The following is a 979269-nucleotide window of genomic DNA, read 5'->3' on the forward strand; positions in this document are numbered from 1 at the left end:
TCATGACATATTTTCAACAATGCATAATACCAGTTTCACTGGAACCCTATCAAGGCTTAACCCCCATCTATTTTTGATTCAACGGCAGTAATAGCAAAAGGAAGAACAAAGTTATCTCATGAGGGAAGAAAAGCAATTATACAGCTTATAAAAATACCCGGGATGATTTTTTTTTCCTTCCTGTCACTGATTTCAAAAACAAAAGATAAACCTGTAATCTGAAAAAAGCAGCACAGAATTGGAAACTGATTTGATTTTGTAGGAGATGAAGAAAATTTCGATGCATCTCAGTTCTTTATACTTAGTGGACTTTGTCCAGCCTGAACAGCAAAGGGATTCAGAAAATTGTTTTTCCTAGTTGTTTTTCCTAGTTCTGTTTATCTATATGTTGCTAGGATAAAATTTGAAATACTCATCAAAAGTCCACTTGGAAATGTCTACTGGTAGAAGAATAGCATCCCAGGCTTCTGAATATTTTATTATCATTTCAGAAATCTCACTTGCCTAGCAGATTGCTTTGCTTAAAGTGAGAAAAAAATACAGTGGTGTCTATTTTAAGCATCATGATCCTTAATTTCTTAATCTTCTGTTCTTGAATTCTATAATAAATCCATTCAAAGCTATACAAGTGAATTAAGAAGTACACAAAAGTCACCTTTCCTTTTCTCTCCAAAGCTCTAAAGTCTTTTTATTCTGTTTTAAAAGCGTCTTTTAAAGCAATTTTTCTAAGCCAACTTTCTAATCCACACATAGAATGCTAGGACCCAGTTTTTCTGGATGTAATAACTGGTATAGTATTTGGTGTAGTTATCTCACCCTCAGCATCTCCAGAAAAAGTAGGTCTGAGCAGGGCCAGCACCAGCTCTAGGAAAAGGGGTGAGAGTTCTCACTCGTTTTCTTTCTCTCTCTTCCTTCCCCCCACCCCCTCTCACTTACATACAGTTTAAAAAATTTTTTTAAAGCATTCATTTTATTATGTGTACCTTCAAAAAGAAAAGCTATGTCCCCATCAATGAGTGACCTTATCTACCTCAGCTCACCTTACCTTCTGTACCAATTTTCACCAAACCCCCAAAATATTTGCAAACAGTAGGTACTAAGAATTTATTAGAAATATTCTAAGATTGATAAAGATTTCAAGATACATTCTGGAAGACATCTCTAACCCATGTGCTCCTTCATATTCCCAATCCCAGCCTATGCCAGGAATACCCCCAGAAGGTCCTGGGATGGGGGTGTTTGTCCAGAAGTATTGATCAGGGCAGGTGGGCTAAATTTCTGGATCACTAAATTTCAAAAAAATCTCTCTCTCCATGCATGTTCTCTCTCTCTCTCTCTCTCTCTCTCTCCCTGGAAAAAACAGTAAGTGAACATTGTGGCAAGAAAAAGTTACAGAATGAGACAAGGATCTGTAAATGCCTCCTATTTCCATATATGAATACAATTGCCTATCTCAGAAATTCAAAAGCAAATTTTCCCCCAAATCGGCCTTTTAATGTAGCTACAATGTTTGTATTTGGCATAACACATTGTCCTTCATAGGTTTTTGGGGTCAAAAGGCTACATACATTCAAGCAAGCCCTTAGGGCAACTGATAATAATAAGTAATCTATGCATTTGCACAATTGATCATTTGAAGTGCAACCATGTAGTGAGGTAAGTTCTCAGCAGCCCTCTACAGCTTCTCTCCTGCTTTGCCTTGATGCTTCTGTGCTATCCCTTCACAGCCTTCCTCTTAGGCCAGTCCATCAAGAAACCCTTCTGCTTTCAGGTTCAGCTCAAGTACCACCCTCTCTATAAGTCCTTCCCTAACCAGTGGTCTCTCCCACCTCTTACTACCACCGTCACTTCATATTTGCCCACAGATCAGAGCTTGCTTTGTGAATGGCCTGGTGCCATTCAGAACATCTCAGGTCACACTGCCTTCCCGCTAACCAGGTTCTTCTAGTACCACAGACCTATTCAGTCACCTCAACATCCATACTGGGATTCTTTCAATAGCCCCGTCTCTCAATTCCTCAGGGGCTGCTTTCAGTCATTCATAAGCCCCACTGACACCTACCCTCCCATCTCCCAAGCCCCTAGTCTATCAGCTTCACTTTTCTCCACATTCAGCCTCAAAATCAGGCATTGCAAGTCTGTTCTGGGCAGCACCCTGAGATTCCCCACAATGTTTACCTTTTGCATCTACAAAACCCACGTTGCCAACCCTAGATCCTGGGTAAAGCGAACCATGCCTCTCTGTTCCTGACCGGAGCTGCTGACCCTGGCCAGCAACACTAGCGGCCGAAGGCAAGCTGACGGGCTCACCTGCGGCTGCACACCTGAGTCCCAAGGAGGAAGGTCGCTGCTGTCCTTCTCGGACAGAGCGCAGATGCCCTGAAGTCTGTGCTGCCTTCGGTAACCCTGGAAAAGTCTTGGCTTTCTCCGGCTCCCTTAGCTTCTCTCATCCTCTCCTTCCCGGGTAGACTTTCCCAAGAGTTATAGCTTCCCCTGCCCGGCCCCAGGGTTCCCAGCATGATCCCTGCAACCAGCTCCCTGAACCAAGGGACAGAACTGCAGGTGCCAAAGCCCCAAAGAGACTGTGGATGTTCAAATCCCAGGTGTCGGCCTCTTTGCCATGTGTAACACTGGGCAATGGACCAAACTTCCCTTGGCCTCAATTTTCTCATCTGGAAAATGGGGAGGGTGACAATACCTAACACATTGTATCGCTGTAAGGATGAAAGGGGGTTAACACAGGCTATTAGAACACTACCCATGGAAAGCACTCAATAAGTGTTCATTATTTTTAGCTAGTGAAGAGGAGCATTCATTTTATTACATGGACCTTCAAAAAAAAAAAAAGCCTTGTCCCATTAGTGAGTGACTTCATCCCCCTCAGCCTACCTTACCCTCTCCCCCAGGATGCTTCAGTTGAGTGCAGGAATCTCCTCAGGAAGGCTGGACTTCTCTGGAGTCTCTGCGTGGGTGTCAGCTCAAGTCAGCACTCCCGAGACTTCTCCACTGTGCCCAGAGGGCTTGGCGCAGGTCTGCAGCCGAACTGGCGTCTCTCTGTGTCTGTGTAGCACCTGGCGCACAGGTGGACCAGATTCCTCCAGGGTCCCGTGGTAATGGCAGGGAGAGTCCACAACTCCCACGGAGGCCCTTTTGTTTGTGGATGGAAGCCTAATTCATTGTTAAAAGGAGATACAAGAGAAGAGATGTTTTATGCCACCCACAGTGCTGACATCACCCCCCCAGGATTCTCATTGCTCATTTAAATGGCCCCCTTTCAAGATGATGTTTCCCATAGTCCCTTCTCTCTAAGGTCTTACTTATTTTTTATCCTTTTGCTTACATCAGTAAGTCTTTTGTTCAGTGCTATGGAAGGTAGAGCCTGCCCCAGATTCCTTCACCAAAGCCTCATGACCATAATAGGTATCAGTAAATACTTCTTGATCTGACTTGGCCTTGATTTTGGTACTTGTCTTGCCAGTGGGTTTCAGCTCTGGGCACGTTCACTATGGATTCAGTGAGACCAAAGAATGACAATGGAATGTTCTTGGGGTAAGAGGGTTTATTACCCAGCTTGTTCTCCTGGTGATAAGTCGAGCACTAGAATTATGTCTGCATTCAATAGTCTGCAGGCCTGTAATCCTCATTCATTTCTACCTCCTCCCAGAGCACTGGGCAGAGCTCTTTATATAGTAACTCAGTCAATAATAGCTTGTTGCCTACAAGTGTGGAAGCAGTAGCCTAGCAGCAGGCCAGTCACATCATCAAAGTAGTTTAGGTTCAGGTGAGGATCCTGGCCATAGGAACTTCCATTTTCCCCCACAGTACTCAGGTTAATAAACATTCCCTAAGTGGCCCCATATATTCACCCCTCACACTTACAGAAGCCCAGCCAGTCACACACAATCCCTAACAGCTCTAAAGTCAAGGAGTCTGTCCCTTCAGCTATCAGGATCCCACCAGAGTTTATTTCCAGTAAGGCATACAAGTGTCCCTCTACTCAGGGGCCACCCAAGACTCTCACTTGCCTTCTCTCAAAGAGATTACCCTGGGAGGTTTGTTTCAATAGCAGACCCCTGAGCCTAACCCCCAGAGGTTCTGAATCAGCAGGTTTGGACTTGAGCTCAGGTGTCTGGGTATTTATCAAGTCTCCAGCCGATGCTGATAAAGGTGGTGACCTCCTCAGAGGACAGGAGAATGGGGCTTATTGTCCACTGTGTTTTCTAGCACTAGGCACAATATCTGGAACATGTTTGTTACTCTGACCTCAAAGCAGCCAGTCCTTTACAGGGGCAGCCAAAATGGCTTTGAATTAAAGTAGGGACATGAGAGATGAGACTGGAGATTCAGCAGGTCCTGTACTTCATTACACCTTTCTTTTCTCTGCTGGGAACCATTCTCAGCCTCACTTTGCACCTTGTTTACAGCTCTCTGTCTGGTTCTGGTAGCACCCAGCTATCATCTATCATCATCTTGGCCCCTGCAGTGGCACATGAGCACATGGTTCTGTGTTCTACCATCCAGACCAGCCTTGAAATTAAGCTCAGGTGACTACAGACTACAAGCAATCTGGAGGAAAGAGAGGAAAGTTGGGCCAAATTCCAAGAAGAAACTAAGCCACGAGTGTTCAGCCCTTCTGTTTCCCTTTGGCTTTACAGGAACTAATGGCTTTGGAAAAATTGAGGCTGTGGCTGCGGGTGTTCGTACATGTAGTCTGATGCAGAATAAGATGATGATTAGGTGGGCAGGGAGTGAAGCCAATGCAAATGCTGGGGGCTGAAGAAATGTTTAAGGAGTTTTGAAATCTTTCACAAGGCTGCCTCCCATTATGTCCTGACTTCTGCACATCCACCACCCCTTACATACCCCAGAACCATTGAGAAAGCACAGCAGAGGCCAGGAGAGCAGCCTGACAATGTGATGCTTGGCATAACTCAGTGCAAGGCACACTAGGGTTGAGCAAAAGTGAACTTCAAGAAACAGACAACCAAGGTTCTAACCACTGCCCTTCCACCTGCCAGGTTGTTTATTTAGGCTTCTGTTGTGTCCTATGAAAAATGAGGTGGTGGGAGATAATAGATCAAAGGCTTTTGCATGTTGGACACCAAAATAAACCTAAATCCAAGTCCTTTTATCCACCCCTTCCTCCAAGTTAATGCGCCACAGGACAATCACCTCTATACGCTGCAGAGTTCCCGAATCCATTAAATAAGAGCAATTTTTGGTAGCCTCCATTTTGCAGATATTGATGCACAAATAACTAATAAATGAAACTAAGCACCTAGAAATGATGAATTATCATAAATTTGTACAATCATCTCAAGAATGATGGTGTTCTGTCTTTTTCATTATTAATGAACCAGACAACCTTATTTAAAATAGACAATGGTGAACAGCAAGAAGATAAATATTTTACATGTTGCGTTCAGGACCTTCTCTCTACAAAGAGAAATTTCATCTTATAAATATCTCATGTTATTTATTCAATTACTTCATTGTATATTGCTCCTTCCCACCTGAATTTATATGGGAGAAGAGCCCAGGTTGTTTTCCCTTTGTACTTGAAACTCGGGGTAATTTTTGCATTTTGCACTAAACAACCATTTTAACATGATTTTCTTTGCCTCCATCAGATTTTAATATTTGAATACGGGCAACTATTTATCTCCTGCAATGGTGATGCTTTACTACTTAGCTTAACCTCTTACGTGTGAGAGTGCACAGAACTCAAGCACACAATGGTACCTTCTTGCTGTGACAGTTTCAGCGGGCCCTAATAGTCCATACTCTCCAATTCTCAAGAAATAACACAAGGGCAGTAGGTGGAAATCCCATCATCACCTAAACTCTGCAAACATTCGGTATTACTGAACGCACTGGGCACAACCAGACCCTACTGCATGTTCATTAGTGAATCTGACTACTTTTGAAGCAGGGTCAAAATGAAGTTAGGGCATAATGCCTTATTTTGATTTTACGTTCCCATTTAGGTTAAGAAATGCTTTCACCTATCTCATTTGATCCCCACATTGATCCAACCATTAGGCCATTTTACAGATTAAAATGTTGAAAAAAGGCAAGAAGTCATTTCATTGATTTCCAGGAAAGCCTGGAATCATCCCACATGGGAAGAAGGAGATTTTTGTAACCTTCCCACTTCAAGCAGTATGTACAGCTCTAAAGCAAAGTAGAGTGCACAGAGCACTGGAAGCCAGCACATCTGAATTTAAGTCCTGGTTTGGCCACTGTGGATAAAATGAGAGTTCCTGTGGCCAGGATTCTCATCTGGCCATGGTTGACTAGCTCACTGCACACTGTGGGCAATACATGACTGTTGACTCTATATGAAGAACTCCGCCCAGTGCTCTGGACACGACACGGTGGCAGGGCTGCAAGGCTGCAGGAGAACAGAGCAGAGGCTGGAGTGGTGGCAGCGCCAAGGACAGGCCCAGAGGACGGCTGTGTGGGATGGCTGTGCGGACAGAGGGACCCAGAGGCAGAGACTGGCATGCTGCATGCAGACTCGCTCTGAGTGAACAGGATTTTAGTGACTGACCTGCCACCTCGAAATAAAGTTGGGTATAACCCTTTCACCCCAAGAACATTTTGCTCTCATTTTCTTTGGTCACACTGAATCCATAGCGAACTTGTACAGGGCTGAAACCCATTGGCAAGACAGCCACTTACTAGCTGTGTGACCCTGGGCAAGTTACCTAATCTGAAACTCAAAATTTTCACCTATAAAAATAAGCTAATAAGCAACCTCTCTGGGTTGTTATAATGATTAAATAAAATAATGCAACTAACAGTTCTTGCTTTGATGCCTGGCACTGAGTAACCACTCAGAAAAGGATGCTTTATAACAAATCACACAGTGCCACCTGCTCTTCCTAATTAGCAACCCTCATAAACACACCCAAATGAAATAACAATCCAAGTAAGATTCCATCCGTGTCCCCAGAAAGACATAAAAACATGCCACTTTAAAATCAGCAATACTGTTCCTATATCTCTCATCATAATGAGGTCTTTATTCCAAGGGGCTTACAAAAGAAGGCCTTCCTCAAACCAGATAGAGAGGAGGGTTTGGAAAATGAGCCTAGGGCAATTTCCTTTGCAATTTCCCTTGCATATTTGACCTACACAGAGAAGCTTTCTTATTCCTCTTTACCATTGATTAATGGCCTATTTTGCAGGTGATTTACAAGCCTTTAACTGGTGATGTCCTGAGTGAAGCATGACAAAGACATAATCTTTGGTTTATCCATCCGTCACATTTCACTAAACTAACCTGGCAAACAGGTATCATTCTTTGTCAAAAGGAATTGCTTCGTGCACTTGAGCAGTGCATGCCTGGTTCTGTGCTTCCTTCCTCCCTGCCTATCCCTGCTCAGACCCAGGCAAATGGGATTCCTTCAGGGAGGGCTTGGATGAAATCCAATTCAAAAACATATAATTGGCAGTTTTTTCATCTTTCAAAGGCCCTTTCAATACTCATGCTGCTACACTCAGTCTTGCTTTGATTCTCACAAAGCATCGCCTCACCTCCGAGACTGTTGCTAGGATATAGGGATATCAAAACTCCTGAATACATAGGCGGAAGGAAATGCTTTTCCTCTTCCTTACAAATGTCATTCCAATTCTTGCTCTGCTTTTCTTCAAGGCCAAACTGAGGACAAAGAATAGGATTACCAGGATGAAGAATTCAAAATAAAAGTCAGAAACCAGAAAGACCAGCACCTGTGGGGGAATGGGGTTGGGGAAGGCCCTATGGAAGAGAGGGTTTTGCTTGCAACAGTGGTCCGATGACTCAGCAGATGTGGACCAGATCCAAAACAAGCAAGGGTGGCTGTGTGTGTGTGTGTGTGTGTGTGTGTGTGTGTGTGTGTGTATGTGTGTGTGTGTACACGTGGCTGTGTGCACATCAGACAGGTGTTAAAAATCAACCAGAGACTGAACCATGCCCATTATTCCCTCTTTAAAGTCAATAGGTCAGAGAAGGGAGCTCTAGAATTGATTAGGCTCTGAACAGCTTGAGGCCTTCCTAATATGCAGATACAATAGCTGGAAAGGTTAGCATGGTAAAGGGTTATCCACTGTGGTAGATTTCAAATACATCTATAAATTCTTTGATATGCCTCCCTTCAAAAGACACAGCCTAATTCCCAGTTGTGTTTAGTGACTCACTTCCAGCTAAGAGAATATGGTAGGAGTGACAATGGTACTGTGTGGCTTCTGCGATTAGGACATAAAAGGTGTTGTGGCTGCTTCCTCACATTCTTTTGTACCCTCCACTCAGAGGGAAGCCAGCCACCATGCCATGGGGGCATTCGAACAGTGCTGTGAAAGGAGAAGAACTAAGGCCTCCAGCCAACAGCCATGTGAATAAGCCACCTTGGCATCTGAACCGCCTCCGGCCGCTGTCATACCTTGAGAAGACACTGCAGTCAAGATATTGACTGCAACCTCATGAAAGACCCCAAGTCAGAAATCTTCCAACTTAACTCCCAAGTCCCTGACTCACAAAAAACTATGAAATACGAAATGTTTGTTATTTTAAGCCACCTAGTAGTGGGTTAGTTTGTTTTGCAGCAATAGATACTTCTAATTTAACCACCCTAAGATTAAAGGAATGACATTTCAAAGAACACAAAGATTTCATAAAGACCCGCACAAGGCATGTATCACATGAGTTTAAACAAGACTAATCAGTGTGAGCGTAACAAGGTTCCTACAATTCCCAAACCCAGCTCTGCATCAACCCTGAGGAGTTCTGGGAAAAACGCAGAATACTTGGCCCCACACCAAAACCTATGGAATCAGGATCTCTCAGAATAGGGCTCGGGCCACAGCTGAAACATCCTAAACTTCTCAGTCAGAAAACATCAGATGCTGGATCAGTGGCTTCCCTCACACAGTTACCTCACTAGCCCCAGATTTCTCATCTACAAAGAAGAAATAAAAAGACCTTCCCCTCTTCCTCAGAGGGATAAAAAAACAAAGGGTGGGATTATGACAGAACACAAAGAGCTCATCAGAAGAAAGGCACCACATAAATACAGGGTTTATTATTGCTATTATTCTGCTCAGGGCCCACATTTGTGTGCAGGCCTCCTGCAGTGGCTTCAGAAGCCTACTTCCCTTCGGAAAGAAACACTTGAAGCTGGTCAGTGTCCATCTGCTGTAACAATATGCAGAGTGGAACTTCTTCCAAAGACATTTACCCTGGAGGCAACTTTCAGGTTACCTGGTGGTGGCAGTGGGTGTGTTTTGGTAGAGTCAAGGCCCTATCTATAGCTTGCTCCTTATCAGCATTTGTGCCCAATCCTGAGCACTGGACTGATATTCTGATAGCACAGGCTTTTATCACAGAAACTCATCCACAAATTATAGCTCTGAGAAGCTACTAATAGTATCTAGTAGATGTTTCCAAAAACATTCGCAATTTACAAGTATATATAGCAGAAAAACATGGGAAGGAAATATGCTAATGTGTTGATTATGGTTATTGCTGGTTAGTGGGATTTCAGGTAACTCATGTTTTTCTTCCCATAGTTTTATCTTGTTTCTATTTTCAGTTACAGTGGTCATGCAATATATGTAATCAGAAAATAATGATTTGGTTTTTTTTTTTTCACTACAAAACACCTGGCCTGAACACATGGGGGAAGGGAGGCAGGACATGGCAGTACCAGATCTCAAAGGCTGGAGCAATCCAGAGACAGGTAGATCTAGACAAGCTGGCCTGGGCAGCTGGGATCCCAATGGAAGGGGCTGTTGAGGAGCTGGAGACACCACTGGAGTTGTTACCTGAGACAGAAAGAAGGTGGAGTTCCCAGGCCGCTCCCCTCCTCCCACCTGCCAGGGTCCTGTCCCTCCCTCTTTCGGCTGACTGTGCAGAGCATAGATTGAGAAGGGCAAGGAACAGGTCTGAGAGCAAATGGAAATGACCAGCACCATCGCTTTTCATGATTGTTTTTCATTTTACCTTTGGACATTTGGGAGCATAGAGAGGGATAAACCCACACACTTCTAAAGTGCTCCTGGCACCATTGCACCGGAATGCGTTTTTAAAGCATGTGAAAACCACCTAGCTAGATTGCGTAAGTTCGTTTTTTACGGCAAGGCCCTAAGGCATCAAAACCAGAGGTGGGAGGAAGGCACACAGTTCACAAAATGAGCTGTATCGCTCATTGGAAACATCTGACACAGAGGTGGAGATATTTAGGCCTATTCATAAAATGTATAAACAGAGCCCTTGTGGATACGATTTCAGCACTTAGTTGCAAGAGGAAGAAGATAGTTACACAAGGCGAAGTTTTCCAGATAAGTCATCGCTTCCTTCACCGCCTTGCTCTTTGTGTAATCAGTCAGTGCTCTGAAACGTGGCAACCTCGTTGTAACAATAATCCTCCTTAAAGAAAGAGGCAATCAAATACTCAGCAAACCAATGAAGAATGTGCAGACTTCCTGTGGTCGTAATAGTTCTGAAGAAGCTTAATCTATTTCTCTGGTACATAATCATGCACTTTACCTTCTAAAACAGATGCTAGCATGTCTTATGAAATAGTCTGTACATGTGGGTTAACCAGGTTTCAGTTTTAATTCTCTTTATACACATCTCTCAATCATTTATTAGCATTTTTTTAAACTGCAGCCTTTGCTAAAAGCCAATCCACAAACATAATAAAACTTTTCATTAAAATATTTAAAACCCAGAACAGCAGCAATAACATCACGACAAAATGCTAGCAGCCTGCTACAGCAAACCTCAAGGGGCCCGTGCAAAGAGGCAGCGTTCCACACTTCATCTTAAAAGCTATTAAGCCCAGCCTCTTGAAGGGACAAGGTAAGAAGAGCTATCTAGAGCTGTGACTTGTTCAAGGAGATCATCTGAAAGCCTTCCACTCCCATCCCTCTATTATATATATTTATAATGGATAGTTGGGTAAATAGATGATAGGTAGATAGATGATAGATAGATAGATAGATAGATAGATAGATAGATAGATAGATAGATAGATAGATAGATAGATAATAGATAGATGATAGAAAAATCACTGCATGGAGTTGAGCCTGCTGTGAATACAGTTAGCAAGGTACAATGCCCTAACCATGGAGGCCTAAACAGGGTCAGGAACTGTTGATAATCCAGGAAGAATAGAGTCAATTTAGCACTGACAGGTAGAGGCACTTGGGTAAGTTGCCTGTATGTATTGCAAACTCATTAGTATAAGAATTAAGTGACTGATGTACACCGGGTATGACTGTGTTTCCCAAACCAAACCCAGCAAACCAAGACAATGGATCATACACAGATGAGCATATTTGAAATGCGAACCGCTCTGGGAACATTGGTCTTGCGAACTGTGAGCAGAGGCCCCGAGAGCTAGCCCCTGAGGCCTGAACACATGCTCTCTTCTGGGTTCTGCCTATAAGAACTTGCTTCCATGGGCCCTTTTCCAGAAAATTCTGGAATTGTCTGAAATCCTTTTAACAGGGGCAGAGTTCCTCAACTTGCAATGAAAGCCTCAAATCACAAACACACCTGGGAAAGGTAAAACTGTTAACTTGATGTCTCACAGGGACTAAATAGCTACTTTCTTGAGAGTGATTTTGATGTAAGGGTGACAGTTGAGTGATGACAGGGAAGAGATATAAGACAAAGATCCTATGTATTGAAAAGGAGTTGTCCTGTAGAGGAAGAAAATTAGACAAAAAGAAGGATGTCTGAAATAAAATCCTCTTAGGCCACCGTTTAGCCCCTGGAAGAACTTACTTCCCTTGCTCACTGTTACATTCACTGACATCTGCATCCCAGCAAGTGTGTCAGTGCCTCCACCCCAACTCAGTCCAAGCCTGAAATCAATCCCTGGATGGTGGCCAGAAGCAGGTTCCAGGAGCCTGGTGTCATGGACTCACAGTGGTGGCACCAGCCTGCCTGTTCTGCAACCCAGAGAGAACAGTGTCCACATGAAATTCTGAGGGCTGCTGAGGAAATGAGCACAGAAACCGAGTCCCTTCACACTATTTATTGGCTTTTTAAAGAAACCATTTTTCCTATTTTTTTTGTGTGTGGGGGGTCTGTTGATCCCAGCTTTACAAGGCAGTTGTTAGTTGTTTTGTAATAGAGCACCTCTTTTTCTATAATAACCAACTATCACTTAATCCTCCCAGCAATCCTGTAAAGAAGATACTATAATTGCATTTCAGAGGAAAATTTCCATTGACTTGCCCAGGGTCAAAAAGCTAATTGCGGTTAACAGTATTGGAGCCCTGGTCTGCCTCCCCTTTTGAAACCACCAAGCCCCTGAGAACAAACATTATCAGCATATAAACTATCTGTATTTCAACATACTTAAAAATAGTTTTGTCATATCATGTATTCCAAAAATAAATATATTAACTCACAGTGTGTTTATACATTGTTCTCTATTTCCCTCCACTGAGCTTGGCCTCCTTCCCCACGTTCTCCTCCTCCCTGCCATTCCGGTACACCCACTCCCTCTCTCCACCCCTGCCCTTTTCTTCCTTACCACTCCCTGATATTTCTGCCCTTTGTTTACATGACTGAATGTTCTCAAAGCAGAGATAATAAGCTAATAGATTTGACTTGACAAAAAACGTCTTCAAAAACCTTTCTAAACCAGGATTCCCCATCTGCATCACAGAACACCGACGACTATTGTCCCAGTTGTCCCAAGAATGGTACGTTGATAATATTATTGTAAATACATAAGCAAAATCTTCATTCATTACACACAGTGGATGTTTAACTCTGCTGTAGAACCTTTATAGAGAAAGGGATACCACTGTACCTAGACAGACAGTCAGAAATTAGAGGAAAATAATGGTTTTTGCCATTAACACATATGATGCAGGGGTAGTGAAAAGTCAAACATATGATACAGAAGTTACTCTGATAAAAAATATGAGGAATTGAAAGCAAGTTAGATTTAAGAATAAGCCCAAATAGTAAGGGAATTGAGTCACCCTCATACATAAATTTTTGTGATATATGCATTCCATCACCTTTGCTACTGCTTATTTAATATTTTTCCTTACATATCTTCATATTTCCCACCTAACTTTAAGATACCTTATATCATTATCAAAAATGGAAAGTTAGTATCATTTATACTGAAAGCTTAGGATATTAGACAATGTCATAGTAAACTCTACATGCTATTTCCAGTCAAAGGCTGAGGCTCAGCCTTTTGTTTAAAAGGTAGTGATGTTAAAGACTTTTCAGTTCTCAGCTAAGCTTGTCTGCTTTATATAATCAGAAAAATGGAAGGAGAATTGGAAAAAGAATAATTTTCTATGTGATTCAGTTTTATGAAATGAAGGTTTCCAGCCCCACCTAAAATCATCTTGACCATCATCTCACTCTGGGGGATCCTGCATTAAGATAATCAATCAACAAACACTTACTGGGCCCAGTAATTTTGATTACACTGCACTTGGAAATCCAAAGTCTCTTTGGATGAAGAGCTGATATTTCTAATTTTGGAAGACCCACTCCACTACAATATGGCAGATGCTCAAATTCAACTCCATCTGTTTCTTCAGAAGATACATAAAACCTTGCCACATGTAACACATTTCAAGTCCCCAGGACCCCAGAACAGAAAAGTGGTTGCCTAAACAAAATCCAACACCATAATAAAACTTCTAAGTCCAAGTGTTAAGAAAGGAGTTCTGGAGCAAGGGCCTCAACAGCCCACAGGTCCCAGATTTGAAGATTAAGTTCACACAACTTCATCAGTCTTTGATGGCATGGATCATCTGCACAACTCTCATTATTAACCAAAATTCTGAAATAAAATTCTCTTTTGCCATAGTTTAGCCCAGGAAAGAATTTATTTCTCTTACTCTATTCCCAGTTCTTTTTATTACTCAGAGATTATGCATTTTATAATAAAGAGAACTAAGACATTTTCAATACATAAAATGTACAACTTATTCTCCCTCCTCACAGTTATTTGTATAATAACTAGAAACACAAACACAGGGATTGTTATATTTCAGCAATTGTCATGGTGACAAAGTAATGTCAGACAGCTGCATATGAGTTTTTAAATGTTTTCATTTGTTAAAATATTTTAAACATTGTCTGGCTCTTTACACCAGCTGGCCAGAAATGAATTTCAGTTCACTTCGTGTACAGTGTTCTAAGGCCAGAGAGGCTCAGACTTTGTGAAGCCCCCACATTAACAGGGTCCACATGTACAAACAAAGAAAGTAAGCTTTACAGCTTGGGGGTTGGTAGCCCTGGACCTCACTCCCACAATGATTGAAAAATTCCCAACTTGATTAACTTTCAGAGCCCATAAAGGGCTTTGAGCTCCTCTAAGAAAGACCCTGTATAAATACAAACTATTATTATTAGGTGGCAATGGAATTTATTAACAGTTTACCCATCGGTTTCTTGGCATGTAGTTTTGGCTTGTGCAAATCCACCTGTGGGAATAAAACAAAATTCAGTCGAATGATTCAAAATGCCACCCTCCCTCAGATAATAAAGAAAACAAAGATAGTCCCATTAGCCAGAAATCATTAGCCTTGCAGCCTCATGCCCCAACACCCATAAGTAAAGTCATGTTAGGCCCTCCGAGGGTGAGCCCAACCCCGTTACTCTGTTTCTTTCAGATGACACCTTTGGTGAACCATCACAACCATTCTTCATGTATGCTATGTACTGCAAAAATAAATGCAGCCCAAATTCTCTCATTTCCCTAACTTGGTGTTTTCTTACTCACTAATGTACCTAAACTTTCATGGCCCTCCCTTCTTTTTATATACATTTCTGGATATAACGATTTTCAGAAGTTTAGTATCAACTATCAAAATTTGTATTTTATTTGCCAATTAAATGAGAAATTTGTATTGATTTTCTATAAAAAAGAAAAGTTTACACATGCACAGTCCTGTGTGCCACGCATTGTACTGCATATTGTACTGGAGAGGAAGGTGTATGGAAAATAAAACGCATACAAGAGATTTAGGATTCAACTCAAGAAATGAGGTGTATGCACCCTGAAAGATGATAACAATATAAAGCTGGTAGTTCTTCCTTGTTGAAGTATCGCAGAAGGAGGTGAAAGAGACAAGTGAAATTGAGTAACGTATCACCGAAGTCCAGTTGGGACTGAACTGGTGGTCCTTAACACCAGGTTTCCATTAAAATCACCTGGAGAGCTTTAAAATAATACTGATGCCTGGGCTCCACCCCAAACCAATTAAATTAGAACCTCTGGAAGTGACGCCCAGGCATAGTGTATTTAAAAGCTCTCTAGGTAATTTTAATATGCAGCCAAGTTAAGAACCGCTGGGGAAGACTATGAAAGATTTAATTCTACAGAAAAGCAGTAAGGACAGCATAGAGGTAACAGGAGGCCCACCAGCTGACTAGGAATGTGCATTTGGGGAAGTGAAGCAACCCGGGGTGGATGGGCCAAGGACTGTGATAAAGAGGCAGTGAAGAACAGCAAAAGAGAAAAAGGTCTGGGTTGATGAAAAGGGGGGCTTTAAAGTTCAGAACCATAGCTCGATGGGCCCATTCCTCCTTGGCTGTAGCCATTCTGGGCCTACTCACTCCTCCAAATGTTAGTCTTTTTTGAATATTTAAATAAATTTTTAAATTATGGCATCATAAACCCCTTCCAATTCAACCATTCCCCATAAGACACTCAAGCGTTCTCAAACTTCCAGGACCAGGGAAACTCAGTCCTTGGGAGGTGGTCTCCCTGGGCCAGAACCACCCTCCTTCATCCTCAGTGCTGGACGCTTGCCATGTGAAGCTGAGGCGCCTTAGCACTTCCGCATTCAGGTCATCCGCTGCAGGGATATGGTGCTTTTAGTCAACTAAAGCCTTTAACATTGGATGGGTGCTGTTTTGTCTTGCTTTGTTTTAATAAACCAGATAGTTATTCTATGTATGTGTGGTTGATTTTTTTTTTTTTTTTTGTAACTGCAGGACTTCTCGCATTCATCTCTATTCTACTTCAGCACTTTTGTTTTGGCCCGCTTTCCCAGCCTCCTTCCTTGAAAGTTAATTATGTTTGATTAACATGATCTGAATGTGTCTATTTCCAAGTGCCAAAGTGAAGTGTTCATTAGCCCTTCAGGTGAGATGCACAAATTACTCCACCAAACAATAAGAAACCAATTTGGGCTCTTGGGAATAATTAAACTCAAGTCCAAGATACTCTGATGCCATTTTCCTGGTATTCCTGCCACCTAAGCAATTTATATGAAGGAAAGACAGCAAGGAATTGATGGGCTAAGCAAAGAAGTGAGGAATCCTGAGGTGAGTGTTTCCTGTGTGATTTTCTGTGAACTTGGATCACTCAAATATCATGACACTTCCTTTGCAGAAGTCCCACGTGACATGACAGTGTAAGCCCTGAATCCTCTTTCTGTCCCTTGTCTCTCTACTGCCATGTACTGATGCATTTCATTCCAAGGTCCCAAGCCTTAGCCTGTTCATTATAAGCCTCTTCAAAATTAAATCTACAAGGAATGCAATTTCTGTTTGGATGATTGGTTGGAGAAAGGCTCTGCTTCCAATTAGCACTCCTGTCCAAAGAGCAAACTCCATCCTCACCTAGACTAAGCTCCAGCCAAGGCCTGCTTTCCTCCTCTGTACACTGGAAATGATATTGACCTACTTTCCTCAGCATAGCTAAAAAAGTGGGTGAAGGGCCACCCAGATATAAAACGGCCTATAAATGCTTTCTGTTCTGCAAATTGCATGGGAAGGCCATGCATGTCTAAAGTTTATGAGCCATGTGCCTCCAAAGTTGGCATTTAATTACAGCTCAAAGAATTGCCTGTGTTTTCAAGTAAGAGATGTTACTTTTTACCTGACAGGTTCATTTCCTTAAAGTAACTAGATAATCCAAAGAACAATGGATCTTTTTGTTCTTGCTAATTTCCTACTGTTTTCTTCTGAAATAAGGAACAAGAATGATGAAAGAAAACAGGAAGAGTGGGAACCTATGGAATGTCTCTGAGTTCAGAAATACACGTGAGCATGACCTCACACTCAAGGCTGAGCTATGTGTATGTGAACATACATGTGCGGGACTACATGTTCCGGAGTAGATGTATTTGGGGTAGTATTTAGCCTGAGATTTATTTGCTCACCTCTTTGGACAGTAACAGCATATGACAGGGAAGGAGGAGGAGAGCTCTGGATACCCAAACAACAAAGGCAAAGGGCTGCTTCACATCTGTTAGGAAGAGATGAAATGGTAGACTTGGAGAATCACGTGGCACCACGCACTTCAGGTTCAGATTCTGCAGTTTCTACAAGTGTTCATCATGCTTAATTTTTTCTTTTTGCTGATATTAATAATGACAGCACTTAGCATTTCTGAAACACCTTTCATCTTCAAAGCATTATATGAATATTACCTAATTAACTAACATTAACTAATTATAATTAAACTTGCCCTAGGCTCACAAATCAGAACTTTAGGAAGGGAGGGGGGAGAGAAGAGAAAAGAAGAAAAGCTTTTTAGCCAGACAGGTTCCCCAAGTTTTCTCAGATTGGATTTTGATGCAAATTATCACAGATTTTTAAGCAATCCTTTAGATAACCGAACAGGCCTCCCTTGCTTCCCAATGATTAAATATTGATGAGAACGACAACAAGCAGTCTCCAGAAAAGAAAATTTGTCATTCTTATACTAACTTGTATTAATAGAAGAGTTTAAATGCCAATTAAAAGGTGTTTCTCGGAAGCAACTTGCTCTAAAATATTGAGCCAAAGAAATTTCTTTTCCTAAAGCAACCTCTCACTACACACACACACACACACACACACACACACACACACACACACACACACACACACCAACTCACTGCTGAGTGGCGTCAGAATTCTGACTTCCAAGCTTTAAGTGCAGTGATCTCAGTGTTCTAACTCACCAGCCTATTTCAGACATTTTAATGTATCTATTGAATTTCCTTTTTATTAACCTTAGCAAAAACTTTCAGTAATACTATAACCCAAGATCAAATAAAGCATTCTGTTTCCATAATTCCTAGACAGAAAAGCTGTATAATCAAATGAGTCTATTTGGATGCTTCTTTTCTGTACGTTACACTTATCTAAATTTATACTTGAAGGAGCTGGTGGGGAGATAGGGTTTAAGGTCTTAAAAGTTTCCCTTCACTTTCATTCTAGAAATGTCTAAATGAAATATGTAGCCATGCTTGACTGGAAGCCATCGCTAAGACTTTGTTCTAGTCAGAACACGCTCAGACTATTTTCAAGGATTCGCTTTAATAACCTGCAAGTTCAGTATTGTATCAAAAATAATGTTCCTCTTTATATAAACTCCTCTTAAAACGTCAGTGTTTTGGAGGGTGGCTGTGAAAAATGTGGCAATAATGGCATAATTTATCTTTGGTTTTGCTTTGTTTTGTTTTAATTCACGCTGCTTGCCTTGGTGAAATTATTCTATTTCCATCAATAAAGCAAACCTTCAAACTGTTATAGAGAATCATTGCAATATGCCTGTATCCGTATAGGTTTGCTTACTTTAAAGGCCTCCAAGCTTGAAAGGGCTGTGATCCTCCCTCCTCGCTGAGTCTCCAGGAGAGACTGATGCAGCTCAGCTGACAGTGGTTACTCTCAGAAGCTGGTTATCGATCAGCTAAGATGATGTGTGCCATTTATCTCTACTGAATTTGATCTTTTTATTGTGCTCCTCCAACCTCCATGTAATGAGAGCCTGCAGGCCAGTGCTTGGCGGATCTTTATCCACTGAAGTCACTTCCACCTTCTTATACCCACATGCCTCCCTGTGAAAATACAATTCATCTTTCTCCTCTGTATTCTGAACATCAGAGATAGAGAGGATATGAGCATGAACGAAAAAGCTGGAAGCACCATCAAAGCCTCATCCACCAAAAGGCCAGAGTGCTTCATCTAGTTCTAAATATTTTTAGTTTTTCAAATATGATCCTTAGTCTTCTGTTTTTGCAGACACACAGCCATATTTGAGTTTTGCTCTCTTAAGAAGACTATTTTGCTTTGGCTTGTTTTTTTAAATGGCAGAATTAATTCAGTGCTTGGAAAGTGTCCAATATCAAAGAAAAAAATTCTGGATTATACAGAATTCAACATGTCAGATTACAAGAGGGATGATCCCTTGGGCACCCCTGTCACAGGCCTCTTTCAGAAATATGAGACAAATAAAAGGGACCACAGAATAAATCAAAAGTGGACACAATTCTGAAGAAAGATATTTAAAACCCTCTCCCCATAAGGCTGATGACATGTGCCATTTTTATTTGATAGCCTGAAGCAAATTCACCTAACAACCCATAACACTAACAGAATCCCATCTCTATTCTTCAGCTTCTGCCAGCGAAGTTCTACAACTCCTTATGGCATCTTCTGCAAGCTCAGTACCCAGTGCATACAAATCTGAGAAAGCTTGCTGTTACCTTAATCCTTTAGAGACATATATTCACGACTGATGAGAACCTACTTGCTGAGCCCCTCCTATTTGCTGAATCCGAATTCTCTGTTATACTCTTAATAATTGCCCTACACAATGCCAACTTCAAATGGCATAAAGTGTGTCCAAGCAACAAAGAGCTTCCTACAATGAGACCTTCCTCAAACATTCTTCTAAGTACAGAAAAAAGGAAACATTTTGTACATCATGTGTACTGAGCTTGACAATACATAAGAAGCCACAAAGATTTGGTGTGCAAAGGTAACACAAACCCAAAATAAATATTTGGAGGTCAAAACTTGCTGGGCATAGGTTCAAAACAGAGCCTGTTACCCAGTGGTTTTACATTATTTAAATTTATGTGCTCAGCACTGTGTAATTCCTGCTGAAAATTCTCGGAGCTGTGACATACAGACTCTCCACCTTTGTTTGATCTGTTCTGCTTGAGAGAGAATGAGGACTCTAATTAGAAGCCGAGTTTTGAATAACTCTTTCATAATAAGGGTAAAATAACTTCAAAAAATGAAACTGTCATCTTCCAAAGATGAAAAGTCTCAGAATCAAGCCTGTTTGTTTGGGAGTTTTAAAGCAAAGAAGGGCTCAACATGTTGGAAATGGAGGAAGGATCAGTTTAGAAATCTGGTTTCTCGGGCAGAACTATCTAAACCATTCAGAATATCTGAATAACACATACATACCTTTGCCAGGACTGTCCCCTAAAAGGGACCTGCCCCATGCTGAGAGCCTCCAATCTGCGATGCACATCAAAGCAGAGAACAGAAGGCCAGCCAGAAAGTCAAGCACGGAATAAGGGAGACAAAGGACATGGATCCATGTTTAGTAAATGCACTAAGGCAATGTCTGTGATGACTGTTACATTTCACTTGTGTACTCTAAGCAAAATCTGTTAAAAATAAATTATATATGTTTAAACTGGATGTGTTCCTAGCATAATGGTATAAGGTACCCAGGGCTAAATTGAAATGATCATTCTAAAACTACAAAACTCCCAGGAACATAAATTACAATTTCACGTATGCCTTGAAATGGTAGTTTTGCAATAAAATTAAAATATATATTCTCTGTGTTTGTCTGGCAAATGCAAAACATGAAACAAACATGGTTAGTAAATGAACCAACAATTTGCTACATTTGGAGAAAGCTGTTTTTACACTGAACACATCAATGGGCAAAAACCTAAGAATTTTATCTTCCTAAAGGAATTACCATTGGTATAATTCACATGATGGTTCCAAAATGATTAATGATAGGAACAATAGAGATCTGCTGATCTACAAAAGAAAAAAAAACACTTAAGAAACAGGAAATACTTTTGCTATGTTGAATTTTCTTTCATTGTATGTACATAGACTTCAAACAAGGGAAAACACAAACCAATTCAAGTTCCCTGGTTGAAGGATTAAATGCAGGTACAAGTAAAGGTTGGAATCACAAAACAAATAAAAACCAACCCTAAGTTAAGAAGACACATTGCCCAGATGTGTCTTCTGCTTGCTTCTTACCTATCTTGTCTGCAAGTATAAGTAGACAGCCCAAGGCCAAAGAAACCTCAAAATGGGGCTGCTGGTGTTTCAGCAACTCACCCATTCAACAATCTGCCACCAGAAGAGCTTATTGCATGCTGGGGATCAGCAAATACATATTTTTTAAATGTAGGCAATATTCTTGATTTGCTCACTTTTAGGATAATGTCACAAACTTAGCAATCTCCTTGTGTTGCAAAATTTGCTTAGAGGTTATTTCATTCCTTTTCTCTTTTTCAAAAGTGCATTTTATAGTATCAGCTGCTTTTCTCTGAAAGAACAGTATTTTGACGAGACATACTGACCATACCACAGCATTATCAATTCTGTTTTTTTTAAAGATATTAATTGGAAAGATGCCCATTTATTGTTGTTGATATTTCCTCAGTTCTGCACCAACCAAGCTCACATACAATGGCACAGACCCACTGCAGCGCTGGGAATCCGCACTGTTTGACCGCACTCTGTGTATTATGGAGAAAAAAGAGGTCCGAATTAACATACCTGTGTGATCTTCTCCCCACCAAAGGTCTGAAGAGCAGTGTGTTTAGAACTACTGAATTTTCTCTATTGTACACTCTTTGCCAGAGGCAGCAGGGCTGAAGGAGGAGGCCAGTAAACTGCTAATTGAGAGACCAATAGTCAGGATCCAGCTCTGGTCCTGATCACCAGGGGAGCTCCCGCCATTCAACTCTCACCCTTTTCACCTCAGGATCCTCATCCACAAAATGAGATTTGGCTTTTTAAGAATATTGGAGGTGTGTCAGAGCCTTCCTACAGTGAAGGTGAGGAAAGTGAATAAATAGGTTCTTTTTTTTTAAGGATTACTTTTTTTTAGAGCATGTTCACAGCAAAACTGAGAAGGCACAGAGATTTCCTATGTACTCCTTGTCCCCATATTTCTATAGCCTACCCCATTATCAACACCCCCCGGAACCCCTGCTCCCTGTGGCACATTTGTTACAATTGATGAACCTGCATTGACATATCATTACCACCCAAAGCCCGTAGATAACCTTAGGGTTAATTCTTGGTGTTGTGCATTCCATGGGTTTGGATAAATGTATAACATGTATCCATCATTATAATATCTTGCAGACTATTTTTAACCTAGAAATCCTCTATGCTCTGCCTATTCGGCCCTCTCCCTCTACCTCCACCCCTAGCAACCAATAATCCTTTCACTCTCTCATGGTTTTGCCTTTTCCAGAATGTCCCATAATTGGAACCATATAGCTTGTAGCTTTTGCAGATTGACTTCTTTCACTTAGTAATATGCATTTAGGTTTCCTCCATGTCTTTTCATGATAGCTCATTTCTTTGTAGCCCTGAATAATGTCCCATTGTTTAGATGTACCACAGTTTATTTATTCATTCACCTACTGAATCTTGGTTACTTCCAAGTTGGAGCAATTATAAACAACTGTGTATAGGTTTTTGTATAGACATGTTTTCAACTCCTTTGGGTAAATACCAAGGAGCATGATAGCTGGATTGCATGATAAGAGTATGTTTCATATTCTAAGAAATCACCAACTGTCTTCTGAAGTAGCTGTACCATTTTGCATTCCCACCAGCAATGAACGAGAGTTCCTTTTGCTTTATATTCTCAATAGCATTTGATAGTGTCCATGTTCAGGAATTTGGCCATTCGAAGTATGTAGTGCTATTCCATTGTTTCAGTCTCCTCTACCTGATGACATATTATGTGAAGCATCTTTTCATATGCTTATTGGCCATTAGTTTATCTTCTTTGGTGAGGTGTCTTTTAATCAGATTATTTGTTTTCTTACTGTTGAGGATCAATTCCTTGTATATTTTGGTCAACAGTCCTTTATTAGATGCGTCTTTTGCAAAATATTCTCCCAGTCTGTGGATTGCCTTCCCATTCTCTTGACATTATCTTTTATGGAGCATAAGTTTATCATTTTAATGAAGTCCGGCTTATCAATTATTTATTTTAAGGATCATGCCTTTGGAGGTGTGTCTAAAGTCATCACCACACCCAGGGTCACCTAGGTTTTCTCCTATATTATCTTCTAAAGACTTTACTCGTTTTCATTTTACATTTAGATCTATGATCCATTTTGAGTTAATTTTTGTGAAGGGTGTAGAATCTGTATCTAGATTTACTTTTTTGTATGTGAATATCTAGTTGTTTGAGCACTATTTGTTGAAAATACCGCATTGGCTCCATTCTATTGCCTTTGCTCCTCTTTCAAAGATGAATTGACTCTATTCATGTGGTTCTATTCTAAACAGGTTATTGATATTGTTTGTCTATTTTCTAAAAGGTTTGTTGATTTTTTTCAGAAGTCATTAATGTTCTAGACTACGTAGAAATGCCAATGGGTACAAGCAGTGCCCTAATAGCCTGGCAGGGTTAACACACATCAGATGGTGAGCGGGTTACTCCTAGGGAGAACCATACAATTCAATGTATACTACATTTGCAAACTCAAATTTTTTGGCATTGAGAAAACACAACTTTCTGTTTTCAGTCAATAAATCTTCCCTTGGGTTTCTAGGACTTGAATTAAATGCTTTTTTGGATAATAATGAACTTAATCATTTAAACTTTGTTGTTTGAGGTGGATGGGATGGGTGTCAATGAAGACCACCCTACCGTAGACCTACATCTTCCCTACCCTAATCCCATCACCCTCTGTCCCCTCACCCTAGACTATTTTTCTGCATTGCAATTATCTCAGTCTGGCATGCTTTTGTACATTTATTTATCATCTGGTAATTGTTTGCTTCTCCCAGTTAGAATGAAAGTTCTATGAGGGCAGGGTTTTGTCTTTTTCATCCCTATATGAATGTTATGTTAATGTTAATGTTAAAAAAAAATGGAAAGAAAGAAAAGAGAAAAAGTACCTAGCACACTGTGGGTACTTAGTAAATATTTTCTAATGAATGATGACATTTGATTATTTTAAAGGAATTATTGTATGGAATGTCACAATTACTAGTAACAATAACATTAAATGTGCCATAATGTATATCTATGTAACCTTCATCTAAGGAAAGAAAAGAAAGTCAAGAAGAGACATGAAAAAAGATTTGCAAGAGTAGAAGCCTCCAGACCCTTGTTACTCTAATGGTTCTGTCTAGGAAACAACCACATTAGCATCAGATGGGATGAATCTAGAAATGTAGAATCTCAGGTTTGATCCAAAATCCACTGAATCAGAATCAGTTTTTTAACAAGATGCCAGGTGATTCACATGCACATTAAAGTTTGAGAAGCACTACCCTGGGATCCCATAGAGGAGACCTATGCTTAGTGGAAGACACTAAAACATCATTCTGCACCTGGCACAGGCTTTCAGCAGCTATAGCTAAGTGGAAGGTGATTCCTGGTGATTCTCTTTTGGATCCCCCCCAGTACAATTAAATCAGGCTTACCTCCAGTGCCTTGTCTTACAAGAAGATCTAGAATGCGATCAGAAGACTGACTTACCTTGTTCCAGAAAGATTCCCTTGCTGCTTAATGATGCTTGAAATTCCTGTCACACAGGAGAAGAACCTTTCAATTCCCAACCAGAAATAAAAAGCCTAAAGTACAAATACCCAGAAAAGGTAAAATACAGACAGAAACTTCATCATATAAGGTGAAATCCAAAAACAAGAATAAAATATTGATATCATATTTCTGCAAGTTTTACTAGGGAAGAAGAGGTCAAGAAGAAAAGAAGGTATTCAATGTTTGTAGGTTGTTCACTATGGAGATAACATGACAGAAAGAGGAACGTAGGACCAGTAACAGAATTTGAGGCATCACAATATTTGTAGAGCAAACACTACAAACTGAATTGAAAAAAAATTATTCACATAAATTTATGAAGATTTTTAAATTGTAATTTTATCACCAAAGTACTTTATTCCCACATTTTTGATAATCCATGTTGAATCCAAAATAAACTTGTAGCACAGTGTGCTACAGTCTTAGCCTCAGCAACCCTTTCTGTAGGCAGCATATCCAACAAAAGGAAGAGAGCCCTGGGAGGCTGTGGAAGAGGACTACCCTTGCGGGTTTGCCATTTGGAGAACTCAGAACCGTAAAAGCACACTTTTTCTGGGAACTCAACCTGCTACTAGCTGATAGTCATCGTAAGAGGCACTTCTCTATAAATCACTATAATTTAAAAACTAAATGCTTTCAAACTCCTTTTGCCAGATCAAATCAAACTGACTCTCAGTTGGTGGAAGGCCCAGATGTGAATTTCGTGACACACATCAATTACTATCTAATCCATCACTTGGAATGGCTGAATGTGCTCAGTGCCATTCCCAGAACCAGCGTCATGGAAACAAATAACAGCATCAAGGTAGGAACAGAATTTTAAAATGTTCTAGTCACTCTGCAAAACCCTAGTGGAGGAATGGGGAGTTAGTGTTTAATGCTATTGAATGCTACAGGGTTCAGTTTTACAAGATGAATAGAGCTGTGGAGACAGATAGTGGTAACAGTTGCATGGCATTATGAATGTATTTAATACACCGAACTGAATCCTTAAAAATGGCTAAGATGGTAAATACATTATGTGAATTTTACCATAATAAAAACAAATTTAGGGGAAAAAAAAGAAGAGAGCATGATGAATATACATGCAGAGGTATCACTGGGGAGACCTCCTTTACCAATCAGTTGAGCTATTTTAAAAAACCATTCATAGGGCTGACATTGTATATGCCTTGGTGTGTGACTTTGGCGATAGAACGTATGGCCTTCCCCCTAGGACCTACTTAAATACACTACTTGGGAAAATGGCCCAGGTAGCAAAGTAAATGGAGTTTGCCCTGAGAAGAACATCATTCCTAGAGGGTGTGCTCCTCTTGTCCACCCACCCTGGCATCAGGATCTTGACTATACTACTTAGGAGAAGTGCTAAACCAGGCTAAACATTTCAAGGAAACTGCAAAGAATTAACTACCATAGATTTATTTCTGCGGAATAAGAACTATATATGTTATACATTTAGTGTAAGCAAAAACCATAAAAAGAAAACACAAAATTGAACTGAACTTGGACTACCTCACAAAGTATAAGACCAATAGCGCCTCTACAAATATTTTTCCTTCACTTCAACTCCACTCATTAAACAACTGGTGAAGACACAACCTCTCCAGGCTGAGGGAAGGTCTCTCAGTGCTAGCGGTCCTGCCTGGGTCCTGTGCTGTAGAGTGTCATTTCCTCATGTAAGTTCCCTTATTAATTCCAGGCAGTTCTTGCTTTCGTTTTAAAATGGACATGGTTTAAATATAGAGTTCAGAGCAATGGTATTTCTAAGAACATCCACTTCTCCAGTACATTTTACAGTGTGTCATCTGGCGGCAGAAACTTCTTTCACTGTGCGTGGTCCTATGGAGCTGCTCCTGTCTGAATGCTCCTGTTCAGGCGACTCCCAGTCTTGCCTCAGTGTTTGGCCACTCTGATAATATTAAAGAAATGTTTGTTTTGTTTTGTAGCTACTTTTGTTGAGAAAAATATATTTCAGATGGGGGTTTAAGCAGAGGATGTCTTGCCTTCCCCTGGCTCTGTTTGGGGGAAAATATGCTGTCTTCCCTCATCCACCCTTATACTTTACTTCTAAAACAATCAAACATTTTTATTGATGTTTACAAGACAGTTATCATACGATCTATCTCATCTCAGAGAAAGGACTATTCATTTCCAAAGTCTGCTTTAGGTGCTTGGAATAAGACACAGTAAAGGGCAAGCTAAGAAATTATTTGCTATTCACATGAATGGTTCCCCAAAGAAGGAAGCTGGCTTCAGTTAACACTACCAGTAGCTTCTGCTGTATTCTTAGTCCCCAGGGCAATATTTAATGTGCTGGGGTAATAAGCTTCTGTATGCTATTGTCTGAAGAACTAAAAACATAAATCCAATAAAGTTGTTAACTTTGACCAAGGAGGGAAGAAACTCAGATGCCAACATTTGACTGAAAAGTCTACTAAACAAGTGCACCAGAAAAACAGGGGACAACTTTTTATATCTGTGGAACTGCCAAAGAGAAGCTCCTGTATTTCTTTCTTTAATCCAGTTAATACTTTGCATTAGAACTGCTTTAAAACATCTTTGGTTATACAGTGAAATGGTGAAGTCACTGAGAAACCATACAAACAATGCAGTAGAAAAATTGAAACAATTTAAAAACCTAAATCAATTAGGATTTATTTGAATGCCAGCAAAAGAAGTTGTTCCATGCAAAATGGGTGAAATTAAAAATAAGGAGAGTGAGGGGAGTTATTGGCTCACAAAATGGTAAAGCCCATGGAAACCTGACCTAGGGGCTCAAATACATCATCAGGACTCAGTGTCTCTCCACCTTTGGCTCTGTAAACCTTGGGGTTGGCTTCATTCTCCAGTGGATCCCATCTTCATGGGGACTTGACATTTCAAGCTTATGTCAGCCTAGAGCCAGTAATCATTATGGGGAGGGATTGTCTCTTCCCCCAAGTTCTAACAAATGTCTCAGAACTGAGTGTTGTTCTCCTGGGCTCAGTTACATGTCCATCCCTGAGCCAATCATATGCCCAGGGCACATTGCATACCAGACCTGGGGTGGAGGGAGGTACTACAGGCAGTGCCATCCTCATGGACAAAGGACAGAGGTTCTGTGGAGGAAAATTTCCCAGAGATAAATCTATGTGCCATTACTAGAAAGAGGGAAATGGACACCAGACAAGCTAAAGGCAGCTTGATTCAGCACTCAAAGTAATTCCCTAACTCCCATTTGTTAGATATTGGAAGAATTTTTAAAAAGGGAAATGAAGTCCAATGATACAATGTCACAATCCCAACTCTTGACTAATCAGCAGACACAGACATACATAAATAAATATATTAGGTTGGTAGCCTTTCCATTTCAACAGCAAGAAAATATTTGGGTTACTCACATGGAATTAAAATCTGAATCTATTTGCAAACTAAAGCCACGAACATCCAAGTACATAATACACTCTCGTGTCAAGAGGTCCTGTTCCTCTTCACTTCAATTTGCATCTTGTTCTGACATTACACCATATGGTGTGGGCCAAGCGCTCTTGTATGCAAAATGAGTTCAGAGTAAATGAGCTAAAAATGTCTTACATACATAATAGCTCTTGTTTCAAGTTAGCTGTGACTACTGGATTGCTGCAAACACAGAAATAATAGTGCTGCTAATGAGGACATTTGTTCATAACTTACTCCACTGTCAACTCTAATATTCAACCGTAATGGTTATTATTTATTGATATGTTGTGTGTATACAAAGCAGTGACTGAGGCCAAAAACAGCCTTTTAACAGAACCCAAGCATATTAGATTGTGAATAATCCCTTAAAGATAACTATTTTTTTTAAGTCTGCCTAACATCTCTGTTGTTTGAGACATCTTCATTGAAAAAACAGAGGCCTAGATTTAAAGTAAAAAATACCAGGGTTCCTCCTGCAGAAGGCTGGAGCACAACCCCCAGCACTATGAGGGTGCAGACAATCAGGCAGTTCGAGCCATCAAGAGTGGGGAAGTGTTTGACCCAGGCTTTTGGAGAGGAATCTGACACGATATATTAAAATTTTAAAAGCACATATCCTTTGACTCAGCAATTTCACTTCTGGGAATCAACCCTGTAAAAATTAAAGTACCAGTACATGAGGACATGTATAAAGGATGTTTATTGCAGCTATGTCTATGATGGCAAGAACTTGAAACAACCTACATGCCCACAAGAATGGAACAGTCGAATACACCATACAGTGTGGTTATCATGCAACTAAGAGAACAAGTCGGATTTATACCTTAGCTTGTAGAGATGTATATGATATAGTGCTAACTGAAAAAATCAAGTTGTGAAGAAATAAGGTAGATAGATAAATTAGATGATAGATATAGATAGATGATGGATGATAGATATAGATAGATAGATAGATAGATAGATAATACACAGATATGAAGATATCAATAAATATCATATATATACATAGTGTGATCACACCTTCGTGTGAAAGAATAGAATGATAGGGTTTGGATTCAGGCTTTGCAATTTTAGTGTTCTTTGAACCATACTTTCTTCATTTGCAAAATAAAGGTAATCTTTTTGGGAAGATCAAATTATCTGTGAACTGTAAATAACAATCAAATGTCATATAATAATATTATTCCAAGACAGTCTCAGATGAGTCTGAAGTTTAGGCTCCACAAACTGCTCCAAGGCTAATATCTTGCAAACTTGTATCTGGTTCTATACATGCAGATATCAGCCACCTCTTTGGATCTCTAATTGCGTGTAACTGGATTCACAAGAGAGAAAACAAATGGTGAACTATAGTGAATACTACTACAGATTACCCCTACAGTGCCAGGAAAACCACCTTATTGCTCCCAAAAGGAACAATCATTCACTACATAATCCATTCAGTACTTTCACCCCTAACAAGATCATGTGTATTTAAGTGGCTAGGTAAGTAGAGAACCATAGAAGATAATGGCCTTGCAGAAATACAGCTATATATAGCAAGTGCTTTATTTTGTAAAATCAACATATTTTCTCTCCTCAGATATGCTTTATAAATGGTTCTAATCATAAAAGAGATGCAATTTTATATCCTGTCTCTGGAGGCAGAGGGCTCTACTTCTTTCCAGCTGTGTCACCTTGGAAAATTACTTAACCTCTCTGTATCTCAGTTCCTTCATTTTCAAGATGGGGGTGCTAATAATACATACCACTCAAGATTATTGTGATAATTAAATGGTTCAAATGTAAAGGACTTAAAACAAAGATATTAACCTAAATATATGTTTGTTATTTTCTAATATTTATTACCTAATCTTTCTATTTAATATGTTTATATGCTTTTTCCATATTCATTACATAGTCTTCATAACCATCATTTAATTAATGTTTAATAGTACACAAATAGCATGTTTTATCAAATGGGTATGTTGTAATTCAATATTTTTCTATTTCACAATTATAAATAATATTTTAATCAATATCTTTGTACATTGACTTTTTCCATATTGTGGATTTTCCCTGTAAGACAGGCCCCCAGAAAAAGTTTAGAGGAAGAATGAATATGGCAATCTTTAGGTATTTTGATATGTCTTGAAAGTAGGACTTCAGATTATGAATGTCCTTCAGAACCTGACATGATGTTCTTCATCCAGCCATTCAATACCTGCTGATGTTTTTATCAAGGTTCATTTAAGAAAGGGCACTATATGAAATTACCATATTACAATGCATCTACAAAATCATTTGCGTTCTAGATCTTTAAAACATAGTTCCCTAAGTATAATCACATCATATTAGAGCTTTGCTGCTAATAAGGCAAATTTGAGCACCAAAAGAAAAAAAGAACTGGAAAGCCCACTTACTCAGTGGCATTTTTAGCATGTAAAATTCCCCCTGTGAATCACACACTCACAAATCATGCAGCCCTAAACAGTTAGCTTCTTCTGACTCATTCTGAAACACTCTGACAACTTCTCTATTGAAATTCAAAGTGTCCCAGTACTGCAAGATCCTCTGTTCCTCTAATTCACTGGTTCCCTTTCCACTGGCAAAACGCAAGAGAGATAATCTCTGTATTTACAGATTGTGGAATGCCCACTAGTCTGAACATTCCCATGTTCCAGGTATGCTTCTCTCCAACTTGACATTGGGACTTTCGGGATCCTCCTTCCCTGCCACCCCACAGCCCCAGGTGACATCTTATTCTCAAAAACCCTGGATGATTCCTAAACCCTGTTTCCATCTACAGACCCTGTGGTTTCCATGTCCTCTCCGCACAGCTTGCTTAAGGAGGTATACTGTCCTCTGATCCAGGCTTCCAAAGCAGTAAGCTCTCCCATAACAGTCTGCTGACTTCCCATCTCTGCCCACACACCCTGAACGCACCATCTCGGGTAGGGGGTCACCCCACATGGGGAGCTGCCATCATGCAGGAGAAAAATTGAATTTGTAATGTTGACTCTCATTGGCTCCTTTCCCTTCAAGTATTACAGTACTCAGAAATTAAACATGAAACTCATTCCTCAGGTATTTTTGTGTTCTGTGGCTACAAATCACACTGGACTGTGGGTCTGGCAAGCTTTCAAGTTCCTTTCCCACCAATTATTGAATTAATTAATTTTCCAGCAAGCTTGCTCTTTGTTCTGTATAACACGTAAGTGGCACTCAGGAAAGGCAAGTTTATACTATGAAAGCAAGACAAGTGCTAATTTAAGTCACCGTGAGAAGCACTTAAAACACCATGCCAGGTAGACTCTTCCTGACCATTATCTACCTCCCAGGCAGGGGCAAGTGAGTGACTTCAGAGACATGGAAATTTCACCTAAGTGGCCTTGCAAGAACCTAGACTAAAGTTGAAATTAAAGTCATCCTTTGAAACCCCACTGGCAATCCTAGCAACATGGCTGGAGTGATGCTACTGGTTGGCAAAATGGCAAGTCACTTATCTTCTCTGCCCTTGTTTCCTTACACATGAAATGAGGAACACTGACTCACTTCACAGGAAGGCTGCATGCATTTAATTAATCAACAACACACATCAAAAATACAAACTGCAGAACACCTTCACTCAGCCCCGATGTAGGCTCAGTAAATCTGCCAATAATATTCACTATTTAGTTGATCTAACCTAGATCTTTCCTTAAGCTGTGGCTCTCATCTGGTTCATGAACATGTTTTTGTCCACACTTACAGATACTTAAAGACACATGTGGATTTTACTTTCCTATTTTAATGTTTCTTTTCATTGCTGCTGTTGTTGAGGTACTTTTTTTCCTCATCAAACACTCACTGAGCTCCCTATTTACTACAGAAAATACTAGACACCCATGCCAAAAAATTGCATGTCCGACTAGAATATATGTAGCCAAATGAGCCCACATCAAATTCGGTTTTACTTTCCTTATTCCAAAGTACCTTCTGTGACTAGACAAAAGATGATAGAAACTTCATCCTAGAGCATCAAACCCTGCCAGGCACATTTCCATCTGTCCTATTGAAGATTGCCAAAAGCATTTTTTTTTTTGAGGTTTGTTTCTTTCTTTTTTTTTTTTTCATAAAGTTAGTCAATCAAAAATTCTCTCAAGCATAGGTTATTTGAAGACTAGGAAATGCAGTGGCTTCTACTTTGACTGACTTCTTGGGCAATGGATGACACATCTGACCAAAATAGAAGGAAGAAAAAAAACAACTGATACACAGAAATGGTACCTTCAGAACCTGTGTCTTTCTTCCTCTAGCCAACAATACATTCAAAGACATTCAGCCTAAGTGATGAAGAATCATGTCCATGAAGAGAAAGAGGAAACCAAACAGCCTAGACTATAAAGAGGTAGGAAGCTTCACAGCTAGAGCCTGGGACCAAGAAGGTCAGAGAGAAATCACCTTGATGCCAAAGGAGGGAAGGTTGAGGACAGGGACTTGGGGTTGAATGAATCAAAGGCTATTCATCCAAGTCAAAACTGGACTGCCCACATCACACTAGGGCAAGAGAAAGTCTCACTGATAAACAGGAGCAGAGACAGAGACATTCATGTTATACATGTTTGTTCTCTTCTGTAGAGAAGACTAAATAGTTAAAGGGGAAAGTTTTCTGAGCTTCTCTCTCAAATTAGCACTGCATTCATTTGCTGCCCCTGCCAAATTATAGTCATCTCACACAAGTCAACTCTTGTCAGTCCAGTCCCACACATCACCATTCCCAAAGATTCTGGGGACTACCAAACACCCCCAAGACCAGTTCCCATCCCTGCTTAAGCCCTTGCTGCTTAAGACTGTTCTGAAGTCTTTTTCTACATTTCTCCTAAATGGACATACCAAGATTATGCCTGGACATTGTCATTTCTAAATGCACAAAAATGTTCATGAGTCTTTATTAAGAGTCTTTATTAAGAACATAGAGTGCTGATCACCATGTTAGGCACTATGAGAATGTTGTTTTTTCTTTTTTAAATGAGGTCATTCCTGATAATATAATTTTACTCTTAATTAAAAAGTCTATACTCCAGCAAATACAATAGCACTGAACAAAAGCATTCACAAGGCAATTTATGATCAAACAGAAGTCAAGATAGTACTGAAAAAAGCAGCATCTCCAGAGGTCTAGAGTGAGTACCCTCGGACCACAACCCCAGGAAATACCCAGGGAAAGCGACCTGTCCAGCTGCCTTCCTTTCTTACTTCCCCTTCACTCCTTCATCCTCCAGCATTTGTCTTCCTTCTGCCATATGCTTCTCTACGGAAGCTGGTGTTCCCAAATTTAGTGTGCATCAGAATTACCTGGACAGCTTGTTAGAATGAAGACTGCCGGGCCCCAGTCCCAGTGTGCCTGATTCAGTAGGTTTGGAATGAGGCCCAAGAATTTGCATTTCCACCAAGTTCCCCGGTGAGGATGCTGCTGTTCTGGGAACCTCACTTTGAGAACCCCTGCTCTTTGGAAACTGCCATGTGACTTTGAGCAAGTTTCTGTTCTGGAAGTGAGAATACCTACCTTCTCCCTATCTCAGAGAGTTATTCAGAAGATCTAAAACTTGTAAATGAAATGAAGAACTGTAAGAGCACTTTGTAAACTAAGCAGATAGAGCATTAGTAATCAATTCCAGCCTAAATCACTTCTTGTTGCATTTGACCCCAAGGATACTTTCTTCTTGAAACTATGTTCTCTATTCCCCTGCTTTTTTCTCTCCACTTGATCCTCTTTCTTCTCTCTGCTTTGCTCTTTTCTCTCTATATTTTCTCTCTACAAATCCATCTAGTCTCACTAGCTCAAAAATCACTTATAAGAAAATCACCCTCCCAGCTCAAGTTCCCTATCTCTAACTTATCCTTTTCTGTTCACAACTTCTCTAAGCTTAAAAATATATGATCACATTTTGCCCTTACCCATTCCTAACACTTCCTCCCAGATATCAACAGTCTTTAGTGCTTCCTCTTATGGCCTTTCATGTCATCTCCACACTGCCTCTCTTCCTGTACTGCCTTGGGGCTGCCTTCACTCTTACTGGCCTCTGTCCCACAGGCCTCCCACCTGGCCTTTCTACTTCCACAGCCTCCCTGCTCCAGTTTTCCTAAATGCTCCCTCCTTGTGAAGCAACCTAAAATATGCCTTCACCAAGTCCCTCTGATCTAAAATCCACTCTGACTTCTTGTGGCCTGGATAATGAATTCCCAAAACTAACTCAGATATAAGGGTCTCTGCTATCTGCTTGCCTATGAGCAGAGGCTGGATGGATGCCTGTCAGGAAAGTGGGAGGAGAGATTCCTGCACTGAGTGAACATCCCTCCCAGCTCTCAAACTATATTAAAAATTCCCTGTCTTCACATCTACTATTTCCCTAATAAAGTCAGGGTTTCAATCAACCCATCCTCCTAATGGTTTTACACCAATACAATCTTATATACCACAAATGTACCTTTGCTAATGATATTCCCACCCCTTTCTGCTCATACAAATTCTAACCACCCATGAGGTTAAAGCCAATGCCTTCTTTTCGACAGTGCTCATAACTTCATGCATCTCAAGCTCTCTGTACTATGATCTTCCCCTTCTCCCTCTTCTTTTATCCCACACTTCCGGCCTCTCTCTTTCTCTTTCCTTCTCTTCCCTGAATTGTCCTCATCACCATACAACATGCTTTAGCATCTCTTATCCTTAAAAAATACGTCCACTGGCCCACATACACCATCATCTACTGCCCATCTATCAGTCAGGCCATTTCTTGGCTTGCTTTTACAACTTGTCTATACACAGTGTCTCTACTTTTCCACTTTGCATTTATTCCTCCTTCAACCCTTTGCAATGTGGCTTCCAGCTCCGCTGAATTTGCTCTTTTCAGTTTAAGAAGAACCACCTCTGTGCCAAAGTCAATGAAAATATCTGTCTCCTCTTATCCAGTTCTCAGTGGCAGTAACATGTCTAACCATTCCTCCTTCTTAACTCTTTCTTCTTTCGGCCTCTAGCACTCCACTCTTCTACTGTTTTTCTTACTTCACTGGCCACTTGTTCTGTCTTCTGTCATGACTCTTCCTCTACCCAGCCTCCAAATTTTGGAGTGGTCAGGGGCGCTCAGCCATGGTCTCTCCTTCTCTTCTATCTACAAAACTTCCCAAGATGACCTGACCTACTCACATGGTTTAAAATACTATTTACTTGCTAGTGACTCCTTATTTTATCTCCAGGCTTAACATTTACATTGATCCCCAGACTCTGCCTTGGTATCTTAATTCTGATGTCACATATGCACATTAAATTTATCTAAACAGAACTCTGAGTTCACCTCTCCAATCTCCTTGTTTCTATTCTAAGTAAAAGATATATTTTATTTAACTCAAACTAAAAACATAGACATCTTTAGTATCCATTGGCAGATTTTGTATATTAGACCTACAAAATCTTTTTCAAATGTGCCCAGTTCTCTCCATCTCCCTGCTACCACCCTAAACCAAGTCACCAAAATCTCTTTTCTGGAATGTTGCAACAGTCCCCAGAATAGCCTTCCTGCATCCATGCTTGACCTTCTCCCATAGAAGATGGTCTTTTCTAACATAAATAATATCACATCATTCTCCTGCTTACAATATTACAGTGACCTCCCTCCCATTTTGCCTAAAATAAAATTCAAGCTTCCTATGTCAGCCTATATTATTAGGCTCTTGACTTTCTGGTTTCAACTGACATCACATCCAGCTCCCTACAAGCACCTTCTTCAGACCTCTCTGGTCTTCTTCTGTTTCTCGTGTAAGCTAAGGTCTTTCTTGACCTCGGGGTCTCTGCTGCTCCCTCCTTCCGGAACACTCTCTGCTGGGTTTTCACAGGGTTGGTTCTTCCTCATCCTCCAGGTTTTATCCACTACTATCACTTTGTCAGAGAGATATTTTTTTACCATCTTGTATAAAATAGTCTCTATTAGAAAGTTACTCTCTATCTCAGCAAGAGCGAGAATTATCCTAATCTAAAATCTTACTAATTTTTATTGTTTTTGTTTACTTGTTTGTTATCTGTCTCTAGCTTCATCTCCTGGCCTTCCCACAACTAGAATAGAAGCTCTGAAAGAAGAAGAAACTGATCTGTATTTTCTTATAATTTACTCCTAGCACCTAATAATAGTGCATAGGATTCCTCAATAAATACTCATCAAAAAATGTAAATGAATGGCAAGTCTAGTCGTGCATTCAGGATGGGCTATAGAAACACAAACTAAGATCTCAGTAGCTAAAACCACAGTGGTGTATACCTTGCAGAGGCTAGAAGGCTCTGCCCATTGTGGTCCTCTAGGGACTATGACCGACAGAGGCTTCCTCTCAGCATTGTGTGTCCATGAGGATCAACACAACCGCGTCCATGTGGTCACTTACATAAGGTTCTTATCACTTTCAACAAGAAGTGGCACATCATCAGTTTTGCTTGCTTTGTTCAAAACAAGTTATATAGCCAGTCCTACCTTCAAAAAGGATGAGGAAGTATAATGCTCCATGTGCCCAGAGAGAAGAAAGGTGGAACTTTTGGTTAGCAGCACTCAGGATTCCGCACCCACCTCCTACCAGAAGATTTCTGCCACGCAGAAGAAATACAGTGAAAATATTCAGTCAGGTGTATTTTTGACTTCCGTGGCTATCATCTACTTAAAGCTTTTGCCATCAGTTCAGCCTCACATGATCTCTCTGCATACCTGTAACAGTTATTTCTCTAATTCTCACTTGGTGTGAGTGTTCAATCTTCTGTCTCCTCATCTGCACTGTAGCCAAGGAGGACAACCACCCATAGCTCTTTTGCTCTGAACATAGTATCCTGAGAACCTTGTTCAGCATCTTTCACATAGTAGATTCTAAACAAATATTTTTTGGTGAAATGTCTTGCAGTTTTCAGGGGTATGTGTTCTTATCTTCACAATTAGACTGAATATTCCTCTGCAAATACCACATAAAAATGAGTATTTATATTTTATGTATCTTTCAGCTGACTCATCATGGAGATGTTTTTGTCCTGGCAGAAACACAGTAATTGTTGAAAAAAAACCAATTAATAGTTTTAAGACCACTTATCGAGGTGCAGTACGCAAGATAATCCTATTATAAAGGTACTCTCAAAGCCGCAGCAGCACCATCTCTTGAATGGAAACTCACAGAAGACACACACTGCCAGCCCTGGCTTCTGGCAAATGTTCCATGGCCAGTTTTCTTCGGTGAGGAAAAGCCAGGATATGGTTGTATGGTTTTCTTGGTCTGCTGGAGGTCAGTCTGTGTCTGGAAGTGAAACTCCTCTTTCCACATGATTTCATCAGAGCAGTAACCACAGAACTCAAACTTGGTCATGATGCCTCACCTCAGCTGTGCAGCCTAATGGGAAATCATAGAACTTGGGTCCCACTGCCTTATGTTCCCTTTCCTGAAATTGCCAAATCCTCAGATAATGCCGAGGTTAACATCTGTTCTTTCTTGATCTGGGTCATCATATGTGATGTTGGATCTGTCTCGAAGACCCTCACTATATGCAAGTCGCAATATTGTTGAGATTTTTACATCAGAAAATATCCTTTGATCGCCAAGTGGTTCCTGTTTCTGCTGACAAGTTTCAAGTACATATATTTGGACTTCCACACTGCAATACCATTGGACTCACAACCTTCCTTCTTAAAAAAATGCCATTTCAATTATTAATTGACTATTCTTAATTTTCCAAGTTGCACAAGCCAGTGTGACATAGTAGAAAGAATTGCACAGGCCTTTTTTAATTCTATAACACATCTCAGGCAAATCATTTAAGTTTCAGTTTCCTCATCAAAAATGAAGGTGATAATAACTACCTCAGAGGATTAAAAAAAAAATAGAACCAGAAGTATATACCTCTGTTGCTGGTACATAGGAAATATTCAATAAATGTTCTTTTCTATCAGCTATTTTAACCATTAAGCAAAGTTCTAATTTAAAGTCCCTTTAGATAAAATCACCTAACGATCACATAATTGAGCTAATGAATCTGAGAGCCCACAACAGAGCCTAGCATGCAATAAGCTCTCTACATGCATATTAGCCATCAGCCCCTACACTGGGCCATGCTACTATACTACAGTGCAAAAAATACTTCAAATTGGCAATTCTACTTCTAGGAATTTTCACATACACATAATGTACATATGCAATATGACAAATTGATTGCATAGAAAAAGATTAATTGTAACATTGTTTATAATAGCAAAAGATGGAAAATAGCCTAATGTATATTAGTAGGAGAGTAGTTAAATGGGTATGTCCATATAAAGAAATACTACAAATAGGGCAACTGTAAACACAGACATGGAACAATCTCCAAAGTAGGTCATTAAGTAAAAAAGAGCAAGGTACAGAGCAATGTCTATTACATGCTACCATTTGTGTTAAAAAATTATATGCATATGTATGTTTGTATAAGCATAGAATGGCCCCCAGAAGGACAGAAGAAACTGGTAATGGCAATTGCCTCTGGGAAAGGGAAACAGGTGGACCTTGGAAAGAGCAGAAAGATATTTTTTATGGAATGTCTTCTTATAGTACCTGTTGAATTTTGCTCTATGCACATGCAGTTTCTTTTCTAAAAATACATTACTAAAAACAGTCCTTACTCTTATCATAAATCACTGCTAAATATAAAGAGGGTGATAGACAAAGGGAATAGGATGCTTTATTTATTTACTTTTTTACCAAAACATGGTATTCATATTGCTTGCAGTTATTTAAAACTTAGTATGAAGAAGAAACATGACTGGAAAGGGAAAATATAACTAGTTAAGCAACTATTACTCCAGGACCACAATGACTGTTCTTCATTCAACAAACATTTATTGAGAACTTTCTAAGTCCCTGATATTCTGTTGGGTACAGTGAGAGGGAGAGATGCAAAAGAGACAGGGAGCTCAGGCTCTCCCCACAAGGAGTTCAGTCTGGCTGGATGGACAGACAAACAGGTGAAATGGGGAACACCAGTCCACAACCAAGAAACATCAGGAAGCCATGAGGTGGCCTGTGGGAGGAGACTTTCAAAGGAGGGAGATTTGCAGGGCCTATGCCACAGAGATAAGGATGATGCTGGGACAAGTTGTGTCTCCTCCTTTCTCCATTTCCTTGTCTTTAAAATGGAATTATCTGCCTTGGCTCCCCTCTCCCAGGGATGCTGTTAGGATTAATGAGGTAAAGTTTATGCTTATGTAGCGTCTTTCTTCTGAGAACTCAAAGTGCTTTGCAAAGTATTCTTATTAATATTCATAGGGTGGTTTATATATTTTTCCACCTTTCACTTTGGAAGTTGCATATCTATGCCTAAAGATGCCAATGCTTCTTCTCTCATTCTTTCTCAACATCGCTTTCTCTTTTGCACCAAAATAGTGCCATTTCAAGCTCTAAAGCCTGGCTGGTTTTATGTAGCATAGGGCTAATAACATCACACAGCTTGCCTGCAGGAGAACCCACCTGTACATGCTCAAATTTCTCTAGTTTCCACTGTATGCATATGCATGATAAACCTAAGCTCATGGCGAGATATCAAACAAGTATATAACAGGCAGGAAAAAACTATAACCAGACTGCTCCCTGGGAAGGGTGAATCCCAAGAGTAGTAAGTCATTGAAGATGGCGCTTGCAAGGTGAGGGATAGGGGTGGAACCCCATCTCCTCCACTGCCCCCAGGGACCAAACTACTCTGCATGACAGGGGTGACTCAGGGGTGGGACTGGGAAACAGGGAGTATGGAGAGAGGATGGGGTGGCAGAGATGGGAGGAAGGAGCAGGAGCTAGGAGGGCAGGAGGAGGTCATGCACCCTGGAAAGTGACTCCCCCTAGTTATGAATACATTCTACTAGAGCTTACAAAATGCTAGTGAGTGGATTTCATATGTAAACTGGGCTGAGTTTGCACCCAGAGGCGAGGTAATGAACCTGGGAAATGACAGACATCATAGGAGAACTCAACGTTCAATGCCCTGGGACTGACTAGGATCCAAGTTAAATGGAATAGATTTCTAGGGAAAAGAGGGACTCACTGACATAAGGATATAGGTATGTGCTGTCCATTGATGCTTGTTATTTATATACGTGTGCCAGTATTGAAATAAAGTTTTTCAGAAGTAAACTTTTATGTTTAAAAAAGATGGAGTAGCTCTTCTCTTGGACCAAGTGGACAATGGAGGGCAGAGAAGCAAATGACCATCCTCCCAGTGCCTTGCCCTGATCCCAGACCTCCTACCTTCCGGCCAGGTGCTGGCTATGTAACCAGACCATGCCAACTCCCAGCACATCTCTCCTCAGACTCGTTTCTGCCCTGTCTGGATGTTTGAGAACAGCACTGGCAGAAGCAAGCCTTCAACTTGAGAGGTAGTAGGAGGGCTGCCTACTCATATCACGCTACCTGTTTGGCCCTAGGCCAGTATCACAAAACAAAGCTTCTTGCAGCAACTGAGAAGAAACAATTTGCATAACTTAAAGCTATGTTAGAGTGTTGTGCTTCATGTCTGAGCAGCATAAGTCTTGAGCTTTAAATAGCCCAACCCTAACATATATTTAAGAGCAATGTTCTAAAGGCTGTGTTACATAAAGTGGAACACTTAGTGACACCACAGCAAAGTGCCAGGTCTCCTTTCTTGCAAATTGACAGAAGCCATCCTGTTAGGCAGCTGGGAGGAAAACTTTCCTGTGATATGGAACTCAAAAAAGGTCAGCCTGTGTATAATTTGGAAAGCCCTACAGTATTCTACCAACCCCAGATATCTCCTCCCCTGGCCTGCCACAGCCTTGACAATCTTCTGATGGAGCCACCATAAAGTCACTCCTCTGCATTAGACAATAAAAAAGAGTCATAATTCCTGGAAAGACACTTGGGAATGCCTAAATGTGCCATAGGTACAATTAAGGGCACAGGCTTTAGTTGACAGACAGAAGTTATGGACAACATCTTCCTTCTTTTGACCTTCTCCCACTAACACATAGACCCAGATGAGTTTTCAATGCTCCTTTTGATTCCCTAGTAGTCACTTCACACACTTAGAAAGCCTGCAAGATCAAGTTGTGCACCAGAATCATCCATGGAATTTTTGTAAAATATAAATGCCTGGGATCCACCCCAAACTTAAAATCAGCTTTTGGAAAGTAGTAGGGGTTTGATCAAGTCTGCTTGGAGAATGCCCCCACAGGAGTCCTGATGTCAGCTCCTGTCTGACAACCACTGGAGACAGGTAGGGATGGAGGTTAAGGTCAGGGCTGGGAAAGAGATCACTGGAGGACCTGGTGAGTGGTGAATTATGGCAGCTGGGAAGGATGGGTCCCAAAGACTGTGCTGCAGAGCAAGTCTCTGATATGAAGGAAGTCAAAGCCCTGAAAGGTAACCACTCTGGAAGGAGGCTGAGAATGCCGGACCCTGCTGAGGACAGTCCCCCAAATGGACTGCCTGCAACAAGTAAGAACCTTGATCAGTATACACTGCTGATGCATTTGCATTTGTTTATGCATTCAATTTAATATTGATTAGCTACTAGATACCAGGCATGAACTCAGGTACTGATGGAATGTGGAACTAAACCAGGCACAATCCTGGCCACATGGAGCTTACATTCTAGTGCAGAAGGCAAAGGATTAAATAAATAATCACAATGAAATGTGATGAGTGGTATGACACATGGCGAGTCCAGGATCCTATAGGAATACATAATGAATTAACCAAATCTAAGGATAATCAAGGAAGGCTCCTGGAGCAAGTGTTCATTAAAAGAAGACTAGAAGGGGAAGTGAATAAACAGAATAGGGGATGAGAACCCATAGTCATGTGCAAAGCCTCAGTGGTTCTCAGCCAAAGTTGGGCATTAGAATCACCTGGGGAGTCTTTAAACACCCTGCTGCAGCCCCACAAGTTGCATAAGAATCTCAATGTTTAAAGCTCCCCAGATTATTCCAATGTTCAGTCAAGGAGGAGAACCACTGGTATAGAGACAGGACTTTCTATTTAGAGTACCGAAAGAAATTCAGAGCATTTAATGCAGGTGAGAGAATGACAAGAGATAAGGCTGAAGTGACCAGATCATGTCACCAATGTGGATTAGAATTCTCCAGAGTCAAAACCAATAGGAGATGATAGATAAAGAAATAGACAGACAGATATAGATAAATAGACAGACATTATAAGGAATGGGTTCACTTGATTGTGGAGGCTGAGAAGTCCCACAGTCTGCAACTGGAGACCCAGGAGAGCTACTGGTGTAGCTCCAGTCCAAGAGCAGGGGAAGACAGATGTCCCAGCTGGTAAACAGGCAACAAAAAAGCGAATTCACCCTGGCCTCACTTTTTACACTATTCAGACCTCCAACCAATTGGATAAGGCCCACCCACACTGGGGAGAGCAATTCAAACATTAATTCACCAAGTCAAACATTAATTTCATCCAGAAACACCTTCACAGATACACTCAGAATGTTTAGCCAAATATCTGGGTACCATGTGGCCTGGTCAAGTTGATACATACCAACCATCACGTCATCTTTAAAAAATTCACATTTTATTTTAAAGTCATGGGAATCTTTTAAGCAAGGGACTGGGACCTGATTCATGTTTACTATGGGCACTTTGGCTGTGGTTACAAGAAAAGAAAGGGGGAGAGACTGAAGATGGTGATGTCATTAAGAGGTCGCTGCAATGATCTAGGCAAGAGCAATGGCAGCTTGGATGAGGATGCTGACAGACGATGGAGAGGGATGGAGAGATGTGACTCCAGATGCACAAAAAGGAAGAATCAATAGAACGTGGTGATTGACAGGATATGAGGGATGATGGAGAACAGAGAGCCAAGAATGACTTCCAGGTTTTAACATGAACAGCTGGGTAGATTGGAATTCTATTTACCAAAACAGGGAACATGGGAAGACGTACTCGATCCCTCCACAGAATTGCAGATATCAGTATGTGAGAGATCCTTCGTCCTTCAAAGACCAGTCCCCACCAGAAAGACTGCAGCTCAACGCTCCCAAGCAAATGAGTATTCACCCACATTCCTTCAGGGGCTAAGAAAGTCCTCCCTCCACCTACTTACAGGGCAGCCCTCATCTGAGAAAATCTGAGGGTGTAGAGATCATGAGAAAAGGCTGGGAAGCCAGATAAATAGAGGTACTTGTACCAAAGGGAAAATGTTCCTAAAGCTTTGTCTTTGGAAACACAAAACTTGCCCTTCTTCTGATCATAAAGCTGTGGTTCTGCGTAGGAACAAACTGAAGGAGTCTTGGACCAGAGCCAAGCATTAAGGCACTAGGATGCTTTCACCTGGAGGTGCTCCTCTGCAAGATGCAGCCAGATGGTTTATCCACATAGCATGTCTTCTAACACAGAGGCTTAGTCAGATGACTAGCAAGGGTTCTCATCTCTAGAATAACTGTCTACTGAGATTCTCTACATCCCCTCCCATGAACAAGGAACAGGGTCCTCCAAGTACAGAGAGCAAGACCACACCTACTGGTGCCATCATTCTTCTGTAGGGGTAATGAGGGAATTGGTACTGATCAGGGATACGGCCTTTGGGCTGCACTGTGGGCCTCTATGTCTTAACCTCACCACAGAAAACTTAGAAGCACTCAGCCATTTTGTAAAACACCTTTTGTAGGAGATTTCCACAAATCCAGTCTGACAATGGCTTGAAGGATTAAGCTCAGAAAAATAATTGTGTTTGGTTTGAAAAAGCACCCAAAGCTGTAGTTATTAATTGTTAGAATAAAATTGTTGAGCAACTGTATTAATTTCCTAGGACTGCCATGTCAAATTACTTCAAAACTGGTGGCCTAAAATAACAGAAACTTATTTTCTCATACTTTGGGAGGCCAAAAGCCCAAAATCAAAACATCAGCAGCATTGGCTTTCCCTGGAGGCTCTGAGGGAGAATCAGATCCATGCTTTGCTCCTAGTTTCTGGCGGTTGCTGGCGCTCCTTGGCACACCTGGGCTTGGAGATGGCTGGTTCCATTAATTGCCTCTGTCTTCACATTGCAGTCTTCTCTGTGTTTCTGTGTCCTCTCCTCTTCTTCTAAGGACACCAGTCATTAGCTTCAGGGCCTATCTAATCCAGTATGATCTAACCTTGATCTTTAACTAATTGCATCCAAAAAACCCTCAATTTCTAATTAAGGGAACAGTTTGAGGTTCCCAGTGGACATGAATTTTGGGGCTACACTATTCAACCCACTGCAGCAACCTATCAGATAGTGGTGTTACTGAATGATGGCTGCAACTGATCACATAGACAAGATCTGAAGTTTTTCTAAAAACATGTCAAGCTTACTCATAGTAAGAATCAAACAAGGATTTTCAAAGGGCCTAGAGAGTCTATTTCTGGAACTGGGATAAAGCCAACAATTCCCTTTTCATGCAAGCCACAATTCTAGCTCCTTTTTCCCAGTCTTGTTTTATGAATTAGAAACTTACTTATTCTGCTCACCCCATCCATTGTGATGGCGCTCACCCCGCCCCATCCTTTTTTCCCCTGCCCTAAATCTCAGCCTCAAAGGAACAAAAATAAGGCTGAGGTCAGGGTCTCATCATTTCTGAATTAATCAAACAAAACAGACTGTTAGTTTTACACATACTACTGAAAGTACCTTAACATCTTCCTCTTTTTCAGAGTGAGGTTTGTAGATGTGTGGGGGTCACAGGACCTCTTGAGTGATCAGATAAAGGTGTTCAGTATAAAAAAGTGTGATAATCTGTCTTAGAAGATATGGCCCTCCTGTGAAAATACCTTTTGGTACAGACAGCAATGTTATCTGAAGCTATTCTGGTTGAAGATGTTTAAATAGTCTGATGTATCACAGTCTGTTTTAAATGTAATACATTAAAACACACCTTAACACAAGCCCATAAATGAAACAAAGATGTCTTAGAGGAATAGTTTAGCTGTGCTTCTTTGCAGCCTAAATGTAAACTCTCCTTTAGTCTAAAAGCATTAAAATCATAATCATGAAATTTTGCCATTAAGAGTCAGAAAGCACTTTTCTCTTTAAAAAGATAGATGCATTAAAATTTAATTATTATCTCCCTATCTGGTTATCAGACCAGCATACAGCACATCTGGGGGGAAACCACACATATGTTCACCCAGCACAGGAATGTTTTTAAATATTCTTCAAGGAATTGTTTCCCAATACCACCCCAAATGGGATAAAACACAATTGACTAGATATATATGTGTTGGAACAAAAAAGCCAACGGCCCAACTGCATAAGCAAGCAGATACAAATCAGGTGTTTCCTAATCTGGGCCTACATACTCCCACTGTCTCTGAAGAGCATATGTGCCCTTGACCTGGTGTGGCATCCCATCAGATTTTCCTTGATCCATGTTTTCTTCTTCAGGATAGGTAAGCAGAGATCCCTTTCTGGAGAGTGAAAGCTCCCAGCAGCAGGAACACAGCATATCTCATCTCTAATTTATGACTGACTAACTGAAACTCCTCACTGTCAGCAAACTCTGCTGTGTTTACTGGTTTGACAGCATACACACATATGGCAGAAGCCAGATGGACCTTCTCCCCCAGCTTCAAGTTAAGGGTGCTTCATTAGGAAAGAGATGCAGCCAGCCTTTGAGATCTTTGAACGAGGCTTTCCAGCACTACAGGAAGGAAGTCAGTCAGCAATCTGGAAAAACAATCACTCTCCCTTGCGAGGGATTAGGTCAGAAGAGAATTTATAGTTGCCCCGTTGGAGCCCATCAAGTTTTACAGAATGAATGGCCTGTCCTCCCAACCACTGAAATTGGGAAGCTGCTTGCAGTGACATCAGTTTGCATTTCACTTACCGAGAAAGGGTAAAAAGAACAATAAACCAATTCCTAAGCTCTGATTCATAGTTAAGAGTTAATTGTGTCAAAAAGTTCTGGTAAACACCAAGAAAACAGCAGAGTCTTTTGCAACTACAAAGATTGCAGTGAAATGACATATTGCTCGTAAGTTATAAAAGAAATTGTAACTCTTGGAACCTAACCTTTCATTCTAAAATTTCAAGAAAAACAATGTTTTGTTCAGTTTACCTAACATTATTGTGGGTTTCTTGTTTGTTGTCTTTTTTCTTGGTTGTGATATACTTAGACCTTTTCTAACCTCACAGCCTGAGTTCTTTTTCTCTTTATTCTCTGGCCTCCAAGTTTTAGGTTGTGTCTCAAGAGCAGAGGGCTTCGATTCCCGTCAGAGTCCTTATTTTCCACAGTTGGACCATCTACAGCAGAGCAATCTGCAAAGTAATTTGAGATCTTTCTTCTTCCTAAATCCAGGAACAACTGTTCCTGGAGAATTAAAGGGATGACATGGAGAACTGAGAGAGAATGAATGCTTAGCCAGGGAATAAACTGTCCCAGTCTCTAAACTATCAAACTGACCCTCCGATTCAGATGAATCCATTAATTCCATATGTCTCCAACATTTCTAACAGAGAAACGTCTAATTCCAGGGCAGGAGTGGGTGACAGAGAGGGAAGAGGTTCATGGTCTAAGAGGATGGCCCTTTCTCTGGGACCTGGAAGGTTTTATAGGAGATCGAGGTACCCCTCCACTACCTCCAAGGACCTTCTGGGGGTTAAGCTCCGATGAAGGCATAATGAAGCGGTAAGGAGGGCTCGCTGGACTTGGTTGAAAACTACCTCTCTATACCCTAAAATTAGTTCACACTGACCTGAATTTCTCCTCCCTCTCAGAGAGGCAAAAAAGTGACATATTGCTACAGAATGGGCTACAGAAGCAACTAACAATTTTCTCAACATTCTACAGTGCAGTAAAAAAAAAAAAATGTATTTCTCAAGAACAGCCTTTTAATTGAATGTTGGAATATATAAGGCCACTTCCAGGCTCTGCCTTTCTATGAAGGGTAATTGGAACTAATGCTTTTTGTAGGCACATCAGGATTCCAGCTTTAGTGGAAGGCATTAACCTTCTGTTTAAATGTTATTTCACAACACTAAAGAGAAGCCCCTAGAGAGAGGCTGTGGGTGGACTTTTACCTGGTCCTTTCCCCTTGATAATGGGAAACTCTGATATGCTTTGAAATACAGTGGTCGTTGTTGGTGAACCCCATGGCACCAGTGCTTCATCCTCAACCAAACTAGGATGCTCAAGGGTCCTCAGGCACTGTATTTTGTATTGGTCCAGAATATGATAATCCTCAAAGGGTTCCACACCAATCCCACCATTTGCACCTTATAAGAACTTTGAAATAGCCAGAATCATTATTACTAGTCCCCTTTTATAAGCAAAGCAACTGAAGGGCAGAAAGCTACATGATATGCACCCAACTGGTTAGTGGTACAGACAGAATTAAATCCTCAGCTTTTGATATTCAAGAATCTGATAGAACCTTTTACATAGGGCTTCTTCCGATAAGGGAGACAGCTACTGTTCAAAAGACTAATATCCCGTTAATGGATTAAGTAAGCAAAGGACTGGAAAACATAAGCAATGTTTGATTACAGTTTAGAGCATCTAAGTGTGATGGGACAAGCCAGAGGAAGGGGAGGGGGAGTAAGATGAACCAGCACAGCCAAGTTCACCGCTCAGTAAACGTGCTCCAGAGGCTCTCCGGGTTTGCACCTCAGACAGCCCCAGTCCCTGAGAATGGAAGTGAAAGAAAAATGCAAATGCAGCTGCATGTTACATCCACAGTAAATGCAAAGACAAATTAAGAATTAAAGACAAATGCAAATCACTCTGCTCATAAAAGAAACCTATACAAAAGACAGGGAATGAAAAGGCTCTGACAGTTATGGATGAATCTCTGAAGAGGTGCACAGTGACTGTATTTCCAAATTCAAGCCTTTTAAAAACTGGTTAGAAGAATGAGAACAGCTGCTGCAAAGAAGGGCAGGGTGGGGGGTTGGGGGCGGGATACTGGGGCTCACATCAAACCCAGTGACAGAGCACAACTGAGGCTCATGTCCTTACTGCCAAGGTGAGCATGAAAAGCAACAAAATGAAACCAGAAGAAATCTCTTTCCAGAAACCCCATGGTAGTCATTCAAAGCTAAGCCCATGGGCCAGCCCCATGCTGGGGGGGAAGGAGACAGGATGAGAACAAAAGAAAGAGACAAGGTAGAAGACGAGAGTGCTGAATGAGAGAGAAGAACTGGGGACCTCCGCGCAAGACAGCAGCTCAGCGAAGAGGGCTCACTCCATAATCCCTGGGACTGCCAGCTAGTGAACGGATAGCCGGCATGGCGAGGAACGGGGGGGACTTGGGAGACTGTCCAAAGGCATTCAGATTCACCCTTTCTAAAAGAGATGTTAGATTTCCACACAGAGCCTGTCTGCACAACATCAGTTTGTGTCCTTTCATAATTGAATACTTTGGCACATCTTCAAATCTTTGGAGCAGAATAGAGGTGTTTTAAAATCTGAGTTGAATAAACCAATGAATCGGTGAACCCTTCATTTTACAGATGGAGGAACTGAGACTCGAAAAGATTAAGTGGCTTCCCTGAATTCACGTTAGTTAAAAGAAATTGTCACTAGACCAAAGCCTGCCCCTCAATCCAGGGCCCCACCGGTGCTGTAATGCCTTTGCCAGAAGAAAAAGAAACTGGTGTGTCCACCAGCAAGGGGAAGAGAAACTGTCAAGGTGTCTCAGGCAGCACCTCGGTGTCTTCCCGCTGCTGGCTGCTGTCCTGGGCTGGACTGAAGCCTTTGGGCTTTGGTTTTAGTCAAAGCCCAGACTTATGGGGGCTCAAGGAGGCAAGGAGACAGCAGATGGGGTCACAGAGGCCACACATGCAAGCAAAGTAGGCCTCGGCCCAGCTGTGCCATGCTCGAAAGTGTGTGCCCCTTATGAGGGACAACCCCTACCCAGTTCCAGCCAGTTGAGGTCAAGTGGGAACATGGCCAATCCTTTAGATCCTGCCCCACTTTACAAGACAATTCAGAAATCTGTATGTTTATTTGGAATAGTCTCATTTTAAGATGTTACAACTAATTCATTTCTAAACACAGGGAGGGCCAAACTAAATGTGAGTTTCAGGTCAAAGGTCATCTGAGCACTGCCAGGTGACAACCTCTGCCCTCAGTCGCGGCAGTGATTTTAAGACAAGGTGCAGTGTATTAGTTCTAAAACACTCCAAGATTTTAGCTGTTTAGAAGCTCCTGGTCTAGAAATGTCTACTTTTATTAAAGGATCAAACATAGGAAACCTGCATTTTAGTTGAAACAAGTACCTTCCATGAGGCCTCAGCATTTATACACTTGTCTATCACATTTCCTGGAGGTTCATATTCTCTTTATCCCTGGGTGGCATTAACCTGTGTTTGCTTTTCTTATCTACCTACAGTTAGTAAGGTTGTCAAAATGAGACTCTGTGGCTTCCTTCTTTCTAGAATTTATAAAATACTACCAGACTTTACATAGCAACTCACTCAGTTAAGTTCAGGCCTCTAGCGGTTACACCAGCAAGACAATAGGAACTTAATTTGAGTCCAGTCTTTGTACAAGAGTGATTTTTATTTAATAAGATGAAATTAGAAAATCAAAACTCATCGCAGTTATTATGACATTGACTGAAAGAGCTCCAAACCTTCCATCTAACAGATAGCAACTTGTCTTTTAGGGTTGGTGATTTACTTAATTTAAGGGAAAATTTTTTCTATCTCTCCTGAAGCTATTAGAAAACCAGTTTCTGGAATTATCCAAGAACTAGAACTCAAGTTGTTTGTGAGGCAATCAGCCCCTGAAAAATGGTGTCCATACAGTAAGCTGAGCCCTCAGACAGACGAGGCTGCAATTTAAAACCCGTAGAAAGACACTTCAGCTTAACAGTGCCTGCTCCTTTCTCTTCACAAAATCCTGAGCTGTGGAAAATAAAAGTGGTAAATGTTATATAAATAGTGCGTGAGACTTGCAAAGGTTAAGAAGAGTCTCTTTACTCCTTTTCTTCATTTTTCAAGTATTATATTTGAGCGGTGAACCCCAAGGTCTCAGTATTCAGGTACAAGCCTGCAGGTCAGATTACCAGCAATACTGAGGCATATCAGGAATTCCCACTGTGTGTCCATTGGAAAAAAGCAAGGCCTTCCCGTGTAAGATTTTGCACAAACATCGCCCAAGCAAGGGGTGCCATGGGCCTTCTGCCATGGGATCCCAGCACAGAGCAAACTTGATGTTGTCTTCAGTTTCCCTAAGAAATTCGGGCACAATTTAGAGGCACTACTTTACAAAACAAGCTCCATTCCATCTATTCATGGCAAGTCTCTGATTTTTTTGTTGTTCTTATTCTTTAATCCTCCTTTTCAAGTGGCTAAACAAAGAGGTAGGGTGTTCCTGCTACCAAATCTGTGAAAAACATTCCATGTCTAGGATATCTGAGCAGTTAAGGTGTTGGGTTTTCCAAGCCATAAACACGTAACTACACTAGGAGCTGAAAGGTTATCCCAAGAGGCCATCCGAGTCCTGCCCTGACTCCGGACCAACCAGAATTCAAACCTGAAAAAATCTCCTGAAAGCTGTTTAAGGCTCCACATTTCCTTCCTCAGTGAGCATCAGAGGCTTCTCAAACTTTGGCAGGGAGGGAGAAGATTTCTCCCTAATGTCTCATTCACTTAAATTTGCTGTTTTTCTCTATAAAGGGACAGATCTCCCTCTCATTAATAATATGAGGGACTGCATCCATATTTATGCAGAAATGTGTATATGGAGATCCAGGAGATTGCTCAACCGAGATGTAACACTTCTCAATCATAAATCACTTGTGGGTTTGCACCATTAAGTGGTTTCGTGGATTGACTGGGAACTCAGAGGCTAGCATCCCAATGCAAGCAGGCCCTTTGCAAGCCACATTTCTTCTGACTCCCAAACATTTACAGGACTCATTTATCCTACACACACCCTCCCACAGAACATACACCCAGTTCAGGATTGGTAGGGAGCAAATAACAAATAGTGAATATTGATAAATTAATGATTGTTGACAGCTTGTCCTCATGGGAAACCATTCTGTCTCTGGCTCAGCCCTTGGCCAAACTTTAACACTTCCCTCAGTCCTTGCCCTCACTTTCCTTTGCCCTCCTAATGCACCCCCTTACTGTACCAGCCTCCAGATCTCAGCCAGCCTCATTGCCATGTCCATTGTGGATCACTGTGGATTCCCTGGTGTTTGGGTGGTACTATCTGCTGCCCTGATTGCTGGCTCCAGGACCTGTTTCAACTGCGCCCCAAGCAAGGTCTTCTCCTGATTGCTTCCTAAGCTCTGGAAACATACCTAAAGTTGAACCAGAGCCATTGCCAGCCCCAGCAGGAACAGTGATGGTGGTGAGGGCCACTCAGTGTCAAAGACCGTAGTTCTCTAGAAGCTTAGTTGAACAGACAAGGGAAGCTGCACTTGGCTATGTAGTGGAGGTGACAGCAACAAGTGTCTTTGAGTGCTTTAGGTTTGGTCACATAGGATGTGGGCTCCCTACCCTAAGTCTTGCTCCTCAAAGTATATACAGTCAGAAAACCAGCAACATCAGCCACACCTGAGAGTCTGAATTGCAGAAACTAAAGCTCCACCTACAACTACTGTATCAGAATCTTTGTTTAACAAGATCTCCAGATGAGTTATATGCATATTAAAGCTTGAGAAGTACTGAGCTAGAGCAATGCTTCTTAATTCTGGCTGCACATGCGAATCACCTGGGAGCTCTGGACAAATGCTGACATCCAGGCACCACCCCACAGCAATGATGTCAGCACCTCTGATGTGGGAATTACACATCAGTATTTTATAAAGACTTGGCAGGGGTTCTCATGTGCAGCCAGGGTCTGAGAACAACTTCCTTAGAAATTGGTTTTCTTTGCAGATGTGAAAACCTGACCATAATGAACATCAGGTGAACTGCTTTAGGTCACATCGCTCATTAGTACAAGCAGACAAAGGTTTAGATTTGCTGAGATTCTGTGGTTAAAAGAACACAAGCTTGGGAGCCAAATTCAAATCCTCGTTCTGCCTTGTTCTGGAAGCATGCTTGGGACAAATTTTTAACCTCTTGAGATGGATAATAAAAATCTCACAGAGCTGTTGGCGGATTAAAGGTGATAATGCCTATAAAGCGTCTATTACGGTCTATCCTCTCCTTTTCCCATATACTTTAATCCACTGTACCTTCCAATATACAATATTGGCAGGAATCCCAAGTTAAAATTATTTATTTATTCATTTAAGAAACATTTATCTAGCTCCTATTAGAACAAGTATTGAGGACGCAGAAACAATGAAACCGTTCTTGCCCTCAGGAGATAGCTTTTGCCTTCCAGGAGGAGAGAGAGGCGTGTAAACAAACAAATTGTTATATGGCTTTGTAGAAGCAATACTAGGGTGCTTGAAGTAGCAAAGGGACACAGACAATAAAGTTACCTTTTGAAATTTCAAAGCCATCTACCAAAAAGACACAACACCTGAGCAGAAAGAAAAGATGGTTTCCAAGCAGATAAGGGAAGAGAGGGGGATTCCAGAAGGAAGAAACAGCATATACAAATGCAAGGAAGTGTGAGATGCTAGGGGGTGTGAAGAGAACTGCAAGCAGTTCAGTGCTGCTGGAGTGAAGTTAAAGGGCATTTAGGGGGTGGGGGGCAGTAGGGAATGGTATGGCCAGCAGGCGGGACCCAGGGCCCTGAGGGTTTACTTTGCCACACTAAGCTACGTGGATTTGATCCTATGGATGATGGGAACCAGAGAAGGGCTCTAAAAAGCAGTTTGTTCAGACTATGTCTTATAGAGAGAGAGAAAACTACAAGATTCACTTTGATGTCTTCCAAGAAGAGGGCAAGTCAGGGAATAGATGAAACTCAAGGTCTCAGCTTTATCACCTGGATGACGCAGGTGACATCTGGGCAGTCAGTCTTATACACGGGATATTATAGGATGAACTGAATCTCAGCCAACATACAGTTGCACAAGTAAAACAAGAAGGAAAAAGACAGACAATCCAGAGATCTGAGGAGTATATCATTATTTGCAAATTCTGTTCCCATGCTTATACTGACAGCTATCTGAGGATGTTTTCTTGAAAACAATGACATACATGTAGAAATAAAGATCCAGCCCCTATGTGTGCAATCTTTCCTGCTACATTCCCCAGTGCAGTTGACCACCACCTTCCATAGCCAAAAGTTCTCCTTTCCCACACCTTCCAACTAACACATGCCTGATCCATTGTTGGGTTTAGTCTTAGATGACTTGGATTTACTACAAGTATTTCACATCATGTTTTTCTTCAATAATTTTTCACAGTTACAAAAATGCTATATGATAAGGGTGGAAAAGTGCAGACATAATCAAAAAAAAATTTTCACTCAACCAAAGTCCTATCACTTAAATATAAGCACAGAAACACTTTAGTGCATGTCTTTTTTTTCTGGGCATATATACACATACTAAAACAGTTTATGAAACAAGATTATACTATGTATATTTATTTATGACTTGCATTTTACACATGATTATTCATTGCATAGGACTAGTTCTAGTGAGTCTCTTTTTAAGAATGAACAAGGAAGTAATGTAGAGACAGAAGCTGGAGCAGCCATGTGCTCAGAGAAACCTAGAAAGCCACTCTTCAGAGACACAGATGAAGCAAATGAGCAGAGAGAGGCAAAGACAAGAGACTACAAGATGCCAGAGAGCAGAGAAAATACCTCCCATTCTTTATGATTTTCTAGTTGGGGTTCCAGTATCTTGTGAGCCTCAACTGACTTCCTTCCCTTGGGTTCCATGTGATTGCATTGTATTTCCCTAAAAATCTCTCTAGTTTTTCTTAAGATTGTTTGAATGAGTTCTGTTTCTTACAGATAAAAAAGAAAAAAAGAATTCTTAACTAAGGCAAAAAACCTGAAATACACTGGAGAAGACTCAGACATCAGAAGGCAGATGTATAATGGCTTGCTTAAGTAAACAAGTGGCTTTCTAGGTTTCTAGGCTTAAAGGTAAAACTTCCCCTTAATAGCCAATTCTATTCTTGCTGAAGCTTCTAAGCCATGTTACTGCAGGCCCTCGGATGTGTAGGTGTGAAATTTTATTTAACACACTATGACAACCTGTCGAAAAGAATGACTATATTGTCCAAGCATCTTGATTTGTTTTTCCCTGAAGTTGGATATTTCCTTGCTTGTTCTTGTCATCACTGGGGACCATGTGCAATGATAAACTAAATCAGTGTCCAAGCTGGGATTGTTCAGTGGTCCTTACTATCCCAGATTCATATTATCAGCAAGGCTCTAGGACTATGCAATGTTTTCGAGACCAGGATACATACAGTAGCTTTCTGGCAATGCAACTCTTGAGTGTTCAAGGGTCTTTCCTAAATATCCATTTGCTAGTGCAGCCAAAGGTAGGGTTGGAGGTCAAATGGCATTCTAGTGAACTGTCTCTTTTAGCCATCCTGTGACCTCAAATACATTGTACTGTTACAGACCAGTGACTGATTTTTGGTACAGACCAGTCCTTTATTCAAACAGTACCATCTGAGAATCCTTCTTCCATCAAAAACTATCTTCTTTATCTGGCTTCTCTCCTTTTTTTAATAACAGCACAAGCTGACAAAATATTAATTTGTTGGTTATCAGTCTTTCCCAACAGAATGTCAGTTTCTTGAGGATAGAGATTCTCTTGATTCACCACTGAATGCCTACCACGTACCACAGAGTCTGGCACATAATAAGGCATTAATAAATATTTCTTGAATGAGTGAATTCCTAAAACTTGGGCAGGGATTAAATTCTTGACAGAAAGGGAAGCCACAGGTTCTCCTTTCCTGTGATCACAAAGCCAGTCCCTACTTACATCTGGGCAAAGACCTCAGAGGTCACCACGGCTCCCACCTCTCATTTAGACGCTCCTTTGGATCACTGAGTTTCCTTTCTTTTTAGCCTCAGTGCTTCAACACTACATCCAGCTGTTGCTTCCAAATTAAAAATGGAAGGAGGTACACGTGGCTTTTATTTCCATAATGCCATAATTCCCAGCCCTGAGACGCCTCCCACCACAAAGTGTCTCTAATCACCTCAAGGGAACATCATTAAAACTTCAGAGAAAGAATCATTTTAATTCATTTGAAGTTTTAAATAAACATAGACCACATATGACAAAATCAAGCAAACAACAGATGCAAGTATTAAAATGGTAAAAATGCTGCGAAGCCTGCTCTAATGGATTTCAGGGGTGAGATCCACAGTTCTAAGCTGCAGTTAGTGTGATATATGACTCCTATACATTTCCAAAATGACTCACCTTTGAATTTTCTTTAATTTACACACTTCACCTACTCTCCTTCCAAATTACCAGGTCAAGAAATGCCTCTCGTTTTCCTCCATTAATATGCTACTTCACCCATTAAGCTTCACATATTAAGTTCTAACTTATTGGCTTCAGTGACATTCAATGATCCCAAAGGGGAGTGGGATAAAATATGTGTTTTTCCAGGGTGCTTTCATGCCTGGATTGCAATTTCTAATCTCTGAACTATTGCTTGCTCTGTATCTGTGTCCTGTGAAAGGGCTATTGATCTGTAATTTCACCAGTGCATTTTTTCCCCTCCTCATAAAATCCCGGGGATGTTCTAATTAAGGACAGAGTCTGGCTACAAATTACAGAAAAAAAGACCCCCAGGCACCCAAATAGAATTCAGTCCTTTGGCAACTGAGAAGCAGGACTGTGTTTTAACTCTCCTTAATCAGGTAGCCAGGTTCTGCTGTGTTCCAAAGGTGATAAGAGTAAATAAATAATAAACAAACAAATAAATAAATGCAGATCAGGCTGCTGTGTGTTTTCAGACAGTGCTATTGATCCCATGGAATACAATTTGTGAATTACGTGAGACAGCATGTGGTAGCAGGAAAAAAATGTCTTTGGTGTCAAAACAACCTGTATCCTGGAATCCGGATTCCTCCTCTACCAGCTGTATGTTAATTTCTCTCTGAGACTCAGTTTCTTTATCTGTAAAATAAAAACAGTACTACTTAGTTCAGAATTTTGTGGTGAACATTGGTTACATTGTATATAAAGAAGTACTGGCACTGTGGGCTCAACAAGTGATAGTTACCACCTCTTCTTCAGATTCCCATATTCTAGACTACAAGTCAGAGACTGTATTTATGTTCTTGTCATTCAAAGAAAGAGGGGAAACAAATTTTGAAACAGTGGAGATGTCTGCAGTTGGCTACAGGAATAGGAATGTGCCACTGTAAGTGCCAGGAAAGCTGAGGGGAGGAATCTACATTGCCAGGAAAGTAGGTTACCTGAGACCATGCTTGATGAAAGGTGGGAGTCTCCTCTAGGCAGATAATTGGGAAGGGAGACAAGTGTTTCAATAAATGAGTGACCACAGCTCTTCAACATCAAGCAACGAAGACTGAACAGAGGCCATTGGATGTGCCCATCCAGGGTCACTGGTGACCTTGGAGGAGGCAGGGGCTGGGAGTCAGGCTGCAGCGGCTAAGGCAAAGGATGGGAGGAAGTGAGGCCAACAAGTGGAGATTATTCTTTCGAGTAGCTGAGTTGTGAAGGGAAAGTAATTCTCACCTTCCTCATTTTGAGGACTGGAAACTTTAATGACAAAAAGAGTGCAAATGGTAGTGCTGAGCTATATAGAAGATCTCAGTTATTAAGACATTCCTCCCCCCACCTCTGTCCCAGCAGTTCCTCAGCTATGTTTCTTCTGGTGCTAGAGTGGCCTGCTTGAGTCTTCCCTGCCTCTCTGGAAACTTCTGAACCCCACTTGCCTTACATTGGCTCCCTCTTAGGACCATCCCATAGTATAGTGAGGGTGCTAGGAGCTTGAGGTCAGGAGGGAGACAGACCTGGCTGGTACTTGGCTCAGCACTCAGGCTGTGTAACCTTGGGCAATGTGCAAAAAAAATCTCTTTGTGCCTCCACTTCCCCAAGTATGAAATGGGGTTAATAAAAACACCAAGATAAGAGTATTATTAAGATTAAGTAAGTTAATGTTAATAAAAGCACTTAGAACAGGGTTGGGCACATTGTAAGTGCTCAATAAATATTAACTATTACTGTTGCTGGAAGACTGGTGCTCACTTGCATGCCTATAGCTATGATGAATCCCTAGTCTGACCCCAAATTCTGTCTTGCCCTTGTCTACTACATAATTCTGCAATAACTCCCTTTTTTCCTCTACTAACCTGAGCCAACATCTCTCTTGCCCAGCCCTCCTTCTCCAGTCCCGGTAAATCCTGTCTCCAATCCAGGCCCTATGCCTCAGAAGTACACCATAATAGTAACAACTCTAACAGCTGCTTTTTATTCTTGTTTAGCATGAACATGCCAGGCACCGTGCTAAGAGCTTTACACGCATATACTCCTCACAAACCCATGGGATAGTCCTTATAAGTAAGGAACCCAGCCAGTCAACAACACAGTCAGGATTTGAATCCATTTCTAATTGCACAACCACACTCCGAACACTTCAGTTGCATTTTCTACCGAGGATGTTCAGACATCTTAATCCCTCATTATTTTTCCTTTAAAATAGGTCTTTAGGCATCTGCATGGTATGTTGCAAAAACAGCTATAAATTCTCCCAATTTCCATCAAGAAATACAATTTTTTTTTTCACTCCTAAACCTAGGCTGGCCTTGTATGACCAATAGAATGTTACAAATGTGACCTTGCACTGGTTCCAAGCCTGGGCCTCAAGAAGTCTTACACACTTCCAGCCACTCTTTCGGGAGCCCTGTGACCATCATCAAGTGACAAGTCTTGGACAATAAGAGACTGTATAGAAGAAACCAAAGCACCCCAGCCACGAGTCAGTCAGTCCCAGCTGAAGGGGCACTGATCACAGATGGCTGAACGAGCTCCAGCCAAGAGCAGCCAAGCCTCACCCAAAGTATCCCAGCTGAGCTCAACCCAGATTACCAATCTGCAAAGGCATAAACTAAATAAATGGTTATTGTTTTAAGTCACTAAATTTTGGGGTAGTGTGTTGTCAGCAAAATCTCATGGATACAACCTACGAGTATTTTTTTAAAATCACTAATTCATTGCATTGTCTTCTGTTGGAGTTCTGGGTTACCATTCACTCCTCAGTCATTCATCTTCCTGATCCCTGCCTGGGCACTGCGCTCAATCAGGCTTTTTGCAGGAGATAAGAAGTATCAAAACAAGATTCCACTGGCAGTCCCCCAGGCAACTTTTTTTTGAATGAGATCCAAGCCTATTCTTTTCACACCAAATTTCATGTTATAATGGTTGCATTATAGTGAACTGTCCAGCTAATTGCCAAATGTGGAGTAAATGCACCCCATTTTAGGTAAAAGAAGACATACTTTAGTCAATGTAAGGTTAATATTGGGGCTCCATGAAGTAAGTCATCAGGACCCAGAGCCCTTCTATATTTTTGCTCTGTCACACAAACAGCTTTCAAAATCCCAAATGGCAGCTGGTTTTCCAGACATTGTATCTGGATTCCAAGCAGCAGGCAGGAGGACAGGAGGTTTCCCCCGCCCCCTCTGTCTCCCACCCGTTAAGGTCCCCACCCACACAGTACTACTCTTCACATCTCACCAGCAAGCACTCGCATCGCAGGGCCGTAGAGCACTCCGAAGGAGGCTAGGTACTACATTACTAATACAGATTCTGTTACTAGGGACGAAGTGTGAAAGGACATCGGGAGGCAACTGGCAATATGTACAATAGACACATTTCATTATAATCATAACTAGGTGTGTGGTTGTTAGCAGTACAGACCAACTTGGCACCCTACACCTGAATGCCTGAGGTTTAATACGGAGGCATTTTGAAAGTCTAATCATGTCAAGAGGCATTGAAAAGAATGTTAATTGGAAAGCTCATTTAATACAGGGGACTGATAGGATGCTTTTTCTATCAGTCAAGATCTAAAGTATTATTCCAGTATCTGAAGTATTTACCCAATAATGGCTGAGGTAATTGTCAGCAGTAATTTGCAGCCCCGACTTTACCTCTGACCTCCCTGCCTGTGTATCCAACTACCTGCTCAACATCTTCTGGATGTTTTAAAGGCAGTGCAATCCAATATGTTCAAAACTAAAGTCATTTTGTCTCCAAAACCAAGTCCTCCTCCAGTGTGTCTCTTCTCATACCACCATTCACCCAGATGCTCAAGCCAGAATGCTGGACGGCATCCTTGATCTTCCCTTTACCACCAATATCCACTCTGTCATTATATCCAGGCAATTTTCATTCTCTGATACCTGTTAAATTTATCCGTTCCTCTCCCTCACACAGGATACCACTCTAAACCAAGCGAACTTCATCTCTTGTGTGGTCAGCTGTAACAGTTTACCAGCTGGTCTGCAGCTTCTCACATATGCCAATTCATTCCTGCCTTGGAGCCTTTACGCATGGTGCCCCTCTACATATGATGTTCTTACTTAACCTCCTTACCTACTAGTACCCTCCATACCCCCAATTATCCAGAACTCAGGGAAATGAATTGATCAGCCTAGTCTAAGTACCCCTATTAAAGACTCTACTAATATGGCCCCCTTTCCTGTATAGTCCTCTCCACAACTGTAACTGAGTAATTAATTGCGTCTGTTGGCTCACCCACTAAAAAGGATGGTATGTGAAGACAGGATCATCTCTGTCTTATTCATAGCATTAGCCCTCGTTCCTAGCATAGCAACTAGTGTAATACTCTCAATATATATTAATTGAAAGAATGATGAACAAATAAGTAAGTGAAGAGATGAAGACATATCATGTAAGCAGAAGGTTTCAACCCAAGAGGATGGCAATAGATTGGATACAGTCAAAAGAGAAGCCTCAGTCACTGGGGAGGGTAGCATGAAAAGAATACCCAGAAATGGGGTGAATATGGAAACGTTTAACTTGCTGTACAACCAGAGCTGGACAGACAGCAATACAACCAGCAAGCAACTGAAGTAGGGCTGTTCATACTTAACCCCACCAAGAACCAGCTGGATTCCACATCCTTAGTCAGAGCTGACAGAAACCTGATAGACTCGAGTGTAACCGGGAGGGTCACTGCTGCAGTAACGTGGCCCTGCTAAAATTTAAACTCCATGAGAACAGTTTAGGGTCTGCTCTGTTCACTGAGTATCCCAAACACTAGAAAGCTGCCTGCCATAGAGTGAGTGCCCAGTAGCTATTCATTGAATGAATCTCAACATGCATGGCCACAGGTAAGGAAAGAAGTATATGAGCAGCCACAATTCAACACAGGCTTGAGAGCCAGGGATATAGTTGAAATATGTACAGGCTAGCATTAAAACACACCCTCACACACACAGACACACACAAGTATTTATAAGGACACTGTGCAGTCTTCAGTCCTTTTGACCCAGGCACAGAAGCTGCACAGCATTTTCACTTTAATCACACTTTTGGCACCTTTCACTTTCACCCCCACCCCCAATCCAGTTTGCGGGTTTACTTTGCTTTAAGTGTAGTTTTCAACACAAGTTAGTTCCTTTCACTTTACAGAGCACATTCTTATACCATCTGAACCATACCGCAAACCAATCAATCAGGACTTCCAGTCTCATTTGGCACATGAAACAAGTGAGTTTCAGAAACATTAAGGCATGGGCACACATTAGCACGGCTCACAGAATGGCACAGGTGGGACTTGATGTGATCTTCTGCTTCCAGACTCTGCTCCTCTCCCACTCTTCTCACTTCTAGATAATAGATCATATCCAAAATCAACCATTAGGTCTGGGAGGTAGGAGGGAACTGATAAAAAATTAAAGAGATTATCATTGCCCTGGACCTCCACTCCTAGGAATTTACCCAAAGAAAACAACTTCTCAGATTCAAAAAGACATATGCACCCCTATGATTATCACAGCACTATTTACAATAGCCAAGAAATGGAAGCAACCTAAGTGTCCATCAGTAGATGAATGGATAAAGAAGATGTGGTACATATACACAATGGAATACTATTCAGCCATAAGAAACAAACAAATCCTACCATTTGGAACAACATGGATGGAGCTAGAGGGTATTATGCTCAGTGAAATAAGTTGGGCAGAGAAAGACAAGTACCAAATGATTCCCCTCATTTGTGGAGTATAACAATGAAGCAAAACTGAAGGAACAAAACAGCAGCAGACCCACAGACTCCAAGAAGGGACTAGTGGTTGCCAAAGGGAAGGGGTTTGGGAGGGCAGGTGGGGAGGGAGGGAGAAGAGGATTGTGAGGTATCATGATTGGTGCACATGGTGTGTGTGGGGTCATGGGGAAGACAGTGTAGCTCAGAGAAGACAAATAGGGACTCTGTGGCATCTTACTACACTGATGGACAGTGACTTCAATGGGGTATGAGGGAGGGACTCAATAATAAGGGTGAATGTAGTAACCACATTGTTTTTCTTGTGAAACCTTCATAAGAGTGTATATCAATGATACGTTAATTTAAAAAATCAGAAAACAAAAGAGATTATCATTAAAAACCTGCCCTTCACATTTGCACATTTTCTGTCTTTCTGACAGCCTCTTCCACTGTGGTCTAAAAAACAATGCACATGAGTTTCACCTGAAGTTTACTGGTGTGGAAATGTTATGGCGATCGAATGTCCTACGTTGGCTGATACAAGATATTGTCACTTCGGAAATGTATTTACTTTCCCACAACATGCTTCAATACATTTCAAAGACCCAGTCCTTTAGGGCTCAGCTTCCACCTACCCCAAAATAGCCATCAGAGAAGCAGTTTTCTGGTTCTTCTACCTGAATTACCCTAATCTCGACCCTCTGCCTTGCTTTGGGCCTAAAGTCTGGCCTGCAGTGTTTGCTCGGGCAGGATCAGCGCTGCAAGTTTTTCCTACTGGAATGGAGCTGAGATTCAAGGCCACCAGTGATGCTGTGCAATCCCAATAGATGAGAGCTGAAAGGACTGAATCACAACAACCAGACTGAAAGTAAATGCTATCGCTAGATCACTCACTCCTCTGAGCTGGGAAGGTGGTTGAACTGCAGGGTCGGAAGCATCTATAACTGGGGCAGAATCTGAGATTCTTCATGTCTAACAAGCTTCTGAGGATGCCAGGGCTGCAGGTGGGTGGACTTACTTGGAGTAGCAAGACCTTGAACTAGATAAATGTGGCTCCCTACCTGGTTACATGCCCTCAGTGTAGCTGTATTTCATAGCATATCACAAAATGTCATTATGTATTTGCAGGACTGTTCGAATAATATTTACCACCTCTCCCCTCCTCAAATGTAAAGCACTGAGATCATATCACTCAAAGTCTAGTTAGGAAAACAGAGACCACATCAGATAGTTCAACAACAGGATTTAGTTAGGAAACTAGTTACAAAGTTGTTGAAGAAATTGAGAGTAAAACAACCCAAAGTTAAGCAAGAGTAAGAAGCTATTACCTCCCCTACGGCTAGAAGGACAAAGAAAGGAGGGATTGTTACATGATCCCAAGATCTAGGTTGTCCCACCCGTGGGACAGAAGCTGCCTGTCGGAAGGAGGACACAGAGGAGACAAAGCCACTTCTCAAAGCAGGAGGTGGGGGATGTGGTGAGAAATACCATTGCTTCTCCTCCTCTTCCTGTTCTGAGACCTCCTTCTAGTATAACCCATTGACTGAATCTAGCAAGAAATCACATAGCAAGAAAACAGTTTGCAGAAGAAGATCAAGAAATTAATCTGCTTGTAAATAGTTCAGCAGTGTGGGCATATCTACTTTACTTATGGCATAGTGCCTCGCATGCAGCAGACATACGGTAAATATCTGTTAAGAAACTAAACAACTAAAGAAGTAAAAGCCACATACCCTTCATATGCACACATATACACTGCAGAGAAACACACCTTGCACTTATTAAAACTATATTAGTCCCCTGTGGCCACTGACCCACTGAAATATTGAGCCTCTACTTCATCCCACGTTTCCATCATGCCAGACTCCAGCTCATTGGTTTGAAAACATTATCCCAGAGCAGCTTCCACAGTTGAGGAAATTCCTTTTCTACTAGACCATGGTCTAGCCTTGAAAGAGTAGGGGTAGGTGAGCATAAAACACTCTCAGAACAATTTGGTTGCCACCCACATTAGGGATGATGGCAGTAATGGTGGCGTGTCAGTGTCATCTATAGCCAATGCAAGTCTCATAATGGGATAGGCAATTACCAGTAAGCTCAACCGCAACTTCCCCTAAAGATTCATCTCTGTTAACACAGTGTTCTGCCCATCATTCTCTTATAGGACAAGCTGGACCAGTATTGCTTACTACCCAGCTCTCAAGGTCTGCACAGACTAGAGAAATCACTAATAATAACAGACACCATGTACTGAGAACTTATTATGTGTCAGGCACTGTGTCAAGAACTTTTCATGTTTTATCTCATTTTGTCCTCACCTCAGTTCAGTAAGGTTGGTACTATTCTCACTTTCATGGTACAAGAGAGCAAACATCCTACAAGACAGCTTAAAGACTAAGTTTTCTGGCTCAAGGTCATGTGGCAGATAAGCAGAAGACCTGCATTCAGACCCAGGCAAGGTGACTCCAAATGTGACTTTCCATTTCTGATTCACCATGGAAGACTGTCATCGTAAGGGCAGGGACTCCCCTCCTGCAGGATTGTGTACATGGTTTCATCCTTCAGACCACAGCACTGTGCTGACTGTCCAAAGTGGGCAGATATTTCTCACCCCTTATGCATCTTTCTCAGCATCTATATATCACCCTGACTTATTAAGAAAGGACTTTAAATGTCCAGTAACTCTTGATAATCTAGAAAAGTTTCCAGGAGCTCTAAAGCGGAGACTAACATGAGTTCTTAGATTTCTAGCGGCATTCGGAAGTACAGCTACACAAAACTGAGTGAAGCTGGATATTTTGAGCAGCCTTCCTCACTGCTTTGGTGATGAAAACTGACTGTGGCACAATGCCATCAACTCTGACCCACCCGACGGAAGTCCATGAAGCTTAGTGATTTTCTCTGCCAGTCTTTTTAGCATCTGTCAGAACCAAGCTTTACTGGGAAGGACAGGAATTCTAGAAAAACTGTCAAATGAAATTTAGATTCCAGAAGCTGTTCTGGGCATTTCTCCTATGTCAGTTCCTCTTTAGAGGGTGTGTGCCACTCTTCACCAGAGCCCAGCAGACTTTTCTTTGGTTTAGAAAACCCACTGAGCAATCACACTGAGCCTCCTCATCTTTCCCCTCTCAGGAAATGCCAATAGGACCTTTCAATAGAGCAAAGGAGGAAGAATAGGTGTTCTCTTTCTCCTTGCTGGGAAGTTTTAGAAAGGTCATCAGCACTGACTTTAGAAAGCTCCTATTTTTTATGACTGTATAATGTGGGATTAAAATCTTTGACAAACCAAGAAAAGTCTAAATCTGTCACTAACTAGTTGTTCATTGAGCACTGGGGAAAAGGTAGAAAAGACATGGTCCTGTCTTCAAACACAATCTAAGTGGCTAGCACATCAGTTATTCCTTCCCACACATAATGCTGAGTAACAAATATCTACATGCAAAATAAACATGTAGTGTTTGTTTATCTGGGTTGTTAGGTGGATTGGCTGATCTTGGCTAGGTTCTCTCACATGTCAAGGGGTTGGCTGGCTATGGGCTGGTCAAGTATGGCCCTAGATAAGTTGGCCAGAGTCACTCAGCTCTCTTCACGTCCTTCATTCTCCTTCTGGGACTACCAGGCTGGCCTGGGCATATTCCTTTCATGACAATAGCAGGGTGCAAAGCACAAGGCAAAATGCAAAGGCACCTTTTTAACACTCTAACATACTATTAGCCAAGGCAAGTCACATGCCCACATCCAGATTCCAGGGTGAAGAACAGAAGGCCTGCTTAGTGAGAGGTACTGCAATATTACATGACAAGGAGCAAGGACACAGAAAAAGCTGAGAATTGGGTCCATGAATAGAGTCAATCCACAGCAGATAGCTAAGATGAAAATGCACAGGAGTATATATGACCAAGCTCCTTGGCATGGCTTTCATGATCTGGCCAGCTCTGCCCTATAGCCCAAGCTTCCTATCTCCTTTCCCACCTGTATCACTTTCTTTATCTCATTAAGGGACTTAGGTGTTCTCTTACTCCTGGTCTTGGCCCATTTCTCTCTACCTGGAAGGCCCTGTCTTCCCCCATCTCACCTGACATTTGCCCAGTAAACTCCTGCTCATTCCTTACACCTCAACTCAGGCTTCAATTCTGCTGCTCTTTCCTAAACTCTTGGGCCTGAGTTAGGGGCCCATCTGTGGACCCTCCAGTGCCCTGTTCTCACCTGGTCCTGGCACTTATGACCTGTATCATTGTTTACTATTTCCTTGTCTTATATTCCAAGAGGGGAGGAACTATAGCTCAGAGCCCAGAAGTAAAATCAATAAATGTGAGACATATGAAATTGGTCAGAAGCCTCGGCACAAATGGGGGGGAGAAAAAGGGCAGCAAGCCATGCATTCAGGGAAGGAAGAGGTAGTTTCCTTGTATGACAGTGACATGGGAGTGGTGTGAGTAGGAGATGGCCTTGCAAGTTAAAAGGAGTGTGTAGGCTATGTGGATGGGATTAAAGTACCGGAAAAGCCTGGAGGAAGCATCACTTGCAACAGGCCCTTGAGAGCAGTGCTGTCCGACAAAAATAAAATGTGAACCATAAATGCAGGCCTACTTCAGTGAGTTTGCATCTCCTGAAAATCACGATTTAAAAAGTAAACATAAACAGGTGAAATTCATTTTACTAACATGCAGTTGATTTTTGAACAACACAGGTCTGATGAGTGTGGGTCCGTCATGTGGATTTTTAAAAAATAAATTTATTGGATTCTTTTGAAGATTCGCAACTATTTGAAAACACACTGTCTTTTCCCTCTAGCTTATTTTAAGAACAAAATGTATAATATATGTAACATGCAAAATACGTGTTAATCAACTGTTTATGTTTTTAGTAAGGCTTCAACTCAACAGAAGGTTATTAGTAGTTAAGTTTTGGTGGAGTCAAAATTTATACATGGATTTTTGACTGCATGGAGGTCAGTGCCCCTAACACATTGTTCAAGGTTCAAATTTATTTTATTTATCCCAATTTATCTAGTATGCTATCATTTCAATGTGTAATCAATATAAAACATTAGTAATGAATTATTGTATGTTCTTTTTTCAGACTACATCTTTGAACCCATTTAAAGCACATCTCAGTTTGAACTAGCCGTGATTCGGGCTCGGTAGCCACAGTGGCTAGTGACTACTATATTGAATAGCACAGTTCTGGGGGCAAAGAAATCATCCAGGAGTGACCCAGAATGATGATGACAGCAATGGAAATGCAGACAATATTGAGAATGCAAAGAGAGACAAGGGCATGACTTTCCACTGGCAGAATGAGCATCTCAGGTTACCTGAGAGAGCCTTTGCACAGGTAAGGTGTGTCTACACATTTGGCCTTCAGTGTGCATCGGAAAGGAGAACCCACTCACTCACATACAAGCAGTGATTTTGTTTATATTTCTGTTCTCGAAGATAGCTATTTGTTAGTGAAATCTACCACCTTTACCCAAGCCATGAAAAATAGTGGAAAATACTTTCTGAGGCTGATTTCCCTAGCATGGAATGCAAGATGTGTGAAATCCAAGCTTACGCGGTAGACATTCAAACTGATTTCTATGTACTATGGGTCACAGTCAATTCAATTCAATAATCATTGCATGAGTTCCTACTAATTGGAAAATTGAGCTACTGAGCAATTATCCTTTGGAGAAGAGTAAACAAAAGAATAATTTATTAATTTGCTATTTATTCTCCCAGTTATATATAATTAGCTAGCTGTGACACACTTACATTGTAGTGGGTCTATATAACATAAATGTGTGTAGATACATTTTATTAGACTTTATGTTAAGCCATACTTAGAGGTTATCTATTCTGTGTCCTACCAGCTCTCACTTCTTCATTTCACAAATGAAAAAACTGAAAAAGAATAAAGGACTTACCTAAACTTAGTCAATGGAAGATTTAATGAGAGAACCTTGGTTTCTTCCTTTTCCCAAGTGCTCCTTCCAGGCTTTGCTTGGAATTTTATGTTACACACTGAGTTTTTTAGGCTTTGATCAATTCCATCCATCTGACAGGAAAAAAATTATACAAATATTCACGAACATTAGATTATCTTTAAACATATTTCTATGACTCTGTGTGTGTGTGATAAATGAATAAAATGTATTAATTTATTAAATGATTTCCTATCTATGGGAACATTGTTTAATTGTATGTTTCTAATAAAATGTATTTCAAGCAAAGACTTCAAGGCTCTTAAACAACACTAAATTTGATTTGTCCTAAAATTGTGTCTTCGTATTAGCAGATAACTCTCTTACTCTTATGAGCATCTTTAACATATCTTTTTAAATGATCTGGATTGACTGTCTAGACTGCTTCAAGTTCCCTGGATAATTTCACAACTCCCTCTTTGCTCTGACAGTGTGCATGTGACCTTGAGTTAAATTAGAGAGCTTTCTTTTCTTCTGAATGCTTCATATGCACTGCATACATCACTTAATAGTGAAAATTTCTGCTTTAAAAGTATAGAGGGAAAAATTTCCTGTGGAGCAATATTAAATACCACTTATCTGAGATTATCAGGTTACATGACTACACATTTTCCAGCCCTTTCTTTCTGAAAATGAATCCATTGTTACTGAAATTTAAAGAAATTAATGCATTTTTAATCAAATCAATATACATTTGCTATAATAAGTGCTCAATCCATTTTGAATTGAGCAGTATGTTTTTTGAAACTAATAAAATTACTGTAGGTCAAAAGCAAATACATTGAAGCTCAAACTAAGTGTGCATATCTTTGTTGCTAGTAATAGTGACTTCATCAGGAATATCTGATAAATCTAAGGTTTTGAACATTCTCTTGTTCTGTTTTTTCACATGACAGTGTGGGCAATTAGTATAAAATGGATTTCAATTAGTTTAAGAATTCATAAATTACTTTCCCCGGGATAAACTCGTCTCATGAAAAGTAAGGACCTGCAAACTTGAGTCCCTTTGGATCCAACGGGGAATCTCCAATTTTGAAGCTAAGGAACTTATTCCTACAGGATGCCAGCCTCTAAAAGATAGGGATGTACCCAGAAGCATCTCTATTTTTTGCTAAATGTGTACAAAGCTGTAGAATGTCAGAGACTCTTGGAAGTATTATAATGCTAGTTTTTCAACTGCAGATTCAATGTGGAATGTAAACAAATCTAAACTCTTGTGCAGTTTATTCACCTGTCCAGTCAGCACCTCTTGAGGTGAACTCCCACAAACTTGCTAATCCACTCAGTTTCTTAGAATTCTATGGCATTTCCTTTACATCACTACAGGAACATTTGTTACACTGCAATGAAGTGTTAGTTAAGTTAGCCCTTTAAGATTTAAGGCATTGCCCTTGGCTTTAACTTCCGGAGATTTGGTGAGCAAGTCTGTATTCACTCTGCACAGGCCCTTCGTGACTTTTAAAGACTTCAATCATGTCCCCGCCAGCCTTCATCTTTCATATTATTCCATCCAAACTGAAGACATCTGAGGATCTGAAAGATTTGGAAGCATTCCCTTTCATTTCCAGCCAAGACAAAAATAGAGGGTTCCATTGTGCTTTCAAGGAAAAAGCCTATGCTTTTGGTACTTGAGGCTGTCTCAAAAAATGAGATCTTGCAGAACATATCTCTGTAGAAGACTCTATAGTATATCTTTGTATGAATGGGAAATACTTAGACCTACAAGAGACCCAAATCCAAATATCTACCTCTCCACTCATCTTAGAAATACTTGTTGCTAGCTGCATCCTTTCTGAAGTGGAGGTGCTAACTCCTTTCTTTCTTTTTATGGACTGAGGTAAACGTTGCCAGAGGAGAAAAGTATACTGTCCCCGAATATTTCTTCTATATCTTTATCTTCCCAATAGATGTTGCTGATGTCTTTGACTTAACAAATTCTATAGATATTTTTTTTCATGTAAGACTATTTCTCCTAGAATGAGTTATAAAATGCAGATGTCTTTGAGTTAATTTATCTGTTATCTTGATCTTATTTTGAATTGCTTTAGTCAGATTGCTTTCCTTACTGATATTTAGATAGGATGAAAACTAAAAAACTGAGTTTTTGACTGCAGGAATAAAACTAGAAACACAGGGCACTAACAAGAAGGTCAGGTTTGAGCTGGCATATCAATAAGAAGTACTGGACCACCAGTGGGTAATCTAAGGTCCATGATCCTTGGCTGGGGAAAGAGAAGAAAGAACAGATACAAGCAGAAGAGACAAAGGAATGTAGGAGAGGCCAATACACCCAGACAACTATAGGTATTTCCCAAAGAACATTTATTGAAATTTTACATTCATTTCCTCATTTAATTCTCACAAACATCTTGCAAACTACAGATTATTATGCCATTTACAGATAGGAAAACAAGGCTCAAGAGTCTAGTGAAGTTTCAAAGACCACACAGTTTCATCTACCAAAAACTGAATATTGTGTACTAAACATTTAATATAAATTTTCCCATAGAATCCTCGTGAAAATTCTACAAAGTAGGTGTTACTATCTGCATTTTAAAGCTGAGAAAACAGAGGCTTAGAGAACTTAAGGTATTTTCCAGGGATCTATGGCTAGTAAATGACAGAGGTGAGATTAGAAACCAGATTTTTCTGACTCCATAGCCAAGGCTCTAAGCAACACTATCCCTCTAATTCAAAGTCAAAACTTTTCTGCTACCCGACAGCAGCCCAGTGCCTGGAGGGCAAAAATCCAGTTCGCTGCTTGGTACCTCAGGCCAGTGATTTTTCTAGGAGGCTTTTTTGTAACCCTAGCTCCCTCTCTTTGCTTATTAAGCTTACCCAGTAAGTTACCACACTATCCACAGTTATGCAGATTTGCTCACAAAAGCCTTTGTCAGGAAATTAGGTGCCCTGGGTATTCGTTTCAAACCTTCCAAAGATTGGTTGCATGTCTTTAGGTCAACCACGGGGCCACTAGGGACAGTCACATCAATGAAATGGGAGGAAAGGAGTCCTTCTAGCACCGAAGTTCCACAATCTTTTTGCAGTCTTCCATCCACTTGGTGCAAAGCTTTTCCTAGGTGATGAAATATAGTGCATACTTACCAGGGACTTGAGGAGGTGGAGAACTGGAGTAGAGGATTTGCTGGGAAAGCTCGACTGATTGCCCTGCCACACCCAATGTAATGTTAGGGATAACGTATCTGTTGTTTCTTAGTGTGGAAACTTCACAAATAAGCTTTGAGGCTTGTTTATGTTCATTTAATTCCTTTTGAAAACTGGTTTCCACAATGTCACCAAGAGTAAAACATTTTTTTCATTCAACATCTATTGAGATCAGAACTCAAGGAATAAACAGCAATGTTGACATGAACTGTGCTCTGTGGGAATCCCCAGTGCAGAGGAGTGGATGGACAATTAACTCTCATAGCTAGCCAATTTTTAGTGAGCATCCTGTATATGCCAGGAAGTGTTCTGAGCACTGTACATGGATTATTTCATTCAATCCTCATGTCAGCCCTATGAGGTAGTTACTAGTGATATCCTCATTCGATAGATGAAGAAACTAAGTCAGAGGGAGCCATGTCACTTATTTAAAGTCACACAGATGGTAAATACTGGAGTTGGGATTGAACTTCAGGCTTTAGGTTTCAGCTTTTATACGTGCTGTCCCTGCTGTGTTACTTTCTTGCAGTAAGGTTGTGATAAAGGTGTGGGAGCAGAGAGAAGGAACACATGACCTAGCTGGGACTTCAGAAATTTCTGGAAAACTTCTGGGAATGTACCTGAAGAAAACACAATCACTAATTTGAAAAGATATATGCCCACCTTATGTTCATCACAGCATTATTTACAATAGCCAAGATATGGAAGCAACCCAAGTGCCCATCAACAGATGAATGGATAAAGAAAATGTGGTACATATACACAGTTTTGGAATGGAATGTTACTCAGCCATAAAAAATAAGGGAATCACCATTTGCAACAATGCAGATGGACCTAGAGAGTATCATGCTATGTGAAATAAGTCAAATAGAGAAAGACAAATACTGTATGATATCACTTATATGTGAAATCTACAACAAAACAAACAATAACAAAATGAAATAGATCCATAGACTGTTGGTTACCATGTTACCATGGGTGGTGGTGTGTGAAATAAGTGAAGGGGATAAAGAGGTACAAACTTCAAATTATAAAATGAATTAGTCATAGGAATGGAAATACAACATAGAGACTATAACCAATAATACTGTCACATCTTGGTATATGGTAACAGTGGTAACTATACTTACTGTAGTGAGCATTTAGTAATGCATATAATTAACAAGGCACTATGCTGTGCATCTGAGACCAATATAATATTGTATATCAACTACACACCTAATTTTAAAAAATGAAATTTCTGGAAAAATATTACTTGAGTTTGAGGCCATTGATTTTTTTCCTTTGGAGAAGATCTTTTCCCCAGGATTTATTATCAAATAAATTTGAATTAATACTATTTATTTTTTATAACAGTATTAGTATTATATATTTTCCATTTCATTCACAGGAAAGGTAACTTCTATACTGGAAGTTACATATTCAGGTTATTTGTTTTAATTCAACATCAAGTCTGAAACTACTAGGACAAGTCATCATGAGGATAAATTCCAAATAAGTGCAGAGCTACAGAGCGAAGGATAAACTTAATGACTTCAAATGTGGTGTTTAACAAACCAGCAAAAGGTGTTTCTTTTCAGAGCTCTCTTAATTGTCCTTCAAAAAAAAAATGAAGAATGTGATTTTATTTCATTGAAAAAAAAAAGAAAGAAGCGAAGTGGTAAATGCTTTCTGCAAACTACAACCTGAGACTCTGTTAACATCTAAGTTTACTACTGACATCCTAAGGAACCCTTATCTGATGGATTTCTGTTATTTTCCCTAAGCATAACTCCCAATTTCAATTCCATCTTCTTCTGTTGTTATGCTTTGTTGCTCAACTCACAGTCAAAGATGGAGCTCAGAATGAACAGTCAAAGTGGAATTTTTCAATGGGATATATTTGTTGGGGGAAGAAGAGCAAAGGAGTAAGAGCCAGGACTTCACTGCCTGTTGTTATCCTCTTATGATACTATAAAGAACAGCCAATGATGCAACCTCTGGGAGGTAGTGAAATTCTGGACTGTTCTCACCCTATGAAAGGTGGCAAGGAAGCCAAAACAAACAACACAACTTCAGGCTCATGCCCGTGCATGCTTATGATAAAAGGCATCGACAAATTCATCTTCTCTACTACCACCTCCCACCCCACTGCACCCTAAGACAGAGTTGTGAGCCATACCTGACCTTGAAAACAACTCCTGGGTCATTAGGCACCATCTGTAGACTGAAACCGAGACATTGGCTAGCTGCAGCCTGGTGGTACCAAGTTCCAGTGGGTGAGAGCTTTTAGACTTAATTCTCTTTATCTTCTCTCTTAAACTGTGGCCCATCTATAGCTCCACAAATCTCCAAGGGACAGATATTAGAAAGATGACTTCCTGAGTATAGCTGACTAGGAAAATTCTGTGCCTTAAAATGTCTGCTTCCTTATTTTTGTCTAGTTTTTTTTGTGTGTTCCAAAAGGCCTTTGATGTCTTTTACCAAACAAGTATTTTTATATTAGCCCTCTAATCATTTCACTATTGTTGTCATATTTTAATTTATTTCATTCTAGTCCAGCCAAAAAGCAGGGGACTGAATAAAACTATCCCTTGATGTCACTTTCAATTCTGAGAGTTCATGATACCATAAGAATTTTTACTAGAAGTATTGGGACCAACAAAAAAAAAGCAACTATAAAAGTGAAACAGGATTGGCTTAGGTTTAACACAAAGAAAGAATTCCTACAGATCTGAATAAATTAAAACTCAGGCTTTGTATAATCCTTTTCTATGGTGGACTTTGAGAGTAAAGCCATTCTACCTTTGAGGACAGAATATTAGACTTGATTATTTCTCGAGCTCCTTCCTATCCAAAGACAATTTTATTTATACCTTAAACCAGTATTTCTCAAAATGAACTCAAAGTGTTCAGAATAGTAAGGAATATTAAGATTCCTAGGCTCACCCCAGAATACACATTTTTAACAAACCCTCTAGTTGATATTTATGCATCTTAAAATTCAAGACCACTGATTTAAGAAGAGACTTCCAAAGAGCATTGCTGAGTGTTTCTAAATACGTGCACATGAGGTAACTAAGTAGAAAATCTTAGCTCCCATAGACTGGCCCCTTCTGTCCTTACCAAATCACAATGCTAAAGATCTCTGTAAAAGGAAAGTGATCTAATAAAAATCCCCTAACCTTTTGATCTGATGAAGCACAATCTAAGTTGGTTTTTAAAAACACCATAGAATGTTTCCTACAGTGTGGGAAATATATTCATAAATGACTCATCTAATAAGGAGTTAATATCCAAAATATATAAAGAATTCATATACTTCAACACCCAAAAAACAAATAACCCAATTAAGAAATGGGTGGAGGACCTGAACAGACACTTCACCAAAGAAGAATACAAATGGCCAAGAGGCACATGAAAAGATGCTCTGCATCCCTAATCATCAGGGAGATGCAAATTAAAACCACAATGACATTATCATCTCACACCACTTGGAATGGCCACTATTCAAAAGACAAGAAATAGCAAATGCTACCGAGGATGAGGAGAAATGGGAACCCACCTACACTGTTGGGAATGTAAATTTGTGCAGCTGTTCTGGAAAGCAATATGGAGGTTCCTCAAAAAACTAAAAATAGAAATACCATTTGACCCAGGAATTCCACTCCTAGGAATTTACCTGAAGAAAAAAATTCCTGATTCGAAAAGACATAGGCAGCCGTTTGTTTATAGCTGCACTATTTCCAATAGCGAAGATATGGAAGCAACCTAAGTGTCCATCAATAGTATTGAATGGGTAAAGAAGATGTACATATACACAGTGGAATATTATTCAGCCATAAAAAGAAAAGAAATCCTGCCATTTGCAACATGGATGGATCTAGAAGGTATTATGCTCAGTGAAATAAGCCAAGCAGAGAAGGACAAATACCAAATGATTTCACTTATTTGTGGAGTATAAAAATAAAGCAAAACAGAAGGAATAAAATAGCAGTAGACCCACAGATACTGAGAAGAGACTAGTGGCTACCAAGGGGAAGAGGTTGGGGAAGGTGGTGGGGGGAGGAGGAAGGGGATGAAAGGGCACAAAATTCACAATCACAATATAAACTGGTCACAGGGACAGTAGTACAACATGGAGAATACAGTTAATGATTCTGTAACATCTTACTACATTGATAGTAATTGCACTCGATGGGTGAGGATTTAATATTAAGGGTAACTGTTGAACCACTGTGTTGTCTATATGAAACCAACATTAGATTGTATATCAATGATATTTTAATTTTAAAAAAACATAGAATGTTTAACTCTAAAGAGCTTCAGAGTTTGTTCTGAACCAACCCTCACATTACAGAAAAGGAAACTGAGAGTAGAAATGTTCCAGTTTTCTCAAACTCAGTCAGTGAGGAAGGTCAATGGAAGGCTTAAAATGAACCACTCGATTCCTATTTCAGTACTCATTCTACTTCACAAGGTGAATTTCTAAGGGGTGGTCTATGTCCATAATGTGTGCTTTTAACAACTGTTCTTTGATTTACTCATTTTAATGACTGACTTTATTTTTAAACTCAAAGATGAACGAATCATGAAATGTACCACTCAGTATTACAATTCACATTTTGCTAAAATTTTACCAAGGTCATCCTTTAGCACCCAAAGTGGGTGGTAGCTACAACTATATCTTAGATAAACTGATTGCTCAATGGATCAATCAATAAACAGATAGAGAGGTGATACAAATATGCTGGCTAGGTCAATTCTTAAAGTGATATTTCTAGCAGAGCTACTGATATTCTAGAAATGGCCTCCCCATAACTGTTCATATGTTATAGCTAATATTCACATTTTCATTCATTTAACCAAAATTTATGGAGTGCCATGTGCCAGGTATTATGCTATTCCAATGGAGCTTCATTTGTGGAAATCAGGTTCCAGGGTCAGCACTTGAGGCAAAAATCATATAGAATCAAAATTACCCTTGGGGAAAAATACTTCAGGAAGACTTACAACCCCATTTCTCCCCGACTTCTTTCTCTGATTAATCAAATGAAGTTGTTAGCTTGCTTTTAGTGGCCATGTTTTACTAAAATTAAGTCTCATTAAACATTTGAATCATCCTTACTGCAGAGAAATACTTGGTGTTAGAAACACATAAGAACTGAAAGGAACCCAGAGAACAATGTGGATTTACATCTGGAAAGGCCAGCAGAATTCCCCACCTTGTTTAAATGATTTATCTCCCTTTTTTCCCCCAAGTAGGTAGAGTTGAATTCAACTAATTTCCATCAAGCATGTTGGGATCTCTTGCCTTTTGTCAGAATCTGTCCTCATTTTGCATTATCCTGCTTGGCCCACAGACTGTTTTCTTAAACTGGCTCATCTGCACCCACTGAAGTGGCAAGCGTATGAGGCTTTTAGTCAAGGAGGGGAACCCTGGTTTCAAACTCTTGTTAGTGGTATCTTCAGTCTGCTATTCAATGAGGTGCCCAGTGTTTTGTTATCTTCTTGACCTTGACCACCAGACCTTACTCTGTCAATTCAAACAGCTGCTGAGCCCTGGAATGAGTAGTGGGTTCTCTGGCTTGAAGGTTGCTCACCCCTTTCTCTAGCACTCTCAGAACTATCAAGCCAATGGTGGGTCCCAACTTCCTTTGACTTCCATAGTATTTGCTTCCTACCATTACCCCATTATCCTCTGAGCCCAAAATGCTGGAACAACTCCAAGTAGCATATTTGGGTCAGTAAATAAAATTTGGTTACACTGCCATAATTTATCCTGTCATATTGCCTAAGCTCTGAGGAGGGAGGGAGAAACTGTTTCCAGAAACCCTTCAATTCACAGCCCATTTATCAACCCTATGGAACAAAGGATTCCATGTGGCACTGAATTAAGGGAATTCTTGTCCATTAAAAATAGGATTGACAGCAACAGCTTATTTCACAGGATCCTCTAACTGGGGGTCATTAAATCCAATGACTTCTTGATTGGCTCTGAATTAGGAACCGAAAGATGAAAGACTCCACATTTCCCATCTCTAATCTTATGAGCCACTCAACCTAAATCCCAGGCTTTATTGTCAGCATCACAGCACATGGAGCAGCATAACAAACTCCTAACCAGATCAAGCTCACCGAGCTGTGGTATAACAGCATCAGGATTAGTAACTTCCAGGCTAGTGACCAACATTCCTCTAGCTTTGGAAAATCTGAAAATATCATGCCACCAAGAAAAATAGTAATTTTGGGACAGCTGGCCAGCACTGAAACTTGGGACTAGTTGTATTTTATTTTGCTTTTATTCCCCAGTTCTCATTATGTTTCCAGCCCCCATCCTTTTCAATAAATGTATCTTAATGAAAGCCTTTAAGCGAAAAAGTTACTAGAAACATGTAAAGACATACTCTTTAATACATAAGTGGTAATTAAAATGTGAGCATGCCCTAAGGGCAGAAAATGGATACCTCTGTTAGAAATTTCAAAGCTAATAAATACAGCTATATAAATACAACATTAAATTGCATTGTAACCAACAAACAGACATATGAATTATTGGGGCATACAAAAACTTTAGGACCTGACTGTAGAAAAGGCCAAAAGCAAACTAAAAGGTCCAAATTAATTGAGCAAGTAACAGGATCCAGGAGGGTAAAGGGTTTAAAAATGGAACAGCTGAAGCACTGCAGTGTAGAAGCTCAGGAGAAGAATCCAAAGTGGAGAGAGGGCAGAAGAGAAGCAACATGGGGAAGTTCAGAGGATATTCTGGAAAATTCATATCTTGTGCTTTAGCTCTCAGCACTGATGCCAATTTGATTCTGAAGATACAATATGTTTCTAGAAGCACAGCTGTAAAAACAAAATGGAATTTGTGTTTTAAATATAATATATAGCACCGTCTCTGTACCTTCCTCAAGAGTCTACCATGAGCTTCCACTTCTGATAATGATGGAGTATCTGGGATTCATATTTACCCTTCCACCGTAAATACCTTTTAAAAACAGACTATACTCATGAAACAATAGTTTTTCAACATTGGACAACAGGAAGACATGACAGTGATCCCTGAATGAAGGGAAATAAACCAGGTGAGCAACTTCCCATTGACCCTCTGACTTCCCAGATAGTTTTGAGGCTGCAACAAAGAAGCCCAAACAGAGCCTGGCTTTCTCCTGAGTTGATGAGATAGCATTGATTATCATGAAGCAAGGCCATGCTGGCTGCTAGAGATCATAGCACACAGTGCCGGAGAGGTACTGCAGAGACTGTGCTGGGGAGCACAGCAAGTGGCTTCCTCTGTGTCTTCGGCAGAGGGCTGTCCATGTATTTGAGGGAACCTCTGAGGCCAGGTAAAAAATCACTGAGAAGAAGCATTCCAAAGAGGCCACACACATCGGGAAATCGTTCCATTTCCCCTCCACACCCTACAGATTGGGAGAACTGGTAGTACACCGGGCATCAGGTAGAGCGCTGACTCTACCTGAGGCTATTGACTCAGTAAGGAGGAAAAATCATCCCTAGACTACAGTTACTCTGGTCCCACCTAAATTTAAAAATGAGTTAACAGAATCTAATTGTGCCCAAATAACTTGAATGTGTCCAGAACAAAGCTCAAGAATGTTTAAAAAAATACAGAAAATGTTCAGCACCTAACAAGATAAAATTCACAAGATAAAATAACAAGAAAATAACTGGTATCCAATGAAAAATCACCAAGCATGCAAGGAAGCATAATGAGGAGGAAAACTAATTAATAGAAACAGATTCAGAAAAGACACAGACAATACGACAAGTGGACAAAGATATTAAGACAGATATGATAACTATATTCCATACACTCAAGAAGGTAGACCAGGGTTTCTCAATTTTGGCACTACTGACATTTGAGGCCAGATGATTCTGTTGTGGGGTCTGTCTTATGCATTCTATTATGTTTAACATAATGCCTAACCTCTATCCACCAGATTCTTATAGCATTCCCCCACCCACCTATACCAACCAAAAATATTTTCACACATTATTATACATCTCCTTGGAGGGCAAAATGACCTCTGGTTGAGAACCACTAGGGTAGAGGAACACATGAGCAAGTTAAGGAGAGACATGGGTAATACTAAAAAGACCCAATACAAATTTCTATAGATGAAAAACACAATGTCTGAGATGAAAAATCCACTGAATGAAATCAACAGCAAATTCGATGCTACAGGGGGGAAAAAGGTAGTGAACCTGAATATAAAGCAATAGAAACTCCAGAACGAAACACAAAGAGAGTCTACCACGCAGTATAGTTATTTATTGTAGTCAATGTTCCATGAATGAAGTTAGGAATATCAGCTACAGGGCTGTTGTAGCAAGCCAATCTATTGAAAGGGGATAGTAGGGCAAAAATAACAGTAGTGATAGTAGGAAAGTAATCCACAACAACTACTATTACTACTAACACAGCAGAAGAAGACTAACCAACATTGAGCTAGCAGACACCCAGTTAAGCACTTTATATACATTGTTTCATTTAATTTTCAGGACAATCCTACGAGGTAGGTGTTACCATCCTCTTTTACAGATAAGGAAACTAAATTTCAGACAGTGTAGATAAATAGTAAAGATCAGAAGATCAGAAGATCACACAGCTACTGTGGTAAAGGAGGGATTTGAACCCAAATCTATTCTATTCTATTCTAGAGCCTGTGTTCTTAACTACTGGCCTTCCCCATTCAGAATGACTGATTGAAAGGAAGACATTTGAGAGATATTTCAAAGAAGAATCAAAGTAAAATTTGATGACCAACTTGGATGTGGAAGAAAGAAAATACAGCAAACGGGAAGTGTATTATCCAAGGAATAGCAGAAGGTCAAAATTATAAGTAAAGCTGTAAACATGTACAGCCCATATAACTTGAGAGCTGGAAGGAATATGAGAGAAAATCTCTTCCAGACACAGAGGTACAATCACACACACACACATACACACACACACTTTTAAACAGTAAAATAAATACAGATATGGAGACTTTGCTTTTCTTTCATACATTTGCTGAGTGTTTGAAAATGACTTGCTTGGTTCCCCAGCTAGTTAGAGACTATGCCACGACCGAAGCTCTAATTGTCATGCCCTTTATACTCTAAGACCCTACTTCTCTTGAATAAATATGTAAACATGCCTACCCCATGCCTAGCACATGGCATATTTTTAATAAATATTAGATGTTTCTATTGACAAACAGTTAAGCTATTCAAAGTGACATATGCACATAGGCACAGCAAAACTGCACGGGGGCAGGTCCACTCTGAAACCATCTCGGCCTTTTCTTCATGGAATCATCTTATTTACTATCAAATGATGAAGACAAGTCACAGTGACTAGGGAAAGAACAGATGTTTTTAGGATTATTCCACCTCATATAGTATGCTCTTGAAACCCTCTCATGTTAAAGTGCCTAACACCAAAGCAGAATGGAAATAGAATAACCATCTTCACATAAACAGCATTGCCCATGTTTCCAATCCTCTCCACAGGAGGGATCGGCTGATGCAGGCAGCCAGTCTGACTGTACAGTTCTAGGAGTGTGACAGCAACCAGGTGAGCACTTCACCACGGGGACTCTGTATTATCCAGATCCCATATGCGCCCCAAACCAGAAAGCCGGCCTTAATCGCTTTATCCCCACATTCTGCTCACACAACTGTATGCCCAGTAAGAGATGGCTTTCTCCGCGTGAGATTGCTGTCCCAAGCACCATGTGACATGGTTTGCCTTTAAAGAGCCTCTCCAACGCCCTTGGCACTAACATTTCCCAATGTTTATGTTTTTGAGAAGAGAATGTTGGTGATAAAGCTCTCAGTCACAGGGAGGCGCCTTTTTGCTCTGGCAGTTCACAAGATATTCAGTTTTATTTAATGGCTTAACTGCTTCATAATTGCTCGTATTCCACTGCTCCTAAGCCTGAATGATCTCAGCTTTTAATATGCCTTGTCTAATTTTTAGCCACATCAATCTATACAAATAGCTCATCACTACTCTGAAATGCAAATGCTTGTCACATATTTCAATCGCCTCTATAAGACCTTGTTCCTGCGTTCATAAATCTTCTTAACATTTCAGGACCTTTATTTTCTTGTCCACTGATTCAAAGATACACACACACACACACACACACACACACACACACACAAGGCTTAATCTTCTACAAAGATGGAATTCTTTTAAATACAAACTAAGAAAAGATAAGTGACCTCTTTTTTCACTTAATCTACATAATACTATTTGTAATTATTTTGCAGTATTTTACACTTTCTGCCTTCTTTTCATGGTTATTTGCATGTTTTTCTTACCTCATCTTCCTGTTTGTAAACACCCTGGGATAAACCAAGGAGATAAAGGACAACTGGGGGTGGTCAGAGGCTACTCTGACATGATATCTGAGCTGAGAGCTGAAAAATGGGAATGGTTTAGCCTCAGTGAAGCCTTGTCTCAGATAATGTCACTTTCTGTAGTAGAACAGCAAGCTAGCCATCGGTCACTATGTAATGGTGATCTATTTCATCATAATATTAATTGCTTCAGTAAGGTAAGTGATGAGACCATCAAAAAGGGGTGGAGCAATAACCAAAAACAGTTTCCAGGACACCTGAGTCGACCTGAAGTCTAAGGACTACATTGTAAATGGCCCTTTGCAGGGCAAAGTGAACATCAGGTAGAGACCCACAAAGGTCCTCTAAGTCATGGATACTGTATGTCTATATTTATCTGATAAGCATATGCTGATATATTAGTCTCTCCAATTACATAGAAATAGTTCTCCTCCAAGGTAGGAACTATTTCTCCAATGTTACCTCTGTACCTATGCATTTATTGTTTATTGTGTCACCCCCACTAAAATTCAAGCTCCAAGAATCCAGAGACCCTGTTGGTGTTGTTCACAACAGTATACCCAGCCCTGGAATGGAGCACACAGTAGGCACTCAAAGTGCTAAAGAAATTAATGGTACCATGTGAACTTAAATTGGTTGCCAGTAAGATTGTATGGCCTTTGGTCTAAAGGCAAGACTTTATAACTTGAGTAAAGAGTGTCTATTTATAAAACCAATAATTGTCCCTACAATAAATTACTATTACAGTGGTCACATAAACTGTAGGCTCTAAGTGCCGGATGTGACGGACCTGACCAGCACACCATCCCTGTTCCTCTTGCAGTTCCATACAGCCTAGGAACCCAGGCCCAGGGAGAAAGCAAAAACAACAGTGGCCCCAGAAGCCTTCTTTCAGGAGCTGGTGCTCTTATAAGGCACTTTCAGAGCTTCGCTTCATAAAAGGGCTGCCATCTGGCTCACATCTCTCCTTGTCCTTACACCCTATTCGAAGCTGAGAACATACCACATTTCACTCTCTTCTTGGGAACCTAATCACATATGGCACCATAGGCTGGGCACTCAGTGTTTGTTTCAACTCCTACATGTAAATATCCATTTTCTGTAAACCCATGTTATTAACTTCAAGGGCATAATCATCCATAAGACTAAGGGTTTCGGTTTTATCCACGAGAATTCTTCCACTACCCAGGCACTATAAAATTATTTACAGATCATGGTCTTCCCCGAGAACTGAAAAATAAGGTACTTGGCATAATTCATAACTGCATTGACTGGGCCTTCGACAAACATCCCAATAAAATTGTTCTTTCTTACTCTTCAAGTACTTATTACCCTTAATAACACCTGTTATGACTGAGGCCTTTGGCAAAAAGAATGTGGGCTTAAAATTGTATGTTGTTAGTTATAATTTGCCTGCTGGGAAAAATGTTGCCTGAGTAATAAATACATATTATTAATAGAAAACTAGAATTTTTTTAAAGTCCACTCTCCAACTACCTTCCTCCTCTTTCCCTAATTTGTGCTACAGGTGCTCCCAGGAATAACTGTAACAGCTGGGTCAGGGTTCTCATAAGACCAGTCCTAGGAAAGAAAACTTGGATCAGCCAAATTGGTCTCCTGTTCTGGCCTCCCTTTCTGCAACAGTTTATCTCCATTTTAGCCTCTCTCCCCTTTCATGAAAACCTCATGGCATCATGATTTGATAAACTCACTCACTCTAAAACATCATATTGGAAATATTGGAGGTCTAGTATATGACCTCCCTCAGAAGCATTTGTGTTTCAGCAGAGGCATGAGAAGGAAATGGCAGTATTTGAAACAAAGGAATGAATTCCTAATGGTGGAATTTCAAGTCCTTTTCATCTACCAGTGAGATCCAAATCTGTTCAGATCTCAGAGGCACTCATTTTGTCATTCATTTATTCAGTCAGTCACCCTGAGTATTTATTGAGGGCTAATTATTCTGCCAGTGACTTAGCAAGGTGCTAACTATGCTGTAATATGACAGGCCTGGTTCCTGACCTCAGAGAACTTAACAATACACAATTCTCTAGATCTTAAGAGAACACTGAACCCTGATTCAACATTTTAGCCAACACTCTTCAAACACCCTTAATAATTCTTTAGAAGGCCCCACACTCCAAGTAGTTTCTATACTAATTTCAGCTAAAATGCATTATTACCTACTTCTGATTTTGTCAAGTTTTTCATATCTCTTCAACCTCTGTGAAAGGAAAGATGATCTGCCAGAAGCTTTCTGAAGTTCTTCTCTGAAAAGCTTTAGGATCATTTTCAAACTTATAAACAAGGAAGACCCCTTGTGTGGTTTCTATGTAAAATGATCATAGAAGTAAAAGATTTCTTCAAAGAGGAAATTCACTCAGCACTCTAGGAAGTAAGACACCTCACTTTCCAGCAGCCCATCATCACATAATAACTAACGGACTGACTGACCCAGAGCCGGAGAGAAATCAGGCAATACCAACATTCTAGAAAAGGCAACTGGCCTCAGTAAACACTAAGATAACTGTACCACGTGGTTACACCCGGCCTCCATTCTGATCATCTGTGTCTGTGCCCTGCCCCTGGACATACCCCCCTTTAATCATTTCTCTTCAACTGTCATGCAGGTTATTTCTGTCTTAACTTAAATCACCAAATACTTTCACATTTTGTTCTGCCTCATCAATTTAAATATGGGTAGTGTGTCTTGATCCCATTCTGCAGAAAATAGGAAAATAGGAAAATTTATCTGTTTTCTAAATAGGTCTGCCATCTAAATAGGATGAAATTTATTAAAGACACTAGTGATAGGCCAGCAGCATATTCCCATATGATCTGAAGGCTGGTTACAGGTTAAAAGTCCAGTGGCTATATAAGAACACTGTGGATGGCAACAGTGGTCAAAAGTGCCTTGGACCAAGAGGTGTGGTTGTGGCAAAGGAAAAGAATGTCACTTTGCAGCAAACACCATTTGTAAATTTGGGGATGGCTGATTGAAATTAGTAGGCTGCATAGAAACTTATTTCTGGAAACAATTTTTAGGACTGCTCCAGCAGACTTTGAAGACCAGGAATTAGAGATACTTTTAAAAACCATTTGATCTATATATAGGGAAAAGAAGCTATATAAAGGGAAAGGAAGTAAAATCCTCGGCTGGCTCTGGATGAAGCAGAGCAGTCTTCCCTAGCAATGTTTTGCATGTGGAGCCAGGCTGTAGTTACTTTGGAATGGCTGCGGTTGATAGTTGGAGCCTCCACGCAATGTTACAAGGTCTTTAGTAGGCTATAAACAAAGAGTTAGGGGGCATTTGAGGGATACATTTAGACAGGTGTACAAACCTTGAAGATGACTTCAAAAGACAGAATGCTGGCTAAAAAAGAAATTGAAGAAAATAATAATCAAGATTGTAAATTTTCATCCAGATCTAAGCCAAAAAAACTCCACATCTAAATGTGACCTACAACTTTGGTCTTCTGTTTACTTTGAGTGGGCATTACCCATTTTCTGTCTTCGGCTTTTATGATTAAAGTATATAATCCTGTCTTGCTATTATGCCTATCTTCTTTCTTGTGAAGAGACAACCAATATTCCTCGTATAAAGGAAATTCCTCAGTACTCCACCCTCCATACAGACACACATCTCCTTCCCATACGTCCACCCTTCCCAGCCATGCAGAAGACGCTAGGCCTTTTAGTGGTACATCTACACTGCCCTGACCACGTGTCCTCAGGAATCACATCCTGAGTGACTAAGTGAGCAGTTCAGGGTTTCTTCTTTTTTTTTAGAGCTATTGATTCATATCCTGGCTCACGAATTTTTCCCATCTCCATGATCCAGAACACTACTCTGTCCCTTCCATCAGGCTAAATTCCAGCCATATTTCAAGGTTCCATTCAAGTTCCACCTCATCCACACATTTTTCTCTGATACTTCCAGACACATAACCACCTTCTTCTCTCTGAGCCACGTGCCTCCCACAGAAAGGATGGCACTGTCAGTAACAGAACTTGGAGGAAACCCAACCTGAGTGCACTCTTCAACCACAGACTATGTTGGGTTGAATTGTGACCCCCCTAAAATTTACATCCATCCAGAAATTCAGAGTGAGGCTTTATTTAGAAATAGGGTTTTCTAGATATAATTAGTTAAGATGAGATCTTACTGGATTAGGGAAGGGAGTAGTCCAATGAAGGCAGACACAGAGACACAGAGGGAAGACAGCCACAAGAAGACAGAGGCAGAGTCATGCTGATACCAGCCAAGGAATGCCCAGCATTGCCAGCAGCCACCAGAAGCTAGAAGAAGCAAGAATGAATTATTTCCCAGCCTTCAGAGGGTGCACGGCCCTTGTCAACACCTTGACCTGAGATTTGTAACCTATCTAGAACTGAGAGAATACATTTCTGTTGCTTAAAGACATCAGTTTTTGGTAATTTTTTTATAGCAGCCCTGTAAAACGAATATACAGACCATGTCTCATACCTGGGTTTCTTCAGATTTCACAGAGTTTGGGGTTCAAAGTTGATGACCAATTATCAATGCTTGTTAACAAACAGGAAGACACTTCACCATGACACTTCACCATGCCAGTCAGGGCAACTGGCCTGTGCAGCCATCACTGACAGCTAGTCTTTACAAGGAGACAATGTACCATTTTTAAGACACTTATGAAGAACAGGAATCCTGCTAGTGATTTCTCAGTGCTAAGGATAGATTAAAGCCCAAGGGGTGGACAGGAGGAGAGTTTTAATGGATTTGTTATGAGGAGAGGGGATAACTACACCAAATATATTTTCTATTCAAAGAATTTCCTCTTACCTACATACTATTTATTTAACTCCCCTCTTAAATGGGAGCTGTAGGACTATAAACCAAGGCAAAGATTCTCTTTAAGAATCATTTTGCACCAAGCTTTTGAAATGTTAATCTGATCATTAATTTCCACAACCACATATACTTTTCAAATATCCCATATTTATTTGATTATGGATTACTTCATGTTGGAGAGCATATCCAGAGAATAATATTTTGAGTTATACGTTTTGGAAAGCTGATTTAATTAATAACCCTTGCCTCTTGTCTTGAGATTCTTTGGACTGAAAATAACAAAAAACGATTCAGAACAGCTTAAAGAGTAAGAATTATTATCTCATAAAACAAGAAGTTCATCATTAGGGGTGTCCAGGGATGGTTAATTCAGCCAGTGATGTCATTAGGCCCCATGAACTTTTGTCTTTCCTTTTTGCCTTTTGAAGCCTGTTATATGGTTCCCCTCATGACCATAGCAGCAGTCATCACAACTGTATATGCCAAAGTCCACCCAGGAAAATACTCTTTACCCCCATGTGTCACTTGCAGTCAGAGAAACACATTTCCCCAGAAGCCCCCTGCCCAACCCTCTCTCATTTCATTGGCCAAAATTGTGCCATACTTCCATGCTTAACCCTACCACTGGCAAGGGGAATTGGGTGACCAGATTAGCCAAAATCACTCATGACATGATTCGTTCTCTAAACTGGGAAGGAAGACCCTCAACATGAATGAGTCACACCCCTGTGACAGTGCGGAACAGGAAACCAACAAAGCCATGGCTCCGTCAGTGTGGCAGGACTGTTGGCTGGCCCTCAGTGCCATCCACCCCTTTTTCCATGCCAACAGAAAGGCCATTTTGTGCAGATTAGCAATGTGTTCAGCCCCCCTTGCTTGAATCATGATTAGCTAAGCCACCTCTAGCAATCCCATTAATCTTTGCCAGATACTAACTTTGCCGGACTCTTGCCCTATAGGTAGCATAGGATACCATGTTAGTCAATGAGATATGAGTGAAAGTCTTCTGGGGCCTTTTATTATATCCATATATCTAGATCTACCTATATATCTGTCTGTCTATCTAGAGGTAGAGAAAGAGACAGAGGTAGATTTAGAGACAGAAAGAGGCAGAGGATTATCTTATGCCACTTCTCCTGCTACCTACCCCTCTCCACTCTCCTTTCTGCTTCTGAATACAGCCATGTAGCCAGGAGCTGCAGCAGCCACTTATGGCTATGAAGTGCCCAGCACAAGAACCAAATGCCAACACACCAAGAATTACGGAGCAGGAGATGGAAAGAGCCTGACTTGTTGATGTCGTCAGTGAGCCATGGAATCCGCCCTGGATGTTCATTCTCTGAAAACTCTAACACCTACTCACACCAGGCTGAACATCCACAGAACACAGAGGCAAGAGTCCGGAACACCTAGAGTGAAGAAACTGTTGCAGGTGAATCCCCTAACCTTACCCCTTCCATCAAGAAAAAAAGTGGTAAGGAAGAAATGAAATACTGGTTTGGGAAACACTGTGTCATGGACAGCCAGAAAATGCCCAGGGAGGCAGGTTTTCCTAGTGCTTTGGAGTCCTGCCTGCACAGTTGGAGGTGCCCCAGGGAGGTGCCCAGAGCTGCCCTGGACTCCCCGCATGTGGGAAGAGTGCTTCTCTGCTGTGAAGAAAACAGGTGGAGCCCCAGAGAGATCGTGGATGGGCAGAGAAGGCAAGTGTCTCCCTTAGTGATACCCACGACAATCATCTCAACCAGATCTTGTCTGCACCAGTCTGTGAGATAAAATGTTCCAACCAGGATCACAGGCACTGGTTTTCTATCACCCACCTACCCTGACCCCCAGGATGGTCATGGCGGCAAACCCTTCACTCCCACCCCCCAGACTCCCTCCTAATCTCCTCTTTATTTGTGACCACAGTTTTGTAAAGTTTTACAGGCAAAGCACTGAACTCGGAAAGTATGCTTGGATAAGGGGAACTGAAAATGTCAGCAATGAAATGAGTTGAGCTGGCAGCGCGAGCACATGCAAAGAGGCAAAGCACATGCAAAGAGGCAAAGAGGAACTTAGCGAGGGCACAGAATCAGCCCACTCACTTTCCTCAAATTAGGACCATACCTTCATTCTAACCAACTGAACAAAGACAATACATTACGCTTTCATCACATGTCATGTAAGTTTAAAACACTTCCATTTTTGTGTATTACATTACTCCAAGAAATATATGTATAATTCACAGCTTCAAAAATGTTAAAATCTGAGTTCAGGTCAACTGGAGGAGGAGGAATCAGGAATGGAGGATAAGAAGAAAAATAAATGAATTTTCTAACTCTGATTTCCTCCCTACAAAGTTCCTCATTCCATACCTTTCCCTATTCAGACAGGGAACAGATAAATTAGTTTTGTGCAGACACAAAATTCATACTTCTACTATTCTGTCCCAGTGCTTTTCTCAAGGGACTCATCATTTTAATTTCAACACCAATTTGTCAGACTGAAGGGTGGGAGAATTTTAATAATAAATTATTTGCATGAAAGCATATCGAGAACTTGCCACAAAAATACACATTCTTTGAGATATGTAAAAGTTTTGCTTTTCACACTTTCTAGCTCTTTGATTGTGTATCAGTGACATCTTTAGGCTCATAATAGACCCGTAGATATAAGAAGGCTTCTCAAGTATGACCATTCTGTCCCTCATTCGGCTTTCCAACCAGGGGATAACCAAGACTGACAAATATTCAGCCAAAAATACCATCTGGAATTACCGTTTTTCTGATAAAGTAGAACTTCTGTTTAATTTAATTACCAAAGTTCTGGTGGGTCCAGATCAATCAATCCCCTCACATCCTCAAGCACGGGTGCGGAGACCGGGAGGTAGGAAGGAAGGTTCCAGTGGTGCTCTGAGACTTCAGGCACTTCCTTCAGCTCTGCCGTCCAGAACTTCCTTCCTAACTTTCTGGTTCTCACTGGTTTTCATCCTACAACCCATGGCCATGTCATTGATTTCTATCTCCATTCATGTCCTATAGATAGAAATTTTGGCTTGGGCTGGATGTCAGATCTTCATCTAGAAAGGCCTTAAGCGCTCCCTTGGTTCTGCCTTTGGCAGTCAGTGAGCCAATCACACTTACTCGATCCCCCCTGACTCCCAAGTCCTGCTAGCCCAGGTCAAGCCCTTTGAACCTAGAGGGGGATCAAACATTAGCAAAAATGTTAGGTGTGCCTTGAAAGGTGAGAAAAGGGAAATAAATGGAGAATGAACATAGATTTAGCTTTGATATTTGGTCAACAGATCTAAGTAAAATTCTCTTACCTGGAAATAGCACTGTGCCAGCAGTTAGAAGATCACTAAGTAGCTGGACGATTCTGCTCATCATAGCTCAATTTTCTAAATTCCATAATTAAAAAAACTGGACCACCCAGGAGGAGGCACCAAGGAAGTAAAATTCAGAATAGCTCCGTTCTGTTCTCCCATCCATCTCCAAGAGAAAGCAACCAAGATTTAGTTTGCACAGGCTGATTAGCAACCCAGGAGAAAATCAGAAGTACCTATTTGCAGGATTCCTAACTCCAGCCATTTCCCCAGTTCCATGAATGCTAAATCATGATGCGGAAGGTAGATTTACATTATTCTAATCTGATTCTTTTAAAGTTCCATAGGCTTTAGTTCAAAAAGAACATATTACCAATTTGCATCCTATTTGGAACTTCTAAATATTAAGTTTTAAAAGGTCCAAACTTAAAGTATGTCCAATAAAATAAACAACAGCCCCCCGGGCTATAGTCAAGGATAGCACAGAATATATATTTTGTCTTAATTCAATCACATTCTCAATAGGAAAAGCACAACACACATACGCATGTCTGGATAGGCCCTGCTAATGTTAGGAGAACAGCCAGAAAGTAAGACTTGTCCTTGACAAATTCTGTCTTCCATTTCCCTGACTTGAACCCCAAAGTTCTGCATCTTTCCTACCAGTTTTCATTTCTTATTCTTAGCTGACTGTCAGCTAGTCTGTCTACTGATAATGACTTTAGCTGATAGTGGTTTAAGGTATTTCTTTTCCCAGGTGTATATGCATATGTAAGTGAATACTTCAAATCATCAACTTTAGGCTTAAGGAACTAATTGTGATATTGTGGGGGGGAGGAGGAGGGTGGAAATTCAGAGAGTATTTCATGGAAAATTCTCAAGTGGCCAGCAACCCCTGTCAAAGCCCAAAGGAGAGATAACTACAAACAAGTATCAAAATACTCAAACCAGAAACTGTCACCTGCTGGACTTTAAGATTTTTTTTAGTGGCCAGTGACAAAAGCACTATTCAAATCAGCTTGAGCAGATATGAGATTTTGTTGGCTCGTGATATTCAAGAAAGGAAAGAACAATAAGATGGAAGAGCAGGGATGCTACTGAACCTGGGAAATCATTGAAACCAGGGTCTCAGGTTCACACCAGGCTTTTACTCTGCTCCTCATTCCTGCCTCTCTGCTTGTCCACTCCGTCTTCTCCCTCTGCAGAATGATTTTCTTCAAATGAAAGGATACATGACTTTGACAGTTGCTAAACTGAACATCTTACAGACTTAACCCCTCTGCAGAGGCTGCCCTTAAGCTCTCTCTGTTCCCCAGTCTAGCCAAGGAAAGGACTTATTGGTCCAGCTTGAATGGGAGCTTGGGCCAGTCAATGAGGCCAAAAGGAGGATTGCTGGAATTGGTCCATTTTTCAGGGTGGACCTGCAAGGTAGGGCCTGGGAATGGAAGCATGAAAGATACTCAGGTGTTTATTGCTGTGATAACTATGAGGACGAGGGGAAGGGGAGAGGGCTGTTTTTAGCAAAGGGATTCTGAGACAATCTCAGGTGCCAGATGTCCACTACAGCTGAGCACAGCACAATACTGCTTAAACCCCAATGTCTCACATTCCAGAAAATCCTACCCCTTAAATATGGACCACCACATGGGTTCAACTCACTGAGGACCGTAAAGAACATAGCATTCTTGAGTTAAACTGCTATAATACAGAGCGAGCAGCAAGAAAGTTTTGAGAGGATATAAGAACAGGAGAAAATAATTTGGTGGTACCATGTGTTACACCAGTACCCACTGGTCCACACCTACCAGACAGTCTCTGGGAATTGCCTGAAGGAGATGAGGGTGAGCAGAACATCCTGTTACTGTCTAGAGTGTAGTTTCTACAATAGTAGTTAAGTGCTAGAGCTAGCAAAATAGGAATTAATGCTCTTAGTATAGGACAAAAGGCCATGGGGCTAAGAGCTGGGGCTCTGGCCAGTTAGATTGCCTGGATTCAAATTCTTGCTCCACCACTTCTCAGCTTAGGGATCTTGGCCAAGTGGCTAATGCCTCTATGCCTCAGCTTTCTCATTTGTAAAATGGGAATGATAACAGTACTGAACTCACACAGTTGTTTTGAGGCTTAGTTCATATATGTGAGAACACTTTTAAAATCCTATTTCCCAGACAGATGTAGAAGAAGACCCTTTAGAAACTAAAACATCTGTAGAGCCAAAGGAATGAATCACTAGTGGTAAACTTGCAGATATTAATAGGATATTTCAGGGCAGAGAGTTATACCTAATACTTCAGGCTACCTACCATATAGATGCCTACTGACCTTGATTTTCAGTTCACTGTGCCAGGCAGGAAGAGGCTATTTCTAACTCTTATTTTCCTCCTAATGAATCTCTAAGGGTCTGGTCTCAGGTAGCTTTTCAATGGCTTAGGAATTCTTTGTTCCAGGCCTTGAAGACCACCCCATCTTCCCCAGAATCTGTGCCCCATGCCCACTGAATCTAATCTCTAAAACCTGGACTTCCCAAGTCTCTAAGAATTCCTGAGAAGGAGGGGAGAGAAACGGGAGGTAAATCCTGAGAGAACTAATAATATCTCACAATGGCCCACTGAAAGAGATAGGAAATAATAGAGAAGTGTGTACATACTGTGCAGCCTAGTGCAATGGTCCAAGCTATCCTGGAGACAAAACATAACAGCCAGCTGCCCTCTAGGACAAGGTCAAGGCAAATAAATTCACCCTTGGCCACCTACCAGGGCTCTGAAATAACAGGGAGGCAGAAGACCACCAGGTAATCTGGTGCACCTAAGATCAGAGAGGGGCAACAGCCAAGTCAGTTGCACTCCTTTTTCCTGAAGTCAGAAAAATGTCAGTTCAGATACAAAATGAAGAAGTGGACTCCTTCGAACAGTTGTCTGAAGATAACCATTGGTTGCAAATGCAGTGAGTGTTTTTCTTTCTCTCTCTTAAAAGGAAGTTGCTAAACTTGTTACTGGAAAGAGTCAGATTCCTTAGATTGTTCCATATGCCCAAATCTGACAGTTACACTGGCACACTTTGATTCCCCATTTCAAAAACGTGTGTGGAGACGCAACTGAGCGACTTCCATGTCACATCCTGTTCTCTCAATCCAGCTTTTGACATTTGCAGAGGATTCTTCCAAGGAAATAAACTAAGCACAGATAGAACCCAGTCTTTTCCCTTAAGCCATCTCTTCCTTTAACATATTCTTCATCAAAGATGCACTAGAAAACACTGTCTAGTGCGTAGAGAAGGTGTAATTTTTCAGTTTCTCACTGAGACGCAGGTTGGCAAATAGGTTAATTTTAACTTCACAGATTGCAAGGTGTGTGAATAGAACAGCTATATCAAGAACAAAATAGAGCTGAGAAGAAAGAGCTGCTCTGAACCACCAAGCTGTTTCAGCCCTAAGGTCACAGAGGGCATAGGAGGGCTATTACATGAACGGCTCAAGCAGCACTGAGTGAGGAACTTAACAATATATGCTCCTTTGGTTTTAACGAGGAATAGAGAAGGATGTGGAACATGAAAGGAAGAAAGGGACATCTGATTTTCCATAGAAAATCATTATAGCTAAAATTGATTAAGTGCTTATGGCATGCCAGGCACCAGACTAGGAATATAATGCCATGAGTTCATTGGATGCTTACTAAAACTCTATAAGAAAGGGACAACTCAGTCTCCTTTTGCAGGTGGGGAAGCTAGAGCTCAGAGAAGTTACATAATTGCTTGAAATCACAAAGCTGGTAAACAGTAGCAGTGAGATTTGCACCAAGGTCTTTGGCTTCAGAGCTCCCAATCCATTTCCCTATCCTGGTTTGTGTCATAAATCCAATAATAAGAAAAGATCATTTGCTGTCAACCCTCAGTTGCCCAGGACCTCTTACAGTTTATGGATTACCCAGCTTCTCACGTCTTTACTACAAGAACCTTTTGTTAGATCCTCCTTCAGAAGAATGAGCACAAAAGGGGGCTGCAGGCAGGGGAAAAAGGAAAAACAAAGTGATTGATTTGAGGCGCCTGGTACCAGACCCATGGAGGAAGTGATTAAAACAAATGGGTAGAGTGAGATTTAGGGATTATCTGCATGTTTCAGTTATCAAAAGTATTCACTGTTCTTCATAAACCTACATAATCAAGTTGGATCCAAAGCAGTTTTGTTTTCTTTGCCCTTTTACCCACCTAATTGGCCTAGACAAAGACTTCACCTCTGATTTTAGAGGAACAAAGTCATTCTGTATAAAACATAACTGGTTCTGCAAGTCATACAGCAGCAAGGGCCCACCCTCAGATTAAATACAATGTAAGGCTAGTAATGAACAAGGTCATTAAGTCATTTTAAGGCCTCTTACTCCTACTGCCTACCCAGCCAGGGTGAACTTATTCATTTTCAAGAGCCAGAAAAGTTCAAAGAGATATATCATGCTCATTTTAACAATGAGTGGATCTTAAAGGGTGTAGAGTCAAAACAAATGACTTAGATTCATGGTTAGGTCATTCCCTGGGAACAGGCCCCTATTTCAATGATAGAAAACACACACACACACACACACACACACACACACACACAAATACATAGTCAAATAAATGTTTTCAGTGATAATATATTGAATTAAGTAAAGCTTTATTAAACACTTTGCTAAAAATCTAAATATCAGCCTTAGGATATTAAATGACTGTCTTGGGGAATTAAGACAGAATACTGTTCCTGTCTGATATGGGTACAGAGCAGACAGAGCCAGGCAACACAGAATGCTTAAGTTTTATAACCTTGTATATTAAAATAAGTATTTTTCCTTGGATGAAGTCACAGTTATTAGAATGCTTTGGAAAAAGAGAGCTCCTTTTTAAACGTTTTTGAGAAAATTAATCCTTTGAATGAAATATGTCTATTCCTATGCCTGCCCACTATAAGCTATGTTCTTCCTGGGAACACCCTCCTCTGCAGTTAGATGTGGCCATGTCGCCAATGGAATGTGCACAGAAGTGACCTTTGCCATTTCCAGACCTGGCCCATAAGGCCCTCCCCTGCATGCTCCTCTATGCCCTTTCCCCCCACCAGCTAAGCACATGGAAGCCACATGTTGAAGATGATACAGACTTCATCAGCCCAGACACTTAAATGACTTCATGAGAGAGGATTACCCTTCTAACCTGCTCACTTACCCAGTATATCATGTGATCAAAAAGTAAACTTCTGTTTTGTTTTAGCCATAATCTATTTGGGGGTCTATTCTCTTTTTTATCCTTTTTTTTTTTATTCAAGTATAGTTGATATACTATATTATATTGGCTTCAAGTATACAACCCAGTGATTCAGGAATTATATACATTATTAAATCCTCACCCCAAGCAATGTAGTTACTATCTGCCAACATAGAAAGATACACAGAACTATTGACTATTTTATTCTCTCAGCTGTATTTTCATCTTGAGGGTCTAGCCTTATGGTAGCCCACCCTAACTAATACAGACACATTTTTCAGATAAAAATCAGCTCAAAATTTGTTAAAATCATTTCAGTTTTGACTGATCTCCTAGGTATTACTCAGGAGAAGCACTAACTATCTATAGTTAAGACCCTGTTATTATTTACCCACGCGCACAGCCGCATAGAGCAACTTCATTGCAAATCAACATCCACAAACCTGAGTATCTGCCCTTGAGACTGTTCACTTAAGACTCATTCTGAAATAACTATTGGCTTTCTCTATCAGGGAGTCTTGACACATGCAAAATTCTTTTCCTTATTCACAAGTCAAGAGTTTCTGAGGATGCCTCAATCTCAGCCTATCTAGAGAATGAGTATCTATCTCTTTGAAGTGGCCCCCAGAAAAGTTGCAAGTGAATTTCTGGTATGCCATTTAGTACTTGTTTGATTAAGATTATTTAACTTTATTTACACAAATTGTGTCTCAATTCCCCTCTCAGTTGAAGACATAAAATGAAGTTTCAGTGTTTTGAACAACATGAGGACCACATGAAAAACAGTGAAATGTAACCAATGTAAGGTAAATGCTCTTTTCTTCAATATTCTAGGCAATTACTCTGGCTTATTTTTACCAAAGAAAAGTGCTTTCCAAAAACATTTTTAAATTATTTTTTAAAATCTGTGTAAATAGCATGTATAAATTGTCTGTTGAAGTATGCAAATTATTTTTTCACATACAAGAACACCAATCTCTCTCTTCCTCATCCTCCCCTCCCCATTACTGAAGAACAGGTATTTTCAGGAAATTATTTAATTCCTTAGTTTCTGACTTCACAGACTGCTGGAACAGGAAATCAAAATGGGGACCAGAGCAGAGGCCAGTCCTGGAAATTGAAAAGGAAGGTGAGGGGGAAGAGAGAAGACTTGATGGGCAAGAAAGACTGTCCAGGCTTAAATACAAGGGAAAGAAAGTGCTGTGCTCAGGCAGCCAGAGACCATGTGCAGGGATGGGGAGCTGAGGGTGCTGAGTGGTCAGGAATGTGGTGACTGCCGGGAGGATGAGTCAGTGGACAACCCTATCATAGGCTGCTGGCAGCAGCTCAGTAGTGTGACTGGTATGTGAAGGTTTCATTGACCTGTGAATTATAAATTCAGAATACACTTAACTTTGAGTGCTGAAATCATAATAGTGCTCCCTACAAATGAAGTTCCCAGGCTCCTGGCTCAAACCCTGCAAAGTGTCCCCCCCCACACACATTACTTGTGGAGCCTGCAGGAGACTGAGTCATATGTGCCCTGTTACTAGAAAAAGTCTCTTGATTTCAGCTGAGTAAGGGTAAGGGTAACACAGCCCTATGAGATCACCAGCCAGCTCCTGGGTGGGAAGCTGGGGGCACTAATGGCCATGGTAACGTGGAAAAGCTAAATGAATGACCTGGACAGGGCTGGACAGCCACCTGCCTTCTCATCCAAATGCAGCTCATGTTAACCACTGGCCAAATTAAGTAAGTCTTTGGTGATATGTTCTCTCCACACTTCAGTTTTTGCTCTGTTTCCTCTGATCTTGATTTCTCTGTAAACATGTTTTAAAGGCGAAAGGAATCTGATCTCAAAATGGATTCCTGTTTTGGTTTTTGAGGTCTGCCAGTAATTTGTACCATCTAAGGACATCAGAAGCAGCTATTTTGACCATAACCAGATGGCTGCAGCTTCCCAAATTATCCGTATCTTCAGTGTAACATTTTTTTCCCATTTGTTTTATGGAACTTTTTGTGAGTCTATTGGTATCTTTTATTTCAGCAATGAAAATTCCCTCAGGGATATCTTTTCAGCCTCCCTTTCAGCTTTTTCTTAATAGTTGTAAATGTGAGGTTAAAATATGATTTGAATAATCTGTTCAACTTTATAATGCTGCAAAGAGACATTGGTAAGTTTCTGGTAGGCCACGCTAATTTATACCAAAAAATTAGTCTGGGTCTGAGACTCAGTATTCCAATAACCTCTCCACATAGATTCCCCCGAAAAGCAGATATAACTTACAAAAAAGAAAAGAAAAATATTTAAAAATAATATATACTGTGTATACATAAAGTTTCATATATTACATATTATGTAAGGCATATGTGTATATGTGTGTGTATGCATAAACATATATAACCTTAGGGAAATAAAGTTATATAAAAGTCTACATTTTTAGAAGATGGAAAGAAGACCCTAAATTCTAGTAACTAGACTTTATTTGGAATTATTAATAAGAATTGATTTGATTGGGAAAGGATTTAAATGGAATCCAGGGAAAGCTGTAGTTATGTCATTGGACTGAAAGTACGAGATTATCGCTCTTTCTTTGTCTCTCTCTCTCACTGAAACATGCTCCTCTTTAGAAAGACGGCAAGCTTGACCTAAATCTCTTCCTCACGCAGGGCAAGGGTAGGAGATAGTGGTTCAGGGGGCCACACAAGATGAACAGAGCTCTCTTTCGTACCCATTCTAGCCCTTCAGCTCGATCTTTGTGCAGGCTGCGGCTGCTCGGGCAGCACGACGATAAACAGCCTGCCCTGGTAAAGGCTCTGGCTGGTAGTTGAGGAGGAAACCAGGCAGAAAAAGGGAGATGGAGGGGAGGTGGAGGGGAGGGCTGAAGCCGGAGGACATAGAAAGAGAGCAGGTTGGAGTATTAGTCTGCATTTTTCTGCACCTGATTTATATTTTTTACAATAGTCCTTAAGGATGTGGGAAAAGATCACCAACCTCGGTTAAGAGACTGATTGAGGAATGGCTCAAGGCCGTTCTTTAAACCTCTCTGGGCCCTTGAGTAAATTAAGATTATTATTTTTCCAGGGCAACTCTTGGGGGTTGAAACACTAATGTGCTGGCCATCAAATATTTCCATTTTGTATTAACTGGATATGGTAGATTCTGCTGAGGTTAGAAAAAGAAAAAGAAAACTAAACTAAAATCTTTGTGCTTTAATATGACACAAGTTGATTGTTTCACACAAAGTCCCTGGCAGGCCAGGGTAGCCGGTGTCCAAGCTGTTGGGTAGCAATCCCTGATCCTTTGATCTGTTTGCTCATTATTGTTTGATCATCTCAAACATGACTGGGTGGCCAGAAAAAAAAGACTGGAGAGACCCCTGGCCCCACCACTCACAACCTGTTGGCCAGAACTTGTCATACGACCTCTTCCAAGTGTTAGGGGGAAGCAAGTGAGATGTAGTTTTCTCATATACCCAAAAGAATTAAGTGAGACCTAAAGTCTCTTCTACAGAGTTATGTAAGGAAACACATGGAATATATATAAAATGATATAAAATATTTGAAGAAGCCATAGATAATAGTGCAGGGAATTATCAGTATGCTCACAAGTACCTAAGAAACAAAAGCTTTGTGCCCAACACAGAGATGCATGCTAGGGGAGCTGAAGACAATTCTAATAGTTTCTTCTCTCAGAGGGCCTTCACTCCTGTTGGGGGGACAAGATAAGCTTCAAAGAAAGGAGGCAGCTAGAAAGAGGGGGAAGAGCCCTGTGTTAAGAGCCAGAATACTTGGATTCTACTATCAGCCAAGTCACTTACTAACTGCAGCATCCTGGGCAAGGACCTTAGTCATTCTTGGGCTCCTCATCTGAAAACTACACATAAGAGCATCTACTGTATCTAACTTACAGGCCTGTCATGAGGATTAGATGGGACGGCCTGCGTGCTGTGAATGACTAACTGTTCTCCACAGATGAGCTCTAACTGGATAACAATACAAAATAGACAAACAGTAGTACTTGAACCATGTATTGAGCACCTACTCTTCACAGACCATACTTTACATAGGATTTCTCTTCTTGGAGTTTGGCTGTGGATTTGAACAGGAAGAGATAAGGAAAAGGAACACAATTCCATGTGTGGTGAGCAGCTTGAGACAGATGGAGGGGCTGGATTTATAAAAGTAAGGCCTAGTGTTGAAGACAAAAAGAGATGAAAAGTTAATGAAGATTTGTGGTCGCACAACAATGTGAATATATTTAACACCACTGAATTGTACACTTAAAAATGTTTAAGATGCTACATTTTATGTTCTGTGCATTTTGCTTCAATTAAAAATTTTAAAAGAAAAAGAAACAAAACAAAAAGACGAAAAGAAGGTGTATCTGAATAGCATAAATGGTTTCTGAGAAACCCAAGTAGTTGTAGGGAGGGGCCCATTGATAGAGAAATTTTAAAGGCAGGCTGACAAAAGTGGCCTCGATCCAGGTGTTAATAAGAGGCTATACTCGATGCTTGAATAGGCAAGTGACATGACAAAAATTCTGTTTAACAAGATTAATTGGGCACAATATTCAGGATGAATATTTACATCTAGGAAGAGACTGGGAGCATAGACTACATATAATTATTTCTTGAAATCTAGAGGAACGTGACTAGGGAATGAAGAAGAAATGGAAGCTAGGGAATGGAGAAGAAAAAAATAAGGCTGGAAAGACAAAAAGCAACACAAGCCACTGATTAGATAAGGAGGATAATGCAAAGGGGACAATCAAAGATTCTCCCAAGGTTGGAAGGTGACAAAGGTGACTTCACAGCTTTGATCTACTATCATATCAGGAGGGCTGCCTTAAATACCTGGACACAATGGAAAATTATGTGATTACTTAATAAAAAATGAGAGCTGAAGACAAATTGTCCATTTTTATGTATTTGAAGTGGTCACACAATCTCCTGATTAGAAACATGGGGTTAAACTAAGGTGTATGTTCTACCTCTGCTCCGTCCACCTTGGTGGAATCCCCCTATTACCTCCGAACAAATTCACACTCCTAAGCATCACACTCAAGGCCTTGTTTTATCTGGCCAAACCACACATTTTTGTACCTTGAACTTCTACATCCTCTCACATGTCCCCACACGTCCACACCAGCCTGCTTAAATCTCCGCAAGAGGCCATGCACTGCCTCCCCTCCGTGCCCTTGCTGCTTCAGTTCCCACTGCAGAGAGCACTCTTTCCTTCTCCGTGAAGGAACTGCCATGCCTTGCCCAATGTGTCACTATAACTGTTCCTCCAGCATGCAATTTGGTTGATTCAATTTGGGGTTAAGACTAACTGGATACATGTTCTTCTATCTCAAGGGTGACAGTTCATCCAGATTTGTCTGACACCATCTCGATTTTAAAACTGAAAGAACCATCTTCCAGAAAATCCCTCAGTCTCAGGCAAACCTTTATGGTTGGTTCCCCTACACTTCCTTTGTTGTATCACAGGCCAAATGACAGAGAGAGCATCTGAAGTGTTTCTATAATCACTTTATTTGCATTGTCTCAATCATTACAGCCACCAAAGAGAACAGTGTTATTAGTCCATATTAGTCCATTTAGTTATTTAGTCCAAGTAACATTGGGAAATGGCAGAGTAGGGTTGGAACTCAGGATGTCTGATTTTGGGGCCCACTCAATAGACAGCCAGACATCAAAGGAGCTGGAGCAGGAGACCGGCAAAGGCTTCCCCCTTGTTTGTCTCTTAGCCAAATCCTGATTTTCCTAATAAAGAACTATTTAGTCTATATTCCAGATTGGCATGACTAGTTAATAAGTGCTCAATAAATGTTCGTTGAATTGAGGTTAACTGATTGATAGGCACTTAATGTGAAGAACAGGAAAATGGATAACAAAAACAGGAACCATGAAAGAGAAGTATTAACCAATTTGCAACAGTACAAAGGAGAGAGGATAGCAATGATCCTTCTACTTATACCTTAAGATAAAATTATATCTAGTTTGACTGCTCTCCCAAGTCTTACCTCCTTGCAATCAGATGGAGTCCAGGTCCTTTTTTAACATTTTCTCAGAACATTTCCAAGTATTACTTCTCATTATTCTTCTATTATTCCATTTGCATTTTAAGCATACAGCATAAAGGCTGGAAAACAATGAAACATGCAAATAAGGAGGCTGAAAGTGTTCTTTGAAAAGTTAAGTGATGAAAAATAATGGCATTCAAGTTCTTTAAAAGCAGTACATTATCTCTTAAATTGACTTTTCTGTTCTTTTTCTACCCTCCCCCTGCTTTTGTTACTCTCTGCATTGAAAAAAAATATAACTCCACAATAGTATTTTTCCAGGGAAAGTAACTTTTAGCACTTGAATTATTTGCTTTTAATCTTATAATACAATGTCTTTTTTTGGAAAAAAAAAAGTTTGACTTGGATGGAAAACTCTATGACAATTCTACATCATTACTATTTGAGATAGGTTATCAGATTAATCCAGATACATTTAGTACTCAATATTCCTAAAGTTTGGGCTATCGTGGGAGTCAAGGCCAAAGTTAGTGACCTGAATTCAATTAAGGGATGTTTTTAACCAACTGGATTGTCACACTGCCATTCAGGACATCATTATGAAGAGCTACATTTTATCATTTCTGTTTATATAAAGTAAGCTTTTAAATAGTTCTCTCTCATAACCTGCAAGCTCTTAGGAAAAAGAAACCATTCCTTCTTTATTAACCTGCTTTTTAAAGTGCCCAAAATAGCTCTCCACGTGGATCAATTGAGAATAAACGCATCTTTATGATGATAGTAGGGACAATGGCTACAGAAACATTCTTCAAGGATGCTGAAATGGTCAGTAAGCACTGTGTACCTATTTTAAAATAAATTCCAAAGATCTCTGCACACAGACTGTCTATAGGTGAGCCGGGCCCAGTCACCTCACTATAAGCCCGGGGCTACTTTCCTTCACTCACAGCTGGGCCCTGGCCAGACTCTCTAGATTCTGGTTCTGTCTCTTCTGTCCCTTAGTAGATAATCCTGCATCTCATCAGCCCTCAAGCAACATGCCAGCGGTGTAAGAAAATTATTTATCTCAGTTAGGAAATTTGTTAAGGCATGACTAGGGTGAGCCATTAGGTAGATGAAGTTTATCTGTAGCTTGACCTTTAGGATTTTACAACCTAATTCGGCAGTTTTGCCTGCTCCAGGCCTTCCTTCTCAGTATCCTTGAGGAGTTTCTCCTATTACTACTTTCAACAATCTACTCTCCCCAGGTTTTCACCTTCTCCTCCCAGGAGCATTTTCATTTTAAATACAAAAAATTACCCCCATCCCAAAACAGAAACAACTTTATTATTTTTAATTATAAAGCTAATACACACTTGCTTCATAAAATATAGGACATTATAAGAAGAAAATAAACATCAGCCATCATCTCACCATCCAGAGATGGGATATATCTTTCTAGATTACTTTCTAAGTTTACATGTATATACAAGTGGAGGAGACCACATACACGTTCTGTGCTGTAACCTGCTTCTTCACTGTTCTACTGAGTTCATAAAGGCACCCAAAACTCTTTAAGTATCTTAATAAATGCCAACAGAATCTGCATCTAACATTTGTCTTTTCCTGGATAGAAAAAGACCAGCCCTCTCTTCTTCTCATCCCACAACCAACAACAACATTTGGACAGAATGATATAGATAAAATGCTTTATTCATGAAATAAAGCACAAATTGTGCTTCAAATAGTTGAGAACAGTCCACCAACAAGTTGTAGGTCTAATGTCCCGATACGCTGGGCTCTGCAAGGACAGATGCCAGGCCCTGTTCTTATGCTTCTCAGAGCTCAGAGCTCAGAACTCACTTTTCACTCACTGAGTGGCCGGCCCCTTCCAGCTGAAGCTTCGTATGTTTCAGCTCTGGGAAACTGTTTTCTCTTCTTGCTTTCATTATTTCCTCCCCTTCACCTTCTCTGTTCTGTTCTTTTTCAGAAGATGTTGGACCTCGTTTTGGTCCCTAGCTAGTGCATTTTCATATATTTCTATTTCTACTTATTATTGTTTTACATTCTAGAAGATTTCCTCTACTTCATTTTCCAGCTCTTGCACTAAGTTCTTTTTAAATAGGCAATAATGTCTTTATTCTTTAAGAGCTCTTACTTTTCTGATTGCTGTTATTTTATGTAGTATTTTCTTGACTCTTTCTGAGTATTTTTCTTTTAAATTTTATTCTGCTTTCAAAATTAGACCTATGAAGTTTCAGGAGAAAAAAGAAGTCTAAAACTCAGTTTTAGCAGAGGTATCCCATTATACACAAATGGGAAAATAATCAGTGATCCATTCGTTTATTTTTTTTAATCACTTGGAGTTGATTCTACATTGAGTTTTCTTTTCCTCTCCCTGGTTTCTTTTTATACTTGGACCATTTGTTAAAGATTTGAGTCTGTTACTCCTGACATATATATGTAATGGTGAGGTAAATTAGCTTAAAACCTACAGTGAGATACTATGGGGAAAAGTGTGAAACTGAACCTTCATTTAGAAATTGTTCCTCACCCAGAGCCATTCATATTGGCCACACATAATTCACCAGTTATCTCAGTTGGGCAGAATCATTTTCCAGTTGTATGTGGAGTTCTAAGGTGGAAATCAGATTAGCATCCCTCTTAATAGAGCCCAAAGCTATTAATAATAAATTCTAGAGACATAGTTTAATTAAAAAAAAAACTAGAAACTACTGTCAGACAGAAATCACCTATAAAAAAGTAATTTATAATGCACACCCTAATTAATAATTTACCTCTTAGGATAAAAAAATTATCAAAAGTAATTACAATTAAAACACACTATTTCTTTTTAAGGATAATAAGATAACACTAAGAAGTTAGGATAATCTCAAGCAACAAATTCAACTGCTGCTATCACCACTTTCTGTCAAAGATTATAATTAATTTTAATGCTTTTTAAAAAAAGTACAGAGATTCCTTTTCCTCATCCCCCAATCCATTAACTGGCAATTGTAACTTTACAAATAGTAAAACTTCCAAACATAGCCTAGTACAATTCTAAAACAGATATCCTCTAATTTAAAAGGATTGCAGAAACAACAACCAAGTGCTGAAGGCTTGGACGAGAGATTAAAATTGGCTTAAATTAGGCCACATTGAGTTACTGACCTAGAACCAATTTCTGATTAAACACAAGACTTCAAGGAAGGAGATTAAACACAAATAGCCTCCCCCAGTCTATAAGCATAAGAACAGGAACTTGGAACATATTTTTCATTGTCATATCCCCAGTCTCTCATACGGTGCCTGGTAAAAATGTCACACTTAAAAATTATATGTTACTTGAAAATGAAAGAATAAAGAATTCCAATAGATACATATATCAAATCCGTCTATTGTACACCTAAAACTAATGCAATGTTACATGTTGATTCTAGCTCAATAAAAGAAATGTTTTCTCCCAATAAACAATTTTGCCAAATTGAAAAAAATGTATGGATGTAATCAGTTGTGCTGGGTGTTCCAATAAACTGTCTAGACCTCCCTTAAGGAAAATAGGACTTCTTTTCCCCAGCTGGGAACAGGTGCTACTGGCTAATAGCTGTCAGTGCTCCGCCCCCTTCAGGCCCTGCCTGAGCTAACGAGAACCACCTCACACAAAATCACACCCCTTTCCCCCGGGGTGGCTCATATCCAACGACAGATCTTTGTGGGTATAAAAGGCCTGGCCTGCATCCCCCAACAACGAAAGCGTATCCCAGCTTCAGAACTGGCTGAGGGCTATCTGAGGACACTGTTGAAATTACATCATAGCTCAATTTCCTTTCTCTGCCCAGTTCTGCCTCCTTCTATTCCCTTCAGAGGTGTTAATCCCAAAAGCACTCCCTGCTAAACCTCTTGTATGCTAATCTCCATTTTAGATGCTTCTTCCCAGGGGATCCAACTTGCAACAGGATGTATCCTTCAAATGAGAAGATAAAGATTTAGAAAAATAAAATATTTTTAAGCATGATTCCCTTGAATCCCCTCCTCCATTACCTAATTTACAGGTAAATTTAGTGAACCAGTAAAGAAAAGGCTGGAAAAGGAAGATTTCAGTTGAGACAGAGAAGAATCACCACAGCCATGCCCATCAGCAGCAATGCCACCTTACTGGAAGCCAGTCTCTCAAAACAAGAGTGGACCGAGTTTGCCTGCTTGGCATCTGGACGTAGTGGTACACCCCAAAAGGGTATAGCAGAGTCACCTATAACATGAAGGTAGGCATCCAGTTGACTTTGATTTGAATCCTTTCTCCACAACTTACTGGTTGAGTGAACCCAGGCAAGTTACTTAACTTTTCTAAACCTCATAATGAAGATAAAAATGCGTAAATTTGTGAAATGCTGAACAAAGTACCATGCACATACTAAGTACTCACTAAATAGTCAACATTCTTATTACTTTTTAAATATCTACTGCTAACAAGGCAAAAAGATAATGCTTTTCCGTTGTCAGTCCCCCAACCTGAAAACTAAATAACTGCTAGTGTTGCCAAGGGGAAGAATAATATTCTGAGCCTTGGTAATCAGCACTCAGAAATGAAAACACTGAATGCTCATTCACAAGGAAATGGAGGAAGAGGTATGGGCAGAGCCTCAAACCTGTTTGCTTTATGAAGATGGCCAATGGATGAAGTATTTCCCATTTTGGGACAAATTATCAAATTGAGAGCATGACTTCTGGAACATATGCTGAGCTTTTACATCCACATGCAAAGGGTAAGGACAGCTCACCTTCGATTAATATCTTGTCATTAAAATAAAGTTGGGAGACTTCCAACTTCCATCATGACAAAATAAAATAAGTCAGTAATAAAAAAAAATTCTCTCTCCAAAAAGCAACTATAAAGCTGAACACAATAGTCAAAAGCAATCATTTCAGCACTCTGGACTGTGACCAAAGACGTATAACAAACTGAGAAGCATTTATTCATGAAAACTACTAAACTTTAGGTAAGAATTGCCCAAGTCCATGGCATTTTTCCCAGGGCTACAAGCATCCCTGCAGTTCTTGGCCTAGCAGTCCAGCCAGTGTGGGGCCAGGTGTGAAAATAACAAGCTTTGCTACTGTTATCACTGCTGAGGGAAACTCAGCTGACGAGGAGCATCATCCACTGAAGAGGAGACCTGGTGGCAAGGGAGAGCTAGGGCTCCATTAGCAGGAAGTTGCTGGCCTGTTTGGGGCAAGCAATGGACCTGTGGACTAGCCAGAGTTTTAACAGAGTTGTGGGAAATACAATATTCATACGGGATATGATCAACTATTGAGTATCCTGGGTTGACCATAGGCCATGCACGTGCACAGCCACACACACTGTTCCTGGTTGACAGAACTGAGTCTGGAGAGGAGATGCAAGAAAAGCCAGCATGAAGAAGAACTTGATGCATGTTTGAAAATGACCTGAAGTTTGAGTACATGCCCCAACCTGCACACAGATGCATCAGCAGAGAATGGAAGTCATTCTGAATCAAAGTCTTTGAGCACAGCCTTTGACCAGTTGTTGGCTGAATACTAAGTCACATAAGCATAGAAATGATCCCTAGAAATCCAAGCCTAAAAATACAAAAAAGAAAATTTTTTAAAAAAGAGTAGAGTATCAGGCGCCACACACTGCAGGAGAGACAGACTTTATAGATTTAGTCCAGGCAAGCTCCTAAACAAACAAACAATAAATCCTTTAGGGGAAAAAAGTCAGAATCCAGTGTGGCTACAAGAGATTATCTAAAATGTCCAGAAATCACCAAAACATATAAGTCATGCAAAGAAAAAAAAAAAAAAGAAATTATGACCCATACAAGGAGGTTGTGGGGGAACTAGCCAATAGAAACTGTCTCTGAGGAAACTCAGATGTTGGATTTAGCAAAAACATTAAGGAAAAATAATGATAATAACTCAGCAAATAGAGAATTTCCATGAAGAGATACAAATTATAAAAGGAACTAAATGGAAATTCTTGAGTTGAAAAGTACAATGACTGAAATGAAAAATTCTCAAGAAGGTTTCAACAGAGAAGTAATATGGAAAAAAAATGTGGGAACTTGCGGATAGAGCCATAGAAGTTATCCAGTCTGAAGAACAGCAAGGAGAAAAGGGACAATAATGCAATTAAAGACTGATTTCTCATCAGACACAATACAGGCCAAGAACAGTAGAATGATAAATTTGAAGCACTTAAAATGATTGAAGTGTACAGTTGCAATAGGAGAATTTTTAGGTAGATAAATTACAACTCAATAAAGCTGTTTAAAAGAAAAAAAAGAAAAACATGAGAGTAAGAGACCATAGCACAGACATACTTGGAGCTACTTCTGGAAGTAATGCCACTCCCATTCTCTCCTTTGCTTCTTTCGTAGTCTCCCTTTTTCTTTATCCTCCAACACCTCTCTTCTTTCTCCCAGGCCAGGACTTTTGTGGCACCTATAACCCATGGAGATTGCTCAGGCCCAGAAATAATACACAAAGATAGTCTATGAGTCACAGATATTCTCAAATGAGCTTTCTCCATGTTCATATTTTTCCTTTTTTTATTTCTTCCCCAATAAATAGATTTCAAAAATCTTTGCAAAAAAAAAAATACAAATATGTTGGATACTCAAATCAACAATTTCTAGAAGCCTAGAATTCAAAGATAGAAAGCTTAAGAGATCCCAAGGTTGGGTCTCATATACATACTGGACTTTAGTTCCATGATTTAGGATAATAGCAATTTTTATATAAACTTAGATGTCTCAACATAATGGTCAATCAATGTGTTACTGATGCACTCGTTATTTATGCCTATATTTTTATGGAAAGAAATAACTCCATTTGTTCCCATGCATTAACTTGAAGCAGGTTTTGGGGGAGGATTCCTTGAAAATCACCATACACTACAGGCAATATTTTTCTGTAAGATTATTCAGATACAGGAGAAATTGGACAGCCTTTTACAATTAAAACTGAAAATGACAGATAGGGGCTAGCATCAGGTGGGAAAAGTTACACAGTGTTCTTGGAGCCTGGTGATAATACTGTGCCGGCTAAGCTGGTACACTTAGTTGGTGCAGTATGCTACAAGGACATTCAAATTAAGCTCCTTTTTAAAGTGCTGAAAGGACATAATGTGATGCAGGCTTCACAAAACAAACTTTTATCAAAAATGAAATATCAATTATTAGAATCCTACCCAAGCCAGCAGCTTGATCTGGTGGGAATATCTAAGGCAGCAGGCCCTCATAACAAAGCCTTGGGCTGGGAACCAAGAATTCAGCCTGGTTCCACAGCTAAGAAATTATGTAACCTAAATCACTGCATTTACAGTCTTTGGTCCTCAGTTTTTTCATCTATGAAATGAAGGCTTTAGTCCATCTACTCCAAGGCCCCTTTCAAGCTTAAAAATAAATGAACCTTATAAAATAGTCACTAGCCCCATCTCAATTTTGTTAATTGCTAATTCATAAAGCACTTTTTGATGCTTGCCTAGGACTGTTTCCCTCCCTCCACAGTGTGGCAGATGACGATCCTACAACAGATAATGAGGGCACCAAAGACACCAGAGGACAACTTGTCATAAGAATTTAACAAACTCTTTATACTATTAAGGAATGTCCAGAGCCCGATCATGACTGGATATGGAAGAGCTTGAGATGAACATCCACAAAAATGCCTTCTTCCAGACATCTTTGTCTTTTTGTGGAATCATGTCTGGGTATTCATAACAAGATATTCAAAATATTCCACCCACTTTCCATGGAACTGTTGAAAGCTTTAGTCAGGTATGAAGCAGAGATCCATACACCAGCCTTTTCTGCTCAAGTTATTCACTGCCTGTGTGCCTTCCAAAATGTATCCCGTTATACTTTCACCATTCTTCTGGAGTGAATTTCCTGAAGAGGGACTTAGGGGAATGCACAGGGAAAAAGCACAGGGAGAGGATCTACCCTAAGTGGTTCTGATTCACTTTAAGCAGACAGCCAATGCTGAGCAGAGAGAAACCAGACAGGAGATGACGAGGAAAATATATAGAGAGAACAAACTCACAAATTGAGAATCTGGCCAATCTGCTCCCTACCTTAAGTAATAATTCTACAATAAGGATCCCTGTTGCCCCCTATGTTTCTTAACTGAATCCAAATCTCCTATTTTTGTTATTTTTTCAGCATGAGCTCATTGCTGAGGTTATGTTTAAAGCTAGCTATTTCCCCAAATCAACTGGTGGAAATTCTCTAATTTGCATTACCTCTAGTCTAGTCCTGGGAGCCTGTCCAGTAAAAGAAGAACAGAGATATTTGCATTTGGGCTCACAAATTTTTCACAATTTAATCAGTAAGTGAAAGAGAATCATCTTTAAAATGTGCATCATGAGATGGTCCCTCACTGTCAATACTCAAGCCCTTCAACAATCACATTTGACAGGAAGCAACATTTGCTTTGCTCTATAGCTGCTGTAGAGTAGCCATGCTGTCAGCACCTGATGAAACAATTGCATTATTTTAGCAAATAAGTATTGTCTTTTTCTAAACCATCTCTCTAATGTTACTTACATTTTTTCCTACACAAATTCAGTTCCTAATAAATCAATGATAAATAAATTCCTTTCACTGATCATTCTCTTCCCCTTCATCCCTCTCATAGATCCAAGGTAATTTGGTTACCCTGTATTTTTATTGACTCTATTGAGTCTCTCTAAGAATCATGGATGGAGATTCAGCTGAAGACACATGACAGCTGGACATGATTCAGATATGTTGTGCTTGAAGAAGCTTTTCATGGTCATACATTCCTTTTCGTCTGACCAAAGCTTCTATCAGTTCTTGTGGTGAGAAGTAGATACTGCCATCTGTAATTTTTAATGTAAGATGATCCCAAGCCACAAGAAGCAGCTAAACCTCACCATAGCAGCTGGGCCCTGTCTCTAAAGAGAGTTATAGGAGAATCATTTCATGCATAGCATTGCTTTGCAAGAATCTGATTAGATACAGTGTGGCAACCAAAACACATGAACAAGCACAGCTTCAGAAAGTGAGATTTACTATTTTATTCTCAGTTCCACAACTTTCTGGATTTCATGGGTAGAAAGTCATTATTTCTCTAATTTCCACAGAATTGATGACAAATTACTTTGCATTATATAATTGAAAGTAAAATTTGTAAGGAGCAAAGTTAAATGGAGGCATGAAAAATAAAGTTCTTGTCCCTAAAGACAGGGCAAAGAAGGACAGGCCATGCACAGGTGGAGCACTATCTTCTGTAAGAGGTGAGGTCAGAAAGGTACCAGAGGGAAGGGGAAAAAGGTAACACGTCTAAGGCATTTTAAGAAGAACTAAACTTTTCCCAGTGTTCCTTGAAACAAAGCCTAAAGAGTCACACTATTTTAGAGGATCCGGGGAACAAAACCCAGTTAAGTGCAAGAATAGCAAACTAAGGAAGCCGCAGGGCATAGGAAATAGCTGTCATTTGAGAATGCAGACCCCTTGTTGCCAAAGAGATACTAGAAATCATGTGTGCAGCTTCCTGACTTTTAAAATGATATGTGGCCCAAACAAAACACCTATGCACATTAGACTTAAGCCATGAGCCACCAGTTTGCAAACCTCTCATTTCATGAATGAGGACTCTGAGGCTCAAGAAGTTTACATTGGAAGTCCAATAGCTGCTTATGGGTAAATTCAGGCCTGGAATCCAGGGTTCTGTGTTCAGGCCATACCCCTGAGTACAACTGGCTTATCCTAAATGTCTCAACATCATTAAGACTATGGAAAGGAAAAAAGGGGGAAAAATACAGGTGGATAAGGACCCTTCTAGTCTCCCATATTAACTGCCCAAGTTGCAATTAGACTGCTGTAGAAGGAATTTAAGCCTTCCTGACATGCATGCACTCTGCTATGAGAAGCAAGATGCTTATAGAGGTGCAGCCACAGATCCTTTGAGATATACACAGGGATACATAGAACACTTCTCAGATTAGACTCTGACTCAAGGAGTGCAAATGGCCTTCTTCTAGGATTATGACACTTTCTCAAAATGACAAGCGTGTTGACATGAGGCAATAAACACAACTGACCAGTATTTTCTAAGAAGTTTTACTCATTAATGCCTTGAAATAACAAACACTATTTAAAAACCTTTAAAAATAACTCACACGGCAGTATTTACTTGTTCCTGTTGAGAACTGAGAACAAAAATAGCCACTCATGGAGACTTGCATAGGAATAATGTGTTACATTTTTCAAAAAAATCACCTCCAATTCTCTAAGGTCAGAGGTAAAATCCACAAAACAAGATAATGCACACTCAGGGGGCATATTTCATTCCTGCAAAATATAAAATTAAAAAAAAGTATGTTCTATTTAAGAATGTTGTTGTGGAGTAGTGACTTCATTTTGCAAGAGTGTGGAATACATTATGCATGCATAATAGATTTGCAATAAAGTTGGGGAATGGTATTTAACAAGGTTGCCTTAAAGGAACCTTCAGCCATGGGTTCTAAGATGAGAATTTAAGTAACTAATACTACAAGTACTGTAAGTACAAATTGAAATTTTTCTTTTTTAGTGTATATATTTCTATGCAAATATGATGGGATATATGTAATACATAGATATTTTTTATAGTTTTACAATAAATTTGAGAATCAAAGCATGGCTGGGCACATTCAGTGGCTAAAATTTCTTAAATCTATTTTATTTAGAACTACACAACTAGTCAGGGAAAACTGGGAGAAATTCCTCTACATCAGGGTTGACTTAATTTCTTGTAGAATGTTACTACTTAGTCGGTCTGCTTTCTGCCACTGCAAGTCTCAGAAGACTCTGAAAATATGAAATAAATTATATTTACCACAGACCATACAACTAAATACCCTCTTATGTTATCAAAAGGAATCAAATTAGAACAGCAGCACTTTGTAAATAGCTGATCACGTGATGAGACATTAAGCTAGGAGGTCATTCTGTAAGGACGTATGAGCTTTAAAAAGATCTAGGAAGACAGGAAACTGAACCAATAACTAAATACTACCATGATCTCATGCTTCATTTTGGGAAACAGTGTAGTGGCAATAAAGAGAATTTTAGGACTATTTTAGATACAAGTATGCAAGGATGGTAAGCTTGCTGTCTGCAAAAGAGCTCACTGCTCCCTTATAAATGTCATAACTGACTTCAGAAGGATCTGGGCCAGTATAACATCATCTCAAAAAATAACAGCTATTATTATAGATCAAAGTGCAAATGGTATTTTGAATTGTACCATCTTTACCAAATTGTTTCCAAAAGGTAAACTGTGTAATTCCATAATTTCATTGTGCTGCCTCTAACCACTTTCTTTAGACCCAGCATTCTCATAGGCAACAAATGCTTACTCACTATTTTATTATTATATTTCCCATAGTGAGAAATAATTTTGCTCTCCCAAATATGCCATACCTCTTCAATGAACATGAAAACTTTCATCCTTGTACAACAGCATTTTCTATCTCTAAGGGATAAGAATTTGTTCATCTTTATATTTCTTACTATCTAATGGTACTTTGCACATAGTAGATGCTTAGTATATGTCTTAAGCTCAAGAGTGTTGATTGATACTCATCAAATCCCTCTTTCATTCATCCATTCAATCACAGTCTAATAACCATTCAACTAATTCAAATTAAAACACTGAAATATGAAATGTGTGCTATTTGCTTCATGCACTTTCTTTGACACATAATTTTATCAATTAAGTATTTTTTAACCAAGTTTTCTGCATTTCATGAAGTACACTCTCCCTTGACATGCCTAAATTTGGTGTTGCAGTCATGAGGAAATAAAATAAATACTGATTTCTAACACTATTTATAACAGAAACATGGTCCTTTAATCCCCTCCCTATACGTAATGACACATAGGAGCTCCATCTTCTATGTGAACTTAAGGATGGCAACACCAACTCCTTGTGTCATGAAACTTAATCCCCCAGCGTCTAGCCAAGTTTAAATTGGAGCACATTCCCTGTGCTTTCATACTCCAGCAATATGCAAGCAGGAGGTTGGGAACCATTTAGCTCATCCTTCTCAGTTAAAGGCGGCCCCTTCCTCCTTTATCCTGAGCAATACTATTTGGCATGGTCCTGAAGTCACTGCTGCTTTTGAATTTTCAGTTAGCAGCTTGATCTGACAGTGTCAAGTTCTGACTGTGTAAGGACAGAGACTGCAGCCTCTCTCCGAGAATCACACCTGCACTGACTGCCTACTATGTATACACCCACATCAGTTTTCTAAGCAGCAGATAGTGACAGGGAGAGACCAGAGTTGGAGGATAGAAGACCTGGATTTTGGTCCTGGCTGTCACTATTTTCAATCAAAAAGTAACCCTTTAAACTTACTTCTTCATGAGGAAAATGAAGAGTTTGAAAAAAAAAGTTTTCTAAGGTACCTTCCAGAGTTGCAAATCTATAGTCTGAACCTCTTAGAATCTTTTAGAATGTTTTGTCATCTAATAAATAGAGACACTGTAAAGATTAAACTAGATAGGAGACATATTAGGTCAGAGACCCTATCTATTTTGTCACTGCTCTAGTCCAAGTGACCCGTACAGTCCCTACTTCATAGGCAACCAATAAATATTTGTGGACTGAATCAGTGGATGCTTTGAACAGGAGCAACATGAATGTGATTCCTTCTTAATGGCTGGCTACACTGGTGTGCTAATCAATGAGATGACCCTGTAATTCTGCCTGTCTACTGAGCAGTACCAGCCATAGCAGCAGTCCCACACTTTACATCTTGCCTACTTATCTCTGGTGCAATTTAATGTCATGCCTATTTTGGAAAGGTCATGTGGGTCTTTTCTCCACATTTTAATTCTCTAGGCAGCAATGTTAGGATTACAGGATTGGTCTGCATCACCCCACTTTCAGCATTGTGTACCTACTTTTTCAATGAGAACAATATCAAAGACCCTTGTTTTCCAGTGGCTGCAGAGTTTGCCAGGGCTGTACAGTCTCCCAACACCCTCTCAGAATGTGGGTGATAAAAACTCTCTATTATTTGAGGGAGATCCAATTGTCTTTTGTCAGAGAATATGTCTGATCATGAATGCCAATTTTTTTTACAAAGATATGTACTTCTCTTCTCAGTTCTATAGTTCTTGTTTAGGAAATTTAGGACACCATTTCCCAAAGCATTTTCCCCAAAACATAGTCCTCAGAAATGCACTGTAAAAAAAAAAAAGAAGAATTATGGGACAAAATTTGAGGAAAATATTGTATACACACTGAATATTACATATAATATATGCTCTGATAAGTCCTGTAGAGAAGAAACCAACTTGTTTTTCTAGCATTTCCCCAAACTTCTTTCACTGGGAAACATTTTTCTTTTCCAGCAACACTTACAAACACCCTTGGAATGAAGGAACATTTTTTGAGAAATGCTCACAGGTCTATTTTAATTTGGGGCAAGTAAGGAAATGCAACAAAATTGATGGAAAAAATGACAACCTTCAAATTAGTACTGGTAAAAACATTTTAACCTTAAAATTTACCTGTGAAAAATCTTCCTGGTGAAAAGGCAGGTCTAGCTTTGATAGATGCTGGCATTAAGCTGTTAAATAAAGGCAAGCCCCCAGTCAGGCATACTTTCTTCACAAGGGAACAGTCTGTAACTTCAACTATTTTAGCCAAATTTGGGGGGCAGGGGAGGGGGATGCATTTGGGAGCCCAAAACTAAACTGCTGCAAAGAAAAGGGTGTGTCACCAATAAGCAGAAATCTCCCACAAGACATGCAGGCAGACAGGAGATAGCTCCTCTCTGTCCAGATAACCCCTCGCAAATTTATTTTAGATATGGAAGAATGTTTTTTTGTAAGGCTGGCTGTCTTAAAGAGTATTTTGCATTGGAGGGGAAACACCCTACATTTCTCTCATTTGATATGTTTGTTCAAGAGCAAAAGGAAAATTTTCAGCCAAAGACAAATGCAATCAATGGAGGTCATGTATGCCATCGGAAAGTCCCCGTACTAGAGAACCATGTCCAAACAGGACTGATTCCTTTATGAACACCCTGGCCCTACAAGGCACACACACACAAAGCCTCATAACTACAAAGGTATGTTTAGAGGTATCTTGATGGCTTAATTCAACTATGGGTGGTCCTCAGCTTCTTCTTCTAACTTGAAAACATCATGGAAAGATCTCTGGTGAGTTAGGTAAGCTGTCTTCTGTGGGTTCAGCATCAGGCACCTGGGCACCTACACTTCATTAAAAGCTCTACAACTTTTAAAAGCTCTACAACTGGTCATGATGCAGTCAGAATTAAGGACCACTGCTTTATTTTCTTCCAGAAGATGCTTAATCTCCCTAGCAATGCAGATTAGAAAGAAGGAAAAGAAGAAAGGCCAGAGATGTGGAAAATCAGAGTCAGGATTCTGACTTCTGTGGCAGACCCTTCACATGTCATGCAGAAACTGCCTACACAAGTCAGTAACTGGCCGCAGGTGAAGAGTGATCAGAGTCAGGGATTAAAACTGACATTAAGTGACAGTCGTTTGTGGAATACTGTTGATCAGGGTGACAGTGAGCACAGGAAAAATAAGGACTTTTACAAACCCCAAGAATGCTTTTGTAGTATAGGATTATTGCTTGTAACAAATTCATTATAACCAAATCCCCAAAGACCAATTTCTTAATGCCATGCCATGAAAACATCTTTATTTTACAGAGCCCTTTGTTGCAGTTCACTAGCTCCAACTTTGTCTTCCCATCAGATAGCCACTAATAATGCCAGCTAACATTTATGGAGCTTCATTACATGCCAAACAACATGCTAGCATGGAAAACTCAGTAGCTCAGTTACTCTCTACTGCAACCCAGCGTGATGAGTAATGTTATTCTCTTTATACGAAGAGAAAAGTGAGGCTTGGAGAGGTTAAGGAAGTTACTCAGAGTTACACAGGTGGGAAGCAAGTGATGCAGGCAGGGCCAAGATGATCCCTATTTGTGAGTCTCTGCTCTTAACCTGCCTGTTTTCAGGCTGCCTGGGTGGATAAAGCCAGGTTACCTACCACACTATCTCTAGGGTGTGTGTCCATGTTCTGGGGGAAGACCAGGCAGACCTTGCATCTTTCCCACCGTGAAAGTGTATTAGAGCTGGCAGACTCTCCTTACCCCTCCACTTTCTTGAGGCAGGATAATGTTCACTCTGTGGGGCAGACATCTTCAGACATCAGGTGATCCAACAAACCTTCGTTTTCTTGGATTTGCAAGCAAGACCCGTATACAGTGTCATATGAAGGGTACATCTGAGAAAGACTACTTCATCCACAGTGGATCCAGGTATCGTCTGCCCTGCCTGTGCCCTAGCTCTGTATCTGGCGATGTCCCTAGTTACACTGCTGGTCAGCTGCCGTGCCCCCTCCTACAGGGTTCTCTCTGATCTGAATGGAGCCCCTTCAACATTCTAGGTTGCACTTATCTGATTGAGGAGGGAGCCCATTGGCTATACATATAGATCATAAATTTCAGTCCTAGAATATAATAAATAGTATATTCTTCTCCTCAATTACCTTGGCCAAATAATAGCAACAATTTTCAAAAACAATTTATAAGTTTCATTCCAAACAGGTAAAATTACCATTTAATCAGTTCTGCTTAGCACAGCAATTTCCAAGTCTCCAAGGACAGGTCATAGTACTGGTGCTTTGCTGATCTGGTTTCCACAGAAAATCCATTAAAATAAAATCCTTTAGAACAGATGTGCTGACAAATCCCTGTCCACAAAGCAGTCAATCTATTTAACAAAAATGTTGGTTTAGTATTTGTTCTATTCTAAGTGAGTGTGTGTTGGCCAAGTCTCAGTGGAGGTGGCTTGGAGGGGGTAGGTTGGAGAGAACCTGGAAAGAAGCACTTGCAGATACAGGTGAGGATGAAAGAAAACAGCAATACGGTAGTGAGACAGGGACTCAGGGCCAGAGAAAAAGACAGGACAGGACAATCAAAATTAGTTTCAGAGATAGTTGACAGAAAGCAGAAATCAGGAAACCATGATGTTCACCATTCCAGGCAATGCTAATTTCAACAGTCCTTCCCCCAGTGAAGCCAGCTTAAATCATCTTGAACTTTATACCCTCTTCTCCACAACCATACCCTCTCTCAGTAAAATAAACCACTGGATGCTTGAGCCTGAAATCTGTGAGTCTTCTAGACCCCTCTCTCGCACTCACCGGCACTGAGTCAATCACCAAGCACTGATAACTCGTCCCTTTACTGCACGTCAAGCCTGACCCCTTCTCTTCATTGTTGTCATCACCTCTCCTGCAGACTACTCCCACCACCAGCTACTGCCTTCAGCCTCCCCCTACCCATTCCTTACCCTGCAGCCCAGAGGGCTTTATCAAAAATGCAAAACTTCTTACCTAACTGTCTGTACGCCCACTCTTTCTACTTCCTTGTTTCTGCTCCCTCACCTGCAATGCTGTCATGCCGCTTACATTATTTAAATGGTACCCCTATGGCATTCCAAATAAACTTCAAAGTTGAGGACAGAGAAGACCCTCTAAGATTAAAATGCCTACAGTTCCAGCTTCATCTTTTCTCCTGTCTCTTTCCAATCCCCGTCTATATTCCTCAACTCCTGAGTATCCTGGTCTCAATAGCTTAGCACTGCACAGCTTCCTAAACACACTGGCCCCTCACCCTCACCGGCTCTCCTGCCTGATACTGAGCCAGGGCACAGACCGACTCATTCCCCCAACTGCCACCACTCCCTTCCCCGGGGGTTCCCACAGTTCTTTGAGCTTGTCTCTCTAGGAGCCCTTGTCATTCTCACACTGTTTCTTAATCTCCAAAAGATTTTAATCTTTTAAGGAGCAAGCATTCTGTCAGAATACCCTCAGTGTAAGCCTAATGCTCACCACACAAAAGCCACCCAATAATTGCTTATTGAATGAGAGGCCCACGTCCCCACCAAAGATTTCAATGGTAAGAAGCTATTATTTGCACAGAGTGCACACCTAGGCAAGGAGGAAAAGGGAACTTCCCATACCCTGACGCAATAGATTTTTACTTTAACATAATTTGAATTTAACAAAACATCTGCCTAAACCCATCTAGTTGATTAAAATGGAATTTTTACCTGCAAATATGAAAGGGGGTTTAAAATAGCTTCGCATGCTATTTGAATTGTTCTCTCTGATGGAATCCTATCTGCAGTTTAATTACAGTGTTTATTGATGTTTCCATAAATGTATCTGTCCTGAAGCACAGTGTATTTTCCGGACCACAGAGCTCTAATTTCAAACACTCCAGAGAATACCCATCATTTTCCTCCAATTCCTTGACTTCATAGGGGGTCTTCCTTTCTCCTCAATGGGACAAATGAACCATTTCCCATCATTTAAGTTCACAGTTCCTGCTGGAGTGGAAGTCCTTTGCACAAGAGAGAACAATTCATTAGGCACTCAACAATACTACACTAAGCACCATGAGAAGAAATTAAGGACCTAGATAAAGACCTTGCCATTGAGGAACCTGCATTTTCAATTGTGACTAGCCGGCAACCTGGGAGGAACTGCTGTGAGTGCCCTCTCTTCTTCCCAGTCTACCTGCCTCGTGTCCCTATTTGCTTTTTCTTTCTATTCTTTTTCCCTTTCTGAGGGTTCCTTGCCCCCCACCCTTGGCCCTGGGCTTGACATGAACAATGCCAATAACTCAAAACTGGTAACAGACTGCTCTGGGGCCCCCTCCCTCAGCCTCTACTTCCCCGCTGCCAGGAGTAAGGCGCCCTCCCATAAGTGACCTGACGTCTCCGCTTTACAGTTTCTGTTGAGGGAAGTTGCATCTGCATGATCTTTCACAGAGTGTTGCTGCATCAGATGCAATAACAAGTATAAAAATATGCTAACAGCAGGAAGGGCTACACAAATCTCATCATCATGATGACATTAATGACCACGTTTTTAAGTAAAAAGATAAGAAATAAGCATATGACTGTCACAAGAACCAAAATAGCTCATTTGATCTTAATTTATGACTCTGCTTTAATTTATAGTCCCAAAGCCAACCTTAACTTTCAAGAAAGAATAATGGGAGGTGGATGGGAGTGGTGCAGGGAGGGGTGAAAGGTGGCGGAGGTGGGGGGTGGGGGGTAAGTTTAGTGACAAAAGCAGGAATTTCCACATAATCCCTTTGAACAGCATTGCTTATATTGACTACAGGGACTATAGTAATAATGACATTAATAATAATAGGTAATATTTATTAACTAATTTGCTACATGCCAGGTACTCTTAAGTGCTTTACATGTACTAACTCTCTATCCACCCAACAACCCTCTCAGTTAGGAACTGTTATCACCCTCATATTTACAGAGAGAGAAACTGAGGCATACAAGACTATATATCTCAGCAATCTGAGTCTAGAACCAACACTCTTGACCAATGTGCCCCACTGCCTTTCACATAGAGCTGCATGTAAGCAAATGCATTATAGAGCCAAACTGCACAGGGTTGAAGCCATTGAACCACTTAGAGTAACCCTCAGATTAACGAGATAATAAAAACCCAGCACAGGGAAAGCACACAGTCACCATGACCTAGCAACACACTGCCTCAAATTGCTTTCCAAATTTGCTTCCCAATGAACTGGCTCTGTTGAGTGTCCCAAAGCAAGAGTTTTCAGAGGCAATATATTGTGGCAAGCATTTTGTAATGTATATGAATGTGGCTTCACAAGGTTGTTCACCTGAAACTATTATAATATGTCAACTATACTTCAATAAAAATAAATAAATAAAAAATAAATAAGATGCCAAGTGAACACCCACACAGACACACAGTGAACCAACTGAACTGGATCATTGACTACATCAGGCCCAGTCCCGACCAGGTTTGACAGTGAAACAGGGCAGCAGGAAACCAGATACATTCATTTGACCATTTGTTCAGTGCTGTAATGGCCCTTGGTGAATAGAATTAACTGAGGTTTTTTGGCCCCAAATCAACCCACCCAGGGTAATGCAGCTGCAGCCTAAGGTCTGTCTCTCCAAACAGATAAGGGGAAATAGAGAGCAAGGCAATTTTAGATAATTTTAATGCAGCTAGTCCTGCTGAATAATTTAAGCCACAAATCCCTGTTTAGCCTTAATGAAGGTTTTGAAAAATGAAATAATTCCGGTAATTGTCCCAGATTTCCATTTCACTTTGCTTATATTCACAAAACTTAAACCTGCAATTGAGAAATTCATTTTTTAAAAGGACCCAGAACTTGGCTATCTGTTCGGCAGGAGGGAAATCTTCTGCCGTGTCTGCTTCCCCGGGCCGGGGCCGTCTTAGCTGGTTCTCTTCCACGGGTCCTATGTCAGTACTTCCCCTGTGGTCCTTCGTAGCATAGAAGAGATGTGATCAATTATTTCATAACAAGGCGTGAGTCACTCTGTATATTACTTCTTCCTGGAGTATTTGTAATTTAGAAAAAAGCCACCAAATGAGGGAAAGCCTAACAGAAAGCACTGGATCATCATAGGTGGCATTTCCAGGCTACAGTAGGCCTGTAGCTCTGAGTGGGGAAACATCCCAGCTTCCTGTCAAATCCATAGACATCTCTTTATACGGTACAAATCAGAACACTTTAAACTTCTTGGCATTTTAAAAATCAGAAAGAATACACCATGATATTATAAAAACCAAAGCAATACAAACTTTCATTGATGGAGAAAAAAACCAATGGGATTATCTATTTGATGTACCAAAAAGTTATGAAATAAAGGGCATTTTCTCACTTTAAAAATACAGGCTTTTTTCTGTTTTATTATATTACATAAGCTAGAGAAGATACTTTTTTCAGGTATAATGAAATATATGGTAAATCTGACCATGGTATTTGGTACAAGACATGTAAATTTTTTAGATATAAGAAAGCAAAGTGTAAACAAGCACATTTATCACCCAGGGAAGGGAATGACTCATTAAAAAATACACATTTTCAGAGTCACTTAAAGGGTCAGTAGCTGTGTGCCTGCCTGCACAACATGTACATACTGATGTGGCCCCAAGGAAAACAACTCCATATTAAATTTAAGAGGCATAACATCTCTTCAGCTTTCACCAACTTTTCTTAACAACTCAACACTATGACGATGTTTGTACAAATTGCCCATATGCATTTTTAACATATTAAAACTTTAAATCCAGCATTTAGAACAACTGTACTGTATAAGGAACTGACCATTCTTATCACTAGAACTACTATCTTTAACAGCAAAATTACACTGTGAATGTATTGTTGGACATAGCACAATACTATCTAGTACTTCAGTTTACCCTCTGTGTAAGAATGCTTTTTTTGAACTGTTGTAAAATACACATAACGTAAAGTTTACATCTCAACCATTTTTAAGTGTACAGTGAGTAGTGTTAAGTATGTTCATACTGTTGTGCTACAGAGCTCCAGAACTTTTCATCTTGGAAAACTGAAACTCTACACCCACTAAACAACAGCTCCCCATTTCCCCTTCCCTCAGCTCCTGGCAACCATCATTAGACTTTCTGTTTCTATGAATTTGACAACTCTAGATACCTCATATAAGTGGAATCACATGGTATTTTTGTGACTAGCTTATTTTACTTAGTATAATATCCTCAAGGTTTAGCCATGTTATAGCATGTATCAGAATTTCCTCCCATTTTAAGGCTGAGTAACATTCCATTGTATGTGTATATCATATTTTGCTTACCTATTCACGCATCAATGGACCTTGGGTTGCTTCCAAGTTTTAGCTCTTGTGGATAATGCTGCTATGAACATGGGTGTCCAAATATATCTTTGAGACCCTGTTTTCAATTCTTTCAGATATATACCCAGAAATGGATTTGCTGGATCATATGGTAATTCTATTTTAAAATTTTTGAGGAAACACCATCCCATTTTCCACAGTGGCTGCATCATTTTACACTCCCACCAACAGTGCTTGGGTTCCAATTTGTCCATATTCTCACCAACACATGTTATTTTCTGTTTTTTTTTTTTATAGAAGCCATCCTATGTATATAAGAATAATATTTTTAAATGTATTTCCATAAAGTAAAAGTCAAAGATTATTCATTGATTGAACTCACTGCTGTGTTTTGTCATGGAATAAAATATTTAGAACTAGACATACATGGATTCAAATTGCAACTCCATCATGTTCTAGTTTCTTCTCCAGTGATACAGGAATATTATTCCTTCCTATAAAATTATTCTAAAGACCAAATAAGTTAATGTAAATTAAGCAGTTAGTACAGTGTCTACCATACCATCAATACTCAAAAATGTTAGTTGGTACTGGAGATTGGAATAAGACTTGAGATATATACGCTTAAGAATCTTACATATTAGTGGAAAGAGATCATTAACTCGCATGGGACGCCTAAATGATGAGAATGAACTCTGGGAAATACAGACTGTGTTGTAGGAGTTCAACAAAGGCAGAAATCAACCACAGGGTTCACAGCACTTAACATCTGTTGCACTTGCAAAATGGATGAAGGAGAAAGAGCTTCTTTCCTTCATCTCTACGATTGTTTCCCTCTATGATCACCCAGGTTAAAAAGTGGTCTAAGGTGACTTTCTCCTGCACTCTTTCATTACACCCCAATATAGAGAGTCAAACAGAGGGTCATTGAGAGGCTGAATGGCAAGCCAAACCAGAGGTGACAGGACCACGAAATGCAGACATGGCAAGAAGAAGGAAATCTGGGATGATAGGCAAGTTTTAAAGAGTCGGGCAGCAGGCAACAAGCACAGGTCTGGAAAAAGACAATAACCACAGGCCTTCCACCTGGTATCAAGTATTCAGCTACAGGAGTTGGGAGACCAGAAGCAGAACTCTAGAAAACCAGAAAAAAGGTCTAAATTAAGATACATCCTAGAGCAATGGCTCTCTGAGGCAAATTACCAAGGTAGGACTAGGAAGACACAGCTTGGTTACTGGAATTTGGTAAGGTGCAAAACAAGGCCCTGATGATTAGACCTACCACCTAAGGTAAGAGGTGGACTACAAGCAGAACCTCTGGGCCCCTTGGTCAATCTCCTAACAAAAATGCCCCTAATAAAAAACAAGTTCAAGATAGCAGACTTAATGCTATGGCTCCATCTGGGAGAATCAGAGAAACTGTGAAGTCAAAGAATCAGAGTGGTCTGCTCAAGAACCCTGTGTCTGCTGCTAAAATTGAAATGACGAGAAATGGAGACTGGGAGGTATATTTATGCTCTAGACACTTAAAAAATATCTGTTGAATAAATGATCTGTGGCTAATGAATCACTAGCCTCTCTAAAATAATGTTTGCCACCTCCCACCAGGGGTCAGTTATTCATTCATTCTACCAACATTAATTGAACACCTACTCATAGTAGGCCCTATTCTAAGCATGTGGATACACAGATGAATAAACCAGTCTTGAATGACTCTCAAAATGCTCCCCAATCTAACAGGCAGTGAGAATCTCCTGGCAACCAGGAATCTTTAAATCAAGCTCTCTTCTCCATGAGTTATTCCAGCTTCCTGCCAACATTACACAGTGAAACTGGAGCATGTGGTGAGTGGTTCTCGGATCCACATGAGAACACACACTGTACCTCCCCACACAGATAAAGCCACAGAGGCTGGTTGGACTGGGGGGTGTAGCCAACACAGCAATGGCAGTGTAAGTGGTGGCAGCATTAGTGGTAATCAGAATTGGTAGGTTTCAGAATATGTTCTAAAGGTAGAGCTGGCAGGCCTACTAATGAATTGGCTATTGGGAGTGAGACAAAGGATGACTCATGTTTTAGTCTGCTCAGCTGGTGGAAGGGCAGTTCTCTTTACTGAAATAGGAAAGATTTAGTGAGAAGGGGGGTTAATCAGGAGTAATACTTTAGCATGCCAAATTTGAGATGCCTGTTAGACACTTAGGTGGACATGTTAGGGAGGCAGTTATATAAAATTCTGGGAAAGAGACCAGAGTTGGAGATGTAAGTTTGGAAGCCATCAGCCCTTAGATGGATCAGAAGGAGACTAGATAAAGAGTATGAAATAAAGAAAGGAGGGCTGGAGACTGAACCCTGGGACATTCTATCATTTTGAGGTCTGTAAGACAAAGACCCATGACAAGAGACTCAGAAGGAACCACCACACCAGTCCAGCAGCTGGAACACCAGGATGGTGAGAAATCAATTATTAAAGAGTTTCCAGAAGGAAACAAATGACTAAAGGATATGACAATACAGTCCATGGAAAATGAGATACAAATGGCTCTTGTTAAGAGAAAGATAGTCAATCGCCTTCATCATAAGATAAAATAAAACTTCAGTATCTTTGCAAGATTTAAATATCATTGTTCACCCATCATATTAAAAAAGATCAAAAAGTTTAATGACACACTAAGGTTGTAGGGACACAGACAGTCTCATATATTGTAGATGAGAGTATAATTGGCATTTTTCTCTGTAGAGAGCAACTTGACAAGTATCAAATTTTTAAGTGTAAATATACCCTTTGACAAAACAATTCTACTTCTGGAAACTGATCCTATAGTATACTTATTTAGACATGTACTACAATATATATTGAAGAGCTATATTCAACAGCAAAAGATTGGAAACAACTTGTATATATATCACCAGGAACTAGTTAATAAAGATTATGGCTCATCCTGAAGTAAATATAATAAAATTATAGGAACTGGTTAAATAAATTGTGGCTCATTCTGAAATGGTATTCAGCTGTTAAAAAGAATGAAGCACCTCTATAAGTACCTTATGAAAAGCTCCTGAAGATATATGATTAAGGAAACAAGTCAAAGTTTAGATTAGCAGCTTTGGTATACTACTTAACTTATAAGGAAATAAAACAATATAGGTACATATATCTTTGTATACACCTGAAATATCTCTGAAAGGATACAGAATAATCTGATTACAAAATTACCTTTGGGTATGAGAACTGTGTTGGGAAGAGAGGCTCTCAGTTTACACTCTTGTGTACTTTCTGAATTTTATACTATGGACATGTATTTTTTAAAAATATTTTTTAAATTTTGAGGAAAGATTGTTGCCAAGGGGTCAAGTACAGTAAGTACTGAAAATTTACCATTGATAAGGTAAGATGGAGTTTTCGGGTGACCTTTCTGAGGGCTAGTCCACAGGAATGGTAGGGATGACAAACTGATGATGGGCTCAAGTGAGAGGTGAGTGACGTGGTGTTAGTGAATGTGGAGTCCTATACCAGAAAGACACTGGATTTTATTTCTCCTTCTATTTCCTGCCATTTCTTACTCTTTCAGTCTGGACAAGTCACTTAATTGCAGACACCACATTTACTTTATGGGTAAAATTAAGAAGCCAAATTTGCCCTACCTACTGGAGAGTATTTGTGTGGGGCCTAAATGAGAGAATGTCTTTTAACTAAGAAGCTATAAAGCCCTATTAGGCAAGACATATCATTACTGTTATTATTACCCAAGCATCCTTGTACTGCAGAATAAATCCTAAAAGGAATATTTTGGAAAGTTTGAGATTTTGTGTTTGCTCTACTGATCCATTTTTATAATGTACCCTGTGTTATATTCTAGATGTGTCTCTATTACTGCTTTCCTTAATGCCTCTTTTTTCTAAATGAAAATATATTTTATTCTGACTTAAAACTCATTGACTTTAAAGCCACAGCTTTTAAAAATACTATTTTCTTTGCTTTAACATTTTGATACTATAAATATACATAAATTATTAAATTACAATAGTCTCATTTACCATAGATAACCACTATTAACTAAGTACTACTGTCAAATCTTTTCAGATATTTCTCTATTATAATCAATATCCTTTTACACATTAACTTTACTTAAATAAAAACAATTTGACTCCTCCTGACACTTCTCAATTCAAAACTGACACATTAGCCAATGTCCCCTGCTGTGTCCACCACCCAAAAATTTGACTTACAAATGGAAAAATCAAGAGTTCTTTTTCAGTTATGAAGAAAGCCCATATATAAAAATTGGGGGAAAAAAGCAACAGTTTTGATTCCAGCTCCTTCCTAAATGTCTAGGTTTCCGTGTTGAACAGACGCTGTAGAGCTCATTTGACCCTGCCATCTAATTCTTACCTCATTGGAAGCTGGGGCAATAGCGTGGATAGAAGCCTTGCAACATAAGAAAGGCAAACTCCCTCTGCTACTAACCCCTTTGACCAAGATAATTAGGAATCACCTAATCTAGCCCTGAACACTCAGTAGTGAATAACATATTCCCACTTGAAAGAGAAATTTTAAGACATAATAAATATTCTTTTTAATCAAATTAATCTTTGTTTGCATACACAGATCCATCTCTAGGGCAGGCCCAAGAATAGAACTTGCACATAAATCATGCAATACAGTGCTATCTGCAAATGTGATTTTGTGAGTTGCAGAAACTTAGCACGCACTGCAGGGATGAATATATTTCTGTTTTACTTCTCACCTTCTAATTGTTCTTCATCAAAGTACATCAGTACTTGCAACAATACCAAATCAATGGGAAAAGAGCCGAATATGGCCATATTTAAAAAGGTAATTTTTCTTTTAGGGTTGTATTCATCTTCTCAGACTGCCATAACAAAATACAGTAGAGCAAGCGGCTTAAACAACAGAAATTTATTCTTTCATCATTCTGGAGGCTGAGAAGCCCAAGAGCAGGGCAGCAGCAGCATGGTTGATTTTCAGTGACAGCTCCCTTCCTGGCTTACCAGCAGCTACCTTCTCACTGTGTCCTCACGTGGCAGGGAGAGAAACAGCAAGCTTTCTGGAGTTTCTTCTTATAAGGACATGAATTCTTCCATGAAGGCCCCAGCCTCATGACCTTACGTAACCCTGACTTCTCCCATAAAAGCCCCATCTCTAAGCATAATCACATTGGGGTTATTAGGTCTTCCACATATGAATTTTGGAGACATACAAACATTCAGCCCATAACACTGGTCCTTTTCCTGCAACTTTACAATTAAAAGAATTATAGAAATAATGAAATGAGTGGAAAATATCCTGGATTAGATGTCAAGAGACTTGAGTTGTGTTACAATTCCTTGTGTTTCTTTGAGTGTCTCTGTCTTCTCCCATTTGTTAAAATGAAGCAAGTGGACTAGAGAGTCACCATCAGAGTTAATGTTCCATTTCTTGGAAGCAAAGGAATGTTATAACACTTAATTTTTCTAATACCAGCTAAAATTAATTTCTATCCAGCTGTGAAAAGATGATTGAATTGCAACTTCCCTTTCGCTTTCAAAATTATCTCTCTGCCAAAGAAAAATCCAGTTGTGTTGCTAGAAATAAATTCTAGTATCTATAGGAGAGAGAATTTTAATGTTATAAAACCAAATATAATGTATATCACATGACTGATGAAGAACGAACAGAGACACATTGGGGAACAATCCACCAGAGAAAAAGTTTTAATGGTTTTTTCAAATTCCTTATTAATTTACTTCTGTCATTTCACCTTCATCTCTGAATTTACTCCTTCATACTCCTTCATATTATAAAAACTTCATAATGTTATTATGACCAGACTTCATACAATTAGTTAATAATCTTTCCTCTGTAATAGAGATTCATAATTGTCCAGGCCTCATTTGTGAGGGTAATACATAGGTTATGTGACTATCACAAGACACTTTTCAGAATCTGTGAATGTAGATAGTAAATATTTAGGAATTTGTTATTCTTAGGTTTCAGACATGCTATAAACTGTCAGAACAATAACAACTCCAAAGTTACTCAATAAGTGTTGAGAGTTTAATAGTGCCATGTAACTCAAGCATGCTTACTTTTTTTTAATTAGAAGGCATAGAAAATACTTGACTGTAACACCCAGGATGTCATAGAAATGATGTGTACACAAGAGAGTATTATTTTCAGGTTAAATCCAGGCAGTAGGGGCTCCATTATGTCAAAAAATCCATTAATATACATATAATTTTTTTCCAGTCCCTCAAAACAGGGCAAACCAAAAAGCTCTCAGAGAAAGCAAGTTGCAGCAACGCTTGCAAAGAATAATCCCACTCCACAGACCAAAATGGGGGTGAGGATTTTGTAGAATACAGGACAGGCACAGGAATCTGCCTTACATTTGATGTAACAATGGATTTAACACAAATTACATTTGATGTAATTTCCTAAAGATATGGTTTATGAAAATTCTACTTAAAGGCTGTTCTACACAACTGTCAATGTGACAAGCAAATACCCTCCTGTGATAGCAATCCTTAGTGTGAGGCAATGCATATCCATTCTAGACAGGCACATGTAGGACGTGTAGAGCAGACGACGCAGAAAAGAAGCTATGCAAAGGGACCAACACTAGGTCAGAGGTATTTCTGATTCACACCTAAGATTTCACCAATTTCCTCATGTGAAGAGATGAATGTCACTATCAGAATAACATTCAATATTCACTGTGATTTGTTATATATATATTCACAAATAACTTCACTTTAAGTATAGTAGTAATTATTACATATCATGGGTTCAATTATTATCAATTGCACACAATTTCTTCAAACCTTACTAAAGAATGTTGTCCAGATGTGGTCATCTCCAAGACCCCAACTAACAATTGCAGTCAAGACTCAGTTGTCCAAAGCTACATGGGTAATAAGTAAGTGGCATTGCTAGCAGAGGGTGTGCCTGAACAGGTCTTATTCCCACCTAGGTATAATACACATTACACCAGCCTTTACCTGAGCACTAAGCATGTATACTCTACCATTATCCTTGACTTTTAGAGATATATAAACAGTTGGAAAAGCAAAACTGATATACATACACTCACAAATTTAGCAAATGAGGACCTATGCACAAGACACTATGCTAAGCATAATATAAAGAGGGATGAAACTGCATGGTCCATGGCCTCAAAATGACTACGAGCTTTAAGTAGGAGAGGATGAAATAACAGCAATCAAATAATAACTTCAAACATAGACTGAGTCATATAACGTGCCAGAGACTGCACCAAGAGCTTTATAGCACATATTTGATCTCATTTAACCCACTATGGGTAGGTATTTGTATGCCCATTTTACAGATGAGGAAACTAAGCTCACATTATTTCAGTAAGTGGCTCAAAGTTTTAAGCTAGTAAGTAGAACTTGTCATTCTGATTCCAAGGAGCAACAGTTCCTTTCCATATCACATTACATCTCCTGCATGTAGACAAATTACTGCGATGTGGCAATGTCATGAAAGCAGACCCATGAATGAACTGCAGTTTTTTTTTCAGTAGGCATTTCCAGCCAGAGAGAAAGGTTTGGGGGAGGAGATGGCCTTTGAGCTGGCATTTGGGTGATGGTGAGGATTCTAATCAGAGATGAGCAACTGTAGGAAGTTGTATCAGGCTTGGAGGTAAGAGGCCCTTAGACAAACATAGAGGTAAAAGAGCACACATTTTGAATGATCTACTGTGGCAGCAACCTTGAAATAAATGGTGGAGTGATGGGAAAAGTAAGGTGGAATCAGGTTGGAATCAAATGGCAACAAGCGGGTCTTGAGTGCTACTTAGGGAGTTGAGACTATTTGGTAGATGCCCCTGACCTACTGAAAGGTGTCTGAGGAAGAAAGACATAATTGAACAGTGATTCAGTGTGATTATAGACAATATATCACACTGGTGACCATAGTGAGATGGTGATACATGACAATCAGTCAATATTATCTCAATGTGAGGAAACATTCTTGATGTAACATTAGGAGAGAACTAGCAGACTGCTTCAGGAGCTACTAGTTAAATAACTGATCACATCCAGAATCATCAGCCTAGATTGGGCCATGAAGGTTTATAAACTCAATTTCACCAGATCACATGAGGAGAAAAGATAAAGTAGTAGCAAGGAAAACAAAATTATCATTTGTAATAGTAGTTCATCTTTGTGGAGCTCATATTATGCATCAGGCACTGCCCCCACCAGCTCTCGGTAGTAACCATCTGGTGTCTGCTGAACCCAGGTCCACAGCAGAGGAGGCTAGGGGACCTTGTGAACTATTTTAAATCAGGCTGTCTCAGAGATCAGAGAATTCATCACATTTTAAGTGATCAGATTATTAGTACATCAAATATAGCCTCTTCCTCCTGTTGAGCAGTCTTAGAAAATACTCCCCAACTTTCCCTTTCCTAAACTCCATAAGGACCATTTGTCACAAACATGCTTCCATTTCCAAGATTACAGTTTCTTTTACATGAGTTACATTTTAAGGTGCTTGTTTCCCTGGCACTTCTGTGTCTTCAGCAAACTCTCTTCTCCAAATTAGAGTGTAGGATGGGTTATTTCTAGGAAAAGCTCCTCCAAATAAACTGATTCCACCCACTATATATTCATTCTGGTGTCGCATTTCTGCACTGTGAAGCACTTCTGGAACCTGCAGCTCACTATGAGTGCCTAAACTTTCTCAATATAAAGGGGAACAAAGGTTATGAAACAGAAAGCAAAAGAAAGACTGTGCAATGGGCAACCATTACCCAGCCAAGGGGTCTTAGTCACCTAAGTTCTCAATCACAAAAGCCTACTGTAGGTGAGTTATATGCTTAATGAGCCACCTTAGGACAGATTGTGTGTGTGGTGGTGGGGGGGGACACTAGTTTGAGTCAAATTATTATATGTCGGTTCTGTAATGATAGAAATTATTTCTTGATAATCTTTGTGCCTTTGAATTGCCTAAAACAATTCATGGCACCCTCTACATACTAAATAAATATCTGTTGAATACATGAATTTCTTAAACAAGCCATAGATCGGTGAAAGGCAGAGGAAATAAAATTCAAACATGAATGATTTACTTGTTCTAACAGTTTAAGTTCAAATATCTCATGAAGAGTGAGGATAAAGGCCAAATTTGAACAGAATGTTAGATTTTTATAGAGATTTAATAAGCTATTCTTTTATACGACAATATAATGAATATATTTAATAATAATACCTGATTATTTAATTCAACAACTCAGGCCACTATCAGGTGTCTTCTCGGCTACAAGAAAAATTGTTCACATTCCTCCCTCTCACATTACCTGCTTTACCCACAATCTGCTCTCTTTCAGTGAAGGGTGTAGTGTGTCAAATGATGTCTCCCAAAATAAATCCCATTCCAAATCCCTGGAATTTATGAATGTTGCCTTAATTGGTAAAGGGGACTTTGCGGGTATAAATAAGGATCTTGTGATGTGATCACTCTGGATCACCCCATGTGGACCCTAAGACAAGTGCCCTGAGAGACAGAAGACTGAGGCCCAGTGACCACAGAGGCAGAAACTGGAGTGGTGCAGCCGAGGAATGTCAGTGAGGGCCAACACCACCACTGCTAGACGACACAAACAGACTCCCGCTAAAGCCTTCAGAGGAAGCACAAGGCTTGCCTTTTGCTTGATCTGGGGCTTATGGCCTCCAGAACTGTGAAAGAATACATTTCTGTCATTTTACGTGATCCACTTTGTGGTGGTATTTTACAGCTCTGCTAAACATCTAATACAAGTGACAACTCTTTCCTTCCAGTTGCTTGCTAAAACCCCTGGAAAGGTCCTTGACTTGTATCTTCCTTTCACACCAACAATCCATCCAACAGTACTAGTTTGAGAATACATCCAGGATCTGACCACTTCCCACCATACCTTGGATGTTTTGGAAACATATGATAATGTCCAGTATTTTCTCAAATAGTACGTCATACCTTGCCTGAGTAATTAATTTGTTCTAATCTGTGACATATGTGAAGTAGTAATCATGGAGGCAATTGTGGATCTCCTCATTTTTTCCCAAAGTTACAAACTACTGTCAGAAGCATGAATGGTGATTAGTTAATGAATAATGTAAGAGAGTGGTTAGAATAACATAGAAAGTTTGCTTCAAAATGAGCAAACCTATCAAAGAAAAAGCTATTTCTCCAATATGGTCAGGATGGTAGCAGGTACATTATCACTACAGGAAGCAAATTTGACTGTCAAGTTGAGGAAGAATAATTACAATTGTCAGGCAGAGAAATAATGAGATTGTGGGAAATTGAGCATTCCAAAATTCCCACAAAAGTGTTGACTTGAATGTTTTCATCCCCAAACTCACTTTAATGCTATAAGATCTATCTCACTCAGAAGTCATTGTTGCCAGTTTTCATCCTGCCAATTGTGAAATATTCCAATGTGATTTTTATGTTTGTTTGTTTTGTTTGAGAATTCATTATCACATTGTCAGATTTTTAGGTCATTGCTTAGAGAGGCAATTTTGGTAGGGTTTTAAATCACCCATGTGATAAACCTGGTCTTTGGAAAGACCTCTGTCTCAATCATCCAAAATAATTCCATAATCTCTCTTGGATTGAGAGTTTGTAGATTTGAGGCCTATACATAATTCTTTCCTTGGCTAAGATAATACATGTTTCCAAGCTAAAAAGAACTTTCCCAAACCATGTGGAAAACAAAATTGTGACACTCTACCAAGTGACAATTTCAACAGCTCAAATGTATTTTCAAAAATTTCAAGCAGATCAAATACTTCCAGAAGTTAGGCACTGTGGGTCCTCTTTTTGTTTTGCTAGGTTCATGATTTGTGGTGTTCATAACAGCACAGCACTTCCTTTGAAGTCAGTATTATTGAAGCCTCTGGAGGCACCGGGCCTGGTAAGTTCCTTGGAGACAGACCTAGTGTAATTTGTATAACAGCCCACAGCATTACCAGTTCACACTGTAATTTTGCCAGATCTTATAAACTAAGCACACTTGGCCCTAGTCATTAGAGAGATGGACAGCCTCCAGGGTAAACCCATTTGCTGTAGAAACTATCATTAAAACTATTATTGAACATCTATCTGGTGCCAAAAATACATCCAACTCATTGTAGTCATTCAGATCTGTAGCAAGACAATGTTTCTGTGCTTTTCAAGGGACACATGAATGCCTTGGCAATTTTAGTCCAGGGAAATGCTGAAATGGAAAAGCACTGGTCCCAGAAGGCACTCAGGCAACATCATTCTGCTTCCCCTGATTCTGGACCACTTCCAGTTCCAGCATCCTTTATCATCCCCTTATGCAGCCAAGAGTCAGAAGGGAGATGTAATTTGATCATGTTTGACCAATTTCATGTCCAAAACACTTCTCAAATCTATCTCTTCATTCTTCATTTGAAATTCCACTGCATTCATTCAGTGAATACCACTTACCTGGACTAACACAACCACTTCCAAACTGGTCTCTCTAACTCCTGTCTACCCACTTCCCCGACCCTGAATCTACCCCCATACATGCATCCTCCACATTGCAGCTGGAGTGACCTGTGTAAAACACACATGTGATCCTCTCACTCCCAAGTTTTGAATGGTTTCGAATTCATCCATCAATTCATTCAACAAATCCCCAATGCCCCAGCCCTGTGGAAACAACGGTAAACAAAACATACACATCTTTGCCTTCTTGAAGTTTCCATTCATGTGAACAAGACAGGCAATAATTCGACACCTATACAAGGAGAGAAGAAAAGAGAGTAAAGCAGGTGGGGGCAAGGTTTAGAAAGGGTATTCAGGAGAGCCACTTCTCAGCAGAGGGGAATGAGGGGAGAGGTCAGCCATGAGAGAGACGGGCAGGAAGGAAAAGCACTCTGGGCAAAGGGATTGGCGAGTGCAAATCCCTGAGTCAGAGAGATGCCGTGCATCCCGGACCCATCAGGGAGGCCTGCCTGGCCAGAGTGCAGTGTGTAAGGGAACTGGGGAGCAGGGCAGGGACCAATTCAAGTAAGGCCTTGCCTCTCAGGCCTTGGTAAGAATGTGGATTTTATTCCAAATATGAAGAATCCACTAGAGGTTTGAGTGCTCACTAGGGAATGTCATTATCTGATTTACACTTTAGAGGGAGCACTCCTGCTTCTGTGAAGAGAGTAGACTTTAGAGGGGCAGCAATGGAAGGAGGCCGAATGCCACCAAAATTGTGGGACTATTGCTGTGATCCATAGTAGTTGGACTAGGCTGGTGATGGTGGTCAGATTTGGAATATCTGGTCAAAAGGGTTTGCTGAAGCAATGCGTATGGGTTTGAGAAAAAGCTAGGAACAAAGACACAGCATTGCTCATAGAATGGGACCCAGGCTTATAGCATGGCAACCGAGTCACTCCCCACCTGACACATGCTTCCTTCTTCAGCCTCATCTCCCACCATTCCATATCTGAAACATTTTCCTCCAGTAATTCTGAATTCTGGGAGTTTCTTTACCCATGTCCCCATTTCACGGCTCTGTGACATTTTTTTTAGGTTGTACTTTTTGCATGGATTTCTCTTACCACCTATACAAATCTTTCTCATCTTCAAGACTCAACTTAGGCATGATCTCTTTGGGAAACCTTTCCCGGATCCCATGTCAGACTTTCCTATACTCAGCATCCAGGAGTCTTATCTTAGCACTGATTATATTACATTGAAACTCTGGTTTTTGTCTGTCTTCCTACTAGGCTGACACCCCCACAGAAGAAGGATCTTGCATTATATATCTTGGTATCCCCAGTACCTTACTCAGTGCTTACACACAGAGGAGGCTCAGTAAATACTCACTAATCTGAACCAAATCTCCCAGGAACTCTTCATGCTATCAGGTCAGCCTGAAAATGGACCAGAAGGAATCAAATCATCAAAGGGAAATGGAGAGTGAAGCTTTCCTGGATAAATCTTATTGAGCAGAAGGACTTGCTGGGCACATGAGTTACATGCCTTACTTATAGCATGCTGAGAGCTTTGGAAGCCCCAAAACATCTCTGGATGTGATTAAGACAGAGATCAAGGAGTAAAGTCTTGGGGGAAAAGGGAGAAACACAATCACCTACTGTATTTTGTGCATGGGGTAACTATCTTCTAAAAAATGAAACAACCAGATACATCCCCCTGTTATTTCTGCCTGTGTCCTCAACACTACCCCATGCCACTTTTCATGGTCATCATGTCTGACAGAGAATATCAAGAAAAGCAGCTTGTGAGCTGCAGGTACAGAGCAGTGTTCAGGGGACCTATAATCACATTACATAATGTGGGGTTTATATAAAGTTGACAGAATGTGCTGATGTGAGCCATTTACAGTTCAATTGTAACAGAGCAGGCTGGCAAGCAGCTAGCTTTATTTGGGAGATGATGTACTCTGGATTCTGCCATCAAGTCAGATTTAGAATAACAATCTGAAGGGAATGCAATTCCCCCTTTAAAAATCCTGCCTTTTCTTCCCTGGATTCAGAAAAGCAAAAGAAGCTAGAAGAGTCTACAGAGTTCCAGAATTTTTATGACTTTTTACAGAAATGCAACCCATCTAAAGGTTTTGCGCAAAACATATTCAATATACAAACTAGATTTGAAACAGTGGACAACAAACTCTTTTTGTTAAGAAATACGTTCCTTTAACTTAAAAATGTTGCCAGTTTAAAAAAATTTAAGTTCCTTAAAAAAATTTTAAGGTCCTTGAACTTAAAAATAATTTGGTTAAAAGATTTAACCAGATTTTCAAAAATTTTTCATCATAGCCTTACTAAGTTACTATAAAACACACGGCCAATGACAAATCTATAAAAGGACTAAACTATAAAAAAGACCCAGACTAACAGTCCATCTATGTTACATGTATGAAAAGATTAAGTCGCTGCTGTCTTTAAATACAGGACTGTTTTCACCTGACTTTATTTTCAGATACATTCTGAAACACTTGTGTCAAATTTTTTTTCTGCTGTGTTCTTTATTTTTTCACGGTTTCTTTTGTTATACTGAATTTTTATTTTCATAATTAAACATTTTAATATTTTTCTTCATGGTATATATGAGTGTGTGTGTGTGTGTGTGTGTGTGTGTGTGTGTGTGTGTGTGTGTGTAAGGGTTTTCCCACAACAAGAGCATAATGCCAGCCACTTTTGCTTTTTTTCTTGTAATTCTATAGTTTTCTACACTAAATCTTGTATTTTATGTTAACATAGTGATTTAAGTCAGTATGAGCTCTTTTTTCTCCTGAATGACTAACCAGTTTTCTTAACATTTATTAAATAATCCATCTTTTTGACACTACCTCCCTTATCATATATTTATTCCCCTATTAACTTGAATCTCCTTCTACACTCATTGCTTCATCTCATTCTTCTGTCTGTCCCTGTGCTGGCAGAATCACACTGTTTTACTAATGACTGATGCTGGGGTAAGTTACCTCTTATCACTTTGCTTTTTCAGAATTTTATTGGCTGTGACATTCATTGACTATTATATTTTTCAGATATTGTTGGCTGTATTTATAAAAAATTATCTTAAAAATCAGTTAGTCAAGTTCCCTCCAAAAAAACCATTTGGAGTTTTGATTAGGATTATCATTCACACATTGATTGACTTTAACATCATTGACATCTTTACATTAGCATTTCTAGCCAAGAAAAGGTGTCTTTCTATTCCTTATTTTCTTTTATGCCCCTCAGCACATTTTATCACTTTCTTCAGAGGTCATGCATATTTCATGCTAAGTTTACCCCTAGGTATTTTGGATGTTTGCAACTTAGAAATTATAATTTGTCCAAATCCTACACATCAAGATTCAAAAAAGATCTTAGCCTCCAACTTTTAGTCAGCACATCCTGTTAATGTGCCACCTAATTTTAATTTCTAGCTCATCCTGAAATAAATGAGTCCTCACTGAGGTTCTTCAGTCATAGCCTTTGGAGCCTTATCATTTGTAGCTGTCTGGTATCTTTTAAACATTCTCAATATTTTGATAGATTCTCATATCATAAATCCAGCCTTGCCAAAGTAAAATTAAAAAAACAAAAATTATGACTCCTTCTAGTCTTACTTACAGCTACAGTGCAAACATCAGACCTAAGCTGTTCCCAGCATATACACCCATATAAGACTCCAGAAGAAAAAGGTGGAAGGTAGCAACCAGTAGCCATGTGTATGGAGATCAATCTTTTAGCAAAGGTGGGAATGAAGGCATTTGATTGTTCAGGAGCTGGCATGCGGCACCGAGCATGATCGGTGGAGGGTGGTGGCAGTGATCTCTTGGTAACAGCAATTCTGCAGTATGGTGAAGCAGAGCTGCAAGCTGCATTGTTTTGGAATGTGTTGCATTCAAACTTGATATGATGGCCCTTACAGAAATCCTATGAGCTACCTGAAATAACCTTTAACAAATCTCTTTCTCTTTAAACTAGCCAGAGAGGATTCTGTGGCTTGCAACAAAAACCGCTGACCAATTTATAGATGAGCAATGGGAATCCATGTAATAGGCACTAAGAAAAAAAGAACTTCTAAACAAGTGTGGATGGATTGTGCCTATGCTTACCTTTCTTTTCCTTAGGCATTTATCTAGTTGCGGCCTTTACAGTGGCCTCTGGCTAGTAAACAATGTTTCTGTTTGCATTTTTCTCAAGTGCTGTTAAACTTGGCTCCCTGGTGTGAAAAGCAAACATACATTCATAGCACAGGACTTTGATCCCTCAGTTGTGTAACTTACCATGTGTTATGGAGAAAATGTGTGAATTTGCTAATCTTTTTTTTTTTTTATCCTTGTTAAAATTGGCCATCAGCATGTCTAGTGGAAATTTAACTATAGGTATTCTCCAGCACACAAATAAAGTATTCATATATGACTATTAATCGACAATAACACAATAAACACATATATTCTTGCTAAACTACACACTGATCTCAGCCATAGCATTCACCACCAATCTGCATATTTTACTGGGTTTCCAAAGCCAGATTAATAAGCTAAAAGAAACCAAAATTTCAGAATTGAACAGGGCTAGAATTTATTGCCTTTGTTATTGGCCTCTCATACTGGAACACGAACTGAAGGTAAAAAAAGCTTACTTCAAGATTGCTAGGTATAAAATAATGGACACATGAAGCTGAATATATATTCCATTCTCTTCTTTTACTCATTCCATTTTTTTTCCCCTACCTCAGGCACATGGATGACCTGCTTCTCTTTTTGGGTCTCCTTTCCACTTCCTCAAATAGATGGTAAAACATCTGTTCTGACCTTCCTTAGTCAAAGTCCAAAGATAACTAGGGCTTCTTTTCTATTTGCCTTCACCCAGAATAAGATAACCCTACTCATTCCCAGAAGTACACCTTATACCCTGTTCAAGTCATCTGTTAGTCATTAGAAGAACAACCATTAACAGAGCATTAATTCCCTAAATGTTCACCCGCATCTCAGGTGCTATTTCATTTCTCTAGTTTCAGAACCTCTAGCCTATAACGACCATAAGGAGAGATCATTTTGTCTCTAGGGTTTAACACAGTCCCTAGAACATATAAATGCACAAGCAATATTTGCAAAGTGATGTTTCAGTATTGGATTATCACTGATCATTTCTCAGATGTACGTGAAAATGCGTTGTAACTAAACTTTAAATTTCCAAAGTATTTGAGGTGGTCTATGGTCCAAATAGCAAAATGTTCTGAGTAAGTACATATTTTTTCATTCTGAAATCTTTCTCTATAATTTACTTTAAAACAAAGAGGATAAGAACGAAATTCATACTCACTCCACAATTGTATTAACTGAAAGCTTTTTTGAAAACTTTATGGATCTGCTTATATAAGCAACTATATGCACTAGAAAAAGCATATTTAAATGAAGTAATCAACAGGGACCTACCTAATAAAGAACTGAACTAAAACATTTAGCCAGTGAGAGTCAGTGGGGTTATCTTAACTGTTTTTTGTATTGGAATTGGTATTCCTAGACTCCATATTACAATATAATTACCTGGGAAAATCTCTATCAAACTGGAAAGTCTTACTTTTCTTTCTGACCTGACCAACAGGCCATACTTTCTAGACATAATCTTTTCCTATGAGGACATGGTAATATGGGTTTTTAAATACTAGTTTCTTAGAATCTAGATTTAGCCAATTACCCTTGTGAAAGATAAGCCAAAGCTCAGGTAGCTACTACAAATTTTCTCTTTTGTCAAGTGGCTTATTTTTCTTGTACTGACCTTCCTTTTTCAGTAATAACTGTAATAAAAATTAATAACAATTGGGAAATCAAGGGAGATTTTACCCAAGAACTCGACAATGAAAAATGCCAAAAGCTTGAAGGGTAGTGGCCTTAGTAAGTACTTTCTTGAAGTCATTTATTTATTGCCTTAACCCTGTTGCTTGGAATTATTGGCTTGCATATAAATATAATTAAGAAACACTTTCTTTTCATATAAAAACAGAAGGGAACTTTTTTTCTAATAAGCAAAAATGGTAACCGAATAAAAAAGAAATAGAAGGGAAGCTCTCCAAAACCTACAGAATTGTACTTGCTTCTTTCTCTTAAAGATTACTAAGAGTTCTTTTTTGCCCCTTCCTACACTGGAAATTTATCTCCTCAGCTTCAACCACATTGAACAGGAGTCTTATGATTTAATGCCTGTACTTCATATTGGCAAAACTGTAAAGAAGTATTTTAAAATGTAAGTTTGCTCTTAGAGGTCTTTCAAAGACACTCTGATGAAATTCAAGTCCATAGTAGCTGGAAACAAAAAAATAAGTGACAGTTAATAATTGCAAGTGGCCACTTAGAAAGCAGAGGGGTTTTTTTACACATAAAGTCTCTACAGTATCGACTTCAGTTTGGATGACCTGTTTCTTTGCTTTTTTCAAATTCGTGCCAAACTCAAGTAATCTCTTTTCTTTACGTACTGTACTGCAGATTAAGATCAGATTTTTGCATAGAGCAAAGAAAAAAGAAAAAGAAAAAGAAGAAGAGCAAAGAAAAAGAAGAAAAAAAACCAAGAACCCAATTTCAATCAGTTACTGGGAGGAAAAAGGTCAGTCTGTTAACAATTACCTATTAAACAGACACTACATGTGCAGTACTGGAATAGAGGTTTATGTATGGGAAAAGAGGAAGCAGAAGATCGTAACTATACCCCATGAAGAACTCAAAATCTAACAGGGACAGAATGAATGTAATACAGACTGAACAAATACAACATGCAAAAGTATAGGGACAATATATATGACCAGCCTGAGGATTCCATGCAGGACCAAAATCAAAGATGAGTATGATTTGCCATCTGAACTTCTGTGGTAGGTACAATTCACCACGCTACTCATCTCCGTGAGAGTCCTCACTGCTTCGCTATACTTGTGGGATAGACCACAGGGCAAGGAAGCAAGTGATGTACCCCACATCTATCAGTCTTTCAGCACACAGTTTTCTTCACTATTCAAATTTCATTACAGATGTGTGAATGCAAAGGGCTTCAAGAAACTTTTAATCCTCAGACTATATTCTGGAAAACCATTAACTTAAATCTTCATTGGGAAGTCCATGCCTCCCCCTCAAAACTGGTTTAATAAAAACAATTTAAATTGATTAATATTTTTCACTGGATTCCATACAAAAAACAATTTGAAAAAGAAATAGTTATCCATGTGTAAATCTGGGCTAAGAGAGCAGAAGACCATGGAGAAATGAAAGATGGCTCTGACTACCCCATGCAGCACAGGGACAGTGTGGTGTTACTTCTCCTATTTCTCATGATGGGGGGCTGTTCAAACAGAGAGCAATTTTTGAATAACAGTAGAGGGTGAACACAGAAGAGCAACCTGGGAAAATCACCACGCATGCCAAATAGCTAGTGTTCTTAGCTTTTCCTTCTTTCTGCCCCTACATTTGTTACATGGGAAAATCTCTATCACCAAAACATAGACTCACATACATTAAATTTTTTAAAGATAAAGTTCCTATCTCAAAAATAGTAAATTCCTAGTGGGATCAGGATAAGAGGTATGTTGATTCTTTTGCAGATAGATGGTTACTACTGAGGATGTCAGTGTTTTTGTTGATTTTGTTCTATTAAGCGCTTAAAAAAAAAATGCCATCCATCTGTCCTTAATCTGGAAATGACTCAGTGGTTTAGAAGCTTTTGTTTAAAACTCACAGGATTGCTATACATTGACTTGACTGCCTAAATGTGAAACTCAGGCCTTCAATTAGACACCCAAGTGAGAAAATTATGAGAGTAACAGAATTACGTTCTTTCATAACCATTTATTGTCATCCAGTGTATTTAACTTAATATCTTATGTCTTCCTTGACACCTAGTTAAAATGTTAGTCTCATCTAACTGAAATTGATGAAATCTAAAATGTATAATTAATGACCTCCTTTGCAGAAGAGTAGAAAATTAACTTTATTTCTTTTAGAAAAGGTGTTATTCTCATGAATAACCAAATTTCTCTAAGTTGTTGGAAGTAGTTTAGCTTAATAGTCTTACAAAAAAGAGCAGAATTTTTATTCTTCCTTTTGCAAAAGAAATAAAAGTCAGATGCACTGTAACAATAAAGCTCAAAATTAGAAATCTTTCTGGCTACTACCATTTTCAACTCCCACACTCATCACTTGCCATGCCCCTTTTTTTTACTTTTTTGTATTATTTCTATGTTTATCTGTCTCCCCCACAAGACAGGAAGCTCTTTGGAAAGAAGGAAATAGGTGCTGTTCATTATAAACTGTGTCAATCCCAACTCTCAGCCCAACAATGTGTACACAGCAGGTGCTCAATAAATGTTTGCCTACAAACATTTTAAACTTAAATTAATAAATGTGCAAGAGACTGTATTTGTTTCTGTATACAAAGATGGGCAATTGTTGACATCAAGACTTCCAAGTGGGCAGATGATAAGTGAGCAATCCCTTGCCTACCTCCACCTTCCCCAACCTGGCTAGAGCTGTTGTTTGATTGCACCATGTAACATTCCTCCTTACCCCTCCTTGTACTCTTGATAGCAAATATGTGCCTTATGCTTCAAGGCTAAGAGCCCCTATGGGGAGAGCTTAGCTGTGAGCAGTGCCTTATTCCAAGGACATATAACATCCCAAGGGAACTCCTCTGGACTTCCCTAACCCTCTAATCCATGGGGGAGTCTAATGCTGCCCCAGACAGGAAAAGGCAGGTTTCCTTTGACAATGTGTATGTGCTTTAGAAAGATGGTCCCATAGCCTAGGTCAAATTGGAAAAGGGAAGATTTCCTAGCTGCTGAAATGTGGGCTATGGCAATGGTGTGGTGAGTATCATGAATCTTTAGAGTGTATATCTAAATCCTCTTGGAATCAATTTGTTTCTGTCATCAGCAGATCCAGTGCTCCAGTACACATGGGTTAGGATGTTTGGCTTCTTCATTCCCACTTCACCCTGGTTGAGACAGGCATCCTCAATAGGATATGAAAAGGCTGGAAGAGACACCCTTTGGGTTCAACCTCCCCAGCTCCAAGAGTAACAGCATCTAGGAGAACAATGAGCAGGGCTAGATTGAGGCTGTGGCCAAAGGGGCTTCAAAATCCTAGTCCTGGGACCAGTCAGCCCAAACCATCAAGCCCAGGGATCATGCACCAGAACCAGAGTTTCAAGCATAAGATTTGCAATAGAGGGCAAAGGGCCAGAAGGGTCAGAGAGAGAGAGCTTCAGCGGCATGCCGAGGTTGGAGGATGCCTGTGATGCTGTTCCATAGACAAATCCGCCAGTGGGCAAGGAACTGTTAATGGCCCTGTGCCAGGTTGGATGTCTTGTTTTCTCATTTCCCAAGGATATCAGTATGAGAGTGGGAGCTTACAGAATACAGGTGCATGCCCTTCTAGAAACAGGTTTTAGCTTGAAGTTTTTGTTTGTTTGCTTGTTTACCAAAATCAGAATCAGAGAAGTATCCACTGGCTCTGGACGGTGGCAAAGATGATGATGAACACAACCCTGGTGAAGGCAGCAGAACACGCCCCAGGACATCAGTGAAAAGGGGACCTATGGCTCCAGGAGTGGCGCTTCTGGCTAAGACCATGAGGAAACCAAAATAACTCAAACAGTTGTGCTGACATGTACCCCGCAGCAAGTAATGGCAGGTATTTCAGCAGATGAGAGTATCCTGGGAGACCCAGGGAGCCAGGAGGACACATGAGGCAGAGTTTGCTAAAGGCGACGTGGGGGTGCTGCAGCCCCCTTACAGTGTGTGTGCAAAAACTGCCTGTGAAGTACATGGCTGTCATGATTGGACCAGATGGCTCAAGCCAACCTTTGAGATGTAGCTATCAATGTGACACTGGAACTCACCTGGATGCTCTGTGCAGCAGAGGGACTTTGCTTTGCCATCAGTTCCAACATGCCTCAAAAAGTCATTGAATGACCACTAGACAGAGACATTGTTCTAGGCACTGAGGATATACAGTAGTGAGAAAAAAGATAAAATCCCTCCTCTCATGAACATTTCTCTATTTGGAGAAATGGATCAGTAAGTAAATATATAATCTATGAGAACAGTGGTGAGTGCTACGGAGAAAATATGTGGGGGGAAGAGGATAAGGAATGCTGGTAGGGGAGAGGTTGCAATTATAAACAAAGCATCCAGAAAAGATCTCACTGAGAAGGGAATGTTTGGCAAGTGATATCATCAAAGAACATTTTTTTTACCATGAAAATTTATGTTATCTTTAATTGAATGTCGAGGACAGTCTAGAAAGATACAAGAAGGGAAAGAGATGTCACACAGGGGTAAGGTGTTTCTTGAGACGTGTATGTGGAAATGGGAGAGGATGTGTTGCCCAGCAACCAGCAGTGGGCACTGAAGCATTTATAAGGTACCCAGTTCTCTGGAGTCGCTACCCCCTCTGTCAGGGAAATGGTAGTGCCTGCCCTGTGCGTGCAAAAAGAGCCTTTCTTACTGCTCCCTTCCCAACAGCCTCTCTGTGGGATGCGCTTCAGTTCTAGACCTCCATCTGGGACCTGGGAGAGGAAGGGATAGAATGGACCTCCTTTCTTTTTGCCACACCTTTCAGTTTCCACAGTAATAACACCAGACTGCATAGACTTTGGCAAATGTCTTTCCTAAAGGATTAGTGGAATTTCAGAAGGGAATAAAAACAGAGGCAGAACAAATATTAAAGCTCCAGCAACTTGGACTTTTCTCCTTGCATGTCAACTGCACTCAAAGACATATCAAGAGATATTAACTCAAAGAGAATTAAACCTTCACAAAGGAAGGTCCCCAAGGCACCCTTTCCCCAGCTCCTACCCTGGTTCTCTTACACATTCATATGCACACACACACTCACACATACACACACTCACACACTCATACAACCTTCCTTCCACCACCACCACCTGCAAACAAATGCCTGTTGATACTATAGAAAAAGGCAAAACAAGATAAATCAACCATCTCTAGTTTTTATTGACTACTAAATGTTACCTGGCTGGAGAGAGAGGAATTAATTCCTCATGAAGGGGTTTCTTAAATCTCTTATTTTTTAGTATTTTTTAGTATTAGCAGATAGAATCATCTCCTTATTTACACAGTTTCCATCCCATAACCAGCCATTTAGTTTTTGAAACTCTGGGGCTTCATCCTCCCAAATTGACTATCTATATTTGAGAAACAGCTCCAAGCACAAAAGCAGCATAGAAATCCAGACACATGAAGAAAATGATTTGAAATAAGAGAACTAATCTAAATTTTCCTTAGAAGTTAGAAAATATAGTTTGAAATTCATCTCTGAAATTTCTTCTTTGACTCAATATCCAGTGAATAAAGAAATTGAAATTTCCAGTATATCAGGAGTTTGAATAACTGTTGAATACTTAGAAGACTGAAGGCTGAATGATTTGGTATTTTTGACCCAATAAGCTAGTATGGAGGAAAAAGGCCTGTTTAAGCAGAACCTTCACTGGACTTGTCTTGCCATGGGAAAACTGATCTGTGTGGCCACTCAGATTTGTCAATGATCATTTTCATGTTTAATAGAGAAAAATTTGAATATCATTCTAGTATTTAGAGGAATACTGTGTTTGAGAGCTCACTGCATGCACATTTTCAACTCCATCTAATTTGATAAGCACTGTCCCTTTTTTCCTACAAATTGTTTTCCTATAAGTTTTTCTTAATAAGGTTGCATTTTCATCTAATATTCTCTTTATACAAATGAATGTTATTTACATATATAAAACTGGTTAAGAAATCAAAATAACATCCAATGGATATTTACAAGCAATTTCATCTGCTTATTTGTCAGTTTCATAAAATTTAAATCTGGTATTTTCTGACTTGGATTCCATTAGATTGGTACACTTAAGAGTTGAGCTGATTTTCTTTCATTAAAGTTTAGTTTCTGTGGTTTAATCAGTGAATATATAATTGCTTAAAGTATTCATTTTATAAGATTTTTCAATAAATTATCAGGGATGTTTAAATCTAAAAACTGGTGCTATTTCTGTACTTGTGGTCATAGATACACAGCACAATTTCTGCAGCTAGTCAGATTGCTCTACTTTAATCTAATAAACCAGCTGGAAAAAATGGTTCTGTTTATTCTTTGCAGGGTGTTTTCTTTTTTGTTTTTTTCTGTAAGAATATGGCCCTTTCATACCTTATTCTGTCTCAAAGTCCATGAACTTTTGTTCCAAATCACCCCTTCGTTCATCGGGTAATAGTTAACACTGACTGATAGCTTACTTAGTGCTAGGCACATAGTAATGGATTAATTCATTTAATCCTCATAATAACCTCAGAGATATTATTCGTATTCTTATAAAGGTAAGGAAAGTAATGCACAAATAGGTCAACCTTGGGAAATAATGCCCATCTTTCAGGTGTACCATATTAAGAGCGAGAGTCTGTATGTAAAGCATGATGCTCTGAAAGGTCTGCCATGCTCTTATTAAGTGCAATGAGATATGTGAAGCATGCAACATAATACCTAGCGTACTCTTTGCACTGTAGAGTGCAAAGAATTCAACTCGAGTTTGTTCCCATTGTGCTTTCTATCTATGTTCCTCTATTACAGCAAGTTGCTCACCATGTTCCAATTATTTATTTAGCTAAATGACCTTGAGCAAAGTGCTTAACAGCTAGTAAGTAGCTTGGCAGGATTCTCACCCCCAGGCAGTTCTTGTGTAGAGCCCTGGCTCTAAATCGGTACAGCACACTGATAGATAAACAAATAGCATTGATAATTCCATCAAATCACCACATATCCCACCCTATTACATGATTATGGCACACAAGAGATACCTCTATTACCACACTGATTTGAGACTATTATCCATAGTCAAATCTATATGATTACATCATGATATAAATGTGGAAGGAAAACAAGGAAAATACAAAATGGAATAAGTGCATACAGCAAAGGGCATACCTCCTAAAAGCTGGGGATCTAGATTCAAGTTTGGGTAGGGCAAGAGCATGAGTCATCTAACTCTGGGGAAAAAAACGAGAAAGTGCTGAATCTAAGTTTCAAGTGAGAGAGGCATGATGAAACACCCTGCTCATGACCTTCATCTTCATGATGCTTTTATCAGAAGGAAAAGTAATAGAGTAATGGTAATTCATAAAACATTTTCAGATGTAATCATTCTTACCTGCTACCAGACTGCTGGTCTTTGTGTAACAGAAATCTGATATTCCTCCGCCAAAATCTTTCAGTGGCTGGTCACCATCACAAGTTCACCCTGATCTTGCCGTATCGCTCGTAGCTCTCTCTCCTTTCCCCACTTGGTACAGACACGCAACATGATGGAGAGAACATGGGTTTAGAATCCAGAAAGAGACAGATTTAAATTTCTTACTCCATTTCTACAAACTGAGTTATCTAGAGAACTTTACTTAACCTCTCTAATACTTATATTCCTTCACTGTACTTTGGAAATAATAATATATAACTCTGAATTAATATTATTTGGATTAAATGCAATATTTATATTTATAAAAGCTTATGGCATAACATCCAGCATGACATAGGCACTGCAGGCTTTCAATTAGCTTTAATCCCACCATATTTTATTTTTATATTTCATCTATAATAGTACTTGGAAATACATCCAAATTCCTTAATTTCTTTAGGCCTGTTTTCCTCATCTTCAGAATGAGCATAGGAGTAAGTACCTGGTAGAGTTTTTATGAGGAATAAAAAAAATAACTAATGCAAGGATACAGTAATCACTCAATGAATGTTACTTGTATTAGTATAACTGCTATGGCTCTTAGTTCATGGTTTCCTTGAGAACAGCAACTCTGTCTTACACTTCTTTTTTATCTCCAGCATCTTCCATAGAACCTGCCTATGCAGTACATGCTCAATAAAATTAACAAATACAAACAGGAGTTTTATCTATTGTGCTCTTGAGGCAGGATTTCTTGGGACCCACCAAAAAACTGGATTTAACCAGTTGCAAATCTCATTTTCTTAGTCAAACTAGAGATTTCAGAACTCAACTTTGTTAATGTAAATTACAGCTGCTATTGAAGAAAACCCCCACTGCCCATAGTTATTAGCACAGTGCTTTGTCTTTCATAAGAATTCAGAAAGCATTATTTACTAATCTAACAAGTAATAAAGTTAGGCTGTTATCCAAATATTTTAGGAAAACAGCTCATGAGAGAAAAGTTGGACATGAGAGCCTATATTCGATAGCATTATCTAAATGAACTTTCCCATAAAATTGCTTGTCATATCCATACTAAAAATGTTTGTTTTTACTAATTTCTAGTGCTTCTACATTTAAAAAAAGAAGTTCTCAACTAGCTTAGTACGTGTATGACCGGGAGTGGTAAGTATTCTTTTATACACAGAAGTCTGCATCTTCCTGAATTCAACATGTAGAATGTGTTAAGAGTATAATAATTACTGAATGCTTTCTATTTGTAGGCACTGAGCTAAGTGCTTTGCATGTACTGACTCATTCAATCAACAAACTCACTGAAAGAAGTCTTATTATTATTCCCTTTTACAGATGAAAGAACTGAGACACAGAGAAGTTTCAAAACTTGCCCAAGGACTCACAGCTGGGGAGTGACAGAGTCAGAATATAATAACTTCAGGAAATCCAACCCAAAGCCTTGCTCTTAACCTACTGTCTCTGTCAGAGAGTATAGATTGAAGAAAAATCGCATTTTTGGCTTTCAACTAATGTCTAATATCACATGGGCAAATTGTCATTATAAACAATATAGGCATGATTGTTTTTTCTTTTTTAACTTTAAAAAAGCTAAAGCTTCAGGATAGCCTGAACCAGCAGCACTTGAGTTATGAATTAGCTTGAAAGCTGCTTTTTTGGTGCCACAAAGGTAACTGATTTGATGTGGCAAAATAATACAATCCAGTTTTAAGGGTAACATTCGAGCTGAACTCAAGATTTGCTTTTTAAAAAACAATCTGTAATCTTCAGTTACCAATGGCTGATTTCCAGGTTCTATTTTGAAAGTGATAATTAGGCCTGGAAATTTTTTGCTAACTTTGTTATGTAAATCACACCTTTGGGGGGGAAATTGGATGAAATAACACAATAGCAATAGAAAACCATTTTACCCTGAATGATGTTTTTCATCTATACAATCAGATGAGATATGTGTGAGGCTTTTTTCTGTGCTCAATGATTCCTAGAGCATTTAAAAATTCAGTCCCCAATTTAAAAAAGAATGGTCCTTATTTTCATTTATTCCAACCTCAGATATAATCTTGAGCTCCTCTGATCTTGGGTCCCCACCCATTGACTAGTTGGAGGCTCATTATGGAACCCTGATCCACCAGAATCTTAAGCACTTTTCTCTCTTTCATCACATTTTTCCCTTTATTTTCAACAGTTCCTCTCTGGAAAGAATGTAATTTAATCTCCAAATAATACTTGTTGGTTTCTATTTCTGAAAAACCTGGGGACTGCCTAGATAACACATTTCCTGAAGACTTTTCTTAGTCAAGGCAATCCCCAAATAAAACTCTATAACTTTTATTGCACAACCCATTGGAGATGGCTATGCACAACACAGACCAGGTCAAAAGGGAATTGTATTAGTTCCTTTGCTACCGTATTTCTTCACACAGTAGGAAAGCAAAATGAAAATGGTCCCACCAAACAGCACTGAGCACCCTATTCTAGCTCATCAAGAAGCAGTGTCCAGTTTTGATGGGAAAGTTCAACTCCAGTGATGGATTCAAGACACACACAGAACTAAATATATCTCTAAACACAGCATAGCTTGAAAAATAGACCAGAGATCTGGTTTCCAACACTGTGGCATTAACCCTTTTCAAACTATGGAATTCCTTGAAACAATCATCCTTAAGGTTAAAGAGAAAACACGTCATAGAAAATCATTTCATATACAAATATTTGCTTGTGTCACAGAATACGACATTCCCACGGTGGCTGCATTCTACCTCAGTTACTTACTGTATGGCATCCAATGGCTTAGTGATTGTTGAAGCCAAGAACAAAAGCAAAATGGATATAATTCTCCTATTCATATGTCGAGGTCAGAATAGAGAGGCTGATTCATCCTGGAGTCCTTAGCAAGTCATAGTTCTTTCTACCATCAGTTTGTTCACTTGTTATTATGAGCTATTGAATTGTTGTTTTTCTTTCTTCATTCAGGGCAAAAGCATAAGGTCTAAGCCAGAGAGAGTGGAGTCCTTAATGGCTCTTTTCTTTCTCACTTACCCACTTGACAGTATAGCCAGTTGGTTACGTAGCCAGTTAGACACAAACACCTTTGTTGTCTCTCCTCATGCCTCCCTGCTTTATTCACTTGTCAGGGTGCTTTGTTTCTTGCCTGTTGAGTAGGTTTCCTGAGCACATATGCTCTCTCTGTTGGTATATATAAAATTTACCATAGTGAGGTTTAAGTTTAATGTATATTTTAACAATTTGCCTGCTCTAAGGAAGTCACTTGCTCTTTTTTCAAACTCTAGATCTTTCTGTATCTAGTTTTTGGTAAATATGCTGACTCAAAGAAATCATCCCTGATTTCATGGTATTTTCCTTTTCCATTTTGGCAATATTATTTGAAGTACATATTTAATACCTTATTCTATTCTTTCTTAAGCCTGCCTGTCAGTGGCTCCCAAAGCTGCTGCATATCATAAATGCAATTCCTACGAATCCTGATTCAGAAGTTCCTGAAACACCCAAAAGACTGTGTTGTTTTTAAAGCTTCTACAGTTTTTTATTCTTATTCCCACCCCTGCAAGAAGGGTTGTTTGCATTGCACAGTCAATATGAAGGAAAGCAAGGAGTGTCAACCTATAAGGGGGTGGCCTGGGTATATGATTTTTTAAAAACTTTGTAATTCTGAGGTAGACAGTGGTTGTCAGCAACTGAGGACTTTTATTAAAATGACCTACCGCAGTCCTGGGGAATGTTAAGGTGGAGACTACTGCCGACAAGACTGATGCAGCTGAAGCATACAGGCAGGGATTGAAAGGTTAGGTTGGGATAAATGAATAAGGACTCTTAAATGCTAAGTTAAGGAGTGGAGATCTATTTTGTAAGTAATGAAATGCTGCCAGAGCTTCTTAGAAAAGAAGTGTTGTGATCCAGCCACCAGTTTAAAAAATATAACTCTGAAAGCATTAGAAGGATGGAGTTGATAGGGGAGAGACCAGAGTCAGATAAAACCATTAATGGACCAGGCCTAAGAGGAGGAGGCCCTGATTGGTGAAGGAGGGAAAAGAAGGAATGGATGTTATTGGACAGCAAAGAAAAACTGTCCGGTGTTAGAGTGGACATGGAGGGTCAGATAGAATGAAGGGTTGAAAATGACTGTCAAGTCTCAAGCTGGACTTAAGGAAAACCTGCAATCCCATTAAACTGAAAAAGGAGGCCCAGATTTTGACAGAATGATTGTAGTGATCTTTCTTTCTTGAAAATCAGATTCAACTTGATTTTGGAGAGATGTTCAATAGCCAGTTAGAAATTTAGGTCTGGAATTAAGGAGAGAAGTTAAAACTGAAGAGGTAGGTTTATGGCCAACTACACACAAATACTACCTAAAATAGTACATGATACTACTACTCAGGAAATTTGCATATGTAGGGAGTGAGGAGGTTGAGATCACTGGGGCCTTAAATGTGACAGTAGGCTGGCTGAATCTTCTGTCCCTCCACTGAACTGATGAGCTCAGTGAAGAGGTCACTGTGCAGTATGTGAGAAGTAATAAATTGGGAAGGAGCAAAATGGTCATGGAGCAATATCAATGGCTGTATCAGTCAGACTATGCCAACTGCTGTAAAAAACAGTCCCCAAATCTCAGTGGCTTAACATAACACTGCATGTCTTGCTTATGTCACAGCTCAATGAGAGTTAGTGGGATTTGGAAGGAGCAAAGGGGTAGATGAGGATCTTTACACTGCTCTTGTACCCATTCAGAGATCCCAGGTTCTTCACTCTTCAACTGAGGTGTCAAGACCACCCTGGTATCATCCAAGAAAAGAATAAGGGCAAAGAGACTGTGGAGAATTTCTAAGACATTTTAGAAGTTAGGCCTAGGAGAGATATATATCTCTTCTATGCACATTCCCCTGGTCAGAACTCAGTTATATGGCTTCACCTAACTGCAGGAGATGCTGGGAAAAATAATTTTGTTGCATACTAGTTGGAAAAGAAAACAAATTTGGTAAGTGCATGAAATGTCTCTGCCATAGTCTGTTCTCCTGGTCACAACATATCTATGTAACCCTCTTCTCCCATACACAGAATGAAATTACCTTTTCTGTGAGAAGCAGCCCCAATTCCCATTCAATCAGTGCATCTGGCCCAAAGATTGGGGTCTCTGAGTAATGATCAAGCCCTCAAGTCCAGACAGGATTCAGCAAATTCTTGTAGACTATGAACTAAAAAAGACACAGGTTATCTGCTTCTCAATTCACATACTCCCAAAATTCAGTGATAGAATGGATTCAGAACAACCATTTAAAACCCTCCTATTTAGGAAAAGGAAGCAGACCTAAGTTAAAGCAATTCTAAAATTCTGCTGGGCAGACACTTCTAAGGGGCTCCTACCATGGAGTACGGGTAGGTGAAGATTTTCTTATACAGACCCTTATTCTACTCTTTGGGAGGACTCCTTTGACCTTTCATCCACGGCCCCTGCCTCTACCCACTGAGAGTGTCTTCCTTGTCCAACATCTTCTTTGATCATGTTTGTAGTGGGTACTTGGGAGTATTCTTTTCTTGCAGACTGCACATTTTATAAGCTGCTGCTTCTTAGAACTTGGGATCCAAGAGTTGTTTTACTGCTTGAACACTATAGATTTTCTGTTTTTAATTCAAGCTTGTAGGTTTTGGTTTCTTTGGTAGTACACACTCCTCAAAAGCATAAAATGTCTAATATACTTTACTCATGTTCATCCCATTAGCTAAGTAAACATCCCAAAATTCTTTTCTAGACACAATTGTCAAATATGCTTTATCTCTGCTTCCCCTCACTCTACACCTTGATATGTCAATTTAATAGCAGTCACCTCAGTGCCATCAAGGTTGGTTGAAAAGCCACATCCTTAATCTGATCTTTGCCAATTGCTTGGCTATTACTGGGTTTTTCCGTTTTTTTTCTATCATTGCCTATTGATAGGGGCTTTGAAATGGTCACCTGTGCCAACCCTTCAGGGACCCAGATTTCTAGATTCTATTCACTTCATTTCTGCTTGTTAAATGACCATTTCTTTCCTGACCTTATCTATTTCTTGAAATTTTTCTCAAAAATTAGCCAACACTAGTCAATACACATGGACAGTTTGATTCTTTCCAGCTATTTCCTCTAGAGCTTTGTTCAACGGAGATGTCTTCTGACTCCCAAAATATAAGATGCAACAGTTTTACCAAACCAGTTGCCACTATGTATAGATTGTCATTTGTTCAGCTTTTAATACTAGTTTCTCCACTACCCGCTCTGCCCCCCTACTTCTAAGCCAATGCCATATATTTAAGGTTTTTATTGAATAGCACCCTAATCTTGATACCCAATTTCTATATTAGTTAAGATATCCTAGCTGCTATCATAACACCAAAGTCTCAGCGTGCTAAATAATAAAGATTTTTAGCTCATGTCATAGTCAATGCATACTAGGGACAATGGGCTATCTAGGCTCTCCCTAACTTTACACATGGCTTCTCTTCTCGGCTTAATTATGTCTCCTCCAAAATTCGTAAATTTAAGCACTAACTCCCAGTAATCTCAGAATGTGTCTATATTTGGAGATAGGGTCTGTCCAAAGGCAATTAAGTTAAAATGAGGTCATGAGGGTGGGCCTTCATCCAGTATGACTGATACCCTTACAGAGGAAATCCGGACACAGACACATAGAGAGGGAAGCCAGTGTGAAGACACAGGGCAAAGACAGCCGTCTACAGGCCATGGAGAGAGGCCTGGAGCAGTCCTTCCCTTACAGCCCACAGAGGAGCCACCCTGCCAACCCTGTGACTTTGGACACCTAGCCTCCAGGGCTGTGAGAAAATAAAATCTATTGTTTAAGCCACCAGTCTGTAGTACTTTATTATTGCCATCCTGGCAAATTAACATGGCTTTCTACGATGGTCACCAGGTGTCATCCAGCCAGCAGATGGGGAAAGAGAGAATGCAGAGAATCTTGCCTCGACTTCAGGGCCAGTTCCTGGAGATTATAGGGGCTGTGCCTGTAATCACACCCACGTCCATGACATTAGCTAGAACTCAATCACGTGACCTCACGTGACCTCAGGAGGTAAGGCAATGCTGTTGAGCCAAGGATGAAAAGGAAATGGGTTCAGTGAGCCCACGAAGTGTCTCTGCTGCAGTGGCTGCTGAGTTTGAGACGGGAATGATTCTCTACTCAGACCAAGAATTAGTGTAATTTTGGCAGAGAACTGGGAAGGAAGCAGAGGGTAGAGATCTTTCCTTCATCTATATGTTACTCTGCTGTTTATAAGATATGTTTCTCTGTTATTACACAATTCATATGGCCCCCAAAACAGCCCATTCATCTATTCACGGAACAAGTATTTGTTGAGTCCATATACATTCAAAGCACAAAAAAGACTCTCCCTTAAGAATTTCCCAGTTCAACAGATGTATGGGCGGATAGGTAGGCACCTAGTTGTAGGAAGGTTATTATCCCTACATTATCCCTATTATTATATATAAGTAAATAGAGTCACAGAGAGACTGAGTTGCATAAGTCAGATAGTTAGTAACTAAGAGTCATATTTTAAAAAGATATGTGTATATACATAGTGCCTGGCAGGCATATAATAAATACTAGTCATCTCACTCCACCCTTTGCTTTTACATCCAGTGATGTTTTCATAGATTACACAGGGTAATCAAGTTTATTAAAATTGTACATGAAAGGTGCATTACAAGAAGCATGGTTATTTTAAATACCTCTAACTATACACGTATCACTCATTCTGTAGCACCACCAGAGTGCAAACTCTTCAACGATGTGTTCAGACATGACTGCCACACACGGGCCCTTCCCACCTGAGCCACCCAACTGAACAGACTCTGCTGTGCTCACCATACATCCCACGCAACATGCTGTGGAAACCCCCATTCTCCTGTGTTTGTTCATGCTTTTCTTACCTTCTGGAATCTCAGCTCTTTTCCTTCCCGCTGATCTGTCTAAATCCTACCGATTCCTCATGTCTCTTTGATGGCCTCCTCCTAATTCTCCCTGCCTATTTCAGCCTACCTCAAGACTCCAATATCTGAACTCACTATTTATAATATTATTTTGGCATACCATCCCTAGACTGTCCTTACATAACTTTTTTTATGCTCAATAGACTTAGAATAAAGCATATTTTTATGTTTCTAAGCTTCTGGGGCTTTCAAAATTCATTTTGCAGTTAGAATAAATTTGCATGAATCGTCTGCTCGTTTACTTCTTACAAAGTCATAAATTGGCAGATCCTGTTTCAGTGTGGTGTCTAGATATGGCCCTCTCTGGTCAAAAATGTGACATGGATAACCTTGTGTAGCCTTTCAAATCTTTTTCTTTTAAGGGACTTTGTAATGTTTTCCTCCCACCGTCAGGGTAGCAGAGTTTGCTTGGCCTCACAGGTCTGCCTAGAAGAGCCCTGTGGCCATAGACAGTTTCAATTTTCCTCATCTCTTCCCAAACAAAATGTGGCTGTCCTGTCTCCCATTCCCAGGTATCCAAACTTAATCAGATAAACAAATCTATAGTAAGATACATGTGCTCAACAGGGCAGCAGCTTCATGGTTACAGTGTCATCACATCCAGGATCAGTCATGCAAACGGTAGTCAGTGAGGTAACATTTGAAGTAGGGGGGCAGAGGGGAAGAATTTTTGATGTCCTTCAAGTGACAAAAACATATGTACCTGAGCAAAACTCTGTTCCAGCAAAATATCACCAAAGCGGGAGGGGTAGAAATCCTCTGGTCCAGCAAAACATCACCAAAGTAAGAGAGGTAGAAATCCTCCTTAAAATTGATTTGAGTGGTAAGACATCATGACGCATGGAATCTACACACCTAACTTTAGTGCTCAGGTGTTGTATCCCTATCATAGCTCCTTACATTATTAGTTATGGTTATAATGCACAATTAAATGGAAGCCAGCCAGCTAGTTAATATAAAAAGTTCTTTCTTGCAACAGCAACAGAAGACTTTTTCTGTTCTCTGACTTATCATTTACTAAGAGAGATAATAACAAGCAATGCTTTAGAGGACAACTTTCTGTTTAACAGTAAATGAGCCTCAGAGAAAAACAACAAACAGATTTAAGTTTGAAAAGCACCTGCCTTCACTGCATGACTGCTGGCTGTCATAGCTACACACATAGTGGCCCAAGCTGTAGAAGTAGTCCAGGCAGGCTCAGACACTCTGAGAGAGAGCTGGGAATGAGCAGGTTTTAGTTTTAGATTATGAGCCTCAGGTACCTGAAGGCCATGTCTTGTTGATTCTCTTCGCACACTCGTGCTCAGTACCATGTACATTTTTGACCCTCAAAAGTCCTTCAGTACTGATATCACAAAGCCTTCTATATTTGTCCATGACCCTCAAGAACAGAAGAGGCAACTTCACCTACACTCAAATATCCCCATTCACTTAAGGCCAGAAGCTGAAAAGTCTTCCCCTACTCCACCATAAAATATTTTATTATGCCAATTATGGGAAACCCAATCACTCAAATGATTCATAGTGAGATGGAACAAAAGTACCTGGAGAATCATCAAGAATAATCATAAAACTGGCCATGGATGTGAATACAATATAAATGTCTTTCTAATTTCAATGATTCTTTATTCCTGAAAATAAAGGAAATTAATCATTCATTCCTCCTTTTTAAATACAAATATAGATATAAATGCATTTAAATAGAGGAGTTAGCTTGAGCATCAGAATCACCAACTTTCATTATGGATGAGGTCGATTCAGAATGGAAGGAAAAGACAAAAACTAGCAGCATGCTCTCTCATAATGTACTAATTTACTATAAATAGATAGTAAATCAAGCTTCACAGAATTTTGTTTCATTATAAATGAGAAACAGTAGAATCAGCCTATTTATTTATTTATTTATGGAGCACGCCTACCAATTTATAGGTATTTCAAAGCACATCAAAGGGTAAATTGTTAATTACGCAGGTAAAGTGGCATCCTGATTACCTGCAAAGTTTCTTAGTTGTATTTTCCACTATCACACGAAGTAGAGATAATTACTCTTTTGGTTTTTATTATTCTTTTTGTTCTCCAGTTTAACAACTTTACCACCAACTGATTAATATTAACATGTGTGTGAATCTTACAAACAAAACCCTGTAGTCTGTTTTTAAAAAAAAGTCTGCTTAATAGCTTTTTGCTATTAAAAATTCTTCATCATCTTTGCTATTTTACAGAAAAGGCACCCTCAAAACTTATTAGAAATGACAAGAAATATTTTTAAAAGAGAAAAACTAGTTTCAATGATCCTTTTTCAGTTCATTGCAGTACAACTTCTCTGATACACTGACAATGCTTTTGCACCACTGCTCATCAGCATTTTCATCTGTCCTGTGCTAACCTCTTTAGCTTTAAGTATGATAAAAGTTACAAGATCACAAAGCAGTACATCTCTATGTCCTTCAGAAGAGGAAGTTCTGAGGCTCCATCTCTGAACAGAGGATTAGTTTTGCTTTCCTGGTGTCCTGCTCTATGCCCTCGAATGTGTGTACACAAATGCAGGTGGTGACAACAAGTAGGGGCTGTGATAGGTCCATCCATACCTGCTCAGGGCTGAGTCAGTGGATCTGTTAGTGGCCCTATTTGTGTGTGTGAGGGCCCGAGAAAGGAAGAAATACAAAGGGACTTCTCCGATCCTGGCTATTTGAATACTTACAGATGCCGAGAACCTGTATGCTTCACAAAGTAAGTACTTACTGTATGTACTGAAAATCTCTGTGCAAATGAAAGTGTTAAGTCCCAAAGAGTGGCTTTTCTAATGCTTCAAACAGACAACCCACATCTTTACAAGGACAATAAATTCTTGCTTATTTAAAACATATCTTATGTGCTTGGAACCAAAACACTACTCTCAACAATATCATATGGTAGAAAACAAAAGGAACAAAGGATGTTTTAGTAACTGGGTCTTGTTGTGTTAAATAAAAGCAGCATGAAGTTTACATATTTATGTGGGTGTAATGATGCAATCCAATCTCAGAAAACTCATACATTTACAAGATGAGGTTGGGATATATGCATTCCTGAACACTGAGATTAACAGTACATTTATGGAAAACTACATATGCTGCTTATAAAGAAAAAATATTGCCACCTTTATGAAAAAAAGCATGACAAAGATCAGCCATTCATAAAAGTATTTTGATCAGTCTTCTATTAGTTTAAAATTGAATTACTCAGTTTTCTCCTTCCAGTTTAAGGGGGTCTAACAAATTTTCTCCAACCACTCCTAACCCAGACTGAATCTTGTTCTTCTATTCTTACTTCTTTTATTTCACCCTAAAATTTCTTCTGTTTTTGTCCTATCATATTGTGTATACAAGCCACTGCAATTCTTTCTGAACAATGGGAAAAGCACACCCAACCACATCTCTTCCCCAGTTCCAAGAAGCAGGTGAATTACATCCTACCTTGTTCAGAAAGTTTGTGTCCTACCTTACAGCTGCCTTAGGAAAATTACTCAGCCTCACGTCAGCTGCATTCTCAGCTTCACATTATCAGAGAAGAGTTTTGAGGCGTGGTGGGGGGACATATGTGGACGTGAACATTTAAAATCAGCAGTTATAAAACCTGGCTTGAGGTGCATACAGAACCAGGTATTGCATGCTAGAGTTGCTATAATTAAACTGATCTCAATTCTGCCCCTTCTCCCAGGTAACTCTAACAAACTGAATTGCCCCCAGTGACAATGACAACTCCAGTGCTGCATCACTCCCCTTATCCGCGGAGGATACATTCCAAGCCCCCCAAGGGATGCCTGGAACCTCAGATAGTACCAAACTCTACATATACTGTGTTTTTTATACATACATACACATCTATGATAAACCTGAATTTCTAAATGAAACACAGTAAGAGATTAGCAACAATAACTAATAATAGAATGATTATAAGAATATACTGTAATAAAAGTTATGTGAACAAGGTCTCTCTCAAAACATCTCATTATACTGTACTCACCGTTCTTGTGATGATGCAAGATGATAAAATGCCTACGTGATGAGAGGAAGTGAGGTGAGTGACGTAGGCATTGTGAGGTAAAGATAGGCTGCTACTGATGTTCTGATGATTCGTCAGAAGGAGGATTGTCTGCTTCTTTACTGCAGGTACCTGAAACTGCGGAGAAGGGGGAACATCAACAATACAGGTTTGAACTTCAGGGGTCTTGTACAGAGCTTTTTTTTTCCCCCAGTAAATAAGCAGTGTGTGAACTTAGACATAAGGCAGCATATTCCATGGGTAATGTAGTTTATAAAAGTCTTACAAAGTGGCTGAATCCAGAACCTTGACGTCCTTAGCACGGTACCCTAGCTAACTGCGTTAACCGGCTACTACCTGAGTCAGACAGGAACACCAGAAGCTGAGAAGCCAAGGGCAATTCAGAGGAAGGAGAAGGGGAATCTCAGCCCCCTGTAAGTGCGCCCCTCCCAGCCCCCGCGGATCCGACTGCAGGCAACTGTCAACCCTGGCAGGGACCAGTAGAGCAGCTAATTCACTATCTGCTTGCTTTCTGTTCTCTGTTGGACTCCACAGCCCTCCTATTTCTTTCCCACTTGTTTACTTTTTGTTTTATCTGAAGTTTATTGACCCATTTCATTTAAGTAGGCTATTAGTAATTAAGTTTTTATGGAGTCAAAAGTTATACACAGATTTTACCTGTGTAGGATTGGCACCCCTAACCTCGTGTTAGTCAAGTGTTAACTGGACTGTATTTACATGTTAAAAGGAAGCAAAGTTGAGCTGCACTATGTCAGTATCTCTCACCACATGTACTGTTGGCATCTGCGTAGGATAGTTCTTTTCTTTACATGACTGATTGTTCATGCAGGACAATTGTCATCATCTCTGTTCCCTGTTTCAACTGATTAGAGTGATCCAAAATGTCTCCTTGCACTTCCAAATGTCCCATAAAGAACTCTTCATTGAGAATCACAGAGCTATTAGGAATAGAGCCCCAAGGTGAATATCAGAAACCAACAGCTTGAGATCAGATAAGAAACTGAGTTGGGAAAGAGTGTGGAAAGGAAAGTTTGCTGTACCAACAAGACCTTCTCATAAACCTTGAAAAGTCAATACTATCTGAGAAAGAGAAAGGCCTAAATAATTTTTCTTCACTGTTTGCCATTAGCTCTCAAGCAAGAAGAGATCATCTGGTTCTTGTCTGACCAACATCACTGTATTCCACAATCCATCAAAGACCACAAATGGAATGAGAATAGAGTCAGTAAGTAGGGTTGCCACTCAGTTTAGAGAATAGCCCAAGAAGCAGACATTTACACATACCACACACAAACACATTTGCTCATGCAGGCATTTTTTTTTAAAGTTTTATTGCTATACCAGCCATATATCATACAGTTCACCCATTTAAAGTGTGCGATTACATTTTTCTTTTCAGAGTGGATTTTACTTGTGTCTAGGGAATGAAAGTGTTGGCCTAGGTCATCTCCAAGAGTGTTTGCAGCTCAAAGATTCTCCAGCTTGCTGTGCACTCCCCTTGCTCTCTGTACAAGGGGATGGAGGGTTATGGAGAGGAGACTGCCTGGCTCTGCACTCAGTGCTGTGGGTGCAAACTCTTTACCTGCTTCAACACCCTTGCACCAAATACTAGGGCATGTGGTATCACTGAGCAATAATCTTAACAGTTGAAAGTAAATTGCACTATCCTGCAAAGAACTCAGAGCTTATCTTACAGGAATATTTGTTTTTGTATCTGCATTAAGTAGGTATGAATTAAGTATGATATCTTCACTTCAATAATAATAACTCCGTGTGGGGTGGCTTAGTCCAAGTCCCACCATTTATCACTGAGTTAACTGAGCTGAGACTGCCAGTGGATGTGTTCTGCTTTTCTCTCTTAGGAGAATAAACTTTAATGGCCGTTCTCTACATAGTTGAAAAGCAAAAATTATAATAAAATACAATTCTTCTGTAAAATGTGCTTGATGTGTTCTTTCAGATTCGAGCTTTTGTTACTAACAATGAAGATTTAGCACTTAGGTAGCACTTTAATCCACAAAGCACTTTTCAAGTGTTAACTAATTAAACATCATAAGCACCCTGGGAATGAGAAACTTATTATATTAGACTTATAGGCTTCCTGTAACATGTATATTAAATACTTTATTTTGAGTTCATCAGAATATTAGTGACACAGATGAAGAAAATCCCACACTAATTGTCTTCTTTACATAATGCAATATAAAGTAGTACTGAAAGTATTGATTAGATATTCTGAAATTTTCATTTAAATAAAATAACATAGGGCTTGAGGCCCAGTGTATATTTGTTGTGACATATTTTGACTTGAATGCATAATAAAGTAAATTAATTGTACTACTTTAAATCAACCCTTGAGAAAGAGTTAAAAACAATCAAAATTGATAACATTTATGTAGCCCCCTCTAGGCCAGGCACAATTCTAAATGACTGACAATTATCAACACATTTAATCCTGACAATAGCCCAGCAGTGAAGTATACAATAATTCCCATTTCACAGATGAGGAAACTGAAAGAGATATGCTAAAGAATATGAACAAGGTTATATATATATGGTAAGGAGCTGAGCCAGTCAGCCTGATTCCAGAGTCCCTGTGCTTAAACTCTGTCATATACCAATAAATGCACAACTGAAAGTAAATTTTTAAGATTGTAAGTTAAAAGCCCACAGACAGTTATTAGATTCCAATCTGTTAGACCCCTTAGAAGTCTTAAACATACTTAATTGTGAATATAGAAAATGAGCTAAAGTTCTGGCACCATTTCAGATTTGGGGAAAATAATGATAATTTTCATATTTTCAAGATGGATTTTAATGCTGGATAATTATTTTAAATGCACATATATTAAAAATATTCTCTGATGCTAACCGCACTTAAATTTTTGAATTTTAATTTGTCAATTTGTCTATTAATAGTTTCTAAAACAACTGTTAAACTTAACACTAAGTGGAAAAAAATACCATATGTAAAATTTTTTCTTTAGATATGCAAAATACCTAAGGATTTGTGTGTGTGTTTTATATAACAGAGCCTAAGAACAAGTAGACTAGAACCACCATACTGGGAAGAAACAAAAATCTCACTAACCTTGGTCAACATTTATTGTTTCAAATATCTTAGCAAGTTCAGTGGATATTTGATATGCATTCTCTGTGCACACAGTACCTACTGAACTGCTATGACTTGGTGAGGAAGAAGAAAGATTTTTAAAATTTTGCCTATCATCTTACTTATAATTAGGCATATTATTACTGCAAATATCTTGATAGAAAAAGAAATGCTCATTTACTATGATTTATTGTGCCGAGATACATGACTTAACACCTAGGTTGAATCAAAGTACACTATGATCTTGCAATAATTTGTTTCATTTTACTGTAGATTAAATTTCTACTTTAGTTCAAATATGACCTTGAGTATCTGCAGAAGAAAAACGTAAGTGATAAATGTAAATTTTATCTCTGTCACCAATGTTATAACAGTGGTTCCATTGTATGATCAGTGTTTTAAAAATCAACTTTGAGAAAGCTACAAAATTCTCTTTGTTAAACCAACACAGAGCAAAACCCCAAGGCTCCTTCCTACTTGTGTCTCTTCTCACCATAACTTTTTCTCCCCAACCCTACTCCCACATCCTTGTTCCCTCAAAGGAGAAGAGGTGTAGCCCTAAGAAGCCATATATAGTCAAAGACATTAGAAAAGGACTCAAATTTTTAAAAACACTCTAGCTGTTACATCATTCACTAGGAAGACATATGCATTATTTCCTTGTGCTACTTTTCCCTCCTGTTAAAAATTCCATCATTTCTTCTGTACTCCTGGAAATGTAAACATATTCTCATGACAGTTAAAAACAACAAAATGAGTCATGGAGCTTACAAGTCAAACATGTCAATGACATTTCAAAATTCTTATTAAATTAATGTCAGTTTCATTAGCCCTCCCCTTTGAATAACTCATTTCCTTTGCTTTGTCAGAAAGATACCTATTTTAAAGGTAAATGTCAAGATAGAAACAATAACATTTAGTCACGATTAGAAAATACAGAGAAAGTCATTAAACATTTTACACTTACCCTCCAGAGTAGAAAGTTTTCTTCTACTTTCTCTTTGTTTCTGAACTACAACTTCAGAAAAGAAAAACCTAGTATCTGATATATGTGTTATGTTAGGCCAGTGAAGATAATGCACTAACAGACTCTTACAAATCTTAAGCAAAACTCTCTAACTCAAGATATGAAGCCTAGCCATCAAACAAATCTTCCCATTTAGGAGTCAGTCATTTTGATAAAAGCACCAAATTTGGTGATGCTAAAAGAAAGAGTAAAAAGAGGAAAATGTGACAAAATAGCAGGGCACACTGTATTCTAACTTGTCTCTCTAAGGAATTAATATGCTGTAATGTTTGATCACATTGAATTGTTCAGTAACATGATGGTGTGACAAATGAGAGAAACATTCGTGTCATGAGGGCCATCTAGACAGTAAGGGGATGTTTCACATCTAAAAAGAACACTATATTCATAGTGCCATGGTAGGAAGGAGCATTCTTAAAAATGTTTATTATTTTTGGCTTATGAAAGCAATATTTTCCTGTGTGTCTACATAATTGAGATTATACTATATGTAGGATTATACACATATTAAATATGTGTGTGTATGTATATAGAATTTCTTTTCATGCTTTTTTCTTTTAGCTTTACATCTTACATTATATTTTCTTAAGAAAATGTTTTGAAAGTGTAATAAAGGGATCCTTATTCTGCCCACACCCCAAGTCAAAAGGAAGGAAAGAGAATAGTGAAAAAAATAGGCAGCCAGCTGAATGTGCCATAGTGCTAAAATAAAGCAGGACTTTCATTTGTGAAAAAGAAAAAAAATTAACGTTATCATTATCACTGATCACCTGAGCTTTTCACAGGACATACAAATAAGGGTGTGGCATGGAGATACGTTACTCTTCATATTGCCAATAACAGAAAACCGAAATCAAATTGCCTTAGAGTGCTTAAGGAGCTGAAACCCAGAGGCAGGTAAGGCTGAATTTAGCACCTTCATTGATTTTACTACCGAGCCAACTTGTCTCTATAACCCATACATTACCTCTCTTATTGTTGACTTTATTCTTCAGCTCCATATATTTGCCCCGAGTGGCCCCGTTTACAGCAGCTGCAAGCCTGAAGTCATCATATCATGCCAACCAAGAAAAGAAAGACTTCAATGGCAAATACAAATATTTGTTTCACGATCTTCTTGGTCCAGATTAGATCATGTGCCTCACTCTGAACCAATCACAAGGGCCAGAGAGATGACATATTGATAAGGCAAACGAGGCCTGGTTCAGGGCTGAGAATTGAGCCAATCCCACCTATCAAATCATTGGCTACGAAGAGAGGAAAATAGGTTGGGAATGAATGCTATAGAACAAAATAAAAGAATAAAATATGTACTCTATACCAGCCTATTATTGTTCCACTGTAGTTTGCTAAGATCAGATCTTCCTTGGCCCATAGTCTACACAAAATAAAATAAGACATGTGAAAAATATGTAGATGATTCATAAATTAACAACAAACATAACTAGAAGTATTTGGATTCCTTACCCCAAGGAAAAGAAATCTGAATCTGATCCAACAGACACCATAAGAATAATTGCAAAAAAATTATGATATACATTTTCCCTTTCGTAAGGACTATGGTGATAGTCTCCTAGATTGTCCCCTTAATGAATGCCAAGACTGCTACAAGTTTCACTGTGCAAACATAGAGCCAGCCTGGAATGCTCCATAATTTCGTTGCGGCTTACAGTGGCAGAATTAGCCTGGCCTCTTGCCTGAGCATTCTGTCCCTCACAAGAATAGCAACCATAACAAGGGCTAAGAACTTTACTAGTTCTTCTATTGACCACTTATTATGTGCCAAACAGTATGCTAAGAGTGATGTATGCTTGCTTTCAGTTAAGTTTCACAGCTCCTTTGGGTGGTAACTATTATTATCTTCATTTTTAAAATGAGGAAATGAAGTCGAGTTTCTTCTTCTCCAAGCTCACAATCTCTAAGTAGTGCAGAATTCTTTCTACGTGTCCAGATGATAAGCAACACAATGACCTTATACTGAGGCAGTAGCAGGGATGTGAAATAAGCTAGTTTTTTAAAAGAAGATTATCACTCTTCTTGAGAACATATTCATGTACTCTTTGAGGACAGCTACCAAGTTTTATGCTCTTTAAATTCCCATTAAAGCCATGCCAGGCTTATGACCAGAATTGTATTCATGAACTATGTTAGTAGATGGATTTATCTGGCCAAAGAGAATCTTAAACTATTGTTCAGGTCTATCTATCTAATTTATAATAGGTACATCCATTTGAGTTTGAAGTTTCTTTCACATGCTAAATCTATAAATATAGATCCTATCTTTATAATTAAGTCCCTCTGTATCAGTCAGCAACTGTTCCATAAAAAACTACACTAATAATCAAGTCAAAGAAATATAAGCATTGATTCTTAGTCACATGTCTATGGGTCAGCTGGAGTATGTTTGCTCCAGACTGGACCAGAACTTCTCTGCTTCACTGGTCCCATTCAGAACCCCAGACTGAAGGAATAGTAGCCTGGGAGAATATTCTTATCCTGGCGAAAGCAGAAGATAAGGAGGGCAAATCATATTGTAGAGGCACATGTCAAACATTTGATCACATTTCTAACATCCCATTGGCCAAGGTAAGTCACATGACCAAAACCAACATCCATGTGATAGGGAAATATACTTCTCCCTTGGAGGTGTGGCAGCGGAAGAGACTAAATATTATCTGAGCAATAATTTACCTTACCACAACTCCTCAAATAAAGTATAAGGAGAAGAGACTAACATGTACTAAGCACAAATACTTGTTCATTCATCAGTTTAGAAAAGATTATGGAGTAGATACAATGTAGTTATTTTTTAGCTAGTTGCTGGGCTGCAATAATGAACAATAGTCTTGTGGCAAACAAATGTTATTCCCTTGTGAATCCTAATAGCAACCTCATTGGTAGATAAATTCCCATTTGATAGCTGAAGAAATTGCATCATCAAGAGATCAAATAAATGGTCAAAAGCACACAGATAACAAGTGATAAAGGTGGAACGTAGGAACTGAGTACTTTGAACCTCATCCACGTTGTTTCTCAGTAATAGATAAATTTTCATATGGCTTCACAAGTGAATAATGAAAAATAGACCACCCATCAGTTAGGGTTTGATCAGGCAGACAGAACCACTATGAGTGACAGAGAACAAGCAATTCACTATTACAGGCATTGGCCCTTATGCAATCATGGACACCTGCTGCCTCTAGGTCTGGTGCTGAGCCTGCACATCATCAGTCAGGAAAAGAAGATAGACATGAAGTAGTGGCAATCAAGGGTAAACCAGAATCTAAGAGGAAAAATTGAAAGGTCGCCTAATTACTCACTGCCTTGAGTCCTTGTGGGATAAGCCAGCATCCTTTACCATAGAGCTAAAGTAATGTATCCCTGGTCATCAATTCTCAGGAGCTGAAGTTGTTTGATGGGAGCTGCAGGTGCCGTGGGCACAGCAGCTGTCCCTGGCCAACAGCAGATCTGGGACAATGTGCACAAACTCCAACAATGCTCACCCTGCAGCAATCCTCAGAGCTTAGGAATGGCTACCACTTGGTGCCAAATGCTGCATAAATTTCCCTCATGACTTAACCCTAACCTGGGACCACATGGGAAGAGAATTTGGGAAAATTAACATGGTATAAAACCATAACACCATGTTAGTACTGTGAATTAACTAAAAGCTGTATTTAAAATAGGAAAGTTTGAAATAAAATGATTTGCTAGAACTTTCAAGTGCTCTAGGCTGGAAAATATGGAAAGATGTCAGAGAATTCATGTTCAGAACTTTCCTCCCATGCAGTGGAGAGATCTTGAGTTCTTTTTATTTATTTAACCCTGACATTTCATACTTGAAGAACCATAACACTTAGTTTTCCCAGCATAATGTCACTCTGATGTACACTACTTTGGTTGTAAGAACTCAAAGCAGCTTAGGTAGAAAAGGGAATTTATTGGCTCATATACCTGGAAACTTAAAGACAGCTTTTGCTTCAGGCATGGCTAGGTTCAGGGGTGCAAGTAATAACTGTAGCATTTACTCAACATATCTCAACTGTGCTAGCCTCTGCTGCCTTTTGTGTAAAGATTCGTGTGTTCCTACTCCAAACAGATTATCTCCACATGTCAAAAAACATTAGTGGCAGTATTTCCAAGCGTGTGTCTTTACATCTTGAGGTGCAAAAAATAAATAAGCCCCTTCTCTCCCAACACACAAGCACATACTCTCATTGAAGGATTGTAAATTGTCTTGTCTGGGTCACATGTCCAACACTTGCATCAAACACTGAGACAAGGATGAGGTAGCGTGATTGGACAGGCTTGAGACTCCTGCCCACTCCTGCAGCAGGAGCTGGCAGGACACTGGCCAGATTAAAATGACTGATGTTTAATGCAAATGCACTTTAAATAGAAGAATTGGAAGGTGTCTGTTAGTTGAGAGAGGGACGATGTTGAAGTTTATGCTGTTATTCTTTTCCCTTTTCTAGAAAGCATGACAATGACATAAAGAAGAACCTTCATTAGTTCTCTGATAACAGACGGAGTATGGGGGAAAAAAAAAAGCAGCACATATTGGCAATAGAACCAAAAGCAGTTTTCTATAGATAGCACTGGTCGGCTGCTATCTCCATTTAAAACACATTCAAAAATTGCTACCAGATGAACTATATGGCCAGCTTTAGCTTTGAGGGAAATAAAAGAAATCTAATATCGAATAGATACCCAGTAATGGGTTGCCTTTGCTTGGGATTTTTTATTAAAAAATAATTGTGCATGCAGCTGTTACCCACTGGTCATTCACAGCTCATATTTTTCAATACCAAAAAAAAAAATGAAGAAAAGAATCCATAAAAATAGAAGGCTTCCTAATAATGAAGAATGACCTCTAATTGTAATGGATTTTACTTTTGGGCAAATTGGTAAAAACTAATTTTTATAGCATGACTTAAAATAATTATTTTTCTTAATGGCTTTGTTTCCAGCCAGAATGTGTGAATCCATAAGTAATAACACTAAAATTGGTTCACAGCTAAAAGTACGAAGGGATTTACTTATTCCCTCATTCCTTCACTCTATATGGAGAGCCCACTGTGTTGTCATGCACTAAGCTAAGCACTAAGGGTACCAAAAAAAAAGGGCATGCCCTTGCTCCAGAGAAGCTCACAGTGTAGCAGAGGAAGGCTCAAAAACCAGACAGTGTTGCAAACCACTTATGCCCAGACAGCTGTAACAGCGCAGAGGAACAGACACTGCATTTCACCTGGGCGTGTCGGAGACCTTTCAAGTGAAGGTCTTGATTGAGAAATAGTACGTTTCTAATCAGAAGCCTGAGAAAATGGTATGCCAGGAACAAAAGGCAGTATCCACTGTGATAGGACTTTGTGGATTAACTGTGTTCCCTGCGGATGGTGGGAAGGAATGCCCAGGAAGCTAACAGGGATGGAATTAGTACATCCTGCAAAGCAGTTTGGAAAGACAACTCTGGAAGCAGGGAAAGGGTTAGCGACAAAGGACAGAAACTAATTCCACTGAGAGCTCAGAGAGGTAACAGAGAAGTCACCTGAACTAACACTGGCCGTCTGCAGAGACCTTGCAAAGTTCAAATGGATATTATGACTAACAGATTGAATGAAGTACCTAAGGAAGAGGAAGGAATCAAAATACCTCTCTCATGCATCCAGTTTAGGAAACTAGTTGGATGAATATAACACTGAAGATATGAAGGAAAATGGACAGACATGGGGATAGGTGGGGATGGATTAGGAAAGATCAGAAGATGTGGTTGCCTATGCTGGCAGACATTAATTTTGTTTTAGTATAATAGCTACATAAAATCAACTGTTTTACCTACCATACATTATTCCTTTGTGTATTTTGAATAACGTCCCATTTAAGTGTATTCATCATGTCAAAAATCTGTTATTAAATAAGAGTATGGACTAGGTCATCTCTTTCTATATTCCCAATATTATATGAAGAATATAATATTTTGAGTTGCAGTAATTTCATGTTACATTTAGTATTCTACCTTCATGAGTATTTTAACGATGCTTTTGGGGAAAATACTGTCTCCATGTGACTGCACAAAATTTTGAGACAAAAGATCTTTTCTGACCTCAACTAGTGATCTCTTTATTGAAGCCAAGAACTGATTCGTTTCATATTTTTTAATCTTCACTGTTCATGTGGAGATAATTTTTGTAGGAGTATAACAGCATTACACCTTTTCAAATGATGTCTTTTGGTTTAATTTGCAAAACTCGAGGACTACAGATTCTGATGGATTAGGAGTAAACTATTTATCAGAAATAATAATAGCTCCTAGTTGATGAAGACACTTTTGATGAATATAATTTTCAGTGCTGTTCTAAGAAACTTGCTTGCTATGATATTATAAAACTTTCACAGTGATCTTAGATAAGGCATTAAAATAAATTACAAGAAAGGTAGCTGAGTTTTCTCTCACATTAGATGTCAGAGGTGGGGGCTTTGGGTGTCTAGTCTTATCTCACACTGAGTCTTTTTCATTTACTTAATGCATTCAAAAGTTGTTAAAGTTTCTTATATAAAAATATGATTGATTGTTGCAGTGACAGTAATTGCATTTTAGCAAAAGTAACCATTATGGTAATTTTCTTCAAGGAAGAAGAAATCTAACTAAAGTAGCTAGTTACTTCCTCACACATTAACTTTGAAATTTTTTAACATAAAAATACTTGATAAGGAAAGTACAAACTGAAGAACATAAAATGGCATGCAATATTGATAAAACTACTTCCATCAGGTGGTTCACAATTTTATGTATCTGTTAATCACAAATTAAATGAAACAAAATATAGGAAAAAATTAAAATATCTATACTAATGGGTCAGTTAAGCTAAGTCTTCAATTGAAACCTTTTAAAAATGACTCTCAGATACCTATTTTCATTTGTAAACTCCAGAAGGTAATGATTTTTTTGGAACCCAGAAGGATTTAGTCATATATGCCTTAGAATATGGAATCAAATGAATACATGAAGATATGATTACAAAGAAAAAAATAAAAAATAGCAATTATACATGTATATAGACAGGGCAATGCTGCATATAGTAATAACTTGTGCATGTTAAATCACAAGTGAAACAGTATTAACATTTAATTTCATGTATTCCACTGCACACCTGAATACTAATTAGCAACTAAAATAGGGAATACTGCATGTATTGATAAAATCTCAGTTCCATATTCTTCAGACATCAGTGATTTAACATGAACTGCATATTCGGAAAAGCTACTTTATCATTTTAACAGTTTCCTTTCTAAACTTCTTTTTCCTTATTTTTGAAAGCAATATGCTAATTTCAAAATCAATCAAAGGTACCTGAAATGTTGGCTAAATGTGGAATTGCATTTTTAAATATTAATTGTTAATGATATAGATATGGTAACTGCCATGAGATATATAAAGCAGAAGCTTCAGATCCAGTATGCAAATAGATGAACTCATGGTAACCTCAGTCAATACAGTCAATTCAAATTTTTCATTTTTAGGGGGCTACAGAGGATACCAATACTTTGTTTCTGTCTCTTTCTTAGCCCTGTTATTGAAATGGCCCCTAGAACTGCAAAAGAAAGATTTGTTTTAGAGGCTGAGACAGAGGAAAAGGAGCTTAAACTTCATGATTTTTCCCTGGTTGCCTCTATTCATCTCTCTCCATCTTCATTCCTTTGCTAGCCTCTGTATTTAAATTGGCCCTTGCAGTACCATTTGATTTATTTGGGAGTTAGTCTTATAGAAGAGAATTTCATTCCCAAAGCCACATTTCCTTAATTCTTTCTTTTATTTTTCCACTTTCCCCCATAGATTACAAATCCTCTCCCATTTGTTTGTGCCATTTTGCCCAGCAATTGCATCCTTAACGCAAGTTAGTTCTTATTATGTATGGCGAAGAATGCAGTGGGGGAAGCTGCAGGTGTGTGTGTGTCTGTGTGTCTGTGTGTATGTTTGTTTTTGAGTTGTATTCTAAAATAAGGATTCAGTATAAAATTGGTAATAGTAATAGATTTTCAGCAAAATCCTATTCCCTTGAAGCTTGTCTAACTGGTCTCTCACTTATTAACAGAACACAAAGGTAAAGGGTAATTACAAAATAATTACACTAGTAAGCATAAAAATAAAATGTTTCAAAAAAAAGGACCTAATAAATATCTGCTAAGAAAGTTACAAGGACTGTATTAGTATGTTTCTAGGTAGGAACAACAGAAAACCCATCTTAAAGTTGCATGAATAATAAAGAGAATTTATTGGCTCATGTCACTAACAGTCCAGAGGATGGGAGAGACTTGGGTGCAAATGACCAGAGCTCCAGATACTTGGTTGCAGTTGTCTCAGTTCTTCCCTTCTTTGGTTACTGGCTCAGCTCCTTGGCCAGCTTTTTCCAGGTTGTAAAATTTCAGCTCCCAGCAAGCAGGGTCACATTCTTTCCCATTCATGATTCCCAAGAGAAGGTATGTTCTTCCTCAGCAAAGAGTAAGTCCTCAGCTTCATTCTGATTGGCCCATTTGGGGCCACCCTGGAATCATCTGGAGTGGCAAGGAGGAAAGATGTATTGGTCTAGACCAATGAAGGCATGTGCTTGCCACACACTGAAACAATTCCATAGGTTTTTTTATTAAATACTGAAATGCTTCTGAACCAGATGATAAGTAGACAAGGCTCTGGGCCCCTCCCAAGTGTTTCTTGCTGCATCAGCCATCCAGTCTGGAATCGTCCTGATTTCTCTGTCCAGCAGCTAAGAACTTAACATCCACAAAGCAAAGCTATGTTTGGACCCTATTCCAGCAATGCAGCAGGCGTCTCTTCTCTTGGGCGGATCATGTCCTGGTTGTTAAACATTTTGAATGTAATGTTTTCCTATAACTGGGTGGCTTAAAACAACAGGAATTTATTCTCTCATCATTCTGGAGGCCAGTAGTCCAAAATCAAGGTGTTGGCTGAACCATGCTTCCTCCAGATTGTCTCAGGAAAAATCTCCCCTTGCCTCAGTTGCTGGCAGTCCTTGGTCTTCCTTAGTCTCTGGCAGCATAACTCCAATCTCTGCCTCTGTCTTCACGTAATGATCTTCCATGTAGGTGTCTGAATTTTGCCGCCTCTTATAAGGACACCAGTCCCTGGATTAGAGCCCACATTAACCTAGCATGACCTGGTCTTAACTCGATCGTATCTGTAAAGACCCTATTCCCAAATAAGGACACTTCCACAGATCCCAAGTGGACACAAATTTCAGGGGACACTTTTCAATCCAGTATACCCTCCCCCCAAGTGTGATGGCTGCTGTGTGATAAGGAAGTGGCAAAGTGATGTTGGGGAGGTTCACACAGTCCACTATAGATGATGGGCCCTCCGGGCCTCAGGTTTCTTCATTTACCTGGGTATAGTCAACAGTTTTGTTGACTGTTGGCTATAGTTAACCTGACATTTCAGATCTTTTGAGTTGGATCCTATATTGCCTTATCTAACTTGTAGCTCTAAGGCATAAGTCCATGGATTTCAAAAAGTATTTTAAAGGAGGAGACTGACAAAGAGCCCTTGAATCTATATGCCAGAGTGAGCATTATCAATAGAGTAAATAAGCAATATCTCACCTACATAAGTTTATTGTTTTTCAAATATATATAGCTATGATTAAGCAAATAAAAATTCATTTAAAACCTTTCTGCATTTATAATACTTTTCTGTCATTATGTATGTATCAACAGATAATCAAATACAACTACTACTGTGCTTTGATGAACTGGCCTCTATTAGAAGAGTCATGAGTAGATTGGAATACAAGTCTGGCCACTGTTACAAAGGCAAAACACACACACACACACACACACACACACAAGCTCAAATAGGCATTAATTTCTTTCTCACTTAAGGTTAGAGCACAAGCAGTCCAGGGGTCCGCTGGCAGCTCCATGGTCCTGAGGACCTAGGCACTTTTGATTTTGTTGTTCTGTGATTCTCAAGACATGGCATTCATTCCTCTGGTCTAAGATGGCTTGTACAGCTCTCCTCAGGTTTTAAGGTATACAAAGTCTTGCTCAGCTGTGGCACTGTTCATATAGTTTATGTCTCCAATACCAATACCCCAGCTTATCTTTTCTTTCTATTGTAATTGGGTAACTTGTCACCAGGGATAGGAAGTTAAAAATCTCATTCTAGCAAAATAGTCCCTCCCCTAGTAATTCTAATTTTTCCCCTTCTAGACTCTGTTTCCTGTTGACCTCAATATTTGCAACTATTATTCTTTTGAATCTAAAACTTTCTTACTATAGACATTTAATGAGCATATTTAGGCCAACTATGTAAGTAGAGTTAGAAAGATGAGGTACAGTTTTTTAAAAAACCCCACAAAATTACAATATTAAGGATATACAAAATTATTTTGAAAATTATCTTAGAACAAACTTCCTAATCTGCTAGGAATATGCAAATCATTTGCAAATATTCTTTACTTTCTCCCAAGTGCATGTAGCTTTTGGCAAGACTGCTAACTCTCCTAATTTTTATTTTCTCCTCTTTCTTTAGGAATAGGACTCTCAACATTTAGCTGAGTGCATGGCTGCTCAGAGAAAAACTACATTTCCCAGCTACTCTTGCTGCTCTGCTTGGCCATATATTTCAGGATCTGGCCAATGGTTTATGAACCTTGACATTTCAAGAGTTCTTTGCTTCTTAAGTAATAGACATGCAATATTTGTTTATTTCCTAGAAACAAAGACTCATCCTCAGCATTTGAATTGAGAAGTAAGGTGGATATAGATAAATTTCTCCAAAATGTATTCCCTATGTTGCAGTACTAGTTACAATAGCCAAGAAATGGAAGTAACCTAAGTGTCCATCAGTAGATGAATGGATAAAGAGGATGTGGTACATATACACAATGGAATATTATTCAGCCATAAGAAGAAAACAAATACTACCATTTGTAACAACATGGATGGAGCTAGAGGGTATTATGGTCAGTGAAATAAACATGGCGGAGAAAGACAAGTACCAAATGATTTCACTCATCTGTGGAGCATAAGAACAAAGCAAAAACTGAAGAAACAAAACAGTAGCAGACTTACAGAACCCAAGAATGGGCTAACAGTTACCAAAGGGAAAGGGACTGGGGAGAGTGGGTGGGAAGGGAAGGATAAGGGGGAAAAGGGGCATTATGATTAGCACACATAACATAGGTGGGTGCACACAGGGAAGGCAGTATAGCACAGAGAAGGCAAGTAGTGATTCTATAGCATATTACTATGCTGATGGACAGTGACTGTAGTGGGGTATGTGGTGAGGACTTGATAATGGGGGGAATCTAGTAACCACAATGTGGTTCATGTGATTTTATATTAATGATACCAAAATAAAAAAAATGTATTCCCTAGTACTATCACTATTAGCAATATATTTGCAAATCAGATAGTTCGTTTTCATCTCCAGCACCTCTTATTGCTAGAGGAATGCAGGACTTAGTCGCATGTCCTCCCCTGACAGTTCTCATCCAGTCTTGTGACTTTACAGACCTAATATAAACATTTCTACTTCTAAGTCTAGTGGACATATTAATCTCAAACTTAACATACCCAGATCCAAACTTCTGATCTCCATTTTCACTTCCACTCCAAATATGTTAATATGACTCTCTTCTCCTCTCAGTGACCATCAATTCCAGTTTTTTGGGCAAAAACTTTGGAGTCATCTTTTACTCATCTTTCACTCTTTACAAAAATCCAACAAGAAGTCATATCACCCCTCTATGCAGAATATATCTAGAGTCCAGTCACTTCTCACTGCTTCTTCTGCTACCTATCACTCCAGGCCACGCTGATGTTACTCACTGCAATAGCCTCCTCACCTCTGCCCTACTCCTTCTAATAGTCTTTTCTCAACAGAGCAGCCAAAGTACCTTTTTTTCTAAATTTTAGTCAGATCATGTCACTTCTCTGTTCAAAAACCTCTACTGGTTCCACTTTCACTCAGAGTTCTTACACATAGCCTAACAGGTTGTACAAGATACAGTCTCTGCTACGTGTCTGGCCTTATCTCCTACTCAATTCCAGACACACTGGTCTCCTTGCTTCAGAATAATGTGCCTGTGATCCCCTTTGCCCTACGTATCCACATGGCTTACTTGTTCACTTCCTCTATGTCTCTGCTCAAGCGTTACCTGCTCAGAGGCCAACTCCCTTCCCCTAAATAGTTATTAACATTATTTTACATGTTACATAGTTCACATGTTTATTTTGTTTATTTTCTGTCTTTCCTGTAAGAATGCAAAATCTTACATAAATTTAATATTTATTAAATATTCTCATTTTAATTTCGTACATATTTCCAGCTCTTAAACCTTTGCCTGGCATAAAGAAGGTAGACAACAAATATTTAATGAATGAATGAATGAATGAATGAATGTATATGTTTTTTTAAACATAAATCCTTTCACAAAAATAAATAGGCATTATGTGATCAAAACCGAAAGTTTCTGTGATATGACTGCCCTTGCACTGTTCACCATGTAAGAACTTATTCACTATGTAAGAACTTGTTCACCATGTAAGAACTTGTTCGTTATGCTTCAGAAGATTGGAGACTGTTGAGAGTTAGGCTTGGGGTTGATTAATGATTGTGCATTGAGTCCCCGATACAAAATTTTATTGTTGTTAACAACCATTTGATCAATAAATATGAGAGATGCCCTCTCAAAAATCAATCAATCAATAAATAAATAAATAGGCATTATAATATGTCAAATAAATGAAAAGAAACTCATGTATAGAGTGTTAACCATGTGTTAGGCTCTGGGTAGTATTCTACAAGTACAATCTCAGTGAATTTTCTTAGCAGATGCTATGTGATCTGTCTTATAACCAACTTATAGATGAGATGTTATATAACTAGTTTAAGAATTTAAAAAGTCAGCAAAGGGGGCATATGGGTTCAAACCCAAAATGTCTGACTCTACAGACCATTTTCTTTCTAATATGACTAAAACATGTCTCCTTTAAATAAAAAAAAATCACCAACAGCAGCAATAAAACAGATGAAATCAAACATTCATTTAAAAAGGGGCAACAAAATGCCTGACTAGGATTCCAAATATGTGAAAATTATAAATCCTAGCTTTTAGAAGTAAAAACACTGAATAGGCCAGGTAAAAGGGTGGATGAGCATTAGAAAGGCAGACTGCATGCACAAGCACACCAAGACATTATAGTTAGAGAGAGACCTCTCTGAAAACCCCATCTCCTCTACCCTTCTGTGGCTAGCACTGAAGCAGGAGCAGCCAAAATGAGGTTCAATGCTTTTGTGATTTCTGACCAGAACAAGAACCATAAAAGGCCTTTCAACGTACCTTCCCACATTTGCAGGAAGATCATGTCTTTCCCTCTTTCCAAAGAGCTGAAACAGTACAACGTTCAATCCATGTCCATCAGAAATTATAGATGATGAAGTTCACATTGTATGAGGAAATAGGTCAGCAGATTGGCAAAGTAGTCCAAGTTTACAGGAAGAAATGTGGCATCCATACCGAATGTGTGTAGCAGGAGTAGCTGTCCATATAGACAGTCCATATAGAAAACACAACTGTCTATATAGACAGTCAGCCCAACAAGGTGGTTATCGCTAGGCTAAAATTGGACAAAGACTGTAAGACAAATCTTGCCAAGTAGGAAAGGTAAAGGGCAAATATAAGGAAAGAAAACACTGAGAAGATGTGGGAATAAAGTAATCTTATATACAACCTTCATTAAAAAGTGCTAAAATGAAAAAAAAATAACCTCCCTGACACTATTGCTGTGTTCTACTAGCTGCCCCATACTTCCACTGTACAAAAGGATGGAGCATTACTTCAAAGTCTTAATTATTGACTTGATATCAATTTGCACCAGAAGACTGAGATAATCAAAGATTTACAGATATAAAATTAGGGCCCTCTTTATTACAGAGTTCTTCCATCTTGGTCGATTATAGGAGAGTAGAAAGGGCCTTCCTTCGCCTTTCCATTGGCCATGTGAAGAAACCTGGGCTCGGCTCTGCCTCTCCTTCTCCAGCGTTTCTTTCTTTGAAAGCTGCACTGTATTGGAAAACCACTATGCTTTTAAATAATCCAGAGAATACGAAAGAGGGTGGAAGTTATAGCGCACCTCAGACAGAAAGAAATGTTCTTAGGAAACATTTGTAAGTAGGTTTCTGAAACTTCTTAAAATCACATCAGTAAAAGAAGAGGTTACAGGAATGACTTGAATATTGAGACTTCGACTATGTTAGCATATCAGAAGGCCTATAAAACAAGATAACAACCTTTCTAACACCCCCTAAGGTCTCTATCATATAATCAGACATCCTAAAGGGACATTTATATAGTAAATTCACATTTGGGGCCAACAGAAATTCCCTATTTATGAGAGTATTCCACTTGCCACCATCTCTCAACACACACAGAATGAGAGCCTTAAGATTTTGATTCTTCATGTTATTTGACCTGAAGTTTCACTGATTTTGCTTCAAAAGCAATGTCTCAGAGAAAAATAAAATTTATATAATAAGTTGTTTAGTTTTTTAAAAGCATTTTATATCTTGGCTTTTTTTTTTTTTTGGAGAATTTTAATACTGAGGTCCAACCATACCAGAAACTAGCAATAAAGTTGAATTTACTAGACCAAATAAGGATCTCAATACCAACAGGAACAAATACATATATTCACAATCTTTGACTTCTCTATTGTACATTTTTATATTCATTGATATACTGTCCAATACGTATGTTTATATTTTTTCTGACAGTTAGAAACTTGACACAACTTGGGAAGTATCCCAAATGAGAAGATTCTTCAACATACCAAATTCCATGTTATAATGGCTAGCTTAGTACTAAGACTTGGGTGACAGCTGCAGCTCTCCAGAAACTAAAAGGTGCTACTATCCCAGGAAGAACATATAAACAACCAAAAGGCATCGCTGTCTGTTTAAGGTTGAGCACTGTATATAGAAAAAAAGCTGGCAGAAATTCAACACCCAGAAATCTATGTCTCCCAGCAAAAGACATTTGCACAACTCCTCTAAAAGAGAGCAAGATGTTTATTACTCAAAAGTTAAACATTTCCTTCTCCATTTGTTAGGAAATGTATTTTCTTATCCAATCCAATATGTGTTATTTTTTAAAATCACACACCCATCACTAAATGGCTGAGTTCACCTACATATCTGAGCTAATACATCAAACAAAGAAAACAGGCTTGGCTGCAAAGTCAATGAAAGTCAAATAAAAAGCCAAACTAAACAGATGAGACACCATGCCCTGAAGGTCAACAAAGGAGATCATTGTTCAGTGAGGAGAGTTTGGTAACCTCAGCAAGGAGGATTTGCTGTGCCCATCATAAACACAAAGCAACTCATCTAAGCTACTTAAACACAAATCCTATTGCAATACTGATGGGTAGCTGGTTGCATACAACTGGATTTGTTCTTTGCCATACTGTATTAGAGTTAAACTCCACTGAACCTTACATCAAAATCCACAGATAGTTTTGAAATTTTGGGTGATAACAATCGTGGTAACAAATAGGTAGCTTTGAATTAGTTATTTTCTTAAAATAGGGAATGCTATATAAATTTAAGATATGGTGGTAATTATGATGACTGAGATTAGGATAATAATAAATAGCATGTTTTAAAACAATCCTCATTCTAGTATATCCACTCTAAAATTGATTGTCTAGCTTTTGAACATTGGACATTACCTGGTCTTGTCTACAGCACCCAAGAGTTCCTAAGAGTCATACTTGTCCTTAAGATTTGTCAGAAGGAACTTCTATTCACCAAAATGAAAAACAAGATTTTCTCCTCTAGCATCCATTAGGATTCCTCCTGCCAAGTGTTTTAATTATATACCTGGAAAAGTCAAGAGACTCAACTGAAAAGCTATTAGCAAAGTAGTGGGGCACAAAATTAACATACAAAAGACAAACAACAAACAGTACAAATATATAATGGAAGAAAGTACTCATTTAAAAAAGAAAAGAAGATAAAAGACAGGGATAAGCTTAATATGAAATGTTAAAGCACTACAGTAGAACATACAAGAAATTTTGTACAAAGGTAGGTGTACTAATAGTAGAGTTAACGTCAAAAGATGCCAATTCTTTCTGAGTTAATTTATAATTTCAACATGAGCCCAAAAATAAAAATACTGACGGTGGGTTTTTGAAATTAGACAAAGTGATCATCAAGTTTATATGGAAAAATAACCAAAAATCAGCAGGAAAATGGGGCAGAGGAAAGACAATGAGGGAGAATTAGCACTATATGTTTTATATTAAAACATAAAAACATGAACACTTAAAACAGTATTGTGCTTGTTCATCATTAGACAAACTGATCAATAGGATATTATACAAAGTACAGAAATAATTCCAAATGCATACTTCAATTCAAAATGTGAAAAAGCGTTTAAAATTGCTGGGGGAAAGATAAACACTTCAATAAATGATGAGAGAATATCTAGGGGAGAATGATGCTGGATTTGTACCTTACATCATATTCTATCTAGTAAAGCCAGAATAAATTGCAAATGCATCAAAGATGTACATACAAAACCACTAAAGCATATAAGTAGAAGAAAACACAGAAAGTCCATTTTTAACGTTTCAGTGGAGAGAATCTTTATGACACAAAATCTAGACTCCATAAAATGTTTTTAAAATAATATATTTAACAAGATATATAAAACCATAAACAAAATCAAAAGATAAATGATAAACTTAGAAACTAATATCATAGACAAGTACTAATCTCCCTAACATATCAAGAATAACTAGAAACCAATAAAGGACCAGCTACATAATAGAAAAATAGTTAGAAACATATATATTCAAGTCATAAAAAAAGAAAATCAAAATGGCTTAGAAACATAAGTAGATGATCAAGTCCACTTATACTAAGAGAAAGACTTGTTAAAACTGCACTGATATGTCATTTTTCAGAATGGCAATTATTTAAGAGACTGGTCACACATTTTATGTGTATAGAAAAAACAAGTTCTCTCATACATTACGGCAAGTTGAAATTGGTACAACTCTGATGGAGACAAATTTACAAGGTTTATTGATACTGCATATACCTGTTGACTCACAATTGCACTTCTAGGAATTTATCCTATAGGTTATTTTTGCTCACATGTGAATCATTATATGTAATGTTATCCTGGCCAGTACTGCTTGAAATAAAAAAACTGGAAACAACTCACATGTCCATCAATAAGAGACTAGTTTAAAAAGTCATTGAACATTCATAGAGTGATTACTACACAGTGGTTTAAAAAAATGAAGAGCTCTCTAGTATTGATCATCAAGATGTATTATTAAATGCAAAAAAGTAATAAAAACTGTATATTATGTACTTTTTGTAAAAAGGAATAAGACAATATATTCAAATTTTATGATAGATATATAAAGAAACTCTGCCAAGAATATATAATAAAAAATATATTACATAAATGTATATGTGTGTGGATATGCTACACACACATATATATAGCTACTGGGGAGAGTGGAAAGTTCAATTAAAACTACCTTCCTCATTGCCAAAAAGCACTTTCTACACCAGCAGAAAGTACACCAGTAAAGCCACACTTTGGAAAATATACCAAGTAAAATACATTTTGAACTTATTTTTGTTCCTTTACCTAAGAGAAAGGGAATTATGCCCAAATACAGTGTGTCCTCCTTGAAGTCTTTGTCTTTTTTTAATCCTCTTTAAACACACACACACACACAAAAACATTCAGTATTTTCCTGTCTTAGTCTTTCTAGGCTGCTGTGACAAAATACCATGGACTGGGTAACTTACAAACAACAGAAATTTATTTCTCACAGTTTTGGAGGCTGGAAGCTCAAGACCAGGGTGTCAACCTATGGTTGAGGGCCCTCTACCAGGTCACAGACTTCTCACTTATTCTTACATGGTGGAAGGCACTTGAGATAGCTCTTGAATCCCTTTTATATAAGGACACTAACCCCATTCATGAGGGTATGCTTCTGTTATCAGTAGAAATAATAATATTAGAAACAAATCATTTTTATGTATCAGTGGCACATATGTGAATATCGTAACTATGAGTATGAAACCTTTTACCCCTTGCATAAAACTCTGCAAGGGAATCTATATCCATGAATTAAAGAAGGGCTTTGAGGTTAACCATTTAGTTTTATTTATATATTCTTTTTTACAAGAGCATACATTCATACAATGAAGTTCACAAAGCACATTGCTAAACCAATTTTAGTGACTTAATACACCTGTATAATAACCATCCAAGTCAAGATATAGAGCATTACCAACATTCCACAATATTCCCTCATGTTCCATTCCAGTCAACCATCCCAAGGATAATTACTATTCTGACTTTCATCATGCAAGTGAAATCATGTAGTTTGTACTCTTTGTACTTCCCTGGCTCAACATTATTTCTGTGAGATTCATCAATGTGGTTGCATGAAGCAGTTGTTCATTATTTTTATTGTTGTTTACTATTTCACTTTAAGAAAATATCAAAACAGAAGCACTTCTGGAATGGCAGAGTAAAGACCTCTGAAAATCTCCTCTTCTATAAACAGTTGTTTATTCAAGAAAAACAACTAAACTTTGGTAAAAACAGTGAGCTTGTGGCTTTGTGACATTTTAACTTGCCCTATTTTGACTGCTGTCTCTCCAGATCCATGGTAGCCTTGAAAATCAGCACTTCATACCATAATAGTTATGAATACCACCCCAACTGACACTAAAAGGGGGTAAAAAAGAAAGACTCAAATTAATGAAATCAGAAATGAAAAATGGGTCATCACTACCAACCTTACAGAAATAAAAAAGATTAGAAAGGAATACTATGAACATTGTATGTCAACAAGTTAGATAGCCCAAATGAAATGAACAAATTACTAGAAAGACTCAAACTATTGAATCTTTGATCTCTTTAAGATCTTTCTTTACGTATTTTAAGATTATATTATTAGGTACACTTAAATGTAAGTTTATAATCCTGTTGACCCCATTATCATTATGAGCCACTATGGTTTTCTCTAGAAGTACATTTTTCTTTGCCTGATATAAGTGCAGCTACAGTATTTTCTTTGGGTAATCATTTAATGTTATATCTTTCATGCTATTACTTTCAAAATTCAGGAGTCCTTACATTTAAGATCTCTTTTATAAGCAGCTTATGGTTAGTTATCATTTTTCTTTCTACTTTGACCATCTTTGTCATTAAATTAGAGTATTACTCCAACTAATTGAGTGTAATTATTGGTGTATTTGGATTTAAATCTACCTTCTTACTATGTTTCCTATTGTACCATCTTCTTTTGGATTAATAATGTGTTTATTATTCTGCTTGCCCCAATTTATTAGATTGTTAGGGATGTATTTATTACTGCTTTATTGGTTACTCTAAAATAAAGGGATTCTGACATTTCATCATTTGCTTATTACAGACTATGAAGCTAATACATTTACCACTTCTTGGACAGCACTTTTTCTGTTGTCATGTATTTTAATCCTACATCTATTTTAACCTGCCATAATACATTACTACTACTCTTGTTTGCATTTAGATTTAGCATTTGCCTTTCCCTGTATTTTTAATTTTCTCCTATAATTCAGTGTTTAAACTTGAAAACTATCCCTTTAGACTTTCTCCTAGTGTAAGTCTGCTAGCAACAAATTCACTCTGCTTTTGTTTGTTTGAAATGTATTTCTGTCACCTTCCTTTCTGATGAATATTTTTGTGACTATTGAATTCTTAGTTGGTAGCTATGTTCTTTCAGAACTTTAAGGATGTCATGCCATTGTCTTCTGGATTATACAGTTTCTATTGAAAAGTCATTCTCAAGTCTCATTTTTATCCTTTGAAAGTAGTGTATATTTTCTATTAATGTATTACTCTGACTATTTTCAATATTTTCTTTTTATCATTGTACTTCAGATATTTTATTATGATGCTCTGGGTGTATTTTCCTTGCATTTGTCCTGTACATGGTTTGTGAAGCATCCTGATCATGACTTGCTGTCTTTCATCAGTTTTGCAAATTTAGTTACCAGTAGTATTTGAAATGTTGCTTTTGTTCAGTTCTTGCTTCCTATACTTCTGGCTCTCCAGTTATGGGTATATTAGACTTTTAAACTGTGTTTCACATAGCTGTTAATCTCTCCTCTGTATTTTCCATCCCTTTTAATCTCTACACTTAAATTTGAATATTTTCTACAGCCTTCTGACTTCATTCACTGTTCTGCTCTCTGACTTGTCTAATTGATGATAAATCTATGTTTTAATTTGTTTTATTTTTATCATTTTTGGTTCCAGCATTTAAATTTGGTCCTGTTTTTTACATACTTGGTAATTTTTTAATTCTATGTTGTACATCATTGTCAAAAATTTCAGAGACTCCACAAGACGTTATCTTTTTTCAGAAAGGATTTAATATGATTCAGTCATACATGTATGGACTAATCACATTACTCCAGTCAATGTTGGATTTCAGCTTTTTTAACCTCATCAATTTCCAGTTTATTCTAACTCTTAAAGTATAGCCTCTAATTTTTAAGGAGTAGCCTTCCAGGGTCTCCTCTGAAATTCTGAGGTGTTTACTTGGGCTCTTGCAACTTAGTGGTCTCTAAATTTTCACCTCTGTCTCCTAAGTTCTCCAAGACTGCCAAAATCTCTGCTTAGCTCTTTAACTTCCAAGCTGTTCATTTACACTTAGTTTTTTTGCATTTTACTCTACACCATTTAGGAGTCATTCCTTGAAGGGAAATGGCACAGAATTTTGGGCTCATTCTTCTGTGGTTTTCTCAACTTCTGGATCTTAGTCTCTCAAGTCCTAATCACTGTGGTAGCATCAAACTCCGATGTATGTCTCCCTAATCTAGTGGGGCTGCCATAAACCCAGGTTGACACTTTCTTCTTAACCGTTATCGTCCATGCCATGAGTCTGCAAATACCCAAGGGAAAAGCTGAGGTGAATGTAGGGCTTAATTCATTATGGTTTTCTCCTCTCTGGGGTCTTCGTGCCTCCACTACTCACTTCCTTAGTTCTCTAGTGACTTCAAACAGTTGTTGTATATATTATTTCTAAATAGTTGTGCTCAACAGGAGAGTTAAAGTAATATTCTTTCATAGCCAGAAGTGGAAGTTGAGTCATTTACTTTTAATTTGCAATTTTCCTAAATCTTTACTTTCAGTATAGTCTTCTCATTTGTGGTTTTTAAACTGCAGTTAAAATTGGGTCAAAAAAGCTATGTACCTGGTGGACTTGAAGTTAGAAAAAGGAGTCAGGGAATCATTTGTTCAAATAATACGTAAAATTTGTACAATTGGTGTTTTCCTATGATTATTAGCCTAAATAATAGAGGAAAAATGGATTCCTGAATTATGTAGGAGTTTGTGTAATACTGTAAATTCACCATTCTGTGTATCCCAGGTCTAATGTCAGTATTGAAAAACAAAAGCAAAACATCCTTTCGGTTTTACAACTTAGTACCTTTTTATAACATATATTTTGTATTGCTCTTTGAATTTATAATACATATTTCCTCCTCACTAAAAGGTGAGTTTGACAGTATGGTGTGTAATTTTTTTTTAAATGAAAGAACTGGGTCTCTCTGCTATGTTGTTTAGGCCTTCTGGGTGGGACATGCTCCATTTAGAGCTCTGGTTCCTGCTTGGAGTGACAATTAATATGCTTACTACTTGAGAAACAGCATGGCTCATTGGACTAAACTGAGTCAGTAGTTCGGCGTTATAATCCTCCTTCTGCTACTGATTCAATCTGTGCCCCTGGGCAAGCCATTTAACCTTTGTATTTGTTCACCTGAAAATTGGGATGAAATTATTACTTATTTGCAAGAGTAGCTAGTAATAACTGATTTTGAATATAAAGAAATGCATACAATATATTTTGACCAGTTAAAATTATTACAAACATTCCTACAATTCAGTTTCCCCTAAAGCCTCCATACTGCTTTGATTAAAATTCCTCTGAACTGAGTTAAAATGAAGCACAATAAAGAGCAGTTAAGTGTTTTGTTTAATTTGCATGCTTAAACAGGTGGGAAAATCCAGTGTAGGTTAGCCTGAGAAAACAAAAATTTTTTTAAAATAGGGAGGAAAATCATCTTTCTTCCCCCAACTTTTAAAAATTATAGAACACATTATGTATTATGCACATGTATTATTCTTTATTGCCAAAGTGCAAAACACATTTACACATAATAATAACACAAACACCCATGTATTGTTTTCCTTTTCTTATTTATAATTCTTTAGAAATTGAGTTTTAATCATAATTATTTTTAAATCTTAATGAAAATTTTATCTCAACTCAGATTTTTTATTATATGGTCTCACCATATCATAAAAGGGAACAAATATTAGGATTCCTTTGCCTGGTACTTTTTCTTACTTCACATAATATATGCTTCTGCAAAAACATGAAGATTGAATTTCTTTGTCTACAGAGAAATTTAAAGTGAACTTGTACTTGGGAAAGTACCACTGAAAGGAAGCTTTAAAAAGAATGCTTTTAAATATTTAATAAATTATCCTCAATTTATTTCATAAATTTGAGTTTAAAATAGAACAACAAACTGTCTTTACTATGTGTCTTCTTATAACTGCTTCCAGAACATTTGTAGTTTTTCTAAGACTTAGGTTTTTTTTCCTTATCTATGCAATGGTAATAATATTATTAAGGCTATCTGTCTCACAAAGTTGTAACAAAAATAAAGTAAGAATGTATATGACAACACTTTGAAAAGCACTTATCTTGTTAGAGATAACATTGAGGAATGCTGTCATCCAACAGCTTGCAAGTAACATCCTGTATTCTTGAAGTCTTAATGTTTTGACTGACCAGTCTAATCTTTGTCACCATTCTAAGTAGCTTCAACATCCTTGCAAATGACCCATTCAACTTCCAAGACACTTTGTCACCCAATTGTTGGATCTCCTCATTTCCAGTGACCATTTTTCTCTCACGGCAATGGTAATTCCCTGGCCACTGATCATACAACTCCCCTCCAAAACCTTGTATTCTTATTCTAAGGTCATAGCTCCCATCCTAGTTCGCTTGCTTAAATATCTGCCAGGAAGCAATGAGTCTTTCTAATGGTGCCATCCTTCAAATCTGCTGCTCCTATTACTCCTACCCACAACTGCCTGTTCTAGATTATACTTTCTTCTTAATCCAACTCAAGTTCCATTATCCATCTTTTCAATGACTTCCATACAATTTCTGTAACTTCCTTCTTCCTCTCTTCTTCAAAAATCACTTACTTAACATATTCAACTATGGAAGAACTCACTCATCTACCTTCTCTGTGCCTGCCAATTCCAACGTGCTTCAGGAAATAACCATACACACAGTTGGGCAGACTACAGTTATGATAAGCATGACCTCCACCCTCAAGTGGACGCTCAACCCTGACAATTCTACTATAATGTTTTGCTCTCCCACCTCAAATAGGACTATTTCACACCTTTCATCATACCCCCACCACTTTAAGTGGAAAACCTTGCTTTATATTTCAGGGAAATTAGAGCTCTCAGCTGGGAATATCATTACCCTCCAGTGTCCAGTTCTATCAACTCCCCTGCTTCTGTGTGCCCTTTCTTCTGCCTACCTGCCTCAATCTGGCTTCTGCTGAACCTACTGTCAAGGAAATTGATTCTCTCCATGATACCACACGCTATGGCCCCTTATCATTTTGTTCCTCAATTTACTGATGTCTCTGCAGGATTCAATACTGTTCCTATCTCCCTTTTGTAAAAACACTGTCACGTATGATCTCTCCCTCTTGTCATATCGACATGATATCTCATGTCTCTGGCTGCTACTTTTTCATTCCCTTTCCAGGTATTTCAACTCTCTACTTACTAAATTTCTTCTGTCTTTCCATTCTCTATTTAGCACTCTCATTCATTTCCATGGTCTTAAATACAATTTGTGTGCTGACAATTCCCAGGTTTATCTGTAGCATTGCATGTTCCTCCAGTCTTCAGTCACCTACATCCAATTGCTTACTTTACATCTCAATTTGGATGTTTGACATTTTCAAAATTGAATTTTTTCACTCGTCATCTCTCTACTCCTTTCCCTATAATGTAAATCCCCTAAATCTTTCCCATCTCAACAAATGACACTACCTCTGCTCATTTGCTCAAGAGAAAAGGTAGGAGTCATCCAATTCATCAGCAAATCCTGTTGATTCCACTTCCAAAATATATTTTGAATCTGTCCACCTGCTTCCATATTAGTTTACCGTACCATGATCCTAATATACTGTGACATCCTTCTACTAGTCTTTCTGCTTTCTTTGGTAATCTCTTGCAACCTGTTCTCCATAGAAAAGAGTGAGAGTAATCTTTTAAAACGTAACCCAAAACATAACTCCCTTAGTTAAAACCCTCTAGTGGCTTGATGCTTCACCTTGAATAAAATCCAGGAGCTTACTTCGGCCTGTAAGATCTTGCATAGTCTGGAGTCTGTATTCCTCTCTCTCCTTATTTATACCACTCTCTTCATTGTCATGGAGAGCATTCTTTTAATTTCTTGAATACATCTAGGCTTTGTACATACTGTTCCTTCTTAAGGAGCTCCTTTCATGGCTATCCCCTTTTCATCTTGTATGTTTCAGTTTCAGTTCTATTTCCTTTGTAAGTCCTTCCTGAATTGTTCTCTCTAAATCGGTGCCCTCTTCCTATTCAATCCCACCACTCTTACTCTTTATCTCAGCATCTTGTCTACTTTTATAAATAATTCTTGCCATATGACAATTATTTACTTGCTGTTTTTCTTTGTCATGATACTGTAAGCTCAGTGAGGTAGAGACTCTATTTCATATATGACTATACAACTAACACCTAGCACAAGTCCTATAGCTAATAATTAATTGTTGAATAAATAAATACCACAAACAAAGATGGGCAATGTAATGTAAATGACTATAAATGATTCTTATGCAGTTTTTCACTGTAGAAAATTTTAGGACTATAGCATCAAAGCTTTATTCATGATTTGAAGCATTTATCAAAATGGATGGAGACCATTATTTTTGAGGAGTCTAGGGTACATAGGCTGTTCTCTATTATAGCACCAATCAATTACCAAAGGTGAATTTCCAATCTGAGACTTCTGTAAAATGCAGTAGTTGAATTACTAAAAACATGAAATAAAAATAACAAACTATATAAGCCCAGTTATTTTTATTATTTGCTTTCTTAGATGTAAAATCATTCTGTAAAGTTTCTACAAAACTTTTAAACTGTTGTCAATATCTATCTTATTGAAGACCAGTAACAGTTACTTTGAGACCAACACTTGTCTGAGAACTGCACTTGGACTAGTGTTGGTTTACTCCAACTTGGATAACTGAGGTCATTGGGATTAGTTTAGGTAGTGTATCTCAAAGCCTCTACTATTCTTTGTTATGAAAGAATAGTTGAAAACTTTTAGAATTAAAATAGCTAGAAAACTACAGAAATTAAATAGTTTAAAAATTAAGCCCCTGTGGTCATGAATATAAATTGGAGAGTGGGGAAAACCTTCCTCAAATTAAGCCTGTTCTTTTTATTTTCCACACATTTACTGGATTTTGAAGATGATAGTGGGCAAAAAAGTCAAATGTAACCTTTGGGATGTTCCAGAGAAATAACAGGTTGTTGAGATTTATATACTTAGGTGGATGAGTGTAGCATTTTTACCAAAGTGCTGGATACATTATTCCCATCATAGCTAGTTTTCTTAACTCTTTGCACTCCCTTTCCTGCCCTAAAATATTCTGCCTTAATATTTTGTCCCACATCAATTCTCGCATCCTTATTCATCTCAATATGTGTTTCTTTTTACCCCATCAGCACAGTGCAATGCTATGGCTAGACCTAAGTAGAAAGGGAGGAATAGTAGCAGCAAAAGCTAAGACACAGGGAGTTCTATTCCCACCTTGTACATTTATGCAGAGGAAAATATTCATAGAAGATATGCATATTATTATCTGCCTTTCTTTGACTTACCAAGTTACCAGTTTATTCCCCATGCATCATGCCTTATAGAGTTGATACAAAAGAAATTCATTATTTGTGTCAGTCCAGGAATGCCCATGTTATTGGAACACAGGACTAGACTTTTACAGCAGCTAGAAAGCAGCAGAAATACTTGTATGTCCTTCAACATTCTTCATACTCCAAAAGGATTTAGTCATTTTACTAAAGATGAAGGAAGAGAGATATGGCATATCTTGTATGCGATTATTGGTACGTCCAGAGGCAGGTGAATACCTTAGAGTGAATTTCCTCACAAAAAATGGTATACTACCCAATCTCATAGGCAAGTTCAATTCCAGTCTAGTTCAATTCCAGCCCCACTTTTAAAGATTTAAAATTAGTCCATACCATTTTGATCCATGTTTCCAGCATTTAAAAAAATTACCTTTTATTCTAGATAGCAATACTCAAGTACCTCTATCTTCTCATCGGCCAACAGACTTGAATCTTTAGATTGAATTGACTTATCAAGATTCTTCCAGCAGGGAATAACTTAAAATTTATTGTCAGGACTCCGGACTTGAAATTCTAGGATTGGAGTGGAGACAAGACCAGGTCTCAAATTTTGGGATTGAATATTAGCTAAAGCTGTTAAGACATAATTGCTCTGATAGACCAGAATTCTTTTCATGTCTTTTTTCTTTCTTCTTCTTCCTCACCTTCCTTTCTAAACCCAGTTTGTACAGCTTGCACTGTGTTAGGGAGGCGCCAGATGTGTAGATGAGAAAATGTGACTCCAGAAATAGGAAAGAAAGAGGATTTAGGAAAGGAGGGTTAGCTGCAGCTAACTCCTATCTTTTTAAGCTTTGAAATTCCAGTGGGAATTAGTCACATACTTTCTTATTGGTTAAATTGTTTTTGAATTTTAAAAAGATACAGAGGGCAGAGGTGAACACAAATTTAGGAATAGGTAACTACTGTTACTGGATGTTAACTTCTCCCAGGTGTTATTTTATTATTTTTTAAGGTATTCTTGATATACACTCTTATTAAGGTTTCACATGAAAAACAATGTAGTTACTACATTCACCCATATTATCAAGTCCCCCCGCCATACCCCATTGCAGTCACCATCCATCAGTGTAGTAAGATGCCAGTCACTACTTGTCTTCTCTGTGCTGCAGCCTTCCCCATGATACCTTCCCACATCATGTGCACTAATCATGATACCCTTCAATCCCCTTCTCCCTTCCTCCCACCAGCTCTCCCCAATGCCTCTCCTTTGGTAACTGCTAGTCCCTTCTGTTGCTGTTTTGTTCCTTCAGTTTTGCTTTGTTGTTATACTCCACAAATGAGGGATCCCAGGTGTTATTCTAACTCTTTTATTAGAGAAGAATAGTCTAGTGAAGACTTTGACTTGTTGCTCCTCTTTCATACCACAGAAAAATAATTTTTCAACTACTCTTACATTCTTATACTGGAAATTTGGGTGGTAAGATAAGGAACATATTTTCAAGTTTTAGTCCTATTACTGGTTATTCCAGTTATTCCACTTGCTTTGGTTTCACAACTCAAGAAATGATTAGAGTGATGCAGAGATAAAAGACAGTAGTGGGGTCTCATCCAGGGTGTAGGTGTAATCACATCTAATTACTGAATGAACTAAATAAAATACACTTCCATTCCAGAAACATTAGTAGCAACTCTTAGTTCAAGAAGAGAATGGAAGATTTATATTTACTCGTCTGACCAGCTCATGAAGTCCAGAGATAAACATGAGATCATTTAGACACCTTGAAGACCAACTTGGGGCTTTTCGTAACTATTGCACAATATCAAATTCTGAGCTCCAGGACTTGATAACTGGAAATCTTGGAGAGAGTTTGAAGAGTTAACAAATGATTACTAATAAGTTGTAGAAATGGGCAGATAATTACAGGATGAACTTAATAGCAACACAGAGGAATTTAGAGGAAGAGAAAAATAAAACACTATAAATACAAGGGCGAAAGCTTGGCTTTGTGGGAAAAATGTGGGATTTGGTAAACCACAAGTAAAACATGAACCGGCCATACAGTATAGTTGCTTATCATTTTTATTCATAAAAAACAAAAATTTGTAGAGTGTATGTGAGAATACTGTATTAAAAAAAAAAGCAGTTATCCTCTAGTCATTATACTATGTTTAAGCACCTATAATATGCTAGACACTGAGTGTTGGATAAAATGGGGAAGAAAACATAAGATCCATACCTCCATGGAGCTCGCTAAACTGTGGTGACAAAGGTAGTACCTTTAATACGGTCTTTATAGTTTGTATTCCGTAGCCAACTTCGAGTACAGCAAATACTGCGAGCTCCTTGACGTAGGGAGCCTTTCCTTACATTTTACATTTAGCACAGCACCTTGTTTGTAAGCAATCAACTTGGATTAACGGGTAAAAATAAGCCCTAAAGGAACTAAAATTTGAAAATGTAAAGACTTGTCCGATCCAATATGTCGATCGCGTAATAAATATTTGCGAACTTATTACATGGAGAACGGCTCCTAACAATGTTTTGTGTATAAAAGGGATGGTGGGAACGGATTCAAATTGCACATCGTGATAACTGCCGTGGATAAGCTGACCGGATGGAGAAACCATACTTCACTAGTTTTTTTTTTTCCTTTTCTTTTCTCTCTTCGCTTAAAACAAAACGCTTAAGTAGAAGCTACAGGGGTGGGACGCGTCGCTAAGACTGGTGCCCCAGACGCCAGCTCGCGCACACCAAGCTCGCTCGGGCAGCTTGGCGGGCGCGGCGGACCAGCTCCCACTCCGGGTTTCCCGGCGCCCAGAGCCTCAGAGCGGACCAGGCGTCCCCCCAGAGGAAGGACAGGGCGCCGCCCCTCGGAGGAGTCACCGGCCGCCGTCCCCATCTCGGGGTCCTGCTCCCCCTGAGCTCTCCCTGACACTCGGGCGTGCGCTCCAGAGGCCAGGGGGGCGCGACTAGAAAGCAGGCGCTCGAGTCCCCGTCCGCAGCCACCCGCCTTACCGGCGGAGCCCACGGCGCGGCAGGCCGAACAGGCCGGACGCCGAGGCCTCGCTGCATCGAGCCGCCGTCCGCCCCGCCTCTTCGCCCTCCAGCCGGCCCCGCCCTCGCTCTCACCCCTCCCCCGCTCCATCCTCGCTTCCCCGGCAATCTCCTCGCGCTCCCGGCCGGCACGCGCGCTACGCCCGAGCCGCTGCCGCCGCCGCCACCGCCACCGCCGCCGCGGAGCGTTCCTCCCCAGTGCCTAGCTTCCAGCTTCGGGCCGGAACCGGAAGTCGGGGGGGCGGGGCCGGCGGAGGCCAGGGGACCGAAAACGCGGCCGAGCCCGGAGCCCGGAGCCGGAGCCAGAGCCTGGACCAGAACTTGGCCGCCGCCTTCGCCTCTGCTGCCGCCGCCGCTCGCCTCTCCTACTCTGCGCTGCCGCCGCCTCGGCCACCACGGTCGCGAGCTTGGCCGCCAGTGGCCCGCGGACTTTGGGTGTCCGGGTTGAAGGTCGGTCCGGACGTCGGACCCAGCTCGGTTCCCGGACTGTCCGGGCGGCAGCGGACGCCGCCGCCGCCGCCGCCGCCGCCGCCGCCGCCGCCTCCTCGTCGCCTCAGCCTGGCGTTTTGTTCTGAGAGATCTGAGAGGCGAGCGGAGCTGACAGTGATTTTGACAGTGATTTAAGCCCGCTTTTGTTATTGTTGGCTTTTCGTTGTTTGGTTTTGTGTGTTGTGCGTTGTGTGTGGCGGTTTTTCCCCCGTGGTGCATTTTGATTATTTTTTTTATTGTTGTGCTTTTTTTTTTTTAACCCCGTGAACGTTTTTTTTTTTTTTTTTGGTCGGGGCTTCCGAATATGTTTTATGACGGTTGATTTTACACCAGGAGGTTTGTCTCCGAGGAAGACCAGGGAACTGGATATCGGGCGAGAACTTCCTACGGATTTCCCGGCGCCTCGGGAAAATGGGAGCTGCTGCAAAGTTGGCGTTTGCCGTCTTTCTTATCTCTTGTTCTTCAGGTAGGTGCGTGGAGCGCGGCGCGGCGGGGCCGCTGCCGCCGGTGGCGGCCACGGTCGCTGTCGGGTCGGCGAGCTCCAGGGCCGCCTGGGAGTTCTCCCCACCCCGAGCCCCGGCGGCCACCCCAGGTGTCACTGTGGTCGGGGATCCTCCGTGGATTTCTCTTGCCTTGAGTTAGGCTGGCGGACTGGTAAGGGAGAACTGCTCTGTTGTGGAAGTGAGAAAGTCATGGTTTGTGGCCGTAACACTGGATGACAGCGCCGCTTGGGTTGCAATTAAGCCGCAGATACCGCAAGTGACAAATTTATGCAAAGGTTGGAGACCTGAAAGGCGTATTCCAAAATACGCCTTCAGTGTGGCATCCTCCGAAATAAAGGGTGTTTTTTTTTTTATCGTCTTTTAATTAGTGCTTCAGCAGTGACTAACTATCACGACGGCGATCAAGTCAGTGGCTGCTTAATTTTGACCGTGAGAAACGGTGCATCAAATCAGCAATTTCCTCTGGGTCTGTTCTCACGTTTTCTTCAACTTCAGTGTCCAGCAGTGTTAAAAATAGTTGTAGTCGTTGTTGAAGTATTTACAATAACCCAGCGCAGAAGAAGTATGCCGCTGTGTGTTGGTAATGTGCTGGCTTTCAACCACCATTTATGTGTTCTATTCTGGCATAGATTTTGCTTACCTATGGAATCCTTATTTTAAACGCGTTCTATTGAAGCATTGTTTTCGGTTCAGAACAGCCTGATTGAAATTGTTCCCACTGTCAGATACATTATAGTCATAAAATAGGTTTGGGCCCAAGGTTGGAAGAATCTGGCTCTTTTACATTTGAAATTCCGATTTTGTGAGAACGTTCTAGGGTTGCAACCAGTGGTTGGAAAACTATTTAGTCTTTTGTATTTAAAATTCTGTAAATGAATACAGCAGCGAACTCAAAGGTGTGCAAATGTACATAACAGGAGAGTTTGATAAATGAAACAAGCTTAAAGTCGCAGTGGGAAATGGGATCTGTTTATCATCAAATTTAATATTCAGTTTCTATGTTGTGAGAGAAATTTAAATTATGGAGGTGGGGGGAGCAAATTGACAGGTTTCATGGCCACGTCTTTATCTCCTTTGCTACAGGGAAATTAGAGGGTGGTACTCTTTTCTTTGTGTACCTCTTTGGGGTGTGTGTGTGTGTGTGTCCGTCCGTGTGTGTCCATCCCCGTCGTTCTTCCCTACCCCCGTTTTTAATAGAATCTTTTGTAATGTATAGAATCTTGCTGAATGGTACATTTCTCTGTGGTTAATAAATGGATAAAGTCTAGTCTTATGTCTGTAGTGGTATTGATCAGTTCCGGGTGGGCTGAATGTGTTGTGAAATGGCGATCATTGCCAGAGATTAACCAAAAGAATCATGTCTGTTTAAATGGAAGAAAGAACATGCTTAAGGCAGGCTGACAATTCTTTCTATGCATAGTTTGGGGAGGAAGGTAAACAATGGTGCCTGTGAAATGAATGAATATTTTGATAACATTAAATCTCTTTTGTGACATGACTTAAACCATACAGTTTTTATTATTCTCGCAGTACTCTTTCTCCTCCGCCCCTATATGTTCTGGTTGGTGAACTCCTCTTGTTCAAATCCCTTTTTCTGATCTCCTGCCCTTGAGGAGGAGGGGCATCATGGCCACTGACCAAGGAATTGTGGACATTATTCTCTCCCAAACCCACCTGAGTCACACTAATTGGTGAAGGAGGTTATTCTTGAGCAATCTCAAGGTATTACTTCTGGAAAAGCAGGCTGTTGCTACAGATCTTACACCTTCCTCTGCCTGGTTTGGGAGTAAAAAAATTGAGCATTAGTTTCTTGTAGGATTATGTTCACTGGGTCAGGAGGTTAATAGCAAAAATTTTGAAATGAAGTAATTCTGTTGTTATAGTACATATAGATAGTCTATTTATGTTAAGCTAATATTAAGTATTGTTGCATAGTTTTAAAAAAATAAACATTCCTGGCTGAACTAAAATACAAATCTATTGAAGATAATTGAAATAATCCTAAAGACATTCATCCATATTTATGTGTGAAGATTTTTAGTATTTAATCTGTTTTTTTAAAGGGCTTTTGTTATGAACCAAATGCACTCTAAAAATGATTATTGTGTTTCTTTTCCTTATTGATTTTTCTGTGTAATAGGTAATATGGCATGCTGGAAGCATGAGGATGGTTATTTTTATGGGAATTAAAACATTTCTCAAGTTGTCAGTTTTTTGTTTCTGAATATTTGATTTGATTTTTTTTTTTTAATCGAATGGAGCATAGTGGTAAAGAGCAGTTTCCTTTCAGGTGTTTAGGATGGATGTTTACTCTTTTCTTTAGCATTTTTTGGACTCTGAGTTTTAAATCTCCATCCCATGTATGTACAATGGAGACTGACTATGCAGACTATTCCTGTAGGATATGGCTAAATGTATAATTTCCTTCTCTATTTGTAGGGGAAACATTTTTGAATTTATCCTCATCCCGAAATGCCTTGAGATTCCCTTTGATTATGATTTTTTTCACTACTCTTACTCTTACTCAGATTATGTTTCAAACCATAAATATACCTTGTTTTTTTTTTTTAAAGCACTGTGGTTAATTCATATCTTTGTTAAAATGTAAGGATGAGTTTAATACTTGCTCTACTACTTAGGTTTATTCTACCTAGACTGATGCAGCTATTGTGGTATCTGAGGTGCATTGAGTAAGTTGAGAATTCTTTTGGATTCTTTGTGGTAGCTGGAGCAGTTTGGTCCATATATTTGATGAAATAGGAAATGGAAATAAAGTAATTATGTGCATTTTCTTCAGTTCAGAACTAAGCAATACTGTGTATGCTTGCGTGTGCATGTTTCTGTGAGTGACTGTGTGTGTGGTTGAAGGGGGAGTTGGCAGTACAGTGAATCTTCTGGGACTCTTCTGAACTTTGGCTAAGTTAGATGGATATTAAATGCTTTGCTTTTTAAAAGGCAGAATCTCTTGAATATAGCCTGTGATTACATTAAAATATAACATACTCGACCATCAAGACCAGAAAAAAAATACCCTTCCCCCCAATTCATTTTGAATTTTTTTCTATTTATGATAAGCCAGTAGTTCTCAAGCTTGGTTGACTTTTGCTCTCTGCCCTTGCACCTCTCCCCAAGGGGACATTTTTGGCTATTACAAGTGTGGGGAAGAGGGGAGGGTTGCTACTGGCATCCAGTGGGTAGAGAACTGGAAGCTGCCAATTATCCTGTAATTCAGTGGACAACCCCCATGACAAAGCTTACAGTATCAATAGTGTTGAGCTTGAGAAGCCCTATTCTAAATTCTTAATTTTTAAAAGCATTAGTGTGTTAGCAAACAGGCTCTGCTTCCTCTCCCACAGCCAGTCATCTAAATTTTACAAGTACATGGTATTGATGATCTCCAGGTGACCTTGTGTTGAGAGTTTTCATCTTTTCAAATTAGAATGATTAAATTATGGAATACAGTTATTCCATCCTACTAAACTTTAATAAAAATATTTTGCTGACCATTATGAATACATTCTCTAATTATTTGTTATGATGGTATGCTCAGGAAGACTGCACATTCCATGGATATGAGGAACAATTGGTCAAGGTATGAAGTTTAATTATATTTGTTTTTGACCCGGTAATCTCTTTGCCATATTAATCATCTTTAAGGATATTTCCTTTTAACATGGCGCTTGAAAGTTTTGTAAGTTTCATATGGAAGAAGTATGATCACTCTTACATGTTACCTGGATGGTTTTAAGGTGTAAGTTCAGTTTTTTTAAAAAAGGATATTTCTTTAGTTTATCTAACTTTAATTTCAAGAAACTTTAAAGTGATTTCCTAAATACTTTTCTTGGGAATCATTAGCTGCGTTTGGTTGCTGTTAGATTCATTTAGGCTATAGTAAGTAATATTCTATGATCTATCGCAGACCCTTGTCCTCTTTAAGGTTAAAATTTGACCATAATTAATAAGTGCTTACCTTGTTTTGAACTCTGGTTTTTAGGTATTAACCCAGTCAGCCAGGATAAGAAAGAATTACAGTAAAACTTTTAAAGTAAGTAGTACTACACTGTGGAGAGGAAAAATTCTGAAGTCACTCCCACAGAAAGTATGCAAATAAGTCTCATACTGTTTTTGTAACACACCTCCCCATGCACATCTCTGGTACTACTGACGTTTTCACCTTTTGGGTCTACCAAACTCACGGTTTTATGAGAAGTAAACTGTAACTGAACCAAGTGAGATTTTAATAATCTCTAAATTGTCCTTTTGGGTTCTAAAACTATCTTATTTTTTTCACTGTTTATTTTTTGTCATCTTTGTTGTCTCATAAATCTGTGATTCAAATTTGTCTTTTCATGTTCTCTTAGGTTGCCATTTGTAATAGTGCTCCTCAGACAGTAAGTTAGGTAATGCTGGCAATGTTTGATATTGGGGTCACTAGTATGCCTTCACCTTTTATTCCATGTTCTGTAACTCATCATTTCTTCCAATTCCTTTCAGTATAGTTCTCTTTCCACTTTCCTCCCTTCTTTGTTTACTCTCTTTTTCCCCTCTGTCTTTTCTGTACTTACCTATACTGAAGGCTGCTTGCTTGGGGAACCCACTTGTTGCTTAGCATCAAGGGTGGCTCAAGAGGGCTCAACCATGGTCTAAATTAAGACGGATTGAATTTAGAATGTTTGAGAATTGACCAGAGAGTCTTTTCCACTGTTCTTTCATTTACTGGTTTCTGGAATATCACACACACTGGGCGTAGTGTTACTCTTGGAATCAAATGGCTTGAACTTAGAATTGCTCATATCCCTTTTTAATATTTTGGTTTTCTTTAACTCTTTGCTTTCAGAAAGTCTCTCTCTTATTATTATTCATTATCATCTCTTTTTAAGCCAAAATTTGACCAGACCAGAGAGTATATTTATTGCCACAGTTGGGACCACATTAGATTTCCTCTGTGGTAGATTTAATTCTGTTGTTATAATAGTATTGTCTAGACAGAACATTGATTTCAAATTGACTATTGAACATGAAAGTTCCAGGAATAGTGTATAGAGGAAGGAAAAAGAGAAGACAATAAGGTAAGAAAACTACTATAGATAGGAATTGACTTAATGTCATTGCCCAGCTAGATTTGTTAGTCACTTTCATACACCCTGTGTTTTTGTCTCTGAGTTGGATTTCTTAAACTATTAGAATGGTAGTATTAAGGGAGAAAATTGAGGGGCTCTTATGGCTACTGGACAAGAATGTGTTTGTGGTAGACAGCAGACTTGGGTTCTGGTGTCAGCACTGCCACACCATCTAGCTCATCTGTCATTTCTCTTACCTGAATTACTTTAATACCTTTCTAGCTCAGACTAGCTAGTTCCTTGTCACAATTTCCAGTCCATGCACATAGCTTCCAGACTGAACTCAATAAAAAATAAATCTGAGTATGTTACTCGTGCTTAAAACGTTTCACTGTGGGTCACCTTTAGGTCACATTCTAAGGCTCTGAAATCTAAAGTCTTAGAAAATGGTTAATTGTGCAGGCTCTGGAGCTCCTTACTTTATAACTTAACTTTGGACAACTCACTCTAACTTTTGTGCTTCAATTTTGTCATCTATGAAATGGGGATATTAATAGTGCCTGCTATCTCAGAGAGCAGTTTGAAGATTAAATCTCACATAAATGCGAGGTATTCTGCTGTGTCGTCTTCTCAGCCTGAGTCCTGTATTCCAGCCATACAAACTCGACTTGTAGTTTCCTGACTGTATACCAGTATGAGACTCTCTTATACGTTGTGTCTTCCTCCTTTCCCTGGCTAACTCCTTTTATTTTAAGACTGAGAAGTATCACCTCTTCAGAACTGTTTTCTCTTGTCATTCAACCCAGATTGAGTTAGTTGCTTTCTGTTCTTCTAACACTTTGTAAATGGCCTTAATTCCTATAATTACTGCAGATGTTTTCTTGCCTGTACACTTTAAACTGTGAGCTAGCTCATTGAAGATACTGTCTTTTTATCCATAGATCCAGTCTGGAACATGGCAGATAATAGGTGCTCAGCAAAGGTCTACTGAATGAATGAAGTGAAATTTATTCATTTTGGGGCCTGAATTTTCCTTCTATGTATTAAAGCAATAAAGTTGGATTAGGTAATCTCTGAACTCTTTTCTTACTCTAACTTTATGATTCTATAATTTTAAGTTAAAGTTTAATAGTGATGTTTTATTAAGAAAAAATGATTTTGCTGGTAGCTTTTTGGGAATCCTTAGTTCTTCTCATTTTTTCAAAATGCTGTCTCTGATCCTAGACTAAATCTTTAATGTAATTTGAATTGTATAGATTTAGAAGGCATTTTAGAGATTTTTTTTTAAGTTCAGTGGCCTTTACCTTTCTGACTATAGCCCACAATAAGAAATATACATTATATCATGACTCAGTTCCCATATACATAAAACATGTATATGTATCAGAAATAAAAGTTTCATGAACTAACTTTACTTTGTGCAGGACGCTTATTGTTAGATTCTATTTCATCTTAAAAGGTTTGATTATGAGATTAGTTCAGTGACCAACTAATGGGCTCTAAACTAAATATTTCATTAAAAATTTTTTGATTATGACATTAATTCAGTGACCAACTAATAGGCTCTAAAAAAAAAAATACTGACTTAGTTCAATAGTTCCCTCATTCTGTCTGCCCATTACTCTGGGTAGCATACACCCTGTATTTTTGTCTCTGAGTTGGATTTCTTAAACTGTTAGAATGGTTGTATGACCTGACCTAGTTCAACAGTTCACTCATTCGGTCTGCCCACTAACTCTGGGTATAGAAAGGAACTGCGTAAGTAAATGCGTGTAATGAAAAGTGTGCACTGAAAAATATTTTTGTTTTTATTAAATCTATAGTAGAGAACATGTATGTAGGTACAGAATATAGGGCACACTGGTCCTAAGAAAGAACATGGACCTGCCCTGGCTTAGCTCTTCTCTCTTCTGGATTAGCTGGATAAATTAAGCATACCCAAATAAAGTTTGTAATTTTGAAGAGTTCAGATTTTTTCATTTAGGAAAGACTTGCTAGAGGAGATAGATCTTAAGGGTTGGGGGGAGGAGGTTGGCAGGAGGTTGAGAAAAATATTCATTTTAATCTGAAAGAAAAGGTGCAAAATAGGATCAGGAACACGGGGAGCCTTTGCCAGTAAATAGACCATGGATGGAAGGCAGATTGAGTGGAGGAATTTTGGCTGAATCAGAGGAAGAGATTTATGTGATGAAAGATGTTTATAATTGCTTGACAAGATACAACAGTCTCAGTTTGAGGAAGTTAAATCCAGATGAAAAGTAATTAAAACCCAGAGGAGGTAGGAGTGGATGAGAGACATCCTGGTGGATGTCCCAAATACAGATAAGTGGAGTATAGGTCAGAAATGCAGCTTGAAGATTAAGTTAGGATGTTAGTACTACTGAATAAAATTGGTAAAGAAAAACCAAGCAGAAGAAAATGGCAAGCACTTCCATAACTAAAGAAATTCTGCAGACAGATATGGATTTAGATTATAAGCATGAACGAAAATACAGATTTGGAAAAACAGTAGTGCATAAACACAAGAGCATGTAATATTCTTTTACAATGGTGGAGACTATTGGCTCAGTATGTTGTTTGTGTTTAAATAATGGTCAAATTCCAGTAAATGGAGTAATTGCTCATACTGGTCATCCAGATTATATCTTTGAAATCTATGTGAGGCATTTTCCTCACAGTAAATTATATGATTGATGTAAGTAGATTTAGAAACTTTTCCGATTATATTCTGTTCATACCTGAATCCTAAACCCTTTTGATGCCATTCTTTTGGACAAGATAAAAGCACTTTTTTCTTTGGTTGACTATTTTTTTAGTAACTATTGTCACATTGGAAATCATTTTACGTTCTAATGTTGCTGAAGAAAATAAATTAAGAGCAATAAGAAATTATTAGAAGGACCCATGTAGGGAGGGATCACCTTTAAAAGAAAAACTGAGTCATCTTTGCATATTGTAATAACAGTAAACTTATATATATATATAGCTTTGAGGGAGGGTTTTTCCTAGTTATGGTTACAGCTTTACAACTTACATTTTATAGAAATGAAACCTTTATTAGAAAAAATATGTTGGTCTTCACATCTTTATGATTGTACATGAAAAATCAAGCTTTTTCCAAGGCAATATTTTAAGGTAAGGGGAAGGGGCATTACGAGATCTTGGCAAGTTTAACACTCTGAGTTTAATTTTTTTATTTGTAAAACCAGATGTATAAATGAGGTAATATGCCACATAACACAGTACTGGTTCATAGTAGACCTTACACACCCATGTTAGTTTTTAACTTATCTTTGAGTTTTATTTTTAAAAATGTAGTGTGTAAAACATTTAAAAATATAGATTAAGTTCTTGGGGAATATTTTAAAACTTACAGGTAAATTATCAGGTTATATGAAATAATGTTCTGACTATAAATGATTCAGCCAAAGAAATTATCAACAGAGAGTGCCAAATAGGTGCTGGGAATTTAGGACATTCTGATATTATGGTTCTTTTACAAAGAGTTATTTAAAGTTTCATTGTTCTAGCATGCATTAAAAGGAAACATTGGAGTAAATCATCTCCATTTGTTGGAATTTAAAATATTTTAATTTCACTTAAACCTCAAGTGTGTTAAAAATTTTCATGTAAAAAAATAGTCTTGAAGATTCTCAAGTTTTTGGGTGACAGCTACAATGAAAACATGATCATTTGAGTTTTGAGATCAATATTTTGAATGTGGTAAAATGTTTTGCACTAAAATGTAAGAGCCTCTCATTCAGATTTCCTACTTTCCTACTGACTCTTCTTTGATGTTGGTAAACTTCACTTAACTCATCTTTAAATTGAAAAGGATGAAAAAGTATTCATTCATTTAATAAATGTTGAACTGGACACTTTGCTATGTGCTTGGCATGCAGCAGTGAACAAGACAGACATGATTATGCCCTTAGGGAGTTTACAGTCATAGAGTAAGTAGTCAAATGAAGAAAATAATTACAAATTGTCTTATGTGCTCTGACAAAAACAAACAGGGTCCTGAGAGGGTAAACTCTTTATTTGCCTCACATCACAATCTCTAATCACTTAGTTTATTTATCACCTATTTGTCTGCCCTTTGCACTACTGGAGTGTAAGCTTTGAAAGAGTGTGTCTCACCTTCATCATAGTACCCCCAAGGGATAGATAGCACAGTTTCTTGCATGGAGTAGAAACTCAGTAAATCTTTGACTGTCTTCCTGAGAAATGAATGCAGGGATGGGACTGGAGAGATAGATAAGGACAAGATCATTCAGGTGCTTCAGTCTAATGTGGGAAGAGTTAGAATAAAATCCAGAGGGCAGCGGGAAACCAAGAGTTATCGGGAGGAATAGATCTGGGTTATGTGTTAGGGTCACTTTGGAAAAAATATTGGCATTCTGTAGGAGTGAAGAGGTGAGGCCAGTTCTGAGGCGTTACATCAATTTAAGTTACAGAAACTCTCCAGAACCTTTCTAGCTTTGAACATTCTCTGTATTCTAAGGCTTGCCTATATTTACCAGTCTTCCTCTCATAATTTCTTAGACACTCCATTTTTCCCTATTTATTATTTCTTAAGAAACAGATAGGCTTATTGTGCAAATGAGAACTTGGAATACAGCATCTCAAAAAAAAACTCATAAAAATAAAATGAAGACCAGAGATTATTGAATTTTTGTGGTAAATTCCTATGTTTAGATTTTGTGCATCTGCTAATTTACATTCTTATTTACTAAGCATTCCAATTTATCTTCGAGACTTTGGGTTTATTCCTTTTCAAATGCCTGTTTTTTCACAAGATTACCTCTTTATTGTTTTAAACATGCAATATGCTGTATTGTTGATATGGTTGAAGATTCAGAATTAGAAAATCACCATTTTTGTATCTTAATTCTTAGGAATTTGATATCTTTACAGGTTATCAAGGTCTTAGAATAAAGACTGAAAGGATAAATAGTTAATATTATAGGCTATTATTTTTTTCTCCAGGCTGTGGTCTCCAACTAAGTATTCAGCTTGAATATTTTCATCTGTGAAAGATTTCAAGCCTTTACTGTTGGTCAGAGGGAGAGGTGGTACTTAGCACATGGAAATCAACTCTACCTAGCAGAAGTTCAGCAGTATCGTCTTTGACTAGGAAAAAGTACATTATTACACAGAGGTAAAGCTAGAAGTGACATTAAACTCCACTGAAGTAAAAAATATAATGACAGCTGCCTCTTTTCATTGGATTATAAAAAAAATTTTGGATGTGTTGTAAAGCTATCTTGGTTAACCACCTTCTATGAAGAAGTGGTTTCACTCTGAATATTATAGGCCATTTTTTTTATTAAGGTATCATTGAAATGCACTCTTATGATATCATTGAAATACACTCTTATGAAGGTTTCACAAGAAGAACAATGTGGTTGCTACATTCACCCTTATTATCCAGTCCCCCACCGTGCCCATTGCAGTCACTGTCCATTAGTTTAATAAGATGCCACAGAATCCCTGCTTGTCTTCTCTGTGCTAAACTGTCTTTAGAACCATGTGTTAAAGTAGTTCTAGAAAAGGAATTAGTTGCTTAGGTTTGTGGTACTTTGTGGTAGTGTTTCATGCTGCAGGATTAGTGAATAAAATTTTTTATTTTAAATTATGTTTACTTAAGCTGTGACTTGAAATTACTTGAGTTAAGTACACTTTGAAATGACATGGGGAGAAATGAAAAGTCAAAATTAAAAAAAGGAATGATAAATAATGAGTAAGGGCAATTGTGAGATATTCACTGATACAAGATGGGCATCCTAATAGTAAAGCAATTTGATTATTCAGAAGTAGAATTAAGCACCAAATGACCAGGAAGTGATTGAATAACTACTGATCATCCTTTTATTCTATTTAAATATCTTACAACAGATCTTACGAGATGACGTTTTTTATTCTCTTCCTTTAGAGATTGTTAATCTGGTTTTGGGTGTTGCATTATGAAATTAATTGCTGATTATGTTATTTGAATAACAAACTGAGGTACTGTTTTCTTTAGTAACTACCTCTATCAGAATGATTTTTATGGAGAATAAATTATTCACTCTGATCCTCACTTATGATTGATGGAGTAAAATTAAAAGATTAGGGTCAGAGTGAAGAGTGGTTTTTATCTCTTGTCTACAGATCTTATCTTTCACTACTGTAGCCCAAGAATAGCCCCACACAAGAATTGTAATTCCCAGTTGGTTTAGCAACATGTATTTAACAGCCTCTGATTAAGCAGGATTTTCATAATTAATATCTAGTTTTGTTTCCATGATATAGAAAGAAATCAACTCACTAAGCCAGAGAGCATAAGAGTAGATAAGCCTTGTCTGTTACACAGTATAGAATTTTCTACCATTGAAACATGTGGTTGGTCAGTATGCGCTAGTTTATAGAAATGAAAGCTATTCTTATTTGTACAAGTATAGCTGCTGACTGGAATGTTTTTTCTCAGAAACAAAGAGCAAATATCTTTCATGTCAAACTCAGTGAAAATAATTAAAAGTAGTTTTTGGGGTAGTATTGTAAAAAATGCAAACATTTCTGTAGGGAGAAAACTTTACCATGGTGTGATACACCATGTGAACTTAGGAAAATTCCATAACCTTAGTTTCTTCATCTGTAAAATGGAGTTCATGATACTTACCTCATAAGATTACAGTGAGGATCAAAGGCTACGTACACAAATACAAGCACACTTACATATGTTTATGTGTGTGTGTACATATATATATATATATATATATATATATATTTAAACTATTGGCAGAAGTTCAGGAGCATCATCTTTGACTAGGAAAAACTGTATATATACATAAACACCTGTAACTTCTTAAAACTTTGAGATATTATTCCCAATATTTGTAATTAATGTGGTTCATTTCAGGAGTAGAAAGCAATAGGAAGGGTTCAAGTGAACTGTAAAAACACTGCTAATTCAGAATTTGTGATTCTTCGTTGGTAGACATTTATCTGTATGCTCTCTGTGAATAAAAGGGTTAATTACATAAACACTTGAATGTAAGATATTAGAGGAATGTCTGTTCCTACAGTGACCTTAAAGGCACACTTTGATAGGGGCCTTCTCCAGTCTCATCTTTTGCTATGTTGGTGTTCTGACTGTTCCTACAGCAAACAAGTACTTTTTATTCCTCTAAGCGTTTTTTTCACTTGCCTTCCAGGAATACTTATGAGGGGGCCATATCTGACTTATTCTCCATAGTTTCCCCAGTGTCTGACACATAGTAGGTACTTTGAATGCTTTCAAGTGCTTAGGAAAAGGGTCCACCAACTTTTTTTAAAGGGCCAGATAATAAATATTTTACTCTCTTTTGCAGCTGTCTCTCTACCAGTTGTAACACAAGAGCACTCACTGAAAATATGTAAATCAATCAGTGTGTACTGGAATTTCAACTTTATATGACTTTCTCATGTCATGAAATACTGTTCCTATGACTCTTTTCAACCATTAAAAAATGTAAAAACCATTGTTCAGGGGCTTTACAAAAACAGGCTACAGACTAAATTTGACCCACAGGCAGTAGTAGCCCAGACATAGGACATTGATTGTATAAGTAGCACCCTGCCCCCAACTTAGAAATATGTTACACTTCGGAACCTAGGGAGCATTTTCTTATAGGATCATTGTCATGTGTGTTGGTTAAGTTCCCAGATCAACCTACAAGCCTGTTTTTCTCCCAGTGTTCTGAATTCCAGCAGTACTGTTTTACTGTCAGGAATAACATTGTCTCTGAGGGAAAATTCAGTTTAGTATTCCTTCCTGGACCAGCAGAACCACAGATTTGTCCTAGCATTATGAGGATTTCCTTCTTCCCTGATCCCTTTTCTTGTACCTGCTGGGCTTTGCATTCTGGGAAGGATCCAGGTCACTGGGAAACAGTAGGGTGGTATGATGACCAGACTGAAAAGACCTTCCAGTATATGATGAGGAAGGAGAAGTGGTGGAGCCCAGAGGGGTAGGGGTGGAGAAGAAAGAAAACAAAAAATATCAGAATGATCATATATAGTAAGGATAGTATTATTTTCTGTGAAATCTCAGTTGTATGTTATGTGTGTTCTGGGTCACCAAGCAAATGTGTTTCTTAAGATCAGAAAGTTTGAAAGCCTAAGTTTTAAGGGCTTGAGAGACTGATCCTGAGATCTTTTCCCTCCTCTTACTGTGTATGAGAGCCAAATGAAAAATATAAAGGAAAAACATCTTGACTGCTTGTTAACAGTGTGTTTCAGGTACTGAGTTACCTTATGAAGTAGTTACCTGTTTTATTTAGGAGAAGACAGGGTCATAAGGCTAAGAAGTTTCAGAACTGAGGTGTTTACCTAATTTTAGAATATGTGGTTTGTCCATTATACAATATTCTCCGTGTTGGGAAAGAAACCATGTATGACTTCTGTTGTGTTTCAGAGGACAACAAAATCCTACTTGGTGGCAACTCACCAGATTTCTTGAGACAAGGCATTGGCTTAAGTGTTAGGATAGGCCACTGGAAGAAAATGGTTAGTAACTCAGTATGAAGAATGACATGATGTGTCAGTAAGGAGGGGCTATCTTTTTGCCTTTATTTCTTCTGCTTGCCCCTCTGTATTGCTATCCCTGCTCCTTTCATACTTCACCCGAATGGGCTCTTCACTCTTAATACCAACAGCAAGGGCTTGAGGATGAGGGTTAGTTAGGAAGAGTAATATAATCTTGTCTTTAGCTGAAAGGAGAATGAGGAGGGAAACCCAAGTAGCAAGGCCACCTGGCCACCCAGATGGGTTGGTGTTCCTAGGTGGCAATTTGTAAGTGGGTGTAGGTAAAACAAGATCTATGAATTGTGTTACAAGCAGAAGTCTTGGCTTTGGAGATTTGTAGCTTTGTATGCTAATTGAAAATTATTCTTTTTTTTATTATTAAGGAAAAGCCTCTCAAGCAACACTAGGTTAGTCCACATTCATTAACACAGTTTAAATACTTAAAATTTGTAATACATATCTAAGACATCTCTGTTTCTGTTATTTACTGAGTTAGCAAATATGGTGAAAACTAATTCATGCAGATTCCCATCTCTAGCTTGATTTGAAATTGTCACAGGAAGTAAAAGATTTATAGGAAGGCTCTTGTTCTTACCTAAATACATAGCAAAACTATAGTAGATAGATACCTGGTTAATTGAATGGAAGGATGGCAAACCCTTATAAAATGTGTTCATCTTTCTCAGGCTGAGTTGGGATTCTTGATTTTGCAGTGGAAATTACTAATTCATATTGAAATAGTTTCTTACAGTAATATCTGAAGTCTCAAGACTTAATATCTTTTAGCCCTATTGCTTACCCTTATAAGATTGCTTATTCTTGCATTAGAATTGCTTGTTAATGTATCCATCTACCAGGTGACCCTGAGCTCTTTCAGACTCATTCAGTGTAGTGCTCAGTAGTGTTCAGTATAGGTTAAGAGCATTGGAGCCAGAGTGTCTAGTCTTGCACCTTGGCCCCATTATTTTCTGGCTATGTTACTTGGGCAAGTTTTTTAATCTCTGTGTGCTACAGTTTTCTCATCTATAAAATGGAGATAATAATGATACTTTATACAGTCGTTGTTAAGTATAGACTAGTTAATATAGTAAAGTGCTTTGAATGATGTCTGGCATGTAGTTAGCATCTGAATAACCAAGAAAAAATATCAGCTGAAAGGTAATACTGGGAGAAAATATTTGCAATATTTGATAATTTCTGATAAAGGTGTATTACCACAACAAAGAACTCTTAAAACTTAACAAGAAGGAAACAACCAATTAAAAATGTGCCAAAGACCTTAAGAAACATCTTACCAAAGAAGATACATAGGTGGTAAGTAAGCATATGAAAGATGTTCCATATCATGTCATCAGGGAAATGCCAATCAAACGAGCGAGATATCACTACACTCCTATTAAAATGGCCAAAATCTGGAACGTGAACACCGCCAAATGCTGAAGGCATGAGGGACATCAATAACTCACATTCATTGTTGGTGGGAATGCAAAATGGTATAGCTACTTCGGAAGACGGTTCGGTGGTTTTTCATAAAACTAAATATGTTCATACTATACTATCCAGTATCACACTCCTTGGTATATACTCAAAGGAATTGAAAACTTATGCTTACACGAAAAGCTATATACAGATTTTATAGCACCTTTATTCATGATTGCCAAAACTTGGAAAAACCAAGATGTTCTTTAAAAGGTGAATGGTAAATAAACTGTGGCACATCTAGACAATGGAATATTATTCAGCACTGAAAAAGATGGGTCATCAAGGTATGAAAAGACATGGAGGAGCCTTAAATGCATATTATGAAGTGAAAGGGGCCAAATCTAAACAGGCTTCAGACTGTATGATTCCAACTATATGAAAAGGTGAAACTGTGGAGACAGTAAAAAGATCAGTGGTTGCCAGAGATGGGGTGGTGGGGAAATGAATAGGCAAAGCACAGAGGGTTTTTAGGGTATTGAAAATAGTCTGTATGATATTATAATGATGGATATCTGTTTTTGTTTATTCATACCTGCAGAGTGTACACCACCAAACGTGAACCCCAAGGTAACCATGGACTTCGGGTGAATGGTGTGTCAGTGTAGGTTCATCCTTGGTAACAAATGGAAGCACTCTGGTGGGAGATGCTGATTAATGGGGAAAGCTGTGCACATGTGGGGTCAGGTGGTACATGGGAGCTTTCTGGACCTTCCTTTCAGTTTTAATAAACCTACAACTGCTCTAAAAAAATTAAGTCTTAGGAAAAAAGCAGTTGCTGCTGCTGCTGCTGCTGTTCTTTCCTAGTACAATATCTAGCTTTGAGCTATTCCTAGTACAATATCTAGCTTTGAGCATTTGAGTATGATGTAGTGAATTTAAAACTAAGGGCATTCCAGTATATTTAGTGAGAAAGTATACTTTTTTCAGCCCTGCTGTTTAGTTCAGAATACAGTAGTGTTTGTTTTGTTATGGTATTTATATTTATATATTTACTGGACTCTGGTTTAATTCTAGAATATTAGTTTCTGGAGAGGAATTCTAGCAGCAATTATGTAATTTGAGAGTATTGTTTTATGTAGAGATTTTGTGGGGTTCTTTCAGAAAACTGTATAATAGAATGGAATAGTGTGTCATTCAGTAGTGTATTCTCAGAGAGAGCACCTCAAAGCCTTTCCAAAATGAGATGAAGACAAAAGCGAGTGGGTTGTGCATTAGGGGAATAACTGAAATTTCCAAAAGTACTGCTTATTTTATTTTCTCAGTATTTAAATATTAACATTTCTGCAAAAATAACTTTCGTTTATTAATGCATTGTAGCTTTCTAAGTGATATCATGTATATTTCTATTTGATTCTGTCTGAACGTATTTGAGACAGGTTTCATGTTTTTCTTTAACTCAGACCCTGAAGTAATAGAATTTACCTGAAGTCACTAATGAAAGGAGCTAGCACTTACACCCTGATTTTTAAGTTCAGTGTTCTTTTGTAGAAGTAAAGAATGCTTATCAAGTTTTCTCTCATTTTCCTCTGCCATTTCCCACCCTTAGAGGGGGAAATGTTTGCAGTCATTTATAGAGGTAGTTGCTTTGCAAATAATCCTTGTACCATAAATCCGTGCTTTGCCAGGGAACTGGGGTGTTTGTTGGGTGGGGGAGTGGGGCGGGATTGGGGTAAAGTAGCAATATAGGAGTAGGAAGCACCGAAGTGAGCTCTGATTCCAGGAAAGAGATTGTTTTGTCTTTGCCTGGATGGATTGATAGCAACCAGAAATGCACATATATTAATTGTTACTGTAGGTAACTTCTGCCTTTGTTTGCTGTAGAAGTAACTTTCTCAATCAATTTTGCTTTTGATGAAGGATGGTTAAAATTGGTTTCATAATGATCCATTATTAGGTGAGTCCTGTTACACATGTTCCAAAATTTTACATTATTGCATTTCTTTGGTCAAAATTGGAACTGTCAAGTTACGTCACAGTCCAGTCATTATGTAAAACAATTATATTATTAATGATTTTCATTTTTTAAAACTGCCATTAACAGCCACTACTTATTGCATGATCTGGGCTAAGTGCTTTTAAGTTGTAGTGATAATGTGTGTGACTCACACTGTAAGATAGATATTATCCCCATTTTATAGATGAAGAAACTGAGAGACTCAGTGGCTTGCCTAAGGCTACATAAGTAGAGGGTATGTAACCTAGGTCTGCGGGGCTTAAATATGTTCTTTCTATTGTATCAAACATTCTAAAGTGTCTATTAAAAGTAGGAGTTACCAGTTGTAACTTTGGAATGTAGTATGCCTTTCTTTGAACCTGTTCTGCCAAGATTTCCCCTTTCCCTTCACAGCAGCTGTTGCTGGTATCCCTTAAACCTGTGATGTAGTAAAACATGCTGAGTTATTGAATTGAGCTGCTGATAGTGTACCATGTTTCTGTAGCTGATATAGTAGAGCTTTCTCCACCTTTTAAATAAAAGTAATTGTCCACAGGTCTTAAAAAACTGAGAAACAGCAGTTGTTCCTTTTGGTTATACAATGAGCCAGAATCAGAACTAGGTCATACTTAGTTTGCTTTGATCACCACTTGAGTAATTAGTGAATCAAAGGATCAGAGTAAATGCATCTTTTAAAAATGATTATACCTTGATTCAGAGAGGTTGAATTAATTGAAATTTGCTTCTGTAGAAGAAAACAAATGCAGGTTCTTTTTGACTGATATTCGCAAAATAATTTAATGTTAGTCGTCGTTAATTGTTTCCTTTGTGCCTGTTTGTTACCTGTGCTAGGTGAGAAAGAACATGTTAGGTAAGTATGAATGGTCCTGGCCTTTGAATTTGTGGCTCTGTTGCCCACCTATACATTAAGATGGATTGATAAAGATATATATTACACATACATTTTTTATCCTAACCCAAGGACTTCATTTTTCTGTTACTTTTAAATTACAAAGCTTTTATTAATTAATTAATTTATTTTGGTATCATTAATATACAATCACATGAGCAACATTGTAGTTACTAGATTCCCCCCATTATTAAGTCCCCAGCACATACCCCATTATAGTCACTGTCCATCAGCGTAGTAAGATGCTATAGAATCACTACTTGTCTTATCTGTGCTATACTGCCTTCCCCGTGCTCCCCACCTGCATATGTGTGCTAATGGTAATGCCCCTTATTCTCCTTATCCCTCTCTTCCCACCCACCCTCCCTAGTCCGTTTCCCTTTGGTAACTGTTACTCCATTCTTGGGTTCTGTGAATCTGCTACTCTTTTTGTTCCTTCAGTTTTTGCTTTGTTCTTATGCTCCACAGATGAGTGAAATCATTTGGTACTTGTTTTTCTCTACCTGGCTTATTTCACTGAGCATAATACCCCCTAGCTCCATCCATGCTGTTGCAAATGGTAGGATTTGTTTTCTTCTTATGGCTGAATAATATCCCATTGTGTATATGTACCACATCTTCTTTATCCATTCATCTACTGATGTACACTTAGGTTGCTTCCATTTCTTGGCTATTGTAAATAGTGCTGCATTAAACATCGGGGTGCATATGTCTTTTTGAATCTGGAATCCTGTATTCTTAGAATAAATTCCTCGGAGTGGAATTCCTGGGTCAAATGGTATTTCTATTTATAGTTTTTTGAGGAACCTCCGTACTCCTTTCTACAATGGTTGAACTAATTTACATTCCCACCAGCAGTGTAGGAGGGTTCCCCTTTCATCACATCTGCACCAACATTTATTGTTGTTTGTCTTTTGGATGGTGGCCATCCTTACTGGTGTAAGGTGATATCTCATTGTGGTTTTAATCTGCATTTCTCTGACCGTTAGTGATGTGGAACATCTTCTCATGTGCCTGTTGGCCATCTGAGTTTCTTCTTTGGAGAAGTATCTGTTCAGATCCTCTGCCCATTTTTTAAATTACAGATTAGCTTGCAGAGAGCTGAAAGATGATGAAGAGAAAAAGGCCAAAAAGGAAATCCTTTATTTCTGTGTTTCTTAGACCAGGAAGAATGAATTAAGTTGGCAAGTGAGTAGTAGCAACTAAGAAATCCAAGGAATTTGGTTTGAATTTAAGTGAATGAATTTATAGAAAACTAGTATTATTGTATTCTCAATCCATTTAGCTGTAATTGAAATCAACAACATTTAAGGAGTACTTCCCTTCTGGTCCTTTTCAGTATGCCAGGTACTATGGAGGCTATAAAAGGAATATGAAGTCTTTGATTTTCTAAGAAACTGGACACTTTGGAATGATAAACCTTACACTATAAACATAGTACATATTCCGAAACTGAAAGTGTAATCCAAAAACATTTGACACATTAATTAATTAATTAATTAATGGCATCAGTCCCTACGGGACATTTCCTTCTGTCTCTCTTTGTGGAGGGTAGGCTTTGGTATCTTTTAGGACTTTACTAGGTGAGGGATGCCTTTCAGATCCTTCTTGGTCTAGTCTCTACGAGTCCTTCTGAGCTTTTTTTCTTAATAATTTATTTCTGATAAAATAAAAGCACCATGAGGATGGGAATTATGGCCGTTATGTTTATCACTGCATTCCTAGTGTTCAGTAAGTGTTTTCTAAATAAATTAATATGAAACTGCCTCTCTTTTCCTCTCACTCTCCAGTTTCTTGAAAGGTTTCTATCCTCCACTGGCTTTACATCTGCACCTTTTATTTTCTCTTCAATCCATTGTTATCCTGAAGTAAGTGAAATACTTCCCTCAAAGATTAATGATTTTCTATTTGCCTAATCTAAAGGATTTTTGTTTTCTGTATTTAATTTTTGCTTGATGTTTCCTGTAAATTTGATGCTATTGTCTACCTGTAGCTTCTTGAAATTCTTGTCCCTTTTCTCTGGCAGTTTTTCTGACTATAGCCGCTCATGACCTCAGTATTCTGTCTGCCCATCCTTTTAGCTTTGGTTTCTCAGAGTTCAGTCTCCATATGGGGATATGGAGATGAGTAAGACACAAATCGTTACCCTAGAGGACTCACAACTTAGTTGAAGGAGAGTGATTATTTAGTAAACTAGCAATTATATCTATATTAGAGTGTCTTGGGACCACAGAAAAGATGGCCTGATTCATTACAGGGAGTAGGTAATGTTTTCCCTCCATGATGCTTGAGGTGGTCATGAAGGATGATCAGGAGTTCACCAAGTGACTAAAGTGGGAGGAATATGTTATGCCTTTGTCAAGTCTGGTGGGTATACTTCCTTGATGTGACATAGCCCATTATTGAGGCCTCCAAGGTTTGAGGACATACAGCCGGGCAGAGAGTGAGAATCCTCCAGTGGAGCCAGTATCATGGCCAGCAAAATGGTATCAAACATTAAATGTAGAGGGAGAGATGACTCTAAGAACAGGAAAGTTAGTAACAGGTTCCGTTACTACTCAGTCAAAAGCAGTGTGCATAAGGGAATGATGTTGACTAATGCTCTGAAAGTAATGTGTGCTGGATTTGTCCTTTTCTGTGATACGTGTTGTGTGTTGCAGTAGTGGTCATGAAAAATTAAAGCAGAACTTCTCAGGCTTTAATATGCATATGAATCACTTGCCTATAATGTTAAAATACAGATTTTGATTCAGTGTGTCTGGAGTGGGGCCTGTGGTTCTATATTTCTAACAAGCTCCCAGGGGTGCTATTCTGTGAGTACCTGTACTTTGAATAGAAAGGGACTAAAGAAACCATAAATTGTCAAATTCAGAGCAAACAACTTACATGGGACACGAATAATTATTACATATTTTAGGTACTGGAATTAGTTCATGAGACCTAGATAATTAGGCATATTATGGGGTATGGAGCAGTGATGGGAGATGAGTCTGCAGAGGTGGGCAGGGATCAGATCATGAAGGGCTTGATTTGTGCAGGAGTCTTAACTTCATGCTGAAGTCTGTGGAAGGGCCATTTTGAGCCAAAGAGTACTTCATCAGATTAGAGCTTTAGCATAAAGAGGTGTGTTAAGTTTTCATCAAGTTAAGGTCAAAGTACTTGGGACTCATCCTGATAGGGATATCAAATAAGTAATTGATGATAGACATCTGAGCTGGAGAGAGATACGAGTCTTGAGCCAGTAGATGTACAGGCATGAAATCAACTAGGCAGAAAGAAGAAAAAAATGAGAAAAGATCCAACTCTGGGGAACACTAACATTTTCAGGGTAGGGAAGGAGGAGGAGGAAGAGTTTGTAGAGAAGACCAAGATGTGGCCAGAAAGATAGAAGTAAGACAAGTGTAGGGTCATTGTTAAGAAATTTAGATGGAAGGAACATTCAGCATTGCCAGAGATCAAATAAGATAGACCCTGAAAACTCATCATGAGATTTGTCATTATGAGATTGTTACTTTCACCAGAGACATTTCGTGGAATGGTTGAGACAAAAATTGTGTTGTAGAAGATGAGTGAAATGTGTATGAGGAAGTAGATTCAGTTGTGGTCTATTCTTTCTAAGAATAGTGTCTAAGAAGGGATGTAAAGAGATGGGAAGAAAGCTAAAGTTGAGATTTTTATGTGCTTAAGGAATTGGTTCAGAAGAGAGTTTATAGAAAGGGAAGATTAAAGTTTAAGCCTTTTGTAGCCAGAAACTTGGGTGCCATATTCAACGCTTACTTGTTAGTGTTCTGCCAAATCCAAGAGTTTACTAAATCCTTTTAAGTTTTCCCTTCTGAATATTTGATGAATCTATTCTTGCTTGTCCATTCTCATCACCAGTGTGTTAGTTCTACCTATACCATCCTTGCCTGGACTCTTAAATGGACCCTGCCTTCCCCTACTCCCAAAACAAAGCACCAAGGAAAAAGAAGACCTGCCTTCCACACTGCTGGAAACCATGGAGAGAGATTACAGAAACTGAGAGATCTATCATGAATGTGCAGATCTGATCCTGATACTCAGCTGCTATTGCTTAAATCCCCTGTACTGACTTATCACCTACACAGAATGAAGGGTCAAGCATTTTACCAGCAACACTTGTAAATTTGTGAAGATGAATTTTATCTTTCCTTAAAAAATAAATTTTTTAATCCATCACTCCTTCCTTCCCCACCCTTTAGTTTTTGATAAATGGTAAAACGAGCCAGTTATCAGAGAAGAAATAGTTCTTCAAAGAAAACATAAAAAATGAGTTGCTGGTTCCTAACAGGAAAAATAAATTTTAATAATTGTGCAGTGAGAAACTGCTTACATATACACTGCAGATCAAATATTTGAAGTTAAGGTGTTAGTCCACATAGATGGGTGATTGTAACTTTATTGCTATTAAAAGATTTCAAATTGCATTCATGCTTCTGTGTGCACATAATGGAAAATGGGCACAACAGTGAAGATTGACATCTCCTCAAGTCCACCATGTTTAATTCTGCTGTCTGCTCTCCTGTCATGCTGTGTCTCCACTTGTACACAGGTTAGTGATATCCAGGAGTATAAAGTTGTCGCTCATCAATAAAAATCACCGAGTTGGTTTTAAAAAAAAAGTACTGAAATACAGTACCCCCTCGGACCGTTTCTTTGCAACTTCATTTCCTACCATTCACTGCCTCAAACTTTGATCCTATAACACTAAAAAAACTTCCTCCCTTCCTCCCACATACATGTTTACCTCTAAACTCCACTCATTTTGTACTTCCTGCAGTTCCTGTGGGACCCCTCTTCCCTAACAGGTTGTTGGGTGCTCCTGCCTATGTTCCCATAGCACTTTATTGATCTACCTGTGATATACTTCCTACACTGTTGATGTTTTCTATAGTTTTCTCCTTTTACACTAGATCTCTAAGTGATTTGTCTAATTATCTCTGAATTTTTGTGCCTGGCTCAGTGCAGGTGGAGTTGGTGCTTAGCTCATGTTTGTGGATTAGATGTAAAATTAATTATATGTGGACCTAGTGGCATTTGATTGGACCTGGAAAAGATGGTATAATTTTGCTGACTGGCTTATGATGGAGAAGAAGATTCTGTGCAGTGTGGCCAGCATATGCAAGAGCATTGAGGCAGTAAATATGATAATATTTATAGAAAGGCCAAATTCTTCTTTTAGACAGGAGAGGAGAGGTAGAAAATCTAATGGGAGATAAGGTAAGAAAAATTAGTTGGGCACAGATCAAGTGGAGTCTTGGGTGCTATGCTTAAGATTTTATTTTTCCTTTTTTCCCCTTTATCAACTTGTGGATTAAAGGTAAACTGGAAAGTAACACCAAATCTTGAATTTATAGGAAAGGCTCTCAGTATCTTATTGAAATAGCCAATGTGGATAACCTATTTTATTCAAGGTTTTTACTAATTTCTGGGGTTTTTTTGTTCTTCTTTTCTAAAGATTAGAAGATGTTGTGCCTTGTGGATGTATCAGTATTTTCTGTCATTGTCTTTTGATATCTTTAAAAAATCCTTGATGACTTCTAGATTCCTCCCCCCATCATAATCATTTACTAAGGGTAGCTTGCAATACTCTTCCTTCAATATTAGAAAATATTCTAATATTACACTTTTATGCCTCTAAGAGAACTTTTTAAAGTTGTTCCCTTTTGGCTTGGTAACTTGTCTCCTTGAATTGCTTGTTGAAATCTGAAAGTCTGGAGATTTTGCTGTACCCATGCTTTTCCAGGTTATTTGTAAAAATGATAAAACTGAGTTTGGATCATTCACAAGAGAAACTTCATTTTTGCCTTTTGTGTATTCTCTTAAGTCAGTGTCCACTTTATGACTGCAAGATCCAGTTGTATGTTTAAATGTCATACTGTGGAATTGTGGATAGAAATCCAGAGATTGAATATGTTTGGGGAACTATTAGACAAGATTAGGTCAAAGAGGAAGAGAGCATGTAAGGTAACCGCCATTCAGAAAGGGTGTGCCCTTTATTGAGTATTTGCAGAGAAAACAGAAAGCTGTGGCCCATGCTTATGGTCTAGTTGAAGAGAGAATTCTATATATAAATCAACAGTAAATGTTTCAGTGTAATTCATATTTAAATGCTAAATTGCATGAGAAACCAGCTGAATGCCATCCGAGTAACTAAGCAGTTGAGGAGCAGGAAAAATCATCGAGGCAAAGGTACCTGGAAAACTTGACAAAGAAAATGGGACATCAGTGAGCCTTGAAAGATGAATTTAAGTTTGGATAGATGGGAAAGTGTTTGCATGTTGGAGGTTGAGAAGTGGGGGTGGAAAGGTGAGGATAGGAATTATAAACCAAGATAGGGATAGAGAGGGAGAGTGAGAATGGCATATTTGCACTGAATGAGGTAGAAGAGGGTGGGTGTGGGGGATATGAGAGCTCTGTGGGGGTGTGATGGTGTGTGGATGTGTGAGAGGATAGGATGTGATGGTGTGTGGGAGTTGTAAAGGTGTGTAGGAGTAAGAGGAAGGTCTGTGGAGGGGTATTGTGTGAAGGAGTGTGAGGGTATTGGGTGTGAGAGGAGGGTGTACATGGAGAGTGTATGTTCTCTTTAAAGCGAAAAAAATTTTTTTAGTGGAGTGAAACTGATGTATAAGGAAACCTTCAGTATTGAGACATGCCCATCAGTCATTGCGGTACTCTCTTGTAACATAGCATCAAATTAAGCATTGGCCTAGTTCTTCCTCCTTTTAATGTTCTACTTGGTCATCTCTGTTCTTTAATCAGAAATGTGCCTTTAATCTCAGAAAACTCTACCTATCTGTGCCTTTTTTTTTTTTTGAACTAGTCTTTGAGTAAAGTATGCCTTGCTAGAATGCTGAATTTAACAAGCCCCTTCGGGTTATGCTTGTCCAAGCACTTGCAATTTGAGAGCAGTGTCAACGTGTACAGTTTTTGGCCTGTCTATAGTACCCATAGGCTGCTTAGGACGGTTTTACCCTTTACGTGTTCAAGCCTGCTAACCTGTAAAGTTACTGTGCAGTGACTCTGAATACCATATGTAATTATCATAAGTTTACCCTGATGTGTTTCATTTATTTCTCCTGTTTAGTTAATCCACTGAATGTATAGTGAAGACCCCACTTCTTCCCTTCTAATGAGCTTTCTTTTCCCTTACTTCCCAGTACAGGCTTTCCGCATATGTGCCATTCTTCTTCCTGAGCACCCATTACTTCTTTAGACATCAAATATCTTTACTTTCCAAATATAGATAGACTCTTTCTGATAAACTTCTTATATGAGCCTTTTCTAATTAATCCTTTATATCCTTTTAAGTCTTCACATCCTTCATGTACTTGGTTTGCAAAGAAGCACACAAGTTATTTTAAATAATTGCTAACATTTTTGGTATGTTTGATATTCAGAATGGATTGCAGATTCCCCAAGGCGAAAAAGATTCTCTTCTAGTTCTCTTGGTGTATTTCTATTTTGCATACTCAGAGCACTTACATATGGTTATTGTCTGATGGTTGTTACTCCTCCCTTTGCCCAGAGCTCATATATGTAAAGTTCTAATTCTTATACTTGTAGAATTTTATAATAATAAATATTTGCTAGGGAGACATTTTTTCCTTCCTTTTGGTCAATGTTGAGTAATGCCAAAGAGTTAATGCATTACTAATTGAATTAATTGTTAAGTAGGCTTTCTCCTATACTTACCTTCTGCTAATCACTTTCTTTGAATTTTAATACCTAAAATCTATTTAATTTCATCTGCTTTGTAAATTAGGGTTTTATTTAAATTAAAAATTGTGTATCTTATTCCTCATAGGAAAATTTGCAGATTATCTAGCCAAGGTTCCTGTGCATTTATGTATAAGTGATGTATTTAATTATAAATAATGTTTACAGCTGATACTATATCAATATCAATACTGTGAAGGAAAAAAAAAGTAAAAGTCATGCTATCTACTGCAGTTAAATCCTAGCAAGCAGGAGCATGGAACAGCTACTCTGAAGCCTTGTACTGTCTTTTTAGCATCAGTGGAACTGAGCTAATATATATTGAAAAACTCATTTTACAAATATTCTGAGAACTAATCCCCTGGTTTAACCATCTGTAAAGACTTCATTTTAAAGACAAATTTGCCTCCTGATTTTTGGGATCATCTTAAATTGCTTCTCACATTGTCATCTTCTTGTGCTTCTTCAAGTTGACATCTTGTTAATTTTTCTGCTCTTTCTCATGTTACTTCCTCCCATTTACATTCCTTGAGACTTGGTTTGGTTTGTTGGTTTTTGGGGTGAGAAGGAGAGAAACAATTTGCTGAGTGCCTACTGTATCAGGGACTATTAGTGGTGAAGATTGCTTGTTCTCTGATGAAAATTTTTTTTACCCCACATAGTGGCAAACTAGATCACATACTTTCCATTTTCTCCTGAATTATCACTGAAGCCATGGAGCTCATGGTTTGGTATGTATGTATTCTACCACAGCAAAATTTTAATGACTGATAGCTAACTGCTTAAATGTGTCCTACCTACCATTTTTGGCATCTGTCAAAAAGGAGTCAATTTTTTTTCCCATATTGAACATATGTTATAGCCCAGTTAAAAGTAAAACGTGTCTTGATGTAAAAAGCTTCTTACAAGATCTTAATGGAAAGTTGGATTCCATGGATATTCAACATGCTGAATAGTTGGTTTAAATCATTGCTACCTTACAAATTTATTGTGCTTTGTATTTTAGGAGTATTTCTCAACAGAAAACTCTTGCTCCTATTCCATCTGATGTTTTTCATCTGATGTTTCAGTTTGTCACTGCCACTTCTGCAAATACAGGGAAGTTGTCATTGATGCATTTCTTGGCTCACACAATTAAAAGAAATAGTGGTATGATTTTCTCCTTTGATAGAAATGCTACCAGATGACCATGGTAGAGTCTGAGTCACTTACCACTGTCTCAACCAGGTCGTCTGATTGAGCAGGATTTGTGACAGATGCTGTTAAATGCATCCTTTCTGAAAATTATGATTTTCTCTTTTAATAAGATACCTTCTATTTCCCAGAATCTTACATACATTTTGTTCTACATATAGATACTTTTGCAATAGAAGTTATACTTGTCTTTCTGTGGTTTCTAGGATTTCCCTTTTCCTTTGTTAGATGTAGCCATTACCTTACCTTCTTGGGGGGCCCTTTTAAGTACACAAAAGAGAAGACAGTAAGAAAAATTGCAGCGAATAATTTCCAAGTGTCTGGAGAGGACTGTTGTTAGAATAGGCAAGGATGGTTTACGTGGCTTTGAAGAGCTCATTGACTTGACACCTAACTTGCAGTTCCCACTTGAGAGACATTCATGTTAGCTTCATTCCTAGATGGTGTTGTTATGAAACATTATTTTCAAATTTTTTTATGGGATGAACTAAGTGATATACCTTTAGGAAATGGTTGAGCAGATAGAGTGGGTATTATCTAAGAAGGTCTCATATGACATGTTTATAACTAAGGCACTGGGCCAGACACACTCAGGATTATGGAGTGTCTAAAGCAGTTATGCAAAAGGAATATAATGCAAATCATAAATGTGAGCCACAAAATATAATTTTAGATTTTCTTGGTGGTCCCAAAAATGTAGGAAAAATGAAATTAATTTTAATCATGTATTTTATTTAATTCAGAATATTAAAAATACTATTTCAACATGTAATCAGTATGGAAATTACTGAGTTTTTTGGACCTAAGCTTTTGAAATCTAGTGTGTGTTTTACACTTATGCCACATCTCAGTTGGGATTAGCCACATTTCTAGTGCAAGGTAACCACACATGAGTATGGCAGTGATATTGGACAGCTCAAGTCTAGAGTGTTTGGTCAAATTATGATGATCCCAGGAAATTGGGGAAGGCCTGTGGGGGGCAAACATGAATCTCTAAGATAGACTTCATGTGGAGGGCTTTGTATGAAATGCTGTGATTTCAGGAGACAGTCAGTTTGAGAAACCAGTGTGAAAGAGGACTTAGATGGTGGGGAAACCATCTGGAAGATAAGAACAGCAGAGGTCCAAAAGAAGATGAAAATAAGCAATGTCAGGACTTGACATGCCCAGTATTCTTCAGGAAGAGCAAAGTAATTGATTATCATTTTAAGGAAAATATCTTTCACCAACCAAGAGCTTTTTAGTCTAGGCTATATCTTTATAGGAGAAAAATAGTTACTCATAGTGACACCCAAGAAAAACCACTGAGATTTGCAGATAAATTAATTTCAGAGAAATAATATGGATAGCAGGGAAGCAGGGGAGGATGACATACACTTATAGAGTAGAGAGGAAGGGTCTGAGGTGAATGAATGATTTTTATGAAATAAGAAGTGAACAGAGTTCTTGGTGATTTGAGCAAATGAAAGGAGAAAAATAGTTACCCATAGTGACACCCAAGAAAAACCACTGAGATTTGCAGATAAATTGATTTCAGAGAAATAATATGGATAGCAGGGAAGCAGGGGAGGATGACATATACTTACAGAGTAGAGAGGAAGGGTCTGAGGTGAATGAATGATTTTTATGAGATAAGAAGTGAACAGAGTTCTTGGTGATTTGAGCAAATGAAAGACTTTGCACAATACTGTATCAAAATGTATTGTTTAGGCAGTAAGAGGACCTTGTGATAGGGATATTGGTCTCAGTATATAAGTGAGGTTAAGTCTATGCTTTTAATTTAGTCCAGTACTGGCCTGACCACTTAACTTTTTATTCCTTGGTAAATTACAGCCACCCAATCCTCAGTGTCTTCATCTGTCAAATGGGCAGACATAGTATCTACTTCATAGGATTCTATGATTAAACGTGTGTTCATGTGGTGACCTTGTGTTAATTCTAATTCCTCTTAGTTTGGAATATCCAGAGGGAGGAAAAGAGTTACTGTAGTGTTTTCTTGGAATACATGCTCACACCACATCTTTTAAGCTAATACCCCTTAAAGCAATTTTCAGAGTTCAGCTTGGTGAAACCTCTTGATTAATTGTTAATGAAAATCTCTTTATACATAATTCCTGTTTAGTTAAGAAAGACTTTCTAAGTCTTGTTTTGTGAATGGTATGAATAGTGAGAATGAGAACAGAAGTCTAGGATTGAGTCCAGCATCACCACATAAAAGCCTAATCACTTCATCTCCCTGGGACTCAGTTGAGATTGAATTGATTAGTGATTCTCAAGCTGTGGTTTGAAGTCCTCCCAGCTTTAAAATCACCTTGACACTGAATAAGAATGCAGGTTCTTAAGCCCCACCTTAGACCCACAGAATAAATCTTAAGGGTAGAGCCAAGGAAGTTTTATTTAGCACTCAGGTGTAGCTGGTCCACACAGCATCCAGTTTGAATACAATAGAAGGGATGATTCTAAGATCTGTTTTGGCTGGATTAAGAATCTACTCACCGTATTATAAATCTGGAGTAGAAATTAGGAATAATGGTATCTGTTCCTGCTTACCCTGAAGGATTATTATTAGGATAAAGTAAGAGATCTTTAATTTTGTAAAAATAAGTGTAAGTGAAAAGATAGTTAAATTTTAGACTCCTATAGATTGTAATATATGTACATATTACATAGGCAGGTATTTTTGATTCCTATAGATTATAATACATAATACATATTACATATGCATACATTGTAATATATTGTACATATACATATATGCATATAGGCAGTGACTTTTAGCTATAAGCCTATAATGGTTTCCTATATTAAGTAAGTCTTGGTGGATCATAGTTCTTACTAAATATTTGATACCAGATTTCTTATGTACAGAATAGTGAGTTTATTTTTATCTCCTCCATTCCCATTTAATTTTTTGCTTTTGTTAGTTGTGTAGAGGCTAAGCAGGATTATAGACATTCAAATTTATGAATATATGATGTCCTTTCTAATTTTTAAATTTAAAGGTTTAAAGTGTTTCATATTAGGAATAATTATAATTTCTAATAACATTAGGAATAATTTTTTTTCATAATTTCTATGATTCTTAATTGTTTAAAGTAGAAATCTTGTTTAGGGATTAACTGTACTCTGCCTTTAATGCTCTTTTTCTATCAGTTAATCCCTTTGCTCGCAACAACAAAAAAGTAAACCCAGAACAAAAAGCCACCCCCACCACTAGGGTACTTTCTGGGGATAAAATATAATCCCCCATTTTTGCCATTGCAGAGAGGGCAGACTATTATTGAACATCTCCTATGTGTTAGTAGTGTTTCATGCTTAAGAAACTCTTCTTTTCATATCTAAGCCCTACACAGAATATCTAGAAATGCTCACTAAAAATGCAGCATCCCAGACAAATAACACACTTTTGGAGAATTTGATTTAGTGGGTCTGGATTGGGGCCTAGAAATTAGCATTTTGGTGATTTTGATGGAGTTTGTGCCGGGCCCATACTTTGAGAAACATTGCTCGGAATTTCTTGTTGCCAACAGAGGCATAAATTATAGGCACTGGCAACATAGAATAAATTAGGAATGGTATGCTTCCAGCTTGAAAATGAAGATAAAATGCTGCACGTCAGAACTCCATGTTTGTTTGTGTGTGTGTTTTCCATAGGAACTCAAAATGATGTAGCACAGATCTCAGAAGAAGGGACAAACCTACCACCTGCAGTTGAAAGCTGTTTGGTATCACCAAAAATATTTTATGAAAAAAGAAAATCATAGGACATGGCTGGCTCTCAAGGGAGTCTATACTTCTCAGCCTTACTTTTTAAGCTAGTTTCAGGAATCGAAAAACATTATCATCCATTAATGAAAACTGGTAAGATTATGTGGGAAGCAGAAAATTGGATAGACAGGCAGTGTCTGGTATTCCTGTTGAGAAAAACTGTTGAGCTTTATTGTATGCCTAGTACTATGCTCCTGCAAGTATCTTTTACAACAGTAGCATTTACCTCTAGAAAAGGTTAAATGCCTTCATTCCCATGAACAATTCTTAATTTTTGGTCTTGTTTCCTGATTCGCATTTAAGCAGTCTGTTCACTCACAGTTATTTGTTTTTCTTATGTCTCACTTTTGTCTCTTTCCCCAACTTATTGGTTTCCCTTTTTAATTGCATGGAATAATTATATAAATGAGTAAATGGCTTATTAAAAAAATTAAAATTCCTAAATACCAGTGTAAGCAAAAAATTGACTTTGGTTTGATAAAACCTATTTCTTGACTTATACGAATCCCTGTCCTGAAACTGTTAGGTATATGTCATAGTGCTTATTTATACAGCATTTGAAAATGCTTTTATTTAAGATGGATCCTGGATTGTGTAGCACCTAGAACATTTCATCAGCCTATCACTGTCATTCGCTTCATCAGATTTATGAGACGATTATTCCTAGAGGTAAGCAGGTTGCTGTAGGGCAATTTTTTTTTGCAGTTCTTCCCCATTCTTTGCTTTTTTTTTTGAGAGGGCATCTCTCATATTTATTGATCATATGGTTGTTAACAACAATAAAATTCTGTATAGGGGACTCAATGCACAGTCATTAATCAACCCCAAGCCTAATTCTCAACAGTCTCTAATCTTCTGAAGCATAACAAACAAGTTCTTACATGGTGAACAAGTTCTTACATAGTGAATAAGTTCTTACATGGTGAACAGTGCAAGGGCAGTCATCACAGAAACTTTCGGTTTTGATCACGCATCATGAACTATAAACAATCAGGCCAAAAATGATTATTCGTTTGATTTTTATACTTGGTTTATATGTGAATCCCACATTTCCCTCTTATTATTATTATTATTATTATTTTTAATAAAATGCTGAAGTGGTAGGTAGATGCAAGATAAAGGTAGAAAACATAGTTTAGTGCTGTAAGAGGGCTAATGTAGATGATCAGGTGTGTGCCTATAGACTAAGTATTAATCCAAGCTAGACAAGGGCAACAAAACATCCATGGATGCAGAAGATTTCTCTCAAAACAGGGGGGGTGAGGTTCTAAGCCTCACCTCTGTTGATCCCCAGTTTCTCAACTGATGGCCCACCTGCAACTGTGCCTGTCTTAGGTCGTTCCTCCCTTGAGGAATCTTACCCGTCTAACCAGTCATCTTCCGGGGCCATACAGGGAAATGTAAAGTTGGTAAGTGAGAGAGAAGCAATATTGTTTGAAAAGGTTAGCTTTTTACTTCTTTGCAGATTTATGCCCTGTGGCTTCTATGCCCAGCATTTGTCTTGAGGTATCTTTACCACTTAGAAGAATTATGATACTCGGTAATTTTGATATGTGGCACAAATTCTACTTAAGGGTTGTAATTAGGAAGGAAGAAGAAAAGCCCTTTCGCGAGGCGCTGGGTTCTCCCAGGTGTGGATGTGGTCTGGATGTTGTCCTGTGTCCTCCGGTCTCTATTCTAGGAAGAGTTGTCTTTGTTTTATTTTCATAAATATATGTGGTTTTGGGAGGAGATTTCCGCTGCTCTACTCATGCCGCCATCTTGGCTCCACCCTCCCGTTCTTTGCTTTTTAAAAACAAAATTGTTCTCTACTGAAAATAAGGGCAGGTGGGTATAAGTGCTAAATGGGAGGAGGGTGTATGAATTCCAGCAGGAATTGATCTTCAGACTTAGTGGAAGGCCAAGGATTAGAATTGTTGACCCCTGAGTCACCAGCCAGCCAGCTGCTTAACTGAGAACAACTCTGATGGATGCAGTTGTTTCCCATGTTCTCTCAGCTGCATTTTGTCTCTATCCTTTTCTTCTGTCTGATTGCTCCTGTCCCTTCTTTGTCTCCTCATTGTGCAAGTATGTCACAGAGGATGCAAAGGGATAACAATAGTAGCATTATTACTAAAGTTTCTGTCTCTGAATTCCTTTGCTATCTGCTACAAGCATCTTGATAGTAGACTTCCATTCTGAGGGTAAACCTGAACCTAAACATTGGCCAGCTGTTGCCTGGAAAAGTAGCTTTTAACTTGGAGGGAAGTGCCCTGTATATTTGAAGTTCTTTAAATCTTATTTTGATATCTTTCAGGGGCTCATTAGTAAGAATTTTTTGCCTCATGTCTAAATGCTTCACAAATAAAGGAAGGGGAACAGCCCCAATAATTGTTAGGATTCTTTGGATCTTTGTTCTTTAAGAGAACAATTATATATAAATATTTCTGGGTAGGAGAATGTTGAAGAAATGGTGGAATAGAATCCAAGGTGAGCTCACAATTATTTCCAAGATATTTAACTTACTAGAACATATGCAACGATGTATCAATGTAACTTTCTGCCGCTATTGGATTTAAAAGTAAATAGTTTAACTGTATTTACTATTCTTCCCTTTTACTTTTCCAAACTTGTCACACTCCTAACAAAAACTTCCTTTCACTATTAGCTTAAGTAAACAGTAGTTTTCTGGTTTTATTAATGAAATACTAGTGGCAGCATATTAGAAAGTAGTTTAATAGGTTCACATAGACAGTAAAACTGTTCGTTTATTGATGATTGTTGAAGTAAACATGACATTTCAAGTGAGTTATATTAGTAAGGTGATAAAATTATTGTATTAAGTGTGAGAATTATGCTTTACACGTGTTTATATGAAGTTTTCTGAAAGAGGCTAGTGTAGACTATGTTCTGATTAAAACTGTTAGTGTTGTATTTGTCATGCTGCTTTTTTTCATTTTTGAAAACTCTTAACTGTTGACTGGTTATACAGAGAAATGTGAATACTTATAGTAAAATCGTTGTCTATAGTGCATGCATTTTGTTCCATTAAGTTGTAGAAGGAAAAAAAATCTATTAAGATAGTATTAAAATAATTATTTGATTGTAATTAACAGAATAAATTGTTATATTTGGGGCAGTATTAATACAGCAAGATAAAGTGTTGGAGAAAACATTTTTCTTTAAGTTTAGAAGGTAAAGATTAAAAGCTAGATTTTGAGGGAATGTTTTAAAATTATAAGTGAATGATTTAGATTAAATGTATTTTGTAATATTAAATAAAAATGCTTGCGTTAATCTGATTCTGTTATTCCTGTTCTCTTTTACAGGCTCCAGACAAATTATTAACTTTAGTAACTGTTGAAAGGTGTTAGTTATATTTCTTTTTATAGTAGGTAAATATGAATTTTGCAAATATGCTTTTTTATTAATAATATGCAAGAGGCCAGTAATTGTAAACTATATTCAGATATTCATTTGATTTAGAATGTTTATCTGCAGTTTTTGCTTAGGTCTCTCTGTTTTGGAGAAGGAGTGAGTATTTTATTATTGTGAGTAGGGATTTTAGACAAAGCTTATTAGATTTATGGGTTTTCCTTTGTCTCTTATGAGTTAAAGAGCAAATGAGGCTTTCTTTTTTGGGGGGATAATGATTATAGAAATATCAGAAAATTAACTGATCATTTTAATTTTTAAAGAGTTTAGAGATGAGTCATTTCTTGGGAGTGGAAATGGTAAAAATATATATATTTAAAAACTTACTAAATATAATCAAACTGGTATCAGTGGCTTGAGAACTGTTTCTAAATTAGACTTCATATTTTGCCTTTTTTCATTTCATGATCTGGTAACCTTTCTTCAACCTTTTAAAGCATTTTCTGAATGCTATACTCAACTCTATTACCTCACCTACTAAAAGGGGTTAGGGATAGGGAAAGAGGAGGTAGTAGAAGGACTGTATCAAGGTCTGAAAGAGTTTGATGTTCAAAGAAAGAAGTTCACTTATCTGATGTGAATTGGAGCTGAAGAGAAGCAAACTACGGAAGGCTTTATAAGATTTGTTCAAGTTTTATTTTAAGGCCAAGGGTAGTGGTAAGTTACTGAGTGGCTTTGAATTGGAGGAGGGACTTCATTTTGTTTGCTGTAATAAAGGATCTGCCTTCTGGATGAAGAACTGATTGGATGGCATAAAAATGGGAGCTGGGAAATGAGTTAATAAGGAGGCTGTTTCTCTAGTCCAGGGACAGATATTGGTGATTAGCAGTAATAAGCTTCTTATTTCACTGATATTCACCTCCAAAAACTAGCTTAGATTTTTTTTTTAATTCTATTGCTTAGACTTAAACTTTGACCTGATTTTTTTTTTTTTTTTTTGGTGGTGAGGGGTATTGTTTCAGTTGTCAAATACAAGCTAAGTAACATTATTTTGTTGTTTTATTCATTAAGGGTGCTAGTGTGAATGAATGGTTTCTTTGTAGAATGACTTTATAGAGGGTTTATTTACTTTCTAAGGTATTCATACTACCTACTGATAAGGAGTTGATGTGGTTGCTCTATAACAGCAAGCAGTGATGACTTCTGAGCACTTTTGTCAGAATATCTCACTTGATTTTTCTCTATTACATCTTTTTATCTTCTAAATTCAGTTCCAAGACAATACCTCTACTTTTTTAGAAGTAATACCATAAATTTTTCCTGTAAATAAATTTTACTGATAGAGGAGCATACTTGAATTTCCCTAGTCTTTGTGATTTTTCATTCTTTCCTTCCCACTTACCTTATAGGAGACACTAGAACAAGCCTTAATTGAAGTTCAGAAGTATCTAAAGATTTGTTAAGTTTCTCTCTTTTCCACTTTCAGTGTCTTGTTTTGAAAATTAAGCCTTCTTATTTTTCCTTTTTTCCCAGGTTTAGGTTAAAGATTTCTCAACTTCTGAAAGTATTTTCTTTTTCACTATTTCTGCTTAGTACTTAAATGTCAAAGTATCTGGCGCATAGTATGCCAACACTATACATTTGTTGAATGAAGAAGATACTCTGTGTGAAAGCTATAGTGCCATCTAAAACTTCATATAGCATGCCACTAAAATAGGCTTCAAAGTCTCCTGCCAGGGGCAGAAAGGGTAGAAGGGTAGTATTTTCCTCATTGGTGAAAGGGAAACACTGGGCTCCTATTATGCATGTTCTTGGCTTAATGGAAATCTCTCTCTTCCCCTAGTCTTATAAGCCTTTATGTATATTGGTTAAAGTGAGAAGAAAGCAGGTCTTTTCTTACAAGAGTTGTCTTTCTCCCTTTCTTAATTATTAAAAAAGCACAGAGAGGTTGAGGTCTGGAATTTTGCCAGGCTTTCTTGGACTCTCCTAGGAAAGTAATCTTGCTGTGGTGGCAGGTGCTAAGTCAGTTGAATCAGAAATTTTGAGTTTTGTGATTTGTTTTTTTCCTCGTGCCTGTTATTCTGTATATACTGTATGTATTCAGGAAAGTAAAATTCCTTGGTGGTTGATGATAAAGCCAATGCTTTATTCTAGGCAACCAATCAAATATACCAATTTGAGGTATATTTCTGCCCAAACAGATATCGAATCATTCCTTAAGAGTGTGAAAATAGTTACTGTTCAAGATGAAAGCGCTTTGATTCTGATTCTTCCATGTTGTATTTTCTCTACCTGTATGTCAGTGTGTGTATTTCTGTGACTTTTGAAGAAATTTTTTCTTTTGGGTCTTTTGGGAGAAAATATTTGTCTTTTTTTATTTAGTAGTTTGGTAATTGAATGCAGGATAGCATCTTTTATTGAATAAACCCTGTGTAGAGTATCTTCCATATTTAGAGAAGAGCTTAAGAATGAGATCCTTCAAAAATTTTGTTAATGTAGAAATGTGCCTTTTTGTATCAAACTGGATTTATAATGGTAAGGAATTTATTTATAGGAGGCTGCTTGCCTCTTTCATAAAAGGGAATTATACCATTACAAATTTGGTACTTTTTGAGGTTCTAAACTTTATGTTGAGGCTTTTTAAGAAAGAGGTTTGAGAAATTAGAACTTTATATTTTCCCTTAAATCTTGGTCTTTACAAAATAGATATATACTCATTTCAGAACTATCTGTATAGGGAAAATCAGTCACCTAGGAATTAACAATGTTGAAATAAATTTTAGGTGGCTAATTCAGTTGTTTGTCAGGAATTAACAGGGGCCTTTAAATAACCAGTGGTTAAATGTTGACTTCCAAGTACCTTTTAAGTATCTGCATACACTGTGTCTAGGGTCACAACACACAATGTTTATATTTTCAGTTTATTTTGTATTGTGTTTTTAGTTTCCATTACTTGAGCTAGATGGGCAGAATCTTGCAATACTTTGTCAGACTGATAGTGAGTCCTAAGTACAGAATATAACAGGCAAGGCAAAAAAAATTCTGGGAAGAATGCCAGAACGTGTTTGTGTTTTCCTTTAGAAACGATTGTTTGGTGGTAGGGAGGTGCTTAATTTAAAGAAGAAGAAGAAGAAAAAAAAAAGATTGACTGGATTTAAAATGTTGCATTGCCATGCAAAAATTTTATTTGAAAATTTATTCTCCTTTCTCATATTTGTAACTTATTTATCAGAAATCTTTTGGAACATTGTGGACTTTACTTTTCTTCCTAAAGCTTAAAACAGCCCTGGGCAGCCAGATAGGAAAGACGACTTGCCTTCTATAATGTGTATTAACACAGAAAAGAGAGAATACCAGAAGACCTGTGATGTGTTTAGGGTTACATAAAAAAAAATTATTAAAATGAGTCTTGAGGTGGGAAAGAAATAACATAACACACAAAAGTAGTAAATAAGAATTTTAGAGTGTTCTTTCTAATATTAGCAATCTTAGTTATAAATAAGAAAAAGCCTGCTAGTGATTTTAAAAATAAGGCTAGTTAAGTGATTCAGTATCTGTTGTTATTTAATGTCATAGTGAGTCTTCAGTTTGCATTCTTTTCTTTTAATAGAAGTGTATTTCTGTTTAAATCTACTCTAATAAATATTGCTCATTTTCTTCAAATGCTAGTTTTAAACTGTCAGCTATTACTTTGATGAAAACTTTTGTTATGAGTTTTTTTTTTTAAGTTTCTCACTCTTGATATTACTGGTTCCTCAAAAGTCATATTTCACATTACTGCATTTTCATAGCAGCTGAAGTGATCCATTTTTACTCATTCTGTATCAGAGCTTAATGATTTACTAAAAAGGCTTGCATTTTCCTAAGCAAATTAGCACTAAAAACCTTAATGTATGTGTCTTTTCAGTGTAACTGAGACTCATAGATTGCTTTTAGTAGGAACTACTCTGTGTGTGTGTGTGTGTGTGTGTGTGTGTGTGTTTCCATAATCTGTTTTAGGAGCTCTAATTTTGAGAATTTACCTTTTATCTTGAACTCTTCTAAATTAATATCAAATTTTGGCTTTTGTACAATTTAAACAATAGTCCACTAATTCCAGTGGGAGTATTGGCCTCTAGCTGCAGTCACCATTATAACCCCTACCTCTCCAAAGATGAACATTTAATATTAGAAATCTATTTTATAGTGTCTAGGTAATACTTGTATTTACATGTGCTTGTTTGATATAATTCATATATTGAAGGAGTGCCAGAGAACTGTGTAGAAGTATTTTAACCTTAAGACCAAGGCATTTTATATTTTGTGGCTGTGGGCAGAAATGCTTCATGTTGTGCCTTATCTTTGAAGATATCTAACCTCGGACAATATGTGTATATACATACATACTTGTATATATACACACACATACATATATATGCATATACATATATACACACACATACATATACATACACATACATATATATATATTTCATGACAGTAAAAATATTAGGAAGAGAGTTCTAGTGAGGAGCAACAAATGGTAAGCATGCATGGAAGCAAGCTCTCTTTTGTCAATGTAAGATAAACATTTAGAAACAGCTAACCACCTAATCCAAACCACTTTTATAAACTAAATTACTTTTTTCTCTTACTTTCTTACACTTGGAAGACCAGATAAGGGACTGTGGAAGGTAAAAACTTGATCTCTGTGTTCTTGTTAGCCAATCCTTTTGATACCTGTGGCCATCTGGTCAGCATGGATATTATAGACCATTGGTTTTTACTGGGTGGTTAGTATGGTTTACTGAGTTTCTTTTCATTCTCATTTTACTCATTGCTTTCAAATTAATCTTAAAAATGTACCTTCTCTCCTTTCCTTAACTTTTGATGTCTTGGAAATCTACTGTGATTTTACTCAGTATTAAAGGATGTGGAACACACGTGTCTGAGAGCAGTCTTGTGAAACACTAATTATTCACAGTCCTCTTTATTTGGTCATGATCTTCCCTGTCTCTGTTTACCTTAGTTCTATTTCTCCTAACTAGTCTTGCTTTAGTCCCATTTCGTCCATAAAGCTTCCTTTTTTCTTTCCTGTGTGAATTGATTGAGTGCATATTTACTGAGTTCCTGTATTGTGCCAGTCACCGGCACAATTTTAGGAAGTCTTTCTGATTGTGAGAATAGAACAGGGCTTGTTCTAGAAGCTCCTAGTCTAATGGAGAGTTCTAGGTTATCATCTCCAAATTTCTATAGCATTTGTCTATAGCCCTTATCTTGATGTTTTAACTTATAGTCTAAGCATATGATCAATTTTTTCATCTGTGTATACTCAATATAAAGCAAAGTTTTCACTAAAAGGTTTTCCCTCAGACAAAATATCATTAAATAAAAGTCATTTTATAATTTGAGCCTTTACAGAGTTTTTCATATTTTGAGGCTTTGTCTCTCAATAATTTTATTTTGAATAGAAGTGTAATGTTTGGAGAAGACAGACAAGCTTGAAATGATGCCAAGCAGTGCTAGAAGTGGCCTCCTGAGGGAATAAGTAGAAGGGGATACAGAATATAAACAAATAATTATTCCTGAGGGGGATGGTTTACTATCATAATTTGTTGTAAACCATTTACAAAGGTGGTAAGATATGTAAAAAACTAATTTTTAAAAGGAATATTATAAGTAGTTAGTTTATGAAGATTATAAAATATACCTATAGAATAATGGAAAAAAACTATCTTACTATTATGTGAATAGATCTCTGTGGCTTGGGAAAATTTTGCCAGTGGCAATATTCTATATAATTTCAAAAACTATCATCTCTCAAACAACTTACATGTAAGTGAAGATTATTTATGTTTTGATACTTTTAGATGATTCTTTTTGTAATGAGCTGAATCTTACTGAAGATTTATATGAGGTTACAAAATTGTTTTGTAAAATTTTTGTGCTGTATGATTTTAAAGCAGCTCATGAAACTAATGAAATGAAGTAAGTATACTTGGATTATTTGATATAGATTTACAAAGGTTTTTATATTTCAAGTTCATCAGAAAATTTTAAATACCTTACTGGGGAAAATTCATATTGAGTGTTGCATGATATTCATTCATTTGTGGTTGAAAGTTTCTGGTAGTTGGATGATTACCTCGCATAGTGGGAGGCTGTTAAATAATACATGTATACATTTACTTTAGTGTTTCTTGATGCCATGAAGGATTGTACTGTACCAGGATCTCCCTTTTGTATAATGTTTTTGATATGTTTTTAAAATTTGTACTGTAAAATATTTTAGATTAAAAACATCATTTGGTTTATTCTGCATTCTGTAGCTGATTCTCTTTGGATGTGTGTTCTACCCCTAGAGTGGCAGGAAGCAATGACATACGAAAGGGAAATAAGAATTGCTTTTCAAGTTGGATTTATGAATTTTGAAACTCCATTAACCCTTCCTGAGGACTGAGTTGCCCGTGGGAGGCAGAAGTTTGGGGAAGGCATTCAGTTGCATACCTATTTATTCAGTTGCATGCTTGTATTCTCCATGACTTGTTGATAGTTTCAGATAGCATTAGAATACATTTCCAGAAGTAAGCCTCAGATTTGTAAACTGCCAAAACAGTTTTTTCTTTCTGTTTAATATTGGTTACCTACAGAGGATAATTGTGTTATGGTGAGGCTGGTTACAGGCCTATGAAAAATCATGTCATCATTAAGTACTGTTTTTGTTTGGAGGGCAAGATGAATAGGCTTAGACTTAATAGTTTTCTAACATGTGAAAGGACACATATAGACAACTAATTAAAAACAATGAATAGTTACAAAATAAAACGTTTTATATTGGATTGCAAGTAGTATGCATTTTGGTGGAAGGAGTCCTGATTAAAGGACTTGTGGGATTTTGTTATACCTACTTAGGACTCCTAGGATTTTGTTATATTTACCTTGAGGAAATCATGAAAATTATCACAAGTGAAATTTAGCTTGGGAGACTTTTTCTAAGAGCTGGGTTTACAGGCTGTCTAGAATGATGATAACATAAGTGGGATTGAAGGCATTCAATAAATACTTGCTTGGACCATGTCCCATTGCTGCAGAACCATGTATTGAAAAGGCTGTCTCTTCTCTATTGAATTTCTTTTTTCTCACTTGTCAAAAGTAATTGGGCATATTTTTGTGGATCTTTTTTTGGGTCTGTGTTCCGCTGATCTATATTGTCTGTCTCTGTCAGTTCCACTCCATCATGCTTACTAAAGCTATATGGTGAGCCTTAATATCAGAAAGTGATTTTTCCCACTTGAGTCTTCTTTTTCAGAAATTTTTAGGGTAAGCTCATTTATGTCTACAAAGAAATTTGCTGAGATTTTAATGACTTGCATTAAGCCTAGGCACATTAATTTAGGGAGAACTGACATCTTTATTATGTTAGTCTTCCAGTTCATGAACACATGATGTCTCTCCAAGTGTTTAAGTTTTCTTTCTTTCATCAACATTTTATAGTTTTCATCATAGAGATCCTATACATTTTTGTTCGATTATATCTAAGTGTTTTATTAGGAGCAATTGTAACTAGTATTGCATTTTTAATTTCAGTTCATTTTTTTCATTGTCAGTATATAGGAATGTAATTGATTTCTGTATGTTCATTTTGTAGAATGTAACCTCACTGAACTCACTTATTAACTGTAGCATTTTTCCTTTGAAGATGCCTTGGTATTTTCTACATAGACAGTTATGTCATCTACAAATAGAAACAGTTTTATACATTCTTTTCCAATCTATATTAATTTCCTTTTCTTGCCTTATTGAAAAAGCAGAATTTTCAGTACTATGTTAAATGAGAGTGATGGGACAATCATTGCCTTGCTTCTGATCTTAGAGGGAAAGCATTCAGTCTTCTACCATTAAGTATGATGGTAGCTGTTGGGTGTTTTGTACGTACTGTTTGTGAGTTTGAGGAAGTTTCCCTCTATTCCTAGGGTCCTGATGGACTATATGATTTTTTTCTTTTACCTTGATTTGACAGATTGTGTTGATTGATTTTTGAATATTGAACCGACCTTGCACACCTGGACTAAATCCCACTTGATTGTGGTGTATTACTTAAAAAAAAAAGTACATTGTTGGGTTCTGTTTGCTAAAATTTTGTTGAGGACTTTGACATCTAAAGTTAATGAAAAACGTAGGCTCGTATTTCTCTTTTTTTGTGCTGTCGTTGATATCAGGGTAATACTGGCCTCAAAATTAGTTGTGAAGTGGTTTTGTTCTTCTGTTTCTGGGAAAGATTATGTAAAAATTGTGTTGGTGTATTATTTTATTACTTGATGCTTTAAACAAACAAAACCCCGATTGTCTTCAGATGTAGTCATTTAAAGTGAAATTTACTTTCTCCTCATGGGGGATATTTTAGAAGATGACTTTTGCAGGACGATTTTATGGCCAAATGTTCTACCAAATTTCAGACCCTGTATATGTTTTTTTGTTGTTGTTGTTGGTAGGAAGAATGAAATGGTACTAGTCATTTAATGCATAATCAGTACTTTGGAAATAGAACTTACCTCATTTAACTCTGATACTGGATTTTGTGACAAAACTTACTGATTTACTATAACTAGGTTGAGTATGAATAATGAAATGAATTATCCATAAGAATTATAGAATTTTTATGCAAATTAATCAGATGTGAAAACAAGGTAGTGAAAAATTGGTACTTGTTCAGGGTCACTGTTTGTGAACTGAATTCCAAGTTCAGGTCATAGTCTACTAAGTCAGTGGTGCTTAACTAGGGAGGAACACACATATACACACTCACACACTCACTCATTAGTCTATCTCTATATATTCCTTCCCCCCTCAAAGTACTTTTCAGCTATCCATTCTCAAGGCCTACAGAATGGCACTCAAGCATATGAAATTGGGGAAATATATAGGAGACTCTGATGCACATTAATTGGTTAAGAATCATTGTACTAAATCCTGCACCAAACCTTTTATGTCCATTTATTTCTTTTGAAAGTAGTATTAACTATTTGGAATTTCTTTGATAGAATAAACCAATGGCTAGAAATGTAAAGTTTCAGAAAATTTTAAATTGGGGCTTGCTCTTAAAAATTAGTATGTATAAATAACTTCTGCCATTCTTTTTAGAACTTTTAGAGTCACATGTGACAAAATATGTGTCTAAATGTGAGCTTAGAACATAAAAGTATATATAATTTTAATTTTATAATTATATTTGATATTCAGTTAGGGATATGATGGGATAGAGACTTATTACAAGATGAACTTGAGGAGGGGAAGTGAGATTGACACAGTTTTCCCCATGAGCAATCTTCTTTCTCTGTATGGAAAATATCAAATGATAGTCTAGATCTAGAGAATCATTCTGAAATCTTATTTGTCTTTAAAAACTAAGTGATAGAAGTATTTTTTAAATAAAGAAAATCATCACTTGTTTATCTTTTCTTTAGACCAGAGGTGACAAATAAAAGACACTGGTGTTGCTACCCCTTCAAACCATGCTAATTTGAAGACCCTTTAATCTCAAAGTCCGTCTCAATTCACTGTTCTAATGTTTGGAATTGACACCAGAGATTGAAACCTATTTGGCATTTCATCATTAGGCAGCATTTACATGTCAGTTTTGTTTAGTTTCAGTGATGTTCCTATTCCTCATTAGAGTGTTCTTCTAGACATTAAAAATAGTAGTGGTTTTTAATTTGACTTACATGAGTTTTGATTCATAGAGGACCCCTCCCCAACAAAACAAAACAAACAAAAAACAGATTAGCTGGACTGTTGGAATTAGGGCATTATTTAAAGACGTAGCTGACCACAAGCCTATGGGCCAGGTCTAGCCTATGAACTAAGAGTGATTTTTACATTTTAAATGGCTGAAAAAAATTGCAAAAAGAGTAATATTTTATGATGTGTAAAAATTACATAAAATTTAGTTTTCAGTGTCCATAAATAAAGTTTTATTAGAACATAACCATTCATTTACTGGCCTGTGGATGCTTTTGTTCTACACTGTCAGAATTGAGTAGTTGTGACAGAGATCATATGGCCTCCAAAGCCTGAAATATTTATGGCCTGGCTCTTTTCAGAAAAACCTTGCCATTCCGTTCTCAGATAATAATGTGGGCAGTTAATGATTGCTTTTGGATTATTTAGTGAAGGGGGAAACTTATTTTGCTGATATTTTCAACATGTTTCTGAAAAGGAGTAATTTAGGAAAGAGCTACTGCTTGTCTACAGATAAATAGTAGAATCAGCCCTTCTTTTATAATAATGGGTGCTATGGCCACAGAGTTCACAGCCATACTTTAGACTATGTCTGCTGATGCTCTTATTTCTTCATATTGAGAGGAGCCTACAGCACCATTACTGCCACACATTCTAACAACTTATAATTATATCTCTGTTAGTATTGCAGAGCAGCAGTTCTCAAACATTTTGGTCTCAACTTCTTTAGACTTTAAAAAATTTAGAACCCCAAAAAGCTGTTTTTTCATGTGGGTTATAACACTATTTATCATATTAGCAATTAATATCGAAAATGACAATAATAAATCTAGTAGATGTTAACAAAATAACAGATTTACATGAAAAATATTTTCCAAAACAAAAAAAAATAGTAATGAAAAATTTGCAAATCTCTAATGATTGTTTTAGTAGAAGACAACTGGATTCTCATATGTTTCTCCATTCAGTCTGTTGTGATACATTGTTTTGATATGAAGGAAATCTGGCCATATGCAGAAATATAGTTAGAAAAACAAGGAGTTTTTTTAACAGTTTTTAAAGATAATTGTGGATGCTTTTCTTTGATACTATACCAAAACTCAACAAGTGGTAGTTTCTTTTCTTTCTCTTTAAAGTCAGGTTTATTGAAGTATAATTTACTTAGAATAAAGTATATACTTTTAGAAATACAGTTCTATGTATTTTGATTAAACCATAAGTCATATAATACTACCACAATTGACATGTACAATATTTTCATCACCCCCAAAAGTTTTCTCATGCTCTTTTGTAATCAGCTCTCTCCCTTCACATCCAGCTTCTGGCAACATCTAGCCTGATTTTTGCCTTTTCCAGAATATTGTGTAAATGGAATCATGCAATATATAGCTTGTTCAGTCTGTCTTCATTACTTAGCATAGTGTGTTTGCAATTCCATGTTGTTATAGGTATCAATAATTCATTTATTTTTATTGTGTGGATGTTTATCCATTTACCAGTGCTGGGTTATTTCTGATTTTTTGGTGATTATAAATCAAGCAACCCTGAGCATTCACATACATATTTTTGCATGGACATATGTTTCCATTTCTTAGGTAAATACCTGGGCATGTGGTTATAGTAGTATTATAGGTTAGGTCTATGGTTAACTATAAGAAGCTGTCAAACTGGCTTTCCAAAGTGGCTGGACCATCCCATAAATGCTTTTATAACATCACACATAAAATACCAATGTGTGAAAGTCCCAGTTGCAATACAAATTCAGCAACACTTGAGATTGTCTGTTTTTGTTTTTAGTCATTCTAATTAATATTAGAATTAGTTTTAGTTTGTTTGCATTTCCCTAATGATTAATGATATTGACTGTCTTTTCATGTAGCATTTTTCTATTCATATCTCTTTGATAAAGCATATTTTTGAATCTTTTGCCCATTAAGAAATTAGGTACTGTTTTCTTCCTGAGTTGTGAGACATCTTTCTCACATATTTTGAATATCGGTTCCTTTATAGATTTATAACTTGCAAGTATTTTCTCCTTGTCTGTGACCTTTTTCCTTAATTTTAGAAGTTTAATTTTCATGAAGTTCAGTTTATCAGTTCTTTTTTTTGTGGCTCATGTGTTTTATGTTCTAAGAAATCTTTCAAAATTTAAGGTGACACAGATTTTTCATTTGTTCTTTCCCGTAAGTTTTATAGTTTTAGGCTTTATTTTTAGGTCTGTGATATGTTTAGAGTTAATTTTTATGGGCATGGGATATGAGTTGAAGTTCTTTTTTTTTTTCCACATATGGATCTAGTTGTTACAGCATCATTTGTTGAAAAGACAGTTTTCTCTGTTGAATGCATTGTCACATTTGCTGTATGTCAATTGACCATATATGTCTGTGTATATTTGTGGATTCTCTATTCTGTCCCATTTATGCATGTGTCTGTCTGTTCTGCCCATACTGTCTTGATTGCTGAAGCTTTATTGTCAGTCTTAAAAAATAAGTACTGTGAATTCTCTTTTGTACATCTTCAGATTTTGAGTATTCCACTTCCCTTGCTTTTCCATATAAGGCAAGAGATAGTTTCTTAAAAGTTACAGTGCAGAATCTGAAACCATTAATGAACTTCTGTGTTCTGTAACTTTGAAATCTATTAGCCTGTCTTGAACATTGAATGGATTTTTTTACCCATGAACGCTTTTATAGCATCATGTGTAATTCATCTGTAAAACATTGGTTCTCTGAATTTTATAGACCTTCTAATTATTGGCACATTTCATTATTCAATATTTAAAAGTCCCATTTGTTAATGTCACCACTAACCTCATCAGAAAATTCTTTAAATATTGGGAAGGTGTGATACAAATTTTCCAAAATTCTTATTTTTGCTTGAAAACTCAAATTTTATCATTGGCAGTGCATATTGTCAGCTGCTTTTCTTGAAGCAACAGGTTTGCTTTGCTCATTTTTGAGAATATGTCTTCCAGGTAACCAAATCTGAATAATGATGGCTGGTTTAGTTCATAATGCAGTCATGCAAGGGCTTTTCACATTTCAGTATGCAGCAGAGCTTAGTTCCCATTTTTTCACACAGAGTATTGAAGAGAAGTATACTCAAGTGCCAAAATTTTTAAAAATTAACAACTTTACTGCTTTTCATTAAGGGTATTCTTAAGTGAAGTGAAACTGGTCTTTTCCATAGACATTTGTGGTATATGTAATCACTTTCTATTATTAGGTTTATTATACTTAGAGTACAGAGATTGACCTGGAAACCTAAACCCAATATTGTAACACTGGGAAGACAGTAAGCTTTGACATTTTTGGAACATCTGAAGTTGATATACTGGGAAACAATCTGTTATATTAAGAGTTCATGGTGTTATGTTAACTTGTATCTTAAGAGCTAATACAGTTGTATTAAGTTGTTTTATTACTTTACAGGTGCTATACTTGGTAGATCAGAAACTCAGGAGTGTATTTTCTATAATGCTAATTGGGAAAGAGATAGAACTAATCGAACTGGTGTTGAACCCTGTTACGGTGATAAAGATAAACGGAGACATTGCTTTGCTACTTGGAAGAATATTTCTGGCTCCATTGAAATAGTGAAACAAGGTTGTTGGCTGGATGATATCAACTGTTATGACAGGTAATGAAACATTTTATTTTTTGTGAGAGTGTTAAATAACTTCACACCCCCTCCCCTTTTTAAAAGAGAAAAGATTAATGCATGGGTTTTCACTTTAATGTTTCTTTTTAAAGATGGGATTATTAAGGTCATTATAACATGCTCTAATAACAAGATATGCACTTTAAGGTAATAAATATGTAATGTTTATGTTTTATCTTTGATATACTTTGAACTATTTTTTTCCATATGTTTTTAGGATCATAAACTTTTTTTAAATACCCATTTTAAGGAAAAAGGATTTTAAAAACTGCTTTAAGAAAGTGCATATCTGTTGAAAATCTATCCTTGAGGAGAATAGAGCTGAATCATAGTATTTAATTTCATTTTAGTTTCCCTCTTTAGGTATCTGGAAGAAATTGATCTTACTACATTTTTATCTTTTTTTTTTCTTGCAAAGTAGGCCTTTGTTCTTTACCCCGAGACATTTTAACTTGACATTCAGAATTACATCAGAACTAACACAGTTCTCATATAAAGCTACATTTTATTTAAGAGATCTTGCTTAAATTGTTTTATTCTGTACTAGAAATAAAATGTTATTGGCTGACTGTGATCTTTCTGTAAGGAGTCTCATAGATGGTGGGCTGATCACTTAAACTGCCTGGGCCACAGGATTTCCACTGTGAGTGGGTGCTGATGACTGGCAAAGGCTGCAAAGTCCTAGATTACTAGACTTTGTGGAGCCAAAAAATAGTGATATACTCACAGAGCACTAGATATTTCCCGATCCATTTTCAGGAGCCTCAATTGATTTACCATGAGTCTGCGGTTGGCTTACCATATGTGATTAATAGCAAAATACATTGAATAAACCCATGAAAATTGAATTAGTTCTACAATCATGAGAAATTAAAACAGTCATTAGGTATATTTTAGTATTTAGGGTATAGTTCTAAATCTGTGAATTTTCCAGGGAATATTTCTCTATAATTGTACATTTCAGTGGCATTTCCGATTATTAGCCTTTCTGTTAACCGAGATAGGTGATCATCAAGTGATGATTTGGTATTATGAAATGTAAATAGGGCCAATAAGAAGACAGTATGGAGAGTCCTCAAAAAATTAAAAATAGAGCTACCATACTATCTAGCAGTTCTGGATGTTTATCTGAAGGAAGTGAAAATTCTAACATGGAAAGCATAGATGCACCCCTATGGACATTGCAGCATTATTTACATAAGCAAAGATATGGAAGTGTGTCCATCAATAGATGAATGGATAAACAAAATATAGTACATATTCATAATGGAATATTACCTGTAAGAAAGAAATATTGCCATTTGCCACAACATGAATGGACCTTGAGGACATTATGCTAAGTGAAATAACTGAGACAGAGGAAGACAAATACTGTATGAACTCACATGTGGAATCTTAAAAAAAAAAAAAACAGAAATAAAAATGAACTTATACCAGAGACGCAACCATAGGTGGCTGCCAGAGCCAGGGTAGGAGTGGGAATAATGGGTGAAGGTGGTCAAAAGGTACAAATTTACAGTTATAAAACAAATAAGTCCTGGGGTGTAGTGTATAGCATGGTGACTCTAGGTTAATAATACTTTATTGTATATTTGAAAGTTGTTAGGAGAATAGATCTTGAAAGTTATCACCACAAGGGAAAAAAAATTCATTACTGTGTGGTGATGGATGTTAACTAGACATTGTTGTGTCATTTCACTATGTATACAAACATCCAATCATCATGTTGTACACCTGAAACTAATATAATATTATATGTCAATCATATCTCAAAAAACAAAAAGGTAAGTAGGAAGAAATTGGGGGGGAAAATGAGGTTTGGGGGTCATCTTTATCCAAAACTGTCTTTTATTTTTTAGGTGAAATTAGGGACTCATGTTCTTTTTGTAGTAAAAAGCTACTGGCTTCTCACCTAAAACCAGTATCACTGGAGTTTAAATATTGTAGATAATGGGGTGTGGGTCATTCAGTGCACACACTTGCTCTTATGGTGGCAGTTCCTACATCAGATTTGTTTCCAAAGGTTAGATGCTAATTAAAATGTTTGAATTTTTGTTTTTATGCTCTGCATTTGGTTAAAACACAAGTATTAAGGATAGTAAGAGAAGAAAGAGAAAGGAAAACAAGATACAAGGAATATCGAAGTATTTGATATCAAAATATACAAAGTATATGTATTTGTATATAATGTATATGTGTATGTATTTATATGTACATAGATACCATTTATATACAGTGTTTAGCTTTTGTATTCATGAAGTGGGAAAGCTATGGACATTGCAGCATTATTTACATAAGCAAAGATATGGAAGTGTGTCCATCAAGTATTTCCTATGAGGAGGAGCACTCCTATACCAGAGCTCTTTTTGGCTTTATGTTCCTCTTCCAGCTTTTCTAGTGATTAAAAATACAAACCAAAAAAAAAGGTGGTTGCCTTAGATTGATCATTAAAAACCAAATTAAAGCAGTAGTCTCAAGGAGCTAATGTGATTGCGTAAAATCAGCTGTTATTTTTTTCCTGGTGAGATATTCAGTAACAGGTTTTCAGGAAGATTTTTGGCTTTTAGGAATTGGTTTTTGGGTATTAATAAAAATCTTGAAATTGACTATAAATGACTTATTCATTATTTAATCTCTGAGAGAAACTTTAGAAAGACACCTATTGTAGATGCAGTATAGTAATGTTGATTTTAATTATTTCTCCTTTGTTTGCTTGTAGGACTGATTGTATAGAAAAAAAGGACAGCCCTGAAGTATATTTTTGTTGCTGTGAGGGCAGTATGTGTAATGAAAGGTTTTCTTACTTTCCAGAGATGGAAGTCACACAGCGTAAGTTCACAGGGAAAACACATAGGTCTGTTCATCTAGCAGAATGAAAACAAAGCATATTTGTGTTGATGGAATAATTTACTACTACTTTTGCTTCTAAAATTTGACACTATAATAATTTATTGTGGAACTTAGTAGACTGAATTGTTTTTTTCCTTTCCTTTCAACAGCTACTTCAAATCCAGTTACACCTAAACCACCCTATTACAACATCTTGCTCTATTCCTTGGTGCCGCTTATGTTAATTGCAGGCATTGTCGTTTGTGCATTTTGGGTATACAGGCATCATAAAATGGCCTACCCTCCTGTACTTGTTCCAACTCAAGTAAGTTATTGTCTTGTACTTTGTGCTGTCCTAAATTGTATATCTTAAAGATATATTAGTGTGGTGAAACCCTGTGGATTATTACAAATCATTTTTCTTTGGAGTTTTTAATGTTTATTGCTATGGGAACTGTAGCTAGTTTTGCAAACTTACTAATTTGCTATGTCCTCAGCTTTTCTCACTTGAGGGTAGAGGGAAACTAGAATGAAGGGTATTCCCATTCCTCTTCTTTGGAGGGTTTTACTGTCATTGTAGTAGTGTGAGATAGACCCTCTTTATTTCTTGAGAAGTACTTGATGACGGAGAAGTGGTATCATAACCTTTCTTTCCCTTCCATTCTTTCCTCCATTCCTAAATTTTTGTGCCTATTTTAAGATGACTTGCCAAAACATACTTTAACATGGGGAGGCATCCAGTAAGGTAACCAAAAAAATGTGCAGAAGAGAGGTTTCACAAAGACATCAGGAAGATGCATCCATAAAAATGTTTTGGGGAAGAGGAGCAAACGAACAACCTTTCTCTAAATCTGTGAATTTTCTAGGGAATATTTCTCTATAATTTTACATTTTACAAGTTGTTGGTAGTTCCAAGTGTATTCTTTGTCTTTAAAGCATATCAAGTGTGTACTGAAGACTGAAAACTTTTTTAATGCCCTTGATTCACACTCCCCTAACCCTGAATATATCTGAATGTACAGGTGTGGTGGTAGTAAGATTAAATTCCTGAAATTTTCCTCTTCTGTCATGTAGACAGTTGGCACTGGTGCAGTGCTTTATAGGGACATTTAACATAAGTAGTTGATAGTCTACATTCTGAGTGAAGGTGATGACTTTTGGTTGTATTGCTTGAGACATCTTTAATTTCTAGTTTTCACTGTGTTTCTTTTAACTTTTAAGATCAGATTACCTTGACCTTTCTAAACTTCTTTCTTTAAAATGGTTTCTCTAATACCAGTAGGATTAATGGTTAAATCTTGATAGAAGGAAATGGTAAAGCCCTATAACTTATTGACCAAAACAACTTGTGCTCTTTAAGGTTTATTCATACAACATACTTCTTTCTCAGTACTCGTAGCAGTCTATGAGCATTAGATTATCGATCTGCATAATCTTTGTTAAGATGTGTAGATGGAAAAATAAACCCAAAGGTAAAATACCTTATTCACTAAATTAGGTAAGCATACTATTCTGCAAAGCTGAAATATTTTAACTTTTGAACATTAGTAACTCAGTTATGTTAAAAATCATCTATAAAAAGTTTTTTAAATAAAAAAATTAGTGTCTAATAAATATATATATATATAGTTTACTCCAAAAGGCCATAGGACACACTTTACTGTATTTGGTGGTAACTATTTTTTATTTAATATCTATGTTTAGAAAAGAGTGTTTAGTAGTATAGTAGTATCTGAATTTATTCTGTATTTGTGATATGACAGAAACAAACTAGAAACTACATTTAAAAACAAATTTGTTAGATTTCTTAATAGAACTTTAAAAAATTAATCTTATAGATGACATTGATTTGTATACAATATTGATATAAAAGTTTGGTTGGATTTTTTTTAAAGAGCTGGGTATCTTATATATGAGCCCACTTTATTTAGAAATGCTAATTAAGTCAAGGGTTTTAGAATTTTTAAAAAGGAAAGACGTAATTATTATTCATAAATAAGAACAGGGATTTTCAATGATTTTCCATCTGGATTTTAGATAGTTGTTGCCATGTTAATATTATTTTACACATTTATTTAGTACTTGAATTGCTCTGTGGTAAATTCACATGAATTGTATGAGTTACTTAAAAATTAGGAATAAATTTAAAGGTTTTGTGATGGAATAACTTGGCATTGTCAAGCTTTGTTATGAAAAAAATACAGGATTGACTTTATGCTTTCTGTCATAAATTATGTTATGTACAAGGGGCATTGTCATTAGTGTGGAACTTCATTTATGTCATCTCTCACTGTGTCTCAAACAGTTCATAGTGCCATCCTTTAAATTTCATTTTTGGTGAGAGGTTTATGCAAACAAGTTCTGCAAGACTACTTAGTGGCCACCTTATTACAAAATGCTTGGGTTTATCTCCTATTTTGAAATAATTATTGATAATAACATCGAGTGTTTATTGATTCACAGTGTGCTAGGGTACTGGTAAGTTAAATATATATATAAATACATAAATTATGTAAGAATATATAAAAACATAAAATATGTAAATTTTATTTGTCATGATTTCCAAATTGTTATAGGTATATAAGAGTCATCTTTGGAATTTGTTTAAAAAATACAAATTTCTGGACCACCCACTGAAAGTATGGAATAGGGCTTGGAATATTGTGTTTCTAATAAGTTTCCCAGGTGATTTTGATGACCAGCCCTGTGAAAAGTACTGATTTAGTTTTACCTCACAGGGTTGTTTATGTAGTATAACCTCCATTTTATAGATAAAGAAATTGACACATAGCAAAGCTCATAAGGGTCTGAACTGGACTCTGAACCAAGGACTCTGTGACACTACATCTTTGCCCTTACTACTTATGCTGTTCTGCCTATTTTTTTCTGGAAAGCAGCTGGCCTCAGTTGTCTCAGTTAATTCAGTAAACATCTTACCATCCCAAAGTCATTCTGTAGGCTAATTTACTTTTCCTACTGTGGATTTGAATAGTTTGACTGCTAAAATGAGCAATAATATCATATTGTCTTACACAGGACAAATAAATCATAGACATATTGAAGAACCTATTCATGCGTTTCCATTCATTGCATTTTTTGGCACATTTTAGCATAGGTTTTTTTAACATTGTTTGGGCTGTAGGTGAAGATTACTGATTACTGTGCTTCTTAGTTGGTAGTGCTAACATCTACTATTTATTCAAGACTTTTTCATGGGATAGGAGAAGTAGATAGGGGAAACACACTAAACCTTTGAAGTCTTAAGGTGACTTCTGTATTTCACCCTATATTCATGTCCCCATATTCAAAGTTTAGTTTCAAAACCAGTTAGGAAAAGTTCTCACATTCTTGTTGTGTATTTCTGGACCATTCATCTCCAAATTCTCCAAACACTTTTAGACATTGACATAAAATTTGTCATTCATTTTCTTAGGGAAACATTTCCTTAAAGCTTTGGCTAAAGGCTGACTTGAGAATTAACATGCAAAGACATACACAGACTGAAAGTAAAGGGATGGAAAAATATATTTCATGCAACTAATAGGGAGAAAAAAGCAAGAGTTGCAGTTCTTATATCAGACAAAATAGACTTAAAAACAAAGAAAGTCACAAGAGACAAAGAAGGACATTACATAATGATAAAGGGTTCAGTCCAACAAGAGGATTTAACCATTATAAATATCTATGCACCCAACACAGGAGTCTTTACATATCTGAACAAATACTAACAGAATTAAAAGGGGAAATAGAATGCAATGCATTCATTCTAGGAGACTTCAACATTCCACTCACTCCAAAGGACAGATCAACCATACAGAAAATAAGTAAAGAGACAGAGGCATTGAACAACACATTAGAACAGATGGACCTAACGATGTCTACAGAACTCTCCACCCAAAAGCAGCAGGATACATATTCTTCTCAAGAGCACATGGAACATTTTCAAGAATACATCATATATTAGGCCACAAAAAGAGCCTCAGTAAATTAAAAAAGAATGAAATTGTACCAACCAGCTTCTCAGACTACAAAGGTATGAAACTAGAAATAAATTACACAAAGATGAAAAATCCCACAAACACAAGGAGGCTTAACAACATGCTCCTAAATAAACAATGGATCAATGACCAAATAAAAACAGAGATCAAACAATATATGGAGACAAATTACTATAGTAATTCAACACCGCAAAATCTGTGGAATGACGCAGCAAAGGCCATGCTAAGAGAGGGAGTATATTGCAATTCAGGCCTACCTGAGGAAAGAAGAACAATCCCATATGAACACTCTAAACTCACAATTAATGAAACTAGAAAAAGAAGAACAAAGGAGGCCCAAAGTTAGCAGAAGGGACATAATAAAGATTAGAGCAGAAATGAATAAAATCTAGAAGAATAAAACAATAGAAAGAATTAATGAAAGCAGGAGCTGGTTCTTCGAGAATATAAACTAAATAGATAAACCCCTAGCCAGACATATCAAGAAAAAAGAGAGTCTACCCAAATAAACAGAATCAGAAATGAGAAAGGAAAAATCACTATGGACACCACAGAAATACAAAGAATTATTAGAGAATATTATGGAAAATTATATGGTAACAAATTGGATAACCTAGAAGAAATGGACAATTTTCTAGAAAAATACAACCTTCCAAGGCTGACCCAGGAAGAAACAGAAAATCTGAACAGACCAATTACCAGCAACTTGAATTTGTAATAAAAAAACTACCTAAGAACAAAACTCCTGGACCAGATGGCTTCACTGCTGAATCTTATCAAACATTTAGTGAAGACCTAATACCCATCCTCCTTAAAGTTTTCCAAAAGTAGAAAAGGAGAAAATACTTCCAAACTCATTTTATGAGGCCAGCATCACTCTAATACCAAAACCAGGCAAAAACACCACAAAAAGAAAGCTACAGACCAATATCCCTGATCAACATTGATGCAAAAATAACTCAACAAAATATTAGCGAACCAAATTCAAAAATACATCAAAAAGATCATCCATCATGACCAAGTAGGATTTATTCCAGGGCAATGATGGTACAATATTTGAAAATCCATCAACATCATCCACCACATAAACAAAAAGGAGGAGAAAAACCACATGATCATCTCCATTGATGCCGAAAAAGCATTCGACAAAAATCAACATCCATTCATGATAAAAACTCTCAACAAAATAGGAATGAGGGCAAGTACCTCAACATAATGAAGGCCATATATGACAAACCCACAGCCAACATCATACTTAACAGCGAGAAGCTGACAGCCTTTACTTTAAGAGTGGGAACAATAGAAGAATGCCCATTCTCTCCACTTTTAATCAACATAGTTCTGGAGGTCCTCACCACAGCAATCAGACAACAGAAAGAAAGAAAAGGCCATCCAGATTGGTAAAGAAGAAGTTAAACTGTCACTGTTTGCAGACGACATGATATTGTACATAAAAAAACCCTAAAAAAATCTACTGTAAAACTACTAGATCTAATATCTGAATTCAACAAAGTTGCAGGATACAAAATTAATACACAGAAATCTGTTGCAGTCCTATACATTAATGATGAACAACCAGAAAGAGAAATCAGGAAAATAATTCCATTCACAATTGCATCAAAAAGAATAAAATACCTAGGAATAAACCTAACCAAGGAAGTGAAAGACCTATACTCTGAAAACTACAAGACACTCATGAGAGAAAGGAAAGAAGGTACCAATAAATGGAAATGCATCCCATGCTCATGGATAGGAAGAATCAGTATTTTTAAAATGGCCGTCCTGCCTAAAGCAATCTACAGATTCAATGCAATTCCTATCAAAATACAAACAGCATTCTTCAATGAACTAGCACAGATAGTTCTAAAATTCTTATGGAACTGCAAAAGACCCTGAATAGCCAAAGCAATCCTGAGACGGAAGAATAAAGCTGGGGGTATTTTGCTCCCTGACTTTAGCTCTACTACAAAGCCACAGTAATCGAGACAATTTGGTACTGGCACAAGAACAGAACCTAAGACCAATGGAACAGACTAGAGAGCCCAGATATAAACCCAAACATATATGGTCAATTAATGTATAATAAAGGATCCATGGACATGCAATGGGGGAAATGACATCCCCTTCAACAACTAGTGTTGGCTAAACTGGACAGCTACATGCAAGACAACGAAACTGGATTATTGTCTAAACCCATACCCAAAAGTAAACTCAAAATGGATCAAAGTTCCTGAATGTAAGTCATGAAACCATAAAACTCTTGGAGGAAAACATAGGCAAAAGTCTCCTGAATATAAAGATGAGCAACTTTCTCCTGAATGCATCTCTTCAGGCAAGGGAAACAAAAGCAAAAATGAACAAATGGGACTACATCAAGCTAAAAAGCTTCTGTACAGCAAAGGATGTCAACAGCAGAACAAAAAGGCATCCTACACTATGGGAGAATATATTTGTAAATGACATACCCGACAAGGGTTTAAAATCCAAAATATATAAAGAACTCATGCCTCAGCAACCAAAAAGCAAATAACCTGATTAAAAATCGGTGGAGGATATGAACAGACACTTCTCCAGAGAAGAAATTCACATGACCAACAGGCACATGAAAAGATACTCCACGTCACTAATTATCAGGGAAATGCAAAGTAAAACCACAATGAGATATCACCTCACACCAGTTAGGATGGCCAGCATCAAAAATACTAAGATCAACCAGTACTGGTGAGGATGTGGAGAAAAAGGAGCCCTCCTACACTGCTGTTGGGAATGCTAGTTCAACCATTGTGGAAAGCAATATGGAAGTTCCTCAAAAAACTAAAAATAGAAATACCATTTGACCCAGGAATTCCACTCCTAGGAATTTACCCAAAGAATACAAGTTCTCAGATTCAAAAAGACATACGCACCCCTATGTTTATGACAGCACTATTTACAATAGCCAAGATATGGAGGCAACCTAAGTGACCATCAACAGATGAATGGATAAAGAAGATGTGGTACATATACACAATGGAATATTGTTCAGCCATAAGAAGACAACAAATCCTATCATTTGCAATAACATGGATGGAGCTAGAGGGTATTATGCTCAGTAAAATAAGCCAGGCGGAAAGGACAAGTAGGAAATGATTTCCCTTGTTTGTGGAGTATAACAGCAAAGCAAAACTGGAGGAACAAAACAGCAGCAGACTCACAGACTTCAGAAGGGACTAGCAGTTATGAAAGGGGAAGGGTCAGGGAGGACAGGTGGAGTGGAGGGGAGAAGGATTGAGGGGTATTATGATTGGCACACATGGTGCGTGGGGGATCCTGGGGAAGACAGTGTAGCACAGAGGAGGCAAATAGTGACTTTGTGGCATCTTACTCTACTCATGGTCAGTGACTGCAATGGAATATGAGAGGGGGACTCAATAATATGGGTGAATGTAGTAACCACATTGTACTTCATGTGAAACCTTCATAAGAGTGTATATCAATAATACGTTAATAAAAATAAAAGGATATTTATTAAATCTAGCTTAAATGCATTGAAAAAAGCAGTTTTGGTGTGTGTACGTGTGTTTTTTAAATTAAAGCCATTCTTTCTTTAGGACCTATAACTACTATCTTCCTAACATTGGTTCATGCTCACTGTCTTCCCAGCCATCGTGGATGAAATCCTTGAAGACAGCTACTTCTGTTCTTGGCCCTGTCGTTAACCAGATCCTCGTAGTCATTCACCTTTTCATTCTTTCTAATCTTATTGTAGTTCAGGACAGTATTACCCCTGAGGCTGAGGTTATTTCTATAATCTCTTAGCTGGGCTTCTTCCAGTTCTTTCTCTTCATTTCTATTATTGCTGTAGGATAGCATTTTACATGTATGATTATGTTACTTCTGTGCATAAAAATATTTGAGGGCTCTTAGCAGAGAATACGAGGTTTGTAGCATGACATATGGCCATGCATACTTTGCCTTTTGATTTTTTTCTCCCATTACATACCAAGTCATCCATCATATGCATCTAGAATGGTATTAGTTATGTACCATCCTTGAAAGAATTGAGAAAATAGTGCTCAAGTGAGTTTCCGACGTCTGTGATTCAGATGAATAACCCAAATTGAGAAAGACTGTATTCTGTGTACCTGTTTTATCCTCCCTTGACTATAAGCTTCTTGAAGACAGTGTATGTATCGTAATCACTACTGTACTTCACACAGTATTTGTATGTAATAACCATTCTGTAAAGTGATGAATTGCTCAACTTAGTTGCATTTTGAGTTATACTGAGATGATAGTGCAGTATGCTCAGGGATTCATTTAATAAACATTCAGACGCTTTAGGACTTTGTTTTAAGAAATTTGTTGCTGTATTTCTTGGGGGTGAAATAGGTTGAAGTATTTCAGGCTTTTTAAAGAAAATGCCATTATTCAATTCTTTCCGTAATCACATGCTTGAAGCATCCTTTTAATTTGCATCACCTAAATCCGTTTTCTTTTAGCTGTGCTGGAACTACTTTTCCACATGTAAGAAAATGGTCTTATAATCTACAGTGAATAAACTGAATGCAAACTGGTTTTTGTAGTCCCAGTGAGTCATGAATATGAGGGACTCTATTTTTAAGAAGTCTTATTGTAACTAGAGTTAATGTGGCTTCAATACAACTATTTGTATCATTTTCATAACCATATCTGAACTTAACGTTTTCTGCTCTTTATGAGCTACATTTGTGCTGATAAAAAATACCACTTGATAAGAAAATAGATTTTAGGGGCTATAAATTATGTACTTTTAACAAGCTGTGGTTAGCTTCTTGTTCATTTATAAGAGTAAAATAGCACTGCAGTTTGTGACATTAATGCTTTTTTAAAATGATATCAGTCTCTTCAGTGCTTGCATCATAAAATTTTGTCTCAGTTTTGGTCTGATGGGGAGGAAAGGCTTTCAGGTGTTTAGGACACTGAGTTGGGCATACAGAATAGTCCTGTTGACCTTAATATTAAAGTAATAATAGGTTGTCATTTCATGCTTTGTCAAATTGCTGTCCACTGAGATACCAAGCCATCTGTGAAAAATGCTTGCAACAATTTTCCTGTTGAACATGAGTCTATGTATGTACACATTTAAAATGATAATGGAATGGGGGAGCATCACATCATTCAGCCAATTCAGTTTGGGAAGGTGTGTTGCTTCATTATTTGGGGAGGATGCAGGGGAAGTTTACTAAGTATTACTGAGTATTCACTATGCTAATATTAAGTTATACTTGCAAAATAACTATTACATCCATAGAAGCGCATCTTGAAATAGGCTGACTACTAAGTGGTTGGAGTTTATGAACACATTTGCTTTTCTCTCTCCTTTTAAATTCTCTTCCATTTAAAAATAAATTATAAATACTTAATGAGAAATTATAGAGAAAGGAGTGTGTCCACAAAGGAGAGAGAAGCATTTGTTTTTCCTCTTTTTCCTTTATCACTTTACTGAAATAGCCAATTTTAACAAATTGATGTGTATCTTTAACACCTGTCTCTAATCTCATTTGAGTATATGCTTTTTTTTTATAAAGTATAAAATGTTGTCCCACCACTGGTTTCTTTCAGTTTAACAGTATACTGAGGACAGCTTTTCAGCTCAATACTCTTAATATATCTCATTCTGATTAAATGTTTTTAAGTGAATTCAGTGGAGCTTTAGTGATATTTAATAAAACATCAAAATTTGATGTTTTATAAGCTTAAAAGTTTGTGTTAGGTTTCTGCTAAGAGCCAGAACCTGCATTTCACAAATATTTTTAACTGTATTCTTTCAGCATATTTAAAATGCAGTGATATAATTCTATTGTCTCATGCTTGAACATCTCTTTTTTTTGGGTGGTATATGCCTCAAAAATAGTACAGGACTAATATAGATACCTCTTTTATACAATTTGTGTGTGATTATTTTTATATTGGTTACCTGAATTACAATTTATTTTATTTATACTTCTAAACTGTGAGGAGAAGTGTCATAATTATCCACAGTCAAGTACCTTGAACAAAAGTTACTCTCATTTAATGGATGTAAGTTGTTTCACAACAAATGCACAGATAGGCCCACTTGGAGACTGACTGAAATTCTGTGTCCAAAGGCACAAAAGAAGTGAAGGAGAGAAGGACAAATTAAAAGATTTATCAAAAGTTTAAAACAAAGCTGCACATTAAAATTAAAGCACCTTTCTTCTAAAAACGAATTCCACTTAAACTTAAAAATCTTGAGTTCAGTTTTCCTCTGGCTTGTGGTGAGTCCCATCTACCAGTTAACAGATGGGACCAGTGCATATAGACCAGAGTACGTAGTTCCTCCCTCGTCCCATGTGGCAAGGAGATGGTAGATTGGGAGAAGTGAGTTTGCTTTTCTCGCTATTCTTTGGCTCCTGGACCTTGTCCTAGATGTTTCTTCATTCCTGGCTACTTCATTGTTGTCAAATCTTTTTCTATTAATTTGAGATAATAAAAATGAAAGTCCATTTGTTAGTGACAACTTGGCTGGGAGCAGTTTTTGTTTGGTTTGGTTTTTGCTTGCCCGCTCCCCCAGTGTTTGTGTACCCAGCACCATGCTGGATGAACGGTGGGAAAGTGGTGCAGGGACAGTCCTTGTTGGCCCTCTTGGAGCCCACAGTTAATATGCAGAACTAAAAATAGATTGGTTGGTTGGTTGATTGACTCTGTAGCTTCAAATGAGGAGTAAATTGAATAAGAAGGGGGCTGCTTCAGCAATTTGGGGCATAAATGAAGGAAAGGAGGAGAAATGTCTGATTCCAGTTCTGTAATGATTGGGAGAAGAGCAACATGCTGATGTTAAGTGTTCAATAAATTAGCTGTTACTGCTAACAGAGCAACTACTTCAAAACTTTAGTGAAAAAGAATCATTTTTATTTGAAACTATAATAGATAGGTTCATACACACATACACATATAAATGAGTCAATAATTTGAAATTAATTTAGCATAGTAAAATATTTTGAGTACTTTATCAAGCACTATACAGAGCACTTTACACATATTAACTCATTTAATCTTTTAATACCCCATGTTATAGGTTCTGTTTTATTAAGTCTGTTTTATAGATAAGAACTCGAGGCACTGATAGGTTATGTGACTTGGCCTAGTGTTGGTCTGCTGAGTGGCAAAGCCTAGACATTTATATTCAAAGACAATTATCCATTGATGTAATTTTAATAGAATGGCTTATTTCAGTAAAATTAGGTGGGGTCCGTAAAAAAAACTAAAGCAGGATAAAAGGAGGGATCAGAGCACATAAATTACATTTTAAATAGTTTTTATAGTGAGTATGTTTAGCCTTGTAAGTAAACATAACCATTTATCACATCACAGTTTATTAATGTATGGTATGGTCCTTTTCCATGTTTTCAGCTTTGCTTGGAGGATACAAATGCTAAACTAAATAAAAACAAATTTTCTTTTTATACCCCATGATAAATGTGTTGCTTCTAAGCAGCAGCCAAAGGAGAGCGGGGCATATCTGCATCTCTCAGGGCTCTTAACCCCAGTGCTTTTCCCTGAGGGGCCAGCTGCTTTTTAGGGACTTACCCGGAACTCTCATTTCATCAACATTCATCTTCCTTTGCTTAGTTTCAGGAGAAGTTTGATGAAAGGAGCTGTAGGAAGTAGGAGTTGATAAATCCCAAAGGAACTTTGAAGGCCTAATTGGGTAGAACCATGGCTGTGCACCTGATGGTATCAATATTATTGAGTCTGTTCATGGATAATGTCTTGCTTTACCTCTCAGAAACATTTGTCTTGATGTACACACTGTACTGTTTCTTTAGAGTCTATATCTGTCTTCTTGGCAATACTCTTTTTTAAAATTAGCAATTTTAAAATTTCTTTGTAAGATAATTAGATGACTAAGATGAGACGAATTCAGAATTTGTCAGTTTTCAAATTCTTTGGGTAAGAGGTTCTTGATTTTTTGGTAGTTGTAAGAAATTGTTGACTAAGTTAATCAAATATATATATATATGTATATAAATCTTGGAGTGGTTTAAGTAATAAATAAGAAAAATCTTATAGTGCATATCATATATGTTAATTTGTACTATATAAATGAATGAAGTCTGTATTTCTATTAAGATTCTTTGTATTCCAGTTCTGTATATCTAACTGCCTACTAAATATCTCCACTTGAAGTCTCTAAGCACTTAGCATTCATAGGTAATGATTTTCTTTCTCAAACCTAGTTCTCAGTAAATGGAACTGGTAACCATGTGGTTGCAAAGGTCAGAAACCCAGGATGTGTTCCAGTACTGCTTTCCCGCCTAATCTGCTTCCCTCTAGTACTTAATCCATTTCTGAAGGATCCTTTCCTCAGGAAAACCTTCTCTTATTGAACATGCCAGTGGAAGTCAGGTTTCTCCTTACAGGTGCTCAAGGTACTGAATTCCTTTCTCTTGCTCTGATTTTATAACTATGCGCTCATTAGAGTGGTGTCTTTGGTTAGTCTGTCAGTGGGCGCCATGAGAGCCCAGGTAGGCAGTGCTTGGCACAAACTAGGCACTCAGAAAAGATCTGTTGAATGAAATGGATAATCACTCTTCTTTTTTTTTTTTCCAGATGTTTGGCAATAGTTAATTTCTTTCCCCTTTAAATAGCAAGTCTCTCTCATCCAGCAAGCTAATTATTTGACATTAATGTGCTGTTTGGTTTTTACTGTTATTTCCAGTTACAGTACATGATAATCAAGTTACATTTTCCATGTTGTGAATCCAAACTGTTTTGTTTGGTTACTTTTCATATATGCCTCTATTTCAGTGAATTTTATTTGTTTGGATTCTATTTTTTGATCTTTTATTTTGTTACATAATTTATACATTGAGGCCTGTTCTTGGTGTCTGTTTAGCTTGGGTCATTGTATAGCTTATGCTAATGTTTATTTATTGAGAAGTAAATATATTGAGCAAATACATATTTTTTGGTAAAATGGCATGGATAGCACCTATTTGCACAGTGTTATTACAGTGGCATCTTTATAAAAGCACCTGTTTGAAAACAAAACTTGAGAGATGTTTAAGCCTTGGGAAGCTATTATCTAGTTATTCATCTGGCATGTATTTCTTCCAAGGGAGGATGAGTTTTACTCTGTAGTACTGATAAGATATTTGATAGTAGGATTAGCTAAGCCTTTTAGATGAATTATAAATAGTCGTGAATCATCACAGGAAAAAACCAAGAAGGATGAAAAAGTAGTTAAGCAGTTGGTGCAGATAAATAAGTTTTCAAATCTTCATCAGTGCTGTTGTTCTCTGTAGAAATATTGGAAACTGGAAAATATAATCAGTGATTGGAGGGATTCATAGCCTTCTTTTACACCAGTGACAGTATTTCCCTTACTTTTAATTTTGGACCCTTCCCAATTTTGGGATGCCTGGGAAATGAAAATCTTGTTCTCTCTGAGTAAGTGAGAATCCTCAGACTGAAAAGTAAGTATGAATACTTGTTCCCAGGGTCACCACTGCTCAACTTCTTCACTCTTAATGTGACTAGACAAGTAAGTTAACAAGACACCTGGTCTGTCATTAATGTTCTACTTCTGATCCTATTTTTCCCATCTGTCGTTTTGTCCTAGTATATTATTTATGTTGCACACATTCACAAAGGCACCAGGAACATTGTTCTATTACAGTTCTGCTTTCTTCCATGAATGAAGAGGAAAGCAGTTCAGGAAGCAGGAGATTCTAGAGTCTTAAGACAACTGTCCGAGTTGGCCTGAGAAAACCATGTAACAGTTTCTTCAGTGCTGGTCTTAGCAGTTTTTGTTAAAGGAAATACTGCCCCCTGGTGTCCAGAAGCCAATTCCAGCACCCATCTTCTCAATTAAAATTGCCTCTTTTATCTGTAAGTTTAGACTCTAGACCTTCTTAGAAAAATAAGTAGCAATTATTTAAGACTTGGTTTAGTTTATTTGCTGGCTTAAAGTCCGTTGGATAACATAACTCGGGGTTATAGTAGAGTCATCTATATAATAATAGCTCGTCGGCCTGGTAATGTCCAAGATACATATTTTTTTATATTACTTTCCTCTGTTTATGAGGAAAGTGTTCCTAATCCTTATTTTAAAACTATGATACATTGGATCACTGCCAAATTTTAAAAAGCTAAATCATTGTTCTTCTTCATTCACTTTTGTAACTGATGTGTCATTTTTCATTTCATTCTGGATATAAATCGTAATTTCTTTTGCCTGTGTTTTTTCTTCACAAGCACGCCTTTCATATAATGATAGAGGTAAGATGCATTGATGTTTGTTTCATGGTTGTGGAACTTTATGTGGATGCATACTAAACATTCTGTTCTTAGATTTTTTGTTGTTTTGTTGCTTTATTGTGCATCATTTCTAGTTTATACATTTTTGTTATGAAGCTGTTTTTTTTTTTTCACCATTTTCAGTATTTTTTTTAAATAGTGATTGATTTGCCCTAGTAGTAGTTTTTGGCTTTAAAAGATTGTTAATAGTTTTTGTACTTATCTAAAGTGGAATGTAGAAACAACTGTTTTAGTTGATAGACGTTGACACCTAATGGCTAGATTTTTAGCCTTAAAAACCTTGTATTGTATAATTTTTATAACACTTCATTAGCTTAAATGTCCAGCATGTGCTGCTCATTTTTACAGGGACTGACTTTATTGTTGAACTCACTATATTTTAATGTGAAATACATGTTTTAGATAGTTTCACTCATCTTGGGCACTTTTCACAAGTGGATTAGCTAGAGAAGTATAACTTGATTTCTTGCTGTCTGGAGGTTTAAGACTTATTTAGAATTCACCCTTCACATGGAGAACTCAGAACAAGTAAAATGATCGCAGTGCTTTGTAGACGCTTCACTTTTAATGATTTATTCCAATATTGGTTGTAATAATGGTATTGGGGAGTGGTGTTGGTGTGAGGGGCACTTCTTCCAGTTATTGTTTGTTGCTTTTCAATTTGTCTTCTGATGCCATAACTTTCACATATAAATGGATAAAGAAGAGGTGTAATCGGAGCCAGTCTAAGCATATCTTTTTAACTGTTCAAAACAGCACAGATACTGCAAGAGAACTGGAGACTTAGGGAAAGTTTTCAGAAATTCTTCAGTCTTTATAGTTGTCCCCCGAAAGTGTTTTTCTGTGTAGCAGGGTAGAGCCATGTTTTAAGGATAGCATCAGAATGTTGTTTTATTTTGAAGTTTAAGTCTGAATTTGTCTTCCCAGGTGCTCATTTATTTTAAAGGTATAAATCTTTAGTCCTAGAATCAAGTATTGAGTTTTTGTGGATAAATTAGTATAATGATGCTAATAAACTGAAAGTCATTTATAATATTCTTAGGTTGTAAGATAACTAAAAGCTAGGTATTAGAGATACAGTTAAAGCTTCCTGTAAATCTAATGAAGAGCTATAAAGTGTGAAATAGAATATTATAGTCATTTTTCATTAAAAAAGCAAAAAGGTGTATTGATTGGTGTTATAGATTTTATGCAGTTATAACCTGTGTTACAGAGTTACTCATTTTTAAACCCAGCCTTTTAAGCATTATTGAATATTATTTGAAAAACATGCAATTTCTAAAAGATTTGATACTCTGTAGGAACATCCCTTTGCAAAACCTTTTCTCACCTTTTGAAAACTGGCCAGTGTTTTCCTTAATTTTAAGTTTTTTACTTTTAAATAATTCTGACAATAGTATGTTTTCAGGCTGTTAGGATATAATGTTGAATATAATGATAATATTAACAGAGTGATGTAAGGTTTCTTACTGAAATAATGGTAACTTAGAAACTTGCTGAACAGAGCCTTGGGAATTTATGGGAACCTTGAAATTAATCTGTGCATTTGGAAAATATTCAGTGATTCTTTTCTGTAAACACAGACATTGGAAATTGTCATATGTTTCCTAAAGTCAGGGTTAATACTACTCCAAAATCGTATTTTGAACTGACACTGTCTTAATTTGAGATGTGGATCAAGTCATTAAATCCTATTTTATAAACTGAATCATATCCATGTGGTTGGTACTCTTTAGAACAGAATGGGTTAATGTGTATGTTGTCTAGAGGGATACTATCAGTCGGTTTATATAAAAGTTAGAGTATTTATATTTAGAGCCATATTATTCTTTACCTGGTTATTTTCCCTCTTCAGCTTTCAGCCCGTATCTACAAACTTTAGCTTTTGGCATCCTGCTTTGAAAACTTGACTTCTCTAACTTAATCTAACTTATCTCTAAAGGAGGGGAATCTATTTTTATACTTAACGTTTTACAAATTGAATATTTTCTCTTTAGTTGGCATAATTATTCTTTTATGCAGTTATTCAGTAGTTCTTGGACTTTGTGCATGAGTGGTTTCCTTTGCATCCAGAAGTGTAGTTTTCAACCTTTTTCCCTCCTGTCTCTACATTCACATAAGCAACATACTGCTATCAGTAGAATCTCTTATTTACAGTTATAAACGGTCCATCAAGGAATGAGGTATGGAGGGTTTAGTTTTGATAAAACCTCTCCAGAGATTCTTGTGTCCCCTTTCACTGAGAATCTTAACTTTGGGAGCCATATTTTTTTAAGGTTTATATCTGATTTCCTTGACCAGTGACTTTTAAACTAAGACACTCTTTGGCTCTACTAACCTACTATATTTTGAACTATGCAGAAAAACCATCTTCTATAGACTTTTTAAAAATAAGTATCTGAGGTAGAAATGAGTCACAGGAAGTCTTACTGTTTTAAAATAGGAATTCTCAAACCATTTTATAGTGACTGTCTAGTTTAGAAGATACTGCATATTTTTCCTCTTTAATACCTTGCAGTGTTTCAATTATTGAAGGTCTTTCTAATATAAATGTCAACTTTTAAAAATTGTGAGAGGTTGCAATGGACTAAGTAATGCTAAAGGAAGCATAACAGTCTTGAGTCTTAAGATGACTTTTCTAAAAAAAAGGTGGAGAGGAAAAGCAGAGATATGTTGAGATAGGAACAACAAACTGTTTTCCAAGGGTCCTAGGTGTCATCCGGTGTCATAATGTCTGTTGCTTATTGCCACAGAAATTTTAATTTTTTTCCTTACAATCCTCATTATGCAGCTTTTGAACATTTTCATTACTTTTTTCTGGAAGCTTCCGAAGAGGATTCCTACAGCTTACTTTAGTTGCAGACACTGAACTGATGCAGTGCTTTCTGCAAGGGGTTGTCATTCCACTGTGTGTGCAGGATCCTTTGGGATTTGTAAATGTTGCACTCCTATATCGGCTCCATTTTTTTTTTTTAAACTATGGTAGTACACATCTCTTTCATTTACTGTACGTTGTTATCTACTGGGATGACCACTCATTTTCTGGATTATTATTTGTACTTTTCGTTGCCAGTCAGCTCCAGAATGCTAAAAATTCTTATCTCAGATAAGTTTGAGAAGTAATTATTGGAGTGAATTGGTAACATGTTGAAAAATTATAGAATGAATGGAACAGTTTGGCTATAGCAACATTAACTTACATATTTTTTTTATGTGCTTTGTATTTGATATAACTATCTGCAGTGTGTTTGAATGACTGGGTATTTCTGAGGTTAATGAAGGAAAGATTTGAAGTTAAACAGGTATTGAGGAAAGCAGTGGATTTTTGAGGAGAGGTTTTCTTTGAGACATAGCCAAATTTACTATTTCTGGCACTTCTCAAATCCTCATTCTGTAAGGAAGGATCAGCTGGTTGAAACCACTGAAAGTACAGTTAGTAGTATCCAAAAGGTCAACATCTTGGAGAAATTAATGAGACTGGATCAAAAAGATTTTAGATCTTTTCTCCTGTTGTATACATAGATAGTGATGGTGCTGAATGTTATTATGAAAATTTAATTCAAGTTGTTTGCCTTGTGATCACTATGGATAATTTAGTAGTCTTGGGAACTCAATTTTTGCAAGATTGAAGTTGATGTCATTTGTATGTGTTTACCATTTCTGTCAATTGATTCCCCAGTATACTCACATTTTTCTCATGTTTAGAATTGATATTGTATCATGTGCTACTTTTTGATAATGTTGTTGTTGTTTATCTGTAGGACCCTGGACCACCCCCACCTTCTCCATTACTAGGTTTGAAACCACTGCAGTTACTAGAAGTGAAAGCACGGGGGAGATTTGGTTGTGTCTGGAAAGCCCAGTTGCTCAGTGAATATGTAGCTGTGAAAATATTTCCAATACAGGTATGTTTATTGCAGCTTTCTAATCTGCATATATTTTTGTAATGATGAAATTGTTTAGGTCTTTATAACTCAGAACAGTCTAAAAACACAGCCATGTGTTTCAAGGTGGTTCTCTGTGGTCCTGGGGAAAGTGGTTAGCCCTTTTGTGTGCCTCCTCTGAGAAATGGGATTAATGGTACTATAGTCATTATGTTTGTTTGTGGTGGTGGAATTACAGTAAGTGAACATATAGATCTTTTGCCAATAAAAAATGTGTAAAAATGCAAAGCGAAGATGAGAATTCCAGTGAAAAAATATGTCATTGTCTGAGAGGTTAACTTTTTATATCCAATTGATATTATCAGAAAAAAAACAAACAGAAGAATGAAAGTGTGCTGTGTTTTAGAATTGTTTGCAGGTATTACCAAACTGATTTCATTTTTGTTCTACTTTGTTTATATAATCATTTCAGATCTTATTTGGTGAATTTCAGAGGCCATGAATGACTTATTTTTCTTTTAAAGGGGGTTAACCTCATAAAACCCTCGTCTAATGTACCTCTGACCTTTTTTTTTTGGTATCATTAATGTACAATTACATTAATAATGAGCAACATTGTGGTCCCTAGACTCCCCCCTATTATCAAGTCCCCACCACCTACCCCATTACAGTCACTGTCCATAAGCATAGTAAGATGCTATAGAGTCACTACTTGACCTCTGACCTGTTCTTATGTTCTGTCTTGTTGCTATGGCAGTATTGATCTGTGATGAGTTCTTCCTCCTTGTCTGTCTCTTGCTTATAAACCTCTGCAGCTAATGCCATGCATGGTTGCGACCCTGGCTAGGTTTGGCAGTGCAGGCTTTACCATTGCACCTGGACAGTAGGTCCTCCTTATTCTAAATTTGTATTTCTTTGTCTTAATATACCTAGATTTTAGTCTTCTTGCCTCCTCTAGAGCCTGTTTTTTAGAGTCTGTGACAAAGTTCATTACTTTTTTTGTAGTAATGCAGATACTGTAAATTATAGTTTAGTTTTTAGAGAAAAAGTCTATTCTGTTATGGCAAGATTCACAAATACATTGTTGTGAATCACTGTTCTTTATTCTTCGAGGAAGTTTAAAAGTTAGAGAAAGGCATTTGGATGATATTAATGTCAGGATAACTGCAGCAAATAACTGTAGCTAACATTTTATTGAAGGCTTCTATTGTGTCAGATACAGGTGCTCTACATATATGAGTACTAAGTTGTGTCCATGTTTGATCCATACATACAATACAGCACATACTATATACATGGCTACAACCACCCTATGAGGTGGACACTACAGTCCCCAGTTTACTGCTGAGAAAAGTGAGGGATTTTGTAACTTGCCAACGGTTCATAGGTAATTCAGATCCAGAGGGTTCCTGCCCTTTGTGTTATGGTGTCTCCTACTTTCCGTATCCTTTCATTGTGAAAAGAAATGAATCCTTTATAAGTAGCTGTGTTATAGGCATGGAATAATACTGTAGGTTCAAATGATTATTTGGTGTTCTAAATTACTGTATTGCTTATTTTATGCTCCATTACTGTCTCATTGACTTTGCAGGGTATTCTAAGCATTTTGCTGAGAATGTTTGATATGTTAAATCTTCAGGGAAAAAAAAGTTACTCAGTCATTTTACCTAAATTTCATCTCTTAGAGAGATTATTCTGAATAGTAACATAAGTAACTTTATCATGATGAAGTTAGTTGAACCTTGAACAATGTGGAGGCTTGGGGTACTGACTCTGCACAATTGAAAATCCACATACAACTTTTGACTACGCAAAAAGCTTGACTATTAGTAGCCTACTGTTGACCAGAAACCTTACTGATAACATAAACTGTCAATTAACACATATTTTTGTAGGCTATATGTATTATATACTGTATTCTTATAAGTAGAGAAAATGATTTTTCAGATTGCTGTAAATATTCAAAAATTTTTCCAACATAATTACTGAAAAAATCTACATATAAGTAAACTTACAAGTTCAAAGCCATGTTGCTCAAGAATTAACTGTACTCTAGTCCTAACTTGTAAGCAGAATATGTTGCCATTGTTAGGTGCAGCATTTTTGATCAACTCTTGTTTACAAACAAGGAGCACAGAAAAATATATTTTGAGGGAATGAGGCAGGGCAGGCATTTGGCATGGAACTGTTGCCTATTGTCAGAGTTTTCTTTTCTTAAAAAACAGGGCAAAATACAACCAAAGAATATTTTAATACTTAGCTTTATTTTGCCTTCTAACTTACCTGAGTAATTTCATAGATACAGTTTATCTTCCTGTATTCTTTGCATTCTTACTAGGACAAACAGTCTTGGCAAAATGAGTATGAAGTCTATAGTTTGCCTGGAATGAAGCATGAGAACATATTACAGTTCATTGGTGCAGAAAAACGTGGCACCAGTGTTGATGTGGATCTTTGGCTAATCACAGCATTTCATGAAAAGGTAAAACTACCTCCCATTTTTCACTCAGTAAAGTCAGGGTTGGCTTACCTACCTAATGTTGGCTACAGATCTCTCAGGCTTATTTTCATGGGAACAGTGTATTATTGAAGTTGGTTAATACTTAAAAATCAGTTTTAAAAGTAATTTAATAAAAGACCAAAGTTGGCAACTTTTTCATCTGACCCTCTATGTACATAAGACCAGTCTTTTGTCCCCGATTTCTTGTACTGCAGTTACTTCTCTTACAGATACAATTATTTTACTGTATCCAGTGCTTAGTAATTTTCTTTTACCATTTATGATCCATTTAGATTACATGAACCATTTTTCCAGCTTGAATTTTATTTCTTAAAACTCTTTAATCAGTGTAGCTTAGAGATGCAACTAGAATTAGGAAATTTGTCTGACCTTTGATCTGTCATTAATTTGTTGGGTTATTATCACCCACACACACTTGCTGTTTTTCAGTTTTTCTACTCTGAGTTGGTATGAAAGTACACAGGATGATGGAGGAAATTGTGTTCTCCTTATCAATCAGTTTCATTATTCATTGTCAGATATAAGTGGCTTCTTTACTTCTCTTGATTCTTGACTAAAAGGATGGTAGTAATCTCTGGAAGAAGATTGTTGTATCTATTCTTATAACATCTCTATAGTCAGTGTCTTTTAACTTTTAAAATATTTTCTAGAGCTTTAGATTTTCAACTTTTTTTTCCTTTAACTTTGCCTTCTAAATAGAGGGAGATTGACTGACTGTGCTTGTAGCAAAGATTAGTGGTATTCCTTTCTAGTCAAATGTTTTTTAATGCGAAACTTGAACTGTTCCAGAAAGATTGCTTTTTGGATTTTATTATTCACTGAAAGGAAAGATACATTGTCTTCCATAACCTCTGAAAAGTAAAAAGGAAAGTCTCCATATACATATGGCTTTTGTCAAGAGCATAAGTTGTTTTTTTTCCCCCCTTTCTTTAGGGTTCACTGTCAGACTTTCTTAAGGCTAATGTGGTCTCTTGGAATGAATTGTGTCATATTGCAGAAACCATGGCTAGAGGATTGGCATATTTACATGAGGATATACCTGGCCTAAAAGATGGCCACAAACCTGCCATATCTCACAGGTAGAGCTAAATTTATATTATTTTCCCAAATAATCCAGCATTTGTTTATTTAAACTTTTAATCCCCTGGGAAAAATTTATTTTCCCCCTAGTTATCTAATCATGTTATAAGAGGCAGTTGATTTTCATTTGTTTTGCAAATTAGCTTTGAGATTGGCCCAGAAGTATTTTGGATAATGTGTATGTTAACATCATTAGCAAAGTTTAATTATTGACTTATGTTTTACTTTGTATTGTTTCTAAATGCTTAAAATGAAAATCTCAATGGAGAAAGAAATTTGTTTTCCCTCAGAACATGATTTACTTCAAAGATGATTATAAATAGGTATAAGGGCATGTAATTAAGGAGAGAATTGGAGTGTCTTTTTTGCTTTTGTTTTGAATGACCGTATAGGATCATTACGTGAGCTGAAGTGGAGGGGCACACCATCTGAACAACTGGGGTTTACTTAATTGGCTTTTTCAGTGCAGAAATAGTACTTGGACTCAACAATTGTCATACCCTCAAAAAGGATAATGTTAGTTCCCTTAGGAATCCCTCGGGATTCAGTTTGCCATTGTCTGTTTAACTTCCTTGATTATAGGATCAGTTTGTCATGTTGTATTCAGTTGAAGGTGGCTGTTTTAAAAGTATACATTAACTGAGTCATTTAACATATATTTAGTTGAGTGCCACGAGGTGGTGGTTTATTCAGGGAGGCATTACTTTTATTCCAGCTGTAATCTAGATTATGATTTTTGTAAACCTTAAGTGACTTCCACCTCAGAAATAGCTCCCCTTTCTTCTCACCTTCCTACATACAGTCTTAACTGCCTCTTTCTGGAATTTTGCTTGTCTCACCTAGTCCTTTGGGAACTAATACTTTGGAATCCCCAAGGGTTATTAGAAGTAGAGTCCTTAAAAATCTTTTGAGTCTAAAACTGATTAATTTTTGTAGCATTTGTGGGTGTCTACCTGTGCCTCCTCTATCCCACTCTTGGAGTCTGTGTCTGTACACATAAATGTAACCATTGCTCAGGGCATAGGAGTATTTAGCTAGGGTATAGTAATCTCTAGAATGAGCCAGTTGAGACTAGTGTGTAGAGGAAATCTGACTGCCTTAAAATGGTTACTCTTTTTAGAACACCAGTATGTGGCTAGAACAGTGTGTGCTTATGGCAAAAAATTTCTGTTCAGCATTCCTAGAGATACTTTTCTGCAACCAGATTGACGAATATAAGAACCCCTAAAATAAGATATCATTCTAAAATATAGGCCTATGCCAGTAGGCAGGCCTCAGTTCAGCTATTGCCTGAAAATTCTTGCATTTTGCTTTTTAATTTGTTTTAATGGGAATTTCTAACCATAAACTCTGAACATTGTTATTTTAAAAAAACAGCAATCTCATGATGGGCAGGTAGGTGTGACATAGGTCACAATATAGGCTGGACAGTTGCTTTGGAATGGCAGCTCTGTAACACTGCTTTGTGGGGATAATTCCTTCTTAGGGTTCATGGTTTGAATAGGAGTTTGTCACTGTACTTTTGTTTCAAGCTATATGGAGACTTTGCTTAAGCTTTTTCACTCTCACTTTTGCTGTATTTCATACTTTATTCTGAGCATACATAGTCTCCCTCTTTCCCACTTTCAGTGAAAATTTTTAAAAGATAAGTTGTTTAAACTTAATTTGAATGCTTTTTTTATTTGCAAGGGACATCAAAAGTAAAAACGTGCTGTTGAAAAACAATCTGACAGCTTGCATTGCTGACTTTGGGTTGGCGTTAAAGTTTGAGGCTGGCAAGTCTGCAGGCGATACCCATGGACAGGTAAGGGTGTTAACTATGAACTGTAAGAAAAAATGCTCTTGTCCCATACTTTCTTAGAATAGTATACTGGATTGAATTGGTCTAAAATTATTGTGGTAGTTATTAAATCAGCATCCAAAGTACAATGACTCCCTAAGAATAATATGTTAACTTTGCTAAGACAGACATTTTCATATGGTTGTGAAGGCCTCTTAGGACCTCATGTGGTTTAGATCAAACAGTTCATAAGATAACCTTAGACAGATGTCATGGGATTCTGTTTTAAAAACTAATCAAGAATCCACCACATTTTAACAGACCTCATTCTTAGAGAGCTTCATATTAACTCAGTAGTTTTATCTTGTTAATTCTATCTTGTTAATTTTATCTTGTTAATTGCTATCTTAAGAGGAATGGAAGAAAAATCAGTCATTATTCATGCTACAGTGTATTAAGATATGTTGTTTCTTCCAGACAACAATTATATTTTCTTTCTTCTTGGTTTTTACTGCTTCACTAGCTCTTTAGTCAACTTTATAGCTCTTCTCTGAATTCTTTCCAGAGTTCAGAGCGATTGTAAACCCCTGGGTGAGGAGCCTAACTCTAGCCAAGGTATGCACAGAGATCTCAGCAGTGGGAACCTTTCAGAAGGCCACAGAAGAAAAGAACATTACCTATGCATTTTTATTCTCAGAAACTGTGAGGCTAGGAAAGGTGTCTTCACTGCTAAAATATTACCTTTTCATCAAGAAAACCAGTTTGATCTGAAAAATGACATTTCCTTGCAAAGCTGAAATGATTTAGGCTTTGCATAATCATTTTTTAATCTTTTGAATCATGCAAATCATTTAGTCATCTAATCCTCAGCTTTTTTTCCCAGTATATCCCATTGACCTCCAACAACACAGTCATTGAAGGATCATAGTAAAACAAATTTTGGCAAAATGACTAATAATTCAAGAGTTTAGTTTGGAGCAATGGTCAGCAGTCAGTTTTAGGAAAGTTGACACTAAATGCATTTGGGAATGAAGGGAGCTTTGTGGAGAATGTTAACTGAGATGGGAAATTGTGCAGGAGGTCTAGGATCAAACATCTGAGCTAAGTGATTATCATAAGACTAAATTTTGAGGACAGTTTATTCCTTTGGTACATCATAGCCTCACTGTTTTTTGAAGAAAAAATATAGGGGCTTTTTCATATAATACCCTCACCAGTTGGATTACATGTAAAAATAACTAACTACTAATTACTTACATCAGTGGTTCCTTGACTTTAGATTTCATGGACCAGAAAATTTCAAAATGCATATTATTGTACATATATTTATTGCAAAGAAAGAACACTGGGAAAAAGATAAGATTTTATCTATCATTATGGTAGGTTTCTAAAAGGACATTTTACACTACCACAGGAGTTGTCGGCAGCTCATTAGAAAGCACTTTGGATGGCATGCATTCATCTTCAGGAGGACTTGGGAAAGCAGAGCTACTTGTCTTCTCTTTAAAGTGTTCTTTTTAAATGAGTTAAAAACTTTAGGTTCCCAGTGAGCTGTCTTTTTTTTTAAACATTTGTTACATGTATATTCAGAAAATTGCCCAGCTTCTAGTCTAAAGATCACACTCAGCCAAGGATGCAGCTTTTGAGAACCAAGATCTGGCCCACTCCTAGGTCTATTAAAATTCAGGTAGATTGGGATACCCAGCAATCTCACAAAATTTTTTCAGCATTCATGTTAAGAATGTTGTCAAGCACCAACAAAAGCTGGCTGTACTAGCTTAGTAACCATAGTTACATTACTAAAAAATAACAAATTGTTAGTGACAGATATAAAGTCCAAGACAGAAATCACAAATAATACATAGATTTTGTACAAATAGAACTTTAAAAAGTTTGTCCATCTTTTACTTGGGTAATTCTATGTTTTATATTATTAATATAACAGAGAAACCCTCAACAATTTTTTTAAATTAATTTTAAACAGTCTTCAAATTTAAAAGTACACAGCCTTTTCTCTCTTCCATCCTTCTCTCCACACCATTGTTCAGTTTTTTGTGATTACTTCCAGAAGGGGGAAAATTTGTATGCTTATGCCAGTATAATGTCTACTGATAGATTTATTAAGTGTATCCACAAAGATCTCAGTATATGTACTGCTTTGTTCTTGCTGTATTTATTTTTCACTGGTTTTGGAATTCTTTCCATATCAGTCTTTATAAATTTACCTCATGTGTTTTAAGAGCTGAATGGTCCTCTGTTGAAGCAGTCCCTACTGATGGATGCTTACTTACATGACACTATTTTCAGTGTCATGGCTGTTGTATTTCTTGAAACAGAATAAAATTCTGCTTTACCGTATAGTTTGGTGGTCACAGTTTAGCTGCCTTACCTGATACCAGAACATGTTGGGTTTTGATTCTTTTTAAAAAATCATAAAATATTAGTTCATAAAGTTAATGAGTAACTTTGCTTTCATCTTTTTCAGGTTGGTACCCGGAGGTATATGGCTCCAGAGGTATTAGAGGGTGCTATCAACTTCCAAAGGGATGCGTTCTTGAGGATAGATATGTATGCCATGGGATTAGTCCTGTGGGAACTGGCCTCTCGCTGTACTGCTGCAGATGGTAAGGGAACGCGTATTTTTAAAAAGATATAAATGCCTACTGTACATGTATGAAAAGGGATAATTACATTCAAAGGTAATACTGTATACATTTTCTTCTTTAGTAGACCCTAAGAAGTGATCATTTCAAAGAGAATTCAGGAGGCAGGAGATGGGCAGGCAGGAGGGAAAAGGTACTGCTCTGTAATGATCATTCACCATTGCCAGATGTTTTGCTGGGCATTTCACATACTAGTTTCACCGATAAGGAATTTGAGGCTCAGATTTTAAATAGAAATCAGTAGCTTGCCTATGTTAGCCTTAAGGTGGTTAGTGGTGAAACCTGGATTTGAAACTCGGATCCAGAAGTGGGGTTGGGCTGCAACTTTGGCTAGGTCATGTGGGTCCTGCCCCCAGGTGCTAAAATGGAGTCTTGTGAAGAGAGATGCACCTAGACTTGAGGGACTTTGCTTCTTAGGATGCTCAGTTGAATCTATTCAGCACTCCTGTGATGCCACATATTGAATTTACAGCCTGTCCACTGTGATGCACGCAGAAATGAGCATGCCTCTGGATATACCACAGGTTAAATTTTGTCTCCCGAAAGCTTTGAAAGTCTGGTGTGACGCATTGTTGAAAACATTCAGTACATTCTCTAGCACAGCACCTTGGTTCTGAAGGATCCGTTTCTGTGTGTTATTGAATTTGAATTCCTTGTTCCAGTCCTCTTAAGCATTTGCATTGGTTGGTTGGTTATAAGCCTGCATGCTGTGTTCCTGGTGTGACAGGCTCACAGGTATTCTAGGTGCTCTTGCCTTCAGATCTCCTGACAAGGTCTCTCCTCTCTTAAGATATATTACAACTCCTTTTTGGATGTGAGAATATAAGGCAAACTTGACATATGTAAATTTACTTAATCTGTTTCTTAAATTTTAATTTATAATTGCCTAAAAACCTCCTGCTGATTGTGAAAGACTATGGAAGATATTGTGTTGAAAATCTAAGAAGATATAAACAGCCTAACCTACGTTTGTAAGCATACTGTTTCCTGAGTGCTGTAATAGTCTCAGTATAGATACTGTTTTCTGAGTGCTGCAATAAATAGTCTCAGTATAGGACAGACTACATCTGGCATATGAACTTGATTTGATTTGGGACACTGCTTAAAAAAGGGAACTTGGTAGAAGTGCTCAGGAATGAACAGCCATTCTTCTTCTTGGATTGGGGGTTTGGTGTGGGAGTGGACCCAGAACCTAAGAAAGTAATTTGGATATAATTTTTGCTTAGAAGTCTAGGAAGAAGAGTAAGCCCTTCAGTGTGTTTGGGCCCAAAATGGAAGAGAAGTATATTTTATGGAAGGAGAAGTAGGTCAGTTGGCAGGCTTTATAGGAAAATTTATTTCATAAGAACTCTCTAAAGCAAACCATTTGGATAGGTGTTAGGGGGCATACACAGGCCCTGCCCTAAGCAATATAGTTTAGTTAGGGTAATAAAATATATCCTGGACAGTTACCTCCAGAGTAAGGTAAGTGTGGATTGTCTAGCCCAGAGCTTGGCACATAGGTATTCAGTAAATGCTTTTAGATGAATGTAATACCCAAGAAACTTAGGGGATGCTATGGGAGTTCAGAGAAGTGAGGAATGCTGTTTATGGGGAGGAGGGTTTCTCAGAGGAGTTACGGAAAAAAGGACTGATGCTGACATTGCTTAGTAGCCTGCATGTGCTATGAAACACTTAATTGCAGTTAGGCTTTTAGTCAGAAATGGGGTACAGTGAACACTGGTAGGGAGCACTTTAAAACCTGTTTCTGGCTAATTGTTGATGGTTCAGGTATACAACTCCCAAACTAGTGTGCCTAACAGGCTCCTGGGAATCTTGTTAAAACTCAGATTCTTACTCAGTATCTCTGGGTTGGGGCCTGAGTTATACATTTCTTACAAACTACTAGTCAGGGTCAGTACTGCTGAACTGTTGACCACACTTTCAGTAGTAAGTGTTGACTAGACACCTTAGAACATGTAAGTCACTGGAAAACTGCTCCAGCAGTGACTATCCAGACATCAAGGAGCCTTAGAGTTAGGAGAGGGTCGAGTCAGATGACCTTCATGATGTACTGTAACGTAAGTCTACATCCAGGAGAATTTCATGCTTCCAAGAGCTTTTACAAAATTTGTATTTGTGTGTAATTACATATATGCACATATATAGAGACACAATCAGTCAGTCACTGAAATTGCTAATTAGTGACCAGTTTCTGTCAAGGGGAGACATACAGTGATTCAAATCACAGACTTCAGTCATTCTGATGGATTCAAATTCCTCTCTACCACTCAACAGCTGTATGCCTTTATGCAAATTATATAATTTTTCGGAGCTTCTTGTCTGTAAAATAGAGGTAATGCCACCTTCACACTGAAGGTAAAATGGAAGTAAATAATGTATGTAAAGCTCCTGGTCAGGGTAATAAGTGCTCCTCAAATATTAGTTATTAACAACCTGTTTTCCTATTTGAGTAGGAAAAAAGCAATCACTTATGTTGTTGGATAATCTTGATGGAGCAAAGGCACATTCTGACTTGTTGGGAGCCCTGTTTGGACAGTATGTTTGTGATTTTTTAAAGAACTAAATATATTTTTGGCAGCTCTTGTAAGGGCAGAGGTGACTCTGGGGCACATAATTCCTCATGTGGAGCACTTAGGCTGTTTGGGTGTGTCAGAATAAAGATGGTTTTAACAGATTAAACCCAAAATCTTCAGATACGGAAGCACCCCTCTTTTACAGTCTGAGTTGCAAGAGGAGTGGGAACCTTAAAAGGATTATTTTGCCCTTGATTTGCAAATACCAATGCTGCCCATGTCCTGTCTACCTATGGAGGATTTAGGCATTTCTCATACAGTAGCAAGAAAGCTCCTTACATAGCCTCAGTGGGGTTACATGCTAAGTCACAGACTTTTTGATTTCTCCTAAATTAAAAGAGTTTGGGTCACACTGTGGTATGAGTACAGTTGAGAATTCTCTTGTCTTCACTCTAGCATGTAAAAGTTGGGAAAAGGTGATAGAGTATGTTTTAGAAAGTTTGTTCTAGTTTGTAAGCGAGGAAGACTTGAACCACAATGATTTTTTTTTCTTATTTCAGGACCTGTAGATGAGTACATGTTGCCATTTGAGGAGGAAATTGGCCAGCATCCATCTCTTGAAGACATGCAGGAAGTTGTTGTGCATAAAAAAAAGAGGCCTGTTTTAAGAGATTATTGGCAGAAACATGCTGTAAGTTATACAGTTAGCATTTCATTTAAAATTCCAATAAAATGCTTTTCAGGGGTGATTTTTATCTCTGGACTTTTTTTTCTTTTGGGAGGATTTTCTGGGGAGATGATCTTCATACAGGATATTTTGTACTAGAGTTCAAGGAACAGAATTAGGGCTGTGTCTATATATTCACGAAGGAGATGGTGAAGTCACAGCCTTTTTGGGGGCTCTCCATGGTTGTCTCCCGTTTGGAAAGCCTCCCAGGGAAAGGAGTCCCTGACTCTGAGCCTATGGGTGATTGGGTAACCTTGCTGATAACCACCATCCCATATGATGCCACTTTAAAAAGTGAAGAGCACCCAGTTTTCTCCTCTCCGTGGGAGTTCACTTTAGCCTTTTGATTTGGATTTGGAAGATTTTCAAGTTCATAGCAGTGTTCTGAAACTAGAGACTAGGTAGTTGAAGAAGAGAGCAGTACTGCCTGGTTATTTTGGTCTAGATATAACTAGAACCAAGGCTAGAAAACTTGGTAGAGAATCCTCAAGGCTGGTTTCTAACCTGTTTAACTGCAAGATAGAAATGCTGTTAACTAAGAACACAATAAAAATTGGTCTCCTTTCACCTTGGTTTTGAATCTAGTTCAGGAGTTAGCTTTGCAATGACCTGATTTATGAACAATGGTTAGGGACTTGGGGAACTGAAACAATAATCACCTGCCATGATAGTCTCCAGTGTTAAAAAAAATTGTTCTAGTGCTTTTTTTCTTGTTCCTGCATAAAATAGATACACAAAAGTGAAAGTTAAAAGTCAGTGCATCTTTATAAACTTTCTTTGAGCCACGAAAATAGCAATTCTTTTAATGGAAATTTTATTGTTTCAAAATAGTCAAACACCAGCAGGTTCTATTTTCTGTTTTTCCTTTTTAGGGAATGGCAATGCTCTGTGAAACGATAGAAGAATGTTGGGATCACGATGCAGAAGCCAGGTTATCAGCTGGATGTGTAGGTGAAAGAATTACTCAGATGCAGAGACTAACAAATATCATTACCACAGAGGACATTGTAACAGTGGTCACAATGGTGACAAATGTTGACTTTCCTCCCAAAGAATCTAGTCTATGATGGTTGCACCATGTGTACACACTGAGAAACAGGACTCTGAACCGGAGCTGCTAAGCTAACAAATCTGCTTAGTTTATTTTCTGTGTGAAATGAGCAGAAGTCTCCTGGACTCGTTGGAAAGAAGATGGGCGTTTAAAGACGTGACTCTGGGAGACTTTACGGCACTGCCTACAGCAGAGAAGTGAAGGACGTGAGACTAAGAGAAAAGTTGCAGATTCTGTAAAGAAACTTTTGAAAACAGTGTACATGAAAAACGTGGCCCTCTCCAAATTAAGGATCTTTTGGACCTGGCTAATCAAGTGTTTGAAAACTGACTTCAGATTTCTTAATGTCTGTGAGAAGACACTAATTCCTTAAATGAACTACTGCTATTTTTTTTTAAAAACAAAAACTTTTCATTTCAGATTTTAAAAAGGGTAACTTGTTTTTACTGCATTTGCTGTTGTGTTTCTATAGATGACATTGTAATGCCAATGACACAGCTTGTGAATGTTTTGTGTGCTGCTGTTCTGTGTACATAGTCATCAAAGTGGGGTACAGTAAAGAGGCTTCCAAGCATTACTTTAACCTCCCTCAACCAGGTATACCTCAGTTCCACGGTTGCTAAATTATAAAATTGAAAACACTAACAAAATTTGAATAAATCAATCCATGTTTTGTAACAAGGTATTAGAAATTCACTGTGTTATTTAAGAAAAAAAAGGTAAGCTACCTATGCTTAGTGCCAACTGTAAGTGGCCATTCGTAAAGCAGTGTTTTTTAGCTTTCTTGTGCTAGCTTGTAATTTAAGGGGAAAAAAAGTGCTTTTTTTGAAATGAAAAAAAATGGTGTCATTTCCCCCTTCCCATGTTTTCAAGTTTCATCTTTTATCCAGTTCCCAAAATATTGCATACTTAATCTAAAAGTTTTTTTTTTTTTTTTTTTTTAGGTGTGCTGTGTTTGGGGAATATTTGAAAATTTAAAAGCATGATTTAAGTTTTTTTGAGCTGTGACACTGGAAAGCTCTTAATTTTTATTCTTTAAAAATTAAGTTTTTTTCTTATTTATATATGTAAAATTGTAGTGTATTTCTTTTCACCAAACAGTGTGTGGGACATTCTTATCACTGTTTTAGGATCACCTCAGGAAGTGTCATTACTCAGAATTCCTCACTCTCTACTTTGAGACTTGCAACTTTATCACTATATTTCTGCTTGGTGCCATCCTGTCAGAGTAATATTTGATATATCTGTGATAAGTAAAGAATTATCCTAGGATAGAGATTCGAAATTTTAAGCACAGATTTCAGATGTTACTGCTTTAAAACAAATCAGGGATAACAAGTTACAATTATAACTTAAAATATGCAATGACATGTAGAGGTAACCAATGTCCATTTGGGTAACATAGCCTAGCCTCCTCCTGCAAACTGCTTTCACAACTAATGCTGATATTACGTATCGTTCATGCCTTGTCCTTGATAAGGAAATGGAACTGATGGTAGGTAGGTGCCAAAGTGCTTTTCAAAACACTATTACATTAGAATTGGATTCTTCTTCAAATTGATAAAGGCCAAAGTAAAACATTAATTTCCTGACTTTGTAGAATACTGACCAACAAATAGCCAGTATTATGCTATGTACTTTTGTCAGGTCATTTTAAAATCCATACATTAATTTTATAAAAGAATTTTTTATGTGTTACCATCAGGAGCTCACTCTGAATGTATTATCTTCAAATGGCTAGTTATTTACCACACAGTACACTACATTTTACATATAACGTACACACTCTCTGGGAATTTTATTATTTATAAATACGTAGGTCAACAGACTCTAGGCAGGGAGGGGAAGAGTAATAGCATTGTTGTCTGAGTGCCACACACCACATACTCTTGGTTACGTATGTACAGGAGGTTTCACTGTATTCCTAAGAATTACTGTTTTAATATAGTTCACCTCTTTGTTTTAAAAAAGTACTTATTTCAATTTCTTAATTTGGTTTTGGTTCCACTTTGCAACTAATCAAGATGGGAATATAATGAGAAAGTTCATACACAAAAATTGTTCATCTCCTGAAGACTAGTTTCTACCTGTTTTAGCATTTAATCCTGTTTTTAAAAGTTAAAAAAAAATCAAACAAAAAAGGAATATTGTGATGAACATTTGGCTTATGTGAGGACTAGAGATAAATTTTGTAAGACCATTTATTCACAACATAAAGTTTTCTTTTAGAAAAACTTTTTAGAAATCCTGGGTATTGTACTTAACTCCAGCTAACCAACTTTAAAACATGTATCCTTTTGAGAAATATGATAGAAAAACACTTTTTATAAGCAGTAAAATAAGAATGTTCCAGTGGCTACCTGTCCTGATACCTAGTGTTGTTAAAACCTTCTTTTGCAGGGCATTTTCATGTTGGGTTTACAGTCAGTGCAGCATGGGCAAGTTAACAAAAAGTTTGAGCTAGGGAAAGAAAGATCAAAGAATGAGAAAAATGACTTCTTTGTTTTGGGGCAGAGACCCCAATAATTTTTTCCTCATGTGTATGGTGCTCCTTATGATTCATCTTGTATTTTGCCTTTCTGATATCCATCAGAACTGCTGCTCTTACACTCTACCTTGCCCCAGATCTCACTGTAAGGAATGCTTTATGATCAACTGCCATAGGACGATGGATTAACCAGTGTTTGGCTTTATTCAAAGTCTATGCCCTGCACAGCTCTTGTATCTATATTAGATGCTAGGAAGTTTTTATTGTGTGATGTGTGGTTGTCTGAATGTTTATTACAGGTACCTTGTGAATTCCAGAAGAGACTGTGCCTCACAATTGTCGGTCCCATGAACTTGCACTATCTTTCATGGTGATGTTTTGAAAATACAATCAGGAAAAGGAAAAAGAAAATCCAACAAGTTTGGAATTTAAAAATAGGATCATATAGCATTAAATTAAAAAAGAACATCTTTGTCCCCTAAGTAACAGCTACATTTAAATAAAATGCAGGTGGTAGGGGAAAAAAACCCTAGCCAGATGATAGTTTGGTGGAATAAACTGATTACTGTTCAAAAAAAAGCTTCACCACAGATACTTCCCAGTTCCTCTTTTTTACCTTTTTAAAGAATTACTTTTTAGGAACATTTGGTATAATATGCATAAAATTATTTACTGATTTATGGGCAAAATGATACAAGTAGCATCTTGATTGAACATCATTTACCTCAGATATTCAACCAGCAGTACATTTTTTATGCAGTCTCAACCCATATCCTATTTGTTACCTCTCAAAATATTGGTAAACAATTATTTTAGCTTTACTCTGTATTTCTTGTCAGTGTTTTGGGCACAGGTTGTTGTACTACTGTCAAATTGTACTTGCTATTTTTTTTCTGCAAGTATTTAACGAAAAGCTAAAAAAAAAAAGCCCCATAAAACCCCACCTTGGGTAAGTGATTGTTAAATATTGTACAAATAAAATGTATGCTAGCCCCATCCTATTCCCAAGTTAAATAAAAAAAAATGAATGGTATGATTTGCATATGGTTTTTCTTCAGCTATATGTTCTTAAGGAGGGGAACAGTGGCTTTGTAATACTGAGGCTTATTAACTTGAGATTTGCAAGAATTGGGACAGTGGTGAAAGAAGGGAGGCTTATCAACCGTGGCATTTCCCTCCTTTGTTGTCTGCGCAGGTTTAGTCCCAGTATGTTGGTCCTGCCAGTTTTAGAGGCCAGAGGCTGTCTGGCATAGTTAACTTTTTTGTTTTTCATACAGAAAAAGAAAAATGTGGCTTAGGAAAAGAAGTAGTCATCAAAGAAAGAAACTGTACTTTCTAACTGAAACCGGTTTGCCAATTAAATGGAAGGATTCTGGTACTTTTACTTAGGGTAATCAGTAAGAATCGTCATCAAAGCTAGCTTTCATCTGTTGCAATTACTATGTTGCAAAGGCTTTCCTTTATCCTGTGGCTTTCAAAGCAAAGGTGGGGGTGGAAAGCCCCACATTGCTGCCTTCAGGGTCACAGTTCACACCAATGGATTCTCAACTTCTTTAGGGTAAAGGTGAAGGAAGGGGCAATGCTTAGGTTCTGGTAGTTTGAAATAACCTGCTGCCTTGCCTTCTAAACCAAATGAAAATGCAAACTGTGGTGGAATCTGCTTGAATCTCCATAAAGACTGAAATTATTTTCCACAGAGTGTTCTGCCAAATTCTCTTTAGACAGAACATACTCAGCATATAAAGCATTATGGGAGTCAGTTTAGACCAACAGGTTTTAACTTCTCAGAGCCATTTGCACTCAGGTGCATGTGAATTGGAGAGAGGCATTTCTTTTCTGTAGCATGAGTACAAAGTACACTGCAGCCTCTAACACTTCTCACCTGTTTTCAATCTGATGACCCAAGGAGTTCAGTTTTGATGGCTGTTAAAAACGACATTACTTTTCTAGTAAATGAAGAAAGTATCTTTAAGCCATATTTGTTTACATGTTTCTTCAAAGTTTTTTACGAGGGCTTTTACGATTTGGTTTTTATTTCATTGATGATGGTTGAAGCAATTTAGGAGAGAAGTTAGATTAAAAACTGGTAAGTATATTTTAGCTTCTTTGTACTAGGGAGTACAGAAAGGGGAACATCAACATTGCTCCTCCCTCAGAAAGTGCCCATGACGCAGGTATGTCATTCATGTGTATGACTTTTGCTAACCTATGTTTTCTCACCTACTTTATATTTGTTGTACTGAAAACAAAAAACCCACTTTGCTACTTCTAATCTGTATACCTGGATGTTGACAGTTCTTCTGTAGCTCTTATGTAGCTAGGAGGCAGATGAGGGCTCTCAGCCTTTTAATGGCAACTTAAGCAATCCTCACATCAGTTCTTCAGGTGCTTCTACAGTTGGTGACTTTAAGGAAGATAATACTTCCCTAAAATAGTTCAGAAAAAAATTTTAAAGGAACAATTTTAGCTTAAGTGTAAAATCCTTGCTTCTAGGAATAACTGATGCTACCCAGATAATCCCCTAAGACTCTGTAAGACTATCACATAGAACCAGTATGTAAGCCTTCATTTTATTGAGACACTGCGGAAAAGTAATGACAGTGATCTGGAGACACACAGAGCAGGAAGGCACATCTATGTCTGCAAAGGAATAGGTTGTAACTACTTAAAGAGTTACTTTCAGGCACAGAAATCTTATATTCCATTGTACATCTGATAATAAAACCAGATAAATCATTTCTTAGAGCATATTTTAAAAATACATGTTTAGGAATCCTTCCTGGACTTTGGCTTTTACTAGCAGGGGGCTTTGGTGTCAATCAAACTGAAGTTGAACTCCAGGGTCTGTCAGTCATTCTCTACCTGTGTGACACCGGACACTGCCACTACTGCATTCGTCTTCTCATCCACAATACCCTAAGTTGCATATGGCCTTTGACAGTTAGTTAAAATTCTAAACTGAATGGATAGGGACTGTTTTTTTGTAAATATTCTTCCATGAAAACAATAGGCAAGGAAGTATTTCTGAATAAATGAAGTCACTAACATTTAATTCTTATCAAATTTGATTTTAAACACACACCTGTATTAGTTCAGGAGTTCCTGAATTTATAAGGTGATGATGTTCTGACCAACATTTTCACGTTCTTCTTAGGGATTTACTTTTTAAACACAAATAGATTTAATTAACACTGACAAACGCTCCTCCTCATTTGTGGGAGTGGTTCTAGGAATTTTCTAGTTAAAAAGACAAATTGCCATCCTTTTGGCCTAGAATAGGCCCAATAATCTGAATTTAAGAAGTCCCACAATGGATTCTTCTGTAGATGGTATGAACACACTTTGAGAAATCTAGAAGAAAATGTATGAACTCCTGGCCTTTTTCTTCCAAGTTAACCACCTCCTGTTCAAACTGCTCAGTCTCCTGACCTATAGGACCTGGGTATGTTACAGAATCCAAAATTTCTATGGGCACAGGAAAATATTGTAGCACCTACCACTAAAGCAAAAGATTACTCATTATACCTCAACTCTTACCATTGTTTTTACTGCTTTTTTTAAGGTATGTAAAAACATCTGGCTGCCGGGTTGAAATGCAATCTTTAAATGTACCATGTAAACACTTCATAAGTGTTAAATAAGCATATATATAGTTTCATCCCTAAAATAGTTGCATTTATTGTTCGAGCCTTTACTTACAACATATTCTAAATCACTGGAATTATAAATCATGTTACTGCCCATTATTCAAAGGCAAGACACAGCCAAGATACATAAATACATGTAGCAGTTCCCCATAAATACAAAAACACATTTATGAATATAAGAAAATGTAACATTATCTTGTTAAAGGACAACAGCTTTAGTTTTTTAGAGAAGTGTGCCTGTCACTGGTTATATTCATAACCAGCTTAATGAGGATGTTGCCCATTGCCTAACATCTGTAGGACAGTTGGGGTATTTCTGCAAAGCGTTCATAATTTGAGTATTATCCAAAAGAAGTTTCATCAGCTGGTATTCTCTCTGTGCATTTACTGAAGTTCTTTCCACGGGCCTTATTAACTCTAATTGTTGTAAGTGTTCGAAAGCCTGAAATAGGAAAGAAATATTTAGGTTGAATAAGACAGTAAAACAACAGTATTAACCCAGAGAACAGCTGGGGCTTTGGTCAGCTATGGAACAGACTGCCAAGAAACAACACTTAACAGAAATCAATAAATCAAAAACAACTCTCATCAATCTCACAAAACTTCCTATTAGCTGGTGAAGCAGCAGCATCAATATATGGTTATCTGTCCCTGCATTGCTGCATATAAACTCCATATGGTTTTTGTTCCTGGCCTCATGCTACTTCATATGCCCTCATACTGAAGTTACTGAAGAGTGTTCAGTTCTCTATAAAAATGTAAGATCTGATGAGACCAGTACTTTTTGACTCCTAGGTTACTCAAACATTCCATTTTGCTTCTACTTTTTTATGACTTAGCTGTGTAAGTTTAATACAGCTGCAGAAAAAGAGAGAGGCAGGAAAGACCCCTAACAAGTACACCAAGACTGTTCACCTGATCCTATAAAAATAAATGACTTAGAGGGCTCTCTTGTCCCCTCCTGGCATGAGCCAGGAGCTCTATTCTCTCATTTTATTTCTAAATAAAATCCTGTACCTTGCTCTCCTAAAAAATAAAACAAAATAAATAAAATAAATAAATGAATGACTTAGCAGAGTGGTATGGGCACAGAGGAAACAGGATAGGGTTCTGCTTCCTTAAGTCTGACAGAAACTGCTTGTAACCTGTCCCTTTTTTCTGTGTTCTCCACCTTAAGAGGGCTCTTTACTGTTGGCTTCCTCTTACCTCTAATATTCAAGTATTATGTCTTTTCTAACACTGATTGCTGTTTTGGGTATTTTATTAGGGTATGAAAAAAAAGAAACCTTTAAATCACAACATATTAACCACTAAATATTGATATACTGAAATAGATTCTCAAGCTTTCTATTCTTACAGCATAGTTGTGAAAAATATTGGAATATATTCTTAATGTATCATAAAAATTCCTCTGATGAAAAGAAAAACAGTTCCGACGTCATTTCTGAAGATGAGAATATACTAGGAGCTATAGGTATGGGGCTGCATAAAATGGAGGAAACTTAAAATATTTCTAGCAGCAAAATAAAATGCAGAAATGAGTAGCCAAAAATTATTCTTAAGAATTTACATGCTTGGGGAACCCTTTCTTACGCAGCTCCCACAAACTATAACTATCAGACTGATGTGGACATTAGGAATGGGAAAAAAAAAACAATCTCCAGTATGCTAAATAGTTTTCCTGTTGGTTTGAAGAAATTCCATTGTCCTGTGCTCACACTTTTTGGTTGCTACAAGAAATAAAATTCTGACTATCAGGGCCTCTAAGGAATACTAAAGGATATGGGTTCATTGTTGGAAAAAATATGATGTTTCATTCCATAAAGTCCTCTAGATCTGCACTGTCCAATAAGGTAACCTAGCCACACAGGGCTACTTAGCATTTGAAATGTGGGGACTGATTTTCCATTTCATTTAATTTTCATTAAATTAATTTCAAAACTGATCCTTGAGTCAACTGGAAAATTATGTTTGGAACAATTTCAGAATATAAATCAGCTAAAAATTTCATGGAATCTAAGGAACAAGTCTTTCCAATAAATATTTAGTGAATTAAGATGTACTCTAAGTGTAAACATACACCAAATTTCAAAGGCGTAATGAAAACAAAAGAATACTACACATCAATAATTTTCTATATCGATTTTACATTAAAATGTTTTTGGTATATTAGGTTAAATTTATCATAAAAGTAGGTTCCACCTTTTTTCTTAAAACTTCTGTTGCTACTAGAAAATCTAAAATTATATTATCTGGCTCACATTATATTTCTAGTGGACAATGGTAGGCTAGTTCCTCAAGTTATTAATGCCTCACCTAAGCCCTAATAACCCTTTCTCTGTATGACCTCAGTAACATCTTATTCTTTTGTTTTTTCATTGCTCATATTTTGTCTCCTCTTACTGTGAAGCATATAAAGTCAACCCTTAGGTTGTATAAGGATAGGATTATATTAATGTTATTTGATAGACTGTAATGAATAGTTCCTTTCAGGATGCAAGTGCTGGGAACAGACAGTAGAGGGCAGTATATTTCTACCAAATGTAAAACAGAACCACCTTTTTTTCAGAATTACTCAAACATTTTATTTTTAGATGATTTTTGTCTGTTTTGAAAAAAAAATGCCTATGATAAATACCTAGGTTTTAAAAATAATGAAAGTACAGAACTACGACATATAAACTCAAATTGAATGTAAAAATATACCTGTCTGCAGAACAGTAACAGTGAACCTTACCTTCATGACAACAGGTTTCTCAAAATTATAAACAGAATGGGCCTTCCTTTGAACAAACTTCTGAAACTCTGGACAGAAATTAAGGACAACATTAGTACCTTCAAGTAAAGAGTGGGGTAAAGTCAGAAAGAAACCACCAATCTCATCTCACCATTATAGACCATTTGAAAATTAAAGGGCTCCTCTTCATAGATGTCATTTAAATGTTTCATTGCTATTATAAGACAGATTTCCAAGACTGACAAACCTATAGTGAAAGAGTAAATGAAGATTACTTACTGGCACATAAATTTGAAATAATTGTCCTCCAAACAGATAAAGGGAAAGACCATGGTTTTGAAAGGTTTGAGGGGAGTTCTTGACCTTCCACTGGGTTCAAATTTGTTTCAATTATCTATTATCTACATAAAATTAACCAAGTTCTCAACTTCCCTGAGCTTAGTTTTCATATCTGTAAAATAAGGATCTTTCTAAACTTAGAGATGTTATAAGGATAAGAGACAATATTATCAAGCATTTACCAAACAGCCCACAGTAAACATAAACTGAAGCTGCAATTACTACTTTAAATCACATAGGGCCCTTGATGGTTGACATTCAATTAATGCTTTGACTTAATTTTTATAATCAATACTACAATAAACAACCATATTACATATAATAAATAAATTACATAGGGCCATTGATTACCAGGGGATCCCTAAGCCCCTAGCAATTATACCTAAAAATTTTTTCCTGGAGAGAAGATTCATTAGATTCTCAAAAGGGAATGTGAACCCCAAATGACTAAAAGCCAATGCTCTTCGGTAGCCATTGGTACAATGAGAATGCCTGTAAAACAGTCTTAGCTGGATTACCAATGTGGCAAGCGAGGCAGAGCTTTAGGTTTCACATTTTTAAATGACTGTTGTACCTTTCAAAGGACCGAGTTAAAGACTGTATGTCTGAATACAAAAGTATTCTCTATATAAAGTACAACACCCAATGTTAATCGTTATTGGAAATCATTCCATTATATAATCTCAAGGTTATTAAAAACTATCTTTCTCACCGTGCACAATATTTGCTTTAGAGTCCATGCTACACAGCTGATTGGCCTCCATCAGATCTGCCGCAGTCAAAAATGAGTGCGATGTTGTCACACTTTTTAAAGCAAGCATCTAGGGAAATGTGGATCAGAAAAACAATGAACATACTTCCTCAGGCATTCTGTAGATATTACTGAACAGAACTTCTTAATTTGGAGAGCCTACTTTTGTTGGAAAGTTAATATTAATGGCTGAACAATATTCTCTCATCTTTAGCTGTTAAAATATAGTATTTGGATTCATATGTCATATAACTCTATAAATGTAAAACATAAAAAACATTCTTGCTGCTCTAACCCTTCCTACTTAAATCTTGTTTATTTACAACTCCTTAAAAGGAAAATATTTAAAAAGGAATAAAGCAAGGAGAAGAAACCAAAGATAAGTAAGAAGAATACTATTCAAAGCCCCACACCAGACCAAACTAAACCAAAAGGCAGATCTGTGATTTGTATAAACTTTAACCACCTAATCAACCAATCCAGGTTAATGTTAAACAGACAGAAGTCAGCTAGCTACTTTATGTTCCAGAGTACAAAAAAAAGATAAAAATAAAAACCAAAATTACATTCAGAGACAACTCTCCTTAAAAATCTGAGCCCACTTTTCATGTAGCTACTTGTCCTTACAACACAACTACTTGATATGAAGATTTTATTATTTTTAATTTTCATAATATTTAACTTGGGTTAGCAGATTTAGCTGATTAATTAATTAATTAATAGATTGATTTCTTGGTGTAAGTATGCACCATGTAATATTTTGGATATAATTATACTAGACACTCTCTCCCCCATTTTAATCAGTACCTAGGGGTATTTTTTTTTTCTTTTACAGAAAGAACATTATGTTTACTAGGTTCCCCCCACATACCCCTTCACAGTCACTGTCCATCTGCATAGTAAGATGCTGTAAAATCACTACTAATCTTCTCTGTGTTGCGCAGCACTCCCCATGTCCCACCCACACTATACATGCTAATCGTAATGCCCTCTTTCTTTTTCCCCACCCTTATCCCTCCCTTCCCACCCATCATCCCCAGTCCCTTTCCCTTTGGTAACTATTAGTCCATTCTTGGGTTCTGTGATTCTGCTGCTGTTTTGTTCCTTCAGTTTTCCTTTGTTCTTATACTCCACATATGAGTGAAATCATTTGGTACTTGTCCTTCTCCACTTGGCTTATTTCACTGAGCATAATACCCTCTAGCTCCATCCATGTTGTTGTGAATGGTAGGATCTGTTTTTTTCTTATGGCTGCGTAATATTCCATTGTGTATATGTACCACATCTTCTTTATCCATTCATCTACTGATGGACATCTAGGTTGCTTCCATATCTTGGCTATTGTAAACGGTGCAGCAATAAACATAGGGGTGCATCTGTCTTTTTCAAACTGGAGTGCTGCATTCTTAGGGTAAATTCCTAGAAGTGGAATTCCTGGGTCAAAAGGTATTTCTATTTTGAGCATTCTGAGGAACCTCCATACTGCTTTCCACAATGGTTGAACTAGTTTACATTCCCACCAGCAGTGTAGGAGAGTTCCCCTTTCTCCACAACCTTGCCAACATTTGTTGTTGTTTGTCTTTTCGATGATGGCGATCCTTACTGGTGTGAGGTGTTATCTCATTGCGGCTTTAATTTGCATTTCTCTGATGATTAGCGATGTGGAGCATCTTTTCATGTGCCTGTTGGCCATCTGGATTTCTTCTTTAGAGAATTTTCTATTCAGCTCCTCTGCCCGTTTTTTAATTGGATTATTTGCTTTTTGTTTGTTGAGGTGTGTGAGCTCTTTATATATTTTGGATGTCAATCCTTTATTGGATCTGTCATTTATGAATATATTCTCCCATACTGTAGGATACCTTCTTGTTCTATTGATGGTGTCCTTTGCTGCACAGAAGAGCTTTTCAGCTTGATATAGTCCCACTTGTTTATTTTTGCCTTTGTTTCCCTTGCCTGGGGAGATATGTTCATGAAGAAGTCACTCATGTTTATGTCCATGAGATTTTTGCCTATGTTTTTTTCTAAGAGTTTCATGGTTTCATGACTTACATTCAGGTCTTCGATCCATTTGGAGTTTACTTTTGTGTATGGGGTTAGACAGTGATCCAGTTTCATTCTCTTACATGTAGCTGTCCAGTTTTGCCAGCAGCATCTGTTGAAGAGACTGTCATTTCCCCATTGTATGTCCATGGCTCCTTTATCAAATATTAATTGGCTATATATGTTTGGGTTAATGTCTGGAGTCTCTATTTTGTTCCACTGGTCTGTGGCTCTGTTCTTGTGCCAGTACCAAATTCTCTTGATTACTGTGGCTTTGTAGTAGAGCTTGAAGTTGGGAGCGAGATCCCCGCCCCCCCCCTTATTCTTCCTTCTCAGGATTGCTTTGGCTATTCGGGGTCTTTGACGGTTCCATATGAAGTTTTGAACTATTTGTTCCAGTTCATTGAAGAATGCTGTTGGTAATTTGATAGGGATTGCATCGAATCTGTATATTGCTTTGGGCAGGATGGCCATTTGACGATATTAATTCTTCCTAGCCAGGAGCATGGGATGAGTTTCCATTTGTTAGTGTCCTCTTTAATTTCTCTTAAGAGTATCTTGTAGTTTTCAGGGTATAGGTCTTTCACTTCCTTGGTTAGGTTTATTCCTAGGTATTTTATTCTTTTTGATGCCATTCTGATTGGAATTGTTTTCCTGATTTCTTCTAGTAGTTCATTGTTAGTGTATAGGAAAGCCACAGATTTCTGTGTATTAACTTTGTATCCTGCAACTTTGCTGAATTCCGATATTAGTTCTAGTAGTTTTGCAGTGGAGTCTTTAGGGTTTTTTATGTACAATATCATGTTATCTGCAAATAGTGACAGTTTAACTTCTTCTTTACCTATCTGGATTCCTTGTATTTCTTTGTTTTGTCTGATTGCCGTGGCTAGGACCTCCAGTACCACGTTGAATAACAGTGGGGAGAGTGGGCATCCCTGTCTTGTTCCCGATCTCAGAGGAAAAGCTTTCAGCCTCTCACTGTTCAGTATGATGTTAGCTGTGTGGTTTATCATATATGGCCTTTATTATGTTAAGGTACTTGCCCTCTATGCCCATTTTGTTGAGAGTTTTTATCATGAATGGATGTTGAATTTTGTCGAATGCTTTTTCAGCATCTATGGATACAATCATGTGGTTTTTGTCGTTCTTTTTGCTGATGTGGTGGATGATGTTGATGGATTTTCGAATGTTGTACCATCCTTGCATCCCTAGAATGAATCCCACTTGGTCATGGTGTACGATCCTCTTGATGTATTTTTGAATTTGGTTTGCTAATATTTTGTTGAGTATTTTTGCATCTACGTTCATCAGGGTTATTAGTTTTCTTTTTTGGTGGGGTCTTTGCCTGGTTTTGGTTATTAGGGTGATGTTGGCTTCATAGAATGAGTTTGGGAGTATTCCCTCCTCTCAGCACCTAGGGTTCTTATTTGAACTCCCTGTCCATTCCCCTACTGGGAGGGACCCAGGTACCCAGTAGTTCCTTCCCTTTTTCTTACGCTTTCTTTTTCCCTTTACTGAGAAATACTTTTGACATACAAAGATGCAAGAAAATAAAATAATGCATATCTATGACCACTGCCTAAGCTTTGAAGATACAATCTTACAGAGTTGAAGCCCCTGTCTCTTCCCCTGGTTGGCCTGTACTCTTCCCTGTAAGAGAAAAACCACACATATCTTTACACTTCTACTACATATATCTGTATTCCTAGACAATACATAGTAACTTTCAAGTTTTATATAAATACCTTATTGTACTTTTGCAACTCTCTCTTTACTGAACATTTATTATGAGACTTTATCCACATTGTGGTGTCAATTCTAGTTTATTCAATTTTTCTATTGTATTGTACTCCTTCAGATACACTCACAACTTATTCTTTCTCTTAACTGATGGATATTTGTCATTTCATTTTTTTTGCAATCATAAATAAGACTGCAAAACCAATCTTGTATATGTTTTCTTGTGCATCTTAGTTTCTCGAGATACCTAATTTGCAAAATTGCTCTCCAAACTAAGTACTTACACATATTTACACTACCGGGAACAATAAATTTTAATAGTCACAGAAACCATACCATCAGGCATATACTTTGAAACCCACAAGACTGCAAGAAAAAAAAAAAAAAAGACTTGTAGTATTTAACCGTAAAGTGTAAATTGTACCATTTTCTAGTTACTGGAGAGGTTAAACATCTTTGCATATTCTAGGTCACGTGGGATTCTATACTGGTGGATTGCTTGCTCATATTCTTAGCTCATTCCTTTACTGATTATTGTAGAAGCTCTTTGCTTTTGCTGGCGGTATCCTCTGGTGTCCAGTCATTTAAAAACTCAATGTAATTCATTCTATCCATCTTTTCTTTTATGGTTTGTGATTTGTACATCTTCTCTAGGAAATTTTCCCTACCTTAAGATTACAAATATATTCCCTTATAGTTTTCTTCTAAATTTTTCAAAGTTTATCTATCTAGGATTTACTTTACAGAATGCAATAAGGATTTTGTTCTATGTGTATGACTCCTACTTTTGTTGAAAAATTATCCAAACTCTATTTAATCTCACTCAAGACTTTTCCTCTTCTTCTTAATTTCTACCAATTCTAAAACTTTCTTATACAAGAAAAATCAAAACAAAATCAAGCCATTACCCTGAATTAAAAATGGAACTGGCAAAACAATGATTGTTCATGTCGACAATTTTAAGACAGAGATATTTTCCCATAATAATGACAGGTGTGGGTACATGTATATATATATGTATCCTTTATATACAGTAAGTTAATAAAGTCTATTGTTGGTACATACATAATTAAAAATGTCACTGTGAAAACCCTTAGTCCCTAAATTTCTTTATGATAGACAACTGTTGCTGAAAATGGTAGTATGCTTTTGATGCATGGGAGGAGTATGTGCTAATGAGAGGGAAAGTATATAGGGAAGAAAAAAATCTTAAATGGTGGTAAAGTAACTATGTTATTTGGTGCATGTGCTATTCAATATGATACCCATTATTATGAATGAAAGTAACCAAGAAGAAATTCATGAAACCAGAAGTATTTTCTCTGTGAAAGTATTTGCCACAGATAATTTTCTACATCAAATACTCTTTGAAGGAAGAGCTTTAATTTTCACAATTAAGTACCCTTTTACTGATACTGTTTAAGCTTAAGGTATAATTACTTGGTGAAAGATCATGATCCGGTGGGATTTACCCCAGGTATGCAAAGCTAGCTCACCATTCAAAAATCAAGCAATGTAATCCTGCATTATCAATTAAGATAAAAAAAAATTACATCATATCCATTTAACAGAATAAACATTTGACAAAGCCCAATACCCACTCATAAAAACTCAGCAAGTTAGGAATAGATGGGAATTACACCTTGACTTGATAATGAATAAGTATAAAAAACCTACAATGTACATCACATTTAATGGTGAAGAATGAATCATAAGATTGGGCACAAGGTAAGGATATCCACCCCCACCACTCATTCAACAGTGTGAGAAGTTCTAACCATTGTAATAAGACAAGAAAAAGAAACCAAAGATATACATTTTGGAAAGAAAAAAATAAAACTCTATTTTCAGATGACATGATTAACTACATTGAAAATCTCAAGGAAATCTATAATGAAGCTCCTAGAATAAATGAATTCAGCAAGGTTGCCGAATACAACATCAACACACAACAATCAATCACATTTCTATATATTAACAAGCAGCATGCTGAAATCAAAATTAAAAACAAAATATCATTTACAATTGTTCCAAAAGAAATTAAATACTCAGGTATAGAATTTAAATATGTACAGGGTCTTTGTGATGAAAATTTTAAAATGATGATGAAACAAATCAAAAAACTAAGAAAAGGAGTGATGTACCATGTTCGGTGATTGGAAAACTCAATGCAGTAAACATGTTAATTCTCCCAAAATTTATTTATTTAGGTTTAATAAATTCCCATCAGAACATAATTACCTGGTGAAAGAAAATGAGTGATAAAAATAAAATACAAACCAAAAGCATGTGCAATGATCTCAAGCTTTTGCTGACACTGAAATGCTTTTGAAGTACTTCTTGCACACTTCTATCTTCTGCGAGACACTAGAGGGGAGAAAAAACAAAACAGAATTAAGAAATAATGCAGTTTAAAACCTAAATATAACCTTGTGCCTCACTGGCTGGTGTACCTCATTAAGTCTATCTTGAAACATGATCAAATGCAGCACAAAATGTAACAGAGAAGTTACTCTACTTGGAAAAACAAGGTAAAGTATTACAAAGAATGCTTTATTTGTATGAGGCAATAGGCTAAATAGAGGAAAGAGCATTTCAGATACAGTGAACAGCATGAGCAATGTTGGAAGACTGTGGCATACTACCAGAAGATAAGTAGTCAAGTAATCCTGAGTTTCAGTTATTAGTAAAGTGATTGTATGGAAAGACAAAGGCAATTGGAATTATCCACAAAGAAACAAAGAGGGTCTGAATTAATAGAGTAGTGTAAAGACAAGAGAGAATTAAGACGTTTACAGAAAACATGTCTCATGGAGAATCAGCTGGTAGGGAGTGGAGGAGGAAGAGTTAGAGAAGGTGGAAGAAAAAAGTCAGAGATGACACTATGGGGGACAGAATATACCAGGAGAGAAAAATGCAGTGTGGTCAAGAAGTGAAACTTGGATTGTAATATTTAAGAATTAAATGGAAAAAGAGAAGCAAAGTAAGAAACTGAGAAACACACTGAACACTGGAAGAAAATCCAAGAAAGAACAATGAAACCAAGGGAAGAGAACTTCAAGAGGAAATGGTGATCAACAATGTAAACTATTTTTTTATAATTTTATTTAGATATATTTTGACAAGAAACTAATGGCTTTGGAAATACAGAGGTCAATAGGGCCCTTTGAGAAAGCACTGTCTGAAAGAGGTAAGTGACTGCAGTGAATGAGGATTAATGAAATGTGAGGTATAGTTGCAACTGAAGAAAAGATTAGATAAGAGGAAAATAATTCAGAGTTGGCAGAACCAAGAAAGGCTTTGGGAAAACTGACATAAGTTTTTAAAAACCATCTGCAAGGATAAAGACTCTTTTTCCTTAAAAAAATAAGTAAAAGCCTACAAAACAAAGTAACTTTTGGAGCTAAAACTGTTCTAGTCTACTGGAATGAAGTTTTATGATCTGAATAAATACCTTATCCTAGCGAAGAGTCCCCATTCCCTTGCTATTATTTTTACTTTTCTCTTTCTATTTTAAAAAACTTGTTACTACACATTTCTTTTTATCATGAACAGGATTCAATACCCTTTGGAAGTACACAGATGAACATACGATAATAAAAGTAAAGAAACATAAATAGAAAACTTCTGGATACAAATTGTGACCCTAGCTTTTGCAATCTGACTCTTATCAAATTACTTAACAAAGTTGATGTATTAAATCAAAGAATTTACGAAAACTAAAGAAAATCACCTGGAAAAAATACTGATGAAAAAATTTCCTGTGCAAGAATTCAGTTATTTTTAAAGTAGAATGCTTTCTTTTATATGATGCTTCAAAGGGTTATTTTCTTTATTCTGCCTTTCTGTTTATCTCTATATTTTTGAGGTTTGAGTCCAACTCTCCATCTTTCTGAAATCTATCACCTTCTTGCTCCCATTATTAATCAGCAGTTTTAGAAAGTCTACGAGACCTGTACTGTATGTGAGCTATTAAAAAAAAATCCTTATTTTATTTTTAATTTCACCTTGATTCAAACACAAACTACCTGAGGATGAGCTTCATCAAAAAACCAGTTATTGGACACCTAGTATATTTAACTAATTATGACAGTCATTGAAGATACCTGATCTTGGGTTTTGAAACATGACTGAATTTCTTGTCACTTTTAATTGAAAACTCCCTTATGGTTGGCTCAGGAAATAATGTAAAGAAATAGAGAGAGACTGACTGACTGACACCACCCCTTATCAGAACATGGGGGAAATTCCAGAAATAAAAGAAGACCTCCCATTACTCAGGGAAGCTGATATATTTCCTTCTTACTGATAACACATGAGCAGCAGTTGGAGAAGCAAATTCTTATTGTGCTGACTGCAGTTTGCTTGGCCACTGTTCTCTTTGTCTAAGCAGTGTGTAACAGAATCACACTGGTACCTCAGGACTTGTGCTGCTCCAGGGATAACTCAGTGGCAGCAGTATGTGTACTAAATCTCCCAGTTAGTTCCCGTTAAACCTTCTCATCTTCTGCTAATTAAACAGGGAAGGTTAAGGAACTGGTAAATTTTCCTTGAACTTAGCTATGGTACTTTTGGGGAATTTCCTTTGAAGAAAAATAGCTATAGTCCTTTTAAACGCTCTTCTGTGTTGTGATTTCTCTTATAGTGCCAGGCTGAGATGGTGTTTACTTACTTACTAATGTGACTCATTTGGATTAGGGCTAAAACAAACATTCAATTAAGGCAGGAAGTCCAGGTTCAACCCTATCCTAAAGGTATTTCTTGGATGAGATTCCATAGGTAACCTGTTGTCTATACCACTGCTTTTGATTTAACCTCAGAATTAGAAAAAACTGCTGGATAGTCAGCACTGAGAGAAAGGATAGCTCCCTCAATGTAGCTTCCTACCCTTTCCTGGGCAGGGCCTCTGGCCATGGTGCTGACAGACTTTTTAAGTGAAGCTCATTTATTAGCATACCAAATGGAGGTGGCAAATGATGATGAGGATGAGGGAAGAAAATATTAGAACTATGAAACACGAAGTCCAGTGGTATCAGTTCTACCTTATTAAAGAACTGAGAAGACTGTCAAAAAGATGACAAAACATTGCCCAATTTCATTCTTAATATCTGCACCTAAATTTAGTGATGCAGGATCAGCAAAAAAGATCCACAAACCTAAGAGTTAGTCATTCTACTACCATGGTTACCATATTCTAAGTCACCCAGAATTATGCTTCACCAGTAACTCCCATCATGTACTACATTATATACTTACTCTGAAATGCTCAAGAATGTAATTATAGCTGGAAAGGACAGAAGGATGGATGGCACAGTACAACGTGGGCTATATAGTCATCTTGGGAAAGAAAGTGAGCAGGTATAGAAATAACGAAAGCTCTGGGAAAGCACAGCATTTAAATACTATGAAAGACTGAACCTGAATCTCAAAGCAATCAGAAAAAAACACTGTTGCAACAAGACAGTAAGTTCAGGAACTCTAGAAGGTAACGATCTGGAGGCACAGAAAAGTGGGTTCAGAGGCCAAAGATTCAGAACTCTGATCCACTCCAGACCCAGGTAAGGGAAAGAACAATGTGAGATCAGCAACTGTAAAGTGCTCCTAAAGAATGTAATCTTGTAATTAGATATATCACTGAAGCAACTTGCCTGCATTAACAAGCATCTAAGTCCCAGGAAAGATTAATTTGAGGAGGGTGGAAGCAGAAGAGAGAAACCATACCTAATTGTATCATAGCACAATATCTGAAATTTAAGGATAAAGTCAACCATTTTTACATATAATTCTGCAGTTATATTAGAAAACATAACATGGAATTTATTAGAATAAAATAAAAAGGTAAACCAAATGATAATGTGTATAATTTGAACCCTTTATGTAAAAACAAAAGTTTAGTGTATATAAGGTCTGAAATGCTGCAAATCAAATAATTGTTCTTCAGTAAAAGGGAAGATGGGCATGGGTATAAGAGACACTTCCACCTTCTACCATGTATTCTTACACCCTGATTAAATTTTGTTCAATACTTTTTATTTTATAAAATGAAGTGTCAAAATTAATAGTGCTTACACGAGCACACTATATGTTATAATCAAAACAAGAAATCCAGTTTCAGTAATGCAAGGTAAGTTCTGGAAATGTAATGTTATACTGACTATGGTTAGCAATACAGTAGGGTACACTTGAAATTTGCTTAGAGGATAGATATTATATGTTCTCACCACAAGATTAAAGAAGAAAATGGTACCTATGTGAGGTGATGGATAAATTAAATAGATTAATTGTGGCATTTCACAATACATATGTATATCAAAACATCAAATTGCACACCTTAAATATGTACAACTTTTGTCAATTACTCCTGAACAAAGATCAGAAAAAAACAAGAATCATTGAGAAAAAAACTGCAAAATTCTTTTAAGATTAAAATCATTACTGATTTACATAAAACAATAATTCTTAAAAGCCAGTGAATACAGATTATGTAACTCTAATTATCCAGAGAGCGAATTATTCTCACTCATACATTTGTAATATTACAGACCAATTTTTCCCTATTCTTTCAAAACTAAGGACTCTGTATTATTTTACACTTTCACAGGACCCATATTTTAAAAAATTCTACCATAAAGGATTTATTCAGCAATATTGTTTTCAATGTCATTAAACACACACATACACATACACATACACATATACACACACACACACCCTCTCCCCCTTCTCCCTGCCAACTGAAATATCTTGTCAGTACTAAGACAAACTGATGCCAGTATATTGAGTTGTACAAAGTTCTAACAAAGGCCTTTACAAGTTAGGGTGTTCAACTTAAACAGAGGTAAATTTACAGAGTTTGTAAGGTTTAGCAAATCTTTAAGACAACATGTAAATGTGCCTTTATAGTAAGTCTCTCAGGGCTCCAGGGACTACAAAATAGAATTCACCAAAGTAGGTCATATAACCAGAGGTGCCAGTCTGGACTATGAGATTAAAAGCTGAAGTTGTTTGAGAATTGGGAAAAAAAACCCCACATTGCATAGGTAGGTGTGAACCATTAAGCTAATAGATTACTAAGCTTGTCAAATAAAGAAAATAAATTTTTTAAGATAGAAATTCATGAAAAATAATCTAAGATTTTTAACAAAACCAAAATTTCATTTAAGTTCTTTGGGAGAAAAAATTTAGAAGATACGGCATTTCAATTGCCTTTTAAAAGAAGAAAATACACACACAAAAGTATATAATTTGTATTACTTCAATTTTATGCTAGAGTAACATAAAAACTTTTGTGCTAAATGGTATAGCTGTTGACATGTAAATTACTTTAACATTATTGCCTTTGTTCCAGGTTACCTGAACATTCTCATTCCACCTCTCAGCAAAAAACTCGTCTGGAAATTCTGCAGGTAGAGATAATTGTTCTTTAAATATTTTAAGGTACTGTTGAAAACCAAATGAATTCATTAAATGTATCTGCCGGTGAGAAAATCGTGACTTCACTCTCTTTTCTAAGAGTTCCAAAATATCCTTAAAAACAAACAAAAATCCCTATGAGAATGCATGTTTTCTAAAAACAAACAAACAAAAACAGTCAATGATAGAGGTTTAAGTATTTAAAGTATCACCTGCAATTAGCAATGCTTATCCTATAATATATAATTAAGTATTAAAAAAAAAAATTCTGCAAGCCTCTAAAAGCTCAAATTATATTACAGGGCAGTACAAATTACTCCCTTGATCTAGTTAGGGTTACAAGTCTTCTTTAATTATTCCCTTCTAAGCATTTGTAGGTCTGGTGATGTCAAGTCTTTTTTCCTGCCATGTTATTCTCAGCTAATCTTTACTATTCTAAGACATACAGTAATTGTTAAAAAAATTTAAAGAATAGTTATCTACCACAGTAACATCAAGAGTTTCAATAAGGAATTTCATATATTCTATGAATTCAGATAAAAAATTAAGATAATAAAATGTATTAAGATTTATTACATTCATGAAAAATTAAACAACTTCACTGTTTAAAGTAACAAAGTCTCTAGAAGCAGCATGGGTGGCGGAGAAGAGTTCAGTTCACTAAACTACCTGCCTACATACTTAAGTTAGAGACATGCTGGAGTACAGGGACACACTGTAGAGGCGGAAACTGGCAGGAACATAGCATGCCATTGTAAGTCATTCCATCTTTTGGTCTTTTTATACTGATATTTTAGAAACTGTTTATATTTGTGCTATTTTTTCCTAAGAAGAAGTTAGGAATCAAATTTGCTGTCAATTTTTGTAATAAAAGTGATTAAGCAAAAAAAGAAGCTGCTGTGGTGTAAGGACCAGAAATATGGATTTTAAATCACCCAGATGATTTTCATAATAACAATGTTATAAAAGAAAGAATTCAAGAGGTCAAAATGGGATCATGGTTTGGGAAGGAAGGCAGAAAAGACTAATAGCTGGAGGCTAGATATAAATTGGGGAGAAGATGAATAAAAACCTGGAATTTTTTATAGGTTAAAGAAAAATACAGTGCCAGTGTAAGATAATTAGAAGAAAGTTTAGTTCAGGGACAGGGAGAGTACACATTTATTTTCTATTAAAGAACAGTTCTCCATTACTCATATAGATAGGTGACTGAAAGGTAGTATAAGCAACACTCTATGCAACCAGTAATAAAATCCTGAACATGACAATGGAAAGAGATGGAAGCAAAAGATATTTTAGTGGTGGGCAATAATGGCAGAAGTTGGCAATGTGGCAAGAAGTGGAATAGTAAAAACAAGAATTACTTCCACAGGGAAGAGGTTGTTTGCTGGCAAAATCACTAATTTCTATCCATCATTTTTCTTTTTCCCTATAAACATGGACAGAGAGTTGGAGAACTAAACATACAGAATAAAATTATACATACAGAATAAAAAAGAGCCTCTGACAACACTACTAAGGAAGCTACTGACCTTTTCATTGGTCCTTCATTGTGTTATTAACATTTACCACTGCCACTTCCACTCAAAGAAAGGTTTTTTTCGCATGAAGTAGGGGCTCCTTACCCTTGTGATGTAGGCTGCTGCTTTTGGTAAGGAGGAATAAAGATATTTGGAGAACCAGCCAGATGTTAGGGAAGGTTATTTGAAAGCATACATCGTAAGCTCTAGAGCACTAAGGAGGGAAGACAAAGAAAGACACTCCACAGAAAATCAGAACTGGAAGGAGGATTGTTGAAGAATGACTTGAAGAATTTCACTTTTCTAAAAAAAGGGTAGAGCTGTAAGAAAGAAGAATAAGTGGGCCTGACATAAGCCTACAAAAAAGGTGAAGGGAAAAGATGAAAGATGCAGATACATGGCAGCCATACGATGAGAAGAGAAATGACTCTTAAATACCAGTTTTACCTGAACTCAATAAGGAAGTTCATACTATGTGAATGAAAGAAGGTAAACATAATAAGCTGTTTGAAGGTGTACAACGAACAGAGTCTTCACAAAGTAATGTGATAGTGACATTAAGACTATGGTTAAAATCATTCTAAAATCCCCAAAGAAGCAAAAAGCCCCTAGTGACCGTGGCACTTGATGAAATAATTCCTCCCATGTACTTACAGAGTTGGGATAGTATCATTTTGATTGATTCCAGGCATTTTCAAAATACAGAAAGAACTTTAAATGTGAAAGTAGAAACCACTAATCATTTTTATTAAAATGGTGGTGAGATTATTTAACTACTCTTGCTAATGTAGAAGTTATTTGTATTAGCATAATCTGACTTCACATTTTCTATGTGGAGGGAGATATTTCAGCGGAGGGAGGGAGGTATACTTTATGAACATGTGTGGTCATTGTTTTCCGCAGTCTTGAGTTGTTGGAAAGCAGGATAAATGCACAAGCCACTGGTGAAACACATTTTCAAAAGACCTAATATAATGACCTGCATGAGTGATTACGTCAGTAACTGAGCTTTAATATCTGAAATATTATAATCCATTTTTTAATAGAAAGAAAGACTTACCAATCTACATGTAAGACCAATAACTGCTATTGGATTCTGTGCAGACTGAGAAATGTCAAAAAGATTATAAAGCAGTGTTTGGTTTTTATGATGAGCAAAAAGATCAAATTCATCTAATATGAAGATCACTGGACAACTACTAGTCCGGTCACCTAAGATAGAATAAAAGTTTTATATTAAGCAATTATATCAACCTTTCTTAAATTTCCAAACTATTCGCATTTCAGTTTTTAAAACTCAATTCAACATATACTGATAATCTACTTTGGGTAGGGTACTTAGCAATGCATGTACCTCTATTCAACAAAAAAGTTATTCACAGAACAAAATAGCTCTCTATTGCCCTCAAGTAGTTCACAGTGTTATTACCAGACTCTAGTAGTTTACTGATAAAAAAATCAAGAAAATCATTTAAATGACTGGAGACTGTTTTTAAAAAATATGTAAACAATTCTATCATCAAAACATTGACAAAGATCTTGTTACACCTATACAACCAAAACACTTTGGGATAAATCATTAAGAGTCACTAATTTATGAACAAAACTATTGCTTCAAAAGAGACCTGTTTAGGTAGTAAAAATGCAAAATATATCTTCCTACAGAAATAATTTTTATAAACAATGGTTAGACTGTGAAGTTCAACCAAAACTACTTTAACTCCTTCTAAAAACAGTTTTAACATTTTGACACAGAAAAAAGTTTAACAGGACTCTGTGGATTCATTTTTCTCACAGCAACAATGCAAACTACCTTAGCAGAAAAATCACTACTACCTTAAGGTTTACGGTTTTATATTTGCATAAACAAGTGAAAAGAATATATGGTAAGGTGGCAATTACTCCAACAGATAATAAAACATATAGACTAACCTAAATGGCATACAAACCAAAGGGACTACTGAAAAGTCTAGAAATGGACCAACATAATATAGAAATTAGTATTTGGCAAATTAAAGTAGTACCTATCAACTGGAAAACAAGTTTATTCCAAGTCAGATCTCACTTAATATCTTTCCAAAATAAATTCCAAATTATGAATTATGTATTAAGTAAAAAAATTAGTGAACACCTTCAAAATTTGAAGAAAAAATTTTGACCACGTAAAAAATTTTAAATTTCTGTTTAACAGCAAAGTCCAAACCAAATTTAAGAAAAAAGAAAGTGCAAGACTTCTCATTAATAAGTACAAGATAAATAACCACCAAAATAAGAACTAACAGGAAATACCTAAGCCAGAAAATATCAGTGGCCAATAAAAATATGAGATGATAAGCATCATGGCTACCAAAATTATACAAATTAAACTAAGAGATGGAATTTTTTTCTATGAGGCAAACATGAAAATTAGTAACTGTCCTTGAGGTTGTGAAGAAAAAGATACTCTTAAATAAGTTAAGAAAACGGACTTTTCTAGGGTAGTTTGGTGATGTTTACTATTTTAAATGTGGTACCTTTTAATCCAGAATTCTATTCAATGAAATTTACCCAACAAAATACCTGGATGATCATCTAAGCATTTCTTCCTAAACATACATTAGAAATAAATGTCCTAGTTAGTGATTAGTAAGTTATGATTTACTGTATCTGTAATTTTTATTTATGAAACAACATATGAGAAGCATAAAAATGATGATACAGGTTATAATTTACTGACATGGAAAGATGCTTACAATATACTGTTAGTAAGTGAAGAGATGTAGATTACACAATATGGAAAATTATTTTACTTTTATAAAAATTATGTCCATCTATATCAATACATTTTGGTGAATAAAGATAGGAAAACATAATTGAGATACTCATTACTACAGTGGTGGGGTTACAGTGATCATTATTTTATTCTTTTTTGTATTTATTTTATTAGGGTTTTCTTTTTGTAAAAGCATGTAGTAAACCTTAATATTCAGAGGGAAAATAGAGCTAAACAAATATCTTTTAATACTGTTAAATATACCAATATTTACCTTTCTTTAAAGCTTCCAGAAGAAACGAAAGGTTTTCAGCAAAGCTTCCCTAAACAACAAAGAGAGATACTATGATTATAACTTTAGTAAAATAATGAACAAAAGAGCACTAAGTAACTTAGACATTATAGTAATATAGACACTGTGTATCTAACTTTCCTAGTAAATTAGTTGTTGGCCAGACTTTCAGTTGAGCATCCCTATGCTTACAATCTAACTTTAAATATAAATGCATTCATGGTATAGCACTGAAATTTGCATTACTATGCCATGTTCATAATGTTAGTTACAGGAAGAAACCCGTAAAATTTGTAAAAATGTTAACTTTATTTAAAGGTAGTTTTTAAGAGTTATATTCTAAACAGTCAGATAACTAGATATGCATTACACATTTTATCTTCAAACATATCAGACTCTTTAGTACCACTAAAAAAAAATGACCATGAATATAAATGAGATTCAAAAGGAAAAAGTAGAAATTCTCCTCAAATATTCCATACTATGATAGTATTTCTCTGTTCAAATACATATGATAGAATTTGTATACATCAGTATCAAATTTCATTATGTTAGTTACTTAACCTAAACATTTTTGGATGCAACTTGAATATTCTAGATGGAAATTAATAGAGTAGCGGATGAAGATATTATCCAGATATTCCAGCTTCCCTGCTGAAATATTTTTGCATTAAAGTCATTAATTTTTACTTGATTAATATTTTTAATTTAAATAAAACCAACTTTAAATTTGAGATGTAAAGAAGGAAAGAAACCCGTTTGTTTCCCAATTGAGAACTGATATAAAATAACATAATAGGCTTTTAAGAGCTTCTAGGTATTTTGTGATGATAATATGCTGTCAAGACAATAGTATTTCAATACTATTTCCAAGGTAGGCAGAACAAGAGGTATTTACTATAACATAAATAAAGGTTTAAAGAAAATCTATTGGAAAATCAGAGGTCAAAGTTACTCAACGACTGCTTGTCTTTTTTTTCTTTAAACACTATTTACCTAACATTAAGTTTAAGTATATACTACTTACATAAACACATATGCACATTAAAGAATGTACTATGTAAGTATGTACTACATAAATATACATATCTGTGTGTGTGTGTGTGTGTGTATAAAAATATACAAGTTTGCTCTAAATGTATCAGAACAGAAAGACTCTGGGCTGAGTTAAATGACTAAGGTTCTTAATGCCCAGTCTTTAGTCAAGTTAATTATGCTCTCTGACATTCATGTGCTTAATCAATGAAGAAATTAATATTAATAATCTCTATATGTGAGTATTAGGACTTTGCTGATGACTAGGATATTAAACAACTGTTGTCTTTCATTATTTCATATGGATCCAATGTAAATAGGTCTACTTAGTAAAGTTAGGAACAATAATCCCCATCAGTTGGAAATTAAAAGACCAACTGAGCCTGTGTAATAGTAACTCTTCTTGACCAAGTAGCCCACTATTTTCAACATTTGAGTCTGAACAGAAGGTAGAACATTAGATTTATAGAAGGGTATTTTGAACCGGCACTTCGAAGACCTGAAGACAACGGAAAGGTAATATGTGATAGGCTCTAAATATAGGTAATTAATAATGAATGAAACTACTAAATGCTAGGAGGCTTAACACAACTATGGCTGCATCACTGCAGTAAAGAGCACACAGTTTAGAGATTAGAATGACAGCACTGCATGATCACCAATGACCAGACAATGAATTTGGGATGTATATAACCCACTTCAATTACAAAAGTATTATAAGGATGAATCACTTGATCATGAAAATTCAGGCAGCAGCAAATAAAGCTAATCATGTTTCCTTTGAGCCCTATAAATCAAGTGATAGGTACAAATGAAAACTCCAAACATTTCTAATCAGTTTCTTTTGAGTTACTGATGTCACTGTCTGGCAATTCCAAGGTGTTACAGTAAGTTATGGATTATTTCTGAAAACATTTTAATGGTAAGAGATAGCTGACATCTGTACAGGAATTACCAATGCAATATTATTTTTTCCTAACAGAAATAATATTTCCTTTTGTTTTTAGAACAAATCTGTTAAGTATAGTAAGGTAATGTCATTTAACAGATGAGGAATCTGAAATTCAGAAATATTCGCCAGCCATGGTCACAAGGTAGTCAGTGGTTTTAAGGAAAGACTCAAATCCACTTTTCATTAAGCTTCAAATTTAGCACATTTTGCACTATTCCCACGCTACCCCAAATCTATGAAGACTAGAAATAGACTGTAGTATTTCAAAAAAAAAATTAATCTATTTCCAAGGATAGAAAATCAGAATAGCTTACAGACAGAGAAACAAATTCAGATAATATCTACATAAACCTGGATTTCTTAGCTATTGTATAGCTGGGCTAGTACAGTCTACTTAAAAACAAAATCTAAACATAAAGATTTGGTGAATAAATGCATCCTAGTACATTATACTTTTTATAAGAACCCTCCTTACACTTCTCAAAATATAAAAATATATCTATGCTGTACAGACTTTACTTTGAAGCGTATTTAATAAAAGAATGGAAATGATACTTACAAAAACTTTATCTCCAACTACATTTTCCAGATTTAATTGCCTTGTTATTTCCTTTAGGGCAATTTTATCATTTATCTGTAGCAGTCCTGAAGTAAAGTCATTTAAAAGTATTTAATTAAAATGAAATATGTAGTTGATATAGTATATATTATTTTCCAGTCCAGCAAATTTTCTAATGCTTTTTAAGTTTAACTAGAAAAAAAAAAAGTCAAAGCCCTTAGTTTACATTATTTCCTTTTTAAAACTCAGCAATAAAGAAAATTGGTAGACTCAAGGAACCATCTCCCTTGGGGTTAGTATTATTTAAAAAAAAGAAAAAGACAAAAACATGAGTCTTGTAAGCCTTCATTATTTGTTTTGTTTTGTTTTTAAAAATACTGTGTATGGTGTACTAAAGTAAAAGTTGTTAAACATGGATCTAGTTTTTAAAATACAATTGTTAATCCAGATTTAAAACATAATAGTGAATTAAGTTTTACAATATAAAAGGCTCACATAATTTATATCATTTCCAAAGCAAAATGATGATATACTTACCATTTAGGTGAACTTGTAATATATTTTCAGTCACTTCTTCTACTTTCACTAGTTCTTTCAAAGCATGGTCTATTAACTAAATAATATTGAAAAGTTTATAAAATATTTAATAGGTAAAAGATGATGAGCCCATGTTCTTTTTTAAACCACGAATAAAAGGAACAGAATATAAACAAATTGCTACTTTAAACAAACAAATAAGCAGATTCTTCACAGATTAAAAGGTTTAACTAGGGCATCTAATGTCTGGCTCTTCTTGGGATGCTGAGCTAGGACTGCTGCCATATACTCTGAATCATCAACCCAAATTCTAATAAATGTTTAGAAACAACCCTTAAGTTTTTAAAGAAATATTCTCTGTAAGTCACATAAAACTATGGCTGCTTAAGAACTTTATGTCTCAGTCAGTTTATTATATATGTCTAGCATTAATACATACTGAAATCAGTTAAAAGTTACTGAAAAATATGTATGAACAATGCAAAATGATTATATTTTAAAAGTCTACTCCCAGCATACTAACTTCTACGACATACTGTGAATTACTGTGGATGTTATCATGAAATGAAAATTGAAAAAGAAAGAAACGGTAAGAGTTTAAGCTGAAAAAGAGATGTTCCTTCTGTTAGTTGCTAGATACAGTAGTCACCTCTTATCTACTATTTTGCTATCGATAGTTTCAGTTACCCAAGGTCAACTGCAGTATGGAAGCAGATAGTCCTCCTCCTGATGTATCATTAGAAGATCATTAGTAGCCTAACACTTCATCACAATACTTCCATCATTCTCCTCACTTCATCTCCTCACATAGGCATCTCATCATCTCTCATCATTATAAGACAAAAAGAGTGAGTATAGTACTATTACATACTTTCAGAGAGACAGAAAAATCACGTAACTTTTATTACAGTATATTTTTATAATTGTTCTATTTTATTATTAGTTTTATTGTTAGTCTCTTACTGTGCCTAATTTATGAATTAAACTTTATCATAGGTAAGTATGTATGTATAGGAAAAAAACAGCATATATAGGGTTTGGTACTACCGTAGTTTCAGGCATCTACTGGGGGCCTTAGAATATATCCCCTATAGGTAAGGGGGGAATACTATATACAGAGAAAGTCCTTATTAAAGAAACTTAGAGCTTACAATGAAAAAATTATTACTACTACTAATATAATAACTACTTCTAAAAATATATTCAGAAAGAATTATACCACCATAAACTATTCAACTATAAAGCTTCACATTTTTATAATTACAGGTTTTTATGCCACTTAGCCACATTTTTTTACATTTTTTTGATTTTTGATATCACTCCTATATTGCAATATCACACATACTTCTTCATATTAATATTGCATAATTTTTTAAAATTTGAAAATAAATAGAATTAAGAAAAGCCAAAAGGTTTTTTAAAAAGGAAGAGATATGATGGAGGCCTATTTCTTCTAATATTAAAATAGAAGAATATTATCACAAAATATCCATGAAAATAGACTATATAGAAAAAAGGAGACTGGTAAAGATGCCATCAAAATTTAGTGAGAAAAAAAGGATTATTCAACAAAGACACAGGGATAACTGGTAAACTACTATAAAAAACAATACTATCTGTATTTACAATATTCTATTTGTTACTAAAACATCTTAGTACAATAGGAAAAAGCAATTATCTTCATTTAAAAGTAACTGGATTTTACAAGAGGATATCAAACATACTAGCTATTACTGATATTTATATGGCTTTTAAAAGCATATTCTAACCGCAGATTATAGGTAATCTAGGTCTTTAAAAGGGGAGAGTCTCAAAATAACAACTGTCATGAGTAAAACCCCAGCTGAGAACTAACATTCTTTACAGAGAACTGTTAGAAGATGAGATGGTATTTCGCTACCTTTGGATCAAGAAAGACCCTATCACAAGAGTCATATGCAGATGATACAAACTTGTTCTTTCAAAATATGGCCTTTGCTATCTTTTCTTACATTCTTGCCTCCACCTCTTGATATCTTACTTACATAACATTTATGTTTCCCTGCTTTTGATTTTACGTTTGATGAATTGTTGGAAACATTTCAATGTCTTTGTGGAAAGTAATTGGGTTAATAATACCTTCATTTTATATAACAGATTTACAGCACTCCTTCCACTGAATTTACTTTAAATATCAAGTTATTATGATTTGCCTAGGTCAGCTCACAACTCTTTTATGGGGTGTATGTGTGTGTGGTCTGAAACAGTAATTTGAATGTATTAGCAAGTATGTTTTCAAATAATTCCAGTTCTAATTTGGATATATCTTAAATTTACTATTAATTTCTAGGTAATCAATCATGTAAAGTTACTTTTTTCATGGATACAATATCATCTTCTCAAATATTTCAAACTATATTATATAGTAAATAAACTTAGTTGATTATTAATGATACATTAACTAGCAAAACCAACCTGACTACCTGTTTCCACATTCTTCGTAGCTAAAAATTAATTTTTTAAACATACCAGCATAATTCACTTAGAAATATCAGCAACCAGGGATTTTAATACTTACGTATTATTTAACACTTATATATGTCCCAAACACTTTAAAATACACAAGATTCAACAATTTGCGACTAGAAGAAATATCCTGTTTAACAACTTAACAAATTTGCCTACAGTAATTTCTGTATAAAAGAGAATTTTCCAGGGTCCAGTCTGTCATTTGAAATGGCACCTATTTTTTAAAAATAAAAGGTTTGAAATACAATGAACTGTATCAGTTATGTGTTATCTTTATCATTAACTATAGATTTTGAATGTATTTCAGAGAGTTTGGCTAAGAATAGTGTTTTATGTACTGTACTCTTTTGAATTCAAATTTACACATACTCATACCAGGGAGAGTTCTTATCTAAGAATAACCTATTTTCTCTCTTAGGATACTCCCACCCACAACAAATTACAAAAGTGGCACAAGTTAAACAATACTCCTCAGCTCTTTGACCACTCATTATTGGAGTATAGCAGGAATAAATTAAATTGTACTGAAATGGAATACCAAGCAGAGGATTCTTCCATATTCCAGTGAAGTCACACCAGATAAATGACTTCAAAGCATCTGAACACAGCTCTGGTTTAAGAAGTAAACAACTGAATAAACTATCAGCATGCCAAGAATATCTATTTTATTAACTGGTGAATACTATGCCATAAGGAGTTTATAATAAGATGATGTGAAAGAGAAATAAATTTCATAACATTTATACATTTCATAAATTTATTACATAATAAAATGAAAAGAACAGCAAGCTGACAAAAAAGATTATTTACTACTGAAAATGCACATTTTAAGAAGTAAGTGTTTTGAGTTATTTAAGTTAGACATATAAACAAAAGACAACGGAGTAAGATGAATGACAAGGAGCTAGAGAAGGACCGTCCAAAACCAAAATGCAGTAGCTCATTTGAAGAAGCAAACACAGAACTGATGGTGAAGAGTTACATTGGTGATACAGTAGAATGCTAAGTGAGAGGAAGAAAAAGATGAAAAGAAACACAAAAGAAATAACACAAAGAAATGGGAACAAAGGCTTAACAACTGTACGCTCTAATCCAAAGAAAGAACAAGAAATGAGAGAAATATTCAAAAATAAAAGGTCATTTTTTATTAAAGAAAGACTTTAGTTCATATAGAGAGGGTTCATACAAATATCAGTAAATTTTATGATCAATCCTTAGATGTAGCTTGTGGATAACTAATGCAATAATGCAAGAAAAGGAAATTAAAAGGTATAGATTAGAGGTAGGGAAAGAAGAAATAAAACTGCTTTGTTTGCAGTGACATAACTGTCTGTGCAGGAAATCCCAAAGAATTGACAAATACTCAATTATAGCAAGGTTGTAGGATACAAGATAATAAAAAAGTCACTTGCTTTCCTATTTATGAGCAAAACACATTTGGAATATGAAATTAAAAACATGATTCACATTAGCACCAAAAAATTTAAATTTCTAGGACATAAATCTAAAAAAATATATATATATAGGGTCTATCTGAGGAAAACCACCAAACCCTGATAAAAGACCTGAATAACGGAAAAATATCCCATGTTCATAAATGTGAAGACTCAATCTAGCTAAGAAACCAATTCTTTCCAATATGATCTACAGATGGAACATGAAATCCCACAATTAAACACAAAAATTCCCAGTATTTCATGGATATTGATAAACTGATTAGATCTAAAGTTAATATGGAAAAGCAAAGTACCCGCAATACCCAAGACAGTATTGCTTAAAAGCATGAAGGTCGAAGAATGACACTACCCAACTTCAAGACTTACTATCAAGCTACAGTAATCAAGACAGTGTGATGTAAGAACAAACAGATCAGGGGAACAGAGCAGAGCGCCCAGTAACAGACGCACACAAATACAGTCAACTGTTCTTTGACAAAGCAGCAAAGGTAATTCAGTGAAGAATAGATAGCCTTTTCAACAAATAGTGCTGGAACAGCTGGATATTTATATGCAAAAAAATGAATCCAGACATAAATCTTTCACAAAATTTAACTCAAATTAATCACAGACCTAAATATGAAATGAAGAACTCAAAAACTTATAGAAGATAATATAACAGAAAACCTAGATGACCTTGGGTTTGGTGATGAAGTTTTAGATGCAATACCAAAATCACATATGAAAGATATAATTAATAAGCTGGACATTTTAAAATTAAAAACTTAATGTTCTCCCAAAGACAATGTTAATGGAATTAAAAGAAAAACCACCGAGTGGAAGAAAATATTTACAAAACACATCTTTGATATATCCAGAATTTACAAAGAACTCTTAAAACATATCAATGAGAAAAGAAACAACCCAATTTAAAAGTGGTCATAAAATACCTCACCAAAAACATACAGATGAAAAATAAGCATATGGAAAGATGCTTAGTATCACACACTGTTAGAGAATTACAAATTAAAATAGCAATGAGATACCACTGCTTCTCTACTAGAATGGCTAAAATTAAAAAAAAAAATGATAATACCAAATACTGGTGAGGACACAAAGCAACAGAAATTCTTGTTCACTGTTGGTGAGAAAGCAAGATGGTATAGCCACTTTGAAAAACAAATTGGCAGCTTCCTATAAAGCTGAACAGTTTTACCGTATGATCCAGCAACTGTCATTCCTAAGTTGAGCACCTTATGTTCCTAGGTTGAAGACTTACATCTACAAAATAACCTGCACCAAATTCTTATAGTAGCTTTATTCATAATTGCCAAAAATGAGAGTCAACCAAGATGTCCTTCAATAGGTGAATGGATAAACAGTGGTACATTCATACAATGGAATATTATTCAGCAATTAAAAGAAATGAGTTGTCAAATTATGAAATGATATGGAGGAACCTTAAGTGCATATTGCTAAGTAGAAAAAGCCGATCTGAAAAAGTGATATAGTGCATGATTCGAACTATATGACATTCTGGAAAAGACACAACTATGGAGACAATAAAAAGACCAGTGGTTGCCAGGGGTTGGGGGGTGGGATGATGAATAGGTAAAGCACAGTGGATTTTTACAGTGGTGAAACTATTTTGTAAGGTGCTGAGATGGTAGATAATGTGACATAATTCGTTTGTACAAAATTGCACAATACACAGAGTGAACCTTAGTGTCAACAGATTTTAGTTAATAATAATGCATCAATATTGGTATGTCATTTTTAAAAACTGTACCACACCCAAAGCAAGATGTTAACAATAGGGGAAATTGTGTTTGTGTGTTGGAGGGTAATACAGGAATTCTCTGTACCATCTGTTTACTTTTCCTGTTAAAAAATGTATCCATTTTAGCCAGTTTACTAGTGAAACAGAGTATAGTTTTAATATGTATCTACTTAAACATTTTTAAAAGTGTTCATTAGATCTATTTCCTTTTTCTGAACTTCCTCCATGCTTTTAGGGAGACACTTCCAAGATGAAGTTCAGAATAAATTGAGTCATTAGCGGCTGAGATTGTATTGTTAGTTAGGCTTGCCACTTTGATGCACAAATCACTGATATTCAACTTCTCTGTTGTAATGTTGTTTTAAGATATACAGTTTGAGATAGAATAATAGGTCTAATGTATTGATTTCCTATACCTCATTTACTCCTGTACTGATATGAGTATCACTACAGGCTTCTTGAAGAATTGTAGTAACTAAAAAAAAGTCTTCTTCAAACATTTATATAGAATTTCTGGAGTTAAAATGAAAACTAGGAAAAAAAATTTTCCTTTACTGAAGAAAGATATGAGTTCGTATTAAGAAGGCTTAAAAATTTGCAGTTACCAAATTTTTATTAAGTTATCATCTATATACAACCTTATGAAGGTTTCACATGAGCAACATTGTGGTTACTGGATTCCCCCCTATTATCAAGTCCCCACCTCATTCCCCATTACAGACACTGTCCATCAATGTAGTAAGAAGCTACATACTCACTACTTGTCTTCACTGGACTATACTGCCTTCCCCGTGCACCCCCCCTACATTATGTGTGCTCATCACCCTTTAATTCCCTTCTCTCTCTCTTCCTGCCTGCCCTCCCCACCCCCTTTCCCTTTGGTAACCGCTAGCCCCTTCTTGGGTTATGTGAGTCTGTTGCTGTTTTTTCCTTCAGTTTTTACTTTGTTGTTATACTCCACAAATGAGGGAAATCATTTGGTACTTGTCTTTCTCTGCCTGGTTTGTTTCACTGAGCATAACTCCCTCTAGCTCCATCCATGTTGTTGCAAATGGTAGGATTTGTTTCTTTCTTATGGCTGAATAATATTCCATTTTGTATATGTACAACATCTATTCATCTACTGATGGACACTTAGGTTGCTTCCATATCTTGGCTATTGTAAATAGTGCCACAATAAACATAGGGGTGCATATGTCTGTTTGAATCTGGGATCTTGTTTTCTTTGGGTTAATTCCTAGGAGTGGAATTTCTGGGTCAAATGGTATTTCTATTTTTAGTTTTTTGAGGAACTTCCATATTGCTTTCCACAATGGATGAACTATTTTACATTCCCACCAGCAGTGTAGGAGGGTTCTCCTTTCTCCACATCCTTGCCAACATTTGTTGTTGATTGTTGTCTTTTGGATGTTGGCCATTCTAACTGGTGTGAGGTGATATCTCATTGTGGTTTTAATTTGCATTTCCCTGATGATTAGCGATGTGGAGCATCTTTTTATGTGCCTGTTGGTTGTCTGAATTTCTTCTTTGGAGAGGTGTCTGTCCATATCCTCTGCCCATTTTTTAATCGGGTTATTTGCTTTTTGGGTGTTGCGGCATGTGAGCTCTTCATATATTTTGGATGTTAGCCCCTTATCGGATATGTTGGTTACGAATATATTCTCCCATACTGTAGGATGCCTTTTTGTTCTACTGATGATACTCTATGCTATAAAGAAACTTTCTTAGTTTGATGTAGTCCCATTTGTTCATTTTTACTTTTGTTTCCCTTGCTTGAGGAGATATGTTCAGGAAAAAGTTGCTCATGTTTATATTCAAGAGATTTTGCCTATTTCTAAGAGTTTTATCATTTCATGACTTACATTCAGGTCTTTTATCCATTTCAAGTTTACTTTTGTGTATAGAGTTAGACAGTAATCCAGTTTCATTTTCTTACATGAAGTCCAGTTTTGGTGTTATCAATTTTATAACCAACACAAACTCAAAACAAATTAGCTCTAGTGGTCATCATTAATGTTCATCAAATACTTTTAGTTAACACAAAAGCAAACAGTATACTTCTACTGTGTCCAGATACTGAGTGAGGGTTGTTATGACTGCATGATCTAGACTATCCAGATTGATATAGCAGTTTATAAAGGCAAAAAAGAAAAGTCTGCCCCTGAGCTTTTCCCACAAAACAGAAATCAAATATAATTCCAAAGGGGGAAAAAAATTCAAACCCAGCATATTGTAAGTGATGTGGAAAAAACTTGTGATGCATTTAAAATACTTTTTTCATATTTTACAATATTCTTAAAGTTCCTTTTCCTCTTATTTTTCTATTGTCTAGATGGCTTTAGTGATTTGTTCTGTTAACCAAGTTATTAGGTCCCTACCACACCCCAGGCTTCAACCAACTTTTCTTTCTTTAGTTTTTTAAATAGATTGTATGGTCATACAGTCCACATATCAAAAATTATAAAAGGATTAATAGGGAGAAGATCCCTAGCCCTGTTCCTGTTTGCCTAGGTCCTATTCCCCTCAACAAATAACCCACTGTATGACTGTTTAAAATTTCAGGGAATTTTGGGTCCACATACAAACCAATAGATACATGAATTTTTCTCTTCCCTTTTTTTTATGGACTATACACAAATGTTTCCTTATTCTTCTTTATTGCTGCATAATAGTCTATTATATAGATGGGTGTACCCATGAATTATTTACCAGTACCCTGTTGATAGGCATTACTGTTGTTTGACAACTTTCACTAACAAATAAGCTACAATGAGTAACTTTGTACATATATCATTTCCTAAGTGTGGGTTCTTATAAATGCTGCTGCTGAGTTAAGGGGCACATGCATTTGTAGTATGGTTAGATTTTGCCTAATTCTATTTGCATCAGTTACACTACCATCAGGGACATGTGTTCTATTTTCCCATAAGTTCACAAATTCAGTGTGCAATCAAATCCTATGTGTTTTCTGTCAACCTGAGAAAAAAAACAGCTATAGTTTTCATTTAAATTACTTAATTATGAGTGAAATTATACATGTTTATAAGTTTAGACCTATTCATATTTAATTTCTGTGACTGTTTCTGTGTATGCACTTTGCTGTTTTTCTATTGTTAATAATCACTGATAGCAACTTACTAGTCACATAGTTCTGCTGTAGAAACTACCCGTAATAGCAATAAAGTCAAATACAAAGGAAAATCACAATAACTCAAGAATAAAGAAATAGTGGTATATAGAAGGAAAAATAATTTTTTTGGGAGGGTAACCAAGCAAATATAATAAAGATGTAAAGTAGAAGAGAATTCTAGAAGATGTGACTGTACACATGAAAAATTGCGTGAGTTAGGGTTAAACAATAAACAATAAAATAATGGGGGAAATAAAAAGAATGCATTGTAGCACAGTATGATAGTTACCTAATCTATAAACAGGGACAATACCTAACTTGTATGTTTGGTGTAAACACAGATTAAAAGCCCAATGTACAGCTCAGTAAATGCTAGTTTTTCCACTGGCAACAACTAATTCTTCAGGGACAAAGAACCATTATGGAACAAACATCAACTGAAAATTTGTTGTGGTGGGGAAAACTAAGGTAAAAAAAAGATATACTCAACTCAAATATACTACCTTAACTTTATAAGGCTTTTTTGTATGTGTTCTATGATTTAAAGAAAAAAAAAAAAAAGCTAAATGTCAGTAACAAAACAATAAAAAACATTTTCACTGTTGTCTGTAAGAATCATCACATGCCTACCAAAGCAAAGAAACACCAGAAATCAACAGCTTTACCATGGTCTTTCCTGATCCTCGGGGTCCAATAATGAGAAGAGAATTACTTTCTCCACAGATAGCAGTTCTTTTTAGCAGCTCAATTAAGTGTCTGAAATGAAATAAATACACCAAAATTTAAAAAGGAAGGCTGTAATAATTCACTAGCTAATATTTTTTTAAAGCTAACTTGAATATGCACAGAAAACAAGCATTCCTTTTTACTCTCCCTCGGGCACACGACTTAAGGTCTAATTAGTCCTACACGGAAGAGATGGCTGGCCAATACTAATTCTCTGGAAACCTCAAAAGGACACCAAGTAAGTTTGAAGTATCTTGGTCTTTATGATAGTATGAGACAAGGGACAACAGTGGCAACTGTTAGGACCTTTTACTCCATACCTGGTTGCCAGATGGAAGAAGCTCAGAATTCTCTCTATAATAACACATAGCAGAGACAACAGAAGATTGAAAGTTAAATGGCTTTCTCATTATGGAAATATTTGTATCTGCTCTTGCTTCAGGATGTTCATGATAGACACAAAGCAACAATTTCTGTATAATTGCTATAAAACCTAAAAGGCATCTTTAAGTAAGTTCCTAAGAGACAAGTGGATAGCTAAACTTACTTATATTGTACCTGTACTCCAAATAGGTTACTGTGTGAACTCTGATGACAAAATCTTTCACGTAAAATTCTTTGTACCTGATAAAAAATAGAAGTGAATGAATGTAAGTGAAAATATTACACATGCAATAAAAAAATGAATGCAAACATACATTTATAACAGTAAGAATTAGGTATTTCTGAATCAACTCAAACCTCCCTGAAAAAATAATTTGTCTTCAAGAGTTCTGTCACCACTTTCATGAGCGACAAAATTAACAGTTCTCAAGTCCCAGAGAATGGATGAGAATTTAGTTGTGAAGGTTTCAGTAGGAGAATTACCTGAGATACATCAGTAATTTGAGGGCTATTTTAATACATGTGAATGAATAAATACCTCATTTTTTTAGGTATTGTCAGCCAAGTAACAAAGACAGGAAAGAATCTAATAATGTAATCTAATTTAATAATGTTCATGGCACCATACTCCAATCTCCGGAGATCAACACATCTAAAACTGGCTTTAGCTCAAACCCTGTCAATATGCACCTGTCATGAAAGTCAGGATTCTGAGGGAGTAAGTTTAAAAATCTATAGTTATTGAGGACCTATAAGATGCAGAGAGTAATACTATTTTAAAAGAATATAACCCATGCCCCCAAAAAACTGCAAATCTTTGGAAAGAAATGACACATTCAAGAAACAACCTGCAAAATAGTATTAACTCAGCATATAAAGAAATGCTCAATTATATGGAAGAAATCACATTCATCTAAACTATAAAAAAAGGAATCACCAGAATGAATTAAAAAAAAAATTATTGTAAACAGCTAAATTTTGAGTTAGCCTGAGAATGTGGGCTAAAAAATTATGTCTACCACATTCTTTAGAAAGATGGACCATTAAAGCCATTCCTTTTCTGCATCTGCTGTTGATACATGGATAAAAATCTTAAGATGTTATTTCAGATTTGGCTCCATTAGCAGAAACAGGAGGACTCCAAGATTATTTGCTTCTCCCAGACTGACAGCATGGGACTGATCCTTCATGTACTGAAGAAATAATGTACCAAAACATGTACCATAGGCTATTCACTGGGGATAGAATAATCCATACTTACCATTATGGAGGAAAAAAGAATAAAAGGACTGGTGTCAGAAGAGCCAATTATGTGAATTTTAAAGTCAGTCTTTCCTAAATCTTAACTTCTTTAATCTATGAAATGGACGCAATAACAATTTCTCACAGGCCTCTTTTGAAGATTAAGTAAGGCAGTTATCTTTAACACAATATAGGTATTACATAAGTAATAGATGGTATCTGTAAAACATTTAAATGAGTTTATGTGGAGATTCAACTAATCATAATGTCTTTTCCACTATTTAGGTAAGATCATTGGAATCAAAAGACAAATCTTAGTCATTTTCTTTAAAACTTTATTAAGGTCTAACAGAATCAACAACTATGTATAAAATAAAAGATAGTGTTAATCAAGTGAAGCTTAGTGAAAACATATATTCAAAAAAATCAAAGTGATCTGAGATGGAGGTTAAATAGATACAGGTATAGAAGTTAATTAAACTGTACATGGAAGACTTAAGTAGTTTACAAAGATAAGTAAGTTACATTTCAGCTAAAATTTTTTTTGATTTAAACATTTTTCTTTACAAAAGAAGGACCTTAGATGCCAGTAAAATTTAGTTTTGATTACAAACAAAAACAAAAACAAAAAAACAAAAACAGGAATTCTGGTCAAGCCAGATAAATAGAAATGCCACGGTAGAATGCCCATTCCCTACTGGAAGCACTAAGAGAGAGACATACATAGTTACATGCTCCAGCACTTGGACTATAGTATGCACTCAAGACAATATTAAATATTCATGAAAAAAACACTCAATATAATAGGAATCTAAGAGAAGTTCCTCAACTTAATTAATTAAAAGGCATCAATGAACACCTACAGCTAAAATCATATTCTATAGTGAAAGACTGAATGCATTTCCCTACTATTAAAAACAAAACAAGAATGTCTGTTCTTGCCACTCTTAATTTTACTGAAGGTTCTAATGGGAGCAATTAGACAAAAAAAAAAAAAAAAAATGAAAGGCATCCAGATTGGAAAGGAAGAGGTAAAACTATCTCTTTTTGGAGATTATATATCTTACACACAGAAAATTCTAAGGAATATACTACAAAACTATCAGAATTAATAGTTCAGCAAGTTTGCAGGGTACAAAACATTAAAAAAATCAACTGCATTTAGATACACCAGCAATGTAAAACTAAAAAATGAAATTTAGAAAACAATACCATTTATAACATTATTAAAAGAAGTAAAACTTAGGAATGAACTTGAAACTCTGAAAATAATATTAAAATAAACTGAAATAAAAACACATTTAGGAAGACATGAGTAAAGTTAGTTCTAATTATCCAAAAACAGACAAAGGGTAAAATTAAGAAGTAGTCTAAGACATTCCCCCTTTGAGAATGGACAGAGTGACTCTTCAAAGTGCTAAAGTGAGAATTCAAGTCAAGAAAATGACTATTTCTCTGATCAATGTTGCATCTCTGATCTTGAGATGAATGAAAAAAAATATATACTAACCTGTGAAAGGTACTCTGTATGTATCAAGTTGTTACTCTTTGATTTACGACTGCTCATTTCAACAACTTGAAATCCTTAAAAAAGTAATATTAATAATTTTAGTTGAATATAATAAAGACTACTGGCTTAAAGAGACCATTTAAAGAATTGACTATTATGCAATCAAAATAAACACAAGTTTTAAAACCTGAAAAATGTTCAAATCTCTTGATGTTTATTAAACCACAGTGGGATGGTTAAATAACACATTAGATGGAATATTTTATAGCAACTGAGGAAATTATAAAGAACTTAAAATAACATGCAAAATACTTTTAAGTACCAAAACAGAATTCATAAAAGATACACAAAAATATTAATAGTGGTTACCTCTGGATATAACTATATGTGGGCTTTTTTTGTCTTTTATTATACTCTAGTCTACAAATTTTCTAAAATGAACATTTCTGCAGACAAAAACAAAATACTTAATAAAAAAGTTATAGCAGGGGATCCTGGGACTCCTACTTATACGGTGCTTTCTATACTATGATTTTACTTACTATTCCATCATAGCAGAACAAGACATAAAGAGTAAGAAGAGCCTGAATGTCTATGCACGTCCGTACCAAATGCAACCCTAGGTGACTATTATTATTTAGATGTAGAATTTTTGGTAGAACCTGCTATTACTCATGCATACTATTCCAAGGATCAATGAAATGGGTTTTCACAAGGAATGACTTAGCCTCATCATCCTTCTTTAGCTTGTATACTTCATATATTATCATTTTTTAGTAGATCTTTCTCTCAAATTGTTTTATTCAAATGAATAAACCTAATTTTTCAATTTCAGAATTTCGTGTAACAAAATTGGTCTATTCTATTGCCTAAAAAATTTCAATCCAATCCATTTCTATCACTACCTGTCTATTCTACTTTAAATCACCACTATTTCTTGATAGGAAATACATGGGAACTTCTTTTATTTTCTCTAAATCTTAACCCCATTTATGATACTACTTTCACATAAAAAAACCTTCAATTCAGGGAGGAGCCAAGATGGCAGCATGAGTAGAGCAGTGGAAATCTCCCAAAACCATATATATTTTTGAAAATACAACAAATACAACTATTCCTAAAAGAGAGACCAGAAGACACAGTACAACAGCCAGACGACATCTATATCTGCGAGAACCCAGCACCTCACGAAGGGGGTAAGATACAAGCCATGGCCAGGCGGGACCCAAGCACGCCCCTCACCCCAGCTCCTCGGTGGGAGGAAAGGAGTCAGAGCAAGGAGGGAGAGGGAGCCCATGACTGCTAAATACCCAGCCCTAGCTCTCTGCACTGGGAGCGCAGACACACAGTGCTTGGTGTGCTGGATACTACGGAACTGGGAAAGTAAAATCTGCGAGTGGGTACCCGCAGCTGGGGCCCCTGGGACAGAAGGAAAGCAAATGCTTTTAGAAAGTCTTAAAGGGAGAGGGGCCTCACAGCTGCATGGAAGTGTCCCAATGAAATCAGCCTAGCTGCTGGGAATCCCGGGGAACTCCAGGCACCCTAACGCCCTGGGCGGCAGCACAGCTCTGAGGCCCCTCATGGCAATAAACAGACTCCTGCCCATTCCCCCTCTGGTGCAGTCCGGCCATAGCGGAGCAGTAGCCTGAGGCCAGCCATGCCCACACCAGCTGTGCAGAGCTTCCTTCACACCAGCATGGGCAAGAATCAGAGACCCGTCTGTGCGCAGCTGCCCAGCAAAAGACGCAAGGGGTCACCATTCTCACAGAAGAGGAAGGCCACAAACTAGCAAGAAGGAACATTCTCCCAGCTGACACATGTGCCAACTCCCCAAAACTACCTCTATCGCCATGAAAAGGCATAAGAATTTGATTCAGACCAGACTAACAGGACCAGACTAACAGAGACAACCCCTGAGAAGGAGCTTGGTGAGATAGACCTAACCAATCTTCCTGAAAAAGAATTCAAAATAAAGGTCATAACCATGCTGATGGAGCTGCAGAGAAAAAGCAAGAGCTAATGGACAAAGTAGGGAGGGAGACTATAGAAATAAAACATCATCTCTCGAAGAACTTAAAAGCAGAATGGACAAGATGCAACAGACTGTTAATGGAATAGAAAGCAGAGAACAGGAACACAGAGAAGCTGACGCAGAGAGAGATAAAAGGATCTCCAGAAATGAAACAATATTAAGACAACTGTGTGACCGACCCAAAAGGAACAATATCAGCATGATAGGGTTACCAGAAGAAGAAGAAGAGAGAAAAAGGGATAGAAAGTGTATTTGAAGAAATAATTGCTGAAAATTTCCCCAAACTGGGGGGAGGAAATAGTTGCTCAGACCACGGAAGCACACAGAACTCCCAACAGAAGGGATGCAAGGAGGACAACACCAAGACACATAATAATTAAAATGGCAAAGATCAAGGACAAGGACAGAGTTTTAAAGGCAGCTAGAGAGAGGAAAAAGGTCACCTACAAAGGAAAACCCATCAGCTATCTATCATCAGACTTCTCAACAGAAACCTTACAGGCCAGAAGAGAATGGCATGATATATTTAATGCAATGAAACAGAAGGGCTTTGAATGAAGAATACTGTATCCAGCATGATTATCATTTAAAATATGAAGGAGGGATTAAACAATTCCCAGACAAGCAAAAGTTGAGGGAATTTGCCTCCCACAAACCACCTCTACAGGGTATTTTAGAGGGACTGCTCTAAATGGGAGCACTCCTAAGGCTAAATAAAGAATCATCAGACAGTGTTTATAATAACTCAATAAGTGAGTTAAGTTAGACAGTAAAGAAGCGAACCTTGAACCTTCGGTAACCATGAATCTAAAGCCTGCAATGGCAATTAAGTACACATCTTTCAATAATCACCCAAATGTAAATGGAATGAATGCACCAATCAAAAGACACAGAGTAATAGAATGGATAAAAAAGCAAGACCCATCTATATGCTGCTTACAAGAGACTCACCTCAAACCCAAAGACATGCACAGACTAAAAGTCAAGGGATGGAAAAAGATATTTCATGCAAGTAATAGGGGGAAAAAAGCAGGTGTTGCAGTACAAGTATCAGACAAAACAGACTTCAAAAAAAAGAAAGTAACAAGAGATAAAGAAAGACATTACATAATGATAAAGGGGTCAGTCCAACACGAGGATATAACCATTATAAGTACATATGTACCCAATAACAGAATTAAAGGAGGAAACAGAATGTAATGCATTCATTTTAGGACACTTCAACACACCACTCACTCCAAAGGATAGATCCACAAAACTGAAAGTAAGTAAGGACACAGAGGCACTGAACAACACACTAGAACAGATGGACCTAATAGACATCTACAGAACTCTACATCCAAAAGCCACAGGATACACATTTTTTTCAAGTGCACATGGAACATTTACCAAAATAGACCACATACTAGGCCACAAAAAGAGCCTCAGTAAATTCAAAATACTGAAATTCTACCAACCAACTTTTCAGACTACAAAGGTATAGAACTAGAAATAAATTGTACAAAGAAAGCAAAAAGGTTCACAAACACATGGAGGCTTAACAACATGCTCCTAAATAATCAATGAATCAATGACCAAATTAAAATAGAGATTAAGCAATATATGGAAACAAATGCCAACAACAACACAAAGCCCCAACTTCTGTGGGATGCAGCGAGCAGTCTTATGAGGAAAGTATATAGCAATCCAGGCATATTTAAAGAAGGAAGAACAATCCCAAATAAATAGTCTGAAGTCAAAATTATCAAAATTGGAAAAAGAAGAACAAATGAGGCCTAAAGTCAGCAGAAGGAGGAGCATAATACAGATCAGAGAAGAAATAAATAAAATTGAGAAGAATAAAACAATAGAAAAAAAATCAATGAAACCAAGAGCTGGTTCTTTGAGAAAATAAACAAAACAGATAAGACTCTAGCCTGGTTTATTAAGAGAAAAAGAGAATCAACACACATCAACAGAATCAGAAATGAGAAAGGAAAAACCACAACAGACCCAACAGAAATACAAAGAATTATTAGAGAATACTATGAAAACCTATATGCTAACAAGCTGGAAAATCTAGAAGAAATGGACAACTTCCTAGAAAAATGCAATCTTCCAAGACTGACCAAGGAAGAAACAGTAAATCTAAAGAGACCAATCACCAGCAACGAAACTGAAGCGGTAATCAAAAAACTACCCAAGAGCAAAAACTCTGGGCCAGATGTATTTACGGCGGCATTTTATCAGACATACAGAGAAGACATAATACCCATTCTCCTTAAAGTTTTCCAAAAAATAGAAGAGGAGGGAATACTCCCAAACTCATTCTATGAAGCCAACATCACCCTAATACCAAAACCAGGCAAAGACCCCACCAAAAAAGAAAACTACAGACCAATATCCCTGATGAACGTAGATGCAAAAATACTCAACAAAATATTAGCAAACTGAATTCAAAAATACATCAAGAGGATCATACACCATGACCAAGTGGGATTCATCCCAGGGATGCAAGGATGGTACAAAATTCGAAAATCCATCAACATCATCCACCACATCAACAAAAAGAAAGACAAAAACCACATGATCATCTCCATAGATGCTGAAAAAGCATTCGACAAAATTCAACATCCATTCATGATAAAAACTCTCAACAAAATGGGTGTAGAGGGCAAGTACCTCAACATAATAAAGGCCATACATGATAAACACACAGCCAACATCATACTGAACAGCGAGAGGCAGAAAGCTTTTCCTGAGATCAGGAACAAGACATGGATGTCGACTCTCCCCACTGTTATTCAATGTAGTACTGGAGGTCCTAGCCACGTCCATCAGACAAAACAAAGAAACACAAGGAATCCAGATTGGTAAAGAAGAAGTCAAGCTGTCACTATTTGCAGATGACATGATATTGTACATAAAAAACCCTAAAGATTCCACTCCAAAACTACTAGAACTTATATCGGAATTCAGCAAAGTTGCAGGATACAAAGTTAATACACAGAAATATGTGGCTTTCCTATACACTAACAATGAACTACTAGAAGAAATCAGGAAAACAATTCCAATCAGAATGGCATCAAAAAGAATAAAATACCTAGGAATAAACCTAACCAAGGAAGTGAAAGACCTATACCCTGAAAACTACAGGACACTCTTAAGAGATAAAGAGGACACTAACAAATGGAAACTCATCCCATGCACTTGGCTAGGAAGAATTAATATTGTCAAAATAGCCATCCTGCCTAGAACAATCCACAGATTCAATGCAATGCCTATCAAATTACCAATAGCATTCTTCAACAAACTGGAACAAATAGTTTAAAAATTCACATGGAACCAGCAAAGACCCCAAATAGCCAAAGCAATCCTGAGAAGGAAGAATAAAGTGGGCAGGATCTCGCTCTCCAACTTCAAGCTCTACTACAAAGCCACAGTAATCAAAACAATTTGGTACTGGCACAAGAACAGAGTCACAGACCAGTGGAACAGAATAGAGACTCCGGACATTAAACTAAACATACATGGTCTATTAATATACGATAAAGGAGCCATGGACATACAATGGGGAAATGACAGCCTCTTCAACAGTTCGTGTTGGCAAAACTGGACAGCTACATGTAATTGATTGAAACTGGAATATTGTCTAACACCATACACAAAAGTAAATTAGAAATGGATCAAAGACCTGAATGTAAGCCATGAAACCATAAAACTCTTGGAGAAAAACATAGGCAAAAATCTCTTGGACATAAACATGAGCGACTTCTTCATGAACATATATCCCCGGGCAAGGGAAACAAAAGCAAAAATGAACAAGTGGGACTACATGAAGCTGAAAAGCTTCCATACAGCAAAGAACACCATCAATAGAACAAAAAGGCATCCTACAGTATGGGAGAATATATATATATTCATAAATGACATATCTGATAAAGGGTTGACATCCAAAATATATAAAGAGCTCACACACCTCAACAAACAAAAAGCAAATAAGCCAATTAAAAAATGGGCAGAAGAGCTGAACAGTTCTCCAAAGAAGAAATTCATATGGCCAACAGACACATGAAAAGATGCTCCAGATCGCTAGTCATCAGAGAAATGCAAATTAAAACCACGAGACATCACGTCACACCAGTAAGGATCACCACCATCCAAAAGACAAACAACAACAAATTTTGGCAAGTTTGTGGAGAAAGGGGAACCCTCCTACACTGCTGGCGGGAATGTAAATTAGTTCAACCATTGTGGAAAGCAATATGGAGGTTCCTCAAAAAGCTCAAAATACAAATACCATTTGACCCAGGAATTCCACTTCTAGGAATTTACCCTAAGAATACAGCAGCCCAGTTTGAAAAAGACAGATGCACCCCTATGTTTATCGCAGCACTATTTACAATAGCCAAGACATGGAAGCAACCTAAGTGTCCATCAGTAGATGAATGGATAAAGAAGATTGTGGTACATATACACAATGGAATATTACACAGCCATAAGAAAAAAACAGATCCTTCCATTTGCAACAACATGGATGGAGCTAGAGGGTGTTATTCTCAGTGAAATAAGCCAGGTGGAGAAAGACAAGTACCAAATGATTTCACTCATATGTGGAGTATAAGAACAAAGCAAAAACTGAAGGAACAAAACAGCAGCAGAATCACAGAACCCAAGAAAGGACTAACAGTTACCAAAAGGAAAGGGACTGGGGAGGATGAGTGGGAAGGGAGGGATAAGGGTGGGGAAAAAGAAAAGGGGCATTACGATTAGCATATATAATGTGTGGGGAGGGCACAGGGAGGGCTGTGCAACACAGAGAAGACAAGTATCTTACTACGCTGATGGACCGTGACTATAATGGGGTTCGTAGGGGGGACCTAATGAAAGGGGGTGCATAGTAAATATACTGTTCTTCATGTAATTGTAGATTAATGATACCAAAATAAAAAATTATAAGTAAATAGATAGATAAATAAATAAAAGAAATCAGGAAAATGGAGATTGCTACAAGATTTAAGAGCAATTAATTTAACCATGGAAACCATGAGAAGCCTGTAACTGGGGCTACCTTCTCCTGCAGCTGTTCCTGAGGATGAACATATTGTAGTAATAGATTTACAGGACTGCTTTTTTTACCATCCCTTTGTTTCCAGAGGATGGTAAAAGATTTGCTTTTAGTATTCCTTCCTCTAATTTTCAGGGACCCTATCAGAGGTATCAATGGAAAGTTCTACACCAAGGAATGAAAAATAGTCCTACACTATGCCAAAAGTTTGTGGATGCAGCCTTAATAAAATTTAGATTTCAATATAATAATATTTATTGCATACATTATATGGATGCTATATTAATTAGCCACAAAGATTTTTGGAAATTATCCCAAGCCCTGCAAGATTTAATTTTTTGCTTATCAGAGTATGGGTTAATAGTGGCCCCACAAAAAATTCAAACTAACCCACCCTTTAATTATTTAGGAAGAATGATTAAACAAACCCATGTTTCTCCTCAAAAATTACAATTGCGATTAGATAAATTAAATACTTTAAAAGATTTTCAAAAGCCTTTAGGAGATATTAATTGGATAAGACCTTATTTAAAATTAACAACTGGAGATCTTGCTCCTTTATTTGCCATTTTAGGAGGGGATTCACATCCTAATTCATCCAGAATGCAAAAAAAAAAAAAACACACAAAACCTTCGATTCCACCTCCAACCCCCAAAATCCAAAACTGCCAATTCCCTAACATCATTTAAAAGGAAGGTTATGAATGACTAGTTTCCCAGTATAACTCACTAGCTGTCTCTTAATATTCTGCCTGGAACAATCAATAATTTTCTGTATCCTGCTTTACTCCACCCTCAGGTCTTAGCTGAGATATTACAGTTGACCCTTGAACAATGTGGGGGTTAGGGAAAATGACCCCCTGTAAAGTTGAAAATCCACACATAATTTTTGATTCCCCAAGAACTTAACTAGTAACAACCTATTGTGTTCAGGAAGCCTTACTGAAAATATAAACAGATTAACAACATTTTTTGTATATGTGTTACATACAGTATTCTTATAGTAAAGTAAGCTAGAGAAAATGTTTTTTCAAAACATTTCCAAAAAATTTTTCAGTGTATTTATTGACAAAGATCCATGTGTAAGTGGACCTGTACAGTTCAACCTGTGTTGTTGAAGGGTCACATGTATTTCCTCTGGAATACTTTCTGTGATACCTCTAGACATTTCTACTCTGGGAAAAGTCTGAGGTATGTGTCCTTCAATGCTATCTTCCTCTTTCACAGAAGTTACTTAGTACAGAGTGATTAACTGTGTTTACTTATCTATTTGTTCCACAGAACCACAGGCTCCTTGAAAGAAGGGCCCAGAAATCATGCTATCATTGTATCCAAATCAACTAGTACACTCCTGGCATACAGTTGGTTTTCAATTAAGTATTTGATAAATAATAATTGTTAGGCAGTGGAGGATGTCCACAGGTAAATTAACTGCCAAAAATGAGCCAGGTTAAATTAAATCAATTGCTTACCCAAATTTTATATTTTGAATAATTACATGCCATAACCCTCAAAAAGCACTGCCAAATATAAAATAATAATTTACAGAAATACAGTGATTTGTTTTATAATACAAATAAAATCTCATGATAGTGCCACAATGGAATTTTAAAATGGTTAAATATAGTTAATTTGCTTAAGAAACTAATTTTTTTTAACAGAGAAGACACAAGATTAACAAAAGATAAAGCACATGAAAACTGCTTTTCACATTTAAATTTTAAATCAAGTTGCAAACCTTATAAAGCTGCAAGTCTAGTGATTCAAGACAAAGTAAAGCCAATTATCTTTTAAAAAGAATATCAATTATTTCTATCTTTTCATAATCCTGGACTGACAGACTGCTAGTTAACACATTTTAATAAAAGGCTAGTAATATATATTCTATATATTCTATATATACCACACACACACACACACCAATACACATAATATAGTAATATGTTCTCCCTTCTGGAATTAGATTAGCATATTTCACATTTTATTTATATTACCTTCAATTAAGACTTTAGGATTAAAAGGAGTATTTCAAATGAAGAGTAAAATTACTAGTCAAATCTACACTTTTATTTTCTTGATATATACAAGTACTCCAACTGTCCTCCATTTCCTGACTTCTAATTTCACTGTAATTTGGAATACTCTTCCTATTCATTTTAAAGTTGTGATGAAATAAAAGAAGTACTTTAGGACATTATTCAAATAAAAAATGCAAGTAAATCGGAAAAAGACCACCAGCACATAAAAATTTAAGATAAATGAGAATTCAGAAAAAGCCAAGGAGAAGCAGGACTAGGAAAACTGACAACAGTAGTATCAAGCATCCCGAAGGGCTCTGTCAACAGCTGAGCATAGATTTGACTTACGGTTCTGCGGCATAACCTTTGCAAATTAACCTTTCAGAGTCCCAGTTTTCTCCTCTATAAAATCTGAGATAAAAGTAGTATCTAATTCACAGGGTTACTGCGGGGATTAAATTAAATGGTTTACCTGCTAAACCATGCCGTCATATGCCAAGCACAGAGTACCCTTTATAAATTATATTACATTGCAGAGAACCAAGAGGGGAGCAATTAGAGATACAAACCTGGAGCACAGAATCAGACTCCTGTTGTGAATAATTTGACAGTCTTTCTTTGACAGTGCAATAAAGTATCAAGTGTAACTTCAAGTAAGGTACTCCAGCACTGCGAGGGCAGACTTCAACTGTATACATTCACTAAGTTTTCCTCAATATAAAAGAATGCCGTTTTAAATACTGGTAATAAGAAATTACAGGTATATCAATCTACAGAGTTACATGGACCCTGTATCACTATGCTAGGAAGTCATTCAACACCTGGAAGTGAGTATGATTTCTGGGCTGCATCCCTAGAGTTTCTGATTTAATAAACCCAGAGTAGAGCTTGAGATTTTGAATTCCTGGTAAGTTCCCAGATGGTGCCCAGAGTCACTTTGTGTGAGCTACTGAAAAAACTGACTTGATTATTATGCATTCTACATCAAAGCTGATAAAACTGATAAGAGATCACAGAAGATAATCAGACCATGAGTATAGACAGCATCTCTTCAAACCAAGCTAAGCCTAAGGTAAAGAGTATCTGAAGATCATGAGGGGAAAACAGTAATCCTGGAATAAGAAAGGCATCAGAAGGACAGCGGACTTTGATCACAGTAAACAAACAAGCTTTGTCATCCTAGAAAGCTTCCAGTTAGACAGAAAGATAGATCACAAACTTAAGATGTAAGAGGGAAACAAAAGGTCAGAAGAGCTTCTCCTTCCTCCTGTTACAAACAAGAAACAAAAATTTTTGTCTTATCAACATATAATTCAGATAGCTTCTGAGGATATTCCGAAGAAGTATGCAGTTCTGTGATATACTTGGGAGATGTAGATTCTTTTGGTTGCCTGGATATTCATGAACACTTTTTATTAAAAAGAGTGAAAATACAGAAATAAACACTTGTCTGGATATATTTATATATCATCGTCTGGTTGAAAAACTCAAAAACCTTTCTTTTCTGCAAAGAATTTTTACATTGTTTTGATATATATGTTTTAACAGTACAGAAGACAATGTTTTTATAATAGTTCTTGATTTATCAATAGTTTTTGGTACAAATTAAAATGCCTAGCCAAAAAAATAAATTAAAAGTAAAAATCAGTACCTAAAAAATATACTTAATAAACATTATCAACCTAATACCAGTTTAAGACTGTTATCAAACAACAGGAAAGGCCCCTAATAAAAAAAGGTCAAAAAAAGCTGTGCTTGATTCAGGATATGAGGACAGACATCTGCTCTGATGAAGCCAGCTAAATAATGGAGCTAACTGAAGATTACAGTCTCACAGTTTCAATCACAAGATGAGTGAGGAAGAACCGGTTAAACACCAATGCTGTGGCACTGCTGGACAGGCTGTGTCAGGTACTATGATGCCGAGTAAGTGGTCAATGACAAAAGAATAAATGGTGTTCAGGAAGACATGAGCAAAATAGATGAATGTCCATTAAAAAAAATCCCAGGGCAACACTTTAGCAATCTATAGGATCAGAAACCTCCTTCCTTTTTTGTTTCTTAAAAGCCCCTCCTCTTTTTTCTTTTAAGCACACAAGTTATTATTCTTATATACAGTTAGAATTAGAAAAAAACAGGATTGTCACAGAGGCCATCTACATAGAGTTCTTGGTAAATGCCATTGACATTCTTTTTATTAAACATGAGCAGCTTAGGTGTGCCTTAGTTTGCCCACTTCCTCTGGACATTTATTTCTTGAGTAGTGTCATATATGAGATCCTTACAGCTATGGTGAAAACAGAATGGAGAAATTTACTGCTAAAATAAACAGAAGGTAGATACTTTTTGCCAAAGGCTAGGTGCTTCAAACAATGCTCAAAAAGAGATGAAGACGCTGAAAACCAGTGACACCACCACAGATAACTGTTAAAAGCAGTACAGCAGAAAAACAACAACAACAAAAACACAAAAAACCCTTTTCTTCCCCTTGAAGTTTCAATGCATTGGTCTTAGTTAATACTTATTTAGCCAAGGAAATTACTTGCCTTAACTTACTGTGTATGTTGATATGAGATTTAAAGTTGACTATATTCTATGTATATTACTACTGTACAAAATGGTTCAGAATACAAATTTGGCAATGACTAGTTATTAAAAAAAAAGAAAAAAGAACTTTAAATTTCGGGACATTAAAAACTCTTAACCAGATAACTAAAAATAAATGGCATTTTATCCATGTATAAATATGCACACACAAAACTATTCAACTCAGTACACTCATTCAGCAGCCAAACAAAGCACAACATTCACTGAATATTCACTTATATATATATATATATACAAACAATATATATGATTTGTTTTTCATTAGTGGTCTGTCTCCTAGGTATTCTTACTAAAACGGAAAGTTTCGTGGCTATGCAACCCAAATATTTTATTTTCACCTAGGAGTTGTCAATAGAGAAAAAGCCAAAGCTACAGAGAAAACTAACAGATCTTTAAAATTCCTCTGAATTCTCATTATTCTTCTTATCTCTTTAATTAAACTGTAAAATTCTTAGGAACCATGTAGTAGAGTTAAATAGGGCAGTTAAGTTATAGTTTGAAATTCATTTATAATGTGATTCAACTAGTTATAATTCATTATATTTCAGTGCATATAACATGGTATGTCCAATAAATCATTATTCTTCATAAAATCATAGTATAAACTCATAAATTACTACTTTTTATTTTAAAATGCAAAGCAAAGAAGTGAGGGAGAAAAAATTCTGAGATTGATATTGATCTGGGTGATGGTTACAGGAGTATATACACGTCAAAATTCATTGAGCTGTTCACTTAGATTTGTGTATTTTATTCAATGTAACTCAAAAAAAAATAAAAATAAAATTTTTTAAAAAGGCAAAGGGAAGTTGGCTGGCATTAGTGAAACTTGGGACACAAAGGTAACAAACTACAATTAGAAACATACAGAAAGAATCAATTGAGTATTTGCTTTTACTCTGTGTCAGTTTCCCAAATACCATCATAACCTGGGAAAGTTCTTTAAAAATATTATTTCTGGGTCCCAGTCATAAGCCTGGGAATCTACACAATATTCCAATTGACTCGGCTGTATCAACAGGTCTAGGAACCACTGTTTTATAGTATTGTCTCAAATAAGTGAGCTCGAATAAGTGGCAGTTGTAGCTGTCAATTTCTACTGTCTTAGGTCAATCTACTCAGTTCTGTCACATATATAAAGGTGGATACATAAGGTGGAGAATTGTTATGACTACAACAATTACAAACAACTTCTATATTATAAATCAGGAACATACTATGTAAAATTTATTCCTTCATTACAAAGGACAAAAATGACACGAATTATAAAAATGTCACCTGAAGCTGCCTGATTAGAATAGTCTATCTACATTTTCCATGACATCAAGATCCTTACAACTTACACCTTTACAACTGAAGGGATGTTAAAAGGTGAAAACATGGAAATACATTCATTGACCACTACTTACCATAACTATATTTGGAATTTTAGACTTCTAAAAACATGTTAACCAAAGCAGGATTACTAAATGAGTAAGTTCAAGATTCAATCATGTGTATATCTACTCTTTCCACTTATCAACTGAAGTGGCTTATTTATCATGATAATTACCCATTCCTATGCTTTCCAAAAAAGACATGTTGATATATTTCTGAGAATTATGAACCATGTCCTTCACTGGTTCTGAGATTACACGAGCAGATATATAGTTCTCATGGTGCTTTTCTCAGTTCCAAACCCTCACTCAAAGCTTCTACCTCTACTTCACTATCTCTATATAGTATATTTTTGGATTAATTGTTTGGCCAACAATACAAATGATTACTAGGAAAGAAATAATTAACACTAATGACTTATTTCCACATATAGCTCAATATCCAGACAGATGTCAAGTGTTTTCCCACCCTAGGAATGGCAAACAAACATCTACTGCATACGCACAGCCTACTTAATCTCCTTATTTCAGGCTGTTTCTAATCTTTCTTTTTGACTAATACAATACTAAACCATTAAGGGAAAACCAATATGTATAGATGCCTGGGAAAGTCCCTCAAGTGAGATTATTTTTTGAGGTCTGGTCAACTGACCAAAGACATATTGACTTGCTGAGTAACAACAGCATACATCTATCTACACTGACAAGATTAAACCTAATTTTGAATACTACTCTTAAAGAAGAAATACCAAATTTTAAAAAGCACCAATCACAAGACTTACATGGCAATACCATAAACTACATCTGGGAATAAATAAATTATAGAATACAACAAGCGCTTCTAAGTCAAAAAGATTATTGCTTTGTCAAAATAATGCTATTGTTTTAAGTTACTTACAAGTCCTTTCATGTCACATATTGTAGGCACTCAACTTGTCAGCTGTGTAAACTACATATACATTTTATGATGACATTGTCATGCAATGATAACATTTCATGATTAACTTCTCTTGGCCAAAGATATTAATAATATGGCAAAACAACATATATTTGGTATATTTTACAATTTCCATGTGAATGTATGTTTCTGTACGTATATGTGTTTGGGTGACGTGTGTGTGTGTGTGTGAGTTTATGGCTTCAGCTTCAGACACTTCTTAAAGAAACATTTTTACTACATTGAAACACCCATGTTACTGGAAATGACATTTCAAATGAAGAAGAAAATAAGTACATTCTGATAAAGGGTTAAATATTTATTCTGTAAATATGCCTCCTTGTATTATAGTTAATAAGAAAACCAAGTAACTCTAAGATGATGGCAAAGAGTCTCAATCAATTCAATATTACAAGTAATTAGCAAGTATTTACTTATTAAAAGGTCATGTGATAAGTACTATGGAAATGATGAAATATAAAAGTTGGCCTCTATCCTTAAGAAGCTTAGAATCTGGAATAAGATATATGAATGTAAAAGCAGAAAAGGTAGTAAAATTATACAACAAAGGATAAACTCATGGATTTAGTAAAGAAAAGGACCTTGAAGAATGTACAGTCCATTTTTTATAAAAATGGAAACTGAGCAAAAAAATTTTTAAAAGACCCACCCAATATCACACACCTTACTTACAAGCAGAAGCTTTTAGAACTAGTGACACCCAATGAAGTGTTTGGTTAGACTCAAGTGGCATGGGGAAAAAACCTGTGAACAAAAAAAAAAAAAAAAAAAAAAGCCATCAATATCATCTCTGAGCTTTTCTTTGGTGGAACAAAAACAGCATATGGATGCATTCTGAAAGAAAATTGTTAGCATCCCAGATGTTCAAGGCTGGCTATCCACTTCTTTTTTCAGATGTGTATATGTACAATTATTTTTTTATAGACATCTACATTTCTTAAGTCATATACTTGTTTTTTTCTCAGTAGAAAGTATTACATGTTTATCCCAGAAACTTTGGAAGGCCAATAAGAGGTCATGTAGGTAAGTATCATGGAGCAAAACAGAATCAAGAGACTCGCTGTACTTGCAGTATCTAATTTTAAAAAAAAGTTAAAAAGAAACTCTCTAGGTGGATTATGGTAAAATGGTGGAGTAGAAAGCACCAAGAAATTTGTCTCCACACCTAGAAAGCAACAGTACTGGCAGAATCTGTCTAATCTAACTATTTAGAAACTCTAGAGTATACTAAAGGGGGAAGACTTGGAAAGCAATTTAATGTTGATCAATTCTGGCTCTCAGCACAGTAGCAGTTATCCATTCCCCACCACTCACCCCAATGGAAGGCAGCTATGCACTTGTTCCTGCAGCAGCCTGCACATAGCTTGAGGTGAAAGGATGACTAAAAAGGACCGGGTCACCCAAATGTCTACGCTTTACTCATGGCTTCCCATTTCAAAGGAACAGGGAGAGAATGGTGGTCCTTGTTGGTCCATCTCCCTTTATTGCTGCAAGTCCCTCTTCCTTCATTTTATTTTTCTTTTTTGAGAGCTATTAAAGACTAGGACATTCAAAAGAAACTGCATATAAGGGGGAAATCAGAATGTCACCATATATGTCCAGAGAAAGGTACAGCCTCAAAAAAAACCTAAGACCTAAGTTTACATGTCAGACTATCTTCAGCACAGAAACAGGCTACAGTGCAATAAAAAAATAGAAACAGTAAACAAAAACAAAAAAGCCAGCAAATCCTACAGAATGAGAAAACTGATTTCCAGAGTAACTGTATCATTAGATCCAAATGTCCAGTTTTCAAACAAAAAAATATCAGACATACAAAGGAAAACAAGGCCCATTCAAAAGAAAAATATAAATGAACAGTTGTTCTTTAAAAAGACCTAATGGCAGATCTACTAAACAAAGACTTTAAGAACAATTGCCTTAAAGATGCTCACAACTAATGGAAGATGTGCAGAAAGACAAAGAAATTATCTATGAACAAAATGCAAACACCAATAAAGAAAAAGGAAACGAAAAAATTCTGGAACTGAGAAGTACACAAATGAAAAAAATTTTACCAGAGGGATTAGAAGGCAGATTTGAGCAGGCAAAAGAAAGCAATCAGTCAATACGAAGACAGGACAATGGAAATGATCAAGTCTGAGGAAACGAAAGAACAAGAATTGAAAAAAAGTCAACAGAGCCTAAGTGACTTGTGGAACACCACCAAACAGACCAACACATGCATTGTTGGCATCCCAGAAGGAGAACAGAGAAATGAGGAGAGATTATTTGATGAAATAGCTGAAAACATTCCAATTTGATGAAAGACATGAATATAAATAACCATGTTAGCTAAATGAACTACAACTAAGATGAACTGAGAGACCTACGAGAGGAACATTATAATCAAACTTTTGAAAGATGTAAGATAGAACCAACTCTTCACATGCAAGCAATCCTCCGTAAGATTATCATCTGACTCATCAAAACCTTTAGAGGCAAGAAAGAAGTGAGCCAATATATACAAAGTGCCAAAAGAAAAGAAACATGAATCATATATCCAGCAAAGCTGTCCTTCAAGAACAAGGGAGAAATTAATACATTCCCAGATAATTAAAAGTCAAAGGAGTTTACCACTAAACCTTAAGGGAGTCTGGCAAGGTGAAATGAAAAGAAAAGAGACAGTAAATCAAAGCCATATGAAGGGATAAAGATTTCAATGAGGTACATCCATGAGGAATTTTAAAAGCTAGTATTATTGTAACCATAGTTTGTAATTCCCCATTTGTTTTCTGCATAATTTTGAATAATGCATTTTGAATAATGATTAATTTATGGTTTTGGGCACACAAGTTTTAAAAGTGAATTTTTATGACATCAAAACTGAAAGGGGTAGAAATGGAGTAGTAACGAGCAAAGATTTTGTATGTTATTGATGTAACATAGTATAAATTAAAACTAGTGTTATAACTTTATGATGCTAAATGCAATCCCTATTGTAACCACCAAGAAAATATCTATAAATATAAACAAAAGCATACCAAAAAAGGAATTTAGATATTTCCCTACCAAAAAAATTTCAACTAAACACAAAAGTAAAAATTCAGAAAATGAGTGAGAAAAATGCTATAAGACTTTTGAAAAATAAATATCGAAATGACAGAAATAATACCTTTCCTTATCAGTAATTATGTTAAATGTTAATGGATTAAGCTCTACATCAAAATACAGATAGGCAGAATGGATAAAAAAGCATAATACTATTATATGTTGTTTACAAGAAATTCACTTTAGATACACAGACATATAGTTTGAAAGTGAAAGAATGGAAAAAGATATTCCATGCAAATAACAACCAAAAGAGTGGAGGCGGCTATCATAGTAGACTTTAGATAAAATAAACTTTAAATCAAAAAAGAATACAAGAGACAAAGAAGTACATTCTATATTAAAATGTTCAATACAGCAAAAATAACAATTTATAAACATTTACACACCTAATAACAGACCATGAAAGTATATGAAGAAAAAATTGACAGTGCTAAAGGGAGAAATACAGTTTTATAATTAATAGTTGTAGAACCACTTTCATTAATGGATAGAAAAACAACAGAAGAGAAACAGAGGACTTGAATAACACAATAAACCAACCAGATGTAACAGATGTATTCAGAACATTCTACCTAACAGAATGCACTCTCAAGCGCACTTGGGTCACTTCCAGGATATACTATATATTAGCACACATATTAAATCTTAATATATTTGAAAAGATCATTATCATGCAATGTATCTAATCCAACAACGAGATGAAGTTAGAAATAAGGAAAAATAGACATTTCACAAACATGGAAATTTATCAGCAAAGTCTTAATCAATAGATCAAGGAAGAAATCACATGGCAAACTAGAAAATACTTAGAGATGATGAAAACAAAAATACAATATACCAAAACTTATGGCACACAGCTAAAATAATACTAAGGGAGAAATTCAGAGCTATCAACTCTGACATTTAAAAACAACAAAAATCTCAAATCAACAACCTAATTTTACAACTTCAGGAACTAGAAAAAAGAACAAACCAAACCTAAAACAGATGGAAGGAAATAGTAAAGACTAGAGCAGAGATAAACAGACTATAGAAAAACACAATCAATGAAACCAAAAGCTAATACTTGGAAAGATTAAAAAAATCGACAAACTTTTAGACAGATGGACTAAAAAAAAAGGAGATTCAAATTAAATCAGAAGTGGAAGTGGGGTATTACTACCAACAATACAAAAAATAAAAAAGAATTATAAGAGAACACGATGAACTCTATGTCAACAAATTGGATCATATAGATAAAATGGACAAATTCCTAGAAACATAACATTAAATTAAATCAAAAGTCAGGCCCAGTGTGAGGCCTCCTACCCTGGGCAGATCACTGACAACATGGTCTGTGCTGGCTTCCTTGAGGGAGGCAAGGATTCCTGCCAGGGTGACTCTGGCGGCCCTGTGGTCTGCAATGGACAGCTCCAAGGAATTGTCTCCTGGGGGTATGGCTGTGCCCTGAAGAATAAGCCTGGGGTTTACACCAAGGTGTGCAACTTTGTGGACTGGATGGATTACTGAGAGGATAGCTGACAATAGCTAAGCCCCAGCCTTATGACATTCCTATGCTAATAAAGTGGGTTTGCCACAAATGCCAAAAAAAAAAAAAAAAAAAATTAAATCAAAAGGATATAGAAAATCTGAATAGACCCAAAACTAATGAAGACTGAACCAAAAATTTAAGAAAATCTCTGACAAAGAAAAACCCTAGATTTGATGACTTCACTGGTAAATTCTACCGAACATTTACATAACTAATATCAGTTCTTCCCAAATTCCTCCAAAATTAGAACAGGAGGGAACACTTCCTAATTCATTCTTTGTGGCCAGCATTACTGATACCAAAGCCAAAGACACTACAATAAAACTCTATTTTCTTATAGGCCAGTATTCCTTATGAATGTTGATGTAAAAATCCTTGACAATGTAACTAGCAAACCGAAACAGTAGCAGAGTAAAAAGATTATACATTACAACTAAGCAGGATTTATTCCTGGAATCCAAGGGTGGTTCAAACGTCTGAATATTGAACAATGTAAAACACCATATTAAAAGAACAAAGGGGGAAAAAAACCATGATAATCTTGATGCACAAAAAGCATTATAAAAATTTAACACTTTCATGACAAAATCACTAAACTCAAAACCAGGAACAGAAGGAAACTACCTCGACATACTAAAAGTTATGAAGTTGGACCCTCACATAACACCATGTATAAAAAAATCAGCTCCAAATGCATCAAAAACCAAAATCAATGGCGTAAAACTATAAATCTCTTAAAAGAAAACATAGGGCAAAAACTTCACAGCATTTGATTCTGCAATAATTTCCTGGATGTGACACCAAAGGAACAAGCAAAAGAGAAAGGTAAATAGGACATCATGAAAAATTTTAAATATGTGCGTTAGAAGACACTATTCACAGTAAAAAGGCAATCCACAAAATGGGAGAAATTATTTGCAATTCATCACAAGCCAGAATACATACAAGAACTAAAACTCAGAATCACAAAAACAAATACTCTAATTTGAAATGGGCAAAAAACTGGAATAGACATTTCTTCAAAGAAGGTACACAAATCAGGACATGAAAAGATGCCCAGTATCACTAATCATGGAAATTCAAATCAAAACTACAGAGATACCAACTCACACACATTAGGATGGCCGGTACCTAAAAAAAAAAACACAAAACAAGTGTTGGGGATGATGACAAGATATTGGAACCTTTGAGCACTGTTGGTGAATGTAAAATGGTACTTAACAACCCTGGAAAATGGTATGGTAGCTCCTCAAAATATTAAAAACAGAATTACCATATCATCTAGCCATTCCACTTTTGGTATATACTGAAAAGACTTGAAATCAGGGTCTCAAAGAGATACCTGTACACTCACGTTCACAGCAGCATTATTCACAACTGACAAAACATGGAAGCAGCTCAAGTGTCCATCAAAAAATGAGCAGATAATCAAAATATGGCATACACATACAAAGGAATATTCAACTTTAACAAAGGAATATTCAACTTTAAAGAAGGAAATACTGACATATGACATGACATGAATGAAGCTTAAGGACATTATACTAAGGGAATTAATCTAGTCACTAAAAGACAAATACTGTTATTCCACTTATGTAAAGCACTCAGAATAGTCAAAATCAGACACTAAAATTCCTATAATAGTGGCAGCCAGGGTCTGAGGGAGAAGGGGAGAATAAGGAGTTATTTTTTAATAGATACAGCTTAGGTTTTAAAAGATGAAAAGAGTCCTGAAGATGGGTGGTGATGATGTTGGCACAATACAAATGTAATACCACTGAACTGAAGTGTACATTTAAAAATAGTTCAGATGGCAAATTCTATGTTATGTGATATTTTACCACACAAATACACACACACACACACATACACACACACACAAATCTTTAGAAAAAAGGGAAATATTCTAGTAGTAATTAAAAGAAGAGGCAGAAGTTAGTATTACACAAAGAAACAAAAACCTAGAAAATTATAGATGGGTTCTATACAACTTCCAACTTCAACCCACTCTCAAAAACCTAGAAATTCTCACAAATGTGTGAAATAAGCAAAGAAGAAAATTGTAAAAATCATAATATGGTCATCAAATATTAAGCCTAAATAAAGCATGCATCAGGCTCCAGGCAGAAAAACACCTACAAGGTAGAAAAATAAATGCTGAAAAGACAATGAGATAAAATTTGCAAAGTTCTAAGAGAAAGAGTTTAAAGACTCATACTTAGTAATGATCTCATTCCAATATAAAGGTAACAGGTATGACCTTGTGAACCTAGAATAGACTTAGCAAGCACAGCAAATAAAGTTTTGGTGCGGAATAGTGGCAGAGGAGATACAGTGGCAAGAGGAGATACATGGATTTCAATCATGAAATACAGCCAATTGAATCATGACTACTTACACATAACACACACACATACACAGTGGTGAGCTTTGAATCCATTAAAGAAAACTAAACAACTGTAAGAACTACAGTTGCTAAAAAGATGATGAACATATAAATCTTGATAATTTTACCAAAAAAATGGAGTGAATGTATGAGTGCTAACTTCTTCATTTTTTCATAGTAGGAAGACAATAATGTCTAAAATTGAAACATGCAGTATAAAAGACTTTTTTTAACCTTAGATTGGGATCTTTCATAAACCATCTCTTGAGTTTAATAAATACACAAAGTTCAGCAATTACTACGATTTTTATTTGCTTAAAAATAGGAAAATTGAATGCAAGCAATACTATTCATGAGTGCACAACACACACACATGCAATTTTACTAAAATGGATCCCCCACATACTGCTTCATATTTGTCACTAAAAGGGCATGAACAAGAACCTCAACCCCATTTTGAGAGAAATCTGCATCCGTGGAGGCTTTGTTGCCCTTGTTTAGCTTGGATTAATACTTAGTCTATAGGTACAGACCTGATCATCTACATTTGCCCTCTTACAGCACTAAATTATGTTTTCTACCTTTGTCTTACATCTACCTACCACTTCAGCATTTTATTAAAAATAATAATAATAATAATAATAAGGGAGAAATGTGGAATTCACATATAAATCAAGTATAAAAAATCAAACGAATAATCATATCTGACTTGACTGTTTATAGTTCATGATGCGTGATCAAAAGTTTCTGTGATATGACTGGCCTTGCACTGTTCACCATGCAAGAACTTATTCACTATGTAAGACCTTGTTCACTATGTAAGAACTTGTTTGTTATGCTTTAGAAGATTGGAGACTGTTGAGATATAGGCTTGGGGTTGATTAATGACTGTGCATTGAGTCCCCTATACAGAATTTTATTGTTGTTAACAACCATTTGATCAATAAATATGAGAGATGCCCTCTCAAAAAAAAAAACAGGGCATGAACAATTTACCACATTTATACATACATTTGTACAAACACCCACACAGTATATTTACTTTTCCTATTACTAATTTAAAAGCAAAGGAACAAAAACAGAATAGTTGATTAAACTGCTTGAGAAAAAAATGATGAACCTCAGCTTAATAATTAAAAATATAGTTGACCCTTGAACACAGGGTTGAACTTTGAGGGTCCACTTATATGCAGATATTTTTCAATTAATATATTGGAAACATTTTTGGAAATTAGTGACAAAATATGAAGAAACATTTCCTTTCTCTAGCTTACTTTATTGTAAAAATGCAGTATATAATTCATGTAACATACAAAATTTGTGTTAATCTATTGTCTATATTGTCAGAATGACTTCCAGTCAACAGTAGGCTATTATTAGTTAAGTTCTGAGGAGTCATAAATTACACATGGATTTTTGACTGTGCAGGGGGTTGGCACCCCAATAACTGTTTTGTTCAGGGGCCAAATGTACTATAGATAAGGTAGAATAAAATGTTTAAGAAGTTTTATTAAAATCTTTTGAAATACCATGAAATTATCTTCTTTTGAATGAAGCATTGCTAATGCTTAATGAAGCACCTCAGCTAAGCCCTTCAGAGGTACACTTCTATTTCAAGTGTACACAGTAGTGAAGAGACAAGGTAAGGAGAAAGGAAAATTAGATGAAGTTTACAGTAGTAATGTGAGCAGGAATCATATAACTATATACCAAAGGTAAGTATTTACATGAGAACATGTCCTATTTTACTTAGTTTCAAAGTTGTCCAAGTAGGTCAAAGAGATAAACAGTTTTTCTTATCCTGCAGATCAATGGGTTCTAAGATAGTTGCTATAAAATAACCCTCTTGGGTAAAGAAAGTATTTAAAAACTTATACTTACAATTTTTTGTCTAAAAAATAGAGCTAAATTAAGCTTAGGTAATATTTAATACATAAATTGAGATTACTATCTTCACTTGATTCCTGTGTTAGCAGGTTATGTCATGTCACTAACAACAACCCAGGATCCCTAATAGCAGAAGATCAGTAACAGGGATTACAAATGGCACCATCACATTGTTTATTCACTTTCAGCTTACTGCCAAACAGTGTTGGTGTATGTACTCAGATGGGTAAAATAATCTCTTCTCATTTATTCCCAGTGAAGCCAGTTGACTTGCTGAAATTGAAGGTATTGTTCTGATTTTTAAATGAAAGAGAAATAATTCAGGTGTTCCAATAAATTTCTAGAATGAAAAGTGGCTGCCTGTCAAAAGCAGACTGTTTAGCAAATAAAAGAAAATAAAAAATACTTCATGAAGAATTTTAAGACACAGTAGGAAAGAAACTGCTTTTTAAAACTGCTATGTGTAGAGACTTTTGAAAATGTCTTCATCTCTTAATTTGTGGCTGAAAATTACAGAGAAGATGAACTATGTTTACAGAATTCCTACCAAAACCTTTGTAAAAAAATTGTTGCATCGGACTGAAAAAGAAAAATATATATATATATACAAATGATCATTACAGCTTTTTTTTGAGCAAAAACCTAAAGTTCCAGCAGAGGGGAGTATTACTTTGTGACAAGAATGACTGGCAAATTAAAAATGTTTAACTACTCTCTGATGATTATAGAAGAAAACACTGAAATTTATACCACTATCAACCTCTGCTTAATTTAGGTAATAGTTAAAATACACATTCTACCACTGTTTACTTAGTGTCTAACTCTATGTGGCTGACATTTTTCAAGAAAGGTAAAAATGGACAAAATGTTAGAACTTTGCATCTCTTCAGTGAAAGTTCTTGATTTAACAGTCAAATAATGTAAAACAAAACGTATTTTAAGAGAGGTTTATGGGTGGTTTCCACATTTCATTATTGTTCTTTAAGATGAAACTGATTTAAGAAGATATTTAAGCTGTTTTTCATCCAGCTAGAATTAGTTTTCACACTTAACCTCTTTCTAGTTGCAGTATTTGTAGCAAGGTAAAGATTAAAATAGAGTTAAAAGAAAGGTTAAAGGTAGGGGAAATAAGGTGGAAAAAAATGAGTAAAAATTCTAAGTTAACAAACATATTGTTAGTATTTCCTAAAGGGATCAGGTTGAAAATGCTGTATATGAAATTAGGCCAATTTAGTAAGTCAAGTTGGGACACAGTCTCTGGTGAGATGATTTCCCTGAGCTCTGCAGAGCTGAAGAGTAATTCCAAATAAAATAATTTTGCTTTTCGTGATTTCTAGATAAACTGTCTACAATGGAATAACTGATAATTGCTCACAATTTTACATAATCTCTTTTCATTTATTCCCAGTGAATATAGCAGGACACAATTTACTCAGGAATTCACTCATATCAAATGAACCCAAGCCTTAATAATCTTTAGTTTAATCATAATGACTTGCTATTTTCTTCACTGATATTAAAATGAAGAAAACCGGGATTCAAGATGGAGGTGTGAGAGGTGAGATGGAGAATTCCTCCCAAAATCACAGATAGTATGAAAATGTAGTTAACTGATACAACTAACCCTGAAACAAGAAAGAAGGCTGAACCAGACTGCACACAGACCTCACGAAACCGGGTAACGTATGAAAGCCTTAATCAGGAGGAACCCAAGCCCTTCCCCCACTCCAGCTCAGCGACAGGAGGAAGAGAAATGGAGCAGGGGAGGTGGTGGAAGCCTGGGACTGCTGAACACCCAGCCCTGGAGGTCTGCTTTGGGAGCAGAAACCTACACTGTGTGGTACTCTGGATGTTGGGGTGCTCAGACAGGTGGAGTGCTTGAGAAACAGATTCTGGCCATTTGTGGAGGAGGGGATCCACACCCGGCCACTCTGTGTCAGAGGAAAGGCAGGCGGTCTGAGAGGCTTCCTAGCAGCGAGAGGGCTGCTGAAGGAGCGGGGTTTGCACGGAGCCTGCTGTGCAGGGGAGGGGAGAGCTGGACAAGGTTGTCTGGGTGCGCTCTGCCCAGCTGGCTGGGAACTTTGAGGAGCTTCAGGTGCCCCAAACCCCTGGCTGCCAACTCAGCTCCGAGGCCCCGCACTGTGACACGCAGACTGATGCGCCTTCCTCCTAGCTGGACAACAGCGGTTCACAAACCTGCAGTCACTGTGCTGATGTCAGGGAAGCCAGAGGGTGGCCCTGCCTACAACGGCTAGAGATGCAAAGCACAGAGGCTTACATCTGTGTGCTAGGCCCACTGGCTCTGACACCGGTAACAGGAACTGCAGACAGGAATCAGGAAACAGATCTTTCCTCATCCCAGGCACCAGCTCTGCTCCCCTACGACCCACAACCTCACTCTAGGGGCTGAGCAGCTCCAGAGACTGGAGCTTCTGGGCACTAGTGGGCACCACACAGAAATATGAAACGTCAAAGGAACATGGTTCAGACCAAAATCTCACAAACCCCAGAAAAAAAGGGTCAAATGAAACTGAACTCACCAATCTGCCTGAAAGAGAGTTCAAAATAAAAATCTTAAACATACATATGGAAGTACAGAAAAATATTCAAGAAATCTGAAACGAATTTAAGTCAGAGATTCAATCATTAAGAAATTCCATATCTGAAATGAAACATACAACAAAGTGATTTAAAAGCAGATTAGATGTAGTAGAAGAGACGGTAAATGGAATAGAAATTAAAGAGGAATACAAAGAAGCTGAGGCACAGAAAGAAAAAGAATCTCTAAGGATGAAAGAATATTGAGAGAATTGTGTGATGAATCCAAATGGAACAATATTCGTATTATAGGGGTACCAGAAGAAGAAGAGAGAGAAAAAGGGATAGAAAGTGCCATTGAGGAGGTAACTGCTGAAAACTTCCTCAATCTGGGGAAGGACAGTCTCTCAAACCACGGAGGTGTACAGATCTCCCAACACAAGGGACCAAGGAAGACAACATCAAGACATATAATAATTAAAATGGCAAAGATCAAGGATAAAGACAGACTTTAAAAGCAGCTAGAGAGAGAAAAAAGATCACATATAAAGTAAAACCCATCACGCTATCATCAGACTTCTCAACAAAAACCTTACAGGCTGGAAGGGAGTGGCAAGACATATTTAATGCAATGAAGCAGAAGGGCCTTGAACCAGGAATACTATACCCGGCAAGGTTATTATTTAAATTTGAAGGAGAGATTAAACAATTTTCAGATAAGAAAAAGTATAGAGAATTTACCTCCACAAAAAAGCAAATAAGCCAATTAAAAAATGGGCAGAGGAGATGAACACTTATCCAAAGAAGAAATTCAGATGGCCAACAGACACATGAAAAGATGTTCCACATCACTAATCATCAGAGAAATGCAAATTAAAACCACAATATCACCTCACACCAGTTAGGATGGCCAACATCCAAAAGACAAACAACAATAAATGTTGGCAAGGATGGGGAGAAAGGGGAACGAACCCTCCTACACTACTTCTGGGAATGTAAACTAGTTCAACCATTGTGGAAAGCAATATGGAGGTTAATCAAAAAACTAAAAACAGAAATACCATTTGACCCAGGAATTCCACTCCTAGGAATTTACCCTAAGAATGCAGCAGCCCAGTTTGAAAAAGACATATGCACCCCTATGTTTAATCGCAGCACTATTTACAATAACCAAGACATGGAAACAACCTAAGTGTCCATCAGTAGATGAATGGATAAAGAAGATGTGGTACATATACACAATGGAATATAATTCAGCCATAAGAAGAAAACAAATCCTAACATTTGCAACAACATGGATGGAACTAGAGGGTACTATGCTTGGCGAAATAAGCCAGGCGGAGAAAGACAAGTATCAAATGATTTCAGTGATCTGTGGAGTATGAGAACAAAGCAAAAAGTGAAGGAACAAAACAGCAGCAGACTCACAGAACCCAAGAATGGACTAACAGCTACCAAGGGGAAAGGGACAGGGGAGGGTGTGTAGGAAGGGAGGGATAAGGGGGAAAATAGGGCATTACGATTAGCACACATAATGTAGGGGGCGGTGGCACGGGAAAGGCAGTATATGCAGAGAAGACAAGTAGTGATTCTATAGTATCTTACTACACTGATGGACAGTGACTGTAATGGGGTATGTGGGGGGGCTTGGTAATGGGGGGAGTCTAGTAACCATAATGTTCACGTAATTGTATATTAATGATATCAAAACTAAAAAATTTTTAAAAAATGAAGAAAAACATTTTGTCTAATACTCAAAAACTCACCAAATATTTCGTACTGAAAGGTTTGCAGTTCTCCAGAACCACATATACATATAAAAACATATCCCCACACATTTATGTATGCATATGCTTACATGCAGACACATATACATACATATATTTTAGTATATGTATTTACTCTTTAAAGTACCTATTAGAATCCTGATATTAATAAATATGCCCACATGGTGGATCAACAGTCACAAAATAAATGAACACACTCAGTGGGAAATAGGTTTAATAACATGAAATCCTCAGGAAAAAATGCACTTACAAATTACTATAGTATTTTAAAATTATTAGCCATGGACTATCCCCATTGTAAGTGATCAGAAGTATTAATTTTGTATTAGTATAAAAGAATAAACAAAAAAGAGATAATATTAGGACTTCTTTATACAGATGACTAAAAATAAAATATATCCACATCTGAATTGTATAAGCTAATGAGGGAAGCAACACAAATTTTTGAACAATCTAGAAATCCTTTCAGCCTTTCATGTTATCATTTTATAGGTCCTGATTTATCTTTTAATTGCATCTTAAATACTATACTGACCAACAGTAGTCTACATTCTCTGAGAAGATAGAATCTGACTAGAAACATGCTGAATGGGAGGAGGAACTAAGCTTATGAATCAAAGCTAATGTGTTTACTTGGATTGATAAACTGAACAAAGGCAACAAAAACTTGAATCAATGAAAACATCATTTTTTTGGAAGGAGGAAGGTATCATACATGGAACCAAAAATAAGACCTGGGCACTAAAGTCAGTGAATAAGGAGAGAGCACATGCAGGCAAATTGGCTTTAAAAAGCCCTGAACTGCTCATAACGAACAGCACTGTACAGTACTGGACTTTCTTGTAAGCGCAATTATTCCAGGGCACATGCTCATTTTGAGATTAATGAATAGAATCTTCCTCACTATTTAAATAATTTTTTTCCTTTGACATGCTCACACAGCTGAATTTATGTAAATGTAAATATGATATGCTACAACCACAGTGAATTAATTAGCAAATGTTAATTAAACTATTTTTGGAGGGAAAATTGAAAAATAGCACTTCCTTAGAAACCACTTGAGAATTTCTAGAAATTTCCCATGTGAACCAGAAATCTTAGATTTTTCCCTAAAAACTAAGAAAAATATGGTGTTTCTAGTCACTCTTCAGCTTACGCACTGAAAAAGGAGACCAAATTTCTATAATGAGTAGTAGAGCCAAAGAAGTTATGTACTCCAAGTGTGTTTGCTAATAAATGTACACATCTCTGCCCCCCAGAAGCATGTTTAGGTAACTTTGCCACGACAGATGAAAAATCTGAGTTTAAACATTTATACTGTAATAAAATCTTCAAATATTTTTTTTAAATGGTAGAGTGCTAAAGAAGTATTTTCTTTTATGACATTGCACAATACAGAGGAAAACTCTTTCAGACACCAAACCAGGAGAATGTTAAAAATTTTGTTATTACTTGTACTGCAAAATAACTTTTCATCATGACTTAAGGCAACAAAATATCCAAAGTATCTCCATAAAAGATACAGACTCAAGTATTTTTAGCAAGATCACCAAACATTACTCCCTCATTTTCATATATGAAAAAAATGGAGACACAAATTTACACACAGACCCAGTTACAGGAAGATCCAGGTCAAGAACTTGGGTGAAATATGTCCATTGTTTTCTGAAGTCCCTCCCCACTCCCCTTCTCAGGGTGGTTCAAGGACTGTCAATAAGACAACTAACTGATGATCAATTACAGATAGGATTATGTAGCATTTCCTGTATTGATGTCATTTTTATACACCTTTTATCATGTAAACACCATTCTTTGTCCTGAGAAAATGTTACTCTTTAGTTTTTGAGGTAAGGAAAACAACAATAAAAAACTCCCTCATGGAAACAAAACTTGTCAACAGTAAACAAAAGCACCAGTCTCATTAACTGGTTAAGCGAAAAATCAATCAGTAGCCAAAAAAATTCTAAATTCATCCTAGCCAATCAGTGTCCTAATTCTTACATAAGATAGAGCTAGTTTGATATTTCAATTATTCTCTTGAAAATGCAGCAAGTAAATGATGGAATCTCCAAACTGGATCTGTGGTGCAATCTACTTGTTGATAAAGAAGAGTCTTTTCTAAATAAATCCATGAGAAAGAATATGTGAGAACAACAAGGCAGACTAGATTATATAATAGTGACTCAAACCTCAGAGAAGGATAGGCTCAGAAGAAAAGAGGCTTCCTATTTAAGAAGGCTGACTGAACACATCTATTTACCTTGCCTTGCTACAGAAATGTTACTGATATTACAGAAGAAACACTTAAAAGGATAAATCTGTGCTGTAAGGAAAGCTAAAAAGTTGAGAAAACCAAAATGTTTAGAACATGGGCCAAAAATCCATTAGAAGGGAGGGAGTTAAAAACCTAATATTTGTAAAAAGAAAAAAAAAACTGTAAAAGATGAGTTTTCTCAGAACTTCAGAATAACCATAAGAGGATCCAAAGTAGCAGGACAAAGATTATAAAAGGAGATGAGGGCAATAAATGATAAAGGAGTTTAACAATTTCTAATTTTGAATACTTAGCTGTTCCATTTATCCCAACTGCAGTCCTCAAGTATAGTTCTCTACATAAAGTGAGAGCTGCTTCAGAAGATACCTAGAATAGGCATTGATGAGCCTAAGGGGAAGTGGCCTCCCAAATAACTTTCTGGTCCTCATAAGACAGAAATCTCATACTCAAAATGCAAGGTTTCCTTTACAGTCCAAAAGAAAACTTATTTCTACTTTATGTTAACTAGCCCCCAAAATGGCCTCCAGTGGTTCTCATTTTCTACAACTCATGTCTTTGAATAATCTCCTATCACAATATAGAGCTGACCATCGTAACAAACAGGGTATCATGGAAATAATGAAGTGTGACCTCATTATTGAGGTTGGCCTTGATTTCTCTTGGACCACCTGTTCTGGGAGAAGCCATCTGCCATGTAGTGAAAACAGTCAGGCCACCCTAGGAAGAGGTCCACATGGTTAACTAACTGAGGCCTCTCACCAAGGGTCGGTAGTAACCTACCAACCACATGAGTGAACCAGTTTAGACGCATATTCTCCAGCTCCTCTCAAGCCTTCAATGACTGCAATGCCAGCTAACATCTTGACAGTAACCTCATGAGATATCAAGAGTAATACCATTCATCTAAGCTGCTCCTGAATTTCCAAATTCCACAGAAATAGCATGAGAAAGTGAATATCTGTTGTTTTAAGCCACTACTGGTTGCAAATTTTTTGGAGTGGTTTGCTCTATAGCAAAGGACAACTAACACAAACTTCTTTAGAATTTATAAAGAGCACTAAAGGTACTGATAATCGAACTACACTTAATACAGCCTTCTTTAGAATAAAAAACACTAAAAGTATTGATAACCCAATTATTGACATTGAGAATTGACTGTGAATATTATAAATTTGTTCACAAAAACAACCTGGCACCCCCAAATGCACAAATTATTGCAAAAATCTAAAGGATGTGAGTAAAGTAAAACTTTAGGAGAAAAACTTAATAGTACTTGTAAAGTAACAGAAAATATATATATTGGTCTCTGACCCAGGTTCCTGGCATAGACCTTGGGAAACTCCTATAATATTTTAAGTGGTATGAGCACCAGGAGCATTTTTTGTTCCAATAGTTGGTCTCTGACCCTGGTTCCTGGCACATGGCTTCTGAAATGGTTGCAATTTCCCAAGTATAATAAGGGTATCTTTTCTAATAAGGTGACTCTTAGTGGGGTCCTATACTGGTCCTAGACAAGGGCTAGTTCAAAGACCAAGCCATGATTAGAAGCACAGAATTTTTCAGTACTGCCATCCATTCTCTTGAGAAGGGAGAACAGCTAAAAATGGGGTTAAAAGACCATGCTTGTGTGATAAAGCTTCAACAAAAATCCCCATAAAAGTAGGGAGAAAGGAGGAGAGGACTAAAGATAATAGCATGAGAGGTGAGACAGAAACCTCATCCCAAAACCACATATAATATGAAAATAGAGCAAATACATCAAATTCTGAAAGAGCAACAGGAAAGAATATTGCAGTAGACTGTCTACACCTGGGGAAACCAGCAAACCTCAAGGATGACCTAGACGGACCCAAGCCCTTCCTCCACCCCAGCTCACAAGAGGAAGAGACACTGAATGGGAAGAGGGTGGAAGCCTAGGACTGCTAAATACCCAGTCCTGGAGATCAGCACTGGGAGCACGAACCTACATTACATAGTGCTCTGGAGATTAGTGGGGTTAGAAAGCTAAGATAGGCAGAATACTTAGAGAGACTGATATTCCAGCTGCTTGTGGAAAAAAGGGATCCACATCTGACTGCTCTAGAACAAAAGAAATGAAGGCAGTCTAAGAGACTTCCTAATAGCCAGAGGGCTCCTAAAGGGGCAAGGACTGCACAGAGCTTGCTATTCTGGAGAAAGGACAGGTGGACAAAATTGTATAGGCTCACTCTGCCCAACACACTGGGAACATTCAGGAGCTTCAGTCACTCCATCCATCTGGCTAGTTATGCAGCCCCAAGATTTTCAGATAGGCAAAAGCTGAGAGAATTTATCTCCCACAAACCACCTCTACAGTGTATTTTGGAGGGACTGCTATAGATGGAAGTATTTCTAAGGCTAAATAGCTGTCAACACAGAAAATAAAACCACAGTAGAGAAAGTAGACCAATTAATTACTAAGTAGATGCAAAATCAAATCAATCACTCCTGAAGTCAGTCAAGGGATAGACAAAGAATACAGAATATGATACCTAATATATAAAAATGGAGGATGAAGAAAAAGGTGGGAAAAAATAAGAACCATTAGATTGTGTTTGTAATAGCATACTAAGTGACTTAAATTAGATTGTTAGACACTACGGAAGTTACCCTTGAACCTTTGGTAATCACAAATGTAAAGCCTGCAAAGGCAGGAAGTACATACCTATCAATAATCACCCTAAATGTAAATGGTACGAATGCACCACTCAAAAGACAGAGTCACTGAATGAATTAAAAAATAAGACCTGTCTATATGCTGCCTACACAAGTCTCACTTCAAACCCAAAGACATAAACAGACTGAAAGTAAAGGGATGCAAAAAGATAATTCATGCAACGAATAGGGAGAATAAAGCAGTAGTTGCAGTCCTTGCATCAGACAAAATAGACTTCAAAACAAAGAAAGTAACAAGAGACAAAGAAGGACATTACATGATAAAGGGGGCAGTCCAACAGAGGATATAACTATTATAAATATCTATGCACTCAACACAGGAGCACCTACATGTGTGAAACAAATATTAACAGAATTAAAGGGGGAAATAGAAAGCAATGCATTCATTTTAGGAGACTTCAACACACCAGTCACTAAAAAGGACAGATCAACCAGACAGAAAATAAGTAAGGACACAGAGGCACTGAACAACACATTAGAACCTAATAGACACCTACAGAACACTCCACTCAAAAGCAGCAGGATACACTTTATTTGCAAGTGCACATGGGACATTTTCAAGAATAGATCATATAGGCCACAAAAAGAGCCTCAGTAAATTTAAAAAGTTTGAAATTGTACCAACCAGCCTCTCAGACCACAAAATGATGAAACTAGAAATAAATTAAGCAAAGAAAACAAAAAAGCCCACAAACACATGGAGGCTTAACAACATGCTCCTAAATAATCAATGGATCAATGATCAAATAAAGAGAGATCAAGCAATATATGGAGACAAATGACAATAACTCAACACCACAAAATCTGTGGGACACAGTAAAGACCGTGCTAAGAAGGAAGTATACTGCAATACAGGCTTACCACAGGAAAGAAGAACAATCCCATATGAGCAGTCTAATCTCACAATTAATGAAACTAGAAAAAGAGGAACAAAAGAAGCCCAAACTCAGTAGAAGGAGGGGCATAATAAAGATCACAGAGGAAATAAATAAAATAGAGATGAATCAAACAATAGAAAGAATCAATGAAAGCAGAAGCTGGTTCTTCGAGAAAATAAACAAAACAGATAAACCCATAGCCAGATTTGTCAAGAAAAAAAGAGAGTCTACACACATAAACAGAATCAGATATGGGAAAGGCAAAATCACCACAGACACCACAGAAATACAAAGAATTATTAGAAAATACTATGAAAAATTATATGCTAAAAAATTAGATAACTTAGAATAAATGCACAACTTTTTAGAAAAATACAACCTTTCAAGACTGACTCAGGAAGAAACAGAAAATCTGAAGATACCTATTACCAGCAATGAAATTGAATTGGTAATCAAAACTTACCTAAGAACAAAAACTGTGGACCAGATGGCTTCACTGCTGAAATTTATCACATTTAGAGAAGACCAATCCTCCTCAAAGTTTTCCAAAAAGTAAGAGGCAGGAATACTTCCAAATTCATTCTATGAGGCCAACATCACTTTAATACCAACACCACAAAAAAAGAAAATTACTGAGTAGTATCCCTGATGAACACAGATTGAAAAATACGCAACAAAATATTAGCAAATCTAATTCAAAAATACATCAAAAAGATCATCCATCATGATCAAGCAGGATTTATTCCAGGTATGTAAGGATGGTACAATATTAGAAAATCCATCAACATAATGTACCACATCAACAAAATGGACAAAAATCACATGATCACCTCCATAGATGCTGAAAAAGCATTGGACAAAATTCAACATCCATTCGTGATAACTCTCAACAAAATGGGTATAGAGGATAAGTACCTCAACATACTAAAGGCCATAGACATCAAACTCAAAGACAACATACTTAACAGAGAAAAGCTGAAAGCTTTTCCTCTAAGATCAGGAACAAGACAAGGAGGCCCACTTTCACCAAATTTATTCAACATAGTACTGGAGGTCCTAGCTATGGCAATCAGACCGCACAAAGAAATAAACGGCATCCAGATTGGTAAGGAAGAAGTCAAACTGTCACTATTTGCAGATGACACGATATTGTACATAAAAAACCCTAAAGAATCCACCCCAAAACTACTAGATCTAATATCTGAATTCAGCAAAATTGCAGGATACAAAATTAACCCACAGAAATCTGTCGCATTCCTACCTACTAAAAATGAACTAGCAGAAAGACAATCAGGAAAACAATTCCATTCACAATTGCATGAAAAAGAATAAAATACCTAGGAATAAACCTAACCAAGGAAGTGAAAGAACTATACTCTGAAAACTACAAGACACTCATGAGAGAAATTAAAGAAGATACCAATTAAGGGAAATACATCCTGTCCTCATGGATAGGTAGAATTAATAGTCAAAATGGCCATCCTGCCTAAAGTAATCTATAGATTCAATGCAATCCCTATCAAAATACCAACAGCATTCTTCAATGAACTAGAGCAAATAGTTCTAAAATTCATATGGAACCATAAAAGATCCTGAATAGCCAAAGCAATCCTGAGAAGGAAGAATAAAGCTGGGGGAATTATGCTTTCCAACTTCAAGCTCTACTACTTGAATCAAGACAATTTGGTACTGGCACAAGAACAGAACCACAGACCAATGGAACAGACTAGAGAGTCCAAATATGAACCCAAGCATATTATGGTCAATTATTATATGATCAAGGAGCCATGGACATACAATGGGGAAATGACAGCCTCTTCAACAAACAGTGTTGGCCAAACTGGACAGGTACATGCAAGAGAATGAAACGGTTTCATTGTCTAACTCCACACACAAAAGTTAACTCGAAATAAATCAAAGACCTGAATGAATGTAAGTCATGAAACCATAAAACTCTTAGAAGAAGCAAAGGCAAAAATCTCTTGAATATAAACATGAGGAACTTTTTCCTGAACATATCTCTTTAGGCAAGGGAAACAAAAGCAAAAATGAAGAAATGGGGCTACATCAAATAAAAAGCTTCTGTACAGCAAAGGATACCATCAGTAGAACAAAAAGGCATCTTACAGTATGGGAGAATATATTCATAAATGACCATATATATAGCCAAAATATATAACAAACCCACAAGCCTCAATTTACCCAAAGAAAACAAGATCCCAGATTCACATACAACTCTATGTTTATCGCAGCACTATTTACAATAGTCAAGATATGGAATGGAAGCAACCTAAGTGTCCATCAGCAAATGCATGGATAAAGAAGAGATGGTCAATATACACAATGGAATACTATTCAGCCTAAGAAGAAAACAAATCCTACCATTTGCAACAACATGGATGGAACTACAGGGTATTATGCTCAGTGAAATAAACCAGGGAAAGACAAATATCAAACTATTTCCCTCATTAGTGGAGTCTAACAACAATGCAAAACTGAAGGAACAAAACAGCAGCAGACTCACCAACTCCAAGAAGGGAGTAGCAGTTACCAAAGGAAAGTGGGTAGGGAGGGTGGGTTGTGAGGGAGGGACAAGAGGATTAAAGGGTATTATGATTAGCACACATAATGTACAGGTCACAGGGAAGGCAGCATAGCACAGAAAAGACAAGTAGTGACTCTACAGCATCTTACTACGCTGATGGACAGTGTCTGCAATCGGATGGAGGTGGGGGGACTTTATAACATGGGTGAGTATAGCGCTTTTCCATACTCTTCCCTTATGGATCTCTTCTCTCTAGCCATTTCTGAGTTTTGTAATAAACTGGTAATATAAAAGTAAAGTAAAATTTTACCCTGAGTTCTGTGAGCTGCTCTAGCAAACTAATGGAAAGGGGTTGTTGAAATCTGCAATTTCTAATGGGCTAGTCACAAGCACATGTAACATCTTTAACTTGTGGCTTGCATCCTAACTGTGGGGTGAGGTGTGGGGTGGGTGCAGTCTTAGATTTGAGCTCTCAACCTGTGGAATCTGGTTCTATCTCCAGGTAAACAGTTTCAGAACTAAGATGAATTATAGGATACCCAACCAGCTGGTGTCTGAGAATTATCTGGTGGCATCGGAAACCCACATCCACACTTACTACCTTGGAATTGGGTATATAACTATTTAGTATCAAACAAATTTACAAATGTATTATTAAGAAGAAAATAAATATGGAATTTGCAACATGTAACTTACAAAGCTAGAAAAGTAATTAAAAACAAGAGTGCATAATGAAAAATAAGGATCAAGGCATAAAATTGATGAAATGGTTACTAATGGAGAATAAAAAACAAGGAAGGAAAAGGGGCTCAAAACTATGCACAAAATAGGTATAACACCACATAGGTTTGGAATTAAGTTTTTAACCAAACATTCAAAAAAGGTCAAAGGGATTTAAACAGTTCTGATACTGAGAAAAAAAAATATGCAGGCCCTTTGTACACAATGCACCTAATATAAACTTTTAAAAATAAAACTGGACAAAAGATTTTAAAAGATTATAGATAAAGGTCACACAGAATTCACAAACAGAATAAAAGATTCTGGATCAATACTCTATTAGCAAATAGGACATGTGAAAAAGAAAATAACATTTTTTTAGAATCTGGTTCTTTATTTTGAAATAAGATAGTTATCAAAAATCCATTGTGTAAAGGGTTGTGAATAAAAACAGCATATCCACTATTACTACTACAGAGGGACATAGGGCAAGCATTATGATTAAATTTTCATGCTTATGATGAAAAATGCCATTACAAATAGTACAGTAAGAACAGGAAGGACTCCATCTTAAGGTTAAGATTCCATTTTAAAAACCAGGGAGTTTGGAGTAAGATTCCTAACATACTCTTTGGTAATCAGCCAACAACTGAACTTATCTTAAGGCAAGACAAGCATCCTTAACTGATATGTTCCCAGTTCTTGAGGGCAACCACTCTCCTGGAAAAGAACAAGATCAATAAGTCCTTTGTGTTTGGTGTATATTACAGAATTATCTGTATTATACAGTTATCTGTATTATACAGAGGACTGACTGTGGACAGTGACATAATGTCTCTCACTGGATAGAGCCATCATGAGACCACATGTCAAGCCTATACCCTTCTTCCCTCTACCCTTTGCCCCCATTCCTAAAAGCCTTAAAGAAAGAATCCTAAACACTTAAGTACTCCTCCTCTCTGAGGTTGCCCACACTACCCTTTCTCAGTGTATGTACTTTTTTGCTTTTAAAGAGTTCTCACTGCTCAACTTAGTGCATTTTCCCTGCACTCTTCCAGTGCTAAGCATCTTTGTTACTTTTCATTCTATGTTCTAGATTAAGCACAAGTCTTCACTCTCTCTGTCCTACTTAAGACAAGTAGGGAAGGGCTATAGAGATCTCTGATTTGGGCTTGCAAGTTCCTGTCACCTGGGTGACCCAGACAGGACTGCCGCTGTATGTTCATGCTCTGTGATAGCCTGCCTGAAAATATCTCCTTTCTTTGCCTTTGGGAATTTCTCAGAACATAATCTCACTCCATCCAGTGTTCTGCTGCTCCCCCAAAATCCTGGGGTGGTAGGCACTTAGTTCCCACACCGTGCAGATTCAAATGGATGGTAGGTAACCCTGGCTTCAGGAGTTGGCAAGGGATCTGCCCTATGCCAAACAGAAGTTCAATGAGCTTCCCTTTCCTCCCTGTTCTGTCTTGCTCTCTGCAGCCCTCAAAGCTGCTGCCATTCCCTGCTACTCCCGTTTTAATGAATTCCTTCCTTACCTTTACTCATGTGACCTTCTTGAGAATTCTTTCTCATTCAGCGTCAAGAACCCTTCCCCATCCCAGTTGAGGTTTCACATAATGCACAGGGAGAAACCTCCCCAGACACAGCTGCCCAGCAACAACTTCGAGCTGAATGAACATAAAAATCTCATACTAAAGACCTGTTTACCGAGTTCCTTACACCCAGTACATCATGTCTGTCTTTCAGCAAAAAATTGCAAGGCATACTAAAATAAAAAAAACAAACCACAGCTTGAAGAGACTGAAGAGACAAAATGAGACTCAGATATGGCAGAAATTTTGGAATTGACAGTCTGGGAATTTAAAATAACATGACTAATATGCTAAAGGCTCTAACTGACAAAGCAGACAACCTGCAATTACAGATGGGCAATGTAAGCAGAGAGATGAAAACTCTAAGAATGAAGCCAAAGGATATGCCAGAAATCAAAAGAGTAAAACAGAAATAAAGAATGCCTTTGATATGCAATGTAGGAATAATTGAACAAGAATGTTATAAGGTATAGGGCTGAGGAACTGGAAATATTGTTATTTAATATTTGTACTACCTGTTAAATGGCATAGTGTTACTTAAAAGTGGACTTGAACTGCTTATACATGTATGTTGCGAGCTACAGCAACTGCTAAAAAAGTAAAAAAGAAAACGGTATGCTTGACTGAACGATAAAAAATTCTCAAAGGCAAAAAAAGAAAGAATAAGGGCAACAAAAAGAAAACAGCAATAAATGTGGTAGATATTAATCTGTCACTAATGACCAATGGTCTAAATATATACACCGATTAAAAAGAGAGACTGTCAGAGTGGGTAAAAGAACGAGACGCAACTTATGCTGCCTACAAGAAACCCACTTTGACTATAATGACAGAATTAAAGTATAGAGATGGAGGAAGATATATACTAATCAAAAGAAAGTTGAGAAGTGGCTATATTAATTTCAGACAAAGAAAATTTAAGAGCAAGAAGCAAGACAAAGAGGGCATTACATAAACAATAAGAGTTAATTCTCTAATAAGACAGTAATACTGAAAATGTGCATGTCTAGCAATAGAGGGTCAAAATACATGACATTACACTGACAGAACTGCACGAAGAAACTAATGAATCCACCTTTATACTTGGAAACATCAACATCCCTCTATTTATAATTGAATAGAAAATCAGTAAGGACACTTGAATTGGACACGACCAACAGTCAAGAGCACCTAATTGATATTTACAGAATACTGAATCCAACAAAAGCAGAATACACATTCATCTCAAGCTCACATTGTATATTCACTAAGACAGACCACATTCTGGGTCATAAAACATACCTTAAATTTTAAAAAATATAAATCACATAAAGTATGCTCTAACACCATAATGGAATTAAACTAAATCAAATAATACAAATATAGCTAGAAATTACCACAATACAGGGGTTAAATGCTTCTCAACAACACATGGATCAAAGACAAATAGAGAAAAATAAAAAGTTGTGAACGAAATAAAAATGAATATAAAACTCACCAAAAATATGAGATGTAGCAAAAGCAGTCCTCAGAGAGAAATTTAAAGCACTGAATGAATATATTAGAACAGAAAAGAGACCTAAAAGTCAATTAACTTCAGTATAATTAAAGCAAATTGTACCCAAAGTGAGAAGAAAAGAATACAAATTAGAGAAGTCAATGAAACTGAAAATAAGAAATCAATCAGGGAAATCAACAAAATAAAAAACCATTTCATTTAAAATTTAGAACTGATAAACCTCTATCCAGGCTAAGAAAAAAAGACTAAATAAAGAGAAGACACAAACGACCAACATCAGAAATTAAAGCAGGGCCATCACTACTGATCCTAGGGGCCTTAAGATGATAACAAAGAAAAATTACAAACTGTGTAAGCACAATCTTAATACTTGGATTAAACGAACCAATTCTTTGAAGGACACAACCTAGCAAGACTTATACAAGAAGAAATAGATAATATGAATAAGCTTCTATCTATTAAAAAATTGAGTCAATAATTAAATAATCTTTTCTAAAACAGAAAATATCAGAGTTCATTGGTGAATTCTACCAAACACTTAAGGAAAAACTGAATCACACAATATATAAAAAGAATTATAAACAAAGAATAAGTGGATTTATTCCACGTATGCAAGACTCATTTAACATTCCTAAGCAACTGATGTAATCCATAACATCAAGAGGATAAAGGAGAAAAATCATGATTTTATCACTGAATGCAGGAAAAGCATTTAATAAAATCCAACACCCATTCATGATTAAGTATTTCAGCAAACTGAATTAAAGGGAAGTTATTCAACTTAGTAAAAAGAACTTAAAAAAAATCTACAGGTATCGTGACTTTTAATAGTGAGAAAGTATATGCTTTCCCTCTAAGATCAAGAACAATGCAAGAATCACCACCGCTATTCAGCATCGTACTGGAACCCTTTGCTAATGCAGTAAGACAAGAAAAGTAAGTAAAAGGTATACAGGTAGGGAAGAAGAAATAAAACTCCATCTGCAGATATCAGGATTGTGTATGTAAAAAATCCCAAAGCATCCATGCACACAAAACTACTGGAATTAATAAGCTATTTAAGCATGGCTGCAAGCTATTAAAGAAAGGTTAATATACCAACAGCAACTGCTTTCCTACACAACAGTAATGACAACTGGAATTTGAAATTAAAAAACACAATACTACTTATGTAAGGGCTGAAAAAAAAAACTCCACAAAATATTTACAAAAATAAACCTAACAAAATACATACAAAATTTATGCAGAAAACTACAAGATTCTCCAAAAGAGGAGGGGATTAAAGATAGCGGTGTGAGAGGTGAGACAGAGGCTTCCTCCTAAAACAGCATATTATACAAAAAAAATATATAATTAATACAACTAATACCGAGAGAACAACAGAAAAGATGACTGTGCCAGACTGCACACACATGTAGAAAAGAGCAGACCGCACGGAACAGGGTAACATACCAAAGCTGTGTCCCAGCAGGACCAAAGCCCTTCCCCCATGCCAACTCACTGGCGGGAGGAAGAGAAACTGAGCAGGTAGGGAGTGGAGGCCTGGGACTGCTGAATACCTAATGCTGGAGATCTGCTCTGGGAGAACAAACCTACATTTCATGGGGCTTTCATAATACTCTTGTGATCACAGGGTTGGAAAGCTAAGATAGGCAGAATTCCGGAAGAGACTGAGATTCCAGCCACTTGTGGAAAGCAGGGATCCATATCTGGCTGCTCTGGGACAAAAGCTTATACCTGTGTGCTCAGCCCACTGGTTCAGGCAGTGGAGACAAGCACAGCAGCCAAGAAGCAGAGAACAGCTCTTTCCTCCCAACAGGCACCAATACCACTCCCCTGTGACCAGTGACATTGCTTCAGGGTCTGAGCAGGTCCAGAGAGTAGAGCTCCTGGACACTAGAGGGCGCCATAAACAAATATGAAAAGCCTAAGGAACCTGGTTTAAAGTAAAATTAATATAACCCCTGAGAAAGATGACATGGACCTCATGACTCTTCCTGAAAGGGAGTTCAAAATAAAAATCATTAAAATGCTAATGGAGGTACGGAAAAATATTCAAAAACTCAGTAATGAATTCCGGTTGGAGATCCAATCATTGAAGAGCACAATGGAGGGTATTAAAAGCAGACTGGATACACTGGAGGAGATGATAAATGAAATAGAAACCAGAGAAGAGGAATCCAAAGAAGCTGCGGCACAGAGAGAAGAAAGGATCTCTAAGAATGAAAGAGTATTGAGAGAACTGTGTGACCAATTCAAACAGAACAATATTCTTATTATAGGAGTAGAAGAAGAAGAAGAAGAGACATAAAGGGATAGACAATGTTATTGAGGAGGTAACTGCTGAAAACTTCCCCAATCTGGGGAAGGAGATAGTCTCTCAGGACATAGAGATCCACAGATCTCCCAACACAAGGGACCCAAGGAAGACAACACCAAGACATATGGTAATTAAAAATGGCAAAGATCAAGGATAAGGACAGAATACTAAAAGCAGACAGAGAAATAAGATCACATACAAAGGAAAGCCCATTAGGCTATCATCAGACTTCTCAGCAGAAATCTTACAGGCCAGAAGGGAGTGGCATGATGTATTTAATGCAATGAAGCAGAAGGGACTGGAACTAAGATTACTTTATCTGGCAAGATTATCATTTAAATTTGAAGGAGGGATTAAACAATTTCCAGATAAGTAAAAGTTGAGAGAATTTACCTCCCACAAACTATCTCTACAGTGTATTTTGGAGGGACTGCTATAGATGGAAGTCTTCCTAAGGTATAATAGCTGTCAACAGATGTCATTAAACCACAGTAAAGAAAGCAGAACAGCTAATTACTAAGCAAATGCAAAATTAAATTAACTACCTCCAAAGTCAATCAAGGGATAGACAAAGAGTATAGAATATGACACCTAATATATAAAGAATGGAGGAGGGAGAAAAAGGAGAAGAAAAAGAACCCTTAGATTATGTTTGCAATAGCATATTAAATGAGTTAAATTAGACTCTTAGATAGTAACGAAGTTAACCTTGAACCTTTGGTAACCATGAATCTAAAGTCTGCAATAGCAATAAGTACATACCTATCGATAATCACCCTAAATGTAAATGGTATGAATGCACCAATCAAAAGACATAGAGTCACTGAATGGATAAAAAAACAAGACCCATCTATATGCTGCCTACAAGAGACTCACTTTAAACCCAAAGACATACACAGACTAAAAGTGAAGGGATGGAAAAACATATTTCATGCAACTAATAGAGAGAAAAAAGCAGGAGTTGCAGTACTTGTATCAGCCAAAATAGACTTCAAAACAAAGAAAGTCACAAGAGACAAAGAAGAATATTACATAATGATAAAGGGGTCAATCCAACAAAAAGATACAACCATTATAAATATCCATGCTCCCAATACAGGAGCACCTACATATGTGAAACAAATACTAACTGAATTAAAAGAGGAAATAGAATGCAATGCATTCATTCTAGGAGGCTTCAACAGTCCACTCACTTTGAAGGACAGATCAAACAGACAGAAAATAAGTAAGGATACAGAGACACTGAACAACATATTAGAACAGATGGACCTAACAGACATCAATAGAACTCTACACCCAAAAGCAGCAGAATGCACATTCTTCTCAGGTGCACATGAAACATTTTCAAGAATAGATCATATACTAGGCCATAAAAAGAGCCTCAATAAATTCAAAAAGATTGAAATTGTACCAACCAGTTTCTCAGAGCACAAAGGTATGAAACTCGAAATAAATTACGTAAAGAAAATGAAAAATCCCACAAACACATGGAGGCTTCACAACATGCTCCTAAATAACCAATGGATCAATGACCTACTAAAAACAGAGATCAACAATATATGGAGACAAATGACAATAATTATTCAACCTTGCAAAATCTGTGGAATGCAGCCAAGGCCATGCTCAGAGGAAAGTATACTGCAATACAGGCCTACCGGAGGGAAGAAGAACAATCCAATATAAGCAGTCTAAACTCACAATTAATGAAACTAGAAAAAGAAGAACAAATGAGGCCCAAAGTCAGTAGGAAGAGGGACATAATAAAGATTAGAGCAGACATAAATAAAATTGAGAAGAATAAAACAACAGAAAGAATCAATGAAAACAAGAGCTGGTTCTCTGAGAAAATAAAATAGATAAACCCTTAGCCAGACTTATCAAGAAAAAAAGAGAGTCTACACACAGAAATAGAATCAGAAATGAGAAAGGAAAAATCACTACAGACACCACAGAAATACAAAGAATTATGAGAGAATACTAAGAAAACTTATATGCTAACAAACTGGATAACCTAGAAGAAACATAACTTTCTAGAAAAATACAACCTTCCAAGGCTGACCAAGTAAGAAACAGAAAATCTGAACAGACCAATTACCAGGAATAAAATTGAACTGGTAATCAAAAACCTACCTAAGAGCAAAATATCTGGACAAGATGGCTTCACCACTCAATTATATCAAACATTTAGTGAAGACCTAATACCCATTCTCTGTAAAGCTTTCTAAAGAGCAGAAGAGGGAATACTTCCAAACTCATTTTATGGGGCCAGCATCACTCTAATACCAAAACCAGGCAAAGACAACACAAAAAAAGAAAATTACAGACCAATATCCCTGATGAACATAGATGCAAAAATACTCAAAAAAATATTAGTAAACCGAATTCTAAATACATGAAAAAGATCATCCATCATGATCAAGAAGGATTTATTCCAAGGATGCTAGAATGGTACAACATTTGAAAATCAATCAACATCATCCACAAAAAGGACAAAAACCACATGATCATCTCCATAGATGCTGAAAAAGCATTTGACAAAATTCAACATTCATTCATGATAAAAACTCTCAACAAATGGGTATAGAGGATAAGTATCTCAACATAATAAAGGCCATATATGACAAACTCACAGCCAACATCATACTTAACAGCGAAAAGCTAAAAGCTTTTCCTTTAAGACTGGGAACAAGACAAGGATGCCCACTTTCCCCACTTCTATTCAACATAGTACTGGAGATCCTAGCCACAGCAATCAGACAACACAAATAAACAAAAGGCATCCAGATTGGCAAGGAAGAATTTAAACTGTCCCTGTTTGCAGATGACATGATATTGTACACAGAAAACCCTAAAGAATCCACTCCAAAACTACTAGATCTAATATCTCAATTTAGCAACGTTGCAGGATACAAAATTAATACATAGAAATCTGTGGCATTCCTATACACTAACAATGAACTAGCAGAGAGAGAAATCAGGAAAACAATTACATTCACAGTTGCATCAAAAAGAATAATACCTAGGAATAAACCTAACCAAGGAAATGAAAGACCTATACTCTGAAAATCACACACTCTTAAGAGAAATTAAAGAAGATACCAATAAATGGAAACTCATCCCATGCTCATGGATATGAAGAATTAATATTGTCAAAATGGCCATCCTGCCTAAAGCAATCTATAGATTCAATGCAATTCCAATCAAAATACCAATAGCATTCTTCAACGAACTAGAGTAAATCATTCTAAAATTCATATGGAACCACAAAAGATCTTGAATAGCCAAAGCAATTCTGAGAAGGAAAAATAAACCTGGGGGCATTATGCTCCTCAACTTCAAGCTCTACTACAAAGCCACAATAATCAAGACAATTTGGTACTGGCACAAGAACAGACCCATAGATCAATGGAACACACTAGAGAGCCCTGATATAAACCCAACCATATATGGCCAATTAATATATGATAAAGGAGCCATGGATATACAATGCGGAAATGACAGCCTCTTCAACAACTGGTGTTGGCAAAACTGGAAAGCTACATGCAAGAGAATGAAACTAGATTATTGTTTAACTGCATGCACAAAAATAAACTCAAAATGAATTAAAGACTTGAATGTAAGTCATGAAACCATAAAAGTCTTAGAAGACAACATAGGCAAACATCTGCTGAATATAAGCATGAGCAACTTCTTCCTGAACGCATCCCCTCAAGCAAGGTAAACAAAAGCAAAAATGAACTTATGGGACTACTTCAAACTAAAAAGTTTCTGTACACAAAGGACACCATCAACAGAATAAAAAGGCATCCTACAGTATGGGAGAATATATTTGTAAATGACATATCTGACAAGGGGTTAACATCCAAAATATGTAAACTTACACACCTCAACACACAAAAATGCAAATAACCCGATTAACAAATGGGCAGAGGATATGAATAGACAGTTCTCCAAAGAAGAAATTCAGATGGCCAACAGACACATGAAAAGATGCTCCACATCACTAATCATCAGGGAAATGCAAATTAAAACCACGAGATATGACCTCACACCAGTAAGGATGGCGAGCATTGAAAAGACTAAGAACAACAAATGCTGGCGAGGATGCAGAGAAAGGGGAACCCTCCTATACTGCTGGTGGGAATGTAAGCTAGTTCCACCATTGTGGAAAGCAAGATGGAGGTTCCTCAAAAAACTAAAAACAGAAATACCATTTGACCTGGGAATCCCACTCCTTGGAATTTACCTAAAGAATACAACTTCTCAGATTCAAAAAGACATATGCACCCCTATGTTTATCGCAGCACTTTTTACAATAGCCAAGATATGGAAGCAACCTAAGTGTCCATCAGTAGATGAATGGATAAAGAAGATGTGGTACATATACACAATGGAATACTATTCAGCCATAAGAAACAAACAAATCTTACCATTTGCAACAACATGGATGGAGCTGGATGACATTATGCTCACTGAAATGAGCCAGGTGGAGAAAGACAAATGCCAAATGATTTCCCTTATTTATGGAGTATAACAATGAAGCAAAACTGAAGGAACAAAATAGCAGCAGACTCACAGATTCCGAGAATGAACTAATGGTTACCAAAGGGCTGGGGTGTGGGAGGGCAGGTGGGGAGGGAGGGAGAAGGGGACTGAGGGGTATTATGTTTAGTACACATGGTGTGGGGGTCATGGGGAAAACAGTGTAGCACAGAGAAGGCAAATAGTGAATCTGTGGCATCTTACTACACTGATGGACAGGGACTGCATTTGGGTATGGGTGGGGACTTGATAATATGGGTAAATGTAGTAACCACATTGTTTTTTCATGTGAAACCTTCATTAAGAGTGTATATCAATCATACCTTAATAAAAAAGAAAAAAGAAAAAAACTACAAGATTCTGACTAAAAAAATAGAAGAGGATCTAAATAATTAAGAGATGTTCCACGTACATAGATAGAAAGGCTCGATATTGTTAAGATGCCAGGTCTTCTAATCTTGATAGATTCAATGCAATTCCAGTCAAAAGAAAGTTATTTTGTGTACATGATAAAGTGATTTTAAAACTTATATGGAAAGGCAGAAGACAAAGAAGAGGCAATACAATACTCAACAACAACAAAATTGGAGGTCACATTCTATCCCATTTCAAGACTTACTATAATAAAGATAGACTAACAAATATAGCATGGTAATGGTTAAAGAGTAGAGAAAGAAATCAATGAACAGAATAGAAAGCCCAGATATAGACCCACAAAAATACAAAGATCTCTGACAAAGAAGCAAAGGCAATTCAGAAGAGAAAGTCCTTCATCATTTCTTAACAAACGGTGCTGGAGGAACTGGACATGCGCAGGCTAAAAAATGACTCAGACAGTGCTTGCTTTGGCAGCACATATACTAAAAAAAAAAACAAATTGGAACGATACAGAGATTAGCATGGCCCCTGCTCAGGGACAACACGCAAATTCATGAAGCATTCCATAGAAAAAAAAAAAACGACTCAGACAAGAGACCTGATACCTTTTACAAAAATTAACTCAAAATGGATTACAGATCTATACATAAAAAGCAAAACTATAAGATCTGAAAAGGAAAACAGGAAAAATCTAGGCACCTTTTGGTTTGGCAATGAGCTTTTAGATAAAACACCAATACCATAATCTATGGATTAAAAAATTGATAAACTGGACTTTGAAAATTCCTACTTTCCAAAAGACACTGTTAGAGAATGAAGACAAGCTACAGACTGAGAAAAAATGCCTGCAAAACATGTATTTGTATTTGATAAGACTGGGATCTAAAATATACAAAGTATTCTGAAATAAGTCAACAATAAGAAAATAAGCAACTAGTTAAAACATGGAGAAAAAATCTGGACACCTCACTAAATAAGGTATATCAGTGCCAAATAAGCATGTGAAAAGATGCCCAATATATGTCACTAGGGAACTGCATTATTAAGATTATGTATCACTCCACATATATTAGAATGACTAAATCTCAAACAATGACAACAACAAATGCTGGTAAAGATGGGAAATAGTAAGGACTCTGATTTACTGCTGAATAGAATGCAAAATAGTACATCCACTGTAGAAGATAGTTGGGCAGTTTCTTCCAAAACTAAATACACTTTTCTCACACAATCTTTCAATTATGCACTTTGATATTTACCCAAATGAACTGAAGACTATGTCTACACAAAGACCCGTAACTGAATGTTTTTAACTTTATTCGTAACTGCCAAAACTTGGAAGCAACCAAGGTGTCCTTAGTAAGTCAATGGAAAAACTGTGCTCCATCTGTAAGATGAAATATTATACAGAACTAAAAAGAAATGAGCTATTAAGCCATAAAAAGAAATGAAGGAAACTTAGATGTACATTGCTAAGGGTAAACAGCCATTCTAAAAAGGGTACACACAGTATGATTCCAAATACAGTTGATCCTTGAAGAACATGGGTTTGAACTGCAGGGATCCATTTATACAAAGATACTTTTCAATAAATATATTTGAAAAGCTTTTGGAAATTTGCAACAACTTGAAAAAAATATGCCTATTCTCTAGCTTACTTTACTGTAAGAAAAAGTATATGATATGTACATGTAATATACAAAATATGTCTTTATTGTTTGTTACTGGTAAGGCTTCCAGTCAACAAAAGGCTATTAGTAGTCAAGTTTTGGGGGAATCCAGTGCTATATGCAGATTTTTTACTTTGTAGGGAGGGGGTCAGTGCCCCTAGCCTTATGTTGTTCAAAAGTCAACTGTATATCAGAGTTTGCAAAAGACAAAATTGTGGAGCTAAAGGTTAGTGTTTGCCAAGATTTCAAAGGAGGGACGGAGGATAAGAGCATAGGTTACTTTCAGGGCAGTTAAACTATTATGTATGATACTTCCGTGGTAGATACATGTCATTACACATTTGGCAAAACCCATAATGTATATAGCTCAAAGGGTGAAACAATGTAAACTATGGACTTTAACAACAATGCATCAATACTCATTCATCAATTGTAATAAACATACCACACACTAAAGCAAGACCTTAATAGTAGGGAACCTGGGTTAATGATAAAGGCAGGTGATCCAGCTGAGATGTAAGGGAATTTGTTGTAATGTCCACTCAATTTTCTGGATACCTAAAACTGCTCTAAAAAAAAAAAGTGTTAATGCGAAAAAAGCAGGGAAAGGAGAAATGAAGGTTCAAAGTCACAATTGTTACTTTTCCCTGCAGTCAACTATGGTGATCCCAAAATACGTGCAGAAATCTAAACCCAAATACGCTTTACTCTTTTTAATAATTTGTGAAAAAGCCAGGTGGGAACACAAGCTTATAGAAGATTTGTGAAAATGATATGTAAGCACAAAAGTTAGTCAGTTTTACATCAGTAAGATCTACAACCTATAAAAAAATCAAGGGGTAGCAATATGTTACTTAGATAATAGAAATAAAAATCTCTGGAAAATAAAATGTATGGGCAAAATCTGCTTTAGCAGACTGTGTCCCTATAGGAATGTTTGCAACACAATGGACAGTAATTCAAGGGATATGTTAGCTACTTTAAAAATACTTTAATACTAACTCATCTGTTGTTTTTAAAGAGATCAGATGTTTCAAGAATATACATATGAAAGTAAGAAAATTTTCAATATTTTATTTTCTCTGATCATGGCACTGTTTAGGAGACTAATTCCCAGAGGGTTGGCTGGCAGATTTCTACCATGTAAAGCAAATAAACATAGTATCATGGAAAGATGTTAACTACATATTAATTCTTTAAAAGCACACACGATAAACCCTAAAACCTATGAAACCCTATGATTCAGCTCTTTTAATAAACATACAGAAATGTAGGTTTAAAAAACTAAAATTAAATATACCAACACCTTAACAGAATTATTTCCAGGTGTAGGGAATATAGGTTTTCATTTTTTATCACTTTTACCCTAAATGTATATTACCTATTTTATAACCTTAAGAAATTATCTTGCACATTTAAATCAGATGATGTTTATGATTTGACCATATAAATAATCAGTGTGGTAACACTAAAAATTTCATTTTAACTTATAAACATAAGTCACATGTATAAAACTGGTTTCAACAGTTTTAAATATTTAAACACATAATGCCCACCAGACATTGCATTAGAGTGGTGCTATAACACACTGGACATGATACAAACAACTGAAATCTAATGGCAATTAGTTGCAACCTAGCTTTTTTTTATTCACTCATTGTAAAGTAAGTTGACTTGAGACCTAAATAAACCACAAGTGATTATTTTAAGAGAGCATTATAGCTTGACATGTCAGAGTCAACCATATAAAAAATGTTTAAGTTTTTATAAATGGTGGGAAGATGAAAGCACATGGGGGAAAGTGAAAATGTGAGTATGTGTACCAAAAGAAAAGCTAACAGCTAATACACTTAGAACTTGAATTTTGCCAAGTATGACCTCAACCTTTTGGTCAAACCTTCATAATAATCTCAATTTCCACATTAATCAAGGAAGCAGTAATAAACTAAGATTTTGTGTTTTTACTGGGAGGCAAAAAGGGGGATTGATTGGGGACAAGAATGTGAGATTAGGGGAAAAAGAAATTAGGAAAAACTAGCAACTCTAACACATGCTTGTTTTAAGATGGGCACCTATAGCAGAATTTGAGATGAAAAGGGGGAATAAAATTGAAATAAAGGATGGGGAACAACAGTTAATTCAAGATTTCATCTGCCTCCTAGTTTATAATCTTCACCTCATTATCTCTGTTTTCACTGGGTTCTCAGAGCACTGATCATCAGGCTTTTATCCTGGATCAGGGTTTATCATAATTAGTGCTACTGAGATTCTTGAACTATTTCTTTGTTATAGGTGAATGTCCTGTGTATTGGGGATGTTCAACAGCACCTGCAGCTTCTACCCACCAGTCTTCAGTAGCAACCACTTCTGATAATCAAATCTGTCTCTAGACACTGCCAAATGTCCCCTGGGGGTCATAATGTTACAGCCAAGAACCAATGACTTAGAGGCAGGAGGCTGGAAAATCCTTTTCATTGGACTATAATTAGGCCAAGATAAAGGCTTCCAAAACTGAAAAAACAGACACATTTCTTTTTCCCCAAAAAAATTTCCAGCAAATCTTTCCATAGTGAGAACCATTAATAGCTAGAAAGCTCCAGTCAAGTTCAGAGGCTGTAAATAGCTTTCTAATGCCCTTTACATGAATTTGAACATATAATCAAGGATCACAAGATAGCTGAGGAAAGCCTCTAAACATGAAAGAAGCCAAAACATGCTAACAGAAAGAGTAACTTATGAGAAAATAGAGTAACTAGGGAGAAGTAAATTTCAAAACAAAAATTTAATTATCCATAAAGACAAAAATACAACGCCATAAAAAATGGTACTGGAAATTTAAAAGATGATAGCAAAAGTGAAAATCTCAAAGATACGAAAAATCAAAACTGAAAAAGTTGAAAAATGGGAGAAAAGAAACAGTTCATGAGTACAATGTCTAATTGCAGTTCCAGAACCAAAAACATAGAGGCAAGGAAATTATAGAAAAAGTACCAGAAACTTTCTGAGGGATACCAATCTGTAAGAAACCATGAAATGTACAGAAAAGTAGATGCTATAGACTTATAGTTAAGTCACTTCACATCACTGTGATATTTCAGAACACTGGATACAATAAGAAAAGACTGTAACCTTCAAACAAAAAGGTTGTAGAAGCTTCCATAGGGGAGAAAAAAGTGAATTGCCAAGTGTTAAAAATAAGAATGACTTCAGATTTCTTATAAGACACTAAGAAGACCGCCATAATTCTGAAGAAAAACATTTCAACTTTAAATTCTACACCCAAACTAACAGGAAAGACATTTATATGAAAACTATTATCTCAAAACTTGCCACTCAGTGGAGACTGTGCCCAAACAAAATAAGTATACAAGACAAAGGATTACATGGGATGGATATAGGAAGCAGAGGATCCATCATAGAATACAGGTTGCATGAAGGACAGCTACATCAAGCAGCCAGCCTAAACTGAAGATCAGAATATACTAGGTGAAATCGCCCAATGATGGCTGAAGTAATTTTAAAAAAATGTTGATACATCTGACATCAAGCAAATAGTCTGGGACTAAATTAATGATAAATATTGCAAAATTATACAGTCACTAAATGGTTATTTACTAAAAATTAAGGTATCAGTGGAGCAACAGGAGAGAGTGGTTGGGGTATTTCTGGGAAAAATATCTAAATGTACATCATCCATAGGAGAAGTCAATAGATAATACCTAAAAAAGAAGAATCAAGGGGTAGCAATATGTTATTTAGATAATGGAGGTGAAAATCCAAATTAGTCAAAAAGAAGTTTTGAAAGTATTTGCTCCTAGAGAAGGGAGATAGGTAACAGTCACCTTATCCAACATCACAGCCTTCCTGGGCCTGGACAAGATGAGGAGAGAAAGGCCCAACCATTTTTGGTTTGCCATGGAGCAACTCTGACTGGCAATATTATAGAGAATGGAAACTGATAAATTGGTATGAGCTGTTTTTAATAATAAGCCATGTAGAAGTAATTGATGCTTCAAGTATGTGCTCTTTTACATTTGAAACTACTAACTTAAAAAAAAGAGAAGATACTTGAAAATTTTTTCTCAATTTTAACTTAGCTTCTAATACTGTAGAGATCAATATGATTTAAAAACTTAAACTCATGTATGAATTAAGTTAAAACACATAATTTTGGCTAGAAGCAGAAAGATCTTGAAATCAAATCTCAAAAATTAAAAAGAATGAAAAAAAGGATTCAAGTCATGGTAACAAGCAGCTCAGATCAATCCTCCTGCTGAAGCCAACAAAAAACTTCATAATAAAAACAAAACAAAAAAGGCAAAATGAAATCACATGCCAAAACCTAGGAGGAAGGTAAACAGGAAAAATAAACCATACACACCCAGTTGCTTTCTCCTTAGTCCTTTTGCCTGTCCAGGCAGAAAAGCCAAGAAAGGCTGAGCTAGTGGTGGTTTTGCTGGGCTATGGGAAGCACAGGGCCCACCTAATGTGGGAACTCAAATAAATCATTCCCCAATTTAAGTTGAGATCTTAGAGACGTCATAAAAATAAGGGAGAACTGGAGGTAAAATAGAACTCATATGACTTGAGGTCCTGCTTAATGTCATGTGCATAAAAGAAACCCAAGTCTTGAAAATGAACTAAGTGACTTGATACTGCTAGCATCACTAAGCATCTTTCCTAGGAAAACATGCCTTCTTGAGAAAGGTATCATTATCCTTGGCCTTAAACAGTCCTGTAATTTCTCAAATACAACAACCAGCACACAAGAAAAAAACATCATGAACTAGCAGAAACAGACCCATAAAAAATTTAGAAACTGAAAGTCAAAATAACTAACTATAAACAAAAAATTAACTATAAATAAAATGCCAATAAAAGCCACAATTCTTATTTTTAGTACGTAGCTAGAAACAGTAAGAATGAACACAGGCAATATATTCCTAAAAAACCCACTGATTCACAGATTCAAGAAATCTCAGTGAACCCAAAACAGAAAAAGAATGCAACACAAAATCATGAAAAAAATGGCAGAAAACCTGACACAAAAAGAATTTTTTAAAGACAGATTTCTTTCAAAGCAGCAAGAATACACTGGCAGCTGACTTCTCAAAACCAATAATGGAAGCAAAGAAAAAGTAGTGTGACGTTACCTTCCAGGTGCTGAAAAACAACCATAATCCTGTAATTTAATAGCCCCAAAACATTCCTCAAGATTAAAGGTGAAACAAAGACAAAATACAGTTAAATACAACGTTAAGGGAACTGGCCATCATCATACCTGCATTAAAGTTCTAAGGAGTGTACTGAAGCAAAAGGAAAATGATCCCCAAAGAAAACTGGTAGATACAAGAATAAAGTAAATATGTAGAAATATATAATTCGATATTGGTAAAGAATAGTGTTGTCCAAAAGAAACACAATACCACCCATAAATGTAAATAAAAATTTTCTAGTACCCACATAGAAAAAAGTAAAACAAGGTGAAATTAAATTATTATATTACATTGCAATCATAATAAAAAGTTTAACTATTTTACTTTGTTTTCCTACTAAGTCTTAGAAATCTGATGTTTATCTGACATTTTCAGAACATGACAATTTAAACTGTCAAGAGAAATTCTAGATTTTTACTTTCATAAAGTTTACAGTTGAGACAGTAAATCTACATAACCAAGTTGTTCCAAATACACTTAAGGGTTTTCCAACAATAGAACCAAGGATTTTAAAATTAAAATTAAGACTACATAAAATTAAAAATTCACTTCCTCAGTAAAAGTAGGCACACTTCAAGTGTTCAACAGTCACATGCAGCTTGTGGCTGCTGTACTGGATACCACACTAATACATTCTTTTTCCTGGCATTAAAATTACAAATAAAATTCAAATAACAATAATAGTTAAAAGTCAGTAAGGAATTAAATGGACACAGAATTATTTAGGGAATGAGAAATGCTCCAAGCACAAAGATATTTACCACTCTGCTCAAATCTTTAAGTGAAATATGGACAACCTAATAGGAACATTGCACAAAAGACTGAAAAAGACAATTCAAAGAGGAAATCCAAACAGCCAGTACATTTTTAAAAAACTCAATTTCATTAATAACCAGAGCACTGCAACTCAATAATATAAAGCTAGATTCATCAGGTTGGCAAAAACAAAAACAAAAATCAACTGTGGGTGAGACTAGAAAAAAGGGATTGATCATATACTGCTGGTGGGAATATAAATTGATAGAGTCACTTTGGAAATGTTTGGCATAATTTACTCTCTACAAAATGCATGTTTATGTGACTAGAGGCAAGATGGGAGCATGAGTAGGGTGGCAGAAATCTCCCAAAACCATATATATTTTTGAAAATACAACACATATAACTATTCCTAAAAGAGAGACCAGAAGATACAGTACAACAGTCAGGGTACATCTACATCCGCAGGAACTCAGCATCTCATTAAAAGGGTAAGATACAAAGCCGTGACCTGAAGGGACTTGAGCACTCCCCCCAACCCAGCTCACCAGCAGGAGGAAAAGAATCAGAATGGGGAGGGAGTGGATATACAGGACTACTAAATAACCAGTCCAAGTAATCTGCATTGGGAGTACAGACACACATTGCATGGTGTAATGGATATTAGAGAAAAGGAAAAGTAAAATCCAAAAAGGAGACTGCAAGTGGGTCCCCATGCCGGCTTCCCTGGAACAAAAGAAAAGCAGGTGCTTTTTAAAAGCCTTAAAGGGAAAAGGGCTTAACAGCTGGACAAAATTGTCCCAGCACACTCAGCCCAGTAGGTTGGGAATCTTAAGGAACTTAAGGCGCCCTAACCCTCTGGGTGGCAACACAACTCCGAGGCCCCTCATGGTGATAGCAGCTTGCCATTCATTCTCCTCGGCCAATGCTGCAAGCAAACCGGCTAACCCACCACAGCTGCACAGCAGCTGGAGAACAGCCCACCCACAGGAACCACACAGTCTTCTCCCAGTGCGCAGTTAACTGGGACAGACCCAGAGGCTGCCGCCACCATGCAGTTGCCCAGCACAGACAGAGGAAGCCAGAGCAAGGTCCAGAAGGCACAAAGGGGCGCCATTCTTGCAGGAGAACACACCCGGTGCGTCTGTGACCCCCCCAGCAAGGGCCTAGGGTATCCCGAGGGCTGTCCCAGCCAGGGCAGATCAGGAGATTATCCCAGAGACTACTACAGGTGTGTAGGTAAATGACACAGGCAGCAGAAGTCAAAGTAAAGTACGCAAGGTACGACGGGGTGCCGTTCTCTCAGAAGAAAACAACCAGTGCAGCTGCAAACCCCTGCAGGGCCCTAGGCTATGCGGAGGGCCGGCCCACCCACGGCAGCTCAGGAGATTATCCCAGAGACTGATCCCGGTGTGTGGGTAAATGGCACAGGCAGCAAAAGCCGGAGCAAGGTCCGGAAGGCACAAAGGGGCGCTGTTTATGCAGGAGAACACACACGGCATGTCTGCAAACCCCCGCAGGGCTCTAGGCTATCCCGAGGGCTGCCACGCACACAGCAGCTCAGGAGATTATCCCACAGACTGCTCTCTGTGTGAAAGTAACCAAGACAGGCAGCAGAGAAAGGCATGACCAGCAAGCAGGAACAATCTTTGTTCTCCCAAATGACACATGCATCACCTGCCTGCAAGCACTTCTAATGCCATGAAAAGGAAGAAGATTCTGGTCCAGTCAAAAATCACTCAGACAACTTGAGAGAGATGGCCTGGGGAGATAGATAAAACCAATATTCCTGAAAAAGAATTCAAATTAAAAGTCATAATCATGCTGATGGACCTGCACAGAAATATGCAAGAGCTAAGGGATGAAGTCTGAAGGGAGATAACAGAAATGAAACCATCAAAAGAAGGTCTTAAGAGCAGAGTGGATGAGGTGCAAGAGACTGTTAATGGAATAGAAATCAAAGAACAGGAATACAGAAAAGCTGAGGCAGAGAGATAAAAGGATCTCTAGGAATGAAAGAATATTAACAGTACTGTGTGACCAATCCAAACAAAACAATATTTGCATTATAGGGGAACCAGAAGAAGAAGGAGAGAGAAAAAGGGATAGAAAGTATCTTTGAAGGAATAATTGCTGAAAACTTCCCCAAGCTGGGGAAGGAAATAGTCTCTCAGACCATGGAAGCCTACAGATGTCCCAACACAAGGGACCCACAGAAGACAACACCAAAACATATAATAATTAAAAAGGCAAAGATCAAAGAAAAGGACAGAGTATTAAAGGCAGCCAGAGAGAGAAAAAAGATCACCTACAAAGGAAAACCCATCAGGCTATCATCAGACTTCTCAAAAGAAACCTTACAGGCCAGAAGAGAATGGCATGATATAGTTAATACAATGAAATAGAAGGGCCTTGAAACAAGAATACTGTACCCAGCAAGATTATCATTTACATTTGAAGGAGGGATTAAACAATTTCCAGATAAGCAAAAGTTAAGGGAATTTGCCTCCCACAAACAACCTCTACAGCATATTTTAAAGGGACTGCTCTAGAAGGAAACATTGATAAGGCTAAAGATACGTCACCAGAGAAAATAAAATAACAGCAAAGAAAGCAGACCAACCAAATACTAACTAAAGGCAAAAACTAAAATCAACTATCCACAAAAACTGTCAAAGGAAACACAGAAGAGTACAGAATAAAACACCTAACATATAAAGAATGGAGGAAGAAGAATAAGAAGGGAGAGAATCAATCATCAAACTGTGTTTATAATAGCTTAATAAGAGAGTTAAGTTAGATGGTTAGATAGTAGAGAAGCTACCCTTGAACCGTTGATAACCACGAACTCAAAGCCTGCAATGGCAATAAGTACACATCTTTCAATAATCAATAATCACCCAAATGTAAATGGAATGAATGCACCAATCAAAAGACACAGAGTAATAGAATGGATAAAAAAGCAAGACCCATCTATATGGTGCCTATAAGAGACTCACCTCAAACCTAAAGACATACACAAACTAAAAGTGAAGGGATGGAAAAAGATACTTCGTGCAAATAGGGAGAAAAAAGCAGTTGTGTTGCAGTACTTGTATCAGACAAAATAGACTTCAAAACAATGAAAGTAACAAGAGATAAAGAAGGACATTACATAATGATAAAGGGGTCAGTCCAAGAAGAGGATATAACCATTATAAATATATATGCACCCAACACAGGAGCACTGACATATGTGAAACAAATACTAAGAGAATTAAAGGAGGAAACAGAATGCAATGTATTCATTTTAGGAGACTTCAACACACCACTCACTCCAAAGGACAGATCAAGCAGACAGAAAATAAGTAAGGACAGAGGCACTGAACAACACACTAGAACAGATGGACCTAACAGACATCTACAGAACTCTACACCCAAAAGCAGCAGGATACACATTCTTTTCAAGTGCACATGGAACATTTTACAGAATAGACCAAATCTAGGCTACAAAAAGAGCCTCAGTAAATTCAAAAAGATTGAAATTATACCAACCAACTTCTTAGATCCCAAAGGTATAACACTAGAAATAAGTTGCAGAAAGAAAACAAAAAGGCTCACAAACAAATGGAGGCTTAACAACATGTCCTAAATAATCAATGGATCAATGACCAAATTAAAACAGAGATCAAGCAAGATATGGAGACAAATGACAACAACACAAAGCCCCAACTCCTGTGGGACACAGCAAAGACAGTTCTAAGAGGAAAGTATATAGCAATTCAGGCCTATTCAAAGAAAGAAGAACAATCCAAAATGAATAGTTTAAACTCACAATTATTGAAACTGGGAAAAGAAGAACAAATGAGGCCCAAAGTCACCAGAAGAAATAAATAAAATTGAGAAGAATAAAACAATAGAAAAAGGCATTGAAACCAAGACCTGGATCTTTGAGAAAATAAACAAAATAAACTCCTAGCTAGACTTATTTTTAAGAGAGAAAGAGAATCTACACACATAAATAGAATCAGAAATTAGAAAGGAAAAATCACAAGGGACCACACAGAAATACAAAGAATATTAGAGAATAATATGGAAATCTATATGCTAACAAGCTGGATAACCTAAAGGAGTGGACTTCATAGAAAAATAAAACCTTCCAAGACTGAAAAAGAAGAAACAGAAAATCTAAACAGACCAATTACCAACAACAAAACAGATTCTGTAATAAAAAAACTACCTAAGAACAAAATCTCCAACCCAGATGAATTCACCTCAGAATTTTATCAGAAATATAGAGAAGACATAATACCCATCCTCTTTAAAGTTTTCCAAAAAATAGAAAAGGAGGGAATATTTCCAAACTCATTCTATGAAGCCAGCATCACTCTAATACCAAAACTAGGCAAAGACAACACAGAAAAAGAAAACTACAGACCAATATCCCTGATGAACATAGATGCAAAAATACTCAACAAAATATTAGAAAACCAAATTAAAAAATACATCAAGAGGATCATACACCATGACCAAGTGGGATTCATCTCAGGGATGCAAGGAGGGTACAACATTTGAAAATCCATTAACATCATCCACCACTTAAAGAAAAAGAAGGACAAAACTACATGATCATCTCTATAGATGCTGAAAAAGCATTTGATAAAATTCAGCATCCACTCATGATAAAAACTCTCAACAAAATGGATATAGAGGGCAAGTACCTCAATATAATAAAGGCCATATATGACAAACTCACAGCCAACATCATACTTAACAGTGAGAAGAAAGCTTTTCACCTAAGATTGTGAACAAGATAGGGATGCCCACTCTCCCCATGGTTACTGAACATAGTACTGGAGGTCCTAGCCACGGCAATCAGACAAAACAAAGAAATACAAGGCATCCAAATTGGTAAAGAGAAGTCAAACTCTCACTATTTGCAGATGATATGATATTAAAGATAAAAAACCCTAAAAACTCCATTCAAAACTACTAGACCTGATATCAGAATACAGCAAAGTTGCAGAATACAAAATTAATACACAGAAATCGATTGCTTTCCTATACACTAATGATGAACTAGCAGAAAGAGAAATCAGGAAAACAATCTCATTCACAACTGCATCAAAAAGAATAAAATACCTAGGAATAAACCTAACCAAGGAAGTGAAAGACCTATACACTGAAAACTACAAGACACTGGAGAAATTAAAGAGAACACTAACAAATGGAAACTCATCTGATGCTCTTGGTTAGGAAGAATTAATATTGTCACAATGGTCGTCCTGCCTAAAGCAATTTACAGATTCAACGCAATTCCTATTAAAGTACTAACAGCATTCTTCAATGAACTAGAACAAATAGTTCAAAAATTCATATGGAACCACAAAAGACCCTGAATAGCCAAAGCAATCCTTAGAAGGAAGAATAAAGCAGGGGGGATCTCACTTCCCAACTTCAAGCTCTACTATAAAGCCACAGTGATCAAGACAATTTGGTACTGGCACAAGAACAGACCCACAGACCAGTGGAACAGATTAGAGACTCCAGACATTAACCCAAACATATATGGTCAATTAATATTTGATAAAGGAGCCATGGACATACAATGGGGAAATGACAGTCTCTTCAACAGATGGTGCTGGCAAAACTGGACAGCTACATGTAAGAGAATAAAACTAGATCATCTAACCCCATACACAAAAGTAAATTCAAAATGGATCAAAGACCTGAATGTAAGTCATGAAACCATAAAACTCTTAGAAAAAAACATAGGCAAATATCTCATGGACATAAACATGAGTGATTTCTTCATGAACATATTTCTTCGGGCAAGGGAAACAAAAGCAAAAATGAACAGGTGGGACTTTATCAAGCTGAAAAGCTTCTGTACAGCAAAGGACACCATCAATAGAACAAAATGACATCCTACAGTATGGGAGAATATATTCATAAATGACATATCTGATAAAGGGTTGACATCCAAAATAAATGAAGAGCTCATGTTCCTCAACAACCAAAAATGCAAATCATCCAATTAAAAATGGGCAGGTAATCTGAACAGACACTTCTCCAAAGAAGAAATTCAGATTGCCAACATGCACACAAGATGCTCCACATCGCTAATCATCAGAAAAATGCAAATTGAAACCACAATGAGATATCACCTCACACCAGTAAGGATGGCCACCATGAAAAGACAAACAACAATAAATTTTGGTGATGATGTGGGGAAAGGAGAACCCTCCTACACTGCTGGTGGGAATGTAAATTAGTTCAACCATTATGGAAAGCAGTATGGAGGTTCCTCAAAAAACTAAAAATAGAAATACCATTTAACCCAGGAATTCCACTCCTAGGAATTTACCCTAAGAATGCAGCAGCCCAGTTTGAAAAAGACAGATGCACTCCTATATTTATCGCAGCACTATTTACAATAACCAAGACATGGAAGCAGCCTAAGTGTCCATCAGTAGATGAATGGATAAAGAAGATGTGGTACATATACACAATGGAATATAATTCAGCCATAAGAAGAAAACAAATCCTACCATTTGCAACAACATGGATGGAGCTAGAGGGTATTATGCTCAGTGAAATAAGCCAGACGGAAAAAGACAAATATCAAATGATTTCACTCATATATGGAGTGTAAGAAAAAAACTGAAGGAACAGAACAGCAGTAGACTCACAGAACCCAAGAACGGACTAGCAGTTACCAAAGGGAAACGGACTGGGGAGCATGGGTGGGAAGGGAGGGACAAGAGGGAAAAGGGGCATTACGATTAGCAGACATAATGCAGGTGGGGGCACAGGGGAGGGTTGTACAACACAGAAGACAAGTAGTGGTTCTATAGCATCTTAGTATGCTGATGGACAGTGATTGTAATGGGGTACATGGTGGGGAATTGATGATGGGGGCAGTCTAATAATCATAATGTTCCTCATGTAATTGTTAATTAATGATACCAAAATTAAAAAAATGCATGTTATATGTATAAAATTATATGTGTAAGAACATTCATAATAGCATTGTTCATAATTGCTTAAAAATTGGACATAGTCCAAATGGCCATTAATGATGATGGGCAGTTAAATTAACTGTTCTTTAATCGTAAAAGGCCTTACTACATTGTACATACTATACTACAGACATTACTGTACAGGAGTGAATGTGTACGAAGCTAAATATTCAAATGGTTTAATATTTGCAACATGAGAGAAAAATTAGACATAATGTATAACTCATTTATTTACAGGTAACAGAGGCAAACTAATCTATATTATTTTGGAATGCTGACATAGATGGATAAAAAAATACTTGAAAGAAGAAAATATATAATTAACAGAAATATTCAGGGAGTGTTAATTCTGGAAATGGTGAGGAGGGAGAAATGATTAAGAATGGAATGGGGGGAAGAGTATGTGTTAGGCGCCAACACTGTTCTAGTTCTTGACTTTATAAGTAGATTACAGATTGTTCATTTTATAATTACTCATTACACTGAATATGCATAATTTGTGCACATTTTTGCCTATTTAGTATTTTCCCATTAAAATGATTTTTAAATTGTTATCTAAAGTACTTCTATTGCTTTGCTATAACTTTTTTTGTTATAAAATAATAATCATTTGGTTTCAATGTAAGCAAAATTTTAAGGCAAAGGAGTCTAGGTTTTATTCCATTTGACAAGATTACTACACAAGCAGAAAAGTAGTAAGCACTAAACAATGATGTATATAGCGTCCACTGCCAAACATGTAAGAGGTAAAAGGTAGAAAATTAGTAAATTTAATGATAGTTGAAAATTACAAACCTCTTATAAAATTTTAAAATACACAATACACACTAATTTTTGATTCTCGGTTTTAAAAGAAATCATACATGGGTGATAATCTTTCAAGGTACCTTTACAAAAGGAAGAATTGGAATGATTTTAGTTAAGATTGTATAAACAGAATGCAAAAAATAAATGGTACTATTTTACTAAAAAGAAAAGCTTTACTAATGTAAATATATGAATTCTTAGTATTTTGAATTAATTCTGATCTTAAGAGAGAAACATTATTTCCAGCAAAAATATGTAGGCAGCATTTATCTGGGAATCCAAAGGCTCTAAATTAGAGGGTAGTAACCAAAGAAACTTTAAAAAAAATACCCATTTAAAAATCTCTCATCTATACTACAGAAAGGGAAAATTTTAATGATATTCCTTTTCTATCAACCGGTACACTGTTATCAGGACTACACAATTCCATAACCTCTTCTGAGAACCGGCAGAGGCGTTGTGTTACAGCAACAACGCCAAGACAGGGAGAGAAATTCCACTCGTCTTCCCAGCTTGGTCCCTCCTCAAAGCCACGCCAAAAGGACTGATGATCCTAATACCCAATACATCTAATAAGTAATACACGTAATGCCAGAAGTTACCAAAATTCACACATGGAGTTTGTCTCTCTTCCTGGATATGTCCCCTGCTCTGATCTGATGAAGCAGTCACCAGTCATCTTGCTGAGGCTCCGCAACTCCCATTTCTAACACGAGGACGGTCACATTCCCCATCACTCCCGGGTGTACTCACCAACCCGCCACAGATCTGGTCGCATCAGTCCTCTCTGAGCTCGTCAGGAATTCGTCGGTAGGCTCCAAAGGAGGCCACGAGACAGAAGGAGCCCGCCCGGTTTCTGGCATGCGGGCCTAGACAAACCTGCTCATGTCCCCGCATTCCCAGTCTCCACAGCCTTTCGTCCGCCCCCTTTCGAATCGCCTTTTACCACTTGGCGCCGCTGGCCTTCGTTCTGTGGCTAGCCTATCCCACGTTACCTCTCACAGAAAAGTCTGCCCTTACCAGGCCAGAGCGGGGATCTAGCGACCGCGTGAAACGCTTCACAGGTTCCCCTCACCGAGTCGCCTGCTCAGCCTCACCTGCAGCTGCCGACGACACACCGCTACTCCCAGCATGCCTCGTGCACGCACCGCCCTCCCGCCCCGCCCCCTCCCGCCCAAGCACGTGACCTCCTATCGCCTCCGTCACGCCCACTTCCGTTCCTCCACTTTCCCTTAGGAGGAAGGAGGGGGTTGGTGGTGTTAAAGAGTAGAGACTTCCTCCCACTCTCCGCCCCCGCCCCACTACCCCCTGCTACAATGTCTTCCGGGTCACGAGCGCCTCGGAGCCTTCTGGGAAACCATCTCATTTCCTCCCCTCCCCCTCCTCCTGTCTTCAACCAACCAGCCTCCCGTCAGAGGGGGACATGCGCAGTGAGTGCCTCCCGTCTCTTCTACCCGAACCCCCCCTCCCCCCCCAAGCAGAGAGACCCCAGCAGCAGCAGCAGCTGATGATGAAGAGAGAGGCAGTGGCAGAGGGGGGGCACCTTTTATTTCTATTTTTAAAGGGACAGGACACTAATTTTACCCCACTTCAACCTTGAATCGAGGAGGGTGGGGGGGAAGGCAGCTGAGTTCCTTCCCCCACCCTCAAGCCCTGAGACCTGAGAAGGGGATTGAGCCTAAGAGAGAAGGAGAAGGAGTTTCTTATTCTTCGAAAACCCCCATCCACGACTCCTACCCCCTCACCCCTCCACGAGCCTCCCTCCCGACCCCCCACCCTCCTCCTCTCTGGCCGTGCGGGGATAGAAAGCGCCCAGAGCCTCTTAGCAACACAGCCCTGCTCTGCCGCCGCTGCTTGGCCCTGGCTGGAGACGTCTCACTACACCCGGGAGCAGCCGCTGCCCCAGCGCTCCGCCGCCGCCGCCTCCACTCCCCCCTTTATTACCCTTTGTGTCATCCTCCTCAGCTCCGGGGAAGGCACTCAAAAGTGGGGGGCAGGAAAGGTAAGTGCGTCTGCGGGGGCTCCGCCGCCTGCCTCTGGCTCTGACTTAACTCCGGGGCAACAGCACCACATACGCAGTGGAGCTCGGGGTGAGGAGAGGGGGTGGTGCTGGGGGGTGGGCAGGGTGGAGGGGGCGTTCGTCCTGTCACGGAGGAAGGGCACTTTTATTTTTATTTGCTGTTGTCAAAAGTGGTTTCTCTCCTCCAGCTAACAACCGATTGTGTCTTGCTCCAATGGGGGAGAATACAAAAACAACCCCTCCTTCCTCCAGTGAGGCGCCAGGGAAAGAGACAGAGCCGCACTTTCTAGATGTCACTTAAAAAAATCCATTTGAATAGCTTTTTTCCTTTTTCCTCAGGAAAAGCTCCACTGCATTTGTTTCTGAGTGGGAAAATGTCGGGATCTGGATTGTTATGGGAACTGCTTATCCATTTGTAACCTGAGTGTTTTCCCCTTTTTGGTTCTCTATGTGATTTGGATATTGACTTAAGTGTTGGGACAGACTCAACTGGGTTTTGCTTTCTCGGTTCAATTTTCCTTTTTTTCATTTTTTCTGACTTGCGTAGAAAATTTACGATTTTTAGTTGATAGAGGCCTTTGGTCAGGTTTTGACTTGTATTACTGCTTTTTTTCTTAAATGTTTGTTTCATATATCATATAAAGTTCAAAGCTTAAAATGCTTAAAGTTTTAAGTACCACTGGTGTTATCTCTTCCCACATACGTTCCTGATATTTATTTTCCATAAGATGAGAATACCAGCTATTTCATAATTAATATGGGTGTTTTTCTAATCTTTGTAACTTGTCCGAACAAGTAATCCCTACTGAAAACTTTATGTTGTTCTGGCTTCATGCAGGACTAGACCTCTCCATCAGTAGTTTACTGGATTGGTACCACTTTCAATTTTAACTGAATTATTTATTTACTGTTGTAAATTGAGATGAGTTTTTCATCTCTTCTGGTACTGAACCAAATTGCTCACTATATGTGAAAGGAGACAAATTTCTAAAATATGTTTTTATGAGTCAAATCATGAAGCTGCAGTCTATTCATTGTAGTTAGATATAAATTGAAAGATAACTCCAGAATTAGGTTTATAGAATAACAATCTTGATAAAAATCACTGTTCTCTGTTTTTACATGGTCTGTTCTCAGTGAATGGCTTTCAAATTCAGTGCTGTATTTTATTTCACAAATGTAGAAAGTACATATCCGACGTAGGCCTTTCACTCGGGCTTATATTGGAAAGTGGTATTTTTGTTTCATACATAAATTTATCCTTTCCTTGAAGATGGATGCACACATTCATAGACACACACACACACAAACACTCCCTCACACACACACACCCTTTTTGTTACTGCATTGGTATCTCTGATCCCATAATTTATGTCAGCAAAAAATATTCTTTTGTAAAGAATTTTGTGATCAGACTGACAATCAATATGAAAACAGCAGTTTGATCAACTACAAAAGGATTGAAGAAAAATAAATCTAGAAGGATATTTGACATAAATGTTATGGAGACATGATAATACTTCTGATTTTTTATTATCTTGATGATAAGGCCAAAACAATGTATTTTAGTGGCAGAAAAGCATTACATATGTAGAAACTTGTTCCTTAAAATTTTAATTACCAACTGTGTTCAAAAGTAGACATTTATACATAGGGGAAAAAATGCTGTGTAGCAGTAAACAATATGGTCTATTTCCCTCCTTTCTGTTACAAATTTGAACAGTGTCTTAACCTTTCTCGGGTGTGTAATTGGTGCACTTAAGCAGTAATCTGTGCCAAGTTTAAGTTTTTCTCCCAACAGCAATCCTACCATCTGTATCCGTCTAGGTTTTCTTATCTTCACCTTAATACCTCAGCAACCTTAACATAAGAGATAGAAAGTTGAAATTAGTGAAGAAAGAAATTTTGAGTGAAGTGAATTATATACCTAATTAGGGTGGAGGTTGCTCAGTAGGCAGCTGAGTACAAATTTAGTCTTGAATGTAATGCCTTTACATACTCTTATTTCTGTTTTCCTTTGAAAACATTCCTTTATATACCCCCATCCAAGGGTAACCTTATATGGTTTGAAAATTCCAGATTTCTTTGAAGTTGGATAATGATTTATGTTTGGAAAGCCTTGTATTTTTCCTATGGCTTATGTTTTTAAGTATTAAGATGTATTTTTTAATGAGATGGTATTGTGGAGATCACTTTGCCCAACTCTTCATTTTCCATATTGCTGAAGTTCAGAGAGCTTGAGGAACTTGGTTACAATGTTCCAAGGCCTGAAGTGGGCAGAGCTTGGACCAGAGAACTCAGATCTCTTGACATTCACTATACTACACTACTTAATTTTCCTTTGTCAGAAATGAAATTATTGTGCACAATTCTATGTATAGCACTCGAAGATTTTATATGGAGGAATATTTTCCAGAATATTAAGATGAATAGCTTTAAACCATAATTTTGTCTGTTTATAATTCAGTAATTTTTTTTGAGGTACTGATTTTTATCATTGTGATTATTGCTATTTTGAGAATTATTTCAGCTTTCCCTAAAATTTATTTTTTCTTACACTTCCAATTAATAAATATACTCTTACTTTTATATTAAGGACCTATATATATATATATATATATATATATATATATAAGAGGAATGCCTATTCTGTTATAAATGTTTAGTTGTGAGTCTTGTTTTATTAACAGCTTAAGGCTAAAGATTTTTGTCTACTTAACATTCATATCTCTCACAGCACAGTGTCCAGTGCACAGTACCCTATTGGTTGATTGTCATGATTGGAGATATTTGAATTAGTCATATTTGAATTTCTTTACTGCCATGTGATAGTCCTTCCCTTTCCTCTTTTATCCTTTCTTACCTGCTACAATTTCTTCACTACCATGAAAATTTTTTTCTTTATCTTTATTATGGTTCTCACTTTTTCTATTAGTCAAATTAAATCCTGCAAATAAGTAAGAACAAACCCCATCTAATCCTTCTTCAGGATGCAAATTGACAAAAGTGATTTATTTTAAATACAGGATAATCAAAAAAATTCCAATAAAAAATACACTAGCAAATGTTCAGAATACATTAAAATTTCATTTCATTGAGTGCTGCAATAGATTTTTGGAATGATTTAAACCGCTTTTACCAACTCTATAAAGCAACTGTTACTTAGGTGACATGTTTCCCTGACTTTGTTTTTTTGGTCCTTATCCAGACAATTACCAACTTGCCAGTTTTCTATGGATATGAAGATTTACTCCTAGTCATCAGTGGGACCCCATGAAGTCAGCCAGAAAGCCTATGTCCAACTTATGTACCTTTGCAAACTTGTCTGGATTTTGAATGTATGTGCAAATGAGATTGTACTAGCTATTCGTTAAACATCTACTGAGTATCTGTCTGTCAGGCACTGTACTAGGCATCTGAGAAACAAGGAGGGTTCCTACAGTTTAATGTGAAGAGATATCTTAGTTGTATTCCATAAGCATATTGGTGATATCTTTATTTTGATGCTTCTACCTGAGTAAATTTTATGTTAACTAAATATATACTGTTGAGTGGAAAAATACATGTTAGGAGGGATATTGCTGTCTTTTAATAAAACAGAAAATATGAAGAAAATTTTTCCACTTAATACTGTATTCAGGGGATTTCTACTGTGTATCATTCACTAATTTAGACCATGAAAATAGTCTATGTGGCTATCATTGCTAGTATTTTATTCTATACACTTATTTGAAAGTGACGACACCGTTCATTATAGTACTTATTAATTATTAAACAAACAAAAATCCAACTCTCTAAACTTAAGCTTTTTTTCCTAAAAAGTAACTTTTTTCTTTTTACATCTCATATAACAGATTATCTTTTATGGTTCATTGGAAGACATGACATTGTACATTATCATTTTGAGCATTTGAGTTATTTTCTACCATATTTTAAGCTGACAGTATGATTTAATTATCATGGAATAATTATGGCATGCACTATTTAGGAGTTTTGGAGTTTTTAGTGCATGCTAGATGTATTCTTCCAAGATCCTTATAAGAAACTTCTCAGTTCTAGTCCTAAATCTGAAGCAATTTTTAATCTTTATTGTGTGATATTGTTTCCTTGACTTTAGTAAAATGAGTTGGAAGTTTCTTAGTTAAGGGATGTTTCAAACACAAAGAATATCATTTTGGTTCCCGTCATGATTTTCAAATATGTAATTTAAAATATATTAGAAATATTTCCTTTGCCCTTTTTAAAATGTACCTTTTAGAATAATAATGATTCACAATTTAAAAGGAGGGAACCCCTGCTGGTACAGTGTCTTGTGAAGGTAAATAGACTCTTGAGGTTTAATTCTAATCTCTGTAATTCATTCTCAACTTTCTGTTTTAGTAACATAGTTAGCATTTATTATAAGTGCCTGTGATAAATGTATCAATCAATATCATTCCTTAGCTGTCCTGTGAACTTTGTAACATTGTTCCCATGTTAAAAATAGGGAAACCTGTTACTGACAAATAGCCTTTTATCATATAGCAACATAATACTCCATCAGGGGTAAGTTCATGATATTCTAATTCAAAACAATCAGAATATTTTTTGTAAGTTCATAAGTGCTTAGGCAAATACTAGTATTTTTTTTTTTTGACCCCAGTCAAAATCATGGCCCCAGTAGCTTATTGATCATGTGATGAAAAGTTTCTAAAAGTTTGCAAGGACAGAAAACGAATAAAAACCCAACTTTTTATAAGGAACATAGATGCAGACCAGTATGCAACTTGAAATAAAAAATACATAAAGTCAGTCTTCTTTTTTTATGGCAAAAATAACCCTAAGATATTCTACATATTGAACTTTCTTTATCTTGCATGATGTTAGATTTAGCATTTTGTTACTTGACATTTGGAGGTTCCAACAATTTGTGACCCAACGAATATTTAATTAAAAAATTCTTTATGTAACTGTTGCTAGTGGAAAACCTATAAACAAAGGGGAATTTATATTGACTAGTGCTTTGGTGTATATATACACATAGCTTCCTACAATATTTCATTATTACTATATTACATATATAAAATTAAGCTTAATTTACTCTTTTTAGTACCACTTAAAGTTAGAAGAAGTTTTTTTCAGGTAAACTTGTTGGATTCCCTAGATACCTATGTTATTACATAGTTCTTTAAAGCAGCTACTGAATTAAAGTAATTTTTCACCCAGATAACCAGAATTGATTTTTATGTTCTTTGCTTTTAGGAAAAAAGTGTAATTTTTTAAAATGCTGTTTTATTCATCAAGTAACTTTCATATCCATTGTAAGTAAATACACATTCATCCTGTATGCTTACATTGACTGTATTATCCTTTGAGTGTTATGCCAATGCATTATGAGCCATAGAGTTTGGAAATAGTTTAAATGCTAAAGACTATTCTATATCATCTATTATACTTTAGAGAGAATGTTTATAACAAATGTAGTTTATTGCTTTTAAGAAAAATCCAAATGAATCAGTGAGTAGCATTAAGTCTATGGTTCCAAATAATTTCCCTAGATAAGGTGAAAGTAATTCCATTAAAAGTAAAAATTCTAACTCAAACGTTTCTGTTTGAGGTTTTTCTGTATCATGTAAGATTTCAGTTCAAATGACTCAGTAGAAGTCTTCAGAGACAAGGTGAAAATCAGACTTAACATAGATTAAGCTACACTTCTAATGTAGCTGGTCATAACGGAAAAGACCATCACTAATGATACCATGCCTGGTTAAAAACATACTTCATTCAAAGTTGGATTTGACTAACTCCAACTAGAGTTCTTGTTCAGCTGATCTATATAACCTTAGAGAACTTGTAATTAAGTTCTGTGTCATTGAGTAATTTATTAGAACATACTCTTTTAAAGGACTAAATTAGTTCAATAACTCAGCCGCCAACTTTGGTGAAAATTTTTGGATCTCCGTGCTTCTAGTCCTCTGCCAACCAACCAATATTCTAGCAATAAAAGAAAAAATTTCCGTAGGGTAATAGTGTTAAAACTTACATTTTTGTGCTGCCTTTTTTTTTTTAATGACTGTGTCTCAGAACTTAGGAGTAGACCTAAAATGTTTCTTAAGGTTGACTTAGTACTAAGTTGTATTTATATTTATCCTCGTATTCAAAGATACTGTTTTCTATACAGTTTGAGTCCAGAAGAGTCCACTAATTTTTTGACCATCAATTAACTTAATCCATACATTGTTAATATTATTAGCATCAAAAAATAATCTTGGCTGTGCACATGTACTCACTGATACTGGTAAAGGGAATTATTCCATATTCAACAAAAGAAAGTATTGATTTTTAAATAGCTTCCTTACTTGGGATCTAAAAACCAGCTGATGTGTAAGATAAAAAATATATTTATTTATTTTGAAAGTTATAAGTGAAGTTTATCATATGAATGTTAAAGTGACATCAAAATATTTAATAAGTCAAATATGTGTTCTAATAATGACAGAAATTTAGAGGATGCTTTTTAGCATTATTCCAAAAGTATTATTCCTTCTTCCATATTTGTCACACAGGAGTTTGTGCTGAAGGATTTCTTGGCCATTTTAGAGACTGTAATCTAGTTAAAAGGTTTGTTTATGCTTCCCATCTCTGTTCTGCTGATGGTATTAGAATGCAGGCCAGAGCCAGACATCTAACTGTTTATAACATTCAAACTTCAATTAAAGCTACAGTGTTCAGTTCACTATACATCAGAAAGCTCACACCAGTTACAAATACCCCTAGTAATGATGACAATAATTTTTTGTAACTATAGCCTTTCTACTCTTTATGAATATTTTTTTTTCATTTAGGAGAAATTAACATTTAATTCTTTTATAGTACTCTAAAATTGAAACTTATTTTCTACTAGAAGTAGTATACCATTTCCTTTAACAATATCTTTTGATAATAAAACCTAACAATTTATTTTATTGCATATCTTATTTAAATGACCCAGTTGAATTTTTTTTTTAAGATTAGTAAGTTCTATATTTGTTCATTTGCTCCCCAGTTGATTTGACTTTTATCCAGTTTGAAGAACATGGCAGTATGGTGCCTGTTAGGAAACAAAGTGATTAATTCTGTGTTCTTCTATGTGTGATACCCACATGACACAGATTTTAATTTAATCTTGTTTCTTTACTGGTCTGCTGCTCCTCCTGTTTTGTGGTTTCTATGTTTTAAGTTTTTGGTAAACTTTTAAAAGTTTTTTTTCCTCTTTTTAAAGCTGTTAAGAATTCTTTAAAAACTTCTTTAGCAGCTTCTCTGTTTCTGCACAATTACCTCAGTGAGTCAGAAAATAAATTATGTATGTGTTTAATTTTTCTAACTAGTAGGCAAATTTTCTATATTATAATGCTTTCTCTTTTTATAAAGCTAAATTTTAGTTTTTATTAATTTTAGACCTTGACTTACTGAATGTATGCATTCTTTATGTATATATATATTTCTGAAATATAAACTTACAGGAGGTTTAAACATTTTAGGGAAGATGAAAACTAAATTGAATGAATACTTGCTAAAATACTTTTAATTGAGAAATAATACAGTGAAAGAATCTGTATTACTCATTTTCATGAATACTGAAAGAAATCCCATTTATTTTGGAATAGTAAAAGAAAGTTAGGAAATACTACCTATGGTATCTGAAAATGAGAACGAACAACAACCATGCAAAATCTGGATTTGTAGGCTAAAAAACATGGAAAGATGGTGAAGATATGTTAATTTGAAAACAAGTCACAGAGTAATATGCACAATATGATCCTGTTTATGTAAAAAAGTATACATACAAAATAATTATACATGTAATATGTGAATACATATTTGCATACATATATGATACATATTTTATGCCATATGCACATAGTTATAAAATAAATTGTATGAAATGTATGCCTTTTATTTATATAAACACATTAAAAGGTCTGGAAAATAACGTACCAAATTTTATCCTTGGTTTATAGAAAGTATGTATATGGGATGCCAGAAGGTTAAAGAATTCTTGTTTGTATACATTAGCATTACTTTGATTTATTTTTAACAATAAGCTTATATTCATGCAGTAATTTTATAATGGAAAAAATATACTTGTGTATTAAAAGAATGAGAAAAAGAATGATCCTAGAAAATTGCAGTCCAAGACCCTAATTGTTACATGGATATATCTCTTGAAAATACTTGGAAGAGAATTGAGTATTGGCTAACAATCATCATAGCTTGATACATAATAAAGTCTGTTAGACTGATCTAATCTTATTGAACAGGGTGGAAAGCTTAGTCAGTTGAGGGATGAACAATGAATATAATCTATCCCTATTTTTAAATATTTTGCTTCTTATTGCAAAATGCATTTCTCACTATCCTAGGAAAATAGTGGAGAACTGGCAGTGCAGAACGTCATTCATAAAGTGGTAGACAGCAAGTCAGTTTCAGTCTGTGATAAGATAAAATATATGGGCCTAAGATGGACTTGTAGTATTTTAATCAGTGAGCCAAATTATTGTATGCTCATTTAAAATACAGATGGCATAGTAACTTAAAGTTTTAATAATGTTTTCTGTATTCAGGTAGTAGCTTGAATAGCAGACAAAAATACAACAAGGTTTTAAGATTAAGCCCCCTTTTTTTCAAGTGACTGAAACATGTACTTGAAAAATACTTCAGGAGCTTTTGTAAAATAACATCAAACAGTATGTAAATATGTAGAGTAAAGAAGCAATTAGAAATCTGTAGAGTTAATCGCAGTAGGCTTCCTGGGAGGACATGAGTTAATCAGAGTTTAGGTAGAGGAGAGGTCCTGGGATGGCACAGAACAGAGTAATTCAAGTAAAGACAAAGCTTCCAATGGGATGAGGGAATGGGGAAGTTTATTTTTACTAGTTTGAAAGCTAGAATTAAAATTCAGAATAACCCTGTAAACTAGGAAAGTGGTTAAAAATAATATACCTTACATTTATGTTTTTAAAACTTTATTTCCAGTATGTGAATCAGAGAAGAAATAGGGAAAAAATAACTTGCATAAAAAATAAGGAAGTGAATAGCTCTTTGCAGCTATGACTGGAAAATCTTTTGGAGTCTGAAGTAAGTGTATTCTGAATATGACTTGGAAATGAAACACAATAATTAAAACAGGAAAATTTTATTCATGGATGCTAATTGAGGTTCTTTTTTCTTTTGTAATTAAAATTTATACCTGTGTTGGTTCCTAAGATCAGTAGAAATTATACACAAAACTATAAATCTTATATGTAAATAAGTATAAAAATAACAAAAAGATATAGCTTGTGTTCTCCATTTATTTTATGTTTTATTTGAATCTTATTCATTTCCAGGTGGTCCCATCATGTAAATTACCATCCCACTTACCCTTGCCACCACACATTGAACTTTTTTTTCTGAAAAATGTCAGATTTAAAGAGTTCTACCAAATATGGCTTTTTATTTTGTTTTCATTTGAAAAGTCATAGTGATTTTTTTTAGCTATGTCAGGGTCATTGACTCAGTGGTCATTATCTCTTTTATTTTAGCCAGTGGTTTGCCAATGTCTTTCTTTGATAAATATATATTGATACCTGTTAGGTGCTCACTGAAATTGTGAGCAAAAGTAGTCATGGGGCTTGCTCTTCTGAACTTATGTCTTAGTGATAGAAAAGAATATTAATCAAACAAGCAATATAATGCAATATAAATGCAAAGTTGGAACTATTCCACTTGCTTAGGGAGACATAGTATGTAGTATAAGGGCTCTTAGAAGGATAATTTAACCCATCAGTGGAATCAAAGGAAGCTTTTTTATTGTTAGAATTTATATAGCTGAAAAATTGATGAATTAGAGTTAACTTGATCAAGTTTTATGGAAGAAAGGAACAGTATGTATAACAGTACTTAGGAAGAAGAAGGCATAGTACCTAACATTAAATGAAGATCAGAATAACAAGTTAAGAATTAAGAATGCATGGTTAACAGGTGATGCTAGGGAGTTATGTTGGAGCCAAACTGCAGGATGTTCTAGACCAAAGTTTTCTTTATCTTTAGGGTTAATATATAAAGTTAGTCTAATATTCTTTAGGCTCAATGCAAAAACTTGCTACTTATAAAAGGATTGTGTTACAAGAGTTCATTTGTATTTCAGTTTAAAACGTAGTGTTTTCTCCATAGAATCGTTGTTAGGTGTCAGTTCTCATAATACCCCTTTCGCACAGATAACAGTGGAAAGTGCCCTAAACAAAACCAGGTGAAGGTAAAATGGAAAGCACAAAAGGGGATTAAAGTTGGTGTCTATATGTATTCAAGAGAATGTCTTAGATGTGATTGACTCAGTAGTAAGCACTGCAGAAAAAGAAAAAAACTGCAAGTGTAGTAGGTTGATGTAGGAGATCATAGCAAATTATTGTAAGGGACATATTCATTTGGACAACTTGGAAAGACACTCAGCTGGCACCTAGTAGTGAAACAGTGTAGTTTCTGGAGTGAACCAGGACAGGGAGAGTAGAAAATACACATGCACAAATTGAATGTTCTGCATTGTGGGCCTGTTTTTTTTAATGTTACTAGATTACAAAAATTTAAGAAATTATTTTAAGAAAAGTTGAATTGCAAAATGATAGCAATATGATGCTGAATTTATTCTTATAGTAATTTACAGTCAGAAGTATTAAAAATTACTATTACATTAACTATTTCAGGCCTTGATTTTAGCCTTGAAAATACTGATGTATATTAAAGCATACTTTCAAAGACAAAATTGAAGAAATTTAATTTTTAATTCTTATTTTTCATTTAATTTACAACATTATCAATAAAATATCTTTATTTCATGGTGATCATCAAGTTTTAAGCCTTTTTGCACACTAATTTCATCTGTATTAAATAATAAACAATCTAATTAATAACTAAAGTTTCAAGTAATGCCCTAAATATTAAGAACCTTATAAAAAATGGATCAACTCATTTGAATTTTATTATGACCAAAATATTGCAAAGTTGTGTTAATTTGTAAGGAAGAGGTAAGATACGGGCATTCATTGAATGGGCAGGGTACATACATTACTGTCTGTTGATGAATTCTGCCGATACCTTCATCAGATGATCTTAAACTTAACTTTCTAGCATTCTAAAGTGTGGTAGACTTTGCTTTTAAAGCAGATTAACATATAAAATTAAGAACTGAAGAATTGAGTTTAGTGCTAATCATTTCACTTACCTGCGTTTTTACTTACATATAAAGTATACTAAATAAGACAGCATCACTGGCACTGATTTACTCTTTCATGCAGTGTGTAGCAGACCACTAATAATTTGTAGACTCTAGTGCTCAGGAAGCTTTATTAGCATTTGAAAGAAGTTTACTGAATTAATATAGTGACTTTTAAGGGGCCAGTGTACCTTCTAAACAGAAATAAAGAATTACTTGGGAATTATTCAGGGATTGATGTGTTCCCTGTGTTTTAGACCTTGCTACTTGTGTTTCTATCAAAGCGTATTCCAGATATCTCTAGTTCTATAATAAGTTAACGGTGTGACACTCCCTTCCTCCCACTCCCCCAACACCCATTAGGATCCTTTATCAAATAAAATTTAGAAAATATGACTATGGTTAAAGAATGTTGGACAGGATTTTTTTACTGCAATAGTAATGGCCAACATTGAGTGCTTACTTTGTGCCCATTCACTGTACGAAGCATTTTACATACATTATGTTAATCCTCTGAAAAACCAAAAAAAACATTCTGAAGAACATACTTCAGTAGGTATTCCCTCATACTAATTCACTGCTTATAAGCACTTGTGCAAAAACATTTGTTAAAAATGTTAAAGGTAGACAAATGCCATTTTCTGTTAATAGCCCTTCAGCTTTGGGAAAGAAGGGGTTTGGAAATTTATACTTTAAATAATGAACTTAATAGTATGGTTCTATACTCTTCAAACTTCAGTATTCATGGATGATCAGTGATAACTATTATGATTTTTTATTAATTAGGGAACAACCTTTTGAGCTTCAGAGATGTTCCTAGGTTTGAACATTGGGTCCATGTACTGAATACTGTAGTAGGAATCCTTTGGTGAACTGTTAAGGTTCTGAACAGGTCCTGATCTACTTCATCTATTTGCTTTCCTGTATTTATTAATAAAATGGGCACCTATAAATGTTGTGAAACTCAGATATTTAGAGAAATTTGAATTAAATAGTCATACTTTGTTAATGCAAATATTTTACTCATGGCTTACAACAGTGCTTTTGGTGATTCTTCCTAAGGGAAATAATATGCAGATAGGTTTCCTTTCTTTGTCTTAGTTTGCCCACGTTAATTAGGCAATATTGTAAAAAAGTTAAGAGCCTGGACTCTAGAGCTACTCTCTTTGGATTCAGATTGCTACTTTACTACTTATTAGCTAAGTGACATTCTGTGCCTCAATTTCCTCATTAGTAAAATGGGTGTAAATAATTGTGCCCACCTCACGGTTGTTTAATAAGATATCACCTTTAAAAATGAGTGCACATAGTAAGAGCCATGCAAGTGTTAACTGTTACAGTGATTCTATACATTTTCTGTATATTAGTGAAATATAGAAGGAAATAGTGACTATTAAGTTTTGGTGAGACTGACTTGGTTAAGTTTTCACTAGGCAGAATAAAACAAATTCAGTTTAATTTATAGTTCCTTTGAAAGTATGTCAGACTTTTATGTAGCAGTTATTGTATTTGCCAAATTCTTTACATTTGATTTTACCTCTTTATATTATTGTTGAGAGAGAGTGTGAAAAACATCCCTTTTGTTTCTCATAAAGAAACAGAGATACAGAAAGTTCAGGCTTCTCAAGTATGGCATAGAAAAGTCAGTAGAAAGACTAAAATTAGAATTCAGAATATTCCATGTGCCAGTATGTTGAGCCAAGCTGTTATCTACTCCTTATTAAGTCTTCAAATAACATACCTGTTAGTAGGCAAAATAAATGTTAAAGGTATACTATTCTGTTCTTCAAAAATTTCATTGGGTTGTGTCTCCTTTTGATATGACTCCTTACTTAAGGTTGATTCACTGAAAGATTATATGAAAAAAAAGTGTTTTAAATGGGATTTGACTAATTTAATTAGTCTCTTAGGACATTTCAGGGTTGAGTATCATTTTTTAGTTCCCAACTGGCTTTTTCCCCCTTCTCTGATGAGCCAGATGAAAAACTTTTTCCCTATTTATCATATTATCAGTACTCTAGTACTCTTTTATAGGTTCAGTGTACTTTACTGAGCCATCTTAGAAACTTAACTGTCACTATCAATATGTATTTTTTGTGAAAATTCCAAGTTTCAAAGAATAAATTATTGTACAATGAACTTTTGAAAACCACTAGAATTGTAAGAACAGTATCTATATTTTTATAAAGATATATTAAATGAATGCTGCTCTTTTCTTGTTTAAAATGTTATATAGTGTCTATAGTTCATCATTTTAAGAAAGTGATGAACAGTTTGGTTGGGACCCAGAAATAAGTGATGCTGATCAAAAGACTCAGAACCATCTCTTTAATAAGAGATTTTTACATGGTTGCTTAGACAAATAAGTAATAGAAGAATATAAAATTTTTAATTATAATATTGGTGATCGTTGCTTAAGCAATAGGATTATTATGTAAAATAATGAGTAATGAATTTCTTCTTTAAAAAATAACAAAACTTCAGTTTGCAAACATTTATGGGGAGTTTCACATAAATACCACTTTTATAATAGAAAACTATACAAAGATAATTCCATATGTGTTTAAAATAGCAAGGTATTGATGCAGATACAATATCCTTACTGTTTTCCACAAGAAATAATGTTTAAACCTTGTATACAAGTTCCGCAAAATATTTTCCCTATTTTTTTAAATTTATATTTTCGTATATTCATTCTGCTGATTAGGGGCATAGGCTCAATGAACCTAATCACCTAATAGCCCAGTTTGAAAACTCAAATTATTTTGTAAATCCTGATATGATTAAACTGCTTTAAGTTTCTGCTAAAAAATATCATGTATGTTTAAATAGTTTTTTGAATTTATGGCTCATGACAAGGATTGTTCTCTTTAAATGAGACTGTGTGGACATTTTAGACGATTATAAAGGCTAACATTAGTTGCTAAGGGACATCAAATCCTGACACAAGGGAATAGTATAATTTTCATAAGCAAGGATTTTTCTCAGAGAGAAAGCATACATTGTTGTGCAGGTATTCATATTATATATGCTATTAGGTAAAGAGACTTAAATTTTAAGAGTTGAGAGGCAGTCTCAGGTTTTTCATAGTGGTATAGAGAAGTATATATACATTCATTCATTCTGTTACTTGTTCTACAAATCTTTAAACTACTTGTTATGAGCCAGATATTCAACAGTAAGTAAAACAGGCAGTAGAACTTAAGAGTGATGGACATTATAAAGAATAAACAGTTCTTTCGGGTGCTTAGAGAATGGAGATTTAAATTAAGTTGTGAGACAGACATTTCTAAGTGATGATAATGAAGGCATGTAAATTTCAACCTCTCAATTTTATTGATGAGGAAATAAAGTCACACAAAAGGTAAATGGTTTATCCAGGACTGAAGACCCCTGTCTCGTAGTGTACCTCTATTTGCCCATTGTTTTAAAGCAGGAAGCCTGAAAGAGAAGAACATAAGGCCAAGTGCCTAGAAAGTTGGACCAGCCACATCGGACTTGAACAGAGTTAATATAATATGAGGAATTGTACTTCTAAAACTTACTTATTTATGCCAGGTTTTATTTTATTTGAATTTCTTTAAATTTCTTTTGGTTCTCCTTTAACATTAACTAATGTTTCAGGGTACTGCTAAGTCCATATGTGTACAAATTTCTTTAAAGGGAGCTCTGTGCTCCTGCAGGCCCATTTGTTGGTGTCGTGGTTCCTGAAGCTCTTGTCTACTATAACTTTTCAGAGGTATATGTTTTTTCTCTCAGTAAAGAAAGTTGTTTCCTTTAATTATCTTGAATTTAGTAAGCTACAGTGTACATGTTTTGGAAAGAGAATACAAAAGATGGTAGAAGATTAAAGACACAATTTTTCCTGGGATCATTTTGATACAACATTCATTTGAAATCTTGTTACTACACACTAATCCTGGAATTGTTTGAAAAGAAAAGACTTCATAAAAAATTGTGAAGGGTATTCTGATTACATATGAACATTTGACTAAACAATCTATAGCAATAAGGATTTATAAAAAAGTTAATATGATTTCATCTTTGTTTCCATTATAATTTTTCACTTTGATTTTTGTTTAAATTCCTTTAGGTTAAGAAAGTTTACTTTTTTTATTTTTTATTTTTTTACAAAAATATTAAATAGAAAAACCATATACACATCCTAGTAACTTATTTTGACTTCGGAACAGTGAAACACAATTATAGGATCACCCATCAAGAAGTAAAACTGAAAGTTGAGTCAGTAACAACAGGAAACATCCCACCTACAATGCATATGGTAAAGGAGATAGATGGTGTAACAGAGTACAAACAAAACTAATAGCTGGGAATTAAAAACTTGTATTATGCTTTACAACCTTAGATCTGTCATCTCAGAAGTAATGATACTGTATTTTACTTACGGATGGGATGATATGAACATAGTTTAATTTGTAAAGCAACTTTTGTCCTTCAAGTATCCCACTTTATATTTATTTATTATTTATAGAGTATAATGTCTCCTTATTTTTAAATGTTACTATTTTTCTTCTATATATTTATGCTTTTGTCTCTTGGGGACACATACTATTCTCACTTTATTGTTGTGCCAAATTTTAAGAAATTTGTTACATGAAAAACTGAACACACAAAGGCTGTAAAGTAAATGGTGTAAGGTCTTACTGTAGAATTCTTTTAAATAGAAAGCTCTTTTTTGATGTACTTAAGTGTTTTTAAAATCCCTTCCTACCCTGGTCTAAAAAAGAGACAGGAAAACTCAGTGCTAAAATGTCAGAAGCTACTGCTGCTTGAATAGTAATCAGAAATGAGGGTAAAGCATTTTTGAAATTTTAATCATAAACTTAATGAAAAAGTATTCTGCATAAAGAAACTCCGTTTGTATCTAATTTCTGAATATATTCATTTTGTTAAGTGAGTTGCTGCTGTATATTTTTAAATTTTGTTTTTGAGTTTGTAGAATCTGTATGAAAATAATACATTGAGTAAGGAGTTTAAAATGTAAAAAAATGACATTATGTGAGTATCAATTAAGCACAAGAGTGGCCTATTAGTTGTTTCAAAATATTTGATACTTAATTTAGGAACATGCTATTTCTCCTTGTTTACTAAAAGGGAATCCAGTGGTCTATAATACTGGGTGGTGGTTTAGTTGGATATTTAATCAGAGCACCCTATTGATAGGTAATGACTTCTTTAATTTTTTTAAATTATAAGAAAGTTCATGGCCATTGAATCTGAGTGTGTAGTATAGGGACCAAGCTGGGTATCCACTCCCATGATTCTCTACCTCTGTATTTCATTCGTTTAATCACATAAAACTAACAGTTAATTTGTTGTATATTTAATGGTATTTATAATCATTGTTGAAATTCATGATAATTAGTCAAACATGATAAATAATTGCTGTAAATGACAATGATAGTGCTTTTCCTCAGTACAACCAAAGTGTTTTCTGTTTTTTTGTCCAAAGTCTACTATCAGTTTTTATAATGTACATAACAACATACTCATTATGTGTATATATACACACATACATATGTTGATTTATTAATTGATCCCCTCCTTAAAATTTGAAATGTTAAAACAAGACTTTCTGTTTGCTTCTGCACATACTTCTTTCTCCTATGTCTAAGATAGTGATTCTGGTGGCTACACATTAAAATCAGATGGGACCCATCTCCAACATTTAAATCAGAATCTGTGAGGGTGGGGACCCTACTACTGTTATTTTTAAAAGCTCCTCAGGTGATGCTAACTGCAGCCAGAATTGAGAATTTTTGTTCTAGTGCTAAGATTCCCTGTGTTAAAATTATTATGCCTTGTACTTGAGATCCTTAATCCCCAGGTTCACAGGGTGTTGCACGGCTGACGGCACCCAATCTGGATTCTTTTTTTTTTTTTTGGTCTCATTAATAAACACTTACATGAGCAACATTGTGGTTACTAGATTCCCCCATTATCAAGTCCCCACCGTATACCCCATTACAATCACTGTCCATCAGCATAGTAAGATGCTATAGAATCACTACTTGTCTTCTCTGTGCTATACTGCCTTCCACAATCTGGATTCTATGACTTGTTTTGGGAGTGACACAAGCATTTGTCGAGGAATCCTGTGAAGGTTGCTTCTGGATTCTTAGCTTTAACTAGAGCAAGATAGCTGAGAGTGCTCAGTGTGGCTCAGCCCAGATAAGAATTATGAGAGGAGCCTTTTGACTGTTCAGGTGAAATTGAAGTGAGTTAGAAGTTTCAGAAAGAAGTACTTAAAAATAGCAGATTATATAGCCATTCATGTCAAGTGCTTTGAAATGTACCTCCAAAAGAGCTACCACCCAGGTATCATTGATAGTTTTTCGTAGGGAGAAAGGTGAAAACCAGGTATTAACAGACTCTTAACAGTGATCTCCATTGTCCCAGCATGCATGTGCACACTCACGGATGTCTTATGTATTGCCACCCAGTTATTCTAAAGCAAGTAAGGTTACACATATTTTGATGCAGATATTGATTACTGGGGCAAAAAAGGATTCTGTCTTTTCACCATTGCCTTTCTGCTTTCCACCTTCCCTCTCTCCAAAAACAAACAGAAAACTTTAATACCTATTGGCTTGTATTTGACATTCCTTAAGGGGACCAGACTTTCTCCTGAATAGTTGGAGAATCAACAGCTTGGCATGGAAACATATGCATTGAAATCTCACAGCATAGTGTAGTCTTCAACAAGTTAAACATGCCTTTATCCTTTCCTGTATTTTACTCTGAGAGTAGAAGTATAGAGTAGCTCTGGCCAACTAAGGGGGATTGCTCACTTCCTGTTTGCTGCTTACCTTTCATTGTAAACAGATACGTAAGAGATAAGTACAGAAATCCTGTTAGTGTACTAAACCTTGGGTGAGCAATTTAGTTGCAGGTGATTAGCATATAATATTTTTTACTGAAATATCATTGATACACTATCTTATGTTGGTTTCAAATATTCAACACAGTGGTTCAACAGTTACCATGTTACTAAATCTTCACCCCCCCACTAGTGAACTTACTGTCAACATAAAAAGATGTTACAGAATCATTGACTGTATTCTCCATTCTGTACTGTTAACCCCATGGTGAACTCATATTATGATTCAGAATTTTTGTGCCACTTTATCCCCTTCATCCTCCCCTCCCATACCCCAGTCCTTCCCCATGGCAACCACTAGTCACTTCTCAGTGTCTATAATTTTGTTTAATCTGTTTTGCTTGGTTTTTATATTCCACAAATAAGAGAAATAGTATGGTATTTGTCTTTCTCTGCTTGGCTTATTTCACTAAGCATAATACCCTCTAAGTCCATCCGTGTTGTTGCAAATGGTAGGATTTCTTTTTTTTTTTTTTATGGCTGGATAATATTCCATGGTGTTATGTACCACATCTTCTTAATCCATTCATCTATGGATAGCCGCTCAAGTTCCTTGCATATCTTGGCTATTGTAAATCATATGGCAGTAAACATAGGGGTACATGTATCTTTTCAAATCAGGGATTTTGTTTTCTTTGGGTAAATTCCTAGAAGTAGAATTACTGGCCTGAATGGTATTTCTATTTTAGTCTTGAGGAACCGCCATTCAGCTTTCCATAGTAGTTGTACTAATTTACATTCCCACCAACAGTGTAGGAGGGTTTCCATTTCTCCACATCCTTGCCAAAATTTGTTATTTCTTGTCTTTTTGGATAGTGGCCATTCTAACTGGTGTGAGGCGATAATCTCATTGTGGTTTTGATTTGCATTTCCCTGATTATTAGTAATGTAGAGCATCTTTTCATGTACCTGTTGGCCATCTGTATTTCTTCTTTGGAGAAATGTCTGTTTAGGTCCTCTGCCCATTTTTTTAATTGGCTTATTTGTTTTTGGGTGTTGAACCATATGAGTTCTTTATATATTTTGGATTTTAACCTCTTCTTGGGTGAATCATACAAATATATTCTGCCATACTGTAGGTAGCCTTTTTGTTCTGCTGATGGTGGCCTTTGCTGTACAGGAGCTTTTTAGTTTGATGTAGTCCCACTTGTTAGTTTTTTATTTTGTTTCCATTGCTTGAGGATGTGTGTCCAGGAAAAAATTGCTCATGCGTATGTTCAAGAGATTTTTGCCTATGTTTTCTTCTAAGAGTTTTATGGTTTCATGTCTTAAATTCAGGTCTTTTATCCATTTCGAGTTTACTTTTGTATGGAGTTAGGCAGTAATCCATCTTCACTCTTTCATCTAGCTGTCCAGTTTTCCAAACACCATTTATTGAAGAGACTATCTTCCACTGTATAGTCATTTCTCCTTTATTGTGTGTTAGTTGACCATGTATGCATGGGTTTATATCTGGGCTCTCTATTCTGTTCCATTGATGTATGGGTCTGTTACTGTGGTAGAGCCATTCTGTTTTGATTAAGGTATCTCTGTAACATAGCTTGAAGTCAGGGAGCCTAATACCCTCAGCTTTGTTCTTCTTTTTCAGTATTGCTTTTGCTATATGGGGTCTTTTGTGCTCCCATATGAACTTTAGAACTGTTCGTTCTAGTTCATTGAAAAATCCTGTTGGTATTTTGATAGGGATTGCATTGAATCTGTAAATTGTTTTGGGCAAGATGGCCTATCTGACAATATTAATTCTTCCTATCCATGAGCATGGGATAGATTTCCATTTATTTGTGTCTTCTTTAATTTCTCTCATGATCATCTTATAATTTTCAGAGTATAGGTCGTTCATTTCCTTGGTTAGGTTAATTCCTAGGTAGTTTATTCTTTTTGATGCAATATAAAGTTGTTTTCCTGGTTTCTCTTTCTGCTAGTTCATTGTTAGTATATAGGAATGCAACAGATTTCTGTGTTTTAATTTATATTCTTTAACTTTGCTGAATCCAGTTATTAGTGCTAATAGTTTTTTGTTGGAGTCTTTAGGGTTTTCTATGTATAATATCATACCATCAGCAAATAGTTTAACTTCTTCCTTATCAATTTGGATGTCTTTTATCTCTTTGTTGTCTGATTTCTGTGGCTAGGACCTCCAGTATTATGTTGAATAAAAGTGGTGAGAGTGGGCATCCTTTTCTTTTCCTGATCGTAGAGGAAGAGCTTTCAGCTTTTTGCCATTAGATATGATCTTAGCTGTGGGTTTGTCATCTATGGCCTTTATTATATTGAGGTACGTTACCCTTTTTACCCACTTTGTTGAGAGTTTTTGTCATGAATGGATGCTGAATTTTGTCAAATGCTTTATCAGCATCTATTGAGATGAGCATGTAGTTTTTATCATTCTTTTGGTTACTGTGGTTTTTTATATTGATTTATAAATATTATACCATCCTTTCATCCCTGGAATGAATCCCACTTGCTCATAATGGATGATCATTTTTATGTATTTTTGAATTTGGTTTGCTAGTATTTTGTTGAGAATTTTTGCTTCTATGTTCATCAGGGACATGGGTCTATAGTTTTCTTTTTTTTGTAGTGTCTTTCTGGTTTTGGTATTAGAGTGATAGCATATAGTATTCTTCTTTTAAAAAAGATGTAAAATTTCTCTTTTATAAGAATCTTTGTGAATATAAATAGTAAACACTATTATAGTACATACTATTTAGTGGATGTTACCATGGTTCAGAAAAAAACATGATTTTTCTTCCTCTTCTTTTCTGCATAATAGTCATTAGAATAACTAAACAGCCTGGTGAGCAAGGCACTGCTACTCTAAGAGTTCAGTGATTGTACATTTGTCTCTACCCTTTGGCAATTTTCCCCACTGTTCATTTTTAGTGCCTATATAACATTTTAAAGTTACATCTTCCTTTATATGACTGATGAGAAGTATATGCCTCTATGAGGGAGAAAAGGGATTTATGACTTAGAGATAGAACATTTCTCAAAGCTATGAGTAAACTATAGAGAACTTCAAGTCAAAGGCCAAATAATCATTTTTTGTTTCTTTTTTAGTAATGTCTTTGGATACCCAAAGATATTTAGTCCAGTCTTTCAAAAGCAAGGACAATATTTTAAATTTTGCATTATCAAGGCCCTTTATATATTTTTTAAAGAAATAGCTATATACTTCCTCTAAAACTTACATTAAATAAAGAGTAATAGAAAATTTATTTTAACAAGTTTGGGAAGATGAAGCAGTGTCCCCTGCCCACCAAGAAAAAAAGCTATATGTAGAGTAAATAAGAAAAGTTGCAGATATCAAAATCTCTTGGAAAGAAAAGAGTGATGCTGATAAATTTTCTATACTAACATTGGATATTTTTTATAAAAATTGCAAGGTAACTGCCTTTAAAGCGAAAGAAGGAAAAAAGAAACCAGACTAGTAGTGCTAAAAGAAATCTTACAAGTCAGGGGAATCTCATTGTTAGTCAACAGTTTTTTACTGGGACTTAAGGGCTTCTGGAGGTAATGTGGCTGTTACCTTCTTTTGGGTTTTGGCTAGCAAAATTTGATTTAAAAAAATTTTGTCTCTTGAAGGAGGATATCTATGAAAAATTCTGGATTGTTCTCTTTATGTACATCAGAGGTTTCGTGAACCTTCTGAAGACTAATAATTAAACCCCTACCACCTGCTTCACAGTCACCTGAGTGGTGAACTACTGGGCTCTCCTCCAAACCTACTCTATTGGATTTTGCATTTTAACAAGCATTCCCACATTATTCTTCTGTATTCACATTTAAGTTTGAGAATCACAGCTGTAAAACTTTATGTATTATACCAGTTCTGCTCTTACTCAGAACAAATTTTCAGTTGTTCTGACTGGGTACTTGACTTGATACTGACAATAATGTTACTGTTACCTACTAATTTCTTACCTACCTACAAAATAATCAACTAAGTTCCATTAAGATTAATGAGGACCAGGATCGTAAAGAAATGCAGTTATATGTGCTCAGTTGGTTATAATTTTAATTAAAGGAAATAAGTCATGAGAAATAAATTTTTGGTCCTGGGTCTGTGGGTACATATGATACACAAATTAAGATCAATTTAATGTATTTCTAGTCTTAGTACAATATAATTTGCTCTAAAAATGTATCTACAGTTACTAAATGTTTAATACTCATCTGACTGGGATTTCCAATGAGAGCTACTTTGAAGTATGTTTAACTCAGAATAATTGAGGTTTGGATTCAGTGTGAATTTTGGAAAAGTATCTTTATGGAATTTTAAAAAAATATATGGAGCTTTACTTCATATGTACATAGTGAAATGAACTGTCTCCAAGAAGAGTCATGTTTATACCTGAATGAATCAGCCTTATTTGTAATGCACATACCGTTCGTGGTTTGTAATTTAATGCTGCTTAAACAGTTTAAAGACTGCTTGAAAAAATATGCAAAATTTGACCATTTTCTCTCAAATCTTGTTATGGTCTTAATTTTTTTTTTTTTTTTGCTGGTTTCCTTCATAGATAAATTCAGGGTTGAACTTTAGACTAATGGGGACATGCTGTTATTTCATTTCTAATTACTGACTCTGTATTAATGAGCTAGTATGCCCGTATAGCTGAACTACTTAAAATTAATTCATAAACACTTTTGCACAATGGCACTGAGGACAACTTATGAGTCTAATATGTTTAGGACTTCTTTTTAAAACACAGAAACAAAAATTCTCTGGTTAAAGATTATACCATATATTTTAGTCAACTTTTTCATCAAATATGTTGTTGGGAGTCAAGGGAAACTAGGTAAAATGTTGTAACTTGCTCACTGAAGTGTATATTGCTAAGAGTAGAAAAATAATTATAAGGTGATTGGTGAGCAAGTCAGAAATACCATTTCTATATGGGAAAAATACTGTGCTGTTATATTATTCATTGGTAAAATAAACACCTATTAATATTCATCTGTGTATTTCTTTCATAAAAGCAGATTAGAGTTAGTTTGGTTAATATAACCATGTAAAATCTGTTATTCCTAAAGTCCTTATTTCTGGAAAATAGCATGAAAATACCCTATAAAATTTTTCATGTCTCTTGTAATCATCTAAATTCACATAAAAATAACAGTTTTAGTTATTCTACAAAGATTAAAATTTACTTGGTGATTTCCCCACTATGCTGTATTTCTGACTAGAAAATCCTTTATGTTTTCCTGCAATATACAAGTTTTATGATATTTTTCAGTGTATTGAATTTTTTGCTCCTTTTGACTTCCTCCATTGTGTCCCTCAAGGGCACACACATGTATGTACACACACACACACACACACACACACACACACACACACACACATACATATGCCATTTTATGTCTGCAATAAGAATTATGTATTTTCATACTTGACAAAATGATTTTAAATGATTGTAATAACAGCTAGCTTTTTGATTAGCACACTAACTGGTACATAATAAATATATACTTCATGTACATTATTTTCTTTAACCCCCCCAAGTCACCTTAAAAGCAAGTATAACTTCTATTCCCATTTTATAGATGAGAAAACATATTTAGGTGAACTAACTTCACCAAGGTCACAAACCTCATAAACTAAAAAAATTTTAACCACAATGCTTTACCAACTTTGAAGATAACTTTAAAGTATAACATCCAGAGTCTTTATATTAAAAATAATATTTTTTTTAATGTAGATTCTTCTCCCCCCTCTGGAAGAACACATGAAGGAAAGATACTAACTTGCCTGCTTATTGTATGCCAGACATAGTTATAAACACTTTTATATATTGCATTTAATCCTTATTTGTGATAGCACCTTGTTATCCTCATCTGTAAGTTTAAACTAAGGGTCCACTTTGTAACTTGGCTGAGGTCATACATTAAGTGACAGAGCCAATATGTGGCACCTTTAGTGCTTGTGCCTGGTGAATAAAAAACTGAACTTGAATTGGGTCACTTTCTCAGGTACCCTGGGTATTGATTATTCTAGGGTAGAATGCAGAGTTAGGGGGAAAAATATCCCCTAACTACTAGTAAATGTAAAGAAGGAATGTCATTTCTTCTCTTTCTCCATTGCCTATGTTACTAAGTACATTAGGATTCTTTATACATAGCAATCTAGAAATTCTGAAGACTTTGCTCATTAATTCTAGAATGGATAATAAAATTGCTTCTCGATTTATGTATCCATTCATAGTCCATACATATCAAATCAGTTCACCAAAGTTTTATTATTGTTATAATGCAAGTTTTCTGTTTTGCCTAATGATGTCATTAAGGAAGTAAAATAAGTCTTCAAAGGTTTTATCATTGGATGAGAAGTCTGCATAAACACATCAAATTAATCTATGACATATGATTACGTCCTAGACTGAGTGGTTAATAGTACATCCCAGAGGTCCTTCAAAACCAGCATGTATGTAATTGAACTCATTAACAGCTCCCACAAACCTGCTTATATTTACTCTCTTGGATGTTTCCCCAAGTTCCCCCAATTGGAAATGTCACAGTGTCTGCCACTCCTTTTGCCTCCATAGTCAGCCAGTCACCCCTATAAAATTTGTCTCCTTCTAACCACAAAGCCCCTTCAGTTCTGTCTTCATGTTATGCCTGTTAGTGCTTCCTTAGCTAGACAATGATAGTAAGTATTCTTTTTTTTTTTTTTAGATAATTATTTTTTATTGAAGGGTAATTGACACACAGTATTACATTAGTTTCAGGTGTACAACACAGTGATTCAACATTTATATACATGATAATTCTAGGTACCAGCTATCACCATACTGAGTTGTTACAATATTTTGACTATATTCCTTATGCTATACATTACATCCCGGTTACTGATAGTAAGTATTCCTTATAGCTAATTAATCAGCTCCTGGCTTCCTCTCCTATGGTCTATATTCTGTCTTTTGCTGAAGATACTTCCCAAACATGTATCTAGTTACATCTCTACCCTTCAAGAGTGACCCTTCATCTCAAATTATGAAAAATCTTATTTTTAGTCTGGCATATAAGCCCTTTATCTTTACTCTTTTACTTCAACTTAGACCTCCAACCTTATCTCCCATTACTTTTCCCTTTACAACTTTTGTTGCAGCTCACCAAACTGCTTCCTCTTCAAGATTATGTTGTGCTTCTTCAGATCTTGCCTTTACACATGTGCTGTCTTCTGTACAAGGTCTCTTGCTGTACCTTCTCCCCATATGAACCAAATGAATATAGTTTTACTGCAGGTCCTAACTCAAATGTTACTTCCTATCAAATCGTAACCCTCATTGAGCAGAATTAATGCTGCTTCTTAGTTAATGACACACATATTTGTCTTTAGTCAGCAGATGAGGTAGTTATCTTAGTTTTAGTCTATCCACCCCCAAGATTATGAAGTGCTTGCTTTGTTTTTATTTGTACTTTCAAATCTAGGCCAAACCATAATAGTTGCATGACCTAGGGATATTGTCATTAAGATTATGAGCGTTTGCAAAGAGTTAGGCATACCTGAAATGAAGTAAGGGCTCTGCACTCAAAAAGAATGGAATATATTTTGTGCAGAGAAAGAAGTTTTGAAAAGGAAGGAATATGGGCAATGTCTAGTCTGGATGTTTTTCACTGGCAGCTTGGCCAGGATTAGGGGCAGATAATACCTCAAACCTACCAGAAGGCCAAACTGGGAGACATAGAAATTCAGTTAGCCAATGTTTTTACTAAATGCCTCAAGATAGCTTTGTGTTATTACATAAGCACATGGGGTACAAAGATGAGTAAGGAATGGACGGTGCCTTTGAAAAAATTCAGTGAATAGGAAAGATAGACATATAAATAATTATATAATGTCTAGAAATGTACGTGAATAAAGTGATTTTAAGGAACAGAAATCTGTGATGAGAATATCTCCTTTGGCAGAAAAACCTTAAGTCTAAAGTGATACCCTAGTAAAGATTTAAAATATGAATTGGAATTCTACAGATGGGTAGGATGGTAAGGGTGTGGTATACTAGGAGAATAACATGTACTAAGATATGAGGTGCAAAAGCAGCCTGACTAGAGAAACGGTTCTTTGCAATATCTCATACATACAGCTGTTGGTTTTAAAAAGCCTCACGAAGAAGCCTCCATTAAAATACTGTAGATAATTACCAACTTAAATACTTAAATATGCTCTCTTGAGTTAGTCTTCTCATACAGATTTGTTATCTTTTCCCTTTGAAGTATAATGTGGGTATGAGCATGAATATTGGGGATCAGACTTGAGTTCAAATTCTGAAATATTCAGTTATTCTAAGCATAGTTTTACCTGTTCCAAAGAAAGGGATGTTAACTCTTCCCACCTCTCAGGGTTTTAGGAAGATTCAGAAAGAGAATGCATACAAAGCTGTTTGCACAGTGCCTGGTCCATAGAAAGGTCTCAGTAGAACGCAATAAATGTTAACTATATTGTGGCTCCTGATGGACCTTTTTTTTTTCTTTCTTTAACTCCCTTATTTAAGAGGTAATTTATTGAGTGCTTACTATTTATCAGGTGCTGCAATTACAAAGATGAATAAGGCACGACCTCTGCCCTTGAAGAATTTATAATTTAGTGAGGGTATGCACTGTATCTTACTATATATTGAGAATCAGTCATTATAACCTGGCAAATGCTTTAAGTGGGTTGGGGGGAGGGGGTTATAAGAAGATAAGAACTGAGAGAGGGAGCACCCAGATCTACCTACCTGAGGGCATTAGCAAAGTCTTCATCAAGGAAGACTGATTGAAGAATGAAGAACAGCTTGCTGTTTGGAATTGGAGAAGAGTGAGTTTTCCAGGGAAAAAGAAGAGCATATTCAAAAGGAAGGTTAAGGTAACATGTTCAGAGAAACATGTGAAGCAAGTGATAAGAAAACATGCAAGGTACTGAATCTTCTCAGGTGGCATGTTCTGTGGTTGAAAAGTCCCCCAGAAGGCTTGAAGTTACAAACTTGGCTTCTCTCAGGAAGGAAAAGTGATAAATCCTGCAAAGTGAATATGACAGAAACCTCTGAAAAAATTACCCTGTTTTAGCCTGAGATGCTCTGGTGATCCACTCATCAGGCATGAAGTTTTGCCTACACCAAGAAAACACTGTCAGTGCTCTGAACAGTGAGCATGGAGCCCTGGATCAAAAGGTAAGGCAAAGGTAAAACAGGATTTCATTAGTGATGTTAGTGTCTGAGAGGTGGTGCCAGCACAAAAGTAAGATTGACCACGTTGTGGAGAGAGAGTAAGAAAGAAGCATTTTCCTATGATGACTGAAGGTTTCTGGTTACAACATATGTTGTCATATAGCGATAGATTGGCTGACTAGACTGCCATGACTGAACAGTGGTTTCTTCACTGGTTCTCAGCATTGCCGTGGTTTGTACCCAGAAGTTGGACAGCACTTTAGCTCTCTAGGAGCTCGGAAATCGTGCCATGTGGACCTTGCAGGATATCTCAGGAAGTCAACCTTTATTTACCTTTTTCTTTTGAACCAAGGGAAGAATTCAAATAGCATTAGAAATACTTGGGTATCTTTGGTAGGTGCTAACTATAGAATAATTGTTGTGTTATGCTTTGATACACTAAATGTATTTCCAAGCTAGTGAGTCCTGTAGCAGTATTTTTTTGTAAAAGCAAAGAGAAGAAAGAATTGACATTTGTTGAGCACTCACCTTGCATTGGTTGGTTGTTTTTTTTTTTGTGGGGTGGAGGATTGAATTTTATTTCTTTTATTGAGATAAAACTCACATAACATGAACTTTGCCATTTTAATCATTTTAAAGTGTATACAATTCAATGGTTTCAGGTATGTAAGCAATGTTATAGACCCATCAACACTGTCTAATTCCAGAATATTGCCATCACTTTAAAATGAAATCTGTTAGCAGTCACAGTTTCCTCCTCCCATTCTTCTGCAACCTCTAATATACTTTCTGTCTCTATAGCTTTGCTTATTCTGGACATTTCATATAATTGGAATCATTCAACATCTGGCCTTTTGTGTCTGGCTTCTGTCACTTAGCATAATATTTCATCCAAATGGTAGTACACATCAATACTTCAGTTCTTTTTATGGTTCAATTAATTCTTCATTTTGTTTATCTGTCTCATCATACCACATTTTATCTGTCCATCAGCTGATTTATTTGGATTGCTTTCACTTTTTGGTTATTATGGATAATGCTGCTGTAAACATTTATGTACAAGTTTTTGTAAACATATCTTTTCATTCCTATTAGGTATGTATCTCCAAGTGGAGTTGCTAGGTCACATTGTAGCTCTATATTTAACATCTGAGTAACTGCAGGACTGGTTTTCAAAGTGGTTGCACCATTTTACATTCCCATCAGTAGTATATGAGGGTTCCAGTTTCCAGACTTCCCTGCCAGCATTTATATACCTTTTTTATTATAGCCCTCATACTTGGTATAAAATGGTATCATTTCATTTTGATTTGATTTTCCTGATGGCTAATGATGTTCAGCATCTTCTCATGTAATGGCCACTTACATATCTTCTTTGGAGAAATGTATATTCAAATCTTTTTCCCATTTCAAAATGAATAATTTCCCTTTTTTTGTTGTATGAATTTTCGTATGTATTTTGAACACTAGGCTTTTGTCAAATACATATATTTGTATATATGTTCTCCCATTCAGTCTGCTGTCTTTTCACTTTCTTGATAATATTTTTTCATGGACAAAAGTTTTTAATTGTACAATTTGCCTATTTTTTTCTTTTGTTACTTGATCTTTTAATATTTTATTTAAGAAACTTGAAGCTTAATCAAAAGTCACAGATTTATACATAGGAGCTATATAATTTTAGCTCTTGCATATAAGTTTTTGATTCATTTTAAATTAACTTTTGTATATGATGTGAGGTAGAGGTCCGAATCTATTCTTTTGTGTTTACAGTTTTCCTAGTACCATTTGTTGAATGGTCTTGGCACCCTTGTCCAAATTCAGTTGACCATAATTGTATGGGTATATTTCAGACTCTCAATTCTAGTCCACTGATTTATATGTTTCTCCTTATGTCACTACCACACTGTTTTGAATACTTTAGCTTTATAATAAGTTTTGAAATCAGAAAGTGTGAGTCATCCAACATTTTTTATTTCTAAGATTATTTTGCCTATTCAATGGATCCTTCATATTTCCATATGAATTTTAGGATGAGTTTGTCCAATTCTGAAAAAAAAAAGCTTTTGGAATTTTGATAGAGATTGCATTGAATCTGTAGTTCAATTTGGGGATTATTGCTATCTTAATAATATTAACTTTCCAATCCATGAACATGGGAGGTCTTTTCATTTATGTGGGTCTTTAGTTTTTGGAACAATGTTTTGTAATTTTCAGTGTACACGTCCCACACTTATTGGTTAAATTTTTTCCTAAGTATTTATTTCTTTAGATGCTATTGAAAATGGAAATGTTTTCATAATTTCCTCATTGGTTTATTCATTACTAGTGTTTAGAAACACAACTGCTTTTTGTATATTGGCCTTATATTCTACAACTTTGCTGAATTCATTAGCTTTAATAATTTTTTATGGGTTTATCAGGGTTTTATGTAGATAAGATCATGTAATTTGCAAAAAAAAAAAAAAAAAGCAATTTTACTTCTTCCTTCCTAGTGCGGATACCTTTTATTTATTTTTTTTGCCTAATTATCCTAACTAGAACTTCCAGTATCATGTTGAATAGAAAAGGCATGAGCAGAAATCCTTTTCTTGTTCCTGATCTGAGCTGGGAAAGCTTTTACTCTCTTACCATTAAGTATGATCTTATCTGGGTTTTTTTCTTACATGCACTTTTAGGTTGAGGAAATTTTTCTTCCCTTTCTAATTTGTTGAGTTGTTTTGTTTTGTTTTGTTATGAAAGGGTGTTGGATTTTTTCATATGCTTTTTTTGCATCTACTGAGATGGTCATGTTTTTTCTTTGTTATATTCATATAGTGTATTACATTGATCAGTTTTCAAATGTTCAACCAACCATGTATTCCTATGACAAATCCCACTTGGCTATCATCTGTTATCTATATACATGCTGCTGCTGTATCTTTGATGATTGTTGCATTTATATCCATGAGAGATAGTGGCCTGCAGTTTTCTTGTAATTTCTTTATTTTGCTTTGGTATCAGGGTGTAATGGTCTTGTCGAATAAGTTAAGAGGTATTCTTTCTTCTTCTAGTTTTTGGAAGAGCTTGAGAAGAATTGGTGTTAATTTTTCTTTAAACATTTGGTCGAATTCACCAGTGAAACAGTCTGGATCTGGAGTTTTATATTAGAAATATTTTGATTATTAATTTAATCTTTTAGGTATATTCAGATTTTCTACTTGTTCTGTCAGTTTTGATAGTTTATGTTTTTCTAGGAATTTTCCATTTCATCTAGGTTATCTATTTTGCTGGCATATCAGTGTTCATTGTGTTATTATAATCCTTTTTTATTTGTATAAATTCAGTAGTCCTTGATTTCATATCTGATTTTAATAATTTTTGTCTTCTGTCTTTCATACTTTGCCAGTCTAGCTAAATAATCAATTTTGCAGATCTTTTCAGAGAATCAACTTTTGTTGATTTTCTATTTTTGTCTTTCTGTTCTCTATTTATCTCTGCTCTGATTTATTTTCTTCTTGCTTTTGGTTTAGTTGCTAAGTTTTTTAGGATGAAAGATTACGTTATTGATTTGAGATCTTTTTTTTTAATCTAGGCATTTACAGCTATAAATTCCCTCTTGGCTCTGTACTCACTGAATACTATTAGTTTCTGTATGTTGTGTTTTTACTTTCATTTGTCTTAAAATACTTGATAATTTTTCTTGTGACTTTTAACCTATTGGTTATTTAGAAGCGTGTTATTTAATTTCCACATATTTGTGAATTTTCTAAATTTCTTTCTGCTGCTGATTGCTAATTTCATTCTGCTGTTGTCAAAAGACACACTTTTATTTCAATCTTTCAAGCTCAGATAATACAACATTTCTATTATCACAGAAAATTCTCTTGGATAGCACTGCTCTAACACAATACTTTTAAAAATATGTTCCATGGACCAGTACCAATCTGCAAACTGTTACTGATCTATGACAAAATAAGTACAAAAGTTGAGAATGTTTAGAAATCTTTATAGCTACAATATCTAAGCACATGACCAGTTGTAATTCATTTTTATTGCTTTCTACTTAACTATTGATCTGTGACAACTTGGAAATTAAAAAAAAAGCTGGTTGTTCACAATGGATAGTTTGAGAAGCCTTAATCTAAGGTAGGTTTACATAGAATTGCAGGATCACAGTCTGCATTTAATTTTACAAGACAAATTCAGTCTGTTTTCCAAAGTCATTGTATCCAAGGGTATGAGAGTTTCCATTACTCTGCTATTTCTCTGAAACTTGGTATCTCTCCATCCAATTTTCTTTTTAAGTTTTGCTATCTGGTAGTTGTAAAATGGCATCTTACAGTTTTTTTGTGCATGTCCCAAATTACTAATGAGCTTAAATTTATTTTCATATGTATATGGTACATTTATGATCACATCTTGGTATCTTAGGAATTCTTTATATGTGTGGATACTAATCCTTTGTTGGTTTATGTGTTGCACATCTCTTCTTCCAGTTTGTAACTTGTTTTATATCCACCTGCACACTGAATTTGATTTCTGTGTAGAATTTGTAATAAGGATCTAATTTTCTTTCTGCCTGCCTGCCTGCCTGCCTTCCTTCCTTCCTTGGTTAAGAGTCTCAGCATTGTTTATTGAATAGATTCTCATTTACCAGTGATTTTTCAATGCCCACTTGGTCTTGAATTGTGTTTTAATTATATGTATGGGTCAGCTCCTGGACTCACTATTGTGTTCCATTGGTCAGTTTGTCTAGCCCTTACCTTAATTGCTACATCTTTAAAATAAGTCTTGATAGCTGATAGTGTCAGTCTTGATAGCTGATAGCATCAGTCTTGGCAAATAGTTCTTCCATGGGACTTTTGTAATTAGTTTGTCATAGTCAATGAGAAACTTTTTGGGAATTTTTATTTGTATTGACCTCATTATTACAATGAGTCTTTAAGTCTAAGGCTATGGAATACTTCTTATATTTTACTCTTCTTTAATATCTCACATAGTTTTCAGATTTTCCCTGTACATTTTTCTGTACAGAAATGTGGCTGTCCTTTGTATATCTGTTATTTATCCAGAAAGCTTACTAAATACTCTTTTTCATTCTAATAATTTGTATACTTTCATGGTATTTTTTAAAATAATTATTCTCAGCAAATAATAACATTTTTGTTTGTTCCTTTCCAAACCTTATACCTACTGTTTCTTATCTTTGCCTTTGCCTTTATATTGGGGCTTGACTGTCCAGTATTGATGATAATAGATACCCTTGTACTATTACTGATCTTTAAAAGAATGCTTTCCACATGTTACCTTTAAGTATGACCTTTTTCCTGTGGATGCTCTTTTTTAGATATTTTAAGTCCTCTTCCTACTATTAAAAGTTTTTATTGTGCACAAGTATTTAGTTACATTAAATGCATTTATTGAGATGTTTGTATGACTTTAATCTTTTAATACACATGTTAAATTACATTTAAGTGATTTTCTAAATTAAACCAACTTGGCATTCTTGTTATAAAGCCAACTTACCATTTTGTAATATCTTTTTTATAGATTACTGGATTAGATTCTAAAATGTTTGTGTATTTTGTATCTCTTCATGAAGAAAGACTGTTCTGCAATTATCCTTTTTTGTATAATTAATTGATATTTACCCTTTTTTTTTCTATTCTCTGGAAGTTTTTGTGTAAGATTAGAATTTTGGCTCTTGAATGTATAGTGAAATTCATCTGTAATGCATCAGACCTATTGGTTTTATGAGGAGATTTTTTAAGTTTTGATATAATTACTTTCCTGATTAAAGAATATTTAGAGTCTTCATTTATTCTTTAGATAACATATTTGATTTTTTCTAGGAATTCATATATATCTATATTTTCACATTCATTGGCATAAAGATGCTCATAATCTCTTATCTGTTTAATTTATGCATTATGTGTTCTGTTTTTCATATTTAGCATTTCTTATTTATGCTCCCCTTATTGTTCATGATTAACTCTGTAATTGCATTATCAATTTTGTTCATCTTTTAGAACTAGCGTTTAGTACTACTGATACTATTGTTGCTTACTTCCATATTTAATTCATTTTTACAACTATTTTTATGATTTTCTTCTATTTCATTTTGCTCTATTAATTATATATTTTGCTAACTTTCCAGTTTTTAATTTAGATGCTTTCTCATTGCTTTTCATTCTTTTACATTCTTTAATGTGAGCATTTAAATTTAATGTGTTTAATGTAAGCCATTAAATATCCACTAATTATTTCTTAAACTCTATCCTCATCAAATTTTTGATACATAGTTTCTGTTGCTGTTTCCTCACAGATATTTTCTGATTTCCTTTGTGATTTCTTCAGTAACTTCTGTTCTTTAAAAGAGATTAGTTTGTTAGTTTTTTTGGGGGGGTTGCCTCAAGTCTATAAGAATATCTTTTTTTTGTTACCGATTTCTACATTTAATGTAGTAATGGTATGTAAATAGTTTGAAGACCTTATTACTTCCTTAGTAGAAGGATTATAATTCTTAGAATTCCACACTACTGGGACCATTTTTTCAATTTTAAGTCTAATCCAATATGCTAAAAGAAATATGTCCAATGTATGTTAGGGTTTGTAGTTTAGTGAAATACATTTGCAATACTATCATTATTTAGGTTTCTACTCTCAAATCTTAGGTCCTAGATACTAGCAGCAGAATGAAGAGAATATCCACAAAAATTACTCCTATACTTCAAAAGATTTAGATTCTAAAAACCCCTAATAAATTATTGTTGTTTTATTTCCTAATTTATTTGTCTTGTTTTCTGCATCCTGAAATAAGCACTACTATAAATCTGGTTCAAATTTATTGATTATAAAGAACAGACATTAAAATTCATTGTTACTCATAGTTTCCAAAGACAAATCAGCAATAATGTTCTTCACCTTGTACTTTTCAGTACTCTAACCTCCACAATAAATATTGTTCTAAGTGCTGTTTTAAAGAGGGAAGGAGTAACTCTCACCTGCCTACCATCTCAAGAGTTTGGGTCAACATTTTTTCCTTTTGCCTTTTTCTGCTTTGTTCTTACAAGTATGTATTACCTTTGTGTAGCACCAAACATGTATCATTTAACAGTGTCATGAACTGTTTTTCTTGACACTGTTTCTTAAGTATTCATGGGTACCCTACAAATTAGGTAGTGTCCATATTTTCCAGACAATGAAACTAAGACTGAAGTGCTTAATTTAATTGCTCAGTGCCCTTAGCTAGTAAATGAGAATAGCCAGAGTTCAAATGCATATCACCCCGATGTTGCCAGCCTGTATGTTTGTGTAAGTTTAGTTCTGTAGAACTTTTGTAGATTGCATGATCTCATTAAGAAGCAAGTTCAAACCATGAATGGCTTAGCATGTCCCAAAATATGAGTATTTACTTTGATTTTCCAGATTGCTTTTATTTTATTTGCATTGCAAGTGCTTTAAAAAAACATAAAGGTTTTCAGAGGCTCTTACTTGCTTGCTACTAAGTATTCTCCACTGTCATATATCTTTAATTTCATCACGTCATTAAAAAAATGAACAAAGTGTAATTATAAAGTTTGATTCTGTCTCCCCTTACACCCTTCCATTTATCTCTGACTTCTATATAGGGTAGACACAGTGCTTGAAGGTTTCCTCAAATAGATTTCATTATTTATGCCTAACTTTTAAAGACTTGCTCAAAGGATGTCTATTAGGCAAAAAGGATACTTGAGTTATTAGTTTAAAAACTTCCTGCCATAATGCATTTTTTTGTCTATTAAACATGGCATTCCAAATGCACGTAGTAGTCTTGTATGAACTTGATCAGAACTTCTCCTAGCTATTTTAATCTGTAAATTAAGTCATTGAAACACAGTAAAAGTGTTTAATGAAATGTGTTAGATGGATGGATGGATGAGTGAATAAATAAATGCAAGCTGTTAAGTTTTTACAGTGTGTAGTCTTCTGTATAAGTACCTCTGTGATGTTGTTAATTTATAGATATTACAATAGAAGGAAGATTTCTGGATGAAGAACCCTGGCAAGAACTTCATAAATCCTTCATCATGGTATTTTTTGCTTAAATAAAAAGTTATGTTAACTATTTCTGTAGTTTGCATATGTTCATCTTAGCATCATTTATAAATACATGTTTAACCAAAGAGTTGTCAGTAGTTTTTTATTAAGAAAATATTTGCACAAGTGAAATCTGGTTCTGACAATTGAAAGAAACTAGTCTATTTGCCTTCTATTTAGGCAATAAGCTACAGCATTTACAAAGTAAATGGAGTGCCCAATAAGTAACTTTTCTGTCTTTTTGGCATCACTCTATTCTTTTTTTTTCCAGTTTTTTTGAGATATAATTGACAAAATTGTAAGATTTAAAGTGTACAACAATATGATTTGATATATGTTGTGAAAGGATATCCTCCTTTGTGTTAAACAACACATCCATCACCTAACATATTTACCTTTTCTTTCTGTCTTTGCTTTTCAGTTCCTTTTGGTGAGAACATCTAAGTCCTACTCTCAGCAAATTTCAGTGTACAATACAGTGTTTTAAACTGTAGTCACTTTGTAATACATTACTGCTATCACCATACTCTTAAGTTTAGATACAGTAAAGCAGTGTTACCTTGATAAAATAGTCTGGTAGATATTATTAAATGAGCTATACAAATATAGCAATGTAAATTAAAATATTGTTTAATAGTCCAATTTAAATACATTTAAAATTACTTTTCAATTAAGAAATAACCAAAGGCAATTCCAATTCTTTAGGGGATTTCTCTTGCACAGGGCAAGGAGGAATCTTAGTGACCAATGAGATGCTTTCAGCTATTTGGTGGCTTCAAATGCATGGAGCCATACCTTAAAAATGACCCACTGGAGAGGCATACTTTACAAACCTTTTAATTATATAGTTCTTACAAAATCAGTTTTTGTCATTCATTCCTGTGCTGCTTGTTGGATTTCCATCTTAGGTTTTCTTTCTATAATAGTGAGGGTTATTTATACTAGTTTCCTTTTTCTTTATCATTATAATTTTGTTATCATTAATCTACAATTACATGAAGAACATTATGTTTACTAGGGTTCCCCCTTCACCAAGTCACCCCGACAAACCCCATTACAGTCACTGTCCATCAGTGTAGTAAGATGTTCTAGAATCACTACTTGTCTTCTCTGTGTTGCACAGCCCTCCCCCATGCCCCCCCCACATTATGCATGCTAATTGTAAAACCCCCTTTCTTTTTCCCCACCCTTATCCCTCCTTTCCCTCCCATTCTCCCCAGTCCCTTTCCCTTTGGTAACTGTTAGTCCATTCTTGGGTTCTGTGATTCTGTTGCTGTTTTGTTCCTTCAGTTTTTCTTTGTTCTTATACTCCACATTGCATTAAATATATCATGCCATTCTCTTCTGGCCTGTAAAGTTTCTGTTGAGAAGTCTGATGATAGCCTGATGGGTTTTCCTTTGTAGGTGACCTTTTTCCTCCCTCTAACTGCCTTTAAAACTCTGTCCTTGTCCTTGATCTTTGTCATTTTAATTATTATGTGTCTTGGTGTTGTCCTCCTTGGGTCCCTTCTGTTGGGAGTTCTGTGTACTTCTGTGGTCTGATTGATTATTTCCTCCTCCAGTTTGGGGAAGTTTTCAGCAATTATTTCTTCAAATGCACTTTCTATCTCTTTTTCTCTCTTTTCTTCTTCTGGTACCCCTATAATGCAAATATTGTTCCTTTTGGATGGTCACACAGTTCTCTTAATATTGTTTCATTCTTGGAGATCCTTTTATCTTTCTCTGCGTCAGCTTCTCTGTGTTCCTGTTCTCTGATTTCTATTCCATTAATAGCCTCTTGCACCTCATCCAGTCTGTTCTTAAGTCCTTCCAGTGATTGTTTCATTTCTGTAATCTCCTTCTGGACTTCATCCCTTAGCTCTTGCATATTTCTCTGAAGATCCATCAGCATGGTTATGACCTTTATTTTGAATTCTTTTTCAGGAAGATTGGTTAGGTGTATCTCCTTCTCAGGGGTTGTCACTGTTAGTCTGGTCTAGATCAAATTCTTCTGCCTTTTCATGGCGATAGAGTTAGTTGTGGGGAGCTGGTGCTTGTGTCAGCTTGGAGAACTTCCCTTCTTGCTAGTTGTGGCGTTCCTCTCCTGGGAAAACAGCGACCCCTAGCGGCTTGTGCTGGGCAGCTGCGCACAGACGGGGTGTTTGATTCTTGCCTTCCTGCTGTGGAAGAGGCTCTGCCCGGTTGCTCTGGGTGTGGCCGCTGCCTCTACGGCGGAGTCGCACTGGAGGGGGAACAGGTGGGAGGCTGTTTGTCACCCTGAGGGGCCTCCGAGCTGTGCTGCCGCGCAGGGGCTTAGGGCGCCCAGAGTTCCCCAGGATTCCCAGTTACTGGTCTGATTGCACCGGGACGCTGCCGTCCAGCTGTGAGGCCCCTGTCCCTTTAAGATTTTCAAAGGGCACTCACTTTTCTTTGTCCCAGGGGCACCGGCTGTGGGGACCCACTCACAGGTCTTACTGTCCTGTTTCCCTAGTTTCCAGCATCCCACGCATGCACTGTGTGTCTGCGCTCTGATGCAGATGGCTAGGGCTGGGTATTTAGCAGTCCTGGGCTCCCTCTCCCTCCCTGCTCTGACTCCTCTCCTCCTGCCGGGGAGCTGGGGTGAGGGGCGCTCAGGTCCCGCAGGGCCACGGCTTATATCTTACCCCCTTCTCGAGGCACTGGGTTCTCGCAGGTGTAGCTGTAGTCTGGCTATTGTCCTGTGTCTTCTGGTCTCTCTTTTAGGAATAGTTGTATTTGTTGTATTTTCAAAAATAAATACAGTTTTGGGAGGAGATTTCTGCTGCTCTACTCACGTCGCCATCTTGGCTCTGCCTCTGTACTAGTTTACTTTTATGTTGCATTTACTCTATTTTAGGGCCTGTGGTATGGATTGCTCTCAAGTATTCCAAAATTCACTGAAATTTTTGAAGTTGAAAGATAATTTTGTTGGTACTATCCTTCTTAATAGTGCCCAAAATGTTAAGAGTGTTAAACTGAAGATTTAATAGAGGAAATGAAAAAAATTACTTCCAAGTTTCTTTTCCTTTTAATGACTGGTAGTGCATGATTATTTGTTCTATAAGTATGTTTTTGTCATTTCTCCCCAAATGACCTTAATTCAGTCAAATCATATGTACCTTTTTTGCCTACCATTCATAGATTTAGGTATGGGTCTGCTGTTTATCCTATCACCTTGCTATTTTACTATTTCTTCATTAGCTAACCAACAAGGCTTTATACATGTTTCCAACCAAGATTATAAAGAGGTTAGATAGGACTAATTTCTGGTGCCTGGTACTCTATACCTCCTTTTATTCTTTGTATTTTACACATTTTCTTCTCCACTACAAAAATAATTCCAAATATCTGGGTGACAGAATTTTTGAAATAGTTTTTACATTTAATTTTGTCATGTGTTTAAATATAAAATGATTTTTACTAATGTTTACACTCCCACTAAATTTTTATTTAGAATGTTACTCTTTTCCAAAATGCTGTTACATTTATCATAAATAATCCTGCTTTTTTATTAGAGATGCAAGGCTGACCGATCAGTAATTATAATACTACAGTTGACACTTGAACAATGGCAGGGGTTAGGGGCATTAGCCCCACACAGTCAAAAATCTGTGTATAACTTTTGACTCTCCCAAAACTTAATAATAGTCTACAGTTGACTTTTGAGGCCTTAAAGATAACATAGTCAATTAGCACATGTTTTGTATGTTACATACTGTATTCTTTCAATAAAGTAAGCTAGAGAAAAAACATTTTTTTCAAAATGTCACTTACCTCTGAAAATTTTTCCAGTATATTTATTGAAGAAAAATCTGTGTGTAAGTGGACTACACAGTTCAAAGCCACATTGTTAAGGAGTCAACTGAATTGTAATTAATAGTAGCTGGTAACAATACTTAAATGATCAGTGGCACAGTGCAAATTTTTTTTCTTTTTATGTTTCTCTTTTCTGTTTCTAAGTCTACTTCATGTTACTCTGGTAATTCTACTAAGTACATAAAATTATAAAGAACCACTGTTAAAACTTAGGCCTGTTTGGATGTCTGTTTCTACCCTTTTATTCATTCATAATTGAGATCATAGTGTGCATCATTTTTTCTTATTCAAAGAATAGGGGAGCTCTACCCTATCATAAGTATATTTTCAGGTTATTCAAAACTTTTAAATGTATTATTCTTTGTTTCTAACTTACTTAGCCATTCCTTTAATGTTAGATGCTAGATTGTTTCTAACATTTCATTATTCACAGCAGTGAATATTTTTTTGCATAATACTCTGTCAACAAATCAATTTCCAAAGACTACAATTCTTGAAAAAATACTTCAAAGTCTAAGGAGATTTTTAAATCTATTGATTTATATTATCAATATACTTCTTAAGAAAGATGAAACTGATTTCCAAATCCTGACGGGCAGTATATCAGAATGTTGTTCTGTGCCATTGAAAGTTTTGGATTTTCTTCTTTTTAAAATCTTTAATTTTTATTTCTTTGTGTGTCCTCAGAATATTAAATATTTCTCATGTAGTTTTTACCATTGGTACTTCCTTTTGTTTTAGTAAGATCTATTCATGACATTCACCATTTTCTTTTTCATCTTCTTAGGCTTTAAATTATGAATATGTAAGAGTGTATAATACAGTGAAGATACTAACATTTTGTTACATTGGCTGAAAGTGTTTTGTTTGTATATTAGACTGAAATCGGAATTATGAAAGTGTTCTACAAATTTTTGATATATGGGCTCTATAAATATATACATGGACAAACACATGCATACACATGCACATATATGCCCACATATGTAATACCATTTTTGCTTTTTGGTGAGAAGAAAGTTGCAAGATGCTAAAACTTGACAGTATTTTCTAGAATCTTAATTTGTAAAAAGTAAAAAAAAGAAATACCTGGTTCCTGCTCTTAAAACATTTATAGTCATTATTCAATTTGCGTACTTTCTAAACTACACTCTTTGCAACTTACACTAATCACAGAAAACGTGAGTCCCTTAACATGCCTTCAAATGTATATAATTTTATATTGTATTTAGTAATTTAAACATTTAACCTTTACCTGTCTATATTCTGTTAAGTTCAGAGTAATATGTAAAATTTTGCTGAAGTCTTTTGTTTTAACTTCTTGTAAACAATATCTTGTTTTGCAGGTGTATGATTACAGTTACAGGCAAACGAATATCTAGTTTGAACTTTGGTTCAGAGGTTTTTAACAATTAAATGGTATTTGAATCATAAAATCACCCCTGAATTTTAACTATGATTTTTTTGAATGTCATATTCTTTCCTTTGTTGACATACCCTGATAAGTCTTTCTCAAATACTACTATTGTCTATACAACTTTAAAAGCAAAAAAAAAAAAAATTCAGACTTTTTTACCTATAAAATTTCTCAAATATATACGTCACCATAAGCCAGATATGAACTCAGTTTCTTATATCTTTTACATAGCTATAACTACCACTTCCCATTAACAAAATACAGTACGAGCAAAAAGGAAAAAAAATTACAAATTGTTTTGGAGATCACAAGAATTTCTGAGAATATATTAGCAAATTCCTTGGGATATGTAACCCAGTTTGAGAAGCAGTTCACTTAACTTCTCTCTTTTTCAGTATTCTAACAAAACTTTTGAGAATAATTATCTTGATCACTAATAGAAAACTACAGCTGTTTTTAAAGAATTTTGAGTATGTATTACTTTTAAAATATGTGTTAAGAATTGTGTATTGATTGAGTACCAGGGTTGCTTTGATTTCTTCAGAATTTGTTGTTCTTCAAGTGTTTTGAATTTGCTTTTCCTAAAATCTTAGGACCCTTATGCACTTCTTATCTCTGTTATAGTCTAAATCTGCCTTTGAAAAACATACAGATTTTATTTTACCTGAGAAGTAGAAGTAAAATAAATGGCAGGGATGGAAATTGGGGAATCCCCTTAGAAATCCTTCTAGATTGTATTACCCTAATGCCAGGGTCAGCACACTTTTTCTATAAAGGACCAGATAGGAAGGCCCTTTTTGCTTTATGGACAGACTCAACTTTTTTTTTTGTAGCCTAAAACCAGCCATTGGCAGTACATAAATGAATGGGCATACCTGTGTTCTAGTACATCATTTTTTTACAAAAACAGATGATGGGCGTAGTTTGCTGACTCCTATACTGATGCATATTTTGGTGACACTGCCTGTGTGTGAACAAGGACTCACTAAGAAGAAAAAAAGTTGGTGATCTTGATAGGGGCCTCTCTAATGGCAGCTTTTGTCACCATTGTACAATTTACACATCCTGAAAAAAAAAACCTATGAATAAATCAAGTATAATATTGCTACTTTCTTATTTACCAAAGTCTAAGACCTTTGACCTACATATCCTACTGACCCAACCCAGTTCCTGAGGCATGGTATTAGTGATCTCATTCTTGCATGAGGATTAATTGTTCTGGTTTTCGTCCAGTATCCAGGTACCGAGATTGTGCCCATAAGTGCTTTAAATGCCAGTGGGGTATAACCTCCCACTACTACCACCGTGTTTAGTCAGACTGAAGACTTGATAATTTGTCTAGTAATAGTAAGCTTTTTCCTGGGATCTCATGAGACTGCAGCCCCTTAGAAAATCCATATGCCCCTGGCTCTGCCTATATAGAGTAGATCTCAGGGAAACTTACTGCCCCTAGCACTAGCTTTCAAGTGTCACCACTACACAAAGATTCCTCCTAAATTGCTCCTCCTACAGGTAAGATCCTCTAGAAGTTGGTTCTACCCTGAATCAACCTACGTTCTGATTCATAACTCCTTAGACACCCTAATCCGGCTGCTACTCACCTTTCTCTGATGCTAGATAATGCCCCCAGCCTGAACCCTACCCATTCCTAGCCATTTTAGTTAGGCCCCATCAAGCCTCACAGCTTAAATCACACTCCTTTCCTTACTTAGTGACAAACAAAGGGACAATAACTTTTAGATACCTATCTGACAAATAATTGGAGGCATTATATGTCCCCTCGTGGCTCCTTCCTTCTTACGTTCCTTCTTTCTTTCCTTTAGTTTTTTAGTAATTTATGTATGAAAAACAGGATACAGTTGACCCCTTGCAGCATGAGTTTGAACTGCACAGGTCCACTTAGCCACCGATATTTTTTTTATTAACAAATATATTAGGAAATGTTTAGGAGATTTGTGACAATTTGAAAATATAAAAACTTTCTTTTTTCTAGCTTAATTTATTCTAAAAATACAGTAGATAATACATATACAAAGTATGTGTCAACTGTTACGTTCAGTAAGGCTTCTTTCTGGTCAATAGTAGACTATTAATAGTCAAGTTTTTGGGGAGTCAAAAGTTGTATGTGGATATTTGTGTATTGTTCAAGACCCACTATATTTACAGTATTGACAGCCGTTTATTCTTAAATAGCCCTCTAATTTTATATTAATATGCTTCTCATGAGATACTTGAAAGCTGAAATATATTATGGTCACTTCGTGACAGCTAAAATTGTGATCCCTGCTTGTCTCAACCTCTGCTCAGGCCCCACAACCCAGTAGACAGATTATATTGTCCACTGGTTTGGAGTCTGATAAATGGAGTTGCACTACCAGCATCTGAGAAAATAAATTTAGGCATCACCATTTTCCAGTAGAAAGATTTGGGGTTAGATAGCTCCCAACTTCATCCCCAATTTTTACATGTGTAAGCCCCACCTACTCAGAGCAGAATAAGAGAAGAGTCAAACATCTTTGCTCTTTTCTGGAGCATGCACCAAGAAGGGTCTAGCAGGCCTGTTTCCAGCCACATAAGCCTTCAAGATGAGGCTTTCCTATATTCAGATAGTCTAGTATTCCCCAGCACTCTTACATAAGAAGGGGGGGAAGAGTGAAGTGAGAATAACTTTTAAGGGAGCAGAACCCAGTAGGCTGTGTGAACCAGAGGTTCTAGCTATTAGTTAAGAGCAAACCTTGTGAGGTTCTTCTGTGTTTTCCTAACCTGTGAGCGTTCTGTCTTACGGTTGAACCCAGAATATTTCCTTTAACAGTAACAACTTAGAAGCAGTGTCATGAGCATTCAAAATCATCACTCAACAAAAAAAGGAAAAACCAATCTCAGAAAAAGGAATTAACATAGGGATATCACAGTATAATGCAATAAAATATGAATTTTTCTGAAGTATTATTAAAGTATGTATTAAAGTTAGTGACTGCCTATTAGTGAAACCAGAGGCAATGGAAAGCAGGGAATAAGAATGTCACAAAAAAGGTGCTAAATTTGAATATTCTGTGAAGTTTTCTACTTTTTCAGTAGAAAACACTGTAAACTCTGAGCCTTCTGTGAGTTCCTTAAACTTAGGAAGATTGTCTATTTATGCGCATTGCCTGGAATTATATACAAAGCAAAGCTAAAAAGATGAAATTAGAATTGCGTTGATGTATGGTTAATAAAACATATCTGTAAATTTGTATGTTCCAAAATTAAGCAGAGGCTATTGTTAAAGCTTTGGGGGTGGGGAGGGGCCCAGACACATTTGCAGTATTATTTAACTGGGTAGATCTACACACATTCACTAATTTTAAAGGCTGTGTGTTAATAGATAAATATTTTATGTTCATCTCATGATGAAGCTTCATTTCTCACTACCTCCTCACTTTAGTATTTAGTATTTCCTGCAGCAATACTAAACTGTTTTTAGATCTACCTTATGTACTGTTTTTTCTCACCTCTGGGCCATTGCTTAAACTATTCAATAAAGAATGCACTTCCTTATCTGTGCTTGTTTCATTCTTATTTATCATTTAATATTTGGCATAGACATCCTGTCAGATCTCTTTTGTCCTACTTCAGTGCACCTATGGCACCATCCAGTTTTTTGCACTTTGGCATATTAGAATTTTATGGGAAAATAGCAAAGATGGTGGTCCCAGCACTTAGCATAGCTCATGGCACATAGAGGTGCTCAATGAGTATTTGTGGAACTGATTGTAGAGTTAAGAATAGCTGTGAAGCTAGGGTTACTGCTGGTTAATGCTAAGAAACACTAATGTTAATGTTGACAGAACTTTTGACCCTTTATAATAACTGCAAAATAGAATGCAAAAGGTATACTCTATTCAGTTATTTGTTGAGCACTTACTGTGAATCAGACACTGTACTAGACATTGAAATGTCTATGAACTTTATATCTACATCAAAGAAGTATTTAAACTCCAATTTAGAGCCATTCAGTATTTGTTAGACTTTTTGTTATATTTGATTTTCTTCATAAATTGTTAGACATAGAGCAAAGTAGAATCTTCAGTTATTCAGTAAACATCTTTTGTCACTTGCAAAGACATCAATAAATTTTCTAAAGTTCTGATATCTCCCAGACTCAAGAAAGGACTCTGTAGTCTATAGATTGAGTCCAGATGACTTGTTACTTAAGTAAACATAATTTAGGATCTTACTTTGCTTGTTTATAAAATAAAAACACTGACTTTAGATTCTATTTATTTAGTACTTAACTGGAAATAGGATGGTGTTTAGGGTTACAAAATAATTTCATACAATTTCTTTATCCTATCTTAACACTACCCACTATTTCCAACATCTCCCTGTCCCCCAAAGCTAACTTTTAAAATTTTGTAATTGAATGTTCATTCTTACTCTGATCTCTCACCAGTACTATAAAAAAGGATTTTCCCTGTATGGGCAAAGGTTTAACAAAACCTTTTCCCCTTCAGCATGAGAGTTTGACTTTCTGTTAACTCTCTAGCTCTGTTTCCTTGGTAACATAATAAAGCTAGTGTATCAGTTGTGTCACTAGACAATGTTGCTTATGGTAAAAATGACCTCTAATTGATAAACTTCATCTGCACCGTTAGCATTATAAATAGTTGTCAGGAAGCCATATCTTTGGGTTTCCCTATATACGATGATTATTATAAATGGACGTGTCCCTTGAAGGGATCATTGAAGCTATGCCTATAGAGTTGTTACAAGATACATTGACTCCAGGTGGAGCAGGCGGCCTCTAAGTCAGTGCAGTTCCCTCATCTGCTTGATGTGAGTCTCATCTTACACCACAGCCATGGTTTAGAATGCCAGAAAAGAGAGCTTCCAGGTGGCTATATGAACCACTACATGAACTGCTGCAAGGACTACTAAAGAAGAGGAACAGCTGACATTGTCCTGCTGTCAAGCATTTGTCCTGTAACATTCTGGGTAGACTGGTACCATGGGTACCCTGTGGTTCTGTGAATCTGCATGTTCAGTTGAGCTTAAGAAAATTCCTTAGTGGGTATTGACCTGACTACAATACACTTTGTTTCCAGGATTGTACTTAAGGAGAGAATTTATTAAAAGAACAGAAGCAAAGATCTTGGATTAGTTATTTCATAGTGATGCTGTTTGTGATTATAGTACCCATATCTTTTGAGTCCAAGAGTTCTTTACATACTAGTTTGTAGAATACTTCTAATAGTTAATTCTGTTTAGAAAAAGTCTGACATGGTTGTTTATTGCAATATTTGTTCATTTATCAAATATTCCCACCAACAGTGTATTGATAGTTTTTCTTTTTATTGTTTTTATTCTTCAGGGACCATTTTAAGTGAGGAATGATGAGTGATGATTGTAACTACTTAGCACTTTCTGGGTACCTTATGTCTCTTTTTACTATACCAATTGCTCTCCGTGCCATGTTGATTCTTCATCTAATTTTACTAATAGAATTATTCATTTGTTTTCTTTAATTTGTGACCTTTGAGGTCATTTACAAGAAAGCTTTGCAGTCTCTAATTATAATTTTAAGTGATGTGTTATTAATTTTCGTAAGTAAAAGGAAATATCACAGAGATTTAACACCTTAGACTAAAACCCAATTTTTCAGCTAATGAAGGGTTCACTCTAATGTTTTTAAATGTTACAGAAACAATGTATGTTCTCTTTTGAAAAAATATAAAGTATGGATAAATGGGAGAAGAGTTTCAAAATGTGCAATGCCACTGTTCAGACATATCCACTCTTAGCATTCATGTTTTTCTCTCCATACTTTTTGTTACTCTGTGTACACGGCCATACCTTATTGTATTGTGCTTCCCACTATTGTGCTTTGGAGATATTGTATTTTTGCAAAGTGAAAGTTTGTGGCAATCCTAAATTGAACATGTCCTTCGGCACCATTTTCCCAAAAGCATTTGCTCACTTTGTGTCTCTGGGTCATATGTTGGTAATTTTCACAATGCTTTAAACTTTTTTATTATATTACTTGTTGTGCTTACCATATCACATATTTATTTGATCAGTGATCTTTAATATTACTATTATAATTGGGGCACCATGAACTGCTCTTATATAAGATAACAAATTTAATTGATAAAGGTTGTGTGTGTTATAGGTCTTTTCCACTAAACAACTGTTACCCCATCTCTCTCCCCTTCCTTGGCTGTTCCTATTTCACACTGGAATATTGAAATTAGGCCAGTTCATAACCCTACAATGACTTCTCAGTGTTCAAATGAAAGGAAGAGTCTCACGTTTCTCACTTTAAAGCAAAAGCTAGAAATGTTTAAGCTGACTGAAGAAGGCATGTTGAAAACCAAGATAGTCTAAAAGTTAGGTCTTTTACACCAAACCATTAGCCAAGTTGTGAATGCAATGGAAAAGTTAATGAAGGAAATTTAAACTGCTACTCCAATGAATACCTGAGTGATAAGAAAGCAAAACAGTCTTATTACTGATATGGAGAATGTTTGAGTGGTCTGGATAGGTCGGTCATACTAGCCCCAACATTCCCTTAAGCCAAAGCCTAATCAGAGCAAGGTCCTAACCCTCTTCAATTCTGTGAAGGCTGAGAGAGGTGAAGAAGCTTCAGAAGAAAAGTTGGAACCTAGAAGAAGTTTGCTCATGAGAATTAAGCAAAGAAACCATCTCCATAACATAAAAGTACAAGATGAAGCATCAAGTTCTCCAAATCTAGATAAGCTCATTAATGAAGGTGGCTACACTAAGTGACAGATTTTCAGGGTGGAGGAGACAGCCTTCTGTTGGAGAAGATGCCGTCTGGGACTTTTATAGCTAGAGAGAAGTCAATACTTGACTTCAAAGCTTCGAAGGACAGGCTGACGCTTTTGTTAGAGGCTAATGTCGCTGTTTGCTTTAAGCTGAGGCCACTGTTTGTTGACCATTAATTCTCTGGCCCTTAAGAATTATGCTATCTACTCTGCCTGTGCTCTATAAATGGAACAACAGAGCCTGGATGACAGCACATCTATATACAACATAGTTTATTGAGTATCTTCAGCCCACTATTGAGATCTACTGTTCAGAAGAATGGTTGCTTTCAAAATATTACTGCTCATTGATAGTGCACCTGGTCACTAAAGAAATGTGATGATGTACAACAAGATTCATGTTTTAATGTCTGCTGACACAGCATCCATTCTGCAGCCCATGGATCAAGAAGTAATTTTGCCTTTTATACATTATTATTGAAGAAATCCATTTCATAAAGCTCTAGCCACTCTAGACAGTAATTTCTGTGGTGGATCTGAGCAGAGTAACTTGAAAACCTTCTGAAAAGGATTCACTATTCTAGATGCCATTAAGAACATTCATGATTCATGGGAATAGGTCGAAGTACCAAATTCACAGGATTTTGGGAGAAGTTGATTCCAGCCCTCATGGATGACTTTGAAGAGCTCAAGACGTCAGTGGAGGACATAATTGAAGACCAGTGGAAAAAGCAAGAGAGCTAGAATTAGAAATGGAACCTGAAGATGTGACTGAATTGCTACAATCTCATGATAAAAGTCGAATGGATGAGGGACTGTTTTTTTGGATGGGCAAAGTAGTTTATTGAGCTGGAATCAGCTCTCGGTGAAGATGCTGTGAAGGTTCTTGAGATGACGATGAAGGATTTAGAATATTACATAAACTTAGTTGATAAAGCAGAGGGAGTGCTGAGAGGATTGACTCCAATTTTAAAAGGTGTTCTACTGTTGGTAAAATGCTGTCAAATAGCATCACCTGCTACAGAGAAATCGTTGCTGAAAGAGTCACCTGGCAAACTTCATTGTGTCTTATAAAAAATTGCCACAGCTATGCCAGCCTTCAGTAACCACCACCCTGACCATCAGCAGCCACCAACAACAAGGCATGTCCTTTGACGAGTAAAAAAAGATAATGACTCACTGAAAGCTCAGATGGTCGTTAGCATTTTTAGCAATAAAGCATTTTTTAAATTAAGGGACATACATTTTTTAAGACCCAATACCTTTGCACAATTAATAAACTACAGTATAGTTTAAACAACTTTCTATGCACTGGGAAATGAAAAAATTCTCTTGACTTGCTTTATTGTTATATTTGCTCTCTTGTGGTGGAAGTGTTACCCACCTAGGGTCCTTGAGTTTTGCATGCTAGAAGAATTAGTGTCAGATTCAACATTTGGCTTTGATAAGGCTTTATTGGGGCTTATGCCTGCACACAAGGGAGACAACACAAAGGGGAGAATCCCCTGGCTGGCTCTCCAAGAGAGGTTGGGGAAGAGTTCTGACAAAATAGCTTTGGGAAAAGGGTGCCATCTGAGCATGTAGAGGTGGAGAATTTCAGGAATTAGGATGCACAGGCCCAGTTGTCAGAAGGTGCTTCCTCATCTATTGCATGTCTTATTAGCATGTTTAATCTCCACCCTGGATGTGATTTTTAGTATTACAATGTATTTTAATGAGGGGAAAAGTTGGTGAAAGTCAGCACTGGAGTCCATTGGTGCAGACTAGCTTGGCCAGGTCTCTGTAGATATTAGCAGCAAATTCTTTCTCCAAGTAACATCCTGCTTTCTGCATTCCTGTGAGATGGTGCAGACTTTTTTATGGAAATAGTCAGGAAACATTGTTTTTCACTTAGGATGAGGAGCCTGACTGTGTTCAGTCCTTTCTCTGTATAACCTGAATCTGATTTTTATAGGAAGGGCCAGGCCCTGTCCTCAGCTATCTCAGAACCAAACTCAGTAACTCTGAGATATACCTGCATATACATAGAGAAGGCAGAGGAGGGGAAGAAATGAGAGATGTAGAAAGATTTATCTATGTCTACTTGAAATTTTAATTTTTTAATGGGCTAAAATGTACATACTGTTACACAACCTTTTTCTCATTTGAAACATCACGAATATATTTCCATGTTTCATCAATATGCTGAGCACATTCCAATATATACTCATCAATACAATTTTAAAATACAAAATAGAATTCTACTAAATGGAAAAACCATAATTTATTTACTAATCCATTATTGCTGATGTTTTTTTTTTCTTAGTGACAGGAGCCTTTCTAATAGCTCATTGTAAATGATCATCCAGCTAATGCTTTTTTCTGGATTTAACATTTACATAAATGTCACTTTATAGTTTGTTACTGTGTTTAGCATATATACAATGGTGGATAAGAAGTAGCTTGTGGGGAACATCAGTCAGTTCCCATTTATACAACATTTTGCTAAACTTTTTTCCTTATCTTTTCAATGTATTCATTAATTAAATAATAAAATGCTAAATAAGATCAAAGTACAAAAGCATGTGACAGTCCCCTAAAGACCTAGCTCTATATTAATTTAGTACTTTACTTGAGGGGTTAGATTATTAAACCATTGGTGTGTCTCTGTGTTGATATGTGTAATATCCTTTTCAGTAATTTAGTATTTATAGTATGTTTGCTACTAGCAAGACAAAGAAGTAATCCCAATTGTGTTAATCCAAAAATATCACCTTAATTGTTAAAACTTATATCATTAAGAAAGCCCCTAGGGGAAAAAAAAATCCCTCAGGCAAAATGACCATTCTGTTTTTATCATGGGGAGACAAAGTTCTTTGCTACAGAAATTGGTAGGATAGAACATATGAAATTTTGAGGGACTTTATCTCCAAGTCACATTTCACTCTCATGTCCACAAGTATATTTTGGAAATTTTTTTATTTCATTATTAAACTTCATGCCATTCCTCTGAATGTACCAGCATGGTCTAGATTGTTAGAACTGTAAAAGTCTGGCAGCTTTACGAATGTGAATTTGGAAATACAGAAATAACATTATTGAAGATCTTAATACTATATCATTTACACAAGAGTCCTTTAAAATATAAAGTGTAAAGATTAACTCTAATATCATAAGTTGATAATAATTCCAAGAAAATTATTAAACAACAGACATATATGTTAAAATACTGAGAACCATTTTCATTTAAAGTTAAAATCACTAATACTAGCCTCATAGGTTGCAATGTATTTTTTTTGTGTGTGTGTGTGCGTGCATGTGTGTGTGTGTGTGTGTGTGTGTGTGTAGGTAAATATGGGTTTATGTATATATGCAAGTAAATATGTGAATAGTTACCAGAGGGTCACAATTATTGAGGCATACATTGTGCTAAGTCACTTTATATTCTCACTTAATCCTGTGAATAATCACTTTATATTCTCACTTAATCCTCTGAATAATTCAATAAAGTAGGTACTAAGTCACTAAAACATTTAATTTACCACTCAATCAAACCCTTGGTTTGTCACTTTATATTCTCACTTAATCCTCTGAATAATCCAATAAAATTGGTACTATTCATCTACCTCTTTTTGAGATGAGAAAACTGACATGTAAAGAGAGGTGACTTGTCCAAGGTTATTCAGTTGTGTCATTTATATAATATTATAGACCTTGTGACAAAAACTGAGGTCTCTTAGTCCTTTCTGGTGTTGTAGCTAACATACATGCTCAAATGTTTCTACCTGTTAGGGGATCTCATCATTAAAGAGGATCTGAGGTATTTCTTCTCTGATTATTTAGCATTAGCCATTTTTCTCCATGAGTGCTTTCAGGCTACTCTCTGTTATCATACATAACGCAATCTGTTTCAACACTTTGAAAGAATGAAGCCCATTGTTTTTCTGCTACAAATTTTTCTAGAAAATGTTATGTTCAATATATTTTTTAATTGAATAAAAATTTACCACTGTTTTGTGGTCATTGTTTTGTTTTTAAATGTTCATGATGAGTTGTTACTAAATCTGAAAGATTATATGAAGAGAAAGTTAAAATTCATTGGATAGTACATTTTTACAAAATGTCTTACTTTATGTTGTCATCTTCTGAGGGAAATCATAGCTAAATGGACTTGTTTAAATCAAGATGTACCAGTGTTCACTCACTTAAAGAAATTATGATGCTAATTCAAAGATAAGTCCTATCCTGCTTATACTATCCAATATAATAGTAGCATTTATTATAGTAGACATAATGTCTTGAGACCTACTGAAATTCAAGTAAGAAACATCTTTAGGTAATGGGAGTATGTAAATATATATAGTTACCTGAAATCTGCATAGTAATAATATATCATCATTTAATTAAAAGTAAGTTTACTGAGTTATACCATCTCACACAGTGTTATCTTTCAGGATAATTGGTTTTTAGATGCAAAATAGATTTCTGTTTTACCAGGAATCAAACAATTTAAAAATGTATGGGCCAAAATGCAAGCTTTAGTCTTTTATACATAAAATTTTTATTTTATAAACTATTAGCACGGTTTGCTTTCTATCTAAAAAATACTTTTCCAAGTATGTATGTTACACAGCATGAAGAAAAATACTAGCTCTTTTCTTTGTGATATATTTAGGCTTTTTCTGGGAATATAACCTGCATACCAACCAAGGGTTTGATTGAGTGGTAAGTTAAATGCTTTTAGATATAACATATCGCATACCACTTTCATTCTTTAGGTGTCACATGAATTAGTTGTATGAAAACTGAATAAAATGGTACTTGTTTGCCCCTGACAGGAGGTGATTACTTTCCATGACTGGCTCTTGTATTATGAATGTCTCACATTTATTTATTTACTCAAAAGTTTTAAATTTTCATGTCCCATGAAAGCTTGATCAGTTAATTCTGTCTGGGGTAGTGTTTCCTTTCACCAGTTGTAAATGTTTATGTACGTGTTCTTTAATCTTTATAAACCACAGTGATTTGTTTGAGAAATACATATTTCTGTTGGTTTTTTAAAGTGTTTTGGAGTACACATATGGAGCTCTAAAGTTTACCCTTTTGATAAAAATGACATATATGATGAAGTGATTGACAGAGTGAGTATTCCATCTGGATTTCTTTGCAAACCCAAGCCTTTAAATTGTCTCCCATAGAACTAGCCAAGAATCCTCACAAATAGTCTTTTAGTACCTGATTTAATCTAAAGAGTTTACTTCTTAGAAGTGTGAGAGTCTCACTGTAATGATTTTTTGTTACTGTGTGACAAAAAGATAGATCAGAACAAGCCCCCTATTGTGGTAATGAATTCAGTTTAGAGGAGAAAAAGGTCACTGTTGTCTTAATTTTAGATTTACTGTTTGGGTTTTTTTGTTTTTTTGTTAGGAAAGGATGATGCAGGTAATTCAGACTGTCCATTACACCTTTTCTCTTAATGCACAAATAAAACTCTTGTAAAAGGTAGGGCAATTGTTAAAATTGGTGGTTTTGAAGTTAATGTTAAAATTCAGTGTTGTAATTGGTTGTTGTGAATCAAATTAAAATTTTGTAAATGATTTTCCTGTCCCACTTCCTTCCTTGTTATTTTTTTTAAAATCATTGCCTCAGTGGAAACAAATGTCTATTAAAAGAAGACAATTTAAATATATAATGTTCTTATAATGGTATACTGTGTAGCCATTAAAAATGACATGTAGGCATTATTATAATAGCCAAGATTTGGAGTCAACCTAAGTGTCCATTGACCAATGAATGGATAAATGGATAAAGAAAATTATTTTATGTGTGTGTATGTGTACTATTCAGCCTTTAAAAAGAAGGAAATCCTATTATTTGCAATGGCATGGGTGGTCCTTGATGGCATTATGCTAAATGAAATAAGTCAAAGAAAGACAAATACTATATGATCTTCCTTATGTGTAGAATCTAACAAAAGCATATTCATAAATACAGAGAACAGACTGGGGTTGCCAGATGCAGTGGGGTGACCATGAAGGGAGGCAGTAAAATGGGTGAAGGTGTTCAAAAGTTACAAACTTACAGTTATCAATAAGATCTTGGGATGTAATGTACGGCATGGTGAATATAGTTAATAATACCATATTGTATATATATGAATATTGCTAAAAGAGTAGATCTTAAATGTTCTCATAACAAAACAATATTGTGAGGTGATAGATGTTAACTAAAATTATTGTGGTAATCATTTTGTAATATATACATATATTAACTCATAATTATGAATTACTAAAGAAATGACAGGTTTTGAAGTAAAATTACTCATGGTTATTGAGAACTGACACTTAATATTGTAAGTTCTTAGCACCTACTGTGGACTGTATCTCATTGTATCTTCATAATGACCCCATGAGATAGGTACTATTTTTATCACCATTTTAATGGTCTTAATGAAACGAAAAAAATAAATAAATAAAGATCTTTTACCTTAGGTGAAGAAAAATAATTTGCCCAGGTTCACACAACTGTTAAAAGTAAAGCTAGAGGTGCTTAACATCAGGGAGGGGTTAGGATGGGTCAGGCGGGTGAGGGGGATAAAGAGGCAAAAAAATCTCAATCATAATATAAATTGGTCATGGGCATGGCAGTGCAGTATGGAAAATATAGTCAGTAGTTCTATAACATCTTTCTGTTGACAGAGAGTAACTGCTCTAATTGGGGTAAGGATTTAATAATGTGTGTAACTCCTGAAATACTGTTGTATACTGTGTTGTATACTTGAAACCAATATAATGTTGTATATCAGCTATAATAAAAAATTAAAAATTAAGAAAAAAAAGTAAAGCTAGGTTATGTACTCAGGAAGCCTGATTCCAGAGACAGTTATATTAACTGTTATATAGACCTATGCCGCTTATATGGAAGTGTGCTTTATTTACAAAACAACAGGTAAAATAGCATACAATATATAGTCTGATTCTGTTTGCCTCAAATTATTGATCCTGGTTGTTTTTGGTCTGCATGATACCAGATAATATTTTTCCTTCTATGAATTTTTTTTGCAGTGAGTAGTTATGATTTTTCTAATCAGAAAAAGTAAATAAAGCTTTTGCATTTTGGAAACAATAAACCACTGCCCTAAGTGTTCTTGCTTCCACTTCTCTCAGTTCGTGTTTCTTCCCTTCCACATCAGTCTTGCTGTTTTTTTTCTGCAAGGCAGCGATAACTGCTTACTTGGCTTACCTTCATCAAGTCTCTCCATGTTAAAAGGACCTTTTATATTTGTAATTTGTGTGTATCTTTTTTTTTTCTTTTGGGTGCTTCCTTTTTCCTTTGTAAACCTCTATAGTATTTACTTGGTGTTTACTGGACTTCCACTGAATACTGAAGATGAGGGGGAAAAAACTAATGTGAGCTTTCTAATTAAACAATTTAACAGTTATTTTTCCTTTTAAAAACAGTAGTTGGTATAACTGGAAAATAATAAACCTCAAAGAAATAGAATTTTTTACATGAGGATATGGCAGTAATGATTTGGAAATGATCATGAGTGGCTAAAAGAATGCTGACTTACTTCCACCAGGCTCTGTTACAGTGTCCTGCAAGGGTGTTGGGAGACTAAAGGTTTCCTCCTCAAGAGAGGGCCACCAGAGGTGTCGTCTGGGTTTCTATTAAGTGAATAGGTCTCTAGAGGGAACATTTTGTGATGATGATGAGGCTTAGGGGATGGTCAATTGTTAATTAGTAATTGTAATAGCAGTAATAGAAGTGCAGTAGAAAGCTTTGTGAAATAAGCCAGGCAGAGAAAGACAAATACCATATGATTTCACTTATGTGTGGAATATAAACACAAAACAGAAAATGAACAAAACAGCAGTACACTTGTAGACACTGAGAAGTGACTGTTGGCTACCATGGGGGAAGGGCGGGGGTACGTGGGTGGAGTAGGTGAGAGGCATAGAGGGGCAGAAAAATCTTGATCATGATGTAAGTTGGTCACGTGGATGGAAGTGCAGCATGGAGAATATAGTCAATCTTTCTGCGTTGACAGTAACTGCACAACTTCAGGTGAGAATCTAATAATGTGTGTAACTGTTGAATCACTGTGTTGTATACTTGAAACCAATATAATATGTATATCAACTATACTCAATTAAACAAAAATAAAAAGAATAAAAGAAAAGCATTGTAGGAAGGGATTATATGAAACATGGCTCAAGGAGGAAGAGTCCAGAGTAGAATGAAGCAAATGAGGAATACTGTAGATGACTCTAAAAGAGGGGTTTACATGTCAAGGAATGGCCAAAGATGGCAGGGCTAAAGGGCAAACTGGGATGAACTGGATTTAATCAGGTTGGTTGGTTGGTTGGTTTTGCTAAAGGTAAAAACTGATTTACTCTATTTAAAATCAAATGAGTGTCTAGAACTCTACCCACTATGCCTCTTTTTCTTGTCTGATCTCTTTCCCATTACCTTTCTCTCCTGAAGCACTAGACTAGACTAAGAGAAATAGAAATAACTATCCTGAAAGGGTTTTAACATCAGCTACTGGAACTTCTCTCATCTATAAATATTTCTATGTCTAAAACATAATTTAAAAATATCCACAATGCCATTGTCACACTTTAAAAAGTTAGAAATAGTCCTTAACTATCATCAAACGTGGGTCAGTTTTCAGATTTTTCAATTATATTGTACGTTTGGATTTGTGTGTGTGTGTGTGTGTGTATTTACAGTTGCTTGTTTGAATTAGTATCCATGATTTATACATTGCAATTGACTAATGTATCTCGTAAGTGTTTCTGAATCTATAGGTTTTCTCTCAGGATTAGTAGTGGATTAGGCTTCTTTTATGTGTACAATTTCTCTAACTAGAAATTTTAGAAAATAGCAATCTGTATTGTTAGAATTAAATACATAAGAAGAGTATCCAGTTTTGTATTTATTCAGTTGCTACATAAATGTATTAATGATCAAAATAACTAGTTTGCAAGAAATCAGGAGCCACTAGTAATTAGCCAATTTATTCAATTGTAAATAACATCTGTAGAGTTGTTTTCTTAATTTGCCCTAAGTTTGTGGTCTTAGAACATAAATATTATCCTGATTATCCTGTCTTAGTTAGGAAAACAGGTCACAAAAATGAGATGATTGGTGATTTACCCAGATCACTCTTAGAAACTACTTTGAAAACTTGATTTTTTAGCAGTGACAAAAATGCTTTTTTTTTTGTACTACAGCTGGGTGTGAGTTTTAAAATAAGTTGTATGTAGCCTGAAGATGAAAGTATGATTGGTAGTGTATCATTCAGAGTAGGCTATATTAGGAGGTGATGAGAAACAACCACAAAACCTCAGTGGTTTAAAACAGCAAAGGTTTATTTCTTGTTCTACTCTCATGTCCATCATTGTCAGAGGCATCTCTGCTTATAATAGTCACTTAGGGACGATATGGAGCAGCCACCATTTCAACCATTGGTGATCATTACGCTGGATAGAAAGAAAAAAAGAGAGCCCTGGAAGGTCTTACATTTGCAATTAAGTGTTCCAGCCCAGAAGTCATACATCCAATCACAAGGAGAACAAGAAGTTAGTCTTATACATTCATCAGAGAGGAAAACCAGCTATTGGTGAGCAGTACAGATAACTAACACTGTAAGGTATAACTGTTGCTGGACTGCTAGCATGTATTCATGCATTCACGCATTTATTTGTTCATTAATCAGATTGTCTTTGAATGGCTGCTATATGCCACTCACGGTACTAGACAGTGGAAATATTCAAGTTAAGAAAATACATTCCATCCCTCCTCTCTAGTTCTCAAGTCTATTAGAGGCAAGAGGCGAGTAATTCTGTACTAGGGATTAGCAAAATATTGCCCACCAGCCAAATCTGGCCTGAGGCCTGTTTTCATGTGGCCCTTAAGCTAAAAATGTCTTAAATTTTTAAAGGGTTTAAGAAGTAAATGAACAAAAAAGGATATGCAACAGAGAATGTAAGTGGCCTGCACAACCTAAAATATTTACTACCTGACCCTTTAGAGTAAAAAACTTTACTGACATCTGTACTTAAATTTGAAGTTCCTCAGACTAATTGCTGTCTAGCCCATTGTCAGATAAAAGGCACAGAATTATCTTGTAAGCTGTAGAGATCTCTTAATAGTGTGCCTTTTGTTCAATCTGATACTACACTTCAATGAAAATATAAATCTTTTCCTGTGTTGTTGGAATGGTTATTTTATTGGCATCTTGAGTGGTCTTGTTTCTGGGCATTGGAGTCTTGGGGCCCCTAACTGATTTGATGCATCATTTGGTAGCCACAAGGTGGTCAGACCCTTAAAATGTGTATACGCAGATAACTAATGATTTCCTTGAGAACAGACAGCCCATCTACTTCCTTAGAGAAATAAGACCTGAACTTTTTGGACTTTAGAAGTGAAGTCAGCAAATGGGTGTACACATAAAAGTAGATTTTTTATTTTCTGTTCTATGGACTAGGATAATCTATCAAGGATTATAATTTTGGATATTTCTTATACTGAATACGAGGCTGTGGTTCAAAATATAGGGGGTTCAAAGACTAGATGTAGAGTCCATGTTAAGAATGAAGCACTTGAGATACAAGGACAAGAGAGAATCACTCAGTATTCAAGTTCAAAATTAAAGAAGGTATTCTGACTCAAGTTGAGAGGAACAGGATTGTATAAAACTGGTTTATTCTAAAGCATTTATGCAGGATAAGCATCTGAAATGTGTAACTTTTATAGCATGAGAAAAGATGCCTTGAGCTTATTTATAATACAGTCTTGTATAGACCATAAGAACGTGAATCAGTTACAGCCCCACTTTTTTCTTTTTGCATGTTATAGACCTGTGATTCTACACCAATTTTAAGATGTACTTAATGTATTCTGACATGTGGAATGTAGATTATCACATGCCAAAAACACCTGTTTAATAACAGCCTATAGAATTCTAGTATCCTAGTGTTGGTCAAGATCAATTTCTATCCTATTGAGTTGTTTATAGGAAGCAAATTTATAGATTTGGGGATCCTCTTTCAGATTGGGTGCTTCAGAGCTTGAAACCTTAAATGTTACTCTCAACTCTTTTACTAGCATGAGAGTTTGTTTTCTTAACAGTAAGCAAGCATATTTTTCCAAGTGATTCCTAGGGTTCTTTCTAGTTTTATGACTGATTGTGATTGGATGACATATTTGCTCAGGGTTGTGATTCCAGTAACTCAGATCAGATTCTAAGCTTGTATACTAACTGACCTGAGTCTCCAGTGGGAGCTTGTTTACAGGTATGTCAAGCTGGCTTAGTACTTTACTAGCCTTCTGTTTGGAGAGTAGCAGATAGCTCAAAATACATGGAATGTGCCAGGGTTTACTATGGGTTCTGTATGATTCACTTCTCATGGCTATTTTCTGCTGCTCTTCATAATTCTGAGATTATCATTTAAAATCACCTTTTCCTTATATAATCATTTTGTTGTTAATTTCCTTAAAGTGTACTGCCCTACAGCATAGTGTACCATTATAAAACAAGGCCATATGACTGCCTTCCGTTTCTATAGTAACTAAAGTAGTCCTAAGTATATATTATCCATGATACTTTTAGCACACATTCTTTGACCCTTTCAGATCTTTAATTTTTACTTTACAAATTTAGGCTTTTGGGGGGAATTGTGAATTGCTTTTGGTTAATGCTAGTTGCAAATGTAATTATGCAAAACTGGGTATCATAGCTATAATTTGGAATTAGCCAGTAATCCTGTCAGTATGTTAGAAATTTTCATATCAAAAAAGAATAAATGTGCTTTTTATTTTGTCATCAAAATATTTTATTCATGGAGATGAGTGCTACACAAGACTGAAACAAATGACCCTATACCTAACTTTCTAAGACATGTTTATAGAAAAATAATGTTTAATATTGTTGACTCATCTCTGTCACTTATTCTTGATGTATAGCTTTTGTGTCATTATTTTGAGTAATCCACTGAAATTGTATTTACAGGTCAACATCATGAAAGTTTTTAAAGCAAAACTGAAATAATCAAGTGTCTGAAGTTATTCATTGACACCTAGGCCAGTTCTAATTCATAAAATACTGACCTGGAATCTCAACACAATTGTGAATAGTTGGGCTTGGTCTTCCAATCTCTAAGCCACTGCTTTTTTGTGCCAATACTTTTAGTACTGGGTTTGGCCTAGCCTCATTCAACCTGTCTTATGTCAGTGGATTTCAAATGTTTTAGAGGGTGACAGTAATGTTGGCAGTAATAACAGCCCCTGAGGATATTGCTGTAGTTACAGAAGAATAGTCCGTTTTGATAATACAAACTAGGTTCATAGAATCTTCTTGGTTGGTGTGTGAATACAGAAAATAACCATCTTCTATGTAGCTGATATTCTCATCAGAGAGACAGGCCCTGCCTATCTGCTGCATCCCCATCTCAGATAAAGTTGTGACCACTCTTCTTCTATTAAAACTTGCTTTTGCCCATTTTCATTAGTGTCCAGATCCCTGAAGCTAGTTAGTTTAATAAACCATGTTGTCATGTTAAAAAATACTACTTTATCTCTAGTGGATCTTTGAAATTATTAAAATCAAAACAGAAAAAAGTCTTCTTGTATATAAATAAAATTTAGAATCAAAGTTAAGGTAGAAAGCTTGGAGGCATGGAATTGGAGGAATTAATATTTTCCTCAATTATAGCAGACAGGTATCCATATACTAAACTCATGACTAAGTTGTGGTCCAGCTGAGACATTTATATCTTGTAATACAAGAGATATATTAAAATGATAATCCATCAATAAAATCAGCATATATATCAATTCAGTGTATTTTCTATTTAGTTTCAGATATGTCTTTTACATATAACTTCTAAAAGTGATTCAGGGATGCTGTGTCATGAGAGAAGCAGAAGTTTAATTTGGATAAATACTTTAAAAAATATGATTCTTTAGTTTTCTGAACTTTCGAGATATATGTTTGGAACCTTATAGTTTACTAGTTGTTAAATAAATGTTTATTATTGAAAGATGATCTCATTAATTTTTCATTAATTTTATTCAACAAAAAATCTGAAGTAGATATTTGTGGTAATGTAAACACAACATTTTGCTATATATATAATGCTTTTTTTAAAAAAAGTCTAGCATCAGAGTTTGAAACTAGCATTGTTTAGGCTTAAAAGCTTTAATATCGGGCCTCAATTTAAAGACTAGTTAGGGTTAAAATAGAATTTTACTTCCATTCTTACAGCTTTTAGGTAGTATGGAAGAAAGAAAAATACATACATGGCTCTTTAGCTAATTTGTACCTCTAGTAAGTTTAAAAGTAGACCAAAATTATGAACTAATGAAAAATGCTTAAGAAAACAAGAATACTCAGAATTGTTACATTTTATGACTGCAACTATGTAAACATGTAACTGACATTGAAAATATTAGGAGGAAATGCATCAAAATGCTGAATGTTTGTATTAAGGTGCTAAGATTAGGACCTTTTTTCTTCTAGATTCCAGTATTTCTGTAATATGGTTGTTACTTTTATGATGAGAAGAGCAAATATGTTTTTACAAAACACAATAAAAGAAGCTAAGATTAAATATAGAAAACATTTACTGTTTCTAATTATGGCAAATGTTTTAAAGGCACTTATATTAAATCAAGATAATTCATGTACCCAAAAGACTCTACTTTCTTTAGATTATGTTTCAATATAAAAAGCAGCTCACAAATCACAGTATCAAGGTGCTAGGCAGTTTTCAAAATTAATGTCAAATGAGTTTTAATGTAAAAGAGGTTAAATAAATGTTAATATGTTCATTGTCTCCTCCTAACTTCCTCATTCTGCTAACACTTGGAATAAAAAACTCTACAAGGGTGGGATTGTCTGTCTTTTGAAATTGTTGTTTCCCTAGCACTTAGAGTAGTTTCTGAAACATAGTATATGTTGAATGAATGAATGAACACATGAAAGAGATATGCACTTAGCTCCTAATTAATTATATACAGATAATTGTTCCAGTATAAAACTATAAAACCAGAGGAAAATGAAGTTTGTCACAAGGATTAAAGATGCCTTGAACTCTAGAGAATGTAGCAACTTGGAACCAAGCAAGATCAACCTTAATAAGGAGTTATATCCCCATTATTCAGAGCAAATCACCTGTCTCTAAGGAGGAGTGAAAGTACAGTAAGTAGGTCAGAGGTGATAGGCACATCCCTTAAGTCCATTGCATAAATGGACCCTGTGTTGCAGCACAACCCAGGTACCCACTCACCCACTCAGAAAACTTCCCAGATGGTTCTGCACAAACACAGGTGACCTGATATACTGAACTCGGGATCTACACCAGAATCACAGCTTTAACCCTTCTATTTTTTCCTCATAGTGCCTACTACACTGTAACTCATGCTTTTGGGGGGGAATTCCAGATATCTTAGCACACAAAACATAGAAAGTATCAGTAACTGCTCATTTTGAAAGTAATCGTATTAATTTAGTAAGTAAATAATTTAATCTTGCTCATGGCCAATATACTATTTCCTTTTTTCACTTCAGCATGAGTCTGTAAATCACTTTTAGACTCTTCTGAAATTTTCTGCTTTCTTATATTCTGTAGCCTCATTCTTTTCAGTTGCTGTGTCCTTCCATGCTTCTTTTCTCCTTGAGGAAATATTTCACACTACATATGCAAAACAAGAGCTATATCTGATGGATCTTCTAGTCTCTAAGAAAACAAAATTTCCTTTCTTTAGCCCTAGACCTGTATACTTTAAGGCCCAAACTGCTCTCTCCAAAACCACTTGAATGGTAATGTGGTGGGGTATCTCACTCTGAGCTCTTAGTTTTCCAATTCTTATCATTCATTTAATATTAAACCATTTTTTGGTTGGTTGATTTTGATTATGAAAAAGATATGACTTTTGAAACATTAGGAAATATTTACTATCAAGTGGAAAATATTTTTGTGAAAGGATTGATTGCATTTTAGTATTATTTATGATTTTAAATCATAACCTTTGCCTAATTTGGAGTCAGCAAACATACTTTTTTGTTAAAAATGAGAAGATAAAAAGATACCATACATGGTTGTCCCCTAAATATTTTTTGTATGCTTTTAATTTTATAGTCACTCAACATATTTTATCCAAAAATAATAAATAGAGCATCCTTATCAAGGCCCTTTATTCCTCCCTTCCCTTATGGAAATAGTTCCCTTTTTATCCATTGTTTATATCATTTATAAAAAATATTTTTGTATCCTTCACATTTTCACTGGCAGGATTCTTCTTCCCCCTAAATAAAGATTGCACACACACATGAGCACACACACATACACACACACACACACCCAAATTGAAAACCTGGTATAAAAATACTGTATAGTCTCTTGTTTTGCCTGTTTGCAATTTAATACATAGTTTCATGTTGTAGAACACAGATTTATGTAGTACTTAAAAGCATTGGACTTGAAGTGAAATACTAACAAGGTATCTATATTGCTTAACAATTAAAATTGGCTAAATCACTTAACCTTTTCCATGCTTCTGTTCTCATATAATATGCCACAGCTCCCATGACATGCCTAACTAGATGCTTCATCTTTACATTGGGATTATAAAATTCTACCCAACTAGAATTTAAAATATTCCAGGACCAGGACCTGTAAAATAAAAGGTATTGTATTATAAGAGCCATTAAAGAAATAAAGCAATTTTGAAAGATTTAAGAAAACAATCTGCCCTTGTTTTCTACTTCTTTAAATATAGCTTTTTAAAATACTTAAATATTTCAGTACAATATGTGTTGGCTCCTAAGTCATTATTTCAGCATAAATTTTTCATTGTAACATTGATCTTTCAATGGAAAGGAGCCTAAGATCTTTGTTTCAGATTTTTTTAAAAAAGTTCTTAAATAGATTTTGCTTTTTTTTAGGACCAAGTAATCTTCAATATGCAAATATCCAATACTTTTAAGAGTGATTCGGGCTTGCCTATATTGGCTTATTTAAAAAATATATTGCACTTTAAAAAATACATCACCATGAATTTTTGGAAGAAAGGCATTATGTAAATACAGGGTATCTTGTTACTATTTATAGAATATTTTTGTCTTTTCTCTTAATGGTGGTTGACTTTTTTCCTGAGACCCTTTCTTCAATTCTTAAGCAATCCACTCCCCCAATTAATAAAATTAACTTGTTGCCATCATTTTTCTATATTTATCTGGTTAAAAATTCATACTGTTAATGACAATGGAGTTTTAGGGAGTTGTATTAAATGTTTTTGATGTCTTTAAATTGTCTTTTATTTTCTTTCCCTACTATAACATTTTGTTTTTTAAAAAAAAATATTTGGCTAAGGTTTCCCATTTATTTGACTAAGGAAGTTGATGGGGCATGTACGAAGAAGAGAAAATATAGAAGGGAAACTTCTTTCAGAACTGTAACAGTGCAGTACTTCTTTCACTACCAATAGCACAGGATGAGGTGAGCCAAGGGAAACCAGGGGCCAGCATTGCCTTAAACTGATAACAGGTGACAGAAAATGAGGGTCTCAGTAACTCAGAGCTTCAAACAGAAAATTAGCTACTATAGGCCAGAGAATGTAAGTTCTTAAACAATAGAAGGTGAAGTCCAATATGAAGTAGAGAAGGCTCCTGAAAGCAGAGGTGAGCAGATTACAACTACTGAGACAGAAGCTGGCACAGAAAAGAGTCAGTAGGAAGGACGGAAAGGGAAACACTAGGCAGATTAATCCAGCTGTAGCATCATCTGTGCCACATAAATGGGTTTGGTCCATGTAAGCAACACAGCAGATCATAGCTACTGAAACAAGTGCAGGGTTGAGCATCACTGTCCAGGTTCAGGCCGTTCCACCTAATCTTGAGGAAACAAGGAATGGCAGGTTTTGTTGGCAGCCAGTGTAAAGCAAGACATCACATATTACTGTTATCATTAGTGCAGTAATTATCACTGATAGTGGCAGAGAGTCTAATCTAAATCTCATATATTGAATAATGGAATTTCTAACATCCAAAAGAAATTTTGTCCTACCATTACCTTAAGTCTTTTAAAACCTTTGCAGGAATCCTTGGGCACTGGAACAATTACTGATATCCAGGTCTTTTAAAAGCTTTTTGTCTATTGTCACTTAGTCTTCAGGTAGTTAGGAAGCCCCCAAATTTTCTTAAAGAAAGGTGACCATGAATCATCCACGCAAATTTATTGAGAGAGTAACATTTACAAATACTGATATAAGTGTCCATAGGCCTGTATTTGTAATTCTGAATTCCAAAACGTTAAGCAAGAAAATCCCACACTTTTTAAAATAAGATAACATTAAGTAAAAATATATTTAGTTCAAGCAGCAAAATCTGACTTGACTTAACATGCTGGCAAGTCCAAAGCTGAATTTATGTGAGGCTATTTATAGGCTTTGTATTTCCCATACATGATATTCCTATATTTTACTGCAGAAATATTAATGTGTTTGAATTTCAGGTTCCTCCCTAGTCCCTAGTCACCTCTGGGAATATTACATCATATATATAGTATATGCAGTATATTACTTTTCTAAAATTAAAAAATATGTATCAATTCTGAAATTCTATTGGCCCCAAGGGTTTTGAGTGAGAGAGAGTATCACCACTAGAAGTTTTAATCATATTTGCATTTTAGTCGTACTTGGAGATACATACTTAGTAACTGTTAACCATGATAGGCCTCATCACCCTGAAGAGACAGTAGAGACAGTTTCTAATTTGTATTCCACTTTTGTCATTCATAATCTGTTGATGATAGAAATACTGTTTTACAGCGTGGTTATATTTGGTGGTATTACATCCCTTTAATCAATCCGTAATGAGTGGAAGGCATAGTATTAACAGGTCTATAGCTCTTAAGGCAGTATTTCTGTGGAAGATATTTTTAGAATGTACCTATCTCTACCTCACCCTGGCTCATCTTCAAACATAAACACACCCCTGCTGTAGCCTTCCTGTGAGTTCAGAGCCTCACTTATCCTGTCATGCAATGAGTGTGGGAATTGCAACAGGCCCAGAGCACTGCTAAAGGCTTCTTTAGCCAGTGTGATGCAGGATGGGAATAGCCTTTTTTTCTTTTGCTTCTCTTATCTTCAGTGTTACTTTCATTCCTTTCTTCTTTAGACTCAAGGAGCTACTGTGCATAAAACCTTTTCCATTTATACCATCTGTATTTCTCCTGTTTATTTGGAAGTAAGGGACTAGGTGCCCTTCTTGCTCATCTGCCACTTCACTTTTATCTTTAATTTTTAATTATCTACTTAACTCTTCTCTTTCAATTTTGCTTTCGTAAGAAAGGCTAATAATTTTTACTCAAAAATACATGATAGGTGGTTTAGAGCTACCAAATAAAAGATGCAGTGAAGAAGAATATTGGAGTACTACTGTCAAAAGTTAGAAAACATAGATAAGCATGACTTCTTGACTATCATGACCTTTTGATTTTCTTGCAGATTGTTAATTTATGTGACAGATTCCTAAGGAATATTCCCATTGGGCCCTTTTCCTATACATGATCACTCATTTCATTGTCTTGTAGACATTTACATAATATACACACTGTAGACTACTTTTAAACAAATATCCTAGAAACTATCCATGCAAATAAGTATCTTCTTGAAAAATAAGCACATGGGAGGCTTTGCAGTTATGTCAGTGCTGCTGCTTTGTTTAAATGCTTTTGGAACTCTAGGTTGTCTTCACAGTCTATGCCTTTATTTTGATGTCATGTATCATTAGTCATTTTTGAGAGTTAAGTTTGAACTTACAACTGTCTTTCTGAGTAATGTCTAATGAGTAAGGTTTTTGTTTTTGTGTTTTGTTTGTTTCTTGGCCAAAAACAAGCAAAAGTTAAAAAGCACTAGACTTGTGGGGCTTTCAAAATTATTCTTCTAGTATTTTTAGAAGAGGAAGTTCAAAGCTATTTGGAATAATTGTTGCCCTGTAATCCTGTACTTTGAATGGAACAACATTTATTTAGTGTATAGGTTTTTGTATATTGATTTAAAATACATACTCATTATTCACATTATTGGACAAATTTATATAAGTATTCATGCATAGGCACATATATGACATGGGATCATTGGGAAATTGAATCTCTGGGAATTCAGATACAAAGAAGAGTTTTCTTGAAAACCTAACATGTTTCAGTCCTTTCATTGTTTTAATCTGATTGAGTATATATGAAAGAGCAGAAGAGGCTGATGTACAATAACATTTTTATAAGTACCCATGAAATAAGAGGTAATTTACTGGGTATTATATATTCATCATTTTTTAATCTTCATAATAATGCTTATAGATACTCTGATAAGGAAACTGAGGTCCAGAGAACTGAAGACTTATTTACTGTATGCTTGATTATATGGCTAATAAGCATTGCCCTAAATTTCTTAGGGGCCATGACTACTGCTTATAAATGTCAACTCCTCAGAGACATCTTCTCCAACCACCACAAAATCTAAAAAAATCACTCAAGTTGCATCACCTTGTTTTAATTCTATTTATGGCACCTATTACCATCCAGTATTTTCCTGTTTACCTGTTTATTGTCTCTCTTACTCTGTGAAAGTAGGAATCTTGTCTGTCATGTTCGTGTTCACCACTGTATCACTGGAACCTTAAAACAGCCTGAGCAAGAAACAGCTGTAGGAATAACTGGATGAACTGGTTCTGGAAAATGTAACACATAATTCAGATTAAAGAAGAATGGAAATACAGGGATTTAGGGATGTTTGGACCTGTGTTCTCTTGACCTGCTGAAATAACCCACCAGCAGTACCAGCAGAACCTCGGAATTTATTGGAAATACAAATTCTAAGAACCAACCCGAGACCTGCTGAATCAGAAACCCTTGGGGTGGGGTCTTACAGTCTGTTTGAATAAGCCCTCCAGGTGGTGATTCTGATGCAGAAGCTGTGATTTAGACACTTCTTCGCAACAATCAGTTGTCAGAATTAGCAGTTTTGTTTTGTTTGCTTTTAAGCCAGATTGCCATATTCAAAATGTATTTTTTTCTGTGCATGCTTTTGATAGCAATATATTCTTTAAATTTTCACACATACAGAAATTTCAAAAATGTATAACTCTAATGAGAATATCAAATTCAGTGAATTGAGGATGTAATTTGGTCAGCTTAAATATCTTAAGACTCAGCTTCCAAAAGTAGTTTCAAAATTAAATTCTCCCAATCTCTTTGTCTGAAATTTCCTTGAATCTACTTTGAGACCAACTGCTCCAAAGAGTAAATTTTTAATAAGTTTCAGGCACAGCTTGATCAAAGAAGTCAATTGGCATTCTAAGAATTAATATAGTTTTCTATCTCCTACTGATCTATCAATGCATAGCCCTGTATTTGAAGCCCACTGATCTGAACTGAAGGTTTACTTAGGATCTTTATTATTTGCAAAACTGCACTTACATTTTATCTGTCTTGTAATATTAATTTCCACTGTTATTTTCATAAGACCCTTTAAATAGTATTTAACTACATTTAGTGGTGTGAGAACATAGCAGTTAAAAAAAAAGAATGAGTCCAGAATGGAATCTGTGTTGATATTTTGATATATTGATGGTTTTCCTATCAGGCACCATACCAAAGCCTTACCTTTTTTAATGTAAAAGAATAATGTGAAAAATAGCATGTTTAATTTTCTAAAAGTCTAATTAAACGTTTTTGAAGAGGCAGAAATATAACTTAGCAAATGCCAACCACAAACCAGGTACCTACAGCTAGTAGAGCTGATAGGTCTAGAATCTTTTATTCCAAGGGTAAAAGAAGTGACTTGCCCAGAGTTCCACAGATACTGTGCCACAGAGACAGGATTCAGACCTCGGTGTCTCTGATTCCAAAGCCGGTGCTTTGTCATTGCTACTTCATGACTCCAGTGTGCAAACGACAAGGTGAACCATGTCATTATTGGAACCTAGCAAGGTATCAATAATAAATTAATAAATAAAATATAGCAAATGACTGCTCTTAGCTCACTAAATATAGTTAAAAAGTTGATATCACTCCTACCATATCCCCAGTCACTTGAAAATGTTGGATCACAGTTTAAGAAATCCAGTTTCAGCAACTTTTTAACAGGTGGAAAAATGTTTGTCATAGAAATGTTCATTTTCAAATTCCTAAAAGAACACAGTGAATATTAAGAGAATATTTTTAAATAATTATTTGAAAATGAAAAGATTTTCCCTTATTCTATTGCTTTGGAAATTAAAACTACTTCCTTAAGTTACTTCCATGTGATATCTTGAAGGGAATAAAAAATTATATGTAACTGCCAGGAAATCATATATTGTTGACTACCTGTCATATTTTATTTAATTCCCTTAATACATATACAAGCTTACTTAAAAAGTGCATTTGATTTACTTAGTATTAAAGTGCTATAGTACTGTAGGGTATAGTTTAAGGAAATACTTTTATTTGGAGAATTCATCTTTAGATGCTTAAAATTCATTCCTCTCTTACAAAAAGTGAGAACATTTAATTATTAGATTTAACATTTATAAAGTGTTTTGAGAATATGTGGTATAGTATAAATATAAATTACTTATAATGAGCAATACATGTCCCTGCATAATTATCATTTTTAAATTAATTCCATTACTATGAGTTATATTCTTTTTGGAGTCTTCTTGCTACTTTCAACAAAGATTTGAAAAAAAGAATGTTCAGAGTAAAGAAGCAGTTTCATATGTTGTTCAGTTTTTGCAATGTTAAATGTAAATTGGGATCCCTGAGCTATAAAGCCACCTTAAATGGTCTTACGTGTGGGAGAAGGGAAATTGAGGTACTCTTTTTATTCTTAAAAGAGAATATAGAAAAAGTAATTGCAATACTGTTAAGAGTTAAAAGGGAAATATTATCAGTTTTTAATTACCCCAGGACAAATTGTATAATCAGTTTGACATTTACATGTTTCCATTTTCTTTCAACTATTTGATATGCTTTTGACTATTTGAAAGCAAATTACAAGAGAGCAGAGAAGGAAAAAATACTGCAGGCAGACTATAAACAGTTAACATAGTAATTTGTTCAGAATTCTGGAAAAATTTGGGGCATAAGTTGCTGAAATGACAGCTATAGAATGAGAAAGTATTGTTCTTTATTATCTTGGAGTAGTGGCATGCAAATGGGGGTGATTTTTGGCCCCTTAGGGCATATTTGACTATGTTTGGAAATATTTTTTGATTGTCCTTATCTGAGGGAATCTGCATGTTGCTACTGGCATCTAGGTCAGGGATGCTGCTAAATATCCTACAGTGCACAGTATAGCCCCCACAACAAAGAATTATCCAGTCTAAAATTTCAGTAGTATTAAGTTGAGAAACCCTGCCTTAGAAAAAGACACACTTCTCTTATTTCAAAAATAATAGAAAAACAGAGAGAAATGCTTAAGGCCATCCAACTACTAAATGAAGTGCCCAAAACTTGAACTTGGTTCTCCTGACCCCAAACCTTTGTGCTTTACTTGGTTCTCATTGTTCTCAGAATCAAGACTTCAGTTGTCTTTGAAAAATTATGGGTGGGGGGTGCAAAGGGGGAGGAACAAGAGAATCATCAAAGTCAATGTTATGTCTCAATTTCTCTTCCTCTTAATTATAGTGTATATAGGTTTATATTTTGTGTGTTCAGATATCTTATGAAAAATCTAGAAATATCTTTTTTTTAATTGATAGCTAAATTTTTTCTCTGTTAAAAACTTAATACAAATTATCAATCTTTATTCAGTTCTAGATTATCTAGCAAGGCATACTTGTAGGGATGTAAAAACATCAAGACATAATTCTAGCTTTCAGAGAAACTACAGTCTGAAAAAAAACAAGACCTTTTTGTTAGTTGAGCATTGATAGAAACTGCATCTAAAAATGTTACCAGGAAACAACTTTAAAGGCCCAAGAATGGGAAATGTCTTGGTATATGACAGTTTTTATATATAAAGGAATATTATGTACTCATTATAAATGATGTTTCTGATGAATTTGTAATAACAAATGTACATCCTTAAGTGAAAAAATAAAACAGGATAGAAAATGTCTGCAACTAATTTTAAGTAAAAATAGAAGACATAGAAAAAATACTGGTAAATAAGATACCTGGTGTGTAATACTACTTAGGAATTAAAAGTGGTAGTGAGATTTTTAACACTTACAGGGCATCTGAACACCTGATGAGTTTTGTTTTCTTTTTTCTGATGATTTTTTTAAAAATATGATAACTGTCTCCACACACTCCAGGGATTGTGATTCATTTCATCTCAGTGTGTCTATGATATCCTGTTTCAAAAGCTCTGGTGATTCTAATATACAGCCATGGTTGAGAATCATCAATATAGAGTTAGCCAGAGAACAAAGAGAACACCAAAGATACTGATCAGTGATATAGGAAGAACTGATCTCTAAGCCAAAGAGAAAAATTTCAGGGAAGAGCTGAGTCAAAAGCTTCTGAGAAATAATGAATATAATGACCAAAAAGTGTCATTAGATTTGTCAAGATGAGTATGAACTGATGACCTGAATTAATGGTCATGGAAGCCTAGTTGCCATAATTTGAGTAGTAAGGGAAAGGGAGAAAAAAAGAGAGAGAGAGTTTTTTCTCCACACTCTTTCATGGTTTGGTTGTGAAAGGGAAGAGAAAACAAAGGGTAGTAGCTAGAGAGAACTTGAAGTTGGAGGAGGACCCTTTTTATAATGGGAGAAACTTGGGCATGTTTAAGGACAGTAGAGAGACTGAGCAAATTAGCAACAGGGTAAATAGGTAAGAGGAGTGATATGAGAAAACTAAGGCACAGGAAGAGAAACACCTTTCCATTCTAAAAGGAGCAAAGCAGAAAATGTTGAAAATTTATGAGTATCAGTTTTTAGCATTGGTGGTAGAAAACTGAGGAAGGCGAGTTCTCATCTTATCTAAGGGCAGTGATGTACTTTTTCCTGTTAGCCAGCACTTAATATCATCTGCTAGGAGTGAAGGAGAAAATGTAAGGACCAAGTTTTTAGAGAAGTGATGAATGCTTGAAATAATAACTATGGAGAATGAGAGAGCTGAAGAGGTAAAGCTAACACGTAATCAGGCATTGCTGAGGCCCAGAATGAATATGCTGACTAAAGATACATGGTGGCCACTGTCAGTAGAGTTTTTATTTTGTTATTGTTCTTTTGAAGCACTCAGTACCCAGGCACAGTGGAAGGATAGTGGGGCAGGCAAATTCAAAATATTTTCAGGCTAGTGGTTGAAGTAATGTACAATGCAATAAAAGGAGAGTAGGGGAGGCAATGAAGGGAAAGACCAAGGAGAGAAAGTAGCCTGTGACATGGTCTCCAAGTTTTTTTAACACATACCATCAATGTATATAATAATTACAAATTATACATATTACCTCTATGCTAATACATACAAAGCTTATATAAAGTATATTTAAAAAATTACATAAATATACTTTAATAAAGTCTATAAAACCTATAACCTACTTTATATATTATGCAAAAACAAAATATAAAAAATATGAAATAGAAATAATGAATAAGAAAGTTCTAAGATTTTCTTCCTATAACTAAATTGTCATGTACGTCCTGTGTTTGAGATGACTTGCCTTAAGAATCTATATATTAGATTATAATTGTAAGAGAATGCTGGAAATTTGGGAGATCATGGTCAGAGGGTACAATGTCTAAATTTTTTGTTTGAGAGTATAGTAGTAATGACATCTGAAGCATGTCTATGGAAATGATTGATTGAATCACCAACAAAAATCAAGAAAGGAAGGTAAGTATGGAGTCATTCAGGTAGCACATTGAAGTTATTTTGGTTGATTGAAATATTTGGATAGGAAGGAAAGCCTGTGAGCCAGGTGCCATAGGATAAAAAATGAAAGGAGTTTTTGAAGAGGATGTTACATAATAGGTGGCATCCTACCTAAGGAAGGCATACCTAAGGAAGAGGGGTGAATATAAGAGCCTGCAAAAAAACATAGGCTTATGTTCCCTTAGAAACTTTTTGTGTAAACTACCTGAAAACAATGACAATGATTCTGAAAGACCTTCCTAACAAGAAAGTAATTCTTCACATTACATTGTAAGTGATTGATTTAAGAAAACAATTCCCTCATCTTCTGTTACTAAATAAGGAATAAAGTTATTTACACTCTAGAGTTAATTGTTACAATGAAATCAATACTGAGTTTAATTAACTATTAAGGTGTGGAAGTAAAAACTTACAAGAAATAGAATAATTTTGGAAGCTTTAGTCTGATGTCCTTATTTTCTATCAAAAATTGAGATCCATCTTACAATTTGTTGTTCATAAATGTGTTTAAGAGTTTTTATGATGATAATATTTCATGTAAATTGAAGTTTAATAAAAAACAAAATTCATAAAATCAGTACTGTCTTGAAACCTACCATGTGTATGGTCTTAAGTTTTGGGTAATTGTAATGTCAAATCTGGAAAAATTAGAGGAGATTTTGGATTTCTGGAGGTTATGAGGGTCTCCAGATGAGGGTAACATGAGAAAGTGAGAGAGAATGTCAGTAGAGAAAGGAGGAAAGGATAGAGGACCATATCTCATTTGCAAATTTTTTTGTGACCTGAATTAATGTTGTTTTACCTGTGAAATTCATCAAACTGATGCCTTTTGTATATTTTGGGTGCTCTGAAGTAGAGAAGACTCATTTGGAAAGCTGCTAATCACAGGATATCTTTGTTCATTTTTGTCTAACCTACAATATTTTCTAAATATTCATGTCTTTCAATTTTCCAAGGTTCTTCTTTTTCAATCCACGTGCTTTATGGCAGGTGGACATGGAAAATAACACTTATTCACTCATATACTCATTCATCAAACTGATACTTATTGATCATCCAGCACTTTTCAATATTGGGTATGCAACAGTAAAGAAGAATGTTTATGCCTTAGAGTTGCTTACAGCCTAGTGGGGTGGATAGATAATTAAATAACTGGAATGCAGTGTGATAAATTCACTATAATCTAATAGGGAGGGCACTCAAACCCATCCCTTAGCAGTTAGATGAGTCTCCTGGGAGACTGTGACCTTTCATGTGATACCTAAGACTTTTAAGGCAAGTAGAAATTTTCCAAGAGAAGATCAGAATTGAGAGGCCACTAGGAGGATGAATGTTTAGGCTAAGAGAATAGAGTACAATGTTCTTAAGGCAGCAGAAAGCAAAGAGCCATATATTGACTGGGAAATAAGTTCAGATGTTAACTTCTTTTCTTCTCCATCTCTATCATCAGAGGTATGCTCAGATTGTCCTACAAGTACAAACCTATTAATATAGCCCACAGTTGCCAGAGTGTCGAACTTGTGTGTACAGAAAATAACTTGTTCCAGTTATCTAATGCTGCATAACAGATACTCAAAATTAATGGAATAGAACAGCATTTAATATGTGCACAGATTCTGGGTCAGGGTTTCAGCCAGAACATAGCAGGGCTGATCTCAGTTCTATGATGTTTGGGATCTCAACCTGAGGACTAGAAGACTGTGAGGGCTGGAATCATCTGCAGCATTGTTGATTCACCTGTCTAGCAGTTGATTCTGGCTGTTGGCTGGCCAACTTAATTCTTCTCCAGAAGGGCCTCTTCGTGTGGTATCTCCTCATGGGTTAGTTTGAGCTTATTCATATCATGGGTGACTAGGGCCCAAAAGCAGGTGCCTCAAGAAAAGGAAGTTAGGTGGAAGCTTTTATCCTTTTTATGACCTAGCTTCAGAAATCACAATAGTATCATCAGAAAAAGTAGTATCATCTTTACTATACTGTATTTGTCGGGGAAGTCATAAATCCTTACCAGTGTTGAAGGGAAGGAAACATGGAACCTAACTCTCAGTGGGAGGAGTGTCAGTCACATTGTAAGAATAGAATGTGGGAAATAATTTGATTTAGTGATGGATTAAATTTTTAGCATCTTTGGAAAGTATAGTCTTGCACACTACTCTTAAGAATGTTCACAAATAGGGAAATATCTATGTTCCACTGCACTGGTAACAGTCAGTAACTGTCCTTTATAGCTTACCTGTTGGATTATTCATCTATGACATCTCTGACATTACTTTTGAGGTGTTTTATAAATGTTAGTAGCAGAAAGTAGAAGAAAGGCTAGAAGTGGTACTAAGAAAAATCAAATGATTCCACTGGAAGTAAACGAAGATTTTTAATTAAAACAATGACAAAATTTTAACTACTGAATATATATTGTCACTTTAGACATATAAATGAATGGAATTAAATGAACATCCTTTTAGAACCTAAAATGATTTTAAATAAAGGAAGCTCAGTACTACTTTAGCATCTTCACAGGCCTACTAGTTAAGTAAGATAGTTTTGAGTATTTTTACCTCATTTTATTGCAGTATACTGTCTGCTAAACCCAGCTATAATATACACCAAGTTTAACAAAAGGGTTATTTCAGTAAAAATAAATATTAAAGTTAAAACTACAAGGCATTATGTTTCTGTTTGTTTTTCTTTGGTAGGCCTTGATTTTTTCGTACAGAGAATTTTTTTGTATATGTGTTTGTACAAGATGTGTGTGTGTGCACAAATATGTTGAACAGTCACTGTATGCTACGTAATACATAGCCACTAATCCCAAATTAAGACCTTTCTTGTTTCACTTGCCTGTCTTAACCATCCATTGAGTCTTCTGATTTAAAATGATCCAGGTAGACCTGAATTAAATTGGAAAGAAATTTTTAAGAAGTCATGTATCTATTCTTGATGTCAAGTTTGCTCTTCTATCCCATTCTCCCTTCTCCTGCCTCAAAAATATTATAGGAACAAGGTTGAACTGGGCATGAAGTTAAGCAGGATGTGGCTTTCACTTGCATCAGCAAAATCTCAGAGAGTTGCTGACCTAAAAAAGACCTCCCAGTCTACTCTGATAAAAAGTACAGTTGAAAAATGGTAGTCTCCTCTATTTTTGCCAGGTGCTGTACATTTGTTACCTCATTTAATCCTCAGGGCAGCTCAGAAGGGTATGTGTTACTCTCTTTCACAGAGAAGAAAGCAAAGTGCTAGGAGAAATGAAGTAGCCTCTGTTACACAGCTGTGACCTATTGGTAACAGTAAGATTCTAGGCCAGATTGCCAAACTCTAAATACTGTGTTCTTTCAGTTTAGTATCCACACCTATGGTTTTTTATGCTATTCCTCAATTGAATATTCTTCTGATTGTGATTTACCATTTATGTGAATGATCAGAATTAAATTGCTTGTTCAGCTAGATGTATATATAAATCTGTTTGTATAGGGCATTTGCAGGAACAGTAGACTTATTTATTGAAATAGCAAGTACATTAGCCCTGCCTACTAGGAACTCACGGTCTGTTCATTAGCAAGTCAAAAAAGTATAAGGTTTTTATTATGACAAAAAAAGCAGACAAAAGGAACTATGAAAAGCATAATTTGTTATGTTGTACATGACCAGAGCATTCCAACTAACCAAGAGATCGAAAAGTTTCCTCAAAATAAAGTAAGTTGCCTGTAAAATATATAATATTCTGTGTGTAATCAAACTATGGCCTTAGAATAAATTCCTCACACATCCATGTAAGCAGCTGGAAGAAAATAAAATGTACATTATCCCCTTGTATTATATTTTCCTTTATTGTACTAAAGCCAAACACAACTCCAGCTGTGTTGCTACTTAGTGCTTGATCTTACTGTTATTTTTTGCTTTCCATCAGTGACTTTTTCTTCTTCCAAGCAACATGCATCTCTGACAGTGGGATTGCATTTCTTAAAGAGATCAAAATTAATGTAATTGAAAACATTGCAGCCTTGAATATATTTTAATATTTAATGTAGCAGTTCATGAGTAAATATTACTGGAGTCATAGGAAAGGTAAATAGACATAGTGGTATAAGCAACCCTCCCAAAAGCAGTCACACCTGCAGCAAGAGCCAGGACAGTGGCCTTTGTTCACAGAATCTTTTCAGGAAGCCATACAACCTATTGGTGTTGTAATACATGCTACATGTTAAGGTGGCCAGTTAGTAAATGGTATAGTTTCACAAGTCAGCCTCAGAATTCAGTGAAGTGCCCTCTCTTTGTTCTGAACCAGAGATAAACCCAGCTTACCCATTCCATCTCATAAATCCCCTGGCTTCTTCCTTAGAATTGGAAGGCTATGCCAGTGCATGGAAAGGTGAAACAAGATGGGCATGATTTTAACAATTTTAGTGTATTTTAGTCAAACATGGATTTCTGAAGTTTGATTTCAAAAGATATTTAAGGTATCTTGCTAGAGTTAGAATAATTTAAATACATTATATAATTCTTATCATTAAAACTCACTACATTAGCATTATTCAATAGCAAATTTAAAATACTGCTCCTTATAAGATAAGGAGCTTGACCAATGTAGTTTAACGTGTGCCTGATGAGGTTGTAAGTAGGGGCTTGAGGAACTATGGCAGCAGTGGCCTGAGTTTCCTTCTCCTGGAATCTCCTGGAATGGCCATCCAGCTTCTCCCTGCCCCCTGGCTGACTCTTCTTTAATAGGCAGTTTAGAAGTCATCCCTTCAGGAGACATTCTCTGATCTTTTCATTTTGCATCAGGTGTATCTCTTTGGTGAACACCTATATCACCCTGTGCATACTCAGGTACTTCTCTTCACTTGTCTGTCCCTCACTGGGCTGTATAATTTTTGCAAGCTTCACTGTTTTCATCTTTGTATCCTCAGCAGCTTATCTTGTGCCTAATACTAACATCATTGTTGAATGAATGCATACATGAAAAAAGAATATGAATAGATTTACAGATATTTTATGAAGCACACATTCATAGGATATTGTGTTTTAGGAAGAAAAAAGCATGAACTCATTACCCATGAAACATGGAGCCACTGTCTCTTTTATGTTTCTTCATCCCATTTTGCAATATTATTTTTGTTCCTTTAGATCTTCAACCACTGAACAAAAAATAGTTATTAAGTTGCATTTTGTAATTCATCAGTAAGATTTTAGTTTAACACACAATATTGACTTTTTAAAAATATCAGTTTAAAATTTTTTCAGCATTCTTAATTTGAGGTTATATTATTTTGTGGCCAATTTTCCTCCCAAAGAATGTGTCCTTAGTAATTTAGTGAATGCAATAGCAAAATAAGATTTGCCTGATGGTGGAAACTTGACTTTTTGGTTGATTATTTGGGATGTGTCTCTTTTTAAAGTTTTGAGCTTCCTGATTTAGATCTAAAATTAGGTGAATAATATGTATATTTTTTATAACACTTTAGAATTCACAGAAAGTCTGCATATGCTTTTTTATTTAATCTTCAAATTAAATGCTTATGAAATAGTATAATAAATATAAAATAAAATGGAAAATTATAATATCCAATTTTATAAATAACCGAAAATCATAGAGGTTAAATAATACTTTAGATTATATAGGTGGGCCTGGAGTTTAATTTGTGGGAAGATATTTGCTATTGATTCAATTTCCTTAATAGTTCAGATTTTCTGTTTCATCTTGAATCACTGTGAATAAGTTATATTTTTCTAAGAATTTGTCCACTTCATCTGTTTTCAAAAGTCTTGGCATGAAGCTATTTTTAATATCCTGTTATTATTTTAATGGCTGCAGTATCTGTAGCTAGGTGGTTTCTGATATCAGCTATTGCTGTATGCTTACCTTTATCCCTCATTCCCTTTTTTCCTTCCTTCTTTGCAACTTTTTGTTAAATCTCTCCAAAGATTTGCTGATCTCCAAAGGCTTACTGTTTTCTTTCTTTTTTTTTTTTTTGGTATTTTTTACTGTGAGTCAGCAGTTATATATAATTAAATCATCACCCCAACTAGTGTAGTTATTATCTTTCAACATAGAAAAATGTTGCAAAACTATTGACTACATTCTCTTTGCTGTACTTTCATTCCCATGACTAATTTATATTAATGATTGAGATTTTATGCCTTTTTATCCCCTTCACCTATTTAACCCACCCACCCCAATCTTTACCCCATGGCAACCATCAGCCACCAGTCTCATTGTCTATGAGTCTTCTGCTGTTTTGTTCATTTTGTTTTGTTTTGTTTTTAGATTCCACATATAAGTGAAATCATACGGTATTTGTCTTTCTCTGCCTGACTTATTTCACTTAGCATAATACCCTCTTGGCCCATCCATGTTGTAAATGGCAAGATTTCTTTCTTACAGCTGAATAATATGCCACTGTGTATAAGTATCACATCTCTATCCATTTATCTGTTGATGGACACTTTGATTGTTTCCACTTCTTGGCTATTGTAAATAATGTGGGAATAAACATAGGGCTGCAAATATCTTTTCAAATCAGAGATTTTGTTTTCTTCAGGTAAATTCCTAGAAGTAGAGTTACTGGCTCATATAGTATTTCTATTTTTAGTTTTTTAATGAACCTCCATACTGCTTTCCATAGTGGCTGCACAACAGCATAGGAAGGTTATCTTTTCTCCACATCCTTGCCAACACTTGTTATTTCTTATATTTTGGACAGTGGCCATTCTGAGGTGTGAGGTTATATCTCATTGTGGGTTTGGTTTGCATTTTCCTGATTAGCGATGTGGAGCATATTTTCATGTCCCTGTTGGTCATCTGTATTTCTTCTTTGGAAAAATGTTTATTCAGGTTCTCTGCCCATTTTTAAATTGGATTATTTGGTGGGTTTTTTTTGTATTGATGCATATGAGTTCTTTATATATTTTGGATGTTAACCCTTTAGTAGATATATCATTTATAAACATATTTTCCCATACTGTAGGTTGCCTTTATGTTGATGGTGTCCTTTGCTGTACAGAAACTTATGTAATTTGATACAGTTCCACTTGTTTATTTTTCTTTTGTTTCCCTTGCCTGGGAGATGTGACCAGAAAAAAATTATTCATGCTTATGTTCAAGAGAATTTCACCTATGCTTTCTTCTAAGAGTTTTATGGTTTCATGCTTATATGTAAATCTTTAATCCATTTCAGGTTTACTTTTGTATATAATATTAAAGAGTAATACAGTTTCATTATCTTACTTGAAGCTGTTCAGTTTCCCCAACACCATTTATTGAAGAGACTATCTTTTCCCCACTGTATATTCATGGCTCCTTTGTCATGTAATAGTTGACCATATATATGTGAGTTTATTTCTGGGCTCTCTGTTCTATTCCACTGGTCTATGGGTCTGCTCTTGTCCCATGACGATACTGTTTTAGGGTTTTCAGTTTTGTTACACTTTTCAAAAGGTCAGATTTGAGTGTTGCTATCACTTCTATTTTATTTTTATTTTCTATTTCATTAATTTCTGTTCTTATTTATTGTCCTCTGCTTGCTTTCTTTTTAAGTTGACGTATAATGGATTTTCTGCATTCTTTAAGTTTATTTTATTTCTCTCATCAAAACTATTTTATTGGATTCTCAGATCATTAATTTTCATCTTTTTTTCCATAGTAGGCATTTAAGATTATAAAGGTCTCTTCACTTATTGCTTTTGGTATATGCAAGTTTTCATATTAGATTTCGTTGTCATTCAGTTCTGAATATTTAGTCCCAGTTTCCATTTTGAGTTGTTTTAAAGTATGCTTCTTTTTTTCAAAATAATTGAATTATTTCTAGTAAAGTTTTTCTTGTTAAATTCTGTATTAATCACATTGTTAGAGAACATGGTTTATAATCAATTATTTCAAAGTTGCTGAGTCTTAATTTTGTGGCCTAGAGTGTGATCATTTTCAAATGTTCTGTTTTGAAAATGTACTTGAAAATAATGTGTATTCTCAACTTTTGGTGTCATTTTATATACATATATGTCCATCAGATAAGGGTATTTGATCAAATCATTCTTATGATTATTTCCTTGACCTTTCAATTACTAAGTCATATTGAAAATGTCCCATTTTTCAGTGTTTGTTTAGCTTTGTTGGGTTTGGCTTTATGTATTTTGAAATTATGTTATAGTTGCATACAAGTTATATATTTTTATGTCCTCCTGAATAGTTTAACCTTTTATCATTTAAAAATGATCCTCTGTATTTCTAGTACTGCTTTTTACCTGAGAGTATATTTTGACTGATATTAATATAACTTTTGGTAATATTTGCCGTTAACATATTTTTCTACATTGTATTTTTATGTTAGTATGTATCTTTTGAAAAGAAAACATACTAAACAAATTTTTAATCTTTTAACTGGAACATACATATATGTTTATTGTAATTGTTGATATATTTAGGTTTATTTCTACCATTTTATTTTGTGTTTTTATTTTTTCATCATCTGTTTCTTTTTCTTCCCTTTATTGTCTTTCTTTTGTTGTCTTCATTATTTTTTTTCTTTCGTTGTCATTGTTGTTATACTAGTTTTGGAAGTCATGCTCTACTTCTACCTATTTACCCTAGAAATGTTATCATGTGTACTTTTCAAACTATATAGATATCTTTGCTCTTTACCCAAACAAAAAAGACCTCAGAAGAGAACATTTTAATTTTCCTCACTTTTTCCCTATTTATATACTTGCACTTTGTGTATTTAATTCCTTTGTTTTTAATTCTGTTAGAAAACATATTGTTTCATAATGTTAATATTGCTTATATATATATATCAATTTTCTTCATCATTCCTCTAATGTTCCAGATCTTCTATCTAGTGTTATTTTCCTTTTGCTCAAAAGTATATTCAGTGAGGATATGAGTGTGAAAAATCATCTGAGTCTTTATCTCTAAGTGGCCTTATTTCACGCTAATTGCTCAAAAATATTTGTAGGGTATAGAATTCTAGGGTACTGGTGAATTTCTTTTAGCCTGTTGAATATGTTATTTCACTGTCTTCTGGCTTCTGTTTCTTTCAAAAAATTAATTTTTGGTCTGTCGATCCTTTGATGTAATTTATCTTTCTCTGTTTGCTTTTGAGACATTTTGTTTTTCTTGTATTTTGTAGTTTTGCTTTCACTATAGCATCTCCCTCCATCTTTCTTTGCTAGAACTGTAATTCAGATATATGTTAAATCTTTTCATAATATTTTTGTGCTTCTTTACTTCTCAAGATTACATTTGACATAATTCATTCACCTCTGTATTCCAGTCTTCTTTCTTACTTCAGCTTTATTGACATTACTGTTTAACCTAGTGAGTGATTTTTTTTGCCCTGATTATCTTCCTTTGTGTTTTTAAAAATTCTGTTTTCTTCTTTTTCATAATTTATGTTCTTATTGTTAAGCTTTTACTTCTTGAAATGTACTAAATATGTTTCTATTGTATATGTAGTAATTCTACTATTTGGCAACTTCTTAGGAATGATGCTGCCATATATTTTTGTTTGTTTCACATATAGTGCCTTTTTTATGCATTTGAATGTTTTTTAAAATATTTTAATACTCATTTTTCTTTGAATTTTACATATTTTGAGACCTGTGATGAAACTGGATTTTTCAGCATTTGTATTTGTTTCTATAAAATACATGAGAACACTATTAGTTGATACATTAATATAGGACAGCTTTAAATTCTTGGCTTAATATTTTGTGAAGTAAAGGAGCAGTGAGGCTTCAGACTGCAGACTTCAGTGAGGTTTAGCTTATAGTTAAAAATTCTCAGAGAAGACTTGTATTTCCTATCCACCCAGTGCCACAGTTCTGTATTGATAATCTTCTTGAATTTCTAGTAAGACAAGTTGGTATTGGGGGTATGGCAGAGAGATGATGTGGCATAGGGCTCAAGAGTATTGTCTATAGACCCAGACTGTCTCATTTTGCATTTTGGCTCTACTAATAACCTGTTTAATCCACTGTGTTTAACTAAAAAACTCACTTTATGATAACATTATAGCCACACATTCAAGAATATGACATTTTCTCCATTTATTTAAGTCATAGTTTAAATCTGAGTTTAATGCTCATCTTTATAAAAATTAAATGTACCTTTATTTAATTACATTTAAATAATGCAGTGTTTTTTGTTATTTGGAATGAAATCTCTTTTGTATATTTTTTAGCTAGCAATTACTTTGTGGTATTATTTAAGTATATTTAATTTATATCTGGAAAACTTATTAAACTCATTAATAACTTCTGCAATGATTCTTTTAGATTTCATAGCATACAATCATTTTATCAAAATATTTTGCCTCTTATAGTATTTCATTATGCTTCTTTTTCTTTTGTTTTGCATTTGTAAAAATTATTCAAAGACATTTAAAATAATATTAGTAATAATTAATAGCCTTATTTTATCCCTTGGAAGAATTTCTAATTTGGAGGGAATACTTCTCATTGAGTTCTATTATTGGATATAATACTGACTTTTGCATGGAAATAGTTCATTATTTTTAAAATGTATTTTAGAACAGGCTCAGAAACTGGGGAGACATGTCCAAAGGACACAGCAGCTGGCTTAGGGGGTATCCTTTTGGGATAAATTTGAAATGATTGAACTATCAAATATAATGATAGAAATGGGTTATGACACAATGAACTAAAAACAGTATTCCATGAGTCTCCACACTAATATATAAAGGAAATTAGAGAGAAGGGGTAAAGGGAATGTGCTTTTTACAGAAGAATGCCTGCTAATAAATATAGAAAGAAAAATAGAATAGAAAATCACCTTTATTTACAACAATTATACTAATAGATTTAGGCAACAGTCACTACTTGATGCTAAAATTATTGGGTAAAAGACTGTTTGGAAACAGGATATTCACATGGTCTCAAAGTATCATCTCATGGATTACTTAGTAATTCGAAAGAAAAAGGGAACTTTAATGGAGAAATATGCAGGTATCATTTTAAGCAAGACCAATAAACTTCACAACACCATTAAAGGACTTTCTGTCATCATGTGCTTCCTAATATAATACTGTCTAGAAGGGCAAGATGCCACTTATGTTGTTATATTCCTGTCAATTGTTTTAACCTAAGTCTAATCATGATGAATTAACCAGACACATTCAAATTGAGGAAGAGTATAAAAAACAATTTACCTGGACCTTAATGTAAAAACTAAACAGGACTAGAGAATTGCTCTAGATGAAAAGAGAATGAATATTGATTCGATCCTAATTTGAAAACAACAATAGTTTAAGATACTTTGGGGACAAATGGCAAAATGCAAGTATGGATTATAAATTATATTAAATATCAATGTTAATTGTCCTGATGTTCTGAATATGATCATTTTATTATCACAATTGTGTAGAGCATTGTTCTTAAGAGATACATACTAAAGTTTATATGGGTCAAGTGCCTCAGTGTGTGTAACTAATTCTCCAATAGTTCAGAAAAAAAGTGTATATATATATATATATGTGGATATGCACAATCATAAGCCCATACCCATGAAGTTGGGAGGACAAATGTGCAAGAGGTTAAAAATTCATTAAACCAGGTGAAAGGTAATTGAATGTCCTATGAGGGTAGTTATTAGACCCTTCCTTAAGTTTGAAATTTTTCAAAGTTGAAAAAGTGAAATTCATTTTTGTAGCTCATATATAATTTCAAAAAATTATAATTTAGCTATCCTATACCCACAACTATATATTCCTGGATAATTCCTCTAACAATTTGTTTTAGTTTGTTTTTTCAGCCTATATAAGAAGTTTGTGTGTGTGTGAGTGTGTGTCTGTACACGTATATATATATATTTGTGAGAAACTGTAGTGTCTATATTGAAATAATATTCCCCATGGAATCTTCTCAGCATGTATATTTTTTATTGGATATTCTCCTCTACAAAGTATCTTGAAGTAGAAACTTCTTTCCTCTTTTAAAAAACTATACTGTTTATTACCTTGTTTTGAAATGCTTTCCTAAAATGGCCTAATAAACCTTTATACCAAATACTCTATATTTGCCACAAAATGAATGTCTTTATGAATTTTTCTGATATTTCAAAATAAAATTAGCATGAGGAATTACCACTTTGCAGTTCAATTTTCTAATACTTGATAAAAACAGTCTATGAGTGCTACCTCTCTTAACAAATTTATAATTTTTAAATGCTTATCACTGAGTATCTGCTTTCCCTTTCTATACTTTGCCATCCAATTCTACTATTTCTTATTTAAATCTAATTCCTATCGTATTCTAATTCTTGTCATTGTCAGTCTCATTTGGTCTATTATTATAGTGCTGAAATTGAAGAAAAGACGTCTTTCAATTGAACATAAAAAATTCCTAGGAGGCCCAGTTTTGTCATTGACTGACATTAAAATTCAGACATCTCTTTGGTTGTCTGAACATCTTGGTCAGCTGGTAATCTAAAAATTTCATTAGACCAGATAGGTAGCAATCAGTAATGAAGTACTCTAGCATAGAGTGAGTCTGCCATGCCGTCTTCATTGTATGGTTTCTGCATCTGTTCACTCTCAAACTGTAGCTAAAACTCCTACTCATTTTATCACACACATTCTCTAATACTTGGGATGATGTTGGGGTTGAGAAATAGATGGTTTGACTTGCAGTTCTTATAATTCATTTAATGATCTAATGATTGATGTTTCTCTTTCACATATAGAGTTTAACTCTTAGGTAATAGCAGGTACCTAATATTTCATCTGATGGGAATATTACTTTTGAAAAATTTTCTTATTTATAGTACCTACTCTCAAACTTGTAACATTATTCTGTTAACGGTTTCTAATCTCAAATTGTTTTTGACATCTCCAGTTTTGTTAGAGAATAGAGTTGCTTAAAATGACACACACAGAAGAACCATTTCACTACATCATTTGCAGAGGAATGTGAGTAGCCTCAGTGCACCTTATCTGTTGTTAACAGCCATTTTCAGCATGGAAATTTTGCTAGGAAAAATAGGGCAGGATGGTGAAAGTGGATTAATAAATGATGTGCTCATCATTTTGCATTTGTGCCCCACTTTTTTCTTTCTCAATAATCTGAAGATGACTTTACACCATATGGTAAACATAACACAAAACACAATTTTGATTCTTTTCTATTTTTAAAAATAATCTTGTTATTACCAAGTAACATTTTTTTCTTTTAGAAAATATAGAGGAGGTTAAAGAAAAGATTAATTACACCATCCAGAGATAATTATTTGGTGCTTACCCTACTGGATATTTCTCTTTAAGGATTTTTATTTTTTAAATGAGTTCATATTGTATATATTGTTTTGTTACTTGAATTCTTTACAAAATATTGTGAACATTGTTTCATAATATATTAACAATATTTTGTGGACATTAGTATATTATATAAACTGTAGCTAAAATGCCTACTCATTTTATCACACACATTCTCTAATACTTGGGATGATGTTGGGGTTGAGAAATAGATGGTTTGACTAGATGGTTCTTATAATTCATTTAATGATCTAATGATTGATGTTTCTCTTTCACATATAGAGTTTAACTCTTAGGTAATGGCAGGTAGCTATTCAGTAATATATTGTGGACATCAGTACATTGACAGTATATCGTGGACATCATAAAACAATATATTTCATTTTCTTCACTATTTTATATGGCTGTATAATATTGTGTAGTTGTTCCATAACTTATTAAAGCTTCCTAATGTTGATTTAAATTTTTTATTATACCAGTGCTCTGATGACACTGACAAAATAAATGTTTGGGCATAATATTTTTTGAATAAAAAATATAATAGCTATATAAAATATAGAAAAATATTAAAATATATGAAAAATATAATTTTTGATACATATTGCTCAACTACTTTTTAAAAGTACTCCATACTGAAATAGATTCATGTACTTTTAGAGAAAACCAATAAGGAAGGTGGCTGGTTTAAATATTGTCTGAAAACGCTAGATAACCTGTTAGCACACTGTAGAATTGATGGTTAATGATCTGACGGTGTGAATAAGTTAATTACTATCATTAGTGTAACTTTTAACTTACAAGTTAGTTGCAATCATTAGGAACTTCTGAATTCCTGTTGGTTTCTTCTGTTCATTTTTCTTTTATATAGCTACTTTTCTCTTGTTTTATAGGAGAATTTTTGTATTAAGCATATTTACTAGTTGGTAAGTTATAAGTATTTTTTCCAGTTATGTGTTTTGCTTCATTGTGTATCTTTTACTGCATTTAATTTTAATTTTTGTTTTGTTAATTGTTTCATTCTTTTATGGTTGCTGGCCTTTGTGTCAAGTTAAGAAAGAAAATCACTACTGCAAGATCATAAAATTACCTTCTTGTTTTAGAGATAAAATTCTCTTTTAGAGATTTTATCATTTTTGTTTTCTACATTTAAAGATTTACCTAGATTTAAAAAATATGTAACTAGTCCTGCTCCTCCTCTACTCCTCCAGAATACATATTGGAAATGGTATGGTCCTTTTTAGGTTATTGCCATGACTGAGAAAGCACTACTGGTATTCAGTGGTCAGGAGCCAGGGATGTCTGCCAGACTCCTTTATTGCACAGGACTTCAATGGACAAAGAATTTCTGAATCCTACTTGACTTTGAACTGTCCTGCCAGATCTCTGAATCTTACCATTGCTTTCTGCCAAAAACAGTCTGAAAACTAAACATCTAAGAATTATGAATAAAAATAACAATGAATTTAATTCATTGTTTGGAATAACTGAGTTTAAAAATAACATTTGAGTATGTGGAGAAATTCTAAATTTTGTGTACCAGGGGAGTATATAGATTAGTACTTTTTTGTTTTAGTCTTGATTGCTCCTTTTCCATGGTAGTATATTCTTGTTTTATTAATACCTCTCAAATATAACTGAAAACAAAATTGTAAATTTCAATCACCCCTCCTGTTTCTTGCATTATTTCTTTTCACTGGGTGCCATGTGCATAGCTTGGTCATAGTCTTCTCTTTTGAGCTGCTGATTCTCTTTTTATATCCAACAATTCTTAAGTGTTTAGGTCTTCATTAATAGTATTGTTACCTCTCTTGGACTCCTTCAGCGCATAGGTAGGTCTTGGTTGCAGGGGTTTCCTGGCAGTAGTGGGCTGGGAAACAGCGAATTTTTATTACTGAGTATGATAAAGTTGTAGAAAAGAAGTTCAGTCTGTTAATATATACAAAGGCCAGATAAGTCATTCCTTGTTATTTTCTGCTTTTTTATATAACAAAGGTAAGGTAATATAGTTTGAATATATAGCCTTTTGGTGATGAAAGATATTTAAGAATAGTATCTGAGAGAGTTGAAAAAGACATAGCTTATAAATAATTTTCCATAAATATCATTTCTTTCTTTTTTTTTTTTTAAGCAAGTACGCACAAGAGAAGCTGAAAAAAAAGGCAATTCTAGAATGTGAAAGCATCTTTGGAGATCATGATGAAAAGGTACATAGCTATAGTTTCTATAGAATTTCAATAACAAGTGCAGAAATAGATTTCTTATGGCTGTTTGTTCTTTTTCAATTAAAAAATGGAGTTTATGTAAAGAGCTAAGATATATATAATCCAAGGTTTTAGCCATTTGGAAGTTATTTTTTATCTAACCATAGAACTTACAATGCACAAAAGAATTGAGGAATTACATCACTGTCATAAAATTTCTTACATAACACTTCATGCAGCTGGACATTGCGTTGATGCTGGAAAGAAACCAGTTGTACCTAGTTTGCCAGTTCAAGATATATCCATATATTTTTGAAAGCCAGATGAAAGGGTAAAGTTATGTGCTGTTATAAATAATTAGAGAGCCTAACCAGAACATAAACTGGATAGAGAAAGAATTCAGTTCTGTATAGAAAAGAGTACTTATATGTAAACTACCACCGCAGCTACCGCCACCATCATCATCATTGTCACATTTATTAGTGTTTATTCAAGCACATAGGCAATAATCTGTGTGCTTTAAATGGATTATCTCATTTAATATTTCATAAGAACCCAATAAAGTAGATATCATTATCCCCATTTCTTGCATGTGGAAGTTTAGAGCAAAGAATCTAAGTAACTTGCTCAAGATCTCATAGCTAGAAAACAAAAAATGCCACACAGACTGAGTTAAAAATTCATGTTTATAGTATGGGGTATATTCAATACAAAGAGTTTGGGATCTGCTCTACTACACTGTGAAATGTTCACTGAGTCCTGGGAAATCTTCACATAAAGTATAAAACACCATAAAGCATCTTGTCCTACTTATTACTACAGTAGGCATTACTTTATTCTACTATAGCTCTCAAATGGTCACCACTGAATACCCAGCATTTATCACAATGCTGACTCTTAATTAATATTCAATAAATGTTCACAGAAAATGAATGAACCTCTATAATAATGTTCCTCTTGACTGACACTAAAAAGATGGGAGATTTAGTCTCCTACCAAATAAGTTAGTTTCAAAATGTGCCCCTAAATTACAAAAATGAATTAATTTGCCATAATAAATTACTGCCCTAAGTCAACTGTATTTTTAAGAAAAACTATTAAAAGTTAATCATTTTATCTTTACAGTGATTAATATTAAGTCATTGTATCTGATAATAGTTTAATGCTAGAACTGATCTTGTTTGGTGTTGGTCAAACTAGGGAGCACATGACAAAAAGGATTTTAATCTGTTCTTTCCCCCTTACGAAGGTGACATGTCCACAGGTCTCCTATGGTAGATTTCATTCACAAGTAGTTTATGTTAGGTAAAAAGGTGATATGTAAGATATTTTAACAGCTTTTTTGAGATATAACTTACATGTAATTCACTTTAAAGTGTACAGTTCAACAATTTTTAATATATTCACAGAGTTGTGTAACAATCAACTCGATAAATTTTCAAGTGTCTTAATTAACCCCCCAAAAAAACATGTGCTCATTAGGGGTCACTTCCTATTTCTCCCCACTCTCCACCCCAAGAAATCACAAATTTACTGTCTTTCTCTATAGATTTGTCTATCTTGGACATTTCATACAAATGGAATCATATATTAGGTGATCTTTTGTGATTGACTTCTTTCATTTAGCATGTTTTCAAGGTTCATCCATGTTGTAGTATGTATCTAGCTTCATTCCTTTTTATTGATGAATAAGATTCCAATGTATGGATTGTACCCGATTTGTTTATTCATCCATCAATTGATGGACATTTGGGTTGTCCCTAATCAAATGCATGATTTACAAATGTCTTCTCCCATGCTGTGGGTTATCTTTTCACTTTCTTGATGCTATCTATTGTAACACAAAGCTTCTGAATTTTGGTGAAATATTTTTTTCTCTTATTGTTTGTACTTTTGGTGTCATATCTAAAGAAGACTTTGCCTAACCCAAGGCATGGATTTATTGCTATGTTTTCTTTTAAGATTTTTATAGTTTTAGCTCTTACATTAAAATTTGTGATCCATTTATAGTTAATATTTGTTTATAATGTCACAAAAGGGTCCACTTTCATTCTTTTTCAAGTTGCTCTCCTGTTGAACCCAGCACTGTTTGTTGAAAAGACTGTTCTTTCTCCCTTGAATGGTCTTAGTATCCCTGTTAAAAACCAGTTGACCAATTAATGTCAGAATATTTCTTGACTCTTAGTTCTGTTCCATTAATCAACATATTTATATCTATGCCAGTACCACATTGTTTTGATTACATCAAGTGTTGGTTCTCTTTGCTCTTCTTTGTCAAAATTGTTTTTGTTATTCCTGCATCTCCATTTGAAATCCTGATCAGCTTGTCACAGCTTCAAAATTTCTGGATAGGATTTTGTAAGGGATTATGCTGAATCTGTAGATAAATTTCAGGAATATTACTGTCTTAACAGCATTAAGCCTTCTGATTCAGCAATGTGGCATATCATTCAGTTTATTTACATATTCATTAATATCTTACAACAGTGGTTTGTAATTTGCAAAGCTTTAAGTCTTATACTTTTTTTAAAGTTCATTTCTAAGTATTTTCTTTTCATGCTATTGTAAATGGTATTGTTTCCTTAATTTCACTTTGAAATTTTTGATTGGATTGAATACATAGAACAGTATATTAACATACAATTAACTTTTGTATACTCTTCCTTTATCCTGCCATCTTACTGAATTCCTTTATTAGTTCTAATAGTTTTTATTATAGTTCTATTAGTTTTAGTTTTTATATATAGAAAATCTTACAATTTTTTATATGTATATATATTTTCTATATATAAGGCAATGTTCTCAGTAAATAAAGATCAATTTACTTTTTCTTTTCACAATGGCTTTCTTTTCTTTCTTTTCTTTGATTTTCTTGCCTAACTATCCTGGCTAAAAACTTCATAATGATACTGAACACAGTGGTAAAAGTTTTGTCCTGATCCTAGGAGAAAAACATGCAGTATTTCATTATTAAATATGATAATAGGTGTGGGTTTTTCATAGATGCTCTGTATTAGGTTGAGGAAGTTCCTTTCGCTTTCCTAATTTGTTAAGGAAATGTTTAAAGTATTGGATTAAAAGTATTCATTACTCCATTCTTACACTGGATTCAACATTTTGTGTTTTTGAATCCACATCACATAGAGACAGGAGTAACTAAAATATCCTTCAGTTATATTAACAGCTCTTCTGTTATCTATTAAACAATGCTTCTACTTTCTAGTTGTTTAAACCTGGGCAATTTTTACTTCTGTGCACCTGAGTTTCCTCATCTGCAAGTTGGATTTGATAGATTTTAGTTCCTACCTTATAGGGCCTTTTAAAGACCAAACTATTTACAAGTAAAGCATTTAGAAAAGCAGTTGCCCCCATTGTAAGGACTGATATATAGCTTAGATGTTGTTAAGAATATACATAATTTATGCATAAATTAATCCCTGTACTTTTTTCCACATGTACATCTTATTTAGAAGGCATTTCATAAAGAAAATAACCTTTTATTCCAAGCTTTTTTCAACCTATTGATTATTTTTAACATGATACTCATATTTCTCTTCGAAGAATATTTAAGCAAACTTGTCTATGGCTACATATAGAGCACCTACAAAATTAGGTAATACAAGACTCAGAAACTCTCGTTCAATTTTTGGAAAGTTTTTCTATCATTTTGGCTTAAATTTATGCCTTGCCTGTTCCTACAGATGACTTCAGTTCTTCAGATCATGTTTATTTTAAAAAGCCATGTAGTGCATCTGTAAAAATGCTTGAGAGGCATCTTCCTGGTTTTAATATTTAGTTAGCTGAGCTACTTCCTTAGATAACATGAATGAACAGCTATGAGAAGCAACACATTTTGCCATGAGGAACTAGATTCATCAAGGACATCCTAAAATTTAAAGAACCAAGTTTGTAGACTTTTTATATCAGAGTTAAAAAAATCATAATTGTATTCTAAGAATTCTCTAGGTGTAAATTGAAAGAAGACAGGTACAGCTTTTTCTTATTGACTGTTGGTATGAGGTAGACATGTAGAGGTGAGAAGTTTCAAAGTGAGAAATTCTTTGGATTTCTTTGGAATCAACTATGGGAGCACCAGTTTCAGCATGTTAATTTTCTTACCTTATGAACAACCTTTGTGTATGATTTACTCTCATAAAATTTGAGGACCACTTTTAAATTGTTTTTTAACCACCTAAAAAAACCCTCTAGATTTAACTGACCTCCCCACATTTGATAAGAATGTAATTTTAGCACAAGCAGTCATTTAAATACACCTCCTAATGCAGAGATAAAATAAAGACCCATGGCACTGGAAATAATTATCACGAAACTCTTGTATTAAAGCAGTTCCCTTTCTCCTTATACCCTCACTAAGTTTATTAACTCTTGACATAGTTTTCTATTTTTCCAATACAAAAAAGCTTACAAGAAACACCTGAATATAGAAATTTGTAAAAGTGTTTGGAAAGAAAAGGGATGACATCCTTTTAAAGAACAATGTGAAAAATGAAAGACATTAAATTTATGATACGCTGACACTGAATATGTCAGTGTATCATAATAGATGGACTGGAATAATCGAGTAAAGTTAAAATCATTCTTTACTTTTCTACTTTGAAAGGCAGGAATGCATATGGTATATTTTAATATGCTTTTCTTCAAAATGATTACATTTTTAAAAAATTGACGTTTGATGAGGTCATTATCAGTTATTTAGAAAATTATGTCAGTTTGTTTCCTAAGAACTCCAGAAGTAAAGAATGTGCTATTATTTTTTTTAATTTTGAAAGAGTTTTAAGAGATAGAAAGTGAAAATCAAGTGTAAATGCTCAACTCCCCACTGCTTTCATCCCTGAAGCATTAAATGTTAATTCTTCTGCACCTTTGTAATTTTTCTTTTATATATAAGCATTACTATATTCCCACTATATCAAATGCAAAATTTTTCACATTTTAGTATTTCTGAAATTAGGATGTGTCTTACAATTGCTTTATAGGTTAAATTCAATGCATTTTTTTCCAGAAAGACTGGTATTAAATGAATACTGTCTGAAAAAATCAAGGAATAGAAAAGATAATCTATATATAAATGAGTAAAAAATATAAGTACATATATGTTTGTAATATAATAGAGAAAATGTAGTTATCTAAATATAAGAAATATGTATATGGTATGCATATAAAATACAAACACATGCAGTCCCTCTTTTATATACAAGCGGACTATTTGTACATACTGTTACATGCTTTTTAGTTTGATGTTTTTGAAATACAGATATATATATATATATAATGACCATATTTCCTCAATTCTAAGAAGTACTTTTTCTTATTTTAACATCTTTGAGGCCAGGTTATATTCTACCCCATTTCTAGCATCTAGACTCACTAAAAACACAATAATTAATTCCTGGCTGCATATTATTCCATGGTATGAATCTGTCATAATTTTTTAATCAGGCACTATTTCATTTTATCTAAGTGCTTGTAAATTACATTTCTGATCTGCACATATTTTGAAAGTAGAATATTGGTTACTATCTTGTTTTTGTTTTTTTTCTAGTCAATTCACAATATTGTCATCAGTCATCTTTCTAAAAGGTAAATGTGATCACAACAGACATGTAATATAGTATTATAATATTCCCTCTGCCTTAAATACCCTTCTCAGATTTTCACTTTCCCACTCAGACTTCAGGGCTCAGCTTTGGTGTTATCTTGGAAAACTATCTTCAACCTCAAAGGTGTGTCCACTATAGCCCAAAGCCCCCTGAGTTAAGTCCTTTCAGCACTGATCATATTGTACTATAGATGCCTTGTTTATTTTTCTATCTTTTTTATTAGGCTTCCTTAAGGTCTGGAACTGTGTAGCTAGCACAAAGAGTAGGTGTCATTTAATAGGTAAGTTAATATTGAAATAATGAATAATGCTGTGAAGTGTTTCAAAAATGTTTCCAAATACTTTTTAAAAAGATTATCTATGAAATTATTTTTGCTATGCTGAAAAGGAAAGAAGAAAGAAATTTATAGAGCTGTATACTACCTTAGGAGGAAATGAAAAATACATTTGTATTATAAGTACATGCTTTTTCCTCTGCTTTTAGCTATTTTAAGAGGAAGCAGTAACTAAAATAAAAATGTGTGCAAGAAATCTGTTATCCTGCCAACCAGGGCATTGAGAATTGTGGGTCAAGAAGTAGGTACCTTTTCAAAAGAAAAATTACTAAAGGATTTGTATGAAAAAATATAATCTTAGTTATTAACTAAGTGTTACTTTCCATATGTGGTAATTAGAGTGTTCATGCTATCTCTCACTACATTAGAGAGTGCTTTCTCCAGGTGCTTCCTTCCCATCTGCCACACACACCAAAAGGAAAAAACAAAGTTCTTAAATTTCTTAGAATGAGGTGTTATATGAATTACAGTGTTAAGAGGAGGCCTCTAACCCAGGCTATTTTAATAATGAGGAACAATAATAAGATCATCTTTTTCCCCTAGTTGTTTATACTTACACAGTTGTTGACAATCTCATATCCAGCATGACTACATAATGGAGGGCAGTCACATGTACAACACATTCCTTATTCAAAAAAGCATGTCAGAATGCACTTTGTTGAAAGAGAGAGTATGTAATTCACAGTGTAAGAGTAATATTGGATACTCCTTAAAAATAAAAATTTTTGGTTAACTTTGGTACTTAATTATTAGTAATAAATTACTGTGAAACCTTCATTAAGAAACCATATTTTAAAAAGCATGTTTACATATATTACTGTACGTACATACACTTCATACAATATGCATATTATTGATCATTATAATAGCTCTGGGTAGAAAAAATTGGCAGTAGAAAAGGTCCTGGTGTCCTGAAGGCCAATAACAAACAGTTGTTCAAGTCACACAGTAATTAGGATTGGAATAGAAGCTAAATCCCAGGTTGCTTGTACCATGGGCCTGTCCTTTTGTCTTCATACCAAATTGCCATGTAATGGACTAAGAATGACAATCAACACTAAAAAGTAATGCATATATTTTCATACCCACATGTACACACATACACATGTATTGCTGAATCACTCTTTAAATTTCTGAAAACTGTTCTACCAGCAGCAAATATCTAAACTTCACTTCTACCTCTGTCCTAGAAAAACCTTAATTGAAATTAATGGGTTTCATGTGTGTAAAATGTTTGAGCTTATTCAGTATACCAGCACAATTCCTGTGTCTTTAAGAAAAAAATGTGGCATCTGACTGAATGTTCCTATCAGCACCACTCTGAGATTTAGCACAACGTTTTGATCTTGTAAGAGTTGAAGCTTTAGCTCTGTTTTAGGGTAGCAGTTCCAGATTGCTTTTTGTCATTTTTATAATGATCTCCAAAATGCCTTTTCCCATCCAACCCAAATTTTAAAGATCTTGCACTCCAGGAGAATTAAATAAAAGCAGTGAAGACCTGTTAATAGTCCTAAACAAGAAAATAGACTGCAAGCTATTGCTGAAAGAAATTTAAGGAACTTCTTAACCAAAACAGTGACTCAGATCATAGTCTTATGTCTAAAGATAGGCTCAGTGGAAATAAACTGATACATTATATAAAGAAGTTTGTCAGCATTTTGAAATTATCACTGCACATTAAGAAAAAGGAGCATTTTGATGGTAAGTTTTAAGAATATGGCAATTGAGGAAAATATTCAAATTTGGGGGAAGAACTCTTTAGTTCTAGATCTACTTTGCTTTTGTGTGACTGTACACTACAATAATTGATCATTTGAATCTTATAAATATACTGAATAATTTTGCAAATGAGGAATTTGATATTCAGAGTTTATTATTAAATAATATTGACTTTAAAGTACATTTACTTTCTGTGCTAATTTCCATCCATAGAATACTTAAACATATTTTAATAGCATTCTGAAATTTGGACTAACTCCCTAATTGACACTTTTGAAAGTTTTGAATTACTAAGACTTTTCAATTGTTGAAATTTTTGTAATACAAATACAGTTTTCAAATTTAAGTAATTTTGTGACATTTCAGACATTTTGGTGGCTTCTGTGAGCTTCGAAATAACTCCATTATAGAACCATTGATCTAGAAGTGAAGTCTCTGAACATTGAGGAAAAGAACAGTTTCAAAGCCCATGCATTTTGTCCTAAAAGAGAGGACTGTGGTCATTAATACGATTTTGAAAAAAAAATGGTAATACACTATTGTGAGAAAATGCTAATCTAAGTTTTAATGAAACTGATTAAATAAACTTCCTCTTCTGGTTTCTCCTGACAGCTCTTAATTCTTCCTACAATAGTACATAAGAAGCACTGTATTAATGGAAGCTGACACAGTATAGCAATGACCCTGTATACCTCAAATGTCTCTAGAGCATTTTTCTTTTATAGAACACTGAAGTAAGTGGTGAAGTAGGTCAGTGAAACAGTGCAAGATTGTTTTCAATATATTGCTTACTATGACAGGGATATTTCTGTTTGTTACCATGGAGACATCTAGAAAAAAGCATGTAGAAATTTTTCAACAAATTAAAAAATTTGTTTGAGATTGTCTAACTTAAAATATATCAGCTATGTAATACACACAAAAATCATCCTGGGATCTTAAGGGACCTTTCTCACAGACCAGCTAGATTACCATACGAGAGGTCTTATGACTACTGATCCAGAGAGACAAATGTGTATTACAACACTGTAGAAGGAGAAAACAGTGGTGTTAAATATGAGTCTCTAATCAAAAGTCCTAAGGATGGACCTGCCCCATTGCAGACCTTGATTTGTTATCTAATTCTATCTCACGGAGCATGCTCTAGGGTTAATGATTGTCCTGGATAAGGTTGGGGAGACCAGATAAATGTAATATATTTTAGAAAGCTCACCTAAGGTAATTAGAGTCTGAAGAGGTTGGGCACTTAATAGGTGAAGTTTCACTTACCTGAAAATTGCCTTCATCCATAATGTCTCATTTCCTCATAATAAGAGATAGATGAAAAGTTCTTATTTGACACAAAATGCAGTGTAGAGCTCATTCAAAAGGACTTATATTGTTGCTGTTCTTTAAAGAGGATTTATGGGTCAAGTTATATTATCAACTAATTGCAATGACCACTTGTTCATGTTGTAAAATAGAAATTAATCAAAGTTTATAGGTGAAAAGACTGTTGATTTTACTGTCTTTACAGACATTACACACTGAGCTTTTCGAGTAGAGTTACTATCTCTTGATAATCTTTATGTTACCAAGATCTAGATACATAATATGACATGTAATGAGTGTTCCACAAATCTTTACTGAGTGGATGAAAGAATGGCTTTTGTATGTGTGTTTGCAAGATAGAAAACCTATTTTAATATAGTTGTAAGAGTATTTTATTTCTAACATAGCTTCCAGTTGTAGCTATTTATTATAAAAGACTGCTTTTAGATTCTTAGAAGTGAGTTTCTTTGAGTGGAGGTTTTTAGGATTAAAGCCCCAGCTTTTCTAATTCAGTAGATATCTGAGATAATGCTGAAGTATCCATGTTTTATAAATAAGCACTGTGGTTGATTATTTTACAGGTATTAAGTGAACCATACTGAGAAACACTGTACACAAACCTGTACCCAGGTCATTCCTGAACTACCAAGACCAATCTCTTTTCTTTCTTTTCCAATTTATATAAAAACTTAACTTTCTTTTCCAAGTGTAATATTTATATTATTTTTATCACAGTCTCCTATAATGTTGTACTTAACAAAATGTGAGTCCTGGACCACTAGCATCGGCATCAGCTGGGTGATTTAATAAAGCAGTCCCAGGCAGAATCTACAACCTACAGAAGGCTATGAGATTGGCACCCAATAGCCCAGGGATCTGATGGTCCAAAGCAAGTGGCTCTGACTTACCTCTAAATTATATCGGGATTATATGATTATATTAGGGTATAATCATAGACTTCAAGGGTTTCTTTTTTTTCCTCTCTTTCTCTCTGCTCTTGTTATATAGATGCCTTCATCTATACTCACATTGTACTTTGGGCTCCTCTGCTTGTAAGTCTCCATGTGCACCTTTTACATTATTACAGTACCATTCTTTCTACCCAGAAGGAGATACTATCATCTTTACATTCAAGAAGTAAGGTCTATGCAGAGACTGGTAAACTCATCCTGTCAGGTAGCTGTTCTCATTATATAGGGAACTCTGTGTCATCAAGCTATGTGTCCCAACAACAAAAGCGTTAATATTTTAGAGAAGTTGTTTATCAGTAATTTTCACAGTTGCTATAACATAAAATTTAATTTCACCAGAATCTAGCATATACCTGGCACCTAAACTATTTAATATTTGTTGAATGAATAGACTGAAGAGAAGAAGAAAGGAGGGGTTGAAAGGTTGACTTGTTTTTCTATTTCCCAGACTGCGATTGTTTAGGGATTGTTTTTTTAATAGAGTGAGGGCCATACCAGGCAGAGGTAGGCATGTCCACAATAGACAGCTAATAAAAGGAAATAGAATATTATATTTAAGAAGATTTGAGAAATCAAAAAGCATGGCCATCCAGGTCCATTTGTAATAAGGGCAAATAGCACTACACTCATTGACAGCTAAGTTTGCCACTATAATTACAGCACACTCTCTGAATTTATTAACTAGAAGAGATCCCAATTTCTGTAAGAGTAATCTTGCATTATCAAGAAAAGTTATATTATTCTTAAATATTCATTCTGTTAAGAATACAGGAAAATCCATAATGGGAACTAAATGACATAATCCATGAGGAAAAAGCCTGGAATGTTGAAATGCTCAATAAATAGTCAACACTATTACTAGAGGATTACAAAAAGATAATTTAATTTGCTTGTGGTATTTTTTTAGGATCTGCTCCTTCATGTTTTTTTTTCTAGAGATTGAGAACACTTAGTCTACTGTTCAGAGACTACAGTTCAAAAACTGGAATGAAAATAAAATATATGTAGACAATGCATAAATTATCTTCTGTTGCCTTGACCACTTATTGTAAATTAAAATTCTCCAGGCTTTCAATAGTAATAGATCTCCAGTGAAGTATATCCATATGGCAATTCAAAAATATAAAAATGAACTGCTTTTTTAATATTGAGTAAGTATAAAAATCAAATTATGTTGCTTAAAAAGGAATACTCATACATCTTTTCCCATCTTGCATAACACAAAAATAGCTAACTGCTTTTGCTCATAAAAATCATATTTGGAGGGTGACTAAGCATGAGACAGTTCCCAAACAAATCTTTGAGAAAGTTACGCAGGAGTGAAAGTAAGATTTCAGCTGTGATCAGTCTCTTCATCTAGGTTAGTTGAGTGAGGGCAAACTAGTACATTTTTTAAAGCATCAGTCATACATCATTTTTCAAAATATTTTGGATTTCATTGGAATATTAAAATTGACTGTTTTCTTTTTAACCAGAACCTGCTATTGTAAGCTATAGCTACCATGAATGTCTTTCTTTTACAGGTATATGCACATATTTACATAAGAATATTTGTTCATTTACGTAAACTACATGGAACATTGAAACCTTATCTGAAGGTTGACTTAGTAATATATCTTATTATCCATATGCTGTCCTTGCTACATATGCATAATTAGATGATCCATGCTTAACATAATAGTTTTTATTGGGAAGTTAGGATATTGACAGTATTATAACAATGTTGCCTTATAAGAAAAAAAAACCCAATTAGTGTTTTAGAATACATAATTTGGAGGGATTATGCAGTAATTTTAAAAGAAACCAAAATGATTGCCTCTGCTGTTCCTAAGGTCCAATAGTAGTTTAATTTCTGTTGCTTCATCTCTTAAAGATACATACCATATTTTAGAACATTTTTTTTAAATTTAGGCAACTACATTTATTAGGATTTTAAAATCATATCCCTTAGTGTGTTTGTTCATGTGGATTTTTCTTTTTTTATTGAAGTAAAATTGATATATAATCTTATATTAGTTTCAAGTGTATAACACAATTGTTCAACAGTTACCCATATTATCAAATGCTCACCCCTTCTAGTGCAGTTACTAGCTGTCAGCATAGAAACATGATACAGAATCATTGTCTCTGTTCTTCTTGCTGTACTACCATCCCTGTGACCAACTTATGTTATGATTGAGAACTTTTATGCCCTTTATCCGCCTAACCTTCCCCACCTACCCACCCCAACTGCTCCCCTATGGTAACCACCAGTCACTTCTCAGTGTCTATGAGTCTATTGTTATTTTGTAGAACAACTTCTTGTGTAAGTTTTTCTTGGGGGTAATTAGTATCATTTACGGGAAAGTGTATTTTCTTTTATCAGATTTCAAAATATTTGGTATTGCAGTTTACTGTATAAACCTCAAATTTATAAATTATACCATTCCAAATTAGCTGTTCTTAGTAGAATATTGAAGTATGAATTTCCTCTTGTGCTCAAGTTTTTTATTTCAATTTGGATAAGCTTTCCTAGTCTGACATTCCTGCCTTCACTTTGTTTTCTTCTGTGTTTTACATGTCATTCTGGTTGTCAAGTATAGAAAATAATAGGTTTAAATGAAACCATACTGTTTTCCCAAAAACAGAAAGTTAAGCATACTATTTTTAACTTATTTTGAAAGGAAAAATAATTGTTTGAAAATTCATACTACATTAGGAAAATTTATTTTCAAAGCAAGGGTAATGAGGGTAGGAATCCAGATTGCCATGAAGGTCATTTAGATAATATTCCTGTAGAGTATTTTAGAAGATGAATTGGTATTTTTCTGCTAAATGGCCATGTATCATCCAATCTTTAAATATGATTTTACTTACTACTTAGTCATGCTCAACTCTCAATTTATCTTAATTGTAGGTAGATAAGAAGATACAGAGATATACATACATATATATTTACATGTTTATTTTGAAATTCTTAGCACTAAAACAAGGAAGATATTTACTCATTTCTTTCAGGATTTTTTTTTTTGGTAAAATATAAAATAGCCGTGTTTTGTTTTTTAACCCAGTCTGAAACTCCCTCTATTTAAGAGGTTTCCTCTTACCACTTTGTAGAGGGACAACTGATATAACTCAATTGTATTTCTTCCATATCACTTTATGTTTATTATTTTACTTTGTTTTTTGCTTTTTTCCCTTTTCTACATTTTTCCTGTTTGCTCAAGTGAATGTTAATTTCATTTTCAGTGCAGTATTATTTCTCTTTGTGCCTTGTTAATCTGGAAATAAAGTACTTTTTAATTCTGGTACTCATTACCTAACATATTTCTTCACAATTATTTGAAAACCAGAACCCAAGTAAATTCTACAGCAATCTACTCTATTCCCCTCTCCTAGGTGAAAGCTTTAAAATGTTTTAATTCCCCATCTCTTTCCCCTTCCCAAATGAGGCCTTTAAGATGCTTTTAATTTTCTTTTCTCCCTTCCAACTCCTTGATTTTGCTGGTCTATTTCAATATTTTTGATTTCAGATTTATAAGGTTTTTCCATTGCTATATGTCTCTTCTGTTTTAAGAATACTTACTTTGTAAGTTATATTACAAATTCCCAGTCAATCATTATCCATTTAGTTATAATATGTATACTGCAAGGTTTCTTGCATTGTTTTCTATTCATCTTCTGACTTAAGATTTCTATTCTGATCCATATGTTGTTTGGTTCATGTACTTTCTGAAGAATTTCCATCAAATGTGGTAAAGGAGTATTATCTCATCTTTTTGTGTCCAGAGTTCTTTCTCCTAACCTACAAGATGAATAATAACTTGATTGGCATAGAATTATTTGTTGGTATTCCTTTCTCCTCTGTCTGCAGTGTTTCAGTATCTTCCAGCTTCAGTATATTGCAGATAGGAAATAAGATGTCTATCTGATTATTTTTCTTAGCTAATTGACTTGTTTGTTCTTTCTTGAAAGTTGTAGTATTTTCTTGAAGTCATTATAATATAGGAATTTTACCAAAATATGTCAAGTTGTATGCCTTACTTCAATTAATCTACCTAGAACTTAGTGAGCCCTTTCATTCACAAACTCGGTTCTTCCTCAAACCAGGGAACCTGTATTATTATTTTACTCTTAATCTTCATTTTTTTCCTTTTCCTTGTGATTGATATCTTCCTTACCTGAAATTTCTCTTGGGAGTCATTTTCCAAGTCTGTTTTCCTTGAAGATTTCAATCTCTTTGTATATTTGCTCCATATTTTGAGATTTTTTTTTTGGTTAGGTAGTTTTGCCATAAGTATCTTTGCCACAAGCATTTTTATCACAAACATTTTTGCTGCATAACTAATTGGTCTCAAGGCAATATTGCCATAAAAGATTAAAAAATAGCTTTTTGACACTTTGGCTTCATTTCTTCTTGATGCAGTACTCATATATATATATGAGTATATATATATATATATATATATATATATGTGTGTGTGTGTGTGTGTGTGTGTGTGTGTGTATGTATTTTTTTTTTTAGGAGAGCAAGGTACAGGCCTTTATCTAGAGATAAAGTGAAAGAACAGAGCTCCCAACCCACACCAGGAGGGGACAAGAGAGTCCCTATATTTTTATTTTGTGTATACCTTAGCCTCATCATGGTCTATCTACATTGAACACACATTTCCCATAGAACTTTGGAATGTCTTTCAACAGACAAGTGACAATTTGCCAAGAACAAACAGTGCAGAAGGCTTTCACAACACAGTACCAAGCTCAGTTACAGATATGATCCTAATATTTGTAAACTAATACCTCTCTAAACAAAAGAAGAAACTTTAGCAGAAAAAGAAAAAATGTGATGCTGAGCAAGGAGATAAATCAACAAACAGAAAGTATAATAGTATAGATGAAAGACTTGGAGGGCAAGTGCTAAGGTACAATCCATAAAACAAAATCAGTTATTTGTGCAATATTGCTGTGAATCTATACTATGCATTTTGAATGTAATTGAATATTTTGTATATCACAATAAAATCTTTTAAATTTTTGTTATTCATTCTGCATGTTTCCTTATGTCTTTTTAAATGGATCTCTAACTTATTTTTTGTGATTTTTATCTTTTATAGCAAAATTGCCTTATAGGAAATTTAGTTATGGAGCTAAAATGTTTGCAGCAAAAATGCTTGTGGTGGAAATGCTTGTAGCAAAGATGCTTAAAGCAAAAATACCAGATTTCTTCCATTTGGTCCTACAAGCCAGTAATTCTGGGATCAACTTTATTTCAATTCTTCTGTGTCTAAAAATCAGATTTCTAAACTCCAGAGTATGTATTAAAACTAAAACTGATCATTCTTCTTTATTACTGTTGTAATTTTTTTTCTCTCCTCTAGCAATTCCATTTCACTAAGTGCTTCCCAGATCTCAAGGTTCTATTTGTTTCCTCTCTCTGATTATTGGAGCTCCTTGGATGCATTATTATTTCCTTTTGCCTAATAATGGCTCTGTGCAGTCTCTGAGTGGTGAGAGGCGCAGCATTCTTTGCTCTGAGCTTTAAATATACCAGCTGGCAAGCTTATTCATCATTTCTTGAGGCAACAGAATTATTTGGATTAAAGTTCTGCTTAGGAACAGAGAGTGACTTTGACCATCTTTATGTCTGCTTGAAAGGTCTTCCACAAACATTATCCAGAATTCCTAGAACTACATACATGGACATGTACTTACTTTCAGCAAAGGGCAATATCTATGAGGAACCAGGGAGTTTTGGTGGTACCCTCTGGCTTGTCATCTACAATTCCTCCAGCCTTGGTTAACCCCGGAAGGGAACAAAATTGGGTACCTAATTCCTCCAGAATTTCAGCCAGTCCCATGGAATGTTTAAATGCTGCTTACTATTCTATAGAAAAAGATAGTTGATTTGGAATAGCTCAAAATCCTTTTTAATTCTATGTTTATCTGAATTAAAGTTATCAAAGACTTGAATTTTAAAATGCTATGCTAATCCAAAGTACTTTTTCTAATGCATTTAGAGAAAGAAGGCTATATAAAACATGTCTAGAATACTGAAATAAGTGACAATATGTGGAAATATCTTAGTTTGAGCTTTATTTTGTCAACAGCACTTTGAATTGACAAGTCATTTAAAATTTTGATCAGAATTAACTACAAAATAACTTTTATAAGTCAGAGTAGGTGAATATATTTATGAAATACGCTTGAGATTACTGTAGGTTTTGGAAACCCTGCACAAATTAGAGTTTCAATCTGTATAATAAAACAGAGTAAGGAAGTAGCACTTTGCCCTTGAGGCCTCTTGAATATCCCCAGAACAAGAAATCTTCAGATCTGACATTTGGAAATCCTCCTACAAATAGGACATCTTAACCTGATTACCCTGATTAACTATGATAAAGCCTAACAGTTGACAAGTTTTACCCACACACTAGGAATTTGAGTACTTCATTCTTAGTATGAATGAATGTCCAACAGTTCACTCCAGCAACTGTCCAGTAATTTAATAAAATGAAAGCCTCCAACATGAAAAACATGATAAACCTAAACACACAGTGTAATGCTAGCCAGAGGAATCTGACAATGAACGTAGCAAGAAGATTAAAATACAAAAAAGAGACTATAAAACTGTATTTTCAAAGACTAAAATAAAATATTGAGTCTATTAAATTAAGGTGTTATTTAATTTTAAAAATTATTAAGGAGATTAAAGATGGTGGTGTGAAAGGTGAGACAGAGAACTCCTTCCAAACCACATAGAATACAAAAATATAGTTAATACAACTAATTCTAAAAAAGCAACAGGAAAGAAGGCTGAGCCAGACTGCATACACCTGGAGAACAAAGCAGACCTCAAGAAACAGAGTAATATACCAAAACCTTGATCTGGTGGGACCGAAGCCCTTCCCCCACCCCAGCTCACCAGCCAGAGGAAGAGAAACAGAATGAGGAGGAGATGGAAGCCTAGGTCTGCTGAACACCCAGCCCTATAGATCTGCTTTGGGAGCACAAACCTACATTTCATGGTGCCCTGGAGATTAGTGAGGCTGGAAAGTTAAGGCAGGTGGAATACTTGGAGAGACTGAGATTCTCATTTGTGGAGGACAGGGATCCACATCCAGCTGCTCTGGGACAAAGGAAAGGTGGGCGGTGTGAGAGACTTCCTAGCAGCGAGAGGGATGCTGAAGGGGCAGGAATTTTATGGGGCTTGCTGCTCAGGAGAAGGGATAGGTGGACAAGGTTGGGCGCACTCTGCACAACAGGTTGGGAATGTTCAATAGCTTCAGGCACTCCATCCCCCTGGCAGGCTACCCAGCTCCGAAGACCCGCACTGTGAAATGCAGCTGATGCACCTTCCTCCTGGCCTGCCAGTACTGACTCTCAAATCCGCAGTCCCTGCCCTGGCATCATGCCACCCAGAGGGGAGCCCCACCTGTGGCAGCTACAAATGCAAAGCACAGAGGCTTATACCTGTGTGCTTGGCACACTGGTTTTGACAGTGGAAACAGGCACTGCAGATGGGAGGCACCAAACAGCTCATTCCTCCGCTAAGGCACTAGTCCCACTCTGTAGTGACCACCGACCACTCCAGGAGCTGAGCAGCTCCAGAGACTAGAGCTTCTGGGCACTAGAGGGTGCCACATGCAAATATGAAAGAGAAAAGGAACCTGGTTCAAAGCAAAATCTCACAAACACCACAATAAGGACCAAGTGAATCTGAACTCGCCAATCTTCCTGAAAGAGAGTTCAAAATAAATATCATAAACATGCTCATGGAAGTACAGAAAAATATTCAAGAACTCAGGAATGAATTTAGGATCGAGATTCAATCAATAAGAAATTCCATATCAAATAAAACATACAATGGAGGGTTTTAAAAGCAGATTAGATGTAGTAGAAGTAACAGTAAATGGAATAGAAATTAGAGAAGAGGAATACAAAGAAGCTGAGGCACAGAGAGAAAAAGGGATCTCTAGGAATGAAAGAACACTGAGAGAACTCTGACCAATCCAAAAGTAACAATATTTACATTATTGGGGAAGCAGAAAAAGAAGAGAGAAAAGGGGATAGAAAGTGTCTTGGAGAAGGATATTGCTGAAAACTTCCCCAATCTGGGGAAGGAGATAATCTCTCAGGCCATAGAGGTACACAGATCTCCCAACACAAGGGACCCAAGGAAGACAACAGCAAGACATGATAATTAAAATGGCAAAGATCAAGAATAAGGGCAGACTTTTTAAAGTAGCTAGACAGACAAAAAAGATCACATATAAAGAAAAACCCATCAGGCAATCATCAGACTTCTCAACAGAAACCTTACAGGCCAGAAAGGAGTGCCATGATATACTTAATTCAATGAAACAGAAGAGTCTCAAACCAAGAATATTCTACCTGGCAAGATTATCATTTAAATTTGAAGGAGGGATTAAGCAAGAATTTACCTCCCACAAACCATCTCTACAGTGTGTTTTGGAGGGACTGCTACAGATGGAAGTGTTCCTAAGGCCAAACAGCTGTCACCTGTGGAAATAACAGTAAAGAAAGTAGGCAAATTAATTAATAAGGAGATGCAAAAACACTAAATGGATAGACAAAGAGTGCTGAATATGATACATAATATATAAAAAATGGAGAAGGAAGAAAAGGGAAAAAAAGAACCTTTAGATTCTGTTTGTAATTAGCATAATGAATTAAATTACACTGTTAGGTAGTAAGGAAGTTACTCTTGAACCTTTGGTAACCACAAATCTCAAACCTGCAATGGCAATAAGTATATACTTATTGATAATCACCCTCAATGTAAATGGACTGAATGCACCAATCAAAAGACATAGAGTCACAAAATGGACAAAAAAATAAAAAGACCCATCTGTATGCTCTCTACAAGAGACTCACTTCAAAACCGAAGACATACACAGACTGAAAGTAAAGGGATATAAAAAGATATTTCATGCAACTAATAGGGAAAAAAAGCAGAAGTTGCAGTACTCATATCAGACAAAATAGGCTTCAAAATAAAGACAGTAAAAAGAGACAGAGAAGGACAATTCATAATGATAAAGGGCTCAGTTCAACAAGAGGATATAACTATTATAAATATCTATGCACCCAACACAGGATCACCTACATATGTGAAACAAATACTAACAGAATTAAAGGGGGAAGTAGAATGCAATGCATTCATTTTAGGAGACTTCAACACACCACTCACTCCAAAGGGCAGATCAACCAGACAGAAAACAAGTAAAGAGACAGAGGCACCGAACAACATACTAGAACAGAAGGACCTAATGGACATCTACAGAACACTCCATCCAAAAGCAGCAGGATACATATTCTTCTCAAGTGTACATGGGACATTTTCAAGAATAGATCATATACTAGCCACAAAAAGAGCCTCAGTAAATTCAGAAAGATTGAAATTCTACCAACTAACTTCTCAGAACACAAAGGTATGAAAATAGAAATGAATTAAGCAAACAAAACAAAAAAACCCACAAACACATGGAGGCTTAATAACATGCTCCTAAATAATAAATGGATCAATGATGAAATAAAAAGAGCAATCAAGCAATATATGGAGACAAATGAAAACAATAATTCAACACCACAAAATCTGTGGGATGAAGCAAAGGCCGTGCCAAGAGGGAAGTATATTGCAATACAGGCCTACCTCAGGGAAGAAGAACAATCCCATATGAACAGTCTAAAATCACAATTAATGAAACTAGAAAAAACAAACGAGGCCCAAATTCAGTAGAAGAAGGGACATAATAAAGATTAGAGCAGAAATAAATAAAATTGAGAAGAATGAAACAATAGAAAAAATCAATGGAAGCAGGAGCTGGTTCTTCAAGAAAATAAACAAAATAGATAAACCCCTGGACAGACTTATCAAGAACAAAAAGAGAGTCTACACACATAAACAGAATCAGAAATGAGAAAGGAAAAGTCACTATGGACACCACATTAATACAAAGAATTATGTGAGAATACTATGAAAAATTATATGCTAGCTAACTGGATAACCTAGAAGAAATGGACAACTTTCTAGAAAAATACAACCTTCCAAGGCTGACCCATGAAGAGCAGAAAACCTGAGTAGACTAAATACCAGCAACGAAATTGAATTTGTAATAAAAAAACTACCTAAGAACAAAATCCCTGGACCAGATGGTTTCACTGCTGAATTTTATCAAACATTTAGTGAAGACCTGATACACACCCTCCTTAAAGTTTTCAAAAAAGTAGAAGAGATTGGAATATTTCAAAGTCATTCTATGATGCCAGCATCACTCTAATACCAAAACCAGGCAAAAACACCACAAAAAAAGAAAATTACAGACCAATATCCCTGATCATCATAGATGCAAAAATTCTCAACAAAGTATTAGCAAACCGAATTCAAAAATCAAACAAATTATCCATCATAATCAAGTAGGATTTATTGCAGGGATGCAAAGATGGTACAACATTTGGAAATCCATCAACATCATCCACCACATCAACAAAAAGTACAGAAACCACATGATCATCTCCATAGATGTTGAAAAAGGATTCAACAAAATTCAACATCCATTCATGATAATAGCTCTCAACAAAATGGGCATGGAGGGCAAGTATCTCAACATAATAAAGGCCATATATGACAAACCCACAGCCAACATCATACTAAACAGCGAGAAGCTGAAAGCTTTTCCTTTAAGATCGGGAACAAGACAAGGATGCCCACTCTCCCCACTTTTATTCAACATAGTTCTGAAGGTCCTAGCCACGGCAATCAGAAAACACAAAGAAATAAACGGTATCCAGATTGGCAAGGAAGAAGTTAAACTTTCTCTTTTTGCAGATGAAATGATACTGTACATAAAAAACCCTAAAGAATCCACCCCAAAACTACTAGATTTAATATCTGAATTCAGCAAAGTTGCAGGATATAAAATTAATAAACAGAAATCTGTTGCATTCCTGGACAATAATGATGAACTAGCAGATAGAGAAATCAGGAAAATAATTCCATTCACAATTGCATCAAAAAGAATAAAATACATAGGAATAAACTCACCAAGGAAGTGAAAGACTTATACTCTAAAACTATAAGACACCCAAGAGAGAACTTAAAGAAGATACCAATAAATGGAAACACATCCTGTGATCATGGATAGGAAGAATTAATATTGTCAAAATGGTCATCCTGCCTAATGCAATCTACAGATTCCATGCAGTCCCTATCAAAATACCAACAGCATTCTTCAACGAACTAGAGCAAATAGTTCTAAATCCATATGGAACCACAAAAGACCTTGAATGGCCAACGCAATCCTGAGAAGGAAGAATAAAGCTCGGGGGATTACACTCCCTAACTTCCAACTCCACTACAAAGCCACGGTAATCAAGACAGTTTGGTACTGGCACAAGAACAGTCCCATAGACCAATGGAACAGAGTAGAGAGCCCAGATATAATCCAAAGCATATATGGTAAATTAATATATGATAAAGGAGCCGTGGATATACAATGGGGAAATGACAGCCTCTTCAAAAACTGATGTTGACAAAACTGGACAGCTACATTCAAGAGAATGAAACTGGATTATTGCCTTACCCCATACACAAAAATAAGCTCAGAATGGATCAAAGACCTGAATGTAAGTCATGAAACCATAAAACTCTTAGAAAAAAACATAGGCAAAAATCTCTTGAATATAAACATGAGCACCTTTTTCCTCAACTCATCTTCTCTGGCAAGGGAAGCAAAATTAAAAAATGAATAAATGGGGCTACATCAAGCTAAAAAGCTTCTGTACAGCAAAGGACACCATCAGCAGAACAAAAAGGCATCTTACAGTATGGGAAAATGTATTTGTAAATGACATATCCGACAAGGGGTTAACATCCAAAAATATATAAAGAGCTCACACATGTCAACACACAAAAAGAAAATAACCCTATTAAAAAATGGGCAGAGGATATGAATAGACACTTCTCCAAAGAAGAAATTCAGATGGCCAACAAGCAGTTGAAAAGATGCTCCACATGGCTAATTGTCAGAGAAATTCAAATTAAAACCACAATGATATATCACCTCACACCAGTTATGATGGCCAACTTTGGAAAGACTAGGAACAAGAAATGCTGGCAAGGATGCAGAAAAAGGGGAAACCTCCTGCACTGCTGGTGGAATGTAAACTAGTTCAACCACTGTGGAAAGCAATATGCAGGTTCCTCAAAAAACTAAATATAGAAATACCATTTGACCCAGGAATTCCACACATAGGAATTTGCCCAAAGAAAATCACCTCTCAGATTCAAAAACACATATGCACTGCTGTGTTTATCACAGCAGTATTTACAATAGCCATGATATGGATGCAACCTAAGTGTCCATCAGTAGATGAATGGATAAAGAAGCAGTGGTACATATACACAATGGAATACTATTCAGCCATAAAAAAGAAACAAATCCTACCATTTGCAACAACATGGATGGAGCTAGAGGGTTATGCTCATTGAAATAAGTCAGACAGAGAAAGACAACTATCAAATGATTCCCCTCATTCTGGAGTATAACAACAAAACAAAACTGAAGAACAAAATAGCAAACTAACAGACTCTAAGAAGGGACTAGTGGTTACAAAGCGGAGGGGTAGGCGTGGGCAGGTGGGAAGGGAGGGAGAAGGGAATTGTCGGGTATTATGATTGGTGCACATGGTCTGTGTGGGGTCATGGGGAAGACAGGGTAGTTCAGAGAAGACAAATAGGGGCTGTGACATCTTACTACACTGATGGACAGTGACTGCAGTCGAGTATGGGGGGAAACTGGATAATGAGGGTGAATGTAGTAACCACATTGTTTTTCTTGTGAAACCTTCATAAGAGTGTATATCAATGAAACCTTAATAAAAAAGAAAGTATGTGGAAAAAAATTACTAAAGGCAGAGTTTTGAAATTATAAATATGATAACATATATGTAAGTATAAACTTAAATAGACTGGAAGAGAAAGTTATGAAGAGTTCCTAGAAAACGGAGTAAGAAGCAAAGAGATTAAAAGAAAAATAAAACATTAGATTTAAGGATTTATATTCAAAGATATTACAAAAAGAGGGAAGAACAAAAAAAGAGTGATCAAGAAATTATCAAATATTTTTAAATTTCTTAAAAGCTTAGTGAAGAATGAGCTCCTTTGATACTCATTGAGTAAGTCCACTGAATAGTCAGCACAATGAATGAAAAAGACCCACACCATGGAAAATCATCACACAATTTCAGCATACCAAGGATAAAGAGAATATAAGAGCTTCCCAAGGGCACAGAATGGGGATAGCTCACATTTTAAGAAGTAAAATGGCATTGGACTTCTCTACAACTACACTGTGCAACAATTTCTTCAAAATCGTAAGGGAAACAATTCATTACTTAGAGTTTTATACCCAGCCCAATTAAGTGTGATAGGAGAATAGAATGAGTACTCTGCCCCCACAAAAATACTTCTCTTGGGATGATTTGCAGGAAATTACTGGAGAATGTGATTTATCTAGATGATTAAGTAAATCATGAAAGAGAAAGACATAAACAACTAAAAATGGGATCCCACTCAGGAGAGGAATAAAGAAAAATGTCAACCTGACGGCTATTCTGCCAGGATATGAAATATATATTTCATGAAATATATAAATTAATCCCAGAAGAAAAAGCCAGAAGATTTGAGGATGATTGAAGACATTGGATGTGGCAGAACAATGTTGCTTTTCACTATATAATTTTATGTTATAAACTGCATAGGTATATTACATGTGATAACAATGAAATCGATTTTAAAAATAGAATGTCCCACCTCTTTTGAAAACGAGTTAATTTTATGATTTGGCACTTTGCAGAACATACAATACACCCTAAAAACAACAGAAAATCCTTTAATGAATGCCCTTTTTGTCTGATTTATCTAATTTCTTGAAATTCTCTTATAGTTCTTTTTATTTCTATAAGGTTGGTAGTGATCTCTCTTTTATTCCTGGTTTGACTTGAGATCTTTCTTTTTTTTTAATATAGGCATTTACAGCTATAAATTTATCACTAAACGTTACTTTAGTTGAATCCATTAATTTTGGTATATTCTGTTTGCATTTTTATTCATTTAAAATATGTCTTAGTTTCTCTTGTTATATCTTATTTGACTCATTGAGTAGGAATGTGTCATTTAATTTCCACATATTTGCACATTTCCATGTGTACTTGAGAATAATAATATTCTGTTGTTGGGTGCAGTATTCTATAGATCTGTTAGGACTAAGTGATTTTCAGTACTATTTAAGACTTCTTTTTCCCTATTGGTCTTCTGCTTAGTTATCCTCTGTTAATGAAGTCACCTACAATTGTTATTTAGTTGTCTGTTCTTCCCCTTCAATCCTGTGAGTTTTTTCTTCAAGTATTGGGGCTTGTTAGTTGCATATATGTTTGCAATAGTTATGTCTTTCTGATGGATTGCCTCTTTTATTATTACAAAACATCCTTTGTCTCTATTGAAAATTTTGTTTTAAAGTCTCTTTTCTGATTCTAGTATATCCACTCCACCTTTCTTTTGTTTACTGTTTGTATGGCATTTTTTTTTTGGTTCATTTTATTTTCAACCTGTTTCTGCCTTTGAATCTAAAGTGTATCTCTTACACACACACACACACACACACACACACACACACACACACACACACACACACACACATATATGAGTATTTAGTTGGATCATGTTTTCTATTCCCTTCTGCCAATCTCTGATGTTTGATTGGTGTGTTTATTCCATTTACATGTAATGTAACACTCATAAGGTAAGAAAGACACCTGCCATTTGCTATTTGCTGTGTTTCTCGTACCTTCCCCCATCCCTTCATTATTTCCTTTCTTTTGTGTTCAATGTTTTTTTTAATATATCATTTTAATTCCCTTGGTATTTTTATTATATGTTTTAGTTATTTTCTTAATGGCTGCCCTGGTGATTATAAATAACTTCTTAACCTTAAAAAAATCTAGCTTAGATTAATACCAATTTAATTGCATTACAGAACTTTTTTCCATTATAGTTGATCCCCTCCCCATACTTTATACTGTTGTCATATAAATTACATTCTTATGCATTATAAACCCATTAATACAGTTTTAAATTATGCAGCTGTTCTTTAAATCATATAGAAGTTAACAATAAAAATATTTTTATACTGTTTTTTATATTTACCTATGTAATACCTTTACCAGTGCTTTTTATTCTTGATGTAGATTATAGTTATTGATTAGTGGTGGCCTGAAGGATTCTCTTCTTCATTTCTTGGGTAGAAATGCTAGTGACATATTCAGTTAGTTTTTGATTTAGTGGAAATATCTTGATTTGTCCTTCATTTTTAAATAGTTCTTCTGTCAGTCATGCTTTGCCACAGGGCTCTGTGTATGTGTGGAGGCAGGACTTTGTGTTCCACCAGGTGGTTCACAACTCTGCCTGCTACTTAACCTTCTTTTTTCCACTTGCACAGAGCATCAAAGTTGGCTAGTGGTGAAAGCTTAGAACCTACTCAAGTCTTTCTTGGTCATGCACAAAGCTCCATGAGTGTGTGTGACACTCTATACAGTCCCAAGAATATGTTGGAGCTTCTCATAGGCCCATGTGACCATCTCATTCCTTAATTTCACCTTTATTTTATCAACGTCAGTAGCACCAACTGTTAAAGCCATTTCGAACAGCTTGGTAAACAACTGCTGCTGATTGTCTTCAACAAATGTCCTGGCAGTAGGATTGTTTGCACAGAGGCATCTAAGTCAGGAAATGATGTGCCCTAAAATTGGAGCCATTTAGTGAGCAGCCAGATAAGTCAAATAGTTGACAGTTCTCTGGGAATTGCCATTTCAAGGAATTGTAAACCTGTCCTAATCCCTTAGATTCTAATAGGCTGCTAGTTCATAAGCTACCAGAGTTGTGAGGCTCTTGGTTTTCAATGATATTCCAGAACCTGAGAGGGATATGGAATTAGTATAAATTAGAATCTGTAAGACTTCTCTTCTTACCAAGATATAGCCATTTTTCTTGAATAACAGTCCTTGGATTGTTGTAAGCCTTTAGTTAATTTCCAGAGTTTTGAAAAAGATAATTTAACAGTTTTTGTCTGTGTTATTATTGCTTTTATGCAGAAGCTATTTTTGAATGTTTCTACTCCACCATTCTGAATATGGAGCTCATTTTAAAAAGCAATTCAAATAGTACAAGTAGAACAAAAGAGTGTTGTAAATGAGGTTTCTACCTTAAACACCTAATCCCAATCCCAACCAGAATATGAACTAGTATTAACAGTTATAGTGTATCCTTCATAAATATATGCCTAGAAAAATATGTTTATAGAGATAAGATCTATATTTCCTTTTATACATTCAGAAATACACTGAATATTCTGCACCATTTTGTTCACTATGTAATTTACCTTAGATATTGGCCCATATTGATACATGGATCTATTCCAGTGTGTTTAATTGTTTGGTATTCCATGAATGGGTAGCCTATTATTTTTTTTTATTAAGGTATCACTGATATACAATCTCATGAAGATTTAATATGAGCAACATTGTGGTTACTACATGTACCCATGTTATCAAGTCTCAATCACATACCCCATTCCAGTCACTGTCCATCAGCATAGTAAGATGAAGATAGCCTACTAATTACTTAAGCATTTTCTTTTAATAAGTGTTTGCATTGGTGTACTTTTTTTGTTATTTCAAACAATGATGGAGTGAATATTATTACATGTCCATCTTTTTGGCTATATGTGCTGGAATTACTAGAGGATAAACCCCACATGAAATGTAAGGTGTAGGTGTTTTTAAATTTTGATGGATGTTAAATTGCCTTTCAGATGTTTCATCAGGTTATACTTGTATCTGCGGCAGAGGAGAATTCAAAGATGAAAAAATACCTCTTTATTGTTTTAATTTTCTTCTCCTGTAATACCTTTTCATATATTTGTAAATCTTCTTCATCTACCACCGCACACATCACCCCTAAGAATACCTGTTTTCATATCCTTCACATTTTTTATTGTTTTTTATTAATAATAGCTCTTGTGATGAGGGTAATTAGAATTTTGGTCTGTTTTATATATTACAAATATTCTTTTCTCTACTTGATTATTTGGTATTTGGCATAATTTACAGTATATTTTTCTTTGTTAATTTTTAAAAAATTGGTCAAATTTTCCAGTCCTCTTTCTGTAGTTTTATATCTTCGAAAGGCCTTTGCTTTTCTTGGTTTATAAAATTCATCTGTAAATTCTTGGAACTTATTTTTCCATTTATTTATTTGGCTGGCTTACTATTTGTGTGTGCTAACCAGTTATCTCTGCACCATTCCCCCTCTGATTTAAAATGCCACTCTGGTTAGGTACTAAATCCTTTATGTATAGAGAATATTTCTGGATTCCTCATTCTTTTCCACTGATGTCTTTGCCAATTTGACCGTTCTCTAGTGCCAAAATTTCAATATTTATTTTTCCATATGACCTTTAGAATCAGCTTGTCTTGTTCTATTTCCCTCTTGAGGAAAAAAGACCTTGTTGTTATTTTTGCTGAGATTATGTTAAAATAGTGATCTCAGATTATTACATGTGTCCATCAGGATCATGTGGAAAGCTTGTTAAACAAGCTGGTTACTTACCTGATTACTGTACCTCGGTTGGGGCCTGGGAATTTGCATTTCTAATAAATTCCAAGGGTGATATGCTGCTGCTAGTCTAGGACACCATACTTTGAGAACCACTGCAGTAAGTACATTTATATATTAATTTGGGGATAATACCCTTTCAGTATTAACATCACTTTAACAAGGTACTTTATCCCATTTATGTCCTATTTTCTCCATAGAGTTTCAAAGTTTTCTTTATAAAGATCCTGCTTATTTTCATTTTATTCCTGTGCAGTTTATCTTTTTGTTGCTGTTATAAAGATTAGTTTATAATTCTTAATATCAGAGACACCCAACTCCTTTATTTGGCGATCTGTGGATTATTGTTTTAAATATTTGCAGTTAACAATTCCTCCTTGTTGAATGTCTTGCATTGGAAGTGGGGGCAGTATTAAGTTATCCTCTGGGAAAATTGGAAGAAATGTTCGGGGAAGGAGACTTTAATGTGCTATCATAAGCAGGTGGTACTAAAGCTTTCTCCATTCCTGGCTTAAAAATGTTTCCCTCACAGATGCCTACTGCTGGAAAAATTCATTGGAATAATTAGCTCTTCTAAAATACATTGGAAATGCATTGGAAAAATTAATTGGAATAATAATCTCTTCTGAAAAGTGCAGGCCTTACTCAACACTTCCAGTGAATTACTAATATTTTGATGCTTTTCATTCAGATAGCTTGAGTTTTTATTGTATATGTGAATTTAGAAGCCAAAGGGCATACCCAGGCAGGGTGAAAGTCTGTAAATTCCAAGAGCAAAGGATGAAAGAATGGACAAAGACTGAAAAAGAGATACACTCTTACTTTTATAGAAGTGTCTTTCAGAACCATAGCAGTATGCTCCTAAATATTATTACCTAGGCTAAAGATACCTGAAGGTTATTTTTAACATATGCAAGGTAAATTTTTAAAATTCAGCCTAAATTTTCAGGCAAGATAGTGTAATTTAGTATTTCTCAATCAAGCTAGTATCTCTCCTTCTATCAATAAAATAAATAAAAACAAGTGGAAAACACATGTCTCCCCTGCTCTTCAATAGTAGGATTGTATTATGCTGGAATTGAGGATTTTCTTAGTTTCTTAGTGGTAGACAGAATAATAGCTTCCCAAAGATGTCCATGTTCTAATCTCCAGAACCTATGAATATGTTATCTTACATGGCAAAGAGGAATTAAGGTTGCAGATAGAGTTAAAGTTGCCAATCAGCTAACCTTAAATCAGGGAGATTATTCTGGAGTAGCAGGTGAGCCTCATGCAATCACCAGGGTCCTTAAAAGTGGGAGAGGAAGGCAAGAGAGTAAGTGAGAGCAATTTCATGTGAGAAGGACTCTGCCTGCCCTTGTGGGTCTTGAAAATGGAGGAAGGGCAGCCACAGCCAAGGGATATGAGCAGCCTATAAAAGCTGGAAAGAGCATGGAAACTAGTTCTCCCTAAAAGCCTCCAGAAAGAAATGCAGCTCTGCCAACACCTTCATTTTAACCCAGCAAGACCCATACCAGGTAACTGAGCTATAGAACAATAAGGTAATAAATTGTGTTGTTTTAAGCCATTATTTTGTGGTAATTTGGTTTGGCAGCAAATAGGAAATTAATGCAGTTATTAAGCTACCACAAATACCAATGCTTTGCTGTGTTAGTAAACATTTAGTAGGCAGGTAAAGTTATGATTACTTTGCTACATGCTTCAAAATTTTTTTTCTCAAATTGTTAACATTTGTCCAAACTCCAAAAGGTTAACTTTTTTATTTTTCAATTAACATTAAAATTTCTCGAAGTTTGATATTTCAGAGTTCATTTAGGGCAATACCTTTTCTATTTGCAATTACTTTTCTGGAAACCTAGATAGTCTGCAAAGTGATTAAGGATAAAATTGGAAAAACAGCCCGGAAAACAACTGAGTCAAAATTAAGAATGCTAGTTTTAGGAGTGGGAAGCTCGGAGAACTAGAATTTCTGCTAGGACTGGATGTGACATTGGATAAGTTATTTAACCTCATGATGGCTCTTTTCTCTTATAGAAGAACTTACGTCATAAAAAAAATGTGGTGAGGATTACATCTGAGATGACATGTCTAGCACTTGGCATGGTTCTGGCCTATAGGCAGAAAAATTATAAAATGAAGACATGGATACTCAAAAAGAATCACTGTACTGCCTTTCATCATAAAGCCAAAAGCTCTAGACAACTCAGGAGTTTCCAGAGACATAAATACAGCCATTGATATTCATGATGGCATTCTTGAGTTAGGAAGTGTAAGATTTTTAGAATTTTTCTTTTAAAGATCTTTAAAATATGTGAGTATTGGTGCTTAAAGTGCCATACTTTTGTACCTGGAAAATTAATTTATGTGGAATTTGTATCAATAATTTCAACAAAGTATTTTTCAGTGTATTTTTGTTATGACTCAAACCTTAGTTCTTTACTTATTATACATCTATACAGCCATGAGCCACTTAACCTTTTTAGCCAAAGTTTCTTGTATAAAACTTAGATAATAAGTGAACTGACACTGTCGTTGAGGGGATTAGAAATAGTATATTTAAACACTAAGCACCTTGCATAACATTTGAGTAGGTGCTCAAGGTGTGGTGGGTATTCTGATTGTTATTTTGTGCTCCTCTAAAACAGCATTGCCTAAACTCAATAGTGACCTAATTATGAAATCCTATAAGTTTTTCTCTTCCTTTAATTTAGTTTCTATTATAACTGGGTACTATTGAACATCTTGAAGTTCTTTCTTTTCTCCTGTTCATTGTTCTTCCTACCCCTTTGGTTATTCCTTTTCAGACTTCTTTCCTAGCTCTTTTCCTTTGCTCACTCCTTAAATATTGATGCCTCCCAATTCCTATAGGTTTTTTAAATGTTCCTTTCCCTCTACATGTTATCTCTGGGCATTATATACTTAATGGTACCAGCTGGAACCTTTTCCCTTATCGCCAGTTGGATGTTCTGGAGACATCTTCTACTTGAGAATATCTAAAAATGAACTTACAATCATCATCTACATACTTTTTCGTCCCTTTTATACCCACATGTGCAATGTTGTTCATCCATTCACTCAATGATTAACTAATTAATTAAGCATGCATTAAGTGTCTACTATGTTCAGGCCCTAAGGATACAGTACTAAATAAACAACAAATCCTTATTTCTCAAGAGACATATTTCTAGAGGAAGAGACAAAGCAAATAAAATGTTGTTTGTTGATACTGATAAATTCTGTCAAGAAAAATCAGGGCAGAACACTAGGGAGACCCAAGATGAGGATAAGGGTTGCAGTTCTAAGTAGGATGATTGGGGAAGTCAAAATGGAAAAGGTGCTATTTGAGCAAAGATTTGAGAAGGTGAAGAAGCACGCCATGTGGAAATCTGGAGGCAGATTGTTCCAGGATGAGGAAACAACAGCTACACACTGAGACAGGAGTGCACTGCCTGGTATTTGGGGGTACAATGAGATAGCCATCATGTATGGCTTGTATGAGGAACAGAGCAGTAGGAGAGAGGTCAGAGAGTTATAGGGAACATTATTGTGTTGGTCCTCTACTCATTTCCTTAAAAATTGAGAGTTATCACAACTTAATCTAATTCTCCATTCCTTTCCTCCTGTTATGTCTAGTAAGTTACCAAATTGTATTCATTCCAATTCCTCATTAATTCCTATTTATCCTCTTCATTCTCACTGCTTTTGCTTTAGTGAGAACTTTATCATTGGTCACCCAGCTGACCTGCTGCTAGCCTCACACTTTATTTTCAGCACTCATTAAGGAGATATTTTTTGAACAATTTCTCTGCTCCGGGCCTTGCACTCTGTCTTGAGAATATAATGGCCATCAAGCTAGACATGCTCATGGTCCTTACAAAATTCCTAATAACAGGAGAGAAAATCACACAGGCTGTTAGTAATGTGACAATGTAGTAAGTCCTTTGAGAAGGGAAGTACAAGCGGTCTAAGCAGCATTCTTGGTGAGTAGCTCCCATTTATGAGTGTTAGTGAAAGCCCAGGAAAAACTGTTTCCTTGTTAGATCAGTTTCCCAGTTAGATAAGTGGGAGTTAGACTCTCAAAGAGAAAGAAAGAATTTCCAACCCAAAGGAATACTTGTGTGAATGCCCAGAAAATAAAATTGAATGCAGTTTAATGTTTCAGGATAGAGGACAGAGGAGAGTGGCTCAGAATCAAGCTGGAGAGATACGAAGGAGCTAGATCATACCTGATAACTTCAAGCCCTCTTAAAGTGTTTGGTTAATCCATCTATCCCCAAAATGATCATTTTGAAACTTGAATATAATATTTCTCCTAGAATTCAAACCCACCAATGATTCTCTATTGGCTTTAGGTTAAATTCAAGCTCTATAAAATAGTAGATGAGATTCTTTAATCTGACTTTTACCTCTTCAGCATCTGCTCCCACAAGCCCCAGTCTTACCTTTATGCTCTAGCAATGCAGAACTACTTACAATTATCCCCCTGCATCAGGGGGGTAACATGTCATACCTAGGCCATAGCAAATGCTTGGAAAGTTCTTTCACCCTTGTCACCTTCATAAATTCATTTTTGTCCATTAAAACTGATTTCAGATGTCATCATTTATAGTAATCTTTCCCTGAAAACACAAAGCTAATCATTTCCTCTTCTGTTCTGTCACACAATTCTGTGTGATCTTTTCCTTGCATTTACCTCAGTCATAACAGTTTGTTTATATGTTCAACTTGTCCTCTTCAAGGGTCTTTTGGGTTTTTTGTTTTTTGGTCTGTGTACCTTTAGCCCCTAACATAGTACCCAACACCTACCTGCACGTAATAAATGTTTAGTGCATTGAATTAATATGAAGGAAGGCTCAGTTAATTTTGACCAAAAAACAGTGAGAATTATTTATAGGAAAGAATTAACATTAATTTCTAGTTCATTTAAATCACAAGATTGTGATAGTACTCAGCACATGTTAGCAAAGGGAATCACAGAATTTTTTTAGAGACTATCCCACCCAAGTCTGAAGGCCTTGCATTCTTCTTGTAGCAGTATCTTTAGTTCTGACTTTAAAAACTGCAAAAATTTCCCTCATACTTTGCACAGTAGTATCATTTTTATCATCTTTAGAATTCCTTCACTTTGAATCACAGTGATGTACGATCACCAATAAGTATTTAAATCATTTTGTGAATTAATATTATTTCAATTAAAATATTTGTTCATTTTTGTTGTGATAGTGCTTCAAATTTTCCATTTCTGGTTACTATTTTTTAAAAGCCTAGTGCTTTACCATAGGCAGTGGAAGGATTTCACCAATATGGGTTTATGTAAGTGCCCCAAAACATAAAAGTAGGTTTCCTGACACTTCCAGAGACCCTGAATAGTCTCAGGCTCATCTTTGTACAATCCAAGCCCATGTGTTCCTTACATAGAAGCCTTTAAAGCATCCACCATAAAATCTACTGCAGATGCCTCATAGGATAACATTTCAGAATTATATAATTACTACAGGCAATTTGGAAAAGAAATATAGATGGAAAATATTCTTAAAAATTAAATCATACTAATGATTCCTGAAAATGAAGAAAAATATATTTTTTAAACCTTTCTCACTTTCAGGGCTTTTTATTTTTTAATACTAATAATACACTTGGAAATAAGTGTACTATGAAATAGATTCTCTCAGATACTGCTGATGAAAGTGTAAATTGGTCTAGCTCCTTGTTTTTGAATGCAGTATGAAATGAAAACTTTAAAAATGTTCCTAGTCATTAATACCTCAAAATATTCATCCTCTTGGAAATGTTTTAGAAGTGGAGGTGGTAGTTGTTCAACATTGTGAATGTACTAAGTGTCCCTGGATTATTCACTTTAAAAGGGTTTGTTTTGTATTATGTGAATCTCACCTCAGTCATTTTTTTAAATATTCATCCTAAGGATATAATATACAAATGTTAATGAATAGGGATGTTCAGTTCAGCATTATTTATAATGGCAAAAACTTATAAGCATCAATGTTTAATAGAAAGAACAATTACATATGATACACCCATGTGTTAGTTCATTTGCAATGCATCCATTGCAAATATTTGTAAAGGATTTGTAATGAAATGGGAAATGTTCAAGAGAATATGTTATAGGAAAAATGTCGAATACAAAATTATACAGTTGGATGGTTTTGTAAAGCAAGCGTACATAGAAAAAGACTAGAAGGAACTTTAAGTATTCCTTGAACTCCTTTAAGCACCAAACTCCTTGAGACAAGGTTTTCCATGGCAGGTTTTCCATCAGAGTCTCTTGCAATTGGTGCTATGTTAAGACCTTCAGCTGTGAAGGCTCTGATTTTTGTCAGTGGTCTGTCATTAGGCCTATAGCCTTAACCTTCTTAACCAAAGAACCAGGACAGGAGAAAATGTATTAATATACTGAGTTGATAGGTTATACTGACAGTTTATACTATCTTTTAGCTGTAAATAAGTTAAATAGGATTTTGGGAATAGCTTAGAACTTGAAATTTATTGAATATTTACCATGTGGCCAACCGTATACTAGATATATTCACATCCATTGTCATATGATCTTCACAGAAATATATTGCAAAGTAAAAACCATTTATATACCCACTTTACAGAAAAAGTCCAGTAACTTGCTTTGGTTTACTTGGTAGTGAACTGAAACTTAAAAACCCTGCTTCTAAAACCAAGCTTTTTCCTCTACACAATACAGCTTTTGTTTTTCTTTGCTACACTGGACATCACCATCACAAATCTTCAAATATAAACAAGCCTCAGTTTACAAACTGCATTCTAAATGTATTTCTTGAGTAGAAGTGTACAAATGTAGTGCCTTTTCTCATAGGTATAACATTAACTAGATGTTCTGAGTAGGTGTGGTGTTTTGTGATTTAGTGAGAACCTGACATTCCAGGTCCTCTACTAAGCCTGCCACCATAACATCTTCAGTGTTTCTCAGGTCTGAGTTGGCAAATACTCAGTACTATAACAACACTCCCATGACAGTTGCTAATATTTATTGAAACTTACCATGTGCCAGGCACCATAATAAATTATATATATAGAACACTTTAATCATCTCAACAACCTAGTAAATACCAGTATTATACATGTTTTACATAAGGAAGCTGAATCACAAAGTTGCACAGGTAAGTAGTACCAAAGCCAAGATTTGAATCCAGGCTGACTGAGTTTACACTGGCCTTAGTATCCTTAACATGGTATTCCAGACAGCCACTAAGTAATCCAAATTGGTGCTCAAGAAATTTGTTTGTTGTTTAAAATTTGTGTTGTAAAAGTGTGTAATAACGCAGTGCACCCAACCCTGGCTACACATCAGAAATGCCTGTGAGGTTTTCTAGACATATAAAGGCCCAATCCAACTGTGCCAAGAATGAATCAATGTCTTCTAGGGTGGGTTATGGAAATCTCTATTAAGATATTCCACAGATCATTTTGGTGTACAATTATCCCATGTATACATGAAGCCAATGGAATTGCCATTACATCTCAGGTCCTCAATATAGACTTCCTGGCAGCAATTTATTAATTGTATTACTTGGAGCATGTGACTAATTTCTCTAAACCTTAAGTTTTGTGATGCATGAAATAGGGTAAGTTTTGTTACATGTATACAAGGTTGTAAGGATCAAGAGAATACAAGTAAAGTAGTTCAGCACAGTTCCTAACACATAGTAAGTCCCCAAAGTTTAAGGTAGTTATGTAAATATATGCTAATTTTATAGTACCTTATGTAGGTGGTATAGTCATTGCATGTTATAAAGAATAACCATAGCTGTTGAGATCTTCCTAGAGGTAAGAGAGCTTCCTAGAGGTGATGGCAAGAGAGATCATGTGAAATATGATAGGAAGCTGCTGAGTGGGATCATTCCAAGACATAGATGTATTTTTCGGAGATATCTTTGAGAGGGATAAAGCAAAAAGAGTATGAGTTTTTGTTAAAACTTATAATTAGGGATAGCCTTGTGTCTAAGCTCCTTTGTATTAAATTTTGAATCTCACTCTACCAAAATTTAATTTGCTTTATATCAGTTATTTAAGAATTACTAAGGAGTTATTACTCTCTCCCTCCTCTTAGCTTGCATGGCATTTTATTTGTACCTCTGCTTTTATGGTGATTTGTGTTTGATACCCCCAACTCCTTGTTTTCCTTAAAGTGCCCAAGAGCATCTAAAACCTGTCTCACACATAATAAGTTTTCAAAATGTTACTCTATTGAAATAAAGGAAAAGACCCAGTTATCTTCTTTAGTGTTAGTTTAATAGAAGAGCTATGATGTATATATAATGCTAACAACATGGAAGTCTAAATAACAAATGAATCCAATTATATGTATGCATAAATATCTATTGGAGTTAGTTTTATTAACACCACAGGAAATGTTTTGGTAGGTGAGCTTTTTTTTTTGGAGAAATATTTCAATCATAATATTTAAATTTCAGTGTTAAACTAATAACACCTATTTATTCTCATAGTCAGTTTGGAGAAGCAAGCAATATCATATCCAAACTCTATCTTTGAAGCCGGAGAGAGAGAGGGAAGTAAGGAAAATGGGTAACTAGGTGATCAAAGAAGAGAATTTAAAATGTATATCATGTGTAATTTTATCCACTCACAAGATGTTATGGTAGCAGGCTTAGTAGAGGACCTGGAATGTCAGGTTCTCACTAAACCACAAAACACCACACCTACTCAGAACACCAAAGTGTGTGCTGACCAGGAACACTCCATGCAATTCAGATTGAGCTGAGATGGAGTTACACTTACTGCCTTTTGAACTTCTTCCACTGTATCAGTCATTTCAGAGGCATGTGAATTTAAATATTGACAGACACTCAACACTTACTTTTAGCCCAGTTGACAGGTATGTCAGCCTTCTTCACTGTAATGAGGAATTTATGTCACAAGATCCAAAAGCATTTATAGGATAAAAGCCAAGCTTGTAAACCTTGTTATACTATACACTATCTTTGTTCTATGTTAAATGGATACACTCTGCTTTTTCCCAGGAGGAAATTGTGGTTTGAATTCTAATTAATAAATATTTCATTGAAAAGATATGTTCAAAATGGATTTTACATGTGTTATTTTGGAAAGTGCTAACATTTGGAAGAAAGTTGACTTTCTAGGATTTCTTCCTTCCATTTTCCATATATACTGTATAATGTACCTTCCAAGTTCCATAATATATAATACCACTGGGTATTATGTTAATGTAACATAGTGAAGTGAGTTTGACTTAAATTAAAATCTCTTTGGAAATGGATGTTAGGAACTAGAAACATCTGTGTAAATGTTTGTGGTCTTTGCACTTGTTCTCTCATAGACTTTCTTTATTACTCCATTAAATAAGAAATAACTGAACTCCCCAAACCACAATTAACACCTTTTTTGGTAATTTACTATTTTGGAATTGGGAATGCATTTCTACCTTTGAAAATCTTTCAGTAAGTGGGATGAAGTTCCTAGAGCAATATTCCCAGAGATCATATCATCCTAGTTACCTGGGAAAAGAGAGGCCTGGCCTTGTCTGATTTTGGGTCATTGTTGACAGCTACATCACTGGAAATGAGAAGAATCCATAGAAAAGAGAACTGCAGAGGAAATTTACACCTCGTACCACATTGCTGGGCCCCATTCATTCATTTCCTACAACTTTCTTAAACTTTTCCCACTCGTAATTTTTCTTTGTCCCAATTTCCTCACTTATTTCCATTTTAATATATGGTACTGGTATTCTATAAGCTATCTTGATCACTTCATAATAATGTGAAGACAAATAATTATGAATTGTGAAATATTAATTAGATATACTATAAGCTTTTATCAAAGATGTCATAAAACAATGTAGAAAGGTAGAATAGAGCACTAGCCTTGGATTCAGGTTTTAGCTCTGCAGTTTTCCAATCCAGGACCAGAGCTTTGGCTTCTCTAAGTCTCTCAGTTTTCTTATCTGCTAAATGAGGATGGTAAGATTTTAATGATCATTAAATTACATTATATTTGGGAAAGTATATGGTTTAAACTAAAATCTTAGTTAAATGTTAGTTGAATGCCGATCAGATTTTCACAGGTTGGGAAATTTGTTTTATTTTGTCCCTGTAAAGCCTATAATTCCTGTGACTAAATTATTATAGGTTGTCCTGTTCACTAGGAATATGAGCCCAGGCATTCTGGATTCTGAGCATCTAATATGTGAAGACCTAACGAATGCTACGCTTGTGCTGTGCCCGTAGAGCTCCCTCTGGAGAGCAAACCTTATTGTTTATACCTCCATGTTTCCTCCATGCTAGTAGACATCATCATGGCAAGAGGAAAATGGTCTTCCACTTCCAAAGCAGGAACCTGAAACACATTTTCTTATGGAAGCTGTGCTACATAAATATAATTAGTCATGTATCTCCCCCAAACCTATTTCACTTTAAAATAATTGTGCTTGTGAGAATATAACTGTGCTCAGCTATATTTCTAGTTGCAAATGAGCCGCTCTCTCAGGTGAATCTAGACTACTTTATGGAGACTATTGTCTCCATGTTGGCCTTCATTCTGAGCAAGCTTTTGGAAGACTAGAACTTCCTTCAACCTATTTGATGTCCAAGCCAAAAAACTCTGTACCCAGAGGACTTGTTAATAAAATAGTATTGTATTGTTGCTTTTAAAACCTTTTACAGATAGATGATGAGCCATAGATATGCTTTTCTCATATTATTTATATGCAATTTTGGAGAGGAGTGGAAAATGAACAATAGAGGAAAAAAATACTTTGGCTTAGAGTGCTGGGGTATCATATGTCATGTCCACTTCTCCCCTTTGGCACAGTTTGCTTAATTTAAAAGGTGTGGCTTTTAGAGCACAGTTCTATATTTGAGACTGGCGATTTGCTGTAAATTTTTAAAGAATTAGGTAATTTTGTTCAATTGATGGTGTCCTTTGCTGTACAGAAGCTTTTCTGTTTGATATAGTCCCGCTTGTTCATTTTTGCTTTTGTTTCCCTTGCCCAGGGAGATATGTTCATGAAGAAGTTGCTCATATTTATGTCCAAGAGATTTTTGCCTGTTTTTTTCTAAGAGTTTTATGGTTTCATGACTTACATTCAGGTCTTTGATCCATTTTGAGTTTACTTTTCTGTATAGGATTAGACAATAATACAGTTTCATTCTCTTACATGTAGTGGGAAAGGAACTGGCGAAGTTGGGTGGGAAGGGAGGGATAAGGGGGAAAAAGGGGTATTATGATTAGCATACATAATGTAGTGGGGGGGGATATGGGGAAGGCAGTATAACACGGACAAGACAAGTAGTGATTCTACAGCATCTTACTACAGCTGATGGACAGTGACTGTAATGGGTTATGTGGTGGGGACTTAATAAGAGGGGGAGTCTAGTAACCATAATATTGCTCATGTAATTGTACATTAATAATAGCAAAAAAAAAGAATTGGGTAATTCAGATGTATTTCATGTTAATGGAATTGTTAAGAATATATTTAAGGCATAGCTCTTAATACAGAGCCATATGCAAACATCTTTCCTTGAATATTCTTCTACTGAGGAAATGAATTAAAGGTAGGGATATACAGATTTGAAATATCTTTATGTTGGGAGGTGGTACAATGCTAATAATACTTCCTACAAATATTATTTATGTGAAGATACTATGTTATAGATCTCAAACGAAAAGTTCTGCAAATTGAAAAAAAAACTGTTGGTAATATATTCAAACCATTTGTAGAAAGGACACTTGAGAGGAAATTATGAGACCTGGATCATAGCCCTTTTATAACTGACTGTGATCTTCCACAAGTACCTCTCCAGCTGTACCACCAACCCCCAAAAGAATACCCTTCCCATGCATAGACACTTTAAAAATAAATCTGACAACCACAGAACCCACAGAATAATAGTAGAGGTACCCTGACAAATTCTGGGACACTACTTTCTGCAGTAGAAGTACAGTGATGCTTGGCAACTTTGTTGTGAAGTATAGCTCAGAGGAAGTAAATGTATCTTAATTGTCCCAAATAGTATAATTCATGGCATAGCACAGTTTAAGGGGGAAATGTCATTTCTTCACATTAATATACATACTTGCTTTCCACCTTTTTTTCTCTATTCTCTGAAAGAATTAATCACAACTACAAGTCTGTTTCACAGCTTCAAATATTGGTCTTGACACAGATATATAGCTTACATACACTTAGCTTTTTCACTGATGATATGTTTAGCTTTCAAAAGATAATTACTCTGTAATAAACCCACATTGGTGGGCAGTTTATAACCAAAGATGTCCCTCTCTGGCCTGCAGGTCTCAAGACTTAGTCATTTAGTCTGTTTTAGCTATGCAATTGGCTGTAAATTCTAACCCAAAGTTAGACATTGGGAGAGTGAAGATCCAGAAATAATATCACACTTGGCATCTCACTTACCAAAGGAGCTCTGGCATTATGGTGAGGCCGGGACCTGGACCTTAGTTCTCCTGGTGGGCACCTACCTCCTGAGTCCAGGAAACATATATCTATGAAACACTCCAAAAGAAGACCCTAAGATTCTAGTCAGATGAATACTGAGAGGAACCAAGAAAGATTTCATAGCTGAAGAAGAATTCAAAACTGAACAAGAGAAATTTTACTTGGGTCAGGGAAGTATTATCTTCTTGGAGAAAGTATTTGTGGGTCCTCCAAATAACTTTAATCCACAGTTCTTTTTTATTACCATGTGCCTTCAATTTGCAGGAGGAATGAGATGATTCTTCATATCCCTTGTTCTGGGGGTGTTTGTCCTTATTATAGTTTGGGACATTATAGGAGTCTGTAAGGATTATTTCTTGAAAGAGTTAAATCATAGGTGGATAGTATTTCCTCAGCATGTATGTGTTTCCTAGTGTCTTAGTACCAGGCTCCTATTGTGTTAGCATTTGGAATTGAGAAGTTACAAACCACATTATTAGTAATACTCAGATGTTATTGGCATATTTCATCTTCGAAATAAAACTGGTTTGCCAAAGTTTCACCAATATACAGAGCTAAGTTTTCTTTGTCAGAATGATCACTGGTATGATTGTGGGAGTGCCTAATGGTTTTGCTAATATGATAGATTATAAGTCATACTCTGTCCATATACTCTTGTAGCCCCTTTACCATTTGTACATATCAACCTTCCAAAGGCTAGCACCTGCATCTAAGCCATAGAAGCGTCTTTGAGCTACTGGAAGCCAGTGGGGAAGACCTTAAGCAATGACTGGCCCTGGCTGGCTTAGACAATTCTAAGACATGTATCTTACACCTTTTGCCAGAGTTTTCCCCATGAGATTAAGTTTCAGCTGGCTTCAGTGATAGATAATTTAATAATCTACACTGTATTAGCTGCCTGCCCTTCTGTTACCACCTTTCCCACTCCCCTGCCAGTTACTCTGAACCTCCCAAATAGATTATGTACAATCAGTCCTAGTCTCAGGGTCTGCTTCCTTGGAAACCCCCCAAGACAGCTGCCTAACAATCTCAAAGTAAGAATCCATCCCATTTAGGCTGGCATTATTTATTTTATATTGTTATGATAAATTATTCTGAGTAAATGGATAGTTATAAAGTTAATATTTGTTTGGGGCTGAAATTATTTAGTATGATTTCCATTCTTTATGACTGAAAATTACTAGCCATCAAATGCTAGTAAAAAAAAAACATTAAAATTAATAGCTATCAAATGCTAGTAAAAATTAGCAAAATTATCTAAGTAAAAGAGCCTGGTCACTGTTGATGATCCAGTTTTGGGAACCCAGACCATTACTAGTTGAAACAAGGCCTGTTTATAAGCTGTTTTTAGAGAGACGCTTACTCTGAAAGAAGAGGAAGAAATCAAGCCCTTGTCAGGAGCCCCAGATTTCCTGCTGCTTCTCCGACCCTAAATCAAGCCAATGATTAATAGGTAAACTAAGGAAAAGTCGTGTTATATACTTGACACTAATACAAGATTGTATATAAATAAAAAAATAAGAAAGGAAAGGTAGTTTGGGAGTTTTAGCTGTGATGAAGAACCAATATAGCAGCATTTAAAGCTTTTGACAGTAGACAGTACACTTTACATCTCCACAAATCTAATCTGTATCAGCCTGCTTTTCCTTGAACCACCAGCATACAAAATAAATTCAATATTCTCTTTTCTTTTGCTCAATTTGACCAGTTTTGTTTATATTACAAGATGAGAAACTACCATGCATTTTTTCTCAATGTTTTGATTTTTATAAATGTTTGTATGTTGTATAATTAAAATAACTCCAAAGACAATAAAGTATAGCAATTAGGAACATAAGCCCTTGAGCCTGATTGTTTAGATCCAGTCATGGCTCTGCCACTTAGTAGCTAATGTGACCCAGAGGATGTCATCTCTTTGTCTTGATTTCTTCATTTGTTAAGCAGGTGTGATAAAAGCATACTATATTCCATAAGGTTTTTTGAGAATTAAATAATTTCTTAAAATAGTGCCTAGTATATATAAATGCTCAGTATTTTTTTATTTCATGTATGAGAACAGTACATTATGGGTAAAATTGGATTTTATAAAGTTGTTGAGATATACAGCTAGTTTTATATAATGATTATTGTGAGGAATATGCACTCTATTAGCAGACTACCAACTTCAAAAATTAATGTTTGAAACATGACCCGTTTTTGAGTAAAGGACTATAAGGTTTGCTTATTTACCATGTATTATTTACTTTGTTTTCAGTAAGGTGAGGGAAAAGTCAGTGATATGCCTTTCATGTGCTTATAAACACTTTATGTCATTTCATGTAATTGCCAATCAGCCCTACTAGGTAGAAGGAATAACTCAGTTTCAAAAGAGGAATTTGGAATTTCAGAAAATCTAATGACTTATTCAGGTAGTAGAGCTGTTGTGATACAATCTGACTCCAAGCTCACAGCTTCCAAAACTATCCCTGTCTCATTAATAGAAGAGAGCTTCAAAATGCATATACAACTGGTCTGATGCAAGCACCAACCAATTGAATTGCATTGGAATTCAGGGTCCTGGAGGCCTCTTGCTCTGCCAGGTATTACCTCCTTAATGGTTAAAAAATGGAGAAGCCTTGGCCAGGGACAGGCCACCAAAGATGGGGAATGTGGAGAGGTTGGAGGAGTGGCCATTTTCCAAAAAGTATGGAAGTTTTTCACTAGTGTATTAACAACTGGCATAACCACACCATTCATTCTGGAAGAATGTAGATATGTCAAAATTCATAATTTTGATATACCTAATATTATATAATTAGTATATAAAGTTTTAAATGCTGTATTGTTTTGTTTTTGTGTTAATCACTGCTAAAATCTTATTTACAGTTGATTTGCCTTTATTTACAGTCAGCATTTTCTAAAAGTTATGAACTTGTAATAATTTGGTGGAGGAAGCTTACACTTGGCAATTACTTAGGCCAAAAAAATTCATTAAGCTATTGTAAATACTATGAAGGAATTTGTTGGTTTCCTTTTTTTCCAAATGTGAATATGCTCTCATTTACAATCTTCCTCTTGTTACTTCTTCATCCACATCCAAGAAGAATAAAACAATGATGATGTTTAGCTAATAATCTATGTAGTATATGTTCAAATTTGCTAAAAACCTCATAATCTGGGAGCAACAGAAATCATTGATAATATTTGTTGCTGATTCACCTTTTTTGTTTAGTAGAAAAATATTTGAAATGTAGATTTTTTGAGTGAATACATTCTCTCTTGGCACATATTCCATGGAATTAAATGGATTAAATATGTTAACTCCAAAGCTTTCAGTTTGAGCTATATGAAATTACCAGTATTCAGCCTTTTGCACAATAAAAAGGATTATTTCACCTTGTTCAATAAAGAGGCATATATTGCTAGCATATTGACTGCTTTGAGATGGTATGTTTTTGTTATTTTTTATGAGTGTACTGAATATTCCATTTTATTTTTTGCTTCAGTTGCTTTCTGTTGGCAACCAGCCAATCAACAGACATTTTGTAATGTTTTATATTTAATTTTTACTGAACATGAACCCGCCATACTGTTTTCCTTTCATATACTATTTACTTCCACATACTGATTTGCAGTTTTCCGAGTTAAAATTCTGTATTATATGTATTTACATAGGGTGTATTTTATTATGTCTGTATCTATAGTGGTATCTATAGCTGTATTCTTAGTGCTAGGGAATCATCAGAATATCACAGCATTATAAATGCCAGCTATGTAGGGAACATTTACAATTTGATTAATTTTAAATAGCATTTGAAGCCATATGTGAGAGGTAATATTAAGACTTAAATCACTCATATAGAGCAAAATGGCCTATAATGTTTTGGTTTAAACATTCAAGTAGCTATTTTTCTCATAGCCATTTCAGTTCACTAGAAACAGAGAAGATGGAGCAAATTTCTGGAAATTCTTCAAATTTTATATGTATAGCTTCTAATTTGTCATCTTTGAAAGATCTAAAATGATTCTCCATTTCTTTCTCTCACTTTTTTTTTTCTTTTTGGTACATGTCAAAAAACAAACTTGACAGGACAACCCCCTAAACCTGAAAAATCTCTAAAAACAAGAGTGACTCAGAAGCTTTTTTTGGTTGGACTTGCTCATATTCAAATTTCATTTTTTGATTTCTCAATTGTTCACGGAGTCAATAATAACTCCAACTTTGTTTATTCTTGAAGGTAATTTGTGTGATCTAGACATCTTTTTCTGTTGATAAGAGTTTTATTCTTATGTCAATGGGTTATTTTTCTTAAAAAAACCATTATTTGGCAGGTTGGCATAATATAAAACTGTTACTGGTAGGTTTTAAAATATTGTTCTGTTTTGGTAAATGATAGCTGTTTTTAGACACCATAAAATCAGGCCTTACAGCTGCCTCACAGAACTCCTTACATGTGTGGTTTCTTTTGCTACTATGAGTACCTGCACCAAAAATCTGCAAAAGTCAGAGCCTAGTGTTTCCCCCAAGCACTGGCACCTTTGATACTCTAGACACATTAACGTACTTTTCAGACATCACTAAGGACAACACTCTTATTCTTGTCATTTATATGCATTTTCTCTGCTTGTCATTTTATTCTTGCAATGTATTGACAAGTGGGGACTTCACCTCCTTTCGCAGAGTTCTAAAACCTCACACTGCTTTTTGTTTTTTGTTTTGTTTTGTTTCTGTTGGAAATCATGGTCAAATTTTATTTGTGTATGTAAGAAATTTTCACTTGATTTTTTTCTCCATTTCTTTCTTTTATAACTTCTTAATATTTTTCCAAGACACAGCTATTTGTTGCTTTTTTGTCAGTTATGCTAATTAAATGTCTCTTCCCTTAGGATAATACTTGGGGATTTATTTCTATTAATGAGGACTCTGCATTTTGGAGGGGGTTTTGTTTTGTTTTGATAATTTGAAATGTCACTTTGGTTAAAATATGCATTATACAACATGATAATGCTTTACATTTTCAATGCCATAAATATTAGAAGGGAAGGTATTTACATATTACAGAACATTTAAAAAGTCTTACAGCATAAATGTAATGTTTGCCTATAGGCAGTATAAATACTGTTTTTAATAATCTATAGTTGCATTTGGAAGCTGCTTGAAGACATCTATGAGAGACTAATTTTTAGTCTGTATGCACAAACTTTAAAGTTATATTTAAAATTTTTCTGTAAGTTAGCTTAAATATGTCTTCCTCTAATTAGTTTTCTCTCAAATTAGTCTTAATTAACAAGTACTAATTAATGATTCTACCATATATTCATTTTTTGCCTTACATGATTTTCTTTTGTTTTCATACAGAAGAGTTCTGATTCAGTATTTTCTGCTTATGCTCCTACAACACCCTACTAGTTTATTCAGTTCAGTATAATGGAGCCACTTTTAGACCTATTATTATCTTTGTTACCACCATGTAAATGAAGCATTATAATTCATATTCTGGATTTGGATTTCTTTTTAGTCATTGAAGTAGCTTAATGGTAGCTTCATGAAATCTATCTTTATTACAGTGTTTTTCTTTGAGTTGTTAGTGTCTTGGGTGTCAAATGTCCAAAAATGTTATAGCACCATTAAAATACTTGAAAATATGTGAAACTTCTTTAAGGCTTCCTAATTTTTGTGCACAAAAAGAATACTTTCCCTCTGTCTATTTCACATACACACACACACACACACACACACAGATATATACACACACAGGGCCATGGACCCATTTTGTGTTGCATCAGCAGCAGAAACATCATTTTTGGGGTGGAGGGCTAAATTCTAGTTCTATTAATTTTTTAATTTGGCATGAATTTCAACATCACTCCCAAGATTTTTGTTTTTTTCATGTTGTCCTACCATTAATTTATAGTGTTTTATTTGTCATAACCTTGGGGTTAGTTAAATATGCTTAGTAATAAATTGCTCACTGGTACAACTAATGCTTATATTTTGCCATATTGCTTTAGAATTAAAAAAAATTAATGATACCCTGTTAAATGATTATGAATTTCTGTTGTCTGCCTCCAAAACGGGACAGTAAAACTTTGGTGTTTGACTTCTGAATACTTTTTTTTTCAAAACATTCTTCTCTTGTTTGCTAATAATATTTCTTGTGATTCCCATTCATAGATTCATAGAATCATGGAATTGGATGTGACTTTCAAAGTTACCATGTTTCAGAGGGAATTGTAGCATACCCTCTGATACTAAAATTCCTTTTTTGATATCAGTCTCGTCCAGTAATTCCACTTATACATTTGGAGTAACCCTGAACAATGAAATCACCAGTAGTTGTCACTGTTGCTTTTCTTCTCTACCCTTTTCTCCCCTCATCTGTAGAACTTTCTAGCATTGAAAACTATTTCATTTCTAATGTTCTGGAAATGTACGCAACTCCCACATGTTGGCAGACATAATGAGAAAAGGGGGCATATGATGTCTTATAAAAGAAAATGAAGGTGATGGCGGCAGTAGTGATTTTTTAAGGAAGCCATGAAAAAGAAAAGGAGGGATATATTGCTAGAAATATGTAAAAGCAACTACTCAGTGAGAACTCAGAGAGGCAGGAGGGAGAACTTGAGAAGGTAGGGAGAAGAGTCAACACCATACTAACCATAAACTTCTAACCGTGCCAACATTTGGAGGACGGTAGAGACCGGCTAGTGTATTTGTTTTTCCAAAAGTAAAGTAACTTTCTAAAATACAGTAATGCTATATAATATAGCTTTACATATAGTGTATTTCTATAACACTGCCACAGAGGAGGTCCTTTGAAAGTTCTAATGCATAAAAGAACATGGGAAAGACTCCTTTAAAATTCTTTTTGTTTATTGAATGTAAACCTATTAACATAGACCTTCATATTCACATGATTTCAATCTCCCATTCCATTTTTTTCTACCCCTACAACATATCAATTTTTCTACTTTGAGTTCTCCATCTGTAGTGGTTTTCAAGAACTTTATTTTTGAGGTTGGGAGAGACTATATAGATTTAGAGTATAAATGAGCTACAAATCCATTTACTGGGTCCAAATCTTATTAACTCATTAGTTGTCTATCAACAAGCCCAATAGAATAAGACTAATGTCAAATTTCTTACTACCAGAATGTTAATAAGAGTGTTCTTGGTACTGTATTTGGAAAAATGTTGTACTCTATTCTTTCTCTCCAAAAAAATCGACTCTCATGGTGTTTTCATATTAGTGTGCCCAAAAAGCACTTACTGGTATTCCCCATATAACAGATGTAATTAAGGTAGTTTATTGGAACCAAATTGGATAATGATGATACTCTGTCCAGATCAGATGGACATTTTTAGAGAATGCTAGTGGAAAAATTAGAGAAAAAAAGGATTGCTTCCTTTTTCTCTAATAAAAATGTCATTTGCTCACAATTTAATTAGTAATTTAAAACCTACACACGCTTATGTTACACTACAAGAAGATATGTCAAAGAAATAATCAATCTTCCCATGTTTTCTTCCGTCTGTTACTTCTATAGCTTCTCTTCTTCCTTCATAATTAAACCCCTAAGTAGAATTCGTGCCTCATCAAAATTACTGAGTATCATAATTCTTCCAAGTGGTAAAGATACCTCAAGACAAATGCTGGGCGTAGAAGCCACAGGGCATAAATCTGCAAAGAAGTAAAAAGCTAACCTTTTCAAAGAATATTGCTTCTCTCTCACTTACCAACTTTACATCTCCCTGTATGGCCCCGGAAGATGACTGGTTAGCAGAGACGGGTAAGATTCCTCAAGGGAGGAACAACCTAAGACAGGCACAGTCGCAGGGGGGCCATCAGGTGAGAAATTGAGGATCAACAGAGGTGAGGCTTAGAACCTCACCCCCCCCTGTTTTGAGAGAAATCTGCATCCGTGGATGTTTTGTTGCCCTTGTCTAGCTTGGATTAATACTTAGTCTATAGGCACACACCTGATCATCTACATTAGCCCTCTTACAGCACTAAACTATGTTTTCTACTATTATCTTGCATCTACCTACCACTTCAGCGTTTTATTAAAAATAAAATAAAATAATAATAATAATAATAAGGGAGAAATGTGGGATTCACATATAAATCAAGTATAAAAATCAAACGAATAATCATATTTGACCTGATTGTTTATAGTTCATGATGCATGATCAAAACCGAAAGTTTCTGTGATATGACTGCCCTTGCACTGTTCACCATGTAAGAACTTATTCACTATGTAAGAACTTGTTCACCATGTAAAAGAACTTGTTAGTTATGCTTCAGAAGATTGGAGACTGTTGAGAATTAGGCTTGGGGTTGATTAATGATTGTTCATTGAGTCCCCTATACAGAATTTTATTGTTGTTAACAACCATATGATCAATAAATATGCGAGATGCCCTCTCAAAAAAAAAAACAATGTCATTTGCTATTAATACCTTGAATTAGCATGGTTAGCTAGAGACTGGTAAGATTCCTCAAGGGAGGAACAACTTAAGACAGGGACAGTCGCAGGGGGGTCATCAGGTGAGAAATTGGGGATCAACAGAGGTGAGGCTTAGAACCTCAACCCCCCTGTTTTGAGAGAAATCTTCTGCATCCGTGGATGTTTTGTTGCCCTTGTCTAGCTTGGATTAATACTTAGGCTATAGGCACAGACCTGATCATCTACATTTGCCCTCTTACAGCACTAAATTATGTTTTCTACCTTTATCTTGCATCTACCTACCACTTCAGCATTTTATTAAAAATAAATAAATAAGGGAGAAATGTGGGGTCCACATATAAATCAAGTATAAAAATCAAATGAATAATCATATCTGACGTGATTGTTTATAGTTCATGATGTGTGATCAAAACCGAAAGTTTCTGTGATATGACTGCCCTTGCACTGTTCACCATGTAAGAACTTACTCACTATGTAAGAATTTGTTCACCATGTAAGAACTTGTTCGTTATGCTTCAGAAGATTGGAGACTGTTGAGAATTAGACTTGGGGTTGATTAATGATTGTGCATTGAGTGCCCTATATAGAATTTTATTGTTGTTAACAACCATTTGATCAATAAATATGAGAGATGCCCTCTCAAAAAAAAAACGAATAGTTTTAAAATCCTAAATAAAAGTTATGCAAGACCCACTGAAAGAGTAATCTTGAAAAAACCTAATAATGGTCCTAACTGCTACTGGCAATGGCTTGAATATACTAAGATAAAAGCAGATGAGAAAATAAATCTTCCATGGATTGTATGATTAGAACTCTTGCTACACTGTAGAAATTTGGAAACTTTAAAAAAACAAACATAAGCTAAAAATATTTTTAATTCTTTGATTGTTTTATTGTTTTTTATTGAAATAAAATACTTGGGAGGTTTTATTTTATTCTATATTTTTTGCTATGATCTATTTCTGTTCAGCTATATATGAAATGTGTGAATTAAAACTTTTTTTTTACTCCCCTATCAGATAGAATTAATGGGATCTTGAGGGCTATGAAATTACATACTGCTAATGCTAGGAAAGCAAATACCTATAAAATTTTAGGTTTGGATGTAGTCCCATAGCTCAGGGAAGTAGAAAGAATGTTTTCTTCCTGTAGAAATTGCTGTATTCTAAAATTGGAAGTGCAGTAATATTTTAAGAGGTAATTTTTTTGTAAAAAATGTTAAAACCATGAATTTTATATCCCAATATTGAATAATACTTGATCTTAATGTGATTAGGTTTACAGAACATTATGGTCAGAAGCAAGACAGCTCTTTAGTAAAAACCCTTAGTATTTATTATGCTTCACTATGTAAGTTGTACAGAAATAATAGAAAGTATGGTGACCTAAGTGAGGACTTAGATACCATCTTTTGGTGAAGAAGAACAAGTGGATCACCATAGAATTCTCTTTTCAGTGGGAAACCTGATAAACCTTGTAAAAGGGTGGAGGGTGTAAGGCAGAAATTGGTATGAAGATATATTAGTGTGGGTAAAGTGAAGGTTCCTATGGCCAGGATTCTCATCTGTCCCTGGTCAGCTAGCTCACTACACACGTATAGGTAATATGTTGTTATTGCCTCTATATAAAGAGCTCCACCCAGTGCTCTGGGCGACACCGTGGCATGGCTGCACAGCTGCAGGAGAGCAGAGACTGGGTTGGTGGCAGTGCTGAGGACAGAGACTGAGAGCTGTGGGGGTAGAGAGGCCCAGAGGCAGAGACCAGCTTGCTGCATGCAAATTCGCTCTGAGTAGACTGGGTTCTAGTGATTGACCTGCCACCATGGAAATAAACTTTCCCTTTATAAGAGTGAAGGTATAAACCCTTTCACCCCAAAAACGTTGCATTGTCATTCCTTGATGTCATTGAATCCATAGTGAACTTGCCCTGGGTTGAAACCTATTGGAAAGACAACTAGGTAAGGCTTCCAGAGCTATTAGAGATTTTAGGTCAATGGATGGAGCCTTCAAGAAATATTATATATAGTTAATTACAGATTCCATGAGTTTGAAACACAGCTCTACCAGTTAGTAGCTATGGAACCTTGGGCAAGTTACTTTGTTCCTCAGTTTTCTTATCTGTAAAATGTGGATGATAATAGTACTTCTTAGGATTTTTGTGAGGTTTAAATTAATTAATGCTGCTGAGAATTAGAAATCAATGCATATTACCTCTTCTGTAGTTAAAAGCAAGGAAGAAGTTTTAACAGCTTATATGACAAATGTTAGAAATACTTAATGTCTATAATCTAGAAGTTTGTATTTTTAATCATTAAAGAGTAATATATATAGACTGAATTCTTTTGTGATTTTTGAGCATTGTCTGATTTACAGTTACTGGTTCTTATTTAAAATATAAAATTTTCCTAAGGAAACACTAAACCATATTCCCAATGTCTTCTATATTAAGTATATTTAAATAGAGCCTAATTTATTGAAAGAAAATGTTTATTCTTGTTAACTTCATTATTAATAACAGTAATGATTACATTCAGTTTCAGCAAACCAAAATTACCCAGATTATGAGACATCAAGAAAGTTACGTGTGGTAGTCCTCACAACAGATGGGGAAGTTCATGTGACATAGATTTCAATTTTTAAATCATTAATAAAGTATACTAAAGAGAAAAACTGGGTACCCTACCTAACCACTGTAAAATACTATACTCAAATACTAGAAAGACCAACAGATAAAATCATTGCATATTTACTAAATTCTTTCAGTCTGGGGCTTGCTGGGAAATTATAATCTAGTTGAAGGAATAGAACAAACATGCCAAATATTAAATAATAACAAAAGATAGAAATAATGGACCAAGTACTTAATTACTTAGTTAAGTAATTTGCAATAATTAATGAGGATATCAGAAGACAAAAAGAGCTTTTAGTGTTAAGTTGATGGAATTTCCTTCAAGGAGGAAGAAACATTATTTGTGCCAAGATTTGGCTGACCAAGAGATGAGAAATAAACAGCAAAAGGCAGCTGGGTCAGAGACAGGATGATCAAGAGTCTTGCCAAAAGACTTGGGACTTCATTTCATACCAGTAAACCAAAGAGGCAGACTTGCAGCTGATCCTGCAGATTTGAGAGGTGCAATAGCTTCCAATTTTTAAAAATATTTGGGAAGTCCATGCTGTTTACATGCAGCACTAGTACTGGGGAAAAATTCAACTTCAGTTATAAACTGAGAATTGATGTTAACTTGGTAGGAAAACCTGACTTCCGTAGTGGCACAATCATGTAGAAAGAATACTCTATAAGGAGCACTTCCCGACTCGATAGATAAGAGAAAATACTTACGGTTTTCTTTAAAGGTTTAGCAATGATTGAGATTACCATCCGTATTATGTATAGCAGACACTCAGATATTTGCCTCTGTTTATTAGACTTTTTATTTTTCAGCAACAGTCTAAAGATTATGTGTGTATGAATATATTATCTTTGCTGTGAAGTATTTCTGAACCTGTTTATAAGACTTTTTCAAAACTAAAATGTTAACAGCCTATTCCATGTTATTTTTAGTAAATTGTGTTAATATATGTGTTCTTCAGGGAAATGATTCAGGACTTTTTCTTTAAAATTTTTCGGCTTTGTATTTAAACAAAGCGAATGATGCTACAAGAGCTTATTCCCCCCCTAAGATAGAGACAAAAATAATTTCAATTCTGAAACATTGAAGGCATGTTTCCAGTTAATTTTTTTCATTATAGAGTATAACCTGGTTTTCCCCTTTTTTGCCACAAGTATTTCATGGAGTATTTACTCAGTTTATTTAGAAATATAGGTCAGGTTACAAAACATGTAATCTATAAAACATTATTTTACCTTATCTACATTGATTTATTCCTAAATTCCTATGTGCTCCACATTTAAATTTATTTCTCACCAAGTGGTTCTCGGAATTATTTTTAAAATTAGAAACATAATCCTAAAATAGAACTCAAGTATTTTTATAAATGCTAATAATGAAGGTCTAGTAGGAGTCAGCGTTCATAAATACTTAGAGCACTGTCTTATAGGAACTGTAGGCCTTTGCATTAATTAGCAGAAGTGACTGTAAAAATGGAGAATCTGTGGCCTGGGGTAGTTCTTCAGAATCAGAATCCCTGGGAATGGCACCTAGAAATTTAAGGTGCTAATCTAATGGCACCTAGGAATCTAAGGTGCTAAATCTACTAATTTTAAAGTATTACCTTTTGTCCTTAGGTGCATTTTAATTTGAGATTCACTGCAAACACCATTTATGTCATGTTTGGATCCATGTAATATAAGATATTACATAGTTGTTGAAATAGGTTTATGTGTGTCATAGTGGTTTCAAGTCATTTTGAATATTTAGTAGTAGGATTACCAAGTAAGTATCTTGTAGATACCTATAGACAGTATTTTTGTTGAAGTTAATGTCTTATTAGTTAATCTGTAGGAACTAAGTCAAATAATTGCAATGAGATTGTTTTTTTACGTAAAGAACAGATATCCTTCCTTAATGCTTTTAAAAAATACCTAGACCCTGGTCCTACATCATACCAATTAAATCAGAATATCTAAGGAATAGACTGATTCTTGATATATTTAAAAGTGTCCCACATATTCTTAAATATGCAGATGGAACTGATAAACCAAGATGAACACTAATGACCAAAAGGAACAATGATGTTACTAAACCAAAAATTATTGATGTTCGGGTTGGGAATCCATAGTACACAAAACCACATACTATAAGTATGACGCTGTAGCATCCAAATCTTTTTTCCCTATCTGCTTGTCTCAGGCTGATTAAAAAAAAAATCAGAGGAAATCAGAATCAAATTCTTCTAGCAAAGAACATTTTCTCTGAATAATACCTATTCTCTATTAGTGGCTATTTGTCTTAAGAGACATCTGCTAAGCTTCAATGTGTTGGTGTAAACTACTTGTTGAGCAGTCTAAATGATATGGGGAGTAAAATTTTGAATTTTCATGAGGATAGAATATTTAACTAGCTGATTTCTATGATTTTAGCTTTTATATGAAACTGAAATGTAATCAAGAATATATTTTTTTAATTATCCTTTTTTTTGTTTTTTTTATTTTTTTTATTATGGTATCATTGATATACAAACTTAAGCTCAGGTTTCACATGAGCAACATTGTGGTTATTACATACACCCATATTATCAAGTCCCCCACACACACCCCATCGCAATCACTGTCCATCAGCATAGTAAGATGCTGTAGAGTCACTACTTCTCTTCTCAGTGCTATACTGCTTTCCCAGTGACCCTGATACATTATGTATGCTAATCATAATGCCCATAATCCCCTTCTCCCTCCCTCCCCACCTGCCTTCCCTATCCCTTCTTGGAGTCTGTGGTTCTGCTGCCATTTTATTCCTGTTTTGCTTCGTTGTTATGCTCCACAAAAGAGTGAAATCATTTGGTACTTGTCTTTCTCCATCTGGCCTATTTCACTAAGCATAATACCCATGTTGTTGCAAATGGTAGGATTTGTTTTCTTCTTATGGCTGAATAATATTGCATTGTGTATATGTACCACATCTTCTTCATCCATTCATCTACTGATGGACCCTTAGGTTGCTTCCATATCTTGGCTATTGTAAATACTGCTGCGATAAACATACGGGTGCATATGTCTTTTTGAATCTGGAATCTTGTTTTCTTTGGGTAAATTCCTAGGAGGGGAATTCCTGGGTCAAATGGTATTTCTATTTTTAGTTTTTGAGGAACCTCCACATTGCTTTCCACAACGGTTGAACTAATTTATATTCCTACCAACAGTGTAGGAGAGTTCTCCTTTCTCTGCATCCTCGCCAGCATTTGTTGATGATTGTCTTTTGGATGTTGGTCATCCTAACTAGTGTGAGGTGATATCTCACTGTGGTTTCAATTTGCATTCCCAGATGATTAGTGATGTGGAGAATCTTCTCATGTGTCTGTTGGCCATCTGAATTTCTTCTTTGGAGAAGTATCTCTTCAGATCCTCCACCCATTTTTTAATTGTGTTATTTGCTTTTTGGATGTTGAGGTATTTGAGTTCTTTATATATTTTGGATGTTAACCCCTTCTTGGATATGTTGTTTATGAATATATTCTCCCATACTGTAGATGCCTTTTTGTTCTGTTGATGTCCTTTCCTGTACAGAAGCTTTTTAGTTTGATGTAGTCCCATTAATTCATTTTGACTTTTTTTGCTACTGATGGTGTCGTTTGCTCGGCAGAAGCTTTTTAGTTTCATGTAGTCCCATTTGTTCATTAGTGATGCTGGCCTCACAGAATGAGTTTGGAAGTATTCCCTCCTCTTCTATTTTTTGGAAAACTTTAGGGAGATTGGGTATTAGGTTCTCACTAAATGTTTGATAAAATTCAGTGGTTAAGCCATCTGGTACAGGAGTTTTGTTCTTAGGTAGATTTTGATTACCAATTCAATTTCATTGCTGGTATTTGGTCTCTTCAGATTTTCTGTGTTCTTCCTGGATCAGCCTTGGAAGGTTGTCCATTTCTTCTAGGTTATCCAGTTTGTTAGTGTATAATTTTTCATATTATTCTCTAATAATTCTTTGTTTTTCTTTGGTATCCTTAATGATTTTTCCTTTCTCATTTATGATTCTGTTTATGGGTATAAACTCTGGTTTTCTTGGTAAGTTTGGCTAGGGGTTTACCTATTTTGTTTATTTTCTTGAAGAACCAGCTCCTGGTTTCATTTATTCTTTCTATTGTTTTATTCTTCTTGATTTTATTTATTTATGCTCTAATCTTTACTATGTCCCTCCTTCTATTGACTTTGGGCACATTTGTTCTTCTTTTTCTAGTTTCATTAATTGCGCATTTAGATTGTTCATTTGGGATTGTTCTTCTTTCTTAAGGTCAACCTGTATTGCAATATACTTCCCTCTTAGAATGGCTTTCACTGCCTCCCACAGATTTTGGGGTGTTGTGTTGTTGTTTTCATTTGGGTCCATATATTGCTTGATCTCTGTTTTTATTTGGTCACTGATCCATTTATTATTAAGGAGGATGTTGTTAAGCCTCCATGTGTTTGTGGGCTTCTTTGTTTTCTTTGCATAACTTATTTCTAGTTTGATATCTTTGTGCTCTGAGAAGCTGGTTGGTACAATTTCAATCGTTATGAATTTACTGAGGCTCTTTTTGAGGCCTAGTATATGATCTATTCTTAAGAATGTTCCATGTGCACTTAAGAATGTGTATCCTGCTGCTTTTGGATGGAGTGTTCTGTAGATGTCTGTTAGGTCCATCTGTTCTAATGTGTTGTTCAGTGCCTCTGTCTCCTTACTTATTTTCTGTCTTATTGATGTGTCCTTTGGAGTGAGTGTTGTACTAAAGTCTCCGAAAATGAATGCATTGCATTCTATTTCCCCCTTTAATTCTGTTAGTATTTGTTTCACATAATTAGTTGATCCTATATTGGGTGCATAGATACTTATAATGGTTATGTCCTCTTGTTGGACTGACCTCTTTATCATTATGTAGTGTCCTTCTTTGTCTCTTGTGACTTTCTTTGTTTTGAAGTCTATTTTATCTGGTACAAGTACTGTTACTGCTGCTTTTTTTCTCCCTGTGTGTTGCATGAAATGTCTTTTCCATCCCTCCACCTTTAGTCTGTGTATGTCTTTGTGTTTGAAATTAGTCTCTTCTAGGCAGGATATAGATGGGTCTTGTTTTTTTATCCATTTTGTAACTCTGTGTCTTTTGATTGGTGCATTCAGACCATTTACATTTAGGGTGATTATTGATAGATATGTACTTATTGCCAGTGCAGGCTTCAGATTCATGGTTGCCAAAGGTTTAAGGGCAGCTTCTTTACTTAATTTAACAACCTAACTTAACTTGCTTATCACACTATTTCAAACATAATTCTTTTTTTTCTCCCTTTTTCTTCCTCCTTTACTGTTTATATATCAGGTGTTATATATTCTGTATTCTTTGTGTATCACTTGACTGACTTTATGCATAGTTGATTTAATTTTGCTTTTGCTCAGTAATTAATTGGTCTACTTCCTTTACTGTGGTTTTATTTTCTCTGGTGACAGCTATTTAGCCTTAGGATCATTTCCATCTATAGAAGTCCCTCCAAAATACACTGTAGAGATGGTTTGTGAGAGATAAATTCCCTCAACTTTTGCTTATCTGGAAATTGTTTAATCCCTGCTTCAAATTTAAATGATGATGTTGCTGGGTAAAGTATTCTTGTTTTGAGGTCCTTCTGTTTCATTGCATTAAATATATCATGCTATTCCCTTCTTGCCTGTAAGGTTTCTGCTGAGAAATCTGATAGCCTGATGGGTCTTCCTTTGTATGTGATCTTTTTTCTCTCTGTGGCTGCTTTTAATAGTCTGTCCTTATCCTTGATCTTTGTCATTGTAATTATCATATGTCTTGGTGTTGTCTTCCTTGCGTCCCTTGTGTTGGGAGATATGTCCACTTCCATGACCTGAAAGACTATTTCCTTCCCCAGATTGGGGAACTTTTCAGCAATTATTTCCTCAAAAAGACTTTCTATCCCTTTTTCTCTCTCCTTCTTCTGGTACCCCTATAGTGCAAATCTTCTTCCACTTGAATTGGTTGCACAGTTCTCTTAATATAATTCTTTCATTCCTAGAGGCCCTTTTTTCTTTTTGTGCCACAGCTTCTTTGTATACATGTTCTCTAATTTCTATTTCATTTACCATCTCTTCAACCTCATCTAATCTGTTTTTAAATCCTTCCGTAGTGTGTTTCATTTCAGATACTGTATTTTTCAAATTTTCTATCTTTTCTTGAAGTCCTCCCTAAGGTCTTGAATTTTTTTTTTTTGTAACTCCGTGAGAATGTTTATGATTTTTATTTTGAAATCTTTATCAAGAAGTTTGGTGATTTCAGTTTCACCTAGCCCTCTTTCTGATGTTTGAGGTATTTTGGTTTATATTAGATTCTTTAGCCTTTTCATGTTTCTGATGATTACTATTGAATAATAATGTGTAGATGGCACCCTCTAGTGCCTAGAAACTCTTCTCTCTGGAGCTTCCCAGCCCCTCGAGTGATGGTGGCGATAGCAGGCTCATGTTGCCAGTGCCTACTGGGAGGAAAGAGCTCTTTCCTGCTTTCCTGCTGCAGTGCCTGCCTCCACTGCCCTGGCCAGAGGGCCTAGCATGCAGGAAGGAGCCTCTGCCTTAGGCCCCTGTAGGTTGTTGTTAGCAGAGCCTCCCTCCAGCTGGCCTGGCATGATGGGACAACAGGTATGCAAACCAGTGCTGGCTGGGAGGAAGGAGCAGCAGGCTGCATAGCACAGTGGGGCCTCAGCACTGCATTACCAGCTAGGGAGATGGAGCTCCTGAAACTCCTTGAATTTCTCAACCCTGCTTGGCTGAGTGTGCTGGGACAATTTTTTCCACCTGTCCTTTCTCCTAAGCAGCAAGTTCTGTGCAATCCTTGCCCCTTTAGCAGCCCTCTCTCTATTATGAAGTCTTTCAAAGTGTCTGCCTTTCTTTTGTCCTGGAGTGGCTGGTTGTGGGTACCTTTTCTCCACAAGTGGCTAGAATCTCAGTCTCTCCAAGCATTCCACTTGTCTTTGTTTTCCAACCCCACTTATCTCCAGAGCACCATGTAAGTTGATTCATGCTCCCAGAGCAGATCTCCAGGGGTGGATGTTTAGCAGTCCTGGGCTTCTGCTCCCACCCCACTCCATTTCTCTTCCTCCCACCAGTGAGCTGGGGTCACTGGAGGGCTTGGGTCCCTCCAGATTATGGTTTTGCTACTTTACCCTTTTCAGTGACGTCTTCTCTTTTCCCCAGATGTAGGCCATCTATCACACTCTTCTTTTGGGTCACTCTTTCAGGATTAGTTGTGTTTGTTGTATTTTCATGTTATGTGTGGCTTTGGAAGGAGGTTTCTGCCTCACTTCTCAATCTGCCATTTTGTTTCTAATTATCCATTTTTAACAAAGAAAATATTTTCTAGAGTGGGGCTGTATCCATGTAGAACAATCAGTGTGTTTATGTTTCTTAAAAATGTTTATAGAATGTAGGTAGTCAGATAAAATTAGCATTATGTAAGTACTAACCTTTATGACATGAATCAAAGTACATGTTAAGAGAACTTTCTGATTCTTCTAAAGGTAAAAATATCATTTTTACTCTTTATTTATATAAAATATATCCTGTGATTAGCTCCTCCCTTTGCCCAAACTTCTTAAACAAAGTCATAAAGAGTAATTTATAGAAATTTATAGAAATATAAAGATCTTCCTTTATATTTGAAAGAATGAAACAATATTTATAACTCAAATTCATAATACATTTCTCTTCTAGATGCTTCTTGAATATCCCAGTTTCTTCATGTGGAAAGTAGATATTGAAGGTTATATGGTTTACAGACAAGATCTTTAAAAGATAGACACTCAAGGTAAGTAACATCTATAGCCTCATAAATAATCCCATTTAAATGGCTAGGGTTGCCAGACTGTAATTGGATTTGCTAAGCTTGCTTACTTTTTATCACTGCCCCTGCCTAAGTGACCTCACAACCACATTCATTCATATTTAGACACAAACTTTTATGCCTGAATATCATCTTAACAGGAAGTTATCAGATTTTATTTATTACAAGCAGTTGATAAACTTTGTATTATTACAGAAGAGTACAAACCAATTAAGAAGAATGAAGTAGCTTCCATCAAAACTGTGAACACAACTCAGTTGGTAGAGTTTAACTTGAAAAGTATTTAAACAAAAACTACTGTTCACTGCTCTTTCTTTTTAATATATTCATTAATCAGTTCCTTAACCATGTTAAAAACTTGTTCTTTAACCACTCCAAAAACACTGTCATAGTTTCAGGTACTGAAAATGTGCTTCTGAATACCAAACCTCTTTTCACAATTTTTTGAGTCCTTTAAGATTTGTCTTGACCTACCTTATCCTTTCACAGAACATGTTCTGTTCTTGCCTCCCAGGAATGCTTGTATCAGTGAGTAAATTTCTAATACATTTTGGTAAAAGTTTGAGTGAGATACAAGGGGGACAAAATGCAAAAACAGTACTTTAAATAATGTTGTATATCAGGTCAGTACACTGGAACCTTGGAAAGTATGTCATATGTAAATGGGGTACTTCTGTTCAGCTCTATAATCGTATCTAGGTGGGAGACCAGTAAAATCAAATCTTGTATTTGATTTTATACAGATTTTGAAAAGGCCTAATTTTTCAATATCGCATAAAAATTTGCCTGTGGGGAAAATCCACTTTTGTGACTATGTGAACCAAATAAGAGTATACAGCCTCTGGTGGAGGAAATCTTTTCCTTTGTTCTATTTTTCTTTATTCTTTTTTTGGTGCAAGTACTTAGAATCTACTTTTTCTCCTTAATTTGTGGTTAGCAGCTTATTGATTTTGCTAGTTTCCTCTGATGAGTATTATTGTCAGAAATGACTTCTGTTGAAAATATAAATGATATTACTTACTTCTAATTCATTTCTATTGTTATATGTAGAGAGTTGGCTACTTGGAACAGCTTTTCAATTGTTTTATGTATTATAATATTAGGCAATTGTTTTTATAGTTCCTTCATCTCCACAGTATAAAACAGACCCTTCTGAGGAAAAAAATGATTTTTTTTTTAATGGACCTGTTACACAGAGAATGGAGTTAATCACAGTCCTCAGTTTATGGCAGTCTGTAATCACTGGTCCATGCAAAGAACTTGTTTATGTTATATATGTATTTTCTTCTATTCTCATTTCTACTCCCATGCTCCTGACCTCAACTCAACTCATAGGAAACCATCCTAACATGATAGTCTAAAATAATATCTACTGCATTGTTCTCTTTTGTTTTTATATATTTTCATAATAGGAGTGCTATTTTCTATACATGTATTTTTTAAATATTTTAAATGGAAAATTTCAAATAAAGAAATGGGAGAATAATACTATGAATATTCACATGCCCATCTCTCAGTTTGAACAATTATCTCTTGGCTGAGCTTGTCTTACCTATATCTCTACCCTGTCCCCTCCCCATTTATGTATATGACATTTTGATATATGTAAGTGGTATTGTGCTATGTATCTCCTTCTGTTTCTTACTGCTTTATTTTACTTAACCTTATGTTTTTTTCATTTATATTTTCTGTGTTTACATTGCTTCTAACTGCTGCATAGTATTCCACGATTTGTAGCTGCCATGTTTAACTATCTCTATTTCCCACTGATGCCAGATTGCTTCCTATTTTCTGTCACAACAATGCCATAAGGAATATCCTCATACTCATCCTGTCATGGAAACTTGGAAGGATTTCTTTGGGGTAGAATTGGTGAGCAGTAGGATATACGTTTATATGTAATTTGACCAACTCCTGCATGATGCTCTACCAAATAAATACTTTGGCCCATACTTTCACCAGCAGTAACTCCCCCATTGCTGTCAGCCCTTGACATTATTTAGCTAATATTTTCAGCCTAATGTGTTTAATTTTATAGTTCATTATTTTAATTTGAATTCCTCTTATCACTAATGAGTTTCAGTATCTCTTTGTATTCTTGCTGGCCTTTAGGTTTCCCACTTCTGAAACTGCTTGTTCATACTCTTTATTTTCCACATGGGTTCCTGTGTCTTGATTAGTGTTTTTAAGAGTTTATTTTATATTCTAGATATCTGTTTCCTGTCAGTTTTAGATATTAAAAATATAGCTGCTTCCACCTCTCAACTTTTTTTTTGCAATATGTGATTTAAGTAGACACCTGTATTTTAAGTATTTAATTAAAAATATTGTCTTCATGTATTGCTGGTATACAGAAATGCTACTGATATTTTGAGATTTGATCTTGGTTCTGATATTGCTAAACTCTCTTATTATTAATAGGTTATTCTTTTTTCTAGATGGATGATTACACATTCATTACAAATAGTTTTATTTCTGCTCTTCCCATCTTTATACTAATACTTCTTTCTTTTTTTCCAATATCTTGAGTGAGTTCCTCTGAAACTATGTTACATAGTAGTAAAGTGGACGTCCTCATCTTATGCCCCATTTAAAAAATGTGAATTCAGTTTCTCACTGAAGATTGCTTGCTGAAAGTTTTTAATATATAACCCTCTCTAAATTAAGAAAGGCTGTTCTCTTTTTAGATTGCAGCACATTCTAATTATAAATAGCTATTCAACCCTATAAAATGCTTTTTATGCGTGTGTTAAAATAATCATGTGATATTTATCCACTGGTATAGTAATGTTAGGAATTATCTGGATAGGAAATCTAATGTGAAACCATCCCTGCATTCCTAGTTTTCCCTAATTGATCATGATGTATTATTTTTAATATGTTATTATATTTTGTTTAGCATATATTTTATTCAAGATTTTAGAATCTTCTTCCTTAAGTGAAATGTGTTATAATTTTCTTTATTTTACTTTTCTGATTTGTAATCAAGATTACACTAGTCTTGTAAAATAAGATGTACAATTTTTGCTCTATTTTCTGGAACAACTTTACAAGATATGAATTTACTGTTTCTTTAATATGTGTTTCAACTCATATGTAAAACTATCTGGTTCTGAGGACCTTTGTGAGATTTCTTTGAATGCTAGTTATGTCTTTAATATTTTTTGATCTATTCAGGTTTCTTCCTCAGTTTCTTCCAGGTTCCCTTCCATGGGTACTAATGATACCTCATGATCTCCCCACCTGCAATATAACCCAGTCCCAATTTTCTTTGAGTTAGAAATACATAGATAATCTGTGTCCATATCTAACTGAGCCATGTAATGGTCACCGCCCCTTTTGAACTGACGAGGGACTCAATGTCCTAACTATGACCAGTGGGCTCTGATTTGCCCAATCTTGCTTCACTTAAATTCCTACTGCCACACACCTTAATTAATCCTATATTCCAACAGTTTTCTACTGCCTTATAACCAGAAACCTAATTAGGTTAATAATGCCCTGAATTTACATCTTTCAAAACTGTTCCCATACTTCTGGTTACATGTGCCATGTTATATAAACGGTAAATATTTTGATAAAAGAATATGTAAGGTATTATGTTCAGGGGATGCAAATGTTAGTTTAAAAAAAAAAGATAGCAGTTATCTGGTCTGATGTCCTCTATAGTATATACCAAATTGTAACTAATTTTGGAGGATTTTCACTTCATCTCTAGAGTTTGAAACTTTATAGTAGCCATGTATTACAGAAGAAAAATAAAAGGTATTTCAAAAAAAAAAAAAAAAAGGTATTTCCACTTATAAAAAAAGAAAAAGGAGTAGAGATTATTAGTAAGGATATCATCAACCCACTAATAAGAACAAAATTGTCAATAAACATAGTGGTTATTCTCACTCCTGATACACTATGTTTCTATCATCTTCATTTTTCTGATATACTCTGTGTATCTTTATTTCTTTTTAATCCTTTGTTGCTTAAAATGAACCTTGATATTTATATATCTCCCCTAAAGTGACTCTTGTACACTCTGACATCCCTGTGTCCTTTACCTCTCCAACTCCATTATGTTGCTATTATCTACTTTAAATTCTAAACTGATGTAGTCAAGTGTTCTCTTTTTCTTTTCTAAGGACAACAAACTCTACCAAAATATTTAACCAGAATTACTTTTATACATTTTTAAGTATTTTCTGCATTTTTTTCCACTTAAGTATTTCATCAACAGCTATTTTCTGAGGCTTTATTATATGGTTGAAAATACATATTATCATATACTGGTATTTGAATGACTGCATAGCATATATAAATCTCTAGGTTTTGAGTTTCCTTCAGTGCTTTGAAAACCTTTGCACTTTTTTGTCCTGTTATCTCCATCATTTCTTAAGATACATCCTTCTTTATATTTTTATCTTTTATTCTACATTATTCAGATGTTAAACCCGATAAGCCCTTACTTTTACATTTTCTTTTTCTTTGTTCTTGAAGAGTTTCTCAAACTAGTTCTCAAAGGCATCAATTTATTCCTCTTTTTAATTCTACTGTGTATCCAATCAGAATGTTTTAAGCATTATATTGTTCATACCTAATATTTCTGCTTGCTTCTTTCTTTTCTTGTTCTTAGTACTGCTAATTTGTTCCCTTTTCTCTTTTAATAGTTTGTTAGGCTAATTTTAAATTATTGGCCCATGAGATCTAACATTTCTGCTTTTCTTCAAATATGTGCCAGTATTTTTCTTTGCAAACAGTTGTACCCTTCAAAATGTCTTGATATTTCGACCTGTAAGAATATTTTCTCCTGGGATTATTGGCTACTCTGGCTGGTATTACATTTGGCGAGAGGTCAACACCCAGTCTGTATCATTCTCAGTGAGCTCAGAGGATGGGGCGTAGGTAGAAAAGCCCCAGGCCACCTGAGAAACCATAGTTAATAATTTATCAAGTCAACAAAGTGATACCTCAGGTGTTGGTTTCACTTTCTCTCCCAACTCCTCCACCCCTCCAGGGAAAATCAGCATCTACAACTGGTGTCTGTGATTTCACCAGTTCTGTGATTTGGTAGGAAAGGCAGAGGAATGACTGCCAAGGTTAGTTAGTCCCCACCTGTTTTCTCAGCTCTTTATAAGTACTCTGTGTACTCCTGAGGGCATTGTACAGTAAGTAGTCTGAGTTCCTGCAGATATGGGGGCAGTTTTTGTCTCAAGGCAATGACAGGGAGGAATCAAAAGCAAACTCCAATAATTAATTTACTCTTTTGTCCTCCCACAGTCTAAAGGCTGACTCTTTCTCTGGTACCCCAGGTTCCAAGGCCCAAGCACATTTACAAGTCCAAAACAGTTCTCTCCACCATGCTGCCTTCTCTAGAACTTTTCAAGTTTTCTTATTTTCTTGGCTTTTTCTCTCTATAGTTCCTACTGGAATTGATCCTTGGAAGGGGACCCACAAGTTGTTCTAGTGTAACATCTTGATACTATCTTTCTGGAAGAAACTCTAACAAAAGTTTTAAATAGGTGTGTACCCTTTGGCCCATTGATGACATTTCTAGAAATTTCTCCTAAGTCTATTATCAATAATTATTTTATTATGATGTTTGAAAACAAATGTCCAACATAGGAGTTAGTGAAATAAAGGTATATTCATAGAATAAACTATTCTGAGATAATGCAGTATTCATTTTTGTTTTAAAAGAGTGAATGTCTATACACATAGGCATCAAAATGTAATAGAGATTATGTTTTAGTATAAAACGATGTGTGAATTTTTTTTGGTGTCCTTTTTTTGTACTTTCCTAAATTCCTAAAATATGCATTGATTTTGCATTCCAAATTAGTGAACAAACAAGTATATATTTTAATAAAGCATAAGTAGTCAGCTGGAATATGGGGGTTGATTTTGCCAATTTAGTTTGCATTTTTCTTCTCTTCTTGTTCACTTAATTTTTCTCTGTAAGTTTGAAATAAAGGAAAAAACACTGGTTTATAGAAGAGTCATTGCCTTATCAAAATAAGGAAATATTTATCTAAGTGGTCACTTTTCTTTTAGAGTTCTAAGGAATAATGGACATAATGGTAGATTATACTCAAGACTTACTTGACTTCCTTGAGTTTGCATAGTAGCCCTTGCATGTGGATATTTAGCATTATTTGTTCATCTCTTTTAAATCACTTTTCAGATTAATTTTTTAACTCCCTTATCTCCAACTAAAACATCCTTATAAAAATAGTATTTGTCTACTTGATTGTATAGCCTTACACATAACATAAGGCACATGAGTATTAAGAATGAGAAAGGATGATTGGAGCTGGCAGTTAAATCATTAGTTTAGTTTTAGTTTAGTACTATAGGGAAAGTCAGGATAAAGAATGAGTAGAAGAAAACAATGGAAGTGGTCACAGTTCTTTTATGTAGTTTGTCAACAAGAGGGTAGATTGCATTATCATGGAGGAAATATTTTACAGGGTCCTAAACATTACCAAAATAAAATTATACTCAAAAGAATTTTAAAAAACCTATTAACAATGATCTGGGAAAGGGGCTCAAGTTAAAATAGAGATTTATGATTATTAAGTAGCAGATTATCTTTCTGTCAAAGTTAGGGAAAAGTCAGTCACCTTTTTTTTCTTTGTGTTCTTATCCAAATGGAGAATAGACTCAGAGCCAGATGGGAAGACAACTAAATCTAGATACTTAGCAGAACTACAACAGTGTTAGGAATGTGGGACTCAAAACCAAGAAAAGATAGTCAGTAGAAACATACCAAGAAGTCATGGTGATGATATAATTAGCAAAGACTTTAAAAAAGCTAATTGTGTACATATTCAAGGATTAGAGAAAAACATTAAATAATGAAGAGAGTCATGGGAAATATTTGTCTCTGGAAATAACCACATCTGAAATGAAATATCCACTGGATGAGTTTAGCAATGTGTTAGACACTGTAAATAAAAAATAAGTGGTCTTAAAGAAATTATCTAAACTGAATCAGAGAGTAAGACAACTGAAAAAAAATAACCAGGACCTCAGAAACCTCATACCATGTGGTCTAAATTATGTGTAATTGGAGTTCCAGAGGATGAACTATTTGAAGAAATAATGGCCAGAGCTTTTCCCCATTTGATGAAAAATACAAACTCACAAATCCAAGAAGCTTAATTAACTGCAAACAGAAAAGAAAATGACACCAAGACACATTTCTGAAAAATCATAGGGGTCCAGAAAGAGGCACATTGCATATAGAACATAGAAAATAAAAATTGGCTGACTTCTCATCAGAAGCAGTGAAAAGCAGAAAACACTGGAATGAGATCAGTACTAAAGGAAGGAAACCATAAACTTAAATTATATATCAGGCAAAAACATCTAAACTAATGACATTTTGGATAAAATAACAGCAGAGCAACTGAGAGAATTCATTGCTAGCAGGGTTTTGTTGCCAGAAATGTTAAATGAAGTTTTAAGGCAGAAGAAAAATGATACTAGATGGACCACAATCCACACAAAGGAATGAAGAGCCCCAGAAATGGTAAATATATGGATAAGTTTAAAAGACTGCTCTTTCCTCATTTGAACTTTTTAAAAGGTAATTAACTGTTTATATAAAAAGCAGTATTTTAAAAATAAGAACAAATGTTTTAATTTTTATAGTATATGTGGTAAATAAAAATGTATGATAAGTACAAAGAATAGGAGGAGGAAATGGAGGTATAATGTCATATATTCTTACATTATTCAGGAAATGGTGTGTTATTATTTAAATGTAAGCTCTGTTAAATGAAAGATGCATATCTAAACCCCAGAATACCATTAAAGTATAAAACAGAGATAGCTTATAAGTCATTAGAGAAGATAAAAATTGAATTTGTTCAAAAGAAGGCAAAACAGAGGATGAAAGAAGAGATAGGCCAAGTAGAAAACAAATAGCAAGATGGTATATTTATATCCAATTATGTGACAATTATATTAATGTAAATTGTCTAAACATTCCATGGAATTGGCATATTTTGTTGGACTAATAAAAACCTAGTAAACAATTCTGTACTATAGGAGTCAGCAAACTTTCTATCAAAAGGCCAGAGAGAAAATATTTTGAGGGCCATACAGGTTCTGTTACAACTACTCAATTTTGCTGTTGTAGCTCAAAAAAACGGTCATAAAAAATGCAAACAAGTAGATATGTCTGTGTTCCAATAGCACTTTATTTACAAGACAAAAAACAAAACAAAAAAACGACTGGTCCTTGAGCCATAGTTTTCCAAACCCTGGTTTACTGGATACTGGATAGAGTACATATTAAATATGTAGACTTGAAGTAAGTTAAAGTAAAATATACTGAGCAAACACAAATCGTCAGGAAGTTGAAGTAGCTAAATTAATATTATACAAAGTAGATATCTGGACAAGAAGAAAGACATCTTTACCAGGAATAAAGGGGATATTTCATAATAATAAAGAGACAGTTCATCAAGGGGACATAATGTGTTAAACATATATGTATATACATGTATATACAATAGGTCTTCAAAATACATGAAGAAAAACTGATAGAGTTGAAAGGAAAAATAGACAAATCCAAGTTATAGTTAGGTATTTCACCCTTCCTCAACAATTGTTAGAATGAGTAGGAAGAAATTAATTAGTAAATGGAAACCTTGAACAATGGTAAAAACCTAGTTCATATTTATAGAATATATACTCAATAACAGCAGAATATACATTCTTTACCACTATACATGGAACATTCACTATGATGGACCATATGCTGGACCACAGAACAGGTCTCAGTAAATTTTAAAAGATTTAAATCATGCAGAGTATGTTCTCTGAAAAACAAAAATGAAAACAAAAACAGAACTAAGTTACAAATCAGTAACAGAAAAGTGTGACAAAATATTTGGAAATTAAGTATCACACTTCTAAATAACCTTTGAGTCAAGAAAAAAATCATAAGGGAAATTAGAAAATATTTTGAACTGAAAGTTAATGAAAACACATCATATAAAAGTTTGCAGAATATAGCTAATGCAGTGTTACAGAGACATTTAAGAAAAACTAAACTAAAAGTAACTAGAAACAAGGAAATAACACAAAAATAGATATTAGTAAATTAGAAAATATGAAGCAACAGAAAATATCAATGAAAGCAAAAGGTGGTTCTTTGAAAATATCTTAAAATTGATAAACTTTTTGCTAGACTTGTCAAGAAATAAAACAGAAGCATAGACAGAGAGGAAAAGTAATTAGAATAGCCACTGGAAAATCTTAATGGTGACAGCCTTAATTTGTTGAATCACGTTATTGTAATCTGGCCTGGCAGTTATCCCTGGTGGTACTGGTTTCATTCTGAGATCTCTCTTACTCTTTCATGTGGATCCTTTTTTCCCTTCTATGTTGAAACTCCTGTTCTTAAATCTTTTTTTCTGTCTCATTTTTGTGAAGCAAGTCCTCTAGGAGGTTCTTGATAAAGGACATATATGCAGTAATTTTTCATTCCCATTAAGTTTTAAATTTCCATAGATGTTACATCTTTTTACTTTGGTTTCATTTATACTGCCTTAACCTGTTATATCTTGTGAAGATAATTAGAAGTAACTATTTAAAAATGTTTTGTACCACTGTTAAAAAGTAGTTTCTCTTTCCTTTATTCTTTATTTAGTTTCTGTAATTACATGACAGAAACATTCTGAAAAACAGTCTTACGTAAAAAAGTTCCAGAAGAAATTGCTATTAAAAGAATCAGTCCCCTTAGATAACCTTTATTACCCAGAATTGTGTTTGCCAAAATAAGTACGTCTCCATTTGCATAGATTTCTTACAAGTCAAACTAAGATTTTTTTAATCACTAATATCTTTAAAACTTAGTACCTTGAATAATTGGTGTCTTGTGAAACACAAGGATATAAACAATCAGGTAACCCATCCGGTCAGTGGCAAATCAGTGAGCAGGCGATAACCCTGATTCCTAGTGTTTTTTCATATACATTTGAATGGAAATTGTGTAATTCATTCACAATGATTGGAACTATTGTGTCAAACAGAGGGGATTTTTCTCGAGACCAAGGGGTGTGTATGTGGGGAAAAAGAAGAAATACACACACACACACACACACACACACACACACACACACACACACACATACATACATACATACATACATACATACATACATACATGCATACAGCTTTCCTCCATCAACGTTTACCAAAGTTGGGAAATTAATAGTTATTAATCGAAAAAAAAGTGTGACAAATTATATTTACCAAAACTAGCCACAGAAACTTCTGATCCCATATGCTTTTCAATAACCTTTCCACTCTCAGCAAAAGGTGGAGTCTGTTTCCCTTTTCCATGAAATTTGGCTGCCTTGATGAATAGAATGCAATGAAAGTAGCACTAGGTAGGTAGCTTTAGAAGCTTAGTCATAAAAGGTACTACAGATCTGCCTGGCTCTCTCTCAGGGGATGCTCACCCTTGGAACCCCAAACACCTTACTGTAAGGAAGCCCAGGCTACATGAAAGGCCACCACCATAACAGGCCTGTGATTGACCAAGTTTCAGATGATTCCAGTCCAAGACTTTGAAGTTGCCCCAGCTGGCACCAAGTGGAGCAGAGACAAGCTATCGCTGCTGACCTTTTCTTGAACTTCTACATGATATGTGGTGTTTCTTATGTAGCAGAAAATAACTGTGCTAAAAAGGTCCTGTTTTCAAGTAAGTTCAGGAAATACTTACTGCAGAGTTTCTTTCCTACAGGAAAGCCTTCAGAGTACTAATATGTGTGAAGCTGTCCCAGAAGATCTTTGAATACAGCATCTCATATGTCATCATTTAAGAATTCTTCTCCCCAGTCATCATTTTAGTGGCTGTGAATTCTATTAATAAACCATCATGTTCTTCTTCATTCTTCAGTGCTTAAACATTTAGGTTATTTACAACACTTTGGTGTTACATGTGTTTTAGTAAAAACTTATTTTTTCTTTTAGTTATTTCCATAGACTCTGTTATTTGAAGTAGAATTACTATGCCATAACATCTGAATATTTTAATGACTAGCTACCCTATAACATTAAAACATTTTACATTATCATAATCAATACATATTTTTAAAGTGAGGCCCATAAATAAAATGCACTAATCTTACTGTACTATTTGATGAATTTTGACATGTGTACAAACTCATGTAACCATCACCCAGATCAAGATATCAAACATTCTAACTTTTTCCCCTTCACCTATTTCACCCAACTCCCATTCCTTATTCCCTCTCCCATATGACAACTACCAGTTTGTTCTCTATGAGTCCATTTCTGTGTTGTTTGTTCATTTGTTTTTTAGATTCCACACATAAGTGAAATCATGGTATTTGTCTTTCTCTATGACTTATTTCACTTAGCACAATACCCTCTAGTTCCATCCATATTGTCACAAATGGCAAGATTTCATTGTTCTTTCTGGCCAAGCAATATTCTATTGTATATATCTACCGTATCTTTTTTATTCTTCTAGTGATGGGCATTTATATTACTTCCATCTACTGGCTATTATAAAAATAAGGTTGTTATAAACAAATAAGTGCATATATCTTCTCAAATTTGTGAGTTTTGTTTCCTACAGTTAAATCCCCAGAAGTGAAATTACTGGTTTGTATGGTATTTCTATTTTTTGTTTTCTTAGAAACTTCCATATTGCCTTCCATGGTAGCTGCACCAATTTACAATCCCACCAGCAATACACAAGGGTTCCCTTTTCTCCACGTCTCACCAACATGTTGTTTCTTGTCTTGCTGGTATTAGCTACTTTGACTGGTGTGAGATTATACCTCATTGTTTTGATTTGCATTTCCCTAATGATTAATGATGTTGAGCATCTTTTTATTTATCTGTTGGCCATCTATATGGCTTCTTTGAAAAAAAATGTTTATTCATGTCTTCTATGCATTTTTTAATCATTATTTGTCTATTTTTGGTATGGAGTTGTGAGTCCTTTTTATATTTTGGATTATTAGCCCCTTATCATATATATCATCTGCAAATATATTCTCCCATAAAGTCAGTTGCCTTTTTGTTTAGTTGATGGTTCCTTTGCTGTGCAGAAGCTTTTTAGTTTGATGTAGTCCCATTTATTTTTGCTTTTGTTTCCCTTGCCTGGGGGGACATATGCAGAAAAAAATTACAAATGCTGATGTTTGAAAGTATACTGCCTGTGTTTTCTTTTAGGAGTTTTATGCTTTCAGGGCCTATATTTAGATCTTTAATTCATTCTGAGCTTATTTTTTGGTATGATGTAAAACAATGATCCAGTGTCATTCTTTTTGATTTAGCTGTCCAGTTTTCTCAACACCGTTTATTGAAGAGACTGTCTTTTTTCCTGTTATGTAATCTTGCCTCCTTTGTCATATTAATTGACTGTATATGCATGGGTTTATTTGTGGGCTCTCTATTCTGTTCCTTTGATTTATGTATCTGTTCTTGTGCCAATAATGTTTTGATTATGAAACTTCTTTGTAGTATAGTTTGAAAATTAGGAGCATGATACCCCAGCTTTGTTCTTCATTCTCAAAACTGTTTTGGGTATTTGGGTCTTCTTTTACAAATTTTGAGATTATTTGCTCTAGTTCTGTGAAAAATGCCATTGGTGTTTTAATGAGGATTGCATTGAATCTGTAGATTGCTTTAGACAGAATAGCCATTTTAACAATATTAATTCTTTCTGTCCATATGCATGGAATATCTTTCCATTTATTTGTCTCTTCTTCAGTTTCTTTCATCAGTGTCTTATAGTTTTCAGAGTACAGGTCTTTCACCTCTTTGATCAGATTTGTTCCTAGGTATTTTATTTTATTTGATGCAGTTGTAAATGAGTCTGATTTCTTAATTTCTCTTTCTGTTAGTTCATTAGTGTTTAGAAGTGCAGCAGATTTCTGTATATAGATTTTGTATCCTGATACTTTACTGAATGTATTTATGAATTCTAATAGTTTTTTGTGGAGTCTTTAGGGTTGCCATGTGTACTGTCTTGTCATTTGCAAATAATGACAGTTTTACCTCTTCCTTACCAATTTGAATGCCTTTTATTTCTTTTTCTTCTATGATTTCTATGGCCAAGGCTTCTGGTACTGTATATACTTCCCGTATCTTTGTCTTGTTCCTTATCTTAGTAGGAAAGCTTTCAGCTTTACACCATTGAATATGACATTAGCTATGGCTTTGTCATACATGGCCTTTATTAAATTATATTCCCTCTATACCCAGTTTGTTGAGAGTTTTTATCAAGAATAGATAACTGAATTTTGTCAAATGCTTTTTCAGTATCTATTGAGATGGTCATATTTTTATTCTTCATTTTGTTATTGTGGTAAATCATTGATTGTTTTGCAGATGTTGAGCCATCCTACATCCTGGGATAAATCCCATGTGATTGTGATGTATGATCCTTTTAATGTACTGTTGAAATCAGTTGGCTAAAATGTTTTTGAGGATTTTTGCTTCTGCGTTCACCAGAGATACTAGCCTAATATTTTCTTTTCTTGTGGCATACTCATCTGGTTTTGATATAAGGGTAATGCTGGTCTCATAAAATAGGTTTGGAAGCATTCCTTTCTCTTCTATTTTTTGTAAGGGTTTGAGAAGGAATGGTATTCTTCTTTGAATTTTTGGTGGAATTCACCAGTAAAACTGTTAGGACCTGGGATTTTGTTTATTGGGAAGTTTTAGATTACTATTCAATCTCTTTGCCAGTAATCAATCTGTTCATATTTTCTATTTCTTTATGATTCAGTCCTGGTAGGGTGTCCTTTTTTAGGAATTTATCCATTTCTTCTAGGAAGTGAAATTTGTTAGCAAGTAATTGTCCATAGTTATGATCCTCTGTGGTACCAGTTTTCATCTCATTTCATATAATGTGTCCTTTTCATATCTGATTTTATTGGAGTCTTCTTTTTTTCTTGCTGAGTTTAACTAAAGATTTGTCAATTTTATCTTTTCAGAGAACCAACTCTTAGTTTCGTTGATCTTTTCTATTGTCTTTTTTGTCTCTATTCGATTTTTTAAATTGTAAAGTGTAATTTTATTACCATTGTAATACATAATAAAATGCAAGTTTTATTTCTCCTTTTTCAACATGAAAGTTTTCAATTTAAAAAATTTTTTATTGAAGTATAGTTGATATACACTTAGTCTCTCCACTCTGATCTTTGTTATTTCCTTCCTTCTACAACTTGGCACTTCATTTTCTATTGTTCTTGTGTCTTAGGGTGTAAACTTAGGTTGTTTATTTAAGATTTCTCTTGTTTCTTGATGTAGGCATATATTACTATAAACTCCCCTCTTAGAACTGCATTTGCTGAATTTCATAAGTTTTGGTATGTTGTATTTCCATTTTCATTTGTCTTGAGGTATTTTTTTTCATTTCTTTTTGATTTTTTCTTTGACCCATTAGTTCTTCAATAACATGTCATTAAATCTCCACATATTTGTGAATTCTAGAATTTTCTTCTTGTTAGATCATTCTGTTTTAAATTACAACCCTCATCCACCTTATCTTGCTTTTTTTTCCATAAAATGCAATATTTCTAAAGCATTGTGTAGTGTATATATATTTACACTAGACTCAAAATAACACTAAGCCAAAGATTTTATCATTTAATACAGATACTTTCTCAAAGAGCTTGTAGGTATAAAAATGTAACATGTTAAGCAAAGGTAAGACAGACTTAAACTGTTTTTAAATAGGCATATGATCTGGTCTCACTAGAAAAGAAATTACATGTTATACATGTACCAATGAGTTCTAACAACAGAACATCATAAGACAAACTTTAAAAGCAAGAACTTCTGAAGAAGCACTTTTCATGTAAATAGTTTGCCTTCCTGTGTTTCTTTTTAAGTAACAGAGTCAATTTTTTAAAGCCGCTTTAAAATATTTTTTTAATTAAGCATTGGAAACTTTATTCATTTATTAATTTGTTCATTTTAAAAATGCATTCACACACCACCTATTTGCTGGTGATTATTATAGGAACTCACATAAACAGGGAAGGAAACGAAGTCCCTGCCCTTGTGGAGCTCTTGTGGGAGACAAACAATAAGCTAGAACACAATTAAATAATGTAATTTCAAAAAGTGTTCTGAAGAGAAGAACAAAATGAATAAACAGATGGAGAGTGATGGAGAGCTAGGAGTGCTGTTTTAGATAAGATCGTCAAGGAAGACTTCTCTGAGGAAATGATATTTAACCAAAAACCTCCTGAATGATGGATGTGAGAACCTTGTCTGGGTAAAGTGCACACCAGGCAGCAAAATGGAACAACAAATGAAAAGGCTGTTGTTTCAGGAAGAACTAATGTGTTTGAGGTAAAGGAGGAAATCTCATGTGCTGGTATGGAGAAAGTGAGGGAAAGACTGGTTTGAAATAAGACTGAAAAGATAGCAGGGGCCAGACGTGTATGGGCCCTAGAGGTCATGTTCAGGAATTTTAAATTTAAGTTTTATATTAACCATGACAAGAAGCCATTGGTAATTTTTGAACCTGGGATTGATGTGATCTGTGAAATTTAGAACATCTGTGGAAAAAAATTGAATGATAACTTCAAGGTTGTGTTTAAAAAGCAACTCTTTAAAAGCCACAAAATAATAGATTAATCATTTTTTGCCATAAATAAAAATTAAAAATTTAAATTCAAAAGCAATTGAAAACCTAAGAATATTTGGTAACTTCAGCAAAGAAATACTTATTTTCTTAATATGCAAAAATGCTAACAACTTAGTATAAAAAAGACCGCTGATTTGTATAAAAGATGTGAACATGCAATTTATTAAAGAAGAAATGTAAATGGCTAATAAACGTATGAAAATGTTCAGTTTACTAACTTCTCCCTTGCACTGCAGTAACATTTTTCTAGTGATTGATTACTGCCTACTACTACGTTTTGCTATCCTTCTCATCCTCTTTTCCTGTAGTGGCTTTGGTACCAGTGCTGTGCTAATTCCTTTTTTTAAAATTACTCTTGGCTGATTATGTAATGGTTTTAGCTGGCTAGCCATTTTCAAGAGAGGCATGTGTGTGTGTATGTGTGTGTGTGTGTGTGTGTGTGTGTGTGTGTGTGTGTGTGTGGTGGTGTGTGTGGTGGTCTGAAGGGTGATAGTAAGGGAAGGTCCAAAATACTGTTCCAGATTTGCTTATCTTCACCAGTGTGTAGGCTTGTCTGTGTATCTTTTTTGTAGCCCCTACCCTCTCTGCTTTTCTAAACCTAACTGAGTCTAGAGGATTATGCTAAAAACTTGGACTCTGTTCCCATATCTGTGATTGCAAACAAGGCCTGTAGCAACTTAGACTGTGCTATATACCTTCAGGACATATTTTTTGCTGTCATTTCTGGCATTTGCACTGCAAGGGTCCTTTACCCTACTACATTTATCCTACTTCTTTTCACTTTTATGTGGTTCCTGCTAGATCTCAGCTACTTGTGCTTGTTTTAAAATTTGGAGATTGTATGTAAGTCCTAATATAGCTGAAAATATATTATATGGCTTTTTCCATGAAGAAGGGTAAAGAGAGACGGATGAATACACACAGACACAGAGCAAAGAGAGAAGAAAGAAATGAATAGAGCCGTCACCTCTAGGAGCAAAACTCATGACCTAGAAAGCAAGAAACCCAGAAAAGATGTTGAAAAGATAGGAGAAGATTAATCATGAGCTGGCTAAACATAAGAATTATTTATTTCAAAGATGAAATTGGAAAGGAGATTAAACATTATGGAAAATAGCTTAAGGGATGTAAAAGATTAAAATGAGAAGAATAAATAAAATAAACCAAAGGAAGAACTAAATGATTAGAGAGAAGATTATTTGTGTGTGATAAATTGTGATAGAAACAATGAAGATATTTTATCTATGTTTATCTAATTTATCTGTCTTATTGTAATAGATAAAGATAGAGACATTGAAGAAAAATAACAAAAGAATAGGAAAGAATAAATATTTTAAGATAAAATTTAACAATTCTTCTATAAAATAGAAGACAATTTGAATCCACATATTGAAAGGGAACACCATGGGCCAGGAAAAAGTAACCTAGAACCATCAATACTGAGCATATCCTCATGAAGTTACTGGACTATAAACATGAGTAATGATCAAATCACTGATAAGAGAGAAAAATATTCAGGCTTGTCTCTGATTTATCCACATCAATATTTAGTGCCAGTTGATAGTGGAAGAACATCTACAGGATCTTGTAGAAAAGAGTATTTTGTATTTTAAATTCAAACTGTCTTCAGGTTTAAAGACTACAGAGAATCTTGTTTCAGGTGTATCCTTCATGAAAATATCTCTAAAAATTTAATCACTGCCAATCAGATAGAAATAATTAGCAAAATTACCACAGATGGACTAGCAGTGAGCATTGAAAGGACTTCACTTTAAAATAAAGACAAACAAATATATGTGAACACTGTATTTCCTAAAAATAGAAATTACATATTCGAGCTGTTTTCCCTTTCTTCCAGGTTTTTGTACTTGCAAGATTATTGATTTCCTTTTGTCTAATGTTTGCAAGTTAAAGAATGCCTATTTTAGTTGCAAATCATAAAAGTATACACAAGATTTAAGAGTAGAAAGAAAAACAGTGAAAAATATTAACTGAAAAATGATGACAGAAAGAAAGAGCAGGACAGAGTAATAGAAAATAAGCTGATATCATAATTATTTACAGACATAAACTTAATAGATCTTGAATGCAGAAATAAAAGATAAATTTATGTAAATTACATAAGTTAATTTTGTAAATACATTTATATGCATAAAGTTATAAATGTAACTACTGGAACAGAGATACAGAGGACCTACACCTGGAGAGACATGGTATAAATAACAATGAATGATAAAATTTTTCTTTTTAAAAAAATCCAGAAAACAAGATAAAAAGCAGAGTGAAGACCAATTCTGTTTATCAGATGACCAGTGTCACAATTATCATTTAACACTGTACTGAATGTAAACAGCCAAGAGAAAAATTCATGTAAGTGGACTTAACTCATTAGTTTTTTTAAAAGTGGATTTCCAACAAATGACAGATCAAAATTCTATTCTCTGATACATGCAAGAAACACAACTAAAGTGTTTAGAATATTGAACACTAAAATAAGATAAAAATTAAGCCAAATAAAAGCAGACAAAATACAGACCAGAGAAATCAGTCCACATAAACATCAAATGAAATGAACAGTCACATTTTAATGCAAACAGTGTAATTCACAATGAAGATATCACAGTTACAAATATCTACAACCAAATAATATGGCACCAACACCTATAAAACAAACAATTCAAATACAAGGGAAAACAGTGAAAAACACACTGAACTTGAAAAGTGTTGTCCTCTCAGTCCTTTAATATATAAAAAGCAAGTGTTGATGTGAAGAAAGAATGAGGAAACACCGAAAGCATTTGCACAAAAGTCAGAAACACTGCAAAGATGCCCAGTCACGATTTATCTAATATTGTGGAGAAGGGTACCAGGCAAGAGAAAGATACTATAATTTAAAAAAAAAAATGAAAAAGGTGAAGTTAGAGCCCCTCTGTGTAGATGATATGATTATATGCCTGGAACCACCACCCAAAATAAAATCAACTTTGTAACAACTACAAATAATAAGAGAATTTACTACATTACTGTGGCACAGATGAATGTGTCCATATAGGTAACTTTCATGTATACCAAACTAACTTTGAAAGAAGCCCTAGTGCCATATTGTGCCTAGGCATATTGTTTCTCTATATGCCACAGCCTAGATATATTGTTTGGGTTATAATTTTCTATGTCTGCTCTAACAAATTACCACAAACAGTGGTTTACTGCAGACACCGATGCTATTCCAGATGCTGGAAGTCTGAATCCTGTGTCAGTGGACTGAAATCAAGCTGTTGGTAGGGGCCATTCTCCCTCCATAGGCTCTAAGGGGAATCCTTTCCTTACCTCTTCCAGTTTCTGGTGGCTGCTAGCTTTCCTTGGTTTATGGCCATATTATTTCAGTCTTGGGCTCTGTGGCCACATGGCCTCCTCCCCTTCTGTGTCTATATGATTTTCTTTAATGAAAGCCCTTATGATCATACTTAGGGCCCACCTGGATAATCCAGGATAATCTGCTTAACTTAATCACACTTGAGAAGATCCTTTTTCCTTATAAGGTAACATTAACAGGTTCTAAGGATTAGAGCATGATATCTTTGAGGGTCCATTATTCAGCCAGTGTATGTAATGAATTAACTTCCTTCCTATGCATATAGAACAGCACTAGCTATATTCTGTCTTTGGGAGAATCAGGAAACTATCACCCTTGAGATAATTAAGAAAATAGTCGCATGTCATTTTTTTTAGTTTAATTCTCTTGCAGAACCCTACCTGAAAAAGCCTGTATTGGTATATGAATTGATAAAGTGAACAGGATTATAAACTCTAGCAATATACTTAATTAAGGCAGGAATATTAAAAATGATAAAGATGACATCTCATTGGTGAGGAAAGATGAACTATTTAGCACTTGTTAGCACAACTGGTTAACCATCTGTAAGAAAAGTTGAATCCATACCTCACACCACACAAGATTTATTTTAAATGGACCGAATATTTATAAGTAAAATATGAAGCCATAGAGATACTCAGAAAACACAGGAGTGTTTTTCTTATGACTTCAGAGCTGAAAAAAACCTTGAACACAAAATCTGGACTCTCTAAAGGAAAATAATTAATAAATTTGACCATATTTGGGGAAAAAAAGTGCAAGCAAAATCAAAAGACAGACTACAAGCACTGAAAAAAAAAATTGTAACTCTCACTGAAGGGAGGTGGCTTACAGGAAGCAAGGGAGTTAGTCATGTGGCCATCTGAGGAGAAAGTATTCCCAAGTGGAGAAAACGGCTACTGCAGATGCCTTGAGAGAGAAACATGTCAGATGTAAATGAAAAGAGTTAGAGGCCTGTGTGACTTGAGTAGAATAAGGGGAGTAAAAGTAGGAAATGGGGCAGAAGATAATGTCTTCTCGAGTTTATTTATTTTAGAGGAATGACACAATCTGACGAATTTTTAAAAGCTTAACTCTTATTGGCGTTACTACAAACAGATTGACGGAAAGCAAGAATAAAAGCTGGGAAGTAATTTTGAAATAATGGTGCCTTAGGCCAGAGGAATAGCAATGGAAGTGGTGAAAAGTAGTTGGATGTAATTTGAAATTAAGTCAACTGATAGACTGTATGTAGAGGGTGAGGGAGGTGACTTAAGGAAGAGTTGGTGTGAAAACATTGTCTAGGAAAATGGGAAATTCAATGGAGTAGGAAAATATATTATGATTGCCTGGGAACATTAAGAGCCTGCTTGAGTTCCTCATGAATAGTGAGACTTGTCAGTAAGGTTATGGGTTTTACTCTGGGTACATTCAACTACCTCAGGTGCTCTAAAGAAACAGATCTCTGTGGTATTATGAAAAGATATGCTTGTTAAATAAAAAAAAGTGAATTACAGGACATTATAGATCGAATATTCATGTTTGAATAATTTTTTAAAAGGAGATACACATATGCTTATTTATATTTATACAAAACTTAGATAAGGTTCCTGAAGGTGTAGCTGAGCTTTGTTTTTATATAATCTTTCTAGACAATAAATGTGTAAGTATCAAATGATCCTGAGCAAACTACACCTATTTTTACTATATTAGCAGGTGGCAAATATAAAATTGATCTCAATTATAAAATTCACGGCAGGCAAGTAGTGACAATTTTAAAGACAGGAATGCACTTCTGAGTGCTTTCTTTTAACCTTTTAAAAATAAGTTTAGATTATGCAGTTTTTCAGAGTAAACATTGTACTTAATGTGAACTTAATACAATATATAAACTTGTTTATATGAATTGTATGTTTCTAGGTGTTTACTTAAAATACTTAAAGGTTTTAGTGTGCAAGATACATATGAAACCATGAAACAAATACTTGTGATATATCACAAAGAGATGAATTGTCAGCCAGGTTAAATATCTACTGAGCACAGCTGGTAAGAAAACGTAAAAAGAAAACAGTTGGAAATGAAGAGGGAAAGTAAAAGGATGAATCAAACAAGTATAATAGATGTGAATAATTTATTAGCCCTAATCAGTAGCAAAGAGAGAATGTGGGATATATCTGGAAGCAAAACAAGCCTGATATAGGAGACAGTGGTTAAGGACATTGAATGGATATACTATGTGTCACCAGATTAAGCATCTTCAATTGATCCACTCTCTAAATTACCTGAATTCTCTGTAGGAGCTGCTTCTGGGAAATATACAAAAATCAAGAAGCAACTCAGCAATTAAACCTTTTAATAATTGGTACTAAATTACTATCTATATTTAATGAGTCAAATAGGTAGTGTTCTCTGTGATTTCAGGCATTAAACATTGTGACAGAACAAAATTGTGTTTCATAGTGAAGCAGTAAGAAGGAAAAAAAGGTTACAATTTATTATTAGAAGTATATGGTAATATATTGGTTTTTCGTGAGTAGAGTTACTACAGACTTAGTTAGCAAAAGTTCTGAAATCCAGAAGTTTTTTTCCCTCAACTCATTTTGACAGCCAAACCTAACTGATCTAGGAAATATTAAGGGCCCACTGAAGCCATCATGAATTAAAGAGCTATTTATAGCCATATATCACATAAGAAATTAATATATAAAATATAAGGAAATCATACAGCTCAATACCCAAAAATAAATAATCCAACTTAAAAATGGGCAGATGACCTGAATAGACATTTTTCCAAAGAAGACACACAAATGGCCAGCAGTATGTGAGAAGGGACTAATATCACTGGTCATCAGCAAAATAAAAATCAAAGCTGCAATAAGATACACCTGACATCTGTAAAAATGGCTTTTATAAAAAAGATGATGTAGTAAGTGCTAATGAGGATGTGGCGAACAGAGAACCTTGAGCACTGTTGGTGGAAATGTAAGTTGGTATAGCCATTCTGGAGAACAGTATAGAGGTTCCACAGAAAGTTAAAGTAGACCTATCATATGGTCCCATTTCTGGGTATATACCCAAAGGAAATGAAATCAGTCTCAAAGAGATATCTGCACCTCCATGCTCATTACATTATTCATAATAGCCAAGACAGGGAAACAACCTAGGTGTCCATAGATGGATGAATGAGTGGATAAAGAAAACATAAATATACTGCATATGTATATATATATATATATATATATATATATACACACACACACATATATATGTATTTCAGCCATAACAAAAGGAAATCCTACCATTTAAATAAACTTTGATAGCATTATGCTAAGTGAAACAAGTCAGCCAGAGAAAGACATACTGTAAGATCTCACTTATATGTGGAATGTAATAGAAAAGAAAAAAAAAGAAAGCTTAAACTCACAGAAACAAAATTGAATGGTGGTGGCTGCCAGGGCTGTGAAGTGAGGGAATGGCAAAATTTTGGTTACAGGGCACAGACTTCCAGTCATAAAATGAGTAAGTTCTTGGCATCTGATATTCATCATGATGCCTATAGTTAACAAGACTCTATTATGTACTTGAAAGTTGCTAAGAGAGTAGATTTTAAATGATCCTACCATGCCAAAAAAGAAACTGTAATTAGTTGAGCTGATGAGTATGTTCACTTATTGTAGTAATCATTTTGCAATATAAATGTGTATCAAATCACCATGTTGTACACCTTAAATTTATCAATGTTATATGTCAGATCTGTCTCAGCTGAGGGATAAAAGACATATCCTTTGAGGAAAGAATAAAACTGTTTATGAATATATGAAATTATTTATGTACTATGTTATCAAACAGTGAATATTCACTACAGAAATGTGAATGTATTTGATTATGAGATGATGCCTAGACAGCACTGTCTGGTGTTCAGTAATATGCAGTAAATGCATCTGGTTACCTTTCTAATCTGAAAATTCCAAATTTATAAACCCATTTGTCCTAAAGAGTTGCTAAGACAGGTGTATACAATTATAGAATGAGACATGCAAGAAATTATTGGTGGTATTTATCTGGGAGAGAAGAGATGGGGCTTATTTTTCTCATTATACTCTTCTATGCACTTTGACTTTTACAGTGATCATAAATTACTTTAATAAAAGGAAAAAATGACTTTAGAAATAAACAAATTATGGCATATCTGTGATAGGAAAAAAAATAGCTTTTTGCTGTATCTCATAATTTTTAAGTAGGTAGTACTCTTAAAGGGTGAGAGAAAGGGGAGATCACTATGAATTGGAGTGCATAGGATGGACTTTATGGAGTATGGGGGCTTGGGCTCTTAAAATATGAGGAGGGTTTGGAGATGAGAAAGGAAATGGAAGAATATAACAGAAGAAAGGGTGATGTTAGGTGAAAATATATATGATGGATACTTTGATTGGTCTCAGCTTCTTACGAACTGTACATTTCTGTTTATTTTTACTTTATGTTGTCCAGTTATACTTTAGTTCCTTTGCATAGGACTTGAAAATATTTTGCAGTGGAGAATTAAGTTTAATAGAACTTTTTAACTGTATTTGATCTTTAGTTATTGTTTTTTGAAATATAGTTGGTATACAATATCATATTGGTTTCAGGTATACAATATAGTGATTTGACAATTACATACATTACAAAATGCTCACGATGGTAAGTGTAAAGTTCAATATAATGTTCCTTCCATTAGTCCACATTAGTTAATCAGTTGATTATGTCATACAATTGTGAAGACATGAAATAAGGACACACTATACTGTGTTTTTAGCTCATCCAGGCAACTACTTTAATAAGCTTAAATTATAAGTCTCTTCATTTCTTCTAGGTGAAATGTGTGACTGGAAACAATTTTGTGATTTCGGTACATACCTAATTTTTGCTTAACTATTTTAATTATCTGTTACTCTTTTTTTAAAAAGGTTGCCCAGAAATATCAATTGACTGTTAAAATTATTTTTATAGATTCTTTTTTGCCTCTTTGTCATTTATATGGAGTCTTCCTTGCCCAACTTTTATATTTAATTACTTATTTTTCTTAGAAACTTTAAAACAGAACATTTAATAATATAGCAAATATTTCTGTGAATTATGAAAATTAATAGAAATAGTGTCACCAGCTGCCTCTGTTCTATCAATTGTAGTAAAAATTTCTTTGAAACAAATTAAATTTTAATTAAGAGTCTGCAGCTATGTTTCTGTACAAGATTTATTAAACATCTTTATAAATAATAAAAAAAATTTCCAAATCCAAATGTAATTTTTAACCCTTATTATTATCTGTCTTTTAATTGGTTGGCATACTATATTGTAACTGTTTCATTTGATGTTACCATGAGTATTTTTTTATCACTTTCTAAAACTGTTATGTTGACATAGTAGTCCATAAGCTGAATTGGCTACACATGATCATTTAGTTATATATATATTCTTGTGTTGTCTTTTTCATTTCCAACTAAAATTCTAATGTGGACTTTAAAAAGTTTAGACAAAGTATTTGATCAGAATATCTTTGTTATATGACACATCTTAACATCATTTTCATTTCGAAACGATAAGTAAAGCTATAAAACTACTTTTTTTCCCAGCTACAGCACTAGCCAAATTTCTTTTTCCTAAATATGACCTACAGACCCTTATGTTCATACAGTGTTGCTACTGCTACATTATCTTCATATGTGTATATATGCCTTACCCATCATCCTTTTCTACTTCCAGTGCTGAGTGTACCATTAATAAAATGCTGCTGAATTCTTTTTTTCTGTAGTTCAAACATACCACATTATTTTACACAAACTATTCAAGAGATAGCAAGCTTTATAAAAATGATTGGGGAAAGGATAAAAGATGGCGGTGAGAGAGGTGAGACAGATGCTTCCTCCTAAAACCACATATAATAGGAAAATATAATTCATACAACTAATCCTGAAAAGAGCAACAGGAAAAAGGACTGCGCCAAACTGCATACACCTGGAGAAAAGAATAAACCTCACAGAACAGGGTAACATACCAAAGCTGTGGCCTGGAGGAACCCAGGTCCTTCCCCTACCCCAGCTCACTGGTGGGAGGAAGAGAAATGGAGCAGGGAGAGAGTGGATGCCTAGGACTGCTGAATACATAACTCCGGAGATCTGCTCTGGGACCACAAACCTACATTTTATGGTGGTTTCATGGTACTATCATGATTAGGGAGTTAGAAAGCTAAGACAGGCAGGATACCTGGAGAGACTGAGATTCCAGCTGCCTGTGGAAAGCAGGGATCCATATCCTGCTGCTCAGGGACAAAAGAAAGGTGGACAGTCTGAGAGATTCCTCACAGCAAGAGGGCTGCTAAAGGGGCAAGGACTGCACAGAGCCTACTGCTCAAGAGAAAGGACAGGTAGACAAAATTGTCCGGGTGCACTCTGCCCAAAGCTGCAGCTCCCTGGCTGCCTACACAACTCCAAGGACCCACTCCGTGATACTCAGCCTACTGCACCTTTCTCCCAGCCAGCCCCACCTGTCTCACAAACTGGCAAACCCTACCTTGGTGTTAGGCCAGCCAGAGGGAATATCTGTCTACAGCAACTACAAACACAAAGCATAAAGGCTTTTATACCTCTGTGCTCGGCTCACTAGTTCTGGCTGTGGAGACAGGCATAGCAGCCGGGAAGCAGGAAACAGCTCTTTCCTCCCCCCAGGTACTAATACCACTTTACTATGACCTCTGACATTGCTTCAGGGGCTGAGCAGCTCCAGCGAGTAGAGCTTCTGGACACTACAGGGCGCCATATACAAAAAACGCCAAAGGAACCTGGTTCAAAGTAAAATTATGAATACAAGACCTGAGAAAGATTCAAATGAAATTGACCTCATGAATTTTCCTGAAAGAGATTTCAAGATAAAAATCATTAAAATGCTCATGGAGGTACAGAAAAATATTCAAGAACTCAGGAATAAATTCCGGTCAGAAATCCAAACATTGAAGAGCACAGTGGAGGGTATTAAAGTCAGATTAGATACTGTGGAGGAGACGATAAATGAAATAGAAATTAGAGAAGAGGAATATAAAGAAGCTGAGGCACAGAGAAAATAAAGGATATCTAAAGATGAAAGAATATTGAAAGAATTGTGTGACCAATCCAAATGGAACAATATTCACATTATAGGGGTACCAGAAGAAGAAGAGTGAGAAAAAGGGGCATAAAGTCTCTTTGAGGATGTAATTGCTGAAAACTCCCCCAATCTCAGGAAGGGGATAGTCTCTCAGGACATGGAGGTGTACAGATCTCCCAACACAAGGGACCCATGGAAGATACCACCAAGACATATAGTAATTAAAATGGCAAAGATCAAGGATAAGGATAGACTATTAAAAGCAGCCAGACAGAGAAATGAGATCACATACAAAGGAAAGCCCATCAGGCTATCATCAGACTTCTCAGCAGAAACCTTACAGGCCAGAAGGGAGTGGCATGATGTATTTAATGCAATGAAGCAGAAGGGTATCAAACCAAGAATACTTTATCCAGCAAGATTATCATTTAAATTTAAAGGAGGGATTAAATAATTTCTAGATAAGCGAAAGCTAAGTGAATTTACCTCCCAGAAACTGTCTCTACAGTGTATTTTGGAGGAACTGCTATAAATGGAAGTGTTCCTAAGGTTTAATAGCTGTCAGCAGAGGTCATTAAACCACAATAAAGAAAGGACAATAGTTAATTACTAAGCTAATGTAAAATTAAATAAATTATCCCCAAAGTCAATCAAGGGATAGACAAAGAGTACAGAATATGATACCTAAAATACAAAGAATGGAGGAGGAAGAAAAAGTAGGATACAAAGAAAAGAACCCTTAGGTTCTGTTTGTAATAGCATATTAAGTGAGTTAAGTTAGACTCTTAGATAGTAAGGAAGTTACCCTTGAACCTTTAGTAAGCATGAACCTAAAGCCTGCAACAGCAATAAGTACATACCCATCGACAATCACCCTAAATGTAAATGGACTGGATGCACCAATAAAAAGACATAGAGTCACTGAATGGAAAAAAGACAAGCCCCATCTATATGCTGCCTACAAGAGACTCACTTTAATACCCAAAGACTTATACAGACTAAAAGTGAAGAGATGGAAAAAGATATTTCATGCAACTAATAGGGAGAAAAGAACAGGAGTTGCAGTACTTGTATCACACAAAATTGACTTCAAAACAAAGAAAGGCACAAGAGACAAAGAAGGATATTATATAATGATTAAGTGGTCAATCCAACAAGAAGATATAACCATTATAAATATCTATGTGCCCAATACAGGAGCACCTACATATGTGAAACAAATACTAACAGAATTAAAAGGGGAAATAGAATGCAGTGCATTCATTCTAGGAGACTTCAACACTCCACTCACTATGAAGGACACATCAACCAGAAAGAAATTAAGTAAGAAGACAGAGGCACTGAACAATACATTAGAACAGATCGACCTAACAGACACCTATAGAACTCTATACACAAAAATAGCAGGATACACATTCTTCTCAAGTGCACATGGTACATTTTCAAGAATAGCTCATATACTATGCCACAAAAAGAGACTCAGTAAATTCAAAAAGATAGAAATTGTACCAACCAGTTTCTCAGGCCACAAAGGTATGAAACTAGAAATAAATTACACAAAGAAAATGAAAAATCCCTCAAACACATAGAGGCTTGACAACATTGATCAATGACCAAATAAAAACAGAGATCAAGCAATATATATGGAGACAAATGACAACAATAATTCAACACCACAAAATCTGTGGGATACAGCGAAGCCCATTCTAAGAGGAAAGTATTTTGCAATACAGGCCTACCTCAGGAAAGAATAACAATCCTGTGTGAACAGTCTAAACTCACAATTAACGAAACTAGAAAAAGAAGAAAAAATGAGGCCCAAAGTCAGTAGAAGGAGGGACATACTAAACATTAGAGTAGAAATAAATAAAATCAAGAAGAATGAAACAATAGGAAGGATCAATGAAAGCAAGAGCTGGTTCTTTGAGAAAATAAACAAAATAGATATCCCTAGCCAGACTTATCAAGAAAAAAAGAGTCTAAACATGTAAACAAAATCAGAAATGAGAAAAGAAAAATCACTTACAGACACCACGGAAACACAAAGAATTATTAGAGAATACTATGAAAAGTTATATGCCAACAACCTGGATAAACTAGAAGAAGTGGACAACTTTCTAGAAAAATACAACCTACCAAGGCTGAGCCAGAAAGAAACAAAAAATCTGAACAGACCAATTTCCAGCAACGAAATTGAATTGGTAATCAAAAAATATCTAAGAACAAAATCCCTGGACCAGACGGCTTCATTGCTGAATTTTATCGAACATTTGGTACAGACCTAATACCCGTCCTCCTTAAAGTTTTTCCAAAGAGTAGAAGAGGAAATACTTCCAAACTCATTCTATGAGACAAGAATCACTCTAATACCAAAACCAGGCAAAGATACCACGAAAAAGCAAATTGCAGACCAATATCCCTGATGAACATAGATGCAAGAATACTCAACATAATATTAGCAAACCGAATTCAAAAATACATCAAAAAGATCATCCATGATGATCAAGTAGGATTTATTCCAGGGATACAAGGGTAGTACAACATTCAAAAATCCATCGTCATTCACCACATCAATAAAAAGGACAAAAACCACATGATCATCTCCATAGATGCTGAAAAAGCATTTGACAAAATTCAACATCCACTCATGATAAAAAAACTCTCAACAAAATGGGTATACAGGGCAATTACCTCAACATAATAAAGACCATGTATGACAAACCCACAGCCAACATTATATACATAACAGCGAGAAGCTGAAAGCTTTTCCTTTAAGATAGGGAACAAGACAAGGATGCCCACTCTCCCCACTTCTGTTCAATGTAGTCCTGGAGGTCCTAGCCATGGAAATCAAGCAACACAAAGAAATAAAAGGCATCCAGATTGGCAAGTAGGAGTCAATCTGTCCCTGTTTGCAGATGACATGATATTGTACATAAAAAAACCTAAAGAATCCACTCCAAAACTAACAGTTCTAATTTCTCAATTCAGCAAAGTTGTGAGATACAAAATTAATAAACAGAAATCTGTTTATTATTATCTGCATTCCTGTACAATAATGATGAACTAGCAGAAAGAGAAATGAGAAAACAATTCCAATCACAGTTGCATCAAAAAGAATAAAATACCTAGGAATAAACCTAACCAAGGAAGTGAAAGTCCTATACTCTGAAAACTGTGAGGCACTCATGAGAGAAATTAAAGAAGATACCAATAAATGGAAACACATCCCATGCTCATTGATAGGAAGAATTGTTATTATCAAAATGGCTATCCTGCTTAAAGCAATCTACAGATTCAATAAAATTCCTATCAAAATACCAACAGCATTCTTCAACAAACTAGAGCAAATAGTTCTAAAATCCATATGAACCACAAAAAGACCCTGAATAGCCAAAGCAATCCTGAGAAGGAAGAATAAAGCTGTGGAATTATGCTCCCCAACTTCAAGCTCTACTACAAAGCCACAGTAATCTAGAAAATTTGGTACTGGCATAAGAATAAAACTATAAACACAATGAAATACTATTCAGCCATGAAAAAGAAACAAGTCCTACCATTTGCAACAAAATGGATGGAGCTGGAGGATATTATGCTCAGTGAAATAAGCCAGGCAGAGAAAGACAATTGCCAAATGATTTCCCTCATTTGTGGAGTAAAATAATGAAGCAAAACTGAAGGAACAAAATAGCAGCAGACTCACAGACTCCAAGAAGGGGCTAGTGGTTACCAAAGGGGAGGGTTGTGAGAGGGTGGGTCAGGAGGGAGGGAGATGTGGATTGAGGTGCATTATGTTCAGTGCACATGGTGTGGGGGATCACGGGGAAAACAGTGTAGCACAGAGAAGGCAACCAGTGAATCTGTGGCATCTTACTACACTGATGGACAGTGACTGCATTGGGGTATTGGTAGGGACTTGATAATATGGGTAAATGTAGTAACCACATTGTTTTTTCATATGATACCTTCAAAAGAGTGTGTGTCAATAATACCTTAATAAAAAAATTTTTTAAATCATGATTGGGAAGCTCACATTTTTCTAAATAACTAAATGCAATTGTATTTTAAACTTATATTATTAAACAATTTAATAATGTAAACCTTACATCATGATTTTAAAATGCAAGAAACAAAATTTTTTTAAGACTGTTATTATGATTTCACACATACCAGGCAGGATAAATCCTGGGAGCAGCTTGAATTTAGCTCATAGTCATATATTACAATCTAATAATCATATTACTATGTTATATTTATAAATTGAAGCTTACCCATTTTACTTTTATCATTCAGTGTAAATAAAACATATAAATTATACAAAATAATTTAGATGACTAAAGAAAGATTGGTAATTTCTTAAGAATTTTATACTGTTACATTCTCTGTGAATATTAAAGGGAATGTGTTGGTTTCTTGCTACATATATAGTTTTTTGATTCTTATACATTTTCAGTTCTACCTATGTTTTTATTATTTGTACTCAAAACTGTCTTTAGATAGGCCATGTATATATAATATATGGTAATATCTTCAGCTCAATCCTACTAAAACATCCGTCTACAACCCAAATGAATAAACAAAGATCTTAGTGAACTTTGCTGCCTCTTTATTCTCTTTTTTCTTTTCCTCTCTAATTCAATCTTTCACACGTGAAAACTTAAGGTTGTTCAAATTCATACACATTCTAGTTTTGTCATTCATTCTTCTGATTGAATCTGGCATTTTTAATTTTCTCATTTCTAAAAGACATTGTTCACAGTGATCCTGTTGTACTGGTTTTAAATTGGTGTATAAACATTCTCTAACTTAATTGGGAATAGAAGGAATTTGGACATTGGATTCAGAGTGAAAATTGCCAGATTAACTCATGACTTTTTTTAGCTTTTGATTGAAACTTTTAATTTTTGTTGAATCTTTCAAGTAAAGACATAATACAGTGTAGACCAGGCTTATTCTATTATTTGGTTCTTTTCCTATGTTTCTTAACTTATCCATACTAATTATATGTGTTCCAGGTTTGGATTTATTTATGTGTGGTCAGATTTTAAAATGTGAAATATGTGACCAACTCTGTTACTATTTTCTTTTAGGTACATCTTACACAATCAATATGGTTATTCAGTCTCAAACAAAAATATTTCCCTAGTAAAATTCATCTTGGCAGCTTATTTTAAATACTTTAAAATTGAAAAGTATCTGATAAATTAGTCTTTTTTTTAACATTTAACGACAGCTTTATCAAGATATAATTCACATGCTATAAAATTCACAATTTCAAGTTGTACAATTCAGTTCTTATTCATATATCCACAATGTTGTACATCAATCCCACTATTTAATTCCAGAATATTTTCATCACCCCAAAAAGAAACTCTATGCCCCTTAGCAGTCACTCTCCATTCCCCTCTACTGTAAGCTACTGGCAATCGCTAATCTTTTTGTCATTATGGATTTGCCTATTCTGAACATTTCATATACATAGAATCAGATGATGTGCAGACTTTTGTGTCTGGCTTCTTTTACCTTGCGTAACGCTTTCAAGGTTCATTACTGTGGTAGCATGTGTCAGAATTTCATCTGTAGAAAATTTTCAAGTTATCCTTTTTCTAAGTAACTATTCATTAGACCTTTCTTTCTCCTTACATGTCTAAATAAGGGGCATTCTTAATGACAATAATTGTAAATCTTACCCTTTCGCATCAAACCGGTCAGTATGCCTCATGGATTCTATCTTATTAATATCTCTAATTCAGTCTCTCTTTTCTGTTCTCACCTCCGTTATCTGAGTTCATTTTTGTTCTAAATTATAATGTAAGAGATTCTTTACATCTATCAGCAGCTTACTTTATATCTATTAGAAAATTTATCAAACTGCGTTTTAACAATCATATATTTGTCTCTTTTCCAGCCATCATCCTGTAAGCTTACAAGCAAGAACTGTCATTTACCTCTTGTGTTTTTTCTGTGCTGGCTGGCAAAGACGTACTCATTTGTTCACTGAAGGAGAATGAATGAACAAGTAGAGTGAATAAATATTACCACTTTTTTTCCTACCCTTTACTATAGTGTTTCTCAACATTTTTTAAATAGAAAACCTTAAGTTTTCCAAGAGAGTTGTAATTTTTTTTTTGAGTCACAAAAATGTTGGGAAAATGTATTATTAAAAATTGTATGATAAAATTCATTTTAAATATCTAGTATTTATCATACACAATAAAGACATTTAAACTTTTTCCACTTCTGGTAAGTGACCTGCTGTTTGATTTACTTTAAGTTGTGGGGGGGAATATCACTTGATAATGATATAAAATTAAGACAATACTTTAAAAATATTTGGCTTTGAAGCCAAATGCATATTTAAATGCATATTGAAAAGTAACTCTAAGTTACATCATCAAAAGTAGGTATAAAACTGCTTTATAATATAATCTTTTGGAGGTTTTTTTTTATTTTATGCTTTCAAAATCAGCTGGTTTTCATTTTCAAGAGAAAATTTCAGTCAAGAAAATTTTGAATATGATGATCACCATATTCCTTTTAATACTGACTTTTTTTTAAGAATTTGAGCCTTTTGGGAGTTTCTTTTGATTAGATCAGTGCAACTTACTGATTTGATGATGGTCTTAAGAAATTTTTATTTTTCTCATTAATTATTAATTATATGTCACCAAAATTTCTCTCTCCTTGCTGTCTTTCACAGTAATCTATGTGATAGTAATTTTAAAATGTAGGACTGAAAGTTAAACAACTTAAACTTCTATAATAATAAACACCATGATAAGGCATTCATGCAACTGATCAGCTGACTGAGTGACCAAGATACAAGCATGCTTCTAAGGCCCCTAAGATAGTCATTCATTCATATACCTTGGGTGCTCTTAATGGGAAAAAATATGTAAATAACTGTGAATTGTTAAACTTTTCAGATGACAAGTTTAAACAAATGCCATTACTGCCTTTAATATTATAAACTCCTTGAAAAATTCTGTGATCTTTTAGATCAGGGGTCAACAAACTTTTTCTGTAAAAGGACAGATAGTAAATATTTTAGACTTCACAGACATGCCTATCTGGATCTTTCTCAACTCTCCTCTTAAAGTGTGAAAGCAGCTATAGGCAGTGAATAAGCAAATGAATATGGCTGCACTCCTGTTTATGAACACTGAAATTTGAATTTCATATAATTTTCAGGTATCATGATTTTTTTTTTCTTTGATTCTTTTTGAACCATTTAAATATGTAAATATCATTCATGGCTCATAAGCCATACAAAAACAGGTGGCAGGCTGGATTTGATTTGCAGGCTAAAGTTTGCCAACCCCTGCCCTAGACAGTTAAGTCCGCTGGTTAGGGCAATCTACTTTAGTAATACATTCTTAAGCTCTTCCACTACCAATTCCATCACACTATCCCACAGTTCTTACTGATTTGAGCATATGCCTGATGACATAAGATGTTAATTTGTAACTAGCACCTTCTGTGTGACCCCGGTAATGTTTGAAATAAAAAGAAATTTCAACACTGTATGCTGTGAAACATTGTCTTTTGTAAAGATAATGTAGTGTGATATAATGACAATAAAACGGGGACTTGGAAACCAGGCTATAGCCCTGGTTCTACCACTACTCAAAGTGGTCAAGCATCTCAAACCTCTGAGGCTCCATTTTTTTACCTGTTCATCTGGAAGAAATATTAAGAGGTTATGTTATAATAGGAGATATGAAATCCCTGGTAAAGTAAAAAATGTAACATAAATATTGCCATTGTGGTGGTGGTTACACTTTATTATATACTCTTACATATGATATCTGGCTGATATATCCCTCTTGAAAAGTAGGCAGGGATTAAGGATTGCACATAAATTTTCTCCAAACATTTTGCCTCCATATTCAAACTTTTAAGCTACTCTTGTCTCCTTACTGTGTAGACATACTAGATTCATTACTAATAGGACTATGAAATTTTCAAGTTATATTCCACATATTATTTCTTATCGCTACTCTGTGAGGGCAGACACTGTTCAGTCCCTACCCAAACAATGTCTGGAATTTTTTTGGGTTCATAAATAGTTTTTGAGTGAATCAATGGCACAAATAATCCTATATGTCCACTTGCCTTTCATTATAAAAATTAATATAGAAAACTCTTCATAAAATGGTTTTTAAATGCATAAAATAAAATATATAGGATTATAAAGTGAATCTACTTTATTCAACCTTACTAAAACATAGTTCTGTCCACAGACGCTCTGAGGGTCTGTGGGTGCTGATTTTAAAATATGAAAGAATTTTTAACTAGTATCAGAGAACATGTGATCCATAACTATGAATTGAAAAATTACTTTGAGAGACTATAAAACAAATGCAAGCTTTATGTGGTCTCTTTTTTAAAAAATCCTTACTCTGAGTCTAGTAACCATAATGTTGTTCAAGTAATTGTACATTAATGATATCAAAATAAAAAAATTTTTTTAAATCCTTACTCTGCATATTTAAATTATAACGAGAAGAACAATGGGTTTTTTAAAGCCTATTGTGATTAGCCCAGATATAAACCCAAGCATATTGATTATTAATATATGATAAAGGAGCCATAGGTATACAATGGGGAAATGGCAGCCTCTTCAACAACTGGTGTTGGCAAAACTGGACAGCTACATGTAAGAGAATGCAGCTGGATTATTGTCCAACCCCATACACAAAGTAAACTCAAAATGGATCAAAGACCTGAATGTAAGTCATGAAACCATAGAACTCTTAGAAGAAAACATAGGCAAAAATCTCTTGAATATAAACATGAACAACTTTTTCCTGAACGCGTCTCCTCAGGCAAGGAAAACAAAACAAAAAATAAGCAAATGGACTACATCATGCTAAAATGCTTCTGTACAGCAAAGGACACCATCAGCAGAACAAAAAGGCATCCTACAGCATGGGAGAATATATTTGTAAATGGCATATCTGACAAGGGGTTAACATCCAAAATATATAAAGAACTCACACGCCTCAACACCCAAAAAGCAAATAACCCTATTAAAAAATGGGGGAGGATATGAACAGACAATTCTCCAAAGAAGTAATTCAGAAGACTAACAGGCACATGAAAAGATGCTCCACATCGCTATGTATCAGGGAAATGCAAATTAAAACTACAATGATATATCACCTCACACTAATTAGGATGGCCAGCATCGAAAAGACTAGGAAGTACAAATGCTGGTGAGGATGCGAAGAAAGGGGAACCTTCCTACACTGCTGGTGGGAATGTAAATTAGTTCAACCATTGTGGAAAGCAGTATGGAGGTTCCTCAGAATCCTCAAAATAGAAATACCATTTCACCCAGGAAGTCCACTTCTAGGAATTTACCCTAAGAATGCAGCACTCCAGTTTGAAAAAGACAGATGGCACCCCTATGTTTATCGCTGCACTATTTACAATAGCCAAGATATGGAAGCAACCTAAATGTCCCTCAGTAGATGAATGGATAGAGAAGATGTGGTACATATACACAATGGAATATTACTCAGCCATAAGAAAAAAACAGATCCTACCATTTGCAACAGCATAGATGGAGCTAGAGGGTATTATGCTCAGTGAAATAAGCCAGGCAGAGAAAGACAAGTACCAAATGATTTCACTCATATGTGGAGTATAAGAACAAAGGAAAACTGAATGAACAAAGCAGCAGGAGACTCACAGAACCCAAGAATGGACTAAGGGAGCATGGGGAAGGCAGTAGAGCACAGAGAAAACAAGTAGTGACTCTGTAGCATCTTACTATGCCGATGGATAGTGAATATAATGGGGTATGTGGTGGGGACTTGATAATGGGGGGAATCTAGTAACTACAATGTTGCCCATGTGATTTTATATTAATGATACCAAAATTTAAAAAATAATAAAAACATTAAATTTTTAAAAAAAGCTATTGTGGCTAAATTTCTTTGGTTGCAACAAGAAAAACAAGTTTTCGCAGGTATTCAAAAAGGGTATTTGGGAAGATACTTGAGTATCTCATGGAATTGACAGGTGGAAAGGAAAGGCATAAGGGTAGCTCTGGGGATTTCAGCTTTCTCCAGAGAGCCATTGATGGCAACTCCCAGTCATGTGTCCAAACTTCAAAATACTAGAAGAGAAATCTAGCGGATCCAGCCTGCATCACACCTGCATGCCTGAATTGGTCAGCCAGGGTCAGAGAGCTGGAATCATGTAATAGGGTAATCAGCACTGAGGGCCACTGTTTGGAAACAGGGTGAACTGGGAAGCCAACCGCGTGAGATGTATAGTTGTCTTAATCTGATTCCAGAAAAAAGTACATTCATTTTATATTTTATACTTAAATCTCTCAAGACAAAACATTTCACCCAAAGCTGCAAGACAACTTTGTCAACAATTAGACTACATTTACAATTATGAATTTTTAATATGTGCCGTATCACCTACTGCCATTTTAATAAATGGCTTAATATCATACAATACAGCCAGTATAATGTAACAATATAGCATGGGGTTTAAGAGTGTAGGCCCTTTAGGCAGACTCATGGTTTCATATCCAAGCTCTATCGATTAGCTGTGAAAATTTGGACGAGTTACTTAATCTCTGCCCCTCATTTTCATTCTCTATAAAAAGGAAGTTTATTAGTGAGCTTTTGCTGTAGTACAAACCACCACAAAATCTCACTGGCATACTACAACAAGCATTTAGTTTTCACTCAGGAGTCTGTGGGTAAACTGGAATAGGTCTGATCTAGGCTGGGCTCAACTGGACATGGTTCCTAGTGGAGGATGAGTCTAAGTCTGTGCCACATGTGTTATCTTCCTTAGACATACAACTGTCTGAAGCATTTTTTTTCCCTCAGAGTGAAAGCAGGAAAGCAAGGGGAGAGGCCTGACTGCGCAAGCATATTTCAAGGCTCTGGCTATTTGATGTCTGCTGTTATTCTATTGGTGAAAGCACATCATATGGCCAAGCCAAAGTCATAGAGCACAGAGGTATACATACACCTTCCATGGAGGTGTGAAGAAAAGGAGTAATTCATTCTACCATAGGGCAGAATATTAGTACCCTCTTAATGGAGTTGCTGTAAGTTTAATAAACAAAATAAACTTACAGTAGTGTCTGGTACATAGTAAATGCTCAGTGTTATTATTACTAGGTTTACATTCACACAAAAGTTCACTATTGTATATTTGTGACATAAAATACATTATCCACTACACTAATATTTATAGACTATTATCTCCTAGGCACTAGGTATGCAGCAACTAAAAAGAGAAAGTCTCTGGTCTGGTCAACATATCAGGTGTCATTCCTTTGTGTTTGATGGAACATGTACATATAGGGAAACAGACAATAAAGAAATGAACTTAATATGTAGTATAGTCCACAATCCCATAAAAGCACTTCCAAAATCAAAAAGCTCTGAAACTCTTAAGTTTCGGCAATTCATATAATGGTAAAACCTGACCTAATCTTAACTTGTTTAGTAGTAAAACTGATTCGCGGTTCTTTATTGTCTTTTTAAAAATCCCACTTGCAATGAATGTATGATTTGTTGTAGAGATATTAACGTATTTTATTTCAGAGTGCTGTCCCAGATTTCTCACAGAGTTGGAAAGGGGCATGCTACATAATTACAGTACGTGGACCATATTACCTATGAAAACTCAAAACAATTCCAGAACACATCTGGCGCCCATAGGGATTGTGTTGGGCTCTGCAATATCTAAACATTATAAATCCCATGAATGGAAATGAAGCAAGATACGGATATAGAAAGCGAGGGACAAAGGGCAGGGAGGCAAGGAGTAGAGAGTAAGTTGTTTAGCTGGACTGGTAAGAAAAGGCCTCTCTGGGAGGTGGCATTTGGGCAGATTATTGAATCATGCAATGGATCTCTTGAGCGAATAGAGTATTGCAGTCAGTCATTGAGAACAGATATGAGACTATGTAGGGCCAAGTGTTCCAGCCTGAGGGAAGACCAAGATCAAAGACATAAACAGTAAGTGTGTTTAGCATACTTGAGGAAGAACAAAAAGGCCACTAAGGTTGTTGAATACCAAGCAAGGGGAAGAATGACTGGATAGGCTGACAGATTATCAGAAGCCCAATCATAATAAGGCCTTTGGACTATATTATAACTGTTATAAGAAATCTCTGGAGAGTTTTCAGCATCTAATATCCAATTTTCTTTTTAAAAATATCATTCTTCCTCTGTGGATAATAAAAATATCACTCTTGCTGTGTGGATAACAGATTGTTGCAGTTGTAAGGATTGGGACAAATAAATGATCATGGTTCTGGATAAAATTAAGAAATTTAAAGGTAAAATTTTATTTCATCAATAAAAAAAAGTATCTTAGTCAGACCTTAATAGAGTATCTTTTGACCAAGTGCTCTGCTATGAATTAATAATCTAAAAATTATTAAACTACCATGTTTTTTGTTTCTTGTGCTCAGGTTTTCTCTAAACATTAGGGCTGAGAAATTAGCTTGGCTATGAGAATACTCTTCCCAGTCTCCCTCCCTCTTACAAAGAGTCTTCATCTCTACCTGCTAAGAGACATCTAGAGGAAAGAGTCCTGAACTTGGAATAATAAGAGCTATCTTCTTCTGCTGATTCTGACACTAATTGGCTGTAACATTGGTTGATTTGTTTAACCTCTCTGGATTTCTGTTTCCTATAATGTAAAATACAAAGATTGAATCATCTGATTGATGTAGCTCTTACCACAGTAATAAATTTAGCAAGTCGTGTGTGTAAGATTAAATTCTTAATGAGATCTCATAAAATCTCAAAACATCCTTCAATATGAATCTAAAGAAATATGGAATAACTGGCTTTCTGTTCAAAATTGGTAAATTCACCCTTGTTTCCTTTTTAACAGGACCAAGAAAATAAATATCAGAAGCCAAGAGCACAGATTTTCCTTTGTCGATCCATAGAACCCCGATACTTCTCTAATTCCATCAATCACAAAGGGATGACCACCTTGACAGATGGCCACAGAGGATGTCAGCAATTTTTCGGAGGCAAGCAATGACATATTTGTACTCTTGAGTTTTCTGTTAAGTATGTAGAAACAAGTAGAATTATCATGTGTTTTAATGAAAAAGTAAATTTCTTTAATATAGCAATTTAATATAAGTATAGCTAACATAGCTGTTTCTTTTTTTTTTTTTTACATGGTGAACGAATTCTTACATAGTGAATAAATTCTTACATGGTGAACAGTACAAGGGCATTCATCACAGAAACTTTCGGTTTTGATCACGCATTATGAACTATAAACAGTCAGGTCAAATATGAATATTCGTTTGATTTTTATACTTGATCTATATGTAGATCCCACATTTCTCCCTTTATTATTATTATTATTTTTATTTTTAATAAAATGCTGAAGTGGTAGGTAGATGCAAGATAAAGGTAGAAAACATAGTTTGGTGCTGTAAGAGGGCAAATGTAGATGATCAGGTGTGTGCCTATGGACTAAGTATTAATCCAAGCTAGACAAGGGCAGCAAAACATCCACGGATGCAGAAAATTTCTCTCAAAGCAGGGGGGTGAGGTTCTGAGCCTCACCTCTGTTGATCCCCAGTTTCTCACCTGATGGCCCCCCTGTGACTGTGCCTGTCTTAGGTTGTTCCTCCCTTGAGGAATCTTACCCGTCTCTGGCTAACCAGTCATCTTCCGGGGCCATACAGGGAAATGTAAAGTTGGTAAGTGAGAGAGAAGCCATATTGTTTGAAAAGGTTAGCTTTTTACTTCTTTGCAGATTTATGCCCTGTGGCTTCTATGCCCAGCACTTGTCTCGAGGTATCTTTACCACCTGGAGGAATTATGATACTCGGTAAATTCGATATGAGGCACAAATTCTATTTAAGGGTTCTAATTAGGAAGGAAGAAGAAAAGCTATAGAGGTAGCATATGGAAGAAAACATGGGAGGACTGATTATTTCTTTGACATATCTTCTTGTAGAGTACCTTAAGTATGTATAGGTTTTAAACTACTAACTAACTTGTGCACACATATTAACATAATAGGAATACAGTGACATAAACAAAGCAAATCTATAATTACCATCCATCTCCAGTGGAGCCAAGAAAACCATTTAGGCACCCTAGGCATTTGTGAAAATTTGTCTATGATATGATGGATATTGTCCAACTGTACTTCAACAGTCTGAGAGAAATCAGACAAATTAAAGCAGCCCATTTCTGGGATCTGTTCACATCCCATATGTTCTTTTAACCATAGATAGTCTATAGTCATAAGATTTTGGAGTGCTACAACTTGCACCCCTCCCAACTCCTGGTTGAGTTCCAACAGTACAGATCCGGTTAAATTCGTTGTCTCACTGTATGCACATGCCAGCCTAGACATCTCCCTCCTCATTCCAATGGCAAGTCCAGGAGACGGTGGGCTGGATGCAGCCACAACCGCAGCTTCGCCCAGATCCCTGTGGAGGCTTTTTGATGATCATCCCCCTGGCACAAGTCCTCCAGAGAGTGCTGATGCCGGAAGCTCCTCCTCATATCATATCTTAGTTCATTTTCTGGGTATCCAAGCTAGGCCTTGATCTTCTGTATAGAAACAAACAGACCCTTTGCCCACACTTTGACATGCCCTCTATACCACTGTGCAGAACTCATTGGAGGTCAGCACACAGGAATTGCTTTTTTTTTTTTTTTATTAAGAGAAAGGAATATTATCAGAAAAGAGTACCTCCATAGCTGATCATCTGACACCCTTTAAGTGATCAACATTAAGAATATTTAAAGCTTAAAGGATTTTAAAGCTTAAACCTTAAGATAATTAAGGATATTAAAGGATGCGTTAATCTTTGATTTACCAATAGTTTTATCCTATCCAGGAGTAATCCCCCTTTTCTTTCTTTCTTTCTTTTTTTTTTTTTAATCTTTCATCTACACTTACATGAAGAATACTATGTTTACTATGCTCTCCCCTATATCAGATCCCCCGTAACAACCACATTACGGTTACTGTCCATCAGCTTAGCAAAATGTTGTAGAATCACTACTTGTCCTCTCTGTGTTGTACAGCCCACCCTCCCCTTTCTCCCTCCACCCCCATGCATGCTAATCTTAAAACCCCCCTTCTTTCTCCCCCTCTTATCCCTCCCTGCCCACCCATCCTCCCCATTTCCTTTCCCTTTGGTACCTGTTAGTCCATTTTTGGGTTCTGTAGTTCCGCTGCTGTTTTGTTCCTTCAGTTTTTCCTTTGTTCTTATACTCCTCAGATGAGTGAAATCATTTGGTATTTCTCTTTCTCTGCTTGGCTTATTTCACTGAACATAATACTCTCCAGCTCCATCCATGTTGCTGCAAATGGTTGAATTTTTCCACTTCTTATGGCTGAGTAGTATTCCATTGTGTATATGTACCACATCTTTATCCATTCATCTACCGATGGACATTTAGGTTGCTTCCAATTCTTGGCTATTGTAAATAGTGCTGCGATAAACATAGGGGTGCATCTGTCTTTCTCAAACTTGATTGCTGTGTTCTTAGGGTAAATTCCTAGGAGTGGAATTCCTGGGTCAAATGGTAGGTCTGTTTTGAGCATTTTGATGAACCTCCATACTGCTTTCCACAATGGTTGAACTAATTGACATTCCCACCAGCAGTGTAGGAGGGTTCCCCTTTCTCCACAGCCTCGCCAACATTTGTTGTTGTTTGTCTTTTGGATGGCAGCCATCCTTACTGGTGTGAGGTGATACCTCATTGTAGTTTTAATTTGCATTTCTCTGATAATTAGTGATGTGGAGCATCTTTTCATGTGTCTCTTGGCCATCTGTCTTTCTTTTTTAGAGAACTGTCTGTTCAGTTCCTCTGCCCATTTTTTAATTGGGTTATTTGTTTTTTGTTTGTTGAGGCGTGTGAGCTCTTTATATATTCTGGATGTCAAGCCTTTATCGGACCTGTCATTTTCAAATATATTCTCCCATACTGTAGGGTTCCTTTTTGTTCTATTGATGGTGTCTTTTGCTGTACAGAAGCTTTTCAGCTTAATGTAGTCCCACTTGCTCATTTTTGCTGTTATTTTCCTTGCCCAGGGAGATATGTTCAAGAAGAGGTCACTCATGTTTATATCTAAGAGGTTTTTACCTATGTTTTTTTCCAAGAGTTTAATGGTTTCATGACTTACATTCTGGTCTTTGATCCATTTTGAGTTTACCTTTGTATATGGGGTTAGACAATGGTACATGTAGCTGTCCAGTTTTGCCAGCACTATCTGTTGAAGAGACTGTCATTTTGCCATTGTATGTCCATGGCTCCTTTATCAAATATTAATTGACCATATATGTTTGGGTTAATTTCTGGAGTCTCTAATCTGTTCCACTGGTCTGTGGCTCTGTTCTTGTGCCAGTACCAAATTGTCTTGATTACTATGGCTTTGTAGTAGAGCTTGAAGTTGGGGAGTGAGATCCCCCTACTTTATTCTTCTTTTTCAGAATTGCTTTGGCTATTCGGGCTCTTTGGTGTTTCCATATGAATTTTTGAATTATTTATTCCAATTCATTGAAGAATGTTGCTGGTAATTTGAGAGGGATTGCATCGAATCTGTATATTGCTTTGGGCAGGATGGCCATTTTGATGATATTAATTCTTCCTAGCCATGAGCATGGGATGAGTTTCCATTTATTAGTGTCCCCTTTAATTTCTCTTAAGAGTGACTTATAGTTTTCAGAGTATAAGTCTTTCACTTATTTGGTTAGGTTTATTCCTAGGTATTTTATTCTTTTTGATGCAATGGTGAATGGAATTGTTTTCCTGATTTCTCTTTCTATTGATTCATTGTTAGTGTATAGGAAAGCTACAGATTTCTGTGTGTTAATTTTGTATCCTGCAATTTTGCTGTATTCCGATATCAGTTCTAGTAGTTTTGGAGTGGAGTCTTTAGGGTTTTTTATGTACAGTATCATATCATCTGCAAATAGTGACAGTTTAACTTCTTCTTTACCAATCTGGATTCCTTGTATTTCTTTGTTTTGTGTGATTGCTGTTGCTAGGACCTCCAGTACTATGTTAAATAACAGTGGGGAGACTGGGCATCCCTGTCTTGTTCCTGATCTCAGAGGAAATGCTTTAAGCTTCTCGCTGTTCAGTATAATGCTGGCTGTGGGTTTATCATATATGGCCTTTATTATGTTGAGGTACTTGCCCTCTATTCCCATTTTGCTGAGAGTTTTTATCATGAATGGATGTTGAATTTTATCAAATGCTTTTTCAGCATCTATGGAGATGATCATGTGGTTTTTGTCATTTTTTGTTGATGTGGTGGATGATGTTGATGGATTTTCGAATGTTGTACCATCCTTGCATCCCTGGGATGAATCCCACTTGGTCATGGTGTATGATCCTTTTGATATACTGTTGAATTCTGTTTGCTAATATTTTATTGAGTATTTTTGCATCTACATTCATCAGGGATATTGGTCTGTAATTTTCTTTTTTGGTGGGGTCTTTGCCTGGTTTTGGTATTAGGGTGATGTTGGCTTCATAGAATGAGTTTGGGAGTATTCCCTCTTCTTCTATTTTTTTGGAACACTTTAAGGAGAATGGGTATTATGTCTTCTCTGTGTGTCTGATAAAATTCCGAAGTAAATCCGTCCAGCCCAGGGTTTTGTTCTTGGGTAGTTTTTTGATTACCGTTTCAATTTCTTTGCTCATAATTGGTTTGTTTAACTTTTGTGTTTCTTCCTTGGTCAGTCTTGGGAGGTTGTATTTTTCTAGGAAGTTGTCCATTTCTTCTAGGTTTTCCAGCTTGTTGGCATATAGGTTTTCATAGTAGTCTTTAATAATTCTTTGTATTTCTGTGGAGTCTGTCGTGATTTTTCCATTCTCATTTCTGATTATGTTGATGTGTGTTGATTCTCTTTTTCTCTTAATAAGTTTGGCTAGAGGCTTATCTATTTTGTTTATTTTCTCAAAGAACCAGCTCTTGGTTTCGTTGATTTTTACTATTGTTTTATTCTTCTCAATTTTGTTTATTTCTTCTCTGATCTTTATTATGTCCCTCCTTCTGCTGACTTTAGGCCTCATTTGTTCTTCTTTTTCCAGTTTCAATAATTGTGATGTTAGACTATTCATTTGGAATTGTTCTTTCTTCTTCAAGTGTGCCTGGATTGCTATATACTTTCCTCTTAAGACTGCTTTCGCTGAGTCCCACAGAAGTTGGGGCTTAGTGTTGTTGTCGTCATTTGTTTCTACATATTCCTTGATCTCTATTTTGATTTGTTCATTGATCCATTGATTATTTAGTAGCATGTTGTTAAGCCTCCATGTGTTTGTGAGCCTTTTTGTTTTCTTTGTAGAATTTATTTCTACTTTTATACCTTTGTGGTCTGAAAAATTGGTTGGTAGAATTTCAAAATTTTGGAATTTACTGAGGCTCTTTTTGTGAGCTAGTATGTGGTCTATTCTGGAGAATGTTCCATGTGTACTTGAGAAGAATGTATATCCTGTTGCTTTTGGATGTAGAGTTCTATAGAGGTCTATTAGGTCCATCTGTTCTACTGTGTTGTTCAGTGCCTGTGTGTCCTTACTTATTTTCTGCCCGGTGGATCTATCCTTTGAGGTGAGTGGTGTGTAGAAGTCTCCTAAAATGAATGCATTGCAGTCTATTTCCCTCTTTAGTTCTGTTAGTATTTGCTTCACATATGCTGGTGCTCCTGTATTGGGTGCATATATATTTAGAATGGTTATATCCTCTTGTTGGACTGAGCCCTTTATCATTATGTAGTATCCTTCTTTATCTCTTGTTACTTTCTTTGTTTCGAAGTTTATTTTGTCTGATATTAGTACTGCAACCCCTGCTTTCTTCTCGCTGTTCTTTGCCTGAAATATGTGATTCCATCCCTTGACTTTTAGTCTATGCTTGTCTTTGGGTTTAAGGTGAGTTTCTTGTAAGCAGCATATAGATGGGTCTTGCTTTTTTATCCATTCTATTACTCTGTGTCTTTTGATTGGTGCATTAAGTCCATTTACATTTAGGGTGACTATGGAGAGATATGTACTTATTGCCATTGCAGGCTTTAGATTCGTGGTTACCAAAGGTTCAAGGTTAGCTTCTTTAGTATCTTACTGCCTAACTTAGCTCGCTTATTGAGCTGTTATGTACACTGTCTGGAGATTCTTTTCTTCTCTCCCTTCTTATTCCTCCTCCTCCATTCTTCATATGTTGTGTGTTTTGTTCTGTGCTCTTTTTAGGAGTGCTCCCATCTAGAGCAGTCCCTGTAAGATGCCCTGGTGAGGTGGTTTGTGGGAAGCAAATTCTCTCAGCTTTTGCTTGTCTGGGAATTGTTTAATCCTGCCATCATATTTAAATGATAGTCGTGCTGGATACAGTATCCTTGGTTCAAGTCCCTTCTGTTTCATTGCATTAGGTATATCATGCCATTCTCTTCTGGCCTGTAGGGTTTCTGTCGAGAAGTCTGATGTTAGCCTGATGGGTTTTCCTTTATAGGTGACCTTTTTCTCTCTAGCTGCCTTTAAAACTCTTTCCTTGTCCTTGATGCTTGCCATTTTAATTACTGTGTGTCTTGGTGTTGTCCTCCTTGGATCCTTTCTGTTGGGGGTTCTGTGTAATTCCATGGTCTGTTCGATTATTTCCTCCCCCAGTTTGGGGAAGTTTTCAGCAATTACTTCTTCAAAGAGACTTTCTATCCCTTTTCCTCTTTCTTCTTCTTCTGGTACCCCTATAATACGAATATTATTCCTTTTGGCTTGGTCACATAGTTCTCTTAGTGTTGTTTCATTCCTGGAGATCCTTTTATCTCTCTCTATGTCAGCTTCTATACGTTCCTGTTCTCTGGCTTCTATTCCTTCAATGGCCTCTTGCATCTTATCCATTCTGCTTATAAATCCTTCCAGGGATTGTTTCACTTCTGTGATCTCCTTCCTGACATCTGTGATCTCCCTCCGGACTTCATCCCATTGCTGTTGCATTTTTCTCTGCATCTCATCCCATTGCTCTTGCATTTTTCTCTGCATCTCCGTCAGCATGTTCATGATTTTTATTTTGAATTCTTTTTCAGGAGGACTGGTTAGGTCTGTCTCCTCAGGTGTTGTCTCTGTGATCTTTGTCTGCCTGTAGTTTTGCCTTTTCATGGTGATAGAGATAGTTTGCAGAGCTGGTACGAGTGACAGCTGGAAGAGCTTCCCTTCTTGTTGTTTTGTGGCCTTCCTCTCCTGTAAGAATAGCGACCTCTAGTGGCTTATGCTTGTCAGCTGTGCGCAGACAGGGCTTCTGCTACCTGCCCGTTTGCTATGTAGTTTATCTCTGCTGTTGCTTTAGGTGTAGCCTGGCTGGGGCTGCTCCTCCAAAGTGGTGGAGCCCCGTTGGAAGGGGAGCATCTGGGAGGCTATTTATCTCGGTAAGGGGCCTCTGTGCTCCCTGTTGCCCAGGGGGTTAGAGTACCCAGAGATACCCAGATTCCCTGCCTCTGTTGCCCAGGGGGTTAGAGTACCCAGAGATCCCCAGATTCCCTGCCTCTGGTCTAAGTGTCCTGTCCTGCCCCTTTAAGACTTCCAAAAAGCACTCTCCAAACCAAAACAACAACAGCCACAATGAGAGAGGCAACAGAAAAAAAAAAAAAAAAAGGAAAAAAACACGCAGTTTTTTTTGTCCTCAGGCACTGGTCCCAGGCACCTACCTGCTCACTGGTCCTGCTACCCTGCCTCCCTAGCACCGGGGTCCCTGTCCCTTTAAGGCTTCCAAAAAGCACTCGCCCAAAAAAAAAACTGCTCTGGTTTCTTTCCACCCGCCGGGAGCCGGGGGGAGGGGCGCTCAGGTCCCGCCGGGCCAGGGCTTGTATCTTACCCCCTTCACATGGCGCTGGGTTCTTGCAGGTGTGGATGTGGTCTGGATGTTGTCCTGTGTCCTCTGGTCTCTATTTTAGGAAGAGTTTTCTTTGTTATATTTTCATAGATCTATGTGTTTTTGGGAGGAGATTTCCACTGCTCTACTCACGCCACCATCCTGGCTCTGCCCCCATAGTTGTTTCTTTATATCGCTAAGCTATTCTCTTTTTTTTCCTGAGCACTGCTACATGTCAAAAATCATATCAATCCACGTATTGCATTAAATAGTATAGAGCTACATTAAATCCCTAAATACAAAATAAAAATTTAAATAATAGAAACAGTAAGTACCCATATTTGAAAACAAGGCTCTTTGTACCTATGTTAGACACATATATGATAGAACTACATATACTAAATAGTTTGGGAAGTTAGAATAATTTTCTGTTTATTGTAGAATTATCCTTAACATTTATGAATTTTTTCTTTAATTGTAGCATTTTTTCCCACTTATTTTTAACAACTATTCTAAGTGCTCCAAAATTTGAAGTCATCCCTTTGCATTCCTCACAGCTTTATATTTTGTGAGAATTCTGCATCAAAAGATCTACTGAACTTCTGGTTACTTTCTCAGTAACTCCTATGGCTCTTAGAATACAAGTCAGCCAAGCATTGTGAACCACAGTGCCATCTTCAAAATTGAAATTAATTACATTACCCTGTGAAGGGAAAGTTTGTTTTGAAAGAAACTGGCTATGTTTTAACAAAAAAAAATTATACTGTAAGGAATCTCTCATCTCTACCTTCATGAAAAACAGAGTTAAATAGATTAATATAAAATGAAATAAAAGTGAACTTGTAAAAATTTAAGTAGAATGCACTAAAGTTGAGTTTTTCAAAGGATTTTATACAAAGGAACTGTAGATAACGCTCAGAATTTTTTATTTAGTGTTAATTTAATTCAAAGGCCTAAGGTCATCCAGCAAACAAGTCTGCTTTTTAAGTTGTACATAGAGGATTGCTTTCTAAGTAAAGGAGGCCATAAATGTTTTAAAAGCCCAGTGCAAAGCTTCTGAGTTTTCCTTCAGTAACTAGAGTCAAAATTAATTCTTGCTTTTCTTTTGGGGGAAATTTTATCTAATTACATTCAAATTTATTCTGCAACTTTTTAGACAGCAAATCCTGATCACCAAAGAAAAGAGAAGCATCTGTGTTGCCCTTGCCTCACAGTTATAAGACTGGCATTGTTATGCAGTCACTGGGAGTTACAGAACCATGAGCGGTTATCCACAGGTTGCCTTCTGGCAGAGACCCACCTACAATCTTTCTGAACTGCTGATAATGTAGACCTTCTGTTAGATCTTCAAAGAGATAGATTCCACTGCTTGCTGCAGCAAACCAATCTATAATAATAGCTCTCAGGGGTAGGAAATTCTTTCTTATATCCTTTATACACTTTTATTAAGTACTGTTTCCAAAACTTATTTTCTGAGAATTACACTTTAATTATGATTTAAATCTTTTCTTATTTTGATATAACCCACTTAACCATTGAGAAAATAGAGTAGAGCATTGCTAAATTAGTGGAAAATGTTCCCATAAGCAATGCTTCTCCATATTGTCAAATTTCCTTCTTTAATATTTCCAGTTTTAACTCATCCACATATTGTATTTTATTTTGATCTTAAGTGATTCCTTAACCACAGCAATGTACTTTGTATCTGATAGCTCTTACATTTCTTCCCTATCATATTCAGAACCAGCCCTTTGTTCTCTTTGAGTGGCATTCTGTTTCTGATGTCATTAATAAGCCACAGGTATTTATATTTTAATCAAAAGTGCTGATCATTTCATTTATTTCCCATATTTTAAGGTTTATTTACAAATTATAGTTATAAAACTTCTAGTAGTTAAGAAGGCAATTAGAACATAGCAGGTATGACTTACAAGCCTACTATACAAGAACACAAATTCCCAAACAGATTAACACTGACTGATAAACCACAACTGTGCCAGACCCAGCAGCTACATGGCTTTGGGCAAATCACTCTTTGACCCCCTATTTATATGTTTTTAATGTTTGGATGCTAGGAATAAAATAATTGTAAGGATTAAATGAGATGGATAAGTTAAAAGCTTAGGTATTTAGTACTTGCCTACCACATAATTCAATAAATAAATGATATGGTTATTCTGCTTTTTGCAAAATGATTGAAAACAGGTTTCCTTGTAGTAAGCTTAACTCTTATAAAAGAAATATCCATTAAACTCATGCCAAATTTCTTTTACATCATTATGTCTGTTGTTCTGCTACTAATTGTTCACATTGAAGTTTCCCAACAAGCAATTTAAAGTTTATGTTTAAACATGTGAAAATTCAATACATCTAGAAATCACTTAGAAAACATAGTTGTTAAAAAAAAAAGGTTGTTAACCTTTGACTCTCATGAAAACTATGTGCATTCCAACTTTTGCAAGAAATTTTACTTGGATGTTCGTGAACTCAACTGCCTGTTTTAAGATTTTAAATTTATGTCAGCCACTATTATTTGAAGAAATAATTCATGTGCAAGTCAGAGTGATTTGAAGAATTTTCTTCTTGGGATAAATATCTTTTATGTATATATTGATCAGATGTTTATTTAGTCTGACAAACTGATTTGATATATCCACTAGGAAAATAAAAGTGAACAGGCAATATGGGTCTTCTTATTAGTTTCCTAGGTCTGCTGTAACAAATTACCAGAAACTGGGTGGTTTAAATTTTAAAAAATTATTCTCTCACAGTTCTTGAGGCTAGAAGTCTGAAATCAAATTGTGCACATGGCCATGCTCTTTTCAAGTCTCTAGGAGAGAACCTGTTACATGCCTTCCTAGCTACTGGTGTTGCCGGCAATCCTTGGCCTTCCTTGGCTTATAAACTCATCTCTGCCTCCCTTATCACATGGCATTTCTCCCTGTGTATCTGTGTCTCTTCTTCTCTTCTTATAAGGACACAGTCATATTGGATTAGGGCCTGCTGTAATTAAGCATGACCTCATCTTAACTTGATTACATCTGTAAGAACCCTATTTCCAAATAAGGTCACATTCATATTGTTGAGAGGGTTAGGATTTGAACATATCTTTGTGGGGATGGGGCCACAATTCAACTGGTAACAGTGTCATGTGTGTGTGTGTGTATTTTTTTTTTTAACTGAGAATAAAGTTAGGGAAGAGAAAGAGATTTTAAAAAAAGAATCTTCTCCTAGGAAAGAAATTGTTTTACTTCTGACAAGGCAATTATCTATGACTAGATGTACATGTTATAATGACTTGGCAGCACCATTTCTTGAATATAGGTAATTTTTTATAATACTTTTTCCCATCTAATTCCATCACTCTATTTCTTTTAATTTTAAAACAAAGGCTATCATTTTGTTTGTTTTACTTGAGATCAGAGTTCTAATAATAATAGGGTTACAAAGGCTCCCTTCCATATTACATGTATCAATAAATAAGATGCCCTAAAGACTTTAGAGACGGTATATCATTTGCATTTATAATTGCACTGATTGTCATACTTTACAAATGAGCTGAATCAGTTTTCCCTCTGCTATACTCGATTCAAACTAAGCTACTTTTTGTTTTCATAAGTAAGAATTCACTTTAAATTAAAATTAAATAAAATTATTGACCTTTTAAAATGAACATAGCCACTATGTATTTTAACTAGAAAGCTCATTCCAGTGAAATCTTTCTAATATATAACTTAGTATGTGGTATATATATCATCAATATATTCTTATATCTTCTTATGGTCATCTCCCATATATTCAGACAATTGTCATAGATTTTTCATATAATAAAACTTACACAGGATGTAAACTCTTATTTGTGCACTTTAATAAAAGGGTTTAATGTGTATCTTCCTCTCTTTCAGCTTCTGAAAGGGAATGAAGGTGTAAGCATAAAATCCTGTTGTGGAATCCTAGTTTTTCACATTCTTGCATGAAACACATCAAATTTACAAAACATACTTTTCCTGCAGGTAAAACCTGCTTCAAATTATTCTTTGCATATAATAGGCATTCAATAAATGTTTATGAAGTGAATACTGGAAATTATAAATAACCCCTCTGCTTACAGACAACATATAGAAGTGATATTGGAAAATTAGGCAATCCTAAAGCTAACTCAGTCATACTCCTTTCATGTTAAATATTTTCCTTAAATTTGATATGAAAAATAAACAGAGGTAGGAACTAGAGAATTTGCAATGGTGGAAAGCAGAGATGTGTTCTGTATTTCCCAGAACTGTTTCCAGAGTAACCTGTGAAGCCTTTAAAAACATATATGTTTTGGCCTCATCTCTCCTGGTTAGTCTCAGTTCTACCAATTACTAGCTGTGTGACTTTGAGCATTTTTTATTCCATAGAATCAAATTGTCTAGAAGCAGAGGATGATACAAGAGTAGTGGACTTCTGGATAGGAATGTGCCTCACAAGAACTGGAAATAAAGTATTTACTTAGAGCTGTGCTAATCCGATTAGGAAAACTTTAAGCCAAAAGATAAGGGATTGAAGGAGATGAATAAACAAATAAACAAAAAGGACTTTATAGTATGAAGAACATCAGTAGCAGTGAAGTAAATACCCTGTATCACTGGTAAAAATAACTGGGGAAAATGGAAATTGTACTTTGCCCAGAAATGTCTATATTCTAAGGGTATGTTTGAAACTGGAATGGACCGATTTCTCAGGTGGAGGATTTAACATCTGTAGAGTATCCTCAAACAGTCTGAATACCCATTTGCTATGAGAGCGACAGTGGTAGTAATGATGGTGGTAAGGGATAGGGTGGGGGGTGACAGGGGATTCTTAAGGGGTTGGAAAATCTCTAAGGCCCTTTCAAGTCTAGTATGCTATGTTTGTAAATAATTGACAGTCCATTTTTTGCATTTATTTATTCATCTATATATTTTGAGAACTTTTATGTGCCAGACACCATACTAGAAGATAAAATTTATGGCTGTGAAGAAAAATAGATACACTACAATATAGAATCATAGAGGCAATTAAATGACATGACTGTATTTCATTTATACATGTGTTGGTTATTTATACTACAAATTAGGAGCTAACGAAATGTCTCAAATAGGAATTCCACCATACTTAAATGTTCAGAAAGAAACTACGTTATGATTATTAGAAAAGTTGTCATCTTGATCCAGGATCTTTATGAAGAAACTTCTTGAACTCTTTATACAGTATGCAATATATTGTGTCTCAGATTGCTCAACTGAAGTGTAAGACCCAGATCATAATATTAATTACTGTCATTGTTTATTGGCTTCATGCTCCTTCACTGAGCATGCAGCTGATCAAGTTGCTTTTAATGCAACTATTGCTTGTTAATGGCCAGGATCCTGGGAAAAGAGGTCAGTTTCCTGGGAGAAAAACAGCTGAGGATAGAGAAAGGTCTGAATATAATGAACTTTAGAGAACAGGACTGGATTGATTCTGGAGCCCCAGAGGAACTGAAGGGAAAGGAATTCTTAGAGAAGACTCTAGTTCTGACTTTAAAGAAGCAAAATGAAAACAGCAATAATTATTGCCTTTTTTCTGCAGCAGAAATTTAAGGATAAGAATAAAAGTTCCAAGTGAAACTGAGCTACCTTTATTTGGTTAACTGTCCTTACTCAAGAGTTTAACTGCTTTTTACCTCTCAACTCAATTTATGGTAGTTTCTTTTTCTCTGTACTGAAATTTTATAATTTTGTTTAGTTGAATGATCACTTTTTCCTAGTACAGCTTTTGGAATTTTAGTCTGAGGTTATCAAATATATAACACCATTTTTTTACCCCGCCTAACAGTTTAATTTTTGTAAGGGACTTTATTTTATTATAGCAGTTTTAGGTTTAAAAGTGCATTTTGAAAATTGAGGAATGATACAGAGATTTCCCATAGACTCCCTGCCCCCAAACACCCCTAAACATGCATAGCCTCCCCATAACCTATATCCCCACCACAAATTGTTATCATTGATGAACCTACATCGCCACTTCATTATCATCCAAAGTCCACAGTTCATGTTAGGGTTCACTATTGGTGGTGTAAATTTTATGGTTTAGACAAGTATACAATGGTATGTGTATGCCATCATGGTATCATACACAGTAGTCTCACTGTTTTGAGTTTACTCTATGCCTGTTCATCATTGTCCACCCCTAAAATTTTTTTATGAAAAATTTTTATGTTTAAGTCTTTCAATCACCTGCAATTTTGTTAGTGTCCCAGCAGTTTTTATTGAATAATATTATTTTAATGTCACCTTTATCATATATTAAAATCTTACATTTTGAATTATTAAATATATTAAAATCTTATATTTCAAATTATTTCAGGATTCTCCATTATACATTTTTGACTTTTCTATTCTTCCTCTAGAACTAAACTATTTAATTACTATATCTTACAATGTTTTTAATATCTGGAAGGACTGGTCCCCTCTTTACTTCTCACTTCTTATTTTTTTAAATATTTCCAGATAACATGCTTTTCACCAGATGAATTTTGGTATCATCTTTCAAGTTCATTTATTTCGAGAAAATAAAAAACCATATTGCTCTTTTAGTTGGAATCTTTTAAAATAACAGATTAATTTAGCAGAATAAGCAGTCTTAGAATATTAATTATATCTGTCCTGAAAACAAATTACATGACTGGCAGATAACTGAATTTGTTTTTTCTGAGTTATTTATTTGGTTGTTTTTTTCATATTAAATGGGTCTGTTCCTAGTTTGGCATATATATATATATATGTATATATAGAAGAGTCACTGATTTCCATATACTGATTATATAACTAGCAACCTTTCTAAATTCTTTTTATTTCTTAGCTTTTCCATTGATTTTCCTGGGTTTCTCAAGGATACATGCGTCATGGAAATAAGGATATAATTGCCTCTTCCTGTTTTTTCCCTGGGTTTATTGAGATATAATTGATATATAGCATTGTGTGAGCTTAAGGTGTACAATGTGATGATTTGATATGTGTATATATCACAGATAATTACCACATAAGGTTTGTTAACACATCCATCACCTCAGATTGTGTGTGTGTGTATATGTGTGTCTGGTAAGGGCTTTCAAGATCTGCTGTCTTAGCAACTTTCAGATATGTAATACAATACTGTTAACTATAGGCACCATGCTATACATTAGATACCCAGAGGTTATTCATCTTATAAATGGAAGTTTATATCCTTTGACAACGTTTAGCCATTTCTCCCCCTGTACACCCAAAACACCTCCCCAGCAACCACCAATATACTTTTCTTTTTCTATGAGTTCAAGTAACATACAGATTTTATTTTAGATTCCACATATAATTGAGATTATACAGTATTTATCTTTCTCTGTGTGACTTATTTCACTTAGCAAAATCCCCTCAGAGTTCATTCATGTTGTCATAAATGGCAGGATTTCCTTCTTTTTTATGGATGAATAATATTCCCTTGTGTTTAGACACACATACACACATATACACACACACATATATATCACATTTTCTTTATCCATTGATCCATTGAGGGACACTTAGGTTGTTTTCAAATCTTTGATATTGTGAATAATCTTGTAATGAGCATGGAGGTGCAGCTATCTGTTTGAGATAGGGACTTCATTTTCTTCAGACATGTACCCAGAAGTGGGATTGCTGGGTCATATGGTAGTTCTATTTTTAATTTTTTAAGAACCTCCATACTGTGTTCCATGGTGGATGTTCCTATTTACATTCCTACCAATAGTGCACAAGGGTTCCCTTTTCTCCATATCCTCACCAATACTTGCTATCCCTTTTCTTTTTGATCACAGCCATTCTAACATTTGTGAACTGATACCTCATTGTGGTTTGGCTTTGCATATCCTTGATGATTAGAGAATTTGACCACCTTTTTGTGTACATGTTGACCATTTATGCATCTTTTTTTTAAAAAATATTCAATACCATTGCCCATTTAAAAAATCAGATTATTTGGGTTTTCTGCTACGGAGGCATGTGAGTTCCTTCTGTGTTTTAAATATTAACCCCTTATCAGATACATGATTTGCATATGTTTTCTCCAATTCCAAAGGTTTTCTTCTCATTTATTTGATTTTTTTCTATGTAGAAACTTGTTTAATGCACTCTTACAGATTGATTTTTGCTTTTGTTGCTTCTGCTTTGACTATCATATCCAAAAAAAATCATTGCAAGACCTACGTCAAAGGGCTTTTTCTTATGTTTTCTTCTAGGAATGCTGTAATCTTAAGTTACATTTAAGCGTTTAACCCAGTTCAAATTAATTTTGTAAGTGGTGGTAAATAAAGGGTCCAAGTTTCATTCTTTTACATGTGGATATCAGGTTTTCCCAAAACCATTTATTGAAGAGACTATCTTTTCCCCACTGAATTTTCTATGCTCCATTGTCAACTTGGTCCCTTGTTAACAATATGTGTGGGTTTATTTCTGGGCTCCTGATTCTGTTCCATTGGTCTGTGTGTCTGTTTTTATGCCAATACAGGCATACCTTGGAGATATTGCGGGTTCGGTTCCAGACCACCACAATAAAGCGAGTATCACAATAAAGTGAGTCAAATGAATTTTTTGGTTTCCCAGTGCATATAAAAGATATGTTTATACTATACTGTAGTATATTAAGTGTGGAAAACAATGTATATATACCTTAATCTAAAATACTTTATTGCTAAAAAATGATAACTATCATCTGAGCTTTCAGCAAGTTAGAATCTGTTTGCTGGTCGGTCTTGCTTTGATGTTGATTGCTGCTATTTGATCAGCGTGGCAGTTGCTAAAGGTTGGGATGGCTGGCAGATTTTTAAAGTAAGACAGCAATGAAGTTTACCACATCAATTGATTCTTCCTTTCACAAATGATTTCTCTGTAACATGTGATGCTGTTTGATAGCATTTTACCCATAATAGAACTTCTTTCAAAATTGGCGTAAATCATCTCAAACCCTGCCGCTGCTTTATCAACGAAGTATATGTAATATTTTAAATCCTTTGTTGTCATTCTAACAATCTTCACAATATCTTCACCAGTAATAGATTTCATCTCAAGAAACCATATTATGTTCTCATCCAAAAGAGGCAAGTCCTCATCCATTCAAGTTATATGATGAGATTGCAGCAATTCAGTTACATCTTCAGGCTGCATTTTTAATTGTAGTTCTCTTGCTGTTTCTACCATCTCTGTAATTACTTCCTGTACTGAAGTCTTAAACCCCTTAAAGTTACCCGTGATGGTTGGAATCAACTTCTTCCAGACTCCTGTAAATGTTAATATTTTGACCTCTTTACATGAATCATAAAAGTACTTAATGATATCTAGAATGGTGAATCCTTTCTAGAACATGTCAGTTTACTTTCCCCAGATCCATCAGAGGAATATTATCTGTGGCAGCTAGAACCTTATGAAATGTGTTTCTTCATTATTAAGACTTGAAATTTGAAATTATTCCTTGATCCATGGGTTATGGAATGGCTGTGTGTTAGTGGGCATGAAAACATTAATCTCATTGTGTATCTCCATCAGAGGTCTTGGGTGACCAGATGCATTGTCAATGATATTAATGTTTTGCAAGTATTTTTTTTCTGAACAGTAGATCTCAACAGTGATCTTAAGATATTCAGTAAACCATGTTGTATACAGAGGAGCTATCATTTGGACTCTGTTGTCATTTATATTATAGAGCACAGGCAGAGTACATATAGCATAATTTTAAGGGCCCTAGGATTTTTGAATTAGTCAATGAGCATTGGCTTCAACTTAATGTCACCCACTGCATTAGCCCCTAATGAAATGGTTGGGATGTCCTTTGAAGCTGTGAAGTCAGGCATCAACTTCTCTCTAGCTATGAAAGTTCTAGATGGCATCTTCATCCAATAGAAGGCTATTTGTCTACATTGAAAATCTGTCATTTAGTGTAGCCACTTTCATTAATAATCTTAACTAGATCTTTTGGATAATGTGCTGCAGCTTCTGCATCAGTACTTCCTTCCTGCTTTGCCTTTTATGTTGTGGAGATGGCTTCTTTTCTGAAACATCATAAACCAACCTGTGCTAGCTTCAAACTTTTCTTCTGTAGCTTTCTCTCCTCTCTCAGCATTCATGGAACTGAAGAGAGTGAGGGCCTTAGTCTGGATCAGACTCACTTAAGGGAATGTTGGTGATAACCTGACCTTCTATACAGACCACTGTGACATTCTCCATATCAACAATAAGACTGTTTTGCTTTCTTATCTTTTGTGTGTTCATTGTAGGAGCACTTTCATTTACCTTCAAGAACTTTTCCTTTGCATTCACAATTTGGCTAAGTCTTTAGCACAAGAGGCCTTGTTTTGGCCCTTCTCGACTGTTAACATACCTACTTCAATAAGCTTAGTCATTTCTAGCTTTTGAAATAAAGTGAGAGATGTGTGGCTCTTCTTTTCACTTGAATAATTTGAGGCCATTGTATGGTTATTAATTGACCTAATTTTGTATTGTTGTATCTCAGGGAATAGGGACACCCAAAAAGAACGAGAGAGACAAGGGAAGGGCCAGTTGTTGGCATAGTCAGATCACAGACACCATTTATTGATTAAGTTTTCCATATTACATGGGCATGGTTAATGACACCCCAAACAATTACAGTAGTAACGTCAAAGATCACTGATCACAAATCACCATAGCAAATATAATAATAGGGAACAAGTTTGTAATCGGATAGTTACCAGAATGTAACACAGAGACTTGAAGAGAGAAAGTGCTATTAGAAAAATGGCATCAGTATACTTGATCAATGCAGGATTGACACAAACCGTCAATGAAAAAAAAATAAAAATGCAGTATTTGCAAAGCACAATAAAGTGAAGTATGATAAAATGAGGTATGCCTGAAAAATACTGTTTTTATTACTTTTGTTTGAAATCAGTAAGTGTCATCTCTCTAGTTTTGTTCCTCTTTCTCAAGATTGCTCTGGCTATTCAAGGTCTTTTATGGTTTCATACAAATTTTAGGATTGTTTTTTCTATCTGTAAAAAATTCCATTGGAATTTTGATAGTTATTACACAGAGTCTATAGATGGCCTTTGGTCATATGGACATTTTAACAATATTAATTCTTCTTTTTCATGAACATGATAAATTTGTATGTTTATTTGTGTCTCCTTCGATTTCTTTTAACAATGTCTTATAATTTTCAGTGTACAGATTTTCCACCTACTTGGTCAAATTTATCCCTAAATATTTTTTTATTTATAATACTGTTCTGAATGAGATTTCTTTGTTTCTGTTCAGATTGCTCATTTTAAGGATATAGAAATGCAACTAGTTTATGGATAATGATTTTGTTCCTGTACCTTTGCTGAATTCATTCATTAGATCTAACAGTTTTTTGGAGGAGTTTTTAAGGTTTTTTTATATATACAATCATATCAACTGCAAATAGGGACAGTTTTACTTCTTTCCCATTTGGATGCCTTGTGTTTCTTTTTCTTGCCTGATTGTTCTGGCTATGACTTCCACTTCTACGTTGTATAGGAATGGTGAGATGGGTACCATTGCCTTGTTCCTGATGTTAGAGGAAAAGGTTTCAGCCATTCACCATTTAGTATGATGTTGTGAACTTGTATATGGCCTTTAGATATTGAGGTTTGGTGAGAGTTTTTATCATGAAAGGATTTTGGATTTTGTCAAATCTTTTTTTGCATCTCTTGAAATGACCATATTATTTTTATCTTCATTCTGTTGTGATGGGTTACATTTATTGATTTGCATATATTGAACAATATTGCACCCAAGGGATGAATCCCATTGGGTTGTATTGTATAATCCTTTTAATATTCTGTTTAATTCAGTTTGTTAATATTTTGTTGAGAATTTTTGTATGCATATTCATCAGGATTATTGGCCTGTGTTTTTTTCTTATAGTACCTTTATCTGGCTCTGGTGTTATGATAATGCTGGCCTTGTAAAATGGGTTTACATTTGGAGGAGTTTTTAAGTTAAATTAGGATAAGCCCCTCCCAATTTTCTTTTTTTGAAGAGTTTGAAAAATATTTGATATTAATTCTTCATTAAATGTTTACTAGAATTCACCAGTGAAACCATCTAGGATGGGACTTTTGTTTGTGGGGAGATTTTTTATTGCTGATTCAATCTTCCTACCCTTACTGGTGAGTTCAGGTTTTCTCTTACCTCATGACTCAGTCTTGGTAGGTTGTCGCTTTCTAAGAATGTATCTATTTTTCTAGGTTGTCCAATTTATTGGCTTGTTATTATTCACAGTATTCTCTTACTATCCTTTGTATTTTGTGGTTTCTGTTATGTCTCTCCTTTCATTTCTAATTTTTATTTGAGTCCTCTCTCCTTTTTGCTTAGTTCATCTAGCTAAAAACTTGTCAGTTTTGTTTATCTTACCAACTCTTAGTTTTGATTATGGTTTCTATTATTTTCCTATTCTCTATTTCATTTATTTCTGCTCTAAGCTTCGTTATTTCCTTTCTTATGTTAAATATGTGCTTAGTTTATTCTTATTTTAGTGCCTTGAGTGTAATATTGTTGTTTATATGAGATCTTTCTGTTTTCTTTATGTATGCATTTAGAGCTATACACACTGTCAGAACTTTTGCTATATCCCGTAAGTTTTTTATGTTGTTTTCCATTATCATGTGTTGCAAGAATTTTTTTTTTCTTTCCCTTTGATTTCTTCTTTGATCCCCTGGTTCAAGAGTGTGCATTTTAATTTCTATGTATTTGGATATTTTCCAGTTTTCCCCCTATTATGACTTCTAATTTCTAATTTTATATCATTGTGATCAGAAAACATACTTAATATAGTTTCTGTCTTCTTGAATTTGTGAAGCCTTGTTTTGTAGACTATTATTGATCTATCCTTGAAAATGTTCAATATGTGTTTGAAAAGAATGAATGTATATTCTGCTGCTGTTGAAATGTTCTGTACATGTCAGGTCCATTTGGTCTATACTATTGTCATATCCACTATTTCTTTAGTGAGTCTCTAGATTTATCTTTCTATTGTCAAGATTGGTGCCTCTTCCTTTCTAATATTTATATCTTCTTTTTCTTTCTCATATCTGATTAGTATATCCAGAAAAATTTTGTAATTGGTTTTAACTATTTTTAGCCCCCACTTTTCTCATCGTAAATATGATACATATATTATAGTTCTCATAGCTCTTAGTAAAGGAAAAATAAGTATTTGCAAATGAAAAAATTCCTTAAAAAATAGTGAAACAAAAGTAAATGAGTAGTTGAATTCCTAGAGTTTTATAATTTTTCTTTTGACAGAATTAAACTGTTTCTTTTTTCCTGTGGCTACTTTATGATTTACTCTCTATTCTTATTTTTAGTAATTTGACATGATGCTCCTAGATTGTTTTTATATATTTTTCCTTGAGTTTTGCTGAGCTTCTTGGATCTATAGGTTGATATTTTTTTCACCAAACATTGGGAATTTTTCCCATACTTTCTCAAATGTTTTTCCTGCCATGTTTTCTGTCTCTTCTCCTGGGACTCTAAATACATGTGTGATAAATTACTCAATATTGTTCCATGGGTATACAGCTTACTAAGATTGATTTTTTTCCCCAATATTTTTCTACCTGTTCTTCAGAAACTTTTGTTGATTTGTTTTCACATTCTCTGGCTGCTTCCCCTGTCATCTCCAATATCTGTTAAGCCCATACAGGGAATTTTTCATTTTGATACTGTACTTTTGAGTTCAAGTCTTTCAATTTGAATATTTTTTAATAAATTTTTATAGTGGTAAAGTATACACAACAAAATTTATCATTTTAGCCATGTTTAAGTGTAATCAACTATTTTTGTTTCTATTTCTCTAAAATTCTCCATTTATGCTTTCATTATGATGATGTTTTCCTGTATGTTCTTGACAATATTTATAATAGCTGCCTTGAAGTACTTGTCTAAGTCATCTCCAAGTCTGTTCTTTTGGCTGCTTTCTCAATGGACTTTGGGTCACATTTTCCTGTTTGTTCATATCTCAAGATTTTTTTTTTCTTATTATATACTGGATAGATGATACACTTTAGGGTTTCTGAATTTTGTTATCTTCCTCTGAAAAGTATTAATTTTTTCTAACAGTTACATCACTGACTGCTCATATTTATCTAACGAAGATTTGATTTTATGTTTTATTAGAGTGGGTCTCTTTTGGTTTTGCTCTTAATCATAGGATGACTCTCTTACCACAGGGATATAGTTTTTTCTCTTAAAATGTAGCCCTTCAGGAATTTCTGTGAACAGTCTGAGTTGTTTACCAAGCTGCTTTAATTTCATGGAATTCAAACTCCAAACTCTGTGTCATGCAATGGGCACCAACAGAAATCCCTGTTTCAGCCTTCCATCCATTACCTTCTACCGTGTACTTTGGAGTCTTCCCCAAGCATGTGCAGATCAATGGCCAGCCCATGTGAAAGTATACAGAAACACTGTAAACTTTCCCTCTGTTTTTCCCTACTTTCTGATATCCACTTCCACTAAACCTTAATCTCTGTCATTCTATCAACCTGAACTCTGGCCTATAATACTTGAAACCAAGAAGAGTATGGTTTTCTGTTTTAGTTTTAGCTATTCCCATAACTTTTTACCTCAGCAGGGAGGAGCCATGTAAATTTAGATCTTACTCAGTGTTTTCTTCTTTCAAAAGAGTCAAATTATTTCTTTTTCTGTTCCCACCTACTTTTGGTCACTCTCCATTGTGTCTTAAATAGCTGTTTTCATTTGTTTCCGTATTTATCCACAGTTTATAATTGTTTTCATGGGATAAAAAGTCTTATTTGGGTTATTACACCACTACCAGCATTGTAATATTTGGAGTTTTTTTTTTACTTCATATTTACTTGTTCACTTCATTATTTCATATTCATATATATCATTTCACTTCATGATCAGTTTAGTCACTGAGACATAGGTTTGATTTCTGGCTCCCCCATTTATTGTGGTGTTTCTTCAAGTTTCCGATCTGTGTCCTTCTACGGAAAGAGGAAATTATTGTACATACCTTAAAATGTTGGTTGCTTTTGAATATTAAATGTGAAAATATATATAAAACATGTAGCCCAGTTCCTAAAACTTCATTGACACTCATAAATGCTGCTCTCCTTTATTACCATAATTATTCTATAAGGTTGGAATGTCAAATGTTATTCTATGGGATGACTTACCCAAGAACAACTTACTACAAAGAAACACTACAGATTAATTAAATCAATTCTGCTAGATAAGTTTATGTCTCCCAGAGGTTCCAGTTTCAGTATTGTTCCATATAAAAGGGAGAAACTTCCTGATTGCGATTCAGAGGGGGAATAGCAAAACAAAGATTACTAACAGTAAGGCTGCATGGTCAGTGTTCTGGGCAATGTCCTTTTCGCTTCTATGGGCACCTAAGAGCCAGCCAACTGACTGGCCACCAGAAGGTACTACTGTAGCATTTTTTTTTTCTATTGGAGAAGACTAAGTCTAAATAAGTTTCTAATTTTAGAGCCAGACAGAATATTCAATGAGAATATTCAGGCCTGGTAAAATAAGTAGCATTTGTGTACATGGTCAATAAAAAATATAATAAAAAAAAATACCCCTATGTAATGAACTACTCTTTCCCCTGGGTTTATTTTTGACTAACAAATGAATGATTTGTGCCCTGGACAAGCATGTAATTTCAGAAATTGGTTATTGAATGAGATTTTCTATAAGTAGTTAACATTGGTGTTTGTTCTGTCTACTCAAATCATCTTATAGTTCTGTATACCTGTTGTTTTGTGTTATATTTAAGCAATGCATAGGATTCTGTGTGTGGTTTTCAAAAACATTTTGCTGTAGAGAAAGTAATTTAATGCTAAAGATAAAAGGGGAAACTGGTTGTGGTTGCATCAACTCTCCCTGGTAGGCATTATTATAGTTACTATTCACATTTATGCTTCTTCAAATAGAAACCCATCAATCATGTAAACTTAGGGCCAGATTCTGATCTCTAATGCATGGTATGCATTGCCACATATCTCTTTGCCAGAAAAAAAAAAAATTTGCTCAGTAACATCTGAGATTAAAATCTGTCCTTTCAGATTGATTTTATTTTTATCTAGTCTAAGAAGCAAAATGCAGTGTCAGAAGAGGAAATAAAATAATTCCTGCCAGAATGTGGTTTCTTTTTTGTATGTAATTCTTACAGAATCAAGTGTTCATATATTTTTGTAATCATAATAATGGCTCTGAGAGAAAATAGAAAAATTATCATTTATGCTTTTTAAAAATGGAATCGTTTATCCTTGTGCAGTCATATGCACAAACTTGGATTGTAGAGGAAGGCCATACTATAAAAATAACATTACCTAAGGTTATAATATATGAAAGCAAACAAAGCCTACTTACATAGTACATGACATTTATCGCAATAGATTTTGTTTGTTTCCATAAAAATTTAACAATTTTATTAAAACTTTTAAAAAAATAAGATATTTTAAATAATAAAGCTGTCCTGTTTAGGGCATTTTTTAAACATTTAAGCTAATTGCAAAGAAGATTTAAAGATAAAATCTCCATTTATACTTTATCTTAACTAACCTATAATTTAGTTCAATTTGCACATAGTGTTATTTTTTAACAGTGTTTATTAAGAACTCTTTATAAGCAAACACTGTGCTATACATTTTTAGGGAATATAAAAAATCAATCTGGTGCCACCCTGCCTCAAAGAAGTATGAGGCTTAGTAAGATGGGCAAAAGCATACATGTCATACATGGGCATGAATAGAGTGTGGAAAGTTCCAGAGTAGAGTTCTCAACAAGGTCCCAGAGAGCAGTGTTGGATGTGCCATTTTTAATTGTATTTCAAAATTACAGGTGACCTTTAGAAAGGCCTTACAGAGTACCTGGAGTAGAATAGGTGTTTAGTAAATGCTGAAAGAATAAGTGAATATTCTGTCCTGGTGCTGAAGAGCAGGTTAGCTGTAGTATGAGTTTGTGTATGTGTATTAACTGTCTCTGTGGTTAAACCACTTATTTTAGAATTAGACTGATTTTTTAATCTGGGTTTACCATTTTTGTGACCTTGGGCAAATTATCTCTTTAAATTCCGCTTTCTTCATCTGTCAAATGTGATACCCATCTCAATTTGTTGGGAAGAGTGAATGAGATAATGTATGTCAGGTCTCTATTTTAGTGGCTGTGATAGTTTAAGTTAGAAAACATTGTTATATTTACTATTAATATTTTTACTAATAAAGTGTAGTACCTCATTATGAAACAGAAGTAATTAAGCCATAACATTGACTTTGCATGTGTATAAGTAAGAGAACTTTTATTCCAAATGGGTAGCATTTCATTTAATTTATATTATTTGATTTTTTTAATTGAGGAAAAATATGTCATGAGTTATAAATAAAATTAATTTATTATTTAATTAATTGTAGTTCATCATTTTGTCTTTGCAGAATAAAAACTCAAATGATCACTTAGAAATTATTATTTACTCCTTCATTCATTTACTTATCCATTCTACAAATACTGACTGAGAATCTACTTTTTGCTGGGCATTATGGTAGGTACTGGTGAAACAGCAGTGAACAAGGCTGACTGACTCAGTCTTATATAAGTTTAAATTTAATTGGAATTCAAGTTCATTGTTCACATACCTGGATATGCAAGTGCAGCCCTTGAGAATGGTGGTCTAGACACTGTACTTGTAATTGAGGGTTTCATTTTTGATTCCATGAATCATAACAAGACCAGAGGTATCAGTATTATAAAGTTCCATTAAAGCCTACATTCCTAAAAGTTATGTGCATTTGTTCTCTCTGTCATTTTGAAGGAAAGATAAATTTTTAAGCATTCTGTATGAAATTATGAAAGCTTAGATACAAATGAACAACAAAGTTAGGTAAGAATATATATGATCACACTTGAATCTAATTCTGCTATTAGAGTTCTGTTCTATTATGTAGGCTACTTTAAAAAAATAATTAAATTTTCTTTCTATCCCTTGAATATTAGAAAACTTTGGGCCTTGGACTGGTGCATAGTTTCACATCTATTTTCTGTTTGGAACATTTCTTCTCTTCTCCACCGTTAGTCACCCTATTGCTGACTATAGTGAAAGAACTATGTTGATGAAAACATTCTAGTAAATCTCAGAAAAAGCTATATAGGTTCTTGCCTTCTCTACTTTCCTGTTTATTGTTTAATGAGAGTATTATTTTTGAGAGAAACTGAGCAGACCAAGCATTTGAGGTTTTGTTCCAAGTTCAAGTTCTTACAAATAAGAGGATTTGAGCAAGTTTGCTTATCCTTTTTGCTCAGCTGTAAAGTGCAGACAATAAAACTCATTGACAGTTATGTAATTGTGACTTCACAATAAGAATGAATTTTTAGATAGTATGAACTTTTATCTATTTGCTGTTGTTTTTATTGGCACAAAATAATTATTAATTATAGCAACTACTATTAATTGTTTTCTAAGTCCCATATGCTTCCCATACATTATTGGTAATCTTCATAGTAACATAGCATGATTAGAATCATTCTTGCCCAATTATATGTAAAGGAATATGGTCTTAAAACATACTTTCCCATGGACATTTACATTAGTCATTTGCAAAGCCAGAATTCAAACTATTTTTGTGAGGATCTGAATCCAACACTCATTGCACCACATGGCCTCACCAATGGATGCTAAACACAGAAGTGGAGTGAGAATACATATATAGCTTTAGACTCCCTGTTATGGCCTTACTCTTCTTCTGAAAATGTGTGTATTATATGTACATGTTAAATCAAATTGTATTGAATGTCCCCTCACTAGGAATCCATCTAGAAATAACTGCTTTTAGTTTTTAACTGTTTTAATTTTTAATTGTTCTGAGTTTTCCCAAGCATTTAGCCATCTATTTGTAAATAAAATGTCTTTTTAAACTGACATATCTAGATTTTACCAGCATTAGATATTATAGATAGAAATTATAGATACTTTATTATCACAGATTGATGACTTAGCTCACTTGTACCACTTAATAGCTCTCTATCCCCCCATCTTGCCAATATAGTTAAATTAATACTTACCTTAGTTATGTTATGTTAATATTGTTCATTGCAAAACCAAGTAGGATACTATAATTACATTTCCTTTCTTGTACAGCACTTTTTATTGCCTAGGGTTTTCTCCCATTCTTTTGTTATGAGCATTTTATACATAGATATAAATTTTCTTTCCATCTATTCCTTTTTCTATCTGTATCACTATCCTTTGAAGCCATTATTGGTATAAATGTGAATTTTTATCCAGTTAGTTTCATTATTAAACTTTGCAGTAGGTTTTCTTGCAGACTGCAAACCATTCCTGCTAGAAATTTATTTTAATTCTTTAAGATCCAATGCCCTTGTTTCTTAGTTTTCCAAATGCCATATAAAACATCTTTTGATGAAATAGACATAATTTAAAACAAAGATATTTTTCTCACAACAAATAACTTCTGTGCTAGGAGGAGTATTTTATTTTAATTATTAAGTACTTTAAATAAATTTGCATGTGTTTTCAGCATGTCTTAAAAATACGTATAGCTGCTACCCTCTTGATTAATGAACATCTAAAATACTTAAGATGGCAGATATCATTAATTGTTCATTGATCTCTCAGAAGAGCTGTTCTTTCACAACGTATATGAATAACCAGAGAAGACAGTAACTCAAAGCTAGTTAGAACATGGAGTCCCTTTAAGAAGTATAAGAACTACATTAAATCTACTTAGTGTTATTTGACAAAAAATTTGTATAGCATACTGAGCATATTTTGTAAGCCCACTGTACCTGATGACTTACAAAATTCAAAATCCATTCAGGTAACTTCTAACCATTTAAATTTGTAAAGAAATGAGAATCTCAGACATTGAAAGTATGTCACGTTGAATTTATTTGTTTATTAATATATAACATAATCATAAGTGAATGGTACATGTGGGTGTGAAGTCAAACATTACATATTTAATAAAGCAAGTTAAAATATACATTCAGCATGTCTTTCAGAAAGTAGGATTCTAAATTGAAAGGAGAAAGAAATTCAATATTTTCAAGTCTTTTATTTTGAAAATGTTCATGAATTATATCTATAATTAATCAGTGTTCTCCCTGATATATTGTTTGTTTATTTTTTAAAAAACATGTTAACAATAGGGAAATGTAAGTAGGTATAATACTATTTTTATAAAAATTACGAAGTATATTATATGAGAACAAACAGTCTTTTCCTTAAAGTTATTTGGAGGTGTGGTAGGGGGCTGTGACTTTTGACTTCTGTACTTCATATCATTTGGGTTTTTTTTAAATGAGTGTCTGGTTTTTAAAAACCAGAGAAAAAAATAGAATAGAGGCTTTTAAAAGAAATAAGGTAGAAGATAGATAAAAGCTGAGGGAAAAAATAAAATTTAATCTTTACATCTTGTTAGTATTGTGAACTAGAAACCATAACATCTCATGGTAAACAACTAAAAATGATGTGATAAATATAAAAATAGTGTTTGCATGAAGCTATGAACTGGAAAGATGGTGTAAAAGATAATGCTGGTTTGGTTAGCCTAAGAGGCTAAAACAAACAAAACAAAAAACAAAAGAAACCTAGGTAAAAATGTGATCCAGAGAGGTAAGCTTTGCTGCATTTTGTTGAATCCGGTAAACCCTGGGGTAAGATTTTTACACTCATTCCTTGTTGAAAGAGAAACAGAAGACAGCCCAAGTTCAGGGTTATTCCTAGGTGGAAAGTCTAAACATCAGGTCCTCTCAGCATAAACTTCCAAATATCTGCACCTTTCTTAGAAGAGTACATAGTAAAATCAGCCTATCGCCTCCCACAGCACAGCAGAAAAAACTGATTGGGTCAAACCTTGGCACTGAGTACAGTAAAAGAGTATCTCTCTGATCATTTGTAACCATAAGCTGATCTTATGGGTTGCTACTAAAATTCACACTACAAAGGTGATGTAAAAAAAGAAAATTAAAGCTAAGAATTTGATGTGGTTCCAAGGTTAAAATTCCTCAACTAAGTGGCAGAAGCAAACATAAATCCTTTCTGAAAGAATCTACTTTAAATATAGGACCCAGAAAATTGCCACAGGTAAAATTTTTAAAAAATACATGACTTCATAATCAAAAATTACAAAACAGGGAATCATGAATATCAGAACCAATATTTAGAAGAATAAGATTCATTGACATTTCACATAAAAATTATTAAATGGAATATAAAACAAATCTGTTTAACAAAGAATTAAAGGATTAAGGTAAAGATATGACACTCTTGAAGAAGAATAAGGTGGGGCTTGACTTACCAGATAGGAAGATTTGGAATAAAGCTTTAGTAATTAATACAACATCATGCTGGTGCAAAGATAGGTTGGCCAGTGGAACAAAATAGCCCAGAAATATCCGTGTGTCTGGAAACAGAATATAACACAACTATCATTGTGGAAGGGGTTTTGACTTTTCAATAGGTAGTATTGGGATCATTGATTAGTCATTAGGGAAAAATAAAATTTGATCCCTCTATTTCATACCATATGTAAAAATCAGCTCTAGGTGAGTTAAGGACTTAAATGTGAAAGGCAAAACTATAAAATTTTAGAAGCTTCAGAGTTCAGAAAGAAATATTTAAGATACAAAATGAAAAAGTCCTTAAGGTAAAGATGGTTAAACTTTGTTGCATTACAGTTGTAATCTTCCCTCTCTCGAAAGCAACCTTAAAGAGAGTGAAAAGACAAGTTGCTAACTGGAAAAGACATCTGAGCACATATAATTGAAAAATAATTACTACACATCAATACCAAAAAATGGAAAAATGGGCAAAAGACTTCATGTATTTTAATGAGTATGCTTTCAGTGAACCTTTATTTCTGATTGTCTTACCTGTCATTCACCTGCACACTTAACTGAAGGGGCAAAATCCACTACCATGTGTTCTTCAGTTATTGCTTTGGAAAAGAAATTAAGAAGAAAATTAAAATGGCATACTGATGAAGTTACCCTGAGCTGACTCAGTCCCAAATCTGTGTCTGTCTATCCCCACCCAATCCATTATTGTCTTCTGTCAGCTTCTGGCCTTTGACAGTCATTACATTACATTCATTCTTCTGTAGTAATAAGTAGATATTACATAATCTACTTCAGAGTTACTGCTGATAGTTTTCCCCAGACATGATTCACATTAAACGGGTATCTCTTTTGTGTTGTTAAATTTTTTAAGATTGCGCCTGTTCTAACTGGGTCTTTTGGATAGTATTATTAGTTGCCTCACTTTTTTCTCCCTGCTACTGTTACCATCTAAGTCACAGTGGTTCTCAACCAGGGGCAATATTCCCCACCTAAGAACATTGAGCAATATCTGGTAACATTTTGGGTTGTCATCAAGGGTGTAGTATGATATGAGGCCAGGGGTGCTGTACACATCTAACAATGCACAGAACAGACCCCCACAGCAGAGAATTACCTGGACCAAAATATATAAATAGCACAATTAAGAAACCTTGCTCTAAACCATCTTTCTAGCTACTTTCTATTATTCTTTGTTTTTGACTCTTCTTCATATTCCTGCCCTTGTACACCATTTTCCTAAGTGAGAAACAGTATGTTCTGAATTCTGCTACTTTAACTAACATCCAGCTCTAAAATACACCTTTTTCTTCACTAGGTCCCACAGAATAGTACAGAAATGGAGAATGGATTGCCAGAAATAGGTTTGAATGAAGACAGTTAAGGCATTTCTGCTCCTCCAGATCAGTGTTTTCTCTCCAGTGGATTATGAAGTTTAGGAAAATTAATGAAACAATTTAAAAAATCCCACCAGCTAGTGATTCTGCCTTGTTTTTCATTCCCAGACTTTATGAAAAGAAACATTTAATGGGTGGCTAGTTGTATGTGCCAGTCATACTGTACGGGTGCTTTCAGAGATTTAACTCATTCTCAAAACAGTCTAAAAGAACTGTTATTCTTCTTATTTCACAGAAGGGAAAACTGAGACTTAGAAAAAGTAAATGTAAATATCTTGTCCAATTTCACTCTGAAATTGGAATTTGATCCCAAGTTTTCTAACTCAAATTTAGCGCTTTTTCTACTATTCCACTCTACCACTTTATTACATGTCTGCTTCATCTAGTTCTCTTTTAAGGCATTATTTTGTTGTCTAGAAAATAAACTATTTGAAAAATAGTGTCTTTTTAAAAATAGGTTCTCTTTTCTTGCTTTCCTTTATTTTTTTAAGTATTTTTTTGAGCAATTTTGCATTCACAATAAAATTTCCAAATGAGGAAGTTACAGACATTTCCCATATACTTCCTGAACTCAACACATGCATAGCCTCCCCAATTATCAACATCTCTTACCAGAATGGTACATTTGTTATCAAGCATGAACCTACACTGGCACACTGAAATTACCCAAAGTCCATAGTTTACCTTAGGGTTCAGTCTTGATGGTGTGTATTCTGTGGGTTTGGACAAATATATAGTGACATATATCCATCAATATAATATCAGACAGAGTTTTTTCGTTACGCTAAAACTCCTGTGCTCTGCCTATTGATCACTACTCACTCCATCCCTGGTAGTAACTGATCTTTTTACTATCTCCATAATTTCTCCTTTTCCAGATGTCATGTGTTTGGAATCATAACAGTATGTAGCTTTTTTACATTGGCTTCTTTCACTTAGTAATATGCATTTAAGACTCCTCCATGTCTGTTCATGACTTGATAGCTCATTTCTTTTTAGCCCTGAATAATATTCCACTGTGTGGATCTATTATAGTTTATTTATCCATTCAACTACTGAAGGACATCTTGGTTGCCTCCAAGTTTTGGCAATTATGAATAAAGCTGCTATAAACATCTATGTGCAGGCTTTGTGTAGACATAAGTTTTCAACCCTAGAAGTAAATGCTAAGGAATGCAATTGCTGGATCATATGGTAAAATTATGTTTAGTTTTCTGTCACCACAAAACTGTCTTCCAAAGTTACTGTACTGTTTTGCATTCCCACCAGCAGTGTATGTGAGTTCCTTTTGCTCTACATCCTGGCTAGCATTCAGTTTTTTCAATGCTCTAGATTTTGGCTATAATAATAAATGTGTAGTGGTATCTCATTGTTGTTTTAATTTATATTTCCCCTTTCTTTATTTTTACCCTGACATAATTCAGGAGTGTCTACTATAGTGCTATCAATGCAAAAAATGCTTAATAACTGTTCTTTAAGAAGAAAAAATACATGAAGGGGTGGATGGGTACAAAGAAGAAAGATAGGAATGCCTGACTTTTTCAAACAATATATAAAAAGCCTGCCAGAGTAATTATTTCAAGACAAAAGGGTTAAGTTTGCCTTATAAATTAGGCCTTTGCTTATTTTTTATTTTATTTTTCCTTTTGACTCAAGAAATACTGGATTTCAGAACTCTTATTGCTTGATGTATTTGACTCATTTATTTCACTGATTCTTTCGTCTTGTTGTTACAGTGAGGTTAAGTGTCCTAAGTAAAGAAAGGTAAGAACTCCCGTGCATTTTGGCCTTCTTTGTGTGCTTACCATTCTTTTTATCATCAAAATAAAAATGATCGGTCTCCATTCTCATAAATATTTTTGTTTGTATCTTGAATTTGATGAAAATGACCAAAAAAGCATTTGAAAATTATTCAATATCTACTCATAATTTTTTTTTAAGTTCTGAGGAGCTTGCTACTTAAGCTGGAACCAGAAAAAGTTCTAGCTTACCTAGTAAACTAGGTAGAATTGCCCACATCAATTTATTTAAAGCATACATTTTACATATAATTCCTACCAATTTAAAATATCTGTGGGTCATGGTACACGAAGAGCTGTGGTTATTTTTCAGAGCAATTCTTTCCTGTTTTAAGAGAGAATGCCGAGTTTTACATATTTAACTAGCTGAAAACACAAACACATAAAAACATTTTAAACGTAATGTGTAACAGTGTATCCATAGTCAACAAGTAATGTAGGTGTTGATTTCCCCTGGCATTTTACTTCTGTATGTCAAAAGTACATACCATCTTTGAGAAAGGAAATAAGTAATCATAACTGTTGCAGCTCCTTCCTTGGTTTCCTCAGTAAGATATCAGGGGCAGAGTAATAAGAATATTAGAGAGATGAATGTATTTGAGAGGTTATGTGAATATTCTAACTGAAAATTATTCCTAAGTGTAATAGTTTTTTGTTCCCCCTGACCTTTACTCCTGCCAGAGAGAGTTTGGAAATGTTGACTGTCATAGTGATCAGAGAGAGTACTGCCATTAGAGAGCACTACTGGAAGGGTCCAGTATTCAATTTCTTGTAAAGCATGCAACAGTCCCATCTAACAAATGTTTCCTATCTAGAATATCAAAAGAATTTTCCTTAAGAAATGCTGAAATATTCTGATTCATATTCTATTTATGAATATGTATAAAATATCAGGTATCTTTATGAGGAATCTCTGAGAGTTAAGGGATCTCCAAGGCAAGATCCTTAAATTTAACAAACCTCCTGTCCATGAAGATGTTTACTGAAAAAGAAAAAAAATTAACCATGTCACCAGAACATTGTGGTATTTGAAGAATGTGTCCTGAACTGTTGTTGGAGACATTTTGCTTCAACAGTAGCCTTTTAAAGGCCCAGAATGGAAATAGGGACTCAATCTCTTAATATTAGGAGATTATTGAGGTTGGGAGAGACTCAACTGTGGCATTTGGCTTACCTCCAGATAAAATTGCTCACCAAATGTCCTGGTTCTTTGGTATAGGTCCAAATTATTAAAAGCAGAGAGAACACTAGTAGGAGATTGTCATACCACCATTCCCACTATGGACTGATAAAACTGATAAAGGGAATTGACATATATTGACCACATATTATTTGCTAGACAGTAGGAAAGGCCCTTTACATATATATATTCATTCATTTGTACAATAAAATTTTGCTGTGATGTACAGTAGGAAGACCACTAGGCGATATGTAGCTCTGTAATCCAAGAATATCCAGTATGGTGAAGGAGACAGAGAAGCAGTCAGTTGCGACCACATGTAATAAATGCTGTGATACGGAGTATATACTCATGGTGGAGGCAAATACACTTATTCCCGCCTTGAGGAATTGGGAGATCAGGGTATATTTTAACAGAGCATATGACATCTAATGTGAGTCTCTATGTCATATGTTAAAAACCTGTGTTGTACATATCATTCCTATTTATAGATGAGGAGCTGAAGTACAGAAAGATTATGTAGTCTATGTAAGGCCATGTAATAATAATAGCAAACATTTGCATGGCTCTTAATCTACAAGAGCCTTATATTAATTAATGTGGTCCTCACAACCACTCTGTAATATAGATGATTTTGTTACTTCAATTTAACAGTAAGAAAACTAAACCTTACAGGTTAAGTAATTATTCCAAGGTCATAAATTAATACAGATAATGTTGGGATTTGAACTAAGGTAGAACAACTGTAATTTTTGTGTGCTTAACCACTGTAGCATGTGCTCTTTCTCCTCCCTAGTTGATCATTAAACCTGGTTGAAAACTCAGTAGACTCCAGAACCCATGTTGTTAAGTGAAAGAATGAGATTGGCATTTTAGAAAGATTGTTTTGACTATAGTAAAAACAATGAACTGAAATGAGACCTGAGATAGGAAAACCCAATAGGGGAAAGTATGGATGGAAGTCTAATGTAGGGTAGTGGCAGCTAATAATGTGTATGAGAGTGTACACATGCAAGAGATTCTAACAATTAGAAAGATCGGGACTTGGTGATTAATGAACATGGAGCATATATAAGGGAAACAGAACGCTCAGGAATCACACTAGGGTTTTTTGTTGGACTAAGTGAGAAGCTGATAGTCGGGGATGCAGAATACAGGAGAGAGAAGAAGACAGGAAGAAAGCTGCTGAGTTTTTCATTTTCTCTAAATTTTGTGTTTGAAATGCTCACAAGGCACTGAGATGAAAATGTCCAGAAGGTAGACGTATTTGTGAATCTGGAGCTCAGGAGAAACATCTAGGCTGGGAAATAGAAAAAAGGACCTATCAGGAAAATGTAGGCTTGCCAAGCATTTTTAAAGACACAGTTGAGGTTTCAGGTCAAAATATGTCATGCCCAAATCCGTGATTGTGGTGTGTGTGGTGGGAAAGAGGTGGTGAGGGTGAGGAAGAGATATGGTAGGTAAGGTGGAGGGAGAGCAAGAGAGAAGAGAAATCTTGGAAGTCATGAGGGAGAATAAAAGATTACAAATGCTTAAAAGTTAATCTCCTCTGTGTGCTTGCTCAGCTTCAGGGCCAATTTCTGTGTGTGTATGTGCTTTTTTATATATATGGGAGGAGAGGAAAATTAAAAGAAGCTGAGAGAGAGAGTAATTGATTTACATTAGGACGTTAGAGGGAGAAAATAATCAATCCAGAAAAACTGGAGGAGGAGATGTATTGAATGAAAAGGTCCCATTGGGTGGAGCTTGAGATAATTTGAGGACAATTTGGCATATGAGATGAAATTCTGGGGCACTGCCCTGCTCAGTGATAAAAAGAAAGCACAAAAGAGATTTTTTAAATCTTCTGGTATTTTTTTAGCAAGGAAGTCCTACACTAGTGCCTCTTGAGAGTTCACTAAAGATTTAAATTCTTATTTCACTTTTCAGTGCTTTTTGGATATGGGCTGCCATTTTGTTTGTTTTTATCTGAACATAACATTATGAGTCTGGCCAAAAAGCAGCTTGACTGTAAATGAATTATGGCCACTTTATCTACTAGAACTTTAACCATCTATGTATAGTACTGAAGAAAGCAGACATTCAGATTTATGCATAGGAATTTCATATCCTCATGAATTGGAAAGAGTTGATTATTGGCAGGTGGAGTTCATGGTAATGGAGGTGCACATATGTTGAAACTGTAGATACAGTGTGAGCCATGGAATAAGGGAGCAGAGTTGGGAATTTGAGATAAATGTGGACTATGTGAAATTCTCACATGATCTTGTTGAATTCTCAAAACAATTTACAAATGAAGAAAATAAGGCTGAGAGAAATTAGGTCTATTGTCCATGATCACACAAATAGTAGATGACATTATTAGTATTCATATCTAATATCACTGGCTTTGAACCCATGCATTTTCTACTAATCTTTTGAACTACCTAGAAATAGTGGCAGTTTCTGAAATGCAAAGAGCATTGTTGATGATAAGTGCTAAAGAATTGTACCAGTCGATTATTGGACCACTCAGGATACCTGGTTTAGAAGAATAGAAGCCAACTTGTCTAAAGCAGAAATTGGAAACATATCATAAATCTCACAGACTATATAGGGGAGAACTGGGCTTGACAAAGTAATAGAAAACAAAAAGGCCAAAGCCTACTAAATTTGATACCATAAGAAAACTCTGCTTCAGAAGCTGCTACTGTAGTTTTTCCCCTGGACATTCTTTATTGTGCCTCTGGGCTCTGCTGCCCTCGGACACTCTTTGCAGTTTGATGTCTCACGTTGGCTGCAGGTTCGATGAGAAATCTCTGCTGGTTTTCTGTGTCTCTACATCCCTCTCACAGAATTTAAAGCCCTGGATAGGAGCATTAGTTTGGCTGAATCTAGGTAACAAGGCTGCTCATTACTAGCCAATGATTTAGGAGAGGGAGTATCCCAGACCCCAGTTTGTTTTGAAATTCCTCAAAACAAGAAGTGTGTTCAGATACTGGGCAACCTTCAACAGATGTCATTTACACACACGTACTCTTAAATATTTGATATTACTTTTAGTGATTTTTCATTAAATGGTAACAACATAATATTAGAATTCTTTTCTTTTTAAATTTATGCTTTGCTATCAAAAATAGAAATAGAAAGGTAGTAATAGAAAGTTTATAATAGAACGGTAGAAAGATATAGGTAAAGGAAAAGGAAAAAACTTTGTTTATCCTAGTACCTAATGATAAACAACAGTAATGTCTTTGTGTATATTCTTCCAGGCTTTGTTCAATGTATAGGTAAACATTTTAACCAAAATAGGATGATAATACACATTACATTACCACCTTTTAAACTTCACCTAAACATCTCTGTGACAATTTTAGAAGTACACACAGTTCCATTGTATGAGTATATCATAATTTATTAAAAAATCACATCTCTTTGAAAAGTTAGGTTGCTTAAAGTCTTTCATGATAAGTAATGCTTAGATAAAAAAATGTTTTTCACATTATTAGGTTGCCTCAGAGAAATAAGTTGCTAGAAATACACTTGTTTGGTCAAAACTGTCACATTTAAAGGCTTTTGGTTTTTATCTTCAAATTACTCTTTAGAAAGATTACATTAATATATGCATATAAATGTGTGTTCATTTTTACCCCAAATACTAATATAGACTTTTCAAGCTTGTTGTCTTTGCTAAACTGATAGATGAAAAGAAGTTTTTTTTTTCTTTCATTTATTTAACAGGTATTTTGGAGCCCCTGCTATCTGCTTGACCCAGGTCTAATTTCTGGGGAAAGTCAAGCCCTTGCTCTTGTGTCACTTACCTGCTAGTTCATATGTGAGGTGGTAGGACGGAGGGAAGAAAAATGGAATCAGGGAAGGAAAAAACAATGCTTTAAAATTTTGAAAAGAAGGGAGGATTAGATAGATGCTCAGTTAGATGGTGGCTTGGACTGTAGAAGAAACAAGTGTTTCAGAAAAAGTGCCAAAGCTTTTCTCTTTTGATTTTAATATCAAAATCAGGCAAAGACAATACAGGAAAGGAAAACTAGGTCTTCTGAAAACCTGGATAAATCCTAAATAAACATTGGCAAAGTGAAGTGAGTAATGTTTGTGTGTGTGAGTGTATTTCCTGACCATTGTAGGCTTTCTCCAAGGAATTCAAGAATGGCTTAATGCTGTTCTGAAAATCTGTCAGTGTAATCTACTACATCGAATAAATTAAAGGAGAAAAACCATGCATCTCAATAGATGGGTAAAAATAATTCAATAAATTTTAACAATAATTAAAGAAATACTTAGCAAATTAGGAATAGAAGAAAAATTCTTTAATCTATAAGATCGTATCTACAAAATTTTTAAATATAACATTTCAAAAACAGCATGTATGCCATTTAAAAGTCTGAAAACAAAGGAAATCTTGCCTGTTATCACTCCAGCTTTTCAACATACCTACCGAGTGCAGTAAGAAAAGGAGAAAGAAGAGCAATATACAGATTGACTAGCAAGACAAAGAATGTCACTGTTTTCAGATGTTACTATGATCTATGCAGAATTGAAAGGAGAGATCAGCAAGTTTGCTGGATAAAAAATAAACTCACAAGATCAATAACTCCCCTATTTACCAATAATAAATTTTAAAAGAAAGAAAAGGGATATCAATAACCAAAATTACACCAAAGGTAAACAAAAGGAATTTCATGTATAATTTAGCTGAAGAAAAAAGATATAACTTTGCTGAGACATTTAAAACCACCTTAACAAATAGATACATGTTGGTTTGACCAAGTACAATAAAGATGCAAATTCTCCTCCATATTAGTCAATAAATATAATGTACTCCTAGCTTTTCAGGGGTTCTTTTATGTTTGGTTTTTGTTTATTGTATCATTTTGTTATTTTTTGTGAAATGAGTGAATTTACTGAACAAATACTTATTCAGAGACTATTATATGTCACTTTTATTAATTATATTTTGCCTTGTCATAGTCATGATGTATAGCAAAGTACACTAGTTCCTGAAAATGAATTTGAAGAATTTTCTTTTTTCCCCAAGATCACTCAAAATGTTGAAATAGTACCACAGTTGTCTGTTGTACTGGTCTTTAAAGAGAGGACATTTTTTGTCATTATCCAAGTGTACCTTTTTAGTTTCTGCTTCATTCATTTCTGATTTTATCCTATTCATCTCTTCTCTTTTCTTTAGGTTTATATTGTGCTCTTTTCTGGCTCCTTGAATCAAATGCTTAGTTTGTATATTTTAAACTTCATTTATTTTATAATAAATGGATTTAAAGCTCCAGGTTTTCTTCTGAGGTCAATTATTTCTAAATAGTCTGTGTATTTTTTATTTCCTCTTGAATATAAACATTATTAATGTAAGCATTATTTAGGAAAATGCTTTTTTTCAGTTCTAGGAGGCTATACTTTTAGCTGTTCTTTTCTCGTGGACTTATAGTTTTATCTCGTAGCTTAGATAATGTGGTCTGCATAATTTCTACTTGGGGTATTTATTGAAATTCTCTTTATGCCCTAATGTATAATCATTTTCTATGGATACTTAAAAATAATACCAATTTTCTGTTGGTGAAGCTTGATATTTCTGCCACGTAATTTTTGACTACTTGATTGTTCATCTTTGAGAGTACTCTACTTAGTTTTCCACTATGGTTGTCGATATAACTGTTTCTCCTTATTAAACAGTGTCTCTGTGTGTGTGTATGTGTATGTGTGTGTGTACACACACATATAAAATTAGTAGTATATATATGTATATGTGTGTATACATATTATTGTTTTTAGAATTTGACTTTCATCAATTTAAATATCCTTTTTGTCCCAATTAATGAACTTTGTCTTCAATTAAAAATTTTTTTCTGATACCTGCTTTCTTTTGTTAGCATTTTCATGGTTTTTCTTTTTCTAATCCTTTGATTTTCAGTGCTTCTGCATCATTCTAATTTAAGTGTGCCTTTTTTAACTAGTTTGTGTCATTGGATTTTCTTCCTTTTTTTTTTAGCCAGACTTTGTTGTCTAATGGACTCTTGATATATTTGCACTGTTTCCTGCCCCATATTTGTTTAGTTTTTTTAATATATTACTTTCCTGCTTATTTGTTCATCTTATTTCTTTTTCTGCTTTCTGTTGAACTGATATAATTTTCCTTTTTATCTTTTTTTTTTTGGTGGTGGTGGTGATTTGGAAATTTTATATCCTATTTTAATTTTTGTCCACACCCATATTTATAAACTTTACTTTCTAATAAAACATAGAAGTAATAAGTACGTCCTAACAAAACTAAAACCTTAAGGTGCTTGAATTTTCTCTCAAATTTTATACATCCACAACCATTTTAGATTGTTAATAAATTTCTTTTGGCCAGTGCATCTCAACAGTTAGATTTAACCATAAGTTTTCATGTGATTTTGCTCTATATTCTTCTTGAATTACTCATCTTTCCTTCAATCACTTCATTTTATTCCACTTCCTGTTTTAGTCTTATCTATTTTAGTCTGACACTTAAACATGGGAATGTCTATCAGCTATCTTAAGTGATCTATTTCTTAGATTCCCTAGTCTTCCTTTTTATTTCCTCTCTTCTATTGCTATAGTAGACACTAAAGCTCAACTAATCATTCAAGAAAGAAGATAAGCTTTTTAAGTCCTTGTATACCTAAAAAAGTGTTTATTTTACTTTCATGTTTGAAAGTTGCTCTTGCTACATACCTGAATTCAAAATCATTATCCTCACAACTTCCGACTGTTGGTTCATTTCTTCTAGTATTGTGATCAGATGATTGACGTGATTTGTTTCTTCTATCTGAAACCCTTTATTATCTCCTTAAGTAGTAGTCCAAATTTCATAAAGATATGTCTCATTATGGATTTTTTTTTATCTGTTGTACTTGAAATACAGGTCTCCTTTAATCTGAAGTCTTATATCCTTTTTATCTCTGACAATCTACCTTCTATTATTTCTATGATTTTTCTTGCACTGTAAATGTCCTGACTTTTTCCTTTTTGATACTTCTGTTAGTTAAATGTTAACCCTCTAAAATCAATCCTCTGTAACTTATAATTTCTTTCTTATATCCAATCTGCTCTTATTCTACTTTTTTAAGATTTTTCTTGACTTTATTTTCCAAACCCCCTATTGAATTTGTCAGTCATATATTTTATTTCCAAGGACTCATACTTATTCCATACTTCCCTTTCTTAAAGATAGCCTTTTCTTCTCTTCTATATGCATTGTATTAGAAGTTTTCCAGTGCTACTTTTATATTCTGTAAATATTCTCCATTTTCTCCCTAGTCAATTTTTCCCCCATTTGTCTTTCTTTTTCTCTTCATTACAGAAGATAGGCCTCAAATATCTGGTGATCTTTGACTCCTATTTACTGCTTAAATAGAGTAATAGAAAAGTTCCAAGTTCTGTGTACAGAACTATACACAGTTGGCTGGCTTCCCTTTGGATGCAGTATGCATAAAGTAGGCCTTAATTTAGCAGCCCCTAAATGTAAATGCTGATGTCTGAGGGGGAACACTGCTTCTCATTCTATCCACTCTGGTTCAGACCAGATGGTATGTTCAATCTCTTTGGAAAAGAAAGCTCAACTTTTTTGCTTGAGGTAGGGGTGAAGGTTGTCTGTGAGCATTCTAGGGTGACAAGATTTGGGAAGTCCATATTTTTACCTTCTGACTTTTCAGGTATTTCCTGTTTTTAGCCCTATATCTCTCGACTAAAGTCTATCATATTTCATGTTTCCTACCTTTCCAGGCTTCCTGCAGCAGGTGTGCCCCTCACCTACGGCTCTGCTTTATCACCAACCACTCCTACTTTCTTTCTTTCTGAAGTTGTTAAACTCCCTTTTCCATTGATAAGTGGCCCCTCATCCCTTAAAAAAATTATTTCTCTACTAATATTTTAATGAGATCTTGAGAGGGGAGATAGAACTCTGAGTTCAGCCTATTATCTCATAACAGAAACCCATCTTAAGAACTCTTGACTGCCTTTATTGTTATTTTAAAAATATGGACTCTGTAATTTATGATTTTATTTCCTCTTTGGAGAATGATTTTTAGTCTCTTGATAGCATTATTTATTCTCTTTATCTTTAGTCAGTAGTTTCTGGTTTTTTGCCCTGTGATTAGTGGTTGACATATCAATTTTTTTAATTTTTGTAGTTCAATGAAGTTTTCTTTGTAGTAGAGCATAAAATTAATTTTGATAAACATTACACGGGCATTTGAAGAAAATTTTGCTCTGTTATATACAAAGTTATGAACATCCATTGTATTAATTCTTTAATTTACTTCTGGATGTTTGATTTTTAAGATGACTGTGGGAGAGAAGTTACTTTCCCAAAACAATCATTTCTGTCTTTTTGTGTTCTCATTGAATTTCAGATATTTTTATTTCATCTTTCAGTGCTGTTATTTATAGTGTAAAAGTTCATAAAGCAAACATCCTTACTTTAGAACTATACTTTTTAATCAGTTTAAAATAATTCCCTTTGCCTATATAATACATTTTGCTTTGATTTCTCTAAGTATGCTCTTAATGTTGCCATTCTTGCTTTTTTTATTTCTGTTGTTCTGATATATCTTTATCTATGCCTTTAATTTTGCTTAGAAATGTTTAAAATATGAGCTTTATAACATATAATTGCTTATATAGCATGAAATACTTTCTTATAGCATAGAAAGCAGCAAAGAATTGGACAAGGCTAAGTGTCTTTTTTTCCAGACAAAACTGAATTATCTCACTTTTATTATGAGAAAAACTATATTTGTTTTTATTTCATAAAACATTTCTTTTTCTTTTTTTTAATCTCATCTTACTGAAAAGTGAGAATGCTTTAATTTGCCCTGGTTCCTTATGGATACGTGAAGTTTACTTTCATCATTTGTACTTATCAATGCTGGACTGTTTTTTAAATACTGTTTTTGTACTTTTCTCCCTGTATTTTGCTATACCTGCTGAGTTTCTCTTAACATTTGTTTATTCTAGTTACCATTTGGGAGTTTTACATTATCTTTTTATTCTAGAAGAGCTTCATTCTTCTTCTACTATCATGAGTAAGATTATATAATAGTTCCCCATATGTACAATGAGAGATTTTACATGATCTTGCTTCCTCTCGTTCTTACTGTTGCCACATGAACACAGACTACTTTTTTTTGTTCAAATAATCTTGACTTTTAGCTTTAGATTAATGTTATATTTTTACATTGCTTACATTTTCTTCAATGATTGTTTTATCATGTATGCCGCCTTGGACTTATGTTAATTTAGGTATATAACACAAAGTTTTAATGGTTTTATTGCTGATGCTTCCTCATAGTTAAAATATTTTCGGTTTCTTAAAGTCATTTTTTTTTCCACGGTGAATGAAAGTTTCTGGGTCCTTGCATGACTAAATAGTTTTGTGTCTTTGGAAATGAATGCTAGAGCTAGGCTAGTTTTAGAATTTGGAGTAGAAATTCTTGCTTCTAAAGATTAATCATGTTCCATTATCTTCTATTACATATGGTTGTATAAAAGAAGTATGATATTGACTCTATTTTTTTTTCATTTTAGATGATGTTTTTTTTCCTGCTGAGACCCATATGGGGTTTGTTTTTCATTTATTCTTTAACTTTTTTAAATTCACAAGTATCACAAGTGTATTCTCAGTGTCATTTTTGCCTAAGTATGAAAATCTGTATTTTCATTCATTTCAGGAAAAATTTCCAGTATTATTTCTTTATTACTTTACTTCCTTTTACTGTCTTCTCACCTACTCAAATTATTTTTTTTACCTTTTATTTTTTATTTCCTCATTTTTTACATGAGGAACATTATGTTTACTAGACTCCCCCCTTCAGCAAGTCCCACCCACAAACCCCATTATAGTCACTGTCCATCAGCATAGTAAGATGCTGTAGAGTCACTACTTGTCTTCTCTCTGTTGTAACGCCCTCCCCATGCCTCCTCCCACATTATACATGCTAATCTTAATGGCCTCTTTCTTTTTTCCCCTCATTATCCCTCCCTTCCCACCTATCCTTCCCAGTCCCTTTCCCTTTGGTAACTGTTAGTTCATTCTTGGGTTCTGTGATTCTGCTGCTGTTTGTTCCTTCAGTTTTTTCTTTGTTCTTATACTCCACATATGAGTGAAATCATTTGCTACTTGTCTTTCTCCACCTGGTTTATTTCACTGAGCATAATACCCTCTAGTTCCATCCATGTTGCAAATGGTAGGATTTTGTTTTCTTCTTATGACTCAATAATATTCCATTGTGTATATGTACCACATCTTCTTTATCCATTCATCTACTGATGGACACTTAGGTTGCTTCCATTTCTTGGCTATTGTGAATAGTGCTGCAATAAACATAGGGGTGCATCTGTCTTTTTCAAACTGGGCTGCTGTATTCTTAGGGTAAATTCCTAGAAGTGGAATTCCCGGGTCAAATGGTATTTCTATTTTTAGCTTTTTGAGGAACCTCCATACTGCTTTCCATAATGGTTGAACTAATTTACATTCCCACCAGCAGTGTAGGAGGGTTCCCCCTTCTCCGCAACCTCGCCAACATTTGTTGTTGTTTGTCTTTTGGATGGTGGCAATCCTTACTAGTGTGAGGTGATATTTCATTGTGGTTTTAATTTGCATTTCTCTGATAACTAGTAATGTGGAGCATCTTTTCTTGTGTCTGTTGGCCATCTGAATTTCTTCTTTGGAGAAGTGTCTGTTCAGCTCCTCTGCCCATTTTTTAATTGGGTTATTTGCTTTTTGTTTGTTGAGGTATGTGAGCTCTTTATATATCTTGGATGTCTAGCCTTTATCCATTCATCTATTGATGGACACTTAGCTTGCTTCCATTTCTTGGCTATTGTGAATAGTGCTGCAATAAACATAGGGATGCATCTGTCTTTTTCAAACTGGGCTGCTGTATTCTTAGGGTAAATTCCTAGAAGTGGAATTCCTGGGTCAAATGGTATTTCTATTTTGAACTTTTTGAGAAACCTCCATACTGCTTTCCACAATGGTTGAACTAATTTACATTCCTACCAGCAGTGTAGGAGGGTTCCCCCTTCTCCACAACCTTGCCAACATTTGTTGTTGTTTGTCTTTTGGATGGGAGAATTTCTGAATATATTCTCCCATACTGTAGGATATCCTTTTGTTCTATTGATGGTGTCCTTTCCTGTCAGAAGCTTTTCAGCTTGATATAGTCCCACTTGTTCATTTTTGCTTTTGTTTCCCATGCCCAAGGGGATATGTTCATGAAGAAATCGCTCATGTTTATGTCCAAGAGATTTTTGTCTATGTTATTTTCTAGGAGTTTTACGGTTTTATGACTTACATTCAGGTCTTTGATCCATTTCAAATTTACTTTTGTGTATGGGGTTAGACAATGATTCAGTTTCATTCTCTTACATGTAGCTGTCCAGTTTTGCCAACACCAACTGTTGAAGAATCTGTCATTTCCCCACTGTATGTCCATGCTCCTTTATCATATATTAATTGACCATATATGTTTGGGTTAATGTCTGGAGTCTCTATTCTGTTCCACTGGTCTGTGGCTCTGTTCTTGTGCCAGTACCAAATTGTCTTGATTACTGTGGCTTTGTAGTACAGCTTGAAGTTAGGGAGTGAGATCCCCCCCACTTTATTCTTCCTTCTCAGGATTGTTTTGGCTATTTGGGGTCTTTGGTGTTTCCATATGAATTTTTGAACTATTTGTTCCAGTTCATTGAAGAATGCTTTTGGTATTTTGATAGGGATTGCATTGAATCTGTAAATTGCTCTGGACAGGATGACCATTTTGACAATATTAATTCTTACCACCCAAGAGCATGGAATGAGTTTCCATTTGTTAATGTCTTCTTTAATTTCTCTTAAGATTGTCTTGTAGTTTTCAGGGTATAGGTCTTTCACTTCCTTTGATAGGTTAATTCCTAGGTATTTTATTCTTTTTGATGCTATTGTGAATGGAATTGTTTTCCTATTTTTTCTTTCTGTTAGTTCATTGTTAGTGTACAAGAAAGCCACAAATTTCTGTGTGTTAATTTTGTATCCTGCAACTTTGCTGAATTCTGATATTAGTTCTAGTAGTTTTGGAGTGGAGTCTTTAGGGTTTTTTATGTACAATATCATGTCATCTGCAAATAGTGACAGCTTGACTTCTTCTTTACCAATCTGGATTCCTTGTATTTCTTTGTTTTGTCTGATTGCCATGGCTAGGACCTCCAGTACTATGTTAAATAACAGTGGGGAGGGTGGGCATCCCTGTCTTGTTCCCGAACTCAGAGGAAAAGCTTTCAGCTCCTCGCTGTTCAGTATGATGTTGGCTGTGGCTTTGTCATATATGGCCTTTATTATGTTGAGGTACTTGCCCTCTATACCCATTTTGTTGAGAGTTTTTATCATGAATGGATATTGAATTTTGTCAAATGCTTTTTCAGCATCTATGGAGAGGATCATGTGGTTTTTGTCCTTTTGTTGATGTGGTGGATGAAGTTGATGTATTTTCGAATGTTGTACCATCCTTGCATCCCTGGGATGAATCCCACTTGGTCATGGTGTATGATCCTTTTGATATACTGTTGAATTCTGTTTGCTAATATTTTGTTGAGTATTTTTGCATCTACATTCATCAGGGATATTGGTCTGTAATTTTCTTTTTTGGTGGGGTCTTTGCCTGGTTTTGGTATTAGGGTGATGTTGGCTTCATAGAATGAGTTTGGGAGTATTCCCTCCTCTTCTATTTTTTGGAACACTTTAAGGAGAATGGGTATTATGTCCTCTCTGTGTGTCTGATAAAATTCCGAGGTAAATCCCTCCAGCTCTGGGTTTTGTTCTTGGGTAGTTTTTTAATTACCATTTCAATTTCTTTGCTCGTAATTGGTTTGTTTAACTTTTGTGTTTCTTCCTTGGTCAGTCTTGGGAGGTTGTATTTTTCTAGGAAGTTGTCCATTTCTTCTAGGTTTTCCAGCTTGTTGGCATATAGGTTTTCATAGTAGTCTTTAATAATTCTTTGTGTTTCTGTGGAGTCTGTTGTGATTTTTCCATTCTCATTTCTGATTATGTTGATTTGTGTTGATTCTTTTTTTCTCTTAATAAGTTTGGCTAGAGGCTTATCTATTTTGTTTATTTTCTCAAAGAACCAGCTCTTGTTTTCGTTGATTTTTGCTATTGCTTTATTCTTCTCAATTTTGTTTATTTCTTCTCTGATCTTTATTATGTCCCTCCTTCTGCTGACTTTAGGCCTCATTTGTTCTTTTTCCAGTTTCAATAATTGTGACTTTAGACTATTCACTTGGTATTGTTCTTCCTTCTTTAAATAGGCCTGGATGGCTATATACTTTCCTCTTAGAACTGCTTTTGCTGCATCATTCAGAGGTGGGGATTTGTGTTGTCATTTTTCTCCGAATGTTGCTTGATCTTTATTTTAATTTGACCGTCCCTCCATTGATTATTTAGGAACATGTTGTTAAGCCTCCATGTGTTTGTGAGCCTTTTTGTTGTCTTTGTACAATTTATTTCTTGTTTTATCCCTTTGTGGTCCGAGAAGTTGGTTGGTAGAATTTCAATCTTTTTGAATTTACTGAGTCTCTTTTTGTGGCCTAGTATGTAGTCTATTCTGGAAAATGTTCCATGTGCACTTGAGAAGAATGTGTATCCTGTTGCTTTTGGATGTAGAGTTCTATAGATGTCTATTAGGTCCATCTGTTCTAGTGTGTTGTTCAGTGCCTCTGTGTCCTTATTATTTTCTGTCTGGTGGAACTGTCGTTTGGAGAAAGTGGTTTGTTGAAGTCTCCTAAAATTAATGCATTGCATTCTATTTTCTCCTTTAATTCTATTAGTATTTGTTTCACATATGTCGGTGCTCCTATATTGGGTGCATATGTATTTATAATGGTTATATCCTCTTGTTGGAGTGACCCCTTTATCTTCATGTAATGTCCTTCTTTATCACTTGTTACTTTCTTTGTTTTGAAGTCTATTTTGTATGATACTAGTACTGCAATCCCTGCTTTTTTTCTCTCTGTTGTTTGCATGAAATATCTTTTTCCATCCCTTGACTTTTAATCTGTGCATGTCTTTGGGTTTAAGGTGCATCTCTTGTAAGCAGCATATAGATGGGTCTTGCTTTTTTACCCATTCTATTACTCTGTGTCTTTTGATTGGTGCATTCAGTCCATTTACATTCGGGGTGATTATTGAAAGTTATGTACTTATAGCCATTTCAGGCTTTAGATTCATGGTTACCAAAGGTTCAAGGTAAGCTTCTTTACTATCTAACTAACTTAACTTGCTTATTGAGCTATTATAAACACAGTATGTGATTCTTTATTTCTCTCCCTTCTATTCCTTCTCCTCCATTCTTTATCTGTTATGTGTTTTATTCTGTCCTTTTTTGTGTTTCCTTTGTCTGCTTTTGTGATTGGTTGACTTTATTTTTTGTCTTTAGTTAGTATTTGGTTGGTCTGCTTTCTTTGCTGTGATTTTATTTTCTCTGGTGACATCTATTTAGTCTTACGGGTGCTTCCATCTAGAGCAGTCCCTCTAAAATACCCTGTAGAGGTGGTTTTTGGGAGGCAAATTCCCTAAACTTTTGCTTGTCTGGGAATTGTTTAATTCTCCTTCATATTTAAATGATAATCATGCTGGTTACAGTATCCTTGGTTCAAGGCCCTTCTGTTTCATTGCATTAAATATATCATGCCATTCTCTTCTGGCCTGTAAGGTTTCTGTTGAGAAGTCTGATGATAGCCTGATGGGTTTTCCTTTGTAGGTGACCTTTTTCCTCTCTCTGGCTGCCTTTAATGCTCTGTCCTTGTCCTTGATCTTTGCCATTTTAATTATTATGTGTCTTGGTGTTGTCCCTTCTGTTGGGAGTTCTGTGGGCTTCCATGGTCTGAGACACTATTTCCTCCCCCAGTTTGGGGAAGTTCTCAGCAATTATTTCTTCAAATCCACTTTCTATCCCTTTTTCTCTCTTCTTCTTCTGGTACCCCTATAATGCAAATATTGTTCTGTTTGGATTGGTCACACAGTTCTCTTAATATTCTTTAATTCCTGGAGATCCTTTTTTCTCTCTCTGCCTCAGCTTCTCTGTGTTCCTGTTCTGTGATTTCTATTCCATTAACAGCCTCTTGCACCTCATCCAGTCTGCTCTTATGCCCTTCCAGAGATTGTTTTATTTCTGTATTCTCCCTCCCAACTTTATCCGTTAGGTCTTGCATATTTCTCTGCAGCTCAGTCAGCATGGTTATGACCTTTATTTTGAATTCTTTTTCAGGAAAATTGGTTAAATCTATCTCCCCAGGCTCCTTCTCTGGGGTTGTCTGTGTGATTCTGGTCTGGATCAAGTTCTTCTGCCTTTCATGGTGATAGAGGTATTCCTGGGCAGTTGGTGCATGTGTCAGCTTGGAAAACAAAGTCCCTTCCTGCTTGCTGGTCGCTTTCCTCTCCTGAAAGAATGGCGACCCTTAGCAGCTTGTGCTGGGCTGCTGCGCACCGACAGGGCCTCTGAGTCTGGCCGCGGCAGCTGCAGAGGAGGCTCTGGGCGGTTGCTGTGGGCGCGGCCGCTCTCAGGCTGCTCCACTGCTATGGCGGAGCCGTGCCAGAAGGGGAATGAACAGGAGGCTGTTTATTGCTGTGAGGGGCCTCAGGGCTGCGCTGCCTCCCAGAGGGTTAGGGCACCCAGAGTTCCCCGGAATTCCCAGCTGCTGAGCTGATTGTGCCGGGAACGCTTCCATCAAGCGGTGAGGTCCCTGTCCCTTTAAGAGTTTCAAAAAGCACTCGCTTTTCTTTTGTCCAAGGAATGCCAGCTGTGGGTACCCCCTCACAGATTTTACTGTTCCGATTCTCTTATATCCAGCATACCACACACTGTGTGTCTGTGCTCCCGGTGCGGATGTCTTGGGCTGGGTGTTCCGCAGTCCTGGGCTCCCTCTCTCTCCCCACTCCGACTCCTTTCCTTCTGCCGGGTAGCTGGGTTGGGGCTTTGCTCGGGTCCCGCCAGGCCGCAGCTTGTATATTACCCCCTTCACGAGGTGCTGAGTTCTCGCAGATGTAGATGTAGTCTGGCTGTTGTACTGTATCTTCTGGTCTCTCTTTGAGGAATAGTTGTATTTGTTGTATTTTCAAATATATATATGGTTTTGGGAGGACATTTCTGCTGCCCTACTCACACCACCATCTTGGCTCTTCCTCAAATTCTTATAATGTTGGACCTCCTAAATTTGTCTTTTCTATTACTCTGGATTCTCCAGAGAACCAATAGGATGTTTGTGTTTATATATACACACACATATACGTGTATATATAAAGAGATTTATTTTAAGGAATTGACTTGTGATTTTGGCAGCTGGCAAGTTTGAAATCTGTAAGGCAGGCCAGTAGGCTGGAAGTTCCCATTAAAAGTAATTGGTACACTTGTATTCTAAGGTGGTCTGGAGACAATTCCTTCTTCCTTGGGGCACCTTACTCCTTCCTCTAAAGGGCTTCAAGAGATTGGCCAACCCATATAATCTATTATCTGTTTTACTGAGATTATTTAATTTAAATATTAATCACATCTGAAATTACCTTCACAGAAAATGTGGACTGGTGCTTGCCCAAACAAGTGTGCACTATGACCTACCCAAGATGACACATAAAATGAACCATCACATCCTCTCTCTAATTCACTATGTCTGCCTTTATTTCTTTTAATTTCAGTTCTAGGAGAATTTCTCAAAATAGTCTTCTAAAATCACCCATTTGTCACATGAAACATTTATTGCTTTTTATAAATTTAGTGATCAGTTTTTCATTTTAAAGTAATATTTTCTGATTTCATATTTTTCAGTTACAGGATTTTCTCATTTTTTTTGAAAATATGTTTTTCTTTGAAATGTTTCTTGGACATTTAAATATTTGTTCTATTTTTAAAAACTTTAGTTTGAAAAATTTCAAAGTTAAAGAAAATTTATAAGAATTGTTTAATGTCATATTTTTCACATAGACTGATCAGTTTTTAACATTTGCCCTATTTGGTTTATCTCTCATGATCTGCATGTATCACTTATCAATATTTGACTAAACCATTTGAGAACAAATTGCAGACCTTACGATTTTTTTCCTAAATACTTAAGCAAGAATCTCCTCAAAACAAGAGACCTGTTTTTTACCTGGCTTCAGTTATTAAATTCAGAAAATTTAACTTCGATATAATACCATCAACCAATATATAGTCTTATATTTTGCCAATTTTTTTGATACTGCCCTTCTATAGCAATTTTTTTTGCAATCTAAGTTCTAGTCAAGAATTGTCCTTTCCCAATAGTTACATGTAAAAGATTTTTTTAAGTGATCTGCTCTTTCTTGATATAAATCTGTTTCATAGGGAAATAATTTATATGTCTCCTCAGAATGAACCCCTTCTTTTCATATGTATGATAGTTTTTCTTTGTTTTCTCATTGTAAAAAAAAGTTCTGTACTAAGTGTCCAGTATCAGGAGTTCATAATTTTGGGTTAAGATTTGAAAAAATTTAAATCTAGGGAAGAGGAAAAGCAAAGTTTGTCTTTTCACTAGTTTTAATATACTAACAGCTCTATAACTTCAGAAAACAGTTTGTCTCCCTTCAACATCATTCTTAAGAAACAATTTTCAGTTGTCATTCATAGTATTTATAGAGCATTATGTTAAGCCCAGTTGAGAATACAAAGTGTAGGTCTGGTTGACTGGACAGCAATTATACAGGTAAGACAGTTAAAGAAAAGTTAAGAGAATTGATAAAGACTCATGGAAAACTCAAAGCCTTGAGACTGAAAGATAGGTAAGATTTGAGTAATAGGGAATATATTCCCAGTGAGAGTTGACAAATACAAATTAGTTTGATACTACAAAGCACTCTGTAAAACACATCCTTTTACTTGCATTCGACCAGGGAAAACTCAAGCATATATATACATAAATTGTTCAGTTCACCCAAGCTATCAAATACATCCTAAAGTTGTTTTTAGTGTTCTATTTTCTTTTATATCTACTATATCTCTAATTATGTCTCTTTTCAATTCGTAATGTATTTTATTCCCATCAGTCTGACTTAGAGACTGGTTCACATCTTTATCATTTCCTCCTTTCTTATGTTTACCCTTTTTTTCTCACTTCTCTGAAACATTTCATTGATTTTTAATGTTTTTTTCTAATTTAATAAATGGATTTGAGGCAATGCCTTTATTACTGTTTCAATGAATTGATCATTGTTTTTGAATGGGGTTAATTAAAATATAATTTTCATAAAGTAAAATCATCTTGTTCTGTACAGTTCTTAGTGTTTTCCAGTGTACATATTCAATGTACTTAACCACCATCATAGTCAATTTTCAGAACCTCTGTCACCCACAAAAACTTCCTTCTGCCTGGTTGTAGTCCACCCCTTTCCTGAACTCCTGTCCCTGGCTATCAGTGATTTGTTTTCTGTCTTCCTTTTTGCCTTTTCCAGAATGTCATGTAACTATAATCATGTTATGTGTAGCCTTTTGATTTTGTCTTCTTTCACTTAACATAATTCATTCGAAGTTTGTCTGTATTGTTACATGAATCAGTAGTTCCTTATGATCAGAAGTCTGGTCTATGTAATTCGGATTCTGTTAAAGGACACAGTGAGGTTTATTTTAAGGTTTAGAAGGTCATCATTTTTCATGAATGATGTTATGTACTCTTGAAAGGAATTCTAATTTTTGGATGTAAGATTCTTTATATTTTCCATGAGACTATATAGATGTTAGAAGTTTAATTGTGTTAGGTCTTCTACATTCTTCTATTTTTGGCCAATACTTAGAATATCTTTTTATTTTTTCTTTATTTACATATCACTGACCCATTTAGTTTCAAGTGTGTCTCATCTGAGCATCATAAAGATGAATTTATTTTTCTAAAAATTTTGTTAATTTTTCTCTTCTGTTCCCTTTATGCCATCCTGTTGAACTGATATTTCTTCTCCCTTTTTTTACCCCTTTGCTGGTAGAATTTCATTCTCATACATTACCTATAGTACTTTCTCACAAAGTTTAAAATAATTTAGTGTATCCTCTCCCTAAAAAATTTTGCAGAATTCATCTGCCACTTTTTGTAGTAATATTTTCTCTAGAATTGTAATTCCACCTTTGTGTTTTGTTGGAGTTTTTTTTAAGGGACATTAGTTTGATTTCTGTGCTCACAATTATCTCAAGTTCCATGCCTCTGCTTAATGTTCAGTATTCTTCTTGTTATAAAGTAGTTATTTCAATAAACATGTCTAAAAGGTAAACTAGTTTTTATAGGCCTAAAAGTATCTTAATTTTAGCTTTACTGCTTAATGATACTTTGGCTAGTTTTAAGTGTTTAGGTTGCAGTTATTTTCCCCTCCATACTTTGAAGATACTACTCTAATATCTTCCAGCATCTTTTGATACAGAGAGTAAATGTTCTATTTAAGTGTTACTTTACAGATCTTTTTTTCTCTCTCATGATATTAAGAGTTCCTTATGAACCTTGATTCTTGCACTTGCTCTATAGAGGGTTGAGGTATGGATTTATTTTCATGTATCTTTCTGTAGATTTAGTGATGATGATGCTTTCAGTCTTAGATATCATATTGATCTTTACTACTGGGAAATATCTCAGAGATTACATGTTCAAATGCTGCATTATCTGCAATGATTTCTATATTCTATTTCTGGAATTTCCATTTTTGTATATGTTAAAGCATCTATTCTCTATGACTATTAATTGCTGTTTCTCAATTTTCATCTTTTTGTCTCTCTGTATCATTCTTTGTTAATTCCTGAATCTTGTTTTCCAGTTTACTGTCTTTTCTGTTATATCCAATCTAGAATTTCTAGTCTTTTAGCACTTTTCTTTTTCAACTAACACAGTTTCATTTCCAAGAATTCGTGAGCATTTTTTCACATCCTTCTGTTCTTTTCTCTTCTTTTGATTTGTTTAATAGTTTCTTGTTCTTTTTTATAGATGTTAGTTCTTTATTTCTTTGTGTATCTTATTTTTATGATATTGCTGATTGCTCCATGTATGTATTTATTCTTGCATATTTCTTTTTTAACTTTACACACTCTACTAATTGTTGAGGTTGTTGTCTGTCTTTCTTGGCTTTAATTTTCCATATGTGCTTTGGAAATTAGTTTGCAGGCATATCTTGAAGACAAACTTTTTTCTCTATATTTTTTCCTGCTTATCTTAATCGCTGAGTTAGGAATGGTGTGGCCCACATTTTAGGAGGTAGGCTTTTTCTGTATCCTCTGGCCTCCTAGATATGTACAGCCATTAGCTCTAAGCACTTTTTTCTGCCTCTTTTCAGTTTGGGGAAATCACTCTCCAGTGCACATTTTATGCAGTGAAACTGGCTCAAGTCTTCTGTCACATGGCTCTTTGTATTCCTCACTGCCATGAGGTATAAACCCCAGTGCTCTAAGTGCTACCAGACTTGGAACCTAGCAAGTCTGTGCTATCAGCCTTGTTTACTAATTTGTGTTCTGTTTCCTGGGTATTTTTATATTTAATACAACTGTATCTTTCATTTTTTCTTCTCTGTACTTTATCCAATTATGCATCAATCATACTATTTGAAATAGATAAGTCTTCTAAAATGTGTGCTCCTAATGCCATCTTGACCAGAAGTCCTGTCAATATAGTTTTCACATAAGAATTAGGCAACTAGGATATGAAACTTTGTCAAACCCATTGTCTTTGATGTATATAAGATTCATTCTGTTCCTTGTTTAATGCACCTATCTGGTGCTTCAAAACAAGAAAATAAACACCAATTCATATTACAAGGTGTGACTTCTAAACAAATTGAATGGTTCCAATTGTGGCATTGTTATTTACTTCCTGTGTAACTACCTTTTGAGGACTCTTGTTTCCTCATCTGTATTTATGAGTTTATATCTACCTCACAGATATCTTTAAAGGATTAAGAATGGTAATGTGTAAAACAGTAGCATAATATGTGACTCAAAATAAGCCCATGGTGAATGTTACCTATTATTTGAACAGTGAAGTTGTATGATACGCATATTTAGTTTTATGAATTCACATATAGTCATTCTCTTTTAGAAAATACATGTAGCATAAAATTGTATCTTAGGTATATACCCTAATATATGTGATATATTAATTTGTACTTTGAAATTAATTATTACTGGGATTGTTAAACCCCCATACTTTATTTCTCACTTAAATGATCTTGAAAGGTAATTATAACTATTTTTCCTTGCAGAGCACTTTGAAGACTTAACCATCCATTAGACATAGCTGTCATTAGTTACCTCTACACTGGATATATGTGTATTTATGAAAGGCATTGATAGTTATACATAACTGTTCAATAATAGAAAATTATTTGATCTCAGAATCAGAAAATCTGAGTTCAAGTCTGGCCTCTGTCAATCTCTGGATGTGGGATCTTATCCAACCACCTCACCTCTCTGAACTTGTTTCTTGATTTATGAAACAGAGATAATAATACCCACATACCAGAATGTCTGTAAAGAGTAAATGAAATAAGATGTGAAAATGCAATCTATAAACTGTAAATCACTCTAGAAATATAGCTGTGATTGCTTGTCTTCATCTACAGCAACTTTACAGATCTCATATGGAAAGCAGGTAACTCTGAGCCTGGAAAATTTGTTTCATTCGAAATGTATCCTGTACTTTTTGCAAGAAGGAAAAACTCCCAGTGAGGATCCTATGAAGACTGATTTTTAGGGATGGCAGTGAAGTAGATATACACTATCTAGTATTTATATTTGACAGTTTAACTGTTGAGACCAAGGTTTTAGAATCCTTTGCTTTTTCAACACAGCATACAATATATAATTCTTAGCAATTTGAAGCAGAAATAAAGTAATTCTAATTTTAGTTCTGAAGTCTGTAAGCATGCATTTCATTCCATATTTAGATAAAATTATTACATACTTTCAGTGGACTATGCTGAACAAATTTAAAAACTACTTGTTAATCCTTACTTGATGGCTCTGTTTTAAGTCACAAAAAATATGTTCCTTACCTAAATCCCTAATACAGTTTTTCACTTCCTTCTCCAGACTCAGATAGAGCAAAAACTACTCTTAGTGGAACATGCTTTGTTCTTGCTAAAGTAGGACAAAGGTTAAAGTAAAATTGCTGCTCCAGGGAGCTGAGTAAAAAAGCTTAGCACATAAACTTATAGCTCCATTCAGCTGCCTTTTAGCACCTTTCTTTTCTAACTATCTTAACTTTCCATATACAGCTCAAAATCAAAACACTATTAAAAAGTATTTACTAAGAATCTTATTTTCACCCCTGTCCTCATCTGCCACTACCACCCCCTTCTGATCAAAACTTTTACGTGTCTCTTGTGTATCCTTCTGGTGTTTGTTTATATGTACAAACAACAACATAGAAGTATGTTTTTACCATTCTTAAGCACATGATAGCATTCTATATGTATTTCTTGCATTTTTCTTTTTTTTACTCAACAGTTGATCTTAGAGTTTTGTTTTCTTTCTGTTTTTTAATATTGGTACATAGCAAGCTTCCTCATACCTGTATAGAGCCACATGGTATTCCATAGGAAGTATGTGCCATAGCTATGTATTCAGCCCCTCCTGAAAAATAATTGAATTGTTTTCAATCTTTTGCTGATATAAATATTGGTACAATGAAAAAATTTTAATATTTTTTTGTAGTATATCTGTAGGTTAGATTTCCAAAGTAGGATTACTGGGTCAAAGAGTAAATGTTTTAAAATGTTTTCTTTGTTGTTTTAACCACAAAAAAAGAAATTACAGACTGGTCATCCAGAATGGAGCCTGTTGGTGGAATTGGGCAGACTGGACTGGATTTGGTTGCGGCTTCGTCATTCCATTGCCATGTAGCTTTAGGCCAGTCACTTCCCCTCTCATGGAGCCTTGGTGTATTGTTCTGTAAAAATCATAATCTAGTCTCTATCTCAATTGGATAATTATAAAATGAGATGAGATAATTGATGGGAACTGTCAACATTGCCCAACTTTAAGTTGCTATGATTATTAATTTGAAAATGGCCATAACCATGATTCTCACATACTAGGCTCACTTGCTTTTCTAAAAATTATCATACAGTCAAACTGACTTTTTCTTTCTTTTAATTTAATGTTCTGTAAATTTTAATACATACATAAATTCGTGTAACTACTACCATAAGCAGTATACAAAATAGTAAATGCATTTTTAATTTTAAAAAATTTGGCTGGTGGTTCTCATAAAGATTGCACACCCACACTGGACCAACCCCTACTAAAAATTTCTGAATGACTTTTTCTCACAGCCTTGGCAAAAGATGGAATTGAATGTTGTGATTATTTGTTTTTTTGTATTTGGCATTTCCTGTGCAGAGACATGAGCAGTGGACTCGGGCTGCAGCAACTGTCTGGTCCTCCTTCTCTTGATTAAAGTTGCTTAAGCCTAAATTCTGAAACTTGAAAAGAAAAATAACAGAGGCCTCGTATTTTAATCACATTTTAAAGCAGCATCTTTTCCTTTCTCCTCCAACAGACAGTTCAGTTTACAGCACTGTCATTCTGAATAACTAAAGGATAACTGAAGGAAAGCAGAAAAAAGTAGTCTACATTTCAGTTGTGTGTCTTTGGGATGGTTACTGTTCTTCACTAAACATTCACAAGTTTGGATGCACATATAACTTCTTTTTTCTCTTCTGCCTCCTACACAATGTTAAAACATTTGGAAATGAAAGCATGATTAAGAATATCTTACAGTTTTGATTTCTATTTGTAAACTTTGTAAAAGAAAGAATCATTTTAATAAGATTGACATGAAAAAATTGGACTAAAGTGTTCAAAACATTACCTTTCTTTACTATAAATGTAAATCAGCCATACATAACCAAATAGCCTCCCTTATGCTAGATTTGCAAACGTATGGCCTATAGGCCACATTCAGCCAGCAAGCCTGTATCATTTGTGTTACAGAATCTTTAAGAATTGGGAAATCTTATATTAAAATACAAATCTCTGACTTTGCTCGAATTATCAGAATATCTGGTCACAATTGCCTGTTACTCCATAACAACTGTTGATTGCAACATGTACTCTAATTCATTACATTTTTATACCTGGTCACCTCACTTATTTTATCCTACTTATTCTTCAGAATATTACATAATTTAGTTAAAGTTTTAGTAAGTATAAACATCAACAAACACTTGCTTTTATTGCCAATACTTTCAGGTTTCCATATAGTATTTAGCAATAGTATTTCAGTAAAAAATAATTGTACCGTTACTATGATTAAAGTATGTGTTCTTACACACATGAAATCTGACATTTGATTTAATAGTTGGACTACTGCACATACAGATCTTTTCTCCTTTAAATAAATGAACATATTTTCATACCATCTTGGAAAACTATCATTGATTTTTATCATTTTCCAGCTGATTTTTGTGATTCACATGATAGATTGATTATCCTATATCCATGTCATTTGACTTTTAATATGTATTTTAGAAAAAACTTTAGTTGCTAAGAAATGCTATGGCAAGGTTAATCACTTTTATGATCGTATTTCTTCTGCATTTCGATCCGAGAGCTGATGAGCTGACTTTATCATATAGTTTCTCTTTGATTTTAATCTTCCAGACTTTGCAGAACTCTGTTTATTTAGGTGAACTTTAATCACTTCTTCACCCAACACCCTATACTCTCTCCATTTAAATCTTTCTTGGTATAAAGATTGAAGATGACAGACATTGCTTTCTTTTTTAACACTGTGCCAGAACTATGGAATGCTTTATTAATTAATTAAATGTGAAATATCAGCACATTTAATTAAGATTCACAATCTGTGTTAAAAAGGAGTTCACTTAGTCTGGTTTTACTAACCTTTAAGAATCAAAATTCTTTCTATGACTTGTCCTGTAGTATTATTGTTATTAGCTGTGAATAATTAATACCAGGACAAGGAAAATAAATGAAATAGGAACTAAAGATTTATGGTAAAAGTGGCGACATGGCAGTGGAAAGGGAAGGTTTAGTAGGACTTAATTATGAAATATACTCAGTCAAAGGCTACTTAATCAGTCTATGATTTTTTTATTAACTAATTTTTATTAAGGTATTATTGATATGCACTATTATGACAGTTTCACATGAAAAAACCATGTGATTACTACATTCACCCATATTATCGTGTCCCCCTCCTACCCCATTGCAGTCACTACCTGTGAGTATAGTAAGATGCCACAGTCACTATTTGCCTTTTCTGTGGACACTGTCTTCCCCATGATCTCCCCCACACCATGTGTACCAATGATAGTACCCATCAATCCCCTTCTCCCTCCCTCCCCACCCACCCTGTCCCACACCTCCCCTTTGGTAACCACTAGTCCCTTCTTAGAGTCTGTAAGTCTGCTGCTGTTTTATTCCTTCAGTTTTACTTTATTGTTATACTACACAAATGAAGGAAATCATTTGGTACTTGTCTTTCTCCACCTGGCTTATTTCACTGAGTGTAATATTCTCTAGCTCCATCCATGTTGTTGCAAATTGTAGGATTTGTTTCTTTCTTATGGCTGAATAGTATTCCATTGTGTATATGTACCCCTCTTCTTTATCTATTCATCTACTGATGGGCACTTAGGTTGCTTCCATATCTTGGCTATTGTAAATAGTGCTGCAATAAACATAGGGGAGTATATATCTTTCTGAATCTGAGAAATTATATGCTTTGGGTAAATTCCTAGAAGTGGAATTTCCGGGTCAAAAGATATTTCTATTTTTAGTTCTTTGACCAACCTCCATATTGCTTTCCACAATGGTTGAACTAGTTTACATTCCCACGAGCAATGTATGAGGTTACCCCTTTCTCCTCATCCTCACCAGCATTTGTTGTTCTTGTCTTTTTGATGCTGGCGATTGTTACTGGTATGAGTTGATATGTCATTGTGGTTTTTATTTGCATTTCCCTGATAATTAGTGATGTGGAGCATCTTTTCATGTGCCTGTTAGCCATCTGAATTTTTTCTTTGGAGAATTGTCTGTTCATATCCTCCATCCATTTTTTAATAGGATTATTTGCTTTTTGGTTGTTGAGGTGTGTGAGTTCTTTATATATTTTGGGTGTTAACCCTTGTTGGATATGTCATTTACAAATCTATTCTCCCACCTGTAGAATGCCTTTTTGTTCTGTTGATGGTGTCCTTTGCTGTATAGAAGATTTTTAGTTTGCTGTACTCCCAAGTGTCATTTTTCTTTTATTTCCCTTGCTCGAGGAGATGCGTTCAGAAAAAAGTTGCTCATGTTTATGTTCAGGAGATTTTTGCCTATGTTTTCTTCTAAGAGTTTTATGGTTTCATCACTTACATTCAGATCTTTGATCCATTTCAAGTTTACTTTTCTGCATGGGGTTAAACAATAATTCAGTTTCATTATCTTGCATGTACCTGTCCAATTTTGACAACACCAGTGTTGAAGAGGCTGTCATTTCCCCATTGTATGTCCATAGCTCCTTTATCATATATTAATTGACCATACATGGTTGGGTTTATATCTGGGCTCTCTAGTCTGTTCCATTAGTCTATTGTTCTGTTCTTGTACCAGTACCAAATTGTCGTGGTTACTGTGGCTTTGTATTAGAGCTTGATGTCAGGGAGCATAATCCCCCCAGCTTTATTCTTCCTTCTCAGGATTGCTTTGGCTATTCAGGGTCTTTTGTGGTTCCATATGAATTTTAGAACTGTTTGCTCTAGTTCGTTGAAGAATGCTATTGGTATTTTGATAGGAATTGCATTGAATCTGGAGATTGCTTTAGGCCATTTTGACAATATTAATTCTTCCTATCCGTGAGCACGCGATGTGCTTCCATTTATTGGTATCTTCTCTAATTTATCTCATGAGTGTCTTGTAGTTTTCAGAGTATGGTTAGGTTTATTCCTAGGTATTCTATTATTTTTGATGCAATTGTGAATGGAATTGTTTTCCTGATTTCTCTTTCTGCTAGTTCATCATTAGTGTATAGGAATACAACAGATTTCTGTGTACTGATTTTGTATTTTGCAACTTTGCTGAATTCAGATATTAGATCTAGTAGTTTTGGGTGGATTCTTTAGGGTGTTCTAAGTGCATGACATCTGCAGACAGTAATGGTTTAACTTCTTCCTTACCAATCTGAATGCCTTTTATTTCTTTGTGTTGTCTGAGTGCTGTGGCAAGGACCTCCACAACTATGTTAAATAAAAGTAGAGAGAGTGGGCATCCTTGTCTTGTTCCCAATCTTAAAGGAAAGGCTTTCAACTTCTCTCTGTTAAGTATGATGTTGGCTGTGGGTTTGTCATATATGGCCTTTATTATGTTGAGGTACTTGCCATCTATACCCATTTTGTTCATAGTTTTTATCATGAAAGGTTGTTGAATTTTCTCGAATGCTTTTTCGGCATCTATGGAGATGATTGTGTGGTTTCTTGTCCTTTTTGTTGATGTAGTGGATGATGTTGATGGATTTTTCTAATATTGTACCATCCTTGCATCCCTGAAAATAATCTTACTTGATCATCCTGAGGGATCTTTTTGATGTATTTTTGAATTCGGTTTGCTAATATTTTGTTGAGTATTTTTGCATCTATGTTCATCAGGGATATAGGTCTGTAATTTTCTTTTCTTGTGGTGTCTTTGCCTGGTTTTGGTATTAGGGTGATTCTGGCCTTATAGAATGAGTTTGGAGGTATTCCCTCCTTTTCCACTTTTTGGAAAACTTTAAGTAGAATTGGTATTAGGTCTTCACTAAGTTTTTTATAATATTCAGCAGTGAAACTATCTGGTTTTGTTCTTAGGTAGTTTTTTGATTGCCATTTCAATTTCATTGCTGGTAATTGGCCTGTTCAGATTTTCTGTTTCTTTCTGGGTCAGCCTCGGAAGGTTGTATTTTTCTAGAAGGCTGTCCATTTCTTCTAGGTTATCCAGTTTGTTAGCATATAATTTTTTACAGTATTCTCTCATAATTCTTTGTATTTCTGTGGTGTCTATAGTGATTTTTCTTTTCTCATTTCTGATTCTGTTTATGTGTGTAGACTCTCTTTTTTTCTTGATAAGTCTGGCTAAGGGTTTATCTATTTTGTTTATTTTTTTGAAGAACCAACTCCTGCTTTCATTGATTCTTTCTATTGTTTTCTTCTTCTTGATTTTATTTATTTATGCTCTAATCTTTATTATGTGTCTCCTGCTACTGACTGTGGACCTCATTTGTTCTTCTTTTTCTAATTTCATTAATTGTGAGTTTAGAGTGTTCATATGAGATTGTTCTTTCCTGAGGTAAGCCTGCATAGCAATATACTTCCCTCTTAGCATGGCTTTCACTGCATCCCACAGATTTTTGAGGTGTTGAATTATTGTTGTCATTTGTCTCCATATATTGCTTGATCTCTGTTTTTATTTGGTCATTGATCCATTGGTTATTTAAAAGCATGTTGTTAAGCTTCCATGTGTTTGTGGATTTTTCATTTTCTTTGCATAATTTATTTCTAGTTTATTACCTTTGTGGTTGGAGAAGCTGTATGGTACAATTTCAATCCTTCTGAATTTACTGAGTCTCTTTTTGTGGCCTATTCTTGAAAATTTCTTGATCTATTCTTGAAAATTTTCCATGTACACTTACACTTGAGAAGAATGTGTATCTGCTGCTTTTGGTTGTAGAGTTCTGTAGATGTCTGTTAGGTGCATCTGTTCTAATGTGTTGTTCAATGCCTCTGTCTCCTTACGTATTTTCTGTCTGGTTTATCTGTCCTTTGGTGTGAGTGCAGTGTTGAAGTTTACTAGAATGAATGCATTGCATTCTATTGCCCCTTGTAATTTTGTTAGTATTGGTTTCCCATATGTAGTTGCTCCTTTGTTTGGTGCATAGATATTTATAATGGTTATTTCCTCTTGCTGGACTGACCCCTTTATCATCATGTAATGTCCTTCTTTGTCTCTTGTGACTTTCTTTGTTTTAAAGTCTATTTTGTCTGATACAAGTACTGCAACTCCTGCTTTTCTCTCCCTATTAGTTGCATGAAATATCTTTTTCCATCCCTTGACTTTTAGTCTGTGTATGTCTTTGGGTTTGAAGTGAGTTTCTTGTAGGCAGCGTGTAGTTGGGTCTTGTTTTTTTATCCATTCAGTGACTGTGTCTTTTGATTGGTGCATTAAGACCATTTACATTTATGGTGATCATCGATAGGTATGTACTTATTGCCATTGCAGGCTTTAGATTCGTGGTTACCAAAGGTTCAAGGGTAACTTCCTTACTGTCTGAGAGTCTAACTTAACTCACTTAGTATGCCATTACAAACACCCTCTAAAGGTTCTTTTGTTGGTTGTTCTCCTTTTTCTTCCTCCTCCATTCCTTATATATTAGGTCTCATATTATGCACTCCTTGTCTATCCCTTGACTGACTTTGGGGAATAGTTGATTTAATTTTGCATTTGCTTTGTAATTAACTGTTTTACTTTCTTTACTGTGGTTTTATTACCTCTGGTGACAGCTATTTAACTTTAGGAACACTTCCATCTATAGCAATCCCTCCAAAATACACTGTAGAGACAGTTTATGGGAGGTAAATTCTCTCAGCTTTTGCTTATCTGGAAATTATTAAATTCCTCCTTCAAATTTAAATGATAATCTTACCGGATGGAATATTCTTGGTTCAAGGCCCTTTTGTTTCATTGCCTTAAATATATCATGCCACTCCCTTCTGGCCTGTTAGGTTTCTGCTGAGTAGTCTGATGATAGCCTGATGGGTTTTCCTTTATATGAGTTTTTTTTTTCTCTCTCTCTCTGGCTGCTTTTAAAAGGCTGTCCTTATCCTTGTTCTCTGCCATTTCAATTATTATATGTCTTGGTGTTGTCTTCCTTGAGTCCCTTGTGTTGGGAGATCTGTGCACATCCATGTCCTAAGAGACTATCTCCTTCCCCAGATTGGGGAAGTTCTCAGTAATTTATTCTTCAGAGACACTTTCTATCTCTTTTTCTCTCTCTTCTTTTTCTGGTATCCCTATAATACAAATATTGTTCCATTTGGATTGGTCACACAATTCTCTCAGTGTTCTTTCATTCCTAGAGATCCTTTTTTCTCTCTGTGCCTCAGCTTCTTTGTATTCCTCTTCTCTAATTTCTATTTCATTTATTGTCTCCTCCACCATATCTAATCTGCTTTCAAAACCCTCCCTTGTGCTTGCTTCAGCAGCACATATACTAAAATTGGAACAATACAGAGATTAGCATGGCCCCTACACAAGGATGATATGCTAATTTGTGAAGCGTTTCATATTTTTATGTGTCCTTTACTTCTGCTGTATCCCAGTCTAAGGAGGTCACAAATACAGAGGCAAGTAGGATCATACCAAGACAGTCAGAGAAGCCTCACAGTACTGGGGAACATCAAAAACTAGTGTCTTATCCATATGTCTCACTGCATGAACAGGATTTAAAAACAAGTGGAGAATTGTGTAGCAATTTTGATCCATAAATCTCAAATAATTCTACAAGTAAAAAGAAACCTGAGTGTACCACTTTCAACTTAGTCAGAGACACATGCAAGGCATTGACTGGCCATGATGCTGCAGCCTCATCTCTACTTCTTGTCAAAGATGTCATTTGTGAGGATGGTAAGGGAAAAATCAGGGAAGAAGCAATGAGAACTTATGTAAAACAACAGTAAAAGCTGGGCTCAATTTTGCAGAAGCAACAACCTCACATGGAAGTTGAAATGTTGAGTAGTTCAAAAGCTGTGAAGGAACTCACTGAAGAACAGCAGAATTTACAGAAAGAGCTTGAATCTTTGCAGAATGAACATGCACAAAGAATGGAAGAATTTTATGTTGAATAGAAAAACTTAGAGAAAAAGCTAGAGCAGGTAATGAAGCAAAAGTGTACCTGTAACTCAAATTTTGAAAAAAAAACAAAGAGGGTGAATATGCAGCACAGTTGGCAGAACTGAAACAGAGATCAGACCATGCCAAGGCTGATAGGTACTCCAAGATGAACTCAGACAGGAACGGGGGGCAAGACAGAAGTTAGGTATATTGATAAAAGATTTAAAGCTGCAAATTTTGAAATTATCGAAGACTGCTGATGAATGGAAACCTTTAAAGAGATTAGTCTGTGTATTTCCAACAGGGTTTATTTTTGTTTGATTGTTTCCTTCAGTTATTGAATTCTGAACAACGTGTTTGCATGAAGATAACTAAGCATTCTATCCATTGTAGATCAGAGAAAGTAAAGAGATATATTAGTACATAAATTTTTACATTTTCCAAATGAATGAAAATGTATGTTTCTTTATACTTTTTCTCCAACCAGCTTAGTAACAATACTATATGGTTTCAAGTTTTAGATAATCTGCCTATATTTCTAATGCAAATTTAGCAGTTGAATACTTTTTTAAAGTTTCATTGTGTGATGAAAAATCATTATGGTCAAATTTGTTATCCATATTTCAGACTTAATTTTAGATACAGTGGTGGATTCATGTTTCATATATAAAAGCTATTCCAGAAGTTGAATCTCCAGTTTTTTCATTAACACAGTCTCCATTCTAAGTTGATACAGTAATATTGATACAGCTTACTCACTATTAAACACAAAACTTGCATTTATTTTGTTCCTTTGTGGTAAATTTCCACCAGTTCTCTTTTTAATATCTCTTAAGAGACATTTTTTCAAGAGAGAAATTTCATTTGAGATTATAGTACACCCCATGGGCATGCTGGGGAAGGATAATATGCTTTGTTACCAACTGCTGCTGAACAAAAGAAACAGCTGTGATTTGTTTTTTGATTTAAATGTGGTAATATGTAGAATTTTTTAACCCAGCAACTTGAGGGTATAAAATGTAATAATTTTTGAACTTTTGTTTATGTTAATAGTGATGTTAAAATGTTAATGTTCTTAAAAACTGATACCATTAATGTACATCAGTTTGTATACAATCCATAATTTTCCTGTACAATTTTTGTATGCAGTTATGGGTCTTACTGAAATTTATATAATGGGTTCATTTTCCTTTAAATTGTAAAATATTAAACACCTTGAAGGTTTAAAAAAAACCCTCCACTTTGTTCCTCAACAATTGGATCTCCATCCTAAATTCGTTCCTGAGTTCTTGAATATTTTTCTGTACCTCCAGGACCATATTTATGATTTTTATTTTGAAATGTCTTTCAGGAAGATTGATTAGCTCAGTCTCACTTGACCCTTTTTCTGGTGTTGAGATTTTGCTTTGTACCAGGTTCCTTTGACATTTCATATTTGTATGCAGCTCTCTCTTGTGCCTATAAGTTCTACTCTCTAGAGCTGCTTAGCCCCTGAAGTGATGTCGAGGGTCACAGGGGAGCTGTGCTGGTGCCAGAGGGGAGGAAAAAACTGTTTCCTCCTTCCCAGCTGCTATGCCCGTCTCCACTGTCAGAACCAGTGGGCCAAACACACAGGTGCACACCTCTATGCTTTGTGTTTGTAGCTGCTGTAGGCAGATCCTCCCTCTGGCTAGCCTGATGTCATGGCAGGGTTTGCCGGTTTGTGAGCCAAGTGGGGGCTAGCCACGAGGAAGGGCACAGCAGAGTGCATATCATGGTGTGGGGCCTTGGAGCTGCATAGCCAGCCAGGGGGAATGGAGCCTGAAGATCCTGAAAGTTCCCAACCTGCTGGGTAGAGTGCACCCAGACAATTTCGTCTACCTGACCTTTCTCCTGAGCAGTAAGCTCTGTGCAATCCTTTCCCCTTTAGTGGCCCTCTTGTTTTTAGGAAGTCTTCCAAACTGCCTGCACAGAGCAGCTGGATATAGATCCCTGTTTTCCATAAGCAGCTGGAATCTCAGTCTCTGCAGGTATTCCACCTGTCTTTGCTTTTCAACCCCGCTAGTCACCAGAGCACCATGCAATGTAGTTTTGTGCTCCCACAGCAGATCTCCAGGGCTAGGTGTTCAACAGCCCCAGGCCTCCACTCCCTCTCTGCTCCATTTCTCTTCCTCCCACCCATGAGGTGGGATGGGGGAAGGGCTTGGGTCCTACCAGGTCTCGGTTTTGGTATGTTACTCCATTCCGTGAGATCTGTTCTTTTCTCCAGGTATATGCTGTCTGGTGCAGCCTTCTTTCCTATTGCTCTTCCAGGATTAGCTGTATTAATTTTATTTTCATATTATATATGGTTATAGGAGGAGGTCTCTGTCTCACCTCTCACACCACCATCTTTAATCCCCTCTGTCAATCAGTTTATGATTTTAACTATGGAAACAAAATCAACAAAGAATGAATGACATTTTTATTTTTTATAATTTCTAACACAATTGATAATATAATATGATACCCTGCTTTTAATGTTTAACTTTCTAGGATGCTTTTAAAGAGATTCCTTTTTTTGTAAAAGTATTCAGAGGATTTTTTCAATTTTCCCAAATATCTCTCTAATCCTTTGATAATCAGATTATTCTCCCTTAGAGCACCCATTTGAGTCATGATCCATGCTAATTTTATCAGTTTCACTTTTTAACTAGTCTAGCTGGCTTTATGTATGACTTGAGTAGGGTTCAAATATCACTTTCATTAACCTCATTAAATCTTGCAGTTTTCCTCAGTATTTGAGTCAGTTTGCATCATATTCATTATTGCCCTAAAATGCATCCTAAAAAAACAGATACAACATCCAATGATTAAGGAAAGGCCAACAAAATTTTGTCATAGTGGGTAAGGAGAGACTCTTTAATGTTGAGCAAGGAGGAGTATTTGAATAGGGAATAATTATTGAGTGATGTATGCATTAGTATTTTATGCCATGAGAACTTTTGCTTGTGTGATGAATATTCACAAAAATGGAAACTCCCTGTTTTGTCTTTCTTCTGAATATGGAACTGTTTCGCTTTCTGGGAGGCTGATTCTGAAATTTTTCAGGTTGAATGTAAAATCTTCCCCATCTTACATAAATTCATCAAGTATGATATTTTTTAAAGCACCATCAAAATGTGTGTGTATGTGTGCATGTGTGTGTGTATAAAATATAGACCTTGAATAAAAGTGAATTGACCTCTTCCAAGTAATAAGATGGAAATTCACTCATAGCATTGACTAAACTGGGCTGCCAATGTTGATAGTGATATTTATTTAGCATAAATAATATTCTACCAAGAAAGATATTTTTCTATGTGATAGATATTAGACAAAGAATGTAGTACCAGTTGACTCACTGTTACATTACAGTAGATGTACAAGGAATCCTGACCAAGGAAAGAAAGCCCTGATAAAAGACTTATATGAACCACAGGTACAAATAACCACTCTCTGAACAGATGAATTTATTCTGTAATAGTATAGTCTATCACAAACTGATTCATTAGAAGTGAATTTCGAAGTAGACAAAGAAAAAGAAAAACCGTAATCTAGAAATGGGACCTATTAGTGACCATATTAGTGGTCAAATGTTATAAACACTAATTAAACATCAGAATATTTTAAATTCTTACATTTTATTATTCAAAGACTTGAATAATGTTAAGACAAAGCCTTTTCTTCTAAGTTTCCTATGTATATAGTAAGTTCTATAATTAGGAAATAAATCTCATCCTAACCTGAAGTTATTTCTCCCTACTGCTAGAAACTTTATATTCCACATTGCTTCTTTGAAAAATAATTTTGTACCAACCATTAAAACACTCTTCTACTATTTTCTGAAACTTATTTAAATATAATGTTACTGAACTACTTTTGTACTCTACCTCTCCAACCAAACTATAAGCTTCTTATAATCCATCATACTCTCCAGTTTCTACTACAGTGCCATGTAGTAGACATGACCAAAATATTTATTTGATTTGAGTGATACAAACCTATTCTTTTCTAGAATAAGAAAAATTAAACTTGACTCCTGTTTAATATATGGTACTGTACTCTCACAGAACTATGCAAAAGCTTTATGGCAAATATTAACCATTACCCCTATTACTACACTTATAATGACTACTTCCAATATGAATCTTTCAGATCCATGCTCTAGAGACTCTGAGAATGATAATGATCATGAAGGTGAGATGATACATTCCTGAAGGTGTGCAGAAACCTATTTTCTTACAAGTGGATTTAAATTGGTACACCTCTTGGAAAGCAATTAATATATATACGTGTATACCAGAAGCGAAAAGACATAATTATCCTTTGACCCAATTTCTAAAAAGCTTTCCTAAAGAAGTATAGAAAAAGCATTATGCCAAGGAAACTTTGTAACATTATTTATAAAAAATAAATTTGGAAAAAACCTAAGTGACAAACAATAGTGAGTGGTAATAAGCAAATTACCATGCAATAATATTATAATATTATACAAATGTTTATAAAGGATTTGTTGAAACATGGACTTCTTTGTTAAAATTATATAAAATTTAGGTACATTATTATGACTGTCTTACAAAATATTGCATATAGGGATACAATCTGGAAGATACGCAAAAATCAACAGTTAAACAGTGATTTGCTTGTGAGTGGTAGAATTATTTTCTTTCTTACATTCATTTGTATTATCTAATACTCCTATAAAAATCATGTATTATGTTTCTAAGTGTACTTATACTTGACACCAAAGTTCTTACAATATGATTGACCATATTCTCTATGCTATACTTTTCATCCATGTGGCTTATTTATTTTATAACTGAAAGTCGGTACTTTTTTACCCCTTTCACCCATTTCAGCCATTCCCCATCTCCCTTCCGGCAACCACCATTCTGTTCTCTATATTTATGAGTCTCTGTTTCGTTTTTTAGATTCACATATAAGTGAAATCACAAGGAATGTGTCTTTCTCTGTCTAATTTATTTCAATTAGCATAATACCCTTTAGGTCCATGTATATTGTCACAGATGGCAAGAGTTTGTTCTTTTTTATAGCTAATATTCCATAGTGTCTATATACCAAAACTTCTTTGTCCTTTATCTGTTGATGGACACTGTCTGCTACCAAATGTAGGCTATTACTGATAATGCCGCAATGAACATAAGAGTGCATATGTCTCTTTGAACTGGTGTTTTCCTTTACTTTGGAAGAATACCCAGAAGTGTAATTGCTAGCTACTATAGTAGTTCTATTTTTAAATTTTTAAGAACCTCCGTACTGCTTTCCATAGTGACTATACCAATTTACATTCCCACCAACACTGCATGAGGTTTCCCTTTTCTCCACATCCTTGCCAACACTTGCTATTTTTGTCTTTTTGGTAATAGCCAGTCTAACAGGTGTAAGGTGATATTTCACCATGATTTTGATTTGCATTTCCCTGATGATTAGTGATGGTGTGTATCTTTTCATGTGCTTGTGGGCCATATGTATTGTCTTCTTTGCAAAAATTTCTGTTTAAGTCCTCTGCCCATTTTTTAATCAGACCATTTGGTTTTTTTGATAGTAAGTTGTATAAGTTCCTTATATATTTTGGATATTAACCCCTTATCAGATGTGTATTGCTAATATATACTCCCATTTGATAGGTTGCATTTCATTTTATTGATGGTTTCCTTCACTGTGCAAAATCTTTTTGGTTTGATGTAGTTACATTTGTTCATTTTACCTTTTGTTGCTTTTTTCCTGAGGCAATTAGTACAAAAAGAAAATGTTAAGACCAGTGTCAGCAAACTCACTACGTATGTTTTCTTCTAGAAGTTCTATGGTTTCAGGCCTTACATTCAAATATTTAATCCATTTTTAATTTATTTTTGTATGGGTGTTTTTTTCTATTTTTATATATCTTCCAAATTCATTCTTTTGTATATAGCTGTACTCTTACCTCATTTGTCATAGATTAACTGATCATATATGTGTGGGTTTATTTCTGAGCTTTCTATTCTATTCCACTGATGTCTCTTTTTTGTGCCAATACTATACTGTCTTGATTACTTTAGCTTTGTACTATAGTTTGAAACCAGGGAACATGATACCCCCCCCCATCCTTTGTTCTTCTTTCTCAAGATTGCTTTGGATATTCAGGGTCTTTTGTGGTTCCATACAAACCTTAGGATTCTTTGTTTTAGTTCTATGAAAAATGCAATTGGTATTTTGTTGAGGATGGCATTGAATCTGTACATTGCTTTGCATAGTTTGGGCATTTTAACAGTAAAAATTCTTCCTGGCTGTAAGCATAGAATATCTTTCCATGTATTTGTTTTATTTATCTTATTTATTCAGTTTCTTTCATCAGTGTCTTATAGTTTTCATTGTATAAGTCTTTCACCTCCTTGGTGTAATTTATTCCTTGGCATTTTTTCTTTTTGATGCAGTTTTAAAGGGGATTATCTTCTTGATTTCTCTTTATGATAGCCTATTATTAGTATATAGAAATGCAGCCAGTTTATATTAATATTGTATCCTGCAACTTCACTGAATTCGTTTATTAGTTCTAGTAGATTTTTGGTGTAGACCTCAGGGTTTAAGATGTGTTTAACATCCTGTGCAAATAATGACAATTTTACCTCTTCCTTCCCAGTTTAAATGCCATTTATTTATTTTTCTTGTGTGATTGCTGTGGTTGTGGCATACAGTATGTGTTGAATAAAAGTAGGAGGTTGGCATCTTTGTGTTTTCATGATTTGGGGAAAAGCTTTCAGATTTTCACCACAGAGTATTATAATTAGCTATGTATTTGTCATATATGGACTTTACTGTGTTTAAGTGTGTTCCCACTATACCCACTTTCTTGAGAGTTTTTATCAATGAATAGACCCTGAACTTTGTCAAATGCTTTTTCTGCATCTACTGAAATGGTCATATGATTTTCACCCTTCATTCTTAAATGTTGTATGTCACATTGATTGATCTGAGGATGTTGAACCATCCTTGAATCCCTGGAATAAGTCCCACTTATTGTAATATGTGATTCAGTATATTGTTGAATTTGGTTTGTTAATATTTTATCAAAAATTTTTATATCTATGTTTAGCAGGAATATTGGCTTGTAATTTTCTTTTTTCATTTCTTTGTCTAGTTGGTGGCAGGGTAATGCTGGCCTTATAAAGGGGTTTGGAGTAATACATTTTTCTTCAATTTTGGGGAATAATTTTGGAAGGACAGATACTAACATTTCTTTACATGTTTGACAGAATTCACCTCTGAAGTCATCTAGTCCTGGACTTTTGTTTCTTGTGATTTTTTAAATTACTGATTCAACTTAATTGTTCATAATTGACCTACTCTGATTTTCTATTTCTTTGTGCTTCAGTCTTTGAAGGTTGTGCAAGGAATTGAGGGATTTCTTCTAGGTTTTCCAATAGGTTGTTGTACAATCATACATAGTAGTCTCTTAGGATCCATTGTATTCCTGTGGTGTCATTTATAACCTCCATTTCATTTCTGATTTATTATTTTTCTTGATGCATCTGGCTGGAAGTTCATTGATTTTTATCTTCCCAAAGCCAATTTTTAGTTTCATTTATCTTTTTTTAAATCTTCGTTTCTACTCTGATTGTTATATTTCTTTCTTTCTACTAACTTTGGGCTGTTCATTCATCTTATTCTAGTTTTTAACCATTTTTAGAAACTTCAAACTATAAAAGGAGAACTAGCACTACTTTAAAGTACTGAGGACCTGATCAAATTCACAAGCTGCCATGATTCTTCTTCCAGATGAAGGAAGCCTCAGTACAAGTCATCAGTCTGCTTTTTGTGCCCCAAAAGGTCTTGTCTGGGCTTATCACATACCAAGCCGAATACTTCTCCATTTCAGTGTGGCAACCCCAGCTCCTGCCCTTACTGTATTTGCTCTTCATTTCCTTCTAATGAGACCAGGCAGAAGTCCCTTTGTAGTTTTGACTTGATTTTGTGTGATGAGTCCTACCTCAGTATTTTTTTAATGAACGTACTAGTGAACCACCAAAGTAAAGCTTTACTTCTACTTGAGGTGGACTACCTCTTGATTTTTCTCATTTGTTTAATGTCCACTGACATAGGCAGTTTAAACCCCTCTGACAAAATAACTCCATTTTCTGAAACCCAACTCATGTCATAGTGTCATAGTTCTAGCTTAGGCATTGTTCTTTATACTGTGCACATATTAGTATAGTTGGGCCATTAACTTTTAAAAATATACATAATAGCTTATTGACATATAATTCATATATCATACAACCCACCTATTTGAAGCATTTAATTCAGTGTAATTTAGTGTATCACAATGTTATACAGCCATCATCACAACCAGTTTAGAACAATTCCTCATACCAAAGAGAAACCTGTACCCATTAGCAATAACTCCTCCTTTCCCCCAAAGTTGTGTCCTCCCTCTTCTATAACCTACCTTAAGCAGCCAACAGTCTACTTTTTTACCTCTAAAGATTTTCCTATTCTGAATATTTACTATATTATGGTCTTTTTACAATATGTGGTCTTTTGTGACCAGTTTCTTTTATTTAACCCAGTATTTTTAATGTGCATCCATTTTGTATCATTTGTCAGTATTTCATTTCCTTTACTAATGAATAAATTCCACTTACAGATACATCAATTTTTATTTATCTATTCATCAGTTGATGATCATTTAAATTATTTCTACTTTTCCCTATTATAAATAATACAGCTATGAGCATTTATGTAAATTTTTTTGTGTGAACATGTTTTCACTACCCTTTGGTATATAAGTAGGCATGGAATTACTGAGTCATATTGTATGACTATTTTTCAAAGTGACTATACCAGTGATTTTGATGAAAATCACATTTAATCTAAAGATTAATTTGGAGAATATTGCCTCTTAACAGCATTTTAAGGTTCATGCTCATCCATGAACATGACATGTCTTCTCATTTATTTGTCTTAATTTTTTTCAACAATCTTCTGCAATTTTTAGAGTGTAAGTTTACACTTTTGATTATTCCTAAATATTTTGTTCTCTTGATATAATTTTAAGTGGAATCATTTCTTAATTTCATCTCAGATTGTTCATTGCTTGTGTAGAGAAATACAAATCATTTTTTGTACTGATCTTATATCTTGCAACCTCTTCTGATCCTGTTTATTTATTTATCTTTTAGTTTCTTAGAGAAATCCTTTGGATTTTCTATATATACAAGATCATATCATTTGAAAAGAGAGATAGTTTTATTTATTTCCAGTCTAGATGCCTTTTAATGGCTTTTGTTGCCTAGTTTCACTGGGTAGGATCTATAGTACAATGTCCAATAGAAATGGTGAAGAGTAGATATCCTATGGCTTGTTCTTGATCTGGGAAGAAAGAACTCACTCTTACACTGCTAAGTATGTTATGAGATGTGGATTTTCTTAGATACCTTTTATTGGTTGAAGAATTTCCTTTCTAATTCTAATGTGTTGAGTATTTTTCTTGTCAAGATGTTAGATTTTGATAAGTACAGAACTGCTTATTCTGCACTCACTGAGAGAGTGCATGGATTTTGTTTTTAGTAACATGCTGCTCTATTAAATGAATCAATTTTTGAATGTTAAACTAACCTTACATTCCTGGAATAAATGCCACATAGTTATAGTGTATGATTCTTTTCATGTTATTGAATTTGGCTTTGCTACTTTTTAAGAATGTTTGTGACTATATTCATAAGAGATATTGGTCTATGTGTTAGTCTGTAATTTTCTTGTGATATCTTTATCTAGTGTTTGTATCAGAACATTGGCTTCCAAGTGAGTTGAGAAGTGTTCTCTCCTGTTCTGTTTTTTGGAAGTGTTTGAAGAATTGATATTAATTTTTCTTTAAATATTTGACAGAATCCACCAGTGAAACCATTTGGATTAAGCTTTTATTTGTGGGAAGTGTTTTGTTTTGATTGTTCTCCCACCAGAGTGGTACATTTGCTATAGTTAATGAACCTACATTGACAAATTGTGGGAAGTTTTTAAATTACTAATTTAATCTATTTATTTGTTGTAGATCTATTCATATTTTCTATTTCTTCTTGAGTCAGTTTTAGTAGTTTATATCTTCAAAATTTGTCCATTTCATCTAAATCACCTAAATTTTTGACTTTGCATTCCCTCATGATCTTTTTCTGCATTTCAGTAATAATGCCCTCTCCTTCATTTCTGTATAGTCATTTTTAATCTTTTTTTTAGTTAGTCTAGCTAAAGGTTTGTTAATTTTGCTGATCATTTCAAAGAACCAAATTTTAGGTTCATTGGTTTTTCTCTATTTTTATCTATTCTCCACTGAATTTATTTCCACTCTAATTGTTATTGTTTCCTTCCTTTTGTTTTCCATCAGTTTAGTTTCTCTTATTATTCCAGTGTCTTAAAATTAGGTTATTGATTTGAGATATATTTTCTTTTTTGATTTATGTGCTTACTTACAGTTATATTTTCCCTCTAAACACTGCTTTATCTTCATCCCATATTTTCTATGTTTTGTCGTATTTCATTCATCTTAAAATATTTTATAATATCCCTTATGATTTGTTTGACCCATTGATTATTGATGAATGTGTTGTTTAATATATAATTATTTTTTACTTTCCCAAATTTCTTTCTGATATTGATTTCTAATTTCATTCCATTATTTTGGAGAACATCCTTTTACATTTATTGAGTTTCTTTTATTGTCTAGATATGGTCTGTCATGGAGGCTGTTTTATGTGCACGTGAGAAGAATGATGATTCTAATATTGTTGGGTAGAGTATTTTATGGATGTCTATTAAGTTTGTTAAGTGGCTTCCAGTGTTATTTAAATTTTCTCCTTGCTGGTCTTACATCTAGCTGTTCTATACCTGAACAAAACTGATATATTGAAGATTCTAACTATTATTGTTAAATTGTATATTTCTCTGTTCAGTTCTCTCAGTTTTGCCTCATGTATTGTGAAGCTCTGTTATTAGGTATGTATGTTCACAATTATTATATATCCCCAATAGATTGAAGTTTTATAAAATGTCCACCTATCTCTCATAACAATTTTTGTTTTAAAAATCTTTTTTATCTAGCTTTCTTGTGCTTACTCTTTGCATGATTCTATTTCTTCATTTTTAAAATATAAATTATTTATATCTTTGAATCTAAACTTTGTCTCCTCTTTAGCATGTATTGGATATTGTTCTTTTCCCCAGTTTGACAGCCTCTGCCTTTTGGTAGATTGATTAATTCATTCAAATTTAATGTTATTCATATATTTAGATTTATGTCTGACATTTCATTCTTTGTTTTCAATGTATCATATCTTTTTTTTGTTCCTCTGTTCTTCCTTCACTGCTTTTTTAAATTAAATGCATACTTTATCATGTAATAATTTAGTTCTTTTAATGATTCTTTTCACTGTATTTTTTAGTTATTTCCTTACGACTGCTCTAGGGCTTACCATACACACCTTACCGGATTCTACTTCAGATTTATACTGACTTAATTCTACTGAGATTGAAAGTATTATTGCTATATAACTTTATTTCCTTTTCTCCCTTTTTGTGTTATTATTGTTATCACTTATATCTATATGTGTTATGACCCTAACAATACATTGTTATAATTATTAGTTTAGGTAATTTTTAGTTTAGGTATAATTATTAGTTTAGGTAAATTTATTTCTTTTTAAAAAGCTAAGAGGACAACAAGTACATATTTGTGGTTTCTTGTATTAGCTTTCTTATTTACCATTTCTGGTTCCCATTTGTTCTCATGGATATGAGTTTCAAACTGGTGTCCTTTCCTTACTCCAGTACAACTTAGTTCCCACCCACCTCCTTTGTGTTATTATTATCAGTTATTACATTGCTGTGTGTTATAAACCCAACAACATGTTATGATTGTTTTGTACAATTCCTTTTTAAATCAGTTAAGAGAAAAAATAATGCATTTGTACTCTGTTATAATACCATAATTACCTTTATTGGTGCTCTTTATTTTTTGTTTGGAGTCAGATTAACACCTGAAGTGCTTTCAGCCTGAAGAACTTTCTTTTAGTATTTCTTGAAATGTTTGTGGGCTACCATTGAATTATTTCAATTTTTGTTTATTTGGAAACATATTTATTTCACATTCACTTTGAAAAATAGTTTTATTGAATATGTTTTTCATTGAAAGTTGTTTGGAGGGTATTTCTGTTAACACTTTGTTTATATTGTCCCATTGTCTTCTGGCCTTTATTGTTTCTTGAGAAACAGCTGCTGATGTTATTGAGTTTCCTTTACATATTGGTGAGTCCTTTTTCTCCTGCTGTTTTCAAGATTCATCTTTGCCTCTGTTTTAAATATTTTACTATGTTATGTCAGGGAGTGAATTTCCTTGTGTCCTATTTTAAGTTCATTGAGCTTGGATGTGTCAGTTAATGCTTTTCGTCAAATTGAGCAGTTTACAACCATTATTTCTTTGACTTTTTTCTAGTCCTTTCTTACCTCTTTTTTGGTACTTCTAGTTATGCATATGATGTTGTGTTTAGTAGTGTCCCACATTTCTCTGAGGCTCTGTTCACTTTCATTCATTATTTTGTTTCTCTTCTTTAGTTTCATAGTCTCTGTTGACCTATCTTCAAGTTCACTAATCTTCTGCCATTTCAAATCTATATTGATCCCTCTGGCAAATTTTTCATTTTAATCATAATTTTCAACTCCAGAATTTTCATTTGGTGTTTTTTCTTAATAATTTGTCTCTTTATTAATATTCTGTATCTGTTTAAACATTGTCATTGTCCTCTGCTTTAGTTCTTTGAACATATTTATAATGGCTCCTTTGAAGTCTTTGTTGGGCATGACATTTGGGCTCTCTCACAGGCAGTTTCTGTTCAGTTTTTCTCATGTGTACAAGTCATACGTTCTTGTCTTTTGCATGTCTTGTAATTTTTTTTATGAAAACTATACATTTTGGATAGCATGTTATATCAATGGTAGATACTGATCCTCTCTCACTGGGCTTTTCGTTGTTATTTGCTTGCTTATTTGTTTAATGACTTAGCTGCACTATTTGATGAAAATTACATCTCCTACTGTGTAATACTCCTCAGAGGGTTCAGATTTGCCCATGCACATGGTCACCCCAGAATGACAGTAGTTCCATTTAGGGATACTTTAGACTTTCTTTTCCTGACTTCTGCCTCTATTGATAATTCACATGTCAGTTAAGTTCCACTGATTGCCAGTGTAATACTCTATTGTTTTTTATAAGACCCAAGAACTCATTTACTCCACAGTCCGATCCAATTTAATTCTGTCCTCTTTGCTAAAGTAGTCTTTGAGGCCATTCTTTGAAGTTTGTTCTGACCCCAGAAGGACTCTTCTCTTGGCATATTTTTCTGTTTTTGCTTAATAACTGATGAATCTAATCATTTCCTATTGTTCAAAATATGGCCTATGATTTAGCTTATTTCTCTTGTGAAGTTACAATCCACTTCTTACTTGCTTACCAGCAAAATCTTCAGTTTCAAGAGCACCTTTAATCTTGAACTTTCCCACACTCTTCTAAATAAAGTCAGGCATATTGGGGAGAGCTTCAGCACTCTTTTATGGCTTGCTTCAACCTCTGGGCAAAATTTCTAGTAAGCTATTGCTGTGAAGCTAAGTACACTACTTTTCTTGGAGTGACACCTGTGTTTTATGAGCAGGGCTATCAGTGGGACAGTAGCCTCTGATCTTGACTTGCCTCTCCTGGTGTGAACTTCTGCCCTAAGACTGAGCTTGGCAAGGATCTTTGGGGTCACCACATTCTCAGCCTACCTCACCTAGAGTAAAACTTCTACTCTATAAGTGAGGCTGGATACAGGAAGGGAGCCTCTAACCTCTCAGCCATACTTGGCTCAAATTTAGTCTCTGCAGTACATAGCTGGGGTTATGAGAAGTGTTAGTGGCTTTCCTTTCTAACACCTCTGGGAGGTACCATGGGTGCTCTTGACTGGGAGCTGGAGAGAGAAGAAGCCCTGCATTCTTGGCCACATCCATCTGGAATGGAACCTGTCTTGCTGAGCTGGTGGACAGAGATGTGGACAAGAGCAGGTCATGAATCAGGTGCCACTGACGCACTGTTCTTACCAAAAGTTAGTAAATTATCTTGTATAAATATTTCTTCATTTGCTTCTTGTGCTTAGGACAATTTCCAAGAATTTTAAGTAATTGTATAGTTTTTGCCAGTTATGGTTATTTCACTGGTAAGCTATTCACTCCTCATCCATTCCAGAAGTGGAATTAGGCCATTAGCTTATAGATGATATCCCATCAACATCTCTGTTCTTTTCATAAAAACCTTTATTACTGTGTGATTTGTTATTTATCAATATATTGGTGATAGCTCTAGAAATCAGCATCATCATGCCCCAAACTACTTTGTACATTATACTATCAATGAATAATATCAATAATATATTTATATTTAGACTTAGAACCAACAAGTGTGAATAGATGCAACCTGACTTAAGACCACCTGTTTATATGGATGACATTTTGTCAGTCATCTACAAAGAAAAGGAATCAACAATTCTGGAACAAAGCCAACCTGCACCCACACTCACTGTGAAAAGGCAGGAATGGGGGAACTTTCCCCTTTCTCTGAGAGATTATCCCCCAGGTAACTCATGCTGTGCCAGGCTAGGCTGGGCCTTCTTTACTTCTCCAGCAATCATTCTCTTCCCAGAGCTTACCTGACGAAAGATAAGCTATGCTCTCTCCTGTGTTTAAAGAATGTTGAAATTCTTTGGAATTTTAGTAAGAGTTCTTAATTAGTTAAATTTTAAGAGCTTACCTCTGAAGAGTTAAGGTATTTTAAAAGTTCTCACTTCCCCCCATCCAAACTCAGTTGCCTACTTATCCTGCACTCTAATTTACTCAAGTAAACTGGAATAAAAGATCTTCTGGATCTGTTGCTTGATTAAGCCTTCAAGCATCTGCATACTATATATATGTAAGGCCTAGTTTTATTTCATTTTCTTGAGGATATTTTTCTATTGTGTTTAATAACTGATATCCAGTCATTTCCTATTCACTGAAATGTCATGTTGTATTTCATACACATGCAGGGTTAATAGGTTTCTATATTGTATCATTCACATTTTCAAAAATGTCTAGTGGTCTTCAGACTATTCAAGAAGTCATTCATAGTCTTTCCTGTTTGGCCACAGTTTACCTTTCTTGCCTCATTTTATATATTTTGCACCATATTAGGCCAACAACTTACTACTTTCTTCAAACATACCATTTATTTCACATACCCATCCTTTGTTATCAAATATGCTTAACCAAGTGAATGCGAGTGATTGCAAAAATCTTCTGATAATTACATGAGATGTCAGGGCTCCAACCCACTCCTACTGAATCAGAATCTTTATGTGTGATTATGTTTTTTAAAGCTCCTGTATTGATTCTAAAACTGCTTAAGAACATTGCTATTCTCTTTCACTCCTTGCAGTGTCCTACCTATCAACTTGCTTTCACTTTGCCTGACAAAGTCTTGCTCAACAAAAAACCCCAAGAGAGAGACGATTAAAATATTACCTTCTTCAAAGATTTCTCAATTGTGACTCCATTCTTAATCCAGTGGATACTTGTTATTGTTGCATAATTAGTATCAGTGCACTCTTTCTATCCTTAGGAGGTCCCTTACCTTCCAAATTTGACATAGTTCCTACCTTAGAGACTCAAAATGCCAACTACTTACTTTCCCAGTCACCCTCACACATTGAGCATGAGTCCATAAACAAGACTCTGCCATTCAGACACTCACATTGCAATCTCTGAAGCAAAAACTAGAGACATGAAAAAATAGACCACAGACTCCATTTCTGGAGAAAGCAGTAGGAGCAACAGAAGCTTCTTCCAGTTTCCACATATAACAAAAGTTATTCTGGTGGCAGCATTCAGCTTACAACTTACAAGGAGACACATCATACACTGCAGCCTCCAAAGGGGATTCTACAGTCCTTCCTGGACAATTCTATGAGATGCTGCCTACCTTGTAATAAACTTATTTTCTGTTGTAATTACACTGAGTTGATTTCTATTGCTGGTAACTAAGATTTAAGAGCACCTAATAGAATAATCACCTCTCTGTATCCCCCACAGCACTTCACTCACAAGCCAATATAGCAATAAATCATACTGTCTTAGAATTCATTGCCAATAGAATGCAGGTTAACTCTGTCAAGAGAGAAGGAAGGAACATTCTGGGCAGAATGTATAGCAGGAAGCCATTTGACTAGAAAGAACATAGAAAATACCAGGGACTGATGGGACAGAATGTCTAGAAGATAAAGTGAACTAATTGGTGAAAGATGTCAATGGGTAGAAAGTTGCTAGAGGAATTAAATAACTCAATCATATTCTCAAGACCACATGAAGACATTTTTATTATTTTAAGTTCCAGAACAAGCTATTAAGGCTTTTTAATGGGCATATATTATGCTCAAATATGTATTTTGAAAAAAATTACTCTGCCTGTGCAATGAAGAATACATTGGAGGTGGGAAATGCTGGTGATTTTACTTGGATTTGAGTTTACACACAATATTTAGAAGTTCTGTATTTTTCTAAGCTGCCACTGCCGCCTGGCCATGTCTTCCTACTAATCCAAAATTTTTCCTTTTGGAGCAATCCAAGGGAAGACCTCCCCACTCTCATCAGACACCTCTTTGTCCTTCAAAGCCAAGTGCAGAACAGGCAAGGGCGACATTTGCTGTTACTAATAGAAATTGCTAATAAAGAGACTTAAATTTTTATTAAGTCCATTTTATTTCATATAAATATGTAATGTAGATTAGATTGTTTTGCTCTCCAGGTATTAACACATTTCTGGGTTTTTGTTTTAAGAGTTGGGATACCTTTCATTCTGGTCATTTAAAACAAAAATGAAAACTAAGAAAGATTATACCTCTCTACAACATATGCTGATAATGTGTCTTTATGTCATTTTATATATTATTATTATATACATTGTATGTCTTTATTTCAAGCATTATTCAAAAATAAAATTAAGTTTGCAAACACTATTCATATTTTTCAATGGTTTCAGAGAGTGAGATAATGATTACAGATGGCCAGATTGCAGATAGCCAGCCAAGTAATTAGAGCTACTATTGACTTTAATAAGTATGACCTTCTGAATTTTAGCACATCACCCAAATCATTACAAAAGGCATTCAGTGGCAAATCAATTTGGTTTTCTGTTCATTAGTATAGAGAAAGGCCTTTAAGTTTCTGAAGAATAAGTTTACCCTTCCAGAGAATCTTTCCAAGAATAATTTTAAAAGAATACCCCCAAACAGTGGCAAAACATTTGGTTGTTAATATATGCAAAGTTGGGGAGTAGTCTGTAAAGCCAGCCTTCAAGCCAAATGGCTCATAACAAAGCACGGCAGGAGCAAGGGGAGGAATCAGAGGTTAAAGGCAGAGCAAAGACTTTTCCAAAGTTCCAGGCCATTGTTTTATGTAAGGGTGATTTTGTTTGCTCTTCTTGACCTTATTTGTCAACATCATTTCTTAGCCATTTTTTTTATTTATTTTTATTAAGGTGTCATTGATATATAATCTTATGAAGGTTTCAAATGAAAAACATTGTGGTTAATACACTCACCCGTATTATTAAGTACCCCCAATGCCCCATTGCAGTTACTGTCCATCAGCATAGTAAGATGCCACAGAGTCATTACTTGTCTTCTCTGTGTTACACTATCTTTGCCATGACCCCCACACACACCATATGTGCCAGTCATAATACTCCTCAATCCCCTTCTTCCTCCCTCCCCAATAACCCTCTCCCACCCCTCCCCTTTGGTGACCACTAGTCCCTTCCTGGAGTCTGTGAGTCTGATGCTGTTTTGTTCCTTCAGTTTTGCTTCATTGTTATACTCCACAAATAAGAGAAATTATTTGATACTTGTCTTTCTCCACCTGCCTATTTCACTGAGCATAGTACCTGCTAGCTCCATCCATGTTGCTGCAAATGGTAGGATTTATTTTCTTCTTATGGCTGAATAATATTCCATTGTGTATATGAACCACATCCTCTTTATGTATTCATCTGCTGATGGACACTTAGGTTGCTTCCGTATCTTGCCTCTTGTAAATGGTGCTGCAGTAAACATAGGAGTGCATATGTCTTTTTAAATCTGAGAAGTTGTTTTCTTTGGGGAAATTCCCAAGAGTTAAATTCCTGAAATGGTATTTCTATTTTTAGTTTTTTGAGGAAACTCCATATTGCTTTCCACAATCGTTAAACTAGTTTACATTCCCACCAGCAGTGTAGGAGTGTTTCCCTTTCTCCATATCCTCACCAGCATTTGCTGTTGCTTGTCTTTTCAATTGTAATTATCCCTGATAATTACAATGAGGAGCATCTTTTCCTGTGCCTGTTGGCCATCAGAATTTCTTCTTTGGAGAAGCATCTATTCATCTCCTCTGCCCATTTTTTAATCAGGTTATTTGCTTTTTGGGTGTTGAGACATGTGAGCTGTTTATATATTTTGGATGTTAACCCCTTGTCAAATGTATCATTTAAGAATATATTCTCCCATACTGTAGAATGTGTTTTTATTCTACTTATGGTGTCCTTTGCTGTACAGAAGCTTTTAAATTTGATGCAGTCGCCTTTGCTCATTTTGGATTTTATTTCCCTTGCCCAAGGAGGTGTGTTCAGGAAAAAGTTGCTCATGTTTATATTCAAGAGATTTTTGCCTATATTTCCTTCTACGAGTTTTATGGTTTCATGACTTGCATTCATGTCTTTGATCCATTTTGAGTTTACTTTAATGTGTGGAGTTAGATGATAATCCATTTTCATTCTCTTACATGTAGTTGTCCAGTTTTGCCAACAACAGTTGTTGAAGAGGCTGTCATTTCCCCATTGTATATCCATGACTCCTTTATCATATATTAATTGCCATATATGGTTGCCATATATGGTTGGGTTAATATCTGGGCTCTCTACTCGGTATCATTGATCTATAGTTCTGTTCTTGGTGCCAGTACCAAATTGTCTTGATTACTGTGGCTTTGTAGTAGAGCTTAAAGTTGGAGAGTATAATCCCCCCAGTTTTATTCTTCCTTCTCAGGATTGCTTTGGCTGTTCAGGATTTTTGCTGTTCCACATAAATTTTACAACGATTTGTTCTAGTTCATTTAAGGATGCCATTGGTATTTTCATAGAAATTGCATTTAATCTGTAGACTGCTTTAGGCAGGATGGCCATTTTGACAATATTAATTATTCCTATCCATGAGCACAGGATATATTTACATTTTATTGATGTCTTCTTTAATTTCTGTCATGAGTGTCTTGTAGTTTTCAGGATATAAGTCTTTCACTTCCTTGGTTAGGTTTATTCCTAGGTATTATATTCTTTTTGATGCAATTGTGAATGGAATTGTTTTCCTGATTGCTCTTTCTGCTAGTTCATCATTAGTATATATGAATGCAACAGATTTCTGTGTACTGATTTTGTATCCTATAACTTTGCTGAATTCAGTTATTAGTTCTAGTAGTTTTGGGGTGCATTCTTTAGGGTTTTCTATGTACAATATCATATTATCTGTAAACAGTGACAGTTTAAGTACTTCTTTACCAATCTGGATGCCTTTTATTTCTTTGTGTTGTCTGATTGCCGTGGCTAGGACTTCCAGAACTATGTTGAATAAAAGTGGAGAGAGTGCACATCCTTGTCTTGTTCCCAATCTTAAAAGAAAAGCTTTCAGCTTCTTGCTGTTAAGTATGATGTTGGCTGTGGGTTTGTCATATATGGCCTTTATTGTATTGAGGTACTTGCACTCTGTATCCATCTTGTTGAGAGTTTTTATCATGAATGGATGTTGGATGTTGTTGAATGTTTTTTCAGCATCTATGGAGATGATCATGTGGTTTTTGTCCTTCTTTTTATTGATGTGTGGTGTATGATGTTGGTGGATTTTTGAGTATTGTACCATCCTTACATCCCTGGGATAAATCCTACTTGATCATGATGGATGATCTTTTTCATGTACTTTTTAATTTGATTTGTTAATAGTTTGTTCAGTATTTTTGCATCTATGTTCTTCATGGATATTGGTCTGTAATTTTCTTTTTTTGTGGTGTCTTTGCCTGCTTTTAGTATTAGTGATGCTGGCCTCATAGAATGAGTTTGGAAGTATCTCCTCTTCTACCTTTTGAAAAAGTTTAAGGAGGATGGGTATTAAGGTCTTCACTAAATGTTTGGTAAAAGCAGTGAAGCTATCTGGTCCCAGAGTTTTGTTCCTAGGTGGTTTTTTTAATTGCCAATTCAATTTCATTGCTGGTAATTGGTCTTTTCAGATTTTCTGTTTCTTCTTGGGTCAGTCTTGCAAGGTTGTATTTTTTTCATTACTAAATGTTTGATAAAATCAGCAGTGAAGCAATCTAGTGCTGGAGTTTTGTTTCCAGGTAGTTTTTTGATTACCAATTCAATTTTGTTGCTGGTAATTGGTCTCTTCAGATTTTCTATTTCTTCCTGGGTCACTGTTGGAAGGTTGTCCATTTCTTCTAGGTTATCCAGTTTGTTAGTGTATAATTTTTCACATTATTCTCTAATAATTCTTTGTATTTCTGTGGTGTCCTTAGTGATTTTTCCTTTTTCATTTCTGATCTTGTTTATAGGTGTGGACTCTTTTTTTCTTGATAAGTCTGACTAGGGTTAATTTATTTTGTTCATTTTCTCAAAAAAACACCTCCTGCTTTCACTGATTCTTTCTATTGTTTTATTCTTCTCGATTTCCTTTATTTCTGCTCTAATCTTTATTATATCCCTATTTCTACTGACTTTGGGCTCATTTGTTCTTCTTTTGCTTGTTCATTAATTGTGAGTTTAGACTGTTCATATTAGATTTTTCTTCTGTGCTGAAGTAAGCCTATATTGCAATATACTTCCCTCCTAGCACGGACTTCTCTACATCCCACAGATTTTGCAGTGTTGAATTATTGTTTTCATTTGTCTCCATATATTCCTTAATCTCTTTTTTTATTTGGTCATTAATCCATTGATTATTTAGGAGCATATTGTTAAGCCTCCATGTGTTACTGGACTTTTTTGTTTTCTTTTCATAATTTCTTTCTAGTTTCATGCTTCTGTGGCCTGAGAAGCTGTTAGTACAATTTCAATCTTTTTTAATTTACTGAGGCTGTTTTTGTAGCCTAGTATGTGATCTATTCTTGAAAATGTTCTATGTGCACTTGAGAAGAATGTGTATCTTCTGCTTTTGGGTAAAGTCTTCTGTAGATATCTGTTAAGTCCATTTGTTCTAATGTGTTGTTCAGTGCCTCTGTCCCCTTACTTATTTTCTGTCTGGTTGATCTGTCCTTTGGAGTGAGTGGTGTGTTGAATTGTCCTAAAATGAATGCATTGCATTGTTTCCCCCTTTAATTCTCTTAGTATTTGTTTCAAATATGCACGTGCTGTATGGTGGGTGCATAGATATTTATAATGGTTGCATCATCTTGTTGGACTGACCCCTCTAGAATTATGTAATGTCCTTCTTTGTCTCTTGTGACTTTCTTTATTTTGAAGTCTATTTTGTCTGATACTAGTACTTCTATTATTCCTGCTTTTTTCTCCCTATTGGTTTCATGAAATATCTTTTTCTATCCCTTCACTTTCAGTCTGTGAATGTCTTTGGGTTTGAATTGAGTCTCTTGTAGGCAGCATATAGACAGTTTTTTTTTAATCTATTCAGTGACTCTGTGTCTGTTTATTCATGCATTCAGAACATTTACATTCAGGGACATTATAGATAGATATGTACTTATTGCCATTTCAGGTGTGTTTACCAAAGGTTCAAGGGTAGCTTCTTTACTCTCTAGCAGTCTAACTTGACTCAGTACACTATTACAAACACCCCTCTAAAGGTTCTTTATTTTTCCTTCTTTTTCTTCCTCCTCCATTCTTTATATATTAAGTATCATATTCTGTATTCATTGTGTATCCCTTGACTGATTTTGGGAGTAGATGATTTAATTTTGCATTTGCTCAGTAATTAATTGGTCTACTTCCTTTACTGTGGTTTTATTTTTTCTGTTGACAACTATTTAGCCTTAGGAACACTTCCATCTAGACCAATCCCTCCAAAATACACTGTAGAGACAGTTTATGGAAAGCAAATTCTCTCAGCTTTTGCTTATCTGGAAATTGTTTAATCCCTCCTTCAAATTTAAATGATAATCTTACCAGGTAAAGTATTCTTGGTTCAAGGTCCTTCTGTTTTATTGCATTATATATATCATGCTACTCCCTTGTGGCCTGTAATGTTTCTGTTGAGGAGTCTGATGATAGCCTGATGGGTTATCCTTTGTATGTAATCTTTTTTCTCTCTCTGGCTGCTTTTAAAAGTCTGTCCTTATCCTTGATCTTTGCCATTTTAATAATTATATGTCTTGGTTTTGTCTTCCTTGGGTCCCTTGTGTTGGTAGATCTGTGCAGATCTTCCCCAGATTGCAGAAGTTTTCAGCAATTTCTTCCTCAAAGACACTTTCTATCCCTTTTTCTCTCTCTCCTTTTTATGGTACCCCTATAATATGAATATTGTTCCATTTGGATTGGTCACACAATTCTCTCAGTGTTCTTTCATTCCTAAAGATCCTTTTTTCTCTCTGTGCTCAGCTTCTTTGTATTCCTGTTCTGTAGTTTCTGTTTCATTTATTGTCTCCTCTACCTCATCTAATCTACTTTTAAATCCCTCCATTGTATGTTTCATTTTGGATACTGTATTTTCCAAGTTTCTATCTCTTTCTTGAATTCCTCCCTTAGGTCCTGAATATTTTTCTGTAGCTCTTTGAGCATGTTTATGATTTTTATTTTGAATTATGTTGATTATTATATATTTCAGGAATATTGGTGAGTTCAGTTTCACTTGGCCCTATTTCTGGTATTTGTGGGAATTTATTTTATACCAGGTTCTTTTGATATTTCGTATTTGTAATAATAACTTGCTGTTGGTGGCACCCTCTAGTGCCCAGAAGCTCTACTTCTGGAGCTGGTTAGCCCCTGGAGCAATGGCAGGTATTGCAGGTGAGTGGCTCTGGTACCTTACAGAAGGAAAGAGCCCTTTCCTCCTTCTCAGCTGCAGTGCCAGCCTCCACTGCCAGGGCCAGTGGACCAAGCACACATTGAAGAGCCACTATGCTATGCCCTTGTAGCTGCCATAGATGGGGCCACCTTCTGGTTGGCCTGGTGCAATGACAGTGGCAGCTGGTTTGTGAGCTGGTTCCAGCCATGAGGAAGGAGTGGCAGGCTGCATATCGCAGTGGGGTTCCTCAGAGCTGCTTTGCCAGCCAGGGGGATAGAGTACCTGAAGCTCCTGAAATTTCCCAACCTTCTGGGCCGAGTGCGCTGGGACAATTTTGTCCACCTGTCCTTTCTCCTGAGCAACAGGAGCACTCTCCTTTAGCAGCACCCTCACTGTTGGGAAGTCTTTCAACATGCCCACCTTTCTTTTGTCCTGGAGCAACCAGTTGTGAGTTGTGGATACCTGTTCTCCACAAGTGGCTGGAATCAGTCTCTCCAAGTATTCCACCTCTCTTAGCTTTCTAGCCCCACTAATCTCCAGAGCAGCATGTAATGTAGTTTCCTTCTTCCAGAGTAGGTCTCTTGGCTCCGTGTTCAGCAGTCCTTGGATGCCATATCCTCCCAGTTCCGTTTCTCTTCCTCCTGCTGTTGAGCTGGAGTAGGGGAAGGGCTTGGATCCCGCTGGATCGTGGCTTTGGTACTTTACCCTTTTCCATGAGGTCTGCTCTTTTCCCCTAAATGTAAGCAGTCTGTTTCAGCCTTCTTTCCTGTGGCTCTTTTAGGATTAGTTGTATTTGCTATATTTTGATATTATATGTGGTTTTGGGTGGTGGTTTATTTCTCACCTCTCACACCACCATCTTTAAGCCACTCCTTCTTGGTTATTTTAACTAACCATCAAAGGAAAGCATAGATTTTGACTCAGAAAATTGAGTGTATATATCCTTTGTCCAAAGTACATTTAAGGAAATATTAGATTGAACCATATGAAACTGTCATTTTTGCAAGTCTGAAATGATTGAATGTGAGCAATTTCATATGGTTCAACCTAAAAACACCTATTGCTGTATGTAACATACCAAAATAATACAACATATCATTGAGTTTGTACATTCTGAGTATATCTGGATGCATTTTTCTCCATTTTTTTGTTATGAACAATTAATTATAGCACAAAATAATTTCTTTTCCCAAGTAAATATAATCTTGTTAGGTCCCAGAAACACTTGCTGTGGACGTTTTTTAAAGAGATTATCATACTTAAAAGAGACTTTAATAGGAAGGAAGGGGCAACAGGAACCAAATGTACTGACAAACTGACCTAGCCTAGGTTTTTTAAAACTCCTTTTTTTAAATTGAAGTATCATTGATATACAGTCTTATATTGGTTTTAAATGTACAACACTGTGGTTCAGCAGTTACCCATATTATTAAATCCTCACTCTCACTAGGGCAGTTCCTGTGTGTCAACATAGGAAGATGTTCTATAACCATTGACTATATTCTCCATGCTTTACTACCACCCCCTGTGACCAACTTACATTATGATTGAGAATTTTTGTGCCCTCTCATCCCTCTCACCCCAACAGCTTGATAACCATGAGTCACTTCTCATGTCTATGAGTCTAACGCTGTTTTTAATGTCTGGTATCCTAGGATTCAGGGATTTTCCAAAATCATCACAGAATTAGAATTACATCTTACACTGTAGCTCACCCTACTTTCTGAGAATTTAAAATCTCAGGAAAGATAGAAATCAACAAATAATTTTTAAAATAATAGCAACAGTAATTATGGCAGTTAACATTGAAATAGTGCTTACTGTGCCAGGCCCTCCTTATATATGGTAGCTCATTTAATCTTCACAGCAATCCAGTGAAGTAGCTAGTGTTATTATCCCCATCATACAGATGAATATATAGAGGTACAGAACAAGTTAAATAATTTGTACAAAGTCATGCAATGATTACATGCCTGAACCAAAATTTAAACCCAAGATTTCTGGCACTAGAGTTGGTACTTAACCAACAATAAACTGCCTCTTGATGTAAAGAAGATTGAATATCACTAAATCAATTCTAATACATTGCTGGGTTGCAGTATTAGTTGAAGAATTAAATTCCTTAATGGAACTTGTCCAGCCTCTTTCCATTTTAATAGCTCCCATTCCAGACTCTTGCAGTAGTTCTCTAGCTAGGATACAGATTTCTAATCTTCTTCCCCTTCTAAGACAGCTGGTATCCTGCTGCTAGATTAATAAAGTAAATTGCCACCTTTATCCTGATACTACCTTGCTCAAATCTCTTTCATGACTCTACAATTACCACTGTCAGGAATGGATATAAAGGACTACCCCCTGGGATCTGGTAGCATAGCTGAAAGCACCTCACCACAAGATCAACATTTCTTTGAACTCTCTTTTTTTAATCTTAAAAATTCACATGAATTTTACATCCCACTCCATAATACATCTGTTTAATATAAAAGTAATGTTTAAAATAGATATTACTTCAAGTACTTAATTCTTTAAACTTTCAAATAAAATTAATGAGTTACAAAGATGCTTCACATTTATCCTGGGCTTTCTAGTATCAGGTGAGGTGCTCATATTCCTGTTTGAAGAGCCCAGATGTACAGAATAAATTTTAGGTGCCTTTGCTGCATATTTAAGACTCTCAATTATCTGGCCCTATACTAACTTCCCAATCTTATAACTTGCTGTTTCCCTACATTAACCCTCTAACAAGTCCAGCCATCTACCATACATAGTTATTTACCACATACCCACTCTGTACCAGGCACTACCTCCTACCAATGTCTTAGACAGTATACCCCCTACGTATTTGTCTTTTGACTTTCTCCCTGCTTGGGATACCTTCTCTCCTCACTCATATTAAAATGGTAGTCCTTCTAGACCTAATTCAAATGCTAGCTTATCTTGACTATTCCATTAGGACCCTGAATGCCTACAACATTTACTTGATACCTATTATGTAATATAGTTTTTACATTTGTTATATTGTATGACTAGGTCTTTCACAAAAATATTTTATATAGAAGTTCAACATGCAGACAGAAGTATTTATTTTAGGCAATGGACAGAGTGTGTATAAAGGCACAAGAATGTGAAAATACAGGGCATTCCAGTAAATTCTAGGTTTCTTAGAATAGCTGGAATGTAGAATATATACTGGGAAAGTGAAAAAAACAGAAACCAGATCATGAAGGAATACATAACTCATACTAATAAATGAACATCCCACCGCAGCCCCCACTATAATTAATGGGAAAACATCAACAAATTCAAACAAGGGATGATTTATTATATAAGTCAAGTCATAATAAACTTTGATATAAGTTCTCTAGTTTTTAAAACTCTTCATTTTCTTTAATCTTATTTTTATTTTACATACGTGTATAATTATCATATTTTTATGTAGTCTTTTTTCCTTAACCTAATATGTACCCTTCTATACTCAATGTATATACACATATGGGGGAATAGATTTTACTCATTCCTTTTAAAAATGGGATCATACACACCTGCACCTTGCATTTTGCACTCTACAATACTTTGGATAAATAGCTATAATTTTTTAATGACTGCAATATATTATGTGGTATGGACACACAAAATTTATTCAACTCTTCCCTTATTCATGGACATTTACCTTGCTTCCAACTTCTTGATATTTTTAAGGTATTATATCTAAGTCAAATCTTATGTTTATTTCACTTAATTTCACTGTAGTCTAGCTCAATAATGAACTATATAATGAACTATTAAATATTTTATTTAGGTTTGGGTATAAAAGACAAAAGTAAGCTTCTGTTAATTATTTCTTATTTATTATAAACCTATTTCATATCCTATTTGCTACCAAATTAGTATTTAGATTATATCCAGGAGTTGTTCCCAATAATAATGTAACAGTGTAATGCTTGAGTTGAGTTAGACATATTTGATAACTCCAATTTTAAGTTAAAGTACAATAATACCTTACATATAAGACACAGAAATTACAATAGAATTTTCCAAACTGAGATGCTAATAAGAATTTCAAAAGATTTTATGGTCAAATTATTTTGGAAAATATACTAGATTGAACTGGGTTCTGCAAGGATGTATTGCATTTCTCTAAGAGTATATTATTCCATGACACACTATTTGGTAAATAGTGCCCTACATTTTTCTAAAACAATATGAACTTTGGAATTATGTCCCAGTCTTGTGGATAGATCCCCAAGGGCTGTTTTCATGGCACCTGTATTAGTCCCCAGGTTGTAGAGGTCTGGGAAAGCAGACCCACTCATATTGCTACTAACTTGTCTAGCTGTTTTTTCCACTACTGCTCCCCATACCTCTAATACATCTATCAGTCAACCACAAAAGCTTGGAATTCCAATGATACTGTATTATGAATATTTTTTAAACATTCCTAGTACTTTATTTTTACCTTCATGCTTTTGCAAACCATTCCTGTTCTACTTACCTAAAATCACCTTATAATTCTACATATTAAGGTCTTAATTTTCTTTAAATGTTACTTTCATTTTGAAGCTTTCCCCCAAGATCTTCAGTGGGAATTAAACTCTTCTCTGTTTGATTTTCTCATATCACTTTGCATTTCTTTCAGTAATAGCACATTTAACTTCTTGCCTTACGGCTCATACAGTTGTTGTGCATAACTGCATTAGATGTTGATCTATGACCTTTATCCTTGCTGTGGAGGGGTTCATAGGCCAGCTGAGGAGGCGGATAAATAAACAAATGTATACAATTTAATGTGATTTGTATTTTAAAAGGTACACAATGCTAGTGGTAGCAGGATATATTTCTGAAAATATGGACTAAATTGTTTGAATGTAAATGACCTACAGAACTAAGATTTTAGCTTCATCTAGAATGTTTAAGTCTAGAATTGAAGTAGAATACTGTAGTAGTTATTGTACATAATGTCTTTTTCTTCTAGCTCATAAGGCCTTGAGGACCTGGCCTATATATTATTTATTTTTCTATTTCCTATTGTACCTAGCACTATTGTGGATACATAAAATACACTTTGTTAAATTGAATTATTTACTAGGAGTTGCTCAGTTTAAAAAATTTAATCTCACAGTCTGCCATTTAATATATATTCAGATGGCCATTTTATTGCTGAAGATACAATTACAGGGAAGGTGATAAATACAAATTTTTTAATTTGGATTACCATTTGACTCTTTCTCAATAGCACTTTGGAAACTGTAGGCTTATTCCATGAATACTGCCTTTGCACATACTTATGGAATTGCTTTTGTTCCTTGACACACTATTTTGAGTGCATACACTAGTTTCATCTGAATTCTGGAACCAACTAAATGTCATTTCAAACTAGGTTTAGTGGGTCAAAAGTTATGTATGCCTTTTTGGATTCAAAACAACAAGGGATTTCATGTGGTACAAAAGCTGTTGTAAGGACAATTACGAAAGAAAAATTCCAGAAATATTTTTGAACAATTCCAACATTTCTGGGCTTGGCTTTTGGCCTCTCTAGATAATCATTTTGAAGGACAAAACTGATTTAAAGTATATTTATTAAAATACCAGACTCTTCATAGTCCCAGTTTGTAACTTCAGTTTATTAAGAAGAGTTGTTGGTTTTATTGGACTGGAATTTAAGCATTTTATTTTGTTTCCTGACTAATAATCAGTCTAATACTATTTTGCATTGATACTGAACTTGTACCAGTGTTTCTGACATTATAACTTATTTTTAATTAGGGAATAACATTCCTATTTCATCACTTTCTCTTTTTAAAACATGCCATCATATCTTGGTTTTTCATTTTATATTAGATATTATTCATCACGAGAGTGTACATTCATGCTCATGATTTTCTCATTATTCTATTTATTGTCATCAGGTAATGATAGTGAAGGGTGAATTCAGAAATCATCCTCATTATCTGATTATCTGATCCTTTACCTCAAGGAGCCTAATATGGAGATAAGACCAAGGACATATCAGATGGAGCAAATACTGTAAGCCAGCATTTATTTCAAATGCACTTACTTTCTGAGAAATGAAACAGGAGTTGAGCTAAAGTTTATTTTTTATTTAGCCAGAAAAAGAATTGCCAATCAGATTAATCATATAGACAGGAAGAAAGCTCTTTAAGAAAACAAAATGCCTTATCCTACACTATGGGAGAATATATTTGTAAACGACATAATCTGACAAGGGGTTAACATCAAAATATATAAAGAACTCACACGCCTCAACAACCAAAAATCAAATAACCCTGTTAAAAAATGGGCAGAAGACCTAACAGACACTTCTCCACTGAAGAAATTCAGATGGCCAACAGACACATGAAAAGATGCTCCACATCACTAATCATCAAGGAAATGCAAATTAAAACCACGAGGTATCACCTCACACCATTTAGGAGGACCAGCATTGAAAAGACAAAGAACAACAAATGCTGATAAGGATGTAGAGAAAGGGGAACCCTCCTACACTGCTGGCGGGAATGTAAGCTAATTCAACCATTGTGAAAAGCAATGTGGAGGTTCCTCAAAAAAATAAAAATAGAAATACCATTTGACCTGGGAATCCCACTCCTTGGAATTTACCCAAAGAATACAAGTTCTCAGACTCAAAAAGATATATGCACCCCTATGTTTACTGCAGCACTATTTACAATAACCAAGATATGGAAGCAACCTAAGTGTTCATCAGGAGATGAGTGGTTAAAGAAGAGGTGGTACATATACACAATGGAATACATTCAGCCATAGGAAAGAAACAAATCCTACCATTTGCAACAACATGGATGAAACTAGAGAATATTATGCTCAGTGAAATAGCCAGGTGGAGAAAGATAACTATCAAATGATTTCCTTCATTTGTGTAGTATAACAACAAAGCAAAACTGAAGGAACAAAACAGCACTGGACTCACAGACTCCAAGAAGGGACTAGAGGTTACCAAAGGGGAGGGATATAGGAGGGTGGGTGGGGAAGGAGGAAGAAGGGAGTTGAGGGGTATTATGATTGGCACACATGGTGTGGTGTTATCTTGGGGAAGACAGTGTAGCACAGAGGAAGCAAATAGTGACTTTGGCATCTTACTACACTCATGGACAGTGACTGCAGTGCAGTATAGGAGGGACTCAATAATATGGATGAATGTAGTAACCACATTGTTTTTCATGTGAAACCTTCATAAGAGTGTATATCTATAATACCTTAATTTAAAAAAAGAAATGCCTTTTTAAAGCCATTGAGCTCACTTAGAATATTCATGTAATTACAATTTTTATTCTGACTTCAATGTATTTTATTTTACAAGATTATAAAATCAGCTTTAAAATGACTAGATACCATTTTTCAATTCTTTTCAATTAGTATTTGATTTATAAATAATAAAACAATTGTACTGCTCCAGAGTTTACTAATTATGTCTGATAAAATTCACTTGTAAGTAACTAGCCCAAAATACATATTTTCAGAAATGGGATCCAAACCCATACAACCATGATGGCACATACAACCATAAATATCAAAGGGTAAAAAAGAGATTAGAGAGTACTAACCTAACCTTTTAAGTTTGATGAATAAGGCAGCTATCTGAGCTGCTGTCACATACATGCATGACCTGGAATGATTTGAACAGTTGCACATTCTTATAACTTTATATAAAATATATATTTACAAATAATATTCATCATACTGAGACTTTTAATAGGGTACTTGGATTTTTGTGAAACTAAATTGAAACTGTTACAAAGCATAATGTGCTTTGTGAAGAAGTTGGGTTTGAATTTTTAAAAATTATGAGAATAACAATTAACATTTGTATAATGCCTTACATTTACCAAATATTTTTATATTTATTATCACAGTGGATCCTAGAAACTGGAGATAATACTTTAAAAGGTAGTTAAGACTCAGTTGGCTGCGATGAACCATTCCCTCTCCTGTCTTCTCCTACCCTCTCCTTCCTACCACACAGATACACACACACCCAGGCTTATGCTAAAAAGTTATTTTGGTTCAGAGGATGAACATTCATATAGGCTAATAGGTCTTCATATAGGCCAATTTGGGGCGTCCAGCTCTTTCCCTCTGGACTGGCTCCATTGGCAGCTCCACACTTAGTGACCCTAACAGTTCGGAGTGTCAGTGGTCCTGATTTGGTTAAATGCCTGTCCTTGAACACATCATCGTGGACAGTTGGATAGGAGGATATGCTGACTCACTCTGGCATTAGGTCCATCTCTGGAGCTTGTGAAAGGGTGAGTTGTGCAAAGGAAAATCAGTATTCAGTTACCAAAAGTAGCAGGAAACCTTGGTGGGAAGGCAAACTTCACATGTCCACTCCAGCACATATTATCATCTCCACTCTGCAGGTGAGAAAAATGGATACTCAGAGAGGCTAAACAACCTACCGAAACTTAGACCTTCTTGTCACAAATCCTGCTCAGGCTGCCTTAAAGTAAAAGAAAGCAGCAGTGGTTAAGAAAAGAGAGATAGTTCCAGGTATGACACTTATTTCTAGTCTTTGTTTTGAAATAAATCAGAGATGATTGATTTTAGGGTGATAATTCAGTCTGACTCCTGTATGGAGTTTGATTAAGATATTTGTGGGAAATAAAGTGTCCCAAAGTTGTACAACAAGGTGAGGGGAGGTATAGTAGACATGATCCTTACAATCCAAAGTTAGAAATTTAGGGTTAAAATTTAAATAACTAACATTTACTAACCATTCATTATGTCTCAGGCATCATGCCAAGCACTGTTCCTGTTATATATCAGTTAACACTAAGACCATTCCTGTGAAATAAGGATTTTACAGATAAGGAAGTTTAAGCAAAAGAAATTTAATATCCTGTCAAAGATTATACAACTAAAGGGAGTTAGGGACAAGGAAGTGTAGAGACCAGTATGGTGCCTTTTTGGTTTTTCAGTGTTACCAGTTAAAGTAGTAATGTTTAGATACCTGCCATTTGTTGGCTTCCCTAGCACATGTTTGTCTGGTGCAACACTGGTTTTCTAGAAACTTACCCCATAAGGCTATGTAATAAAGCAATTTACATGCAATGACATTTAACAATTTACAAATTGCCACTAACTTTCCACAAATCATTGTTAATGTAAATTTTATGCTATTTTAAATTTTGTTTTATATTTTTCAAAGTTACATATGTACATAGTTTAAACTATCAAGTAGTCCTGCAAAACTTGTCAAAAACAAAAAACAACAGTCCCTTGTTCTGTAACTCCTTTCACAATTTTTCCAGTTCCCAGAAACACTTTCAATTCTTTTTTTAGCTGTTTCTTTCAGTATTCATGAAAAAGTATATCTCTAAATAACATGATTGTATTTCTACATCTTTATTTTTTTGCAGCTTCACATGTAATCTATTACTTTCCCACTATGGAAGCTGTAGATTTAGATCTCCTTTATGTCCCCGACCCTATCAACACAAATACACCATTTCTCAATATAGTTATATCATGGTTTTGATGTTTAATACTCTATTACACATATTTTATTAACTATGTAAACTAAGTTCATTCATGAATCATATCACATATAATTCTGTTTTCCCTAAGGTTAATTGTCTTATTTTTCATTTGCTTGGTTTCCTTTGTTTCTCGTTTTGCTACAACCTTTGTCCCAGATGGTACAAATCTCTTTTCCCTATTACCTTGAGATTTCTTTTTGTCCCTGTTTTGATTTGGATCTCCTGTTTTTAATGTCTTTTCTACTTCATTTACTCCCTCATTTTGATGAACCATATTTACCACTAGCTTTGATCTTGTCTGTCTGAAAATGTTTTCATACTTTATTGACATTTGATTGATACGATGGCTGAATACAGAATTCTGGTTTGGAAATCTTTTTCTCTCATAATTTTTATGGTTATCTCCATTGTCTTTTTACTTCCAATGTTGAAGAGTTGAAAGACATTCTAATATTTGTTTATGTATTTTTCCTTTCTGGAAGTTTTTACAATTTACTATTTGTCCCAGAGTTTTGAAATTTATTATGATGTGCCTTGCTGTGGATGTATTTTCATTCACATAGCTAGGATTTCAGTGAACTCTTTAATCTAGAAATTCATGTTCTTTAATTCAGGAAATTTTCATGAATTACTTCTTTGATGATTTCTTTCCCTCTATTTTCTTCTCTCTGTTATTTGGATGTTGAACCTTCTGGACTAGTCTTCTAATTTTCTTATCCTTTCTCTCCTGTGTTCTTTCTCCTACTCTCTTAACTTGCTGGGAGACCTTCCTACCTTTATATTGAGGTTTTGATTTCTATCATAATTTTGTTGCCCAGCAACACTTTCTTATTCCTTAAATGTGCTCTCTTTTCTTTTTTAAGTAATCTGTTATTTCATGGATGCAGTTCTTCTTTTATCTTTTTGAAGACCATTTTTTTGAAATTCTATTTCCCTGAATAGTTCTATATACCATTTGTTTGCTTTAGACTTCATCTTTCACTTTAGGGCTTTCCTCAAATGTCTAGTGTTTGCTGTCAGCTCATATTTAAGGTAGTGAGAATGGGAGATACCTACATAATACATAATTGGGGCTTAATAAGTGTGAATTCCCTAGAACAAACCATTCTGTTTTGTTGAGGAACTCCCAGTATCATTTTATTGAACACCTTTCTTTTTAGCCCAGTTATATGCACCAAAGAAGACTCTTCTGCTCTCCTGCCTATTCATTATAAAATGAGCTACTACCATTCTTCAAATCAAGAAGAACAGGACTTGGGAGTCTCAGTATTTAGCATATAAAACTTAATATTTAAATCTGTTTTCAGTAGAGTACTCTGTCCTCCAGAATTCTCCAAAATTGCCCAGTTTGGGAACCTCTGTTTTGCTAATTCTAAAGAATAAACAGTCTTCTGCTAGGATGAAAGAGGGAGAGGTACTTGTCCAGTTGTGAATGGAGAGAGGGAATGCAAGAGACTAATGCTTAAATAGACTTACAACCAAGCTTGTTCTTATTTCCACTTTTAACTCAGTTCCATAAATCTGGGTGCCACCTGTTCCTAAGTTTTTTGGAATTATGGTACAAATAAAATTGCTTCCTGTCTTTAACATACTGCTGGTTTAGAATTCAACTTGCTTAGGTTTGCTGAGTCAGTTAGATATGGCTTCTGGCTTCCAAATTTTGGTTACTATCATTCATCTTTCCCCTTTTCTTTCTTTGTTTATGCTTCTTAATAAAATATTTAACTATTGTATTTAGTGTGACTTTGAAAGGATATAAAGTTAAATGTGTATGTTCAGTCTACCATCTTTAACCAGAAATTAATATTGTTGATTATATTACCTACTGAATTGTTTCTTTTTGGCATTTGTTAAATTAAAGATAAATACCTTTGTTAAAAGGCAGTTTCTATTTCGAGAAAATGGGAAACTAGCATATCCAATGCTTATACTCAGTCTCAGAGTAAGATTTCAGTAGATTGCTATTTTTGTATTATATGCTTTTATTATGACACAGACTTGCTTCCCTCACAGCATGTGGGATGTTTATTATTCCATCAAAGAGAACAATAATCAGGAGCCGTATGTATTACAGAGCTCAATCTGTTATAGTCAGGACATAGGACAAGATGATCAAATTCTCCAAATAAAAAAGTGGGCAACATAGTTTAAACTTTAGAGAATGTGAGTAGGTCCACCAACATGGGCCAGACAATGTGCTATGTATGTTTCATTATCTTACTTAATATAAATATAAAATAATTTTTTATTATCATACTATGTTTTATGAATAAAGATGAAAAGACTCAAAGAAGTTAAAATATTTCCCCAAATTCATACTGCTAGTGGGGTGACAAAGGTAAAATTTGAACCCAGTATTCACTTAGTTCAAACTTAATACTCTTTGGAAGTGAGCATGTATAATAAAATCTGAAACTATGGGACTGCATTTAAGGTCTTCCAACCTTGAGGAGAAGTGAAAGAAAGGTTACTATCAGAAACTGTAACCAGAAAATTACACTACTTATTGTTTGTACATTTTTGTGCAATCATTGCATTGAATCTTTAAACAGCCCTATGAGTTGCTATGTAAATTAAAATTTTATAGTTGCTTATGCCAAGTGTGTTGAACTATAGTTGCCTATATATAAAATTGACTTATCTCGCAAACCCCCTTTCCTGACACCCCACCCTCACTACCATTTCCACAGATAAAGGAAAACTTAATCTTACCAACTGGTAGTTGCTTGGCCACTTCCAAATTAAAATTCAACTTAGGTATTAAACTAAGATTCTTCCCCTACCCCTTATTCTCTCCTTCCCTTCTACTACTCTTATCCATTTTCAGGGGAGACTCATGTCATCCTGCCATCAATAGATGAGTAAGGGTTTTCACATTCTTGTCTCTGCTTGCTGAGTTACTGCTTGGCCTTTGGTAGTCAAGCACCATGTGCCAGCCATCCACCAAGACATAGTTCTTCTTCATTGACCTTTTGAGTTCATATACTGTATCTACTGCCATGGTACTTGCCATGGTCTCCATTTGTAAGGGCCATGTATTGTTCAAACCCATTTCCTTTATGTTTGCCAGCTCAGACTGAGCCACTTTTGCACCCCTCTCATGGGCACAGGCTTTAATAACTTTTCAGATACTCTGCCACAATATACTGGCATGTTTAGAATCCAAAGATATCTTCCAGACCCTTCACCTTACTATCCTTCAGACCTCTTAGGTACCTTGCTCAGTCACTGTCTTTGGTACTGTACACTCAGACACCTCAATGTTCTTTTCTGCCGGATGGCGTGTATCTTGTTTCCTTTGCCTCTGTTATATCCTCTTGCATTATTTTTTACTCTGTAATTTTTATGGCATAAGCTTCATAATAATGTACAATAAAACAGCTCTATATGTACCAAAATGATCAGTTGACAAAACATTACATGAAAGCAATGTATAGAACAGAATGTGTAACCTGCTCCATTTCCGTAAATACATGTGTAGATATAGCAAAGCATTAAGCATTCTTGGAAGAATATATGACTCTGGTAACAAGGGTTACCTCTGGGGATTGCCTCTGGGGAGGGAAAACATGTCTGGGGGACAAAAGTAGAAGAAAAATGTTCTTGGAATGAATACTTTATTGGTGATGCTCTGCCTTCTCAAGGTATCATCCTATCAAGAGTAAGAGGAAATTGGTAACACAGTAGACAAGAACATTGCTGTGATTTGATAGAAGGTCCAATTTGAGTTTTTCAATCCTTGTTGATTTAATTTTATGCTAACCGGATAATTTCTAACTGGCTTGGTACTTAAATAGACCAGATATCAGTAAATGATATATAATTCAATCCATTGGCAATCATTTCAGACAAACAAAAATTTCTCTTTAAAATTGATCAGTTTCTTGTGAGTTTGTTTATGACAGTTTGAGTTGCTGATCAGATCAGTTCTCTGACATGCAACTCTGAGGGCCAGGTGGTAATAATGTCTACCTCACAGCATTGAAGTGAGAATTACCTAAAATGTTAACAGAAGTAAAATGTCATTTACTTCAGTGACAGTTACTTCATTAATATGTCCTGTGAAGGGTCTCAATTAATATAATTAACCAAACTCCAGTATTTCTTTTTTTAAAACTCATGTATAGCATATATGATTGTGTCCAGCACTGTTGTAAGTACTTTATGAATATTAATCTTCATAATGATCCTTCCAAGTGGGTGCTGTTACTATCCCCATTTATAGATGAGGAAACTGAGACATAGAGAAAACAAGTAACTTTCTCAAGATCATACAGCAAGTAAGTGGTAGTATTTCCAACTGTTTACCCATGAGACCCCACTTGAAAATAGGCAGTTTTCCATTTCATTTTTCCTTTTCATTCAGTTGCTCCTTCATGAATAAATGTGTGTGTCTGTGTTATTTCTGTTACAGAAAGAAGAGGGACTCCCTTATAGGGATTCATAAAGACATAGAGCATCTAGAGATTTACTGCCTCCATTACGCTGCTGGGTCTCACAGCACTTGTTATGTTTTTATCAGTTTCTCTCCAGAAGGTAGGAATTGTGTTTTCTTTCCATCAATTCTTTATATAATTATAGTTTTCTTGTATGTGGACTTAATTTTTATTAAATATGAAATACATCTGACATCTATAGATTAAAATGCCAGGTATCTCCAAACAGTTAAGACATAGAAACACATTGCCTCTAAAAAATATTTCTATTATGAGATTAATAGATGTTCATTGTAAAAAAAAAAAAAAGAAAACATAATACAGAAAAGTATAGTAATCCTACCACCTTGTGATAACTATTCTTTATATGTTGTTGTATGTCTTTCTGAGTTTCTTAACATATATGTATAGGTGCATAATATGTGTATCTATACAATTACTATGATTATGGCTAGAAACAATAGAAGAGACTCTTTGGCTACACTACTTCTTTTACTTGGCAATTTACTGCAGAATTTTTCATGTCAGTAAACATCATCCACATTACCATTGTTAATAATAATAATTGCAAAATAAATTCTAGTTCAAGTGTAGAACACAATTTATATAACCATTCTCCAATTATTGAGTATTTGAGATGTTTCGCTGTGGTTAACATGACTTCAGTGAATATCCTTGTATATACATACATCTTTGTACTTCTATGTAATGATATTTTTAGGACAATTTCCAAAAATAACTTTTGCATAACCTTAGTTCCTAAGCATGTTCTCTGATAAAAGGGTTGTATGACCTATCATGTAAGGAAACACTATTATTCGCTATCTTGGAAAATACCAGTGTATAATAATATACTAAGATCTTAGAAATCAAACTTATGTGACCATAGAATCTTTTTTTGAAATAACATCTCTGTCTATGGGATGTTGATATTTAGAATAGTACATAGGAGAGAGGGATATGGGAAATCTACTATTCTGCTGTGAGTCTAAAATTTTTCTAAAAGATAATGCTTTATTTTTACAAGAGCAAGAGAAAAAATTTAATGTAATTGTATACATTTACAATTATAATTAAATTCAGACTTACATGTACACACACACACATACACACACACACACACTAAATAACATCTGTCAACATCTCATTGACTACTTTGGAAAATGCTAGCATATGGTATGTTCTTAAAAATGGAATTGGTGGATCAAAGGGTGAATATATTGAAAAGCTCTACAAATTTGCATTTCCACCAACAATGTCTGAGAATGCCACTTTATATTTTTGTCATTTGGTATTAACTGCTTTTGTTTTTAAATCTGAAATGAGAAAAGTATATTGCACTTTAATGTTCATTTATTTGATTACTAGTGGGATGAATTCATTTTATATTTTCATTTTTCCTTTATATATCTGAATATCTCACCCATTCCAAATTTTTCTTGGAATTGTTGATTTTTTTTGATTGATAAGAATAAGAATCATATTTAGAGTGTTAACACTGTAAATCACATGTGATACAATTGTATCCTTCGATTTTTTCATCTTTTTTTATGTTTTAAGATGCTGTATTTCTGTGCTTTATTTTTGACATGTAAGTTTAGCATTTCTATGAAGTTAAATCTCTCACTCATCTTCATGGCTTCTGGTTTTGGTGTGTGTCTGTACACTGGCTTTTTTTTTTTTAACTGCTTATAATGAGCAGTTTCAAACACAGATTTGACAGAACAGTTTAATGAACCTCCATGTCTCCATGTACCTTGTCTGGTTTCAATAATTAAAAACTCATGTCTAATCTTGTTTCATTTATACTTCCTGCATTATTTTGAAACAAACCCAGACATTAAATCCTTTCATCTCTTAATAGTTCAGTATGTACACTGACTTTAAAGATAATTTTACCTAACCTGTATTTTACATCTTGCATAGTTTGCCTTACTGAAATCATTGGCTTCCACTACAACATACTTAAATAAATGTTATACCAAAAATCAGCATTAGCTAAGATTAGTGTTGTATAACTTAAGGTTTTAAAACAGCTCCTATAAGAATACTTGTAACAAAAAAATGTGTTGCTCATCTCATAGATTAAATATGCATATCTGTATGGCCCATACTTTTTTATTACTAAAGTCATGTCTTAATAAAAAACTTCCATTTCCTATTTCACTAAGGTTCTACCTTACTAGAAGCTATAACTCTTTTTATACCATGATATAATTTCATTTTTTTTGTCTTTAGAAGGTACTGTCATAAATTCTGGATCATTACTGTGTTGATAGTGACTTTCCCAACTCTTTTGAGTATAACTTTACATATGCAACTCCAGAAATGGCACAGGTTTTTAAAAAATCCTTGGGGATTAGAACACAAAGTTTTACATGGTATATATGATTAATATCTGATTAGCTTTTAAGGTAGGATTACATAAATAAGCAATAACTTCTTAGGGTCTTCTGTAGGGTTTCATAGTGAATGTAATACCTCATCATAGGAAATTAGGAAAATATCCCATGATTACTAATGCTTGAAAGAGTACAGAATGTCATCAGATGTGGTTCTTATTCAAAGAAGAAGGGTATGAAAACAGTCTCAACTAGAAATAGAATTGTCGATAGATGTTAAAAGCAAAGAAAGAAAATGTTTGAACCTCCGTCAGACCTAAGTAAAATTGTCGAAGTGTTTATAGTTAAGAGAGACCTTTGGATTAATATTGTCAGATCATTTCATTTTATGAATGAGTACCAAAAGAGAGAGTTTAACCCTTTTGTCCAAAGTCACACAAATGTTTTTTTCTTGTTTTCTCAGAAGACATTTAAGAAGTAAATAAAAGGTTCTAAAAAGTTATCATTACTAACAATAACTAACAATTACTGAGTGCTTACTATGTACAGATAATTGATTGAACACTTTGAATCTTCTATCTCATTTAATCCTCACAATATACTTTGAGATTAGAATTGCTATTATCCCCTTTATAAAAGTAAGGAATCTGATTCTAACCCAGGCAGTCAAAGACACCCAGCCCTCACTCCTAATAGTGCTTCTTAAAAGAGGAGTCTCTTGTGTTATAATTAGTAAGAAACTGTCTTTCACTGTCAACTAAAGCAGACAGAGTTACTGGAAGAATAGAGAGAGGATTGTAATGGTCAATCCTAGAAATGAATCAAGAGTGCAAAGTTTTGGCAAGACAGATCCAAGAAATAATGTTTTTTACATTCTAAGTAAAAAAAATAGGAAGGTCTAATTAGAGAAATTTGTGGCATAACACTAGCTTATTCTTTGATTTAGAGATCTAGCATCCCTCAATTCATTTTTGCATTTATAAAAATTATTTTCATTTTTCAAATAAAAGATGGCTTATAAAAACAATATTACAAAATTCTACATTAAGTACACTTCTCCATTATCACTGCTTTTTCATATTTCCTTTATGATTTTATATATCCAGTTGCATGTACTATGAAATGTAGTCCTTAACCATTTTTGTTATTAATATATTTTTTATAAATTATTAAAGAAAGCAACACGCAAAACAGATTGATTTTGCTGTAGGGTTTTTTTTTGTTTTTTAAAGCTAAGATTGCATTTTTTTTAATTAATGTATCATTGATACACACTCTTATGAAGGTTTCACATGAAAAACACTGTGGCTACTATATTCACCCATATTATCAAGTCCACCCCATATGCCATTGCAGTCACTGTCCATCAGTGTAGTACGATGCCACAGAGTCACTACTTGTCTTCTCTGTGCTTCGCTGTCTACCCTGTGACCCCACCTACACCATGTATACTAATCATAAAACCCCTCAATCCCTTTCTCCTTTCTTCCCACCCACCCTCTCCCACCCCTCCCTTTTGGTAACCACTAGTCCCTTCTTGGAGTCTGTAAAATTGCTACTCTTTCGTTCTTTCAGTTTTGCTTCATGTTACACTCCAAAAATGAGGGAAATCATTTGGTACATGACTTTCTCCACCTGGCTTATTTCAGTGAGCATAATGTCATCCAGCTCCATCCATGTTTTTGCAAATGGTAGGATTTGTTTTCTTCTTACAGCTGAATAGTATTCCATTGTATATATGTACCACCTCTTCTCTATCCATTCATTTACTGGTGGACACTTAGGTTGCTTCCATATCTTGACTACTGTAAATAGTGCCGCAGTAAACATAGAGGTGTATATGTCTTTTTAATCTGAGAATTTGTTTTTCTTTGGGTAAATTCCTAGCAGTGAAAATCCTGGGTCAAATGGTATTTCTATTTTTAGTTTTTTGAGGAACCTCCATATTGCTTTCCACATGGTTGGACTAATTTAGATTCCCACCAGTAGCAAAGGACCATACCCCTTTCTCTGCAACCTTGCAAGCATTTGTTTCTAGTCTTTTCAGTGTTGGCCATTCCAACTGGTGTGAGGTGATATCTCATTATGGTTTCAATTTGTATTTCCCTGATAATTTGCAGTGTGGAGTATGTTTTCATGTGCCTGTTGGCCATCTGAATTTCTTTGGAGAATTCTCTGTTCATATCATACCCCTATTTTTTAATTGGGTTATTTGCTTTTTGGGTGTTGCAGCATGAGTTCTATATATATTTTGAATGTTAACCCCTTGTCGGATATGTCATTTACAAATATATTCTCCCATACTGTAGGATGCCTTTTTGTTCTACTGTTGGTATCCTTTGCTGTACAGAAGCTTTTTAGCTTGATGTAGTCTCATTTGTTCATCTGTGCTTTTGTTTCCCTTGCCAAAGGAGATGCATTCAAGAAAAAGTTACTCATGTTTATGTTCAAGAGATTTTTGCCTATGTTTTCTTCTAAGAGTTCTAATGTTTCATGACTTGCATTCATGTCTTTGATACATTTCAAATTTACTTTTTTATACAGAGTTAGATAATAATCCAGTTTCATTCTCTTACATCTAGCTAGCTGTCCAGTTTTCCCAACACCAGTTGTTGAAGAGGCTGTCATTTCCCCATTGTTTATCCATGGCTACTTTATCATATATTAATTGACCATATATGCTTGGGTTTATATCTGGGCTCTCTAGTCTGATCCATTGATCTATGGTTCTGTTCTTGTGCCAGTACCAAATTGTCTTGATTACTGTGGCTTTATAGTAGAGCTTAAAGTTGAGGAGCATAATCTCCTAGCTTTATTCTTTCTTCTCAGGATTGCTTTGGCTGTTCGGGATCTTTTGTAGTTCCATATGAATTTCAAAAAATTTATTCTAGTTCATTGAAGAATGCCATTGGTATTTTGATAGAAATTACATTGAATCTGTAGATTACTTTAGGCAGGATGGCCATTTTGACCACATTCTTCCTATCCATGAACATGGGATGTTTTTCCATTCATTGGTGTCTTCTTGAATTTCTCTCATGAGTGTCTTGTAGTTGTCAGGATATAGGTCTTTCACCTCCTTGGTTAGGTTTATTCCTAGGTATTTTATTCTTTTTGATGCGATTGTGAATGGAATTGTTTTCCTGACAGCTCTTTCTGCCAGTTCATCATTAGTATAATGGAATACAATGGATTTCAGTACACTGGTTTTGTATCCTGAAACTTTGCTGAATTCAGTTGTTAGTTCTAGTAGTTTTGCAGTGCATTCTTTAGGATTTTCTATGTACAATACCATTTCATCCACAAACAGTAACAGTTTAACTTCTTCTTTACCAGGCTGGATGCCTTTTATTTCTTTGTGTTGTTTGATTGCTATGGCTAGGACCTCTTGAACTATGTTGAATAGAAGTGGAGAGAGTGCGCATCCTTGTCTTGTTCCCAATCTTAAAAGAAAAGCTTTCAGCTTCTCACTGCTAAGTGTGATGTTGGCTGTGGGTTTGTCATATATTGCCTTTATTGTATTGAGGTATTTGCACTCTGTATCCATTTTGTTGAGAGTTTTTATCATGAATGGATGTTGAATTTTGTCAAATGCTTTTTCAGCATGTACAGAGATGATCATGTGGTTTTTGTGGTTTTTGTCCTTTTTTTTGATGTGGTAGATGATGCTGGTAGATTTTCAAGTATTGTACCATCCTTGCATCCCTGGAATAAATCCTACTTGATCATGATGGATGATCTTTTTTGATGTATTTTTTTAGTTCAGTTTGCTAATATTTTGTTGAGGGTTTTTGCTTATATGTTCATCAGGGATATTGGTCTGTAATACTCTTTTTTGTGGTGTCTTGCCTGGTTTTGCTACTAGAGATGCTGGCCTCATAGAGTGAGTTTGGAAGTATTCCTTCTTCTTCTACTCTTCGAAAAACTTTAAGGGGATGGGTATTAGGTCTTCACTAAATGTTTAATAAAATTCAGCAATGAAGCCATCTGGTCCAGGAGTTTTGTTCCTAGGTAGTTTTTTGATTACCAATTCAATTTCATTGCTGGTAATTGGTCTGTTTAGATTTTCTGTTTCTTCCAGGGTCAGTCGTGGAAGATTGTATTTTTCTAGAAAGTTGTCCATTTCTTCTAGGTTATCCAGTTTGTTAGTGTATAATTTTTCATATTATTCTCTAATAATTCTTGTATTTCTGTTGTGTCCTTAGTGATTTTTTTTCATTTCTGATCCTGTTTATGGGTGTAAACTCTTTTTTTCTTGATAAGTCTCACTAGGGGTTAATCTATTTTGTTTATTTTCTCAAAGAACCAGCTCCTGCTTTTATTGATTCTTTCTATTGTTTTAGTCTTCTCAATTTTATTAATTTTTCCCTAATCTTTATTATCGCCCTCCTTCTACTGATTTTGGGCTTATTTATTCTTCTTTTTCTAGTTTCATTAATTGTGAGTTTAGACTGTTCATATGGGATTGTTCTTTGCTGAGGTAAGCCTGCATTGCAATATACTTCCCACATAGCACAGCCTTCACTGTGTCCCACAGATTTTGCAGTTTGAGTTATTGTTTTCATTTGTCTCCATGTATTGCTTGATCTCTGTTTTTATTTGGTCATTGATCCATTGGTTGTTTAAGAGCATGTTGTTAAGCCTCCATATGTTTCTGGGCTTTTTTGCTTTCTTAGTGTAATTCATTTCTAGTTTCATACGTTTGTAGTGTGGGAAGCTGGTTGGTATTATTTCAATCCTTCTGAATTTAGTGAGGCTGTTTTGGTCGCCTAGTATATGATCTATTCCTGAAAATGTTCCATGTGCACTTGAGAAGAATGTGTATCTGCTGCTTTTGGGTAGAGTCTTCTGTATATTTCTGTTAGGGCCATCTGTTCTAATGTGTTGTTCAGTGCCACTGTCTCCTTACTTACTTTCTGTTTGGTTGATCTGTCCTTCGGAGTGAGTGGTATGTCGAAGTCTCCTAAAATTAATACACTGCATTCTATTTCCCTCTTTAATTCGATTAGTGTTTTTTTCACATATGTAGGTGCTCTGTGGTGGGTGCATAGATATTTATACTACTAATTATATCCTCTTGTTGGATTGACCCCTTTATAATTATGTAATGTCCTTCTTTGTCTCTTGTTACTTTATTTGTTTTGAAGTCTTTTTTGTCTGATATAAGTATGGCTACTCCTGCTTTATTCTCCCTATTAGTTGCATGAAATACCTTTTTCTATCCCTTCATTTTTAATCTGTATATGTCTTTGGGTTACAAGTGAGTCTCTTGTAGAAAGCATATACTTGGGTCTTGTTTTTTTATCCATTCAGTGACTCTGTCTTTTGATTGGTGCATTCAGACCATTTACATTAAGGTGATTATCAATAGGTATGTATTTATTGCCATTGCAGGCTTCAGATTTGTGGTACCAAAGGTTCAAGGGTAACTCCCGTACTTTCTAATAGTCTAATTTAACTCAGTATTCTATTACAAACACAATCTAAAGGTTCTTTTTTTTTCCCTTCTTATTCTTCCTCCTCCATTCTTTATGTATTAGGTATCATATTCTGTACCCTTTGTCTATTCCTTGACTGACTTTGGGTGGTCATTGATTTGATTTTGCATCTGCTTAGTAATTAATTGGTCTACTTTCTTTACTGATGTTTTATTTCTTCTGGTGATAGCTATTTAGCCTTAGGAACACTTCCATGTAGAGAAGTCCCTCTAAAATACACTGCAGAGATTGTTTGTGGGAGATAAATTCTCTCAGCTTTTGCTTATCTGGTAATTGTTTAATCCCTCCTTCAAATTTAAATGGTAGTCTTTGCAGGTATAGTATTCTTGGTCCAAGGCTCTTCTGTTTCATTGCATTAAATATATCATGTCCTCCCTTCTGGCCTGTATGGTTTCTGTTGAGGAGCTGATAATAGCCTAATGGGTTTTCCTTTGTATGAGATCTTTTTTTCTGTCTGGCTGCTTTTAATACTCTGTCTTTATCTTTGATCTTTGCCATTTTAATTATTATTATAAGCCTTGGTGTTGTCTTCCTTGGTGTTGGGAGATCTGTGCACCTCTATGGCCTGAGAGACTATCTCCTTCCCCAGATTGAGGAAGTTTTCAGCAATTACCTCCTGAAAGATACTTTCTATCCCTTTTTCTCTCTCTTCTTCTGGTACCCCTATAATGCAAATATTGTTCTGTCTGGATTGGTCACAGAGTTCTCTCAATATTCTTTCATTCCTAGAGATCCTTTTTTCTCTCTGTGCCTCAGCTTCTTTGTATTCCTGTTCTCTAATTTCAATTTCATTTACTGTCTCCTCTACTTCATCTAAACTGCTTTTAAATCCCTCCATTGTATATTTCATTTCAGATTCTGTATCCTTAAATATTTGTATCTCATTACTGATTTCCTCCCTGCATTGTTGAATATTTTTCTGTAGCACCAACAGCATGTTTATAATTTTTATTTTGAAATCTCTTTGAAGAAGATTGATGAGTTCTTTTTCACTTGGCACTCCTTCTGGTGTTTGTGGGATTTTGGGTTGAACCAGGTTCCTTTGACATTTCATATTTGTATGTGGTGCCCTCTAGTGCCCTTCTATCTGGACCTATTCAGTCCCTGGAGCTATGGTGTGGGTGTCAGGGGAGCAGTACTGATTCCTGTTGGGAGGAAATAAGTCTTTCTTGCCTCCCAGCTGCAATGCCTGTTTCCAGTGCCAGGGCCAGTGGATTGAGCATGCATGGAGAAACCTCTGTGCTTTGCACTTGTATCTTCCATAGGCAGGGCTGCCTTCTGGCTGGCCTGGTGCAATGGCAGGAGCAGCCAGAAGATGCAGCACCTCGTGTATCACAGTGGAGGGCCTCAGAGCTGTGTAACCAGCCAGTTGGATTTAGTGCCTGAAGCTCCTAAAAGTTCCCAACCTGCTGGGCTGAGTGTGCTGGGACAATTTTGTCTACCTGTCCTTTCTCTTGACCAGCAAGCTCTTTGGCCCTTTAGCAGCCCTCTCACTTTTAGGAAGTCTCTCAAACTGCCCGTGTTTTGTCCCAGAGCAGCTACATATGGATTCCTGCTTTCCACAAGCAGCTGGAATCTCAGTCTCTCCAAGTATTCTGCGCATCTTAGCTTTCCAACCCCACTGATCTCCAGAGCACCATGTAAAGTAGGTTCATGCTCCCAGAGCAGGTCCCCAGGGCTGGGTGTTCAGCAGTCCTAGGCTTTCACCCCTTCCCTGCTCCTTTTTTCTTCCTACTTCCAGTGAGCTGTGTTTGAGGAATGGCTTGGGTCCCTCCAGATCATGGCTTTGGTATGTTACCCTATTCCTTGAGGTCTGCTGGTTTGCCCAGGTTTAGACAGTCTTCCACAGTCTTCTTCCCTGTTGCTCTTTCAGGATTTGATGTATTTGTTATATTTTCATATTATACATGGTTTGTTTGGAGGTTTTTGTCTTACCTCTCACACAACCGTCTTTAATCCCCCTCCTCACTTTTGCTCTAGGTTTTAATGCCTACTCTAGTTGACATCTAAAGGTGAACATGAATAAACAAAACAATGAAATCATGAAAGAAGAAAGGATTTGCAAAAATGAATTTGCACCTGTAGTTCCCAATAGCAATCACAGTTTTCAACTTGATGCTTTTTTGGGGGATTGTGAATAAAGACTAGGTGAGACCATAGGCCCCATGCAAAGCCTCAGGATATTAGTGTTCCTGGTCAGTCATTTATCCTCTTAAAATGGTCCTTAGATTGTAGAGTATTGTTTGAAATATGAAAGGGAAACAAACCTGAGTCTATAACTTTATCCCAAGCGTCATCTTAGGAGTCTGAAGTTTATGTGGCAAGATAAATGTTTACCAAAATGAAAACCTTTGGTAGGCTTTCCAATTACTGTTGCTTTATTGGTACTGCTTTGTGGTATATATTTTTATTTACCTGCAGAAGAATTATCTTTAAAAATTGTAAGTCCAAGAAAGTAATATCACTAATTGAAAATTGTGTTCAACTGTGTAAAACATCTATTCCAGGGAAATGGGTAAGTTTTTTTAGAAAGATTTAAATTCCACCTCTCATTTTTGTTATATTTTCATGTAAATTTATGTTTAAGAGTATTCTGATTTAGTATTCTTTGCTAAAAATGTACTTTTAGTCTGATCTTATGAAGCAAAATTATGAATTAGTTTGTATAGATATTTTGAAAGCCCTGAAGTCTTAATTTCATGTATAGTTATGATTTTCAGTTACCAAAACCTTAGTTTCCTTTGTTTTTATTTTTATTTGTTTTCTATAACCCCTAAAATCTTTGTGACTTAAGTTGTTGAAGTTACCCTCTCTTTTTAAATATACTTACATAACAGAGAGTAAAAGGGAGGGAATTAGCAAACCAAAACATTGACTTAACTTCCCCAGTATATAGAATAATAATGATAATGGTGATAGAAATAAAAAAATAGTAGAATAATAGTAATCATTCAATAACATGAAGAAAAATAACTAGGGTTTACTATATTAGCCAGGGACTCTTCTAACTCAACTACATTATCATCCCCATTTTAAAAATGAGGAACTGAGTCAATAAGAGATTAAATAATAAGTATTAAATCCAGGATCAGAAAACTGACAAAGACTTGAGAAAGCCACAGTAGAAAATTCTTACTCTTTCATGGTCTCACAACCCTGCATACAAGGCTTTGTGCTGAAGATACAGTGGTAAAATAGGTAGGCACAGTTCCCGATTTCATTAAATCAAAATTACACAATTGTTTATTTCATTTTCATATTACAAGGTGATGGCAGAACATCTATGAGGACCTTATATGGTGTGGGAGAATCAGACAAAGGATACCTGAAGAAGGGGCATTTTAGCTGAGATCTGAGGATCAATAGGAAGGATTAACAAGATCAGTAGAATTGGTGAGTAGGTTAGGCAAAGGCCACATTAGGATTTTTGTGGGCCTCAGATACCTTTGCCTTTGTGGACCCATTCCTGCCTAGAAAATACTAAAAATATATTCAGGAATTATACTAGTATGATGATAAACATATTATTATTACATATTTAAATTTTTTTGACCTAAAAGGTATTTTTTATCTTAAAAGAAACTAAAACATTTTTATGGACTGTGTGCCTACTGGGCCTAATGGATAAGTCAGCCCAGGGGTGGGAAATATTGGTCCAGAAATGTTTCAGATAGAAAAATCAGCATAGACAGAATCTCTCAAGGACTTGCTCAGGAAACTGAAATGAGAGCAGAGTTCAGGGTTGGGATGCATAAGGTAAGGCTGGTGAAGGAGGGAGGTCCTTGTAAGTCATGTTTAGGATTTTGATATTTATCCTAAGGACAATGGAAAACCTCTAAAGGGTGTGTGTGTGTGTAGGTGTGTGTGCTTAAAGCAAATTAATTTATGGATCTGGTTAAAAATCAACAGTTCTTTGTTCCAACTTTTCCTACTTCAACCTCACTTTTCTTTCTACTTTTTCTTCTGATATATACTTTCATGTATCCAGGTAAAAGCAATTTTCTTCTACCTCTAATATGTTTTTTATTTAGGTATTATTGATATACACTCTCATGAATGTTCCACAAGAAAAGACAATGTGGTTACTACCTTTACCCATATTGTCAAGTCCCCACCCACACCCCATCACAGTCACTGTCCATCAGCATAGCAAGATGCCACAGATTCACCACTTGCCTTCTCTACGCTACACTGTCTTCCCCGTGACCCCCCATAGCATGTGTATGAAATATAATACCCCTCAATCCTTTTCTCTCTCCCTCCCACCTGCCCTCCCACACCCCTCTGCTTTGGTAACTTCTTGTCCCTTCTTGGAGTCTGTGAGTGTGGTGCTGGTTTGTTCCTTCAGTTTTGCTTCATTGTTATACTCCACAAATGAGGGAAATCATTTGGCAGTTGTCTTTCTCTACATGGCTTATTTCACTGAGCATAATATCCTCCAGCTCCATCCATTTTGTTGCAAACGGTAGGATTTGTTTCTTTCTTATGGCTGAATAATATTCCATTGTGTATATGTACCACATCTTCTTTATCCATTCATCTACTAATGGACACTTAGGTTGCTTCCATATCTTGGCTATTGTAAAAAGTGCTGCAATAAACAGGGGTGTATATGTCTTTTTGAATCTGAGAACTTGTATTTGGGTAAATTCCAAGGAGTGGGATTCCTGGGTCAAATGATATTTCTATTTTTAGTTTTTTGAGGAACCTCCATATTGCTAGCTTACATTCCTGCCAGCAGTGTAGGAGGGTTTCCCTTTCTCCACATCCTTGTCAGCATTTGTTGTTCTTAGTCTTTTCAATGGTGGTCATCCTAATGGTGTGAGGGGATAATCTCATTGTGGTTTTAATTTGCATTTCCTTGATGATTTTTGATGTGGAGCATCTTTTCATGTGTCTGTTGGCCATCTGAATTTCTTCTTTGGAGAATTGTCTCTTCATATCCTCTGCCCATTTTTTAATCAGGTTATTTGCCCTTTGGGTGTTCAGGAGTGTGAGTTATTTATATATTTTGGATGTTAACCCCTTGTTGGATATGTCATTTACAAATATATTCCTCCATACTGTAGGGTGCCTTTTTGTTCTGTTGATGGTGTCCTTTGCCGTACAGAAGCTTTTTAGTTTGATGTAGTCTTATTTGTTCATTTTTGCTTTTGTTTCCCTTGCTCAAGGAGATGCATTCAGGAAGAATTTTCTCATGTTTATATTCAGGAGATTTTTGTCTATGTTTTCTTCTAAGAGTTTTAAGGTTTCATGACTAAATTCAGGTCTTTGATCCATTTCAAGTTTAGTTTTGTATGTGGGATTAAACAGTAATCCACTTTCATTGTCTTGCATGTAGTAGTCCAGTTTTGCCAATACCAGTTGTTGAAGAGGTTGTCATTTCCCCATTGTATGTCCATAGCTCCTTTATAGTATGTTAATTGACCATATATGCTTGGGTTTATATCTGGTCTGTTCCATTGGTCTATTGTTCTGTTCTTGTGGCAGTACCAGATTGTCTTGATTACTGTGGCTTTGTAGTACAGTTTGAAGTTGAGGAGAGTAAATTCCCCTGCTTTATTCTTCCTTCTCAGGATTGCTTTGGCAATTTGGGGTCCTTTGTGGTTCCATATGAATTTTAGAATGATTTGCTATAGTTCATTGAAGAATGCTGTTGGTATTTTGACAGGAATTGCATTGAATCTATAGATTGCTTTACACAGGATGGCCATTTTAACAATATTAATTCTTCCTATCCATGAGCACAGGATGTGTTTCTATTTATTGGTGTCTTCTCTAATTTCTTTCATGAGTGTCTTGTAGTTTTCAAAGTATAGGTCTTTCGCTTCCTTGGTTAGGTTTACTCCTAGGTATTTTATTCTTTTTGATGCAATTGTGAATGGAATTGTTTTTCTGATTTCTCTTTCTGCTACTTCATCGTTAGTGTACAGGCATGCAACAGATTTGTGTGTATTAATTTTGTTTCCTTCAACTTTGCTGAATTCAGATATTAGTTCTAGTAGTTTTGGAGTGGATTCTTTGTACCTCAGGTATTTTATTTATCACTTTTAGGTATCACATATTCACATGCGTGCACATACACATGTAAATAAAGGAGGCATTATACACTCACCTTCTTAGTCTACCCCATCTCCACCTTTTCTCTATAATTCATTTAGTTTTATCTCTACTTTTGGTTTCTCTATTGTAACTGTGGATAATAAACTAATACCTTTATTTCTTGGCCCATTAACTATAGATGCTGTTTTTCAATCATCTCCTCTGTCAGATGAGGATATTAGTGCACCCACCTTCTCTGTGGTTCTGTCCTTTAATTTTGTATTGCTAAATTTGACACCATTTACATCTATTTTGTAACCACAAGTAACTACTTATGTGACTGTGTGAAAAGGGCCTTTGCATTTGCTTTTTCCTCCTCCTGGAACATCCATTCACCCAAAAGACAGCATTGTATGATCCTTCCCTTCCTTAATTCTTGATTCAAGTGGCAGCCAATCAGTAGGACTGTTCCTGGCCATCTTACTGGAAATAGCAGTCCTCCCTGGGATTCTTGCTGTTTTCCTTCGTATGTTTTTCTCCATAGCACTTACTGTTAACAAATTTATGTATTTATATATTTTATTTCATGTAATTTTTGAAATTATTGCCACTCTCCCTGTTCTTGAATATAGCTTCAAGAAGGTAAGGATTATCTCGTTACATTCTCAGTAGCTAAAACAGTGCCAGATGCATAATCATATGAATTATTGATTAATTATAGTCCCAAATAGTCTTCTTTGGTTGTACATCCTTCTTCAGTTTCTTAAAATTTCTTGTCTTTCTTGTTTCTCTTGTATTGTTTTTCTTTATCACATTCCCAGTTCTTTCCAACTCTCCAGTATATGAAACATTTTGGCACATCTCTCTCTTCTTTGTTCTTTTTCCCTGGGAACTGCTCTTACAAAGCCTTACATACTCTGGCTGCACAGCTGTCATTCTGAAGCTTCCCTCTCCTGCTCTTCTCAGAACTACAGCAACCCACATTTTTCTCTCTGCCTCTTTTTTTTTTTTTTTTCCTATATCCTCCTTTAATGAAGTATGTCCCTAAATACTTTCTAAAAAAGAATAACATATGGATGATAACTTTTACATGTTTGAAATGTTCTTTATTTTATTGTCAATAGGGGTATATCCAGGTTCTAACCTCACTAGGTACAAGCCTGGGGGCAGGACTTGACTGGGGGAAGGGGCAGAAGTGGTGTGTATGTACATCAGTATTAGAGAGGGAGAAAACGCATTAAAAGCTGATACAGTTTGACTACCAGCTCTACCTGAGACATTGTCTAAAAACTGATATTTTGTGCCACTTCTACTAACTTCTTTTTATAATAGTTCCAACAAGTATTATGTTAACAATTGTAGAAAAGGCTTACCATCTGCTTTTGAGTTTGTCTGGGATTCTAGGCTACAAATCATTTTCCCTCTGAACTTGGAAGGTGATGCTCCAGTCTTCTAAAATTCGTTAACACCAGCCTGCGTTGGTCCTTTGTAGCTCTTCTGCTCGTTCCCTCAGGCAGCTTTCGAGTTCCACCCTTTCTTTTTTCGGGGTTTTTCTGTTCCTAATGATGTGTCTTGGTGCAGCCTTTTTTTCTGTTCACGTCGTATTCGGTGAGCACACTCATCTGAGGAGTTTCATCCCTAGAAAATTATCCTATATTATTCTTTAGTAATTTCCTCTCTTCTTTTTTCTTTTTTTTTTTATTCTTTACTTCTGTAACTTCTGTTATTCTGTGAAGGACCACAGAGTTGAACATCTTAATACCTCATCTGTTCAATGATACTTTGTTTCTTTTTAAACCTATTTCCAGGCAATGCTCTCAATTCCTAAAACAAGACCAAAAAAGAGAGAGGGAGAGAGGGAAAGAGATTGATAACAGGGTTGATATTTAGTTATGTTTTTGTTTTCCGAGAGTTTTTTATATTCTCTGGGGTTGGTTTGTTTCTTATTGTTACTGTTGTTTTTAAGTTGAAGAGGTTAGTTATTAAGAGCACAGATTCTGTAGCCAACTTGAGTTTGAATCCCTATGTCCCACACTTAATAAATCTGTGACCTTGAGCAATTTTAAATTGTATTCTGTCCTAATCTGAAATGGAGATAGTAATACATACCTATCTGAGAGATCTGAGGATTAAATTAGTTGATAAATGTAAAACAGTTAAGAACAAAATTTATAATATAATAAGCCTGGTATGTATTTGCTATTATCATTACTATTATAACCATGATAATTTTTATTATTTTGTGGATATGTCTGCTCACTGTCCCTGAGGATACTAGCCTAGCTAGAATTCTTTTTAAACTTCACTTTTCCTCCCTAAATTCCCCGTTTTCTCCAGTTCAGCTTCTATTTTGTTGTTGTTTTCTTATTTTCTTTCTCTTTTTTATGTAGGAAACTTTCTAAATATCTGGCAATTCTTGGTAACGTGTTCATATTTAACAAGGAGACAATAAACAGTTGATTGGGAGATTTGTATACAAAGGCAGCTTTTTCTGATTTCAGATATTAAAGGCGATTAAGGCCAGGGAACTAGCCATTACAGTAGAAGTACCCTAAATGCCAGACACCAAATCTGTTCTTTGCGTATGATTGAGTCCTACACGAGGAACCCTTTGATTGTTGCTTTAGGAATGCCTTGTTTCCATGGATGTGGTTGCTGACTATCTGCTCCTGTGCAAATCTACCATTAGGCTCCCATTTTCAGCCCTGCCTCTCACCCCTACTCTCACTGCTGTGCACTTACCAGGCATCTGTGAGCCTCTGAATCTCTCTCTATAGTTTACAGATCAATGGGTCCCTTCTTAGCTTTTGCCACTCCATGTCTACTATTATAGGCCAAGGCTTCCTCTGCCCCAGTGTACCAGTTTCTACTTTCGAGCTCACACTAATTTTCTGAAATCTCTCATTGGTTGATGGCCCATCCCCACCCATTGTGGTGTTACTTATTTTTTGTTCCTCTACTATAATTTTTGTAGGTCTTAACAGAAATAAAAACATGTATGTCTACTTACTGTCTTTAACCAGAAGTTAAATGTTTGTAAGCTGAAAATAACCAGATCAAATTTCAATTTACAAAGATCACTCTGGCTGGAGTTTGATAGCAGCATAAATTAACAGACTAGATTTTCTTGGGTGTAATTGTGTAACGCTTATAAGACTTAGTATAAGATTCAGATAATAAAACTACTCATTAAAATAATAACATAAACAGTATATTATAGACATCAACAATAATATGGATCAATATTTAATGGAATACAACCATCTAGAAATAAGTTAAATACTTTCTCCTACTAAAATCAATATATATATTATAAATATAATTATTATAGTTAATATACAATTGTAATTCTATAACAGTATGGTATATTAATAAGTTATATTATATATTATTCCCTGGGCCGAAACAGAAATGACTTTCTTCAGAAATAATCTAATCCTCACTTACTCTCACAGTATTTTTCCATCTATCATTTGATACTAGCCCATCTCTTATCATTAAATGTAAATGTGATTTCTCATAGAAAAGCAATAAATTAGTCTTAAATCAGCCTTTGGCTTTTAGAAGCTTATGATGTTTATTTTCAGGTGGTTGTCAGCTATCATGATCAGAATAGTATCTCGTAGAGTGGTGATGATTAAAATTAGATAAAATATATAATGTTTACTTTTCCCCATTATCATACTGTGGACCCCTTCTTTACAGCACCTCTAGATTACCTCTATAACTAGAGTGAATTCCCCAATCCAGATGCCTTACCCCATATTTATGTGAAAATGTTCATGCTTTAAAGGTGCTTTATGTACTTGATTTAAAGATACTTATAAGCTTTAGTGCCACCAAAGATATATATATTGATTATAGCCAAGCCTTTATAATAAGTAATCTCTTTATCAAAGTTTTATTTCTATAAATCCTAGTCATTTAAATGTAGTTTTTCAGTGATTGTGTGATTTTGCTTTAACGTTACTGAATACATACAAAAACACACTAGACAAAAAAAACACACTTTCATTTTTTTCTCCCTTAAAAAGAACTATACACATATAAAAATTATAAGTGGTAGCAGGGTTTTATTATAGATTATTAGGGGCCCTCATTTTACTGAGAAACATATTTTCTTCCTGGCTTTCACATAATAACCTGGGGAAAGGGCAAGGAGAAATTTTGAATCCATAACCTAATACAGTAGAATTCAAGGAAAATAATAAAAATTACAGTAAAGATGATTTTAGGCTCCAAATATCTACAACTATATATAATTATGGCTAAAAGAATTTGCAAAACCACTGTGTATTTTTCATAATTAAAATATATTGCCAGCCCTCTATGTCTTCATATAAATAGAAAGATTATAAGATTTTAGATATCATTATCATTCCTATTTGCCTTCATTTTAAGTGGAAGCTATAGTTTTTGATTACTGTTAACTACCACAGGGATTTTTTTCTTAAATTGCATATGCCTTTTTGATTAACAATACATTTATTTTCAGTATGTTTTTCTAATCTGTTTCTGACTGTTAAATGCTCACACACACATACATGCACATACACATACACACACACACACACACACACACACACACACATGAGGGAGTAGTAAAAACAAAAGCATTTTATTAAGTAAGTAACATTCCTCAATGGTTTTACTCAGCTTACATAATATATCATACATTCATTTTTAGGGCTCTATCTTCTGTTTTATGTAAAAGCTGTTTTTGAAACCATGTTATCTTGTTTTTTTCATAATTTGAATACTGTTACAATATCTTGGTAGTGCTACAGAAATCTTTCTGCTTGTTTTTTTCCTGTTCACAGTATTCAGAGTGGTCCATGTGACCTAGATATTGAAAATCAGGGAAGAGTGTGCTGCATTGCTCCTGTTTACTGTGAAAGCTCAGAAACACTCTGGTTGCACAGCTAGAATTTCAGGATTCATACTGTTTAATCTTGCTGATATTTTAAAAGATCTCTGACAGTCTGCACAATTACTTTTTAATCTGGCATTAAAATATTGTTTAAATATTCCAAACATTTAAATAATAAAAGGTAATGCTTTTATATTTCAGTAAAAAATGCACGTACACATAGTCATTATTCATTTTTAAATTTTAGATGATGTTTAATAGGATTCAGTGTGGACTTTTCCCCCATTATTTACCTTGTGTTTAGAATTATAATAATTAGGGTTTTGAATCTAAAGTGCAGTTAGTCCTTTTCCATTCCCTACTTGGGTAAACTCTGTTAAATTAAAAAATAAAATAGTATCTAGAGTTTGCATTATAAAACTGTTCATCAAGAAAAGTTAATTTTATCATCTGTCAGATTGGTATGGAGCATCTTTTCCAAAATGTCAGCTTTTACATTCAGGAAGCCATATTCTCCCAATATGGAAAGCTAGTTCACCCTTTAATACTTACGTGTAAAAAATAAAGCCCTGAAAAGAAAGCACTGAATGAGTTAAACATCTGCACAGGTGACTGACTTTCAAGTAGAGAATCATATAGATGATAGATAGATGATGATAGATGATACATAGATAGATAGATAGATAGATAGATAGATAGATAGATAGATAGAAGTATAGAGATATAGATACAGATATATACTGAAAAAATCTGTTTTCTCTGTACTCATTGTAAAAATATTGTAAGATAGAAGAAAGAGTAGGATACATCTCAGCTAAGAAAATTAGAGGACAAATGTGCCAAGGATCAGCTCTGTAGTTTTATTTTTTCTCTTAATGACAGAAAAATCAGCTCAATAAATTAGTTCATAGCCAGGGGAAGTACAGAGTACCAGGGAAGATGACCGGAATCTGTAGTGAGAAATCTAAGGCAAGAAGCTGGAAACCCAGTGGCTAGAATCAAATCTGAAGTGCTAGGAGAGACAGAAATAAGTAGGGAGTGCAATGAGGTGAGGCAGAAACAAACCAGAATGAGAAGCAATAAACAAATACAAGAGAGTGGCCCAGAACCAGGGCTCTAAACAGAATGTGTTAGACAAATCATATTAATGCATTTTGGGGAGTGGGTATGGAAGACTTACCAGGAGTGGAAACTTACTAATTGCACAGTAATCCTAGCTCTGATATGTATCCAGCTCCTGCATGAATTTGCTCTTCCTTTTTACTAAATCAGTGTTTCCCAAACTGGTGTTTCATAGAACACTCTTTTTAGGACTGTCTTCTAAAAGCTGTATCATGAAGGTGGAGCAAAAGTACCAGTTGTCATGTAAGTTTGCAGAATTTCGCACTTCCATCCATATGTTCTTTGCATTTTTCTCTTTTGAAAATTCACAGTGCCCTTATCATGTAAAAGCTTCTGAGTATTTGAGTAGTCCTAGAGAAAGAAATTCGTAAATCCACTTACCAAATTTGTTTGACCTTAAATAGTACCTTGCATAGTGTCAAGTCCTTATCTTCAGAGCTGTGTTCTCCAGGACACCAGTTTGGGAAACTAACTGTTCTACTCATTAGTGTTTCAATAAGCTGTTGAAACGCCATTTTAAAAGTAAGGTATATGGGAAAGAGGAAAAAGATGGTGGCGTGAGAGGAGAGACAGAGGCTTCCTCCTAAAACTGAATACAATTAGAAAATTTAATTGTTGCAACTAATCCTGAGAGAGCAACAGGAAAGAGGACGGTCAGACTGCACACACCTGGAGAAAAGAGAAGACCTCAGTGAACGGGGTAACGTACCAGAGCTGTGGCTCCACGGGACCCGAGCCCCTCCCCAACCCCAGCTGACCGGCGGGAGGAAGACAAACAGAGCAGGGAGGGAGTGGAAGGCTTGGGACTGCTGAATACCTAGCTCCGAAGATCTGCACTGGGAGCCCAAACCTACATTTCACAGTGCTTTCATGAGACTCGCATGACTACCGGGTTGGAAAGTTAATACAGTTCCTGGGGAGACTGGGATTTCAGCTGCTTGTGGAAAGCAGGGATCCATATCTGGCTGCTCTGGGACAAAAACTTATACCTGTGTGCCTGGCCCACAGGCAGTGGAGACAGGCACAGCAGCCAGGAGGTGGGGAACAGCTCTTTCCTACCCCCAGTAACGTTCCCCTGCAACCCCTGACATTGCTTCAGGGGCTCAACAGCTCCAGAATACAGCTTCTGGACAAGAGAGGGCGCCATATACAAACATGAACAGCCAAAAGAACCTTCTCCAGAGTAAAATTGTTAATACAACTCCCGAGAAAGATTTAAATGATATGGACCTCATGACTCTTTCTGAAAGGGAGTTCAAAATAAAAATAATCAACATCCTAATGGAGGTAAGGAATGACATCCAAGAACTCAGGAATGAATTCAGGTCAGAGATCCAATTGTTAAAGAACATGATGGAAGGTATTAAAAGCAGGTTGGATACGGTGGAGGAGACAATAAATGAAATAGAAACTAGACAAGAGGAATACAAAGAAACTGAGGCACAGAGAGAAAAAAGGATCTCTAAAAATGAAAGAATATTGAGAGAACTGTGTGACCAATCCAAGTGGAAAAATATTTGCATTATAGGGATACCAGAAGAAGAAGAGAGAGAAAAAGGGATACAAAGTGTCTTTGAAGATGTAGTTGCTGAAAACATCCCCAATCTGGGGAAGGAGATAGTCTCTCAGGCCATGGAGATCCACAGATCTCCCTACACAAGGGACCCAAGGAAGACAACGGCAAGACACATAGTAATTAAAATGGGAAAGATCAAGGATAAGGAGAGACTGTTAAAAGCAGCCAGAGGCAGAAATAAGATCACATACAAAGGAAAGCCCATCAGACTAACAATAGACTTCTCAGCAGAAACCTTACAAGACAGAAGGGAGTGGCATGATGTATTTAATGCCATGAAGCAGAAGGGCCTGGAACCAAGATTACTTTCTCTGGTAAGATTATCAATTAAATTTGAAGGGGGGATTAAACAATCTCCAGATAAGCAAAAGCTGAGAGAGTTTACCTCCCACAAACCATCCCTACAGTCTATTTTGGAGGGACTACTATACATGGAAGTGTTCCTAGGGCTGGATAGCTGTCACCAGAGGTAGTAAAATTATGGTAGGGAGGGTGGAGCAGCTGATTGTGAGCCAAATGCAAAATTAAATTGGCTATCCCCAAAGCCAATCAAGGGATAGAGAAAAAGTATAGAATCTGATACCCAATATATAAAGAATGAAGAGGAAGAAAAAGGAGGAGAAATAGAAAAGAACCTTTAGATTGTGTTTGTATCAGCATACTAAGTGAGTTAAGTAAGACTCTTAGATAGTAAGGAAAGTAACCTGGAACTGGAACCTTTGGTAACCACAAATCTAAACCCTGAAATGGCAATAAGTACATACCTATCAATAATCACCCTAAATGTAAATGGACTGAATGCACTAATCAAAAGACATAGAGTCACTGAATGGATAAAAAAAAAAGATGCATCTGTATGCTGCTTACAAGAGACTCACCTCAAACCCAACGAGATGCACAGACTAAAAGTCAAAGGATGGAAAAAGATATTTCATGCAAACAATAGGGAGAAAAAAGCAGGAGTTGGAGTACTAATATCAGACAAAATAGACTTCAAAACAAAGAAAGTAACAAGAGATAAAGAAGGACATTACATAATGATAAAGGGCTCAGTCCAACAAGAGGATATAACCATTCTAAATATATATGCACCCAACACAAGAGCACCAGCATATGTGAAACAAATACAAACAGAATTAAAGGAGGAAATAGAATGCAATGCATTCATTTTTAGGAGACTTCAACACACCATTCACTCCAAAGGACAGATCCACCAGACAGAAAATAAGTAAGGACACAGAGGCACTGAACAACACACTAGAACAGATGGACCTAATAGACATCTATAGAACTCTACACCCAAAAGCAACAGGATACACATTCTTCTCAAGTGCACATGGAACATTCTCCAGAATAGACCACATACTAGCCCACAAAAAGAGCCTCAGTAAATTCCAAACGATTGAAATCCAACCAACCAACTTTTCAGACCACAAAGGTATAAAACTAGAAATAAATTGTACCAAGAAAGCAAAAAGGCTCACAAACACATGAAGGCTTAACAACACACTTCTAAATAGTCAATGGATCAATGACCAAATTAAAATGGGAATCCAGCAATATATGGAAATAAATGACAGCAACAACACAAAGCCCCAAATTCTGTGGGACGCAGCGAGAGCAGTAAGCAGTCTTAAGAGGAAAATATATAGCAATCCAGGCATATTCAAAGAAGGAAGAACAAACCCAAATGAATAGTCTAACATCACAACTATCAAAATTGTAAAAAGAAGAACAAATGAGGCCTAAAGTCAGCAGAAGGAGGAACATAATAAAGATCAGAGAAGAAATAAACAAAATTGAGAAGAATAAAACAATAGCAAAAATAAATGAAACCAAGAGCTGGTTCTTTGAGAAAATAAACAAAATAGATAAGCCTCTAGCCAGACTTATTAAGAGAAAAAGAGAATCAACACACATCAACAGAATCAGAAATGAGAAAGGAAACATCACAACAGACCCAACAGAAATACAAAGAATTATTAGAGACTACTATGAAAACCTATATGCTAAGCTGGAAAACCTAGAAGAAATGGACAACTTCCTAGAAAATTACAACCTTCCAAGACTGACCAAGGAAGAAACACAAAATCTAAATAAACCAATTACCAGCAAAGGAATAGAAGCGGTAATCAAAAAATTACCCAAGAGGTGAGGCAGAGCCAAGATGGCAGCTTGATTAGAGCAGCAGAAATCTCCTCCCAAAACTCCATATATTTATGAAAATATAACAAAGACAACTCTTCCTAAAATAGAGACCAGAGGACACAGGACAACATCCAGACCACATCCACACCTGCGAGAACCCAGAGCCTCGCTTGTATCTTACCAAGCCCCGGCCCGGCGGGACCCGAGCGCCCCTCCCCCCAGCTCCCAGGGGAGGAGAGGAGTCGGAACAGGAGGGGGAGGGAGCACAGGACTGCTGAACACCCAGCCCCAGCAATCCAGACCAGAGCACAGACACAGTGCATGCGTGGGGTCCTGGGTACTAGGGAAAGAGGGCGGCAGGACCGGTGAGTCGGTCCCTGAGGCCAGCGCTGGAGAACAAAGAAAAGCGAGTGGCTTTTTTTTTTTCACAAGTGCTTTTTGGAAGTCTTAAAGGAACAGGGACCCCAATACTAGGGAAACAGGGCAGCAAGACCGGTGAGCAGGTCCCTGAGGACAAAGAAAAGCGAGCGGCTTTTTGTTGTTGTTGCTGTTTTGTTTTGTTTTGGCGAGTGCTTTTTGGAAGTCTTAAAGGGACAAGGAGGACACTTAGCCCAGAGGCAGAGAATCTGGGGATCTCTGGGCGCTCTAACATCCTAGGCAGCAGGGAGCACGGAGGCCCCTCATGGTGATGAATAGCCTTCCAGCCGCTACCCTCCAACGCGGCTCCACCATTTTGGAGTGGCAGCCCGAGCCAGGCCATGGCCACAGCAACAGCAGAGATAAACTCCATAGCAGCCTGGCAGGAAGCAGAAGCCCTGTCTGCATGCAGCTGCCCAGCACAAGCCACTAGAAGTCGCTGTTCTCCCAGGAGAGGAAGGCCACAAACCCACAAGAAGGGAAGTTCTTCGAGCCGTCATTCATCCCAGCTCTGCAAACTATTTCTATCACCATGAAAAGGCAAAATTACAGGCAAACAGGATCACAGAGACAATACCAGAGAAGGAGACAGACCTAACCAGTCTTCCTGAAAAAGAATTCAAAATAAAAATCATAAAAATGCTTACGGAGATGCAGAGAAATATGCAAGAGCAATGGGATGAAGTCCAGAGGGAGATCACAGATGCCAGGACGGAGATTACAGAAGTGAAACAAACTCTGGAAGAATTTATAAGCAGAATGGATAAGATGCAATAGGCCATTGATGGAATAGAAACCAGAGAACAGGAACGCATAGAAGCTGACATAGAGATAAAAGGATCTCCAGGAATGAAACAATATTAAGAGAACTGTGTGACCAATCCGAAAGGAACAATATCCATATTATAGGGGTACCAGAAGAAGAAGAGAGAGAAAAAGGGATAAAAAGTGTCTTTGAAGAAATAATTGCTGAAAACTTCCCCAAACTGGGGGAGGAAATAATCGAACAGACCACGGAAATACACAGAACTCCCAACAGAAAGGACCCAAGGAGGACAACACCAAGACAGATAATAATTAAAATGGCAAAGATCAAGGACAAGGAAAGAGTTCTAAAGGCAGCTAGAGAGAAAAAGGTCACCTATAAAGGAAAACCCATCAGGCTATCATCAGACTTCTCGACAGAAACCCTACAGGCCAGAAGAGAATAGCATGATATATTTAATGCAATGAAACAGAAGGACCTTGAACCAAGGATACTGTATCCAGCATGATTATCATATAAATATGATGGAGGGATTAAACAATTCCCAGACAAGCAAAAGTTGATGGAATTTGCCTCCCACAAACCACCTATACAGGGTATTTTAGAGGGACTGCTCTAAATGGGAGCACTCCTAAGGCTAAATAAAGATTCATCAGACAGTGTTATAATAACTCAATAAGTGAGTTAAGTTAGACAGTAAAGAAGCGAACCTTGAACATTTGGTAACCATGAATTTAAAGCCTGCAATGGCAATAAGTACACATCTTTCAATAATCACCCAAATGTAAATGGAATGAATGCACCAATCAAAAGACACAGTGTAATAGAATGGATAAAAAAGCAAGACCCATCTATATGCAGCTTACAAGAAACTCAGCTCAAACCCAAAGACATGCACAGACTAAAATTCAAGGGATGGAAAAACATATTTCGGGCAAAGAACAGCGAGAAGAAAGCAGGGGTTGCAGTACTAATATCAGACAAAATAGACTTCAAAACAAAGAAAGTAACAAGAGATAAAGAAGGACACTACATAATGATAAAGGGCTCAGTCCAACAAGAGGATATAACCATTCTAAATATATATGCACCCAACACAGGAGCACCAGCATATGTGAAACAAATAGTAACAGAACTAAAGAGGGAAATAGACTGCAATGTATTCATTTTAAGAGACTTCAACACACCACTCACCCCAAAGGATAGATCCACTGGGCAGAAAATAAGTAAGGACATGGAGGCACTGAACAACACAGTAGAACAGATGGACCTAATAGACATCTATAGAACTCTACATCCAAAAGCAACAGGATATACATTCTTCTCAAGTGCACATGGAACATTCTCCAGAATAGACCACATACTAGCCACAAAAAAGAGCCTCAGTAAATTCCAAAAGATTGAAATTCTACCAACCACTTTTTCAGACAACAAAGGTATAAAAGTAGAAATAAATTCTACGAAGAAAACAAAAAGGCTCACAAACACATGGAGGCTTAACAACAGGCTACTAAATAATCAATGGATCAAGGAACAAATTAAAATAGAGATCAAGGAATATATGAAAACAAATGACAACAACACAAAGCCCCAACTACTGTGGGACACAGCAAAAGCAGTCTTAAGAGGAAAGTATATAGCAATCCAGGCATATTTAAAGAAGGAAGAACAGTCCCAAATGAATAGTCTAATGTCACAATTATTGAAATTGGACAAAGAAGAACAAATGAGGCCTAAGGTCAGCAGATGGAGGAACATAATAAAGATCAGAGAAGAAATAAATAAAATTGACAAGAATAAAACAATAGAAAAAAATTAATGAAACCAAGAGCTGGTTCTTTGAGAAAATAAACAAAATAGATAAGCCAATAGCCAGACTTATTAAGAGAAAAAGAGAATCAACACACATCAACAGAATCAGAAATGAGAAAGGAAAAATCACGATGGACCCCACAGATATACAAAGAATTATTAGAGAATACTATGAAAACCTATATGCTAACAAGCTGAAAAACCTAGGAGAAATGGACAACTTCCTAGAAAAATACAACCTTCCAAGACTGACTCAGAAAGAAACAGAAAATCTAAACAGACCAATTACCAGCAACGAAATTTAAGAAGTAATCAAAAAACTACCCAAGAAAAAAAAAACCCAGGCCAGATGGATTTACCTTGGAATTTTATCAGACATACAGAGAAGACATAATACCCATTCTCCTTAAAGTTTTCCAAAAAATAGAAGAGGAGGGAATACTCCCAAACTCATTCTATGAAGCCAACATCACCCTAATACCAAAACCAGGCAAAGATCCCACCAAGAAAGAAAACTACAGACCAATATCCTTGATGAACATAGATGCAAAAATACTCAACAAAATATTAGCAAACCAAATTCAAAAATACATTAAAAGGATCATACATCATTACCGAGTGGGTTTCATCCCAGGGATGCAAGGATGGTACAACATTCGAAAATCCATCAACATCATCCACCACATCAACAAAAACCACATGATCATCTCCATAGATGCTGAAAAGCATTTGACAAAATTCAACATCCATTCATGATAAAAACTCTCAACAAAATGGGCATAGAGGGTAAGTACCTCAACATAATAAAGGCCATATATGATAAACCCACAGCTAACATTGTACTGAACAGTGAGAGGCTGAAAGCTTTTCCTCTGAGATCAGGAACAAGACAGGGATGCCCACCCTCCCCACTGTTATTCAACATAGTACTGGAGGTCCTAGCCACAGCAATTAGACAAAACAAAGAAATACAAGGAATCCAGATTGGTAAAGAAGTTAAACTGTCACTATTTGCAGATGACATGATATTGTACATAAAAAACCCTAAAGACTCCACTCCAAAACTACTAGAACTAGAACTGATATCGGAATACAGCAAAGTTGCAGGATACAAAATTAACACACAGAAATCTGTGGCTTTCCTATACACTAACAATGAGCCAATAGAAGGAGAAATCAGGAAAATAACCCCATTCACAACTGCATCAAAAAGAATAAAACACCTAGGAATAAACCTAACTAAAGAAGTGAAAGACCTATACCCTGAAAAACTACAAGTCACTCTTAAGAGAAATTAATGGGGACACTAACAAATGGAAACTCATCCCATGCTCGTGGCTAGGATGAATTAATATCGTCAAAATGGCCATCCTGCCCAAACCAATATACAGATTTGATGCAATCCCTATCAAATTACCAACAACATTCTTCAATGAACTGGAACAAATAATTCAAAAATTCATATGGAAACACCAAAGACCCCGAATAGCCAATGCAATCCTCAGAAAGAAGAATAAAGTGGCGGGGATCTCACTCCCCAACTTCAAGCTCTACTACAAAGCCATAGTAATCAAGACAATTTGGTACTGGCACAAGAACAGACCCACAGACCAGTGGAACAGAATAGAGACTCCAGACATTAACCCAAACATATGTGGTCAATTAGTATTCGATAAAGGAGCCATGGACATACAATGGGGAAATGACAGTCTCTTCAACAGATGGTGCTGGCAGAACTGGATAGCTACATGTAAGAGAATGAAACTGGATCACTGTCTAACCCCATACACAAAAGTAAATTCAAAATGGATCAAAGACCTGAATGTAAGTCATTAAACCATAAAACTCTTAGAAAAAAACATAGGCAAAAATCTCTTGGATGTGAACATTAGCAACTTCTTCATGAACATATCTCCCCAGGCAAGGAAAACAAAAGCAAAAGTGAACAAGTGGGACTATATAAAGCTGAAAAGCTTCTGTACAGCAAAGGACACCATCAATAGAACAAAAAGGTACCCTCCAGTATGGGAGAATATTTTCATAAATGACAGATCCGATAAAGGCTTGACATCCAAAATATATAAAGATCTAACGCTCCTCAACAAACAAAAAGCAAATAATCCAATTAAAAAATGGGCGGAGGAGCTGAACAGACAGTTCTCCAAAGAAGAAATTCAGATGGCCAACAGACACATGAAAGGAAGCTCCACATCACTAGTTGTCAGAGAAATGCAAATTAAAACCACAGTGAAATATCACTTCACACCAGTAAGGATGGTCACCATCCAAAAGACAAACAACAACAAATGTTGGCAAGGTTGTAGAGAAAGGAGAACCCTCCTACACTGCTGGTGGGAATGTAAATTAGTTCAACCATTGTGGAAAGCAATATGGAGGTTCCTCAAAATGCTCAAAATAGACTTACCATTTGACCCAGGAATTCCACTTCTAGGAATTTACCCTAAGGATGCAGCACTCCAGTTTGAAAAAGACAGATGCACCCCTGTGTTTATCGCAGCACTGTTTACAATAGCCAAGTAATGGAAGCAACCTAAGTGTCCATCAGTAGATGAATGGATAAAGAAAATGTGGTACATATACACAATGGAATATTATTCAACAATAAGAAGAAAACAGGTCCTACCATTTGCAGCAGGATGGATGGAGCTGGAGGATGTTGTGCTTGGTGGAGTGGGCCAGGCGGAGAGGAACAGGTACCAGGTGATTTCTCTCATCTGTGGAGTATAAGAATAAAAGAAAAACTGAAGGAACAAAACAGCAGCAGAATCACAGAACCCAAGAATGGACTAACAGTTCCAAAGGGAAAGAAACTGGGGAGAATGGGAGGGTAGGGAGGGATAAGGGTGGGGAAGAAGAAAGGGGGTATTATGATTAGCATGTATAATGTGGGGGGGGGAGGGGAGGGCTCTGCAACACAGAGAAGACAAGTAGTGATTCTACAACATCTTACTATGCTGATGGACAGTGACTGTAATGGGGTTTGTGGGGGGGACTTGGGGTAGGGGAGAGCCTAGTTACATAATGTTCCTCAAAAAAATAAAAATAATAAAAATTAAAAATATTAAAAAATAAAAGAAATAAAAAGTATGGTATATGTGAATTAATGAATTTGTCCAGTACTTACTAATAGAACTGGTGTAACTTTGAGTTGTTAGTGTTTCCCTAAGACTGGTGTAACTTGTATCCAGCCTTTGATACAAGAAGGGCTCACATTATTTATATAGTCAGACAAATAGGAAATTACCATAGCTACTTATTTTTAAAAGTCTTATAGTGTGTTAAGTTATAGAAGCTAGATTCTACAACACAACTGCTGATCCACAGTTTGGACAGCAATCATTAGACATTAATAAAAGTACCAAAGCATGTTTTGCAATAATTATATTCTGCTCCTACCAATTTTTGGCAAAAAGAACTCCAACAGAGAAGGTCCTGAAGTGGTCCTATGTTAATACAGGAAGCATTGTGTTGCAACAAGGCACTCAGTAGCGAGATTTGCATTTTCTGTTCTAGATCTACCATCAGCTCTCTATGAGACTATAAAAGACCTTCTGAAAAATGAGGTGACTACAATTTCCCAACTAGTTATTAAGAATGAACTTCTAAAACAATTCTAAGTTCTGTTCTCAAATTTGGGAAGTTCTGGATTAAACAAAGTTAAGCAAGTTTCTATATCCAGTGTTAATCTGCATTGTGAATTTCCAAAAGATAGATGTAATAGTAAAGGTTTCCATGTTACCGCATGTTTGTACCATGTACATTAAATGATCCTCAGAACATAGTTTAAGAAATACAGGACTGAATATATTCCAACTTCTTGTAATTCTGAAACATTATATTCAGTTATTTTAAATTATTCATTTACATATTCTCCTTAAAAAAAAGAGTACTGTACATTTATAAGCAAAGAACTCCAACTGGATTCTTATGGGGTGCCATTGTTATTTGAAAAATATCTCAGGTCCCAGCATTATCTTACAACAACTCCACATTTAATTAGGTACTTTTAATTAATTAAAAATAATATGTGCATGGCTTTATGTAGAGTGTTAAAGTTTAATGTTGTTATGTAGTGTTAGTCTTTATAGTTACTAGATAAAATACCCTAAAATCAAGACATTTTTTATTAAAGTATTGATATACAATCTTACATTGGTTTCAAATGTGCAACACAATGGTTCAGTAGTTAACCCATATTATTAAATCCCCACCCCTTTAGTGCAGTTACTATCTATCAACATAGAAAGATATTAAAAATCACTGACTGTATTCTCCATACTGTACTACCATCTCTGTGTAAAACATCTTAGGATTGCAAATTATTATGCCACTTTATTCCCTTCAACTTCTCCACACTACCCACCCCGACCCCTCTCCCTTGGTAAAAACTAGTCACTTCTTAGTGTCTAAGGACATATTTTTTACTCTGAAAAATTGCATATGTTACAACTTTAAGGAAATAATAACTAAAGAAGAAATAGTTTTTCCAAAATAGGAACAAAGTTGTTTTTTGTCACTTAGTAAGCATCAGTGTCATATGCCATAGCATATCCTTCTAAAACATTTTAATTTGATATTACATTAACTTTGTGCTGTGGAGAGGAAGAACAAAAATAGTGGAAGAATATTTTATTTCTTTGGAGGTAGAATGGAATGTGTGAAATATTTGAGGTTTTTTAAGGAAAATATACTTACAAAAAATATTTGGTGTAGGAGTAACCTTGAAGAGACTGTTACTGGCCAAATATGAGATAATTTGAACATCAGAATGAATAATGATAATAATGAATCATAGAACACTGAATAAAATATGAACCCATCAGTGCATACCAATTTAAATGAATAAATAAATAAATCAGAGAGAAGAGAAAGCTCTTCTTTAAATTAGAATGACAACTAAAAGAAGGGATAACGGAGTTAGAAAACCATCAATGGATGCTAAAATTAGTGGTAAAACTTTATATAAAATAATTTCAAAATATTTTCCTGCAAATAACTTTTAAATTATAGAGGAAAGCTAGTAATTTGACAGTGAAGAAACTGGTGGACAATCACACTAACAAAGTGATCACAGCTAACACTACCAAAACTGGATTAAACTGACATTTCATGTGCCTCCTGATATGCTGCACTTGGAAGGATACAGCATTTTCTCTGTACTATTCCCACCAAATTGTATAACATTCAGCTAACTTAGGGAAACATCAACAACTCAAAATGAGGGACATTTAACAAAATAAATGTCCTGCATTCTTCAAAAATGTCTAGATCAATAAAGACTAAGAAAGGCTGAGTAAAGGTTCCATTTTAAAGAGACTTTGACAACTAAATACAATGTGTGATAATGGATTGGATCCTTGCCCAGAGGCTTAGGAAAAAAATATATACATGATGCTTAAAATGGCATTATTCAGACAGTTATCAGAAACTGAATATGGACTGTAGATTAAATATATTAAATTTCTTTACTTCAAAATTTGTGGTTGTATAAGAAAATGCCCATGCTCTAAGGAAATGCTTCTGAAGTTTTTAGAAGTAAATTTCTACATTAGCTCAACTTTGTTCTCAAAAGAATAAATTAAGATAGACAAATACTTATATCACAAGCAAATGGGGCAAATGTAAGCACTTGAGGAATCAAGGTGAAGTTTCTGTAAAGTTTCTCATTCTTGCAACATTTCTTTAAGTTTGAATTTATACCAAAATAAAAAGTTGTCAAACTTTTTTTAACTTCACTTGGCCCACTGAGAATTAAAGACTATTTCACTATAATGGGCAAAATTGTCCCAGTTAAGTAAAAAAGAAAGGTCAGACCTTAGAAATCTATCCCTTGCTCTTTATCCAAATTGGTGAAATTATGAAGTAAAAATTAATTTCGTGTTGCATAACAACATCCCTTCCTCCAGAAAAGGTAAGGTATATTTGTTAGCCATGTTAAATTCTTTATATTAATATGCCATATGAATTCAGGGTATTAATATTTTAAGTGAATGCACTTAGAGAATGTACAGTAGACAGCTATTTCAAGAGACATTTAAAACTACTGCATCCATTGTCTCCTCTACTGCTACCCCACCTGCCACACATCTACGTATTCTTCATTCCTTGCTGTGCCCAGCTAATTTAAGTGTAGCTAACAGCTTGGCCCAGGAACCTTTCTCACTCCCCAACTTTTATAGTAAATCATTATTATTACTCTATAAGGGTGATAGATTATGTATTAAATTGAGAAACATGTTTTTTAAGACTTTGTGCAAAGAAATTGCTTAGTATTTAATACTTACTTTGTATAATAAATTACTATAGAATATTTTATTTTAAAATAGAATAATTATTAAAATATCTGTCCTCAATACTAAATATTTTGAGTCTATCACAGGTTTTTAAAACCTGGCATAATATGTATACATTATATATGTTGTTTACATACATAATATGTATATATTATATATGTTGTTCACATATATAATATGTATGTTTGCTTATATAAAGGAAGTAAAATTATGATTTATTTCCTTTAACTTTCTCAAAGTATAAATTTTGCCTTTTTACTCATAAGCTGTTATAGTCTTTATAAGCAAATTAATATGTGTTTTCTGTTCAGAAGTCAAATATTGCATTTTGGTTATTTGACATTCAGAGTTGTTAAGTCAAAGTAAAATCCAGAGGAATAAATTGTACTGTAGTTTAACTTTTTAAAGATATTTACTACTAAATAGATAATCAGTAGAAAAAACTGCCGTAGGTCTGGATATCACCTGGTATAATTTTTGAAAATATGAGGCTAAACCAAAAGCTAAAGTGTAAGAGAGTTAACTAAGAGATACCAAGTATGTGTGAATATATGAGTATGTTTGAAGCAGGATTTTAAAATAGTTTTGATGCTTTTGTGTAAGAAGGAATATTATTATTAACATTTTTAAATATTTAGAGAGATGAAGGATTGTTTCCTCAGGGAAAATTTAATACTTTTAGAAAAGGTATTAAATTGGGTTTTTTCCTCATATCTTTTTTTTGAACTCTACCAAGAATTATATAGTCTACTTCAAAATGTATCAGATAAATGCCCTTTAAATGACCATGTAATTCCTCTGAGAAAAAGACTCTTGTGTCATCATGTAAAATTAGTTTATAGAGTTAAATCTTAGAGCTCTTATTTACATAACAAAGGATTTGGCCCCAATACTGACCCACTTTTTTTCTCATTGATATTTTTTTAGTAAGAGAGTAATTGTCTCACACCAAGATTTGAAGCCAGAATTTTAACATAACATAAAAAAAAGAGACTCATCTATGCTGTGTTTCTGTAATCTGAATATAAGGTTACACCATATCAACAACCAGCAGATGGAGAAAAAAAATAATCTAGGAAGCTAAGCTATAAATACTAGGTTAATTCCAGAATGTCAAGATTATTAAAATCTTGTTGAAGTATCCCAAAATTGCCTTATCTTTTAGTAAGAAATTCATAATTTAAAGTGGGAAAGGCACAGAATCTCAAGATGAAATCTGTATTACTTCAGATGGTTTCTTCATCTTTTTCACTTCCTGTGAAAGCCATTTATAGTTCTCTCATGGGTTCAAATAAATATTTCAGTTGGGAATAAAAAAGGTGATATTTTTTCCCAATGATTTTTTTTTTCCTTACCAGTATCATGACTCTCTTACATATCTAGTGAACTTCCCATAAAAAAATCAGTACATTAAATTAACTCTCAGTGTTAGTTATTGAATACCCTATTGAAAAAGCTGTTTTGGCTTGTACTCATTCAGCATAGATCATAGACATATGTGCCAGGTATTGTGGTTGGTTTCAGACACAGAAAATTTGGTCATTTCCAAATTGCTGAACACAAGCAAACTGAGCCATGACAGTGCAATATAATAAATGTGATCAAAGTAAACACAATATACTATGGAGGTATATAATAAAAGCTCCTAGTAGCTGAAAAATTCAGTGATTTTGATTACCAAAGATGGGATTAGAAAAAATTAGGTGAATTTTGTGATCCAAGTCAGCTTGTTTCAAGGTAAACATTAATCTTATTAACATTACCAATTTATTGAGTGTCTATGATAAGCTAAGTGTTAAAACAAATGCAATGTTGTCATCTATATTAGATACTGGAAATAATAATAATGAGGATTTTATCCTAGGAAAATATTTGATTTATGTCTTCTGATTGTTGGAATGATGGTTAACTGGTACACACCATTTTAGGCCACACAACTCACAGATATCATTAGCTTTCACAGGTACTCCAGGAAAACAATATGGGTTCATTAATGAAAACCTATCATTACATTCATTCTTGTGTGAAAGTCAGTAAATCACGATTACACTGTGAGCCCTCACCAATAGGAAAACATTATGATACAGTGTTTCTGAAAACTAGTAGTGATGAATTTGGAGAAAGAGCCTTGAACAGAGAAAGCATGTTCTAAATACAAGAAAAAGTAGGAATATAGAAATTAAGATGAAGGGTAAGGCAGGAAGGGCTGGCAAAGAGAACATGAGCTTAAGTGAACTAAGATGAGTGGAAGAAAATATACTGGTCTTGAGGATTTTAATAGTTAAATATCAAGCGAAAAGACTTAATGGAAAGTCACTTGTACTTGAAGTTGAGATGTTGGCACTCATGGTTATTTGCTGCAACTCTACCTCTGATTTTCACCAACTCTGCTAGCAAGGTAACTGAGGAAAAGTAATTTACACAGAGCCGTTGTTCTAATTAGCTCTTTATGTGTAATGAACACCTACATCTTATCTTTCAGTTGTGTACTGGAATAAGCACATAGTTTAACTGTATATAGTTCTTTTCTAATTTTTAAAAGAATTATGTGTTGATATGGCTACAAAATTAAGTTTCAACTTTGGTAAGAACAACCTTAGTAAAAAATGAAAAATTAGTTCTGTAATACCACAGGAAAGCAAGTAGGCCTAATTTTGAATAGGCTTAACTATTCAAAATTTTCAGGGAGTAAAGAGAGAGAGTATCTTTGGTAAGATTGTTTATTTAATTTTATTTTCACTTATGATTTTGGTAGATTACAGTTAATTCAGGGTATAATAGCTCTTGCTCAATAATAGCATTTCATTACAGTGAGCAGTACATATTAAATAACCAGATAATGACCTAACACAGTAATGATCCTTACTGAATTATATCTGATATAGGGAAAAATACAAACATGTTCTTCTGTATTTGTTATTGAAAGAAGTTTAACAAATACCATTTTTGCTTCAGTTATCATAAATTACATCTATTTTCTTTAAAATAATTGATAAACCATAAGACTTTCTGGACCAAAGTATTTTAGAACCTTTAAGATTTTCAAAATTTCAAACTGACAGTATTGATATTGCATAAATATTGATGGTGGCTTATATTTTAAAATGGACAAGATTTTATATGAGCATACACATGTCAAAGTTCATCAAAGTGTACACTTAAATTTGTGCCTTTTATTGTATGTACCTCAATATAAAACAATTGAATTTAATCAAAATAGATAAATAAATAATAAAAACTGACAAGTTCTATCTATGTGCAAGCCACCTTTTTTGGAAATTCTGAAACCGATTACATTTATTAGAAGATCCTCAATGAAAACACAAACCAAATAAAATATTCTCAATAGTCATCAGGTGACTACAATCCTTTTTTCAGTACTTACTAATTAGAATTATTCATAGTAATGTATATAATTGACTTTGTGGCTTTCCTCCATACTCTCCTTTTTCAGTGCATTCTTTTAAGAGTTGAATCTAGGCTTACCTGGTTATATTACCAACATATACTAAAATATTTTATTGTATTTGAGTGACTTGCTGGATGCCAATTTGCAAATTTTAATACATCCCACATAGGCCTGTTTATTTGTTCCTGACTTGTTCCAGACTTAAGTATCTTTGTGTATATGTGTGTATACAAACGTGTGAACATGCATATGCCCATGTGTTTTTTTATTACAAAGTCAGGTAGATGGTGGAACAATTCTGAATGAATATGTAGGTATTTAACAATCCTTAATCATGATATTATATTTTACAATGTACAAGACCCTTGAGCAATACTAAGCAATATGACACCAGGTTTCTGCATTTCTTGGTAAGAGCCTTACTAAGGTGTCCTTTTTCTTATTTTTTTAACCTCCATTAATTACAATTAGTTAACAAATGCTTACTGAGCACTTCTAATTGTAACCTAATTTTAAAGTGGTATTTAAGAGAAGAAAATGAAGGCCTCAGTCCTGTTGTCCTTCTATTTGTGTGTTTTCCCATAATAGGAGAGCCTGAGGTGGCCAGTCTGTTCCCTTGCCCTGGGTTGGGGTGTGAAGACAGAGTACATCCTCTGAGGGCGCTGGGATACTAAGAAAGATGATCTCTCAGACAGTTGTGCAAATTAGTACAGCAGATACAATATAATAGCAATAATACAGAGTATACGGTCCTTTTGAATTATCATGTCTAGCTTTCTTTCTGCCACACATACATACGACTATACTTATATTTTAGAGCATTTCTTTTTTGCACTCCTATGTGTGTTTTTTCTTAACATTAGAAAACAATACTATTTTAATACTCAATCATTTTTCCAAGATAGTGATTTTATTTTTTTTATTTTTATTTCAAGTTAACCTTTTAGCTAACAGTATTTAATGCCTGCTATGTACTATATTATGTTAAATATTGACCCATGGTCTTGGGCTTTTATTTTAGCATCCTTTACAAATTATAAATATATTTTTAATGAAAATTCTATAAGCACCAGATCCAGAACACCATGATCTAACACTAAAACTTAAGCCTACTGCTGAATCTTTAGTATATTAGTAACAAGTGAGTTTAGGGAAGAAATATTTTTAAACCATACATTTTTCTATCAATAAGATTCTTTATTGCAAATAACATATTCCTCTCTGGCCAGTTTAAAAGAGACATGTTAAAAGGTTATAATTAGGTGGTTAACAGACCCTAGCAAGACCAGAGAGCCAGGTCTGAAGTTACCCAGTCAATAACATTTTGCAAGCATATTCCAGGAACTCCTCTAGCAAAATCAGTATTTCTACTGGAAAAAGAACTTATGATGCATCAGTCTGAATACCACTATCATCCTCACAGAACCTTATATCTGGAACAAATCAAATTCTCCAAGAAGAGTTTCATCGTCAGGTTGCTTACATTCTCAAATCTCTGTAAATTTGATTGCTTTGACTTGAATTATTTGCATAGCTGCAAGACAGTCTGAGAATGCCAGTTTCTGATTTCTGCCTTAAGAAGATTGGAATCCTATTGTAGAAAATTTACAGAATGTAAGGAAAGTGTTCAAAACTTCACGTCAGTCACAGGTGACTAAAGTCCACAGATAATGGTGAACTTGATTACATTTCATCTTCATTACATCATTTAAAATATTTTGGAATCAGATACAGGTCACTGTCTTTCTCTGGGAAATTTAACCTAACTTTGGCCATTAGTAAGCATCCGAATTATTTTCTCACTGAATCACTTCTACCATATATTAGCTCCTCTAATGCTCATTGATGGTTGAACTGAAAGCAAGGAGCACATCTGCAGTTCGAAGGCAGGGTTTCTCACCTGCAACACCGCTGAGATTTTGGAATGGATGCTTCCTTGTGTTGGGGGACTGTCTTGTGCATTGTAGGATGTCTAGTGGCATCTCTGTCCTTCCCCAGAAGATGCTAACAGCGCAACTCACACACTCAACACACATGTAATGATAATCAAAACTGTCTTCAGACATTGACAGACACTCCCTGGGGTACAAAATCACTGCCAGTTGAGAGCTACTAAGATGCAACTATGTCTTTGTTTAGTGGACAACTTATTCAAATAAATAAATGTCACCTTTTACCACTTTCTCTTTTCTTACAGTCTAATAGTGTAATTATGTATCTCTTACTGCTTCCCCTAAATTCTTTGCATCAAAATGTAAGAAATCTTATAAATCTAAAAAGGAGATTGCAAAATTATCTCTTCTGCATAGGTCTCCAGTAATTTACTTGCTTCCTCCAATACCTACCTCCCTTTGCTTTGTCTTGGCCCTTCCTGTACAGTAAAAATATTCTGTCCCTTCTTCAAGGATAATCCTAACAGTGGATACGTAAAGGAAGGAAGGGAGGAGAAGGAAAGTTAGTTCATACTTTGAATTTAAACTTTGTGCTCCAGAAATTTGATGAACTGAGTGAGTACATATTTCTTAAGGTTATTATGGGAACAAATTATACAAGTATCCATTTTGTCATTACATTAAATTTACTTGAAAAGATGTTCCCACAATACAGAAATTAGCTATTATGTAGTCAAGATTTGGGATTCAGCCTGGAAACCCTCTATAAAAAATCCTTCCTGTATTTCCCTTTGTAATTCAGAGCATACACAAGGAGATAAGCCATATAAATTGCCTTTTTCTTTTAATGGATTCTGCAGTATTCATTAATTTATATATATTTTCACTCCTTAAAAAGTGATAGTTTATGAGAGTAAAATGATTTTATATATTAATCCTCTACCATTCTAAGAAAGATGAAAGAGTGAAAAATCAGTTTAATGACATTGGGTTTCCTGATGAATTTCAAAGTTGACCTGAATCTAGTGCTACTTTTTCAAATTAACCTCCAAATTGCTACCCTATGTTAAGAGTTTAGGAGCATGCTGTTCCAAAATTGAAGAGTAACGTCTAATTTCATTATTTTGAGCATTTCTTTTGTGGCATAATAAGTTATAGCTTTGTAAGTATGAGGGCATGATTAAATTTCTCTTCATATTGCTTTTAAGTAGAATAAATAATTAAGTTTTTTATCAGGGTATTTTTAGTTTTTATACTATATAATAAATAGCTCATCAACCATGTTAGGGATAACTTTCTTCCTTACTAGAAATACTTAATGTTTTTCTTTTATTAAACATTTATCTCTCTTTCATTTTTTATCATATTCTGTCTTGAAATAACTAATTCTAACTAATGCATTTTTTATTTATTAATTTTGGCTTGATTTCATAATGTATCTCCATAGTCTCCATTATTCAAATTAAAATTCACTTAGAATTTGGCATAGCTTACATATATTTTAATAATAAATATATAGGAGAAATTTATAAATGTACGATTAGATAATTACAAACAGATGATTATTGGCTATCCATCAACCTCTTTGGAAAAAAGCAAATTTTTTGTGGCTTTTCTTTTCCTATTTTTAAGATCAGTGAGATTTAGATTTTATATATTATTGTACCAGTTAAAAAGAATTTGAAGAGAGGTAAATCATATAAAAATATTATAATTAAACATAGGAAATTGCTATTTATACTTTATTATTTATTGTTAACATTAAAGGAAATATTTAATTGGAAAAAAACAATGATGTAATAAATTATATTAAGGTCCATGTTACTATATTAAATTTTTTTAGAAACTATAATTTTTAATAAAAAAATAGTCTTTTGAAAATATTCAACGCAGAAGTAGAATAAACAGAAAATCAGTATGAAGACATTCATTTCTAGCAGTATAACTTACTCTGAAAAGCTGTCTTAATATAAAACAACTACATCCTGCATAAAATTTTATGTTATTTCATTGCAAGTTTCCACAGGTGGAAGTAAAATACTAACAAGTAGGAAAAGAAAAAAACTTGGATTAAAATTACAGCATAAGCAGTTCAAGACAGATTGGGGTTATCTTAATGGCAAAATGAAAATAACAACACTTATTCCAGAAGGAAAGCTATAGGCCAACAGCAAGATGGCGAAGCTGGAAGAAATAATTCTCATTTAAGATCCCCAGGTGGAGTTTTTTTTCTCTTGTTTTCCTTTGTTTAAAGGTTATGTCAACCAAATATGAGTTCATAATCAAAGTCCAACAACTGATAAGGAAATAAACAACCATGAGCAAGAATTAGCGGAAATGACAAATTATAGATTTAGATCCCCAAGGATTACAGATACTGAAATTAGCTGATGTGGAATATATAAAAGCAAATCTGAAATATTTAAAAAATTAATCTGGCAGAACTGAACATGCAAAGGTGGAAAATACAATTGATGAAAAAGAAATCCTTAAAGGATAGATGTTACTAGGCAGAATCTAGTTAGGAAAATGGAAATTAATCTAATTATTTTAAACAGAGACAATTTAATATAAGGAATTAGTTACATGGGTTATTAGAAAAGACCAGAAGAGCAAAGAAAGGAATTGGCAGAGTAAAGGGAAAGGAAAAAGAAGTAATATCCAGAGCAGAGAAAGGCAAATACGTTGACATACATGAAATAAAGACAGAGATTTATAGGTTAAAATACAAAATGTTAAGACTAATCATAAACTCCCACAGAGAAAATAGAGGAAATGAAGGGCAGACAATATTTAAAGAGCTGACTGATAATTTTCCAGATATGGTGAAGAACAGGGACTACAGATAGCAGAACCACAATATATAACAAGCAAGAGATGTTAAAAGAAATCCCAACCTCAAGATTATGTGGTAAAACTAGAAGACATCAAAAACAAGGAAAGGTACTAAAAGTAACCTGAGTGGGAAAAACACATCACCTAAAAAGAAACAATGAAATGGACAGGTCTTATCAACAACCATAATGGAAGCTGGAAATCAATGGAATATTTTTTTAAGTGCTGAAGGAAAATACTTGTCAACCTAAAACTGGGTGCTTAGCAAAACTTTCTTTCAAACCAAGGGTGTAAAAAAAGCAGATAATCAAAAACAGAACTTACCACCAACAGATATAAACTAAAGGAACTTTTAAAAGAAAAATACTAAGAAAAAAAAACATAGTAAAATGACAGAAAAAAGGGAAATAATTCCAAGGGAAAATATGAGAGGCTAGAAGGACTGATGAATGAAAAAACTGGTAAATAGGAAAAAACTGGTAAAACCAATAAAATCTACATAAAATACTGTTACTACTAATAATAGTTACAATATTATTTCAAGTTTCAAGAGTTGATAAAATTTCCAAGATAATAACCCACTAAAAGAGTTTAAAATGAGTATATGATGTCCAATCCAAAGAAGAAAGAAAATGGAGTAAGTTCCAAGCAAATAAAAACCATATGAGACAATTTTTTAGGGCAAGAAGACAGATTTCTTTTCTTTAAGCATAGAAAAACTGTAATAATTAGAAAGCAAAAGGTAAGATACTTGAAACAAGTCTAATTACATTGGCAATTACAGTCAGTGACACTGAAAATTAAGTACATGAAAAGACTGAAAATAAAAGTATAGTTAAAAGCTATGCTGGGAAAACATCAAACAAATAAAACTAGAGCATCAGTTTTAATATGACAAGCATGACTAGAGATTAGCAGAGTCCTTACATCATAATAAAATGTCCAATTCACTGGAAAGATAGAGCAATGTTAAGCCTTTATACCCATAATAACATAGCCTCAAAATATATAAGTATTAAATTAAAGTAAGAAATTGATCAATTCAATGTCATAATAAATTTTAACATATATTTATCTGTATAAAACTGTGTACTCAAAAATTAAAGAATATGTGTTCTTCTGAAATGATTAACCATTTACAAAAATTGACCATAGTTTTGTCACAATGTGTGAATACATTTCAAAGAATTGTCTTACAAAGCACATCTTCTGACATACAAATAATAGCAGAAACATGAATTTTTAAATGATTGTACATTTGGAAATTAAAATTAAAAAGACCTTTGAATAATTCATGAACCAAAAAAAATACTTTTAACTGGACAAAAACTAAACATATCCAATTTATAGAACACATAACCTTAAATGCTTATATTAGAAAAAGATAGAGGCTAAGATATGGAAGCAACCTAAGTGTCCATCAGTAGATGAATGGATAAAGAAGATGTGTTACATATGCACAATGGAATATTATTCAGCCATAAAAAGAAAACAAATCCTACCATTTTCAACAACATGGATGGAGCTACAGGGTATTAGGCTTAGTGAGATAAGCCAAGCAAGTACCAAATGATTTCTCTCATTTGTGGAGTATAACAAACAATGAAGCAAAACTGAAGGAATAAAACAGCAGCAGACTCACAAATTCCAAGTTACCAAAGGGAAGGGGTTGCCGAGAATGGTGGGGGGAGGGAGGGAGAAGGGGATTAACGGGCATTATAATTAGCACTCACAATATTGGTAGGTCATGGGGAAGGCAGTACAGCACAGAGAAGACAGGTAATGACTCTATAGCATCTTACTATGCTGATGGACAGTGACTGCAATGGGGGACTTGATAATATGGGTGAATGTTGAAACTACAATGTTGCTCATATGAAACCTTCATAAGATTGTATATCAATGATACCTTAATTTTAAAAATATATATTAGAAAAGACAGAAAAAGATGGAGGCTGAAAAGCAATGACCTAGGCTTTTAATGAGTTAGAAAATGAACAATAGTTTTATTTTTAAAAGAAAAATTTTAAATGATTTAACAAAGAAGAAATTAATGAAATAGAAAGCTTATATTTAATATGTGGGTCAGGAAAGCCTGACATTGCTTTTTTTTAAAGCCCTATGAAGTAAGTAAATCTTTGTAAATTTAATCCATTAAAAAATTAAAAAGAAAAAGCAAAAATAAATATGAGTAAAAAAAAACAAATCAAGTAGAGATTTAAGATAAAAAAGGAATCTGTGAACAACTTTAACCAATAAATTGTGAAAACTTAGGTGACATGTACAAACTCCTAAGAATTATGCCTTACTACAAGTGACTCAAGAAAAAATTGAAAGCCAAGATAAGCCTGCAACCATTAAGGAATTAAATATTTTGTTAAAAGCTTCTCAAAAAAAATCTATTTCTGTATGTTGACTACTGCTGACCTTTGACCTTACAAATAAAGATCATTTAAAACTTACTCTTTGGATATAGAAAGAGAAATATCCCCAGTCTCAGCAATACATCTATATCAAAACCTTAATATCCAATCTGGCAAAACCAGCAAGAGAAAGTAAAAGTACAATTCATTCTCACTCATGAATGTTAGTATCAAATCCTATGCAAAACATTAACAAGCTGAATACAACAATATATTTAAAAATGAAAATACGTCATAATCAAGAAATGCATAAAAAGAATGCAATCATGGTTTAACATTCGGGGGGAAATGCATTTGTGTCATTTAGCATAGTAACAGATTAAAGGAGGAAAAAACAAAGTCATCTTAACAGACTTTTAAAAAATTTAGTTGACTAACTCATGAGAGAGAGAAAAAGAAAAACCTCTTAGCAAAATTGGAAAACAAAGGAAGATCCTTTAACTTGATAAAGTGTATCTAACAAGAATATTCAGCATTGGAGAATATTATTACCCATGTAATGCTAGAGTCATTTTCTTTAAAATTGGAACAGGACAATTTAACATCATAATAGAGGTCAGAGTCCCCACAGCAAGAATGGAAAAGAAATATCAAGTATAAGCATTGGAAAGGAAGAAATAAAACTGCTTTCATTTATAGATGACATGATTGGCCAAATGAAAAAGTCAAAATAATGTACAGATAAACTATTGGAAATAATATGAGAGTTTAGTAAAGTGACTGATTATAAAATCAATATAAAAAAATAAGTTGCATTTCTACAAAAATGTTAGGAAAGATGCTATTTACTACAGCCACGAAGTACATAGAAATAAAAAAAGTGTTCAAGATGTCTACAGAAAAGCTATCAACTTTATTAAGCAACATTAAAGGTCTAAGTGGAGAGTTGTACTAACATTAGATTCAATATAGTCAAGATTTCAGTATTTTTTCCCAACTGATTCATAGGCCAATATGATTCCAGTGAAAAATCCTAGCACTTTTTGAACTTTTCTATTTGGGTCCAAAATTTCCAAATTTTATATGGAAAAGCAAAGAGCCTACAATATCCTAAAGAAGAAGAAGGTGAATGAATTTGCTGTCAGATAACAAGATTTATTATAAAGCTGTAGAATTCAAGAAAGTGTATTGGCAGAGGGATGGAGAGCTTAACCAACTGAACAAAGTACACTGTTTTGAGATACCTAAATATGTGATAAGACTTATTTTTTCCAAAGAAAAGGAATGATGAATACAAAATTTTGGGATAATGATTCCTCTGGGGCAAGGAGTTGAGATTAGAGAGTAGGTGTGGGCTCTTATTTTATTATTTTGTTTTATGATTCAGGTATGTGTTATAGTCATATTATATATATATATAATATATTGATTTGCTAGGGCTGTCATAACAGACTACCAAAGACTGAATGGCTTAAACAACAGATACTTATTTTCTCACAGTTCTGGAGGCTCAATGGCCAAGGTCAAGGTGTTGGCAGGTTTCTGTTTATCTTGAAGCCTCTCTCCTTGGCTTGCAGATGGCTGCCTTCTCATCCTGTGCTCACATGCCTTTCAGGTGCTCCCCCACCCCTGTTGTTTCTTCTACTTACAAGTATACCAGTATATTGGATTAGGACTCCACCCTTTGTAACTTCATTTAACCTTAAGTATCTCCTTAAAGGCCCTGTTATCTCCAAATACAGTCATATTTGGGGGAGGAGGAGTGTTAGGGCTTCACCATTTTAGGGGAACTGAATTCAGTACTTAACAATAATTATTATTAAAAATTTTAAAAAGACTGTACACACCCTGAACTCTTATTCTTTTTAGTGTTCAGAAGTTATTGATGTTAACCTCTTTTGGAATTCCTTTTCATATTTTTCTATAAAAAGCGAGTAAAAGGGCCTAATTAGGATAGAAATGGTTATACCCTTTAACAGACATTTTCACAAATCACCCTGCAAAAGTCCTTAAAGTCTACACTGCAAGCCAGTAAACTGAAACTCTCAGAATTCTAACAAACCTTATAATGGACGAGACCATAGAAGAAAAAATCCTGAGGTTTCTGAATATTTTACTTTATCTTAGATAGTCTCAAGTTATATTTCAAGGCACTTTCTTATCTTCTGTAAAGGGCTTAGAGAAATACTGATTATTTTTTAGATGTTTCAGGAAACAATGTTAAAGAACAGTACTTACTAAGGGAAAAAAATACATACCTAAAAATAGGTTTATCACATGAGTTTTTAGCACACAAACCAAAAAAAAATTTTACAGGTTTAATTTGCAGCCCAGCTGTATTTTTAACATATTCTTCCTTTGCTCATACTGAATAACTCAATGACTTAATATTTCTCTGCATTGAATACAAGATCCCCAGATGATTTAATGTAATTTATACTATTTAAATCTTTTTCCTTTCTGAAAGTAATTTTTCACTCTAGAATGCTTTTCTTGTGACAGTATATTTTACAAGTAACGTATTTTAGGAGGGTCACATCAAACAAGGAATGGATTTCTTAGCAGACAGCTTTCCCATCTAATATGTTCATCTGCCTGATTTTAGTAAGCATGTAAGAATTCATGGAAGCTTCCAGATATATTTACAGTAGGCATATTTTGTCAATTACTCCGTATCTTGTCAAAGCTTAACAGCCTGAAAGCCAATGATAGCTAATAGATACATTGATAAAATTGTCAGATAAAAGCAAATATTTACAAATCATTGTTCTGAAAACAGATTAGACTGATATTCCTTTGTCTTAGGTTTTGCATTTGTTCCTCAAGGAATATAAATATACATGTAATCCATAAAAGAATATTTCTGTTGACCTTTATATGTATCCATTTTTTTCTGTTCTCTCTGACTTGTGTTAAATTATTGAAAAGCAAATGGAACATTTAATAATTTTTTATATACCTTCCCTCAGACTCGTGTACTACATTTTGTAAATTTCAATTTCACTTTTTTCTCACAAAGTAGAAATTACCTCGTTGTTTTCTTCTGAATAATAAGAGTGATGCAACTTATTGCAATTGTCTTTTTCTCATAATGTAGACAAAGTTCATATTAGAATGGCTTTTCTGGAAGGCATAATGACATATTTCATTATTGCCATGGCTATTTCTAAAATAAAAGCAGTGTAAAAAATAAACAGTAACATACCATGAGTCCAAATTCCACATCTTTGTTATGGGGTTTGATTGGTCTTTTTTTTTTTATTAAGGTATCATTGATTTACAATCTTATGCTCAGGTTTCACATGAGCAACATTGTGGTTACTACATTTCCCCCTATTACCAAGTCCCCACCACATACCCCATTACAGTCACTGTCCATCAGCATGGTAAGATGCTGTAGGGTCAATACTTGGCTTCTCTATGCTATGCTTCCTTCCCCATGCCCCTGCTGTATTATGTGCACTAATCATAATACCCCTCAATCCCCTTATCCCTCCCTTCCCATCCACCCTTCCCAGTCCCTTTCCCTTTGATAACCCTTAGTCCATTCTTGGCTTCTGTGAGTCTGCTGCTGTTTTGTTCATTCAGTTTTTGCTTTGTTGTTATACTCCATAGATGAGTGAAATCATTTGGTACTTGTCTTTCTCCACCTGCCTTCTTTCACTGAGCATAATACCCTCTAGCTCCATTCATGTTGTTGCAAATGGGAGGATTTGTTTTCTTCTTATGGCTGAATAATATTCCATTGTGTATATGTACCACATCTTCTTTATCCATTCATCTACTGATGGACATCTAGGTTGCTTCCTTATCTTGGCTATTGTAAATCGTGCTGCGATAAACATAGGGGTGCATATGTCTTTTTGAATCTGAGAATTTGTTTTCTTTGGATAAATTCCTAGGAGTGGAATTCCTGGGTCAAATGGTATTTCTACTTTTAGTTTTTTGAGAACCTCCATACTGCTTTCCACAATGGTTGAACTAATTTACATTCCTACCAGCAGTGTAGGAGGGTTCCCCTTTCTCCACATCCTCACCAACATTTGTTGTTGCTTGTCTTTTGGATGTTAGCCATCCTAACTGGTGTGAAGTGATATTTCATTGTGGTTTTAATTTGCATTTCTCTGATGATTAGAAATGTGGAGCATCTTTTCATGTGCCTGTTGGCCATCTGAATTTCTTTTTTGGAGTAGTGTCTGTTCAGATCCTCTTCCCATTTTTTAATTGGGTTATTTGCTTTTTGGGTGTTGAGGCATATGTGCTCTTTATATATTTTGGATGTCAACCCCTCATCGGATACGTAATTTATGAATATATTCTCCCATACTGTAGGAAGCCTTTTTGTTCTGTTGATGGTGTCCTTTGCTATGCAGAAGCTTTTTAGTTTGATGACTCCCACTTGTTCATTTTTGCTTTTGTTTCCCTTGCCCAGGTAGATAGATATGTTCATGAAAAAGTTGCTGATGTTTATATTCAAGAGAATTTTGCCTATGTTTTCTTCTAAGAGTTTTATGGTTTCATGACTTACATTCAGGTCTTTGATCCATATCAAGTTTACTTTTGTGTATGGAGTTAGACAGTAATCCAGTTTCATTCTTTTACATGTAGCTACCCAGTTTTGACAACACCAGTTGTTGAAGAGGCTCTCATTTCCTCATTGTATATCCATGGATCCTTTATCATATATTAATTGACCATATATGTGTGTGTTTATATCTGGGCTCTCTATTCTATTCCACTGGTCTATGGCTCTGTTCTTGTGCCAGTACCAAATTGTTTTGATTACTGTGGCTTTGTAGTAGAGCTTAAAGTTCAGAAGTGTAATCCCCCATCTTTATTCTTCCTTCTCAGGATTGCTTTGGCTATTTGGGGTCTTTTGTGGTTCCATATGAATTTCAGAACAATTTGCTCTAGTTCATTGAAGAATGATGTTGGTATTTTGATAGGAATTGCGTTAAATCTGTAGATTGCTTTAGGCAGGATGGGCATTTTGACAATATTAATTCTTCCTATCCATCAGCATGGGATATATTTCCATTTATTGGTATCTTCTTTAATTTCTCTCATGAGTTTCCTGTAGTTTTCAAAGGCCATTAACTTCTTTGGTTAGGTTTATTCCTAGGTATTTTATTCTTTTTGATGGAATTGTGAATGGAAATGTTTTTCTGATTTCTCCTTCTGCTAGTTCATTGTTAGTGTATAGGAATTTAACAGATTTCTGTGTATTAATTTTGTGTCTTGAAACTGCTGAATTCAGACATTAGATCTAGTATTTTTGGAGTGGATTCTTAGGGATTTTTATGTACAATATCATGTCATCTGCAAACAGTGACAGTTTAACTTCTTCCTTACCTATCTGGATGCCCTTTATTTCTTTGTGTTGTCTAATTGCTGTGGTGAGGACTTCCAGAACTATGTTGAATAAAAGTGGAGAGAGTGGGCATATTTGTCTTGTTCCTGATCTTAAAGGAAAGGCTTTCATCTTCTCACTGTTAAGTATAACGTTGGCTGTGAGTTTGTCATATATGGCCTTTATTATGTTGAGATACTTGTCCTCTATACCCACTTTGTTGAGAGTTTTTATCATGAATGGATGTTGTATTTTGTCAAATGCTTTTTCGGCATCTGTGGAGATGATCATGTGGTTTTTTTCCTTTTTGTTGATCTGCTAGTGTTTAATTCTTTTAGCTTTTGTATATGTGAAAAAGTCTTTATATCACCTGCATTTTGAAAGATATTTTGCTGCATATTGATAGGTTTGAGGGGATAGTTCAGTACTTTAAGATGAGAACACACAGTCTTCTCTCATACATTTGCTTTCATTGAGAAATCTGCTGTCATCCTTAACTTTGTCCTTCTGATATAACATTATTGCTTTTAAGATTTCTTTATCTCTGGTCTTGAGAAATTCTATTATGACATGCCTTAGGGTAGTTTTCTTCATGTTTTTTTTAATTCTTTTTATTTTGGTATCATTAATCTACAATTACATGAAGAACATTATGTTTACTAGACTCCCCCCTTCACCAAGTGCCCCCCACATACCCCTACACAGTCACTGTCCATCAGTGTAGTAAGATACTGTAAAATCACTACTTGTATGCTCTGTGTTGCACAGCCCTCCCTGTGCCCCTGCACACACACACACTATACATGCTAATCGTAATGCCCCCTTTCTTTTTCCCCACCCTTGTCCCTCCCTTCCCACCCATCCTCCCCAGTTCCTTTCCCTTTGATAACTACTAGTCCATTCGTGGGTTCTGTGATTCTGCTGCTGTTTTGTTCCTTCAGTTTTCCTTTGTTCTTATACTCCACTTATGAGTGAAATCATTTGGTACTTGTCTTTCTCCACCTGGCTTATTTCACTGAGCATAATACCCTCTAGCTCCATCCATGTTGTTGCAAATGGTAGGATCTCTTTTTTTTCTTATGGCTGAGTAATATTCCATTGTGTATATGTACCACATCTTCTTTATCCATTCATCTACTGATGGACATTTAGGTTGCTTCCATATCTTAGCTATTATGAATAGTGCAGCAATAAACATAGGGGTGCATCTGTCTTTTTCAAACTGGAGTGCTGCATTCTTAGGGTAAATTCCTAGAAGTGGAATTCCTGGGTCAAATGGTAAGTCTCTTTTGAGCATTTTGAGGAACCTCCATACTGCTTTCCACAATGGTTGAACTAATTTACATTCCCACTAGCAGTGTAGGAGGGTTCCCCTTTCTCCACAACCTTGCCAACATTTGTTGTTGTTTGTCTTCTGGATGGTTGCGATCCTTACTGGTGTGAGGTGATATCTCATTATGGTTTTAATTTGCATTTCTCTGATGACAAGCGATGTGGAGCATCTTTTCATGTGTCTGTTGGCCATTTAAATTTCTTCTTTAGAGAACTGTCTGTTCAGCTCCTCTGCCCATTTTTTAATTGGGTTATTTGCTTTTTGTTTCTTGAGCTGTGTGAGCTCTTTATATATTTTGGATGTCAATCCTTTATTGGATCTGTCATTTATGAATATGTTCTCCCATACTGTAGGATACCTTTTTGTTCTATTGATGGTGTCCTTTGCTGTACAGAAACCTTTTAGCATCATATAGTCCCACTTGTTCATTTTTGCTTTTGTTTCCCTTGCCCTGGGAGATATGTTCATGAAGAAGTCGCTCATGTTTATGACCATGAGATTGTTGCCTATGTTTTTTTTTTTGAGAGGCCATCTCTCATATTTATTGATCATATGGTTGTTAACAACAATAAAATTCTGTATAGGGGACTCAATGCACAATCATTAATCAACCCCAAGCCTAATTCTCAACAGTCTCCAATCTTCTGAAGCATAACGAACAAGTTCTTACATGGTGAACAAATTCTTACATAGTGAATAAGTTCTTATATGGTGAACAGTGCAAGGGCAGTCATCACAGAAACTTTCAGTTTTGATCATGGATTATGAACTATAAACAATCAGGTCAAATGTGAATATTCATTTGATTTTTATACTTGATTTATATGTGAATCCCACATTTCTCCCTTATTATTATTGTTATTATTATTATTATTATTATTATTATTAATAAAATGCTGAAGTGGTAGGCAGATGCAAGATAAAGGTAGAAAACATAGTTTAGTGCTGTAAGAGGTCTAATGTAGATGATCAGGTGTGTGCCTATAGACTAAGTATTAATCCAAGCTAGACAAGGGCAACAAAACATCCATGGATGCAGAAGATTTCTCTCAAAACAGGGGGGGTGAGGGGGGATGAGGTTCTGAGCCTCACCTCTGTTGATCCCCAATTTCTCACCTGATGGCCCCCCTGCGACTGTTCCTGTCTTAAGTTGTTCCTCCCTTGAGGAATCTTACCCGTCTCTGGCTAACCAGTCATCTTCCGGGGCCATACAGAGAAATGTAAAGTTGGTAAGTGAGAGAGAAGCAATATTCTTTGAAAAGGTTAGCTTTTTACTTTGCAGATTTATGCCCTGTGGCTTCTATGCCCAGCATTTGTCTTGAGGTATCTTTACCACTTGGAAGAATTATGATACTCGGTAATTTCATTATGAGTGAAATCATTTGGTATTTCTCTTTCTCCGCTTGGCTTATTTCACTGAGCATAATACCCTCTAGCTCCATCCATGTTGTTGCAAATGGTAGGATTTGTTTTCTTCTTATGGCTGAGTAATATTCCATTTTGTATATATACCACATCTTCTTTATCCATTCATCTACTGATGGACACTTAGGTTGCTTCCAGTTCTTGGCTATTGTAAATAGTGCTGCGATAAACATAGGGGTGCATCTGTCTTTTTCAAACTGGAGTGCTGCATTCTTAGGGTAAATTCCTAGGAGTGAAATTCCTGGGTCAAATGGTAAGTCTATTGTAGGAGGGTTCCCCTTTCTCCACAACCTTGCCAACATTTGTTGTTGTTTGTCTTTTGGATGGTAGCCATCCTTACTGGTGTGAGGTGATACCTCATTGTGGTTTTAATTTGCATTTCTTTTGCCTATGTTTTTTTCTAAGAGTTTTATGGTTTAATGACTTACATTCAGGTCTTTGATCCATTTTGAATTTACTTTTGTGTATGGGGTTAGACAGTGATCCAGTTTCATTCTCTTACATCTAGCTGTCCAGTTTTGCCAGCACCATCTGTTGAAGAGACTGTCATTTCCCCATTGTATAACCATGGCTCCTTGATCGTATATTAATTGACCATAAATGTCTGGGTTAATGTCTGGAGTCTCTAATCTGTTCCACTGGTCTGTGGCTCTGTTCTTGTGCCAGTACCAAATTGTCCTGATTACTGTAGCTTTGTAGTAGAGCTTGAAGTTGGGGAGCAAGATCCGCCCCCACTTTTTTCTTCCTTCTCAGGATTGCTTTGGGTATTCGGGGTCTTTGGTAGTTCCATATGAATTTTTGAACTATTTGTTCCAGTTCATTGAAGAATGCTGTTGGTAATTTGATAGGGATTGCATCGAATCTGTATATTGCTTTGGACAGGATGGCCATTTTGACAACATTAATTCTTCCTAGCCAGGAGCATGGGATGAGTTTCCATTTGTTAGTGTTCTCTTTAATTTCTCTTAAGAGTGTCTTATAGTTTTCAGGGTATAGGTCTTTCACTTCCTTGGTTAGGTTTATTCCTAGGTATTTTATTCCTTTTGATGCTATTGTGAATGGAATTGTTTTCCTGATTTCTCTTTCTATTAGTACATTGTTAGTGTATAGGAAAGCCATGGATTTCTGTGTGTTAATTTTGTATCCTGCAACTTTGCTGAAATCCGATACTAGTTCTAGTAGTTTTGGAGTGGAGTCTTTAGGGTTTTTTATGTACAATATCATGTCATCTGCAAATAGTGACAGTTTAACTTCTTCTTTGACAATCTGGATTCCTTGTATTTCTTTGTTTTGTCTGATTGCCATAGCTAGGACCTCCAGTACTATGTTGAATAACAGTGGGGAGAGTGGGCATCCCTGTCTTGTTCCTGATCTCAGAGGAAAAGCTTTCAGCCTCTCACTGTTCAGTACGATGTTAGCTGTCGGCTTATCATATATGGCCTTTATTATGTTGAGGTACTTACCCTCTATGCCCATTTTGTTGAGAGTTTTTATCATGAATGGATGTTGAATTTTGTCGAATGCTTTTCAGCATCTATGGAAATGATCATGTGGTTTTTGTCCTTCTTTTTGTTGATGTGGTGGATGATGTTGATGGATTTTCAAATGCTGTACCATCCTTGCATCCCTGGGATGAATCCCACTCGGTCATGATGTATGATCCTTTTGATGTATTTTTGAATTTGGTGTGCTAATATTTTGTTGAGTATTTTTGCATCTATGTTCATCAAGGATATTGGTCTGTAGTTTTCTTTCTTGGTGGGATCTTTGCCTGGTTTTGGTATTAGGGTGATGTTGGCTTCATAGAATGAGTTTGGGAGTATTCCCTCCTCTTCTATTTTTTGGAAAACTTTAAGGAGAATGGGTATTATGTCTTCTCTGTATGTCTGATAATATTCCAAGGTAAATCCATCTGGCCTGGGGTTTTTTTTCTTGGGTAGTTTTTTGATTACTTCTTAAATTTTCCAGCTGGTAATTGGTCTGTTTAGATTTTCTGTTTCTTCCTTGGTCAGTCTTGGAAGGTTGTATTTTTCTAGGAAGTTGTCCATTTCTCCTAGGTTTTCCAGCTTGTTAGCATATAGGTTTTCATAGTATTCTCTAATAATTCTTTGTATATCTGTGGGGTCCATCGTGATTTTTCCTTTCTCATTTCTGATTCTGTTGATGTGTGTTGATTCTCTTTTTCTCTTAATAAGTCTGGCTATCGGCTTATCTATTTTGTTTATTTTCTCAAAGAACCAGCTCTTGGTTTCATTAGTTTTTTTCTATTGTTTTATTCTTGTCAATTTTATTTATTTCTTCTCTGATCTTTATTATGTTCCTCCAACTGCTGACCTTAGGCCTCATTTGTTCTTCTTTGTCCAATTTCAATAATTGTGACATTAGACTATTCATTTGGGACTGTTCTTCCTTCTTTAAATATGCCTGGATTGCTATATACTTTCCTCTTAAGACTGCTTTTGCTGTGTCCCACAGTAGTTGGGGCTTTGTGTTGTTGTTGTCATTTGTTTCCATATATTCCTTGATCTCTATTTTAATTTGTTCCTTGATCCATTGATTATTTAGGAGCATGTTGTTAAGCCTCCATGTGTTTGTGAGCCTTTTTGTTTTCTTCGTAGAATTTATTTCTACGTTTATACCTTTGTGGTCTGAAAAAGTGGTTGGTAGAATTTCAATCTTTTGGAATTTACTGAGACTCTTTTTTGTGGGCTTTTATGTGGTCTATTCTGGAGAATGTTCCATGTGCACTTGAGAAGAATGTATATCCTGTTGCTTTTGGATGTAGAGTTCTATAGATGTCCATTAGGTCCATCTGTTCTACTGTGTTGTTCAGTGCTTCCATGTTCTTACTTATTTTCTGCCCAGTGGATCTATCCTTTGGGGTGAGTGGTGTGTTGAAGTCTCTTAAAATGAATACATTGCATTCTATTTCCTCCTTTAATTCTGTTAGTATTTGTTTCACATATGCTGGTGCTCTTGTGTTGGGTGCATATATATTTAGAATGGTTATATCCTCTTGTTGGACTGAGCCCTTTATCATTATGTAGTATCCTTCTTTATCTCGTTACTTTCTTTATTTTGAAGTCTATTTTGTCTGATACTAGTATTGCAACACCTTCTTTCTTCTCTCTGTTGTTTGCATGAAATATCTTTTTCCATCCCTTGACTTTTACTCTGTACATGTCTTTGGGTTTAAGGTGCATCTCTTGTAAGCAGCATATAGATGGGTCTTGCTTTTTTACCCATTCTATTACTCTGTGTCTTTTGATTGGTGCATTCAGCCCATTTACATTTAGGGTGATTATTGAAAGATATGTACTTATTGCCATTGCAGGCTTTAGATTAGTGGTTACCAAAGGTTCAATGTTAGCTTCTTTACTACCTTACTGTCTAAGTTAACTCACTTATTGAGCTATCATAAACACAGTCTGATGTTTATTTCTCTCCCTTCTTATTCCTCCTCCTCCATTCTTCATATGTTGAGTGTTTTGTTCTATGCTTTTTTCAGGAGTGCTCCCATCTAGAGCAGTCCCTCTAAAATACCCTATAGAGGTGGTTTGTGGGAGGCAAATTCCCTCAACTTTTGCTTGTCTGGGAAATGTTTGATCCCTCCTTCATATTTAAATGATAATCATGCTGAATACAGTATCCTTGGTTCAAGGCCCTTCTGTTTCATTGCATTGAATATATCATGCCATTCTCTTCTGGCCTGTAAGGTTTCTCTCGAGAAGTCTGATGATAGCCTCATGGGTTTTCCTTTGTAGGTCCTTTTTTTTCTCTCTGGCTGCCTTTAATACTCTGTCCTTGTCCTTGATCTTTGCTATTTTAATTATTAGGTGTCTTGGTGTTGTCCTCTTTGGGTCTTGTCTGTTGGGAGTTCTTTGAGCCTCTGTAGTCTGAGCAACTATTTCCTCTCCCAGTTTGGGGAAGTTCTCAGCAATTATTTCTTCAAAGACACTTTCTATCCCTTTTTCTCTTCTTATTCTGGTACACCTATAATGCGGATATTGTTCCTTTTGGATTGGTCACACAGTTCTCTTAATATTGTTTCATTCCTGGAGATCCTTTTATCTCTCTCTACATCAGCTTCTCTGCGTTCCTGTTCTCTGGTTTCTATTCCATCAATGGCCTCTTGCATCTTATCCATTCTGCTTATAAATCCTTACAGAGATTGTTTCAGTTCTTTAATCTCCCTCCGGACACCTGTGATCTCCCTCTGGACTTCATCCCTTAGCTCTTGTATATTTCTCTGCATCTCCATCAGCATGTTTATGATTTTTATCTTGAATTCTCTTTCAGGAAGACTGGTTAGGTCTATCTCCTTCTCAGGGGTTGTAATTTTGGTCTGTATCAAATTTTTCTGCCTTTTCATGGCGATAGAGATAGTTTGCGGAGCTGGCACAAGTGATGGCTGGGAGAACGTCCCTTCTTGTTGGTTTATGGCCTTCTTCTCCTGGGAGAACAGTGACCTCTAGCGGCTTGTGCTGCTAAGCTGCACGCAGACAGGACTTCTGATCCTTGCCAGCTGCTATGGAGTTTAGCTCCACTTTTGCTGTGGGCGTGGCCTGCCTCAGGCTGCTGCTCCGATATGGCAGAGCTGTGTTGGAGGTGAAACGGCTGGGAGGCTTTTTATCTTTGTGAGGGGCTTCCGTGCTCCCTGTTGCCCAGGGGGTTAGAGTGTCCAGAGTTCCCCAAGATTCCCAGCTGCTGGGCTGAGTGTCCCTGGATGCTCCTGTCCAGCTAGGGGTCCCTGTCCCTTTAAGACTTTCAAAAAGCACTCGCTTTTCTTTGTCCCAGGGGCACCGGCTGCCGGGACCCCCTCACAGGTCTTACTGTCCTGTTTCCGTAGTTTCCAGCACCCCACACATGCCCTGTGTCTGCGCCCTGGTGCAGATGGCTGGGGCTGGGTATTTAGCAGTCCTGGGCTCCCTCTCCCTGCCCACTCCGACTCCTCTCCTCCCGCCCCGAGCTGTGGTGAGGGGCCTCAGGTCCCGCCGGGCTGGGGCTTGTATCTTACCCCCTTCGTGAGGCGCTGGGTTCTTGCAGGTGTAGATGTAGTCTGGCTGTTGTCCTGTGTTTTCTGGTCTCTCTTTTAGGAATAGTTGTATTTGTTGTATTTTCAAAAATATATGTGGTTTTGGGAGGAGATTTCCACTGCTCTACTCACGCTGCCATTTTGGCTCCCGAGTGTCTTCATGTTTTTTATGCTTGGAATTTATTTTGCTTTGAGGATCCATGGGTGTATAGTTTTCATCAAATCTGGGAAATTTTAAGCCACTGTTTCTTCAAATTTTTTTGTCCCGGATCTCTTCCGTCCTTCAGGGATCCCAGTTACACATATAGTAGGTCACTTGAATCTTCCCCAGATCACTGATATTCTGCCTATTTGTTTGGCGGGTGGTGGGGGATCCATATTTCCCTCACTTTAGGAAAGTCCATATTTCCCAATACTGAGCAAGACACTTCTGAGTACACCCTAAACCTCATGAGTTACAAAGTATTCTAGGTCCCAGCCCAGTGTGAATGCCAAATGTCATTTGCTCTGTCCTTTCAGGGAGCTCTTTCCTCAGCCTCCGTTACCTTCCTCATAACTCATGCAATGATCAGTACTCTGATGGACACTCAACAGGAACCTTCTGTGGGTCTCTGCATTTCTTTTTCTGCAGCTTTCTCTTCTCCAGCATTCTGTCCTGCAAACTAATGATACCTTGCTTCCCCCTAACTCTCAGTTATGTCTTCTCAACTTACAGAGTTCTCTGAGCTCCAGTTGGGTTCACCCTCTCTGCACACACTATGAAAACCCACTCAAGGCAATAAGCCAGGGCAGTTCTAGGACTCATTCCCTTTGTTTCCTGTTTCTGAGGGATCACTGTTCCATGATTGCCTAGTGTCCAGTGTCTTAAAAACCATTGTTTCATATATTTTTCCAGTTTTTTATTGTTTCAAGAAAAGGAAAAATCTGATCCCTTGTTATTACATCTTGACTGGAAGTCAAGGCCCTCTTTGATTTACTCTTACTCACATGCTTTTCTTCATTTTGATATAAGGTTTATTATCTTTGATCAAGAAAATAGAAACAAAATTGAAATTTAATTATCTTTTAATTTCATTTTATTATTACAGTATTAATCCAAATAAAAGTCTTTTCTTTATTCTTATTATTCCAGTCATAACTTTAAAAGTTCCTCTTATATCTTTAGGATTTTTCTAAAGCCTAATTTATTCTGGAATTAATAAACTTTTTGACTTTTTTTTCATATTCCTTATCATTTCTCCATCCCTTTTTTTTCTCTCTTACCTTTTTTCCTTCTTTCCACTCAATAGATATTTATTGAAAGCCTATAATGTATCAGGTGCTATACTAAGCACTAATGATAATGCCATAAAAAGGATAGATGAAGTCCTTGCTCTATTGTTTATACTGTAGTAATGAGAGAAAGGCAATAAACATGTAAGCAGATTATTTTAGCAAGGAATATATGCGATGGCATTTTGACATGATATTTGAGCTCAAATATTAAAAAAGTTTTAGAAGAGGGAACAGCAACAGAAAAAACCCAAGTCAAAAAGTATGACATGTTTAAAGAATATAAAAAAAGACACAGCTGGAGAGTCATTTACAAAGAAGAGAGTAGTACAAAATGCAGTCAAGCAAGTATTCAGAAGTCAAACCACATAAGGTCTTGAGGATTACATCTTAGATTTATGTGCCTTTTACTTTTTAAACATGGCCTGTTTTTACCTAAGCTTCCTAAGAAGCTCCCTGTACAACTCCTTGATCCTCTACAGATATGTCTCCAGTTTCTTCATCTTTGGCCTTAGGGTGGTTGCATGGTGATGGTCAGAGTGTCCTTTTCTTTATTTTTAAATAGCTTCAAGACCCTTTTTGCATTTTATCTGTCTGTGAATATTTTGAAATATGCTTTTCCAAAGTCTAAAATACCTGTGTAACCACTCCCAATGTGTACTTCCTGGGCTATTACAAATCTCCATGATAACATGACCCATTTCTCCAATTATCCCAATTTTGCCTATTATTATTAGTCAGAGTTAAATAGAAAGTAGTTTTAAAGGACAGTTGTGAACAGACATTCAAAATTTTGTCAGATTGTCAGCTTTTATCCCAAAGATGCTTAGCAGGTTGCTTCTCCCAATCCATTCTTAACACAGAAAAAAAGACATACCTTCCTGAAGTTCAGTTAAGGTCTTCTCACTCCTCTGCTTATACTCTTCTAATGAGTTCACATTGCAATTAGAATAAAATTCAAAACATGATTACGAGTAATAAGCCCTACGTGATTACCTCCCTGCCTATTTCTGCAGCCTCATCTCATGCCACTCCCCCTTCCTCATTACATTCCAGCAACATCAATCTTGCTTCAGTTTCTAGAACATACCCAGCTCTTCTCCAGCTCTGAGAATTTTGCATATGGTCTTAACTTTGAAAAAAAAAATTTCCCCTAATTCTCCCTAGTGGCCAATTTCTTTCTCATTCTTTCAGGTGTCATTTATCATTTTCTCAGAGATGAACCCCCACCCCCATCACTGTAAAGATTTTTCCTACTCTTTACCCTTGTTTTTTTTAGACCTTTATTTCTTTTGTTCATAGCACTTAACATGACCTGCAGTTATTTTATGTATTTGTCACTTTTTCATCTGTCCACCACTGCAATGTAAGCTTCCCAATTGCATTATCCTTAGAACCTAGAACTACGTCTGATACATAGTAGGTGCTAATGAAGGATTTAAATTTCATTTGTGTTTATATCTAGTTCATATATTTTTAATAAATGGACATTAGTAAGCAGGTCATAAACTTAGAATAAAACTGACTTTTTGACAAATATTTTCTTTAATACTGAAGTACTAAAGATCCCAGTGAGGGGAAAAAGGACATAGAGGTATTGTAAAATTCTCATTATCCAAATTACTGATTCAGTGTGACCCAGTTACATGTATTGCCAAACAAGTGAAAAAGATTGATATCAACATTATCATCTCACAACATGCATGTTCGCTAAATATAAGTGCATTTTTAATTGTTTATGACAAGTCTGTTTGTATTTTATAAGATTAATGAAAACTTATGAAATTTCCCAGTGGCTCTGATATTTCATACACATATAAAATGTATATGGATATAGTTGTATTAATATTTATATACACATACATAAATATATAAATATTCTCCTATTTATAAATATGAAATAGATTAAGGCTACCAGGAACTTTCTTAGAAAAAATAAAATTTATATAGTATTGGTCAGACATAGATATTGTATGTCTGATACAAAACTACGGTTGAAAATATGAAATAGTATAGGATTTTATCTCTTTATCATTCAGCATTAGTCACATAATACAGTTAAATACATAATACAGCACTTGTATCACAATATCCTGGCTTTTTTTTTTAATGATATTTTCTGTTGAAGTATTCATGCTTAAAATATACAGATTATCACTGCAGTGGTCTATTGAAGTGTTCAAGCTCAAAACATTAGAATTATCACATTGCAGTGTAATCTTTGAATTTATTTGTTAATTGTTTGAAATTGTAAGAACTAATATAGTAGTTTAAATTTGAAGTTTCCTTGAGGTTTTCAGGGTTATTTTCTTTTGAATTTGGTAAATTCATTTTATTTGTCCTTTTAGTGTAAAAATTCATATGTATATTTTGTGATTACCTGCTGTATTTAACAGATAATTTATTTCAGCATGTTTTCTGATCATAATTTGGATATCTTTCTGACCAAAATGATGAATCAACAGCTAGTAAAAGTGCTCAGCTATAAGCTAGAATTAATATATTTTCCTGAAAGTTATATAACCTATTTCAGGTACTTTGACTCTGTAGGTCAGTGGAGACAAGTTTATTCGCTGATTGGTTAATCTGAGTCAGCACTATCCATCTTGAAAAACTATAAAAATAAAAATATTAAAACATATCCCAATTGAAGTTTAAAAACAAAAAAAGCTGCAATAAAGGGTAAAGTCTTCAAATGGTACCTATAGTAAGAACAAAAAAAGCTTCATCTTTTTATTCTGCATCTTTGCTTCTGTATCAGGTTGCTGTGGGAATTTTTCACTAACATTAGATTGATTTGCCCAAAGATAAAAGTGCTTGCATCATCTCATCTCATAATGTTCCTAAAGCCTCCTAAACCAACTTTGGTGTTTTAACTTTCAAGTAGTTCCAGATTCCCAAGAGTTTCTGCCAAGCCATATATTCTTGAAACCCAAAATAACACCTTGAGGTCAATGCATCACATGTTAGTACAGACAAGACACACCTCAGAGTTACTGCAGATTTGGTTCCAGAACACCACAATAAAGCAAATACCACAATAAAGCAAATACCACAGTAAAGCAAGTCAACTGAATTTTTTGGTTTCCCAGTGCATGTAAAAGTTATGTTTACACTACACTGTAGCCTATTAATTGTTTGCTGCATTATGTCTAAAAAAAAAAGCAATGTGTATATCCCTTAATTTAAAAAGGTATTGGTAAAAAATTGTAACCATCATCTGAGCTTTCAGTGAGTTTTAATCTTTTTGCTGGAGGGTAGGGTGTTACCTCAGTGTTGATAGCTGCTGATTCAGATAGTGGCGAGGGTTGGCATGGCTGTGGAATTTCTTAAAATAAAACAACAATGAAATTTGCCACATCTTCACTTCATGAACGATTTCTTTATTGCATGTGATGCTGTTTGACAGCATAAAACCATAATAGAACTTTTTTCAAAATTGGAATCAATCTTTTCAAACCCTGTCTCTGCTATATCAACTAAGTTTATGTAGTATTCTAAATCCTTTATAGCCATTCCAACGATCTTCACAGCATCTTCAACAGGAATAGATGCCATCTCAGGAAAACACTTTCTTTGCTCATCCAATAGAAAAAACTCCTCATCCATTCAGGTTTTACATGAAATTACAGCAATTCTGCCATATATTCAGGCTCCATTTCTAATTCTAGTTCTCTTGTTATTTCCACCATGTCTACAGTTATTTCCTCTACTGAAGTCTTGAACCCCTCCAAGTTATCCATGAGGGTTGGAGTCAACTTCTTCCAAATTCCTATGAATGTTGGTATTTTTACCTTTACCGTAAATCATGAATGTTCTTAATGGCATCTCATGAGTCCTTTACAGGAAGTTTTCAATTTTGTCTTGCCCAGATCAATCAGAGGAATCACTATCTATGGCAGCAATAGCCTTATGAAATGCATTTCTTCAATATTAAGACTGGAAAGTTGAAATTACTCCTTGATCCGTGGGCTGCAGAATGGATGTTGTGTTGACCGGCATGGAAACAATGTTGATCTCATTGTACATCTCCATCAGAGCTCTTGGGTGACCAGGTGCATTATCAATGAGCAGTACTGTTTTTAATGGAATCTTTTCTGAGCAATACTTCTTAACAGTGGCTTAGGATATTCAGTAAACCAATACTGTAAACAGATGGGCTGTCATCACCCTTTATTGTTCCATTTATAGCACACAGGCAGAGTAAATTTAACATAATTGTTAAGGGTCCTAGGATTTCAGAAAGGTCAATGATCACTGGCTTCAACTTAAAGTCAACAGCTGTATTAGCTCCTAACAGGATAGTCAGCATGTCCTTGAAGCTTTGAATCCAGGCATTGACTTCTCTCTAACTGTGGAAGTTCTAGGTGGCATCTTCTTCAATAGAAGGCTGTTTCGTCTACCTGCTATGTTCAATGTAGCCACCTTCATTAATTATCTGAGCTATATCTCCTGGATAACTTGCTGCAGCTTCTGCATTAGCACTTGCTGCTTCACCTTGCACTTGTGTCGTGGAGACAGCTTCTTTCCTTAACCTCATGAACCAATGCTTGCTATATTCCAACTTTTCTTCTGCAGCTTCCTCAATGCTCTTAGCCTTCATAAAATTGAAGAGAGTTAGGGCCTTGCTATGAATTAGGTTTTGGCTGAAGGGAATAATGGGGCTGTTTTGATCTATCTAGATCACTAAAACCTCCTCCCTATCAGCAATAGGCAGTTTGGCTTTCTTACCATCCATGTGTTCGCTGGAGGAGCACTTTTAATTTCCTTCATGGACTTTTCCTTTGCATTCAAAACTTGGCTAACTTTGCTACATGAGGCCTGGCTTTCAGTCTGTCTCGGCTTTCAACATACCTTCCTCACTAAGCTTCATCATTTCTAACTTTCGAAATAAAGTGAGAGACATGAGACTCTTCCTTTCACTTGAATACTCTTCCTTTCACTTGAATACTTAGGTTATTAATTGGCCTAGTTTCAGTATTATGTCTCAGGGAATAGGGAGAACCATGAAGAGGGAGAAAGACAAAGGGACAGATGGTGGGTACAGAACACAAACATTTTTTGTTTAAGCTCTCCACCTTATATGAGCACAGTTCACGGGACCCCAAAAGAATTATAATAACATCAAAGATCACTGATCACAGATCACCATAGCAAATATAATAATAATGAAAAAGTTTAAAATATTAGGAGAATAACCACATGTGACACAGAGACACGAAGTGAGGAAATGCTGTTGGAAAATGGTACCAATAGACTTGCTCAATGTAGGATTGCCTCAAACCTACAATTTGTAAAGAATGCAGTATCTGTGAAGCTCAATAAACTTAAGCACTATAAAACAAGGTTTGCCTCAATTAAGATCACTGTCAGGCTTTCATTCTTCATACAAAAAACTTTTTTAAAGCATTTTAAGTTATCATGGTAAAGCTTTGAATTATAAACTGAAGAATTCCAAGGACATTTACCCAATAACATAAAACAAAATCAAATGCCCTTATAAAGACAAATTTAGTGTTCTATGCTTTTTCCTATAAAATATTAAAGTCTATATTAATGAACATAGAAAAACAGTATTTAATTTAAGTAATTTGACTTCATAGACCTATATGTTATGTATAAAAATTCAGGCCTAAGTCACTTCTTGAAAGTAGAACTTCAGTTTGTGTAGACTGCCCAAAAAAACCATCATTTTGTCCTTTCTAAATACTTGATTGCTTCATGCCACTTAGATGAAGCTCCCAAATGGTTTCCAAAGATTATTCCACAGATTTTGAGGGAACATACCGTCTATTATTTGTTTTTGAGCACCTAGATATGTACAGTGGGTACTCAGTACATGTTATTTGAATTAACATGTAATTTTAGTCTCTGAAGATTCAGATACAAATACTACTTTTCCTAAGGCCACCCAAGGAAGAAAAGATTGGAAATTCATGGTATCGTATGCAAAAAGTAATCCAGTTTCACCATCTACAGATACTAAAAGTACTGGAACCTCAAGTATAGTTAAATGTTACTTACATATTTTTACGTTTAGAACATGTTCTTCAACTCATTTTTCTTCACTTGACAGAATGTCTTGGAAATCTTTCCATATCACTGTAGAACTATCTCTTTTAAGTTTTGTATTGTCTTCCATATTATGTTTTATTATTTATTTACCCATTCCCAAATTAATAGGATTTTTGTATTTTTCATTCTAATAATCAATGCTACTATGAATGTTATTTTATATTTATATTATATAATTCTTCATACACATAGTTGATTATTTCTCCAGAAATGGTGAAGAAGAGAAACTGCTGTTGCAAAGAATATGCACATTTTAAATTCATTCTGATACTGATATATCAGTAAAAGGAGGTAACAGCTTGTCCTTCTACCAGTAACTTAGGACACTGTTTTCTCATACTGTTGATGAAACATGTTATTAACAGTAGCTTTTAAATGTTCATACATCTTATAAATGAAAAGTGGTCCTATTGCTTTATTTTGTTAAGATTGAGCATCTTTTCTTATGTTCACTGGCATTTTGCTTTTCCCCTTCTCCGCCTGTACATATTTACTGTCCGTTTTTTCTTTTGAGCCTTTTATCTTTTTCCTATTGATTTTTAGAAATTCTTTAGACACTCCAGATAGCAATGCTTTGACTGTTTTATACGTTACAAGTATTTTACCTGGGCTATCAATTGTCTTTTAAGTATTTTGGTGATTCTTTTGCTGAACAGATGTCTTAAATTTTGAAGTAGGCAAATTTAGCACTTTTTTGCATTCTGGCATTTTCTTTTTGTACCTCCTTTAGAAGGCCTTCATAAATATGGCACAAGTCAACATATTTGTATATTTTTATATAGATGTTATTGATATACACTGTTATGAAGGTTTCACATGAAAAAACAATGTGGTTACCACATTTACCCATATTATCAAGTCACCACCCATACCCCAATGCAGTCACTGTCTATCAGTGCAGCAAGACGCCACAGATCCACTGTTTGCCTTCTCTGTGCTACACTGTTCTCCCCGTGATCCCCCACACCATGTGTACTAAACATAATACCCCTCAGTCCCCTTCTCCCTCCATCCCCACCCACCCTCCCACAACCCTCCCCCCTGGTAACCACTAGTTCTTGGAGTCTCTGAGTCTGCTGCTATTTTGTTCCTTCAGTTTTGCTTCATTGTTATATTCCACAAATGAGGGAAATCATTTGGCACCTGTCTTTCTCCACCTGGCTTATTTCACTGAGCATAATGTCCTTCAGCTCCATCCATGTTGTTGCAAATGGTAGGATTTGTTTTTTCTTATGGCTGAATAGTATTCCATTGTATATATGTACCACATCTTCTTTATCCATTCATCTACTGATGGACACTTTGGTTGCTTCCATATCTTGGCTATTGTAAAAAGTGCTGCAATAAACATAGGGGTACATATGTCTTTTTGAATCTGAGAAGTTGTATTCTTTGGGTAAATTCCAAGGAGTGGGATTCCAGGGTCAAATAGTGTTATTTCTGGTTTTTTGAGGAACCTCCATATTGCTTTCCACAATGGTTGAACTAGCTTACATTCCCACCAGCAGTGTAGGAGGGTTCCCCTTTCTCCACATCCTCGCCAACATTTGTTGTTGTTTGTCTTTTGGATGGTGGCCATCCTTACTGGTGTGAGGTGATATCTCATTGTGGTTTTAATTTGCATTTCCCTGATGATGTGGAACATATTTTCATGTGTCTGTTGGCCATCTGAATTTCTTCTTTGGAGAACTGTCTCTTCATATCCTCTGCCCATTTGTTAATCAGGTTATTTTCTTTTTGCCTGGTGAGGCATGTAAGTTCTTTATATATTTTGGATGTTAACCCCTTGTTGGATATGTCACTTACAAATATATTCTCCCATACCATAGGATGCCTTTTTGTTCTGTTGATGGTGTCCTTTGCAGTACAGAAACTTTTTAGTTTGATGTAGTCTTATTTGTTCATTTTTGCTTTTGTTTACCTTGCTCAAGGAGATGCATTCAGGAAGAAGTTTCTCATGGTTATATTCAGGAGATTTTTGCCTGTGTTGTCTTATAAGAGTTTTATGGTTTCATCACTTACATTCAGGTGTTTGATCCATTTCAAGTTTACATTTGTGTATAGGGTTAAACAGTAATTCAATTCATTCTCTTGCATGTAGCTGTCCAGTTTTGCCAACACCAGTTGTTGAAGAGTCTGTCATTTCCCCATTGTATGTCCATGGCTCCATAATCATATATTAATTGACCATATATGCTTGGGATTATATCTGGGCTCTCTAGTCTGTCCCATTGGTCTATGGGTCTGTTCTTGTGCCAGTACCAAATTGTCTTGATTACTGTGGCTTTGTAGTAGAGCTTGAAGTTGGGGAGCATAATCCCCCCATCTTTATTCTTCCTTCTCAGGATTGCTTTGGCTATTCAGGGTCTTTTGTGGTTCCATATGAATTTTAGAACCATTTGCTTTAGTTCGTTGAAGAATGCTGTTAGTATTTTGATAGGAATTGCATTAGGCAGCATGGCCATTTTGATAATATTAATTCTTCCTATCCATGAGCATGGGATGTGTTTCCATTTATTGGTATCTTCTTTAATGTCTCTCATGAGTGTCTTGTAGTTTTCAGAATCTAGGTCTTTCACTTCCTTAGTTAGGTTTATTTCTCGGTATTTTTTTGATGCAACTGTGAATGGAATTGTTTTCCTGATTTTTCCTTCTTCTAGTTCATTGTTAGTGTATAAGAATGCCACAGATTTCTGTATATTAATTTTGTATCCTGCAACTTTGCTTAATTCAGATATTAGATCTAGTAGTTTTGGAGTGGATTCTTTAGGGATTTTTATCTACAATATCATGTCATCTGAAAACAGTGGCAGTTTAACTACCTCCTTGCCAATCTGGATGCCTTTTATTTCTCTGTGTTGTCTGATTGCCATGGCTAGGTCCTCCAGTACTTTGTTGAATAGAAGTGGGAGAGTGGGCATATTTGTCTTGTTCCCAATCTTAGATGAAAAGCTTTCAGCTTCTCAGTGTTAAGTATAATGTTGGCTGTGGGTTTGTCATATATGGCCTTTATTATGTTGAGATACTTGCCCTCTATACCCATTTTGTTGAGAGTTTTTATCATGAATGGATGTTGAATTTTGTCAAATGCTTTTTCGGCATCTATGGAGATCATCATGTGGTTTTTGTCCTTTTTGTTGTTGTGGATGGTGATGTTGATGGATTTTCGAATGTTGTAACATCCTTGCATCCCTAGAATAAATCCTACTTGATCATGATGGATGATCTTTTTGATGTATTTTTGAATTCAGTTTGCTAATATTTTGTTGAGTATTTTTGCATCTATGTTCGTCAGGGATATTGGTCTGTAATTCTCTTTTTTTGTGGTGTCTTTCCCTGGTTTTGGTATTAGAGTGATGCTGGCCTCATAGAATGAGTTTGGAAGTATTCCCTTTTCTTCTACTTTTTGGAAAACTTTAAGGAGAATAGGTATTAGGTCTTCACTAAATGTTTGATAAAATTCAGCGGTGAACCATCTGGTGCAGGAATTTTGTTCTTAGGTAGGCTTTTGATCACCAATTCAATTTCGTTGCTGGTAATCGGCCTGTTCAGATTTTCTGTTTCTTTCTGGGTCAGCCTTGGAAGGTTGTATTTTTCTAGAAAGTTGTCCATTTCTTCTAGGTTATCCAGTTTGTTAGCATATATATTTTCATAGTATTCTCTAATAATTCTTTGTATTTCTGTGATGTCCATAGTGATTTTTCCTTTCTCATTTCTGATTATGTTTAAGTGAGTAGACTCTCTTTTTTTCTTGATAAGTCTGGCTAAGGGTTTATCTATTTTGTTTATTTTCTCACAGAACCAGCTCTTGCTGTCATTGATTCTTTCTATTGTTTTCTTCTTCTCAATTTTATTTATTTCTGCTTTAATCTTTATTATGTCCCTCCTTCTACTGACTTTGGGCCTCCTTTGTTCTTTTTCTACTTTCATTAATTATGAATTCAGACTGCTTGTATGGGATTGTTCTTCTTTCCTGAGGTAGGCCTGTACTGCAATATACTTTCCTCTCAGCACAGCCTTCACTGCGTCCCACAGATTTTGCCGTGTTCAATTACTGCTGTCATTTGTCTCCATATATGGCTTGATTTCCGTTTTTATTTGGTCATTGATCCATTGGTTATTTTGGAGCATGTTGGGAAGCCTCCATGTGTTTGTGGAATCTTTCATTTTCTTTGCATAATTTATTCCTAGTTTCATACCTTTGTGGTCTGAGAAACTGGTTGGTACAATTTCAATCTTTCTGAATTTATTGAGGCTCTTTTTATGACCTAGTATATGATCTATTCTTGAAAATGTTCCATGTGCACTTGAGAAGAATGTATATTCTGCTGCTTTTGTGTATAGAGTTCTGTAGATGTCTGTTATGTCCATGTGTTCTAATGTGTTGTTCTGTCTGGTTGATCTGTCTTTCAGAGTGAGTGGAGTGTTGAAGTCTCCTAGAATGAATGCATTGCATTCTATTTCCCCTTTTAATTCTGTTAGTATTTGTTTCACATATGTAGCTGCTCCTGTGTTGGGCACATAGATATTTATAATGGTTATATCTTCTTGTTGGATTGACACCTTTATCATTCTGTAATATCCTTCTTTGTCTGTTGTCACTTTCTTTGTTTTGAAGTCTATTTTATCTGGTACATGTAGTGCAACACCTGCTTTTTTCTCCCTATTAGTTGCATGAAATATCTTTTTCCATCCTTTCCCTTTTAGTCTGTGTATGTCTTTGGGTTTAAAGTGAGTCTCTTGTAGGCAGCATATAGATGGGTCTGTTTTTTTATGTATTCATTGACTCTATGTCTTTTGATTTGTGCATTCAGTCCATTTACATTTAGAGTGATTATCGATAGGTATGTAATTTTTGCCATTGCAGGCTTTAGATTCATGGTTACCAAAGGTTCATGGTTAACTTACTTACTATCTAAGAGTCTAACTTAACTCAATATACTATTACAAACACAATCTAAAGGTTCTTTTCTTGTCCTCCTCCTTTTTCTTCCTCTTCCATTCTGTATATATTAGGTATCATATTCTGTACTCTTTGTCTATCCCTTGATTGACTTTGGGGATAGTTAATTTAATATTGCATTTGCTTAGTAATTAGCTGTTCTACTTTCTTTACTGTGGTTTTATTACCTCTGGTAACAGCTATTAAACCTTAGGAACACTTCTATCTACAGCAGTCACTCCAAAATGCAGTATAGAGATGGTTTGTGGGAGGTAAAATCTCTCACCTTTTGCTCATCTGGAAATTGTTTAATCCCTCCTTCAAATTTAAATGATAACCTTACCAAATAAAGTATTCTTGGTTTGAGACTCTTCTGCTTCATTGCATTAAATACATCATGCCACTCCCTTCTGGCCTGTAAGGTTTCTGCTGAGAAGTCTGATGAGAGCCTGATGGACTTTCCTTTATATGTGATCTTATTTCTGTCTCTGGCTGCTTTTAGTGTCTGTCCTTATCCTTGATCTTTGCCATTTTAATTATTATGTGTCTTGGTTTTGTCTTCCTTGAGTCCCTGTGTTTGGAGATCTGTGTAACTCCATGGCCTGAGAGACTATCTCCTTCCCCTGTTGGGAACTTTTCAGCAATTACCTCCTCAAAGACACTTTCTATCCCTTTTTCTCTCTCTTCTTCTTCTGGTACCCCTATAATGCGAATATTGTTCCATTTGGATTGGTCACAGTTCCCTCAATATTCTTTCATTCTTAGAGATCCTTTTTTCTCTCTGTACCTCAGATTCTTTGTATTCCTCTTCTCTAGTTTGTATTTCATTTATTGTCTCCTCCACTGTATCTAATCTGATATTAATACTCTCCATTGTGCTCTTCAGTGATTGGGTCTCTGACCAGAATTCATTCCTGAGTTATTGAATATCTTTCCATACCTCCATAAGCATGTTAATAATTTTTATTTTGAACTCCCTTTCAGGAAGATTCATGACGTTGATGTCATCTTTCTCAGGTACTGTATTAATCATTTTACTTTGAACCAGGTGTCTTTGGCTTTTCTTATTTGTATATGGCACCCTCTAGTGTCCAGAAGCTCTTCTCTCTGGAGCTGCTCAGTCCCTGAAGCAATGTAAGGGGTCACTGGGGTATGGTATTGGTACCTGGGGGTAGGAAAGAGCTGTTTCCTGCTTCCCAGATGCTATGCCTTTCTCCACTGCCTGAACCAGTGGACGAGCACACAGGTATAAGCCTCTATGCTTTGCATTTGTAGTTGCTGTAGACAGATCTCTCTGACTGGCCTAATGCCAGGGTAGTGTTTGCCTGTTTGCGAGCCAGGTGGGACTGGCCTGGAGGAAGACACAGTAGACCATGTATCATGGAGGGTGTCCTTGGAGCTGTGTAGCCAGCCAGGGAGCTGGAGCACCTGAAGATCATGAAAGCTCCCAACCTGGTGGGCAGTGTGCACCTGGACAATTTTTTCTACCTCTCCTTTCTCCTGAGCAGTAAGCTCTGTGCAATCCTTGCCCCTTTAGCAGCCCTCTTGATAAGGGCTTCTTTGTTAGGAAGTCTCTCAGTTGTCCCAAAGCACCTGGATATGGATCCCTAATTTCCACAAGTGGCTGGAATGTCAGTCTCCAGGTATTTTGCCTGTCTTAGCTTTCCAATCCCCTAATCATGAAAGTATTGTGAAAGCACCATGAAATGTAGGTTTGTGCTCACAGAGAAGATCTCTGGAGTTAGATATTCAGCAGTCCCAGGCCTCCACTCCCTCCCTGCTCTGTTTCTCTTCCTCCTGCTGGTGAGCTGGAGTGGGCAAAGGTCTTGGGTCCTGCCGGGCCACAGCTTTGGTACATTACCCCATTCCATGAAGTCTGCTCTTTTCTCCAGGTGTATGCAGTCTGGCGCAGTCCTCTTTCCTGTTGCTCTTTCAGGATTAGTTGTATTAATTATATTTTCATATTATATGCAGTTTTAGGTGGAAGCCTCTGTCTCACCTCTCACACCACCATCTGTAATCCTCAACATGTTTATATTGTCTAAGTGCATTTATATTTAGTTTGATTTTGTTTTCATTTTCAAGTTAAGTATTGAATCATCTGGAATGCTTTTTTGGGAATTATTTGAGTTATAGAACTAACTCATTTTTTTTTTTTGCCGCTATCCTTTTCTACTAATTTTAAATATCACCTCTGCCATGAACTAAATTTATATGTCTATGGATGTGTATGTAGCTACTCTCTTCTAAAGTACTATTTGCCTGTTCTTGTACCAGTATTACAACTTTTTAATATACTTCATCATTGTTTATATATGTTTAGGATAACTATCTCCTTTTTGTTTTTGTAAGTTGGTTTTATACCCATCTATATTTTCTCATTGGTTCTAATTTTTAGTTTGGATTTTCTAGGTAAATAATCATTTTGACTTCAAGTACTGATAGTTATATGTCTTTATTTCTACTAATTGTACCTTATATAAAAAATAGTTATTTGTCTTTCTAAATATGCCGACCAATCCAATTCCATATAAACATCTGCAAAAGGGCTCATTTCTATCAATTTATCTAGAAGGTTTTACCCTTCTCTACCTAACTCCTTCCAAATTCAGTCCTTCTCCATTCATGCAAAATGGATTGGAGTTATTTTTCCCACTTTCTATAGCCCTCACCTTTATTCTTTTTTCATATGTATTAACTTTCTTTACTTTCAGATTGAATTATTCCAACCCATATGTGAGGCTGGGGACATTAGGCAAGATAGGGAACAGATTCAAAAGGGGAATAGCTGATTTAACCTTTCCTGAACAATATAGAACTTTCTTTTTATTTGGGCATTTAATCACTTTTGGCTTATAATATTCATGGTTCTATATTTTGTCTCCCCAATACTTGTAACGCCTTCTGATCAGACTATTTCTCCTCCCTCTTATATACTTAAGTTCCTTTCCTCCTCCCCTTACACTACTATGCCATGTTCTTTAACTTCATAAAGACCTTTATTCCAATTAGATTCTGTTTTTCCTGTCTTCAGTAACCCTATTGCCATATCTCAAACTCAATTGCCCCTCTGTCTTTTGTCCAGACTTAATTGCCCCTCTGTCTTTTACGTGTTTCCAAAACCCTGGTCCTATTTTATTGTTGTTTGTGTTTTTCTTACGTGTTTTAAAATATTTTATTTTGGAATAATTTCAAACTTACTAAGAAGTTCCAATAATGCAAAGGAGTCTATTCAGTCGAATTCCATAACAAGCATTTTATCATATTTGCTTTATCATTCTGTCTCACCCTACTCTTTGTGTGTGTATCTGTGTGTATTTTAGAACAGTTTGATATTAAATTGCAAACATGGTTTTGCTTTTTCCATGCCAAAATTCAATAAGCCAGAGGTCCATCTCTATCCATACCACTGTCCTGTCTGATAAGTCATATTCTGGTAAATAAGGTTACATTTTGTATTCTGCCATAAATTAATGATCACTGACCTTAAATTAACTTTCAATGCTGCCTACATATGAGTGACTTTATAAAATCTGCAAGCATAGGGGTATTTGAGGGTATCATCTTCTTAACAACATTTTAGACTTATGGAAATTTGATCAGATAGTACATTCAGTGTGATTTCAGTGGTTTGGAATCATTGAAATTTTCTTTATGGCCAGTTATTTTTAGTTATTTACCAAATATTTATGTAGTGCTTACTATAGGCCAAGCACTAAGTACTTTAAAATGTTCATTTATTCAATTTGCTCAACATTGTTGGTAGATATTATTATCATCTTCATTTTGCAGATGAAACTAAGGGACAGAAATACAACTTACCCTAAGTCACACAGCAAGTAGTCGACCTGAGCAGTCTGGATGCAGAATTTATGCTCTTAACACCATAGTATGCTAATTTTTCCAATCTCATGTGTGCTTTTAAAAAATTTATGTCTGTAATTCCTAAGCATTCTGTAGTCCTCTGTCTTTCCACTTGATTCAGCATTTTGTGTACCTCTGATCTTATATATCTTATTAATTTCCTACCTATTTGATTTATTGGTTTCTGAGAAATGTATGCTGACTGTGGCTTGCTCAGTATCTTATTGTAACCCTTTTTAAAAAAATGTTTTATTGATACACAGATCTTAGTGTATAGCTCAATACATTCTGACTTGTGAATACACATGTGATCATCACCTAGGTCAAGATATCAAACGTTCTCTCCTCATATTATGAACAGAGAAACTGAGGCCCAGAGGAATCTTGTCTGGGTGCATACATCCTGCCTGATAAAAGGGGGACTGGTCAGGAAGACTGGCCAGCTGGTGCCTTCCATCCAAGGAGAAGGAATGGCCCGGACACTTCCCTGCCATTCCCCTGGGCAGGAAAGATGCCCAGGTCCTGGCAAAAAGAAAGATATCAAACCTTCTCACTAATTTTTTTCCCCTTCACCTATTTCACCATCCTCCCAGCCACCTCCCCTCTGGCAACCACCAGTCTATTTTCTATGTCTTTAAGTCTACTTCTGTTTTGTTTGTTAGATCATTTTGTTTTGCTTTATAGATTCCACACTTAAGTGAAATCATACAGCATTTGTCTTTCTGAGTTTTTTCTCTTAGCATAATACCATCTAGGTCCATTCATGTTGTTGCAAATGGCAAGATTTTGTTCTTTTCTATGGCTGAGTAATATTCCCTCACATATATGTAGGACATCTTTTTAATCCATTAATCTACCAATGGATAATTAGGTTATTTCCATATCTTGGCTGTTGTAAATAATGCTGTGATGAACATAGTGTGTATATATCTTTTTGAATCAGTGATTTTGTTTTCTTTAGGTAAATTCCCAGAGGTAGAATTGCTAGGTCACTTGATATTTCTGTTTTTAGCTTTTTGAGAAACTTCCATATTGCTTTCCATAGTGGCTACAACAATCTGTTATCTCACCAGCTTGTCAATGCTTGTTATTTCTTGTCCTATTGATATTAGTCAGTCTGAATCTTGTGAGGTAATATCTCGTTGTGGTTTTGATTTGCTTTTCCCTGATGATTAGTGATGTTGAACATCTTTTCATGTGACTGTTGTCATCTGTATGTCTTCTTTGGACAAATGTCTCTTCAAGTCCTCTGCCCACTTTTTAAATGAGGTTATTTGTATTTTTCATGTTGAGAAGTATGAGTTTTTTAATATATTTTGGATATTAGCCCCTATGGTATATATCATTTGCAAATATCTTTTCCCATTAAGTAGATTGCCTTTTGGTTTTATTAATGGTTTCCTTTCCTGAAGGAAAGCTTTTTAGTTTGATGTAGTTCCATTCGTTTATTTTTGCTTTTGTTTCCCCCGCCTGGGGAACATACCCCCAAAAAATTACTAATGGCTGATGTTCAGGAGCGTACTGCCTATGTTTTCTTCTAGTTTTATGGTTTCAGGTTTTATATTTTGGTCTTTAATCCACTTTGAGTTTATTTTTGTGTATGGCATTAAAGCAGTAATCCAGTTTTGTTATTTTTCATGTAGTTGCCCAGTTTTCCCAAAAGCCATTTATTGAATGGCTTCTCTCATTATATATTCATTATATATTCATTCCTCCTTTGTAATATACTAATTGACCATATATGCAAGGGTTTATTTCTGTGCTTTCTATTTTGTTCCATTGATCTGTGTATCTGTTCTTGCACGGTACCATACTGCTTTGATTATGGTAGCTTTGTAGTATAATTTGAAGTCAGGAAGCATGATATCCCCAGCTTTATTCTTATTTCTTGTGATTGCTTTGGATATTTGAGGACTTTTGTGATTCCATACAAATTTTAGCATTATTTGTTCTAGATCTGTGAAAAATTCCATTGGAGTTTTGATAGGGATTGCATTGAGTCCATTGATTGCTTTGGGCACAGTGGCCACCTTAACGATATTAATTCATTCTGTCCATGAGCATGGAGTATCTTTGCATTTATTTGTGGCTTCTTCAATTTCTTTCATTAATCTCTTGTAGTTTTCAGTGTACAGTTCTTTCACCTCTTTGGTTAGACTTACTTCTAGAAATTTTATTCTTTTTGATGATTATAAATGGGATTCATTTCTTTGTAACTCTGTTATCTTTTGTGTTAGTTATTTTTAGGATATTGTTAGGTATGTCTATTTTCAGTTTTTATTTCTTGCTAAATATTTTTCATCTTATTATTATATAATAACTTATTTATCAATGTTTTTTGAAATAATAAGAGAAGCAAATTAAAATAGACCTTAAATTCCAAACAGTTTATCATTTCAATGTGAAATTCAGACTTTCAGTCACAAACAAGTAATTACAATAGTAATAAATAGTCACAATTAGTTTTGTAACAGCAATAGAGAAGACCTCTTATCCAGCACAGTCTGGTCCTCTAGTTACATACTTTAATTGAAAAGATAATTATTAATGCCAAGAGTCATAAACAATACTTAAAAATAAATATTTGTTTTATGTTATATAAATATATTCAGTCAAAAGTCTTCAGATTAAATCCTTTCTCTAATTATGAGTTTACTTGTTGAAGTATTCATTATCTTAACACCAATAATGTAACATCAATTTTTTTTGACTTTGGAGAGGAAGAACTTAAAGACACTTCCAAGATTATCTGAATGCAGAATTATTCAAGATTTTTAGGGTTTCCCTCCCAGATTCTCCTCTTTCTCATCTTATTTGACCTCTTTTTTTTAAGAGGCTAGTATTAAAAGCTATGCTTTCAAATTAATTTTCATGGAAACAGTCATTCTCTTTTTACACTTATATTTCATTAGTTTACAAAATATTTTTCAAATTCCTAAATTACATCAGCAAGTGTTATTTGCTAAGGCAGCTTTGGAAACAACATAACTAATATTGGAAAGCATGAAACTCAACTGGTAAGAGAAGAGGTAAACATTCATCTGTTTCCAAATAGAAATACTGTTTTGATTAGTTCCGTGATTTGTTTAAGTGGTGGTCATCTAAGAGAGTTTCCTCTGTACTTCAAATCAGAGTATGTTCTTCAAGTAAATAAATGCACAGTCACTGAAAGTTATTCTCCATCTGACTGACATCATTATCAGAAAATAACTACACAGGAAGAAAATTGCATTTATAAGATACCTGTAGACCACTAATGCTTATGTTAGAAATGTCAAGAATCTATAATACTAAAGCTGTTTTTAACTTACCTGCATAGAGATTTACTTTATACCATGAAAAGTGACATGTTTCTTAAAGCTATATTCATCAAACTTCCTAACACAAGTTTTCCACTTCTGTCTGATCATGCTCTTCCCTGTCCCATAGGTGTCTTATTTCAGGAAGCATATGTAACACTGAGTTGAAAAAATTGAAGTCATCTTTATAAAGTCTTTCTTGCTTTTCTAGGTTATGTAGAAATGATAGGATTGGGAAGACCAGAGAATATACAGTTCAGAACAGTTCTTTAGAGTTTTCCAAATGTTGGATACAAATTTAAATTTTAAAAATATATTAAGTATTTTAACACTGTAATAAAAATAAAATGCACACTCATATGCACTCAAATGTGTTACACCAAATTGTAACACATGAGCACATTATGAAACAAAAACAAACTGCTGCTAGTTTATATTTTCATGGACTGCTGACTAAAGCTTCACCACCAATTTTCATGTAGATATTTGAACTTATGAGTATGAATTTTTCAAGTTTTTAGCTGGGCTCTTAAAAAGTTTAACTCCATTGTTATATACCCAAATCAAATTATGCAAGCAAGAGCACCACAGCAGTGTGTGTATACTCCATTGAATAAATCCAAACACAACGTAGGGGCGTCTTCCTGTCACGCATCCTTACCTCAGCCTGTCAGTCATACAATGGCAAATTAATGTGATAATATTGTATTAAGGAAAGTTTTCTTCTTTAATTTAAGTTTGGGGTAATTCTTGCACATATTTTATATTCTTGACCAGAAACATGAGTAATGATTATAATCATTCAGTTCTAGAAACAAGATTTTCTTTACTTCTTCAAGCATTTAGATCATTTTAATAGATCTTAATATTGCCAAAGCCAAATACACTATTTTTAAAAAAGATGCCGTTTGCAATAGCTTTCTTGTAGTAATCAGAATTGTCTCAATATTTTAAAGCAAAACAATGTAAAGAAATGGATTTGTTGATTAAGATTATTTAAAATTGCAACTGTCACTTATATCCCTTGATTTCATACTTCCTAGTAACCAAAATAGTCCATTATTCTTTCTGATGGATTTTAATATGTAATATTATCATTTGTCCTTATGAAATGAATTATTACCAACAAATCTCTTTTTCTATTTCATATGATGGAGTTTCCATTCAGATTTTATTAGACAAGAAAGATCTACAACTAAAATAATTGAAAATTACTGATCTAGTTCAATTCCTTAATTTTATTAATTAAAAAATTGAAGTTCAGGCTAAGTGTCTTGCCAAAATTATACGGCTAGAAAACAGTAGATACCAAACTTCCTAACCCTTAGTTCACTGTTCTTTCTAATATTCATTACTTCATCTCTGAGTTCCTATAGCACATTTAGTTTATGCCATGCCATTTATCATCTGATGCCATGGTTTGTATACAGGCATTCATTTACTTATTCAACAAATAATTTTCTGTGTGCCAGGCACTCTTCCAGACACAATAGACAGTCCCTAAATGTAGATATTGTGCTGAAAATAAAATAAGGAAAGTAAATTCTATTCAGCCTCCATTCAGTTTCAGTTGAATACATATCTGCAGTTAGCCATCTTGTGTAGCACTGAGTGGTTTTAACATCATTAAAAAAACTTCTATTTGTGATTATATTTTAGGGGAGTAAAAAAAGTTCATTAGTATTTTTAAAGGTAAGAAAAACTAATAACTTCACTCAAAGCATACTTTTTACATACCATACACCTGGTAATGTGTTTGACAACCAAAAACACAGAAGTATATGAAACAAGGAATGCATGTATATAAAACAGAGTGTGCTAAGTGTTGTTACATACATGTAAGCAGCACTGTAGCATGAGAGAGGAGTGAATAAAAAGCTAAGCAGGAAGCTGGAGGGAGATTCACAGAGGTGTTGACCCTGGAGTTTAGTTAAAGAATGGAAGGTTGCTTTTAGAAAGTGAGCAGCAGTGTTCGTATGCCCAGGGAACAACACGAGCAAAACATGGAGTTGTGAATGGTTCTGGCATTTCCAAGAAAGTTTTATGCAGCAGGATACTAGGGAGTCCTGGGAGGATGCTGAATAAGCATTTTTAGGTGTCGTTAGATGATTGAAGGATGGAAGTAATGAAATGTGAGGACTTCATATTATGTACCCTTGGTATTCCTCATGCTTCTACCTATTTCTGTTCCTGAGTGTTAAGTTCTTTGAGGACACTGATGGTATTGTGTACATCCCTATGTTACAGTGATGGGTGCAGTGCTGAGTATGACAAGGGCTTAGTCAATGTTTACTGATTAATTGTGCTCATCCTTCACTCAACAGATATTTTTGGCTCCAGCATGTGTAAGGTTATGCACTTTGTGTGAGAAATAAAAAAGTTTTGATATGTATCCAGCCTTCAGGAGCTATTGAACCCAAAGCAAAGAATTTCGGGGATTTTGTTTGTTATGATGATTAATATATCCATGTGCTCACAGAACTTACATTCTTGTCAGAGAAGACAGTAATAGGATACAGAGAAACAATATGTACTATGCAATAGTGATGTATATACTAAGGAGAAAAAAAATAAAGTGGGAGAAGAGGATATAAATAATCAGAGAAGAAACCAGAAGATAAAGTTATTTAATTTTTCTTACTTCAGTTTCTTCAACTATGTAAAAAAATAGGACTTACTTACAGGATTGTGACAAGATTAAATGAGTTAATATCTGTCTGTATAAAGTGCCCAACACAGTTCCCAGAAGATGATAGGATGTCAACTAATACCACTTATACATTTGGCTAAAATAACATTAGCACAAAAGTCATCTTATTTTCATCACTATGGACTCCTTCATTAAAGGATATACTTCCAAAAGTTTTTTAGCTACTTATTAGACTTAAGATTCCCTATCCATATCTTGCTTCTTTTAGTGTCCTTTCATGTCTTACAGTATGGTCACATCTCATATGTCTTTCTTGTTGAAGTGATTCATCGGTCTTTGATAGTATTTCTTCTAGTAAACAGTATTTGCTTATCTAGATGTCAGGTCATCATTTTCTATTTCAGGCATCAGGCAGGCATCCAGATCTTCCTGTGGAAAATATTCATTAATGCTTCATCATTTTATCACATCTCAAGGCTAAAAGGTCTGACAAAATGAGACTTTTATGCTTGTTTACCAGCTAAAAATGATACCAATAAAAAATAATATTGGAATTGTTATTACCAGGCAGAAATGTAAAATCTTCTATATTAATCTTTTGGGACTAAGATCATTTACATGGGTTAAGTAAAGTTTCAGGTCTCCTACTAACCATTTTTGCTTATCTAATTGCTATGTATCCTTACATGTACCCTGCCTTCCCCTTTCCTGATCCTTTTTAGATCAGAAAAGATTTAGACTAGCTCTTTTTTCTACTCATGTAGCACTCCATACTTAGCCCCATCCTAGTCAGTATCAGTCATTGTTGTAGTTATCTGTTTACCTGACTGCCCAACTCCTACCCCAGGTAGTAAGCTCCCTGAGGTGGTGACTGTCTTTTCTTTATGTCAGGGTTCCTGGTATCCATCACAGTGCTTCATATGTAGATGATGCCCAATAAATACTTAAAACATTAAATATAATGCCTGGAGTTCCTTTAGTGTATCAGAATAATAGAAACAGTAATTTAATCTTGGTCCCACATCCCTTAGTTGTTCTTCTGTCTCTCCTGGGTACTTTCTGAGGAACAGCAATGCTCAAGCATGCTGCTACACCCCGCCCTACACATTCTCCTATCCTGCTCTAGCCCAAAAGAACGAAAAGAAAAGAAATGTAAGCTATCAGAAAAGCCCTCAAAGATGGAGGAGCACCCTGTGGAGTATTTATGGTCAGGGTGTGGTCCTTACTCTTCCAAATAAAAAAAAAAAGTGATTTGCCATTGCTCTCAAGGGTAGTTGGCCATCTAAAGTTCGGCACAGACCACCCATTTACAAGAAGTTAATTTATAGGCCAGGTGACCTATTTGTTTATTTTTATTGGCTGAAATGCTTATACCTAATATCCAAGTCACTAACTTAATGATATCAAAGCACCTATGAAATCTACTGAATAATCAGAAGGTTGTTCAATAACCATAAAAACAGAGCAAAATGAGTTAGACTATCCTAAGTATTATTTTACCCAGGCTGAGGAACTACTTTGTCAATATCTCTATGATGGCTAGGGAAAAATAGAATATGGGATAATAAGGTCTCAAGTACATGTTTGAAAATCCTTGTAATATTTCTTTTCTTATTTGCTAAAAGAAAACAATTTTAAAAGTCAGAAAAAAGTGGCATTTTATAACTCAATCATGGTAATGTACAATTTGATTCCATAACTCAGTGATTCCAAGACAAGTTTCCAAGATAAGGTAACATGGTATTGCTAATGATAGTAAGACAGAGGAGTTACCTCCTCTAACTCAAGCATCACAACAGTCTCAGGGTCAACTCAGTTTCATTAAGAAAGTTAACTGTGTACTTGTGGTTTTAGCTGGCTTCCTGGTACTCCTTCACATTAATAATACATGATGATCCACTCAGAGGTCATCTTCCACCCTCGTGAAGAAACTATGAAGTGTGGTTAAGTGGCCATTAAAAAAAAAATGTTGTACCTCTTGTCGAGGGCTATAGTGAGTCCCTCAAGACTTATCTCAAGGTCCTTTCTATTCCAGAGGTTGGAAACCCAAGTGCCTACAGAGGCCAGGCTGGTGGGAATGAAGCAGGAAGCCACTTCAGTGAACTGGAGAGTCAAGTCCTTTCTGAAGGAGCAGCAGCCACTGCTCTGTTCCAGATAATTGTTGCAGCCCCGTTCCAGATGATTGTTGCAAGGCAGGAATGTTGACCTAGTGTTACCACATTGTCCAGTTTCTCAGGTAAAGCAGGAAATGCAAATTTTCATGTGAAATCTTTTCATTTAAATATTGTCAACTAACTCTCTTTTTTATTATTCTCAAACTGTATTAACCAAACACCTACAGGTGGGACTTAGCCTAGAGTCCAGCTGTTTGTAACTTGGTCTTATATTTTGCTTACATATTTGTTGAATTGGAGACTTTGTTTTCTACAGCTTTTGCTTTCCTTCAGCATGTTCTCTAAAGTACTCTATACCTGGTTTTGTGATATTGAAACTCCCTTCCTCTCCAAACTGAGTACTTTGTGTATGAGTTTTCTTTGGCTGCTACATTTTCTCTGCCACCCTCAGCAGTCCAGTGAGCAGTCAAATGCTAAATGGAGTCTCCTTGAGACACATTTCATATGACAGCACTAAACATCTATAGGTGATTACTACTTAATCATTTTGTTCTTGACGTGTGAGCTACATAAACACAGTAAAAAATCACTTAATTCATGGGGCTTAGAAACTGCGTGCTTTGGGCTTCCCTCTCAGGAATTCACGCAGACGACAGTCCTCCTCGTGCTTCTTGAAGACCTCATTCAGCAATTAATTAGACTGTAGTTATCTTTTTTATGTATGTTTTCTGAAGACGTTGATGGGACTTGAGTGTTCCTAAATGTTTAGACACATTTGGAGACAATGTCTTTGAGTAGGTTTCATCAATGGCTGAGTAGTCTTGCTGTTTTCACTTTGAGTAACCTGATTTTCAAGGTTACTGGAGGCACCATTACTTCTATACAGAACTGATTACTCCAAGTAGGAGCTTGGCATCCATTGCCAGGTGAATTGAAGGGTGCTGAACATTTTTAAGTAATATTCTTTTACTTAAATATTAGTTGTTTTGATGTGTGTGCAACCCCCAAATGAGCATAATTCATAATTGTTTCATTCTTAATACAGTTTTGGGAAAAAAATAATATTAATGTACATCATTTTTCAATAATGATTTGACCTATATATATATTGAGCTTCACCTTGATTAGCCAGAGAATACCACGAATATACAGATATGATGTGACAATCACTCCTTAAACTTGCTTAATGCACTCTTAAATAGATTATATAAATGCAAATAAGTTTTTTAAATAAATATTCCCTATGAGAAATTTTTCTCTACTCTAGCAAACTGTGCTAGTGGCTAATATGATTTTTCCCTCAGAATTATAGTGAGTTTATCAAATTAGTTCTTGGATGTTCTGGCATAACCTATTACTATCTTTAAAACAGTTCTTCAAATTATTTTTACAGGATATGTATTTGAGAGTGGTGATTTTTCACTTTTTGGCTTTTAAGAAAGCAAAATGCACAGTAAACATTTTCTACATATGCATACAGACCCTGACTTTCCACTTCCTTACATATTTTAAAGGCACAAAGGGAAGCTCTAATTTGAAGTTAACTGTCTCAATTGCTTTTTCCTTTGCAGTCATGTAGAAGGCAAAAGCAAAGAGAAAACTCAGTACTGTGTAGTAATTTTTGTGAATTACTGGATATTGTAAAGGGGAATTACAAGAGGAACCCAATTTAGACTTGGAAAACCAAAATAATGATTGGGGAAACGAGGGAAAGCCTCTCTGAGGAAAAGACGTTTAAGCTGAGATAAACAGGAGTTGGTTAAATAAAGACCAAGGGTGTGGGGATGGAGATAGTATTCCAAACAGAAAAGTAAGAGTGACACCCTGAGGCATTTTAGAACCAAAGAGATACCGTAATTTTTCTTTCCAGTATTTAGATCATCCAGGTTAATGTGGTATTTTTTCTGACTCTCCATATCTTTTTCTCTACTTGGCTAAAACAAGAAGAGAACTAATAGCATAGTACTAGGCACAAAGCTTGGGACTGTTTCCAAGAAAGAGCTCCCTTAATGCTTTTAAGGATCAGGGAAATATTAATTAGCTATTCTAAGGATATAATATTTAATTATTTGGAAATCATATTTTTCCTGATTACAAAGCCAATACATTTTTATTATATAAAATTTTGAAAATGCAGAAAAGCAATGAAGAAAATAAAAATCTCTCATATTCCTGCTACTAAGAGACCATCCCTGGGAGGATGTTGTTCTATTCCTACACCTACATATACATTGGCATTTTTGTAAATGAAGATTTATAATTATATCTATGACTTTGTAGTATGTTTTTAAAAACCTGACATTATCATCAACCTGCCCCAGTACTACTAAATTTTTTCTAACATAATTTTCATAGCTATGTATAAATAATAACAACTTGGATATTTATTATGTGCTAGGAACTGGTTTAAGACTTTTAACTTATTATATCCCCAGAACAATTCTGTAAGGCTATAATGGTCATTTCATAAGGAAAGAAATTTTAAAATTTGTCCAAGGTCACAAGCTAGTCAAGGATAGAGCTGTGTATCTTCTCAATACTGTAATTAATTTAAATAAAACCCAATTTTAGGCTCTCAGGTTGTTCCTAGTATAGTTTTCAGCAATTTGAAACAACGCTCATGATTCTGTGTGTCAGCAGTCTAGGCTGCACTCAGCTGGGCTGCCTCATTCCCATTCCACGTGGTGCTGGCTGGGCCCACTTACACGTCCAGGGCCTTGAATGGACTAGCCGGACCAGCTGGACTTACCCCTCTCCACAAGGTCTCACATCCTCAGTGGGCTAGCTCGGGTTCTTCATGTCACAATGGCATTCCCAGAAACAAGAGTGGAAGATGCCAGGCCTTTTGAAGTTTAGGCTTAACTCTTGACCAATAACACATCCATCATGTTCCATTGGTCAAAGTAAGTCACAAGTCCGACCAGTTTCAAATGAGCAGTAATAGATCCCACCTCCTGATAGAAGGAGTTCTGTAATATTTGAGGCCAGTCACAGTCTACTACACTCAGTATTTAGTTCTCTGTAGGCTTCTATGTGACTCAAATGTATAAGTTGCTGAATGTTGGTAACAGGGAAAAAATAATTATCCTGCCCATAAGTGGGCACAAGCTAACAAGGGTGCTTGTTACCTTGACTCTGAGGACTGGCCTCACTCTCAGCAGCCTATCCCTATACCTGCAGAGTTTGTGAAAAAATGTACGCTTCCCTACATGAATGAGATCCCTCACGGACACTTTTACACTATTCTGTACTGAAAAGGCAAGGACATTTGGAGCTAGAAAACTTCAGTGGTCAGGACAGGAAAAATGTGTTTATGGTATCCTGATGCAACTGTATAAAACAAATGTAAGTACACTGTGGGTGGTTTAGGGTGAGTAAGTAAAGCCTGGCAGGTGCATTAGATCTCTTACAAAGGATGTATCTGAGAGATGTTTTGGAAGAGGTAGCTGCACAGTGGAAATGAGAACCAAATGGAAATAATAACCAGAGTCAAAATGGGACCAATCTATTGAAAGGGTTTTTTTTTAATGAAAGGTTTTTTTTAAAAATGTAACTGCATGATAAGTGCACTTATAAATAAAAATGCATAGCTTCAATAAATAGGCAAAAAGTGAAACACCTGGGAAGGTTGGTGGAAGAGCTAGCTAAGTGCTGTGAAGGAGCTGTTTGAATAATTGATATGAGTGTGAAAGATAATTGAAAAGGGGAAATGTCATTTAGGGTTACTCTGACAAGCATAATTTAACTAATAATGATGGAAAAATTATGAGTATATCCATTTATTACCCAAACAAATGATAATGATGTAGCCACTTGGGCATTACTCTCTAAATTGCTAATGCTTATATTATCTTTTAAATCCATTCATATCTGTTGCTGCATGTACATATTGTTTTGGAATTCAAGTATAGAGGTAGGTTTTATGTGAGACATGTTCTCAATTGGAGAACTGGAGCATTAATTCTTGCAAAAGTCAAAATGGAGTAGATTTCTTATTTAACTTTAAACATTTCATGAACTAAGTTTATAATCACTGTATAAAAAGTATAAATGATGATTTAGACTTATATAATATTAAATATTAATGTTTTACCTAATTTATATAATCTAACCTTGATAAATCAATAGTTCTTTGGGTATCCATTCTGTCCTACTGTGTATACAAGTAACCCTACTGAGCACAAGATCAATGTGGGATGTCAGTATAAACATTCTAATAGAATTTACTCATAATGACTCACATGACTCAAAAATCAATTCATTACTTTACCATTAATAAAGTTTGTGTGATATTATTCTGAAGAATTTATGATGTTTGATGTTATTCAGGACGATTTATGAAGAATAGCTACTTAACTTATTTTCATGATATCATATTCTCTTTTATCTAATCTTCCTAGTGTTTTGGGTATAACTTTTAAATGTGCCTTTAATACTGCATCATAGTAAATTATTCTTAGTTGACAAGAAGGTCAGTAAAGCAGATTAAGAAAAGGATCTATTGCATTAATTAGCATTATGTTGAGTGTAAGTTTAATTTTTACATTTTTGCATTCATTTATGTTAGGGATTCCTTTGTTAATCCAATTAAAATGTGTTTATAAACCACTTAGTAAATAAAACTGATGCACTTTACAAATAAAGTATAAAGTTAACATATTAATTTTCTCAGAAGTCCTCTAATACTTTTTCTACACAGAAATTATCACTCAGAGATTGTGTGATCATTAGAGACAAATCTAGAGCAAAAAATTATTTGTATATTTTTTCAGCATCCATACTCATTGGCTTCTATTGCTTTCTCTTAAAAACCTTTCTTTCATTTTAGACATGTTGTTAAAACTATAAGTCTATAATGGCAAAAATTAGAAAATAAAACTGGGTTGACTAATTTACAATATGCATAGTCTTAGGAAGTATTTAAGCACATACTGTGGGCCAGGCACTATACCAGGAACTGGGAATACAGGAGAAAGCTAGACAAGATCCTGCTGTGAGGGAGTGTACATATTTATGGGGAGAGATAACCAATAAATAAATGATAAGAAAAATATTGGAAAATAAGAGGTTATCAGTGAATTAACAAAATGTGAGAGAGTACATAGGGTTTACAAGGTAGTCTCTCTTAGGAGGTGACATCTAATCTTAATAGTGAATGATCAGAAGTAAATGCAAAGAAGTCTTCCTGGAATGCAAATAAGTATATCAAGTCACTAAAATTTAATTCATCAAAAGCCAGCTCTAATAAACAAATTTGCATATTGAAAAGAAGTAGGAAAGTGAAAATTGTTGGTAGAATTGTGGAAGATGTCCTCCTCAGAATACATGTACACACATACACCCCACTTTTTTTTTCTTTTTTTGTGATTCCTTTTATTTTTTGATATTTTATTTTTATTTTTTTTTATTTTGCTATCATTACTCTACAATCACATTAGGAACATTATGTTTACTAGACTCCTCCCATCACCAAGTTCTCCCCACATTCCCCATTGCAGTCATTGTCCATCAGCGTAGTAAGATGTTGTACAATCACTACTTGTCTTCTCTATGTTGCACAGCCCTCCCTGTGCCCCCACCCCACATTATTCATGCTAATCATAATGCCCCCTTTCTTTTTCCCCCCCTTATCCCTCCCTTCCCACCCGTCCCCCCCAGTCCCTTTCTCTTTGGTAACTGTTAGTCCATTCTTGGGTTCTGTGAGTCTTCTGATGTTTTGCTCCTTCAGTTTTTCCTTTATTCTTACACTCCACAGATGAGGGAAATCATTTGGTACTTGTCTTTCTCCGCCTGGCTTATTTCACTGAGTGTAATACCCTCTAGCTCCATCCATGTTGTTGCAAATGGTAGGATTTGTTTTCTTCTTATGGCTGAATAATATTCCATTGTGTATATGTACCACATCTTCATTATCCATTCATCTACTGATGGACACTTAGGTTGCTTCCATTTCTTGGCTATTGTGAATAGTGCTGCGATAAACATAGGGGTGCATATGTCTTTTTCAAACTGGGCTGCTGAGTTCTTAGGGTAAATTCCTAGGAGTTGAATTCCTGGGTCAAATGGTATTTCTATTTTGAGCACCCAACTTTTTAATTTCATTATTAGTGTTGCCAGAACTGTTTGTGAAATAAATTTAAATTATGTCCTAAGTAAAGGATCTATCCCTGATCCTGGTATTAGTGAGATGGAAGTGCCTTTCATATCACAATATCTTTTCATCTTTAATCTATGTCTATTGGCGGGCTTAACCCAAGTCATATAAACAAGGTGGATCATAAAGGAATCTTTGGGAGTGGTGAAAGGAAAATGTTGTGGTTATGTAGGTTTTTTTTTTTTAAAGTAGCATTGATAAACAGACTTATGATGGTTTCACATACACAAAACAGTGGTTCAACATTCACCCATATTATCAAGACTCACCGCCCTCTGTTGCAGTCACTGTCTATCAACATGGTAAGATGTTATAGAGTCATTAATAGTATTCTCTGTGCTGTACTACCATCCCAGTGACCTACCTATGTTGTGATTGTGAGTTATAGTGCCCCTTAATCCCTTTCTGCCTCCCCACTCACCTTCCCCAACCTGTTGGTTACCACTAGATACCTTCTTGGTATCTATGAGTCTACTGCTTTTTTTGTTCCTTCTGTTTTGCTTTGTTTTTATATTCCACAAATGAGTGAAATCATTTGGTATTTATCTTTCTTTGTCTGCCTTGTTTCACTGAGCATAATACCATCTAGTTCCATCCATGATTTTGCAAATGGGAGGATTTCTTTTCTTTTCATGGCCAAATAACATTCCATTGTATATATGTACCATATCTTCTTTAACCATTCATCTACTGGTGGACATTAGGTTGCTTTCATATCATGGCTATTGTAAATAGTGCAGCAATAAACAGGATATGTATTTTTTAATGTTAAATTTGGAAAAGAGGAGAAAATGTTGTTTTTATAATATAAGCTATAAATATAAAACTTGACTAAATCTTGAATGATGGGTCTATATAGAAGATAAAGGTACCAGAATTTTGGAGGCAAGTAGATTTTAATATTTAGCAAAAGAGACCCCACATGGATTTCAGAAGTTTGAAAAATATGGCTTGAAATGCTTTCCTAAAACTACCCTCTTGACACTTTAAGAAAATTATCAAGGGCCTTGAAATAATGCAGTCCTACTTTAGCAAATAATTCTATGTGAATTATCAAAATAGCCATAGATTTATGTACAGCAGTATTTCTCTGGGATTTATTTGTAATTGTGAACATTTAGGAGAAAATCTATGTCCACAAAAGGGAAGTAAATAAATTGAGTACATCTATACATCTATCCAGTAAAATTCTACTGAATAATTAAATGTCATGTCTTGGAAAAACATTTAATGCCATAGTAAAATGCTGAGGATGAAAATAAGGTACAAAGTGGTAACGATTCAATATTTGAAGGAAAAAAAGCACATTTATACACAGAAAAGGAATGGAATCAGTACAGCTACTTTGGAGAACAATTTGACAATGCCTGTAAAGTTGAAAATGTGCAGACTACAATCCAATATTAATATGGTTGATATACCAACAGATGAATAGAATACTATTCAGATGTCAAAACTAACAATTCGGATCTATAAATCTTCAACAGAGATGTATCTTATATCTCAACAGAGGTAGCTCTAAAGACAATGTTGAATCTTTAAAAAGTAAGTTACAAAATGATATATATGTATAACATTATTTATGTAAAAAATTTAAAACACGTGCAATAACACCAAATATCATTGGCATATACATGTGTAGGGTGTAAACATAAAAGCACAACCTGGAAGAATACAGATCAGAATCATGAGGGTTGTTGCTTTTAGGGAGGAAGGCAGGGGAATAGGGCTAAAAAGAAATGCAGTAGGGGTGGAGATAGTATTTAACTTCATCTATAATATTTTCTAAGTGTTTTATTGCAAAAAAAAATAAGCAAGACTGACAAAATGCTTTACAATAAGAATATGGGGAGGTAGTTCATTGTTTATTATAGTAAACTCTTTTTTTAGTTGTGCTTTTAAAACTTTCTAACCACAGTGATTGAAAGGAAATACATACATGTTTACAATGGTTATTATTCAACAGTGAGATTATAGCTCAATTTAATTTTCATCTTCAAATGTCTGAATTTTCCAAATTCACAAAATGAAGGCTGAGAAAATCAGTGTCACTTACAAATAAGTTGAAGATAACTATATAGCTACTAAATCTCTACTCTGTGGGGGATTCCTAGGCCCTTACAACTGACCTGCCTCTAGAAGGCTGAAGTATCAGCAAAAAAAGGATAACCTCCCAGGGAAAGAAGGAAGTAGAAGGCCAGCTGCCCACGTGGTGTGTAGATGTAAGGCCAGCCACGTCCTGGGAGAGAACCAGGGGCATTAGTCTAAGCCAGTGGGTCTCAAACTTGAGCATGCATTAGGATCACCTAGATGGCTTGTGAAAACACAGATTGTCCACAAATTTCTGGGGCCAGGCCTGCCTGTAAATTTGCATTTCTAACAAGTTCCTAGATGTTACTGACGATGCTTATCCCAGGATCATGTTTTGAGAACTGCTGATCTAAGTAAAACCCAGTCATCAGATATTGTATTTTTGATTACTGAAATATGAGAGAGACATTTGGCAAGAAACAAGTAGTATTATCTGGCAGATTCACAAATTACTTAATGGAGTGAGCCATCCAGTCTCAGGGAAGTTATAGTCACATACAGGAGCAAGGAGACCAAAAAAAAAAAAAATTCATCAATTATAAAGTTCAAAAGTAGGGAAAACAAGAGCCAGTCCAATCTAATGATCATAGAGATTTCTTTAAGAAAAGCAAAGTAGTAAGTGAGCATGAATCAGGACTATAAAAACACAGGTTCAATCATCAGGGTCTATTTCTATTTGACAGAACTGTGAGTCTAGGATGGCCCAAGGTTCGTATCTCTTTTGTATCTTTCACCCACTAGGCTGGAAATTCCTTGAGAACAGGGACGAATGCTTCCTTGCTCTTTCCATCCTTTCTCATCCTCCCTCCCTCCCTCTTTCCTTTTTGTTCTTCCATGCTAAGTAGCTCTTTAGTGCAAAACAGTGCCCTGGCTTTGGATAAAGTGGCATTGAACCATCTTTGTAGTCCTGCACATGGCATAGTACCTAGTTCACAATAGCTGCTCACTAACTGTTGAATGAAACATGAATAAACACATACATAATCAGCTGGGGTTAAAGGTGCAGTGAATGGGAGACAGAAAAGGTACACTATACCTGCAAGAGGGTCATTTCTGTGAGAAGCATAGACATGGTGGAGGGGGCCCAGCAATGCAAATTAGCAGCCTGAGACACCATTGGTAAAGTTACTGTTTAGTATTTTTCTTTTTACCCCACATTTTTCCTAATAAATTTTCCTTTTCCCATTGCCTGCCTGTTTCTCACACCCATATCTATGGTTCCTGACTTCCAGTTAAATGATTACATGCTTTATTCCAGCACCTTTAATATAAGAGCCAAAGCTGTAAATAAGGCATAGCCTAAATGTATGATGCCTTTTATAAAGTATTCTCCTGCTTTCCAAAGAAAAGATCCAAAAAAAAAGGTTTGGGGCTAACTTAAATATATAGACTTTTAGGAGTGTAGATTAGTTTTGTGTCTTTTTACACTGTTTAATTTGTTAGATTGTACGTGCATATTTAAAACATTGTCTAAAGTATTAATTTTTAATTTAAATTTTGTGAAATAGTCTTAATACTTTCATATGAGTCTTCAGTTTCATATGTAACACAGTTTACCAGAGCATATCACCTCATTTCCAGTTAAAATATCTGAGATACAGTATGTTTTAATCTGTGGATAATGCTTTTAGTGGTAATTCTTATCAAAAACCACAAGTCCTACTCATTTAACAGGAGAACAATTTTTTTTTCATTCATCTCTTCCTGTAGTTTCATGAGTCCCACAATGTAATCACAAACTATACTAATTTGTAAATTGATTATAGAAAGGCTTGTTTACCACAACAAATGCTAGCAAGTATAACATCACATTCTCTACCAGGATTAAGTACTAAATCTTTTAAAAATTTATTTGCATCTTTTTTTATTTAACAGTCCCATTAAGGTGACCTCTTGTAAGCATCCCACACTAGCAGTGATTTCTCCTATTTGTAGCCTGTATCTGTTCCTCAGACAGCACCCTATGACTTAATACAGGAATTAAGAGAGTAACCTGTAATAGAAGGGAATTTATAAATCTTAAATATAAAACAACACCCATTCCTATATTCAAAAACAGTGAGGGAAAATCTTCTCTTATATTTCAAAATGTGCTTTAAGTTTGTTTTCTTTTAAAAAAAAGAAAACTTTTCTTCTTTAAGCCAGTATGATGCTTAGAAAAGAAAAGAAGTCACAGGGGTATGTAGAATTAAGGAGTGACAGAATATGATTGGATTAACATACAACTTTCCAGTTGTTAGGTCATAAGATGTGATAGATAGATTTTTATTGTGAGTTAGAAGGAGGTGTGTGTCAGAGAGAGAGAGAGATGCCAGAATTATGGGCCTGTCTCTAGTAATTAGAAAGTTGTATGTGGTGAAAAACAAGCAAATCATTGTGACTGGAGTAAATGGATCAAGTTAGAAGAAAGTAAGTTGAATTTGACACGTTATTTTGACAGCAGAGAACATCAGAATGGTTTGGTCTGGTTAGCAGTTCATTCTGTTATTAAAAGTATGTAGCTTCCCGGTTTTTCAACAGTAAATATATAGATTACATATTTATGTATGTTTCAGGCTACATTGTTGGAATTTTGAAGACATGAAAACGTCAGATGAACCAACCTGCAGCATCTTGAATTCAGATTGGAAGATGAAGAGAAAGTTTAAAGAATGTGGCCTATAAAGGCGGGTAGTACCTGGAAATATTAACTGACTCACACCATAAAAATGAGACCGGTTTCTAAACAATAGAGGTTATTTTAATCCAACATCAAGGTTCAAGACAAAATGTTGAACTAAAAACTTTACACTCCTCCCCTCCTCACTTCAGACAGGTACCAGCATTGGTGAATATGATTTTCCTTAGTCAGAAGCACTCATTTTTACCCATGTAGACCATCCTGAGGAATTAAATATTGGTTATTTAATGTAGATTATAATGGGAAACTGATTTTTTCCATAATGGCAGATTTCAAGGACTTGGTTCCAAACTGAGCCGAAGCTTCCCAATGCATTTTGTACAGTCTGGGAAAAACTGCTGCATTGGCCATTTTTGAAGGCCATCATGCCCTGTAATATAAGGATATCATCTTATTGCTGATATCTTTGGAGAGTCCCATGCAGACACAGAAAATGAATGGAGGCAAGGAGTGTGACGGAGGGGACAAGGATGGAGGTCTTCCAGCTATACAAGTTCCTGTGGGTTGGCAGCGTCGTGTGGATCAAAATGGAGTGCTTTATGTCAGGTGAGCCCCTATTTTATCTGTGTTACCTCCAAGTTTGCAGTCCCCAAATTCAGGAGGTAGAGGCTGTTCCTCAAAAGGAGTGAAATATCATGACTGATAGCACCTCAAATTAATTTGGGTAAGTTGCCTTCATGCTAGAACTATGCAAGTATTTTTATTCTGTACAACTTTGCAATGTAAATTGCCTTGGGTTACAAGGGAGAATTCTTATGTATTACTTGTGTTCATATACAGTGTCATTTTGCTTATCTCTGTAACAAGGATAAAGAAAAATAAGAATATTTCTAAAAGAAACACGTAAGCAACATTACCACATTCACAGAAGAATAGACCTGTGAAATAATAGAAATAGACCTGATGTCTCTTGACAGTATTATTCTATCCTTCATAGTGCTTCAGCCAGCTTTTCTGATGTAAGGTTGACTTTTTATTTATGGGCAGTTTCAGTTATTATACTTCTTAACGCCTGATGCTAACTAATAATAATTTCCCTTTTTTTCTGTGCAGTTTTAATCTATTCCCTTGCATATAGTAGCAAAAAAAGAAAAATTCATGATAGAGATGGCTTTTCATCTCACAAGTAAAAATTATACAAATAAAAGGCAAATACCTGCAATTTAAATTTTGATGGCCTGTATATCATATAGAACAGGTTGAATGGAATAACTGAATTGCTGGTGAGAATTTTTAGTCTTTTTTTTAAATGACTGAAGCACAATTAGTTAAGCATAATTAATACACATTATTTGTTTCATGTGTACAAGATCGTGATTCAATATATTACAAGATGGTTACTACAATAAGTGTAGTTACCATCTGTCACCATACAAAGTTATTACATTTTTTACTGTCTTCCCAATACTGTACATTATATCCCTATGTTTAATTTATTTTATAACTAGAATATTGTACTTCTTAATACCCTTCACCTGTTTCATCCATTTCTTCACCATCCTCACCTCTGGTAACCATCAGTTTGTTCTTTCTGTGAGTCTGTTTTTATTTTGTTTTGTTCGCTCGTTTGTTTTGTTTTTTTAGACTCCATATGTACGTGAAATCATATGGTATTTGTCTTTCTCTGTGTGCCTTATTTAACTCAGCATAATACCCTCTAGGTCCGTCCATGTTGTCTCAAAGGGCAAGATTTCATTCTTTCTTGTGGCTGAGTAACACTCCTATGTATATGTGTGTTTGTGTACACCGTGTCTTCTATATCTATTCATCTATCAATTGACATTTAAGTTCCTTCCATATCTTGGCTATTTTAAGTAATGCTAAGGTTAACATAGGGATGCATATGTTTTTTCAATTAGTGTTTTTGTTTTCCTCAGAAAAATACCTAGAAGTAGAATTGCTGCATCATATGGTAGTTCTATTTTTAATTTTTTGTTTTCCATAATGGCTGCTCCAGTTTCCATTCCTGCCCACAGCCAACACTGGTTATGTATTGTCTCTTTGATAATAGACATTCTGACAGATGTGAGGTGATACCTCTTTTGGGATTTGATTTGTATTTCCCTGATAATTAGTAATGTTAGGCATCTTTTCATGTGCCTATTTATTTACCTTCTTTGCAAAAATGTCTCTTTAAGTGTTTTCCCATTTTTTAATTTGATTTTCTTTTCATATTGAGTTGCATGAGTTCTTTATAAATTTTGGATGTGAACCCTTTATCACATATGTAATTAGCAAATATCTTCTCCCATTTAGTAGATTGCCCTTCTGTTTTCTTGATGGTTTCCTTCACTGTGCAGAAGCTTTTTAGTTTGACGTAGTCCCATTTGTTTATTTTTGCTCTTGTCCTTGCCTGAGGAAAAAGATTCAAATAAAGATTGCTAAGACCAATGTCAAATAGCTTACTGCCTGTGTTTTCTTCTGGGAGTTTTATGGTTTCAGGTCTTACATTTTATCCTTTCATCTATTTTGTTTATTTTTGTACAGGGTGTAAGAAAGTCATCCAATTTCATTCTTGTCCATGTGGCTGGAGACTGTCTTTTCCCCATTGTACACTCTTACCTCTTTTGTCATAGATTAATTGACTATATATCCACGGGTTTCTTTCTGGGCCCTCTGTTTTGTTCCACTGGTCTGTTTGTTTTTATGACAGTACTGTCTTGTTTTGATTACTATAGGTTTGTAATATAGTTTGAAATCCAGAAATTTGATAACTCCCACTTTATTCTTCCTTCTCAAAATTGCTTAGGATATTAGAGGTCTTTTGGAGTTCTGTATAAATTTTAGCATTATATGCTCTAATTCTGTGAAAAATGACCTTGGTATTTTGATAGGGATTGCATTGAATCTGTAGATTGCTTTGGGCAATGTGGCCATTTTAACAATATTAATTCATCCTATCCATGAGCAAAGAATATCTTTCCATTAATCATGTCTTCTTCAATTTCTTTCATCAATGTCTTGTATTTTTCAGATTACAGGTCTTTCACCTCTTCCTAGGTATTTTGTACTTTTTGATGCAATTACAAATGGGACTGTTAAGTTTTCTTTCTCATAGTTTGTTATTAGTGTATAGAAATACAAAAGGTTTCTGTGTGTTGATTTTGTATACTGCACTTTACTGTATTCATTTATTCAAACAGATTTTTCAGTGGAGGCTAAGATTTTCCCTCTATATATACTATCAGATCATCTGCAACTAGTGACAGTTTTAATTCTTCCTTTCCAATTTGGATGCCTTTTACTTATTTTTCTTGCATTATTGTGTATTACCAATACTATGTTGAATGAAAGTGGTAAGAGTGTGCATCCTTGTCTCTTTTTTTTTTAATGGGAGGGGGTGGGTAGGGGCAGTGACATTGCTCTTCAGTGTGTTATTTTTGTATGAAGTTTTTATTTCTTATATTACTATTTTAATAAGTTCAAGTTATTTTACAACTCCTGGAATGTGGGCATCCCTGCCTTTTTCCTAATCTTAGGAGGAAAGCTTTCAGCTTTTCACCATTGAGTATAATGTTAGCTGTGAATTTGTTATATCTGGTATTTATCACATTGATGTTCCTTCCCTCTATACCCACTTTTTTAAGCATTTTCATTGTGAATGAATGTTAAATTTTGTCAAATGCTTTTTGTGCATTTATTGAGATGATCAAATGATTTTTATCCTTCATTTTTGTTAATGTAGTACATCACGTTGATGGATTTGCAGATATTAAACAATCCTTGCATCCCTGGAATAATCCTACATGGTCATGGTGTATGATCCTTTTAATGTACTGTTAAATTCAGTTTGCTATTGTTTTATTAAGGACTTTTGCATCATGTTCACCCGATATACTAGTTTGTATATTTTATTGTGGTGTCTTAGCCTGGTTTTGGTTTTAGTGTGATTCTGGCTTTGTACAGTGAGTTTAGGAGTGTTCATGTCTCTTCAATTTTTTGGAATAGTTTGAGAAGGATTAACTCTTCTTTAAATATTTAATAGAATTCACCTGTGAAGCTGTCTGGTCCTGGACTTTTGTTTTTTGAGAGTGTTTTTATTACTGCTTCAATTTCATTACTAGTAATCAGTCTGTTCAGATTTTTTATTCCTGATTCAGTTTTGGAAGATCGTATGTTTCTAGGAATTTATCTGTTTCTTCTAAGTGTCCAATTTATTTGTGTATAATTTTCATAATAATCTCTTATGATCCTTTGTGTTTCTGTGGTATAATTTGTAACTTCTTTTCATTTCTGATTTTATATATTTGAGCCAACTATTTTTCTTGATAAATCTGGCTAAAGGCTTATCAATTTTATCTATCTTTTCAAAGAACCAACTCTTAGTTTCATCTATTTTTCCAATTATTTTTTAAGTCTCTATTTTATTCATTTACCCTCTGATCTTTATTATTTATTCTTTCTACTAACCTTGGGCTTTGTTTAGTCTTCTTTTTCTAATTCCTTTAGGTTTAAAATTAGATTGTTTATTTGAAATTTTTCTTATTTCTTGAGCTGGACCTATATCCTTATACTTTCCTCTTAGAACTGCTTTTGCTGTGTCTCATAGGTTTTGGAACATTTTGTTTTCATTTTCATTTGTCTGAAGGTATTTTTTTTATTTCTTTGCTGACCCATTGGTTGGTTAGTAGCATATGATTTACTCTCCAATGTTTGTGTTTTGTCTGGTTTTCTTCTTACATTTGATTTCTAGTTTCATACTATGGTGATCAGAAAAGATGTTTGATATTATTTCAGTCTTCTTAAATGTATTGAGACTTGTTTTGTGACTTAACATGTGATCTATCCTGGAGAATATTCCATGTACACTTAAGAAGAATGTGTACTCTGCTGTTTTGGGATGGAATGTTCTGATATGTATCTATTAAGCCCATCTGGTTTGATTTGTCATTTAATGCCAGTGTTTCCTTATGGTTTTTCTGTCTGGATGATCTATCCATTGATGTAAGTGGGGTGTTAAGGTCCCCCACTATTGTATTCCTGTCAATTTCTCCTTTTGTATTAGTTAATTTTTGCTTTGTATATTTACATGCCCTATTAGGTACCTATAATAATTTTTGGTTTATGGTACTATGCAGTTCATATATAACAACCTGTACATATAGCAGCCTCTTTTAAATTGGTGATCACTTAAGTTCAAAAGCATTTTTAAAAGCACTACATTTTTGCTCCCACTTCCCACATTTTATGTTCTTGACATCATATTTTACTTCATTTTATTTTGTGTATCCCTTAACTAGTTATTGTAGATACAGCTTATATTACTACTTTTGTCTTTAAACTTTCATACTAGCTCTGTAAGTGATTGATCTGCTACTTTTACTATTCTTTGCCCTTACTAGGGACATTATTTTTCTTTCATATATTTTCTTATTTCTGATTATGTCCTTTTCTTTTCCACTTAAAGCAGACTTAAAATGATATTTCTTGTAAAGCTTCATTAGTGGTGATGAACCCATTTACCTTTTGCTTGTCTGGGACACATTCTATCTCCCTTTCAGTTCTGACTGAAAACCTTGCCAGGTAAACCATCTTGGTTGTAAGGTTTTTCCTTTTAGCACTTTGAATGTGTCATGCCACTCTCTTCTGATTTACTATGTTTCTGATGAAAAATCAGCCAATAGTCTTATGAGAGTTCCCTTATACATAACTCAGTCTCCTCAGTCTTTAAGTTTTTACTTTTAATTATATAATGTATCTTGATGTTGATCTCTTTCAGTTCATCTTGTATGGGATTCCCTGTGCTTCCTGGACTTGTATATCTGTTTTCTTCCCCAGGTTAGGGAAGTTTTCCACTATTATTTTGCCAAATAAGCTTTCTGACCCTTAGTGTCCCTTCTTTTTCAAGGCCCCCTGTAATGCAATTGTTAGTACACTTGATGTTGTCCTAGAAGTCCCTGAGACTTATCGTCATTTTCTTCTAATTTTTTTTCTCTTCAGTTTGGATGATTTCTATTACCCTGTCTTCTAGATAATGGATCCATTCTTTTGTATCACCTAATCTGCTGTTGGTTTATTCACTTTTGTGTACTTTTCATTTCTATTATTCTTTCTTCAGCTCTGACTGATGCTGTCTTATATTTTCTAACTCCTTGTTGAAGTTCTCACTGTGTTTCCATTCTTCTCCCAAGTTCAGTGAGTGAGTAACTTTATAACCATTACTTTGAACTCTTTGCCAGGTAGATTGCTTATCACTGTTTCATTTAGTTCTTTTCCTGAGGTTTTGTCTAGTTCATTCGTTTGGAACATATTCCTCTGTCTCCTCATTTTGCCTAACTACCTGTGTTTATTTCTGTGTATTAGCTTAGCTATGTCTCCCGATTTTGAAGGAGTGGCCTTATGTAGGAGATGTCCTAGGAGCCCAGAAATGTTATCCTTTCTGCCCACCAGAGCCAGGTTCTCAAGGGATGTTCTTTGTGTGGACTGCATGTCCCTTTCTTTTGTGGCACAGCTGTGACTGCTGCAGCTCACTAGTGGACAAGTTATCATCCTGTCAGCTACAAGGCCCAGCTGAGGGGCAGGGTTTTGCTGGGCTCTTAGCAGAGCACACCCTCTGGCAGTAGCAGTCTAGACAGAGGACTCCAAAATGGCACCCACCAGTACCAGTTCAAGCAGTACCACCCACCAGCACAGCAGAACAAGGTAGCAGAAATAGCCACTGCCAGTGTCTCAGATCCTGGGGTCAGGCCCAGCTGCCTACTGTGTCTCCAGCAGGTGCTCTGAGATTAGTGAGTTGGTCTCCTTCGTCTATGGTCTATGCACTTTTAATCTGGCATTTTGCACTGGTTTCCAAGTTGAGTGAGACTATGCAAGCCCTTCAAGAGTCAGTTTCCCTTTCTATAATTATATAGCTTTTCTGTAGGTATTTTCTGTTGATTACCAAAGCCAGGTGTTTGGGGAGCTCATCTCACCCATGCAGAATCTAGGGGTTGTGGTGCCTGATAAGAAGCTTGAATCTTTTGTCCTCTGAGCAAACTTCTATACCTTTGAGATCCCTCATGACTATGGAACACTGTGCCTGAGGTGTGGATTTTTCCTTATCAACACTGTAGCTCTGCCTTTTCTAAGCCATCTCTGTCCCTGATATTGGAGTCTCTATTCATCCAGTTTCTAGGTCCCCTTCAGAGAGAATTATTCCATATGTAGTTGTAGATTTGTTGTGTCTCTGGGATTAGGTGAGCTCAGGATCTTCCTACAATGACATCTTGAACCCTTGACCAAATTTCAGTCTTATTATTAAATAATTGGTACCTGTGTTCCTTATAGTTTATAAGGAAGTATATGAAAGGTTAGTATAATATAAGTCTTTCTCTGTGATATAATAAAAGCCATTAGAAATAGACTTAATTTTTTTCAAGAGATATCACATTGCTTTGTTACATTAATCTTATGACTTTCAATGTGGTTATTTGTATCCCAACTTCAAAGAAATTGTCCATTTGTACCAAGATATATTTATATGAATGAGGTGTTTTGCATTATATAAATATAATTTCATGCTATAGCAATTCAAAAGTCAGCTCAAATTCTATCCTAAGTTTGTTTTGTATGAGATGTTTCTTGAGGTAAACTTAATTACCAATTGAAATTCTTTTGCATGCAAGGTTTTTGTTTCTGTAATATTAAAAATGTGCTCTAATTAATTATTGTGAAGGGATAAGAAAGCAGAGAATGTGGAGTTCATACCATGATACGTATGATTGACTAGGACACATGGGATAACCTTCTGAAAGTGTTCCTATTGCCAATGCTGTTAAAAAAACTGCCAGAAGTATGTTGTAAAAAATATGATAAGGCAAGATATCAGTGTTACTCTTCACATACGGTTCTAGTCTGTTAGGAACAAATATATATTCACCTTATATAGGAAAGATCCTAAAACCTTGGCGACTTTCTTTCTTTATTTATTTATTTATTTATTTATTTATTTATTTCACTTCATTTTCATCCCAATTGAAAGGTCAATCAGCTTTTCACATTACTGAGACTTAAGTTAAATCAAGTTGATTCTAGGAATCATCAGTTATGTTGTTTATGATTTTCCAAGTCTGAGTAGACTTACTATTTGTTACTGTGAGTTAGTATGAGTTCTCCAAATTCACATCTGTACACTAAGAATTATTTTGGAAACTAACTCTGCCAGATAAGGTAAAATACCTTCAAATAAATTACACCAGCATGGCTTTGATTTATTTGCATATAACTGTTTATTACTTGAACATACATAGGAAGCGGCATTCCTTCTTTACCTCCATTCTCAATGTGTAGTTTGCTTGTAATTTTTAAGTTAGTCTCCAGCTGCTCTTGCGTTAGGGTGGCATTGAGGCTGCACATTAAATTTACCACCTGCTTCTAATCTTCTAAGCTTTATCTCTACTGTAAGACTTAAAACTATTTTTATGTTAATTATTACTCCAAAAGTTAATTAAAGAGCTACAACTAAAAGAAAGAACCCAACTGACAAGAGAAAGTGTTTTTAAAGTGTCTAGAGTGGAGTCCTGTAAGAGAATTCAGGAATTCTTGTCTTCAAATCTAATTTTATAATTAAATTCCTCTAGGATTCAGTCTGTACACTTTCTTTAACTGTAAAATGCAAGGCAGTTCCTTTTCACAAAATTAATGAATTCTTTGCATGATAACTATTTGGTGATTTTATTTTATCAAAATTACTAGACCTCCAAAAACATCTTATTGCCCCTACCACTGGAGTGGAACTCAGACCTGGGAATTGTTATTCTTTACCTATGACATAAAAAAAAAAATTGTTACCTAAGCAAATGAATGAGTTGACAAAGTTGATAATTTTGAGATTTTCTGTTTTAATAAGTTTACTTATTTGTCCATAAATAAAATATGAATTGCATTTTGAAGCTGATTTATTTAGAGGTACAAAATTACTGCCTGTGTTTTTATAGAAGCAGAATAGTTTACCCCTACTAGTGTAATGCTTTGTATACAAAAAGAAGAGTATTATTTCTGGATAAATTTGATCAGAACACTTAAGTGGTTTTGCTTAATAGTCATAAATAATATAATAATTTTCAAGATGTAATATGCTTTTAAACTGTACAATCAATATGTTAATAACAAAAATCCTGAAATGCACAGTGCCCATTTTAAACTAACCCTCGAACTAAATAAAATTAAAGACTTGTCATCTGAATTAGTACTGAATCTTTAGACTTGAACTTGATATGTATTCATATATCACACTGACTTTTGTGACCCCAAAATCATTAACATTGAAAGCACTACCCAGTTACCAGCCAGAAGAACTGAAAGGCACCTTTCTGCTACTTAGGAACCCTATTTCCTCAAGAGTTTCCCATCCTTTGTCAGCTCTGCTTGGCTCATCTCTCTCCTTGGCAGTATTTTTGGCTCTTCAGTAGAATTTGAGTTGGGGCATACTGTTCTATCTTCAAAGAAACACATGGATGAGGGAAAGAAGAGAGAAACCTGTTTTTACAGGGACAACTTGGTTCTAGACTTCAAGATTAAAAAGAACTTGTTAGCTCTAACTTTTATAGACTTAGTGACTTTGTGGTTTGACCTCCAATGTGTTCCTAAACTTTAGTTTTTCCTCAAATGGCTTTAAAAGTAGATCTTCTAGTTTAAAATGATAATGATTACTTTCAAGTACTTTTCTTGTTCCTTTCTTGCCTGCTTCTGCCCTTTCTGAAGAAAAACATCTTTCCCATCCTTAGTCTACTCTTGGTTTTCAAAATACTTTGAAATACTTCTCTGAAAATCTGTATTTTTCTGAGAAATATTTTGGTTTACAAGAAAGAGTAATAGTGTTAAAGGCTATAATTTAGTAGCTAACATAATATTGACAAAGAAAATGCTTTTTCTTAGTAGGAAAATATCCTGTGGAGGATGGTAAGACTATAAATTGTGCCTTTTTTCATATATGTGCAGTCAGAATTATTTCCTAAATTTTTTTTAACTATTTTTACAGTCCCAGTGGGTCTTTGTTATCTTGCTTGGAGCAGGTTAAAACATACCTGCTTACTGACGGAACATGCAAGTGTGGCCTGGAATGTCCTCTTATTCTTCCCAAGGTAACCATTTCACAATAGATCTATCAGCCATTTATTTTTTTGGTACTCCATATATTTGCTTTTCTCATTTGACATTTCATTTTATATTACTTCTCCAATATATATGCATTTGAAAGCCTTTATCTAACTAGAGATCTTTTGCATTTGGAATGCTTAAAGATTGTAGAAAATAGTTCAAGTCCAAGAATCATTTTCAAAGGTTACAAACCTACATTCACATTAAATATTTTATCAAAACCTCCTTTGCACCTTTTTATTAAACCTATATCCATGCTCACTATTTAACAGTATAATATTTTCTTTCCCTACTGTCACTGTTCGCTCTGCAATGTTATTTTTAGCACTGGTGTTGATATAACTGCACAAATACTTCTAAAGTCACAAAGCTGAACCTCCCTAGCCATAAGTGAAACTGTTTTACTGTTTGCAAGGTAAAAAGTAAAATCATTGTAAATGGTAAAATGTTACTTACTGTAGAAACAAGTCATTGTTCTCTGAATATCTTAATTATAGTGCTAATTTTAGAACTGAAGATTAATAGACAACTTTTTCCTTTTTTGTGTGTCACCTCATTCCCCCAAAAAAGCATTTTGAAACAACTTGTAAGTATATACACAATCAATAAGATTTTGAAAAATAGAATAATAGATTTTTTAAATCAGTGAAAAGGTAATATTAATAAAATAAAGCCAAAGAAAAAGTAAGCATGTAGAAAGATCAGCTAGGGTTTTTCATTCTACTTCATCTGTTTTTGTACTGTTACAGCATCAAGAAGTATCTAAAATTGGGGACATTATCAAATATTATACTTTCCATATATTGATGGTGGCTCTATTAGAATCGAGATAATTTGCATTATTTTCCTTGCCACTAAAAGTCATGAGTTGGGCAGAAATATTTATTACATTATGAATAAAGTTGTTTTTCTTAAATTTAAAAACTTCAGAAGGTTTTATTCAGATATTTGAGATATTCAGCTTCAATCTATGCAAAAAAATTTTTTTCAACAAGGTAACTTTTTAACTAATGTTTCTACAGACATACTGTAAACAAAGGCTGTACTTTTTCCAGGTGTTTAACTTTGATCCTGGAGCTGCTGTGAAACAAAGAACTGCAGAAGATGTTAAGGCAGATGAAGATGTCACAAAGCTATGCATACATAAAAGAAAAATCATTGCAGTGGCTACACTTCATAAAAGCATGGAAGCCCCACATCCTTCTCTGGTGCTCACCAGTCCTGGAGGAGGAACAAGTATGTAATATACTGAAGGCTTTAGGAATTTTCCTCCCCCACTCCTCTCCTAGAGAAGGAGTCATTAGAAATCAATTTGCCAAGCATCTCTGAGTCCACTTTTCAAACATGCACAATGCTTTTAAAGTTATATATGTTTTATCATTTTATTACAAATAGCAAATTAATTCTGAAAAATTCCCATCTTCCAAAATTTCCTATCCAAACCATCTAGTTAAAGGAGCAGAGTAATTAATTAACACATACAAATGCTATACAAATACCTAGAGCTGAGCTAACAAAAGAGAAAGTGCTATTGGTTTTTAGGAAGCAAATGTAGCCTTTTTCCTAAGACAGGACTGGAATGTTTGGCATGAAGTCCTGAAATGCAAATAGCAATATTGTCAAGATCTAGCAGTGTTATTCTTTCAGGCATTTGAGAGCTATTTATTAAACACCGTGCCAAGAACTTTTTATACCTCCATCCAACACCTTAACACATGTGTGCATGCTTTTGTTTTTCAAAAATGTGAAAGCTGCAAAAAAAATTGCATGAATAGTTCATTGAGTACCCTGTACCCTTCACCTAGATTCACCAATTAGCATTTTGTTGCAGAAGTTGCAGATACTGTGAAAACTTACCTTAAATATTTCAACACACGTGGACATTCTCCTACATAAACCACAATCTAATTATCACATTCAGAAAATGAAATACTGATATAATATTATTATTTACTATGCAGTTTATTTTCAAACTTCTCCAATTGTCCTGATAATTTCTTACAGTTTTTTAAATTCCAGTCTTTTTAAAAATCTAGGGTGCCATCAAAGATTAGGCAACTACAATTAGTTGTTACATTTCTTTAATCTATGTCAATTCCCCAGTCTTTTTAAATCTTTCATGACATTGATGTTTTCAGAGTCCAGGCCAGTTTTATGGATGTTCCCCAGTTTGAATATGCTTGATTGCTTCCTCATACTTATTCTCAGGTTGAACACAGTTTGGTAGGAATACTACATAAGCGATGTTACGTACTCATTAGGAGGAGCATGATGTCAATTTCTTCCATATTGCTAACATTAAGTTTAACTGCTTGGGTCAAGCTATGTCCATCCGATTTCTCCAGTGTTACTCCAAAGGTACCTTTCCTTTTATGATTAATTTGTAACTTCTGTAATTATACTTTGAGACTGAGAAAATTCTTTTTTGTGAGGACTAGATTATGAACTCCTTCCAAAATATAATCCATTTAACACTTGAACAGTAATTCAAGATAAAATAGAGCTGAGCACCAAAGTGCTTGTTTATGAAAGATAACCAATACTTGTATCTATAATCTGTAGTGATCAGAGAAGGCTTTATGGTAAAACTCAGACTTGAGCCAATCTTGCAGAATGGTAGGATTTAGAAATACGAGGGAAATAAGAAAATTCTTATCCAAAGTGAGTATAACATAATTAAGGGATAATGTGGAAACTAAACTGACTTGAGTGGAAGATTAAACCTACGTAAGTAAACTGGGGCCAAATTATTGACAGCTTTAGATACAAAGAGAAGCAATTTTACATTGTACACATAATTAAAGATTCACACTTATTCATGTGAAGAGGGCAGGGAGTGACAAACTTTGCAGTTATTAGCAAGAGCTCCTCTCCAATATCCCTTTAACCTTTAAACTTCAGCAGGAATGATCAGAAAAAATTGCTTCATGAATGTAAGGAAAAAAATCTTTTAGGGAATTTTTCTTTTAATGAACTACATGTTTAAATGAAAAGATATTGCAACAAATTAAAGTAGTAAATTATTTAAAAGTTGCCATTATCCTGCCACCTAGCTGTAACTATGTTTTCATTTTTGTGTATTCCCTTGCACAAATGTTTGCACATGCTCATATCTACTGCCATTCTCACATCACATCATATCAGTTTCACCTCCTTCTATGGAGTGGGCCTTGATGCCTTTTTTATGCCCCTAGCAGAATCTTGATCTAGGTCCTTCGTCATACCCTATACATACAAGCTTCATTGTTGAAATGAGCAGTAAATATTTAACTAGTACAGGTAAAAAAGGTTTATCTTCATCCCCTTTCACAATGGTATGCTTTGTGGGATTAACTGCTGCTCTTTTACTAGCTTTCATCACTGCATTTATTTCAATTTCTAATTTTAAAGTACATTATAAGACTGAGATTTAGATAATTATAAGTGAAGAGGACATACAGTAGTTTTTACCTCTCTTTGTTTTACTTACATAAACATACATTTTGTTTCTGTTTATTCTTTTGAAAAGTCTACTTGAATATACATGAAAGCACTTGACAAGTGCATAGCATTTACATTTGCCAACTCTTATAAAACTGTTAGTTCCTAACTATAAGGTAACAATGTTTGTCTTTTTAATATTCCTGTTATTTTAAAGATGGTAATTATTTCTCCCCAGGTATGGAAGAAATACTCTCAAACACAGCTATTATCTAAATTCTGTTGAATGTAAAAATGACAATGTCTATACTTTTAATCATTCAACTGTAAATTGTTGTATAAATACCCAGGAAAAGACACAACTCACTGATTTTGTTACTAAAGAGGACACAGTCCATTCCAAAATAATGCTAGTGATACTAACACAGACAACTGTTTTCACTATATGCTAAGCACAGTACCCCAAATATTTTTCATATATTCTTTAATTACGAATTTTGAAAATCTCTCTCTAATAAGAAAATAAGTTCAATTGAATTTATCTGCTGCAGTTCTCTTCTATCACTGGTTCTCAACTTTTCATATATTATATCCAGAAATCATTCTATCTATCTCTACCATGCTAGAAACAGAAAACCCATGTTTCCCAAGAAAAATATATATGTTCATTGCATTCTTTTACTTCTTGAATGCACCCTGTCTAGAACTGTGTACCCCACCCAGATTGAGAACCACTGCCTTAGAAATTGCTATGCTATTATTTAACCTATATACTACCTTGTACATAGGAATATATTTATCTTAAATATACAATTATTCATTTAAGTAAATACATACATCTCTGATTGCAAATGAATCCAAATATACTCGCTAATATATTGTAAGCCTCAGAATTGGAATGGTCGATATATATAGTATGAGTGATACCACTCTCATGCCCTGCACCAGTAATGGACTCGTTGGCATTTTCCCATGGAGCCCAGCTAGAGCTTAGCATCCTTTTCAGTATAGCTCTAAGCAGCTGATGGGAACTGGCATATAAAATCAATTTTATTTGCCATCCCTGTTTTAGAAGCCACAACTTCATAAACATCCTTAGGGACTAAAAACCTTAAACCTAGAATTCTGACATGATAGAATGAAAATTGTATGCAATGAGCCAGCTTGTTTTTGTTGCCTGTATTCTGTCTGATCTCCAAAAGAACTGAAGGGATTCCAAAAAGCCAGGAAGGAAGAAGCAGTGCACTCTATTAAAAGAGAATACTCTATTGGAACCTAGTATTGAAGTTGGTACTGCACTCTGACCAGATTTTACATATTTTGCATAGGAATTCTATACTCATAAAAAAATTGCTATCTTTTACCTCAGCTGGTTGGCTAAGGCTAATTTTTACAATAATAACTGATTAAGGGCAAAGAAATTGCAGTGTTACAGTCTTGATGAAGCTGAGCATGAGTGCAGTATCACTGTGCTTACTGTTGCTATCACTCCCAATATAAAAGATTCTGAATGCCATTCACCTTAATTCACAAAAAATTAAAACTCTTTTACTCTCACGGTGAAAATATTTGGATAAGGAAGACTTGGAGTAGCTGTTCTGAGGAAGTGTCAGTAAGGTAATAGAAATATTGAGAGGGTAACAACTTTTCTGGTGAAAATGGCAATCCATTTAAATCACACAAGAAAATACTATGCCACACAGATTATAATTTTCTATTGTAGCTGTGCTCTTAAAGAATTCAAATCCAGCAAGATACAACATTGCCATTTCCAGCTGGTCAATCTTAATTTTGCATATTATGAATACTATTAGAATGGCTAACGTCATTCTGTACTGATTCAGATCCCCGTCATTTCTCACCAGATGAGAGGTAAACAAGCATAAGGAGCAGTTATTGAGAACCTTTGGTCAACTGAGGGAGAATAATGTGCATTTTTCAACCAATGTTTAATGTCGAGTACAGAACTTTATTTAATTGCGTAGAGTCACAGCTTCTATTTGCAAATTTCTATTTCTAGATGCCCTCCCTTCCTCATTTCCTCCTTTCCTTCCCCTCCCTCCCTCTATCCCAATACAAAAGAACTAAGACTAGTAACAGAAATTTTTTTTCTCTTTCACATCAGATGCAACTCCTATAGTACCTTCACGGGCAGCAACTCCAAGATCTGTAAGAAATAAGTCACATGAAGGAATTATAAATTCTGTGATTCCTGAATGTAAGAATCCTTTCAAGTTAATGATTGGATCATCAAATGCCATGGGAAGGCTCTATGTACAAGAACTGCCTGGAAGCCAGCAACAAGAACTCCACCCTGTCTACCCCCGGCAGAGATTGGGCAGCAGTGAACACGGACAGAAATCTCCGTTTCGTGGCGGCCACGGAGGCCTGCCCAGCCCGGCATCATCAGGTTCCCAGATATATGGAGATGGCTCGATCTCTCCAAGGACTGACCCACTTGGAAGCCCTGATGTCTTCACAAGAAATAATCCTGGTTTTCATGGAGCTCCCAATTCTAGTCCTATTCACCTGAATAGGACTCCTCTTTCTCCACCTTCAGTAATGCTACATGGTTCTCCTGTACAGTCATCCTGTGCAATGGCTGGAAGGACTAATATACCTCTCTCCCCAACCTTGACTACAAAGAGTCCAGTAATGAAAAAACCAATGTGTAATTTTTCAACTAATATGGAAATACCACGAGCAATGTTCCACCACAAACCACCCCAAGGCCCACCTCCCCCTCCTCCACCTTCTTGTGCTCTTCAGAAAAAGCCATTAACATCCGAGAAAGATCCACTTGGCATTCTTGACCCTATTCCTAGTAAACCAGTGAATCAGAACCCTGTTATCATTAATCCAACTAGTTTCCATTCAAATGTCCACTCTCAGGTACCTGTGATGAATGTAAGCATGCCTCCTGCTGTTGTTCCTTTGCCAAGTAATCTCCCTTTGCCAACTGTAAAACCTGGTCACATGAATCATGGGAGTCATGTACAAAGAGTTCAGCATTCAGCTTCAACCTCCCTGTCCCCTTCTCCAGTGACATCCCCAGTGCACATGTTGGGGGCTGGAATTGGAAGGATTGAAGCATCACCCCAAAGATCACGCTCATCTTCCACATCATCAGATCACGGAAATTTCATGATGCCACCTCTAGGACCCCAGGCTACTTGTAGTGGTATTAAGGTTCCACCCAGGTCACCAAGGTCAACAATAGGGTCCCCAAGGCCATCAATGCCATCAAGCCCTTCTACTAAGTCCGATGGACATCATCAATACAAGGATATCCCTAACACATTAATTGCTGGAATGAGTAATGTACTAAGTACCCCAAGCAGTGCAGCTTTTCCTACTGCAACTGCCGGAAGTGGTCCTGTAAAGAGTCAGCCTGGTTTGCTGGGAATGCCTTTAAATCAGATCTTGAACCAGCACAATGCTGCCTCCTTTCCAGCAAGTAGTTTACTCTCAGCAGCAGCCAAAGCACAGCTAGCAAATCAAAACAAACTTGCTGGTAACAACTGTAGCGGCAGTAGCAGTTCCGGAGCTGTTGCTGGCAGTGGCAACACTGAAGGACATAGCACTTTAAACACCATGTTCCCGCCTGCTGCCAACATGCTTCTCCCACCAGGGGAAGGGCAGAGTGGTCGCGCGGCACTCAGAGATAAGCTGATGTCTCAGCAAAAAGACTCATTGCGGAAGAGAAAACAGCCACCTACCACAGTGTTGAGCTTGCTCAGACAGTCTCAAATGGATAGCTCTGCCGTTCCTAAGCCTGGACCCGACCTGCTGAGGAAGCAGGGTCAGGGTCCATTTCCCATCAGTTCAATGTCTCAGTTACTACAGTCTATGAGTTGTCAAAGCTCTCACTTGAGTAGCAATAGTACCCCGGGTTGTGGGGGCTCAAATACTGCTTTGCCTTGCTCTGCTAACCAGCTGCATTTTACCGATCCCAGTGTGAGCTCCAGTGTGCTTCAGAATTCACTGACACAGAACATACCGTTGAGAGGGGAAGCCGTGCACTGCCACAATGCAAACACTAACTTTGTTCACAGTAACAGTCCAGTCCCCAACCACCATCTTGCGGGTTTAATAAACCAGATTCAGGCTAGCGGGAACTGTGGGATGCTCAGTCAGTCGGGCGTGGCTTTAGGAAACTCATTACATCCCAATCCACCTCAGTCAAGAATCTCAACGTCCTCCACACCAGGGATACCAAACAGCATTGTTAGCAGCTATAATCAAACAAGTTCTGAAGCAGGTATGGTTTTATTAGAAAAAAGTACCCAAAGGTACTAAACTTTTCTATGTTTTTTATAATTTGTACCAAAATATTTATTATGATAAGAAATGATCCTTTCCCCATTGTGAAATTCTCATCATTTCTTTAGTATTTATGATTTTATTTACAGAATGCTAGGGATTTGTCTACTAGAAAAAATAGCTAAGGGGAGTCCATGTGTTTCCGTTATTTGTTGTCAATCTGTGTCATTTTGAATTTTGTTCGACTTTGATTTGGTTATCTCACCATCAGACTCAAAACTACAAAAGAAGCCATAGAAGGCAGGGTTTCCTGGTTCATGAAACATGTGCTTAGCCTATGCCAATATAAGTCGTTTCCCCTAGCTTTTGTTTGTGTTCAGGTAAATGAAGCTCATCTTGAAAAAACAAAAAAGCAAAAATAAATGGATTTTTTTGTTCTTGCTGCTGATCAGAAATAGGCAAATGGATAGGAAAAGGTCTCTAGAAGTTTGTATGAAGTAGAAAGCTATCTTCTAATGTGTTTTCTTATCCTAGTTTGCTATCCTTTCTTACTATTTGTTTGAGAAAATTCAGAAGTGGATATTGGCTACTTCCTTTTTAAGAAAAGGTAATAATTTAAGTTTTCTAATAAAAAAAGGCTTGAAAACCTGATTTCCAGAATTTTTTATCTTGAAATTGTTTTACAATTTTCTTATAGAATTAAAACATTATTTTTAGCATTGACATTAAGGTTTTGAACCCAAATTTATTGTGTCTCTTCATCCACTATCAATGAAGGGGACAAATTTATTTAAAAGTGGACACATTAGAAAGAACTGTATTTTGTGCAATAGAGTTCTCAGAAATTGTTATAAAGAAATGTTAGAAAGCACTAAAGAGGTAAATCCACTGAAACATCAGAGAACTTGACCTTGAAAATTTTAGAAAGAATATGTAAAATGCAACACTAATCATTTGAGAGATTTGTGGGAAATGTCAGGGAGGAGATAAAAGATGATTGCAAAGACAATATTATTCAGATATGAAAACAGCAGACTTTAAAAACCAGGTTGCTACTGGAAATGAGAAAACTGCTAAAGCTTTTAAAATAAGCTATCATGTAGATATGTATCGACTATATTATAACACCATGCTGGGAAAACATTATAACCTACATGTCTTTGTTGCTGTTGTAAAATCAAGTGTTCTCTTTCCTGGGGGAGAACTTACACCTTCCATCCTTCACAATTTGTGTTATGTTTTATGTTTTGATGTCAGTATTTAATGAAGAACTGTTCATTGGCCTTTTGTGTTAAAAAGAATATAAGGTGGAAAAGATAATTGAGATGATTAGTGCCTTCTGAATATTCTTAGTCTAAGGAATCTCATGAAACTATTTTTTATGTGTTTAACAGGATACTTATTTCAAAGGCTTCCAACTTTTCATCAATTCATGTTCCTTTTTAGATAATTCCACACAAGTGAAAATTAATCTTATGCACTTAGCAGATTTAAGTTACATCAAGTCAATAACTATTTAAAAATGTACCATATTTATTAAGCATACCTTCAATCATTTAGATGAGACATTGTTGGTCTCACTGTATTATATCTTAAATTTTGATACCCCTTACCTCAGCTACTTTGTTTCAGGTCTAAGTTCATATTACAAAGTGTATATATTTTATTAATGATGTATTTTGATTCATCTATAATGAAAAAGACCAACATATATTTATATTCTTGTCTCTTCTGATTGTCAAGGTTAGACTTATTTTATATAGTGTTGGACGTGTATTTTTTGTTCCATGCATCGCTGTAAAATATTGAATCTGGATTGGCAGTGCTGGGAGTGTCAAAACACACAGGTTGAAAATTTATTAGTGTAAGAAAAATATTAGCATACAAATAGCTAAAAGGGACAAGAATAAATGTCTAGTACTGATGTGGATATGGCCAATCATGTGTAAGCTAACTGAAAACATATTTGATAGAAATCTAGGTCAGTAAGAATTTTTAAAATACTGAACCTAATAAAATTAAATAGTAATTAATGTACATAGATCTCTTGTGCAGCTGGTTTGAAAATGGGTAGATTCCTAATTGATGTAACTCTTTTGATAAGCTAAATATTGAAGAGGTCACTTATGCCATGTTTCTTTTACAAACACAGTGAACTGTGTCAACTGAATGTACTGTTCTTATAATTGCTTAGTCTAAATATTTATTTATGGTGGTATTTATGCATCCATCAAATAAGCACCAAGGCTGGGCATTCAGAGTAAGACAGCAGATGACAGTCACAGCTGTCCATGTAAACTTTGCTAGGTATTCCTAGCATACCAGAAAGACATTAGAAGGAAAACACATTTTACTCATAAAATGTTGCTTATAGCTATCACTGATTACCTATTACATGCCAAGTGATTTACCTGTATTATTCCTAACTTGTGCAGTTTTCCAAAGAATTGGGCATTATTGTCCACATCTTACAGTTAACTAAATTAGGCTCAGAGAACTTGGATATCTATCCGAGATCAGGTATAACTGAGGTAGGATTTGAACTCAGGTTCATCTGATTCCAAAATCCATTTTCTTCCCAGCTGCCTAAGTGGTCAAAAGCTTTCACTTTCAAAGTCTTTAAAAATATCCTGCAGACACTGAATTAAAGCATATTGTTTCATGTTAGAAGCCACATTTATTAACTTTTGATGGACTTTTAGAAAAATTCAGTTATTTTTGTCTTCTCTCTTTGGATTCTGATACCATAGTATACAGTGACTAGGGTGTTTGTGCCAACACAGATGACATGTCCGGAAAACTAAGAGAACTAACTGTCCTGCATTGTGAATCACGTTTAGTGACCTTTATTTTAATGAATTTCTATCACCTCACTTAATCAGATAAGAATGGGTTTCCTAGTGGGTGACATGTCAACAGACTTTGTCAGGAAGTGATTTAGCAGATGCTAGTCCTGCCATTCCAAACATGATAGCAGAGTGAGGGTGAAAGAGACCCACAGGTAACATGATGGTCCCACTCTGTGGTTATGGAGCCTGGACGGAACTCAAGTGACGTGCTCAATCCAGTGCCTTTTTTCTACTCTCCTAAGCAGCAGCTCGAAAATGTTACATTAAGACCTCATTTAAGACAAGAAGTCACTTGCTCTGAAAATGCTTCACTCAATTGGTAATGTATTCTCAAAAACTTATTTTAAAGAATTTTCTGTCATAAACAACCCAGATATTGACTTTTTAGGCTTGAAAGTGAAGTCCATGGGACACCTTTAAAATGTATTACAACTCAAATACGGAATTTGGAGGCAAAGGTAGTAAAAAAAAAATTAGATAAAGGATATGAAATGCTTTCAAAATATTTCTAAAACTTAAGAATACACAAGGCTTTATTAATTCTATTTAGTGTTTTGAAATGGCCTTTCCATTAAAGCTCTCTAAATACTTTGCCTTTTAAAGTTTACAGATTCCTATTAGCGTTTTGGATATCGATTACAAGTAAGGTTTAATAGTTCCATGTAACAGGTTTAGAAAATGACCACTAGAATACTTTATGACATTCTTCAAGTTGTAAAGTAAAGTTCTGGTGGACTTAGCAACCAAACCCCAACCCCAAAGTTCCTTATTCTCAGTCCAAGTACTCAAACTGCTGGATACACATGTTGGATACAACTGGATACAACTGCTTGGAAACCCATCAGTTGTATACAGTTAAAGCAGCTTTCAGTATATGGAGACAGACAAGTTTTAGCATTTAAGTGCTTCTAGGATGTGTCTGTGGTGTTTTGGTTTAGGGAGAAATCCAACACTGAGTACCCTTGACTGGCTTAATTCCTCAGACACGTGCCTCCTGGGGCTTCTGACTGCTTCCATCCATATGCTGTCCATATCGCAGAAACATACATGCCAGAATCCCAGGCCTCTCCAGGGACTTAGCTCTGCCAGCGTCTACTAACCTGGGCCTCTGCACAGGACCTGGCTCTGTCAGTGTTCACATGGCAACTCATCCCTTTCAGGGCCCCATAGTTTTTCACCATTTTCAAAGAAGCAAAAATATTTAGACTACTCTGTTAGCCAGCTTATCTTCCCTTCCTCCAATATGATAAAGTCATTAAATAGAACTTTTTCCTCTTTAAAATGCTTTTTATATTCTCTTGTTTTTTCCTAATAAAACATTTAATGAGCTCTTCTAAACACATGAAAATATAATCCTCAAAAAGGGCAGAGTATGAATTTGTTCCAGTAAACCTATGAATAAACATATGTTCATGGACATTTATATATATATATATATAGACATTTATATATATATATATATATTTATAAAATATATATATATTTTTTAACTCTGGAAAAGAAAGTGTTTTCTTTCAGCACAAATACATTTGATTGAAACTCAATACAGCCATTGATATGGTAGGTATTAAAAAAATGAAATAGAGACCACAAATAACACTTTGGATAAAAGGTTGCAAAGTAATGAACTTGGTTTTTTGTTCTGTATATTTACCTATTCTTAAAATGTGCCAGTAAAGAAAACAAACAGAAATTGTCATTCCCTGCATTTGAAGTTACAGCTACCAAAGGATTACAGGATGGAAATGCTGAAGGGTGGATTGTAGCCAGCCCTCTCTGGGTATGGGAAGTTTGTGTAGGAAAACCTTCTAGTCTTATATAGACTATGCAGAGAGAAGAATGGCAGAGGAATAGTTGCTATTAAAAATGTTTCCACCCCAACTTTTAAATGCCTAGATTTTATCCCTCGTGTAATATACAAGTCTGGTAGGATTAAAATTGCCCTCTGCTCTTCTTTTCTAGCCAAATACCAAAATTATATTAGAGTCTTGATTATGTGATAAAATCTGTATCTATTCTTCTAGTTAAATTTTTGCAAAATGAGCCATTTCTTCTTTGCTGTAAGATATTTTACAACAATGTCTTTCTGTTTAAGAAGGTTTCCTTATATCAGGGTTACACCACTTGTGTTGTATACATATTCCAGGTTTAATGTTTCCTTGTGTACAAAGGAGTTAAAATATGTTTGACTTTGGACCTTGAGTCTGTGTAATCAAAGATGATAACAGAATTCAGAGTGGTATAATATGTTTGCAGATTCAATGATCTATTTTGTACTTTTCAAGAAATAAATTGTCCCAGTGTGCAAATTGGGAGAATTTTATTCCATTGCAATACACTAAGCTCAATTTTAAAGCCCCTAGAAGTCCTTCAGTTCTCTAGGAGATGCCTAAGCTATTATTTACTAAAATCAAGTGGTCTGAAAACATTGAAGCAGCTTCTAAAAGTACCCAAATCCTAGGACATAATGTTAACTCTACAAAAACTTGACTCATTAAAAATACTGATAAAAATATTCCTATAGTGTCATTAAAATATATTTCATTTCCGCAAGCATGTGGCACTAAATCAAATCAAAAAGTTCTTACGTTCTAGGAATATAAATCAAACATTAACTCCAATGAAGCAAAGACTAGACTAAAAAGTATTTCCTAAGAATTATACTTTCTTGCAAATTCAGAGTAGCAGCTCACCTTTTTACAGATTAAAAAATGGAACTGGACAGCAGGCATCTGAAGGAGTTGCTGAGATTCTCCTGGGTTAGGAGCTAGTCCAGGGAAGTTTAGACTATCTATCTGAGACCCCTGGATCCAGGTATAAGAGAAAGTATTTATCACAGATACCCTGAAGCAGGGCTCCTGGGCTGCACATATCCACAGGGACACCTCTCACACTACAGTCTGATAAATATGCTTCCTGGAACACAACTCCATAGACCATTCCCTACAGGGCTGAGCAGCTCAGAGGCCTGACCCTGAAGCAATATTTTTCAAACTTCTTTTCTTACTACTTCCCACAGTGAGAAATTAACTTCCATTACAGTCTACTAGAGATATGTTTAATGTATAACAAATTAAAGTTTCCTGAAAAAAACACTTATTACACGTGATACACTCTGATATTTTCAGTCCCATTCTGTGCCATCCTATCTTCTATTTCTTTTTTTATGACAATCATAGCCCACTAAAATGATTTTATCACCTGCTAACAGGACATGACCCAGTACTTCTATATATGTATATATGTTAACAGAAACAGTTTCCACAAAATAATATCCTAGCTATGCAATGTCTACTTTTTTTTCTATTTCATTCATCAAAATATACTGATTAAGGCATATTTGTAGGGGAATTTGTAGCCCTAAATAGGTCTAAACCAGTGTCTTAGAATATTCATGAAGTAATTAATTCAACAAATATTTATTGAGTTCCTAGTATGTGCTAAGCACTATTTTAGCACTGCAGACAAAATAGTATACAATGGAAGGATACAAAGTCAACTTTATTAATAATCCAGAAACTCAGCTTGCTCTGCTTAGTAAAGAAAATAAGGAAACAAAACTTCCAATTAGAATATCGATGAAGCACTTTAACTGTTACTCTCTAGCATATTCAGAGAACAGAAATCCCACCAAGCAGGAGATTTAACCTCTTTTCTCAATAAAAAGCATTTGTAAAAAAAAGCAAACAAAAACCTTTGTTACTTGAGTAAACAATGAAAATTCACAAGTATTTTTAAAATCTATTCCAATGGTTTTCAGAGTTATTCTGTGTGTTAGGAAAGGAAACAAATGATCAGTAGCCTAAAAGAAAGTCATATCTTTTTTTTTATTGCATTACCACCACAAGACTGACTTCACAGATAGTCATAACTACTCAAACATCATATTCCAAGATTCAAGCTGTATCCCTTCCGCTGTTGTTTCCTCCTACCCAGCAGGTTGGCCCTGTTAAGAGCGAAAAGCATCTCCTCAAATACTGCCATGATCCCTTCTTGCTCTTTTCCTTCTAACGGCTATGGTTTCTGGTTCCCTCCCTCCCTTCCTTGTGGAGAGCAAGTAGCCACTAGGCCCTAGGTCTTCCTTTCTACTTCTGGAATAAAAATACTAGGAATTTGCATCACAATTCAAAGCACAAAGACAGAGATCAGTATATTTTTGTAAATACATATTACCTTGACTTTACTAAGGCTTGGGAGTTAATGTCTTGTTGGAAAATCTAGACTTCTCATTAAAGTTATATTTCAATTTATTTTTTAATCAATCCTTTAAGATAGGAGAAAAAATTTTACTATTTCCATGGGATTGAAAGTGAATTATATTTATTAGACTCACTAGGGCATGACATTTTTCTCTTGTCTCTAGAAGCATTAATTTTTATCGAGAGTTACCATTGACCTTGTTTGCAATCAAAGTTCAGTTGCCAAAGCAGACCATAAAGATCGAATGATGAAGGAGTACCTTCTCTATGACTCGCTTCTTAGTTTCTTGAATTTTATGGGTAAAAATCAGTATTTGGGCATATCTATTCAGAAAAAGTTCTCTAGCATAAAGTAGTGTTTGTTGAGAATTGGAGATAAAGATGAAGCTGGTGTAATGACACTTTAAAAACACCGTATTGCTCCATTTGGTATGAGCTGTATGCCCTCTCGTACACATATAAAGGCATGTACACAATATTATTAATACCTAAGAGCCCATCATAGAAGAGTTAAGCATAATATGAACAATGATTTTTCTCAAAGAATATTGGTGACAAAGAAGATAAATAAATCTAAAGAGATAGATTTGTTTTGAAAGCAGTTTTTTTTAAGGCAGTTAAAATATCTGAAGAATGAAATTAGTAATAGGAAAAATCCTTTACAAAATTTACTGATGCTATTTCTGTATACATACACATACACACACACATCATAAATCACTTGTTTGTATGAGGAATCTGTTTATATCTGGAAATTCTTCCCCACTGGACAAGCTACCACAGTCCTTTGCTCATACTAGACTATCTCAGTCTCTAGGTATCTAGACATGTGATTGTATGCAAGGAAAGTTTATTTGGGTGGCTTTCCACTCTTCTCTCCTACTTCTTCAAAGGCAACAGAAACCATGAGACAAAGAAATGCCAGTTCATGGTGCTGCTGGCCAGTGTGAAATAATCATTTTTTCAATTAAATGACTTCTCCAACTTAACTAACTTGTTCCAGGCTCCCAGTTGCCTTTTGGCTATTTAACTGCTTAATGTTTAGTGAATAGTTTGCTTTTTTTTAAAAAACTTATCAACTGTCCCTTTAATTAGATTAAGCACAAAACACCTTAGCTTTTTAAAAATTCAGCTTTAAGAAAACATTATTCCCCACATGCTTCAACAGACCATAAGGTTTTTATGCAGTACTATGAAGTAGGTTTAACGGAGTGCCTATTCAAGATTAAGTGGTTCAGAAATAAGCAATCTCTAATTTCCCTCTAGCTACAAAATTCAGGGTCCACTTAGAATTCCCTCAAACATTAATGAGTGATTTTAAGAACTCAAGAGTACTTTGGAATAGACCTCTTCCTTGGTAAGATGATTTTAACTTCCTGAAACACCTGGGAGCCTTCTAAAATAATGGCCTCTTCCATCCATGTCCTTTATACACACACCATCAAATGATCTCATTTCTAGAAGTTGAGTGCAAGTTTTATGATCTTAATAGATTCATTCAACTAACATTTTTTGACTGCCAACCATGTTTAAAGACTGTGTTAGGTCTTGGAAATAAGAAGTGATCTTTGCCTTTAATAGTTTAGAAAGATGATTTCAAATTTCTTCCCTGCTTGTCTAAGGCAACAGGTTAACCATGGGTGGGAGAGCTGGAGTGTGTGGAAAGCAACATACAATATTTTCAGTCATATTTCTTTGTTTTGAGTATACACAGGACTCTATTACCCTCCATGCATTTTATTATCTCCTTGTCTTTTTTATTTTTAATTACTCTGCTAATACTTCTGTCTCCTTTTACACTCTCAAATCCTAGGCCAAATGTTAATACTTTGCATAGTTTTCCCTGACACCTTCAGTTTTACAATTGTCTCTTTGCTGTATACCTTATAGCTCTTAGCATATTGCATTAGAGCTATACTAGCTATATGAAAAGAGCTATTAAACTTCCTGATTCATAATAAACTCTCAATAAATGGACATTTGAGAGAGAAATAGGAGAGACAGGGAAATTTGTGAGTTAATCATTTTGCCTAAACTCAGGTCCTGCAGGTAAGGATAATTGTGTTTGTTGTTTTGTATCACTGTTTCTATCCTTGTGTTCAGCAGAATACACCTATTTGTTGTTGAAAATTAGAGAAGATAAATTAGGCCATCATCTACCTATTACCCTTAAGAGGCTTGTGCTATTCACCACCTTCTTGTTTGTAATGCAAAAATACACCTGGAGTAACTATGGTTTCTTTATTGTCATTACTGAAGAATATTTAGATGGAGAACTTTTGAATCCTACTTCAGGAATCCTAAATATAGATTACCCTCTCTTATAAATAAAGATAGGAAATAATAACCTTTAAGGAAATCCTTCATCTACAAAGCCTTGCCATATATACATGCTAGAGTATTTTGAAAATGTGTTCTGATGGTTGTTAGAGGAATAGTAATCTGGACATTTAAATATGTCATTATTATTTAGAAGATAGGAAAAAAGACTGCAGATAGAGACTGCCAGGGAATAAGAGTTTTTATTAGCTTGTTTAAAAAGATGGTTTCTAAATACAAATAAAGCACAGCATATATTTACAGAACTAGCAGCAAGACTTAAGAAACAATGAAATGTTTATGATAAGGATGATTTTATTACAAATCTGAATTAGTATTTAAAGAATTGTGTACCATATATCTACTTCAGCATTGATGTGTTCTTACCTTGCTCTTTGTGAACATAGTAATTACTTCATGATAATCTTTTATAAATGTTTATACTTCTCAGGTTTTTTTAATCTCATTCTTTAAATGAAACACCAAGAGCTTTAAAAATAAATAAAAACAGACCTGAGAGCTCATAAAAATTGCAAAGGTGTGCTAGAGAGATATTTTGTAAAGTGTGTTGGATATGGTGATTTATACTTACTAGTATTACCACATCACCATTACTAACTACTAATGTCAATAATAAGGAAAACAATGATAACTCCTTTTATTTGTATAGACACTTACACATTATATATAAGCCTTTCACTTACCTATTTTTGATTCTCACAACAATCATGCCAATGATGTTCCTTAGGAAAAATTCAAATGCAGGAAACTATCATATGCAGAAAGATGTTCATCCTGTTTAATATATATAATGATGTAATATATAAATGAAAGTATCATATGCAGAAAGATTCTCATCCCTGTTCATCATATATAATGATGAAAAAATCAAAATATAAATGCCAGCCTTTATCAGAATGATTTGATATAGTCAATCCATATGCTACACGGTTAAAAATATTAATACAAAGTCTATATATCACAAAGAAAAATTTCTTTGTCATTCTGTTAAGAGAAAACAAGAAAAATGTAAAGTTATATATGTACTACTATTACAACCATAGAAATATTTCTATAAATTTGGACACGTCCTCAATGGCAACCACGGTCAAATGTAGAGGTTCATAATGATGCACATAGCATAGCACTAAAGTGTTTGAGTTATTTTAGATTCTCAGTAACATTGGCATTGTTCATTATACTATATACATGTTTAATATAAAATTAAATGCATATGTGTGTAATATTTGCTAAATGCATGTATCACATGATAGTGCATCTCTTTAGAAGAGAATTTTTTATGAAAAATTATTGTAGGTTCATTTTCAGCAAAATATGATTCTCACCCCACCTCTTGTGCATTTGGATCACCAGTGGTACTCTGCCCAGGCTCAACCCTAAGAGATGAGTTTTCAAATTGGCCTGGGATAGGGCTCATGCATTGTCTTTTGTTTTTTGTGTGTATTTCAAGTTCTCTAGGTAATTCTGTGCAGCTTTGGAGTACAACTAAAATAAATTATAACAAAAACTGGAATGTTATATTTTTAAGTATTAAATTCCTTGAATTTTCACTCTTTCATAAGACTTTCAGGATTAAGAATGCTGTTTGGGTGAAGACTGGTCTGTTTTCAGGAATCATGAAGACAAAGTATCTTTATGCTCTCAGAGTGATTAAATAAACAAAATTAAATAGTAATGATAAAATAGAGTGTTCATGAGAAATGAGCACTGCCATATACTGTTTATAGAAATGTAAAGTGAATGTATATTGATCAGCTTCACTGGAGAGCAGTTTGACAATGATGCAAAGATTTTAAAATATGTAAACCTTTTCTCCCTGGAATTTCACTTTTAAGAATTTATCCTTAGAAAATAATTGAACATATTGACAAAAATGAGTTAATAAGAATGTTTATCATAGTGTTGCTTACAGTAGTAAAAGACTGTAAATTATCAAAATATTAACAACTATGGATTGATTAAATTATGGCATATCTATGCATGATACTACTAAAATGGCCCTGCAGTTAATACGAGTGAATGGAAAGATATGCACAATATATCAGTAAATGAAAAAAGTTACAAACATCATAATTCCATTTTTGTTAAAATATGTAATGTGTATGTGTATACATATACATATGTATGTCTGCATATCTATGTACATACAAATGGGAAAAGCCCAGGAAACTATATACTAAAATATTAGTAGTTATCTCCATAGGTACTTTTTATTTTCCATTTTATACTCTCATGCATATTCTAGTTGTTTTTTTTTTCACTAAAAGCAAGTACTAGTATTATAAATAAATAGCAAAAACTTTTTTGAAAAAGAAATATATTTTGAAAAATGAAGACTTGTTACTTTTCTGTACCCCACTGAATCAACTACAAACACAAATTTCCCGCAGCTTCACCTTGTCTGGCTGTGACAAACAAGCAATTTGGTAATTAGAAATAGCTACTTCTTAATATACCAAACTTCTTCAAGGTATTTATGTTCAAAGTAGGTGAGGAAGTATAAGATTCTACTTAGGTTTCATTAAGAGATGTCAAATCATCTCTGATGCCAATCTGATTAAAATTGGCAAAGGTAACATGAGTGAGTTAATTGAAATCTAAGTGTTTTTATGGCGTTGTCTTCCTTAACGTCTGTAACTAATCGGGGGTTTTGTTCCTTCATTTCAGGCGGCTCAGGACCATCATCTTCCATAGCCATAGCTGGCACCACCCACCCTGCCATCACAAAGACAACCTCTGTTCTTCAGGACGGCGTCATCGTCACCACCGCAGCTGGAAACCCATTGCAGAGTCAGCTGCCCTTTGGGAGTGATTTTCCTTTTGTTGGCCAGGAGCACGCACTTCATTTTCTATCCAACAGCACTTCAAACAACCATCTTCCACACCCCTTGAACCCCAGCCTCCTCAGTTCTCTACCTATCTCTTTGCCAGTGAATCAACAGCATCTCCTAAACCAGAATCTATTAAATATCCTCCAGCCTTCAGCAGGAGAAGGCAAGTCTGAGATCAACCTCCACTCTTTAGGTTTTCTCAACCCGAATGTAAACGCTGCTTTAGCTTTCCTCTCCGGTGACCTGGATGGGCAGGCATTGCAGCCTGTTCACGTCCAGCTCTTGGCAGCCCTGCTTCAGAACCGCGCCCAAGCAGCTGCCATGCTTCCCCCGCCATCTTTCAGTCTGACCATCTCAGATCTTTTGCAACAGCAAAATGCCCCTTTACCCTCCTTAACACAGATGACAGCCCCACCCGACCACTTGCCAAGCAATCAGTCAGAGAACAGCCGAGCTGAGACCCTTTTAACCAGCCCCCTGGGGAACCCTTTACCAGGCTTTGCAGGCAGTGACGCTTTTAGCCCCCTGTTCCTCCCAGCTGTCACTGGGGCCTCAGGATTAATGGCCTTGAATCCCCAGCTGTTGGGAGGTGTCCTGAACTCGGCATCGGCCAACGCAGCTAATCATCCAGAGGTTTCCATAGCAACCTCCTCCCAGGCAACCACTACCACAACCACTACATCATCAGCAGTGGCAGCACTGACTGTCTCAACACTTGGTGGGACAGCAGTGGTGTCAATGGCAGAAACATTGCTGAATGTATCTAATAATGCTGGGAACACACCTGGTCCAGCTAAACTCAACAGTAACTCTGTGGTGCCACAGCTACTTAACCCTCTACTGGGGACAGGTCTGCTTGGTAAGTTACATTTTCTCACAAATTTTTACAAAAGAAACGTTTTTCTAATTCTATTTTCTCCTTTTTAAAAACTCCATTTTGTCACACTTTTTAAAAATGCTTTTGTTATGTCACAGCTAGCTTAAGAAACTAAATATAATAACACCTACACACATCCATAGTTATACAAACATGAAAATGGCCTTTTCCTTTTCCCCTATTCTAGCAATGCTAAATATCATTTTAATCTGCTCTCTCTTATCTTCTAATTCTGATGCCACCTAAACCTAACCTACCCTCATTCTCTTAAGCCAAATAGAGTGTTATTTCTTCAAATAATAAAGCTCAGGTACCTCCTAAAAATAATTCTGATTTGACTTTAGTTGGTGTGGCATCACAGGGTTAGTATGAGCAGCTGCACTGCGATGGAAACAGTTCGTGGAGGCATTTTCCAGGTGATCCCTCAATAACCCAAACTAAATGCTTATCCAGCAAAATCAGAAAGAAGGTGTAAACACACTCAGAAGTAAAGTTTGCCCAAGTTCAAGGAAACAGACAGCCCCACAGCTGCTACCATATCCTCAGACAGTATTCTTCTTTAGAACTTTGTGGATTAAAAACAAAGGATTTCTTCATGTAGATTAACCTATCACAAAAGCATTAGAAAACACACATCAATTACGTCCAACTGACTGATGCAGGTAACTAATACAGAGTTGGTGTCCATTAAATCTGGAAACATAGGCAAATATACAAGGTATTGTCAAGGGCCTCTTCAGTATGTAAAAATAAATACATATATATGTTTCCACATCTTATGGGCACCAGTATAATATGGTTTAATTAGTTCTATTTGGCATTGAAATCAGTGTTAAGTAATCTGAAAAGCATTACAGATTTACATATTTCAAGTTACAAGATACTTTCTAAGACATTTTCCTCAAGATAGCTTCAATGTAATTTCAAAACAAGTTAGTTTTTAATTTTGAATATAAATTTAGTTATTAACTAATGCTATCTCATTATGTAATACTTTTATTTCATTATAATAACAAGGAATTCTTTTGAATTGTTAGCCTTCTTTATGATTTTAATTTTAGGTGGCCAACATTTTATTTAAAAACAAAATACATATTTCTATGCGAAATCCAATTTTCTTTGGTGATATTTCTTGATGACTGTGGCTTGAACTAAATTTTGTAAACAAGACCTAATCAGACCCACTCATTTTAATCATCTGGTCAAATACTTATTATTGCTAAAACATTTTACAACTGATTTCAACCTTTAATTGTAGGTACTCTAATAAAAATCATTTCAAAGAATTATATAACACTGAAACTTAATATGTAAATATTGGCTAATGGATAGACCAAAGACTAAGTAGTTTCTGCATGATATAAAATAAAAAAACCAATTATGAAAGAAATTAAAGAATAAAAATATGATTTCCTTACTACTAAGTAAGACTGAGAAGAAAAAGAGAAAAAGATTTCATGTAAATCTAGTTTTCAGTTTTTGTTTCAGGAATCCTCAGATACGAAGATAGGCATAGGATCTCCAAAGAATCACACTGACTTACATTTTATATTTTTCAAACTATAGGTGACATGTCCTCAATAAACAATACTTTGAATAACCATCAACTGACTCATCTACAGTCGCTGTTAAACAACAATCAGATGTTTCCTCCAAATCAGCAACAGCAGCTTCTGCAGGGGCACCAGAATCTGCAGGCCTACCCGGGACAGTCCACAGTCCCTTGCCCAGCTAACAATAACCCCATGGCTTGTCTGTTTCAGAACTTTCAGGTACTCTCCCTCCCTGGGTTGCTTGAATAGAAACAGTGTCTAGGTGTGTTAAAACACTTAGTTTGGGGAAAGAGACAAAAGAAAGAGGTTGTATGTCCTTTCACCTCCACTTACTATTACTTTTCAATCATAAAATTGTTAAACATTGCAGTCTTTTTGTGTGTAGGTTATTTCATTTTGTCTGAAGCATCTCAGTAGTCCTTTTTGGGGCTTATAGAAAAAACTGATCATGTTACCCTCTGAAGCCCTTTTGCGGTTTCCGGCAGCACTCAGGGTTAAACCCACGTCCACGACATGCCTCCTTGGCCTCCTTGGCCTCCCTCTCAGCCCTGGCCCTAACCTCTCTCTCCCTGGTTTCAACCACATGGTTTTCCTTTAGTTCTATAAGCTGAATCATTTCCCAACATGTGAAGGAGCTAGAGGGAAAGAGTAATGATTAATAAACTTAAGGAGAATGTATAGAAGTTTTTTTTTTAATATGCTTAGAGAAGGCTTTCTCCGTAAGAGCCTAAACCAAGAAGTCAAAAAGAAAACTAGTAACAGAGTTAAATTCATAAAAGTAAAGCCTCCACAATCAGAGGTATTCTAAACAAAGTTAAAGACAAGTATCAAACTGGAAGAAAATAATTGCCTTATAATAGCAAATAATTAAAATCCACAATATCAGAAGTACTCCTACAAATCAGGCAGAGAAAGCTAATTGTCTAGGAAAATGAGTAATAAATATGAATAGACAATTCATATATATTCAAATATACTGAATAGACAATTCAGTAATAAATATGAATAGAAAATGAAAGATAAATTATGAATGAACATATGAAAGGAATAATCAGAGTTATACAAAGTGTGTAGGTATATATCTAGTTTCTCATATGACTGTCAGATTGAGATTATCTCCTGCAGACAGCAATGTGGGGGAAATGGATTCTTTCAGATATATTGTTGGTCTAATTGTACGCTATATAGTCCTTTCAGAGGGTAATTTGATAGTTTAACAGGTTTTTAAATATACATATCCTTTGACCTAGAAGTTCAACTTCTTCGTATCTACCTTAGAGAAATCTTAAACTGTGAACAAAAAGCACATACCAGAGTGTTCATTACAGTATGATTTATGGTGGCAGAGTTTAGACACCACTCAGGCATCCATAACTATTTCCCTAGTGATCCCTAGTGATGGATCCATCACTAGGGAAATAATTAAATATGTTCTGGTATATCCATCATCGAGTAGTTTAAAATCTACCTAGTTGATTAGGTAAATTTATATAATCTGATATGGAAATCCACAAGATTGCAAGACTCCAGTATTACAGTATTTTAGAACAATACCAAAATATAGTACCTAAAGAAAGAAGGAAGGAGAAAAAAAGGAAGGAAAGAAGGGAAACTAGATACATACGTACACACTTTAATGTATTAAAAATAAGTGTCTGCAAGGATGCACTCCAGCACTAATGACTTCTGAGAATGGAAATGGGATTGGAGTGGAATAGGAAAGTACTGGTAGAGTAGTAATGAAAATTTTCATCTTTTTTTGACAGTGAGAAGATATTCATACACATCTATGTAATAAAATAATTTAGAAGGGAAGAGGAAGTGCTCAACCATGTCCCTGAGAAAACAAGTAGATAAAGCCTAAAGAGAATCCATTAGATTAGCAATTAGGGCATCACCACTGATTTGGTGGAATACAGTTTTTGTGGAGTGGTGGGAGCACAAGCCAGATTGCAGTGAATGGAAGGAAGAAAATGTTTTGGAATTGAAGAATGTGGGTTACTCTTTCAAAAACTTTCAAAAGCTTAACTATGAAGAAATAAGAGAAACAGGGTGGTGCCCTGAGGCAGACATAGGTTTAATGCAAACTTTCAAAATATGAAAGCTATGTACATAGTTGTATGCTTTAAAAAAAGAGTGCAAAGAGATTGAACATAAAGAAGAAAATGGATAACAGATGAGGCAAGATCCTTGAGGAATGGCTTGGGATCCAGAGCATAACTGGAGAACGTACTCTCAGAAAACGGAAACAGTCCTTCTTACACTGGGAAGAAAGAATTTGGGATGCATATAGTCGCAGAGAAGTGACTGCTGCCAGGGGCAGGGAGGAGCAGAGTAAAACAATTATGAGAATTCTTAAGCCATGACTTCCATTTTCTCTGTTCACTAAGGTCATGAATAGTGCCGGAGATGCTACAGCAGCCAACTTAAAGAAATGGATGAAGATTTAAATAGTTGTGAAGAGAATGATACCTAACTAGAGTGTCATAGGATTGATGGGAATAATCAGATATAGAGAAGGCAGGCAGTTAAATTGATCCAACACTGGGATTTTATCTGGTAGGTGTGAACTAGGAGAGAATGGCAGGAGTGGCTGATGTGCTGAAGGATCGCAGGTTTAGGGTAGGTAGGGAAGGATCTGACAACGAGGGGCATTATCACTGGGGGAAAATCCAAAGTATCGAGGGTCTGCAGCATCAGTTCTTAAATGGGGTTGGTGAAATAACCTCGGGGGCTTTTTCAGACTGCACTCATCCTTTCTGTCCTGAGCATTGATACTCCTCCCTGGTGGGCATTCCCTCCCTTCCTCTCTTCCCAGTTGAGAATCACTTCTACAGAGAGCTATAGTCACCCTGGGGAGATCCCTCAGTCGGTGGCCTGGTAAGGTCAGAGTAGGTGTTACCACCCTATCTAAAGGCTTCAAAAATATAATGTCATATCAGAAATATTTTATTGTTAAGAAAGGAGTATATGCATTTTGTTTTATCTTATATTGTGTTTCACTTAGTTCAGCAGAAATATTACTGAGTTAGAAACCATTTTCAAAATCTGGTTCCCTCTGTAATTTGAGCAGTACTGGTGACTGACTCGATTCTCTTTGATTCCCAAGCTGCAAAATTTGTAATGACACTAAATGCACGGATGGAGTCATCACCTGAAAACATTTTGTGTCCAACCACTTCAATTTTAAGTTTCCTAGAGAATGTTTAGCAATGATTTTTTTTTAATTTGTTGAATGATTTCAACCAAAGAAATGGTAGCCCAATATAATCAAGATGTAAGTTTTCTATACAGAGTGTATTTATTTCATTCAGAAATTTGTTCTTTCCTTATATTTCCTTCCTTGTCATATTTGTCTTCTGGTTAATCTTAAAATTCTCGTCTTCATCTCTGAGCTCTTTAAAAACATTTTTCTCTCTCTCACTGCTTTCCTGTCTATTTCTTTAAGGTGAGAATGCAGGAAGATGCAGCTCTCCTGAACAAAAGAATAAGCACTCAGCAGGGGCTCACAGCACTTCCTGAGAATCTGAACACAGCACTGCCCCCTTTCCAAGATGCATCCTGTGAGTTGCAACCAAGGATTGACCCAACTCTTGGTCAGCAAGTGAAGGATGGCCTCGTTGTGGGTGGCCAAGGTGATGCTTCCGTGGATGCCATTTACAAAGCAGTTGTTGATGCAGCCAGCAAAGGAATGCAGGTTGTCATCACCACCGCCGTCAACAGTACAACTCAGATAAGCCCCATTCCAGCTCTGAGTGCCATGAGTGCCTTCACTGCCTCGATCGGTGACCCATTAAGTCTCCCCAGTGCTGTCAGTGCGGTCATTCATGGACGGAACATGGGCAGTGTTGACCATGATGGTAGGCTGAGGAATGCAAGAGGGGCTCGGCTGCCCAGGAATCTGGACCATGGGAAGAACTCAAATGAAGGAGATGCATTTGAATATTTCAAGGCAGCCAGTTGCCACACATCCAAAAAACAGTGGGATGGAGAACAAAGCCCTGGAGGGGAGCGAAGCAGATGGAAGTGTGAGGAGTTTTTAGACCATTCAGGCCATATCCATAGCAGTCCTTGTCACGAAAGGCCCAACAATGTCTCTACACTGCCATTTCTGCCCGGGGAACAGCACCCAATACTGTTACCACCAAGAAACTGTCAGGGGGATAAAATTCTGGAGGAAAATTTCAGGTATAATAACTACAAAAGAACTATGATGAGTTTTAAGGAGAGACTAGAGAACACTGTGGAGAGATGTGCACACATTAATGGGAACAGGCCTCGACAGAGTCGGGGCTTCGGAGAGCTGCTGAGCACCACAAGGCGGGACCTGGTCCTAGAGGAGCAATCTCCGAGCTCCTCACACAGTTTGGAAAGTTCTCTGGTCAAAGACTATGTCCATTACAATGGAGACTTTAATGCCAAAAGCATTAATGGGTGTGTGCCTAGCCCTTCAGACGCTAAAAGCATTAGTAGTGAAGATGACCTAAGGAATCCAGACTCCCCCTCTTCCAACGAGTTGATACATTATAGGCCAAGGACGTTCAATGTCGGCGACTTGGTCTGGGGCCAAATCAAAGGACTTACTTCCTGGCCTGGAAAATTAGTAAGAGAAGACGACGTTCACAATTCATGTCAACAAAGCCCCGAGGAAGGGAAGGTATACCGATCTTTATCCATTGTCAAATACTAACCTTTGTTCACATATCAGTTATTTTTTGTTATCACCGCTTTGGATTCTTTGGCTCTGAAATTAGAATTCTTCATGACTCATTGCGGTCTCAGGCTTCTGGAGCATAAAACAAAGAGGGAGGATGGTCATAGTCTCCAAAATATCATATCATCAAGGGGGGATTTGTGAAGCATTTGTAGAAGCTGCCACTAGGGCTCAGGTTGGCTCTAACCCAGGAACCAGATCTCCAGAATTTCTTTAACTTGCCTTCCTTCCCTGCCCTCACCTAATTCTTCATCCATACTCAGAGGATGAAGGCAAGTGGCAATACTGGGAAAAACTCTGGTGGCCCTTGGAGTCCAGATGTGTGTCAGAGGTAGGGAGGTGCCAGGGGACAGCATCTCCTCCATGTGCTCCCATGTGACCCAGAGCTGGGGAGGGTAAAATCCAGGAGGAGTTGCAGCTGTTCCTGGAAGCAGCAGGTAACGTCTGAACTCAGAACAGTGTCTCCTTTCAGGAAAAGTCCTGGGCCTTTATAACATGTGGAAATGTTTAACTCCATAGTCTGGTTCTACTTAACACAATCTGATCATATAAATTAAATGAAAACTTCTGCATGAAACTACCATTCAATTTAGGAGAAATTAATAGGGGTCTTCTAGGGCTTTCTTCCCCTTCACAATTGATAGAATTGGCTCACTAGGGCAAGAAATATGCAGAATGCTTAAAGTAGATAGAAAAATGTGTTTCTGACCAGGAGGAGATAATTACGCACATTCTCCACATGTGATGAAAAAACACAATTTTTCGTCTCCTTAGGAAATAAAAATTACTCTTACAAGTATATATTATTCTCTTAAAGAGTATATTGTGTAAAGTTATTTCAACTCTGCTCAAACCTCCACTAGCACTTAGGTTTAATGGCAGGAAACCAAAGGCATTTTTGCCAGCACAATAAAAAGATTGTCTTTCTCCAAATGACCAGGAGGTCCTTAAACCTGTGGCTTATAATGCCTAATATATAACTTGTCAGAATATACTCTGGGCATAACGTTTCTATGTTTGATAAGAAAATGAATTCCATACTCCTATTCACCAAACATTTTATTATCTAATCTCTGTGAGATGAGACAAAACATTCTTTAGGCTGATAAACCTAAATAGTTTTGACAGTTTATTCAAAAACTAATTAGAAACAGCAAAATTGGTCTTTTATGGTATAAATGGAACTGCTACAAATACAAGATGTAGACATTGAACTGTTTTACAATCTCTGTGCAAATGAAACCAAGTCTTTTTTATGTGCTATTTTACAAAAAGCTTAGCTAAAGAAGAGATTATGGCTTCCCTTCCCTGGAAACATTCTTCCTGTCCTAAATGCCTTGTCTAAATACCTTTTTATGTCCTCAGGAGAATAAACTCATGTACTTTTAACACATTTCTCATTACATAGTGGTCCTAATCTTCTGATTAGTCTATGTTTGAAAGTCCTGGGATTGAGTTACTCCCTAATGTTTAAAAGAGATGCACTTTAAAAAAATAAATCATTATCTAGAAACACTTATTTTGCTTCATTTAAATAAGCAACCAGTTTTCATTCAGTATAAAATAATAAGTGTTTCAAAAATCCAGATTCGTCTTCCTTTTTGTTGTCAATAAATGAATTCCTAATAGGGAGCATATGATTGTTTCTGTAAATTCAAATATCCCCCCTCCCGTTGGCTGACACTGTAAGTTTGCATTCTCAAAACCTTTGTATCAAGATACACTAAAAATATTTCCAGTAATTCAGAAAAAATAATTTAAAGCACCCATTTAGAGGTGCAAAATTGAAGACATAGAATAAAATATTAATGGTAACACATGAAATATTTATCATTAAAAAGCAAGGTATAACAACCTTCAAAGCTTGAGGGCATTTAACTTTTTTTAAAAACCTCTGATCTTTCAAGACCTACCTCGCTTTTGCACATAAAAACCCAAAGCACTACTTCACAAACACTCTTTTTTCTCCTATAGTTCACAAAACAAAGGGCTTCCTCATACTTTATTTAATGGTGCCCAGTGAGCCAAACAGTGTTCTTCATTTATGACACCAGTAAAGGTGGAATTTCAAACACAAGTCTGTCTCACTATAAGCCAAATAGCCTTTGCCTGATGTCTTGGTGACCCTAGTTCATCAAGAAAAAATCAAACTATGTTCAATATATATGTAAGACAAAGTATGATCTATTTGAAAGGATTTCCAGTAAAACATTTTTAAAACTTGTACTCTTAGTCAAGTGAATCAATTATGATGTAGATTTTATTTACATAGTCCTCAGCAATGCTGGATAAATCGAATCTTGTGCATTGATAACCAAACTTCAGCTTTTTAAAGGGTCAGCAGTGCATTGGATTGCCTCCTATATACTGTACCAATGCCTGACATTTTAGTAAAGTCAAGAGAAAGACAGACATGGGTTCCATAAACAATTTGTTTATTATAGTTAAATCTTATTAATTCCACCTTTCTAATGTGGCCTGTGGGGCCATATCCCCTAGTGTTTATCTTTGTAGTGCCTCAGTAAATAGGGTTGCTGAACTGTTTTCCGTGCCCATTATCATTTTAAATCTTCTTAGCCTCTCAGTTTTTCATACTGTTTCTATGTCCACTAAGTAAATTAATGCAAGATCCTGACAGATCCCTCTAGATAAAATCTATGTTAACTCAAGTGTTAGAATAGATTTATTATCTTATCTCCCCTCAACACACATCCCACAAAGCTATCATTTATTTTCTCCTACAGTCTTTATTTTCAGCAAGCCACTTCCAGTTCTTTTCAGAAGCAGGCAAAGTAAAAAAAATAAGTAATTAATTAACAGTATTGTAAGTTACTAATTCAAAGCAAGGCAGGAACCTCTCCCATTTTCAGTTGCATGAGAGGTCTTTGGGCTGAGAGACCAGTGCTGTGATTGGAGCACTGGTATCTGCCGGGGGCTGAGATCTCCATGTTGTCCATAAGTTGATCTTTTAGCCAACTGTTTGTTATGACAGTAAATGACTAGTTCAGTTATGATCTTAGGCATTTTTAATCTTTAGTGGGATAATAAATGTAGCAGATTTACTGATAATGCATTAGAAATGTTCTGCAGTTTCTGAGATTACTTCCCTAAGAGGTTTGATTTCTAAACATCAAATACTGCATGAACACAGTTTGAAGAGAAAGCAGCGTGCCACAGAAAGAGGTATCAGCTCTGGGCATTCTGACATGAGCTTAATTTCAGCTCTGTCTCTTACCTAAATGGTCCTGGGGAGGTATATTAATCTCCCAGAGCTGCAATTTCCTCACCTTTCTAGTAGGAATGTTAATTCCTACTCAGAATGATGTTTTAAGAATTGAGACACCCGTAAATAGATTATCCAGCACGTGAAAGAGGCTCAGTAAAAATCAGCCTCCTCACCCATGTTCTCTGTTAGACAGCCTTATTAATTTGGAATTGTAGTAATTTGATCTTGTTATTGTTTTACTTACGCATTACCCACGAATAAAGCATTTACTAACCAGGTCGAGGGTGGAAGAATTATAAGGAATATATTTAATGAATGAAATAGTTTCTAACTATTTTTTATGACGTTCAGCACATGGGCATACAAATCGGCATATCTGACTGTGAGTTAATATTAGCTGTTGATTTCAAGCAGTTCTACTTGGAAGTATTTTAAAGCAGCTTGAGTGAACTTGAAAGTCCTCTCCACCATGTTTCTAAAAACTATAAATTCAGACTTTCTTCCTCTACCTTCCTACTCACCTCCCACACACAACAATATTAATTAGTAGAGATTTTTAACAGCCTGAAAAGTTGGGTTGAATTGCCCTAAATAATGTTCTCTCAATACTGAAGCTGTGTGAAAGCCCTGAAGGATAATATGTGTCTTGTTTTTTACTATTCAGGAAATGGTATCTCCTTACTAATATATTCTTTTCTTTGGTTATCAGTTTGTAATGAAGTACATTCTGGAAGAAATCTATACTTCTAAGTAAATGGTACAAGTTTCTCTCTGAACCATGACCCCTTTATAGTTTGAGGTTCAGTGGGCCAGGAATAAGACCTCACTGCTGTGCCCCAGTACATTGCCATGGCCGGAGAGACGGGGCCCGTCTTGGCACACTATAGGGAATTCTTGGAGAGGAAACTGGCTTCTGCTGGCCTTACACCTATATGCTGTAATGTGTAAACATTTTAAGCCTATGCAACTCTGGGGGGAAATGGTTATCTTTATGTACTTGTTTCATTCATTATTTTTAAAAGGGAAACACACTCTTGTTTTCTAAAATGTATCTTGTGAGTATCATCTGCCATCTTTGGTCTTACATTGACTAACCTAAAAGGGTAGACTCTCAAGTAATAATCAAAAAATAAAGTACTTACTTTTTTCTGAGGAGATCATTTTTACTCTCTTTTAACATTGTCCCATTAGTCTTCATATCTCATTGCTCTTATATTTGAAATGTTTTTTGACTCAAACCAAATTTAGGAAAGGACTTATTTCTTCACCGACACTAAAATGCTTCTCCCCAATGAAACATTTGTTGGTGTTGGACAGGTAAAGATAGCTCCTGACTACTCAGAGAAGTTCTGCATTTCAGTGCCACACCACTTGATTAAATGAAAACATGATTTAGAAGCAGTGGGTAGGAGGTTCCCTCTTTAGAAGCATGCTTTGACTTTTCCACATATATTTGGCAGATAGAGTTAAAAACAGTTCTCTGAAAAGCCATTCAAAAGAGACAAAAATCATCATTATTAAAACTCATAACCAAACTTGGGACAATATACTTTCTCATTTGCTCATTGTGCCCACAATACATTTTGATAGTGTGGAGCATAACCAGAGACAGCTCACTATCACATTCCGGGGATGTGTAACTTAAGTTGAACCCTCCTGTAATATTTAAATATTTTACTTTGAAAAACATTCTTTCTGTCCTTGATAATCAGTGTTAGCTGCTTGTATTCTTTGGTATTATGATTCTCTGTCGAAAGTGTTCTTTGTGTATTCCCTTCGCTTTATATATTTTCTTAACTACTGTTGGAAATGAATCCTGTCTCTGCACCCAGTCAGTTCCCACAATATTTGGGCAGCATTTTGGCTGGTTGGGGTTGGCAGGAGCAATTAATGTTCTCTAGCACTGGAATCTCCTTGATAAGGGAAGAAAATAGTTTTTGAAAAGTAATAAGCAAGATAAAATCCAGTAGTAAGCTAACAAAGGGAGTGCTTGATCAAAATTTGAAAGAATAAAAATGAAAAACTAGATAAGACCAAAACTGTGAATATCAGGATAAAGACTAAACTGAGTAAAAGCCTTAGGTAAGGCTATAAACTTTACTGTAGTGAATTATGGAATATTGTGAATTAATTTCCCTGGCAAGATTGAAGAGGTAAAGGGGGCCTATCTCCGTTCATAGGTAACTGAGACCCACACAGAGTTCTTAAGCTTGTCAATATAGTTTTCATAAGAATAGTAACAAATGGAATCTCAGGTCTGAGGCAAATACATGCCTCTGTTACATGAACTTTTATCATGTTTCTTTAGAAACATGAGTTTATCCAAAACATTTATTCTATGTATGTGTTGTAGGTCAATATGAAACTTGTCACCACACTTAGAATAGATTTACTCTTAAAAGTACTGAAAACACTGCTATCCAAAATGAAGAAGAAAGAAGAAAGGAAGCACACAAAAAAAAAACCCTCAGATAGTGCCACTAACTAAATTGTAGTAATGTGGATTTGTTTAGCTCATTTGAAATAACTGAGATTCACTTTAGGGATTTTTTTCCATGAATACTATTGTTTTACTATTGTTAGAAAATTAGGTTCATCCTTTCTGTCCTAGGTGAGTCAACTTTTTACCCCAAATTCATTATTTATCATCAATTCTCATCCATTCAAAAATATTGAAATATTGAACTTAAGTAGCAGTACTTTATCAGATTGATGATTTTTAGAAATATTTATTGATATTTGATATGAATGAACCTAATAAATGCCTTATATTTTTTGCTTTTTGCTTCAGAGCTGTATACTTCAGCTAATGTTGCATGTTACCTGTGCTATTACTTAGTTAAAATTTTTCTTTAAATGCATTTACTTATTTATTTTTTCATTCAACAAATACTTTTTGGACAGAAGTTATGTACAAAGCACTATTCAAGCCACTTTTTAAATAATTTCCTCACTCTTATTCTAAGTTATAATATGTGTGAAATCAAAAGTATAATTTTTGTTTGTATTTTTCTAATATAAATTAATATGAATATCTATTAAAAATGTTTAAATATCTGTCCATCATTGGACATGAAAATTATTTCATATGCCACCAGTGGCACTTTGGGAAAGACTGCTTTGTTGTTTATAAAGCACCTTCATGTTCATTGTCTCTTTAAATTCTCTCACTGGTACATAAAAATATGCACAATTGTCTTCATTTTACAGAGGAGAGAACTGAATCTCAAAGAAGTGGCATTCCTAAGGACACCAATCACAGGCAGTTAGCCAGGCACCAACTCTGGTCTCCTAACTCTAAGCTTAGTACTTTTTGTGTGATACAAGTGCCCCCTAAACAGGAGCTGATGACATTGTGGAAATGGAATGAGGAAGTGAAAAATGAAAAGGGAATTTGAGGTCAGCTGTCTTATCTCTTATGAAATCTATGGCATGCCTTCTGCTCTATCCTTTGACCTTTCTGTGACAGCTTTGCCTCAGACCCAAGTAACGAAGTCTTCACAGAGAAACTTTTTCCTGTGATCAGTATTAAAGCCTGCAGAGAATTTTGACATCATCTCTGGTTAACTGGCTCTATTCAAAAGTGGTCTAGGATCTTTGATTCAGGTTCTCCCAATATGTACTGTACCTCACTTTCAGAGATCTAGTCTGGCTCTCTGAGAGGTCTGTGTCTCCTTTTGTTGAGGTACTTGACCTTAAGTTGTTTCTGAGATACACTACATGCTACCATGTTGACTCCAATCAAACTTATTAAATTACATATTTATTACATCAGTGTTTAATATGTGCCTTGTAAACAGAATCAGCAACCAGAGATTCAGACTTATTCAGAAAACTCCTAAACCTCTCCCCTATAATAGTGTCTGGCCTTATCGGTATGTTTCTACTGAACAGGACTATTTGCATCAAAGAATTTGAGTGAGGAAGAAAGGTTTTAGGAGTCAGAATTATTCAATATATTTGTATATTTATACATGAGGTAATAGGTGAACCATAAATACATATAAATTCTGGGTGTCTTTCTAATTCCTAAATGACACATGTACAGAGTTATACCATGTTGGCTATTACTGTTAGCATCATCAATACTAGAATTCTCATTCTATGTGGACAGATTATGAGTAAAGAAACATTGGAGAGCCTTCCTCAACTTCTCACCAAGATAGGAATTAAATAATTTATGAACTCCTGACTTGTGTGATGTACAGCAATATAAGATTGTAATTATGCTTTAAAATAATAAGTGTCTTAAATTACTTGCTCCTTCAGTGTAAGTTTAAAAATAAAAAGAATTTGTGCATGTTTAATATTTTTAATGTTACATTTATGTATTTGATTTCCCAATATTTTCTTCACTTACAAGTTAGCTAAGTAATTTATGAGGCAGTGCTCATTAAATTATTAAATATGATTTGTATTTGACTAGAAGTTGAGTTTATTTTGATCTTTTCTGATACCCTTGGGGAGTATCTTTAAAGAGTTTCTTGAATATTGGGTAAGTTTATGAATATTTCCCTAGACAACACACATTCTTCATGTATTGTATTTTACGATTCAGTTGTACTAAAATTATGAAACAAAATGATCTTGCCATATCAGAAATGCACAGTGATGTGTATCTTATTTATATTTAGTTTCAGAAAGCACTGTCATTGCTTTCTTTTTCAAGGTCATTGAATTCTTTAGAAATAATATGGTTCATTATAGAGGACCTTAGACCTAACAGAAAAATTTAAATGAAGAAATTTAGAGAATTAGTTCAGAAAAATCGCCAGAAAATTATCCAAGCATTAAACATTTTGAAGGTAAATTTGGGCAAGTACCATCTAAATTTCTTTTAAAATGTAATTTGATTTAAAATAAATTGGCCTTATATTTTTAGTATGTCTGTGTATATTTTTTTTATTTATCCATTTTATTGGTCATATATCCAGCATTCATTATGCCAATCTTTCAAAATAACTAGATATTACAAAAATAGTTTGCAGTTCTGCTCTGATTTCACAAATAGTTTACATAGGAAACCATTTTTGCAAATACATGTTTTCCTATAAGACTTCATGAAAGTAAGTCTATACATCTTACAGCAAAGCAAATTTTATGCAGTTTTTCTCCCATTTAACCATCATTTCAGGTTTTCCATCACAACCAAGATATGCACATGAGTGAATATCTACACATGTGTGTGTGTGTGTAAAATAATTATTTCAGTGTTATTAGAGTTGGTATTGTGGAGGGAGGTTGAGTGCTTCAGAGTCAAACCTGACTTTCAGTGCTGACTGTGTTACTTAAATTCACTGATTTCCATCTGTAAAATATCAAAGTACTAGTTGGCAATACTACCATACTGAATGATAAAACAGTGCCTTTTACAAAATAAATGCATGAGAAATGTTTTTACTGCCCCTAATTCCTTATTTAATTAAGAATAAAAACTGAACATTTGAAAAAGTAGTTGACCTAACCTAGTTTTTAAAAATTAGGGTAAGTTTTCATATTCGTGCCTTGTTTTTTTTCACTGTGAATCTGCTTTCTGTTGCCTGCATCAATCCCTTCTGAGATTTTCTCACTACATCAGTTTGTGTCTAATGGAAGTTTATTTTATGGGAGAGCTTCCTTCCTACTTACAAGAAGTCACTTAAGTAAAAGTGAAATTAGCTATAGATTATATAAATGTAATGTGTGAAATATCTTTCATATCTCTCTTGGTTTAAGTGAATATACAAGATGGAACCTCATTTTTAACATAAAATGTGAAAATGTATCCAATCACCTTTTTTTTTAATAACACATGAATAAATTCATTTTACTTAAGCTTTTCCAGTCATCCCCAAAAGACACCTTTCTTCATGGCTTCTGCAAAGAGTTATTGGAACAAAGATGTCTCTTGTTCTGGCCCTGGCCCAGAAGAGATTGGGTATCCCCTCCCCCTCCCCCTCCCCCCCCGCCCCGTGAACTCGTGTATATAAGATATTTGGATCCTTTAAGACAAAATAGAAAAATTGTGAAGAGGAAAATGTTTCCATTAAATGACTTTGTCTCAGTGAACAGTTAGAAGTGCCTGTTTTCAAACTTAATAATGGAAAACCTTTGTTTATCATTATTATGTACTAGATTTGAATGGGTCAAGAAAAAAGTATTTATAAATGTTATTCAGGAACATTTAAAGACAAAAGTTCATAATAACTTCCTTGCTTCTTAGTGTTTATTTTCTTACCTGTGAGGCATTTTGGCAACCTCTGAATTTTTATATAAAAGTAGCATAGAGGTGGGAAAAGACTGGATTAAATGATGGCTGAGAGATTTGCCTTGAAGCTGTGTTTACATAGCAAGCAACACTTTTTACTCAGATTTTTTTTTTGAAGATCAATAAAAATAGCAATGTTGACCAAAGGTGTTTTTATTCACAAGTTACATATAAACTTTTCTATTTATTAATTGTTTTTCTTAGGGGAGCTAACATCCAGAACCAAAATAGAGATTACTGGGGGCACATAGCAAAGTCTGCCCCTCCCACCCCTACAAATTGCGCCAGCCACTGCCACCATTTGGTGGCCGCACTGTGATGAAGTAGCAGGCTTCAGCAGGCTGGCAGTCTTCCCACTGCCCACTGCCCCCACTCATCTGTGGCTTCTAAAGCCTTACACGTACTAGGCAATAGTAGCCTCTCTATGCTTGGCTAAGTGCTCAACATGACTTGACGCATTTTGATTCTCACAGCAATTCTAGCAGGAAGGTAGGTATTATTGTCCTCATTTTAAAGAGGAGGAACTGAGGCTCAGTATATTTAAGTGTTTTATTCATGCTAGAAAGTGAAAAGCTCAGATTCAAACTTGAATCTGCTGACTCCAAAGCTAACTGTTGCTCTGGGCTCCCCTGATGCAATACAGATTTACAGTTGGTTGCTGAGCTTCAGAGAAGAGAGAAAGCAGACCAGGATTTCAAATTTATATGATTTTGTCAATTGAAGGTTATTTCAGCTCCAGGTTTTGTTCCTAAAACATTACTTTCAAATGTTGGCAATTTGAAAGCCAGTTTTTCATTTCCATTGATGTTACAGCCCGGAGCCACAGAATCAGCCTCTGCTGGGGCAAGGCCAGGACATTTGGCAGGGCAGTGAGGTCAGGCTCCCTTCCCCCAGCGCAGCACCTGCTGGTATAGCAGGAAGGTGAAAGCAGGGTTGACACTGCAGGTCTGGGTAATGTGATTTGTCTTTCTGCCTTCCCCCAGGTGGAGCCCGAGAAGTTGAAGACACTAACAGAAGGTTTGGAAGCCTACAGCAGAGCCCGAAAGAGGAACAGAAAGTAAGCGCTATTTTTTTTCCCATTTTGGGGCCTGCCTAAGTACAATTTTTTTGTTTGTTTGTTTTTTGTTTTTTTTTATTAAGGTATCATTGATATACAATCTTATGAAGGTTTCACATGAGCAACATTGTGGTTATTATATTCACCCATATTAAGTCCCCTCCACACACCCCATTGCAGTCACTGTCCATCAGCATAGTAAGATGCTAAAGAGTCACTACTTGTCTTCTGTGTGCTATACTCCCTTCCCCGTGCCCCCCTACATTATGTGCGCTAATCATAATACCCCTTAATCCCCTTCTCCCTCCTTCCCCACCCCCTTTCCCTTTGGTAACCGCCAGTCTCTTCTTGGGGTCTGTGAGTCTGCTGCTGTCTTGTTCCTTCAGTTTTTGCTAAGTACAGTTTAACTGTTAGCACCGACGAGGACCATTAGAGACAAGCCAAATTAGCTATTACAGAAAATATTTTTTCTTAACAATTTATACTGTATATTGCTTTTGCCTCTTCATCAGCTCTTTCCTCACTCCCTTCATCTCCGTGTCTCTCATTTGGTGGGAGAGAAAATATAATTAATATTTTCAACATGTAGCAATTAAATAAATATAGAGTATAGCAAATGTTTATCACTTTGCAAATGAAATACTCGGGTGGAATACCCCCAGTTGTACACATGTAATAATTTTGGCAGATTAACTGTTAGCAAACTGATGATAAAAAAAATTTTTTTTGGAGCAGAGGCAATAGGTTTTCTTTGGAATTATGAGAAGCAGTTGAGCTTTGGGACCTTACTATTCAAGTGTTTCTAGATCTTTATATTCTGAGTAAATGTGGTATGCACAAGTAGAAAATGTTTGAAATATAATTTCCACTGTAATAGTTAATGCATTATAACTACTTTCATTTTAAGGTAGAGAGCTACAAATATGCTTTTGTGTATGTATATGGAAAGTTGTTTTAAAATATATTTAATTGACATAGCTGTTCAGTTACTAAAATTTCCATACTATCAAACATTCAAGAATTACGCAATGAGAGTGACTAGTAGTGTATCTTGTATAAAAGGCTTATGTGATGATATCAGTAATATCTATTAAAGGGCATTGTTTTTCTTAGTGTTATCTTCAGTAATTCTTTCCAGAAGTGAGATTTTAGAACTCAGCAAATCTTGGGGAGAATTCTTTCACCCTGCTTTGTATGGCTCATAAAAAGATCCAACCACAGGGACAAACTCCTGTGCCCCTAGGGTCAGGACTCCTTCAGAAGGTAGGAAGTTGGCACTGGTTGTAGTGAGGGCCAAGTGAATTGCCAGATTTGCCATAGATTTGATAAAGAACACAGTGCAGCAAGTCCCCTCTGCTCTGAAGAGGGGACTACTTTTGAAGGGCCACTCCTCATGCAGTACGTAGTAGTAGGATAAGGCCTGTAAAATAATACAAGGTCTAGATGAAAGGAGGGAATTTCCTCCGGTGATATATGCCAGTTAGCTGGATTATGTGCAAAAAATCCAAAACGGTAACACAGAAATGAAATTATTCTTCTGAATGTTTAGATATACTACCTTGAAATTAGCTTTATTTCCCCATAAGTTTGTTATTAGCAATTGCTGAAAGGTAATAAACAGCAAGTTTTTAAACTTTTCTTCAAAGCCAGCTATTTATGGCAAATTTATATAGGTCCTAAGTGGCATTATCTGAAGTAACTCTCATGAAACTATGAACTTAGAAATTGGAGAGGGAAAACAAAGAAAATATGAGGCAAACTTTAGTAAAAACTGCCTTATTATCATACTATTGTCTACATAGACTGACTTGCCTTGTCAATGCCCAATAAAAAATACCTCATATTTTGCATATATGATTTAAAATCCATCATTTTATTCTCCCAATCACAAGATGGGCCAGAATTACTGAGCCCATTTGTAGATAAGGACACTCAGACCCAAACAGTTTAAATAATTCACGGAAGGTCACATAAATGATAAATGATGTGATGAACTCATTAATTTATTTATTCATTTATTCCCCCCAATTTAAGGAAACTAATTCAGCAAAATATCTGTGCAGGGAATAGTGGAACAGTCCCTGCAGCTCACTGTTCAGTGAAAGAGATAGATCCAGAAGCAAAGAATGGAAATGTTTAAGTTGCAATGAAGGCAATATATATACTGTATTTGGAACTCATAGAGAAGTGGCATTACTCGGGCAAAGGAAGACTGCCTAGAGGAGATGACGTCTGAGCCACGCCTTGCACACTGCATAGGTATTAACTAGACCAAGCAATAAGGGTGAAGGTGGAGCAGGGTGGGATAGTGTTTGGATGAGATAAGCAGTTCGATTTGGGGGACTGTAAAGTGTAAGAGATGCAGCCAAAGGAGCCAGATAAAGAAAGGCCCAGCCAGGGCCCATAGGACCCTAATCCTATTAGAAGTGTCTGAAGGGGCCAGTGATTGGATTTTCAATTTAGATGTGCCTGTGTGGAGGACAGATTTTAGGGAAACATTACTGGAGACAGGGGCAAGGGAGGACAAGGACTCAAACCAGGAGGGGAACAGTGGGAATGGAGGAGAAGCAATGTGGTCAACAAACACTGATGGGGTAAAATCGACTGAGCATCAGTGAAGCATGTGAAGGAGAGCATGCAATCAAGGACCACTCTCAGGGTTTTTTAGCTTGGTGCCTAGGTGTGGGGTGGCAACACTGACTGACACGGAGAACACAGGGGAAAACTGTTAAGTGCAATGTGAGGGGGCGGCCCGTGGGACGGCTGGACGCACAAGTCTGAAACTGGAAAGAAGTGGCATTTGACTGTAAAAGTACTTGTGATCACAGAGATACTTTGACCAATTTGAACAGTGGGCTAAGGATTGAATGCTGGGGTATTCGTACATTACTAGATAATGAAGAGAGAATAATGATCAGAAAGGAGAAGGAGAACCGGGGGTAGGAGAGTAAGATGTCAGAAGGCAAAGGCTAAACATTTCCAGGATGATAGAATGAAAAACAGAGTTCCAGAGACACAAGAACTGAAAAGTTTCCACTGAACTGTGCAAACTGAAGGCCGTTGGCAATATCAGTGAAACAGTTTCCAGTAGAGTGGTGGGTATAAAAACAAAGTGCCTATGGGTTGAAAGGTGAATAAGAAGGGAGTAGAGAGAGCTGATACAGATTATTTGCTTTCTTTCTAACCTTAATGTGAAAAATTGCTGAAAAATAACTGGAAGAATATTTAAAATGGCAAGGATTTGACTGCTTTTGCAGGCTGAGGGAAAAAACAGAGAGGAAGAGAAAGAAAAAGGAAGGTGGCATTTGGAAAAAGATGGTTAAGAGGTTGATTTTAGGCCTGGATTCAAATCCTATTTCCACCACTTTATAACTACGTGCCCTTGGATAGATTGCTTAACCTCTCTCAGTCTAAATTCTTCATTTCTAAAATGGGCATATTAATACCTATCTTTTAGGATTGTTAAATATAGATAATATAATAGAGCCTAACACAGTAACTTGCACATAGTAATACGCAGTAAAGTTTTTTTTTATAAAGACACAGGTGAAACAAACAAGATGATCAGATATTTTGCCAGTTGAAATATTTACCACCATATTGGATGTTTAGAACTTCATGTAGTCATTTTAATTCTCAATATCCTCCAATCAAACTGTATAATAAATAAATACCTTTAAACTGATGTGCTTATTATGGCCTAAGCACAAAAGAAATATTAACATATTTATTGAGATTACTCAGGGTCATTTTATATTTAAAAGAGGAAATAGCTTCACTGAAGAAAAAATTGCACAGCTTTTAGAGATGTTATGATTTTCATTTAACTGAGGTTCAAATTTTCTGTCTATATGTATATATAAGTTTATTTGGTAAGCTGATATTTATAAAGCTGGAAAGGATTAACATGATAAAATCAATCACACTTTCACTTTAAAACACATTAATGATACTTAACACATTAAATTTTCTTAAATCTGCATTCTTTCTCTATGGATTAGGTTTCAGAATCTAAGATTCTTGACATTTAGGTCTCACCCAAATCTATACGAAGTGAGTTGCGTACATTCTAAACTGACAGTACACAGCAACATTCAATTTCTCATTTCCCCCTTATTTCTTGTACCATTCAAGGATGTATATCTGGATATTTTTTTGATTAGTGAAGATAAAGATGTGTGATAATATAGGCGTTGAAGATAAGAAGTAGCAATTATCTTCATTAATAACTAGAAATGTGATTGCATGAACATCCATTGCTTAATCAAGTAGGTTTCAGAGTGTCCGTTATTAAAATGTTTATTATTAAATGTCAGCAGGGAATAGAAAATAGTAGAAGTGACTCTACAGGGAGGCCCTCTGGACTGGAAGACTGAATTTTGACTAATTGTTCATTTCATGAACTCATGGAGTTTTTTTCTTCCCCTTTTTAAGTTCATTCTTCCCTAATCTGACCAGTTAGTATAAAAATTATTCTGCAGATTTGACATCTGGGAGAGTGTTTACCTCTTGATTCTCATGATGTATTCAAGTAAGTCCATGCCCACATCTCTGTATTATTCTCTTCCAGAAGTAATCATTTCTCCTTCTATTAACTACTAAAGTTTGTTAAAGGAAAACACCACTAATTTAGCTTAAATTAATACAAAGTATTTATAAACATTTACAATATCTTATTGAAGAATATTATAAATTTCTAAATTCCATCTTTTTATTTAACAAGTAATGCTGAATTACTTTTACATTTTAATGGTGATTAATTTTTTTTCTATATAGTGAAAATTTTTTTGTGACTCTGTTACTTCTGAAAAAAGTTTGTAGCTGAATATCCATCTTCCTCATTACAAAATTAAAATTAGTTTCACCAATTCTCCCTAAAAACTACTGCATAAAAACAGTTGTCAAAATACTTCATTGGCTGTGGTAAGGATTACAGTAATGTAAATAAAGATAATTTATAAAAAGATTTAACACAATTCTTGGCACATATAAAATGTTTAATAAATAGAAGCTGTTTTGTTATTAAGATGAAAGTGAGAGAAGTAAGATTCTCTGATGGTGTTTCATTGAAACGTTTCTTTTTAGATATTTAGAACTTTATGCAGTCTATTTTAAACCCATAAGATATTATAATTAAAATGCACAACAAAATCTTATAAAACTCATGTGTTCATTCTTTTAAATACAAAAGAAATAGTAAGGATACATCTATTTATTACACCAAGTGTAATATTATTGGGCAGCTAGGCAATGTGTGATACCTACTGTTAAGATCTTTACCAAACAAAAGGGGCCCCAGCCCAACCCCAGCTAAGCTTAGATGGTCCTGCAGATTCCTGGGATTGGATTCCTACCCAGTCACCCAGAATTATACTTAGCAAACTCCTCACTGCAAAAACAACTCAGACTGACTCCACAAGAGGCCCAAGGCCCCTTAAAACTGGAATGGGTAGGTAAATTAAAGACAACAGATTATATCAAACTGGACTGTGCTCAAAGACCACAATAAAGAATAAAGAGACAAGTTGCAGAATGGTATGTATATCAAGACATCTTTTGTATGTATATTTAAAAAAATATGAAAGACAATACTAGATACTGTTCATGGATATAGTATATAAAAAATAAAAACACACTAGCAGGATACACAACACAGTTGCCTTTTGGGGAAAAGGAAAGAGGGAATGAGACTAGGAATTGATGACAAATGGAAACTTTAGCTTTATTTTTTTAATTAAAAAAACAAAGGAAGTAATTTATTAACAGTTTGTCCTTGGAAATAAGTTTGATAGGGGTTGTGACTTTATTCTATGCACTTTTCTGTGTAGTTTATATTTCTAAAAAGAAATGGGAAGAAAAGGAACACCTAGAGGCTAGCTTAGAGGCCAGCAAAAGGTGGGGGGAAAGCAGTTGGTACTGCATCACCCTTATAATTTAGTTAAAACCAAAACATTAATCTTCTCTTTCAGTTAAAAGGAGCTTAAGTGCATATATGTTTCCCAAAATATAGAACCATCCTGTTAGCTTTGGACAAATGTTTTTGTTTAGTAATGTACAGGCCATCTGTGATGTGCCCAGCAATATACTACGCAGGTTGTACTTAGCAGTTAAATGAATAAATCGTCCAGCCCTGGTGTATGAGGCTAAAACCTGGTGCTGCTGTGGCAAACCGAAAGGCCTCATCTAAAGGCATTTCGCTAAGGTTCAAATATGTTTTTAGACACAATGTGAGCCAAATTAAATGGGACTATGAGCCAAATTCTTCCACAACTGCAATTTCCAATCTCCATGTAGATGCTGAGATAGGACTTAACTCTTGGAAAGCCATGCTCACAGCCTGTTTTGGAAAGGTTTACCTCTGCAGCTTTTCCAGTAATTGTCATGACAACATAAATGAATCACCTTAGTACTCAGAGTAATTGAGTAATTATTTATATACATAAAGAAGGAAAGGTCAGTTAGTTGGAATGGACAAAGAAGGGTGCATAACTACAGAGGTGGAGATCGTGGATTTGCCGGATTTTAGTAATTAGTTCAACCTCTTCCTTGATTAAGTTTCAGTAATGGCAGGTGAGTTTGTGTTATTTAGGCCACACGTGGAATGGTATGAGTGCTGAGTGGAGAGAAAAGGTCAGACAATCGATAAAACACTGTGAGACCATCATTCTTTATCTGTTCAGATAGTTATGTCATTTCGGTTTGGGGGAAAATGTGGTGGGTCCAGGCATGCAGGGAGCCTCGTGTGGCCGGTTAAGCTGTTTGCTACCTGGAAGGAATGCAAACTAGGATTTTAGACCTAACTAGCTACATCAGAAGCCGGGAGGCCCCTAAGAGGGCAGAGGGAGCTCCCTAGTGGCCGGAGCCTGCAGTGCAGCCCCTCCGCCTTCCCCTAGCCACGGAGCCCGGCGGCGGAGGAGAGAAGCCCCAGCGAGGCCGTACACGGCAGGTGGAATCTGGGAGAACGAACTGCGTCTGTGAGAAAGAGAGACCCTATGGCCAAACTTACTTACAAAATCGTCAGAGTGTGGAAGAACCCTGTGGAAGGAGAAAGAATCCATTTTCCCTAATCGTGTATTCAATTTTTTTTGTAGTTCTGTGAATTTATCATTAGTATTCAGGGGTGAGAATCCCAGAGCATTTTGTCATCTGCATTTTCCAACTGTAAATATAAATTGGTATCGGTACTTCTGTTTTCTAAGCAGATAATCGGACTAAAATTTTTGTTGCTTTAATTTATTAATCTGGTATGTTGTTTTCATTAATTCCAGAAGTGGAAAGCTAAATAACCATTTAGAAGCTGCTATTCATGAGGCCATGAGTGAACTGGACAAAATGTCTGGGACTGTAAGTTAATTTATTTTTCCATTATACTGTGTTTCTTTGAAAATGAATTGCATTACACATTTTGGTAAAGTCTCAAATATTGTCAGGCAACTCACGTAGCAATACTAAATTACTAAGCTCAAAAAAAAAGACATATCAGAAAAGATTCAAAGGAATTTAGGAAAAAAATAACTGAGCAGTATTAACTGTGTCTTTTTCTGATACATAACTTTTATTTTTCCTACATAACATTCTTCCTAAATGTGAACAACAAAATACTGAGATTCAAACCACAGCTTTCTTCATTTGACTCTCTGAATAGCAGTGGCCATTGCTATTGCCTAAATATTGAGTGCAAATTGCACTCTGTCTCATTTCCCTTCCACTGTTACCTAAAAAATAAAATATTTGGCAAAAACTCTGTTTTTAAATTATTTAACACTATAACCTCTGGTTTTAAAGAAGTAGTGTCTACTTTTCTTCACATTTTTATTGAATTGTGCATATAATATTGTTGAATGAGACAAGTTTAGTCATTATCTTCTAATTCACATACTAGCTAATGCAAACACTCAAAGTATAATTTTGGTCATCTCTAAAAAAATGTGAACTATCTAAAGCTACTCAGCAACGATAGGTAACTTCTTTTACTTTTATTAAACACTTTGTGTTAACAAGGTTATCTGAATCCCCAGCAACCCGTCCAGTGACTATCAAGTGACAGATAGAAACTGTAGAGTCCGGGAATACTGGGATTGGTGTGGGTTTTACAGATTTCGTGATCCAGCCTATCATTTCATAGATGGGTGAGTTGAGGCCCTGAGATGTTAAATTTCCTGATAGAATTTAGGGGAGGCTGAGAGCAGAGACTATGAACTCAAATGCCTTTTAGGACCAAGTAAATATCTATCAGTAAGGTGGGTCAGGTATGAGAAAAATAGCTATTGGAGTGGATTGAGAAATGCCAACCAAGAGGCTCTGTTCAGGGTGGGCTGCTTACAACTCTCCGTCTTAGGGGCTCAGCACAGTAAAGGCTGTTGCTCAGTCTGGTCTAGTGCTGGTTGCTGCAGTCATTCAGGGCCTCAGAGTGCTCCTTTGTATCCTTTACACCCAGCCCTGCAGGTGAGGAAAGAGTGTACACAGAAGACTGCCAGGATAGGTTTTCTGCGCCAGGCCTAGAACCTCATCACTTCTGCTGACGTTCTGCTGGCCTGATCCATCCAATGACCTTAGCTCAAGTGGACTAGGACACATATTATACAATGAGCCTACTCAGGAAAAAGAGCAAATGAGTTCAGTGTGCATTTTGGACATTTAACCTTTGGGGCTAGCAGACATTAGGGAGTGATGGGGACTGTGGTGGGAGGGCATGTTTGCTCCAGAAGGAGCTCCTTCCATGCTCCAGTAGATCTGAACCATATGGGAAATTGTGCCAGGGTTGCAAGATCTTCCCATTTTTCATGAGATGCTAGAAATCTAGAAGTAAAATTTCTCATTTTTAGTGTTGATAACTATTTTAAAAATATTAAAACATCATATGACTAAACAAAATATGTTTACAGGCCACATTTGGGCCACAGATTACCAAGAGTTATTTACACTCTTAAATAAAGGCTTCTTTCCTCATTTATAAAAAGTTTTCAGTTGTACCTCTTTATCAGAGACTAGTGGTTTTTAAAAAATGTATATGAAGAGATCAGCAGTATATGAAAAAGCAGTTTGAGAAACTCATAAATGTTATTTTAAAATTTCAATATTTTCTTCCTGCATTTGACTCTGAATAGCATTGGCCTTTGCTGTTATCTAAACATTATTTTAAAAACATACTATTGAGCCAACTTGTAGTAAATCTTGAGAGCTGATTGTTCAGATCTCTTCCTAACTCTGAGTTCTGTGACATCACACTGGTAGCTTGAACTTGGCCATGGAGGAAGTATTTACACGACGGAAACTGGCATACGCTACAATGGGCTTGAATCCCTCCACAGGTTGCTAGTTGTTAAGCATTTGGTACACTACCCGCTTCGGTCTATCCTGCTTTTCTAGGTAGTGGTCTTCACCTCTCCTGTCAGTAGCCACACACAATGTGCGGCACCTGATCACCTCCCTAGCACCTGCCCTCTGCCCCTTAGAACCATACCTGCTGTCTGATACCTGGCAATTTGTGCTGCACTACTTCTCCACCTCTGCTCAGTCTGATACACAGCCCCAGTTGCTGCCAGTTTCTGCGTTTGTAGATAAAGATGATTTGTATTACTTACTCTTCCCTAACTACACAAGCTCAGATCTGCTGCACTGCCAACAGATGGTAGTGGTATTCCATTTTCCATTCTGATTCTTCTCATAAATAAACGTGAGCTGTTTGCATGTTCTTATAGTCTTTGACCCTTCTTAGTAATTGTAAAATAAGTAGGGTGATGAAGGGAACAAGATGACATGTTTGGTGTGTTTTTATCTACTTTTTCATACTTTACTGAAATTGGTGATCTAGGGGTCTCCAACGGGAAAGGCTTTACCTTTGTCTTAAATGTGCAACAGCACATCACATTTCCCACACTCGGCTTCCTCCAGTTCCTCCTTTGCACTCCACTGTTTATGGGAGTTCCCACAATGGTGCTCTGCTTATCAGTTTCTGGGATTCCTTATTCTCTGTAATGATGGGGACACACCAAGCTCTGGGGTCCTGGTGAAAATTTGAAATGCCTCAAGATATCAATGATTGCGAATGAAGGTGGAGTCTGTTCCCTAGCCTGTTTCTTTGTCAGAAATCATATGGTGTTTGTACTTTCAACCTCTTTTTGTCATTTCTTTCCACCTCTTTTATTTCCAGGTTCACCAAATTCCACAGGGAGACAGACAAATGAGACCCCCCAAACCCAAGAGGAGGAAGATCTCCAGATAACAGGGGCTACTCCACCAATGTGCAATGTTTATTAAAGGAATGTGCACAGATGTATCTATATATATAGGTATTGATATAGCCACTGTTATATCAATATTTATACTATGGCAGATGGCTACCACCACCACAGGGTGCTAACAGAAACAGCGATACAGTATTTTTTTGATCAGGAAGGATAATGAATACTGGAAAACAAATCGAAATCCTTGAATGATGAAAGTGATGAATGGTCAAGAGCTTACTGAGAAACTTTTTCTATAATACTAAAATTGTGATTATAAGAAATAGTCCAAATGTTTCTGAAGAATTTTCAATGTTGTATATAGAAAATACAGAATTTCATGGTGATATCCGAAATGTAAATATTGTACAATGTTGTCATGTACAAGCGTACCTAATGCACACTTTATCTTTTATTGTACAAAGAAATAGTGTACAAAATTCCTTGGTTTCTATGGAGTACACCTACCAGAGACTACCAGTGTAAAGTGATAAATAAAAATACAACCTAAATGCTTTTCTATGATAATGTAAAAGATGCTGTTTTTGTATATAACAGCAGAGAAAAGGCATGATGATGTATTACCTGAATTATGACATACACTGCACACCACTGAGTGTCCATTTATATTGTCTGTTTGGAATGAACCTTGCCTGGAAGCACTGGACTCAATTTTGGGTGTCTAGGAAATCGAAACCTTGCAGATTTCTAAAGGGTTGAGGGCTCACAGGTCTAAATTAAGAATTCATAAACTGCAACCATTTGTTGCGTATTTTTTTTACCTAAGTTTTAAAGTAGAATAGGTTTTATAAAAAAAACTTAGATGGAATATTTTACTCAGTCATTTCTGTAGTTAACGTTTGATAGCCACCTATGGAACTGGATAGCTTAGGCTGCACCACCATCGATGATGTTCAGAGTTGAGGGTTTTTTTTGCAAACAATACCTGACAAGATAGAACTTTATGTTTCCATACATGGAAGCAAAAGCCCCACTCTGAAACCATTGTCAGAGGTAAGGTTGATTATAATTCAGGTTTTTTGTAGTGGCAAAAATAAATATGAATCATCAAAGCAAGTTTCATATCCATTCATCAGTATTACTTAAACCAGAAGTTAAGGTGGCTTACAAAATTGTTAGCAATGGTAATTTTTTATCAGTATTATGTAACATATCAGATTTATTTTATTTAAAGAATTATTTATACCATTAACAGATTCTTATATATATTAATGTGGCTGAAATGTGCAGGTTAAATCTATTAACCAAATTATTTATATTATATTAAGTAAGAAAAAAATGTGAAACAAATGTAGAGAGAAAGTACTACAAGTATACAAACCTAAAACTGTGAGCCATTGTAAAGTACAAGGTTATTAATAAGAAATGTAGCACAACATAATTTTCCGTCTTTTTTTCACAATTTTTGTGGTGGTGGTATAACCCTATCTCCCAGGCAATTGAACTAAGTTTCAGGCCTCCAGTCTGACTTCAGTTTATGGATTGTCAAAAGAAGGGATCCATTGTCCCTTTATTCTTAGAACCACCAGCCCCCACCCAAACCCTTAAACACCTAGAGAGCACTGCCTTGTTCCCAAGCCGGGGGCTCACTGAGCCACTTAACGCCTGGGTTGCTAGGGGCTCTCCAATAGCAGGCTCTGGATCCCCAAATGCACACCACATCCCCTACTCCTCCTGTCCCATGTAGCCCCAATCTTTTCAGTCCCACGAGGTAGCAGAGTTCTAGTAACTCAGGGCAAAGGAGACCAAGGACATTCCACCAGTAGGTTTCTTGGGGTCACTGCACAGAGCACTCCACCTGGGCTCACTTTTGATAGCAACAGCTCTTAGTTCTTCCCCCAGGTCTCTGGTGTCTCTCTGCCCCTTTCACACCCATTCTCACACCTCCCCCCAAGCCTGATGGGAAGCAACTGGCTGCCCTGGGCTTCATGGCCTGGAGGCAGAAACCCTTCCTTCTGGGGGTAGGTTCATTTTGTCTTTCCTGCAATGGTGGGATTCCCTACCCTGTCCTTCATGCTGTCACCTGAAGTAATCTTTTGTGTACTTTTGACACATTTTTGTTGTAAGTTGATGTGGTTGCTATGTTTAAGCCATTAATGTCCATTTTTTTGTTTTGCACCAACCTGCTCTTCTACTGTTTTGTCTACAGTTGTTTTTATTCACAGATGGATGCAAATGTGTGTTTGTTTTATGAGTGTGTCTACCTATGTGTGTGTGTTGATATGTAGCTTTTCTAGCCTTTTTTGTTTGTTTGTTTCTGGTCATTAGACTGAGTTTGTGTCTCCTAAGCCTTCATTTAGTTGTTTTAACCTGATTAGGTCTGTGCCTCCCCACCAGTGTCGACTTTACATCAGCAGACCATGTAAAGTATGTCTGTGCCCGTGACTTCGCTGGTTGCTTATGGCTTCGATGTGAGTGTTAGGTGTTGTGTTTCAGTCCACACGGGGTTTTTTTCCCTCTCTCTTTTACAGTTATATGGTTTCATGTAAGCAGTTAATGTAAATATTGTTAGCATTACAGGTCATGCAGTGCTGTAACATTTTTTTAAATGTTGCACCTACTTTACCATTAAAAAGTTGGTCACTCATACTTGAATTTTGCCCATAGAGCCATTTCTTTCTCTTTGTATTGAAGCCAATTCATTTTTTAAAAATGAAGGCTAGCCCTACATTAGCACATTTTTAATACCCTAAAAGAAACTTTTTTTCCCTAACAAATCTGAGAACAGAAACAGAACAAAAAAATTTTTGCTCCTTTAAAGAACATACTCGTCTCTCTTGGAAAAAGAAACCTAATTTTGTTTTGTGTCCCTTAGTCTTAGGAAGCACAGAAGGAGAATAAACTACACCTTTAAGTGGTTTTTAAAGATATTCCCAGCGAGTGAGAATTAACTAAGCAGCTCTTACTTGATTTGTCTTATTTGTGTAGCCTTATAAGCCATTAGGGTTTTTATTTTTTTAAAGAAACATTTTTGGTTTGTACTTTTCAGTCCCACTGTGAATGTAAATGCTTTAAGAAGAATATTCATCCCTGCTGATATCATGGGCCACTTTTAGTCCTGTTTTTGAACCCTGACTTTGAGTTACCTGCTATGTCTGGTTTTTAAGTAAACACAACCTCCTTTTTTGAACATAACACTGCAGAATTGTGGGAGTAGAGGAGGGCAGTTATTTCTTACTTTCTGTAAGTTTTATGAAGATTCTTCATTGACTTATTTATCCCATACGATGATTCCTTTTTCGTTTCAAACCATGATAACACATTGTGGTTAACTTTGGTGATCTGCCCTGTAGTTTGCAATGTTCCCTTGTAAGTCACAAGCAGTTATGCATTGAGATTTTAAAATCTAAGATGCTTAAGATGTTTGTGACATTGCTCTTTCTGAAAAGAAAGCCAAGATTCTAGACCTTACTGAAAATCTGATTTCTTGTTTACTTTGCCCACTTCTGCCCAAATGGTGCAATGGGAGTTCTCAAGACTTTTCCATGTAGTGTCTAAAATGAGTTGTGCATTACTTAATTCATTTGGGGGCTATGAACAAATAGTATCAACCAGCCAGAACTATAATATTGAGCAGTTTGTCTTTTTCTTTTCTTCATTCTATCACATTTGCATTAGCCAAAGAGATAAGAACATTAGTAATTCATATGTGTAAACAACCCAGAAGTGAATATTAAATCAGTGAGCCAAAAAGCAATAAACAACGTAAGCATGAAAAATCCTGCTAACAGTGGGGGGTCTGATATAGAAAAAATATACAAAAAGCATTATCTTCAAATATGAAAGATTAATTTGTATCTACTGTAAATATGTATTATCAGCCTTATCTGCTTTTATACACACTGTGTGTGTACCTCAGTGACCTTTTATAAACCAGAAGAATGGTTGATTTAATAATTTGCTATGTAAATACAAAGTTGTCTATAAATTGGAAAATTTGATGCCAGATGGCTTCACAATATACAAATGTGTTTTGTAACATCATGCCTTTATGGATTAAGTATAAATACACTTGACTGTCTGTGTAGAAGGGTAGCAATTTACATTTCACCTGTATTTCAAATGGATATTTTTGTCCAAATGGTTATACTCTTAGGGAAAGAAAATGACCTGAACATTTTCAATGTGAAAAAACAAATATGATTTTGGATTCACCAGAACTCCTTTTCACATTCAAGAGTCATTCAATTCCATGCTAAATGCCTTGTATGAAGAGATTTCCGAAGAAGATTCATTGATCCAGGACTGGAATCTACCAAACTGAATTATTCTTTAGAGATAGGCTGTGCATCTTAATTTCTAAATCATAGACAGGGGAAGAACCACAGCCTTCCTATTGCTTTGACTTACCCTTCAGGGCTGGGTTCTTGCTACAAGGTGTCACCTCAACACACGGCTTCCTAACCTTAGCACCCCTGCCACCCTAGGAGCTGTCACTGTCTATTGTGAGGGCTGTTCTGTGCACTGAAGGGTGCTGGCCAGCCTCCCCTCTACCCACCACATGCTAGTGGCATCCCTTTCAAATTGTGGTGATCAAAAATGATTCTGGACATAGCCAAATGACTCCTGGAGTAGGGGTGAGAATGGTAGGGTGGGGGAGGGGACTGCGTGAGACTTGAAAACCACTGCCTTAACAGACTCAGGGAACATGTCTATAAATATTAGTTTTCTATGCTATAATCAACAGGAAAATGACTCCTGGATCAAAATCCATGCCAAAAGAGTACTCACAGTCTATGGTTAAGGAAGTGACCACATTAGCTTCCGCTTGATTTTAACACGTTTGACAGTTTTGATCCTAGAACCCAAGATAATCGTGTTTTGAGAACTCCCAGGTAGAACCTGGGAGAGTTACGTAGATACTGTGGTTCAGAGTTTGTGAGAAGACTGATATCCCACTTTGGTATGGTGGTGGAAGGCTTCCTGATAGCGTAGCTGGCTCCCTCAGATCAAGATGAGGAATTTGGCTAAGGGGACCAAGTTGTATATATTTTAATAGCTCTCTACAGCAGCTTGGGTCAAGTGTCCCTAGTTTTTGTGTGGTCCTCTTGTAAGTTCCAACAGAAGCAGTTCAGTAGATCATGGAGATACCTTTGATATATTTATTCATTAGATATTCAGTCCCACTGTATGTCACGCCCTGTGACAGCAATAGGAATACAATAGTGAATAAGACAGACCCTATTCTCTGTCTTCACAGAGATGCCCAGAGATGGCCAGTTAAATATTAAACACAATGAAGGGTGGTAAGGGCTGGGATAAGGATGTGCCCAGAAGGCCCCTGACCTAGTCCAATGGGAATGGGGCTTAAGTGAGAATCAAGCACAGATAAATCAGAATTAGGCAAAGGAAAAGGGTGTGCCCTGGAGAAAAGAAAAAGAGAGTGTGTTAGGGCAGAGAGAGCAGCGTGTGTAAGGCTTGGAGGATAGAGGCCACGTGAGAAGAGTGGCTGAAGAGTGGAGTGCAAGATGGAGTCACAAAGAGATACGGAGCAACAACAAAGTGGGGTCTGGGCAGGTCTTGTCAGGACTTTGCACTTTAGCATGCTGGTAAGGAGGGGCGTGATCTGATCAGGTTTGTGGTTTCGAGAGGTTATTCAGGCCGCAATGTGAAGACCCGGCGTTTGGAAGGGGACCACACTGAAGAACATGCATCTCATTTCAGGGGCACCATGTTTAAAAAGCATGTACTTCTTCAAAAACAAAAATAATTAGGGGTGCATCCTAATTCTTCATATTATGTTTGTCAAGCAAGTTCCATCCCAGCTTTGTATATAAATGTATCAGTGTGTGCAAGTGCACCACTGTACTAACAGTCATGAAGAAATGCTATTCTATACTTATTGCCAACAGTATTAATTCCCTATTTCTTTCACACAAAGTCATGCTCTAGTGGTAGAGCTATTTTTCTACTTTGATGATTAGAAGTTGGGAAAGTCTAAAATCCCAGTCTTTTGTTAAAGTGTTAGAAAGCAAGGCGTGCTAAAGTGCAGGTTAAGATTAGACCTTTGCATGGTCATTTCATCCTACACACCCCTACTGGGAAACAGGAAGCTGCAGAGGAGCATGTGAGATACAGAGGTACCAGGTGAGCACTGAGAATTCAAAAAGCGCGGAAAGGCAGGACCACCAACAGGGCCTAGAACACAGACCTCTGCCCCACAGCAAGGAAGACCACAATGGCCTTTGTGTACATGCTCTTCAAGGTATCTGCAACCACATTCATGAACATTGAACTTGAACTAATCACCAGTTAAAAAACAAAAGCAGAGGCAATGTAGTAACAGGTATCCAATGCTATTATCCAGAGGCCAGCAAATAGCCCCTTCCTGTAGCATGGGGTCCTGCATCAGGAAAATGGACCCTCCCCAGGGAGACAGCCCATGATAACATTTCCACACTGGGCTCTGGAGGGGGCATCATCTACATTCAACTGCAGACTGTGCCCCTTACTAGCTGACTTCAGGCAAGTTACTTAACCTTTATGCTTCGCTTCATCTACAAAAGGAGATAGTAATAGCAGTTGTCCCAATGGGGTTCTTTAAGGGTGGAATGAGATTAGTGCAGATAAAGCTCTTAATGCCCAGCAGATAGCAGGTACTCGGAATGTTTATTGTTAAACTACAATATCAAAGATTGAGATTAGTAAAGGGAACTTCCTGCCAGTAAAACACTTCAAACCTAAGAAGGAGTTGTGTCTAGAACATCTGTGGAAGTCTGCAAACGTAGGAGAGTGGTTTACCTGTCCTGGGCAGCTCTGCCCAGGGCAAACTGTAACATAGAAGCTTTTTCTGGCTCTCCCCTTCCAGCTCAGAAATTCTGGATCTACCAGCCAGGGTGCTTCTTAGATGAATTCCACTGTCCATAATGCTACATGCAGAGATGGACCAGCAAAATGATTTCCCAATAAACTAGTCTGGAAAGTGATTTCTCCAAGAAGGTAAGTGCATTGACTGTGATCAGCAGAGTAGACACAGAACTTCTAACCTTCAGCCTCCCTGTGAAGTTGAAACCAACTCTTCAATTAAATAGCTCAAGGTATGAAAAACTTAAACAACTTCAAGTCCATGAAATCAGAGAAGCCAAGTTCCACACAGAGAAAAGTGAATTTGACTTAAGAGACTGAAATTTAGGGTCCTAGTTCTTGCCACTGACTGGCTCCATGATTTAGGACAAATCACTAAAGCGGCCCCAGGGCCAGACTCCTAGGTTGTGAATCCAGTTATTCAGTGGCTGTGTGACCTCAGTCCAATTACCTTTAGGTGCCTTAGTTTCATTCTTTGCAAAATGGGGATGCTAGAATTCACAGAATTGCTTGAGGATTAAATTAATCTCTGTGAAGCATTTAGAAGAGTGTCAGGCATTGAGTGAATGCTGTACAAGTCTCCCTATTGTTACTATTATTACTGTTAATAATAAATGCTGAGCCTCACTCATTCCTTCATCCATAGATGGAAATGACATAGCCCTCACTATATTCCCAGAAGAATCAGTCTTTTGTGGGATGTTTGTTTAAGAGGACCTGTTGTTCATGTTTAGCCACTTATTTATCTTCCTTGATTTAAACCCGAGTGCTCATGGGAGGAGTAGGCCTTTGAACCAAGCAAGAATCAGGAAGTTCCCAAAAGATCTGAGAATATAGAGGGGAGGAGAAAGCTGTTCATAGCTATCCTAGGATTAGCTGTACTCAAAGGAGTAGCATGAAAAGGAAAAGAGAATGCACTGAGGTGTGCTTTTAAAAGGGGGAGGAAAGAACTAATAAATATAGTGGCAGTACAGTTGGTGCTTGAACACACAGGTTTGAGTGGCATGGGCCCACTTAGAGGCATAATTTTTTCAATAAATATATTGGAAAATTTTTTGGAGATTTTCAACATTTGGAAAAAGCTTTTTCTCTTTTGTAAGAAAAGAGAGCAATGTCCTGGTTCTCTCTGAATATACATGTATACAATACATGTAACATATAAAATATGTGTTAATTGACTATTTATGTTATAGTAAGGCTTCTGGTCAACACTAGGCCAATAGCAGTTTATGAGCCCTCAAAATTTATACATGGCTTGTTGACTGCATGGGGGTCAGTGCCCCTTACCCTCATATTGTCCAAGGGTCAACTGTATTGTTAAGTGCTATTAAGGATTAACATTTATTTCTTACTTGGAAGTTTAGATCTCAGTACTAAGACTTTTCAGACTGAAGCCTTAAGCACAACTTGCTAAAAAGAAGGAATAGAATTTGTTGAACACTGATGGAAGGAGGAGGTTTAACTGAACACTTCACCCCCAGTAACATCTTCAGGGTTTCCTGAGCCCCTGTGAACACTGCATGTGCGGAACGTGCCCAGGAGAACTAGTCACCCAAGCCTCTGGTCCCTGGACTGTGGCTGAGTCTCCCCACAACATAGCTTTCCCCACCAAGGTAATCTTAAGTAGCTTTCATGGTCACAGAAGAGAGTCTTAGGAAATCTGTGACCTTTTACGGTGTTGTCTCCCTTTCCCAATCAAAAAGAATTACCCAGAATTAGTAGTTTCCATCACATTTCAAAACCAGCATGGAGATTCATGAGCCATGATTCCAGGTGGTTTATTTGGCAAAGAATGGGAAGCAGGAATTCACAGGGGCTGGAAAAGAAAGCACGCAAGAATTGGAAGAGAGCAAAGCCTGGTTCTCTCTGGATAAGCCATCTCCTTGAGCAAGCGTCAGCAAGGCCAAAGAAATTGTTCCTCCCCCTCCTCTTGGCTTCCCTGCTCTTCCCAAACATCTGAGGCGATCGTGGAGCAGATGAGGCGTCCTGAGGAGGGGCAGTGTGTGTGCTGTGCTTCTGCGTTTTGTAAGGCAACCAGGTCAGCCAAAAGAGATCAGGCCACAGCAACTGCCAATGTGAGAGGCTCATAGCTTGCTGAGAGGAGAACAAAACTTTAAAAGTGGTATAATTCCTGCCTCAAAGAGTAGCTCTCCTTGTTCTAAAGAAGTCGTATCCAAACTTTGAGGACCTATTAGATATAAATGTGTATGTGTGTGTGTACTATGCATAATACTAAATTAATATATTATGTGTGTTCTAAAACACACAAAATAGAAACTAGGAAAGACTGAGATAAACTTAACAGAAAAACTTGTTTTTATTTTGCTCCCCCTTACCTTAATAGATGATCTTGCATAGTGCCTGGAGTGTATACTCTGACCCTTGGAGATCACTCCAGGTGACAAAATACTGGGAGGTCATGATATGTTGCTCCAAAGACCAAAGGCAAGGTGGAACCAAGCCGACAAAGGGAGCACCTTGAGGAGGTACCCAGGTTTTCTTGTTCAGCTTTCCACGCTCAATTCTGATTAAAGGTCAAGGAAAGAAGAAAGAGAGGAGAGCATTCCTGAAGCTCAAAGCTAACGTGGAACATCTTTTATGTCAGGTTACATGAGTAACCTTGATCTTTCTATACTCTCTAAGTGTCTATTAAATATATTTCTTTCAATGTGAGACAGGGTCACTGCCAGGTTCTGTCACCTGCCCAGAGGAGCTGCTGACCGGTGCGCGAGGGTCTGACCGCAGGTAGAGCTCTGCCACGCTGCTTTTGGAAGATGGCATGCCCACCTGGGCCAGGCACTCTGACTGTGCACGTGCACTCCTGGCCGCAGCAAAGCTCTGGAGCTTCCCTGACAGGGACCCAAGGTATGTGGTTCTAGGCCGTTCACTCATAAGGTCGTGGCATTGTGGAAAAGGGGCTGAACTGGGTTCTAGTTCCAGTTCCCTGGTGTGGCCTTGGACAAGTGCCTTAACTTCTCTTAACCTGAGTTTTCTCACCTGTCCCTAGGGGACCTGATACCCTAGCTACCCCACTGGGTTATGATGAAGTTCACATGAACATGCATATGAAGGTGATTTGCAAAAAATACAAAACATTGTACAAATCAAGTCATAAGGTATTCAGACTCATGGGTTAAGGTCTTTTCAAGGCATTAAAAACAAACATTTCCTAGAAATCTTGGAGTTAACCATCCTGAGGAACATTCTCTTGTGGAGCCCAGCTCAGAGGGAAACTGGCTCATGGTAGATTTCTAATCTGAGCCCAGAGCTCTGGAGGCTTTGTTAACCTAAAGAATAAACCAAGCAGATGATGATGACTTCCATAAAACAGTTTGGATACATTTCTGTGCTTCTGGATAATGACAAGATTCCTAGGAGATGTAATTTGTTCATTCATTCTTTCAACAAATATTTTTAAGGTATCTTGTCTCTGAGATAAAGTAAAAAAGGTCACTCCCTCAAAGAGCTCACGTTCCAGTCAATGACAAGGACACATGAACAATCACTGCAATACAGACAAGAGCCATGAACCAGGTGTGAATTACAAAAAAGCTTTGGAATACTGGGAGGCTTGAATATTGGGGCATCAGGTGACTTATGGAAGAGTAGGAGGTCAAGCATTGCCAGCAGGGGTAAAGGACATTCAAGAGAAAGGAAATAAAGTGCAGAGGCCAGGGGAGTGGGCATGGGAAAGGGTAGAGAAGGGTATGTTTTTCTGGGAACTGTGAGGGATTCAGTAAGTCTTAAATATAATGTCTAGAAAGGAGAGGAGAAGACAATAAGCCCAGAAAGTAGGCAGAAGCCAGCTTGGGGTGGAAGTGGAGTGCTGGTAGGTGTTCTAGGCCAGCAAAACATGAAAAGCCATTTGAAACACTTTAAGCCAGATGAGTAACAGCCATTCATCTATACACATATCAACAAATAATTATTGTGTACTTAGCATGTGCCAGCACTATTCTAGGATACAATGGTAAATACCGACTGCCATGTTCCTACCCTTATAGAATGTATAGTCAAGTGTCAAAGACAGACACCAGAAAATTATTGAAGTGCAATGAGTATTATGATGGCCATTAGCCTTCATATAAGGATGTCACCATATAATTTGTTTTAGAAAGGTTACTGTAATCATAGAATAGGAATGGATAATTTTTCATACCCTCCTGGAAAAATGCCAGCTGTTCAAGTTTGCTGCACTGACCTCAAGGCAAAAACCCAGTTGCCTCTATGGGGCTCAATCAAAATATCATTGACCCACCCAAAATTAAGGCATGGGGAATGGTGAGATTAGTGTCAGCAATTTAATTGGGTTATATTTAGAACCCAGAACCATGAGTCAGAGGTCTTGTACTGTAGTCTCAGCCCTGATTATGTGACTTTGAGCAAGTCACATCACTCACTGGGCCTAGGTACTTAAGGGAACAGTAAAGTTCTTTTGAGCTTAATATTCTAAGTGTCTATGGAAGAGGGCTAGTAACCAGCATGTTGTAGGTAATCCATGTTCATGAAGGAGGCTTCTTCCAGGGCTTCCCTTGTCGGCCTCTGTCAGATCTACCTCCCCATGGCCTGACAATGAAGAGACGATCTCCTGACGCCCTTTCTCTATGGAACTTGGATCCTCCCAACACCTGCACTTCACATTGTCCATTTTGTTGGACTTAATTAAATCAAACAGATGGGGTAACAAGGAATGACACAACTGATGTGTACCCATTGCCATAACTCACAGCAGGCTGTTATCCAGTCCCTTGGAATGGGTTCTGGCTTTCTCTTTTTCACTACAAAGGATTATCTGGGTCAAAACTTCTGAGGCAAGAACAAGCTTTCTCCAGGACCCAACCAGCAAGTTCATAGAGTTTGTAGGATGAGCTTTGACAGACACCAAAAAAACCCTCACCAGCCTATCCCAGTGTCGGTAATTTCCATGGCCAAGGTTTACAAATCCTCGTGAGATCAAAGGATGACCTTCAAGCCTTATAGCTGCGGTGAGGAGGGCAAGGGAGGTGGGAGTGGGGTGCCAGGGGACAAAAAGGTGGTACACTTGTCAACTTGCCTAAAACTGAGGCCACTTTGATGATGACACATACTCATAGGTTGTTCTATATCTATGACATTCACCTATTTTGAGCTAGGAAATAACAAAAACCCTAAGAGGCAGCTCTTGGCAGGGTTCGCCGCTGCCATGTCCACAGCACCTGTGTGTGTCTACACCAGGTTCAGTGAGGCCGCTCAAGTTGGAGGTCTTGGTTGCAGTGAGATGGCACTTGAGGAGTCGTAATGAAGGCTTCCTCCCTCCATGGCCAGAGGCCAATGGGTGCTGGCAGTCACCTGGGCCCACCACTGGCACTACAGGCCAGAGCGTTAACACATGGCATCTCCATGGGATTTGGGCTGCCTCACAGCATGTGCATAGGCTCCCAGAGCAAGTGCACCAAAACCAAGAGAAAGAGCCAGGCAAAAGCAGGATTGCCTTTCTTAGCCTAGCCTCTGATATCACCTGTCATTGCATCTGCCCAATTCATTTGGTGAGAGCAAGGCCCCAAAGCCAGCCCCTGTTCTAGAGGGAAGGAATTTGACTGCCTCTCTTGATGGACTGACAAAAATTTGCAGACACAGTTAAAACCAGTACAGAAACTTTATTTTGGGTATCATTAATCTACAATTACATGAACAACACTATGGTTACTAGATGCCCCCATTATCAAGTCCCGACGACATACCCCATTACAGTCACTATCCATCAGCACAGTAAGGTGCTATAGAATCACTACTTGTCTTCTCTTTGTTGTACAGCCTTCCCCATGCCACCCTCCCTACATTATGTGTGCTAATTGTAATGCCTCTTTTTCCCCCTTCTCCCTCCCTTCCCAACCATCTTCCCCAGTCCCTTTCCCTTTAGTAACTGTTAGTCCATTCTTGAGTTCTGTGAGTCTGCTGCTGTATTGTTCCTTCAGTTTTTGCTTTGTTCTTATACTCCACATATGAGTGAAATCATTTGATACTTGTCTTTTTCCACCTGGCTTATTTCACTGAGCATAATACCCTCTAGCTCCATCCATGTTGTTGTGAATGGTAGGATTTGTTTTCTTCTTATGGCTGAATAATATTCCCTTGTGTATATGTACCACATCTTCTTTATCCATTCATCTACTGATGGACACTTAGGTTGCTTCCATTTCTTGGCTATTGTAAATAGTGCTGCAATAAACATAGGTGTGCATATGTCCTTTTCAAACTGGGCTGCTGAATTCTTAGGGTAAATTCCTAGAAGTGGAATTCCTGGGTCAAATGGTATTACTATTTTTTGTTTTTTGAGGAACCTTAATAATGCTTTCCACAATGGTTGAACTAATTTATGTTCCTACCAGCACTGTAGGAGGGTACTCCTTTCTGTACATCATTGCCAACATTTGTTGTTGTTTGTCTTTTGGATGGTGGCCATCCTAACTGGTGTGAGGTGATATCTCATAGTGCTTTTAATTTGCATTTCTCTGATGATCAGTGATGTGGAGCATCTTTTCAAGTGCCTGTTGGCCATCGGAATTTCTTTTTTGGAGAAGTATCTGTTCAGATCCTCTGCCCATTTTTTAATTGGATTATTTGCTTTTTGCTTATTGAGGTTCATGAGCCCTTCATATATTTTGGATGTCAACCCTTTATCAGATATGTCATTTATGAATATATTCTCCCACACTTTAGGATGCCTTTTTGTTCTATTGATGGTGCACTTTGCTGTACAGAAGCCTTTCAGCTTGATATAGTCCCACCTGTTCATTTTTGCTTTTGTTTCCCTTGCCCAGGTAGATATGTTCATGAAGAAGTCGCTCATGTTTATGTCCAAGAGATTTTTGCCTGTTTTTTTCTAAGAGTTTTATGATTTCATGACTTACATTCAGGTCTCTGATCCATTTTGAATTTATTTTTGTGTATGGGGTTAGACAATGATTCAGTTTCATTCTCTTACATGTAGCTGTCCAGTTTTGTCAATACCAGCTGTTGAAGAGGCTGTCATTTCTCCATTGTATATCCCTGTCTCCTTTATCATATATTAATTGACCATGTATGTTTGGGTTAATATCTGGACTCTCTATTCTGTTCCACTGGTCTGTGGGTTTGTTCTTGTGCCAGTACCAAATTGTCTTGATTACTATGGCTTTGTAGTAGAGCTTGAAGTTGGGAAGCAAGATGGCCCCTGCTTTATTCTTCCTTCTCAGGATTGCTTTGGCTGTTTGGGATCTTTGGTGGTTTCATATACATTTTAGAACTATTTGTTCCAGTTTGTTGAAGAATGCTGTTGGTATTTTGATAGGGATTGTATTGAATCTGTAGATTGCTTTAGGCAGGATGGGATTTTGACAATAATAATTCTTCCTAGCCAAGAGCATGGGATGAGTTTCCATTTGTTAGTGTACTCTTTAATATCTCTTAAGAGTGTCTGGTAGTTTTCAGGGTATAGGTCTTTCACTTCCTTGGTTAGGTTTATTTCTAGGTATTTTATTCTTTTTGATGCAATTGTGAATGGAATTGTTTTTCTGATTTTTCTTTCTGCTAGTTCATCTTTTGTGTATAGGGAAGCAACAGATTTCTGTGTATTAATTTTGTATCCTGCAACGTTGCTGAATTCAGATATTAGTTCTAGAAATTTTGGGGTGGAGTCTTTAGGTTTTTTTATGTGCAATATCATGTCATCTGCAAATAGGGACAGTTTGACTTCTTTACCAATCTGGATGCCTTGTATTTCTTTGTTTTATCTGATTGCCATGGCTAGGACCTCCAGTACTAGGTTGAATAACAGTGGGGAGAGTGGGCATCTTTGTCTTGTTCCCGATCTTAGGTGAAAAGCTTTCAAATTCTCACTGTTACGTATGATGTTGGCTGTGGGTTTATCATATATGGCCTTTATTATGTTGAGGTACTTGCCCTCTATACCCATTTTGTTGAGAGTTTTTATCATGAATGGATGTTGAATTTTGTCAAATGCTTTTTCTGCATCTATGGAGATGATCATGTGTTTTTTGTCCTTCTTTTTGTTAATGTGGTGAATGATGTTGATGGATTTTCAAATGTTGTACCGTTCTTGCATCCTTGAGATGAATCCCACTTGATAATAATGTATGATCCTCTTGATGTATATTTGAATTCAGTTTGCTAATATTTTGTTGAGTATTTTTGCATCTATGTTTATCAGGGATTTTGGTCTGTAATATTCTTTTTTTGTGGGGTCTTTGCCTGGTTTTGGTATTAGAGTGATGCTGGCTTCATCAAATGAGTTTGGAAATATTCCCTCTTCTTCTATTTTTTGGAAAACTTTAAGGAGGATGGGCATTATGTCTTCTCTGTATGTCTGATAAAATTCAGCGGTGAATCCATCTGGTCTGGAGGTTTTGTTCTTGGGTAGTTTTTTGATTACCTATTCAATTTCATTGCTGGTAATTGGTCTGTTTAGATTTTCTGTTTCTTCCTTAGTCAGTCTTGGAAGGTTGTATTTTTCTAGAAAGTTGTCATTTTTTCTAGGTTATCCAGCTTGTTAGCATATAGAGTCTCATAGTATTCTCTAATAATTATTTGTATTTCTGTGATGTCCATGGTGATTTTTCCTTTCTCATTTCTGATTCTGTTTATGTGTGTTGATTCTCTTTTTCTCTTAATAACTCTGGCTAGGGGTTTACCTATTTTGTTTATTTTCTCAAAGAACCAGCTCTTGGTTTCATTGATTTTTTTTCTGCTATTTTATTCTTCTCAATTTTATTTATTTCTTCTCTGATCTTTACTATGTCCCTCCTTCTGCTGACTTTGGGCCTCATTTGTTCTTCTTTTTCCAGTTTCAATAATTGTGACTTTAGACTATTCATTTGGGATTGTTCTTCCTTATTTAAACAGGCCTGGATTGCTATACGCTTTCCTCTTAGCACTGCCTTTGCTGCATCCCACAGAAGTTGGGGCTTTGTGCTGTTATCATTTGTCTCTGTATATTGCTTGATCTCTGTTTTAATTTGGTCATTGATCCATTGATTATTTAGGAGCATGTTTTAAGCCTCCATGTGTTTGTCAGCCTTTTTGTTTTCTTTGTAGAATTTATTTCTAGTTTTATACCTTTGTGATCTGAGAAGTTGGTTGGTAGAATTTCAATCTTTTTGAATATACTGAGGCTCTTTTTGTAGCCTAGTATGTGGTCTATTCTTGAAAATATTCCATGTGCACTTGAGAAGAATGTGTATCCTGATGCTTTTGGATGTAGAGTTCTGTAGATGTCTGTTAGGTCCATTATTCTAGTGTGTTGTTCAGTGCCTCTATGTCCTTACTTATTTTCTATCTGGTTGATCAGTCCTTTGGAGTGAGTGGTGTGTTGAAGTTTCCTAAAATGAAATCATTGCATTCTGTTTCCTCCGTTAATTCTGTTAGTATTTGTTTCACATATGTTGGTGCTCCTGTGTTGGGTGCATATATATTTATAATGGTTATATCCTCTTGTTGGACTGACCCATTTATCATTATGTAATCTCCTTCTTTATCTCTTGTTACTTTCTTTATTTTGAAGTCTATTTTGTCTGATACAAGTACTGTAACACCTGCTTTTTTATCCCTATTGTTTGCATGATGAAATATCTTTTTCCATCCTTTCACTTTTAGTCTGTGTATGTCTTTGGGTTTGAGGTTAGTCTCTTGTAAGCAGTACATAGATGGTTCTTGCTTTTTTATGCATTCCATTACTCTGTGTCTTTTGATTGGTGCATTCAGTCCATTTACATTTAGGGTAATTATTGGTATATATGTACTTATTGCCATTGCAGGCTTTGGATTCATGGTTACCAAAGGTTCAACAGTAGCTTCTTTACTAGCTTCTTTACTACCGTGTAACTTTAACTCACTTACTATGCTATTATAAACACAGTCTGATGATTTTTCATTTCTCTTCCTTCTTATTCTTCCTCCTCCACTCTTTGTATGTTAGGTGTTTTATTCTGTACTCTTTTGTGTTTCCTTTTACTGCTTTTGTGGATAGCTGATTTTATTTTTTGCCTTTAGTTAGTATTTGGTTTGTCTGCTTTCTTTGCTGTTATTTTATTTTCTCTGGTGATATCTATTTAGCCTTAGGAGTCACTTTACAGTACCCTGTAGAGGTGGTTTGTTGGAGGTAAATTCCCTCAACTTTTGCTTACCTGGTAATTGTTTAATCCCTCCTTCAAATTTAAATGATAATCTTGCTGGGTACAATATTCTTGTTTCAAGGCCCTTCTGTTTCATTGCATTAAATATATCATGCCATTCTCATCTGGCCTGTAAGGTTTCTGTTGAGAAGTCTGATGATAGCCTGATGGGTTTTCCTTTGTAGGTGATCTTTTTTCTCTCTCTGGCTGCCTTTAATACCCTGTCCTTGTCTTTGATCTTTGCCATTTTAATTATTACATGTCTTGGTGTTGTCCTCCTTGGTTCCCTTGTGTTGGGAGATCTGTGAGCTTCCATGGTCTGAGAGACTATTTCCTTCCCCAGTTTGGGGAAGTTTTCAGCAATTATTTCTTCAAAGACAGTTTTTATCCCTTTTTCTCTCTCTTCTTCTTCTGGTACCCCTATAATGTGAATATTGTTCCATTTGGATTGGTTGCACAGTTCTCTTAATATTCTTTCATTCCTGGAGATCCTTTTATCTCTCTCTGCATCAGCTTCTCTGTATTCCTGTTCTCTGATTTCTGTTCCATTAACAGTCTCTTGCCCCTCATCCAGTCTGCTCTTAAGTCCTTCTACTGATTGTTTCATTTCTGTTATCTCTCCTGGACTTCATCCCTTAGCAATTGCATATTTCTCTGCAAGTCCATCAGCATGGTTATGACTTTAATTTTGAATTCTTTTTCAGGAAGATTGGTTATATCTATCTCACCAGGTCTTCTCTCTGGGGTTGTTTGAGTGATTTTTGACTGGACCAGATTCTTCTGCCTTTTCATGGCGATAGAAGTGATCACTGGCAGCTGGCACATGTGTCAGCTGGGAGAGCAAAGTCCCTTCCTGCTTCTTGCCCTTCTCCACTCACTGTGCTGGTTACCCACACACAGGAAGCAGCCTCTGGGTTAATCCCCTGAGCTGCTGTCAGCGGGGCAGCCCTAGGAATAGCCTAGGGCACTGTGCGGGGTTGCAGACGCACTGGGTATGTTCTCCTGCGAGAACGGTGCTTCTTTGTGCCTTCCGGAACTTGTGCCAGCTTCCTCTGTCTGTGCCAGGCAGCTGTGTGCTGGTGGCAGCCTCTGGGTCTGGTCCGGTTAGCTGCATGCTGGGAGAAGTCTCTGTGTGGTTGCTGTGGGCAGGGCTGCTCCCCTGCTTGTCTGTAGCAATGGTGAGTCAACCGGTTTGCTTGCAGTGCCAGCGGGGGGGGGACAAATGGCTGGTTGCTTATTGCCTTGAGGGGCTTTGGAGCTTCATTGCCACCCAGCAGGTTAGGGCACTTGAAATTCCTCAAGACTCCCAGCGTGCTGGGCTGAGTGTGCTGGGAAGATTTTGACCACCTGTTAAACCCTTGTCCCTTTAAGACTTTTAACACACCTGCTTTTCTTTTGTCCCAGGGGAGCTGGCTGTGGGGAACCTCCCACAGTCTCTGTCTCAGATTTTACTTTTCCATTTCTCTAATATCCAGTACACCATGTCGTGTGTGTCTGTGCTCCTGGTGCAGGTCACTAGGGCTGGCTAGTTAGCAGTCCTGGGCTCCCACTCCCTCCCCGCTCTGACTCCTTTCCTCCTGCCAGTGAGTTGGGGTGGGGGGAGTGCTGGGGTCCTGCTGGATCATGGTTTTGTATCTTACCGTTTTCATGAGAGATGCTGATTTCTCACAGATGTAGATGTAGCTTGGCTTTTTTACTCTATCTTATGGTCTCTCTTTTAGGAATAGTTCTATTTGCTGTGTTTTCAAAAATATATATGATTTTGGGAGGAGATTTCCACCGCCTTACTCATGCCGCCACCTTAAGCACCTCTCCCAGAAATTTTTAACAAAATTTGTAATTAGAATATTTTTCTCTTTGCTGGTGTAAGTATTGCTAAGATGAAAATAATTGCTAATATTTTTGGAACACTTATCATGTGCCAGGAACAATGCCAAAGGCTCTATAAGTCGTGAGAGTTAAATGAGATGCCACTCCAGGACAGGTACTACTATATCCCTATTACACAGATATGGAATCTAAAACTTAAAGATTTTAGGCAATTTGTCCATGTTACCCAGGTAGAAAGTGGCAGCCCGAGGAGGGGAAGCCAGGCAGACTCGGTGTCCACGCGCTTACCCACTGAGCCAAAGCCATGTTTTACATGCATAAGATGAGCTTCAGGTACATAAAACTGATTTCTCAAAGTTGGCAAGTTGACCTGTAATTGTATCCAACCTCACACACAAAAACATATATTTGTAAGTTCATAAAGATATTGAGGAAATATCTTCTTAGTAGCTATTATGTGAAGGTTTTTGGAGGTGGGAGTTTGGATTTGAAAGAAAGATGCTGTGATAACCCCTTTTGGGGGAAAAAAGGAGCCTCTGTAGCCCTCTATAGGCAGAATGTACTGAGTGTGCTTGGGAGAGGATGAAGAAAGAGGCAGTTACCAGCCCTCCAGATAATGCCATTTCCCATGGGAGAATCAGAAGGAGATTTTAGAAGAGACTTATGTAAAAGAGATTTCTTTCTCGTAAAGAGACTTACAAGAAAGATGCTATGTGCTGTGCACTGTGAACTTCCCCCATGCTCTGAAAATCTCCAGTAAAATTGCAAATAATCACAATGGGTTTGGTGTAGTTGGATGTATTGTTATGGCTTATTTAGAGACTGAGTTTTGTATCATGCATGGCTCAGGATCAGCCCGTACTAATGAAGGGGAGCACTAGGCTCTGTTCTTAAATTATGCCATATAACAAGTAGTTCATGTCCCTGACAGAGTGATGAAATTCATTAACCAGTTTCAGTCCCACGAGGTGCCTCTTCATCCTTCCCAGGAATTGGCATTAGGCCCAATCTGTTCCAGGAAAGATGAATGTACTGAGCATATGCTTACCAAGTGCCTACAACGTTTACCATACCCACATACAAACAACTCCCAGTAAAACTAAATTCTGGATTGAGGGCCATTCACTTTGTTTTGCCCACTCTGGATACCGGGGATCTACTAGGAAGGTATATCCCCTCAGTTCAGATACATACCAATTCCTCAATGAGTCTGTGAAACCAGCTCATGTACTCACTGAGACTAACCCAACACTCTGTGGTGAGAACCAGATAAATTTTATTCTTTGTGCTTAACAACAAAGAATCTCAAGAATTTTCTCTCATTCCCTTTCATTAGGGAAGTGGCAATAACTCTGAATTAACCTAGCTAAAGGCATATCTCTGGTCTCATCTAAGTCAATTTTTCATTTCCTATGTTGCTCTTGTCCAGTGTCATCTGCTGCCTCTTGGCCATAGGTATTTGGTGATAAATCTCACCTTTTGCATTTGCTTTGCACAAAACATCACCATTAACCTCTGTCATTGTTTCTTATAAAATACTTTGATTTCCTCCATCAAGCTCTGAAAAATATGGCTCTGGTACTGGGGTTTTTGTAGCCTCCTGCACATTTTGATGGCTGCTGTTCTTCCCCTGTGGAGATGGATGAACATTCACAGAACTAAAAGGAGCTGTATGCCCACTTTCATGGAAAGAATTAATTATATTCTGATTGGAGTCACACCTTAAAGCGAATCCCTTATTGTGTACAAATATGGATGCCATGACACTTCCTATACACTACCTTTAAGCATCTCCCTGTTAGTGGTCCCTTAAACAGCACTGTTGAATCATTTTGTATCATTTCCCCCAATTGTTCACAGCCCCTTCCTGTAAAAGGACTTCATTGCTATACCACTTGTTGGTGCCTTCCTAGTTCTCTACCCCACTGACATCAGGCTTGACTGTGGACTAGTTTGGGCCAATGGCTTGTGAGTGGAAGTGACAGGGCCTGTTCCAAGAAGAAGCTTTAAGAGCCATTGCCTGTTTCTGTCATGTTTCTTGCTATTTTCTTTGTTCATAAATCTGTATTTTAGGTTAGGGTTATTCCTTTAGTCTCAATGCCACAGTGAATGAGACATGTAGACTGAAGCTAAAGAGAGCTTAGCAGAGCTTTAGCTGACCTGCAGGAGCCATTAAACACAAGCAAGAAATAAACTTTTGTTGTGTTATGCCACTAGGATTTGGGACTTGGTACTATGGTATAACCTAGCAAAAGATTATTAAAATGCTCATAACATCAATTACATGCTTATATGTGAAAGCCTTTATGGTATACGGAGTTGTACAAGACATAGTCTCTGACTTCTAGAAGCTTACAATCTAGATAGAAGATTAGACATTCAAGTATGTGTTCCAGAAGCAGAAATGGCTAAGATGAATGAGGCAGGGGGACCACAAGGATGGTTAGCACATGGAAAATAAGGAGAGATTTCATAGAAGAAGGAAGATAGGGAACCTCAAGGATGCAGTGAATTCAAGGAGAAAAAGGACTGAGCAGGTGTCTGTGGACTTTGTTTACAGGAGTCACACAAGGGCTTCAAGGAATTGCTTCAAGGTGGATGAGCAGAGGGGCAGTCAGATGCAAAGTGTGAAAGAGGTGGAGAGGAAGCCAAGCCATCAAAAAAGATTGCTCTTTCAACATGTTGTGTGGCAAGAGAAACTGTAGTGATGGAGGAAGTCCAAGGACTAAGGCGATTTTGCAGGGTGATGCAGCATATTTGGGGACTTCTGCCTGCCCCGCACTCCCTTATTATACACTCTACCCCTGCCTGATGTGTCTGCTGAGTGGAGATAGAATTGGTGGTCTCCATGCTTCAGGTGAATGGCCCAAGGAGGACACCTGATTTGAGGAGGGCCGACCTAAGTAGCCAATGACCTATCACTTGAATGATCAGGCTCAATGAGATGATGCGGACAATCACATACCTTCTCAGAGGAGCCCCAAACCAAGAGGCACAGATGAAAGATGCCCTTTGATAATGGATCCTTGAGCTGAAAATCAAATAGAGGAGAAAAAAAGTGGCTACTATCTGGTCATATGTATCCCTAGGTCATGAGTCCAAAGTCATGAGGACCCACAGGAAGTGGCCGGGAAAGAGAGAACAAGAGAAGCACAGATACCAGGAGAGAAGTGCAGAAGCCAGGAGTAAGAGGTAACAATTAGCCTGCTGTGCTTCATGTATTCCAAGCACTGTCCTAAGTCATTTTCATTAATATCACCTCATTTATTTCTCAGAACAATCCTATGAGATGTGTGCTATGATCATCCTCATTTTACAGATGAGGAGCCCAAGACACAAAGAAGTTGTGCCCAAGGGGCTCACAGTAAAGCCATGACAAAAATTAAGCAGGCTGGCTCCTGAGTCCTTCCTTTTAGCCGCCACTACTGTCTGTGAAAGGGCTCTGGGAGGCACTCCCAGAAGCCCCTATGAGCTGTCCCTTCCTAAACTCAGGCACTTTAGTTTAATTGGATTTCCTGAGATCATCTGAAACTATCTGAACCATCAAGAATGGGCTTCAGTTCCTGAAAACCCAAAGAGCCCAAAGCAGATCCGACAGGGAGATGTGAGCTTTCCAGGTGAGAGAGGCTGGAGGGGTTAGAGGGAAAGGGGGCTGCTGATGGCGCTGAACGACAAGGAAGCACAAAGGGGTGGGAGTAAGGACTAGGCAGAGGTTTTCTTCTCCCATAGCCAGGACCAAATGGCACACTTTCACCATCAGGCACCCACAGCGCCATGTGGCGAGTCAGCGAATTAACCAGATGAACAGGAGTTGCACATAATCCAGTGGCTCTGCCTTTGTGGGTGGCTCAGCCACCAATGGAGTAGCTGGGGTTGGGCCTGTGTGCCTCCTCCTTGCTGAGCCTTAGGTGCTCTGTCAATAAAATAGGGATGATGATAAAAGACGGGAAGTATTTGACATACCAGGACGCTGGGAGACTGGAGAAGTACAGCTTTCCATGATGGGCAGCCCCCTGTGGTAGCCAGACCCAGGTTCCTGCGCCCAGTGTTCCAGAGACAGTCTCGGAGGTGGAGGTTGGAGTGCAGGCCGTTTATCAGGGAACGCTCCCAGGATCAACGCCCATGAGGAGCGAGGAGCGGCAGCCAGCGTGACAGCCAGTTCTTTGGCCTGAGCCAGGATGGGATGGCCCCGCAGAGTTGTCCCAAACGAGGCAGACGGCTGTGCGCTTGACCCTCACCCCCCACCAAGAAGTCACTGGGCCCAGGATGTGCTGTTAGACGAAGCAGCTCCCTGAGCCAAGGGCAGCTCCTGGGGAATCCTCAGCTGGGAGAGCTTCGGGAGGCACCACCCATGCAGACAGGGGATGAGCGCCTTGGCCTTGACAGGGGAGACCTGGCGGCACACCCCAGCATCTGCACACAACGGGCGCCCACTTCTCTGGGGACAAATAGCAGGGGAGCCTGGGCTTTGAGATGGGTGGGGGCTGGGAGGGGCCAGGAGGAGATGGCAGAAGGTTGTTCAGTGCTGAGAGGGTCTCACTCTGTCCCCCCACGTTTCCCGAGAATAAGTGACCTGTAAAATGCTGCAGGTCCTGTTCCCTCCCAATTCCTGTATTGAAGCTCTAATGCCCTATGTGGTTGCATGTGCAGATAGGCCCTTTCATGAGGTCATAAGGGTGGAGCCCTGACCTGATAGAACTAGTGTCTGGACAAGAGGAGGGAGACAGCAGGCACGCATGCAGAGAGCCACAAGAGGGCACAGTGAGAAGGCAGCCCTCTGCAAGCCCTGGAGGGAGGCCTCAGGGGGAACTGAACCTGCCAGCACCTCGATCATGATCCAGTCTCCAGAGCTGTGAGGAAATTAATTTCTGCTGTTTAAGCCCCTGGCCTGTGGTGGTTTGCAGTGGCAGCCCAAGCCGACTAAGACAGGTAGACAGGCACCCAGACAAGTAACAGGCTGAGGAGGCTGTGCCAGAAGCAGAGCCCATCTGTGTCCTCCAATTTCTCTGTCTTGTCTTTCCTGCCTTGCACGGTCTGGCTCTGAAGGGCTGGTCAGTGGCCAGGGGACACCTGGCAGAAATGCATTTCCAAGGCTCTGTGTGAATTCTGGACATGCAAATGTGTGACACCAAGAATCAGCAGCTCCTGGGTGCAAACCAGCTTCCAGTCTAGTGTTTCTCGCTACCTGCACTTGAGGAAGTCAAGGGAGAGAAAGTTTCACACACGAACCTTCCTCATCTCTGGCTGCCTGTGTGCTTGTGGTCCATTGCCAATGTGAGTGACCTGAATTCGGCTTTCCAGAGGAAATGTGTGCCACTGTAATTCTTTTGGTTCCACCTTGGAACTTGAATAAAAAGTATGATCTCATTTAAGAAAATGTCCAATGCCCAAGTCAGAACTGAAAACAGAAAACCAGGAAGTGAGAGTTTACTCCCTGGGCCTCCTTATCTGAAAAAAGGAGGCAGTCACTATAGATTTGTGGTTTTATTGTGTTTTTTAAAGGCTTTCTTCAAAAGAAATCTCCCCAGGAAGCAGAAACAAAGGAGCCACCTATGAGCTGAGCTGCTCTGTTCCAGAATCCTGCCCGGCAAGGCGGGGGCCTGCGAAGCAAGGTCTGAAAACCATTTTACTCTCTTCTCCAAAATCCTCCTCCAGCCTCCCACCTGCCATCGATGAGGAGTTGGTGTTCTGCCACCCGCAGTGGCCCCAGTGGGTCCCCTCCCCACGGCAGGGGGCATGTAAATGGAGCTAAGGGAGGAGAGAGCCCAGGCCCAAAGGAGCTTCCTCAGCTCCTAAACTCAGCGCCACCCACTAACACCCAGGAGGGCTGGGTGGGGAGAGAGGCCAGGTGAGGCAGTCTAGCTGAATTTCCTCCACAAGGAAACAGGAGGCACCAGCCCCACATGACAGATACATCCTGTGACGGTGAAGGTGGAAGCTGCAGACAAGAATTCCACCTCCCAGGGACAAACTGCTTGGAAAGTGTCCCCCACACTGCTTTCCTCCCTTCCTGACTTCTTGCAGCAGAAAACCCTTGCTTCTTTCATCTAACCCTTGCTCTCTGGCCCTGCTGTAATCTAGGAAAGAGTTTGGTGGCTGATTCACACTAAAGTGTTAGTGACTAATCACATCCTGATATTCCCTTCTCAAGTTTATTTGTAGTTATTAGAATAACATGCATTTACTAAACAGTATTCTTTAAGAAATTTAAAGTTAAGAACTTTAATGAAAAAAAGAACTTTAAAGAATATTTTGGCTTCTTTTAGAATTTTTCAAAAATTTAAGTCTCTAATTTTTGGTGTTATCATCTGTTCAATGACTGTCCCTACCGGCCAGATTAGAAATAATATTTAGCAGAACAGGGATCAGGTTCATCATATCCCTAGCACATTGGACAGTGCCTGGCTCAGGATAACCCCTTCATGAATACTTTTTAAATAGTGTGCTATGAGTAAATTAGCAAGTGAGTGAGTGAGAGGAAGAATCATTTCTGGTGTCCCTCTAAAACTTGTCTCTAAAATTAGCAGGACCAGGCCTGGAAAGAAGTTGTGGGAACAAGCATTGTCTATAGTGTGGGTAATGCAGCCCCCAGTGCCCTTTGGAACTGGCACCTTGGAACACCCCTGCATACTCCAGTGATGCTGTCCTTGGTCTGAGTACCCTGGGAAGGGCCTGCAGAGGCACGCAGTAGGGGTGAGGAGATCTTGTAGCTTTATATTCACCTCTTATGTTTGACCCCAAATGCTATCAGCTGGGTTACTATCCACTCTATTCACCAGACTTCTCCCAAAAGACTTTCGGTAGTTCTTCAAACTAAATTTACCTCCTGAATGATATGGATTTTCTGTCATCAAAGTTAATCCTGGGGCCATGGTTGAGGCAGTTCTGAGGGGAGCTACGAGGGGTGTCTGAGCAGTGGCTGTCTTGTTGGAATGAGCAAACAGCACCTCGAGATGGGGAAACTCTCCCCTGGATGAGAAACCCCAAGTGTGTGCATGAGAAAATGTGACCCCCGAGTCACATCACGTGGGTCCCTAAATAGATGGAGTTAGATTGGAAAGTAACTGTGTGGTTCAAGCTGGAAGTGCTGGAAATGCTAAGAAAGGCAAGACAGAGAAAGGCTCCTTATAAAAATTAAAAGAAATAGGGCCCGAATCAGTTCCTATGAAAGACAATGTTAAGCATGAATTGGAAACATAGAGACCCCACTGCGGACAGCCTCGCAGGGCCCGGCTGTGAATACGCAGCAGAGTGGGAAACGCGGCTGGAGGCAGCTTGGGTCATGTCCTCCACAAGGGCCTCTCAGACTGCAGTCACTATGCAAAGATCTGCACCTTTTTGAGGCTCTTGCTGCTTATGAGCAATTTATTTTTCTGGAAGTTTGTCTCTGGTACCTCATTCTCGAAAATCCTGAAATTGATACTGTACCTGGTGTACATTTCAAACAGCACTAGAGGTCATAGAGCCCATTGGAAAGTGACACCATGTGACTCCTTCTGCTGTGGACTGTTTACAGACAGCATCCTGCCACGTGCAGACCCACAGTCAATCCTTTTCAGCCCCTCCCCAACAGACAGGCTCAGAGCACCCTCACCTTACTGATCCTTGTCCTATTTCTTCTCATATTCATGAGGAGCCTTTTTCTGTCTTGCCTTTCTCAGTATTTCCAGCACTTCCAGCTTGAGCCGCTTAGAAATTCAGCTTATGCACCGCCACCTCCTGCCCAGACACCGACCTTTCCATCTCACTGTCCATCTGCACACGAGAAGGCCAGGGCTGTCCTGGACACCAACTGCCCCCTCGCTCCATATCTGGCTGCTGCGAGTCCTGCTGGGGCTCCAGAATGTTCCTGGAGAGTTTTCCAGATGTCCCATACATCCATGCAGACAAGTGAATGTGACTTACAAAGCAAATTACTTCAGGGTTTGCCCAAGGTTGGAGGTGCTGTGTTGGATCCCTGGCTTCCTGCAAGCTCCTGTGCTCCCAAGCACCAAATACGAGTTCACTGTACTTTAAAGAAACAGCCATTCAGGTTCTTAAACAGACTTCAAAAAAAAAGGGGGGGTGAAATAGGGCAACAATTTTAAGTGACAGAATTCTTGTAAAGTATTAAATTTGTTATATTTAATTTTGAGAAGGTAAAAAGTCTCCACTTTTTAATACTACCAACTTTTCTTTTTTTTTAATTTTTAAACCAAACCATTTTCAAAGAGCATAAGAACTTCTGCCTTTACCTAGCTGTGTGATCCTGGGCAAGATGTTTAAACCTCTCTATGCATCTGTTTCTCCATTGTTTATATAACAGTGTTGGACCTGAGAATCTCTCAGTCCCTTCCAGCCATGACGTTCATGAGCCCCTCTGAGGGAAATCCCACATACACCGACCCAGTGTTCTAGAACAACTGGGTGGGTGGGGACAGACCTGCCTCCCGCAAAAGGAACCCAAGCTCCAAAATTATTTCCTTCTCATGCACTGCAGTCCAAACTCCTGCCCAAAAACGTTTTGCCCAAATTGTGGCTAATTTGAAGTTAAGATGCAAATTTTCTGGAACCAGCCGAGAACTACATGTCACTATCTCTGAGATGGGGCTTCAAACTTGTGTCTGTTACAAGCTGCCCAGCCTAGGTGATCCTGATGCACACTGAAGTCTGAGAGCTACAGGAAGCTTCCTGGACAACCTGAGTGTGTGTGTCTGAGTGTGTGTGTCTCTGCGTGTCTGTCTGTGGCTATGCCCCTCTGTATCAGCTCTCCTTCCCTTGGTGCCCTGGGAGGCAGCTGAGCTGGACTATTCTGCACTCTTGAAATGTACCCACAGGGAATGTTGTGCCTCCAGACTCTTGTTGATACCGAGCTAAAAATGTAACTGTATATAGATGCACTCAGTTTAAGATTAAACCACTCCAACCCTCACAGTGGCCCTTGCTAATCATCTGCCTCTCTCCATGACCTCTGATGTCAGCATCCGCCAGGTTTCTCTAGCTACCAGTGCTTCAGAGAAGGGTGTACCTCTGCACACCCTCCAGCTAGAATGGGGCTCTGAGTGCCAGGCAGGAGGCCGAAAGCCCAGGAGCACATGTGCCCCTCACCTGCCTCCACCTACTAGTGCTGGGGGCTGGGATGGGGACCTGGGGAGGCCACTGGGGTCCTGCTGCCAGCCAGGCTTAAGGCAGGACAGTGCCATCCTTGGAAACCCCATGGGGATGCCCTAAATCAGCAGCTCATTAGATAATGAAAGAATGGAGAATTCCCTCCCCCACCCTTTTATGAGGTCAAAGACCCTCATTCTCCTATGAGCTACCCAGACCCAGGGAGCTGAAGATGTGTGTGAATTACAGACTCTACAGCCTTGCTGTCCATCCATTCTTCTTGCCAAGTGGCAGGGTAAGGAGGACACATGCCCTTAGAGCACAAGGTCAGAAAGCAGGGCAGGGACCCAGCTTCCAGAGCAACTCACACGTTCATTTAGCACACGTGTATTTAGTGCTGACTATATGCCAGGCTCTGTAGGCCTCCCACTAGTCACAGTAATGGCAGAGATCATGTGTGGGTTCCTGAGGGCCGGGATCCGGGCCCACTTACCACGTGCATCATTACACTGGATTCCACAACCACCTGAGGCGGCAGGCACTACTCCTACCCCAGGGGAATCTGCCACTTAGAAAGGTCCCTGCCGAGTGAGAGGCAGGGCTGGGAGGGAGCCCAGGCCACAGGTGCAGGCCCTTGCCTCACATCCTATTTCCAAAGTAAGGAAATGAGGCTCAGAGGGGCTCAGGACCTGCAACTTGCCTAACACTCACCAGCTGTTAACTACGGGCGGTGGGATCCGAGCCCAGGGCATCTGACTCCAGGGACCAGTCACTTCTTGCTGCACTCCGAAGAGGACCCTGCCTAGAGGTAGGTGCCCCAAATTGTTGCCTTAGAGGGACAAAGTCAGCAGTGGGTAATGCTGGCTCCAGAGGGACAGAGGGCTGTGCCCAGGGCTGGCAGAGGTGGAGGGGACAGGATGGGGATGCTCTCCCTGAAGCACTGGCTCTACCATCCAGGCCCGGCCAAGAGATGGTCTGTTTCCCCAGCGGCTGAGGCAGGCACGGCAGGCCTTCTAGAAACCTCCTGTGGCTCCCATGCAGAGGCAGGGTATGGAATAAAGGCTTGCTCCTGGAGCTGCGCGGGCACAGTCAAGCCTAGTGCAGAAAATGCTGCGCTAATTATTTCAGAAGAGACTCGTCTTAAGAGCATCAGACCCAGAGAGAATAAAGGGACAACTATGCTTGGAAAACCAAAGTAGAGATTTCTCTAAATGCCTTCTATTTTCATGTGTCTCTGTTTCCTTAACTGCTGTGACGGGTGCAGTGAGAATGAAAGAGGAGAAATACTTTGAAATTAAAATTGCTAATAAGTGAAAATTCACCTAAATTGTGAGCATAATGTATTCCTACAGGAAATATCAATTGAGCAGGGCTTGTGCTGGGTACAGCATGGAGGACAAAGAGGTTCCCCAAAGGGGAGACTGGCAAGGACACGGGGGATATACAAAGTCGACTATGTCGGGATGCCAATGGAAAGGTTGGGATTGGCTAACCACTAGGTGCTATGAGCCATGTGAGGGTGAGAGGCAGTCTGTATGTACAACCACTAGTGATGCAGTTAACACTTATCCTCCTAAGAGTTCACAAAACACTCTACCAAGGACACAGCTGTACTGTGAAGGGCTGAGAGCAAGATGATGTGTCAGCTGCCATCCTTGATAATGTTTGATCATCTAAGGTGCGTGACCATGATCAGCCTGCCTTGTCTGCATGCAATCAGGTGCTAACTCTGCCTAGGAAACAAGAGCCAGTCCAGGCAGCGTGTATGTCTCTGTGTTGTGCTGAGGTACTTGGAAATAAGCTTGGGTCCAGCTGGGTGAAACCCCCAAAGCAGAGAAGAAATGGGTGGTGGAGTATTTGATGAGTCCACTGGCTAGAACGGTAAAGGTGGGGACCACAGAGGTGCCTCAGGTACACATGGGCCTTCTCCTCCTCTCAGCTCCCTGCCATGGCATGTTCTCCAGCCAGAAGCCCCTAGCAAGCCCCTGGAAAGAGTGCGTGTGCGCGTGGATGATTCCGTGGTTGTACTTGGGAAAGGACTCCAAGCACATGCCTGTGACGATGGCCTCATTGCCATCTCTGAATCTAGAGGGCAAATTATCAGTAGTGCTATTAAGAAAAAGGGCTCAGGAACAGAGGCAGGATATTATACTACCAGCTGGTCTGGAGAGAAGGCATAGCAGTCTGCTAGGGACTAAGTACCACAGACTGGGTGGTTTCAACAACAGAAATTTATTGTTTCACCATCCCGGAAGCTAGACATCCAGGATGAAGGTGCTGGCAGAGCTGCTTTCTTTGGGGGCCTCTCTGCTTGTTCGCAGACAGGTGAGCTCTACCTGTGTCTTCACATGGTCCTCCCTCTATGTCCGTGGCCTGATCTTCCTCTGAGGACACTGATCCTATTGGATGAGGTCCCACCTGAATGACCTCACCTTGATTTAACAACCTCTTTGAACACCCTCTATCCAGTTACAGTCACATTCTATGGTGCTGGGGCTGAGGAGGTCAACATACGAATTTGGGAAGACATAAATCACCCCATAACAGAAGTATTTTCTTAACTATGTTCAAGTCAAACAATGAGAGAAAAGAGAACCAACCAGCTCACTGTGTGAAATGTCACAAAGGTTTTGCCAGGGCCTGGCATGACAGTGAGGAGACTGGCCCACCTGCCCCGGGTTCGGCCAGGCCCCCGGGAGTGGCCAGCTCCTAGCCAAGGCCTGCTCTGTAGCAGGACGGCATCGTGGACTGGGTGCTTATTTTCTCCCAGCTCATATGCTGAAGTTCTTACCCACAGTGTGATGATGTTAGGGAGTAGGGCCTTTGGGTAGAGCCTTCATGAATGGAATCAGTGTCCTTAGGCGACCGGAGAGCTTGCTCACTCTCTCTGGGCTCCAGGAAGAGGGTCTCACCAGAACAGAAACTGCCAACACTTCCATCTTGGACTTTCCAGCTTCTAGAACTATGAGAAATAAATACTGCTATTTAAACCACCCAGTCTGTGGTAATTTGTTATAACTGCCTGAGCTGACTAAGACAGATGGTGAGGAGTGTAGGAGTCTGAGGCCCCACCGTGCATGTGGAGAGGAAGAACCTCCCTGGTCACTTAGTCCTGGCCCCAGAGCCCAGCGGGTGGAGCCGCTTGCACACAGCAGCCATGCGGGCCCCTCAGGGTCTGACTTCAAGGCAGAACCTCCAGGAGGCAAGCCCTGATGCTTCCTCTTCTTCCCCAGGATCATGCCCCCAAATTTTTGTTGCACCACTGGCCCTGAGGCAAGTCCCCTTCTTCAAGATGTGGTGGGTGCCATTAAGGTGCTCTGCTGTCCAGTGTTGAGATCTCTATCACTCTGGTGGCTGGACAGGAAGTTCTTGCTGACCCAGGAGTGGAGGTTTACCTGGGTGCCAGCACCAGGGCGCATTTGTAATGCAGGTAGCAGCTCTGTGTGGATCTGATCTGCTTTATGCAAACCCAGTTACTGCACAGCCCACAGGAAGGCTAGGAGAAGGGATTTGCTTTGACCTGTTATCCAAGAAGATTTTGCTTTTATGTGGAAATGGCTAATGCTGAAAATACTGCTGTTTGGGAGAAACACAAGCCAATCTTTAACCTAAATTCAGATATTTAAAATGATACCGTGGCATCTTGGAACACTCAGCAGTAAACAAACAAACACAAAACTCCCTGTTGCATTCTTCAAATAAAGACCAAATGAAGGAAGGGCAAAACATTCCAGGGCTTATGCAAGTTTCCCACCTCTTCTCCTGTGCAAGACTCCTCCGTGTCCCCGTGCTCTGACCTGGCCACAGCACAGCTGCTGGAGCACAGGGGATGCTTTCCTGCTCCGGCCTCTGGCGCAAGGCTCTGCACATGAGGGCTGGGGGTTGGAACCTTTGTTTCAGAAAGAATTTTCTTTCATGTTCCGCTCCAGCCCAAGGGAATGAGGTTCGAGTTGGGAGACTGGGTCTGAATCTGAGCGCTACCTCTCAGCAGCTAAAAGAAATCAGCCTGGGCGAGCTCTTAACCTGTTAGTCTGGACTCCCTCAACTGTAAGATGGGAATAATAGTAGTTTGCCTTCCCTGTTCATGGCCTTCTGTGAAATTCAAATGGAGCAGTGTAGGTGAAGGTACTTGTAAACAACAAAGCATCATGTACATTTGCGGGGACATTTTTTCGTTTTGTCACCCAGCCCTTTTTACCCCTCCTTCCAGCAACAGTATAATGGTTACACTACACCTCAAATTTCCTCTGTACAACCAACCTCACCCCACCATTACTCCCTGGGCTACATGTGGACTTGACCCTGGGTAGTCTCAGAAGCTGGGGTAGAGGGGGGTGGCTCCGGGCCTTGCTAGGGAAGCCTTGTCCCCTCTCGGTCTCCTCCAGTGGTGGGTGGGCCCTCGTAATGCTTTCCAGTCACTCCCCATTGCACTATCCACATTGTAGGGCCTATACAGCTGAAAAGTATCTTTTTTAGACTCTTTTATAGGCAATGATCTGAATGTAAATTATCCAAAATTTTCCACTCAAACTAGATTTGGAAGGCTGGGATGCAGAAGAGACAGTTTCTCTGTGACTTTCACATTTTCTGTAGGCATGCATGCTCATGGACACATTCTCCTAAAGTAGTGACCCAACATCCGGTCAACTGTGTCTTGGGCTCCAGAAGCAGCTTGGTGGCAATGGGAGTATTGCCATCAGCTTCCTGGTCTCCTGATCCCTGAATACAAATATGACATGTGGTCTTGAAATGAACTGTTCTCATGGTGGTGGCCTGATTCTGCCATCTTTCTGAATGTTTTAGTAGGTCAGTTCGGGGAGTCATTTCTGAAGATTCAACCTAGAACTCTCCCCTTCAGACCACCCAACAATTTTGCAAGCACCCAATACTGGAGTTAAATCCGTCTCTGCTTTAAATATCTAGAGTGGTTTCTGTATTCTGCCAGGGAACCCTGCCTGGTGCAGATGAAGTGGGCACATACTTAGGACCCCATTCAGACCAAGAAGAGTCAACTCTTTGATTCCAACAGCTGAGAAATAGAAGCTGACTTTCTGATGTACTTGAAGGTATGAAGGCAGAGTAGCTGGAGGCTGTCTTGCCTTCACAAAAGAGCTCTGCTGAGAAAAGCACTAGCCTAAGGCTGCCAAGCCAAGAGATGAGACAAGCTTGATCTTGTCACTATTTGAGTAGCTGAATTGAGCAACGTCTGTGCCAAACTGGTCCCTTGACTTTGTGGATACATGAGCCCACGATTTCCTCCTTCTGTCTTAGCTGAACTGGGCTAGTCCATCCCTAAACCAAAACATAACTTATCAGGCATACCGATGATCACAGGTGAGAGACTGCAGGGCAGCAGTGGTCAGATGGCTATAGGTCACATGTTCTCAGCCAGAAGACCGCATCAGAATCACCTGGGAGCCTTTCACAAGACACATGTGAGCAGGTCGGGCCTCTGCTTTTCAGATCACGTGAGGGGTTCATGTGAGCAATTGGAAAACCCAGTCAGGTACAGTGACACTCAAGTACACCACCGGAGAGCATGGCTGTTATCACAGGTAAGAGGAAGCAAAGCAGTGGCCATTCCTTGAAAACACTTCAATGTTTAAATCCCAGTTTCAGGCACTAACAATATTTTTACTTAATTTTTATTTTCTCCTTTTAGGGTTAAGAAAACCTTTGCATTAAATCACTCAGTATTGTAACCACCAGATGAGAACACTATTGAGTGAAATATTTCAGCCCAGTTTGTATAAGCTGAAGCAGCTGGGCCGTTTTTTAAAAATCATAATAAATAAGTGAATACATAATCAACCCCTCAAGTGCCAGCTCTCTGTTCTGTGTGCTCCCAGAGCTATGCTTTTTCATCTTTATTCTATGCCCCTCAAAAAGAAAAGCAGCATAGGGGAAAATGTTGACAGACTGTTCTCTGTGACATCCACCAACAGAAAAAGCTAAACGGTTGATGTTCCAGAAGACATGTCCGCTGTGGGTTTTGATGGATGCAGATTTAGAATAACCCTTCCTTTTCTGGAGTAAATGTTAACTATTTAAGACCAAAAAGCCATCTGAGAAGAGAAGGCAAATGTTTTAATGTCTGCAATGTGTATAAGACACAGCAGTGATAGACACAGCCTTCTGGAATGTAGTGAATAACTACAGGACTAAACCCTGATCAAGCATTTCTGAAGTGCCTGACCAGGGCTTGGGTAGCCGAAGATGAGCCAGACATGCTCCATTGGTTCAAGAAATTTACAGCCTGCAGAGAAAAAGAGTTGGTGAAGAGCATCATCATTTGATAGAGGATTTTTATCTCTGGGTCAAACAAAAATTATTCAAAGGCATATCTGAAGCTGGGGGATCAAACAGCTGACTCTAACGTCTGACTCATAGGAGGCTCTGGAGTCAGTTCCCAAAGATAATTTCTGCAAATATCATGAACATTTTGGAATGTGTGCATAACCTTCTGAAGTACGACTTTAAAGAGGCAAATGCATTCCATGTGTAAGTTCCAGTTTGTCTATCATATTTTTGTTTTTAGGCAAAAAAGATCACATGATTAAATGCTTGTTGATGGAATTTTTCTCTAAGCTGAACTTCCCCAAGGTTTCCCTGGATGTGAATCTTTATCAGGCCACATAAACATTAACATTAAATCACACGGGCCGGTTGCCTCTGCCCTGGCGTCCCTGGAAGGTTCCCGCTGGGCATTGCTGGAGTTTTCTCTGTGTGGAAGAATAATCTCTCTCAGACTTCTCTGCCTGCCTCCCTCGCTGCCCATGGCTGCCCACGAAGCCGCCCACAGCTGTGCTGGCCAGGCTCCCAGGAGCACCGCCTTCCTCTTGAGCCTCTGTGTGTCCCGCAGATGGACCTTCACCCCTGTGCTGTGTTTGGTCCTCAGCACCTGGGTCTCCAGAGTCTCTGTTGCAAGCTGCTCATTAACCTGCCTGCAGCTTCTTTCTGATGCCACCCGTCGTCCACAGGGCAGGGGACACAGACTCCATGACATCCAGTTCCTTCCTCCCCACCAGGCTTGGACCTGGTCCGCATCACCTCCTGTCTTTATGCAAACGGATCCCTGAGTAGCCAGCTACCAGCTCATGACTCCACTGGACAATCGGTCCCCATCAAGTTCAGCGACTTCTAAAATAAAGATCAGGCGAGGACCTTTAGAACTTAGATTCCCTCCTATCACTTCTCTGGGTTTCTGGCAGAGGTGACTTATGACCAAAACTTATGTTTAATTAACAGAATGAAATATGGGCAGGAGGCCACTGCTCTTCAGGACAGTGTCTGCAAGTGACTCAATGATTGGAACGCACCTCATAGGCTCCAGGGCACAAGAATGTTCAACAGCTCAGCAAGGCCAGTGGAAACACAGGTGCCACAGAGGCTGTTTACAAGGGTCTCTCTCCGGAACTTGCATGTCTGAGGGGCACACTCACGCTCTGCTTTATAACAGCTGCAGTGTTTTCATTCTTTCACAGAAAATAAAGTCTCTCCTCTTGAGGTTACGGGGAGAGTTAAAACAAGGGTTCAGATGTGAGCAGCCAAGCCCTCCCTCCTCATCCTCACCACCCAGACCCTTCTCCCAGCAACTTCTTAGAACTGTACATTTTACATGAATATTTGAAGAAAATAATATATTTATATTAAAACAAGCATGATTATAGAGTGAGATCCAAAAATTCACATGAATATTTAAGATACAAGGAACTTAAAAGAAACTTCATCTCTGCTGCTCCAGGGCATGCATTCGCTCTTGCTAGGGATACTTCAGCAGGAAAGTTCGAGAAGTTCTGCTTCAGGCCCCAGGGAGGCACTGAAAGCTTCCTCCCCAGGACTGACGGGGTCAGTCTGCTTGTTGGAGACCATTCTGAAGGAGGCAGGGAAGGTGGAGGGCAGGGGTGGGGGAGGTTCTTGAGCTTCGCCTCTGTGTCATAACTGTACGAGTTGCCTCTTGAATCTAGAGCCTCCTGTGTGTGCTAGGGAATCCACATACATCTCTCTTCTGGCCCACCACAAGACCCCTGTCACCCCGAAACAGCGAGCCTCTGAGAGGTGACGTGCTCTCAGTCACACAGCCTGAATTCAAGCTTAGGCCTGCTGCACCTTCTAACAAACTGTCCCCATGCCCCTCCCTTCTGGCCTTCCCCTTCGTCCCCATGGCAGGCTCCCGGGTCCTTGTGGCCAGGCCCACCTGCAGGAGGAATAGTGCCTTACCTGCCTGGCTGGTCCAGGAACCTGCCACTGGGCTCTCTTGGCCTCGCCCACCCACACCCCAGCCTCACTCCCACTCCCCCCCGTCAGTGGAGTCAGGAAACCCCTGACAGGACAGTGTCCACCATTCCACATCTGACTCCAGGGTACAGTGGCTCCATGATTTCAACAGAGGGACACTTGGCAATGAGTTTCTACTGGTTGTGGCTGACTTGGAAGGCCAGAGGGTATCCTCATGCCCAGGGTGAAGATGAGGCTCCTGTGACCCTGAAGGGGGGGTAGGGTGTACCCTCTCCCCACCCTCCAGATCCCTTCCAGGAAGTGCAGCCGCTCCAGAGGGTCCCTGAAGAGGAACCCGCAGCTCCCGCCTCGGCGCTTCCCGGCGTCCCCAGCCCTGGGCATCAGAGAAGTGACTTCTCCCACCACAGCCCTCCCTGCAGCCACGGGAGGAGCGCTGACTGGGGATTTTAAAAGCTTCTCCTTATCACGGAGAACTCGGGGGAACAAGCACACCCTCCCCTGTGTGAACTGCAGTGAGCGGGAGATGGCTCCAGCCTTTCTTCCTCTCAGCCCTTGCTTTCTGTTTCAGGTCTGTTGTCTGTATCTTTGAGTCGCAGGAAACATTTTAGAACAAACAGTAAGAAACAAGTCTGCTTGGGAGGGGAGTGACCTGAATTCTAGTAAGCCATTTTCCCTCTCTGAGGCAGCAACATTGGTCCAAGTTGCACTCCGATTTGTCTACATCTGTTTCTTTCCATGCTCTGTCCTCTCACTGGGGAGGGTATGAAGCTCTGTGGTGGCTTAAAAGGCCGAGTTTGGTGGAAGCATCACTGGGGCCACACTTTTGGGAGGAACTACAGCAGTGGCTACACCTGACAGGCAGCCAACGAACCTTTATTTCCTGCCCTCCGATTACGTGCCAGGCCCTGTGACAGGTGCTTGGGAGGGCAGGTGGAACATTTTGGAAACAATTTCTCCCTCTTCAAGGTTATAATCCAGTGGAGAAGAAAGATGTGAAGCGGAAGTTCCCAATTACATTGAAGATGCACGTAAAGAGGATGTAACTGGGTTGTGGGTGGGAGACAGAGTAAGAAACCTTCTCCCCAAGGAAGTGTCATTTAAGATAAGACCTAGAGGAGTCGGCCACATGCAAATGAGTGGGAGGGACAGAAAGCAGACTGCTCCAAGTCAAACGGAGGGCGCAGGGTGCAGCTCTGGTGGGAAGTCCTGAGGGGAGAGAAGGGGGTGTGTTCCAGGAACCCAAGAGGCCTGGGACTCCAGAGTGGAGGAAGTCAGGGAAAGGAGGCAGCGGCAGGGAGAACCTCTTGGTAGTGGGAAGCAGGCAACAGGCTCTAGGAAAGGAAAAGACACCATCAAATTTGCACGTCTACAGGGTCTCTCTGGCTGTGATGGGAAGAATGGAAGTGGGAAGAAGCAGGAATCACTCAGGGAGATGGCTGGGCTGTCGCAATCATCTGAGTGAGGATTGGTGATGATTCGCTCTGGGCTGGCAGCAGAGAAGGTGGAAAGGGGAGGCTGAATCACCAAGAGATGGAGGAGTAAGAGGGTCAAACACGGGGGCCTGACTGCCTGCAGGGGTGTGGGGAAAGGTGAGTCCAGGGGGCCCCTACTCTGGGGGTTTCTGCCATCATGAATTAATGGATTCTTGACACTCTCTACACCTGCTGCCACCAGAAACCTAAGGAGACACTCTCTGCTTTATGAGAGACCCCAATGTCCATTCAAGGGCACCATCCACTGGGTTTTAAGTCAGCTTAAGAATGATAAAAGAGTAGGACACATGAATGAGGAAGCACCTCCATCTGTAATGTGCCAGGCAAGCCAGAGCCTCTGCAGGCTGCATACCCTCCCTGCCTCCTGCACCCCTTAATAATAAAGGCGCATTTGCGTAACTGCTGTGATGAGTGGTCTTCGGAGGAATGGGTGCCATCATATTCTGAAGGCGATCCACAGCAGCAACGGCTGGGCATCACTTTCCTATTGGTGACATTTGGTCTTGTGTCTGTAGCTTCAAGTGGGTGGTATTCAAAGCAGGAAGGTCTACCATTGGGAAGAACTGCCCAACTGGGATGAAAATCATGCCAGAATATGCCAATAGCTGCACCTTCTGAAAGACCCCTGCCACCACTGCCCTTCTCTTTTCTCCAAACAATGGTGCAAGTGTGGGATGGGGGATCCTTGGTCTTGTGTCTGGAGTTTTATCTCAGTCCTCATTCCACCATAGTCAGGGCTTGTGTTTGCTGAGCATTGCATCTCTTAGGATATCGTGGTTAAAAATACTCTTGTTTATAAAATTCGAATTGACCCAAGCAATAAGGACATTTATTATATCATGTAATGGGGCATCCAGAGAGAGGGCGGACTTCAGGCTTGTTTGATCCAGCAGTTCAGCACCCCTGTCAAGGAGTTGGGTTTTTCCAACTCTCTGTTCTGCTGTTGGCAGTTTGCTGGCTTCATCCTGGGGTTGGGTTCCTCGGGGATGCAGCACGGCTGCTGGGGGCATTTGGGGCCACTTATTTCCTCCCAGCAGGAGAAAAGTGCTTCCAGAAGCCCTCCAGGAGTCTAGGGAAGAAACTTCTCAGAAGTCCCAGAAAACCTCTCCTTGCACCTCATGTCCTTCCAGACCAATCACTGGCGAGCAGGTTGGGCTCGCTCTGATCAGCTGAGACTAATGTAGGCTGGAGGTGGGGTGGGGTCACTTGACCTTAAGTCACAGGGCCTGTGTGTGGAGGAGCAGACAGCTGGATGGAATAGGGGGTCCTTTCAGGAAGTAGCCAGGGAGCAAGAGAGATTAAATTATTAAATGAACAACTACCGGTGTCCACCACAAGCTTGACTGGGATGGGCACTACCAGGGCTGCAGGGAAAGAAGTATGAGTTTTTAAAAGCATTTCCTTATGGAAATTTTCAAACCCATAAAAAATAGGCAGAATAGTGCCACAAACCCCCACATGCACACTGCTAAGCCTTAACAATGACCAACTCAGGGATTTTTACATCTTTTTTCCTACCTGTTTTCCTTACTCCAATTCATTATGAAGCAAATCCTGGACATCACCACATTTCATCCTAAATTATTTCAGCATGTATCTTTAAAGAAGGTACAATTTTGAGAACCAAAGCATATCATTATCTCACCTAAAAAAAGTTAACAGTAATTCCTTAACATCATCAAATGATCTAGCCATTGTTCACATTTCCAATTGTCTTTTATATGACAAAAATTGTTTCTGCAGTTTGTTCAAAGTTCTCAGATATCAGCCAAACTCCTTATATTATAAGATGACTGATATCTAGAGAGATTAAATAACTTACTCCAGTGTCCTTAGATTTTATTTGTTAATAATTCTATCCTGCCTCTTTTCACCATGTATTTAAGGCAGGTTATTACATAGTCAAAGATTCAGCAAGTCATTCATTCATGCAGCAAATACTGGATGAGCAACAGCCACGTGCAAGGCACTTATTGAGGCCGATGCAACCAACAGCGCTTAGATTTATAATCAGAGGAGCTGAGCTGCAACTCCTACGGCTTCCACCTGTCCCATCAGGCAAGTCTCCCCATCCACCTGTCTCAGTGGCTGAGATCCTCAGGGAGGCAGTCTTGTGGATTAGGTAGCTGTCTTGGGAGGCTCTTCTGAATACTTACACGTTATTCTAGTGGACAGATGTTCCTAAAGCTGCCCACACTGAACACTCTTCCTACTGAGGAGGAACCCTAAAATAGGAAAACTGGCTCTACCTTCTCCTACAAAAATGAAATATATGGATGGTCTTTACCTCCAGAAAGCTGGAAAGAGACGCAGGCCTGGTGCTCCAACCAAACACTACACCCAAGACCATCGATTTTGGAGAAACGGCACAGAGGCCCAGGCCCGTTGGAGATTATCCACAGGTGCCAAGAGTCCAGAGTCACCAAGAGCGGCGACCGAGAGGATGTTCCCCAGAGTCACCTATGCTCAGTCATGTTTCCCACGCAGCCAGGCTGGTCCCCTCTGTCCACGCTGTGAGCGACTGCCTGTCCCTTCAGTAAGTGACTTTTCTGTTTACCTGCCTAGCATCACATCCTGCTTTGGGCCACCAAAATCTCTAAGACAGTCAGTTGAGAATAACACTCTATTAACAGTACTAATATCTATTAATAATACTCTCTTAGGTCTTCTACAAAATTGTTCTAATTGCCTTATCAAATGAAATATTTGTCACCTATTAGAAACAAAATAGATCACAGATGGGGATGTCAGGGGACATGAGAGGTTCAGCACCCACCAGGAGGTCGTGGAAATCCAATACGCCAGCCCAGGGTGCTGGGGGCCTAGAGGTTGAGGGGGAACCACCACCTCCTTTTCCAATCTGTGCGGGATGATCCGGAAGAAGAGGTGAGTGTTGGGCAAGGCCTGTGCTGTGTATGGAGCTGCGCTTGGAAGGAGGTCGTGGTGCCCAAGAACCCCAGCGGGGGGGTCTGCGCCTCCCTCTCTAACTCCTTCATTCTCGGCTGAAACTGCAGCGAACAGCCTCCAGCAGAGATGGGTGGGCTGGCTGCTCAGAATGGCGCTCCTTTCTGCGTCTGAGAGTGGGAGGTGCAGGCTCCTGGGTGGTGCGGGGCGGGGCGGGCAGTGTGGGGCCAGCAACTCCCCCAGGCGGGTCTCCAGCCCCCTCACTGGGGGTCTCTCAGCCTGTCTTGGGTCCACAATGCAGGGACCCAGCTCAAAATGCAAGGGCCCTGGGCTCCTCCCGTGCACTCTTCTACCTTTAAAACCAAACTGAAGCAAGGCCAGGACAGAGCACCTACCATCCTTCCAGCTGCGTGCAGGAAGTTGTGCGATGAACTCCAAAATGAGTCTCAAAGACAAGGTTTCCCATGTCAGGTCTGTGGTTTCCTGTCCTTCAGAACGTGCTTCCTGCCCGTGCTTCCCAAAGTTCTCGCTGCCCCTGTGTCCTCCTGGGCTTGGGGGCTGCCTTCTTCCCTTCACTTCCTCTCCCCTTGCTCAAGCCTTACTTCTCTCCCCTTCTCTCTGCTCTGCAAGGCTCATGTTCTTCCTAACCTTTGCCCTTGCTTTCTGAAAGTGTGTCCACTTATAAGGGAGTTTTGTGGCCACCCCTGGCTCTCTCCCAGCAGACTGCCAGCTCTCGGGGCACATCTATCTTTAGCCACACCCCATTCTCCCCAAGTCCAGTGCAATTATGGTTGAATTGTGTCCCCCTAAAAAAGATGTCTTAAGCCCCACTACCTCAAAATGTGTCATTATTTGGAAACAGTGCAGGTGTAATTAGTTAAGATGAAGTTGTACTGAAGCAGGGTGGACCCTGACATTAAGGAGCCAGTGCGGCGACGTGACTGCTATCCCTGTAAACAGGTGAGCACATAAAGTCACCAAGACAGAGGGAGAATGAGTGCCCTGTGACCGCACAGGCAGAGACTGGAGTCACACAGTGCCAGCTGAGTAACACCAAACATTGCCAGCAACCAGCAGAAGCTAGGGGAGGCCTGAAGGATTTCCCTACAGGTTTCAGAGGGAGCGTGGTCCTGCCAACACATTGATCTGGGACGTCTAGTCTCCAGAACTGTGAGACAATAAACTTTTGTTGTTCTAAGCCATCCAGTGCGTGCCACTTTGTCATGACAGCCCTTGGAAACTAATACAAATGCCATCAGGAAGATCCCAGGAACTTGCAAGAGGTTTTCCTACCACAGTGCAGTTCCCACCTGAAAATCTCCCTGGAGCTGATAAGGGTGATGTTTCGTAAATGGAAATGTTGTCTAGAGCTGTGAACTCTGTGACCTATGAAATTTGTGGTGGTTTGCTGGCCTGCTCCAAATATGTTTTCCTTCCCCCTACTCCCAGTGCTTTTCTCCATCACCCGCTGCCGCCTCCTAGCATACTAGTTCACACAGTTATTGGTTATTGTGTGTAGCTTGTTGCCTGCCTTCCCTCTGCTGGACTGTGAGATCCATGAGAGGGCAGGTCTGTCTGGTTCACTGGAACAAAGCAGGCACTCAATAAACCTTTGTTGAATAAATAAATAACTGCACCAGGACCTTCCCACCCCCAGCCACACTGAGGGGCTAGCAGAGGATGGGGGGAAGGCAGCAGGGCTAGGAACAGTGAATACAGTGGCCAAGTGGCAGGGAATGAAAAGAAAATTATTTTTTATTTGTCCAAGGAATTCAGGAGCTATAGCAAAGGCAGGTACCTTGGTGCTTTTCTGTCTGCAATTTCAAGGTTCCTGTGGCTTGAGGACCTCCCAACCCTTGACTCCATGTGACCCACCCCCTTCCAGTGGACAGAAGGCATCTAGCACTTGAACATGGGGTCCCCAAGGGCCCCCTTGGGCTGCACAACCAGAGGATCAAATGGTTCCATGGTGCAAAAGGGAGGCTGAGAGAGAGGCCTGGTGGAGCTGTAGAGCACAGGTCACATGTTTGGAGGGACGTGTTCTCTCTCAAGCTCTGGGCTGGGGTGCCGCCCAGGCAGCACAGCTCAGCCATTCACGAGCCCCTCCTCACACAAGGCACAGTGCCAAACATGGTGGTAAGCAGGCATGAGGGTAGTACCAGGACAAATAAGCCAGAGTCTGTGCTCCAACGAAGGTGAAGGCCTAGCTGGCTGGGAGGCCAGGACATGTCCACAGAAACACACGCATAACTCCAAAGCAGAAACAGGTGCCATGGAATGGTCAGTGCAGGAGGCCTGTTGGGGTTCAGAGGAAGAAGGTATCTGTATTGGAAAAGGGAGAGGATAGTTGGTGGATATCAAGGGACCTAGAACGAGGCCTTGAAGGAAGAAGAGGAACAGAAGGGCATCTCCTAGGGTGCACTGTAAGCAGAATCATAAGTCTGGGCATGGGGATATGTTTAAAGAACAGTCAGTCCCTACTGTACATGAGCAGGCAGTGCCAAGGTAGATGGCACCCGGACCTTCTCACCTGGGAAAAAACACGTCCTGCTGCCAAAAGAGATGCACAAAGGCTGAGTTGTGAGTTGCAGAGGGAAATGCCAGCCTTTTTTCTACTGAAATGAACAGCATCCTGATAGTTTGGTAATGGGTACTTCAAATAAAATACAGTGACACAGGTAATTATCACCAGTCAAGTCATCATCAAAAATATCAGAAGGCAGGGGCGGAGCCAAGATGGCGGCGTGAGTAGAGCAGTGGAAATCTCCTCCCAAAAACACATAGAGCTATGAAAATATAACAAAGAAAAATCTTCCTAAAATAGAGACCACAGGACACAGGACAACATCCAGACCACATCCACACCTGCAAGAACCCAGCGCCTTGTGAAGGGGGTAAGATACAAGCCCCAGCCCGGCGGGACCCGAGCGCCCCTCCCCCCGGCTCCCGGCGGGTGGAGAGAAACCGGAGCGGTTTTTTTTTGTTTTGTTTTTTTTTGGCGAGCGCTTTTTGGAAGACTTAGAGGGACGGGCCCCCATTGCTGGGGAGGTAGGGTGGCGGGACCGGTGAGGAGGTGCCTGGGAACGGCGCCGGAGGACAAAGAATATCCCGCGTTTCTCCCTGCGAGACCTGGGGGCGGGTGCCTGAGACCGGTGCCTGAGGACGGAGGAGGTTGCGCGTTTTTCCCCTTTTTTTTTTTTTTTCTTCTCTTTTTGGCGAGCGCTTTTTGGAAGCCTTGAAGGGACGGGGACCCCAGTGCTAGGGAGGCACGGTGGCGGGACTGGTGAGTGGGTGGCTGGGACCGGCGCCTGAGGACAAAGAATATCCCCCGTTTTTCCCTGCGGGACCGGTGGGCGGGTGCCTGAGACCGGCACTTGAGGACAGAGGAAATCGCGCGTTTTTCCCCTTTTTTTTTTCTCTTTTCTGCGAGTGCTTTTTGGAAGCCTAAAAGGGACAGGGACCCCGGTGCTAGGGAGGCAGGGCGGCGGGACTGGTGAGCGGGTGCCTGGGACCGGCACCTGAGGACAAAGAATATCCCGCATTTTTCCCTGTGGGACCAGTGGGTGGGTGCCTGAGACCAGCACCTGAGGACGGAAGAAATCGCGCGTTTTTCCCCTTTTTTTTCTCTCTTTTTGCCGAGTGCTTTTTGGAAGCCTTGAAGGGACAGGGACACCGGTGCTAGGGAGGCAGGGCGGCGGGACTGGTGAGCGGGTGCGTGGGACCAGTGCCTGAGGACAAAGAATATTGAGCGTTCCTTCCCTGCGGGACCGGTGGGTGGGTGCTTTTTGGAAGCCTTGAAAGGACAGGGACCCTGGTGCTAGGGAGACAGGGCAGCAGGACCAGTGAGCGGGTGCCTGGGACAGGCACCTGAGGACAAAAAAAAAAAAAAAAAAAAAATCGCTTGTTTTTTCCTTTTTTTTCCTTTTTTTTTTCTCTTTGTTTCTGTTCCCTCTCTCATTGTTGCTGCTGTTGTTTTGGTTTGGAGAGTGCTTTTTGGAAATCTTAAAGGGGCAGGACAGGTCACTTAGACCAGAAGCAGGGAATCTGGGGATCTCTGGGCACTCTAACCCCCTGGGCAGCAGGGAGCACAGAGGCCCCTTACGGAGATAAATAGTCTCCTGGCTGCTCCCCCTCCAACGGGGCTCCACCATTTTGGAGGAACAGCCCCAGCCAGGCCAAGCCCACAGCAACAGCGGAGATAAACCCCAAAGCAACTGGGCAGGAAGCAGAAGCCCTGTCTGCGCACAGCTGCCCAGCACAAGCCACTAGAGGTCGCTATTCTCCCAGGAAAAGGTCACAAACCAACAAGAAGGGAAGCTCTTCCAGCGGTCACTTGTACCAGCTCTGCAAACTATCTCTATCACCATGAAAAAGCAAAACTACAGGCAGACAAAGATCACAGAGACAACACCTGAGAAGGAGACAGACCTAACTAGTCTTCCTGAAAAAGAATTCAAAATAAAAATCATGAACATGCTGACAGAGATGCAGAAAAAAATGCAAGAGCAATGGGATGAGATGCAGAGAAAAATGCAAGAGCAGTGGGATGAAGTCCGGAAGGAGATCACAGATGTCAGGAAAGAGATCACAGAAGTGAAACAATCCCTGGAAGGATTTATAAGCAGAATGGATAAGATGCAAGAGGCCATTGAAGGAATAGAAGCCAGAGAACAGGAACGTATAGAAGCTGACATAGAGAGAGATAAAAGGATCTCCAGGAATGAAACAACACTAAGAGAAATATGTGACCAATACAAAAGGAAAAACATTCGTATTATAGGGATACCAGAAGAGGAAGAAAGAGGAAAAGGGATAGAAAGTGTCTTTGAAGAAATAATTGCTGAAAACTTCCCCAAACTGGGGGAGGAAATAATCGAACAGACCATGGAATTATACAGAACCCCCAACAGAAAGGATCCAAGGAGGACAACACCAAGACACATAATAATTAAAATGGCAAGGATCAAGGACAAGGAAAGAGTTTTAAAGGCAGCTAGAGAGAAAAAGGTCACCTATAAAGGAAAACCAATCAGGCTAACATCAGAATTCTCAACAGAAACCCTACAGGCCAGAAGAGAATGGCATGATATACTTAATGCAATGAAACAGAAGGGCCTTGAACCAAGGATACTGTATCCAGCACGACTATCATTTAAATATGATGGTGGGATCAAACAATTCCCAGACAAGCAAAAGCTGAGGGAATTTGCTTCCCACAAACCACCTCTACAGGGCATCCTACAGGGACTGCTCTAGATGGGAGCACCCCTAAAAAGAGCACAGAACAAAACACACAACATATGAAGAATGGAGGAGGAGGAATAAGAAGGGAGAGAAGAAAAGACTCTCCAGACAGTGTATATAACAGCTCAATAAGCGAGCTAAGTTAGGCAGTAAGATACTAAAGAAGCTAACCTTGAACCTTTGGTAACCACGAATCTAAAGCCTGCAATGGCAATAAGTACATATCTTTCAATAGTCACCCTAAATGTAAATGGACTTAATGCACCAATCAAAAGACATAGAGTAATAGAATGGATAAAAAAGCAAGACCCATCTATATGCTGCTTACAAGAAACTCACCTTAAACCCAAAGATAAGCATAGACTAAAAGTCAAGGGATGGAAAAACATATTTCAGGCAAACAACAGTGAGAAGAAAGCAGGGGTTGCAGTACTAATATCAGACAAAATAGACTTCAAAACAAAGAAAGTAACAAGAGATAAAGAAGGCCACTACATAATGATAAAGGGCTTAGTCCAACAAGAGGATATAACCATTCTAAATATATATGCACCCAATACAGGAGCACCAGCATATGTGAAGCAAATACTAACAGAACTAAAGAGGGAAATAGAATGCAATGCATTCATTGTAGGAGACTTCAACACACCACTCACCCCAAAGGATAGATCCACCGGGCAGAAAATAAGTAAAGACACACAGGCACTGAACAACACACTAGAACAGATGGACCTAATAGACATCTATAGAACTTTACATCCAAAAGCAGCAGGATATACATTCTTCTCAAGTGCACATGGAACATTCTCCAGAATAGACCACATACTAGCTCACAAAAAGAGCCTCAGTAAATTCCACAATATTGAAATTCTACCAACCAATTTTTCAGACCACAAAGGTATGAAAGTAGAAATAAATTCTACAAAGAAAACAAAAAGGCTCACAAACACATGGAGGCTTAACAACATGCTACTAAATAATCAATGGATCAATGAACAAATCAAAATAGAGATCAAGGAATATATAGAAACAAATGACAACAACAACACTAAGCCCCAACTTCTGTGGGATGCAGCGAAAGCAGTCTTAAGAGGAAAGTATATAGCAATCCAGGCACACTTGAAGAAGGAAGAACAATCCCAAATGAATAGTCTAACATCACAACTATTAAAACTGGAAAAAGAAGAACAAATGAGGCCTAAAGTCAGCAGAAGGAGGGACATAATAAAGATCAGAGAAGAAATAAACAAAATTGAGAAGAATAAAACAATAGCAAAAATCAACGAAACCAAGAGCTGGTTCTTTGAGAAAATAAACAAAATAGATAAGCCTCTAGCCCAACTTATTAAGAGAAAAAGAGAGTCAACACAAATCAACATAATCAGAAATGAGAATGGAAAAATCACGACAGACTCCACAGAAATACAAAGAATTATTAAAGACTACTATGAAAACCTATATGCCAACAAGCTGGAAAACCTAGAAGAAATGGACAACTTCCTAGAAAAATACAACCTCCCAAGACTGACCAAGGAAGAAACACAAAAGTTAAACAAACCAATTACAAGCAAAGAAATTGAAACAGTAATCAAAAAACTACCCAAGAACAAAACCCCGGGGCCGGACGGATTTACCTCGGAATTTTATCAGACACACAGAGAAGACATAATACCCATTCTCCTTAAAGTGTTCCACAAAATAGAAGAAGAGGGAATACTCCCAAACTCATTCTATGAAGCCAACATCACCCTAATACCAAAACCAGGAAAAGACCCCACCAAAAAAGAAAATTACAGACCAATATCCCTGATGAATGTAGATGCAAAAATACTCAATAAAATATTAGCAAACAGAATTCAACAGTATATCAAAAGGATCATACACCATGACCAAGTGGGGTTCATCCCAGGGATGCAAGGATGGTACAACATTCGAAAATCCATCAACATCATCCACCACATCAACAAAAAGAAAGACAAAAACCACATGATCATCTCCATAGATGCTGAAAAAGCATTTGACAAAATTCAACATCCATTCATGATAAAAACTCTCAGCAAAATGGGAATAGAGGGCAAGTACCTCAACATAATAAAGGCCATATATGATAAACCCACAGCCAGCATTATACTGAACAGCGAGAAGCTGAAAGCATTTCCACTGAGATCGGGAACCAGACAGGGATGCCCACTCTCCCCACTGTTATTTAACATAGTACTGGAGGTCCTAGCCACGGCAATCAGACAAAACAAAGAAATACAAGGAATCCAGATTGGTAAAGAAGAAGTTAAACTGTCACTATTTGCAGATGATATGATACTGTACATAAAAAACCCTAAAGACTCCACTCCAAAACTACTAGAACTGATATCGGAATACAGCAAAGTTGCAGGATACAAAATCAACACACAGAAATCTGTAGCTTTCCTATACACTAACAACGAATCAATAGAAAGAGAAATCAGGAAAACAATTCCATTCACCATTGCATCAAAAAGAATAAAATACCTAGGAATAAACCTAACCAAGGAAGTGAAAGACTTATACTCTGAAAACTACAAGTCACTCTTAAGAGAAATTAAAGGGGACACTAATAAATGGATACTCATCCCATGCTCATGGCTAGGAAGAATTAATATCGTCAAAATGGCCATCCTGCCGAAAGCAATATACAAATTTGATGCAATCCCTCTCAAATTACCAGCAACATTCTTCAATGAATTGGAACAAATAATTCAAAAATTCATATGGAAACACCAAAGACCCCGAATAGCCAAAGCAATCCTAAAAAAGAAGAATAAAGTAGGGGGGATCTCACTCCCCAACTTCAAGCTCTACTACAAAGCCATAGTAATCAAGACAATTTGGTACTAGCACAAGAACAGAGCCACAGACCAGTGGAACAGATTAGAGACCCCAGAAATTAACCCAAACATATATAGTCAATTAATATTTGATAAAGGAGCCATGGACATACAATGGCAAAATGACAGTCTCTTCAACAGATGGTGCTGGCAAAACTGGACAGCTACATGTAGGAGAATGAAACTGGACCATTGTCTAACCCCATATACAAAGGTAAACTCAAAATGGATCAAAGACCTGAATGTAAGTCACGAAACCATTAAACTCTTAGAAAAAAACATAGGCAAAAACCTCTTAGATATAAACATGAGTGATCTCTTCTTGAACATATCTCCCCGGGCAAGGAAAACAACAGCAAAAATGAGCAAGTGGGACTACATTAAGCTGAAAAGCTTCTGTACAGCGAAAGACACCATCAATAGAACAAAAAGGAACCCTACAGTATGGGAGAATATATTTGAAAATGACAGATCTGATAAAGGCTTGACGTCCAGAATATATAAAGAGCTCACACGCCTCAACAAACAAAAAACAAATAACCCAATTAAAAAATGGGCAGAGGAACTGAACAGACAGTTCTCCAAAAAAGAAATACAGATGGCCAAGAGACACATGAAAAGATGCTCCACATCACTAATTATCAGAGAAATGCAAATTAAAACTACAATGAGGTATCACCTCACACCAGTAAGGATAGCTGCCATCCAAAAGACAAACAACAACAAATGTTGGCGAGGCTGTGGAGAAAGGGGAACCCTCCTACACTGCTGGTGGGAATGTAAATTAGTTCAACCATTGTGGAAAGCAGTATGGAGGTGCATCAAAATGCTCAAAACAGACCTACCATTTGACCCAGGAATTCCACTCCTAGGAATTTACCCTAAGAACGCAGCAATCAAGTTTGAGAAAGACAGATGCACTCCTATGTTTATCGCAGCACTATTTACAATAGCCAAGAATTGGAAGCAATCTAAATGTCCATCTGTAGATGAATGGATAAAGAAGATGTGGTACATATACACAATGGAATACTACTCAGCCATAAGAAGTGGAAAAATCCAACCATTTGCAGCAACATGGATGGAGCTGGAGAGTATTATGCTCAGTGAAATAAGCCAAGCGGAGAAAGAGAAATACCAAATGATTTCACTCATCTGAGGAGTATAGGAACAAAGGAAAAACTGAAGGAACAAAACAGCAGCAGAATTACAGAACCCAAAAATGGACTAACAGGTACCAAAGGGAAAGTAACTGGGGAGGATGGGTGGGCAGGGAGGGATAAGGGGGGGGAAGAAGAAGGGGGGTATTAAGATTAGCATGCTTGGGGGGGAGGGAGAAAGGGGAGGGTGGGCTGCACAACACAGAGAGGACAAGTAGTGACTCTACCACATTTTGCTAAGCTGATGGACAGTAACCGTAATGTGGTTGTTAGGGGGGACCTGATATAGGGGAGAGCATAGTAAACATAGTATTCTTCAGGTAAGTGTAGATTAAAAATTTAAAAAAAAAAAAAGAAAGAAACAAAGAAAAGGGGGATTACTCCTTAACAGGATAAAACTATTGGTAAATCAAAGATCAACGCATGCTTTAAATATCCTTAATGTTGATCACTTAAAGGGTGTCAGATGATCAGCTATGGAGGTACTCTTTTCTGATAATATTCCTTTCTCTTAATTAAAAAAAAAAAAAAAAAAAGCAGTTACTGTGTGCTGACCTCCAATGAGTTCTGCACAGTGGTATAGAGGGCATGTCAAAGTGTGGGCAAAGGGTCTGTTTGTTTCTACGCAGAAGATCAAGGCCTAGCTTGGATACCCAGAAAATGAACTAAGATACGATATGAGGAGGAGCTTCCGGCATCAGCACTCTCTGGAGGACTCGTGCCGGGGGAGGATCATCAAAAAGCCTCCACAGGGATCCGGACGATGCTGCGGTTGTGGCTGCATCCAGCCCACCGTCTCCTGGACTTGCCATAAGAAGGAGGAGGGAGATGTCTAGGCTGGCATGTGCATACAGTGAGACAACGAATTTGACTGGATCTGTACTGTTGGAACTCAACCAGGAGTTGGGAGGGGTGCAAGTTGTAGCACCCCAAAATCTCATGACTATAGACTATCTATGGTTAAAAGAACATATGGGATGTGAACAGATCCCAGAAATGGGCTGCTTTAATTTGTCTGATGGTTCAAGTACAGTAGGACAATATCCATCATATCATAGATAAATTTTCACAAATGCCTAGGGTGCCTAAATGGTTTTCTTGGCTTCACTGGAGATGGCTGGTAATTATAGATTTGCTTTGTTTATGTCACCGTATTCCTATTATGTTAATATGTGTGTGCAAATTAGTTAGTAGTTTAAAACCTATACATACTTAAGGTACTATACAAGAAGATATGTCAAAGAAATAATCAATCCTCCCAAGTTTCCTTCATATGCTACATCTATAGCTTTTCTTCTTCCTTCCTAATTACAAACCTTAAATAGAATTCATGCCTCATATCGAATTTACCGAGTATCATAATTCCTCCAGGTGGTAAAGATACCTCGAGACAAGTGCTGGGCATAGAAGCCACAGGGCATAAATCTGCAAAGAAGTAAAAAGCTAACCTTTGCAAACAATATGGCTTCTCTCTCACTTACCAACTTTACATTTCCCTGTATGGCCCCGGAAGATGACTGGTTAGCCAGAGACGGGTAAGATTCCTCAAGGGAGGAACAACCTAAGACAGGCACAGTCGCAGGGGGGCCATCAGGTGAGAATTTGGGGATCAACAGAGGTGAGGCTCAGAACCTCACCCCCCCTGCTTTGAGAGAAATCTTCTGCATCCGTGGATGTCTTGCTGCCCTTGTCTAGCCTGGATTAATACTTAGTCCATAGGCACACACCTGATCATCTGATCATCTATATTTGCCTTCTTACAGCACTAAACTATGTTTTCTACCTTTATCTTGCATCTACCTACCACTTCAGCATTTTATTAAAAATAAAAATAATAATAATAATAGGAGAAATGTGGGATCAACATATAAATCAAGTACAAAAATCAAATGAATATTCATATTTGACCTGATGGTTTATAGGTCATATTGCATGATCAAAACCGAAAGTTTCTGTGATGACTGCCCTTGTACTGTTCACCATGTAAGAATTTATTCACTCTGTAAGAATTCGTTCACCATGTAAGAACTTGTTCGTTATGCTTCAGAAGATTGGAGACTGACGAGAATTAGGCTTGAGATGGATTAATGATTGTACATTGAGCATTGACCCCCCTATACTGAATTTTATTGTTGTTAACAACCATTTGATCAATAAATATGAGAGATGCCCTCTCAAAAAAAAAAAAAAAAATATCAGAAGGCAGTCACGGGCAGTACTGCACCAGAAATATGATGCCCCTGAGGAGCAGACCTCGCTTGCTCTCTGGCTGGTTTGCCTTCTTTCTGCCCTGGCAGCTGCAGGGCAAGAAGGGCTATTCCAGGAGTTGACCAAAGGGGACCCCACTGAGAGCTGGCCTCCACACACCTTCCCACATGGCCTATTGGGAAATGGACATTGTAAGTCTAATGGTGAGGATGCGATGGAGGAAGGGAAAACAGCGTCCAAATGTTCTTGTATCCATATTACTATGGAAGTCAATTTCCAAGAGGAAATGAGCAGTCACTACCAAGGTCAAAACGATGGACCAAATGGAGACAAGTCTGAAAGGCAGCCTAAGCAACCACGTTCATGGGAGGCGACTGCTTTCTTTATAACAACAGTTACAGATAAATTAATAAGATGCTGTATGAGTCATTAATTAATGTCTTGGATGTCACTCCAAAATTAGAGGAAATACACTGCAGCCTTAAACTTCTTCCACTGAAGTTCACCAAGATGCATCCGTCTTGGCAAATGACATGCCTTCATTTTTCCAGACTTAACGCATCTATCTTCATTTCAACTCAATTTGCCCAGCTGCTATGGATCTCTGGGTCCCTTTTGCCTTCCCCCAGGATGGTCTCCATTTAGATGCTCATTTGATCATTAGGTGTTTAATTGCTGCCACTCTTGCTACTTCCTGGCAGGCTCAGGGTCCTAGTGTGTGAGGCAGTGGGCCACATGTATATAACTTCTTTGTCATCCATATCTTTCATGATTCTGCAGGTAAACAGAGGTGGCTTTTAAATGGGAAATGTGTGAGGTTGAAGGGCTTCTGTGCTAACCCGTCTGAAAGATGTGCATAGACTTAGCATGATGCCTGGCGTAGAACAGCAATCCACAAACATGTGCTACCTTCCTGAGATGACCAAAAACAGTGAAGGAGTGAAGGGATGCAGTAGAGACGTGCTGTTTGTAGATGCAGACTTTAAAATGCAACTGCAAATTGCTGGGCCAAGAAGGTGGGCAGGGGAGGATTTAATGGCCAATTAAGTGTCCGCAGTGCTTCCTACTACAAGTCTCCAAACGGCCACTTGCACCCATGAGAGGAAGATAATGCTTGACTCCCTCCAGCCTTGCACACGGTGAGGACCTCATATATTAGTATGATTCTAGGGTTTAAAGAAATACACTTTTCATACAATATCCAGTTGCCCCTTGAACGATGCATTGGGTAGAGTGTTGACCCCCGGCACAGTAAAAAATCTACATATAACTTTTGACCCCCAAAACTCAACTACTAATAGCCTACTATTGACTGGAAGCCTTACCAATAACATAAACAGTTGGTTAACACACATTTTGTATGTTATATGTATTACATACTGTATTCTTACAATACCAACTAGAGAGAGGAAGATGTTTTTTCAAACTGTCAAAAATCTCTCAAAATTTTCCAATGTGTTCATTGAAAAAAATTCACATATAAGTAGACCCACTCAGTTCAAACCCGTGTTGTTCAAGGGTCAACTGCAGTTCTTACATGGGGGCCAACTACACATCTAGTATTTGGCCAAAGAAACACTGATGTAATGTTACTTGGCCATGACAAAAAAATTGGTTTCTGTGCTGGATGTTTTGAGAGATGGTGTACTGGTCTCCAATGTGGCACAAAAATACCACTATGCAAACTATATCCAGAGGCCAATTTTAGAGACTTTTTTTTTTGAGAGGGTATCTCTCATATTTATTGATCAAATGGTTGTTAACAACAATAAAATTCTGTATAGGGGAGTCAATGCTCAATGCACAATCATTAATCCATCTCAAGCCTAATTCTCATCAGTCTCCAATCTTCTGAAACCTAACGAACAAGTTCTTACATGGTGATCAAATTCTTACATAGTGAATAAGTTCTTACATGGTGAACAGTACAAGGGCAGTCATCACAGAAACTTTTGGTTTTGATCACACATTATGAACTATAAACAATCAGGTCAAATATGAATATTCATTTGATTTTTATACTTGATTTATATGTGGATCCCACATTTCTCCCTTTATTATTATTATTTTTTTTATTTTTAATAAAATGCTGAACTGGTAGGTAGATGCAAGATAAAGGTAGAAAACATAGTTTAGTATTATAAGAGAGCAAATGTAGATGATCAGGTGTGTGCCTGTAGACTATGTGTTAATCCGAGCTAGACAAGGGCATTAAAACATCCACAGATGCAGAAGATTTCTCTCAAAACAGGGGGGGTGAGGTTCTAAGCTTCACCACTGTTGATCCCCAATTTCTCACCTGATGGTCCCCCTGCAACTGTCCCTGTCTTAGGTTGTTCCTCCCTTGAGGAATCTTACCCGTCTCTGGCTAACCAGTCATCTTCCGGGGCCATACAGGGAGATGTAAAGTTGGTAAGTGAGAGAGAAGCCATATTGTTTGAAAAGCTTAGCTTTTTACTTCTTTGCAGATTTATGCCCTGTGGCTTCTATGCCCAGCATTTGTCTTGAGGTATCTTTACCACTTGGAGGAATTATGATACACAGTAAATTCGATATGAGGCACAAATTCTATTTAAGGGTTGTAATTAGGAAGGAAGAAGAAATGCTATAAAGGTAGCATATGGAAGAAAACATGGGAGGATTGATTATTTCTTTGACATATCTTCTTGTAGAGTAACTTAAGACTGTATAGGTTTTAAACTACTAACTAAACTATGCACACATATTAACATAATAGGAATACAGTTACATAAACAAAGCAGATCTATAATTACCAGCTATCTCCAGTGAAGCCAAAAAAATCAGTTAGGCACCCTAGGCATTTGTGAAAATTTGTCTATGATATGATGAATATTGTCCAACTGTACTTGAACAGTCTGAGAGAAATCAGACAAATTAAAGCAACCCATTTCTGGGAACTGTTCACATCCCATATGTTCTTTTAACAGTAGATAGTCTGTAGTCGTAAGATTTTGGAGCGCTACAACTTGAACTTCTCCTAATTCTTGGTTGAGTTCCAACAGTATAGATCCAGTCAAATTTGTTGTTTTACTGTATGCACAGGCAAGCTTAGATATCTCCTTCTTCATTCCAATGGCAAGTCCAGGAAATGGTGGGATGAATGCAGCTACAACTGCAGCATCGCCTGGATCTTTGTGGAGGTTTTTTGATGATCACCTTCTGGTATGAGTCTTCCAGAGAGTGCTGATGTTGGAAGTTCTTCTTCATATCATATCTTAGTTCATTTTCTGGGTAGCCAAATTAGGCTTTGATCTTCTGTATAAAAACAAAGAGACCCTTTGCCCACACTTTGATATGCCCTTTATACCATTGTGTAGAAGTCACTGGAGGTCACCACACAGGAACTGCTTTCTTATTTTTATTTTTTTATTAAGAGAAAGGAATATTATCAGAAAAGTGTACCTCCATAGCCAATCATCTGACACCCTTTAAGTGATCAAAATTAAGGATATTTAAAGGATGCATTAATCTTTGATTTACCGTTAGTTTTATCCTATCAAGGAGTAATCCCCCTTTCTTTCTTTCTTTTTTTTTTTAATCTTTAATCTACACTTACCTGAAGAATACTATGGTGTTTCCATATGGCTTTCCCCTATACCCCCCTATAAACCACATTACAGTCACTTTCCATCAGCATAGCGAAATGTTGTAGAATCACTACTTGTCCTCTCTGTGTTGTACAGCCTTCCCCTTTCTTCCTCCCTACCTATGCATGCTAATCTTAATACACCCTTTCTTCTTCACGCCCTTATCCCTCCCAGCCCATCCATCCTCCCCAGTCCCTTTCCCTTTGGTACCTGTTAGCCCATTTTTGGGTTCAGTAATTCCGCTGCTATTTTGTTCCTTCAGTTTTTCCTTTGTTCTTATACTCCTCAGATGAGTGAAATCATTTGGTATTTCTCTTTCTCTGCTTGGCTTATTTCACTGAGCATAAGACCCTCTAGGTCCATCCATGTTGCTGCAAATGGTAGGATTTTTCCTCTTCTTCTGGCTGAGTAGTATTCCATTGTGTATATGTACCACATCTTCTTTATCCATTCATCTACCAATGGACATTTAGGTTGCTTCCAATTCTTGGCTATTGTAAATAGTGCTGCGATAAACATAGGGGTGCATCTGTCTTTCTCAAACTTGATTACTGCATTCTTAGGGTAAATTCCTAGGAGTGGAATTCCTGGGTCAAGTGGTAGGTCTGTTTTGAGCATTTTGATGAAACTCCATACTGCTTTCCACAATGGTTGAACTAATTTACATTCCCACCAGCAGTGTAGGAGGGTTCCCCTTTCTCCACAGCCTCACCAACATTTGTTGTTGTTTGTCTTTTGATGGCAGCCATCCTTACTGTGTGAGGTGATACCTCATTGTAGTTTTAATTTGCATTTCTCTGATAATTAGCGATGTGGAGCATCTTTTCATGTGTCTGTTGGCCATCTGTATTTCTTTTTTAGAGAACTGTCTGTTCAGTTCCTTTGCCCATTTTTTAATTGGGTTATTTGTTTTTTGTTGGGTGAGGCGTGTGAGCTCTTTATATATTCTGGACGTCAAGCCTTTATCAGATGTGTCATTTTCAAATATATTCTCCCATACTGTAGGGTTCCTTTTTGCTCTATTGATGATGTCTTTTGCTGTACAGAAGCTTTTCAGCTTAATATAGTCTCACTTGTTCATTTTTGCTGTTGTTTTCCTTGCCCAGGGAGATATGTTCAAGAAGAGGTCACTCGTGTTTATGTCTAAGAGGTTTTTGCCTATGCTTTCTTCCAAGAGTTTAATGGTTTCATGACTTACATTCAGGTCTTTGATCCATTTTGAGTTTACTTTTGTATATGGGGTTAGACAATGATCCAGTTTCATTCTCCTACATGTAGCTGTCCAGTTTTGCCAGCACCATCTCTTGAAGAGACTGTCATTTCGCCATTGTATGTCCATGGCTCCTTTATCAAATATTAATTGACCATATATGTTTGGGTTAATTTCTGGAGTCTCTAATCTGTTCCACTGGTCTGTGGCTCTGTTCTTGTACCAGTACCAAAGTGTCTTGATTACTATGGCTTTGTAGTAGAGCTTGAAGTTGGGGAGTGAGATCCCCCCTACTTTATTCTTCTTTTTCAGGATTCCTTTGGCTATCTGGGGTCTTTGGTGTTTCCATATGAATTTTTGAATTATTTGCTCCAGTTCATTGAAGAATGTTGCTGGTAATTTGAAAGGGATTGCATCAAATCTATATATTGCTTTGGGCAGGTTGGCCATTTTGACGATATTAATTCTTCCTAGCCAAGAACATGGGATGAGTTTCCATTTGTTAGTGTCCCTTTAATTTCTCTTAAGAATGACTTGTAGTTTTCAGGCTATAGGTCTTTCTCTTCTTTGGTTAGGCTTATTCCTAGGTATTTTATTCTTTTTGATGCAATTGTGAATGGAATGGTTTTCCTGATTTCTCTTTCTATTGGTTCATTTTTAGTGTATAGGAAAGCTACAGATTTCTGTGTGTTAATTTTGTATCCTGCAACTTTGCTGTATTCCGATATCAGTTCTAGTAGTTTTGGAGTGGAGTCTTTAGGGTTTTTTATGTACAATATCATGTCATCTGCAAATAGTGACAGTTTAACTTCTTTACCAATCTGGATTCCTTGTATTTCTTTCTTTTGTCTGATTGCCATGGCTAGGACCTCCAGTACTATGTTAAATAGTGGTGGGGAGAGTGGGCATCCCTGTCTAGTTCCCAATCTCAGAGGAAAAGCTTTCAGCTTCTCGCTGTTCAATATAATGTTGGCTGTAGGTTTATCATATATGGCCTTTATTATGTTGAGGTACTTGCCCTCTATTCCCATTTTGCTGAGAGTTTTTTTCATGAATGGATGTTGAATTTTGTCAAATGCTTTTTCAGCATCTATGGAGATGATCATGTGGTTTTTGTCTTTCTTTTTGTTGATGTGATGGATGATGTTGATGGATTTTCGAATGTTGTACCATCCTTGCATCCCTGGGATGAATCCCACTTGGTCATGGTGTATGATCCTTTTGATATACTGTTGAATTCGGTTTGCTAATATTTTGTTGAGTATTTTTGCATCTACATTCATCAGGGATATTGGTGTGTAATTTTCTTTTTTGGTGGGGTCTTTGCCTGGTTTTGGTATTAGGGTGATGTTGGCTTCATAGAATGAGTTTGGGAGTATTCCCTCTTCTTCTATTTTTTGGAACACTTTAAGGAGAATGGTATTATGTATTCTCTGTGTGTCTGATAAAATTCCGAGGTAAATCCGTCCAGCCCCGGAGTTTTGTCCTTGGGTAGTTTTTTGATTACCGTTTCAATTTCTTTGCTCGTAATTGGTTTGTTTAACTTTTGTGTTTCTTCCTTGGTCAGTCTTGGGAGGTTGTATTTTTCTAGGAAGTTGTCCATTTCTTCTAGGTTTTCCAGCTTGTTGTCATGTAGGTTTTCATAGTAGTTTTTAATAATTCTTTGTATTTCTGTGGAGTCTGTCGTGATTATTCTGTTCTATTTCTGATGCTGTTGATTTGTGTTGGTTCTCTTTTTCTCTTAATAAGTTTGGCTAGAGGCTTATCTATTTTGTTATTTTGTCAAAGAACCAGCTCTTGGTTTCATTGATTTTTGCTATTGTTTTATTCTTCTCAATTTTGTTTATTTCTTCTCCGATCTTTATTATGTCCCTCCTTCTGCTGACTTTAGGCCTCATTTGTTCTTCTTTTTCCAGTTTCAATAATTGTGATGTTAAACTATTCACTTGGGATTGTTCTTCCTTCTTCAAGTGTGCCTGGATGGCTATATATTTTCCTCTTAATACTGCTTTCACTGCGTCCCACAGAAGTTGGGGCTTTGTGTTGTTGTTGTCATTTGTTTCTATATATTCCTTGATCTCCATTTTGATTTGTTCATTGATCCATTGATTATTTAGAAGCATGTTGTCAAGCCTCCATGTGTTTGTGAGCCTTTTTGTTTTCTTTGTAGAATTTATTTCTACTTTTATACCTTTGTGGTCTGAAAAATTGGTTGGTAGAATTTCAATATTTTGGAATTTACTGAGGCTCTTTTTGTGAGCTAGTATGTGGTCTATTCTGGAGAATGTTCCATGTGCACTTGAGAAGAATGTATATCCTGTTGCTTTTGGATGTAGAGTTCTATAGATGTCTATTAGGTCCATCTGTTCTAGTGTGTTGTCAGTGCCTGTGTGTCCTTACTTATTTTCTGCCCGGTGGATCTACCCTTTGGGGTGAGTGGTGTGTTGAGGTCTCCTAAAATGAATACATTGCAGTCTATATCCCCCATTAGTTCTGTTAGTATTTGTTTCACATATGCTGGTGCTCCTGTGTTGGGTGCATCTATATTTAGAATGGTTATATCCTCTTGTTGGACTGAGCCCTTTATGATTATGTAGTGTCCTTCTTTATCTCTTGTTACTTTCTTTGTTTTGAAGTCTATTTTGTCTGATATTAGTACTGCAACCCCTGCTTTCTTCTCACTGTTTTTTGCTTGAAATATGTTTTTCCATCCCTTGACTTTTAGTCTGTGCATGTCTTTGGTTTTGAGGTGAGTTTCTTGTAAGCAGCATATAGATGGGTCCTGCTTTTTTATCCATTCTATTACTGTGTGTCTTTTGATTGGTGCATTCAGTCCATTTACATTTAGGGTGACTATTGAGAGATATGTACTTATTGCCATTGCAGGCTTTAGATTCGTGGTTACCAAACGTTCAAGGTTAGCCTCTTTATTATCTTACTGCCTAACTTAGCTCACTTATTGAGCTGCTATATACACTGTCTGGAGATTCTTTTCTTCTCTCCCTTCTTATTCCTCCTCCTCCATTCTTCATATGTTGTGTGTTTTGTTCTGTGCTCTTTTTAGGAGTGCTCCCATCTAGAGCAGTCCCTGTTAGATGCCCTGTAGAGGTGGTTTGTGGGAAGCAAATTCCCTCAGCTTTTGCTTGTCTGGGAATTGTTTAATCCCACCATCATATTTAAATGATAGTCGTGCTAGATACAGTATCCTTGGTTCAAGGCCCTTCTGTTTCATTGCATTAAATATATCATGCCATTCTCTTCTGGCCTGTAGGGTTTCTGTTGAGATGTCTGATGTTAGCCTGATGGGTTTTCCTTTTTAGGTGACCTTTTTCTCTCTAGCTGCCTTTAAAACTCTTTCCTTGTCCTTGATCCTTGCCATTTTAATTATTATGTGTCTTGGTGTTGTCCTCCTTGGATCCTTTCTGTTGGGGGTTCTGTGTATTTCCGTGGTCTGTTCAATTATTTCCTCCCCCAGTTTGGGGAAGTTTTCAGCAATTATTTCTTCAAAGAGACTTTCTATCCCTTTTCCTCTCTCTTCTTCTTCTGGTACCCCTATAATACGGATATTATTCCTGTTTGATTGGTCACATTGTTCTCTTAGTATTGTTTCATTCCTGGAAATCCTTTTATCTCTCTCTATGTCAGCTTCTCTACGTTCCTGTTCTCTGGTTTCTATTCCTTCAATGCCCTCTTGCATCTTATCCATTCTGCTTATAAATCCTTCCAGGGATCTCCTTCCTGACATCTGTGATCTCCCTCTGGACTTCATCCCATTGCTCTTGCATTTTTCTCTGCATCTCATCCCATTGCTCTTGCATTTTTCTCTGCATCTCCGTCAGCGTGTTCATGATTTTTATTTTCAATTCTTTTTCAGGAAAACTGGTTAGGTCTGTCTCCTTCTCAGGTGTTGTCTCTGTGATCTTCGTCTGCCTGTAGTTTTGCCTTTTCATGGTGATAGAGATAGTTTGCAGAGCTGGTACGAGTGGCAGCTGGAAGAGCTTTCCTTCTTGTTGGTTTGTGGCCTTCCTCTCCTGGGAGAAAAGCGACCTCTAGTGGCTTGTGCTTGGCAGCTGTGTGCAGACAGGGCTTCTGCTTCCTGCCCAGTTGCTATGGAGTTTATCTCTGCTGTTGCTGTGGGCGTGGCCTGGCTTGGGTTGCTCCTCCAAAATGGTGGAGCCCCGGGAGTGGCCGGGAGACTATTTATCTCCGTAAGGGGCCTCTGTACTCCCTGCTGCCCAGGGGGTTAGTGTTCCCAGAGATCCCCAGATTCCCTGCCTCTGGGCTAAGTGTCCTGTCCTGCCCCTTTAAGACTTCCAAAAAGCACTCTCCAAACCAAAACAACAACAGCAACAACAAAAGAAAAAAAAAAAAGGAAAAACGTACAATTTTCTTTGTCCTCAGGCGCCAGTCTCAGGCACTCGCTCACCAGTCTTGCTGCCCTGTTTCCCTAATATTGGGGTCCCTGTCCCTTTAAGGCTTCCAAAATGCCCTCGCCAAAAAAAAAAAAAAAAAGCCACTCCCATTTCTTTGTTCTCCGGCGTCAGCCTCAGGCACCTACTCACTGGTCCTGCCGCCCTGTTTCCCTAGTATCCAGGACCCCACGCATGCACTGTGTCTGTGCTCTGGTCTGGAATCCTGGGGCTGGGTGTTCAGCAGTCCTTGGCTCCCTCCCTGCTGACTCCTCTCCTCCTGCTGGGGACTGGGGGGAGGGGCACTTGGGTCCCGCCAGCCAGGGCTTTTATGTTACCCCCTTCATGAGGCGCTGGGTTCTTGCAGGTGTGGATGTGGTCTGGATGTTGTCCTGTGTCCTCTGGTCTCTATTTTAGGAAGAGTTGTCTTTTTTATATTTTCATAGATAAATGTGGTTTTGGGAGGAGATTTCTGCTGCTCTACTCCCACTGCCATCTTGGCTCCAGTCTGCCTTAGAGACTTTTAAGAGTAATTTTAACTACATGAAATTTCATCTTACGAGCAACCCCCAGGTCAGATACAATAGCACCATGAGGAAGACACTCTAATCAACCCTTAGTTATTCAGACCATTGTGCCCTTGGAGGCACTGAGTCAGCCTCTGTCAGCCCCATTCCCCCCATTCCAGCAAACTGTGATTCTCCAAGTCCACCTCTATTCTATATTCCATCGGAACTGACTAGATGAAGAGGGGAGGAGAGAGCGAGGGCAAGGAGGGAAGCACTGGAACAGAATCAACTCGTTAGAAGGAGCTAAGTCTTGACTTGCCGATCCTTCCCAAGTCCTGGAAGAAGACAGTCCTGAGTCTGGCCCTGTTCACTTGGAACAGGCATAAATTCTAGACAAGAGAAGTGGGCTCCTCTGGAAGAAACTCAGGCAGTACCTCTGCCGTCACGACAAACAAGCCCTGTGGCCGGTGGTAGCGGCGCTGACAGGGCCACCTGCCTCAGCTCTGGCCACCAGGGAGCTGTCCTCATTTTGGCTCCTTGGCAGGTCTCAGTGGAAACTTCCAGAACAGCAGTAAGAATGACAGCAGGCACTGGGTGCCAAGCCCAGCTTCCATCTTCGGAAAGCAGCTGTCTTCAAACTGGGGTTCACGTGTACCCAAGGGCCTGGTTTTCAAGGGGGCAAACATCCATGAGTAATCTGAAGAGAATCTGCTTCCAGACTTCTACCTTTCAAGCACAGATTTTCCAAATTGCCTCATAAAAGTTCCCATGTCCTCCTCACCTGTCATAATCTCACTGTGGAGCTTTGCTCTGGGGTATAAAACTCTCCTCAAGCCAAAAAAAGGGGAGATTGATATACTGGCTTCTGGGGAGCTTCTTTAATGATTCATCAAGGCATCTTCACCCCTTTGGCTTCCTGTTGTGCACGTATTTCTGTTAAGGATGATGCATGGCCCACAGAGATGTTCTAAATTTAGAACAATTAATGCAGGATAGGTTAGCGGTGCTAATATTTTTATATATATATATAGTGGTGCTATATTTTTTACATAATTTCTCTCATATTTAGTCTGCATTAATCAGTAATTAAGCCTATCTTTATCAAACCATCTCATGAAATATTTATTCTGATTATAGTTAGTTCTCATCTTATGAAATGTTTAATCTTTTATAACCCCTAACAAAAATAAACTTTTAAACTGAGGATGAGGCATTTAGCTGTCAACTTTAATTTTTGCAAAGGAGTATATATTTGAAGTTGTTTCAGGAATTACATGTGTAAAAATGTTTGGACACCATGGACCCAAGCAATCCCATGTTCCCCTCCTCATCCGATTCACGGGAGTGCCCCCCACCTTCTAGAACTGTGCTATCCTGTATGTAGCCATTAGCCACATGTGCTTATTTAGGACTTGAAAAGTGGCTAGTATGATTCAGGAATCAAATTTTAATTTGGTTTAATTTTAATTTTAATAGCCACAGGTGACTATGGGCTACTATATTGGACAGTGCAGATTATTTCCATCATCACAGAGAGATGGATTGAACAGCACTGGTCTAGAGTATCCTAGAAGCTGACCTGGCCTCCAAAGACAGGTATATTCCAGGCAAAGCTGTGATATGTTAAAAATATTTAATTTTTTGAAAAGGTAGTTCAAGCATGTGATTCAAAAGATACAGAATGGTTTATAGGGCAGAGTTAGTCTCTGGCAGTTTTAAAACAGCCACATATATTCTTGATGTTCTTCCCATTGAGAAGTGAGGCTTATGCCCCATCCTTTTGAGTACATCATCCATTACAATATGACTACATCATCCATTACAATATGGCAACACTTAAGCCATTGCAATGTGGTGGCTTCCCAAGCCAGGTCCTAAAAAGCTGTATCATTTGCACCTTGTTTGCTGGAACCCTCGCTCTTGGGGTTCTGAGCTGTGGTGTGAGAAGTCCAGCTATTCTTTGACCACCGTGCTGCAAAGGCCACAGGCAAGACAGGGGTTGGCACTCCCAGTTGTTAGCCATAGCAGCCAACATGCCAGACTCGAGCGTAAAGAAGCCATTTAGATTGTTTACCTGTGTCTCAGAGGGCCTTTACAACCTGGTTGATAAAAATTTAGTAATAAATACTTTAAAAAGTTAAGCAATGGAAAAATGAGGTAATTACTAAGCCTAAGAAAAACAAAGTTGACCCCCAAAAGCATAACATGCCATATGGTTCAGCTGTGAGTACTCAAGTCAGAGTAATGCAAATACAGGACATTGATTTATCCTAAAATGGTGATATAACTACATGGGGAGGATGGGAGGAGGGGAAATGTGCTTGAAGAGGGTGCAGGAAAGCAACTGAAAGTGTCTAAAATTGAAGAAGCTAAAAATAGCTGTATTATTTAGAAGTACAGACATAAATTACAGAAAAAGCAGATGGGGATACAAGCACGTGTGTATGCCCATGGGAATGGTCCAGTGGAGAGGGAGATGCTGATGGGGAGATGGGATGAATGAGGGGAGGCCATCAGGGTACCAGTGAGCCGAGGGGCCTTGATAGGGACCAGACACATTGGCCAGAGGGAAGGGGAAGAGGCTCAGAAGTGCAGATCTGTAGTTTTGAGGTGGAAAAATGAAGGCGTTCACATCTGATAGCTTCTCTTTTCTCAATGAAATATGAGGAGAGTTCATCAGCTGAGAATAAGAACAGAAAGGTCTGTGGGAGTTTTAAAGATAAAAAAAGTATGAAAAGTCACCTCAAAAGTGAATGCTGGTTTGCCAGAAAAACAGTAATATTACCTAGCAGTTTTGAGTACCCCTTTGAGGCCCCTGAATTCAGTGGCCATGAATTCAAAGTGAAAACAGCCTGCTTACAAGGCCTTTCCTTACTAACATTAAATTATTTGAGTGCAGGTATGGAGGTATGGAGAAATGGATGGTTGGACCCATTTAGTGTTTTGTAGGATTCTATACTAGAAGGCAGAGGGATTGTGAGGGAGTGTTTACAGTGATGGACCATTAACCCTAAGCTGGACAAGAACAATGGACATAGGAGGTGGCTGCTAGATAGTACAAAGAGGTGGAGCCAATAGAAAGGAGATCTCAACAGGGCAGAGAGTTGTTGCAATGGGCACTCGAACAAGTGCCTTGAAGGAGAGGAAGATGTGGAAGGCGATATCATTAGGGCTGTCAGAAGCCTGACAGTTTCTCATGGTGACAGTGCTCAGACTATGACCTTGAGGTGGACTGGAGGAAGGCAAGGTCCTTAGAGATGAGAAGGTCCAGGAAACTGAGAAGCCAGGGTGTTGGGTGGGCATCAGCACGGTCAGCTTCACGGAGGCTGACCAAAGGGAATATGCAGAGAGGGAGATGGAGAACCAGAGAGTGCAGCCCTCGGTGACAGAGGACATGGGGTCTAGTGGGGGAGTCAGGCAGCAGGACCCTCCCGTGGGCAGGGCCTTTTGAGAGAGAATAGGAGCTATGGACTGAGACGAACGATGGAGAAGCAGGAGGCCCCAGCACTACCTTATGGCCCTGAAGGTTGGGAACTCTTACAATCAAACAGACTCTGCCAGAAAGAACTGCAGGAATACAGTGTCCCTGGGGCCAGCCAGGCTCTAACTACGGCAAGGAGGGTTGGGGAAGGCTGTTACAGGCTGAGAATGTGGAAGGACTATAGATGGGAGTCATGGCGAGGGGTCCAGAAGACATAATGGAAATGTTTGGGAGGAAACGGAAGTGAAGGGTGGGAAATTGGGTCCGATCAGGTGATGAACAAAGCAGGAGAGGGGTGCAAGCCCAGGGGATGATGGATGACCGGAGGCATCTGCTCTTCCCATTGCCCCAGGAAAATGAGAATCAAATACTGTCACTCCGCTGTTTAGAACCCTCCAATGACATTCCAGCACACTTAGAATAGAACTGAATTCCCCACAAGGCCCTATATCAGTGGTTCTAAAGTGTGGTCCCCTGGACCAGCATCAGTATCAACTGGAACTTGTTAGAAATGCAATTTCTTAGGCTCTGCCCCAGAGCTGTTGAATCAGAAACTCTGGGGGTGGGGCCAGCAATCTGCATTAACAAGGCCTCCCCCAGGTAATTCTGATGCACATTAAATTGGAGAACCACTGCAGCACATAACCTGGCCCTTCTCTACCTCTCTGACCTCTGAGTTTCCTAATATACTAAGCTTTAGCCTCATTGGCCACCTTTACTTTTTTTTCTTTCTAACCATGCTGATCACCTATCCAACTCCCTGGCTTCTTAGTTTCCATGGCCTTCTCATCTCTAATGACCTTTTCTTCCTCTAGTCCATCTCAAGGTCATAGTCTGAACCTTGTCACCACAAGAAGCCGTCAGGCCTCTGGCAGCCCAAGCTCATGTTTCTGGGGTCCTTTGCTCCAGCTGTGACATCTGCCTGGAATGCTCCTGCCCCAGACTGGTGAGTTCCCTGCTCTCTCACTCGGCAGGTCACTGTTTGGACAGACCCTCCCTGACCATTGCATCTCACCCCCAGCTCCCAGCTGTTTGCTAATCTATGATACTCATTTCTTCAAGCATTTACCACTTCCTGAGATTTTTCTTTTAAACTTCTTTGTGTCTCTCTCCCCCACTAGAATGTACACTATTAAGAACAGGGAACTCTGCTTTTCTTTTACCACTATGTCTTCAGTGCCTAGAACAGAGCCTATGGTATAGTGGGGCACTCAATAATTGTTGGAAAAATGAATAAACAAATGAGAAATGATGGGATGAGTCCTGATATTCCTGAGACTTGGACATTCAAGTGATACAAATCACTTGGGGATTTACTCAAATGCAGATTCTGCTTCCGTGGGTCTGGGGTGGGCCCTGATCCCACATTTCCAACAACTTCCCACTGTCTGGTTCAGCGACCTCACTTTGAGAAGCAAAGCCTTAGAGTGAGCCCTTGGGTCTCTCTAGCGGTCTCAAGAAACATCTTGAACATCCAGTTACATTTGTGATGATTCTATTTGAAATATTTTCTGGCCAGGCACAATAGCGGTTTTTCTGAACCAGCTCTCCTTGGGGAGGAGAGATGTTTGACCTCTTTCCAAAGATTACAAAATAATGAAAAGAAGCTTACTAAGGAGGCTACTGCTTTTAAAGGAGCCAAGTTTTGTTGAGAACAACTCTGTAGAAGCCAACTTCCACTTTTTCCAGATTTGAAGAAATGTGGGTCTATATAATTGCAATCTGTGGTGAGTTTGCTAATATAAAGGAAGGAATTAAGTGTATTCCCAACCAAATCACTTGCAGGGAAAGCCAGATGAAACAGTTAAGGTTACACAGTGTGTCTGGCCTCTTCTCTTCCCTGCTCCCCGGCCATCAGCTAGAGAAAATGGCAGAAGAAGGAAGTCTAGGACTGGATTCTCTGAAAACTCGGCTAGCAAAGATTGCAGCTGAAAACCAGGAGCATCAGACAAGCATATCTTAGAATGTGTTGCTAAGACATGAAAATTCACATACACTGAAGAGTTCTTTGATCAAAAAAGGTTTGAGAAATGCTGGATTATGTCAACACAAGTTACGATTATAACTGCAGGCCTTCTCAGAGGCATCAATGTGCTGGCCTACTTGTGACACTCTGGGGACTTTCAATACACAGCATTTTCTTGCAGAACCAGTGTTCCAAGAAGCAAACTATGGGAAAGTTCATTGGATGAGGTTGGCTTCTATTGAAGCATTTCTGGAAAGAGGAAGGCTAAGCACAGATGAGAAATAGGACCAAGAAGTGAGGTTAGAATGGGTGGTTTGTCTCCATGCCTCTCATTCAGCCTTCTGCCTGCCAGGGATTTCCAATTTGTCCCTCCTGCATCAGCTTCCCAAATGACAGTCCCTCGCCTCTTTCTTTTTCTTCCCCTGTGTCCCATTCTCCCAGGACTCTGTTGAAGAACTAAAAGAATCACCTGCTGTTGTGAATTAATTTGAACATATTTCCCTCCATCCCCCAAGGGGACTAGTATCTTAAATAGGAGGATGGAGTGTTCCTTTGAGACCCAAGGAAATGGTTCTCTACGGAACGATCAGGCTAGCAGGAGTGGTTTTTGACTGAGGAATCTGTCTACACCTACCAAAGGGTGTGTACATTCTGGCCTGGAATTAAGGTGCAGGAGTCTTGGCTGGTGAAGAATGGCTTGACTCCATCTGTTTTATTCTGTGATGTTTGTTGAGTAGGCCCAACATGCTTTTGTTGCTCCCCCAAGCCCTCAGTTCTCTTCAAATTGGGACCCTAGGAAGTACTTGCTGTAGTACCAAATACTTCACAAGCAGAGCATAGTTTTTAGCATTTTGGAGTCAAGGTCAATTTTCCCATACTTTGTTTATATACTCTTTCTGAATCAGATTCCGTTCTATTTTTCTGCCTCTGAATGGTACTCATTTTGACCTTAATAACACTTCTCACCAAGTATATAATCAACAGCAATCCAGAAAGTGAACAGTGTAAGTATTTCTGGATGAAGACTTTTGTATTTAATTTTCCATGATTTGGATGAAATGTAACCTGGAAAAAAAAGATTTTTTGTAAACAATCTATGAGCTCCCCAATGAAAATGACTGATGTCTCATTCCCCAGGGCTAGGTTGCTAGCACATAGCAGGCTTGAGAGTTGTTTGCTAAACTGAATATCCAATTGTGCCACACAGAATTGTTTGTGTTTTACCTTATTACTGTTATTTCAGGCCCTCTCCCAGTTTAACATGGTGGTTGACTGTAAATATCTACACATTTTACTTTTATACTATTTGCCAAGCATGTATGTGTAAGCACATTGAATATATCATGACATTTTTTTATTCAAGATTTTTCAAGTTTTGAAAATTTTTTTTTTAATTGCTGGAGTATTTAAAACATTTGACCATCTCTGCCTTAAGGCAACATATAACCAACCTGATTTGCCATCATTTGGTAGGCCAGCTATTAATAACATAACTCCAACTCAAATTGAAATAAGCCATATAGAAATATATTATTTCACGTGCCAGGAAGGGCCACAGCAGGACTCCCTCCAGAGCCAGGAGATTCATTGGCTCACTAGCTGCGCAAACTGCTGATAAGACAGCCACAGCAGCTGTGGGTGTCATGCCAGCTGTGCCCAAGTCCAGAGTAAGGAGAGCGACAGAAGGACCACGTCCCCCTGTGCCTCTCTCACAGGACAAGGAGCTACCACAGAGGCCACCTCTGATTTGGCCTGAGTTACCACAGTGTGTGGAGGAACCAGGACCCCAGATGTGGGAGTGGGACACCCATACCAGACAGGCTCCAGGTAGGATGGCTGGCTTGTGGAAATCAGGTAACGTGAGAAGAGGTCACTAACAGGACTTTTCACAAAGGCAAGGGAAAGGTGTAGGAAAGCCACAGGAGCCACAGCACCGTGGCCCTGCCACAGCCCAGAACAGCGGGCATATCCCTCCTGCCTGTATCGCTTCTGCTGGTCACTGCAACAAGTCACTACAAACGGAGTGGCCTAACAGCAGAAATTTATTCCCTCAGTTTGGGCCTGGAAGTCGGGAACTGCCTTGCAGGCCCTAGGGGACAGCCCTTTCTTCATCCCCTGCAGCCTCTGGTGGCCTTTAGCAATCCGCAGTTTGTGCCATATCACTCCAGTTTGTCTCCATCGTGACAGTGCCTCCTTCTGTCTGTTGAATCCCCCTCTTCCTCCCTCTTATGAGGACATTTGTCATGGGCCACCTGGATAATTCAGAATTGTCTTCTCATCTTAGGATCCTTAACTTAATGACATCTGCAGAGGCCTTTTTCCAAATAAGGTCACATTTACAGATCCAGGTGGGGACTAGGATGTGGACGTGTCCTTGGGGGGCTGCCGTTCAACTCACTGAACTACCCCAAGACCTGCAAAGGTAGAAAGGGAGCACAGAAAAATAGAGAGCTACATGGAGAGAGCCTTTTGCAGCAGCTACAACCGTCAACCAGCCAGCCCACTGGGAGGAACTTGAGGAATCAGTACCGGGCCTTAGGCTCTCTTGTCTCCCTCTTATCTCCTGCTGGTGTCCCCTGTTAGCCCAACCCACCCCAGCTTTTGATGTAGTCCACAAAAGTCGGTATCGTGGGGCACGGGGAGAGGAAGAGATACATGATAAGTGTGTCTGGAAAGGCAAATGGAAGATACTGAGCACAGCATGGACCAAACAGAGGCTCTTGCAGGGACAAAAAGGGCAAATGGGTGCTTTTAGGTGACTCATGGTGTCCAACAAGCTGTCATCTCATTGGTCCACAGCTCACTGACTCTTTGGCACTTTACACAGAACTACCAGTTTAAATAGAACCAGTGCTACCACTTAAAGTCAACAGTTATGGTCCTCTCTGTTTACAAAAGCAAAGCATGGTGTTTATAGAAAATTTGGAAACTACAGACAACTGTGAAAAAATAAAAGTTATCCACAATGCCACCAAGCCGACAGAACCAGAGTAGATGTATTTGCGTACTTGCAGGATACCACACTTCCAGGGGTGTGTGTGTGTGTGTGTGTGTGTGTGTGTGTGTGTGTGTGTGTGTGTGTGATTCAACAAGATAGGTGGAACCTGTATGTGCTATTTGTAGTACTAGCTCCTTTTTATTTACAAATATATTGCAAGAATATTCTTTTTTTTAATTTTTATTAAGGTATTATTGATATATACTCTTATGAAGGTTTCACATGAAAAAAAATGTGGTTCCTACATTTACCAATATTATCAAGTCTCCACCCACACCCCAATGCAGTCACTGTCCATCAGTGCAGCAAGATGCCACAAATCCACTATGTTCCTTCTCTGTAATACACTGTTCTCCCCGTGATCCCCCACACCATGTGTACTAAACATAATACCCCTCAATCCCCTTCTCCCTCCCTCCCCACCTGCCCTCCCACACCCCTTCCCTTTGGTAACCACTAATTCATTCTTGGAGTCTCTGAGTCTGCTGCTATTTTGTTCTTTCAGTTTTGCTTCGTTGCTATACTCCACAAATGAGGGAAATCATTTGGCATTTGTCTTTCTTCACCTGGCTTATTTCACTGAGCAAAATGTCCTCCAGCTCCATCCATGTTGTTGCAAATGGTAAGATTTGTTTCTTTCTTATGGCTGAATAGTATTCCATTGTATATATGTACCACATCTTCTTTATCCATTCATCTACTGATGGACACTTATCTTGCTTTCATATTTGGCTATTGTAAAAAGTGCTGCAATAAACATAGGGGTGCATATGTCTTTTTGAATCTGAGAAGTTGTATTCTTTGGGTAAATTCCAAGGAGTGGGATTCCCAGGTCAAATGGTATTTCTATTTTTAGTTTTTTGAGGAACCTCCATATTGCTTTCCACAATGGTTGAACTAGCTTACATTCCCACCAGCAGTAGGAGGTGGGTTCCCCTTCTCTGCATCCTCACCAGCATTTGTTGTTCTTAGTCTTTTCAATGCTGGCCATCCTAACTGGTGTGAGGTGATATGTCATTGTGGTTTTAATTTGCATTTCCCTGACGATTAGTGATATGGAGCATCTATTCATGTGTCTGTTGGCCATCTGAATTTCTTCTTTGGAGAAGTGTCTCTTCATATCCTCTCCCATTTGTTAATCAGGTTATTTGCTTTTTGGGTGTTGAGGTGTGTAAGTTCTTTATGTATTTTGGATGTTAACTCCTTGTCAGACATGTCATTTATGAATATATTCTCCCATACTGTGGGATGCATTTTTGTTCTGTTGATGGTGTCCTTTGCTGTACAGAAACTTTTTAGTTTGATGTAGTCCATGAATTCATTTTTGCTTTTGTTCCCCTTGCATTCAAGAAGGAGATGCATTCAGGAAGAAGTTGCTCATGGTTATATTCAGGAGATTTTTGCCACTGTTGTCTTCTAAGAGTTTTATGGTTTCATGACTTACCTTCAAGTCTTTAATCGATTTCAAATTTACTTTTCTGTATGGGGTTAAATAATAATCCAGTTTCATTCTCTTACATGTAGCTGTCCAGTTTTGCCAATACCAGTTGTTGAAGAGGCTGTCATTTCCCCATTGTATATCCATGGCTCCTTTATCATATATTAATTGAATATATATGGTTGGGTTTATATCAGGGCTCTCTAGTCTGTTCCATTGGTCTATGGGTCTCTTCTTGTGCCAGTGCCAAATTGTCTTGATTACTGTGGCTTTGTAGTAGAGCTTGAAGTTGGGACACATAATCCCCCCAGCTTTATTCTTCCTTCTCAGAATTGCTTTGGCTATTCCATGTCTTTTGTGCTTCCATGTGAATATTAGAATGGTTTTCTCTAGTTTGTTAAAGAATGCTGTTGGTATTTTGATAGGCATTGCATTGAATCTATAGATTGCTTTAGGCAGGATGGCCTTTTTGACAATATTAATTCTTCCTATCCATGAGCATGGGATGTGTTTCCATTTTTTGGTATCTTCTTTAATTTCTCTCATGAGTGTCTTGTAGTTTTCAGAGTATAGGTCTTTCACTTCCTTGGTTAGGTTTATTCCTAGGTATTTTATTCTTTTTTATGCAATTGTGAATGGAATTGTTTTCCTGATTTCTCTCTCTGCTAGCTCATCATTAGTGTATAGGAATGCCACAGATTTCTGTGTATTAATTTTGTATCCTGCAACTTTGCTGAATTCAAATATTAGAACTAGTAGTTTGGGAGTGGAGTCTTTAGGGTTTTTTATGTACAATATCATGTCACCTGCAAACAGGGACAGTTTAACTTCTTCCTTGCCAATATGGATGCCTTTTATTTCTTTGTGTTGTATGACTGCCGTGGCTAGGACCTCCAGAACTATGTTGAATAGAAGTGGGGATAGTGGGAATCCCTGTCTTGTTCCTGATCTTAGGTGAAAAGCTTTCACCTTCTCACTGTTAAGTATGATGGTGGCTGTGGGTTTGTCATATATGGCCTTTATTATGTTGAGGTATTTTTTGTCCTTCTTTTTGTTGATGTGGTAGATGATATTGATGGATTTTCGAATGTTGTACCATCCTTGCATCCCTGGAATAAATCCTACTTGATCATCATGGATGATCTTTTTGATGTATTTTTGAATTCAGTTTGCTAATATTTTGAGTATTGCTAATATTTGAGTATTTTTGCATCTATGTTCACCAGGGATATTGGTCTGTAATTTTCTTATTTTGTGTGGTCTTTGCCTGAACCAGGTATTATGATGCTGGCCTCATAGAATGAGTTTAGAAGTATTCCCTCTTCTTCCACTCTTTGGAGAACTTCAAGGAGGACGGGTATTAGGTCTTCACTAAATGGTTGATAAAATTCAGCAGTGAAGACATCTGGTCCAGGAGTTTTGTTCTTAGGTAGTTTTTTTATTACCAGTTCAATTTCATTGCTGGTAATTGCTCTGTTCAGATCTTCTATTTCTTCCTTGGTTAGCCTTGGGAGGTTGTATTTTTCTAGAAAGTTGTCCATTTCTTCTAGGTTATCCAGTTTGTTAGCATATAATTTTTCATACTATTCTCTAATAATTCTTTGTATTTCTGTGGTGTCCATAGTGATTTTTCCTTTCTTATTTCTGATTCTGTTTATGTGTGTAGACTCTCTTTTTTTCTTGATAAGTCTGGCTAGGGGTTTATCTATTTTGTTTATTTTCTTGAAGAACCAGCTCTTGCTTTCATTGATTCTTTCTATTGTTTTATTCTTCACGATTTTATTTATTTATGCTCTAATCTTTATTATGTCCCTCCTTCTACTGACTTTGGGCCTCATTTGTTCTTCTTTTCTAGTTTCATTAATTGTGAGTTTAGACTGCTTATATGGGATTGTTCTTCTTTCCTGAGGTAGGCCTGTAGTGCAATATATTTTCCTCTTAGCACAATCTTGGCTGCATCCCATGGATTTTTTTGGTGTTAAATTATTGTTGTCATTTGTCTCCATATATTGTTTGATCTCTGTTTTTATTTGGTCATTGATCCATTGGTTATTTAGAAGCATGTTGTCAAGCCTCCATGGTCTGTGGGATTTTTCATTTTCTTTACATAATTTATTTCGAGTTTCATACCTTTGTGCTCTGAGAAATGGGTTGGTAGAATTTCAGTCTTTTTGAATTTACTGAGGTTCTTTTTGTGGCCTAGTATATGATCTATTCTTGAAAATCTTTCATGTGCACTTGAGAAGAATGTGTATTCTGCTGCTTTTGGGTGTAGAGCTCTGTAGATGGCTTTTAGGTCCATCTGTTCTAAGGTGTTGTTCAGTGCCTCTGTGTCCTTACTTATTTTCTGTCTGGTTGATCTGTCCTTCAGAGTGAGTGGAGTGTTGAAGTCTCCTAGAATGAATGCATTGCATTCTATTTCCCCTTTTAATTCAGTTAGTATTTGTTTCACATATGTAGGTGCTCCAGTGTTGGGAGCATAGATATTTATAATGGTTTAATCTTCTTGTTCGATTGACCCGTTTATCATTATGTAATCTCCTTCTTTGTCTCTTGTGGCTTTCTTTGTATTGAAGTCTATTTTGTCTGATACTAGTACTGCAACACCTGCTTTTTCTCCTTGTTATTTGCATGAAATATCTTTTTCCATCCCTTGACTTTTAGTCTGTACATGTCTTTGGGTTTGAGGTGAGTCTCTTGTAAGCAGCATATAGATGGGTCTTGTTTTTTTATCCATTCAGTGACTCTATGTCTCTTGATTGGTGCATTCAGTCCATTTACATTTAGGGTGATTATCGATAAGTATGTACTTATTTTCATTGCAGACTTTAGATTCATGGTTACCAAAGGTTCAAGGTTAACTTTCTTACTATCTAAGAGTCTAACTTAATTCACTTAATATGCTATTACAAACACAATCTAAGTGTTCTTTTCTTTTTATCCTCCTTTTTCTTCCTCTTCCATTCTTTATATATTAGGTATCATATTCTGTACTCTTTGTCTGTCCCTTGATTGACTTTGGGGATAGTTAATTTAATTTTTCATTTGCTTTGTAATTAGCTGTTCTACTTTCTTTACTGTGGTTTCATTACCTCTGTTGACAGCTATTAAATCTTAGGAACACTTCCATCTATAGCAGTCCCTCCAAAATAGACTGTAGAGATGGTTTGTGGGAGGTAAATTCTCTCAGCTTTTGCTTATCTGGAAATTGTTTGATCCCTCCTTCAAATTTAAGTGATAATCTTGCCGGATAAAGTAGTCTTGGTTCCAGGCCCTTCTGCTTCATTGCATTAAATACATCATGCCACTCCCTTCTGGCCTGTAAAGTTTCTGCTGAGAAGTGTGATGTTAGCCTGATGGGCTTTCCTTTGTATGTGATCTTATTTATCTCTCTAGCTGCTTTTAACAGTCTGTCCTTATCCTTGATCTTTGCCATTTTAATCACTATATGTCTTGGTGTTGTCTTCCTTTGGTCCCTTGTGTTGGGAGATCTGTGGATCTCCATGGCCTGAGAGACTATCTCCTTCCCCAGATTGGGGAAGTTCTCAGCAATTACCTCCTCAAAGACACTTTATGCCCCTTTCTCTCTCTCTACTTCTCTGGTACCCCTATAATGTGAATATTGTTCCATTTGGATTGGTTGCACATTTCTCTCAATATTCTTTAATTCTTAGAGATCCTTTTTTCTCTCTGTGCCTCAGCTTCTTTGTTTTCCTCTTCTCTAGTTTCTAATTCATTTACCATGTCCTCCACTGTATCCAATCTGCTTTTAATACCCTCCATCCCTTGTGCTCTTTAATGATTGGATCTCTGACCGAAATTCATTCCTGAGTTCTTGAATATTTTTCCATACCTCCATTAGCATGTTAATGATTTTTATTTTGAACTCCCTTTCAGGAAGAGTCATGAGGTCCATGTCATCTTTCTCAGGGGTTGTATTAATAATTTACTTTGAACCAGGTTCCTTTGGCATTTCGTATTTATATATGGCACCCTCTAGTGTCCAGAAGTTCTGTTCTCTGAAGCTGCTCAGCCCCTGAAGCAATGTTGGGGGTCGCTGGCATATGGTATTGGTGCCTGAGGGGAGGAAAGAGCTGTTTCCTGCTTCCCGGCTGCTATGCCTGTCTCCACTGCCTGAACCAGTGGGCTGAGCACACAGGCATAAGCCTCTATGCTTTGCGTTTGTAGTTGCTGTAGACAGATCTTCCCTCTGGCTGGCCTAATGCCAAAGTAGGGTTTGCTGGTTTATGAGCTAGGTGGGGCTGGCAAGATCAAAGGCGCAGTAGGCTTCATATCACAGAGGGTGTCCTTGGAGCTGTGTAGCCAGCCAGGGAGCTGGAGCACCTGGAAATTGTGAAAGCTCCCAACCTGCTGGGCAGAGTGCACCCAGACAATTTTGTCTACCTGTCCTTTCTCCTGAGCAGTAAGTTCTGTGCAATCCTTACCCCTTTAGCAGCCCTCTTGCTAAGGGCTTCCTTGTTAGGAAGTCTTTCAGTTGTCCCAGAGCAGCTGGATATGGATCCCTGCTTTCCACAAGAGGCTGGAATCTCAGTCTCTCGAGGAATTCTGCCTGTCTTAGCTTTCCAATCCCCTAACCATGAAGAGTATCATGCAAGCACCCTGAAATGTAGGTTTGTGCTCCCAGAGCAGGTCTCCGGAGTTATGTATTCAGCAGTCCCAGGCCTTCCACTCCCTCTCTGCTCCACTTCCCTTCTTCCTGCTGGTGAGCTGGGGTTGGGGAAGGGCCTGGGTCCCACCGGGCCACAGCTTTGGTATGTTACCCTGTTCTGTGAGGTCTGCTCTTTTCTCCAGGTGTATTCAGTCTGGTACAGTCATCTTTCCTGTTGCTCTTTCAGGATTAGTTGTATTAATTATATTTTTGTATTATATGCAGTTTTAGGAGGAAGCTTCTGTCTCACCTTTCACACCACCATCTTTAATCATCTCCTCAAGAATATTCTTAAATAGCATGATTTTTAATGGTATGTAGTATATATATTATATATACATATGTATGGTTGCCTGCCTCAGCAGCTCAAATCCAGTCCAGCCCTCCAGGGCTGCCTTCCTCTCTGAGGTACCAGGACTAGTCTGGGCTTGGGCTGGGCTGGGCACTCTTCTTTGAACTTCCCTTGGAGGCTTTCACACCACCACCACCTGATTGAAGAACACCACCTCCTGTGGCACCCCTTACCTTGGTACACAGCAGTGAACTTGGGGCCTCCTCATTGATGTTTGCACCTTTCCCTCCTTTGCCAACTTCTCTGCTAGCTGCACCTTGCAGAAGGTCCCACATGGACCCCCTATAGAAAGGTGTTCTCACCTTAACACTATCCCCTCCCTGGGTTTTTGCAGCCTCTTAATATCCCAGAAGCATCAGTATCAGAAATTTGAGGAAGTGGCAGGAAATCCATGTCCCTCTGCTCTGGTGAAGTCATAGGCTCTTTAGGCTGAGACCTGCCTCAGAGATCATTCCTTGAATTTCAGGGCAGACCCCATGTGCTCAGGAGGCCTGAGAGGTCAAGAGATGAGGTATTTCCCGGCTCTCCCCCAGGCGATGTCAGCTCTGTCTGCCACCCTCTATGGAGATGCTGTGACCATGTGCAGCCTGACCAGGGCCCGGCAGCACGTGCTCCGTCCCCAGAGGTGTCTAAGGCTGCCTGGTAAGGAGCTCAGGTTTCAGAGCCTTTACTTCCCAGTCTGAACTGGGCCAGCCAGCTGGGAGTCATTAACCAGGAATCAAAGGGCAGCATCAAGGGGAGGCAGGGCCTCAACACACTCAGCCCCAGGAGCTGTTGAATCCTCCTCAAGGCAGAGCTAAGGGGCCCCAGCTGGAGGTCAACACTCGCCCTGAGCAGTGCGGGCAGGGCAGGGTCCTGCCTCTCCCTCTGCAGAAAGGGTGGCTGAAGGGCCCTGAAGGGACGGGGCAGGATGTCCCAACCCTTCCCCTGACCCCTCAGGCACTTGCTCTTCTACTAGAGTGAGTCCGGTGCCTTGGCTTAGAAACCTGGCTGGGTCTCCCAAGAGGTCAAGGGAAAGCTGACCCTGTGACAGACTCTTAGCAAAATCAGAGCAGGTTAGGAGGCCCAGGCAGAAGCAGTGCTTCAGGCCACCAGCCAAGCAGCACATTCTGTTTCCCAGGGCTTTTTTGTGGGCCTGTGAAGAATTTAGCTGACACATAAGGCTTCAGTTGAGCCTATTTGCATTCTTAAGAAAGCTAGGTGATTCTTAACTGTACGGAAATTTCCTCTCTGCCTGACTGGAGGGCTGTTACAGTGTCCGCTGCTCTCAGGAATGGCCCACGGGAGGCCTCCCCTGCAGCCTTCCCTGTGGCTGCCTCCTCCCACCTCTCCCTTACTCCCCAAGGCTGCCCCGTCCCAGGTCCCAGCGTCTTTCCAGCAAACCCTGTGGGCGGCCACCCCCTCCTCCACAGGATGCTGGAAGTCTTGTTCTTTCCTCAGAGACCAGCCTGAGCAGAGAGGCTAACAGCCCCCTTCTCATTGCCAGGGCTCCCTGAAGCCCCAGAAACTCTGGAAGGGGCTCCCAGCAGCAGCCAGGAGCTCCCTCTCTGTGCCCCTCAGCCAGGAGGCCTGGGAGGGCCAAGAATGCGCTATTATAGGCCAAACTTCCTGCCTCAGGTGCCCTCTGACCTCAGGTAATTACAGCTTCGAAAGTGGTTGGCTCCCTATCTGAAAAATTGGATATAATGAGCCCCAACTTCTTGGGGCCATTGAAGGTTTAATTGATTCATGGTGGCAAAGCAGTTGGCAATCCTGGCCCAGAATCCTGCAGCAGCTGCTCTGTCAACAAGGTAAGGGTGCCTGAAGTGGCCCCCAAGTGGGAGCTGGCTGGTTGCAGGCCTCTCTCAGCCCAGGTTATGCTGCCCCCAAATTCTTCAAATGGTTCCCAAGTGTTCCGCTACCAGAACCCTCTGTCTGGCCAGGGTGGTCCATTCCCAGTGCTGGTGCTGGTGGTCTGAATAACACATGTTGAGGGCCAGGCCATGGATCTTATGCCCTGTACTAGTGGTTTTCAAATTTCTTTTTAGTAGCATAAATGAGATCAGTATTTCCTTAACTAAGATTTAAAAGTTCATAGTTCACATTTACTTTCACAGTCGTTTAGGCTGTTTGATAAATACAAAAACATGAAATTGAATGTTGTGGATGACAGCATATAGTCTATGTCAGCCCTAGCTTCCAAATTTATTTCTGTATTTTATTGCAAAATCCCTGATACAGACACACAAATAGTTGGAGATGGTTTTATTTATTAATTTTTGAATGACTTATCCAGAAATTTTGGGATATTCTTCATAGTGGGTAATCTTGTTAAGAAATTATTCTCCTAAAAAAAAAAGAAATTGTTCTCCTTTACAAATCACTATGCCAGGAAGATTTAGTCCAAGTTCTCCACAAAAGCATTTAATTTGGCAGCACAAGTTAATCCTTTCTTGAGTGTTAAAATTTGTTAAAATTTAGGAGGTAATAATGTTGAGCAGATCTGTTGTTTTATTACTATTTTTAAATAAAGTGTGATTTAAAAAATGAAATGCAAATCAAGTAATTGTAGTACCTTGGAGCAGCCACGCTTGGCTGGATAATTCTTTGTGGCAGGGGCTGTCCTGGGCCTGAAAGATGTTTAGCAGTATCCCTAGCCTCCACCCGCCAGATGCCAGCAGCTCCCCTCCCAGATTTGAAAGAATCAAATGTATCTTCAGACGCTGGCAAATGTCCATGGGGAACAAACTCCTTGTACTCTTTGAGAACCATTTCCCTAGAGGGTCTAGGATCTGGGGAATCTGGGCTGAGAGCACATGGCTTAGAGCTTCATTTCACCTTTGCATGCAGGCCTTACATTGTGATGTAGTCCCTGCAGCAACTCTACTAGACCATAAGGCCTTTGAGAACAAGAGTGTGAGTAAACCAAACCCTAACCCTAACCCTAATCCTAACCCTAATCCTAATCCTAACACTACTCCCGCCAGCAACCTGTAAGCAGGGACTTGCTCCATGGTGATGCCAGAGAGGGTTTGCTCACTGATTGATAGGGATACTAGTGTCTGCCTGGCTCCTCATGTAGATATCTTGAGAGAAGTCTGAGCTAAGGAACATGAATGTGTTTTGAAAGCTTGAATTTATAAACATAAGGTGATCACAGAACTGCCAAAGTGCATGTGTTCATCCAAATTTCTTATCAGCATGTCTTCTCCCACCCAGAAATAGGAACAATGAAAAATGCTGACTTCTTACTTTTTCCCTGAAATTTTCCTTATTCTCAGAGTGGTATCAGCTGTACCATTTATTAACTGTGTGAGGCTTTTAGCCCATTACTTAATCCCTTTGAACCTTAATTTATCCATCTGTAAACAAAATGATAATGTTTGTTTCAAAAGACTGCTTTAGGGATCAAATGAAGTAACATAGGTAAAGTATTTAACCACCCAAAGAGGTCACAAAGGAAGCACTTAGTAGATGTTAGTTGTTTGTTCTGCTTTTAGGGTGTTTTTAAATATTCCCTCTCTAAAGAAAAAGAGAGGTGGCAAAGATAATATAAAACAGCAGACTTGCTAAATATCTTGTCCTTTAGCTGTGGAAAGTCTTTCACCAAGTCCAGTCCTTCTCGTGCCTACCTGCATTCTGCTCTCCTTCAGCCCTTCCTCTCCATCCTGCATCTAAAAAAAAAGTTGCCTTCCCCACTTGTACATTCTTTGTCTCTTGACTCTCCGCCATCCCCTCAACCACCCAAACCAGAAACCAGGGGGCTGCCTCATCTCTTATTGATGAATTCTCCAAGTTCAATCAATTTCACTTCCCAAAAGTGAATTGCCTGCTCCCCTGGGGTCCTTCTGCTTTTCCTCAGGCCTCCAGCAGCCCTGCTTGGACCTCTGCAGGGGGTTTCTAATATTGTTCCCACAGTACAAATGCTGTCCCTTCAAAACCAACCTCCACTGCTTCCAAGCTGATATTCCTCTGCTCAACACTGTTCACTGATTCCTCACAGCTTAGGAAGATCAAGTTCAAGTGTCCAGGCAAGACACACAACATTCTGGCTTAGTCCCAGCAATCAGCCTCACCTCCCTGTCCCTTGCACTTTATGCTGAGTTAATACTCCATTACTGGCGCATTCCACACAAACCATGGTGCTCCTCATATTTGGACTTTAAGATACATTCTTCCCCTGCTTGGTATGTCCATCCCCTCCTGCTTTTTTACCTGGAAATTCCTGTTCATCCCTTGGTGGTATAGAAATCAAGGTACCTTTTAACATACAGTTGCCAGGTCATCAATGCCACGAACTGTAGTCAAATGACACAGTGCTTCCTGCCCTCTTCCCCAGCATTCCTGAATATGGGAAGTACTGGATCAATACTCCTACTTCATATTTACATCAAGAAATTTAATCAGCAGAAAATTCTGTATCTCATATAACAACAAATGTTAGTTAAGTGTGTGGACTGGCTTCCTGGGGTGCCCAATCACAGCAGCCCTGCTGCTGACTCTGCATTATTTCCTGGGCTGACATGTGAACCTGTGGGCTGTGTATCTGCCACCATTGTGGCTTCACAGCATCACAGTTTTCTCAGAAACCCTATAAATGTTCTCATTTTGGCTCCCCTGAAACCCTGGGCCATGCATCTCCTTTGGAATGTCGAACTCACTCCCTCTCCAGGAAGAAGCCCTCTGCTTGGCCCCTGGAGGCTTGTGGGGGACTCCACCATCCACCCCAGGGAAGGGCCTCCTGCTTTCCCCTTCCCTTCACTCTTCAAGGCCCATCTTTTTTCTCCCCTTTTCTCCCCATCTCTTGGGTTTTGTTTTTTCCTCCACTTTTATATCTTCCTGGAAAAATGAAAAGATTACTGACATGCAAAAGGTAAAAGAAGATGTCCTAAAATTGTCTACTAGCTAATGCTTATTGAGCATTTAATATGTGCAGGGACTATGCCAAGAGCCTCGCTTGTGTTAGTCATCCAGTCTTCACAACAAGCCTGAGAGACAGGAACTTTTGTTTCCCCCACACTTGCAGATGAGGAAACACTGACACAGAGAAGTTAAGTCACTTACCCAATGCCCCACAGCTAGCAAGGAGCAGGAGCAGAATTTGACCTTGATGTCTGACTCCAGGGCCCTACTGCCATGTTCCTTTCAGCAGGTCCTGCAACAATTTATGGACTATATTTTAACATCCCACTCACCTGCCTGCTCTTTGTGGATTCCTGACCACCTCTCCTTCAAAAGAAAGAAAAAAGAATAGAAGAAAAGAAAAAGGATAATTCGGTTCTTCCTGTATGCCATTTCTGTACACACTTTTATTACAGCATATGTCATACCTCAGCGGCAAGACTTCAGAACTGTGCCTTCTCAGCATCTTTCTATCCAAAGTTAGCATACAGAAGTTTGGCAAGGTGGGGAGATTTTTCCAGAGACAGATAATCACAGAGTGATCTTGGCCTGCTCATTCCACCACAGCAGTGATCTTGTTTCATCTCTTCCATGGACCAGCTGACAGAAGCCGCAGGACTGAAAAAGATCGCTGGACCAGCAGATGGTGGAATGGTTTCTGATGGAAGGACGTGGCAAACAAGAGAAAGGTACAGAAAAGTAGCCAAGAAAAACATCTGTGTCCTTGAGGGACCACAGTCCTCTCTGTCCTTTTGAACCAGCAAGCTTCCTGAGCTTGATGGGGGCGTGTTTGCTGGACTGTGGCCTTCCTCATGGAGTAAAGCAGTTTCTAAATGAAAACAAAATAAGATCTCTCTGGACTGCAGGAGCAAAGGTCCCCTGTGGGGCCAGTGTCACCCAGACATGGGAGTGAGCTGGTGAGAACTGTGTGGGTGCATAAGAACACGCCACCCGAGCCGCACCGCCAACTCGCAGTGTGTGCGTGTGTGAGGGGGTTTCTCAGCATCACCACATCCTGGCCTTGTTAGTGCTAATGGGTGCAAAGTGGATCTTCCGTGGGGCTAGCTTGGTAGGAGAAGGCTCCTGGGCTTTCTGAAAAAATCCTCACCCAAGCTCTCAGGAAAGGAGCCAGAGAAGGATGCCAGGGAGCAGAAAGGAGGTCAAGGCTGGGACCCCACAGACAGCGAGCAAGGGACAGGGGGCCATGCAGGGCTCCGCTCTGCTTGAGCTCCATCCTGTAACTGAATTCCAGCCTGGAGACAAGGTTGTCTGCTGAAAGAAAAACACATGGGCTAGCTCAGCCTTTGTAAGAGAGGAGGGGAGAGCCGTTTATCAGGAACCTGTGTGGGGAAGGGGATGCCGCATATCTGATGCATCTTGTGTAAACTGGCCCTTTAGTGACCTGAAGATTAGGCGGCACCGACAAGTGTCCATCCTAGAGTCCTTCCCAGAGTGACAGGCGGCCAGGGACAGGCCGAAATCAACACCTCGAGTCCAACTACCAGCTGGCATTTACAACACCCTACTTTCTGGCTTGCGGGAGAGAAATATCCAAACCAAGGGGCAATCTCCTGTCGCTGTTCCCTCAGGCATGAAGGCACGCATCGGAGAAGACACTGGGAGGGAGGCGTGGAGCCTGCTGGCGGTGTGTCCCCGCCCTTACCCACTAGGTGGGCCTGTCCCCTCCAGGTCCCTTTGTGTGATCACCTGATGGCAGGAAAGCCACAGAGGCAGCCCTTCATTTGCCATTTTTTCTTTCTTCTACTTGCCATTCATGGTCTAATGCTGACCTTAAAACACGGAGACATCTACATTTGGGACAGTGGAAAATTTGGCTAAAATGTACACAGCCAAATTCTCACTTTGTGCGAGGCACCCAAACCACAAGGCCTTAGCTTCTGATTCCTTCATTGTCTCTCAACTTTGTTTCTGCTCTAAATGTCTTTTGGGTGACTAATAGCCTAGAAGGACACATTTTAAAAGTTGAAGAGAGTTGAAATGTGAAGAACTGGTTTTGAGATTGATAAAGTTTCCTTTTGGATAAAACTACTTTTTACTGTGGGCTGCTAAAAATATGTTTTAAAAGAAAGATGTTAAACCACATCCTGCTTAGGAAATATCCCTTAGTTTCTCTTTGAGGAGACATTTGAGAGCAGAGTGGAAAGAGCGCTTTTATTTTCATTCCTGGCAGTAGTTAGCTCTTTTGCTGATTGCTTAACAGGAGGCACCTCAAGGATGCCACAAAAGACAGAATAACTAGTGCAAATGAGCCATTAGAATGGTCCTCTGGCTGCGGGCACTGTGAGACTGTTGAGAGAAAAGAAAAATGTCCGAGCCTGTAGAACTCCGGGCTTCACTCCTGCGGTAACTGTTGCTCTGAAGAGCTAACCATTAGCCAAGGATGCAAGGGGGTGTCTCTGAGATTTCTCTGCCACCCCTCCACACTCTCTGCCCTCAGCTTCCCTTATGCCTCTCAAGGAGGTGATGGTTGGTAACTACAAAAAGCAGGTGGAATCAGCTTCTAAAATGTCCACTGACAAGTATTGTGACTTGGGTTTCCTAGGAAACCGACTCTGAGGTGGGGATTTGTATGCAGGTGGATTGCTGGGGTGTATGCAGGTGGATTGCTGGGGTGTGCTCCTGGGAACAGCGCTGTAAGGGAATGAGGAAATAGGGCGACAGAAGGGGAATCTGTCCCGCGATGCAGTCGCAACAGAGGCATCAGCTCTGAAGCTGGGTGGCCCTCCAGAGATGTCTTAGATAAAGGCAAGAAGGCCAGGCCTTTGGATCCTCATGTCAACTAGATCCTGACGGACTAGCGAGGGGCATGACCTTGGCTGAGATGGTGCCCCTCACTCAGGGGCAATTCTTAAGGAGAAACTCAACTGAAGCCCAAGATGCCAGCAAACATCCCTCCCCCAGCAGCCTCAGCCCTGAAGGATTCTAGGCAGTGCACTACAGTGGCCTCTACAGTCCACCCTGTACCTGACGATCTACCTTTTAGTATAATAAATTCATCTCATTGGAAACACATCCTCCAGGATTCTTCAGTTCCCTGGGGAACCTTAAAATAAGCTCAGTGACCCTCACTGCAGCCTTCACAGCTACAACTGATCTTGATACAAAGATACTCACTGTCTGTGATCCATTCTTGATTTTCCTTAGCTTAGCTGGCACCTCTGCCAGTCCAGGAGGCTATCCCACTGGGGACAATCAGGATCTACATCCCTGTGATTTCTGAGTCCCTGGTTGCCATGCCTTCCTCAAGCCAGAGTGGCTGCTCTTATTGACTTACCACCACAATTGGTCAGAGGAGTATCAAGAGTCCCCCAGTGGAATACCTGGGCTCCTGACCCACTGTGTAAAAGCAGGTCACCTACTCCTGCTGATCAGGACCAGTTATCCCACCAAGAGATGATGCCTCTGCTTGTCTGCTGGTCTCTTTCCTAGAGGAGTCCAGAGTGAGCAACAGCAGTCATTGGAAAAAGTTGATTGGGGCTTTTTCTGTGGCTCCTGGTAGAATAGTTTCTCCATCTGGGAACCTGGACCTCTAAACCTGCAAACAGAGACTTGCAGGCGCTATAAGCATAAATTTCCCAAGTGGATCACAGAGAGTGAGGGCAAGCACTGTCCTCCCACTCCTCCCCCTGCCTCTAGACTCCTGGACCCATGAATGCTTCCTAGTGGGGCCATAGAGCTTTCATAATGATCGTTATTTTAGGGTGCATACAGCATCCTAGAAGATGGTATCCTTTCTAAGCTGGCACCTCGGCACCAAGTCATCCCTTTATTCAGTCAGCTTGGTAACTCCTGGGAGGAGTGGTGTGTAATAGGATGAGTGGGTCCCATGGCCATGTGTAAAATGAATCCCTTGGTCCTTTGGGATACAGTGCAGGATTCTATGTTCACGAATGAAACATTCTGGACGCCCTGGGATAGTGATGCTGGAAAGGCAAACCAAAGCCTCTAATCTGTGTCCACTCCAGTCATGAAGAATCACTGACCCGTGCAGGGTGGGAGGGGTGCAGTGTAACCAGTTTATCACCACTGTTGGGTTGGTCCCCATGAGGGACGGCACTTTATCAGGATCTCAGCATTGTTCCTGTTGCTAGTAGGTTTCAGAAGTGGCGATAGTTAAACCAGCCCTGTGAGGAGAATAGATTACCTATTATATTTTTTATTGTTAAATAATCAGGTTTTAGATTTATTTATATTAGTTTTACTGTTTTCAGCTCATTAATTTCTCTCTATATTTTTATCCCTTCTTCTTGATTTGCTTTAGTGGTATTATTTTGTTGTGGTGGTAGCTCTTTTCCTGACCTCCCCTGCCTGCCCTTCTTTTTTAATCAGCGTCTCTCTTGAATGGCTGGTCACAGAAAGCTCTGGGATCAGGTATCAGATTTGAAACTTCAGGATCTGCTGCCTCAAGGTCTGAGAATGACTTCCCTTCTCCCTGCCCCTCCTTAAGAGGTTGTTCATTCCTGGCTGGAGGTCTTCATCTTGCTCTAGGGAGACCGAACAGTTTGCCAGGAAGGCACAGAGGTTCCTTGGTAGGACAAGAATCCTGGTGTACTTTCTGTCATCTGCATGTGTGTGTGTGGAATCCAAGGAGGAGTTTTCTCTGTGCATCCCTGATCTTACCCTTGGCTCAGAAGGCAAGTCAGAACACAACCTTGGACATCAGGGTCCAAGGAGCTGCTTCATGTGGACACCAACAAGGAGGCAGGGACAGGTCCAGGTTGACCTAAATGTACTTCAGTTCCAGTTTCTGCTATTCAGATGGCGAGGGCTTTCCTCCAACTTGCCTAAGCGAGCTCCCTGTTCTGCAAAATCTCTTTGCTGGGTCACTGTGTGGTTTAAATGAAACACTTAGTACAGCTCTTGGCACTTAGTACCTACTCAATAAATGTTCATTTTTATGGATATTATAGTAGCAATGGGCTCTCTACACCTCTCTCAAGCCTTCCTGAGTGCAGGTAGTCATCTTACTTCCCTCGTCATCCACCGAACACTGAATATGCTCAGTAAATGCTTGTGTAGGTTAGTTTGATAATTTTTACTGAGGATGTCCAGTATCTGTGAAAAGGGCCCAGGCCTGAATTTTATATTGCAGCTGTGCATGGGTGTAGTTAGCAGGCCTCTCTCTCATATGCCAGCACTTACTGATGCAGCTGTTAATTGGGATTCCCACCATAGTCTCCACTGGCCTTGCCAAGCAGGTAGGTTTGTTTACCAGGTAAAAAGTATGCCTGATGCAGTTTTATTTATTTTATTTATTTAGCAAGTAAGCCAACACTTTGAAGCAGCCAATATGTCCTTCAGTGGGTGGATGGTTAGATAACACTGTGGTACATCCAGACAATGAAATACTACTCAGCACAAAAAAGAAATGAGCTATCATGTCATGAAAAGATAGGCAGGAAACTTAAATGCATGCTATTTAGTAAAAGAAGCCAAACTGAAAAGGATCTGTGATATATGATTTCAATTATATGACATTATGGAGAAGGCAAAACTACAGAGACAATAAAATGGCCAGTGGCTGCAGAGGGCTAGAAGGGATGGAGGGATGACTAGGCAGGGTACAAAGGACTCTCACTCTCCTCTCGGCACTGAGACTGTGCTAGATGGTACTGCAGTGGTGGCTACATGTCATTTCACATTTGTCCAACCCACAGAACATAAACGAGTGAACCCTAGTGTGAACTACACACTGTGGGAGATAAGCATGTCAATGTAGGGTCACCTGTGTAACAAATGCACTGCTGCCGTGTGGAATGTCAATAGTGGGGTGATTGTGTGTGTGTGGAGACAGCGTGTATATGGGAACTTTTTGTTCAAAATTCTGTAAGCCTAAAATAGCTCTAAAAACACAAAGGCTATTAAAGTCAGCCTGGTCAGTGAGTAATGGATTTATGTGATGGGGATCCTGTGTTGTCCCTTTAACAGGCAGTACATCCAGGGAATTAACAGGGAAAGTAAAAGTCTTTGATGGACCAATCTTTTCTTGCAAAGGATTAATTCAGAAAAAACAAACATGATTACAGCGATGTCTTTTTTTAATCACTCAAAATCAAAGTAGCTCTTTCTGACTCTGATAAATAAGAAGCATATTCATACGACCAAGATTAGCTATTTTGTTGAAAAGAAAAATGTCAATAAGAAAATTGGCACTCTATTTACCTTTTAAGTTTTAGAGTCTGACCATGTTTAGAAAGCAGCAACATGGAGGCAGGTATGTAATTTTTAATTCTGAAGTCAGGATCTGGCTTTGGAGGTCAGTGGATCACCGTCAGCTCAGTTGCCCTGTCATTGTGCCAGCCACTGTTGTATTTTCACACACCCTGGGGAAGCCAAAACACAAGTACAGCAGGGAACTCTCAAAGGGTTGGGAGGCGCTACCTGGAAACAATGTGGTTAACATGGTATTTGTGAAGATTAATATATCGGTTGTGACTAGAATACATTCAACCAAGGGGAAAATGGAGGCAGGGAAACCTATGGCATGATGTGATTGCAGTGCATGTGAGGGAATAAAAACCCAAACGCTGGTGAAAGCCACAGGACTGTAAGAAAAGAGCATGAGATGTAAGGATAAAGGAAAAGTAAGACAACTGAGGAGTAGCAGAAGTTGGGCACTGGGTGATATATGGCGCTTTCTCTTGGGAGGTGTGATCTAAGGCCTAAAAGGAAGACTTGGTATTATGTGCTGCCTTGACAACTGGTAAAATTGGAAGAGTCTCAAATGGCCTAAATGCAAGTTCCCCTCCCTGTTCTACTCCCAAGATAAGATTCACTTACCAAACAATGCTCCTTATAAAGGGGAGCAGGCAAAGTTGTTACTTACCCCTGACAAGTGGGTCCCAGTTCCCCACTAGCCAGGGAACATTTCCAATAAGAAAATCACATCTTCCCATGGGAACCAGGGTCACCCCACCCTCTGATACTACAAAGCCTGCCTCCTACAGCCCTGGGCATTTGCTCTGCTCCCAAGTACGATGCTCCTGTGGCCCCGCATGGCATGTGTCTTCCCTCCCTGGCTGTGAGTATGTGTGACTATATGGCTGTGGGTATATGTGTATGTGTTTGTGCAGTTTTGGGTGTCCTGTCCTCTGTTTGGCCATCCCCGAACCCTAGGGCAGGAATCCCTCCCTCGCCAATGGGGTGAATAAGAGGCGATTAAAACAGGAGGTAGTATAGGTAGGGTGAGGCAGAGTCCACTTCCACACATAGAGACAGAGACTTTCAAAGCTGGATAAACCTGTCTCAACCTGTAAATAAGGAAATACACCTAAAGGTCAGGGTTTCTGACTCTGTGCCTTTTTCATGTCTCACCCGGAGGACATGAAAGGTAAAGGTAGGAGAGATATATAAAGATAAATATCATCAAATAACTGTATGAAAAAGTCTAGAAGTTGTGAATGATGTTATCTTCCTCCAGAGTGGATTTGCTTTTCTTCTGGAAGGTGGTCGTGCTAGGGCTCGGACTGATCCATCTGAAGCTGAGCTCCTGTCTTGCTGATGACAGAGCTGTTTCGGATTCTTCCTGGGCGCGGCCTTTCAGGGGTCATGGTGTGAGGCCTACCCACTTACCCAGGCTCCTCTCCAGTGACACCAGAGCCCCAGTTTTCATTTTGTTTTGTTTTTTTTAATTTTGATATCATTCATCTACAATTACATGAGAAACATTAGGTTTACTAGATTACCTGCATCATCAGGTCCCCCCGACAAACCCCATTACACTCACTGTCCATCAGCATAGTAAGATGCTGTCGAATCACTGTTTGTCTTCTCTGTGTTGTACTGCCTTCCCCTTGCCCCCCACACACATTATACATGCTAATTGTAATGCCCCATTTCTTCCCCCCCTCCACCTTATCCCTCCCTTCCCACCCATCCTGCCCAGTCCCTTTCCCTTTAGTAACTGTTAGTTCATTCTTGGGTTCTGTGATCCTGCTGCTGTTTTGTTCCTTCAGTTTTTCTTTGTTCTTATACTCCACGTATGAGTGAAATCATTTGGTACGTGTCTTTCTCCGCCTGGCTTATTCCACTGAGCATAATACCCTCTAGCTCCATCCATGTTGTTGCAAATGGTACTATTTGTTTCCTTCTTATGGCTGGATAATATTCCATTGTGTATGTGTACCACATCTTCTTTATCCATTCATCTACTGATGGACACTTAGGTTGCTTCCATTTCTTGGCTATTGTAAATCATGCTGCGATAAACATAGGTGTGCATATGCTTTTTCAAACTGGACTCCTGTATTCATAGGGTAAATTCCTAGAAGTAGAATTCCTGGGTCAAATGGTATTCGTATTTTGAGCTTTTTGAGGAACATCCATACTGTTTTCCACAATGGTTGAACTAGTTTACATGCCCACCAGCAGTGTAGAAGGGTTCCCCTTTCTCCACAACCTCACCAACATTTCTCGTTATTGGTCTTTTGGATGGTGGCCATCCTTACTGGTGTGAAATGATATCTCATGGTGCTTTTAATTAGCATTTCTCTGATGACTAGCGATGTGGAGCATCTTTTCATGTGTCTGCTGGCCATCTGAATTTCTTCTTTGGAGAACTGCCTGTTCAGCTCCTCTGCCCATTTTTTAATTGGATTATTTGCCTTTTGTTTGTTGAGGTGTGTGAGCTCTATATATTTTGGATGTCAATCCTTTATCGGATCTGTCATTTATGAATATATTCTCCCATACTGTAGGATGCCTTTTTGTTCTCTTGATGGTGTCCTTTGCTGTACAAAAGCTTTTCAGCTTGATGTAGTCCCACTTGTTCATTTTTGCTTTTGTTTCCCTTGCCCGGGGAGATATGTTCATGAAGAAATTGCTCATGTTTATGTCCAAGAGATTTTTGCCTATGTTTTTTTCTAAGAGTTTTATGGTTTCATGACTTACATTCAGCTCTTTGATCCATTTTGAATTTACTTTTGTGTATAGGGTTATAGAATTATTCAGTTTCATTTTCTTACATGTAGCTTTCCAGTTTTGCCAACACCAGCTGTTGAAGAGGCTGTCATTTCCCCCATTGTATGTCCATGACTCCTTTATCATATATTAATTGACCATATATGTTTGGATTAATATCTGGACTCTCTTCTGTTTTCACTTGTCTATGGGTCTGTTCTTGTGCCAGTACCAAATTGTCTTGATTACTGTAGCTTTGTATAACAGCTTGAACTTGGGAAGCGAGATGCCCCCTGATTTATTCTTCCTTCTCAGGATTGCTATGGCTGTTCGGTGTCTTTTGTGGTTCCATATGAATTTTAAACTATTTGTTACAGTTTGTTGAAGAATGTTGTTGGTATTTTGATAGGCATTGCATTGAATTCATAGATTGCTTTAGGCAGAATGGCCATTTTGACAATATTAATTCTTCCTAGCCAAGAGCATGGAATGAGTTCATTTGTTAATGTTCTCTTTAATTTCACTTTAGTGTGTCTTGTAGTTTTCAGGGTATAGGTCTTTCACTTCCTTGGTTAGGTTTATTCCTAGGTATTTTATTCTTTTTGATGCAGTTGTGAATGGAACTGTTTTCCTGATTTCTCTTTCTGTTAGTTCATTGTTAGTGTATAGGAAAGCAACAGATTTCTGTCTATTAATTTTATATCTTGCAACTTTGCTGAATACAGATATTAGTTCCAGTAGTCTTAGAATGGAGTCATTAGGGATTTTTAAGTACAATATCATGTCATCTGCAAATACAGACAATTAGACTTCTTCTTTACCAATCTGGATGCCTTGTATTTCTTTGTTTTGTCTAATTGCTCTGGCTAGGACCTCCAGTACTATGTTGAATGACAGTGGGGAGAGTGGGCATCCCTGTCTTGTTCCTGATCTTAGAGGAAAAGCTTTCAGCTTCTTGATGTTAACTATGATGTTGGCTGTGGGTTTATCAGATATGGCCTTTATTATGTTGAAGTACTTGCCCTCTGTACCCATTTTGTTGAGAGTTTTTATCATGAATGGATGTTGAATTTTGTTCAATGCTTTTTCAGCGTCTATGGAGATGATCATGTGGTTTCTGTCCTTCTTTTTCTTGATGTGGTGGATGATGTTGATGGATGTTCGAACGTTGTACCATCCTTGCATCCCTGAGAAGAATCCCACTTGATGATGGTGTATGATCCTCCTGATGTATTTTTTGTTGTTTTTGTTGCCCCCTTTTTCTTTTTTTTTGGGGGGGGGAGGGTATCTCTCATATTTATTGATCAAATGGTTGTTAACAACAATAAAATTCTGTATACGGGAGTCAATGCTCAATGCACAATCATTAATCCACCCCTGCCTTATTCTCGTCAGTCTCCAATCTTCTGAAGCATAACGAACAAGTTCTTACATGGAGAACAAATTCTTACATAGTGAATAAGTTCTTACATGGTGAACAGTACAAGGGCAGTCATCACCAAAACTTACGGTTTTGATCACTCATTATGAACTATAAACAATCAGGTCAAATATGAATATTTCTTTGATTTTTATACTTCATTTATATGTGAATCCCACATTTCTCCCTTTATTATTATTATTTTTTTTAAATAAAACGCTGAAGTGGTAGGTAGATGCAGGATAAAGTTAGAAAACATAGTTTAGTGTTGTAAGAGAGCAAATGTAGATGATCAGGTGTGTGCCTGTAGACTATGTGTTAATCCAAGCTAGACAAGGGCTGTTGGCAGCCGTGCTCAGAAAATAGCGCCCCATGCAGGGCAGCTGGAAGGCCCCGAACTTCCTAATGACAAATCATCCCACACCACTAAACTACATGCTAATTGCGCCTTGGCATAAGGACCAATGAGACCTACCAAATGGTTATGCTAATAAGGCATATGGAGCCGCACCAACCAGGTCAGAGCATGAGAACTATATAAGCAAGCCTCTCCTTCCCCTCTGGGTCCTGCCCAACTCATTTGTTTCACAAAGAGCTGAAGAATAAAGCTTTCTGCAGAAGAATCCTGCTGTTGTTGCATGCTGTTCTTGCCGGCGAGGACAGGGCACGCGACAAGTGGTGCCGAAACCCGGGAACCAGAACATCACCGGCACAGGGAGGACCCTTCAGACATCTGGAGAGGATTCAGAACTGCAGGTCAGAAGAAAGCCCGGAGGGGTAAGTTCCGAGAGGCCCCTGCTTTTTAGGATAATGGTTGATGGTTCTCTGTAAATAAGGAGGCACCATGGGGAATGCACCGTCATTAGTCACGGCGCTGCAGACAGCTCTCAAAGAGCGAAACTTGAAGGTCTCCAGCAAAGTCTTAGGATCTTTTGTGAAGGAGATAGACCGTGTGGCCCCCTGGTTCATTTGTTCAGGGTCCCTCTCAATCCCGAGCTGGGACAAACTGGGGAAAGATCTTGATAGAGAGGAGGAGGAGGGTAGCCTGAGGGGAGGCACCAGGCCCCTCTGGAAACTGATTAGAGCTTGTCTGCAAGATGAGAGATGTGAAAAGGTAATAAAAGAAGGTCAGAGAGCATTGACAGATATCCAAGAGAGCATGTCAGAAACGGAACGGGAAACAGAGAGCGCGCGCGGCCGAAAAAAGGCCACAAAAACGAAGGTAAAGAAACCTCAGAGTGAGGGAGAAAGCCCACCTAGGGCAAAAGCGAAAGAGCCCCGAGAAGCGAGTGACGATCGCCTCGGAGAAAATAGTAAATACCCCTGGAAAGAGTTGAGGGACCTCCAACTCTCCAACAGGGAATCTGAGGAGGAATTAGCATCCGCAGAGGAAGGGGAAGAAAATAAAACCGCAGAGTGTAGAAGTAAGGGAACCAGCAAAGTTGAAAAGCGGACCAAGGAAAAAATGAAAGCAGGGTGTCCCCCGACGCCCTTTGCCCCGCCACCTTATGTGAGTGGCGCACTCTCCTTTTGCCACCCAGATACTCTTCAGGCAATTAGACAAATGTTTCCTGTATTTGAGGATAACGGTGTACGCTCTCACCAGCCCCTGAGCCATAAACAAGTTAAGGAGTTAGCAGAATCCGTTCGGGCTTATGGAGTCAGTGCTAACTATACCATAGCACAAGTTGAGAGATTAACAGAGACAGCCATGACACCCGCAGACTGGCAATATGTAACTAAGGCATGCCTTTCTAGTATGGGGCAATACATAGAATGGAAGGCATTGTGGCATGATATCAGCATGACCCAGGCACGCGCAAACACGGCCGAAGGACAGCCTGCATGGTCATATGATATGCTGACGGGCCAAGGACAGTGGGTAGCCGACCAGACCGCCTTCCCCTTACAGGTATATGCACAAATAAACACGTGCGCCGCTAAGGCATGGAAAGCCCTCACCAACAAAGGAGAAGTATCAGGCAATTTGACAAAAATTATTCAGGGGCTGAGCGAGCCATTTTCTGACTTTGTCGCTCGTATGATAGAGGCCGCAGGCAGAATATTTGGAGATCAGGAACAAGCAATGCCCCTAGTGGAGCAATTAGTGTTTGAACAATGTACCAAGGAATGCAGACAGGCGATAACACCCTGGAAACAAAAAGGGATACATGCCTGGTTGAAAGCCTGTAGAGAAATAGGAGGGCCACTCACCAATGCGGGCCTAGCCGCGGCCATATTACAGAGCCACAAACAAGCCAGGATCACTAACAGAAGTATCAAATGCTTTCAATGCGGGAAATTAGGACATATAAAGAGAGAGTGTAGGAGCCCAGCTTCAGAACAAACAACCCAAAAGACCCCTGAGTTGTGCCCTAAGTGTAAGAAAGGCAGGCATTGGGCTAATGAGTGCCGGTCTATTAAAGATATAGAAGGGAAACCCTTAGAGTTGCCAAAAAACGCCCAGAGGGGCCCCCGTCACCAGGGCCCGCAAATATATGGGGCAACCAGCACGCAAGTGTCATTCGGGAACAACCAGGCCCCCCAAGGAGAGCCACTTCAGGTTCCGCGGGATTGGACATCCGTGCCACCACCAGAATAGTGTTGACTCCACAGATGGGAGTTCAGCCTATCCCTTCAGACTTTAAAGGCCCCCTACCACCAAATACCATTGGGTTACTCCTAGGGCGCTCTTCTGCTGCATTGAAAGGCCTGGTAGTTCATCCCGGAGTCATAGATCAAGATTATGAAGGACAGGTAAAAATCATGTGTTCGGCTCCCAGAGGAATCTATCCTATATCCCCGGGAGACCGCATAGCCCAGCTCTTAGTTTTACCTAGTCTCCACGCCAATTATCCTGCTACCAACACGGAGAGGGGAGAAAGGGGCTTCGGCTCCTCTGACTGGGATTCAGCCTTCATAGTATTAGATTTAGCAGACAGACCAAAATTAACTCTTCAAATAGAGGGAAAGAGCTTTGAGGGAATCCTAGACACTGGAGCAGATAAAAGTATTATCTCTGCAACCTGGTGGCCCTCCAAGTGGCCTGTGACCCAATCCTCACATTCATTACAAGGTTTAGGATATGAGTCAAGCCCTTCAATTAGTGCCAAACCATTGAAATGGCGAGCCCCTGAAGGACAAGAGGGTACAGTCACCCCTTATGTACTCCCTCTACCGGTCAATTTATGGGGGAGGGATGTCACGAGAGACTTAGGCCTCAAACTCATTAATGAATACTCCACCCCCGCCCAAGGCATGATGATGGACATGGGATACATCCCTGGCAAGGGGCTGGGGAAACACCAACAGGGACACATAGAGCCCATCCTGCCCAAAGTAAAGAATGACCGTCACGGCCTGGGTTTTTCATAGGGGCCATTGAAGATGCCATGCCCATACCTTGGCTCACAGAGGAGGCCGTATGGGTTCCTCAGTGGCCCCTATCCTCTGAAAAATTAGAAGCAGCTCATTGCTTAGTGCAAGAGCAGCTCCAAGTGGGACACCTAGAACCCTCTGTGTCCCCATGGAACACACCCATATTTGTAATCAGGAAAAAGTCAGGATCATGGAGGTTGCTTCATGATCTGAGAGCAGTAAATGCTCAAATGAGAATGCTTGGACCCGTACAACGGGGACTGCCACTCCTCTCTGCCTTACCCAAAGAATGGAAAGTGCTCATAATAGATATTAAAGATTGTTTCTTTTCTATACCTCTAAGCTCCAAGGACAGGGAAAGATTTGCTTTTACTTTGCCAGCTATTAACCATGAACAACCCGATGCCAGATTTCAGTGGAAGGTCCTCCCTCAAGGAATGGCAAATAGCCCCACCATATGTCAACTGTACGTTCAGCGAGCGCTAGACCCAATTCGTAAGACCTATCCCACGCTAAAGATCATCCATTACATGGATGACATCCTTCTTTGCTCCCCACAACCAGCGGAAATAGAAGAAGCATATATAGATCTCACTAGATCCCTAGAAAATTGGAGACTGAATATAGCAAGCGAGAAGGTCCAAAAATCTAGTGTTAGCAAATTCCTAGGAGCAACCATTTACACAGATGTAATTTGCCCCCAAAAGCTTGAGATAAGACATAATCAATTGCGAAATTTGAATGACTTCCAAAAACTCCTAGGGGATATTAATTGGTTGCGCCCATACTTAAAGATACCCACCACTGAATTGACTCCACTATTTAAAACCCTAGAAGGAGACCCACAACTAACGTCACCGCGCTCCCTCACACCTGAGGCATTACAAGCCATTCGCAAAGTAGAACAGGCTTTGATGAAAGCACAATTAAATAGAGTGCAATCGAATGAACCCTTTGAGTTGTGTGTCCTTCCCACCCCAGAGCTGCCAACAGCAGTCTTATGGCAGCACGGCCCACTGATCTGGATTCATCCCCAAGCCTCTCAGGCTAGGACAATAGAGTACTATCCAGCAGCCGTGGCCAAACTTGCTTTGAGAGGAGTAAAAACCTCCATGACACATTTCGGAGAGGCTCCAGCTAAAATTATAACCCCTTACAGCGTAGAACAGATACAAGTATTATGTGCTATGAACGATGATTGGGCCATACTTGCTTACAGTTTCTCAGGAACCTTTGATAATCATTTCCCTAAACATCCCCTCATCAACTTCGCCAAAAATCATCTCCTAGTATTTCCTCGGGTCACTAGCCTAACCCTGCTGCCTCATGGAAAAACAGTTTACACGGACGGGTCTAAGACAGGCACAGGTGCCTATGTCCATGATGGCAAAGTTGTGACAAAAGGCTACACGCCTGACACTCCACAAATAGTGGAATGTCGCATAGTCTTAGAGGTCCTACAAATCTTTCCTGAACCTTTAAATATTGTGTCTGACTCCTGTTATGTAGTTAATGCAGTCAAATCTCTAGAAGTGGCCGGGCTAATCAAAGCGTCCAGCCCAGTAGCCACTTTGTTCAAACAGATACAATCAGCACTACTTCATAGGCAATCTCCTTTGTATATAACTCATATCAGAGCACATTCAGGCCTTCCCGGGCCTATGACCCAAGGCAACCACCTGGCAGACCTCGCAACCAGAAATATAGCTTTTCCCCTGCTAGACCCTATCACCACAGCTTCAAAATTCCATACACAATTTCATGTCACTGCCGAAACACTGCGCAAGCGGTTTAGCATAACCAGGGCCGAAGCTAGGAACATTGTCCTTAGCTGCCAACATTGCTGCAGCTTCCTTCCCACACCTCATGTTGGGATCAACCCCAGAGGTATTAGGCCTTTACAAGTTTGGCAAATGGATGTGACGCATATTTCGTCTTTTGGGAAACTGAAATATGTGCATGTATCCGTGGATACTTGTTCAGGAGTCATCTTTGCCTCCCCATTGTCAGGAGAGAAAGCTTCCCATGTCATCCAGCACTGCCTTGAAGCTTGGAGCGCATGGGGGTTACCACAGATTCTGAAAACAGACAATGGCCCAGCCTATACCTCTACAAAATTTGCTCAATTTTGTCATCACATGGGGATAAAACATATCACTGGCCTTCCCTACAACCCACAGGGTCAAGGGATTGTGGAACGCGCGAACCGCACGCTCAAATCCTATTTACTTAAACAAAAAGGGGGAATTGAAGATATACCCCCCACACCAAAAACTGCCATAGCCCTAGCACTTTTCACTATAAATTTTTTGAATCTGGATGCTCAAAGCCATACAGCAGCGGATCGCCATAATCAGTGGCCAAAAGACCCACAAGAACTAGTAAAATGGAAGGACGTGTTATCTAACCAATGGAAGGGCCCGGATCCAATCATAATCAGATCCAGGGGAGCTGTGTGTGTTTTCCCCCAGGGTGAAGAAAATCCCTTCTGGATCCCGGAGCGCCTAACGAGGAAAGTCCTAAACAAAGGAGATGACTTCGCTGTACCTCCTGACCCTGCTCCTGACACTGGAGACCCCGACTCAGGGAGTATTGAGATGGGGAATCCTGTCTGCCTTTCCTAAGCCTATGCCTGTCCGTTTCAATGCAGCCGTTTTTCCGTGCTTTTTCACTACCAATACTAGTATGAACTTGCCCTACTTAGTTAAAGACACCCTAGTAGCTCCCCTGGGAGAAAACCGATCCTTCGTAACTAATGGGTCATTATGCTTCACCACTCAGAATCTAGCTGGCTGTATCTCCCTGAAACGGAGGAAATACGGATGGTTCAGTGACATAATTCTAGAGGCCAGTAGCCTCCCCGTTATGTCAGCTAAATTTGAAGGGCCTAATAAGGAAGGGAGCCCGTCCTATAAGAACATGACTATCCACCAGATGGTTCTCTGGATCAATGGCACATTTGTACACTCTCCCAGGAACAATTCCACCGACAGGCCTCGTCAACCCAAATATGCCTCCCATTGTGTGGGCGACTATGAGGGAGAGCTGTGGCCCTGGACTGACTGTCAGTCAACTGTAGTAACGTGGGCAACTGAGAGGCAGGAGTTTACCATCTCCCCAGATATGGAGGGACGGCCAGCCAATGAGGCTTGGTGGCCAGTAAAGGTGCTCGAAGGCGAGTTTCGTCAGCAGCTGAGCATGAACCCCTTCCATAAATGGATGCTGTGTGGAGTCAATGGCTCGTGTACCGACCTCTCCCCCTTTTCCGCCCTCCAGGGTGGGGGAATCGGTGTAAAAAATATCACCTTTTGGTGCGAGAATAACCACATGCGCGCACACTGGAACATGATCATGACCCATAACAACGAGAACTACACGTGTTCAGCAAAATCAGGTCCAGAGTCACCTAATTCCCTTTTTCCACCTTCTCCAGTATGCGTATACCCCCCATTTCTGTTTATCTTATCCAATAGTAGCTTTGACTCCTGCTCCAATGAAACCTGCTTTCTGTCTCAGTGTTGGGATGCACGTAACTTTACCAATGCTTTGGTAGTCCGCATCCCCCGTTGGGTCCCTGTTCCCGTAGACGCCCCTAACACCATGACTCTGTTTCGAGAAAGGCGCGATTTCGGTGTTACAGCCGCCATAGTGCTCCTGATCTCCGCGACCGCGGTCGCAGCCACCGCCGCTGGTATAGCTTTAGACACCTCCATCAAATCGGCTACAGAGCTCAATAACCTTGCAGCCTCAGTAGCTTCTGCCCTGGACCAACAGTCCACACTTGATGGCAAACTGAAAGGAGGAATAATGATCCTCAATCAACGCATAGATCTCGTGGAGGAACAAATGGAGGTGCTCTGGCAAATGGCCCGATTGGGATGTGAGCGGAAATATCGTGCCCTCTGCATCACTAGCATTCAATATAAAAATTTTACACGGGCAGCTAATCTGTCACGAGACCTGTCCCAGTATCTTTCAGGAAACTGGTCCCAAGACTTCGATGGGACACTAGAAGAGCTGCGGCGAGAAATTATCCACATCAACTCCACCCGTCTAGATATCTCCGTAGCGGAAGGACTCTCTTCCTGGTTCCTCAGAGCTCTCTCCCACGTCAAGGAGTGGGCGGGCATGGCTGGGATGGGCGTGTTCCTGCTTGGAGGTCTCATGCTCTTACTCTGGTTGTTATGCAGACTCCGCAACCAACATAAGCAGGACAAGGTGATCCTTGCTCAAGCCCTAATGGCGATAGACGTTGGCGCCTCTCCCCAAGTGTGGCTCAACATGCTTAAGAAGGAAGCTCGGCTTTAGCTTGAGGTAGCTCTTGCACCCTGAGCCCATGTGGCACTGCACCAGGCCCGAGTACCTCAATGCTTAATTACAGCTTTCTTTAAGAAGCTCATGGTGCAAGAGGGTTGAGAAAAAGGGTCCAAACCCTTTGTACCAAGCGGTCCCAACGCCAGCCAGAGGATGCGAGGCAAAGCACTGCAAGAGGTCTTGGACCCCTCTGAGAGGCATGCCTGACTGCATAGGGGTAGATGCCCAGAACCCCTCTCCAAAAAGGGGGCATCAGGAAGTATGATGGAGGTCAGGCCTCTGTCTCCGCCTCTGCTGGCAAGTTCCGCCTTGAGCTTCTGTTAGACAAAAAAGGGGGAGATGTTGGCAGCCGTGCTCAGAAAATAGCGCCCCATGCAGGGCAGCTGGAAGGCCCCGAACTTCCTAATGACAAATCATCCCACACCACTAAACTACATGCTAATTGCGCCTTGGCATAAGGACCAATGAGACCTACCAAATGGTTATGCTAATAAGGCATATGGAGCCGCACCAACCAGGTCAGAGCATGAGAACTATATAAGCAAGCCTCTCCTTCCCCTCTGGGTCCTGCCCAACTCATTTGTTTCACAAAGAGCTGAAGAATAAAGCTTTCTGCAGAAGAATCCTGCTGTTGTTGCATGCTGTTCTTGCCGGCGAGGACAGGGCACGCGACAAAGGGCAATAATACATCCACGGATGCAGAAGATTTCTCTCAAAACAGGGGGAGTGAGCTTCTAAGCCTCACCTCTGTTGATCCCCAATTTCTCACCTGATGGCCCCCCTGCAACTGTGCCTGTCTTAGGTTATTCCTCCCTTGAGGAATCTTACCCGTCTCTGGCTAACCAGTCATCTTCTGGGGCCATACAGGGAGATGTAAAGTTAGTAAGTGAGAGAGAAGCCATATTGTTTGAAAAGCTTAGCTTTTTACTTCATTGCAGATTTATGCCCTGTGGCTTCTATGCCCAACATTTGTCTTGAGGTATCTTTACCACTTGGAGGAATTATGATACTCAGTAAATTCGATATGAGGCACGAATTCTATTTAAGGGTTGTAATTAGGAAGGAAGAAGAAAAGCTATAGAGGTAGCAGATGGAAGAAAACATGGGAAGATTGATTATTTCTTTGACATATCTTCTTATAGAGTAACTTAAGCGTATATAGGTTTTAAACTCCTAATTAAATTGTGCACACACATTAGCATAATAGGAATACAGTTACATAACCAAAGCAGATCTATAATTACCAGCTATCTCCAGTGAAGCCAAGAAAATCAGTTAGGCACCCTAGGCATTTGTGAAAATTTGCCTATGATATAATGGATATTGTCCAACTGTACTTGAACAGTCTGAGAGAAATCAGACAAATTAAAACAACCCATTTCTGGGAACTGTTCACATCCCATATGTTCTTTTAACAGTAGATGGTCTGTAGTTGTAAGATTTTGGAGCGCTACAACTTGCACTTCTCCTAATTCTTGGTTGAGTTCCAACAGTATAGATCCAGTCAAATCTGTTGTTTTACTGTATGCACAGGCCAGCTTAGATATCTCCTTCATTCCAATGGCAAGTCCAGGAACCAGTGGGATGAATGCAGCTACAACTGCAGCATCGCCTGGATCTTTGTTGAAGATTTTTGATGATCATCTTCTGGTATGTCTCTTCCAGAGAGTGCTGAAGTTGGAAGTTTTCTTCATATCGTATCTTAGTTCATTTTCTGAGTAGTCAGATTAGGCTTTGATCTTCTGTATAAACACAAACAGACCCTTTGCCGACACTTTGATATGCCCTTTATACCATTGTGTAGAGAAAGGAATATTATCAGAAAAGTGTACATCCATAGCCGTTCATCTGACACCCTTTAAGTGATCAAAATTAAGGATATTTAAAGCATGCATTAATCATTGATTTACAGTAAGTTTTATCCTATCAGGGAGTAATCCCCCTTCTCTTCCTTTCTTTTTTATTTTTTATTTTTTTGTTATTTTTAATCTACACTTACATGAAGAATATTATGTTTACTAGACTCTCCCCTATACCAGGTCTCCCCTATAAACCCCTTTACCGTGACTGTCCATCAGTATAGCAAAATGTTGTAGAATCACTACTTGTCTTCTCTGTCTTGTATAGCCCTCCCCTTTCTCCCCCCATGCATACTAATCTTAATACCCCTCTTCTTCTCCCGCCCCCCTTATCCCTCCCTACCCACCCATCCTCCCCAGTCCCTTTCCCTTTGGTACCTGTTAGTCCATTCTTGGGTTCTGTGATTCCACTGCTGTTTTGTTCCTTCAGTTTTTCCTTTGTTCTTATACTCCTCAGATGAGTGAAATCATTTGGTATTTCTCTTTCTCTGCTTGGCTTATTTCACTGAGCATAATACCCTCCAGGTCCATCCATGTTGCTGCAAATGGTAGGATTTTCCCTCTTCTTATGGCTGAGTGGTATTCCATTGTGTATATGTACCACATCTTCTTTATTCATTCATCTACCGATGGACATTTAGGTTGCTTCCAATTCTTGACTATTGTAAATAGTGCTGCAATAAACATAGGGGTGCATCTGTCTTTCTCAAACTTGATTGCTGCGTTCTTAGGGTAAATTCCTAGGAGTGGAATTCCTGGGTCAAATGGTAGGTCTGTTTTGAGCATTTTGATGAACCCCCATACTGCTTTCCACAATGATTGAATTAATTGACATTCCCACCAGCAGTGTAGGAGGGTTCCCCTTTCTCCACAGCCTCGCCAACGTTTGTTGTTGTTTGTCTTTTGGATGGCAGCTATCCTTACTGGTGTGAGGTGATACCTCATTCTACTTTTAATTTGCATTTCTCTGATAATTAGCGATGTGGAACATCTTTTCATGTGTCTCTTGGCCATCTGTATTTCTTTTTTGGAGAACTGTCTGTTCAGTTCCTCTGCCCATTTTTTAGTTGGATTATTTGCTTTTTGTTTGTTGAGGCGTGTGAGCTCTTTATATATTTTGGATGTCAAGCCTTAATCGGATATGTCATTTACAAATATGTTCTCCCATACTGTAGGGTTCCTTTTTGTCCTATTGATGGTGTCTTTTGCTGTACAGAAGTTTTTCAGCTTAATATAGTCCCACTTGTTCATTTTTGCTGTGGTTTTCCTTGCCCAGGGAGATATGTTCAAGAAGAGGTCATGTTTATGTCTAAGAGGTTTTTGCCTATGTTTTTTTCCATGAGTTTAATGGTTTCATGACTTACATTCAGGTCTTTGATCCATTTTGAATTTACTTTTGTATATAGGGTTAGACAATGGTCCAGTTTCATTCTCCTATATGTAGCTGTCCAGTTTTGCCAGCACCATCTGTTGAAGAGACTGTCATTTCACCATTGTATGTCCATGGCTCCTTTATCAAATATTAATTGACTATATATGTTTGGGTTAATGTCTGGAGTCTCTAGTCTGTTCCACTGGTCTGTGGCTCTGTTCTTGTGCCAGTACCAAATTGTCTTGATTACTATGGCTTTGTAGTAGAGCTTGAAGTTGGGGAGTGAGATCCCCCCTACTTTATTCTTCTTTCTCAAGATTGCTTTGGCTATTCAGGATCTTTGGGGTATCCATATGAATTTTTGAATTATTTGCTCCAGTTCATTGAAGAATGTTGCTGGTAATTTGATAGGGATTGTATCAAATCTGTATATTGCTTTGGGCAGGATGGCCATTTTGACAATATTGATTCTTCCTATCCATGAGCATGGGATGAGTTTCCATTTGTTAGTGTCCCCTTTAATTTCTCTTAAGAGTGACTTGTAGTTTTCAGGGTATAGGTAATTCACTTCTTTGGTTAGATTTATTCCTAGGTATTTTATTCTTTTTGATGCAATTGTGAATGGAATTGTTTTCCTGATTTCTCTTTCTTTGGTTCATTGTTAGTGTATAGGAAAGCTACAGATTCTGGGTGTTAATTTTGTATCCTGCAACTTTGCTGTATTCTGATATCAGTTCTAGTAGTTTTGGAGTGGAATCTTTAGGGTTTTTTATGTACAATATCATGTCATCTGCAAATAGTGACAGTTTAACTTCTTCTTTACCAATCTGGATTCCTTGTATTTCTTTCTTTTGTCTGATTGCCATGGCTAGGACCTCCAGTACTATGTTAAATAGTGGTGGGGAGAGTGGGCATCCCTGTCTAGTTCCCAATCTCAGAGGAAAAGCTTTCAGCTTCTCGCTGTTCAATATAATGTTGGCTGTAGGTTTATCATATATGGCCTTTATTATGTTGAGGTACTTGCCCTCTATTCCCATTTTGCTGAGAGTTTTTATCATGAATGGATGTTGAATTTTGTCAAATGCTTTTTCAGCATCTATGGAGATGATCATGTGGTTTTTGTCTTTCTTTTTGTTGATGTGGTGGATGATGTTGATGGATTTTCGAATGTTGTACCATCCTTGCATCCATGGGATGAATCCCACTTGGTCATGGTGTATGATCCTTTTGATATACTGTTGAATTCGGTTTGCTAATATTTTGTTGAGTATTTTTCCATCTACATTCATCAGGGATATTGGTGTGTAATTTTCTTTTTTGGTGGGGTCTTTGCCTGGTTTTGGTATTAGGGTGATGTTGGCTTCATAGAATGAGTTTGGGAGTATTCCTTCTTCTTCTATTTTTTGGAACACTTTAAGGAGAATGGTATTATGTATTCTCTGTGTGTCTGATAAAATTCCGAGGTAAATCCGTCCAGCCCTGGAGTTTTGTTCTTGGGTAGTTTTTTGATTACCGTTTCAATTTCTTTGCTCATAATTGGTTTGTTTAACTTTTGTGTTTCTTCCTTGGTCAGTCTTGGGAGGTTGTATTTTTCTAGGAAGTTGTCCATTTCTTCTAGGTTTTCCAGCTTGTTGTCATATAGGTTTTCATAGTAGTTTTTAATAATTCTTTGTATTTCTGTGGAGTCTGTCGTGATTATTCCGTTCTCATTTCTGGTGCTGTTGATTTGTGTTGATTCTCTTTTTCTCTTAATAAGTTTGGCTAGAGGCTTATCTATTTTGTTTATTTTCTCAAAGAACCAGCTCTTGGTTTCGTTGATTTTTGCTATTGTTTTATTCTTCTCAATTTTGTTTATTTCTTCTCCGATCTTTATTATGTCCCTCCTTCTGCTGACTTTAGGCCTCATTTGTTCTTCTTTTTCCAGTTTTGATAATTGTGATGTTAAAGTATTCATTTGGGATTGTTCTTCCTTCTTCAAGTGTGCCTGGATCGCTATATATTTTCCTCTTAAGACTGCTTTCACTGCGTCCCACAGAAGTTAGGGCTTTGTGTTGTTGTTGTCATTTGTTTCTATATATTCCTTGATCTCTATTTTGATTTGTTCATTGATCCATTGATTATTTAGAAGCATGTTGTTAAGCCTCCATGTGTTTGTGAGCCTTTTTGTTTTCTTTGTAGAATTTATTTCTACTTTTATACCTTTGTGGTCTGAAAAATTGGTTGGTAGAATTTCAATATTTTGGAATTTACTGAGGCTCTTTTTGTGAGCTAGTATGTGGTCTATTCTGGAGAATGTTCCATGTGCACTTGAGAAGAATGTATATCCTGTTGCTTTTGGATGTAGAGTTCTATAGATGTCTATTAGGTCCATCTGCTCTACTGTGTTGTTCAGTGCTTCCATGTCCTTACTTATTTTCTGCCCAGTGGATCTATCTTTTGGGGTGAGTGGTGTGTTGAAGTCTCCTAAAATGAATGCATTGCAGTCTATTTCCCCCATTAGTTCTGTTAGTATTTGTTTCACATATGCTGGTGCTCCTGTGTTGGGTGCATATATATTTAGAATGGTTATATCCTCTTGTTGGACTGAGCCCTTTATGATTATGTAGTGTCCTTCTTTATCTCTTGTTACTTTCTTTGTTTTGAGGTCTATTTTGTCTGATATTAGTACTGCAACCTCTGCTTTCTTCTCGCTGTTGTTTGCCTGAAATATGTTTTTCCATCCCTTGACTTTTAGTCTGTACATGTCCTTGGGTTTGAGGTGAGTTTCTTGTAAGCAGCATATAGATGGGTCTTGCTTTTTCATCCATTCTATTACTGTGTGTCTTTTGATTGGTGCATTCAGTCCATTTACATTTAGGGTGACTATTGAGAGATATGTACTTATTGCCAGTGCAGGCTTTAGATTCGTGGTTACCAAAGGTTCAAGGTTAGCTTCTTTAGTATCTTACCGCCTAACTTAGCTCGCTTATTGAGCTGTTATATACACTGTCTGAAGATTCTTTTCTTCTGTCCCTTCTTATTCCTCCTCCTCCATTCTTCATATGTTGTGTGTTTTGTTCTGTGCTCTTTCTAGGAGTGCTCCCATCTAGAGCAGTCCCTGTAAGATGCCCTGTAGAGGTGGTTTGTGGGAAGCAAATTCCCTCAGCTTTTGCTTGTCTGGAATTGTTTAATCCCACCATCATATTTAAATGATAGTCATGCTAGATACAGTATCCTTTGTTCAAGGCCCTTCTGTTTCATTGCATTAAGTATATCATGCCATTCTCTTCTGGCCTGTAGGGTTTCTGTCAAGAAGTCTGATGTTAGCCTGATGGGTTTTCCTTTATAGGGGACCTTTTTCTCTCTAGCTGCCTTTAAAACTCTTTTCTTGTCCTTGATCTTTGCCATTCTAATTATTATGTGTCTTGGTGTTGTCCTCCTTGGATCCTTTCTGTTGGGGGTTCTGTGTATTTCCGTGGTCTGTTCGATTATTTCCTCCCCCAGTTTGGGGAAGTTTTCAGGAATTATTTCTTCAAAGAGACTTTCTATCCCTTTTCCTCTCTCTTCTTCTTCTGGTACTCCTTTAATGTGAATATTGTTCCATTTGGATTGGTCACACAATTCTCTTAATATTCTTTCATTCCTAGAGATCCTTTTCTCTCTCTCTGCGTCAGCTTCTCTGTGTTCCTGTTCTCTGATTTCTATTTCATTAATGGCCTCTTGCACCTCATCCAGTCTGCTCTTAAGTCCTTCCAGAGATTGTTTTATTCCTGTAATCTCCCTCCCTACTTGCTCCTTTAGCTCTTGCACATTTCTCTGCAGGTCCATCAGCATGGTTATGACCTTCTTTTGAAGTCTTTTTCAGGGAGTTTGGTTGACTCTATCTCCCCAGGCCCTCTCTTGGGGGTTGTCTGTGTAATTCTGGAGTGGACCAAATTCTTCTGCCTTTTCATTGTGGTAGAGGTAGCTGTCAGCAAGTAGCATGTGTGTCATCTGGAGAACAAAGTCCTTTCCTGTTTGCTGGTCGCCTTGCCCTTCTCCGCTGCCTGTGTCGGTTACCTGCACTCCTGGAGCAGCCTCCGGTTTAATCCCCTAATCTGCCATGGGCGGGGTTGCTGTCAGGGTAACCCGGAGCCCTACAGGGAGTGGCCGGCACACAGGGTGTGCTCTCCTGTGAGAGGGGCCCCCCTTCATGCCTTGCCTCTGTTTCTTCTGCCTGCACCGGGCAGCTGGGTGCCGCTTGTGGCCCTTGGGTTGGCCCAGGCAGCTGATCCTAGGTGGCTGCTGGGGGCATGGCCACTCCCAGGCTGCTCTGCTGCCACCATGGGCATGCGCGGCTGCTCCCCACCTGCTTAACTGCCACACTGCTCCTTGGCCGCTCCACCACCGCTGCATGCTTGCACAGCCGTTCCTGAGCCTCTCAGCCGCCACTGCCAGTGCGCACAGCTGCTACCTGCCGCAGGCACACAAGTGGCCACTCTCAAGCTACTGAGCCGCTTTGTTGGGGGCCGCACCAGCTGGGGGAATGACTGGCAGGCTGCTTATCGCCATGAGGGGCTTCAGAGCTGAGCTGCCACCCAAGGGGTTAGGGTACCTGGAGTTACCCATATTTCTCCGCTCCTGGGATGAGTGTGACAGGACAATTCTGTCCAGCTGTGAGGTCCCTGTCCCTTAAAGACTTTCAAAAAGCACTCACTTTTCTTTTGTCCCAGGGGAGCTGGTTGTGGGGACCCGCTCGCAGATTTTACTGTCCCGTTTCTCTAGTATCCAGCACACCAGGCAGTGTGTGTCTGCGCTCCCAGTGCAGATGGCTAGGGCTGGGTGTTAGCAATCCTGGGCTCCCTCTCCCTCCCCGCTCCGACTCCTTTCCTCCCGCCTGGGAGCTGAGGTGAGGTGCACTCGGGTCCCGCCGGCCTGGGGCTTGTATCTTACCCCCTTTGTGAAATGCTGAGTTCTTGCATATGTAGATGTAGCCTGGCTGTTGTACTGTATCCACTGGTCTCTCTTTTAGGAATAGTTGAATTTGTTGTATTTTCAAAAATATATATGGTTTTGGGAGAAGATTTCCGCTGCCCTACTCATGCCGCCATCTTGGCTCCTCTCTGAGAGCCCCAGTATTTTCCCCCTCAACCCTGTAAGACTCTGCTTAGCTTCTCTGCTTCTAAGGATTTTTTTTAAGAGTTCTGAGAGCAACTGTTTTGGAGTATTTTGCCTGCTTTATAGTGATGTAATTAATTAGCCCTCCTTTCTGGTTCTATCCTCATCCCTTCAGCCCTGTCCCTGCTATGAATTGGCAAATGCCCAGAGGGGAGAAATGGCCCCAGCCGTGCTCTCATCTCAGTGCATTTCCTTGCTCTCTCAGACCCTGCCCCTAATTTCTGCCTACATGGTAACTCTGATGATTTCAAACAGATGCATCCTTTTAAAAATCCAGCTATGCTAGTTGTGTTCAGTGGAGAGTTAGTCTAACACAAGTTGACTGTTACAGCCAGAGTGGAAATCTGTAATAAGGCAGTTAACTGAACATCTATCTGCTCAGCATTGTAGAGCTTCGGTGCATAAAAGAGAAATGAAGGACTTGTTCCTGCCCTTCATTCATGTGGGAGTTCAAGACAACCCATAAAATGGTCACAGCACCCTACAGAAAAAAAAAAGCACACAATGAAATGAGGGCGGCGGCACTGGAGTGAGCTGCAGTGATCAGAGAAAGTCTGCTTTGCTCCTCAGCTCCTGCACCAGGACAGTCATGAAGTGTCCCTGTCAATCTGTGAACGGGTGCATGCAGGTTGTTTTCAGAAGGAGAGAAGGGGAGACTGAATCTGGAGTGGGGAGGGCACAAGGCCTGAGCCGCTCTGGTGGGGAGCTTGCTGTTGTTTCAGCCTTGCTGTGGCCAAACCCGGGCAGCAGAGTAAGAGACGCCCGTCAGAGGCGTTGTGCACGGAGCCGCCTCAGCAGTGAGCAGCTCCTTTCCTTTTCTCGCTGTGACTGTCTCTCACGGTTCTCTCTAGTCCTTTCCTGCTTTTGAAGTCAAAACGGTATTGAGATACTTGTATGGAAATGGTCAGGAGAATTTGCCTCCAAATGGCACATCAAGGCAAAAGCTTTGTAATTCTGCATCATCTTCCTTACTACTCACCCTGGAGGCAGGAATTGGTTTCCCCTTTCAGAGAGTTGAAGAAGCAAACACAGAGGTTCAGAGAGGTTCACTCAGTCACAGAGTTGGTAAACGGTGTTTTTACTCCCTAACGGCCGCCCTTCTCATCACTTCCAGGTTACGCCCTCTGCCAAAATCATCTCGGGTACAGTGTGCTTTCCCTCCTCCATCCTATAGTCTCTCCAGGTCCCCCATAACCCTTCTGGAAGGCCTAATACCCAGATATAATGGGAGATGATTTTCAATAAGCTTTCCCAGTCTCTGCATTAACTCAGTTAGCGTACACGTTTCCCTGAGGCAAAAGTACCTTTTATTTTGGTTGATGTCAGAGCATCAGGAGAACACAAAGATTGTAAATCATTTAGTTGTGAGCCAAGTGCTTTTCCATTGGGAAAGTAAAAACAAAAACGGAACTAGAACCACCTAAACCACCACTGAGCTTTGCAGCTGGGCTCCCTGAGGCCTAAGCAATGGCTGAGGCTGGGCACTCCCTCCAGTGACCAGGAGCTGATGAGAATGTCATGGGCAGAAAATGAGCCAAAACTTGAAGCAGGTTTTTTTGGATGGCTAGTGGACTCATGCATTTGTTTCTGTGTCATTTAAACTCACCCTCCCTGCCCCCCAGGGATGGCAAGTTCAGCTGTTCCCACTGACCTCTTTACTCACAGATAAGCCTCTTGCTGATCTCTGGTCAGTAAGTGTCTCTCTCTCTCTAACAATGGCTGAGAAGGACAAAGGGTTCTCTGCAGGAAGGCTTAGCTTTTCTGCTGTTTGAGAAGGAGACCTAGATAAACCCCTACCTTGGCTTTCTGCAAAGCAGCAGGTACTGACTTAAGCCACAGCGACTTCTGAGGAGGGTCAGAAGAAAATGTCAGATGAGTTACAGCTTGGGGGAAGGAGTGGGGAGTGGAGAGGAGTGAGGGAGGGCTTTTTTGTTCCTGGGAGTGAGTTTTTGTTCTCCCGTAGAGATGATAGGCAGGTCCTTTGAAACCAAGTCACTGTTTTCACTCTCTCCATTAATGACTATTTTCTTTGAAGGATGATACCAAGTGAGACCAATGTCATGTGGTCAAAAGGCAGGATGAAACTGGAGGCACTGCCCACTGTCTCATCAAGTCTGCTGTAGAGAAAGCAAGACAGCCCTGCCAGACAATATGCATCATGGAAAAAGTAATCCCATGTTAAGAATTGAATTGTGTTCCCCCAAATCTGAAGTCCTACCCCCTAGTACCTCTGAATGTAACCTTATTTAGTGGTAGGCTTTTTACAGAAGTAATCAAGTTAAAAGGAGATCGTTCGGGTGAGTTCTCATCCAGTATGACTGATGTCCTTATAAAAAGGGGAAATTTGGGGACACACACACACACAAGGGAGATGGCTGTGTGAGGATGAAGGCAGAGACAGGGGTGCGGCTTCTACAAGACAAAAAAACAGATTACCAGTAAAGCACCAGAAACTAGGAGAGAGGCACTCAACAGATTCTTTCTCACAGCCCTGAGAAGGAACCAATCCTGCTGAGACCTTGATCTCCAACTTCTAGCCTCCAGAACTGTGAAATAATATGTTTCTGTTGTTTAAGCCCCCCAGTTTGTGGCACTTTGTTACAACAGCTCTAGCAAACTATTACATCCCCTCCAGTGTCCAGCTCTATTTCTTGGACATGTTTCCCTAAGTGACTGTGGTCATTTCCTTTCTATAAAGAAACAGAGAAATTGAAAGAATGTGAAAGGAGAAAAAGATCAAACTATGGATAATGTAGTCAATCTTTTATAAATAACAACAACAAAAAAGATTTGAGTCAGGAAAATGAAGACCATATGGATGGCACCCCATCTTATTTTCTTTAGCATAACTGTTCTCTGATAGTTAAGTATCAGTGGGAGAGCAAGTGTTGCTTTGATAAATGGGTGTTGAAAGTTTTGGAGATGCTGGAACAGTAAGAGAAAGGCTATTGCAAAATTACAAGAGGAAAGAGTAAAGACATATGGTGGGAGATAAGTCGATAAAGAGGTGACTTGCAGGTGAAATGGGATTAACTATAATTATAAGAAATAACCTTCAAAGAAAAAATGAGATGTTTGGATCTACATATTTTTATTTGTTGTATAATATAGTTATGTATTTATATCTTACTACCTCATTCCAGAAATCAGGTGCATTTTAAATATAATCGAGAACACAAAGTGAAGATTTGGGTAAGAGCATTCATTAGTTAGAGATGACCAGGAGGGGAGACAATAGCTGAAAAGATGTTGTTTCATTCATTCATAGAATCCTCCTACAATTGTGCCATCACACAGAAGTGAAGCCCTTGCCTGCCATTGCCCGCATTTCCAGATGGTATCATGAACACATCTGTGTGTAGTCAGGGCTTCCAGAATTCCGAGGCACTTCTGGCTGCCCTCATGCGTATCCCCAGTGGTGGTCTTTTGTGTGTCTAAGAAACAGTAATTGCTTTCATTTGAGCTGGCACCCTCCCATGTAAGTTCATTGGCAATGGCTGGTGCTGCAGCACATTACCTCCTCCTAGAATATCCAACCCAAACCTCACACACCAGATAATGGATTATTGTCAACCAGTGGAGAGTTCTTTATCATACTGGTATTTGGAGAAGAGACCATCAGAGGATGACCAAGTCAGGACATGTCTTCATTAGTATTACAGGCTTCATGAAATAACTTGATTCCCAGTATATTCAAATCCCTACAATAAAATGTTATAATGCACTGGGATGTTCCTATGTAAGAACACCATGTAATACATCTTGTCTAGTATGTACCAAGACAAGAAGATAATGCCACATGGATTCTGGCACCACAAATTATTCAAAGGTTCTCTCTCACAGAAGGTGACATTTAGACACGACTTACAGATGCACCTCTATGTTATGAACCTCATGCAATTCCTGAGAGCTCACTCAGTTCCCACCACAGTCAGTCGTATCAAAAAGCAAGAATTTGTAAAAGGATATATATATGACTACAAGTAAGAAAATAAAGGAGAGTCTCACAGAAGAACTCAGTTGCTGGCTACCAAAGCCCATGGAACTCTTTCTTCTCCCGCACCGCTAATGCCACATCTGACCCCCACTGAAGACACTCCTCCCTACCTGATCTCCCTGCCTGATGGCAACTTGACCCTGGCAGTGAGGAGTCTCAGATGAAGAGCGGAGGTTCCGAGGACCTCCGCGGCTTCCCCAGAGATGGGCTCAGGGTTCTCTGGTCCATTGGGGCAAAGAACTCATGCTAGTCCTTTGCTGCTGAGCAATGGGTGGAACAGCTCCGTGGAGCCAGGAGCAGAGGGGCTTGAAGAGTTTCTATGTCTTCCTTGCCTCAGGGGAGTTATGTGGTGCTGTCACCTCATCGTCATTCCATCCTTATGTGAAGCCTTTTTTTTTTCTTCTTTTAATAAACATGTATTAAGCACTTGAGATGTGTTGTGCCCGAAGTCGCGAATCCCAAGGAGACCACCAAGGAGCCAACACGGATACAAAAGCAAAGAGCCTTTATTCCGGCTAGCCCGAGCTCAATCTCTCACCCGTGCCAACGGAGTGGCCCAGTGCCAGAGAGAGCGCTTTTTCCCCAGAACAAAGGTTTTATGGGTTTCCAGGGCGGTTTGAGGGGGATGATGGTCGTGGCCCTGGCTGATTGGCTGGCCCTGGGGGTAGTTGGGGGGGTGATGAGTCGTGGCTTTGGTCAGTTGGCAGGGTCCTGGGGTGGTGGGTGTACTTCTTGCTGACCAGAGGGAAGAGAGAAACTAAGCTCCAATTGGCTGATTTAGGATCTGGGTTTTGATTGGCTGAGGTAGACCCCGGGTCCTGATTGGCTGAGGTAGAACCCAGTTCCTGATTGGCTGAGGTAGACCCCAGGTCCTGATTGGCTGAGGTAGAACCTGGTTCCTGATTGTCTGAGGTAGAGGAGCTTGCCCTTTCAAGATGGACCAGGCAGTATGACTTCAGAAGGTTCCTGATCATCATCATTAAGATCTTCAACACATTTATTGATTTGTGCACTGTGATAATTACTGGAAATAGCATTCCTGGCCCATTTTCTCAAGAATCATAAAGAACGATGGTCTATTATTTACACTGAAATCTCAGTGATTTTACCACTCTGGCTTACATATGGATGATACTATTACAATTTTGCAATACACATGTTTTAAAGCAGTGGCCCTCAGCCTTAGCCGATAGCAGATTGCCTAGGGAGTTTTTAAAACCCCTGATATCCCCACACCCATCTCAATGACTTGAATCAGAATTACTGGGAACAGGGTACAGGGATATATTTTTAAAGACTCCAGGTGATTCTACTATATGAATAGATTGAGAACCATTACATTAGAATTTCTGCCTTAGACACTTAGAATCCAAAACAATACCTGCAACATAGTAGGTCACCTATAATATCTTTTATTCTAATATTTTGACCACCTCTATGTCTTACCAAGCTCCCAATGGAGTGCCTGTCACAGAATAGGGGCACAGTAATTGGCCACCTCTTTCCACTCTTAATTCCTGCTAGAAAGTACCTGGAAAAAACTAAAGCACATTAATACTTAGTGTTTGAAATCCGCTTGTCAAAATGTACATATTGAGAGACCTTTAAACTCAAATAAGTGACTTTATTCTTATTCATATGGATACATCAAAGTCTGTTATTATATATAATTACATAAGATAATATTCAAACAATAACATTCATCACCCCTAACAGCAAAGAAGAGGCTATTTTTTAATATGGGAAAAATTTTTAATATGCTGATGAAATATGACACAGAAATAAAATGGTGTGGTATTGGAGCCTGGCATATTTTGAGTTCAGAATGGAAACCTAGGAGTAAAGAATCTGAATACACTAAAAGTAAAACAATTTATTTTCTCTTATATCTAAATAGTGGAGTGTGGTTCACTTAAAAAGACAGAATCTCCAGGCTAATGTGCAGCCACTAGCTGTTGGTTTTCTGACCGGCTCATTTCTAATTCTTGCGTAGTCACTGGAAATTTTAAAAATGCTTTTGATTTTATTCTGTTGATAGGATGGCAGAAAACATGCTGTCAAATGGCCTTTGGCAAGAATCCAGTTTCCAGAGGGGCTGAGAATGGGGAAGGAAGTTTGCTAGGCTGTTGCCCATGAAGAGAAATGAAATGGTTTCATTCATTCATTCATTCCATAAATACTTGTTGAGTACTGACTATGTAGGAATAGGACTCCTGAGATCTATAAAGGAGTCATCCAGGCTAGTGCTTCCCAGAGAATATGTTTTCTCATAGATATGTCTGTGCCTTCTCCATAGAAAAAATTACATTTTCTTTTTCATGTGAATAAGTTCATCCATAAATATTTTCCTTTATATGGATCTTTCTCACTTTAGTTGTTCACACTTAGGCTTCCAATTTTACAGTGGAGGACAGATGTGCCTCTGGGCCAGGGAGTGCAGGGGAGTGAGATGGTGGAGAAGGTGGAGGAAGGAACAGAATGAATGCTATTTTCATCAGTCTGAGCCTCAGGCAGCTGCAGGACCACAAGTTATGGCTTGGGGTTTCAAGTTTAGTGTGAACTGAGGTTTATTTTTCCCCCTAAATAAAACAAGAGTTCACTTCCTAAGTCTTTTGTGTAATGTGGTGTCCCTCAAAAACAGTGGAGGGGAAACACCTGAATCTAATGTATTAAACCTGCCTCTGGTCTCCTTGAACCTGGCCTGGGATCTGTCCTTGAAGGACCATTTCTAGAAAGCAGTGGCTTGGGTTGTCTTAAGTGGCTAAAGCAATTAATATGCATACTCAAACTTATTATGCATACAAATCACCTGGGGTCAGGAAAAATGAAGATCCCAATTCCATTTCTAACAAGCTCCCAGGTTGTGCTGTGGCCACCAAACATCCTCTGAGCGGCAAGGGCTTATAACGCCTCTTTCTGGCTGGTGGTAATAACAGAAAGGGTGTAATTTCTAAACTCTTTATCCCTCTTAGTTTTCACAGACTTCTCAAACAAAATTCCCCCTAAAATACTTGAACCATGGATTATATCTCAAATCCCTTATGTGTGTTTCCAAGTATCAAGAGATCCTGTTGCTTTTTGACAACATAAAGCTAATTAATCTTCAAGGTCCAGTGACTCCAGCACAATTATCTTTACTTAAAGGCCATATAAATAGTTAATAGGATCTATTTTTGTGTTTTAAAATATGTATGATTGTATGTTTTTCTTTTTTTGTTGTTCATGTTGGTCTTGACCCTTAGCTTGTAAACTTTGGAGACAAGACTGTACCTCTTCTACAACCATAGAAACACCACAAACAGCCAGGAAGACACCTGGGAATCAGCTAGATCATGGCACAGCCACCACTGGGGGTAAGTGAGATGACTGTAGGTAGAATATGAACAACCACTTTACAGTTTTTTTTTAATAGTTGTGAATAAAGTTTAATATGTTTTAGGGAAAACTATAGCATATCTTGCCCAGGTTTCATGGTTATTATTATGAGGTTTAAAGTTACATTAACTTAAATTTTGAAACTGAGTTGTTATAAAGACAAATATGATATGAATATCTTACTATAGCACATGCCTATAGCAAAAATTGTGAGTTGGATGCAAATAACTGAAGTTTGGGAAATGGTATTTAAGCCACTAGAACTCACAACTGAGGAAACTGAAGCTCAGAAGTATCATCATGTTTCAAAGAACTTAAGATGCTGTGGATTGCAGGATATATCCTAATTGTGAAAGGCTAAAATGTGAGGAAATGTAAAGAATAGATGAAATATGGAAGTGGATTGCTCAGAGTCAAATATCTATGATTGCAAGTGTTTTAAAGGTTTCAAATGCTTCTCAAAGAACATTTCTGCTTTAATAGTCATTTAAGTGTTGACCCAAAGGAATAATATTCTCACAGTGGGATTTCAGGTACTACTTGTGGCAGGTATGTAGGCGAAATAGTATCAGGCAGGAGTCTTTGTATGATACCTTGAAATCACTCTTGTAGAAGATAACCTATTCGCCCTGTCAACATCCTTCAGCCAAAGGCCAACGAGGGCATACCTGTAGATGGACAAGTTGGGTCCATTTCCCGGGTCAGTGAGGGAGAACTGTGGAGCATCTCAGCAAGAGATGTGAAGAAGGACTTATGATGTGGGATGAGCTCATGTGACATGATTTGGAGGAAAGTCAAGGCCATCAGAAAGCAAAGATAATTCTATGATTTGACATCTTAGTAAATCTTACCTAGAAGCTGAGAGCAATGAAGGTTTCTAAGGAAGCAGCACTCACTCCTAGTAGCCAGGCTAGGAGGATGTTTGATCATTTTTGTGGTTTGGGCAACATTCATGTTTAGGCCCCATTCAGACATAACAGAATGATCTAGTCTTTGATTTGATCTATCATGGTCATGGAAGGGACCTTGTCTGGAGTTAGGTTTTGTGCAATTGTTTATGTTCAATATGAGAAGAATACCCAGTTGTGACCCCAGATCAAGTCCTGATGTCAGGGGTGCTTCTTTCTCACACCTTCTGACAGCTCATTCCTGGACCAACTCGCTCCAATGCCAGACATAAATTGTCAGCAAGTTAGGAGTTTTGTATTATGTTAAGGAGTTGAAGACCCAGTATTGGACTTTGTTTCACTCTGAAAGAAATGGCCTTGCTGTTTTATCTCTTCAAGAGAATGTAATCTTCAGCCATCCATGATAATCAATACTCTAGTTCAGCAAAAGCAGTAATCTATGTGTTTATCAGCTAATCCTTCCCCAGTCACCACACACACACACACACACACACACACACACACACACACACACAACTTCTTTTATACTACAAAGACTAATTGCCCTGCATAGAATTCCCTGGGGTTTCTGAGTTTAGTTAACAGCATTTACTGATGGTGGCAGAAAAAGAAAATCATCTTGGGAAATAGAACTTCCTCAAGGCCTGTGACGCTAATGGCCACTGCCTCCCCAGGGCTAGAACCCTGTTAACTAGAGGTAAGTAAAAGGAAATGAAGTAGATTAGGGATTGCCAGGGGCTGAGAGTAGAGGATTTCTTTTTGGGGTGATGAAAATATTCTGGAATAGGTGGTGGTGATAGGTGAATATACTAAAAGCTATTGAACTGCACACTCAAATGGGTGAATTTTATGGAATGTCAATTATATCTCAAGTTTTAAAATTTTTCAAAGGAAGTGGAAAGCAAAAGCTGTCAGATAATACTTCAGAGAGGCTTCTCTTATTTTCTATTGTTGGATTTGCTTTTCATTTCTGTCCCCCAAATTGTGGAGTTTTTGCAGTGGTAAGAAATGTCATTGATTCACTTAGTAACAGAGTTGCTATTAGTAATCAGAGCTTTCTTCTCTGGGTGAAAGTAACCAATAGAATTAGTAACTGCGGTTAACCCAGTCTCCACAACACTGACAAAAGTGTAAACTTTCTCTGCAACGGTGTCAACTGAACCAGGGTAAGAGGTTATATTCTGCCCTTGCAAAAAAACACTTCACTTTTAAGTCAGTTGTGTTTTCAGAGAGAATTTATGCTTGTCTTTTTAAATATTTTGTAACCGATTCTAGTGAAAGTCTAAATCAGAAGCACCTATACCGGTAGTTTCTGAAAGGATTTCTCTAAAAAACCCATTTAAGAGTGAGAATGAGAAAGGTATCAGAAAGCATGTGACCCTGTACAGATCAACAGAGTGTACAAGGATGCTGGCCAAGACATTCTTTCATTCATTCATTTATCCATCCATTCATTCATTCATTAATTTTTGTGCCAGGCCTGCTGCCAGGTACTGGGGGAATGACGAACAGAAGGGACACACCACCTCCCATTGAAGAACTTCAAGCACAGTGATGCAAACTGAGCATGTCTTTTATGTCATGTGGGTGCAGGGACCGGGGTGCTCTTTCTTTTAAGGTATTGCCTACTTATGATAATTCCACAATAGTGGAAATTAAGACTCTGGAACTTGGAAACAAAAAAGAAAAAGGATATCTTTATTTGTTATTTAAGAGAAAACTCCTTTCGGAGAGGAGCTCATCTTTCCTTGGGGCCTCTTTGACTCCAGGGGCAGCTGGAGTGGTATTTGTGTCAGTACAAAGGGCAAGAGCAGCGAGCTGCCAGGCCTTGCTCTGCCATCTCTCTGTATTTTGTTGGGTGGTATTCTCATGTAGACCAAGCTCTGAGCAATTGTAGGCTTCTAACCATATTTCATTATGAGCGGCCTTTTTGAAAGAAACAAAATCATAAACGTCTGCATGTAGTGGTTGAAATAACTATTGATTGAGAAAAGGCATAATAAATAAATCAATGTAATAACACTGAAATGATTTTGTATTTCAATAATCAGAGCAGCATCTACATTCATTTGAAACATAGAATGCCATCAACTCAGTTTACATACAATTCTTACTTCTCAGCCATCAGATTTCCAAAGATTTAGAAGTTCTCTGATACTCTGTGTTGGTGAGAGGGTGGCAAAACTTCTGTACTCTGTGGCTGGGATAGAGGATTGATACTGCCTTTTTGGAAAGCACTTGGGCAGTACCTATCAAAAATCAAATGTGCATTCTCTTTGATCAGCAATTCCCTACACATGAAATAAAATTACCCTACACGATTTATAAAATGAACAATGATGTTCCCGGCATTGTTCTTATGAGAATACAAAATCTGGAAACAACACATATATCCTGATGAGGGACTGGCTTACCAGTCATGTAATAAAATACTTTATAACCATTAAAAAGAATGAGGTCTATGACATATTATTAAGTAAAAATCCAAGTTACAGAACAGCATGTGTGGGATGGTGTACCTGCTGTAAAAAGGATATATATATATATATATATATATATATATATATACATTTGAAACATAGAATATATATAGAGAGAAAAATATACACGTTTATATATACATATGAACTCTCAAAGCCTGCAACAAGACCAAAAAACATTTTTTTTTAGCCTTACATCAGGATTTCTCAGGTTCAAGTTATGTATGGATCCCTTAATGGGGAATAGTCCTTTGGATATTCACTATTAGCTTAAAATTTTTCACCCTAAATTTTACTTAAATAGGTACAAATATTGGAAATCAGTATTCTCTTGTGCTTTCAGCATCAGTTAGGGCATCCCAGAAAGTCAGAGCATTAGCAGAAAATAAATTCAAAGACAATTTATAAATCAAGTGCCCCCCAAAATCTATGTAACAAAAACTCAAATTGATAAATATTATTATGCTGAAATGAGATGTCTGATGAAGTTATAATTATAGAAAGATGTAACCTCAGATAGAAGTCAATGTTAAATATTTTCACATTTGACTTTGATAATACTCTTTGTCTTGTTACTGGGCTATAAAAATATGACAAACTGCACACCTGTTTTTGAAATTCAAGACTATCAGATCACCTTGAACAGATCCATATAGAACTGTGGATCAATTTTAATGATATGACATTTCATAACTCTAAATTTGTTTTATTCCCTGAAAGTAAGATTATTATTGAAACTTTTTTTAAGCATCAAATATTTAGGAGTACAGGATAGTAATATCTGCATCTGCTCTGTTTTTGCAGTTGTTGAAAAAAATGCAGTTTCAGTACATAGTTCACATTTATATCATTAGAAAATGGAGTCACTTATATCATTTAGAAAATGACCATAATTCAAGTTTTCTTATCATTATTTTCTATTTTAAATGCAAGCAAAATGTTTGAACAACTGGCAGTATGATGTCCTGTGGCTTTCTGAGGGCCCAAATGAACCTTCTTCACATTAAGTCTGCTTCTGCCCTTTTCTCATTACTCCTCATTAAAGTAGAGTATTACTCATTTTAATTATGTACTTTCCAGGATGTCACTTTGAATTCTTGATTTATTAAATAATTTTTAAAACTGAAGTCTTTGTAAATGAAAATGCTACTCAGGTACAAGTTATCATACCCAAAGCGAAGTTTTGCCTTAATGAGTAGGAAAGAATTCAACCTAAGGGCCACAGTAATCATTTTGGTGTTGGGACCTGCCAACTTTATAGCAGTTAGACCTGCTTTCCAACTCATAAAAGGTTAAAAACCTAGAAAAGGATGGTCAAAATGTTTAGGGCATGAGTGGTAGGATTTTTAAGTGGTTTTACTTTTTCTTTTCCCTTTCATGTGTTATTGGAATGCTTTTAATTGTCATGATTTACATAAACTTAAAAGCAAACAATAAAGCTGATTTCATTGTGGAAAAAAATAAATAGATAAAATGTTACTTTATCGCTTGGCTCCCAAAGATTATAAACACAAATGAAAACACAGGGGATAAAGCTGAGGTCTCGCTTTCAGTTGAATGTGGTCAGCTGCTAGGATCTGGACGATGGTGTTTTCCATTTTTACTGGTTGAGATAGTTCTCCATATGAATAGATACAGTTATAAATAACTTTGTGTAAAGAACTCACAGGCTTCAGACAATATGCCCTGGATCCTTTGGGGTCCTTAGACCTGGTTGGTGAAATACTTTATATTCTTCTGTGTTGTCAAAGATTTTATAATGAGCAAGATAAAAATAAAGTGGCACACCATCTTACCTTCTCACCACCCCGCCCTGTGCTTCCCATTCTCCCTCCCACTTGTGTGGAAGAGAGGTGCTCCCGTCTTGCAGATGGGTGCTTTGGTACACAGATAGGTCTGGAGCCAGCCGTGGAGTGTGAGCAGAACAGAAAAGAGTAACAAACCAAAAATTTGGTGCTAGTTAGGAAGCCCAGTACAACAGAGTCCACGCAGGACTAAGGGTGTGGAGAGAGTTCATAGACAAAAAATACACACAGTGGCTCCACATTAGGAAAGCAGAGTATCTGGCTGCCATTACGTGGGTTTGCCGTCAGGGAGCACTGGACCCCTAGAGGAACGCCTCTGCACCGTGGGCACCCACCCGGGGCTCTCAGGTCTAGTGCATCTGCCTGGATTTTGCAGCCAAGCCACATTTGTGGGCTAGATGGCCCAGTCAGGATTAATCAGCAACTAGAAGATGGTTTTAGCCACCTATTTCACAAGGAGACTCAGAAAGTTAGAGGAAACCTTACAAATTGGCTATTGTCTCTTTCACAAGTGGAGGAAAATAAATCCTATAGAGATTATTACTTGCCCAGTGGATCCATTGGAATTAGAATCCAATTTTCTGAACTCATCCCAGAGTTCTTTGAAATAACAACACCTTTCAAATTGATCTCCAGTGAGAAATGCCACCTTTCCCCTTTCTGAAAACACCAGTGACATGCAGAGTCCACCTCCAGCAGGACAGGTGGGTGGCACCCATTAAGCCAGAGTTTTGTCAAAACAAGTTGCCTTGTATGAGCTCCTCCCTCTGCTCCCTCTCTCCCCAGCTGGCTTCTCCAGGAGACTGAAACTAGGATTTCTGGGTCCTCAAGTGTTCAAAAGTGCTCTGGTGAACTAGAAAGGGAACAAGGCAAGCAGGACAGAGAAGGGAGAGAAATTGAGCAAGAGTGATTTGGGCGAAATCTGGAGGAGGACTTCTGCCTGACCCCATAGGGCACCTCCTCAAGGGTTTTGTCCTCAGGACTTGAGGAAGAGAATTAGTATTTCAGACCCCTGCATCTTGGCCTAGGGCCTGCCCACAGTAGCTGACTCTCCTGGACACTTCTAGCTCCCGCACAGTTGGTCAAAGCCCAAGGGCAGGCCTCTGCAGAAAGCTGAGGTGCAGCCATTGAGAGGCACAGATGCCAGAGGAGGGTTGCACAAAACAGCACAGGGGATTCCAGGGGACATGGGGAGTGGTGGCAGTGTCCACAATGCTCCCAGAATATCACCCTCCAGTCCTGTTAAATAATTTCCCTATTCTTTCTCCAAACCAAATCAAACAGACAAACAGGCTTAGAAAAAAATGCATGATGAGGGACCTATGACCTTTCTTCAGAAGGACAGTAATATTTTAGGCTCTACGGGCCACAAAGTATCTGTTGCAACTACTTACCTCTTGCAAAAGCAGCCAAGACAATTCATAAATAAATGGGTGTGGCCTCATCCCAATAATACTGTATAGACACTGACATTAGAATATCTCATGATCTTCATATCTCATGAAATATTCTTCTTTTGATTTTTTCCCCAAATATTTAAAAATGCAAAAGCCATTTTAGCTTGCAGTCCATATAGACAACAGGCAAAGAGTTAGGTTTGGCCTACAAACCATAGTTCCCCAACCTTCACTCTAGATCAATGGCTTTTGAACCTCTTTTGACCATGACCATAAAAAAGGCTTTTAATGTTATATTATAACCTACAACATACCTAAACACACCCACACTTATGTAATTAAAACTTGAATTTCTTAAAATAGTTACATTTTCTCTCAACTATGATAAACTCTGATATTTTTTCATTTTGCACTACTTGGTTTTATTTTTAAATGCTGTCAAGATCCCCTGCATTGTTTTTCCAACCCACCAGTGGATCACACCACCTCCAGGTCAAAAACTGTGCTCTAGATCATTCGGAGTCTGTGCCCTGGGTGGTGTGAGAAAGCAGTTACAGTGGCTGCTTTGCATTCATCGGCACTGACGTTACTTGGAATTTGCCAGTAAATAACATAAAGACCAAAAAAGATGCAATCACAAACCTGTCAAGGGCAGCATGGCAGGATCACCTGCCTCAACCTGCCTAGCACCAGGTGTTGCAGGAAATTTCAGATGGCTCCCTGTCTTTCTTGATGTAGGAAACATGAATTTCACTGAACTGAGCAGAAATCAGAGCAAAGAGAGAATTTAAAGCAACAGCAAGCCACAGCCTGAAACCTTCAGTTTAGCAGTTTCAAAGAGACTTTAGACCATTTGCATTATAGCTGTGCTTGTCACCAGCTGAAGTGTTTTAAAAGTGTGACAGTTTCAAATAGAACCTTCTGGTATAACTCAGCTGAATATTGAAGATAGGCCAGACCATGGTTGGCTTTAAATAAACAAACAAACAAACAAACAAAACAGTTCACTGTGATTGGAGGACAAAAGATTGAATGCCTGGTACTTTCATCTCATTGAGTGAGCTTCATACTTCATACTCTTTACCTGGCATTTCAGGGGTTGTGACTGGCTTCTGGAAGACAGGGACCAGTTGAAATTTGACTTTGTCATTTCCCATTGTCCATTTCTCTCTTGTCACTCTCCTCTGGCCTTCCTGTCTTGCCTTACTATCTAGATTGTAAAAGTAGGTGAGGTGAAGGGAAAAATTTGAAATCCTATTTCAGCATTCTCCTCCTCACCTGCTATTTTCCCCTAGTACTTGTGGGTAATTGGGATCCTTCTTCCTCTTTCTCTCCCAACTTCAATTCATTTCAGTTTGAAAAATGCCTATTAAGCACATTGCATGAGCTAGATCCTGGGGACACAATGGCTAATGCAACAGGAACTTGCTTTTAGGGACCATAGAATAGCATCAGGCCACTCAGTTCCATGAGGTGAAATGGGCAGGACTTCTTTGTTAACCATGAAGTTATTGATAATCATAGTAATGTTAGCAATTAATCATCCCTCACAGGCATAGCATCCTGTCTATAGCAGGATTATGATCTGCCAGCAGAAGCCTCTCACCTCTTTTTATGTGGAATAAAGATAAAAATTCTTGATAACTATGCAAGAGGAAAAAATTTAAAAAATATTAACCAATGATAAGCACATTTAAAGCAATACTTGGGGGGGGGAAAAAAGTATTCCAGGATAGCCGAAATGGCAGATTCTATGAAATTTCATTTTCTTCTCTAAAATGGTCTCTTTAAAATACCTAAAAATATACCATAGTGTACACATACTGTGTTTTGAACCTTCAGGATATTACAAATTTTAGTCCTTTGTCATATGAATTATAAATATTCTTTCTCAATTTAGGACTAAAATTTAACTTTGCTTATGATAAGTTGGTGTATTGGTAGTTTCACACTTCTTTGCTTGCTTTTTAGCCATGTGGGTGTTTAAGATTTTTGGTCTTCAAAGTTATCAGCTTTATAGCTTCTGGTTTCTGAGTCAACTTTTCTTTTAAGGTATCTCTTCTGAAGTGGTAACAAAGCACTGAAGTGAGAGAGATCACGATGATTAGATGTGGGCAAGTCAAGGCTGAAGCCATGAGAACCAATGAGCTCTCTGGAGGGAAGTGTGCAGAGACAGAAGCGGGGCCCAAGCCCTGTTCCTTTGGGAATATCCCAGCCAGAGGCCGAGGCTGATGAGCAAGCAAAGACCGTCCAGCAGAAACAGATGAGCAAGCAGGAGGGGAAAGGAGGTGCTGTGGGTCACTGACCCACAGAGGCCAGAGTCCCGAGCAGGGCAGTGTGCGAGCACCAGCTGCAGCAAGAGGGCATGGGAGCAGCTTCCTGGCCCCGGGGAGGCAGACCGCGCATTCGCGGCCCAGGTGTGCGCAGAGGTAAAGCAAGTGGCTCGTGCAGGAAGAGAGGCAGTGAAAAGACAGAGACAAGTCATGGAGGCAGAAGGTCTACCAAAGGTTTGTTTTTCTTTCCAAAAAAGAGGAAAATGGACACATTTTGCAGAGATTTAAGGTTAAGAACCAGGAGAGTTTTGCTGATAAGAATAAGTATTTGGTAGGTTTAGTTAACTTCCATGTTGCTGGGATTTTCGATCCTAAGAAATTCTGAAAGCTCTATCAACAGAAGGTAGAAGGGAAAAAGAGGCAAGCAATTAAATGAGTTACTATAGGTAAAGTGCTTCCAACAGCAGTTTCTAACTTGTGTTAGTTTTGGCCTCTGGGAAACAGACACTGAGGTGGTATTAGGAGTACAGGAGATGATTGGGTGTAATGAGCGTAAAAGATAAAAGGGAAAGGAGGCAAGATTGGGCGGGGAAAGCCTTCAGACCAAGCTGCAGACCAGACAGTGTCCCTGCCAACCTACTGGGCAGCTCATGGTAAGACTGCCCGTCAGAGGAGCCAGGCCAGGCAGCCAATGGCCTGGCCCTGAACAGTGTGTCAGACGGTGGTGTGTGCTAAGGCGAAGGGGGGGATATGGAGGGGAGAGGGCGGTGCAAACTTAAGTAAAGGCAAAGAGGGGAACGTGGTGAGTGTGGAGCCTTGGGGAGGATCATGGGTGGGGAAGGTGTGGGTGTAGATGGTAACTGATGAGATCTGAGAGGATGGAGTTGGGGAGGGAACATCAAGAGCTGCTGTAAGAATTTGGCTTTTATATGAGTGAAATGAGAAAAAAATGCAAGGTTTTGAGAAGGGAGTGGCATAATCTGACTAATGTCTTAGAAGGAATATAGACGCTCCTTTAAGAATAGACTGAGGTACCACAGGTGTGGAAGCAGAGATGCTGGGTCAGGTGGCTGCGGTGGAGATGGTAAGAGATGATCACATTCTGGATGTATTAGAAATGGAGCCAATGAAATATTCTGATGGGGTAGATGTGGAATGTGAGCGAGGAAAAAAAGAGGCCTTAAGGATAAAGCTCTGTGTATTCGTTCCCTACTGCTCTCTAACAAATTACCCAAAACTTGCAAAACTGTGAGGTAATAAATAGGTGTTGTTTTAAACTGCTAAGTTTGTGGCAACTTCTTATGGCAGCCATAGAAAACAAACCTTTCTGAGAAGCTTATTCTATCTTTGAATAATGCTTATTTTAAGGAAATGTTTATTATAGTAAGATCTTTCAATCTGTTCCTTCCAACATCAGACCTAATTTTGTTTCTTGAAGCCAAGTAGGCAGCCCATATCCTATATTTGAACACAGTGCATCTGAGCCTTCCCTTCTTTGAACAAAAGATTCCCTGTGCTTTCTCCACCCTGGTTACTTTTTCCTGAATTGTTTAGGTCCCTGGATTTACATTCTAAGTAAATGGGAATTTACTGTAACAACAATATGTTTCAAGAGCCTTTGCTGATATGGAATATCTTGCTCTTTCATTCTGCAAGGGAAATTTTCCATGTTTATCACCACAGATAAACATTATCTTCTGGACGATTGACCATTCTATTGTCCATAATAGAAAAGCATCATTGAGAATGACATGGAATTGAGGAAAGTGAAGTAGAAAATTGTTGGGAAGGTTTCAGAATTATGGATCCGCATGAACATTATAGATTGTGATACTTAATTAGGATTAAAATGTGAGGCTTAGGTAATTAGAAATTACTCCAAGCAAAGTAAGCTCAGTGAAAAACCAGCAGCATCTGGGAATTAAGATGCTGTATTTCATTTGTCCAGCTGAGCTGGGCATCTGAGTGCAATGTCTCCTTCCTTGATTCTTGGAACACAGGGCAATACCAACAACTTTTCCAAGACATTGGGGAAGGCAGGTCAGATGAGAGCTCCTGAATCTCCCAGCAGCATGATCCATGGCCAACCAGAACAAAAATGGACAAAATGAGAGGGGGGGAAAAAAACCTTTAAGTTTGGGAAAATGGCAAAAACCTAGCAGGGGAATAACATATGAAGGATCATCAAAAAGATGAACTATTCCATAACATAAAAGGTGACTTTAAAGATACACTGACATGAGGGAAGTGGAGTTATTGGGAATACTTTGGAAAGTGACCAAGGAAAACTAGATCCAGTAACTAAAGAGAGTGGGTGATTATCCTGCCCACTTTGTATTGCAGCTGAACAGTTTCCAGTTTCATGCATAGATGTGCATTTTTCCTCAATTAAATGTTTAGCTCTTTTGGAAGAATGGCTGTCTTATGATTTCTTTGAATAAGACAAATACCAAGTACTTGGAAAACACTCAGTTGATTAACTGAATGAAATCGCCTCTTGACTGGATGGATAATGAATGAAGACATTGTTGTTCTAATTAGAATACAGGTCCCTTGAGAGAAAGCTAGCTTGAGTCGGAAGAAACCATATGTTGCTGATTCCTCCATCCTTCCTCCTTCAATGACCCATGACTCTGGGCTGTTTTTCCAAGTGGGGCCCAAGAGCTTCTGCATTAGAACTGTCTGGGGATGCTTGTTAAAAATGAGGAATCTTTCATCCTCCTGCCCTAGACCCACTGAATCAGAATCTGAGAGGTGGATGGAATCACAATTTTTTCAAAAATTGAAGTATATTTAACAAACAATTAAAGACATATATTTTTAAGTATACTATAATGGGATTTGACAAATGTATACCCTCCAAGTAAGCACCATCAACCAAGACTTCTATTACCCCAGAAAGTTTTGTTAGGCCTCATTCCATTCAATAACTCCACCTGCCTAGAAGCAACCACTGTTCTCATTTCTATCACACCCATATAGTCTTCTGAGTCAGGCTTCTTTCACTCAAGATGTTTTTGAGATTTGTCCATGTTGTTATATGTATTAATAGTTCCTTTTGATTGCTAAATAATATTACACTGCAGGAATATGTTACAGTTTGTTTATACATTCACCTGGACATTTAACCTGTGTATTCAGGTCCTTTGCTGTGTAACAGATTATCACAAATGTAGCAGTTATAAACAACACACATTTATTATCTCACAGTTTCCCTGGTTAGGAGTCCTGGCATGGCTTAGCTGGGTCCTGTGCTCAGTTTCACAAAATTGCAGCCATGGTATTAGCCAAACCATTTCACTGTCTGAGTCTCAGAGTCCTCTTCCAAACTCCCATGGTCATTGGCAAAATTCAGATCCTTGCAGTTGTAGGACTGAGGATCTTGACTTCTTACTGACTTCCACTGGGGTCTGCCTTCTGCAGTTCTCTGTGACATGGTCCTCTCCACAGGCAGTTCACAACATGGCTGTCTGTCCCTTCAAGGCTAGGAGGAGAGTCCTCATCTTCAGTGTGCCAAAACAGAATCTTACCAAACATAACACAGTCATGGGACCGGCATCCACCCCCTTCACCATATTGATAGAGCAAGTCATAGATATCACCCCGACTTAAGGAGAGGGGATTTAACAAGGCTGTGGATTATCTGGGCCACCTTAGACTGTGTCCGCCAGTTGTGTCTACTTTTTATCTATTGTGCATATTAGTGCACAAGTGTTTTGAACATATGCTTTCACTTCTCTTGGGTAAATATCTAGGAGTGGAACTGCTTGATCACAAGGTGGGTATATGTTTAGCCTTGTAATAAAATGCCGAACAGCTTTTCTAAAAGGTTACACAGTTTTACATTCCCAACAATGTAATGAGAGCTCCAGCTGTTCCCTGTTTTTTACCAATATTTGCTAGTGTCTGCCTTTGTCGTGTTAGCCACTTTCTACTAGATGTGCAATTTGCATTTTTAATGAGCTCTGTGGGTGATCTTTACACATACCCAACTGCTGCTTTAGAGCCATGAGTCAGAGAGAACCTGTCCAAAATGAATCAGCTACAGGTCAATCCCCAAACCTAACTGATCAACTGAATCAAGGGGAGCACTTGTTAAAAATAAGATTCTGGAGCCTACTCCTGAATCAGCATCTCTAGGAGTAAAATTTGGGAATCTATTTTCCAAAATACTTCTAAGGTGATGATTTGACCTGCTGTGGTTGGAAACCACATTCTCCACTGCTTCCAGACCCAAAAGTGTCTTTGGTGTGCTAGACACAAGAAAACATCTATAAAGCGGAAGGAGGACTCTGAGATGGCACCACAGCCCTCTCTGTTTCATTAATAAAATCCTTCAGCACATTAATGTACTTATGTTAGTGACAAAGCTTCATGGGAAAAAAGAAGTTGGGGTATTATAGCTCAGATATTTGGCTTTACTAACAAGACATTTCTTAGTCAAGAAAATTTTATCTCCAGCTATAATTCAGTAACCCCAGGTAACAAATCTCCTACCATTTTCAGGAAGACATTGAGTTTCTTTAAAAAGTTATTATTTGATGGTAACTACATTTATCATAGTGAGCATTTAATAATGTATATAATTGATGCATCTAAGTTGTTAATTGGAAACCAATATAATATTGCATATAGACTATATTTCAATTTTTAAAAATTGTAATAAATAAATTAATTAAAACTATGATGCAGTGCCCCACACCCCCACCCAATAAAAAAGTAATTATTTGAAAAATACTTGCTCAGCACATGCTATGTAGCAGGCACCAAGATGAGCTGGTGAGCGCTGGATGGGAGCTGGGGAAGAGACAGGCTCTAAACAGGCAACTGCTCTCCTGGGTGCCCAGTGCCAAGAAAGAGAATACAGGGCGTCCAGCTGAGGAAGGAGTGACAAAGACCTCTCCAGGTTTGTCATTCTCTAAACCATCACATTTTAAAAATCATGTTCATATGAACAGGTGCAATTGAACTCCTTTCTGACCAGTGTTCTTTTCCCTTCAGGCCAGACCCAGGGTAGTCATTCAGGGCTGAGAGCATATAGGACCCCTCCATGCCACTGGAGCGGAGGCAGATGGAGCCGTGCACTGGAATGCTGGTGGTGGACAGCTGATGGAATGTGGTTGAGGAGTTAGGATCCCCCTCACTGTACTGTTAGCTGATGCCTTTGGGATTCACATCCCTCTGTCTTCCACAGGAAAAAAGAAAATAAAACAGTGTCTCAGTAACCTGTGTATAGAGGATTTCTGGAAAGTCTGGGAACATAGAATGCACCTATGCTCAAACAGCTGGCTACTGCATCTTCAAATGAGATGTTTAATAGTAATTTGCTTCAACCCCCAGACACCTTTTCAGGTAAAATTCTTCTAAATTTCAGTACACCCGAGGATTCAGAAAGTCTGGAAACACAGAAAATAAGTATCTACTGCACTTTTCCAGATGGACAATTGCTTTACATTTACAAAACATAGCTTTACATTTGGAAGTTCTTTACCTAAAAGGTGTCTGGAGATTGAAGAAAAACCCAGTAAGTACAACACTGAACAATGTAACTGACATACTGTCTACAAGCAATTTGTGCTTGTTGCCCAACTTTCAGACTCTTTGTACACTGTCCTATTCAACTCTGACAGCAATGGGGACCTGAGGGCAGGGCTGGGGGTGGGGGATGTCACACAATTTGCTGAAGGCTTCTCCACAGCTCAGCAGCACAGACAGGATTTAAAGCTCCCCTGTCTGAGGCCCAGGTCGATTCAAGGCATCACCTCAGAGCTCTGCCCCCCACACAGGGTTGTTGAGAGACCGCATCGCTTTCCTGACACCTTGACTGCAGACAGATTCTATGAAGTTACAGGCTCATCTCTTAACTTTGTGGGCTTCGGGAACCATTTTGAGACACCAGTGAAAGTTATGGACCCTCTCCCCACAAAACTGAAATTTTGCCCACAGTGTCAGGGGACATACAAGACCACTGAAGGCTAGCCCTGGACTCCCTTGAGCACCATGGACCCACATCCATTTTACTTTTGTCTGTAAAATTCTTAAAGACAACGATCAAGGCCTCTGTTTTCCTGCCTCCATCTAACTAGAGGGCTGTACATGGCAGAACTCTGGAAATGTTTGCTCCTAGGTGGAAGTGCTTTAGAAACTGTTGGCGGGAGTGAAGGAGTCAGTGAAGCAGAGAAGACGCCAAAGCAAACCCATCCGATACAGTGATGTTACAGAGTGTAGGCTCAAGAAATGACAGTTCCCTTCCCATTCGACAGAGTCCACGTAGTTACAAAGGCACACTCACAAGGCGGTGGCTATCTGCTTCCTGTCTGCATTGCTGCTACAGCCAGGGCGCCCGTGTGTGCACTCCAGCCCCTACTGTGCCCCAGGGTGGGGGCGCAGGGGAGGACAGGGACTTGGGCATATGGGTCTCTTCCATGGGCTACTCAGGAGGCATAAAAGCTTTATTTCCCACCTTCCATATAAATAGACAACAACCCTTCTTCAAAGGGCTGGTCTATTTTTTATTGTTGAGAGTCAGAAGATGCTGTTGTTATTTCTAATTTCCCAGAAAAAGGAATAATTTTAAGGTGACCTTGAAAGCCTTTTGAATATAGAATGTTCACTCCCTCGAAGCTCAGAAAATAAGATTAGAATAAATCAGTGTCCCTCAGATTTCCTTTCTGAGTGTTCCTGGTCCCTATCTCCCTCTCACGTGGCCCCAGTGGCCCCTGCCATGCCCACATGCCCCATCCTGATGGTTTTATTGTCCCTCTGGTGAGGATTTCTCACAAATAAAACCAAGCAAGACATTCAGCTGGCACAGACATCTTCCGCCCTTACTCAAGGGGCTCATTCACTAATGAATGCCTCCCTGGGGCTTCACGGACAGTGAAGGCGAAGCAGGACTGGGGACCAGAAAGCAAATTACTGATCTCTTGGGCGCAAGTATCTTAATGACATAAGGTGAGCCAGCAACTAGCCCAACCCTTGGAAAGTCATTTCCAAGCTGCATTTTTTACATCTTTAATAAAAATGTTCTGGTGGCTGGGGAGGATGGGTGGAAAGGGAGGGATAATGGGGGGAAAAGGGTTATTACAATTAGCACACATAATGTAGTGGGGGGTCGGACACAGGAAAAGCAGTATAACACAGAGAAGACAAGTAATGATTCTATAGCATCTTACTAGGCTGATGAACAGTGACTGTAATGGGGTATGTGGTGGCGACTTGATAATAGGGGGAGTCTAGTAACCATAATGTTGTTCAAGTAATTGTACATTAATGATACCAAAATAAAATTTTTAAAATGTTCTGGTGGCCTCATACCAAGTCAAGTTGACAGCTGTCCACATGAGGAGATTTCATGAGACTTAAGGAGTGCATACATTCATTCATGCAATAAACATTTTGGAGTACTTACTATGTGCTGGGTGTCATGCAAAGTGTGATGAATTCTGTGAGCTCATAGTCTAATGGAGACACACATGAGCGTCTGTGCTAGAGAGAAACACAAGGGCTTGGGAGCAGTTAGGAGGAGCCCTGCTCCCAGGCAATATCACTACAGCTGGGCCCCAGCGTGAGGCTCTGGAGGAATTAGCCTGGAAGTGAGGGGTGGGGGCACAGGGACCTTGGGGAACGGATTAGGCAGAAAGAGCAGAATGTGTGACAACTCCAGGAAGTGGAGCACTGGAGCCTGTTTGTACCTGTTAGTAGAGCTAGTGTGTCCCTCTCCTCCCAAGTGCCACATTCAATGATGTCATGTTGATAGCCTGAAAGCAGTTGTGGTAGGAGTATGTACCACAGAAATTGGCAAACCATACTTATCAGGACTTTCTGATCCTAAAGGGCCAGTTGGTAAATATTTACCAACACACCACTGCCCAGAGGCAAATAAGAACATGGCAGTCTAGGGGAAGCTGCCAGAAGGTCAGCATGTTCAACTGCTAATAATAAGATTCGTTAGTTGTGACAGCTGTGACTGGGTGGGTCATCAGGAATCAGGTCATGAAATGCCTCAACAGCATGCAAAGGAGTTTGGGAGTGATGTTATCTTGCCATGATATTTGTAGTGGACATCTACTGTTTATGCCTGCCTAGCATCCATTCCGCTTTCTTCTCGTAAAAGCAGCCCACCATCTAATTGCTGGTTGATGGGATACAGGTCATAACCTCCCCTAATGACAGAGGGAGTGAGCTCTGTTCTTCTAAGTGCTGGCCCCTGTAATTTCATGTTCGTCCTTGTATTAATTGGGTGGGGAGTTTCAAATCGAAAGTCTTGCAGGTTCAACAACAGCAGTGTTTATCAGAATGTGGTCCTTACACTCCTCACATCAGAAGCACTTGACATCGTTGTTTACAATGATGAATTCTGGGCTCTACCCCAGAAATGCTCCCTCAGAATATCTGCAAAGAATCTGCATTTTTGAACAAGAAACAAGTGAGTCCGCTAAAACTGGAGAGCTAAAGACTACAATATTTTTTTCCCTTATGCATTCACCATTGACTCCATTTATTTGACAAATATTTATTTATGTCAGTCGCAATCTTAGGTGCCAGGGAAGAAAGTGGTGAACACGATCAGCCAAGTCCTTGTGTCAGGAGCATATAGTCTGGGGGCAGGGGAAATAAACTGTTTTTTATTTCTTTATTTATTTAGTATATTTATTGAAGTCTAGTTATTATACAATATTATATTGGTTTCAAGTATACAACATAGTGATTCAATAGTTATATACATTCTTAAATTGTCACCCCAACTAGTGTAGTTACTGTCAGCATAGAAAGAGGTTACAGAACTATTGACTATATTCTCTGCTGTACTTTCATCCTTGTGACCAATTTATATTATGTTTGAGATTTTGTGCTTCTTTATCCTCTTCATCTCTTTCACCCACCACCCCAACCCCTCCCCTATGGTAATCACAAGTCATTTCTCAGTGTCTATGAGTTTATTGGTGTTTTGTTCTTTTTTTTATTTTTTAGATTTCACATATGAGTGAAATCATATGGTGGCAATAAATTACTTTTAAAAACAACGTAATTTCAGATAATAGGAACTATGGAGGAAATCAAGCGACAGGGAGGTGGGGGCACGTGGCTCAGTGGTTCCTTTGGATTGGGTCGTCAGCAAAGGCTGCACAAGGAGGCAACGCTTCAATTGAGATGCATATTCTGTGGTATTTTTTTCCCTCAGAATTCTTAGTCAAGATAAAACATACCCATGTCCAGACATGTGAACTTTAGTCCTATTAGATGAAATGAATGGCAAAAATCCTTCATGTATATTTAAATTAAAAGGATACTTTAAGTGCATACTCCCACATTTATATTAGATGTGTTGGTCGTCATGCCCACTGTTGTTAGTGGGACTACTGACATTAACAGTGCCCTGTTAACTGCCCCATTCACGGCTCCCGAGTAAGAGACTGCCAAGACTGCTCTGTTTTGAGCTACATAATCCTACTTCTAGGTTACGACTGGCTGGAATCAAAGGTAGTCAATCGTCAGGGTAGCCAGCAGTAGGAAAAGATAAGCTGGGCTATCAAATTCTCTCCCAGAACCTGGAATGAAGAAATCCTTGGTGAATGACGCAGGGAGAAGCCCGCTCAGGGGCTGAAACAATGTATTGAGAGAAACTGGGAGGTACAGTTGGAACCACCCACAGCCAGAGAAGTTAAGGGATAAAGAAACTATGAGCAAGATGAGGAAGTAAAAACTCTGAGAAAGCAGAAATTGAGATGGAGGCACGGGGCTCCAGAGAGCAGCTGGACAGCACGCGAAAGGCAGGCCACCCGTGGGGGCACGGAGGAAGCCCTCCTCCCCCTTCACCCGACTCTACTCCAGCTCCTGCTCTTCCTACAACTCACTGACTACTCCTGGGTTCCCAGTTTTTAAAAATCAGCAGTAGCATGGAAGCACGGCTCCCAACACACATATTTTGAGATCACTTGAGTGTTTCTCTGTCACTGAAACTATTTACAGTCTTATTTTGAGTGAAGTAATTGCAGCGTGATGGTAGCTGAAACACGCACACACAGCTTTTTTGTGCCAACTCTCTGGAGGTGAGGGAGGTGAGGTGGCCATAAACCCACTCATTTAGACATCGTTTCTGGAATTCCCCAGCCCCCCACCCCCACTTCCAAATAAGGCCTATGACTCTCAAATGCCCCTGGCACATTCTTGCTGACTTGAGAGAAACTCTGTATAAAGGGACAGGCTTCTTACATAGGTCTGTGACAGCTTTAAGAGATGTGAAGTTCAATGACCCCAAATAACAAGAACACGTTGCAGCAACTCCCCTGCTTCCTGAAGATTTTATTCTGATGAACTCTTCTCAGTGAGCAGTCTTTCCCCAAAAATAATTCCTGAAAAAGCTTAAGCATGGGCTAGCTCCCTAAAGACAGAAAAACAGAATGGATAAATGGAAACTTCATCTGATGTCAGACCCCATCACCAGTACCTTTGACTAATATGAAACAGAAATGTTTTGAAGCAGCTGAGATATTTAGCTCTGAAAATTAGCCAGTAAGGAGCTACATGGAGAATGTTGAATATTTTTTTCTACAAACCCCCTTTGAAATAAACCAGACAGAGGTTCCTTTCACATCCATGGGAGTTTTCAGCAAAAGGAGAAAGGAGGACTTTATAAGCTCTGAACAGCCTCAGAGGCCATTCATAGACTTCCTAGAGTTCCCTTTCCTTTCCCAGGGCTGAAGGCCTTGCGTGGATCTCCTCACTGTCATCATTGTCCCTCTTGGGCACTAGCCTGGCAGCTGAACTCTCTGAAGCTTACAGCCTTTGGGGTATGGGAAGAAGTGGCCACCATCATAGACTGTGCAGAGGAGAGATGAGCCGGAATGGTGGCAGCCAGGAGGGCTCTGTTCACAACTGCCCAAATCACACTTCCTGCCTCCTTTGCCCTGAGCTCCTGTAGTGAGGCTGGAAAACCCCTCTGTGGGATACCCAGAGAAACCATCCACCAGGCAGAGATGGCTCTGCCTCTGCCTCCAGGCTGCCTCCAGAACAAGACCTATATAGGCTAGTTTCTGGAAAAGGCCTCCTCCCTCCTCCATTGCTGCTGGCATTTCCCTGACTCAGCTGCAAGAGTATCCAGGCTTATATGCATCTCTGTGTTTATCGCAGCACTATTTGCAATAGCCAAGATATGGAAGCAACCTAAGTATCCATCAGCAGATGAATGAATAAAGAAGATGTGGTACATATACACAACAAAATATTGTTCAGCCATAAAAAGAAAAGAAATCCTCCCATTTGCAACAACATGGATGGAGCTAGAGGGTATTATGCTCAGTGAAATAAGCCAGTTGGAGAAAGACAAATACCATATGATTTCACTTACTTGTGGATTATAAAAACAAAGCAAAATAGAAAGAACAAAGAAGGGGGCACTGAAGATGGCAGCATGAGTAGGGCGGCGGAAATCTCCTCCCAAAACCATATATATTTTGAAAATGCAGCAAATACAACTATTCCTAAAAGACAGACCAGAAGATACAGTAAAACAGCCAGACTACATCTACATCTGTGAGAAGTCAGTGTCTCACAAAAAGGGTAAGATACAAAGCCATGATGCAGCAGGACCCCAGCACTGCCCCAACCCAACTCACCAGTGGGAGGAATGGAGTCAGAGTGGGAGGGAGTGGAAGCACAGGACTGCTAAATAACCAGCCCTAGTAATCTGCACCAGGAGCACAGACACATATTCCATGATGTACTGGATATTAGAGAAACAGCAAAGTAAAATGCGAGATGGAGACTGCGAGCAGATCCCCAAAGCCAGCTCCCCTGGGACAAAAGAAAAGCGGGCACTTTAAAAGTCTTAAAGACACAAGGGTTTAACAGGTGGACAAAATCATTCTGGCACACTCAGCCCAGCAGGCTGCAATCTTAAGGAACTTCAGGCACCATAACCCCCTGGGTGGCAACACAACTCCAAAGCCCCTCATGGCAATAAGCAGCTTACCGTTCATTCCCCCCCCGCCCCGTGGCACTGCAAGCAAACCAGCTGACACATCACTGCTGTGGACCAGCTGGGGAGCAGCACCGCCCACAGCAACCAAACACTCTTCTCCCAGCACTCAGCTAACTGGGCAGGACCCAGAGGCTGCTGCCTATGTGCAGCTGCCTGGTACATCCAGAGGAAGCTAGCGCAAGGTCCAGAAGTCACGAAGGGGCGCTGTTCTCGCAGGAGAACACATGCGGCTCCTCTGCGACCCCCTACAGTGCCCTAGGCTATCCTGAGGGCCACCCTGCCCATGGCAACTCAGGAGATTAACCCAGAGACTGCTCCCTGTGTGCAGGTAACCAGCATAGGCAGCGGAGAAGGGCAAGGCAACCAGCAAGCAGATAGGGACTGTGTTCTCCCAGCTGACACACAGGCCACCTGCCAGCAATCACTTCTATCACAAGAAAGGGCAGAAAAACCTGGTCCAGTCAAAAATCACTCAAACAACCCCAGAGAGAAGACCTGGCAAGATAGCTATAACCAATCATCCTGAAAAAGAATTCAAAATAAAAGTCATAACCATGCTGATGGACCTGCAGAGAAATTTGCAAGAGCTGAAGAATGAAGTCCAGAGGGAAATAACAGAAATTAAACAATCAATAGAAGGACTGAGGAGCAGACTGGATGAGGTGCAAGAGACTGTTAATGGACTAGAAATCAGGGGAAAGGAATACAGAGAAGCTGAGGCAGAGAGATAAAAGGATCTCTAGGAATTAAAGAATATTAAGAGAACTGTGTGACCAATCCAAATGAAATAATATTCGCATTATAGTGGTACCAGAAGAAGAAGAGAGAGAGAAAAGGATAGTAAGTATCTTCAAAGAAATAATTGCTGAAAATTATTTCCTCCCCAAGCTGGGGAAGGAAATAGTCTCTCAGACCATGAAGGCCCACAGATCTCCCAACACAAGGGAACCAAGGAGGACAACACCAAGACATGTAATAATTAAAATGGCAAAGATCAAAGACAAGGACAGGGTATTAAAGGCAGTCAGAGAGAGAAAAAAGATCACCTACAAAGGAAAACCCATCAGGCTATCATCAGACTTCTCAACAGAAACCTTACAGGCCAGAAGAGAACGGCATTATATATTTATTGCAATGAAACAGAAGGGCCTTGAACCAAGAATACTGTATCCAGCAAGATTATCATTTAAATTTGAAGGAGAGATTAAACTATTTCTAGGTAAGCAAAAGTTGAGGGTATTTGCCTCCCACAAACCACCTCTACAGGGTATTTTAGATGGACTGCTCTAGATGGAAGTACTCCTAAGGCTAAATAGATGTCACCAGAGAAAATAAAATCACAGCAAAGAAAGCAGACAAACCAAGTACTAACTAAATACAAAAAGTAATATCAGCTATCCACAAAAGCAGTAAAGGGAAACACAAAAAAGTACAGAATAAAACACCTAACATATAACATATACAGAGTGGAGGAGGAAGAATAAGAAGGGAGAGAAATAAAGAATCATCAGACTGTGTTTATAATAGCATAATAAATGAGTTAAAGTTAGATGGTTATATAGTAAAGAAGCTACCCTTGAACCTTTGATAACCACGAATCCAAAGCCTGCAATGGCTATAAGTATATATCTTTCAATAATCACCCTAAATGTAAATAGACTGAATGCACCAATCAAAAGACACAGAGTAATAGAATGGATAAAAAAGCAAGACCCATCTATATACTGCCAACAGGAGATTCACCTCAAACCCAAAGACATCCACAGACTAAAGTGAAGGGATGGAAAGATATATTTCATGCAAGTAATAGGGAGAAAAAAGCAGGTGTTGCAGTACTTGTATCAGACAAAATAGACTTCAAAACAAAGAAAGTCACAAGAGATAAAGAAGGACATTACATAATGATAAAGGTGTCAGTCCAACAAGAGGATATAACCATTATAAATATATACATGCACCCAACACAGGAGCACTGACATATGTGAAACAAGTACTAACAGAATTAAAGGAGGAAATAGAATGCAATGCATTTATTTTAGGAGACTTCAACACACCACTCACTCGAAAGGACAGATCCACCAGACAGAAAACAAGTAAGGACACAGAGGCACTGAACAACACACTGGAACAGGTGGACCGAACAGACATTTATGGAACTCTACACCCAAAAGTAGCAGGATACACATTCTTCTCAAGTGCACATGGAATATTTTCCAGGATAGACCACATATGAGGCCACAAAAAGGGCCTCAGTCAATTTAAAAAGATTGAAATTCTACCAATGAACTTCTCATATCACAAAGGTATAAAATTAAAAATCAATTGTACAAAGAAAACAAAAAGGCTCACAAACACATGGAGGCTTAAAAACATGCTCCTAAATAATCAATGGATTAATGACCAAACTAAAACAGAGATCAAGCAATATATGGATAATGATAACTGCACAAAACCCAACTTCTGTGGGACACAATGAAGGCAGTTAGAGGAAAGTATATAGCCATCTAGGCCTATTTAAAGAAGGAAGAACAATCCCAAATGAGTAGACTAAAGTCAGTTATTGAAACTGGAAAAAGAAGAACAAATGAGGCCCAAAGTCAGTAGAAGGGGGGACAAAATAAAGATCAGAGAATAAATAAATAAAATTGAGAAGAATAAAACAATAAAAAAATCAATGAAAGTAAGAGCTGGTTCTTTGAGAAAATAAACAAAATAGATAAACCCCTAACCAGACTTACTAAGAGAAAAAGAGAATCTACACACATGAACAGAATCAGAAATGAGAAAGGAAAGATCACAACAGACACCACAGAAATACAAAGAATTATTAGAGAATACTATAATTTAATTATTATTAGATAATAATTTAATTATTAGATAAATTTAAATTTTTTAATTAATTTAATTTAATTATTAGATAAATTTAGTTATTAGAGAATACATAATTAAAGAATTATGCTAACAAGCTGGATAGCCTAGAAGAAATGGACAACTTTTTAGAAGAATACAACCTTCCAAGACTGACCAAGGAAGAAACAGAAACTCTAAACAGACCAATTACCAGCAACTAAATTGAAGTGGTAATCAAAAAACTACCCAAGAATAAAACTCCCGACCAGATGGATTCACCGCTGAATTTTATCAGACATTTAGAGAAGATATACTACCCATTCTCCTTAAAGTTTTCCAAAAAATAGAAGAGGAGGGAATACTTCCAAATTCATTCTATGAAGCCAGCATCACTCTAATACCAAAACCAGGCAAAGACTCCACAAAAGAAGAAAATTACAGACCAATATCCCTGATGAACATAGGTTGCAAAAATACTCAACAAAATTAACAAATAGAATTCAAATATACATCATGAGGATCATACACCATGATCAAGTGCGATTCATCTCAGGGATACAAGGTTAGTACAACATTCGAAAATCCATCAACATCATCCACCACATCAACAAAAAGAAGGACAACAAACACACGATCATCTCCATAGATGCTGAAAAAGCATTTGAAAAAATTCAACATCCATTCATGATAAAAAACTCTCAACAAAATGGGAATGGAGAGCAAGTACCTCAACATAATAAAGGCCATATATGACAGACCCACAGCCAACATCATACCTAACAATGAGAAGCTGAAAGCTTTTCACCTAAGACCAGGAACAAGACAGGGGTGCCCTCTCTGTCCACTTTTATTCAACATAGTACTGGAGGTCCTAGCCATGGCAATCAGACAAAACAAAGAAATAGAGAGCATCAAGATTGGTAAGGAAGAAGTCAAACTGTCACTATTTGCAGATGACATGATATTGTACATAAAAGAACCCTAAAGAACCTACTCCAAAGCTATTAGAACTAATATCTGAATTCAGCAAAGTGGCAGGATACAAAAGTAATACACAGAAATCTGTGGCATTCCTATACCTAACGATGAACTAGCAGAAAGAGAAATCAGGAAAACAATTCCATTCACAATTGCATCAAAAAGAATAAAATACCTAGGAATAAACCTAACCAAGGAAGTGAAAGCCCTATACCCTGAAAACTACAAGACATTCTTAAGAGAAATTAAAGAGGACACTAACAAATGGAAATTCATCCCATGCTCTTGGCTAGGAATAATTAACATTGTCAAAATGGCAATCCTGCCTAAAGCAGTGTACAGATTCAATGCAATCCCTATCAAAATACCAACAGCATTCTTCAACAAACTAGAACAAATATTTCTAACATTCATATGGAATCACAAAAGACTCTGAACAGCTAAAGCAATTCTGAGAAGGAAGAATAAAGCAGGGGGATCTCACTTCCCAACTTCAAGCTCTACTACAAAGCCACAGTAATCAAGACAATTTGTTGCTGGCACAAGAAGAGACCCACAGACCAGTGGAACAGAATAGAGAATCCAGATATTAACCCAAACATATATGGTCAATTAATGTACAATAAAGGAGCCATGGATATACAATGGGGAAGGAAATGACAGCCTCTTCAACAGCTGTGTTGGCAAAACTGGACAGCTACATGTAAAAGAATGAAACTGGATCATTGTCTAACCCCATACACAAAAGCAAATTCAAAATGGATCAAAGACCTGAATGTAAGTCATGAAACCATAAAACTCTTAGAAAAAAACATAGGCAAAAATCTCTTGGACATAAACATGAGCAACTTCTTCATGAACATTCTCCCCAGGCAAGGGAAACAAAAGCAAAAATGAACAAGTGGGTCTATATCAAACTGAAAAGCTTCTGTACAGCAAAGGACACCATCAATAGAACAAAAAGCATCCTACAGTGTGGGAGAATATATTCATAAATGACATATCTGATAAAGGGTTGACATCCAAAATATATAAAGAGCTCATGCACCTCAACAAACAAAAAGCAAATAATCCAATTAAAAAATGGGCAGAGAATCTGAACAGACACTTCTCCATAGAAGAAATTCAGATAGCCAACAGACACAGGAAAAGATGCTTCACATCACTAATTATCAGAGAACTGCAAATTAAAAGCACCATGAGATATCACCTTACATCAGTTAGGATGGCCACCATCTGAAAGACAAGCAACGACAAATGTTGGCGAGGTTGTGGAGAAAGGGGAACCCTCCTACACTGCTGGTGGGAATATAAACAATTCAACCATTGTGGAAAGCAGTATGGATGTTCCTCAAGAAGCTCAAAATAGAAATACCATTTGACCCAGGAATTCCACTTCTAGGAATTTACCCTAAGAATGCAGCAGCCCAGTTTGAAAAAGACATATTCACACCTATGTTTATCACACCACTACTTACAATAGCCAAGAAATGGAAGCAACCTAAGTGTCCATCAGTAGATGAATGGATAAAGAAGATGTGGTACATATACACAATGCAATATTATTCAGCCATAAGAAGAACACAAATCCTACCATTTGCAACAACATGGATGGAACTAAAGGGTACTATGCTCAGTGAAATAAGCCAGGCAGAAATAGACAAGTATCAAGTAATTTCATTCATCTGTGTAGTATAAAAACAACAAAAAATCTGAAGGAACAAAACAACAGCAGACTCACAGAACCCAAGAATGGACTAACTGTTACCAAAGGAAAAGGGACTGGGGAGGATGGGTGGAAAGGGAGGAATAAGGTGGGGAAAGGAGCCTTATGATTAGCACACATAATGTAAGGTGTTGGCACGGGGAGGGCAGTACAACACAGAGAAGACAAGTAAGTGTCATTCTATAGCATCTTAGTATGCTGATGGACAGTGACTGTAATGGGGTATGTGGTGGGGTCTTGATAATGGGGGGAGTCTAGTAGCCATAATGTTGCTCATGTAACTGTACATTAATGATACCAAAAAAAATACAAAGAACAAAATTGCAGTAGACTCACAGATACTGAGAAGGGACTAGTGGTTACCAAGGAGGAGGGGTTGGCATGGGTTGGATGGGGAGGTTGAAGGGGATAAAGGGATACAGTAATTCTCAATCCCAACATAGTTTGAGGATGGTAGTACAGCATAGAGAATATAGTCAATGATTCTGTAACATCTCACTATGCTGAGAGATAGTAACCGCACTACAAATGGTGAGAATTTAATAATGTGGGTAACTGTTGAACCACTGTGTTATATATTTGAAACCAACATAACATTGTATGTCAACAATACTTTAATAAAAAAAAAGTCTCCAGTCCTTTGGGGGTGGGGGTCATAAGCAGCGTGCCATGTGCTACTTCACTATTTCCTCTGCTGGAAAAGCCATCCTCTTCAGATTCTTGTTTTCTCAGATGTATGATGGATGTTCTTTTCAAAGTTTGTTTGAATGGGTAAGGTACAGCTTTTCAAGAGCACTACTACCATCTCCACCACTCCCTTAAAACCTCTTTAATTTATTTGCCAGATATGAATACATTCCCCAGAGTTCTTTCCTGATAAGCATTCAGAATAACTCAGGATAAAATAACCCTAAGATGATCCTAATGATACTGTGCCTAAAGGAACACCCCATAAGCAGGATCTCAAAATGCTTGGGTCCCTATAAAGACTTCAGAGGGATGTCTGACCATACTTAATTCAGTTCTAATAGCTAAACAAGTCCACACAGGTCCAGGGTTAGTCCCCACATCTATTAATATCTCCTCTTCCCATTCATACCTGTCCTCCTCACTGCAGTGTGGTCCCCACTCAACTCGGAGCCCTATGCTTTTTTGAGATTAGAGCCAGGAGTGTTTATAGGTAGATATCAGTTACAAAATATAATCTAGGAAACTTTGAAAAACCACTACTCTTATAATATATTGCCCTCCCTGTATTCTATAGGAAAGCTTTTGGCTGTAGGCAGCAGAAAATTATAATTGTGGATTAAACCACGTTTTTGTGAGAGGCAGGTCCAGGGTTCATCCATAGCTCAATGATGTTGATACACAAAGAGACACTCTTTTCCCCTCAGACTTCCTCAAGGAGTTGGTTTTTATCCTGCCTGCTTGTTGCCTTAAGGTCACACAGCATTCCAGCCCCATACCAAAGTGACTGGGGTATGGAGAGCCGCTGTCCTGGAAAAGGATGCAAGGGCTTTCTTGTAATAAGGGTCTGGTTTTTTAATCAGAGAAGGGAAGCCAGAACTCAGTTATAGGCCCAGTGCTAGTCTAATCACTGGAAAAGGAGAATTGTTTTACTGTGAGTGACTAGAGCAATGGCAATCTGTCTCTGGGGCTATAAATCAGGGCTGGGGCCTACCTTCCCTGAAGCCCAGAAATCTAGTACGGTGATGAGAAGAGGCAAGACTGGGAGGAGTGGTGGACGGGGAGGCAGCCAGCAGCGTCGGCCATGACTGCGATTGTTCACTGGTGCTTAACCCAGCAGTGGCTCTTCCCCAGCACAAGACAGGTCATTCCATTTTCAAGACATTTATACCCAGTAAATATTTCATTTGCCCTACTTTTTTTTTTTTTGACAAAATCAAACAGGAAATTGAAAACCAAGAGAAAACATATCTATTATAAGCAGTAATAGTGTGCTTATAAATCTTAACCACTGGCCGGGGAGGAACCCTGACTTAGAGTTTGCTGATTCCTGTGGTGTAAATACTTTTACCATGGTAGGTTTCAAGCTACCAATGGTTTAGCAACTGACTAGCAAAGTTCCTGAGAATATAATAATAATCATCACTTGTGAGCACATGAAAATCGACTCCAACACACCAGGGAATGAATCTGCTCTGTAGTGATGTGCCAGGCAATTGTCCCGTGCACTTTTATCTGTGTTACACCCCTTTAATCGGGTACTGAAACCTTGTGAAATAGGTATTACCATCACACTTCACAGATAGGAAAACTGGGCTCAAAGAAGCTGAGTCTTCCAACTCTAGTTACCAACAGGAGACCCATGGGAGCTTAAGGCTGAGAAAGCTCTGGATGCCAGCAATTTTATGCAGGCACCAAATAAACACTTATTTCTGGAATTGTATGCACTGTCAACTCTAAATGCCTTTGGAGTTGTCAAGGATAAGGCAGACTGAAGTCACTAGAGGCCTTTATTCTTGTTTTGAAGAGAAGAAAAAAGGAAAGAAAGATATGACAATCTCATCAGAAACATCTCAAACAGAATACTTTCTGTTCTCATGGTAAATGTTCTACATTTGACAGAAAGGTCAGGTCCTTCTTGTTTCTTGTGACATTAAAAAGAAATGTTTCTAAAAGCACTCATAGTAGCATTCATTTCTACCTTTAGCTTTACACTGAGGAACAGCCTTGTGGCTCGGGTGTATGGTCAGCTCTTACAACTTGTACATTTCCTTATTTAGGAACATTCCCCAGCATTTCTGTGAGCTGTGACACACACTGTTCCCTTTGCCTAGTTATGGTGAGGCTGTAGTGAGGTGCAGTTCTGGTCATGTGATTAGTGGGAATGCTCCAAAATAGTAAAGTCCTTTTGCAAACAGAGCACCATTGTTTTTGTTTTGACATGAGCAGCCTTGACTCAAGTTGAGCTTTCTCCAGTCAACAAGCCTTCCCTCATGAGAAGAAAAACATTCTGGCTCCCTTTCCCTTCTTTTGGATGGTTCTTATTTTGTCATCTTTTCCCTCCTGCCTATTGACATAACAGGTTGGAAATTTCTCTTAATTCCAATACATTGACCAAGGTAGGGACAGGCACATGAAGCAGCTACTGACACGGTTCTGGATTGCACCACCATGTCCACCCCAGTGCTCAATCTCCATGGTCTCAAGATAAGACCTGCTGGTCAGCAGCCTCTTTCAGGGTTTCTAGCTCACTGGCCTGGTACAAGTGTGAGGTTTTGGTGTAAGCTTAATCCCCAGGAGTGGAATGGGTTCGGCCCAGGAGAATTCTGCCAGCACCTTTTACAGCCAGGAAAAATGCCAAAAAGACAGAAAGTTTTGTTTTCCCTGACAACACACTGCACTGATGTGATAAATACAGCCAGTTCTCTTTCTTTCTCTCCTGATTCATCCAGATTCTACCTGAATCACCCCTCTCTATGGCCCTTTCCCCCAGGACCAGCAGTGTAAACACAGCATCCCAGGTTGCTCAACTTTACACAAAGGAACTTCAGAGATGGGCTCCCTTATTCACTGCTCTTTGACTGTGAACACAACCCATTTGCTCCACTCAGAATAACTCTACAGCTGTGATGTTCTTTAAAAGAACAACTATGCTTTTCACCTTAAAAATAAAGCCTGCTCCCCCAAATAAATGATTTTCTTACAAAGTTCTCTTCTTCCAGATGTCATAGGCAATAAATAATTACCACTATGCTCTAACTTCAGCACCCTGGAGAGAGATGGGAGATGCAGTGAGACTGGCCAGAAGTGAGAACTCATATTAGACTTGTAGGAAGCAACTAAATTTGTGCTAAAAAACATTCTGGTTATAGAGTAAGACATCTCCTCCCTGAATTCCTGTTGCTTTTCCCCTCAAAAGCAAACTCATAGTTCTGTGTACTCTGAAAAGTAGAATTTGATGAAGCCAGCAAGACACAGTGACCACTGAAATTGTTCTTGAAACACACTCTAGGCAAAGAAAAGCAGATTTTAGAATCAGCGCCACTACAAAGTGTTTGTATCCAAACACTTTGTAATAAAAACTGCTTAGTTGTATGACTGAGTCTCTCCTCTCTCACATTCTTTTTTCTCTCCTGGTTTTAGAGCCATTTTCCCTTTTCAGGCTAAAGTGGTTTACAGGTGTATTGTCTGGTCACACTGTACTAGAAGATGATGCCAAAACATTTAGAAGGTGCTTGGAAAGTACTGTAGCAGAAAGACTGACACAGCAGTTCTCTAAAGTGGTCTTCAGAATCCTGGGAGTCCACACGACCCTTTCAGGGAATTAGAAAAATCAAAACTATTTTCCATATAATACTAAGATGTTATTTACCTTTGCTGCAGTGTTGACATTGCACTGATGGTGTGAAAGCAATCGTGGTCAAACTTGTTTTTGCCTTTCAAACAAATCAAGATAACAGCACCAGGCAACAATCACTGTATCTCTTTACTGTGAAAGAAAGAGAGAAAAAGAGGGAAGGAGGGAAGGAGGAAGGAGGAAGGTAGAAAGGAAGAAAGGAAGGGAAGGGAAAGGAAAGGAGAAAAAAGCCAATTTCAGTTAAGAATTTCCTTGGTAGGGCAGTAAAAATCATTAATTCTGTTTAATCTTGACTTTTGAGTACATATCTTTTTAATATTCTGTCTGACACAATGGGAAGTAGGCATCAAACGTGTGTATGCCAAAGTATAATGTAGCTAGCTCAAAAAAATGTATTTGTGTGATTGTGACTGCAAGCTAAACTACCACTTTGTCATGGTTATTGTGAAGAACTCTTCTTGAAAATGAACAAAATGGGTCTGTCACAGTGAAGGAAAATAACTAACGATATTGCTGTCAATGATTAAAGTCAAGCTTTCAAACAAAAATTACTAATTTTGGAAAACTTGTATCTGCCACCATGAACTTAACAGCTTCCCAATACTTAAAAACTTTTTTTGACAGCATCAGTAGTGATATTAAGGAATGTTTGTTTTTTGATATTGTACGATAAAATGCATGAACATTTGGAAGATGTGCATAAGTCAGTGAACGACTATTTTCCAAGTGACTAAATAATAAGATATTATAAAATTGTGTATGGATCCACTCAAAGTGCAAGATAAGGAAATAGATTTAATATAACGAGTACCAAAATTTCACTGATAGAGTTTTTTACTTCACATGGAACTAATCTTTAAGAAACTACCAATTATTTTGAGTATAATATCAAGAAATATCTACAATTACCTGAAAAGGCTATTAAAATACTTCTCCATTTTCCAACCATGAATCTGGGTGACTGGATTTTTTCCAAATACTTCAACCAAAACAACTTAACAAAGAAATGTTATTTTAAAGTGATTTAATAAAAAATTGTTTTAAAAATTTCTCAGTTTTAATTTTCACTATGGTAAATATTGATAGATATAATCGTTATTACAAAAACCCCTTGGGGATCCTCCATACTTTTAAAAAATATTCAAGTGTCCTAAGTCCAAAAAGTTTGAGGACACTGGACTAAATTAGGCACATTGGAAATCTAATTGGAAAGCAATAAAGCTAATCATGAACAGATGTGCTAGAATTTATGCAACCAATTAAGTTGTCCCTTCAGATTGTACACTGGTTAGGACCACTGCCATTGGGCAGCCATTAACACCCATTTCCTACAGCGTCTATGGGACACACATGCACACAGTCTACCACTTTATAATACAAGGCACTTTGAACCCAAATTAGGTAACCTAATGTGACAACCTTGCTTATTGCAAATTTGGCCTCAAAAGACTTTTTATCTACCTCTGAAAATAAAATCTACTTTCAAAGGATGAATGTTTGCTTCCTCAGCAATAAGCAAACAGTAAAAACCATTTTGCCACAGACTCAACAATTTAGATAATGGATGTAATTTTGAAAGGTCCTAAGGTGAGAAGAATGCCAGAAGGAAATCTATTCATTTATTCCTTTATTCAAACGATATTGACAGTTCTGTGTCAGTTGCTGAGCTGAGTATTGGGGATAAGGTTCTAGCCCCAAACAGACCCAGTCTTAGTCCTTGCAGAGCAAGACAACACATTAGGCAACTAACATGCAGAGGAATATTTATTGGGATAAATGCAACAGAGGAGAAGAACAGCATGGGAGTATATAAGCAGGGGAGACTGTCTTTAGAGGTGATCAAGGATGCCTCTCTGATGAGGAAACATTAAACTGAGATGTGCAGGGTGGAAAGGCACTCGTGTGTAGAATGAAGGAGGGTGTTCCAGACTGGGAGGCACAGCTGTGTGAAGGTCTTGGTCATCCCCTTTCTGGAACATGAGAAACATCCTGGGCACATGTAGCATAGTGGTTGAGAATAGGCTCAGTAGTATGACTGCCTGGGTTCCAATCCCCGCTCTACCACCAGCTAGCTACCTGAACTTAGAGAACTTACTTTTAACAACCTTTCTATGTTTTGGGATTTTCATCTAGAAAATAGGAAATGTAATGTTTTCTTGTATATAGGTATTTCCTGTGGATTACATGAGATAATTCCTGCAAAGAGCTAGGCTTATAGGGAAAAAAATGAATAAATGTTAGCAGTACAGTATTGGTTTGTAGGAACTTGAGGTAGTTGGCCCTGTCCAGGCTGAAGTCTTGAGGGCCCAGTCATGAACTTAGTTTAGCATCAGGCCCCAACTGGTTCTGGTTATGATGCAGGAATAGAACATATCACGAGCCAGGCCAGTATCAAGAATCTCAAACAAGATGGGACAAAATATGTTGCCGATAAAAGCAGTAGTCAAAACTCTTAATTCACATGCATGCTAGGGCTGGAGTTGACAGAATGGACTCATCAAAAGCAAAGACAGGTGGAGGCCAAAGTTATGGACAGGGAAGAGTGCCAAGCAGTGTGCAGGACAGATGGAGCATGGGCAACATGCCCAGATGGGTACTCCAGACACGGGACAGGCAGAAGCCAAGGCTTGGTCTCAAATGCCAGCTAGAATCATCCCTACTAGGCTTCATTATCTGAAAGAGGATTAAATGAGTGTGGCCACCAACCTATTTATTAAATGTTTGTGCCTATTATTATGTTGAGTTAAGCTGTCCTTTCTTCATCCACGAACCCTCCATAACGGACCCAATAAAAGTGATCCCTCTTCCTGGAAAGTGTAGGTGAAGGTAGGGTAGAGTCCATCTAGGCATCACATTCAGACTGGCATCTGAGTTCCCTTTCTCTTTGTAGGTTCCTTATGGCTCTAGGGCCACTGTCCAGATGGCCATCTGTTCGATGCTTCTGCAGCCTACAGAAGGCTGGAACAACTCGAGGTCTCTATCAGAACAGCTTCCTATTCAAATAGAAGATTGAGAAGCAATTTAAATCTTCATTTAGGTCTCTCAGAAACTTCCAAGGGGAGACATAAAATACTGTATGACACACAGGCAAATGTCCTAACATTCCTTCTACTCACCTTGGCCCAAAGGTCCCTCCCATCCCACCAGCTGCTTCTCTCTCTCTCTCTCTCTCTCTCTCTCTCTCTCTCTCTCTCTCTCTCTCTCTCTCTCTCTCTCTCTCCCTCCCTTCCTCCCCAACCTCCTCAAAGGGCCAGGATGGCTGGTCTCACTTCTGTAACTTCCACTTCCTTCTTAGGGAAAGGAAGAAGCTCTATGGTGTGAGCCTATTCCACCTCTAAAGGAGAAAGCTAGAGGCAGGTTAAGTTTTATTCAGTCTCTCCCATGCAGCCTTGCTCGAGTGTAACAGGGGTCTTGGAAGCTGGTGCTACCCTAGTTTTTAGTCTGAGACTACAATGACTATGAAAATTATCAAGTCTCTGAGACACGCAGGATTTCTCTACACTGTATCTACTCTCAAAGTATATATACACTTGAAAGTATACTCCATCTCTCAGCAAAAAACTATGTTACAAAATCAGTGCTATTTTACAAATAATTGCTATTTAGCCTGAACATGGTGCATACTGATGCAGTGGGTTGAATATTTTCTAGTGCCCCTTCACATACTTTTTGCACCTTTCTCCTCCCCGTTCTGGACCCCCAAGAGGCCCACCTTTGGGGACTGAATCAGCAGATAACCCTGCCTACTTGATTACTACCAACAGGGAGCAACAGCAGATCATGGGTGGGGAGTAGAGCAAAGCAGGGTATTCATCTATTTTCCCCTGTCCCTTCCTGCCTGGTCACTGCAGGCAGGCTGTCCCCTCTCCTGTGACCACAGTGCATTGCAGGGAGCTCTCTGTAGCTGTATAGCTCTCTCTCTCTCTGTTCCTGTGACCACTCTCCGCTCCTCTACCTCTTCATGCCTGGAGGTGACAAGAGTACCTCCTGTTAGACCCAGACATGACACACTGTCCTGTGATTTCCCAACACATCCTGTAAACAACTCCTTTATCAAGTCTATCTTTTTCCTGCCAAGACCCCAACTCCAACACACCTCTAATAAACAAATAATGAACAAGTCAAAGCACAAAGTTTAGAGCAAGGAAAGATGAAAACAGTTTAAGATCCCTTATTTGGAAAAGGTGTCAACAGAAGATAGATAAGAAGAAATAGTTTCATTTATTTTTTTTCTAATATCTTCATGAAGGAGAGTGATGTTGTTCATTAATTAAAGGAAAGAAAAAAAATGTTTACCGGGTTTGAATTTAGCCACGGATACAGAATGCATCAGAAGCTGGGAGCTCATGAGTCTACACACGCACCCCTAGCCTTTCCCTGTCCCTGCTTACCTTAAGGGCCACAGCACCTGCTGCTGCTTTTCATGCAGCTGGAGCCCTGCCATCTCTTTCCAGTGCTGTAAAGTCCTTCCTGTAGTCCATCACCTGAGCCTCGGCAACTTCTGGGCACCTGCCTCCATGACACAGTTCTTGCAGATGACTCCACATCTGTCCGCAGACATCCCTTCAGCCCCCACAGTATCTCATCAGAGACTTCCCTGCCCCATGAGTTTCAGAGCTGCTCCCCACTGCTCAAGTATACAGAAAGGATATTACTGAAAAGCTTCTGTCCCGCTTGAACTACATTGCTTCTTAGATACTTCTGGTCAGTGGTTTACACCTGTTTCCTCTGAACTTTTTGGAATTTTGTTATTGAGGGCAGAGATTACATCTTAGACCTCTTCATCCTCCTTCTCTGTTTTACATATCATTTGTTTATGGGGTACTTAATATGAGCCAGGTACTATGCTAAGATCAAGGCATACAGCAGTGAGCCAATCAGACCTACTTTCCATTTTGTGCATCTTATAGTAGGAAAATTATAAGAGTAGGAAAATGATAAGCAAATATTAATTTCCAATAAATGCATAATTGTAAATCTTGATATGTACTATGGAGAAATAGTGTACAATGTTATAAGAACATGTAATGGTATTTGACCCACCCTGGGAGGTTAAGGAAGGCTTCCAAGAAGTGGTGACACATTAGGTAAACTACAAAGGATGAGCAGGAATCAGTTGCATCAGTGATTCTCAAGCAGGGAAGATTTTACCCCCTAAGGGACATTTGGAAATCTCTGGGGACAGTTTTTGTTGTTCCAGTTTGTGGGGATGGGGAGAAGTTGAGCTGGCATCTAGTGGGTAAGACCAGGGATGCTGCTCACTAGCCTAAGATGCACTGAGAAATCCCCACAACAAAGGATTATCTGGCCCCAAATGTCAATTGTACCAATGCTGAGATACCTGAACTAGGGAAATGAACTAGGCAAATGTCAGCCAGAGAGAAGAATATGGGCAAAGAATATGGGCACAGAGAAGACGTCCAACACTGAACTGAATTTCTAGTCTAAACTGGTTGAGATATCACCTCTGTTTTTCTATTCTGTTATTACTTTTGTTGGGTAAAGTTCTGTTTTATAGGGCAGGGGTAGGAATGAATGTGACCAAACCATTTCTCTCCCAAGTGCATGTATAACCGAGAGCTTGATTCAGGCAAGGCAGTGAAATATGGCTGATGGATGCGAGGCCTTTTCTTTCATCGTAGACTGCTGGAAAATAGAAAATTGCCTCTTCATCATGACTGGTAATATGACTTTCTAAAAGTGGACATTTGTGATTGGATTCTGCATGTGGTGACCTGGGTTGGGCTGAAATGGAAATTATGGTTTTTAGGAACTAAATAGAATGGAGGATAGGAAAAAGGGCAAACGGGAACTAAGAAAAGTAGAGTACTTTCTAGGCTCAGTTGTCCTACATTCCTGGGCATGGAAAAATAAAAGCAAGGGGGACAGATGAACAGACAGCGGTAACATGATTTGAATAGTGCCCAAATAGAGTGGATTTTTCAGGAAGTGCTGAGAGAAGGCCGAAATGAATGATGCCCGAGGTAGGGGGAGGATGGGAGGGCATCCCAGTCAAGGCATCTTCCTAGAGAAGGGGTTGATAGGAGCCTCAAGGTGGAATATGGGGACACTGAGCAGAAGCTCCAAGGAACAGCATGTGAAAAAGCAAACTGTGAAGACTGTGACCAGCCTGGAGTGCAGCGGATATGTTGTAGGGAGTAAAGGACGTGGGCCTTGGGGCTTGGGGTCGGTGGGGAGAAGTGGCAGAGGGCAAGTCACGGAGCGCTGTATGCATGCAAAGGAGGCAAAGGAGAGGCACAGACAGATTTGCACGCTCAGGGTGACCACTCTGATGCCACTGTGGAGCCTGGATGGGAAGGATGCAAGGCTGGGCGCAAGTGCTGAGTTAGGAGAGCGCTGGAGTTAGGGACCAGTAAGAGCTGAAGTCTCTAATCATGGAGAAATAGCACCACAATAGAGAGCAATTAGTCGGTAGGCCACAGGAATGAAGAGGCCACCACATCAGTGCAGAAAATCCACTCTGCATCCAAGGCAGGGTGCTCCTTGCTTTTTCCTTCAGATTCTATTTGTTAGGACGTTTGCTAAATTACAGATCTTTTGTTAAGCATTAGGCTTTTGCTTATTGGTGCTTGGCTAAAGTCAGAATATTGACTGACATCTAGCAGTCCCTTTGGAAGGTCCTGTCACATGCCGTCTACAGGGCCAAGTCTATTTCCACTGTGTCTGTGTTCAGATTTCTAAATGGCAGTGCCTGCTGGGCTAAATGACCACGTGCAGGGTGTCTACACCTAAGTGCACACATAGAGTTAGGTATTAAATGACATGTCCCCATCAAGCTGCTCCTGCAGGGATAGTGGCTGTAGTTCAGGTGCACGCAAGTTCCCTGGTGTATTAGTCATGGCCATGTTAGGGATCCACACTGAAAAGAGCCTGCTGTGTAGTGATCATGTTGTCTAACCATATTGAACGGTGCCTTCTGGGTAAGTGATCATGTTGTGTATCCATATCTAGCTGGGCCTGCTGTGATAGTGACCATGTCATGTGTAATTGTGTGGCCATGCTGGGAATTGATCACTATAGATCAGACAACAGGGCAGAGGAGAAGTCAGTACTTGTGCCTGCTCTGGGCTGTTAGCTGTACCATCGAGGACAAGCATCAAGTGCTAAGGTGGGAAACAAATATTTAGTTTGGAGATGGAAGCTGGCAGTCTCAATTCTAAGAGTTTGGGGGCGATTCCCTCTCTTCTTAGTCTTTCATATTATGGCAAATTATTTCTAATTAGGATAAAATGATTCTTGAAGTGATGAAATCCATACAGACTAAAAACTATGTTAAAAGTAACAAATAGAATCAAACTTGAATACTCTCCATACTGTTCATATAGAATGCCTTCTGAACTGTGCATAAGTTTGTAAAAATAATGAAGAAATATCTTGTCAGAGAACACAGTGCCAGGAAGGATGTTTACTGTTCATTCACTAGACTCTCATGTGGAGAATTTTCTCATCTCTCAGGAGTCAGGAAAGATTGGTAAAACCAAAGCTTTATTATTAAAAACCAGCCTTATATTCCAACATCTTCATCTTAATTGAATTATACCAATGGTTAAGAAAGGGGAGAAGTCAGTCAGTGGAAGGGGCTGGCTTAAAAGGCGCACAAATACACACATATCCAAATAAAGGTGAACCTTCAAAGTGGACAATTGGAACAAGCTTACTGTATTTGTAGAACACTTCTTCTGGAAAGGCCTTCACGGATAGTTTGTAAATCATGTAAGCAAACCAGTATCATTATCTCCTTCCTCTGTGACCAAAAGAAACCAGACTCATTACTCAGTATAGTACTATACTCACCAGGTTGACTCCAAGAGGTGTCTGGATCTTTACAAAACCAAAATGGATGTGTAGAAGGGCACATGTTAGGTGGGGATATGTCCTGACAGATTTGTTGAGAACAGTCAGACACACATTATTTTCAAACATCATTTGTAAATTCTTTCGGAAGCCCTCCCTATAATGTTATATTATGCCTCCTGCTAATATCTTTTATGATCTTACTTGCATTATTTCACAGATAAACATAAACAGACACAAACTAGCTTATGTATTATGATGGGATTTTTTGCATGGGTAAGTTGCCTGTCTCTTTCTGATTTTGAACGGAGCTAACCATGTTGCTATTCAGATGGAAGTTTGAAATTACCTGTCCAATTTCCTAAAACAAGAAGAGATTGCAAGCAATGGACAGAAGGAAGGAGAGAGAGATGGTGAGAGAGAAAAAAGAAAGAAAGATCCTTCCTCCTGAAATCTGGGTCTTAAGGTCATGTTGATTCCTCTTATAATTATTGAACATAACTTTTGGAAAATGAATAATAAATTGGAACTTTCAGAGAGTCTGATTATGTCTTTAGATATAAGTGTGTCCATCCATACTAAAGGTAATATCTTCTTGTTCTGAAGGATCTAATGTTATCTCTTTGGCAGAGCCCCATGGCCATGATGATTTGAGTAATAGTTCCACTCTATGTCTGGGAAATCAAACAGGTCCAGGGAATGAGATGTCAGGTGGGTGAAACGTTCCCTTTAGTTTAGTTTTAAATTAAAGAGTTTAAAATAATACGTGAAACAGAGTAGAAACTCTAGGTTTCATCTTCTATGGGCTATAGTTCTAATTTTATCTAATTTCAATCACCTCAAAAATGTAAACAAAAAGACAAACGGAAAGAAAAGAAACAGTAGTTTTAATATTGATTGAGCTTCTGCGATTTGCCAGGCATGGTGTTAGCCAATTTGTACTCTGTTCTCTTACTTAGTTCTCATAAGGAGCCTCTGAGATAGCCACATTATATCTGTTTCACAAATAAAGTCACCGAGGTCAAGCAATATAACAAACGTCTTAGAATCAATGGAGACAAGCTTTATCTCTCACCAAAACCCAACTGGGCTCCATTATCTGACTATAACTTTTTTTTTTTTTTTTGGTATCCTTATTCTACAATTACATGGGAACATTATGTTTACTAGACTCCCCCTTTCACCAAGTCCCCCACACAGACCCCACTACAGTCACTGTCCATCAGCATAGTAAGATGCTGTAGAATCACTACTTGTCTTCTCTGTGTTGCACAGCCGTCCCGTGCCTCCTCCCACATTATACATGCTAATCATAATGCCCCCTTTCTTCTTCCCCCACCATTATCCCTCCCTCCCAACCCATCCTCCCCAGTCCCTTTCCCTTTGGTAACTGTTAGTCCATTCTTGGGTTCTGTGATTCTGCTGCTGTTTTGTTCCTTCAGTTTTTTCTTTGTTCTTATACTCCACATATGAGTGAAATCATTTGGTACTTGTCTTTCTCTGCCTGGCTTATTTCACTGAGCATAATACCCTCTAGCTCCATCCATGTTGTTGCAAATGGTAGGATTTGTTTTCTTCTTACAGCTGAATAATATTCCATTGTGTATATGTACCACATCTTCTTTATCCATTCATCTACTGTTGGACACTTAGGTTGCTTCCATTTCTTGGCTATTGCAAATAGTGCTGCAATAAAAATAGGGGTGCATCTGTCTTTTTCAAACTGGGCTGCTGCATTCTTAGGGTAAATTCCTAGAAGTGGAATTCCTGGGTCAAATGGTATTTCTATTTTGAGTTTTTTGAGAAATCTCCATACTGCTTTCCACAATGGTTGAACTAATTTACACTCCCACCAGCAGTGTAGGAGGGTTCCCCTTTCTCCACAACCTCGCCAACATTTGTTGTTTGTCTTTTGGATGGTAGCCATCCTTACTGGTGTGATATGATATCTCATTGTGGTTTTAATTTGCATTTCTCTGATGACTAGTGATGTGGAGCATCTTTTCATGTGTCTGTTGGCCATCTGAATTTCTTCTTTGGAGAAGTGTCTGTTCAGATTCTCTGCCCATTTTTTAATTGGATTATTTGCTTTTTGTTTGTTGAGGTGTGTGAGCTCTTTATATATTTTGGATGTCAGCCCTTTATTGGATATATCATTTATTAATATATTCTCCCATACTGTAGGATACCTTTTTGTTCTATTGATGGTGTGTGTCCTTTGCTGTACAGAAGCTTTCCAGCTTGATGTAGTTCCACTTGTTCATTTTTGCTTTTGTGTCCCTTGCCTGGGGAAATGTGCTCTTGAAGAAGTCGCTCATGTTTATGTCCAAGAGATTTTTGCCTATGTTTTTTTCTAAGAGTTTTATGATTTGATGGATTACATTCAGGTCTTTGATCCATTTCGAATTTACTATTGTGTATGGGATTAGAAATTATCCAGTTTCATTCTTTTACATGTAACTGTCCAGTTTTGCCAACACCAGCTGTTAAAGAGGCTATCATTTCCCCCATTGTATGTCCATGGCTCCTTTATTGTATATTAGTTGACCATACATGTTTGGGTTCATGTCTGGAGACTGTATTCTGTTCCACTGGTCTGTAGCTCTGTTCTTGTGCCAAATTGTCTTGATTACTGTGGCTTTGTAGTAGAGCTTGAAGTTGGGGAGCGAGATGCCCCCCCCACTTTATTCTTCCTTATCAGGATTGCTTTGCCTATTTGGGGTCTTTGGTGGTTCCATGTGAATTTTAGAACTATTTGTTTCAGTTCATTGAAGAATACTGTTGGTAATTTGATAGGGATTGCATTGAATCCATACATTGCTTTGGGCAGGATGGCCATTTTGACAATATTAATTCTTCCTAGCCAAGAGCATGGGATGAGTTTCCATTTGTTAGTGTCCTCTTTAATTTCTCTTAAGAGTGTCTTTTAGTTTTCAGGGTATAGGTCTTTCATTTCCTTGGTTAGGTTTATTCCTAGGTATTTTATTCTTTTTGATGCAATTGTGAATGGAATTGTTTTCCTGATTTCTCTTTCTGCTAGTTCTTCATTAGTGTATAGGAAAGCCATAGATTTCTGTGTATTAATTTTGTATCCTGCAACTTTGCTGAAATCAGATATTAGTTCTAGTAGTTTTAGAGTGGAATCTTTAGGGTTTTTTATGTACAATATCATGTCATCTGCAAATAGTGACTGTTTGACTTCTTCTTTACCAATCTGAATTCCTTGTATTTCTTTGTTTTGTCTAATTGCCGTGGCTAAGACCTCCAGTACTATGTTGAATAACAGTGGGGAGATGGGCAGCCCTGACTTGTTCCCGATCTTAGAGGAAATGCTTTCAGCTTCTCGCTGTTAAGTATGATGTTGGCTGTGGGTTTATCATATATGGTCTTTATTATGTTGAGGTACTTACCATCTATACCCATTTTGTTGAGAGTTTTTATCATGAATGGATGTTGAATTTTGTCAAATGCTTTTTCAGCATCTATGGAGATGATCATGTGGTTTTTGTCCTTCTTTTTGTTGATGTGGTGGATGATGTTGATGGATTTTTGAATATTGTACCATCCTTGCATCCCTGGAATGAATCCCACTTGATCATGGTGTATGATCCTCTTGATGACTGTTTGAATTCAGTTTGCTAATATTTTGTTGAGTATTTTTGCAAATACATTCATCAGGTGTATTGGTCTGTAATTTTCTTTTTTGGTTGGGTCTTTGCCTGGTTTTGGTATTAGAGTGATGCTGGCTTCATAGAAGGAGTTTGTGAGTATCCCCTCCTCTTCTATATTTTGGAAAAGTTTAAGGAGAAAGGTATTATGTCTTCTCTGTATGTCTGATAAAATTCCGCAGTATATCTAACTGGCTTGGGGGTTTTGCTCTTGGGTAGTTTTTTGATTACCACTTCAATTTAGTTGCTGGCAATTGGTTTGTTTAGATTTGCTGTTTCTTCCTTCATCAGTCTTGGAAGGTTGTATTTTTCTAGGAAGTTGTCCGTTTCTTCTAGATTTTCCAGCTTGTTAGCATATAGGTTTTCATAGTATTCTCTGATAATTCTTTGTATTTCTTTGGGGTCCATCATGATTTTTCCTTTCTTGTTTCTGATTCTGATGATGTGTGTTGATTCTCTTTTTCTCTTAATAAGTCTGAGTAGGGATTTATCTATACTGTTTATTTTCTCAAAGAACCAGCTCTTGGTTTCATTGCTTTTTTCTATTGTTTTATTCTTCTCAAGTTTATTTATTTCTTCTCTGATCTTTATTATGTCCCTCCTTCTGGTGACTCTAGGCCTTAATTGTTCTTCTTTTACCAGTTTCAATAATTGTGACTTTAGACTATTCATTTGGGATTGTTCTTCCTTCTTTAGATATGCCTGGATTGCTATATACTTTCCTCTTAGTACTGCTTTCACTGTGTCCCACAGAAGTTGGGGCTTTGTGTTGTTCTTGTCATTTGTTTCCATATATTGCTTGATCTCTATTTTAATTTGGTTATTGATCCATTGATTATTTAGGAGCATGTTGTTAACCCTCCATATGTTTGTGAGCCTTTTTGCTTTCTTTGTACAATTTAGTTCTAGATTTATACCTTTGTGGTCCAAGAAGTTGGTTGGTAGAATTTTAATCTTCTTCAATTTACTGAGGCTCTTTTTGTGGCCTAGTATGTGGTCTATTCTGGAAAATGTTCCATGTGCACTTGAGAAGAATGTGTATCCTGCTGCTTTTGGGTGCAGAGTTCTGTAGATGTCTGTTAAGTCCTTCTGTTCTAGTGTGTTGTTCAGTGCCTCCGTGTCCTTACTTATTTTCTGTCTGGTGGATCTGTCCTTTGGAGTGAGTGGTATGTTGAATTCCCCCAAAATGAATGCATTGCATTCTATTTCCTTCTTTAATTCTGTTAGTATTTGTTTCACATATGTCGGTGTGCCTGTGTTGGGTGCATAGATATTTATAATGGTTATATCCTCTTTTAGACTGACCCCTTTATCATTATGTAATGTCCTTCTTTATCTCTTGTTACTTTCTTTGTTTTGAAGTCTATTTTGTCTGATACTAGTACTGCAACACCTGCTTTTTTCTCCCTATTACTTGCATGAAATATATTTTTCCATCCCTTGACTTTTAGTCTGTTCATGTCTTTGGGTTTGAGGTGAGTCTCCTGTAGGCAGGATATGGAAAGGTCTTGCTTTTTTATTCATTCCATTACTCTGTGTCTTTTGATTGGTGCATTCAGTCTATTTACATTTAGGGTGATTATTGAAAGATATATGCTTATTGCCATTGCAGGCTTTAGATTCGTGGTTACCAAAGGTTCAACGTAAGCTTTTTTTTTTACTATCTGTCTAACTTAACTTGCTTATTGGCCAATTATAAACACTGTCTGATGATTCTTTATTTCTTTCCCTTCTTATTCCTCCTTCTCCATTCTTTATATGTTAAGTGTTTTATTCTGTGCTCTTTTGTGTTTCCTTTGACTCCTTTTGTGAGTAGTTGATTTTAATTTTTGCCTTTAGTTAGTGTTTGGTTGGTCTGCTTTCTTTGCTATGATTTTATTTTCTCTGATGACATCTGTTTAGCCTTAGGAGTGCTTCCATCTAGAGCAGTCCCTCTAAGATACCCTGTAGAGGTGGTTTGTGGGAGGCTAATTCCCAGACAACTTTTGCTTGTCTGAGAATTGTTTAATCCCTCCTTCATATTTAAATGATAATCATGCTGGATACCATATCCTTGATTCAAGGCCCCTCTGTTTCATTGCACTGAATGTATCATGCCATTCTCTTCTCGCCTGTAAGGTTTCTGTTGAGAAGTATGTTGATAGCCTGATGGGTTTTCCTTTATAGGTGACCTTTTTCTCTCTCTGGCTGCCGTTAGGAGTCTGTCCTTGTCTTTGATCTTTGCCATTTTAATTATTATATGTCTTGGTGTTGTCCTCCTTGGGTCCATTGTGTTGGGAGTTCTGTGGGCTTCCGTGGTCTGAGCGACTATATTCTCCCCCAGTCTGGGGAAGTTTTTAGCAATTTCTTCAAAGACACTTTCTATCCCTTTCTCTGTCTCTTCTTCTTCTGGTACCCCTATAATGTGGATATTGTTTGATTTGGATTGGTCACACAGTTCTCTTAATATTGTTTCATTCCTGGAGATCCTTTTATCTCTCTCTGCATCAGCTTCTCTGTGTTCCTTTTCTCTATTATCTATTCCACTAATGGCCTCTTGCATCTCATCCAGTCTGCTCGTAAGTCCTTCCAGAGATTGTTTTATTTCTGCATTCTCCCTCCCAACTTTATCCATTAGCTCTTGCATTTTTCTCTACAGCTCCATCAGCATGGTTATGACCTTTATTTTGAATTCTTTTTCAGGAAGATTGGTTAAATCTATCTCCCCAGTTTCCTTCTCAGGGGTTGACTGGACTATTTTGGACTGTATCAAATTCTTCTGCCTTTTCATGGTGATAGAGGTAGTTGTGGGGCAGTTGGTGCGTGTGTCATCTGGAAGAACAAGGTCCCTACTTGCTTGTTGGTCACCTTCCTTTCCTTTGAGAATGGCGACCCCTATTGGCTTGTGCTGGGCAACTTCATGCCAATGGGGGGCCTCTGATTCTGGCCCGGGCAGGCAGCTACAGAGGCGGCTCTGCGTGGTTGCTGTGGGCGTGGCTGGTCTCAGGCTGCTCCTCCACTATGGCGGGGCTGCACCAGAGGGGGAATGGATGGGAGGCTCTTTATTGCCATGATGAGCCTCAGAGCTGCCCTCCCTTCCAGGGGGCTGGAGCACCTGAATTTCCCCAGGATTCCCAGCTGCTGGGCTGAGTGTGCCGGGATGCTTCCGTCCAGCTGTGAGTCTCCTGTCCCTTTAAGACTTTCAAAAAGCACTCGCTTTTCTTTTGTCCCAGGGGCACTGGCTGTGGGAACCCACTTGCAGGTTTTACTGTTCCGTTTCCCTAGTATCCAACACACCATGCACTATGTGTCTGTGCTCCCAGTGCAGATGACTAGGGCTGGGTATTTAGCAGTCCTAGGCTCCCACTCCCTTCCCGCTCTGACTCCTCTATTCCTACCAGGAGCTGGGGTCGGGGGTACACTCGGGTCCCGTTGGGCTGCAGCTTGTATCTTACCCCCTTCGTGAGGCACTGGGTTTTTGCAGGTGTAGATGTAGCCTGGCTGTTGTACTGTATCTTCTGGTCTCTCTTTTAGGAATAGTTGTATTGGTTGTATTTTCAAAAATATATATGGTTTTGGGATGAGATTTCCACTGCTCTACTCACACCGCCATCTTGGCTCCTTTTCCTGGCTTTAACTTTTTTAATGAGTTCTTTAAACCCTCCATCTGGAATTATTATGGTTATTGTTTAACCAATCCAGAGGGCTTTATGAAGTGAGAAATAAGATTTCTCATTATCAACACCTCTTTCCCTGCAATCTCATTTCCCAGAGAGAGAATATTTTGATAGAATATTCCAGACTGTCTCTATGCCTCCAATAGGTTTCAAATATTGTTTTCTTTTGTTAAGCACTCAGGCACATTTTATATGGGTGGCACTATTGCATACATGAGTTGAAACATACTATTAGGCCATTTAATCCCCATGAAAGAGAGATACAGAAGAAGTAAAGACCAAGAAAGTCCGTAGGGCCTTCAAGTATCGAGCTCCAGACCAAGCAATAGCTGTTCCCAAACTTAGTGGAGGGCATTAAGGTGGTGGGAAAATTGATCTTTACACTGATGTCCACTTCCAGAATCCCTTTGTCCATGGAGTCCCATTAAGTGAGCCTAAAATGGCAGGTCTGAGTCATCTGCACACGCAGGCCTGCGTACCAGTTCTAGAGGGAAACGCCCAGAGCTGTGAAGGACTGCTGGAATGTATAAGAGGGGAAGATGGAGGACTTGGTACCAACTTGTATGGATTTGAGTAGGAGCTGCTGATTTCTCCCTTTAAATGCTCTGAAGCATTTAAGGATGCTCTGAAGTTTGGTTCCCTTCAAAACCATCCTTGGCACAGCCTGCTGGGCTGCCACAGCTGCCTATGGTTTGCACTCTGAGTAAAAGTACAACATAAGCCCTGGATGCAGAGTGGGAGCTCAAAGACAATGTAGGCAAACCATAGCTATTGTCACAAACTAGAGGACACCTAGAGTGGCTGCAGTGTGCAAGAACACCCATTCTCTACCACCTTCGCCCACCATGCCTTCTTATCTGGGGTAGCAAGCACACCTCGTTTATGCAAAGGCAAAATGACCTCTTGGTCCTGCCAGTGAATACACCCTTAGCTCCCTGCCCAGGCAGGAGGGATGGCTTTCTATTCAGGTACCAGTCCTTGGCAAGTTTCTTTCCAGAAAAGGGTGTTAACTATGTCCTCCACAACACTGTCATTTAAGGCAGATGGGTCTGCCCTTAATTGGGCACTTGGAAGAGCCACACTTCAGGCAATTGTGATAGTGCACAATTTTGAGCTCTTAGCCACACAGTTTATCAGGAGACAGTTGAAAGAAAACATTATTCAGGGAAGATTGCTTGGAGTCCATGGTGTCCATTCACACTCCTGGATCTGCATGGGGTGGGGCTTGTGGCCTCAGATATCCAGGTCCATTCTGACCCTTGCAGAATTGTTTGTACTGGACTGAATAGGATGCCATCAGCTCAAGTCGAGCTATGAAGCTGACAAAGTTTCCTATTTTCACATGACTAGGAAATTTCATGTGAGTAGGAAGTTTAGAGCCCAAATGCTACACTAGCACATTTTAGATACTCTCAAAAGCCACCTGAAATCCTTTCTGAAACAAGGTGAGGGGTATGGGTGTGCCAGTAAATATCTAGGTAATTGGTGTATTTTATTTCAATGGTTTCTGTTCCTTCCTCTGCCAAATTCACCTTTAATTGCTAATGAAAGACAAGTAGACCTATTTTTTGCCTCCTAACAAGTCACTCTGGAATTTAGGGGGCTCCCAATATGCTGATTACCAGAAACTTTTCTTAGGAAACAGGTCATTTTGTTCTTGGGAACAGCAAAGATAAAATCAATAAGGCATGGCTGTTACTAAATCAATTCAGCAATTTTCTTTAATTCAGGGCTCCAGCTGCATATTCTATTCACAAATCCATGCTTTTAAAACATTAGTCCTTTAGTGGCCAGACAGATAAAAAATAGATGAGGGATACCAGTCCCAGGTTCCTAACAAGGGAGCCCTGTCAGCTGACACTTTGGACCCCAGGGGTCTCTGCTCTGAGCTGCCTTTGGTTGTCTGAGATATGCCAGCACATCAGTGAGCTCAGACTGCCTTTACAGGGAGAGAGAAACCACTTTCCAAACTCCTTTTGGAGATGCTGGTGGAGCAAATGATGCACTGGTACAGGAGGTCGGGGAAGGCAACTGAAAGGAATAGACATTAGAGGGGACCTAAACCATCAGATGTGTACCATGTACCCAAAGCCACAATCTTTCCATCCCAACTCCCTGTTGAAAATAACATGAAAGAACTAGCCAGTTCCACAAATGCAAGAGAGGCTTCAAGCCGAATGGTAGCTGTGCAGAATTTAGAGAAGTGCGGGGTTTCTCAAGGGCAAGGTACCTGGATTGGAGAGGATCCTATTTTACCTCCTGTGGCCTTGCTCAAACAATTGTGCTTCCCTGTTTCAGACTCAGCACTTTATTAAAGCAAGTAGGATCATATTCATCACCTTGATGGAACCTAGTGCCTTTCAGAAATCCAAAGTCCTGAAATTAGATCTATGTAACTCACTTGCTGTTTGGACACAGGCAAGCATCCCAGTCAGATTCATTAGCTCTGTCACAAGAACATTACCTATTTTTGGTATTCCCGTCCAAAAGCTTGAGGGAACAGTGCCTATCTATTCCATGTGTGGGGCATTGGGTGTGTTTTCTGGACAGGGTGAGACAATATATGAGACAGGCTGTCAGTGTGATTCAAAATAGAATGTCATGGACCTTCTGGAGGTGTGTGTTTTCAAGTCTGTTTCCTTCAATCACATGTCTCATTTTTCCCGTGGTTGATAATACCGAGCTTTTGGGCTATTTCTTGAGTCTATCTGGATCCTTTGTGGAACTGGGAAGTAAATCGTCAGATTATACACAAGGTGGCACCCTGTGATTCCAGCCAGGTCTGAAAGGAGTGATGCTGCTAAGAGACTGAGCCGTAGCCACAGTTTTTATTTAGCATCTGGTTTTCCCACTGTGGCAAATATAAAAGGTGGAAGTAGATGTTTGGCATGTTACCTCTGAGTGCTGTCTTTGTCCCTTAATCTCAGATATTCTGACTTGCCTTAGTAAAGGGTACTGGAACCAGGGATTGTAATGAATACAGACCCCGTGTTCAGATTACATATGAAAAACAAAGCTTTATTGGTACTGGGCTCATTCCTAGGAACATAAGAGGAAGGGGTGGAGATGCAGGTCACATACAGACCCAGTTCTTTCAACTGGGTTTGTTGAAATAGAGAGCCAATTAGAAAGAATGTGACATTTACAAAACTGAAATAGTTGAAGAGCAACTGTATTTAGTAGTTTTAAGGTTCCTTTCAAAAATTCACTTGTTCATTATTTGAAAGCTGCCTGCCCTGATTGTAGTATAGGAAAATGGAAACTGGAATATAATCCCAATTCCTACAGCTATTT

General features: G+C 37.0%; 3 protein-coding genes, 3 long non-coding RNA genes, 2 other non-coding genes and 2 pseudogenes across 29 annotated transcripts; 7 read left to right on the forward strand and 3 right to left on the reverse strand.

Annotated features, from left to right (window-relative positions):
* Nucleotides 1-131385: 131385 nt before the first annotated feature.
* Nucleotides 131386-157406, reverse strand: LOC140850615 (uncharacterized). The gene is made up of 7 exons (XR_012133562.1): nucleotides 157287-157406; nucleotides 150367-150492; nucleotides 148322-148468; nucleotides 145247-145378; nucleotides 133428-133474; nucleotides 132287-132345; nucleotides 131386-131532 (listed from the first exon to the last, which is right to left on the reverse strand). It is a non-coding gene; the product is annotated as an uncharacterized lncRNA (long non-coding RNA).
* A 17355-nt stretch (nucleotides 157407-174761) lies between these two features.
* Nucleotides 174762-175198, forward strand: LOC118972848 (large ribosomal subunit protein uL24 pseudogene; annotated as a pseudogene).
* A 16201-nt stretch (nucleotides 175199-191399) lies between these two features.
* ACVR2A (activin A receptor type 2A) lies at nucleotides 191400-275805 on the forward strand. The gene is made up of 11 exons (XM_017651800.3): nucleotides 191400-191531; nucleotides 238702-238909; nucleotides 241650-241759; nucleotides 241930-242084; nucleotides 259824-259967; nucleotides 262285-262428; nucleotides 263401-263546; nucleotides 265237-265351; nucleotides 267813-267951; nucleotides 271067-271197; nucleotides 272106-275805. Exons 1-11 carry the CDS (start codon nucleotides 191477-191479, stop codon nucleotides 272298-272300), a joined length of 1542 nt encoding a protein of 513 aa, XP_017507289.3. The 5' UTR covers nucleotides 191400-191476; the 3' UTR covers nucleotides 272301-275805.
* A 1516-nt stretch (nucleotides 275806-277321) lies between these two features.
* Nucleotides 277322-378033, reverse strand: ORC4 (origin recognition complex subunit 4). 9 transcript variants are annotated; one of them, XM_037020735.2, is made up of 15 exons: nucleotides 376975-377088; nucleotides 328513-328584; nucleotides 313803-313876; nucleotides 311214-311290; nucleotides 310606-310696; nucleotides 301087-301162; nucleotides 300550-300635; nucleotides 297986-298034; nucleotides 296020-296171; nucleotides 293380-293553; nucleotides 288307-288393; nucleotides 282208-282316; nucleotides 281308-281403; nucleotides 281157-281224; nucleotides 277322-278861 (listed from the first exon to the last, which is right to left on the reverse strand). In XM_037020735.2, the coding sequence occupies exons 3-15, from the start codon at nucleotides 313857-313859 to the stop codon at nucleotides 278673-278675; spliced, it is 1311 nt and encodes a 436-aa protein (XP_036876630.2). In that variant the 5' UTR covers nucleotides 313860-313876; nucleotides 328513-328584; nucleotides 376975-377088; the 3' UTR covers nucleotides 277322-278672. The 9 variants fall into 9 exon arrangements, with proteins under 9 accessions (XP_036876630.2, XP_036876631.2, XP_073097512.1 ...); XM_037020736.2 differs by having other exon boundaries at nucleotides 328504-328584; XM_073241411.1 differs by lacking the exon at nucleotides 328513-328584 and adding an exon at nucleotides 312312-312511 and having other exon boundaries at nucleotides 376975-377066.
* Nucleotides 360971-361077, forward strand: LOC118972856 (U6 spliceosomal RNA). The gene has a single exon (XR_005061990.2). It is a non-coding gene; the product is annotated as a U6 spliceosomal RNA (small nuclear RNA).
* Nucleotides 377816-815332, forward strand: MBD5 (methyl-CpG binding domain protein 5). 13 transcript variants are annotated; one of them, XM_073241404.1, is made up of 20 exons: nucleotides 377819-377956; nucleotides 381183-381312; nucleotides 383216-383274; nucleotides 465530-465605; nucleotides 524507-524600; nucleotides 563642-563786; nucleotides 580127-580191; nucleotides 589083-589189; nucleotides 665230-665351; nucleotides 745938-746138; nucleotides 756817-757487; nucleotides 766900-767002; nucleotides 768074-768254; nucleotides 772564-774699; nucleotides 786757-787779; nucleotides 789364-789569; nucleotides 792799-794007; nucleotides 804521-804594; nucleotides 811863-811938; nucleotides 814748-815332. In XM_073241404.1, the coding sequence occupies exons 11-20, from the start codon at nucleotides 757360-757362 to the stop codon at nucleotides 814817-814819; spliced, it is 5208 nt and encodes a 1735-aa protein (XP_073097505.1). In that variant the 5' UTR covers nucleotides 377819-377956; nucleotides 381183-381312; nucleotides 383216-383274; nucleotides 465530-465605; nucleotides 524507-524600; nucleotides 563642-563786; nucleotides 580127-580191; nucleotides 589083-589189; nucleotides 665230-665351; nucleotides 745938-746138; nucleotides 756817-757359; the 3' UTR covers nucleotides 814820-815332. The 13 variants fall into 13 exon arrangements, with proteins under 13 accessions (XP_073097508.1, XP_073097509.1, XP_073097503.1 ...); XM_073241403.1 differs by lacking the exon at nucleotides 589083-589189; XM_073241407.1 differs by lacking the exons at nucleotides 381183-381312; nucleotides 383216-383274; nucleotides 580127-580191; nucleotides 589083-589189 and adding exons at nucleotides 471166-471203; nucleotides 471447-471503 and having other exon boundaries at nucleotides 377816-377956.
* Nucleotides 616629-637136, forward strand: LOC140850315 (ski-like protein pseudogene; annotated as a pseudogene).
* Nucleotides 627579-627682, forward strand: LOC118972854 (U6 spliceosomal RNA). The gene has a single exon (XR_005061989.2). It is a non-coding gene; the product is annotated as a U6 spliceosomal RNA (small nuclear RNA).
* On the reverse strand, nucleotides 742345-787530 carry LOC140850485 (uncharacterized). The gene is made up of 3 exons (XR_012133389.1): nucleotides 787414-787530; nucleotides 784773-784863; nucleotides 742345-744331 (listed from the first exon to the last, which is right to left on the reverse strand). It is a non-coding gene; the product is annotated as an uncharacterized lncRNA (long non-coding RNA).
* Nucleotides 815333-819488: 4156 nt separating the features above from the next.
* On the forward strand, nucleotides 819489-840623 carry LOC140850486 (uncharacterized). 2 transcript variants are annotated; one of them, XR_012133391.1, is made up of 4 exons: nucleotides 819489-824131; nucleotides 824324-824510; nucleotides 836713-838475; nucleotides 839126-840623. It is a non-coding gene; the product is annotated as an uncharacterized lncRNA (long non-coding RNA). The 2 variants fall into 2 exon arrangements; XR_012133390.1 differs by having other exon boundaries at nucleotides 819489-824510.
* The last annotated feature ends 138646 nt before the right edge of the window (nucleotides 840624-979269 follow it).

This window comes from Manis javanica, chromosome 7, assembly GCF_040802235.1.
Source record: "Manis javanica isolate MJ-LG chromosome 7, MJ_LKY, whole genome shotgun sequence".
Taxonomy (NCBI): domain Eukaryota; kingdom Metazoa; phylum Chordata; class Mammalia; order Pholidota; family Manidae; genus Manis; species Manis javanica.

Bases quoted from the DNA above. Each gene is read 5' to 3' on its own strand.
- MBD5 (XM_073241407.1), top strand. From the start codon at position 757,360: ATGCAGACACAGAAAATGAATGGAGGCAAGGAGTGTGACGGAGGGGAC. The intron at 787,780-789,363 runs GTAAGTTACATT...TTCAAACTATAG, and splicing joins ACTGGGGACAGGTCTGCTTG to GTGACATGTCCTCAATAAAC. The intron at 794,008-804,520 runs GTATACCGATCT...GCCTTCCCCCAG, and splicing joins AAAGCCCCGAGGAAGGGAAG to GTGGAGCCCGAGAAGTTGAA.
- ACVR2A (XM_017651800.3), top strand. From the start codon at position 191,477: ATGGGAGCTGCTGCAAAGTTGGCGTTTGCCGTCTTTCTTATCTCTTGT. The intron at 263,547-265,236 runs GTAGAGCTAAAT...TTTATTTGCAAG, and splicing joins AAACCTGCCATATCTCACAG to GGACATCAAAAGTAAAAACG. The intron at 271,198-272,105 runs GTAAGTTATACA...TTTCCTTTTTAG, and splicing joins ATTATTGGCAGAAACATGCT to GGAATGGCAATGCTCTGTGA.
- ORC4 (XM_037020733.2), bottom strand. From the start codon at position 376,732: ATGCGACCAGATCTGTGGCGGGTTG. The intron at 311,291-313,802 runs GTTAGTATATAT...ATTTTTTATCAG, and splicing joins ATACAGAGTACCTTTCACAG to GTACAAAGAATTTTACGTGA. The intron at 310,697-311,213 runs GTAAGTTTAGCT...ATTTCATTTCAG, and splicing joins GGAGTACAGGTACAATATAA to ACACTTAATTGAGCTGCTAA.